The 1,153,433-nt window shown below is 37.3% G+C and overlaps 1 protein-coding gene and 2 pseudogenes across 1 annotated transcript; 1 reads left to right on the top strand and 2 right to left on the bottom strand.

Moving 5' to 3' along the window:
- Window positions 1–432,949: 432,949 nt before the first annotated feature.
- LOC116573383 (26S proteasome regulatory subunit 7-like) lies at window positions 432,950–434,387 on the bottom strand. Its single transcript, XM_032313468.1, has one exon. The coding sequence runs from the start codon at window positions 434,355–434,357 to the stop codon at window positions 433,065–433,067; it is 1,293 nt and encodes a 430-aa protein (XP_032169359.1). The 5' UTR covers window positions 434,358–434,387; the 3' UTR covers window positions 432,950–433,064.
- An 18,213-nt stretch (window positions 434,388–452,600) lies between these two features.
- On the bottom strand, window positions 452,601–453,048 carry LOC116572838 (annotated as a pseudogene).
- A 151,345-nt stretch (window positions 453,049–604,393) lies between these two features.
- On the top strand, window positions 604,394–604,998 carry LOC116573412 (annotated as a pseudogene).
- The last annotated feature ends 548,435 nt before the right edge of the window (window positions 604,999–1,153,433 follow it).

The following is a 1,153,433-nucleotide window of genomic DNA, read 5'->3' on the forward strand; positions in this document are numbered from 1 at the left end:
CTAAAGATCTAACCTTCAGATTTCCTTTGACTTCCTAATTTGTAGGGCACTGTATATATTTCCTTTTTTTATTGTTTTGTTTATTTATTAAACTTTTTGGGGTTAGATTTTTCTCATTTTAAGTAAAATGAGTTCCCATAAATAGAGCATATACTCTACCTGTTCTGAATCAAGGATTTTCCAAAAAAACATCCAGTGAAATTGTGGTTGGACTAGGAATGCATTCTCCTTTACAGCCCAGTCTGGAACTGACATGAGTCTTTTGACTTTAAATTCTCTAGATTAGAAATGGATTCTAGGCTACTTAAACTCCCTTTTCCAGTTTTATTGAGTTATAATTTACAAATAAAATTGTAAGATATTTAGAGAGCAGTGGGGGTGGTGGCAGCATGTGAAGGGAGAACTTATGGGCACAGTGGCTATAGGGAAGACAGTAGGTGCGTCCCTGCAACCCCCACCTTTAGGATTCCCGCTGCACAGGGTAACTCACCCCAGACCTTGGGAGCTGCTCCCCCAGCTTAAGACAGGTTAGGAGTCCACATGCATAAGACTTGGTGGTCCCATCCCAAAAGCCACTCCACCCTGATGCCACCCTGGCCATTCACAGCCCCTCTCAGATGGAGTTCCTAGATGACTTCAGCAGTGAGTTCCCCCAGAGTGTGACCCTCTGCCAGCTCATCTCCAAGGCAAACTTCAAGAAGCAGGTGGCCACCTACATGGGGGCATGAGCTGTGCAGCCTCTTCTGCAGCACAGACCACCATAATCTTGTGCTGGTCCAGAGGGTAGTATGTAAGGGTAAGCAGGCCTTACAAAGTTCTGTGCAGTGCAGAGGGAGCTGAATTTTTGCAAGAGTATAGGTGCCCTGGAGATACACCAGCACCTGGAACAGCCCAAGAGGAGCATCTACTGCAACACACCCTTGGTCTCTTCCCTCTGCTGCCTGACAGGTCTGTGGTGAAGTTACAAGCTGTAAGGTCTGAACTGAAATTAAACTGGGCTGGCCTGTCACTGAACCCAAAAAGCCACATGGTTAATTTGACCGCCTTTGTCCTCAACTTTGGAGGCTTCAGACCTGGCTGGAAATGGTGAGCACAAGCCCCATTGCCCTGGCTCCCTAGCTCCTGGGCCTGATAGGGTTTCCCCAAAATGGAGAAGTTGCCACTCCTTCCTCTGAAGGCTTCCATCTTCACCACCCCATGTCTTGCTCAAGTTCCAGACTGTGCAGAGACCCAAGGATGACTCTGAGAAAGACCTTTCCAGCACAGAGTCTATGCCCCAACAAAAGGGGCCCATAACCTCTTTCCCATGGCTAGGGGAATGAATGAAGTTCCCAAGGAGGTTTCTTACTTTTGCTGGGCTCCCAAGAGGCTGGGAAGTCACTTGGGTTTCCTCCAGTTTGAAGAGGTTGTCAGGATAGTGTGAGCCTGGGGCCCCTTTGGCCTGAGTCCAAGTACAGTAATTAGTCAGGTCAGCACTACTGTGAAGTCCCCTTGCTTGCACTCACTCTAACATGAGAATTGGCCATAGCACTTTGAAAGAGATGTGAGTGATGAGATAGTGCTGCCCTTCCCCTTGACTCTGTGGCCCCTCTGGGCCTCACTTGACCCCACTGAGTTGCAAGTCTATCATTTTGTACTATACCTTGCCCCTGAACTGGGTGCTGGTTTAGAAACAATGATCTACCCCCTCCTTGGAGGAAAAGAACCTGGTATGTTTGTCTCCAATTTGGCACCTCCTTAAGAATTTCAGAGATGAGACTTTGTTTTCTTACACACCAACCGTAGGGTCATACCTGCATGTGAGACGTGAGTCCTCACAAGATACTTGATGGCTGCTGGACATTAGCAGATAATTGTTGAACCCTTGTATATGCCCCATACTGTGCTTGGGACTGGAGATAATAAATCAGGTGGTTGAGGACCCTGTTCTTAAGGAGCTTAAAGGTAAAATAAGATAAAATTGTAAGACATACAAATTGTGAAAGAATTTCTCCAATGTAGTTAGCATATCCATCACATCTTATGTGTGTGTATGTATTAATATTTATATAACTATATTACATATTACATACATATTTTAAATATATATACACATATATATGTGTATACACACACACACACACATACATATTTAAGTTTTACTTTCTTGGCAAATTTCAGTTTTGCAATACAGTGTTATCAACTATAGTCAATATGTTTTGCATTATATTCTCAGACTTTACAGCTGAAAGTTTTCTACCCTTATACAAACCTCTCCCGATGTTCCCTGTTTACTTATGTTCAGATCAATGATCTTGAGAAATTTACTCTTTACAAAGACCACATTGAGCCCTTATTCAAGGGAGAACTAAGGCATCTGTGAATTTTTATAGTTGCAATTATGACCTCATGAATTAGTTGCACAACTTCTCCTTCACTGATAAAGCTTGAGGATTTAGCATCCATTGGCCTTTCTGATTGAACATGTTAATAAGAATACATTTATGGGTTTGTTTAAGAATTTTATGACATTTGGATATTTTCTCATTTATTTGTCTTCTAGATACATCCTATAGTTTTGGGCCTAATTCTATCTACCGTGGTGAATTGCATTATATATTCTTATTGTGGAAAATAGCAAAACTGGTTTTAAACAAGAATATAAAGTCATCTGAAAGCACTTAAGGTTAAAGCAACATTTTAAACACCCCTTTATTAGGTTTTAGAATATTGCTGAGGTTTTTTTTTATCTGTCTTCAGCATATTTGGTATGGTTTTATGATTAATTATATTTGCTAAGTTTCATGATTCAGTGAAATTGTAATAACATTTTAGATGCACTATCATTTATCACCCAAGCAGAGAGGCACCTCTTTCTTTCTCTAGTTTGCACTTTATCAATTTAATATAAAACCTAACCTGATAAGCTTTCAACTTCAAATATCTTGGGATACAAAGTGGGACTCAAATCATCTCAGCCCTCAATATGGGGATATATTACTAAAAATAGAATATTTCATGTGATAAATTATTACTGTTTGTTGATGGGTAAATGTATCTAATAAAAAAAGTTTTTCTAACTTTATGGAAATGATTAAATTTAATGTAAAATGGGTCTGTACCATACATCTATTTATTTATTTATTTAATTTTACCTAGATGATTACCCATTTCCTTCTGGTGTTTTTTTCTCCGCCTACATATTTTTTCCCCTACATATTTAATGTGAACCTATTCAACAAGCATCATGGTTAAATATGCTAATTTATACACATGGAGCAGTTGGGAAAAATTCAAGATGATTATGTAATACATAAATATGTTTTCTAAATTAAGTACCAAATGTGTAGCCCAAACACTAGTTGTACCAAGTCTTGGGCTGACTACCAATTTCAAGATTCTTAACCTAAGGTTAGTGTAGGCTTCAGTGAAGTTGTATGCATATGTCTATATTATACATACATGCACTTTCTTCTGTTAAATGTTCATAGCTCTCATATAATCTGAAGGGGGTCCATGACCTAATAATCTGAGCTTTACTGACAAAATACCTTCTCCTTTGGTAAAATTAAAAACTATAGATTTTATTTTCCCTCAATTTCATTTCAGCTCTGAGTTTCTGATCATCTTCATGTCCAAACTAACCTATCTCCCTCCCTCCCTTCCTTTCCTTCATCCTTCCTTAGATAATGTAGTCAGGTCCCCATTTATAGATGACCGTATGCTCCACTGAGGGGGAGCGCCTTCCCAGAATTCATGTGGTTTGTTGCTCCCTTGTCTGGGTGCTGGGTGTTAAGGTGTCTTGCAATCAGGTTTTCCCAAAGGGAGATTTTTATAGTGGTTGGAATGGAATAGCAAGAGCATTGGAACAGAATAGTAAGAGTGAAAACACACAGACAATAGGTGATGGTCATGTGGCAGAATTGACATGGGCAACACATTAACTAAGCCTGAGGAAGAAGTTTGCCTTTTTAACAAAACAAAGGACTAGAAAAATTATAAGGATCCAGGAAATGGGGTTAGAAGTTATAGATTAGTAGAAATGATCAAATTATTGAGGGTCAAGGCAAAAACAGGACAGAACAATTGCTTGGAAGAGGTAGTATGGCACAACGTCCCAGGATTCATACAAATAGACTGTTAAGTTCCATGGGGGCATCAGCTCTAATTCAAGGGCAAAGCAGCAAGACCAAATCTACTGCTCTGTTACTTCTCTTCCATCCTGCTTCCCACATGTAGGTTTCTCTCTCTGCAACCACAAATTCAGAAACTTCTTAAGAATAGGAAGTTTCTGGAATGAACTAGCATTTGGAGGGGAATTGTGACCTTGGTGATAAAGAAGTTATGGCCTATCATAACAAAAGAAGAAATGAGATTGAAAATTCAAGTCAAGAGCTCGTTGGAAGCCTGGCCCCTCCTATCTACACAGTAGTCAAGAGCCGGGGTGGGGGGGGTGCGGCTCATGTGCCTGAGTGATCTAGTCTGTGCTTCCCTGTGATGAATGTCCCTCATGAAAGGGTTCTCATGTAGCCTTCAAGAGCTGCTCACTACCTAGATACCTGAGACACTGAAAGGCAAGTTCTCCAGAAGTTTTTAGGGGAGATACCTTACCATGAAGGTTTAAATAAGTAGTCTGAGCAAATTAAGTAAATGGAAAGATTGGTGTGGAGAAGAGGGCATGGGATTTTGGACACCAAATGACATTAAGTCAATTCAGTAATTACATCACCAAGCAGTTTCCCTATATGACAAAAATGCAGATAAGTACATATTGGATTCAGTTCAGAATTTAATTAGATTATTTATGTGGCAGAACTTTGTAAACCTCTTAGAAATGTTAGCTCACTGACTTGTTTGAGGGATAAATATCCGTCCCTAGGACTGGAAAGACCCAGAGACCATTTGGAGGTTAAGCTTGTATACAGTAAACAGATCAGTGCTCAAGTGGGGCACAGTGGGAACCTTTTCCTTTGCCACTGGTCCTTACAGAGCAGCTGGAATAGCCAAGCATACTGAGCCAGCTCTCAGCATGATATCGCCCTCGCCCCGCAAGGATGACAAGAAGCCCCAGTTCGGATGCATCTTCTCTCTCTTTATTTCCGCAAGTCTACACACTTATATATGCTTACATGACCAATCAGTGAGCAGGGTACAGGAGGGAGTGAATCAGGCTGTGCACTTAAATGAACAACTTCGCTAGCAACCAATGCTGTTTACTTCCTCTTTGGGCATTCCACTTAGTCTCACGAGGCAATCCTAACCTGGCAACTAGCCAGGCGCCATCTTTTAATGGCGGAGGCCGCCCTCGCCAGGGGCCTGCCTCTGACATCTCCCCCTTTTTTCTTTTATGGCAGGGATCGTGCCTGTCTTAGGTTGTCAGTGGCGGGGAATATCCTTACCTGTCATCAGATGGCAGATATCAATGATCTGCGTCCTGTCTTAGGTTGCTATATTTTTTCCCCACCAATCTTACCCATAGTTGACTACCGATCCAGCATACTTAGCCACACTTGGGGGGATGTTCTAGCCTTGATGGCTGACAAGGCCTGCACCATGGCTTGCTGTTGCCTAGGTTGCTGTCGCCTCCAAATTTGCAGTTTCCTTACTAGCAGAATCAAGCCCACTACGAGGATTATCATCAGACCAATTACGCTAGCCCATTGTTTCGTAAAGGTTAACACATTTTGCAATGTTTTGATTATCTCTGGGAGGGTTGCAAGCTCAACTCTGGTGTTATTTATCCTTGTTATGCCTAGTAGCAGGTGCTGAGTATAGTTTTGGAATTCTGCGGACTAATTCTCCCGCAATTATTGGGAGAGCTGTCGGGAGACATTCTGTAAGTCACTCATATTAGTATAGGCTATGGGAGTTACACAAATTGCCGGGAAGGGTACTATACCTCCCAGTCCCAATAGGGCCCCCCATATGTCCACTTGTTCTTGAACCAAATACACTCTCTGGTTGACTATCAGGATTCCTGCTTGCAGATGTGCACTGATCTGAGTCTGTGTTTGAAGGGCAGCCGCTGTTCCTTCTGCAAGGGTGTTCACAGCTTCCGCAGTGGGTATAGTTGCAGCAAGCGAGACTGCTGCTGCTGTGGCAGCTGCTGTAGATAAAGCCAATGCTGTCACAACGGCGGCTGTGATACCAAAATCTCTCTTCTTTCTGGATAGCACCACTGGTAACTTGTCCTCTGGAATGGAAACTGGGATAGGAACATGGGTAGGGATACGCATAATCACAGCCAGCTTGAAGGCCGTGACATTCCAGCACTGGTAAAGATAGAAGTTCTTAGTGCAATTCAACGTATCATTCAGCTCACTAGCATTTGTTATGAGGAAAAGGAATGGTGGCGAGACCCATATGGGAGTGGGCTGATAAGTAATATTATTGGGACAAGACACATTAACTGTTGTCTCAAAGATACTAGAGTCATTTTGTTTATAAGAACAGTTGAGGAATTTGCCACCATTTAACATGGACACTGCTGAGATATCAGTACATGCTCCTAGCAAGTTACAGACCTGCCATGCATCAAAGGGAGAGGAGGGAATATGAGAGAAGAGTTAGTCACTGGTAAAGGATATGGCCATGCTTTAACCACTGCTCACAGCTCTCTGCCTTGAGTCTGCCGCAGGAGGTGTAGCATCCCCAGAGTTATCATCAGCATCTTCAGCATCATGACTGGTGTTCGGAGGCAAGGCTGCACGCACCAGCCGCTCTGGGATCCAAATTGGAGCCTCCTTTTCCTGTGGAAAAACACATACAGACCCCCTACTCCATACTAACACTGGATCTGGTCCATTCCACTTTCCTGTGAGGATGTCCCTCCAAAGTACTAAAGGCTTAGGGGAAGCAGCAGCATCACTTGCATGTCTGTCTGCAGCTGATTTACCCGTTTTGTCCAACGTTAAAAAATTCAAAATAAAGAGAATGGTGTTGAGCTTATCTTTAGGGGACCTGAAGGTGTCCCCTATTCCCCCTTTTTGTTTATAAAGCGCATTTTTTATTGTAAGATGCGCGCGCTCCACAACGCCTTGTCCTTGTGGGTTATAGGGTATTCCATGTATCGAGTCAATGTCAGGTTGTTGTAGGAAGGCTTTAAAGGGTTGTGGGCTATAGGCTGGACCATTATCTGTCTTTAATTGGCGTGGCTTTCCCCATGCCGCAAAAGCCTGTAGGCAATGGGCAATAACATCTCTGGATTTTTCCCCCGTATGCACTGAGGTGAAAATTATTCCAGAGCAGGTATCTACAGACATGAACATATCTTAACTTTCCAAATTCTGAAACATCCATTTGCCATATATGATTAGGTAACAAACCCTTAGGATTAACTTCCAAGGACGGTGCAGGTAGTAAGATCACGCAATTTCTGCAGGAGACTACTATGTCCAGTGCCTGTGCTTTTGTTATGTTAAATTTGAGGCGAAGAGTTAAAGCATTCACATGGAACAGCTTATGATAATGTCTCGCCTGTTGCACCGGGTCCTCAATGGCAAAGACAAATTCTCCTCTTTCACTTCCTCCAATGCCTCTGCTCCCTCTTGTAGAGCTGATTCACATTTGGGTTTAGGCCCCACCAGGCATTCCCCGGACTAAGGTCCATATTGCCAGGGTCCCGGGTGGCAAAGGCGTTTTATTGTCCTGTTTCTTCAAATCCTCCCCTAAGTGGTCCCATTGAGGTATGTTTAGCAAGCCTTCATCTAGGAACCATGGAGCCGCCTTTTCCACTGTATTCAAAAAGGCCCGAGCAGTTTTTGCTTTTAGTGGAGTTCCATTGGCTTTCAGCAGGTCTTCTAAAGACCCTTCCAACCGCACTTTAGATACTTCAGATCCCATTATGAACACACAGACAACAGACGCGGACGTTAAAGACTCGCCGCTAAATTCCGCTCTAAGGCCGCCCCGCTTCTTATTGCGGACTTGTACAAATTAATCCCGGCTCTAAGGCCGCCCCGCTTCTTATTGCGGACTTGTACAAATTAATCCCGGCTCTAAGGCCGCCCCGCTTCTTATTGCGGACTTGTACAAATTAATCCCGGCTCTAAGGCCGCCCCGCTTCTTATTGCGGACTTGTACAAATTAATCCCGGCTCTAAGGCCGCCCCGCTTCTTATTGCGGACTTGTACAAGTTTCCCACCACTTTAATCGTGGTCCCTTCCCCGCTAACCTGCGGTTTCGATAAGAAAATCCCGGCTCTATGGCCGCCCCGCTTCTTGTTGCGGTCTTGTACAAGTTTCCCACCACCTTTGTCGTGGTTTTACCCCGCATACCTGCGGACTTCTCCCTTGCAAGGTTTTTCTATTTTTACTCCCCGCTTTACCGCGGAATTCCCACTTTTGAACGTCCCCGCTTACCTGTGGACCTTTACTTCCCGCTTTCCTGCGGATTACCTTGCAAGATTCCTTTATTTAGCTCCCGGGTGCCGGCGCCATTTATCGCCCTCGCCCCGCAAGGACGACAAGAAGCCCCAGTTCGGATGCATCTTCTCTCTCTTTATTTCCGCAAGTCTACTTATATAAGCTTACATGACCAATCAGTGAGCAGGGTACAGGAGGGAGTGAATCAGGCTGTGCACCTAAACGAACAACTTCGCTAGCAACCAATGCTGTTTACTTCCTCTTTGGGCGTTCCGCTTAGTCTCACGAGGCAATCCTAACCTGGCAACTAGCCAGGCGCAATCTTTTAATGGCGGAGGCCGCCCTGGCCAGGGGCCTGCCTCCGACAGCATGAGACACATTATAACTCATCCAGGGCTGACCCTTTCTCTAAGGGGAGATTTTCCAGTGAAATATTTTTACTGCAAGTCTCTGGGTAGGAGGGATTGAGGGCAGAATGGAGACAAGGCTAAAGCCGGCATGTTTCAGCAGCTCCTAAGCCTGGTGGTAAAACACACGTTTCACCTTCCACTGTCCTATCTTATGTGGAAGAGATGATTTAGCTTCTTTGAAGGAAAAAATAAAAAGTACCTACTGTCAGAAATGTCAGAATCAATAGGGGTTCCTCCAGTCACATATCTGAGCAGCATGATGTGATGGAGAGATGGGGACTTGGAGGTAGGAGATCTGGTTTGCGCTGAACGCTCCATTATCTTACCTTAGGAACTTCAGGAGCTCATTTGGCCTCTGTTCTCTCCCATCTGCAAAAATAACATATAAAATTCTGTTCTATTTTTCTAATGATCTATCAAGTAGTTTATGCAAAAAGCTTTTAAGAACCGAAATGTTATAGAGAGGTAGGCATGTCTCCCAGCCTTATATTGTTTCTATTGTGATGGAAATCAAACACTACTTATGAAGCACTAGAATACATCTACTTCTGATGCAAAAAAAAAAAAAAGCATTGCAGAAGATATGATCCCTAAAGTTGTGCCTTGGGGGTGATGTGTGTGAGTTGAGAGAGTGCTTTTTAGTAGTGGGTAGAGTTGGGTTTAAATCTAGGTTATCATTTACTCGCTTGGTGATCTTGAATGATTTTCTTAAACTGCCTGGAATTCAGTTGCTTCAGCTATAGAAAAGTCATAAGGATGCCAAAATTGACATTGCAGAATTTCTGCAAGAATATTTGCTTGACCTCTACACAGTATCTTGTCAACAGTAGATTCTTGTTCTTAATTCCAGCCCACTCAACTTATTAGGTGTTGAATAATACTGGTCCTGAATATCAGTAGTGTGAATATCAAGTTCTTTATCATTGACTTGACTTCTTCTGCTGTTCTTTAAATTTTTGACCTGAACAAGGTTCATAAATTTTCCATGGACATTTTAAAAAACAATCAAGAAAGTAAATAAATAGCATATCAAATAACACATTAATGTGTTCAAGTAAGAGAGGAGTAATTTCCTTGTGAGGATTCCCTTCCCCTTAGATTTAAGAAAAAAAGTAAAATGAATATATTAACAAGCATGTGCAATAGGAAATATAAAAGGAAGATTGGTAATGGAGATGTGTGTGTGTGTGTGTGTGTATGTGTGTGTACACACATATATTTTCTTGGTTTAGGCTGTTCTGACCATATTACTGCATCTTTGCCTTGGATTAATTAATTGGAAAAAGAGGAAGTTTGGATTGATTGCTGGGAGCAGGCAGGAGGCAAAGTTCATGTGGCAACATGAATGGATGACCACATGTCCAGCCTTACGCAGTCTCTCTGAAATGCAGCTCTGCTAAGGGCCATCTCTTCAGGGCTCTGTTTAATGAATTTTTGCAGCAGCACATTACACTGCAGGTCAACCAATGACCCTCCCACAGGCCTGTGTCCCTTTCAGCGAGGGGATTGTTTTATGTTTTTTTTCTTGGCTGGAGTTATTACAGTTGAAGCTCATGATAATCCCAGTGCTGGTCAAGAGTGAAAAAGACACTCTGTATCCCTGAGAGCAGCAGGGGGAATTTAACTTGATGCATAATTAATTTTATAAGGCACAGGCGCTAATATGGGTATAGCTAATAGAGACTTTTTATTCATAAATGTGTTTTTAATGTGCTGCAGCAACCCATGTGGAAGTAGGTTATTTTTCACCAGGGAGTCACTTTTTACCTGGACATAACAACTAGATTGTGGCAGGCTCTTCCACTGCTCGAGGAAAAATGCCAGGATTTTGACAGTTTTCTTAAATGCAGAATGGTTTTACTTCCCCAACATAAGTCTAGGGACTTTCTTTTTGTTCCTTCCTTTATCAAATTCAGTGGTTCTTTCACTTCAGGGTACATATATATTACTGTGCAAGACTGTATATTTCCAACTGCATATATTATACATTTTAGGTGACTCAAGGGACTTTCCATATAATTCTGACAACATGCAATTTTTATATTACTTGCTGAGTATAGGACCTAACTTTAAAAGAAACAATTCCATTTCATTGTTTTTCACCCTAAAGATTGACAATTCTTAAAATTATTGATAAAGATTTTTTATTTCTTTATTTAACAGAGAGATCACAAGTAGGCAGAGAGGCAGGCAGAGAGGGAGGAGGAATCAGGCTCCCTGCTGAGCAGAGAGCCCAATGCCGGGCTTGATCCCAGGACCCTGAGATCATGACCGGAGCCAAAGGCAGAGACTTAACCCACTGAGACACCCAAGCGCCCAAAATCATTGATATTAATGAGTTAGCTAAGCTTGGATGTGAGCTCTTATACACTTCAGTTAAAAGTCTCAGCAAAACATTTTCATAAAGCAATTTGTCAACCTTTCTGAACCTTAAAGGTGCAAAATTGCTTGACTTTTTAATACTACCTGTAGCAATTTTTCTTGAAGACATATTTGCACATGTGTGCAAAGATGTAGAGAAAGATGTTTATTGCAGGGTGGACTGTATTAGCAAAACAAAGCCATTAATGGACTTTCTTCCTTAGATATTGCCATAGTGTACTTTCCATAAAAGTATGGTTCCTTATCTTGATCAACAATTTCATGAATGATTAGGTCTTTTGTTACATCTCTAGCCTTTTCTTGTTTCCTTTATCTTCTTGTTATCTAAATAACAATCATTGACCTTTTTCTAGCAACTCCACCAAAGTGGAGTGGATAATAGATTATAATGCATCTAGACAAATAACAAGTTTGCCACCAACTAACAAATTTGAATCAGATATATCTGTGAAGATAAAAAGATCTCCAGGACAACATCATCTTAGACAGATGGATCTAGGGGTGTGTGTGTGTGTGCGTGTGCACGCACATGGACAAACAGCCTTTACTCATTCGAAATTCTGTAGTATAGTTGTGAGTCCTTCTACTGGGCTGAGTGAAATGCCTGAATAAATTATTGAAACTAGCACTTACTCAACTTACACTCGTCCTCCTCTTCTTCACAGAAGTTCAAAAAAACATTTTGAGATTACTTCTCATTTGGTCCTGGAGAATGCCTTCATAAGTTTGTCCTAAGCTTTATTATTTTTTATAATAGCAAGTATTTATCAAAAAATGAATTTGTCCAAAAAAGTCTTGTACACACTTTACATGTATATAATTCTTGAATTTCTTTCAATAGATCCATGAGATAAGTAGTCAATATCCTCATTTATGGTAAGGACCAGCGAGTTTAAGTAATTTATCCATGGTCTTCCAGCTAGTAAAGGACAAAATCAACGTTTAAATTTGTCTGACTCCAGAGTCCATGCTTACAGCCACAAAACTGGTTGACAGCGATGGATAGATGATGATACAGTTGTGAATTTAGACCCAACCGACAACATCTTTTTCCCTGACTCAAATCCCACTTGAAGCGCATCAGAGTGGAAAGGACATTTGGCTGTATTGATCTTAAAGATGTAAAGAACTACTGTCCTACCTTCCCATGCCTGAGATGACCAGAGAATATCCTTGAACATCACAAGATGTAGCTCAGAATCTCCTTAGAGTACCAGGGACTTCACCTCCTGACAGTTCCAGTCCAGTCCTTTCAGAATCACAAGGACAAACACAACTCAACAACACAACACAACTCACCTTCTGTATCTGCATCGGTTGCCCAGCACCAGAGCTGATGGGGAGGATGCGTAGGTCAGTTTGCGTGCTATTTCTCTTTGTTCCAGAACTGCAATGTCAGGATTAATAGCTGCAGAGCCAGACCTGTCCATGATTAATGGCCTGAAGTCAGGAAAAAAAAAAAAAAAATCCTTAAACTTGTGTAAGTTGTTTATTTTCTTACTTTAAGGACCCAAATTACATTCCTCACATTTTGTTTCTAGCTCCTGGTCATCATTTATATGGCAACGTGGATCAGATTTGTCTTTTTGGCTGTTATGTTATGAACAATAATGCTAAATAGAGATGAAACAATAAAAAGGGGGAGTCAGGAAGCTACAGAAGCAAAGAGGAATTATGTGGTCTACACCTCCTGACCTCTAATCTTGGTCAGATAACCAAGGTGTCATGGGCCTCAGGACATCTGGGCCTTCCACAGCTGTAATGGATCTTGTTATCACACTCTCTGATTTGTCAGGGACATTCTTAGCTCATGTTCCCATTCTCTTGTTGACGGTTTGCAAGGTTTATTTTATGGGTACCCTGACAAGAAGGAAAATGCTGTAATCTTCTCCAGAGTTTGGTGACAATGAAATAAACTGCCCCAGGAAGGATATGACCTTGGGTGAGAGGCCCTGTGCACCTGAGAATATGCACTTGTCTTTGGCATGTAAAGAAAAGACACTCGCTTAAACTAATTTGGCTCAGCTGGGTAGGGCCTGGAATGGGAACTATTTTAAGGATACAGTAACTTTGGACATTTCATGGATATGGATCTAGAATCTGGGGATATATAAAAAGTAAAAATGGCTTCCTGTTTTTTTCCTGTGTCTGATCTCTCCTCAAGTATTTGTTTATTTATTTATTTATCCATCCATCTGTGTCTCTCTGAGTCTCTGATATCCTTTAATCTCTTGTTTCTGTTTCTGCTCTCATGTTCCTTCCTCTGTGCAATCTGCTGCTTCAACTTTACTCTCTTGCTTTATCCTCCTCTCAAAATTTGATTTCTATGAAACATTGGGTATGTGACCTTTTAGATGCCTATGCTGACTGACAATAAATCTGTGTTTGTTTTTTTTTAAACTTTGTTCAATTAAGACTGAGAACCAAGGGTCTGTGAGAAGGTTAGGGGATGATACATAGGTCTATAGCAATATATTTGCCAGAACAGTCCCTTTTTGCAAAACCTCATGAACTTGTACTTCAGATAGCTCTGAAACCAGATTTTTAAGGGTCTTGTGCTCCATAAAAGCATAATCTGTCGCAACTAACATACATAAATTCAGTTCTGTCAAACAATATTGTAATGACCAAATCTATTTCATGGATAATTCTTACCTTAAGGAGGTATCTCAAGCATCACAATGTTGTTTCCTATATAGAAGGGCATTTTCAAATAATGGTGGTTGCTTTTATTGTCAGTGATGTTGTTGTTGTAGTTGTTGTTCTCCTAATAGTTGGGATGGTGTTCTTTGTGTCACTTACCCTTTCTGTCCTCACCCTCTCTATGACTTGAGGAGGTTTGGGTGGGATGGAATCAGAGATTAATTGTGGAGAAAGTAAATTTGTGTTCCACACTGGGATCACTTTTATAATTCTGACCTTTAAAATATTGTCTATCCAGCAAATGAACTAATGGAAGCAATGAATGCACCCACCCACACACACACTCTCAGGCAAGCCATTTCAAGCTCTGTCATAGAATCTCTCAATGCTTCAGCAACTTGACTCTTTTGATTCTGCTTGTGTCAGTAGCTGATCTAGTTACAAATATTTCCCATATAGCAGTTTGGGATGAATGGGTTCTTTATATTTGAAGGTTAATATCTCTCGGTTGGTTTCATCTATATGAAGGAAAGCTGACATCTCCTTTGGTGGTCTGGTCAGTGAATCCATAGACAATGGTGATGTGTAGGTCATATTCACTTCTTGGTTTTTTTCCCATCACCAGCTTTCCAACCAAAGAACAACCAACAGGCAATTCTGACGCGTGGCACTCAAAACTACTCAATAATTTTGTGTATGTATCTGTATTTTCACATTGCTGAGTAATGAAGAAACCCATCTGTCTTTTGCTCTTCCTTTGTCTGATTCCTTACAGCCATCTAGGAGCTATCTGGTCTTCTCTCCCTAAAACAGCATTAAGACCTACTGGAGGTTTTACCTAAGGTGGGAGGCTCAGAGAGAAATTAGCTGCTGGATTAAAGCTTAACCTTTAAGTAAAAATAAATAATGGCATTGAAAATATTGTAAGAATAATGCCTAGCTTTTTGGATTACTGCAGGGGAGTGAAAGGAAAATGCATTTGTGTCTTCCTAAGAAAAGTCTAAACCATATACATCTCTTTGAATACCAGCTGTATGGCCTTAGGCAGGTTAATTAAACTCCCTGAATTTTAGTTTATTTATCTATAAATGAGGATGAAGTATTTTTGAGCTTGACCATTTTTTTTTACCCTTTGGAAGCCTAATCCTGAACCTCAGCCACAGCTAGAAAGCACTGGTTTATTCACATCACTTTATGCTGCAAGTTGAAGTAGAAGTTCCGTTTCACAATGGGTTTCACTAAGAAAGGAAAAGGAGAAAGCAGAGTTCCAACCAACCCCATTTCCCAGCATAATTTATTTTTATTAAAATATAATTAACATACAATGTTATATTAGTTTCAGGTGTTCAACATATTGATTCAATAATTCTGTACATTATTTAGTGTTCACCATGATAAATATAGTCACCATACGACGTTATTACAGTGTTATCAATTTTTTCCCTATGCTATACTTATCTTTTTTTTAAAAAGATTTTATTTATTTATTTGACAGAGATAACAAGCAGGCAGAGAAGCAGGCAGAGAGAGAGAGGGAAGCAGGCTCCCCACTGAGCAGAGAGTCCGATGTGGGGCTCGATCCCAGGACCCTGAGATCATGACCTGAGCCGAAGGCAGCGACTTAACCCACTGAGCCACCTAGGCGCCCCCCATGCTATACTTTTTATTTCCTTGACTTATTTATTTTATAACCAGAATCTTATAACTTTTAATCCCCTTTATCTATTTCACCCATTTTCCCTACCTACCTCCCCTCTGGTAACTACCAGTTTCTTATCTTTATTTAAGAGTCTGTGTTTTGGTTGGTTGGTTTGTTTTGTTTTGTTTCAGATACCACATATAAGTGAAATTCTACAGTGTTTGTCCTTCTCTGTCTGACTTATTTCACTTAGCATAAAGCTTCTAGGTTGTTATAAATGAGAAAGATCTTGTTCTTTTCTATGGCTGAGTAATAGTCCACTTTGTGTGTGTGTGTGTGTGTGTGTATGTGTGTGTACATCTTTTTTACCCATTTATCTAAAGATGGACATTTAGGTTACTTCCATATCTTGACTATGATAAATAGCACTGCTATAAACATAGGATGCATATATCTTAAAATCAGTTTTCATTTCTTTGGTAAAAACCCAATAGTGGAATTATTGAACCAAAGCTGAATGTATTACAATCTCAGATTTCAACATATGGTACAAAGCTGTTGTAATCAAAACAGTATAGCATTGATACAAATTTGACACAAAGAGTCCAGAAATAAACTCATGCTTATATAGTTAATTAATTTGGTCATGTAATAGACAAAAGTAGCAAGAATATACGGTGGGGAAAAGACAATCTCTTAGTAAATGGTGCTGGGAAAACTGGACAGTTACAAAAGAATGAAACTGGGCCACTTTCTTACACTATACACAAAAATAATCTCAAAATGGAATAAAGGGCGTAATGTGAGACCTAAAATCGTAAGACTCCTTAAATAAAACATAGGCAATCATCTTTTTGACAGGCTCAGTAACATTTTTCTAGATGTGTCTCCTCAGACAAGGGAAACAAAACTAAAGATAAACTATTAAAAGCACACCAGAATAAAAAGCATTTGTACAGTGAAGGTAACCATCAATAACATAAAAAGACAACCTACTGAATAGGAGAAGATATTTGCAAATGATATATTCAATAAAGGGTTAATATCCGAAATACATAAAGAACATGACTCCAAACAAAACAAAACAAAAAAATCCACAAAAAACAAAAATGAAATTAAAACAACAAAAATATCACAAATAATATGATGAAAAAATGGGCAGAGGACCTGAACAGATATTTTTCCAAAGAAGACATACTGTTGGACAACTGATACATGAAGATGTGAATAGTATCACTGATGATCAAGAGATACAAATAAAAACCACACAGTTATATCACCTTACACTCATCAAAAAGGCTAGAATCAAAAAGACAAGAAATAGCTGTTGTTGATGAGGATCTGCAGAAAATGGAATCCTCGTGTGCTGTTGGTGAGAATGTAAACTGGTGTGGTCACTGTGGAAAACAGTATGAAATTTTCCCGAAAAATTAAAATTAGAAATACCATATGACCCAGGACCATTCAAAACCTGACTGAGGATAGATGTTCGGTTTAAAACTTCTGGTGAATACTACTCTGGGAAGGGAATTAGAGTATTCCCTACTTCCACTGTAAGGATAAGGGAGATCAGCTTTCCACTCTGTCCTACTTGGGCATCGGATTTGGAGTACCATCTGGTTTCAATGAGCAGAGGACTGAAAATCAGCTCCCAATTCAGCCCCACAGACACTAGTGGGCAGAGGAATTGGAGCTCCATTACCTGCTTTCCTAGGATGTTTCTCTAAAAGAGGGGTCTAAGGTCAGTTCCCACTCAGCTCCACTCAAACTTCAGATGTAGTATGTATGTATGCTCCTCCTGTTGGTGTTTTGCTGGAGTAGTTTAGATATGACTATTTTTTTTTAAGATTTTTAATTTATTTATCAGAGAGAGCGGGAGAGAGAGAGCAAGCACAGGCAACAGAATGGCAGGCAGAGGCAGAGGGAGAAGCAGGCTCTCCACCGAGCAAGGGGCCTGATGTGGGACTCGATCCCAGGATGCTGGGATCATGACCTGAGCCGAAGGCAGCTGCTTAACAAACTGGGCCACCCAGGCGTCCCTGGGTATGACTATTTTTTTAGGCCACTCCTTTTCTGATCTTTTGGCTAGGGGAGACAGACTTTCCTTAGAGGAATTTTTATGTTACTATTTTGTGTTTCTATGTCTATTAGCGGTTCTGGACTGGAGGCTTCCACCATAGCTTACTCAGGAAATATGGGAGGCAATGAGAAAACCCAGGAAACTCATTACTATGTTGTTCTGTTAAGTCTCAGGTGTTTGGGCAATTTACCTTCTTTCCATTTGAAAGGGCCTTCCTGTGCTTTCTCATTCTATTATCTCCAGGACTTTTTTGTTAGGCTAAAGGGAGATAACCACTCCATCTTAGCCAGAACCAGGAGTCCTTTGATAATGTGCTTTTCAATTACAAAGTCCAACACAAATGTACGAAAGTGTTGTCAAGATTAAATCCAAGAAACAATTCTTTAGACAACTATGTAGGGAAAAAAATTATATCACTTCAAAAAATAAGCTATCTTCAGTCTCTCTGGGAATATTATTTTTACACTATCAATAAATATGGTGATGACAAATGTTCAGTATTAGTTTACTTAAACAGGTTTTCTCCATGGAAGGTAGCATTTCTTAAATACAGATTGTAGTTACTGTGCTTTTAAATGTATTTCATAAATTTTCCTTCTCAGAAATTAAAAATGCTCATCATTGCACTTACGGAACTAGCAGGCCAGTCTGGCAATGCCTAAATTGACAAAGGTGGAAAGGAGACGACGTTTTCTTCAAAACAAAAACAAAAATCTCCCCAAACCCTAGGAATTTTTTATCTTCTAAGATCTTTTCTAGTTAGAGCAGAGGAGGGATAGGACACTTTTATTCTTCGTCCACGTTTCATCACATATACTGTTCTGTGGTAACAAAACCCTGTCCTTCGTATTATGAAGACTTCACTTTTCGCCTTCCCGCTTCATGCTACTTTTTAGCATAACATCCAGTGGGTAAGAGCCCATTTACATCTCAGCGAAAGTCAGTACCTTGTCGTTCACCGATTATGCTTTCTGTGCTTGCTCAGTCACATCACCAAGATTTGTTTCCAAATGTGTATTTACCAAGAATGTACCAGCCTCGCGCTACCAGATCTAATGGGTTGATGAAGGTAAATGTTAATGAAAATGCTATTGATCATGATTATCGTATAATTTATAATTATTATAAAAGATGGAAAGAGTTTGCAGTTGAGAAAAGAAGATGAACTGGATGCACGGGACTTTTAAAGCACAGCCAGAACCCATGAGAATTCTAGAGACTACGTTGTACCACACGACGGTCAAATTCTGAGGCAAGAAGGTTGGACTTTTGTACCTTCAAGTCAGCCACTATTTATTTATCTGTAACCTGGTCTTTTGGTAGTAGAGGGTAATGTTGTAGGCAAGGCAGCTTCTGTTTAACTGGGAACAGTTTCCCTGGGTAGGGGGCTAGAGGTGTTAGCTAACAATGCTCATGGGAGTTGTGGAATGGGTACTCCTGTATATACGTTTTGAGTTGCAATGTATCCCACCAAAGTCCCTATGTTGAAGTCCTAACTCCCAGTACTTCTGAACGTGACTTTATCTGGGTCTTCACAGAGCTAATCCAGTTATGTGAGCTAATTAGGATGACCCATAATCCACTGCCGCTGATGAATTTATAGAAAGGGCAAATTAGAACACAGAGAGTGGTGTGAAAAGAGGGAGAAGACAGCCACCTACAAGACAAGGAGAGAGAAGCCTCAAATAGATCCTACCCTCACTCTGTTTGAAAGAACCAACCGCAATGATACCTTGATCTTGAACCCATAGCTTCAAGAACTGTGAGACAATTATCTTTTTATTTTTTAAGCCACCTAATTTGTGGTGTTTTGAAAGCCCTAGAAAATGAAAATATTCAAATATAGCTAATGAGTCTTTTCTCTAACCATTTGAGATACGGAATCAGGAAAGAACTTGAAATCTGAGTGTCTCTGGAAAGGAGCTACAGACTGTAACACTTAAGAGGACTTGCCAGCCCAACGTTTTACACATCTGGAGAAAGCTAGTCTTTGACAGGAAAGAAAAATTAAGGTAGAGGGCTGGGTGCAGTAGACAGGTGATTGTAATTCTTCGCCACAGAGGCTAGAACATTGCTCCAAATCCATTATTTTCTCTGAGGTTTGGGAAGATGTCAGGTACATGAAAAGAATCTTCAACCAACTGCCCAGTTTGTAAGCATTTTCATGAAGAGGGAAATCTAATTTAGAAAGTTAACTTAGAAAAGGAGGAATGCAACTTATTTAAGAGCTCCATTTAGTAAGAAAGACAAATATCTAGTTAAAGTGAAGGGAATGAGATTAATGAAACATGGTATTTCTACAGACTCATATTTTCCTAGCTGTTCCTTAAATCTAAAGATCCATGGGGGGAGGGGAGTTTGGACTGTGACTTACCTGGTTGAGGTCTTGTATATACCTCTCCTGTGTTCTCAGAGCAGGTAATATGGCAGCACTCCTCCATCCCAAAGGACTGGAGGGAAAGATGAAATGGAGATTTTTATTTCCGGGGTCAGGGGTGGTGAGGTGGAGTCACACTGCTCTTGTCATGCTTCTGCTCTTGTCATTATCACTATTGAAGCTGATAAACCCTTCAGTACAATTTGCTATTTCTGACAGTGTGTTTAAAGTACTATAATTAAAAAAAAAATCTCAATAAATAAAAGAGAACAAGGCTGTTACCCAGAGGGAAGACAAAAAGCAGGTGTTCAATGAAAAGCCCTTTATTTCTGAGACGAGTCTGTGAGCAAGACCTTCAGATGAGAACACCTGGGTTATCACCAGAGTCCCAGAGAGTAATGGCCTCTCTAAGATTTTTTTCCTTACATCTAGAAGGTTCTAAACACATGGCTACTAAATTGACCTTAACTCTTTGATGGCTATGTAATGCCCAGACTATTTTCCCCCAGATGCTCAATGCATTTCTATCAAATTTCACTTTACTTCAGTAACCTGAGTGTCTTCTGGGAAATAGGATGAATTTTATATAATCAGGAATAAATTTGAACTTGGAAAATAAATTTGCTTCAGATAAAAAGATTTAAACCAAACAAAGATGGGTGTTATGATTTATCTGATATCTATTCTCTGATTATTTCTGATAAAATAAACTTAATCCAATATAGAACTAATGGATCATTAATCCCATCTACTTCTTGAAAGGGAGTGAATTCTGGTTTTCTTAAAATAGGTATTGGTTAATTACATAAAACTACAGAACTCACTTAAAAATGTTTTGCTAGCCCTTTCCTCCCAAGTCCAAAATAGCATATGTTGGTGTTCTGAGGAAAAAGTACATTCAGCCATTTCTGCTATAATTTCATGTTTTAAAAACATGTATTTCTTCTACCATGATATATTAGGTATCAATATACACACACTTTGTGTTTGCTCATGTGAAATACAAAGTGAACTTGGGGAACTGCACTCAGCTGAACAGAGCTGTTCAGGGATACAAAAAACAAACACACATCACACATTTCAGACATCAACCAGCCAGGTAAGTTCACTGTGTGTTACGAGCTACATCCATGCACTCTAGTGGTACAACTTTTTATCTAATTTCAGACAAAATCCTACCTCTACTATGTTGTAATAACTTATAAGCTGTACCCTTTAGGCATCTGCTGCCACAAATGAACTTCTGATATTTTTAAGTTAAAGCACCATCATTTATTGGAACATTATGTAACAACTTAATATATATAAAGCTGTGTTACTAAAATATATATATATATATCATGAACTTTTTGAGTCTTGAGCCCCTAATTTTACTTTTTCCCCATAAATTCTGTGATGCTTGATGTGTGATATGGTACAGCATGGAGATTTTAAAGAACAATGCAAGGACAAAATAAAATACCCATTTAAAAAATATCTATAATAAAATTTACCTTAAGGCCAAAAAATAGATGTTATTGTGAGCGGGTGAAATATTATTATTTTTGAGAGATGGGGCGAATGGCAGTGTTAGCAAACCAGGGATGATTATTGAGTCATGTTCAGATAATGAAAGTGATAGACCACTCCAGATAGTCCATCTATATGTCATTTATTACTTTGATTCAAGCAAGACAACTGTCCATTCAGAAGGGACAATTTCTTCCACACAGGTCCTGAGAAAGCTTGGTACTGTTATCCAGACAACAAACCAACTATTACCAAGAAGCAAACAGAAGATGGGCTACACATTGTTTCCAAGCGAACAAGGTCTGAAATGGAGGTAAATTGTTTTTCAAGTAATCTTTTGCCCAAAGTTTCAGAAAAAAAGATCAGAAACTTCACCCTGGCCACCACCACCATCATCAAAGGTACTTGTGAAGAGCTACATTTGAAAATGTGCCAATGCATACCTCTTTTTAAAAAATTTTATACTTTTTTCAGTGTTCCAAAATTCATTGTTTATGCACCACACCCAGTGCTCCATCTAGTACGTGCCCTCCTTAATACTCACCACAAGGCTCACCCCACCCTCCCCAAGCCCCACCCCAAAGCCCTCAGTTTGTTTCTCAGAGTCCACAGTCTCCCATGGTTTGTCTCCCCCTCCAATTTCTCCCAACTCACTTCTCCCCTCCATTTCCCAATGTCTTCCATGTTATTCCTTATGTTCAACAAGTAAGTGAAAGCATATGATAATTGAGTCTCTGATTGACTTATTTCACTCAGCATAATCTCTTCCAGTCCTGTTCATGTTGATACAAAATTTGGGTATTCACCCTTTCTGATGGAGACATAATACTCCATTGAATATATGGACCATATCTTCTTTATTCATTTGCCCATTGAAGGGCATCTTGGTTCTTCCCACAGTTTGGTGGCTGTGGCCATTGCTGATATAAACATTGGGGTACAGATGGCCCTTCTTTTCACTACATCTGTATTTTGGGGGTAAATACATGGTAGTGCAATTGCAGGGTAATAGGGAATCTCTATTTTTAATTTCTTTTTTTAAAATTTTTTTAAAAGATTTTTATTTATTTATTTGACAGACAGAAATCAAAGTAGGCAGAGAGGCAGGCAGAGAGAGAGAGAGAGAGGAGGAAGCAGGCTCCCCACTGAGCAGAGAGCCCAACTCGGGGCTCGATCCCAGGACCCTGGGATCATGACCTGAGCCGAAGGCAGAGGCTTTAACCCACTGAGCCACCCAGGCACTCCCCTATTTTTAATTTCTTAAGGAATCTCCAAACTGTTTTCCAAAGGGACTGCAACAACTTGCATTCCCATCAATAGTGTAAGAGGGTTCCCCTTTCTCCACATCTTCTCCAACACATATTGTTTACTGTCTTGTTGATTTTGGCCATTCTAGCAGATGTAAGGTGGTATCTCAATGTGATTTTGATTTGAATCTCCCTGATGGTTAATGATGATGAACATTTTTTCATGTACTGTTAGCCATTTGTATGTCTTCTTTGGAGAAGTGTCTGTTCATGTCTTCTGCCCATTTTTTGACATGGTTATCTGTTTTGTGTGTGTTGAGTTTGAGGAGTTCTTTATAGATCTTGGATATCAGCCTTTAGTCTGTAGTGTCATTTGCAAGTATTCCATGGGTTGCCTCTTTGTTTTGTTGACTGTTTCATTTGCTGTGCAGAAGCTTTTGATCTTGATAAAGTCCCAAAAGTTCATTTTTGCTTTTGTTTCCTTTACCTTTGGAGACATATCTTGAAAGAAGTTGCTGTGGCTGATGTCAAAGAGGCTACATAATTCTTGAAAGAGAATAGAGTCAGGAAGATTTCTGCATATAACAGGCTATGTTTTCTACACTTCACCTTTATTTTCACAATAATCTTATAAGACACCTTTTTAAAAATGATTTATTTATTTTAGAGAGGAAAAGTGCAGGGAGAGGGGCAGATGAGAAGGAGAAAGAAAATCTTGAGCAGACACCCCACTGAGCAAAGAACCATGAGTGAAGATGTGGGGCTCAATCTCATGACCCTGAGATCATGACCTAAGCCAAAATCAAAAGTCAGAAGCTTAAATGAATGAGCTACCCTGGTGACCTATAAGAAATCTTTTTATATGTTCTTTCTATAAATGGAAAATCTGAGTCTCAAATGGAAAATCTAAACTACTTGCCTAAAGACACATGGTTAATATGTGACAGACTGACATTCAGACTTCATTATTTCTCAATAATTCTTAACACTTTCTATGAAATCAAGCTAAAAATCGAAGCCAAAAGTGGGGATAAGCTACCAACTTATATCCTTACATGTTTATGCTTTTGTCAAGCTTCTGATTTCTTGTCTAGCATCCTTCACTCTTTTATCCTTGTTCTAGTTTTCTTTCTGTCATTTCACTGTGTACAGATATCTTGCCATTTACTTTCTTTCTGCAAAATGGGCAGATGTAGACAGATTTGAGAAAATAATGGTGGACTATAAATAATACTTAGTACCCATGAGAAAATCCTGGGAAAAAGTTCTTGGGAAGCTGAGTTAATCTGCCTTCTTGAGGAATTGGAAGCTGGTTCTCATGATTGTTTTTACACTACCCCAAAATAAGGGGCCTGATATTATGTTTGACTAGGAACAAAAAAAGAAACACCAAAGATTAGCTTGTGGCTTCTCAGCAGGAAGAAAGCTAAGGTGATTCTTGACAGTATATCACATTTGCATCTTGAGGACATGATAATTGTATTAGCCATGTGAAATAATCTCTTTTATTTGTTACAAGCCAAAATAGCATTGAAAATGGAGCTCCTTTTCTTACCAGGATTGGAATGACCCTCTGCCCTCTGCTGTCTACTACCATTAAGCTAAAGAGATTTGATCTTCTCCTTATTCTTAAATGCAGTTTTGGAGAGAGAACTGAGGTAGCAGGGACATTAGGGAGATACAGAATTCATTGATAAAGTCAAAGGAAAACCATCCAGTAGTAGCCTTGAAAGCTTTATTTATAATTTGATATCATGAAAAAAAGCAACAAATTAGTCTTGAGTATATATGTAGTTTGGAAAGCTAAAAATGTTACCTGAACATTGTTTTGTTTGTTTATTTATTTATTTGAGAGAAAGAGAATGAGAGAGAAAGAGAGAACATGAGAAGGGGAAGGTCAGAGGGAGAAGCAGACTCTCTGCTGAGTAGGGAGCCCAATTTGGGACTCAATCCCAGGACTCCAGGTCATGATCTGAGCTGAAGGCAGTGGCTTAACCAACAGAGTCACCCAGATGCCCCTGAACATTATTTTAATAAAGATATAGAAGAGCTACTGATTGATCTCCACAGATATGCACTGCATTTTTTATTTTCGGGTTGGGCAATTAGACATTCAATTAACCTTAATTTAAGAGAAAAATACCCAGTTTATCACTAGGCAGAACTTTAAAAAAAAAAGTCAAAAAACAAATGTGAGACATTGGTTAATGCTTTTAGATGAAAATAACATACAATAAATTAATAAAATGAAAGAGGAAGAACATTCTGTAAATTAACGTATTAGAAATTTGCCGACTTTTTTTGAAAATTAATTTAATTATCTATTTTTTTAATTAACTATAGAAGTAGAAACTAATGGAGTTCCTACTGTGAAATGTATGAAATTAATATACAAGTAAAGAAACACAAAGTCCTTTTAAATTTAATAATGGGCATTTAGCACTTTAATTAAGAAGACTATCTCACTGATAATAAATGATTGACCTTGTACTTGCTCATTATTTTCCTCTGTTCCAGCCTTTAGTCATTGGTGTCTTGCTGGAAGAAATTTTGTGACTCATTTGTCAGGGACTCTTGTGTTTCAGGATGCCAGTGCTAATAGGGGCTTTTCTCTGAGTGAGAAATTGTAGCTACAGAGTCTAGTAGATATGCAAATGCGCCTCTAGTACTATTTTCATTTGACTGCATTCAGTCTGTGGTCTGCTGCTGGTTTGGACTCTGTTGTTGTACTTTACTTGACATTTGAATTCCTAGTTGGCCCAAAGCCCTCGTTCAATTTCAGCAGCTTCGCATCTTCATACTCCTATAATATAGACCTGGCTGTTTCTGAATGCACGCATGATGTCCATGTAGGCATATCTCTCAGGTGACATGTAAATATCAGGACATCTTCACCTTCGAGGTACTCTGTTTCTTCCTTTCTTCCTTCATTTTGTTCTCTCTCTCTCTCTCTCTCTTTCTTTCTTAGAAAGAGGGAGAGAGAAAGAGCACACACACAAACAAAGAGGGTCAGTGGGAGAGGGAGAGAGAGAGAGAATCTTAAGCAGTCTTCACACCCAGCTCCCTGTGCAGAGCTCAGTGTAGGACTTCAGTCTCACGACCTGAGCTGAAGTTGGACACGTAACCTCCTGAGCCACCCGAGCACTCTGGGACTGTGTTTTCATTATGAAGAGTTTCACAGCCCCCCTCCGGAGGTGAGCAGAAAGCTGGGCTCTGCCTGAGACAGGGTGGTTTAGGATAGCTTGGAGGTGGAATATGATCTGCAGTGTGGCCCCAAATCACCGAAGACTGTCCCATGTGGCATTCAAAAAGTCATCCCAAACTCCTTAGACTGAAAATCGCTACGCTTAAATTCAGTAGTTTAGAGAAAATCAGCTTCTAACTAGTAGGGATCAATGATGCATTTTGCTGCAGAAGACCACTGCACTTAATCAAAACCTGCTTCCACGGGTCTTCCTGAACAGAGTGGGGGTTGTGAAAGGGTATTTCTTTACTGGCTTGTCTTTCTCTCCTCCCTTCAATTTCCCCTCATCCTCTCCTATTTGGCTGGCTGTGTAAGGTCCTCATTTCATGTAGTAGGTCATGAATTCCTCTGACATTCTTATTTTGAATGCTGCATTTTTGCTATTTCAAAGAAATTGACTAGTGTTAAAGGCTATCTCCACTCAGGATTCCAGCTGCTGCCGCCCATTCTCAGCTCAAAGTCCTGCAGGCTCCTCTGACTCTATGAGCCTCCACAGGGTGCCCTGAAGAAGCCCCACCTTATCACTCATCACCCCGTAAGTGACATCAGCATCTCTTTGACCATTTCAGCCAGAGAGTTACTTCCCACTTCCCACTTTCATCACTGATACTTGTTGATGCTACACCTATTTATTTTCCCAATTTGCCATGCTCCCCTCCTCACACATTGAGGGGCTTCTCACCTGCTTTATTTCTTGCCTGGATTACTCTAACAGCCTTCCCTTTTGTCTCTGCCTTTATTTTGGGATCATTTTGGCTACTGGAGAGCAGAGTCAGCCCATCATCAAGGAGCATCCCCTGGTGGAATATGTCCACTCGGACCGGAGAAGGGAACCTCTCAGGCTTCCAGCCATGCTCTGTCTATGTGCCAAGGGCTCACTTGAGGGTGGAGGTGAGGGGAGGTGGGCATTAGGTCTGAACTGAAGTTTTGCTGAGGCCTTCAGCCTAGAAGTCCAGACATATTTTCTGCTTCAAAACAAGATCCTTGCTACACTTCTTCTGTAAAGGAGATGCACGTCCTGGATTGTCAGGATCATGGCACCAGCCAGTGATACTCTAAGGCTGAGCAGGAGTGAAATCAGAAACAGAGCATGTGCTTAGAGCTAGAAGAAGCAAGGAAGACATAACTGAAAAGGCCTAGTTATTAATTCTGGGGCCATCTGAGGGCTATTAGGAATATTTTTTTTAGTTTTTTTCATACCTACTTAAAATTCTACATAACATCTATTCCTCTAGCCCCATGTACTAGTTTCTGCAAATATATATATATATATATATATATATATTTGCAGGGCAATATATATACCAATTACGGTTGACCCTGGGACAACACCAGTTTGAACTGTGTAGGTCCACTTACACACAGGTTGTTTTGATAAATACAGTACAATACTATAAATGTTTTCCCTAGCTTATAATTTTCCCATACCAAGCATTTGCTGAGCACTCATCATGGGCCAGGCCCTGCTCTAAACATCTATTATTTCCTTAGAGCTTTACAGCTACTCTGTCTATCCCGATGGGAAAAATTTGACCGTAGTAATCTACTCTTCCAAAAAGTTACTGAACAAAGCACAACTATTTAAAAATCTATTTGTAAACACGTGTCCTCAACTATCTTGGTTTTCCCAAATATGTTGTTTCATTTCTCCCGTGAATGCCCTTCAAATATGGCCTATTACAAAGGAAATTATTTTTTCAGAAGCTTTAGCACACTGCAAACACACACGGCAAGTTCATTAAGCTCACAGAACCCCTAGGGTAAGCCAGGGAAAAAACAGGTTGCCTTAATATACCACTCAAGTGTTCAGCAAGTAGGTTCTCACCATGTAACCCCGGATCAATAGTTTCTCAACAAAGTAGGGTAAGGGGGTGTTAGTGAAGAAAGAGAGAGAGAGTCTGATGGATAAAGTAGTTTGAGGATTATGCTACCTAAGATTAAAAAAAAGTTCATGAACTGAGAATGGGGGACTCACTTGCCACAATAATGAGAACAGATTATTTTCATTCCTGAAGGTTGCACACAAGGGAATAATCACCCAGAAAGGCTTCTCATTTTATACTTTTATTCTATAAATGCTCAGAAGCCAATATGTACAAAACTATTTAGCAAAATGCCACCATGGGGTTCATAGTTTGTAATTTTCAAAAACAACAACCAAAGGCTGCTGTACCTCATAAATTATGCAGTAAGAGGTTTTGAGTAAGATTGAAAAATAGGAATAAAACCTACACTCCCAGTAGGCAAAATATTCCTTGACATTTTTAATAATAATGAAACATAAGACCGCAGTGGGGCAAAACGAAAACACATTTGCATGTCAAAGAATAGGTTCTATTTAATTTGTTTAGGTTTCTTTCTTAGCTATTCTCTTTCTTTTGGCATAACTTCAAGGTTATGAAGAAAGTAATAAATGTCTAAATAGTTGAGAGGAGGTATGAACACAGACGAAAACAGCTGACTTTCTAAGCAGATGCTGGAAGGTGAGAAATCGTATGCAAGAAGTGACTTCTCCCCTTTGCTTCTTGAATGCAGACATGTTTCATTTTCAGAAGGTAAAAGAGGAAACCAAAGTATTGGCTAGCTTGTGCTTATGTAATATATATTCTCCTGACCATGCATATGTTTAAGGGTGCTGTGCTGTGCTGTGTTGTGTGGAAGCTTACCTAATTGTCACATTTTTGACCTTTCCTCAGGAGAAGTGCTATGGTAACAATATCCTTTGACACCGCACATTTTCCCCCATTGTTTTTCCTTTTTTCTCCTTAGGAGAAAGAAGTTGAAGCTCTGATTTATAGTGAACTGAGTTTCACAGGTTCAGATTTAGAATTGAGGAAACACATTATGTAAACTTTGGTTGACCTGAAGAGCTTTAAGGACATTAGGAAACAAAACAATGAAAAAAAAAACCCATTTTTATTATAATTTTTTAAAAAATCAATCCTTTTTATTTTAGGATTGTTTTTTATTTCTTAGTAAGTTAAAAAGTATTTTAATAGCCGGTAAATCAATACAAAGAAACAAAAACGTTTTCTATAGATTTTCTTCTTTTTAATTAATGCTGTAAATCTTCTTTAGTTGAGAAAGGGCATTGAGAGAGACTAATTTATGTTTGAAATATCATTTTAACTTATCAGGAAGGCATCTCGTGAACCTGGGACTAAATGATTCACTTGGTGGTCACAGTGTGCGGAAGAGAGAGAACTAAGTTTTTCAAGAGCTTATATATGATACAGACAAATATTTTCCAAGATTAGATTTTGTTGAACTGACCTTTAATGCACAGGAGAAATGTTGCAGTACTGTGTGGAGACATGGGTCTGAGCTCTGTGTTTGGATCTGTTCGCTTCACTCTTGCCCCTGCTGAGGTGAGATCTTTTCCTCCAGGGCAGAGCAGAGTGTGCCCAAGTGCCTGGCACTTGCTAGGACCTCAAATATTTGAAAGAGGATACGTATAAGTGCCCAAATGAATGGGTGGAATTAAATCTCGCCAGACCTATTTGGATGCTAACGGTTAGTGAACCCCAGGATATGGGGCCGCAGCTCCTTTACAGAATTTGAAATGGCCCATGAATGAATTAATTTAACATGGTAGTCCAAGTATCACTTGGGATTTTTGTTTTTTGAAGATTTTGTTTATTTCTTTGAGAGAGAGCACGTGAGCAGGGGGAGGAGCAGAGGGAGAGGGAGAAGGACAAGCCTTAAGCTGACTCTGAGCTAAGTCCAGAGCCTGACTATAGGCTTGATCCCAGGACCCTGAGATCATGACCAGAGCTGAAATCAAGAGTCAGGTGCTTAACTGGCTAAGCCACCCAGGTTCCCCCAGGTATCACTTGTTTTGTTCCCAAGTTAGGTGGAATCATTCTTAATTTTCCAATCCCATGGTTTCTCTTTCCTCATGGGCCTCCACGATCATGTTTTTCTACTCCTGATGATCCCCGTATAGCTGGGGTTCTAATTCTTGCTCTTTCTCCCTTTTATTGTGTTATTTTGGATAGATTAGCATTTATAAGAGGGGGTACAGATGCCTACATCTCAATGTAATTAAGTTTTAATGCAGTGACCCATGTCTTCTACTGGGTACATAGAAACTTCTACTTGCAAACTTGCAAAAAGAAACTATCATGGGCCGCAGGAGAAACACCGGCACCAGCACGACCAGTAATAATATACTGAAAAGGGAATGTCTTGGCTGAGATATAATTATATATTTATTTTTTAAAAAAGTCTTCTTTTTTTTGTTTTTTTAATTTATTTTATTTTTTTTAATAATTTTTTAAAATTTATTTTCAGCGTAACAGTATTCATTGTTTTTGCACCACACCCAGTGCTTCATGCACTCTGTGCCCTCTCCATTACCCACCACCTGGTACCCCAACCTCCCACCCCTCGCCCCTTCAAACCCCTCAGATTGTTTTTCAGAGTCCATAGTCTCTCATGGTTCACCTCACTTTCCAATTTCCCTCAACTCCCTTCTCCTCTCTAACTCCCCATGTCCTCCATGCTATTTGTTATGCTCCACAAATAAGTGAAACCATATGATAATTGACTCTCTCTGCTTGACTTATTTCACTCAGCATAATCTCTTCCAGTCCCGTCCATGTTGCTACAAAAGTTGGGTATTCAACCTTTCTGATGGAGGCATAATACTCCATAGTGTATATGGACCACATCTTCCTTATCCATTCATCCGTTGAAGGGCATCTTGGTTCTTTCCACAAATTGGCGACCGTGGCCATTGCTGCTATAAACATTGGGGTACAGATGGCCCTTCTTTGCACTACATCTGTATTTTTGAGGTAAATACCCAGTAGTGCAATTGCAGGGTCATAGGGAAGCTCTATTTTTAATTTCTTGAGGAATCTCCACACTGTTTTCCAAAGTGGCTGCACCAACTTGCATTCCCACCAACAGTGTAAGAGGGTTCCCCTTTCTCCACATCCCCTCCAACACATGTTGTTTCCTGCCTTGCTAATTTTGGCCATTCTAACTGGTGTAAGGTGGTATCTCAATGTGGTTTTAATTTGAATCTCCGTGAGGGCTAGTGATGATGAACATTTTTTCATGTGTCTGATAGCTATTTGTATGTCTTCATTGGAGAAGAGTCTGTTCATATCTTCTGCCCATTTTTTTATGATTGTCTGCTTTGTGTGTGTTGAGTTTCAGGAGTTCTTTATAGATCCTGGGTATCAACCTTTTGTCTGTACTGCTCCCATTCCATGGGCAGAATATTTGCAAATATCTTCTCCCATTCCGTGGGTTGCCTCTTTGTTTTTGTGACTGTTTCCTTTGCTGTGCAGATGAAGTCCCAAAAGTTCATTTTCACTTTTGTTTTCTTTGCCTTTGGAGACATATCTTGAAAGAAGTTGCTGTGGCTGATATCTAAGAGATTACTGCCTATGTTTTCCTCTAGGATTCTGATGGATTCCTGTCTCACGTTGAGGTCTTTTATCCATTTTGAGTTTATCTTTGTGTATGGTGTAAGAGAATGGTCGAGTTTCATTCTTCTACATATAGCTGTCCAGTTTTCCCAGCACCATTTATTGAAGAGACTGTCTTTTTTCCACTGTATATTTTTTCCTGTTTTGTCGAAGATTATTTGCCCATAGAGTTGAGGGTCCATTATCTGGGCTCTCTACTCTGTTCCACTGGTCTATGTGTCTGTTTTTATGCCAGTACCATGCTGTTTTGGTGATCACAGCTTTGTAGTAAAGCTTGAAATCAGGTAACGTGATGCCCCCAGTTTTATTTTTTGTTTTTCAACATTTCCTTAGCGATTTGGGGTCACTTCTGATTCCATACAAATTTTAGGATTAAAAAAATCTTCTTTTTTAAAAAAGATTTTATTTTCATTTATTTGACAGAGAGAGACACTGCAAGAGAGGGAACACAAGCTGGGGGAGTGGGAGAGTAAGAAGCAGGCTACTCGCTAAACAAGGGGCCCCGATGTGGGGCTAGATCCCAGGACCCTGAGATCATGACCTGAACCCAAGGCAGACATTTAACGATTGAGCCACCCAGGCACCCCTGAAAAAATCTTTTTGATGAGGGAAACTATGTTCAGCACAATCTCATGTTAATGGTTGTTTCTTGTGTTTTAAGATTGTGATAGAATATTATTCCGTACAAAAGCAATCTATTATGACATGATCACATCAAACCTTCTTGACAAAATATAAATTGCTTATGTGTTTATAAAATATTACTAAATATCTGTTACCCATCCTCCATTGTAAAGATACCCCTGACTATAAAATACAGTCAATTTTTTTCAGTTTTGATTTGATTATTTATACTTGGGGGAAATAAGAATTTTCAAAACATCTATTAGAACAAAGTTAGTGTCTGCATCAGAAATGATCACCAAAGCCATTTTTTAAAAGTGTTTTAGTAAACTAAATGATTAGTCTATTTTTTAAGTTAAAGTACAGAAAAAAAAACTGTTAGAAATGTAATTTACAATTTATTTTGAAGTCTGAAATGGTGAAAAAGAGATTCATCATAGCTCAAATATCCTCTGTCTCTCCTTATCCCAAACCCATGTGTCTAATATATAATTACCCTAAATAAAACAATATACAGAAACACAAACTATACATTTTCATGTGGAAAACAGCTTAAATGTGGTAATTTTGTGGACAGATTTTCTATCTTCTTTTTATCTATCAATCTATCATCTTTTTTCAGCTTTACTGAGGTATAATGGATAAATAAAATTGTTAATTTTTTATTTTCACTGTTGCTTTTTAACCCACCAAAAATAACTTTATAATGCAACCCTTTAGACAGTTACTTTGTTACTTTCTTTGCTTTCTCCTTCTTTAGAAAATAATGTCTCAATCTTTAGCAGCAAGACTGCTAAAGGGAAGCACTATCACCTGAGATCCCAAACTCATCAGTCTGCCTACAAACTTCACTGATGACTACTTGCAGATCGGCAGCTCTCCGGTCACTTGACATATTCGGTATTGGTGTTCTGGTCTTAAGAAAGTTCTCCCTTTCTCCATAGACCTTAATTTCACGTTCAGTTGTAAATAGCTCAAGCATTTTGAGGCTGTCGCAGTCCATTAAATTTACATTCAGAGTGTACAATATAATGATTTGGTATATGAATACATTACGAAAGGATTTCTACTATCGAGTGAATTAATGCATCACCCCATACATTTAACTTTTTTTGTTTGCATGTGTGTTTTTTGTTTGTTTTTGTTTTTATTTTTCAATTATACAAAATAGTATTATCAGTTCAGGTCCCCATGTTATCCATTAGACACTCAAACTTTATTCATCTTAGAAGAGAAAGTCTGTTTTTCCAACCTATGCCCCTTTTCCCCACTCCGCAGTTCCTGGAAACCATTCTACTCTGTTTCTATGAGTTCATTTTTCCTTTGTTTTTTTGTTTTTGGGGTTTTTTTGTTTGTTTGTTTGTTTGGTTGGTTGGTTGGTTCTCATATATATGAGTGACATCATGCAGTATTTTCTTTACCTGTCTGGCTTATTTCACTTAGCTTAAGGTTCTCTAGTTTCAGCTATGTTGTTGTAAATGGTGGATGTTCCCTCTTTTAAAAGGCTGAATAATATTCAATAGTGTGTATGTATCACATCTTCTTTATCCATTTATCTATTGATGCTTAGGTTGTTTTTATACCTTTATACCTTGGCTATTGTGAATAAGAGCGAATGCTGTAGTAAACATGGGAGTGCAGATACCTTTTTGAGATACTGATTGTGTTTCTTTTGGATACACAATCAGAGGTAGGATTGTTGAATCATACTATACCTCTGTTTTGAATTTTTTGGAGAATCTCCATACTGTTTTCCATGGAAGTTGTGCCAGTTTGCTTTCCCACCAACAATATATTATGCATGGGTTCACCTTTCTCCACATTCTCCCCAGCACCTGTTATCTGTTGTCTTTTTGATAATAGATACCCTAATAGGCATGAGGTGGTGTGTCATTGTGGTTTAGATTTGCATTTCCCTGATTATTAGGGTTTTGAACACATATTTATGTATTTTTTGGCTATTCTTTTGTCTTCTTTGGAAAAATGTCAATTCAGGTCCTTTGCCAATTTTTTAATCGGGTTAATTTTTGCTATTGAGTTGTATGAGTTCCTTGTATATTTTGGATATTAACACCTTATCAGCTATGTGGCTTGCAAATATTTTCTCCCATTCCACAAACTGCTTTTTATTTCATTGATGGTTTCCTCTGCTAGGCAGAAGCTTTTTAGTGAAGTCCTACTTATTTATTCTTGCTTGTGTTATCTTTGCTTTTGATGTCTTAGCTAAAAAGTCCACGCCAACGTTAATTTCAAGGAGCCTCCCTGCTCTGTTTTCTTACAGTTTTATGATTTCAGGTCCTGCATTCAAATCTTTAATCTGTTCAGGTTGAGATAGAGGTTCAGGTTCATTCTTACGGAAGCAGATATCAGTTGTCCCCGTACCATTTGTTGAAGAAACTATCTGTTCTTCACAGTGTAGTCTTGGTTCCTTTGACCAAAACTAATTAATCAGGTACATGCATAGGTTTATTTCTGGGTTCTCAATAATTTTCCATCGGTTGGTGTGTCTGTTTTTAATGCCAATATTATACTGTTTTGATTATTATAGATTTGTAATGTAGTTTAAAAGCAGGAATAGTTACGCCTCCAGTTTTGTTTTTCTTTCTTCAGAGTGCTTTGTTTATTCAAATTTTTGTTTGTTTGTTTTTTATGCTTCTGTACAAATTTTACAATTGTTTCTTCTATTTCTGTGAAAATGCAATTGGAATTTTGATACTGATTGTATTGAATTTATCTACCACTTTGGGTAACAGGCATATTTTAAAAATAGTAATTCTTCATATCTATTTACATAGAATATCTTTCTATGTATTTGTGTCTTTTTCATTGTTTTTTTTTATTAGTGTTTTATACCGTTCAGCAAGTAAAACTTTCACCTCCTTGACTAAATTTATTTCTCAGTATTTTATTATTTTTGTTGCCTTATATATGAGATTGCTTTCTTAATTTCTCTTTCCAATAGATCATTGTTAGTGGATCCAAATACAATTTATTTTTATAATAATTTTGTACTGTGAAACTTTACTGAGTTTTTACTAGTTCAAACAGTATCTTGGTGGAGTCTTTAGTGCTTTCATTGTAAATAATCATGCCATCTATAAACAGAGGTAATTTTGCTTCTTCTTTTGTGAATTGGATACTTTTCAGATTTTTTCCCCTTGCCCACTTGCTCTGGCAAGGACTTCAAGTACTCTGTCGAGTAAAAGTGATGAGAGTAGGTATCCTTGTGTTATCCCTGATCTTAAAAGAAACATTTTTAACTTTTCACAATGAAGTATAATGTTAGCTGTGCCTCGTCATAAATCTTCTTTATTATGTAGAGGTTATATACTGAGCTTGAGTAAATAAGAATGGAAATTTTTATTGCACCCATTTAAAAACTACTTCTCTTGTTTTCCATAGTCCTCTGAGACTCATGTTTGCAAGTGCTGTTGTTGATCAGAGCTAAGTGATCAGAGGTAAGGAGGCTCCTCCCTTGGGTGACAGCTCTAAAAGTTGGGCCATCATGTGTGTGGAAAAGTCCTTTCAGGGAAATGCTGGAAGGTTCCTCTTTGGGGTTCCAGAGACGATCAGTGTTAGTGCTGAGATGCATGCTAATTGGATGTTAGATCCTGAGGCAGTAGTTGGTAAAGCATGTAGTCAATCTTTTTTCAGGAAAAGAGTGGGAAATCTCTTTTTTTCCTGCTTTCTTGGCACAAAGCCTTGGGGGGAATAGCCATAGGGAATGTGGCCTGTTTACAGCTGCTTTTCCTTTTGCTATAGTCCTTAGAGACTAATGAATGCAAGTCTCATTGGTTAGAACCAGGTAAACTGGGATCTCATCCACTAGGTGGTAGCCTTCCCAGTTGGGGTGCTAGATATTTGGTCCACCTCCTTTGCTCCTCAGCAAGATTCTGGGACTTGGGTTTTCCCTCCTGGTTCTATGGGGCTGTGCCAGTTGTGGGGCTTATGGTGAGAATGTGTCTCAGCCTAACCTACTTGTTTCTGTTTGGGCATTCTCTCTCTCATGATATATAAGACTCATTCAACCTACTTCTGGATTTTCCCTCAAAGGAAGTAACTTCATGCGTTGGTGCATATTTGATATGTTGGTGGGAGGAGAGAAATTCAGGAGTCTCGTAAGTCACCATCTTGGTCTGGAGTCTCAGTGGTTCTCAACATATCTATTTATTAGTTGAAAGGAAAGTCAGAATTCTAAGAATGCGCACTGTGCTTAGAACAATTGGCAGTTCTTTATGGGATAAGCCAGTGGGAGGGAGACTATCTTCCCTGGTTCATTTTTAAATGTGTGTGTGTGTGTGTGTGTGTGTGTGTGTGTGTGCATGTGTGCGTGTGTGTGTGTGTGTGTGTGTGTAATTTTTTTCCTGCTAATTTTATGCCAGATGGAGATACGTGACCAATAACACCCTCTCAGGTGCCTGTTCTTGTACAATTGACTCTCTAGTGGGACTGGGACTCTGATAGGGGAAATAAATACATAAACAGGAAAGAGGTACATAAGGCAATTTCAGATCAAAGAAAATGCTCTGTAGAAAATAAAATCATGACCGTGTGAGAGAGGTTTACCACAGATGCAATTTTGGGTTAACAGAGAGTTTGTAAGAACAGAGAAATCTCTGAGAAGTTTACAAACATATATGCCCTGTCTGGTAAATGATGCCTCATCCCCCTAATAATTTCCAGGACTCCTCCTCCCCTTGGGAGTGTCAATCAGGTGAGACTCATGAAAATATTAATGATGCCCTATTTGCTTATAAGCTGTTAAGGAGATGATTGAAAATTCTGTTTTACTTAGATGTCATATCAAAATATTCTTGTGAGAGAATAGTCACAAAAAATTGTGTAATTATACTGCACAGAGAGAAAAGCTTGGGAAACTTTCGTGCTTCAGAAGACTTAATGAAGAAAGGAATGCTGTTAATGAAAAGGGGGGCAGGGGAACAAGATTGACCAAAGAAAAAGAAGTAAAGAAAAAGAAAAAAAAAATGCAATTTCCAGCAAAAATTCCCCCTCAAATTTAATATACTGAAGAGGCTTCTGAAAAGCCTGTCTCTAATGGAGACAAAAGCAGCAAACCACTGTGTTACATGGGTGGGTGGGTGGGAGCAACAGATACTGTAACCTGACGCGCAGCCATCATCAATGAGAAGAACATGTTTTAAGGTGTGGCCGTGGGGTTGTCCTGTCATTCTGCACTCCTTAGTATCCTATTAGAGACAAAGGAAAGCAAAGAGATCTTGAGTTCTTTAAAAAAAAAAAAAAGGAATAAAGCATCAATTTTTTGTGTTTGGTAAATGGATTTTGCTGACTTATCATCACAGGAGAAATTTTCAGCATCTATAATCAGTCTTTGACATTATTTGGTATGTGTTCTATTAAAAATGTTAAGTTAATTACATCTATTTGATGGTAATCACATATCATATATCTGCAAGACTAATGCTATAAGGAAATTCATCCATCAGAAATATTGCCATATAACCAATTTCTTTGGGTACTTATGATACCAACAAGGATACAGAAACTTTACTTGGCTCTACAAAACCTGTGGTCTGTGAAGGCAGGGGCTATGTCCCATACATCTTTTTACACTCGATGTTATTTCCAATAGTAAGTAGAGAGACATTTACAGAGGAATTTTTACTCAAAAATAATAAGATATTCAGAAGAGTAGGTCATCTACTTCATGAAGACAGGGACAATAATTTTTTTTCTTCTGTGTCTCCAGCACTCGGCACATATTAATACACACTGTTGAATGAATGAATGAATCAAAGAATAAATTAATTGAAATGGGAATTGTTAACCAACAGAAAAGAAGCCTGATAAAGTTGTGGGAGCTGAAGAAGTTGACCTGTGGGAAATTGTTGGACATATAATGTGTGTCCTTGAGAGGTTCATCTAGGAATAGTGATTAATTTTAGGCAAAGAATTTAATTCAACATAAGGGAGAATGTGCTATTGTAATTGCTGGTATAGTGCAGCTCGTGCTAATACATAGTCTCTCTGAATGTGTGTTCATGAGTATCTACTGAACTGTCCAGAAGAATTTTTGTCCCAAAGTAGTATTTTAAGGGTGCCTGGGTGGCTCCATTGTTTGGGTGATCAACTCTTGGTTTCGGTTCAATTAATGATCTCAAGCTCCTGGGCTCAGAGGGGAGTCTGCTTGAGGTTTCTGTTACTCGCTCTTCCTCTGCCCCTCCCACTGTTCATGAACTCTCACTCTCTCAGGGAAATAAATAAATCTTAAAAAACTCAAAAGACAAAAGTAGTGTTTAATAAATGTTTGCATAAATGCATATGTAAATAATGATTAGAGCTGTTCACCCATATGGGAAGAGTGATCTTCCTATCGTTGTAGGTGTTCTGGAATTGCCCCAGTCATTATGTAGCCTGGATATGGAGCAAGAATGAAAGCATAAATAGAAGTTGGATTAGATACCATGCGATGTCTGTCCGCATAATATAACCTTGATCTTCTAGGATTGCATTAAATTAGGACAGGCATTTTCTCTGCATAGGAAGTACTTTATCAAATTGTTAGGAAAATCTACCTCTCAACCTTCAAAGCATTTGTCAAAGAGGCATAATTTCTTGATCTATGATTAGGAGAGCTAGCTATGTATTCTCTGCTACAGACAGCTGCAGGAAGGTTTCATTGTTACCCTGGAACTAAAGTTCTTCTCCTTTATTCTTTCTAGATTATCTTCATCTTGATTGCAACCACATTATGTTGATTTTCAAAGATTCAGGTTGCTCAGGCCAATAGTAGAATCCTTACTTGGGAGCATAACTTAATAAAAGTTTTTTTCCTAGGTGATGCCAGGTTGTAAAGCTTCTGCAGAAAATTCACCATGGAAGCAGGGCTATAATTAATAGAATTCATATTATTAAATGCTCCATAAGCATTGGAGATCTTAAGTATCATCTAAAAGCTAAGTTTTGGGGTGCCTGGGCGGCTCCATGGGTTAAGCCTCTGCCTTCAGCTCAGGTCATGATCTCAGGGTCCTGGGATCGAGCCCTGCATCAGGCTCTCTGCTCAGAGAGCCTGCTTCCCCATCTCTCTCTGCCTGCTGCTCTGCCTACCTGTGATCTCTCTCTCTGTGTGTCAAATAAATAAATAAAAATCATTTTAAAAAAATAAAAGCTAAGTGTTGCTGAGGTCAATATAATGTGTGTCTCGGTGCTGTCATTTTGGACAAATCAGCAAGGCTGAAAGAGAGCTATAATGGTTGTGTCCTTAGTGTCTGTCATCCTTGCAGGAGAACTTTTTATTTATGTGACAAAGTCACATTAATTGGATTTTTTCCTAGGTGGAAATATTTTAAATTTGGAAGGCATCTTTAGAGCAAGCTCTCCCTTTCTACTCAGAAGAGATTCTCTGATTCATAACAGTCCTTACTGATGATCCTTAATATGCCTGGGAATGATCGTATGTTGCCTGTACACTTGCAGGTAGCTAACTTTTCATTTGGACTCCCACCCATGTATCGGTGGGCAAAAATGCAATATTACTTATTACCATTTATTCTTAACCTAAATTTTTATGGATTTTAGAAGACATTAAAGATAAAGATTTACAGAATGCAATGGGCACAGAATCCTAAAAAAAAAAGTAGAGAATAAAAATAGTTAAAGCATCAAAGTAGAGTTTGATGAAATGACGCTCATAAAGCAGTATACTGAATATTATGAAAAGTATTATATGCTTCTCTTCAGCAAAATGAGTCAGAAAAGTAATAACTGGTCAGTTTTATACAGCTCTTTATTTCATGCAATAGTCATCGCATTACAGGTGTATCCTTCAGATATTACATTCTTTCCATATGATGTAATAGTCAAGTGACTTCCCCAGAACTCCTGACTGAAACTAGAGTGGTGATATTTAAGCTCTTTGGGTTCTAAAGCCACAGCAGATATAACCATTTGGGTAACAATTTGCTAGTTGATTCTAAGAATTTTCAGATCCTTTCATTTGTTTGTTCTTTGACTCCTTGGTAAGGACCCTTCCTTCCTGAGGGGCCATTTCCAATGTTTGGGGCTGGTCGTTTCTTGGTCCAGCTAATGCAATATCAAGAGTTTAGTATGGAAAAAAAATTTTTTTAATGGAGACAGAGATGATTGGATTCAGATACTTTGTGTATGTATTTGAAGGCCGTTTGCAAAATTAAATGTGAATGGCATCCTGAAAACACCTATCAAGCTCTTCTTGCTCCTGTTCTAGATGTTTTGGAAAGGAAGTGTAAGATGAGAAATAAATACAGCCATTTATTTTGCTGACGTGTTTCTGGATGTAGGTCTGTGAGCCAGCTCTGGCCTTGGACAAGGCTTCAAGCAACGACAAAAAGGACAGCAGATTAATTTTTTCAGAAGCCAATTTTAGGGATGTTCTATATTCTGGAAGTATGCCCTCCCCGTGTTTCAAGGATGACTTGTCCAGTGGCAATGCCTTCTGAAATGTAAACATCTACCATAATCAAGGACAGATTTATTTTTGCCACATTGCTCATTTTAAATCCCAAGTGGTATAACCTGAGTTTAGAAGCTATGCTTTTCAATTTTATTATCTGTAAAAGGAAGATGATAAGAGTAGTACAGGTGGCCCTTGACTAATGTGGGTGTGAACTGCCCAGGTCCGTTTAAACATGAATTCCACCCCCCCCCCCTTGCAAAAGGCTTTATTGCTTTCATCTGGTCCATAGCTGGGTGAGGTCTTCCTGCTGGTTTAAAAAAAGTTGCCACGTGGCTACAGGCCGGGGTTCAAGCAGAAACTCTGCCACTGAGGGCGATGTCAGAGGAACCCCTCAAGGGCTTCAAGACTCTGGGGACTCCTGACCAAGCTCGACAGCGAGCCTTTCAAAAAGATACTCTCACAGCCCAGTCTGGGGGGCAGCCAGCCTGCCGAGGTGTCAGGTGACAGGTGCTCCTAATCTTGGCTTTTCGTCATGTAGCAAGTGGTTCTCCAGGAAGTCACCGAGATGGGCGTCTGTGCCAGCGGAGCGTAGGGCATGCAGATCCAAAAAGGGCCTGGTTGAGGTTCTTTCCCAGAGCTGTGGAGGCTTCCATGGAGCCCAGGGCTTTCCCGCACTCCTACGGGGACACCTTCTGTACGTCCTGGAAGAGGGCGTGGCCACCAGGCTGGTTTTGCCTCTTGTGCCTGCGTTGCGTGTCTCTTCCCCAGCTCCCGGGAGGTGTGACCCAGCTCTCTGGAGCTACCTGGTTGCCGTGGAAGTGAAAGCCAGAGAAAGGTAAGTGTGGGAGGGATGCAGAGCGGGTCGACAGCAACTCCACCGCAGTGGAATAATTCTGAGGACTCTGGGAGCTCATAGTTGATCCGCGGTAAGCTCAAATAATGGTGTCCGCTGATCCAGGAGGCAAAGGATAGCTGAGAAGATGGTTCCAAAGGTTTGGACGGGAAAAGAGCTTCTGGGAGGCTGAAGGCTGGGAAGAAGGGGCTTCACTAGGTCTGCTCCCTCCAGACACTTTTGAAGCAAGAGACAAATCCACCAGGCCAGTGGGTGCATTGCACATATATAGAGTTTTTACAGTACAGGGCTATAAATGCATTTTCTCATCCTTTGGTTTTCTTAATAATTCTTTTCTTTAGATTACTTTATTGTAAGTATACAGCATAGAATACATATAACAGTAGAAGATATATATTAATTGACTTTTTATGTTATTGGTAGGGCTTCTGGTAATTAGTAGGTTATTAATAGTTAAGTTTCCTGGGAGCCAAAGGTACACACGGATTTTCAGCTGCATAGGGGGTCTGTGCCTCGAATGCCCCCCAGCATTGTTCAAGGGTAACTGTACCTTCTTAGGATTGCTGCATGGACTTTGTAGCACCATAACATGATTGGGATTTGGAAAAAAGTCTTAGCTTGTTTCTGGCTGAAAGTAAGGACTCTAAAGTTGTAATTATTTCTGCTAGCTGGTCTGGGATCTTTCTAGCACATGTGATTTCGTAGTATTTGAAGGGATTTAGTTTTCAAATAGCTCTTATTTTGTGTGTCACTCTGATAATGTCCCATTTCCTGATTGCCAAGAAAGGCTGACTGGTTTGGCCAGGGTATGGCTGGAGAGACTTAAGGACACTGGTTTGGAGTCAGAATGCCTGAGTTATGACCTCAGACCCACAGTTTAGAAACTTGATGTTTTGAGTGTCAGTTAACTTCTCTAATCCATAGATGCCTTATATAAAGTACATAACCAGACATGCCTCTGAAGGCCGTCAAAAGGACTAAATGAGGTGCCCCCAGAAAGTTCCCAGTGCACCTCTTATTACGTGGGAGGTAGTCATTACATATTAGCCTGAATCAGGGGACAGAAAGAGTTCTCTCTGTCATTTCTACTGTTTGATAATGGGGACACTTCTTGAGTGTCCCTCTTAACTTTTCCTTTAAGATGTAAGATGTTTGTGATTTACTACCAATGTTAGTCATCCTAAGGATTTGATTTCCTCTGTGATTGCATGTGAAACTAGAGTTAAACCCTGAGGGAGGGAGTGGTAAGGATGGCCAGGTCCTTCAAATACCCTGAACACAATCCGCCATGCGAGGGCAGAGCATCTTTCCTTGATGTGGGGGAGATGTCTGGCCTTCCAGCACAGTTTCTGGAATTTACGAGGGATTGCATTACCCTGGTGGACTGACTTATTGATGAAACTGTAGATTGTGAATAGAGTCTGAAGAGTCTGTACCAGAATTTCCCAAAGAATAATGTTTGGAATGCACATCCCAATAAATCTGCACAAAACAAGCCCATTCCCTGGAGCACTGCCCCCCTCAGGAGAGTCAGGGGCTCAGGATCAGACTGTGTGCAAACCAGTGACCCCCATTTGATTATTTACTTATTTATGATTAAAGGGGAAGGCTAGGGACACCTGGCCGGCTGAGTCAGCGGAGCATGTATCTTTTGATCTCAGAGTTTTGAGTTCCAGCCCCATGTTGGCTGTAGAGTTTAACTTAAAAATAAAGCCTTAAAGGGTGGAGCTAGAATCGATGTCACCTTAAGTCTTTCCTCAACTTTGATGTTTTTTCCCTCTATGAATATACATGCATCTACTGTTTTGTTGTATTTTATCCTCATACAGCACCAGATAATGCTTTAAATTTCACTGGCATGATGTCTACATCATTGCCATATCCGCACAGGCAAATTTAAAAGACACCTTTGATTGGTTCTCCCATGAACATCCAGTAATTATTTTCTAAGTCTTATCTTTCCTAACCCAAGCCTTTGTCTGCAGGAGGAAAAATAATAATTAAATATAAGGAGGAAAGGTGAAACTACTGTGAAATTTTAATTATGTTTATCCGAGGGATTACAGATAATTTTTATAGTCTTCCTTTTATGCCTTCTGATTTATTATTTTTCCTACAATAAAATGATATTTATTTTATGACTTAAAGGTCAAAATGAATAAAAATTAAATTTTTAATGTTCTGATAACATTTATCCTGCTTTGCCTCACTGCTGTTTTCTCACAGGTAGCATATTTTTTATCATTAATATTTTATCTTTTTTACCTCTACGTGATATTGATCTTCTTCAATTAGATTGTAAGTTCTTTTAAGACAGGACCATTCCTGGAAAAAAATATAATCCCCTGAGATATTTATTGCTTACATATATTTTTCTCATTTCTTTGTAAATTGAAGAGGATAGAGTTTAAGTTGCTAGAGTGAAATCTTTTTAGGTTTTCAAATTGTTTTTTACTTAGAAATTTTTCCCTGCCTTCCTTCTGTTTCGTCATTTCATTCATGTTTTCAGATTTTCACGTTTTTAGTGGTTTCTCAACTAGTGATGTCTCTCTGCTTATTCCAGACAAGATGTAAATAAAGGTCAATGAATGGGAGTAAACGGGCAATGAAATAATTAATTCATACTTTGCTTTACCAAGAGCCAGTCAGGCATCTGTTGGGTCCGTTATCAAAGGAGCAAGACTGAGACAAAGTGAAAGTTATGCAAAGCCTTATTCTATGCCAAGCATTAGAAGTCAGACTGACCGGCCAGGGCTGCTTCTGAAGAGAGCGACAACACCTTGGTCTTACAGGTAGTTTTATAGGGCACATGCGCAGACCTCTACATATGTGGCTTTGGCTGATTGGATGTTTCCACCTGTCTGGCCTTGTTTTGTGTGTTTTAGTAATAGTTACCTGGAACCAATATCAATAACTGTTGAGGCGTTTATTAAACAAAATGGCCTTGTTTTAGGTGTGTGTTTTAGTAACAGTTACCTGGAACCAATATCAGTAACTGCTGAGGCATTTATTAAACAACAAAATGTCTACCTAGGCAACATGGAGTCACTATGGCTAAGTAGGACCAGGCAGGCCCTAGGGGTTTAACAGGTTTTAACGTGGAATCGGCCCCAACAGCACCCTTTCTTATCCCATTCTTCTTCTTTCTTGCCATGGTGAGTCTAGCCTAGACATTCTTATTGGAATTATGAGCTAGATTCCTCTGTCTCTAAGAGTTAGAGAACCCAAGACCTTCAAAGGAGAGGTTCTGATCTTGGATTGCAAGATCAGTAGAAGGTCAGGAAAGAATCATGGGTGCTCTTGGCCATGATGTCCTCTAAATCCTCTGCTCCGCTACAGACAAGAGATGTTAGGTGGTCCTCCTGCTGTACACTGGGAACAACAGGCTTATGGGATGCATTAAAAATCTGGGCCCAGGGCCAGTATTAGGGTGAAGAAAATGAGGTCAAATCACAAAGCATCAGGGTTCAAGCCTGTACTTATCTTGTGTTGATAATTTTGTTCTACATGAGTTATTTTGAATTTATTTTTAATTTTTAAAATATTTTATTAAAATATTATTTAATTTGACTCCTGGAGTTTTTTGCATCACCTTTTTTTTTATAATTTTTTATTTTTTATAAACATATATTTTTATCCCCAGGGGTACAGGTCTGTGAATCACCAGGTTTACACACTTCACAGCACTCACCATAGCACATACCCTCCCCAATGTCCATAATCCCACCCCCTTCTCCCAAACCCCCTTCCCTCAGCAACCCTCAGTTTGTTTTGTGAGATTAAGAGTCACTTATGGTTTGTCTCCCTCCCAATCCCATCTTGTTTCATTTATTCTTCTCCTACCCACTTAAGCCCCCATGTTGCATCACCACTTCCTCATATCAGGGAGATCATATGATAGTTGTCTTTCTCTGCTTGACTTATTTCGCTAAGCATGATACGCTCTAGTTCCATCCATGTTGTCGCAAATGGCAAGATTTCATTTCTTTTGATGGCTGCATAGTATTCCATTGTGTATATGTACCACATCTTCTTGATCCCTTCATCTGTTGATGGACATCTAGGTTCTTTCCATAGTTTGGCTATTGTGGACATTGCTGCTATAAACATTCTGGTGCACGTGCCCCTTTGGAGCACTACGTTTGTATCTTTAGGGTAAATACCCAGGAGTGCAATTGCTAGGTCATAGGGCAGTTCTATTTTCAACATTTTGAGGAACCTCCATGCTGTTTTCCAGAGTGGCTGCACCAGCTTGCATTCCCACCAACAGTGTAGGAGGGTTCCCCTTTCTCCGCATCCTCGCCAGCATCTGTCATTTCCTGACTTGTTTATTTTAGCCATTCTGACTGGTGTGAGGTGATATCTCATTGTGGTTTTGATTTGTATTTCCCTGATGCCGAGTGATATGGAGCACTTTTTCATGTGTCTGTTGGCCATCTGGATGTCTTCTTTGCAGAAATGTCTGTTCATGTCCTCTGCCCATTTCTTGATTGGGTTATTTGTTCTTTGGGTGTTGAGTTTGCTAAGTTCTTTATAGATTCTGGACACTAGTCCTTTATCTGATATGTCGTTTGCAAATATCTTCTCCCATTCTGTCAGTTGTCTTTTGATTTTGTTAACTTGCATCACCTTTTTTTTCTTTTGGACCCTAATTGGGCCAACATGTTCTCCTTAGCCAGGAGCTTGAAATATGGCATTGCTTTCTTCCATATATAATCTCTGGATTTTACAAAGGTAATATTTCACAAGTTAGTGTGGATTGATGGTCTTTTCCTAGGTTATTCTTGGATCCTCTGGAGGCTATTTCTGCTACTATGGAGGTGCTGGAACTTGACAGGGACCCCATTTCTCTTTCCACCTTGCTCTCCATTATATCTCTAGCCCACCTTGCACAACATTAGACACTTAGGAATGGCTCATTTAAAGAGTGTTTGATGATTTTTTTTAAGGTCATGTGTGTTGGGGTATGTGTGTACACATGTCTGTATAACACACACACATACACACACACACACACACACACACACACACACACAATTATGAATTAAGAATTCCAATTAGTTAGAGCCCAGGACTCCAGTTAATAAGGCCTTTAATGAAAAAAACCATATGTGTTTTTTGGTTTACTTATTTTTAAAGTAAGCATCTATTGGGCACTCTCCACGTGGTTACCATTTACTCTCCTTAGCATCCCACTGAGGTTAGTCATACTGTCACTCGTACTTTACTGACTATGGTGAGATTAGCGAACTACTCAAGACTACACAGGAAGTGGAGCCAAGATTCAAACCCAGTTGGTTTGACTGCAGCCCCAGTATCTGCAAGGAATTAGCAGAACCGCCTCTCAGGTGTGCTTTAATCATGATGTATTTTTCGCCTTGTCTGAGAACTCACCGTTGTCCGTGGCAGTACAGTCAGCCCTCTCTCCTGGTGCACACCACCCGCCTTGCCTTAGGAAGCATCGAGTGTGCAGCAGCCTACTGTAGCATGTCTGCAGCTTTTTTTAAAGGGTGCCATGGTTTCACTTCAATCTCACCTGCTACAAGGGGCCATAGGGGAAAGACTAGATGTAGGACATACATAGATGTAGGACATAGGAGAAAGATGGCTTTGTCCTTGAAGTTTATTTGAAAGAAGAGATTTTCTTCAGGTCAGGGAAGATTCATCCTTCCATTTAAAAAATAAATAAATAAATAAATAAATAAATAAATAAATAAAAGGTAGAAACAACAAACAAAAACAGCAAAGAGCAAATAATGTAATGATGTTCCCAAAGGGACAGTCCAATAACCACTCTGGCATTGAATTCTAAGTCTTCTTATCAGTGTGACTTGATGGAAGATTATGACCGCTATGGACTGTTATATTTGTGTCACCCTAAAATTCCAATTTGGATGTTCTAACCCGCAGTGTGGGTCTGTTTGGAGATGGAGTTTCTAAAGAAATAAAGGTTAAATGAAGTCATACATGTGGAAGCCCGATCCAAGAGGATTTGTGTTATCAGAAGAGACACTGGCGAGTTCTCACTCCAGCCACTCGTCTCTTGAGTCCACACACAGAGCAAGACCATGAGGATATATGTGCATGTTTCCATTCACTAACGTATTTAGGATAGTCATGAAAACCAAGAGATGGAGGTTAAGGCTGATGTAATGTTCCCGTTTCTTTTGGAGTAGAAGCTATTTCTGCCCATTTCAGATTTACCCACATTCCTTAGGAAATATACAGTGTTCTTCTATGTACTTTTAGAAGAAAAATAACTCCCTAATTTTCTTCCCTGTTGATGAAAAGAATTCAGTTGCTAGTTATTGGGTGTTCTGTCCCTTCAGCCTGAATTGAGGCACTGGAGAATTCTAATCTCTCTTCCTGCGTGTACTAGTTTGTCAGTTCGGGGGAAGCTATTAACTTCTCTCTCTATAAGTTTATATTGGCTCAAATGGGTGTAATAACAACTATCTCAAAGACCATTGTATACTCTCTGCTTTACCAATATGTTACACTAAACGAGACAAAGTGAAAACATGCCTGTTCATGTTCTTCCCTGAAGAGCTGCTCTTTAGCAAATGGTTGCCTAAGGGAATATGATGAAGAGAGTGGGGTCCCAGTGCAGTCATCTGCCAAGCCCCTTTTGCTAACGTTACCTGCAGGTTCCTAAGCATGACCCAGATCTAAACTTCTCTTAAGAAGCAGGCATTTAGGGAGTATCTCGGTGGCTCAGTCAATTAAGCTGCTGGCTTCAGCTCAGGTCATGATCCCAGGGTCCTGGGATCGAGCCCTGCATTGGGATCTCTGCTCAGTGGGGAGCCTGCTTCTCCCTCTCCCTCTGCTGCCCCACCTGCTTGTGCTCTTTGGCTCTCTCCATCATATAAATAAATAAAATCTTAAGGGGGAAAAAAAAAAAAGAAGAAGAAGAAGCAGGCATTTATTCACTGCGCAGTCTAGATGGAGAGGTCTTTAACTTACCTTAGTCCAATTCTTAGAAAGGTTTATCTCATCCGAATTATGTTTTTAATCAATAGGAATAGGATATATTTCAGAATAATGTATTATTTGATAATTATAATCATAAACAGCAAGTTTGATCTCTCTGCCTTATCAATACCTTATTTTGCAAGGATCTACATCGGTGGTTCTTAACCAAATGTAATTTTGCCTCACAGGGAGCACTTGGCAATGTCTGCAGACATTTTTGGTTATCACACCCAGAGGGGGATGCTATGACATCTAAAGTGTAAGAGAGGCAAGGGATATTGCTAAACATCTTAAAATGCATAGGGAAGCCCCTTACAACAAATAATCTGGCTTTAAACATCAATAATGCTGAGGTTAAGAAGCCTTAATCTAAACTGAGCTAAGTACCAAACTAATCCCCTTAGACTCTCTCCAAGAAAACAGGTGTTAATCTCGCCAGGAAGAGAAGGGCGGGCAGCTTCCCATTGCCACAACTGTCATACTTACTAGGTATATACCATGGGCTCACCACACTATAAATGTATGTGTTACTCCAAGACAAGATATAGTGTAATGACATCATATTAGAGTAAAGGATACAGCTTGCAGTGAGAATAACTTTTCTTTCGTTTTATTTCTATCACAAGCTGTAGTTCTATAAGCAAGGAAGTTAATTTTTTAGAGCTTCAGCAACCCTCAACAGTGTGCACGTGACTGTATAAAGAACTTATGTATGTAATATTCTTAGCACAGTGTTTCAATTTGCATGTAATATTCTTAGCACAGTGTTTCAATACAGGAACCACTCAGTAAATTATAGTTGTTACCATTATTGACATATTCTTACCATCATTATCATCATATCTCATCTTAGCCTAGAGTATAGTCACCTGTATGATACAACCTAAGCTGTATCATTTCATTAAATGAAATTTAATGAAAATCATCCATGCCAAGTAACCCACCTGTGACACAGTGGGGAAACTATCTTGAAGGGGGTCCAAGGAAAGTGACATTTCCTCAACTTACCCTTACCTTCTATTCTCATTTAGATTGATTTTTGTGGATAAAGATGTCAAGCCCTCAATGTGCTGATTGTTGATAGGCACTAATACCTTGCAATTTTCCTTCCAAAGGAATCTCAATTTATTTCCCGTGGCTATTTTTGAAACACTCAAGAGTTCTCCAGTTCATGCATTTTTTTCCACTTTATCAGTTTCAGTATTTCAGTTAGGAGAAATTTTATTGTTTCAAATTGCAGAAAATTCCAGAACTTGTTAGCTTTCGGGGAGAGGAGGGCGGTGAGCTAAATAAAGCTCAGATTAGACCTTCAGAACCTGTTCTGACTCTAATCTCATGTAAGTTTTCATCTCACTGTCTACCAGGTATTCAAGTTCCTCAACAGCAGCTCTGGGTCTGTGTCTTCTTATGATGAATCCAATGGAATTTTTGTTCTTTTTCTTTCTTTCTTTTTTTTTTTTCCCAGTCACTTAAGATCCTCAAAGGCAATAACTGTCACTTAGTCAACTTTGAATACTTTGAAATCTAGCACAGAACTCTACACTCAGCAAATATATAGAATTAGACTTTTCAAATAAAAGTGTGGCTAGAGATAGGTATGATAGCTCCATAGGGAAAACAAGAAAGTTGAGTCCCAGAGGAAAAAAAAAATATGTATGTATCTTAAATTGTAAAACTGGTTAGTAGCAGAGTCTAGGAAACCTTGTTTGCTGCCAAGACAGAGTCATCCAATTTCTATGACCAATGAGTGTGTTAAGATGCGATTGCTGTGTGAGGAGAAATATAATAAGGGTATGCTCTGGAAGAAGAGTTTTGTTGTTGTTGTTGTTGTTTTCCTTTTTATCTTTTACAAAGACCCATGAAAAGAGACACTTCAGGGGAGCCTGCGGGGCACAGTCAGTTGAGTGTCCAACTTGCTTTCAGCTCGAGTCATGATCTCATGGGTCGTAGGGTGAACCCTCACAGACTCTGCACTCAGTGGGTCGTCTGCTTTAGGATTCTTTCCCTCTGCTCCTTCCCCCACTCACACTCTCCCTCTCTCTAAATAGATAAATAATATTTAAAAAAAAAAAAAAAAGAAAGAATACACTTCCGTTCTTTGGTACAACATTGCTTATCAGCAAATGCTAGCTGAAACTGCAGCTCACCTTACTTGCCACAGAAAAGGCCAATATATTGAGGCTGGCAGAACCAAAAATTAGGAGGAAACTGGCCCATGATGCTATCTTTAAGCTATGTGTTTAATAACCCAGGAATTGCCTCCTTCTGCCATTCTTCTTATTATTCAATACAATAAATATGTTCATCATTTAAGCCAATTAGAATAGTGTTTCTGTCCCTTGCATTCAAAAGCATCCTCATGGGTATGCACAGGGTCAGGGCTTTTCCGAGAGGTCAATTCACTTATGAAGAAAGACTTTGTCTGGAATATTGTCATTTTTTTCTGGCCTAAGCTGATGGAGAACGTTGGCCTTCAGTCAAGCATTGCATCTATTCAAAGCTTGCAACACAGTACACAGACCTGCTTTGCTGCCTTTGCAACAAGAGTAAGACTGTTAATATAGCTTTTGTCCTTACAGAGTTTTCACTCTCCCCAAACTCTTGGAGACTGGCCTGCCAGCCTGATAAGGTAGGACCTAGCAGGTTCTTCTGTTTCTTATCTCAGCACTGCCAGGTACAAGGTAGGCACATCCTCAACAAGAGTTGATTCATTGATCGGTTGATCTGGGCAATGTGCATTCAGGAGATACGGATCTCCAGAATCAGAGGAGAGGAAAGGGGAATCAGAGAGAATTAAAAAAAAGTGTGAGTCAGTTTCCTTTATGTTATGAAAGCACTAGTCTAGATTTTGCTTTGAATTAATGGGAGGCCTGGTCCCCAGGAATTGGCAGTCACTTGCACTTAGGATTCTAAGGGATTTTGTTTTTTTCTGTTTTGTTGTTGTTGTTGTTGTTGTTGTTGTTGTTGTTGTTTTGTTCTTGTTTTTTTGTTTTTTGTTTTTTGTTTTTTTTTGAGGGGGTAGAGGAAAAAACAGGAGGGGCAGAGGAAAATGGAGAGAGAATCTTAAGCAGACTCCCTGCTGAGTGCAGAGCTGGACATGGAACTCAATCTTACAACTTTTCAGATCATGATCTGAGCCAAAACCAAGAGTCAGAGGCTTCACTGACTGTGCCATTCAGATACCCCTAGAGTTCTGAGCTTTTGGATGAATAAATAAAGAACATAACTTTGATTCAAATGCAGAATGTAGCCCATATAATTCCTTCCAAATTAACAACCTACCATGGTGAATAATTTTTGTGTGCACTGAATTTTTTAAAATTTTAGTTGAAGTAAAAAAAAAATATGAAATTTACCACCTTGACCATTTTTAAGTGTATAGTTTAGTGGTGTTAAGTATATTTACATTGTTGTGTAACAGATCTCTAAAATTTCTTACCTTGTGAGGCTGAAACTCTATCTCCATCAAACATCTTGTTTCCCCTTTCCCTGTTCCTGACAATCACCATTCTATTTCGTGTTTTTATGAGTTTAACTACTTTAGATACCTTTTATGAGTGGACCCTTACAGTATTTGTCATTTTGTGACTGGCTTATTTCACTTAGTATAATGTCCTCATTGTGTATCCCTGTTTTATAAGGAGACGATTTTCTTCTTTTTTTGACACGGAATAATATGCCATTTTATGTATATGACACATTTTATTTATTCATACATCCAGTCATGGACATTCGGGGTGCTTCCTCCTCTTGGGGGCTATAGTGAATAATGCTAAAGTGAATATGGATGTACAAATATCCCTTTGAGATTCTGCTTTGAATTTTCTTAAATATAGACCCAGAAGTGTGTGATTGCTCAATCATATGGTAATTCTATTTTTACTTTTTTGGGAAACTCTCATAAGACATTCTTTTGGGGTTGCAGCACTTTATATTCCCATTAAGAATGCACAAGGATTCTGATTTCTCCACACCCTTCCCAAAACTTGTCATTTTCTGGATTTTTGTTTGTTTGTTTGTTTGTTTTTTGATCATGGTCATCTTAATGGTTAGGAGTTGATATTTTAGTTTTGAATTGTATTTAGCTAGTGATTAGTGACTTTGAGGATCTTTTCATAGGCTTGTTGGCTATTTATATATTTTCTTTGGAAAAATGTCTGTTCAACTCCTTTGCCCATTTTAATTTGTTTTGTTGTTGTTGTTGTTGTTGAGCGTTAGGGACCCTTCCTATATTCTGAATATTGATCCCATATCATTTATGTGATTAGCAAATATGTTCTCCCCTTCTGTGGGTTCCCTTTTCACTGTATTGATTGATTCCAGAAGTGTTTGAATTTGATATAGTTCCATTTGCCCAATATGTACTCTTTTTGTCTGTGCTCATAGGGTCGTATCTAAGAAATCATAATCAAATCCAATCTCCTTAAGCTTTTTCCCTTATGTTTTCTTCTAGCAGTTTAATAATTTCAGGTCTTATGTATAAACCATTTTGAGTTAATTTTGCATACGGTAGGAGGTAAGGATGCAGCTTCATTCTTTTGCATGCGGACTCCAGCTTTCCTATCACCGTTTGTGGAGGAGAACATCCTGTTTCCAATGTGTGGTCTTGGGACCCTGAGCAAATTCCTAAGTCTTGAAGCATACAAAGAACTGGAGGTAGATACGTGTTTTGATAAATATAGTATTTTATGTTGTTTTCAAAGAGAGTTTTAGCTCTTTAGAGCCAATGTCTTACTTTAACATGACACACGACCAGAAATGCTAGTCCTTCGGCCTTGAATTCTCATTTGTTGTGTGATTTATTTTTCATGTGTTATAAATGAAACTACTTATTAGAATTAATTCTGACCTCTAATAGTGATATGTTAATTAGATTAAGCTTATCTAACTCCTACAGTTGCTCTATACCATGTGTTTCCTAGAAATAAGACCTCACTCTGAATTTGGGGTCATCTGTAGCTTTGATGAGCCCAAAAAGGCATTTTAAATGGGATGAATTATATGTGCTCTTTGGTAGGTATTATTGATAGGATGTGAGACAAATTAATTTATTATATACTTATTGAAATTCTTCTTTGTGTTCAGTGGCTAGTTAGATGACAGATTAAAAAGATATTTTTCTTCTTAAGGAATAGGTGGTTTAGTAGAAGTAACACATGTATTTAATTATAATACATAATAGAAACTAAATAGCAAGGGCTGCGTACAGGTGAAGGATAAGTTCAGAAGTGAGGAGGTTCATGTTTAGCTGAGAGCATTAGAAAAAGCTTCCTGAAGGATGTGGTTTACCTTGTATTTGAAGTATTTTGAGTTGGGGTTATCTAATAGTAACTGATATTTATTAATACTTCTTCGGCATCTGCCTCTGATATTATTCTAAGCGTTTACTAATTATTTTAACCTTCATAATCATTTTATGGTATAGGTATTTTACTCCATTTTACAAATGGGTAAACCAAGGCACAGATTGATTAAGTCACCCATCCAAAGGCACACAGCTGGCAAGTAACAGAACTAGGATATGAAACCCTATAGTTGGACTCTAGAACCAGGGCTTCTAACTGCTCTGCTATAAGGCAGTTCAGGTTGGGTTAGAGTATAAATAGAAAATCAGGGTGAGAAAATGAGGAGGAGCGGAAGAGAGATGGCAGAGAACTCAGTCTTAACAGTGCATGAAGGGGTTGGCAGGAAAGGACATTAGACATGAAGGAAGGGCAGAGACAAAAAGGACTGTAAAAGGTAAGAGCTGTGATTTGCTCTGAGAGCACTGAAGAGTCATCAAAGATATTTTCATTAGGGAATAGTATGTTCAAAACTATGTTTTATAAAGATTAAACTAACTGGTGTAGAATGCTGAGAATGCACACGGTATCACTTGTGGGTTTAATTATGCTCATATTGCTGAGAGATAAACCCAGGCTCAGAGATACTAAGATTAATTACTTAAGATTCTCCAAATAGTAAGTAAATGAGATTAAAAGAGTTAACATTAAAAATCCAGTTTCTGGGGACGCCTGGGTGGCTCAGTTGGTTAAACAGCTGCCTTCGGCTCAGGTCATGATCCCAGCGTCCTGGGATCGAGTCCCACATCAGGCTCCTTGCTCGGCGGGGAGCCTGCTTCTCCCTCTGCCTCTGCCTGCCATTCTGTCTGCCTGTGCTCGCTCTCCCACCCCCCCCGCCGATAAATAAATAAAATCTGTAAAAAAAAAAAAAAAATCCAGTTTCTGTGGCTCTGAGACATCCCTCCTTTGCTTCCCTTTCCATTTCTTCTTTCTCTCTCTTTCTTTCCTCTTTTTCCCTCCAGTCTCCTTTCCTCTCCTCTCTTCTCTCGTTTTCTCTCCAGCTTCCTTTCCCTTCCCCTTCCCTCCCCTTCCCTCCCCTTCCCCTCCAGGCTCTCCTCCCCACTCTGCGTCCCCCCTCCTCTTCCCCTCCCCTCCCCACTCTTCCCTTCCACTCCCCTCCCTTTCCTCTCCTCTTCCTATTCGTCTTCTTCTTCTTTTTTTTTTTTCTCTTTTCCTTTAGTTTCTATTACCCAAGGAGAAGGCAGGGATGCCAGCTCGGCAACTCCAGCGCTACACAGAAGATGTAGTAGAAGCCTGCAGCTGGAGGAAAAATGGTAGTTTTCAAGGACTTGGAACATGCAAAATCCTCTTGTTTCCACTGTTGATTAGGACTGGGAGCTTGGAAAAACAGAAGCCAAAGAGAATTCTGCAGGTTTAGACAAATAGGTAGATATTGGAGCTATTAGTGAAAGTTGGAATAAGCAATGAGGAATGCATGTGGCCAGGAAGATAAACCTTCTAGATTCCAGACAACATCCAGGTAGATAAGTATAGGCATGTTGGAAAGAACTCAGAATGAAGATGGGGATTTGGAAATCCCCAGAGATGTGACGCTTGCCCCACTCTCTTGAACTTTACCAAAGGATTTTTCTATCAAATAAAGTAAACTAAGCCCAATTTTTAATATGAAATTTTATCATGGCAGCTCTATTTGATATCCAGGATCTATAATGAACTCCTCAAACTCAACACACCCAAAACAGACAATCATATCAAAAAATGGGCAGAAGATATGGACAGACACTTCTTCAATGAAGACATACAAATGGCTATCAGACACAGGAAAAAATGTTCATCATCACTAGCCATCAGGGAGATTCAAATTAAAACTACATTGAGATACCAGCTTACACCAGTTAGAATGGCCAAAATTAGCAAGACAGGAAACAACATGTGTTGGAGGGGATGTGGAGAAAGGGGAACCCTCTTACACTGTTGGTGGGAATGCAGGTTGGTACAGCCTCTTTGGAGAACAGTGTGGAGATTCCTCAAGAAATTAAAAATAGAACTTCCCTATGACCCTGCCATTGCACTCCTGGGTATTTACCCCAAAGATACAGATGTCGTGAAAAGAAGGGTCATCTGTACCCCAATGTTTATAGCAGCAATGGCCACGGTCACCAAACTGTGGAAAGAACCAAGGTGCCCTTCAACGGATGAATGGGTAAGGAAGGTGTGGTCCATATACACTATGGAGTATTATGCCTCCATCAGCAAGGACGAATACCCAACTTTTGTAGCAACATGAACGGGACTGGAAGAGATTATGCTGAGTGAAATCAGTCAAGCAGAGAGAGTCAATTATCATATGGTTTCACTTATTTGTGGAGCATAACAAAAAGCATGGAGGACATGGGGAGTTAGAGAGAAGGGTGTTAGGGTAAATTGGAAGGGGAGGTGAATCATGAGAGACTATGGACTCTGAAAAACGATCTGAGGGGTTTGAAGTGGCGGGGGAGTGGGAGGTCGGGGTACCAGGTGGTGGGTATTCTAGAGGGCACGTATTGCATGGAGCACTGGGCGTGGTGAAAAAATAATGATACTGTTATGCTGAAAATACATAAGTGAAAAAAAAAGACTATTTCAGCTCTATTTCAAAGACTTTGTCGTTTGCTTTACACTTTTAAAAATTTTTAAGACTTCTGTAAACAAAATAGTAGATTTATGGTTTTCCAGAATCCTGGAAAACACCACACCTTAACTAGAAAATCAATATTTAATCACTAATAAGAGAAACATCATCATTGACCCCTTGGTATCATGCATTGAGGAAAGCATATCACTCCCGTGTTGTCCTTCCTAATCATGAGAAAATAGAGACAAACCCAGTTTGAGGGACAATGTACAATACACCTGACCAGTATTTTTCAAAACTGTCAAGGAAATTATGTACAAAGAAAAAGCAAGGAAGTATTAAACATTGTAAGAGACTAAGGAAGCAAGATGTATAAAGGTAATGTGATATCCTGGATTGGGTTCTGCAAGAGGAAAAAGAACATGAGTGGATAATGTGTGCAATCTGAATAAAATCTAATATTTAGTTAATAGTATTATACCAATATATTTTTTTAATTTTGATAATTGCACAAAGTATGATTATATAAATATTAACAGGCGAAAGTGAGTGAAGGGTACTCAGAAACTCTGGTGTACTAATTTTGCAAATGTTTGTTAAATTTGAGTTATCACGAAATACAGAAGTCAAAAAAATAGATTAATACAACATTCGCTTGACCTTGTTGAGATATTTGTCCTTGGAACACACGTCATTTTGCCAAGAGGCAAAATAGCTACATAGAAAGGACACGTTCAGTTTTTCTAGCCATAGCTCCTGCTGAGGTCCAGAGACCGGTAGCATCAGACATATGAGCACACAGGTCTCCAGATGATTCCAGTTCCAACATCTGACCACTCTATCTGATGCCAATGAGCAAACATGAGCTAAACCTACTAGCCCCATCCAAATCACAGAATTGTCAACTATGTAAATGTCATTATTTTAAGTTACCAGTTTTTAGGGTGGTTTGTTTATTGCAATAAGTAATTGAAAGAGACATACAAGAAGCTCTTAAGGGTGGTTATTTCTGGGTGATTTCTGTTTTATTTTTTAAAAACATTTTGTATTATTATTACAGTGAATATGAAATATTAATGTAATTGAATTAATGCAACACTGGAAGAAAAGCCATTTACAAATGAAACTGTGCATTCCCATTTTCTCTCTAAAGTGTTGCAAATAATTTGCGTGGTTGTGACGTAAATGGAGCTGGAGACTTAGGGGAGGAATTGATTTCAGCAATAGAGAAGGGTTAAATAAATAAAAAAATTACAAATCTGTATTATCCCTGAGTGGACACATACTGTCTTATTATAGGATACATAAAAATTTGAGGAGAATTATGTGATATAGTAAATTCATTCCAATACCTGTTGACTATTTTGACTCTCATCCTTGAACCAGATTAGCAAAAACATCCCATCTTACAACTTAACACACATGAAACATGTCTATCTATTTACTTATTTTCTTCTCTCCTTTGAAATCATAATCATAGTAATAGGTGATTTTGTTGTTCCATTTATTACACAGAAGCCGGTAAGTCAACAACATAGATAAAACTTAATAGTATCAATTAAAGAGAAAACCATATTAATGAAACAGAGAGAGTTCATATGCTCATTAGATTTGAGTGTATTGGAAAGAGTAATAGTATGTTAGATATTGGAAAAATTATACTACATAGCCGATCAATACCCATGTGGCATTTTTGTTAGTGAATAGTTAGTATTAATGTGAATAGTTAGTATTAATAATTCTGACTTCATTTTACATATCCCAAATACTGAAGAAAATAGTGGAATCAATAGAGGGAAGCAGATGGGTCATTTAATTTATTTCTCAATTGCAGCTGACGCATTAGTTACAGAAATGTTCATGTCATTTATTTTTTATGGTCCATTTTACAGCTGTGTTTATTATTATAATAAATAAATGCATTATACCCTCTTATTAGAGCAGCAAAAGAAATTTCTTACAGCAAACACTCATGTACTTACATGACACAAATGCCCCAAATGGAACACCAGAAAAGGAGAATGTTCAGCCAACTGAAGAATAAAGCCTGGATGTGGTTGAAGCCAAAATCAGGAAAGTGCAATCATGGAAAAGGATAAAACATGCATCACAATGTTCACAGCAACAGTGTCCACGATCGCCAAACTGTGGAAAGAGCCAAGATGCCCTTCAACAGACAAATGAATAAAGAAGATGTGGCCCATGTATACGGTGAAATATTACTCAGCCATCAGAAAGGACGGATACACAACTTTTGTATCAACATGGATGGGACTGGCAGAGATTATGCTGAGTGAAATAAGCCAAGCAGAGAGACTCAATTATCATATGGTTTCACTTACTTGTAGAGTATAAGGAATAACATGGAGGACAGTAAGAGAAGGAAAGGAAAAGTGAATTGGGAGAAATCAGAGGGGGAGACGAACCATGAGAGACTGTGGATGCTGAGAAACAAACTTAGGGTTTTAGAAGGGAGGGTTGGGGGGGTGGGTGATCCTGGTGGTGAATATTAAGGAGGGCACGTATTGCGTGGAACGCTGGGCATGGTACATAAACAATGAATCTTAAAACACTGCATTGAAAACTAATTTTAAGATTTTATTTATTTATTTGACAGAGACACAGTGAGAGAGGGAACACAAGCAGGGGAACTAGGAGAGGGAAAGCAAGCTTCCTTCCAAGCAGGCAGCCCAATGCGGAGCTCAATCCCGGACTCTGGGATCATCACCTGAGCCAAAGGCAGACATTTAACCGACTGAGCCACCCAGGTACCCCTAGTGATGTAATTTTATGGTGACTAACATAACACACACACACACACACACACACACACACACACACACAAATATATATATATATATATATATATATATATATATCTATATATATACATATATACATATATACATATATATATACATATATACATATGTATATATATATAGTGATTAGATTATTAATACTCAATAAAGTTCACATTTCATACAGTCCTAAGAATACAGATAAACTTGAAAATTCATGTGTATGTTTTCCAGCAACAAATGATTGTGAATGACCATCCAGGTCACAGATAGATCAGTTATTGCCTCTAGTTTAGATTCTCCCTACAACTAGCAGGGCCTCGCAGGCTGAGCAGAAATATCCACACCAAGTTGATGTTGCATAGCTTCATTCATTATATTAGGAAAATGGGTGTTTATGGCAAATCAACAGCTAGATTGTTTTATTTTCTCAGAGACTCTGTTAGAATAATGTGAGATAGACACTGTGCGAATCAATACAGTGGTGCATACTTACTGAGCACTTGGGATATCCCTGGTACCATGTTTGGAGTCATCTGACCCACTGGCATCTGTGCTGACAGGTTTTTGCCAAGATAGTAGCACAGCCTGGAAAACCTATTCCTTGATTATTTGACTCTGTTACTAAAACCTGTAATTGTGCGGCTACTTCACCCAGCTATTATATCTCTCGATGTCGTAGCCTTGACTGACTTTCTGCTTAGGTCTCCTTTTATTTGTGATTATGATTTGTGATATCTCCTATTATTATGATTTTTTTAATTTATGATTTTTGTCCTTGAAAGTTTCTTGGTAAACTGAATTTTAGCAACTAGTAAGAACTTGAATTTAGAAGCAGACAGAGTTAGAGATTAAAATCTTGGCTCTTCCTATGTGAGATATATGACATCAGGGAACTCACTTCAATTTTTTTGTGCCTTAGTTTCCTCATCCAAAATACGAGCATAATAATTGTATCTGTCTCACAGGAGAGTAAGATCACATGGGATAATTACTGCAAAGCACTTTGCATTGTTCTTGGCATATGGTGTTACAGTATCATATGTTTATATTCCATGTAATTGTAGTATAATGTGATAATCACGCTGAAATTAGAATATGCTAGTTGCAGCTGTGGGAGCACAATGTGCAGCTGCCTTTTTAAAAGGTGGTTTCTGAGGGAACATTTGATGAGCAGGAAAAGTTGTGCCAATTTTGTAAACCATATTACTGGGCAAATTAATTCACCTCTCTGAGCCCCAGTTTCTCTCATCTGTAAAATGGATGATACCAAACCATGGGGCCGATGTGACATCTAAATGAGCTAGTCCATATAGAAGAGCATGCATGTGCTGGGAACCCAATAAATGTTGATTGACTAAAAGCCTGAAAGCAGATTCTGTCACCATCTTCCTTTGACCTTGGAGTAAAAGGAAGGTCAGAGAGGTGAATTGTTTAAAGTTGTCAGAGCCAGTGAGTGAAAGAACTGGAACCCAAACTCAGGAACTGCGAAGACCTCTAGCTTCATAATCTGCCCTCCTGTCTTGGGTATTTGACAAGTTTTGGTAACTCTGAGCAGTTATACTGTGAAGAAGATTGTGGGTCACTCCTGAGGAATCAGTAATTCAGGCACTCCATTCTGTATCTCTCTTCATCTCACACCCCAAAGCAGTGAATCAATGGCACTTTTTTTTCTTTTAAGATTTTATTTATTTATTTGCAGACAGAGATCTCAAGTAGGCAGAGAGGCAGGCAGAGAGAAGGAAGCAGGCTCCCTGTGCTGAGCAGAGAACCCACCTCAGGGCTCGATCCCAGGACCCCAGGATCACAACCTGAGCCGAAAGCAGAAGCTTAACCCACTTATCCACCCAGGTGTCCCCATAATTTTCAATTCAATCAAAAGCCGAGCTCTTACAAGGGAGAAGATATCATATTAGACATTGGGTATAGTGTAAACATAGTATATACCTCATACCATCTCTCAAGGCACTTCTGTTTTACATACTTACTTTTACGTCAATATGTAATTTTTCTATGAATTTATAGTTTATTCACAGTTATCATTCATTAAATAGCACTGTAAATCATATTTGAAAAACCATTTAACAAATGTACAGACACTAAGACAAAATATCCAAGAATCCATCGAAAATAACATCCCTGTCAAGAACAAGTGACCTTCAAACAAATCATAATATGGAGCAGGGCTTAAACAGAAAGGTAAAGGGGAAGGAGAAGGAGGAGGAATAGGAGAAGGAGGAAGAGGAGAAAATCAGGATAACGATGAAGGGTAAAAAACATACTCTACTTGAAAATCAAAGCTTAGAGGGCATCTGGGTGGCTCAGTCAGTTAAGTGCCTGCCTTTGGCTCGGGTCATGATTCCAGGGTCCTGGGATACAGTCCCACATTAAGCTCCCTGATCCTTGAGGAATCTGCTTCTCCCTCTGCCCCTCGCCCCACTTGTGATTGGTCTTGCTCTCTCTCTCTCTCTCTCTCTCAAATAAATAAAATCTTAAAAAAAAAAAAAAAAAGAAAAGCAAAACTTAGAGAAGATAGTCTCACAATGTAAAAGGTAAACTATCATCTTCCTGAGGATTAAAACAAAAAAAACTAAATTAGGGGTGCCGGGGTAGCAAAGTCCGTTAAGTGTCTGACTCGGTTTCAGCTCAGGTGGTGATCTCAGGTCCCTGATTTCAGGGTCAAGAGATCAAGCCCAATGCGGAGCCTTGCACAGGGCTCCATGCTTAGTGTAGAGTCTGTTTAAGACTTTTTCCCTTGTCCTGTATGCCTTCCTGCCTCTTTCTCTCTCACAAAGAAGTAAATAAATCTTTAAAAAAATGCAAATATTATACACAGAACTTAAGGTCTAATAAAAAAGAAATTGAGCCAGATTTACCTGTAGAAATATGTGCTTGATTTTTTTGTTGTTGTTTTGTTTTGTTTTGTTGTGGGTGTTGGTCAATCTAACATCCAAGATTGTTAGGTCTCCAGTTTATTTAGTAAAATTCCGGATGTCCTACATTTCATTCTTCTCTAAGAACTATTTAAAAAGAAATAACACTTGTGTAGAAACACAGAACTAAAACTAGTAAAACAAAACTTTTAAAGAATATTTTAGGTTCAGGAATTTGAGTTCTGATTAAGACAGATATAGATGTTGACCTTGTAGTGTTTCTATTATATCAGGGGAGATAAATATTGAAAATAACTAAAAATGTAATAAAAGTGACCCTTTTATTATAGAATTTGTATGTGTCCCTGTTGTACATGTATAATAGGTAAGTATAAATTTCTGTGAGCCAATGTTGTTTCAACTAAGATGTAAAGAATATAAAAGAATGTATTAGGTGATGAAGAATGGAGAGGGGATTCTAGTTCTATGAAATAGTGTGTGCAAAGGCCATGTGGTAAGAAAAAGCACAGTAGCTCATAGAAAAAGAAAGCCAGTGTTTGTGAAGTGTAAAAATTGAGGGGTGTAGAAATGATGCTACAGATAGAAGTGGGGATTGCTGGGGCAGGAAGTGACCTCATACCTGTAACAGGCATAACAGAGAACCTTCCAAATAGTGAGTGCCCTCTAGTATTATTTTTATCATGGGCTTAAATATATAACATATTCATAAAAGTCTGGTAAATAACAAATCATCCTCTTTCCATAAAAGTGAGTTGGTTTAAAGAAGGAAAAAGCAAGTAGTTTGCTGCTAACTAGTTTGCCATAAAACCTTCTCTGTGAGACTTTCTGTGGTTCTGAACAATTATTTCTTAGTATCTTATTAATTCTTGAGGTCTATCAGGTGCCAGCACAAATTGGGCCTCCACCAGCCAGCTGTGTGAAGAAAAAGCTAGACCAGCCAGCTATGTCTTCATTTGTTGAGCTATTTTTCTTATACCATATGCAAAAATAAATTCAAAATGGATTAAAGAACTAAGTGTGGGACATGAGATCATTAAAATCCTAGAGGAATACAGAGGCAGTAACCTCTTTGATATTGGTTGTAGCAATTTCTTAATAGATATGTCTCCTGAGGCAAAGGAAACAAAAGCAAAAATAAACTATGGGGACTTCATCAAAATAAAAACTCCTGCACAGCAAAGGCAACCTAAGGAATGGGAGAAGATATCTGCAAATGACATACCTGATAAAAGTTTAGTATCCAAAATACATAAAGAATTTATAAAACTCTTCACTCCCAAAATGAATACTCTAATTAAAAATGGACAGAAGAGCAGCTGCTGGGTGGCTCAGTTGGTTGGGCTACTGCCTTCCACTCAGGTCATGATCCTGGAGTCCCAGGATTGAGTCCCGCATCGGGCTCCCAGCTCCATGGAGCGTCTGCTTCTCCCTCTGACCTTCTCCCCTCTCACGCTCTCTCTCACTCTTTCTCTCTCAAATAAATAAAATCTTTTTTTAAAAAGTGGGCAGAAAAGATGAATAGACATTTTTTGGAAGAAGACATACAGATGGCCAACAGACACATGAAGAGATGCTCAACATCCCTCAGCATCAGTGCAAATCAAAACTATGATGAGCTATCACCTTACACCAGTCAGAATGGCTAACACCAACAACACAAAAAACAACAGGTGTTGGTGAGAATGCGGAGAAAGGGAAACCCTCCTGTACTGCTGGTGGGAATGCAAACTGGTGCAGTCACTCTGGAAAACAGTATGGAATTTCCTCAAAAAGTTAAAAATAGAATTTACCTTATGATCCAACAATTGCATTACTAAGTATTTACCCAAAGAATACAAAAAATGCTAATTCAAAGGGATACATGCACCCCAATGTTTTTGGCAGCATTATCTATAATACTCAAACTATGGGAGCAGCCCAAGTGTCAATCAACTGATGAGTGGATAAAGAAGAGGTGATATATGTGTATGTATATATGCACATATAATATATGTATGTATATAGAATATAATATACACACGTATATTATATATATCATTCAACCATAAAAAACCATAAAAAAGAATGAAATCTTGCCATCTGCAATGACGTGGATGGAACAAGAGAGTATTATGTTAAGTGAAATAAGTCAGAGAAAGACAAATATCATATGACTTCACTCATATGTGGAATTATGAAACAATTAATGAGCATAGGGAAAAAAGAGAGAGAGGCACACCATGAAACAGTCTCTTAACTACAGAGAACAAACTGATGGTTACCAGAGGGGAGGTGGCCATGGGGACAGGTTAAATAGGTCATGGGGATTAAGGAGTGCACTTTTCATGAGCCCTGGGTCAAGTATGGAAGTGTTGAATCACAAGATTGCATATCTGAAACTAACATTACACTTCCTGTTAACTAACTGGAATTTAAATAAAAATTTACAAAAATTTTTAAAGTAAATAAAAAATTTAAAAATAGGTATTTCCAATTTATAGATAGATAGATAGATATTTTCTCCAATGTCAGCTCTTTGAGAAATGAAATTTGTTAAGTTCCAATTTCACTGGATTAAGAAGATAAACACACAAAATTGTGATTTGTGACTGGAATTATTTCCAAATAGATTTTTTGTTAAGATTTTATTTATTTATTTGACAGACAGAGATCACAAGTAGGCAGAGTGGCAGGCAGAGAGAGGAAGAAGCAGGCTCCCCGTGGAGCAGAGAGCCTGATGCGGGGCTCGATCCCAGGACCCTGGGACCATGACCTGAGCCTAAGGCAAAGGCTTTAACCCATTGAGCCACCCAGGTGCCCCCCAAATAGAGTTTAATTTGACTATTTTTCTTCTGGATGTTGCTCTCTCTTTAAAGTACATACTTATCTACTGTATTTAGGTCTCTGGGTGGGTGATTGCCAACTGCAGTGCCTGTGCTGTAAAGAACATTACCTTGAGTGAAAGTAAAATTTGATGACTTCTGAACTTTTTTGTTAAATGTACAGACTGTATGTTACTTACATTAAGGATTGGGATGTCATGTCAATGAAAAAGAGAGGAAAAGACAAGTTTTAAATCTGTAATTGGAGAACAGGAAATTGGAGAGGTCCGGAAGGGTGTTTATGAATCAGTGGCTGGAGAAAGACAGTTAGGGGAAGCCTTCATTTTCATCAAAACCAACTACAGACACCTTACTCAGCTCCTGCTTATGATACCTGCTTCTGATCTCTGTTTTTATCAGGTTTGGTGTTGGAAAAAAACTCACTTTAACACTGACAGCTCTGCAAAGATAATGCTGGCTTGCAATGTGCATGCAAATGTCTGGGTCTATTATTCAGTCAATCCATCATTAAACAGAATGAGCAGGGGCACTCCTGAGAGAAAAAGGGAGAACAGAATCACTGAATTGCACCCTGGGAAATCAACATAATCAAGAGCCAGAAACCACGTTGAAGTGAAAGGCTGGGTGGAGAGAAGGCTGGGAGCCTGCGGCTCCTCCAGAATCCTTCCCAGCTCCATTTCTGCAGCCACCGCCACCTCCTGTGATTTCCATACTCTTATCCGTGCATTTCAGGTTGCATAGTGACATTTGTCAACTAGGATGTTAGGAAGAGGGAACTGCTGTTGTTTTGTGCCCATAGCTGTCTTTTGTTTCCCATCATTGAATATGAACTGAACCAGCAGATATTCTTTGAAACCGTACGCTGGATGCATTGCAGATTCGTCTTGTGCTGCAGTACCTAGAGCCCCACAAATACATAATTAGCTTTCACTCCCTACATTTGAATCTTACCTATTCTTCTGGTTATATCTCCTCTATGAAGACTCCCTAGTGCTTTAACTTACCATTACTATTCCTGTCTTATTGGTTAGAAAACAAACTATGGGAGTTTCTTTGGACACATTCTTTGGACACATCTTGTAGTGTCTCTATGTTTTTGTCATACTGTGGAAATTACTGTATTTTTTTGAATATATATATATATATATATATATATATAGATATATATGGACTATAAATCCCAATTAAATTCAATGTAAACCCAAGAATTTCATAAAGTCAAGGGTCATGTTTTAAAAACAGCCGTAAAGATTTTAGACATTCACAGGGCACCTGGGTGGCTCAGCGGGTTAAAGCCTCTGCCTTCGGCTCAGGTCATGATCCCAGGGTCCTGGGATCGAGTCCCACATTGGGCTCTCTGCTCAGCGGGGAGCCTGCTTCCCCCTCTCTCCCTGCCTGTCTCTCTGCCTGCTTGTGATCTCTGTCTGTCAAATAAATAAATAAATAAAAATCTTTAAATAAAAAAAAGATTTTAGACGTTCATTGCCACAATTTCATTTTGTGTTTTAAAAAAATCATGTGTGCTAGAATGTCTTAATGATTTTATATGACAGATGAAGAATCCGGTGTCCAATATTACACAACCTGCAATAACTCAGAAATTCTGAGTCTAAACCCTTGCTGTCTTCTGTCACATGTTCTATACTTTTATTTTCATTTCTGTATCAAGAGCAAGGATTGGCTCATATAGATGCCCAATAATGTGTGGGACCAGATTGCAAAATTTGTATGTATACTAAGCTCCATAGTTAATTAATGAGTTCAACTTGCTGGGGATACAAAGATGAAAAAAAACAAGCCTCTTTCTTTCACCAGTATGTTCGCAATCTGATGGAATCATGCAAGTAGATACATTCTAATATTAAACATTAAGAGTAATTAATGGGCATAAAGAATGATGTGTGGATTATAGATAAGGGGAGCAATTATCCCATCCATTCTAAGAGAATTAGGAAGGCTTTACCACAGACTTTGCAATTTTCTGGGATTTGAAGGATTAGTAGGAGCTTAACAGTTGAATAAAGATAGTTGAACATTTGTTGCAAAGAGAAATGGTATGTAGGAAATACATAGTATTAAAAAATTCATTAAGTCTTACTACAATGATGAGAACCTTATTGTGCTGTAATCTTAGTGGCCTCATGGGGAAGTACTTCATTAGAAGACACCAGAAAGTTAGGAGTCAAAGGAAATAAATTATGCCTCAAGTCTAAGCCCTATGGAAAGTGCTTTACAGATAATTTTTTATTAAATTGATGCTCCAAAGCCACACTATGTGGTAAGTTTCACACCAGGAGGTGGGACACAAGACCTGTTTCTGTGGCTCAAGCTTCACAAGAATTCTCAATATTGTCTTTAGATACTCTACCCACATCTAGCTACAGATTATTTTCCATCTCAATAAAAATATCAGCAAATTAAAAAAAAAACTAATAGAAATTGACAAGCTGATTAGAAATAGAAGGAGCCTAAACTAGCCAAAATGTGAAAAAGAAGAAGAATTCAGTTAGGACAATTAGGAAAAGGAGCAGAGGTGACATGAGACAACCAAGGAAGAATTTTAAGAGCTTGAGATAAAAATATGAAATGGACAATTAACTTAGTCCTTTCTAGAAGTAGGAAAACAAAACAAAACAAAAATACAGTTTGACTACTATGATAAACATGGAAAGAGTATTTGAATGCTTAGGCTAGATTGTGAGTTAGGGAAAGAGCTGGAGGAAGTGATGGTACTTGAACCTTGATACTTATGTTGAAAATTACCCTTATATCTGAGGAGTAGAGACCCTTAGCTCTCTGCTTATGAGGCACAAACATCACATTTCCTTTTCTTTGAGGCAGCTCAGAGTTGAAAGCTCAAAGGTGGCCTCTGGTCTCTGCAAATATATCAGCAAAAATATAACTTTGCTCCACCTCTAATGAAAAGTTCAAAGAATTCTCTTGCAAAAACAGAATATACAGTAGATTAAATCATCATATGTCTGTAAAGAAAGCCAGGCAGGTTTTCATAAATCTCTCCATACTTCCTACAGGAGAGGAAAGTGTATATCATTTCCCTTCAAATACTCTTGGTCACTTCATTATTATGCTTGGCTGAAAAAATTCATCTGGGGTTTGTCGAAGTTGGTTTTTACATATCCAATATTTCAGGATCCACATAAAAAATACCAGTGAATTAATTCAAACTTGCTATTTTCCAAACACTTGGAATGACAAATCCACAAAGGGGTTTCCGTGTATTAAACACAGCAGCTCTACCTTACAAGGAAGACTAAATATGAATCTTGCTATCTGTATCTGGAGAAATTTCCTTATATAAAATCTTTGTAAAAAACTTATTATGGGGGGAGGGATGTGAGAGTAGCACAATTGCTGAGGCAAGCATGGAAATGACAGATTTTGCCTCCTAACTGTCTCTCTAAATACCTTCTAAAGTCTTCTCAATCCCAATTCCCATGTTCTTCATTGGATGGGAAGATGAGTGCATTGTCTGCCTGTTTCCCTGACTCAGCTGAGAATTTGTTCTAATATGAGGCATAACGATATTCCTTTCTGAAAATGAGTAAGAACTGAGATGTAACTCTCCTTAACTTTTGAAAGTGTTCCTAATTCAGATTCAGCATTTCTTTTCCTGGGGGGAGGGAGTTAAATGGGTGTAGGTTGCTAGGAGATGCTGAGGTGGTGGTGATGGAAGCCCCCAGCTAACTTGTAACTTAACAGGAAAGGTATTTTCTAATTCCCCACCCTCACTCTTTTTCAGTATAATTTTCTGAGGGAGTCAACGTTTTCTCCAGCATTTTGGAAGTCATTTCAAGGCTGAATGGATTTGTCCATAAAGAAAGGAGAAGGGTTTTTTGGTAGTAATGGTGGAGTCCGGAGTTGAGCCACACTTTCAGGATTTTTCATTGTCTAATCCTAAAAGAAAAGGCAATAGGTCAGCCAACTGCCTGCAGGTTAGCCCTGGTTCTCCCTGCCTCCCATACCCATAACCACTTCATTGGCCTCCAGGGTGCACACAAGGCATTTTGCTTTGGGGCTTTCCAGTCACCTTCACAAGAGAAATAACAATAACCAACTATCATTATTTAGCATTTACTAATGTGTCTGAGAATTACGCTAAACACATTCAGTAAATGATTTCATGAACTATTTGGAACACTCTTAGAGTTAGCAATATCATTTTTATTTTGAAAATTAGAAAATGAAGCCCTAAAAGGTTCAGGTAACTTCCTGCAGTCACATGCATAGCATATATTAAAGCTAGCCTTTGAAACCCGTTTAGGATAACCGCAGAGACTGAACTTCACATCTCGGCAAAATGTCAGGACTAGGCCAGAGACACAGCGGGCGACTTGCAAAAGAGGGACCGGATGTAAATCCATCTCCTCTGTGTACTCAGGTGACCCCGGACAGCCTCTAAAATGAGGTAGAGTTTACTTCTCTGAAAATTGGGAAAAAGTCTTTTTTTTTTTTACGAGAATTAGGTAAGATAATGAGAGGGTATTTAGCACATTCTCTACTCAAATGTTGGTGAACATTAGGGGGTTCTGAACTTAAGAGCCATAACAGAGTTCGTAAAACAAACTTTATTTTTGCCTTTACATAAACTGTATTACAGCACCAGAACATACTGGTTTATTTATATCATACAGGTAAGTCCATAATCTGCTTATAACTTTATTATAAGTGTTCATTTCCAGCACAGAAAATAGGTGGTCAGCACTATTCATCTGTATGGATTGCATGAAGCAGCAAAGGGATTATAGAGAATTTCTTTTTTCTTTCTTTTTTTTATTCCTTTTTGAGAATTGGTAATACACAGCTGAGAGGAAGATGTATATTATTCATTATATTCATTATATATTTTTGTGTATCTGGAGAAGCTCATAATAAATTTTAAAAAATGTCCCAAATAGTTTTAGGCAGAATATGATTATATTTATTCTGTATAGATTAATAAATTATAAATGTATTAATCATTAGCTATTTACTTATTAAAAGGAAGCATATATTTAATATTTTTGGATTTTTCCTCTAACGGGGATTTCTCCCAGAGGCTTCCTTTTGGACTCTCTTGCTCTTGGACTCTGATCTTGTCTGACTGTTGCACTTAAAATCGATACTTTGTACTTAAAATCACCAGTCCATTCTCCATTTGTTTCATGTTTAATTATTTTGTCTTCCCCTGAAACCTAAACCACACAAATAGGTCTTGGGTCTGACCTCCTGGTGTGAAATATACCACATCATGAAGGATATTGAAATGTACATTAAGTAAGTGATCTGTTTGTATTTTACTCCTGCAGCTCCCATGCCAGGGCCAGTGTTTTGCAAATAACAGAACTCAGTATAAGTGTAGGCCATCTGGCTTAATCGATTGTAGATATTAGGATTTTTCAAGTTCATATCATGAACGATGAGTCGCTCCTTGCCAAGGATTGTCATTCCTCAGGTTTTAAGGTTAAATATCATTTTATTTGAGTTCAGATGGGGAAGGAAATGTAGGTTATCCTGGAGGTTGCAAATTTAAAATGATGTATCAGTAATTTACTAAATTTTTGTTATGCATATGATCTGTTGTTTTAAATTAATACTCCTAACATTACATTTGGTCTTAAGAAACAGGCAATTATTACCATTTCCATTTCATCAGTGAGGTTAATAAGGCACAGAGAGTAAATTGCTAAAGTCATAAAGCTGGTAAGTGGCTTGGAATTTGAGCTTAAGTCCTACTCAGAATCCCCATACTGGTTCCCAGTTCAAAGATCACAACTCAGCAGTGCCTGCAAGTACTTTTTCACAGTATGAGACCCTCCACCCTGGGAGGATAAATGAGGGCTTACTTTCATTTCCCTGGCTTTTGTCCCTGGTTACTATGATATATTTATAACATTCACAGCTTTTCCTTTTAAAAGCATGGGGATTAGGGACTGTGGACTCAAATTAGGAAGACAAGTCTCTGCTTAGCCTTTTATAGATGCTACTTTGTGTAAATTATTTAACTTCTCCACCCAGGTTTCCTGTTGTATAAAATGATAAAAATGTATCCATTCTGTAACATGCATGTACACTGCCTGCCTTAGTGAAGACCTAGGAAGTGCTTCCCACAGAGCCCTGCAAAAAGTAGCCGTGCAAATTGTTCTTGTTATTTTCATTATTATCCTCAGCACAATTATCATTTGCAGGGGACTCTTCCACTTCTTAGCATGAGTTGCATATGGAACCCTGAGGAGAGTTAGCTATAGATGTTGAAGGATTTAGAAAGTTTAATAGAATCTTCCCATATTTGTTTAATATTCCCATACATCAGCCACCAAACCAAAATCATGTGATGACAGTTCTTATATTTTCCCAAGTAAGAAATAGGACATTTTGTATGACAAAGAGTTTCTTTTCTGATTATAAAATAGTATCTGTATGTGAAAATTTACCAACCCCAAGAAATAATTATAGATTTAGTTGTGATTTTTCGCTGATGCATCCTGATTGAAAATCATGAAGTTACTAAAGAAACTCTCAAGGGAAACCCAGTCGGCACAGCGGTTGTATCTACAATGCATGTTGACTTCAAGGGAGACACTCATCTCATTACTCCGAACCCAATCTTTCCTCCACTACTTTGTGTGTTTAGCAGTTGCTTTATTAACAAACATCATTCTTAAAAAACAAACAAATATTATTCTTTTTATTATTTTTTAGATCTGTGGTTCCAAAGTGTTTTCATATTCATGGACTTTGGGTAATTTTCATGTACAAGACCATGTTGCCCAGTACTTCCCCCTACTCTGAATTACAGTATGGTGGCTTAAAAATGTAGTTTTTAAAAAATAATTTGGATTGGCAGCTCTGGATTTGGTGAAGTTAGTGCCATTGTTTCTATACCAATGGGGAACATTTTGAAGATCCAGGGATTCTTGTGGTGTATGTAGGAATCAGCAGCTCTCTGGTGTTTTGAAGACCTGGGTTGAAACCTTGGTTCAACCAAATTTAAGCTCTGTGATCTTGAGAAAGTCATTTAATCTCATTATATCTCAATATTTTTATGTGCAAAATTAAAATTACCACTGCAGCTTTTGGATCAGAGAGGAAGTGTGTTTCCCCAGTCTCTTGCCAACCATTACTAAATAAAGTCTATATAGAAAAGACTCTCTGACTTACTTAAGTTAAAAAAAAATTTAAAATATGCAAGAAGGTATCAGCTCAAATTGACCTGGATATGGACCTTCTAGATGATAGGGAAGGCAGATTGACACAGCTGACAACATATTGGCTCAAGCCTGCTAGCAGTGATGTTTCTTGAGCTGCAGAGCTGACACTGGTCATGTGAAGGTCATTATCCAGCATCATTCCCAACCACTTTATCAGGAATAGAACGTTGAGAAAATCACACTGAGTGATTTCCCCCACTCCCTAGCATGGGAGCAGTCGGGCTATAATGGATTCAACACATACATTTCAGTTGGGGGAAGACGGGAAAGGGGCAGCTGGAACTACTCGCATTGATTAGATAAAACCAGAAGATTATTCCAGGATCCCCATGAATGAAATAGGTGTTTAATGTTCCTAGATTCTGTGGCTAGCTCTTCTTTGACATTTTCTTATCTATTAAAATTAACCATCTATGACAAATTTCATTTTCTTATTCTCTTTGTCTTAGGCTCTTGCATTTATTTGGGTTGATTTGAAAGTTTTCTGGGATTCTGGGATTTGTCTGTTCTAATACTACTGGACAGAGAAGAGGAACCGAAACACTGCTGGGTCCAGTATAGTCTGGATCATAAAGTACTCAGGGGCTGAGGGTCTTATGATGTTGAAAACCTCAAGCAGAAGTAAGGAACCATCTGAGAGACATCTCTGACTTCATATACCTCAATTATGTAAGGAGGCCCTAGTGGGGAATGGAGTCTCCTAGAATTAAAAAGAGCGATAAAATAATAAAGTGAGTTTTTCTCTTTCCTATAAAAGTCATAATTCGATTATCCATTTTAGACCTGGACTGAAGATATTCAGGGACTTTTCTAGTCCCTTTCTTTACCTCTGGCTTGCATTGACTACCCCTCCAACGGATTTGTAGACTCACAAGGGTTAATACACAAACATGATATTTAATTGGAGGCATTTTCTCAGTGTGATCTCTCTCTCTCACTTATGGCAGTAACTGATGAAATTTTAGAATATAAGTGAGGTTCAGTGGGGTGGAGTCTGGAGCTGATGACCAAGAAAGAATTCCTGACACACCTTTGGTGCAGAATGGAGGTTTATTAAAGCATGGGGCAAGACCCCGGGGCAGAGAGAGCTGCTGCTGCCCTGGGATTGTGAGGAGTGACTCATTATATACTTGCAAGTTGGGAGGGGGGTCAGGGATAGTGTAAATCTCTAAGGAATTTTGGAAACAGGGTTCCAGGACCTTGAAGAGCTAGCTGTGGTTGGGAAAAGGTCATTTATTATCGTCTAATAAAACCTTAGTCATGAGACCCTTCAGATGTATATCGGTGGGCCATATGCTTGGGGATGATTGCCAACACGTTTCTTGGAGGGTTTAGAGATAAAGAAAGTTTCCAAAGGAATTTTTATATGTTAAAGTAGACTTAAAGGACCCTGGTTGGGGGTGGGGGGCAGTCAGGCTAGGATTGCCTTTGCCCTTGGCAAAGTATTAAGGTGGAAGCAGTTGAGTCTGTAGAGGAATGTCACTCTGCCTATTTCAAGGACTTGTCAGTGGGCTCTAGGTAGTAAGGAAATTTAATAACTTTTCTTCTGCCTTTGTTTCTCACATACTGCTAATTTGTAACCTCTCCTTTTTTAGCAGAGACCACCTCCCATGTAAAAGCTAAAATTGCCAGAATGTTGCTTTGAAGTTAGCACTATAAGCATATGACCTAATACAAGCTAGTGGAAACTGATAGGAAGACTGCAGAGGATCAGCTGAGAAAGTTAGTGCAAAGAAATACTCCCTTTCCTGTATTTCAATTTATTTGTTTGATAAGACAATGCATGGGGTAGTGAAGACCTTGTAAGAGCAAAAGGGATCAAGTCTGGGTGTAAAGGCCAATTTTTTGAAAATTCTAAATGGAAATATGAAAGCCTCTGGGTCTTGGATGATGTAACTGAGCTGCCCAATTTACCATGGTCTGTAATATGGTAGATTTTTCCCTCTTTGAAAGAGTCTTAATCAGGATGCTGACATTATGCTTTGATTCTTTAGTAAAGAACCTATGATTATACACTACCTTCATCCAAATAATTTTATGTACAGCCCCAGTTGTTATTGGGGAAACAGATATGTATGCAGAAGTGGTACATCAGTTATATTTTGTTAATATTGGCAAACTATGGCTTCATGGAAGAAGATATTTTCTTAGAATTTATCTCTCAGCTCCATGATTCTGATATGTCCTTTCTATGATCCTTTTGCTACCTATGACCCCTACTTGAGATAACATTTGTAGACCAATAAACAACCTCCCTTGGTAAATAAAATGTGTGTGTTTTTTTAAAATGATTAATGAGAGCACTGAAATTTAATCACTGAGTTGTTTTCCATGTCAGTAAATTCTATTAACTGGATTGTTATTTTCAGTAGCAACCCTTATTGCCTAATCAACTCCTTCAGCACATCAGATATAAGCTAAAATAAACCTCTTGTTCACACAATTACTTCCCCCTTAATTTATGAAAACAGGCTGATGTGTTTTAGACTTTAAGAATATCAATGTTTTAAAGGCATATGGGTGGGGCGCCTGGGTGGCTCAGTCAGTTAAGCATCTGCCTTTGGCTCAGGTCATGATCTCAAGGTCCTGGGATGTGAGATTGAGTCCCACAGGATGGGCTTCCTTCCCAGTGGGGGGTCTGCTTCTCCCTCTCTGTCTGCCCCTCCCCACAGCTCCCGTACATGCTCTCTCTCTTTCTCAAATAAATAAATAAAATATTTTTAAAAAATTTAAAAATAGGGGGACCTGGGTGGATCAGTGGGTTAAAGCCTCTGCCTTCAGCTCAGGTCATGATCCCAGAGTTCTGGGATCCAGCTCCCATCGGGCTCTCTTCTTAGCGGGAAGCCTGCTTCCTCTCTCTCTCTCTCTGCCTGCCTCTCTGCCTACTTGTGATCTCTGTCTGTCAAATAAATAAATAAAATCTTTAAAAAAATAGAAAAAGGCATAAGGTGAATTATGCTTTTTGAAATAAAGTATGAAAATCATTTTTCATATTTATTTCTAGTCATTTTGTTATAGAACTGAACTCTGAAATGGAAGTATTCTTACTCTTTTATTAATAAACATGGGAAACAAAATCTAGGTGCTGAAAATATTCAATTTTTTTTTTATATTTCCTCCCAAGAAGAATATGAAATAATCATGGTTTTATTTATTTATTTTTAAAGATTTTATTTATTCATTTGAAAGAGAGAGAGACGGAGACAGCACAAGCAGGAAGAAAGACATTGGGAGAAGCAGACTCCCTGCTGAACTAGGAGCCTGATGCAGGATTTGATCCCATGTGGGACTTGATCCCAGGACCTGGAGATCATGAACTGAGCCTAAGGCAGATGCTTAATCATTCGAGCTACCCAGTTGCCCCAATAATCATGGATTTAAACATATTTTAGGAAAGTTGTATTTTTATTTTTTATTTTTTATTTTTTTTAAAGATTTTACTTATTTATTTGCCAGAGAGAGATCACAAGTAGGCAGAGAGGCAGGCAGAGAGGGGTGGGGAGCAGGCTCCCTGCTGAGCAGAGAGCCCGATGCGGGGCTGGATCCCAGGACCCTGGAATCATGACCTGAGCCGAAGGCAGAGGCTTTAACTCACTGAACCACCCAGGTGCCCTGGAAAGTTGTACTTTTAATGAAATATATTTTATATAGTCATTAATGATTGAAAAATCAGTGCTTTGGTTTGCTAAAGTGTCTTTTTTTCCCTAAACATGATCTAGGGTATTTGATTAACGAAATTATTATTAGAAATTTACTGTGGGTTAAAGAGATCCCTCGCTCTTCCAAAGGTAAACAATAGAGCTGAGTTAAAAAACAAAAAAATAAAAACATTCGTCACATTAAGAAAACAAAATCGCCCTTTTATTAATGTTCTGTGTATGATGTGTATCAAAAGTAATTACATGTAAGTAGTCAATATTATCACATTTTATACTTGTGGAATAAAAGGTCAGGAAAGTTGAGTTTCTTGCTGACTATCAAACTGTGGCTATTAATGGAACCAGGATTAAAACACAAATCTGTTCCATTTCATACTCATGTTCTCAATTACTATATGCTGATAAATACAAACTCACATACACACATGTTCAAACAGTACATGCACATACACATATGCAGACATACAGTCATGCATGCATACCACTCGCACACACTTGCGCACACACATCATCACTTATGTTCAAAAACACTGTCAGAGAGAGATTTTAGCAGTGTTCAAAGTAAGATAATGGAAGCTAGAGCATAAGGGAAATGGAGTTCTTATAAGGGTATTAGTGAGAGCAGACCTCTAAGTCCTAATTTTCTTATCCACTCAAACCCTGGAATGTGTCATTTGACTCGTCATAGGACATTATTTTTTTAAAAGATTTTATTTATTTATTTGTCAGAAAGAGAGTGAGAGAAAGCATGAGAGGGGAGAGGGTCAGAGGGAGAAATAGACTCCCCGCTGAGCAGGGAGCCTGATGCGGACTCAGTCCTGGGACTCTAGGATTAAGACCTGAGCCAAAGGCGACTGGTTAACCAACTGAGCCACCCAGGCACCCTAAATGACATTATTGACTCCGGTTGTATGAGTTCTGAATTCTAATACAAAAAATGCCAGAACATTAATCCTATTAATATTGGGTTAAATTATACTCATTTAGTTAATAACTGTAAGCAATATCTGATATGTATGCTGTATAATTGCATGAGTCGTATTTTCAAATTTTAAATAAATATGAATAATGTATCAAACACATGTGCTAAAGGAATTATCTAAAATGATGCACACATTTTATTTTATTTTATTTTATTTTATTTTTTACAGTGCACACATTTTAATCTTAAAGAATTCATTAAGGTACCATCTACATGACCTGACAATAGGAAAAGTTTTGTTTGGTTTGGAAAGAACAATTGTAAAAGTAAGTTGTTGAACTAGACATAGTTATAGAATTAAATAGAACCTATAATTTCTCCTAGTGTATTTAGTAAATTTTTGGTGAAAGCGTAAATGAATGAAAATGTGACTGTAAATTATGCTGCTGTTCTTTGGCTGATAGAATATTTCCTAAGATCAAAAGTTCATTGTGTGTGGGCAAAATATTTATTTCCTGAGATTTTATTTTAAAATGCATTTTCTAAGAATGTTTTGTTTTTTAAGCATAATTAATAAAATCAGCAAATCTTACATCTTAGTTGTTAGTCAGTACTAAGTTTTAGCAAACTATTGAATTTATCTTAAGAACATGTTCCACTTTTGATTGTTTTAAGCAAAAATAACCATAAACCCTCAAGAGTCATTATTGCCTAGTTCCTCTTAGAGGATTTATTTGAGAATAGAGTAAGTTTTCCCTCTCCTTAACTTCCCCTTAGAATATTCTTTAAAAACAATATTGTAGGGAAAAAAAGATCTTTCTAACTTATGTCTCAGTTGACTGAGATATTTAAGTATTTAAAACACTCCGTGTGGAAAAAAAATCTTAAATTGAATTTTATGAAGACACTGTGGTTTCATTAACACTGATGAAAAATAAAGTAAAAGGGGAGTTTGCCTTAGAGAGATTCAGAATCAATCTTATTTTAATGGCAACTGCTCAGTGGCTTGTAAAAAATAAATTTATCTTATTTTGGAACAACAGTAAGTACAAAATAGAAAATAAAGTTAAGCTTGATTCTAAAATAAGACAGCAGTGCTGCCTAGCTGGCAATGTAACAGAAGAAATCATTCAGCTCAGATTTGTTGTATTATTCATCTACTTCCTTTTCACAAAATTGTCAATATCTGTTGTAGAATATGGGGGGGTATCACAAGCTGACTTCTGCCGTCAGCAGCCTGATTGAGGAATGAAGTTACCTTGCCTCAGAATATGATTCATTGGCTTACGTTGCCTAGAGTGGAAATAAGTTGTACTTGTCATTTAAGCTTTAATATTTTTTTCTATGGGATATGTACATATCTTTTAGAAATTCAACATCTTTCCTTATTTGCTTATAATTCTCACATAATCACATTCTCCCCCGCCCCCAGGTGAGTCAACAAACGTTGCAGACACTACAATCTATTTCATTTGCATAAATGTTAACAGGAAAGCTTTATTGAGTTTCAGTGACATCCAAGGCATCACATGCAGGCTAGAAATTGGAAATACAGAGAAATCATGTCCCTGAGGACGGTCTCACTTAGTCAGAGAAAAGGTATATGTTTAGCAGAAGACAAATAGCAGTTCCAAGTAGTCCTAAGAGCCCGGTTGAGAAGAGACTTTGACTTACGCATGCTCTGGGGAAGGGAGGCGGAGCTCTTCTCACTGTCTCCAGCCAGGGCAGTTCCCTGCAATTCTTATTTTATTCCAGTAACTCTCCTGCCCCTTGCGATTGCATGTTTGCTTCTTAGAATTCCTCTTAGAACTTTATTTTGGCATCCTGTACTCCCTCCAAGTAATCAGTATTCACTCCTGCGACCCTTGGTTTTGTCTCTATGGTATACTTATATGCTAGTTTATATTGCAATCCAAATGAGATTAACGTATTTCTGCGGCTTCTGAATGTGATTAAGAAGGAAAATACATTAGAAGGATAATTATCCTTAAAGGACCAACTGAACTTTACGAAATGAAAGTTATGCATGGATGTATATCCGTATATAAGATCCTAGCCACTCTCCAGAACAAGTAACAAGACATTAAAAAGATTGGAGACACATAAAATGAACAGCCAGGATGAAAAAATGGCAGCAATTATTTAATATTAATATTCAACTTAATATTAAAGTGTTTCACATTAAGATGACTCAACACAATAGTCAATCCACATCTTTCTTACTGACTGTGGACCACGCGCATGTACTTTCCTAGCTGGAACAAACACCAGCAATGCATGAAGGTGATTGAGTAGTTTAATCAGATTTCTGCCCCCAAAGCTCCACCTTTTTCAGGGGAAATCTTTGTGATTCCTATAAGCTGTACCCTGTGAGGATGCTTCTACATTTACCACCTTTAAGGATTAGGGGTTAATTATATTGATGGAGATGGCAGGATTGTTTTGCCTTGTTATATCTTTTATATGACGGAATGATATGATATAAGTCAACCCACCAGAAAATATGGAAAGCAAGTAGAGGAATCTCCTTATCAGTATCTGGAGAAGATAAAAGTCTTGTTTAAAATAAATTACTTTTCAAAACTCTTAAATGAAAACACATATACTCATATAGTAAATATATACACATATATGTACATATAAATGTATATAATGTATGTAAATATATATATATATTTGTTTGTTTGTTATTGTGTTTGTGTTTGTTTTTGTGGGCAAGGGACAATTGCATTGACCTCAGTACTTTTGAACATCTTATACTTGGGCTTATGCTCAGTGAAGTCTTGAGATACAGTTTTTCTTTACTTCTTTGTTGACATCCCTCTGAGAAAAATTGGAAGATTTTTATTAAACTCAATTCCTCTAAAAAAATAAAAAAAGGTATTTGCTTGTCAAAGCATCTGCCTTCTCTCACTTATGACATTTCTCATGTGAAAGAATTCAAAAATCCTGAGTCCCATGAAAGTCTCTTTTGCTCTCAAGTTCATTATTGTCCTGATTCCATGGTTTAAATTCACAATTACTTGTGCAATTAATTGTTGACAACTTTATGGTGTATTCATGTATCTGATAGTTCTGCTTTAACACTAGTATATTTCTTTTTTCTTTTTTCTTTTTCTTTTTTTTTTTTTAACTAGAGAGAAAGAGAAAGAGAAGCAGAGTGAGGAAGTTTTGGTTTTTTTATCCTTTCTGATACCCAATGTCTTTTTATTGAAGCATTTAGTCCATTTACATTCAGAGTAGTTATTGAAAGGTGTGAGTTTAATGCCATTGTATTACCTCTAATGTCGTGTTCCTGTGATTGTTTCTGTTCCTTTCTGGTCTTTGTTTTTGCTATCTCTGTTCAAAGGGTCCACTTTAATATTTCTTACAATAATAAATATATTATTTAATATTTCTGACTTAGTGTTCACAATTCCTTTAGTTTTTGTTTGTCTTGGAAATTTTTTATCTCTCATTCTGAATGACAGCCTTGCTGGATAAATATGCCATTCTTCTCTCTTAAATTTAAATATTAATAAGGATGTGATGGTATTGAGAAAGCAAGATTGTGCTTTCTTTGTTTTATTTTTTTCCCACTTCTTGACCCTTGGGTATTCTAGATGCCTCTTATGTACAAGACACAAAAGGGAAATAATTTTACTATTTTAATACAACATGAAAATCCATAAGAGAGAATATAAACTCCACAAGTTCTTGGTGTAACTTTGTAAAGATTTCAGGAGCTAAAAGCTATTAGCAAAATCAGTGTTTTTGAAGGAAGTTGTCGCTGTTGGTGGTGGTGGTGGTGGTGGTGATGGTAGTACTAACGTAAAGAGTAGAGATAGTAATAGCAGCCACAGCAATAGTAGTGGTATTAATGGACACAGTCAGAGGATAGGAGCTGGGGCAGGAAGCAGTTATACCCTCTGATTGCATTAAAAGCACTTCGGTAAATCTAACTTTAAACCAAGTCAGGTGGTTCCTTTCCCCCATTCATAGCCTCTCTCATGATCTTACTTCCTCTCAATATCATGTCTCCAGCCACACTTCCAAAGCATTCCCTTCATCCAAGCCTTCTTCTACCAAGAAACAGTGTTTTAAGGAGCCCTCTTGGTGGCTCTACACTGGAGTTAACCTAAAGACCTCGGCAGTCTGGTGTGTTTGGAACAGAAAACATAGAACCTGGGCATTCTTGCAATTAGCACAGGTGGAAGATGTATATGGGAGGCAGACAGAGGTGGTGAAAAAGCAAAAGCTTTGATATTAAATAACCAATATTCATATTCTCACTCTGCCACTTCCTGCCTATGGGTCTTAGACAATTACCTAACTTCTGTAAACATCAGTTTTTCACATCTAAAATGGGGAATATAATCGTGTACCTTTCTTTGTGAGGATTGATTGATGCATATGAAGTATGCATGGTACATGGTATAACTCTGTCTCTATTTTTCTCTAGCTCTCCATCTTTCTCTCCATCTATCCATCAGTCCATCTATGTATTCATCTATCTAATCACCTATCTCTAGACTAGACCCACAGGAAGCTCAGTATTTAGGAGCATCGCAAAAATACTTCAGCAGAAGGACAGGTGTGATTTTAATTTCTGTTTACTTGTTTTTCACTTTGCACTGAGGGGAAGAATTATCTACTTAATGACTGCATGCTAGAGTCTCATCCTTCCTCCTGCTGTGAAAGGTGACACTGACGGTGGAGATTTTCTAAGATTCCTATCATTTTTTTGTGTTTTTGATTAATTATTCAGTAAACAACATTTTCCTTACTAAATTATGCATCTTATTTCCTTCATCTCCTTTTTTGCCCATGAAGTTCTTTGTTAGATTTAATTATAATTGCTTTATAATCACTGTGTTATGGCATTAATTGATATCGCATCAAACCACTAACAATATTATTCTGCATAAAACTCATCAGGTCTCAGGGATCACACAAGCCTCATTGTTGGTCTGTGGTTGCCTGTCTCTTTTCTCTGGCTGTTACTTTTTTTTTTTTTTTTTTTGCTCTCATAGATTTGAAAGGGCTTTTTAATAGCTTAGAAGTCCTTAAATCATTTTCTGCTCACAATAGGATCATCTGTCTAGACTGTGTTGTGGCTCTTATCTGAAGTCTCTCTCAAAGGACATTACCTTGTTCTCTTTTGCTAATAGCCTAGACCAGTGGTCAGTAAACTGGGCAGTGGCTGAATATGGCCAATGGACTATTTTTGTATGGCGTTTGAGCTAAAAAAGATTTTTATATTTTTAAAAATTTGTAAACAAATTAAAAACAAAGAATATGGGGCAGAGAGTATGTGGCCTACAAAGCATGAATATTTATTATTTTACCCATTATAGAAAAAAGTTTGCCAACCACCGGACTGGGCTCCTCCTTAGCCTTTTTATTCATAGGGAGCCAGGGATAAAGTGTAAATTGCAGAGCAATAGTTCTGTTGTGTGCCCTGCTTCAGGATTGGCCTCTTATCATAAACTCTTAGTTTCCATGTTTATTTCATTAGAGAGTTTTGCTATCTGCACCTCAGTGTCTTCCTTTTTTTTTATTTAAAAAATTAATGTTTTAAAAAGATTTTGTTTATTTATTTGACAGAGAGGGACACGGCGAGAGAGGGAACACAAGCAGGATAGTGGGAAAGGGAGAAGCAGGCTTCCCGCAGAGCAGGGAGCCCAATGAGGGGCTTGATCCCAGGACCCTGGGATCATGACCTGAGCTGAAGGCAGATGCCTAACAACTGAGCCACCCAGGCGCCCCCCAAATGAATTTATTTTTAGAACTCATGTTAAAGCAGCAGTAAGCAGGAGAAAAGGTATGGGACTGTATTGAAGTTGATTTGAGTACTCGCTCCATCTGCATTTCTGTGACCTTGTTTGGGTCCATTTAATACCTGTGGTCCTTAGGTTCATCATCTGTAGAATGGAGGAGCTTGGCAGAATGGTGTTGAAAGTCCTTTACAGCTGTAACGTTTTAGAATTAACTGAAATATAATGCAATAATCTTTAAATTGCTTACAGGATAAGGCAATGCTATTGCTCTATGGACAAGACCTGAGAATTTGGGGAATTCTAGGGACAGAATGCTCAGAACTCCATTGTTACACAACTTCAATCATAGGTAATCTTTTTGTTTTCTAGAACTGGTATCAGCTCAGTGTAACTTCCACCCAGTGTTCACAGTTACACCTTCTCAGGACACACGGAATGAGAAGAGACCAGCAAATACTGGAGCCTACCCAACACGTTCAATCAGATCTTTCTTTTATACGTGAAGCAGCCTTAATACCTTTAAATTGTTCAACAAACGGGTGATCTAGAGACCCTGTCACTCTGCTGCATGAATACTCTAATATATCTCAGCTCTCTTGAAAAATGTCACTGAAGTCTATATTTCAGATAACACCAGACAGATGTAGGATATATGACAAACATTCAAATATACTAGAATGGACAATAGACCATAGATAAACTGGCAAGTTTACTTTTTCTAAGGGCATATTTTTTTCTAAACAAAGTTTCTCTGAAATATATTCCCTGTTGGCTTATCATGGCTCCATTGGAGAAGGGCCTGTTGAGGGAGTGACCATTAGTTGACCCATGAACTGAACCAGGGATTCAGGGGCTCCTTCCCCCTCCCCTAGCATCCTAACATCTGTTTCTAGGATGTAGCCTTGATCTCTCTAAGGTGGTTTTGAGATCATCACTGAATATGGATCAGAACCCAGTTAAGGCTCACAGTAGCACCATTGCTTAGGTTAATCAAAAAGTTTATGGGCACCTGGGTGGCTCAGTCATTAAGCAGTTGCCTTCGGTTCAGGTCATGATCCCAGGGTCCTTGGATCAAGGCCTACATCGGGGTCTCTGCACAAAGGGAAGCCTGCTTCTCCCTCTCCTGCTCCCCCTGTTTGTTCTCCCTCTCTCTCTGTGTCTCTTTCTGTCAAAAAAAATAAGTAAAATCTTTTAAAAAAAAGTTTGATCATTTTGTGACATTTTAAATTACCCTAAAAAATGATTCAGATTACGCTGAATCAGAGTAAAGGAAATCTTGGAAGCTAATTTTATTCTGTCTTAGACAAGAAGTCACTTACTCCACTTACTTTTTGGTAAAGATTTCCAATATTATAAACTCCATGGTGTGTCTCAATTTTTCATTAGAAAAAAAAAATTGAAGAAACATTTTCATTATAAAATAAACAATAAAATACTAAAATAATTAAAACAAAATAATGCAAATCTTGCTTCACCATTTCAAATTCTCCAGTTACCTAGAAGAAACCTGTTTTAAATTATTGATGTGCAATTTTCTTGTCATTCATGTATTTATAATGCTGTGTCTATATATTCTTGCCTTATTATTTTATGAATTATCTGTTGATATTCTGTTATTACAGAGGAAGATGAAGCGCTATCAATAACATATAGCAACTCATCTCCAGTTCCTATTTTTTTTCCTATTTTCCAATAAAGTTAAAAAAATTTATTTAAATAATGCCAATATTTCTATTCCATGCTTCTGTGTATGTAATTCTCTAAAGATCCAAATAATACAATTCACTGTGCTCATGTTTATTTTCTTATCACTTGCGTATTTTTCACATATCCATTATAAACTATTTCTACCATTACCATTATGTGACTGTTTTTCTCTAAATGGCTCAAATACTTCTGAAAATCATTGATTTAATTTTAATTTCCCCTGAGCTCTTCCCCTTAAGTTTTCACTGTCCATCCAAATACTGAAATCTCTACTGATTACTTTTAGGTCTGTTACATCCCTGAATGTTGGATACTCTTTCTTCTTCGGTTGTTAACTTCCCTCATTGTGGTGGGGTTCCTCCTCAGTAGCGTCTTGACAAAGGTTCATGGAAACATAAAACAAAAGCCATGCAAAACAAACAAAAACAACAACAAGAGTGATTGCATGCCTAGATTGCATTTTCTGTCTTCCCTTTTAATGAGAGTGTGGCTGAATACATAATTCTAAGCTGAAGTTAATTTTCCTGTCTAATATTTGAAGTCATGACTCTATTGTTTTTAGCATATAATTCTAACAGAGGAAATAGTGATGCCCTTTGATTCCCATATTGATCTTGCTATATCAAAGCCTATCGGATCTTCTATTCATCCTTACCATTCTGAAATTCTACACATATGTGTGTTGGCTTGGATTCATTTTATTCACTTCAGTGAACACTTATTGGGCTCTTTCAATCTAAATGTGTATGTCATTCAACTCTGGAATATTTGCATGTAATCTGCTCCTTTCCCCCTGCCCCCGCCAAAGACCACCATTTTCAATCAGATGTTCATGGTATTTTTTTAAAATCCCTATTATGTTTACTGGCAACTATATTTTTATTCAACCCTATTCTTCCTGGTTTGATGATCTGGAGGCATTGTTTCACATGATGACTGTGGCTTCTGTACTCACTCTAACTGTCCTCTACCTTCTACTATACACATTCTCTTCTTGTGTTAAGCCTTCTCTCTATTTCTCCTTCAATGCATCCAGATCCTGCTCATACAACAAAGCCTAGCTTCAGCACCATTTCTGCTAAGAAGTCCTAACTATTCTCCTTCCTGGTTCTTGTAGTAAATTTCCCCCACTTGACTATCATTTTACACTACACATGGCAGTGGGAAGTAGGCACTGAAAGTTCCCTGTGTTGCCCCTTTGAATTTTCCATCTCCTGTCTAAGTACTTTTATTTGAATGCTACAGACTGTGTAATGAGACATGCCATGTTTTAAAATTTAAATTCTTGTTTTCTTATTCTAGTCAGCTCAAGGACTACAGGCTCTCAAGTCCATAATGCCATATTATTTTATTTTGTTAATTTTTATTTCCAAATTTACATTACAAACTCATTGCTTTGTAGCCCCACGGTACATTTTATATATTTTGAGAACATTTTACATATTTTGGGAATCAGTGATGTCCCCTTTTGCTGTCATTTCTTTCATCTTATTTGCAAAAGGATTTAAGTTGATTTAAAAAGCACAGAAACTACTGATGGTAATAATATTAATAAAGATTATGATACTCTAATATTGTAATTTAGTACAAAATATAATGTTTTCCAGAAAACTTTTACTTGAACAGATCCTCAAGACATTTCCATTAAAGAATAAATAATTCCAGTTACTTCAAACGCTTCCAGAGAAAGTATTGTATTCATTGCAAAGCACTTGAAATTTTCAGTAGAGGACAAAGTCAATGGTTTTTAAATACTTAAACAAATTCAAATCAAATAACTAAGGTTTTACCTCCTTGTGGTGACTATAATTAATTTATGCTGCAGAAAGAAGGGGTGTTCAAGCTGTCAGTGTTTACAATGAACTAAAACTTTGATATGATTCTTCTAGCCCAGCGTACATGCCATAAAATATACCTAAGTACACAGAAAATATTTACCTCATTCATTTTGGGGAGAGGACAAATGAGATTTGGTAAATCATTCTGTTCTTTAAAAATATTTTAATTTAGCTATTTTATTTTTTTTCGTATAATGCTACTTTTATTTAAAAATGTATATGCACATAAAAGCTTAGATTCTTATTTTATTCAATGGGTTAAAATTCATTTTTCTCATAAGGTCAAATGGTTAGTAGTTTTGTTCAGATCTCTTATATTCTTAGTGATTTCCTACTGATTTATTTTTTGGTATAATTTTATTTTCCTTCTTCTTTCTTTTTTTTTTTAATATTTTTTTTGTTGTTGTTGTTGTGTTATATTAGTCATCCTACAATACATCATTAGTTTTTGATGTTATGTTCCAAGATTCATTGTTTACATACAACACCGGGTGTGCCATGCAATACATGCCCCCCTCAATACGTATCCCTGGGCCAATCCACCCCCCCCCCCCACTTAATCAGCTTATCAAAGTATAATTTACATACAAGAAAATTCAGCAATTTTAAATCCACACTCAGTGCATTTTGACAAATGCATACAATTACGTGACTATTGTCACAATAAAGACAGACTATTTCCCTCACTCCAGAGTCCTCTTTGGCCCCTTCTCAGCCTCTGAAAACTACTCTACTTTCTGTCAGTATGGTTTTATCTTTTCTAGAAGTTCATAAATCATACAGTTTGTAGTTGTTTGTGTTTCGTTTTTCTTACTAGGCATAAAGAGCTTGAGATTCATCCCTGTCATTACACATTCCCGTAGTTAATTCTTTTTTATTGCTGAGTAGCATTTCACTTTGTGGACATATCATAGACTTTGTTTATCCATTCTCAAGTTGAAGGACATTTGGGTTCTTTCAATGCTGGTATTACCATTTACACACAAGTCTCCATGTGAATACTGCTTTTTTGTTTGTTTTATTTTGTTTTGTTTTTCCTCATATAGTTACCTAGGAGTGGAATTGTTTGTTCATCCTATAATTATATATATATATATATATATATATATATATATATATACACACAAAATCATTTTCCAAAGTGATTGTACTATTTTGCCTCCCATTGCCAATATTTGAGAGTTCCATTTATTCTGCATTTTCACCAACATTTGATATTGTTAGACTTTTAAACTCTATCCTTTCTACTAAGGGTACAGTAATATCTCATTTGGTTTTAATGTTATTCCCCTAATGGTTAATGATATAGGTTATCTTTTTTTATGCCTCCTTTCTACTTGCACATATTCTTTGGTGAAATGTCTGCTCAAATATTTTGCCCATTTAACTTGAAAAGAATAATAGATCTACATATAAAAACTAAAGTTATTAAACTTTAGGAAAAAAGAGAAAATATTGGTGATTTGGATTAGGCCAAATTTCTTATATAGGGCACAGAAATATGAATAAATAAAAAAAGATAAGACTTTATCAAAATTAAAAACAAAATTAAAAAACCTTTTGCTTTTCCAAAGATGTTCTTTGAGGGGGAAAAAAAGCAAGTCACAGACTTGTAGAACATATTTGTAAAACATCTATGTGATAAAGTATACCCAAAATACATAAAGAATTCTTATCACTTATTAATAAGATACAGAACTTGATAAAAATACATGAATTGGGCACCTGCGTGGCTCAGTCAGTTGAGCATCTGCCTTTGGCTCAGATCATGATGCCAGAGTCCTGGAATCAAGTCCCACATCCTAATCCTTACTCAGCAGGTAGTCTGCTTCTCCCTCTCCCTCTGCTGCACTCTCTCTCTTGGGTAAATAAATAATTGAAATCTTTTTTAAAAAATACATGAGTAAACTAACTTTAAACAAAGCTTTAAAAATTCTTCTCATTAACTAATCAAAGAGGTTTGATTTTTAAAGTAATAGTTTATTTTTAAAATATATCTAATTTTTTTTCTTAGTCAGGATTTAAAATATTCAATTTGTATTTTAAGTTCATTTAATTGCACTGAAATTTTACAGAAGTTTAGAGTAGTGGGGTATGTGAAGGAATTCAGTTTTTTCAAAACCTATCAAAAGAATGCACCAAGTAATAAGGGGATTTCAGGAAGAGGGACTTCATGTAGCTCCCTAACTAAGGAGCCAGGAGATAGAGTTCATCACAAACAAGTAAGTAGGAGATATAAAAGCCAACTGCCTAATTTTTGTATATTTAGCAAGTCCTAATTTCCAGCAACTTTATTTTGAAGGACTAAGGAGGATAATATTGAAGAGGAAGAGAATTTATGTTTGGTTTTAAGAGAGATAAAAGTGAAATATTGGACTTCCAGATTTCTATTATTCTAAGGACAAATACATTTTCTGAAGCACCATGCTGAGCCAAGGTGAGACAAACAGTCTAGGAAGAGCAAATCTCTCCTTAAGGCAGCCTTCAGATGAAGATCAGACATGCCTGATTCACAGGCCTCTCTAGGAAAACATGTTCCATCAGAAAAGACAACAGAAAATGATGTGAAAATAATGAATTTAAATTAGGAAGTCTTGACTTTCAGAACACTAATTCCAGACCTCAAGCATCCTACCAAAATGTTCCTTCCAATCAATGCAGTATTCTCCTGAAAGTAGATCTAGTTAGTACCAATGTCTCTTTCATATTACATTTGAGCAATAATTTGTAGATGGTTATCCTGGGCAACAGCTATACCAGTCCTTTTGGTAAGAACATAGTCATCAAGAGGAGGAGGCGCAGGATGATATTTGGTTTTCTATGCCAAGATTAATGTTTGGGCTAAACCTTGAGGGTTGAAGGGTTGTTACTCTCGGGAAGATATATCTGGAAAGGGCAGCATCTGGGCTTGTCAGATGGACTAGAGGAGGATATAGGTAGAAGTGAAGACACCAGAACGAAGACCATTGTGAGAGGTCAGAAAACAGCGTTAACTTGAACAGAGATGAGAGAAGGAAGTGGTGGGGATAAGAAGAAGTTGTGAGCATTAATATTAGGCTCCTTCAGAGAAGCTAGGTGGACTATCTACAGATGGTGATGAATTGTGCAAAACTTGTTCTGCTTTCCGCCTCTAGTAGGTGTATTTTTTTTAAATTAAGTCCCTTGTACAATTTGCATGCTAGTAATTTCCAAAAATTCTACAAAACAACATGCTAATAGGAAGTGATTAAAAATGTCTTTCTACATTATTAAAGAAGTAATGTGTACACAGTGAGGAGAAGCATGGTTAAATCAGTAATTCTACACCATTACTGTATTGGATACATTTAATAAAAATGTATAAAGGTTGCTGCAAAAAAAAGAAACTGATGATGATCAAGTAACTTAGTAATAATTGGCACAACCTGAGATGACTGAGTTTTGACTCTGTGTATACTGCTTTAAAAAATTCAACTTTGCCTAAAGTGAATGAATAGATGAATAGAGAAATTGATTATTCCTATTTCTCTCAGGCAATTATAACATGTGCCTTCCAGAGTTGTCTCAAGCATTGCAGTGATGGGGCATTTACTCTTTTGCAAAACTACTCATGATGTTCTGAGGTTTCTAAAATTATTGCTTCTCCTTTATCTGAGGCAAAATTTGCCTTTCTAGTGTACCCCATCAACCATTTTTCAGATTATCAGAAAAATATCAATTAACAGTTCTATGTCTATGTAAAGACTACTTATGTTCTCTACATATCACCTTCTCCAGACAAATAATTCATTTTCTTTAAAAAGTTGCTTTAGGTGCCTGGGTGGCTCAGTGGGTTAAGCCTCTGCCTTCAGCTCAGGTCATTATCTCAGGGTTCTAGGATCCAGCCCCGCAGCATGAGCCTCTGCTCAGCAGGAGCCTGCTTCCCCACCTCCCGCTGCCTGCCTTGCTGCCTACTTGTGATCTCTGTCTGTCAAATAAACAAATAAAATCTTAAAAAAAAAAAAAGTTGCTTGTAAGTGAATGGTCTATTTTCATAGATAACTTCTTTGACATCTGCCACAACAACTTCTTTCAAGACATGTCTCCAAAGGCAAGGGAAACAAAAGCAAAAATGAACTTTTAGGACTTCATCAAGATAAAAAGCTTCTGCATAGCAAAGCAAACAGTCAACAAAACAAAGAGGCAAGCCATGGAATGGGAGAAGATATTTGCAAATGACACTACAGATAAAGAGCTTGTATCCAAGATCTCAATTAAACTCAACACCCAAAAGACAAATAATCAAGTTAAAAAAAAAAAAAAAAGTGGGCAGAAGACATGAACAGACACTTCTCAAAAGAAGAAATACAAGTAGCTAAAAAGACACCTAAAAGAATGTTCATCATCATTAGTCATCAGGGAAATTCAAATCAAAACCACATTAAGATATCACCTTAAACCAGTTAAAAAGGCATAAATTGACAAGGGAAGAAACAACAAATGTTGGAGAGGCTGTGGAGGAAGGGGAACCCTCTTACATTTTTGATGGGAATGCAAGTTGGTACAGCCACTTTGGAAAATAGTGTGGAGGTTCCTTAAAAAGTTAAAAAGAGAGCTACCCTATGACCCAGCAGTTGCATTACTGAGTATTTACCCCAAAGATACAGACATAATGAAAAGAAGGGCCATATGTGTCCCAATGTTCATAGCAGCAATGTCCACAATAACCAAACAATGGAAAGAGCAGAGATGTCCTTCAATAGAACAATGGATAAAGAAGATGTGGTCCATATATACAATGGAATATTACTCAGCCATCAGAAAGAATGAATATCCACGTTTTGCATCAAAATCAATGGGACTGGAGGTGATTACGCTGAGTGAAATAAGTCTAGCAGAGAAAGTCATTTATTATATGGTTTCACTTATTTGTGGACTATAAGGAATAGCATGGAAAAGGAAGGGAAAAATGACGGGGGAGAAGGGGAGACAAAATATGAGAGACTGTGGACTCTGAGAAACAAACTGAGGGTTTTAGAGGGAAGAGGGTTGGGGGAATGAGTTAGCCCAGTGATTGGTATTGAGGAAGCACATATTCGTGGAGCACTGGGTGTTATATGCAAACAATGAATCATGGAACACTACATCAAAAACTAATGGTGTACTGTATGGTGACTAATATAATAAAAAAAATAAAATATTAAAAGTTGCTTTATTTTATAAAGAAATTCTACATTTAGTTTGCATTTGGGACAGATTTCAAATCGCTCCCTTATTTTTGTTATCTTAAGCAGGTTGTTATATCTGTTTTTCTCTCAGTATCATACATGTCCAGAGCATGGTGTCTCATTATAGACATTCTTGGAGGAAAGTGTAGGTGGCATTAAGAGTATGAGCACTTAAAAAAAAAAAAAAATGGGCACTTACATCAATAGACCTGGCTACAAAATCAAGATAACAATATTAACCTCAAAAAATTGTTGTGAGGCTTAAATGGAATATTTTATATAAAGTGCCTACGTCATGCTTGACACAAGGGGCTCATATATTTAAGAAGGCTAAAGCTCTCAAAGTCTTAGATACATATTTTTTTTCTTTGTTCTGTTGATTGAACTACAAGCTCATAGCCAGTAGGTGGTCAATGATTCTGCCAGGGTTTTTTATAAAATAAATTTCTCTGTAGCTCCTCTCTCTTTGACTTAGGAACTTGTATTCCTTTTATTTTAAATCAAAAAACTTTCTAACAAAGAAAATTTCTTATAGTTTCTCAAGTATCAATATTCACTCCCCCTCTTATCTGGATGCCATCTATGTGACTTTGAGTGTTGATATTTACTTTTGCTCTGATACATGTCATCTATATGTTTATTGTTAAATGTGCTTTCTAAGCCTTTATCCATGAAAATAAAAAGTTGTTTAAAAAAGGAAGTTCTGTAATTTGGCAATGGAGTTGTCATCAAATTGACATTGAACCTTGAATATAAGGTGAAGCAACTACCCATCCTTTTTCTTGAAGTTCACTGAAGTTTGTCATTTTAGATCTACATCTGAAATTTTTCTTCCTAAACCTATACCTTTCCATGCTACACTTAGGCCTCTTTTAAAAATGCTATCCTGACCCTTCAATTGTTTTTTATCTTAGAAATGGAGAGGTTATTCCATAATTTGACCAATCAATCAATCCATCAATCAATCTGTATTCTAAAATTTTGTGATGTCTAAAGACTTCTCTTATAGAGGGAGGGACCTGAGTCCCCCAAGTTTACTGCACTGTAGTTGCAAAAATCTCATGAGGTAATGTAAGAAAAGTGACAAGCACTCACGGTGGAAGACACGGTGAAAGACACATAACACATACATTATTATTTTTTCCTAATGATCTCTTAAGACATGTTTCTAGGAATGGATCTATATCATTTTAGCTCTGTTACCATTGTGACAAGAGAACTTGAACACTTCACAGCAGAAAGACTATGGTACAATGCACTTTGGTTATTTCTCTACCAGATTTAAGCAGTTTTGTTTTGTTTTGTTCTGTTTAGTTTTTCTTATGAAATTTTTAAGCTTTTTCATTCTTTCATAAATTCTGGGCTCATTGTTTCTGGAAGAAACTGTGGCTCAGAGGACAAAGAACAATTTATTAATTTTTGACCATAAGTCTTTCCTCAGACTATTTGGTTATAGTGTGACCACTAATGACAAATTTTAATGACACAAAATGCATGAGATGGCGATGAGGTTGAAAATTGTTCTTGCAGATTTAGTAAAGCCTGGTAATTTCCTGGTGTATAATAGCATTTGTTGCCATTCTAATTAAGAGGCTTTAAAAAAATCAAATAATTTTGTTTAAGTACAAAAACAAATGCCTGGAAGATGAGGAACTAATCTCTTCCCTGTGGTATATCATTGTGTGATTTTCTGGTTCCTCCACTCTTGGAGTTTGGGTCTATTCTGTCTGCTGGGGACAGAACTAATGGATTAAACTAGGTGTTTTTCAGCAGGTTGAAACCCTCAGGAGAGCCTGGAAGATCCTTTGGAGACTTAGCCACAGGATCTATAGGTCCTATTTTTAGAAGAGACTTATAAATAATTTTTTTTATCACAGTTTTCAAAGTTCTTGTATTAGCTATTTAATTCTTTAAATATTAATCTGAGACAGATTTCCCAGTACATAAATTAATCCAACTGTTCTGCTTAAAGTTCTAACTTTTATTTTAGCTATTCTTATTACTAAAAATAATAAACCAAAGTCTTAACATTTTCATTCCCATATTTTACTTCTTAGAATGGGAAAACAGCAATACCTGTATTATATACCTCATAGCATTGTTATAAACATCAGAAATAGTAAATCATGCAGAAGTATTTTTATAAACTATAAAAGTGTTCAGCTAAGATAACATTACTACGAGAAGAGATAAACTCTCAAGGTAATAGAGGACATAACAAAGGGGAAAATGGGGGTTTAGATAAGAAGCATCCTAAAAAATATTGAAAGAGAGAAAGATTCTAGGTGATTTATGATGTGTATATTTGCCCATTTAAAATATCCCAAAAGACTAGATAGGGTACATTGTGTTCAGAGTATTTGAGAAAATATTGATTATGGTCATAGATCATCAAAGATAGCAAATAAGATTGTGCTTGAAAATTTGAGTGTAGTTGAACAGAAGACTTTCTTGAGAAGAGTTTTGTGACTTTCTTAACATTCAGAAGGTAAGAATTTTATGATAAATTGGTGATTTATGCAATGTGTGGGAGATTGGGGTGGCAGTATTTGTGCTCTATTTTGTATCTATGTCATACATTAGACTATTTGATTTTCTCTACACTTTTCTCTTTCCCATGTCCTCACCTCTGGGTGCTAAGTATTAGAACTTACACCATTCCTTAGAATGACTGAATCCCTACTATCTCAAATGTTTTAGTTGAGGATGGAAATACAGATTCATGCTTTCTATTACACAATACATTATAGTCTTCTGGGCCTCATTGTTTTAAATTCTGGCCAATCTTCCAGTTCTTTGGGGTCTTTTATTCTACTGTATATTGTTTCTTAAATAATACAGCATTCTTAGAAAATAACCTCAGATGTATAAGTTCCTTGGGAGCCCATTTCACTTAGGAATCTGCAAATATATTAATGTAGCATTTTAAGTAACTTTCCTTTCTTTGCTCATTTTGTATGTGGATTCAAGTATTTTTTTTGTGGGGAACAGATAAAGCATATTGTTATCATATTTAATAGGAGCTAAAATTTCCTTGGCTTTCATCTGAAGATTTCAAACATACCCTAGCTGCTCAGCAAACAGTCGTTTTTGCCTAAGAGCAGGAGGTGAAACGGGCAACTCCACAGGTTCCCCATGGGCTTAATGGGGAAATCAATATGCCCTAATGTCAGTGTCAATGGCTCCTGATATCATGCTTCTCTACCTCTGCAAAGTCAAAGGTCTCTAATATACCCATAATCATTCTACTACCTGTAGGAACAATACTAATCATGTTAAAGAAGAGATTATAACAATAGCAATTCTCTCTATAAAAACATCATATAATTGCAATGGCCTATTTACATACTGGCCTTAATTCTGTCTTTGGAATCAGCAGAAAACAGATGTTTTGGTTTCTGGAACAAGTAAAAGACCTGATTAAAGTTGGCATAAAAATAATGTCTTGCTTTATGATGCATGGATTAATGAAAGTATTAAGTCATTCTAATAATAGATAAGAAAATTACTCCATTATGGCTAAAAGAAATAAAAGTATACTAATTTAAATTAAAAAGTTCTATAACTTTGCAAGTTCACTGAAAATGTGTGGACAACAAAGGTACAAATTTATAACCCATTAGGGACTACCTTCATATCTCAACATATATTATGTTCCAACTTTATTACTGTATGACTCCTCAAAATCTTGTGGGGATCGTAGTTTTCCAGAAAAGAAGAATAAGCATACATTAAGCTAATATTTTTAAGGAATTGCTGTTTTTATCATAATTTATTAGCATGTTATGTTATTAATTTTATGCCATCGACATTGTTTCCTGTGTTATAGCTTTGTCTTGAATGTCATGGTTTACTATGCCTGGAGATTAAATTTGAATTTGAACTAAATTATTAGATTGTGGATCCAAGGAATCTGATTCCTGAGAAAGTCAAAATGGCTGTGCACAATTCCTTTAAATGGTGAGATCTGATGGAGTGTTAAAGAAAACTGGCAACAACTATAATGGAGATTTGAACTCTAAAAAGAGGGGTAAAGAACTATATTAGATACTTTTTTTGTATAATTTTGCATCCTCCCAACCTCATATTTTGTACAGTAACTGTGGAAATAACATTCCTTATAATCTTAGATTTGGGTCTAATTGGGTGAAAATGACAGATTCTCGTTTCATGTCCCTCACAACAGTTGGATCACATTTGACCGATGGGTGTTGAAGAAATGCAGCAAATGCTTTCTCTTTTCATTCTTCAGGTGAAAATTTCTGAGATGTGTTCTAAGCCTTCTCAGATGGTTCCCTAGAATCAGGCACAAGTGGAGCATAGCTGTAGACAACTCAGTTGGCTTTCTCCCTTTAACTCCCTGGTTATCCCTCTTCTAAGGTCGCATTCTCAAATTAATGATCTGAATGAAAGCTTTTGTTTTATATATTACTTACGGTTGTACCCAAGCAACTCTAATACCCCTCCTACCCTTTGCCAGTGACAATGATTGCAAGGCTCCTGTGTTGACACTCTTTATCTACTCCAACAGGGGCCAGAATTCATTCTGTATCTCCAACTCTTATTCTGGAATCAGTTTCTTTCTAAAAACCCATAAAGAATTAGGTAAGTCCACATGTGCTGGCATCACATTTACTAGTCGCAATTTGGATGCTGGACAGAAAATAGACTTACTTTTAAGTTTAGTGACTTTCTCATACATCAGCGATATGACATTCAGATTTAATTTTGTGCTTCAAAAAAGTTAAAATTGTCATTGGACTTTCACGGTCTGTTGAAAACAGTAGAAATTTCATATCTGGGCTGAAATTTGAATGTACCTATCATATAAAAAGTACCTGAGAACTGTTGTGCCTTGACATATGGTTAGGCCCCCATTTATTATTCTGCTTTCTTAAATGACTTGAATTTTTGAGATCTGGATGTTTATAGGTCTTGAACTGGTTTAGTTCCCCTGGTTCTTGATAATGCTTACCAGTTCAAATTTGCTACTCCATTATTAGGTTCTCTGTATCCCAAGCTGGATTATGCTATGATTTAGGTTCATCATGCCTAACTTATTTTGTAGGGTTTTCTGGAACAACCTAGTTATTCAGGCCATGTGGGTCTCCCAGGACTGCCTGTCAGAACATGGGTGCTGGCTTCGTAGTACCAACACTTGGCAGCAGTGCCTTGCTCCTAAACTTCAACTTCATCTTGACCTTTACTTTGCCTGATCATATTACTCTAGTCATAGACTCAGTGGCTAGTCATAGAGGTTGGAATGGATTTTGAGTAGTATATAGGTTGTCTTATGGAAGAAGGATCTCTGTGTTGTCTTCCAGAATAGGGGAAATGATAGCTTTTAGAAGGAATGGGTGGGTCATTTCTATAGACTTCAAGTATTCAAAGGAATCAAGATCTTTAGGATCACCTACCCATATATCCCCTCTCTATATATTAGGGATCCAGATTTTTCTAACCAAAGCCCAGAATATGGCATACTTAACCTATCTTTGTTAGGTTAAAGACTTTATTGCCGTTGAATTTCAGCCCCAATCTTGGTTCCCTTCTTTCTTTACCCATCTACTACAGGAGTGAGAGCTTCTTTGTGTACAACAAAAAAAGACCTCTGGATTTCTGCTACTTTCACTCTTCCTTAGCTGTTCACTATCTTTTGGAGGATCCTCACTATTGCTTAGTCAGCTAAATTCATTAGTCTGTATCTACTGTTTCCTCCATATATCTCAATGCCAGATGTTCTGAGCCAACTAGTGTGATCACTTCCTTCAGTATAAGGTATCAACTCCCCATAATAACTTGCCACTGGTGGCAATTTTTATTATTTGTTTTTTTTATGCATGTATGTATTTACTACTGATGAAAATTTTAACAATTAAGCCTCCACTTTGTTGTGGGAACTGTATGTGCTTTACCTACTACCAGTTCTATTATGTTGGTTACCAGGGTGGGGATTAATCTACTGTGAAATTCCATTTTATTGCCTGTTTTCTCAACAATACATTGAAGTTGCAATTATTAAAAGTAACATGTATTGTAGATTGTGTTCCTTAGAAGCAGATGCTAAGATGAACTTTGAGGTGTAAGATATTTTTAAGGGAGTAACATGTATGAAGGGAAAGGGGTCAAAATAGAACTGAAAAAAGTGATAAATTAAATTGCAACTCAGGTCCTTAAATATCAGTCCACTTTGTAAGGGACTTTTCAGTAAATATTGTCCATCCGAGTTGTCTCATATTGGGTCAGATTGACTTGGCATTGATATTGCTTCCTTGCTCACTCATCTGAGGAGCCCTTCCTTGAGAAGAAAATTTCTTCATTTCATGTGACTCTGTGCGGATGAAATAGACTCTGAAATTGCTGAAAGGGGGCAGGCTGCTGGCTGACCACAGTCTCTGCAGTTGCACAGTAAGGCTTTCTTTGCCGGGGGGCACAGAGGACAGTGCATCTTTATTTACCCTGTAGTGTCTTCGTTTGTTCCACAAAACCATAATTTCCTGAAGTGGGGGGACAGTGACTTATCCATCTTTACGTGCAAAGACTGGGTTTAAGCTTTTGAATAATGTGGAACAGAAGAATTAATAAGAAAATGAACAGAAGTGCTGATGGTACTAGTGGGGATGGTGATGATGATAATGAATGATATGTTGATTCCTCTGTGTATTGAGCATGTACTATGTGCACTAGTACCTAGGACTATTCCTGAAACATAATAAATGCTTGATAAATATTTTGAATAAGTGAAAAAAATGAACAAATATACCAGATATTTTGACAAAGACTTAATAAATATTATTATATTAAATTCTCTCTAAATCAAATCATTTTTTTTTTTATTTTATAGATGCGGTTAATAGAGGTTAAGTATCTGAGAATGCACAGCAACAAATTGAAGAGGGAAGATTTGAAGGCAGATCTGTCTGAAATGATAGTTTGCTATTAACCACTCTGTTGTACTGGGCAGTCATTGGCTATCAGCAGAATGAGGGTAGGGTTTGTAGAAGCCACAGCCCAGTGACCAGACTCCAGAGGTGGGACTTTATCTCTTGGAAAATCTGCAAGGGCATAGATGAAAACATCATTTTCTTTTGGCATCTGAGCTGTCAGTCAAGAACTCAGTTAAAGGGACTGAAGAATGAGTTGATATCTTGGCCATAAGGAACAAAGCAAGAAGGTGTATTAAGAGCAGAATATTAACTTATCCATAAATAAAGCTGACTTGGTGCTGTATAAGGAGATTTCCAGGGGGTTGAAAAATTTGCCCAGATCCGTTCCTGTTGCCTTTCTCTTAGAATGTGTGTAGCATAATTCAGTAAAATGAGTAAAATGATTGAGTAAAATAATTTTCAGGTTAAAGACTTAGTCTGTCTCCTATTGCAGGTACATACTATTTAAAAATATTTAAAATTGTATTTATTTAAAATTCTGTTTATGGAAAACAGATCCTTTTCCAGGAGAGAAGCCACTCATTTTCAGGAAATATAAAGAAGTACCTGTTTTGCATCCATTGCTATTGCATCCTTTTTTTTTTTTTGCCAGGTCTTATCTGTTGGGAAGGGTGAGTTATTTTTTCCATTGTGAAAGGTTCTTATCCATTGTTTCATTGTGAAAGATTCTTATCCATAATAAAGAGGGGCCTTAGTGGCTTCTGTGAGTAGAGAAGTTAGAGATTAAGGAACTTGAATTTAGCAGAGGTCAGTTTCTATACTGCAAGGTTATCAGGTTTGTTTTGGAGGAAGAGGCAAATCTCAGTTGCTGAGAAAAAGTAGAAGATCATATACCTAATTCATTAAGTTGAGGCATCAGGATGTGGGGGCAGGAAAGTTACTGCTAAGAGAAGGCTGTTGCCAGTCAAAGACACTTAAAGATGCTGGGAGAAGATGATAAGGATATAGAGTGTGGATATCCTGGCAAATGCAGTAAACAATTAAAGACAGCTCAGAAGAAGAGGGGAGTTTTCTGACCTTGCACTATACAGGACGCTGTGTACTTTGAAAACAGATGCTGCATGCTTGACCAGTAAGGATATGGGAGGAAAAGTATTCTTTTTAGGGTTCAGATATTGATGGGGAAAAAGTTCATGAACACATCAGAAGTATGGATTCATGTGGTTGAAATGACACAAATCTAACATAAACTGGCTTAAGCAAAAGATGCATTTACTGGCTCTTCAAATTAAAAAGGTCAGAACAAGGTTGGATTCAGTCTCAAGGGATGCCTTGATTAAAATGGCTTCTTTCCATCTTTCTGTTCTGCATTGTTTTGGCTTCACTGTAAGGCTCACTTCCCATTATGGTGACCTCTGCAGTTCAAGGTTTCCATCCTATTAATTTCAACCTGGCAAAAGAAATGTTCTGCTTCTCCATGGTTTTAAAAAAATGTCTGTGAGATAAGTCTCATGAACTCAGGCTGTCTTGGCTTGAGTCACATGTCTATCACTCAACCAATCAGGTGTGATGTCCTGATCAGCCGTTCCTGAATCACAGGCTAATCTCGAGCTGAGAATGGGGCAGACCTCTCAATTTCAACAATGTGGTTGGAGAGTGGCAAGTAGGTAATTAAAAAAGAACGTGGGAAGTAAAGGGATGAATGCCTGACAAACCGGAACTATTGTTCAATCTATGCTTTTAACGTCTTGATCTAACTTTTTAGAAACTTTGGCAGAAAGGAAGATTATGAGATTATGCTTTTCTTCTCCAGTCTTTTGTCTCAAAATCACATGCAGAGCCCTTGTACTTCGTCTCACACCTGATTTGCCCTGCTCTTCTGGCAAATACACATCTCTTTACAAATACTTCATTAGTTTTGATGTTTGCCTCAGGGCTCTAATGTGTTGAAAGGGTTTCTTTAAGGTTTTCTGGCATCTCCCTTGAATGCTCTCTGTGGGCTTTTTCCATTTCCCATGTCCCCTCTCCAGGCTCATCACTCTTGGGTCACTGCTGGCTTCATCAATATTTGTTAACACTGTTTGACATTCTCTATGTGTGCATTCAAGCCATAAGGGAGACTTATCGCGGCCATCAGAATCTTGTCAACGTGTTGTCTCAGGTACTAGGGAGTCTTTATAATAAACAGAAGGGTAGACAGTGGCATTCTCATTGCCCAGTTTATCATGGAGCTAAGATGAAAGACATAACGAGTGATGTTGGATTCACTGAGGTGAGAGAGAAAGGATGGGTTGTTGAATATGTCCAGGAGACTCTTAATTTTTATCTAAGTGGCAGAGGAGCCACTCTTGGAAACTGCTCTATTTGGAATAGCCATTCTTCTACTTCGAGTCTCAGGTAAAAAGAGCATTCAGTGTCCACCTTGAAGCTCACCAGGTGTGCAGGGTATTTGCTCACAAACTGTGACTGGGATAGGAACTTCTGCATTATTCTTGGCATCAGAACTGCACAATGCTTTGCTGTATATGCTATTAGAGCTTAAAGGTGATGCAGTGCTGAGCTGACAAGAGAGGTTCAATTCCTTTGGGGCTCTGCTAATTTTATTCTGTTCCCTTGCCTGGGGGCTTTAGATTAAAACCTTACTAGTCATTTTTAAGGTGGGAGACCATGTCATAAGGGAGTTGGGGAAGAAAGCATATTTAGTTCAACTCAAAGGAATTACCCCTGTGGGAATTATCCTCAGAATGCATGACTTATTGATGATGGGTCAGAAGTATAATTTCAATTATCAACATTTATAGCATCGACAGCAGAAATCATACATGGCAGATGATCAGTCGTGTCCAAGTCTGATCAAGCTTCCTTATCTCATCATATAGCTATAGTAAGAAGATAGATTCCCAAAAGACTTTAATATCTTACTTTTTTCTCCCTTTCAGCAGAATTTTCCATTAACTATAGTATCAAGAAGAATATACCATTCCTATGCATAGACTTCTAGAAAAATAATTATTGTATATTAATGGACTTTTAGTAATGTGATTATCTTAATTTCTGACATTTTTAAAAATGTAAATTCAGCATAGTCGGTCAGGGAAGAGAAAGATAAAACTTCTGCTGTGAAACCTAGATACGCTCTTCTTGGGAGAATTATGTTATTCTCATGACCATTACAAGCCAAAGATGTTCCCAGCATCACATTTACAGTTTTAGAATTCCTGGGTTATGAAAAGGCTCAGGCAGGTTAAGAGACTGTAAGTTCCAGGCAGGCTGCGTATAACAGAAGGAGCAACACAATGCTGGAATGTAGTAGACACTCAAAACTAGGAAAGAGAATAAATAAAATTCTGTCATTACAGTATTAATGTTCTAGGGATAATAAGACAAAATATGCAACATTGATAAGTTAGAATATATGTACGCTAGTGAAAGATTCTCCGGAGAAAAATTAACTAGAAAAAGATGACAAGGAATGGGGGTCAGAAGAAATAGGGTCGTCAGAAAAGGCTATTTAAGGCAAGAGCTGAAGGAGGTGGAAAAGAGCTCAAAGAAAAACAAGGAAATACAAGAGATGGAAGGTAGGGTCATGCCTCGTGTGCCTAAGAAGGAGGCAGATGTGTCTGTATGAGAAAGAGCAGAGTGCCTGAGGTGAATATTGTTTTCCCATCCCAGATCTCTTTGAAAAGAGATGAGCCTTTCAACCCTATAACAGCACGTTTCACACATTTGTTGTTTTGTTTCCCATATTTTTCTAGAAATACTTTCAAATCTGTGCTCTGAGAAGGTGCAATACTTTCATTTTGCATTTAGTTATCCTGCTTCATTAATATCTCTTTTTTTAAAGATTTTATTTATTTATTTGACACAGAGAGAGAGAGATCACAAGTAGGCAGGGAGGCAGGCAGAGAGAGAGGAGGAAGCAGGCTCCCCACTGAGCAGAGAGCCCGATGCGGGGCTCGATCCCAGGACCCTGAGATCATGACCTGAGCTGAAGGCAGAGGCTTTAACCTGCTGAGCCACCCAGGTGCCCCCATTAATCTCTTTAATCTGTGGTAAATCTGACACGTTTCTTTTTCATTCATAACATTTTCATTTTTTTTTTAAAGATTTTATTTATTTATTTGACAGAGAGAAATCACAAATAGTTAGAGAGGCAGGCAGAGAGAGAGGAAGGGAAGCAGGCTCCCCGCTGAGCAGAGAGCCCAATGCAGGACTCGATCCCAGGACCCCGAGATCATGACCCGAACCGAAGGCAGCGGCTCAACCCACTGAGCCACCCAGGTGCCCGACATTTTCATTTTTAAACAGTAATGGGCAAATATCTTACGGAATGGACTTGGATCTTGCTTTTTCTAATTTTCTCCATTACTGAACCCAGGAAAAATTCCGAGTCTACATCACAGGAGAAATTCTCTCTGACTTTCCTCTGCTTCCCAGCAAAAGGCATAGCCATGTGCCCCACCATCAATGATGGTGCTCTGCATTTCTTCTTGGTAAAGATTTTTTTCTGCTTTGTCATCCGTAAGTAATCTTGGAGATGAAGTAGCTGTTCTCTTCTCAAATTCCTTTCACCCAATATTTTTAGCAATAACATATGATTCTTTTCTCTATTATTTATTGCATTGGTGGTTTTCCAAAATTGTTTTTCCCCCCTGTTTTATCACGCCTTGTGTCTATATGATCTGCTTTTATTCTGTAAAGAAGAATTAGTCATTGGTAAGTCACTTTTTTTGGTTGGATGGTGGAGGAATGGTACATTCTGAAATTTGTATATGACTATTTGTGTAGAAAATACTCAGTAAAATATTTCTCATGGTTCAGATATAAACTGGGTTCATTGTTAAAGAAAAATCTGGTGTTCTCTAGGTCACAAATTAGGTGTTCAGCTGAATAGCCCACCACTCTTTAAAAGAATAAATCACTACAGAGACCATTCCTGGGGACCAGCCTCTGTCTTGCTTTTTCTCATGTAGTTGGTCTTTCTCCTCCCTGCTGTTTTTGTCATCATTGACTCCATCTGGGTTCTCTCAGAATTTATTGAACTATGTAAACCTCTCAAATGTTTTAAAACAGTGGATTAGTACTGAGCTTTTAGTAAGATGCAGTTGGAAGCATTGGACTGGGAGGCTTGAGTCACGGACGTTAATCTGGACTCTGCTAACTAACATTGTGACCTTCAGTTTCAGCATCTGTAAAAAAAAGACACTAGACTTAAATCAGTTCACTTTTATTGTTCTGGGATTCTACACAACTATCTATGTTTACATGAAATATGTTAGTGGATTACTAAGCATTGTATTCATTCTTAATTATTTCCAGGTCTTAAAGACTATTGGTGAAACTTGTATTTCCCTAAAATAATTCCTTGAGAGGAGAGGCCATATCTTAAGTGGGTTATCCGTTACTCTCATCATTGCCAGCACTTACTGAGGGCTTACTGTGTTCTATATGCTGTGCCAAACACTTTACATATATTTTCTCATTTAATCATTTTAATCCTCCATTAATCCAACATGAGAAGTGCTATTATTATCTCAATTTTAAAGATGAGAAAACTCAACTTTAAAAAAGCTTGCCTTCAATCAGTTAGAAAATGCTAGACTCAAGTCTCAAATTTAAGTTTATCTATTTCAAATGCATGATTTATATTCTTGTGCTAAACTTGCTCCCAGATGGGCACAATAGGAATGATAAATTACTGTGTACTTCCAGGTGCCTCTTATAAAATCATTAACCTTGGAGGAGGAATGGATTTTCATTTTTAGTTCCCCCTCCTCGATACATGCCCCCAGTACTCATTTTAAGCCCCCATCCAATGAAAATAGACTCAGGACCATCAATGGTAAGGAGTCCACTTCTATAATTTCACCTTTAAAATATGTCCCTTAAATCTTTAAAATACTGAATTTTAAAGAAGCAATTGATTCTCTCCTCTGTTTCTCTGCTAAAGAAGACTATATTTTTGTTTAATTTAATCTGTGAATTTTCCAGCAGTGAAAGTTCCAATGACTCATAAAAGTTTTAAAGTATCCAACCACAGTAATCCATAAATAAAAGGCACAAGCATAGGATAATCCTCTGCTGTATATTTAACTTGAAAACTAACAATGGAACAAGACAAATTAGCTCCCCACTTCCTCCCAGCCTCAAATCTTTGCCAATGGAAAATAGTCTGTCTTGTTACTTAGTTGCATTTCTTCACTGAAAAGTGAAGCTGGCCATATATCCCCAAAAAGGAAAGAGAATTGCCCCCTCTCTTTGGACGAGGGTATTGTCCAATTTCCTAGGTATCTTGGACTTGCTGTCACTCTCTTTCTTTTCCCCTAGTTTTTGCTAACATAAAGACTTCAGAGGGCTGCCTGTTGGAAACAATTTGCATGGGCTATACCTTACATATATTTACACACTGTGCTTCCTAACTTTTCTCTATGACCTTGAGTTATACATTCTAAGGTAAAGAAATAAATTCTTTCAGTTTCTCTCATTTTAAAGAAGGAAGCTCAATTCTGAAAGATATATTTATGTTGACCACGATGCTACCTAACTTGTAATCATGAGGAAAATGGCAAGGAGAAAAAAAAAAATTGTGAGTATTTAACAGTCCTATACATCTTCTGAGTGCCTGCTGTGTGCCACCTTTGGTTTTATAAGCTTTAGGATGATAAGAAAAACAGACAATGGGTATGTGAAGTCTATCCTCAGGGAAGTTGATAGTATGTATGTATGTGTAGTTGCATACCTACTGTAGATAAGCCCTCAGAGCATTATGTTTATTATTGCTCCAACTGAACAGACTAGACAATAAGTACAAAATATTTATGATCTTTGAATGTCCGCTTTCTGTAAACAGTATGTACTTCTAAGTGGAAATTGAGGCAGTACATGAGCTCACGTTCTAGTTGAGAAACAAAGCTGAACTCATAAAATGTCAGTTATATGAAATAGTCTATTATTAAGCACAGAGTTTTGCGGTGGAGATTGTTGCATGAGGTTGAATGAAGATCAAGTTCTCTTAGAAGAAGCCTAGTTGGGTGTAGGCAGGTTTATAGGCAACCTGGCAGCGTAAGAAAGTACATTATTGTGGGAAAAGCAGTCAACCACACAGCAGCTTTTCCAATTAGTAGGGTGGGATTAGATTTAAATTGTAGGAAAATCTACAGCACCTTTTTGGAGATGAAATGGACTTTTCTTATATGGGCTCACAGACTTCAGCAAATATTCAGGACTGAAGTTCTTGGGGATTAGCTTGATAACACTAATCAAGTCATGTCAAGGAACAAGTCAAACATAGTCAGAGAGAGAGTGCCTGGGTGGCTCAATTGGTTAAGTGACTGCCTTCGGCTCAGGTCATGATCCTGGAGTCCCGGAATCGAGTTCCACATCGGGCACCCTGCTCAGCAGGGAGTCTGCTTCTCCCTCTCATGCTTTCTCTCACTCTCTGTCTCTCTTACGTAAATAAATAAAATCTTAAAAAAAAAAAGGCAGAGAGATTCAATGATTCTTTTGAATAGTCCCCACTTTCAGACATATCCTTTAGATTCCCCCTCCCCCTCGTTTCCCTAAATTTTAAAGCAGTTGCACTCAGATTTTGTTCTGTCACTGGTAAAATATAATATTGGCTGACATAATGCAGAAGAATGGAAGGAACAAGACATGATTAAAAGGCAGGGATCCTCAAGCAGAGAGGCTGTGGAGATTATTGAAAAGGGATATTCCTAATTTTCTTATATTTATAGAGAAGAAACTCATTTCGCTTTAATTGCCCACTCAGTAAATATTTTGATTTATCTTCATTAATGAGACCCTGCAAAAGCCTGGTCTGGCTGAGCAAATTTTGATATCTCCGAGTGAAACATAAAGCAGAAGGCAGCAAATTATTTATTATTTAGCATCCAAGACCTGTCTTGTTTCTTTCAATTTTATTTAAAAATATTAAAGTTTGGTAGATACTGGGAAGAAATGGATTTTTTAATAACCCAATATCATTTATTTAACTTTTATTTTGCTGCAATGTGTTTTATATTATTAATCAATGCACAGCCTAACTTCTGCCTCAGAATAGAGACTGTGTGTCTTGTCTCCATCCTCTTCTGTGCCCTCCTCAGTGAATCAGTTTTACTTTTTATTCTCTCTCGTCCCTTCTCTCTCTTTTCTTTCAATGAGTGAGAGAGAAAGAATTAATATAATTAATGTGAACTGGGCAAATTACTAATGGGTAAACTTCAAATTTTTTCTTATTCTTAAGGGAATATCGTGATATTCATGTTGTTATGTATCTACCAAATGGCATACTTTCCATTTTTCATTCCACACATATGTGGAAAGAAAGCAATGATTAGCTTGGCCTCCCCTCTTAAATAAAACTGAACTCTTCTGAGAAGCTCTGTTTTCTGATGGTCATGCTTACTCTAATGAAGGCTGATGTAATGGGTAGAAAAGAGGCAAATTTGAGTTTATAATGCCGATGATCCTTTACCATTCCCAACAGTTCCTATGCCCTAAGAAGAGCCTCATGACTCATGAAAAACACAAATACATTTCCTAGTAATACTTCATTGCAACTATGTTGGAATTAACCCCAGAATACCTCTGGGGGTGTCTTATCCAGGGGCATTTACAGAAATTACTCAGGTGAGGAGTTTAGAAGAACAATGTCAGTGTCCCTTTTAAAGAGTCATTCTTCCCTCCAGTACCCTCCAGTTCCCTCCAGTACCCTCACAAATGCACAGAAGTGTAAAGAGAGCTACTAACTCTATTCATGTGCAGACAGGCTTCTGACGATATGATTTGAACTAGGAGCCCAAAGGAGAGAAGGTAGGAGGGAGACAACTCCTTGTGAAAGGATGTTAAAGGATAAATGAGTGGTCAGAGAGGCTAAAGGAAAGAGCTCAAGGAAGGGATGTTTAGCCCCACATTAAAGAAAATGCCCCCTGGCATTCTCTGCTTTATTCCTTTCTCCTTCTCTCTGGCAGCAGTGCACACTTCTGCCATTTGATAAGAGGCACGGTATGAATCTGAATATATTTATATTCATAATAGAGGAAGGGCTCAAAGGAATAACAGTCACTTTTTGTTATTGTCCTGTCCAGCTTTTTTCCATCTTTCTTTTCCAATTCAACTCTATCAACTGTGATTCAAAATAATGGCATCAGATTGAGTTTCCATGAAAGTAATGTCAAAAAACTCACCGCTCCTGTGCACCAATCCAATTATTGTAAGTGTTTAGAGGGATTCTGGCCTGGGCTTACAAAGAGTGCTGGGACCAAATAGTGATGGTTGCAGGACATGGTAGAAAAACCAGATGTCATCTGTACATTCCATGTCTGAACCCCCCTCTTTAAGAACATACATAGGCACAAGTATGATTTTTAAAGATTTTATTTATTTGAGAGAACAAAAGCGAGCAAGAGAGAGAAAGAGACAGAGATAGAGCACACAAATGGGGGGAAGGAGCAGAGGGAGAGAGAGCGAATCTCAAGTAGACTTCGTGCTGAGCACAGAGATTGACACAGGGCTCGTTCTCATGACCCTGAGCAGAAATCACGTTGGTTCTTATGAACCAACTGAGCCACCCAGGAATCCTCAAATATGAGTTTTTTTGTTTGTTTGTTTGTTTTGTTTTTTAAGATTTTATTCATTTATTTGAGAGAGAGAGAGAGTATGAGAAGGGGGAGGGTCAGAGGGAGAAGCAGACTCCCCGCCAAGCAGGGAGCCTGATGCGGGACTCGATCCCGGGACTCCAGGATCATGACCTGAGCTGAAGGCAGTCGCTTAACCAACTGAGCCACCCAGGTGCCCCAAATATGAGGTTTTTAAATCTGTTATAGAAATAATTGATTATCAAGACTGATGCTAGGGATCTGGAACCTGAAACCAGGCTGGCATTAAATCACAGCGACTGCAGTTGATCCTTGATATTCTTGAGGGAATCTATTTGCAAATCCTCAACCTTTGTAATAGCGCTCAGCATTTACTAATCATTTATTAAATGTCAGACCTTGTTCTCATGCTTTATGTGCATTGTATTTTTTTTTAATCTTTAGAACGGCATTATGAACTAGGTGCTTTCATAAATTAAGAAATAGGTTTAGGGAAGCAATTGTTCTTGATTACAAAGCATAGTTAACTATGCTCTAAGGGAATAGCACTAATTGAGATAAAGATGCAGGATAGTCAGGTAGGGACAGTCACCAGCTCATAAATTGCTCTTTCATATCAGCCTCAGCACTAACCCATTCAAATTCTGGTGAGGTGTTTTGCCTGCACTGTCTCATTTAATCTCCACAATGACTCTATTGAGTAACTGTGGATATTTCTAAACAGTGACTGGCATGGTCAATTGTACATAGCTAAAACTGAATTTATACACACCAAGGAACAGTTGTAGTCCCAATTATCTTTCATGACTTCATTTAGAAGAATACCTTCTTGAGAATAAGAAAACAAGTAAGCAAGACATTGGGGGTCCATATCCATTCCCTATAATGGAATCATTCAATAACATTGTGCTGACACATCAGTATAGAGGAGACCCAGAAGGAGTGAAATGCTATATTTATATTTGACAATATCAAACACAATTTCATTGCAGGTGAATATTTTATAAATCTCACTTTTTTGGTAATTCCTTAAGTATCTTATGTTTCTTTTGCTAATTTTTTCTTCTTTAAATCATTTATTTTATAGGCTAAAACCAGCTATGGAAATTGAAACACTAGCAGAGAGAAGGAGGAAGATATTATTCCATCAACTGTGTCTCTACTCCCTTACATAAATTGCTCCTTGAGAATCTAGTTCAAGTTGATTTATTTTCATTAGAACTTTAAAGCACCATTTCTGGTTTTGATCAGGGAGGCCAAATCATGCTATGCTCAACCTCAGTCCATTTGCTAGGAGACACACATACAGATGGTGTATAATTTATATAAGGAGTCAACAAACTACAAACACAGTCCTTCAAATTCAGACATTACCATTATTAAAAGAGGAACAGCTCGTTGCTTCCACTGTTTCTCACATGTATCCTCTTCGGAAAAAAAAAAAAAAAAAAAAAAAAAAAAAAAAACTGCTCTCTTTAATTCCTGTAATTATTCTGCTGTTTCATCTGAGAGATAGTGAACATTTTGGGAAGAAGGCTCTATTGATAGAAATCAAATCATTTCAGCACCATGTTCTTAGAGAAGAAATGTCTTATAACGAACAAGTTACAGAAAAGAGCATAAGGCCTATGTATGAATTGAAAAGCACCAAAAATATCTAGGTATAATTATAACTCTAAATGAAATAGAAGATAAGGATAGCAAGTGCCACACTATCATCAATGGAGCATGGACTCCGGACTCCCACAGACTCAGGTTCAAATCTTCTGACCACCTCCAACAAGTCAGGTGACTCTGGAAAAGTTACATAATATTGACACAGATACATCTGTGAAATTGAGACCATCACACCCAAGGTTCTGGTGATCATTAAATGGTTGTGCACACATTATCTAACATATAAAGAATACTGACAAAAGAGAAATGAAGTACATAATGAATTGTACAAACAAGGGAGATTTATAAAATACAGTGTTGTATAGTTTGGTAAAGACTATTTATTTTCCTTGAACTGCCCCATCCCCTCAAATAGACCAAGTAAATATTTGAAGAATATCTTATTTAAGACAATAATAGATGAAGTTATTTTTCTGCAAAGTTTTTAAGCCAGGGGCCATTGCATGAGAGCAGTCCATCCAAGAAGGATGTTGACAGAAAAAGAGATGTGTAGCATGAGTAAATACGCAGATGCACACAGGGGTGACATAGAAGCTGGAAGGAATGGGATCTAAGCCAACCTGGGTTCAAGGAATCACAGAAACTTTCTAGGACTGAAGAAGACCTGAATTAGCTTAAGAAATAATGCAAATAAAGCACACTCTAAAAAGGAAACAGCATAGGCCAAGATTTTGTGGAATCATTGAAGAGATTCGAGTTTTGGAGAAGGAAATTAATTAAGAATGGTTGGAGTTATAGATTATGAATAAGGGTCTGTGATATTTCAGGGCTTCACATAAATTGTTTAAATTTATTTTTAATGATTTTTTAAAATTTTTTATTTATTTGACATAGAGAAAGCGAGATCACAAGTAGGCAGAGAGGCAGGCAGATAGAGAGAGGGGGAAGCAGGCTCCCTGCTGAGCAGAGAGCCTGTGTGGGGCTCAGTCCCAGGACCCTGAGATCGTGACCTGAGCCGAAGGCAGAGGCTTAACTCTCTGAGCCACCCAGGCACCCCTAAATTTATTTATTTTTTATTTTTTTTTAAATTAAATTTATTTATTTTCAGCATAACAGTATTCATTATTTTTTCACCACACCCAGTGCTCCATGCGATCCATGCCCTCTATAATACCCACCACCTGATACCCCAACCTCCCACCCCCCCGCCACTGCAAACCCCTCAAATTGTTTTTCAGAGTCCATAGTCTCTCATGATTCACCTCCCCTTCCAATTTCCCCCAACTCCCTTCTCCTCTCTAACTCCCCATGTCCTCCATGCTATTTGTTATGCTGCACAAATAAGTGAAACCATATGATAATTGACTCTCTCTGCTTGACTTATTTCACTCAGCATAATCTCTTCCAGTCCCGTCCATGTTGCTACAAAAGTTGGGTATCCACATCCCTTAACTGCAAAAGTGAGTTGTGATGTCAACTGCAAATTGGTAATGCAGATAATAGGGGCTCTAAGTTCTGAGGAAGGAGAGCTAGAACCTTTGAATAATATGTCAATTCAAGGAAATAAAATAGAATAAAATTATAAAGAGAGATGATGTTGAATAGGAAGATAGTCCACATTCTTTGTAAACAGAGACATACGATTTTTGCCCCAGCTACTTAGGTGGATATAAAATGCACCCCCCCAAAAAAGATATATTCTATATCTTTTCCCTTTTTTAAACCCTTTGAGGTGGCATTCTATATACAAAGCTATGGATAAGTAAGTTCTTCCTACCTATGCCCAACTTGCCAATGTGATTTGTGTATTCTACAAATGTACTACAAATTTTCTTTTTCCATATACACAATGCCTGTACATACAAAAGCCTCCCTACATGCTAGAAACTCTATGTGTTTGAGAACCACTCTGGGAAGAAATCTTCAGGCCAGGCTTACCTGTAATGCATGATTTCCTTGATGTGGCCACAAAGCATTTCTTCCTCTGTAATATCTTATCAAAAATTATCTATTCATTTTCAAATTTATTTTATGTTTCATACAGGCATGTGAATACAGTTTCAAACAAAGACAGTATCTGGTCATTTCCACTCTGATAGTTTCTCTCTTGTCTAGCTAGATACTGTTTTATATTTATATTGTATTTCAATTATTATAAACAATGTTGCAGCAAATGAATAGGGATTTTGGAGATAGGTAGTCCTGAGTTCAAACTGGGTATCTAACACTGCTGTATCTGTGAACTTTAAATATTTATTTAATCTCTCCATATCTCAGTTACCTTATTTTAAAACTGTGAAGAATAATACTGTCTTTATGGTAGATGTTAAACAAAATAATGCATATAGCCTTCCTTGTTCCTTACATAGAAGGGAGCCATAAACGTTAGCTTTGCCTTCTTTCTAGTAACCTGAATACTCCATGAGAACAGAAGCCTTTTGTGGTTTGAACTAAACATCTTTAAAAACATCTAGCTGAGTAAAGCAAATGTGGGTATTCAATAGTAAATTAAAGGGTGAATAGCAAGGAGTATACTCCCAGGAGAAGTAATTAGTTGTTAACATTTTTCAAATACATGGAAGTGTTAAAAGCAAGTGAGAGATTATGAGACAACATCAGTGTGTGTGTGTGTGTGTGTGTGTGTGTGTGTGTGTGTGTGTGTGTGTGATGGATGCTGTTCTGAGATGTCAAATTAAAACCAGCCTTTCCTATTTTACCATGGTACAATTCTGTCATAATTTGAAATGAGAGTCCAAGATGCCTCCTTCTGTTGTTTGGTTCAGGGAAGAGGGTTGTATTCCTTTCAGAACCAAGACTGGCATCTGGTTACAACCTAGAAACCTGATGTAACAATGAGGGGATACTTTTTTCTGGAAATCCATGCTGTGCTCAGCTAGATCACATGGCCACAATGGAGGGTATCCAGTATGATATACCAGCAAAGAGTCTTTTTTTGATCCTTAAATCAGGGACATACCTCAGACAATTGGGATTTTCTGTCCTGAGGTGCTCTAATCACCCAACATATATTCTCCCTAAAGTTGATCTTTATCCCAGGAGCCCTGATGCTGCAGTTAAATGCTGCCTGTGGTCTTGGAAATTATATGCCACGGTAACTAATTACAGGTTATAAAAATAAAAAGGTAATAGGAAGTAGCCTTAAAATAAGTACTGAACAGGGAGAGTCAGGGGTGGACCCGAACTAATTGGCTTTCTGACAGAGGTCTTCTCCAGGGTGTCCAGGTGGCCTTTTATTTTAATTAGTGTTTGGGAAGATTAGGGTCTTCTCAAAACCCTCAGCTACAGTGTGGAATGGATCAAGGGAATACAATTTGGAACAGGCCCTGAGGTTTCAAAACTCAAACCTGAAGTCATCCAAGAAGGTGCAGTTATAGCTTACTGTTAATTATTTTTCTTACTCAATTTCTCTTATAACTAGGGACAAGTAGTCTTATTTGCATTTTGTGGGTAATATAATGTTGAAGCTAAGAACTATTTTCTCTGCGAAGCAACTGTTAGATCAAAACTCAAGTATCCCATGCCCAAACCTGATTCTCTACCTATGATAGCTCACAGCTCGGTCATTAATAAATGCTATTGTTTTAATTACTTACGAAATGTGTATTGTGTTCAATCTGTCATTATTCTAGTTTAATTTGTTTAATCTCTTTAGTTAGACAACTGATCAAACACAGATAAAGCAGAGGTCTCACCTTCCAGTTGTTCTAATAATATAAATTCAGAAATTTATCTAACATCATATCTAAGTCAAATGAATTGTAGCAAGTAGGCATTTAGAGGTAATAACAGCCTGTGATTCTAAGAGACATGTTCTCAAGGGACATGACATTTAAGTAGGACCTTTTGAATAAGTGCAACATAGATGGGTAGAAAAAAATAGGATAAGAACTTGTAAGCCTGGAAAACACATCTACTGATGAAGATTATTGAATGAAGAACTGGGAAAAATTAGTCTGGCTTCTTCAGAGGCGTCGTCCTGGGTTGAAGAGGGAGACAAGAGAGACCAGTATGGTTAGAGCAGATGAAGACTGGTTTGGAACTAAAGGTGTTGGATGTTTACCCTATAGATAAGGGGGAGTAATAGGAGGGACAACTTTGTAAGAAACACTGGATTATGTATTCTAATCATGAATTAAAATGAAGCAATCAAAATTGGGGCTTCAGATTATACGAAAGCCTCTATCATTCAAAATGGCACAAGGGATGTCTAAAAACGGGGAAGGAATGGAAGAGAAATAATGGTGAGGGATTCAAGACATGTTGTAAAGGACAGTTTCTCTGTGATGATACTCTTTTCAAGGGGTCCTGCCTTTTCTTCTTTTCTTTCCTCATGGAGACTCATACATGTTGTGTACCTGTGAACATTCAACAAGTTGTGTACATGGTGAACATTCAACAAGTTGTGTACATGGTGAACTGTGGTACAGAGGGAGACTGGCTTAGAGAAAGGGATGTAGGATTCAGGCAGAAGGACTTGGTTTAATTTTTTGGAATTATCACTTATTGGCCACATAACCAAGAGAAAATGTAATAATCGTGTGTGCCTTTTTTTCCCTCTGTTGAGATGGTCTTATAGGATTTAGAATTTCTAGCTTTACAACTCCCCAGGTTCTTTCCAGGTGATTGAATTTATACTATGGTTTCTGTCTTTCTTTTTCTTTTCTTTAATATTTATTTATTTGAGAGAGGGTGTATGTGTGTAGATAGGGAGATGAAGAGAGGTAATCTCAAGCAGACTCTTTAGTGAGTATGGAGCTTGATGTGGGCTTGATCTCATGTCTCTGAGATCATGACCTGGGCTGGAACCAAAAGTTGGCCTGCTTATCAGACTGAGCCACCCAGGATCCCCTGTATTGTGATTTCTGTACCACCTAAACACAGATGGTTCCAATCTGTTTCTTGTGACCACATTTCTCTTCGAAATTCTAGGCCTTTATATTAGCCTGTTTATGGGAAATCTACATTCAGATGATTGCAAATATCTCCAAATCAACAGGTCAGAAAAAAAAAAAAGAAAGAAAGAAAGAAATATTCCCCAAACTTTTCCACTTTATCACTGTCAAGAGGCTCTCTCCTCCTGCACTCTTTATCCTAATAAGTAGTAACTTCTCTACTTCAGACTTTTCCTTTATCAGAGGAATCTGTATCTCAACTACCTGGAAAGAAAAGAAACTCATAACCATAGCCTAAAGATGGTTAAAGCCCAATGGGATAACCCTTCCAAAGGCAGTCTTGTATTATTACACATAACAGTACCTTATATTTGTATGACCTTGCATATAAAATGCATTTTCAAAAATCCCATGGTTTAAGACTAAATAATCTATTTAATGGTACAATTTATTCTGTAATGAGATTATCAGGAAAAAAATAATATTATTGGGTTAAGGAAAGCACCCGATGTCAATCACATTTCCTTATATCCAAAAACAACAATCTTTTCTAACCAAAAATAGTCTGGGTCTATTTACCCTGGATTTTTAGTCATTCATAGTTGTTTACTAAGTACTAATTTTAAAAAAAATGAGTGCATGCTCTCTAATGTTTATTGGGTCTGCAAATGTGTCAAAAATTAAAGAGTGCACACCCACACAGACATATACAGCTTACACAAGAAGGTGAAACAGATGGTTCCCGAACACAAACTCCAGGATGCCATATAGCGTAGACAGAGGGCACTGGGTGTTGCTCTGTGATTTAGGAGAGCCTGCATTATTTCTCTCTCTATTTATTTCCATCTATGGGTTTCATGCCTTGTACTTCCAAATCTCAAAACATTATAGGAACACCTCATTGTAGACTCTTAGGGATCATGAAATGAGAAATCTAATAGGGCACAGTATAAAATGGAGGGGAAGAAATCTGCTCCTCTTTGAATGGAAACAAAGCACTGAGGTCTACCTTTCTAGGTCCAGAGTGGAAGGGAACCCTAGAATAATCTTCAAGACTTATTATTACTATTACTGGCCATTATTAAGGATAGCATGAAGAACAGGACCAAGAGATTGTGATGTCTTGTTTTATTTTATTAATGTACTTTAGTAACTTTACTGTGATATAATTTATAAATCATAAATTTCACCCCTTTAAAAGTAGACTTCAATGTTTTTTGAATGTTCACAAAGTTGCAACTACCACCACAACCTAATTTTAAAACACAATCTAATTTTGTCCCTCCACAGGAACCCCAGGCACTTTACAGTTCACTTCTATCTGTCCCCCTCCTTCTAGCCCTAACAAGCTTTAATCAAATTTCTGTCTCTATAGATTTATCCTTATGGAATGGTCAATGGCGTCATATAATATGTCATCTTTTGTGACTAGTTTCTTTCTAGTGAGATAAAGTTTTCAAGGATTCATTCATCCATGTTTTAGCACATACCAGTACTCCATTGATTTTACCACAGAATAATATTCCATTTTTGGATTTTATTTCTCTATTTATGAGATGATGAGAATTCAGTCTTTTCTCACTGATGGCAATTATGAACAGTGCTCCTATAAACATTTGAGTACAAGTTTTTGTGTGGATGTATGTTTTCACTTCTCTTGGAGATAGAGGAGTGGAATTCCTGGATCATATTGGTAACTGTATTTAAACTTTTGGAAAACTTCTAGAGTTATCCAAAACAGCTGTACCATTGTACGTTCTTAAACAATGGTACATGAGAATTCTGATTTCTTCACACCCCTATCAAAACTTGTAATTATTGTCTTTTCAGTTGTAGCCATCCTAGTGGGTGTAGAGTGGTAGATTGTAGTTTTGATTTTCATTTCCCTAATTACTAATAGTGCTGAGTATCTCTTCATGATTTATAGAATGACTTGCATATCTTCTTTGTGTAACTTATATGCCTTGGGGATGGATGAGGAGCCTTGGTTTTTGACAGGAGAATTTTCCAGATTGATATTCATTCACAAAGGAAAAGTCAGGCATTTATATGACCCATCAGTTTTGCAAAATTTTTAGAAATATTTGAAAAGGACCTCAGCTGCTCTCTTATGGCCAGGGATTTCCTAAATGAAGCATGGCATTCAATTGCCTAATTTTTAAAATATGTAGTTTAGCAGTCAGCTTTAACAAGTCACAAAGAATGCATTTAGTTTCACTCGTTTCTAGTCTGACTATATAACTTAAGGGTCACCTCGTGCACAGGACACCCTTCACACTTCTCATATAGGAATAAGGAGGTGAGATAGGTGGCAGCGGCATGTTGAGATGATCCAATAACTCATCCAATGCCTGATCATGAGAGAGTGTTTATTGGCAACCCAATGAGGTTTTCATTTTGAGATAATCCAGAAACTGGAGACAAGAGAAGTGTATGAATTAGTGAGTATGGCTACTGTCACAATCGTAGGAGCCCTCCCTTTGATAACAGGAGATCTGACTTTCACTGCCTACTCTGAAGGAAATGTTTATAGATAACATTTATTAAAAACTCATACCCCAAATCACTGCACCATGCTACCCCTGCTTAACACATTAGTTATCTCATCTCAATAAAAATAAAATACACATTTACTATTACCTCAGTTCCATAATGTATATAATATTGTCATGAGCTCAAATACAAATGGTAGATATGAAAATACTCGTAAAATGATGCAATACTTTGCAAAAATAGCATGGTAAACTCTATACCTACAGAAGCTAGCCAGGTCACATGCAGTGTGATCCCTTCTACATGGCACAAGCACCACTGAGCTCTATGGAAAGTGGGAATGTGGCTTTAGAACCTGCAAGAGTCCCATTTTTAAAAGAAACTGAAAAGCTATGACCTTAATGTAAAATCTGAAATTTAAATATTATCTCAGATAGGGTATTCAGGTTAAAAAAAAAATGTATGGGCTCTGTCTTGAGATATCTGTACCACGTAAATGGAAAATTGTATTATTACAGGGAGCCCTTGAACAGTAAGGAGGAGACTAATACTATATGAATTCTGGATTCAGTTAACCTCTTGGTGCCTCAAGTGCCTAATTTGAACATGAATATGATAGCAGGAATTTGGGCCAAGTGTTCTTTCAATTCTGTTTATATCACCCTGGCCATGACTTTAAAATGTTAGATTCTCTTGTTGGCAATAATAGCCTTTGTTTTTTAGCATCTGGCATTGCTAAGAAATGGAAAATATATGAAAAAATGTAGGGATCATTTTTATAGAAGCCTAGACAAATACAAACACCACTCCCTGAAATTAACTTTGGTCTTCACTTGTCAAGGAAAAGATTGATTAGAAATAGGGAAAGAGAAAATTAAAGATGGGTTACTTCTCAGAGAACAAAAAGGACATGGACAACTGAGGCTCTAGATATGGAGTGTATTTGACTAGAACATTTGGGTCAGGAAGGTCAACAAAAGGTTGTATTTCAAAAAACACATACCTTGGGAAACAGTAGAACAACCTCAAAGGAGAGAAGTCAAGGGAGGACATAGTAGGTGTTTTCTAATAAACAAAGGTCATTCAAGTGGGAAGAGAGGTTAAATTTGTTCTTTATGATCCCAGCAGTGGAATTAGCCTCAGTCAGTGGAATGCACTGGGTCCTGCATTGCTTGTAATATTGGAAAGCATTTTCAAAACTGTTTACTTATGCACAAGGCTTCTCCAAGAGGTAAGCGATATCTATCAGTAGAGATATGTAAATGATGATTAAAATGATAACTGGAATATTCCAAAATGGATTTTAACATTAGAGGAGGGAGGAGAGAAAAAATAGATAAAGGTTGAAGATCCTAAAATTTTTCTAGTCTATTCAAATACATTGAACAGACTATTTCAAGTCTGAGTGTCTATGGGAGTAATATAGTAAGGAGGTTCTTCTTCAAATCTGTTCTATCCCAGAGATCCTCTTTAAAAACATTCTGCTTAGCTTACACTCTGGTCTAGTGACTGTGATGATTTCTTTTTACGTTCATTATATTACACGTTATTTTATCCCGACTCTCTGGAGGTATGTTGGAATTTACAGATAAGAAAAGTGAGGCTTTGAGAGTATTTATAGCTCATGTGTGATGGACCAGAAATTTTATTTCTGGTAAAGATTTTGACTCCAAAATCTCTTCATCACTATACACACTGTATACAGTGTGGTATTGTATGCCTAGAAAATATAGGGTATTTTTTTTGAAACTTGAAATGTGCCTCTAGGAAAGGAATAACACCTGTAGTAAGCTGGTGAGCAGAACACTCAAGGGGTACATTTGAGGTTGCCAGTTTGCTGACCTACCCCTGTGATCTCAGCTGGCTTCTGTGAGTTTATGAGTAAAATTAACTCAAGGGGCAGGGACAAGAATGCGAGGGCAAGGAAGCAAAAGAAAATCTGAAGAAATTTTATTTTTAAAATGTAATGATAGTTATCCAATGAATTCCAAAGGTTGCCTATCCATGTGTAGTGCACCCTTGCTCTCAGTGCAATGCAGAGCTTTTCTCACCATGAGCTGGAGGAGCAGAAATGTGATGAACATGTAGGGCAAACCAATAACACAAATACTATCAGGATGACCTGCTCCCATGGAGGGAGCTGTGTCCTTGGTGCTATAAATTTCAATTTTCCATGTCTCCACATCAAAGTAATGCAGAGTGGCCGGCCCTTTGTGATGATCAGGCAGTTCTGTTTACTTCTTTATTTCTTCCCCCAGAATAGGAAAAAGGAAATAAGAAAATCATGTTTTCTATCTTTTTTTAAATCTATTTCAAGCTGACTGAATTTTTCTAAATTAAAATAGGATATGGTTAGGGGCGCCTGGGTGGCTCAGTGGGTTAAGATTACTCTGCCCTCTGCTCAGGTCATGATCTCAGAGTTCTGGGATCAAGCCCCAAATTGGGTTCTCTGCTCAGCAGGAAGTCTGTTTCCCTCTCTCTCTCTGCCTGACTCTCTGCCTACTTGTGATCTCTGTCTGTCAAATAAATAAATAAAATCTTAAAAAAAAACAAAAACAGGATATGGTTAGATAAAGATCAGTCCAGCCTTGATGCTTTCTTCATTAACAGTAAATCGACATCTAGCTGTCTTTGCTCCCACCTCTTTTACTAAATCAAGATGCTTGAAGGAAGATGTCGTCAATATGGGCTAGTGAAACATAGAATATATATCCAGAATCATCAATAGCAGAGGCAAGAAGCAATTATTATTTAAGTCAATATATTTATTTTATGTGCATCACAGCATGGTAAATATAATAACTAGATTTAATACCATACTATTAATTCTAGAAATAATTACTTTTCTGCAGAAAACAGTGAATTGCATTGTACAGCTGTGCTTACTCAGAGGTTTCATTCCTCCAGTTATGGAAGTGTTAAAGTCACACAGCCTCTACAACATTCTGTAGTACTTTCCTTTTTTTTTTTTTTTGAATTAACATATAATGTAGTATTTGCTCCAGGGGTACAGGTCTGAGAATCATCAGGCTTACACATCTCACAGCACTCGTCATAGCACATACCCTCCCCAATGTCCATAACCCAACCATCCTATCCCTAATCCTCACCCCCAGCAACCCTTAGTTTGTTTTGTGATATTAAGAGTCCCTTATGGTCTGTCTCCCTCCTGATCCCATCGTGTTTCATTTTTTCCTTCCCTACCTCTCATGACACCCCCCCCACCCTGCCTCTCAAATTCCTCATATCAGAGAGATCATATGATAATTGTCTTTCTCTGATTGGTAGTACTTTCCATTTTAATGAAATCTCTATGTTGGTACTCATTTTATAGCCCAAAATGTACAAGCTCCCTAGAGAGGTTGGATAGATTTCTGTCAGTAAGTATAGTCTGAAGTGAAAAGAAGGAAAGGCAATAATCAAACAATTAGGGAATAATTAAATTGGAGCAAAAAAAAAATGTGACCATGAAGCATGCTTCAGAAGTAATATTTGGGTTTAGCCTATTATCAGAATGTCTTAGGAACTGATTAAATGCTTTATCATTAGTAGAATCTGGTAACTAATTGGATGAGGAAGAGGTTCATTCTGAAGCCCACATGAATGTAAAATTTAGGGTAGGAGAGACAAGTAAAAGTAGGTGAATGTATAAATTCATTTATGTAATACTACAACTATCACTATTAAACATTAATTGTAATTTGCAGCAAGTACATCTGTGAACTTAAAATAATTAAGAAATTGTTTTAGAGCCATCATTTAAGCACTTCTCTACAGTTAGACATTTTTAAATTTTGAGATAATTATAGATTTGTAACAGTTGTAAGAAATAATACAACAATCATGTATACCCAGTTTGAAAGGGAACATGTTGTAAAACTATAGTAAAGTATCAAAAGCAAAATATTGACACTGATACAGTTTAGATACTAACAGCTCTATCACCATAAAAATTTCCCATGTTGCTGTTTTACAGCTATACTTAACTTCCTGTGAACATTATTATATATGCTTTTGTGTGCACATAGATTTTATTTTCCTGGGAAAAATGTCAAAATGTGCAGTTACTGGGTTACAGGGAAATCGCATGTTTAGCTTTATAAAAAGTTGCCAAACTGTTTTTCAGAGTGGCTGGACTATTTTACATTCCCATCACCAATCTAGGAAGGACCCAGTTTCTCTACATCCTAGTCAGCATTTGGTGTTGCCACTTTCTTTTTATTGTTGTTGTTTTAGTTTTAGCTATTCAGATAAGTGTGTAATGAGATCTCATTGTGGTTTCAGTTTGCGTTTCCCTGATGGTTAATTATGGTGAATGTCTCAAGTGCTTATAAATCACCTGCAATTATATTTTCTTTTGTGAAATGTCTGTTTGTGCCTTTTGCTTTTTTTTTTTTACTGTTAAAATATTAATTTTTATTTTATTTTATTGTGGTAAGAACACTTAACATATCTTTTCTCCAACAGATTTTTTTTGTATCCTCATTTTTATTTTTAAAGCAGAATATTCTTTTTTTAAATTTTTTTATTTTTTATAAACATATATTTTTATCCCCAGGGGTACAGGTCTGTGAATCGCCAGGTTTACACACTTCACTGCACTCACCAAAGCACATACCCTCCCCAATGTCCATAACCCCACCCCCCTTCTTCTAACCCCCCTCCCCCCAGCAACCCTCAGTTTGTTTTGTGAGATTAAGAGTCACTTATGGTTTGTCTCCCTCCCAATCCCATCTTGTTTCATTTATTCTTCTCCTACCCACTTAAGCCCCCATGTTGCATCACCACTTCCTCATATCAGGGAGATCATATGATAGTTGTCTTTCTCTGCTTGACTTATTTCACTAAGCATGATACACTCTAGTTCCATCCATGCTGTCGCAAATGGCAAGATTTCATTTCTTTTGATGGCTGCATAGTATTCCAATGTGTATATATGCCACATCTTCTTTATCCATTCATCTGTTGATGGACATCTAGGTTCTTTCCATAGTTTGGATATTGTGAACATTGCTGCTATAAACATTTGGGTGCATGTGCCCCTTCGGATCACGATGTTTGTATCTTTAGGGTAAATACCTAGTAGTGCAATTGCTAGGTCATAGGGCAGTTCTATTTTCAACATTTTGAGGAACCTCCATGCTGTTTTCCAGAGTGGTTGCACCAGCTTACATTCCCACCAACAGTGTAGGAGGGTTCCCCTTTCTCCGCATCCTCGCCAGCATCTGTCATTTCCTGACTTGTTGATTTTAGACATTCTGACCGGTGTGAGGTGATATCTCATTGTGGTTTTGATTTGTATTTCCCTGATGCCGAGTGATATGGAGCACTTTTTCATGTGTCTGTTGGCCATCTGGATGTCTTCTTTGCAGAAATGTCTGTTCATGTCCTCTGCCCATTTCTTGATTGGATTATTTGTTCTTTGGGTGTTGAGTTTGCTAAGTTCTTTATAGATTTTGGACACTAGTCCTTTATCTGATATGTCATTTGCAAATATCTGCTCCCATTCTGTCAGGTGTCTTTTGATTTTGTTAACTGTTTCCTTTGCTGTGCAAAAGCTTTTGATCTTGATGAAATCCCAATAGTTCACTTTTACCCTTGCTTCCCTTGCCTTTGGTGATGTTCCTAGGAAGATGTTGCTGTGGTTGAGGTCGAAGAGGTTGCTGCCTGTGTTCTCCTCAAGGATTTTGATGGATTCCTTTCTCACATTGAGGTCCTTCATCCATTTTGAGTCTATTTTTGTGTGTGGTGTAAGGAAATGGTCCAATTTCATTTTTCTTAAAGCAGAATATTCTTAATGAATGAGATGTTTGAGGTTCATAGGACATAATATGACCATGTTTACTATGGAGATATTTCCAATTATTAATTTTTAATAAACTCACATTTATTTATTTTCATTAATCTTGTGGAGAATGAAAAGATCTCATCTTAAGAGATTGTGACAAACAATTTAAGGTCAGCAAAAGGTTCACCTCTAGTTACCCAGCAGGAAATATGGGCAAACCAGTTAAGTCCAGAGGTGCTGGTGATGGCAAGGAGAAAATCACACTGTCAGAGTGATTAAATATGGCCTAAGGGTAGTATGATTTCTCATACATTTTAAAGAAATTCCACTAAATTTTGCACTATTTGTTGAGTTCCTATCATGTTTAAGGCACTGGATTAAATAGAAGTAGTGGTAGGAGGAAAGATTTAGAGATGGATACACCATACCTTCTATTCTCATAATTTCAATCTAGATGGAAGAATAAAAGCAATGTAGAAATACCCATGTGCAAGGCAAAATATAGTCATTAATCCAAAAATAGAAACATCCATGTAATGGTTTATTGGCCAAAATGTTTTTTTCTAAAGTACTGTTAAAGAAAAAGGGTTGGGTCATCTAGCTGACATCTACCACCTTTGAAAACTGTGACCCGTGGCCATGCATCTTGGGAAGAAACTTAGACTATTTTAGAAAGAGTCTCCAGCTCTGTCACTGAAGTCTTCCACATCACTTTATTCTACTCTTGGTCTTCCAGATTTAAGTCTCCAATAAGAATTTAGAAATACACATCTGTAGGCGACGTCTAGCCAACGTAACACCTGACACCATAAGTGCCTTTAGGGAATCCAGAACTCACAATAAGTATGAATGTGGTGAATGACACCACATAATCTGGGCATGTTTAATGATCATGTTCAGCACAAACTTTCTTCTGCTGTGCTGGTATTTAGGTAGGCATTTCACAATTAATCAAAAGTGATGACTTAATTGTTCATTAGTCTGTTGTATTATTTGGATTTTTACTATCAATTTCTTGTTGGAAAAAAAAGGTCAACATTGTGGTGGCAGCCAAGGACATTACCAAATCATTTCAGAATCTTATCTTTGATGTTCCAATCCCTAGATCCATTCTTCATACAATCACAGTTTTCAGAGTAGAGGCTTTTGTACATATAAATCAGAGATAATAACTTGATTATTGACACATTAACTGTTCTTTTGGTTCCAATCTCTTTCTCTTTCCATCTCTCTCTCTCTCTCTCTCTCTCTCGAAGAGCAATGTGTCTTTTAGGTATATTTGTCCAAAAATTGGGAAGGAATATGTAAGTGCAAGTACAGAGAAGCATCTAAGAAATTATTACCAGTGTACTGTGGGGGCAGAGAAAGGATAAATCTAAGTGTTTTATAGGCTATAGTTATAAACAGGGTGCAGTAAAAAGAAAGGCATGTTTCAGAAAATGACTAGTCCTCTATAAATATACTTGAGGAAGGACTATCATGTATGTGTATTTTTCCATATATCTGCATGGTAGTATTTTTGTTTAAGCAGAAAGTTAAAATTTCTTTCAAATTCTCTTTAAATCCAATTGATTTTCAGTCTTTATAAACTTGCTTCAAGGACATAGACATACGACAGTACAATATAATAAATCATTACACAAAAGTCATCAAATATAAATCAAAATGTAAAACAGTGAGGTAATAAGAAGTTAATAAGAAGTTATTGAGATTACCTTATAACAGCTTTTCTTTTCTAAAAGCATTTCTTATTTACAATAAAATGGTGTATTATTACCCACATACAATAAGCTAACTTATTTTGTACACATGAAGAATAGAGTAGAAACATTTTGATTTCTTACTTAGGTATCTCATTTATATTATTGCATTTTACTGTAAAGGACCATCAAAAATATGCTGCTGCTGGTAAAATACTATTATATAGACAGTAGTAAAATTATCCATTTACAGAAGTAGAAAGGATCAAATACATTTTTGCAAGGGTTGAGGATCATAATCACCTATGTCCTTAGGAATTAACACTAAGTTGGAAAGAGGATAGTTCATGAAAGGGTTTAAGGAGGGTGAACAAGATGAGGAAGGATATAGAGCTAAGATTTTAGAGGAAAAATTGCTTTAAAAATTATCACGCACACATGCTGGGTGCATCAAGTTCATGTCCTCAAATACTTGTACCTGTTTCTGCCAGGCGGTTCTGAGCCATCAGAGACCGATTGCAAAGTTGTCTGTATGCAAAAGCAAGTTTTCTGAAAATGAGCATGTAAAATCCCTCTTGGATAGAATGGAAGTTAACCACACTTTAAAAATTCATCCCCTTGGTACATTCTCTAATTGACAAACAGATCTATCCAAAGAAGCAGAGACAGTAGGATACATACAGGCATATCTATGTACATCTCCTATCTATTATCTATCTATCTATCCACCCATCCATCTAATCACATAGTAGGATAGATATTTACAGACATACAGAGAGAGAGAGAATTTGAAGGAAATGGCATATGTAATTTTGGAGGCTGACAAATCCAAAGTCTATAAGACAGACTAGCAGGCTGAGGAAAAGAGCTAATATTGACTAATATTGCAGAGCTAATGCAGAATTATTTCCTCTGGGAAATGACTCCCCCCCTCCCACAGTTGAGGTCTTTCAGTTCGGACCAGACCCACTCACAGTATTCAAAGTAATCTCCTTTACTTACAATTAATGATTGTAGAAGTTATTCGTATCGACAAAATATCTTCACAGCAACACCTAAGTTAGTGTTTGGTGAAATAACTGGGAGCTGTAGTTTAGCCAAATTGACACAAGTTTCAATGTCATCTTCTTAACTCCTGCAGTAGTCATCATTCCCAAAAGAGAAAGTTGAAAAACTGGTGAGGGGTGGTTTATGGTCACTTTGAAAGGGTAGGTAAGACAATAGTTCCAACAGAAGTGAGGCCATTATATTTCCAATCTGATTTTTTTTTTTTAATTTTGAGAGAAAGAGAGCATGCATGCAAGTGGGAGCATGATCAGAGGGAGAGGAAGAGAGAGAATCTTAAGCAGGTACAATGCCCAGCATGGAGCCCATGGCAGGGCTTGATCTCACAACCCTGAGCTGAAATCAAGAGTTGGATGCCCAACTGACTGAGCCACCCAGGTGCCCCAATTTCCATTCTGACTTTGATGAGAGCAGTGTCAAATGTTGACTTCTTGGGAATAAGATATACCAGAGAAAATTCATAGTTAGCACTTTTCTACCCAGTTAGGATTCTGATGAAGACTGGTTCAGAATCCAATTATCCTGGAATAAAATTAGCTGTCTCTAGAGTGACCAAGGCTGGCTGCATCACAGCTATTTGGATCCAGGATTCTGGTAGGATGCCTGAGTTACAGGTTGTCCATTCTAATCAAAGCAGTGCTGATAGATTATTCATTTCACCCACTGATCTGGAAGCTGACTGAGTAGTTGACCACTACCAATCCTAGTAATGTCAATCATCATCATCATCATCTTCTTCTTCTTCTTAATAATGTTAATCTCTTAGCAGCCTCTACATCTGGGGGCACCCACACTCATCCCTGAAAAACTGTGCTCTGATTTTCCCAAACTTCATTTGGGAAAATTATATTTATTGAATATGTATAGTGGATTTGATGCTGGGACAAGTGAGTCATACCTAAAGGAGCCATAGTTTTTATTTTCAAGGTGCTTATAATCTTCATAGGGGAATTGAATATAAGCAAATAATAATTACCTCCTATACATTAAGAGCAATGAAAATGGCACATTAATTTAATCATGGAATTACAGTTTAGGAGGAAAAATGGGGGTGGAAGAGGGAGAGCCAGTACAGATGATATCCTTGATATGTGTTATCTGAATCTTGAAATGTAAGTAGGGTCTAGTAGGTGGACATGTCAAGAATTTTAGTAATAGCAAACATTTGTGGAATGTCTCAAACACACTGTATATGCTTTGTAAGTATGATCTCATCAGCTCTAAGAGGTAGGTGCTCTTGTAAAAAGGTAACCAATGGTAAGCTAAGGGAAGCTAAGTGGTAGACCCAACATTTAAACCCAGACTACCTCAGTCTGGAGCATCTGTACTTATTGTCTGTGGGTACTGCCTTCTTTATAAAAATACATAGAGGACAGCCTGTGATATAAAAGGACAACCTGTACAAATGTAGAAAGCACATCTGAGTAGTGACAAGTGCACTAGAATGGCAAGAAAGGACCAGATCAAGATGTACCACAAACAAAATCTAGATCATATCTAGAATGCAGTGGAGGGCATGAAGAATTTCAAGCAGTAGGGTGGCATTGTCAGACATGCCTTTTAGAAAATTTATTATAGTAGTCATGCAGGGTCAGGAGTTGCAGATAAATAAGTAAGTGATAGAGAGACGTAACAGACTGACACAGAATTCAGAGAGAAACAAAGAGGCATGAAGACATGATCTGTGAAATACGGAAGTCAAGCAACAATAAGGATCATGTGGAAGATAGATTTCATAAAATTTCATGATGGATTGCAAGCAGATATAACTAGGATAATTCTAAGATTTCTGGAATGAATTGCAACAGTCTTTGAGGTGGGAAATGCAAGAAGAGACAAAGCAGGTTTTTCAAGGATGTTTGACCTCAGTCGTTTTGATTCAGATAAATTGGATGAGTCTCTAGGCCTGTGCTATCTAATATGGTAGCCAGTAGCCAAATGGAGTTATTTAAATTAAATTAATTAGAATTAAGCAATATATTGCTAGTGGGTGGTCATCGTATTGGACAATGCAGATTAGAAAATATTTACATCATCACAGATGGGTGGCTGAGCTGGTTAAGCATCTATCTTCTGCTCAGGTCATGATCTCAGGGTTCTGAGATTGAGTCCCACATCAGACTCCCTACTCAGTGGGGAGTCTTCTCCCTCTCCCTCTGTTCCTGCTCTCTCTCTCAAATGAATGAATAAATTCTTAAAAAAAAAAAAATTTACATCACCACAGTAAAACAGACTAATTAGAAAATATTGCTCTAGATCATGCAAGTAAAGATATTCACCAAAAATTTAAATACTTTTTTCTTTTTTTTTTAATTTAGAGAGTCATGATTTTTTTTTTTTTTTTAATTTAGAGAGCCAGGAAGTAATACATTTTCGGTTTTTGGATAAATATCCTTGGTGAGGATGTTGGAAGGAAGATGTAATTGTCAGATGAGTGGTTAGATCAAATACACAAGTATCACTGAGCATGTTCCAAGGACTACATGTTAATGCATAACATTATTGTTAAATTTGAAAATAATGATGACATATCACAGAATTGCATGGAGAAAAGCAGTGGTTACTTTTTTAATGTTTATTTTGGTACACTGCTCTATTTCAAAGCAAAAACCATCAAAAACATTGTGAAAAGTTCCCAGTGTTTTTAAGTTTATGTGTAGTTATACGAACGTGTAGTTTGTGTGTATTAGTATATATTTAAATATTTTTAGCACATATTTTTTGGCTCCCTGTTCGTTTGGTATGGGTAGAGAAATAACTCATTTCTGACTTTACAGATTTTTGGATTATAAACTTTTGGATATGATTATCTTCTTTAACCATATCTTTTTTTTCTTAGACATATAAAATACTCCCATTTAAAATAATTCAGTGATTTGTTACAGTAAGAAAGCTTAGTTATGCAACTTCCATCACACTCCAATTTTAGAGCATTTCCATCCATTGCTTTCACTCCCCATTGCTATCTCTGGCCTCAGACAACTGCTATTTATATTTTGTCTCTATAAATAATATTTTTCTAGACATATTGTATAAACATAGTCATGCAATAAGTGAATGGTCTTTTACATCTAACTTCATTCAGCTAAACATTAATTTTTGAGATTCATCTGTGTTATAGCTAGTATGGGTTCTTTCATCCTTGTAATTGCTGAATAGTATTGTCCCTGATAAATATATTATACTTGTTTATTCATTTATAAGTTGATGGTCATTTGCATTATTTCCATTTTTAGGCTACATGGAGTAATGCTTTTATGAACATTTATGTAGAACATAATGCTTGTGAACAGAAGTTTACTTTTCTCTGGGAGTGATAACTAGTAGGGAAATTGTGGGTTAATATGACAAGTTTATATTTAATTGTTTAAAAAAAAACTACTAATGGCTGCACCATTTTACATTCCCACTTGGAGGACTCCAGTTTCCCCACATCCTCTCCAACATTTGTCTCTTTTATTTTAACCATTCTTATAGGTGTGAAGTAGTATCCCATTGTAATTTTAATTTGAACTGCACTGGGGCACCTGGTGGCTCAGTGGGTTAAAGCCTCTGTCGTTGGCTCAGGTCATGATCCCAGCCCCACATCAGGCTCCCTGTACAGCAGGGAACCTGCCTCCTCCTCTCTCTCTGCCTGCCTCTCTGCCTGCTTGTGATCTCTGTCTGTCAAATAAATAAATAAAATCTTTAAAAAAATTTTTTTTAATTGCCCTGATGACTTACGATGTTGAGAATCTTTTCATGTGCTTATTGACTTTCATAGATCTCTTTGATGAGATGTCTTTTTATATCTTTTGCTTATTTCCTTTTTCTGGTACTCTTCAATGAAGTGAAAACAGTGTAGGTGGGCAGCTGAAGGTTGAAGGCAAAGTTCTCCCTGTTCTAGTCTCATTGGTTGAATGTCCCAGAGAGGTATCCCCTTCTGCTCTTCACTTTTGTTAGGTGTTGTTCTCTTCTTTCACACTACCACATGGGAATATCTTCGATGTCAATTGGCAACTTGCTCAGAATAAATACATAGATGATACATATAGGATATAAAATAACCAGATATAAAATTATCAGAGTGCTCTATGTCCATGTTCTAACCTTTCAACTTACAAAAAAAAAAAAACCTTAGTAAAAATATTTATGTCCCCACCAGAGGCTTGTCTCTTGTAAGACTATTGTTTCCAGGGCCTGTGTTTCACTTAAATTTGGACACTTCTACTTGAGGTTAAGGATAAAGCAGAGCTTGTACGACTCTGGTTACTTCTTGTGCAATCAACGCTTTTGAAATCCACATCAGTATACAGCCTGTGCCCTTGGGGTCCACCATGTATCAGGCATTGAGGGGTGAGTAATAAACACCAAATACACAGCCCCTGTCCTTCAAGGAGTCACCCTAAGGACCTGTCTGGAATGAGGTAGAACATTTGAAATGGAATGAGTCTTAAATCAGTCTATCCTCAAATTCTGCAATCATCTCTGTCTCTAGGCAGCATGTGGCTGCAAAAGCTGAGCAATGTTTTCTTCCTGAGGTCAACTCCACCAGGCCTTCAGTCTGAAACGTTCAGTCAGTCGTCCTGCCGAAAGACCTGAAGTGGCCCCTCAGCTGTTCTCTGACTCTCATCTTCCTTACAGGTATCCAGGATCCATGACTTCTCGATGTAAAGCAACTGCTTATTACCAACATATGCCTTCCAAGTCCACAGGCTGACTGACAGGATTCACAAGGGAACCAAACAGAGTCCCTAAACTCATAGATCTTATCGTCTAGTAGTAGAGACAGACATAGTACAATATTCATAATGCTGAAGGTGTAATTGTGGCTGTTATGAGTATGTTAAAGGAAAGGTTCAGAATATTAATATAAATATTAAATATAAATTGGGGAGTCAGGGAAGACTCACAATCATCCTAGATTCGGGTGCAGCTTGGTGACCGCCAAAAGCCCACAAAGATGAGAAGAAAGACTTGCAATGAGATGTTATTCTCGTCTAACAACTGCTGATAAAACCATCCAGGAGAGGAAGAAGGATGTATGACTTAGGGCCTATCTGCAACTTACTCCCATGATGAACGTGGCTCACACTGTCTCAGGCACATTTTTCGAACACTCATGTTACTAATACTTTACATGCTTCATAATAGTCTGGTGGAAAACGTGATCTATTTATGTGTAAATCTAATATTTATAGCAGCAAAGTTCTGTAATAATGATAGGAGAAAATCTAAAATGGCTGTTTTGAAATTTGCTCCATAAATAAATCTAGAATGCCAATTATTTGCTAAATAATTTACAAATTGTAGTTTCCTGAAAGATGGATCTACTTTGCTGTCCTTTCTGCTAGTCTTTTTTTTTTGGGGGGGGGGGGTGTCTATTTTCTTTTTTCTACCAGAAGCAAATAATGTAAAAAGTCAATATATTTCGTAATGGGTTTTGCATAGTTGGTTCTTAATTCCCCCCTAGTGTCTCTGATGCATTTTCTTAGAATGAGTATCATCTCTTTCTGTCGCTGTTGGGAAGAGTCATTTTGTTGATATGATTATAATTGTGTTTCTGTTTTGCTCTCAATCTCTGATAAATAGTAGGTTGACTATTTTTGACTCCCATTTTTTTCTATTTTCCTAAATATAATCTACAATATGAATTTTATATATAAAATATTTAGCATGATATAAATAACTGAAAAAAATCACATTTTAGGAAAAAAACATGATGGTCACAAAATGAAACAAAGAATCTCATAAATATTAATGAACACAATTTACCTGAGAGAAAATCACAGACTCCACTTTTTCAATATAAAAATTTGATCTTGTACAAACAATTCAGCAAGATTTCAAGAACCATGATTATTCACAGAACCAAAGGATTCTTTACATTTCCTAGGGATTCACTGTAGGGTTCCTTTAAACATTGAGTTATCCAAGTGCATTCTAAATATAATTCAGTTGTTTTAAATCCAAATCACCCCCAACTTTGCAAGAATTCATTTATTGTTCTCATATAAAGTGAGACCCCAATGACATTAAAATCTGTAGCCCAGTAGGGTAGCTTCTACAAGAGAAGTTGTCCCATAAAAGCAAATGTTATTTTCAATCATGAACTATTTGGTGTGAAGTTAAGTGTAGCCCCAGAAAGATTTCCTTTCATAACTTCCTTGGGTGTCAGCCTTTTAGAGCTATGGTTCTCCCTCTAATGGCTCCAAACAGAAGGAGAATTCATGAAGAACTCAACTACCATCAAGAGTGACAATGGTGCAGTCCTGCAGCCCTCCACTCCTCCAGGATTTCACCCTTTGAAGCTCCTTGAACTTGATTTGTTTTTGTTTGCTTGTTAGTGTATTCATCTGTTTGTCATAGGCGGTCTTCTCCCGAAAATGAACAAAGTCTTTGCTCATCAGGATTATGTCATTAAAATAAGGCATTTATATCTGAGGAAAGACATCTTTATGCTACCAACTAAGAAAGACTTGAAGAAATTCCTCAAAGTGAACATGGAACTGTTGCCAACCAGTCAGCCACAATTTCCAAAGGGTACAACTACAAACCTATGGGACTGACAGTTTATATTTAAGCATATTTACTAATTTAAACTTATGCCTCTGATGTTGTAGAAGTATAATCATTAATGTGAAAATATATCAATTTTAATCTTTTTTTTTAATTAATTTTTTATTTTTTATAAACATATATTTTTATCCCCAGGGGTACAGGTCTGTGAATCACCAGGTTTACACACTTCACAGAACTCACCAAAGCACATACCCTCCCCGATGTCCATAATCCCACCCCCTTCTCCCAAACCCCCTCCCCCCAGCAACCCTCAGTTTGTTTTGTGAGATTAAGAGTCACTTATGGTTTGTCTCCCTCCCAATCCCATCTTGTTTCATTTATTCTTCTCCTACCCACTTAAGCCCCCATGTTGCATCACCACTTCCTCATATCAGGGAGATCATATGATAGTTGTCTTTCTCTGCTTGACTTATTTCGCTAAGCATGATACGCTCTAGTTCCATCCATGTTGTCGCAAATGGCAAGATTTCATTTCTTTTGATGGCTGCATAGTATTCCATTGTGGATATATACCACATCTTCTTGATCCATTCATCAAGAAATGGGCAGAGGACATGAACAGACATTTCTGCAAAGAAGACATCCAGATGGCCAACAGACACATGAAAAAGTGCTCCATATCACTCGGCATCAGGGAAATACAAATCAAAACCACAATGAGATATCACCTCACACCAGTCAGAATGGCTAAAATCATCAAGTCAGGAAATGACAGATGCTGGTGAGGATGCGGAGAAAGGGGAACCCTCCTACACTGTTGGTGGGAATGCAAGCTGGTGCAACCACTCTGGAAAACAGCATGGAGGTTCCTCAAAATGTTGAAAATAGAACTTCCCTATGACCCAGCAATTGCACTATTGGGTATTTACCCTAAGGATACAAACGTAGTGATCCAAAGGGGCACATGCACCCGAATGTTTATAGCAGCAATGTCCACAATAGCCAAACTATGGAAAGAACCTAGATGTCCATCAACAGATGAATGAATTTTAATCTTTTTTAAAAAAAGTTAAGGGGCACCTGGGTGGCTCAGTGGGTTAAAGCCTCTGCCTTCGGCTCAGATCATGATCCCAGGGTTCTGGGATCAAGCCCTGCATCGGGCTCTCTGCTCAGTGGGGAGCCTGCTTCCTCCTCTCTCTCTCTCTGCCTGCTTCTCTGCCTACTTGTGATCTGTCTGTCAAATAAATAAATAAAAATCTTTTAAAAAAAATAAAAAGAAATCCTAATTTCAATTAAGTCAAATTTATAAATCTTAAAAAATAAAAAAATAAAAAAATAAAAAAGTTAAAAACATTACAGAACACCCCAAGTGTATTTTTAATAGAAAATATGTATACAGATGGGTGATACTGTATGGACTAAAATCCAACCAAAATGTCTACAGAAGTTACTTTTATGTGGTGGGACTATGATTCTTCTATATAAAAGAATCAATTTCATGTTGACCTTCATGGGCAGAATTTCCTTTCAACACATTGATATTAAATATTCAATAAAACAATTTAAAGAAAAACATATTTTTAAAGCTTATCTCTTTATGATATCTTTTACCTGAATTTCTTTTTTTTCTGAGATTAGTGATTATTACTAAGAATTCATATGTGAAAATTCAGTTTTAGAATTTCTCCATTTTGTCAACTGAGAATCAATTAGCCAAATTAAGTAGCTTTTGAAATTGAAATATAATTGGATGGGGGAATTTCTAACCTCCTTCAGGACCAACCTTCTCTGACAGGGATATGCATTCATCTAGAAGCTAGCAAAATTGAGAGAAAATTTTTTTTCTTTTGGAAGCTATAGCAGGACATCTTCTCCTCATTCTCATTAAAAAATAGAAAAGCCTTGTACTTATTGTAGAAATTGTTCTTTCTGTCTGTTCCCTTTCGAATATGGCCTGGTCACACGGAGTCAATGTGACATCCTAAACAACTGTCTCCCCAAAGAAAAGTCACCTGTCCTAGGAGGATACAGTCTGGCTTCAAAGCACTAAGGTCAGCTTGGAACCATTCCCACTCTTCTGTCTGGATGTCTGAAGGTCGAGACTTTCTTGTGAGCCATTAAGGAGATCAGGCCATAGGGAGGATCTAAGACTCTCAAAGTACAAGAACTACAACAGTGCCGGACCCTACACCAACTTTCCAAGTGTAAACATCACTGCTACTTCATATCTGCCTTTCAAATCTTACCCATATGTCTTTTGTGAATAATCTTAACATAAAGCTACAGGGAGAGAATTCTAGGAAACATTTTCATTTTAGCTAAATCAATACAGCACAAAACTACTAAGGAGGCCAAGTTAAGGTATTTGAGTATTATGAAGGAGATGTATGATAAATACATCTTCAATTTTGTCTTGTGTTTCCCATGCACATAGTGATAATACAGATTGGAAGTGACTCTTGATAATAGTAACTAATTTGTCAAATGCATTAATAGCTAGGATGCAAAACATATCAAAACAAGCCATCTCCTATTTATTTCATTTTGGACTAGACAAAAATTTTGTTGTCATGATCTATATTGAAAATATTAAAAGTTTTACTGTTAAAAAGTAGTAGAATATTTAAAAGGAAATTTAATCTTATACAGAAACTCTCCCATCCATTACTGGATCAATTTATATATTCCTGTTTTGATTCATTTCACTTGGTGAGCTTCCCCTTAGTGGCTTACAAGAAATCTATTATACTCAGAAATATGATTCAAGACTTCCCAACCACGTCAGTCTAGAACTCTCTGCCCACAGCCCATCTGGAAAGCCAGTAGAGAAGCATAGTCATGAGGGCTCCTCTGTGGTAATATCAGGCTTTCTGAGATCGACCTGGTGGGCTCAAGTGCAGGAATTTATAAACATCTGAAATTGTGTTTGTCTTCTTTCCCTTTCTCTCTCTTCTTTCATCCCTCCCCAATTTTTCTTCATCATTCTTTATTTAGTTTCCATTTTTCTTCTCTCTTTTTTTTTTCCTTCTCTCATATGCCTTCCTTATTCTTTTCATTCCTCTTACCACTGTCTGTGCCAGTCAACTCAACCTCATATGCTACAGGTTCTATGACTTAGACCTTCTTTCGTTTATAGATTTCTCTTTTCATTTCTTAATATATCTTTACCCCTTATCTATACTTGTCATTTTCTACCGAGAGTTTGAAGCCCAGTTCAGTGTTTATTTTCTTAGGAAGCTTCCCCTAAGTTCTCTAGTTTGGCACACAACTCCTTCTAGAGAAGTTACAACCTCTGAGAATCTGTACCTACCCTTTGTCACTCAGCATTCACTGCATTTATTTTTTCTTCACCAACATTCCTGCATGATATTCTCAGTAAACTGTATATAGGAAATAATAGATTCTAAAGAAAAGCTTGCTAACAAGTCAATGGTTATTGGTGAAAATACATGCTTTTATGAAGGGCTCCTTTGTAGTCCCCATTCTACTTATTTCTTTCATTTCTCCATTTTTATCTCAGTTACCACTCATTTTTCATTTACTTTTTCTTGACCCATCAGTTGCCTAGAGGGTTAGGATGTGATGTCTGTTCAGGCGAGAGAAGACCTATTTCTGATCAAATCTTCTGAAAGCAGGGAGGAAGACCATCTACAAGTGTGTGATTGTACAATGATCAGATATTACATAATAAAATTTTAGAACTCTCCATTCAGAGTGAGTTATTATTATTTAAATGTTCATTAAAAATGATATAATTCATAAAAACATACATGTGTTTGCTAGTTGTCCGAATTCTCCAGGATGTTTCCCTATGAAACTTGAGGTGGAGAGCCTCAAGGAAGATTATAGTGTACTACTGGAAAAATAAAAGAGTAAAATCTCTCATGGGGAACTCACAGCACTGACAAAGCTCTGTTCTTTTAACCTCTCTGTATCCTTTGCTGACAACTGGATCACTTCACAGAGATCTTCAGAAGGATGCTACTCTGTGACATTACGTCTTGCCTGTTCTCACTCTCCAGCTTTTTGTTAGCCTCATGTTTTCCTACTCCCCTTCCTTATTCTTTTTCTTTGGAGAAGCTCCATGAATGGCTTATAGAAAAATATCCACCTTCTCTCTCCTTCTTTTCCCCTCATTTCCCTTCTTGCTTACCTGCCTTCTTAGGTCTACAACTTCTATCTGGAAAGTGAGTAAAAAGAGAAACACTTCAGAGCCTAGATCATGGAAACCAAAACTTGCCTGGAAAAAAAATGTCTACAACTAATTGATAAATCAAGATTATTTTTGAGATGTTGAAAGACTTTTAACTAAACTAGGAAAGGAAATATTGTCATGAGAATTGCTGAATATAGGATGGGGTGTCTGGGTGGCTCAGTTGGTTAAGCATCCACCTCTTGATTTTGGCTCAGGTCATCATCTCAGGGTCACGAGATCAAGCCTTGCATCAGGCTCCAGGCTAAGTGTGGAGCCTGCTTAAGATTCTCTCTCTCCCTCTCCCTCTGTCCCTCTCTGCTGTGCTCTTGCACTCACTCTCTCTCTCTCTCTCAAAAAAAAAAAAAAAAATGCTGACAGGAGGAAAATGAGGATATAATAGTTCCTGCAGCAAAACCAGCTACACGAATAGCAAACAAGATTGGGAGCCAGTGTGGTCAGTCTGGGAATGGAGTTGGACAAATTATGACTGGTAGAAAAGACATTCATTCACCTGGCCTGGAGATAGTACCACCATGGAGGACAGGACTGGGAATCCAAGCAGGCACTTAGCATTACAGGGGTCAAATAGCCAATCCTTGGAGCAAAAATGGCAAGGATTCAGGAAATTGTGGCTCTTCCTATTTCTGAAACTATCAGTCCTCCCTTGTCTTAAGTATCTCTGTCTATTATAAGTGAGACATATATTCCAGGTTGACATACCTGGAATATAGAAATTGATCCTAGGGAGTAGAAAGAAACCTATCAATAAATCTATGGGGAAAATTGGTTGGTAATGCACCGAACACTTCTCTTTTCCTTTTATGCTCACAGATCCTAACATTCCTGTCTTCCTTACATTTCAGTACAGCTATATGCTTGAGTCTTGGGCAATGAAATCAGATGGAAATGATGAATCCCACTTTCAGACCCCACCTATAAATTTATCCTATGGTTGATCCTCCATCCTTTATAACCATCTTTTGTCTGACAGTAGAAAACTCTGCAGACATGGATGTGGAAATAACCCAAGAACCTGACATGCCACTTGAAGGAGAATGTCTTGTCCAACAAAACCAAAAATAAGCAAAATTTACCCAACCAGGGTCACCTGACTCAGTTTGTAGAGGAATACATTTGCCTGTAGTAAAACATGGATATTTCCTAGTATTAAAACAACTAATCTGCCATTCAAACATAAGGATGCTCATAAGGCTGATAGCAGTGACATGTATGGATTTTGCCTGCTCAGTATTACCATACTCCAATCTCCTAATAGCACCACCAGAATTTCCAAAAACTGCTTATACCTTTAGTTCCTGTGGTTTCACTGGGATGACCCCCATCTCCCTCTAGATTCAGAGGTGACCATATGACCTAGGACTCACAATGACCATTTCACATCTCCCTCTTCTACCATCATAAATAGGCCTGTAGCCTAAACTGAGCCAAGTAAAATTATTAAGATTTTTTGTTTATGTTACAAGAAAGGAGACATTATATTTTACCAGGCTTGCAGGTATAAGAATGTTCCTATGGAAGTTCTAGGCTTCTATGTGAGAAATACAAGCCACATAAAGCAGAAATGAGAAATAGAGAAAGGTATTGTAGACATTGAATCCCACCAAATCTGAAGCAAGGTGCCCGTGAAATTTTGAGTTATGCTAGCATATATATTGCTCTTTCTCAGTTAGCCAGTATATTGGTTTTCTATTGCTGCTGTAACAAATCGAAAAAATTAGTTTAAAACATACATAACTTTATTCTCAGGTAGCTCTGGAGGTCAAAGTCTGAAATCAGATTCACTGAGATAAAATCAAGTGTTAGTAGAGGTATGTCCTGTTAGTTTCTGCTTCTGTAGGCTGCCTACATTCCTTGGCTCCTTCCTCCATGCTGGTAGCCAGGAGTGTAGCATCTTCTCCCCCGTGTGACTTCTGCTTTCACCTTTACATCTCTTTGACTCTGACCCTCCAGTCTCCCTCATGTAAGGACCTTGTGATTACATTGTGCCATAATTCATAATAGTCTCCCCATTTCAGGATTCTTTATTTAATCCTATTTGCAAAGTCCCTTTTGCCATATAAGACAACATGGTTCTAATTTCTGGGAATTAGGACATGGATATCCCTATGGGGTCATTTTTTTTAGCTCACCATAATTAATGTGACTTGTATTTCTATCACTTAAACCCCAAGGAGACTTATTTTGAATCTTTAGCCTGTTTTCTGTTGGCCATAGCCAAAGACACAGGAAAAAGGAGAAAGAGAATGTATGAAGCAGAAAATAATCAGACCATTATGTAGAACAGTGTAAAAAAAAGTAGTTCACAGAAGACTCTTAATAGTATTTTTAAAAGATAAGCTGTGTATTTTGCATGGTATAAATGATGCTAGCTTGCCCTTGGGATGCTGTCTGTAGACAGGGTTAATTACCTTAGGACTCCCTGACTATGCGATCTTTTAATTTTGTTTTAACATTAATAGTAAACCTTCTGTATAATTACAGTGACATTATAATTTATCACCCAAATCAGAATATTTTTGAAAGAGAAAGAAGGTGTTTTTAAAATTAATCCAGAATAATAGGCATAAGTTAGAACTCTCCCGGGAAGCCAGATATGAGCTTACCCTATTTATAACAAGACGCGATGACAGTGTATTCTCTAAACCAACATATTAAAGTTCCAAGTAAGATAAGCTTAGACTTATTTTGGTCACCCTTAAGTAAAATATTATTTTATATTATTATTACTAATTATTTTGGTTTTTTCTCCCCTTGAAATGTATCTAAAACGTTAGATATTTATGTCATCTATGGTAATGGGAAAACATCTAACATAGTGAAATTCTTCTAAAAACTATTCAGTTATTAAATATGTTCATTCGTTCATTTATGCACTTACCCAGTAAATATATGCTGAACACTTAAAGTATATTAGCAATAGTGCTAGGACTAATGCAGATTATGGCTATGATGGCAGTATGTAAATAATGCTGGAAGAAGTGGGGAAAGAGGAATAACCAAGAAGAAGTTTGAAAGGATCAAGAAAGCTAAGACACATTAGCAGGAGGGGAAGAGGTTCACTGTTTATTTCGGTTTAGTGACTGGATGAAGACAGAGGGGGTATTTAAAGGAGAAGAGTGATTGTGTCCAGATCCTGAAAAGCTGAGGATGTGAGATTTGTTCATCTCATTGGCACTCAAGTGTGAATCAGCAGGATTGTGGTCAAACTCAATGATATGATTAGAATTACCTTCTAAGAAAGCCATTCTGAAGCCCATAGATACAGGGAAGTCAGGTGGAAGAATCCAGAATAGAGATGACAATGATAGTTACAAGATTTTCTGAACAGTTATTGAGTCATAGGTACCATTGCAAGTGTTTTTCATACTCTAAATTCACATATGTCCCCTTAACTACCTAAGCTAGTGGCAACTGCTCACTCATTTTTAAAAGAATGACATCATGGTAGCAAGATAATTACTTAAGGCCAACACCCAGCAAGTAGTGTTGCTGGGATTCAAATTTAGTCTCTCTGACCTCAGGTCTCCAGCCATTCCGTCCCACAGAGCGTGACCTTTCTGCCTTTCAGCTCCTGTAGCACTTGCCACCTGGGCCACTCATAAGGCAACCGTATGCATCTCCTTCTGTTAGATCTCATTCTCTGTGGAATGAGATGTAACCATCTTACCGGCTGGCTTTGAAGCTACTTACAGACACAGCTACAGTGGAAACATCTTTGTATTCCCCCAGGCTTCTAGCACCTCCTCCTGTCTATCGTTAGTGCTAAAGAAAACTTCTTCAGAACCAGTCCAAGCTCACTGCAAAGTCCCCCCTATTTCTATGGTCTGGAAAAAGAAAGAAACAACAGTAAAAGCAACTGTACTTTAACTACTTAAGAGTTAATTGACCTGTTAATTTCTTTATCCATTAACTCAAACAATTCTCATGACAATCAAAAAATGTTGGCATTATTGTCCTCTTGGAACAGATAAGAAAACAAACCCAGAGAGGCTGTCTAACACCATAAGAACACAAAACTAGACAAGGATAGGGCTAACCCGAGTCCGTATAAGACCCATAAACACTGGTTTCTTAAGTGATAACTCACCTGCTGTCTCTTTCGCTACTTCTTTCCCTTCAGAACAAACAACTTCTGTCATTTTTTTTTTTTCTGGAGTCTGGAGGGACTGGAGACTAAAAACATGTGAGGGGCTACCCTCTGTTCATTCCATGCAGCATAGGGCCTCTAGACAACACTGAGCAAGCCCCAGGTCCAGCTAAATATCAAAGGAGAGGGCATGACAGATTGCAAGAAAATCTTGATCTTACTCCAAGAACTTGGTTACCTGGGTCCCTCACAGCAAGAAGCTGCCTTAGCTGTTCTTCCAAGGGTGAAAAGGTCATGAATGATGAAAGCAGATCCAACACTCACTGCCAAGAAAAACAGCAGGAGCCCGTCTAACCCAGAGCTGACTGTATCATTAATAGCACCCACTCTTCAAGTCTTGTTAACCCTTCCATCACTGAAAGGAGGTTTTATCTCTTAGGCTGATGTGTCTTCAACCCTCTCATTGGCTCTTAAGACAGGTTATTTGTATTTTGCAGAGGGTTGCTTAGCCTCCCAAAGAGACCTATTCACCTCGAGTCTATTTGACAAGTTATAATATTCCACAACCAGTTTTCTTATCATAAAAAATAGCATATATTAATTGCTAGCATTTATGAATTATTGTCGCTCTCGCCAGCAAGAACGACCAGGAGACCTCAGCGAAGCAAGCTTTATTTCTGCGTCGCTGTTGGGATCTCTCTCTCCCCCGCCCAAGCATGTCTATATATACCAAGGTTGCACAACCAATCACTCGCAGCCACATAGATACAAAATCCTAAGTTCCCCCTACTGGCTCGCATCCAGCCACCATCTTAATGGCGTGTTTACTTTTGGGCACCGAAAAAGTCGTGTGGCGCCCGGGGGCCCCCGCGGGCCCAGCCGGAGCAGCTCCGCACCGTCGCCACCCGGCCGTGGCAATGGCTTGAGGCAGCGGCGGCCAAGGCAATGAGCGGGCACGGCGGAGCCCAGAAGCATCACCGCGCATGCGCTACAAGCCGCTCCGGCACCGACATCTCCCCCTTTTCTTTTATATTAGGCATGCAAGGCAGGAGATCGTGCCTGTCTTAGGTTGTCAGCTGCCATGAACATGCTTACCCGTCATCGGATAATTCCCCCTGGTTGGAGAACTCCTGGCTTAGGTTGCTATGTGCATGCAGCCAATCTTACCCGTCATTGACTACCGATCTAGCACTGCCAGCCAGATTTGGGGAAATGTACCAGCTTCCAGTGCCATGCAAGCTTGTACTAGCACCAACTGTTGCCTACATTGTTGTTTACGTAATGATGCAAAACGGCGGAACATAAGGATTTACAACAGATACCCAATCCCATAATGGAGCTATGTCAATCTTATCTGCTTAACTCTTTCGACAGATTAGCAGCAATAGAAAGGTCATTATAGGCCATGGAGGTTATGCAAAGTCCAGAAAGTGATTGGATGCATCCTGTCAATAGTTTCTGGAGAATGTCCACTTGTTACAGATGTGGTGAGAGCTACAGCCGCTGCAGTTGCTGCAGCTGCGGAGGCTGCTACAGCCGCAATAATGGCTGCAGTGATCCCAAAGTCTCTTTTATGTCTTGAAAGCAATACAGGTGAATTGTTAGGATTTACAGAAATGGGCATGGGAATGAAAGTAGGTATACAGGAGGGAGGATGGCGGACTCATTCGTCAGTGGCATGGGGAACGGCCAGGCTTTCACTATTGCCCATTGGTGCATCTGTTGAAGGGATGCTGGTGGCGCCAGGATTGCTATCAGGCCAAGCATCAGGACGGGGCGGGCCTTGTTGATGGATTCTTCTAATCAGTCGCTCCGGGACCCAGATAGGCACTTGGGCATCCTGTGGAAAAAGACAAACAGAACCTCGGTGCCATCTTAGGACCGGGTCAGGGCCTCTCCATTGGCCCGTGAGTATATCCTTCCACTTTGCCTGGGCTAGAGTGCGTTCGGTAACTGCCGCATGCCTGTCCGCTGCAGATCTACCATTACGGTCCAAGGACAAAAAATTTAAAATGTAAAGGGTGAGAGATGTAAGATCACGGGGTGACTTGTAGTCATCCCCTATTCCCCCTTTTCTTATTTTTTGTAAGCATCGTTTGAAGGTGCCATTGGCGCGTTCAATTATTCCTTGACCTTGTGGATTGTAAGGTATACCTGTAGTATGGACTATACCAAATTGACTTAGGAATTGATGGATAGATTTTGATGTATATGCAGGTCCATTATCTGTCTTTATTTGTTTTGGGATACCCCAATCTGCGAAGCATCGTAGGCAGTGTGTGATGACTTGTTTTGAATTCTCCCCTGTGAGGGGAGTAGCCATTATGATACCCAAATAAGTGTCCACTGATATATGTACGTACTTTTGTTGCCCGAATTCAGGTACATGTGTGACATCCATTTGCCATAGGTGATTAGCTTGAAGGCCTTTGGGATTTACCCCTAAGGAAGGCTGAGGGAGTAATGTGGCACAATTCCCACAGGTCCTTACTATATCTCTTGCCTGTTCTTTGGTGATATGGAATCTATATCTTAAGGTATTAGAATTCACACGCCATTTGCTATGGAACAGCTTCGCCTGTTCTAAGGTAGGGCAAATAAGTTGGAAACGACTATTGTGGTCTGCTAGAGCATTGCCCTCGGATAATGGTCCTGGTAGGCTCATATGGGCTCTGATGTGATCTATAAAAAATGGTGCAGTGCGCAGTTGCACAACCTCTTGTAGTTGCCTTAAGATCCATGGAATAGGTGAATCACTTAAAGAGAGGATGGCTGTTTCAATATTTTTTGTTGCATTTACCACGTATTGACTATCAGAAATAATATTTAGGGGAGGTGTCTGAAAATCTTTGGAGCACTAGGAGCACTACTAGTAGCTCTACTTGTTGAGCCGACCTGGCAGGAACTATGACTGGGTTCACAATTCCATTTATGATATAAGCTCCTGTGCCCTCTTTACTTCCATCTGTAAAGACAGTAGAGGCTTCTTTTAGTGGTGTCGATCTACTAATTTTTGGTAGTATGAATTCAATACCCTTTGTTAATTCTATAAGTGGGTGTGAAGGATAATGATTATCATCTAGGGTAGCACATAGTAGGCGAATCTGTTCCTTAGTATATGGCACGATGCAATTGTCAGGTATGATTCCAAGAGTAGAAATACAAACAGTGATCAATTTGTTAACTAGCATGGCTACTGCAACTGGATATGTTGTGATTATCCAAGGAAGAGTGTTTGGGAGGTACAGCCATTGTAAGGGCCCACCTTGCCATAGCACTCCAGTAGGTGAAGAAGGGGATGGAATCACTATGGCTTGGACTATCTGGTTAGGATCACATCTATCTGCTAAAGTCAAGGCAAGCCTGTCCTCCACAATTTTCAAAGCCTGTTTCGCCTCCAGAGTAAGGCTCCTAGGAGAGTCTAGACGGGCATCACCCTTCAGAATATCAAACAATGGTTGTAATTCTCCTGTAGTTATTTTCAGGTAGGGTCGGATCCAATTTATGTCCCCCAATAACTTTTGGAAATCATTGAGTGTTTGTAATTTGTCAGTTCTAATGGAGGCTTTTGAAGGTTTTACCATGGTATTGTACAGTTTCATGCCTAAATAGTCTTTGATGTTGGAAGCCTGTATCTTTTCGGGGGCTATAATTAACCCCCATGAATTTAGCTCCTTTTGTAACATTACTAAGGCTTCCGAAACTGTAGTAGAGTCAGATCCACACAACAATATGTCATCCATGTAATGGTAACACATTAAATCAGGGTAAGTCTCTCTAATAGGCTGTATGGCTTTAGAAACATATAATTGACACATAGTGGGGCTATTAGCCATGCCCTGAGGGAGGACAGTCCACTCATATCTTTGGTTAGGCTCTGCATGATTAATAGAAGGTAGGGTAAAGGCAAATTTAATTGTATCCTCAGGATGCAGAGGGATAGAGAAAAAGCAATCTTTTATGTCAACCACTATTGATGGCCAGTTTCTCGGTAAGGCGGTTATCATGGGTAATCCCAGCTGTATTGGTCCCATGTTCTGTATTTGCCTATTAATTTCTCTAAGATCATGTAAAAGTCTCCATTTACCAGATTTCTTTTTAATAACAAAGATAGGTGTATTCCAAGGTGAGGTAGAAGGTTTCATATGGCCCGCCTCTAACTGTTCCTGTACCAGGGCTTTAGCAGCTGATAGGTTTTCGTTAGTAAGGGGCCACTGAGGCACCCAGCAGGGTGTATCTGTCTTCCACGTTATTTTCATTGCCTCAGCGGCCCTTACCGAAAACCCAGGCCTTGCCCCTTATATTCTGAGGTGAAAGGGATGGTGTCTATTTTACCGTGCTCCTGTTTCCCTAACCCTTTTCCTGGTATGTATCCCATTTTTTGCATCATAGCTATTGATTGGGGGCTGTATATAGTTTCAGTTGTCAGGCGGATGCTCATCTGTTCCAAAACGTCTCGTCCCCAGAGGGAAATAGGAATATTGCAGACATAGGGCTGAAAAGTTCCCCTATGGCCTTCGTCATCCTCCCACTCAAGGGTAGCTGCGCTTTGATCAGGACTTTGAGCGATTCCTAAACCCCTGAGTGTTTGTTTTGCTTGTGTTAGGGGCAATCTCGGAGGCCACTCTTGTTGGCTGATGATGCTCTTATCGGCGCCCGTATCCAGTAACCCTAAAAATTTCCTTCCTTGCACCTTGAGGGTAATTATGGGCCTATCAGTCATATCCAGGGTCAGGCATGTTAGGTCAACTCCCGTAGACCCCAAACCTCTCGTACCTTTTTCTTTTCCTTTACTGCGAAAGGCTTCATGATGGCTAGGGAGTATGAGAAGTTGAGCTATCTGATCTCCTGGGCTAATTGCAGTAACTCCCCTTGGTGAAGACACCAGTATCTTGATCTCTCCCTCATAATCTGAATCTATTACCCCAGGGTGAACTATCAGACCTTTGAGATAAGTGGAGCTTCGGCCAAGTAATAAACCTACAGTACCATGAGGGGGGCCCCCTCTTAGATCGGAGGCCAATGCTTGAATGCCCATCTCCGGAGTTAGGACCATTCGGGCGGCTGCTCTGATATCGAGCCTTGCTGATCCAGAGGTTGCGCGCCTTTCTCCGAGGGAGGATACCATGTCCTGGGCATTTGCGTTAGTGCCCCATAAATTTGTGTTGGGCCCCGGGGCGCAGGGCCCTGCTTCCCGTTTTTTGAGTAATTTGGCGGCAGGGGATTTCCTTGAATATCTTTCTGGGACCTACATTCATTAGCCCAATGATTCCCTTTACGGCAATGAGGGCACAACCCACGTGCGGGCTTGACTGGTCTAGGAGGTCCTTTACCCTTTGAACAATCCCTCTTAAGATGACCATCCCTTCCACAAAGGAAACAAGCCTTGGAAGAACTCCTGGTTCCTCCATTGAAACTTCTTATCCCTTGGGCTACTGCTGCTGCCACAACTTGGCTCTGAACAACTGTATCAGTGATGTCTCGACACACTTTGATATATGTAATCAGGTCCTTAGACTTCCAAATGCGGATAGCCTCTTTACACCATTTATTTGCTTGTTCATAGGCTAATTGTTTAACAAGGGGCATTGCTTGGTCCACATCCCCAAATATGCACCTTGCTACTTGGAGCAGATGATCTACAAAGTCAGCATAGGGTTCATTAGGCCCCTGCAACACCTTGGAAAGTTGTCCCTGCAAATCGCCAGAACCCTGTATGGTCTTCCAAGCCTTAGTGGCTGCAGCCGCTATCTGTACATACACCCCTGGGGGGTACCCAATCTGATTGTTTTGTCCCACAAATTGACCTCCTCCCATGAGCATGTCAATATTCCAGTGGGGATTCCCTGACGCGGCGTTATGCCGGGCAGTTTCTGAGCTACACTCTTGCCAAGCAGTTTTCCATATCAAGTATTGTCCACCAGACAGAGTTGCTTTTGCCATGTTAGTCCAATCGTCTGGGGTAAGGTTCATGCTACCGACTGCTTCCAAAAGTGAAAGTGTATAAGCAGCCTGTGGCCCATAAGTAGTGACGGCTTCCTTAAACTGTTTAATAAGTTTGAAGTCTAGTGGTTGATGAAACCTCTGTTGATTTTGATCTTCTAACACTGGGTATGCAAGAGGGGAGGGTTTAGTAAAGTCCGTAATGTCCCTCCATCCTGCATTTCTACATTCTGGACAACCGCATGCCCCTCGGGAGCATGAAGTGTTATATGGTGGCGGCCATTCTGCAGGTGGCGCTATAGGCCTACATTCAGGGGTAGGAATTCTTGACCTTCTGACAGAGGGCACTAGGGAGTCATATTTTTTCCCGGCTTCTTTGTATGTCTTTCCCTTTAAAGGTTCGTTAGGGACTTCCTCTTTTAATTTTAAGTGTGTCATGGCTTCCCCAAGCTCATCTTCAGAGGAGCTCTCCTCTGAATTTTCTCCCCCTCTGCTAGATCCTGCCTTAGAGGCTTCTCTGACCTGCTCCTCGATAACATTTTTAACCGTTTTATGGTTAGAGTCTAGCGGAGTGAAGTTAGCCTTAAGCACCTCCGTCAGTAATCCTCCCATCTTAGTAAACCTTGATCCCATTATTTCTTGTCCTATGCCTAGGAACCCTTTTACTTCTCGTCCTATACTTAGGAACTTTCTCACTTCTCGTCCTATACTTAGGAACCTTCTTATCTGAAATTTTGTGCACACTTACCGGATCATTGCGTTCACTGAGAACTCCTCAGTGTAGGTTTTGGGTTTCCCGGGTTTCGGCACCACTTGTCGCTCTCGCCAGCAAGAACGACCAGGAGACCTCAGCGAAGCAAGCTTTATTTCTGCGTAGCTGTTGGGATCTCTCTCTCCCCCGCCCGTGCATGTCTATATATACCAAGGTTGCACAACCAATCACTCGCAGCCACATAGATACAAAATCCTAAGTTCCGCCTACTGGCTCGCATCCAGCCACCATCTTAATGGCGTGTTTACTTTCGGGCACTGAAAAAGTTGTGCGGCGCCCGGGGGCCCCCCGCGGGCCCAGCCAAAGCAGCTCCGCACTGTCGCCACCCGGGGGCGGCGACGGCTTGAGGCAGCGGCGGCCGAGGCAACAAGCGGGCACGGCGGAGCCCAGAAGCATCACCGCGCATGCGCTACAAGCTGCTCGGGCACCGACAAATTATGGCTTATGTTAAAATGATTGGTAGCATTGAGTCTTAAGCAATTTCCCGCTTTTATCCCTGCAATCTTGCTGTGAAAAGTAGATTTTATATCCCTTGACTTGATACTGGATTAAAAATGCTCAGAGACTAGGATTCACCTGAATAATATCACATGGTTTTAAATGGTATTCTTGAGGTATAATTCAAGTCCAGTTTTGCTCTCTCACTCCATTATATTCCATTCTATCACTCCATTATGCTGCTGTTAAGCAACAGGGATTAGCATCATAGTGCTTTATAGCTCACAAATCTGTTCCATTATCTATCATCTAATTTTATCCTTATAAGAATTCTGGCAAATAAGAAATGGCAGGCCATGGTCTCTTTAACAGATGAAGAAACTGAGGCTCAAAGTAGTTAAATGATTTGCTGGAATTTAGAATTTGGAATTTAGTGGCTGAGTCAGAGTCAGAATCTTCTCTAAAGGACATTCTAGCATGGCTGTTTCTTCTGCACCATGACAGGCCATCAGTAACTAAAAGGCCATTTAGTATGTACTTCTGTTCTCTCCAGTTTTTAAAATGAACATATTGTTGACCAAGAAGGCAAATTGAAGGTCCTTGGAGGCCAAGAGGGTAACATAGGGGAAGGTGGTAGCAGTGGACCTTCCTAGGTACCCTGAAACCCAGGTTATAAGGAGCAGCATGTAAGCAGCTGGCCCCTGGCCTGAGGGCACCTATGATGTAAACTTGGAGGTTCATTGCAAAAGTGATTTATGACACAATTTGGCCCACTGTGAATGAGGGAGCCTTGGACACCCTTTTTCTGATCTCTTAACTGGGATACCAGTAGTGCCTACTTCATGAAGTGGAGGTGCTGGCTAAGTGAAATAATGCTTAGAAGGCATTTATCATAGCGCCTAGCTTAAGAACAAGAGATCTCTACCCATGGAAGTGTTGATACTATTGGGGCTAGGAGGAAAAAAGAGACCGGGGGCTGAAAGCTGGATTTATGTTCTTCTTTTTTCTCAATATGAATCTCAGTGGATATTATAAAATTTATCTTAATTTCCTCTTGGTGGTGGCCTGTCCTTGGCTCCTCATGGCAAGCAAAGCTGAGCCACAAAGCTGACCTTCAGAAAGACGTCAAAGGACATTCACTCACCTCCCACACAAAGTGGGACTTCCCTATGACAGTGGAGGTACTAGAAACTTTAGGATTGACTGGATAATTCCTGTCTACACTATGCTCAAACTTGCCTCCACATTTCAGTTCTAACGTTAACCCAAGATGCAACCTTGTGTTTCCCTCTGATTTTCAAAACAAAAGGAATCTGCTACATCGAAAGGATCTCCTACTCATTGTTTCTTCAATATACCTACCTATAAATGCCACATTCTTGTTCAGTCCACTTCCTGAGTCTAGACTATCATCCCTCATTCTCTTTCTGGCCAAATTATACCTCTTATAATGTGAAACCTAAGTGTTTCCCCATCCATGAATCCTCCCTTATATTAACTAGTCCCTTCTTCCTTTGAATTTAGAGCATTTATTTTACGATTTGTTTGCAATTTTTCACACACAGCCAGCCTTGTGGCATCATGAACAGATATGTATGCCCACATATTTTAGGTTTTCTCTGAGGCAAGAAAGATTTCCATGTTGCCTTCATCTTAGAGCTCAATTCTTGGCACACAGTAAATTGCTTAATAAATATTTGTTAAATAATTTGGTTATGTTAAAATTTTATCTTCCTTGGGGGGCGCCTGGGTGGCTCAGTGGATTAAGCCGCTGCCTTCGGCTCAGGTCATGATCTCAGGGTCCTGGGATCGAGTCCCGCATCGGGCTCTCTGCTCAGCAGGGAGCCTGCTTCCCTCTCTCTCTGCCTGCCTCTCTGTCTACTGTGATCTCTCTCTGTCAAATAAATAAATAAAATCTTTAAAAAAAAATTTATCTTCCTTGGATTATTATTAATTTATCCCATAATTATAATTCCATATTATTCACATCAGTAGTTTCCATTTATTGGGTCCCTGCTAGTAAATATATACTTTTCTGAGTATCTGCCAGGCATTATGTGATCTAACACCTTGGAAACATTCAATGTTGGAGATATTATCGTCTCTCTCATTTATCATAGGGCTAAACTAAGCCATAGAGAGGTTCAGTAAATTGCCCAGATGTACACATCTGGCAAAATGATGGTCAGGCTTTGGTTCCAGGAAGTCTGATGACAGATCTCACATTCTCAACTATCACTTCGTGTTGTTTTCCAGAATTTGTTTAGTTCTATGGTTCCCTCACACGCAGCAGGTACATGGAAACGTGTTTGGGTGTTGATAAGAACCATGGCTGCTTATAACCTTGACTTCTGAGAGGTCAAGAAGATACTCTGTTCTCACCTCCAGTTCCAGAAAGTGACCTGTCTCTAAATAACAGATTTTATTTTTAACATAGTTTAGATTCTATACCTACAATAAAATAGGAAAAAAATTTTTGTAACTTATCATAATTAGAAGTCAAATTTCACCTATTGGTTTGTTCTCCTGTTTAAAATTCCTCTTTTGATCTTGTCACCTGTAAGAGCTGAAAACCCTCTTCTGTCAGTATAAACACTTGCACCTTGCAAACATGCAAATACTTAAGAGACCTCAATGGAATTTCATTTTCTATGGAAGCTTGCTTCTAATCATAATTGGCCAGCTGGTGCATTTCCCCAGAGTCTGCTTAAAACATATATTTCTTATCTATAATGAAAATACCACTTGTCCTTTTACTCTCATTAAAAACAAAACAAAACAAAAAATGAAAATAAAACAAACAAAAACAGGTAAGATAGCCCAACTTTAAAGAGAAGGACAGAAATGGGACAGACCATTCTATTTAGGGTAAAATATGTTTTTAAACTGCAAAGCACCTGTTTCTCATCCAAACAAATATTTCTGTATAGAGTGTCCAGATCCTGGGCCCACATATAGAGCAGACTTTGTTTGTTTTTCATCACTGGGAAGTTTCTCTATCATTTTGGCATATTTGGAATTCAAAATGTTGTTAAAGCAGAGAGAGACAGATTACAATCTCTGGAGACTTTTTTTGTTGAAAGATTAAAGTCCTTTTCTCTTAGTAATTAATTAGTCTTTCATAGGACCCCAGACTGGTCATAATAACCCAGCTTTCAGAATGGGTGAGACTTGAAAAAATAAAAAGTAGCCAACTCACTATATCATCATCAAAGTAGCAACCATACTATAGTCTCCTTCAATCTTTTATATTTACATGAGGAATAAAGGCAAGTCTATGACACACTGAGTTATATCTCATGATTCTCAAATTGCATGATCTTCTCCAGAATTATCCAACTTTTATCATCTCAGACTCAGTGGGACAGATTTCAGATTGAAGTGCTGTCTCTATGATTTTGATATCATGAGCTGTGGGATGGGGCCTGGAAATCTGTAGCTGCAAAAGAAATCCAGGTGAATCTGGTGATTAGCCAGGCTTGATGCCATGTGAATGTAGATATAAGCCATGTGAAATTAGACATCAGCCATGTGGAATTCATCCCAACCTAACCCAGCCCCCCTGAAGAAGGCTCTTCAGTGAATAAATACTGACCAGGCATGAAGGGACAGGAGCTTGCAGCTTTATTTCTTGTTTGGTAGCTAGTGTGTGTGTGTGTCTGTTGTGGGTTTGGGACAAGCTACTTCATTGTCCTGTTTCTTCCTCTTAAAGTTAAGTGTTAGATGACCTTTCTAGCTCTACTATCTTTTGATAGGAGAAGGCAGTTTGAAATGAAAAGATGTTAAGTATTTTGGCCAATTTCATTCCCCCTCTTCTTTTTGCCATCTTTTTCCATCCAAAAAAGCCAAGCCCACAGCCACTCTCAGACTCCCCCCCCCCCCACCGCTCCCTTTAAGGGGTGCCTGAGTCAAGAAGGCTGCACACATCAAGAGAGACAAACACTTTGTGTAACGGACTTCTCTACATTCACATCACAAGTGGTAAGGCTCTTTTCTAGTGAATGGAGGAAACTGTCTGGCTTTGCCTGGGTGGTGGCTGTGGCGGGGGTGGGGGTGGGGTGGGGTGCAGACAGAGTGACTGTGGAATTTCAAATACACATTCACCCTGAGGAAAAATCTTAGATTTTTGGAAGGGCTCTTTAGCATATTTTCTATTGGTAATCTTTTGTCTCTTTTTGTAAAAGATCTACAGTTGTGTACTAGATAGCAAAACCAACCCAAGTATGTGTCTGTTGGGGTATAAAATGGCAGTGGACAAAATGAAGTCTTGAAATCAAGTGGAACTTTTCTCTCTGGGTAAATTTTTAGTGAAAGATAAGGGTATTGGTGGTAGGGCCAAAAATGTTATCTATTTAAATAAGTGTTTCTCCAAATCTGTTTCATGAACTGTTAGCATAATTCTCTGTGGGTGTTCTTAAAAACAGTCTTCAGTTTTTGGCATAAAAGCTTGGAAAAAACATAAAGCTCCATCAAGCCCATTAAAATAAAGATATTGGTAAGTCCAGAGTTAGAACAGAATACATACATAGCTAAACTTAAATGTAGAAACGCACCTCTCCAAAAAAAAGCATTTATCAAGCACCTACACCACTAGCCTTCTGTGGGAAACAGGTTGACCCTTAGAATTGTTTATGTTGTACGCTGCACAACTGTGAAATGCTCGTGGTTGCCATTAACCTTGTTGACATCACAAGTATGTGCAGCTTTTAAACCATCATTTGTTTTTGGCAGATGGCAAGAAGGAGGGCCATACCTCGAGGTAGGAATATATTTGATTTATCTCTAGTCATGGTAATTCACCTTGTATGGTGGCAGGGTGAGGAAACTCCTATTTTAAACCAACTGGAGTCCATTTCTTTCACAGCAACAGGAGAAAGGGTTTAACTCTCCTTGAGATAATTATTTTAAGGTACTGAACTAAATTGTATTCTTCTGGCCTTTGTAAAAGGCTTATGATTGTTTAAATGAACATTATAGTCAGCTGATCTTGGATAGCCCATATTTTCAGCTGTAGACATTTCATTTTATTTTGAATTTAGTTAAGACCAATGCCTATCATCTGTGACTTGGTACAACAAGCATTCTAAAGATCCAGCTTTCTATTTATGCAGGAGATTAGGGTTCATGGAATCAAGTAGCCTTAAGGGTTCTGTTGCCTGTGGGATTTACAATTTGTAATTATTGGAACAGTGGATGGGTAGACAAAGTTCTATATTGTAAAGCTGACTCTGCAATCTGTATGATGCTGGATATGTAAATGTCATTTGTTTTAACCTGATTTCTTCATGTGGAAAATGGATGACCTCATGTCTGCTATGGGGAGATCAAATATATTGAATGACATAAGCATAGAAGAAATTTGTAGACGCAAACGAATTCCTAAATAACTAGTTAGGTAACTGTCAATTATCAAAATATTGCTTACCAGCTGGAGCCAGGACTTACATCACATTTCTGGTTTTCCAGCTGCCTCCTGTTACATTTTACTGATAGCGCCCAGTAATGGGAGACTAGAAAGTTACAGAAAGAACAAGGGGCTTGTTGTCTCTTAACATTTTGCTTCTTTTTTGTTTTCTCTTGGGGTGTGTGTTTGCAAGGGCACGCTTTCTAGTCTCTTAGCAAGACCCTAGCAAAGTTCATCCCACCAGGAACAAGTTACTCCAGTGCTGGCAGTGGATTCCTTTTCATTGTCTTCCCAACAGTTCCAGAAGTAGCTTCAGTATGCCTCTCAGACGCCAGCACCAGCCTGTCTGCACCTGTTCTTTAGAGTTCTGGGTCCCAGCCAAACTGGGTATCTCATCTTAGCCTAGAGATAAAAACACCAGTAAGCAGTAGCCCCTTCTCACAGATCTAAATTTCTTCTCTGTAGGGCTCTGAATTTCCAAGTTTAAATAATTCTATTCTCCCTTTACTGTTCCTCAACCATTGGGTTGGTAGCATTTTCAGCTGTATCTCCGATCTTGTTGGCCTCATGATATATTAATGTTTTCTTTCTCCTATATTAATTCCTCAATACCTAAATAACACCTCTGTCTACATGACATTTTGTTTATTAAAAGAGTTAATAAACTAGGATTTGTTTCCACTCCCCCCACTCATATTGGTTTGCATAATATGCAGAAATATTTTTCTCATCTATGAAAAATTACCTCGTTTATTTATTTATGGTGTTGAAAACATCTTATTCTCTTGGTTTAACTTGATGGTCCCATGTCTGCTAGAGACAGGAATGCAATACTTTCCTTTGCATTTAAAACTGGTAGTTTAAATATGATTGCTCTATAAAAGGACAACCTCTTGTTGGCCTCAAAGTTAAGAATGAGAAGTAGTAGAGATTATGCAAATTGGCAAGTCCACTCCAAAGGGTGTCAAATCCAGAAATACTAAAAATTAATATCAGATCAGTAGAATAGTTTTTAGTAAGAGCTTATTGTATGTAGAACAGTTTATGAGCTAGAAATCTATAGATCCATAATGGATCTGAAAGTGAAGTAAAATAAAGTGAAAGTGAGGGAGTTGTTTAATCTCTATAATGCTTGATTATTACAATGGGGATTTCTAGACAGCAGAAGATTGGTTAAATTATCTTAAACCATTTTAGAAAGGTGACTTTTTTTTTTATCAGAGTCATTTATAAGAACCTAAGTTGCACTTACACTCATGAAATAAGCTAGATTTGTTTTGCTTAGGTGGCTTAAATGGTTTTGTTTGCCCAGGGAGTTTTCAAGTTTGGTTTCTGTTTTATAATTTACATTAACAAAGAGCAGTCCTTTTTATCAGGTTCAGCTCGTGTGTGTGTGTGTGTGTGTGTGTGTGTATTATTTTATTTGAGAGAGAGAGACAGACAGACAGACAGAGAGGGAACACAGGTAAGGGGAGCGTGAGAGGGAGAAGCAGAATTCCCACTGAGCAGAGAACCTGATGTGAGGCTCCATCCCAGGACCCTGGGATCATGACCTGAGCTGAAGGCAGATGCTTAACCAACTGGGCCAGCCAGGTACCCCCTTAAGGGGGATCCAGAAATACAGATTATTTTATTCTCATAAACTTGAAATATGGCCATTATCTTTGTTTTTGTTTTGAATTGCTATGGAGGGTACCTGTGTGCAGAACATGTGAAACTCTTATGCAAACCAGGTTTGGTGTCCTGAATATCATTTGATAACTTTTGTTTTAGAGAATCCAAAGCCTTCATTTATAGTCTGGTCTGAATGCATACTATATGGTAACTACGTTAGCAACAGAAAAGAAAGAAAAAGACCCTTTTATCAAGAGGAAAGACTATTATATATTATAATAGAAGCAATCAATCACATCATCATGATTTCAAAGAGCTCTATTGTTGAAAAGTGTTCTTCCTTTCTGTAACAATTAAGGAATGTATAACATTGCAAGTGCTTCTGTTGAGAAATTTCAAGAATTGAGATAGAATTAACCTTCTGATGCCATTAATACCTTCTAATAACTTTAAATACCATTCATAAAATAGTAGTTTACAATCCGTGAGATAGAATGAACATTTCCTTCCAAATATAGACCTTGAAATACTAACATCAAGTTTTCCAAATGAATGGTAAAGAAGTTACTTGTAGAAGATCATTGCTATTCTCTATGACCTGTTTGACAAGTTTGGGTTTGAACTGATGGGAGGCATACACAAGACAGGGGTCTTAGTAACAGGCTATCAGAACTCTTTTTAGGTGAGTGAACAAAGTCAATATGGATCAAGACTTATTTTGGTATATGGGGATGGTAATATTTATGCCTACTTGAAATGAGTTTTCCATAAGCCAATCATTGAACAAGTTTTTTTTTGTTTTGTTTTGTTTTTGTTTTTGTTTTTTAACCTTTCCTCTGCTTTTGTGCAAGTACTCCCATTTGTCTGGGTATCTTCCCCTTTTATCCCATATCCATCTGTCTCTTCCTTAACTATTCTTTATGGCACAACTTCTAACTTAAAACACAGTCTCATACCTCCTTAATGACAATTACTCTTCCTCACAGTATACTGTTTGTATGGTTGGTTTCTATGGAACCATATTTGCCCTTCTCAAAATACCTAAGAAAGACTTCTTTAAATCAAAGCAGAGTAATATTTAATGTTACTGTATTTAACTCCTAAATATAGGAGTTAGAGTAAAAACTTTCAAAATCCTGTTTTCAGCCTTTTACCCTTTTCTTTAGACACTTACCATAAGCAATCTTACAAAAACCATGGTTAGAAGATCCCAAGCTAAAAACTGGTATTCATTCTCTTTGGACTATGATATTATCTGATTATGACTGGTGATATTATCTGATTATGAGGCATATTTGTCTGTATATCACATGGTCCTCTTCAATGGAAAATATCAACAGAATTTGTTGTCCACTCCAACAAACTTGCCATTTCTCCAGTGATTTCTACCTCAACAAATGGCATTCTCAATCTTGACCATAAAATTCATGAGTTCAGACTCTATATCCAAAGCTACTAACTCCTGCTGGGTTGCCATCTCAGGAGTTTCCCGGGTGAAATCTGAGACACTTAAAAATGAAGCAAACCACTTCAGATTAGTAGGTGACAGCTTTAATAAGCAAGGAAACTTCCATCTGAGGCTTGTTCTGGACTGCTGCAAGAGGAGTAGATAGCTGCACCTACCCACCAGAATTATGAAAGTGTATAGAAGGGTTTTAACTGGGCTTAGGCATGTGTTCAGTCCAGTAGTCTCAGTATCCTCTTATTCTCTGAAGGATGCATCCCTGAAATGGCAGCTAGTAGGAATAGAGTAGGCCATACCTACATTACAAGGACAAGGGAGATGTGAGAAGCCTCCGATTTCCCAGATACAGCTCAGTGGTCAACTGATGGACAGTTTGATAACCTCTTCCAAAAGGCAACGAATTCTATTCTTGGTTTCTTCCTCCTCTTCCTCCCCCCTCTCCTCCCTCCCTCCCCCCCCCGTCTCCTCCTCCCCTTTCCTCCTCCTCTCTCCTCCCCCCTCTCTTCCCCCCCTTCCCCCCTCCCTTTCCCTGTCTCCTCCCCATCTTCTTCTCCAAGAGAGAAGCAACCCATCAAAAAGATTTAAGAGCCAATAACTAAATGCAATGAGGTACTTTGCCTTCTGGTTCAAAGAAACCAACTATTCTTTTCAAAAAGACCTTATATAATATTTTGAACACTGACTAGGTTCAGATGATACTAAGGAATGGTCTTTTTGGGGGGGATTATAATGGTAAGGTTTGAAAACTAATGCCTTGAGATAGAAATATTTATAGATGACCAGGTGTAATGTCTGATTTACTTTCAGATAATCTCATGGCGGGGTACGAAAGTCACTGGGGATATAAATCACAAGATATTTAGAAAATTTCCTTAACATTTCTAAATATTAGCTACGTGACATTCCCAATCCAAATTACCTTAGTTCTCCCCATTCCCACCGCAGAAGCCATCACTCTCCTCTTAACTATAATCTTAAAATAGATCTGAAATGCTATTACAATGCCAAGTCTGCCCCTCCCAGTTTATTCTAAACATTACAGTTAGATATTCTTCTGAAAATACAAACATGATCCCATTCCCCTACTGAAAATTCTCTGGTGTATGTTTCAAACCCTTCGGCACAGTTTAGGAAAGCCTTTATCTGTCTTCTCTTTAACTCTTTTATCTATTACCCATGTACACGTTATTCTTGTAAACACCTAGAATTTTCATTTCATTGAACTTATCATGCTCTTATATCTCCTGTCATATCAACTCCTCCAGTGTTCCTTCAATGTGTATTTTATGATTTTCAGTTGATATATTTTACCTCCTTGCTGTTGTTTTTTCAAATTTTTATTTAAATTCTAGTTAGTGAACATTAGTATTGGTTTCAATAATGTAATTAGGCAATTCATCATTTACATATAACACTATTATATTATATACTATTATATTAGTACTCATTATAGCAAGTGCCCTCTTTAATACCCATCATTCATTTAGTCCATCCCCTGCCCACCTCCTTCCATCAACCCTGTTCATTTTCTGTTAAGTCTCTTAAAGTCGTTTCCCTCTTTCCCCTCCTTTCACATATGTTCATGTTAAATTTCACATATGAGTGAAATCGTATGGTATCTTTTTCTGACTTCTTTTGCTTAGCACAGTACACTCTAGCTTCTTCCATGTCATTGCAAATGCCAAGATTTCATTCTTTAGATGGCTGAGTAGTATTCCAGTGTGTGTGTGTGTACCACATCTTCTTTATCCATTCGAGAGTGGATGGACATGGGGGCTCTTTCCATAGTTTGGCTATTGTTCATAATGCTGCTAAAACATTGGGGTGCACGTACCCATTGAATCTGTATTTTTGTATCTTTCGGATAAATACCTGGTAGTGCAATTATAGGGTTGTAGGATAAACTCTATTTTCAACTTTTTAGGAACCTCCATACTGTTTTCCAGAGTGTCTGCACAAGTTTGCATCCCCGCCAACAGTATAAGAAGGTTCCCTTTCTTTGAATCCTCCCCAACATCTGTTGTTTCCCTTGTTGTTAATTTTAGCCATTCTTACAGGTATGAAGTGGTATCTCATTGTGGTATTGATTTGAATTTCCCTGTGAGTGTTTGTCTTTTTTGGAAAAATACCTAAATATCTATTCCTATCTTCTGCCCATTTCTTTTTTTTTTAAATATTTTATCCCCTCTTCTGCCCATTTCTTAACTTGATTCTTTTTTTGGGGGGATGGGAGGTGCTGAATTTGTTATGTACTTTATAGACTTTGGATACATACCCTTCATCAGATATGTCCTTGGTAAATATCTTTTCCCATTCTGTAGGCTGTCTTTCAGTTTTGTTGATTGTTTCCTTCACTGTGCAGAAGCTCTATATCTTGATAAAGTTCCAATGGTTCATTTTTGTTTTTGTTCCCTTTGCCTCCCATGATACTTCTGGTAAGAAGCTACTGTGGCTGAGGTTGAAGGAGTTGCTGCCTGTGTTCTCCTCTAGGATTTTGATGATTTACTGTCTCACATTTAGAACTCTCATCCAATTTGAATTTATTTTTGTGCATGGTGTAAGAAAGTGGTCCAGTTTCATTCTTCATGTTGCTGCTCAATTTTCCTAATACCATTTGTTGAAGAGACTTTCCCCCCACTATTCTTTCCTGCTTTGTCAAAGATTAGTTTACCATAGAGTTGTGGGTCCATTTCTGGATTCTCTATTCTGTTCCATTGATATATTTGTCTGTTTTTCTGCCAGTACTATGCTGTCTTGATGACTACAGCTTTGTAATACATCTTGAAGTCTGGAATTGTGATGCTTCCAGCATTTACTTTTCTTTTTCATGATTGTTTTGGCTATTTGGTATATTTTGTGGTTCCATACAAGTTTTAGGATTGATCTAGCTCTGTGAAAAGTGCTAGTGGTATTTTGATAGGGATTGTGTTGAATGTGAAGATTGCTTTGGGTAGCATATACATTTTTTTTTAACAGTGAAACTGAGTTTTGTTTGTTTATTTTTAAAGATTTTATTTATTTGTTTGATAGCATGCACACAAGCAGGGTTAGAGGTAGGCAGAAGGAGAAGGAAGCATGGGAGGGAAGTAGAAGGGGGAGGGAAGCAGACAGGGAAGCAGGCTCCTGGATGATCAGGGAGCATGATGTGGGGATCAAGCCCAGGACCCTGAGATCATGACCTGAGCCGAAGGCAGCTGCTTAACTAACTGAGCTACGCAAGTGCCTGGATAGCATAGACATTTTAACAATATTTGTTCTTACAATACATGAATATGGAATATTTTTTCCCCAATTCTCTGTGTCCTCTTCAATAACCTTCATAAGTTATCAATACCTTTCAGAGTACATATCTCTTACCTCTTTGGTTAGGCTTATTCTTAGGTATCTTATGATTTTGATACAATTGTAAATGGGATCGATTCCGTAATTTCCTTTACTGCTACTTTGTTGTTTGTGTATAGAAATGCTATAGATTTCTGTATTTTTTTTTAATATCCTGGGATTTTGTTGAATTCATATACTAGTTCTAGAAATTTTTTGGTGGAATATTTCTGGTTTTCCACATATAGTATCCTGTTGTCTATAAATAGTGAAAATTGACTTCTTTCTTGCCAATCTGGATGTCTTTTATTTCTTTTTGTTTTCTGATTCCTGAAGCTAAGACTCCCAGTACTATGTTGGATACTAATGGTGAGGGTGGAATCCCTGCCTTTCCCCATTGAAGATAATATTAGATGTGTGTCTTTCATATGTGGCCTTTATGATGTTCAGGTACGTTCTATCTGTATCTACTTAGTTGAGGGTTTTTATAAAGAATGGATGCTCTACTTTGTCAAAAGCTTTCTCTGCAACTATCAAGAGAATCCTATAGTTCTCATCCTTTTATTAATGTGGTGTATCACATTGATTTGTGAATATTGAACCACCCTTGCAGCCCAGGAATAAATACTACTTGATTGTGGTGAATAATCTTTTTAATGTACTATTGGATTTGATTGCAAGTATCTTGAGAATTTTTGTATCCATGTTCATCAGTGATATTGGTCTACAATTCTCTTTTTTTGTGGGGTCTTTATCTGGATTTGGAATCAAGATAATGCCGGCCCTGTAGGATGAGTTTGGAAGTTTTCCTTCCATTTCTATTTTTTGGAACATCTTGAGAATAATGGGTATTGACTCTTCTTTTAAATGTGATCTAGAATTCCTCTGGGAAGCCATCTAAGCCTAGACTGTTTGTTGGAAGATTTTTGATTACTGATTCAATTTCTTTGCTGGTTATGGGTGTGTCAATTTTCTATTTCTGTTTCAGTTTTGATGGTTTATATATTTCTAAGAATTTGTCCATTTCTTCCAGATTGCCCAGTTTGATGGCATATAGTTTTTCATAATCTTATATTTTTTGTATTTTATTATGTTCAATTTTCCAACTTATATCATTAGTTTGTGATTTAGTGTTCAATGGTTCATTAGTTGTGTATAATACACAGTGCTCATCACCACACAAGCCTTCCATAATACCTATCACCCAGTTACCTCATCCCCCGATTCCCCTCCCTTCTGTAACCCTCAGTTTGGTTCCTGGATTCCAAAGTCTCTCATGGCTTATTTCTCTTTCTGATTTCTTCCCATTCAGTTTCCCCTCCCTTACCCTGTGGTTCTCTGTGCTATTCTTTATGTTCCACATATGGGTAAAACCATATAATTGTCTTTCTCTGCTTGACTTCTTTCACTTAGCCGTGAAATAAGTTCTATCAGTGTCAATGCAAATGGTGGGTATTCATCCTTTTTGATGGCTCAGTAATATTCTGTTGTATATGAGAACCACAACTTCTTTATCCATTCATCTGTTGAAGGGCATCTTGGCTCCTTCCACAGTTTGGCTATTGTGGACATTGCTGCTATGAACATTGGGGTACATGTGCCCCTTCATGTCACCATGTCTGTATCCTTAGGTTAAATACCTAGTAGTACAATTTCTGGGTCCTATGGTAGCTCTATTTAATATCTTGAGGAATCTCCATATTGTTTTCCAGATTGGCTGTGCTGGCTTGCATTCCCACCAACAGTGTAATAAAGTTCTCCTTTGTTTGTATTTCCTTGGTATTGGTGGTGCTCTCTCTTTTTTTCATTCATGATCTTATTTATTTAGGTCTTTTCTCTTTGATAAGTCTGGCTACAGGTTTATCAGTTTAATTCTTTCAAAGAACCAGCACTTAGTTTCATTTGTTTGTTTGTTTGTTTGTTTGTTTCCATATTATTTATTTCTGCTCTAATCTTTATTTCCTCTGCTGGTTCTGGGCTTTATTTATTCCTTTTCTGGCTCCTTTAGGTATTAAGTTGTGCATTTGAGACTTTTTTTGCTTATTGAGGTAGGCCTGTATTATAGGTAGGACCTCTTTTGCTGCATCTCAAAGGTTTTAAACTGTCAAGTTTTCAGTTTTATTTGCTTCTATGTAACCAATCCTATTAAACCAGAGATATTACAGAGGTCATAAGCATTTGCCAGCTCCTATTAGTTTGTAGATATTTTGTGTACTTCTGCGTTGAGCAGGATCTGAGGCTTTATATAGGCTCAGTAGAGGAGAATCTGCCATGAATAATTTATCATATCTGCAAAGAAAAAGAAAAAAGGAGTATTTAAATCCCTGACTGTCTTTGTAATCACTAAAGTGTATTTGAAAGCAGGGTCTGTGTTAGACCCATGACGTTTTTATTTTAACCTTAAAACTACACAATGAGCAATTAAGTTAATTAAGTCCTTGTCTATGCTCTCAGAATAAATAGCTAAAACTAGATAAATTCATGTCATAATTTTGGATCCAACTCCTATTCTTTTCAGTGGAGGAAGAAAGAATAAAACTACAATGATCTGTGTTCTTTGAATTAAACTGATTGCTGGGAATACTTTTAGAGTATTGAAACGGTACTTTGTAAAAATGGAGAGGATATAAGACCTTGGTCCTGCCCTCAAGAGGCTAGAAATAATTTTGAAATGTGAGTTAATCTCTTTCAAATTAATGTTTTAAGTGCTAAACTATGTTCTATATTCATAACCATCTGGGGAAAACCAATTAGAAGAACTTGAGAACTGAGTCTTTTTATTTTTACCTACTATCATGTTGGCCATATCTTAGCTGGGGATATTTCTCTGCCAGGGATGAAATGATTTGCACCTTCTATCTTGTTTTGGGATGGTGTTAAAAGACTTAATACTCTGAATTTTAGTTCCTTCTAGGTTTATATTGCCTTATGAATTCAACTTTTGTGCTTCCACTAAATGTATGACTTTATGGACAATCCAGGTTGGGCTTTTATTTTTTTTTTATTTATTTTATTTTATTTTATTTTATTTTAAAGATTTTATTTATTTATTTGACAGAGAGAGATCACAAGTAGGCAGAGAGGCAGGCAGAGAGAGAGAGGAGAAAGCAGGCTCCCTGCTGAGCAGAGAGCCCGATGAGGGACTCGATCCCAGGACCCTGAGATCATGACCTGAGCCGAAGGCAGCGGCTTAACCCACTGAGCCACCCAGGCGCCCCCGGGTTGGGCTTTTAATCTTTTTGTGTGGGGATAACATTCCTATGCAACTCTCTAAACTCTAAGTAAAAGCAGAACAACTCCGGTTTCACCATTTTTCCTCCATTGTGAACAATAGACCTGATATCCCAGTGATGTAGAGAGAAAGACTGGAACTCTCTCATGAAGAGTTAAGTATTTAGAACAGATTTTTTTTTTTTCTTAAACAAAAATCAGACTTGGTATCTACTAATCTTGTCTTTCTATTGGTTCTTCATTTCACTAAAGAAAAGGCAATGACTTTGCACATAGAATGCCACATCTAGTTGTAGTAGCTCCACCTTGACATTTGTTTTAAAAGGTTCTAAAGTACAGGGGAAATATGTAGAATTCAAGTCACCAAGTACGGATTTAAGTCTAGATCTTCCCTCTTCTCCTGCCCCCATTTATCTTTGTAAACGTAGGAAAGCATTCATATAGAATGGAAGACTATTCTTCCAACCAGGCTTATGTGTATTAAATGCAATAACACGTGATACACAAATAGGTGCTCAGAAATAATAAGGGTGGCGGTGTTGATGACCACAATGAAGATGATGATGCCAGTGGTGCTAGTCAGGTTACTGGGTAATAACCACAGTTCCAGGTTCTCCATCAGTCTACTTAAAGACAGCACAGATCTGTGGGACAACTTCTGAATATCCTTTTTGGCATTCTCTCCTCTAAACTGTTGCAGATATAACCAGTTTACCTTATGGTATACCTTACTTAACTATGTTGTGTACCTATAACTATGTTGTGTACCTATGCTAATAGGTACACAACATAGTTATGTACCTATAGGGGTACATAACTATGGAGAATAGCAACAAACATAGGGCAATAGCAACAAACCTTGATATTTATAATCTGTTGCAATTTAAGTACTTAATTAAATCAGTTAAAATAAGGAAAGACTCTATTACGGAGCCTGGCACAGAGTATGGTACATATCTGTTAGCTGCTCTTAATTACTATTTTTAGTTAAGCATATATTTTATGCAAGTATTTTTTTTTTTATTTCCAGCATAACAGTATTCATTATTTTTGCACCACACCCCGTGCTCCATGCAATCCGTGTCCTCTATAATAACCACCACCTGGTACCCCAACCTCCCACCCCCCGTCCCTTCAAAACCCTCAGATTGTTTTTCAGAGTCCATAGTCTCTCATGCTTCACCTCCCCTTCCAATTTCCCCCAACTCCCTTCTCCACTCTAAGTCCCCATGTCCTCCATGCTATTTGTTATGCTCCACAAATAAGTGAAACCATATGATAATTGACTCTCTCTGCTTGACTTATTTCACTCAGCATAATCTCTTCCAGTCCCGTCCATGTTGCTACAAAAGTTGGGTATTCATCCTTTCTGATGGAGGCATAATACTCTATCCCCAGGGGTACAGGTCTGTGAATCACCAGGTTTACACACTTCACAGCACTCACCAAAGCACATACCCTCCCCAATGTCCATAATCCCACCCCTTCTCCCAAACCCCATCCCCCCAGCAACCCTCAGTTTGTTTTGTGAGATTAAAAGTCACTTATGGTTTGTCTCCCTCCCAATCCCATCTTGTTTCATTGATTCTTCTCCTACCCACTTAAGCCCCCATGTTGCATCACCACTTCCTCATATCAGGGAGAGCATATGATAGTTGTCTTTCTCTGCTTGACTTATTTCGCTAAGCATGATACTGCTCTAGTTCCATCCATGTTGTTCGCAAATGGCAAGATTTCATTTCTTTTGATGGCTGCATAGTATTCCATTGTGTATATATACCACATCTTCTTGATCCATTCATCTGTTGATGGACATCTAGGTTCTTTCCATAGTTTGGCTATTGTGGACATTGCTGCTATAAACATTCGGGTGCATGTGCCCCTTTGGATCACTACGTTTGTATCCTTAGGGTAAATACCCAATAGTGCAATTGCTGGGTCATAGGGCAGTTCTATTTTCAACATTTTGAGGAACCTCCATGCTATTTTATGCAAGTATTATACTACAGAGTGGGTTCCATTCATTCTCTGTAGTTGGACTGCATACTACCCCTAAATCTCAATTGTTTATTTGATTTTCTATAACTTGCGCTAGCATTTTTTGTATATACTCATTTGTTTCTTAGAACATAAGGTATAGAATTGACTGTATCATCTAAACAATACATAAGACAACGTAGCTTTTACTATCCTGAACCAAAATAATGTCTTAAACTCATTTAATTCGTCCTTAATTTTGCCCAGCTCTCTAACTTGACCATTAATCCTGGTGTCATGGGACAGTCTCCATATAAACTTATCCCTCCACATTGCAACATAGTTCATGGTCTTAGTTTTGTCTATTCTGATACATTTGTTCTTCTTCAATTTTTCAAGGACTTGTAACTTTTTTACTCTCTGGTTCATTTTTCTTCCTACTCAGTGTAGGAAGTTTCCACACTCTGTGACAACAACTCTCCCCTTTGATTATGATTTGAATGTTTTTCCAGCTTCTGTGGACAAACTTGACTTCCTATAGAACCCCCTCCCCCCCTTTTTTTCCTCCATTCTTGATAGGCTTGTTGTGGAAAAGTGGAGTTCCTGCTTTAGATTTAGATCTTAACCAGGTACTAAGATGAACACCTACATAGATTTTTGCATTTAATCTTCACTACCACCACTGAAGTTGAAGTTGATCATAAAATCCAAATTTGACAGAGCGAGATCATAGTTGAACTACACAGGACAACATAGCTGGTGGTAAATGTGGAAGTCAGATGTAGGAAAGTGGATTCTGAACACTGTTCTCTGTTGCTGAACTCTACTAAAGCATTCACTTACACTTCCAATTATTATCATCTAATTATATAAAGTTGTATCTTGTTCTCCATTTCTTAATGCAAGTTTAACTTTACAGTGTTAGACTAACTTAGTCTAACTGTTCTTAGACTAAGTGCTCTGAGGCGTGTGATAGATCCTATGTTCCCTGTGTATTCCTCTGAGATCTAGCACAAAACAAATCCTTGGTGTGCTCAAATTCCATCAAAAGAGCAAAATTTTTTTATTTTTTTTAAATTTTTTTTAGGATTTTATTTATTTATCAGAGAGAGAGCGGAGAGAGCGAGCACAGGCAGACAGAATGGCAGGCAGAGGCAGAGGGAGAAGCAGGCTCCCTGTTGAGCAAGGAGCCCGATGTGGGACTCGATCCCAGGACGCTGGGATCATGACCTGAGCCGAAGGCAGCTGCTTAACCAACTGAGCCACCCAGGCGTCCCTCAAAAGAGCAAAATTAAACAGAAGTGAACATATGAGGAACTAGAGAAGTCCTAGACCAGTGAGATCACCCCATAGTGATGCAAATCCTAGAACCAAGGAGAGAAGTCAGGATTTTAAGTCCTGGTCCTAAGTACTAGCTTACCACTGTCTTTATTGATTTATGTATAAAATATATCTGAGGTTGAGAGGAGACTACTCACAGGCATTTAAATGGCCATTAAGGTTGAATAATGTGTGCTCTATATTTAATTCATGAGAATGCAAACCCAAGAAATTTGCACGAGAAAGGTCAAACTCCACATTCTCAGAATAGTTCCTTTGAGCTCCAAATAGGGAAGAAATACAGTAGAAGGAGCACACTTCTCACCTTATCACTTATAAATAAATCACTAGTTGTTACATATTAAACAGCTGACGATAACCCCATAGCTCCCCAAAGTTGTTTTGTCTCTGACCCCTTCACCCTTGGCATCTAAGCTTTTACAATAACTGTGCGCTTAATTGCTTAGCAAGTAGTGGTAAAGACTTGGGTACTATTGAAAACCGATGATCATAGGCATGTTTTCCTTGACACTGCGACTATCATAGTAAAGTTAAGAAAAGTGAGTTTTACCGTCTTGACAGCTTGTGAAACCAAAACTAAAGAATATAAATGGCTTTTAGGGAATGAATCTGTGTAGTCGTCGACAGCATAATTATACTGTCACTATTTTGGCTGTCTCAAAAACTCAATACTGGAGATATAGAGATACATAGATATATATAGATATGTATATCTATATATTGCTTTTGCAACCAAATATTTGGTAACATTAGTTAAAAATTAGAAACTAATAGTAAAGAAATGGGTACCCTAATTCACAAAGCTATAATCAGACAGGTGACCCATACTGAACACAGGTCTAAGTATTTCTGTGCTTAACTGGGGCTTCAGTCTGCATTGGTATGTTTGCATTTGAAAAGTTTTCTCACTGGGTAAGTTGTTTACTGTCTCCAGGAATTTTGCTAGTTCTGGAAGGGACAGTTCCTCCTGGGTCAGCAAAGTCATAGAGGTCAGAGCACCAGAATATAGAAAATAAAAGATGTCGTTAACACAATGACACTTCTCAAGACTTGAAATCCAAACAGCCAAAAGTACACCAAAAATGTTAAGGAAAACACTGCAATTTCTTTCTTTCCTTTTTTTTTTTTTTTAAAGATGTATTTATTCATTTATCTATTGAGGGAACACACACAAGCAGGAGTGGGGGGCAGAGGGAGAGGGAACAACAGACTCCCAGCCACTTGGGGCCATCCCAAGATCAGGAGATCATGACCTGAGAAGAAGGTAGACACTCACTGCTTAACTCACTGAGCTCCCGCCCCCCACAGAGACTCCAAGCACTATGATTCTTAAGAGCATTTTTCTTCTAGCAGCTTATCTGTTCACTTCGCAATAGACTACCAGCAGCTCTGAAGTGTAAGACACATATGACACATGTTTAAATAGAATTTTTAACTTTGACATGTGTGTACCTATGAACTCATTGCAATTAATATAATGTACCTATTCATCACTCCCCAAAATTTACTACTTCTCTGTAATTCCTCAGTCTTGACCATCTCTATTCCTTCTATTTCCCACAAAACTACTGCTCTTTTTATCAAAAAGGCTTAGTTGACATTTTTAATGAAACTTTACGTTTAAAAGAACCTACTATATGTCATCTTTTAGTAGGGCTTCTTCCAATATAATCATTTTGACTTATCTATGTTGTTGACTATATCTATGGTTCATTCTTATTGCTGAATAGAATTCAGTATTTAGAACATGGAAGAACATGGCTTGGGACTACTACAAACAACACAGCTACACAGTTTGTGTAAGTCTTTGTGTGGGCATAGGTTTGCAATCTTTTGGTTATTTGGAATTAGAACTGCACTGGGAGGTCTGTACTATATTTTAAGAAAATAGCTGTTTCCTGAAGAGGTTGTGTTGCCTTTCATTTTCACTGTATGAGGATTCTGGTTTTACTATATCTGAAATACTTGGTAGTCTGTCTTTCTTAATTTTGACCTTTTAATTTTGTTTTTTTAATAGGTAATAGTATCATAATATAATTTTAAGTTGTATTTCCAAATTTTCACTGCAGGTAATGAAGTTGATAGTAACTAAAAATATTGAACATCAAATCATGTATTGATTTGCCATTAACATTTTTTTTTTTGTCAGCTCAATTTTGGCTCATTTTTTCATTTGACTGTTTTCTTATTGGGTTCTTTATTTCATTATATATTCTAGATAAAACTAGATTTACAAACATTTTCTGAATTTGGGGATTACTTTTTTTGTCCTTCATTTGAAAAGAAGTTCTGCATTTTGAAAAAGTACAATAGTATTTTTCTTTATCTAAAACTTGTGTTTCATATATAATCTCAAATTTTCTCCTAGGCTTTCCTACAGAAGACTTAGAACTTCTGAATTTGCATTTAAAGCTGTAATTTAATTCTTGCAGCTTGAGATTAACAACAGACTTTTTTTTTAACATATGGATACTTAGTTTTTCAAGCACTACTATAGGGAAACTATCCTTTACCCATTTATTTTTCAGCTTACTTTATTGAATACCAACATATGGGTCTATTTCTGATTTCTCTTCTATCCTTTGATCTACCGGTCTATTTTCTAATTCTACAATTCAAAAATTATTTTAAAGCTACACTAATCAAAGTCAATTAATGTAGATCTTTGCTTTTTATTTTTCAAAGTTATAGCTTTTCTAGGTTCTTTGCATTTTTGTACTTTTAGATTCAGCTCATAATGTTTTTCTTGTAGAAGTTGTTTATTGCAGTGTCTAATCTGTAGACCATCTTTAAGAGAACTGGCATTGTCTCACCAATAATTGTCCTCTCATCTGTGGGCATGGTATAATTGACTTCTCAGTAATGTTTCATAGGTTTCTCTATATAAGTCTTGCAGATACCTCCTTGTTTTGTCCCTTATTTTTATATTCTTCTTATGAAAGATATTTTAATTTCTAATAATTGTGTATAGAAACAAATGGACTGTCCTCTTCAGTCCCACACATTGGTTAAACTAAAGTCCACCAAAAATTTAATACAAGTAATAAGTTATTGTAGAAAGTCTTACCCACAAATAAAGGTGTTTTATTTCCTTTCCAATCTATCTCCCTCCGTTTTTGTTTTTTCGCTCTTCTTCCTTGCCCCTAGACAGAACCTCTAGTTCAGTGGCATGGTAGATGCTGGTCTTAACACCTTTGAGTACTGGGACAGATCGTAGGTTCCCCATGTTCTGCCCGTAGAATCTAGCTCAGCACAAGTATTCCAAAGCTATTCCCTGAGAAGTAATAAAGAGTTGAGAAGACCAGCCTTTTCTACCTTCATCAGATTTGGGAGGTGGATGGGATCTGGGGAAGAAAGAAAGTCTTGCTTTCTGAAGAATATGTAGAGGTGGGCAAGGAGGTGAGACCACCTAGGAGACTAGTCCAAACAGGAGGAAAAGTGTGGGTTTTGGTGATGGTAGAGACGAGTAGAAGAAAATGATCAATGCATACTGAAGAAGAGTGTGACATAGAACCTAACACAGTGCCTGTTATGTAAGTAGAATTCAAATACTTAAAAGAGATATGGAAAGAGGAGGGGAAAGAAGAGTGTAAAAGCCACGTTTCGTGTTCTACAAGTGGCATTAGTGAGACTCCAGATTGAAGTTTTCCCCTAAATTTTATTTAAAACACCTAATGGCATATAAAACCAAATCAAGTTAGTGGTGTATTCTCTTATAAAAATTTGAAGTTTCCATTTGACCTAATAATACTCTTGATAACCTCTTTCTGTTTCCCCTAAAAATTCATTTTCCATGTTTTGAGTATGATAATCACTAACTAGAGATAAATGTATTCTGTCTATAATTAGTTTATTAAAGAACATCAGGTTAAAATTATCCAAGTTCTCAAGCTTATCTGAGAAAAGCATTGTTTCACCTAATGTATATAATTTCTTAGACATAGAGGAGATAATTGAATTGAGCTAATAAGCTCTAGTTCATAACTTTAGACTTGATCTCCTTGGCACAGATCAGATAGAATTGATCAACCAGTCTAAAAGACACAGGATTGATGAGGCTTTCTGCCTGGGATGCTGAATTCCTATAGAGTGGTAATGTGTCCATAGTGTGTGTGTGTGTGTGTGTGTTTGTGTGTAGCACAATTCACCGTGAAAGTATAAATGCCCTTCACCAACTGGTACCCTCATGTCTAGTCTCATTCGCCAGGAGTTATATTACGTATTGGACATTATGGAAATTAGTACTTTGCCCCTGGAGTCTTGCTAGCTGAACAGATTCTGTTGGCAAATCTCTTGGAAAATCTATTTCCAGAAGCAGCCAAGTACTTTATTTCAGTTGTTAAATACATTTGTCTTTCTCATCCCTAAAAGAAGCCTCAGACAAAATTGTCCTTTTCCCATAGAATGACTATGGGAATGACATATGTCCATTCCCATAGAATGACTGGAAAAATAGTAAGGTCTGGACTGATAATGTTGTCACAAAAGACATAGGTGCTCAAAAATAGAGCAATGGCCCCTAAGTGTAGAGGACACTAAAAGGACGTGAAGACGGTATTATAAGTGAAACTGGTGGTGAGACACAGAAATAGAATCTGAAATTTCAAGCTTTTTCCACTGCACTCATCCAACAAAACCTCAATTAACTAGAATATTTAGAGACCGACATCATGGAAATGTCTTTGTGTTAGGCAGTCTGAATTTTTTTTAAGAATAGTTGACATACCATGTTACTTCAGTTTCAGGTCTACAACATAGTGATTGACAAGTCTATATTTTGTGCTGTGCTCACCACAAGTGTAGCTACCATCTGTCCTCTTATACAGTTAATACAGTATTGTTAACTACAGTTCCTATGCTCTACCTTTTATTCCTGTGACTCATTCATTTCCTAACTGGAAGCCTGGGTTTCCCACTCTTCTTCACACATTACGCCGGTCCTCCCTTTGGCAACTATCAGTTTGTTTCCTGTATTTATAGGTCTGAATCTCCTTTTAATGTGTTCACTTATTCATTTGGTTTTTAGAGGCCTCCTGTAAGTAGAATCTTACGGTGTTTTTCTCAGTCTGACTTCACTTAGCATAATGCCCTGTAGGTCCTTCCATATTAACACAAATGGCAAGATCTCCTCCTTTTTATGGTCGCATAATATTCCATTGCATATATACCACATCTTCCGTATCATTTGTCTATCAATGGAGACTTAGGGAAACAATGTATCTCGGCTATTGTAAATAATTCTACAATAAATATAGGGGGGTGCATATATCTTTTCAAGTTAGTGTTTTAATTTTCTTTGGGTAAATATCCAGTAGTGGAATTAATAGAACATAGGGAGTTTTTTGAGGAAACTTTTTTGAGGAAACTCCGTATTATTTTCCATATTGGCTGTACTAACTAATATTACCACCAACAGTGCCTGCCAGTTCCTTTTTCTTTGACATGAGCCATAGCAATATTTTTCTAGATAAAGCTCGTAAAGTAAAGGAAATACAAAAATAAACTATGGAGACTATATTAAAATAAAAAGCTTCTACAAAGTAAATGAAACCAACAAAACAGGTAACTTACTGAATGGGAGAGCATATTTGCAAATGGCATATTTGATAATTGAATAATATCTAAAATGTATTAAGTACTTACAACTCAATACCAAAAGCAATCTGATTAAAGATGGGAAAAGGACCTAAATAGACATCATTTTTTTTCTCCAAATAAGACCTACAGATGGCCAACAGATGCTCAACATCATGAATTAGGAGAATGCAAATCAAAACCACAATGAGATATCCTTTCACACCTATCAGAATGTCTAGAATCAATAAGTCAAGTAATAACTTTTTGCAGGTTAGATTTTACAATAGCATGTGTTGAGCAGTTTGGACTCCTATTCTTATTAGAATATTAGCTATGCAGAACAAAAGGTGATGGAAGGGCAGAAGTTGGCAGAGAGAGGTGAGAAATTATCAGTCTTTCCAATAGTCTGGCAGCCTAATGGGGTACCAGAGCAAAGATGAGCTGTTTGAGGAATTCCACATTGGGTGAAACTGGCTAGTCCATTGTATAATCATTTTGCTCAGTCGCTGACTAATGCCTCCCAAATAAGGTCTAACCTTAACTACCGCTGCCTTATTCATTAATTGGCGGAGGTTACCTCACAAATAACCTGACCTCAACTCAAAAGCAAATCAATCTTGAAACAACTACAGGCTCTAGGTACTATACTCCTTGTGTCTGTCTGACTTTTCCTTGCTTGGAGAGGAATTTAAATGATGTATCTTGATATTAGCCACAAGTGTGTTGTGAGGCTAACATATACTATTAGTATTGTTCAAAATTACGGATTGATATAAGTCTAATTATTTCTCCTACAAAGAAAATAAGCTACCTCCAATTGGTCAACTGGTTTTCATATAAAATATAAGGGACAAAATACCGAAACTAACAAAAACTAATAGTGGAGGGTTTCCTGGGGCTGAAGGTACCCAACCAGGGCAAATAATCTAATTTTTCATAATAGAAAAAAAACATCATTCAATTAGCTGCTAAATTTCTTTCCACTTTTAAATGCAAGTAAAAGCAAGTGGTTGTGGTACATAATAGAATGGACACTAGAAAGGCATCACAAAGTCCAACCCAATGCTTAATCCACATTCTGCTGCCTTTTATGACTTCAGGTTAATTCTTTACTCACTTTATGTCCTAAGGAACTATTTGGTCTAATGTTTAAACATGCATCTATCATTAAAAAAACAAAAACAACAACAAAAATGGAAAAAAAAAAAACTTTCATAGTAGTTAACTTAGTAACTTAGTGGTGTTTGGACATGGGCCGAAAGAGGCTTCTCAGATTTTGTAGATAACCTTCATTTTCTTGATCTGAATCACATGGGTGATTCACTGAAAAATTCATTATTACTTACCTCTGTACTTTTTTATATGTGTACAGTACTCAAAAAAAAAAGAAAACCTATTAAAACAAAATCTAGAAGCCACCTCAAATCTTTACTGAGCAAAAGGCCAAATGGAGTTATACTTCTATCTATCTTGATTCATAATCATATTTGTAGGAGTTAGCAAAAGTCAGATGAAAAATAACTTTTAGGGGAGGAAAAAAAAAGTAGTAACCTCAACATTAAATCAGAATGAGCTGCTCTTGGTTGGTAATTCTTATTTAAATGATCACTTAACTTGTGCCTTTCCTTTTGAAATATGGCCTGAATACTTCACTGTTACTTAAAATGTGCTCTGAGGTATTATGTATTTAATAAACTTAAATTATGGGGCATAAGTTGAAGTCTGTAGTTATCCAGAGCTTACATTCTTTGCAGCCATATCACTGCCCTATAGTACTGGTATTCCACAGCACAGTAAGAAAGGGTATTAAGCTTGTCAAGACCTAGGGAGAGTATAGCCATTAAATTGGATTGTAATTCATCCTATTAAAACAGATTACACTTAGATAAATTCAGCTTTTTGTCATTAAGCCACACTTTGAATTATAATGGAAGCTTTGTTGGAAATGAAAACATTGTAAATAGTTAAGGGTTAGGAAGAAGGAATTTATGTGCCTTGAAAACTAAACTCTGGTGGTTTTAGGTAATTCAATAATAAGAGTAGAGAGATGGAGATCCAATGTATAGTGACGTTGTGTCCAGTTTAGGACCTTGGAAGTACAGTGCCTTGAACAAGACTGGCAGCAAACACCAGCATAAAGGTTAATGTCCACAGGGATAATCGTGTTGGAAAACTAATTTTATAAAATAAAGACTCATAAGAATAAGTTGTACAACAATTTGGAGGGCTGTCTGGAAAACATTAATAAAAATGGAATTTGCACAGACTAGAACTCAGCATTTCCTCTCCTACATGTACTCTATATCTACTTGCTTATCAGACATCAGACCGGTCCAGGTGCTCATCACAGCATGGTGGTGATAGTGAAAACTGGAAATGACCTTAAAGCCCACTAACCTAAGAGTGGTGGTGGGGGGGGGGAATCCGTTACTGTATATTCATAAAAAGGAATACTAAAAAAAACAACAACAAAAAAAGTAGAACTAAATGAATTAGACTGAATCAGCATGAGTTTATCTCTCAAGCATATTTCTGAATGAAAAAGCCATTTGGAGACTGGGAACAAAATAAAGTCTGAAAAGATAGAATAGGAATATTGTAGATGGTCTGAAAATGCATACTATGTAGGAAAGATGGAGATGAATATGAATGACAAACATTAGATTCATTGTAGTGATTGCTAGGGAGTTAAGGAGGGTACCCTGGGTTTTAATATGAATCTGGTGATGGCTTCAGTTATGGTATTTGTCATTATGATATTTTGTGTATCAGAAACATAAGAAACTGAAAGAAAAAAATCATCAGCTGCAGAATTCTATACTTAACTATTTACCCATGTGTTCGTTTGTCAAGTATTTTTGTAGCTTGTATTTTGGGTGAGGTTACCATCTGTGTAGGACCTCTAAAAGAAATAGAGAATAATAAGCCTTCCTCCTTTTTCCTTGAAGAGCTTAAATTTCATTTGGAAATATAAAATCATTAGAAATGTGTGTATTTGGGGTGCCTGGGTGGCTCAGTAGGTTAAAGCCTCTGCCTTCGGCTCAGGTCATGATCCCAGGGTCCTGGGATCGAGCCCCGCATCGGGCTCTGCTCAGCAGGGAGCCTGTTTCCTCTCTATCTCTCTGCTTGTGATCTCTGTCTGTCAAATAAATAAACAAAATCTTAAAAAAAAAAAGAAAAAAGAAATGTGTATATTTAATAATAGACAAAGTATTTAGTAACTTTTTTTTAAAACACACTTTAGTTTTAGAGTATTAGTTCACAGCAAATTTGAAAAGATACTGAATATTCCCATACATCTTCAGCCTCCCTGCTTGTACAGCCTCTCCCACTGTGCACATTATGCATGAAGAGTAGTATATCTAACATCCATGAGCCTACAGGGACATGCCATCATCCTTTATCCTTAGTTTACATTAGGTTTCATTCTTGCTTTTTTATAAATATATAATTATATCCACTGTTGTAATGTCCAAGGGAATAGTTTCACTGCCCTAAAATCCTCTGATCTACCTATTCCTCCCTTCCCTTCACCACCATATCTGGCAATTATTTGATCTTTTTAACTTTCTCCATAGTTTTACCTTCACCAAAGTATCTTATAGTTAGAATCCTGCAGTATGTAGGTTTTCCAGATTAGCTTCTTTCACTCAGTAATCTGCATTTCAGAGTCTTCTATGTCTTTGCATGACTTGATAGCTGAATATTTTTTCTTTTTATTTATTTTTTTTTGTTTTGTTTTGTTTTGTTTTCCTTTTAACACTTTGCAATGCTTTTCTTGCTTATAGGGCTTCTGAGAAGTCTGATGATTTGTATAATTTTTGTTATCTTCTCTTACTTCATTAGGCAGGACTTCTAGTAAAGTGTTTAAAGTTATGTTGTGAGGTGACAGCTTGCCATTTTTTTTTTATGTCCTCAGCAGAAAATCTTCTAGTTTCTCACCATTAAATATAATGTTAGTCATGGGTCTTTGTAGGTATCCTTTATCATTTTGAAGATCCCCTCTATTTTCAGTTTTCTGAGAGTTGTTTTTTTTTTTTTAATCATGAATGGCTGTTTGATTTTTGTCAAGTACTTCTTCTGCATCTATTGATCATGTGATTGTTTTCATTTATTTTTTTAACCTGTTGAAGTGATAAAGGATCTTGATTTTTTTTTTTTTTCCAAATGTGGAACCAGCTTTGCATACGTGAGATAATCTCACTTGGTCATAGTGTATAACTTTTTATACATTATTGTGAAGAAGGTCTATTTTGGTCTTTGGAGATGAGTGTATAGACGTCAGTTGTATCTGGTTGACTACTACTGTTGAGGTTGCTATGCCCTAACATTTCTGATGGCAAAATCTCTTCATTTCAGATAACTGAAGTGTCCAAATATGATAGAACTACAGGAAAAATAAATATTCCTCCTATCAGTTTTTGCCTCATATAGTTTGATGCTTTCTTCTTAGCAGTCCTTAACGTGTATGTGACCATGTCTTACTGGAGAACTGAGTCTTCATCTTTATGCAATGCCCTTGTTTACCCCCGACAACTTGACTTTCTGTGATATTGGCTGTAGCTGAAATTAATGTAACTTTTTTTTTTTAGACTTTACAGGATCTATCTTCATCATTTTCCTTTTACTGTAAAAAATTAAAGAGTTTCTTAGACAACATACAGTTTTATTTGACTACTCTGAAAATCTATATTTTAACTGATGTATTTACATGACTGATTAATTGACCAAGTTGGATTATAATATCGGCTATATTTGTTACTATTTGCTGTGTTACTTTTGTTCTTTATTATGTCTATCTTCTTGTTTTTCCTCCCTTTTGGATTATAACTGAGCATTCTATTTTATTTTTCTCGCCTCACAATATACTAATTATACTTTACTAACTTTAAATTACTGCCCTAGGGTCTGATGTATTCATTTGCAGTGAATTCAAGTCCATTGTCAAATAATATACCTCTTCACTGCTCATGAAAATACCTTTATTATAATGAAATATCTTACTTGTCTCATTGCTATTATTTCACTTAAACATAAGCAACCATATGCAGGCACACACACATATAAACATATATAATTGAATACATTGTTGCTCTTTGTACAAAGTTATATGTTGGGTTAATTAAGAAAAAGAAAAAAGTTATCCTTTAAACCTTATTCCTTCTCCAATGTACTTCTTTGTATCTTGGTTTCTGACCTATATAATTTTTCTTCACTGTGGAGAAAACTTTCTTGTAAGGGAAGTTTACCTGAAACAAATTCCCTTAATTTTTGTCTGAGAATGCTATTTTCTTTTCACTTTTGGAAGATCACTTCCCATGATATAGAATTCTGTATTTACAGTTTTGTTTTGTTTTGTTTTCCTTTTAACACTTTGCAGTGCTTTTCTTGCTTATAGGGCTTCTGAGAAGTCTGATGTAACTCATTGTTTCAATACAAGGTTTTATCATTTTCAAATTTTTGCTCTTGGATTTCCTGCTATTCTGGATATGTTGTAACTAGATTTTTGTTCTAGTCTTTTTTTTTTTTTTTTTTTTTTTTTGGTGGAGGGTGCATTGATTCCTTTCTTGATCTTCCTAGATGTGTGGCATGGTGTCTAACATCAATTAGAAGAAATTCTCAATCATTATTCCATTCTTTATTCCTGTCTTCTTATCCTTCTGGTATCTTCACTATACATAACTTACAACTTTGTCCAACATTTTTGTGTATTCCTTTTTTTCCCCAGACTTTTTCTTAGGTTTCCAGTTTTGAAAATTTCCATTGACCTATCCTCAGGCTCAAATTCTTTCCTCAGCTAAGCTGAGTCTATTACCAAGCACTTTAAAGGCATTTTTCATTTCTATTTAGTGTTTTCTAACTTATAGACATTTTTCCCCATCTCTGCTTACATTATCTTTCTCTTATGACATATTATCCACATTGTCCATTAGAGGGCTTAGCACATTAGTGATTTTTTTTTTTAAGATTTTTATTTATCTGAGAGAGAGAGAGAGAGAGGGAGAGAGAGCACATGAGTGGGGAGGAGAAAGAAAAGCAGGCTCCCCAGTGAGTAGAGAGTCCAAAGTGGGGCTTGAACCCAGGACCCTGTGATCATGACTTGAGCAGAAGTCAGAGGCTTAAGCTTCTGAGCCACTCATGCGCCCTTGCACATTATTGATTTTGTTGTTACATCCTGGTCTATTCATTTCAACACTCGTGACATCTAGCACTCTGGCTCTGATGTTACTCAGTTTCTTTAAACTTTTCATATTTTCCTTTTAACATTTATGCAATTTATTGGATAGCTGTACAAGATCATGTACTGAGCAAAAGGAACTGCAATAGATAGGTTTTTAGTGATGTGGTACTAACAGTGGTTGGGGTGGGTTAGGGGAGAAGCATTCAATACTACAGCTGGGTCTGAGCGTTGTAGTGATCCTGTGCCCTTGAACTATAAACTTTTCTGGTTCTTCTTGGTAATCCCTACTTGAGGCAGGACAGGTTAGCCAGATGGAATTGGATCTGTTTATTTTCCTTCCCTCATGTGGGAGATTAAAGTACACTGAAGTTGGGTATCTTTTTTTTGTATCTTTTTTTTTTCCCCACTCAACACAATTGGGCTGAATTAAAATAAAAGCAAAAAATCTCAGGTAAAATAGTTTAAGAGTAGTCTTGTTAGGGACATAATGACAGACTAATCTGTGGGGTTTTTTTTTTTTTTTTTTTTTTTTTTTTGGTTGTGAGTGAGCCCACATGCAAGTGGGGGGGAGGGGTAGAGGGAAAGGGAAAGAGAATTATAAGCAGGTTCCACACTCAGCACTGAGCCCCATGAGGGGCTTGATCTCAAGACCCAGACACCACGACCATGACCTGGGTCCAAATCCAAAGTCAGCTATTTAACCAACTGGGTCACCCAAGCACCCCTAATCTGGGGTATTTTTAAATGATCACTTTCCCACTTTTTTTACTTAGAAGCAGGGGGAGGTAAAGACCTGGTAGAACTCTTAGAATGAAAACCCACAAAAATATGAGGGTGTCTTGTGGTGGTGACCTCATGGAGTTGGTTGTCAGACTTGTTCACTGAGTCTTGAGGAATTGGTCAGTTACAGCTCTGCTTGTCCTACCCCGGTACTGGTTCCTGCAGATGTTCCTGCATGTGGGTTTCTACTCTGACAAATGGTGATTCTCTGTATTCAGGCCCTCCCACTGTCACCCCCGCCCCATCCTTCCCCATTTTTGAGGTTTTTGAGGCCATGGTTTGTCCTGTGACCTCACTATGGATCTTCGGATTTTTTTGTTTTTATTTTTTTCTCCAGTTTGTTTGGCTGTTTACTTGTTGGGACAGATTACAACTTGAATGCCTTTTACTTGCCAGAGAGAAACCAGAAGTCCTCTTAATAATAGTTAACTTTCTAAAATAAAACTGCTAGGCAATAAGTGTACACGTAACAAATTTCCTGGAAACATGGCAAAAAAAAAAAAAAAAATGCAGGTGATCTGGGGAGTAAAGCACAACTAAGACAGTAGCATAAATCTCTATAGATACCTTCCTGTTCTTCCCAGAGCATGGCAAAATGAAGTTGGCATGTACTTTCACTTAAGCCTGAATAATTTGAAATGTTTTGTACAGTGGCAAGTTCTACGGAAAGGGTAAAATTTTGTTTTTCTGCTTTTTCTTCTTGAATCCTTGTACTGATTCTATTTTTCAGGTAAGTAAATTAAAGCCTAGATGTTATATAATTTGCTTGAAATCCCCAATGGCCAATGTCAAGCCTGAGTTTGAACCATGGAATCAAGTACTTGGCGTCCAGCCTAATGATCCTCGGTTCTTCTTCACTCCTTGTACCTGGCCATCAATCATGTGATAATGGAGAAATGTGGAGGTGCCTCAGGGTGTAGATTTATAAATTTTATTTCAAAATTCCTAAGTTCCATACTGCAGCTTCACATGGAATCTATGTCAAGGATTATCCTTCAAGACTTCATAAAATATTCTACTCCAAAAGAGACCTTGGAGAAGGTCTTATCTACTCTGCAGTTTTCTTAAATCTACTGAGACCATTATCTCTGAGAGCTGATTAACTATTACTCAGAAATAAGAGATTTTGTGAATAGATGTGACTGGGACATCCTGGGTTAATCATAAAAATCATGTTTCTGTTCTGCAAAATTCTCAGCCTTTAGCAGGTGATAGAAAATGTGAGAGCAGATGGCGTGGATGGCATTTCCTGAACACTTTTTTTTTCCCCACAGAACCCTATTGGCCATGCTATTCCTTTCCAAAATACAACTTGTTTGCAAAGTGAATATTTAATAGAAACTTGGTTTTACTGAAAAGATAACTAAGGCAAATGGAATTGTAGTAATATCAGAAGTCAAATAGTTGGTCAGTTCGTGATACTGAGTAAAAGAAGGAGCTCAGTGAATAGAATTTTACTGTGTAACATGTTACCATCCTTTATAGCTCACATAACAAAAATGTGCTTGAGTATAAAATAGGAATCCATGCACACACATATTTATTTCATACTTATTAATGATGTCCCTCATTATATCATAGATCATACAGAGAACTCACCCACTGTTTATGGCACTGATGATGTGGCTCTTGAATTAAATTTCTATTTGACCTATGGAATAACAGGAGATAAACTTTAATGGGATCATTATCCTCATGCATAGAATTTTCGTTTTGTTTTGTTTTAAAGATTTTATTTATTTATTTGGCAGACAGGGATCACAAGCAGGCAAAGAAGCAGGCAGAGAGAGAGGAGGAAGCAGGCTCCCTGCTGAGCAGAGAGCCAGATGCTGGGCTTGATCCCAGGACCCTGGGATCATGACCTGAGCTGAAGGCAGAGGCTTTAACCCACTGAGCTACCCAGGCACCCCAGAAATGTTTTTAATAACAAACACATCTATGTGAGCAGTCTGTGACCTACAAAATACAAGTTTAGACTATTGACTCCAAACTTCTTTTTTTCAGCTGAGGACATTGAATAGAGACCCATCTTAAACAGCAAGATCTCACAACTTAATGTTTGTGCCAGAGCTGGGATGGGAACCTGGTTCTCTTTATTCCTCTAGCACAGTGCTTCCAATCCTGTGGTTGGTATTACCCTACGGAATCATTGGCAATGGCTTTGATACTGTATTTGTGTTCAAATTTCCATTTATTTTTGTAGGATGGGGGACAATCCTGGAAACAAAAACCACATGCAAACACAAGAAAATACATCATTCCCTGGCCTTGGGAATCCACCACTACCAACTAGGTCTATTACATGCTTCAAGGCCCCTAAATTCAGTTGGTATAAGACAACTCTATCACCAGTTAATGCTTCTACCTGTCACAAGACAGAATTGAACAAAGCCATTTTGCTGCGTATCAAACGTTAGTGTGCTCAATTCTGTGCAGAGACAGGGTTGACCCTGAAGCAGAATAAACCTCCTATCTATCTACAAGATTAACACCCTGGATACAATCAGCATAAGGCCTGATGCACACTTGAACCTACAACCTAAGAAAAGAGTGCTAGACCTTTATTAGAACTGGATTCTCCAGGTACTAAGTAAATTAATCTTGTAAAACTGACTTGATGAAATTCAAGTATCCCAGGAGGCTTGTGTCTATTTCTGAGATTGGAACAAAGTTAAACTGAGAGGACAGCTAAGCAAATAAAGGATAATGAGATCACCTAATGAATTTTGTCCCATTTTTAGTAGAAATATCATGATAAACTCTACAGTTTTTTTTCTTAAGTTTATAAATAATAAAGATGATAAAGCTGCCCAGAGCTAGGGTTATGCTTTCATTTTCTATTACAGCTTACCAGGAATGATAAAGTTTCAATTTTTTTTTTCTATCAAATACCTACATATATTTTTGTACATGTTGAACCTCAGAGAAATCACTGGGAAAGGAGAATAAAGTTAACATCTTTGCATGATGCAATTTAGAGAAATCTTTGAAGCTACTTAGATCAGTTTTTTTTTCCCCTTAAAATAAGTTGCTTTGTCCAAAAGAAAGACATGTGAACCCCCTAAGTTCCAAGATAGTGGAAAAGTCTATTTATAGCTGTCTGAGTTTCAGGTTTCAGATTTTAATCCAGAGCCAGTTTCAGTTTCATTTTAATTGAACACTTTGATCTGATGTATGAAGCAGTAAGATTCCAGCAGAGAGGATTTATCCGTTATTTCCTTCCGTGAATTCTGTCCTTGCAGAAAGCGAACATCTCTGAGCTATCGAAAAATCATTCAGAGGATCATGTCATCTGTTCAAAAGCTGTTGAAGTTGTTTTCAGTCAACATAATTCTAAGCCATCTGAGATTAGTGGAAAAACATATGTGAATAAGTATTTAATTGTTTCTGTCTTTTCAGTCATAACTGGTTATGTGAGTGAGAATAGAACCCGTCCTGTCTGGCAGACGTGAAATAAATTTGCCACCCAAGTCCTCCAGGAGAAGAAAAAAACATTTCAGGCCTGGTGCCGGCCTGAATGTGATTAGAGTAAAGGGTCTTTGTGTGTGTGTGTGTGTGTGTGTGTGTGTGTGTGTGTGTGTGTTTTCTATTACCTTTCCTAAGTGATTATCTGACAGTATCAATTGAGTCCCTGAGAACCATGTAGTTTTGAGATGATTCCTAGAGATTTTATGTAAAGACTCAATTTTAGTATTTTTTTTACAGATTTTATTTATTTATTTGACAGAGAGTGAGATCACAAGTAGGTGGAGAGGCAGGCAGAGAGAGAGGGGGAAGCAGGCTCTTCACTAAGCAGAGAGCCTGATGAGGGGCTCGATCCCAGGTCCCCGAGATCATGACCTGAGCCAAAGGCAGAGGCTTAACCCACTGAGCCACCCAGGCGCCCCTATTTTAGTATTTTTGCTAAAATTCATAGGACATATCTACAGGGGTTTTTCCTAAAAACATGTAAATACACATATGCACATTTATAAACAAAATAGCAGAATCAAAATCCTAAGGGAAGCACAACACGTGGGAAAGGATCTGCTAATAGAATACAGTGTCTCTCTAATGAACAAATATTAATTGTTCAAAATGTTATGAAAAGGAAGCAGAGAAAGGCTATGATAGGGGATTATGAACAGCAGGACACGTAAGTCAGGAATAACACATGGACCCTTTTGCTTTAGATAAACCCACCTTCTTGTTCCACTTTTGTTTTGCTATGTAGAGAAATTATGTATTTTCTTAATGTGATGTAGTTGTACCTTCTGCAAACTAACATTCTCGCTATGCTATGTGTCTCAACATAGGCTTTTCCTGACAATTCTCTGCGTCTCTTTTTCTGGAAATGCTCCTATATCAAAACTGTGACAGTGTTATTGTTCCCGCACTTGCTAGCCTCCCTGTCCTGTCCTTGGGATGGGGTAAGACAAACAAGGAAAGTATAGCTTTTGTTACCTAAAGGGGAAACAAATACTTCTAAAGTTTCTCTAGGTTCTTAAAGTTCCTACTAACCTCTGACTGGGTTATTCACCATCTCATTTTTCCAGGTGGGTAAGATGTTTCCCAGATCTATCTGAACCACTGCAACACATAGGTAGCCCCTCCATGTGGGTGTGTAGATACAGTCACTGGCACCATTATTTCTTAAGCTCCCACTTCCTGAAAATCAACAAACATGTTTAGCACTGTGCCAGAAAATTTAGGCGTCCTTCATATGCTCACGGTAATTAGGTGCCTATATTCTCTAGAGTAGTCCACGATTTACTGTAATAACTCAGTGCCTTTGGGAAATTACTTTTGGGGATTATTATTAGTAGTATTTATTATAGTATATTATAGTGTATATATATATATAGCATATATGCTATATATATATAATATATATAATAGGATTATTATTAGTAGTATTAGTAGTAGTATTAGTAGCCATTTGTAAAATTCTTCTAGTATCATCAACCTTATAGCTGTGTGTGTGTTTTGTATTGGAAGTGCATAACCCATTACCTGAAACATGGTAAACTCTTGTTAAGGGTTTCCTTTGATAGTCATTGCTATTAGTTTGCCCTTTTGTAGGAAGAAAGCAACACAGGCAAAACATTTAATAAGAGCCATAATCAAAAATCAGATCCAGAGGGGATTGTAGCAAGATGGTAGAGTAGAAAACACCCATTCAGAAGTTACACTGTTCTGTCCCATGTAACAGTTTTCTAGAGTCTTCCAAGGGGAAGGTTGGATAGTTAATTGTAACTAATTTCACTCAAAGCCCACTTTGAGCTAGGCAGCCACTATTCATCACCCAGGCCATATCCCTATGGTTGGCAGCTGAGAACATCTTGGGGCAACTTGAGCACAGGCTTTAGAAGCCAGGGTGGTCAATAAAAATTTTGTTCTACAAATACCAAGAATCCATGTTTTGCTTCTTAATTTCTACTTCTGCTAAATGGTGTTTCTGATCAAGGAGGTAGAGACAAAGAGGCAGGCAGCTATTCTTGTTGCACTTCTGTGTGTTAGACTAAAATGTCCAGTTTTCAACAACAACAAAAACACTACACAATAAAATAACACAGTATTACCAGTTATGGGGGTGGGGAGATGACCAACTATCCCAGAGAAATACTTGATGGCAGATCTACTAAACAAGGACTTTAAAAGAGTTTCCTTAAATAAATACTTAAAGAAGAAATGCTAAACATGGAGGAAGAAAATTATGAATAAGATAGAAATATTAAATATAAAACCTACAGGAAATGAGCTGAAAAGTACAGTAAATGAAATGAGAAATTCACTAGAGGGATTCAAAGGCAGATTCAAGCAGAAGAGTTGGTGAACTTTATAATTTCAGTTGTCCTATCTTCCAGTTTGAGGAACTGATGAAAAGGTTGAAGAGTGAGGAGAACCTGTAAGACCTTTGGAACACTGTAAAGTGGACATGTATCATGGATGTTCTAGAAGAAAGGGAGAGGAGAGGAAATATTTGAAGCAATAGTGGCTGATAACTTCATGAATTTGAGAGCTGTGAATATAAATATCCAAGAACTTCAACTAAAGACAAATAGGATATACTAAAGGACAGCCCCATTGTATTCTATAAAATCAAATTATGGGAAGACAAGGATAATTTTGCAAGCATCAAGAAAAGTGTGAGTGATCACACAAAAGAGATTCCCAATAAGAAAATAAGCAGACTACTTGTCAGAAACCTTGGAGGCCAGAAGACAATGGACTTAAATATTTAGTACTAAAATACTTAAATACTTAAATATTTAGTACTAAAATAATAAAAAACTACCTTTTATTTCACAAATCTGTTCTTTAACAGTGAGGTAGGAATTAGGATATTCCCAGATAGGGGCACCTGGGTGGCTCAGTGGGTTAAGCCTCTGTCTTGGGCTCAGGTCATGATCTTAGGGTCCTGGTATCAAGTCCCAGATCAGGCTCTCTGCTCAGGAGGAAGCCTGTTTCCCTCTCTCTCTACCTGCCTCTCTTCCTACTTGTGATCTCTCTCTCTCTGTCAAATAAATAAAATCTTTAAAAAAAAAAAAAAAAAAAAAGAATATTCCCAGACAAACAGAAGCTGAGAGTTGGTTACTGCTAGATTTCATGCTATGAAATGTCAGACAGTCCTGAGGGTTGGAATAAAGACACCAGTTACTGCATGTGGGTTCAAGTAAGGAGATACACGGGCTGCTATAAATCCAGTATTATAACTCTGGTTTCTGAACCTAAATTTTATTTTCCTACTGTATTAAAGAGACTGATGTGTTCCAAAATTTTTTGATGTTCAATGTATAAAGATATAATATTTTGATAAATTTAAGGGGTTGGGATAAATTTGTAAAGGAGCAGCTCTCTGTATGTTATTGAAATTAAAATACTATAAATTTCAAAAAACAGCATTATACTTTCAGGATATTTAATGTAATCCCAATGGTAAGCACAAAGAAAACCGTTATAGGATGTACACACACAAAATTAAAACATTTCATTACCAAAACAAAACAAAACAAAAAATATCCCCACAAACCACCATATTACAGAGAATAAGAAAAAGTTATAAAGATTTAAAAGGTGACGAAAGTTTCTTATCAGTAAATATTTACATGTAAATGGATATCCCCTTCTGATCAAGGGCAGAGATTGGTAGAATGGATTTTAAAAGAAAATTCAAGTGTATGCTATATTGAGTCACTTTAGGTTCAAAGACACAAATCAGTTGAAAGCAAAAGTAGGGGGTGTCTAATTTAATGACTTTAATGCTGATGGACATGTGGATAGCTGTTTCTCAATTTTGTGTATCTGTGTGTGCAAATGTAACAAATGCTACTGTATTCCAATTCCTTAACACTTTTGCTGTGCTTTATGTCTAAGTGTGAACTTGTTTGGTCTTCGTATATGCTGTTGTTAAGCTTCATTAGATAATCTTGAATTGTGTTCCAAGTGTCTGTGCCAATTTAACTCGCCAGCCCTGTTCAGTGCTCTCGTTTATTCACATTCTTAGTGATATTTCACAACCAAAAGTTATCTTTTCATTTAAGCTTTTCATGTTTAATTTACACGTCTATGATATCTACAGTTAAATATCTCTTCATTAAGTTAGCAGCTGTTTTGGTATCCTTTTTGATAAAGAGCTAATCTTTTTCTGTACTTTCTATTGTGTTCTATGACTTACTGATTTTTGTAGATGTTCCTTATATTTTCTAAATACAACACCTTTGTCATATACATTTAAAAAATTAGTAGTCTTCTACTCCTAATAATATGTTGTGAGGAATGCAAGTTTTTGTTTTGCTAAATTTGAATTTACCAATTTTTCTGTAGTTGTTGTGTTCTATTGGGGAGGTTTCCTCACTCTGCAATCAAAATAATGTCTTTCAGTTCTCTTTAAAAAATATTTTTTGCTAGTTTCTATTCATATTTAGTTCTGACATCTATTTGGAACTTAAAGTTAATAAGGAGTTAGATGTAATTCTTTATAAACTTTTTTTTTAGTATTGTATTTATTTGACAGAGATTACAAGTAGGCAGAGAGGCAGGCAGAGAAAGAGGAGGAAACAGGCTCCCTGCTGAGCAGAGAGCCCAATTCAGAACTTAATCCCAGGACCCTGGGATCATGACCTGAGCTGAAAGCAGAGGCTTTAACCCACTGTGCCACCCAGGCGCCCCAGAGCTAGATGTAATTCTTAAAAACCTAAAATATCTAATTGAGAAGATTGTATTTTCCGCACTATACTCTGGTATCATTTCAATGATAGCAGATAAATTTATACTGCTTCCTAGATTCTGTGTATTTCATTGTGTACCTATCCTTTACTAGGATCATGACATACTACCACAGCTTTGACCAAGTTTTTGTTCCTCTATATTAACCTTCTTCAACATTTCCTGTGGTAATCTTGTATCTTTGCATTTCCATTGAACTTTAGAATTAACTTGACAGTTTCTACAATAATTAATATGCACAATAAGTTGCTGAGATTTTAACAGGGATGCACTGAATATAAGGGTTGACTTGAGGAAAACTGTTACATGTATGTAACTGTTACATACACGTAGTCGTATATATAAATACAATTGATTGTGGACTATTGAATGAACCATGTATTCTGTAACTTTATGACATACACCAATTAATAGTAAGGCTTTACTTGAACATTAGTTTAGATTTCTTAGATAAGTAGACTGGTCTTCTAGACATAATAATGCAGTTTTTTTCAACTTCATATGATATTAGTTTTTGTTTTACTTGCTAGTACTCAGAATAATATTAAACAAAAATTATAATAATGGACTTTTTGTTTTCTACTCTTAAGAGGGAAACCTTTTGATATTTCAATATTGGGAATGATGATGGATGTACAAAGTGACAGCACTGAAATCTAGTTGTTAGTGTGGGGTAGAAACCTGTTTTTCCTACCATTTAACTTACTTCTCTCTCTCTCTCTCTCTCTCTCTCTTTTTAATCAAACACTCTGGACCTGTGCCATGAGTACTCATGTTATTGGTAAACCTGTGATTCTTTTTCCCTGTAGTGAAGTCACCTACTCAGGTAACATGGAGAGATAGCATGAGACAGTACTCACTTCCAGGTGATGGGTAAACAATGCAAAAAACTCATGGCTGAGTTCAAATTTTTTTCCTACACAAACTGATGCCCAAGACACAACATATACTTCTCTTGTGTCTTCCATCGTCATACCTGGGTCCACAAGAATAAGCCACCTCCCTGCAAACACTTCCTGACACTGTTCTATGCCCACTGCTTTGGGTTTTCTAGGGCTCTCTTTTTCTCCACTTGTGTGAAATTTGTGTAAATTTGCAGGTCAGTGGTTTTCAGTATTTTTTTGGGGGGGGTTCTTTCAAGTAGGAATGACACCTCTATTTTCCTGGGTTCTTTGGCATGCAAAGGAATTCCTGTCTTCAAGTCCCATTACTTTACCACTGAGCTCTTGAACAGATTCTGTCCTAGAATCTCCTGCTTTACTATATAACATCTCCGGGTCCAGTTTTTGCTTCATTCAGACCAACAATTGGCCCATTAATAGAATTCAAGTAAAATATAAAAGCTAAGAAACATGTGCATAACTCACATTCTGAGTAGAGGAAGATTAGCGAGCAATCTTTAAAATTCTATTTCCTCACAGTTTGCCATTGTTCAACTCAGAAGACAAAGCTGCAGGGTCTCTTAATATTGTGGTAATTAATACTCAATGTGTGATGTCTCACTTTATTCAATTTATACTTAGTGTGCCCTGCCAAAATGCAATAAAGAGAAAATTTAAAAAGGCAAGAAGGCATAAATTATTAAGCTTTGTTCCCCCTGAAACATGATTTTTAAATAATACCCAGTGCAATGTCATCTAGGGCATTTGGAGATTACACAGTTGAATATTTTTGCTGAGGTTCATTGCATAGGCAGGGGTAATGCAGGTTAGATGTATCTTTCTTTGAGTATGAATATAGGGGTACACAAGGAAGGATGTCAGATGCCTCTCATCTGTCCCACAGGAGTTTATTTGGTGAGTAATGTCTGAAGAGCAGTGAAGGTAGGGACTAGGGGTCACAAACTACTCTCAATCTCAAGCAATCTGCCCAAGTGGAGTCCTTGAAAGTAACATCTAGGGAAGGAAGCAAGTGGCTCAGACCTTCACTTCCCTTAAGATCTTTGGTTAAGAAGGAAATTAATCTCATGGCCTGGAACCATCTGTGCTTGTCTGGATTTCCTTATCAATACTGTGGCTTCTCTTTGAATGGTTTCTGGATCTATTTTTTCTGGGAATACTGCTTTTCCTGTGGAGAGGGGAAGCAACACAGAGTAGAAGGTATTAGTATGAAAAACAGGTAAAGGAGCAAGGATAAGCAGAGAACAAGGAGAGTATATCTATTACTAAGATTCCTTAAAAATAGAAAAGATAAAGACGGTGGTAGAGGAAAAGAGATGCTGCTCTCTACAGATGCTAAGAAAAGAAAAAGGGAAACTGACATTTTTCTTATGCTGAGAAATGGGAGATCAAGAGAAGACAGGGAAAAATTGACTTTTATCTACATCTGGATTCTAATGTTTAAAAACTAGATTTGGGCTTCTGCACATCATCATTGTGTGTCTGATTTGAACTGGCACAGAGCAATTAACAAGGGAAATGGATGGGATTAGCTAATGAGTTTTTTTCAGAAAATGGGCAGAATTCTCAACTATGTAAGAAAGATATTGGCCATAACCTTAGTCTACCACAATTCCTTGCACTTCCATATCTACCATCACAGGCAAGATACTTGACACACCATTTTGATCAAACAATTCATTATGCATTAATTTCTTTTTATTCATTTACCCCCGCTCTCTACATAGACCTAAAATTATTCTAAAAATGAAAACAAAGTTTTATACTTATAAAATTTGGGAGATTTGTATAAGTAAAATAAGTAACACATTAAAAAAAAAAAAAAAACCTGTCAGCCTGGTACATCCTTATTCCGATTAATTGGAGAAGGGTTTAATAAGGAATTGGGCCTTGGGAATGTGAAGAAGTTGGATACATGAAGAGAAGTGGAGGAGGAATAGAGCCTGAGTAAAACTCTGGAATTTAGGAAGAAATACTCTATGTGTGGAACCCATTCTGGCTCAATCAGGATATTTGTTAAAACATCTGTTCCAGGGGCGCCTGGGTGGCTCAGTGGGTTAAGCCGCTGCCTTCTGCTCAGGTCATGATCTCAGGGTCCTGGGATCGAGTCCTGCATTGGGTTCTCTGCTCAGCAGGGAGCCTGCTTCCTCCTCTCTCTCTGCCTGCCTCTCTGCCTGCTTGTGATCTCTCTCTGTCAGATAAATAAATAAATAATTTTTTAAAAAAATCTGTTCCACTTATCTGATCTCTAAACCACCTCTCACTTCTGCATGTTTTGACAGCTCTTGTAGTTTTAGATTAATGATTTATATGCTACTAGCAAAATTACAGATAACTTGGGATCATTAATTATGATTTTTAACTTTTCTTTTAATCCCTAGGTAATATTGTGATGAGAAGGATTAACTTTTAACTTCCTACGTATCACACAGCTGTGTTCACTATAGTTATCATGTCACTCTTAGTACTTCATTGTAACTGAAAGTTTGTGCGGTGACCATTTCCTCTAGTTCTTCCCATCTGCCTCTGGTAATTACAATTCCTAGGAGCTGTTTAGATTCTACATATAAAGACAAATATTGTATGATTTCACTTATAAGTCTGATACATTTCACATAACCTAATGCCTGCATGGTCCATTCATGCCCTTGCACATAGTAGGGTATACTGATGTTCTTGGCGAAATAGTACTCGTGTGTATATGTGTGTGTGGTGTGTGTGCACATGCCATGACTTTTTAATTTATTCATCAATAGACACTTGGGTTGTTTCCATGTCTTGGCTATTGTAGATAATGGTGCTGTGAACATGGGGGTACAGATATATTTTTGACTTAGTGTTTTCATTTCTTTTGGATATATTCCCATAAGTAGAACTATTGAATTAAATGGCATTTTTATTTTTAATTTTTTGAGTCTTCTCCAAATTGTTCTTCATAGTGTTTGCCAATTTACACATACACAGTTTACAACAGTGCATAAGATTCCCTTTTATCTACATTCATGCCAGAATTTCTCTCTTGTCTTTTTGATTATAGACATTCTAACAAGAATGAACTGATATCTTATTATCTTATCATGGTTTTAATTTGTATTTCCTTCATGACTAGTGATATTATACATCTTTTCATGTACCTGTGGGGTGTGTGTGTGTGTATAATTTTTTTTTTTTAAATTCAGGTCCTTTGCCCATTTTTTTTTTAATTGGGTTGTGTCTTTTTGCTATTTAGTTGCAGGAGTTCCTTAAATATTTTTGATAATACTTTATCCTATATATGCAACTGTTTCCCATTCCATAGATTTTTGTACTTCATTTCTTTTGCTTCACAGATGTTTTTTAGTTTTCTGTAGTCATACTTGTTTGTTTTGATATTGTTGCTTGTGTTTTAGATGTCATAACCAAAAAATTGTTACCAAGACCCATGTCTAGGAGCTTTATCCCTTTCTTCTAGGAGTTCAATGGTTTCAGGTTTTACATTTAAGAACTTAATTATTTTGTATTAGTTTTTGTAAGTAGGATAACATATGGGTCCAGAATTCACTATTTTATATGTGAATATCCAATTACCCCTCCACCACTTATGAGAAGACTTTCTTTTTCCTCCCCTGAGTATTCTTGCTTCCCTTGTCAAATATCGGTTGCCTATACATGCTTGGATCTATTTCTGGGTTCCAGAGCCTGTTCCATTGGTCTATGTATTTTTATCACTGTCATACTGTTTTGATTACTATAGCTTCATAGTATGGCTTGAAATCGGAGAGTGTGTTGCCTCCTACTTTATTCTTCCTTAGGATTTCTTTGGCTACTTGCAGCCTTTTTTTTTTTTTTTAATAAAACATTTTTTTAAAGATTTTATTTATTTATTTGACAGACAGAGATGACAAGTAGGCAGAGAGGCAGGCAGAGAAAGAGGAGGAAACAGGCTCCCTCCAGAGCAGAGTGCCCAATGTGGGGCTTTAACCCACTGAGCCACCCAGGTGCCCCTACTTGCAGCCTTTTTGGGTTCCATGAAAATATTAGAAGGTGGTTTGTTTTTCCCTCATTAAAAACAAAACAAACAAAAAATATGAATTGCATTGAATATGTATGGCACTTGGTAGTACTGACATTTTAACATTTCTTCTAATCCATGAACACAAGATACTTTTTAATTTATGTCTTCTTGAATTTGTGTCATCAGTATCTTGAACTTGTTGAAATAGAGATTTTATTTTTACCTCCATTACGTCCGAAGGATTTCACTGTTTCTTGATGTTACTGTAAATGGAATTAATTTCCTTTTCAGAAAATTTGTTGTTCATGATAGAAACACTAATCTTTATTTTTTTTAATTTAATTTAATTTAATTTAATTTTATTTTTATTTCCAGCATAACAGTATTCATTATTTTTGCACCACACCCCGTGCTCCATGCAATCCGTGCCCTCTATAATACCCACCACCTGGTACCCCAACCTCCCACCCCCCGTCCCTTCAAAACCCTCAGATTGTTTTTCAGAGTCCATAGTCTCTCATGGTTCACCTCCCCTTCCAATTTCCCCCAACTCCCTTCTCCACTCTAAGTCCCCATGTCCTCCATGCTATTTGTTATGCTCCACAAATAAGTGAAACCATATGATAATTGACTCTCTCTGCTTGACTTATTTCACTCAACATAATCTCTTCCAGTCCCTTCCATGTTGCTACAAAAGTTGGGTATTCATCCTTTCTGATGGAGGCATAATACTCTATCCCCAGGGGTACAGGTCTGTGAATCACCAGGTTTACACACTTCACAGCACTCACCAAAGCACATACCCTCCCCAATGTCCATAATCCCACCCCCTTCTCCCAAACCCCCTCCCCCCAGCAACCCTCAGTTTGTTTTGTGAGATTAAAAGTCACTTATGGTTTGTCTCCCTCCCAATCCCATCTAGTTTCATTTATTCTTCTCCTACCCACTTAAGCCCCCATGTTGCATCACCACTTCCTCATATCAAGGAGATCATATGATAGTTGTCTTTCTCTGCTTGACTTATTTCGCTAAGCATGATACGCTCTAGTTCCATCCATGTTGTCGCAAATGGCAAGATTTCATTTCTTTTGATGGCTGCATAGTAACACTAATCTTTATCAACTGTGCATCCTGCAACTTTATCGAATTCATTGATTAGATCTAATAATCTTTATGATTTTCTATATATGATCAAGTCATCTGCAAATAGAAACAATTCTATTTATTCCTTTCCAATTCAGATGCCTTGTCTTTTTCTTGCCTGACTGCTCTATCTGGGACTTCTGCTACTATATTATGTAGGAGCTAGGAAAATGGGCATCTTTGTCTTGTTACCAATCCCAGAGGAAAAGCTTTCAACTTTTCACAGTTGAGTATGTTATCACCTGTGGGATTGTGATATATCATCTTCATTATGATGAGATGTTTTTCTTTTGTCTAATATAAGAGTTATTATCCATAAATAGATGCTAAATTTTATGAAAAGCTTTTTCTTCATGTATGGAGGTGATAGTATGATTTTTTTCTTTCTATTAATGTGATGTGTTGCGTTGATTTGTATATGTCGAACCATCCTCAGATCCCAGGGGTAAATCTCACTCGATCATGGCAAATGATTCATTTAATGTGCTGCTGAATTCAGTTTGCTAATACTGAGAATTTTGCTTAAGATTTTATCCCTCCATTTCTGAAGGATGGCTTCATGGTTATAGGATCTTTATCCACTCCCCCACCCCAATATTTTGAATGTGTCTTCACATTCTTTCCTGACCTGAATTGTCTGTTGAGAAATCTACCACAAGTTTTTTTTTGTTTTTTTGTTTTTTAATTTTTTATTTTTTATAAACATATGTTTTTATCCCCAGGGGTACACGTCTGTGAATCACCAGGTTTACACACTTCACAGCACTAACCAAAGCACATACCCTCCCCAGTGTCCATAGTCAAGCAGAGAAAGACAACTATCATATAATCTACCACAAGTTTTATAGGGGTTCCCTGTTTATAACTTTTTTCTTTTGCAGTTTTTAAGATTCTTTGCCTTTGATTTTCAATAATTATAATGTGTCTTAGTGCAGCCTTATTCAGATTCAACCTACTTGGGGTTTTCTTAGATTGGGAGGTCCATGTCTCTGCCCTGGTTCAGGAAGTTTTCAGCTGTCCTTTTCTCATTCTGGAATTATCACCATATGAATGTTTGTTTTCATTGTGTCCTATAAGTCTAGTTGACTTTCTTCACTCTTTGGTACTCTTTTCTCTTTTTGTTCCTCTGACAGGATGAGTTCTGATATCCTTTCCTCCAGGGTGCTAATTCTCTTTTCTTCATGGTCAAGTCTGCTTTTGAAACTATTGAATTTTTCAGTCATTTTTTTCAGCTCTAGAGTATTTTATTTTTTGATGGTTTCAATTGCTTTGTCTTACTTGTTTGTTCACGCATTATTTTCCTAATTTACTGTAGTTGTCTATGAACTCTTAGCTCTTAAAGAGGATTATTCTGAATTCTTTGATTGTCCATAGATGTCCATTTCTTCAAGATCTTTATTACTTTCAATAATTGTCATTTTATTTTAATCTTTGTGATTCCTTACATTGCATCTATACATTTGAGTAATTGATTTCCTTTCCCAGACTTCACAGGTTTGGAAGAGAGAGATCTTCCCCAGTCTACTCAGTTTGGGTTTCTGGTTGGGTCTGCTGATGATATCCTTGGGCATGTGGGGCCTGCTATTGTCTACTTTGGGGTGAGGCAGCTGTTTGAGTTCTGAGGTCAGGCATGGGGTGGTGCAGGTTTGGTTCCCCACCCAAGTTGGGCTCCGCCATTATCTGGATTCATTGGCCAGGCTGACTCAATTGTCAGGACTTGATATCTTATTCAGTAATCTATGGGGCTATGAGTTCGTTTTCCCTGATCTGGCATAGGTATCAGAGCAGGACTCAGGGCTTATACAATTTATTGTTTAGGGACCCAAAGTAGACAAGGGTGTAAACTGAATTTCCTGGTCAGGTGAGTCTATCCGTGTTCATCTGCAGATGGGAAAAGCCATGGTCTATCCTTCAAGTGCCACTGTATATACATGACTGTTGAATGGGTTACACAGCTTCTCATGTATTCTGGTTAGGTTTCCTGATCAGGCAGGCTGGAGACTTTATTTAACAATGAGCAGGACGACCAATTAGTCCTGCTACCTGTGGAAAACTGGGGAAAGCTATTCTAAAGCTGACTTAAGTTTTATTTGTTGTCTTAACTCTGGCTGAGTTGACCCTATATTCCATGGTTGAGTAGGTTCATTGGTTTACCTGCCCTTATCTCCAATACCACAGGCTTTTACAACTTCCAGGTTTTCTAACCAGCCTTTCTGATCATTTCGTACTAGGTGACATTCTCCACAGTAGGTGGGTTGGGACTCAGCTCCTTGCCTGGGTGTGGACAAACTAGGCTCTAGGGCCAGTAAAAATCCTCATTTGATGATTGAAATCAAGCATATATGTACCTACTTGAGTTTCCTTGGTGAGAGTGCATCACTGACTTGGTTCTGCAGTGAGTAAAGCCACTGGATGGGATTACTGCTTGGGCATTACACATACAAATGTGATCTACCAAGACCTGTGTGCTACTTGTTACAGGACTTTCTTTCCTTCTCCTTCACATTCAGATTTCCAATGGTTGAGTCCCACACATTCTCCTGCAGACCCTTTGGGCTGAGATCAGAGTGAAGTCTTCCACAAAGTGATCCACAGAATGGGGGGTGGGAGGCTTCTCTCCTGGTTATTTTCCTACTGGGGAAATGAGACTCAGAGGGACCTCTCCACATGGTTCTGCACTAGTTTGGTGGGGGGAGAGGTAATGTGGTCATTGTGTAGATACTTCTCTCATCTATCTCAGGCAGTCTTTCTTGCACTCTGGTGCAGGAGTAGCATCAGCTTCACCTCCAAGTTCTAGGAGTTTTCTTAGTGTTTTTTTGACTAAATGTTTTTATGGGATGAGGTCATATTTAGTACTGACCTATGTCTCCATCCTATGTCCCTCTCCTTGAATTAGTTCTGACTGATAATGACACTCAATATTCCCACTACATCTTCAGTGTGCATATGTGGGAGGAGGATTAGAAGAAATTGAAACTTCCAGTTTGTCATACCTTAAAATCTGAACATTTGCCCAAGAAAGTATTTAAAATTTTGGTGATTGTAGCTTTCCTTATAATAGGAAAGAATAGGAAATAACAAAAGTTACTCAAAATAAAAGAATAGCTAAATGATGGTGTAGTAATATAATGGAATATTTCAACTGTTAAAAAGCATGAGGTTGAACTATGTAAGAATTAATACCATTAAAAATAGAAATTTTTGGAACAATATAAGCAATCTGAAACCATTTACTAAATTATTAAGTAATACTGTGTACATGGAGCACCTGGGTGGCTCAGTCAGTTTAGCATCCAGCCCTTAGTTTCAGCTCAGTTCACAGTCCCATGATCAAGGGATCAAGTCCTGTGTCTGGCTTCGAGCTCTGTTCAGAGTCTGCTTCAGACTATTTCTCTCTCCCCCTCAGCCCTCCCTACATGTTCCTCCCCACCTTCTTCTCAAATAAACAAAATCTTAAAAAAAAAAAAATACTGTACATACAAATACATTTATATGTATAGAAATGTACCTGGAAAGATGAGTACCAAAATGAAGAATACCTCTGAGAAGGTTCAGAATTGAGTGGATAAAACATAGGTAAAGGTGAATTAAGTCTTTGTGATATATAAAAATAATGCAAAGAAAACAATGATCTAAATGTCAACTCTAAGAATTAGCCAATGTAGGGTGCTGGGTGGCTCAGTGGGTTAAAGTCTCTGACTTCAGTTCAGGTCATGATCCCAGGACCCTGGGATCAAGCCCTGCATCAGGCTCTCTGCTCAGCAGGGAGCCTGCTTCCCTTCCTCTCTCTCTGCCTGCCTCTCTGCCTACTTGTGATTTCTGTCTGTCAAATAAATAAATAAAATCTTAAAAAAAAAAAAAGCCTATGTAGCATCTTGTATGTTTTTTCTGTTTTAATTTTTTGGTTAAAAGTTATATACTCGTTTCGCTAAGCATGATACGCTCTAGTTCCATCCATGTTGTCGCAAATGGCAAGACTGAGGGTTGCTGGGGGGAGGGGGTTTGGGAGAAAGGGGTGGGATTATGGACATTGGGGAGGGTATGTGCTTTGGTGAGTGCTGTGAAGTGTGTAAACCTGGTGATTCACAGACCTGTACCCCTGGGGATAAAAATATATGTTTATAAAAAATAAAAAATTAAAAAAAAAAAGTTACATACTTGTTACTAAGACTTCAAATAATGACAAAAAGTATCAAAGTGAAATTGCAAATTAAAATAAACTAACCTCTCTATTAGGTATGCATGATTTCAGACAAATCTGGTAGTGTGTAAGTGTACAGATATTCGAAAAATTCTGAGATAACATTTTAAAAAAATGTAATAAAATACATTAAATGCAAGTTCACTGAAACCATAAGGAAAACAAACTGGAGCTGTTGATGATTTTCAAACCATTGCTGATTTTCAAATACATGTTTTCTCATCACAAGATGTACCACTCTGTAATATATTCATTCAAGGTTAAGAAAAAGTTGTTAAACAATAAGATGGAACCATTATGTGTTTCTTTAACATCATATTTTAAGATAATTTTCATTGATTTCCTGCTATGCATGGCAAAAATAGCAGGCTTTTTTCTTTAGCTCTTATAATAATTTCCTTCTACCTCCTGATTTTTCTTTATTATGTTAATTTTTTACACTAAGATTTTTAATATTTTGTTCTGTAACTATTTATTCGCAGTTTAGTATTGAATCTCAGTTTGAATGGATTCATTTTTCACTATTGATTTCCTCCTTAAAATCAGTTTCTCAGTGGGTTGAAGCCTCTGCCTTCGGCTCAGGTCATGATCCCGGGGTCTGGGGATCGAGCCCCACATCGGGCTCTCTGCTCAGCGGGGAGCCTGCTTCCTTTCCTCTCTCTCTGCCTCTCTGCCTCCCTGTGATTTCTGTCTGTCAAAATAAATAAAATCTTTAAAAAAAAAAATCAGTTTCTCAAAAAAAAAAAAAAATCATTTTCTCCATTCTGGAGTTCTTCATTTGGATCAACCAAGTTTAGATGACAAATTTTGTAGGTTTTTTTCTTCCCCCAAAATGGGTTAGGGTCACTTTTATTCTCTGAGTCCATGTTTGCATTGAATATTGATGTAGGGAAGTCTGAGATAAACGTTAATTAACATATGTCTGTAGAAAACTTCCCTTTTCTGCCTGCAGAACAAACTTCTATTATCGCAATTCTGAAGTTTAACTGAACTGAGTTAGAATTACATGCTGTAACATCAAGTTTTTATGATAAACTATGTGTTTTCAATATTCAGGCTTTAAAATTTTTAAATACCTTTTAAAATCTGCTGCCTAAATTTTTTTTTGACACCAAATTTTCTTATCTGAGATTATCTTTTTAAATTAACTTCTAATTTTATAATTTCTATTTATGTATTTTGTTTTGACTTCTATGATAATTTTTTAGGAGTAAATATATTACTCTAGGTTTTCTAATTCACCAATCAATTCTACCTTGGGATTGAACTCGTGACCTTGGGTTTATACTGTTTCCTTTTATATACGTGTGCTGTCTTTTCCTTTGGCCTTTTAAGTCCTATTTCATTAAACTGAAGCTTTTTTCTTTTGTTTTGTTTTTTAACTGAAGGTCTTTATTGGTCAACCTATAGTGGGAGGTTTTGGGATCTTATGGGGAAAAAAAAAAACAAAAAACAAAAAACTCCTGAAACAAAACTTCTCCACAATGTTATAAGAGACAACAACAACCACCATAAAACAAAACAGAGTTTTATTACTGAATAAGCATTAAACCAGAATGCATGAGTTTCTCAGGCAATACACTAAGATGTTGCAAAAACAGAACAATCTTACCTTTGCAGTTAGCCAAACAGATACAATCTATTACATACATCATCTCAAGATAAAAAATAGCTGGTCCTCAAGAGGCCTCATTTGTCACACATAGTTCACTTGGTAATTGAGATGGCCATCTGTTTGCTAATTGGCTTTGTCCAAAGGAAAAATAAACTTGTCCTACATTTATGATAGGTAATTTTGGAATGTAGGATGAGGCAGTTGTTGAATTTAGGCTCTTACCCTCCTACAGAAATCGGTGCTATTTTCTTTGATGGTTATATTTCAGGGAGATGGTTCCCAATCCCTGAGAAAGACAGCCCATACTCTTAAACCTGGACAAGGGGTTTCTTTTCTTTTCTTTTTTTTTTTTTTTTTTTTGGTCTAACTCACAATGATTTTTTTAAAAAAAATTAAATACATTTCAAAGAGAGTAAGAACTTACACATTTTCTAACTAAATGCTCTAAGATAAGGAGAGAGGAAGTTTCCTGCCTTACTTTCAGGAGACAATTAAGTCTCTTTTTTAACGTGTGTTTGCTATTACATAAGCACTTATGAGAAATGCCCTTGTTTGTTGAATTATATATTCTTCAAAGTCTGATCCTTCATTTTCTCATAGTTTTCTATTTATCCCTTTAGTTTTGTTTTGTTTTTTGTTTAGTCGTTGGTTGGGTGGGGGCAATTCTTGCTCAATTTATTTTATAGTCCTGGAATCTTGACTCTTCTGTAGTGAACCAGTCTTGTTTTGGTTAGTTTCAAAACTCCTCACAGTAGCTATTTCTACAAATTCTGATTCAAAAGAGGAGAACTACAATAATACTTCTTGTGCATCTCTGAAAGAATGCACTAGTAAGAATATCTAGACTTTTGTTCCTATCAGCATAGCTGCTGCGACATTTGTGGGAGCTGGGGTAATTGAGGTTGATATAGGGATAGGTAGAAGTTAGAAGCATAAAGTACCCATTTGTCCTGCTCTTTGCACATTTTATCTTGTTTCCTACGATGTTTCCCCAAAGTGTTGTCTTCCCAGTGGGAGCACATTTTTCTAACTGATAACCCAGAAGAAATTCCTTCTTGTGTTCATAGAATCCCCACATAGGCTACCGTGCCCCCATCTCCAAGTGTACCCAGTGTTTGATGGTTTTGTATGTAGTATGTATTGACTTTTCACCTTTTATTTTGGGAGCTGGGTTTTTTGTTTTGTTTTGTTTTGTTTTGTTTTTGTAATTTTCTCATTTTTTGAAGGGGCATTGTCTGGCTTTTGTGTGTCACCCAAATGTTAGGTCTTTAATAAATTTTGGCTTCTGTGTTCTTCAGGGTCTGTTAGAAACTATGGAGGTATCAGAGTTAAGAAGACATCTATGGACTCTCCTGTGTGCAATAGGATAAGAATAACTTTTACCAGTTTCTGGCATGGTCTCCACTCAAAGCTAATCACTTAATATCCATTTGTGTACTTAGTACTAATGAAAGGTTCATAGGGTGAATTTTTGAGTTACTTTACAGAGGGGACAGTGAGACTTAAATTAGGTAACTAATGGTCACAAGACTGGTGGAGATAGCATTTAAAGCCAGTTTTCTTCAATTATAGAGACCCTTTTCAAACTACTCTGCCTTATTGTTTGCTTCCGGAATTCTTGTGGTGCGTTAGTCTACAATATATTGAAATAGTGTTAAATGTAAAACAGCGTATCAGTTTATTCTATGTATGTCCTCATACTACAACTTACTAACTTACTACCTGTGCAGTATTTCCTGTCATAGAAACATCTCTGCGCCTTGGGTATTGTATTTGTAAAACAAAATCTCTGCTGAAGTTTATCATGTTTCTTTGACATTCAGACTTACCTACTTACTCTCTTCACATTCAATAAAACTATAGAACTCCCTGTCTGTACCAGGAAACTTTCTAGGTAAGAACAGACTAAACTAGAAAGACAGGGGCACCACTCTTGAGTTCCAATGGAGTGTGACCTATTAAAAAAAATAAATAAAGGTAAAGAAAAACTTAAATGTTAAGGAATATGAAGAATGTTTTAAGAAAAAGGAGATGGTGATATTTGAAGAAATTATATTGGAATGGAAACTTGAAAAAACCGAGAGACTTATTAAGGTCTACAGAAATAGCTTTCCAGGTTAAGTGAAGGTGCATTTAGAAGTCATGACATGAGAAAGAATTTAGATTGTTCCAGAAACAATGTATTGAGTTGAGACAATGGATGTAGAAATGGTTTGCAAATTACGCCCTCAGCAAAGCTTATTCTTATCTTTTGCAGAATACTTTTTTGTTTTATATGTATATGTATATTTTGTACATACATAATATGCATATTTTATACAGTTTTGTATTAAAGAAGCAGTTGGAAAATTCTTGATCTCTCCTGCAGCTTCCTAAGTCAGTGACCCAGTGACCCAGTGGTAGGAATAGGGATGCCTTTTAGATTTTGTATTGGATATTTGCTTATATTTTTAAACCCTAGTTTTATAGGAAACCTCTTATTTCCCATACCACTCTTATCCCTATCACCATCTATCTGGTTATCAATAATAAAGTAGCCATTTTCAGTCCTATGATCCTGCAGCCTGATCCCAGGTGTCCCTGACCCAATCTGTGTAACCCTTTCCTCTCAACATACTTGTCACTGAATAAAAGTGGAGCTTGTTTCTTTTTCTCCAATTGCTGAAGGACAAAGCACAAAGTTTTACAATTCTTTCCTGCTCCTTCTTACCACGTGGGGATTGTACATAAAATAAGAGTGGAAAAAAAAAATAGGGGACCATGAGCAGGTGATGAAGTACTGCTCACGTTTTTTCAGTCCCTGGTTTGATTTATTCCTGAAGTCCCTTTTTAAAAAAACTTATTTATTACTGAAGTCTTCAAATCTTCCCATTCTTGAATTATCTGAGACTCATTGTAATATCATTGATTCCTTCCTTTTGACTAAGTAGGTCCTGTTGACTTGATTATAACCCAAACAGTACTACTGGTATTTCCCCATATACAATTTAATTAGATTCTAAAAATAGCATTATATTAAAAAGCATTATTGTGCTAACTTTATAAATCAAATGCGAAGTACCTTATATGAGATTGTATAACTAGTAAACTGAACATCTTCCTTCAGATCTGAGGCATAGAATATTATGTAGAAGAAAGTAGTGACCCCTATAGTATAGGATTGCATTAATTATCTTACTTTTTTTTTTTTAAACCAAGTTTAAAGATGGCACAGGGATTTAATTCACATGTTCCTGATGTGCAGAATTATGGTTGGGCCTGTTAAATCACATGCCCAATGAACAGAGGAAAAGTACTGAGGAATGATCCAACTTCTCTGTACTGGCTCCTTATCTTATATTTGGTGATCATGGATTTGAATGGTTTTTTAAGGCTAGAAGGTTATAAATGAGCATCTTAGAGAAGGGTTGGTTTTAGAGAAAGATGCCAACCACACAAGTAGGGTAGAGGGGCAGAAAAGACTGCATTAGAAAGAGACTGTGACTCTAAGTTCCCAGCCCTCCTCTGGTTTGTTCGAGATTCTAACTTGAGATCTCCAATTTGAGATTCTTGGGCCCATCATTTTCATCAACTTCTTACCTATAAATTGAATTCTACTGACATGTATTGTTTTTTCTTTTAATAAAATGGGAAAAATGCATTTTCCCCCAAATCTACCCATTCTGTTGTATATTGCATCCTACTCCAGGCTATTTAGAGACTCTGCTTTCTTGATTATACCTGTCTTCCATGTATCTTTAAAGATTCCTGTGAAAATTTAGTAACAAAACCTCCCTGGGTCTCATATTCCTACTAAGACCCTACCTTGTTTTTCACTTCTTTTTATAGAGAAAATACTTAAATGGCCTATACCTGTGGTCACATTAATCATTTTCCATTAATTTTTCTCATCCCATTATTCCATCCTGTGGTCACAAATATTTATATTATAAAATTTCAATTGATATAATCCTTAAATTCTGGATGAAATTTAACATTGTAGGATAGTGTCTCTTTCTTGAAGTCTTTAGCGTTTTTCTGTACAACTTTATTTCCTGTTCATTCATTTTTAAAGGAGTTGATTATCCATGTTCTCACTTTTTTTTTTTTTAAATTCTAACTAGTTTTTTTTTGGGGGGGGGTGGTATTTGTTGTTGTTGTTGTTTTTCTTTTTACACTCATTGGAATCACCTGCTCTGCCCTGGCTTCTGTGATTCTTTATATTCTGATGATTCCACATTCTATGTTTCCATCTAAACTTGTATTAATACTCAAATATCTCCCTTTTCAGCCATGATACCACAATTTAAATCATGATAGTTCCCCACAGGAAGTATCAGTGCCATCAACAAAGGTGCATAAGTTACAAAATGAGAAGTCACCCTTAACTCCTTCTTCCCATCCATCTTGTACATCCAAGAAAACCCCAGGTTCTAACCTTGTGTCTTCTTTTCCTCTAATTTCCCATTCAAGTAACATCTTGGTCACCATCTACATCTCTTCTTCAGAACTTAATCACTATTCCTTTAGCTCAGAAGTGTTGCTTCATGCAACACTATGTTCCCATATGATCTTTCTAGTAATTGCACTCAGCTAAGTGGTACAATCTCATCCAATGTTAAACTTGTTCTCAGGCACATCCCTTTTCTTGGTCAAGGCGTGTTACAAAAGCCCGATGTTCTTGCTTCAGTTTGAAACTTCTCTGATAGGCCATTTCCAAGGTCAGAATTCTAAATTTGGAATTCCCTTTGGGATTAGTTGAGATCCCCATTTTAGCAGCATCATGGTTCACGGGGTCCTTCTGCTCAAATCTGTTTCCCTCACCCAAGTTCTCCAATAAACCACTTGGGATATTACATTCTTTATCAGAAACTGTTTTCTTGTGAAACTAACGTGTCACTTTTCATGTTTACCCCACTATGTTATGTTGTTTCACTTACTCTACTCTTACTCTTCTAGTATAGTCTCTACGTGGTAGCCAAAGTGATCATACTAACATCCAACATGATGCTATCAAATTCTTCCTAAACATCATGTAAATTGATTGCAATTGCAGGAGAGGTTTTAATGTCTTATACTTTATTTTATAAATAATGTGACATTAAGGATTATCCTATGTTATATATTTTTCCATCTCAAAGGCCTGACATATAGTAGGTTCTTGAAATCATTAATGTAAAAAATCATCTATACTATGCTTGAACACCTTAATCAATGCTCTGATTTCAATTAACTAACATGACTTTGACCCACCCTGGATGACTTTTATAACCAACAGAATTAGATTATACAACTAGATGATTTCCAAGGAACCTACAAATATGACATCATGTTGTACTGTTATTTCTACTGAGTGAGGGCTCACCATTGAGGAAATAAAGAACATGGAGAGAAAAGTTTAAGCTGAGGAATAATTAGAGGTCATGAAAGTCTGAGCTAAGTGGTGATCTTAAAATGCAAGCTTTAATTTTGACATTTTTTTTTAAATAATGAGAAAACTCCCCTACATCTGTCCCCATCACTCCCTATGTATTGAATTGGACATCTACAATAATGGGCCAATTATGTGATTCTAGATATTGGTTAATTGTTTCCCAATAAAGCAAAAGTTAGCTTGTAAACCTTAAGATATACCTTGTTTTTCTCTAGAGTCACAGCAGTCAAACCACATATTACTATGCTGAAACCATCTTTCTTGAAAAGTCAATCAAAAAGTAAATGCTCTCACATTTGAGGAAATGTGTCAATTTTATGCCTTAAAAAAACCTGCACATAATTTTATGAAACCACTTCTTTTTTCAGAAAAGTGTGAGCACCATCTGTTATACAATAATGTCAAGTGACTTAAATATTTTGCCATTAGAAATAAAAGTAAAACAAAATCTCTTTAGTGACTTAAACTTCAGTATCTTGAAGAGCAGACTTCTACAGTTAAGATAATTCTTTTCTAATTTAGAATCTTTAACACATTAAACAATCTTAGGTAATACTTTGTTTCCAAGCTTAGTAATAAATTTCTATTGACACAAAAAAATAGCAGTGGGATCCCAGAGAGTAACATATTACTTCTGGGTACCTTGACTCAAAAGAGCCAAATGCATTAAAGCTACTATGATGAATAGCTGAAGAATTATTAATGATGAAAACAAATGCTCACTGCCGTGTTGTGACACATATTAGTCTCCATACACAGTAATAGCTAAATGTTGATGGTTGCTGTGAGAGATAAATACAATCATAGCAGCTGGAGGTGTTACTCCTAATCATAAATTTAATCTTTCTTGTCTGCTTTTTTACAAGAGTTGAATGTCATGTGGGGAAATTGTGGTAGAGAAAAGGTGACCTTCTGCATCTCCCCATTTTACTTTGAGCCTTTACCTCCATGCAACATGTAAATAAGACAAGCAGGTTATTTGAAAGGGTTGTATGAATGTTGATCTCTTGGCTTCTATAACTATCTCTAGTTACATAAGATGTTGAACGTTTGGAGAAGCTGGTTGAAGTGTTATACAATTATTCTTTATTTTTTAAAAAATTGACGTATTCTGCAAAATTCTGTCATCACCAAATAGGACAAAGAAGGATAGGTTTGAGCTGACAGGTAAAAATTTAATAACTGACCCAGTTACTCTAAAGAGACATTTCTCAGAGCACCTGCCTGGCTGTTAGTAGAGCATGTGACCCTTGATCTTGGGAGTCATGAGTTTGAGCCCCATGTTGGGCATAGAGCTTACTTAAAAAAAAAAAAAAGGCATTGCTCTGTCACTGGATCCCAGCCTGTTCATTTAGGCCACTCTGCTCCATTAGAGCTGAGAGAATCATGACTTCAAAATAAAACTGAGGTTGTTAGCCTTTTGCAAAGCCTTCCACTTTGGCTCTAGCAAGTATAACAGCTTTTAGAAAAGTATCCCCTCTGTAAATAGCAACGTTTTATCTCTGAGACGTGAGCATTGTCATTACTACCAGAGAATGGAAAGAGAGGGGATTTACTGCTTGAAAGTCTTATTGATCATTAGCCTCAGCAGAAATGTTTTCCTAATTTTTATGTATTGAATCGCTAGAAAATACATATAAAAGTGAGTCCTTGGCCTCTTTCCCAGACCCTCCTGGTAAACTAAACAGTCTAGCCTAAGGACACTAAGAATTCTATTGATGTGTCAGAGGCCCTAAACTGGAATTTGAGAAAGGAGGGGGTTGTGTGTATGTGATATAAAAGGAAAGGAGATTCATATGTCATGGCATGAGGCTTAGAAAATCTCTGCTGAGATGATGAAGAAGCATAAGTTAATGAGCCCTGCATCTGTGGTCAGGTATTCATCTAGAAGGTTTGAACAGTTTAAGTTGGATATCCAAGAGTTTTTAGAATATATAAGAAGTCTTAGCTATCAAACCTCACCTTTTGCAGGATAAAAGGGCAGGTGGAAGACTGAATTAAAAAAATATCTCTGAATGATAAGAAAGATAGGATGACTAAAAGAAGAAAGAAAAATCATAGTTTCCTAAAAAATATATAGGTAACTGAAATCTGAAATCATACTGTTTCTGAAATTGGTCCATTGTCTACTATGTTGGACTAAATATAATGTTGTTATTGTTTGGGAATTATTTCAGAGCTATCAGAAATCTGTTCAGTCTCCTCCAATTTACAAAAATGAAAAAATCCTAGATGATATGACAGCTTGAAAGTCATTTGGGTCACACTGACTTTAGCTCCCTCTGACCTTACTCAGACAGCTTTAGGGTCTCAGCTTGTCTGGCCCACAGATCTTATAAGTCAGTTTCTTGACTCCTGGAGAAGAGGAAGAGTATTCCTCAATTATTCATATTTGATAAGTCTAATTTTCCCCAAAGAGATTGCTTCCCAGTCTTTCCTTGACTGTGTTGTAGAGTGATACTCTCTGACTTAATGATTTAACTGTGGTGTCTCAATAATGAGCCTCACTGAGGAACCCCTTTTACTTCAGACTTACTGATAGCACTTAACCCTAACTCCAAGCTTCTGTGATCCTAATATTATACTGATTCAGAAATTCTTTGTCTTCTAGATCATGATCAACCCATGATGGTTAGTTCTAACTCTGAAAATTTAAACCAGCTGTCATTCCTGTGCACTATATTCACATCATCCCATAAAGGGGGATTTTGAATGCAGCAAACCGATTTATTAAGTATTTTCAGGTCTTGTCTCGTGGTTCTTACTCCACTCACATTCTTATCTTATCTCACCTAACTGAGAACCTGTCTTCCACTTTGTCTTCTTCTCCTGAATGGCAGGCATTTTTCTAGCCCGTTCTTTTTTCCCATTTAACTGTCAATGCTCTTGACCCCTAAAAGTTGCCTCAAGCATAAGAAGCTTGTGTAGATACCCACAGTTTCCTTGCAACTCTTTGCATAGAAAGTGTTCTCTAAATAACTAAATCTTCTGACATCCCAATGTATGTTTCCTATTTTCCCGTGATCCATTGACCTTTCATGATAAAATCTATTAGTGTAAATAATCTATTTATAGTTTATAGTGTGAAAAAGTGCATTATTTATTAAGATTGAATAGGCTTGTTAGAGATAGGTGTATTTCTATTGACAGTCATCCTTTTAAAGCCTAGTTATCAACACATACCAATGTTTTCTCTGACACTGATTCAACAATTTGGCTGTCATTAGAACTGGGGACTTTAGTGAAATAACACGAATTCACGGACCATACCATGTGTTCCCGGGCTATATTTCATACAAAATGATTATAACAATAATGCAAATAATACTTATAATATAATAATGCAAATAATTCTATTACTCTATCATTATTTGTAGCTGAGATAGAGGAACAAAGCAAACTATTAAACTTCCACAGGGGAGGCAGGAATCGTAAACAGCTACTTTCTGTGGAAGCCTTACCACAGGCCAGGTTCACATGTCCTTTTCTGTATTTTAAATTGGAGTTCAGAAAGGTTAAGTAACCTAGCAAAATCATGGACTTGCTTACAATAGAATGAGAATTTGAACATAGTCACTCTGAATTTTTGGCTTTGAGTGCTTTTCAAATTTAGGATATTCTGATGTGTTCAGAACATTTCAAATATCAGCCAGAGGACTCTTGATGATTCCTAATAATCCTATCAGATGAGTCAATTCTTCCCATTTAAAAAAATCCTCACTCATTAATTTGTTCATTTTTAATCAAATATGTATCAGACTTTCCCCAAGATAGACATTGGAGATGTCCTCAGAAGCTCAGCGTCCTAGAAGGGATTCAGAAAAACACACAAATATTTTACTAATTTGTGGCTTACAATTCTGATAGTTGGTAGTAGACTTGCCTTCACATCCTAAGCTATTCTAGAACTTGGCCAAGATTATAAATCAACTATTTTAAGGCATCAGGAAATAGACACAGGGCAGTGATCTAAAACAAAAACAAACAAATATACAGAGCCCTCAAAACCCAACTTAGTTGAGTTCCATATGCGATCCAGACTTCTGCCTAGAGAAATTTCCCAAATATGCAGAAAGTTAGGGCCCTGACATGAAACTAAAGCTTTACTGTATGAAAGAAACAGCAGAATTCGGGGCTATTAAGGTAACTAATTTGTAAGGCAAGGAGAAAAAGGTACCTCAAATTTTCATGGGGTTATCTGCCTTATCCTTGGCTAAATTCTAGGAGGCATGTGGGCAGGATGAGATTGCACAGAATCTAGCAGTAAATATACAAAGGGTTGAGAGATGAAAAAAGATTTCAGATGTTGCAGAGACTTGGGAATACATGTTGGGGTTTTAAACTAGCTAAAGTAAAAATAATTTGAAGAATAACATTAGAATTCAGTTGAGATCCTTGAAGACATCATCCTAGGAATAAGCTCCATAACCTGTAAGAATAAGTTGTGTCTTTGTAGGGAGGAGAAAATGAGTAGGCTTTCCTAACAAAGCCTTGATAAGATCAAAACGATCTACTAATTTAAATTTGCTTTAAAAAAAATACATGCACACATAAATGTACACACACTGATTTTAAATATGTATATAGTATTTTAAATATGTATATAGCATAGTATATAGTATAAACTTACAGAAAATATGTTCAAGGTACCATACACAATATCTAATGTATAATTTAACAAAAGAGACATGAATAGAAATGGGAAAATGTAACTCATAATAAAGAAGTCAGTAGTTATAGATCTATAAGGAAGACATTGGAATTAGCTTACATGGGTTTCAAAAAGTTAAATTTAGAGAAAAGTATAATTAGATAAGTATAAACATAAATGGGAATTTTAAACTTTAAAAATGAAAGAAATCCACTGGGTGCATGTAAAAAGCTGTACATAGCAGAAATCAAGGTTGGTGCTAGAGAGTATTGTGCTGAATGAAGTAAGTCAGAAAAAGAGAAATACTATAGGATTTCACTCATACGGAATTTAAGAAACAAAAGAAATGAATACAAGGGAAAGGAAAAAAGGAGGCAAACCATAAAAGAGACACGGGACTCTGGAGAACAAACAGCGTTCCTGGAAGGGAGGTGGGCAGGGGGATGGGCTTAATGGGTGACAGGGAGTAAGGAGGGCACTTGTGATGAGCATTGGGTGTTATATATAAGTGACGAACCACTAAATTCTACTCCTGAAACTAATAATACACTGTATGTTAACTAGAATGTAAATTAAAAAATGAAACAAATAAAAAACAAAAATATGCAGAGTTGGAAAAAAATCAAACCTTCTTCTATACGTATAGTTATAATCCCAGAAGAAGAGGGAAAGCAACACAGAGAATCTATCAAGAGACAATGACTATGAATATTCCGTATTTAATGAACAACATTAAGTCAGTTTCAGAGATCCTCAAACCAGAATAAATAAAAGCAAAACACAGCACATCATAGAAAAACTATTGAAATCAAAGTATGAAAAAATTACATAGGCAATATAAATTTAGATCTTTATCAGGAAGACATAAAAAGCCAAAAGCTGTACATACCTGACAATGGTTTCAAAATAAATGAAGAAAAAATTTCATAATTTAAAAGGAGTCAAAAACCAGTGGTTGTGGCGTGTGGAGGGAAGGGATGAATGGGCAGAGCACAGGGTTTCTAGGACAGGAAAAATATTTACACCATGATTATGAATGTAGGTCACTGAACATTTGTCCTAATCTTAGAATGTACAACATCAAGCATGAACCTAATGTAATTTATGGTCTTTAAGCGATTATGATGTGTCAAAGTAGGTTCATCAATTATAACAAATATACCATTCCGGTGAGGTATGTTGATAATGGGAAAGTTTTGCATTTGCGGGGCCGTGGACTGTATGGGAAATCTCCCATGTTTGCCTTAATAAAACTTTAATTAAAAATGAGGGGACAGTATATCTGGAACTTGCAGTTTCCATCTCAAGGTAAAAGACAAAACAGACAAATAGATCAATGAAACAGAATAAGGTCTAGAAATAGAAAAATTGGAGAGTAGATAGAACATCAAAGTGGTGGGGGCGCCTGGGTGGCTCAGTGGGTTAAGTCTCTGCCTTTCGCTCAGGTCATGATCTCAGGGTTCTGAGATTAAGCCTCACATTGGGCTTTCTGCTCAGCGGGGAACCTGCTTCCCCCTCTCTCTCTGCCTGCTTCTCTACCTGCTTGTGATCTCTCTCTGTAAAATAAATAAATAAATAAAATTTTAAAAAAAAGTGGTGATAGATTTTGCAATACGTTTTAAGATAAAGCATCAGACCAGGGTCTACGAAAGAATGAACAACAGTTGGACTTTATTTAAGTGTGGTTTCCAGGGCAAAGATTTGCTGGTAGGTCCTATGTGATAATATTTCCCATACTCATCCACTGGCTGGAAGCTACATGAAAAGGCCATGACCTTGACCTCAAACTCCAGTAGATCCTACAAGTGCCAACACCTAGAGGCTGTTAGCTCCAACAACACTCCTTGAAGCTGGATGGAAATTTTTTCCTTTAATAAAGATCTAAGCAGCAAAAAGCCAGAAAGTTAGCCAACAATATTAAGATTCTTATCTGTTGGTGTCTTTTATTCCTGTTTGGGTGATCCTTACCTCCATTAGGGCATGGTTTATGACCTGTACATGTTTAGGTGCCCCCAGCACATTCTGTAGATACTGAGTTGGTACTATTATTGTTCCTCCAAAAAAGTAAAAATGAACTAAAAAAGACAAAACACCTTACTGATTCTGTGTCAGGCACAAGAGTGTTGTTTTGATGCTGAAGAAATAAAGATGAGAAAAATACAACTCTTCTTCATTTGCAGCCTCAGATTTGCCTCTGAGAGTAAGGGGGTGTAATACAAGTAGGTTGTGATTTGCTATTAACATCTCTGTGTTTCATGGATGCTTTACTGAGAGCCGCTTTGAGGACACTGACTGAGACCTTCTCAGCATCTCTGTAGTACAGGTCACAGGACTTGAATAGTTATTTTGGGAAGACGCCTCTTTCTAGGAAGATAAAGCATAAATATATCAAAGAGTTGAACATTACAAGAGAAACTTATCACTTCAATACTAAATGGATCACAAGATAATTCATGTTCAGTAGGTATTTAGCAAATTGAATGAATCTTTTGGTAAGAAATAGAATGCATGTTCTTTTGTCACGGATCTTCCAAATTCATGGGAAACACAAGTTCAAAAAAGATTCTAAATGATTTTGAAAGAAACTTGCAAAGCTATGGAGAAAATAGGGGTGTCTGGGTGGCTCAGTCATTAAGCATCTGCCTTTGGTTCAGGTCATGATCCCAGGGTCCTGGGATCAAGCTCTGCATTGGGCTGCCTGCTCCGTGGGAAGCCTGTTCTCCCTCTCCTGCTCCCCCCTGCTTGTGTTCCCTCTCTTGCTGTGGCTCTGTCAAAAATAAAATCTATTTTAAAAATGGAGAAAATAAATGCAAGTATGTTGTGGAAAGGGAGGAAATACAGGTTGCTTTCTTCAGCCAAATGTTTGCTATTGTATACATTACTATTTGGTAATTTGGTGTGTGATAAGTGAGCATCTCAGAGTAAGGTGATTAAGGGTGAATGTAGGAAATGGGTAAATGGGAGCTGGGTGGCAGATTCATAATTTCTGGACTCAAAACTGGCCTGTAATTGGCACCTCTTTTAATTTCACAACCACAATTTTTGACGAGTTGAAGAACTTTGAAAATATTCTGCCAGTATTAATGATCACAGCATCTCACTGGGCAGTCAGGAAGCTATTTGCTTTCATCTCTCCACTTAAAATTGATGGTTTTTACCTTCAGTTTACTATCTTGGTGCTCTTAGTGGTCTCACACATTTTGTTAGCTCTTTTTATAAATGGTTTATTTTAAACAAATCAAACCAATCAAACAAGAAAACGAACTGCTATTTTAGTTTTTGCTGACTGCTCAGGGCCAAGGCCAGTAATTTAGTATGTTTTGCTCTACTGCCCATTTAAAACATCCCAGTAACCTTGGTTGGTAAATCCTCTGTTTACTCTTCTGCTGGCTTTGAAAATTTCTTCTTTTTTTTAACCTCTTTCCCCTCAAAGAATAGGATTCTGCAGTTCTATCATGACTTCAGGAAGCACAAAGGTATTAATCCTTTTACATTCTCTCTTCTGCCTTTAATTCTCCCATCCAAATAGGCAAATCCACGCTCAGATCAGGGTTCTGCCATTTAATGTTCTCCTTGTATCCTATACAAGAGCATTCAAAGAGAGTGAGGAGCCTGGAAGTAGGGAAGGAAGTCAGGAAGACACTTCTCCTGGGGCATTTTTGTGTTCCCTGCTGTTGTGATGAGAAAATCTTGTGTGTTGATTATAGGGCAGAGGGAACCCAGTTTTCGTGAGCCCAAAGCTGGTGCAATTTGGGTACCCCTATTTTATTTTATTTTAATTTTTTATTTTTTATAAACATTTAATATATTTTTATCCCCAGGGGTACAGGTCTGTGAATCACCAGGTTTACACACTTCATAGCACTCACCATAGCACATACCCTCCCCAATGTCCATAACCACACCCCCTTCTCCCAACCCCCCTCCCCCCAGCAACCCTCAGTTTGTTTTGTGAGATTAAGAGTCCCTTATGATTTGTCTCCCTCCCAATCCCATCTTGTTTCATTTATTCTTCTCCTACCCCCTTAAGCCCCATGTTGCATCACCACTTCCTCATATCAGGGAGATCATATGATAGTTGTCTTTCTCCGCTTGACTTATTTCACAAAGCATGATACACTCTAGTTCCATCCACGTTGTCTCAAATGGCAAGATTTCATTTCTTTTGTTGGCTGCATAGTATTCCATTGTGTGTATATATACCACATCTTCTTGATCCATTCATCTGTTGATGGACATCTAGGTTCTTTCCATAGTTTGGCTATTGTGGACATTGCTGCTATAAACATTCGAGTGCACATGCCCCTTCAGATCACTACGTTGGTATCTTTAGGGTAAATACCCAGTAGTGTAATTGCTGGGTCATAGGGCAGTTCTATTTTCAACATTTTGAGGAATCTCCATGCTGTTTTCCAGAGTGGTTGCACCAGCTTGCATTCCCACCAACAGTGGAGGAGGGTTCCCCTTTCTCCGCATCCTCGCCAGCATCTGTCATTTCCTGACTTGTTAATTTTAGCCATTCTGACTGGTGTGAGGTGGTATCTCATTGTGGTTTTGATTTGTATTTCCCTGATGCCGAGTGATATGCAGCACTTTTTCATGTGTCTGTTGGTCATCTGGATGTCTTCTTTGCAGAAATGTCTGTTCATGTCTTCTGCCCATTTCTTGATTGGATTCTTTGTTCTTTGGGTGTTGAGTTTGCTAAGTTCTTTATAGATTTTGGACACTAGTCCTTTATCTGATATGTCGTTTGCAAATATCTTCTCCCATTCTGTCAGTTGTCTTTTGGTTTTGTTAACTGTGTCCTTTGCTGTGCAAAAGATTTTGATCTTGATGAAATTCCAATAGTTCATTTTTGCCCTTGCTTCCCTTGCCTTTGGCGTTGTTCCTAGGAAGATGTTGCTGTGGCTGAGGTCGAAGAGGTTGCTGCCTGTGTTCTCCTCAAGGATTTTGATGGTTTCCTTTCTCACATTGAGGTCCTTCATCCATTTTGAGTCTATTTTCATGTGTGGTGTAAGGAAATTGTCTAATTTTATTTTTCTGCATGTGGTTGTCCAATTTTCCCAACACCATTTATTGAAGAGGCTGTTGGACATTCCATTGGACATTCTTTCCTACTTTGTCGAAGATTAGTTGACCATAGAGTTGAGGGTCTATTTCTGAGCCTTCTATTCTGTTCCATTGATCTATGTGCCAGTACCATGCTGTCTTGATGATGACAGCTTTGTAATAGAGCTTGAAGTCCGGAATTGTGATGCCACCAACTTTGGCTTTCTTTTTCAATATTCCTTTGGCTATTCAAGGTCTTTTCTGGTTCCATATAAATTTTAGGATTACTTGTTCCATTTATTTGAAAAAGATGGATGGTACTTTTGATAGGAATTGTATTAAATATGTAGATTGCTTTAGGTAGCATAGACATTTTCACAATATTTATTCTTCCAATCCAGGAGCATGGAACATTTTTCCATTTCTTTGTGTCTTCCTCAATTTCTTTCATGAGTACTTTATAGTTTTCTGAGTATAGATTCTGTGCCTCTTTGGTTAGGTTTATTCCTAGGTATCTTATGGTTTTGGGTGTAATTGTAAATTGAATTGACTCCTTAACTTCTCCTTCTTCTGTCTTGTTGGTGTAGAGAAATGCAACTGATTTCTGTGCCTTGATTTTATATCCTGACACTTTACTGAATTCCTGTACAAGTTCTAGCAGTTTTGGAATGGAGTCTTTTGGGTTTTCCACATATAGTATCATATCATCTGTGAAGAGTGATAGTTTGACTTCTTCTTTGCCAATCTGGATGCCTTTAATTTCCTTTTGTTGTCTGATTGCTGAGGTTAGGACTTCTAGTACTATGTTGAATAGCAGTGGTGATAATGGACATCCCTGCCGTGTTCCTGACCTTAGAAGAAAAGCTTTCAGTATTCCTCCATTGAGAATAATATTTGCGGTGGGTTTTTCATAAATGGCTTTGATGATATTGAGGTATGTGCCCTCTATCCCTATACTTTGAAGAGTTTTGATCAGGAAGGGATGCTGTACTTTGTCAAATGCTTTTTCAGCATCTATTGAGAGTATCATATGGTTCTTGTTCTTTCTTTTATTGATGTGTTGTATCACATTGACTGATTTGCGGATGTTGAACCAACCTTGCAGCCCTGGAATAAATCCCACTTGGTCGTGGTGAATAATCCTTTTAATGTACTGTTGAATCCTATTGGCTAGTATTTTGGTGAGAATTTTCGCATCTGTGTTCATCAAGGATATTGGTCTATAGCTCTCTTTTTTGATGGGATCCTTGTCTGGTTTTGGGATCAAGGTGATGCTGGTCTCATAAAATGAGTTTGGAAGTTTTCCTTCCATTTCTATTTTTTGGAACAGTTTCAGGGGAATAGGAATTAGTTCTTCTTTAAATGTTTGGTAGAATTCCCCCGGGAAGCCGTCTGGCGCTGGGCTTTTGTTTGTTTGGAGATTTTTAATGACTGTTTCAATCTCCATACTGGTTATGGGTCTGTTCAGGCTTTCTATTTCTTCCTGGTTCAGTTGTGGTAGTTTATATGTTTCTAGGAATATATCCATTTCTTCCAGATTGTCAAATTTGTTGGCGTAGAGTTGCTCATAGTATCTTCTTATAATAGTTTGTATTTCTTTGGTGTTAGTTGTGATCTCTCCTCTTTCATTCATGATTTTATTTATTTGGGTCCTTTCTCTTTTTCTTTTTGATAAGTCTGGCCAGGGGTTTATCAATTTTATTAATTCTTTCAAAGAACCAGCTCCTAGTTTCATTGATTTGTTCTATTGTTTTTTGGTTTCTATTTCATTGATTTCTGCTCTGATCTTTATGATTTCTCTTCTCCTGCTGGGTGTAGGGTTTCTTTCTTGTTCTTTCTCCAGCTCCTTTAGGTGTAGGGTTAGGTTGTATACCCGAGACCTTTCTTGTTTCTTGAGAAAGGCTCGTACCGCTATATATTTTCCTCTCAGGACTGCCTTTGTTGTGTCCCACAGATTTTGAAATGTTGTGTTTTCATTATCATTTGTTTCCATGATTTATTTAAATTCTTTTTTTAATTTCCTGGTTGACCCATTCATTCTTTAGAAGGGTGCTGTTTAGTCTTAATGTATTTGGGTTCTTTCCAAACTTCCTCTTGTGGTTGAGTTCTAGCTTCAGAGCATTGTGGTCTGAAAATATGCAGGGTATGATCTCAATCTTTTGATACCAGTTGAGTCTTGATTTAGGACCAACGATGTGATCTATTCTGAAGAATGTTCCATGTGCACTAGAGAAGAATGTGTACTCTGTTGCTTTGGGATGAAATATTCTGAATATATCTGTGATGTCCATCTGGTCCAGTGTGTCATTTAAGACCTTTATTTCCTTGCTGATCTTTTGCTTGGATGATCTGTCCATTTCATTGAGGGGAGTGTTAAAGTCCCCTACTATTATTGTATAATTGTTGATGTGTTCTTTGATTTTGTTATTAATTGGTTTATATAGTTGGCTGCTCCCACGCTGGGGGTAAAGATATTTAAAATTGTTAGATCTTCTTGTTGGACAGACCCTTTGAGTATGATATAGTGTCCTTCCTCATCTCTTATTATAGTCTTTGGCTTAAAATCTAATTGATCTGATATAAGGATTGCCACTCCTGCTTTCTTCTGGTGTCCATTAGCATGGTAAATTCTTTTCCACCCCCTTACTTTAAATCTGGAGGTGTCTTCAGGCTTAAAATGAGTTTCTTGTAGGCAACATATAGATTGGTTTTGTTTTTTTATCCATTCTGATACCCTGTGTCTTTTGATTGGGGCATTTAGCCCATTAACATTCAGGGTAACTATTGAGAGATACGAATTTAGTGCCATTGTATTGCCTGTAAGGTAACTGTTATTGTATATTGTCTCTGTTCCTTTCTGATCTACCACTTATAGGCTCTCTCTTTGCTTAGAGGACCTCTTTCAATATTTCCTGTAGAGCTGGTTTGCAAATTTCTACAGTTTTTGTTTGTCCTGGAAGCTTTTAATCTCTCCTTATATTTTCAATGATAGCCTAGCTGGATATAGTATTCTTGGCTGCATGTTTTTCTCTTTTACTGCTCTGAATATATCATGCCAGCTCTTTCTGGCCAGGTCTCTGTAGATAAGTCTGCTGCCAATATAATATTTTTACCATTGTATGTTACAGACTTCTTTTCCCAGGCTGCTTTCAGGATTTTCTCTTTGTCATTAAGACTTGTAAATTTTACTATTAGGTGATGGAGTGTGGGCCTATTCTTATTGATTTTGAGGGGCATTCTCTGAACCTCCTAATTTTGATGCTTTTTCCTTTTGCCATGCTGGGGAAATTCTCCCCAATAATTCTCTCCAGTATACCTTCTGCTCCCCTCTCCCTTTCTTCTTCTTCTGGAATCCCAATTATTCTAATGTTGTTTCATCTTATGGTGTCACTTATCTCTCGAATTCTACCCTCATGGTCCAGTAGTTGTTTGTCCCTCTTCTGCTCAGCTTCTTTATTCTCTGTCATTTGGTCTTCTATATTGCTAATTCTTTCTTCTGCCTCATTTATCCTAGCAGTGAGAGCCTCCATTTTTGATTGCACCTCATTAATAGCTTTTTTTTTATTTCAACTTGGTTAGATTTTAATTCTTTTATTTCTCCAGAAAGGGCTTTTATATCTCCCGAGAGGGTTTCTCTAATATCTTCCATGCCTTTTGTGAGCCCAGCTAGAACCTTGAGAATTGTCATTCTGAACTCTAGATCTGACATATTACCAATGTCTGTATTGATTAGGTCCCTAGCCTTTGGTACTGTCTCTTGTTCTTTTTTTTGTGGTGAATTTTTCCGCCTTGTCATTTTGTCCAGATAAGAGTATGTGAAGGAGCAAGTAAAATACTAAAAGGGTGGCAACAACCCCAGGAAAAAATGCTTTAACCAATCAGAAGAGATCCTAAATTGTGAGGGTGGAGAAAGGGGATAAAAAGAGGCTCAGAAAGAAAGAATGAAAAAAAAAAAGAAAAGAAAAGAATTAAAAAAAGAAAACGAATAAAGCAAAGTATATATATATATATATATATATATATATATATATATATATTAGATAAACTAGTTAAAAAACGTTAAAAAAGAAAAGGGTAAAAGTTAAAAAAATTTTAGCAGAAGAAGAGAAAAAAAATGAAAAAGAAAAAAAATTAAATTAACTGCAAGACTAAAGAATCATAGGGAGAAAGCCATGAGTTACGTGCTTTGCTTTCTCCTCCTCTGGAATTCTGCTGCTCTCCTTGGTATTGAAACTGCACTCCTTGGTAGGTGAACTTGGTTTTGGCTGGATGTCTTGTTGATCTTCTGGGGGAGGGGCCTGGTGTAGTGATTCTCAAGTGTCTTTGCCCCAGGAGGAATTGCACAGCCCTTACCAGGGGCCGGGCTGAGTAATCTGCTCGGGTTTGCTTTCAGGAGCTTTTGTTCCCTGAGTACTTTCCGTAGAGTTCCAGAGGACGGGGATACAAATGGCGGCCTCCTGGTCTCCGGCCCGGACGAGCTGAGAGCCCAGGGCCCCTCCCCTCAGTGCACCCTCAGAAAACAGCGCCTAGTAACTCCCGTCTGCCTGACCTCCAGCCGCACTCCGAGCTCACCGAGCCTGCGACTGGTTCAAGGTAACCCCGAGCTGGGAGCTTACTGTCGGCTCTGTCTCTGTAGCCGGCTTCCCCGTTCTAATACCTGTAAGCTCTGCGACACTCAGACACCCCTGATCCTTCTGTGACCCTGCGGGACCTGAGGTCACGCTGACCCCACGTGGGCTTCACCCAGGTTTAGCCTCTGGAGCCATGTCCCTCAGCGGAACAGACTTTTAAAAGTCCTGATTTTGTGCGCTGTTGCTCCGCCGCTTGCCGGGAGCCGGCCCCTCCCCCCGGGGTCTATCTTCCCGTCGCTTTGGATTCACTTCTCCGCCAGTCCTACCTTTCAGAAAGTGGTTGTTTTTCTGTTTCTAGATTTGCTTTTCTTCTTCTCTTCGATCTGCTGATGGATTTGCAGGTGTTTGCAATCTTTAGATAAGCTATCTAGCTGATCTCCTGCTAGCTGAAGTAGTCTCAGCCTGCTACTTCTCAGCCATCTTGACTCCTCCCCCTGGGTACCCCTATTTTAAACAACATTGCACCATTATAAATACAAACTTAGAAACACAAAATTTCGCTTTCATTAGTTCCCAGTGAAACTATTTCACCCACTACTGAAGTTATGCAAAGCTGTAAAAACCTCAAGGCCTTGTGAGTGAAACTGACAGAGCATTTATGCTTCAAGAGAGAAGAGACCATGGACATTTGTGGAGGAGGAGGTGAAAAAGGGACTCCTGTAGGAGGTAAGACATGGTTCAGCTCACCCAACCTCCCTGGACCCAGCCTGATGCTCTCCCCCTTTCACATCACTTCCTCTAGGGAAGTGGGTCTTGAAGTTGGCAGTTCAATTTGAGCCATAATGTTATATTCTGCTGAAATTTGCGTTCAACTTGGAATATTAGAAATGATGTGAACATAAGTTGCTATTTCTGATTCTGCTTCCCTGTGTTTTTAACTTCCTACCCTACTCTATATGAGAAACTTCATCAACTGAACCTTAGCACAGTGAGGATAGTTGCAGTCCTGCTTATGTTTCCCAAGCTCCTATATTTTCCTCTAAGGACATCATTACAATAAATTTACTTTTGTTTCTCCCAGCATTTGCTCCTGAGGTACCATAGGTAGAAAACTATCTGCCTTCACTCAAATGGAGTCACATAATTCATTCATTACAGTGACACCTGAAGCCACTGGACTCTATACACTAAGTTCCACTTATTCTTAACTTTGAATAATGCAACTTCTGAATTATTCTAATGACTAATTCCTACATGATACCAGGAGATCTCTTCTTTCTTGAAATCTAAAAGTAAACTTGAATTTAAATATTACAAAAATCTGCTCTGTAAGGAAAAAATGTAATCTGAGGGCCTCCCTAATTTGCTGAGGTTTTTAAATTTAAGTACTGAAGCGAGCAGTATTTAACAGTGTACTAGCTTCAGGGAAACACATGTAAGCAAAGATGTACATCACTGCTTAGTTTATATTCTGAAACAATATATATATTCATTGTATATGGATGTGTATTTCTGTGTACACATACACACACACGCCAGGAGAAGCCCAAGGAGAAAACGGGAAGAGTGGCCTGGTAAACAGTTATTACTAGATTATTACTTGGGAATGTATTTAAAGATGTTTCTAAACAGGTATGATTACAAAATACAGAATCTATTGAAGGCACTTGTAAGAATCTTAAAACATGCTGATGGATAAAGAAATGTAATAAACTGCCTAAGAAACTAGCTTTCCCTTGGCAGATTTTTAAGTATTTGAATTTCTTTTTTAATTCAACAGAAAAAAAAAAATCCATTTCTTCAGCCCTTCCTTTGCGATACCTCTGGCATTCACACCCCTGAATCTGTACTATGTTTCTGTGAACTTGTTACATTTAAATGTACAAATTTTATGTAGCATATATAAATCTTATTTTACTTATACATATGTTTTGTTTATATACATGAATATTTAGATTTTCACACATTAGAGATATCATGATATTGGTCTTTCTCTGACTTCTTACATTTAGCATAATGTCCTCAAGTTCCACTCATATAATCACAAATGGCAAGAATTTATGTTTTATAGTTGAATAATATTCCACTGTGTATGTAGACCACAATTTTTAATCCACTTATCCATTGATGGACATTAAGGTTGTTTCGATATCTTGGCTATTATAAATCTGAAGTAAACATGGGGTTCCTATAACTTTTTGAATTAATACTATTGTTTTCTTTGACAAAATAACTATAAATGAAATTGCTAGGTCATATGATAGTTCTGTTCTTATTTTTTTTTTTAAGATTTATTTGTTTTAGATAGCATGAGTCAGGAGAGTAAAGGGAGAAGGAAAGAGAGGGTACTCAAACAGCCTCCCCACCGAGTGTGGAACCCATCATGGGGCAGATCCCAGGACGCTAAGATTATGACCTGAGCAGACATGAAGAACAGGTCACTAACTGATCAAGTCACCCAGGCTCTGTTTTTAATTTTTTAAGGTACCTACATACTTTTTTCCCAAGTGGTTGCACTCATTTACATTCTCACAGACAGCACACAAAGGTTCTCTTTTTTTCACATCTCATTAAAACTTCCTATTTCTTTTTGTTTATAGCCATTCTAACAGGTGTGAGGTGGTATTTCATTGTGGTTTTGATTTGCATTTTCCTAATGATATAATGATATAGAACATCTTTTTATGTACCTGTTTGCCATCTGTATGTCTTTTTTTGCTCTTGAACGACTGGTAACCAGTCTATCTTCTTTAGAAAAGTGTTTATTCACATATCCTGCCTATATTTTAGATTATTTGTCATTGAACTGTATATTTTTTATATTAGCCCCTTATCAGATACATGATTTGCAAATGTTTTCTCCCACTCAGTAGGTTGCTTTTTCCTTTTCTTAATGCTTTCTTTTGCCCTGAAGAAGCTTTTTTTAGTTTGATATAGTCCTGCTTGCTTTTTTTTTTGTTGTTGTTGTTTTGTTTTGTTTTTTAATTTATTTTTTATCTTCAGCATAACAGTACCATTATTTTTTCACCACACCCAGTGCTCCATGGAATCCTTGCCCTCTATAATACCCACCACCCGGTACCCCGGCCTCCTACCCCCTGCCCCTTCAAAACCCTCAGATTGTTTTTCAGAGTCCATAGTCTCTCATAATTCTCCTCCCCTTCCAATTAACCCCAACTCCCTTCTCCTCTCTAACACCCCTTGTCCTCCATGCTATTTGTTATGCTCCACAAATAAGTGAAACCATATGATAATTGACTCTCTCTGCTTGACTGATTTCACTCAGCATGATCTCGTCCAGTCCCGTCCATGTTGCTACAAAAGTTGGGTATTTGTCCTTTCTGATGGAGGCATAATACTCCATAGTGTATATGGACCATATCTTCCTTATCCATTCGTCTGTTGAAGGGCATCTTAGTTCTTTCCACAGTTTAGTGACCGTGGCCATTGCTGCTATAAGCATTGGGGTACAGATGACCCTTCTTTTCACTACATCTGTATCTTCGGGGGAAATACCTAGTAGTGCAATGGCAGGGTCATAGGGAAGTTCTATTTTTAATTTCTTGAGGAATCTCCACACTGTTCTCCAAAGAGGCTGCACCAACTTGCATTCCCACCAACAGTGTAAGAGGGTTCCCCTTTCTCCACATCCCCTCCAACACATGTTGTTTCCTGTCTTGCTAATTTTGGCCATTCTACCTGGTGTAAGGTGATATCTCAATGTAGTTTTAATTTGAATCTCCCTGATGGCTAGTGATAATGAACATTTTTTCATGTGTCTGATAGCCATATGTATGTCTTCATTGGAGAAGTGTCTGTCCATATCTTCGGCCCATTTTTTGATCTGATTGTCTGTTTTGTGTATGTTGAGTTTGAGGAGTTCATTATAGATCGTGGACATCAACCTTTTGTCTGTACTGTCATTTGTAAATATCTTCTCCCATTCCATGGGTTGCCTCTTTGTTTTCTTGACTGTTTCCTTTGCTGTGCAGAAGCTTTTGATTTTGATGAAGTCCCAAAAGTTCATTTTCACTTTTGTTTCCTTTGCCTTTGGAGACATATCTTGAAAGAAGTTGCTGTGGCTGATATCGAAGAGATTACTGCCTATGTTCTCCTCTAGGATTCTGATGGATTCCTGCCTCACATTGAGGTCTTTTATCCATTTTGAGTTTATCTTTGTGTACGGTGTAAGAGAATGGGCGAGTTTCATTCTTCTACATATAACTGCCCAGTTTATTGAAGAGACTGTCTTTTATTCACTGTATATTTTTTCCTGTTTTGTCAAAGATTATTTGACCATAGAGTTGAGGGTCCATATCTGGGCTCTCTACTCTGTTCCACTGGTCTATGTGTTTGTTTTTATGCCAGTACCATGCTGTCTTGGTGATCACAGCTTTGTAGTAAAGCTTGAAATCAGGTAATGTGATGCCCCCCATTTTATTTTTGTTTTTCAACATTTCCTTAGAGATTTGGGGTCTCTTCTGATTCCATACAAATTTTAGGATCATTTGCTCCAGCTCCTTGAAGAATACCGGTTGAATTTTGATCGGAATAGCATTAAAAGTATAGATTGCTCTAGGCAGTATAGACATTTTAACAATGTTTATTCTTCTGATCCAAGAGCATGGAATGGTCTTCCATCTTTTTGTGTCTTCTTCAATTTCTTTCATGAATGTTCTGTAGTTCCTCGAGTACAGATCCTTTACCTCTTTGGTTGGGTTTATTCCCAGGTATCTTATGGTTCTTGGTGCTATAGTAAATGGAATCGATTCTCTAATTTCACTTTCTGTATTTTCATTATTAGTGTATAAGAAAGCCACTGATTTCTGTATATTGACTTTGTATCCTGCCATGTTGCTGAATTGTTGTATGAGTTCTAGTAGTTTGGGAGTGGAGTCTTTTGGGTTTTCCATATAAAGAATCATGTCTTCTGCAAAGAGAGAGAGTTTGACTTCATTACCAATTTGGATACATTTTATTTCTCTTTGTTGTCTGATTGCTGTTGCTAGGACTTCTAATACTATGTTGAACAAGAGTGGTGAGAGTGGGCATCCTTGTTGTGTTCCTGATCTCAACGGGAAGGATGCAAGCTTTTTCCCATTGAGGATGATATTTGCTGTGAGTCTTTCATAGATAGATTTGATGAAGTTCAGGAATGTTCCCTCTATCCCTATACTTTGAAGCATTTGAATCAGGAACGGATGCTGGATTTTGTCAAATGCTTTTTCTGCATCAATTGAGAGGATCATGTGGTTCTTCTCTCTTCTCTTATTAATTTGTTCTGTCACACTGATTGATTTGCGAATATTGAACCATCCTTGTAGCCCAGGGATGAATCCCACTGGTCATGGTGGAAAATCTTTTTTATGTGCTGTTGGATCCTATTTGCTAGGATCTTGTTGAGAATCTTAGCATCCATATTCATCAGTGATATTGGTCTGAAATTCTCCTTTTTGGTAGGGTCTTTGCCTGGTTTGGGTATCAGGGTAATGCTGGCTTCATAGAAAGAGTGAGGAAGTTTTCCTTCTTCAATTCTTTGAAACAGCTTCAGGAGAATAGGAGTTATTTCTTCTTTGAAAGTTTGGTAGAATTCCCCAGGGAATCCATCAGATCCTGGGCTCTTGTTTTTTGGGAGGTTTTTGATCACCACTTCAATCTTGTTACTAGATATTGGTCTATTCAGGTTGATCCTGCTTGTTTTTTGTTTTGTTTCTTTTTCTCTTGTTGTCAGATTCAAAAAATCATCATGAAGACCAATGGCAAGAAACATACCACTTAATTTCTTCTAGGAATTTTTTTTTTTTAAGATTTTATTTATTTATTTATTTATTTTATTTTTTTAATTTTTATTTTTTTATTTTTTATTTATTTTTTTTTATTTCCAGCATAACAGTATTCATTATTTTTGCACCACACCCCGTGCTCCATGCAATCCGTGCCCTCTATAATACCCACCACCTGGTACCCCAACCTCCCACCCCCCGTCCCTTCAAAACCCTCAGATTGTTTTTCAGAGTCCATAGTCTCTCATGGTTCACCTCCCCTTCCAATTTCCCCCAACTCCCTTCTCCACTCTAAGTCCCCATGTCCTCCATGCTATTTGTTATGCTCCACAAATAAGTGAAACCATATGATAATTGACTCTCTCTGCTTGACTTATTTATTTGAGAGAGAGAGACAGTGAGAGAGAGCATGAGCGAGGAGAAGGTCAGAGGGAGAAGCAGACTCCCCATGCAGCTGGGAGCCCGATGCGGGACTCGATCCCGGGACTCCGGGATCATGGCCTGAGCCGAAGGCAGTCGTCCAAGCAACTGAGCCACCCAGGCGTCCCTCTTCTAGGAATTTTTTCATGGTTTCGGGTCTTATGTTCAAATCTTTAATCAATATTATGTTAATTTGTGTGTATGGTGTAAGATAACGGTGGCCTAGTTTCATTCTTTCTGTGTGGCTGTCCAGCTTTCCCAGTACTGTTTATTAAAGAAAAGGCCCTTCCCCCCATTGTATAGTCTTGACTCCTTTGTCATAAGTTAATTGACTATATACATGTAGTTTTATTTCTGAGCTTTCTATCCTGTCCCATTGATCTATGTATATTCTTTCCTTCTAAAGATTTTATTTATTTATTTGATAGAGATTACAAGTAGAGAGGAAGGCAGGGAAAGAGGAGGAAGCAGGCTCCCTGCTGAGAAGAGAGCCTGATGCGGGGCTTGATCCCAGGACCCTATGACCATGACCTCAGCTGAAGGCAGAAGCTTTAACCCACTGAGCCACCCAGGCGCCCCATCTGTGTATATTCTTATATGCCAATGCTACACTATTTTAATTACTATAGTTTTGTAATACAGTTTGAAATCAGGGAGTATGTTTTTTCAACTTTGTTCTTTCACAAGATTGCTTTGGCTATTCAGGGTCTTTTATGGTTCCATACAAATTTAAGGATCTATTCTATTTCTGTGAAAAGTGACTTTGCAATTTTGACAGGGGTTTCTTTGAGCCCCCCCCCCTTTGGGTAGTATGAAAATTCTAACAATATATCTTCCAGTCCATGAGCACAGAATATCTTTCTATTGATTTGTGTATTCTGCATATATGTTTAAACTTTCTCTTAAAACAGGTATGTGGTAATAATTCTAATCACTTATAAAAGCTATCTACAGACCTCTGAATTTAAGCCATTTCCATTTGGTCATTTCTAATATTAGGCAAAATGTTACAATGAGCCTATTTTCAACAATACAGTCATTTATCCAACAAGAATTTATAGTGTTGTCACTATGTACCAAGCACTACAATAATATAGCTACTATGTAGCAAGTACTGGCCTAGGTACCTGAGATTTAATAGAACCCAAGAAAAAATTTTCTAGTCTCAGAGTTTATAGCTTAACTGGAAAGGCACAATTACTTGTGAAAATGTTCTATTCTATTACAGAGGAAGTGCTATGAAGATCCTATGACATGAAACAAGTAATACTTACAATGTCACTCTTATTTTGTAATCCATCTCTCAACACCCCCCCCCAAATGCATCTAATGTTTTTAAACATATAGCATTCAATTAGAATCTCTGCTGTTGACCTATTGAATGGGGAAAAATCTGGTTCTCTTTTTGCTCTGGAAACTTTAGTGTACCCTTGTGGCTGCCTGTCTACCCTCTTGTTAGTTTCAGAAATCCATCTTTCTGAGGATCCAGGTTTCAACAACTGACAGTCATAGAGGGAGGCAGAAAGGGAGTGTGGGGGTCTTCAGGAAAGCAACAGTTGCCTTATAGTGTGGAGCAAGGTCAAGCCACTTCTCTGGTTCACTTGCCCCAGGTGTCCCCCAGTTGGCTTATATTCAAAACCTTGTTATATAAATAAAAGGGATAACAGTAAATATTACTAATGGATTAAATATACATTTGAAGTCAACTGCCTGAGAATAGATCAAATTTATAGAAATCACAAAAATCAAAATCTCCAGGCACATTGAAACTCAGGGAGAACCCAGTAAAAGGGAGCAAGTTTGTTATTGATCTGGACCACTGCTGACTCCTCACCTTAGTTCTTAATCATACTCATTATTATTTTTTCCTCCTATATTCCTTGTGTGTGTGTGTGTGTGTGTGTGTGTGTGTGTGTGTTTAAAGGATATTCTGCCATTACTTACACCTAAGCTTTCCTCCCAATGACAAACAATTTTAATTAACAATTTTAATTTCTTTTTCTCACTTTAAAATTTTTAAGTGATTTCTTTAGTGCAATTAAGAAGAAATCTTTACAAGTAAATGCAACAGAAATATTGCAATAAGGAAGAATTCCTAACATTTGGCTCCTTTCTAGGGTTGAATGAGTTCTCAAGAGTAATTATAAGAGGACAGTCACTTGAAATTTAGAAATCCAACTGGACATACTCCTTCCTGATGGGCTGTTAGGAAGTCCCTTACTTCAGCTAAACAACAATGAAGAGAGTAATCCTTTTTTAAAAGCCAAAAAAAATTTTTTTGTCCTTTTCAATTTCTCTCTGTGCTGAAACTGTTAACTCCAGTTGAAATCAGCTCTATCTGTAGTCAGCACACTTCACTGCTATTCAGTGGCAAAATTTATCAGAAACTAGAACAAAAGAGGAACAAGGGATTCTAGGTGACCCCTAAAAAGAAAAACAGCAGTTTTGTCCCATGGGTAAATGTCAGGATTCTGACTTTAGGGAGAATATGTGGTCTGTCTTCTTAGTCTACCCCTGATTCTGTGAACAAAAGAAAAATTGTCTGAAATGGGACAGGTCTTGACAATGTTTCATGATAAAATTACTGTTTATCCATCATACCCTAAAGTGAGCATCATTTTGGTTTATCAAAAATCAAAGCTTCCCTCTCCATATAAACTGCTTTGCCCTGTTACAAATTCAAGGAAATTCTTCTACATTTTCTTTGCTTGTGTTTTTATTTATATTTCAGCCTTGTAAAGTATTACAAACATTTGCCTAACCTAAGAAAGTATGAAATACAAGTATTGCTACATTGGGGTAGGACTGTAAGACACAAGGACAGGTGTTAAGTCTTCCTTCACTAGCATCATTAGAAAAATAACCTCTAACACATCAATATCTGTTCTTTTACAAACCACTTAATACTTGAAGTATTTTCATCTGTATCTCCTTTAATATCTTCATTTTATGTATTAATAGTAACTACATTTTACTAACAAGGAAACCATAGCTCATAGAAACGATAAAAGTTTACTCCTTTTCATAAAGCTGGTTAAGTGGCAGACTAACTCAAAACTAGATTTGTTGATTCCAAGGCACTGTACACTGTACACTTCAATCTGCTACCTTGCTCTTCTCAAGCTTTTTATAGGGCTTCAGCCTCTAGTAAAATCTAGCTGATGAATTTTCTTTGGCAAAAAAACACACCCTGAGTACCAATCTACACCTTGTCTGTCTCTATCTATGCCAGGCCAAATGACCACAAACAGACAACATACTCTTCTGTCTATTTTCAAGCAATGATTTATTCATAAGGAAATCCTCGTGTAAGTTCTCTTGGACTTTATGCTCTGGGATTGAAAGAATTTAACCTTCAGCTGCTCAATCAAGGCTCTTATTCATTCTGCTTACTCACTACGCAAGGCCCTTTGATTCTAGTTTTTAGTAGTTTTATCTGCGACTTTCTCAGATCAGGGCACCCAAGCATATGCATGTGCTTGAGAAAGAATATGAGAATAGAAACAACTTGTTATTTACTAGGTGAAAAAGGAATGGAAAAACAAGATGGTCTCAAGGCCAGAGAATCATCAAAGACCTCCAAAGAATATCATTAAAAAATAAGTAGTGACAGATACAAATTAGGGGATAGATGTGGGGAGTTACATGAACAGCACAGGAGAACACAAGTGCTTCTGGAAAGATCTTAGTAAGCCTTGTTTCAGAAGCCTTCAAGGTTGAGGTTCTCTGAATTCATTCCATGTGCTGCTCTGACCAAATATATTTTTTGTTGTTGTTACCTCCAAAGCCGTTGTCCGTAGGATCTAATGTCTCTGGTTCGCTGGATATTACTTAAGCTATATATTGTTATATGTCTTATTGGGCACACTTCTTAAATTGCAGATCCCTGTAACAAAGTTCAGTTTAGATGAAAAAAAAAATTTTTTTAAATGCTTTCATTTTTCCATTGTTTAAGATATTTATTTAGGTCTCATGGGTTTCTAAGAGCTGCTTTTCTATTAATACACACAACAGTCTCCAGCCACAACTGACAGACAAAGATCCAAGATGAGATCACGGGGCAAGACAGAGCAGCTAGCAAGACCCAGCTTTATATAGTCCAGAGGGAGCTAAGATGAATAATGTTTAGGACTGATTTTAGGACTCTGCTCTCCTTGTAAAGGTAATGATAGAGTAATACACCTTCTTAGCAGTACCTAATTTTATTTTTTGACTAGTACTATGATATGAACATTAGCACATTTCTTCAGTTATTTCTCATATCAATGCCATCAAGGATGTACTGATGCCGTCATTTTTTTCACATGATATTTCTGATTCTTAAGGTGACTTAAGTATCTTTCTGAAACTGACTTTCATACACCTTCCTGATTCCTAAGCCCTAACCATGCCAGGTATAAGTGCCTTGCTGACTTTTATAGTTGGTGGTATTCTGTGAGTCATGTGTCTGATTCTTTTTTTTTTTTTTTTAAGATTTTATTTACTCATTTGACAGAAAGACAACAAGAAAGGGAACACAAACCTCGGGAGTGGGAAAGGGAGAAGCAGGCCTCCCACTGAGCAGGGAGCCCAATGCAGGGCTAGATCCCAGGTCATTGGGATCATGAACTGAGCTAAAGCTAGATGCTTAATGACTGAACCACCCAGGAGCCCCCCTAATTCTTATTTTTATCACCACAATGAGTGAAGTCCAGGAAAGAAATGAAATGGATATAGCCCATAGTCAAGAGGAGCTGCAAAACAAACAAACAAACAAACAAAAAGAACAAAAAAAAAGGTGAACTGCTCTATAGAGAGTAAAAGTCTGAATATAAAAATCCAGTGAGATGGAAATTGGCCTGACTAGGCAGAGTCAAGGTCAAAGCAAGGATGCATGGCAGAGCTTGAAGGAATTCACAAAACTAATCAACACTATATTAGAAAATCTTTGCATTGGAAACATAATGTTAGATCTTTAAAACAGGACGTAAAATGAAGAGACTGCTAGTTTCCCAGTGTTGAGAGTGAATCACTGATGGATTTTGATTGATACAGATATCTTTTTATATGAATGAAAATTTTGGAATAACTAGAAAAAAAAAACAGAAAGCATTAATAGAGCATCAAACTCATGATGTCCTAGATAAAACATTAAGAGCTATATTAAGCCACACTGAAGTGGTAAAGATATGTTAACAATTAAGGCAGTCCTATAATACTATATGAAATTTAGAAATGATGAGATTATATACTATGAATGAAGCACCCCTTTTGATGATAATATTAATCAGGTATTAGATGGAAACAAAAGGAGGAAGGAGGTAAGCCTTCTTTTCCTTTTAATCAAAACCTTACTTGGAAATACGTCATTAATTGACTTGGGTGGCAAAGTCAGTGAATCTTGGCATCTGCCGCATAAATAGAAGAGCACAGGCTTGAAATCAGAAAGGCAGTGATCACGTTTAGGCACAAATGTAGTTGAATGACGCTGCTAGTGACTTTATCATCATAAACATCAGTTTCAGTGTCAAACAATGAGGTAAGAATCCCCCCTGGCAAGATTTTCACAAGGAATGTGCAAAGTGGCACACGTAAGTCGCGACAAAGATACAGTAGGCATTCAACACAATAAAGTTTTGCTACTTTGAGTTTGAGATCAGTCATTCCTGCAAGTTCAGTATTTGTTTCTTTACCAAGCAAAGCTCTTGTTGACCAAGACCAAGTCGAATAGGCCTCTCCATTTGCTTTATCTGCTTCAAAAATCAGAAATCTGAAAAGAGGCAGTGGTGTGCCCTATCCAGCCTAGTGTTTTTAGACCTACAAGTACCACACAAGAAGTAATCATTGGATTGGGGAGGGAGGGAACAGAGGGATAATACAGACTATGGTACATATTGATAAATACTACTATTTGATAGCTATTTTCTTATATTTATGGCAAAAAATACATTCCACATATATGAAGGGATATTCTGTTACATCAACATCCTTGTATATGTTTCATCTGGGATCATAAAATTTCACTTCTTTTTTTTTTTTCAAAGGTCTTATTTATTTATTTGATAGAGTGATCGCAAGTAGGCAGAGCAGAAGGCAGGCAGAGAAGGGGAAGCAGGCTCCCCGCTGAGCAGAGAGCCCAATGCGGGGCTCCATCCCAGGACCCTGAGATCATGACCTGAGCCAAAGGCAGAGGCTTAACCCACTGAACCACCTAGGAGCCCCATAAAATTTCACTTCTTAATCTAACATAGAAGCACCAATTTGTAAAGACCTGAATCATATGCAGCTCCCAGTTCCCTGGCTGCTAATTCTTGTAGGAATTTATTTATTCTCAGGGCACCTGGGTGGCTCAGTGGGTTAAGCGTTTGCCTTCAGCTCAGGTCAGGATCCCAGGGTCCTGGGAATGGCGCTTGCTCAGCAGGAAATCTGCTGCTCTCTCTCCCCAAACCTGCAGCTCCCTGTGCTTGTGCTCTTGCTCTCTACCGAGCACTCTCTCCCTCTCTCTCTCTCTCTGTCAAATAAATAAAAAATAAAATCCTTAGGGAAAAAAATAAATTTATTTATTCTTCTAAGTGGCAAGTTTCCAGATCTTTGACCCCTATATTATGACTGAAATAAGTTGCTAGAACCTCCTTTCTCAAACATTAATCTTGGTTCTTGAGGATTATACATCACCCATAATTCTCTGCTTGGGCGTCCATCTTCTCTAGTCCTAAACATAGAACCATAGGTAGTCACCGTTGAGATTAAAATATGGGGCTGACAAAGGTAATCTAATGAATCCCGTTTTATCTTTCAGCTGTAATTAGAGAATTTGGTTTGGTTTGTCAAATGTTTAGGTGTAAGACATTCCTCAGGGTCAGTATCCTCAATTTGTGTTAACAGAGTAGGGAACGGAAGTCCATTGTTTTCCACAAACTATTCAGTCAAATGAGCAATACTTGGAGTTTCTGTGTTACTGCCTTCATCTGTTTTGTTTTACATGTTCTTCATCAGTAAAATCAGTTGATTTAAATAATTTCTGCTATGACTTCACCCTGAAATAGTCTATAGTTCTAGTATCTTAAGTGTTAAGCATCTACTATGTATTTGGTTCTGTGGGTTTTTATAGGATGTAAATATCTCTCATCTGGGAGATATTGCCCTATTTGACCTCCTTTGGTAAATAGGTTAAAGCACAGTCAGAAGAGAAAGGACAAGTAAGTAGTGATGGGATTTGTAAAGTTCCTTATCACCTTCTTGCCCTGAGAACAAGTGCCGAGTGTCCTTTACCTGTGCTGAGTGGCTTGTCTGTGTTGGTTCAGATGCTGGTTAAATTAAAGGTGAAATAAAATAAAGCTGAACCTTCTTTCAAAAGTCAAAAATACCTTTGTTACCCATGGTATGGGTCTCTGCAACAATCCTTCCTTCCTGAAATATGTAGGCACATCTCTGGGAGTTATTTTAATGCTAAACTTCTCTTTTCCCTCGGTGTTTTATTTTGCTCTGACATACACTTCTACTTGGAGATGAGACTAGCCCACGGACATGAAGTTAATGTCCCGATGTGTACCGTCATGAAGCCGACAATGTATTTTTGCTTCAGAAAAAAACTTACCAGTTGACATTAAAAAATATATTCTAATTCAAGAGAATGTGAGGCAATGTGAATTTACAGACAGGGCAATCTGTAAGAGAAGATAAGTTATCCAGGCTCACCTAGAATAGAGCCCTGCTTTCATCATCTAATGTTTCTTTTTTTCTTTTTAATTTAATTTTATTTTTTCAGTCTTCCAAGATTCATTGTTTATGCACCAAACCCCATGCTCCATTGTTTCATATAGAGACTGTAACTTCTTGAGAGCAAGTGAGAGATGAACAAAGAAATTGTTCTGAGTTCCCAACTCTCTGACTTTCTGAATTCATTATTTGGAGTCCATGGGAGATTTTATTCTTCATAAGAGGGGGCATGAGGACCCCCGCAGGGTGGAATTATGCAAACATACCGAGAGGAACAAGGGTCCACATTTGTTCACCTTGAAACAGTGGATAAACTTCATTTTTATATTAATGGATCCTTAATGTCGTAAAATAGTAGTCTTCTGGGTTCTCTTTACCCTTTTCTCAGTCTACGGACTTTGAATGGATAGCATTGATCTTATTCATGAAATCGGTCTGATATAGCCCATTGTTCTTTATGCTGGGTGTACACTAGAATCGTTTGGAAAGCTTCTGTCTCTAAAAAGAATGTGTGTGAAGAAATACTGCATTTCATTTATTTCTGTTCTAGTCAGAATTCTTTCTCTCCTTTTATTTTTTTCTGGGATTAATTTTTCTCTTCTTAGTAGTTGAAGGTAGAAGTCTCTCTCAAATACTACCTTTTTTTTTTTTTTTTTTTTTTTTTGAGAGACTATGGACTCTGAAAAACAATCTGAGGGTTTTGAAGGGACGGGGGGTGGGAGGTTGGGGTACCAGGTGGTGGGTATTATAGAGGGCACGGATTGCATGGAGCACGGGGTGTGGTGCAAAAATAATGAATACTGTTATGCTGGAAATAAAATAAATAAATAAATAAATAAATAAATAAAAGAAGAAAAAAAAATATAATAAAATTTAAAAAAAAAAAAAATCAAATACTACCTTTTTAAAAAATTAACATTTATAGGTGCCTAGTTGGCTCAGTTGCAGGGCGTCTGCCTTCGGCTAAAGTCATACCAGGACCCTGGAATCCAGCCCCATATCAGGCTCCCTGCTCAGCGGGAAGCCTGCTTCTTCCTCTCCCACTCCCCTTGCTTGTGTTCCCTCTCTCTGTGTGTCTCTGTCAAATAAATAAAATCTTTTTTAAAAAATTAGTTTTATAGCTATCAGTTTGCCTCTAAGCAGTGATGTCAAAGTATCTCAAAAGTTTTGGTATGTTGTGTCTTCATTTTCATTTGTCCTGAAGTGTTCTTAAAATTTCTTTTTACTTTCTTCCTTGACCCATTCGGGCTCATATATTATATATACTCAGGGGTATATATAACTTCCACAAACTTGTGGCTATTCTAAATATGTGTTACTGATTTCTAACTTCATTGTGGTCAGAAAACCTATATTATATGAATTCTCTATTCATTATATATTCTCTAGTCTGGAAAATGCTTTATGTGCCATTAAGAAAAATAGTCATTCTGCTATAATTGGATGATTTTTCTACAGATTTGTTCAGTCTTATAGGTTAAAAGTGTTGTTCAAGTCCCTAATTCCTTGCTGGTGTTCTGATTAGATATTTTGTCAGTTATGGGAGGGAGGTATTGATATCTCAAACCATTATTACTGAATTTTTATTTCTCAATTCTAATCAGTAAATTTTTGCTCTGTTTATTTTAAGGCACAATTAGGTATGTATCTGCTTATATTGTTGTCTTACTGATAGATGGGCTCTTTTTGTCATTATGAAATGTATTCCTTGTTTCTAGAAACATTTTTCCCCCCTGAAGGTTTACTCCGTATGACATTATTTTAGCTACTCCAGGTCTCTTAAAGTTGCTGTTTACATTTTACATGTACATATATATATATATTTGATTTTCCATCCTTCAGTGCATTTTTTTCTCCAAATCTAAAGTGGATCTCTTTTGTATAGCATATTGTTGGAATTTTTAAAAATAATCTCTGCTTTTTTATTATAATATTTAATCCATTCAAATTTAATGTTATGTTGGATATGGCTGGAATTATTTCTGCCATTTTGCTTTTTGTTTTCTGTGCATCTTTTCCTTTTTATTATCTTGTTTATATTAAGTACATATTTTCTAGTGGACCATTTTAATTCCTTTGTTTCTTCTTTACCATGTTTGTTTTAAATTAACATTTGTCTTAGAAATTGCAATTAACTTCTTAAAACAGTTTATTTGGAATGCTACCAATTTAGTTTCAGTTGTGTACAAAAACTTTTCTCTCCAATACAGTTTTATTCTCTTCCTCCTTTGTCTTATTACTAACCCACATATTACATCTTTGTAAGTTATATCAATACAGAAGTATAACTTTTCCTGTATTCAGCTATATTTTAAATAATGAATGTATCTGAGACAAACAGATACATTCGTGATGTTTCTTTTATTTACTGATATTTACTTACTTTTACCAAAAATCTTTATTTTTCCATGTGTATTTGTTTGGATATCTGGTGCTATTTCATTCTAAAGGATTTTTTTTTATTATTTATTTATTTATTTATTTATTTAGATATGAGTGTAGTCCGCCAGTAACAAATTGCTTCAGTGTTTATCTGGAAATATCTCCATTTCTCACTCATTTTTAAAAGATTTTCTTGCATATAAAATTCTTAGTTTATAATGATTTTCTTTCAGTTCTTTGAAAATATCCTCCCACTGTTTTTCTACCTCCATGGTTTCTAACAAGCCCAGCTGTTAACCTCATTGAGAATCTCTAGCACATAATGAATTGAATGTATGTATTACTGCTTTCAAGATTCTTTTTGTCCTTTTCTTCTGACCTTTTGATTACAGAATCTCTAGGTATGGTTTCATTTGAGTTTGCCTACTTGAAGTCTATTGATCATCTTGATTTTGAAGATTGTTTTTCTTCAGAGTTAGACAGTTTTAAGCATTTATCCAAATATTCTTTATTCCCTTTTGTCTCTTTTCTCCTTCTAAGACTCTTCATACTCTGATAGTATTCTGTCTGTTTTATTTTTTTCCTTTCTATTTGTTGATGTGCCATCTCAAATTTTGTCTATTTTCTAAAATCTTAGTTATTATATTTTACATTCTATAATTTATTGGATTCTTTTTTAATCATATTAATATATTTATTAATATTTTCTGTTGGTGTGTCTGGATGGCTCTGTCCATTAAGCATCTGTCTTCAGCTCAGGTCATGATCTCAGGGTCCTGGGTTGGAGGCCCAAGTCAAGTTTCCTGCTCAGCAGGGAGTCTCCTTCTCCCTCTCCCTCTCCCTCTGCCCTCTGACCCTTCTCATGCTTGCTCTCTCTTTCTCTCTCTCTCTCAAATAAATAAAGTCTTAAAATATTTTCTACTTAGTGAAATCTCATTCTCATGCCTTCCTTTAGTTCTTTAGACATGTCTTCATTGAATTCTTTGGTTAAAGATTTTGTTTAGTAAGTCCAATTTATGAACATCTTCAGGAATACATTCTATCAACTGATTTTTATTCTTATGAAAAGTAAATGGTATTTTGTATTTCCTGTTTCTTTACATGTCTTGTAACTTTTTGTTGAAAATGTAACTCAGTCATTTTTCTTGGATAAGTTAGAGAGGAGAAAGGAGTTGGGGGAAATTGGAAGGGGAGGTGAACCATGAGTGACTATGGACTCTGAAAAACAATCTGAGGGTTTTGAAGGGGTGGGGGGTAGGAGGTTGGGGTACCAGGTGGTGGGTATTATAGAGGGCACGGATTGCATAGAGCACTGGTTGTCGTGCAAAAATAATGAATACTGTTATGCTGAAAAACAAACAAAAAAAAACAACTCCCCAGATTGTTGAAAGCATTTAGTTAATTTCCACAGTTTCAGAAAGGCATGCTTTTTCCTACTTTTTCCAGTGTTGTTATTGTTTTTCTAAGGGATAAGTTTTCCATGTTCTCAGTGCCTTACTCTGGAAGTATTTTTTCACTTCCTTGTAATCATTTTTAATAAAGTGTTTTAGCGGTTTGAGGAGTAAGTGTATGTGAAGGTATCCAGTTTTTACATTTTATCTTATAGCAAGAAATTATTTTTATTCATTCTTTCTTGCCATCAAGAAATACTCTAACATGTAGTTAAAGACAATGGACAACCACTGATTTATCAATATGAACAAATACTATATTAACTAATGACAGTTGTTTTGGGGTCTTGTTTCATTGTGTTTGAATCTGACATGCAGTGATGAAAATATATAGTTAGCCAAGTTTAAAGGACAAAGATATAAGTCCCCCTTGAAATTCATTGAAGACAGTATGTTGACGAGGGTTGTGTTCTGTTATTAGCACTTCCTTTTCTGCAAAATTAAGTTGTCACATGCAATGCCCAAGAGAAACATCTTTGCCATTTCACCTAGGATTTTTACCTTTTTTTTTTTTTTTTTAACAATATTTGGGAGATATTGGTTTTCTGAGGCTGTACCTTATAACTTCGTGCCCCAGGAATCATATGGTTATTCTGATTTCAAGTTCTCTGTGACTTCTCTGGGGACAAGAGTTGCCTCAATGGCTTCAAATATTGGAGTCTTTTCGCTTGGCCTCTATAAGTAATACAGGCCACTCTTAAATTTGGAGGCTGGAATAAAGAATGCTAGTTATTTCTAGCAACTCTAATCCTAGAATGCACTATTGGTACTACATAATACTAGAACTTTACAATATCAATATCTATTGTCAAATACTGTTTAATCCTCAGCTATCAAGTTACTTAAACAATGGAAAAAAGTTTACTGAAAAAAAATAGATACTATGAACTATAATTAGCATGACCAAGAGAATTAAAATAAGGAATAGCAATTCAATCCACAGTTGTTCTTTTCCTAACAATTTACTGTAGAGAACAATAGACCAGCTGGTATGAATATTGAGATAAAGTAATTGTATACTTTTTGAAAAAGAAAACATGTGAAGAAAATATCTTTTATTTAACATTTTAGAGTAATGTTTGGTCCTAAGGTGAGGAGGCATTTGGAGGCAGTGTGGCCAGAAGGACAGGGATTTTATTAATGCAGGATGATTTTTTGCATATGGAACTACTAAAGTAATTTGAATAATTTCAGTGTATTAGTAACTTAACTCTGAAAATAAAAATGTTTAGGTTAGAATATCAAGACAGGGGAAGAAAAAGTGGGTTTGAAGGAAAAATAGGAGTTATCTGATTTAAATTAAGAAAAATCATGAGATGGGGCGCCTGGGTGGCTCAGTGGTTAAGCCGCTGCCTTCGGCTCGGGTCATGATCTCAGGGTCCTGGGATCGAGTCCCACATGGGGCTCTCTGCTCAGCGGGGAGCCTGTTTCCTCCTCTCTCTCTCTCTCTGCCTGCCTCTCTGCCTACTTGTGATCTCTCTCTGTCAAATAAATAAATTAAAAAAAAAATCTAAAAAAAAAAAAAAAAAAGAAAAAAGAAAAATCATGAGATTTAGGATCTAGAAGAGACTTGGAAAGATGATGGTAGCTGTGAGCTTCCCTACCCAGTGGTGAGCTAGAAAAGGCTGTTCTTTCAGCCTCCAGGAGGATGAGTGTGTTTTTAGACATTTTGTATGTAAGATTATTTTAAATTAAACCCTGATTTATTACAATGTTCAAGAAACAATTTACCTTAATTAGATAATTAGAAGTTAATATGTCAAAGGAACTCTATTCTTTGCCATAGTTACCTTAAATCTGTGTCATAAACCCACAGACATTGACCTTGGTTATTTCTTGCCATAAATGATGTACCAGGGAGTAATGTTTGATAATCACTGAGTGAGCTTCTTCCTGCCTTATAGGTTTTGAGATTAGGAAAGTGGAACTTAGAAAACTCAAGTCATGTTCATAAGTAATCACAGAGCCAGAGCAGAATTCTACCTTCTGTAACTTCTGGTCCTTCTGATGAAGACCCAGTACCACAGTTACTGGGCAGACTCTGGAGAGAGGAGTCTCCCTGATCCCATCTGTTCCAGCTCTTTACTGGAAGAAATTGGTCTCTGGATTAATGATGCCTGGTTCTCTTATAAGAGTCAGATCTCCTTTACTTCCCATTCCCTTTCCTAGCCTCCTGCAGTACTTCTTCCCCCACCCTAAAAATATAGAGTTGGGTTTCTTACTAAATGTTCCACTCATAATGGTATTCACTCATTTTTACTCAAAAATATTTATCAATTTCCAACTGTGTGCCAAGTTCTAGTCTAGGGTATAAAACTTACTGACACAATTAAATAATCCTGTCATTGGGGCACCGGGGTGGCTCGGTGGGTTAAAGCCTCTGCTTCAGCTCAGGTCATGATCCCAGGGTCCTGGGATCAAGTCCCACATCGAGTCCCACATCGGGCCCTCTGCTCAGCAGGGAGCCTGCTTCCCCTCCTCTCTCTCTGCCTGCCTCTCTGCCTACTTGTGATCTCTGTCTGTCAAATAAGTAAATAAAATCTTTAAAAAATAAGTAAATAAATAAATAAATAAATAATCCTGTCATCTTTCCCCTCAGAGAGCTTGTACTCACCAAAGGAGAGAGTTCCCTCTATTTCCATATCTAATCCTACCAGATATATCTACAACAAATGACAGAAGTAAAGCCGGAAATAAATTTATTTGGTAAATATTTGGTGATTGGCATTGTGACAAATTTGGGTCAGTCCCTGTAAGAGCTGTGTTAAGACTGGATTCATCATCTATATGCATCTTGAGGATTTCATCTCTTCTCCTTTTGACGGTATACACTGCCCCTTTCTTTACCTGTGTGTTCATGTGGAACATAATAAAGATTAAGGCTGTCCCAAGCCTCTGAGGCTTGAAATGGTAATAAGACAAAATGACCCATGGGTGTCCTGGCTCTAGGGCTTCAGTGGTAGGGATTTTCTCCCCTAAAAACAAGTTCCTTCTCTGTTTTTCTTGCTGCCTTATGTTTTCCTATATTATTGTGAAGAAACAAACAAGATCCCATGTTCACATTTATTGATATATTTTATAATAGTAGAGACAAAATCAGAAAGCTAGAGTTCTCTTGCACATAGATTTCATAAGAGGCCATGTGATTTTTCATATAGATTTAATTTTTCCAGTTGGGAGATTATAATTTATGACATTTATATAGCATGTTAGGATTGACACAATGCTTTCACAAATATCATTTTATTAGGTCCTTACAACATTTCTGGGAGATGGAGGACACAAGCACCTCTTTTAGTCTGATAGAAACATGTTTATGCAATATTAAATACTATGTTATCACTGTACTGTATATTGCTTATATAAGTTTGAGCAACTTCTTGTATGTAAGAAACTAGCATCTAATAAGACATTCAGATGTGTGGACAGATAACTAAAATAAAATGTGGTATATAGTTCCCACTATCATGATACCATTTTACATTCAGGTTCAAATGAACACTAGAGTTTGTAATTATTATTGAGGATGTTTACAGCCAAGTCTCTACATGCAGAAATCAAGAGTCTATTACTTCTAAGATAATGCTTGAGCTGAAATTTAAAAGAAGATGACAAATTCACTAGGAAAATGTGAGGAGAGAGGAGGACATCTTTAGGGGGAAAACAAAATAGCGCAAAAGCATGGCAGCATTCAATTGTTTTAACACTGTGTATTTATGCAACTTCAGTTTCTAGATCATGTTAGCTATTTCACCATAAACCGTGGGGTCATGCTCACTGTTCTTTCCATAAGATTCCTTCTCTCCAGTTGGAAATGCCTGTGTTCTGTCACAATGCTTTGACTTCTTTAATGGAAGGGAACCAAACCAATTACCCCTTTCTCAAATGTGAGCTCGAAATAAATCATCTTTGATAGTCTTAATTCCAAGTCACATGTTTCAAGGGGAGGAATGTCTCCTCAATAGGACATTGCAACAGCTGTGATCATGGCATTAATATCACAATAATCAAATGTAATTAGGCAAAAATACACTAACTTACCATGGGTTCCACTATTGAATTGGGCGTTTATGCTAAATGAACTTTGATTCCTGGTTTCATTTGGTAATTTATCTCATTCTCCTCTCCTATTTGAAAGGAAAACCAGCCAACTTTCTCTGATCATATGCAAGCTAAGCCAGAGCTAAAATAATGAAGGATGGTCAATTTGTAAGCAAACTATTATCACTGTCAGGTCCAGATTGATTTAGGGCAAATTTATCAGGGAGATAAATTTGGGCCATAATTAACTCATCAGAGCAGACTTTTTAACATGTTTCTAAGGCTGGTTAGAGGGTGCAGTCTCTTGTTCAGAGTCCGTGTTCTTACTTTGGATGCTCTGGTAATTTTTTTTTTTTTTTTTAGATTTTATTTATTTGTCAGAGAAAGGGAGAGAGTGAACATGTGCACAAGCAGGGGGAGCAGTCGGCAGAGAGAGAAGCAGGCTGCCCATAGTGAGGAGCCGTATGCGAGACTCAATCCCAGGACTCTGGGATCAAGACCTGAGCTGAAGGCAGACGCTTAACTGACTGAGACGCCCTGGTGTCCTGATAATTTTATAATTGTGGTTAGAAACAGTAGAAGTCATTGACTTTCTATATGGGGCAAATCTGTTTGTAAATAGAGGCTTAAAAAAAAAAACTTATTTTGAAACCATATTTGACTATGAAGGACATTGTTTTGGCTTAGATCATGAATTTATTTAAGATGGTTGTGGAGTGGTAGGGGCTGGTTGGTTTGGGTTGACACAGTTGAACTATCACAGATCTTGTCTTGGTACTACTGGTTTGCCCCATTTCCACTCTGGGCACAGCTAACAACATCCAACTGCTTATCACCATTGTACACACCCTGCCAATGATCCCATGAGAAACAGCATTCATTGGTTCAATGGCATTTTCCCAGCAAACTGGGACTCAACTTTTCCTCATTTCTTATTCAATTTCAGTAATTTGCCCATTTCTGAAAAATATGAGAAGCTTCCAACTTTTCCCTTTCTACTCTAGACTCATTGAACATTTCCAAAATGGGAAGCCTGTCACAGTCACTGATTTCATAAATTATCCATTTCTCCAACAAATAAGTACTACTTCATACTCAAGAAAAATAAAAATACCTAAGGGCTCAGCACACAGGTTGATCCTTACTCTCCTACCCCCACTCCTAACCTCCTATCCAGTAATAGTGGGGCTATCTCCAGGCCGACGGTTCTTAGGAGAAAGTACATCAGGTACAATGGCTGGTGGGTATTTACGGACCCGAAGTGAATAACCTATGTTAAAAATTTTTATAATTTAAAAAATAAAATGTTTTTAATATAGATTTACAAAGACAAAGCTGGAGACCTGGCTTTTGGATGGATGTTTTGGAGTATATTTTGTTTCTAGTTTTTCAGTATAGGCTGGAGTCTTATTTATGACAACTAAAAATAAAATTCAAAATGAAATTACCTGTTTCTCTGTAGGGTCCCACACGCAACCCCTGCATTCTCAGACTATTAACAGCTTATACGGTTCTTAGTAATGATGTCTCAACTATGACATACACATTTAAAGGGCTTCATGATTGCTTCAGATGTTTCTCAGTCTAGAGACTGTCAAACATTATATGGAAGGGGTTTGATATTGGAATAGGGAAATGATAGATGCCAAATTCCAAGTTTCATTTAGAGATTGGGATTGCAATTTTGAAATTAATTGCTAAGAAATATTACGTTCATCCCAGAGGACAGGGCCAGTCCTACAAGTAAAAAAAAACTCTCAAAAAACAAAACAGACAACAACAAAACAATTTTGAAAAAAAGGTGATAAAATTGGGAAAGGGAGGTACACTGTATAAACAGTATTGAAAGAAGGTAGAAGATGGTTGATGGGGAGGTTTCCATGATGAGGACGGGATATACCGGGGGTGCCAGGCAGAAGCATGAAGGAAAATAACAAAAATAAATGTGCTTTGTTCTGTTAGTGGAACTTCTTAAACTGTATCTGCCATTAGGGCCCAGGAATATGGTGCTCTATAAAGACAGTGTATTTGCAGGTATATTTTACTAAGACCTGTTTATTCAGCCAGACCTAAATCTAAGGGCTTTACATAATATGTAACCTCTAAACACAAGAATCGCACTCCCGTTTTATGGATTAAGTAACAAAAGTCATAACATAAATGTATAAATTCAGGCATATAGGCTTAAAAACTCAGTTTCATTACTTTATAGTCCCATTTGTTACTAGTGAAATGCCTTAAGAATATTGTTAAAACTCTGTCTGCCGTGACAAATGAGCATATGATAAAATTTCATATAAGCACTTAATGCAACTGTTTACATGCATGTAATGAGTATACAATCTTAGCCCTTGAGGGTTTTACTAGACTTGCTTTGGGTGGGGGGCGAGTGAGGGGGACTGGGGAGAAGTACTTTCAATTTCAAGATGATCTTCAATTCTATGTTCTGCAGTGTCTGGTGAGACTATCTGTGCCTGCAGGGTTAGTCTGGCCTTCTTCTTTACATCCAAGCACACTTTACAGCCTGCCATGAATTAGGATTACTTAGGCTCATCTATCTTTTCTGTATTAGATTGTGAGCTCTTAGACAGGACTCTGTGTCATTTATTTCCCCGTATCCCACAAAGCATTCTGCACTGTGCCTTCTCATATATAATAGAAATTCAATAAAAACTTGTGAAATGGAAGGGAAGAAAATGTGTCGTATTTCTCTCATAAATGCCTCTCTCCCTCTCCTTTCTCTCCTTCAGTTTGGCTAGTAGTCTCTATCTAAAGAGACCTCTTTATATAGAGTGATTGCAGGTTGGCCACAAAAGTGATTGCATGTAGGTTTATTTACTTCAAATTGGATTTTTTTTAAATTTATTTTATTTTTTTAAAAGATTTTATTTATTTGACATAGAGAAAGATCACAAGCAGGCAGAGAGGCGGGCAGAGAATGGGGGGGAAGCAGGCTCCCTGCTGAGCAGAGAGCCTAATGTGGGGCTCGATCCCAGGACCCTGAGATCATGACCTGAGCCAAAGGCAGAGGCCTAATCCATTGAGCCACCATCAACCTTACATCAGCAGCTTTGCCACACTGAATTTAAAGCCATGAAGCAATGAAAAGTAACAGGTTATGTGCACGGATGTCAAGGTGGTGACCACAAGAAACAGTTACATAGATGAGCTGTACTTAACAAATTTCAGAAATCTGGCCCAATCCTCCTGATTTAGTGGCAAACTGTCCTCCATCATCACTGAAAAGTTCAATACAACTAAAACCAGGTCTTCCTAGTTCATTTAGGCAGAGATGAGCTAAAAGAAAGGAGTGTTCAAGATTCCTGATGTCTTCCAGATCCTGATCCAAGTTCCTACCAAGGCCCTCCCAGCTCTGTGACCCATCTTTCGGTTCCAGGTGCCTCCATTTGTTCTTCCGTTACATTCTCCTCACTTAAGAGATTTTCAGTGATAGCGACTTTCAACCAAAGCAGACTGAACAGAAGACACATAAATAAGCCTCATGAATGTGTGGTTCAGACCATGGTTGAAATAGGAATTCAATGGAAAAAATCAAGTGTATGTGACCCACTTCAAAGTGGGCACTTGAATTGAGCCCTACCTAAGTCTGAGAAATATGCACATAGCCAGAGGAGGAAAGCAGGCACTGCAAGTAGTTAAGGTCACCATGATTGGAGGTAAAGAGACCTGAGGCCGATCTTGTTTACACACAGGTTTTATGCTATGAGCTGAGTGTTTATGTCTCGTTACCCCCACAAATTCACTTATTGAAGTCCTAATCCCCAACATGATGGTATTAGAGATGGGGCCTTTATGAGCTTAGCCATGGCATAAGGTTAGAGCCCTCTGGAATGAGATTAGTGCACTTACAAGAAAAGACACAAGAGAGATGGTCTCTTAGCTATTTAAGGAAGGAGAAGAAGGCAGCCTAGTGCCAACCAGGAAGAGGATCCTTAGCACACATCAAATGTGCTGGCTCTTTCATCTTGGACTTTCCAGACTCCTTAACTGTGAGGAATAAGTTATTGTTGTTTAAGCCATCCAGTGTCCATAATTTTGGTTATGGCAGCCTAGTAGACTCAGATAGGTTAGTATAAATGTTAATATGTATTCATATAGCTGTAGATCATGATTGTTGCTGATGGTCATACTGACTTTGAAAATGTCGGTGGTGCAATCTATCACGACCTAAATGATAGCCTTAGCTTTCGAATAACAATTAGATCCCTGTGCATTTAATCTGGCTTATTTTGCAAAATACTGTAACAAAATGAGAGTCTAGTATGGAAAAAAAAACATAAAGATAAGGATGCATAGTTCGATGCTTATAACAAGCAGATTGATGACAGGAGTTAGGTGATACTGGGCATCTGAATGTCTCCAGGCTACAGTGTTTTTCATCAGCACACTACAGATAATAAAGCATACTTCATTCATTAAATGTAAAAATTAAGTGAAATCTAAATTCAAGGTCCCTAGTATAGTTCACCAAAGACTTTAAGTAGAAGTGATCATCTTCCTCATTTCGTCAGCAATGTAGGTACATAATATCAGAATTGCAACACATCACTGATCATCATCATAGAAAAAGTACAAGTAGCTTATAGTGACACAGAGATCGTTACTGTTGAACAATGATAAAAATGCATTCTAAGTATTATGCTTAAGATTTTACGTGTATTCTATTATTTAATCTTCACAACAACCCTGAGAAAAAGAAAATCCAGTACACGTTTGTCCTTGTAGAGATTTTCCAGGTAGTAACTCTGGGACTGGAATTATGGCCAGTTTGTTTAGAGTCTGGACCAGTGGCTGAGGCTGTGCTGTGAGATGGGGTTAAGTTTTGTCATGGAAACAAATACTGTTCCTCAAACCAAATCAAAGAATATTCGTGTTTAATGAAAGCCTTACAGCAAGTTCAGGAGAACATGCATTGGTTCTATTGGGAGGTGATGAATGTATGGGTGGTAGAGCTTTGATAAATATTGGCTGATATGCCGTGACTCAGGAATATAAGAAGAAAGAATGCATGATTTGGTCAAATGTAATATAAAGCAGGAAACTTGGTCAGCTATACTGAGATCATTTGTATGACAATCCCCTACCCTACAAATCACTTGACATCTCTGGCCTTGTGTTTCTTTGCTGTAATGGATAATGAGTTTTCTCAAATGTATAATACAAGAAAATTGCTCTAAATTCTTGATTCCCAAACCTGGTATATATTAGAATCACTTGCTAAGTGTTTTTTAAAAACCGTTGCCTAGGTTTTAGCAAAATAATTTAAATAATCTCTGGAGGATGGTGTCTGGTCATAGATGTTTAGGTTTTGGAACTACTGAGAAGGATGGCTTAAAGGTTTATTTTAGGTCTAAGATTCTTTATACATACTCAGTAGGAAAAAGTGGAGAAGAGTCCAGTGTATTTTTGATACTTGAAAGTCAATGAAAAAATTGCAGTTCGAGTAGAAATAATGAAAGCCTGCTTATTTTGAGAAATAATGTGTGATGCTTATACCCATGTGGTGGTATTTTCTGCAATTCTGGATGGAAGATCTGGAATTCCTAATCTAAATTGACCTACTGAGATAGTTTTTGAACTCATTTATTTAGTAAATATTGGTGGAGTAACTAATATGCATGAGCCCTGGGGGCTCAGTATAGTAATCAGAAATAATGATTTGTTATAAACCTATCTGCGAGAAATGTACTGTCTCTCTGGTAAGGAAGAGTGTTTTAAGTGTTTTTTAAGAAAGGTGTTTTGCAAAGTTTTGCAAATTTGCAAAACAAAGATGTTTTGTGAAATAGGTCCCTAATTTTTTTGCAGAGGCATCAGGAAATACTTGATGAAGTAAATTGTTACTCTCTAACTGTTTATACCCCACCCTCCATTCAAATGTTAAATATCTAATCCCAAGTGCGAAGGTATTTGGGGGGGGGGAGCTTTGGAAAGTATTTTAGGTTAGATAAAGTTATTAAGAGGGACTCTCATGATGGGATTACTGACTTTATAAGATAAGACAGTTTGGAGTTTGCTCTCTCTCCCCGTGCATTCACAAAGAAAGGGCTATGTGAACTCAAAACATGGTGATGGTCTAGAAAACAGACCCCAGGATTATGTTCTCTACCTTGCTGTCACTGTGATCTTGGATTTTGTATCTTCTAGAAGTGTGAGAAATATATATATATATATATACATATATATATATATATGTATATATATATATATACACACACACACATACACACACACATATATATGTGTATACACATATATATGTGTGTGTATATATATGTATTTTTTTTAATTTAAGAAATGAGCTTCTGTTGTTAAAGAAGTCTGGTATATTGCTATGTCATCCCAAGAATTCTAAGACATCAGTAGTATTTGATTTGGACACTTAAAGAAGGGTTGTAAACCACACAAACATACAGAAATGCAGAACTCAGGACCGGGACGAGTATGTTCACACAATATTGCTGAGTAACAAAAAACTGTTGCATCTGGTTGATTATAATGTAAGTTGGATGAAAACAGAAATTCCATCTCTCCTGGCTGTCCTGTTTGTCCTCAGCACTAGAGAAGGGCTTGGCATATAATAAACCATCAATATATGCTTCATAAAAAAGAGACCTAGAAATAAGTGCATGGGAAATAGTAACTTGTTTAATTTGTCTCCGATCACATTTTAAAGCAGAATAATGGCAGTCAGGGCTAGACAGTTTGTCTTTTGCCAAGTCGTATCAATTAGTCCAGTAGAGGAAATGGGATGGACTAAAATAAGTGTAATTGACATTTGAGGAAAAAAAATATTAAACAAGTTTTCTTTCTTTTTCCTGGTGTCGTCGACCTTCTCTGTAAGAGATGGGCTGACATTAGCATTCATTTGACCTTCCTAAGCTCTGTATCCATAAACCAACCAGGGGACATTTATACAACACTGATATTTAAGCCATATACATAGAGAATTTCTGGTGGAAAAAAAAAAAAGTCACGTATTCCTAAGACAGGGCATTCTTAGTACTTTCTCACTTACCACTAAATCGATAGATACTACCAGTAAGAGTGTCTCTTGGAAGGTTTGCTTTAATAGTATTCTATTACTATCATGATGGTAGTGGTAGTGATATTAATAATTAATTTTGGTTGCTGGGCGCCTGGGTGGCTCAGTTGGTTAAGCATCTGCTTTCTGCTCAGGTCATGATCCCAAGGTCCTGGGATCAAGCCTCCTGTCTAACTCCTTGCTCAGCAGGAAATCTGTTTCTCCCTCTACCTCCCTCCCCCTGGTTTGTTATCTTCACTCATAAAAAGTACAATCTTAAAAAAAAAAAAAAGTTTTGGTTACCTTGATGGCTCCACAAGTTTCCCAGCTATTTGGTCAAACCTTATCCTGAGTGTTTCCATGAGAATTTTTCTTTTTTTTCCTTTTTAGATGAATATTTAATAGGTAGACTGAATAAAGCTGATTGTCCTCCCTCATGTGGGAGAACCTCATCAAATTAGTAGAAGTTTTAAATAGAACAAGAAGATTTAGCATCCTTCCTGTACCAGAGAGTTCTTCCTGCCCACCTGCCTTAAAATTGGGATGTCAGATTCTTTTCTGCCCTTGTACTCAAACTAAAACGTCAGTTCCTCTGGGTCTGGAGTATGTCCGTTTTTAGACTACACCCTGGCTCGTGGGCCTTTATACTCAGACTAGAACTAAACCGTCAGCTCTCTTGGAACCCTTGTTTGCCGGCCCCATAATCTCATGAGCCAGTTCCTTAAATCTCAAAATAAATACCTCATTTTTGCCATTTATCTGAAGGATCTTGATTTACGCAGTGATAATGATCAAATTTTCTAGTAACCACTAATTGTGAAGTTTCTTTGATTTAAAAGAATGGAAAAGGAAGCAAATATATTGCCATTTCCCAAATTTTTTGGTTTAATAAGAACCTTTCATAAACTTTAGACCCGTTCATTGCTCTAAAAGCAGACCAAAGTGTGCAATATCCTTTTCTGTTAATACAATAGGGCAACCCTGAATGTAGATGTCGATACCTTTAAATTCTGATTTAATATTTCTAAAAGGTCCGCTTCTTCTGAATTGCAGGGTACAAATGAATACACATGCATAGAAGTTCTTCATTGGAGATGAATTTTTCCTTGAGGGTGGGGAAAGAAAAGATATTTAAACCGAATTCTGTTTAAGAACTTATTCCAACTAGGACATATGTGTTTAGTTTGCAGAGAGGGTAAAGTAAGAAAATTTTGAGCAGATTATGAGTAAATATTTTTTTCCCAAGATTGAAACAAGACTCTGACATGGGTTCTGTGCCCATGGGCCTCTAATAATAGATGCTATTTATTAAGAGTCTTAAGCACCCAACAGCACTAGATTCCCATTTACTTGTTGCAGTAATAGTATGCTCATCCTTGTATTCATCGCTCTCTTGTAGGTGAGAAAACAGAGGCCCAGGAAGGTCAAATGACTCATTTTAAGTTACACAGTGGTAATTATTTTAAATGCAAGCTCCAGCTATAGTCTCTGTCTCCCAGTATGGAGAAAAAAGCCTTCCTGGAAAAGACCATTGTTTGCTTACTTTATGAGAAGCACTTACCATAATACAAGTTCTTTTTATCTGCTTGAGCACAAAATTCTATTTCAAATCCTTTTTCTTTCTTCTTTCTTCTTCTTCTTCTTTTTTTTTTTTTTTTTTTTTTTTTTTTTTTTAATTGGATGTGGCCATTTGATGGAGTTCTGGAGAGTGGAATGTGGAAGACCTTTTAGACCTAACTTCTGAAATAAAGTAGCCTCTGAAAGTCCTCTATATGCCTGTCCTCCTGTGGCTGGTGGGAATCCAGACAACCACAAAGAGAATTGTGACAGCCACGTGTTGAAAATGGTAAATCTTGGGGCCGTCAGGGCCTGTGGAGAAGGCTCTCACCACTAACCTATTTTGTTGCTCATTTCTGTTACGTAAACAAGAACTATTAATTTTGCTTGAACCATCACATTCTGGATGTCTATTTTTTTCTGTACCATGCATCCTATTTCAATTCCCTATTTTGAGCATTTTTTAAAGATTTTATTAAGAGAGAGAGCATGAGAGGGGGAGGATCAGAGGGAAGGGGGCAGGAGGAGAATAAGACTCCTCCCTGAGCGCAGAGTCCAGTGCAGGGCTAGATCCCAGGACCCTGAGATCATGACCTGTGAGGAAACCAAGAGTGAGATGTTCAACTGACTGAGCCACTCTGGGCCCCCAACCCTGTTTTGAGTTTTAACTGTGGAAGCTCACTGGGCTCCACCATCAGGACCTCAGTTGCCTGACTGAAATATCCGTGATGTGTTCTCCCCCATCTCCATCCTGGCAAGCTGCTGAGTGACTCAAGCTTGTATCCTTGGGATGAGCACAGCCCAGAGGGGGCCACGTATCAGCATTCCCCTCAATTCCTCAATTAGCTGAAATGAAAGGTCAAAATCTTTCAGGCAAAATATACAGTCATTTCCAAGAAGGCGCTGACTCTAACTCTCTCTGAGGAGGCTGTGTTCAAGTGCAGGTAACAGGGCATTTCCATCCATACAGATTTTTAGTCATTACATTAAAGATGACAGGAAGATCGTAAACCCCCCATATACCAGATGCAACTCATAAATGTATGGGAAGTGAGTACAGATTTTCAGAGCAAGGTTCCTGGTATCCTAAGAGTCATGACACACTATGCTGTCACAAGCAGTCAGTGATAAATTTGAGTGAATAAAGAAAGCTTCTGGCAAACGCAAATTTATCATTAGCCCAATAGCTACACTCCCTCTACAGACTTTTCAATTTTGAAGGACACTTGTGGTGGCTACTTCCAAGAATCAGCGAAAACTATTAATGCTGAAATGCTAACCAGCAATTGAACATTCTTTATAAGAATTAAATGTGTTGTGTACAAAATGCTGAGCTAATCGGCTAGGTGAGCTGCAAGGGTGATCTCCCTGAATCCCACCAATATGTTATGAAACCTTCTTATAGAAAGAAGGGGGGATGCCTGGGTGGCTCAGTGGGTTGGGGCCTCTGCCTTCGGCTCAGGTCATGATCCCAAGGGTCCTGGGATCGAGCCCTGTATCGGGCTCTCCGCTTGGCGGGGACCCTGCTTCCTCCTCTCTCTGCCTGCCTCTCTGCCTACTTGTCATCTCTGTCTGTCAAAAAAAAAAAAAAAAAAAGGAATTTTAAAAAGAAGGGAACTGAATCACAGGTTCAGCACTGTAGGTGGAGGCATAGGATATACACCAAGGAAGCTCTGATGATGAAGGTCTAACCTGTAACCTCCTTCATGCTTTTCTGACCCTTGTCAAGGATGGTGTGAAGAGTCAACCAATAGAGAAAGCCTGTCTCTCACACATTTTCCTGTCTACAGAGAATGTGGTTCTTCCCAGGCGACCACACGATGTGTGTGACTCCTTGCCTTTACACTGTTACAAATTCTGCTCTCCTATTCACTTGAATTGTTACTTACCAACTGAGAGATGCTGTAAAGGGGCTTTGAAAGTGCTTGGGTTTTATCTCCCTGGAACCCCACCCCCCAACAAAGTGCTCCAATTAGCTTTGGTATCTAGGGATAAGGCAAAGACTTCATGTGACAGTATATCTGGCTAAGTTCTCCTTGGACTACAGAATAAAAGGCAGATCTTTATTTTGGCTTTCAGGGCCATTAATCTTCGGGCCTTCTCTAACCTTTCCAGTGTAATCCTCGACTCTCTTCTTGATAGGCCACATGCTGTAATCTTACCTGGATTGTTTTAAGGCCAGGAGACCCCAGGTGACATTCTGAAGAATTATGCACAGCTGGGAACATAGAGGGCTATGGGGGTGCACAGCTGGGAACATAGAAGGCTATGAGGGAGTAAGAGGACATAACACTTGCTTGAATTAGTTTGGATATGTTGAATGTGATTTGTTGGATATGATTCTTTATTTGACTGAGTCCAGTGTTTTTACAACTAATCTACTTAAAATAATGGTTGTATTTTTTTAGTAATAAAAAAATGCAAAGCTAATTTGTTCCACGAACTTTATGCCATTTTTTTATGGCACTGGGAAGTCAGGGGACCAAGACACAGGCTATCATAGTGTCATGAGACCTTAATCTTGATGAGGAATAGAATTAGTTACTGAGTGAAGGGAACTTTTTGTTTGTTTTTCTCTCCTTTGGACCATTATTAAGCTGTATACAAACACATATACTTAGAGTAAAATTTTAAAGCCATGAAATATTTACAATATCATGTATATGACAGATGACATATAGTACATTACTTAACAGTTTAGTAAATTATAGATACAGGCTCTCAAATTGATGCTTTCAAGCAATCGCATCAATGCAATCAAACCTTTCCTTAACAGCCCTTTATCTGGAGATTTTTTATTTTTATTCTGAAAGCTGTTGTTTTCTACACACCTTTTAGAAGGCAGAAATAAATTTAGGTTGTAACACTTTCTGACAGCCATTTGAGCACGTTCTGTCTTTTGGCTGTATTATTTTTCTACTTTCCTCCGGTTCCTTTCAGACTATGGCTACCTCATGAAAGGATATCTCTAAGAACCTATTTGCTAAATGAATAAAATATTTTTAGGGTATATTTCACAAAGTTCTTAGTAACTTCCCCACGGTTTTGGTGTCTCAATGAAAGGGCTAGCTAGCTATGTCAATAAAGTCTTAGTCCCTGGGAAGTAACAAGTAGGTAGTCCTAGGCATTGTTTAAATTGAAACATGTCAGGAGCCTTGTTTGTAGATTACTTAAAGTGTGTTTATTTATTTTTATGTTTTATTCCTTTTTTTCTTTAAGTCATTGTGTCTCTGCTACTTTTTTGTTATTTTTGGAAAATGTCTATTCAGGTCATCTGTCCTAAGCTGGATTTGTGTGTGTGTGTGTGTGTGTGTGTGTGTGTGTGTGCGCGCGTTGAGTTGTATAAATTCTTTATATATTTTGGATATTAACCCCTTATCAGATTAACCACTTGCAAATATCTTCTCCTATTCTGTAGTTTGCCTTTTCAATTTGTTGATGGTTTCCTTCACAGTGCAAAACCTTTTATTTTGGTATGGTTCCAGTAGTTTATTATTTATTTTGCTCCCTTGTCTGGCAAGACACATCTAGAAAAATGTTGCTAAGGCCAATGTATGAGAGATTACTGTCTAAGCTTTCTTTGAGGAGTTTTATGGCTTCAAATCTCACATCTGGGTCTTTATTTTGAGTTAATCTTTATGTATTATATAAGAAAGTGGTCTGGTTTCATTCATTTGCATGTAGTTATCCAGTTTTCGCAACATAAATTTTAAATAAACTGCTTTTCCCCCATTGTATATTTTTGCCTCCTTTATTGTAGATTAATTGACTTTAAAAAGTATGGGTTTATTTCTGAGCTCCCTATTCTGTTTCATCAATCAGTATGTCTGTTTCTTTGCCAGTACCATATTATTATAGCTTTGTAGTGTATCTTGAAATTTGGAATTCTGATATCCCTGACTTTGTTCTTCTTCAAGATTGTTTTGTTTAAGGGGGGGTCTTTGTGGTTCTGTTTAAATGTTAGGGTTATTCTAGTTTTGTGAAAAAATACTGTTGGTATCTTAACAGGAATTGCCTCATCTGTAGATTGCTTTCGGTAGAATGGACATCTTAACAATGTTTAACAAGCATGACATACCTTTCTATTGGTTTGTGTTTTCTTCAGTTTCTTTCATGAGAGTCTTACAGTCTTCAGAGCATGTCTTTCACCTTCTTGGTTAAGTTTATTCCTAGATATCTTATTATTTATGGTGCAGTTATAAATAGGATTGCTTTTTAAATTTTTCTTTTATTTTGTTATTTGTATATAGAAAACAATTTATTTGTATCAGTTTTGTATCCTGAACCTTTACTGAATTCACTTATTCTAATAGTTTTTTGGTGGAGTCTTTAAGGTTTGTGTGTATGTGTGTGTGTGTGTGTGTGTGTGTGTGTAGTATCACATGAATCACTTCTAGTTCTTAATAATTTATTATTTATTTAATGTGGTCTAATTGCTCTGCTTAGGACTTTGAGTACTACGTTGAATAAAAGTGATGACTGAATATCCTTGTCTCGTTCCTGATCTTAGGGAAAAAGCTTTGATTTTCACCGTTATGATGTTGGTAATGGGTTTGTTGTATGTGGTCCTTATTGTGTAGAGGTATGTTCCCTCTAAACCAATTTTGTTGTGTTTTTTTTTTGTTTTTTCATGAACCGAAGTTGAATTTTATCAGATGTTTTTTCTATATCTGTTGAGATGATCATTTTTATCCTTAATTTGTTAATATCATGTATTATGTTGAGTGATTCGAGCGATATTTAACCATCCTTACATCCTTGAAATAAGCCCATTTGATCATAGTGAATGACCTTTTCAATGTATTGTTCAATTGGGTTACTAATAATTTGTTGAGACTTTTTGCATTTGTATTCATTGGGAATATTGACCCATAGTTTTCTTTTTTGGAGTGTGTTTGCCAAATTTGGTGTCAGAATAATGCTGGCCTCCTAGAATGAATTGGGAAGTTTTTCTTCCTCTCCTGCTTTATGGAATAGTTTTAGAAGAATAGTTATTAACTCTGACCTGTTTGGTTGAGTTTACCTATGAAGCCATGTGGTCCTAAACTTTTGTTTGTTGGTGGGTTTCGTTACTGATTCAATTTCATTAGTAGTATTCGGTCTACTCAGATTTTCTATTGATTCCTGTTCAAGTTCCAAAAGCCATGTGTTTCTAGGATTTGATGCATTTCTTCTAGGTTGTCCAGTTTGTTGGCATGTAATCTTTCATAACACTCTCTTATAATCCTTTGTATTTCTATGATGTTGGTTGTTACTTTTATTTCTGATTTTATTTGATTCTGCTTTCTTATTGAGTCTGGCTAAAGTTTTATCAGTTTTTATCTTTTCAGAGAACCAGTTCGTGGTTTCATTGATCTTTTCTATCGATTTTTTTTTTAGTCTCTATTTCATTTATTTCTGCTCTGATCTTTATTATGTCCTTTGCTCTACTAACGTTGGGCTTTGTGTGTTCTTTCTCTGTTTCTTTCGGTGTAAGATTAGGTTGTGATTTTTCTTGTTTCTAGAGGTAAGCCTGTTTCTCTATAAACTTCCCTTTTAGAAATGTTTTTCTATATCCCCCAAATTTGGGGCCATTGGGTTTCCATTTTCATTTGTCTCCAGGTGTTTTTTTGTTTTGTTTTGTTTTTAATTTACTCTTTGATTTGCTCTTTGACCTGTTTATTGTTCAGTAGCATGTTCTTTTGCCTCAGTATGTTTGTGTTTTATCTAGGTTTTTTTTTCCTTGTAATTTTCTTTTTTTTTCTAGCTTCATACAGTGGTAGTCAGAAAAGATGCTTACATTTATTGAGGCTTGTTTTGTGACATAAAATGAGATCTACCCTAGAGAATGATCCATGTGCACGTGAAAAGAATGTGGTTTCTCCAGGTTTTTAGATGGAGTATTTGTGTATATCTGCTAAGCCCACCCGGTCTCATGTGTCATTCAAAGTCACTCATTGTTTCCTTTTGTCTGGATGATCTTTCCAGTGATATAAATGGTATGTGAAAGTCCCCTACTGTTATTTTCCCTTTATGAGTGCTAATATGTTTTCATGTATTTAGATTCTCTAGTGTGGGGTGCCTAGATCTTTTAATTGTTACATCTTCTCTTTGAATTGATCCCTTTATCATTATGCAATACCACATGTTTTTCTCTTAGTCCAGTCTTTGTTTTAAAGTATTATGTCTGATGTAAGTAATGGTAACCTAGCTTTTTTTTTTTTTTTTAAATCCCAGTTGCATTGAATTTCCTTCCCCATCCTTGTACATTAAGTTTGTGTGTGTCATTAGGTCTGAAGTGAGTCTGTTATGGACAGCACATAGCTCTTGTTTTTTTTTATCCCTTCAGTCACCCAAGGTCTTTTGATTGGAAGGTTTATATCATTTAAATTTAAAATAATTATTGATAGATATCTCCTTATTACCATGATGTTGTTTGGTTGTTTTTTGTTTTGTTTTGTTTTGTTTTAGGTCTTCTCTGTTCCTTCCTTCTCTTGCTCTCTTCTCTTGTGTTGGATGACTCTTTAGTGTCATGTTTGAATTCCTTTCTCTCTCTCTCTCTCATTGTTCTTCTATCCATTAGATGTTTTTGGTTTGTCGTTACTATGAGGCTCTTCTATAACATCCTAGGTATGAAGCAGTCTATATTTAGTTAATGGTTACTTATCTTGGAACACATTGTAAAAGCATTATATTTTGACTCATCCCCCCTTTATGTATATGATGTCATATTTTACATCATTTTGTTTCATGAGTTCCTTATTATTTTAGATGTAAATTTACTACTTTTGTCTTTTAACCTTCAACAAACTTTGTAGGTGATTGTACTGATCTACTACTATCTTTACCGTATGTCACCTTTAACTTGCGATTTTACCCCCTTTTATGCTTCCAGTTATGACCTTTTCTTTTCCAACTTAAATACCCTTTAATCATTCTTTTAAGGTTCCTTTAACTTTAACTCCTTTAACTTTTGTTTGGGGAGCTCTTTATCTCTCCTTCACTTGTAAATAATGATCTTGTTGTGTACTGCATTCTTGGTTGTCTTTTGCTGTTGTGTTTACCTTTCAGAACTCAGGTTTTATCATGCCACTCCTTTCTGGCCAGCACTATTTCTGCTGAAAATTAGCTATTGGTCTTATGAGGTTTTCCTTGTACATAAAGAGATGCTTTTATTTTGCTCCTTTTAAAATTTTCTCTACCACTATTTTTTTTTTTGTCATTTTTATTTATTGTGTGTCTTAAATATGGACCTCTTGGGGCTTATCTTGTTTGGGGCTCTCTGTACTTTCTGGATATGGATGTCTGTCTCCTTCTTCAGGTTCAGGAACTTTCTGCCCTCTTTCTCACTTTTCTCCTTCCGGGACCCCAAAGTTCAGATGTTATGCTTGATAATGTCCCAGAGATCCCTTGACCTATCTCCATTTTTTTCCCCTTTTTTTTTCCTGTTTTCTGTTCAGCTTGGGGTTTTCTGTTATCTTGTCTTCCAGATGAATGAATCGTCTAATCTGCTATTCATTTCCTCTGCTGATTCTTTCATTTTAGTGATAATATTCTTCAATTCTCACTGGTTCTTTTTTATAATTTCCCTTAAGTTCTCTCAGGTCTGTTGAGTCTATTTGTAACCATTATTTTAAACTCGTTATCAGGCAGGTTGTTTATCTCTGTCTTGTTTAGTTTTTTGTTTGTTTGTTTGTTTGTTTTGTTCTTTTCTGAAATTGTGTCTTGTTCTTCTGTTAAGACCATATTTCTCTGTATCCTCTGTATCCTTGTGTGACTTATGAAATAGGCAGAACAGCTATCTCCCCTATTCTTGAAGGAAATTAAAGAATTCTTCTTTAATTCTGGGTGTCCATTCTGGTGGACAGCACGTGTCTGGCTGTTTGGGATGGCTGGCCAGAGATGTAGCAAGCATGGGCTGGGAGTCCGAGGGTGCTCCTCATAGAGAATGCTCTGATGGAATGATTAGAACTTAAGCAGACACAGGACAACAAATTGCCAGGGTCCTCCATATAGGGAATACCTTGGTAGGATTGCCAGGTCTGGTGTGTCTCAGGGAGTTTTTGCACCCTCAATAGCTTCAGTAAAATGGCCGGGGCTATAGTAGGTACTACTCATGGGTCCCAGTATGTGCCATATGGTGGCTACCTCAATGGGACAGCTGGACCTAAGGTGGGCATGAGTGGGGAGCTGAGGGAGAGGCTAAAGGCTCTGGCTTCCTGAAGTGGCAGGCTGGCTAGGGTGCCTGGACCTTGTTTCTGTGCTATCCAGGTAAACAGTGGTGCTTGTAGTCCCTTTTACTCAGAGAATTATTTCCTGTATATTCTAGTTGCCCTTTTAAAGCATGACTTTTTTTTCCCCCGTGCCCCAGGGGGTCCAAATCTGCTCTCAGTCTCTCAGTATTCTCCCTTTCCATTGTAGTTTGTAGTACTGGGACTGGTCCCGTTGTTACTATCTGTCCTCCCGCCATTCCCTGTGTGGTTCCTCTATGCTGTACAGAAGTTGTTTTGTCAGTTTTCTATTCTTCAGGAAGAATCACTCTACATGTGGGTTTGGTGTGTCTGTGGAAAAGGTGAATTCAGGGTCTTCCTACATTGTCATAATGGACCCCTTCTTCTTGACACATCTATTCTTAAAGTCCACTGAAAATCACCTCCACACAAATGCTCTGCAACTCAATCTCCTGTATCAGCACTCAAGTCATCAAAGGTATTACCTTTGTTAGACAAATAATGGTGACCAAATGATAGAGGAAGGAGTTTCCATAAATCATATGGCTTTTGAGTTTGTATAGCTTTATGGTTAGTTCAATTAGAGAACACCTTTTTTTTTTTTTTTAAGATTTATTTATTTATTTATTTATTTGACACAAAGAGAAAGAGAGCACAAGTGGGCAAAACAGCAGGCAGAGGGAAGGGAGAAGCAGGCACTCTGCCTAGCAGGGATCCCGATGCAGGGCTCGATTCCAGGACCCTGGGATCATGACCTGAGCTAAAGGCAGATGCTCAAGTGACTGAGCCATCCAGGTGCCCCAATTAGAGGACACCTTGATCTTCGGTTCTGTTCATACCTGGATACACCAATTTCACCATCTATTTATTCCCAGCTATGATTTTGATTCCAAGTGCTCTGGTAGGGCTACTTGCACTTATGAAAATACCCAAACAAGCTATGTATTGATTCTAGGTCAACAGCATCATTTATGCAAAATAAGAAAAGCCAGTTTGCTTCCTCTCTAGGGTTTTTAATGGTACCGTTAAATCATTAGAGTACTAAACTCATAGTGTGTGCTGTAGGGTCAGATCATATAGAAGGCATCTTTATAATTTAATATATTATCTAATAATCTTATATGCTTGCATATTAGTCATCATTGCCTGGATTACAAAGCTAATATTTTGACTATCCATTTATTTATACATACTTTGTAAATACCCTCAGCATTCTAATAAGTCTCTGAACATCTTACTCATATTTCACATACACCAAATTAAATTGAAGTGGTCTAATTGTTGGCCAGATATACCATGTTGTTGAATACAGATACAACTCATTAGCTTTCTGCCCTCATTTCTTAGAATTGAAACTGACATACTTTTTGATGTTTATCTTTCTAATTATACTTGCCTCCCATGGGGCTTTTCTTGATTACTATTTCTCAAATGACCGGGTCTTTGATCCTTCTATGAATCCTTTAATTCTTTTATTTCTTTTGAAACTTGTTATATTTTGACTTCTCTGGCAACCTCCCCTTCCAGTTGATGGTAGGTACCATAAACGTAAGGATTATTCTTTCTTTTCCCCAAGTTTTTATTTCAATTCTTGTCCATTAACACATATGGTAAAATTGGTTTCAGGTGTAGAACTTAGTAACCCATCACTTGTATATAACATCTAGTGCTCATTACAACAAGTGCCCTCCTTACTATCCATCACCCCTTTAGCCCATCCCCCCCATGTACTTCCCTCCATCAACCCTCATTTTGTTCTCTATCATTAAGAGTCTTTTATGGGGACACCTGTGTCGCTCAGTCAGTTAAGTGGCTGCTTTTGTCTCAGGTCATGATCCCGGGGTCTTGGGACAGAGCTCAGTGTTGGGCTTCCTGCTCAGTGGGGAACCTGCTTCTCTGCTCCCATTCCTGATCCCTCTGCCACTCCCCCTGCTTGTGTACGCTCTCTCTGTCAAATAAATAAATAAAATCTTTAAAAAAGAGAGAGAGAGAGAGAATCTCTTATGGCTTGTTTCCTTCTCTCTTTTTTTTCCTTCCCATATATTCACCTGCTTTGTTTCTTAAATTCCACCCATGAGTCACAGCATATGGTATTTGTCTTTCTCTGACTTATTTCGCTTATCATCATACACTCCAGCGCCATCCAGCACATTGCAAATGGCAAGCTTTAACTTTTTGATGGTTGAGTAATATTCCATCATTTATAGATACCACAACTTTATGCATTCATCAGTTAATGGACATTTGGGCTCTTTTCATAGTTTGGCTGTTGTTGATAATGTTGCTAGAACTATCAGGGTGCAAGTACCCCTTTAAATCTGTATTTTTGTATCCTTTGGATAACTACCGAGTGGTAAAATAACTGCAGGGCCGCTGAGTAGTTCTATTTTTAACTTTTCCAGGCACCTCCATACTGTTTCCCAGAGCAGCTGTACCAGTTTACTTTCCCACCAGCAGTGTAAGAGGGTTCCCCTTTTCCCATATTTTTCCCAACATCTGTTGTTCTTCTGTTGTTAATTCTGATCATTCTAACAGGTGTGAGGTGGTGTCTCATCATTGGTTTTGATTTGTATTTTCCTGATGATGAGTGCTGGTCACTCAAAAGACTCATGTCTTCTCATGCGTCTGTTAGCCATCTTTAAGTGGTCTTTGAAAAATGTCTGTTCATGTCTTCCAGGCAGGGATTACTCTTATTCACTTATATCGTAATCCTTCGAAGGACTTACCTTATAATGAATTCCCCATTTGTCTCCTTTAACTGTAACTGAGCTCAGGAAGGTCCCTGAAAAACCTTTAATTTGGACCCAAGTCCTTTTATATTACCTTGTTACTGTGACAAAATGCTATGGTTGAGGCTGCTATTTCTACAGTCTGGTCTAGGTCTCTGCTGTCAAGTTTATAATAAACATGAATCTTGACTTCTAAACTGAGAGAGGATTTACAGTGAAAAACATTTTAATTACTATTTACAAAATGTATAAAAATACCTAAAGATATCATTTTATTTGTACATATATATATATATAGCATATATATGCATATAAGTAGAAATGTATCTATAAGTATGTGTATATACCTATATATAAAAATGCTGGAAAGGACTATATATATACAGACATACATATACACACACATATATGCCATTGTTGGAAATGAATGGAAGCTATCGTACTAAAGGAAAAAGAAATCGCACATAAATACTGTACTAATAAGATTGTCTCATGGAAGTTGGGCTCACAGTTCTGTTATACAGGAAGACCAGAACTGAATACTGTGTAAGTGGATGACAGATAATGGGAGCCAGGTTCCTCACTTTTAAGATATAAATTACAGATGAATAAGGGAGGAAGTTAGAATAATAGTTGTGGTTATAGGTTAGTGTTGACAAAATTAATATGAACCATATTTAGTATAAATACAGATGGTTTATATATATATATATATGGGTAAGTATAAACAAATATATATATATATACACGTGTGTGTGTGTCTGTGTGTGTGTGTGTGTGTACATGGGTAAGTATAAACAAATGCAAATCCTTGTATTGCTGTTTTGCTAGCTGAAATCGTCTAAAAACAGGCTAACAGATAATCTAAAAATAACTAGCCAAAGCCCCGAATAACAAGGAGGGACACCGAACATGTTGATCTTGATTTCTAACCCTGTTCTCCAATTTAAAAAAAATCAGGGATCTCAAAAAAATGGCTCATGCTAGAACTGTGGCAAAAAATGAAGTAGATAAGTCAAAGTACATTGGAGTGCCAAAAGTGTTAAAAAACAAACAAACAAACAAACAAAACTAACATTGATGGGAGTATGCTAACAGAATTAGGATTATTGTTCATAGCTGTAAAAATTGAAGCAACAAAATAAAGTAGTTTTGGTTTATAACCTAAATTACAAAACTGTAGATCTAACTCTTACTAATATAAATAATTAAATAAGCAAACAAAAAGATGAACCTCTCAAGTAAACACATTCCCTATAATTTCTGCAAATATTCTACCCTAAAATATGGGGGCAGGACTTCTCATTTTTTGTATTCTTCAGATACAGATTTTCAACCTGCAAATGAATGTCTTAATTTTTATAAAATTGCCAGCTACAATTGTGACAAATAGTTCTCTTTTTATTGAATTTCCTTCCAGAACTATAGTTTAACATATTCTTTGATCTTTGACTGAATCTGCATATTTATTATATTGTTTTGTTTTCAAATTTATTCTTGGTTTTTAAAATTTTTTTCTCCTGATCCTTCCTGAAGTTTGTTCATCTTCCTATCTGTTCTCATACCGCCCCAATGAGTTATTAATTCCAGACCTTTTATTTTAAATTTTAGGATGTCTATTTTATTCCCTTTTGGAACTTATATCTCTCACAGAGATCTTTACTTTTAAAATGATTTTTTTCTATATTTCCTCTATTTTCTTAAGGTTGACCCAGAATATCTTGTAGAGCAATCAAAAGTGTTTATTTGGAATATTAGGGATTGCAATCTGAGAGACACGGAGTTGACCAAAATGAAAGTCTGCTCAGAATTGCAAGCAGGGAGTGCAGGTTTATAGAGCCAAAACCATGGGCGCCTGTGTGACTCAGTGAGTTAAGCCTGTGCCTTTGCTTCGGATTATGATCACAGGGTCCTGATGGGGATTGAGTCCCACATCAGACTCTTGCTTAGTGGGGGTCCGTTTCTCCCTCTACTCTTCCTCCCTGCTCCTGATCTTTCTCTCTCTCACTCAAATAAATAAATAAAATCTTAAAATAAAATAAAATAAAGCAAAACCAAGTTTTCAGGACTTGTTTGAGTTATGATGAGTGCTGACTCAGCTAAATTATCTAACTCACAATTGGCTATTGTTAGCAAATGTTATATTATCTCTGTTTCCATCCAAAATGCAAAGATGTGTTTCTGGAGGTAGTTGAGATGCAATTGACAAAAGTCAAGAGTTCATGCTTTTGCAAAAATTGAAAAAGGAGACATGATATTCCTCCTTTCCTCCGTGTCCTCCAGATTCTATTTTGAATGACTCTCTTAACAATGTTTACTTCACTTCTGTAGTATGCCTTTGCACTTACCATGAGTATTATTCAATAATAAAGTTTATGTAAAAACATTAGTAATCTTACCTGCTAAATCTATTATCTCTATGGTTTGTAAAACTTTTTTTTTATTATTAAGATTTTTATCCATTGATTTGACAGAAAGAGACACAGCAAGAGAGGAACACAAGCAGGGAGAGTGGGAAAGGGAGAAGCAGATTTCCCACAGGGCAGGGTGCCCAATGCAGGTCTTGATTCCAGGACCCTGGGATCATAACCTGAGTTGAAGGCAGATGCCTAATGACTGAGTCACCCAGGCGCCCTGAGACTTTTTTTTTTTTTTTTTAAAGTATGATTGAACCTGTCTCCTGACTCTTGTTGTAAATTTTATGCACAAGCCTGTGTTTAAAAAGTAGATTCTTTAATAATTTTATTCTCTCTCAGGACCAATTTCAACTTTATTCTTATATGAAAATCTGGTGAGAAGCTCATCATCATTTCAATCCAAGCAGTATTTGTAAGGGTCAGGGCTGGATTACAGCTTTCATTGGACATAGTACATCTCTGATTTCTAAGGTCTCAAATATAAGACTTCTTGGGTGTTTGTTCCATTTCTCACAGATCTGTGTTTTAACCACGCTAGCTGCAGGAGATTTCTATCTGTCATTTAAGTCAGCTTTTTAGAGCTTTCTGCCACTTGGTAACTCAGTAAAAATCCTGTGGGAAAACACTTCTGTTCTTCATTAGCAGTATTGTTACAATTTTTGTTGATTTCTGCAACAGATATCAGAGACTCTTTATTTTTTTTTAATCCCTAGTAACCATTTTCTCCTTTTGATACAATTTCTTAGCCAATGCCAAGACTCTGAAAATGTACTTAAAAAAAGAAAGTGGACCATATTCTCAGCTCACCTATGAAGTGCTCTCCACTCACTGAAGTTGTAGTTCATCTAGTTTTCTTTGTGTGTACAGCTTTCTGATATCTTCTAAAATTAGATTTTATTTTATCTACTTTACCTATTTGCTTTGATGAGATAGATAATCTGCCATAACCTGTCTTTGTACCTGAAAGTGGAAGAAGATAATGCTATTATATCATGTTCCACTTCCTCATTGATTTTAGAAGTTACTCTAAAAACATAAAATGATCATACAAGTGGAGTATTATAGCTGAAAAGAATGTAGAGAAAGAAATTCAATTGATTGGGTTGAGGGCTGAAATAACAACATTCCCTTCTTCATTTCTCTCTAATTCTATAATGTTGGGTAAATGTGTGTGTGTGTGTGTGTGTGTGTGTGTTCCCCTATAGCTGGTAGGTGGTGCCTTCTCACTATCTTTTACAGCATTGGCAGGAATTTTTAAGTTAGAAAAAAAAAACCAGACTTTTTTTAGTCCTACTATGATAGAAGCTACATTCATTACACAGAGAAATATTATTTTTATTGCCAAGTTCCTAAAGTGGACTTACCTTCTACAACTTCCATATAAAGTGGTTACAGCATCATAGCCCAATATCAGCAGATAAGGGGACCTAATCCTTTTCTTAAGCCAATTTAAGTTGGTGTGTAAGCAGAGATACAATTATTGATTTCAGGCTTGTGCCAAAATTTGCTGATGCTTGACAATATATTAAGAAAAAATCCCATCATTTCCTGGATAGGGTTGTAGACAAATCAACACAATTGCTCTCTCTAGTTTTTTCTCTTTTATTTATAAAAACAGTCTGAAGTAGAGGACATCTTCTCAAATGGTATTCCAGGGAGTTAAAGAAATAATAAAAATCATGATTCTAACTGTGATACCTACAGTGTGTACTGAAGCCAACTATGCATCAAGGAAGAAAAGTCTTAGAAATGAGAGGGGAAATGAGAGTGATATTTACCTGAATCAATACAGTAGCATTACACGTAGAGAAACTATACTATATTTCTGAACACTTTTTAAAGTAGAAGAATTAAAGTGGAAAACAGAATAATTTTTGATTCTCCTTCAGCCTAAACTACCATAGCTTTTTTTTTTTTTTTAAGATTTTATTTATTTATTTGACAGAGAGAGATCACAGTAGGCAGAGAGGCAGACAGAGAGAGGGGAAGGGAAGGAAGCAGGCCCCTGCTGAGCAGAGAGCCCGATGCGGGACTCGATCCCAGGACCCTGAGATCATGACCTGAGCCGAAGGCAGCGGCTTAACCCACTGAGCCACCCAGGCGCCACTACCATAGCTTTCTTATTAGTTTCCAAAATTGGTTGCACAAATAAATTATCATCCAAAGTGCTTATAGAGTTGTCATATCATAACCAGTGTTCAATATATGTAGTTATTTTGAGTTGGTTACAAAGAATAGTGTAAAATATTTAATCTGGTATTAAAAATCATTCTGGTTTCAAATCTAATTCTTTACTAACTAGACGTAATCCCATCAATAAGGAGATAATCAGACTTGCCTTGGATCTTTTGAGCATGACGATTGAATGCACATGTGCAGAGACTATGATTCAACATTAAATTTTGCTGCTACCTTTCCAGAGTTTTCTCTAATCCAGAAATGCAAAGCTTGAGTTCTGAATCAGGTAAAGGAAGTCCAGTCACTGAGACTAACATGGTAGAGTAGACCTTTGTTAACTCCCAGAGTCCAAGGTAGATGGTCTCCGTAAAAAGGGTGCACCAGCTCAGAGGGGGGACTAGTAGCTTTAGGGCCCAGGGTGCCAAGGGAGGGGCCGCTGGTGGCACAGAGCTCCTTGCAGTATGTCTGGCTCCTGAGCTGCCCTGTGCACTGGCAGCAGGGAGCTGTGCAGCACCAGACCTTCCACCCAGTTCCTCTGCCAGAGTAACCAGCAGAAGCTCCATCATGACCTCGGTTCGACTCTAACCCTGTGTGACAATGGTTTGGTCTCAAAACTCTCCTCAGAAACTAGCCTAGTGCAGCCCAGGTTAGCAACTGACACCTGTCTGGCATCACCTCCTCCCAACTTGGATGGAATAGGGGTCCTGAGTTCCAGAAAGCCTAGTGCCACTAATTGCAGTTCAAAATCCTCTCTTGGCTCTGGTGAGGGGAAAAGCTGGGTCCGGCAGAATATCTCCCTAGTCGGACTGAACATATTCATCAGTGGTTCAGGGCTATTGGCCCTTTATGTCCAGAGTGCCTGGGAGCTGGCTCCTCCTGTCTTCAACACCTCCCACCAATTCAGGCTCCAAACCCAGGTGTCTTCCCTCACTAGGATTGGCAAGACAGGACTCCTGCCTCACCCTGCAACCTCCTAGATAAACTTGTGTGCATGCACTGCCCACTGCAGCCGAGAAGACTAAAAGGGACAGAACAGAGCTGGGGGTGAAGACATGACTGGCAAGCCCTTTGAGAGCTCTCAGAGGGAGGGTGCTAGAATCCTGGGCTCTAGTAGACTTGGAAAAGGCCACCCATTTTCAGGTACAGAAGTTGAGGGGACATCATATACAGTTAAGCCAAGGTCCACTGGTCTGTTTAACACAACCGAAGGCCATGGGGCTGAAGCAGTGCAGCTCTGATTAGTCTAGAGGAAAGAGAGACAAGAAGCAGGGTTAGTGATCTGTCAGAGAATGGAAGATAATGGAGTTTCTGTATTAAGGAGGTTCTGCAAATGTTTACCCATATTTTGAGAGATCTAGCTTCATAGCTTCATGCTACACAAATTTCCCATGAATTGTCTTCTCCAAACAAATTCCTAGTTTTTGACTGCTAGGTCAGAGTGTGTGGAGCTGAAGTTCAGACCAAAAATTGAAGGGGTCATTCTATAATATCTGGGAGTAGGTGACGAATGAGTTACATTTTTAGTATTATTCAATGTGTGCTGTTAGAATAGTCCTTGTTTTTGGAGAACCTATCAATGAATGCTTTGTGGCAGGACATTCCAGCATCTCCACAAAGACAGAGAAGGGTGGAAGGCTGAAGGAGGGAAATTGTGTGTGTGTGTGTGTGTGTGTGTGTGTGTGTGTGTGTGTGAGTGTGTGTGTCTTTAGGGCTGGGTTTGACATTCTATGAGTTACGACCAGTCCTAGGTAGATCATACCCAGTTACAACAATCCCCTGTTCCTTTCTACTGCCTGCTTTAATCTAGGGAAGAACACAAATATTTAGCTTTCCTTTTATAGAAGAAGGAAAGAAATTCCTAGATTATGGGAAGCTAGCCCTGGGGTTTGAAGGTGGGCTTTTGCTGGAAGCAAAATGGTTAAGAGCAGTGATTTTAGCTATTCCCAGGAGGCTTGAGGTTTTCCAGAAAATTCTGCATGATGAAATCAGAGCTATTTTAATTTAAGCTAAATTTTCAAATTAACTTGATCAAAGAATAAGGAAAAACTTTGATGGAAAAATTATAAGACCATTTAAAAAGTATAAAAAGAACTCCAGGCTGTCCTACAGGAAGCAAAAGACCACAAAAACCAAGAATTTTATTGTTAAATGTAATAATTATTCAGCCTCGTGGCTTTTATAATGTTTGAACATGTGATTTTGTTTGTTTATTTAAAAATTCAAGTTAATTAAATATAGTGTATTATTAATTTCAGATTAGAACTTAATGACTCATCAGTTATATGCATCATCCTATGCTCATTACATAAAGTGACCTCCTTAATGCCCATCATTCCTTATCTGATCTCCCCATCCATCTCCCCTCCAACAACTTGCAGTTCGTTTCCTACAATTAAGAGTCTCTTATTATTTGTCTCCCTCTCTCTTTTTATCTTATTTTATTTTTCCTTCCCTTTCCCTATTTTCATCTGTTTTGTTTCTTAACTTCCACCTGAGTGATGTTGTATGATAATTGGCTTTCTCTGACTGCTTAGTATAATACATTCTAGTTCCATTCACAATATTGCAAATGGCAAGATCCCATTCTTTTTCATGGCTGAGTAATATTTCATTGTATATAATATACCATATCTTCTTTAGCCATTCATCTGTCAATGAACGTCTGGGCTCGTTTCATAGTTTGGCTATTGTGGACACTGCTGTTATAAATATTAGGGTTTATGTGTCTCTTTAATTCACTATTTTTGTATCCTTTGGATAAATACCTAGTAGTGCGATAATTGCTAGGTCATAAGGTAATTCTATTTTTAACTTTTTGAGGAACCTCCATACTATTTCCCAGAGTTGCTGCACCAGTTTGCATTCCCACCAGCAGTGAAGAGGGTTCCACTCTCTTTGCATCCTTGCCAACATCTGTTGTTTCCTGAGTTGATATTTTTAGCTATTCTGACAGGTGTGATGTAGCATATCATTGTGGTTTGCTGCAACAACTTCTTGCTAGACATGTCTCCAGAGGCAAGAGAAACAAAATAAAAAATGAACTACTGGGACTTCATCAGGTTATAAAGCTTTTGCACATCAAAGGAAATCATGAACAAAACTAAAAAACAATCTCCAGAATAGAAGAGGATAATTGCAAATAATATGTCAGATAAAGGGCTAGCATCCAAAATCTATAAAGAACTCATCAAACTCAACACCCAAAACTCAAAAAATATCCACTCAAGATATGGACAGAAGACATGAATAGACATTTCTCCAAGGAAGACATACAAATCTTAACAGACATAAAATATCAGAACATCATTTATCATCAGGGAAATACAAATCAAAACCACAGTTTGAAAATATAATTTAGTTGTCAGAAGCCTTCCAAGAGAGGCACACATAGTAGGTTGTGCTTATCTGTGTATTTTTAATAAGAACATTTTAAAAAATAATAATCTACCCACTATGAATTATCTTGTATGCAGATGTAGATTGCATTAAGGCAAATTGTGATAAAGCATTTAGTATCGATATTTATGTCATGAGAACATACTCAGGATTTCCCCCTACCATTCAGCCTTCATTACATGGGCTATTATTTATAGTGGTTCTCAACACTAGGTTAATCAAATAAATGAAGCAAAAAAAAAAAAATTCTTCCTTTCAGGTACTCAAGACTTGGCCCTAAATTCCTACATAACCTGTTATAGTTTTCGAATTTTAACTGCTGTAATTAATCCTGCAATTTGAACTTGAAGCTTACCAAACCAATTGAATAACTTTGTCTCTGCTTTATATAACTCAAAGTTTCTGACTTTAAAGGGAAGCTTTGAAAATAAGTATATAATTGTCACTAGACTAAGAAGCAAAGGACTGGATATTACATTGTTAAAACTGTAAAGTATCACTCCTGCATTAAATCTCTTTATCTAGTTCCTCTTTTAAAAGATCCTGCAAAGAGTTAAGGAAAATATCTTTTACTAATCAGTAACACAACCTAAGAATTGACTCAAATAATTTTTACCACCTTTGCCAATCCCTGGTTGCTTGTAAGTATAATGGGGCTTATTGAAATTATAATTTAGAAGGTGATAGGCAAAAAACTCTAGGATAATGCGATAAATACAGAGCTGGTAGTTACTAAGTGAATACTCTAGCATCTCAACCATTCTACGCTATGGAGACATCCATTCCCTAATAACTCTACCCTCAAAACTCCCCCTCTATATTATATAAATGTAAAATATTTATTATATAAAATAGATGTTAATATAACTATATTTATATGTGATACTTACATATCTAACTGGGGCTGTGACTATGACTGATTTGAAGGCCACTAGACAAAATGAAAATCAAAGAGAATAAGTAAATTCTAGCTCATCTTATTTGTTGTATATGTGACTGGAAATTTGCTTATAATCCAACATTGAAATTTTTTCTTTTTAAAGAAGAATAACACCTCTCTAGACTCTTTTGTTGAAAGTCACATATGCTCAAATGAGTAAAAGTCTGATGATAATGTAAATTACTATATACATGTATAGTAGGTATAGCACTTCTTCTCTTCCTTCTACTAATTCAAAGCCCGAGGACTTACTTAGTAGGGCTATGATTTCACACTTAGATTTCTTTTCTCATTAAATAAACTTCTTGGTATCTTTCAGGCTGCAAGTATCACATATGCACAGAAACTGCCATCTTTAAAATTGAAAAATTTTGCTGGGGAGGCCTATGATTTCAGTAGCATTAGAGATGCACATGTATTTACATGATAAGTTACCCATCATTGTTCTCAACAATTCTGGGTGGTGATCTTACTGCCTCCTTCTATTTTCTCTCCTGTTCCTTTATAGGTGGACTTACTGTAGTTGTGCCAAGTGACATAATGGTTGCATTGTAACTCCCCTGCTCTGAGATCTCAATTGATCTGTTGGGATCAATTGATAGTTATGAGAACATGGGTGGAATCTTAGTCTGAAAGTGTATGTACAATGCCTTTCATAATGAAGACTGTTAGGCTGTTTGCTTCTGTCCCACTCAGTCATGATATGCTGTGCCCAGGTTCGGTATTCTATCCAAAAGTCTGTGCACTAATGCATAAGTATATATGTGTGTGTTTAGTATATCCTTCTAGAAGTTCCAAAGTGCCATGAATCAAAAGCTCATTAATCCTTTCAAAGTCCTCACTAGGCAGGTGACACTCATATAAATATCTCTTAGTATAGATTTTTTGCATTTTTATGCCAGAGTTAGTTTTTTTTTTTTTTAAGATTTCTATTTATTTATTTATCTGACAGAGAGATAGAGAGAGAGAGTGCAACCAAGCACAAGCAGGGGGAGTGAGAGAGGGAGAAGCAGGTTCCCTACTGAGCAAGGAGCCCAACATGGGGCTCTATGGCAGGACCCTGGGATCATGACCTGAGCTGAAAGCAGCTGCTTAACTGACTAAGCCACCCAGGTGCCCTGCCAGAGTTAGTTTAAACTTTTTTGATAAATTTATTAGGAATGGTCATCACAGAGAATCCTCTCCAATCACCTCCTTGACTTTTAATATTACTGTATTAGTGCTGGCTATTATGAGAAATCATTACTGATTATTTTCCATATACTCCTTTCCTTGAGTTGGCCAGCATCTACTCAATCTTTCTTTGAACTAAGTGCCCAACCTGGGCCAGTTTGTTTTAATATTTAAGCTCCTCTATATGAATGACCTCATCTAATTTTTCAGCTATCTGGAGGTGTTACAATTCCCATTACATGGAAGAAAGGGCTGATGCTTAGAAAGGTTCAATGACTTAGATATCCAAAGAGATAAAGAGCAGGACAGTGGCAGAAACTTCAATTGATCTATAACAAAACCACGAGAATGTCTTGCTTCTTAGGCTTTAATGTAGGATAGAGAAAAGCAGATTTTGAAGAATTTATATTTTATATCGAGCTCCAGTAGATTCCATTGGACCATAGGGGCAGGACATATCTGGCTCAGAAACTTCATGTCCCTGTAGAAAATAAAGTATTTTAATATGTTCCTGTTATGATAAAATGCCCCTCCTTATCCGAAACTCCCAGTGGATGCCTGAAACTGAGGATAGTACTGAACCCTCTATGTCCTTTGTCTTTCTATACATAAATACCTATGATAATGTTTAATTTCTAAATTAGGCACAGAAAGAGATTAACAATAATAAAATAGAAAAATTATAGCAACGTACTATAATAAGTTATGTGAATGTGGTCTCTCAAGACATCTTCTTGTTTTGAACTTTTTTCTTGTGATGAATTGAGACAATAATATGTCTGTGGTGAAATATGAGGTGAATGATATAGGCATTGTGACTTAACATTAGGCTACTATTGACCTCCTAAGGATCATCTGCTTCCATACCATGGTTGACACTAGGTCACCGAAACAGCAGAAAGTGAAACCTGCAGATAAGGGTTGGGGGGGGTGGGGCATGTATATATCTATGTGTGTGTGTGTGTGAATGTATGCATACATATGTATAACCATAGATAATCTATAATATATATATAATCTATAAATTATACATATGCACACATACATAAGAAACATATTGCACATAAAATTCAAAATGAAATATAAATGTATTTTAAAGTATTATTGATTCATTTATAGTAGAACTTGATTATTTAGGCTGTGATAGGAGTTCTCTACAAATACCTCATATATTTCTGCTTTTCAAGAAAGGGAACATGGGTGTTTTATCATCTTTTTGACCAACTAGTCCAATTAAAGTATGATGGACTACATTATGCCAAGTTTGTTAGTGACCACTTTCATTTTGTTCTTTGCTCTACTGGGTTTATGTATGCTAGTAATGGCAGCTATACAAACTAAGTCAGTTGACATTAAGCCAAAATTTTAATTTTCACAGGTCTTCATATAAAAAGATAGATTATTTAAAAAAATATTTTACCTATTTGTTTGTTTATTTATTTATTGAGAGAGAAAGAGAGGGAGACTGTGGAGCCCAAGGTGGGACTCAATCATGACCTTGAGATCATGACCTGAGTGGAAATCAAGAGTCAGATACTTAATGGACTGAGCCACCCAGGCACCCTGTAAAAGACACATTATTATAATTTTTATCTGTTAAATTAATTTGAAGGAAAATAAAAAGTGATATGTTGAAGTTGCTCATGGAGAAACACTAACTCTCTGAGTTAAACACCACAGGCCATTTGCTAAGTGTTACCTCCTGGCTTGATGGGTCAGGGAATGTGAGGTCACGTAGAATCAGCATCACTGAGTTTCTTCAACATGTTGATGAAACCAGAAGAGCACTGTTATAAAACAAAACAAAAACAAAACAAAATAAAACAAAAAACCAACAGCAAAACTAAAAACAAACCCTAATCCTAACCCTAATATATATAGAGTATAATATAGTATTTATGTGTAATCATCTCCCTTTGATTAGCATCTGAAAGGAGTATTTCTTACTGTCACTTTTTTAAAAATTTTTATTTTTTTAATTACTTTTCAGTGTTCCAGAATTCATTGTTTATGCAATTATGCAATCCACACCAAGTGCTCCATGCAATACCTGCCCTCCTTAATACCCACCACCAGATTCATCCACACCCCCCGACCCCTCCCAAACCCTCAGATTGTTTTTCAGAGTCCACAGTCTCTCATGTTTCCTGTCACTCTTTTCATTCCTCTCTACACTGGGTAAATTAGACATAAATATCCAGTTAGGCTATTTCTAACAAGTATGATTTTATGGACCAGTGTATAAAAGTATAGACTCATGAATCAGACTGTCTGAGTTGAAGCCCTGGCTCTTTTAATAAGAATCTGATTCTAGACAAATCCTTAGTATTTCTAAGCCTCATTTCTCTGGGCTGGGAAATGCAGTAAAAATAGTATCTACATAGAGGGTAGTTATGAGGATTAAATGAGGCATCCAAATAAGTATTTAAAACAATGCCTAGGATATAGTAAGAAGTCAATAAAAGTTAGCTCTTTTGATTATTAACCCACCTTAAAATTCTGCTAGTGATACCCAGTATGCAATAGCTACTTAGTGGAACATACCTTATTCCTGGGAGAGAGTAAATAAGCATATACCTGAAATACAGGGAGCTTAAACTGGGGTAGGTGCTTAAAGCATTTATTTTTCCCTGTGCCTCAGATGTAGGAACCTGATTATCAATGGAACTTAGATGATTAAATGCTTTCCATGACAGGTGATACTGATCTTTCTACTGAAACCAAGTCTTGCTGCCATGATAGTGTTTGGGAAGGAAGTCTGAGGTACTGTGTTTAGTTGATGGCAATTTCTTTCATTCATTGATTAAAAACTTCCTTGTTGGGAAGTAAAATATCTAATTCACTGGGCCATCATCCTTAGTAAACCTAAAATAATACATTTTTTAAATCATCTGATTATAATTAAATCAAATAATTTTAAGATTCTTTCAACTAAAACCAAGAACCACATTTGCCCTCATCTGTTAAGTAAACTTGATGTTCACTTGACATGATGGCTTCTGCCCTGAGGGTCCAGATGTCTTGAGGCCAAAAAAAGCTGATCACAAGAACCCAAACATATCTATGATAGTCCAAATACTCAATGGTGATTTTACATTTCATTTGGTTGTCTATCCCATTTTCACACTTTTGGATGGAAATGGTGATCTTCCAGTGTGATTCCCAGACTTATTGGTACAGTTGGTTTTGGGCAAAGTAGGAAGGAACAAAAGATTTTAGGCAAGGTAATTTTTTATTAACATTTCCTAAACTATATAGCTATGACTCTCAACTTCTGACCCTATTGACTGGACTCAGCAGGCTTTGGATAATGGAAGCATGAATGGGAGAATCAGGACTTGGAGGAGTGGGAGGAAGAAAAGGATGCATGATGTTCCCTCTAGATTTACTTTGATTGTCATAAAGACAGAGATCTCGGACTACAGAGGGGGTGCGTGTGTGTGTGTGTTTGCATGTACATGCTTGCAATTTAAGCTGGACTACACCTTCTCACATAATTCTGTTCTCTGTTAATACATGGTTCCTCCAGAGACGTCAATAGTAGAGACTATAGAACAATCCTTCCCAGTGGAATTTTCTGCAGTGATGGAAATATGCTTCTCTGTTCTGCATAGCAGCTTCTAGCCAAATGCGGCTATCAGTCATTTGAAATGCAGTTAGTGCAACAGAGTGATAGCATTTTTAGTTTTACTTTAATTAATGTAGATTTAAGTATTAATCATACATAATCAATGACTAGCATATGGAATCGTGCAGGTATATACTATTACTACTACCTGTTGATTGGCTTCATCTGGCAGCAATGTATAAGATTAAGGTGATCTTTATAAGTCTTTAGTTGACTGATTTTCAAGCCTGATGCACTGGTCTTTTCCTGAGGGAAAAGTGAAAAAGGCCAGCTATGTTAGGAGTGAAGCTATCCTCAAATGTGATATCTCCTCTGTGATAACTGTGTGTTCCTCATGCTCCTGGGGTGGGTGAGAATGTTCCCATAGGCTTTTCAGTTCTTGCGTTATTCATTAGATATTACCTTTGAAACCCCACAATAGGGTGTTTAGTTAGCTGGATTCCCAAAGATGTCTGCCTGATCAGAGTAGCCATTTTTTATCTGAATTAATCTGTTAGGCTGGCTCCTTCATGAGAGGTGAGAGAGAAAGATTTTAGAGCTTTTAGGAATTGTGAAGCTCAATGTTTTCCGAGGTTGGTACATGTAATGACACGGTACTTGAGATGATTTTAGGGGGTACGGTAATATACTTGCAGCTGCTATTGTAATTAGTTAAGCTTATTTTAATGTGTACTCTTAACATTCACACAGTGTCTCTTTATCTGTGGGTCTTTTTTGCCTTTTGTGATGCTATCCATACATACTCAGTTGTATTGTCTGGGAAATGGCATGAGAAAGAGGAAAGGATCCATTTAAAATGTGCTTTTTACAACTGCCTCTGGCTCAGGTCACGATCCTTCAGTCCCAGGATTGAGTCCCACATCAGGCTTCCTGCTAGGCAGGGACTCTGCTGCTCCCTCTGCCCCTCCCCCTTCTCATGCCCTCTGTCTCTGTCTCTCTTATTCTCAATCTCTCTCTCTCTCTCTCAAATAAATAAAATCTTTAAAAATATAATAAAAGTGCTTTTTAAAGTTTGAATAATGTATTCTATCATGAAAGTATATGCCCCACTTTTTGGTAGGCTAAAATCATTCTATCACTCTATTAAAGTGAGAAGATAATTCATGTATTTCCTATCTGTGCACCTAGAAAACAAAATTGGGTACGTCTAATGGAGTCAGGGTTGAAGGAATGAGCTAAAGGCTTTGGCTGGCACCTGGGAATGCCAGGAACATGTGGACACAGATTTGCAATTCAGGCTCCTTTGCTCCCCAGTTCCCATGACAAACTAGCTCAGTTCCTTTCTTTCTTTCTTCTTTTTTTTTAAAGTAAGTCCTACAATTTTTTTTTTTTTGAGTCCTTGATTTAATTTAGACATATACTGATGGAAATATAAAGAAATATGTTATCACTCTTTCTTTTGAGCTCACCATCTGGTTGGAGAGATAAGTTGGTTGGTTCTTTGAAGAGTAGGAGAGTAAGAATAGTTGAATTAATTAAATTTAATTACATTTCTTGGGCCAGTCTTTGAGACTCTGTCCCTAGATGAGGTAGACCTCATTGACTCGGTAGCTTAAGACTAGAAAGTGAACAGAGTTTGCTGTAAGTCCCAACCATCTTGTTGAAATACCACAGATGTGTTTTTGTTCCTACAAATGACTTTGACATAAATGTTTACTCCCAGGGAGGAATCGTTTCATGTTAAGTGAAGCAGGCTTATAGGAAGCCTTTTAAAAGCTTGTATTTCAGTCTCAGTTGTCAGTCTGCTTTTTGTTCCTGCTACAGTCCTAGGCCCTTGTGAAGCAAGGAATTCATTTATTCAAGTTTGATTAAATAAATGAAAGAACAGAATAATGCTGCTTCTTCATTGTTTCATTTCCTCTCCTATCTTTCTTTGTCACAGACCTCATCCATGATAAGTCATCATCCATGCAAAAGAATCTACGATTAGAAATTGGTCTTGATATGAAAGCCAGTGAGAAAGAGGGGGGAAGGCACAGGTGTCTAACCAAAGATGGAAAACAACGTGTGTGACTGTGGGGGCTTTGGCAGATGGCTCAGCACTGACTTTGAGTGTTAAGTTAATACTGTGGCTAGTGGAGAACCTAATTAAGACCTAAGTCTAGTCAATTATGAGGAAACTGTAACTTAACCATTGAATGAATGTTTGGTCTTGTGTTACTAATAACAGCTTCATCTTTTGTTCACATATAAACCACATGAAAATAACAAAATAGGGTACGTGGGTGCAGATGGTGTACTGGTGACGTGGTATACAGCGTCTTCAGGCTCTCTGCCCCATTAATCCCTCCCTTCCATGAAACCAAGAATTGGCTTATAGCTCTAGTCCACTTTGCCCAAAACAGAATTACCTTTTACTTCGACTTGAAGCTACCAGTGCCTACTGGATGGCTTTAGGGACAGACTCTTCCAGGAAACAAATTGAAGACAGAGTGTGTATTAGAAGCTGGCTGACTTCATTTCTACCACACTGGGCTACCAGTGTAGTTTATGCTTACTTTCATTCTTTTTTTCTTCAATAAAGACTCAGTTTGACTTAAAAACAACTTTTATCTTTTTTTTTTTTTTTTGAGAGAGAGTTGGCATATCTAATGTGACCCAATTATGTATTTTGGGGACTCCCCACTTCCCCATCTCCCAAGCCTACAGAAGGCAAGCTGGAGGTAAAAACTTCAGAGCTCACTCTGCTTTCTTAAGCAGAGCATTACTATTATAAAACAAGTTTGTAGGAATCAGTAAAATTATATGAAGGGCAGTAAAACAGCTTATTAGTGTGGAGTCAGGCTTATCCAGTTTATGAGGTCTGTGTAATTAATTATTAAAGGGTAAGACATTTACAGAAACTGTAAAAGCATTCTGTTAAGGTCAAAGTGGTTACGATTCAAGTTTAAACAGCTTTGGCCTCTCTGCTCCGTGGTGAGAGATGGGATGAAAGAACTGTTGGTTGTACAATATCTAGACCAGATTACAAAAACCCCTGTGTTCTTCCAAACTAAGTTTCGTAATTGTAGACTTAACTTTCTGAAGTACCTTCACTCGCGCCTTCATCATGGACACTTGCTGCTCAGATTCTGATGTGCTCTAGATGGAACAGGACAATCCTGAACCAGAAGTCAGGAGATCTGGCCCAGGGTCTTGCTGCTTACCTTCTCTGTGACCTGGAACCAGCCACTGAACTTCTGTGACTTCCTCTCTTCCCATCTGTAAACAAGGAGTATACTACTACCCACTTCCTCGGGAAGTTACAAGGATGTCATAAGCTATGAGAGCAGCTGGCACAGGGGATTTCTGGTCCACACCAGGAACACTGTGCTTACAGGTTGAACCTTTATGTATATTTTTCTCTCCAAAAGAGTGCTCTTAGGTGATGCCTCCAAGGAAGGAAGTCTCATGTTTTCCAGCAGGGCAAATCTATTATTCTCAGCCCTTCTCTGAACTGTGTGTTTGAACTAGCATTTTAGAAGCATATCTTGCTGTCTGGCCTATTGTTTTTATACTGAGGAGGAAGCTTTGAGTCATATTGAGCAGAGTAGGGTTTTTATCCTCACTTGGCTCCATGTTAGCAGTGAGATTTTGAGGAAACCAGATGATCTTTTGTACTGATTATTGTTTGACCACATAACCTCCAGTGTGGTATGCTTGTACTCGTAGTGAGACCACTTGAGTTGGATCCTAGTTTTCTTTTGTGCTATGTGTACTTGGACAAGGATGTAACCTTTGGATGCCTGTTTCCTTCTCTGAAAAGTAAACAAAATAATATCTTCCTGATAGTGTTGTTTTGAAGCAAACATGCATTGGTAAAATACTTAAAGATATGGTCCATAGGGTAATTAAAAAAAAATCTTATTTGGTATGATCTCCTTTTCCTCAAATTGTTTTATTTAAGGCAAAATCTTCCATATGCCCTAATGTACAGTGAGGTCATATAGGAAACTGTTCTCTCTTTACTAAGCCCCCTCTTAGAAAACTTAGGGAAATCTATCTCATAGTGCTTTGTTTTTGTTTTTTTCCCTGATTATACTTATGGTAGAACAAAATGCTTGAAAACACTTTATAAATACCATGTATGTGCCGAATGGATTGACTTGGGTAGGGGGAAGAGATGAGAGAGAAAATGGAAAAAGAGGAGGGAGAGAAGAAGGAGGGGGGAGGGGTGAGGCAGGAGGAGGAGAGCAGGGAGGAGGAAATGATGGTGACGATGGCATGTTGACGATAATGACACAACTCAGCAGATGCATCCCTAGCATGCAGCTGTGTCCCTGTGGCTGTTTTGGCAGGAACATCACACGTGAATCTTCAGGGTCCCCATCGCTGTGAGTGCAGAAGCCTTCTCCCCAGCTGGAACCAAAGGTAGGCATTTTTCTCCTACACTGGGATTATTTCCCAATTCATGGAATGTACTCTTTTTAGAATTTGGAGTGGAAGCAGACCCTCTCCCTCCTGGCGTCTACTCCCAGCCTGTTGGGCCCAGCCAGGCCAAGAAGAGGTACTGCACGCAGTGACTGAACTGACAGAAACTTCCAGGGACTTCAGGTTGGGATGTGACCTCAGCAGTGTCTTCTTTCTGAGAAATTATGGTGTTACATGAAACATGAGGTCAAGATTCTGGAGAGGAAAAATCAGACATGGGACCCAAGGGATGATGAAACTGCTGCCAGTCCTCTAGGTCTGTCCTTCAATGGAGCCAATGTCACCTCTCTTAATTTATGTTGGGTTTCATGTTATGAACCTCTTGCATTGGACATGTAAGACTTGAAGACTGGCAGACAGAGAGAGCATCAGTCTAGAAGTTAAAGTATTGGCTGACCCTGATTTTGATGCTAATTGTACATGACTTGGGGTAAGTCATTTATTGTCTCTGAGCCTCTGTTTCCTCAAGAATTATGGATGTAATCATGACTATCTTATTGTGTATAATGTTGTTATGAGTGGCTGTTAAATTACCACTTGGTTACTCTGGAATCTTAGATCTAAGAGAGGAGAATCAAGGTTAGAGGTCATCTAATGCAGTCCCCTCTGATGCAGGGGTTTCTCCACTCATTTAGCATCTGGACAAGCAAGACTTTAGCTTCTGACACTATCTTGTTCAGGGAGCATGCTGTTTTGGGAGGTAGGTGATCCTGTATCTGGGGAACTGTGATTATTATAAAGGTGGGGCACATGGTTATTTTTAATGAGAAAAAAAGTTTCCAGAGATTAACCCCAAACGGCTCTCAGGAACCAGGAACAAAGTTGTCCCAGCTCAGCCACACCTGTGTCTGACCTGTGCTTTCTCTTCACAGGTAAGTATTTATTTTGTTGGTTCTGGTGCTAGAATCCCCTGCATATATATTATCTTTTCCTGGTAACAAGGAGCCATATCTATGGATAGTGTAATTTGCCAGGTTAGTCACATATCTCATTTGCTCTCCGTTAATGGTGAAACACCCTTTGCTGGTTCTTATTTATGCCTGTCCTCTATATTAGTACTGAGGGAAGTCCATCACTGGTCTACAGGAGTTTTGGTGGTTAATTGCATTGAAGAGCCTCATAACACTGTGTGTTATCCAGAAAATTCTGATGTTTGGATGTTTAACTGTGGTTGTAATACAAAACACAATGAGAGAGATGGATTCTCTTGTAGAAAAAGAGGTTGGAGAAAAAATGCCAGGAAGCAGGGTTGTGTTGGATAAGGGAAGCATGATTCTCTATATCATTCTCATTTTTAAAATTTTAAGTATCAAGTAAAACAATTAAAAGTAACAGGGCATGTGAGACTGAGAGTATCTTTTACTTGCTGGACCATCATCTACAGGGGCACTTTCTCCCTCAGCCATTAAGTTTTGCAACGGGGAGGAGTAAGTGATGAGTGCAGGAGAGCAGATGCCTGTGGACAGCTGCAATAAAGCATATGTAGCAAAAATAGCAACATGTGACTTTGTACAAAAAGCCAGATGGGCATTTGGCCCTCCTGACACTGTGCATAAGAGAGTGTCTTAATGGTCTTGTGTTCCATGAAGTGTTTACGAACTAACTAGAATCCTACATTGTAGATCGGTTCTCCCACAGATAAAATGTAATTGGCACACTCTGGTAGCTATAGTGGCCACACAGGGGAAGTCAGGATCTTCCAAACAAAAGCCAGGGGGGCCAGAAACTAAGCCTCAATCTCTATTATGCTCCTATGTGTGCAAGTGTCCAGCATGCCAGATAAGAATCCAGTGACCCAGAGCAGGACTTGAAAGATCACAAAGGTACTTGCTCAAGGTTAGATCACAGCGAAGGGTCACGACTAGGGGAGAGAAGCATAGCACAGGACAGGCAAGCTGAGCCTCAAATCAGAAAGACAGTCACCATATGGACACTAATTCTAAATGAGAGAGCAAGGCAGGTGGTCAAAATGCCTGGAAAAAACTCAAATGTCTGGCAGGGACTTAGATCAGAGCCAAATAAATATACTCATGGAAAATTAAAATAGCATTTGCTTCATTCTGGAAGTATATGTGGACCTCTCAAGGTGAAGATTTGTCCTTGATTGGGACTTGATTGGCCTTTTGGGTGGTAATAAAAATGCCTCAAGGAATGAAGGGTAACAAAGACACTTTTCATTGGCCCTCCTCTATAACAATGGTGCCATGGTGTCCCCCACCCCCACGCCCCCACCCCCCGCTGGGAATTCTTCCAGCTTACCCAGCTCACTGATGGTGGCAGAGATACCTCCTGGGGATTTTAGCTCCTTGAGGCTTGCTGTTTCAGAGCCAGGAGCGTATTCTCAGTGTGTCACCTGCTCTGACTTACCAATAAAGATGCAATAGTGAATTGCTTTCTCCTCCTTTGCAGTGTCGATGACTAGCAATTAGGGTCTTTCCTGCAGAAACATATTCAGGAACTGCAGAAATGAGGCCACCAGGGGTTGCTGGTGGTAATTTGCCAGGTTAATCATGTATGGTCTCCTCTCATGAGACCATACCTACAAACATCACTGACACCTCCCATTTTTAGTATGCTCTGCGATAAGCAAGAAACAAGCCAGCATCCTGATATCATCTCCCCTCCTCCTCTTGCTCTATTATCCATGGCTTTTTGTTATTCTTACTGTTTTTATTTTCAGACTCCAAGAAGAACACCCAAACCTCATTATTTTTTTGTACGCTCTGATCTTATAATTTTAAATAGTTGGAGAGTAATCCAAAAATAGTGTTGGTGTACTACAGGGATGTCCACATGAAGCTTAATATGTTTTATTTCAACCTCTACCTTTTAGGCATTTTTAAATTTAAAGCAAAATTGTTGAGCTGGAAAAGTAGTGTAATTACTCTAAACAGTGTCCAAAACTCAAGGGGAATGCTGTATTTATATAGTGCAGATCAAGTGTGATTTATCATTCAGAGCCATGTGAATAATGACAGCATCACTGGTTATGACAACAGCGTGGCTTAATCTTATATAAATATTTGCACAGAACACAAATTACTTTTTTTTTTTTCTCCCTCCAAGAATCATTGATTCCAACTTGCTAAGTGAAAGGAAGGTTTCAAAGTTAGTTCTCTGTTATTTTTGCAACCAGGACAGGGAAGAGTGGAAATGAACTTTGAACTTGCAGTGTGTACTTGAATCACTAGAGAGCAATGTTGGATGACTTTGGTTCACAATCGCTTGCATTTCTAGTAGGTTGCATGGACTTAAAAGAAATGTTTCTTCTTGGATGGTTAGACCCAGAGCAATCATATCCTTAGGCTGTTGTCCCTTCCCCTCCCCCAAAAGGCACCTCCTTAGAGTTCAGGTGTTACCTCCTTGATGAAACCCAGAATGTTTCTCTCTCCCAGGAAATGGAAGCTATGAATTGTAGCCAGTTTGTCGTACAAACAAACTATAACTCAAGTGCTACTTGAGTAACTCCAGTGTTTACTCACCATGCTATTAAGTCTGTCACTTCCCAAGGCACCATTCAGAGCAACTTTTGATTTAATTGGCCAAGCCCAAGAAATAAAACTTTCCAGGTGCTTATTTCCTACAGCTTCATGTTGGGGCCTGCCTTGGTTTTTATCATTTAAGTTCAAGAGAAATAAACTAGGCAACATGGCCCGTCAAGATTGAGAACCAGAATAAAAATGTAATTTTGCAAGAGCACAGAAGGAAGATTGGGTAATAAAAATCTGGGTCAAAATAAATGGTCACTTTCACTTTTATACGAATGATACGAATTTTTGGATGGAAAAAGTGGGTGCTAGGCTAAAATTAGAGAGCCACCCCCACGGGGGTAGATCTCATTTATTTGATTTGCTTTCCTTTTTCTCATTGTAAAGTTTATGTCCATTGATTTGAGTTTTCACAAAGGGGTTCAGATATGGAGATAGATTCCTTCAATACACCAATTACTGATTTCTGGGAGCCATTTCTGCCTCTGGTAAAATTTATTCATGAAACATGTGCCAGAAAGAGTTTCCTTCTCACACTGCCCAATCCCTTCTGAGCTCCTCTAGCTAGAAGAACATTGTGTGTGTGTGCGCGCGCGCGTGTGTGTGTGTGTTTTAAGTGAGAAATTGTGCAGTGTTTAAACATCGGTAACTGATGAATATTTCAAAACTGTGTAGGGTAATAATATAATTCATGACCTGAATTTGACTCCAGGGCTCAATGTTATGATCCCTGAGATTGTGAGCTTCTTGAGGAAGTTTATAGCTACCCTTTATTCCCCAAAGTTTGTTACACTTTATGCTGTTGCTATCAAGAAGCAGCCATAGTAACAACTGAAATGGTTGGTCACGACCACAAAGACTTAGTCGTTGCTTGTATCTACGGTATCTACGGTATATTTGAAAGGTATACCAACCTTAACATGTCTTGTCTCAGAGAATTCTTTTCAAGCTGGAATGTACTTGGTCTGACTGCTGTGTTGATCTCTAAACAACATCATGCTTTGAAGTTGGTAGGGACCCTATGTGTCATCTAGACAATCTCCTCATGTTACAATGAGAAAATTGCGGTCACATCTGCAAATGTAGCTTAATGCCATATTCCTCATCTCTTGGGTCTGAATGCAGGACTTTCCCCAATAGGTGGTGATGCTTATTCCACTCTAAAATTCCCAAAGCCTGCCTTGCAAAGAGCACCTATTACTTATCTTTCTGGATCCTTCCTGTTGAATCTGATTCAAGTCTCACTTGTGCATTTAAAATCTCTCCTAAATGTTCCAATGGAAACTCCTTCCCCTTGATTTCCTTATCATTCACTTTTCAATCTTCACCCACCATTCTGTTTTACTGTGCTGTAACTTTTCCAAATCTCCCCAGTGATGTTAGTAGCTTCCTGGGTACAATGATGAGAAATCTCACAGGGTCTAACATATTGGATATATTTAGTAAATAAGGATTAATGAAATTAATGACCAAAATGCCTAACATATTTATAGAACAGTCATGAAAGTGTGCTGAACCACCAACCACTATAAGCTCTGTGATCTTTGGCAAATAGCCTAAACTTCTCTGAGCTCCATTTCTTTCAGTTGTAAACTAGCTATAAGAATAGTACCTATCTCAGAGGGCTGCAATTAGGAGTCAGTGAAGTAAAATGCTGAGTGTTAGGCCTAAGGTCTTTGGGTATGGCAGGTGGAGGGTAGCGGAGAAGGCATTTTGGTCTACCCCATGTATCACAAAGGCCAGAGACTCTCTGGACTTTCTTTCTCAGGTGCGATGCAGTTTCATAAGATGAAAAATAGCCTCCAGAGGCCTCTGATGCTGAACTAGCTTAGTGTTTAATTTAGCAGCCCGTAAATGGTCCTGGGTCAGCCAGGAAGAATTTTAATACTGCAATTATAGTCACTCACTGTATTTTTACATTTTATGCTCCTTCAGGGTTTGCAATCTCCCCAGAGTAAAGCTTATACTTTGCTCAGATTCTCAGTCACATAAAGTCTCAAAAAGAATTGGAGAAAACGGGTTTATTCCAAGGCATTGGTTCTTTTATTGAAAATTTACAAGGATGCAAGAATAGTGTGGTCATTGCATTTGATCTGATTAGGAAGAACACTAAGTTTAATCCTTGACTTGACTACAAATGATCCTAAAATTTTTTTTTAATTTAATTTTCAAAGAGTCAAGCTCTTTTCTACTTTTCTTAATTTCCATTTTTCTGTTTCTTCTCTTATCTCCTTAGGATATGCTATCATTCTAAGACTTTTTTAGAATGTCACTAAGGCCCTCTTAGTAAGGTGACTATACATCCCCTCTTATATTTATTGTCTTGGCATAATAATTAAGAACTGTTGCTTTTGGTCCCAAAATATCCTGATATGAATAACAACTTCCAGGATCACCGTTGTCTTGGTCACCATTAGAGATCTCACTCAGTCTTCAGTCCCATTGACCCGTCTGTCACACGTGCCACAGTGAAGAAAATACTTGTTCTCCAAACACTGGTGTAGAAAACATTAACGTTTTAGAAAACATTTCTTTTTTCTTTCTTTTATTTTTTTTAGAGGGAGGGAGGAGGGGCAGAGAGAGTGAGAGAGAAAGAATCTTAAGCAGGCTTCATGCTCAGCGTAGAGCCCCACATGGGGCTCGATCTCACAACCTTGAGATCATGACCTGAGCCGAAATCAAGAGTCAGATGCTTAACTGACCAGGCTACCCAGGCACCCTAGAAAACAATTTCTGACAATAGTGCAATACAGATTTAAAACCTAGCTCCTGTATTTAGTAGCTATGTGAGTTTGGAAAAGGTGTTCAACAAATACACACACACACACACGTATTTATAACATACTATAAATAATTTAATAACAAATATAATCATGACTATATTAAATTATATAATATAATATAATTTTCAATATAAATAAAATTATAAACAAATTTTATGTAATTATAAAAGGATACATATTTAATGCAAAGCAAGAAATGATAATGCACTCCTTACAGGGTGGGTTAATGGGTTTATAAGTAAAAGTCTCTGAAGTAATTGGCATGATGCCTAGCAGAGTAAGAGGAAACTATTCCTCATCTCTTCAAGAAATATCCTGTCCCTTGGCTCTGATGACTTCCCACAATCTCCTCCCCTCCTTGTCATACGTCTGTCTCCCCCTCTGTCAGCTGTCACTTTTTTTTCTTTTTGCTTGTCTCCCTGTCCTCTGCTGTCCTTGGCTGTAGCAGTTTTTGGTTTTGTGCATATATGTGTGCACACCCACAAACATGACTAAGGAACATTGCCAGAACAGCATAGACAGGTGCCGATGACCATGGCACCCCAGGAGCTGGTGAGAGCTGGTGAGAGCGGAGGGGATGCGGAGTACTCATGTGCTGAAATGGAAGAAGACTGCACAGAGCAGAAATGGTGTGGACAGGAGATACAGACTGCCAAAAGCAAAAGGGAAGACTGTCCTTTAGGCGAAGAGATAGGCGAGTGGCTCTCATGCCTGCTTTTTATCTGTCTGACAGATAAAGCTCCATACTGCAAACACTCAGTGTATAGGTGATCAAAATAGGAATATCCCCAACACATAGCTTTAATCTTCATGAGCAAGAGGAGGAACCAGAGGCACTGGGGTCACATGGATTTGGGTTCAAATCTTCTTCCACTTCTGAATTAGAGGGCAAGATCTGACATTGGGTCTCTGCTTGTCTTATCTGGGCAAGAGCAGACTTTGAGGATAGTTTGACTTGGATTTACATTCTAGGTCCCCAACTGATAATTTTGTGACCTCAAAGTTGCCAAATTCTAAAAGTTTCCATTTCTCAAATATAAGATAGGGATCAAAATAGTGATGCCTCATAAGATGATTGTGGGGATTGAATGTGAATATAAAAGGGAGCAGTAATCACTTCCTAGGGGTGTTGGGTGGATTTATTAAACTACCATTTGTAAATGCTGGGCACGTAGTGGTTATTAAATAAATCACAAAAGAAGCCTAAAACAAGATACAACTGAAGTTGATTGAAAGCCATCATCAGTAATTGCATATTTATTTGTATACTTCTTCTCCCCCCCACCCTTTTTAGTTTGTCTCTTCTCTACTCTTGTCCTCCTGAAATGTGAGTTCTGAAAGGCTGAGGACTGTGGCTCTCTTTCTAACACTGTGTCTCAACACCCAGCATAGTCCCTGGTATGTGATAGATGTACAACCCCTATCCGTTAAAATATCACAAGCAATGGTAAGAGAAACAGGAAACAAAACTCAGTGGAAATTGGGGGACAGGAAAATGAAGTTTTAGTAACTGGTAGAAAGTTACAAAGAAATGAATATTGCAAACTCTTAGCAGTCATTAAAAAGAAGGCTAATGTTTACACTTCCTGAGTCATGATCCAGCTGTTAGACACCAAGTCACTGACTGATCAGAAATACCACCTATCCCTGGGGTCCAGAACCACTGAACTAATTTGCATTGGATGGAAGATGGCTTTGGTAATTATGAATCACGATAAAGGATGTGAGCTTAGATTTGATCCTGAACAGGACATAGGCATCTAATGCAGGGTTAATTTGTAGGAAAGGTATGGGATGCTAGAATTCTCTGATGTTTTATACTTATTTTGTTCATTACTACAGCACATGACACTGAGGTATGTCCAGAAACGTACTTGGCTATATGACAACAGTGATGACAGACTCAGGGTTTCTTGTCTTGTCCTTAGTGTGTTTGGTCTTCCACTTTTATACGGAAGTGTTTCACAGAAGACATCTACGCAGAGAGAAACATGACATAATTCTTAAGACTCTTCTTAGATGTAGAAGACATAACTAGTTAAAGTCAAGTGAGTTTAATGATTCATTCGTTTGGGGGCAAATTAGCTTCAAAGTCTTCTCTTTGTATCCAGCTGGGACCAGTTTCCTGCAGCCTTTGCTCTTCAAATTTTCTGTGCTTTCAAAACAATATAAACAAAGTGTAGGCAATAGAAGATATTATGAACATTTTTATAGGAGAAAAGGAGAGAAATGCAAATTCTCCTGAGGTTTTTGATCCCTGGGAGAGGCTTGTCCTCAGAAAGGAGGATTTAGAGGAAAAGGCATATACCAAGTGGGCAAAGATAGGACTGGGATTACAATAAAGTCTCTTTATCTCCTGCTGTGCTCCATCTGCCTATCGCTGGAACTCACATTCGTCTTAGATCCTTTTCAAGGAAAAAATCATTGCAGGAACAATGTTTATAATTGGTGAAAAATAAGTTGTTTTGCTGAGAATCCTTTTTCTATTTTCCAATGCTTCCATTTCTTTCAGCGTTATTGCTCACACTCAGGTATATTCAGACCTTGTTCTGGGGACTAAGCGAATGGAATGGACCTAAGAGGTGTGGTTCCTGCCCACATGATGCTGATTGAGGATACTCATTCTGGGCATCTCTGTCTACTGCCATTTACTCAGTATTACTCTGCTCTGCCTGCCTTGCTAACTTTGCCTCTGGCTTCCCTAGATTCCTCCTTCCTTTCTAGCATCTCAGTTAGAAGTGAATGTTGCCTGTGGAACATTATGAAGTATCTACTTGTGCACCTTTGTTAAAAGACCTAATTCCCTTAAAAGGGGACAAATGGGATTTCCCCATAAAGACCAGGAATGTATTCATGGGGCAGACAGGAAGGAGGTTTGAATAAGAGAAGTACAAGAAATAAACCATAAGTTGCATACGGTAGCTTCTCAATACATGTTTGCTGAAATAAAGCTGGTGCCTGAAGCGTGAGAGGATATATATCTCGAGATGTGCCCCTCCGCCCCCAAGTGCCTTGCCAGCATTTTCCCTTTCATGCTTATGGAAGCCTATCTCTCTACCTGGAATCTAGAAATTCTAAAAAATTTATTCTAAGAAAACCATTTGTGGAGGGTTCATTCCATGCCAGCCTTTGTGCTAAATGTTTTCCCCTTTTTAAAATGCATTATTTATTTAACTAAATCCTTGTAGCAACACCAAAGGCAGTGGGTATGTTTTGTCCTTATTTTTATAAATGATATATTAAGGATTAGAGAGAAAAATTAATTTTCTAAGATTTTCCTAACATATAAGAGGGCTGGAATTTGAATTCTGGCCTGTTAGATCTGTTCCTTGCTATGCTTTAATAGCTGATTCTTTTATATTCGTAATTTGGGAGATATTGCCTGTCAGTGCTTTCTCTTTTCTTTGGTAATGTTTGGGTGCTTGTACATGGTGTCCACATATGTGAGACTGTGGTGGTGTGCTCCTACGCACACTTTCGTGTGTATCTTAGACATACAGCTCTCATCTCAGAAGTACAGCTTTTGACCAGGAAAGGAAATTTTCTCAGAATGGTTTGAGTGTCTCTCAAATAGATCAACACCTATTCTTCAGGCTTCTCGGGGGAAGCACAGTGTGTTATTTCATTTTTTTTTTTTTTTTAAGATGGACCTAGTTCAAAGTTTATGAGGATCATTTATTCTCCAGGCAGGAGCAATAGCTTATATTAATGAATTCCTCCTCACTCCCACACCGTCCAAGGTGAGGAACTCCTGGGAAGGCATTCTAAGGCGTGTAGTTACAATGCAAGATGGGGCCATGTGAACTTGACAACTTCTTTGTCAATGCAACTGTTCCCTTGCATGTCTCGACTCCTGCATCTCAGTAAGTTATGGGGTTCTTTCTCTGCAGCATCTCAATTAGACTCTCAGGGTCACGGTTTTATTTTATGACAAAGGTCCAGGGAAGAAGATACTAATTTCAGTCCTAAAACTTGACTGACAACTTAAAATCTTTTTAATGAATTTTCCTATCTGATACATATGCATCCAAAGGCAGACAATTGTAAAACAATAGAAACTATTTATGGAATGTGAATTTGGGGATCCAAGAGAGCTGAGTGTGAGTCTTAACTCTGGTATTTCTGGAATCTGAAAAGGTTTAAATCTCATCATTTTTCTGAGCCTCATTTTTCTCACCTGTAATATGATGATAACAATGCTTAACCTCATAATGTTTTAGAGAAGACAAAGTGAGATAAATGCTAGCACCTAGTCAGCCCTCATTAGTGATCATCAATCTTAACAATAATCTTTTATAATCTTTTGTAGTGTACCAGACACAGTGACATCTCGTTGTTTTATCTTTCACCATAGAGAGAACTATGCAGATCTATTTGCTTTGTTGACACAGAAGTAGAGTGAATAACTATTTATTTTGATCCTCAGAACTAGTTTTTTTTTTGTTTTCTTCTTCAGAGGAAGAGAATTGCTTAGCCCCATGAGACTCAGAGATGAGTCTCAACACTAGACTTGAGGCAGGCTCCCTGACCTTGCAAGATAGAACAAAACATCTTAAGGAAAAGCGGCCCTTCCTGAGTTGCCCAGCATATCCCTGGCCCTTGATCAGGGACTACAAAGAATAGGGCCTCAACAAAAACCATTTAGCCTATGGAAAATATTTCCTGCGTGTCATGGGCCTGGATTTGCTACCCTTAATTAGGGCTTTGGATCTCCTTACTTTTCTGATACATTACAAATAAGTCAGAGTTTTCTATTTCTCAATAAACAATTCCAGAAACTCTTTTGAAACTTCAGGGCTATGTCTTTTGTCTCTGCTCGAGAATTGGGTTATCAACTCCATTATTTGATTTCAAGGCTTTGAGCCCCCGACTTTACACCTGGAAAATGTTTATGGAAGACTGCCAGATACCGAGCTTAGGCAAAAGAACCACTTTGAGAGAAAACATAGCAGAGGGACAAGCTAATGTGTGGTCAAGGAGAGAAAATATGCTTTTAAATGACATAAAAGTTTTCCAAGATAAAATATGCCTGAGATTCAAAAGGAAGGGAGTCTATCCGTCACATTCCCAGAAACTTGCCTGGAAATTGAGTTTCAATGGCAAAGTACATTTTATAATTAATCTGGATTCTGTGACTCTCTGGTACTTTGGGATAGGGAGATGAGAAAAGAATGTAAGTTGAGGGCCTTGATCTCATGAAAGAGAGTAGGAGTCAAGCAACCTATAAATAGAACACAAAGGGTCACCTTTAACTGTTGGGTATATAAGTTTCAGGAATACATTATGATAATTTTTAAAAATTTTAATTCCAGTGCAGTTAACATACAGTGTCATGTTCATTTCAGGTGTACACTAGAGTGATACAGCAATTCCGTATATTACTCAGGGCTCCTCAAGAGAATTGTCCTCTTAATCACCCTCACCTGTTGTACTCATTGCCTCACCCACATCCCCTATGGTAAATTCTACATGAGTGAAAATTGTACAGTATTTTGTCTTTCTTTGACTGACTTATTTCACTCTGCATGTTTTAGATCCCTCCATGTTGTTGCATGTGACAAATTCCTTCTTTTTTATGGCTGAATAGTATTCCATTATATATATATACATATATATGTATGTGTGTATATATATATATATATATATATTCATCCTACCTCTTTTTCATCCACATATCTATGAATTGACATTTAAGTTGTTTTTATAATTTAGCTATTGTAAGTAATGCTACAGTAAACATTGTGGTGTGTGTATCCTTTTGAAGTAGTATTTTTAAATCTTTCAGGTAAGACGCAGTAGTGTGATTGCTGGCTTTATCATAGGGTAGTTTTAATTTTAATTTTTTGAGAAACATCCATACTGCCTTCCACAATGTCTGGGCCAGTTTGCATTCCCAACGATGGTGCATCAGATTCCTACTTTTCTACATCCTTGCCAACACTCGTTCTTTCTTTTGTTTTTGATTTTAGCTCTTCTGACAGGTGTGAGGTGGTATCTTATGGTGGTTTGGATTTACATTTCCCTGATGAGGGATGTTCAGCATCTTTCCATGAGTGTGTTGACCATTTGCATGTCTTTTGGGGGGAAATGTCTGTTTATGTCTCCTGCCCACTTAAAAAAAAAAAAAAAAAAAGAGGGGAACCTGGGTGGCTCAGTGTGTTAAAGCCTCTGCCTTCCACTCAGGTCATGATCCCAGAGTGCTGGGATCAAGCCCCGCATTGGGCTTTCTGTTCGGCGGGGAGCCTGCTTCCTTCTCTCTCTCTGCCTGCCTCTCTGCCTACTTGTGATCTCCATCTGTCAAATAAATAAATAAAATCTTTTAAAAAAAAATCCGTACAGAAAATTAAAAAAAAAAAAGAAAAGAAAAGATTTATTTATTTATTTTGGAGAGAGACAGAGAGCGAGAACACCATATTGTTTTGATTACTATAGCTCTGAAGCTTGAAATCTGGAACTGTGATACTTCCGTCTTTGTTTTTATTTTTCAAGATTACTTTGGCCCTTCAGGTTCTTTTTTGGTTTCATACAAATTTTAGAATTGTTTGTGGTGGTTCTATGAAAAATGCTATTGGTATTTTGGTAAGGATTGCTTCAAATCTATAGATCCCTTTGGGTAGTATGGCCATTTTAATTGTATTTGTTCTTCCGATTCATGAGCACAGAATGTCTTTCCATTCCGTGGAAACTGAAGTTTCTTTCATCAATGGTTCATAGTTTTCAGAGTGCAGATATTTTACCTGTTTGGTCAAATTTATTTAACCACTAAACCATTAAATTTATTCCTAGATATTTTAATCTTTTTTTTTTTAAAGATTTTATTTATCAGATAGCGAGAGAGAGAGAGGAGAGAGAGAGAGAGCAGGTGCTCAGGCAGAGGCAGAGAAAAGCAGGCTCCCCGCTGAGCAAGGAGCCAGATGCGGGGCTCTATCCCAGGACCCTGGGGTCATGACCTGAGCTGAAGGCAACCGCTTAACTGACTGAGCCACCCAGGTATCCCTGTTTTATTCATTTTTGATGTAATTATAAATGATGTTGTTTCCTGTGAACTTACTGAATTCATTGATCAGTTTTAGAAGTTTCTTGGTAGATTCTTTACATTTTTTATATATAGTATCATGTCATCTTCAAATAGTGGAAGTTTTATTTCTTCTTTGCCAGTCCGTATGCTTTTTCTTTCTTTCTGTTGTCTGATTTCTGTGGCTAAGACTTCCAGTACAATGTTGAATAATAGTGGTGAGAATGGAACTCCTTGTCCTGTTCCTGACCTTAGTGGGAATACTCTGAATTTTTCACCATTGAGATGATGTTAGCTGTGGGTCTTTCATATAAGGCTTTTATTATGTTAAAATCTGTTCCCTCTAAACCTACTTTGTTGAGGATTGTTATCATGAATAGATGTTGTACTTTGTCAAATGCTTTTTTTTGCATCTGTTGAAATGTCATATGGTTTTAGCCTTTCTCTTATTGATGTGATGCATCATGTTGATTAATTTGTGAATATCAAACCACCCTTGAGTTATAATTTAATATCTGTATACACTACAAACACAAACTTTAAAGGTCTCTTATTGTGATCATGATGTTAGATAGAGCTGTGGTCTTATCTGAGGCTCAACTTGGAAAAGATATTCCCAAGCTTACCTGATTATTGGCAATATATTTAATTCTTACAGGCTGTGAGACCAAGGGCCTCATTTGCTTGCAGACTCTTGGCCAGACTGCATCCTCAAGTCCTTGTCACAAAGACTTCTCGATCTGACTGTTTGCTTTCTCAAAACCAGCTAGGGAGAGAGTTTGCCTTTATCATGGGTGTAATAATCTTATATAATATATTCAGGTATACATAATGTAGATCCTGTCATTTTGCCATATTTCTTAGAATCAAGTAACATATCTTGCCTATACTCTGGGGAATAGAATTCCACAAGGCTGTGAACACTGGAGGCAAAGATTATGCAGACACCCTAAAATCTGTCTACCATAGACATTAAATTATTGATCTTTGGAATATTATTGATTTAATAAGAGTACATTGAGTTACTCCTATTTTGAGAACTCAACATTGTGGAGGTTTCAGAGATGAACAAATCCCAATATACTTAAGAAAGGCTTCCAGGGCACCTGGGTGGCTCAGTGGGTTAAGCCTCTGCCTTCGGCTCAGGTCATGATCTCCGGGTCCTGGGAAAGAGCCCCGCAGGGGGCTCTCTGCTCGGCAGGGAGCCTGCTTCCCCCTCTCTCTCTGCCTGCCTCTCTGCCACTTGTGATCTCTCTTTCTGTCAAATGAATAAATAAAATCTTTAAAAAATAAGAAAAAAAAGTAAAGCTTACCATTTCCATCTAGTCGAGAAGATGTAAATAACTCTGCAACGAAACACACAGGAGAAGAACCTACCAATGGTAATGGTCATTGGAATTGGGGTGGATATCTTCCAGATGGTAGGAGACTTTCTAATTAGGCTTATAGAATGGTTAGGATTTGGGGCAAAGAACATGGAGACCAGCACAATTGTGAAAGTGGATCAAAGGGATTTCAGCAAAGTTTTGAGAAGTTAGGTTTGATCCCAACTGTTGTCATTAAGAAACTTGGAGGAACTTTTATTTTCTGAAAATTAATTAGACATATCGATAGCTAAGGCGGCTGGTATGAAGACAAAATGAAATGATCTAAGAGACTTAAATTGAAAACTTTGCAAAGCCATTTTCTACTAGGCCAGTGTCCTTTGAAACAGCTAAACTATACAGAAGGAGAGTTCAAAATCTCTTATAAAATTCCTGAGAACGTTCTTTAAGTCCATATTTTAGTTGCTTATAATCCTCAGACACAGAGTGAACACAGTATCCCTACAAAGTGAATACTGATGAAAATAGTCTTCACAGCATAGGTTTACAATGTAGACTGACTCTTAGTATCAGGTGTTGGCGCTCCTGTCTTCACCAAGGAAAGAAGGTGGATTGTCCCTTACGGAGGAACCTCTATCATCTGGTGCCTTATAAAAAATGGCAGCTTTTGTTAAGCTGGGATTCATCAAGAAAAAACTTCAAAAGATGTTGTTTCCCTGAAATGTTTTGTCCTATGAGTATTTCTACATTAAAACAAGGTGCCAGTTACCAATATGGTAGCACTTTTAAAAACTTTTAATGCTTTCTTTTAACCAATTTCAAAGTTACAGAAAAAATGTAAGAATAATACAACAAAATTCCCTACAATTTGCACCTAGATTTTGAAACTTTGTTTTCTTCAAATTTTTATTTAAATTCTAGTTAAGTTAACATATAGTGTAATCCTGGTTTCAAGAATAGATGTTATCTTCTTCCACCCCCCATTGTGGGACAGGAAGGCTAGTGGGGACTTAAGTTGGGTATTTCCCTTTTTCCAGGTCACTTAGGCTCTGATAATACTCTAGTATGTTAAGCTCTAGTTAACTAGTTTCCTTTGAGGGCAGGACTTGTTAAGAACAGAGTCCTCTAGAGTATTTGAAAATGGTTCCTTCTCATGGTTGAGCTCCTGGAAGTAAATCTCACAAAATTGTGGAGCTCCTTCTATGACTAGGTCTTCTTGGATTTTTTTTTTTTTTCAACCCTCAGAGTTGTCTGCACTGAGCCTCAAGTATTTTTTCGAGTATAGTTCAGGTGCTACTATGTATGCTCTGGTTCCCATAGGGTTTTGTGTTCATGAGTCTGTTCAGTAAGTTGTGCCTTGCTGTATATGCCTCTCTGTTACTGCAACCTTGGGCGAGCACTAGAGTATTTGAAAATGGTTCCTTCTCATGGTTGAGCTCCTGGAAGTAAATCTCACAAAATTGTGGAGCTCCTTCTATGACTAGGTCTTCTTGGATTTTTTTTTTTTTCAACCCTCAGAGTTGTCTGCACTGAGCCTCAAGTATTTTTTCGAGTATAGTTCAGGTGCTACTATGTATGCTCTGGTTCCCATAGGGTTTTGTGTTCATGAGTCTGTTCAGTAAGTTGTGCCTTGCTGTATATGCCTCTCTGTTACTGCAACCTTGGGGATAGTGGTTTGTCCTGTGTCTTCCCTACCTTATGAATCCAAGAACAACTGTTGATTTTTTTTAGTCTGTCCACCTTTGCACTTGTTAAGATGGAGTGGTGAATTCCAGTGTCCTCCCATGTGGAATGAGAAAGAAGGTGTTCCATACTGTTATTGTTAGAAATGACTCAATCCAAGATAATGTACTTAATTTAGTTGTCATGTCTTTGTAGTGTCTTTAGAGTGGTTTCTCTGTTTTTTTTTTTCCTACTATTTCATTTTTTCAAGATTACAAGTAAGTTACTTTGTTAAATGCTGCTCAATATTCAATCTCATTTTTTGTGTGACCGTTTCGAGGTTTCATATTCCTGTCCTATATACTTGTTGAATTCTATCTGGAACTACTCTAAATGGGTTTTCCCATAATTATTGTTGTGAGCACTGATGTCACTTAGTTAAGATTGTGGCTATAAGATTTCTCTGCTATAAGATGGTTTTCCCTCCCTTTGAAATATTTTGTGAAGACATTCTTTGAAGTGAGTTGGAGGAAGTTGAGGGGGAGACAAACCTGGAGAGACTGCAGACTCTGAGAAACAAACTGAGGGTTTTGGAGGGGAGACAGTAGGGAGATGGGTGAGCCTGTGGTGGGTATTAAGGAGCTGGCACACTGAAAAGAAATAAAATAAAGCGGACAAAAAACTATGTAAATGCCTTTTTTTCATATTTCCCATCAAGTATGAGATTTATGGATTTTTTTTTGCCTGAATCATTTATTACTTTGAAGGCTATCAAATGATTACTTTTATAATGACATCATTCCTCTTGCATTTATTATTGGGTATTTTCCTCTAAAGAGTTTTCCCTTCATCTGTTTAGTTGTATAGTTATAAAAGTATGGACTCACGGATTTCTACTTTACTTAATGGGTTTTAATTTGTTACTGTCATTGTTTATTCTTACTTTCTAATTGCCCAAATTAACCAGTGGAAGCCTCTTGCAAGGGGACTTCTATGTCTTCTGGACATTTTCCTGTTATTCCCTAAACACTTTTTTTCTGGTTGGCACAATAATTTATTCCAATTTCATCTTGTACTTTCGCTGCCTCAGTGTTAATGTTATTTCGCAAATAAGCTCTGTTTTATTTTAATGGAGAATGGTGTTTAGAAGTCAAGATCTGAATGCGTAGGTATGACATTGCTACTGACCTTTCAGTGGATGAAGCTGGAAATAATATGTGTGTATATCATACACACTTTGTTATTTCTGTATCTATAGGTACTGAAAGTTGTACATTGCATCACTACTTCTAATTCCAATTTTCTATTTGTGGTTCATTCTAGGCTCCATTCTACATTCATAACTCCTTTCTTTGGTAGTGGGAAACCTGTCTCTTCCTATCTTACATGTATTTTCTTATTTGCTCATTTCCCCCATGTGTTATTAATACACTGGCCAGCTCTATCACCAGGACATCCACCTTACACTTGTCCTTGATGTGCACTGAACACCCAGATTGCAACTTGCTCAAACACCCTCTTTGCTCAGCCCCAAATCCTAGTGGTCTATTTCTTCATTCAACCAACTCCTTGTTTGGCTCCAGATCCTGCTCAGCTACTGTTGTTTGCTTGTGTTTGTTTTTGTTTTGTTTTTAGCTGTCTTCTCCACTCGGTTTTAAATCATATCAGGCCACTGCTTCCTTCCTCTCTTATCCTTGGAGTTCCTCAACTACCTCCAGCAAATACTTGGAAGAACCAAAAAAAATAGAGAGGAAGGAGAAAGCATGTACTAGAAACGTTGGCTCCTAAGTTTAATCAGGCTTTTAATTTTTGTATCTCCTTGCTTAGGACATTTTTGGAACACAAGTTTGAAACTGCCATTGGAACCATTAGTCGGCTTTTTCATGAAAATGTCACCACTTGGTGTATCAGTCCTATGGGTTCTTCCCATCACCTCTGAAACGTCCATCACTTTTTCACACAAATATTAGTTATCTAATCTGAAAAAAAGAGAAGCTGTGTGTGAAAGAATATAATTTCACAGAGTCTGACCAACAACTTGAGGAGGTTTTCTGGAATTCACAGTGGAAATTGATTCAAAGCATACATACATGCTGCCTTTGAGCTACCTGTGGTAAAAAGCTCATCTCCATCTCTTATTAGGACTAGGCAGTTACATGCATGGAGATCATTGGTGTCAGTCAGACAGATGTGTGTTCAAGTCCCATATCTATTCTCAGTAGCCGAATGGCTTTGAATAAGTCCATTGACATCTCTGATCCAAGAGGGGCGCAAACGTGGGAAAATTTGTTTCTCAGACCTGGATGTTGAAACTACTGCAGTGAGGAGAACAAAGAAACTAAGGAGAGACACTTGCTCTATTTGATGACCTGTAGTGAGTTGTTAGGTTGGTGTGGATGCAACGGAGAGAAACCCTGGGAAGGAATAATGGTCACTTTAGCAGAACTGAATGCTGACCTCCTCAATATTCCCCATGCTTGTGTGTGCTTGCCAGCTTGCTCTCACAGCCTAAGGAAGGTGCAGGTTTGCAGATAAAGGAAGCAAGGAAAGCATTTTACATATCAACTGGAGTTAGCAGAGTCTAAAGAAAATCATCTAAGAAATGTCCACAGGCAGGTTCTGAACTCTAAAATTCAGATCTATTTTCCTATTTGCTCTTGGACTCCAACCAACTGCTAGATCCAAAGATAGGTTTAATCTATGAGTTATAGGTCCATTACTTGTGGGAGAAGCTTTCCAGCCATAGTGAGGGATTCTGGTAACTTAGTAAACTTAGAACTCTTTCTGTGACAAGGATATCCAAAACCTTACCCTTAAAGTCACTGAAGTTTGAGGAAGTTTCTGAAGAAGTTGTGTTAGAAAACCTTGGGGACTTGACATTTCAGTATTGGTCATATATTAGCCCATTATCTTCTGATAGATCTGCCCCAGTGTTGCTATCTCCCTCAAAAAATTACAATGGGAGAAAACCCACTCTAAAAGTGGCATTAGGAACATAGTGACACAAGCTACAGCATGAATACACCTTGAAGATATTATGTTGGATGAAATAAGCCAGTCACAAAAAGACAAGCATTGTAGCATTCTACTTATATGAGATACCTGTATTAATGAAATTAGTAGAGACAGAATGGTGGTTGCTGGGGGCTGGGGGAGAGGGAATGGAGAATTGTTTACTGTGTAGAGTTGCAATTTTGCAAGATGAAATGAGTTCTGGAGATGGATGATGATGGTTATACAGTAATGTAAACTTATTTAATGATTCTGAAATCTACACATAAAATAGTATGGTAAATCTTATGTGTATTTTATCACAAGTAAGATAAGTAAAAAGGCAATTTATATATTTTTATATGCGTTACTGATTGCTAGAACCACATGATGGCCATCTGGAATGTCTAGACTCCTCTTTGGCCTGGAAGTTGCATTTTCTAAAAGCAGTGTCTGGTGAGGTTTGAGGAAGAAAGTTGGGAAAGGGAAAAGGAAGACTTAAAAGAGCATGAAGGATATAATTTTACAGACTCTGAAATACTAGTTCTCTCCCCCTTGAAAACTGCTTGTTGAGCTAGGATTTATACAATATTCCTGCTTAAAGTTATTTCAATGAAAGTTGCAGTGGAAACAAACATAACTTGAATTGCATTTCCACTTGTTATAATGCCTCCAAATCTCACCATGGTGTGTGTGTGTGTGTGTGTGTGTGAGAGAGAGAAAGAGAGAGAGAGAGAGAGAAAATTTAAAATGCCAGCAACTTAAATTTTCAGTTTGACCTCTTCTTAAGCTCATGTCTTTTCTTTTCTTTTTCTTTTCTGTTCTGTTCTGTTCTTGATTTATTTATTAGAGACAGAGGAAGAGAGAGTGAGAGGAGAGGAAAGCAGAGAAAAAAAAGAGGTAGAGGTAGAGTCTGCTAGAGGTAGCAAACTCCTTATCAAGTGTTGAGCCTGACATGGGATTCAATCCCAGGACCTTGAGATCATGACCTGAGCTGAAACCAAGAGCTGGGCACTCAATAGACTGAGCCACCCAGGCACCCCTGAAACTCAGATCCCCCCTTATGTGGGTAAATGTAAGACTATTACTTACTACTGCCTGATATATACATTGTTTAGTCTGACAAAAGAAAAGTATAAAGCAAAGACAGCATTGATAAGCAACACTATTAGCAGTGATTTGAAATATATTTGGTATCATTGGAAGATCCCTCTTTGGCAAGTATTAAATGCCCAAGCATTATGCTGTCTACTTTTCTTACAGAGAAGGGATATGATTTACCAACTTATCCACAGTAACAGTTGTAACATAAAAGATTTATTTTTAATGTTGAGCTACATAATGTCTCCCAAGGTCTGAACATTTACATCACTCCAAAATTCATGTGTTAAAACCTAACCTCTAGGTTGATGCTATTAGGAGGTGGGGGCCCTTGGGAGATGATTAGGTCATGAAGGTGGAGCCCTCATGAATGGAATTAGTGTCCTCAAAACAGTGGCCCCAGAGAGCTCTCACCTCTTTTGCATGTTAAGTTATAGCTAGAAGGTGCTGTCTGTGAATTAGACTGCAGGATCACATCAGACATTAAACTGCCAGCACCTTGATCTTGGATTTTGCGGCCTCCAGAACTAGGAGAAGTACATGTTTGTTGTCTATAAGTCACCCAGTCTATTGTATTGTGTTAGAGTGGACCAAGACAGAAAGCTGGTATGAGAAGTGGAGATGCTGCTGTAACAAATACCTAGAATGTGGAATTGGCTTTAGAACTGGGAAATAGTTAGAAGCTAGAAGAGTTTGAGATTCATGCTAGAAAACAAAACAAAACTTGTTTTGTTATAAAGACACTGCTAAGGGTGACTCTGTTAAGGGTGAGAGCTCAAATAGGAAAACTGTAACCAAAATGTCAATCTTAAAGAATATGGAAGTGGTCATGGGCAAACTGTTGTTGGATATAGGGATGATAACAGCCATTCTGAAGAGGTCTTGAAATGGAAATGAGGAACAACATATTGTTGAAAACTGGAGGAAATATGATCCTTGTTCTACAGTGTGAAAGAGTTTGGATGAATTGTGTTCACACCCTAGTATTTCATGGAAGATAAAACTTGTGAGTGATGAAACTGGATATTTGGGGAAATTTTTAAGCAAAGCATTGAAGAGGGAGCCTAGTTCTTCCTGACTGCTTCAGTAAAAGTAAAAGTGTGAAGAGAGAAATGTCTTAAAGATGGAATTGTTAATCAAAAGGAAAGAACTGGAAAGTTCAGAAGATTCTCAGCTTATCTCTATTGGGAAAAAAAAAAAATGAGATCCTATTCAGGAGACAACATGAAGGGTGTGGCAAAATTTGAAAAGATGAGTAAACCATCTAACTAAGCCATCATCTATTGTGTAAGATAATGGAAAAGTGACCTTAAAGGCAATTTGGAGATGATCAGGTGGCTACCTCAACCACCAGGCCAGGATGGGTGCAGAAGGATTTCAAAATAGGATCCAATCTATAATAATTTGTTATGGTAGCTGAAATACATATATGTATTTCCTAATATGCTTTATGGGAAATATATTTTACTTCTCTAAATATGAAGAAAAATATGTCCATATATTTGTTTGCTAGTTGAGAATTCTGGTTTTTTGTTCCTGGAGCAAGAACTTCTAATAGAGACGAACAAGAAATGAGCTGCTGGGAAATGTGACATTTGGAACAACCTCTTTAAACTTAGGCTGTACAACAGTTTGTAAGGATATGGAAGAAGCAACTCAAGAGGGAAAGTCAGAATAAGTAGCCTTTGGGTCATTTTCAATTCTGAGAATTCAAAAGTTATAGTTGGGTGTAAAGGCCACATGTCACATGCTGTGTCTGAAAGTGTTAAATTCAGAGGAGAAGAATCTTCAAGGTGACTCTTTGCCCCTTTCATGCCTTGCCCTCCTGTCCCAATTTTCTCTCCTTTTTCTGTTTTATTACTTCCCAGAGGATGTAATCTTGATAACATTTCTCTAATGGTTGCTTTCTGATTAGCTCTTTTAAGCTCAGCCAAGTTATAACTGGGCATTTAATTTTCTTCATCTCCTGGGTATGGAGATCTTGCATTGTTGTTTCCCAAAGCTGAATTTCTAGCAGTAAGTTGCCTTTTGAAGGCAGGTAGCAATAAGTGGAGATAAGTATGGGGAAATGTGGTGTGTAACAGATATAAAAACATTGGTCCAGTAAAAGGCTGCTGAATCTCCTTGATACCTGGTCCAGTTTCATAGTTTGCTTTACTTAGATGTATTGATAATACAATTTAAGGGTGTACACATCTCAGGAAATGTAAATTTTGCTACTTTAAGCTGTTTGTTGGTGTAGCATTCCTAAATAACATCCTCGATTTGTTTTTCCTTCATCCTTTCATGAAGAGAATAGAATAAATATAGTGTAAGGCATGTCTTGATTTTCCCACAGGGTTCTCTCTGTCTCAGTGTGAACCACAACAGTCACAGCTGATGAAAATCATCACAAAGCATTCTTGATAAATCTTGCATGTGCATGTGAACATTTTCTCATGTTACAGATGGTTTGGTTAAGAGAAGGGAACAGTCCTTTTAGGTTCTCACAAAGAAATAGCTTTTATTTTTATTGAAAAAATTGTGGCTAATCAGACACTCTTCAGACTGCAATGGCCAAAGAATATAGAGGTTAATAAATCTAACTAAATAGATGTGCTTAAACAGTTCAAAAGAAACATAAAGCAGCATGACATGAAGGAATAAGAAGCATCCTGGTTCTTTTTCTAAGTTTCGAAGTGCATAGGCTTTTTAAGTTACTGAGCACATTCGTACTTCTGGGAATCAGTTTTCTTAACTATCAGATGAAAATTCTGGACCAACCACCTCTAGATTCAGTGCTCACTCTGAAATTTTGTGGGTTGACCATCTTTCATGTCTTACAAATCGCTAAACAATGCAATCACATGTCATCCACATGCAGTCATTACTCATGGGATCAGAGAACATTTTGTGTTGGTCCTAAGCAACTTAGTCTATAGAATATAAAAGAGATTGTTTGTAAGATTTCCAAGCAACCTGTCTGTGTGTTTCCATTTTTAGCAATTGCCCTGTTACTGGTTGGTGATAATACCTAATTCTTATGGTTCAACAGGTAAACACCATACAGGATAATCATGTGAGCTCTGGAATCATATGACCTGAGTTGGGTTCCTGGCTTGTTTACTTGCTAGTTTTATAAACATATGTACTTACTTAATCTCTTTGGTTTTAATATTCTCAGCTGTGAAAGTTGCATAATATCTAAAACTACTTCATTAAATAGTGAAGAAAATCAAATGAGAAAATTACATGGAGACTGTTGCCTAGCACCTTGAAAATACTGTGCCTAGTCCACAGTGAAGACTCAAGAAACATTAGCAAAGTGTCTTTACCCGTCCATATTGGTTATCAATTTTTATCTCACAAATAATTCCATAATTTAGTAACTTTGAATAATGATCATTTGGTTTTTTTCCTCACAGTTTGTGTGGGTCAGGAATTTGAAAGGAATTATGTTGGATATTTTAGGGCCAAGGTATCTCATGAGACATCAGTCAGATGTTGACATGACTCGCAGAGATGACTAGCAAGTTTGTGCTAACAAATTCGTTCCTCTGCATGTGGGCTTCTCCTCAGAGCTGCTTCAGTGTTGACAACAGCTAGCTTTCCCTATTTGAGCAGCCCCAAAGGCCAAGGCAGAAGCTGCAACATCTTTTGTAACTTAGCCTCAAAACTCACACACCTTCCTATCTGCAATATTCTAATGGCCACACCATCAGGCCTAGTTCAGTGTTGAGGAGGCTGAATTCCAGACAATGATTAGGAGGTATCCTGTAGCTGACTCCCAGAGTCTGCCCTCTAGCTCCGGTGATTTGTAACCTTCCTTCATGAAAAAAATACACTTTCTACCTTTCAGAGCATCCAGAGTTCCCCTCTACGTACGCGTCAGTATAAAACTCATGATCCCTATATCTAAATCATGTCCTGGGGCAGACAGTGCACCTCAGAAGCAATTCCTCACAAACAGGTTCTGCTCATCCAGAAAGCTTTGATTTAAAGTCACAAGCTGTGCCCCAACTGTGCAATACACACACTCAAGACAGATACAGGGTAATTACTACAGAACTTTCTACACAAGAAGGGAGAAAATGAAAGCACAAGAAGTCATTAGATAATAGCAAATCTGAAATTCAGGAGAACTCATGTTGGCAGTTCTTTAATTAAAGCTAAACTCTAACTGAGGGTTGCTGGGGGGAGGGGGTAGGGAGAGGGTGGTTGGGGTCTGGACATTGGGGAGGGTATGTGCTATGGTGAGTGCTATGAAGTATGTAAGCCTGGCGATTCACAGACCTGTACCCGTGGGGCTAATAATACATTATATGTTAATAAAAAATTTTTTAAAAAACTATATTCTACAGGGAGTTATGATCTAAAGCCGTTTGCTCTTCCCCGAGTTCCTGCTTCAAATATCTGGGCCATACTGTTTCTTTCATAGAATATAGCTAGTGTCTCAAATTAATACAAGTACTCCAACTTTCTTTTGATTAGTGTTGGAAAGGTATATCTTCTTCCATCTTTACTTTTAATTTAGCTGATGTTTCATGTCTAGGGAGTTTTGATTTTTGAATCCAATCAGACAAAATCTGCCTTAAAATTGGTGACTCTTAGACTATTTATGTTTTAGACTAATTACTGGCATACCTGGATTAAAAATTGACCATCTTTCTGTTTTCTATTTGTTGTATTCTTTTTTCTTCCTCCCTCTTTATCCGTCTTAACTTGTTTGTATATTCTGTTCTCTCATGTTATTTTGTGTCTATTTGTTTTTCTGTTTGGATAGTTTCTATAGATCTCTCTTTAGGGTTATTAAGTATTTCCTTAGTTGTGTCAAGACTACTGATGAACCCAAGGAGGCTAGTCTTCATTTATGTGACTCTGTATTTGATATCTAGTATTTCTTTGTTTTTTTTTTGTTGTTGTTGTTGTTGTTTTAGATTTTATTTAGTTGTCAGAGACAGAGGGAGAGAGAGCGAGCGAGCACAGGCAGACAGAGAGGCAGGCAGAAGCAGAGGGAGAAGCAGGCTCCCTGCAGAGCAAGGAGCCCGATGCGGGACTTGATCCCAGGACCCTGGGATCATGACCTGAGCCGAAGGCAGCTGTTCAACCAACTGAGCCACCCAGGCGTCCCTATATCTAGTATTTCTTTGTAATCCTCTTACAATGGCCATCTTTCTGTTCATGTTACTCATCTGGTCTTGCATTATCCACCTTTTCTATTAAAACATTTACCATCCTAGCCATATTGAAATCTCTCTGATAATTCTAATCTGTGTTATATCTCCCTTTGGTTCTGATTATTGCTTTTTGACTTCAGATCCGCCTCTCATCCCCCCCAACCACTTGACTTTTGACTTGATAAAGAAGGTTAAGTAGAATTTGTAAGTCAAATTCCCCCTGCTTCATTAGAATGTTTCCATATGCCCCATCCTAAATTTCAGAGTCCTGCTTCTTCATAATGAATGTCCTCACTGTGACATAAAGGGCCTTGCAAACTTGGGAATTCATGTTGCTATTTAGCCATCTGCATTATTTAGTTTGGTTTTCAAAATTCTCTGTCCGGTAGCTACCGGTAATAAGGTTTTCTTTTTGGGCAATCACAGAAGTTTCTGAGTCTCTTAAGCTGTTCTTGAGTTGGAAATTTAAGGTCCTGAGCTCATAATTATTCTAAGATCTCCAGTGAATTTAAAACAATGAAACAAGCACATTGTACTGATTATTTTCACTAAAATATTCAATGATTACAACTACTTCTACAGGTATTTGATTACAAGTATCAACAAGTGATTCTTTAATTAGCTGCTTGGCCACTGTATGTCACAGACTAATGGTGTTTTATTTACCACTGGAAAAAGATTAAAGCATGTAAATCTAATCATATCAGAGAACCATTTCCAGATTGCTCATAGTCAGTTCTGAGAATCTATCCTTAAAACTCTTTTCCTTTGGAGCTATTTCCAGTATCAACTTCAGGGCCCAACCAGAGAAAGAACCACCAGGAGCAATGTTATATAATTTATGCATTATAATAGTTCGATCACTTTAACTTTAGAAGCTGGTAAGATCATCTCAGTTTGTTTGTTCCTTCTACCACTGGTTATAAAACTTAAGACATAGGACAAGTCCTTTGGATTGAGAGAGTTATCTGAAGGGAGAGAAAGCAGGTACAACTCAATCTTATAAGGAGAGGGCGGAAACCAGAAGCTCCTTCTGTAATGGGAACTTGTGTTGGCCTCTTTCCATCTACAAGCCTGGAAACTCGCTGCTGAGGATGACTTTCAAAGGAAGCTGGAGCTCTTGCCATAAACCTATCCCACTAACTGGCCCAGAATTTAGAGATGCCATAGGAAGAGATCCCTGCAGTTAGACCAATTGCATGGCTGTTACTGACAGCAGCAAGATAAACCAGAAGGCTGGCAAGATTTTTCACAACCTGCATTAGGCCCTGACCTACACTGAGCTTCTGAGAGTATAAATGATTACCGTTTTACTTGCACCTTCCAAAGCTCTTGCATAGCTCTATCTAGAGATAAGACAAACCAGAAACTTATAGGAATTGAGGTTTTGGGAAGTGCAGTTCAGTGCAGACAGTTGGACACATTACAAAGCCACCATATACCATCCCAATCACACAAAGCCCATGCATAGGGGTCCCGCAATGTTATTAACCACTGAATGGGAAATATCTAGAAGAATAACAGCACTCAGTTTTTTAACTTCTTCCCTGCTGGGTTGAATTATCAGAAAGCAATGCTGACAAACATGGTACTGGGTTTCCTACCATGAGTCTTTTGGTGTTTTTTTCAAGACAAGTTTGTTTCAAAGAATGTTCTCTCGCTGTCAAAACTGACAGAGCTCTCTCAAAGGCTCTGTGGCTCCTTTTCTGTTGGGAGATAACGGAGTTGCCCATTCAAATCCAACTTGTCAGGGGACAGTAATGCATCCATTTATCAAATGTTTATTAAGCCCCAACTGTGTTTTTGATACACTGTTCAGTGTTGTGGTGGATACAGAGAAATACTTTAAAATCTAGTGTTTTTAATGTCTAAACATGTGGGTGACAGAGTTCAAATCCCCAGGCTTCTGAGTGAGTGTTCTCAAAAGAGGTGAGATGCAACTCAGGAGTGCGGAACCATCACAAGGGATCCCAGACATCCTGAACTCTGTATCCTCCTCATGAGCAAAACTGCAGAAGACCCATTGCTAGAAAACTTCCATCCAGTGAGGCACACAGGTGTTGCATCTTGGAGAAAGCAAAATATTTCCCTAATTTGCACAAAGCTGTGTCAGGGACTAGAGCCCCGCTCCCCACATTTTAAGTATCTGAGATTTTCTTTTTAGGTCTTTTGGATTCTAATGCTCCCTCCAAGGTTAGCAAATTTGTCTTACTTCCTGTCCTCCTCTTTTTATCTCTCTGTAAAGAAGGATCCAAAACACATTTAAATTGTATGAAGTACTTGTTTTATTATACCTATATATCTTCTTTCTGTTTGTCAAATACATGCAGTGAATGTAAATAGTTTATACAAATACTAAGGCAGGACTATTGCTTATTAATTAGATATCCTATAAATGAAGGAAGGTTGGCTAGAGGGGGGCTTTCTCCCTCATGTCTATGGGTTAATATGGAGGCTGTGGACTTATATGCACCTCTGATGGCCCATCATCTTGAGCAGGAAAGGGGAGAGCCTGTGCTCTGCTACACCAGACAAATTAAATTATCCTCCCTATTGAATTGTAATAAAACTAAAGTCACACACAAGTGAAGTAAGTAGGATTTATGTTTTCCGGGGAAAGAGCAGAAGCCTGGCTTTTTAGCTGGCACAGTCATCAATCCAGATGTATATTAGGGTCACTTGAGAAGTTTTTGGTTTTGTTTTATTTCTTTTTTAAAGAATTATTTACTTGAGGGGAGCAGGGGAGAGGGAAAGGGAGAGAAAGAATCTCAAGCAGATTCCCCACTGAGCATTGAGCCTGACTTGGGTCTTCATCCCAGGACCCCAAGATCATGACCTGAGCCGAAATCAAGACTCCGGAACTCAACTGATTGAGCCTCCCAGGCACCCCACGCTTAGGAAGTTTAAGAAGTTTTTAAGAAATGCTGATGTCTGGGTCCTACTTCAAAACATTTTCTAGCATTTCAGAATATATAAGAATCTGGGATTCTGGGATGCAGTATTTTAAAGCCCTCAGGTGATTTTTTTTTTTCTTTTCTTTTTTTTTTTTTTAAAGATTTTTTTAAATTTATTTGACAGAAATCACAAGTAGATGGAGAGGCAGGCAGAGAGAGAGAGAGAGAGAGGGAAGCAGGCTCCCTGCTGAGCAGAGAGCCCGATGCGGGACTCGATCCCAGGACTCTGAGATCATGACCTGAGCCGAAGGCAGCGGCTTGACCCACTGAGCCACCCAGGCGCCCCTGATTCTTTTTCTCTAGTCTGCATTTTCCAAGGGTCTTGGCAGTAGTATGGAGTAATTTATAGCAACATTGTTTGGCAAATTGAAGTTTTTTTTTGTTTTTTGTTTGTTTGGTTTTTGTTTTTTTTTAGCCTGCAAATTTTTATGTAAATTATAATTAGTTAACATACAGTGCAATATTGGTTTCAGAGGTATAATTCAATGGTTCATCCCTTAAATACAATACCCAGTGCTCAACACAAGTACCCTTCCTCATACCCATCACCCATGTAGTCCATCCCCCACCCATAGCTCTCCATCAGCTCTCAGTTTCTTCTCTATCATTAAGCATCTCTCATGGTTTGCTCCCCTCTCTCTCTTTTCCGCCTCCCATACATTTATCTGTATTTTTTGTTAAATTCCGCATATGAATAAAATCATATGGTATTTGCTTTTTATGACTTATTTCACTTAGCATAATACACTTTAGTTCCATCCACATTGTTGCAAATGGCAAGATTTCATTCTTTTTGATGGTTGAGTAATATTCCACTATGTGTGTACGTGTGTGTGTATGTATTTCACAACTTTTTTGTTTTTTCCACTACATCTTCTTTATCCATTCACTAGTCAGTGGACATTAGGACTCTTTCCACAGTTTGGCTGTTATTGATAACAGGAGCTTCTTCATACTGTTCATCATCCAATCAATATCAGATACTTATATATGGCCCAGAGTCATAGTCACACTGAGATACATGTATGTATACCTACAACAGAGAAGTGGAGACATAGACAAACACATACTTAAGAGAATTACACACACATATATACATTAGGAACAATAGTCATTTGTGCCACATGTATGCACACACACACACAAGGATAGATGTATATAATATTCCTCACATACATAAATATACACACAACAGCAACATGGAGAGGTTCACACAGACACAGATTTTGATGAACCACAGAGTTACATCTAGATACCTCAAAATAGAACAGAGACACACAGTAAAAAATGTGCCCTTTGAAGCTTCTACTTTATTGCTACAAGCATGGTGCTGGATCACCTTCATTTGTTAGTTTCCTGTGGATGTGATTTAAGTCAGATCAGGGTCATGTGCCCTTTCCCCCACACAGGTTCTGCTTTAGAAAAGCTTAAATAGAAATGGTCATCTTAAAAGAAGGAACTGTGTGGCATTTCAAGAGAAAAGAGATTTTACTGAGGATTTTCCCCTTGTGTGACCTTGCAGCCTTGGGAAAGAAAAAAGTTACCTCGTTTGGGGTTCCAGCAGAGAGCCGGTCAGTAGATCAAAATAGCAGGTCTCAATGTTAATAAATAATACCTGTGTAGCCCCTTTACATTGACAAAGGAGTTCATACTCATAACTCACACCCACCACTTATGTGGAAATTTACAAGTATGACCTCATATGATCTTCAGAAAATCCCAGTTAGATGAATACTATTATTGTAACTTTTTGAAAGTTGATACTACAAAGAGGTTAAATACATATCTGCAGTCACCCAGTTTATCAGTTTCCTGTGACTCTCCTAACAAGTGCCACAAACCATGTGACTTTAAACAAGAGAAATTTATCATCTCACAGTTCTGGAGGTCTGATGCCTAAGATCAAGGTGACCTCTGAAGGTTCTATAAGAATAATCCTCCCTTGCTTTTTCCGGCTGTGGATTACTGTTAGCATTCCTTGGCTTCCTTAGTTTGTGGCCACATCACTCCAATGTCTGCTTCTCTGTTCTTACCACCTTTTCTTCTGTATGTTCCTGGCTAAGCCTCTTTTATACAAGCATGGGTCATGAAATTTTGGACCCATCCACATAATCCAGTATCATCTCCTCATCTCGAGATCCCCAATTACAACTGCAAAGAACTTTCTTCCCAGTAAGTTAACCTTCATGAAAGGTCTGGGGTTTAAAATGTGGACATATCATTTTGGGGTCCACCATTCAACCCACTACATTTAGCTGCTAAGCTGAATGTTTGAGATGCCCTCTCCTATGTGACTGGCCTGGGAGGTTGTGCCCTTAACAAATATCAGACACCACCTCTGTCCTCTCTGAGACAGCGATTGATTTAGTGGCAGAGAGGAGAATTTGTTAGCTACCTTTCCTCACAAGAACAGGTGGCCTGGGATCCAGTGGTCTGATTTCAGTCCCTCAGATCTCTCCAGTAAGATGAACCTCTAAATGATCTGATTGGCTGGCTGTGAGCTGAATCAGATGGAGAAAGAGTTTAGATTCTGAGTGCAAGGCTCCAGGGTTGGAAACAAAACTGTAATGGTTCTGAATTTCCTAAAAAACAAGATTTTTTCTAGAAGGCAGTGTGATTGAATCTGTATTCTACTTCTCTTTGCCCTATCCCTGTTTCTCTGAGGACCATCCAACTGTTTGTTCAACATACATACCAGAACTATCTTAGAAGCTTATGGGTTGATTACATGTAGGTTGCTTGGGTAAAGAGAGCTGAGCATTGAGAACATGTGCTCATTTGTTTGCCTTTTCTGTAGATGTGATTTTTGGCTGGAATGACATATATGAAAGTAGACAGACTGTTGGTCATTTTGACTTGCAGTGAAATCCCCTTTGAGATTCCTACCTCAATATCTGGCTACAGGGAGGTCTGTGTACTCATACCGAGTATGAAGTCCTCTGTGCATCAACATTCAATCAAGATACATTGAATGTTTTCATGCTTTTGTTTCTGTCATGGTACAATGTGATTACTCCTGTACACAAAGAGATTATGGTTTAATTGGGGGAAATAAATGGTGTTTATGAATAATTGTTACTAGAAACAATTAGAATTAGAGACCAAAGAACTAATCTTACCTGAAAGGTACATTTTATTGTGACCCACATACTCCTTATTAAAAATGCTTGCACTGACGCCAATATTTAAAAACCAGAGATTTCACATACAAATCTATAGTTTTCACAGGAAAAATAAAAATATCAAAAGATCTAGCAATGCACACTAAAACCACATTCTATCATAGCAATAGTTGGCTTTTTTTTTTTTTTTTAAGCAGGAAGATATGTTTCCATTTTAACACAGTCTCAAAAACTTCAGATTGGGGACGCCTGGGTGGCTCAGTTGGTTAAGCAGCTGCCTTCGGCTCAGGTCATGATCCCAGCGTCCTGGGATCGAGTCCCACATCAGGCTCCTTGCTCTGCAGGGAGCCTGCTTCTCCCTCTGCCTCTGCCTTCCACTCTGTCTGCCTGTGCTCGCTCTCACTCGCTCTCTCTCTGACAAATAAATAAATAAAATCTTAAAAAAAAAACCTTCAGATTGTCTTAATCTGGGCTCTTTTTATCCACTCAGATTACCTGTCTGGTTGCTGCCGGTATCTGAGTTTAGAGCTCTTATGTTAGACAAAAAATTGGGTCATTCATGCATTGACAGTCTAGGATTCTAGAAGAGAGGTTGTCAGGGAGGAGGACGAGTAGTCAGGAAGCTCGGCAGTGGGAATGAATCTGTCTTATAGAAAGTCAGAAATTAGATAAGGTTGAGGAAAGGGAGGTAGAAGGAGATTACAGAGAAAAGAAGAACACAAGACTGATGCAAAATTAAATTCTTGTGCATTAAAGGTGATGCAAAATAATGCATACTCATTATATATGTGTAAATATACCAAAACCTAAACATCTTGCAATTCCAAGAGACTAACAGTGATATGGCAAAATAGCTCTCAAATCCTGCTGAAAGAAGCATAAATGACACAGCAGTCTCTGAGGACAATTAAACAAGATCTAATAAAATAGGATATTGGATTCAGCAATTCCATATTCAGGAATTTAGAGATTTCCTTACATGAGAATACAAGGAAATATACATGAGCATATTCGATGTAGCATTGTGTGAAAGATTTAAAAAAAATAAAACTAAAATGTTTTTCAGTAGAAAGTATTTAAATATTCTGGGACACACTACTTGCACAATGAGAACATAAACCGCAGTGCTAATAGACGTGTTATATACCACTTTGGCTAAATCCCTAAATCAGATGTTTAAAGAAAAACAAAGTTGCAATATAGCACTATGTGATATGCAATGGTTTATGGCAAGTGTAAAAACCTGCAAAACAAAATGAACACCTAAATTGAATACACATGATCTATGAAGATAGTACAGAGGCAGCCTGTTGGACCAGCAAGAGTTTGTGTGCTTGGGGATAAGATTGATTGGTTCTGCCCCAGGGACACAGGCAGTCTGGGGAACTCATGAATGCAGATCTTGGTGTTTTTATTACGTGATCAAACAACCATCACCACTGTTCTCTTTTTAAAACATTACCTTTGGGAGGGCCAGTTTTGGAGGTGTGGGTATGCATTGCAGATTTATATGAAAGATGCTGCTTGGAAAAACATTGAAGGAAGAATAGAGTCTGTTAGTGAACGAGCTCTGAGAGGTGGAGAAAAAAAAGAAAAAAAGTGATGCATTTCTCATGCTTCTCTTTGTTGTGATTATGAAGACTCACAATCCTTCCGATAATTCACTCAACCAACAAACATGACCTGTTGCCTGGGCATTTGCAGTGGCCTCCCTGTCAGTCCTCGCCCACTCTCCACCGCTCACCCACCAAGTGAATCAGTCTCCGGAAAGCATAGCTCTGACAGTGTATGCCCAGATCTTCTCTTCATTCTCTTCTGCATAAGCTTTGATTTCTGCAGCTCCTTTCCGGCACCAGCTTGTCTTCCTACTCCTACCCACCTACTCTCTCAGTAGGTATTAACTTAGCACTTGCTTCCCGCAGGCTCCTCCATGGGCACTGCCAACCAAGTGTGCATGATGAACAAAGCACCCGGCTCTGAGAACTCAGAGCCCAGTAAGCAGAGGAGACAGACGACAGAGCAGGGGGCCAGCAGTCCAGATAACTGCACCTTGAATAAGCCCTACAAGTTCAACAAAACCAATATATGACTGTGAATGACTAGGAGCATGAAGACAGGACGGTCAGGAGAGGCTCCTCTGAGGAAGTAGCTTTTGAACTGAGATCAGAAAGATGAGAAAATGTCAGCCATGAAAATATCTATGGGAGGATGATGGGTATGTTTCTTTTTGGTTGTTTTTGTTTTTGTTTATTCTCTTTTTCTGTCCTGTTCAGACCAAACTGATCTCTGCCCTGACTACATTTGGTACTTCCTAGTTCCTGTACTGGAAATGTGCCTCCTCCATGTCCTCCTGTGGGAGCCCCTCCTTCCTTTAAATGCCACCTCCTCTATCAAGCATTACCGGATTTCCTCAACCAAATCTTCTCTTACTTGTCAAAGCTTTAATGTAAACATGACAACATTCTTTGTTTTGCTAAGGACCACCCTGGTCACAAGTAACAAGTCTAGTCAGAATAAGGGTAAGGAAAAATAGGGTCAACTTTATTGGCTTAGGTAAGCCAAAAACAGAATGGTCCACTGTAAGGCTGGCTTCAGGAAACACGGCGCCCTTTGCTGTAAAAGTGAATCGCCACTTCTCTTTTCTTTGCCATCCTTTCTGCTTGTTCCTTTCCACTTTGAGGCTACTCTTTCCCCACAAACCTGGTCCTGTAGTTGCAGGTATTTCTATATTTAAACATGTAGGACTCTGAACCTCAGAGATAACTTTCCTCCCAACACCCTCAAATAAAACAAAGCAAAACAAAAAATCTTCCCTTTGTATTTTACAAGTATGTTGGCTTAGGAAAGCTCCATCTGGACGAGGCATTAGAAACGCAGGGCGGGGGTCGTGGGAGGAAGGGAGGGAAAAAATGAAGCAAGATGAGATAGGGCAGGGAGACAGACCATAAGAGACTCTTAATCTCAGGAAACAAACTGAGGGTTATTGGGGTGGGGCGGGGAGGGATGGGGTGGCTGGGTGATGGACAGTAGGGAGGGTATGTGCTATGGTGAGTGCTGTGAAGTGTGTAAGACGCCCGATTCACAGACCGGTACCCCTGAAGCAAATAATACATTATATGTTAATAAAATAAAAAATAAAATGAAATGAAAAATTTCACCCCCCCCCCAAAAAAAAAGGTGCATGGAGCACGTGCTCAGCTAAAAAATCATGACAGAGACTTTCAAAGGTTGTACACATGGTACAACCTAAGACTTCCACGGTGACTGCAGAGTCATAACTTCAGCCACATTTGTATTCCATTCTTGCAAAACTCATTTATTTCGCAGAGTCTCAGGGTTTCTATCCTGTCCTGTAGCCGCCTTTTCCCAAAGGCAAATAAGAATGAGGATTAACGCCACTCTAGAGAAGTTTGTTTGAAGGATGCAGTGTTACGCCTTTCTCTGAGGTTCGCTGTTAATTTATGGACCATTGCTGCTGCCTTCAGCTTCTCTCTCAGCCTCCTTTTTATCGGTCCAAATGTCATTATGTTGTAGCTAGAAAGCATGTCCTTCTCTGAAAGAAAACCAATCCCAGACCTCTCTTCTTATTTGGGTGCTACAAATGATTAATCTCACTCTCTTGCCTTATCCACCACCACTCCACACTCAAAGAATAGTGGCTGTCCCCACACAGCCTCAGCACGACTTTTTTCATAACTGTTAGGACATATGCCACTTCGTACCATTTTATATTTTTCATTTTTTAATTTATAAGTGTTTGAAATCTTTCCTTCCTGGTTCTCTTCTTTAAAGGAGCAATTAATGATTCCTGGGTCAGATCCTGGATTTTTTATATCACAGAATCTGGGAGTTAAAAAAATTTTTTTTGAAAAAAAGCCACAAGCCTAGGTTGATGTGAATGACAAAGGACTAAGCCAAACATACAAGAGGTAGGGAGAAAGCATATGAACCTGCTTGTCTTGTGCTGAATTAGAGATTTTTTTTCCCCCTCAGAATAACTGGAAATAAAGGAAAAGAGAAAATATTGAGCCTATGCTGCAATGAATATGTAATGTATGAAAGATATTTGAAAAAAATTAAGAAATTTTAACTGGTATTATTAACTCACTTTGGTATTTATGAAGAGACCACAAATTTGATATAAATATGCGATAATTTATAATTGAAGTATAATTCACATATAATATTATATTAGCTTCAGATGTACGACTTAGTGACTTAACAATTACTTACCTTACAAAATGCTGACCACTATAAGTATAATTATATCTGCCACCATACAAAGTCATTATTGTATTATTGATTATATTGCCTAGGTTGTACTTTTCATTCTTGTGTCTTCTTTATTTTATAACTGGAAGTTTGTACCTCCTAATCCCTTTCACTTATTTTGCTTATCCTCCAATCTTTCCCCTTTGGCAACTACCGGTATATTCTTAAGTCCATTTCTATTTTTTTGTTATTCATTTTGTTTCTGAGATTCCACATGTAAATAGAATCAGATAGTATTTGTTTTTCTTTATCTGACTTATTTCACTTAGCATAAGTGTCCATTAATGTTGTCACAAATGGCAAGATTTCGTTCTGTTTTATGACTAATATTCTACTACACACACACACACGCACACACACACAGAATATACACACACACACCCCACATCTTCTTTATCCACTCATCTATCAACGGTAAGCTGGGTTGCTCCTCCATCTTGGTTATTGTAAATAATGCTGCAATAAACACAGGGGTCCGCATATCTTTTCTGATTAGTACTTTTGTTTTATTCAGCAAAATACCCCCAAAATGAATTGCTAGATCGTACAGTACTTCTATTTTTAGTTTCTTGGGGAACTTCCATACTGTTTTCCAGACTGCCATTGCCAATTTATATTTTCCCTAATGATGAATAAGTGTTCCTTTTCCTCCACATGCTTGTCAACATTTATTAATCTTGTCTTTTTGATAGTAGCCATTCTGATTGATGTGAGGTGATAACTTATAAGCTTTTGACTTGCATTTCCCTGATCATTACTGACGTTGAGCATTTTTTTCATGTGTCTATTGGCCATCTGCATATCTTTCTGGAAAAAGATACCAGCCCATCTTCCCATTTTTTTTTTTTTAAGATTTTATTTATTTGACAGAGATCACAAGTAGGCAGAGAGGCAGGCAGAGAGAGAGGAAGGGAAGCAGGCTCCAGGACCCCGGGATCATGACCTGAGCGGAAGGCAGAGGCTTTAACCCACTGAGCCACCCAGGCGCCGCCGATCTTCCCATTTTTAATTAGATCTTTTATTCTTTGGGTGTTGAGATGTTTGAGTTCTTTATAAATTTTAGATATTAATCCTTTACCAGATTTATCATTTGTAAATACCTTCTCTATTCATTAGGTTACCTTTTGTTGGTGTTTTCCTTCATTGTGCAAAAGCTTTATATTTTGGTATACTTCCAACAGTTTTTGTTTGTTTCTTTTAACTTTTGTTTCCCTTGCCTGGGGAGAACTGTTCAGAAAAAAAATATCGATAAAGCCAATGTTCATGAGTTTACCATGTTTGCTTTTAGGACTTTTATAGTTTTAGGTCTGACATTCAGATATTTAATGCATTTTGAGTTTATTTTTGCATATGGTGTAAGAAAGTAGTTTTCATTCTTTTCCATGTAGCTGCCTAGTTTTCTCAGGACTATTTATGGAAGAGACTTTTTCCATCATACGTTATTGTCTCCTATGTCAACTGGCCATATAAGTATAGGTTTATTTCTAGGCTCAAGCCTGTTCGATTCAGCTATTTTTGTTCTCATACCATAATATTTTGATTATCATATATTTGTAGTATAGTTTGAAATCTGGAATTGTGATACCTATAGCTTTGTTCTTTCTCAAATTGCTTTGCCTGTTCAGGGTCTCTTACGGTTCCAAAAACTTTTAGATTTTTCTAGTTGTGTGACAAATACTGGTATTTTGTTATTGATTGTACTAAACCTATAGATCACTTTGGGTGTGTGGATATTTAAACAATAATAATTCTTCCAGTGCCTGACCATGGTATATCTTCCCATGTGTTTGTGTTGCTTCAATTTCTTTCATCAATGTTTTAAAATTGTCAAAGTATAGTTCTTTCGCTTCTTTAAATTTATTCCTAGGTATTTTACTCTTTATGATACAGTTATGAATGAAATTGTTCTTCATTTCTCTTTCTGCTATTTCAGCCTTAGTGTATAGATACACAACAGATTTCTGTATATTACATAATCACTTATCACTGTAATAAGATTTTAAAAAATATGACTTAACATCATGACAAAAAGATGCTTAGTTTTAATGATTGTTTGGAATTTCTCTTAGTGCTCACAGTGCCTCCCCCAAATGTGTCTATAACAAAGAATCAGGACCTCCCACAGTGCTTATCCCTTTACCTTCCATACATTATTCACTTCATAATCATTTGTTATGATAAATGATTACTTTTTTGCATATCATTATCACAAATTGTAATGAGCAGTAATTATGTGTCAAGTGTCAAGCCATATGCTAAGATTTCTAAATGCCTGATCTCTTTTAATCCCCTGATCAGTCTAGAATCATGAGGGTTGTTTTGTTTGTTGTTTTTCCCAATAATCCATGTTAGAGATGACAAGTTTATGAGCCAGGCCATAGTCTAGTTGTTTAAACATAAACTTAGTTTCTTGTATGATCCTGGCTTATCTTTTAAGCAAACGTTTATTAGGACTTATTACCACTTCTGCTTCAGATATAAATATTACTCTGTAGTGAGTATATGATGAAATTGAAATTAGAACCAAGGGCATACAATTTTGGCATCTGTACTCTTAATTAATGTGCTGTAATTCAAAGGGGGGACAAAACAAAAAAAGCAGGAAAGAGATAGGCGGGAAGATTTGAAACCTTATGGCTAGTTACCAAGTGAGGCTGCAGATTATTAAGCGATCACCTTGAATCAACTGTGACTGTCTGGATTTAGGGTTAAGTAAAGGTTTCCTGAAAGTCCCTCTAGCTCTGAAATGACTGACCCTTCCCTATAAGAAGGGAGAAGAGAACTAACTTCAGAAAATTTCTATTCTATACTATGCCCTCTGCAATGTGAACTATCTCATTTAATCTACAAGGAGCAGGACTTTCTCACTTTTCACAAAAGGCAATATAGGCTTGATATTGTCACAGTGGTATTTTCCATAGTAGTAAATGTTAGGAAGTAAACACAAATGTCAAATAATGAAAAATAATCATATAAATGGTGGTTTATCCATATCCATGTGTAAATAGTTACACAACCATTAAAGAATGGCAGTTTTAAAGAAAATTTAATGTCGTATGGAAATGTTCAGGATATAATATTTACTGAAAAAATTCAGAGTACTTACTCATATGCATGGCACGATCTCAATTTTATTTAAAAAATAAATAATACATTATATGTTAATTAAATTAAAAATTGGGGACCCTGGGTGGCTCAGTGCGTTAAGCCTCTGTCTTCAGCTCAGGTCATGATCTCAGGGTCCTTGGGATCGAGGTCTGCATCGGGCTCTCTGCTCAGCAGGGAGCCTGCTTCCCCCCTCTCTCTGCCTGCCTCTCTGCCTACTTGTGATCTCTCTGTCTGTGTCAAATAAATAAATAAAATATTTTTTTAAAAAACAAAAACAATTAATTAACAGGGAAAATGGAGCTAAAGTAAGGTGCCTCTGTTCTGAAAGCAGCATTCATGTCATGGGTCCTGAACAGTTAATCATCACAATATTATCTACCTTTTGGATATTGTCTACTTAGGTATGCTTTGCCCATGTTACTCTTTTCCTACTTGACATTCTTAAGTCAGAATTTTGTTAGAATCTGGCTGCCTGCCAGACATTTCCTGCCAGTACCCTTTTCTCTGTCTAGATTTTTTAAGATTTGTCCTTGCCTCCTCCTCCATTAGCTGGACACACATACATGCATGTGCTGTTTTGTTTTCATTTCCACTTTTGACAGAGGAAGCAGCTGAGGAGTTTGGACCCAGACCTGCTGTGTCCACAGCAGACTGCACACTATGATGAAAGTATTCTGGGTCAACACTCTATCTAAATGAAGTAATGATGGCAGCAATTTTCTTTTTTTTTAAAGCTTTTATTTATTTATTTGACAGAGAGATCACAAATGGGCAGAGAGGCAGGCAGAGAGAGAGGAGGAAGCAGGCTCCTCACCCAGCAGAGAGCCCAATGTGGGGCTCAATCCCAGGACCCTGAGGCATAACACACTGAGCTCCCCCGGTACCCCAGAAAGCAGCAACTTGTAACACAGATGATGACTTCTAGCTTTTCAAAATTCCTTTATTTTTCAGACATCACTTTTTTTTTGTATTGAGGCTTATTTGCCATATGATATTATGTGAGTTTTATAAGTAAAACATAATGGTTCAGTATTTGTAAATAATGTGAAGTGATCACTACAATAGGTCCAGTTAACACCCATCACTATACATAGTTAAAGAACACTTTTTCCTAGTGATGAGAATGTCTAAGGTCTACTCCCTTAGCAGGCAGTTTCCAAATAGGCAGTACAGTATTATTTATTATAATCACCACGTTGTATATTACATACCCATATGACTTGTGGTATTTATTTTATAATTGGAAATTTGTAACTTTGACTCCTTTTATGCATTTCCCTCAATCTCCTCCTCCAGCCTCTGGTAACCATCAGCCTGTTCTCTCTATATAGGAGGATTTTTGCTGTTCTTGTTTCACATATAGGAGGTGAGATCATAAGTTTTTTTTTTTTTTTTCACTGTGTGACTTGCTTCACTTAGTATAGTGCCCTTGAGGTTCATGCATATTGTGGCAAGTGGTAAGATTTCATTCTATTTTATGGATGAATATATATATATATATATATATATATTTATACACTCAACACATATATATACTCAACACAGGAATAAATATATATGTTCCAGTGTTGAGTACATAATTATAAGTATTATATATTCCAGTTAGATTAACCCCTTTATCATTATTCAATGTCCTGTGCTGACTTTAAATTTTTATATCTCATATAACTATAAAGGATATGTATTAAGAACTGTCCAATGGAATACAGAAATCACAAATGCATTTTATAGATGTAGTTTTAAATTTTCTGCTATCTATTTAAGAGATATGGCTACTTTTTAAGGGAAAAAGTGAAAAGGTAAATTTAATTTTAATAATACATTATTTACCTTCACATACCCAAAATGGCATTTTTAGGGGCACCTGGCTGGCTCAGGCAGTGAAGCATCTGCCTTCTTTTGAGGTCATGATCCCCAAGTTCTGGGATCTAGCCTCGCATTGCATTGGACACCCTGCTCAACAGAGAACCTGCTTTTCTCTCTCTCTCTCTTCCTCTGCTGCTCCTCTGCTTGTGCTTGTGCTCTCTTTCTGTCAAATAAATAAAATCTTTTAAAAAATGACATTTCAACATTTAATCAATATTGGAGTTATCTATCAGATATTTTACATTCTGAGCTGAAGGCAGACACTTAAGTGATGGAGCCACCCAGGTGCCCCCCACTTTATTTTCCCAGAAATAAGTTTATTCTTACACTTATATTTCAACTTGGACTAGCCATATTTCAAACGCCCAGTGAGTACATGGTTATTGGCTAATGTCTAGGGCAGCAAAAATCTATACCCAATATTCTTGTTTTCCAGACTTGCTTCTTAAACTGCTCACCTTTCACAGTTTAAATTTAGGTTGAAAGGCTAATTAGCGCTCAGTCCAAAAGTGAATTGTCAGAAAGTTATTTTTCTTAATGGAGAATTTAGCTCCTGAGCTTCTGTTAATGACTTAATTGGCAAGGGATAATATATTTGGCAAGGGGGCAGATTTCCATTTGTTTAATTAAATAAAGATGGAGATTAAAATTACTGATCTCTTTGAGTTACTTCAGGCTGTAACTACAAGAGCTTTTCTGCACTTCTCTGAAATATGAAAGATAACAGAGCTAAGAAATTCTTCAAAAGAAATATGAGCCATGCAAGCCAGGGACAAGGGACTGGCAGGGCATTATCGGAGCCCCTCTTGGGGCAAGTTCCCCTTCTCCAATGGTCATTGTAAATTACTTAGTCATTTGTTTACACAGTTCTCTGAAGTTGTGGGATAACTTGTACTTTGAGTGCCAGGGATGCAGGGTTGGTATGTATATGTCTCCTTTTCTCTTCTCTTTCTCCATGTAGAATATGCCAGTAGAGTCACAGCCATTTATTATTCTCCTCCATCATGTTTCACCAGTGGGACCAGTATGCAGCTGGAAATGGGGACTGGTGGGGAGTAATTTATTCCTGAGTATTTTCCTCTGGTTGGGAGCTACATACTTAGGATTCCTGAGCAAATCTTATGCATCCTAATCTCATCACATGTCAACATATCGACCCTTATTCTCCAGAGAACTTGATATGTGTCAACATCCTTCCTACACATGACATCATTTTTTTCTGTTATTTCCAACATTGTGAGTTATATTAGTCCCTTATTATCTTTATTTATAAATGAGGAAAGTGAGGCTCAAAGGCTTTTGGATATTTTACCCTATTTTTGTCTCTCACTTAGCAAACTGTCCTCCATACTGTTGCTAAAGTGACAGCATCTGATACAAAAATCTATGTAAGGTCCTGACTCAAATGGTCCCTGTGGATATCTGGCCATTGTACTAACTCCTTGGTATGACCCATGAGTCCCTCCATGATCTGATCCCCTGTCCCCCTCTCTTGCCTAATTTCTCCCCTCTGCATAGTCAGAGTGATACCCGTACTGGCCTACAAACCATCATAACACATGTTCTTTGAGTATTTTCTATATCCTAGCTACTGCTGTAAATGGTATGATGTATTAGTCTGTTCACTGAAAGCATATAATGTACTTTGTATTTTTATTCCCACTCATCTTAATGAATTTTATCAGTTGTGTACACCCAGGTCACCACTATGGAAAATAAGGTTGGGTCACGTCCACCCCTCAGGAATTGTCCTCATGCCCAAAGTCAATCAATTCCTCATTAAAAGGAGCTCTTCAAATCTTGAGATCTCTGCATTTTATTGTATGTTTATTTCAATTTTAAAAGTATAACACAGGCTTATAATATATTAACTTCATAAATGCCTCCAGCAACTGAATTACTTATTCATCCTCTTACTCTTTGTTCTCACTCTCAGGATTACCTGATTCTTTCTCAGACCATGTTCAGTTGCTGATTATGGTACATTAGGGCAAAATTCAATCACTTATTATCTTGACCGATTTGGGGCAAATATTCAAATATGTGAAACAAGCGATTACATTTTAAATAACATTTGTGTCTCTCCGCTGGTTCTTGAGTGTTAGGCACACATAACCTGTACTACGACTATGTAAGTCTAGGGTAAGGGTCAAGATTATGGACCCTGGCAAAATGTCAATCAAAACCACAATGAAATGTTGCTTCACCCTTGTTAGAAGGGCTATCAGCAAAAAGGGAAGCACTATCAAGTTTTGACATTCATGAGGATATGGACAAAAGGGAACTCGTGTGCTCTGTTGGTGGGAATGTAAATTGGTACAGCCACAGTAAGAAACAGTATGGAGATTTCTCAAAAAATTAAAATTGCCATAAAATCCAATAATCTCACTTCTGGGTTTATATCCAAAGAAAACAAAAATCACTATGTTGAAGAGAGATCTGTTTTCCCAGGTTCGTTGAAACATTCAGAATAGCCAAGACATGTTGGCAACTTGCATGTTAATCAACAAATCAATGGATAAAGAAAATGTGTTCCATGTATACAGCGGAATATTATTTATCCATTAAAAAGGAAATCTTGACTTTTGCAACAACATGGATAAACCTGAAGGGCATTATGCTAAAAGAAATAAACTGGAAAGAAAGGCAAATACTGTATTATTTATATGTGGACTAGATTAAAACTGAGTTACAGACACAAAGTAGATTGGTGGTTGCCAGGGGCTGTGGGAAATGGGAGAACTCAGTCAAAGGGTACAAACTCCCAGTTATAAGATGAATGAGTTCTGGGTATCCAATGCTGAGCATGGTTACTGTAGTTAACAATAGTGGATTATATACTTGAAAACTGCTAAGGGAAATCAGAAGGCGAAACAAACCGTGAGAGACTGTGGACTCCGAGAAACAAACAGGGTTTTGGAGGGTAGAAGGGTGGAGGGTTGGGTGAGCTTGGTGGTGGGTATTAAGGAGAACATGGATTGCATGGAACTCTGGGTATGGTGCATAAACAATGAATTTTGGAACACAATCAAAAAAATTAAATTAAAAATAAAATAAAATGCAATAAAAAAGTATAATGGATGTTTAAAAAAAAAAGAAAGAAATCTTAAATGTTCTCACCAAAAATAACAAAAAAATTGAGGTGTTATTGCATTGTGGTAATCTCTTCGCAATCAATAGGTGTATCAGATCACCATATTTAACACCTTTGACTTAGAATATTCTATGTCAATTATGTGTCGAAATTGGAAAAAGAAAAATGCTGGTCCTGGGGTCGCACTGTTGGGTTTGAATCTGGCTTTCCATTTTACATGCTTATTGCAACCTTAACACCCACACTACGAGCATGTATTATTATCTCCATTTACCAGATGAGGAAACTGGGGCTTACGAAGGCGAAAGAGCCTGCCAAAATTACACAATCGGTAAAGAAAATAGAGAGATTTGGTCGAGATGTTCCTGAGTACAAAGTCCAAGTCCTGAGCTGATAGAACTATGACAGGACTCCGAACTGCTGGTCTTATCTTTGTTCCTGCGCTCTACTTTGATGCTGCTTTCCTGCTAAAAGCAGGATTTGTCTATTAGAACAAATCATAGCATGAATCTCTGAAAAATTAATTATTATAAGGGCTCTCCCGAGAAGAATTTAATATGAGGCTGAATGTTGAATCAAAATGTTTACTTAATGTCTCAAAGATGCTAAAATGCTTTTTTTTCTTTTTAATTTAGTGTTCATATACGTAGAGTTTTGAACTTTTAAAATTAAAATGTATTTCCTTAGATTTTTTAAAATTATAGTATCTGAATAGAATTTTCTAATAGTTTGGCTCAGTTTAAACAGCATCATTCTTGCTGACTTAAATATTTGTTTTTGTCTCCAGACTCAAACTGTACTTTTACCTGTTAAACACTTATGTCGTCCTTTATATGTCCTTTTCTCTTGCGGTAACCAGACAGTTATATCCTGATATCGATGTGCCTTATAAAACGTTGTTTTTCTTAACAAGTTTTTTTTTTTTTCTTTTTTGGAGAGTTTATATATTAGAGTGACTTTAATCTTACCTCAAGGAGAATTTAGCTGTGCTTCCACTTATAGGTTAACAAAAGCTTCCATTTACTTTTAAATTATTGAGCACTGCACTCTGCTATTACTAATTAGATGCTAATTAATGTTCTTTTACTTGCTCATTTATTTGGTATCTTCCTTTTTCTTCATGTCAGGGTCCCCAAAAGTGTGTAAATTTCATTAATGGCTTTCATCTGCTCTTTAAACAGATTGTGGAACAAAGTAGTCTTTTGAAAATTATAGCAGGCCAACATCCCCATTTGACAAAGACACAAAATTCTAGGGGTTATTATTAACTTGACAGTAATTACTACCTTCAGTGAGAACGCTGCACAGCAAGATTCTCCATGAATTTCTTAACTGATATAAATCAGTTCTTTAAAGTTCGCTTTTCACACTGAGCCTCTGAGAAATCACAATAAAAAGATTAAAGAACAAAACTTAAAATGCTGGGGCAAATGTTTTAAAACTAACATATGTCAAGTACAGTGCTTATTTTATTTCATCTTTAAAACAGTTTTGCTTAATGGTAGAGTAATCCCTTTTTGTAGGTGGTAAGAGGGAGACTTTCAGAGTTGACCTAAGTTGCCTAGAAGGGAGAACCCCATACAGAGGGCAGCATGTATCACGGCCAAAACTCAAAGAAACATGATAAGTTAGAGAAAGAAAAGGAAGAGCTGAGTTGAAGCTCATGTTCCAGGCGGACTGCCACACCTGGAGTTACTAAGAAAAGGTTAAGGGCTTGGGGACTCAATCGTTGTGTATTTGGACAACCACTCCCACCACAATGTGAAGAACAGATTAGGAAGGATAAAGGAGGAATAGAGCTTCATAGTCAGTAAATACAGATAATGATATCTCCGATGAGGATACCTGGCAGTTCAAGGGGGCAGAGATAACTGGAGAAAGATTTTGTCAGTAATCTGGTAAGAATGTCCAGGACTGAGGGAGAGGCAGGTGTTGAGTATGGTTTTTTAGGTGTTCAACTTCTAAAACTAAGTAGAAGGTGGAAACTTTTTTTTGAAGACAAAGAGCTTTGGAAAAGGGGGAAAGAATCAAATATTGTAGGTTGGGTTGAGCAAGGAAATAGACTCTGAGGCCAAGGTTTATTGAGTAGTCTTCCAAGACACCATACCTGTAAAGGAGGGAGAAAAGGGACACTTTAGAGAAAAAGGTGGACAGGAAGGATGTTGTCACAGCAGAAGCTTCCGCCATTCCCACAGGGGAGTGTGATGCTGGGATGGTGTTACAAGGATGTCCCAAACTGAAGCCACCAGAGAGAGCACATTTGCTAATCATTGCTAAGAGGTTCCCCTGGGGTAAAGTCTGGCCTCAAGTGAGGCAGTTTCCAGCTGCTGACAGCATTTACTGAGGATGGGACGCACTGAGTTTTCAGTAAGCAAATGTAGCAAATGTAACAGAGCAAATGAGTGGTTTGACCCTTTGGGGTTACAGGCAACATGAGTCAGTGTCTACTACATTCCACACTTAGCAGCTCTTAGATCCATTCGAAACAACTTTTCTACAATTCTAGTGAGACTTGCCCTGAGGAATCCTTCAAGATTATTGGAATGGACCATATTCCCAGTGGCTAGAACTAGTTTTGGGGCTGCAGTTGGCATTGTCTCTCTCTCTCATACTGCACATGTAGATGCCCCTCACCCTTGTTGGTGTCTTTGCTGGTGTAAGAGGTTTATTAGCTTGAGTGATGCAGATCTTCCCTGCTGTCATGTGAAAACCCCTGATTGCCATGCCCTTCTTGGGCCATGGCCATATCACTTATCCGTTTGCCATACACGATGGAGAAGGGAATACCAAGAAGTGCTGCATGGAAATACTGAGTGATCTTCTCTGCCCAGATCATGCAGCAGAATATAAACTACACATACTTGTCCCTCTCCACTCCACACTGCCGCCTGTCATGTAACAGCAACTCTGTGCTTTTGTAATGATAGAAACCATTGCTCCTCCTGGACTGATGATTCTTCTGTCTACTGGTGTCCCCACACAAGTAGCTTATTGTGTTTGGGCAGTAGCCAAACCTTAAAGTTTACCTTCTTCTCCCTTGGAAGCTTCCCTCTCTTAAAACCAGAACTTTTCTTTTTCTGCCCTCCAGTTACAGAAGATAAGAGTCTCATTATATGCTACCACAAAGACCCTCTGGCTTCTACACCTCGTCTGGCTTCTACACCTCGTCTTAAATTGTTCTTAGATAATCAATAACCCAGTTTTACAAAATAAGACAATGCTGCTTCCAGAACATTACTTAACACCATTAAAAGGCATTGGAGGCAGTCAGTCATTCCATAACCTGGGAATTATATGTCTGCCAAAATTACACATAGGTTAAACTTAAACTTGAATTTTGTGATTTTTTTTTTTTTTCTGTTCGTCTGGATAACTTAAAATGTGATTTAGATTTTATGGTTGAGGTCCTGGGCAAAGTACCTTCCCTTTCCTGACTTGTTGGAGATAGTAAGCACCCTTCAAAGGGGAAAAGTACAAATTGGTTTTCAGAGATTGAGAAAGAATGTGTTGGAGAAGTTCAACCATGGTTTGAACTTAGAATGATGTGGGTTTTTTTTTTTTTTTTCACATCACCCGGGAAACTTGTAACGTACCTGTTTCCTCTCAGAGTTACAGACTACATGTTTAATTATTGAAGCTTTATGTCAGTTGCTAACTTTTGATAAACTCCAAATCAGATTTTTCTTTGATTGAAAGTACAGTAAACCCCTTTGCTAGAAGTGTGTTTCTGCCTTTCTGTCTCTGCCTCTCTGTCTCTTCTCTCACACACACATAGATTTAAGTTAGGTATAACCTAACAGACAGTGAATGAAAGACTAGACCTTCATATATTTTTATTTTTGCTTGAGTATAGTTAGCACAAAATGTTATATTAGTTTCAGGTATACAAATAGTGTTTCAGCTTCTCTGTGATGTTACTTTCCTCACAAATGTAACTAGAATTTGTTACTCTATAGGGCTCTTAAAATAACATTTACTATGTTTACTATGTTTTCTATGTTATATCTTTTTTTTTAAGTTTGTTTTTTTTAAGATTCTTTTTTTATTTGTCAGAGAGAGAGAGAGGGAGAGAGAGCAAGCACAGGCAGAGTGGCAGGCAGAGGCAGAGGGAGAAGCAGGCTCCCCGCCGAGCAAGGAGCCCGATGTGGGACTCGATCCCAGGATGCTGGGATCATGACCCGAGCCGAAGGCAGCTGCCCAACCCACTGAGCCACCCGGGCGTCCCTCTATGTTATATCTTTTATTCCTATGACTCATTCATTCCGTTACGGGAAGCCTGTAACTCCTGCTCCTCTTCATCCATCTTGCCAGTTTCCTCACTCCCCTCCTCTCTGGATACCATCAGTTTTCTATATTTATAGGCCAGATTCTGTTGTTTGTTAATTCTTCTTCTCCTCCTCTTTGTTCTTCTTCTTCTTCTTCCTCTCCTCCTCCTCCTCCTTCTCCTCTTTCTCCTCCTTCTTCTTCTTTAGCTTCTACAGATGAGTAAAATCCTATGGCATTTGGCTTACTTTGACTTCACTTAGCATACTACGTTCCAGATCCATCCATGTTGTTGTAAATGGAAAGACCTCTTCTTTATTGCTGCATAAAATCCCACTGTATATCATATATATATGTGTGTGTGTGTGTGTGTGTGTGTGTGTGTGTGTGTATACACGTACATGCATGCATATACATACCACATCTTCCTCATGCATTCAACTACTGATGGTTGCTTCCGTATCCTGGCTATTGTAGTTGGCAATAAACAAAGGGGTGCACATATCTTTTCAAATTAAGGTTTTTGTCTTCTTCAAGTAAAAACCCAGTAAGGGCATCATTGGATCTTATGGTACTTCTATTTTTAATTTTTTGAGAGACTGCCATAGTGTTTTCCTGGGTGGTTACACAAATTTACATTCCCCCCAGCAGTGCATGAGGGTTCCCTTTTCTTTGTGTCCTTGATAATACTTGTTATTCCTTGTCTTTTTTATATGAGCCATTCTAACAGGTGTGAGGTCGTATCTCATGGTAGTATTGATTTTCATTTTCCTGAGGATTAGTGACGTTGAGCATCATTTCATTTGTCAACATATTTTACATGGTTCTTACTTATGATTTTTATAAACTAAAACTAAGTTTTTGTGCATTTTGTTTTCAAAGCCATCCTATGTAGCACAGTCAGGTTTTTGACATTCACCTCTTAAAAATTAATGATCGATGATTATCTAAAGAACACTTCACACTGAAAATCAAAAGCCTCTGATTCATAATGGCCACCACACCTTCTTGTGATGTCCCTATCAGCCCGTCCACTCTTACTCTAAACTGTGGGACCTAAACTAGTAACCAGTAACTTTCTATATACTGGTTTCCACAACTATTAAAAATATAGTTAAATGTTTCTTCACATATTATTTTAAATATAATGAGACAATCTGTTTTTCTTTGGGATTAATTCTTCTATCACTGTCACTTCCATTCTGGGAAGACCACCAGTAGGCGTTCTCAGTTTTATAGAGGATCCTTTAACCCTGAGACCAATTTGTCCTCACACAGAAGATGAAATGATTTTATAAAGGAGGTGAGTGAGGACCTGGAATGTGTAGACACAAGGAGCAGGGAGTGACCAACAAGTGAAATCAGATATTTTTTAAAAATCTAAGAATATTAACGATCATATTTCTCAAAAAGTGACCCCCAGCTGCCAGGTTGACCTTGACCTTGCATAATGATTAAACTTTGAAATTCATCTGCTTTACCCCAGATATACTGAATCAGAACCGGTGGAATTTTATTTATAAGATTTGCTTTTTTTTAGAAGCTTTATTTAGTGTTGCCAAAATTTCTTTATGCTTATCACTGTAAGGGCTTAAAAGAGGATATAAGTAAGAAAAAAAAGAAAGGTGTTTCCAGCTTTAATAAATTTGTAGTTTTGCAGGAGTAACTGACAGTCCTTGCGTCCTGCCACACCTGGAGCTCCCCTGGGGTGGGATGAATGGAGCCAGCTCTAGCTCTCTCCTAGGCTGCAACTACACTACACAGGACTGTGTTCTATAAACCACTTCAAGTAAGCTCAGTATGTCATATAGAGAAATACATCAGAAGAGCAGCCACAGGCTTGTGTGATCTTAAAGAAGCCTCAGACTGTTGTCCTCAGATCCACAGGAATCTAGAAACTCACAAACATGAATTTGTACTCACAGCCCCCAAAATATCACCAGCTCTGCAGAACCAGGTGTAAAATGAAAACTTGTTCACACTGGATAATATAGTCTTTTTCTTAGTTCCAAGCCAATAGAAAAACTGAAGTGCTTTATTAATAATTGCCACTTTTATATGCACTCTAACACCTGTGAGGTGTCATTTTTGCTTCATGAGTTCAAACTGACTAGCACTGCATTATTGATTTTTACTTTTCCATTTATAAAAACATGCCACAAAAGAACCCACACATGTATACTGACCCCCTTTAAACCAGGGATATAATTCTTTTGCAAGCAAAAAAGGAAGAGAAAAAAAAATTCATTTCTTGATAACAGTAGTCTCAAACAGAGCAGGCAAGGAACTAGAGGGTTGCTAACTAGCTCCCCTCAGCCACTTTGACATTCACACTCACTGTGTCTTTGAAGATATTTTTCATACCTGCATCACCACTGTGTCAAAGTGGACAAATCACAGAAGAGAAACAAATTTTGTGAATGGACTATCTAGTTCCTGGTTTTATGAAAGAAAATTCTAAACTTACATTCTTTATTAACCTACTTTATTTTTTCAGGAAAGTCAAGATCTAAACAATATCTTTGCATTGGCTTCTTCCTGTGTGTTCACCTTTGTACCTGCATTTTGCTGTACTCCAATGTATCCGCCTACCTCTCAAACTCTCTGCCAGTTAGGGAATAATCCTTGTTCTCTCTCTATCTCATAGAAGCTTATTGGAAAATTTCACAGCCTCTTGCCTTATTCAACCCCAAATTTTGTTTTCCCCAAAGAGGTATGAAATACTAGTGTGTAAATGACTTTTTTCTTAATTTTAGATCATATTCCATGTCAAACTTAGTCTGTTTTTTTTCTGAAGCCATATTTTAGTCATCACCAATAGTTTTTACTGAAACCATGCACACCTATGATAAACATTTCGTAATTAAAAATGTTTTTATACTACGGCTTCCCACTTGAAATCTCACCCATAGATGCTATCACTATTAATCGTTTCTGACTCTAGAACTTTGGGTGGTTAACTCAAAATTCTTTTTTTTTAATATATTTTTTTAAATTTATATATTTGACAGACAGAGATCACAAGTAGGCAGAGAGGAGAGGAGGAAGCAGGCTCCCCGCTGAGCAGAGAGCCCGATGCGGGGCTCTATCCCAGGACCCTGAGACCACGACCTGAGGTGAAGGCAGAGGCCCCAACCCACTGAGCCACCCAGGTGCTCCTCAAAATTCTTCAGAGCATGTTCCTATGTCTATATTTTGACTTATCCACTTATGTACCATATTTATTTTCCATATTTTCCTGATTTTTCCTCCTTATTATCTCTCTCTACTTTTTTAAATGTTGAGTTTAAAGAGAAGCTTAGAAGAAATGAGGATCTGTCCAGCTCCCATTCCAGTGCCCTGGTTACCAGGGAAGGATGTCTACCTAAGGATAACCCTGCTCCAAGACCAAAGTTCATAAAGCTGTCTCAGGGATGGAGACTAATGAAAATGTAGGGTTTCATGTGTCACTGCTTTAATTCATGCACTGCATTGTAGGATAAGGCATGGAAATCATGCAGAATCCCCTCCATGACCAGCAATCTTAGACAAAATTTAATGATCTTTGAAATGCTCTGAGAACTGCTCTGACAATAAGGTGTCTTTCCCTCTCCCTACCCTCTGCATCTTTACAGCATCAACATATATAATCAGACCTGGATTTTTGCAATTGTCAAAATAGATGAGGTTTAGCATAAATCCCATTGTTTTATTCTGCTGCACTTGTGGTTGGTTTTCTAAACCAATTATTTGAAAATACAGTATTATTGCCTTGCTCCTTAAGGCAATGGATGATAACTTATTATAAATCAATGCCCAGATTCCATCTGGAGTCAGTCTGTGGCTGATTGGAGATCTTAGGGGGGAAATAGAGCTTTCATATGAAAAGAACTGTTCAAGAATCAAAGAAAAAGACTAAAAGAAGGTAACTGAAGAACATGCATTAATGACTTCTGTGGAGAAAGCCAAGAAAATAGTCTGCCAACAGAAGAGATCTAATGAGAAGGAAGCTATTTTTAATTTGGATGTAAATAAAGTTTTTTATTGAGTATAAAATGTAGTCTAAGAGCGTCTTATCCAGAGTGTTAGTTAGGAAAGATAATTTGACAAAATTTAATAACGAGAAGAATAAAAGACAAGGAGGAAAACAGGAGGAAGAAAGTGACAGCGGCAACTTAACAAAATAAGAGGGGGATTAATTGGAGTAAAATAGGCCTATTTACAAAAGCTGTAATGATACGATTTTTCTTTCCCTGTGACTTTTGGAGAAGCGTCAGCAGACTATAATCATATGCTTTTATGTAGAAGGCACATAATGCAAAATCATAATACTGTCTATTTGGGGGGATTTTTAATTTTTCAAAATGTTTTGATTTTTTTTATAATGTATGCATGAAATAGATTGGGTAGGAAGTTTAGATATAGATAAAGATAACCCAGAGAAGGTAAATGACAATCACTGAGTTTGGACTTCAGCTCCCTTCTCCCTAATGCTAAGCACTTTAAACAAAAGTTAAGATTTAAAGTAATGAAAACAAACACAAAACAAAAACACTGATTGTCTTTTAAATATAGTGATGTTTAAAAAGTAGTGCTTTGATCTTTCTCTGGCTAGATTCTGAACCCTTCCTCTGAACCACATAACTTTCTTTCCTCGAAAAGTGGCTTATAACCCTTATTATATTGTGTATACTCCCAGAATTAAAGTGAAGGGTGTTAGGGGCACCTGGGTGGCTCAGTGGGTTAAGCCGCTGCCTTCGGCTCAGGTCATGATCTCAGGGTCCTGGGATCGAGTCCCACATGGGGCTCTCTGCTCATCAGGGAGCCTGCTTCCCTTCCTCTCTCTCTGCCTGCCTCTCTGTCTGCTTGTGATTTCTCTCTGTCAAATAAATAAATAAAGTTTAAAAAAAAATAAATAAAGTGAAGGGTGTTAAATTCAGATAGATAGATACCCTACATTGATAGTCTTCCCAGTATACATATCTCTAAGTCAATATTTGGAAGTACAGTTCAGCAGGTAAATCAAGAAAGAGAGTCTTAACTACAGACAACATATTGATGGTTACCAGAGGAGAGATGTGTGGGTCAAGTAGGTGATGGGGATTAAGGAGGGCACTTGTTGTCATGAGTGCTGGGTGTTGTATGGAAGTATTGAATCCTGAAAACAGTATATATGATAACTAACTGGAATTTAAATAAAAACTTAAAAAAACAGAGTCCATAGTCTCTCATGGTTCACGGGGTGTGGTGCAAAAATAATGAATATTGTTATTCTGGAAATAAAATTAAAAAAAATAAAAATAAAAAAATAATAATAATAAAAAAAAAACTTAAAAAAACATATTTTAAATTTTAAATCAATGTCGATAAAATCTGCACCAAAATTTCTACATGGATGCCATTAAACAAACAATCTAAGCTCTTTAAGGTTTACTTCTCCAAATGCAATACAGTAAAATAATAAAGCCTGCTTGAAATTCACATCAGAAATATTGTCTGCCACTTTTACTATTTTTCCAGGTGATTTCTGATGTGGCCAACAATAAAGGAACTTATTCCCTGGACCTCAGATTTGTCACAGGAACCAGAATAGACCAGTCAGGAAATTTCTTCCTCCAAACTAACCATAGTATTTGTTAAATAATAGACATGAGACCTAAGGGAAGCGAGATCATCTGTGTCCTTCCTTGACAGTTCTTAGGGCAAGAAAGTGTACTTGCCTCTTACAGCTATAGATGACCATTGTTCTTCATCTCTGCCACATGGATAAGTCATGTTATTGAAAGAAGAGAGTGATTCACATCTAAAGGAGCAGGGTGGGAGGAGGGAGGGAAAGAGGGGGAGAGACAGAGAGAAAATTAATGAATAAGTGTTCAAAGTATGACAGATCAAATGTTACTTTCCTAGTATCTTCATTTACTATTACTTGGTAACACCCTTTACTTTATTTAAAGCTACATGGAGTTGGAGTGTTCCCATAGAAATTGGAAGAGTTCTGACTAATATAAAAACTGGTAGAGTTGTAGGGTTACAATGAGGTTACTCATTACAATGTAATGCTACTCATTACATGCTACTCATGTAACATGTAAACTGTTACATGTAGGGTTACAACAGGTAAAGGTTTAGTACAGTGTCTGACACATAGTAACCTAACAATAAACGAAAGTGATGATGATGATGATGATGATGATTCCATCTCTTCATTCCTGGAGAGTTTCCTGTAGCGCACCATGTAAATAGTAGGTTCTCACTCAATTCTGTATGGAAGATACAAGAGTGAAAGAATTAGGACTGAAAGAGAACTTGGAATGATACAGGTGAATAATTGGTTTCTCTTGTCAGATCTAACCACCCACTACTTCCTATCACTTTTATTTTCATTTGTTCTTATCATCGTTAACTCAGATTGAAACCTCAACTTAGGCTCAGACTTGAAAAAAAAATAGTTCAATCTCTGCTCTGTGTGTTTCTGTTTGGAGAAGCAAATGCATTTGTTATCTTGTAGACGCTATGACTGTGTTGTACTGATTGCAACTGGCTGTCATTTAGGTGAATTTAAAGTCCTGGATCATGTTGTCCACTCTCAAGTACTTTCTGTGACTGTCCTGAGAAAGAGGAGTCCAAAAGCAGTTCAGAATAAAAGCTACTTGGCATTTAAAAAAAAAAAAAAGGAGGGGTAGAGTGATACAGTTAAAACCTATAAGCCTTATTAAATGACGCATAGAGGAGGAAAACTATTTTAGATGAGTCTAAAACAATTCAGGAGATCTATGACAATTATCACAGGCTTACTATCCATGATTATTACTTATTATCATTTTCTTGATCTATGTCCACATTATCATAATCTTTTTAACTCCTAATATCTTGTAAACTCCTAAACATTTGCTTTGAAACACACAAGTGCATTTAGATTGCATATCCAGGAGTCTACTTAACAATATTGAAGGAAGGACTTTAAGCAAAACAAAAACCCCCTATTGACATTGAAGAATAAATCAGCTTTGAGAATTGTGTGATAAAGGACAAATTCTTGACTCTCCTGTTTCTTCAGCATAGACTGTGGCCATAGTTTGAACTTCTGGTTTTGTGACCACTCTGGAGAATATGTAAGTAGTATCACAATGAAGGGCTGGCATAGGGAATCGTTTTAAATGTTTCCATGTCTCTGGAGAAAGTGTCTTGAAAAAAAAATAAAATGGAACCTAGACACCACATAGCTGTGAGTGTTTTACAAACTGTTTGACTTGTAAGTACCTTCTACAGTCAGAACAGTCACTGTTATGTAGTCATCGGCATCTACTTATGTCTCTTGGGCACCTAGCAAGTCTGTATTCCTTAGTCCTTTCCATTAGATGTACCCACAGGACTAAGTTCCGGTCAATGACATGAGGGCAGCGGTGGTGCAGTCCACTCCCCTGCCTTCCCTCTCTCTAGCTCTCTTTGTGGGCTAATGTAAAGGATCCTGCTAAGGTTCCTAAGGGAAGGAAGAACCTGAAAGTGAGAAGGAAAAATATGAATACCTGTTCAGGGAATGAAAGGGCACCTCATAATGAGAAAAAAGGTCATTGGGCATTCATATGTTATTAATGCATTTTTTTCCTGTGGTAAGCTAGAATGATTTGGGGGCATATCTGTTTTAGCAGTTAGGGATATCTACCCTAAATTACATAATTGTAATATGTAAATTCTTGGGCCCCTTAAAATTACTTTTTGAATATTTTCTAAATAAATATGTTTTAGATCAGCATATCACTAAAAACACAGAACAAACCAAATACAAAACACAACGTATAGTTTTTGTTACATTTAAGAACAAGTCTTAACTTCTTGCCATTTAACAAATTGTGCCTGATTTTTAGTTTCTATGATAATTTGGTAATACGTTTATGTGAATTATATTGCTATTTTGTTTTTGGTTGAAGCTGTGTAGGGCAAGGCTGCCTGAGTATGAATTACAGACTCGTTCTATGAAGTTGGGTGACACATGCAACCTCTTTAAGGCTCAAAATCTCCATCTAGAAGATAGGGATAATAATCTTTACTTAATAGTGTATTACCATTATTTCATCCATGAAATGAGATCTTCTAGTACTTATCTCATGGGTTGCTCGTAGAATTATTAGTTGACACATATAAAAGCTTTAGGTATCATCAATAATATTCTGACTGCTGTATGATCACATCTGGGAATCTGTACCCTGTGGAAGAAGATAATCACTTTCCAGATCAGTGACACTGCCTCTCAGTCTCTGTAGAAACTTAGAGTTAGATGGGGGTTTTGGAGAGAGCATCTCTGCTTTTCAGTCCATCCCCCGGCTTAGCAACCAGGATAACTGTAAAATGCAAACCTGATCATCTCATTACCCTCCCACCCCCCAATACCTACCCAGACCCATCCATTGCCTTGTAGCCATAGGACTACATATTTCAGTAACTTTCTGCTGCTCTTAGGATTAAATTTTCAACTTGGATTGCAAAGCCCTTTGTGGTCTTGCCTCTGCCAATGACTCCAGGTTCCCTTCCTCCCCTTTCTAGCCCATCTTCTACTAGTTTTGTTGTTTGCTCACTTGTTTTGTTTTGGATCCCTGAGGTGCACCATGTTCCTGAAGCCCTAGGAACTTTGTATTGATGATTTCTCTTCAGGGAATACTGTTCCCTTATCCCTTTACCTAGTTACATTTTTCAAATCTCAACTTAATTACACCTTCCTCAAGAAAGACTTCTCTTACTTCTCAAACAAGGCCTGGTCCTCCTCCTACACATGTCCCTACTTAGGACTCATTCTCATTTATAGCACCAATCACAGTTCGTAACCATGCACCTATGTAGAGGACTGTTAGATAAACTGTTCAGATCCACCTTTAAGACCATGTTGTTTTGTGGAATTCCTCAATTGTTATCCCTCTTTAGAAATGCCTTGGCTGAAAAGAGTTGCCTTACAAGCTGGGACAGCCTGTGTCAGAGGAATGGCTGGTGCATGTTTGGAAAGTCCAGATGCCTTACTTGACTCAGGAGGTCTCTGAAGGCTATTTAAGAGCCAGACGTCCTCTACCCAATCCTGCTCTTTTCTTCCCACTAGTGGTGGTCACAAAACAAGTCACTCCAAGAATCTCCATCTCAGAGTCTGCTTCCAGGGGAACTCAATCTGCAACAATCTTGGATTTTTTGGATTGATGTTTATCTCCCCCATTGTCACTCCATGAAGGCAAGGGCTACTTCTGTTTGTTTGTTTGTTTCCCCACCTATGTATCTTCTACATCAGCACAGATTCTAACACATCATAAGTGCTCAAAAAAATTTCATGAATTAATAACCTCTATCCTCCTTATTTTAGAATTGAGTCAAGATTTAGGAAAGTCACATTCCCAGGGAGCACAGATGACCAGCTTGTTTCATCCTGCTTAGCCCCCTCCACTAGCCTGTGGATTCTTGTGTTCTCAAAGATCCAAAAACTTGTGCAGTTCTATCATTAGAAAGGAGCAAAATTTTTATTCCTTGCAAAAAGGCAGCTTTTCTTTTCTTAGGTGGATAAAGTTGCTAAGTGTAAAGTGATCTTTAGTGAGGTTCTGAAGCTCTGGAAGTATCAGTGTTGACTGCACACCCTCCCCTGATCTATCCGCAGATAGCCCAAGTCCCCAAATTCATCATCCTGACATTGGTAAATGGAACTCAGCTGACACCAACATCCTTCAATACCCTTTGTTCAGCATCATTGCTAAATAACAGCAAACTATTTTAATGGACTGCAGGACCATGTCAGGGACCATTTGCTTTCCATATAATTTAGGTTCCTTTTTTAGACAACAAAGGACCTTAATAAGAGGTGCATCATTCTGCTTATGGATTTGAAAAGTGACATAGCTAATTTGTTTTTCTTACTAGTCTTCTCTTCCACCCTGTTCTGTTCCAGACATGATAAAACCAAGTTTTCTTCTTTTGAAAAGAAAGTCCAGAGTTTGGTGCCAAAACAAGTAATCCTGCAGAAAAATGCTTTGGTTTTATTCAAGCTTAGGGTATATGCTACATGTGTCTGTGCAAGTGTGTGTGTGTTTTATTCTGTGTAAATGTGTCCTGTGGTTCTTCAAAAGTTGTGAACTAAAAAGTCCCTTGCTGAGCATCCAATGAAAGTTACCCACGCCGACACCTTTACCATATTAAAAATAAATAGTTCCTTTTGGGGTGGCACAGAGTTGAAGAGCATGCGGTTCTTCATGTAGAACTGCACATTCCATATCCAGTTGAGCATTGGGTTTTATGCTTACTGGTAGTTGAGTCCTTCGGCAGCATGTTTAATGTCTTCGAGCTTCCCTTAGTGCATGGTAGTAGGTACAGGGTAGTTATGACTTTTAGATGACCTAGTGAACCCCATTGTGAATATATAGCACATCGTCTTTGTCCAATCATCTATCAGTGGACACCTATGTTGCTTCTATATTTTGGGTCTTGGGTATTATAAATAACTGCAATAAACATAATCATGCATATATCTTTTTGAATGAGTGTCTTTGTTTTCTTTGAGTAAATACCCAGTAGCAGAATTACTGGATCACATGGTAATTCTATTTTTATTTTTATTTTTAATTAATTTATTTATTTGTTTTTTGAGGATCGCCATTTTCCACAGTGGCTATGTACACAGCCATTAAAAAAAAAAAAAAAAAAAGAATGAGATCTTGCCATTTACAACAACAGAGATGGACCTAGAGGGTATAATATGAGTGAAACTCTTAAGTACAGAAAACAAAGTGTTAGTTGCCAGAGTGGAGGTGGGAGGGGGGATGGGTAAAATAAAGGGAATTAAGAGTACACTTACAATGAGCACTAAGAATGTTTAGAATGATGAATCATATGGTACATCTGAAACTAATTAAGCACTCAATTATACTTGAATAAAAATAGAAAAAAAAAGTGACCTAAGTATAGCAAACTCTCAATATCAAATATTTCAAGTGTTATGGCATAATTGATTTCAAATTGCCTTAGAACTTCATCCACACCTTCCCTTGAGTCATATCAATAGACTAAGAGTTCAGAAAGTATGGGAAGATTATGTCTTATTAGTCTTCAAATCTCTAGAATTCAGCACAGCAAACCTGTTTGGTAAATAGCCCATTAATAATTGTTTAATCTGTGAATTTATTTATTTAAAAGTTTGTGATGGTTTCTGTCTTCATTAAAGACAATTAGCACCTTTATCTGTTGAACTTAACAATATGATAAAATATACGTGTGTTCACTCTTGTATCTATTATGACTAATTGATGTTCTGAGAGCCTTTAAGAAGATGGATAAATATACAGCATTAAATTAAAAGTTGAGGTTTACAACTGCATTTTATTGATTTTCTGATCACTGGTTTGTTCATTACTGGATACATAGCAGTTTATTGTGGTTGAATATAAGATCTTAAATCTACTGAAAGTTAGCACTTACCAAAGAAGGGGAAGGTTACAGTTGCTCATTAGAATGGACTGGGAGGATTTTCAAAAACAATATCCCCTCTTCATGTCATTTTCTGTTGTTATGTTAAGAAACCCCCCCAAGGCCAACAAAACAATTCACTATTCTCTTTGGCAGCGCTGGGTAAAGACTGGGGCAGTTCTCATTTTTGATCTTGTACAGTTGAACTACCATATAACAGGTTACCCCTCCATCTCTGTCTTTCTTTTTCTCTGTCTCTCCCTCCCTGCTCCCCCTTCATATACCACCTTTCTGTTTATAATGTTTTCTATATTACCTGTAGGGCTTTCCACATGCCTTGGTAGTTTCCTAGTGTATTTGATTTAGAAAATCTAGACTTCTAGGGCGCCTGGGTGGCTCAGTGGGTTAAGCCGCTGCCTTCGGCTCAGGTCATGATCTCAGGGTCCTGGGATCAACTGGGATCCCACATCGGGCTCTCTGCTCAGCAGGGAGCCTGCTTCCTCCTCTCTCTCTCTCTGCCTGCCTCTCTGCCTACTTGTGATCTGTCTCTGTCAAATAAATAAATAAAATCAAAAAAAAAAAAACAAGAAAAAAGAAAATCTAGACTTCTAATATGGCAAATACTTTTAAGTGGCCAGAAGCAGAAACTTCTAGGTCAGTTAAGGGCTTACCCCAGAACTTGTACAAAATCTTAAAGAATAAAAACTCTAACAGTCTTGAAGAGGATTTTCCTCACATATGGAATCAATCACAAAATGCCTTTTTTTATCTAAAGAAGATTCAAGATGAAGAAACAATATAGAAGTTGCCTATTTTGAGATTCAGTCTATTTTCAAAAATACAACTGCATATGACATGAGAGTTTCCAGATCACTCTTGGGGAAAAAAATCCTAGAGAGTATTTGCACTTGGATTTTCACTGGTAAAAATTCAGAGGGTCATCTGGGTGGTTTATTTGGTTAAGTGTCTGCCTTTGGTTCAGGTCATGATCACAGGGTCCTGGGATCGAGCCCCAAGTCAGGCTCTCTGCTCAGTAGTGAGCCTGCTTCTCCCTCTCCCTCTGTAGCTTCCTCTGCTTATGCTCTTTCTCTCTCTCTCTCTCTCTCCCAAATAAATAAATAAAATCTTTGAAAAATTAAAAATAATTCTAAAAATGTAGAAAGCAGCCCTGTGATAGCAGTTGCCTATACTCCCATATTTCTGAAAACTGTAGCAAATGAAGACATGGGTCATAGTAACAAGTCCACAAGTATGTGAACACTTTGATTCTCAATTGAGACAACCCAGGAAACAGTCTTGGTTATCTAGTTGTTCACTGGTCCCAGATGAGCCGAGAATCTCCAAAGAGAGAATCCTGTGTCTGCATTTTTAATAATACCCCCAAGTGATTCTAATGCACAGCTGGGCTTTTAAGAGTCTTTCCTAGGTCTGTTGTTCTCAAAATTTTGTAGGCATCAAAATACTCTGGAGGGTTAGTGAGAACCCAGATTACTGAGTTCCATTGTCACAGTTTCTAATATGGTAGGTCTGATACAGAGCCTGAATTTTGCCTAACAATTTCTCAGGTAATGCTGATGTTATTTGTCTGGGTACCATATTTTCAAAGTTATTGCTGTAGAGCAGGGTTCAGCGATTTTTGTTTTTTCTAAGGAGTCTATATATTTAAAACCTATATAAAAACACTGCTAGGCTGTCCTCTCTGGCTTTCCAAACTTATACTACATTAGTGTGTATGAACACACCTTAATTACTCTCCTCCTCACTAAAACATGAGCTTTTAAGAATGCTTATTTTAATGTTTTAAAAGATTTTATTTATTAATTTGAGAGATATTTATTTCAGGGGTACAGGTCTGTGATTCATCAGTCTTACACAACACCCAGAACTTACCACAACACATACCCTCTCCAATGTCTATCACCTAGTCAACCCATCCCTAGACCCTCCTTCCCTCCAGGAATCCTCAGTTTGTTTCTTAAGATTAAGAGTCTTATGGTTTGTCCCCCTCTCTGGTTTTGTCTTGTTTCATTTTTCCCTCTTTCCCTATGATCTTCTGCTTTGTTTCTTAAATTCTGCATATCGGTGAGATTCACATAATTGTCTTTCTCTGATTGACTTATTTCATTCAGCATAATACAGTTTAGTTCCATGCATGTTGTTGCAAATGGTAAGGTTTCATTTTTATAGCTGTGTAATATTTCATTGTGTGTGTGTGTGTATCTCACATCTCTTTTTTATCCATTCATCTGTTGATGGACATCTGGGATCTTTCCATAGTTTGGCTATTGTGGACATTGTTGCTGTTAACATTAGGGTGCAGGTGCCCCTTCAGATCACTATATTTGTACCTTTGTGGTAAATACCCAGCAGTGCAAGTGCTAGGTCATAGGGTAGCTCTATTTTCAACTTTTTGAGGAACATCCATTATGTTTTCCAGAGCAGCTACACCAGCTTCCTTCCCACAAATAGTGTAGGAGAGTTCCCCTTTCTCTGCATCCTCACCAACATCTGTTGTTTCCTGATTTGTTAATTTTTAGCCATTCTGACTAGTGTGAGGTGGTAGTATCTCATTGTGGTTTTGATTTGTATTTCCCTGATGAATCTGTTGGCCATTTTGATTTGTATTTCCCTGATGAATCTGTTGGCCATTTTGATGTCTTCTTTGCAGAAATGTCTGTTCATATTTTCTGCCCATTTCTTGATTGGATTTGTGCTTTGGGTGTTGAGTTTGGTAAGTTCCTTATAGATTTTGGATACTAGTCCTTTATCTGAAATGTCATTTGCAAATATCTTCTCCCATTCTTTCAGCTCTCTTTTGCACAGCAAAAGATGATGATATACCAATAATTCATATTTGCTTTTGTTTCCCTTGCCTTTGGATACGTGTCTAGCAGAATGTTTACTTTTTTTTTTTTTTTCAAATCTGATGTCTAGTTAGGTGTCAACCACTATCTCTGGAAGTTGAACAGTTTCTGGGCTCATGCCAGTCTAAGCCTGGGCAAACAGGTCCTAAATATGTGTAATTAGGATATAGACAATGACAAAATTGGATAATAGAGTGTGGGGAAATGTGATTCCTTGTCACTGCTCAGGTCACCAATGGCAAGGGTGGGCAAATATTAGTCCTCCATGCAAAAACAGATGTAGATAAGGATTTCTCAACCTCAGCATTATGATATTCTGGACCTGATCATCCTTTGCTGTGGGGGACTATCCTGTGCATTGTACGATGATCAGCCCCATCCCAGGCCTGTCCCTACTAGATGCCAATACCATTCCCCACCAGGTTGTGACAAACAAGAATGTCCACAGACATTGCCACATGTCCTCTAGGGGATAAAACTGCCCCAGCTTAGATCCAAAATATTGGATCACAATAATTGTTTCTCATTTATGTCAGTGGCTACCATGACTTTGACCCTTTCCAGGATGAGAGCTGTGAACTGACCTGTCCTATTGAGTCTAATGTGCGCTCACATCTTGGTGGAGGTTGCAGTGAAAAGAAAAGAAAGCAGAAGTCATACTCTCATTTTGAAGAAATTTACTAAAACAGACTAGAAGACTTTGGATCTAATTTGAAAGGAAAATAGTTTATTTGATGCATGTAGAGTTTTAAAAAGTTAAACCATTTGTCAGCATTTTAAAAGTGAGAGATTTCAGATAGTGGGATTTTTCAAGTGCCCTTTAAAAATTAGAAAACTCTGGCAATATCACACTTTAAATCCTTCAATGATCAGCTAGAACTATGTAGCTGCTATCTCTACAGATGACACAAGCTATACAGATTTCTGTGTCCCTTATTTCTTTGTTCCCAACCTGCCTTATTCTCATTAACCATGTGTTGCACCACTTTGGATTAAATTGTTGGGTCCCTGTGGTTCCAAATGATTGTAGGGAGGTGGGGTTAATCAAAGGAAAGAATTCACATGGACTCCAAATTTAAAGGCAGAATTGCCAAATCAGAACCAGTCTCCTTTAAAAGTTTTACTTCTTTTGCATTTAGCTAGTGCTGCCTAATGAAAAACAAAACTCTTTGTACACCAATAAAATAAGGGTAGATAATAGAAAAAAAGAAGAAGAAATTAATGTTATAAATGTCATAAAATGGGTTTTTTATTTGCTGATTTATTTATGTTTTTCTTCTTAATCTTCCCCCTAACTAAGTATCTGCTGTTGAAGCGATGGAAAGATACTTGGAACAAAAGGCTGAATGATTTCCTCCAAGACAGGGAACACGCAATTATAAAAATTAAAATTAGTTTTCCACTTGCAATTGAAGATTGCCTCTTTGAAAGCATGCCTGAGCATTGGCAAAACATACATTGTAAGTCACATTTTATGCTCTCCAAGTAAATAAAAGTGTTTTATATTCTAGAGGAGACTATAGATGTGTTCCCTGACATATATCTCATTATCTGATCTCTTTTCCTCATGTTGAAATAAGGACTACTTGTTACACAGCATCTCATACATCATAGAAGGTGACATTATTTTGGAGATAGATGTTAGCTACACAGAACAGAGATCACAAACACTGCAGACTTAGAAGGCATATAAACCTGACTGTGTCCCTGATCACTTTTGAATGCTAAGAGATTGCCAGAAGCTCTCTAGCCACTCAGTGTGTGGAAAATGCATGGTATTTGCTAATTTATTATCTGAGCTTCATATGGCCTCTTAAAGTTTTCTAAGGTGGGCTCTGACCACTTTAGATTTTGGTGGAGAAAAGAAATCATCTTTTTAAAAGAATTTTCTATGTGGAAATAGAAGTTGACTTGTGAATTACAGTGATATCCGAAACATTCAACAATTACGGAAATGTGCTATAATCTGTGCTGTTCACTGTGGTAGCCACTAGTTGCTAATACTGGTCACTTGAAATGTGGCTAGTATGAGGAAAGATGTGAATTTATAATTGTATTATTTTTATTTAGATTTAAAGAATTGCCTGTGACTTGGGGCTACTCTATTAGGCAACTCAGATCTAGCCTCTTTTGTCACATTCAGTGCTAAAGGTTGGTTGTTAGAGAAGTAGGAAATGAATGACAATGATCTGTAAGGAGTTCAGAATGAGAAATGGAAGGGCTGTAGTTTTAGTCAGGGTTCTCCAGAGGAATATAACCAACATGCCAACATGGTATATATGTATGTGTGTGTGTGTGTGTGTGTGTGTGTGTGTGTGTCAGTGTCTGTGTGTGTGTGTATGTAAGAGAGAGAGAGTGAGAGCAAGAGAGAGAATGACTGAGATTTAAACGAATTGACTCAAACAATTGTGAAGGATTGAGAAGTCAAAATTCTGTAGGGAGGCTAAATGCTACGTGCTGAGAGACTGGAGATCCAAGAAAAAGTTGTAGTTTAAATCCAAAGGCAGTCTGCTGACAGAAATCCGTTAGGTCTGGGGAAGTTGGTTTTTGTTTTAAGGCCTTTTACTGATTGGATGTGGCCCATCAACTTTATGGAGGGTGATCCGTTTTACTCAAAGTCTACATGTTTAAATGTCAATCTCCTCCAAAAATCACCTTCACAGATACATCCAGAACAATATTTGACCAAACATCTTGGCACTGTGGCCCAGTCAAGTTGACATAAAATTAATTATCATAACTACTCTAATGAGAAAAAAAAACAATCATTTTGGAGGAAAAAGAAGATAATAAAAGCTTCGAGACATTGCAAGATGAGCAAATGTGGAATAAACAATCATCTAAATTGCTTCATACTATTTTAGAAGACACATTAATTCTTTCATTTTGATCTTTTTTTGATTTATTAATATAATCCATATTTATTATAAGGCATGTCATTATAGACATGACTTAGAAAAATAAAGGCTTTCAGGACTGTGCTGTGTCAACCTGGTTAAAGCTGAGGACTACATTTTTCTAAATCCCTTTTTCCATGTACTTTTGTGTTCAATTTGGGCAAAAATGAAAATTGTGTGATATTTGAAAAGTAATATTGAAGCATCAGTACTCTCGAAAGTTCATCATTTGACATGTAACAAGAAAATATTGAGATACACTGCAAGTACAAGCTTCTCCTAATATTCCTCCTCCCTCTGTCCATTCTTTCTCCATAACTGTTCTTCCTGCTGACCAGCAGTGGCCTACAGACTACTAGCCAATAGGTAGCTGAATATTTAGAGGCATACGCCACGGGGAGGGATATCTTCCAGTTCTCATCTCCATGAGCCCCATTACTTCCCAGTCCTCTCCTAGATAAGCTTAGCTTCTAGGATTTCACTGCAGGTTCCAACTTATACAGAAGAAGGGGACAATTTGCCTGCCACCTATGACTAGATCAAATATTGTGGTCAATGGGACATATGTTAGATTAATGATAGGTAAAATATCCCTTGCATATTCCCTTTTTCAAAATGACTTTGCATATCTTCCATTAAGTGAAGGTGCAGCTTGTTTTGACCAAGAAAATTTTGCATAGGTGACATATGTGAATGCTAAAAGCAGGGCCTCTCAAGATCTGTACTATCTTGTTCCTGAGATTGCCATGTGGAGGAGAACTGACCAACCTCCTTGAGGATGGCAGACCACATAGAAAGAGTGGCTCTAAGGATATGTGAAGATTGACTCTAAGATGGGGATCTTTTTCTCTTTCACTTTTCAATTACCAACACATTCATTTCCCTTTTGGGAAGATTAAAAAAAAATGTTCTAATACCAGAATACCCATTTTCCAGATTTTCTGGACATGTTAAGTTATGAACAATAAACCAAGAAGAGTTTACTGGTTTCTTCTTGCTATCTCACACAGATTGGAGCTGTTTCTCACGTTCACTTAGTTATGTGATGTTTAGTGATTTAAAAGGGTAACTGATAGCCAGGAGTTCACTGTAGATCACACACATATAGTGGGTCACTTACTCACATGCATGGTGCCTGGGCTGGGAGGACTTAAACTTCTAGCACTTACAGCAGATGGGGTTCTTGGTTTGTCTCTATCTCAATTTCATCCCTCCATGTTCTTTCCAGCATGGTAGCCTCAAGGTGGTGAGTCTCATTATATGCCATCTCAGAACTTCAAAGACAGAAATACACACACACACACACACACACACACACACACGTACATGTTCTATCACCTTTCTAACTTTGTCTTGGAAGTGGTATAGCTTAATATCTGTTGTAGCCACATATTTGTTCACAATCAAGGAGAGGGAATATAGACGATAGCTCAAAGCAAAGTGTCAGTATCATCATGAGAAGGTCACATAGATGGGGAGGCATGAATAAATACAGTGCTCTCCAAAGCATCTCTGATAGTTACTCATTCAAATTCAGACTGAATATTTCTATAGTTGATTTGACTTATTCCATTTTTGTGCAGTCCTCAGAGAAACTACCTTCTGAGAGACTCTGAAATTCATCTTCCTCTTCTAATTAGGCTTAGGCTTGTCTTCTCTTGTTCATAGGTTAGTTCTGTTTGTGGTGAATAAAGAAAGATTTTGGATTTTGATCTTTCTCAAATATTCTACTTGGAAAAGCTTAAGATATTGGTATAAAATATTTTTTCTATCCTAAGTATTTTTACTAAACATACCTTAAATTTCCAGCATATCACATATTAAAATAATACCTACATGTCTCACCAGGCTGGTCATCTTCATTTGTCAGTATTCTTAAAATTTTCTAAATTATGCCAGCACTTAATTTATCTTAATATGTCTTCTGTTATTGTGGAAGTAATAGTATGTGTTACCTGTTGATGGGATAGGGATTCCTCTAGGGTGTTAACTAAGCAGCAGATTGCTGAGGACTTCCTGTTTCATCAAGCTTAACTGGAAAGATTATTTATGTAATTGTAGGAAAGGAGAACCGCGCTCTAACTCCTAAAAACATTGTCTTATGAATAATGTTGATCTAAATAGATATTTATTGTACCAAGAGAAAAAGTCAAGATTAGTTAATATGAATAAATTATATTGACTGGTAAAACAAAGTTTTATTGTGTAACAGATAACATATGGTAAAGAGAGACTGTAAAAGTGCTGAATTACTGAAAACACAAGACTGAGGTGAACCAAGGGTTCTGTTGAAGTCCAGCAAAGTATATCTGAAGTCTTGTTCTGTGCTGAATGGTGTATGTTCCCCAAATCTGTAATTTTCAGAAATATCCTACCCTTGATGATTAGAAAAGATGCAGCTCGAATATTACCTAGCTATAATTTAATGGATGATATGGGGAAAGAGTTGGCAGGGATTGAGCAACAGAAGAATGAGACCACAAGGAAACAACTGTTTTGAGAATTCTGTAGGTTATGGAACTTGCTGGGTAGGGTAGACCTCTTCTACTTCCAAAGGACTTCAGTTGGGCTTGTTGGAAGCAATATCCTAAAGATTTGGGACATCACTTTTACATTTCAAAATTTTGTTTTATGTCTTTGCTACATAGAAGGAAATCAGAAAAGGATTGTCTTTTGAAGTAGTCAATATCTATAGCTAAAGGATTGGACCAAAATGGGCAACTTCTTTTCAGAGTCAGAGTTAAAAAACAGTGGGTTTAGAAGCGTTAATTGAGATGAAGTGGCTGAGTGTGTTAAATCTATAGCAAGGTGGCTGTATTAGGACAACAATAATTTTGCTACCCAATCTCTACTAATGACAATGGAATTAGAAAATATTGATTATTTTTCTGATTATGTCTACACATATACATCGTAGAAATTTGGAAAATGGAGAAAAGAGTAAAACAAGAGAGAGAGAGTATTTAAATGTACATCTTTTCCATCTGAAAAATGTTTACTTGATTTGTATATATAGGGTCATCATCCAATCCAATAGGAACTATAATGCCTCTATGATCTTTTAAAATCTCTTCCTCACTATCAAATATTAACTAGTGCTATTAAATATTTTTGTAATATTTATGTTTAATAGGGCATATTATCTGGTCATCTATATTTTATTTAGTTTGTGACCTATTATAGGACTTTAGACTATTTTCATTTTTCAGTATGATAATGCTTCATAAACATTGATGTGCATTTATGAATATTTCTTTAAGATGGTTTTCATGGTTGGAAATATTGAGTCAATTGCATGAATGTGGTTAGTCTTTTGAAATGTATTGACAAGTACATATTCTCTTGATCGGTGACCAACACCCCAGTTATGTATTATTAAAAATAATGCAATCCTGAAATTTTAATGGGCTAAAAGTGGTATTTGGCACTGGTTTTCTTTGCATACTACACGCATAAACATTTAATTTCTATAACTATTCTTTAATTACTGTTTACAGGCTTTCCATTTTGATTTCACCATTTTCTAAATTATTGATCTGTTCCCCTTTCAACTGCAACACAGTTTGACTTCAACTGGGTGCCTACATTCTTTTTATACAGCAGTTTTTCCTAGTGACTAAAGCCCTGGATCAAAAAAACTGAAGTCTGGCTTCCGCCAAAGCTTTGACACTGTCTGGATATATATAATTTAGGGTAAGGTCTTTTCATTTCTGTGCCTTGGTTTCCCCCACTTAAAGAATGGATATAAGACTTCATTCAATATATTTTATTGAAATGCCATTATATTAAATGAGATCGTGACCCAACTTCTCTGATGCCTCTTTGGCAACTACGGAAGGTACATTTAAACTTACACTCTTCCATCATATTACGTAACCATCACTTTCAAGTTACTACTGTTTAGTCCTCGTCTACTTACAGAGTTTGAAGTTTGCAGCTGGCAAAATCATTCTTAATTTTCCCATCTTACCAGTTTAGAAACTGAGATGGAAAAGTAGTGACTGAATGAAATTAAGCCTGGAATTAGACTCTACGTAAGCTAATGTTTCTACTCTGACTCTGGTCACCTTATAAAATAATGGTTGCTTTTTGACTCAAAGATAATTACACAATTTCAAAAGGTTTACAAATGCCCAACTAATGTAGTTTCTAATATCAAGATACTGAAGATGACCCACATTTACTTATTAGGAAATTTAAAATAAATTATACAATATAAATACAAGAGTATATGTTCCTATCATTTAAAATGATGGTATAAAACCTATAAATGTCCATGATAATTATTATTTTTAAAAAAATAGCACTAATCACAAAATAGTATTTATAGCATGTGTATTTAAAATTATATGCATGCATCTAAATGGGGATTGGATATAGAGAAATTATCTATAACAATATTACAAGTATTAAAATTATAAAATATAACTATAAATAAAAGTAAAAATAAAAATGTTAATGTGTAAGAGTATAATTAGTTGGCAAGATCATGAATGATATTTTAACTTTTTGAATTTTTCAAATATTTATAATCATTTATCATTTATACAGAAATAAAATAACATTATTTAAGACAAGATAACAATTCTGATCCTGTGTGTTATCTTTAACTGTTCAAACTGGTTTTTCTTAAATTCTCCAGCTGGCTTTTTCATTTCTCACTCCATATGTAGTTTCTGACAATCCTGGCCAAAAGACATTTTTTCCCCTTCATTTGTTTTATATCTTTCTAGGTAAATGGAACCCTGGAGTTTCTTGTATTTTATTACAGTTAGTAAACATAAGTTTTGGGAATCATTTTCTTGAAGTTGAAGCGCACTGCTATATAGTCAGTAACATCCAATAATTGTCTTTTTTGAGAGAGATCTTTTATCTTCATACCCTTGGCTAAGGATCTACTCTGATTTTATGGCACTGTTACCTGTTTAAATGTATGACCAACTTGGGAGTAATCATGCTTCCCAAGAAACAGTGGTAATTGTCAGGCTATTCAGCAAGTGAAATGAGGTCTTAGAATGTTAATTTTAAACATATTTCCTTTGTGAATTTTTATAAATGTCAACTTTGAGAGAACATTTTATTTCTCAAAGTTAATATGAAGGAGTACAGTATTTAAATATCTGCTGTAAATTACTCTTAAGAATGACAATTTATGAGAATGGACTAAGCTTTCATTAATAGATGCTGTATGGATAAGCCCTTGGATTTGAAAAGTGGTTTGTTTTTGTTCCTAACCTTGGCTTAGTAAATTTCTCTCTCTATATTTTTTTCAATATTCAGCACTGATATTTAAGTGATAAAAACAGCAAAAATGTGTCTGTCCATGAACTACATTATTTATCTTCATTTTTTCCATTCGATTTCCACAATGATCCTGTAAGCTTAAAAGTATAATTATCTAATTTTGCAAATTAGTTCATTAGAGTTTAGCCTCCTTACCTATATTAAAAAAATAGGAAGTGTTGAGTGTTATAGTCTGTCTCACACTTACCGGACTACAGCATCCAAATTTTCAATCTTTGGGCTATCATCTAATATTCTCTTTTTATTATTTAAACCCAATTACATCATTAGTTTCAGATGTGGTGTTCAATAATTTACTAGTTGCATATAACACCCAGTTTTATATTACATCATGAGCCCTCCTCAATACCCACTACCCAATTACCCCTTCCTTCCACCCTTTCCCCCTCCAGCAACTCTCTGTGTGTTTCCACAGTTAAGAGTCTCTCATGGTTTTTCTCCCATAGAGACTAACCATAACTATAACCATTCTAACCAAACCAACTGGGGTTTTTGTTTTTGCTCTTAATTTTTTTAATTATTTCGTTTAATTTTTAGAGGCACTAATATTTGCCTGTCTTTGAATTGCTTTGATAATGAACTAGGCTGTGTGATCTCTGCTTTATATTTGGTTTTTGACACTTGCCTAAAACACATTCTGATCAACTTTTAGATAAGAATTACTCTACGAATCATGGAAAACTGGTTTTTACATTTTTTTTTCTCTTTTAGCAGTAGAAACTCACTGGCCCATCACTGTCATCGAATGGCATTTTATTCTAACACAGCATCCATTCCCTCATAAAGATCTGCTTATATTTTAAGGGATCTATCTTACTGGAATGAAAAATTTGTATCCTTCTGTGGATATTACATGTAGCAATTGGCATTTGGAAAAGTATTTTTTGGATCAGAGGAACTCTCCTGTGCTTTTGAAATGCCTTCAAGTGGCAAAATATTGATTTCACTTAAATGTTTGAAGTAGCGGGGGTGGGAGCTTGGCGGAACCAGGTGGTGGGTATTAGAGAGGGCACGGATTGCATGGAGCACTGGGTGTGGTGCAAAAACAAGCAATACTGTTATGCTGAAAATTTAAAAAAAAAAAAGGAAAAAAATGTAAGAACAATATTTTTAAGATCATGGTAGAAAACTAGGAAGACTTTCAGTTATAGTTATCTTCCTACACAAAGGAGGACTTGTATTCTCTTGAGAATAAAAATAATAGTGTCTCCAAAGGATCCTCTAAGTAGACAAGATGTATTATGACTGTCTAGGCTTTTCTTTTATCTTAAGCTCTTACTTGGAAACTCCCTTCTTCAGAATAGATTTGAAAGGGAGATTTATTTTATGCATGTATTCAATATATGTAATATATGCGTTGATGTGTGTGCATGCAGTATGGATGTATTTAATATTACTGTTCATGCATTGTAAAATGATAAGTAAATAAATTGTACCCAGCTTGTTATTTCATTCTCCTTCTCATTAAAGAAGGCAGCTGGCACTGTTAATTCTAACACAGTATATACTTAGAAGGCACCATCTTAAGGGAGATTTCCAGTCATGCCAAGGACATTCTATGATGTGTCATAAGAGCTGCTTTTTGATATTATAGTCTAGGAGATCTGTTTAGGTTGATCTCTCAACTGAACTGGAAATAAAAACAAATTTTGTTTGAAAGGAGGAAATGAACTTGATCTAATGATGAAAATGCATAACATGTAATCATGGAGTTACTATTAAACGGTCCTAGGACCAACTCCATTTCATAAATTACTTTGTATTTACATAGGAATATGAGAATTTTTTGAAGGCAAAAGAAATAATAATTTAAGGTTTGGATGGTGGTTCATGAAATTAAAGATTTACAGTGGTAAAGAATATCTTTATGTTGATCTGATTATGCAAATATTTTTATTTCATAAATGAGAAAAGGAAGTCTACTGAAAGCCTCATTGGATTTTTCTAGTTTGCTAACAGAATTATTTTGACTCAAAATAACAGAAAGCCCTCAGAATTATTTAAAGACAAGAAGAGGGCAGGATTCAAATTTTATTTAATCAAGAAGCCAACTCTGTTCTGTTTTCTGTTTTTTTCCCCAGACAGATTTTTTTTTTCCCCTCGAGGTATATTGTTCTGTGCTAGATTCATTCTCAGGATGCTTTCCTCATGGTTGTGATGTGATTTGATTTTCTTAGCCCTCCATTACAAGCTCTTAAGCTGACATTGCTACAATTTGCAAGAGATGAGAATTACTTTCCTTTACAACCATTGGAAATCTGAGAGAGGTGAGAAAAGTGGAGAAATAGAGACCAGGTTGGCAAAAAAAAGTACTGTCTATTACATTTGGGAAAAAAAAAATTTTTTTTCATTCTGTAGTCTTCTATATTAGCTTCCTTTCTTTCTTCCTTCTGTTATTATGGTAAAATATAGATATCATAAAAATGAGCATTTTAACCACTTTTAAATGTATAAGTACATTCACAGTGCTTTGTAACCATCACCACTGTCCATTTCCAGAACTTTTCCTCATCTTAAACAGAACTCCCTAGCAATTAAGCAATAATCTCCCACCCCTTCTCTCTAGATCCCATTAGTATCCTTCTGTGTCTATGAATGTGTCTAGTCTAGGTATATTATATAAGTGAAATCTTACAATGCATGTTCTTTTGTATCTGACTTGTTTCACCTAGCAGAATATTTTTAAGGTTTGTCCATGTTGTCGCTTGCATCAGAATGTCGTTATTTTTTAAGTATGAGTAATAGTCCATTGTATACATATATTCTCTTTTATCTTTTCATCTTTCAGTGAACATTTGGGTTGTTTCCACCTTTTGAGAATTGTGAATAATTCTGCTGAGGACAGTGATGTACAAGTATTTGAGTTCCCCCATTAGGGACTCAATTCTTCTGTGCATGTACCTAGAAATAGAATTGCTGAATCATATGGTAATTTTATGTTTCATTTTTGAGGAACCAACCAAAGTGATTTCCGCAATGACTTCACCATTTTACATTTCCACCAATAGCACATACAATTTCTGAGTTCTAGTTTCTCCACATACTTGCCAACATTTGATATTTTCTTTCTATCTCTCTCTCTCTTTCTTAAAATAAACATCCTAATGGGTGTGAAGTAGGACTTAATTATGGCTTTAATTTGCAATTATCTCTTGGATATGGATGTTGAGGATATTTTCATTGATCTATTGACTATGCCCCCTTTTTTTAAAGTTTTTATTTAACATATATGGTAAAATTGGTTTCAGGTGTAGAATGTAGTGATTTATTACATACATGTAACATCCAGTGCTCATCACTAGTGTCCTCTGTAGTACCAATTGCCCCTTTAGCCCATTCCTGAACCACCTCCCTCCATCAACCCCCAGTTTGTTCTCTATCATTATAAGAGAGGAAAGCAAACATTAAGAGACTCTTTTATCCCCCTTCCCTTATGTTCATCTTTTTTTTTCTTAAAAACTACACATATGAGTGAAATCATGGTATTTGTCTTTCTCTGACTGACTTATTTTATTTGGTATAATATGGTCTAGCTCCATCTGTGTCATTGCAAATGGCAAGGTTTCATTCTTTTTGATGACTAATATTCCATTGTCCATGTATACCACATCTTCTTTATCCATTCATCAGTCAATGGACATTTGGGTTCTTTCCATAATATGATTATTGTTAAAAATGCTACTATAAACATCAGGGTCATGTGCCACTTGGAATCTGTATTTTTGTATCCTTTGGAAAGTAAATACCTAGTAGTGCAATTACTGGGTCATAGGGTAGCTTTATTGTTCACTTTATGAGGAACCTCCATACTACTTTCATAATGGCTGCACCAGTTTGCATTCCCACCAATAGTGTAAGAGGGTTCCCCTTTCTCTGTATCCCCACCAACATACTGTTTCTTGTGTTCACCACTCCTTTTTACTTTTCTCTCCTTCCTCCTGCCTTTTCAGTTCTCTGCCTATTTCTCTTCCCTTTACTGTCCTCTTAACACCCTTCCATCCCTCCCCTACTCTCTCTCTTCCTCTCCTTTCTTCTTTATTTCCTTCCTTTCTGCCTTCTTTGAAGGGCATGACAAAGTCTGGATTGACTCTGTACACCCAGAGCTCTGTCCTTTCTCCACTGAATCAAATCCTTAATTAACCCAGAGCTGCATGTTGAGTAGATCATAGCCATCATTCGGAATCATATGTTTGGCTTTGACTTTAAGCTCTTAAAAATATGTTATACTAACTTTAAAAGAAACCTCTGAGATTTATTTATACACATTTAATAAGCGACTACTGTTTCTCAAATATTGTCTTAGGTACTGGGGATACAACCTTAAACAAATAGATAATCCCCACTTCTTGGAGCTTACTATATGATTAAAGTAAAGAAAAAGAGATTTTGATAGATTTTATGAATAGTTAATAAATATATTACTTCTCTCTGGACCTGTTTTGTCAACTATGGAATTAGAACATTTTCTCTAAGCTATCATCCAGCTCCAGTACTCTATAACCCCGAGAATTATCTTTTAAAATATCCTCTTTTTCTCCCCCTTAGTTCATAATCCCAGCCCATTCTATCTCTAGGCTACTTTTAGTTCTTTTAATTTTATAGCTTTCACTAGGTTTCATTTTACACTATTTTATCTGTCCCAGACTGTCATGGCCATGAGTGAAGCAAAAAAAGCAGATCTGACAGGTGATCAGGCTACTGCTGTGAATGCCTTGGCTTGGTGGTAGCAGTCTTCTGCCAGCTCCGCTCCACCCACTCTTCCCCTACCTATGCCAGACGGCTGATGGCCTGTGGCCAGCCACTGCACTTGTGGGCTCCCTGCCATTCTCACAGATGGGCCCAGATGATGGGGTCAAGGCATCATGTGTCAGAATCAAATGAAGTCATTAGAAATTATTGGCAACAGCTGTTCATGGGTTTCCATAAAATGAATTGATCTGCCCATCTGGGCCTCAGAAGATGTCATGGGTCAATATAGTTGAGTTCTTAAGCAACATGCTATAAGGTAGACTTTTCTAATATGGATTTTTCCCCCAATGAAAAGAACATAGGAAATATTGGAATTGAGGACAAGAGGATTCTGGGTGTGGATTTGCTACAGGATATCTCTGCTGAAATGGTTGTTATTAGATGCCTCTCTCAATTTTCCACCACAAATTTTCAACAAATAACCATTAAGTTATAAACATTGATACATTTTTTATATACATACTTGGGGTACATAAATTATCCATAGAATGTATCCCTTTGCCCTTAATGAGTTCACATATCTTACAGACACACAGGATCTAATTTTTTCTCCATTTTAGGTAAAAAATTGGGTATGTTAGGTATTGCTAAGAAATTTAGATTTTCAGAAATACACATAAGTAATAATGGAGGTATATAAATGAAGACTGATAATGTATGAAATATATAAAGGTATCTAGTTTCAGAGGGAAATAGCATAAAACTCATATTCATGGGTGATAACTTGGTAGAAGAGGGAGACATATTGCTGTCTTGAGGATTTGGGGAAATTTTCACAACCTGGCAGTTTAGAGAGTGTTATAAGTAAAGAAAATAATCTTATTGATTATTCTCATTATGTAGGGGAAAGATGGTTTGAGCATGCAAAGACATGTTTATATTCCTACCAAATAGAACCCAAATGCACAGCATTTACTTTTCTTGTATTTTGATCAAAGCAGCCTTTCCTTTTGAGGAATATAGTGCATCACTGAGCTGCAAATAAGAGTGGCAAGGTAAGTCTTTATATTGCTGAGCAAAGTCAAAGAATTTTACATGTCTAAAGTATTTCACACTTCCGAGGAAATGAAGCTTCACTAGGTGAATTTTCTAAGAACAGTCCTCAGTATACATTACCGTTCAGATGTCCTGTCCAGTTCACTTTCCAAATCTTCCCAGTTGATCACTGTATATATAACCAACAGACCTTCTCAGCATTTTCCCCTCAAATTGAAATCCTAAGACAAATATGGTACTCCTGCACTTCTCAAGCAGATATTTGGCCAACATGGGTGGAAATTTTATAACAGAAACTGCCCATAGGTCTGTTCCCTGTAGTTAAATTCTCCTGACAACACAGATATTTCCATATATACTCTAAAGCCAGATAATGTGATATTTACCTTATTGCTTTAGCAAAAAGTGAAGGTGGTGGGGGATTAGGCAGAAAATAAAATAACAATAAAACTCAATTGCTTGTTTAAATGGATTCCCATTTCTGGTACAGAAGGATGTGATATGTACTTAATAGGCCATGGCTAAACATTATGTGGTCATGAACAGCAAATCGCTGAAAACATCAGAATAGAACATTCTTTTCTAGGTTGCTAAGTATGGCTGCTACTGGGAGGGCTCACATTGTAGTTCCAATAAGAATTAGAAAGACTTTTTTTTAAGAGGATAGCATAATAATTAAAGTATTTCAGAATACCATTGATCTGAATTTGAATCCTGTTTTTAAGTTAAATAACTCTGTGATCTTAGGTCCTATGCTTATTAATTAAAACCTCAGTTTCTTAATTCCTATAAAGTGGGTAATAATTATTTTGTAGAGTTTTATGAGATTGAGATTATATAGATATATGCATATATAATTCATACATGTGAAGTACATATAGCACATATATATATACACGTACACATTTCATATTCTATAGTGTGTGTGTATGTGTGTATATATATGTATATGTACATATATATATATGGATGATTTTGGATGTATTTTACACATGTGTTTTGTGTTAATAGTCCCTGATATACAGTAAGAGCTAAGTGAATTTTATAATTAGTATCACTCTTCTGATTGGAACTTGAAATTCTGTATCGCCTCCTTTCTTCTTTATTTTTCCTCTTTGTTTTGACTTTAGCCAAATTCTGGCTGTGTATGAAGGGCTTAATTATTTCTTTGCCGTGTAGCTTCAAAGCACTTATACAGCTCTTTGAAAAAGTCTGTGCTCACATTATATACGGGGCAGATTCTCTGCTTTTTTATCTCTTTGATGTCTCCATTCTTCACAGTTGGGGTAATTTATCTGTGCAGTATTTTCAAGTTTTACTCTTATGTGTGGATTTGTTTGCCAATACAATTATTCAGTGTTGTCCTTCGGGCACAGAAGCAGGAGAAAGGGAATGTGTGTGCATGTCAAAGGCTCTTTGCTCTGTCTATTCCCTTGCTTCTCATCCTGAAGTACACTTAAGGCTCTCTTTACCCTTCTTTGCTTGGGTTTCATGCCAGCCTACATCGGTGATTTCTGGTGTAACTAGCAAGGCCAAGCACAGTTTTTGAAAGGTTTTGTTTCTTGATTTGGGAACATTGTGCTGATTCAGAAACCAGAAGTTCCTATTGCTAGGAAAAGATAACAAAGGGAAAATGGAGAAATAAAGAACTCTCTGAGCATCTTAAAAATTAGATAAATATAAACTAAAAAGCAGAAACTAATTAGTTGTATTTAATCTGCACTGGAATTCAGGAAGTACAGGTCGTTCTGGAATATGAGGGAAATGGGAAAAGCAACTCGCATAATTGTGTATAGAGCACCCAACCTGTATACAATTGGGGTTACTTCTTCCACCTGTAGTTGCAGAAATACTTGAGTTAACCTTCCTTCGGCTGCTTCTTAACCTTATAGTTTTGGGCAACTCATTTAGCCCTGAAGTCTTTGTTGTTTTTGTTGTTGTTGAATTTATTGTTTCGCCCACTTCTCTTCTATGATCAGCTGTCTCCATTCAGAATTTAGTTGCTGGGGGGAGGGGGTTTGGGAGAAGGGGGTGGGATTATGGACATTGGGGAGGGTATGTGCTTTGGTGAGTGCTGTGAAGTGTGTAAACCTGGTGATTCACAGACCTGTACCCCTGGGGATAAAAATATATGTTTATAAAAAATAAAAAATAAAAAAATAATAATAAAAATTTTAAAAAAGGAGAAAAAAAAAAGAATCTAGACCCTTCTCACCTAACAGTCCACACCATAATTCCTTCTAACAGTTAACTCTTGAAAAGAGAAAAGGATTTCTTTTACCCCACCAGTTGGAAATTTTAATAATATGTGAACATTTTACTGCTAAAATAATTTGGCAAAATGAACATTTAAAATGAAAAAGAAAAAAATTAACCCAGAGAGAAGACATCAAAATCCAAATCAAGTTCTATGTAATAGTATTCAGAGTCCCTGCTCACTTTGGTGATAGTCTGGAATTGAGGTATACACACAAAGGAATGAAAAAAATTTGCATATTCTCCAAAGTATTATATATCCTTCCCAAAGGAAGGAACACTCAGATCTATTAGTCATATTACAGAACTGAACTATGCACTGTATTCTTGATGAGAGAACAATTCTTTAAAGACGAATTACACAAAGCAGTGGTTAACTGTTTGTTATTTTCTTTAATTAAGGTATCATTTAAATATAATAAAAACACACTTAATTTTTATTATAACCACCAACACAATTTGTAGAAATTATTTTTCTATCACAGAGAGTTCCTTAGTCACATTTATACTGTAAATGGTATTTAATTTCCTTGTTTTTGAACTTCATCTAAGTCATCTAAATCATTCAATATGTACACATTTGTGTCTGACTTCTTTCACTGCGCAAAATTAAGAATTGTTGCAGGTGGCAATATTTCATTCTGTTTATCAATAAGTGTGTTTCACTATAGGATATACCACTTCTTGTCTGTTCTTTTGCTGATGAACATTTGGGTTGGGTCCAGTTCTCAGTCATTACCAACAAAAGCCGCAGTAAACATGTAAAACATATTTTGCAAACATGTGCTTACATTCTGTTTAAATCCCTAGGAGTAGAATCATTGGGTAGGAGGGTAAAAGTGTGTTTAAATTGGAGCTTTCGAAGATGTTATGACATTTTATCTATCTGTGATTGTGAATTTGTCTAATTATTCCACTTAATTCTTTCAAATTTTTAAATTTTCAACAGGGGTAGCAGCAGTCAGAGGGAGAGGGAGAAGCAGGCTCCCCACTAAGCAGGAAGCCTGATGTAGGACTTGATCCCAGGATCCTGGAATGATGACCTGAGCTGAAGGCAGATACTTAACCAACTGAGACACCCAGGCACCCCTACATTTATTTTTATAGACAGGCTTTCTATAATATTATAATAAAAGAAAAAAATAACTTAATGCTACTATCCATGAATCATTTATCATTCCAGCCCTATCTTCCCTACCATACTTCTAACAGTTTTTCCTTGTGGACTCCTGCTGACTTTGATCATGATGGGGTTTGTAGGTGGAGGAGTCAGAGAATCAAAGATTTACACTCCTTAGAAATGACTCTAAGAATGTGTTTTGCCACAAAAGACTTTATAATATTTTATTGTAAATGTGGAGATATACTAAGAATCATCTAAGACTCTATTAAGGGTTTGGCCTATAAAAGCATGCTAAAATAAGCTTAATATAGATATTTATTATGTAAAGATATTAAAAATTCAAAAAGTTGGAATCATCTTTGATTTAAGTAAGGGTTGAAGTCACTGATGTAATATTATGCTTTTCAATTAGTTATAAACATGTCAATCTTGTCGATGTGAAAAACTATCTAAAAGAAAAGAAGGAAGAATTAACTATTTCAGTCAAAGTTTGACTTTGACAATAGAATATCCAAAGTGTAGGTCACAAATTATAATGAAAACTCATTGCAAGCAAGACTGAGTTAATAGACCATTGGTCTGTTTAATGGTTAGTGTAATTTGTAGTTATTTTTCCATCATCTCTGCTATCATACATTTGCCTATTTTGGAGTTTAGTCCAGTGAAAGTATCTTATTTGATATAATCTTGTATCATGTAAAATATATCTTAGATTGACTAATTATTACCTCAATCACTTGTGTTGGTATCCCTGCCATTGTGAAGTCTCTCTGTTTAAAGGCTTTATTTTCTTTGCCTGAATCAAGACTAATCAATACTAAACCCTATAAAATGGCCTTGTTTTGTAAGCACAAAGATGGGGTGGTATTTTATTGATTACACATTATCTGCTAATCACCTATTGATGCTCAACTAAGCTTCCAATCCTGTGTTTTGGTTTGATATTTTGATGACATACATAAAATGGCATCTTCTCTATAGGGGTTCTAATCTTTGAATAAACATGAAATATTTTGATAATATATAAGCACTGAATCCCCTGTATTTTGATTAAGATGATATGGGACTTTTACATTAGCAGACATGATACACGTAATTACAGATGTGTGTGTGTAGTCTTGCAGGATTTTATAAAATAGATGTTGTTGATTTGTTTTTGCCTCATAAAATAATGGCTTAGAAAATCTTTTTTGTAAATCTTCTAACATGGTGGGATGGAATAGCATATTGCATTTATACCATCACCCCCCTTTTTCTTCTCCTTTACCTTTCCCCCACACTTCCTAGTCCACATCAGTTCCTTCAACAAGATTTTCACATTTGAGAAGCAGAATAGAGTTGAAATGTATACAGTAAGTTCTGGACTCAAGTAGTATAAAATCATGTCCCAGCTCTGCCACTTTATAGTTTTGTGACTGGGTGAGTCACAGAATCTCCCTTTCCTTCTCTGTTAAAAAAAAAGGTGGATATTAGTACCATTCTTCCTAGGGTTGAGTTACTATTTTAAGAATGTAGAATGACATTGGGCAAATGTTATCATCTATTATTGTCTGATTTAACTATTATCAGCATGTTATAATCATGTGTAGTGGACCCCAGTCAAATCGTCTTTTAAGCATTTCTTCCTCCTTCCTTTGGTAATAATTCCTTGAATTGCCTTAGTAGCCATCTCTCTATTACAGATGGCTCTTGTAGATCCATCAGTTGAGGTTCCCCTCACCCCTTGCACTGCCCTCAAACCCGGCAAGGGTGAATGAGGTAGAACATCTCTTCCAAGTTAGAACATCTTAGGCAAGTTAGAGCTTCTCTTCCAAGAGTTTCAAACTCTGGCAGTTACAATAAGGGCTGATTTTGATTGGGCAGGTTGAAGCTAATGTATACCATACATGGTATTTGTAAGAGAATGGTTTTAGTCCTTGTCACTCAGATCCTAATAGTTGTTCTGTTGCTGCATTTCCCTTTTTAGGGGATTATTTGTTTAGACTCCTTGATTTTCTAAACTAGTGTCCATTATCTTTCTGATAAATTCCTTTTTTTTCTTTTTTTTTTTTTATCTTTTCTTTAGCCAAAGTTAGTTTCTGTTCTTGAAATCAAAGAACCCTAACTTGGCCACACTGTTCATACTATTCCCTACTTTGCATCTCCTAATTATCTCTCTATTCATACTCTGACCTTTCCTCAAGTTCTGATATATGGTCTTTTCTCTTTAAGTGATACCTGACAACCACAAGATTCAATGATTTCTCCCATTCTGCAGATAATTACTTTTACTTTATGTTGTTGTTGTTGTCATTATTTTTGTCTGTAGCACTTATGTAAGTATCCTTTATTTCCCTGTATGGTTAGGTTAACTTTCTTTATATATATTTATCAATTTTTTTTTGCTTCATAAGAAAAACAGCAAAACAAAAACAAAAAACTCTGAATCATAGCATTTTAAAGGAGTAACTACTAGCTATGCATTTGGTTCTAGATTCTATATTACCCTGGGTCCAATCATAGTTTTTGTCCCAATGCCAGTTTAGTTGGAAGATGGCCCATGGTGACTGTGGGAGTAGGGGTGTGGCACTGGGATGCTCATCCCTTGTATTAACATCAGTATGAGCATGTTAGCATGGTCTTGTTCATACAGTAGAGGGTTCCGAATACAGCATGTCCTCTGTTCAAATCTTTTTCAGGTCTCTGCTTACTAATATTTTATTAGTCAAATGAAGGCTTATGTCCAAACCCAGAGTTAGTATGTAATGAGAACTAGATTTCATGACTTGATAAAGAGAGCTATGAGGTACTGTGGCCGTCATTACAGTCTACTCTATATGGACACTCAGAGTTGGAATTTATCAGTGGGTCGTAAAGATCCAGCTCCTTATATAAGAGGTGGTGGAGGGATGACTATCCGGTATATTGTGAACACTTCCTGTATAAGCTCACTATTTAAGAAGGAACCTGTTCAACATTTAGAGCAAATTTGTTTTTTTTTTTGTTGTTCTAATCTTCTGTTTTTCTTATTCCAACATATGAATTCTAGTCCTGGAAGGTTAGAATAAGCTTACCCCTTTCTCCCACAGAACAATCTATCGGATATGTATAAAGAGCTATTATGGATGCACTGAAACTTCTCTTCCCTAAGCTAAATAATTTTATTCCATTAGTTATTCCATGTAGAAGATTGTTTCATTGTCAACCTTGCCATAATATCTGGATATATTCTTATTAACTTCTCTTTCCAATTACCTCATTAAATGACAGAAGAAATAGTAAATTAAATTACCATAGAATTATTAACATTCAGAGACTATTTTAACTTTGTAGATTTGAAGAAATCCTTGTGTAGGCTATCAGAGAGAGTAAAGTAAAGAAACTGATGTAAAAATTAGGTCAAGTAAGGTCTTTCAGAAACCCACTTTTTTTTTTTTTATTTCCAGCATAACAGTATTCATTATTTTTGCACCACACCCCGTGCTCCATGCAATCCGTGCCCTCTATAATACCCACCACCTGGTACCCCAACCTCCCACCCCCCGTCCTTCAAAACCCTCAGATTGTTTTTCAGAGTCCATAGTCTCTCATGGTTCACCTCCCCTTCCAATTTCCCCCAACTCCCTTCTCCACTCTAAGTGCTGAGTGAAATAAGTCAAGCAGAGAGAGTCAATTATCATATGGTTTCACTTATTTGTGGAGCATAACAGAAACCCACTTTTAACAGACCCCAATTTCAATCTTCTCCCCACTGCAAATGGGTGTCAGTGAGTCCATGACCTACTGTTTGTTCTCTTAACCAAATGGTTTCATTGGGTGTCTTCATTGGGGGGAAAAAAGTCTTCTATAAAAAGTAAGTTATAAATTATATAATTTATTATATAATTTGTTAACTATATAATTAATCATGATTTTATATAATATAAATACATAAATACATAAATAATATACAAATGTGATTATACAATTTATATAAGTTATTATACAATTTAGGAAAGATAATTTATTTTCCCAAAGGATGTGCCACAACTTTCTTTAGAGTTCATTAAAAATACTGTGTATTCAAAAATCAATTTGTGTGCAAATTTCAAGAATATGTCATGCACTTATTATAATGAAATGAGTATTCTAATAACCATTAATGTGATTTGAAGTTAGAACCTAAGTATGATAGATTTATTAATCAACTACTTAAGGAGCCAACTCCTGAACTGAACAAAACCTCATTGAATGTAATATACTGTGAAAAGTTCACATCAAGAAAAGTGTGTGTTGGGGGAGCCTGGGTGGCTCAGTGTGTTAAGCCTCTGCCTTTGGCTCAGGTCATGATCTCACGGTCCTGAGATCAAGCCCCATGTTGGGCTCTCTGCTCAGCAGGGAGCCTGCTTCCCCCTCTTTCTGTCTGTCTGCCTGCCTCTCTGCCTACTGGTGATCTCTGTCAAATAATTTTTTTTAAATAATCTTTAAAAAAAGAAAAGTATGGGGATAAGAAGTGGTGAATCAAGGGAAAACTGCATTTTGAGTTGACATTGTGTTCACTGTTGGCATTTAGATATCATTGAACGTAACTAAGTAAATGGTAAGATGGGAATCTGCCCTTGGATTCCATTGTCAGACAGGTAAAAGAACAGGTACAGGAAATAAGCTTTTCAAAAAGTTAAACTTTATTGGTCATGAAAGTATAATTCAGAAATTTGTTAAAATATACTGAAATGTTCTTTTTTTGAAGTTTTTTAAAGATTTATTTATTTTAGAGAGAGAGAGAGAGCATGTGTAGGTGGGGGAGGGGCAGAGGGAAAAGGAGAGAAAATCTCCAGCAGACTTCCTGCTGAGCTCAGAGGCCCAGGTGGTGCTCAATCCCAGGACCCTGAGATCATGACTTGAGCCCAAGGAAGATGCTTAACGAACTGAGCCACCCAGATGACAGAAGCTCTATTTTATATCTGGCTTTTTTAAAAACCAGAATTCTGTATAAATTTTACCAGATCAACATTATCAACTAATAAAAATATTTTTAACTGTGTTGTTTATATGAGAAAGCAGTCCACTGTGACTTGGCTTCTCTCTCCCTTCTCAGTCCTGACTTATATTTATTTCTTCAGCTTAATTGACCTGTCATGCTGCTGTTAGATTTTGTGTCTTTGTTCATCACAGCCCTATCTCCTAGGCACATCCTTTTTGTCTTGTCAGGCTAACTCTTAGCTATACTTTAGAACTCAGTTTAAGAGACATTTCTGGGAAACATTTGCTTATTTGTTTATTTGCTTATTTCTGAATAGCACTAGAAACACTTCCTCCTTATTCTCTAAGCATCTTTCTGTGGTCAAACCTCCACAGTGTGTGTGTGTGTGTGTGTGTGTGTGTGTGTGTGTATATATTTTTTTTTAAATAGGAAATCTCTTGAAATCTTATAAAAATTACAGGGCAAATATGAGTAAGTACATTTTCTAGTAAGAAATCCCATATGTCCTCCTGATTCTAGGAAGGCTCTAGGGACCAAAATAAAGTTAAGCTCTAACATGGTGACCTGTTTGGCTCTCATTAGCGTAAAAAATGTTATTGTCTATATTTTTAACCCCTAATAAAACACCTGATATGTGCATAGTAGGAGCATGATCAATATCATTGAATGTATGAAGAATACATTAAGGGTATCATATGACTCAATTTGTTTGTGGATGTTCACAGTCTTTACTTCAGCCCAGTATTGCCAAGGAATGCTTCATTCATATGAACATAGCCACTATTCCAAGGACAGTATTTCTGTTTGGACCATATAGATGCTACTGATGATAGAAATATATTCCTAAGTGTGAAGTCTCTTCTATTAGGAATAAGCATCAGTCACTTGCTCCCTAACTTAGTGGGATGATCTATAGACAGCTTCTACCCAAGCTTCTGTGAGATACAGGGTTCTAAAAAAATCCATTGAAGTCACTGTAACTCTTCCTTCCTAACAATGGAAATATGAATAGGGTTTATTTTGAGGAAAGTGACTACATATTTTCAAGTATGTAAAAAAACCACACACACACACATAACATGCTGGCATAAGCAAAAAATACATATTCAAAAAAAGAAGGAAAGAAAGTAAAGGAGGGAAACAAAGAGGACTAGCCTTGCCAGATATTTGAAGAGTGTTATATTATGATAAACTAATGACATAATGAATAAACCACTAACATTCACTGCAAAGCCCTGAAAAAATATATATATATATATATGGAAATAGAGGTGATAAAGGAAAATAAAGTATGCTCCTGAGGGTTCTACTGCAGAAATTCCTCCTTACCTATTAGCACAAATTCAACCCAGTCCCTTCACAGTGCATTTTCAGAAATTGATATTAAATATAATTCAATTTAACCTAATCTATCACTGGCTAAAGATCAAGACCATGGCTTATGGAAGGCCCACGTTGCTTTTGTTCTGAGAAAATTATAAAGAGAATCTTTTCTCACTAAGTATTAAAATCAAGTGCTGTTACTGTTTGAACACTTGACATAAGCCTGGTATTGTGCTAAGTTCTTTAACTATATTATAATATTTCGTCCTTGGGTGACCTTTTAAACATTTGCACTATTCTCAAGAATGTGGAGAATCTGGGGCTCCAACTCCAAGGTCAGACTTTGGGGAATGGGTTCCACAGTTTCTGAAAATCTGTGATGTTCTGACTCTGAGATCCATTCCTGTTAGTTACCCGCCCCAGTGCCACGCCCCCTGCCTAGGCTCTGCAAATACAGGACAGGAGCAGGAACATAGCAGAAGCTCTCATATTTCAGTGCCTAGATACCACTTTTAGGCACCGACATTCTGCTATTCACACAACGTAGCACATAAAGCTTCTCTATCAAGGGTTATCTTCTGTAATTCTGCTTTGTGATACTTTAAACCTTAATGATATTTCTTTCTTTTTTTAAAGATTTATTTATTTACTGGATAGGGGTAGGGGGAAGGGGCAAAGGAAAAAGAGATCTAAAACAGGCTCTGTGCTGAATGTGAGCTGAACGTAGAGCTTGATCTCAGGACCCTGAAATCATGACCTGAGCTGAAACCAAGATTTAGATTCTTAACCAACTGTGCCACCCAGGCACCTTCTTAATGATATTTCTCTCTGATTTCTTGTATCTTGGGATGTCTAGGAGTGGATAGAAAAATGACCTATTGTTAGAGAACACCAGCTTCTAAACTCTGGTTCTTTACTTCTGATTCTTTAATTCCCTCTAACTGTTCAAAATTGTCAACCTTGGGTCAGAAGTTTCTCCTTATACATTATGCATTTTTTTTTCTCACTTAGTGTCGCTTGTTTAAACTCTGTTTTTTTTTTGGATTTTTTTTCTTTATTAAATTTTTTATTTTTTATAAACATATATTTTTATCCCCAGGGGTACAGGTTTACACACTTCACAGCACTCACCAAAGCACATACCCTCCCCAATGTCCATAATCCCACCCCCTTCTCCCAAACCCCCTCCCCCCAGCAACCCTCAGTTTGTTTTGTGAGATTAAGAGTCACTTATGGTTTGTCTCCCTCCCAATCCCATCTTGTTTCATTGATTCTTCTCCTACCCACTTAAGCCCCCATGTTGCATCACCACTTCCTCATATCAGGGAGATCATATGATAGTTGTCTTTCTCTGCTTGACTTATTTCACTGAGCATGATACGCTCTAGTTCCATCCATGTTGTCGCAAATGGCAAGATTTCATTTCTTTTGATGGCTGCATAGTATTCCATTGTGTATATATACCACACCTTCTTTATCCATTCATCTGTTGATGGACATCTAGGTTCTTTCCATAGTTTGGCTATTGTGGACATTGCTGCTATAAACATTCGGGTGCATGTGCCCCTTTGGATCACTACGTTTGTATCTTTAGGGTAAATACCCAATAGTGCAATTGCTGGGTCATAGGGCAGTTCTATTTTCAACATTTTGAGGAACCTCCATGCTGTTTTCCAGAGTGGCTGCACCAGCTTGCATTCCCACCAACAGTGTAGGAGGGTTCCCCTTTCTGTTTTATAGGCATTGGCTCTTAATATTTAAAACCAAATTTTGAAATCAAAATTAAAGTAAAGTTGGAATGCAGAGGACAAAGAATAACATTTTTTGTTCTCAAGCACTTGTTTCTGAAAATAAAAAACCATCACATGCAAATTTACTAATGCTACAAGCAGCTTTAAAGTTGAGATCTGACTTCAGGTTCTTTGTGCTTATGCTTTCCCCAAAGACAGTTCACATCTTACACCTTCACATACACTTGAATGAGAAGAGGTGGAGGAAAAAAAATCAGGTTAAAAAAATATATCAAAAACAGTCTAGAATTTAATATCAAAGAATTTTACCCTTATACATGAAGTTTCTCATGTAGTCTTCTACCGATACTACAGAGTTTAAACCATTATCCTCCTATTCCTGAAGAAGAAACAAAAACATAAAGCACTCATGTATCTTACTCAAAGTCCCGCAAGTGAGACCAGAACAAGGATTTGCTGCAGATCGTTTGATACCAACATTTGGATTCTAACCACTTACCTTATACTGTTCTACTGATGTTACCTAAGTAGCCTTGAATTGTAACTGAAATTAGAACCTGTTGACTTTTGGATAATAAAGACTAAGTTTCCTTTTTAAATTCGTCACTCAAAGTTCAACATTCAAAATATTGTAGCTCACTCTAAGCATTTATTATGTATCAAATGTTTTTACAAACACTTTATGGGTACAAACTCCTTCATTGTTCCCAAGAAGTATGGATAGGTAATGTGTTATAGCTCTATTTTACATTTTTAGAGACTTGAGTCAGAGAGAAATTTGGAAACTCAAGAAAGATTACACAGCTAACTGCTCGTAGGACAGGATTCACACCGATGAGATTTGGCTGCAGAATCTACTCGTGCTGTTGACTATGCTACCTCCTTTTTTTTTTTTTTTGTCTAATACTGTCTGGCATCTAGAATTTAGGGGAATATTGCCTGGCCAGCCTTTCCTGATTTATTCGGTTAGTCACACTGGTGAGTTTTACTGTTATTGGGGTAAGCTCTCATGTCAGACTAATAGCATCTTAGGTCCTAAAGAGACTGTGAACTTTTATATCAGGAAGGCACTAAATTCTACTTGTAGAGGTAAGCAACAAAATATTCCAAATGGCACGGCACAGGCTCCCAGCATTAAAGCATCCGTGTGTAAAATATGGCTTATCAGACATTTGAAGCCAATGCAGGTTTTTCACTTGACGGCTCCCTGTCCTGGACACAGACTGCATTTTGGCATGATTGCAGCACATGTCCATTTGGAAACTGGGAAAAATAGCTTCCTGTTTCTCCAATTAAATATAAGACCCACACACAGAAGCATGTACATGCACGTGCAGACATACATACAACAGAACCCTTTGGTCTCTACTTTGCGCTCTATCATTGCTCTCCCTCCCTTGATGTGCTGAGTTGTCTATACTCTATATCTGCCCATTTTCCTCTTGCCCTGTTTTCTCCTATGCCTTCTCTAATCACCACTAATCCTTTGAAATTACTCTTATATTGGTTACCAATGATCTTTGCTGAACTGAATGATCAATCTAAGGTGATCTAGAAATAGGTTGCCAATACAACTCATTTTTCCTAGAACAGGACTGGTTTGGGTCTATTGTCTTAATTATTTGTAGTGTCTACTTTCATTCTGTAGTGCATCCAGGTTTGGGTGGTAAGTTATAAGGTCACCCTACCTAGCAGCAGTTTATGAACCAATCAGTCCTCCATGAGACACTTTCTACATTTGACTTCCAAGCCATCACATGCCTTGTTTCTTCTTCTCCTTGACTCCTTAATCTTTTCTGATTACTCTTCATGTGCTCATATACTCATATATCCTAGGACTCAGTAACTGAAACTCTTTTCCATATATACTTTCACCCTGAATAATCTCCTTTAATTTTGTGACTTTATGTGTGACGATAACTCCCAAGTTTCTACCTTTAATTCAGACTCCTTCTTAGATATCCAGACTCCTATTATGACTACTCCGCTACTTGACATATCTAGTAATTGTCTAATAAGCATCTCAAGTGTAATACGTCAAAAAGCAAATGTTTATCACCACCTCACATCTTGTTTTTGCAAGACTGCCCTCTGAAAACTTGTTTAGTTAATGACTACTTCTTTTTTTTTTTTTGAAGTTTTCAAGCCATAAATCTTTGAGGCAATATTCAGCCCTCTCTCTTGCTGTGATGTACAACATAAATACCTCTGACAAGCAAAGAACCATTTTTTTTATTTGTTAGCTGTGAAGTGCTTGACAAGCCTTATCTGGCCCACTGTTTCCTCTGTTAAATAAACACACGCATGATGATCCCAGGGGACTAGTACTTAGCTAGAAAACATCATTATGGCTGTCCCTGCACTTGAAATATTAAAATACATCCCCATCATTTGGCAAATTGTCCATGAGCTCAACTGCTACTCTTCCGTCTATACATGGCCAGTGGCCATTTTTGCATCTCCCTCAAAATCTCCAGACCTGTCTGTAGTCCAGTGCCTGAAAGGCTGCAGCACCTTACTCCAGAGCTATGGGCTGACATCTCTTTGAGTGGTCAGTATTCAAACCACGCTAACTGTAAAACATTTTACTGTAAAATAACCCTCACTGCTGCTGACCTCTCAGTGAAATCAGAATGGAATCCTTTAAGTACCTGTGAATAAATCACCCATGTGCATTACCATTAGATAAACTTTTTAAGCTCTCTCTAGCTCACTTTTAAGAAGAAGCAGCTGCCACTTCATCATCTGAATGATTCATTTCCCTTCACCATGCTCTGCTATGTTTTTAAAAATAACTGAATTCTTTTGTGACTCAGTAGCATCTTCTACATTACAACTTCAAATAGCTATTTTCATTTAAACCCAGTCTTCCCTGCTGCTTTGATGGCATCTTCTCCACCTGCCACTCTTAGGTATAGAATATCAGAAACTAACTTTGATCCTGATGCAATACCTTTTCCTTCCTTCCTTCCTCCCCTCCCCTCCCCTCCCCTCCCCTCCCCTCCTCTCCTCTTTTCTCTCTTATTGTTTTGTTTCTTGTAAACACACATGATTTAGGAAAAAAAAACCTGATGGATATGTTTCTGGATTAAACAAAGTTCTATTCTTGGTGTCTGGGAGCAGAGACAGAAAGGGCCAAGAACTATTTTAATGCAGATCTCCACATGAGGGAGAGGAGAGACAGTATGAAGTAGGCCTGGGCTCAGAGATACCTTCATACTCCTCAACAAAGCTTCTAATAAGAGCCTGTGGAATAAAGCCTCGTGGACACCTTCATTTACCATAAATCTGTTAAAATCTGTGACCAATCACAATCGATTTACTTAGATCCTGTTCACCTAGTGAAAATTATTGTATACTCCTTATCGTATACTGTTACTCTATACTTACTCTATATTGATATGTGGACCAATAATTTACCAACTTCCTGAAATTAATATTTAAAAAATATATATTTGTCCAGGATTTAAATGTTTTCCTGAAAATATTTGTATCTGAATTGGAAAATACTTGAATTAGAACCTAAACTTAGAATAATGACACTTTGTTATCCTGAGAAGCTCAGATCTGCCAGAAGTTTGCTTACTCGTCTAAACAAAATCAGTGACCAACAGGGTTCAGAACTACCTGCCATAGAAGGCAGTTTAATGAGCATCTGTTAAGTCTTAGGTCCTGCCTGATGCAGAGTTTCTCTGGATAGCTCTTCTAACCATCGAGGGGTACAGACACAATTACAAGGTTCAGCTTGAGTGGAAATATTTATTATTTACAAAAAGTCTCATGAAAGTGAAGTGAGACACTGGATATTCTGAAGTAATAATATAAATACAAATGTACTATTAAATCAATATTTAGGCATTAGTTCAACAATGGATATTTTTGATGCCCTCTCTACGTTAAGCTCTGTAACTAGATTTATCATGCAGTGATGCGTGAAATATCCCCTGCCCTCAAGAGTTTTGAAGATAAATGATAATATGTTAATATTTTATTGTTGAATTCACATTGGCTGCTAGTGTCCATCAGCTTTTTCATTCCACATTAGATCTCCCTTATGTTAAAATGTGCCTTAGTCATTTCTGAAAATTTCTCAATAGCATCCATTAAACATGCCTTCCAGGCACTTCAAAAATTCTCTTCACTAAACTGTGTCATTAATTTAAACAGAATTTAATTTTACCAAAAGCATTTACACTTAAAATGTCCAAAAGTAAGACAGGAAGGTGTGCTCATAATGGATGCCACCTAAAATACTTATAAAATGGAATTCATAGATTCTATCCCCCGTGCCCAGACCGCTCCCCTGCTGACTTTATTCTTCCCTTCCTATATGTCTGCTACAACAGGATGGTGGGCAGAGAACCCTTCTTTTCTACAGAGAGTGTGTAAAATAGTATTGAGAAAAAGAAAAAAATAATAAGGAATAGGCATAGGAATCAGTAGCAAAACTCTTGTACTAAAGTACCAGAATCCCTTGATTTAGGTCATGGTACTTTTCTGTAGTACTCCCTAGAATTTTTATTTCTACCACAGTTAATTTATCAATGCAATCATCTGGGGAATCGTGATTTGATTTGTGACAGTGAGTCTCAGTATTGAATGGTATGACATCAAGAAGACATGCCCCAAACATGCAATTAATCTGCTTTCAATTTTCCTCAGGCTGCACCTTATTTTGTCAGATTTTTGTTTTTTTAGCATAATGTCTGTATCATCATTTCAGTTGAAACACAAAATTAGATGTGTACCCTCACTTATCCTTCTGATATGGCCTAGGCTCTCTGAGTCCAATCGGTTCAATGAACTAGCCATTTCACAATCTCATTTCTTTATGCATTTTAATGGAAGACGAATGGGCCTGCCAAATGGTCATTCCTTCTGAGAGAAAATAAGAATGTAAGCTAAAAAAAAGATTAGGTCCGGGGAAGAAGCACTGAGGTAGTAAATCTCCTTAGATATTTAAACCAGTTTAAACCAAAACCCTTCAGATATTACAGTAGGGAATAATTCTGCATTGACAACAGACTACTACTGGAGCAGGTAACTTGTTATAACAGGTCTTTTTTCTCCACTTACTTTAAAAATACAATTATGGGGTGCCTGGTGTTTCAGTAGGTTAAAGCCTCTGCCTTTGGCTCCGGTCATGATCTCAAGGTCCTGGGATCAAGCCCCACATCGGGCTCTCTGCTCAGCGGGGAGCCTGCTTCCCTTCCTCTCTCTCCGCCTGCCTCTTTGACTGCTTGTGATCTCTGTCTGTCAAATAAATAAATAAAATCTTTAAAAAAATTTAAAAAAATACAATTATGATGGAAACGGACTGATTGAATGAGCTCCATTTAAATCTAGTCTCCAAAAGTCACTTTATAGCTTCTTTGAATCTAGCCATTTAAAAATATAACCTCCAGGTATATTTTGCAGTCCATCTCCATTAAAGAACTAGTGATTATTAATATTAAAAAGATAATTATTCCCAATAACTCATTATCCTACAGAATCATTAAATTATACCTCTCGAGGATTTAAGCTATGCCATTCATGTTTCTATAATTATAAATATATCCCTACCTTTATCTTCATTTTGAGGAAAGTCTCTCCACTTACAATGAGCACTTACCCATTTTTATAAACTAACACTCAAATAATATGTATAAGAAAGATTCAAACAACTCTGGTAGGGTGGAAATATAGTTTCTTTTCAATATATATGACAACTTTACTAGATCCAATGGAAAAAAAAAAATGGAGCATAGTGGGGTGCCTGGGTGGCTCAGTGGGTTAAGCCGCTGCCTTCGGCTCAGGTCATGATCCCAGGGTCCTGGGATCGAGTCCCGATCGGGCTCTCTGCTCGGCAGGGAGCCTGCTTTCCTCTCTCTCTCTCTCTCTCTCTGCCTGCCTCTCTGCCTGCTTGTGGTCTCTCTCTGTCAAATGAATAAATTTAAAAAAAAATCAAAAAAAAAAAAATGGAGCATAGTGAATGAAAATCCACCCTTAATGAAATTTTAAAACCTGGTGTTACCTATAAATTTTACCTAAAGGATGAATAAGAGCGGAGTTCATGAGACAAAAACACTTGGCAGTTCTTTTGCTGAGACCTCAGTGACTTCTCTCTGCTCCTGGTATTTTCTCTTACATCTTCCGCCTCCTTCACCTCATGTCTCTCCTTCATTTATTTACTTTGTCTTGACAGTAGCCCATGCTTTGTTTTCTCTATATATTCGGTGTCTTTTTTTTTTTTCCAAAACCAGAAAGAGGCCCCACAATTATATTTATTTATCCAATAAACCAGGGTATTGGAACTCTTATTTTAGAGAATGCTAGATCATTTTGCCTTGAGTCATCATGTAAAATCCCAAAGTACCAGAGATTTATAAGCAGAGTAATAAATTCTTGGGGTCCTTGAGGCAAAAGTCTCAGCTTGATCTTTTTCGCCGTTGAATTTGATCTCTCAGAGTTGGCTACAACCAAAGTAGTCCTAGTACTATGTAAAGTGATAGAGTTCTCCTCTATTTGGGGGAGACATTGATGGCTAGCATTCTACTGCACAGTAAACTCAAGGCAAATTGGCACCAGGCACCATCTATTGGATAAGAGAAATATTGTCATTAAGGGAAAACAGCAAATTTTGACAAGGGCTTCTATTGAAAATATAGTTTGTATGTCTCTACCCTTTATCTCACTTGGGTGATCTTGTACACTGTGCACTGTTGTGGCTAATGAGCTTTTGAAATGAAAAAAAAAAAAAAAAGATGAATTAGAAAAGCATTCTACCTTCTATTAAAAAACCATCAAAGCCTACATTTCTACCTTGGTAATTAAACCCTAATACAGGATATTCATTATGGTAACAGTTCCTTCATTGCCTGTGCCTGTGAATCTCTAAATGTTGATACCCAGAGGATGGGTTCAAGTTAATTATTGTGATCTTGCATTAAAATAATATCTTCTAACCAAGTAATCACTAAGCATAGCAAAAATATTAGCCCCATCACTATTCATTAATCTCCAGAGCTATATATGAGACGTACCCTGAGATGAATTACCCTAAGTTTCAGCTTATTAAAGAGCCATTTTAATAATCACTTACTGAGCAAATAAAAAAAGTGAAATAATTATTGAGATAGCTTACATGTGTCTCTGCAGGTTATTATTCCCTGTGCTTGAAGAATTCTATGCTCTGAATGGAGTAACATAGTGGTTAAAAATAAATAAATAAAATGCTGCAAAAATACCATAAAGACATAATCAATTGACCCACTATGTATTCAGTTTAGAGCTTCTCATTTTGTTTTCTTGACAGTTGCTTTGTATTATTCTTCTGTTGTTTAATGTGCAAGGGCCCCAGTGCTTGAAAATCTCCTAGAACATCCCATACTTAATACAAGTGCAAAACTAGCTTCTTCACTAACCTAGGACTGAATGCAAAGTCAAAACTCACGTGGAAAACGTGGGTTGATATGAAGTCTGTAGGAATAAGAGATGATGCTCATGACGAGTTTGAAGCGATAGGCATAAAAGTTTGTAGAAGGGAGACAATGTAGTGATTCACTGGTACATTTTGCTGACAGTGATTTAGGCCTGGGTAAATAATGTATTTCAAAGACTGGTATCCACACTTTTTCCATATATTTGTACTAAATTCCATTTATGCCAGGATCTATAGCATCTTTACTGAGCATAATAAATGACACAGAGTGAATCAATCCCCAGCTATTGTTTGGTACCAAAGGTGGTTTTTGCACTACATTCAGGTTCTTGCATGGATCATTCTTTAAAAAAAAAAAATGTATTTCAGTAGTATATATACGCTGAGATATCTCTAAAATAACAACAAAGCTGTTATGGTGATACTGAGGGTTTTGTTTAAAAAAAAAACTTGGTAAATCTCATGTTTATAAATGGTTTATAATACAGAAGGGAGATGATGAAACATCTTGCCTAGATGTCTTGGAATCTGGAAATGTATTTAAGTTTGCCTGACAGTAAGATGAAAAAAATATATATCCCAGAGATTTTTTTTTTTTTAAATCTCAGATCTTCTGAGGTTGTATTATCTCACCTCTTCCTAATGATGAAGCTAAAATCCCTGATGTTACAAAAGCTCTGAGGAGTGAAAATATTCTGCATTGTGGTTTTGGTTGTCTGAATTATCTCTGAAGCAGGACATTAGTACAGGAAAATTGGAAAACATGAAATGCTTCTTAGTTGCTAATAAGATATAGAGATCCAGTTCTAAGATACACAGGGAGGGTAGGTTCCTCCTGCAATTGTTTTCATCATTTATTCACTGACTTCATAGCTAAATGGCTCTGAGACTCATCAACTGAATTCTAGTTCTAGGACCTAATCAGAAGATAGAGAAAATGTTTAAGTCAGGAAAGCTTGTTGTTAATGACAAGAAAGAAAGAAAAATTTCCCCATTTCTGTCCATCACCACCTTTCTATAGCTATAGAGGTTGAATCTTGTCCTACTTTTGTAATAGCACTTTATAGTGGTATATCTGTTTGCAGTTGTGATCTCTAAACACTGCTCTGTGCTAATCCATTAGCATTTACTAGTATTTACTGAGTGCCAACTCTGGTAAGAGTTCTTGAATTCATCAAATTCAGAATCATCTAAGATGATTATTGGTAATGTGAATTGGGATAAGTTAACTTATTCTGTGTTTTGGTTTCCTTATCTGTAAAATAGGAAAAAAAAAAGTAATAAAGCCTATCCTAAGACTATGTAAAATTTCTTTTTAAATGCATATAAAGCACTTAACAGAGTATTGTATATTTCAGGATCATTAATTGTTATAATTATTATTTTTAATGAATGCCAACTGTATCAGGCCCTATGCTAAATGTTGGAGTAACAACAACAAATGATCTTTTGCCCTTTAGAAGTTAATTAAAAAAAAAAAAAGAACATGGAAAAGAGAGAAAAAAAAAAGAATTTTGTGGGCCATGTGCAGTAGAAGCACATGTGGGAGAAATAAATCTTATGTGAATATGAGAAGACTTACAAATAGCTTCAAAAAGAAAGTGATATTTGAAGTGTGTCTTAAAAGAGGTCTTATAATCTGGCCCCTGTGGAAGAGAGATACGTGGAAAAGCAAATAGAATAACCAAATAACAGCTTAATTGGTAAGCAGTAAGGAGGTTGCAGGGCCTGAGCACCTATCCCTGACTCAAGGTGCCAGTAATCTCTGTTTAGACCAGAGCGAAAGCATTGGAGACTAGAAGGACGCAGGTAAACATGAATTTCTCTAGGGCACGGCAGTTGCACACGATTCAGGATCAGTGATGCACCTTTGAGTGTAGCCCTTCAACCTAAATACCTCAGTCCTACAAAGCAGATTCTTATGTTGACTTAGTACCTTCTAGGTCTCCAATATCCTCACTGCTGAAATATTTTATGGACATCTCAAAAATCACATAGATTGTACATACATTGAGTTTTCTAAATGTATTCTTCCTAAGCAAATTATTTTTGGCTATTCTAGATTTTTTTTTTAATTTTTTCCTCTAGGTTTATATTTTATACTTCTCATTGTTATGTCTTGAAGTTTTTATTTTTAATCTTTTTTTTTTTTTTTTTCTATAGTGGCTATCTTCTTGCCAGTCATTCCATTGACCTATACTCCCCACCAATCTCCCCTCTGGCAACCCTCAGTCTCTCATGGTTTTTCTCCCTCTCTGATGACTTCTTATTTTGTTTTCTATTAAATGATTATTATTTTTTGTAACTGTAGATTATATTTTGCCTGTTCTTTGCATGACTAGTAACTTTTTATTAGATGTGGACATCTTAAAATTTTATAGTGAGTACAAGGTTTTGTTGTATTTTATTAAATTTGAGTTTTGTTGTAATGTGTAACTAAGCTACTTAGATTGGTTTTGTTGTCTGAAGATTTGCTTTTAATTCTAAGGTTGGTTAAAACTGCTTTTAATTTAGGGCTATTAATTTAGGGCTTTTAATTTAGAACCTTATAATTAATGCAATAGTTTCCTGATAATTTTACCTGATGTTCATGTATCATGAGGCCTTACTACTGTGGCTGGTAAACACATCAACTATTTGCAGCCCTACTTGAGTGCTGAGAATAATTCTATGTACTCTGTTCTTGTCATTGTTTCGCTTTGCAAATGTGAAATTCAGTAGTCATTTGAAGATTCAAGGAGAACCTTCAGATCTTTAGAACTTTTCTTCCAAAAAGTTATCCCTTCTAGAGTACTCTTTCCCACATAATCCAGCTACTCTGGACTCTGAACTTTCTACCTTGTAAACTGAGAAGATTGGCTTTGTTTGGATGCCTCTTTCTTGCTCCTTGGGTTGGAAATTATCTGTAGGCAGTTATCTGGGCAGTACTAAGGCTGATCTCATATTTTATTTTCACTAAGCGATCACAATCCTGCACTGTCATTCAGTTTCTGAAAATCTTTGATTCATGTATACTGTTTGATTTTCACTAGCTGTTTAAGATGAGAGGCCAAAAGTAGATATCCTTTTATTATAAACATGCAGTCATTTGTATTTGATGTTCTTTGGTCAGGTCTGGTTACTATTGCAAAATAGGATCTTCCATAGCATGCACATCTGAGCCTTCTTGAACTGCTAACTGCAGTCTCTCTTTTTTTTTTTTTTTTTTTTTTTTAAATTTATTTTTTTTTATTTATTTTTTTTTTCCAGCATAACAGTATTCATTATTTTTGCACCACACCCCGTGCTCCATGCAATCCGTGCCCTCTCTTTTACACCACTCTTGCGACTGAAATCATCCATATAAGTGCTCAAGAGTGGCAGTTCATGACCTAAGGTACATACTCAATCCCCATCACCTATTTAACCCATCTCCCCACCCACCTCCCCTCTGGTGATCATCAGTTTGTTCTCTACAGTTAAGAATATGTTTCTTGGTTTGCCTCTCTCTCTCTCTTTTTCCCTTTGCTCATTGGTTTCTTAAGTTCCGCATATGAGTGAAATCATAGGGTATTTGTCTTTCTCTGATTGACTTATGTCACTTAGTATAACACTCTGTAGCTCCATCCATGTTATTGCCAATGGCAAGATTTCCTTCTTTTTTTTTTTTTTTAAGATTTCCTTCTTTTTATGGCTCAGTAATATTTCATTGTGTGTGTGTGTGTGTGTGTGTGCATGTGTGTGTGTGTACCACCTCTTCTTTATCTATTCATCAGTCAGTGGGTACTTAGGCGTTTCCGTAGTTTGGCCATTATAGATAATGCTGCTATAAACATTAGCGTGCAAATACCCAATTCAATTAGTGTTTTTGTATTCTTTGAGTAAATATCTAGTAGTGCAATTTCTGGATCATAGGACAGTTCGTTTTTTAACTTCTTAAGGAAACTTCATACTATTTTCCAGAATGACTCTCAGTTTGCATTCCCACCATCAGGGCAAAGAGGATTCTTCTTTCTCAACATTCTCACCAATACTTGTTGTTTCTTGTTTTTATTATAACCATTCTGTCCTATGTGAGGTGTTATCTCATTGTAGTTTTGATTTGTATTTCCCTGAAGATGAGTGATGTTGAGCATCTTTTCATGTGATGTTTGGTCATCTATCTGTCTTCTTTAGAAAAATGTCTATTCGTATTTCCCTGATGCCGAGTGATATGGAACACTTTTTCATGTGTCTGTTGGCCATCTGGATGAGAAGGGGGTGGGATTATGGACATTGGGGAGGGTATGTGCTTTGGTGAGTGCGGTGAAGTGTGTAAACCTGGCGATTCACAGACCTGTACCCCTGGGTAAAAAAATATATGTTTATAAAAAATAAAAAATTAAAAAAAAAAGAAAAAGAAAAAAAAGAAAAATGTCTATTCATGTCTTCTGCCCATTTTTAATTAAATTATTTATTTTTGAGGTGTTACATTTGATAAGTTCCTTATAGATTTTGGATACTAGCCCTTTATCAGATATGTCATTTGCAAATATCTCCCATTTTGTGCATTGCATTTTATTTTTTATTATTTCCTTCACTGTGCAGAAGTTTTTTTTTCTATTTTAAAACTACAGGCCAACATCCCCGATGAACATCAATGTAAAAATTCTCAATAAAATACTAGCAAACTGAATTCAACAATACATTTTTAAAAAATCACTCACCACAATCTAGTGAGATTTATTCCTAGGTCGCAAGTGTAGTTCAGTATTTGGAAATCAATCAGCCTGATATATCACATCAGTAAAAGAAAGGACTAGAACCCTATGACCTTTTCAATAGATGCAGAAAAATGTATTTGACAAAGTACAACATCCATTCATGATAAAAACGCTTAATAAAGTAGGTTTAGAGGGAACATACCTGAACATAATAAAGGCCATCTATGAAAAACCCACAGCTAATATCAACCTCAATGGGGAAAAACTGAGAGCTTTTCCTCTGTGGTCAGGAACAACACAAGGATATCTATTCTCACCACTCTAATTTAACATAGTACTGGAAATCCTAGCCATAGCTAGGATTAACAAAAAGAATAAAAAGAAATAAAGGCATCCAAATCAGGGAAGAAGCAAAATGTCCACTATTTGCAGATGCCATGATACTCTATATAGAAAACCTGAAACACTCCGCCAAAAAATTGTTAGAACTGATACATGAATTCAATAAAGCTGCAGGATACAAAAACAACATACAGAAATCTGTTGCATTTCTATACACCAATAATGAAGCATCAGAAAGAGGAATTAAGGAATCACTCCCATTTATAATTGCACCAAAAACATGAGATCCCTAGGACTAAACCTAACCAAAGAGGTGAAAAAACTGTACTCTGAAAACTATAAAACACTGAAAAAAGAAATTGAAGGTGACACAAAGAAGTGGAAAGACATTCCATGCTCACAAATTGGAAAAACAAGTATTAAAATATCTACACTACCCAAAGCAATCTAGAGATTTCATGCAATCTTTATCAAAATACTAATGGCATTTTTCACTGAGTTAGAATAAACAATCCTAAAATTTGTATGGAATCACAAAAGACCCCAAATAGCCAAAGCAACTTTGGAAAAGCAAAGCAAAGCTGGAGGCATAACAATACTAAATATCAGATTATATTACAAAGCAGTAGTGATCCAAACAATGTGGTGCTGGCAAAAACAAAAACAAAAACAAAAAACAGGCACATAGATCAATAGAACAGAACAGAAAACCCAGAAGTGAACTATTACATGGTCAATTAGTCTTCAACAAAACAGGAATGAATATCCAATGGAAAAAAAGACAGTCTCTCCAATAAATGGTGTTCAGAAAACTGGACATCCCCATGCAAAACTATGAATGAAACTGGATGGCTTTCTAACTTTATGCACAAAAATAAACTCAAAATGGATTAAAGACCTAAAAATATACTCAAAATGGATTAAATGCCTTAATGTGAGACCTGAAACCGTAAAAATCCTAGAGGAGAACACCGTCAGTAACTTTTTTGACATCAGCCATAGCAAGTTCTTTCTAGATATGCCTCCGGAAGCAAGAGAAACAGAAGCAAAAATGAACTATTGGGACTCCCTCAACTGCATATAGCCATGTCAGTATAATTCTATCTTTCCATTAGGAATCACAACATTAAAAAAAAAATCTACTTGTAAAAATAATGAAAGTCAATACAAGGTTCATTGAGAAAGTCCTAATCCTCAACAGAAACTCTGGTTCAATTGTTAGAAGTTTTACACTTAGTCACACCTTGTAAAGTGATTGTTCAATGACTAAAAGCCCATGGGTAAGCCAGGCTAATTATATTATTGGTTTTAGCCCAACAGTGATGTATTATTGCAATTTATTGTTGAATTTATTAGCTTGCCAAATACGGAATTTATTAAACCAAACTGATTTTATTTAGTGTTGCCAAAGCCTCAGGGATATAAAATAAGGTACTTTATGTTAAAAATGTTAAATAACAAATAATAGGCTTCAGTTACTCTATAAAGCAAAGCTAAGTGGGTTTAAAATTAGGAAAGCTTTGCTTTATATTTAAGATCTTAGCAAATCAACTATTACTTAATTGTTCTGTGACATGAGAGAAAAACCCATGTCTAGAGTTGTAACAAGAAGGTATAAAATGTGGAAAATCAAGGCCAAAATGACATGGCATGGTAACTTTTATAGCTACTGGCTCCAGAAAGGGGATGAGTATCTTCAGAATTTTTTGATAAGCCTTTCCTCTTGGTCCTCATGAACTGCCATTTTAACCTACTTTTCCTATCTGACACATATCATCAATAATTCAAACCAAGAAAATCTTAAAGGAAATTTTTAGAGTATTAAAATGTCATTTTTTTTTCTTTTGGAATGTATACCCCTGCCTCTTGTCTATCTAAATTTGATGCCTACTTTAAAAACCTGCTCTGTCCCCTCTGTACTATAAGTTTTCATGATGATTCCAAATCCCGACACATGGCATGGGGTGACGATTTATTCTAATCATTTGAGTATGTGATTCTCTTTTCCTCAAATGTTTCTTGTATTCTCAGGGGTGACAATGTGTCCTTCCAACTGAACTAAAACCTGCCTTATGGCAGAACACTAATACAGAACAAAGAAAATAAACTTGTCTTTTTGGGGCGCCTGGGTGGCTCAGTGGGTTAAGCCGCTGCCTTCGGCTCAGGTCATGATCTCAGGGTCCTGGGATCGAGTCCCGCATCGGGCTCTCTGCTCAGCAGGGAGCCTGCTTCCTCCTCTCTCTCTCTCTGCCTGCCTCTCTGCCTACTTGTGATCTCTCTCTGTCAAATAAATAAATAAAATCTTTAAAAAAAAAAATAAATAAACTTGTCTTTCTTAAAAGATCATGAGTCCTTGGAATTGGCTGAGAAGGCATTGTCTTTTCTGATTACATTTTGTCAATTTATCAGTTGGTAAGATGACCTTGGCTTATTGTCCTTTTCCAAATTAAGCTGAGGCATTTGATAATCACAAAAAGTTTCTTTCTTTGATACCTCTCTCAAGCATGCTGATCTAACTGGGCCCATATTTAACAGATTGATAATAAGATTAGTGGGATGAAATAAAAACTAGGAAAACACAATATTTGATATATTTTTGTAGCAGGGAAATAGGAATGTAGGGCTGAAAATCGGGAAATAAGAAGCTGAGGTCTTAGAGAGATTCAGATGTTTCTCCCCATTTTGTTACATAGGCCTGTCAAAAGTTTGTTTTCATGAGCCTGCAGGGACTCCCAGGAGAGGATATTTTCCAAAAGAAGAGTAACTCAGTAAAATTTTCACTGTGGGATGTTGCTGAGCGTAAGTAAATTTTGTCACTCATTTTCTCTAATTCCCAAAGGACTTGTTCTAAGATATGGAGCAAGAGTTTCAAGGTAGAAACAAAAAGCAAGCATGATTATGCTGAAACATCTCAAATATGCTAAAGAACAATTTGCAATTCTTGAATTTACCTCTAACCAAGTGTGACGAAAATGAAGCTAGAAATTCTTCTCATTCTCATCATAATGCACTTTATAATTAAGTGTCTCAAGGGACCTTGCGCCTTCATTTAACAGAAGTCAAAGGACATAGTAATTTCTAACAAACACCTCTCAGAAGCAGAATTACTTTCAGGCACAGTGGGATCCCAAAATGTAGCTGGAGAAGACTAAAAGGCATAGATGGCATCAGTGTCCAATGGGAATTGGCCTAAGAGTAGAGTAAACATCGTTCTTGAGTCTTCAGAAGTTTTTGGACAGGAGGTAGGGTTTGGGCATAAGAGAACATTCCTGAGCATTGGAGGTGGGACAAGAGCCACCTCATTTGAATTATGATTATCATTAAAATGTCATGTATGACATTCAGATAGCACATGAGAGATCTTGAGATTTCAACAGTAACTATCGGGAATATTTGCTAACCTACAGTTTCTGAATGAGACAGATGAAACTCTTCTCTGAAAAGCATTTATGAGCTGTGAGTATAAATTCAGTAAGAATGGGTTGACTCATTGTTCTTGTTATAGCAATCAAACAAGAATTCTTCTAGTTATGATACCACTTATTCAAAATAGGTACTATTTATTTTCCCAGATAAGTTTTCCAACACTGAATTCTCCCCCCCCAGGTAATTATTCCAAACACTGGCATATAGACACATGAACAAATGTACATCAGCAGCATCAACCAGTATCTTTTCAGTAAGGAGAAGAATCCCAGGAATGAGAAAGTGTGAATGTTCCATGAGACATGACTTTTACCTCTAAATGTGAAAAAAATATATATATTTTTGATACATATGAATGTGATATTTTTGATACATATGAATGTGAATTTTAAGACCTACTAAACAGCAATGGTAATCTGCCCTTTACCTCCAGAGATTCCATTGTACAATTCTAGAAAATTTTATTCATTCCCAAGAAAAGAAGAATTGGGATATAAGTGAGCTCTGAGTGAGTTTGATATCTGCCTCTTCTTATTGTACAAACAATGCAAAAGGTCATCATGACCTGCTTAAATGGCAGTTTCCCCTCCAGACAAATGTATTGCCATCATTATAGTCAAAGTATCTCCATGAAGGATAATTATTAATCATTTTCTGTATGCCAGATTTTCTCATTTGTTCACTTTTTGTAATATCTCAACAAATTAATTATATTCATCCTTGATTTTTCAGATGAGAAAACCAAGGAAAGTAACATGTCCCCAATTACAGAGATGAAAAGTGACAAGGACCCCAGGGTTTGTTGTCTTAACAAGTACCCTATTTTCACTACTACTCCTTTGACTTTGTTCATTGTTCCTTTACCTACCCTCATAAATTCAAGTGATGAAATTTATTCTTCTTAACACATCAACCAAAATATGAGGCAATACTATTTTTTTTCTTGCAGAGATTCTTCTGTTGTCTTTCAAAGAGAGTTATAACAGGACTCATTACATAAAAGCATAAAAGGGGGATGAGTTTCCACATTTAAAATGATGAAGCAAAAAGCTTCTTTCAAATTATGAAGCTCAAATGCCAGGACTTGCGGGTATCAAACCTGTCCATCTTAACAAGGCAGATCAGTATCTCTTTCCATCGATTGAAATTAGACTTTCTCCATCTTTCACTGTCCACTGCATTGATGTATTTTCTCTCAATTTCTTGAAAGCTCTCACTACTTCAAAGATCATATTCCTCTCAACTGTTCTCTTAGCTGTCATCTCTTGATACTCTAGCAAATATGTTGTTGGGAATGTCCTGGCCTCAGAATTCTACCTTTTCAACTCCAAAAACCCTTCCCTCCTTTCCTTCATAGCCACCCTCAGACTTGCTTTAATTCTTGACCTGATGTTGCTTTTCCTACAAATATCAAACTCTGAATCACCTATATCCAACTTTTTTTTTCTCTCTGCCTTTCTCCTATTTTCCTTCCTCCTCATTGAAATATATATATATATATATATATATATATATATATATTTTTTTTTTTATTTTTTTTTTCCTCAGTATTTACTCAGTAAACAGAGATGGTGATATGTCATAGTCTCTGAGTCACAAAATCTAGTTTGGGAAAATAGAGGTGGCTAGATTACTTTAATGTGTCTTAGTGATGGTGGAAAGAGTTTTAAATAAATGACAAGGGACTTTAGAAGTGCTAAGCCATAACGAGTATATTTTTGTGTATGTGCTGAATGTGTATTTTTATTTAATATAGTTAACACACAATATTACATTAGTTTCAAGCATACAACTTATTGATTTCACAAGTTTATAGATTATGCTATATTCATCACAGTATAATGAATATCTGTCCTATTCCATAACTATTAAAACATCATTGACTATATTCCTTATGATTTGCTTTTTATTCTCATGACTTATTCTATAATGAAAGGCCTATATTTCCCTCTCGCCTTGACTCATTTTGCCCAACCTCCTAACCCCTTCCACTCTGACAACCATCAGTTAGTTTGCTGTATTTATAGTTGTGATTCTGCTTTTTGTTTGTTTATTCAATTTTTTTAGATTACACTTGTGAGTGTGATCATACATTATTTGTCTTTCCCAGTCTGATTTATTTCACTTACCATAATATCCTCTAGGTCTGTCCATGTTGTCTCAAATGGCATGGTCTCATCTTTTTCATGGCTGTTTAATATTCCATCAAATATATATACCGCTTGTCCTCATCCACTCATCTATTGACGGACATTTAGTTTGCTTCCATGTCTTGGCTTTTATAAATAATGCTCAATAAACATAGAGGTGCCTTATCTTTTCAAATTAATGTTTTCATTTCCCCCAAGTAAATACTCAATAGTGGAATTATTAGATCATATAGTATTTCTATTTTTAACTTCTTGTCTCCATATTGTTTTCCACAGTGGATTTAATAATTTACATCCCCACTAATGGTGCACAGGGGTTCTGTTTTCTCCATATCCTAACATTTGTTTGTCTTTTTTTTTAAATTTTAGCTGTTTTAACAGGTGTGAGGTAATATCTCATTGTGATTTTGATTCACATTTCCCTGATGATCAGTGAAACTAAGCATCTTTTCATTTGTATGTTGGCCATCTGCATGTCTGCCCTGGAAAAATATCCATTCATGTTCTCTGTCCATTTTCTGATTGGATAATTTGAGATTTTTGTTTTGAGTTGTATAAATTTTTGACATATTTTGGATATTGACCCCATATTAGATATATGATATACAGATATCTTCTCCCATTCAATAGGTTGCCTTTTGGTTTTATTGATTTCCTTTGCTGTGCAGATGCTTTTTATTTTGATGGAGTCCTAATAGTTTATTTTTGCTTTTTTTTCCCCTTGCCTGAGGAGCCATATCTAGAAAAATGTTGCTATGGCCGATGTCAGAGAAATTACCACCTGTTTTTGTTTCTAGGATTTTATGATTTCAGGTCTCATATTTAGTTATTTAATCCATTTTAAGTTTATTTTTTTGTGTATGGGATTAGAAAGTGATTCAGTTTCATAATTTTACATGTAACTGTCCAGTTTTCCCCACATGATTTGTTGAAAAGATTATGCTTTCCCATTATATATTCTTGCCTCCTTTGCCACAGACTGACTATATGTACTTCAGTTTACTTCTGGGGCTTCTATTCGGTCCCATTGATCTGTGTATCTATTTTTTGTGACTTACCATACTGTTTTGATTACCATAGCTTTGTAGTATATCTTGAAATCTGGAATTGCAATACCTGTAGCTGTGTTCTTCTTTCTCAGGATTGCTTTGAGTATTCAGGGCCTTTTGTGGTTCCATGCAAATTTTAGTATTATTCATTCTAGTTTTGTGAAAAATGCTGTTGACATTTTGGTAGGGATTGCATTGAGTCTGTAGATTGTTTTGCATAATATAAATGTTGTGACAATATTAATTCTTCTAATCTGTGAGCATGAAATACTTTTCTATTTGCTTGTGTCATCCTTAATTTCTTAATTTCTTGTGTCATCAGTGTTTTATAGTTTTCAGAATATAGGACTTTCACCCCTTTGGTTAAGTTTATCCCTAGGTATTTTATTATTTTCAGTACAATTATAAATGGTGATTTTTCTTAAATTTATCTTTCTATGACTTCATTGTTAGTGTATGGAAATGCTACTGATTTCTGGGTATTAGTTTTGCTTCCTGCCACTTTATCAAATTTGTTTATTATTTCTCATAGTTTGGTATAATCTTCAGGATTTCCTATGTCTAGTATCATGTTATCTGAGAATAATGATAATTTAACTTCTTTACATACGCTGCCACTGACTTAGTCTCATCAAATTTTACCTGGACTGTCATAGGAGTCTTCTACTTGTCTCCTGTGTCCACAGTATTACCCCCTCCAACCCATTCTCTACCCCATAACAGAGCCGACATGCTAAAATATTAAAGCAGTCATGCTATACACTTATTTAAAGTTCTCCAATGAATCCCTTTTTCTTCATTATATCATTAATATGCAAAACCAGGTTTTTAAAACTCATTCTTGCATATCCATCAGTCTCATCTATCCTCACCTTACTCTTCTCTCATATCCTCTAAATTCTCAACTCTTAATGGCTAAAACTAAGCTGTGTGTTTATGTATCTCCACTCATGTCTTACCTACTAAAAATGCATAGAAAATTCTTAATATATGACTCATAAATGTGTTGTTAAATAAATAAACGTGAACTGAAGAACCATGACATACATCTAGCCCCAGGCTCCAAAGTATGAAGCATTCTTACATTGCTAGGTGAATCCACAAATTTGTGTTTGTGTCTATTTAAAAGTTTATGCTTTTGCAATATAGCAGGTCTCCTAGTGCTACCAATATATCATTTTATTTATTTCCTCTTAAATATTGGATATATTTTTAGTGATGTCTTTTACCAAAATTTCCTATTTTTCTTCACCCTCTGGTTTCACTTCTGGACACTTTATTCACATAAAATAACTCTTCATATGCTTACTTATGGCTTAATGCCATATATATGGAGTTGTCTCCTTTTGTTGTCTTAAATTCCCCATTTTTTTCCCCTACAAACTTTTTTTTTTCTCCTTTTGACTAAATGGCCCCTGTCTATCATATTCTGGCCTCTTGGGTAGCTTGCTTTCATGTCTACCTCTGTGTTTTTTACAGTTTCCAATGCTGAGTGAACAAAAACCATTTGTTTACCCTACTAAGAGAGCTTTCCTTCAATTGGGTAACTCCTAAAGAATTTTGGCTTTCTTTTTTCTTTTTCTGTGCCAGACATTTTTCCAAAAAGTGGTCTCTAATAACTGACTTCTTCCTCCAACATGAAATTTTTTAACTCTCTGCAATCTAGCTTGGTAATTTAGAGGGTTTTTTTGTTTTTGTTTTTATATTCTTAATATATTCCAACTTCAAATTCACCAAGCCCAAAGTCGTTTTTTCACCTGCATCTTGTAGGGCCTTTTTGAACCAAACTATTCCAAATCACTGCCTTATTCTCCTACTTTCCTATTTATTTCTTCTGCTATCTTCTACTGGTTTCTATCTTTCTCCTTTCATTGGTATCTTTTCTGACTCTAACCCCTTAAGTCATCTGCACTATTGTTTCGCAATCTATTCCACAGCTCCATCTGTCATATCTATACTAAGGACTTTCATCTCTGTCTGTATCTCTTCTAAGTTGAAGCCATTACAATTTCAAGTGCACATTAGATACTTGAAACCAGTAACTAATCAGTATTTCAAATGCCATATGTGGGTTCATCTTTAACTTATTATCTGTCTGTTCCTGCTATTAATCTGAACAGTTAGACATTTTTCCTCTACTATTTTTTCTCATATAAAACTCCACTTCCGCTTCTACTCAAATTGCCCTACTCATGAACTAATGCTACTCACCTATACTAGTCTTCAAATTTTGAGGTTTCACCTATTTCAGAAAACTGATTCTCTGCCAAGGTTATTTTCTTAGAATCAGAGCCTTGTTCAGACCACTCCTTGGGGGGGAAAAAAAAATCCTTGGATGACTTTCTTATTGATGAAACAAATTCTTGAGCCTGAAATTAAACAACAGCACTCAGTATTCTGACTCTAAACTCCTAAAATGCCTTTTTTTCACTACTTTCCCTCTTCTTCATAAGTTAAGCCCACTTAAAACTTACTTACAACTTTACCTGTTGTCTTTTTCAATAAATTAGTGGATGTCTCCTATATCAAATGTTCTACAATACCATCACCAGATATAATAGCATGTCCATGTGCTCACACATTCTCTCTCTCCTTCCCTCCCCTCCTTGTTTGTGACATCAAAACCCTCTTCTTTCCTTTTCCCTTTTTTCCTTTACACCACAGTTATGCACACCATCTCCTACTAGAGTGCCTATTTTTCTTTTTAGTACAAGAGCTTGTATGCTAATAATAATTAATATTGATGGAAGAATAAAAAGAGTAAAATATTTTGACTCCTTTTAAAAAATACCTTCATCAGGGACACCTGGGTGACTCGGTCCATTAAGCAGCTGCCTTTGGCTCAGGTCATGATCCCAGGGTTCTGGGATCAAGCTCCACATCAGGCTCCCAGCTCATTGGGGAGCCTTCTTGTCCCACTCCCTCTGACCCTCCTCCCTGCTTGTGCTCTCTGCCTCAAAAAAATAAAAAAATTTTTTTAAAGATTAAAAAAAAAAAACAACAACTTCATCAATGTCTTCACAAACCAGCCTCTGTTCCGTTCTGGATATAGAAAAAGATAATAAAAAAATATACCCTCTTCTGGCAAAACATAATCTTAAATTCCAGGTGAGTGAAAGTTAGATGTAAACCAAACCAGTAAGCGTGTCCTTAAATAGCTCATGGAACTACTGGTGGGTATTTTATTGTATTTTTTATTAAAAAAAAAAAAACTAAACTAAATATTTAAGACAAATATAATCACATGATTTAATCAATACATAAGTTTAGAAACTCCACATTTAAATAAAAGACTTAACAAACCAGAAAACTATTGAATCAAATAATACCAATATCTTAAAAAAAATCTATAAAAATAAAATATCTAGAGATTAAAAGGCTGAGGAAAATATCTGACTTACAGATAATATAAAAGACATTAAGGAAGGGGCGCCTGGATGGCTCAGTGGGTTTAAACCTCTGCCTTCGGCTCAGGTTATGATCCCAGGGTCCTGGGATGGAGCTCCACAGCTCTGCCTGTCAAATAAATAATAAATAAAATCTTTAAAAAAAGGCATTAATGAAAAGAAGAAGTTAATACCTTAGTTTAATTTTAAGTATGTAAAACCAATGTCATAATTTAGGTTTTTGCTTTGTTTTTACATAACAGATAAGAAATGAAGGAAACAATAAACTATGTAGGCAATGGTGACAGCAGTAAAATATGGGTAGTTTAGTTGCACTTCTAACGTGATTTACCCTGGCCCAAAATTTCTAGAAAGTAGTTGTCAACTCTCTACCAAAAATCTTTCAAAAGTTTATAACCTTTTACCTAAATATAGTTTGATTTTATTTCAGATCATTGGAAATAATTCAATGATCACTATTGGGCAAGAGTTAAATAAATTTACCATACCAAAGGATAGAATATCTTGCAACATTCACAATGATCTTTCAAAATATATCAGGAAAAATTTATAACATAACAAAAGGAAATGTGTATAGAATTTTATGTCACTAATATAATTAAAAGTCACACACACACATCTCAGAGTCACAAAGTAAATATAATATGTTGTTTTCTCTAGAGGAGGGTTACAAGTGATAGTTTTTCCATTTCCTACTTTTCCAGAGTCTGTCCATCATCATTGCTATCTTAAATTTTTTTTTAAAAAGTGTGTAAAACAGAATAGGTGGGAAGATAGGTTAAATACATGAGAGATTTAAGGAGTGCACTTGTGATGAGTACTGGGCTTTGTATGGGAGCATTGAATCACTAGATTGCACACTTGAAACTAATATCACACTATATGTTAACTGAAATTTAAATAAAAACTTAAAAAGTGAGTATAACTATTGTGTGTTTATTTAGTTGTCAATATGTCATCAGAAAATGACCTCATAGTATATAGGAGGGGAACTCAGGCAAGGAATGTAAAATGAGTTGTTCAGGCAATTTGGTGCCTGAAAGTGGTGATAGGAAAGTGTATATATCTGATGTTTTTCTTCTTTTCTCCCTTGTTAACAAACCTCTGTGACACCTGACTTAAACCACAGGTGCTCAAGAGCAAGTTACTCTGATGTGCATTTGTCAGTCTCAGTTCAAGTCTCATTAGACAGTTTGGAAGCTTTTGCTACTTCTTAACATTCTTTTCAGGGTCAGACTGGGATAAGTAGCCCACCAGGGATTAACTATTAGAGGGAACCCAGGGGAGTCTGCATTTTACTTGTTTTCCCTCTCTGGGAAATTTAGCAGCATTGAGATTTACTAAGGCTCTCCAGGAAAACAAAAACAAAAACAAAACAAAATACCTTTAACTACAATACCATTTATCCTGCCAAATGCTCAATATTTGCTTATTTTAAAACTTAACCCTTTAATTCTATTTTTATGACATAACTGATAACTGAACTTGCAAGTTTTGTGCTTTTGCAAAGATGAATTTTCTTAAATGAACAATTCATTGGATTTTATATTTTATCGAACCCACTCTAATTCAAGGCTTGCTAATTGATGGCTTAGAAGTGTTGGATAATTAATTTAAATGCTCTAGATTTCAGTCTTAGCAACTTTAAAATAGATTAAAAAGTGTTTACTTTTAACAAATAGGATGTTTTTGGTTATAAATTACAGAAAATCGAATTCAAAATAAACAAGGGACTATATCAGTTTACAAATCCAAATACAGTCATTAAACACATTTTTTCATGGATCTGGCTCCATTTTTCTGCATTTTTCCTGACTTACCATATTCCAAATTCCTGCATTATCTTCAGGCAGACTTCCCTAATGATCGCAAGATGACTACTGCAGCACAAATGCTTCTGAGTTTTTTGTTTAACCAAGGGGAAAGAGTGGCTATAACATACAATGGCCTTTAAACGAATGTTCAGAGAGTAACCAGAGTCTACCCTGTGGTACAGTAAAAGCAGAGGTCAATCCTATTGATCCACATTGCTGATTAATCAAGAAGGAGAAATGGAATAAGTTTTGAGGAAGAAATCTCAATATTTCTGTCTTAATTCATTGGGATTGCTATAACAGAATACTATGGACCCAGTGTTTTTTTTTTTTTTTCTTCCAGAATTCTCTCAGTAACACATAACATTATGTAACACATAACATTATGTAACACATAACATTATTTGAGGTGTAGAAAGTTTTTGTATGATACATATATTTTGCAAAATGATTACCACCATAACTAATACCTCCATCATATCATATGATTATTCTTTCTTTTTTGTGGTGAGAAAACTAAAGATCCATTCTCTTAGCAACTTTCAAGTATATAATACAGTATTATTAACTATTTAATCATCATGATGTACCTTAGATCCCCAGAACTTATTCATCTTCTAAGTGGAAATTTTTACTCTTACCAACGTCTACCTATTTCCCCACGCTCAAGCCCCTGGTAACCGTTGTCCTAGTCTCTATTTTATGAATTTTGCTCTCCTATTTCTTTGTTTTAGATTTTACATATAAATGATAACATATAGTATTTTTTGTTCTCTGATTTATTTATCATAACACCCTCATTGTCAATGTTGTGGCAAATAGCAGGGTGTATTTTCTCATGACTGAGTAATAATTCATTGTATATGTAAATGATGTTTAGATGTAAAACATCTTTATCCATTCATCCACTGATACTTATGTTGTTTCCATATCTTGGTTTTTGTCAATAATACTGCCAAAAACATGGGAATGCAAATGTATTTTTGAGATATCACTTTCATTTCCTTTGGATATACACCCAGAGGTAGAATTGTAGGATCATAAAGCAGATCTGTTTTTAACTTTTTGAAGAAATTCCACACACTTTTCCATATCAGCTGTATCAGTTTACTTTACATTACCCTCAACAGTGCTTAAGAATACCCTTTTCTTTACATCCTCACCAATACTTGTTATTTCTTGTCTTTTTGGTAATGTCCATTCTAGCAAGTACGAGGTGATATATTATGCTTTTGATGTGCATTTGCCTGATGATGTTGGGCATCTTTTTTTTTAAATGTACCTTGGCCATCTGTGTGTATTCATTGGAAAAATTCAAGTCTTCTATCAGATATGTCTCTTGCAAATATTTTCTTCTAGTAGGTGGCTTGTCTTGACATTTTCTTTTGCAGGAAAAAAGTTTCTAATTTCATTAAAGTCCAGTTTATCAGTTATTTATGTCATGGATTATGTCTTTGGTGTTGTACCTAAAAAGACATACTCAAGATCATATATATTTTCTCCCATGCTATCTTCTATGACTTTTAAAGTACTATATTTTATTTTTAGGTCTATCGCTCATTTTGAGTCAATTTTTGTGAAGATTGCTATGTCTTTATCTAGATTCACTATTTTGTGCCCCCCCAACTTATTGAAAAAACCATGTTTGTTGCATTATATTTTCTCTATTCCTTTGTCAAAGAACAGTTGAGTATATTTATTTGGGTGTGTTTTTGTGCTGTCTATTCCATTCTATTGATTTACTCGTCTGCTTTTCCATTAATACCACACTGCATAAAATACTATAGCTTTGTGGTATGACTTGAGGTGAGGTAGTGTCAGTCTTCTGACATTGTTACTTTCCTTCAATACTGATGATTCTGGGTCTTTTGCTTCTCCATATTAGCTTTGATTCAGTTGGAGCACACAAGCAGGGGTAGTGGCTGAGGGAGCAGGAGAAGTAGGCTCCCCACTGAGCAGGGAGCCCAATGTGGGCTTGATCCCAGGACCCTGAGGATCATGAGCTGAGCGGAAGGCAGATGCTTAACTGACTCAGCCAGCCAGGCAACCCGTTAAACCATGCAATTTATTTATTTATTTTTACATTCAGTTTAGCCAAATCTGTATATTCTTTTTTAAAAAATTCCTTTTCTTGTTTTAGTACACATGTTTGGACTCCCAGTATGATATTGAAAAAGAGTACTGAAACAGCATATACTCGTCTTGTTCCTCATGTTAGTGTGAAAGCTTTGAGTTTCTTACTATTAAGTATCATATTATGTATAAGTTTTTTTTTTTGTGACAGTCTTATCAATTTTATTTATTTATTTATTTATTTTTTAAAGATTTTATTTATTTATTTGACAGAGAGAGATCACAAGTAGGTAGAGAGGCTGGCAGAGAGAGAGAGAGGGAAGCAGGCTCCCTGCTGAGCAGAGAGCCCGATGTGGGACTTGATCCCAGGACTCTGAGATCATGATCTGAGCCGAAGGCAGCGGCTTAACCCACTGAGCCACCCAGGTGCCCCAAGTCTTATCAATTTTAAATAGTTCCCCTGTATTCCTTTATAAGTGAAAGTTTATTTTTTTCTAAGATTTTATTTATTTATTTGACAGACAGAGATCACAAGTAGGCAGAGAGGCAAGCAGAGAGAGATGAGGAAGCAGGCTCCCCGCTGAGCAGAGAGCCCGATGCGGGGCTCTATGCCAGGACCCTGGGATCATGACCCCAGCCGAAGGCAGAGGCTTTAACCCACTGAGCCACCCAGTCGCCCCTATAAGTGAAAGTTTTATCAGGAATGAGTGTTGGATTTTGTCAAGGGCCTTTTCTGCATCTATTGATGGGAGAATGTGATTTTTCTTTTTATCCTGTTGATGTGATGGATTACATTAACTGATTTTTGAATGTTGAACCAGCCTTGGTTCAACATTATATTTGACTTGTTTATATATTGTGGAGGATTTTTGCACCTGTGTTTATGAGAAATATTCAATAGTTGTTTTTGTTTGTTTGTTTGTTTGTTTGTTTTTCCCCTATAATGTCTTGACTGGTTTTGGTATTGTGTTTTTCTGACCTCATAAAATAAGTTAGGGAATAGTCTTTCTGCTTTTATCTTCTGAAAGAAATTGCAGAGAATTGGAATTTCGTCCTTACCTGTTTGGTTGAATCCACTGGTGAATCCATCTAGGCCTGTGTTTTCTGTTTTGGAAGGTGATTAATTATTGACTCAATTTCTTCAGTAGACATAGGCCTATTTGGATTGTCTATTATCTTCTTGTGTGAGCTTTGGCAAATTGTATCTTTCAAGAAGTTGGTTCGTTTCATCTAGGTAACCAAATTTATGGGCATAGAGTTGTTCAGAGTATCCCTTTATTATCCTTTTAATTTTGATAAGATTTGTAGTGATTTTTCTTTTTTTATCTCTGTTATTTGTTTTGCTTTTGTTTTGTTTCATTTTTTATCTTATTAACATAAAATGTATTATTTGCTTCAGGGGTACAGGTGTGTGAATCATCAGTCTTAAACAATTCATAGCACTTACCCTCCCCAATGTCCATAGCCCAGACACCCTATCCCTTCCCCCACTCCCCCGCCAACCCCTCAGCAAGCCTCAGTTTGTTTCCTGAGATTGAGTCTCCTATGGTTTGTCTCCCTCCCTGTCCCATCTTGTTTTATTTTTTCCCTCCCTTCCCCCCACATCCCCCACCCTGCCTCATTTCTGTTTGTTGTAATTTGTGTCCTCTCCTCATTTTTCATACCCTGGCAAGAAGCTTATTGATTTTTATTTTTCATACTTTCAGAGAACTAGCTTTTGATTTCATTGGTTTTTCTCTATTGATTTGCTATTGTTAATTCCATTAATTTCTGCTCTAATACTTACTTTTTCTGTTCATTTTGGATTGAAGTTGCTTCTCTTTCTCTAGTTTCCTAAGGTGGAAAATTAGATGATTGATTTAGATCTTTCTTCTATCTTAATATATGCATTCAGTGCTACCAATTTCCCCTCTAAAAACTACTACTTTCATTATCTACTATGAGTTTTAATGAGTTCTGTTTTTATTTTCATTTAATTCAAGGTGTTCTTTATTGTCACCTGAGATTTTGTTGACCCATGTGTTATTTAGAAGTTGATTGTTCAATCTTCACATATTTTGGGATTTGCCATTTATCTTTCAGTTACTGATTTTTAGTTTAATTTCATTGTGCTCTGAAAGCAAACATTTTATGATTTCCATTCTTTTAAATTAGTTACTGTGTGTTTTATGGTTCATGATATGGCCCATCTTGATGATTGTTCCATGTGCCTTTGAGAAGAATATGTATTCTGCTTTTATTGGATGAAGTATTTGCAAACATCAATTATATGCAACTGATTGATGGTGTTGTTGAGTTCAACTATGTCCTTACTGATTTTCTGCTGGATGGGTCTATTTCTGATAAAGAAGTACTAAAGTCCCCAACCACAATAGTGGTTTCATCTTTTTGTCTTTGTAGTTGTATTAGTTTGTGTCTCACATTGTTCTTCACTATTATAAGGTACATACAATTAAGGATTGATGTTTTCTTGGAGAATTGACCGCTTTATCATTATGTAGTATCTTCCTTTATCATGATAATGTTCCTTGCTTTAAAATTTACTTTGTCTGAAATTAAAATAGATATGACTGGTTTCTTCGGATTATTGCTCACAAGGTATATTTTTTCCCTCTATTTGTTTTCAGTCTTTATGTTTAAAGTAGTTTCCTCTAGAAATTGATAGTTAGGTCTTGTTTGTTTGTTTGTTTGTTGTTGTTGTTGTCATTTTATCCACTCTAACAATCTTTGTCTTCTAAAGGGTTTATTTAGACCTTGGCATTCAAGTGTTTATTGATATAATTGGATTAATATCTACCATATTCTTTACTGTTTTTTATTTATTGTTCTTGTTCTTTGTTCCTGTTTTGGCCTTCCATTCTTGTGGGTTTTTTGTTTTCTTTTGTTTTGGGTTTGTTTTGCTTTTGTAGTTTTAATTGAGCTTTATATATAGTTCTGATTTCTTTCCTTTCTTATCAGTTATACTTCTTAAGTCTTACCTTTTTCTAGTGGCTATTCTAGATTTTGCAATATAAAGTTAAATCTAATCCTTGTTGACTTTCAAACAACACTATACCTCTTCATGTGTAGTATGAATACCTTACAATAACAAAATAATCCTAATTTTCCCTCCCATTTTGCCATCATTCATTTTACTTATATATAAATATACATAATTAAATACCTTGTTGGTATTATTAGTTTGAACAAACTGTTAACTGTTAGATCAATTAAAAATAAGAAATCTTTGCATTTAACCATAATTTACTCCTTTTTTGATGCTCTTACTTTATGTAAATCTCAGTTTTCTGAAATATTTTTTTTTTCTCCCTAAAGAACATATTTTAACTTTTATTGCAAGGCAGGTTTACTGGTGATAGATTCTCTCAATATTTGTCTGAGATTCTTTATCTTTCCTTCACTTCAGTTTTGTTGTTAAAATATTTAGCGCTATCTTGGGTTTGCCTCCATTTCTGTAGGGCAATTTCACAGGGTATTGAATTCTAATTGGTGTTTTCTTGGTCCCGCCCCCCCTTAGCACTTTAAATATTTCACTTTCTTGCTTACCTGATCTCTGAAGAGAAGTCAGATGTAATTCTTATTTTCATCCCTCTCTACTTAAGTTTCCACCTTACCTCTTCCAGCTTTTTTCAATTTTTTTTTGTCTTTGATTTTCTGCAATTTGAAAACAATATGCCTATGTATAGTTTTTGTCTTCATCATCTTTGACATTCTCTGAGTTTCCTGTGTTTATAGTATGATGTCTGATATTAATCTGGGAAAATTCTTAGTCATTATTATTTCAATTATTTCTTTTGTTCTTCTCTTTTTGATATTCCCTTTATATATTATGTTATACTTTCTGTAGTTGTCCCATGGTCCTCATGGTCTTTTTAATTCCCCTCCAATCTTCATTTTCTTTATTTTTGGTTTAGAGGATTCCATGGATATATACTCTAGCTCAGATATTCTATTATTATATACTTTAGTTCAGAGATTCTTTTCTCAGCCATATCCAGTCTAGCAATAAACCCATCAAAAGCAAAGGCATTCTTCATTTCTGTTACAGTTTTCTTTCCTTTTTAAAAAAATTTCTAGCATTTTGGTTCTTCCTTAGGATTTCCATTTCTCTGCTTTCATTGTCCACCTATTATGCTGCCTTTTTAATCTATCCCTAGCATACTATAAATGTTTTAAATTCCTTGTGTGATAATTCCAACATCCCTGTCATGTCTGGTTCAGAAGCTTGCTCTGTCTCTTCAAGTTATGTTTTTTGTTTTGTTTTGTTTTTTTGACTGTTAGTATGTTTTGTCATTTTTTTCTTGATAATTAGATGTAATGGGTAAAAGGAGATGCTATAAATAAGCCTTTAATAATGTGGTGGGAAGGTGTGGGAAGGGAGAATGAATTTTGAAGATGTATTTTGTATTTTGAAGAAAGGGTGAATGTATTTTGAAGGATGTATTTTGAGAATGTATAATTCTCAATCTTTTAGTAAGCCTCTGGACGCTGAAATTTGCAAGTATTTCTCAGTTTCTATGTCCGTTAGGTTGACTTCCCATATGGAAAGATAGAAGGTGCTGGAGTTCAGTATTTCTCTTCCCTCAGGCTTGTTAGGATCTGATAATGCCCCAGCTGGTTAGGTTCTGGTTAGTAGTTTGCCCTGTGAACCAGCCTTCTTAAAAAGAATTGAGTACTCTGTCATATTTAAAAAATGGTTTCTTTTCCCCTCACCCTACTGGGGGCATGAGGGAATTTTTTTTCTGATATTTATTGTGAGAACCTCACTGAGCTCCAGTTGGTAAAACTCATAAAATTTTGAGGTCCTCCTATGACTGGATCTCCCTGGAGTTTTTAACTCTCAGAGTTGTCTATACTGAGTCTGTAGCAATTTATCAATTAAAGTTTGGGTTTTCCTACCTGTCTCTGGTTACCAAGGTTCTTTCTACTGGTGAGTTTCTCTTGCAGTATATTGTAAATGTATTAGCCTATCTGTCTCTTAAATTTAGAAGTCAGTAGTTTGACCTGTGTCCTTCCTTCTCTTGCACATGCAAGAAAAGTTGTTATTTTTTTCAGTCTGTTCAACTTGAGATGAATTCCAAGCTCTTTACATGCATAACCATGATGCTACAATTTTTATTATAGAATTTTGAAGGAAAATATCTCCACACAAGAGTTTGTTAACATACAAGTATTAATGTTGCTGGCTTCTTCCCAAAAGGGGCCTCCTAAGCTTTATCATACATAACTGTTCTTCTGTTTCCCACTAGTCTATAATCTTAACAAACTCGGTCTTCATTCTGCCTAAGAATACTAGTCATCAAATTCCTTCACTATCCATTTTCAGTTGTTTACTTGTGAGATGCCTTTGTTTCCCTTAAAGGAGGGGAGGTGAACCATTAGAGACTATGGACTCTGAAAAACAATCTGAGAGTTTTGAAAGGGCGGGGGTGGGAGGTTTGGGGAACAAGGTGGTGGGTATTAGGGAGGGCACGGATTGCATGGAGCACTGGGTGTGGTGCAAAACAATACTGTTACACTGAAAAGAAATTAAAAAAAAAAAAAAGAAGAAGAAGACACCTACATCAAACATATATCAGGACACTTTACAGCTCATTTTTTTTTTTTAAGATTTGTATATTAGAAAGAGATACAGCAGGCAAGCATGGGGGGAGGAGCAGAGGGAATGGAAAAAAGAAACTGAAGTAGACGCCATGCTGAGTACAAAGCCTGGCATGGGACTCCACCCTAGGACCCTGACCTGGAATCATGACCTGAGCCAAAAGCAAGAGTCAGACACTTAAACAACTAAGCCACCCAGGTGCCCCTGTCTCATTTCTTTCTTAAAATTCAAGATAACTCTGGTTCTATTTGAAATTATCTTTGTCTGAAAACAATAGTTTTAAATTTTGACTGTTTTACTGACTTCACATTTAACCGATCATATTTTGTTTTTTGTACCTCCTATTTCTCTTGACTCCATTACAGCATCCAATTAGAGTAGATGTCCCCCTATAAATTATAGGATCAAGAAAGTGTAGCCATAGATAATGGGGTTAATCTGTACTATTAAAAATGGCTTCCTTTTGAGATTGTGCCTAATCGTGAAGCATGAATTTTCCTAAGAAATCTGAATTTAAAATGAGAGAAACATCTATATATGATTATCTCTGATTACACTATATAATCCTTAATATAGAGAAAGACTTTTGTATCTGTGTGCTCTTGGAATGCTTCCATTCCCTGCACTATTTCTTAAATAAAAATGTTCTGTAATAAAGACTGACCCCAGAATAAGATTAAAGTTGATGAGAATTCTCCAAACAGGATATTAATGATAAGCCCTGCAGTTTAGCTTTCTACTTTCACAGGATTTCCAAGGAAAGAAATTGATTTTACCCTAAGATAAATGTATTCATATTTAATAAAAACCAATCCAGATAAGAGTGTTACAGAAAATAAGAATTTTGCATAAAACCCTTCTATATATGAGAAACACCACAAAACTCAGAAGTATTACCATCCAGTCATGAAAGGGGCATGGGTTGAGAGGAAAATGTTATGCTAAAATTTTTGGTTGTTAAGCTGTAAATTATCAAATTAATCAGTTTGAGAAAATATACCAAACTCTTACTACCAAATATTTTTCCTTATAGCTGTGGGCTTAGGTTAGGAAATACTACTAGAAACAGCTGATTATACACATAAGATATTATCTACCACAAGATTTGATATGTTATGGAGCATATATAGAAGACATTAAGTATTTCATTAGTATTCTTTTGGAAAATGACTCCAAACTTTTTAGGTCATTTATTTCTGGCTTGTCCAAATAGTACATGAAGCCTGTCTTGGCTCAACAGATGTATTCTATACTCCAGGTCACTGAACTTATTCCAGATATAGGCATGTGACCGAAGTCAATGCCAGAAATTAGGCTAGGATAATTGAAAAAGAGGTGCTGGTATTAATCAGGTTTGGCTAGCCAAACTTTGGCAACAAACCCTGAAATCTCAGTGGCTTCACACGTCAGCTTTATTTCTCAATTTTACAAAGTCTAGTATGGATTAGATGACCCTCTTTCATCTTGCAGCTACACTACCTGGAACATGTGAGTACCCAGGAACACTATAACAGGGGATGAAGAGCTGAATGACCCAGTAAAAACTTCTTAAGACTAGCATGGACTTACGTCACTTCTAATACATTTCAGTACCCAGTATTTAGTTATAACCATAAGTTTCTGCTGAGGAAGTTGATAAACTGAACTGAACTGAACTAAACTGTTTTTTGTGCCCATTAGGAGGACAAAATGTGATAAACACATGGCACTGTCTCTGACTTAGTTTTCTCACACTGGGATTGCTAGTTTCATAAAACATAAGCTCAAAGTAGTTGTTGATTTAGCTTACATCCCATGAAATAGCCTTACCTATAAAGTCAACATGACAAAAAAGCTAAAAGAGATAAATAATAAATTGCATTGATCTAAGTAAGTCTTTCTATCTGCATACCTGTGAACTAATAAATTGCTCCTATCATTTAATTGTTGATTTATGTCTGGTTGAGTTAGAGTTCTGCTTTATGTAACCAAGAGCCATCATTAAATCTGCTTTTACCACTCATACTTACTGAAACAAGACTTTTTGAGCAATTAATCAACTTTTCAATGAAACAAATGGCAACTATTTCTTGAATATGAACTAAGTTCTTAACATACCTCATAGCTTCTATTCACTTGCCAAACTTTATTCCATTGTCACCACCTCAATGCAGTTTTAGAATAGCCTATTCATTTCAATTCTGACAGACAGCATGGGGCAGTGGGAAAAAAAGAAGGGTTCCAGAGTTAAACTATGTGGTTCAAATCCTGGTTTTGCCTTTTACTATATATGTTACACTGAAAATGACATTAAATCTCTTTGTGATTAAGTTTCTACAATAGTAAAATGGGGATAATATAACTTGCTATGGGGACTAAAAATGAAGACATAAAAATCTTAGACGAATTCTTAACACCAGGTAAGATCTTAATAAATGTCACTCTTCAATTAAAAAACACATTTGTTGTTCAAACACAAATTCCTTAATTATCAAGGCTTATTTTCATTTTACTAATTTTTAAAATCCCCACTGTTTATAACTGTGCTCAAGATATAACACTTTCTTTTCTTCTTCCATTAGTATATCTACTGAGCAAAATTTCACATCAAGTAAACTAAGAGGCTGTTGAATCTTTTCATTTCCACTTATATCTGGTTGTCTTCATTATATTCACAAGTTATGTTTTTAACCATTTGTAGCTAAGGTAACAGGGTCAGTATTATTCACTTAGATTATATACCACCAGTCCTTACAATATATTCAGGGAAGAGTAATTTAATGGTATGTTTCTGAAAAGTTAAAACTTGTTTTCCAGCAGCTCAACCACACTTGCTCAGAAGACAGGTTTAATTATCAAGGATAATGCTGATGTATATATATTTTGTAAATAAGCCCTTTGTTGGTTCAGTATAAAAAATATATTTTTCCCCAGGGGGATTCATTGCATGCTTCTTATGGTGTCCTTGGATGAATAAACTTTCTTAATTTTAATGTAGTCCAAATTTTAAACTTTAATAATTTGTCTGTCTTTTCTGAAACCACTAGTCTACCCTATGGTCTTGAAGATATTCATCTATATTTTCATGTTAAGTTTTATTGCCTTATCTATACTGTTTTTGCAATGTCCTTTATTGTTTATTATTCAGATTTGCAGTTGCCCTGTCTGCCATAAGTTTTGCTAAAACAACTTCCCATGGACAGAAATAAGAAACATGGTATGAAGTGGGTGATAAAATCTCTGGAAGCAGCAGACAAATGATAGAGTAAAAAGAGAAAAGGAGAGAAATCACAAAAGGCAAACAAGAAGAAAATTCTGTGTCTACCTTTGGCAGGGTTTTTTGGTAGGATAGGAGGTAATCATATTTAGAGATGCTATATATCCACAGACCATCTATATAAGCTGGAACTCAATGAAAGCGCTTTCCTATAAGTGGATGTGAGGTGAATGATACAAATAAGGCATGGTAGGCCCCATATCTATAACCAGGGAAAATTATGTAAAACAAATCTACAAGTAAATAAAAAACAAATATAAATGATCTTTAGAAAGATAAAACTAAAGTCCATGAACTTTACCAATAGTTTCTGCTTGGCTTTTAAAATTATCTAGTCCAAAGTTTCTAAATACACAGTACTGTCAGAATTAGTCATGGTTCTTATTTAAAAAAAGTAAAAATAATAAGGCCCCAATCTGTATCTACTAAATCTAAAATTTTGGGTTCAGATTCTGATTATTGGCATTTCCACAAAATTATTCATGAGATTCAGTCAGAGTTGAAAATCATGGCTCTAATTGCTCTAATCCAATCCATAACCTACATGTAGCACAAATTCCTTTATGCTAGGCTGCCTTGTGTATTTGGATGGGATCACAGATCCATATATAAGAAATGGGACTGTTATCCCAATGCTGAAACAAGACTTCATTCTATTTAAAATTACTTTATTTATTATTTCTTAATTTTTTTTCTGTGTTCCAAAATTCATGGTTCATGCACCATACCCAGTGCTCCATGCATTATGTGCCCTCCATAATACCCACCACCAGGCTCATCCAACCCCCCCATCTCCCTCCCCTCCAAAACTCTCAGTTTGTTTCTCAGAGTCCACAGTCTCTCATGGTTTGTCCCTCGCCCCCCCACCTCTGATTTCTCCCAACTCACTTCTCATCTACATCTCCCAATGTCCTCCATGTTAGTCCTTATGCTCCACAAGCAAGTGAAACCATATGATACTTGACTTTCTCTGCTTGACTTATTTCACTCAGCATAATCTTCTCCAGTCCCGTCCACGTTGATACAAAAGTTGGGTATTCATCCGTTCTGATAGAGGCACAATATTCCATTTATATATGGACCATATTTTCTTTATCCATTCATCTCTTGAAAGGCATCTTGATTCTTTCCACAGTTTGGCAAATGTGGCCATTACTGCTATGAACATTGGAATACAGATGGCCCTCTTTTCACTACATCTGTATCTTTGGGGTAAATACCCAGTAGGGCAATTGCAGGGTCATAGGGTAGTTCTATTTTAATTTCTTAAGGAACCTCCAGTAAGGAACTGTTTTCCAAAGGGACTGCACCAACTTGTATTCCCTCCAACGTGTAAGTGGGTTCCCCTGTCTCCACATCCTCTCAACACTTGTTGTTTACTGTCTTGTTAATTTGGCCATTCTAACTGGTGTAAGGTGGTATCTCACTGTGGTTTTGATTCGAATCTCCCTGATGGCTAATGATGATGAACATTTTTTCACGTGTCTGCTAGCCATTTGTATGTCTTCTTTGGACAAGTGTCTGTTCATGTCTTCTGCCCATTTTTTGACGTGATTATCTGTTTTGTGTGTGTTGAGTTTGAGGAGTTCTTTACAGATCTTGAATATCAGCCTTTTGTAGTGTCATTTGTGAATATCTTCTCCCATTCCATGGCTTGCCTCTTTGTTTTGTTGACTATTTCCTTTGCTGTGTAGAAGCTTTTTATTTTGATAAAGTCCCAAAAATTCATTTTTACTTTTGTTTCCTTTGCCTTTGAAGACATATCTTGAAAGAAGTTGCTGTGGCTGATGTCAAAAAAATACTGCCTATGTTCTCCTCTAGGATTTTGATAGATTCCTGTCTAATGTTGAGGCCTTTTATCCATTTTGAGTTTATCTTTGTGTGTGGTGTAAGAGAATGGTTGAATTTCATTCTTCTATACATAGCTGTCCAATTTTCTCAGCTATGTTGTCGGTGCCCGAGCGGCTTGTAGCGCATGCGCGGTGATGCTTTTGGGCTCCGCCGTGCCCGCTCGTTGCCTCGGCCGCCGCTGCCTCAAGCTGTCGCCGCCGCCAGGTGGCAACGATGCAGAGCTGCTCCGGCTGGGCCCGTGGGGGCCTCGGGCGCCACATGACTTTTTCGGTGCCCGAAAGTAAACACGCCATTAAGATAGCGGCTGGATGCGAGGCAGTAGGCGGAACTTAAGATTTTGTATCTATGTGGCTGCGAGTGATTGGTTGTGCAACCTTGGTATATATAGACATGCACGGGCGGGGGAGGGAGAGATCCCAACAGCTACCCAGAAATAAAGCTTGCTTCGCTGAGGTCTCCTGGTCGTTCTTGCTGGCGAGAGCGACAAGTGGTGCCGAAACCCGGGAAACCTGAAACCTACACCGAGGAGTGCTCAGTGAACGCAACGATCCGGTAAGTGTGCACAAAATTTCAGATAAGAAAGTTCCTAAGTATAGGACGAGAAGTGAGAAAGTTCCTAAGTATAGGACGAGAAGTGAGAAAGTTCCTAAGTATAGGACGAGAAGTGAGAAAGTTCCTAAGTGTAGGACGAGAAGTAAAAGGGTTCCTAGGCATAGGACAAGAAATAATGGGATCAAAGTTTACTAAGATGGGAGGATTACTGACGGAGGTGCTTAAGGCTGACGGCACTCCGCTAGACTCTAACCATAAAACGGTTAAAAATGTTATCAAGGAGCAGGTCAGAGAAGCCTCTAAGGCAGGATCTAGCAGAGGGGGAGAAAATTCAGAGGAGAGCTCCTCTGAAGATGAGCTTGGGGAAGCCATGACACACTTAATATTAAAAGAGGAAGTCCCTAACAAACCTTTAAAGGGAAAGACATACAAAGAAGCCGGGAAAAAATATGACTCCCTAGCGCCCTCTGTCAGAGAGCTACTAGTAGTGCTCCTAGTGCTCCAGAGATTTTCAGACACTCCCCTAAACATTATTTCTGATAGTCAATATGTGGTAAATGCAACAAAAAATATTGAAACAGCCATCCTCTCCTTAAGTGATTCACCTATTCCATGGATCTTAAGGCAACTACAAGAGGTTGTGCAACTGCACACTGCACCATTTTTTATAGATCACATCAGAGCCCATATGAGCCTACCAGGACCATTATCCGAGGGCAATGCTCTAGCAGACCACAATAGTCGTTTCCAACTCATTTGCCCTACCTTAGAACAGGCGAAGCTGTTCCATAGCAAATGGCATGTGAATTCTAATACCTTAAGATATAGATTCCATATCACCAAAGAACAGGCAAGAGATATAGTAAGGACCTGTGGGAATTGTGCCACATTACTCCCTCAGCCTTCCTTAGGGGTAACTCCCAAATGCCTTCAAGCTAATCACCTATGGCAAATGGATGTCACACATGTACCTGAATTTGGGCAACAAAAGTACGTACATAAATCAGTGGACACTTATTCGGGTATCATAATGGCTACTCCCCTCACAGGGGAGAATTCAAAACAAGTCATCACACACTGCCTACGATGCTTCGCAGATTGGGGTATCCCAAAACAAATAAAGACAGATAATGGACCTGCATATACATCAAAATCTATCCATCAATTCCTAAGTCAATTTGGTATAGTCCATACTACAGGTATACCTTACAATCCACAAGGCCAAGGAATAATTGAACACACCAATGGCACCTTCAAACGATGCTTACAAAAAATAAGAAAAGGGGAAATAGGGGATGACTACAAGTCACCCCGTGATCTTACATCTCTCACCCTTTACATTTTAAATTTTTTGTCCTTGGACCATAATGGTACATCTGCAGTGGACAGGCATGCTGTGGTTACCGAACGCACTCTAGCCCAGGCAAAGTGGAAGGATATACTCACGGGCCAATGGAGAGGCCCTGACCCGGTCCTAAGATGGCACCGAGGTTCTGTTTGTCTTTTTCCACAGGATGCCCAAGTGCCTATCTGGGTCCCGGAGCGACTGATTAGAAGAATCGATCAACAAGGCCCGCCCCGTCCTGATGCTTGGCCTGATAGCAATCCTGGCGCCACCAGCATCCCTTCAACAGATGCACCAATGGGCAATAGTGAAAGCCTGGCCGTTCCCCATGCCACTGACGAATGAGTCCGCCATCCTCCCTCCTGTATACCTACTTTCATTCCCATGCCCGTTTCTGTAAATCCTAACAATTCGCCTGTATTGCTCTCAAGACATAAAAGAGACTTTGGGATCACTGCAGCCATTATTGCGGCTGTAGCAGCCTCTGCAGCTGCAGCAATGGCAGCGGCTGTAGCTCTCACCACATCTGTAACAAGTGGACATTCTCCAGACCGGATGCATCCAATCACTTTCTGGACTTTGCATAACCTCCGTGGCCTATCATGACCTTTCTATTGCTGCTAATCCGTGGAAAGAGCTAAGCAGATAAGATTTACATAGCTCCATTACAGGATAGGGTATCTGTTGTAAATCCTTATGTTCTGCTGTTTTGCATCATTACATAAACAACAATGTAGGCAACAGTTGGTGCTAGTACAAGCTTGCATGGCACTGGAAGCTGGTACATTTCCCCAAATCTGGCTGGCAGCGCTAGATCGGTAGTCAATGACGGGTAAGATTGGCTGCATGCACATAGCAACCTAAGCCAGGAGTTCTCCAACCAGGGGGAATTATCCGATGACGGGTAAGCATGTTCATGGCAGCTGACAACCTAAGACAGGCACGATCTCCTGCCTTGCATGCCTAATATAAAAGAAAAGGGGGAGATGTCGGTGCCCGAGCGGCTTGTAGCGCATGCGCGGTGATGCTTTTGGGCTCCGCCGTGCCCGCTCGTTGCCTCGGCTGCCGCTGCCTCAAGCCGTCGCCGCCGCCAGGTGGCGACGATGCAGAGATGCTCCGGCTGGGCCCGTGGGGGCCTTGGGCGCCGCATGACTTTTTCGGTGCCCGAAAGTAAACACGCCATTAAGATGGCGGCTGGATGCGAGCCAGTAGGCGGAACTTAAGATTTTGTATCTATGTGGCTGCAAGTGATTGGTTGTGCAACCTTGGTATATATAGAAATGCACGGGCGGGGGAGGGAGAGATCCCAACAGCTACCCAGAAATAAAGCTTGCTTCGCTGAGGTCTCCTGGTCGTTCTTGCTGGCGAGAGTGACACTATGTAAAAACAAACAACAACAACAACAAAAAAGCACACTAAAAAATTCAAGGCAAAATATGCCACTTCTTTTGTAAATCTATTTTGGATTATTTGAGGCATTTTATAAGTTGAAATTAGAGATAATATATTTTGCCAGAAAGACTATGTGAAATTTTAAGCTCCACTAATTTATTTTTTTCTCTCAATCTCTAGGCCATCATCCCTGAAAACTACAATCTGTTCTCTCCTATATTACATCTAAAAAGCAGTAGGTCTATTTTCTTGGACAAATAAACTAAAGAGCCATCTCCTGTGCCTGAAATGTGTTGTTTTATTGATATTGGGCTGACATTATGTAATACCATATATATACTAATTCTGTACCCTTCCTAATTTCTAGTGTAGAAGTGATTACCATAGAAAAAATTAATTTCTAATAATTACTTCTCCAACTCTTCTATAGGGCTTCTAAGATATCTATTTATCTATATATATTTGCAGTTACTTATAAGAATCAGGGGCTATGAACGGTCTAAGTTTTAGAGTTGCAATATTCCCTTGGCTTCTTCATTACCTTAAGAAAGCTCTTAAAGACTGGCATATTGTAATGCACACTTAAAAAGCAACTGATATTAATACTATTTGTCATTATTATAATACCATTGTCATCTCTCTTCACAATAAAATCAATGGCATAGTCGTCGGCAGCTAAAAATGATAGTAGGCAAATCAGAAATATCAGGCTTGTCAGGGACCACCTCCGGCCGGGAAAGTCCCCGCCATTACAAGATGGCGAAGTTGACGAAATAAACGGAGCGATGAAGCATTAACACCGAACCAGGCTTTTTGTCGTCCTCACGGGTCGAGGGCGACAGATGGTGCTGAAACCCGGGAAAAATAGAAAAACCTTGCAAGGGAGAAGTCCGCAGGTAAGTGGGGTAAAACCACGACAAATGTGGTGGGAAACTTGTACAAGTCCACAATAAGAAGCAGGGTGGCCTTAGAGCTGGGATTTAGTGAGTCCGCAATAAGAAGTGGGGTGGCCTTAGAGCCGGGATTTAGCGAGTCCGCAATAAGAAGTGGGGCGGCCTTAGAGCCGGGATTTTACAAAGGTGGTGGGAAATTTGTACAAGTCCGCAATAAGAAGCGGGGCGGCCTTAGAGCTAGGATTTAGCGAGTCCACAATAAGAAGCAGGGCGGCCTTAGAGCCGGGATTTTACAAGTCCGCAATAAGAAGCGGGGCGGCCTTAGAGCCGGGATTTAGCGGCAAGTATATGCAGAACAGCCATTAGGTTGGGATTCTAATTATGGGATCTGGACTGTCAAAGTCGAGGTTAGAGGGTTCCCTAAAGGACCTTCTAAAGGCCAAAGACATTCAGCCCGTATGGATTCTTCCCCCAAGCCCTTAGTTCTTTGGAAGGATATCCTTACGGGACAATGGAAAGGCCCAGGTCCTGTATTAATCTGGAGCAGAGGTTCCGTTTGTGTTTTCCCACAGGACAAAGAAGTGCCGATTTGGATTCCAGAGAGATTGGTCCAAAAGGCCCCTGAGAACGAGGATGAGGACAGAGGAAGCCGTGATCCTCCTACTGTCATGGGGGACTCTGATATTCCTAATTCCTCCGACGGCAACACATGAATTATGGGCTATTCTGAAGGCTTGGCCCTATCCTTTACCTTTAACTAATTCTTCCTTTATCTTCCCCCCGTTCTTCACTAGCTGATTTCAAACATTTAGCAACATGTTCCAGTTCACCAAACAATGGGCTGGCACAATTGGTCTTCTTGTCCTCCTCCTTATTGGCATTCTGCTTCTATTCAGAAAAGTTCGCCAATGGAGAACACGGCAGTGAGAGCAGAGCCGAGCTATAGTACAAGCCTTTACATCAATAGAGGCTGGGACATCTCCCCAGATATGGCTAAGCATGCTAGATTGGTAGTCAAAGACGGGTAAGATCAGTAGAGAAACATACCAACCTAAGACAGGACAGAGATCATCGATATCTTGTGTCTGATGACGGGTAAGACAGGCACAATCTCTGCCATAAAAGGGGGAGATGTCGGGGACCGCCTCCGGCCGGGAAAGTCCCCGCCATTACAAGATGGCAAAGTTGACAAAATAAACAGAGGGATGAAGCATTAACACCGAACCAGGCTTTTTGTCGTCCTTGCGGGTTGAGGGCAACAAGGCTAGCAGAAATTGTTTTAAGGTAAAAAAAAAAAAAACTGGAAGGTATTTTTTAGAACTAAATGGAAGATTAGCAAGGGAACAGTACACTTAACTCTACAAAGCAAATTAACCTTACAGATACCTATAGAACACTCTACTCAGTGATAATAGACAATACATTCCTCTTAAGTGCACATGAAATATTCTCCAGAATGGACGATATGTTAGGCCATAAAATAAGCCTCAATAAATTCTAGAATAGAAAAAGGAAACAAATTTAGATATTTCACAAATATGTGGAAATTAAAACTAATATTTGTAAATAATCAGTTGTTTAAATAGGAAATCACAAAAGAATTTAGAAAATATTTTGGGATAAATGAAAAAGAAACACAGTGTATTAAAACTTAGAATATTCAGTGAAACTTGGGCTTAAAGGAAAATTTAAAGCCATAAATGCCTGTCTTAAAAAAAAAAAAAAAAATATATATATATATATATATATATATATATATATATATATATAGTAAGCTAAACTCCAATCTTAACATACTAGAAAAAGAAGGAAAAAGTAAACCCAAAACAAACATAAATAGGAAATAATAATTATGAAATATAGAATAAAGAATAGAAGACAATAGAGAAAAAGCTGGTTATTTTAAAAGGTTGACAAAATTGACAAATCATTAACTGTGCTGAAAAAGAGAAAAAGAGGGTTTCATTTGTTAAAATCAGGAATGAAAAAAGGATGCATAACTATTGAATTTACCATAATTATTATAAGGGAATATTGTAATTTTATGCCATGAAATTAGCTATGTGTCATTTTATTAATCAGATGAAATGGACAAATTCCTGGAGGGGTAAAAGCTACCAAAACTGAGTCAAGAAATCTGAAGAAGTATGATAGTGATAGTAGCTTAAGGATAAGACATAGGTATACATGTGATATACTTGATATATACATATTTTTGATATATAATCCTAATGTATTATCTATATTATTTATATATATATAAATATGTATATATATATATAATATCAGTTGGCCATCAATGTATGGGTTTATTCCATATACATATATGGAATAAATGTATATATGTGTGTGTGTGTATATATATATATATATATCTCCATCAGTATATGGATATATACATGTACATATATGTATACATATATGGAACCCATACATTGGAAAATGCATATACATACCTACATATATGTATGTATGAATGTATGTGTGTGTGTATAATCTCAAGTGAGTTTAAGTTCAAGGAACTCTTTGGATTCTGTGCTCAGTTTACCACTTTTATGAACTATGGGTTGGTACATTCTACTTTCTACTTAGCATATGTAACTGAATGTTTAAAACCCACCTCAACTGCAACAAGAACTATAATCTTAGTCAAAATTCCCCCCAAACTGTTGTGTTTTCAGCATTTTGAATCTGGTGTTTGAAATCTTCTATGTTGAACAGATTTTGAAACACTCTCGATACTTCTGAACTCTTTTTCCCTAAACCTACCCTATTATCCCTTCCTGGTGATTCTAAGTATCTCTTGATTGTGTTGCTTGGTAAATAGCCACTAACTTTTCAGAGGTAGGAGTGTGTGTGATTCCAAACCCCAGACGAGGACCTTTTGTACCCTGGTTAATGCTATGCTTGTGTCTTCTAACTCTAACCTGACTGTGGCCTTTTAAAGTCTATCAAGCAAAGAAGCACTCTGGGTCATGGCTTAATAAGCTCAGTTAGCTCTAATGATGTATCTTTTTTAGCAAAGATAATTTCCATGATGGTAGATTTAAGGAAACTGTTTATCGCTTTTGCTTTATTCTCTGTTGTTTGAGACACACTGTCAATTTAACACAAACACTTTTTCATATCTTCTCCATGGAAATGAACTATATTTTCTGCCACTCTTTTCTCAGACTACCATGGAAGGACCAAATGCAAAACAAACCTGATGCCATGCTGCTTTAGGGGCATTCTACATTACATTGATAAATCATGCAAGCACAAGTCATTTGTCAAAAATACATTTACTTGAATCAAATTTGTTTTGCATGCAGAGGGTACTGGATTCATATCTAGTTTTCACTAAATAATTTATCAAACTCTGATTCGCTTGAAATATAATAAAAGAATCCATAATAAAATTAAACAAAAATTTTGTACCTGGAAATCTTATTTTGGATAAAATGTACAGCTCATCACAGTATCACCACACCATTACACTGATTTCAGTAGTTAAGATGTTGGTGGTGCATTTCAAAGTAGACAAAATAAATTCAATTTAGTATAATTTGATAAACCACTGTTGATTTCAAATGATAATATTCTTCACCTTTTTTTCACTTTTCCACTTTCTTACCCCTGTTATGACTTTTTTCTGTTATAGGATGAGGAGAAAATAATCTCATGTGCTGAAGACAAAAGTTTTGTTTTTTCCTTTCCTTTGGTCCTTATTGAATTTCAGTACCTAAGGAAACATGTCTAGTGCATCAATGGAATTGTCTATATACAAAGGAAAAAAGAGTATTTCGTATTTATCAAACCTTGAGTACTCACTCATTCTCCCACTCTCTCGCTCTCCCTTTTTCTCTTGGATTTGAGGGAAAAAGACATCCTGGTTTTAAATAATCGGTAGTTTGAGGAATGGCTGTGCCTTAAGATTAGTGAGTTGATATGTTTCTCTGCCACCAAAGGTGTTCCAACAAATAGACAGGTTACCATAACATAGTGACTAAATATGCAGCCTCTAGGATTATTGTCTTAGTTTTGTGACCTTGGATAGTCTACTTCTCTAACTACCTCCCTCTCTTCAGTTTTCTCATTCAATGTATATTATAATGGTGTCTATGGCTTAGAATTTGTTGGGGAATTAAATCATAGAATCATGTGTCTGACACATAGGAGGTACTGAGGATGGACTGAGGTTAGTTCCACTGACTTAATCTACTTGGTCAAAAAGAACATTGAATTGGACCCTTTCAATTGACATGAGTGAAGCATTCTGCCTTCTGCTTAGCCCTAACTCATTTCTGAGCCATTTCTAAGCAGCTAGAATTTAGTTAGCAGTTTTAGTACACCTCTTCATGGGTCCCTAATGACTCTTGAACTGATTGTGTCTTATATGTGGTCTGGATATAAAAGAACTCATAATATGACAACCTTTTCAATCTCCCTCTCCATTTTGTCCATAATATTGAATATTTCTGTGTTGGCTTCTTTGAACTCACCTAATTTCCCAGACTAAGTTTCTGAATTCTGTCCTACTTTGCAAGATCCGCAACAGTCTATCTGCCCTGACCCTGCTAATGACTTTTCCTGCAAAGACTAATTTTCTCCCTACATCATTCACCACTGTCTAGTTTCTTGTTGTAAATGGACTGTTTTCCCAGAGCAATAGTGATTCTGTGCATCTACACTGGAGAAGGTCCTTTTTCCTGGGATCCTGATGGCACTTGTAGGTAGATCTCCATGAATATAGGAACATGCCTGGAACTCTTCTATTTGCCATATGTTTAGACTTCTGTGAAATGCTATCTATTATAAGGGTCAGTCTATCATTTTCTACACAATCAGGCAAGGCTTCTTCCTACCTGGTATAGGGCCAGACTAATTACATCCTCACTCATTTCTCAGCCTACCTGCAGTCATTAAATAAATAAAAAATGCTAGATTTCCCTTTGATTCTCAAGACTTTATCTTTAAGCTGTTTTGGAATGAGTTGGTTGATGGTGTCTATAAAACTGCTTTTGGAGACATTTATTCTCCGTTTTTCTATGTAAGAAAATATCAGTACTGGGGTGCCTGTGTGGCTCAGTCATTAAGCATCTGCCTTCAGCTCAGGTCATGATCCCAGGGTTCTGGGATCAAGCCCTGAGTCAGGCTCCTTGACCAGCGGGGAGCCTGCTTCTCCCTCTACCACTCCCCCTGCTTATGTTCCCTCTCTCGCTGTCTCTCTCTCTGTCAAATAAATAAATAAAATCTTTAAAAAAGGAAAAGAAAAAATATCACTACCAGTGAGAATTCTAAATACTATGGGATCTTTTCCTATATAGATTAGATTCATTGTACTATACTTCTTGTAGTATAGTTCTGTTGATGAATTCTTTCAGCATTTCTATTTCTGAAGAGTTCATTTCACTTTCATTTTTATTGGCTTTATTAAAATATAAATAACATATAATAAAATACATATATTTAAGATGTGCAAGTGGATAAGTTTGATAAATATACAAACCCAGAGATCATCAGTGTGAACAAGATAGTAAATATTCATTAGTTTAAATATATGTGTGTAATTGTACCCTCCATAAAAACCAAAAAGGACAGGATTGTACAGATGCTGGGTTCACAAACACATAGAAATTTGGGGAGAGTGACATTTTCAAATAAAGCATGGTTTCTCTGTGTCTTTGCCTTATATATTGCTCAATACATCTCTTCCATCTGGCTGTTCCTATGTTACAATCTAGTGACTAAACAGGTTCCCTGTGTTCCGTGAGCCACTCTACCAAATTAATCAAACCCAAGCAGGATGTTTTGGGAACTTCTTATTTTTAGCCAGTTGATCAGGAGACATTTAACAACTTGTATTTGCTGTTGGTATCTGAATGAAGTATTGGGAGGGGCATGGTGACAGTGGCAGTCTTATAGGATTGACCCCATAACCTGTGGGGTCTCCTGATGCTATCTCCAGGCAGATAGTGTCCGAACTGAGTTAAATAATACAACATCCAGCTGGTGTAGTACCACCTTGCCCCCTCCCCACTCCTCCATACACATATACACACCATGACAATAATACTTGAACCTTTGGTTCCCCTATAAAATATCTCCCTCTTACTCCCTCCATCCCTCTCACTGTAGATTAGTTCGCATTTTCTAGACTTCTATGTAAATGGAGTAATAAAGTATGTACTCCTTTTTCCTGGTGTCTAAAATGCAACAAAATGATTTTGGGATTCATCTATGTTGTTGGTATATCGATAGTTCTTTCCTGTTTGTTGCTAACTAGTATCCAATTTTTTCCACTGTAAAAATATATCATGATTTTCTTTATTCTTTTACAGTAGTTGTTCGGATTATTTCCAGTTTTTTATTATTATAATTAAAATTTCTATACATATGCCTTACAAGATTTTATATAGACTTTCGCTTTCATTGGGCAAATAAATACTGAGGGACTGAATGCCTGGACCGTATTTTAAAAGTATATTTACCTTTAAAAAAATTCTAGTGATTTTCTAAAATGATCATACCATTTTGCCTCATGCAACAGTGGTATGAGTGTTCCAGTTGCTGTAATTCCTTCCCAACATTTGTTATAATCATCTTTTTTAATTTCCACCATTATAGTAAGTGTTATATCATGTGATGATACCATTACATAATACCATTATACCATGTTGAGGGATATAGTGTAATTACAATTTGAATTTCTCTGATGAGTAATGATAATGTGTATCTTTTCATATGACTATTTGCATAGGATATAATATCTACAGTGAAATGTGTCCTCAATATATTCACCCAATTACGTATGGAGTTTTTTGCTTGTTATCCATTTTTGAGAATTATTTTTTTAAGATTTTATTTATGTATTAGAGAGTGAGCATGAGCAGGGTGAGGAGCAGAGAGAGAGGGACAAGCAGACTCCATACTGAGCAAGGAGCCCAATGTAGGGCTCTATCCCACACACCTGAGCCAAAATCAAGAGTCAGATGCTTTAACTGACTGAGCCACCCAGGCATCCTGAGATATCTTTAAATATTTTGGATATGAATCATTTATCAGGTATATGCTTTGTAAATATTTTATTCAAGTCAATAGCTTGACTATTTTTGTTTTCCTAACAGTGTATTTTGAAAAATAGAAGCTATTAATTTGATAAGGACCAATTTATCAATTTTTTTTCTCTTATGGATAACAATTTTTATATCAGATGTAAGAAAGATTTGCCCAATCCAAGGTCACAAATATTTCATATATTCTTGTAGAATTTTGAAACTATAGTCAATGTTGAGATGACTTTTATATATGGTGTGAGGGATGGATTGAAATTTATCATGTTTGGCCATAAAACCCTGAGATGGCAAATGGAAAGATTACTCAAGACATCTTAGTAGGAAAAAGGAGAGGGTTTGGGAGCCAGACATTCTAGGGGTGAAAGGCCCAGAGCCAAGGTTAGTCTCTGATTTTATTGTGGGTTTTATCACTATAGCAAGTGTAAAAGCAAAATAAGAAGGAACGTGTAGCTTTAATAATCGGGACAATCACATACGGGGTAGGGTGTGATGGGGTAATCCGCTCTCATGACGTGCGTGTAACGCAAGAGTTTATGAGGTACGTGATCACCACAGGTGCCTGTCTTCTTCAAAGTTTAAACATTTGCTCCATAGATGAGAACCTTGAGCTGCAGTTAGAATCTAGCTGCTTTCAGCCTAGAAACTTCAAAGGAGGCCCAACATTCTGGGCACTCCTCCTTTGCTTTTCAATTAGCCTCATACAGGGAGGCATAGGTAAGTCAGATTTTATATATCCAGGCCATGTGCATCCCCATAGATATTCACATCTTGGCATTTAGACATCCAGTCATTTTATTACCATTTTTTTGAAAAGACTATGCTTCCCCCCGCCCTTACTGAATTGTCTTTGTACCTTTATTAAAAAAAAAAAAAAATCAGTTACGCATATACGGATCGACTTCAGGACACCCTATTCTTTTCCATGGATCTGCTTCCATGTCTTGACACCAGTACTTCATTCTCTTGGTTTCTGTAACTTTACAACAACCCTTATAAACAAAATAAGCTTGCCTTGGAGCAAATTACTTGTTTTAACAAGTATTTTGCCTGTACTAAGTCCTCTGGTTTTCCATATGATTTTTTAAATCAGCTTGTCTATTTCTAGGAAAAATTCTGAACAAAATTCTGAGTAGAATTGCATTTACTATGTAGATAAATTTGGGAAGGGGACATCCTAAAAATATTAAGTCTTCTAACTCACTTACAAGGTATATTTCTCTGTTTACATACATCTTCTTTACTCCTTTCAACAATGCTTTACAGATTTGTTTAGAAGTTTTTCATGTATTTTGTCAGATTTATCCAAAAATTTATCATATTGTTGAAGATAACTATCTATGGCATTATTTTAAATTTCATTTTCTGATTGTTCCTTGCTTACATACAGAATGCAACTTACTTTTGTATATTGATCTTTTAGGCTAAAACCTTCTTAAATTCAATTCATAAGTAGGTGAGAGTGTCACAACAGAATATCAGAGACTAAGTAAATTAAAGAAATTTATTTTGTCAGAGTTCTGAAGGTTAGAATTCCAAGACGAAGGTGTTTCTTTTGTCTCCCTCCTAGGCTTGTACATAGTTACATTCTCTCTGTGTTCTCAAATCTCTAGTGCCCATCTGTGCATCAACATTTTCGCTAATAAAAACACCAGTCAGATTGGATTAGGGTCCATTCTGAGGGCTCATCCTTTTAATTACACCACCTCTTGAATTCCCTATTTTCAAATACAGTCAAATTTGAGGTCTTAGGGATAGGACTTCAACATACAAATTTGGGTGGAGCCACAATCTATCCCAAACTCTAATTTTATTAGTTTTCATGTAGATTCAATCAGATTTTTGCACATAATTATGCCATAAGAAAATAAGTTTTAATATTTTATTTCCAATTGATATGCCTTTTTTTTTTCCTGATAGTTACAGGTCAAGGATATACCCAGTACTTGTTACTCCTTAATGGTCTGGGTAAGGGTTTATGTAAAACTGACCCAGAGCTCTGGCAGTTACCCAAAGTTGATAAAGAGTAGCTATTTTAGACTGCATACTAGAAGGGGCTTACTCTGAAAAAGACCAGGTTACCAGCTTATTACTATATCTTATATGGAAAAAATGTAGGCTTCTCTATGTCTTTGGTTTAGTTGTCATGGAAAACAATAGAAATTTCCTTTGCATAGAAAGACAAAAGGCATATACAAAGAGTATAATAAGAACAAAATTTTACACACTGTTATTTACTGAGAACTTGGTATACCTTCTTTTCATGACTAAATATACTGGAAGTCCTGTCTCATATTTTTACTAGAACACTAGTTATAGATAGTAGTTTCATTTATAGAGATGAGGAAACAGCCTTGTCCAAAGGTAAAAAGGCTTTTACCATTATAAAATGGTAGCTGTGAGATTTGAAGCCAGGTTGATAAGGTTAGAAACCTCTTAATTCTTTTGTTGTACATCTAAGATATTATATGAAGTAAATAAATAATTTTTGCATACGTAACTAATATTTTAACAGAGAAGCAGGTTTTCCAGTGCTGTGTTTTGTGTAGTCAATAAATTATGTCATTTACTTTACATCAGTGGTGGATGTTCATAAAAGTAACTGGATGATATTCAAGTAAACCCAATTCAAATCTGAGAAGGCTGTGAGAAAAATATTGGAGTATCTGAAATATAAAGGTAATAATTTTAAAATATAAGGGAAAAACATTTAAAAATAAAATTATACTGAAGCTACCACCTTTTCCTTAAGGTAAATTTAAAAATCAGAACACTGGAATAATATATTTAAAATGAGTTGCAACAGTCATCTATTTTCTTTTATTGTGTTTATGCCTGAGGACTTTTTATTTTATTATTGTTTTATTAATAACCTTAAACCAATCAACAAGCTGGTGAGAGCTGCAGATTTTGCAAATTTAAAAGGACAGAGATAGATAAAGTTACATATGAAAGAAAGACTGATTTTTAGGCATTATACTTCATAAAAGTCAATTTGGTAAGGATAAGAATGATGAATGGTTGGAAGCAAGAAAGTCTTCTGGGAAAGTAAGTACCACCAGATCAATCATTCATGGAGGAATAAAGAAACAAGGAAGGAGAGGTCAGTGGAGGAATATTCCTCTCCAATGCCTGTTTTGCTCTCCTATTTTCCCCAAGCTCTCTTCTTTAGATAAAGATACACAGCACATAGTTTCCTATAATTTATATCATGTGTCATGGGCTGTGCATTTAAGATCAGTAAAGAAAATTTTATAGCCACTCTTTGCAGTAAATTAATGGTACTTGACTGTTAGCTAGATATTGAATAATACCAAAAGACGAATACTATTGAACCAAAGTAGGGAGACTAATTCAAGGCAGGGATATAGAGGGAACTAACTAAATTTTAAAACCCTCAGGTTTGAAATATAGAAAACAAGTGCCCAGTAACACTGAACGCATGAAGGGGGAAAGAGAACTGAAAGGGGGAAAGAATAAAATGGATAGTCTCAAGAGTCAGACTCCTTGTGCATGTTCCAAACCTTTAGAGTAATCATTTTATTTTCAAAATTTTGATCTATAAAATTGTATTTCAAGTGAAATACTTGAACCATATATCTAAATCACATTTTTAATTCTGCAGTTTTTAATTCTGTAAAGTTAGGTATTCTCCATCATAGTCCATATTTTACAAAAAAAAATTGAGGTTCAGCAAAATTAATAATTACTGGAAATTATACTCTTAGTTAACAGGAAAGCTGGGATTATAATCTAGATCTTCTAAGAAACTGTTGAGTAAATGGTTTGCTTTTCCATTAATTAAAGCCCAGGGAATAAAAACCAATAAAATTCTGATTTTCTTTTTTGTTTTTAGCCCTATTATATCATGTCTTATATATTTAACCCATTTTTGAAATATTCTTTAAAACACCATGGCACAAAAAAAAAAAATTACCAAATACTTGAATAGGAAAGACATCATCTCCATCCTTCTGGAGTTTCTGTGAAGTAGACATGTGAAAATGCTAATTATAAAGAATTCTTGAGATGTGTAGTAGACTCTGTCTTACTACAGATGTAATATTCAAATTTTAATAGATTCATACATTGAAATCCCTTAAAGAGTTGTTACAAATGATAATCTGAGACATTTTACTTAAATTTCCACATTTCCGTCATTTACATCTGTCTTCAGAGTTTTTACAGAACCATTGGTTTATATCTGGTCTTAACCATTTTAAGGAAATTAAATCACAAGGAAAATCTAATGAAAGCTATAGACTCAATTCTCCAAAAAAATGAATTTATGATTTGCAATGATTTCTAGTTTGGGTCTACAGAATATTCATCCCCATTTCTGGTGAAAGCAGCTTGATTTTCTCTTTGGAAATTATCTCTTCGCTTGTCTGTCATTGTGTTTTGGCTCAAGAATAATCTCAACTGTTCAGGAATAATCCTTGATCCAAATCAGCACATTCTAGACATACTGTGAAAAATAAGACTTCTCTTTTCCTTTCTGCTAAACTCAAAGAAAATGTCCTAAGCCTTAAGCCACCAGAGCTGTCATGTAGAGAGACCCACCTAGGTGAAGCCAACACACAGGAAAACAGAGGCAGGAGAAATAACACATAGGGAATCGGATGATATTCCTTGAGCCTGTGGATCATGTTTAGAGCTGGAATTCTTCTCCAGAAATGATGTTGTAGAGAGGTCATTGCATTTCTTTCTTTTTTTTCCCCCCTTTTCTTTTTGCTTAAACCAATGATTTGAGTTTTTTGCTTAAACCAGTGATTTGAGTTCTCTGACATTTGGAACAGTGTCCTCCTTAGCTGCATTTCTAAACTGGACAGCACGATACCCATTACAGGAATCTCAGTACGCTCGCCTGTGAGGAGCTTTCAAAAAAGAAGAAAATCGAATGTATGTAGCTGTCCAGATTTGGAGGAGACTAAGAGTTTTTTGAAAGAGCTGTAGGGAGCAAGAGCCATTCAGAAATCAAGAAGTAGTCTCAGGAAATTACCATGAAAAGACCTGCTGTCACAGTTCCTCAGAGCAAAGAGCAAGAAAATCACAGCCAAGAGCTTTAGGGAATTGACAAGAATTACCACAAACATTTATAAGTACTGAGCATGTGTAAGGTTTTCTGCTAGTTGGATGGAAGGAGACAGAAAGATAAGACATGGCTTCTGCTTTAGAAAGCCTTGTGGTCTTCAGGGAGAGAGAACATGGAGGTGCCAAACCATGCAACAGGAGTGAGGACACAATGAGGGGAGGGCATGAGGGTCTCTGTAAGAGTTGAAAATTAGATGTAAAAAGAGATCTGAGAACAGTCCATAGAAGAGGAGGCATTTGAGTAGGTAGGACCTTGAAAGATATGTACAATTTTAGTGACTTAGATTTTGAAAGCAATATTTGAGGTAAATTGTATGAGAAGAGGACCACAGACAGAAGAACACAAATCTTGATGTAGACCAGTACACAAGTATAGATTTGTGCAGAGGAGCCATGAAAACAGCTATTTGAGTCATTAGTAAATAACCTAAATTTCAAACTATGGCCAGTAGAGATGCCTCAAAGATGTTTGAGGAGAGAGAAGTATAGTTCTGGATATACTAATCTAGTACCAGAATATCCTAATTGGTAAGAAAAAATAACTTCCATACCTGAGTTTGGGGAAAGACATTGAAAAGAAGGCATCATTTCATTTCCCTTGAAATTAAGAGAGAAATGCTACCTAGTAAGTTCAACCCAGATCAACCTGTCATGGATACCTTTTTGAAAAATTAATTCCTTATTTCAAATGTCCAGTAATTTGCTTTTCAAACTTAGAACTACAACTAAGTTTGTCACAACAATTTGTTCCTGGAAATTCATATTCTAGATTTAGTTGCACTGTGTGAAATGACATACATATATATAAAAAGATTGTCATGGCAGCATTACTCATAACAGCCACTGAATTAAAGCAGGTATCCATTAGGAGATGACCAGCTAAATAAATCATGGAAAATCTATTTGTAGAGTGGCAAACATCTGTAAAATAAAAAAAAAGATACTTCCCATGAACATAATAAAACACCATAAAATATATATCTGCAGAAAAATAAACAGAATAAATACATTATATGTAATCTTAGTTTCAAATATATTACTCATATTTGGATGCATTTGTATAGGAAATAGAAAAAAAAACCTAAGAAGGTTAAAAAAAAAGAGTGGTTATCTAAATGAATGAGTAGGTGTAAGTTATATAAATGACAAGTGAAATACTGAATTGTATTTTTCCTGTATAGTTTTAAAATTTGTATGGACATATTTTTCTAATGTTTAAACCATGTTAATATATGGTAAGACATTAAATATAGAAAAATTCTAATAAGCAGGCTATATTAAGCAGAGACCTGAATTGTACATGTATTTGGTCTTCAATTCACAGTTTATCATAAAAGTTATAAGGGAAGAGAACTGAGGAGCATGTTCATCCATCCATATGTGGGCCCATTTAAGATCTCCAAAGGTCTAGGAGAATTTGTCTAATTCTTGTTCTTTACTATCATGCAGAGTTGATTGTTTTCCTGAAACATACTATGTGTCTCCAGTAGGGCCTAGATAGTGGTACTCTGGGATATTCACAGTGACTAGGTTGTTACTAGAATCATGGACCACTCCTAGTATCCAGCTCTCCTGCAGAAGAGCAGAGACAAGGCATCCCTACTCGGTACTCTTGGCTCAGTTTGTACCTGCCTGCAATGTCAGAGGACTTATGATTTTTTTGTTGTTGTTTTTTTTTTTTTTTGCTTTGTTTTGTTTTGTTATTGTTGTTTTTTTGTTTTTAAAGATTTTATTTATTATTTAGATTTTATTTATTATTTATTTGTCAGACAGAGATCACAAGTAGGCAGAGAGGTAGGTAAAGAGAGAGGAAGGGAGCAGGCTCACTGCCGAGCAGAGCCTGATGCGGGGCTCCATCCCAGGACCCTGGGATCATGACCTGAGCCAAAGGCAGATGTTAAACCCAATGAGCCACCCAGGCGCCGCAGAGGAGTTGTTTTGATAGTAGACTAGTATCATATCATATTACAGTACACTATATCGTAGATACCTAAAGATCTTGTAAATTGGAGTTCATCTATCTCTCTTGTGGAAAAAGAATATTTTGCTTCACTTCAGTTTCCTTTATCATGTGAATGTAATACTTTTCTATATAGATTGCTAGAAGACTCTTGCCAGATAGTTCTCCCCCATAGTATTGAGTAATATTGAGTGTTGTGCTTTTATTATCCTTATTATATCACCCAAGAAGATGTTTAACCAATGGAAAGGACATACCTGTTTCTTCCTATACATTCATTCATTCAGCCCCATGTCTTATCCTTAAGTAGCCTTAAGACCCTTTTGCAGTGAATAGTCCTAGTTTTCTGGAATTTTTCTTCTGGATAAAGCGTTAACAACATCCTGTTTTATTTTCAAAACTATCCTGATAAACATAATGAATTGTACAACTGCCTTATGTATTCTGTAGTGTGTGGCTGCTGTGTTATCCTACTATGGGTAAGTGAAGAGTGTCCCATTATTTTAAGTTTATGGGAAGCACAAACTCGACAACAAAGTGTAGTAATTCTATATGGTGTACTCTAGTGCCAAAAAGTGAGAAGAGTTGTCTTTAAAACTAAGTAGTTTTCTCATTACACTATAGTCTAGGCACAAAATAGTAAGAGGAGCTACCTTTAGAGCTAACTGCCTACTTCTAGTGGTTAGTGATAACAGAAGACCCAGGCTAGGGCTGAAGTGTTCCTGCTTACAGATGTGAGTAAATATGCTGTCATACTGCCTTACATTAGTTGTTAACTTTCATTATTCTCTGTTGCTACTGTTAGGGTCCGTGATCAAAGGAACGAGACTGATACAAAGCGAAGGTCAAACAAAACTTTATTTCATGCCAAGCATCAAGAATCAAACTGACTGGTCAGGGCTATCTCTTACAAAAAGGCGAGGACGATGTTCCCGACAAGGTCACTCCCAAGAAGGCCGCTCCGGACGAGGCTGCTCTAGATGAGGCTGCTCCGCAGATGAGGCCGCTCCATGATCGGAGCCGCTCCCAAGAAAAGGCCACTCCCAAGAAGAGGCCGCTGCTCCATGAGGTTGCTCCCCAGACAAGGCCGCTCCCAAGGAGAGGCCATACTGGATAAGACCACTTCCCGGACGAGGCTGCTCCTGACGACAAAGAGGCAACGATGACAGCGACGATGACAAGGAGGACAACCCAGATGACACAGACTCTGCTCCCCATGATGCCACTCTGACAAGGTTGCCACCCAGAGGAAGCCACCGCTGCAGACAAGGCCGCTCGTGGCTGGGGGTGGCGAGGCATTTTGCAGCGAGGCTGCTGGTGGCTAGGAGCCATTGGCATCTCAGGGCCACTGGCGTCTCGGGACTGCTGGCATCCAGGGGCTGCGGACATCAGGACCGCTGACCGCTGGGCCGCTGGACTGCTGGACCGCTGGTGTCTCGGCACCGCTGACGTCTAGGGGCTGCAGGCATCAGGACTGCTGACCACTGGACCGCTGGTGTCTCCGGACCGCTGACCACTAGGGGCTGCAGGCATCAGGACTGCTGACCACTGGACCACTGGTGTCTAGGGGCTGCAGGCGTCAGGACTGCTGACCACTGGGCCGCTGGCGTCTCAGGACCATCATCAGCGCAACTGCCGGAGGCTGCAGCTCCAGGCTGCTGAAGGCGGGGACTCTGGAAGCTGCAGGCGGCTGGAGGCTGGAGGCGGCGTATCAGGACCGCCAGAGGCGGGACTGCCGGAGGCTGGAGACTGCCGGCGCAGGGACCACCGGTGGTGGGGCAGCTCGCAGCGGTTATAGCTCTTACAAGAGCTGTTACAGCTCCTCCACTCCGCTGACTCTTCGCTCCCCTAGACTCTTCCGCTCCCACCGACTCTTCTGCTCCCGTCACAGCTCTCCTCTTTCCTGCTAGTCTCGCACAGCAACCTTTATGCGGTTGGTTGAGCCCCACCCCTATACAGGTGGCCAATCGGATCTCAATTCACCCTAGTGGATATACACATGCTGCACCGATTGGACATCTCCACCTGGCCTGCCCCACCCCTACATCCGGGGTCCACAAGCAAGTTCCTCTGGGAGGGGCAGGCCCTTTCAGCTACCACCATAGCTCTCCCTACATGACCCTGCATTATTGTCTTTGCCTTCCACAGACAGAAGGATTCAACTTCAAACTCTCCAGAATCCTCTGTATTTCCCTCTTTCTGGGAAAATTAGTTTTCTGTAAATACATGCATACAAGTATTCATATGTAAATGTGCACACACACAGGAAATTTACCAAAAGAAGACTGTCACTCCACTGATGATGTCTGGGGCACAGTCTCGTAGAAGGAAGCTGCTCCTTGTTTGTTTTTCAAATTTACATTTTTCTCCCTTATGATGTTTTCAATGACGTTCAGAGAAAAAATAAGTAGCTCCTTTTGCAAACATATTTAACCACAGAAGGGATTTATTCTGTCTTGGGACTTTTCAGTAAAGAAGTGATAAAAGTCTTTTAGATCTTTGGTTTCACTCTTTTTTTTTTTTTAAGACTTTATTTATTTTTTTTAAGACTTTATTTATTTTTTTATAAGACTTTATTTATTTACCTGACAGACAGAAATCATAAGTAGGCAGAGAGGCAGGCAGAGAGAGAGGAGGAAGCAGGCTCCCTGCCGAGCAGAGAGCCCGATGCGGGGCTCGATCCCAGGACCCTGGGATCATGACCTGAGCTGAAGGCAGAGGCTTTAACCCACCGAGCCACCCAGGTGCCCCAGTTTCACTCTTTTTTTGTTGTTGTTTCTTTTCTTTTTAAAGGTGGTATTTATTATTAACAATTACATTCAAATAAGATAAGAGTAGGTGCTATCATTATTTCCATTTTAGGGAATAAGAACCTTAGGAAGATGTTACATAATTTATCAACCGTGGGGTATCTGCGATCAGCAAGGCAATTCAGACTTGTCATAGAGAATGTAGCAGATGCAAATAGAGTTATCTGAAAATTGTGATGGTTTGAAGACCAAGACAGCTTCTTCACTCACATGTCTGGCATCTCAGTTGTAAAAGGTGGAGCAAATTTTGGCTAGTTGGTCATCTCTTTCTCCAGGTGACATCTTTATGTGACTAGTGCGAGCTTCCTCAGAGGTTGGTGGTCTCAAGGTATTTATATTTTTAACTTAGAGACTATAGGAAAGTGTTTCAAAAAAACCAAGACACCAGATGAAAAGTCTTATGACCCAGTCTTGGAAGTCACAAGGTGCCTTTATTGCCCTGTATAATTGGTCAAATGAAAGTTATAGGGCTGGCCAAATTTTAAGCAAAGGAAATTACACAAGAGTATAGCTATTAGAAGGCATGGTTCCTTGATGGGTCAAGTTTGGGGATTAGCTGCCTTGAAAACATAGGGGAAAATAATCTTTTTAACCTATAATTTTAATTTTTCCCTTTGGTCCTAACTTAGGCTCAGAAATTCCTCATTAACTATGTAAATGGAATTTATACTGATAAGGAATAGCAAATGCTTAAGAGTGAGCTTCAGCAAGGTTACATGCTAGTATTACAAGGGTGACACATTTAGCTTTTTTTTTTTCCAGAGTTTTATATACTTTTAGGACTTTGAGAGACTTTTCAAATGCATTTTAGTTACAATGGACATTGTGTATACTTTTGTTTATCATATGTAATGGCTGCTTGTATGAGCAAAATCAATGCTTATGAAAGCATTCCCTCCCTAGTATGTGCAGGCCTGGTGGTGAGCATATTCACAAATACTTGTCTCTCTCACTGAAAAGATATGTGTCAATGGTCTAGATAGGATCTTTGAGTTTAGGAACCCCTAGATTCAGTGTCTTCCATTAGTGTAGAGCTTCATTTCCCCAAGTATCCTTTTCCTTATTGAGGGGCTTCTAATTGGGCAGTTTCTCCCTGGGAGGCCATTGTTTCTGGCTAAATTAGTTTTTCCCCTTTGCTCTGTTATCACAGCCTTTCAATGCTTCTAAGAAAGCTTACTCTGTCTTCTTCAAGCATTTAAGCTCTTTTGCCCAAACTTTGTCTGCAGGCTAATTAATGTAGAATGATGACAGTAGATTCTGGTTGGTATACATGCTTCTGGTGGTTCTGCCTCTTTATTTTAATTCTGACATGATATGAATAGCAACCTTAGGAAGGGGTGCTAAAGATTTAATGCTTGAACTCTCAGTTATCCAGGATTTCATAGAAAGGGGAAAACCATACATCAGAGGATTAGAGAAGGATTCCTGAATGACGGGGATCTGGAATTGGGCTTTGAACTATGAAAATAAATTAAGTAGGGAAAGGGAAGAGCCAGTGGTATATTGTGACAGAGATGGAATATATTTAAGTAATTCCTTTTTTTTTTGAAGATTTTATTTATTAATTTGACAGAGAGAGACACAGTGAAAGAGACAGCACAAGCAGGGGGAGTTGGAGAGGGAGAAGCAGGCTCCCCATGGAGCAGGGAGCCTGATGTGGGGCTAGATCCCAGGATTCTGGGATCATGAACTGAGCTGAAGGCAGATGTTTAATGACTGAGACACCCAGGAGCCTCTATTTAAGTAATTCTTTAAAATACTGATTGTTCTCAGTGAATTTGCTCCCTGCAAAAGCAGATGTGTGTGAAGTCTGGCCTGCAGTAACTTAGAATGTAACCTTATTTGGTTAAAGGGTCATTGTAAATATAGTGAGTTAATATGATCTTCTACTGGAGCTCAGAGAGCCCTCATTTAATATGATCAGTATCCTTGTGAGAAGATGGCCAAGTGAAGACAGAAGGCCAAAAACAACACATTACTATGATGATGAAGACAGAGATCAGATTTACAAATCTGTGAGTCAAGAGATTTCCAAGGTTGCCAGTAAAACACCAAAAACTAGGAAGAGGCAAGGAAGGATTTCCTTACAGTTTTCAGAGGTGGCATGACCGTGCCAATACCTTAATTTTGAACTTCTGGTCTCCAGAATTATGAGATAAGAAATTTCTGTTGCTATAAGCTACCATTGTGGCACTTTGCTACATCAGCCCTAGGAAATGAATACATCAATAGAGAGAATGCTTTTAGGTGTGGAGAGAGTGAGGCAGGGTGGAAGGTCATGAAAAAATCCAAATCATGATCAAGACAAAATTGGCCAAACCACTGCACAAAATGTATTAAGTATGAAGGTATTTAGTTAAATATGCACCAGATGTTCAGTAGGCATCCTTTTGTTTCTGAGAAGCCTCTATCCACTTTCTTGCCAGTGTGCTAGGGGATCTGAAAGGTCAAGCACAGAAACAGACTCACTGGGTAATTGAGGTCGAAAGGACCTCAAATTGGAAAAGGACACAAGAATAATAGAAAAATATTTTTGTGTTCCGGTGATAGCCCACAATGTGTATTTCTGGTCAGCTGACAGCCTTCCTGCTATGATGATTCAGGAACCCAGAACCGTCTGTTATACAACTTCCTTATCCTTTGGGGTCCAATTTTCATATACAGCTGGCCAGTGGATGGGGAAATAGCATGGAGGTTATCTTGGGAAGATTTGTATTAGTCAGATCTAAAAATGAAGCCTAGAATTTCTGATCACGTTCATTCTCTAGAACTCAGTCACATGGTACCACTTAGAATGTAGAAATTCAGTTTAGCTTTGTACCCAGTTTAAATAAAACAGTGGGTTTGGGTGAGCATCAAGCAGCCTCTGCCACTCATGACATCTAGTTTTACTTAGTGATTCTTTCCCTCTTATTCTAGCGGGACTGCCTTCCTCTACTCCATTTGACCACACATGGTTATCATCATGATCCAAGACCTAAATGCCTCCCTTTAATACATCATAATCAAAACATTATATCATTTTCATGGACATCTTTTCCCCCAAGTGTGAAACTGGCTGCATGAGCTAATATAGTTATATACTGATCAGAGACTGAATTTTGCCATATTTCAAGGAATTACTGTCTAATCTATGAGGAGTTTAAATAATTTCCAAGAATTTTGTATTTTTCTGAAAATAAAATATCTATGAATAATAGTTGTATTCAACAACTATGTTAAAATGTCCCTGAATAATTATATGACTATTATATCATTATTCTCATTATTAATTGCATACCTTGCATTTAGTTAGCACTTCATATTGCATATAAATCTTAAATCTATGAGAATGTGTTATTATATTATTTAATGGTCCTGTGGCTGAGGCATTTGAATTTATGTTTTTTATTTTTGTTTGTTTTAGCTTTAGAGCTCCCAGCATTATTGTAAACCATAATTCATTCTTTTCATACCTTAGTAGTTTTTAAAATGTTACGTTGCAGTTATAACACTTCTGAGGTAAAACAAGGCACTCATGATGAGCACTGGGTGTTTATGTAAGTGATGACTTACTAAATTCTATATATGAAATTAATACTACACAGTATATGAACTAACTGGACTTAAATAAAAACTTGGAAGAAAACATGTATTAGTTGTAAAATGATCTTTTGAATAGGACAATTACATTGTAATCTAGGGTATGTGTTCGTGGATTCATGAAAATTATATACTGTTTGTATATATAATCATGACACACTTTAAGCCTGTCTGGACAATTATTTGATTTCTATATACCAGCATGGACAAAAAGAGGAGGTAGGCCAATCTTACTTTGAATTTGGAGGTTTTGAAAGTTTGTGTGTGAATTTTTATCCAATGTAGATGTTATTGTGGTACCCTGGAATCACCAGAGCTGCAGAGAATGTTCCTGGGATGTGGTTTACCTAAAAGCTGGGTCCATTAGGTGTACGTACTATATCCTCTGAGCATCTGGGCTCTGAGAGCAGGTTACTCTGTGTCATGTTCTAAGGGCCACATGATGGGGGACACATGGGACTCTGGAGATGAAGTGAAAAAAGCTCTGGTATATCATATATGATTATTTATCCCCTATAATAACCAATATGCTTTGGGGAATTCTCTTACATGCTTCCCTAAGATTAACTCTTTAAAGGAAACACAACATATCTATTTTATCCCCTTCTTGTCATTTCCTGGTCTTCATCTCAGAGGAATCTTGGCAACACAGTAAATATTTAAATTTCCAAATCACTAAATATATGTTGAGGCCATCATTTTTAACCCTGCATGAAAATATCACAGTGGTATAGTAGGTATTTTTTCCAATGAATTACCCCTGATCTTAAAATTGTTATTAATACATCTAATTATCCTTGGGGGAGAAGTGACGTCTTACCATGCCCTCAATAGCAATAGCTTCCTAATAAAATATTAAACTTCCAAGATCCCACCAAAAAAGCTCTGTAATTCCTATGTGCTGACAGGAGTTGTCTGTCTTTTTTTTTTTTCTTAAGATTTTTTTTTTGTTTATTATAGAGAATAGGGAAGGGGTGGTGGGAGAGGGAAAGAGTCTTTTTTTTTTAAATTACTTTTCTTAACATATAATGTATTATTTGCCTCAGGGGTTCAGGTTGGTGAATCATCAGGCTTACACACTTCACAGTACTCACCATATCACATGCCCTCCCCAATGTCCATAACGCAACCAACCTATCCCTACCCCCCTCCCACCAGCAACCCTCAGTTTGCTTTGTAAGATTAAAAGTCTCTTATGGTTTGTCTCCCTCCCAATCACATCTTGTTTCATTTTTCCCTTCCCCACCCCCCACAACCCCCCACCCTACCTCTTAAATTCCTCATATCAGAGAGATCATATGATAACTGTCTTTCTGTGATTGACTTATTTCGCTCAGCATAATTTCATTTCTTTCGATGGCAGCAGAGTATTCCATTGTATAAATATACCACATCTTCTTTATCCACTCATCTGTTGATGGACATCTAGGTTCTTTCCATAGTTTGGCTATTGTGGACATTGCTGCTATAAACATTCAGTTGCATGTGCCCCTTTGGATCACTACATTTGTATCTTTAGGGTAAATACCCAGTAGTGTGATTGCTGTGTCATAGGGTAGCTCTATTTTCAACTTTGTGAGGAACCTCTTTCTGTCTTTCAGACTGGCTGTACGACCTTGCATTCCCACTGTTGCATACACCAACAGTGTAGGAGGGTTACCCTTTCTACGAATACTTGCCAACATCTATCATTTCTAAAATTGTTCATTTTAGCCCTTCTGACTGGTGTGAGGTATCTCATTGTGGTTTTCATTTGTATTTCCCTGATGTCCAGTGATTTGGAGCACTTTTTCATGTGTCTGTTGGCCATCTGGATGTCTTCTTTGCAGAAATGTCTGTTCATGTCCTCTGCCCATTTCTTGATTGCATTAGTGAATATCCTCTCTCATTCTGTCAGTTATCTTTTGGTTTTGTTGACTGCTTCCTTTACTGTGCAAAAGCTTTTGATCTCAGTGAAGTCCCAATAGTTCATTTTTGCCCTTGCTCCCCTTGCCTTTGGCAATGATTCTAGGAAGAAGTTGGTGCTACTGAAGTCAAAGAGGTTGCTGCCTGTGTTCTCCTCAAGGATTTTGATGGATTCCTGACTCTCATTGAGGTCTTTCATCCATTTCGAGTCTATTTTTGTGTGTGGTGTAAGAAAATGGTCTAGTTTCATTTTCCCGCATGTGGCTGTCCAGTTTTCCCAACACCATTTGTTGAAGAGGCTGTCTTTTTTCCATTGGACATTCTTTCCTGCTTTGTCAAAGATTAGTTGACCATAGAGTTGAGGGTCTATTTCTGTGCTCTCTATTCTGTTCCATTGATTTATGTGTCTGTTTTTCTGCCAGTATCATACTGTCTTGATAATGACAGTTTTGAAATAGAGCTTGAAATCTGGAATTGTGATGCCACCAACTTCCGCTTTCTCTTTCAACATTCCTCTGGCTATTCGAGATCTTTTCTGGATCCATATAAATGTTAGGATTATTTGTTCCATTTCTTTGGAAAAATTGATGGTATTTTGATAGGGACTGGATTAAACATGTAGATTGCTTTAGGTAGCATAGACATTTTTACAATATTTGTTCTTCCAATACATAAGCATGGAAAGTTTTTCCATTTCTTTGTGTCTTCCTCAATTTCTTTCATGAGTTTTATAGTTTTCTGAGTACAGATTCTTTGCCACTTTGGTTAGGTTTATTCCTAGGTATGTTATGGTTTTGGGTGCAATTGTAAGTGTGACCAACTCCTTAATTTCTCTTTCTTCTATCTTGCTGTTGGTGTGTAGAAATGCAACTGATTTCTGTGCATTAATTTTATATCCTGACACTTTACTGAATTCCTGTACAAGTTCTAGCAGATTTGGAGTGGAGTCTTTTGGGTTTTCCACATAAAGTATCATATCATCTGCAAAGAGTGAGAGTTTGACTTCTTTTCTGCTCTGAATGACTTCTATTTCTTTTTGTTGTCTGATTGCTGAGGCTAGAACTTCTAGTACTATGTTGAATAGCAGTGGTGATAATGGACATCCCTGTCATGTTCCTGACCTTGTAGGGAAAGCTCTCTGTTTTTCCCCATTGAAAATGATATTCACTGTGGGTTTTTCATAGATGGCTTCTATGATATTGAGGTATGTACCCTCTATGCCTACACTTTGAAGAGTTTTAATTATGAGAGGATGCTGTACTTTGTCATGCTTTTTTAGTATCTATTGAGAGTATCGTATGGTTCTTCTTTTTCTTTTATTAACGTATTGTATCACACTGAGTAATTTGCAGATGTTGAACCAACCTTGCAGCCCAGGAAAGAATCCCACTTGGTTGTGGAGAATAATCCTTTTAATGTACTGTTGGATCCTATTGGCTAGTATTTTGGTGAGAATTTTTGCATCTATGTTCATCAAGGATATTGGTCTGTAATTTTCCTTTGTGATGGGGTCTTTGCTGGTTTTCGGATCAAGGTAATGCTGGCCTCATAAAAGGAGTTTGGAAATTTTCCTTCCATTTCTATTTTTTGGAACAGTTTCAGGAGAATAGGTATTAATTCTTCTTCAACTGTTTGGTAGAATTCCTTTGGGAAGCTGTCTGTCCCTGGGCTCTTGTTTGTTGGGAGATTTTTGATGACTACTTCAATATCCTTACTGGTTATGAGTCTGTTCAGGTTTTCTATTTCTTCCTGGTTCAAATTTGGGAGTTTATATGTCCCTAGGAATGCATCAATTTCTTCCAGATTGTCAAATATGCTGGCGTATAGTTGCTCATAATATGTTCTTATAATTGTTTGTATGTCTTCAATATTGGTTGTGATCTCTCCTCTTTCATTCATGATTTTATTAATTTGGGTCCTTTCTGTTTTGGATAAGTCTTGCCAGGGGTTTATCAATCTTATTATCTTCCATGCCTTTTTCAAGCCCAGCTAGCACCTTGAGAATCACCATTTTGAACTCTAGATCTGACATATTACCAATGTCCGTATTGATTATGAGAAAAAAAGGGGGTAAATTTTTTTTAAATTTATATATATATATATATATATATATATATATATATATACACACACACACACACACATATATACACATATACATATATATTAGACTGGTGAATAGAACAGAGCCACCCACTTGATTTTGCGTGTTTTTTGTTCTCTTAGAAGAAACAAATTTCCACAATTTTAAAGAAAGAAAACTTATATATATACAAAAAATAAGGATAAACACAATTAAGGGATGGAATATGACTGTAAAGATGAAAATTTTAAAAAATTCTAAAAAAGAATTGATAATATAAGTTGGTTGGGAAAAGAAAGAAAAAGAAAGTGGAGAGTATTTGCTCATGCTGGAGACTAGAACAAAGCCCTGTGATAGATTTAGGGTATATTTTGGTCTATTAGAAGAAATGGTATACCAAAATTTTAAAGAAAAAAAAACTATATGAATACAAAAAATAAGGTTAAAATCAATTGAAAGGATAAAATATGACCATAACAATGAAAATTTTAAAAGATTTTTAAAAGATATTGGTAAGATAAAATAGTTAAGAAACATTAAAAGAGGAAAAAGAAAAGTTAAAAAAAGAATAAGAAAAAAATTAAAATAAAAAAAAAATTACCTTTGCAAGACTAAAGGATCATGGGGGAAAAGTCATGAATTCTATGTGTTGCTTTCCCCTAGCTCTGGAGTTCTGCAGTGCTCATTGATTAATGAACTTGGTCTTGGCAGGATGTTCCTGCTGATATTCAGGAGGGGCCTGTTGCAGTGATTCTCAAATGTCTTTGCCAGAGGTGGAATTGCACCACTCTTGACTGGGGCCAGACTAAGTAATCTGCTTGGCTTAGCTCTCGGTAGCTTTTGTTTCGTGATCACTTTCCAAGGAGCTTTGGAGGATCAGAATGAGAGTGGCAGCCACCCAATCACTGGTCCAGAGGAGCTGAGAGCTTGGGGCCCCACTCCTCAGTGTGCCTTCAGAGAAAAGCAGTCAATCCCTCCCATCTCCCTGGTCTCTGGTCGTGCTCCATGCTCACCCAGCCTGTGAGCCTTTCTATATTTGGTGCACTGCCCCTTGGGAGTCTCCAAATGCAGCATATTCCTGCCACACATTCCTGCGCTGTTCCTCCTAGAGGAGGAAAAAAGGGGTCTTTCCAGATCTGCCACTTGTGGGGTCCCTGCTCAAAGAGCAGTGGTTAGACTGTGCCTTGGATCATGGTTTACGGTAACCCCAAGCTGAGAGCTCACTCCTCCACTCCATCTCTATAGTCAGCTTCCCCTCTCAATAACTGGCAGTTCTGCCACACTCAGACACCCCCAGTCTTTCTGTAACCCCCCCCCCCGAGATGACACTGTCCCTGTGAGGGCTCCACCCTTGCTTAGCCTCTGGAGTGACGTCCCTCAGTGGAGAAGACTTCTGAAAGTTCTGATTTTGTGCTCCATTGCTCCAATGCTTGTCAGGAGCTTGCCCCTCCCCCTGCAGTCTATCTTCCCATCACTTTGGATTCTCTTCTCCGCAAGTCCTACCTTCCAAAAAGTGGTTGATTTTCTGTTCGTAGAATTGCTTCTCTTCTCCTCTTCTATCTCCTGTTGAGTTTATAGGTATTTGGAATGGTTTGATAACTATCTAGCTAAACTCCTGGAACCTAAGTGTCAGACACTTAACTGACTGTATAACCCTGACACTTGGAGCTGTCTTTCTAAAATGAATCTGGAGGGACGCCTGGGTAGCTCAGGTGGTTAAGCGGCTGCCTTTGGCTCAGGTCATGATCCCAGCGTCCTGGGATCGAGTCCCACATCGGGCTCCTTGCTTGGCAGGGAGCCTGCTTCTCCCTCTGCCTCTGCCTGCCACTCTGTCTGCCTGTGCTTGCTCTCACTTCTCTCTCTATGACAAATAAATAAATAAAATCTTAAAAAAAAAAAAGAAATTGCATTTAAAAATAAATAAATAAATAAATAAAATGAATCTGGAAACATAACCACTGTTCTTTATCACTTTTCATCTGAAAGCACCCTGAGATTCTTAGAATGGAGAATCTCAGGACCTGCCACAAAAAGAAATTAACTTCACAATGTGCCCTGCATGGATGGCTATTAATATTCACTGATCCCTATTTATACACACAAGAGATTTTCTCTCATAAATCAGTCATCAAAAAATCAGAAGTTTTCACAGCAAATTAGTGTCAAGGTTGCAAAGAAGCAGTAGGATTCTAATAGCTGAGATCTGAACTATCAAAATTAGAAATTATTGCTACTTTGCAATGCTTTTTAATTTCTTTTCAGCAACCTGTTTTCATTGCAGGGAAAACTAATGCTTGTCCCATGCTTATGTTTTAATTGTTTGTTTGGTTTTTTTTTTTCAGGGTGTATCAGTTGCTTTACATACTTTCTTTTTTTTCTTTTTTCTTTTTTTTTTTTTTACAATTTGAAACGCTTTATTTTTGTGTGTGTCCTTGTTATTAACAAGGCTATTTAATAAAGTTAGGATTCCAGTGAAAGGAAGTTTTCATGAAAGCCTTCGGGATCAGTTTTATGTCATATAGCGGGGAGTAGCAGTGAATTTGGCATAAGACTTAATGACCTTATTTACAGCCTCCAAGAAATCCTTCTCAGCAATTTTTCGCCATGCTCTGATGGCAAACATGCCGGCTTCTGTGCAGACGCTTCTAATCTCCGCACTAGTGCTATTTGGACACAGTCGCACTAACAATTCAAATCTGATACCTCTTTTGACACTCATTGAATGAGCATGAATCTTAAAAATGTGAGTCCGACCCTCTAGATCAGGTAAGCTGAATTCAATCTTTCTGTCCAGTCTCCCTGGCCTCATGAGTGCTGGATCCAGGGTGTCTGGTCTGTTAGTGGCCATCATCACTTTAATGTTACCTCGAGGATCAAAACCGTCCAGCTGATTGATCAGTTCCAGCATTGTTCTCTGCACTTCATTGTCTCCTCCAGCACCATCATCAAAATGAGCCCCTCCAATAGCATCAATTTCATCAAAGAAGATGAGGCAGGCTTTTTTTGTTCTGGCCATTTCAAAGAGCTCACGAACCATTCGAGCCCCCTCACCGACGTACTTCTGTACAAGTTCAGATCCAATAACTCGAATGAAGCAAGCATCAATCCTGTTAGCAACTGCCCGAGCACAGAGGGTCTTGCCTGTACCAGGTGGACCAAAGAGCAGCACACCCTTGGGAAGCTCAATGCCAAGGTTAACAAATCTTTCTGGATGAAGTAATGGGGTTTCAACTACTTCTCGAAGTTTCTCAATCTGTTCCTTACAGCTACCCACATCACTGTAAGTGACATCAGGTTTTTCTTCCACCTGCATCATGGTGACTGTTGGGTCAATCTTGGGAGGCAGCGGAATGTGAATCTGATACTTATTTCTGTCCACCCCAACTCTCATCCCTTCTTCAATGTCGGTAGGTGCTACCTGATCACTGAGGTCCACCACACACTTGGCAAACTGCTTCACATTGATAATGTACTTTGGGTCCTCCGAGTCAGCATTGATTATCTTCGTACACCTTGCAACCTGCAAAGGCTGTTCACTCTGCAGTGTTTGCTTATCTGCAGACAAATCCCAGAGTGCTGGTGGGGCCAGGCCAGTATCAGACTCTTTAATAACAGTGAGCTCATTAATTTTCTTGAGAAGCTGTTGAATGTCATCTTCAACCTGCTTTATCTGCCTAGAGTAAGTGCTTTGACCGTAAGTTTTCAGCAAGGCAATATCCCCCTCATCCAGAGCTCGGATAGGCTTGTCATCCTTCTCCTCCTCTTTGGTTTTCCGCTGATCGGCACCGAGGTAATCCGGCATTTTTATTGTTCCGAGGGCCTCAACTGCTCAGTGATTCGCTTTACATACTTTCCATTACTCTCAGAGTAATCATGAAATCTAAGTAATAATATTTACATTTTGGGAAAATGTGTAACTGGGGCTTATAAAGATCAAAGCACATCTTAAAGTTCATCCTCTTTATAATGGTAGAGTCAGGATGCAAAGCAAAATTGACACTCCAAAACCTCCATATTTCCTTGTGGCCTAGTAAAGATTGGTGACCCCCCACTTAGTATGGAAATCTGAATTCATATTGGGATAACAAAGACTGGCTGTTGGGGGGGGGATGTGGAGCTGAGCAGTGAGATGTTCAGGTGGAGATTGTGGGGCAGAGGGATGGAAATAAGGCCCAAAAGCTGAATGAGGAAGGTCTACTTACATCCCCGAGGCTGACTCCAGCAATGCCCTGGGGAAGAAATTTTTGACCTTATGCAGCACTGCTCATTCCAGACACTCCTTTGTGTTTCTCTGTTCTTTTGTTCTCTATCTTCAGTGGCTTGAGTTATCACAACAAAATGAGGATGGATGTCATCATAGGAAAATTGTACCGGACAGAGTTAGACAAGGTAGACTGACTTATGACTATTGAGGTAAGGTAAGAGAGACTGAACTCAAGTTCACTGAAACAAGGTAAAGGGTTTTTCAGTACTAAGGCAAACTAGTAGAAAAATACTGGCCGATATTGGAGAGAAGGTTGGGATTAGAACATCTGGTTTTGTTAAATGGTGCTCATCAATGTTAGGTTCCTATTTTCCCAGATACTGGGAGATAAGGACCCTATCTTCCTTGATGATAACATTTGAAAGAGATAATTACCAGGTCACTGAGAAATATATTCCTGGGATAGAAAGCTGGGCAGAGACTGAGAGACGATTTAAATCTCACAGGGACACAGAGAGAATTTATAGTTGCAAGTTTTCTAAAGAAAGTGCTTTGAGAACAGAGAGATCAAGGGCTTACTGTCAAGAAGAAACCTGTCTCAAGTTTCCTTAAGCTGAGGAGAACATTAAGGTTAGCATGACCAATTTCTTTGAGCACAACACTGTTCTTCTCTTGAAGATTGGAAGGAAAGATGATAGCAAAGAGGAATTCTATTTTAAATAGCTACATGAAGATACAGCTTATTGAACTGAAAGTAGATGTCACTAGGAAACCAAAGTGGGGGGGGGGTGGGTAGAGAGATGTAGAAAAAGAAAGGACTGAGTTTATTGTTGGTAATAACATGAGAACTATCTACTGTTTTAAAATAACTGCTTGAAATAATTTGATAGAATAATTGTAATAATAATAATAACTGGTAGAGCATTATAAAATGAATAAGGAGCTCTGTCAGGGAAGAGACAGATAGCTAGTTGTTCCCCTCTTGAGAGATGAGAGTATCCGTATTGTAACCAAAGTCCCAGGATGTACTGAACACTCTGAGATGCACTGTAGGAAGGACTCAGCTCTTAGCACATCATGGATTCTCAAGATGTAACTGTTGTATGTATCTTGTTACTCCCTTGTAGTATAACTAACTGCCTGGCTAGTTCTGCCAGCCACTTAACATTATTTGGGTCAACTTCAACCATTTCAGTCACATGCGGATGTCTGGGGTGAAAACTGATTTCACATTAGCTAGAATAAGATGTAATTAGCAAAGTAAATCTCCTATAAATAAAGTAGTACACAATCAAAAGAAAGGACATCCATTATCTTAACAATTCCCACTAAGTAAATAGGATTATGACCCCATGCTTATTAGATTTGGAGTCCGTGAGTCAGGAGCCCCCTTCTACCTCATTATAGGGAGTGGTACAGGAGAATGCAAGCATAAATATTGATGACTTGCACAAAGGGCATATTAGCAGGGTGCTGGTTATCTGAGTTCATTTAGTATATTTATCTTGGGTTGCTCACAAGCATGCCTAGACAAGAGCAACAGTGAAAGAAATTTATTTTGAAGACTAAAGAAACACTGTCCAGGGATTTAGTAAATGAGAGAGGGACCAGATGACATTTAGTAAAGGGTATTGTCTTCTGAGTAGGGATTAAGAAGCAGACCCTGAGATGGGGATGCTTGTGAAAGTGTTTTATTATAATGTATTCCAGGGAAAGAGCAAAGCATATCAACCACAAAAATCCTTTAAGATGTAGGCAAGTGGACAAGAAAGGGAACAAAACTAAGTTATTTGTGTGATTCTCATCTGTCCTTGTCCTTGGCTGTGCCCAGCCTCTCACTTTTCTGTTCCATCTTTACCTTCATTATTACATTCTTATATGACAAGTATTTTTTGTATCCATGTTTCTGTGAATATACACATTCACACAGGAAATATACAGAAATAATATTGGGTCATTAGAATGTTTAGGATACTTGTAAACATCTAAAAGTCTCCTATCACTGGGTGGCAACTTGAATTGCTTTTGCTTTAATTTTATTGAAAGATTTTTCTCAAAACCCAGACTTCTTTTATATATATATTTTTTTAATAATTTTTTTAATTTTTTATAAACATATAATATATTTTTATCCCCAGGGGTACAGGTCTGTGAATCGCCAGGTTTACACACTTCAAAGCACTCACCAAAGCACATACCCTCCCCAATGTCCATAATCCCACCCCCCTTCTCCCAACCCCACTTCCCCCAGCAACCCTCAGTTTGTTTTGTGAGATTAAGAGTCACTTATGGTTTGTCTCCCTCCCAATCCCATCTTGTTTCATTTATTCTTCTCTTACCCCCTTAACCCCCCATGTTGCATCTCCACTTCCTCGTATCAGGGAGATCATATGACAGTTGTCTTTCTCCGATTGACTTATTTTGCTAAGCATGATACCCTCTAGTTCCATCCACGTCGTTGCAAATGGCAAGATTTCATTTCTTTTGATGGCTGCATAGTATTCCATTGTGTATATATACCACATCTTCTTTATCCATTCATCTGTTGTTGAACATCTAGGTTCTTTCCATAGTTTGGCTATTGTAGACATTACTGCTATAAACATTCGGGTGCACGTGCCCCTTCAGATCACTATGTTTGTATCTTTAGGGTAAATACCCAGTAGTGCAATTGCTGAGTCATAGGGCAGTTCTGTTTTCAACATTTTGAGGAACCTCCATGCTGTTTTCCAGAGTGGTTTCACCAGCTTGCATTCCCACCAACAGTGTAGGAGGGTTCCCCTTTCTCCGCATCCTTGCCAGCATCTGTCATTTCCTGACTTGTTAATTTTAGCCATTCTGACTGGTGTGAGGTGATATCTCATTGTAAACCTGGACTTCTTACACTCCTCACAGAATATTTTCCTTATTATGAAAGATTATAACAACAATAAATAAAAGCCCTGTGATGATGTGTGGCTTCTGATTCTAGAAGCAGAAAGGAACTGCATCTCACTGAGATGTAAAGTTCTAAAGGCAGTACCTGAGATCAACCTACCATTGCTCCTGAAGACTGCTGAGAAAGAAGCCATGATGGAAAACATAATACTGTTTCTCAGGGAGATCACCACAATGCAGTTTCCCACCAGAGTAATAATGGTTCCTTTGCTTTTAGGACTGATGATTAATTTGGCTTGTGTTTAGAGGCCATAATGAATGTTAATTAATATATTTAAGCACCAAGATGATATATAGGATGGCAACATGCTTCTAATACAAGGAGCATTTGTGAAGCACTCTATGGAAGTGAACAGCAGAGTCAGTGTCTTGTCCCTTCTAGGGTCAGAAAAAGCAACTGTAAGAGGCAGGGCCATGCACTGTTTCATGATACTTTCCCTCTCTGTATCTCTCCCTTTCTCTCCGTCTGTTGTTTCTCTTGTCCCTCCCTTCTCCTTCTCCACACTTGTACACAGGCATAGTGCATATTCCACTTAAGCATGATAGTTAAAAGTTGTATTTGCCAGCTACAGTTCTGTACTTTAATTAAGATTTCCTATTTTCTTGTGATATCACCTTAGGCAAGATCCCTATTAACTTCTCCATGCATCAGTTCCCTCCTCTACCAGGGTGTTGGAAGACTGAGTAAGATAGCAATTACAGAGCACTTAGCATAATGCTTCTAACTTAGTGCTCAGTGAATATCTGTTGTAATCGGCAACTGGAGGTCCATAGGTAGAGATCTTTGTGCCCACTGGAGTCTTGAATCCAAGAGCATCTCCTGCTCTTGTATCTTCTTAAACTGTGCATTTCAGTGAATCCCCATATTGGCTATGGTCCAAGATTAAGCATGCCTTAGCTAAAGAATCTGTTATTTTATTTAGCTTGACATTTACTGTGAGTGATTTTGATGGTGTCTACTCAGTGTTCACGGAGTTAGGCTTTATGAAAATCATCTGTGATCCAGGCTGGTATTTATGTTCATGTTTAAGGCAGATCTCCTGAACTAGCCTATTATGATAAACACAAAGTAGCTACTAGAGAAGTAAGAATCTTAACAATGTTTCTGAGGGCTTTCATATTCCCAGCTTTTACTGTTTCTTAATATTTTGAATTCCTGGCCCTTTCCTCTGCACTTTCTCAGCTCTTGGTGAGTGGGCAGTGGGGCTAACTCCACAAGCTGTAAAGCTGGAGGTAAATGAGCGGAGCTGCCAACAGTTGCAACATCCTGCTGAGCACTAATCAGATAAGTCCTCTGGGAAAATGCTGTTACCTTGAAAACACTATATTGGAAGATAGATATTTGAAAAATGAGCACACTATAAGGATATGAGCAGGGAAAATGAACTTTCGGTATTATAGAAAAATTAGTGAGGAGAGCAAACATTCCAGTGCCTGAGGAGCCAACATTGGTGTCTGTCAGGGGACAATGCCATCCATCTCAGTGTATTGAGCAGAAGTGTAAATACTGAAAGACTCATGGAAGGAGATGAAAGCAAGGAAGCTGAGTTATAACTGAGGGCTCTAGTCTGTGTGTGCACTAGGCTGATGGGATAAAGAGAATAGAAAAGGATATACACAATGATAATTTTCTGTTTTCCAATTTTAATCTTCCGTGTTTATAAAATTTCATTTAGCAAATGACAATATCAGAAAATAAAAATACTTTTTATGTAGTCCAGCAGGAAACTTGAGAGCAAGTCCTGACTAGATCAGATCTTTCTGGGAGTTCTGACTCCCAGGAATGCTGCTCTACAGTGAGTGTCTACAAATCAGCGGGTGGCAGTGCACTCCATGCAGAAGGGAATAGAATGACCAGAGACTAGGGGCTGATGTCTCAGCAGAACTCTGAAGCCTAATGATTTGACTTCTTTCTTGTATACTGGGTAGCTAGAAATCAGTTAGCTCTACAGTGAGATGACGTTGCCCTGATGAGAATAAAGGCAGGTGAGAAACTTCACTCATAAAAAGTGAGCCCAAAATGTCAGTGTGGAAATCCTTGTAAAGTTCTAATCTTTGGGATTTTCAGGAATAAGACTTTCTGCTTATCAAAATCTCTGTGATTCTATGCCCTTTGCCTCTGCTATAATTAAACTGAAGTCATGTACTGTTTTATGTGGAAATAAATGCATTTGTAGAAAGACAGCTAAGGTGACAAAGGACTATGTAAGAGGATATGAATCCACTGATCAAATCTGCCAATGATGCACTTGCAAATCTTGCTCACAAAGATGTAAAAGAAAGGTAACAAATTGTGCCTAAACAGATAAATCACTTGGAGAGCTAAAACACTGTAATAGTGTAAGAGTGGTACAAGCTCTTCTCCATTAGATGTACTTTCATTTACAGTCTTACTTCGGGCATTTTTAATTACCTTAAACAAGTCTGATATTTTTAGAAAAGATTGTCCAGTTTAACTAGGAATGACAAAATGAAGAACCCTTAATAACTGACCAATTAAAAGGATATTAGGAAGTTGAATGATAGGGTTGCTTTCCCTTCTATAGTGAGCAATAATTTAAGTGAAAAATAGTGTAAGTAGATTTTTGATGTAAAATAATAAAAGTTATAAAATCAAAACAAAAGTCTGGAAATAGAAACACATTTTACTTTACCAGTAACACTAGTATCTTTAGTTGAACTAGATTTTCTCCCTAAAAAGGTATAATTGACCTTGATTAATAGAAATATGCCAACTGAATTTACCTGTTATTTAACTCTGCTCTACATCTGAGATGGGTCTTCGGTTGTGGCACGTATTTGTGATGCATGAGTTACTGGTTTGTATGTGAGAATCATGTTGGTTACCATCTGTGTAAACAGATGCAGGGACTAGTTCACCTGTTCTTCCCATACTGTTATCACTGACTGCAATTCAGAATAAATTATTGCTTTAGAGACTGTGGTTGTAGACAATTTTGAAATAAAGTATGTGTGCAGACTCAGCATACTGGACCACTTAATGTCTATTACCCAGACCAGGTGGGTGTTGTGTTTTCCAAGACATCTTCAACTATGCCTCTGTATTGGCATGTTGGAATCAAGATACCTGTAAGGTATCTCAGATACTTTCCCTGTAACCCACACCACATAATGTAAGCTCATGGTAATACTGTGAAATTTATATCTATCCAAGTTTTCTGTTCTGCACTGGGAGTCAGGAAGAGGAATTATAGCCCACCCATCACAATGAGATCACATTCCATGGCTGCCCTTTCTAGATTAAGGACTGGTGTTAAATAAATAAATAATTCAATGCAACGGGCTTTTCTTTTGTATCGTTTATGGCTTTTTTCTCTAAGTCATTGCAGAATTCATTAGCAATATATCTTTTCCTCTGCTCGATTTAATAACTAGCTAACAAAGTAAATATAAGGTGAGTCTAGCTGCTGTGAGTTGATTACACTGATGATTGTGCAAATTCCTAGCTACCTCTGCTATACTGTCAGGCTGTTTGAAAAAGCCACAAGATGACTAAAAGCTCTTAACTACATCTGAATGTCAGTATTCTGACTACCATTTGCTTTTCTTCCAACCATTTAAATTTATTGTGACCTGCTTCTAACCTCCTTTTAACCATAAGAGCAGCAGGCCTCCTATGAAGGATATTTTGTTTCCCTACAGCGACTTTTTATTCTGGCAATTTTTTTTTTCTCCAAATAACTTAAACCAAAAAAGATTCACAGTTGTAGGAAGGCTTAAAAGGTGGCATCTGCTAGGAGCTGAATTTCCACATCGGACTTTAAAGATGATTGTGGGGATGCATCAGATTGGGGCACAAGTCCTATCCAGACTTGGTGGTGCCCATTGGTTGCCATGGGTACCTTTATAAGCAACTGCACAGTTTACTTTGGAAGTTTCTACATGATAGCCCTGTCCTGGGGCAGTGTGGTCAGATTGGGGTGGAAATGAAGAATAGTGTAGAATGGGGCCCAGCAGGATTGTCAAAACCAAATCCATATGTCAGTTAAAAGCCAACACAAATTCATTTGTTTTCTTGGCAAAAGACTGGAGATCTGAAATGTAGGGATCCTTGAGAAAAGCAATTTCTAATTAGAAAAGATTAATAATTCATTCTGCCATGGGAGAACAGAACATACACCAGGAACTGTGGAGACAGCCTTCTCTCCTAATTGTTCTTAAGCTCTTGTAAGTATAATTTTTTCATATGTTGATTAGTATCCTCACTCTAGCCCCTTAATCTTCTCTGCTGTGACATTTCCTCATCTCACTTAACAAGGTACTCTTATTTTTCTTATTTTTGCATTTAAGCACAGACTGTTGCTAAGGAGGGGAAAAACTGATTCCAAAAAGTTATTTCCATTTGGTGTTGCTAACACCTGCAGCTGAGACTGAATGTCTTACTGGCTAGTCTGATTCTTTTTCCACGATGAATTGCTCCCCCTGCTCAAATATACTTCAAACAATACTACACACACATACTTATTCATTGCAGCATTGCTAATACATAGTGGAAACATATTAAATGTTCATTTATAAAAGAGTAGTTGAATGAACTATCATGTATAAATCCTGTGGAGCACTACGTAGCTTTATGAAAAAGGGGAGGTTCTCCATGAACTGATGAGTTATTACCTGGATATATTTCTCACTGCAAACGGCAAACTGCAAAGGAGTATCTATATATAGTATATATATATATATTATATATATATATATATATAATATCTATGTATATTATCTTTTATAAAAAAAGCTAAATATATATATGTATGCATACATACATGTATTTACTCATTTGTGCAAAAGAATCACAGGAAGAAATTAGAAATTCATGAGACTGGCTCTCAAAGGGTGTCTGTGGGGACTGATAAAAGGATGGGCATTGGGAACATGGTGGAATAGAGTTTGAGGACTGAGATCAAAGGAAATTGATTAGTTAACACTTCTCCGAGTAGAGTATTTTTTTCAAATATTTGGCTTTTATAACCATGTTTTATTTCACATACTTGAAAAAAAATAATAAATCAGCATAGTTGTGGGGGAAATAAAATATGAACAGAAACACATGAATATAATGATTTCAAATGAATAACAAGTTAAGGATGGGAAAATAACCCTTGAACACAGTATTTTTACTGTAGGTCCTCAGGCTAAAGACGAAATGTTTGTTTGTTATTTATTTTAAATGACATTTGTTAGTTTTCCACAATAGTATGCATTAGGCATTCTGAATTGACTTGATTTATATTTCAGAATTGAACTTATAACTGAAATCTATAGTGAATAGTGAGACTTAGCCTCTGTCAGAGAAGAAAGTTAACATTGGGGAAAATCAGAAGATGAAATAAACATTATCATATTAGAAAGAAATTGGAGGTCTTAGTGTGAATGTGTGTGTGTGTTTTTAATACCTAGATATAAATATGGGTATGTATACAATATATAGATTGAAATTTATGAATAAAGGGATAGATACAGAAATATAGATGTAATATAATTTAATACTCATCTGATTTAATGCTCTTCAATCTTATTAAAACTATTGAACAAACCTCAAATGAAATTAAGTTTCTAAAATCTGTGTTCCACTACTCACTTCCTTTTCCCGAAATACTTTATTTTTTTCCCATGAGTTTGCTTTAATTTCTTCCAACTAAAATTTAACATTTCTTATAACATCCATAGCATCCTGAACACACATATTGATAAATTAAAAATTTATGAATTGATAATAAACCAATAGATAAGGCAAAATGAATCACAGGAGACTTTCAGCACACAAATTGTTTCTCCAAGACCCTAATCAATAGGTTTGTCAATGTCACATGAACATAGGGCAGGAGAGGAGAGTAGAAGGAGGCAAAGTTGACAGTATTTGAAGTATTTGATGGACTATGTGTCACACAATAAAAGAGCTTATGAGCTAAGAATGTGTGTGGATTGTGGAGGGGGAGGGACACAGCCTGCTCCCTTGATGAAACTTTATTATTTTGGATTCTGAAGGTCACACACAAGATTATAATCATCCAAGAATGGTCCCCCCCCCCACACTCTCCTGTAAATTCTTCACAAGTCTACATGTGCAAAAACCATTTAGCAAAATGCCAGAACAGGCTTCACAGTTTGTAATTTTAAAAAGCAATAACACAGATCTACTGCAACTTGTAAAATATTCAATACAGTGTTTTGAATAAGATTGAAAAATTGAAGGAAAATCAGTGTTCCCAGCAGGCAAAATATTACTGACATTTTTAATAATAATGAAACATAAGACTTAGGTAGGGCAAAACAAAAATCCATTTCGCATGTCAAAGACTTGTTTGGAGCAAATTTGTTTAGGTTACTTTGTTAGATTTTGTGACTCTAATGGGATAAGTTCAAGGTTAAGAAAAGTAAAATAAATGTCTAAATGATAATGAGGAAGCTAACTTTTCCGACAAGGTTCTGAAAGATGAGAAATCTTTATGCAAGAAATAAATTCTTCATCTTTGCTTCATGAATGCAATTTTGTTTCACTTTCAAGACAAAAAGGAAATCAAAATATCTGCCTAGTAGGCTTTACATAATCTATGTTCTCCTGGCTATGCATAAATTTAAAGATTTAGGCTCTGTATCTTGTTGTATCTGGTGAGATTTTATTTATTTGTCACATTTTTCAACCTAAGAAAAACACAATAATTCAAGTCTGTCCAAATTTAAATATATGGTAGTTTATTAGCACATTACTAAATCCTTCTACTGTGGAAAGAGGTAAGGAAAAATTAGCATAAAATAGCTTATTGATCAGCAACTATAACTGAAGAAACACATTAGCAGATCTTCAGTTGCCGTGAGATAATACAATTTAAAGATACTTTTCAAACCCTTAGAGTATAAATAAAAGGTTAATCTTCATCTTTTTATGACTTGCTTGTATCAATTACCAGTGAAATGTCTTTGGATGATTAGATGATTGATATGAGGGGGGAAAAATCTTCCATTGACTTTCATTTCCAATTAATTCCAGAGTCTTTTTTTTTATTTAAAGATCTTTGAGAGAATGTGACTGATGCTTAAAACATTATTTCCACTTAATGAGAAAGCATGAGGTCCTTTGGGAAAATTATTCAGTTGTCTAATTGACTAAGCAAGCGAGAACTGAGTTTTTCAAGAACTGAGGTTCCATGGAAACAACCATGTTGATTTGCCAAACTGTGATGTTACTAACTCGGACTGACTGAAGTTATGTTCAAGACTGCCAGTTAGCATCATGGATAGAATACTATGGCTTGTTTATATATACAAGTTCAAAGATTTCATGAACTTTTTTTTTTTTTTAATATTTCATGAACTTTCATTGACTGATGACTGAATTAGTTTAAAATGAGCGTACAAGTTTCAATTGCTTGGCCATGAAGTTAGGTGAAAACTCTTTCAGTCTTTTCTTTTCTTTTCTTTTCTTTTCTTTTCTTTTCTTTTCTTTTCTTTTCTTTCTTTCTTTCTTTTTTTTTTTTAAGATTTCATTTATTTATTTGACAGAGAGATAACAAGTAGGCAGAGAAGCAGGCAGAGAGAGAGGAAGGGAAGCAGGTTCCTTGCCAAGCAGAGAGTCTGATGGGGGGCTCCATCACAGGACCCTAGCATCATGACCTGAGCTGAAGGCAGAGGCTTTAATCCACTGAGCCGCCCAGGCACCCCATAGTGTTTTCTTGAATATATTCATGGATTTTCCTAATGTTTCTCTGTAGCTCTCATCAGCTTTCACTGTGATATTTTTCTAGTCCCATCTCCTCTCTTGCCTGGATTGTGGTTCTGGCTTCACTTTCTACTTGTATCAGTAAAAATTCCTAATCTCTCCTATTGATATAAAAAGAGTAGAAATTTCCATCTTCAGATTTGTAAAACTTAGTGTATGCATACCTAGAGCTTAGTATAGACCCAGGTGCATAGAAACTTTTCAAAAGATATTAGCAATTATCAATATTGCTATTGCTATCAGCAAATAACAGCATTTCCTTAAAACCTTGCTACCTCAAGTGGGAATTATGGATCAGCAGATGGGCTAATCTGAACAATGGAGGATGAAATGCCTTGATGAAGGCACATTTATTTTTTTTTTAATCAGATCATTTAAGAGTTATTTTGTAGTGTTCACTTTTATTTGTGGGTAATGAGATTATACTAAAATGTTGTGGTATAGGAAAGGAAGCCATCTTGCTATAATCATGTACTAAAAAGCCCTAAAAATTTCAAAAGCACTGGATGTAAGACAAATTTGCTAAATAATGTTCACAGGAAAATAAGCAAAAAATAAAAAATAAAAAATAGATCTTACTATACCTTCAAACCTGTCCCAATTATAAAGGACTTCCAACTTCCATTTAAAAAAATTGTATTGGGGCACCTGGGTGTCTCAGTGGGTTAAAGCTTCTGCCTTCAGCTCAGGTCATGATCTCAGGGTCCTGGGGATCTAGCCCCACATTGGGCTGTCTGCTCAGCAGGAAGCCTGCTTTCCCCCTCTCTCTGCCTGCCTCTCTGCCTGCTTGTGATCTCTGTCTGTCAAATTAAATAAATAAAATCTTTAAAAATGAAGTTAAATAAAAATTTAAAAATTGTATCAAGTTTTGATAGAATTATTTTGTGAAATTGAAAACAGCCATTTTTCAGTCTTAGAACTAGATTAATTTCAGTATCTGTTTTAGTCCCCAGACTCTTCATTATAAGAGAGATTTATTATATTAAATATAAGAGATATAATTTTTAAAGTGCTAAGAAAACGGTTAGGAATTATAGTAAGGATATCCTCTGAAGTTTGAACTTCAATTAATATCATAGCTCAAATATCCTTTTTCTATCTGCCTTTTCTGCCCTCCTGTTTACCTCCCATGCCAGCTATCTAATACACACATAAATAATAGAAGCGATAGAGAAAGACACATTTCCAAACATCATATTCTCAAAAAAAGCATAAAATGATGAGCAGTTAAAACTAGTAATTGAAAGTAAATAATCACTCAGTTATTTTCAATGAAAATAAGAAGTTAAGATACAAGTGCACTTAGAATGAGGACTTTTCCTAGAATGATTAACAACTGACAAGCCATGGCAAAGAAAAAAAAGAAAAGTCCTGGTTTAATAATATTTAGTAAATTTAAAAATCTGTTTATTAAGTGGTTGTTCTCTATTGATTATAGATTATATTGATCATAATGCCATGTGAGAGTATGTTGAAAAATGAAAAACACAGGGCATAACTGCTGTTTATCTAGAGCTCACTTTTTATTTAGAAGTGGGGGGCAGTAGTTGAAGGAATACAGATAATAAACAAGTAAAAAATAGATGAATATGATGATTTTGAATAGTGATATAAGTCATGAAGTAAGTAATAAGTCAAAGGCATGTGTGAAAAACTGACAAGGATGCTATTTTAATTTGGATGGTCAGGGAAGACCTGTTTGAAAAAGAAAATTGTTTGTGTTTTGTTTGCTAAACGAGGCTTCATCTCCCTGCCATCATCAAACTCACCTCCCCATCACTCTACAGAACTGAAGATTTACCAGGGAGAGACTCGGGAAAATGGTAATATCAAAATGTAGAGTACCCTATTTTACACCAAAAGGAAAATCTTGGAGGACTGAATGAATCAAGAACCCTTAAGCATACTCACTAGAGAAGGGTAAAGACAGGGATGCAGTTCAAAACAAACAAACAAGAAAAACCTATCTGAAAAAGGGCTAATGTCCAACATATATAAGGAACTCAATAGTACAAAAACAAATTAAAAATAGGCAGATGACTTGAATAGAAAAAAATTTTTCCCCAAAGAAGATATAGAAATAGCCAACAGGTACAAGGAAAGGTACTCAGTATCACTAATTATCACTAATTATTAAATGCAATTCAAAACCACAAAGAAAGGATACTACCTCTTAACCCTATTAGGATAGCTATTAAGAAAGACAAGAGTTGGGTATTCATCCTTTCTGATGGAGGCATAATACTCCATAGTGTATATGGACCACATCTTCCTTATCCATTCGTCCGTTGAAGGGCATCTTGGTTCTTTCCACAGTTTGGCGACCATGGCCATTGCTGCTATAAACATTGGGGTACAGATGGCCCTTCTTTTCACTACATCTGTATCTTTGGGGTAAATACCCAGTAGGGCAATTGCAGGGTCATAGGGAAGTTCTATTTTTAATTTCTTGAGGAATCTCCACACTGTTCTCCAAAGAGGCTGCACCAACTTGCATTCCCACCAACAGTGTAAGAGGGCTCCCCTTTCTCCACATCCCCTCCAACACACGTTGTTTCCTGTCTTGCTAATTTTGGCCATTCTAACTGGCGCAAGGTTATATCTCAATGTGGTTTTAATTTGAATCTCCCTGAGGGCTAGTGATGATGAACATTTTTTCCTGTGTCTGATAGCCATTTGTATGTCTTCATTGGAGAAGTGTCTGTTCATATCTTCTGCCCATTTTTTGATATGATTGTCTGTTTTGTGTGTGTTGAGTTTGAGGAGATAAGAAATGTTAGCAAGGATATACAGAAAAGGACACCTTTGCACCCTGTTGGTGGAGGTATAAGTTGGTAGAGCCATTGCATTGAAAGTATGGAGGTGACCCCCAAAATTAAAAATAGAATTGCCAGAGGCACCTGGGTGACTCAGTGGGCTGAAGCCTCTGCCTTCGGCTCAGGTCATGGTCCCAGGGTCCTGAGATCGAGCCCTGCATTGGGATCTCTGCTCAGCAGGGAGCCTGCTTCCTCCTCTCTCTCTGTCTACTTGTAAATCTGTCAAATAAATAAATAAACTCCTTAAAAAAAAAAAGAAATAGAATTGCCATATGATTTGTCAATCCCACTTCTGGGGTTTATGTACAAGGGAAATGAAATCAGTTTCTTGAAGAGATGTGTGAACTTCTATGATCATTACAGTGTTATTCATACTTGAGATCTGCTAAGAGAGGAAACATTAGGTGTTCGACACACACAGTAACTATGGGGTGATGGATGTCAATTAGCTTGACTGTGATAAGCATTTCACAATGGAAACATATTTCAAATTTCACATTTTAAATATACAGTTATATTAAAGGTATATATACAAATACTTTTTATTTGTCAATTTTACCTTAGTAAAGCTGGAAAAAATAGTAAGAAACCTCACAAAGAGAAAAGGACACTGAAGTTTCCAGAAACTAGCCCAGGGGATGAAAAGCATTAATTACTATGAATAAATGAATAAGCTTTGCATGTCTCATAGGAATTTCCAGTATGAACATCCTAAATTTATGCTAAATATTGAATATTTGATAAATACACTACACTGTATGTAACTTAAAGTCTTAGTGTATATTGTGGAAATATTTTATAACTCTGAGAAATGGGGAATACTAGTCAGATAAATTCCACATAACTAATAATTTTAGAGGCTTTATGATAAAAGAACTGGTTAAAGAAGCTACCCTTAACTTTACAGTAAGATTTTTGAAGTCAGGGACTATCTCTCATACCATTTCATATAAATACATATCTAACAGTGTTAGCATTTTTTTTTTTTAAAGATTTTATTTATTTACTTGACAGACAGAAATCACAAGAAGGCAGAGAAGCAGGCAGAGAGAGGAGGAAGCAGACTACCTGCGGAGCAGAGAGCCCGATGTGGGGCTTGATCCCAGGACCCGGGGATCACGACCTGAGCCAAAGGCAGAGGCTTTAACCCGCTGAGCCACTCAGGTGCCCCCAGTGTTAGCATTTTGAACAGTAATCAAAGATAATTAATGGGAAGTCTTTCAACTATGGGTTACAAGTTGATGCAAGAATGGAAGGCTATAGGCTTCATGAAGGCAGGGACCAAGTTAAATTATTACCTTAGGACATGGAAAATGGCAGATATACAAAAGTGAGTACTGAATTAATTATTTGGTGTTTTTAGCCTACTGCAGAGAACTTAAGAGACCTGCTAGTTAACATACCTAAAAAAATTGGCTCTGTAGTATTTTAATAAAACTTGATTTGTTAACAACTAAAGCACTAAACCAGAGACTGGGAATTACAAGCAAGAAATTCCAAAATATGGATGAATATTGTCATTAGTTAGTTTTACCTGCTCCTAGATTCTTAAGTCCCTAAGTTAAGGGTCCAGTGATTAAGCCTAACACCGAGAGAGCAGGGAAGAATATTCCTCCTATGCCAAGGAGAAGAGATTGGTGGCTATTTCTTGACTATTAATCTCATTTCTTTAGCATAATGCCCATGTGAATCTTCATCTGTCTATTTAGGTTCTTTTCCAAATGTTCCCACACCTCCTCTAGCAACCATTGGTTCTTTATATATATATATCTATTTAGAGAGATATATAGATATATAGATATGATTCTGCTTTTTGTTTCTTTTTCCTTTTTTAGATTCCATACATAAGTGAAATTATGTGGTATTTGCATTTTTCTGTATGACTTATTTCACTTAGCATTAAAACCCTATAGGTTCCATCCATGTTGTCACAAATAGCAACATCCTACACGTCTATCAACATATGTGTGGGTAGCTTCCATATCTTGGCTATTATAAATAATGTTTCAATAAACATAAGGGTGCATATATCTTTTTTGATTAGTGTTTTTGTTTTCTTCGGGTAAATGCTAGTAGTGGAAATAATGGGTCATATGGTAGCTCTTTTTTACTTTTTTTTTTTTTTAAAGGTACTCCATACCACTTTCCGTGGTATCTATACCTACTTACATTCCCACCAACACTGTGCAAAGATTCTTTTTTCTTCACATCCTTCCCATCACTTGTTATTTCTTGGCTTTTTGATTCTTGCCATTCTGATGGCTATGAGTTGATATCTCATTGTGGATTTGATTTGCATTTCCCTGATGATTAGTGATGTCGAGCATCTTTTCATGTGTCTGTTGGCCATCTGTATGCCTTTGGAAAAATTCTTTATATCTTTCAGACATCAGCTCTTTATCAGGTGTATCATTTGCAAATATCCTCTCCCATTCAGTAGGTTGCCTTTCTGTTTTGTTGATGGTTTCTTTAGTTGCACAGAAGTTTTTAGTCTGAGGTACTCTCAATTGTGTTTATTTTTGCTTTTGTCATCCTTGTTCAAGGAGACAGATACTCCCAAATATTGCTAAGACCAGTGTCCAACAGTATAGTGCTTATATTTTCTCCTAGGAGTTTTATGGCTTCAGGTCTTATATTTAAGTCTTTAATCCATTTGAGTTTATTTTAGTATATGGTGTAAGAACATTGTCCAGTTTCATTCTTTTGCATGTAGCTATCTAGTTTTCCTAATAGTATTTATTAAAGATATGATCTCTTTGCTCATTATATGTTGTTATGTTTCTTGCCTCCTTTGTCATAAATTAATTGGCATATAAGTGTAAATTTATTTCTGGGCTCTTTATTCCACAGATCTGTGTCTATTTTTGTATCAGTATCATACTATTTTGATTACTATAACTTTGTAGTATAGTTTGAAATCTGTGATTATAATACCTCCAGCTTTGTTCTTTGTCAAGGTTACTTTAGTATTTGGGATCTTCTATGGTTCCATACAAATTTCAGAAGTATGAAAAATACTATTGGTATTTTGATAGGGACTGCATCAAATCTGTAGATAGTTTTGGGTAGTATGGATATTTGTAGAATATTTTTTCAAATCTTGAGCATAACATATCTTTCCTTTTTTTGTGTGTTATCTTCAATTTCTTTCACCATTGTCATATAATTTTTAGAATATAAGTCTTTCACTCCCATAGTTAAATATATCCCTGGGTAGTTTATTCTTTTTGACACAATTGTAAAAGAGAGTGCTTTCTTAATTTCTCTTTCTGCTACTTTGTTGTTAGTGTATAGAAACACAACAGATTCCTGTATGGTAATTCTGTATCCTACAACTTTAGTGAATTTATTAGTTCTAATAGTTTTTCAGTGGAGTCTTTCAGGTTTTCTATATTAAGTGTCATATCATCTGCAAGTAGTGATAGTTTTACTTCTTACCAATTTGGATGTCTTTCATTTCTTTTACTTGCCTGATTATTGTGGCTGGACCTTTCAGTACCATGTTGAACTAAAGTGACAAGAGTGGACATCCCTGTCTTGTTCTTAATCTTAAAGAAAAAACTTTAGGCTTTTTGCCTTTGGGTATGTTAGTTGTTGGTTTGTCATATGTGGCAAACGCTGAGGCATGTTCCCTCTAAACACAATTTGTTGAGAGTATTTTAATCAAAATAGGTGTTGAATTTTGTCAAGTGCTTCTTCTGTATCTATTGCGATGATTATATGATTTCTACTATTCATTTTGTTGTATGATGTATCATGTAGGTTGACTCCAAATAGTGAATCATCCTTTATCCCTGGAATAAACCAACTTGATTGTGGTGAATTATTCTTTTAATGTATTGGTGAATTTGGTTTGCTAATATTTTGTCAAAAATTCACACATCTATGTTTATCAGGAATATGGGCCTGTAATTTCTTGCCTTCTTTCTTTCCTCCTTCCCTCCCCTCCTTCCTTCCTACCTTCCTTCCTTCCTCCCCACACTAGAGGAAGTGGTTTTTATTGATGAGTTATCTCAAGAAACCAAAAGGGCAATGTACCCTTTTTCAGCACACCCCTTCCCTCCCGGGGGTCTCTCTGGATCCCTCTGTGGATCTCACAGTATTCCACCTAGGGAAGGGATTTAAATTGCCTTTTGACTTTCCAAAGCCCCAGTCTTTCCTCTCCTAGGTATAGCTTTGAAATTCAGTAGCACCAGTGTGGTGGTGTTTTCAGGCAATGCCTGCTGTGGCTACTCAGTAACAATTATGGGAGGGATATGGGGGAAGTATTTATATTAAAAGAATGATGCACAGAAAACAGAAATGTAACCCATCAAATGTCTCTCTGTCCTACCTCAGTGGCTTGATCTTTTACTGGTTACATTTCTCTTTATGCTAAATCATGCCCTTCTGTATTCAATCAGGGATTTTCATTACCCCAGAGCCATGAGGTGAGCTAGTTCAAGCTTGGGCACATTTCTGGCCCACAATGGCTTAAAATGATCAGTGGGGTATATTTTGCCACCCCTGTACATCTCTCTTGTTTTCCCATCTATCTCAGGGACTGAAATTTCTGAATGGATATATGGTATGAATGTCAAATTTGATGTGAAGCTCATATTTGGGGCTATCAGTGTAGCAGCATTTTCCAAACACCAAGTCCCTTCTTTGTTGTACTCCAACCCAAACCAAACATTGTTTACATTCTTACTATTATCTACATACCAAATAAAAGACTGATAGTCCTCTTTGAGTTGCTGTACCCACAACTCCCAATCTTAGATCCAGTGTTAGTCTTCAGAATTGGGATAGTTGGCATGACACACCAGGTGATTTCATGTATTATCTTGGACCAAGGTTCTAATTTTCTCTTTGTGTGTGTCTTTGTCTGGATTTGGTATCAAAGTAATGCTGTGCTCATAGAATGAATTTGGAAGCACTCCTTCCTCTTCATTAAAAAAAAAAAAATAGTTTAAGAAGGATAGAAAAAAAAAAAAAAAAAAGAAGGATAGATATTCTTCTTTACATATTTGGTAGAATTCACCAGTGAAGCCATCTTGTTCTGAACCTTGGGTGTTTGAATTTTGATTCAATTTCATTACTAATATTCAGGCTGTTTTTTTATATTTCTTTCTGATTCAGTCTTAGAAGATTCTATGTTTCTAGGAATTTATTCAATTCTAAATTGTCCAATTTAGTGGCATAAAATTTTTTGGAGTAGCCTCTTATAATCCTTTGTGGTGTCAGTTATAACTTCTCCTTTTTCACTTTTTGTTTTATTTGAGTCCTCTTTTATTTCTTAATTAGCTTGGATCAATGTTTATCAATTTTGTTCATCTTTCAAATATCTGGACTTGGGTTTCATTAATCTTTTCTCTTGATTTTTAGCCTATATTTTATTTACTTATGCTCTGATCTTTATGTCCATCTTCCTGTTACCTTTAAGCTTTGTTCTCTTTCTACTTCCTTTGGTTGTGAGGTTAGATTATTTACTTATTTGAGATTTTTCTTTTCTCTTGATGTAGGCCTGAATCACTATGAACTTCCCTCCTAGAATTTCTTTTGCTGTGTTCCAAAAATTTTTGAGCCATTGTGTTTCTGTTTTCATTTTTCACAAGGTCTTTTTTTTTTTAAATTTACTCTTTGACATGTTTGTTGACTTGTTTGTTGAGTAGCATGTTGTTTTGCTTGCTTTTTTTAAAAATTTTCCCCCTTAAAGTAGATTTCTAGTTTTATAATGTTGCAATAGGAAAATATGCTTGATATGATTTTAATCCTCTTAAATTTATTGGGACTTGACTTGTGGCCTAATATGATCTATTTTAGAGAATGATCCATATGCACTTGGAACGAATGTGTATTCTCCTGTTTTGGCATGGAATATTCCGTATTTATCAGTTAAGTCTATCTGGTCTAATGTATTGTTCAAAATCATTGCTGTCTTATTGCTTTTCTGTGGGATGATCTAGCCATTGATATAAAGGGGTGAAGTCCCCTACCATTATTACAGTCAATATCTCCCTTTATGTCTGTTATGACTGTTAATATATTTTTATATATACAGAAAATACATATTATAATATGTAACATGTATTTATATTTTTTATAAATTATAAATTACAATCATATATATTTATAATTTATATTTATGTATATGTATACACACGTATTTAGGTATCTCTATGTTGGGTACATAGATACTGACAATTGTTATATCCTTCTTTGCATTCTGCCCTTCATCATTATATAATGCCCTTCTTGTTTTTCTTGTTAGTATTTGTTTTTGTTTTTGTTTTTAAGATTTTATTTATTTGAGAGAGAACACGAGAGAGAGCGAGAAAGAGGACGAGCAGCGGGGAAGACAGGGGGAAAGGGCAGAGGGAGAGAGAGAAGCAGAATTCCTGTTGAGCAGGGAGCCCAATGCAGGGGTCCATCCCAGGACCCTGAGATCACAACCTAAGCCAAAGGGAGACAGGTACCCAACGGATTGAGCCACCTAGGTGTCCCTGTAAGTCTTTGTTTTGTAATCTATTTTATCTGATATAAATATTGCTACTTTGTTTTGGTTTTCTTCCATTCACATGGGATTTTTTTTTTCCATTCCTCCACTTTTTGCCTATAAGGGTTGTTAGGTCAAAATTGAGTCTTTTGTAGTCAGCATAAGATGGGTCTTGGGTGTGTGTGTGTGTGTGTGTGTGTGTGTGTGTGTGTTTAATCAATTCAGTCACTATGTCATTCGACTGAAGCATTTAGTCCATTTACATTCAAAGTAAATATTGATAGGTTTGTACTTAATGTCATTTTGATGATTGTTTTTTAGATTTTGTCATTCTCTGTTCTTTTCTTTATCCCTTTCTCTTTTCCCTTGTGACTTAATGACTTTCTTTATTATGCTTGATTCCTCTCTATTTTCTTTTTTATATCTGTTACAGGTTTTTCCTCTTGTGATTACCATGAGGTTTATATATAACATCATATGTATAGATATGAAAAAAACAACAAAATCTTAGCAATTTTTATTTATAAGGCTGCATATATTATTTATCTTCTTGTTTGAATTATTTATATTGTATATACACTTTATGCTTAAACATCTATTTTGGGTGGTAAATTTAAAATGAAAAACATTGGCAATATAGGTATTTGAGTTTCACATCTTCATTTTCCCCAAACTGTTGTCAATATTTTGCTCAACTAGTAACTGAAGAAATGATAAAGTTTCTTTTTTTTTTAAAGATTTTATTTATTTATTTGACAGAGATTACAAGTAGGCCGAGAGGCAGGCAGAGAGAGAGGAAGGGAAGCAGGCTTCCTGCTGAGCAGAGAACCAGATGCAGGGCGCGATCCCAGGACCCTGGGATCATGACCTGAGCCAAAGGCAGAGGCTTTAACCCACTGAGCCACCCAGGTGCCCCGAAATGATAAAGTCTCTTAAACAAGAATGTTTAAAATAAAAATCCATGAAAAATGGAATTGCTACTTTTCTTTATAATACTATCTCATGCTATCTCATGGTGAAATAATTATAACAAGTTATGGAGAATTTTTGTTTTGTTTTGTTTTTGCTTTAAGATTTTATTTATTTATTTGACAGAGCAAGAGATACAAGCAGGCAGAGCAGTAGAGGAGAGGGAGAAGCAGGCTCCCCACTGAGCAGGGAGTCCGAAGCGGGGTTCCATCCCAGGACCCTGGGATCATGACCTGAGCCAAAGGCAGTCACTTAACCAACTGAGCCACCGAGGTGCCCTGTTATGGAGAAATTTTGAACAAATTATGTTCAGTTAGTTCCACAGGCTATTGTCTATATCAACCTTCACCTCTGAATAATGCTGGCATAGAGATTTTGATCTGGAGGTATAGACTGTGAATTTCCCCCCTTTCATGGTGAATTGCCACCAAGATATGAGATTAGAGTTTTACTCCACCCATTATATGATATACTATTTTAGCAGTGTCTATAAAATACCAATAAAGATAAGTCTCAATAGTATGCCAAGATAAATAAAAAGCTTAAAAGCTCCTTAATAGCTTTTAAGGAGAGAGAGATTTCATCAAAGCCCTGAGACTTACATGTTTGCTATGAAATTGAACAGAAGGTAGTCTTAGACCATTTAATACATATCCTAGGCAAATTGCTTAATCCCTCCAAGCCTGAGTTCCCCTCATATATAAAATGGACAGTAATAAACTAACAGTGCTATCATAAGGATTAAATGACTAATCCATAAAAACTCTTTGATAATGCCTGACACATAGTAGGTATTTCATAAACATTTTTTTAATGAATTCCTGAATGTATATGGCAGATGCTGTTATCTTAATTTTACAAGTTAGGAAGTTGAGGCTCAAAGAGTTTAAGAAAATTAAGAAATTAGCAAATATCTCAGAATTCATGAGTGACAGAGCTGTGTTTGTACCCAAGGCCATCTGACTCAAAGCCCGTAACATAACACCTTCCCCTATTGCTTTGGGTTTTAGAAAATCTCAAGTAGTGTGATGCAGATCTCCCTATGCCATTTCTGTAATAAAAAAATATTCATCTCTATCTCCCTCATTTTCCATATCTAAATGCATTGTACCAATGTAATAACTTTGTTTTTAGTAAAGTAATTGAGCAACATCTATGTGACAGACAGCATATGAAGCACTGCATAAGATATGACAAGAAAGTAAACAATATCTCTTTATAATTAAGTGCATGTTCTGTACATATATGTAATTTTTCTTTCCTATGGATTTGTAAGTATTAGAATTTTTCCTCAAGAATTTTCAAAGAGGATTTGAAAGAATAAAAAAATCTAAGATAGCAAAGCAATGCAATCCCTCCCCAATTGATAATCAAAAACCTTCTAGCAAAGCAAAAATGAAAACCGGGGCATGGGGGGCACAAAAAACAAAACTTTTATAATAATAAACTTAGGGAAGGTTTTGGTATGAGGCATGAAACCAAGTTATGAACAATACAAGAACAAATGCAAAAGTGTGTATACTGTATATAATGGTGTTCTTACTAATTTAAGTAATTTAATACAATTTTTAACTATTTTTAACAGTTCTAAGCTCAGATATTTCTCATTCTATTTTTATAGAAGGCATTAAATAACCTAAATATAATATATTATATTATATATTATAATATATTTAATATATAAAATATTGTATATTTTATAATATTTTATTCAGCATGTAAATATCTTCCTTTAATACCTAAAAACTCGTTAAAAATATTCCATATTTACACAAATCCAGGAGCCATACGAACAGAACAAAAACTTGTAAAGGATTTTTTTTTTTTTTTAGACATTGAGATCCTTTGGATTTTAACCAGTTGAAGCAACAGAAGGGGAGAGAGAACTCTAAGACAGATACTGTCTCTGCCTTGGGAAGTTTGCAGTCTCTATTAGGGACAACAGATATTGCACAGTAACTAGAAGTGTACAACAGAAATGAGGATGAGCTTACACATACGCATGACAAATACACTCAATCTTTTCTAAGGCAAGAATGCTTCAAAAAATACAGAAGAATGAGTAGAAATGAACTAGGAAATTGCTACATTAAAAAATGGGAGAAAGTATGTGTGATATGGAGAAAGCTGCTCTGGATAAATTGAAAACAATCCGGGCATGTTTCTACTGATGGGAAAGAACAAAATATATATGAGGAAGTTAAAGGAGTCTCCTGTGGTTAGCAAGTAATGACTGAGGAGGAAACGAGACTAGAGAAATGAGCAGGGATTATTATGAAATCAAAGGAGCTAATAATGTGTTCAATAGTATATGACAATAATGGTGAATGTTCAGCCATGTTTATGTTGTTATATTTATTATTTATTCTGCCATTCACTTAAAATTTCATGTCTCATTCACAATATAAATATATAAATAATTCATGATTATAAAGAAAAATAATTTCCTCTGAGTTGGTTTTTATAGGGAGTTTAAAAAAAAAAAAGAGTTCATGCTGAAATAAGAGAGGCCTCTCAGGACTGCACCCACGGTTGTGACTTTCCAGCCAGTTTCTGTGCAGGCAAGAAAGTCAGACTTTCCTGTTGAAAAAGCTGAACCATTTCTTCCAATATGAAGTATTGTTTCCAAACCTTATTCAACAGCCTTGACTCTGAGAAACAAAGTTTGTTTTACATTAATTTCTTTTCACTGAGAAAAGACAATAAACATATGAACATGTTACATGATCAAAACTATTTTCAAATATTGATGATGTATTTTATAGTTGTTTTTTTTTTTTTCTGGATAACAACAACAAAAAAAGTACTCTTTAAAGGACATATGTATGTGTTGTATTCAGATCTCAGCGAGGTGATTGCCAAGAGTCATACCTCTGCACAACAAAAAGTACTCTTTAAAGGACATATGTATGTGTTGTATTCAGATCTCAGCGAGGTGATTGCCAAGAGTCATACCTCTGCACAACAAAAAAAGTACTCTTTAAAGGACATATGTATGTGTTGTATTCAGATCTCAGCGAGGTGATTGCCAAGAGTCATACCTCTGCAGGGAAGAACAATAATTGGAGTTGGTTAGGTATATGAATCCCATGTTTCCTAAATGAAGAATTGGAAAGTCATGCCAACAAAAATAAAAAGCAGAAAAATAATCACCATGTCTTTAGTAGAGAAGGAATGACCTGGAGAATATTGGAAGCAATCTTGGTTTGTGAAGCAATGACTGGGAAAAGAGAGAGAAAGTATAGATTTTCATTAAAACATTTTAAAAAATCTTTGGATATCTATTTATATACTTAATATCTGCCTATTTATTTGTAATAGAAATCTCAGAGCCACACAGTTTCCTCCTGATGGCTGGGTTTTAATTTTGCACACAAATATCTGGCAGACTTGTTTAGAAAATCCATTGGTATTCAGAAATAGAAGGACTCATCCTTAGGCTTATCTGGAAAGCAAAATTAGTGACTTGTACCAAGTTGAGATGAATGTGGAGACCCTGAACTGCCTTTAAGTCATAGGGCAGGTGGAGGGAAGACTGGAATTCATGAGCACAGCAGGGATCCATGGGCAACCTTGGCTCTGCTGAAGAGCCTCACTTACTCATAGTGATTATTTCTTCCTTACTTATAATAGAAGTAATTGATGGTATGGTTTTGTAACACATTTTTAAATGCCATATATTTAGGATTTTATTATTATTTTACCTAGATATATAGGTATTAAGTTCCACAAATTAAGTGAGAAGGGTAAGAACTGCAATTTTCCTGAGCCTCATGGGAAACCACAATATAATGAAGGAAGCCTGGAGATGTAAATTTGGGTCAAGTGGTAATTAATTAAAGCATGCATGTATGTATGTCTCAATTTAAAGGAGCTCATCCTCTAAAAGTCTATTCTGAAATTAAAAAAAAAAAAACTAGGAGAGCTACATAATTTTTAAAGTATTAAAAAATACTTTAGTAACTGAGTATTTTTAAATCCTTTAGCCTTTTGGTGTAGGGACTTCTTAGTAGTAATCATAAAATTAATCACCAGAACCACACTATGAAGTAGATAACTTGAAACTCATTTTACAATGTCACAAATCTGAGCCTGAGAGAATTTAGAAATCATGCTTCTGTTCACTAATCTGATAGGAAGTGGATTTTCTTCTGGATCAAACCCTTAAGCTTCTCATCAGGACTTGGGGGGAGGGGAGCATTGTAAGTCAAGTACACAGGGTGTGAAATTTTAAAATTTAAAGAGACACTCGTTCTCAAGGTCTTGCATGTTCCAACCCTACACTAACATGATTCTAAGAATAAATTCCCCCTTAAATTTTTCATCAGTCCTGCTCTCCCTAAATCTACTGGAAGTGAGGAGACTTCTCATCCCCATAATTACACAAAAGATGTTGGGAATCTTCTGTATTCAAACAATTTTAAGGGTGTGATTCAGTACAGATTTCTAACCAATGTGCCCACCTCCACTCAACCTCTCCAATCCATTTTCCACAAACCTGTCCCAGAATATTTTTGAAAAGTCCTATCGTATCATATCTCTTTCTGCTTACAGATTTTTCAGTATCTTCTCATTTGAGTTAAGAATGAGCCTAAAATCCTTCATATGGATATCAAATTTCTGCTTATTTTTTTTTATCAACACCAGTGTAAAGTAATCATTACTAATGTAATGAACTCCTACAGACCTCAGGGCCTTTGCCTTAGCTGTTCTTCCTGTAATTCTTCCACTTCTTTTCACACTCCACCAAGACTCATCATTGAAGTCTTAGAATCCAGTTCTTTTTCTTAGAGATGTCTTCTCTTTTTTAAAAAAATAGCTTTATTGAGATATAATTCACATGAGATACAGCTCACCTACTTAATATATAATTCAATGATTTTTAGTATATTCACATGTGTGTGCAATGCCTATATTCCCACATCCACCCCCAGCCTTAAACAACCACTAATCTTTTTGTCTCTACAAATTTCCCTATTACGGAATTTCATATCAATAGAAACATACAATATATGGGCTTTGTAGCCAACTTATTTTATTAACATAATGTTTTCAAGGTTCACTGGTGTTGTGGTATATGTATTTTATTTTTATAAATGTATCATAGTCCATTGTGTTAATACAGCATGTTTTGTTTGCCCATCTGCCTATCAATCAACATTTGGGATGTTTCCATCTTTTGTCTCCTATGAGACATGCTGCCATAGTCATGTATAAGATTTTGCCCAGGCATGTGTTTTCTTTTCTCTTGGATATATACCTAGAAGTTAAATTGGCCATTTGTATATGTTCCTTGGAGAAATATCTCCTCACATCTTTTGCCCATTCTTAATGTAGTTATCTTTTTATTATGTTGGTGTAAGTGTTCCTTACATATTCCAGATATAAGTCCCTTATCAGAGATGTGGTTTGCAAACATTCTCTCTCATTTTATGGGTTGTGTTTCTACTTTCTTTGTACCCTTTGAAATTCAACATTTTTAAAATTTTGATTAAGATCAATTTATCTATTATTTTCTTTGTGTTTTGGGGGGACATAACTAATTCTTTGCCAAATTAAAAGTCAGAAATTTAAAAAGCACCTACTTTATACTATACAGGGAAATTGTTATATGGAACAGTAGGTTTTTTTTTTTTTTTTAAAGATTTTATTTATTTGTCAGAGAGAGTGAGCGAGAGCGAGCACAGGCAGACAGAGTGGAAGGCAGAGTCAGAGGGAGAAGCAGTCTCCCTGCGGAGCAAGGAGCCTGATGTGGGACTCAATCCCAGGACGCTGGGATCATGACCTGAGCCGAAGGCAGCTGCTTAACCAACTGAGCCACCCAGGCGTCCCTCGAACAGTAGGTTTTTAACACAGTTGAAACTTGCTTATTTTGTAAGGATGCTGGGAAATGGATAAAGCAAATTGTATTTTATTTGATAAAAATGTTGTGACCAGAGGTTCATAAAAACATAAACCTGTATTTCTTCTAGGAGGTATAGTTTAACATTTAATTTGATGTTCATCATGACTTTAGAGAACATAATAACTTATTATCTGCCACATTCCAACCTCCATTATTTCTGGTGAGAAGTCATCTGTTAATCTTATTGAAGTTCCATTGTAAATGATGAGTTATTTTTCACTTGCTACTTTCAAGATTTTCTCTTTGTATTTGACTGTGAGCATTTTTACTATAAGTTATCTGTTTGTATATCCCTTTGTGGGTATCTTTTTTGGAGTTTTTTTTGAGATTCCTGAACATATAGGTAATTCTTTATAAAATTATTCTTATTTGGGTAGTTTACTACCATTATTACTTTAAAAATTATTTTTAACAATCCTTTATCTCTCCTTTCCTTCTGCTCCCATTATATACATATGAGTGTTCTTGGTGGTGTCTCTGAGGCACACTCTTATTTCTTCATTGTTTTTTCTCTTTGTTCTTTGGTGTGAATAACCTCTATCAGTCCACCTTCAACTTCACTAATTATTCAGCCAATTCAAATCCACTTCTGTGCCCTTCTAGTGACATTTTTAAAATTTCAGTTATTTTATAATGCCCAACTCAATTTCTTGTTGATTACTGTATTATTTCAACTGTTTCTTAGAATATAAATTTCTCTACAAATGAATCTGATCAGATTGTATCTCTTTTGAAGGAATTGTTTCTGAGATCCATGTCATTTATTCTTTCACCAGGAGGCCTCTTTTCAGCTGTCTTATTTCCCAGTTCTCTCTTGCAGAGTAGCTGGCCTACCATCTAAATTGTATCTTCATGAGATCCATACCTTTCACTGCAACCTCCCTGTTCCTAAAAGCCCTCTTAGGTTGAATTTCTCCTAACTTCTACTAATCTTTTCCAAAAAGAACTGATTTCATTTGCAAAAGAGCTATCTTTTTTGCTACCTCTTCCTTGTTCTCAGTTACCTCCACTTTAGTAACTGAGAACTCAGCAGGAAGGCAGTCAAAAGCCTGAGGTCTTTTAGCTTGCCTCTCTGGCATGGATCTACTACCTATAAACCAGGAGGCAATGGTTAAAGGGGCCCCAGAATTTTCAAATTACCATACCCAGGGAAGAATCACCAGTTCATTAGTGGGAAGGGAATGAAGAAGGGATCTCCCACATCTTAAATGTACTCACTCATAATTTAGCCTCATTAGTAGGTCGTTGTGATAGGATAATAAATGCTGAAGTCTTTTTCCTCCTGGGAAGAAAACTCGGACTTGGAGCTGTAGGGGATAGGGTATTCTATATTCTTGCCTCCAGTGGTCTGGAGTGGTCTCTGCATTCCCAAGCTAAAAGTGCGGTGAGGAGAGAGTAATCTGTTCAAATATCATAGACTCTTTCCTTTCCTACTGAGTTTTCATAGAGTTCCTTAAATAAATATTTCTTCATGTGTTCTTTGCTTTCAGTATCAGTGGCTTAAAAATTATTTTTTTCTCTCCAGTATAATTTACATCAGTGTATATTAGTTTTAACAATATAGTGATTCTACAATGCTGTACATTTACTTAGTGTTCATTACAAGTATACTCTTAATGTCTTTCAACTATTTCACCCATCACTCCATCCACCTCCCTTCTGATTTCTCCAAGGAACTAACAGCAGCTTTTTCTCTAAAAATTGTTTTTTGGGGCGCCTGGGTGGCTCAGTGGGTTAAGCCGCTGCCTTCGGCTCAGGTCATGATCTCAGGTTCCTGGGATCGAGTCCCGCATCGGGCTCTCTGCTCAGCAGGGAGCCTGCTTCCCTCTCTCTCTCTCTGCCTGCCTCTCTGCCTCCTTGTGATCTCTGTCTGTCAAATAAATAAATAAATAAAATCTTAAAAAAATAAATAAATAAAAATTGTTTTTTGGTTTTTGTTTTGTTTGGGTTTGGTTTGGTTTGGTTTGTCTCCTATTTGCATTATTTGGTTTTGTTTCTTAAACTTCACATATGAGTGGAATCATATGGTATTGGTCTTTTTCTGACCTATTTCACTTAGCATTTACTCTCAAGAACCATCTGTGTGAAACAGCAACTGGCAAGATTTCAGTCTTTTTTAAGGCTGAGTCATATCCCAGAGTGTGTGTATGTTGTGTGTTCATTTTCTTTGAGCAAATACACAGTAGTGGAATTACTGGATCATGTGGCATTACTATTCTTCGCAATATTTTCAGAAACCTTCATATTTTTTACCACAGTGGCTGCACTGATTTACAATCCCACCAACAGTGTATGAGAGTTCCTTTTTCCTCTGCATCATCACCAAACTTGTTATTGTTTGTATTTTTCACTGTAGCCATTCTAACAGGCATAGGGTAACATCTCATTGTAGTTTTTATTTGCATTTCCCTGGTGTTGATGATATTGAGCATCTTTTCATGTGTCTGTTAGCCATCTTATGACTTCTTTGGAGAAACTTCTGTTCATTTCTTCTGCCCATTTTTAATTAAATCATTTGTGGTGTTTTAGTGTTGAATTATGTAAGTCCTTCATATATTTTGGATAATAATCCTTTGTAAGTCGTTTGCAAATAACCTCCCCTATTCAATAGGTTGTCTTTTAGGTTTTTTTTTTTTTTTTCAATTGTTACCCTTGCTATGCAGAAGATTTTTTCTTTTGATGTAGTCCCAATAATTTATTTTTGTGTCTATTCTTTTTGCCTTGGGAGATATATCCAGAAAAGATATTGCTACCATTAATGTCAGAGACATCACTGCTTGTGTTCTCTTTTAGGATTTTTATGGTTTTAGGTCTTAAGTTTGGGTCCTTAATCCAATTTGAATTTATTTTTGTGTATAGTGTAAGAAAGTGGTCCAGTTTCATTTTTTTTGCATGTAGCTGTCCCGTTTTCTCAACACCATTTGTTGAAGAGATTGTCTTTATCCCATTGCATCTTCTTCACTGCTTTGTCAAAGATTGATTGACCATAAAATCATGGGTTTATATTTGGTCTCTCTATTCTGTTCTATTGATTTTTGTGTCTGTACCATACTATTTTGATTACTACAGCTTGGTACAACATCTTGAAACCTGGGATTGTCATATTTCTAGTTTTGTTCTTCCTTTTCAAGATTGCTTTGGCTATTCACAGTTTGTTATGGTTCCATAAAAATTTTAGGATTATTCTAGTTCTGTGAAAATGCTGTAGTATTTTGATGGGGATTACATTAAATATATATATTGCTTTTAGTGGTATGGACATTGTAACATTATTTGTTCTTCAAATCCATGAGCATAGAATACCTTTCCATTTTTTGGTATCATCTCCAACTTTTTTTTCAGTGTTTTATAATTTTCAGAGTACAAATCTTTCTCCTCCTTGGTTAAGTTTATTCCTAGGTATTTTATTTTTGGTGCAACTGTAAATGTGATTACTTTCTTAATTTCTCTTTTTGCTACTTATTAGTAGATAAAAATATAACCAATTTCTGTATATTGATTTGTATCCTGTGATCATATTATTTATTGATCAGTTTTAGAAGTTTATTGTTGTTTTCTTTAGGGTTTTCTATATATATAGCATCATGTCATCTGCAAAGAGCAGTGCAGATGACTTTTATTTCCTTTTATTGTCCTTATGCTATGGCTAGAACTTCCAGTACTATGTTGAATAAAAGTGGTGAGAGTGGACATCCTTGTCTTATTACTGTCCTTAGGGGAAAAGCTCTTAGTTTTTCCCCATTGAGGATGATGTTTTCTGTGGATTTTTCATATATGGCCTTTATTATGTTGAAGTATGTTCCTCTAAGCTTCCTGTGTTGAAAGTTTTATCATGAATTGATGTTGTATTTTGTCAAGTGCTTATTTATGTATCTATTAAAATGATCATATGATTCTTATCTTTCCTCTTATTGATGTGATGTATCAGGTTGATTGCTTTGTGAGTATGGAACTACCCTTGCAACCTAGGAATAAATCCCACTAGATTGTGGTAAATGTTTTTGTTTTGTTTTTGTTTTGTTTAATGTATGGTTAGTTTCTGTTTGTAGCATTTTGTTGATGATTTTTGCATCTATGTTCATCAGAGATTGGCCTGTGATTCTCTTTATGTGGTATCTTTATCTGGTTTTGAAATCAGGATAATACTGGCCTCATAGAGTGAATTCGGAAGCATTCCCTCCTCTTCTATTTTTCAAAATAGTTTAAGAAGAATATTAACTCTTCTTCAAATGTTTGGTAGAATTCACCTGTGAATCCATCTGATCATGGACTTTTGTTTGTTGGGAGTTTTTAGACAATTGATTCAATTTTATTACTGGTAATCAGTTGGTTCAAATTTCATATTTCTTCCTGTTTCAGTTTTGGGATGTTGTATGTTTCTTGGAATGTATCCATTTCTTCTATTTTGTTGACATTTAATTTTTCATAATATTCTCTTATAATCCTTTGTATTTCTGTGATATTGGTTGCTTTTTCTTCTTGATTTGTGATTGTATTGATTTGAGCTCTCTCTTTTGATGAGTCTGTTTAATTTTTTTTTTAATCTTTTCAAAGAATCACGTTCTGGTTTTATTGATTTTTTTTTAAGTTTCTACTTTGTTTATTTCTGCTCTCATCTTTATTATTCCCTTCCCCTTCCTTATATTAGTTTGAGGTTTTATTTGTTCTTCATTTTCTACCTCCTTTAGGTGTAAGTTCACATTATTTGCCATTTTCTTTTTATGAGAAACCTGTATTGCTATAAACTTTCCTTTTAGAACATCTTTTGCTGCATCTGAAAGATTTTGGACCATTGTATTTTCATTTTTGTTTGTCTCCATGCATTTTTTGATTACTTCTTTGATTTCATGGTTTACCCATTAATTGTTTAGCAGCATGATGTTCAACCTCTATGTATCTGTACTCTTTCTAATTTTTTTCTTGTGGTTATTTCTAGTTTTATAGCATTGTGCTTGGGAAATACGCATGGTATAACTTTAATCTTTTCAAATTTGTTGAGATGTGTTTATATCCTCCCTACTTTTATTGATTTACTGTTGATGACTTCCTTTATGATTGTTATTAACTCCTTATTTATTTGGGTGCTCCCATGTTGGGTGCATAAATATTTACAATTGTTATATCTTTTTGTTGCATTTTTCACTTTATATAGTATCCTTTTTTGTCTCTAATTACAGTCTTTGTTAAGTCAATTTTGTCTGATGTAAATATTGCTATCCCAGCTTTCTTTTCACTTAAATCCATCCATTCACTTTCAGTGTGCATGTGTCATTAGGTCTTAAATGAGTCTCTTGTAGGCAACATATAGATGGGTCTCTTTTATTCATTCTGTTACATGTCTTCTAATTATAGTATTTAGTCCATTTATATTCAAAGTAATTACTGATGAGTATGAACTTGTTGCAATTTTGTTATGAGTTTTATGTTTGTTTTTTCATCTTGCCTGTTCCTTTCTTTTACTCTTTTCTCTCATAGTTCTCTGGCTTACTAAAGTGATATACTCGAATTCCCTCTCTTTATTTCTTGCAGATGTATTACTGGTTTCAGATTTTTGGTTACCATTAAGTTTATATATAACATCTTACACATATACCAGCCTATATTAAAGTGATGGTTGCTTAAGTCTGAACTCATTCTTTACTCCTCCCCTACCCAGTGTTTTAAGTATATGATGCCGTACTTTACATGCTATTATTTTGTTAATCCCTTGACTGATTTTTATAGACTTAATTTTACTGCTTTTTGCTTCTTAGCTTTCTTACTCCTGCTTATGGTCTTTCCTCTCCAAATAATGTTCCCCTTTTAACATTTCTTATAGGGCTGGTCTAGTGGTGATTTCCTTTAATTTATGTTTGCCTGGGAAACTCTTTATCTCTTATATTCTGAATATCCTTGCTGCGTAGAGTATTCTTTGTTGTGGGTTTCTTTCTCTCGGCCTGTTGAATATATCATGCCACTGTCTTCTGGTCTGCAATGTTTCTGCTGAAAAATCAGCTCATAGCCTATGGGGTTTCCTTTTATTGTAATTGTTCTCCTTTATTATTGTTGCTTTAAAAATTCTCTTTTTACTGTTTTTTGCCATTTTAATTATTACGTGTCTTGGTGTGGACCTCCTTTGATTGATTCTTTTTTAAGGGGCTCTCTGTGCCTCCTGAATCTGGATTTCTGTTTCCTTCTCCAGATTTGGAACATTTTCATGTATTATTTCTTCAAATAAATTTTCTTCCCCAGTTTCCCTTTCTTCTCTTTTAGCATTCCTATAATGTGAATGTTAGTATACTTGATGGTGTCACTGAGTTCCCTAAGTTTATTTTCATTTATTATTATTTTTTTTTCTGTCTGTCCAGTTCAGTTTGATTGCTTTCCATTACTTGGTTATCCAGGTCACTGATCCATTCTTCTTCCTCCAGTCTACTATTTATTCCATCAAGTGTATTTTTAATTTCAGGTATTCTTCATCTCTCATATTTTGTTTTATTTTTTCTTTGTTGAGGATCTCACTAAAGTCCTCCACTCTTTTCTCTAGTCCAGCATCTTTATGACCATTACTCTAAATTCTCTATCAGGTGTATTACTTATCTCCATTTCCTTTAGCTTTCCTGTTCTTTCATTTTGGACATATTTCTCTGTCTCATTTTGTCTAACTTCCTGTGTTTGTTCCTATGTGGTAGGAAATTCAGCCATGTCTCCTGCTCTTGAAAGTAGTGGCCTTCTGAAGGGAACCTGTAGTCCCCTGTAATGCAATGACCTCTGTTCACCAGAACCTGGTGCTTCAAGAGTGTATTCTATGTATATTTTATGCACCCTATTCTTGTGGCCACTTTTACCTTCATGTCTTAAATAGCTCTCTTTGCTTGTTTTGGACAGGCTTTAGTCCCTATCTAATGTATTCCTATTCAGTTTTCTTCCTACATATTGTCATTATGGCATAATTATAGACGTTTATAATAATGTTTTAATGTTAGCCTTCTCAGTTAACCCTGTCTTCTTGAGGTTAGAAACTGTGTATTTTATTCCACAACTATATCACTATTGAATAGTACCTGCCTCCTCAAACACTTACTGAGTGAGTAGATGAACATAGTTAATAGGGTGACTAGACTATTGTTTACAAGAACTTGTGTATGTACAGAAGAAGAGATAGTAGCAATTTTAAAATGAGTCCCTGTTTTCAAACCTGTTAGATAGGGTGGATAATGACCATACTGAGTAAAATAGAGAATACTGAACACAGATCATATTTGTGGTGAACTCCTTTAAGCCTGAATACTGAAAGGCATTTTGCATTATAGTTGGGCTTTTTTGTGGAGGGGGGAAAAAGTTCTTATTCACAAGAGACCAGGATGAAACACCAGTTTTTAGAAGACCCTGGTTGGGACAAGAGGAGTCATTTTGGGGGTTCTATCCTAAGAAAGCTGTTCAAGACAAAGGGCCCTTAGACATTGAAGTCTCTTGGCTTACACAGCCACTATGCCATTGGGACATTCAGAGAGCTACATCATTTGGTTTGGTCAGAGCGTTAGAGCCAAGGGACAGAAGTTGGGACTCTGGATAAGAACTGGAAGACAGGAATGCTGTCTAAATTTAGGACACAAACCAAAGGACCAGGAGTAGGTCAAAATAAGATTGTGGTTAAGAATGTCAATAATTTGGAGCACCTGGGTGGCTCAGTAAGCTAAGTGTCTGACTCTTGGTATCAGCTCAGGTCATGATCTGAGGATTGTGGGATCAAACCCCACATCAGACTCCACACTTTGTCCAGAGTCTGCTTGAGATCTTGAGATTCTTTCCCCATTCCTCTCCCTCTGCTCCATCTCCCATCTGTGCTTCCTCTCTCTAAAATAAATAAATACAATCTTTTTTTAAATGTCGATTTCTGAATGTAAGTTTGGGAATGCAAAATAAGAGTCCCATCTTATGTGACCCCCAAATCCATCAGGGGCCTGAACAGAACAATAAGGCAGAGTAAGGGAGAATTCATTATCTCTGCCTGTCTTTGGGAAGGGACAACATCTGTCTTCTACTGCATTCAGACTTAGATTCAGACTGGAGCTTACTTACATCATTGGCTCTCCTGGTGCTGAGTCCTTCAGATCTTTTAGGTATTTTAAGTGACTCCAGAATAGGACATTAGAGGCTCCTGGGCGTCTCAGTCAGTTAGGTGTCTGCCTTTGGCTCAGTTCATGGTCCTAGGGATCAAGCCCCACTGAGGGCTCCCTGCTGAGCAGGGAGTCTGCTTCTTCTTCTCCCTGCCCTCCCGCTTATGCTCTCTCCCCCATCTCTCTTTCTCTTTCAAATATGTAAGTAAAATCTTAAAAAAAAAAAGGGGGGGGAGTAGGACTTTAACCAATAAATATTGTGCCACCACTACACAAAATATAGAATTAGGAAAAGAGGGGTCAATAGGATGGACCCTTTTCTCATGTCACTAATAGTTTATAAAGGAAAATGACCATGAGAAGAAAAAAATCACTTAAGGCTCTACCCTCAGTACCTAACAAGGCAATTAGAAGGAAGTGCTATAGTATGGAACACAGAGTAGAAATCCTGTATAGAGTAGGAAGCCTGCTGATGTATTACTTCAACAAACATTAATTAGTCACACTTCTCTGGGTTCTGTGGTAGGAGCAGCTGATATATTAATGCAAAAGATACATATGGCTCCAGACCTTTTGGAAATTCCTATCAGCTTATAAAAATAGTAAATATTCAAAAATGCATATATGCATTTTTGAGAACAAGTATGAAATGGCATAGCAAAATGTAAGCTCCTAAGAAATAAACAAAGATCTGGTTTATTTAGGATCATAATTTTCCCCTTAGAAGTAATAAGTTTTAATGTAAAAGATTTGAAGGGACTTGCTAAATGAAGGGGAAATCTGTGGTTTTGAAATAATAGGTCAGGTGAGTTTTCTGGGAAAAAGAAATGCCTAGTGCCTAGGGACTAAAGTGAAAATATGTTTGGTTCATTCAAATAACAGGAAAAATGAGCAATGTGATTGGTATGTAGGAGAGAGAAAGAGGGAATATGGTAGGAATGGAAGAAGAGAGGATGAGAATTAGCATCAGGGAGTGGTAAGCAGGAGATTTGTGGAAGAAACAAGGTTTGAGGTTTAATGCCGTATTGAATGTTGTCCCTAATATCATGAGGCTGGGTAAACCTTGACTGACTCTCATCCTTGGGATAAAAGCATTAAATTGTTTTCTCTTGAAACAACTCAAAGCCCAGCATTATTCTGTAAGCCAGGAAAATTTTATTCATGAGTTATATTCCACCCATCCTGAGAAAATTTCAAAGAAGCTTCTTGCAAAGGCAGAATATGAAGGAGATTAAATCAAAATGTTTCTCAGAGAAGGTCAGGTATGTGCTTATAAATCTTCTCGAGCTTCCCACATGAAAGAATATTTCAAACCATTTTCCTTCAAGTACTCTTGTTAAGGGCAATATTGTTCTTGGTGAAAGAAAGGCCCATAGAGGTTACAGAAGTCAGTTTCTACAATATCCAATTTTTCAAACCTCATGGAGAACTCAGTGAATTGCTTCAAACTTACTATTTCTAGGCACCAGTACACACAAGTAGGAAAAGGAGTTTGCATGGACTAATTTATTATTGTCCAGTGACTTTCCCTTCTCCACCCCCTCTAGGGAATACCAAATGGGAATGTCAGCATATATATCTAGAGAATTTTCCTCTTATAGCCCTTTGCAACAAGCCATTATTCTTTGAGAACCCTTAGAGCATCTCAATTGCCCTTGCCTTCCTAGAGGTGACAAGCTTTGCCTCCAGGCCTCTTGAATTACTTTTATAATCTTTTTCTTTTCTTTATCCAACCACAGTTCATAGGTTCTATGGTAAGAGTGTTTTTGCTTTGGAGGAATCTATGTCCTGAAGCAGCATGCGCTTGTTCTGATTAGTATATTGATAATATCCCTTCTTGAATATAAATGAGAACCTACATTTACTGTTTGCTCCTATTAACTACACCATTAGCTGTTTCTAGTTCAGACCAGAGGTTACTGCTGTGACCCAGGTAAAGAAAGCTTTGAGCTGTTAATTTAGTCCTCAGTTTGCAGAAGATGCTATTAATGAATTCATTACAATTGCTCTATTCAGATTTTTCCAGGAAGTTCAAAGCTTTCTACAGAGTTTCCGAAGTCATTTCAAGCTTGAAAGTATGTGCTGTGCTGTGGTGTTGATTAACATTGGAGGAGAGCCAAGCCTTCAGGATTTTGGTTAATTTCATTGCAGAAGTTAAAAACACCGTTCCCATAACTCAACCCTGTTCCAATAGGCAAGCTTGCTTTTCAATAATTACCTATACCCAGAAAGCACAATATCCACCTCTCAAAGCCAAACCACCTAAGTCTTTTTTTTTTCAGCATAACAGTATTCATTATTTTTGCACCACCTAAGTCTTTTACAAGTTCTAAGGGTCAACTTTTAATATAGCCAGGTTTTAACTTTTAAGTTATCTTCTTCTGGTGAAAGAAGAATAAAAGTTATTTGTTCAGCATTTACTTTAGGGAAATTGAGTACTGTATGAAGTGCATTACATGTATTATTAAATTTTATAGCAATTATATAACATGGGCATTATCACCTCTATGATGTATATTATGATATTGAGGTTTTTAGAGACTAGTAAACATTCCCAAGGTCTCTCAGGTAGTGTTTGGTAAAACAGATATTTGAAATGAGTCCATTGTACCCATGGCATCTAAGCTCTCAGGGCACCCATGGAAAGGCTGGTGATGGGTGGGAAATATTTGTGGAGATCTGGAGTTAGGAAGGCTGAGGGTAAACTCCTTTTCTCCCGTGTACCCAAGTGACCCTGGGCAATGTCGCTTAAATGTGGTTTCCTTATATGGGAAATGGGAAATTATGCCCTTGTGAGAGTGTAATACATTAATGTTAACAAGAGTATTGGACCTATTAGGGATCATTGATTGGCTCTGAATTCTAGAAATACCCAACAGGTCCAACAATAACCATACTTTTAGTTCTCTTGAGATCATTTTGCATTCATGAGAAGTATTTTGTGAGTAATTAAATGTCACTCAAATAATTGAAAAATCCTGCTTATCACTCTAGTGGAACAGTTAATTTCCAGCACATAGGATGGGTAGAGATGTCTATGTACAAGGAATAATTACCTAGACTATGAAGGAGTTCAGAGAGGGTTTGAACTGTAATGATAATGCTTTATTTTTATTTCTTTCACTTGAGAGTTAAGTATATACAGGCCATTATGTTTTGGCTTGGTTTGTTTTCTGCATATTTGAAAAAAAAAAAAATGAAGCCAGAGAAAACCATCTTAACATCTATAGTTTTCAGAAAGAAAGTATTATTAAGCTCTTCCTCTTCCTGGAGCACACCCACAGACAGATACAACTGTGGTCTTTCTCCATGTTATATGTTTAAAGTCACAATAAGTCTTGCCTAGGTTGCTGTTTGGAACTTATGAGGTTAAGTACCATATGTCACATTATCTTTCCTTCTCTCTCTCTCTGCTCACTCACCCTCAACTATTTAAAAATAAATAAATAAATAATTTTATCTGCATAAAACAGTGAATACGATGTATGGCTAGAGATTACTAAGCAACTATAACAATATCATTAACACCAACAATAAATATATTTGGACTTGCTTAGTGTTTACCATATGTCATATACTATGTTAAGGCATATTACATTTAATCATAACAAGCAACCCTTGTGATTCCTGCTATTAATAAGAAAAATAAGGCACAGCAAGTTTAAGTATCTTGCTCAAGTCATTAAAGCTGGAAAATGACATAGACATAGTTTTAATATTAAACAGTCTGTTGTCAAGCTCCCACTCTTAGCCCCTATGTACCGCTTCCCAGTCAGAATCCGTAACAGTTTCTGTAATTAATCTCCCAATCATATGAGACAAGATCCCAGAAAGAAAAAACCTTAACTTTTCTCTGCGTTTGTTCCAAGTTAGAAGAACATATCTGTAGATCTCACACCTTTTCCTTTGGCAGTCTGATTGTAGACAGGTTGTTTAGAGTAATGGGAGAGCCCTTGTTCAGTATTATTAGCTGTGTTACTTTGGGCAAGAGTGTTAACCTTTCCAAACTAATTATCTGATTTGTATAATGGCAATGATGGTACCCACTTCCAAAGTGTATGTGAGTCTGGTTTACAGAATATATGCAAAATACTAAGCACGGAACAGAGAAAACAGTAGGCGCAAAATAAATGTAAGTTATCGTCATCAAGAACTCTTGGGTTTTCTCTAAGTTCCTTTTGGAACATTAAGAGAATTTGGTCTGTAAATACTGGCTCATTTTGTAGACTTTGATCAAAAGTACCCACACATTTCTTTATTCTTCCCAATAAGTGGACCACCAGAATAAATTATGTGATTAAAGAAGTTGTATGTTCCCAACTGAACAGTTGAACATATGGTCTGATGAAGAATATTTAAACTAACATTTAAAACTAAAAGCTTACTAAACATTAAAAAGCGAATTGAGTTGTGTTTCCATGCAATTTCCCTTGTTGTGAAAAATCACATGAAATCATGACTATCTGAAAATTCAGTCAACTTATATATAATATGTGGTGTTTATAGGGGTGGATTTTTGTTCTTGACAACTCAATTCTCTATGTGAAATATATTCTTCTTCGTGGTAATTAGACTTCTCAAATACCCATTTGAGAAAGGACTTACTTCCTGGCTGTTAGAAGTCTGCACTCGTGGCACAGTGCCATATCACCCATGATCCTTCTTTTCCACAGCGACTGTCTTCAGTCACTCAGCAGTGCAGGGTTACATAGGTTTGGCTGATCAGGATACTCTGATGGGGAATATTCACTGCAGAGCTCCCTACCAGGTTGACTAAGTCTTTCATTTCCATTCCATTTATTTCATTTTTCTTCTGCCCAATCCTGATTCTCTTTCCTTTTTTTCAAAGATGTTAATCTTGACTATTATTTTTCACTTTGGCCATAATCTCAGCTTTTCCCTTGCCCAACCACTGGGGGACCCAAACTGCTTCAGTTAGCAATGAAAGTTCAGTTGTCCAAGAACACAAGAAATAGGATGGAGTTTTAGAGCTGGGTACTTCTGTACTGACAATGACGACCCCTTCATGGCAATGTGAAGCATAGGTGATTTTTGGTTTGTTGAACTTTCACTAATGATGAATCTTAAGATTGTACTGGTAGAGGGGATGCACTAGCCAGTAGAATGTGTTAAGCATTTTAGGCTATGGAAAAAATAGTAGCTATCAGGATAACAGAAATGAATGGTTATTTGCTAAATGCCATTGATGATCTGAGAAAAGGAAATGAACAGCCTCAATAGGTAGCTGAAGACCAGATGTGAAAGTCAAATGGCCTCTGTTATTTGCATACCAAGACGTTCTCTCCCTGCAGAAGCAAGGCTGCGAAAGACAAAGATTGGACCTCATCTCTAATAACCTAGTAGGGACATCCCCACTCAGGAAGCTCTCCCTAAATCAAGGGAGAAATGCTATGCCAAAATCAGTACATTGGGAAAAACTGGAACTCTGACATATGAGATACTAGCATATGGATGGAAGTTGCCAAATATATTACATATTCACGTTCCCTGGAACCTCTAAACTCTCCAAAGTAGCCTGGCCTTTGTATTTTAAAAAAAAAAAAAAAAAGCTACTCTTCCCTGTGTTTCATTAAATAATGAATGAGAGGACTATATTCCTCAAAAAATCAAACAAAACAAAACAAGTACTCCCCTCAGGCTATTTATTTGGTAAACATACGCTGGAGATAAAAGATTCCCAACATTAAAAAAACAATAAACTATTTTAAAAAACTTAAATTTGGGGGGCACCTGGACGGTTCAGTGGGTTAAAGCCTCTGCCTTCGGCTCAGGTCATGATCCCAGAGTCCTGGGATCAAGCCCCACGTTGGGCTTTCTGCTCAGCGGGGAGCCTGCTTCCTCCTCTCTCTCTGCCTGCCTCTCTGCCTACTTGTGATCTCTGTCTGTCAAATAAATAAATAAAATCTTTAAAAAAAAAAACTTAAATTTTCTGAAATATTGCCAGGATAGTTCAGCTAATTCCTATATATCACATATAGTTTCCTTTACTATTATAATTTTATATTATATGGTACATTTGTTTAATATAACTGCTAATAAAATAAAATTATCATTTTAATTTTTAGATTTTAATTCCAGTATAGTTAACATACAGTGTTATATTCATTTCAAGTGTACAATAAAGTAATTGAGCAATTCCATATATTACTCAGTGCTCATTAAAGTAAGTGTCCTCTTAATACCCTTTACCTATTTCATCCACCCACCACTGCCACCTCCCCTCTGGTAACCATCTGTTTGTCTCTCTAGTTAAGAGTCTATTGTTGGGTTTGCCTCATTTTTTTCCTTTGTTCATTTGTATCTTAAATTCCATGAGTGAAACCACATGGTATTTGTCTTTCTCTGACAGGCTTATTTCACTTAGCTTTATACTCTCTTCTTCCATTCATGTTGTTGCAAATGGCAAGATTTCATTCATGACTGATTAATATTCCATTGTGTGTGTGTGTGTGTGTGTGTGTGCATACCACATCTTCTCTAACCATTCATTTGTCAGTGGATACTTGGACTACTTCCATAATTTAGCTATTGTAAATAATGCTGCAGTAAACATAGGGGTACATGTATCCCTTTTATTAGTGTTTTTGTGTTCTTTGGGTAAATACCCACTAGTATGATTCCTGGATTATAAGGTAGTTCTATTTTTAATTTTTGGAGGAAATTCCATACCATCTTCCACAGTGGCTGCATGGTTTGCATTCCCCTAATAGTATAAAAGAGGTCCCCTTTTCCCCACATGCTCACCAATATTTGCTGTTTATGTTTTTTTTTTTTATTTTAGTCATTCTGACAGGTATGAAATAAAATCTCATGGTGGTATTGACTGACATTTCCCTGATGATGAGTGATGTTGAGCAACTTTCCATGGGTCTGTTGGCCATCTCTGTATGTCTCCTCTGGAGAAATACCTGTTCATGTCATCTGCCCACTTTTTAAATTGTATTATTTGGTTTTATGTTGTTGAGTTGTATAAGGTCTTTATATATTTTGCATATTAACCCTTTATCAGATATGTCATTTTCAAATACCTTCTCTCATCCAGTAGTTTTTTAGTTTTGTTGCTTCCTTTGCCATGCAAAAGATTTTTCTTTTGATGTAGTCCCAATAGTTTATTTTTTATTCTGTTTGCCTTGCCTCAGGAGATATATCAGGAAAAATGTTGGTATGGCTGATGTCAGAGATATTATTGCCTGTGCTCTTGTTTAGGAGTTTTATGATTTCAGGTCTCACATTTAGGTCCTTAATCTATTCTGAGCTTATTTTTGTATATTTTATAAGAAAGTGATGCAGTTTCATTCTTTTGCACGTAGCTGTCCAGTTTTTCTAACACCGTTTGTTGAAGAGACTGTCCTTTCTCCATTGCATATTATAGCTTATTTTGTCAAACATTAATTGGCCATATAATTGTTGGTTTATTTCTGGGGTTTATACTCTGTTCTGTTGATTTATGTGTTTATTTTTGGGTCAGTACCATACTTCTTTGATTACTTATAGCTTTGTAATATAACTTAAAGCCCAGCATTGTGATATTTCAGTTTTCTTGTTTCTTTTTTTCCCTTCCTTTTCAGGACTGCTTTACTATTCAGGGTCTTTTGTGGTTTTATTTAAATTTTAGGATTATTTGTCCTAACTCTATAAAAATTCTGTTGGTATTTTGATAGGGATTGCATTAAATGTCTAGATTGCTTTGGATAATAGAAACCAGTTCTTCCAATCCATGAACATGGAATGCCTTTCTATTTCTTTGTGTCATCTTTAATTTCTTTCAGCAATGCTTTATAGTGTTCAGAGTTCAGGTCTTTAATTTCGTTGATTAGGTTTATTCTTAGGTATCTTAAAGGTTTTGGTGTGATTGTAAATGGGAACCCTTTCTAAATTTCTCTATCTGCTGTTTCATTATTGCTGCTTCACACATTGATTTTGTATCCTGTGAGTTTACTGAAGACATTTATTAGTTCTAGTATTTTCTTAGTGGAGACGTCTGAGGGTTTTTGTTGTTTGTTTGTTTTTTTATAGTTACATGTCACCTGCAAATAGTAAAAGTTTTACTTCTTCCTCACCAATTTGAATCCATTTTATTTTATTTTATTTTATTTGGTTTTCTGATTGCTATGGCTGGGACTTCCAACCCTATGTTGAAGAACAGTGGTGGCATGGATACTCTTGTCTTATCACTGATCTTAGGGGAAATGTGCTTAGTTTTCACTATTGAGTATGATGTTACTTTTTGGTCTTTCATATATAGCCTTTATCATGTTAACATATATTTTCTCTAAAATTACTTTATTGAGGATTTTTTATAATGAATGAATGCTATGTTTTGTCAAGGGCTTCTTCTATGTCTATTGAAATGATTATATGGCTTTTATCCTTTCTCTTATTGATGTGATGTAACATGTTGACTGATTTGTGAATAATGAACCACCTTGCATCCCAGTGATATATTGCACTTGATCATGGTGAATGATTTTTTTAATGTATTGTTGGATTTGGTGTGCTAGCATTTTGTTAAGGATTTTTGCATCTATTTTTCATCAGAGATATTGACTGGCAGTTTTCTTTTTTTATAGTGTCATTACTGGTTTTAGAATCAGGATAATGTTGGCCTCATAGAATGAATTTGGAAGTATCCCTTCCTTTTCTTCTTCTTTTTTTTTTTTTCTTTTTGGTTTGGTAGAATTCACTTTTGAAGCCATCTGGTCCTGGACTTTTGGGAATTTTTGGATTACTGATTCAATTCCATTTCTAGTAATAGGTCTTTTTAAATATTCTATGCCATCCCAACAATTTTGGGCCACTGTGTTTTCATTTTCATTTGTCTCTATGTATTTTCTGTTTTCTTCTTTATTTAGTAAAATGTATTTAACCTCCATGTATTTGTGCTTCTTCCAGATTTTTCTTGTGGTTGATTTCTAGTTTTAAAGAAATCTGGTCAGAAAAGATGAATGGTATAATGTCAATATTTTTGAAATTATTGAGAGTTGTTTTGTGAACTAATATATGATTTACTTTGGAGAATGTTGTGTGCATTTGAAAACATGTATATTCTGCTGTTTTAGGATGGAATACTGTGAATATGTCTATTAAATCTATCTGATCCAGGGTATTATTTAAAGCAATGGTTTCCTTGTTGGTTGATTTTCTCTTTAGATGATCTGTCCATCATTGTAAGTAGAGTGTTAAAGTCCCCCACTATTATTGTATTACTATCTATTACTTCCTTTATATTTGTTTTTAACTATTTTACATATTTGGGTGCTCCCATGTTGGATGTATAATTATTTACAATTGTTATGTCTACTTGTTAAAGCATCCTTCTTTGTCTCTTGTTAGTCTTTGCTCTAAAGTCAGTTTTGTTGGGGTGTCTGGGTGGCTCAGTCTGTTAAACATCCAACTCTTGGTTTCAGCTCAGGTCATAATCTCAGCATTGTGAGATCAAGCCCTGAGTCAGGCTCCAACTCAGTGTGGATTCTGCTTCTCCCTCTCCCTCTGCTCCTCCCCCTGCATGTGCATGTACTTTCTCTCTTTCTAAAGTAAATTAGTAAATTTTAAATGATATAACTAATGCTACTCCAACTTTCTTTTGACATTCATTTGCATGATATATGATTCTCCATCACCTCACTTTCAATCTGCATGTGTCCCTAGGTCTGAAGTGAATCTCTTTTAGTTAGGATATAGATAGAATGATGGAATGGATAAAAAGAAAGAAAAAAAAAGACATCTGTCTTATTTTTGGAGCATTTAAGTCCATTTCCTTTCTTAGTAATTATTTATGGGTATGTACTTACTGCCATTTTGTTATTTGTTTTATGTTTGTTTTGTGGATTTTCTCTGTTCCTTTATTCCCTTCCTCTCTTTTTTCACCATAAGTTGGCTTTCTCTAGTGATATATTTGGATTCCTTTTATTTTTTGCATATCTATAACTGGTTTCTGGTTTGTTATTATTGTTAGGTTTGTATATAACCTAATGGATATTAGCATATCTCTGCAAATAGCAGTCTATATCTTTAGTTCATAGTCACTTAAGTTTGAACCCATTCTTTATTCCTCTCCCTGTGACATTTTAGGTATAGGGTGTCATACTTTATTTTGTGAATCCTGTAACAGATTTTTACAGATAAACATATTTTTACTATTTTTGTGATTCCTACTTTTCTTATTCCTATTATGGTCTTCCCCAACCCCTTAAAGTCAAAAGTAAAATTTCTTGTAGTGATGGATTAGTAACCATGATCTCCTTTAACTTTTGTTTGTCTGGGAACTCTCTCTCCTAGTCTGAATGATAGCTTCACTGGATAGAATATTCTTGGATGAACTTTTTTTTTTTTTTTTCTTTCAGCACTTTAAGTATATCATGCCATTCTCTTCTGGCCTGCAATTTTCTGTTGAAAAATCTGCTAATGGCCTTATGGGGTTTTCCCTTGATTTAAACTGTTTTCTCTTTCTGCTTTTAAAATTCTTTCCTTATTGCTACTTTTTACCATTTTCATTACCATGTGTCTTGATCTAGACCTTCTTATGTTGATTTTTTGGGAAGAATTTCTGCACTTCCTGAATCTGAATTTGTTTCCTTCTCAAATTCAGAAATTTTTCAATTATTTTTTTTCAAGGTGATTTTATGTCCACTTTCCTCTTCTTCTTGAATCTCTATCATGCAAAAATTATTATATTTGATGGAGTTATGGAGTTCCCTAAGTCTATTCTCATTTTGCATATTTTTTCCCTTCATTTGTTCAACTTGATGACTTTCCATTATTTTGTCCTCCAGCTCATTGATTCATTCTTCCACCTCTTCTAGCCTGCTATTTACTCCAGCTAGTGTATTTTTATTATGTTTTAATATATTTTGGGGGGGGGCACATCTATGAAATTTATTTCAATAATGAGAATCAGGTACAATTGACACCTCAACAAGCAACAATCTACTAGTGTATTTTTAATTTCCATTATTGTGTTCTTTACCTCTGATTGGCTCTTTTGTATGTCTGCATTAAGGGTTACACTGATGTCCTCTGCTCTTTTCTCAAGTCCAGTGAGTATCTTTATGATCATTATTTTAAATTCTCTATCAGGTGTATCACTTATTTCCACTTCATTTAGGTCTCTTGCTGTGATTGTTTTTCAGTTCTTTCATTTAGGACATATTCTTCTGTCTCCTCACTTTGTCTAAATCTCTATTAGGAAAATTGGCTACATCTCTTGCCCTTCAAAGCAGTGAGCAGGGAGTGTCTGGGTGGCTCAGTGGGTTAAGACGTCCTTTAGCTCAGGTCATGATCTCCAGGGTCCTGGAATCCTGCATCAGGCTCTCTGCTCAGCAGGGAGCCTCCCCCCCCCCCACTTGTGATCTCTCTCTCAGTCAAATAAATAAATTAAGTCTTAAAAAAAAAAAAAGCAGCGGGCAGGCATGCACCTCTAACAAGGTGGTGTTTGTCCTCTTCCACAGGGGATGCACAGCCACTGGAGAAACTGAGGCTGGCTGGGGCCACTCCACAAAGCATGTGTGGGCAGAGGGTAGTTTTAACTAATCTCCTGAGGTTCCTATTGACTCCAACAGTTTCTCGGGCTTTTCTTGTTAATTATCTTGACAGTTTTGAGGAGTACTGGTCATGTATTTTATGGAATGTCCTTTAATTAGGAGTTGTCTCTTTTTCTTATTATTATACAGAGGTTATGGGTTTAAAGGAAGAAGACCACAAGAGTAAAGTGCTGCTTTCATCATATCACAGCAAGGGCACATACTATTAAATTGATTTATGACTGATAATGCTGAACCTGACAATCTGGCTAAAGTAGTATTTGTGAGATTTCTTCAATAATGCTACTCTTTCTCACCCCCTTATGTATATTGTACTCTTTGGAGGAAAGTCATCATGTACAGACCACTCTTAAAGAGTGAAACGTTATGTTCTGCCTCCTTTAGGGAAGAGTGCCCACATAAATTATTTGGAATTCTTATGCATAGGAAATATTTATGTTCTTCAACAGTTATGTATTCAATTACTTATTTATATTACAATGAACTTTCATTTTATACTTTGGGTTGTAAACTTTGGCCATGGGAATGTCTTTCAATTGGCTTCTGTACCCCTATGTCCATCATTTTGTTTATGTGTACATGCACATCTACACACACATCTTTGTTTTGAGCACTCTAAATTCTGATGCTACAAGAAGCTTGAGGCTCATCCTGTATAGGCACTGACCCAGTCTTCAAATGAGATATTCAGCTATTTCTCCAAAGAGCATTGTTTCCTTTTGTTGAAGAACAATTAAAATTGAAGATCTGGGAGATAGTTGTTCCCATTACTAATGGAGTATTAGTGCTTTTAGCCCCTATTAGCTGATAGAATGAGGAAATATGTGTGTATATTAACCGATGTAAATGCACATATCCATAAATATTTCTAGATGTAAACATCTGTATCAAATCCATGCATTTATATTGATGTCTCCAGCTCTAATTCATCATACTGATTGTTCTAGAACCTCCTCTTACCTGTTAGAATACCTTCTATGCCAACAGTGAGAAACCTGGCTCCCAGTATCTGTTATCTCTTACTTAATTGTTCAATTCCAGTGTGTATGCACATGCATAGTGGCTTCAGAACTGTTAACTCATCCACCTGTGAGAACTAACTTTATCAACTAGAGTACAATTCATTTTGCTTTTAGTTTGACAGGCTTTGGTCATTTTAAATATTGGGTGGTTCAGCACCCTTTTCTCCCACATACTTCAGTACATACATTTGTAAGACATGTTGTTCTCTCATATTCCTATCATATTCTGCATTTCATCCTAGAAGTCTTCAAATCCCTCAATCATTTACTAATGTGCATCATTAATCATCATTATTTGTTCATAGGATTCATTTATTCCTCCTCCAACATTTCCTTTTTTTTTTTTTATACAGAACTGTAAGTTCACCCTGAAAATCTTTTTAAAACTTGTTTTATAGGGCAGGCTTCTGGCCATGAATTCTCTTAGATGCTATTTTTCTGTATCAATTTTTATGTATCCTCCACTTTTTAAGGATAATTTCACTAGATACAAAATTTTGAGCTGTTCTTTTTCTCTTCTTTCAGCACTTTAAATATTTCACTCCTCTCTTACCTGAGGTATTTCCCCCCTCATCTGAATTCTTTCAAGTTTCTTCTCTTTAATTCCTCTTTGGTGTCATTATTTTTGGAATGTTCTCAGTCATTATTACTTTAAATATTTTCCTTGCTGTCTTGTTTTAATTTCCTCTCCTTATGATATTCTAATTATACATAGTACACCCTTTCAAATGTTCTATAGTTCTTGAATGTCTTTTTCTTTTTTCTCTATGAGTTTCAGTTTGGAAAATTTCTACCAAACTACCTTCAAGCTCAATTATTATTTTCATAGCTGTGTCTAGACTATTGTTAAGCCCATCAAAGGTTTACTTCATATCTGCTATAGTATCTTTCCCATAATTTTCTGGGTTTTTTTTTCTGTTTAAATACTCATATTCTTTTGCATGCTGTCTATTTTTCCATGAAAGCCTGTAATGGGTTGAAAGGTCATATCAACCCACAACCTATAAATGTGATCTTATTTGGCAATAGAGCCTTTGCAGATATAACCAAGTTAAGAGAAGGTCATACTGGATTAAGGCAGGCCCTAAATTCAGTATGACTGGTGTCCTTAAAAGAAGAGAGAAATTTGGACAAAGATTCAGATGCACAGAATACCATCTGTCAACGAGGAAGAAGTTTCAGTTATGTTACCACAAATCAAAGAACATCAAGGATTTCTCTCAACTCCTAGAAACAAGGGATTCTCTGAATCCCCAAGAGGGAATAGCCCTGCCAGCACCTTTATTTTATACTTCTGGTATCCAGAGCTTTTAACACAACAATGTATTTTCTAAGCCACCTAGATTGTGGTAATTTGTTATAGAAACCCTAGGAAACGAATGTAAAATTCTTATCATATTAATCAATCATATTAATTTTCTTACCTCTTAATTCTAACATTTGTGCCATATCTGAGTCTCATTCTGATGCTTGCTTTGTCACTTCAGACTTTGTTTCTTCTTATCTTCATCATGCCTTATAATTTTTGTTGTTCTTGAAAGCCAAACATCTTGGATTTGGTTGTAGGCATTGAGGTAATAGATCTTTTATGTGAGGATTTATGCTAACTTGGGTAAGAGTTGGGTTATGTTAAATGTCTGCTGAAGTTGCGGATGCCAGAAACCCAAAATCCTTTAGTGTCTTTTTTGTCTGTCTCCCGTCTTGACTTTGGGCTCCTCTAAGGAGTCTACATCTTGCCTCTCTTTCAGTTGTAATCCACTATTATTATAACTATTATTATACCAGAGCCCTCTTGAAATCGTGTTAAGTTATAGAGTAGGGAAAGTGTTCTATAATTTTATGATTAAATCTCATTCTTTACTGTGTCTGTGTCCCTGGTCTGTGAATACCCATGCTTTTCTATTAGCATGGTTTTTTTCCTCCTTGGTGGAGACAGGAAAGTTAAAAGTTGCAGGAAAGAGATATATGTCCTTTCTCCCTATGGAATAAGACTCTGGAAAATCCTTTACCCTAGAGAGTAGACCTTTATTATGGAAAATTTGGGGAGCATATTTCACAATGCTTACTCCTCCCTACACCTGCCAGAACCACAAGGGATCTTTTTTGAATCATCACCATGAAAAGTTGGTGGAATTCTACATGTAAAACCCACAAAATTGTGAAAGCTCCTGTAAGTATACAGCCCCCAAGAGTTTCTTACTTTCAACCTAGTCTACATATAGCCTAAGTCAGTCATCATAACTACCACTGAAATGTTCATAGAAGTTTATAACCTCATAGGTTTTTGTTTCAAGTTTGCAGAAAGAAAATCTCAACTCCGACTTTCTGGATTTGCCTTTTCCTTTAGCTTTTGGGGTGGCAGTTTCCTCTATAATTTCTATTCTTTGATGAGCCCATGAAAAATTATTGGATTTGTTTGTTCAATTTTGTCTTGTTATATCTACAAGAGAAATGATTTCCAAGCTATATAAGTGTCAGGGCTTTAAGGACTATTGGACTAAGGATGAGATTTAACATTGCTACCCAGAGACCTGAAACATGCTCACCTTGTTAGAGGAAGGGCATCTGGGATTAGGTAATAAATGACATCCTGGTCAAAGTTTAGCAACCCACAGTGAGGTTACTATGAGCCCCAACAGAGTACACTTTTATCAGAGAATAGATCAAAAGTCCCACCGATGGTTCCTTGCATACTCTGGATTTTTTATGCCTAGGAGTTAGGTGTCCCCATATGAATAAGGGAACTGACCTTCATCAACCAGAGAAAATAAAGCTACTCTTAAATTTTGAGTTTAGGAATAGATATGTTTGAAGCCCAGATGATCTATTTTAGCATCTATAAGCATTTCCTTATTTAATCAAGATGATGGCAACCCAAACCTAAGAAGAACATAATGACTGGCATGATGAATGGGTCTTCACATCCCTAAGAAATGAAGGTCTGGGTCAACCTATTAGGTAAACTCACCAATGCCATTAGAAGTGCCCTCTAACTATAAGGAGAATCTGTAATGTATAGAAGAGAAGGAAGAAAGGGAGAATCAGTTGGACTCTAGAGATAAGCTACACTAGTAGGGGTTTTGTTTCAGTCCTACTAATCTTTGTTCAGGTTTCCCCAGGAAGAGAGAGCCGCAGAATTCTGAAGGTTCTCCTTCCCAAACCTATATGGTAAAGCTCATCCAAAAGGTGCAGCATGGAGATCCAGAATCTAGATTCCATTCAAATGACAGAACTGTTGCCCCAGCTATGAAAGTGTTGTCAGGGGTGGCATCTAACTGGAAGCACCTTTAGGGATTGCTTCAGTGGCAAAGTGCAGCCTAACCCACTGTTTTATGCTTCCTGGAGCAGCCTCTATTTAATGACTCTGATAAGTTGATATCAAGGTCTGGCCTTTTTGATCTGCTTTCAGATTCTCTGATTAGAAGTTTCTCTCCAGCACTCCCTGTCAGATGACTGAGTTTTTATCAGGCATGAATCCCAATTCAACTTCACTCTTGGCTTCAAAGTTTTCATCTTCCTTTCACAGATGTTTATTTCTAACAAACACTGTGTACTCCAAAAACCATCTTACCATTTGCTTCCAATGATTTCAACCTATGACACATATTTTTTCAAGTTCAAACAGCTTATGTTTTCCTAAAAAGAATGGTGAATACTTCATTACCCAGGATCATTGCTTCCTATTTTGTCTAGATCAGTAGTTCCAAAGTGTGTTCATTTTTAAGACCCTCAGTTAATTTTCTTACATGGCCCATATTGCCCCAGCATTTTCCTGATTATAAGTTACATGATAGTAATTCTAACATTTGGTTCTTTAAAAATTACTTATTAGCTACTGTGTTTATTGCAGTTGTTTCTGCATAGACAGCAATTTGTAAAGCCTAGTATCTCTTCTAGAATCAAAATAAGGGATTGTTGTTATAATTTAAGTTGACAGAACATGATTCAAATCATGGCTCTTCCACTTTGAATCCCTGTTCCCTCAAGTAAGTTATAATTTCTTAAGCCTATCTTCATTTGTAATTTCAGGATAACAAAACTTTTGAGGGTTGTTTTGAAGACAAAATGAGTTAACATGTACAGAAACTAGCACATAACCTGACACATAGTATGTATGCAATAAAAACTGTCATTCTTACCATTATCAGTGATCTCTCTCTGTATCCATCTAAATAGAATTACCTCAAGATTTTTACATTTATATTTTCCTATTGTGTGGACCAACTATCACCTATATACAAAATTACATATTTTTGTAAATGAAGGTTTTGTTTTTGTTAGCATAGTGTTTTTGATTGCTTTAAGAGTATATCAGGAGGACTGAGTGATTGTAGAAGTTGTACAGCCCTTAAATTCTAAAATATTTGCTACCTGGCAAATAAAGTATTGCTGGCTCAGTGTATGCTTTCTTTTTTTTTTTTTTTAGCTAATAGATGGTTATGTTGATTTTTTTTGTTGTTGTTATGATCAACAACACAGCAGTGAACATCTCTGTGCATCTTTCATTTTGAGCACTTGCCCAATTTTTTAAAATATATATGCTTAAAATAGAACTTACAGTTCAAAGATAATGTGTCTTTTCCTAGTCTACCTTAAGGTGTTGCCAAACTAAGAATAATAAATTAAAAAATAAAGCCTGTTTCCTGTTTATAATTTTGAAGGAAATAAACTCTGACTTTAAAGTGACCTTGGGGGGCACCTGGGTGGCTCAGTGGGTTAAGCCGCTGCCTTCGGCTCAGGTCATGATCTTAGGGTCCTGGGATTGAGTCCCATATCGGGCTCTCTGCTCAGCAGGGAGCCTACTTCCCTCTCTCTCTCTCTCTGCCTGCCTCTCCATCTGCTTGTGATATCTCTCTGTCAAATAAATAAATAAAAAATCTTTAAAAATAAATAAATAAATAGATAGATAAAGTGCCCTTGGTATGGACATTCCACAACTTGGTGAGAAATGCCGATATCTTCAAAGAATGGCTTTTGGGTTCAGCCTGGAAGCATTAAGGGTATACTGCTTCTAGGCCTGATTCTGGACTCATACATTTCAGTTGCTGGCCAGGGCTACTCTTGCGGCAAGCTGCACTTGACTACTGCCTTACTATATGACACTGAGTGATAATCAGGTCTGAATGAATGTTAACTTGGTCCTAAATGGGGTGTGGTACAGGAAAACCATGACATGGTATAAGAAGCATTAACAACAAGGTATACATAATACTTGTGGGAGTATTCAAGCTTCCCATTTAAAGTGTCAAGACTTTTAAATCCATGCCTTCTTTAGGGTTAAGCACTGTTAGGTCCTTCCTCTGATTTTTACCTATTGATAATGAGTATCTGGGAATTACCTGCATGATTTTTGTTTTCAAGTTAATTACTTTATCCAGGCTTAATATTGTAGATCCACCAGGAGATTGGCACTTGTTTGATATAAGCCTGTATTAGGTCTTCTCCTAAGCGGGCCCAAAATACCAGTAAGTCTAGTACATGCTGAATCTACAGTGACTAGAGTTGACTTTAATGCCATCAGTCAGCTCTGTTACAACCATTCTATTTTTAATACTATGGAGATAGGGTGCTGGTACAACCTTTATGAGTACCTACTATGTATATTTTAAATATTTTAAATGTTATACTATGAACTTTATATTTCAAGTTTTCAATCACCAATGCAAGTTAAGTCCTATTTTTAGAATTAAAATATTAGAACACTAGCTGGGGAAAACCAATGAGAACTCAAATGCTGGTTTCAGTTTTGTGAATGTACCTATTTTGAGTCTCAGTTTTCTCATGGATAGAATAAAAAGTTTAGACTTGATTATTCCTGTTCTCTTGTTTTCTTCAGGATGATAATCTAGGGTTCTATGACTTACATGGAAATATCCACTGGAAGCTTCCAATGGAAATTTTTTCTCAAATCTCAAAAGATGCCTCACTGGCACTTTTCTCTTTCAAATTCTGCACCTCTACACACAAGTCCTCAAAGTGTCTGTTTTATATGCCTCACATATAGTATGAACAGGATTTTAGAAACTTCTGCCAAATTGCCTTACTAGTTCTAAACTATATTGAAAGGTGGATTTATAATGTATAGATTTCCATCAGCTTTATCTATTAGACCATGAGAAGCTTTGTGCTATATCTAGTGCAATTTCCAGCATTTCTTCTGCTTCATACATGCTGGTGTCTGTCTTCCAGAAACTTTTAGGATACCCAGATATCTTTGGTGAAGTTTAATTATCAGAAAGCCTGTCTTTTTGAGTTCATGTTCTATTCTGTACCTCCCCCAACTCCCAAAACTTATGTCCAGGATCATCTTTATTCATTTTTGAAATCTAAAGGGTAAGACTAATGGTATTTGTCATTTTATATTACATAAGCAGTCATTTGTTTCTTTGGTTAACTGATTATAACAAGACTGTGGTAGACACCTTATCCTTGGGATTTGACAATCTCATATATATATATATATATATATATATATATATATATATATATATATATATGAAAACGTTTTTAAACTAAATTGTGTCCTTACATCTTGATTTTTTAAACTTCTTTCCTATTAACACTGTCCTAATTCAGGCACCTAAATATATTTATTACTATTTTCCACAAGGTTTTTTGATCAAAAATAGTATGTCTTCAAAGGAATTCATGTATGGCATAAATTGCTATTTGAAAACTTTATGACTGAACAAATGAAAATAACCCCCTTTTAGAGGCTTATTGATTAATAAGAATATTGTTTTTCCTTAAAAATTTGTAGTCACAAGGAAGCAGAAAACCAGTTGATTGTTTTTGCTCAGACACTACCACTTCCCATTTGCTGGAATGCTCATCTTTATGCTGGCATTTCGTGCTTAATTGCCTTCTTAGGGATACCAGACTTAGGATGCAAATATAAATATTTAGTTAGCTCTCTCCTCATAGATTAATTTGCTCCATAGCTGAAGCTGTAACAAAACTTGACAATACCTTCCTTTCAAAAATAAGATATATGACATAGAATATGAAAAAAAAAATGTGCAACAAGTAAATATTTTAAGTAATTATTAAGTCTAAATGCTGAAATTTTTGACACTTTTTCAGAAGTTACTCAAATAGTTGGACTATCCCCTCCCCCCGCTCCCCGAATGGGAAATATTGGATTTCACTGCAGGTTTCATAGGATGTTTTGGATAGTGTTATTTTAATGTTGTCATCTGCATTTTGGTGTGCTAAAGGGTTCTTTTTATAGAAACTTAAGTCAAGACATTCATTTCAACACATCTTTAGGTATTATTTGCTTTATTTATGTGAATTACTACTCTTCTGTATCCACTCAAAAGAATAGCAACAACGCTCGGGTTTAAGATCAGCAAGGTGGCTGAACAAGACATCCCTCACATCTCTTCATCAACTAAATAATTTGACAGTCATCCATGAACTAAGTACCTCTGTGAGAGCTTGGGAATATCAGGTAGGAGACTATGAAACCTCAGCAAAGTCCAAGGCTGAGAAAACAGGTGTGCACTCACCTGGCTGACTCATGAACCATAGTCCCAGCTGTAGACTTGGAAACACAGATCTGCCTCCCTGAGAATTCATTTACAGCTATTTGGCTTTGTCCTATCACCAATACCACATGTCAAGAGACCTGGGAGCAGTCACACCCATCTGTATATTAGGTATACAGAACTTGGTCTATAGACCATGAAGTGGCCCATGAACTGGTTCTACCCCCTCTTGGCCATGTGTGGAAGACAATAAAAGTAAAGCCCACTAAGTTCAGTTAGACTATAGATTCTGATAAGACCCTACAGCTGGGCCCAACCCATTTTAGCTGCAGTCTGTTAATTGGACTGCTAGCACAGGGACCAGAAGATTGTAAACCCTTCAGAGATCCTAAGGGTCCTATATGAGATTCCAGTTACTTCAGAGCCACAGTCAACTGGCAGTTCTGCCAGTCTAAGGACGCAGAGGGAGACACTTCTATCTGTGTAATTCTGGAGATCCTAAGCAGCCCAGTCTGTGTTCCTAGGCCCATCATAGCCAGAGTCCACCAGGAAACCCAACAGCCTAGCAACCCAACAGACACACATTGGTCTCTACTCCAAGTGATCCTGAGAAGTTCCTATACTCAGTTCCAGTCCCTCCCCACCACAGTCCTGACAGGGACCCAGCTAAAGGAACTCAAGTCTGTGCTGAAGGAGATCTGCAAAAGACCTTATTTATATGTGGCTCCAGCCCCTCTCACTATAGTCAGAGAGTAGTCTAGCCAAACTGGGGAACTGGCAAGAGACATGCTCATCTGTGCCTCCAGAACCAGATCTAAAGATTTTGATCTTGACTAGGAAACCTCAAACAATCCTTTTACTTGGTTCTAATCACTCTCAACCATGGTCCTGGGCCAGACTTTCTCACACATCTATACAACTGGAATAGACCACTGTCTCAGGACCAAACTGTGGACCCTAATAAATAATGAACAAGAAGCAGTCCCATTTCCCTAGGACCAGACAATATCCTTCCATTTTCCATAACATGAATGAGCACTGAAAGCATTATGAAAAATGAGAAAAAGACAAATACTGTATGATCTCATTTATAGGTGGAATCTTAAGGGGAAAAAAAAAGTTGAACTCATAGAAATGGAGACTAGAATTGTGGCTGCGAAGGGCTGGGACAAGCAAGAAGAGAATAGGGGAATGGTCAAAAAGTGGAAACTTCCAGTTATCTAATATTTAACAGGGTGGCTACAGTTCTAGAAGAGCACATCTAAAATATTCTCACCACAAAAAAATAAGTTATTACTGAGGCATTGGATTTGTTAACCAACCTTATTGTGGGAATCATTTAACAATACAGATGTATCAAATCATCACATTTTACATTTTAAACTTATACAATGTTATATGCCATTTATATATCAATGAATCTGGAAAAATAAAAGGTAACTTATATTTTTTAAATGACCATATCAAATTTACAGTAAACAAATAGCCACCATTTACTTAGGGCCCACCACGTGATGGAAACTTTGAATGTATTATCTCTAATCTTCACAACAAATCCTTAGAATAGTTGTTATTATCTCCATTTTATAGTTGTGAAAAGAAGGTCCAGAAAGGTTAAGTAATTGACGAGTACCATCTGAAGATGATGGTGAGTTGGAATTAATCCCCAGGTTATTTTTAATTACACACTAGGCTCTTTACCACTCTATGCTATGGGGCAAATGTACATACTAGTGCATACATGTGAGAACTCAGACACCAAGAAAATTCTTCTCATGCTCAAATTAAATGCATAGAGGAAGGAAGAAAAAGAAGTGAACTCTATATATAGAAACTGGTGAGGGCAGAAGTCTCTGGTGGAAATATATTTTTCAAACCAGACCCTGCAAAGCATCTGTTAAATTATCAGAAAGGATAACTTTGAGTCCAACATATGAACTCTAGCTTGGGATGCAGTATGTGTTACAATAAATTTCCTGTGGCCAGGTAAGGATATACTAAGAAACAAACTGAAAAAATCTAGTTAGAACAGAACCTGAATGTCTATCTTATTGAAATTTGGTGAAAGAATATCCATTTAGCTAATAATTTTAAAAATGCTTTGCCATAGTCACTGGCTATATGTTCTATTATACATAATTTGCTTAACTCCCTATTTCCATAGTCAATTTTGGACTGATCCATAGTATGCTTATTATCAGATATTCAAAACAAATTTTATGTTACCCTAAAGAAAGAAATATTTTCCCATTGGTTTAGAAAATATTTTTAGTTTGTATTGGGTATTTACCCTAAGGATACAAACGTAGTGATCCAAAGGGGCACGTGCACCCGAATGTTTATAGCAGCAATGTCCACAATAGCCAAACTATGGAAAGAACCTAGATGTCCATCAACAGATGAATGGATCAAGAAGATGTGGTATATATACACAATGGAATACTATGCAGCCATCAAAAGAAATGAAATCTTGCCATTTGCGACAACATGGATGGAACTAGAGCGTATCATGCTTAGCGAAATAAGTCAAGCAGAGAAAGACAACTACCATATGATCTCCCTGATATGAGGAAGTGGTGATGCAACATGGGGGCTTAAGTGTGTAGGAGAAGAATCAATGAAACAAGATGGGATTGGGAGGGAGACAAACCATAAGTGACTCTTAATCTCAGAAAACAAACTGAGGGTTGCTGGGGGGAGGGGGTTTGGGAGAAGGGGGTGGGATTATGGACATTGGGGAGGGTATGTGCTTTGGTGAGTGCTGTGAAGTGTGTAAACCTGGTGATTCACAGACCTGTACCCCTGGGGATAAAAATATATGTTTATAAAAAAAATAAAATAATTAATTAAAAATAAATAAATAAATAAAAAAGAAAATATTTTTAGTTTGTAAAGGATAATTATAAAAGTGAACATGTCTATTGATCCAAATACAACCTAATTTTCCAAATTAGGGAAGTGTCCAACCGTTTAGCTTAATATTTGCTGAAATAGTGCATGTCAATGTCAGTATTGTAACCTATCTTTATAACATATACAGAATACTTACTAATGTTCAAAAGTTCAATGGACATGGGCAGTATGTCAATCTCAGTGTGAAATTTTATTGAGGCATATTGACAAATAATGTTTTATTCTGGTAAGAATGGAGTATAAAATAGTCTTACATTTGAGTCTGATGTGGGAAACAAAGGCAAAAGAAAAATTAAATTTCCTTACTACCTATAGCCTACTGACAAGTCCTTAAAACAGCAGAGTGACATTCCTTTAGGAACTCAACTATCTCAATGTTAATGCTTCGTAAGGGTAAAAGCAATCCCAGCTCAACCCCCAGGATCCTGTAAGCCTACTTTAACATATAAAAATTTCTTTGGAAACATTCCTTTATCTCTACTTCTCAAGATACATGTTGGTAATCATCCCCTAATACTATGACTCACCAATATACATCTGAAGGGTCTCATGACTAAGGTTTCATTAGACAGTAATAAATGACCTTTCCCAACAATAGCTAGACCCCTTCAAGGTTCTGGAAACTTTGTTTCCAAAACTCCTTAAAGACTTATGCTATCCCTGTGCCCCTCTCAACTTGAGAGTATATAATCCATCATTCCTCATGACCCCAGTGCAGCTCTTTCTGCCCAAGGGTCCTGCCCCTATGCTTTACTAAAACCACCTATTTACACCAAGGATGTCTCAAGAATTCTTTCTTGGCCATTGGTTCCAAACTCTAACATCTCTCCTACATCAAGTCTTTTACTAAAAAGAATTTTACCCTCAACACTGACATTTTTCTCAATGGAAACACAAGAGGAATAACCATTAACATCTATTCCCCAAAGAGGAATTGGAGGAGGGCAGAGCAATATTTCTCTCTACTTGGGTTCCTTTTCAGAGTATTTATTTTCTAGAACCTAATATACCATCTTCCAAAATTAATGGATGTTTTTAGTAGCCTAAAGTACTCTAAAATAATCATAATGGAATAATATAAGACATTGAGATTTTAACAACACTGATAAACAACTACTTCCTTTGTTCTTTGGGAGAGATTCAGAAATAATCCTATTTCTGACTGGTGTCAGTAGACACCAGTCTACTACTCTGGGGTTTATGTAGTAAAATCAGTTTTGTTTTGGAAAAAAAGAAAGTGGATAATAAGAAATACGGTTAAGTCTGATTCTAAAATAAGAGCATTGTTGCTTACCTGATAAAATAGTGAAAGTAAATGTTGAGCTCATTGTGACAAATTATTCATCTAGCGCCTTTTTATAATATTATTGTTTTCAGGGAAAAAAAAAAAAGAGTGGGTGGACAGTAAAGCTTGAATTTTGGAATCAGCAGCTTTGTTAAAGAATAAAATTACCTTGCTCCAGAATGCAATTTCTCCACCTAGGTAGTTGTAGTGCAAGTGAACATTTTCTCATTTTAAAATAGGTTTTCTTTTTTGGTTATAAAATCTGTTAAAATGTTTTTAAAACCAGCATATTTGTATGTATTTTAGAATTCTAAAATCCCAGTTTTCTTACTGGATGAATTGAAATATGTTAAGAAAACACCAGTCTATATTATTTAGCATAGCTTGATTAGAAGCTCCTTATTGCCTACTTCACTATATGCAAAGAGTTGTGTGTCCCTAGGGGCATTTAATCTAGGAGGAAAAGGGGACATATCTCAAAAGTTAATTCCTAGTCCTAGACAATGTGAACTAAGACTCAAAGGGGAGATGTAGTTATCCTCCAGGATTTACAAGAGAAAAATTCCCTGGCATGTGCTGGGGAACTAAAGTTTATCTACTATTAAGGAGACTAAGCCCTATACAGTACTCAGTTAGAAGCTCTTTACCCCAAATCTTATTATATAGGCAAGAAAACAAAACAAAACAAAACATTCCCCTTGCCTTTGTATATTTATTGGAGTACACTTATCAGCCATCCAAGGTTGTTGGTACAACTCCTCAATGATTCTGCCAGATGAGAGGGAATGGAGGTGAATTAACCAATTTACAGTGTTGGTACATTTTCCCTATAATATCTAATGTGTTTCCTTGTATCCAAGTTAGGAAAATTGTTATTGAAAAACTCAAAACCTTTTATCTTAGGACATTTAGAAATACCATTTAGTTTTTCATTATATAGATGTCATAGCTGACAAATTATGCTTGCTCTAATTGGGTATTTTTCTAATTTTACTTTAAGTATTATGCTATTATAATTAGTTTTCTAGTATTTCAAAGACTAAAAAAAACTATTTTGGCTTTTGGTTTATTTTCTTTCAGGTTTCATGACAGCATTTTGTGTTTGTAATAGAACTTTTAAACTGCAAATAAATATACCCAGGGTCAAAGTAAATAGGCTTGGGAATTAGGTCAATGTTCAGATCCTTGATTAAAAAACTATGTATCCTCTTGAAATGACATTTAATTTCCAAACACCATGGCCCTGATGTTTCTTACATAAAAGGAGCTATAACGACTTTCATCATGTCACTCTTTTTATTGTTCCATTATGGATCTGGATTCAAAAGATATTTCAGTCAATTTGACAAAAATACAACTAATTATTTACATATTTTTTCTACCTCTTACCCTGATTAACTATGTTTTTCCTTTCTTTCCTAACTTTCAGTTGAATATTCCCAATTGCCCAGAATAATTATGATATGGTTTAAAGTGATGGGTTTCAGAGCTGATAAGAAAGAATTCTTGAGATGTCTTTGGTGCAAAAAGGTGGTTTTATGAAAGTACTGGGACAGGATCCATGGGCTGAAATAGCTGCACATATACTTTGGAGCTGGGGGAGGTAAAGACAAAGGGAAGCTTCCAAAATGATTTTCATATGCTAAAGAAGACTCACAGGATCCTGGAAGCCTAGCTGCTGTCAAGTTAAGGTTGTTTTCCCCTCTAGCAAAGCATTAACATTAAGACAGTCAGGGGTTACCTGGAGAATGTCATACTCCACCTACCTCAAGTATTTGTCAATGCGCTGCAGGTTCTAAGGAAATTTAATTTTATCTATAGTTCCTCTTGCCTTTGTTCTTCATTTCAGTTATATGTTCCCAAAAGGTACAGAAAAACATCTACTTAAGTTCACTTCTCTCAACACTGAAGATATGGAATATCTGTAGACACTAACCAAGCCCCTCACAGGGTATAGTATCAGAAATCTATTTTATTGCCTTCCCCCTTCCCCTTTATGCCTCCTTCCTCTTCTCCTTTCTGTACTCTCTGTGGGTTTTGATTTATGATAGAGTGATAGAGCCCCTACTTTCACTCTCCTTTTGAATTTGAATACCAATAGGTATCTGAGGGTACAGAGAAAACAGAAACTGCAGGGCTTCTTTCATTTTCTTAGCCTTTTGTGTGTGTGTGTGTGTGTGTGTGTGTGTGTGTGTGTGTGAAAATCTTTTTATATATATTAATATATATATAAATGAGTCTCAGGGGTGCCCACTGTGCATTCAAACAGCTAAGAGGTTTTGGCAAATGTGCTTTGATAGAGGAGGTTTAACAGATGGATAATTATAGATCAAGACAGTCTCTTCTTCTTGATTGTAGGCCCCTCCCCTTCTCTCCCTTTTCTTAGAACATTTACTTTAGAAAAGCTGCAATTTATTTATCTGTCCCCTTTGAAATGTATATAAATCCCTTTAAAGTTTCTCACCAGTTTAAGGAACCAGGGAATGTCTTTATCAAGGACCTGTAATTCATCATTCCTTATTAAATAATTATCAAGAAAGGTAACACTCCTATCTCTCAGTTGCTATGATAGGATAGGTGCCTAATTGACTGGGTCTCTTGCTCAAAGCTCTGAAACTACTTCCTGTCTTAAAGATATGAGTAAATTAACTTTTCCGTTGGGGAGGGCCAAACACAGGTGGCCAATGATTCCTTTACCTAGTAGTTCTTTTTTTTTTTTAAGATTTTATTTATTTAGTTGGCAGACAGAGATCACAAGTAGGCAGAGAGAGAGGAGGAACAGGCTCCCTGCTGAGCAGAGAGCCCGATGCGGGGCTCGATCCCAGGACCCTGAGATCATGACCCAAGCTGAAGGCAGAGGCTTAACCCACTGAGCCACCTAGGTGCCCCTTTACCTAGTAGTTCTTAAAAACAGTCCAGAAAACTTCAAGATGTCAGTGTATAAAGACTCTGAACTCATCCCTTTCCCTGGATAGCAAAATAAATGAATGGATGAATGAATAAAATAAATTCTAAATATGGAATAATTTTCCTCTGAAAAGGACCCTAAAAACTAGGTGAATAGCACCTTCATAACAAAAGACAAAAGAGTCAAATGGAAAAATGGTAGGTGAGGGAGACACAGCCTTGCCTGGAACCATACCTCATATGCAGTGACCCCACAATTATTAAAAAAAAAAATCAATAAAACTTTCCCTCAAGGAGTAAAGTGATTGCATACCATATCAGTCACTCCAACCCTGAGGGTATGTGCTAGAAAGATCAGTCCAAAATGTTTCATTTTGAAAATCAATGGGGATTAAGACCAGGAAAATCATAGAACTCTCAATCCCACTCACTCTGAGATCCAGTACAAAAGCAGCAGGTTAAAAAGTGACTAGACCATAAGCAAAGGAGGATCTACCTACTAATTATAAAGCAGCTATCAGAGAGGCAGGAACCTGCAGGGACTTTATCCAGAGACAAAAATGCTTGACGGTACCCTGTTTGGTGACATCCCTTTAGCCTGCTAGCAATGGAGAAATTGTTTTTCCCACCTCCAGCCCTAACTAGGCTGGATGAGTGTGCTACTTCCTACACACCCACTGGAGCACTCAAACCACATAGGGCCAGAAGAGCATCCTAAGTGCTGTCTGACAAGCACCCAGCCATGCCAATCTTGGATACACACAAAACTGCAACCAGAATAGGCAAGTAGCTGGAAATCTGCTCTCTTCACACAGTGTCTGAGCCAATACCAGACCTGGCAAGTAAGCCAAGCCTCACCCTCTCTGTGTAGCAGCTGCAAACCTATCATAGCCAATGGGCACACAAAACCCACATGAGATATATCTGGCTCTGGTGATCAGGGGAAATTTCACTTCTAAGCTGCATGACCACTCGCCTTCAAGACTGAGGTAAATAACTGTTTCACCTAATACATATATAAAAACACACAGAAGCAAGCACAGAGACTTAGACAAAATGAGAAGACAGAGGAAATCGTCACAAGTGAAAGAAAAGGACAAGGCCCTGGCCCAAGATCTGAGTAACATTCCTAATAGAGGATTTAAAGTAATGATCACAAAGATATTGTACTTGAGAAAAGAACAGAAGACATCAGTGAGACCATCAATATGAGAGAATAACACAGAGAAATGGCTCAATAAAAAAAGGGAGAAATATGCATGATGGAAAGAGCAGGCTAGAAGAAGAAGAGGAACAAATTAATGTCCTAGAAGACAGAGTAATGGAAAGCAATCAAGCTGAACTAAAGAGAAGAAAAAGAATCATTCAAAAATGAGAGCAGACTTAGGGAACTCTGTGGTTCCATCAAACAATAACAGTCACTGTATAGGAGTCCCAGAAGAAGGAGAGAAAGAAAAGGGGCAGAAAATTTATTTGAAGAAAAAATAGGTAAAAAAATTCCCTAATCTGGGGGAGGAAACAAATCCAAATCAAGGAAGTACAAAGAATCCCCCCAAAAATCAACAAATGCAGATCCACATGAAGATATATTGTACTTAAAATGGCAAAATATAATGATACAGGAAGCATTGTAAAAGCAGCAAGACAGAAGAACACAGTTACATACAAGGAAACCCCATAAGGCTACCACGGGATTTTTCAGCAGAAATTTCCCAGACCAGAAAGAGTCATATTATATATTCAAAGTGCTGAATGGGAAACATCTGTAGCAAAGAATGCTGTATCTAGCAAGGCTAGCATTCAGAATAGAAGGAGATATAAAGAATCTCCCAGTCAAAAAACAAAACAAACAAACAAACAAAAAAGGAGTTCATGACCACTAAAGCAGCCCTGTGACAAATATTAAAGGGGATCCTTTGAGTAGATACATTAGTCACAGGACTCACAAAATAAAAGGATAAAAAATATGACACCATATACCTAAAGTAGGGGAAGGGGAGGAGAAAAGAAAGGTTCAAATTTAAACAACCATCAACTGTATATAGATTTCTACATGAAGTGGAGTTTATATATAAAACTAATGGTAACCACACATCAAAAACAACTAATACACAAAGAATAAAGAAAATATCCAACTATACCACTAAAAATCAGAAAGCCATAACAGAAAGACAAGAAAGGGTCAGAGAAAATATTTAGATATGATCACAAACAGGTAATAAAATGGCAATAAATACATATCAATAATTACTTTGGAGGGAGGGGCAAGATGGCAGAGAAGTAGGAGACCCTGTTTCAACTGGTCCCCTAAACTGAGCTAAATAGCTACCAGAATATTCTGAACACCCATGAGATGTAAGATTATACACTTCTGGATCTCTATAGGGGTAGAAGACATCAGTGGAGAGGTAAAGCAGAGTGGGAATGCTCGGACTGATAAAGAAGGATAAGCAGAAGGACGTGGGAGGCACCAGAAGCAGCCCATTGGAAAGTAATGCCCCAATATGAAAGTGTCCCGTGGTTGGGGACCAGCATTAACTTGGAGTCTGCTTGAAGGCACTCCAAAGAGCAGAACAGCTTAAGGGGTAATAGGTGGAATTGGGTGGTCACTGTAATGGGCATCCACAGACCCAGGACAGCCACCATCAGCAACCACCTGTGCCAGAGAGAGTGCAGCTGAGCCTCCATGGTCCCTGAGCTCAAGGCTTTCAGCTGCTTGCACCAGCGCTGGCTGGGCTCACTCCCACTGCATGTGAATAAGCCTGGTGTGGGTGCTGGCCTGCAATTGCTAGGTCCACACCCTTCTGTGCTCTGCACACTCTGCATGCTCTGCACACCTTCCGTGATTGTAGGCTATGATCACACTTCCCCTTGCTCTTTAGGACCCTGGCCTCCTGCCACTGGCCAAGGGTCTGGAAGCTCCCAGCCCATGCCTGAGAGAACCCCCGGGGGTAATCTCTGGTCGGGATCCCTCAGCAGTGTCAGACTTCTGTGACCTGCTCAACTGTGAGGTCTGGATCCCAGACAGCAGTCCCATCAAAGGCAGCCACTGGAAGTGGGCTCCCTGGACCAATATTGCTCTCAGTTTTAATGAACAGGGGTGAGAGACAAACAGGCGCCTCAGGTGCCCCCTGAGATGGTGGCTGGGGATGCACATAGCCTGTGGGAGGTTGTGCTATTCAGTGGACTTTATAGAGGAGGAATCTGTGTGTTCTGGACTACCCAGAGGGGAGCAGACTGAAGCTTCTCTCTGAGGTGGAGGTCTGGGTGCAGTTTGTTTTCCACAAAACCTCTGAAAGGCCTCAAAAAGCCATCAAAGAACAAAAACCTCCAGAGAATGAAAGCCTGAAAAACTGGTTTCCACAGAGCCCAGCCCCTTGATAGGGAGCAAGAGGACTCAACCCAAGCAAGACTGACTGAAAAACAAGATGGCAGCACACCCCTCCCCCAGAAAGCAAGCCAAAAGAATGAGAGGGCAAACACCACAGGATCCGCATTAAACTGTAAAACCCCAACATCAGGGGAAAACAATATAGTAAGCTCCTGGTATTGCCCTAAAACCTGTATATTTATAAATATTTTTTTAATTCATTCCCACGATTCTTGTTTTAATTTTTTTAACCTACTTACCATTACATCTAGAGGTTTAATACAACATATGCCATAATAACCTTTTTACTTAAACTTTTTTCATACATATACATGTTTTTCTTTTGCTGTTCTATATTTTAAAAATATACATATAGATATAAGCTTCAAGGTAACACTCTTAACTAATCAATACTATCTCTCTATATAAACCAGTTTTAATCTCCCATTGTCTCTAGAAAGCTGAGTTCTTTAACAAAGATATCAAGATACACCCAGGAAGAATCAAAATAACCTTCCTCACCCACATCCAGGATTTATAACCACCCTCCCATCTTTTTCTTCTGTCAGTGTTTCTATGTATTTGGTTCTGCTCTTGTATTATATAAATCATATCCTTGGGGTTCATTTTGACTGGGTTCTTTTTTTTTCCTCTTGTCATTTACTTTTGTCAGTCTTTTTTTTTGGTCTGTTTTTGTTTATATACCTTATAAATCTTGTTTTTGGAGTTCAATTTGGTTGGGTTTTCTCTTTTCTTTCTCTTTTTTTCTTTTCTTTTTTCTTTCATTTTGGTGGTGACTTCAATTGCTCTGAAATGTTCTAGGGTGAACCTTTCCTGGACTGTGGTTGATATACTCAGCTATACATCCCCTCAATCACCTCTCACCAAAATGACTAGGAGGAAGAATACCAAAAAGAAGAAAAACTCAGAGACCGTGCCCTTTCCATCAGAACTATTGGATACAGACATAAACAGTAGGTTGGAAAGGGAATTCAGGGTAACAATCATCCAGGCAATGTCTAGGATGGAGAAAACCATTAGTGACAACATAGAATCTCTATGGGTGGAAGTGAGAGCCATCAGGGCAAAAGTTAAAAATGCTATCAATGAAATCCAATCTAATCTAAATACTCTAAGAGCCAGGGTAACTGAGGCAGAAGACAGAGAAAAAGAATCAGGAGGAGGCATGGAACAAACATTTTAGAAGTCATGAAAAATAATTAGGGAAATAAATGATGCCATGAAATGTTCCAACATCAGAATTATTGGGATCCCTGAGTGGGAGGAGAAAGAAAGAAGACTACAAGATATTCTGGAACAAATTTTCCATGAACATTTTCTCAGTCTTGGCAATGGAACAAATGTTTGTATCCTAGAGGCAAAAAGAACACCCACAAAGATCAAAGAATCTAGAAAGACGTTAGGCACTTAATTGTGAGACTCATGAATCATAATTTTAGACAAGACCTTCTGAGGGTAGTTAGGGAGAAGAGATTCCTTACATACAGAGTAAGGTCCATCAGAATAACATCAGACATATCCACAGAAACCTGGCAAGCCACAAAGGGCTGGCAAGACATATTCAGGGCACTAAATGCAACCAAGAATATTTTATCCAGCAAGGCTGACATTCAAAATGGATGGAGAGATAAAGAGCTTCCAAGACCAGCAAGGTTAAAAGAGTATGTGACCACCAAGCTGGCACTACAAAAAATACTAAAGGGGTTCTATAAAAGAAGAAAGAATAAACATAGAACAGAACAGAAATTTACAGAGACAATCTATAGAAATAACAACTTCACAGGAAACATGATGTCAATAAAAACTTATCTTTCAATAATCACTCCCAATGTGAATGGCCTAAATGCTCCCATAAGATGGCACAGAGTTACAGATTAAATAAAATGACAAGATCTGTCCATATGCTGTCTATAAGAAACAAATTTGGAACCTAAAGATACATCCAGACTGAAAGTTAAGGGATAGAGAAGCTTCTTTCACGCCAACGGGCCACAAAAGAAAGCTGGACTAGTGATTCTCATATCAGTAAATTAGATTTTAAACTAAAGACTGCTGTCAGAGATAAATAAGGACACTACTTCATTCTTAAAGAGTCTATAAACAAAGAAGGTCTTACAACTGTAAATATTTATGCCCCCAAGAATGGAGCAGCCAGCTACATAAGCCAACAGTTAATCAAAATAAAAAGCTATATTGATATAAATAAATAAATTTTAGGGGATCTTAACATGCCAATTTCAGTAACAGATCATCCAAGCAGAAAATCAATAAGGAAACAAGAGTGTTGAATGATACATTGGACCAGATGGACCTCATAGATATATACAGAACATTCCACCCTAAAACAACAGAATACTTATTCTTCTCGAGCATACATGAAACTTTCTCCAGAATAGACCACATGCTAGGTCACAAATCAAGGCTCATCTGATACCAAAAGATTGAGATTATTCCCTGCATATTCTCAGACCACAATGCTTCGACACTAGAAATCAACCACAAGAAAAAGTTTGGAAGGAACTCAAACACTTGGAAGCTAAAGACTACCTGCTAAAAAATGTTGGGATCGACCAGAAAATCAAGGAAGAACATAAAATAATTCATGGAAACCAATGAGAATGAAGAGACTTTAGTCCAAAACCTATGGGATATGGCAAAGGTGGTCCTAATGGGGAAATACACAGCCATCCAAGCCTCACTCAGAAAAACTGAAAAATCCAGAATACACCAGCTCTCTTTACACCTTAAAGAACTAGAGAATCAACAACAAATTAGGCCAACCCCACACACTAGAAGGAAAAAAAAATCAAGATTAGAGCAGAGATCAATGAGATAGGAACTACAAATACAGTAGAACCATCAATGAAACTAGAAGCTGGTTCTCTGAAAGAATCAATAAGATCGATAAACCACTGGCCTAATCCAGAAGAAAAGAGATAGGACCCAAATTAATAAAATTTTGAATGAAAGGGGAAAGATCACAACTAGCACCAAGGAAATAGAAATAATCATCAGAAATTATCATCAACAGTTATATCCCAATAAGTTAAGCAACCTAGAAGAAATGGATGCATTCCTGGGAGCCTATAAACTTCCAAGACTGAATCAGGAAGCAATTGACAACCTGAATAGACCAATACCTAGTAATGAGATTGAAGCAGTGATCAAAAACCTTCCAAAAACCAAGAGCCCAGGACCTAATGGATTCCCTGGGGAATTCTACCAAACATTCAAAGAAGAAATAATACCTATTCTCCTGAAGCTGTTTCAAAAAATAGAAACAGAAAGAAAACTTCCAGACTCCATGAAGCCAACATTACCCTAATCCCTAAATCAGGTAAAGACCCCATCGAAAAGGAGAATTTCAGGCCAATATATCTGAAGAATATGGATGCCAAGATTCTCAACAGGATCCTAGCTAATAGGATCCAACAGTACATTAAAAAGATTATCCACCATGGGAGAGGCGTCAAGATGACAGAGAAGTAGCAGGCTGAGACAACATCAGGTAGCAGGAGATCACCTAGATAGCTTATCAAACCATTCCAAACACCTATAAATCCAACAGGAGATCGAAGAGAAGAGGAGCAGCAATTCTAGAAACAGAAAATCGACCACTTTCTGAAAGATAGGACTGGCAGAGAAGTGAATCCAAAGTGATGGGAAGATAGACCGGGAGGAGGGGCCAGCTCCTGGCAAGTGGCAGAGCAACAGAGCACAAAATCAGAACTTTTAAAAGTCTGCTCCACTGAGGGACATCACTACAGAGGCTAAACCAGGGTGAAGGCCACGCGGGGACAGCGTGGTCTCAGGTTCTGCAGGGTCACAGAAGGATCAGGGGTGTCTGAGTGTCACAGAGCTCACAGGTATTAGAGTAGGGAAGCCGGCTAAAGAGACAGAGCCAAGGAGCGAGCTCTCAACTCGGGGTTACCTTAAATCATGATCCGTGGGACAGGCCACTGCTCTGTGAGTAGGGACCCCACAAGATCCGGGGAGACCCCTCTGGAAAAGTGAAGGGATCTGCAGGGTTTGGAGACTCCAGGCGGGTCTGTGTGCCAGAGACAGAGATGCTTGGTCACAGACTGGGTGGGCTTGGAGCACAGCCAGAGAGCAGGCAGATGGGAGTGATTGAGTGCTTTTCTCCAAGGGTGCATTGAGGAGTGGGGGCCTGAGCTCTCAGCTATTCTGGGCCCAGATTGGGAGCCTGCCATTTTCATTCCTGTCCTCTGGAACTCTATGGAAAGCATTCAGGGAACAAAAGCTCCCAAAAGTGAACCTGAGCAGATTATTTATCCTGGCCCCTGGTAAGGGCAGTGCAATTCCACCTCAGGCAAAGACACTTGAGAATCACTACAACAGGCCCCTCCTCAAGAAGATCAGCAAGCAATCCAGCCACAACCAAGTTCACTTACCAAGGAGAACAGAGGAATTCCAGAGGAGGAGAAAGCAAAGCATGGAATTTATGACTTTCTCCCCATGATTCATTAGTCTTGCAAAGTTAATTAATTTTTTTAATTTTATTGTTTTCTTCTGCTAAAATATTTTTAACTTTTATCTTTTCCTCTTTTAACGTTTTTTAACTAGTTTATCTTAACAATACCTTTCCAAAAAAAAAAAAAACAAAACACTTTTTTGAACCTTCATTACTATAGGCATATTTTATTCTTCATTATATCTAACATTATTTTTTATATACACATAGGGTTTTTTCTTCTAAAAAAATTTGGGATACAACTTCCTCTAATAGATCAAATATACCCTAAATCTAGCACAGGGCATTGTTCTAGTCTCCAGCCTGAGCAAATTATCTCCACTTTCTTTTTCTTTATTCTCCCAACCAACAACTTATCTTATCAACTCCTTTTTTAGAAATTAAAAAAAAAATTTTTTCATCTTTATAGTTATATTCCATCCCTTCATCATGTTTACCCTTATATATGTTTTTAATTCTTTAAAATTTTGGGAGGTAGTTTCTTCTAAGATACCAAATACTCCCAAAATTAACTGGGTGACCCTGTTCTATTCATCAGTCTAATATATATATATTTTTTTCTTTTCATATTTTTTCTTTTTTTTTTAATTTTTTTTATGTACTTCTTTTTACCCCCTTTCTTCCCCCCATGATTTGGGGTCTCTGATTTGGTTAAAGCACATTTTCCTGAGGTCTTTACCACCCTTTTAGTATTTTATTTGCTCTTTCATATATTCTTATCTGGATAAAATGACAAGGCATAAAAACTCACCACCAAAAAAAAAGAACAAGAGGCAGTACTGAAGGCCAGGGACCTAATCAGTATGGACACTGGTAATATGTCAGATCTAGAGTTCAGAATGATGATTCTCAAGGAGCTAGCCAGGCTCAAAAAAGGCATGGAAGATATTAGAGAAACCCTGTCTGGAGAAATAAAAGCCCTTTCTGGAGAAATAAAAGAACTAAAATCTAACCAAGTTGAAATAAAAAATTAATGAGGTGCAATAAAAAATGGTGGCTCTTACTGCTAAGATAAATGAGGCAGAAGACAGAATTAGTGATACAGAAGACCAAATGACAGAGAATAAAGAAGCTGAGCAAAAGAGAGACAAACAACTACTGGACCATGAGGGGAGAATTCGAGAGATAAGTGATACCATAAGACAAAACAATATTAGAATAATTGGGATTCCAGAAGAAAGAGAGAGGGGAACAGAAGGTATATTGGAGAGAATTATTATAGAGAATTTCCCTAATATGGCAAAGGGAACAAGCATTAAAATCCAGGATACACAGAGAATCCCCCTCAAAATCAATAAGAGTAGATCCATACATGGTCATCTAATAGTAAAATTTACAAGTCTTAGTGACAAAGAGAAAATCCTGAAAGCAGCCCGGGAAAAGAAGTCTGTAACATACAATGGTAAAAATATTAGATTGGCAGCAGACTTATCCACAGAGACCTGGCTGGCCAGAAAGAACTGGCATGATATATTCAGAGCACTAAACAAGAAAAACATGCAGCCAAGAATACTATATCCAGCTAGGCTATCATTGAAAATGGAAGGAAAGATAAAAAGCTTCCAGGACAAACAAAAACTGAAAGAATTTGCAAACATCAAACCAGCTCTACAGAAAATATTGAAAGGGGTCCTCTAAGCAGAGAGAGACCCTAAAAGTAGTAGATCAGAAAGGAACAGAGACAATATACAGCAACAGTCACCTTACAAGCAATACAATGGCACTAAATTCATATCTCTCAATAGTTACCCTGAATGTAAATGAGCTAAATGCCCCAATCAAAAGACACAGGTTATCAGAATGGATTAAAACAAAACAAAACAAAACAACAACAAATAAAAATCAATATGCTGTCTACAAGAAACTCTTTCTATGAGAAACAGAACCCATCAATATGCTGTCTACAAGAAACCTCCAGATTTAAAGTGAAGGAGTGGAAAACAATTTACCATGATAATGGACATCAAAGAAAGCTGGGGTGGTGATCCTTATATCAGATCAATTAGATTTTAAGCCAAAGACTATAATAAGAGATGAGGAAGGACACTATATCATACTCAAAGGGTCTGTCCAACAAGAAGATCTAACAATTTTAAATATCTATGCTCCTAACATGGGAGCAGTCAACTATATAAACCAATTAATAATAAAATCAATGAAACACATCGATAATAATACAATAATAGTAGGGGACTTTAACACTCCCCTCACTGAAATGGACAGATCATCCAAGCAAAAGATCAACAAGGAAATAAAGGCCTTAAATGACACACTGGATCAAGTGGGCTTCACAGATATATTTGCAAATGACATTACAGAAAGGGCTGATATCCAAGATCTATGAAGAACTCTTCAAACTCAACACACACAAAACAGATAATCACATCAGAAAATGGGCCGAAGACATGAACAAACACTTGTCTAAAGAAGACATACAAATGGCTAACAGACGTGAAAAAATGCTCATTGTCATTAGCCATCAGGGAGATTGAAATCAAAACCACATTGAGGGTGCCTGGATGGCTCAGTGGGTTAAGCCTCTGCCTTCGGCTCAGGTCATGATCTCAGGGTCCTGGGATTGAGGCCCACATCGGGCTTTGCTCCACAGGGAGCCTGCTTTCCCCTCTCTCTCAGCCTGCCACTCTGCCTACTTGTGATCTCTCTCTTTCTCTGTGTCAAATAAATAAATAAAATCTTAAAAAAGAAACACATTGAGATACCACCTTACACCAGTTAGAATGGCCAAAATTAACAAGACAGTAAACAACAAGTGTTGGAGAGGATGTGGAGAAAGGGGAACCTTCTTACACCGTTGGTGGGAATGCAAGTCGGTGCAGCCACTTTGGAAAACAGTGTGGAGATTCCTTAAGAAATTAAAAATAGAGATACCCTCTGACCCTGCAATTGCACTACTGGGTATTTACCCCAAAGATACAGATGTAGTGAAAAGAGGGGCCATCTGTATTCCAATGTCCATAGCACCAATGACCACAGTCGCCAAACTGTGGAAAGAAACAAGATGCCCTTCTACAGACTAATGGATAAAGAAAATACGTCCATATATACAACGAAGTATTATGCCAACTTTTGTATCAACATGGATAGGACTGGAGGAGATTATGCTGAGTGAAATAAGTCAAGCAGAAAGAATCAATTATCATATGGTTTCACTTACTTGAGGAGTGTAAGGAATAACATGGAAGACATTGGGAGATGGAGAGAAATGAGTTGGAGAAATCAGAATGGGAGATGAATCATGAGAGACTGTGGACTCTGAGAAACAAACTGAGGGTTTTGGAGGGGAGGGAGGTGGGGGGTTCTGGGAGCCTGGTGGTGAGTATTATGGAGCGCACATATTGCATGGAGCACTGTGTGATGCATAAACAATTATTCTTGGAACACTGAAAAAATAAAAATAAATTAAAAATAAAATAAAATAAAAATAATTACTTTGAATGGAAATGGACTACATGCTGCAATTAAAAGACATTAGGAGGCAGAATAAAGGAAAAATAAGACCTATCTACATGCTGCCTCCAAGAGATTTATTTTAGACCTAAAGATACAAGGAGATTGAAAATGAGGGGATAGACAAATACTTATCATGCACATGGATGTTAATAAGAGCCAGAGTAGCATTACTTATATCAGACAAAGATGACTTTAAAACAAAGACTACAAAAAGAGAAAAAGAAGGACACATTCAATCATTGAAGGTACAATCCAGGCCGTGATCGTATAGTGGTTAGTACTCTGCGTTGTGTGAAGGTACAATCCAACAAGAAGAAAGAACAATTATAAATATTTATGCACCCAACATGTGAGCACCTAATTACATAAAATAGTTATTAACAAACATAAAGGAACTAATTGATACAATAAGAATAGGGGAGTTTAACACCCCTACTTAGGTCAATAGTTCATCTCTACAGAAAATTGACAAGGAAACAATGACTTTGAATGACTTACTGGAACAGATTAATTTAATAGATATATTCAGAATATTACAACCTAAAACAGCAGAATATAATTCAAGTGCACATAGAACATTCTCCAAAACAGATCACATATTGGCTCACAAAACACGACTCAATAAAATAAAAAAGATCGAAGTCATTGAATGCAACTTTTCTGACCACAATGCTACGAAACTAGAAGTCAACCACAAGAAAAAAATCTAGAAAGAGCACTAATACTTACAGGTTAAATAACATGCTACCAAGCAATGGGTCAAGCAAGAAAAATAAGAAGAATTTTTTTTAAAAAAATTACATGAAAACAAATGAAAATGAAAACACAACTGTTCAGAACCTTTGGAATGCAGCAAAAACAGTTTTATGAGGGAAGTTTGCAGTAGTACATGCCTACCTCAGGAAATAAATTTAAATCTCAAATAAACACCCTAACCTTACACATAAGGAAGCTAGAAAAATAACAAGAAAACCTAAAACCTGAAGAAAGGAAATAATAAAGATTAAAGCAGAAGTTAAGGATACAGAAACTAAGAAACAAAGCAAAAGACAAAAAAAAAAAAAAAAAAAAACCACAGTGAAACAGATCAATAGATTCAGGATCCTATTCTTTGAAAAAAATCAGTAAAATTGGTAAACCTCTAGCCAAAGTTATCAAGAAAGAAACAGAAATGATTCAAATAGAATCACAAATGACAAAGGGGAAATAACAACTAACACCACAGAAATACAAACAATTATAAGAGAATTTATGAAAAACTACAACAAATTAGATAAAAAATACCAACAAATTGGACAGCTGAGAATAAATGAATAAATCCCTGGAAACATATAGCCTACCAAAACTGGAAGAGGAAAAAATAGAAAATTTGAACCTACTGATAACCAGAAAAGAAATTGAATCAGTCATCCAAAAATACCCAAGAAACAAAAATCCAAGACCAGATGTCTTCACAGGCAAAATCTACCAAATATTTAAAGAATAATTAATACCTATTCTTCTCAAACTATTCCAAAAGATAGAAAAGGAATGAAAACAAAATTCATTCTATACAGCCAGCATTACCTTGATACCAAAATCAGATAAAGATACCACTAACAAAGAAAACTACAGGCCCATATTCCTGATGAACCTAGATACAAAAATCCTAAACAAAATACTAGCAACCATAAATATATTTATATTATATATATAATATATATATCCATAAATATATGTATAATATAAATATATCCATAAATATATTTAAAAAATCATTCACCATAATCAAGTGGGATTTATTTCTAGGTTGCAGGGGTGGTTCAATATTTGCAAATCAATCAACATGATATATCATATCAATATGAGAAAAGATAAGAAACATTATTTCAATATGAGAAAGGATAAGAAACATAGACAAGAAAAGCATTTGACAAAGTACATCTATTCATGATAAAAACCCTCAACAAATAAGTTTAGAGGGAATATAACTCAACATAATAAAGGTCAGATATGAAAACACATAGCTAATGACATCCTTAATGGGAAAAAATAGAGCTTTTCCCCTCAGGTCAGTAATAACACAAGGATGTCTCTTCTTACCCCTTCTTTCGACATAATACTTGGAAGTCCTGGCCACAGCAATCAGAGAACAAAAAGAAATAAAAGGCATTGATATTGGTAAGGAAATTTTCACTACTTGCAGGTGACATGTGACTTTACACAGAAAACCCGAAGACTCCATTAAAAAACTGCTAGAACTGATAAATGAATTCAATAAAGTCAGGGGGAAAAAAATTTTTTTTAAATCAGTGTTTAGAAATTCATTGCATTTCCATACACTAATAATGAAGCCACAGAAAGAGAAATTAAGAAAAACATTGCATTTACCATTGCACCAAAAATAAATACCAAGGAATAAACGTGACCAAAGAGGTAAAAGACCTGAGCTTGGTAAACTATACAAGCCTGATGAAGTTAAAGACAACACAGAAAAATGAAAAGATATTTTATGCTCATGAATTAGAAGAATAAATATTGTTAAAATTTCCATACTGCCCAAAGTAATCAACACATTTAAGGCAGTCTCTATCAAAATACAATAGCGTTGTCCACCAAGGTAGAACAAACGATCCTAAAATTTGAATGGAACCACAAAAGATCTCAAGTAGCCACAGGCAATCTTGAAAAAGAAAAAGCAAAGCTGAGGGTATCCCAATTCTGGACTTCACATTATATTATAATGCCATAGTAATCAAAACAGTATGAGATTGGCACAAAAATAGAGATACAGATCAATGAAAACAAGAAAAACCCAGTAATGAACCCTCAATTATATGGTCAATTAATCTTCAACAAATCGGGCAAGAATATCCAAAGGTAAAAAGATTATGTTTCAACAACTGGTGTTGGAAAAAGTGAACAGCTTGAAAAATAATGAAACTGGACTACTTTCTTACACCTTACACAAAAATAAATTCAAAACAGATTTAAGACCTAAACGTGAGACTTGAAACCATAAAAATCCTAGAAGAGCACAAGCTGTAATTCCTCTGATACCAGCTATAGCTTTTTTTTTTTTTTTCCCCTTGATTTGCCTCTTCAGGAAGGGAAACAAATGGAAAAAAAAACTATTGAGACTACATCAAAATAAAAAGCAGCTGTATAGCAAAGGAAATAATCAAAACTAAAAAACAGTCTATAGGAATGGGAGGAGATATTTGCAAATGACCTATCTGATAAAGAGTTAGTATTCAAAATATACAAAGAACATATAAAACCTTAAAACCAAAAACCTATATATTCCAAATAAAAAATGGGCAGAAAACATGATCAGATATTTCTCCAAAGAAGACCTACAGGTGGCCAACAAATACTCGAAAAATATGCTCATCATCACTCACTACTCAGGGAAATGAAAATAGAAACTATAAGGCAATATCACTGCATACTTGTCAGAATGACTGAAATTAATAACACAAGAAATAACAGGTATTGGTGAGGATTGGAGAAAAAGGAATCCTCATACAGTGCTGGTAGGAATGCAAACTGGTAGGTGTAGCCTACTGTGGAAAACAGTATAAAGATTCCTCAGGAAGTTAAAAATAGAACTACCCTATGATCTAATAATCAAAATAATGGCTATTTGCCCAAAGAATACCAAAACATTAATTTAAAGGAACATATGAACTCCTGTGTTTTACAGCAGCAGCATTTACAATAGCCAAAATAAGGAACCAAAATAAGCCCAAGTGTCCATCAACTGTTGAATGGATAAAGATGTGGTAGATAGAGACAATGGAATATTAGGCATGAAAAAAGAATGAGATCCTGTCATTTGCAGCAACATGGTTGAACCTAGAAGGTACAATGGTACGTAAAATTAGTCAAAGAAAGACAAATGCCACATTATTTCATTCATATGTGGAATTTAAGAAACAAAACAAAACAAAAAGACAAATAACAACAACAAAAAGACTCAAATACAGAAAACAAACTGGTGGTTACCAGAGGGGAGGTAGATAGGGGGATGGGTGAAATAAAGGGGATAAAGAGAAACTTCCAGTTAAAAAATAAGTAAGTCATGGGGATGAAAAGTATAGCACAGAGAATACAGTCAATAAATTGTAATAACATTTTTTGGTGACAGATGGTGACTATACTTATGGTGAACACTGAATGATGAGTAGAATTGTTCAAGCATGTTGTATAACTGAAACTAATATAACACTGCATACCAATTATACTTCAGTAAAATAAAAGGAAAATAAGAAAAAATTGGTCTTAAATTACATATAATACTAGATAGACTTAATAGAGATATGCAGAAAATTTCATCCAAAAGCAGCAAAATACACTTCTTTTTCAAGTGCACATGGTACATTTTTCAGGACAGATCACATGTTAGGCACAAAACAATAAATTTAAGAATAATGAAATCCTATTGAGCACCTTTTCTGACTATAATGGTCTGAAACTAGAGATCAATTACAAAAAGGAAACTGAAGGGAAAAACGGTTGATACTAAAGAACATGGTATGAGACAACCAGCAGTTAACAAATCAAAGAAGAAATTTAAAAAAATATAGTGAGAAGAATAAAGTAGAAATGCAACATTCCAAAATCTTTGGGACACAGCAAATGCAGTTCTAAAGGGATATTTATAGCAAACAGGCCTACCTCAAGAAACAGGAAAATTCTCAGTCTAACCTTACACCTACAGTAACTAGAAAAGAACAAATAAAACCCAAAATTGGTAGAAGGAAGGTAAAAGTAAATATCAAAATGGAAACAAATGAAAGAGAGAAAAAAACAAAAATCAACCCTTAACCAGACTCCTAAAAAAAAAAAAAAAAAAAAAACAGAGAGCCGAAATAAAATCAGAAATGAAAGAGGAGAAATTACAACCAATACCACAGATATACAAAGGATTATAAGAGAATACTATAAACACTTCATAATAATTTACATAGAACACTATAAATCCTAATTTAAAAACAGATTAGACAACTTGGAAGAAATGGATACATTCCTAGAAACATATAATCTTCCAAGACTGAATCATAAGAAGATAGAAAATCTGAATAGACCAATAGTAATGAAATTGACATTGAATCAGTAATCAGGAGAAAAACACAAAAACTCAAAAGTCCAGATGGTGAAATTTACCAAACATTTAAAGAAGAGTTAATATGTATCTTTCTCAAATTATTCTTAAAAAAAAAAAAAAAAAGCAATGAAGGAACACTCCCAAACTTATTTTATGAGGCCAGCCTTACCCTGATGACAAAACCAGATGACACTGGGGGAAAAAAAAAAAGTGAGAGAGAATAAAGGCCAATATCCCTGATGAACGTGGAGGCAAAATTCCTCAACAAAGTATTAGCAGACCAAATTCAACAATAAATCAAAAGTATCATACCCAATGATTAAGTGGGACTTATTTCAGGGATGCAAGGATGTCTTAACACCCACAAATCAATCATTATGCACCATATTAACAAAATAAAGGCTAGAAATCATATCTCAATAGATGCAGAAAAAAGCATTTGATAAACTGTAACATTCATTCATGACAAAAACTTTCAACAAAGTAGGTTTAAAGGGACTATAAAGCCATGCATGGAAAATCCCCCAATTAACATCATACTCAGTTGTATAAAGCTGAAAGCTTTTCCTCCAATAGCAGCCTCAGGAGAAAAGATGGCTATTCTCACTTTTATTCAACATAGTATGGGAAGTCCTAGCCACAGCAATTACACAAGAGAAAAAAAAAAAATGAAGGCATCAAAATTGAAAAGGAAGAAACAAAACTGTTACTATTCACAGATGATATAATACTATATACAGAAAACCTTAAATACTATACCAAAAACAAAACTAATCAGATTTAGTAAAGTTGCAGGATATAAAACAAATATACAGGTATCTGTTTCATTTCTATACACTAGTAATAAACTACCAGAAAGAGAGCTAAAAAGCAGCCTCAGGTACAATTGCATCCTGAAAGGTATTTCTTCATCTTCATTTCTTTTGGGGTTTTAAATATGTGCATGCTGTATCACTGATCAAAGGTTGCCAGTATCTGAAATTTGGTTATATTTGCCTTACGCTTTCTATGCCTACCCCTTCTTTCATTTAGTGTGAAAAATTTTAGCATGTATTAATATGGTCCGTAGAGACACTAAGCCAAAAAAAAAAAAAGAAAAGAAAAAAAAGAAAAAAAAGGAGGAATAGGAGGAAGAAAAAGACCAAACATGCTTAATCCTCAAGCAGTACACCTAACCCCAGAATAACAGAGTTAGCTTTGCATGTGGTGGTTCTAGAGGGTAATTGAATTGTGGTTTGTTGCAAAGCACTTTGGAGCTCTGTAGACCTAACTTTAAATCCTAGCTCAGCTACCTAGTAATTGTGCAAAATTGAGCAAGTAATTTTTCTCTTTCTGGATCCCAATTTCTTTATCTGAAAAAATTAAGTTTATGGGAATATCTCTCTGAGAGCTTTATGGGAAAATTTGAGCAAGAGCTAAGCACTTTCACTCTCAATGTTAACTAATTTATCCACAAAAGCAAAACAAATAGTAGCTCCATTTTCTTTACTTTATTCCTATTCTGCAAAATCATAAAGAAAAGTCATATTGACATCTAGTCTCCACATCAGATATACCCAGTGAGGTCCGGGTGATGGCTGTCTGGAATAGGAGTATAGGTGCTTCATGTTTATGAAACAGGTTTTATCTCTGAGAAAGAACCTACTTGGGAATTTTTCCCTCTATAAATCCCAGACTCGTTATCCATAATGCTGAGCTAAACAGCCTTGACCAATCAACATTAAGTGTCATCTTGGCTTCAGGAGTAGAGGGAGTGATTTGTTTCCACAATCTATCCACAGTGTACTTGGTCATGTGCCAGATGCTCTTTTTAAAGTTCCCCAAACCCCAATGATCCAGAACATGAATACATGTATTGAACTGCCATAATCACTAATGACTAAAGGTAAATAAGAGGAAAATGAGAACGTTAAAGAGACCTGACCCAATTTTGGATCCTGGCCAGATGTTCAAGGAGTGCCAACTGCTTTCAACACAGGTCACACCTGCTTAATTAACAGTAATAAGAGCTTTTGGAAGATCACAGGGAAATTAGTTACAGATAAATGATCTAGCAATTCTGTCTTAACCAGGAAAGGGACAGGATGCTATTTAATAACATGATCACAAGTGGAATTGCAGGTTAATGACCTTGCATTTTATAATTTAATGGGGCACACATAGTACCAGGCTGAAAGTAAATGGATTGTCAAATACAAATGTATACACTGGCATCTTATAAATAAATTATTATAGCACTAATTGCAATTAAATTGCTGTATTTTAATATGGTCTGGTAATTAAGTCATGAGTGGCTTTCTGCCTCGTTCTTGCCTGAACCGGCACCAAATAAAAATAATCTGACTCAGCAAAAGTATTTCTGAACATACTCTCAAACTTTTATACAGGAATGGAGACATATGAGACCCCAACTGCCTAAATTTATAAAAACTATGATTATTTCTTCCCCCTATCTCCTGCCTTTTTGGTGACTATTTATAAAGGAAAACAGTACCACAGTGAATTGCATAAATTGGAACCCCTTTTGCATCTCAAGAAATGTTGTAAATCCTGACTTAATCTTCTTCTGAAATGATTTTTCCCCCTAAAGATTAGAGCTCCTCTAAGATTCTCTAATTTCACCATCCAGTACTCGAGAATTAGTACTGAGTGGAATAACACCTTTGTCAGAAATGCCACAGCAGTTGTGAGCTCTGGTTGTGTGTCATGGGATTCCTTTGGATTCATTTATCCCACTCTGTGGTCCCATTATAACATGTTAGCCATGCTATAGCATTATTTTCCCTGCATTCCAGTCATCCGTCCATGTGTCTATCTGTGTGGTTTCCTGAGGGCAGGAGCATGACCTGTATTTTCCTAAATTCTGAAATAGATTAAAGTCTCAAAAATATTGACTGGGTAAATGAAGGAAAGAAGAAAGAAAATCTAACAACTCACAATTTAGAATCACTAAGAGGCAATCTGTAAGGATTGAGTCAATTTTTAAAATATTTTATTCATTTATTTGACAGAGAGAAAGTACAATCAGACAGAGGGAGAAGGAGAAACAGACCCCTGCTGAGCAGGGACCCCCCCCCCCCGTATGGAACTACATCCCAGGACCCTGGGATCATGACCTGAGCCCAAGGCAGACTTTTAACCAAATGAGCCACCCAGGAGCCCCTAAGTCAATTAATCCTTATTTATTTTAGTGTCTTCCAACTGCGAGAGTTTCCATAGATACAGATAACATAAGTTAAAACCCTGCCCTCAAGTTAAACACAGTATATTTGCTGAAAGCTATTCACACATAAAGATAAAATCACTTTTTTTAGACACTACATTGAAAACCATGTGAGCATTCCAATCTTCACTCTGACGACGTAAGTACTGTTATTATCCCTACTTCATATATGAGGAGACTGAGGCACATCAAGATTAGGAACTCTCAAGGTCTCTGCCCTAGAAAATGACAGACAGGTTTCTTTCCCAGACCAAATACCTCCAGAGCCTGCACACTCAATTACCACAATATGTAACTTCAGAAAGCTATCGTAGCAGGTTTAAAGGAGACAAAGTTCATTTGTCTTTATGCATTAGGGAAACTGAAGACATTCTAAGAGTAGAAGTCAACAATATCTTAAAGAGTGAGAGGAATTAGATGGAGAAAGAGAAACTGATGAGTGAAGAAAGTCAGAACAGGGGAAAAAGTGAACATGGTGTGGCTAGAGCAAAGGATTCAGGTGGAATATGTGAAAAATAAAACCTACACAGTTTAACTGGGAAGACTTCGCTATTCATGATAAAGAAAACTTCAGATATCCCTGGCATCTGATATTTGCAGTCAGAGACCTCTGGTTATCCAACACATCTATAAGTGAGATTTCTAACTAAATAGCTATTGAAGTAATAACATTTTATTTCTCTCAAAGCCTGTGATGTGGTCATTCAAGTAAGGTCCCAACGACAGCAACAAATAGATAAAAATCTGCCCTCTCTTTTTATACTCAGCCATACACAGTAAGTCTCCAAGGAACAGACTGGTAGACAATGAAGGCTTCTTCCTTTCTTCATTGCAAGGTTTGACTGGGAGCTATTCTTGATTTGCTAGTTCTTGGTATGTCAAGGCCTTACTCCTATAATTGAGGCCCCAGGCCTTGAATTAATAAGCAAGGGAAATGTTGGGACAATCACCTCATTTGTCAGTGTTATTGCCTATCTACTTTGGCTCAAAATGCTGGGAACTAAAGTTGTTTCATGCATCGCTATTTTAATTAAGAAGATATTTTATTGAATCAAGGTAGTAGGTGACAGGGATAATTTTGGACCTATTAGTTAAGAGTGAGATCCTGCTTGAAGAAAACAAGATGGACCCTGTTTTGGGAGTTATCAGTTAAGTTGCAGTCTCTGTAAGACTGGATTTCTGGATTAGTCTATGATCAGATTGGATTCTGGCTTGCTGATACAGGTTTTCATCTAATCCAATCCCAATCCTTTATGCTCAGCTGATTCATTGAGAACAGCTCCCTACAGAGCAGCCCCTGATCTTCAGGAAGGCCCTGAGCAAATTCTCTTAGAGTCAATTTCTTGAGGGGAAAAAAAAAAAAAAGTCAGGGAAAAGTTTCTGTAGAGATGCTTGAAGATGGGATTACTTGGGAATCATGGCTATGGGAATATGTTTAACTACTTCAGATTAATGTTACTACCAATTATACTAATGATAATAGCAAAGATATTGAAACTAAAATTATCATTATTTTTTTAATCATAACAATCTCTAGAAGAAAACTGTATAACTCAGTGGTTATAACAGAAAGTGATTTGTACTTACCTATTTCAGATTAATTTTTTTAACCTGATAACTGACTAAATTCACCCTAAGTATCAAATCAGAAGTAGATTGACATGGAAAGAAAACATCTCAGACTTCTAAAAGATAAGCCATCAGTCAAGAAACAGTTGATCTTTGTACATAATTCACAATGACATTAAATGGGGGGGGGGATGGCTTATCTAACTTTATGAACCTGAAGGATAAATTTTACCAACAGATTTATGGGTTATAACCAACTAAAGTCCTTCTGCTGAAATGTTCACTTGTTTCCTTTGAAGATAGGAAAATCAGTTAATCTTAAGGCCCCTGAGATGATCTTTCCTTAGGATTTGATGAACTTTAAATCTGTCTGAGAGGAATTTAGTCAATCTGACTTAAAGCTACAGATGATAGTGGTCTGAGTACTTGAGTTGTAGCAGCTCTAAAAGTGACACCGATCTTCCCAAGTGGTGTTTTACATGGAGGGCGGAAAGCATGCAATAATTAATATAGTCCAAATTAGAAATAAGACGGAGGCATTATTTGCAATCCCTAATCTCCTTTGAGGGGTCCAACTCATAAAATAGCTAAGCAATTCAAATCTCAGAACACTGTGATAACTGCTTAGTTACCCTGTGGTGGTTTTTGTTTTTGTTTTTGTTTTTCCCCCACAATTTTCAGGAGAGGTGGAAATAAAAGAACTCAGAACCATATAACTCTCATCCTTAAAGCAAGGGAATATGACAGGTAAAAAGAGTACCTTAAATAAACACTGAAAATTGGTTAAAAAGTACCATCTGAAAGACAAGTCAGAAGAAATGCTTTTATATCCAGGGTTGGCAGATCTCAAATTTGTGTTTAAAAGTTTCATAGTTAGCAAGTTCTGGAAAAAACCTCAATTTAGTGTTGACAGTAATGGGATGAAAAAAAGAATTCTTAAAGTTCCATTAAACAGTTACCTTAGTTTTAGTCTCTTTTCCTCTTTGTACTTTCTCTTCAAACTGCTAAAAAAAAAAAAAAAAAACTGTTTAGGCACAATAAAGAAAAATAGGAATAAGATTTTCATGACATAAGTATGAAAAGGTTTAGCAAATTGCCTGACACTAAGTTCTCAACAAAATATTCCTCCCTCCTTCATACAGGGAATCTTGTTCCTTTCTTTGAGAGGTTCCTACTGAGTCAGGTAGAAGGGAAATGACAAACTCTGGTCAAGGAACTGGACCTAAGGATTCTTAGAGTCTCTGATAGAAACCTCTTCTCTCAATATGAAAAAGGCAACATTATTATATGGGTAGTAAGGAAAAATCCCAGCTAACTCACTGTCAGGACAAGCCTTACGTATAGGCAGGGAATGATGCCTCCAAGTGATGACTGCACATGTTCTGCACCAGGCAAAAGGTAGTGATTATCTAGAACTAAATAGCACTAATTTTTAACTCCATGGGACAAGGTACTTTTTCTGAAAGATATATACAAAAAAATCTAAGTCTAATAAAAGATACAGAGATTTTAAAAATAAGGAATACTTATTTGCATCCAGAAATAGGTATTCCCCATCTTTTTGTCACAGCAACATCTTTTTGTCAAAGCAACATCTCCAAATAGAATCTCCCTTGTACTGATCCAAAGAATAAAGAGAAATCCTTTTAAGTATCAGGAGGAAAAAAAAAAAAAAAGACTCCAGAGTATGTAAAATTAAACATCCCCTTCCTAGACATTCAATCAGCCATTTCTCCAAGAATCTCTGTTTTCTTCTAGTGGAGAGTGTTATTCCAAGGTCAAAATATGATTGATTGGAATGCATATTGCTACTGAGTTGTTCATGCCTTTTAGATATTTTTAGTGGATAAAACTAGGATACATACATGCATGAATAGAGAGATAGTGACATAAATTTATATTGAAACTTTCAAATTCAAAACTATAAATGATCAATAGGTCCTTTATACCAACCCACATTTTCTCCTTTCTTGTAATAACTTTATATGAGTTTTGATCAAATATCTTCCTTTGCTTGTTTTCATATAGGATTAGGTTTCTTCTCCAACCTTTTAATAAGCCTGGTTTAGGAAAGTTCTTCCAATTCCAGAGTTCCCTCTTCTGTTATTTTTGTTTGTTTAAAAAAAGTGGGGGGTTGTTTTCCAGAATGTCCTGAATCCATTCACCTCTCTAACTATATTCTGGACCTTTCTTTCTTTGTTTATAGTGTACCTAACCTGCCCAATTTGAGATCCAACACTTTCCACTTGCTTGTGGGGGTCTGTACTAAGAATCCTGCTGTATTTTGAGGAGGCTAAAGGCTCTCTAGAATTTTCTATGGCATGCCCCTCATCCTTAGTCAATATTGGAGAGGACGACACTCTTCCCAGTTTTAGCTGCTGTTCCTAAATAGACTTTCCATTCTTTCCAGTCAATACATGCTGGGAATTTTAGGGGGCTCTTAGTTTCATGTTAGTATTAATGACAGTTGTGATATTTCTTTCATCACATACAGACACCAGTGGATGCTTATGATTATTAGTCATATATTGTGTTTGTGATTAGTTCTTGTATTTTGGAGTTTGTGGGGTAACTTTACCATCTGGTTTGGTGGTATAGGTTACCCATGGGTTTTGTTTTGCTATCCACTTTTCAGTCTAGTTTTACATGAAGATCCAGTGAGATTGAAAAATGTCATTTCCATATTTCCAGACTCCTTACTATTAAAGTCCCACCCAATCGTCCTTTTAAATAACTATTTTATTAAACTTATTTTAGAATAGTTATCAATTTACAGAAGATTTGTAAAAGTAGTTCATAGAGTTCCCATATAAGCCCTTTAAAAAACTAACCTTTAGGGGAGCCTGGGTGGCTCAGTGGGTTAAGCCTCTGCCTTCGGCTCAGGTCATGATTCCAGGGTCCTGGGATCAAGCCCCACATTGGGCTCTCTGCTCTGCAGGGAGCCTGCTTCCTCCTCTCTTTCTCTCTCTCTGCCTGCCTCTCTGCCTGCTTGTGATCTCTGTCTGTCAAATAAATAAATAAAATCTAAAAAAAAACAACAAAAAAACCCCTAACCTTTAGTGTTCATTTTGATGAGTTTGGATAATTGTAGATAAAATATCTAATCGTATACCACCCAAATTATGTGGTTTTCATCTTGTTAGCATTGTCTCTCTTGCTGGCACATTGTCCCTTGCCCTTTCCCTTACTCACTTTGATAAAAAACATGTTGCCATATTGTGATGTGTTCTATGGAGAGGTACACAAGGCCTTTGGCGAACAGCTTCTGAGAAACCAAATCCTGCCAACTAGGAAGTCGATCCTTCACAGCTAAGCCTTGAGCTGACTATAGCTTTCTGAAGCAAAACAAAACAAAACAAAACAAAAACTAGAGCTAAAGGACCCAGCTAAGCCACTCTTAGATTCTTAACCCACAGAAAATATGCGATATTTTTATTTTAAGCCTCCATGTTTTGGGGGCAATTCATTACGCAGCAATAGGTAACTAACACATGGGGCCATCTCTGCTAACAGCTCAGGATACAGTAGTAATTGCCATGATCCCTGCTCTCATGGTACTTATGTCCAGGGCTGCTGATGATTCTATAGGAATCCATGGCCCAGGGCTCCCCAGTTTTCTTCTGTGAATGAAGAAATGGTCCAAATCACAAAAAAAGCTAAGTAAGAGGACAAAGCATCCTCTCACCAGAAGCTTACATTTTTTAAATAGGCTGGAAGAAAAGTTTCTACATGCACTCACTGCCTGTTTGACATCCTCCTCCTGGTTAATATTCATAGAAACTTGCAGGAATCCCTGTTAATACCCAGATTGGAAATCTCAGAGCCAAGTGCTGTAGCCATGGGGCCTGATTTGCATCAATGAATATGCAGCAGCACGAGCCCCTTGCTTAGGATTTTTGCCCTTTGTTGGGTGTCAGTATTGTATGTACAGCTGTGATTTTTTTTTTTTTCCCTTCCTGAACTGAATGTCCAACTCAAGAAATAAAGTCAGAGCTGGAGAGCAGCAGATAACAGCCATTCTTCCATTTTTCTACTGCAAAAGCTCATATTGGCCTCACCAATCCCTGAATTCTTTTCACTTCTAAATTCTGGAAAAGTTGATGTGACTTGCAGTTTCCTCCAGCCCTAAGGTCTGAGAGATAGTGAGTAAACTATTTAACCATAGTCAATAGCTCTGCTAATTTACTCATAATCAAAACTAAAACACACAAATAAAAATAAGCAAACAGTGAAATATATGATTATCTTTAAAAACAAATCATTCCCTTCCAGAGATTAAAGAGAGATGGAGTTTAATATTTGATAATTTCAGTACTCTTATTTTCATTTGATATCATGTAGATAAGAATCCTTTGAAATGAACTAAGAAGAATGTTTAGGGTCCATTTTGCTCTTTTGTGAGAAAGACTCCTCTCATTTCTTAGGAAAGTACCAGTTAAAATGCATCTATTAGAATCACCACCATCTTTTTCATTATCATTCATTCATTCCCCACTTAGATTCCTTTGATGGGAATGCATGATCTTTAGAATGTAACAAATGCCTCCTTGGAGAAAAAAGCAGGACTTGGGAACTCAGCCTGGATATGGTGCTGGTTTAGATTCATCACCAGAAAATGAGGTATAATTTCTTCCCAGGCCTTGTTATCAAAGTGTCACTGTGTGGGCCACTTTGCCAGCAGGTCTTGAAAGTCAATTGGGCATTACATCTCAGTTCTTTGAGATGCTCAGAACCAAATTTACAGTCAATGGGATGCTTTAAAAATATCAAAGGACATTGAAAAGGACAGTATGCCATTTGGTAAGCAGGAGGATCATTGCTATCAGACTCAGTGTAGAAAACTCAATCTAAAAATGGTCTGAAAAAGGGAACCTGCCTTCTCAGAATACTCAGAGTGAACTCTGAGTTCACAAATGTTATCTTAAATTCAGTCAGCTGCCCCAGGAGATATTTGTTATTGTCTTTATTTCACAAATTGAGGCTCAGAAGTTTTAAGTGACTTGTTAAGGTCATGAAGACAGTAAGTTGAAGATGCAGAATGCAAAACCATGCCTGTTGAACTTTTATTTATGGGTTTTTCCCATCCCACTGTGGTGGCAGAAGAGATGTGTATCTTGGCCTCGGCTCTGTCTTTAACTGGCCATCAGCATGACCTTGAGTCATACATTCTGTTTCAGTTCTTCTGTATGTAAGTAAATAAGGTGTTTTTTTTGTTTTTTGTTTTTTTTTAATTTAAATAATCTACACCCAACATGGGGCTTGAACTCACAACCTGAGGTCACTAGTCACACACTCCACTGACTGAGCCAGCCACCCCAAGTTGTTTAAAGTAGAAAACTCTTGGGGTCTCTTCAAGTAAAGAGGTCCTCTTCCTGTGTCCCAAAAGTGGGGTGTAAAGTGCACCTGCAGTATGGGCAGATGGAATAATTGCAAAGGGAATAATTCCAGTTTTCTTTATGAGAGCCTTTCACTCCAGAAAGAACAATCCAGAAGTTCCCAGAAGCCTCCTCCAAACCTGGCAGGCTTAAATTTGGCTTTAGGCATCTTGAGGCATCAGAAACGTGATCCCCTGCTCTAAGTGTGTGTGGGATAGGGAAGGAGTTGGTCTCTTTAGGCATCATGTAATTGACAGGCCCATTTGCCTAGATGGTTCCTAGTTCTGTTCTTAGAGCTATGATTAGTAGCATCACTTCTGACTTGCTTAGATAAGCAATTCTAACACTGCTGGTGCTCAATTTCTTCACCTTTACAGGGGCATGGCACCTGTGTCCTCATTTGGATCTCATGAACTTAAATGGTAAAAACCTGATAAAAAATTGTTTTGAGGGGATAATATGATCTGGAACATGACTACAACTAGAAGATACTTACAGCATAAGAAGCTAAGAAGGTATCAATGATATTTATCTTAATAATTTATGTCTTTTCAATATCAATATTCTGTGTATTTTTTTAAATGCAAACATACACATCCCAGAGAACACGTAGTATAATAAATGCATCTATGTTTAATAGTGCTTCTCAAATTTTGCCACAAAATATCTGAGTAAGAAACACCTACAGAGGGGAGTTTGGGTGGTTCAGTTGGTTAGGTGTCCAACACTTGATTTTAGCTCAGGTCATGATCTCAGGGTTTTTGAGATCAAGGCCTGCATTGGGCTCCACATTAGGTATGGAACCTGCTAAGATTCACTCTCTCCCTCTCTCCCTCTCTCTCTGCCTTCTCCCACCCACCCCTACTCTATTTCAGAAAGAAAAAAAAATAGTAATAGTTAATTTTTAAAAAAGAAACAAACACCTGTGGAATTAATAGGTGAGGCACCCAGGAGTCCCTGGAATTAATTTTTTTAAATTAGAATATTGGGTTCCATCTCAGACTTACTGAATTAGAATCAAAATTTCATGGTACAGAATTCATAAAAACTGCTTTTTCAATCTATTTCCCGGTTATTTGATTATTTGGTCTCCAAATCACATTGTGAGAATTGTTGCACTATATTGAAATTGCCAGCTATAACTAGGTATTTTTGGTGTTTCTACTTATTCTGGGCCCTTAGAAAAGCTCTGGGATACGTCATGTGAGAGTTAGGAGGTGCTTCCCTTGTGCTGAAATACAGGTTTGTCAGAAGAAGATTACAGAGATGGTGGTAGTAACTGCATTCAATTAACTTCAAGTCACTACCGTAGAGGTAGATGTGGTAGAGAATGGTAAACTAATTAAGAATGCCTATGTGTTCTCTTTCTCTTCCGGCTTTTAGTAAGTGCAAAGTTGTGTCTTCATCTGAAAATGCATCTCAAAATGAATCTTAAAAAAATATATAAAAATTTAAAAATAAAGTTTCAAGTAAGATCAATTATCCTCCCCAACCCCACATTCATTTATTTTCTATTGTTTTAAAGATTTTTATGTATTTATTTGACAGAGATCACAAGTAGGCAGAGAGGCAGGCAGAGATAGAGGAGGAAGCAGGTTCCCCGCTGAGCAGAGAGCCCGATGTGGGGCTTCATCCCAGGACCCCGGGATCATGACCTGAGCTGAAGGCAGAGGCTTTAACCCACTGAGCCACCCAGGTGCCCCTCCACATTCATTTCTAACATATAAAATTCCCCCCTCCATTTTCTACTGCAACAAGCATCACAGAGGAAAGAATAATCTGAATCCATCTGCAGAGTTCCCAATACTTTCCCCAGTGTGCTTTCTTGGGCTTAACTCAGGGTCTGCAAAAGAAAGGTAATAGTTCCATGTTTAACAGAAGCAGGAGTCAAGCTGAGTTAATCAGGGAATGCCTATACCCGGCCTGGTAAAATCTTCATTAATTGGTCTGCAGCACTAGGACTGGCCCCAGACATGAGACCTAAACTTTTGGTTTATAATAACTGTTACTGCAGTCTCCAGAACATCAGATCTTCTCTAGAAGCAATAAGGAAATACAGTTGTTAAAAACAAAGATTCTATAGGGAGCCTGGGTGGCTCAGCTGGTTAAGCAACTGCCTTCAACTCAGGCCATGATCCCAGATTCCTGGGATTGAGTCCCATATTTGGCTTTCAGTTAAGTGGGGAGGAAAAAAAGAAAGAAAGAAAGATTCTAGAATCAGAGTTTCTAGAACTGATCCCCATCTTGACTAACAACTTGTTATTTGAGTGACCATGAACACATGAACTTTTACTTCCTTCTCTGTAATAGAGACTTTATAAATTCTAATTTGGATTATTTTAATAGGAACAGTGGCTGACAACACTTATTACTTTGTTTAGCTGAAATAAAGGAAAATGGTGTCCCTTTGTAAATTTCAAAGAAGCACATCTCTCTTTTTTTTTTTTTTTTTTTTTGAGGATTTGCGGTCTTAAACCAAAGGTTTAAATGAAGAAGTTATAGGTTCTTCATCCAATTACAGAATATCTCAATCTGAACTTCTTTTTTCAAATACATCTAGTAAAGTATATGTCACTGATATGAAAAGTTCCCTAAATGTGATTGGGTACAAACTGCAGACTCAAGGCTTATACAGAGAGAATATGCAACTTGTATCAAGTCCTGTGTTAAGGCATGCTAATCTGGGGGGGAAAAAATGCTTCCTTGAAATTAACTCATTTAATTTGTACCAATATCCTTTGGGTAGATATAACTACCCATTTTTACAGGTGAGAAAATGAGGTTTAGAGAGAGAAAATGAAGCCCCCAGTCATTTCCTAACAGGTGTCAAGTTGAATTTGAACATACAGTTATTTCACCATCACAATATACTTTACTTCATAAACATGAGAACAGGCACACACATATCTCCAAAGAGTAGCAATTGAGAGGAAAGTAAGGCAAACAGCTATCAAGTGCTGTCTGCAGATGGTAGATGAGGAGGTGATGGCTGAGTTATATTTTAGCAGTGCTAAATGATGGTGTCTTCCTCCTCTCATATCACTAGTACACAGAGAAATGGAAATTCTTTGATGATGAATGCAGTACAGGTGCCTGCTGAGCTCTAGGCACTGTCTGACATTGGCTTGTCTGCTCTCTTGATCTAGAAGGACTACGATGGAAGAGGGTCCATTATGATAATGACATCAAGGTTAAGTAAGCACATCCCATTTCACTGCTGGCAGATACTCACTCCCTGGAGGTGTGAGTTTGGTTGTGGGAGAATGAATGGTTTTCCCTGACAGTAAGAAGCACAAATTAGACAGATTCTCTTGAAGAGACTGAAAGGATTAATGCCTTTGAGCCAAGCTACAGTATGCATGCATGAATACACCCCTCACCTTCTTTCTGCTAAGATTTTGTATTGATTTGTGAGTCAGAGCATGGCCTCATGAACAATTCAAGCCCCTGCTTGATATGTTTTACTCACTAGTGTTTTAGAAATAATATTTACAAAGTTAGTACATTTTGATAGATAGAGGAGAAAAGTAGAGCAAAAAGTCTTGGTCGTCTATCTTTCCTTTATCCACTCAGTTTATGTTTTTTTCCACAGTTGAACCACTGCGGTTACTTTTTCTGTATCCTTTGTAAAAGGCCGTATATATACCATAATATTCTGAACTTTATTCTTTCATGTAACTATCTTAGAGAATATTTTTCAGTACATGGAGAGTTTAACAAAATGTGTTACAAAATGCTTACTGTAACATTTAGATAAACCATAATTTATTTAACAAGCTCCTTCTGATAAAAATATTGATTATTTTTAGTCTTTGGGTACTACAAACAATGTTACAGTTAATAACCTTATACATATATCATTTAGGTAGGAGAAAATACTAGATGTAGATTTCATGAGTAAAGAATAGATTCATCTGATATTTGTAAAAGTATTGACAATATCTTTTAAAGTAAAAAAATAATCAAAATTAGAAAATCAATGCATCCACAAGATGTCACCTAAAGTATACTACCTAGCATAAATATTTTCTATTGTTTAAAGAAAAACTATTTAAGGTTTTTTTTTCCCCGCTTAGAAACAGAGACAATCCTAAGAAACTAAAGTCTCTATAATCAGCTTAATTTACCCAGAACTTGGCCATCACTAATTAATTCCCTACCCAGACAATTTCAAGCATCCCCTATGGACTCAGATCTGGAAATTAAGATTATTTGCTAACAAAGTGACATTTCTTCTGCTCTTCTGTACAAACACATGCTCTGTGTAAAACATGTAGGTTAGACTCTATGTCCCCTCAAGCCCCTGTGGAAGCCAAATTCTGGGAGTTAGCAATATTTCAAACAAAGAATAATATCAAGCAAAGAATAATACTCAAAGCATATTTGTTCCATGCAAAGTGATCTTATTAAATGATTTTTCTAGATGTCTAGACTATGAACATTACCCCTGTTCCCTGATACTACATATTCTATTCCTCTCTTCTCTTCAATCATTCCAATAGCTGTTGAACACTTTATTTACTAAGGCCCTGACAATGGTCAAGAATGAATCAACTTTTCACCTATCATCAGTTGAGTCAGGAACCTCATACTGGTCCCAAAGTTCCTATCGATGAAATTCGAAAACTCTATGTAAAAGCTACTGTAAAGTTGGCCAATAATCTGATTAAATATTTGTTTTAAATTTAAACACATTTCCTGACATATTTCGTGAATTTCCAGAAGCTAAATCAGGAATTCAGTCCTCAGAGAATAGAACTTTTGTTGTAAAAACATAGTCAACTTCAGAGGGGGTTCTTTCCACTATTTTCTATTCTCTTGTGGTGTGTGTATGTGTTTGTTTTGGTGATGACTTATTTTTGTTGAGCTTACTTCTTCTGATAGTTTTATTTGTCACTAACCATAAATAGTGTTGTGCATGGTCAATTAAACTCCATGATATATTAAACCACAAAAAAATATTAAATCTTCTAAAAGATTTTTTATTTAGTAACTTATGTTATTATTTTAGCTATAGGTATGTCAGGTCTCACAAACTTGATCATTAGTTTCAGACCATTACCATGCATTACCAGAGTGTATCTAATCCTTTATTTTCTGAAGAACTGAGGTATCTTCTGGCATATCCTCTAGTAAAGAACTTTCTTTAAAAACCTTTCTACTCCAGAAATTCCAAATGAAAATGTCATAGTAATATTTTATTTTCATTTTTGCTAGACACACAAATTTAAGATGACAGTATCTGCTCCAAATACTATTTAAAGTGTTCCATTGTCACTTGACCTCCATAGTTTCAAATAAAAGGTCAAGAATTTTTCAAGTCATTGTTCATTAACAGAGTCATTTTGGCTGGTTTCTGACTTTCTTTTTGTTTTTCAACAGATCAACTATTATGTTTGGATTTCACTAAACATTTAAATTTGTGAATTTGTATTTCTCCATTTTATGAAGTTTTCAGCCAATATTTCTTCAAATCTATTTTCTTTTTCTTTTCTTTAACTCCTATTCCTCTAAGATTCAAATCACATATGTTCCTCAATTGGAAATTTTCTTACTGGACTATAAGCCATTGATTTTTGGATATTTTTATATCTTTCTATTTTTTTTTTAAGATTTTATTTATTTGACAGAGATAACAAGTAGGCAGGGGGTGGGGAAGCAGGCTCCCCACTGAGCAGAGAGCCTGATGTGGGGCTTGATCCCAGGACCCTGAGATCATAACCTGAGTTGAAGGCAGAGGCTTAACCCACTGAGACACCCAGGCGCCCCTTTCTATTTTCTTTTTACTGGATACTTTCTATTTATCTGCATTCCAGATATTTGTCTTTCCTTTTTCATGTTGTTTCTGAAATTAGTATCATCTTATATATTTTCAATTTCATATTATTAATTTTTAAATTCAGTTTATTTTATTGGTTTCTTTCATATTTTCTATTTTCTGATTTTCCTTTTACTCTTTATTGGAAAAATATTATCTTTAATTTTACTGAGTATATTTATAGCAAAATTTTATAAAATATTTGCTAGCTAATATCAACATTTCAATCATTTCAGAGTCACTCTCTGCTGAGTGTCTTTTCTCTTGAAAAGGGGCACATTTTTAAGAGGCAATTTTGAAGGGATAATTTTGTTTTATATTATACACATTGTGAATATTATAGATGTGTTTATTCTTTTATATGCCTTTAAGTAGTGTGTGTGTGTGTGTGTGTGTGTGTGTGTGTGTGTGTGTTTGTGTGTTGTAATAGACAATAAATTGTTTAGACTGACCCTCACAATGTCCTCTGGGCATCTCAAATCTCCAATCAGATCTTTTATCTGGCCTTTTCCTACACATCTGTATCTTTCTGCATTAGAAATTTAGGCAGCAACTTTCACGGTTTCATTTGTCTGACTCTTGTCTCTGGGATTCTCCTCTCACTTTATAATAACTATGAGGTAAATTTACCCCAAAGTCTTTCTGCATTTTTTCAGACAAGAAAAACTTTTTTTTTTTAACCTGAAGCTTTACCTGTTCTCCACCACACTATTTCTGACCTACCCTTAGGTTATGAGACAAAGGAAAAAAAAAAAAATAGAAACTAACTATATGCTGATATTTTCACTCAAGTGTCACCCTCCTTTATAATCTGGACTTCTTGGAATCATCTTCCTCTGTGTCTAGATATATATATCTATATATATATATATTTTTTTAATTTGTCCAGAGTTTGTCCAGAGTTTATAGTTATCTTCAGGAGGTTCAGTCCAGTTGAAGCTTATTGAACCACACTAGGAAAAAAAAAGTTCTCAATTTTCTGAATACATTTTTATTTGTATATTATCAAATATAAAATGATGAACCTCAGACAACTTGGCAAACTATAAATTGTACCTGTCTTACTCATTGACTGGGGTAGACCTGAGAACTCTAGATCTCTTTTTTAAGAGACAGCTCAGATGCCAACTATAATCCAAAGGACTCTGGAATCCCTCATTTTTTCAGGAAAGGTATTTCATTTTTGGCAAACTAAAATAAATGAATTTGGATTGTCAGTTGCTAAATTAACATGTCAGCTCTGAAAATAGATTTCAAAATATCTGAAGATGATTATGATCAATGCTCACCCCATAATTCATTGATAAGACAGCACAATTGTAAATTTCAGCCTGAAGGAGCAAAGGATAAATGTTTATAGGTGCTGGACAGAATGTCAAAAACATCCAAGGCAGATTTTCAGTCTCTCCTGCTCACCAACATAATTAAATATTCCAGTGTAAACAAAACTGCTTAGAACTTGATATTGGTCATTTACTCTTAAGACTTCTTAAAATTTATATTTGTATTATAGTTTTAAAAAAATATATTAGTGGTTAGGTATTTTCCAGAGATCTCTAGAAAGGAAAATGTAGGGGAGGAGTCTTGGTATCTGGGCATACACTGTATGTTAACTTGAAAATATCATGTACTTGTCTTTCCATACAATTCCCAAAGCATATTCTAGGGCTAATAGTAAGGGCTGGGGTCATCTCAAGTTCCTCGCTCTCACTAAAGTAAAGAAATATCATTGTCTTTGGCATAATTTTGCCCAGCTCTATGATGTATAAAATTAATCATATTGAAGAACAAAACAAAATCACTAATTGCATGCTGGTACTTCCCTAATCCCATAAAAGTAGCTGAATCCTGTTTCCGTAAGAGGCTACAGAGAGGACTCAGTTTCACTGGAAAACTGGAAAACCTCCAACACATACATTTCCTTTCTCTCTCCCACTCCCACTCTTTCCCTACAAGCACCAACATCTAGAAACCTCTTTGAGGTAGAAGAAGTCATCTTTGCTTTACAGTTCAGTAGTAATGACAGATTCCTAAGTAAGCACTGGTGTAGTTACTTAATTTACAATATTCTCAATTTGTCACTGATTTTCACAAAAGAGGATTTTAATCATATTACTTTCCTCATCACATGAACATGGTTAACATTTCCCCATTACATCTAAAATTCTTAGCCAAGTCTTTTTATGATTTGCCACTATGTAATCTTTCCAGGTAAATCTTTCCTTCATTTTATTTATAATAGTGAAACTTAATAAATTATTACATATTCATATAATGGAACACTACACTTTATAATTTTTTGAATGAAGAATTATTCTGTATAATGTTCTAGGTTCTAAGATACATTTAACTATGAAAAAAAATAGAATCAATATGCAAGTCTATAAAATTGGGTGGAAAAGGATGTCTTCTGAAGGATTCAAAAGAAACTAATACCAATGATTTCCTCTAGAGAAGAAAATCAAATAGCTAGAACTGGAGTTAAATAGTAAGAGGCTAATTTTTGCTTTGCAATGTTTGTCCCTATTGAATCTTAAACACTGTAAGTGCATTATCTTTTCAAAAAAATAAATATAACCATATTTAATTAAATATAATTCTAAAAATTAAATTTAATATGAATCATTGTCTTCTTAAATTACCATTTTAGAACACTGTGTTCTTAACAGATCATAGGAGGAGGCACAAAGAGAGACTGAATTATAAAGGGCAAAGAATGTTTGTACAGTTTTCAGCAAGCCTAAAAAGGAGGGATAACAACAGCAGAGAGAATAGGAGTACCCTTGGTGAGCTCACAGTGGAGAACTATTTTCCTATAACAGGGGAGGCATGAAGACGTTACTTGATAGCCATACCCCCTTTGAATCATACTTCAAGTAAAATACACTAATAGGTTTTCAAGATATGTTTTCTTCAATTGATGCCTTGATCTTTGTCAACACAAGTGAACAGCAAAGGGGGTATATAAAGATTTTAAAAGTACATATGAAAAATGAAATGGTATTCTGTCATGTCTAAAAAAGAAATAGTACACTTATCTACGCTATGCTAGAAATTTGACGAAATTCAGATCTCAGAAAACTTAGAGTAGTCTCCTAATTTCACATCTACTAACAGACTTTCTTAAACACTTTAATTTTCATTTCCTATGAAATAATTTCTCACACGTATTGAGAGTCTAAAATTACAAAGGACTATATCAAGATGAATTTAATTATGTCAGTGATTAAAAATATAGTTAAAATTCACTCAATTTTAACTACTCCTGACTCAGATTAAAACCACAGAATCATTTGAAAAGAATAATTTAATTTCCACCTAAAAATTCTTAAATGGGAGCATGACGCCATTACTTTATCTCACATAGAATCACAACTGCCTCATAATAGACATGTATTTAACCTTAAATACTTGCCCCATAAAATGCCAATTACTATGGTGAGGAAAAAGGATGCCACTTAAATATATAGAGTGACAAAATCATCATTAAAAAGAGAGAGAGAGGGAGACAGAAAAAATGGTTGAGATTGCACCATGAACTGAGATTTGGATTTCACAGAGATTATTATGTGAAATAAATATTTTATCTCTAATAAAATCTTCATTTATGATACCACAAACATCCTGAAAATCCTTGCTCTTCAAACTCTCTTTACTAAGCATAATAAAAAAACTCTTAACATGGTCAACCCTCAGTTAATTTCTAGCAATGACAGAAACTCTATTCCTTTTCTAGTGTGGAAAAGACAAAGTTATAACTATGCCCCATGTGAGGTCTAGCCTGTAAATGCCTGCTTGCCCTCAGAACAGCAGTGTGGCACACATCTGATAAGAAAAACCATTATAGGATCTTGGAGAAGAAAGGACAATACAACGGGATTTTTTTCCCCCTGAGTTCTCACAGGGACAAACAGGTCTCAGTGGCTATTGCATGATATTGCCCTTTAGGAACAGCTGGCTAAACCATTCAAGACAGTATACTGATTCGAAAGAGTTATATGCAATTAACCAAACCTATTTCTAGGTGGTGACCTTGTGTTGGCAGCCAATAGTACCCACTGCCCATGCTATTGCTCTATTGCTCTCTGGTTTTCTTACTTATAATTTTACACATACAGAGATCAACTTACTGGCTTTGATAAGCTTGTGGGGCTTCATTATCTTTTGCTTTTTTCATAGTCCTTAGAATGAGTCAGAGACTTCTGAGTGATAGATTCCCTCCTCTTGCCTGAGTCATGAAGTCATAAAATTAATGGACATAAAGGACACTGGATCAAGATGAGAAACTGAACCCATGGATCTCACTCATGTCTCCCAAAATGACTTGGTATTTCCAAAAAAGGAAACACTAAATATGCTGAAAAAAACCTTCTATTTCTAACCAGAAAACAAGCAGTGTTTGAAGGATACACAACAAAAGAAATCAGAATAGGAAAAGGGGAAATGGCAAAGTAAAACCACTCTGGGAGTGATCAAAGGGTCAGGAATAACCAAGGTCTGAGGATAGTGAATTTCATGAAAGAGAAAAACTAAATGGATAAAAAACCAAAATGATTGCCAAACAGAGACTACAAAGAACAAATTGTCAAGGACATTAGAATACATGAGTGAGAATACATAAAATCAATATCATAAAAGAGAGGATACCGATTGCATTCAATTAAATATAGTGAAATCTTATAGTACATAGTTCTGATAATTGTAAGAAATAAGGGAATTGGTCTGGAGGGGCAAGATGGCAGAGAAGTAGGAAACCCTGTTTCAGCTGGTTCCCTGAAGTGAGCTAATTATCTACCAGAACACTCTGAACACCCACGAAATCAGCCTGAGATGTAGGATTATACAATTCTGGATCTCCACAGGGGCAGAAGACTCCAAGAGGTAAAGCGGTGTGGGGATGATCGGACTGATATCAGAGGATAAACAGAAGGGGGAACGGAACCACTAGAAGTGACCCACTGGAAAGTAATTCCCCAATATGAGAGTGCCCTGTGATTGGGGATGAGCATTAACTTGGAATCTGGTTAAAAGCACTCAAAAAGGGCAAATGACCTCATGAGGCAACTGGTGGAATTGGGTGGTCACGGGCCTAAACCCACAGTCCCAGGACAGCCACCACTGTGCCAAAGAGAGTGCTGAGGAGGTCCTGGGGTTGCACAGCTTGTATCACAGCTCAGCTGGACACACTTCCGCTCCCACATGAGGGAGTCTGATGATGGTGCCAGCCTGCGCTCCCTAGAAATTTTGTGCACTGCACGACCAGAGTCTGACCCACTCCCCACTGGCACCTGAGCAAGTTCTGTCCTGGAGCTAGCTGGTGGTCTCTAGGACCCACTGAGAGTCTGGACTCACCTAGCTGGGACCTGGAGGAATTCAATGTGATCTCTAGTCAGGAGCCAGCAGTGGCAACCTGAAGTGGACCCCAGACAGCATTCCTGGCAAAGGCAACGGCTAATATTGCTTGCGGTATTAGTAGCACGGGGGAGCAGCGATAAGTAGGCGCTTTGCGCGACCCCTGAGATGGTGGCTGGGGATGTGCTCTACCTGTGGGAGGTTGCATGGCTCAGCAGAGTTTATAGAGGGGGAGTCTGTGTGTTCTGGATCACCCAGAGGAGAGTGGACTGAAGTTTCTCTCTGAGCTGGAGGTCTGGGTGCAGTTTGCTTTCCACCAAACCTCTGAAAAGCCACAAAAAGCTGCCAAAAAAACAAAAACAGAGGGGCACCTGGGTGGCTCAGTGGGTTAAGCCGCTGCCTTCGGCTCAGGTCATGATCTCAGGGTCCTGGGATCGAGTCCCGCATCGGGCTCTCTGCTCAGGAGGGAGCTTCCTTCCCTTCCTCTCTCTCTGCCTGCCTCTCTGTCTACTTGTGATCTCTCTCTGTCAAATAAATAAATAAATAAATCTAAAAAAAAACCCACACATACAAAAACAGAAACAAAACCCTTCCAGAGAACAAAAGCCTGAAAAACCCGTTTCCACAGAGCCCAGCCCCTTGATAGGGGGCAGTAGGACTCAACCCAAGCAAGACTGCCTGAAAAACAACACGTGGCAGGACCCTTCCCCAAAAAGCCAGCCAAAAGAACCAGAGGACAACCACCACAGGGTCCTCATAAAACTGTAAATCCCCAATATCAGGGGAAAACTAAAGTAAGCTCCCGATATTGTCCTAAAACCTATATATTTATAGATACAACTTTTTTTCTTAATTCGTTCACACAATTCTTGTTCTGTTTAATTTTTTTTAACTTACTTACAACTAGAGGTTTAATACAACATATTCCATAATAACCTTTTAACTTGAACTTTTTTCATACATATACCTGTATTTTTCTTTTGCTGTTCTATTTTTTTAATATACATATAGAAAGGTAATTCTCTTTCCCTAATCAATACTACCCCTATACATAAACCAGTTTTAATCTCCCTTTATTTCTGGAATGTTGAGTCCTTTAACAAAGATATCAAGATACACCCAGGAAGACTCAAAATAACCTTCCTTGCCCACACTGAGGATTTATAACCACCTCCCCATCTTTTTCTTCTGTCAGTGTTTCTGTGTATTTGTTTTTGTTCCTGTATTATATAAATCTTATATTTGGGGCCCATTCTGGCTAGGTCTTCTCTTTCTATTCTGTCTCTTTCTCTCTCTCTTTTCTTTTTTCTTTCTTTTTGGAGGTGACTTTCAATTGCTCAGAAGTGTTCCAGGGTGAACCTTGCCTGTATCGAGGTTAATATATTCAGCTACACATCCCCTCAACCACCTCTTAGCAAACTGACTAGGAAGACGAACAGCAAACAGAGGAAAAATTCAGAGCCTGTGCCCTCTCCATCAGAGCTATTGGATATGGACATAAACAGTATGCTGGAAAGGGAATTCAAGGTAACAATTATACAGGCAATGGCTAGGTTGGAGAAATATACAGTGGAAAAAAGACAATCTCTTCGATAAATGGTGCTGGGAAAACTGGACAGCTATGTGTAAAAGAATGAAACTTAACCATTCTCTTACACAATACACGAAGATAAACTCGAAATGGATAAAAGCCCTCAACATTAGACAGGAATCTATCAAAATCCTGGAGGAGAACATAGGCAGTAACCTCTTTGACATCAGCCACAGCAACTTCTTTCAAGATCTGTCTCCAAAGGAAAAGGAAACAAAAACAAAAATGAACTTTTGGGACTTCATCAAGATCAAAAACTTTTGCACAGCAGAGGAAACAGTCAACAAAACAAAGAGGCAACCCATGGAATGGGAGAAGATATTCGCAAATGACACTACAGACAAAGGGCTGATATCCAAAATCTATAAAGAACTCCTCAAACTCAACACACACAAACAGATAATCATGTCAAAAAATGGGCAGAAGACATGAACAGACACTTGTCCAAAGAAGACATACAAATGGCTAATGGACACATGAAAAAGTGTTCATCATTAGCCATCAGGGAGATTCAAATCAAACCACACTGTGATACCACCTTACACCAGTTAGAATGGCCAAAATCAACAGGACAGTAAACAACAAGTGTTGGAGAGGATGCAGAGACAAGGGAACCCCCTTACACTGTTGTTGGGAATGCAAGTTTGTGTAGCCACTTTGGAAAACAGTGTGGAGATTCCTTAGGAAATTAAAAATAGAGCTACCCTATGAACCTGCAATTGCACTACCTCAAAGATACAGATGTAGTGAAAAGAAGGGCCATCTGTATTCCAATGTTCATAGCAGCAATGGCTGCAGTCACCAAACTGTGGAGAGAACCAAGATGACCTTCAACCGACAAATGGATAAAGAAGATATGGGCCAGGGACTCCTGGGTGGCTCAGTGGGTTAAAGCCTCTGCCTTCAGCTCAGGTCATGATCTCAGGGTCCTGGGATCAAGCCCCATGTCGGACTCTCTGCTCATCAGAGAGCCTGCTTCCCCCTCTACCTGCCTGCCTCTCTGGCTACCTGTGATCTCTGTCTGTCAAATAAATAAAATGTTTAAAAAAAAAAAAAAAGAAGAAGAAGAAGATGATGATGATGATACAGGCCATATATGCAATGGAGTATTATGCCTCCATTAGAAAGGATGAATGCCCAACTTTTGTATCAACACGGACAAGACTGGAGGAGTTTATGATAAGTGAAATAAGTCAAGCAGAGAGAGGAAAGTATCATATGGTTTCACTTACTTGTGGAGCATAAGGACTAACATGGAGGGCATTGGAGATGGAGAGAAGTGAGTTGGGGAAATCGGAATGAGAGATGAACCATGAGAGACTGTGGACTCTGAGAAACAAATTGAAGGTTTTGGAGAGGCGGGGGTGTGGGGTTGGGTAAGCCTGGTGGTGGATATTATGGAGGGCATGTATTGCATGGAGCACTGGGTGTGGTGCATAAATAATGAACTTTAGAACACTAAAAAGAAATAAAATGAAAAAAAACCCCTAAAATTTCAAAAAAAGAAATAAGGTAATTAATTTATAAAAGCCATAAAATTTTAGAAGAAAAATAAGCCAAAGCCCAAGTTAATATCGGCTTGTATTAAAAATTTCTATGTTAAAAGTCACCTGCAAATTAGAGTTAGAGCTGTTAAGAAACCAAAGCAAATAAAAGATTAGCTAGAAAAGTTACAGAGTTTGCTACATAATAAAACAAACAACTGATAAATAGTACTTCTCAAAATGGAAGTTGAGAGAAAATCCTCACATGGTTTTCATAATAATAACATGTCATCAATATCATACAGTAACTGTATTCATAGGAAGGTTTGTCAGCACATCTCTTAGGTCAAACATTATTTTTCAAAGTATTTATCCTCCCTATCTAATTTCCAGGAGTTTTGTGGTTCTTGATTTTATGATACTTATTTTGAAGAAGATTCCAGTGGCATCTCAGCTCTACTTATAAGTCTCACTGTCTCTGAGGTCTGCAATGAGTTCCTGTAGAACCCATGTAATCCCTTTTAACAGTCCCCATGGATTCCTGATCTGAGATCATACCACCAAAGTAATAACCTTGAAATTGCTTGCAGTCTTTAATAGGAACAAAGAGTGTTAATGTAGAAAAGAGATGACAGAAATTGAGAGATGGAGGGAAAGAGACAGGCCAGTATTACAACAAATTAATCCTCATCTAAGATTACTTACACAATAGAAGGGATTTTTTTAAAGTCATGGTAATATGATAAAATGTAATTAAGCTTATTATAATACCAATTTGTTATCAAATTATACATATTTATATGCAAATAAGAGGAAAATCAGAAAAAGAAAAAAAAACCACAAACCTGCTATGTTTGGGTTGAGTGTTGACAGGTTTTATAAAAAGTAAAATTAAATCATAATAATTTAATTTCATTGCTAGAGAGCTTCTGGATAATAAAAGGAGAAAAAGTAAAAGATGTAAGCACAATATTATCGGTTTTAGCCTTAAAAGCTAAGTTTCACAAATATTAGCTTTCTCTGTCTAGTCCCACCCTCAAATCCTTAGTGACAATAAGAAAAGAATTCAAAATTCCGTATCAATTCAATCACTATATGTAGACTCAGCTCCAGTGCATGTTAGAAGCTCAACCAAATTGTCCCTGTAAAACAAAGAGGAAGTCTTGACTGGTCTAGAGAACATAACCAGCCTCCATGTTAGTTAGAGAACATAACCAATGCCCTCCATGTTAGTCCTTATGCTCCACAATTAAGTGAAACCATAAGACTGATCTGTGGTCCTAGCTAGTATTTTGACCCCCTTATATGGCCAAATCAAAACAAGCTTTAGTCTGGTTCTGATAGTCAAAGAAATTTAATCTGGAAATAACAGGAGGAATGTATTCATAAAGGTAAAGAGGCATCCTGAATCTACATAATCAGTCCAATTGTAACAAGGCATCAGTTTGTAGTTGATAATTCAAGAAGAGAATTCACCTCTGCAGAAGAAGGGGGTGGTAAGGGCTAGGTAGCATGTCAAATTCAGCCAAGTACACCAGGCTTCAAAGCCAGACTTTGTTTGGTCTGGGAGTAATATAAACCAATATAGACAGAACTGGTCATATAGATCAAACCAATATGGCAGGAAGCTGGAGTTAAGTGGACTGACAGTCTAAAGTCTAGTACACAATAAGCAAAACCAATGCCAGATTTATAGCACTAAGACTCATCCCAGATCTTATGATTTGGTATGCTGGGAAACTGCTGGTATGTCTTGTCCTGGGCAAGAATGTCTCAGGAAATAGGCAGGACATAGCCTAAAGGTAAAAAGACTTAGTAGTTCCCGCTGAGAGGGGACAGTAGGGTAGGGGATACATGTTACTTTCTATATAGCAGATACCAAGACTGAGATAATACTGAAAGTGTTTCAGAAAGAAAAAGGAGAAGGGGAAGGAGGAGGAGGAGGGGAAACAGGACGGGGAAGGAGAGGGGGAGGGGGAGGCAGGAGAAGAAAGAAGGAGAAGAAAGAAAAAAGTAGTAGTAGTAGTAGGCAGGGAGCCAAGGAAACCCCGGCTTATCACACTTGTCACAATACCCCTGAGCAAAAGAGAGAAGATTGGATGGAAATGACCTAGGAAGTTCCAGCAAGGCCATTTGTGAATCCTTGAACTAAGGTCAGTAGTCAGAGGAGTCCTCTGTCTTACGGAAGTGGCTTGCCTTATTATAACTGGGGCATTCTGTTATTGTTTGGGTGAAATCCCTAAAAAAGTGTGGCCTTAGCATAAACAGGGATGGTTTCAGAGAGCAGCAGCAAGATCCCTTGTCCGGTTATGTCTCCTGTCGTGGGAAGTCTGCAGGGAGCATTCTTATGGCTGCTCTAGACTGAAATAAATTTTCTTTTCATTGTATGCTTTAAGTTCACAGAACATCATCACCTAAGTTTGCCTAACACTTATATAGCAAGTTTGAATGGCTACTGGGTAATATAGAGAGATTATATATAATCTCTTTCAAAATGAAACAGACATAGAAAATTTCCACATTCAAGTTCACTGAGCTAGGAAGTGAGCAGGTTGGTGTATTAGATGGAGCCTGCTGGCCTAACAACTATACTTAAAAAAAAAAGTCCACCTCTACTTGTTTGGTCACCATCTTTTGGGCATATAACAAAGAACCAGCTCACAGGTCCAAATGCAGAATCATTCCTATTGCTATTCATTATTTCAAATAAGTATATGTCGTGGCTCTTAAGTATTAATAGAGACTTCGTGTGCATTTCATGAATTGCAGTGACTGTTCTTCCTTTGGGTTCTAGAGCATTTGAATGAAGAGAAAAAGTACTCTTGGGTATTGGTGTTCAGTTAGTAATTCAGTTCAAAACCAAAGGTTTTTGTCTCCATCATATGAGATTGTTACTATTTTCTGTTCACCAGCAGAAGAAAGACCCAGGAAGGCACTAGTATAAAATACCAACCACTTTTAAATCAAGAGATATAACAAAATATGTATTAAATTGTGTTTATTTTTATGCCATGAAATACATTAGGAACTATAAGACTATTAACGCAGCATTTAAAATAGGATATGAGCTATAACCAAATTTCCTCCAATGTATTATTCCCAGCAATAGGGACTTTTATTTCATTTGACTATGGGATGTTTTTTGGTATATTCAAACAAATCTGTGTTTCATGAATTATTTAGTAAGTGCTGGACAACCTAGCTAGTACCTCCACACACAAAGCGACTATGATTTAAATAAATGTATTTTTGATAAATGAGTTTTGCCTGAAGGATTTATCAACTTAATGTGGAATTGCCCCACAATTGTGCAGCACTAGACTGGTTTTGTAACTGAACCTTTTATTGCAGGCTGAGGAAATGAAGGCAAAAGTATAAGTTATTTCAGAATGGAAGTTAGGAGAGAATTACTTTCTTGTAGATTGACAGTGTATGACTCAAGTAACAGAAAATAAAGAAAAAGCAATAAAGACACAAAAACTCTACTTAAATCTGCATCTATGGAAATAATCTGTGTTTGTTGAATAAAGTGAAAAAAATTCCATTAGATTTAACTGAGCTTACTTGACTCTAAACCAAAATCTAACTCTCCTAGCATCAACTTTTGTCCTAAGGGTCCACACTGCTTATATTTAGTCAGGTAAGCACTAAGCAGAGTGAAAGAATAAAAAAAGATCTTTGGTATAGTTTGAATGGGTATAAATGCTATAGCTAAGAAGCATACTGAGCATATCCTACAATCAGCTTTAGAAAGATAAAATTGCAGAGGTTTATATGCTTTAAGATACCTAATTAGCTCATAGGTCTCTGGGTATGTGAAATGATGGGGTTAATTATATCAGCTTGGAATCACATCAGAACTTCATCAACATATATTGTTAAATGATTTTAGCCTATGTCAGAGATAAACATAGCCAGACATTAGTTGAAGTGGTAAAAACAGACTTCATGCAGGAGGGGAAAGAGCTAAGCTTCATTAGATTTGTGCAGTTGTGGTATTTTAAAGGGGGAATAAAAGAAAGACGTGGAGGACAAGCAGAGACTCAAGGAGAGTCAGTTAAGTGAGAAAATAGTAAGAGTTGATGTGTAATTCTGCTAGCTGGAAATTAAACACTTAAGGATCCTATTTGCCCACTGAAACTAGAAAGAGAGACCTTATTATGTTTGGTATCATTTACCAGACTGTTGAAGAGGGCATGTTTAAGGGGTTTTAAGTTCGGTTCTGGACTTAAATTTGAGGTCCTTTTGTAACATCCAAGAGGCTAGGTAAATAGCTTTGTGTAACAATCTATAACTTAGAAAAGGGATTTAGACTGGAAATATGATTTTAAGAGTCTCAAGAAGAAAACAGGGGCGCCTGGGTGGCTCAGTGGGTTAAAGCCTCTGCCTTCAGCTCAGGTCATGGTCTCAGGGTTCTGGGATCAAGCCTAGCATCAGGCTTTCTGCTCAGTGGGGAACCTGCTTCCTCCTCTCGGACTACTTATAATCTCGTGTCTGCCAAATTAATAAATAAAATCTTTAAAAAAAAGAGGAGAAAACATATAAAAACTGATGAATACAAAATGGGCTTTGGTTTAAGCTCTGACAAATACCAGACTTTAAAGTCCAAGTAGAGGGGGGCGCCTGGGTGGCTCAGCGGGTTAAGCCGCTGCCTTCGGCTCAGGTCATGATCTCAGGGTCCTGGGATCGAGTCCCATATCGGGCTCTCTGCTCAGCAGGGAGCCTGCTTCCCTCTCTCTCTCTCTCTCTGCCTGCCTCTCTCTCTGTCAAATAAATAAATAAAATCTTAAAAAAAAAAAAAAAAAAAAAAAAAAAAAAAGTCCAAGTAGAGGGCTTTTCTTCTAGGGAAGGTCACTGAAATCATTGAGAATTCAAAGTTCAGAAAGTATAAAATGGGTAACATAAAAATCTTAATGAAAAAAAAAAAGGCTATGATGAAAGAAACAGACTAAATGAATTGCAATTCCAGAGAGATCCTTTCAAAGACAACTGAAAATTTCTTGCTGATTTCTTTCCTGAAGCATTTGTTGATCCTATGTATAGAGTGATATCAGGTCTGGCCCAAGCAAATATATAATACTGGGTGAATAAGAAACCAGCAAATCATTGGTTGTCATGTATGCCTGAGGTGATCTAGAATCTTGAGAAACCTGAGTCAACCAGTTTCTTCATTCTTCTACTGTGGGTCTGTGCATGGAACACTGTAGCAGCACATTAAAAGCAGATTAAAATCTCCTGTAATCTTACCAAACTTCATAGGAAAATTCTCACTATGAAGAAGATGTCTGCCTTAGACATGCATCTAATATTACCATTGGTATATTTACCAGTGTTGCAGCAACAAGATTGTGTGAAAATAAAAGCTAATGTTAAAATGTCAAAAGGGTATAAATGAAACTCCTTTAATCCCTCAAGAATAGGAAGACTGAGCATCATTAGATTATCAGCCAAAAGGATAGAACAATGTGTATAAAAAACATTGTCCAGGGACGCCTGGGTGGCTCAGTTGCTTTTAGTTCCTGGGACTGAGCCCCCCATTGGGCTCCATGCTGGGCAGAAAACCTGCTTCTTCTTCTCCCACTCTCCCTGACAGTGCTCCCTCTCTCACTCTGTTTCTCTCTGTCAAATAAATAGATAAAATCTTTTAAAAAACAAAGCAAAACAAAACAAAACATTTTAGTATAACATTTTAGTACAGTTGCAATATATCCCATATTGATCAGGGAGAGCTGACCCTCATTTTATCTTAAAAAAAAGGGGGAATTATCTCTGGAAAGAAACATCACTGGAGCCTCTCCACTTCTATTATGCATAAAGTCTGCCATATTTTTTTTCAACTTACTAGACATAGAAAGAGACAGAAAGCATCTGACATAAAAGTGAAAGAAAAAAATACAGTACAAGTAGACTCCCAGATGACCCAGGTATTAGAATTAGCTTATAAGGAATTTAATATAGCTGTGATTAATATGTGAAGAAAACAGAATGATTAGACCAAGTGGATAAAAGATGGCAGTTTTCAATAGAGAACCAATATCCATAAGAATTAAAGGAACATTTTAGAACATAAAAAAAAAAAAATTAGAAAATAAAACTCAATGGCTAGGTTCAGTAGAAAAGATAATACTGGATATGTAAAGTTGAAGTGAGGTTAACATAAAATTCCCAAATTGAGACAGAAAGAAAAATAATGAGAAAATAATCGAAAAAAGAGAAAGAAGCATGGACAACAAATGAGTAAAAAGGCTTATCAGTATAGATTTTACACAATGGAGAAGATATAAAAAGTATAGTATTCAAAGCTTTGTGCCAATAAAGTTGAGACTTTCTATAAAATGGTCAAATTTCTTTTTTTAAGATTTTATTTACTTATGAGATAGAGAAAGAGAGCACAGAGGAAGAGGCAGACTCCCCATTGACCTGAGCCAAAGGCAGATGCTTAACTGATTGAGCTACCCAGACATCTCTAAAATGGTCAAATTTCTTAAGGAATAAAATTTTTCAACATTATGAAGAAGGTTTTCAGAAGTGAATACTCTATGTCTGTGAAAGGACAAAATTTATAATTCAAAAACTTAAAACATCAACAGCAATGACAAGGAAAGCAGCAAGAAGCAAAACAAACAAACAAAAAAACCTAAACAAGATGGATTCACAGGACAATTTTTACCAATATTTAAAGAAGAAACAAAACCAATTTTATACTTAATCTTTCTAGAATAGAAAAGGAATACTTCTCAAGTAAACTTTGAGATCAAAATGTTATTGACTTAAAAATCTGGCAATATTGTGAAAATGGCACTTTAAAGCCAGTATCTTCTACAAATACTCATGCAAAAATGCTCAATTAAACAATACTAATCAATAGTAAGCCATATGGCATTATGATCAAGTAGTTTCTATTCCAGATAGTTAAGATTGCTTCCCCATTTGAAAAATCAACCAGTTTAACTAACTGCATTAGCAAGACTAAATATAAAATGTATAACCATGGCAAAAAAAATAAAAAATTTATTGAAAATTAGTACTCATTCATATGAAAATCATGTGAAAATACTAAGGATTGAGAAAACTTTCTTCATATGAGAAAGGAAAACTAGAAAAGAAAACAAAAGAAATACTTTTTTCTCTACCAGAACACTAAAGGCAAACTTAGAAGCTGTTTAATTTGCTTCAGAGTTGATTTCACACATAAAATGACATGTACAGGATTACAATAAAGGATTATGAGAAATTCTTTACTTCTCATATTCTTCAAATTCTTCATTTCTCATATCAGAAAGGGTGAACTCTAAAACATAGACCTTTCATATTCCATGATGAGTGTAGCTGCAAATACACTTCTTAACATAGTTTAAAAGCCCCGTAACAGGGATAAAGAACAAAATTGTATCAGAAAATAATTTTCCAAAGATGGTAGGCATCAATTTTCTCACAACCAGAAAAGGAATTATCTCCATAATAACAGCTATTAAGTTATTCCAGCATAATATTATTAACAAAAGACATGTATCAGACAGGAAACATGACCTTTCCTAAAATTTATTTCAGTAAGACATTGACCTAATATTTCTCACATATAATATAGGAGAGACTAGAATACAGACTACAGTGCTGGTTGCCTAAAGCTCAAGAGAAAAATAACTTTCTGTGGCTGGTAATTACACTAGTCTTCATGGGGAAAAATCCCAAGTCTAATTTCATTTTTTAATATAATATGCATTATTCAACCTATATTTATAAGAGCCAGCTGACATTTTCATGTCTTTGACTTTGGGGGATTTTTTTCAAAAAAATTTGCTGTTGTCTTTCACACTAATTTTGACAATTAAATATAAGATGTTTTAATTTTAAGTTCTGTTTGCCTTAAAGCAGAAAACACAAAAGCTTCACTGCCTATGTTTTTCTCCTCAAGGGAAATAACTGACCAAAGTAAATTATGAAAGGGAATAGTAATTACCATAGACTAGAGAGTGACTAGACATCTCACATAGCCTGATTTGTCACCTGTTTCCACCAGATCCAGCATAAAGAATCTTCCTCTGTGGTGGCTGGAATTTGTCATAAAGCTGACTGTCATGGAATCCCTCTGTGTCTCTCTGCTTCCATGTTTGCTCATTGTAGTCCATTATCCACTCAACAGTCGGGGTAAGTTTTTAAAACAAATTGTATTTGTAATGGCCAAAAGCTAAAACAACAACAACAACAACAACAAAACACCAACTCAGGTATCTTTCAGTGGATAAATGGTTAAACAACTGTGGTACATTTATACCATGGAATACTACTTGGCAGTAAAAAAGAGTGCACCATTGATAAATGTAACAACATGGGTCTATCTCCAGAGAATGGTGATGAGTAAAAAAAGTCAATGTAACCAAAATGTTATATATTATATGATTCCATTTTTATAATATTCTTGAAATAACAAAATGTAAAAACAGATAACAAATTAGTGGTTAATAGGTTTTAAGGAAAATGTAAAAGGGGCAGGAAATTGGGTGCAGGCATAAAAGGGCAGTATGAAGAATTCTTGTGGTGATGGAAATGTTCTATACCTCAACTGTCTCAAAATCAGTATGCTGATATGGATTTGCAAGGTGTTACCGTTGGAAAAAAATAGGTAAAGTGTGCTTAAGAACTCTGTGTAGGGCACCTGCATGGCTCAGTTGGTTGGATAACTGTCTTTGGCTCAGGTCATAATCCCAAAGTCCTGGGACCGTGTCCTGCATCGGGCTCCTGGCTCCATGGGGAGTCTGCTTCTCCCTCTGACCTTCTCCCCTCTTATGTTCTCTCTCATTCTCTCTCTCGCTCTCTCAAATAAATAAACAAAATCTCTATATATTATTTCTCATTAGTGAATGTGAATAGTCAATTACCTCAAAATAAAGTGGCTAAATAAAGTAACACATCTAAATTTAAATGCAAAAAGGAATCATGGGATGAAATATAAAAAAGGCAAAACTACAGAAATATCAACTAAAATTGTCTATGGAGATGTCAAAATCCTTTATTTAAAAATATAGGGAGTTACACATATATTTCATTAAAAACCATTCCCACAGAAGTAAATACAATGTTAAACTACATGTCTTCTGAAGGATGATGTGTCTTAGAAGTTTTTATCCTTAGATACAAAGAGGAATGGAAGCTCATACAGAACCTAGAAAATTTTAACTTTCCTATGTGCTTCTATGAACTCTTTTCTGCACTACTATGGGATGTGTGAATTAAAAATAGATCATGTAAGGGGCGCCTGGGTGGCTCAGTGGGTTAAAGCCTCTGCCTTCGGCTCAGGTCAGAATCCCAGTGTCCTGGGATCGAGCCCCACATCGGGCTGTCTGCTCCGCGGAAAGCCTGCTTCCTCCTCTCTCTCTCTGGCTGCCTCTCTACCTACTTGTGATCTCTGTCTGTCAAATAAATAAATAAAATCTTTAAAAAAAATAGATCATGTAAGACAGGGAGAGGCTCTAAGAGATTCTTAGCAAAATTCCAAAGTAGGGGGCACTTTATTTTTTTAAAAGATTTTATTTATTTATTTGACACACACAACAGAGAGAGCACCAGCAGAGGGAACAGCAGGCAGAGGGAGAGGGAGAACCAGACTCCCCACTGAGCAAGGGGCTCAAAACAGAGCCCTATCCTAGCTAGGACCCCTGGATCATGTCCTGAGCTGAAGGCAGAAGCCTAACGAACTGAGCACGAGGTGCCCCAGTAGCACTTTAATCAGGTAATACAAATTCCAATCAACACTACCATTTTTAATGCATTTAATAAGCATTATGTTTTACATTGGAAATGTTTCATCTACTTATGAATGTCTCTGAACTACAGTAGGAAGAGTGGTGGTACCATACATAGTCTCATAGGGGTTGGAATTCCTCAGAGTTCCACTACCATACAGGATGTGATCCCTTTTGGATTTGTAACAATTGGACATTTTAAAATGATCACTTAACAAGATATAAGCTACATATGTAAATTACAAGTCATGTTGCAGCTATTCAGCTCTAAGAAAACTTTAACTGTTACAACTTTAAACAGAGATTTTTTACCTCAGCACTCTGTTACCCTAATACTGTCTTAGCTGTGCTCCCTTGGACTACTTTTAAATTTTCTCAATGTCTCCAGAGATCTATGTAACAGAATAGAAAACCCAGAAATGAACGCAAAACTCTATGGTCAATTAATCTTTAACAAAAGAGTAAAGAATATTCAATGGAAAAATTATCTTCAATAAATTCAATAAATAAATAAATGTTGCTAGACAGCAACATGCAAAGGAATGAAACTGGACCATTTTCTAAAACCATAAACAAAAATAAATTCAAAGTGGATTAAGGACCTAAACGTGAGAACTGAAACCATAAAAATCTTAGAAGAGAACACAAGCAGTAACTTCTTGACAGCAGCTATAGCATCTTCTTTCTAGATATGTCTCCCAAGGCAAGGGAAACAAAAGCAAAAATAAACTATTGGGACTACATCAAAATGAAAAGCTTCTGCACAACAAAGGAAACAATCAACAAAACCTAAAAGGCAACCTATGGAATGGTTGATAGTTGGAAGATAGTTGGCTATGACATATCCAATAAAGGGTTTGTATCCAAAATATATAAAGGACTTATAAAACTCAATACCTAAAAAACAAACAATCCAATTAAAAAATGGGCAGATGACATAAATAGACATCTCTCCAAAGACATATAGATGGCCAACAGACACATGAAAAGATGCTCAACATTACTTATCATCAGGGAAATCCAAATCAAAACTATAATGATGTATATCACCTGTCAGAATGGCTAAGATCAATAACACAAGAAACGAAGGTCTTGGTGAGGATTTGGAGAAAGGGGAACCCTCTTGTACTATTGGTGGAGATGCAAACTGGTGCAGCCACTCTGGAAAACACTATAGATATTTCTCAAAAAGGTAAAAATAAAACTACCCTACAATCCAGCAATTACACTCCTAGGCTGTTCACAGAAAGAATACAAGAATACTAATTCAAAGGTATACATGAACTCTGATGTTTATAGCAGCATTATCTACAACAGCCAAATTATGGAAACAGAAGAAAAGGTGGTGTATATATACAACTGAATATTACTTGGTCATAAAGAAGAATAAAATCTTCCCATTTGCAATGACATGAATGGAACTAACGAGTATTATGCTAAGTGAAATAAGTGAGTCAAAGAAAGAAAAATACCATTATGATTTCATTCATATGTGGAATTTAAGAAACCAAACAAATGAGCAAAAGGGAAAAAAAGAGAGAGAAAGGCACATCAAGAAACAGATTTTTAACTATAGAGAACAAAATTGTTACCAGAAGGGAGGTAGGGGATGGCTTAAATAGGTAAAAAAAAATTTCTCAGTGTCTCAAGCACATTATTTATTAACTGGAGATAATAAAAAAATAAATAACTTCTAGTTTCAACAAGCAGAGGTGGGGTACTTATGGGACTCTTAAACAGCGTATGGTATTATGGAACAGCCCACAAAGTTCCTAAATGCCTCTACTCTGTCCAAATATCTTCCACTAGAAGTGAACTGTTAGCATTCCTCTTGGATGTTGCAAGAAATCAACTCATATTTTTCAAAAACAAAATAAATAGAATTCTAGATTTCTGTGCTTCCAGTTGGTAGAAGCAGAAGAGAGGAGGAAATATGGCCTCTCAGTTCCTCTAGGACAGCCTTACAGCTACTGTTGGTGGTGGGCTTGTACTGAATGGTGCAAACTGGAAGCTATTTGTTTTTTAGTGACACTCAAAAATCATAAACACATCAGCTAGCAAAAGAAGTAACAAGAGTGATTCTTGCTGTTGTTATTGCTAAAAAAGAAAAGAAAAGAAATCAAGACTTGGAATGTCCTTTTATTAAACTTGACAAAGGTTCAGTAAATTCTTACCATCAAAATGACAGGTTATTATTTATAAATCAAGTTTGATGGAGTGATCACTGTCTATAGTGGTTCAACTTTTAAGTTAAGGGAAAAAGTTTTACTCTGTAGATAATATAGAATTAAAACTTTAAAAATAACGTTTTAAAAACTAAAAGAAAAGTGGAGACATTAGTCACACATCATAGTGCTATTGCGAATGAAAATACATGTAAAGCTCTTTAATAGTTATTTATTTGAGAGAGAAAGTGAGAGTAGGGGGATGGACATACAGAGAGGGAATCTCAAGCAGATTCCCCACTGAGAGCAGAGTCAATATGGGGCTCCATCTCATGACCCTAGGCCCATGATCTGACCCAAAACTAAGTATTGGATGCTCAACAGACCGAGCTACACAGGTGCTCCTACTTGCAAATCTCTTAATGCAGAGACTGAATGGCTAGAAAGTAAAATGTTCACTAATGTTCACCATTATGATCATCATTGATCATCTACATTGGTTTCTCATCTTCCTACTATTGATTTTTCTACAGAATACTCTGATGCTTCAGGAAAGTAGCCTTAACGTGGTCTTTACTGAGTGAGTTCATTCAGCATATGCAGCATGTTTCTGAAGATGAAGTCAATCTTGCCACTTTGTCCAAATGGTTGAACCATGTACTGAGCATGAACTGAAGGACATTGCACCTGGATTGGATATAAGTGTACCTAAATGCACTCAAGGTGACTTGGTGTAAAAATTTAATGAATATTAGTAGTCAATTTTAACTGGGATCAAATAGTCAAAAACCCTCTTTCAGAAAACAAACTCATTAAAGAAACCAATCTGAAGGGTGATTACTTGAGTTTGAGTTATATTTTAAATGATAATTGGTTATGTTTAGAAGCTCTTTTCATGGTCTTGACATAATTCAGTCCTCAGAGTCCTGAAATCCAGATTTCCAGTTAAAAATACTTTCTTCTATTTTGCATACTTTAAAATAGCTCTTCCCACATTAATGAAGATCATCTATATGTGTCTTTTCTTCAAAAAACCTGACTGCTATCCTACCTAAACATTTATTTCTAAGATTATCATGACATCTAACTGCAGCATCCTCTTTTAGTATCCATAGTTTATTGGAGAAGATTTGGTTATATCTCGATCCTTCCCACCCATTTTCTTGGTTCATTGATCCTTATGCTCTAGTTCTCCAGCTCTAGCACAAAGGTAATAACCAGAATAAAAGTCTGGGAGGGGTTTGTAATGGATTTGCTCCAGAATTTACAATCTCTTTAATAAATTTAGCTCCCTCTATTCTTTGCAATTTGAGTGTATGTGTGTGTGTGTATATATATATATATATATATATATATATATATATATATAGTCCTCACTTACCTTACTATAGTGTGAGCATAAGATAGAAGCAGGCCAGTGAAGAATGCCCCATAACCACACCCTCCTTCAACACCGTGTTCTGTTCAAAGAGGACATTAAAATCATTTGATTTTAGACAAATATAATTTCACTGAATGACACAAATAATTAATCCAAAATCGTTTAAGGAATCTAATCTCCAAGAGTGCTGCGGTTGCTCTTGGATAGGAGCCTTCCCCAGAAGGAAAATGGAAAGCAGAACCAAGATATGCAAGAGAAAAATCTGATGACATAATCTGAACTTCATATGCCTGAAGTTAAACCCACTCATTGCCCCATCTAGAAATGTGCCTTTGACTGCCACATATACATCCAGCCAAAACATTTCAACTATACCTCTAATATCTCTTGGCTCTATATTTTTGTCTGTTATTTCTTCTCATTTCTACTTATCAGTACAGGCTCCTTTTACTTTCACCTACTTCTTTTGACAGTCCCAAATTTCTAGTCTTTTCTCCCTCTTCCTAATCCATTCTCCAAATTCTCATAAATCATTTTTCTATATCAAAAAGCATGATTTAGTTGATGGTACAGGGTTCCCCATTGCCCACTGAAGTGATTCTTTTTAAGGCTGGGCCTTTTATTTGAGCTATGGAAGGAGCAGGCTCATTTTGTTCTGCTAGATATGAATCCAAGAGAAAATAGCTTTGGGCATGCCTGGCAGCCAATTTGTGACAAAGAGGATAAAGTGTTCCAGATCTAGTTAACCCACAGAAAATGTTAACTGAATTAACACTGAAAAGTGGAGAAAGAGAAAAAAAAAAACAGACCCAGAAAATAACTTTTGAGTCCCCATATCCAGCTGTTCACAAACTCATCCCAAACAATATGCAAGAGTTCACCTGAGAAGAGGCTATGGGTTCTGATTTTTAAAAGCACAAAGGTAATTGTCAAATAGGTGTTCTACAGAAAGCTCTTTAGATAATTATGACAGACTCTGCTGCCTGTGACTAACGATGGACTCTTACTTCTCCACCATCCTCTTTTGTTATCTAAACATTTCCTCTCACTTAGAACCAAATTAATATGAATTGTGAAACTTCTGAACTAAACTCTTTACCATATAATTTACTTGTCCTGTGTACCTGAATGTATGCCCAATATTTTGTGTAGTATTTTAAAACGTTCTCCATGACATATCAGTTCTTGAAAAAGTGAGTTATGTGTTATCTTACACAGAGAAGTGAATATAAATTTGTCTCCTTTCTTTGAAATGATGACTTAAATGTGCTAAATTCTTTTTAGGTACTAAATTCAAGTCAACATGCAAGGTTTTGTGTTTTGTTTTTCTCTTTGAAAGTTTTGTCGAATATTTGAATAATTCCATATTCAAAAATATTCGAGAGCTCTTTGAAACAACCTTTTCTGCTGTAAGTGTATTACACTTTAACTGAAAGTAATAGGATCTGACATCAAAGTGTTAATCAAAGAAAAAAAGATGAAAAAAATATACCAAAAAAGAAGAATTGTACAGCTAAAATGAACTCTCCAAGTATGAGCACTAAGAAGATGAGAGTCAGTGAATAACAGACTGATTTAGAGATAGAACAATCTGTGGACCACATGAGTTTTCATATATGGAGGAAATAAGAAAAGTTAGAGTAAGAAAGTGGTAAGAGAAATATCTGTGTGAAAGCAAAATCTATAGATAACAAGATCTGAGCTGTTAACTGAAATGAAAGACTGAGGTTTAAAACCTATGGCTTATCTCCCCTGAATTATATTTTAACTTTCACTTCTTGGATGAAGACAGAAAATGTAGCTGGAACAGGGAATGACAACAGACCAGGAGAGAGGTTGAGCCCACCATATTTACTTCTTTTTCTTAATAAGCTATACTAGTTTTGTTTTGTTCTTCTCTAATTCCCCACTTTTCCTCACAGAACTGCCCTGTGTTCTTTGGCCACCACATATAAGATGATTAATTAACCTACTGGGAGTTCAAATCTGAGCTCTGCTATCCCTTACTAAACTCTGTTATCCCTCACGTGATAACCTTGAGTAAATTACTTATCCCTTTTGAAACTCCGTTTCCTCATATGTACAATAGACATTTTAATAGCGTCCTACTTGCACATTTATTGTGAGGAGAGAATTAACGTTACCTAGCATGCAAACATGTAAAACCATGCCTTCCCTGGATTAACTATTCTATTAATATTGGCCATTTATATGAATTGGACATCCTGATATGCTTTTAATTCTTGAAACTTCAAACTTCAGCCTATTATAGTTTCTTCAGGCCTTAAAATGCTCTATTTCCTCACCAGTTCATTACCTTAGGAAATGGAATTTCACTCCTCCTTCTTATTCTCTATTTAGTGATTTCTCCTTTATTTATCATAATTGTGCTTTTCCTCACCTTGACTAAAGAAACTATTTTAGCCCAGAGAGGAGTGTAACTCTTAAAAGAATTGATTCTACCCATTATCTACATTCTAAAATTGGTAAGTATATTGTCCATTCCTCTCCCAGGAATGACAGCCAAGAAAGCAGTAGCAACAAAGACTTGTAGCTGCAACATTGCTATGAGGTTCAGATCACTCTGAAGAGATTTAATTGAGTGAAGAATAGAGCAGCTGAGCTTAGGCAAAAGAGGAAATAGCTTTAAGAAGTCATTGAGACTTCAAGATGTGATTTTGTATGTGATTTCATATGTCTTGGCTGGGTGAATTTTTTCTGTTCTCTGTGAGATGGGATAAGAACAACTGGTAAACTTTGGGGAGTGTTTCAAGCAAAGCTCTTCTCTAAACTGTTCTAGCAGTCTTGAAACTTGTGTTAAGTATAGCTTTTTAAAAGACTATTACCACAAAGACCCCTCTTTTCATAGACTCTTTATAACTTTCATCTGCCTAGAACAATAGTTATTCTTTGGATTGGCAAGGCTGACATTTTGACCATTTTATCTCATTCTTGGGAATCCCGCTTTCGTTTTTCATTAAGACAGGGGAAAATAAACCCTCAGCTTCATACAACAGCTAGTCAGAATCTGACTCCAGAATTGAAGCCATATCCAAGTGGAATGCCTCAGTAACTCAACCTAGGATAGGGAGCTCCTTAGACCTTCTATTTTCTCAAGATATTCAATAATACATCATTGTGACAATGAAGAAGATGCAAGTTGAACTACTTTGGATTATCAGAGAGGATACACTATAGGTTATGGAATTAAGAATCAGCTTGTTTGCATCATTTTATGATTTAAACTAATCTATTCCTCTCTGTCATCATTCAACTTAAGCTGCAATTTAAAAGATTTAAATTTACTTATTAAAATATACTTCTTCAATAAATGGTGCTGGGAAAATTGGACAGCCACATGCAGAAAAATGAAATTGGATTATTTCCTTACACCACACATGAAAATAGACTCAAAATGGATGAAGGACCTCAATGTGAGAAAGGAATCCATCAAAATCCTTGAGGAGAACATAGGCAGCAACCTCTTTGACCTCAGCTATAGCAACGTCTTCCTAGGAACATCACCAAAAGCAAGGGAAGCAAGGACAAAAATGAACTATTGGGATTTCATCAAGATCAAAAGCTTTTGCACAGCAAAGGAAACAGTTAAAAAAACCAAAAGACAACTGACAGAATGGGAGAAGATATTTGCAAATGACATATCAGATAAAGGGCTAGTCTCCAAAATCTATAAAGAACTTAGCAAACTCAACACCCAAAGAACAAATAATCCAATCAAGAAATGGGCAGAAGACATGAACAGACATTTCTGCAAAGAAGACCTCCAGATGGCCAATAGACACATGAAAAAGTGCTCCACATCACTCAGCATCAGAGAAATACAAATCAAAACCACAATGAGATATCACCTCACACCAGTCAGAATGGTAAAATTAGCAAGTCAGGAAATGACAGATGCTGGCGAGGATGCGGAGAAAGAGGAACCCTCCTACACTGTTGGTGGGAATGCAAGTTGGTGCAACTGCTCTGGAAAACAGCATGGAGGTTCCTCAAAAAGTTGAAAATAGAACTACCCTATGACCCAGCAATTGCACTCCTGGGTATTTACCCTTAAGATACAAATGTAGTGATCTGAAGGGGCACATGCACCCGAATGTTTATAGCAGTAATGTCTACAATAGCCAAACTATGGAAAGAACCTAGATGTCTATCAACAGATGAATGGATCAAGAAGATGTGGTGTATATACACAATGGAATACTATGCAGCCATCAAAAGAAATGAAATCTTGCCATTTGCAATGACGTGGATGGAACTAGAGGGTATCATGCTTAGTGAAGTAAGTCAATCAGGGAAAGGCAACTATCATATTATCTCCCTGATATGAGAAAGTGGAGATGCAACATGGGGGGTTAGGCGGTAGGAGAAGAATAAATGAGACAAGATGGGATCGGGAGGGAGACAAACCGTAAGTGACTCTTAATCTCACAAAACAAACTGAGGGTTGCTGGGGGGAGGGGGTTTGGGAGAGGAGGTTGGGGTTATGGACACTGGGGAGGGTAGTGCTATGGTGAGTGCTGCGAAGTGTGTAAACCTGGCAATTCATAGAGCTGTATCCCTGGGGATAAAAAAATACACTATATGTTTATAAAAAAAATTTTTTTAATATCAAAAACTCCATTTTCAAAAGTGTAAAGTATGCAGGGGAAGAAAAACTTACTGTTGAACATTTAGGATTCATAAGAGGGTGCAATGACATTGAATGCTGGGATATTTAAAAGTATCTGGAAGGGTTTTTCTACCAAAATTATCTTAAGTCAGGTTAAGTAAAGTCAAAGTTTGTTCATGTGAAGATACTGCATATTCATGAAAGGTACACATTAAAATGGCAAGTAGTTACAATAAGTGTAATGCCAACTCCCGGGCATCAATGTATCTTAATTCTAATTCTGAAGGACCCCTGGAAAGGAGTAATTAATGTGTTAACTGCTATTTAATGAGGATGAGCATGTGCTGTGCTTGGTACCAGATCAATCTGTATTAAGTATGAGGATTCACAGATAGTCAACTATCCAATAAGAAAGTCTTACACTTTCATTGCTCTGAACATTTGCCTATATAAGAAACTTCACCAGAAATACTTCCTACCACCTAATGAAATACTTTTTAATCTTTCAATGGCTAGTTCAAATTCTTCTTCATCCAGAAAGTGTTCTCAAGTGTTTAACTCTTCATTATTCATTTACTTTCCTCTGGTCTTCTTGCTTCCCCAAACTGAATCATGTGTTTGAGAGAAGGACTAATTCTGGTCAGCAAAAGGTGGATGGAAATAATATATACTATTTTCAAACTTAGCTTCAAGTTTCAAACCATGTCTTAGTATTCTGTCAATTCTACTTTTTTTTTAAGATTTTATTTATTTATTTGACAGAGAGAGATCATAAGTAGGCAGAGAGGCAGGCAGAGACAGAGAGGAGGAAGCAGCCCCCCCACTGAGCAGAGAGCCCAATGCAGGGCTCGATCCCAGGACCCTGAGATCATGACCTGAGCCGAAGGCAGCAGCTTAACCCACTGAGCCACCCAGGCGCCCCTCCTTTTTTTTTTTTTTTTTTTTTTTTTAAGATTTTATTTATTTACCTGACAGAGAGAGAAAGAGAGATCATAAGAAGTGGAAAAGTTAGAGGGAAGAGCAGACTCCCCAATGAGCAGGGAGCCCAATGTTGGACTGGATCCCAGGACGCTGGGATCATGACCTGAGCTAAAGGCAGACACTTAATCAACTGAGCCGCCCAGGAACTCTGTCAATGCCCCTTTGGTCATAGCCATGGAACCTCTGGGTAATGGCCCAGAGGGGAGGAGCATGGATTCCTTAGTTAATAAATGGAGACATGATTCCTAAAAAAAAAAAACCACCCAACCAGCAATTTCTTCACTGGATTCTGAATGAGTGAAAAATAGACTCCTATTGTATAAAGCTATTGAAATTTGTTTTTTCTTGCATTTTATGGACACTAGCATTAATTACCTTAAATATCTAGAAATTTAGGACTTATTTTACATAGGTTTTACACTATACATAGAAGATTCAATAAAGAGAATTTTAGTAGAGATTAAAATGGTTGTAAGAAACTTCATAAAAAGCATGAAACTTAAAATAGCATAAAGTATTAGTTATGCTCCTGTATTGGAAGAAGAATAGACATACTAACAAGGATGCATATCATTAACATTAGCATGGTGAAGAAATTTAATAACATATTATTAAAAATGTAATTAAAGGGGTGTCTGGATGGCACAGCGAGTTAAAATGTAATTAAAAGAAACTAGGTATTTTTAGACTATAGGCTGAAAGATTTGTGAAAAATTAGAGAGAGGACATAGCAACTCTTTGTCTAGCTAGACCTAAGCTAATAATAAGGAGTCACAGGCATTGGTCTTTGGTTTGGTAGAACCCTTATGTTCAGTAATCAAAAATTGTCAAGGTCAAAGATGACTAACTACTCTAGTCAGCAACAATTTTTCTATATTGGAAGCATTCAAGTGTAGGTCAGCACTGAATTATCAGGGATGTTTTAGAAGGATTTAGATTGGACTGAATGCAGCTGCTACTACTACTACTACTACTACTTTACTACTACTACTACTACAACTTTACTACTTTACTACTATGACCATTTCAGAAGCTGTCTACATTGGGTAATGTAATAATATTGAACATAACTTTTATGAGACAAAAAACACAGAAAATTCTACTGCCATTTTCATCTTCAACTCTCAGTTCCCAGTCAGCCTTGTTCTTTTCCTACAAAAGTTATAACAGTTATTCACAGTAATGGCAGCAACTTGTACAGATGCATGACTATGGAAGGGAAGAAACAATTCTCTTAGGAATCTGTCAATTATTTGTCTGAGGAATCTCATGACCTACCTCCCAGAGGAAAGGCAATATTGTTTGGCATATGTATGTTAGTATGTATATACTACTCTTGGTATAATGTTTTCCCCTTTACAGTTCTTTCAAGTTCCACACTGGCAGTGGGGAGTCTAGTACTACAATATATACACACTTGCTAATATCTTCTCTATTGGTTACTAAAAGCCACTTGTGAATAAAAACTCATTTTATTTTTCTGCAGCTCCTCATTTGTAAGCCACTCTAAATCCACCCATGCAATGACCAATATCCAGAATAAGACACTGTAGCTTATTCTCTTTCATTACTACCTGGTTATTTTCCATTTATCTTCACTTACAAATTCTGACATAGATGTTTGTATTGCACAGTTATATCTACACTTCAAGTCTCAAGACTGACCTTTCTATTTGTTAGAGGGGAAGAAAATACCGTAGTTTGAGAGAGCGCAGGTCTCCTTGATCTAATAAGCGGGGTTTCATTCTATTCTTGTGTCCTTTTCCTACTTGACTGTTTTATTACCTCTGCTTACAAAGGACAGATACATTTCCCAAAACTATAATGTTGCTCTGTTTCATATCTTTCTCTTCTCTGCTGACTTTATTCATTTTTATTTCTCTTGTTAGTTATAACAAAAGAAACCTCTGACTCTTACCAGAGGTGGCATACTCTGAGTGATTCATTTGCTTCTTTGAAGTTCAACTCTATTAATGTCATATTTACACAGCATAGGTTTATCTAAATATATCAGTGTATAATCTTTTAAATACTTCTTACTTCTTATTTCAGGTCTAATTTCAGAATGAACTAAGGATTATAGGAGGAAAATGTCAATCTTTCCATTTTGATTAAAAAATTATCATTGAGGAAAGATACTGCGTGATAATCTATAAATCTTCATAAATACAATGAATTGAAAAGGCTAATAAGGGGGTGCCTGGATGGCTCAGTGGGTTAAAGCCTCTGCCTTTGACTCAGGTCATGATCCCGGGGTCCTGGGATTGAGCCCCACATCGGGCTCTCTGCTCAGCAGGGAGCCTGCTTCCTCCTCTCTCTGACTGCCTCTCTGCCTACTTATAATCTCTGTCTGTCAAATAAATAAATAAAATCCAAAAAAAAAAAAAAAATTCTAGATAGGCCATAGGTACCAATATAAATGAAACGATAAAAGTTTTAAAAAAGCAAGTATTTCATGACCTTGATAAGCACAGAGTTTATAAACAAGATGCAAAATGTGCTAACCAGGAGGTACTAAAGTGAAGAATTTTACTAAAGAATTTTTGTTAATAAAAATATACCATGGGGGCTCCTGGGTGGCTCAGTGGGTTAAAGCCTCTGCCTTCGGCTCAGTTCATGATCTCAGTGTCCTGGGATCAAGCCCCACTTCGGGCTGTCTGCTCAGCGGGGAGCCTGCTTCCCCCTCTCTCTCTGTCTGCCTCTCTGCCTACTTGTGATCTCTCTCTCTGTCAAATAAATAGATAAGATATTAAAAAGAAAGAAAGGAAAGGCAGCCAGGACAGCAATGAGTTTATTGGTTATTTGTAAGTTACATATATATATATATATATATATATATATATATATATATATATATATATATATATATCTAGCTCTGTGCTATTGCATTGTTAGTTTGAACTAGACATTTTTGTCTTTGTTGCAATGAGACTAGTGAAAGATACAGATTTGAATTTCAAGTTCTTTTTCATGGTTCAAAAAAGAAAAATATTGTCTTTCTTCAGCTACTAATTGCAGTTACATTTCACAGTATAACCATGAATAGAAATCTTACTACTATATATGTATATGAATTTTTCCTATTGTGAACATCAGTCTTCTTTATGATTTGCTTTAAAAGAGTGTATAGTGATGTTATCATAACAGTGGGTGGGAATTTCTATTACTTAATAGCTCCATAACTTTGGGAAACTATTTAGCATCTCTAAATCTCAATTTCCACATCTATAAATTTCGAATAACAACAGATTCACTATGATGATTAAATGAGATTATACATGCTTGGGTTTTTGCAACTTAAAACTAAGGAATTTGTGTCTTCTATAGGCAAGTAATGAGCGATCAAAGGATGTTATTCAAGATGGTAATACAAAGAGAACTTTGCTTTAGGAAAATTGATCTGGCAGTTAGTACAAAGATAAAATAAAGAGGAAAAAGTTGAGAGATGAGGAGATCATGTATCTAGGTCAGGTTCAGTGGCAATGGGAGAACAGGTATAAATGTGAGAAAATCATGGAGGTAAACCTATGGAAATTCATGATTAATGGAATGTAGAGATTCCCCCCAAATTTAAAATTGCTGGTGGGAATACTGGAATAGGTACAATTACTATGTAACATTTAAATAAATAATTTTAGGAAATGCTAAGTTGACATTTAAAAAAAAGGACAAAAAAAGTTGGGGAATTAATCAGAATGACTAAAGTAGGGAGACAAGATAATATCATTAAGCAGATCTTAAGAGACCAGTGAAAGAAGTCAAGCAAAATACAAACTAAAGAAGTGTTTGTGTTCAGGAAGGCAATAAAAATTTCCAAAAGCATTTATCACATCATACAATATAAGGCCAATGATAGTCTCAACATAGGTTTTCTTATGGAAATTCACAAGTTCATTCTAAAATATTTAGAAATATACAACTCCCTGAGCATTTTTTAAAAGGAAAATTAGAGAAAAATAAGACCAAATTTGGAGCACTGACATCAAAATTCCCTCAAGGTAAAGAAACCAAATAATAAAAAATAATAAATAAAATAATAAATAAGGTAACCAATTGGGAAAAGACATCCTTCTCACAAATGGTGCTGAAATAACTGGATATTCATATGGGAAAAAGATAAACACTCACTACTACTTCACACTATATGCAAAAATTAATTTGAGATTTATAGGCCTAATTTTAATGGCTAAAACTATAAAGCTTTTAAGAATAAGCAAACACAGCAGACCTTCTTCATAACTTGTAGGTAGGCAAAGATTTAAAGGCCATAGAAAGCAAAGATGTAAAAGAAAAGTACTTACTAAAATTAAAAGGGAAAAAAACTGACCAAAAAGAACTAAGAAAAATGAAAAATTTAGGAATTTAGAAGAATATTTGAGAGAAATGTGATAGAAGAGTAAATTTGCAATTATAGTATGCAGACTAAATGATAAAATACTGGTATTCCCAATGATTGAGATAGCACTTTCATCCAAATGGAACTTTATGGGTTTAAATATACAGGTGTGAGTGTCAAAATTAAGGGATTTTCATTTAGGTTGGCATAGCTGAAGCCTAGCGTGTCAGTGGGCATGTTTTAAGAAATGAGATAGAAAGGGCATGCAGGGCCTGTTTATGTACAAGTAACACTTTCTGAAGGAGATGAGGTTTTTTTGGTAGGATTTTAAGCAAGTGAGCTACATGATTTTATTAGCCTTTTGGAAAGACCATTCTGCAGCAATTTGGAGAGCAATGTTGACTAAAAATGTGAGACTGATAGGGACATCATTTAGAGAGAATTTCAATAGTTCATATAAGGCTTAATAAAGAGCCAAACTAGGTATTTACAGTATGAACAAAGAAAGGAACGGGATAGATTTTAGAAGGAAATAGCATAAGTAGGAATCTTAGGATTCTTGCCCAGAAGTTGGGGGGAGGAACCTAGAGTTACTTTCTGAGCAGAGAATACTGTTGTTTACTAAGAATCAGATCAGAAAGGAAAAGGCATATTTAGGGAGGATAAATGATTTTAGAGTGTAAGTAAGCACATAATTAAAATGGCAGCCTGCGGTGTTTCAGTTGGTGTGAATAAATTCAACAGTGGCTGGGGGTAGAGGGGCTATAGGGACTATAGGTCAAAGTGGCTCAAAGAGAAGATCTAGTAGAAAGAAAGAAGTGGAGGGGGCTCCTGGGTGGCTCAGTCAGTTAAGCGCCACCTTTGGCTAGGTTATGATCCCAGGGTCCTGGGGTCTAACCCAGGGTCCTAGGATCAAGCCCCTGCATTGCCTCAGGCTCCTTGCACAGCGGGGAGCCTGCTTCTCCTCAGCCTACCACTTCCCCTGCTTGTGTTTGCTTCTCCTTCTCTCTGTGTCAAATAAATAAGTAAAATCTTTAAAAAAAAAAAAAAAAAAAGAGGGGGGAAAATAAAAAAATTTTAAAAATTTAAATATTTAAAAAAAGGAAAGAGGGAGGGAGGGAAGGAAGGGAGGAAGAAAGAAAGAAAGAAAGAAAGAAAGAAAGAAAGAAAGAAAGAAAGAAAGAAAGAAAGAAAGAAATGGTAAAAGGCAAGGATCTTTATTGAAGGCCTTCCTTTCTTCCTTCCTTCCTTCCTTTTTAAGGAAAACAAGGCAGAAGAGAGGAGGGAAAAGGGACATGGGAGATAAGCTATATCTCTCCCCTTTAGCACACTCTACTACACCACTATGTAATAAAATAGCTAATCTTTTGTTATTATTTTATACTAAATATTAAATCTAAAGGTACTTAACTGAGTTAATTTTCATGGGTCACAGCATAAAGCAATTATTTTATATCTACATCATATCCTTGATTCAGTCATCATTTTACAGAGTACTTCATTAGTCAAAGGGAGAGCAGAAAAGAGTTTATTTCCTCTAAAACTTGCAAGGGTGCCAATCTTTTAATAGAAATTAAGTTCAGTCATCTAGTGACATCTTCTAGTAATTTTGTTGTTCAATTTAGAAGATACATGTTCACCCATGTATGTACAAGCAATGACTCAGCACAGAATCAGATGCTCAGTTGGGTAGACAAGATCCTCCTGCCTTGAGAACTCTCCTGAGTTTTAGATTATGTGTATAATTTTTATAAGAAATCCTAAACAGTTAGTGTTCCAAATGAGAACATGGACATTTTCATAGTCTGATTAATATAGTCCAAATTAATTCACTAATTTAGATTTTACAGATCACTTTTCGTCAACAGTGACAATTGAGATTTGTCTAAGGGATAAGCCATGGGAAATGACAAAGAAAATACCTTCACCATGAGGAATGATGCTGACATTATTTGCCCCTTATTAGCCACAGTCTATAAAATCATGACCAACTTTATATACCAGTTGAAAACCTAATAATTTCCCCCACATTTTCCACTTTCTCAGTCAAAATTTTCTCCTCAAATGGGACATTCATTTCTACAAAAGATTAGGTTTATTTGCCAATAGGTTTAAGTGTAAAGCAAAAGCTCCTCTAATTTGTAATCCAAATATGCGGAGAAAGGGGAACCCTCCTACACTGTTGGTGGGAATGCAAGCTGGTGCAAATGCAAAAAAAAAAAAAAAAAAAGATAAAAAAAAAGCTTGTGCTTACTAAGCAACTAAAGCTTATAGGCTTTATTTCAAGCATTTTATAAACTTAAGCACCTAACACTATAATACTGGAAAAGCCAATGAAAAATATAGTTTTAGTAAATTAATTCTTGACTTAGCAATTTGCAAATTCACTGATATGTTGCAAAAATGTTTTGTTGTTAGACAAAAATATAATTAGCAGTCACTTCATAAAGCGTGACAATGTTCATACTTTTAAAACAAAGTGGTTTCTTTTAGTAAATAAAGTTTTCTAAATGGAATTCAACTTGATTTTTGAAATCTTTTTTAAGCAGGAAAAAAATTATTGATGGAAAAGCACAAGGTTGTGTTATCCTAAGCTTTATACTACTCTATGGAAAATATGACTGCCCTTGAATATCGGCCCCTACTGTTTCCCTTGACCACATAGATGATGGTATCATAAAATAAGGGGAATTTCACATACTCCCACGAGGAAGGCTCCCATAATTTTTATCTTTTTTTGCTAATATTCATTTCATTTATTGAAAGTGTAAACAGATGATGAAAATAAAGATGAACAAACTAGATTTAAAATTAAGTAGCCTGTACTAATGAGATTACCTTTCATTCTAACTTTCATAATGGAAGGAGAGAAAGCAACCACATACCAACTGAAATGGCAAGAGCCTCTCCAGCAGAGGCAGATGCTGTTCATGTCTCTTCCCTCATTGGCCATGAGATGAGACTGTAACTAAGAATCAAACACAAGCATTCTGAAGTTTTGTGTGGTTTCTTCTCTCTCGGAAGAAATATTTTTCAAGGACCCCATTACTATTAGGAAAAATCAGGGGTGCCTGTGTGGCTAACCCTGTTAAACTTCTGACTTGATTTTGGCTCCAGTCAGGAGCTCAGAGTAGTGAGATGGAGCATCATCTAGGACTCTTGCTGGGCATGGAGACTCCTTAAGATTCTCCTCCCTCAGCCCTTTCCCCTCATATTGGCACACATGGACGCTCAAAGGCAGGAAGGGGCAAGGGAGGGGGGAAGGGAGGAAGGAAGGAAGGAAATGAAAGAGGGAATCTCCTGGCAAACCAAGTTATTTAAATAGCAAGTTCTATTTGTCTCTTCTGAGCTAAATACTAAAATAGCTATTTTGTATATTTTATAATGAAGACTCCCCATAGGGGGCCCTGGGTACCTCAAAAGGGTTAAGTGTCTACCTTTGCCTCAGGTCATGATCCTGGGGTCCTGGAATTGAGCCCCTCATTGGGCTCCCTGCTCAGTGGGGAGCCTGCTTCTCCCTCTCCCTCTGCTTCTCCTCCTGCTTGCTCTCTCTCCCTCTCTCTCAAGTACATAAAAAAATAAAAAATAAAATAAAAAAACCTCACAATAATCCTGCATTATTACTCCCTATTACAGTGAAGGGGGAAAAAAATCTTTCACAGATATTAATTTTCTTACTATCACACAATATATAAATGACAAAAACAGGACTTGGGAATCCATATAGTTTTAAAAAATTCATTTTAATTATAAACCAATTTTTAACCTTGGAGGCTGAGTAGTTCTAGTCTCAACCATTCTCTCCCCCCAGCCCTCCTTATTCCTTGCTTCAATTTCTTCTTATTCATTTAAGAATTTACCTAAACCATTATATTTTAAGCTCCATGAAATAATTTAACTGTGTGTGTATATGTATTTTTCTGCACGAGACTATGGTGAAAGGGGCATCGTTCAATGGTTCTCGAACTCTACTTGTAGCCTGGCCAAATGAAGGTGCTGAGAAATGGTATTTACATTCAGGTGGTAAACAGGGTTCTCCACGCAGATAACCAGAGTTGAGTCTTCCAGGTGGACAGAGAGATCACTCACCAAAGGGTTTGAACCCTCTCCTAGTTCACTGGAGATTTCTCCCCTAGGTTGAGGACTAACCTGGTATGACTGAGCTTCCTAGTGTTAAAAGACAGCACCAGGAGAAACATGGATAGTGGATTTTTTTTTTTTTAACCTTTTCCATGGCCCTCACCAACCTCACTGTTTAGCTGTGCCCCTCTGCTGGCCTTATATCATTTCTAACTACTTACTGCTCGCTGGCCTCCTGCATCACAGACAGATGCCCAAATACACCATTCAGTTGTTGTTTACCAATTAGCCTTCTCATGTTCCAAATTCCTCTCTTCCAAATCAGGTAAACTCCTACTTATTCTTCAAGATATTGCCCAACTATCTCCTCTAGGAAAACTCACAAATACCATGATTATGGAAATGCTATTTTTCTTCTTTTCTGTGTTTTGCTGTATTGGATATAGAGCACTCTGGTGGCAACTGTCAAATAGAATATTTTCCTAATTTGTTTATTCTTATTTTGTGGAAATTGGCCAGATCACAGAGTAAGAACTGATCAAAGAGCAGGACTTAAAGACAGTCATTATTGTCAACTATTCTGCCACTAGAAACTAAATACTGTGATTAAAAGGAGATTTTAGCCTTTATAGACATTTAAAGGTGTTGTTGGATAGAGATAGAAAATTTTCCTAGTTAATGCCTAATTGTAACAGCCTTCTCTACACTCTCACCTCACCATTTTCCCCCAGTTATCTGTGAAATTAATGATTGAAACCAGATAAGGACTCTTGATGGCCCTCAGAAGTGAAGCCCTCAAAAGATCCAGGCAAAGAGAAAAGGAAAAAAATCACTAAATGTTTCCTGCCAAAAATAAGTGACCTAGAACTGAGTCTGAGTATTCTATTAACTTTATGTATATTTCATGTTTTTAAATTTCCCTGTACTAATTAAATTGTCTGCTTCAGGGTAGCTGGTTAAAGGCTATGGTGTCCCTTTGACAAAGTCAAACTGCAGCTTAGAAGCTATTGAAATAGATATGAACAAAGCATGACTGCTAAGTATCTACTAGCTTCTGACTGAAAAAAAAAAAAATTATTTCAGTAATATTGAGTATGGGGCCCTGATAGGTGAGACCACAACAGCAATGTTATGAGATACTACTCATTCCTTCCAGGTCTAAAAATAATATTGAATTTACAATTGTCAAAATAGTGGGCATAATTACTCTTTCTCTAAGTCAGTCTTATATAATGGGAGTCCAATTTGTAAAGGCCCTGTTTTAGTTTATATCATGCTATATTAACTATTTTAACCATGAGGACAAGACAATGGGTCAAATTTTCTAAAGCAAATATAAATGACAAATTTTAAATTTAAATTTATTACCCATTAGGTGAGAGTGCCATGCTCAATTGGGTTATTTTACAACAATGAGTACTATTACCATGGGGAAATTAGGCAAGAAAATAGTTCTTATGGTTAAGGTGAGGCATATTTGTTTTATGTTTGTTAACTCTCCTAGGAGTATAGAAAGCATTTTGTTTAAATTCAATTTAAATTTTGTGATCCTAGAGTATACTAATAATGTGAGCAGTAATACTGATTACGCCATAAAAAATTGCCAGTTGGTGAATTGCAACATAATTTAAAGTTAATTCAGAACCTAGGTTACAAAGGATATACATTGCTAATTATCTAATTGTTTTTATCTGATTGTTTTGTTGAAGCTCTAGTTCGCGAAGAAACAACTTCAGAGCCTATAGGATATTCTAATTACCCTTGAAGAAATTCAAACAACAAAGAACTTAGACATGTCCTCTTATTTACTGTAGGATCTCAGAAATTAGACATATGTTAAATAACACAAGAACATTTACAAAGCAATGGTTGGAAAGTTCTAAATAAGTCACTAAAAATTAAACACATCAGGAAGCCACTTAATTTTTTAATGCCACCTTTGAAAATATATTTTATGCCTTTTTATTCTACTCAAAGTTGTAAAGATCTTCAAGGAAGTTTATGAAAGAATAACTTATACCAGAGACACACGTGTCTTTTCTCAATAATGCTCCTCCTATTTATTTGTGCAGCATGTGATCATTAAAATCAAACTCTTGTTAAAATAAAGTTCTACCATTCTTCACCCTAGGCGTCATCTCCCTTACACATAAGAAGTTCATGAAAAAAAGTTTCAACATACTAGTGACACTTTGGAATGTAATGTGTTATGTAATGTAAGCATGCAACAATTAAATGGGAGACAACCCCATGGCATCAACAGATATTCATGAACTCATAAGGAAAGGTAATGAAGGGACTGTTACTATAATGAATAGTATATATTAGGGTATAATTACCAAAGCAGGAACCTGAACGTTGATGGTTTTTTAATGAAGGCTAGGATGCATTTATAATTTAGATTTATCTCAAAAACACATTAGCAATCACATTCTCTAGTGTAACAAAATTTATCCACGGAAAAAATGTGGTAGGGCTAGTTAAAGTATAATTCCCAGAGTAGAAATGGCAGTATTTGTAATTTTTCCCTAAGTTGTTACAGTATTCTTAATCAATATTTTTTCCCCACTAATAATTTGCCTTCCTCTCATGGGGCTTTCAAATGTTACCACTTTGCAGCCCTCCCCCCGAAATGGGGGTTTCAGAATAACTGTAGTAATAGTTAAGGCTATTAATTATGTTTCTGTATTCAGCTAAAAAAAATAACTAGAGGTATGTCTAAAACCCTGAGGATCTCAGAAAATTCATCAGGTAGACTAATAGAACTCTGGGCCTCTTGGTTTTGACTTGGTGCCCTAAATAACCAAAGTGATATTAGAATTAAAAATTAAGAGTTCTGGGCGCCTGGGTGGCTCAGTGGGTTAAGCCGCTGCCTTCGGCTCAGGTCATGATCTCAGGGTCCTGGGATCGAGTCCCGCATCGGGTTCTCTGCTCCGCGGGGAGCCTGCTTCCTCCTCTCTCTCTCTCTCTGCCTGCCTCTCTGCCTACTTGTGATCTCTCTGTGTCAAATGAATAAATAAAATCTTTAAAAAAAAAAAATTAAGAGTTCTATAATCCAGGACATACTTCCAAAATAATGGAATAAGAACCTTTGGAAAAACCTGCTTCTCCATAAAAGCAATTAAGAACACAGGTCAAAATCCCTGAAAGCAAATGTTTGAGAATTAATACAAGCTTGTAAGAATCTGAGCAGAATTTTTTGTAAAGAAGGCTAAATTAAACTAAAAACAGCAAACAGTTTGTTGTGTTTGAATTCAAACACAGTTTGTTGTGTTTGAATTTGTCACACTCTCAATCATTTCTCTTAACTTCTGCAGTATCTTTTTTTTAAGAGTTTATTTATTTATTTGACAGAGATCACAAGTAGGCAGAGAGGCAGGCAGAGAGAGAAGTCGAGGCAGGCTCCCTGCTGAGCAGAGAGCCCGATGCAGGGCTTGATCCCAGGACCCTGGGATCATGACCTGAGCTGAAGGCAGAGGCTTAATCCACTGAGCCACCCAGGTACACCAATATCTTTAAAAATTAAACAAGCGGCACCTGGGTGGCTCAGTGGGTTAAGCCTCTGCCTTTGACTCAGGTCATGATCCCAGGGTCCTGGGATCAAGACTTGCATCGGGCTCTCTGCTCAGTGGGGAGCCTGCTTCCCCCCTGTCTCTGCCTGCCTCTCTGACTACTTGTGATCTCTCTCTCTGTTAAATAAATAAATAAAATCTTTTTAAAAAATAAATTAAAAAAAATAAAAAATAAACAAAACCCAACAGCCTTAAAAATATGGAAGCTGGGAAAGGTTAAGAAGATAGTGGGATAGGAGGAGTCTAGGCTCACTATATCCCATGAATATAACTAGGTAACTATTAAGTCATCCAAAATACCCCAGAAATTGTCCTGAAGACTGGCAGAATAAACTTCATAACTAAAAGTAAAGAAAAGGCCACATTGAAGAAGGTATGAGGCACTGATTTGGGAGAGAAACAGGTGGTAGTCACTGAAGTAGGGAGAGAGTTACAGTTGCAGAGAAGGACTAGATACAGACTAGCACAAAGGGGAACAAAAGGAAAAAAGGAATAGCAATTGGCTTGGAAACCAAAAGGGGTTGAATTTTATGACTTCTGGCAACTACTGGGGCTTAAAGTCTAGAGAGTTTTCAAGGTCAGCCCGCTTGGCTGTGATACAGCCCAGAGAACATTGTGCTGTTCTTGGAGAGAAGGCAGGCAAACAACATGCAGACACACAGCAGGGAAAAAGTGATCTGAAGAGTGTTTGGGAGACAGTAGGGAGGTTATTTGTTCATCTCAGAGCCCATTCCAGAGAAACAGTATTCACTGAGTGATAAGTCTTGAAACAAAGGAACAGGCCCATCCACTTCCCTCCCACCCCCTCAGCATAAGCACAGAGCCACCTTCAGGAACCAACATAGCAAAGATAAAGGGTATAATGAATGAAATGAAAAACACACTTGATGTAATAAACAGCAAGATGGAAGAAGCAGACAAACAAATTAATGACCTAGGAAACAGATCAATGGAAAGTAATCCAGCTGAACAAAAAGACAGAAAAAAAAAATAATGCAAAATGAGAATAGACTTAGGGATCTCAGTGACTCCATCAAATTTAATAACTTTCATATTATAAAAGTCCCAGGAGAAGGAGAAAGACAAAAGGGAGCAAAAAATTTTTGCTAGAAATAGTAGCTGAAAAGCTTCCATAATCTGGGGAAGGAATTATATCCAGATCCAGGAGACACAGCAAACTTCCAACAGAATCAAGAAAAGCAGATCCACTTTAAGAAATATTATAATTAGGGCGCCCGGGTGGCTCAGTGGGTTAAAGCCTCTGCCTTCAGCTCAGGTCATGATCTCAGTGTCCCTGGATTGAGTCCCACATCGGGCTCTCTACACAGCAGGGAGCCTGCTTCCTCCTCTCTCTCTGCTTGCCTCTCTGTCTACTTGTGATCTCTCTCTGTCAAGTAAATAAATAAAATCTTTTATATATATATACATATATATGTATATGTGTATATATATATATACATATATATGTATATGTATATATATATATATATAGTAATTAAGATGGGAAAATATAATGATACAAAAAAAAATTTAAGACAGAAAGACAAAAGAAGACAATAACTAATTAGAGGAAAATCCACAAGGCTAGGGGGGGATTCTTCAGCAGAAAGTTTCCAAGCCAGAAGGGAGTAGCCTGATATATTCAAATTGCTGGATAGAAAAAATTCTTCAGCCAAGAATGCTCTATTCTGCAAGGCTATCATTCAGAATAGAAAGAGAGATAAAGAGCTTCCCAGACAAAAAAAAATACAAAAACAGAAGTTCACGAACACGAAACGAGCTCTGCCAGAAATTTAAATGGGACTCTGAGTAGAATGGAGAGACCTAAAGAGATAAAGGTAGAAACACAAAAACTTTTAAAATGCATATTTCTTTAAAAAAAAATCAGCCAAGCAATTAAAAAAATAAAAGGATGTAAAATATAAAACCATATACTCAACACATGAGGAGCGAAGGAGTAAAGAATGGGTTCAAAGTTAACAGACCATCAACTTAATATAGACTTCCAAATGCAGAAGAGATTATATGTAAACATGATGGTAGCCATATATCAAAAAATACCAATAAATATGCAAAGAATAAAGAGAAGGAAATTCAAATATTTCACTAAAGAAAGTCAACAAACCATGAAAGAGAGAAAGAATCAGAGAAAATCTTCAGTAAGAACCACAAAACAGAGTCCATATATATAATGGAATATTACGCCTCCATCAGAAAGGATGAATACCCAACTTTTGTAACAACATGGACAGGACTGGAGGAGATTATGTTGAGTGAAATAAGTCAAGAAGAGAAAAAGTCAATTATTATATGGTTTCACTTACTAGTGAAGCATAAGGAATAACATGGAGGACATCAGGAGAAGGAAAGGAAAAGTGAATTGAGGTAATTCAGAGGGGGAGACAAAGCATGAGACTATGGACTCTGAGAAACAAACTGAGGGTTTTGGAAGGGAGGAGAGTGAGGGAATGGGTTAGCCTGGTGGTAGGTGTTAAGGAGGGCATGTATTGCATGGAGCACTGGGTGTGGTGCATAAACAATGGATCCTGGAACACTGGGGAAAAAAAAAAGAATAAAAAAATAAATTATTGGCAGGTTAAAAAAAAAAAAAGCCACCAAACATAATAAAATGACAGTAAATACCTATCAATAATTACTTTGAATGTATAGACTTAAATGTTCCAATCAAAGGACCCATCTATACATTAATATTTTTTATTTATTTATTTATTTATTTATTTTAAAAGATTTTATTTATTTTGACACAGAGAGAGAGCACAAGCAGAAGGAGTTGAAGAGGGAGAAGTAGACTCGACATTGGGCAGGGAGCCTGATGCTGGGACTCAATCCCAGGACCCTGGAATCATGATGTGAGCTGAAGGCAGACCCTTAACTGACTGAGCCACCCAGGTCCCCTAAGACTCACTTTTAACCAAAAGACACATGAAGATTAAAAGTGAGGGGATGGAGAAACATCTATTATGCTAATAGATATGAAAAAGAAAGCCAGAGTAGCAATACTTATATTAGACAAAATAAACTTTATTTCATAAACTTCATTTCATTATTTTTTTTTAAGATTTCATTTATTTATTTGACAGACAGAGATCACAAGTAGGCAGAGAGGCAAGCAGGGAGAGAGAGAGAGGGAAGCAGGTTCCCTGCTGAGCAGAGAGCCCGATGCCGGCTCGATCCCAGGACCCTGGGATCATGACTTGAGCAGAAGGCTGAGACTTTAACCCACTGAGCCACCCAGGTGCCCCTAGACAAAATAAACTTTAAAACAAAGACTGTAACAAAAGACAATGAAGGAAACTATATAATCATTGAAGGGACAATCCGACAAGAAGATATAACAATTGGAAATATGCACCAAATATAGGAGCACTGGAATACATAAAACAGGTAGTAACAAACATAAAGGAACTAATTAATAACACAATAATAGTAGAAGACTTTGGGGACATGTGGGTGGCTCAGTTGGCTGAGTGTCTGACTCTTAGTTGCAGCTCATTTCATGATCTCAGGGTTGTCAGATCAAGCCCTGTGCCAACTCCATCCTCAGTGTGGAGTCTGCTTGAGATTATCTCTCTCCCTCTCCCTCTGCCTCTACCCTTGTGTGCTTTCTCTCTCTCTCAAACAAATAAATAAATCTTTAAAAAAAAATTGTAGAGGACTTTAAACCCCACTTACATCAGTGAAGAGATCTTCTAAACAGAAAATCAACAAGGAAACAATTGTTTTGAGTAACACATTGGAACAGATAGATTTAACAGTTATTTTCAGAATATATCATCCTAAAACAGAAGAATACATATTCAAGTGCACATAAAACAATTTCCAAAATAGATCATATATTAGCTCACAAAACAAACCTCAACAAATTCAAGAGGATCAAAACCATACCATGCATCTTTTCTGACCACAACACTATGGTCATAGTTCTAGTTCCATAGTTCCACTACGGAACTAGAAGTCAACCAGAAGAAAAGTTCCGGAAAGAACACAAAAACATACAGCTTAACTATCATGGTACTAAACAATGAATATGTCAACCAGGAAATAAAAGAATAAATTAAAAATACACAGAAACAAATGAAAATGAAAAGAGAATGGTCCAAAACCTTTGGGATGCAGCAAAAGTGGTTCTAAGAGAGATTTTCATAGCAATACAGGCCTACCTCAAGAAGCAAAAAACATCTCCAACAACTTAACCTTACAGGTAAGGGAACTGGAAGAGCAATAAATAAACACTACAACCAGGATAGGAGAGGAAATAATAAAGATTAGAGCAGGAATAAATTATATAGAATTTTAGAAAATAGATCAATGAAACTAGGAGCTTATTCTTTGAAAAAATTAATAAAATTGATAAATCTCCAGCCAGATCTATCATGAAATAAACAGAAAGGACTCAAATAAATCAAATAAAAAATAACAGAGGAGAAATAACAACAGACACCACAGAAATACACATAAGAGAATATTATGAAAAAATATATGCCAACAAAGTAGACAATCTAGAAGAAATGGATAAATTCCTGGAAACATATAACCTACCAAAACTGCAACAGGAAGAAATACAAAGTTTGAACAAACCAATAATGAGCAAAGAAATCGAATTAGTAATGAAAAAACTGCCAAGATACAGAAGTCCAGGACCAGAAGGATTTACAGGAAACACACCAAACATTTAAAGAAGCGTTAATATCCATTCTTGTCAAACTCTTCCAAAAAAATATAAAGAAGGAAATCTTCCAAATTCATGCTGTAAGGCCATTCCCTTGATATCAAAACCAGATAAAGACACCACGAAGAAAGAAAACTATATATATGTATATACACATATATACATACATATATATATACACACACACACATCTCTTCCCCAAAGTATTGTTACTCAATGTATTACAATTTGGCTTGTCTGACACTACCTTAAAAAGCCCCATTCCTAGGATTTTTCATTATTTGACATTACTGGGGCTCTTGCAGTGGAAAAACAAAAAAGGCCTATATTAGAATTGCAATAAAAATAATGGAAGATTAACATCATAACTGTTTTATGTGGTAACATTTGGGGTAAACAATAAGTTTTTTTCAAAATACTTAAAGATCTAGGAAGGGGCACCTGGGTGGCTCAGTGGGTTAAAGTCTCTGCCTTCAGCTCAGGTCATACCTGTGCAAAAAATACCTGTGCAAAACTATCGAGTGTACCAACATACTCAATAGGAGTCCTAGGAAAGGAGACACACAATGAGAAAGAATATTTAGATTAAACAAACAAACTTCCCAAATTTGTTGAAAACATTAGTCCACATCTTTAAATTTTAGCAGACTACAAATATGACAAACTTCAGGAGATCAATATCTAGAAACTGTAAAGACAAAGGAAGAATTTTGAAAGCAAGTGACAAAGGAAAATATAAGCACAGATGACAACTTGGGCTCTCATGATGGGCATAATTTCACTGTATGCAGCAAGGGGAAATATGCAGAAAATACTCCCCTTCTAATAGTTGTAAGCTCTTAATGGAAATAGATAGTAAAACATATCCGGAGGTTATACTTTTTGATGGCCAGGTTAGAAGGAGTTATGAAATGACTTTTTTAAAATTTTATTTTAGAGAGAGAGAGAGCGTGCAACAGAGGCAGGCTCAGAGAGAGAATCCTCAAGAAGATTCCCCAAAGTGTAGAGCCCTATGCAGGCCTGGATCCCAGGACCTCAAGATCATAACCTGAGCCAAAGCCAAGAGTTTGCTTACAACCAACTGAGCCACACAGGCCTGCTGAACTGACTTTCAAAGTGTGGATGTATTTGGAGCTCATTTGCCAAGTCCATTTCCATCATAATAGATTCCAGAAGTGAGTTCAGGGGTAAAAGGTGCCATTAAAAGAGGTCACCGCCCTAGTGACATTACTATTCCCTTCAGCACTTTCCTCAGAGCTCTGTCCAATCTTATTTGAAATTCAAATTTCACCTTCCTCATTATTTTTAGCTTGGGTATCTATTTTCTAATGGCAGGAATGACTACCAACATGCTCATCTTCCTTTAACGATGGAAATAAAAGAATACTTTTGGTACACTGAGCAAAGAACTGAAGTAGCTCACAATTTATAGGTAGACAGTTGATGTTGTACAACGATTTCTGAGGCCTCAGCTTCCTGAGACAAACATTATTTCAAGACAATGAAAGAAAATTAAGGTGAAAGAAACTAGAAAGTGTACTACTTGGGCTATTTAAATGGTGGTGAAGATGACTGGGAATTACAGGCACCTGTACCTCTTCTCTGATTTTGGGGTATGAAAAATGTGGGAAAAAATCACTCCTCTATTAGAGGAGACTGTTTGGATACTTGAGATGTTTTTCATTTCTTTGTTTAAGTTGGCTCCACACCTAGCATGGAGCCCAACACAGGGCTTCAGCTCACAACCATGAGATCAAGAGTCAGATGCTTAACCAAATTAGTCACCAAGTTGCTCCAGATAACTGTCATGTTTTAAACCAGGTCTACAAGATGTGCTATCAGTTAGTGCTGAGATTCACTATTATAAATCTTACCAAATTTTCCAGCTTTACTCATTAGTAATTATAACATAGCAAAACCAAATCTCAGAAAATAGTGCGGTAAAACATCAAGGCCTAATACAATATCTTTCAGTATGTCTCTAGTCATGATCAATACATCTCCTGTGATTATTGTTTTTTTAATATCATTTGATAATTGCTCCTTCTACCTCTTGAGAACAACCCCTAGGTTCAACGGGTGCCTTCTAATTTCATCCTACTATTTTCCACAACTCTAGTGAATACTGCCACCTATACATGGTGATAGATCCCTATTAACTACAGAACTGTGGCAGACACAAGGAGAAGCAAGGTATAGAGAGATGAGAACAAAGATCTGAGCAGAAGTATCAGAAATAGCTGAGTCTTCCTGCACTATATTTCAGTATCTTAGCACATTCCATGGGCAGGAATTCCTATTTTAAATAGTTGTACTTTAACATTTTGAGTATAAATCATTTAGATAAAGCAAATCCCATATAAATCAATATTACAGTTCAAAGGAGAGGGTTATTAGAAATACTTGAATGACTTATGTGATGGATCAAAATGAATACGTCAATAATTTTATAAAAAATAAGGACATTTTTGGGGCGCCTGGGTGGCTGAGTGGGTTAAAACCTCTGCCTTCAGTTCAGGCCATGATCCCAGGATCCTGGAATTAAGCCCCGCATCGGGCTCTCTGCTCAGTAGGGAGCCTGCTTCCTCCTCTCTCTCTGCCTGCCTCTCTGCCTACTTGTGATCTCTGTCTGTCAAATAAATAAATAAAATCTTTAAAAAAAATACGGACATTTCTAAGGAAAGGAAGGGAAAGTTGATATATAGCATCAAAACTAGTGAAGGCTGACAACCACTGTGAATCTCATATCAAAAGTTTTTTGATAGGAAGTCTATTGTATTTGGCAGCATATCAGATTCATATCTCTCCTGAGAGATTAAAATTTCCTTGATGGCAGGGATTGTGTCATTTACCTTGGTATCACTGAACCAAACACAGTGATAACCACACGTGAAACATTTGGTAAAGACTACTTGAATGCATAATATGCTAAATGTTAAATAAATCATACATGTACACATATTCATATATGTATTTCATAGCATCAAAGACTGATCCCGGTCTTCAGTGAGACTGTCATAGATAACATAGTGAAAAACGTCACTCCTTACCATCTTCATTCTCTTCTGCTTATAGTTATTAGGGAAATAATATCTGTATACTAGACTTATTGAACTCAAACAACAACAAAAAAATTAAGTGGTTAAAATTAAGGGGTTAAATGAGCTAATTCAAAGGAGAGGGAAAATGAAACTGGAATAATGGATAATATGTTAGGGTTTAGGTACATATCCTACAAACAATCTAAGCAGATTCCCATTGTGCCTACGTATAAAGAGCTCTCGCATATCCTTCAGGCACGTCTTTTGAAAAATAAAATATTCACCTCAGGGAGTTACAATATGTGGTTAGAAGGCCCACTTGGATAATTATCACTTACTTGATTTAATCGTTAATGTAAAAATTCCATGCCACAATATCTATGCTGAAATTCAACTATCTTAAAACCTGATTAACAAATTTCATGCAAGTTAGCAACTGTTCTGTACTAAAAATTACAGTGGTTTCTTATATTTATGTAGAATTGGTCTTGAATAGTCTTGAATCCTTCTTCTACAGGGATCTTCTTCGGAAGGTAGACTTTGAGACTTCTAGGAAGCATGCTCAAGTAGCAGCAAATGTTCCTAAACTGCCGTTTAGGAGATGTATATGTGTAGAGGGAGTAGTAGGTGGCCTGAAGGAACAATAAGAGAGAGGACAACTGTGAAGATAGAGGTAACAGCAACAACTAAATAGACACTTTGGGACATTACCCTTGAAAGGCATCAATTGTGATTATTTCTGTATCAACCTATCCAAGATTCAATTTCCTACTATAGTGTCAGGAAACCTCGATTTTTTTAAATTTTGTTTTGTTTTTCAAATGTACAAAGTGTTGTGGGTTTTTTTTTTTTTTTTGGCGATTCAGAAATATAGAACCATTTAAAATTAAAACACATTACTGGTTTATTTTCTTACTATAATTGATATTGCGGTTGAACCTTGATAAACACAGATTTGAACTGTGTAAGTCCAGATGTACCTGGATTTTTTTTCAACATATATGCCACATACTATAAATATATTTTCTCTTACAATTGTCCTTCTTTAGCTTGTTATAAGAATAACAGTATTTAATATATATAACATATAAATATGTGTTAATCAATTGTTTATGTTATGGGAAGGCTTCTGTTCAACAGTAGGCTATTAGTAGTTAAGTTTTCAGGGAGTCAAAAGTTATTCATGGATGTTTGACTCTATGGGCATCAGTATCCCTACTGCCAACGTTGTTCAAGGGTCAACTATTTAAGGAACTTTTGCGTTCAGTTATACCTAATGACTACCATCATTTTTTTTTCTGAACAGAATTAGCACATGAACATATACTCTTGTTATCCTTCTTTCAATGCTTAGAAAAAATATATCATAGTGTACATGAAGTTCTTTAAAAATCTGTCACAGGTTATAGATATAAAGGGTAAATGATAATCACACTGTTCTTAACAAGATATGCATGGAAGAGGGATTCAATGCTAAACAGGTTACATAAACAGAAGAAATCACCACCATTTTTGGTACCAGCATTACTGACAACTTGAAGTTTGTCACATTTTAAAATGATCTGAATTTTGGGCGCCTGGATGGCTCAGTGGGTTAAGCCGCTGCCTTCGGCTCAGGTCATGATCTCAGGGTCCTGGGATCGAGTCCCGCATCGGGTTCTCTGCTCTGCGGGGAGCCTTCTTCCTCCTCTCTCTCTCTCTGCCTGCCTCTCTGCCTACTTGTGATCTCTCTGTGTCAAATGAATAAATAAAATCTTTAAAATGATCTGAATTTTAAAATAGATAGCACGGCACAGAATTTTAAGTCTAATGAGTGAATCAGGTAAATGATAGTAGTCAAGGGTTATATTCCTAAAATGCAGGACCTTACTTTATTTCAAGTGTGACTAAAAGTGTGACTTCATTTAAAGTATGACAGCTCTCATGGCTGGAGGAAGGCAGTGTACCTCAACCAACAGTCTAAGCAAGACATAGATTAGAGGAGAGCTGTTTCTTAGATGTAATTTTACAAACACGTTATGTCAGATAAGAGACTTAGTAGATTGGTCTCCAAACTGAAGGAACACCCGATAGATGAAGGAAGGGATGCCAGGCAAACAAAACATCAGTTTCACTACATATTGTTGCGGCAGGAAACTACTCCTGGTAAACATCTCTATAGCAATATTCATATGTAAACAGCACTTTGTGCCAGGTCCTAAGACTTACTGACATTAACTTGAAACAGCCCTCATTATCCCTGCTTTGCAGATAAAGACCCTTATGTGCAGGGAGCTTAAGGGCTGATCCCAAGTTACACAGCTAAGTAGCTGAAGAAACAAAATCTGAACTGATGCCACCTAACTCAAGAGTTTCCACTATTAACCTCTCCTACATACTGCTTCTCAAAAGTGTATTGCCTGTGAAATAGAGTAGACAGTCTTGAGCTAAGAGAAGCCATGCAAAGGAAAAAAGGAAAAACACTAAGCTGCTAAGCTATTTCATTATACCACTTTATTGCATTTATTGAAAGAGTTTTTGAACTTTCATTTTATGAATCAGAATCCAATTCATGGCCTCAATTTCAGTAAAGCTTCGAAGATTAAAAAGTACTCACTTTCACACATGAAAGTTTGTAATGATTCAGAGCATGTAATTGAGGTTTGGAGATGCAGCCTTTCAAAAGCCTACTATCTCCTTCAAAATTCAGGGTTTTGCATGCCTAAATGTTATCACAAAGATACCTTTTGTTACATATTTAAAGATCAGAAATCCTTTCTTGAAGTAGGTGAGGTCACTAACACCAAGTCATTTTAGGTCCCCCATCACAATATTGGAAACTACACATAATTGGAACCTTAGCATAATAAGCACTTAACAGGCGATGATACAATGGGATACCACGCCTAAGTCTTGCTTGCAAACCCACAGAGGAAAGGATTTCCAGTCTCAGAAGTGATAAAGAAAAAGAAGCTTATAAAAAGAATTTTCACAGTTATCAACACTTCTAGAGCCAACAGAAATGTAGAGTTCTATTCACCCAGGGCCTATAGGTCACAAAAAAATTAAAAAGTTAAAAATAAAATTTAAAAAGCAGCTGACTCAAACAAAAGACTTTCATTTGGCTTCCAAACTAAGCAAATACGTGGTAACAGAGCTCATGAAAAAAATCATTTTGCAACTCACCAGTAAACATAAACACATCAATAGCCTATTAACTCTCATTTGCTATTAGTGAAATTTTGTTATAATATGGGACCTCTGTTTTAAACATTATATCCCCAAATGTGGGGCTTTACCTGAAATCAAGTGTCACCTTTATGGAGAAGAGCACATTATGCTAATGCTCAAGTTTAGTATCAACCCAAAATGGTTTTGTTTTTTCCTCAAAGACTGTTCACCATCATAGTTTTTATAACTATTATATTTTTCTATCCTATTTATATTAATGGGCAGAAACTACAGTGGTGAGTTAGAAGATCCACACTTAAATGAACTACCAGAAAGTCCGTTGTGACAAGACACCTACTTAAGGTTACTGCCATAGAAGGTAAAGCTGTTTATTCATACCCATTCATAGGCTATATGGAGAGCAGAGTCAGCAAATGTCAATGCAGAGAGAGTTCTAAAACAGAATTGCAAAAGGGAAGGGATAATAGAGGGAAAGGGATATTGTAATGACAACTTAATTATAGTACAACTTTAGAGTAAAATAGATTCAATTAAACAGAGAAAGATTTCAAAGCACTGTGAATTATTTCTGTGTTATTATTTCTCTCATGAACAAACTTCTCTAGGATGGGGATTAGAACAGACTTTGTTGGGAGTGGGAGATATAGGCTTCCAGTTAGAGAATGAGTAAGTCAGAACATGGCAGAGGCAATATCGTCAATGATATTGCAATAGCACTGTATGGTGACAGATGATAGCTACACGAGTGGTGAACATAGCATAATGCATAAAGAATTTGAAACACTACATTGTATAGCTGAAATTAGCTTAACATGTGTCAACTATACTAAAAATCTTTTAAAGAAATATGTATATAACAAAATAGAAAAAATATAGAAAAATAAAAATCACTCGTAAGATTAAAAAGAATAGACCTGTTTAAACAGGAGACAGAACACTGTGTAGCAGGGAAAATATTTCATTGACCTAACAAATACCAGAAACACCACCCAACTGCATGTATTTTCAACTCGTTGTTCAGCACAAACTTTGCCACTATATTTTCTCACATGCCAAATTTCTGAAGATATTCTAGATTATTCACCAGACGCTTTGGGTAAAAGCCTTCAGTTGGTCTCAATTTTAAGAAAGCAGGAGAAAGGAAGAGCAGCAATCTTTATCCAAACTTAATTTCTGTGGTGGTTGTTATTTGGTATCTCTGCCTTTTGGATATGAGCTTAGTTCGCCTCTCGTTGAGTATCTACAGAACCTAGAACTTCTAACAAATAGAGTATTTATTTATTTATTTGACAGAGAGAGATCACAAGTAGGCAGAGAGGCAGGCTGAGAGAGGGGGAAGCAGGCTCCCTGCTGAGCAGAGAGCCTCATGTGGGGCTTGATCTCAGGACTCTGAGGTCATGGCCTGAGTCAAAGGCAGAGGCTTAACCCACTGAGCCATCTAGGTGCCCCCAAATAGAGCATATTATAAGAACCTTAACCAACTGACAAAAGTTAATACTGACACCACCAGCATTAAGTCATGCTGACATTATGTATTCTCTGATATGATGTAATGACAAGGACACTTCACTTCTGTGGTAGTCTTCCCCTATATCCATGACCTAAGTCTAACCATGAGTAAATAAGTATCAGAGCAAACTGAAGGGATACTCTACAATATACCTGACCACTAATCTTCAACAATATTGAAACTATAAAAGATGAGAAAAAACTGATAAATTGTCACCAAGTGGAGCGGATAAGGAGACATGCACACTAAATACAATGGGATATACTGGCCTGCATTCTGGAAAAGAAGAAAAGCATCAGTGGAAAAGCTGGGGGAAATCTGAATAGAATTTGTAGCTTAGTTACTGGTCTGATACCAGTGTCAGTGTCTTAGTTTTGATCAATGTACCATGGCTATGTAAAATGTTAACAAAACAGAAAGCTGGATGAAGCTGTGAGACCACTCCATACTATCTTTGCAATTTCTTTTCCAAACATCTGAAAATATCTCAAAATAAAATGTTAAAAACAGTGTAATGCCAGAAAGTAAAGAATGGATCAGAAATAAAAGAATGAGGTCATGTCAAAGATTACACACACACATACACACACACACACACTTCACAGTACCCGCCCATCTTTGTTCTTTTTCTCTTTTTTAAATGTCTCACCTAAATTGATGAGTTGCTGCCATCCATAAAAAAGGCAGGACTACTATTAGAAAATGTGTAATAAAGCTTTATTTTATATTTGATACAAACTGGAATATGATGATAAGACATACATACAACTTTGGAGTCAAACAAGATGCTTAGTTTCTATCCAGAGAATAAAACAGTGAATTAAATAGTGTAATGTATGAAAAGTGTTGTGTAGCATCTAGGGCAGAATAGATTCTCAAATATAGTAGTTTCAGCAGCTAAGATGCATCATATGGTTATTACATCCCAAGCCATATGCAAAGTGACTTACATGCATTATCACTGTTGAGCAGGAAAAAACCTGTTGGTGGAAATTAATATTATCCCCAATATTCAGTAGGAAACAAAGATTCTCAGAGGTAACTTGCTTTGAAGTCACACAGCAAGAAAACAGCAGAACTAGTGACTCTGGGGGCAGAGTTGTAAACACAATACTGTGTTGTGGTCCATATACTATTACTACTGTCTCTCTTTTTCATTTCTCTCTTATGCAAGGTGAACCTGCTCTGACCTGAATTCTGTTTCAAATAATACTGTGCCATGATAAGGAGATTCTGCTATATGATTACAAAGGTGCCCACTCTCTTCTACATACTGTCACTAAACAACTATTCTCTGCCCTTTTGCTTGTACCCACTGTAAATGACCAGAAAGATCTTTCTCTACTATTCTCCAGTTCTTCCATTGTCATCTTCTTGGACTCTTTAACAAGAGTCACCCCTCTGGCTTTGTTTCCTCATTTGATTTTTCCTCTCTCCTAATTACTTCCCTCCCCAACAGCTGTCAGTTTCTAGCTATTGCAAGGCAATAATTTCATTATTGTTCTAATGAAAGATTCACTGGCATCTCCATTTAGATTCAAGAAGAAAGGGCTTGATTTCTAAATTCCTAACACAAAATGTCCCCAAATCTGAAACAAAGTTTTGAAAAACTATGAGGTTACAATGGCCAAAGCAGTTATCACAGATAATGAAATACAAAGGTAGTAAAATAAGCAGTCCATGGAATACTTTAGAATGCAAATAACAGGATAGATTAAAGTGCAGTGGAAACATAGAAACACCGTAGTACTTATCTTTGGAGATACTTGAATAAAAGTTGCTTTATGAAAAAAATTTTTCATAACAAAAACATTGAGAATGCTGCCCAAGTAAGCTGTCTCAACTCTACTGAATTTTCAAAAGTAAGTATCAAATAGACAATAAAACAGAGGAGCAACCCTGGTATATATATACACAGTGTAACATCATGCTCTTTTCAAAAGATATTTCTTATACTTCCACGTTACAAATGGCACAGAAATAATCAACACTCTTCTGTGTAGACTGAGCATGAAAGAAGCCTTAAACCATGGGGAATAAGAGGAGGGGACTGCAGAGCTATAGCCCAATCTGGAGAGTTATTCTTCAGGCTTTGACTTATTAAGCTCTTACTAGGTATCGGACACTGGTTGTACATACATATCTCATTGAGTCCTCACAACACTGTAAGGTGTGACATTTTAAATACATGGTGCAGGTGAAGAAAATGAGGTGCAGACTTAAATAACAAATCCAAGATCGGTATTCATCCAGGGAATGCTACTCCTTACCACAATGTAATACAATTTCATACCTACACAATGGCTAAAATTTCAAGAAGGACAATTCCAAATATTATTGAGGATGTGGGACAATTAGACTTTTTAAAGTTGGATAGTTTCTTATAAGGTAAAATTATATTTCTATCTTAAGCCCTTTTATTAGCACTCCTAAAGACTTACCTAAGAGAAGTGAAACTATATGTTCATGAAAAGAAATGTGGAATAATGCTATGATAGCTTTATTTATAGTGGCCAAAACCTATAAAGAAATGTATTTCAATAACAGAATTGTTATATAAACTGTAGTATATTAAATCATGAAATATATAGCAGCTAAAAAAGAACAAGCAAGCTATAAATTCTATAATAAGGGTGAGCCTTGGAAAACATTATTCTAGATGAAATATTATGAGCAGTGTTATTTCATTTATATGAACTAAGAGAAAGTAACATAAAATGATAGTAATCAGAACAGTTTGCATATGGCATGGGGAATGACTAGAAGGGCTTAAGGGAACTTACAGGGTGATGGATATTTTCTGTATCTTGATTGAGTAGATGTTATATGTATAAACATTTATCAAAACTCAGTGAATTGTAAAATTCATCACTGTGCCTTTCTCTGCCTGCAATTTTTTTTCTTTATTGAAAGAAGTGATATTTAGTTCTGGGGTGCAATGTACAACATGGTGAGCATAGTTAACAATACTCTGTGATGTATTTGAAAGTTGTTAAGACAGTAGATGCTAAAAGTTCTCATTGAAAACAGTTCTAACTATGTGAGGCAATGGGTGTGTTATACGAATCGTGATAGTCATTTCACAATATATACATCTGCACAATCATTATAGTGTACAAATTAACCTTACAGAATGTTATATGTCAATTATATCAATAAAGAAGAAGGAAAAGAGGAGAAAAGAATTATTAATGTATTTGAACAAATTAAACATCTTTCCTGGCACATTATGTTCAACAATAGTTGTTACTATTCTCATCTAACACTTGGTATGTGGGTAGGGTGCGAGTATGTGTTAAAGATATTTAAGTAATTCCTCAAGTGAGCCAAGAATAAAACCAGAAAGAGAAACCAATTTTCCACCAAAATTCCTTGCACCATTAAATAATAGGTGGACCATACCTATATACAGTGATTCTCTTAAGACCATTAAAATAAATATTTCATTATTCCTTTCATTGGTAGATGAGGTGTTTCTTTAAATCTGATACTCTTCTCAACAAAATAAACAGAAAGCATTTTGAAAATTAATACAAATGTTTCTATCTTATTTCACTTATTAAGCAATTCTTACTTCCTGAGAAGCATGATTATGCTTATACCAGTCCTATATTAAAAACATGATAAATACCATTAAATCAGAGAACATTATCAGGATATTAATATAAAATTCACTTATAAAAGAAGTTTTGAGAGACAAGATGGTGGAGGAGTAGCAGACTAAAAGGACAACAGATCCCAGGAGTAAAGCTAGATAGTTATCATATCATTCCAAACACCTTCAAACTCAACATGATATTGAAAAGAAGAAGAGCAGCAATTCTAGGAACAGAAAATTGACCACTTCTGAAAAGTAGGATGTGCAAAGAAGGGACTCTGAAGCCACAGGAAGATAGACCACGGGCGGAAGGGTCGGCTTCCAGCAAGTGGCAGAGCAGTAGAGCACAAAATCAGAACTTTTAGAAGTCTGCTTCACTGAGGGACATAGCTCCAGAGGCTAAGTGGCAGTGGGGAGGAGGGGTCCCACATGGGGACAGTATGGTCTCAGGTCCTGCAGGGCCACAGAAAGATCAGGCATATCTGAGTATGGCAAAGCTCCCAGGTATAGGAGCAGGAAAGTCAACCACAGAGACAGAGCTGAAGAGTGAGATTTCAGGTCAAGATTACCTTAAACAATGATCCAGGACATAGTCGGGCCAATGATCTTCGAGCAGGGACCCCACAAGTGGCAGATCTGGGTAGACTTACCTTCCTCCTCTGGGAGGAGCACCACAGCAGGAATCTGCTGGGTTTGGAGAACCCAAATGGGGCCATGCATCAGAGATAGAAATGCTCAGTCATGGGCCAGGTGAGCTCAGAGTGCAGCCAAAGACCAGGGAAACAGGAGTGATTGACTACTCTCTTCAAGAGCACACTGAGGAGTGGGGCCCTGAGCTCTCAACTTCTCCAGGCAGGAGACTGAGAGGCTACCATTTTCATTCCTATTCTCCAAAGCAGTACGGAAAGCATTCAGGGAACAAAAGCTCTGAGAATGTACCTGAGCAGATTACTTAGCCCAGCCCTTGGCAATAGCAGTGTAATTCTGCTTCAGGCAAGGACATTTGAGAATCACTGCAACAGGTCCATCCCCCATAAGATCAGCAAGAACATCCAGCCAAGATAAAGCTTACCGACAATGAGAACAGTGGAACTCCAGAGCTAGGGGAAAGCAACACATAGAATTCATGGCTTTTCCCCCATTTTCCTTTCATCTTGCACAGTTAATTTTTTATTTTATTTTATTTTTTTATGACTTTATTTTTTTAAACTTTTCCTCACTCCTCTTTTAATGTTTTTTTTTAAACTAGTTTACCTTAACAATACATTCCTTAAAAAAATCTTTTTAAAAACGTGATTATTATAGTCTATATTTTATTCTTTCATTGCATTTAACATTATCTTTTATAAAAATATAGGGTTTTTTTCCCTAAAAAATTTAGGATACAATTTCTTCTAATAGGTCAAAATATACCCTAATCTAGCACATGGCTTCATTCTAGTCTCCAGCCTGACCACGTTCTCTTTTTTTTTTCCCAACCAACTTATGTCATCAAAATCTTTTTTAGAACTTTTTAAAATTTGCATCCTTATAGTCATATAGCATCTCTTTATTGTGTTTACCCATACTTGTGTTTGTGTGTGTATATATATATTTTTTTCTTTTTCTTTTTTTTAAGAATTGATTTATATGCACAAGCAGACAGAGTGGCAGGCAGAGGGAGAGAGAGAAGGAGGCCCCTACCAAGCAAGGAGTCCAATGTGGGACTTGATCCCAGGACCTGAGCCAAAGGCAGCAGGTTAACTGACTGAGCCACTCAGGCATCCCTCTGTTTCTCTTTCTTTAAAATTTTGGGAGGTAGTTTTTCTAAGAGACAAAAATACACCCAAAGTCAAGTGGATGGCTCTCTTCTATTCACCAGTCTAGTATATATATATATTTTTTTCTTTTTTCCCCTTTTCTTCTCCCCCCATTTATGGGTCTCTTCTGATTTGGTTAGTGTATATATTCCTGGGATCCTTGCCATACTTTTAGTATTTTATTCTCTCATTCATCTATTCTTATCTAGAAAAAAATGGCAAGGTAGAAAAACTCACTACAAAAAAAAAAAAAAAAGAACAAGAGGCAGTACCAATGGCTGGGCACCTAATCAATACAGACATTGGTAATATGTCAGAACTAGAGTTCAGAATGATGATGCTCAAGGTGATAGCTGGACTCAAAAAGACATGGAAGATATTAGAGAATCCCTTTCTAGAGAAATAAAAACTAAAATCTAACAAAGTTGAAATTAAAAAAAAGCTACTAATGAGGTGCAATAAAAAGTGAAGGCTCTTACTGTTAGAATAAATGAGGCAGAAGAGAGAATTAGTGATACAAAAGACTAAATGAAGGAGAAAAAAGAAGCTGAGAAAAAGAGTGATAAACAACTACTGGACCATGAGGAGGAAAATTTGAGAGATAAATGACACTATGAGATTAAACAATATTAGAATAATTGGGATCCAGGAAGAAGAAAGAGAGAGAGGCAGAAGGTGTACTAGAGCAAACTATAATAGAGAATTTCCCTAATTTGGCAAAGGGAACAAGCATCAAAATCCAGGAGACACAGAGAACACCCCTCAAAATCAATAAAAATAGGCCAACACCACATCATCTAGTAGTAAAACTCAGTCTCAGGGACAAAGAGAAAATCCTAAAGCACCTTGGGACAAGAAGTCTGTCACATACAATGGTAGAAATATTAGATTGGCAGCAAATCTACCCATAGAGACCTGGCAGGCCATAAAGAACTGGAATGATGTATTCAGAGCACTAAATGAGAAAAATATGCAGCCAACAATACTATATCCAGCTAGCCTGTCATTGAAAATAGAAGGAGACATAAAAAGCTTCCAGGACAAACAAAAATTAAAAGAATTTGCAAACACCAAACCAGCCCTATAGGAAATCTTGAAAGGGGTCCTCTAAGCAAAGAGAGAGTCTAAAAATAACAGAACAGAAATGAACAGAGACAACATACAATAACAGTCACCTTACAGGCAATATATTGACATTAAATTCATATCTTTCAATAGTTACCTTGAGTGTAAATGGGCTAAATGTCCCAATCAAAAGACACAGGGTATCAGAATGGATAAAAAAAACAAGACCCATCGATATGCTGTCTACAAGAAACTCATTTTAGACCCAAAGACACCTCCATATTTAAATTGAGGAGGTGGAAAACAACTTACCATGCTAATGGACATCAAAAGAATGCTTGGGTGGCAATCCTTATATCAGATAAATTAGATTTTAGGCCTAAGATGATAATAAGAGACATATATATATATATATATATATATATATATATATATTATAAAACTATAATAAAAGGAAAGACACTATATCATACTTAAAGGGTCTGTCCAACAAAATCTAACAATTTTAAATATCTATGCCCCTAACATGGAAGCAGCGAACTATACAAACCAATTAATAAAAAATCAAAGAAACACATTGACAATAATACAATAATAGTAGGTAACTTTAAACCCCCTACACTGAAATGGACAGATCATCTAAGCAAAAGATCAACAAGGAAATAAAGGCCTTAAATGACACACTGGAAAAGATGGACATCACAGATATTTTCAGAACATTCCATCCCAAAGCAACAGAATACACATTCTTCTCTAGTGCACATGGAACATTGTCCAGAACAGGTCACATCCTGGGTCACAAATCAGGTTTCAACCAGTACCAAAAGACTGGGATTATTCCCTGCATATATTCAGACCACAATGCTCTGAACCTAGAACTCAATCACAAGAGGAAAGTAGGAAAGAACTCAAATAAATGGAGGCTAAAGAGCATCCTACTAAATAATGAATGGGTCAACCAGGAAATTCAAGAAGAATTGAAAAAATTCATAGAAATTGAAAAAATTTTCATAGACGGCTTTGATGATATTGAGGTACCAAAAGACAACTGGCAGAATGAGAGATGATATTCACAAATGACATACCAGATAAAGGGCTAGTATCAAAAATCTATAAAGAACTTATCAAACTCAACACCCAAAGAATAAAGAATCCAATCAAGAAATGGGCAGAGGACTTGAACAGACATTTCTGCAAAGAAGACATCCAGATGGCCAACAGACACATGAAAAAGTGCTCCACATCACTTGACATCAGGGAAATACGAATGCAACTCACAATGAGGTACCACCTCACACCAGTCAGAATGGCTAAAATTAACAAGTCAGGCAATGACAGATGTTGGCAAGGTTGCAAGAAAGGGAACCCTCCTACACTGTTGGTGGGAATGTAAGCTTGTGTAGTCACTCTGAAAAACAGCATATAGGTTTCTCAAGAAGTTGAAAATAGAGCTACCCTACAACCTGGCAATCACACTACTGTGTATTTACCCTAAAGATACAAATGTAGTGATGCAAAGGGGCATGTGCACCCAAATGTTTATAGCAGCAATGTCCACAATAGCCAAACTATGGAAAGAACTTAGATGTCCATCAACAGATTAATGGAAAAAGAAGATGTGGTGTATATATAAAATGGAATACTATGCAGCCATCAAAGGAAATGAAATCTTGCCATTTACAATGATGTGGATAGAACTAGAGGGTATTATGCTGAGCGAAATAAGTCAATCAGACAATTATTATATGATTTTCCTCATATGAGGAATTTGAGAGGCAGAGTGGGGAGTTTGGGGAATAGGAAAGGAAAAAATGAAACAAGGTGGGATCAGGAAGGAGACAAACCATAAGAGAATTTTAATCTCACAAAACAAATTGAGGGTTGGTGAGGGAGGGGGTTACAGAGAGGGTAGTTGTGTTAGGGACATTGAGAAAGGCATGTGATATAGTGAGTGCTGTGAAGTGTCTAAGCCTGACAATTGACAGACTTGTATCCCTGAGGCAAACAATACATTATATGTTAATAAAAATATTTTTAAAAAATAAAAAATAAATAAAATAAAAAATAAAAAAATGAAAGAAGTTTTGAACTCTTATTCTCTACAAAGTATGTTTGCTAAAACTTTAGAAATTGTCACAGAAACCCTATGTTTAGTAAGTGTAAGAAATAAATTTTAAGGAAGGCCACCAGGAGGGAAGGAAAGAGAGAAAGAAATGTAAGCTTTGTGGTTCTACTTACCTATGCAAAATTACAAATTAAAAATTAAGGGGTGACTGGGTGGCTCCGTGGGTTAAAGCCTCTGCCTTCGGCTTAGTTCATGATCCCAGGGTGCTGGGATCGAGCCCGGTATCAAGCCCTGTATCGGGCTTTCTGCTCAGCAGGGAGCCTGCTTCCTTCTCTCTCTCTGCCTGTCTGCCTCTCTGCCTACTTAAAATCTCTGTCTGTCAAATAAATAAATAAATAAATAAGTTTTAAAAATTGAGAGCAATAAATGAGGGGAAAGATATCCTGACCAGAAAATACCAGGTGAAATACTCAAACACTTTAAAAAGTTGAGGAAGCATGTCCCATATAAATTTGTATATAGTTTTATAGCACTTCACTATGTGTACAAATATTTATTATAAATATTTCAAGGACTATAAAAATATAGACAAAGTTTATATATATATAGATGATAGGTGTCTATCATTTATGATATATATATCATATATACAATATATTTATATAGATAGATATCTAGATCTACAGATATCTATCTATAGATATCTAGATATCTATCATCTACCTATGATATGTGTGTGTGTGTGTGTGTGTGTGTGTATGTGTGTATTCTATCTATCTATCTAGATAGATAGATATAGCCATCTCTATTCCTGAGAATGAGATCCCTGTGGGACACAAGAAAGGTGTTAGATGGAAAAAGTCATCAAGGAAACTAACATTTTGAGAGCTATAATACATATTGAGATAAGCTAAGACCTGGGTTTAGTGATCCAATTTAAGTCACTGTGAAAAACTCCAGCCAAGAATTCTCATATACTGAAAATTCTTCTTGATCATTTAAAAGCCAGAGATGATATATGACCAAACATAATGTATGTCACATACCCTAATATTGTTCATATTATTGAAATGTTTGTTAACTGTGTACAATTTCCTTATGAATCAGGCACCAAGTCTTGACTCAACTGTAATGAGCAAGACAGAAAGAACAGCTATCTCACAGTGACAGCCAGCACCCATACATTACCCAGAAGCAAGACAGCCAAGTTTCAAAGCAAACAGCTCTATGACACAGTCATGCATTTAGCATCACACACAGAGACCTCATACTTAAGAATCTGCTCTTGAAGGATAACACTATGGACTCCCCAGTGAAGTTTTGTCTTTGGATTTGCCCAAATCGACCAAAATGACATGACAGTGTTCTAATTCACACTTTATTATTTAGCTCCTCAAACATTGGAGGTACAGAAAAGTCATCAGAAGGGCTTAGCATTCTGACTACCTCCCTCCCTGATGCACTAAACTTACACCCATGATGTTGTGTGTCCACCTTCCTTTTGACCCGAATATCACAATCAGACAATCTCAAAGAACATGTGGAGAATGGTCATAAGAAGCAGTACTAAGTTTCAAGGAGAGGCAGGAAGTCATATCTCAGGGATGGGAAAGATGTGAGAAAACTTCCAGGGTCAAGCCAGAGGAAGGTCTGCTATTAGTGGGGTAGGGACCAGACTGGGCACACATCAGCTGAGGCTCTGGAAAACAAGCTGCTCTGTGACCAACTGATGGTGGAAGACGACATAGTTGTGAAAATCCAGGAGGCTCCATGGAATAGTGGCCTCAGAATCAGTCAGCCTCAAACCCTAGCGCTTTGTGAGCAATCCACTATTAAAGTAGAAGTTAAGTTCCCTACAGCAAAGTTTGGACAGAATTTCTATCCACAGTTTTGAGAATGGAGTCAAGAATTCAGGTTTTGCCATGAAAAATCTCTGAAATGTGATGCTCATTTTATTTTCCCACTGACTGGGGGGAAAAAGTAGTGAGGAGTTGATTAATGTCACAAAGGAGTTTTGGAAATGTGATGAGATTACCAATTTTTAACAGATATTCCATGAAGCTTCAGCTGTAATGTTGAGAATTCATGCATAAAATAGATTGACTAAAACTGGCAGAAATTGTGGAACAAGTGATACAAAAGCAAACCATGTCCCATGAATTCCAAAAATTTTATCTTGAAGCAATAGAAATTTTTCAATTTGAATTATCATCCTTTAGTTGTATGAAATAATTATATGTCTTAATACACTGTAATTTAATTCCACTTTTATACAGTTTAACTATGATATATAGATATGAATACAGAAATCACTGGTAGCATAGTATTTTTACAGAAAAATCTCAGTTCCTAGAAATATTCCATTACTTTAAGACTGTTGCTTCTTATGTTTGTAAGACAAGAGACAGTACTGGCAAGCAAGGTATTTTTCTTTGTAAATAATATAAATAAACCATCCCTCAGCAGTAGGCAAATAACCAAGCACAGCTGAACCTTGAACAGCATGGGGTTTAGAGGCACCAATGTGCAGTCAAAAATCTGTATATAACTTTTGAGTCTCCCAAAACATAACTACAAAGAGGTTAACATTGACTGGAAGCCTTAACAAAATAACACATACTTGTATGTTATCTGTATTACAGATTGTATTCTTACATTAAAGTAAGCTAATAAAAAAGTTAAGAAAAGCACAAAGAAGAGAAAATACATTTACAGAACTGTAGTATACTTATGAAATAAAATCCAACACACTTTATTGCAGAAAACATCCTTTCCCGTTGCATATTCTTGGCTCTTTTTCATGAATTAATGGACAAATATATGCATTATCTTATTTCTGGGATCTCTATTCTATTGATCTACATGTCTATTTTTGTGCCAACATCATATTGTTTTGATTACTATAGCTTTGTAATATAGTTTGAAATCAGGAAGTATAATGCCTCCATCTTGGCTCTTCTTTCTCAGGATTGCTTTGGTTATTCAGGGATATTTGTAGCCCCATTTACATTTTAGTAATATTTTTACTGTCTGTGAAAATGCCATTGGAAATTTGATAGGATTTGCATTGAATCTGTAGAAAGCTTTCAGTGGTATGGACATTTTTTTTTAATTAAAGATTTTTATTTATTTATTTATTTGACAGACAGATCACAAGTAGGCAGAGAGGCAGGCAGAGAGAGAGAGAGAGAGGAGGCAGGCTCCCTGCTGAGCAGAGAGGCCAATACGGGACTCGATCCCAGGACCCTGGGATCATGACCTGAGCTGAATGCAGAGGCTTTTACCCACCCAGGAGCCACCCAGGCACCCTGGTATGGACATTTTAACAACAACAGTTCTTCCAATTCATAAACATGAAATACTTTTTCATTTATTTATGCCTTCAAATTTTTAAATCATTAATTTGAGTATAGTTGACAATGTCAATGTTACGCTAGTTTTGAATTTAGAACATAATGAATGATTCAACAAGTTTATATGTTGGGCTATGCTCACCACAAACATAGCTACCATCTGTCACCGTACAACATTATTATAATATCATGGACTGTATGTTCTCTATGCTGTACTTTTTATTTCCATTACTTACTCATTCTGGACCTAGAAACTTGTATCTCTCACTCCCCTTTACTCATTTAGCCCATCCCTCCATCCACCCATCCCTGGCAAATACCAGTTTATTCTCTGTATTTTCAGGTTTGGTTCTGTTTTTTATTTACCTATTAATTTGTTTTATTTTTTTAAGGTTTCACATATAGGTAAAATCATATAGTATTTGACTTTCTCTGTCTGACTCATTCCTATTAGCCCAGTACCCATTAGGTCTATCCCTCTTGTTGCAAGTTATCATACCTCATACGTTTTCATGGCTGAATAATAACTTCAAACTATTACAAAACAAACAAAAAAATACATTCTATGAGGCCAGCATTACCCTGATACCAAAACCAGATAGACACTCCCCCCACCACACACACACCTATAGGCTAATATCTTTAATGAACATAGATGCTAAAATTCTTTATAAAATATTGTGAATCACATTCAATAATACAGCAAAAGGATAATTAATCATGATCAAATGGGATTTATGCCAGGGATGCAAGGATGGTTCAACATTTATAAATCAATCAATGTGAAACACCACATCAACAAGAGATAAAAATCATGTAATCATGTCAATAGGTGCAGAAGAACCATTTGATAAAATTCCATATATTCATTCATGGTAAAACTCTCGACAAAGTGGGTTTAGAGGAAACAACTTCAACATATTCAATGGTGAACAATAGAACTTTACCTCTAATATCAGGAACCAGATAAGTATGTCTAATACTACCACTTTTATTCAACCCAGTATTGAAAGTTCTAGCCACAGCAATCAGACAAGAAAAAGAAATAAAAAATTCCATGTGAGTACGGAAGAAATTAAACTGTCAATATTTGCAGATGACATGATCCTATAGATGAGTAGGGGGATAAGGTAACTGGGTGATGGGAATTGAGTAAGGTGCCTGGTGTAATAAGCACTGGTGTTATATCCAACCAATGAATCACTAAACTCTATCTCTGTAACCAATAATACTCTAAATGTTAATTGATTTGAAATTTTAAAAAAAGGAAATCTTAAAGACCTCACAAAAATCTATTAGAATAAATTAATTCAGTAAAGTTGCAAGCTACAAAATTAATACCCACATACTGGTTGTGTTTCCATATACTAATAACAAAATAGCAGAAAGAGAAATTAGGAAAACAATTCTATTTACAATTGCACTAAAAAAATAAAATGTCTAGAAATAAACTTACCCAAGAATATAAAAAAAGTATACTCTAAAAACTATAAGACATTGATGAAGGAAATTGAAGATGACACAAATGGAAAGATATACCATGCTCATGGATTAGAATAATTAATACTGTTAAGATGTCCATCTATCCAAAGAAACCTATAGATTCAATGTAATCCTATTCAAATACTAGCATTTTTCATAAAACTAAAACAAATAATACTAAAATTTCTGTGGAATCACAAAAGACCCTGAATAGCTAAAGAAGAACAAAACCAGAGGTATCACAATCCCAGATTTCAAGATATACTACAAAGCTCTAGTAATCTAAACAACCTAAACAGTATGGAACTATCACAAAAATAGACACATGGATCAACAGAAAGATGAGAGAGTCCTGAAATAAACCAATACTTACATGGTCAATTAATCTATGAAAAAGGAGACAAAACAATTTATTAAATAAATGGTTCTGGGAAAACTAGACAGCTACAGACAAAAGAATGAAACTAGACCACTTTCTTACACACAAAATAAACTCAAAATGGACTAAAGACCTAAATTTGAGACCTGAAAACATAAAATTCCTAGAAGAGGACACAGGCAGTAATTTCTTTGACATTGGCCATACCCACATTCTTCTAGGTAAGTCTTCAACTTCTTCCCTCAATTTTCTAGTTTTATTGTATACATCTTGCACTTCTCAGATTACATCTGTTCCTAAGTATTTCATAAGGTATCATAAGAGGGAGTATTTCCTTATTTTTTTTTAGATAGTTCATTGTTAATATATAGAAACGCAGTATCCTATTATGTTCCCAACTTTTTGACATTCTTAAAATTATTTCTTCAGAAGTCAACCTTCTTTAGCAAAACTTCTACTTAGTATAAATTGTGTTATTTACAATTTTCTGGTATTGTGAACTACAATGAGTGAAATACTGATATGCATTCACTCAGCATAAAAATTAATCAGCTTCTGTCAAGAAGCAAAATCTTGGGCTTGAAATATACTGGACAATATATCAGAAACCTAAAGATTAGAGCTAGCTTTGGTTTCCTTTACTGCCTTTTTTGTCTCAGTATGCATAAAAGAATGAGAGATGTCCCAAGACCTTCAAAGCTGTAAAGCTCACTTGAACAAATGAAAGCACCCTAATGCAGTGATAAATTAAAAACCAGTCATAGTTGGTTTTATTATGTATTTTGAAGAAAACGGTAATTTTGTTTTTTATCCATTCCTTTACTAAACAATTTATATTTTGTTTAGGCTACTATCAATTCTACTTGCATTACTAGATACATATAAAGTTAACAGAAGATCCAGACAGATGCTGGAAGTTAACCTGGAATTAATAATAAATGTGGGCATTTCAAAGGTGATAACACACTGCATTAAAAATTAGGGCTTTCTTCCAAGATTTTCAAAGCAAATATTACATACCTTTAAAGTCAAACATCTATACCTTGAACCAAAACGTGACTATTTACTGAATGTATGGCCTAGCATAAATTAAACTCTCTAGCCTAAGTATGCTCATTTAAATCATGGTGAAATTTCTATGTTGTAGTTAATTATAACACAAATTTTAGCATATACTTTTAAATCACAAATTATTTCTAAACATAGATATTTATTAGGTTCTCAGTGACATGATAATTTCTTCTTAAATACATAAAAATATGAATCTTCTATTTATCATAAATAATGCAATAAGGGCATTAAACTTCCCATAGACCTTTTCCAGGGAAATAAAATCTAAATAAGGATTTGGATGATAACCTCATTTATTTTTACAGCATCCTGATGAAATACAAATGGTGGGGATTATTCTTTCCTCCATTTTCTAGATGAAAAAACTAAGGGACATTGGGGTGGGTATGTGTTGCAATGAGCACTGGGTATTATATAAGACTGATGAATCACAGACCTGTATCCCTGAAACAAATACCACATTATATGTTAATTAGTTGAATTTAAACTTTTAAAAAAAGAACAAGGTCTTCATGTTAAAAAAAAAGGAAAAGAAAGAAAGAAAACTAAGGGACGGGGTAAAGAAAGTTGGCCAAGATGTATACAAGCCAGTGTCAGAGCCTTCGTTTGAAATCAGCTTTCCAGTCCCTGCTCCAGGACATTATCTGCCAGCATCAAGCATCAGAGGCATCTTGGTATCAGTGATATTTAGTTGCTCTAGTGAAGGGAAAGATTATCATAGCCTCAAATATCATTTTACCTTATAAAATTTCCAAACTGTTTATTTTACTGTTTAATATTAGTATCTAGTCTTGGCTATGAGGCACGGGAATAGGTCTTTGGTAATATATATCAAAAGCCTAAAAACTTGTGCCATTTATCCTAATATTTTGACAAATTGGAATTTATCCTGAAAAAACATTACAAATATAACATGAACATGAAATGCTTATAAAAGAGAAAGAGAAAAAAAGAGGATATTGGAAAAATAAATTACACTATATGGAAATGATGACTACACCCCTTAAAAATCAAGATCTAGAATAATATTGAATAACACAAAAACTGTGTCTAGTGGGAGTATTAAGTGGGAAATCATTTTAGTGAAAGAATAGACACTATGGAACACCAATTTTATAAAATATGGCTCTGGATAAAACACACATACATACACACTGAAAAAAGCAATGGAAATGTCTGCAGGCGAAAAAAAAAATTATTGGGGATTTTTACAGTTACATATATGTATCACATTTTCTATATTTTTCTTCTGTATTTTCCATATTTTTCATAATAAATCATTAGTCCTGCTTATAATCAGAAAAATTAGTAAGAATATATTCCAAATCCTCCTTTCATGAGTGGCAATAATTATTGGTGTCCTAAATCCATTTTTTTGAACTAAATTAAAGCACAGTGAGATGCTGTATATTAGTATCTAAATTCAAAGAATGTTTTTTAATACAAAGTAACCCTAAATAAAGTCACCTGTATTGGTCCCTTTTCTAGCTACATATCCTTCCATTAAAACAGTTGCTCCCTCATGAATTTCTTCCATGCAGCAATGGTAGCAGGCTGGAATAGTGTTTTATGTACTAAAGTCAGCAGGGGTTTCAACAGATCTTCAACACTCTAGAAGGTCACTAGCCCATTTACTCAGTACAGCTCTTTTCTTCATAACCCAGTATTTTTCCCCTTGCGATCTCATTCTTACATTAAACACGTCTACTTTCCACCCTGAACTTTAACAAAAAGTGAAGCTAGATGGTCTTCAGGTTATGTAATTCAGGTTATGTAATATTACAGGAGGCCACTTAAGAGGCAGAAAGGGGCACAAACAGTTCAATGTGAGTTTGTTCCTCAGTTATATTTGGTTGGACTCCTGCTAGGCTCTTGTGGCCATAAGAAAACAATTATCCTGCAGTATTATTGTCTGTTTCCCATAAAAGTTGAATGAACTATATAATTTTTCCTAAATACAATATCTCAATTTATTGTTATTAACTAACTATGAAATCGGTCCCTTCTCCATACAATAAATGCCATTAGTGTCTAAAATCTTCTATTTAATTATTTTATTTGAGAAAGAACAGTTTCCACTCTCCCTACACTTATTCTTCATCTCTGTCACAATTTTACCATTTCCTTCCATTGTACAAAACAGAACTAAGAATATGCCGAAATATGAATCCCTTAACAATCATTTCCCCAAATGGTTCCCCTAAATAAGTTTTATCATTCCCCACCATAAGGATCACAACTACCTGATTATTAGAACTTTTGGTAGTAGTTATGGTTTGAGATATCTTGAAGAATTTTAAGTTTAGTGAAAACTGAAAATTATGAGCCTATTAAAAAATCTGGACACTTTTCATATGATAATTGACAAGAGGATCAATGTAAATTTAGTAAAAAAGAAGAAGAAGAAGAAGAAGAAGAAGAAGATCTAGCAAGGCTAAGATCACAGTAAATGCTGAAGGTTCATAGGATGATTACAGAGTCAATGTGAAATAATAGACCAATTAAATTATTCTGCCACACAACAAACAGATCTTCTCATGCACATGGCAAACTTGAGACCCGTTACACGTGAAAGGAAACAAATACTGACTCCCTTTACTAAGACGTCTTAAACTCAGAAATTGCAAAAATGAATATATATCACCTCCTTTTTAGAAAATTGGTATCAAAATCAGAAAACGCATTTTCCAGGAAGGGTGGAGAAAATACTTTTAGCTGGGATGAGTTGTTGAGTTTCATGGCCACTACAGTCTATCTCAAATTCTAAAATTAAGAATTCTCCAGTGAAAACTGCCCTTGCTTCCTTTCATGAAAACAAAGTATGTCGGAACCAATACAAAAAGAATTTTAAAATTTTTAAAAATCATACAAGACCAATCTTTTGAAGTCTTAAAGGCGTGGGTTTTGGAAATGATACTCTAAAGAAGAGGAACATTTTTAATCTGCAACTCTATCGGGGATCCTGTGTCCAGAATACTCTGTAGTACCAGAATAATATACAGAAGATCAGCCTAGGACTCGGAAGGCTGAATTCATTGCCCACTGAAGAGCTGAATGACGTTATAATAAATCACTTTACTTCTCCAAACTTCACCTTCCTGAACATGATTCTTGGGGTAAAAGTACCTGTCAGACTTTCTTCCCAGAATGATGGTCAATTTCAAAACCATGAGAGAGTATAAAAATCCAAGAGAATTTAATGAATTTTCTGAAAAATGAAATTAAAAGAACATTGGATCTGTGGCTATTACTGTATTTCCAGAGACCTCTCTCACCTCTCAGAAAGCAAAATGGTCTAGTTTTATCCCAAATAATTGATGTGCAGTTTACACATGCACATTATGCCCGACTCATAGTCCACCATACCTGCAATTGATATAGATTTGTTTTTACATAATGAATACTCAATAATACTCCATGAAAAAGCAGACTTTTATTGCCGCCTTTGATGTTCTGTTGGCTTGCATCCTGAAGGTTTTCTTATAACACCTGCAAAAACCATCTATCAATGATGAAGCTATCTAGAGAAAGAGAGTGAAGAGAATATACTACTTTTTCAAAACCTCTCCCCTGAATAATTGACACGCTTATAGATGTCATGTTAGCACAATAATAGTAACAAAACCATTTTCTGATAAAACAGATTTGCCTAGAAATTATTAAAATAATAAATCATTAACATAATAAAAATTATTATCAGACACACTGGGTCACTTATTGGTCCACAGCTGAGACGGGCCGAGCATCCATTTCCATACATATTTGAGACATGAGGTGGGGCCCATTTAAGCCTACAGAACACCATGCTGTCCAATAAAAATACAGATTTTTTAACTACTGACTCATGCTACAGAACCATAGATTTGTTGGAGAAATTCAAGAAAATATTGGTCTCAAGATTTTACCCAGAACATCCACTTATTTTGTGAAAATGAGTAAAAATTGAAACTTACCACCTAAAATCTGTTACTGACAATCCCAGAGTATCCTATAGTTATTTACTCTATTTTGTATCAATAGGAAGACATAGAAATATGGTGGTTAAGGATAAGGATACCCTGTTTTGAATTTCAAATGTGAAAATTACTGTATGATACTGATCTTACTAGCTCCTTGACTTTTCTAAAACTCAGAAATTCACTTGAAAATTGAGAATTATTGTAGTAAACTATTTCAAGATTATTTAGGAATTAAATTAATTCACACTACCATTGTGCCTATTTAAAGCTGAAGTACTCAATGCAAACTAGCTATATTATTTTTATTTTTATTGTTTTATCATTATATAATATCCTTCTTAAAGATGGTGAATACATTTCTCCTTTCTCCTTCCTTGATATCCTCTCTCAAAAACTGTGTCATCAAATTTACAAATACCATAAAGTTTAGAGAGTAACCAATAATCACTTTAAAGTGAAATAAAATGAGCAAACCATAAAGGATTTACTGATTTCTCCTGAGTTACTGTGACAATCTCAGGACATGATGATAGCTGTTCTGGACCTGGCTCTGCCACTAATGCCCTCATCCTTGGGCAATTCTCTTAGATTTCCTCAGTTTTGTTTTTTTTTTTTTTTAATGGAGAAAATAATGTAGTTCTTTCTCTCTTCACATGACACCATTAAAATCTAAAATCTATGGGAAGAATCCTTACCAATTTAGCCAGTCTTATTTAGTATTCCAAAACCTTTATCTAGTAATATCATTTTTAAAAAATATTTCCTAAAGGATGACTGACTGAATTAGAAAGAAAGAACGCAAAAGCATAACCTATGGGAAAAAAAAAGTAACGATGGAGTTCATTAAAATTCAAAATTTGTGCTCTGCAGAAGACAGTGTTAAGAAAATAAAAAGACAAGCCCCAGATTCTGACAAAAGACTTATATCCAAAATATACAAAGAAATTTTACAAATCAACAATAAGAAAACAAACAACCTAATTTAAAAAATGGACATGAGATCTGAACAGATGCATTAAAGAAGATACATGGATGGCAGATAAGCATATTAAAACATTCTCAGCATCATATGTGATATTAAGAGAACAATAAGATGTGGTAACACACCTATTAGAAATGCACATATGAACAACACCAAAGGTGGCCAGGATATGGAACAAAGGGTGTTCTCATTAATTGTGGGTGGTACTGCAAATGGTACAGTTTAGAAGACCAAGCTAAGCAGTATCATCCTATAATCCAGCAATCACACTCCATGATATTTGCTTAACCACATGAACTGAACATTTATGTCCACAAAAAACCTGCACACTAATGTTCATAGAAGCTCTATGCATAATTGTCAAAACTTGGAAGGAACCAAGATGCACTTCCATAGGTAAATGGATTAAATATGGTACATCTATGCAAAACATATTACTCAGTAATATTAAGAAATGAAACTAACAAGACACAAAAAGAATGGAGGAAACTCACATGCATATAGCTAGTTAAGGAAGCCAGTCTGAAAAGAGTGCATGCTGTATGATTTCAACTATATGATGTTTCCGGAAACGCAAAACTCTAGAGACAGTGAAAAGATTAGTGTTTGCCAGAGTTTAGCAAAAGGGAGGGAGAGATTAATAGGTTGAGCACAGAGCATATTTAGGTCAGTGAACTGCTCTGTAAAATACGATACTGCATTTTTTCAAAACCATACAACTGTACAACAGGAAAATAACCCAATATAAACTATGAACATCATTTTGTAATAATGTATCAATATTCATGCATTATTTTCTTATGAATGTATGAAACTAATACTAGAGGTTAATAATGGGGAAAATGGGAGGGTCCAGGTTTTATTGGGAACTCTACTACCTGTTTAATTTTTCTGTAAACCTAAAACTATTCTAAAAAATAAAGTCTACTAATTTTAAAAAAGATGACATGTATTAAATTATAGGTAAGGTGTCTTTTTGAAGTATTAAGTCAACTGCAAATAGCAAAGTGTCCAATAATTTTCTAAATTTTTATGATATACAAATGTAATTGCATATTAGGCTTCCAAGAAAATCAAATTCATAAATATCAAATTATTCTTTGAGTAAATGTTTAAAATAAAATACAATTAGAAGCTAAAACACTGTCCTCTTTTATAATCAACTATAAGAACATAAACACATGTGCACTGCCTGGAAGTGATAAAAAAATTAAGCCAGTTGTTTTAGGATTGTAAAATTTTATATTATAAAAATCTTAACACACAATAAATTAATGTTATAATGAAAATTTCCTTCTAACATTTTATTTTTAAGTAATTACAGACCAAGGAACTTCAAAAATAGTAAGCAGTCCTTCTTAGATTTTTCTCACAGGTGAAATCTTATATAACATTAGTACAATATCAAAAACAGGAAATTAGGAAATATACAATATTGTTAACTATAGACCTAGCCCAATTTTTACTATTTTTGAGATGCACTTTTTTAACGTGTGCATGCATAGCTCTATGTAACTTTATGCCATGAGTAGATCCACATATATAATCATAATCAAGAGCAGAACGGCTCCAAAATCACAGAGGAATTTGTGCCACTACTTGCTACATATTAGCATTCCCTGTGCCTCCACTCCTGCCTTATTTACTGTCAAGTACTAATCTCTTTTCCATCTGTATAGCTTTGTCATTCCTGAATGTGATAGAAATATCATCAAACAATATGAAACCTTTTGTGACAGATTTTTTCATTCGACATGTTGAGATCCGTACAGGTTTTTACATGTATAGATAATTGTCTTTATGGCTGAATAGTATTCCAGTGCATAGATATCTAGAATTTAGTCACCTCTCAAAGACATGTGTGTTGTTTCCAGATTTTGTTATTACAAATAAAGCTGCTTTAGACAATCACATACATGTTTTTGTGTAGTAATCAGATGGCATGAACAATCATGTCCTCTTTTACATTTGTATCCACATGAATTTTTATTTATCTTGGATAAATGCCAAAGAGCATAATTTCTGGATTATATAGCAACTGTATGTTCAGTGTTACATAAAACTGCTAAGCTATTTCAACAGTAGCTATACAGTTTTCTACATTTAAGAGCAATGTATAAAAAAATCCAGTGTTTATCTCATGTGGCTTTAATTTGCATTTTCCTAATGGCTAATATTTTAAAATATATCTTTACATGTTTATTTTCCAACCACATCTCCACCTTTAAAAGTTTTGCTGTATTTATATTTTGTAACAAAAATTGCATATACTTAACTTGTACAACATGGTAATTATTTCGCTATGTATATGGATATCAAATTAAGGTAGTCAAGCTAATTAACATTATCTTCTCAAATAGATATCATTTTCGGTGGGGGTATACATGAAATACAGTTTCTTCGCATATTTCCAGTGTTCAATACAGTATTAAGTACAGTCACCATGGCAGTATGTAAGATCTCTGGAGTTATCCATCCTGTATAAATTGCAACTTTGTGCCTTTTGAACACCTTTTCATTTCCTCCACCTATCATCCTCCCAAACCCCTGCTAAACCAATCTACTCTGCTGTGAGACTTTTAAGATTACACATACAAAAGATACAGTATTTGTCTTTTTCTTTCCTATTTTACTTAGCACAATGCCCTCTAGATTCATCCATATCATCACAAGTGGCAAGACTTCCTTCTTTATTACAGATAAATATATCTGATGTGTGTGTGTTTACATTTATCCATTCATCCACTGATGGACACGTAGATTGTTTCTGCACTCTCACTATTGTAAACAATACTGCAATAAACATGAGTGCATATATCACTTTGAGATCTTGACTTTCTTTGAATATATATCCAGAAGTAGTATTGTTGAATCATACAGTAATTCTATTTTAATTTTTTGAGGAACCCCCATGATGTTTTCCATAACCTTTGTACCAATTTACATCTCTACCAACTGTATAGTAGGGTCCCTTTCTCCATATCCTTACCAACATTTGTTATCTCCAGACATTTTGATAACTCTATCCCAGCAAGTATGAGATATCTCATTGCAATTCTAATTTGCATTCTCTTGATGATTAGTGATGCTGAGCACCATTTCATGTAGCTGCTGGCCATTTGTAGGTCTTAAGAAATGTCTGTTCAGATATTTCACACATTTTTCAGTTGCATTTTTTGGTTGTTGGTTATTGAGCTTTATAAATTCTTTATTTTCAATATTAACACTTTAGCAGATACATGGATTACAAATATTTTCCAATTTCATAAGTTTCTTTATTTTGTTGATGGTTTCTTCTGATGCATGGAAGATTTTTAGTCTGATATGGCCCCACTTAGTTTTGGTTTTGCTTCCTTTGCTTTGGGTTGCAAATTTAAAAATTATTGCCTAGGGGCACCTGGGTGGTTCAGTCAGTTAAGCATCTGCCTTCAGTTCAGGTCATCATCCCAAGGGCCTGTAATCGAGCCCCACATTGGGCGCTGTACTCATTAAGAAGCCTGCCTTTCTCTCTCTCTCTCTGTCTGCTACTCTCCTTCTCTTTTTCTGTCAAATAAAATCTTTAAAAAAAAAAAAAAAAACTGTTTAGGCGTCTTCTTCCTGCCTTGCCTTCTGCATTTTTGTTCGTAGAGCGGCCAGTAGCAAGATGTCTTCAGGAAATGCCAAAATTGGGCATCCTGCCCCCAACTTCAAAGCCACGGCTGTTATGCCAGATGGCCAGTTCAAAGACCTCAGCCTATCTGACTACAAAGGAAAATATGTTGTGTTCTTCTTTTACCCTCTTGACTTCACCTTTGTGTGTCCCACAGAGATCATTGCTTTCAGTGACAGGGCAGAAGAATTTAAGAAACTCAACTGTCAAGTGATTGGTGCTTCTGTGGATTCTCATTTCTGTCACCTGGTATGGATCAACACACCCTAGAAACAAGGAGGACTGGGACCCATGAAGATTCCCTTGGTATCAGACCCCAAGCGTACCATTGCTGAGGACTATGGAGTCTTAAAGGCTGATGAAGGCATCTCGTTCAGGGGCCTCTTTATCATTGATGATAAAGGCATCCTTAGGCAGATCACTGTAAATGACCTACCGTTGGCCGCTCTGTGGATGAAACTCTGTGACTGGTTCAGGCCTTCCAGTTTACCGACAAGCATGGGGAAGTGTGCCCAGCTGGCTGGAAGCCTGGCAGTGATACCATCAAGCCTGATGTCCAGAAGATTGTACTATTGTTATGCTTAAAACACAAGACTTTAGACTTCGTGCAGATGTGGTAAGGGATGGGACAGGCCTTTCCTGCAGGGACTGGGGAGTCCAGCCTTTCTTCTCTGGAAAGAATGGCCTGAACTGTGTTACAGGGCAGGCCAACTGTGATTTCAGTAGTAGGGCAACACTTTTGATCTTCTGTTGTTTCTATTAAACTTGAACTGAGAAAAAAAAAATTGTTTAGACCAATGTCCGTATGTTCATGCCCTAAATTTTCTTCAAAAAGTTTTATAGTTTCAGGTCTTACATTTAAATCTTCAGTACATCTTGAGGTGATTGTTGTATATGTGCAACATTGGTTCCAGTTTCATTTCTTTGAATTTGAAAGATAGATATCTAGTTTTCACAACACCATTTATTGAAGAGACCAATTTTTCCCACCGTGTATATTCTTGGCTCCTTTGTTGAGAATTAATTGGCCATATATGCATGGGTTTATTTAGGAGTTCTCTATTCTGTTCTATTGGTCTATGTGCCTGTTTCTATACCAATACCATATGGTTTTTATTAGGATAGCTTTATAATATAGTTTGATATCAGGAAGAGTGATGTCTCCTGTTGTGTTCTTCTTTCTTAAGGTTACCCATTTGGGTTATTTTGTAATTCATGGTTGTTGTTTTTTTTTCTATAAGTGTGGAAATTGCCATTAGAATTTTCATAGAAATTATTTTGACTCTAGATAGTTTTATGTAGAAAGGACTTTTTAAAATTTTTTAATTTTTTTATAAGCATATAACGTATTAGCCCCTCGGGTACAGGTCTGTGAATCGCCAGGTTTACACACTTCACAGCACTCACCATATCACATACCTTCCCCAATGTCCATAACCCCACCACCCTCTCCCTACCTTAGAAAGGACTTTTTAAAAAAGTTCTTCCAATCATGAACACAGAATATCCTTCCATTCATATGTCTTCTTTAATTTCTTTCCTCTATGTTTTATACTTTCCATTATGTATATATCTCATCTCCTTGGTTAAATTTGTTAAGTATTTATATTTGATGCTATTATAAATAGGATTGTTTTCTCAATTTTTCATAGTTCATTGAAAATGTATAGAATTTATTTATAGAATTTATAGAATTTAACTATACATTGAAAATGTATAGTTCATTGATAATGTATTGAAATGCAATTGGTTTCTATATGTTAATTTTGTATCCTCGAACTTCACTGAATTTCCTAGCTCTAATGGGTTCTTTTGTGGAGTCTTTAGAGTTTTCTATGTAGATTGTATCATCTAAAAACAGACAATTTTATTTCTTTCTTCACATTTTGGGTTTTTTTTTTTTCCTTCCCTACCTGTTCTGGGTAACATTTCCTACATTTAATACAGAAGGTTAACAGGGGGCATCCTTGTTTTATTCTTAATCTGAGAGGGAACGTTCAGCTTTTCATCACTGAATATATTAGTTGTGAGATTTTCACATATGGCCTCTATTACGTAGAAGTACATTCCTTCCAAACCTAACTTGTCAAACACTTTTATGATGCAAGGGCATTAAATTTTGCTGATTTTTTGCATCTCTTGAGATGATCATGTGATTTGACTTTTGATAGTTAAAAGACTTTATTCTAGTAGCTTTAATTACAGTGCTTGTTTGTTGAAATGAAAATGGAAAACAATTATACAAACAAGATGATTACTAATTGTGTCCTGAAAGCAGTAAGAGATCCCGCCACACCATACAAACCAGTCTTGAAGATTTCCCCAAGATAAAGTTTAGTAATTCCAGCTTATTCAATGTTTATCAAAATACAAAAAAAAAAAAAAAAAAAAAGTAGAGGTCGTCATTTTGTTGGCGAATCTGACCCTTGCAGACTGAGGGAGTGAGAGCACATGTAGATGGGGGCTCCTAGGGCTCCAGGGACTCAGGTTCCAGGATGACTGCCCCGCCCCCCCCTGCGGCTGGTGAGACGCCAGACAGCCCAGTGCAAACCAAAGTGACCACGCTGACTCAAGGGAAGGCCAGAACCCTCTAAGGGGTCCATGAACAGTGGCCACAGATCAGAGCCCAGCACCTGTGTAGGCAGTAGAAGCATAAATGCTAGGGATGAAGAATGACCCAAGACGGAGTGAAATCACAGGGACACTGCTGTGACCACGCAGAATGGACTGTGGCTGTTTCCACCAGGTCTGAAGTTCCTGAGGGAAAACGGACCACTGGTGGACCAGACTCAGGCCTCTACTGCAAAACCTACACTAGGCACTTTTCTTCCTTCTGTGTGTCCAAGTGTTCTATTTATCTTATAAACTATCTCAAAGATGCAATGAGTTCAGGTTAAAAACCAACAACCAAAATGGATCTCAACACAGATCTAATGCCCAGAGAAGTGCCAGGTTTGTCCCACGCAGCAACTCCTGGAGGTTCTCTGTGCCTACACCCTTCCTCATAATTGAACAGTGGGTTGATTCTCTTTTTACAAAACAACAACAACAACAACAAAAACTGAGTAATACTGCATAGGAGTACCAGAAACTCCATTGTTGGGAACACAGAGTATTTACATTAAAAACCTGCCTACAAGCTGAGTATTAGGTTCATTTGGTCTATAATTTTGTTCAAATTCACTGTTTCCTTATTGCTTTTCTGTCTGGATGATGTTTACAACATAGAAAATAAGATATTGAAATCCCCTACTGTTTTTGTATTGCTGACTACTTCTCCATTTATTTCGGTTAATCTTTGCATTATATATTTGTGTGTTGCAATATTGGATATACATGTATTTACAATTTTATATCCTCTTGATGAATTGACCCTTTATTATTTTATAATGACTTTCTTTGTCTCTGAACAGTTTTTGAACATTTATTTTGTCAGATTTAAATAGAGCCACTTTTGCTCTCTTTTGGTTACCATTAGTATGGAGTAATTCTTTTCCATCTCTTCACTTTCAACCTATCTGTGCCCTAAAAGTGACAGTCTTGTAGGTAGTATATAGGTTTTTTGTTTTTTTTTTTTTTTTTAATCCATTGAGCCTCTCTATTTCTTTTGATTTGAGAAGTAATCCATTTACACTTTAGGTAATTACTGGTAAGTAAGAGTTTATTGCCATTTTACTTTTTTCTGACTGTTTTATAGTTATTTTTTCTCTTCTCCCTCTCTTGCTGACTTCCTTTGTAATTAGATGTTTTGGTAGCGGTAATCTTCAGTTCTTTGTCTTTATGTTTTGCTACATATTTTTTTTATTAGTGTTTACCATGAGTCTTATGTAAAACCTCTTATGGATATAATTTAAGCTGATTACAAATGAACTTTAACCACATACAAAAATTCTTCACTTTAACTTCTCCTCTCAGTGCATTTTGTTACTGATGTCACAATTTATATCTTTTATATACAGTGTATCCATTAACACACTGATGTGCCTATAGTTATTTTTTATGCTTTTGCCCTTTAACTTTTATACTAGAATTAAAAGTGATTTACATAGCATCATTACAATATTACAGTTATTCTGAATTTGGCTATATTCTATTTTTTAGTTATTTTTCAGTGTTCCAAAATTCATTGTTTATGCACCACACCCAGTGCTCCATGCAATACGTGCCCTCCTTAATACCCACCACCAGGCTTACCCTACTCTGCATGCCCCCCCAAACCCTCAGTTTGTTTCTCAGAGTCCACAGTCTCTCACGGTTTGTCTCCCCCTCCGATTTCCCCCAATCTTTATAGTGAATTTTGTACTTTATTTTTCCCTGTTGCTAGGGTTTTGTTTCAACTTAAAGAACCACCTTTAGCATTTCTTGTAATGCAAAGCAAATAGTGATAAACTCCCTCAGCTTTTGCTTGGGAAAGTCTTTCTCTTATCTTCATTTTGAAGAATAACTTTGCTGAGTATTCTTGGTGTACTGATTTTTTTTAAAGCACTTTGATATATTGCCCCATGCTCCCTTTGCCTGCAAGCTTTATGCAGAGAAATCCACTGATAGCCTTGTAGTGGTTCCTTTATATAGGATTTCCTTTTTTTGCAATTTTAAAAACTGTCTTTGATTTTATACAGTTTTGTTACGTATTGACAGAGATCTCTTTAAGATGAGATGATTATTTGGGGAGTTGTGAACTTCATGAATTAGAATGTCCACGGATACAGACACTACAGGTTTTTTTTCTGATTAGTGTTAGCATGGTATATTATTTCTCATCTACTTTTAAGCTATTTATATTTTCATATTTAAAGTGGGTTGCTTGTGGGCACCTGGGTGGCTAGTTGGTTAACCAACCACTTTTGGCTCAGGTCATTATCCTGGAGTCCCAAGATAGAGTTTCAGGGGCTCCTTGTTCAGGGGGAGGCTGTTTCTCCCTCTGACTTCTCCCCTATCATGTTCTCTCTCTTTCTCCTTCTCTCTTTCAAATAAATAAATAAATAAAATCTTCAAAAAAAAAAAAGTGGTAAAGTGGTTTACTTGAAGCAATAAAATTGAGTCATGATTTTCAATACAACCTGACATTTAGATTGGGGTTTTTGGAATGTTTACATCTAATGTAATCATTGTTATGGCTGAATCTAAAGCCATGATTTTGCTCTTTGTTTTCTTTTTGTCTTATCTGTTCTTTCTTCCATTTTCCCACTATTTTTATCAATCCAAAAAATTCTCATATGTCCCTTTGCATTTAATCTCTTCCTTCCAATCCCAATCCCTGGCAATCACTCATCTTATTTCTGTTACTAAACTTGTGCTATTTTTTTAAATTTTGGATCAATAAAATTATACAGTATTTAATCTTTAGTGCCAGGATTTTTATGCTCACCAAAATTCTTTTGAAATTCATCCATCTTGTTACATTATTTTTTCTGTGTCAAGTAGGGTTTTACAGTATCAGTATGCCACTGATTTCTTATTTATCAGTTGATGAGTATTTGGATAATCTCCAATTTTTGATATTAGGATAAATTTGCTTTGAAAATCCTATGAGCATTTGTGCGAATCTTTTGCCATTTCTCTTATGTAAAAAAGTAGGAATGTGATTCTGGTTCTTGTTAGGGGTATTTTACATTTAAAAAACTGTGAGTGCTTTTTCAAAGTGGTGCTTCTACTGTGCAATGCCACAAGCAGCCTATGAGAGCTTCAGCAGTTCTACATCTCAGGCAACACTGGACTTTGCTTGTCTTTTTAGTTATGAGTATCTAATGGTATGTCAGTGGTTTTAATTCAAACTTCCTAAAGACAGATGATGTTCAGCATCTATTCATATGCTTATCATTTGTATATTTTCTTTGGTAAATTGACCATTCAAATATTATGATTGCTTTAAGTTTTAGAAGTTAGTTTTTTCAAAATAGATTTTACTGAAGTCCCAAGAGTTCATTTTTGCCCTTGCTTCCCTTGCTTTTACCCCAAAGATACAAATGTGACCTGAAGAGGCACATGCACCCCTATGTTTATAGCAGCAATGTCCATAATAGCCCAACTACAGAAAGAGTCTAGATGTCCATCAACAGATAAATGGATAAAGAAGATGTGATATACCTACATACACACACACACACACACACACACACACACATATATATAATGGAATACTATGCAGCCTTCAAAAAATGAAATCTTGCCATTTGCAACAATATGGATGGAACTAGAGGGTATTATGGTAGGCAAAATAAGTCAATTAGAGAAAGATAATTATCATATGATCTTGCTAATATGTGGAATTTGAGAAACAAGGCAAAGGATCATAGGGGAAGAGAAGGAAAAATGAAACAAGACAAAACCAGAGAGAGAGAGAAAAACCATAAGAGACTCTTAATCTCAGGAAACAAACTAAGGGTTGATGGAGGGGAAGGGGGTGAGAGGGATGGGGTGGATGTGAGATAGACATTGGGAAAGGTATGTGCTGTGGTGAGTGCTATGAATTGTATAGATTCATCAGTAAGACTGATGAATCACAGACCTGTATCCCTAAAACAAATAATATATTATATGTTAATAAAAAATTAAAAAGTTAAAAAAATAAAAACAGATTTTCCTTTTCAGAATAGTTTTAGATTTACTAAAACAAAACAACAAACAACAAACCACAAACAACAACAACGTGTAATGATATTACAGGGAGTTTCCAAATATCCCATAGCCAATTATACCTATCATTAACATTTTATGTTAGTATGATCCATGTGTCACAATTAATAAACCAATATTAATACATTCTTAACCAAAGCTCATGTTTTATTAAGATTTCCTCAGTGTTTATCTAATATCCTTTTACTGTTCCAGAATCCCAATCAAGACACTATTTACATTTATTTGTTACCATTAGTTTACCATTACATTTAGTTTTTATGTGTCCTTAGGATCCTCTTGCTGTGGCAGTTTCTTACAAGCCTTGATAATTTTCAACAGTACTGAAAGGTATTTTATTGAATGTCCCTCTATTGATATTGTTTTACCTATTTCTCATATTAGACTGGGGTTTTCTGAGGGGCAGACCACAGTGGTAACCTGTCATATTCATTACATCATACTGAGGGTACATACACTATCCACACAAATGATCACCGCTGATGTTGACCTTGACCACTTGGCCAAGGTAGTGTTGGTCAGATTTCTCCACTGTAAGTTTACACTTTTCCCCTCACTTTTCCATATCATACTCTTTAAAAAGTCACTATAAATAGCTTACAATTATGAAATTGGGAGGAATTCTTCACTCCCTTCAGGGTAGAGTATCTACATAAATAATTTGGAATTAATTAGCACAGGAAATTTGTCTATTCTCCTTCAATTTTCCATTCATTTATTTCCATTCTTTTATTATGAAATCATGAATATTTACTACATATTTTGGGTTATAAGCCATACAGCTTTGTTTTATTGTTCAAATTGTTCCAAATTTGCACTCTGGAAGTTCTTTCACATTTGGCTCTGTGTTCTTTTGACATATTCTCATCCTTTGTTTTTCTTTTTGATTTTTGTATTATTTTCTGGCACTGCAAGAGTGCCTTATCCTTATCCAGCCTTATCCTGCATCTTTCTGGACACAACCTAGAATCACACATTTCTGTAAAGCAACCTGGTTCTTTTCTTTATGAAATTGTCTTTGATTACTGTCAAAGATCAGTGAACTGTATCTGTGACCCTATTTGGGAGTTTTCTATTCTGTCCCATTGATTGTGTGTCTATTTTTCACCTAATATCCTTTTCCCCCCATTTCTATCACTTTAAAATTAATCATGAAATTGGGTAGTGTCCTCAAACAATTTTATTTTCTAGTATTGTATTGACTATTTTCAGTCTTTTATCTTTCCTATAAACTTTAGAGTTAGTTTGCTTTTATTTACAAAATAGAATGCTGAAATTTTTATTGCCATTATGTGAACTCCATAGATGAAATTTGGAACTAACATCTTAGCATTGAACACAGATATCTCTCCATTTTTTAGATCCACTTTTTTATCAGAGTTTTATAGTTTCTGCATGAAGATTCTGTTATATATAAATCTAATAAAATTCTGTATATAAGTACTACTTTATTTTTAGGATTATTTTAAATGTTATTTATTTCAAGTTCCAAATGTTCATTATTCATATATGATAGCAGTAATATAGTGTTCTGTGACACTGATATACTAAATTGCCTATTATAAGAATGAATTAAAGTAATCAGAGATAGTTATATTTGACAAAACATAAAAAGACATTTTCTACAAGTGATCCCAAGTTCCATTATAACTTATTTCTTCTTTGTATTTCTCTCATTGCACAAAGAAAGGGAAGCAAGTCATTCAATCATGGAGTGAGAACCTCCTACATACAGGATACTGTCCTCAAAGTTTTTAAAAAATGAAAACAAAACAAAAAGAAGTATCACTGTTTTGAATAATTTTATAGTTATCTTCTTAGCTAACATCAACTTCATGCCTACCACGTGCCAGGCATTATGGATAGCACTTTACATGCCACTTCATTCAATTTCCACCACAACTTTACAACAGAATATTTTAGTCAGTGCTCTTCAAGTGCAAATAAAAGCTGAATTCAACTAAATTAAGTGGAATAAAATCCTAACAAAGGTAATCCAGAGATTTTAGCATTCCAAGGCGATGAAGAGTGGGTGAAAATGGATAAGGCATTATATACATAGTGTCTACTCTTTTTCTTTACCCACTTTTCTTTATGTTTTGGCCTATTATCTCACGCTAAGAATGGATTCCTCCAAATGGCAGAGAAGGTGAATATTTATAGTTATCAAGGAGAATCACCCTTGCAATTTCAAGTAAGTTTCAAGATGGTGTCTTGTCTTGATTGACATTCATTGGGTCATGTATCTATCTATTAACCAATTATCATAACCAAGAGAGTGAAGGTCCCTTACTGGCCAGTCCAAGTCACATATTTAACCTTAAAGGCCATAGAACGAAGTCCTATGATTGGCAGCCCCATCAGAAATGAGTAATGGAGGTGCCTGGGTGGCTCAAGCCCTGAATCGGGCTCTCTGCTCAGCAGGGAGCCTGCTTCCCCCTTCCTCTCTCTCTGGTGCTTCTCTGCCTACTTGTGATCTCTGTCTCTCCAATAAATAAATAAAATCTTTTTTAAAAAAAAAAAGAAAGAAATGAGTAATGGATGGGTTATTTTAAAAATCTAATGCCAATTATATGTAGGTATTATTTTATAGGAACATGAAGCTTAGTGTTTATATAAGTTATTGAAAGTCAACAATGTGAAGTGCCAGAATGGAATTTGATTCTAGATATGACTTAATTATATACCCAAGCTCTAAATACTCAAGTTACATTGCCTTCCCCATTTCTGCTTTAGTAGTGCTTACAACCTACAGAGAAGAAAGAAGAAAGAACAGGAAAAGACAAAACTAGATTAGCAACACAGGAAAATAAGGTGACTCAGAATCTTCTTATCAGTTACAGGAGATATAATGATAAAATAAGAGAATTTATAAAGAACTTCTTGGAGAGGGGCACCTGGGTGGCTCAGTTGGTTAAGCGACTGCATTTGGCTCAGGTCATGATCCCAGAGTCCCAGGATCAAGTCCTGCATCAGGCTCCCTGATCAGTGGGGAGTCTGCTTCTCCCTCTGACCTTCTCTCTCATGCTCTCTGTCACTGTCTCTCTGTCAATAAATAAAGAAAATCTTTAAAAAAAGAAAAAAAATTCTTGGAGAAATGAAATTTCAATTTTAAGAAAGATAAAGGATGATAAGTGAAAAAAATGTTATGTTTTCCTAGCTTTATCTAGAGTTTATTTCTTGTAAAAATAGCATAAAGATTAGAAATTTCTTTTTTAAAAAAATGGATTCTAGTCTAGACTTAGCTGCTGATTCACTATGGACATGTCATTCAGTCTATGAAGCAGCTTTTACTCGTCTACAATATATGGACACTATCTGCCTATTTCATGAAGTTGTCATGAAATTCAAATTGGGTAACAAATATCAAAGCACACTGAAAATAAAGACTAGTCAAGTAAGAGTATTGTTTTTATATTATATGCTTCATCTTGTTCATAACATTGTAATTTTCTATCAACATTCTTTATAAAAGCCTCAAGAAAGTAAATCCTTGTTACAAAATGTTTTTTAGTGGGTAGCTGAAGGGACAAATTTTAAACCAACTAATTTATCCCTTAATTAATATTTTATCTTAAGTTATTCTTTTAATCTGATGGTGCTATTTTTGCTGACCATTTCTCTTATGAGTTAAATTCTGTGCCTCAGCAATTTTTTTTTTAACTTCACCCAGTTAAAATATTTCTTTGTGTTTTGTCATCTTTAGTAAACAGGGATATCTTATTTTCTCCACACTGATCATTAATTTCCTCTGAATCTTTTCTTGTATAATTTAAGGCATGCTTTCATTTCTCCTTATGAGAGATGTCTTCCCTCCCTAATGATTCTATTCTTCTTGAGGAACACCCTCCCTATGCGATTCCAGGTGAGAATGAGGCATTGATTTATGCCATTTTTATCCACAGCCCAAAAGCAAAAAGTGAAATGCCTCAGTTTGTGAGTAATTGGTTTGCAAAACAAACCCAGAGGCAACGGGAAAGATAATAAAATTTGTGTTTCATTTCATTTATTTTGACAGTTGCAAAAGTTCAAGTGCAATTATGCATGTTAATATTATTAAGTAAATGTACATAAGGGGAAAAAATTAAGTCAAAGAAATTCAAATTTACTAGAGCTCGAAAACCATTAAATTGTGATTAAATAGGGCAGCAGGTTTCTTGTGATTTGAGGATATAACTTGTCAAAATGTTCTGTGTGTGTGTTTTCCTTTTTTCCCCACAATAGGGTAAACAACCAAAGGAAAGCAATCCCTCAGGGAGCCCAAAGTTACTGAGAGCAGCAGGCTGCCCTTTGGCCTCAGAGCAATGCTGTTCCTAGACAGGATACCTGGAAGTTAGAAATGAAAGGAAATATCTATTTTCTTCAGACTCAGTTTCTTCATGTTTGATATAGAGAGAATAGAGGCATTTGGATAAAGGGATATGGAGAAAATTATAAAACATAAATAGAATGAATGAAGTGAATTCATCAAGACAGATATAGAAAAATAGTACTGAAACATTGATATAAACATACAAAAATAAAAGAAAAGTGATTAAAACTGGTTATATCCAGAAAATGAGATTAATGAGGTTATATCTGGGGTTCAGTGGAGTGGTAACTTTTCATCATGGGGCTTTTAATAGTACTGGATTTGTTTTTAATACTCACATATTATTTTAGTGATGATTTAACAACAATACCAATAATAACAATAATAATAGACTATAGAGAAGAATTAAAGTTAGGAAGGAATGGCACTTAAGTCTACAATAATGAAACCATCTTTCACAATTATTAGTCTAGTGAAGCATAATAACTTTAAATTACTTGAATAAATATCAGGTTTATTATCCCATTATTCATATAAAAAACTTGAGATCCAAAGAAATATGGATCTCTCCCAAAGTTATCCAGCAAGGTGGGAATAAAAAAACAGAGATCCTGTCTCCTGAGTCACACTCTAGTGCTCTTTCTTGCTTACCAGATTGAAAAAGACATTCTAAGACACCAGTCACAAAACCAAGAGAGATTTAGTATAGAGGGAAGTCGTGAAAATACCACTTCAGCTAGAGAAATATCAATCTTAGAGATGACAGTCAAATTTGCTAGCTGATTCAATGAAGTTTTAAATAATAGATGTGAGGGGAAGCTGGATGACTCAGTTAAGCATCTGACTTGATTTCAGCTCAAGTCATGAACTCAGGGTTGTAAGATGAAGTCCCAAATCAGGCTCCATGCTGAGTGTTAAGAGTTTTTCAAGAGAATGCTTAAGATTCTCTCTTTCCCTCTCCCCTCTGTTTTTCTCCCCTCAATAAATAGATAAACTGATAAACAGATGTTAAATAGATAAATGATAAGAGCAATTGGTCCATATGGATTAAGAGAAATTACACATAACTAGGCAGAGTCCTGATATTTTAAAAATGTTTTCTCACAAATCACCCCTGACCAAACATAAAAACACAAGAACACACAAACACAGAAATGATCAAAACATAGACTGACATAACAAGGCAGTGCTTTGATTCTAGATTTAGAGACCATCAAAAACAAATACTACATTTCTTGCACTAAAGTAAGATCAATATAAATATGTGACCAAGTACTGATTAGAGCAGAACATAACATCTACAAATAGCAGTAGTAGACCTTTAGCAACTCACATTGTCTCCCCCAACACCACCCATTGCTCTTCCAGTCTGCCATGCAGAAGAAGAGTCCTACTTCCATTTTCTCTATTTTTCTTACTGTGGGAAATATTTGAAAACATGCCCGTAAATAGGAAAATATTGCAGCCCAAAGAATTTGGTTGGGGGATATTCAAGCAGAAGAAAGTGAGAAGAACATGGACGAAAACCTTGAAATAAGAAGCACAGAGCTCATTGCAGAACAGGAGTTGTTCAAGCTGGGTTGGAGCTTCAAGAGATAGAGGAAGGGTATGGGACTTCACAGAGTTCCAGGGCCAGTTCCTATAGGACACTATATACCATGTTGATACATTTCACTCTCCAGATGTCCACATGGTTTCTTACTTCATTCACATTCAACAAATTAAGTGCACAGAAAGGGTCTCCTTGGCTACTACATCCAAAGTAATGGGAACGCTCTACCACCCTGTCTTTATTGCATTACTCTTTTCAATAGCCCTTTATTATACTTGCCTTGTCTTACTAAAACAGTGCTTTTCTTCCCTACCAGGGTATAGACTCCGAGAAAACAGAAACTATTTCTCTTTTCTTCACTATTATACCCCCGTACCAAAAATAATGGCATTTAAGTGCTCTATAAATGTCTGGGAGATGAATTAATGAATAAACTTACTTAAATAAAATTTTCCTATTTTCGCTGGGAGAACTGGGCAATTCATTCAGCCTTTCCAAATTCATGTATACATATCCCACTGGATTCTGTGCAATAAAAGGACATGTATGTAAAGCATTTACTCCAAGGCCTGACACACATTAAATTCTCAAAAATGAAAAAAAAAAAAAAAACCCATCAGAGAGACATTTAAAAAAAAAAAAAAGAGGAGCAAAGAGTCAACCTATTCATCCATTCATCCATTCTATTTTTCAGAGACAGTAACTCCATTGTTTTAAATTTGTATCCAATGGCACAAAGAAATCTCTATCTTCATCAAGGAAAATAAAATCAATAACACACACACACACAAAGAAAGTAAAAAAAAAAGACAAAGCAAAGAAAAGCAAAAGAGTTTAGTGAGGAATATCATCAGATGTTAGCCCATTATCTTATAGAACCGAGCATGATAGTCCTGCCACAATTTTAGCTTTCCCACAATGGTACAACAGATTCTACATAGGAAGTGTGTGGTTTTTTACATGATGCTGTGTATGTAAACACATAGCTACAAAAGTCACACACTCAATGTGTAAATGAAGACTTTTCCTTCGGCTTCAGTATAATACTAGAATCATTAAAAAAATAAAAATAAAAATCACCTCTCACTCTTTTTGTTTTACAAAAGGATTTTACTCCTGACTCTGATGGGTTTGAGCTGAACATACGGACATTTTTGCTGCATGTTTCTTATCCAAAGCAAAAAAAAAGTCAATAATGTAGCACGGATCAACAAGCTTCAAGAAGGATGCCCATGGGTCAGAGAATCAGAAGCCTGAGGCTTCTAAAATATATTTGGTTTTGAGGTTTATCTATTTCATTTATAAGAAATGGCCTATTTTTCAAAAAGATTCAAAGTTGTTTAAGGAATACTTGCTTTTGTATCAAGGCTGTTTTCCACTATCCCAGGTCTTATGGGGGAAGCTAGAGTTAACCCTGTTCATTTTATCCAAGTGCATTTATGGGTATAGGAGAAGTAAGGGGGGCAGCGAAGGGAGATTACCCAATTACTTTTTCTAAAGTAAAAATTCATGACAGGTAGCAGCTGCAATGGCACATATTTGTATTATCTTCAAATGTACTACAATGATAAATAAATCTTAGGCTACTGATTCTCAAATTTCTATGTCCTATAGGATTACTCTCAGAACCTATCAAAAAAATAAAAATAAGAAAAAGTTGGTTTCCAAGTCTAGCCACTCCCACCCCACCACAGGTTTGGATTCAGAGTGCCTTGAGTGAGAACAAGGAATCTCAATGTTTAACAATCACCTGAGGTGGATCTTACAGTCTGGAGGCCATATTTTCGGTAGTACTAACATAATCAATACTCTCCCCATTGGTTGCTTTCTTGCATAAGACTTGTTTATTTATTATCCATTAATCCCCTGTCCCATACTGCAACCTCCCTAAATTTGCTCTTAGCCTCTTGTGTGAGGCTGTAGTGGTCCACTTTACAAGACTACAAACATCCATAGCTAGCCCTCCTTGAAAATAAAAAAAAATAGTGACAAGAAAAGCAGCACATATGGCAGAGATACAGGAAGACTGTCATCCCATTTAATGAGTAAAGAATTTTTATGAACTTTAGCATTAGAGTCATTTTTTAGTGGTTGAAAAAACTGATCTTCAGAAAGGTCAAGTTATTGGTCAAGCTCACATGAATAGGGTAGGAAAAGCAAAAATGAGAATGGAAGATTATTGTGAATTGGAGGTTGGAGGTTAAATCTCAGTTTGAAGGGGGCACATTATGGATATTAATTATTTCCTGAGGGATTAACATAGCCCAATAAACTGGCTGTTTTAAGTAATATGATTATGAAAATAAAAGAAAATATAATGCTTGCTACATGATCCCAAATGAAAGTAATTCAAAAGTAAATCTAAAGTAAGAGTGAAGAGTGAAGTTGCATATCTACTTACATGATATATGAGTAAAAAAGCCTTGCCAAAAGGGGTGTGTGTGCACACACACATGTGTATATCCACAAGCTTGGCCAGTAAAATTCTGAGCAAGGAGATTATCGTCTTTTTCTAACAGAACAGTTGAGACGGTGCTGATCAAAAGGTGGCAAAAGGCACACAGCCTCAAGAATTAAAACTTCCATTTATAATTTGTCTTTTGAAAGAAGATAGCCAGATTTCAAGTTTCTCAAGTCAATTGTATTAATTTCAATCATTCTAATTTTTATGCCCCAGAATCTCTGCAAAGTCCATCTCTCCAGGTTGTCTTGAAACCAGTTTGTTATTTAATCCCATGTGGTCTGTGTGAAGATGGGAATCATATGTTCTCAGTCAGATGAAGAAATGTAGGCCTCTTTGCCTAGGGATCTCATTCATAAAACATGATTGGAATTAAGCCATTAGCATGAACAGAAAATAGCATTTCATACATTTCAGCTTTCATTGCTATGTAAATTTAATGCACTTAAAATAATAATTTATGAATATTTATGTTTATATTTATTTTATTTTAAATGATTTAGAAGCACATTATTGCATTTTATAAAACCCAGTAATTGACTATACATGGAACTACAAAATAGAGATCCATCTCCTATTCAAAGAAAAACTACACTAACAAAGTCCCAGAAGGAGAAATTTTAAAATAAATAAATAAATAAAACCCACAATTTACAATTGTACCAAAAATAATAAAATAACTATGAATAAGCTTAAAGAGGTGAAAGGTGTATTCAAAAACTGCATAACACTGATGAAAGAAATTCAGACAAATTGAAAGCTATCCCATGCTCATGAACTGGAAGAATTAATATTGTCAAAATGTCCATACTTCCCAAAGCAATCTACCTATTCAGTGTAATCCCTATCAAAATACCAACATTATTTTTAATAAAACTAGAACAAATTCCCTTAAAATTTGTATGGAACCACAGAAGACCCTGAATAACCAAAGTGATTCTGAGAAAGAATAATGAAGCTAAAGGTATCACAATTCCAGATTTCAAGATATATTACAAAGTTGTAGCAATCAAAACAGATGATATTGGTGCAAAAATAGGTCCCCAAATAAACCATATGAACAATTATATGGTCAATTAATCTATGACAAAGGAAGCAAGAATTTACAATGGGGAAAAGATAACTATTCAGTAAATGTTACTAGGAAAACTGACAGCTACATGTAAAATAATGAAATTGGGTCCCTTCTTTGCACCCTACCCACAAATAAAATAGATTAAAGATCTTAATGTGAGATGTAAAATCACAAAAATCCTAGAAGAAAACACAGGTCATAATTTCTCTGATATTGGTTATATCAACATTTTTCTAAATACATCTCATGAGGCAAGGGAAACAAAAATCAAAGATAAACTATTAAGATTGCATCAAAATAAAAAGCTTTTGCACAGGGCGCCTGGGTGGCTCAGTGGGTTAAGCCGCTGCCTTCGGCTCAGGTCATGATCTCAGGGTCCTGGGATCGAGGCCTGCATCGGGCTCTCTGCTCAGCAGGGAGCCTGCTTCCCTCTCTCTCTCTCTCTCTGTCTGCCTCTCTGTCTACTTGTGATCTCTCTCTGTCAAATAAATAAATAAAATCTTTAAAAAAAAAAAAAAAAAAACACCTTTTGCACAGCAAAGGTAACTATCAACCAACCAAACAAAAAAAGACAAAAACAAAAAGATGACCTACTGAATGGACGATGATGTTGGGAAATAAAGAGTTAATATCTAAAATATAAAGAACTTATACAACTCAACACCAAAAAACCCCAAAAAACAAAAAACAAAAAAATTGGCAGAGGATCTGAATAGATATTTTTCCAAATGAAACATACATATGAGCAACAGACACATGAAGAAATGCTCATCATCACTCACTCTATGTTAACTACACTAGAATTAAAATAAAAATCTAATTTTAAAAACTCAGAAAAAAAGATACTTGACATACTAGTGATCAGAGAAATGCAAATTAAAACCATAATGAGGTTTGACCCCATATCATTTATAATGGCTAAAATCAAAAAGCAAGAAATGACTGTTGGTGAAAATGTGGAGAAAAAGGAACCCTCAAGTCCTCTTAGTAGGAAAATAAATTGGTACAGCCACTGTGGAAAACAGTATGGAATTTACCCAAAGAATTAAAAATACAAATACCCATATGATCCAATAATTCCCCTATTGAGTATTTACCTAGAGAAAATGAAAACATTAATTCAAAAAGATGTATGCACTCCATTGTTTATTGGCACTAGTCACAATAGTCAAGACATGGAAGCAACCTAAGTGTCCATCAATAGAAAAATGCATAAGAAAAATGTGGTACACACACACACACACTACAGACTATTACACAACCATAAGAAGGATGAAATCATATAATTTGAGACAAGATGGATGGATCTGGATAGTATTATGCTAAGTGAAATTGCAGGATGAAATGACTTCAGGACCCAGGAGTTCATCTAGATAGTTATCAAACCATCCTGAACAGCTATAAACTCAACAGGAGATAGAAGAGAAGAAGAGCAGCAATTATAGGAACAGAAATTTGGCCACTTTCTGAAAGTTAGGACATATGGAGAAGTGAATCCGAAATGACAGGAAGATAGACCATGGGGAAGGGTCAGCTCCCAGCAAACAGTGTAGCAGTGGAGCACAAAATCAGAACTTTTAGGAGTCTGCTATACTGAGGTACATTACTCCAGAGGCTAAACAGGGGTGGACCCCTCATGGGGACAGTTGGTCTCAGGTCCCACGGTGTCACAGAAAGATCAGGGGTGTCTAAGTGTGGCAGAGTCCCAGGTATCAGAGCAGGGAAATGGACTACAAAGACAGAGCTGAGGGGAGAGCTTTTAGGTTGGGGTTACCCTAAACCATGATCCACTGCTCTTCGAGCAGGGACCCCACAAGTGGCAGATCTGGAAACACGCCTCCTTCCTCTCCTGAGAGGAGTGGCATGGGAGCATGCAGCAGAAGTCTGCTGGGTTTGGAGAATCCAAATGGGGCTGTGCACCAGAGATAGAAATGCTCAGCCAGGTAAGCACAGAGCGTAGCCAGAGACCAGGGAAAGAGGAGTGACTGACTGCTTTTCTCTGAGGGCAGACTGAGGAGTGGGGCCCCAAGCTCTCGGCTCCTCTAGGCCAGAGAATGGGAGGCCATCATTTTCATTACTGTCCTCCAAAGCAGTATGGAAAGCACTAAGGAAACAAAACCTACTGAGAGCGAACCTAAGCAGATTACATAGTCTGGCCCTTGGCAAGGGCAGTGTAATTTCTGCCTCAGGAAAAGACATTTGAGAATCACCATAATGGGCCCCTCCCACGGAAGATCAGCAAGAACACCCAGCCAAGACCAAGTTCACTGATCAAGGAGAACAGTGGAACTCCAGAGCTAGGGGAAAGCAACATGTACAATTCATGGCTTTTTCCCCACGATCCTTTCACCTTGCAAAATTAACTCTTTTTTAATTTTATTCTTTCTTATTCAATTTTTTTTTACTTTTCCTCTTTGCTCTTTTAACGTTTTTGTAAACTAGTATATTTTAATAATACTTTTCTAAAAAAAAAAAACTTTTTAAACCTTCATTGTTATAGTCATATTTTCTCCCTTCATTGTATTTAACCTTATTTTTTGTATATATATAGGGTTTTTTCTTTAAAATTTTGGATACAATTTCTTCCAATAGATCAAAATATACCCTAAATCTAGCATATGGCTTTGTTCTAGTCTCAAAGTGAGCACATTCTCTCCTCTTTTTCTTTTTCCAACCAACTTATCTTATCAATTCCTTTTTTAGAATTTTTTAAGATTTTCATCTTTACAGTCATATTCCATCCCTTCATCATGTTTACCCTTATTTTTGTATATATGTTTTTCTTTCTTTAAAATTTTGGGAGATAGTATCTTCTAAGAGATCAAAAACTCAACACACACAAAACAGATAACCATGTCAAAAAATAGGCAGAAGACATGAACAGACACTTCTCCAAAGAAGACATACAAATGGCTATCAAACACATGAAAAAATGTTCATCATCACTAGCCATCACGGAGATTCAAAGTAAAACCACAGTGAGATACCACCTTATACCAGTTAGAATGGCCAAAATTAGCAAGACAGGAAAAAACGTGTGTTGGAGAGGATGTGGAGAAAGGGGAACCCTCCTACACTGCTGGTGGGAATGCAAGTTGGTGCCCACTTTGGAGAACAGTGTGGAGATTCCTTAAAAAACTAAAAATAGAGTTTCCCTATGACCCTGCCATTGCACTACTGGATATTTACCCCAAAGATACAGATGTCATGAAAAGAAGGGCCATCTGTACCCCAATGTTTATAGCAGCAATGGCCATGGTCGCCAAACTGTGGAAAGGAACCAAGATGCCCTTCAAGGGACGAATGGATAAGGAAGATGTGGTCCATATACACTATTGAGTATTATGCCTCCATCAGAAAGGATGAATATCCAACTTTTATATCAACATGGACGGGATTGGAAAAGATTATGCTGAGTGAAATAAGTCAAGCAGAGAGAGTCAATTATCATATGATTTCACTTATTTGTGGAGCATAACAAATAACAGGGAGGGAGATGGAGAGGAGAAGGGAGATGAGGGAAATTGGAAGGGGAGATGAACCATGAGAAACTATGGACTCTGAAAATCAATCTGAGAGTTTTGAAGGGGCGAGGGCTGGGAGGTTGGAGGAGCCAGGTGGTGGGTATTATGGAGGGCACGTACGGCATGGAGCACTGGGTGTGGTGCATAAACAATGAATTCTGTTACACTGAAAAGAAATTAATAAAAAAAGAATACACCCGAAATCAAGTGGGTGTCTCTGTTCTATTCACCAGTCTAATTATATACATATACATATGTATATGTGTATGTGTGTGTGTGTGTGTGTATATATATATAAATATATATATTTATATATTTTATATTTATATTTTTTTAAATTTATTTTCCTCCCTTTCTTGTCCACCCAGTTTTGGGTCTTTTCTGATTTGGTTACAGAACATTTTTCCTGGGGTCTTTGCCACTCTTTTAATATTTTATTCTCTCATTCATATATTCTTATCTGGAAAAAAATAACAAGATGGAAAAAGTCACCACAAAAAAAAAAAAAAAAAGAGGCAGTACCAATGGCTAGGACCTAATCAATATGGACATTGGTAATTTTTCAGAACTAGAGTTCAGAATGATGATTCTCAAGGTGATAACTGAGCTCAAAAAAGGCATGGAAGGTATTAGAGAAACTCTTTCTGGAGAAATAAAATCCTTTTCTGAAGAAATAAAAGAATTAAAATATAACCAAATTGAATTTTTTTTTTAAAAAACCTACTAATGTCATGCAATCAAAAATGGAGGCTCTTACTGCTAGGATAAATGAGGCAGAAGAGAGAATTAGTGATATAAAAGACGAATTATGGAGACTAAAGAAGCGGAATAAAAGAGAGGCAAACAACTACTGGAACATGAGGAGAAAATTTGAAAGATAAGTAATACCATAAGAAGAAACTATTAGAATAAGTAGGATCCCAGAAGAAGAAGAAAGAGAGAGAGGGTGTATTGGAGCAAATTATAGTAGAGAAATTCCCTAATATGGCAGGGAAAAGGAAACAAGCATTGAAATCCAGAAGGGAGAGAAAATCCCCCTCAAAATCAATAAAAATAGGTCCACACTCCATCATCTAAGACAAAAACTTACAAGTCTTAGTGACAAAGAGAAAATTCTAAAAGCAGCTCAGGACAAAAAGTCTGTAACATACAATGGTTGAAATATTAGATTGGCAGCAGACTTATCCATAGAGACTTGGCAGGCCAGAAAGGATTGGTATGATATATTCAGAGCACTGAACAAGAAAAATATGGAGCCAAGAATGCTATATTGAGCTAGGCTGTCACTGAAAATAGAATGAGAGATAAAAAGCTTCCAAGACAAACAAAAACTAAAAGAATTTTCAAACACCAAAACAGTCCTACAGGAAATACTGAAAGGGGTCCTCTAAGCAAAGAAAAAGTCTAAAATTAGTAGACCAGAAAGGAACAGAGACAATATACAGTAACAGGCACCTTACAGGCAATACAATAGCACTAAATTCATACCTTTCAATAGTTACCCTGAATGTAAATGAGCTAAATGCCCTAATAAAAAAAACCCAGGATATCAGAATGGATTAAAAAATAAGACCCATCAATATGCTATCTACAAGAAACTCATTTTAGACCCAAAGACACCTCCAGATTTAAATTCAGGGGGTGGAAAACAATTTACTATGCTAATGGACATCAAAAGAAAGCTGGGGTGGCAATCCTTATATCAGATCAATTAGATTTTAAGCCAGAGACTATAATAAGAAATGAGGAAGGACACTGTATCATATTTAATAGGTCTATCCAACAAGAAGATCTAACAATTTTAAATATCTCTGCCCCTAACATGGGAGCAGCCAACTACATAAACCAACTGATAACAAAATCACAGAAACACATCGACATTAATATAATAATAGTAGGGGACTTTAACACTCCCCTCACTGAAATGGATAGATCATCCAAGCAAAGGATCAACAAGGAAATAAAGGCCTTAAATGACACACTGGACCAGATGGACATCACAGATATATTCAGAACATTTCATCCCAAAGCAACAGAATACACATTCTTCTTTAGTGCACATGGAACATTCTCCAGAATAGATCACATCCTCAGTTCTAAATCAGAACTCAACCGGTATCAAAAGATTGGGATCATTCCCTGCATATTTTCAGACCACAATGCTCTGAAGCTAGAACTCAACCACAAGAGGAAGTTTGGAAAGAACCCAAATACATGGAGACTAAACAGCATCCTTCTAAAGAATGAATGGGTCAACCGGGAAATTAAAGAAGAATTGAAAAAAATCATGGAAACAAATGATAATGAAAACTCAACTCTTCAAAATCTGTGGGACACAGCAAAGGCAGTCCTGAGAGGAAAATATATAGCGATACAAGTCTTTCTCAAGAAACAAGAAAGGTCTCAAGTACACAACCTAAACTTACGCCTAAAGGAGCTGGAGAAAGAACAGCAAAGAAAGCCTAAACCCTGCAGGAGAAGAGAAATAATAAAGATCAGAGCAGAAATCAATGAAACACCAAAAAAAGTAGAACAAATCTACAAAACTAGGAGATGGTTCCTTGAAAGAATTAATAAGATTGATAAACCCATGGCCAGACTTATCAAAAGAAAAGAGAAAGGACCCAAATAAATAAAATCATGAATGAAAGAGGAGAGGTCACAACTAACACCAAAGAAATACAGAAAATTATAAGAATATTCTATGAGCAATTCTACGCAAACAAATTCGACAATCTGGAAGAAATGGATTCATTCCTAGAGACATATAAACTACCACAACTGAACCAGGAAGAAATAGAAAACCTGAACAGACCCATAACCAGGAAGGAGATTGAAACAGTCATCAAAAATCTCCAAATAAACAAAAGCCCAGGGCCAGACGGCTTCCCAGAGGAATTCTACCAAACATTTAAAGAAATAATTCCTATTCTCCTGAAACTGTTCCAAAAAATAGAAGTGGAAGGAAAATTTCCAAACTCCTTTTATGAGGCTAGCATTACCTTGATCCCAAAACCAGACAAAGACCCCATCAAAAAGTAGAATTATAGACCAATATCCCGGATGAACACAGATGTGAAAATTCTCACCAAAATACAAAGCAATAGGACCCAACAGTACATTAAGAGGATTATTCACCATGACCAAGTGAAATTTATTCCTGGGCTGCAACATCCTTGCTCAACATCCACAAATCAATCAATATGATACAATACATTTAATAAAAGAAAGAATAAGAACCATAGGATATTTTCAATAGATGCTGAAAAGCATTTGACAAAGCACAGCATCCTTTCTTGATCAAAACTCTTCAAAGTATAGGGATAGAGTGTACACACCTCAATATGATCAAAACTATCTAAGAAAAACACACAACAATATCATTCTCAATAAGGAAAAACTGACAGCTTTTCTCCTCAGGTCAGGAACACGGCAGGGATGTCCACCATCATCACTGGTATTCAACATAGTACTTAGTCCTAGCCTTGGCAATCAGGCAACAAAAAAGACATAAAAGGCATCCAGAACAGCAAAGACAAAGTCAAACTCTCACTCTTTACAAGTGATATGATACTTTATTTGGAAAACCCAAAGGACTCTACTCCAAAACTGCTAGAACTTGTACAGGAATTCAGTAGTGTCAGGATATAAAATCAATGCACAGAAATCAGTTGCATTTCTACACACCAACAGCAAGATAGAAGAAAGACAAATTAAGGAGTCAATCCCATTTATAATTGCACTCAAAACCATAAGATACCTAGGAATAAACCTAATTAAAGAGACAAAGAATCTGTACTCAGAAAACTAAAAAGTATTCATGAAAGAAATTGAGGAAGGCACAAAGAAATGGAAAATGTACCATGCTCATGGACTGAAAGAACAAATATTGTGAAAATGTCTATGCTACCTAGAGCAATCCACATATTTAATATAATCCCTATCAAAATACCATCGACTTTTTTCAAAGAAATGGAACAAATAATCCTAAAATTTATATGGAAAAAGAAAGATCCTGAATAGCCAGAAGAATGTTGAAAAAGAAGACCAAACTTGGTGGAGTCACAATTCCAGACTTCAAGCTCTGTTAGAAAGCTGTTATCATCAAGACAATATGGTACTAGCACAAAAACAGACACACAGATCAGTGGAACAGAATAAAGAGCCCAGAAATAAGCTCTCAACTCTATGGTCAACTAATCTTTGACAAAGCAGGAAAGAATGTCCAATGGAAAAAAGACAGTCTCTTCAACAAATGGTGTTGGGAAAACTGAACAGCCACATGCGGAAGAATGAACCTGGACCATTTCCTTACACCACACACAAAAATGGACTCAAAGTGGGTGAAAGACCTCAATATGAGATAGGAATCCATCAAAATCCTTGAAGCAAACACAGGCAGCAACCTCTTCAACCTTAGCTGCAGCAACTTCTTCCTAGTGACATCACCAAAGGCAAGGGAACAAGGTCACAAATGAACTACTGGGACTTCATCAAGTTCCAAAGCCTTTGCACAGCAAAGGAAACACTCAACAAAACCAAAAAACAACTGACAGAATGGGAGAAGATATTCACAAATGACATAACAGATGAAGGGCTAGTATCCAAAAAAATTATGCGTACCAAAAATAAATTCAGTAAAGGTACAGGATACAAAAATCAATATGCAGATATCTGCTGCATTTCTGTGCACCAGTAGTAAACTAGGAGAAAGAGAAGAAAACAATCCTATTTGTAATTATATCAAAGGAATAACATTCCTAGGAATAAACTTAACTAAGGAGGTAAAAGACCTGTACTCTGAAAACCATAGACCTTGATGAAATAAATTGAAGTTGATACAAATACATGGAAATTTATACTTTGCTCATGGATTGGAAGAATAGTATTAAATAACCATACTATCCAAAGTAATCTACAGATACAATGCAATTCTTACCATAATTCTAATAGTATTTTTCACGGAACTAAAATGAATAATCACAGATTTCATATAGAACCATAGAGACTCTAGAATACCAAACAGTCTTGAGAAAGAACAACAAATCTGGAGTTATCATAATCCTAGATTTTAAGATATAGTAAACATCTATAGTAATCTAAATAGTATGGCACTGGCATAAAAATAGACATAGAGATCAGCAGAACAAAATAGAGAGCCCAGAAATAAACCCATGCTTATATGGTTAATTAATCTACAAATAAGGAGGCAAGAATATGCAATGGGGGAAAACATCTCTTCAATAAATGATGGGGAAAATGAATAGCTACATGCAAAAGAATGAAACTGAACTGTTTTCTTATACCAAATATACAATAAGAAACTCAAAATGGATTAAAGACCTAAAATATAAGACCTAAAATGATAAAACTCACATAAGAAAACATAGCTAATAATCTTTTGGGCTTTAGTCTTTGTAATATTTTTCTGCATATCTCCCTAGAAAAGGGCAATTAAAACAAAAAGAAACTACTATGACTACACCAAGCTAAAAAACATTTTGCCTAAAAAATCAACCTACCAAATGAGAGAAGTTATTTGCAAATAGTATATCTGATAAAAGGTTGATACTCAAAATATATAGAGAACTCCTAAAATCTGACATAAAAAAAATTTTAATCAGATTATAAATGGGCACACACCTGAAGAGACATTTTCCCAAAGATGACATACAGATGGCCAACAGACACATGAATAGATGCTCAGCATCATTACCCATCAGGGAAATATAAATCAAAACCATGAGATATCATCTCACATCAGTCAGAATGGCTAGCATCAAAAAAATAAGAAGTAAGTGTTGGTGAGGATGTAGAGAAAAAGGAACCTTCATGCACTGTTGGTTAAACTGTAGACTGGCGTACCACTCCAGAAAACAGATGGAAGTTCCTCATAAAATTAAAAATATATATAGAAAGACCATGTGATCCAATAATTCTACTTCCCTATATTTACCCAAAGAAAACAAAAGCACTAATTCAAAAAGATACAGGCACCCCTGTATTTATTGCAGAACTGTTTACAATAGCCAAAATATAGAAGCAGGCCTAAATGTCCATTGATAGATGAATGGATAATGAAGATGTGGTATAAGTATATACAATATTTCTCAGCCATAAAAAAAAAATGAAATCTTGCTGTCTGTGACAACATAGATGGACTTAGAAGGTATTATGTTAGTGAAAGATGTCAGAGAAAGAGAAATACCACAGGATTCTATTTATACGTGAAATCTAAAAAAACAAAGCAACAAAGATACAGATTAAAAAAGCTCATAAATATATGGAAAAATTGCTGATTTCCAGAAGGGAGGGGGGTGGAGGACTGGCAAAACAGATAAGGAATTAAGTGGTACAAACCTGCAGTTACAAAATAAGTCACGGAGATGAAAAGTACAGCATAGGAGATATAGTCACTAATACTGTAATAATTTTCTATGACAGAGAGTAAGTGCATTTATTGTAGTGAGCATTTTGTAATGTATAGAATGTCAGATCAGCAGATTATAACCTGAAACTAATATGTCAACAACACTTCTATATAAAAAATAGTTAATAGGTTTTTGTACATTTTGTTACTGCTGTATTCTTATCTAGTATAGTCTGTCATATAGGAGACAGGCTGGACATATTTGTAGAATAAATAGGTGAATATATCTACAAGAAGGAGATCTTAATAGTGTCTACCTCACATACTTGTAATAAGGTTATTTACCTAAAGCATTTATTAAGTGCCTAGATCATAGTGTTCCATACATTAGCTTTCATTAATAAATGATTTCATTGAGAGATCCCAATATATGATTGTAGAAGATTAGAAGAGGTACAAATAGTTAGATCAAGAAAATACGGTGCGTCACACTCAGGAGTTTATATTTTACTTCATTGGCAGGGGGAGGGTTTTGACAGCAGTGACACAGTCTGTAGTATATCAAAATTATTTGGGCATCGGACTGCCCAATGAGTTCCCAAAATTAGAGCTGAAAAGAATGGCAACTCATTTAATTCCTCTGATCCTCAAGTTCCCTCATCTGTGAAACGGAGATTATAAGACTTGTACCCCCTATTTCATGATATTGCATGGAGGAAAAATAAAATGGTGCAATTCCTTGTAAAGGCAAATGTAATGTGGTGTGCAAAAAGAGACACAATATAGTCATCTGTGTGGCTGTCTTCATAGCAGTGGTGACTCAAAATATGGTCTCAGCGGTTTATCACCTCACCCTTTCCTGTCCTGGACCTCATTTCTGGGAGGCTCCTGGGTGCATACACAAGGTGAGGCTGGGATTAATATGGCAGAGACAAATGACCATTTTCCCCAAGAGAAACAAGAAGGAGGTGGAGCAGGATGAAAGAGGATTAACGTTTACATAAGAATAAAACTTGCCCCTCAAAGAGAGACTCTGAAAATGTCCTGCTGGCTTCCAGTCATTGACTTTTATCTGTTGTATCTTCTTAACAAGCTCCTTTGAGCCCATGGGCATTTCAATTTTAAAAATAAGCATAAAGAAGGATGTCTGAAATGACAGCCTGGCATAGCCTACATTGAGGAGAACATTTAATCTCCATCTTTATTCAATTACACTAATGGAAAACTGCACCTTTGCCAAACCTATTAGCACTTGCTAATAAAGTTATTACCAGAGGTTCAATGGGTGATTTTTTTTTTTTTAAAGGAAAACAACTTGCTGGCCTTTTGCTTTTAGGTTGAGTGCTTATTAACCTTTCACCTAAACTGTGACCTTGCAAAACTGTGTTTAAAACTACCTGAAAAGGAGAAGAGTTGGGTACAGATCATCATCAGAAGGAAGGCTAGGTCTATTTACAGACGGATGTGTGAGGCTAGTGTGGCTTCCAAGCAGGTAACATCTAAAGAGCAGTGAGCCTTGTGCATTCTCAATGCGAAGAGACACAGAACGTGAGTACTCATCCCAAGGGACTTATCATGCCTTCCATTGCTACCAGTGAATAAGTGTCGGTGAACAAAGCCAAAGAATATGTATAAAGTAAGTGCTATTACCTAAGGCAGATGTGGTTCTAGTTCTTCTGGAATCAAGGCCATGCTAGGAAGCAAGTATGGCCTTGAGAGGAGAGTTATAGCTGGGAAATAAGACACCTGGGCTTAAGTCACAACTTAAAAACTCAGCAATTCGAAACTTGTGAAAGTTCCTTAGTATCTCTGAGTACCTCTATTTAATTTTCATTTCTTTCCTGAATATGAATATAAAGGCTTTTGTAGAAAATGTGAAAATACAGAAAGTTAATAGAAATAGATTTTAAACAGCCATAGTGTGACAATTTAGAAATATAAAGAAGAGAGATGAAATACATGTGCTTGAGACAGGTGCATCATGGAGCAGGACCCAGACCTCCAAAGAGAGGCTGCTTGCTACTCAGTGCTGGAAATTCAACTAGAAAGAGTGATGACAAGGATCTCAGACCTAGAATCTTCAAACAGGTTGCCAGGCAGGTGGTGCTGGTACCTGGGAACCCATGGTGGGAGCGGGGCGGGGGTGTGGGGGTGGGGGCGGTCGTCAATGTGAGAGGATGCTATGGAAAGCATGGAGGAGCTATGTACTGGGGAAACTGTAAACAGGATTCACCTGCTGCCACAAGAAGGCCCTGTCACTGCTGAGACAAAGCAGCACTATTGGGATGATGCTTTTAGGAAGTAGGAATAGACCAAATGCAATCCAGGGAAGCACTTCCCCCCCCTTTGGACAAATCCCAACATACAGGCATCCCTGGGACTAGCTCTACTTCTGCTATTTCTATGGTGTGTTTCCCTAAATTAACAAATTTCACCATTGTGTGCTTACTCTTAGTCCAACTAAGCATCTGTCACATGTAATTGGGACAGTCCTAAGAGAGGATCCCAGCACTGACACTTAAACTAGGGGAGGTCAGATAGACAGCATTTAGAAGAAGTGGGATCTAAAAGGCGTGGACCTCCCACGGGTGGATACTGGAGGAGATATCTGATATGTTCTACAAGGAGGAAGTAGCCTAAGCAAAAGAACCACAATCAGGAAGAAAAGAATGTATTTTGGGCAAAGAGGCCAGCTAGGCCAGAGTATAAGCAAGAAAACAGAGACATCCATCTCCTATCTCACTGATGTTTGCATGGCTGAGACTTTCTGATTTCTCAGACTTCAGCACAGGGTTTTCTCGGACCACCCTACCTTGTTTTCCTGAATGTGTAGCGTTTATGCCACAGGCCATCACCTTCCTTGTGGGCTCAGTGTTTGCTGTCTGAATCGCCCACTGGAAGGACACTCTAAGGAAAGTGTCCTCGTCCTTATTCTCAAGCCCCCACTGTTCACAAAGGAGGCTACACAACACGGACTCTCAGCAAACCTCTGTGAAGTGAGCAACTGACGAGCCTCGCAAGAGAAGCTGACGCCAGATATTGGGGGATGCCGAATCTGGATCTTGAGGGGACAGAGCCGGCCATAAATTTTCAGAAGTGTGCTGTTAGGAGATTCCTCTGGTATGAAGGAGGCAGAGACTGCAGGCAGGTACAAAGGGCAGAGAGCGCAGTTGAGAAACCCACTGAAAATACTGAAGCAATAGGTAACATTTATTTGATTGAGTGATTGAGTTCAATGAGTGAGTTTCTCAACCTTCCCCTCAGGTGAAAGAAGAATGAAAACTGGTTTGTATCTCTTCCTTTCCTTTCTTTCAGAGCTGACTGCTCTGCAGACTTTCATCTTCCTTCAGATAATGTTTTGTAACCATACATGAATAGTGTCTTACACATCAATCTATAACAGCTATTTTCCCCTAGGTAACAGCTTTGAAAAGAGGACAGTGGCTGCTTGATCAGATAATGAAAGCAGAAGGATTCTTGAAAGTCCAGCAATAGAGCCTGTATTTCACAGGCTGTCCCACTCCGGGCACCTCCAAGTCTGAGCGAGATCAGAACAGTCATACCTTCTGCCACACAACCTATTTCCAGTCCAAAATATTCCCTCCTCCCTAGAATGTTCATTCAGCCTTTTTTTTTGGTTGTGTTTTGCATGTTTTCATATTTGACATAAAGGGTACCACATGATATGTGCTGTTTGGAAGCCATTGTTTTTATAAAATTTGGTTAAGTTGAAATATGTATTATTAGCCTATTCATTTTCACTACAGTAGTTTTTCCCTTGAGCGTGTATACCACCAATTATTTAGCTATTTCTTGCTGAGGAACACTCTTTTGGGTTTTATATGCAATGCTACATTGGATATTTTTCAAAATGGTTCTGTGCACAAATATGAAATAATTTCTCTAGGACAAATGGACACACAAAAACACAAAAGTATGCTTCAGAAGTATATAATGTATACTCAAATTTACAAAATATTGCCAGCTTGCAATCAAAAGTATTTTACCAGTTCACATTCCCACTAGTTTTACATTACTACCTTCCCCCCATGATTACCAACTGCTTGAAATTTTGTACATACATTAGAGAATGACATTTCACTGTTAATTTACATGACCCAGAGAGTTTGAGAGGTGTTTGTTCCCTCTTTTTTGAATGGCATTTTCATTAAATTGTGCCCTTTTTGTTAACTTGCCTTTTGTACATTGATTTATACAAATTCTTTGTAAATTCTTTGTATAATTATTTGCTAGTGCCATTCATAGTAGGTAATTATTCCAAGTCTGATTTCTATTTTGATCAAAATACTTTTAATTTTCAAAAGTTCAAACATGATTTTTTAATGGATTGTGATTTTTGTGTCTGATGTAAAAAAAATGTCTTTCCAGGTCCTGTTATCATAAAGATAGTCTCCTACATTGTCCTCATCAAGTTTTAGGGGTTGATTTTCATGTGTAGAACTTTAATCCATCTATAATTTATTTTGCATTTGCTTATTTTCTGCTGTTTCTTGGGAACACTGTGATAAAATACCCTGCATGTATCCCTCTCCTTATCTACATCCTGATTATTTTTTTTTTAATAGGACAACTTAGTTCCCACTTCCTTTGTGAGGCTTCCTCTGACTATTCCAGCCCTCACTGAACTTCTCCTCCCTAGATTCCCAAGGCATCAATCATGAGGTTTGGATTTAATTATTGCTTAATTGGAGATAATAAACCTATATACCTCTAGCACCAGGAAGGCAACCCAAATGGATGAGTAAAACTGAGTTAAGGCAATAGAAAGCAGAGAGACTGGAACAGTTCCTAACAGTCTTTGCCATGTGGAAGTGCAGGTTCAGAGTTTCTAACCATTTGAAATGATACAAATATAAACATTGTTTGGAATCTGTATTGCTATTTTAATAATATTTCTACATGTTGGAAAGTAATTCATTTTAAGATAATTTGATTAAAGCCAAACAGTTTTTCTACACTGAATTCACTTCATTGGCCTTTGGTCTGTCTATATTTTTGTCCATGCATTTTGTAATTTCTAATCACTACCTGTCTACTAAAGGAAAACTGAAACTCTTCGAGTAAAGAGATTCCCATTAGTGTCTTGGACAGATCCAATCTCAGAGAAAAGCACATGATAACTGACCAGTAAATCCACAGTTGTATGCTGGTTGGTGGGAGATCTTATAACCACACCTTTGAACCCATAGCTATCTCCACAGTCCAAATAGAGGAGAGGTTTAAAAGATTATTTCACATGTCAGTGTAACCAATACCTTCCCAACCAGTTTTATTTCCATCCAGACAGGTTTATAGAAAACAACAAACGGACAGAAATCTCCCCACAAAGTCCTGATTATCTCAATACCCAATAGGCAAGGATGCAATGTGTTCTGAATCTTTCATAATGGCATCAAGCTGTGTTAAAATGAATAGTTACACATATCTCAGATATACACATCCATTGCGTTTTAGGGGGTGAGCACTTGATGCTAAGTCTATTTGAGACATCATAATACTGTTTTATTTCCAGAGCTGGGTCTTCAGTATCTAAGTTATATTTCTCCTTTTATACCTGGTCAAGACTTACATAGCTCATTGTCAAGGTGAAATTGACCTGAACTAGAAACTGGGCTTGTCCTAGGATCCTTGACTAGGGTAATCTCTCTGAACCTCTTTTCCAGAGAGAAAGAATAATCATAATGTCAATTCTAATCTTACAATATGAAAGTAATAAATCTACCCATCCAGTTGATGGCTCAGAGGATCAAATGAGATTAAGATCAAATCTGTAAAGCTATCTACAAATGTAGGTATAATAAAATTAGTTTGAAGGTATGAGAGTACATGAGAAATGTGTGATGCCACTCAAATATTATATATTATTTTTAGGGTTCTTTTTGTCTGCTACTAATGTGTCTCTCAGCACTCCACACTCAGAAAGAAAACTTTCAATAGAACTTTCTTTTTCATCGGTAGATGGATTGGTTTCCCTCTTGAAGACTACAGTAGCCATCCTACTTTGCACAATAGCCATATAAGTGAGGGATGTGTGGACACTGAGCTGGACCAAACTATATCCCTAGAGAGGCAGCAGTTAATCCCCAGTGATGTTCCAAGCAAATAGGTAAAAACATCCAAGGTCAATTTTTTAATGTGTCTCTCACTTCTTTTCTGTTTATGGCCCCCTGTCTTGTTCTTCTGGGTCTCTCTATGGATGATTCTGTGTGTGAATCCTTTAATGTTTTTATTGTGAGCAAGTCTGTGTGCTTAGAATTGTATCTACACAAGTAAGTGTTATTTGTTTCTGTGTTTACATTTTTCTTTCTGAGTGTTGTGTATCGTTTTTTAACAAAGATTTTTTAAATTAAATTTATTTATTTTCAGAAAAACAGTATTCATTATTTTTTCATGACACCCAGTGCTCCATGCAATCTGTGCCCTCTATAATACCCACCACCTGGTACCCCAACCTCCCACCCCCCTTCCACTTCAAACTCCTCAGATTGTTTTACAGATTTTTTAAATTTTTTTGCGTTCCAAAATTTATTGTTTATGCACCACACCCAGTGCTCCATGCAATATATGCCCTCCATAATACCCACCACCAGGCTCACACAACCCTCCACCTCCTTCCCCTCCAAAACCCTCAGTTTGTTTCTCAGAGACCAAGTCTCTCATGGTTTATATCCCCCTCCAATTTCCCCCAACTCACTTCTCCTCCATCTCCCAATGTCTTCTGTGTTATTCTTTATGCTCCATAAATAAGCAAAACCATATGATAATTGACTCTCTCTGCTTGACTTACGTCATTCACTCATAATCTCTTCCATCCCTGTCCATTTTGATGCAAAAGTTGGGTATTCATCCTTTCTTATGGAGGCATAATACTCCATTGTATATATGGACCGTATCTTCTTTATCTATTCATCTATTGAAGGGCATCTTTGTTCTTTCCACAGTTTGGTGACTGTGGCCATTGTTGCTATGAATATCAGGATACGGATGGCCCCTCTTTTCACTACATCTGTATCTTTGGGGTAAATACCCAGTAGTGCAATTGCAGTGTCATAGGGTAGCTCTATTTTTTTAAAATTTATTTATTTTCAGCATAACAGTATCATTATTTTTTCACCATACCCAGTGCTCCATGCAATCCGTGCCCTCTATAATACCCACCACCTGGTACCCCGACCTCCCAGCCCCCCGCCACTTCAAACCCCTCAGATTGTTTTTCAGAGTCCATAGTCTCTCATGGTTCACCTCCCCTTCCAATCTACCCCAACACCCTTCTCTCTAACTCCCCATGTCCTCCATGCTTTTTGTTCTGCTCCACAAATAAGTGAAACCATATGATAATTGACTCTCTCTGCTTGACTTATTTCACTCAGCATAATCTCTTCCAGTCCTGTCCATGTTGCTACAAAAGTTGGGTATTTGTCCTTTCTGATGGAGGCATAATACTCCATAGTGTATATGGACCACATCTTCCTTATCCATTCATCCATTGAAGGGCATCTTAGTTCTTTCCACAGTTCGGCAACCATGGCCATTGCTGCTATAAACATTGGGGTACAAATGGCCCTTCTTTTCACTACATCTGTATCTTTGGGGTAAATATCCAGTAGTGCAATTGTAGAGTCATAGGGAAACTCTATTTTTAGTTTTTTAAGGAATCTCCACACTGTTCTCCAAAGAGGCTGCACCAACTTGCATTCCCACCAACAGTGTAAGAGGGTTCCCCTTTCTCCACATCCTCTCCAACACATGTTGTTTCCTGTCTTGCTAATTTTGGCCATTCTAATTGGTGTAAGGTGATATCTCGATGTGGTTTTAATTTGAACCTCCCTGATGGCTTGTGATCTATTTTCAATTTCTTAAGGAATCTCCACACTGTTCTCCAAAGTGGCTACATAAACTTGCATTCCCACCAATAGTGTAAGAGGGTTCCCCTGTCTCCACATCCTCTCCCACACTTGTTGTTTACTGTCTTGTTGATTTTGGCCATTCTAACTGGTGTAAGGTGGTATCTCAATGTGGTTTTGATTTGAATCTCCCTGATGGCTAATGATGAACATTATTTCATGTGTCTGATAACCATTTGTATGTCTTCTTTGGACAAGTGTCTGTTCATGTCTTCTGCCCATTTTTTGACGTGATTATCTGTTTTTTGTGTGTTGAGTTTGAGGAGTTCTTTATAGATCTTGGATATCAGCTCTTTGTTGTGTCATTTGCAAATATCTCCTCCCATTCTGTGGGTTGCCTCTTTGTTTTGTTGAGTGTTTCCTTTGCTGTGCAGAAACTCGTGATTTTGATCAAGTCCCAAAAGTTCATTTTCACTTTGGTTTCCTTTGCCTTTGGAGATATATCTTGAAAGAAGTTGCTGTGGCTGATGTCAAAGAGGTTACTGCCTACGTTCTCCTCTAGGATTTTTATAGATTCTTGCCTCACATTGAAGTCTTTTATCCATTTCAAGTTTATCTTTGTGTATGGTCTAAGAGAATGGTTAAGTTTCATTCTTCTACACATAGCTGTCCAATTTTCCCAGCACCATTTATTGAAGAGGCTGGTTGTTTTCCATTTTTTCCTGCTTTGTTGAAGATTATTTGACCTTAAAGTTGAGAGTCCATATTTGGGTTCTCTACTCTGTTCCACTGGTCTATGTGTCTGCTTTTGTGCCAGTACCATGCTGTCTTGGTGATCACAACTTTGTAGTAAAGCTTGAAATCAGGCAACGTGATGCCCCCAGTTTTGTTTTGTTTTTTCTCAGGATTTCCTTAGCCATTTGGGGTCTCTTGTCGTTCCATACAGATTTTAGGATTGTTTGTTCCAGCTCTTTGAAAAATGCCAGTGGAATTTTGATTGGGATGGCATTGAAAGTATAGATGGCTCTAGGCAATATAGACATTTTAACAATGTCTATTCTTCTGATCCATGGGCATGGCATGCTCTTCCATCTTTTTGTGCCTTCTTCAATTTCTTCATGAGTGTTCTGTAGTTCTTCAAGTACAGATCCTTTACCTCTTTTGTTAGGTTTGTTCCCAGGTATCTTACAGTTCTTGGTGCTATAGTAAATGGAATTGATTCTCTAATTTCCCTTTCTATATTTTCAATTGTTAGTGTACAAGAAAGCAACTGATTTCTGTACATTGATTTTGTATCCTGCCACATTACTGAATTACTATATGAGTTCTACTACATTGGGGGTGGAGTCCTTTGGGTTTTCCATATAAAATATCATGTCATCTGTGAAGAAAGAGAGTTTAACTTCTTCTTTGCCAATGTGAATACCTTTTATTTGTTTTTATTGTCTGATTGCTCCTGCTAGGACTTCTAGTACTATGTTGAATAAGAATGGCGAGAGTGGACATTCTTGTCGTATTCCTGATCTCAAAGGGAAGGCTGTCAGCTTTTCCTCATTGAGGATGATATTCACTGTGGGTTTTTCATAGATAGATTTTATGAACTTGAGGGATGTTCCCTCTATCCCTATACTTTGAAGATTTTTAATCAGGAATGGATGCTCTATCTTTTCAAATGCTTTTTCTGCATCAATTGAGAGGACCATGTGTTTCTTCTTTCTTCTCTTATTGATTTGTTCTATTACATTGGTTGATTTGCAAATGTTGAACCACCCTTGCATCCCAGGGGTAAATCCCACCTGGTCATGGTAGATAATCTTTTTAATGTACTGTTGGATCCTATTAGCTAGGATCTTGTTGAGAATCTAGTTTTTACTTAGATCACAGCTGGGTAGGACAGAGTATTTAAATCCCATCCATATTCATCAGGGATATTGGTCTGAAATTCTTTTTGGTGGGGTCTTTGCCTGGTTTGGGGATCAGGGTAATGCTGGCTTCATAAAAAGAGTCTGGAAGTTTTCCTTCTGAAAAGTTTCCTTTTGAAGTTTTCTTTTTGAAACAGCTTCAGGAGAATAGGTGTTATTTCTTCTTTGAAAGTTTGGTAGAATTCCCCAGGGAATCCATCAGGTCCTGGGCTCTTGTTTTTTGGGAGGTTTTTGGTCACTACTTCAATCTTATTACTAGATATTGGTCTATTCAGATTGTCATTTTCTTCCTGTTTCAGTCTTGGAAGTTTATAGGTTTCCAAGAATGCATCCATTTCATCTAGGTTGCTTGACTTATTGGCATGTAACTATAGATAATAATTTCTGATGATTGTTTCTATTTCCTTGGTCTTAGTTGTGATTTCTCCCTTTTCATTCATAATTTTATTAATTTGGGTCCTCTCTCTTTTCTTTTGGATTAGTTTGGCCAATGGTTTATCAATCTTATTGATTCTTTCAATAAAAAAAAAAGCTTCTAGTTTTGTTGATGTGTTCTACTGTATCTCTAGTTTCTCTCATTGATCTCTGCTCTAATCTTGATTATTTCCCTTCTTGTGTGTGGGGTTTTTTAATTTGTTGTTGATTCTCCAGTTCTTTAAGGTGTAAAAGAGCTGGTGTATTTTGGATTTTCTATTTTTTTGAGGGAGGCTTGGATGGCTATGTATTTCCCCCTTAGGACTGCCATTGCCGTATCTCATAGGTTTTGAACCAAAGTGTATTCATTCTCATTGGTTTCCGAATTGTTTAAGTTCTTCTTTGATTTCCTGCTTGATCCAAACATTCTTAAGCAGGGTGGTCTTTAGTTTCCAAGTGTTTGAATTCCCTCCAAACTTTTTCTTGTGGTTGAGTTCCAGTTTCAAAGCATTGTGGTCTGAGACTATGCAGGAAATAATCTCAATCTTTTGGTATCGGTTGAGCTCTGATTTGTGACCCAGTATGTGGTCTATTCTGGAGAAAGTTCCATGTGTGCTCAAGAATGAGTATTCTGGGTTTTGTTTTTGTTTGTTTGTTTTGAGTATTCTGTTTTAACAAAGATTTTTTATCTGAGAGAGAGCGTGCATGAGAGTGAGCACAAGGGAGGGAAAGAGGGACAGGGGAGAAATATACTCCCCATTGAGTAAAGAGCCAATGCAGGACTCCAACCCAGGACCTTGAGATCCTAACCTGAGCCAAAGGCAGATGCTTAACCACCCAAGTCCCCGAGACATCCCTTTGTGTGTTGTGTATCTTAACATACCAAATCTGTATCTTTGCATGTATCTGTGTTTGTGTGTACACCTGTGCAACTACATTGTGAATATGTGTGTCTATGCTATATGCTTGTGCCAGTGAGCATACTAGATTGTGACTGTGTGTCATATACCTCAGATATACCTGGACTATTTGTGTGGATCTCCAAGCATGTTTGTGTATCTGCCAATGAAATGATCTTTGAACTACATGTATATACTGGAGTTTTTGTGTAACCGAGAAGGACTGAGAAATTTCTACTTGGTCCAGCAATGCTCCTAAATTATCCTTTGCTGTTATCAAACGTATTCCTTAAAATGCAATTTGTTCAGTATTGGCCTGCAAAACAGAATCACCTGGAAGCTTTTAAAAGATACTGATAAGACCCTGTATCTACCAATTTTTAATTATTTTTTCTTTTCTGGAATGAGGCCCAGACATCAGAGATGTTTTAAGCTTCTCTCTTGATTCTAATATAAAGCCAGATTTGAAAACCACCATACCATTGAAAAGACTACAATTCTTTATGGAAAACTTCAATGTGTTTCAATGATACATGTTTTTACTTAGATCACAGTTGGGTAGGAAAGAGTATTTAAATCCCATGTAGAAAAGGACTGATCCCCACTTTTCCTGCTGAGGCTATGGAAATTCCACCAGATTGGAGCCCATGGAACAACAACCCTAGGTTGACCTTTGGAAATAACTGAAGAAAACCCCCTTCCCAGTCTATCATCCAGCACTTGTTTGTTCCTAATAGAGTTCTTTATAATTAAGATGACAGTGTTTTCTTAATTTACATATAAAGTCTTCACACTACTATGGGCCTTTGGCAAACAAGAGGATTTATTAGTATAATAAAGTAAGTACTACATAAAAATTTAAATGCATGTTTTGGAGCATTCTTTACATAGTACTGAGAAGAGGCAGGACAGGAAGTGGAACAAAACTAATAGCCTTCAAGGATGGGGATCTAAGGATAGGAGGGAGATAGGACCTAAAGTTGGGAAAAAAGGAAATAAACCATACATGTTTAACCCTGAAAGGCAGGGCTCTTTTCGTCCTTAAATATTTTCATACATATTAAAAGTCTGCTTTCCTCCAGGATTCAGCCATGTTTACATTCTTGGCTAACACCTTTTTTTCAGTGAACTTCCCAGAAGCCCTGTTGGAGAGAGATAGCCTGTCTGGTGTCCACATAGCCTTTCCCTCACTTCCAACTCTTCATATTTGGAGAAGTTCTGCAGGGAACCAAGTATTTAAACACTGCCACCCATAAACAAGAAGTCAGATAAACTCTTGATTAGGCAAGAGGGAAGCCAGGCTTACAAACATTCTTCAGTTCTGCTGTTCATTAAACTCTAAGAAACATACTAAAGTATGAATAAATATTTGTAGAATAAAGAAATGTAGTACTGTTTAAGAACTTACAATGACTAAGGGACAATTGGGGCTAGGTAGAGAGAGATAAGTAGGGAGTAATGGGATCAGGCTCATAGAAATCCCAAAAATGTGGGTGTGTGAAAAAACCAGAGATAAGGGAACATACCAGACCACCCTGTCCTAGGGGTTTGTGTGTGTGTGTGTGTTGGGTTTTTTTTTTGTTTTTTTTTTTTTAATGACAGTCACCTGTGACCAACAAAGAATAACCAGACCCTGAAAGAAGTAAGCCATTACAGATGTTATCACCAGGGCACCTGGGTGGCTCAATAGGTTGGGTGTCTGTCTTTAGCTCAGCTCATGATCCCAGGGTCCTGGGATACAGGACTGCATCAGGCTCCCAGCTCAGCAGAGAGCTTGCTTTTCCCTCAACCCCTCCCCTCTCCTCATGATCTTCCTCCCTTCCTCTTGCAAATGAAATTTTTTAAAAAAGATGTTATTACAAGTCTTGCTCAAACCAAGATGTCAGAAGGATAAGACCATAAGCTCCCTAGTTGGTTCTAAATAAAAGACTATCAGTGGAGGCTCATGCTGGCAACACTGTCAAGACCCCTCTCACTCCTGAGAGCTTTTTCTGTATCCTCCCTTAATAAAACTCTATCACTTTTCCCACTATCCTTTGTCTGAAAGATTAATTCTTCAACTGCATGAGTCAAGAACCCCACTCTCCCGCTTCAGTAAGCCCCAAAAGAACAACTCAAAACACTCTTCCATTGCAAACCAACATCAAAAGGAAGCATTTGTAACAGGAGCAGTTATCACCATAGGGATAGGTCTTAGAAACAAAGTATCCATAGAAAAGCAGGAGGAAGATGTTATTTCTGTGGAATGTCTCAACTGACCTCTCAACTTCTTGATGAGGTAGGTCCTAAACCCAAGAAGATAAACAAGGCTTGTTAATAAATACATAAGTGGGAAATCTTGAAATCTAGTTCAGACCAGAATACCCACAGCCTGTGTGCTTAGTCAGTATACCGCTTGCTTCTATACACCAGGGCCAAGATAGTAGAGCAACCAATGAAGATGCATAGATTGAGGCCCACTTCAAATTCTCCCTTATGATGCAACTTTCTTTTATCTCATATCCTAAGCTACTTGGGTATACACAAGATGTTAATTGACTCCACAGGTTGAGGAATGCCAAAATCAGGGAGGTATGCAATTGCCTTGCTTGGGATTTTTATAAGAAAGATGAGCACTTCATAGAATGATGATCTGGAAAAGACTCTAGACTGTCTAGTCTGGATCTCCCACATGATATTGAGTAAACCCCTTTTCAATGACAAAAAGTGCTTTGTCTGGTCACAGAGCTGGTCAATGATGGAACCAGAACCAGTACCCAGGAGTACTTTTTCCCTTATCTGTTACTATTTTTAGTATATCATGGTGTCTCTGTCAAGGATATCTTCTTTTTTTTATTATTATTATTACGTTCAGTTAGCCAACATATAACACATCATTAATTTTTGATACAGTGCTAAACAAATCATTAGTTACCTATAATACCCAGTGCTGTCAAGATACCTTTTTTTTTTTTTTTTAAGATTTTATTTATTTGAGAGTGTAAGTGAGAGAGTGCATGAGGCAAGCAGACTTCCCGCTGAGCAGTGAGCCCAATATCGGACTTGATCCCAGGACCCTGGGATCATGAGCTGAGCCAAAGGCCAAGGGACCCAGGCGCCCCTGTCTAGGATATCTTAAAGATGACTTAGCAACATAAATATGGGACTTACTAACCTCAAGAACCTTTTAATAGACCATTTGGCGCCAAGAAATTATATTTACCAGATCTACAAGAAATTCATTGATAAAATCAAAATAATTTCCTTACCCCGTGGGAGACAAGAACTCTTCCATTCCTTTTTTCTCCCTAATTTGTAACCTCTCAATGTTTACATGTTCTGTTATGCAAATCAAGTCACTAAAAAGATACTGCATTTAGCCTGCAGAACTACTTCAGCTTTTAACTTAGAATGATGGTTCTCATGGTGGTGGGAGCTAATAAATGGCATAGGTGCATATCCTACGATGAAGTCAAACCTCTGCTAAGAGGAAGAAAATGAAACACACATAAAAATAAATAAGCTTCTTAGAAATAAACCCAAAATTCTGAAGTTCATACAATATTCAATCATTTAAATAAGATTGCCTTTGGAAGTGACAAACTGCTAAATGGATTCTGCTTTTGTCTTCAACAGCTTTCTATCTGACCCACAGTTTTGCTCATTTCTTATAATCCCATGACCAACATATGTATTTACACATGTAGCTATCGTCAATGATAAAAACAAAAACAAAGAAATAAAAAGGAATGACTTACTACTGAAAAATCAGCTTTGAGAAGCAACAGTGAAGGACTTCTACTGATGGAAATGAAGGCAAGCAAATCCAGGTTCTGTCATCAGAGACTCCTCACCCCTAACCCTGTCCTTGGAATTATGTGCTCCGCTTACAGTTCCCACAGTAAAAGCCAGTTTTATGAATGCAAGCTTGAGATAGCAGTGTGTTACATGGGACTGAACCCAGTTCAGGTCTCTAAAGAAAAATGTAAAATTCTGGCCAACAGGTATGGAAATTTACCCATTTTGTGGCTGCCCAGGACAAGCCTTGTTTGTATATTCCCTTGCTCATTAAAACTTCCCTCTACCAAGTGGAATGGCTCTTCCTTTGATCTCTGCCAGCCCCTCACGTACAAGGGCCTGTTTCAGATTCACCTGGGAGGTTTTGAGTTTATGAATCAACATCTTGGCAATGATTTCAAAGGTCCTAATAAGAAAAGTAACCACTCACACTAACAAAAATGCTCAAAGAAGCAATATTTGTATGCTTTTACTACTCACCCCCAGAACTAGATATTTCTTCTGAACAGAGGAATCAAATTTCAATGTTTGACATTATTTAGTCATTTTCTATGAATATTTGTAGATAGAGAAATTACATAAGTTATCAAAAATAAACTTACAATGAATTTTCTGGTAAGGACATTTTATTTATTTTTTTAAATATTTTATTTATTTATTTAACAGACAGAGATCGTAAGTAGGCAGAGAGGCAGGCAAAGAAGAGGAGGAAACAGGCTCTCTGCTGAGCAGAGAGCCTGATGTGGGGCTCGATACCAGGACTCTGGGATCATGACCTGACCTGAAGGTAGAGGCTTTAACCCACTGAGCCACCCAGGTGCCCCTGGTAAGGACATTTTAGTGGAGACTTTTTAAATGCAGACACACTTGAAAGCCATTAGAATGAATCTCAAAGAGGCAAAAGCATGCAATTTTTTGTTTCTGATTTGGGATTTTTATTAATCTATGACAAGCTTATCCTTAGTTTTTTTGCTAATTTTTACAAGGAACTTTTTGAAATTAAAACTTTCTCTGATTAAATATGAGGAAAGGTAGCCAAATGCCAAATGAGATTATAGACTACTGAAGAATAAGCAAAGAAAACTAATAATTATACATTGACAAATTTACAGAAGCCAAAGCTAGAAAAATAAACTATAATGTTATTACTCAATGTTACTACACATCCATTTGTAGATGTGAGTTTAAAAAACAACAAAAAAAGTAAAATAATGGGTGTTGTGTGGAAGCATTGAATGGCTATATTATACACCTGAAACTAATATTACACTGTATGTTAACTAACTGGAATTTAATAAAAACTTAATACGTATTAATGTGAGAGAAAAATATTAATTCATTCATTTTTCCCTTTTTCCTATCTGTACTGTATTTTTGTTATGGTAATATGTGTAAAGTTCAATAAAAGAAAGCACTCTGCTTTATATTTTGGCCATTATTTTCATTGCTCATTTTATGCAGTGATTAATGAAATAATTGTCATGTAGAAGGGGGGTTGCTAAAAAAAAATGATATATTCAGATGTCAAGAACACTAAGTATACCATCAGGTACTAGGTAGATTGGCAGATGAAATTCACCCGTGGCTCTGGGCTCTGTTTCTACTTTCCCAGCTTCTCAAACTCTCATAGAGAAGATATGGTTATTCCAAGTTCCTCCCAGGCATACTGAGTGGGGAAAAATATAACCTATGTCAACTTGAGGGAATAAGAGTATTACTTAATTTTACTAAGAGGCAGCAAAGAATGCATTAGCCTCTATGCACAAAATAGCCATAAATTAAAAGATCCTAAGTAGCCTGTGATTGCTTTTCAGCATATTTGTTTGCATTCCCTGAATCCTATTTATACATCATTATGTAGGACTCCCTGAAGACCTAGGCAAACTGCAACCCAGTTACTGAAAACTCTCTTGCCAACAGGCTGCCCAGCTGTTAGGAAAGACAGCATAACAGCAAGGAGAATAAAAGAGGAACTTCAGTCAACCCAGGGGATGTGTCCCTCAAAAGCTCTGGGCAAGCTTAGTCTTTGCTACTAAAATTCTATTTGAAATGCAAAAGGGATGCCTATAACTTAACCCAGCAGTAATTACAATGGTAAAGGGAATACTGGATCTAGTTAATTAGCTATACATGAATAGTGTATGCCATCATTTTTTTTTTCTTTTACCCATTTCTTGTTAGGAGGATAAAACAAAGACTTATCTCAAGCATTAAGGGATATGGGGTGGGAGGGAGTTGCTTTTAGGAAAAAAAACTCACTGAAACCAAGTCAAAACATATTAAACTTAGGCACTTACAAAAATATTCAAAGACCCTGGCCTCCTTGAAGAACTTTAAATCTGAGAAGTTGGAGAAATAAATTAGAAGTGGCAAAAGTTAAAAAAGGAACTAACTTGTGCATCAGTCAGGGTGTTTTCAACTGCAAGTCACAAAGAAGTTGAAACACAGCTTTTTAAACCTAAGGATATTCATCATTTATATATAGTCATTTGGAGGAAAGTTGTTCCAAAGTGAGTACAGTACCTCAGTGATGTAATCCTAGCCCACAATCTTCTACCTTCTTGTTGGCTTGTTCCCTACCTTCCCAAGATGGCACTTCACACAATGCCAAAGGTATTAAAAGCATAAAGGAAGGGAGGAAAACCCTAAGTGTTCTTCCTTCATATTTGTTTTCTATCAGAAATTAAAGAATTTCCCAGAACACTCCTAACAGAGGTCTCTTCATTTCTCTTTGCCTAGAATTGAGTCATTTGGACATTCCTAAAATATAAAGGAAGATTTGCAAGATGGTATCTGGTAGAATATAACAGAATTATAAAAAGCCATAGTTTGTTAACAAGTAAATTGGGAAAAGAACAAAGAATGACTGTTGGTTAGCAAATTATCCATGATTCATTTCAACACTCTTTCTGGTGGAATCATGATGATGTCCTCAGTTTACTTGTAAATTTGAATGTAACAACAATAAAAACCCATCTAAACAAGCTATTTCCAATGGGTTATGGAATAGTCCTCAGCCTACAAGATGACCCAGAAAGAAAATAGAGTATTTTTAATTCACATTACATATTAAAGGTTTTGTCTATCTTGTAGTTGTAACACAAATTCTTGATCTAATGTTTTCCCAATGTATATCTTTATAACTTCTTTACAGAATACAGTATTTTGTATAACACCCATGGAATGCATTCTGGGTTATATTCCTCTTCTACTTATTAGCTCAGATTATAGAGAAGTTTTGGTTGAGTACTTGATATTTCCCAGCAGAGATTGTCTAATATTATTGATTATACCCGCTTACCTCTCACCATGATGCTCATCAAGATTGTTTGAGGTATTTTCTTTTCTTTCTCTCTGAACAAAGTATGAAGCAGGAATAAGTAAGCTATCATAAAACTTTCATTTAATAAAGATCTAACTGAAACATGAATATAACCATACAAAGACAAAAGAGAATATAAGATTACTGACATCTATAATTATAATGTAGAAGTAGTACTCTTTAATGGAAAATACGGTTTTCTGAGATTACAAAAAGTGGAGACAGCCAATTTACCTGTTAATTTCAGTGAATAGTTTCATGAGATTTTACTCTTGCCTTATATATCTACCCTGCAAATAATTAAAGACAAAGAAAAAAGGCATAGAAATAGAGAAGCTGGGGAATTGTTATCTCTCTCTCCTTATACTTTTCCCAACCTTCACTGTTCACTATTCTAGACTTGTCAATCCCTAGGTAAACCAGAGTCTGGAAGGTCTGGATGGAAGTCTCATATTCTCCTAGGTTTCAGTAATACCAATCCCAGCCTTCATGACTTGCAGGCTGATGGCCAACACAAAGTAAGTTCTCACCTGAATTTACAAACTCCATTTTCCCAAAAAGATTTCTCACTGCTATCATTGGCTGGCTTAGGTGAGAGCAAGATCCAAATTTTTGCAAATCAGTCATGTCTTTACAAAACTTTCAACATTCCAACACAACCCGTGTAGAGAGCCTCACTAGTAATCCAATGTCTCTGGAGGGGACAAACCATTTGATGCACACTCCAGCACATTCTAGAACCAGAGTTCTTCATGACTCAATTTTTTTTTTCCTGCAAATACACAAATCCAATTCTCTTTATTTAACTGTCAAGAAGGCCTAGCAACATTCTACAACATTCATTACAGCAGCTAGGATGGAAGGTAAGAACTTTAGGGTTTGCAAACTATGGATATAAACACACATACACACACCTGGATCCCCTAGAAACTTCTTAGTTCCAGAAGTCCCTCAACTAGAAATTAATCCTGATTAATTTAGAAATTTTCAGAAATTTTCTCCTTTATCTTCCATGTTTGTCTTTCTCAGCCTGGTATTGGACTATGTGGGCTCACAGGAGAATATTCACATGGTTGGAGCCCCTAAGACCTGGGTGGACTTACTACCTCAGAAAGGAAAATAAAGGTGAGGATTATAGAGAGCAGTTCTCAATGCCCAGTGGATAATGCTTCCTGATTAATACTTCCTTCCCCCGAGATTCTATCAGTCAGATCCATTGGTCTATAAGTCATCAGATACAATATTTGATTATTTCTGTTCTTTAGAATTTCTCCTGCATTCCCTTCTCACAAAGTGCTGTTTAAACCCAAGTAAAGCCTATCAGGACACTACAGCCCTGGGCTCTAAGGAAATGAGTGGCTCCAAAGATCATATATACTCTTAACTGCTTCAGAGAAAAATAAGACTTCCTATTGGCCCTAGTTAGAGGCAGAATCGGGATTCTAATCCAAGCAGTCTGAGCTCAATGTCCACACCCTTAACTATCTCACTACTAGCCTTCAGAGAGCACACTGGCTAGGAAAATCTCATAAACTCACCCAAATTTCCCCTTTTCAGAGTTGTCCCTGAGAGGTTGGTCAGGGGAAGTTATGTGACTAAGGAGGTGGGCGTGTGGTGGGATCGAGTCAATACAATCTGGCTGCCCCACTTTAGTGTTCCCACCAAAGAGAAGCCATAACTGAGAGTTAAAACCCTAGTTGGGGGCATGTGTTAGGAAGCGAATTATTATAAAGTTAAATTGAAGGTCTGGTTAAATGTAACTGTCAAAAATTTTACCACATTGAGAAGTCACAGTTTTGTCTTCATTGTGCTATGTTCACAGGACAAAAACATTAAGAAAGAAGCTCTTCCTGCTTCTGACCCTGAAGAACCACAGATTCTAAATAACAGCCAGTTATTTTCTGGACATCAAAAATAGCTCCCGATAAAGAATAACCTTTTCCCCATGAAGGAACTGGGAAATACTCAGGATTAGAACATATTTTAGTCATATCTGTGGTGTCCTCTTTCATGGGTTTGCAGTTTCTAAGTGATACCAATTTCAATGTCTGATTAAAAATAGTTACAGGTGGGGCTCCTGGCTCGCTCAGTGGGTTATGCCGCTGCCTTTGGCTCAGGTCATGATCTCAGGGTCCTGGGATTGAGTCCCACATCAGGCTCTCTGCTCAGCAGGGGGCCTGCTTCCCTTCCTCTCTTTCTGCCTGCCTCTCTGCCTACTTGTAATCTCTGTCAAATAAATAAATAAAATCTTTTAAAAAAAAAAAAAAAAGAAAAAGAAAAATAGTTACAGGTGAGATTTTTAAGTTTCCTCAAAACATCACCAGGGCTTTGGTCCTGCAATTGCTAATTTAACCATATCATAGGTCATTGACCTACTAGTGAATTCTTCAAAAAATTTAATTCCTCCTTATCTGTTGGTGTCACTTTATTTTATCTTCACAAACCTGTTAGCATATCTAATAATTAATTTTTATAGTAAATAAAGTGCTTCAAATATATACAATGGCAATATGTTGGATAAAATAGATCCTCTCAAGGCTTTATTATATATGAATTCTTATAGACTTAGTTTCACCATTTTCTTGTACTTTATTATTGTTCAAATTCATACTAACCATAAAAGAACTTCAGTTCATAGTCTCAAAAAGAAATCCCTCACTGCTTGAAACTTTCATTGCATATTATATATTCTTTTGTTATTTATAACTTGCCTCATTTAGAGTTCTTTTTTTTTTTTTAATTTTATCTTCTCTACCAGGGAATATGCATAAAAATTGACAAGTATTTATCTTCTTATTTTTCACCATGTCTAGAGTAGACTCTTGACAAATAGTGCTAATATATCTATTCTGGCTCAAGAAGAATTTGTAAATGCAATAATTTAATAGTCTATATCATGTTAGTGATCAACCACCATCTAAACAACTTCAAACCACAGAAAAGTAATGCAGTTTAGTAATTAAAATTTAAATTCTACGAGTAGTCTTAGTTTGCGTTTCTGCCTACTTACAGTGAGAGCTTAGCTGGGTGATTTAACCACACCATGTCTCAGTATCTTCTTTGATAAAATGAGACTAGGAACGGAACCTGATAAATTTTTCCCCATGATTCACAATGAAAAAGAGATGGTCATAAACTGCATATTGTGTAAGAGAAAATAAATTACTGTTCTTTTCAATGGGAAAGAAAGTAAATAAAGCCAGTGCTTTCGATACAATCAGGAAAATAAAACTAGACCTGGGTTTTGCTTAAGTGTTTGCCAAAAGGCTGAAGAGATTCTGTGCTTCGCTGTGGATTAGCTTGAAGAGAAGAAACAAGAACAGTGACAATAATATACCCTAGAAACCAAGATCTCTCTACTTTTCAACTGTTATGGACTTCTAGAGATGCTGGGGGGCGAAGGTGGGCATGGGAGATAGAACAAGAGAATAAAATAAGGAGGAAGGGAGAAAAAAGTAATAGGGGATGATGAATAATTATTTCACTCAAATAGTAGAAAATGGGGATCAGAAAGTTTTAACCTAAAACCCAAACGAACTGTAGTTTAGTTGAGGATCTGCCACTGATTTACCTAAGGAATATGTCCTAAGAGACAACTTGGCCCCTAGATTTATTTCATCAGTTAGATCAGATCTTTTATACTCTTTTCCAGATCTAACACCATAGGACTCTGGGGTTGATATTCAATCCCATGAACATCTAGTAACAATGATGTATGAATAGAAACAATGTATTTTCCCAGGTCCTCTAGTTACAAAATCATGGACCCAGATTGTTCCAAGTTCATGTTAAAGTCTGCTATGAAGTAATAAGCTCAGAGAGAAAACCTCTCAAGAAGGAAGGGGAGCCGACAGAAAGCAGTGGAGAAAAGAAAGAAGGAAGCAGAAGAGAGGGGAATAGAACAGGGGGAGGAGGAGGGAGAGTAACTGAAAATTGGGTAGTTAACAGAAGTCATCAAGGAATAGGCACATATATACATATATACCCACATATAAGTATATAGATACTGTATATAACATAGGTATTATATATAGTCACTCTTAAGAATTTCTGGAGAGTAAGCTTTAGAAAAACCTTTTATGTAGGTGAGGACTAGGATTCCAAGTTATGCACAGTAACTACCACCCACCACCTCCAGCTTACTCCCATCTTTGGGAGATACTTAAAATAAGCAAACCTAATTTGATGTAAAAAATCATTCTTTTTTCAAGAACAGAAAAAAGAAGTCCATTGCAATTGCTGAGTCTGATGAAATTTGAACAAGACATAAGGTTTGTTTAGACAAACATCAGTGATAAGACAAGGGTTCTTATCTGGATAGATTCACACTTGATTAAAACTCTCATTGGGGTGCCTGAGTGGCTCAGTGGGTTAAGCCTCCACCTTCGGCTCAGGGTCCTGGGATCGAGTCCCGCATTCAGCTCTCTGCTCAGCAGGGAGGCTGCTCCCTCCTCTCTCTCTGCCTGCCTCTTTGCCTGCTTGTGGTCTCTCTTTCTCTGTCAAATAAATAAATAAAAATCTTAAAAAAAAAAAAACTTTTATCAATGTGATGATTTTAAAGGTGTTTCTACACTTTGCTTCAAGTTTCTTTGCTTGCCCATGTCTGGTAGAATACATTTTCAGCAACTTAAAAATACAAAAGGAGCTTTTATAAGTTTTATAAAATCAAAAGAGTCATTATATCAGGAAAAGATTCAAAACAGAATACTTGAAAAATGAATCAACAAGGAGCACCCAATATAAAGTTCTATAAAAATATGCACATCTTTTGATCCAGTGACTCAAATTAATAATTTTATCCTAAGAAAAATATTAGGTAAGAGTCAATGATATGACACTAAAATTGCCCATTACAGCTTAACTTAAAACAGTAAGTTATAGAACCTACAAACCCATTCATGTTGAAGCAAAAGTTGGGTATCAACATGGATGGGACTGGAAGAGATTATGTCAAGTGAAATAAATCAAGCAGAGAAAGTCAATTAACGTATGGTTTCACTTATTTGTGAAACATAAGGAATAGCATGGAGACCATGAGGGGAGGAAAGGGGAAAATGAAGGGGGGAAACCAGAGGGGGAGACAAACCATGAGAGACTATGGACTCTGAGAAACAAACTGAGGGTTTTAGAGGGGTGGAGGGTGGGAAGATGGGTGAGCCCAGTGACGGGTATTAAGGAGGGCATGGATTGCATAGAGCACAGGATGTTATTTGCAAACAATGAATTTTGGAACACTACATCAAAATCTACTGACGTACTGTCCGGTGACTAGCACAATAATAATAAAAAAAATGTACGGATAAGCAAAATAGTAAAATAAAACAAGAATCTCTAAAAAAAGAAAGAAAGAAAGGAAAGGAAAAGGAAAAGAAAGAACCAAAAAAAAAAGAAAGAAAGAAAGAAAGAAAGAAAGAAAGAAAGAAAGAAAGAAAGAAATAACCTACAAACCCCAAGAGTACAATATTAGTTTTGGTAAAATTTTTTTTCCAAATTTGCATAAAATGGGATTTTGTGACACTATAGAATGGCTATGGTATTTTGGTAAGGGGGGATTGGGAAGAAGATATAAAATAGTATGGTATTATGGCATTTTCTTGTTAAAACATGCATTGATTGGCTAAATAGGCACAATCACAAAGCTCACGGGTTCTTTTAATTTAGTTGTGAGAATTCTCTCCATACTCCAGTAAGGAAGCTGTTTTGTTGACTAAAATCCATAGCGTTCACACAATGGAGTAGCATCTGTGGCAACAGGGACTACAGCTGGAACTGGAAATCAAGAGCAGGAAACAATGTGAGCACAAGTTTGGGGTGGGGGGAGGGCATAAAAAAAGACCATGTAACAAAGATCTGTGGAGCCCAGTGAAAAATACCAGAAGAATCAGGAACATAAGAGATGGAAGAGCAAATAGCGCTAAATTTCACCAAGATGGGGAGCACCACTTGGGACAGCCTGGGAGGGGTGGCCTTCTCTCTTCCTCCTTTCTGCATTCTCGGTTGATTATTATGTGTGCAGCTCTGTCATTTACTGTGGAGGACAGCTGGACAATGAGACAGTAGAGATTGTATATGGGGTGGAGAGTGTCAAGGAGTATTCATTTGAAACAAAAGTTATTAAATGCAGATCTCAGGAATGATGCCTAGGTTTACATGACACTTTTGATTTCAGTTTTTCAAATGGTATTTTATCCTATATTCATCTGGTGGATTATGTGTCACAGATATTATCATGCCCATTTTATAGATGAAGAAAGGCCACTTGTTATGATTAAAAAAAATATATTGGTGATCTTTCACAGCACAGGGAGAAACACCTTCCTGTGAGGTGGCCATAAATAGGAAAGTCCAGATAGGTAATGCCATTTAGCTAGAATATAAATTCTAGGAGGTTTAAGACTGTAATCATCTTGTGTTACTAAATCATCAGCACTAAAACAATAAATACTCTATGAATTCAGAATGAAGGAATAAATTAAAGAAAGAATACACAAACAAAATGCAGGTGACTGTGGATATCAACCAGGTGTGGACTCCTACAGTCTGCAGTCTGTCCTGAAGTAAGAGGTCAGTGAGCTGCTTTAGGCCCTGTGGTTTGATGTCTGCTCACAGAGATAAGAAGTGGGAAGAGTATTCATTTCCCCTCCCCTCTCCATCAACAATTAATTTACCTAACACTCACTGAGGGGCAGGTACTGCCTGAATGCTTGGTCTTCTGGCCTGGCTCTGGCCCTCTTATGATTTCCCAGAACAATGGCAAGGGCTTTGTTGCCCCCAAAAACCTCGTTTTCATTTAGGCCTCCAGTCAGGAAATGAGAAGTGAATAAGGCTACTTTCAGAACCTCAAGAGTACATCAGACTAATCAGGTACACCTAGTTTCCTGTACTGCTATGTTGACATATCAGCCTTCCCTTTCTCTTCTACACACAGTGTTCTTGAAATGGGATCAGTCTCTGGCAGGCAACACAGATGGAATCTTCATTTTTTCCCTATGGAGACCAGATGAAGAGTGAAATGGGGCATGAAAAGTTGGAAATAATCTTACAGTTGCAAAACTCTCCTTCAGAAGTAGGGACCTTAGAGTAAAAGTCTTGTCTATATCTCCAACTAGAAAACAGTAGTATCTTCCCCATATTCTAGCCAATATATAGTGGACCCTTGAACAACACAGGTTTAAACTGTGTGGGTCCACTGATATGCAGTTTTTTCATTAAAAATATTAGAAAAGTTTTTGGAGGTTTGTAACAATTTAAAAAGACTTGCACATGAATTGTGTAGCCTAGAAATATCAAAACAATTAAGAAAAAGTTGGTATGCTATGAATGCCTAAAATACATGTAGACAGTAGTCTATCTTATCATTTACTATAATATAATATATGCAAATTATAAAAAGTTAAAATTTATTAAAACTTACCTATACAGGGGCGCCTGGGTGGCTCAGTGGGTTAAGCCGCTGCCTTCGGCTCAGGTCATGATCTCAGGGTCCTGGGATCGAGTCCCACATCGGGCTTTCTGCTCAGCAGGGAGCCTGCTTCCCTCTCTCTCTCTCTCTCTCTCTCTCTCTCTGCCAGCCTCTCTACCTACCTGTGATCTCTCTCTGTCAAATAAATAAATAAAATCTTTAAAAAAAAAAAACTTACCTATACATAAAGCATACAGGCAACATTCACAATCAAGATAAATATGAACAAATGTAAAGATGCAGTATTAAATTACAACTGCATGAGATTAACTGTAGTACATACTGCACTATACAGTAATTTTGTAGCTACCTCCTGTTGCTATTACAGTGAGCAACTACTTAAAGAGCCATGTGATACTAATCATCTCCACATGACCAGTTTGTCTCTCTAGTAAATTGCTTATAGCAGTAAATAGTGATCTCTCATGGATCTCACGTATTTTTCATCATGTTTAGTGCAATATTGTAAACCCTGAATATCACCATTAGACCAATACAAAGGGCCATTAGTGATTCTGGAAGTGCTCCCAAGAAGCAGAGTAAAGTCATGACATTATAAGAAAAAGTTAAATTGCTTGATAGGTACCATTGATTGACGTCTACAGCTGAAGTTGCCAGGCATTGCAAGATAAGAGAATCCAGTAGAAGGACCATTGGTGGGGGAAAAGGGAGGAAAAAAAGGAAATTTCTGAAGCTATCACTGCAGCTCTATCAGCAGGCATGAAAATCTTGCACTTTTTGTGAACTACCTTTTCATCTCCTATTGAAAATGCAGCTTTTATGTAGGTGCAGGATTACTATAAGAATGGTTTACCTATAGACTAGTATAATTAAAGGAAAAAAAAAAAACAGTCACATAATGACAACTTTAAACAAAAGCAAAGTGAAGGGTCTAAAGCTAGAGCATTTAATGCCAGCAAAAGATGACTTGAGAATTCTACAAGGAGGTCTGACTTAAAACAAACAAACAGATAAGGTATTGGATGCAGCTCCTGCTGACGAAGAGGCAGAAGACAAGTTCCCAGATGCCATTAAGAAAACCATCATGAAGGGGCACCTGGGTGGCTCAGTGGGTTGAGCCTCTGCCTTCGGCTCAGGTCATGATCTCAGGGTCCTGGGATCGAGCCCCGCATCGGGCTCTCTGCTCAGCGGGGAGCCTGCTTTCTCTTCTCTCTCTCTTCTTGCCTCTCTGCCTACTTGGGATCTCTGTCTGTCAAATACATAAATAAAATCTTTAAAAAAAAAAGAAAAGAAAAGAAAAGAAAACCATCATGAAGAAGGACAGCTATCTGGACAGGTTTTTATTTTTATTTATTTATTTATTTATTTTAAGATTTTATTTATTTATTTGACAGAGAGAGATCACAAGCAGATGGAGAGGGAGATAGAAGGAAGCAGACTCCCTGCTGAGCAGAGAGCCAGATGCAGGGCTCGATCCCAGGACCCCGAGATCATGACCTGAGCCGAAGGCAGCGGCTTAATCCACTGAGCCGCCCAGGCACCCCTGGACAGGTTTTTAATGCAAAAAAAAAAAAAAAAAAAAAAATCCTATTTTGGGAAAAAAATCCACAAAGAATAATTATAAGTAAGGAAGAAAAATAAGCTCTAGGACTTAAACTGAGGAAGGAAAGATTAACTCTACTGTTTTGTGCAAAGACAGGCTTATGATCAGGACTGTCCTCTTTAAAACTGCTGAGCTATGAAGGGAAATAAGAAACACCAGCTGCCAGTCTCTTGGTTGTATAACAAGAAAGCCTGGACAACAAGAACCTTTTCTGTCAGTGCTTTGTCCCTGAAGTCAGAAGGTACCTTACCAATATAGGACTTCCTTTTAAAGTTCTTTTGATATTGGACAATACCTCTGGCCACATATAACCCATGAGTTCAACATTAAAGTAGTCTGCTTTTCCCCCAGACACATCTCTAATCCAGGCTCAACATCAGGTGGTCATATGGACCTTTAAGGCTCATTAAACAGGGTACTCTATGGAAAGGGTTGTCAATGCTGTGGAACAGAACACTCATAGAACATCATGAAGGTCTAGAAGGATCACACCATTGAAAATTCCATCATTGAGAAAACCATGAATGCCATCAAGCCTGAAACAATAAATTTGCACTGTGACTAGATGTTGTACATGACTTCACAGGTTTTAGGACAGAGCCACTCAAGGAGATCACAAAAGAGACTGCAGATATGACAAAGAAAAGGTGGGGAGTAAAGAGTATCAAGATATGGATCTTGGAGAAATTCAACAGCTAACAGACACCACGCCCGAGGAATTAATAGAAGACACCTTGGAGATGAGTGCTTCCAAGAAGTGCCAGATGATCAGGAAGAAGACAAAGAAGCAGTACTAGAAAACAGACACTAAACAATATGGCAAAAGGGTTCCAATTATTCAAGGCTGCTTTTGAGTTGTTTTATGACATGGGCTCTTTTATGTTCTGAGCGTTGAAACTACAGAATATGGTGGAGGAAGGATTCATACTAAAAGCCAAAAAGTCCAACAGAAATTACGATATATTTCCATAAAGTTTCACTAAGTATGCCTGCCTCTCCTTCCACCTTCACCTTACAGCTTTGGTCACCCCGAAGACAAGACCAGCCCTCCTCCTCTGCCTACTCAACAAGAAGACAACAAAGATGGAGACTTTTATGATGATCCACTTTCACTTAATAAGCAGTTAATAAATTTATCTGTTCTCTATGTGTGTGAGGGTCTTCATGTGAAAATTCAATAGCTATATAGCAAGAACTATTTGTGATGCTGTTTCCCTATCATCCTCAACTAGGTATTCATAGTGCATATCATGTGCAAAAGTTATATAGAAGTGGACAGCCTAGACTTAAACAGACATAAAGTGAGTGATATTTAATATAAAATCAATGGTGTGTTAGTTTTCTTATCATTTTATAACTTGACTTTCAAAGAATTACATTACTATACAGTATGCCTCTCTCTCACTGCATATTAACTTATTAACACATAAGTGTTTTACATAGGTTCTGTGCCCAGTGTGGAGCCCAACACAGGGCTTAAACTCAAGAACCTGAGATCAAGACCTGAGCCGAGATAATGAGTCAGATATTGAACGAACTGAACCACCCAGGAAACCCACAGATAAGTTTTTTTTTTTTTTTTTAATAATGGTAACAATAAATTCCAACACTATATTATGAATATGACTAATATTGTATGTCACAAAAATTTTATAACTCTTCATTCATTAGTGCATAGGCTAGGCTACCATGAAGCAATTGTATCGATTATACTAGGCTATTATAAAGCAACCACACTGCTGCTTTGTTATCAGTGAATGAATCATTACACCTATAAATATGAATTTTTATGCTATCTTTTCATTTTTAGGTCTGATGTTAGTAATACATAAGATTTACAGTGTTCTGTGTCATGTAAGACGACACGGACATGATCCATCCTGTAGGACAATGGAAAGTTACTGTATGATAAATACAGTACTGTAAATATATTTTGTCTTCTGACCTCATGTTTTCTTTAGATAAGAATACAGTCTATAATACATGTAACATACAAAAATGTGTTAATTGACTGTATGTTATTGGTAAGACTCCTGGTCAACGGTAGACTATTAGTAGTTAAGTTTTGGGGGAGTCAAAAATTACACATGGATTTTATTTTTTTTTTTTTTAAGATTTTTATTTATTTATTTGAGAGAGAGACTGTGAGAGAGAGCATGAGAGGCGAGAAGGTCAGAGGGAGAAGCAGACTCCCCATGGAGCTGGGAGCCTGATGCGGGACTCGATCCCGGGACTCCGGGACCGTGACCTGAGCCGAATGCAGTTGCTTAACCAACTGAGCCACCCAGGCGCCCCTACACATGGATTTTAAACCGTACAGGGCATTGGCACCCCTAGTCACCACATGGCTCAAGAGACAACTGTATTCACCTTCTCCTCCCCCCGCCAACCCAGAAGGACAGTGATAGAGAAGGGAGTCAGGGGAGCATTGACCCTTTCAAAGGCAGGTCCTGCTCCCCATGAACATAGGACTTCTTATTTAAAATAAAAACACCTGTGGGGGAGTGGAAGTAGCGGCTTCCAGCCTTGCCCTCCAAGGCATAATGGACCCCTGGCTGCTCCCTAAGAGCTAGAAAAGCATTAAACATGAAGGAAATGGGATCTTTAAAAAGCTCCCCTGTCAACTGTTATTTTACCATTTATTTCTAAATACCATTTAACCACTCCAAACTAACAACCACAATCAGAGCAAAGAAAATGCCTGCTCGTGTCAACAGGAAAAATGGGCTTTGGAAGTGAGGGGGAAACACATGGGAGCTACGTGGGCCACAAATGTTAATTCTCCCTTCATGTGGCCGGAGAGTTTATGCATTGGCTGTGGGGCTTTAGGGAAAACTGATGTATCTGAAGCTCAAACTGGGATGTTAGGGACATGAAAGAAAGTGGGGAAGGGGACCAGACAGAGTAGCAGGAGGAAAGGAAATAGGCTGGACTTTAGGGGGTCATGAAGCTACTGAGCAGTCATTCCCATTCAACACAAAAATCTCACTCATTAAATGCCAAAATTGGACAATAAAATATCATCTCCTTAGGACGGCACAAAGCTTTTAAAATTCCTCAAAGGATTCCCATTGCTGTAATTTCAGATCATTCTCACCACAACCCAGACACATGAAACAGCTTTCACTCTTTTCCCTTGAAAAGATAGTACACACAGACACAATGTGAATTGCCCAAAGACACTTCTTACGGGGAGGAGCAGGGCTGGGATTAACACCTGTATCTCTTGCCTCCAGGTCTGTTCCTCCACTAAAGCAGAGGGTGCCAAACTACAGTCCTAGGGAAGATCTGGCCCATAACCTCAGTTTGTTAATGAAGTTTTATCAGAACACAGCCAGACCCAGACCAAACTTCTTCTGAGCTGTAACAGCAGAGCTGAGTAACTATGATAGAGACCTTATGGCCCAGAGAGCCTAAAATATTTATTAACTGGCAAATTACTGAAAAAGTTTATCGATTCCTGCTGCACACCAACCCACTACCTCCAGGGTCAATACATGGCCCCTTTTAATCCAGAAGTCCAACTGTGATAATGCCTCAAGGGGAGGTTTGAAAGATGAACTCTCTCAGTTATAACAATTTAAAAACTATCACGACCCAGACATCCTATGCAGAGCGACTCATTTATAAACTTGTCTAAGTTTTGTTTAGCCTCAGCTCATAAATTAAGCCAAGTGCTCACTACATCCAAGGGACAGTTTGTACGACTTACACTCCATCAGTAAAGAACTATGGCTCTAAAAATACACTTTATCTGAAATTGTATATATGCCTTATCATTTCACGTATTTGAATCTGGTAGCCTCCCACACCTACCCTGCACGTGCCTCTTCTCAGCCTGGTTCTCAGCTCAATCCACCTTCCCAGCCTGGTTCTCAGCTCAATCCACCTTTCCCGATTCATCCCCATAGCCGAGCTGCTCGTCTCTTACTCAGGACAATTTAATTTATTTCTTGCAGGCTGTGAGACTTTCTCACCCAGCTGCATAAGGGGATTCATCGTGCCATTTCTCACAGATTCAGATACTTTATATCCCAGGCCCCTTGGTGCTCTTCCTCACTGGGTGGGGGCAGAGAGAGGAATGAAGGAATCAAGGGAAGCCAGAGAACAACATAGAACAGAGAGAAAAAAAACAAAGCAAGGGGAGGACTTTTTCCTGAATGATAGCCCGACTGTGATGTTTTTGTTTTTCCAGCAGTTATGACCATTTCCCTAACAGTAAATTGCTTTGTCTTCAAAAGAAACTCAGGATGGAATTTAAAACCACAGTCTTAGCAAAGAGGAGACCCCGGACACAGCAGGGAGAAAGCAATACCTAAAGCGCACCATTCCCCGCCCTATCTTTATGCAACTGCCATTTCCATTCAAGTAAATTCTCACTTAAGAGGAACCAGCCTCTCCTAGAAACCAAATGTCTAGATAAAAATTCAATTTCCTTAAATTTAAATTTAGTTCCTGTAGCTTTCATTTATGTCAGAGGTTTTGTTTTTATAACATAGACAAAAAATTCTGAAGAGCACGTTAGGTCACACATGCGCGAAAGGTCGAGTTTTGTGAGACTGAATATTAAAACACGGTATTTCCTCTTACCTTGTATCCAGGAGAGCAGCACAGTCTTATGTTTTGCGTCCCCAAGACTTTTCATGAGATGCCTCAGCAGCAGGGTGGGCAACCAAACATTTAATCCATGAAGCAGGAAAACTATGATGTTTATCCCTCAAGTCAAATGGCCCACTGAGCTACTAGGGCAGTCTGGGTATGGTGATAATGAGCTTAAAGGAACACAAATCAGAAAGTGCCACCCTGCCTTAAATTAACCTGTAGTGTGGCCCTGAGTAGATAGATACACCTGCATTGGGTCATTACCTGCCTTTTCTGGGGTCAGATTTAAGCATGCATCATTTACCATGATTCCTAATTAGAAAAGCTAGCTTTGAGCCAAGGCAAATTAGGTCTAGGGTCTGTGTCCCAAAGGTTGAGGACTGCCTCCGCTGTCAATCAGCTACATGAGGACTCAGGATATATTTGGGAGAAAAAAATAAATAAGCCAGATGCTATTAAACTGAACTTAGCCTAAATATCCACCAACACGTTGTGAAAAAGTAACTTGTGGTACATCCAACAGTTAAAAAACATAAAGGAGACATGTCCACATTAATAGTTTCTAGGCCAGCTGCCTATCTGATTAATCTGAGGACTTTCAAACACCCCCAGACTAACTGAATCAGAATCTCTACAGGTGTGAGTGTGGGAGTGGGTATTGTTTTCAAAGCTCCTTAAATAATTAGAATGTGTATCCTACGTTGAGAAACATTAATGCCAACTTGAAAAAGAAATGAAGAAAATTATGTAAAATTAGTAAAAATATATTATACTTAATACTGAATACTTTTTTTAAAAGTATTTATTTATTTATTTGTTTGTGAGCGAGAGCACACGTGTGTGTGTGTGTGTGTGTGTGTGTGTGTGCCTGAGCACAATCCAGGGGAGGGACAAAGGGAGAGGGAGAAGCCAGCTCCCCACTGAGCAGGGGCTAGAGCCCCAACCCAGGGATCATGACCTGAGCCAAAGGCAGACTGAACCATCCAGGGGGCCCAATCCTGGATACTTTTTGAAAGAGGAGCATTTTTAGTTTTTACACATCAGTGTATCCGTTTTTGTAATTTTAAATTTAATAAAACTCTTATTTCCCCTCTTTCTCTTGGAAAGCTAAGGCTGAGAGAAGAACAGACAACTTGCAACCACCTACTCTCTGCAAGGCAAAAAGGAGAAATTGAACCCTCCTCATTCCCTGCTGGGTATCTGAGCTGAAAAGCTCTTAGGGGCTTTTTACTTTCGGAGGGTGCTCTGAATGCTCAGGTGACATCACCTCCTATAGTTATCTAAGGAAGAAGGGAAGGGCAGCAAAGGGAAGGGCTCAGAGTGCACATCTTTAGGCACAGTCCCTCTCACAGCCCAGAAAAAGGCCATATTGGGATCATCTTCCCACTTGTACCTGCCCCTCTTAGAAGTCAGCTTCACAGTTTTTCATGTCATGGTCACTAAAGGGTTGCAGATAGAATTCTATAACCAGGTACTGAGACAATGACAGGACAGAACTGAGTCTAAGAAAAGATAACTAGTATAGTATTCCGGAATTATTTAAACTATTTGGAGGGGAAAAATGAAATTAGGCACTAAATAAAAGTATGCAGGTAAAACAAACATCAGTTCTTTCAAGCTAAAAAATTAATTGAAAATCTATCTACTCACAGGTGGGGTATATAGGACGCTTGCCTTATCCATGGTTTTGCTTTCCACAGTTTCAGTTATGTCCACCAGGGTAAAGTCCACCAGGGTCCTGAGTAAATGATCTTTTTTCTGATGTAGCATCCAAAGGTCATTAGTACCCTAACACTGCATCACAATGCCTACATCATTCACCTCACTTCAGGTTGTCAGGTAGGCATTCTAACATTTCACATCATCACAAGACAAAGGGTGAGGACAATACAAGAAGATATTTTGAGAGAAACCACATTCACATAATTTTTATTGAAGTGTACTATTACAATGGTTCTATTTTACTCCTATTGTTGTTATTCCCTTACTGGGCCTAATTTATAAATTAAATGTTACTATAGGTGTGTATGTAGAGGAAAAAGAACATACAGTAATATAGTGTTCTGTACTATCTGTGGTTTCAGGCATCCACTGATGGTCTTAGAACATTTATTTCCCCAGTGGGTAAGGGGAGACTATCTGATCTGATCCCCTGAGCCAGGGCTGGCAGTAATATAAACTGACCCAATCAGTGAAAGTGGCAATATAATAATGTCAAACAGAGCCATACAAATCAAATCCTTTTGATTAAACTGATGACATTAATTGCAACATTATTGATACAAGGCATGTTCCAAGCAGATGGGATTATTTTAACAATCCAATCAATAGTGATCCATGGTGTTTTCCTAGAATTAATCTTTTTAGGCAGCAGGGAAGCCAGTGGAGAAGAAACAGCTGTGGTTGGAAGAGTCTAATTCATGGTCAACAGTCAGAACAAGTTCAGGTCATTCATGCTACCTTTCAGGACCTTAGGACACTGTCAGCTTTCCCTTTAACTAGGCTGCTGGAAACACAACCATGCATCTGCTGGTTCTTTGGAATCAAATGGGATAGTGAGTTGGAAAGAAAGCTGTACTTGGATCATTGTGCTAAGATTGGAAATTAGACCTTAAGTCTGTGCTAGCTTAAGAGGGCAAGTGGCAGTTGGGGCAGGGAGATCCACATTTTAACAAAGTCCTCAGATATTTACAATACATTCCAAAAGTAAAGTAATCTTCCCGAGATAAAGATTTGATACTTTTCTGGGCAAAAACATGACATCATTTGTTATGTTCACTGAACATAGCCAAATCCTTTCCATCATTCACATCTCAGCCAAAATATTCCCTCCTTAGAAAGTATTTCTTCAACAACCCAGCCTAATGTTTCCTTTTCTGTCACTCCATATCATATTACCCTATTTTATTAAATATACATAATTTATCATCATCAAAATTAATTATTCATTTCATGTACTTCTGGTTTTAGCTCCTGTCCTATCTGATCTATGGAATTAAATAATGTTCATATTTGTTGAATGAGTATGTTAGTGAGTAAGTGAATGTGTCAAGTGATTTTTATACATTGATTAATGATTGCAAATCCAAAGGGTCTGAGAAGTGAAGTGACTTGCCCAAGACTATTGATTAATTTATTAGCCATATGAATAATAAAACTGAGCTTTTTCTCTTTGGCCTCAAAGTTCATGCTCTTTCCACTACTCTGCACTAACTCTAAGGACTGACATCCATGTATGTTCTTCACTGATCTCCATCTACTGACTAGCTCAACATGCACAATGGAAGCTGCTGTTACATCTGTGTGCTGTGTTCACACCACACCTTCTGCATTTCTCCTCTTTCAGATTTGGATCCCATAAAATACTGGGCTGAGATCCAGAAATTGGGTCATCGGATCATCTGTTTTAGCCAGTACGGCCAACATGGTAATTAGCATATAGGTTGTACTCAAAGGGCTGTTGAACCTAGTTGTAGTTCTGATTATGGCCAACACAGTCCAGCGTTTTACTACATGCGGGATGTTTTATATGTATGCAGTATCTTCCTTGATTCCTGCAATAGCCCTAGACATAAATAAATAAATAAATAAATAAATAAATAAATAACAAAAACACCTGAGACTCCAAAAATCTTTCTTAAGACTGGATGGTAGAATCTGGACTGAAAGTTTTTCTTTTCTCTTTCTACATTATTTTTCCAACTACCAAGTCTTTCTTTTTAACATGTCTCCTTGGTGAGCTACAACTCAACCTTCTAGACCCAACAAAAAATTTACCACTTCTGTAACCCTCTCCTGAAGAGGTTATAACAGGTTTAGTTATAAAACCTAAAATCCCCCAAGATGTCCTAGAACAGGGTAATGGATAAACAAGTAGAAGTATATCCATATACAGAATAATACTCAGCAATAAAAAGGGATGAGCTATGAATTCATATAAAAACACAGATGGACCTTAAAAACATTTTCCTAAGTGAAAGGAGTCAGACCTAAGGGGCTACATGACTACATTATGCGGCACTATGGAAAAGGCAAAACCATGAGACGCACAGGAGATCCGTGGCTACCAAGTGTCAAGGGAAGGGGGAAGAGGTAAGTACAAAATAGCAGCACAGATGAAACTTTAGGGTAATGGAACTGTTCTTGATGGTACTGGGTGGTGGTATTCTGTGCCATTTCCAAACTGGAGTTTCTGATTCCTGATATGCTCTCTTCTCTCTTTCCAAGATCTCTCTTTGAAGATATGAACAAATATAGAAGTCAAAGAGGGTAAGGTGTATTTTCCACTTGGAAACTTGGAAAGCAATGAACGGCAGAAGTAATTCAAGTCCAGAGTTCTTTGAATCTTGGCTTAATGAGTCTTGCATGTTTCAAAAATTTAAATTTTCTGCTTAAATACAGAACTTTGATTAATTACTTAAAGCATCAGGGAAGTTATTTAATTAGTATAAGAAGATTCAAGTTCAAATTGGAGGATTAATTTTCAGAGTTATGATATGAAAGATATGATAATTAAGTTAGGAAATGAAGGCAAAGTCTCTCAAACCTGAAAGGAAAGAATTTCTGATTCAATTATTTGATTAAACCACTCCTGGGAATGATATGAAATTGTAACCTCTGACAAAAAGGTTGAATCGTAAGGTAAACCCTGTGGCTGAGATCATACTAAATGTATTATCATGATTTCCCTTAATGTAGTATATACCTATGTACCAAAGAAATAAAGATGAGTAGATCATTATTTTAAAATGTGTCCAAATTTAATAGAAAACTAAAGCAACACTTCTCTGAAAAAGTTTCTGGCAATTACATTACCACAGAAAACAGAAATGGAGCAGGCTGCATACCTGTGCTTTTCTCAGAAAACAGACTGGAAATAAATATGCTTGTGTAGAAGCTTTCTGGATTCTTGGATTTGAAGGAGCTGAGGATGAGATGGGGAGGAAGATCATTTTTTCAGCAGATTTTATTATTTCTAAAAATATGGGTGAAGGTTGTAGTTCATAGTGTCTTCCTCACCAAATGTGTGTTTTCATCTCACCCCTTCTTCTCCGCCCCCCCACCCCGTTCACTGCGGGCTTAACCCTCTGCAGCCTTCATCTCTTGGCTTCCTGCCCATTCACCCTTTCTGTATTCACTCTGCACTGTTTGTTTGTTTATTTGTTTGTTTGTTTAAACCAGACCAGTGGACCATGGCTTGTTCTCTATGGAGTCTCTTGTTGGAGCAAACCCGACGCTGGTCCGCCTGAGTTTCTCCATAAGGAAGCTGAAGGCTGACTCGGTGCAGGGGACCCCACACCCCCACCCCCTCGGGTTCCACGCCCTTCCTCCTCTCCACTTGCTCCGGGTAGAGAGCGCCTGGGCGATGTAAGGGTGTAGGGGGATCCCTGCCTCGCCTGCACAGGCTGGGATTTCAAGCTCCCAGGTCCAGACCCTGATCCATTCCGAGCGGAGGTAGGGACTGGGGCACAGGGTCGCTACCTGCGAACACAGAGCCAACCTGGAGAGACGGCGCCGCTGTGACCCAACCTTTCCCACTTTTCCCAACGTTGAACCAGAGGGAATTCGTAGGGGAAGGCGCAAAAGGACCCTAAGCCCCATCAAATGTAAATCATGGAGGACAAGGGGTGCTAGAGAGGAGAAGGGAGTTGGGGTAAATTGGAAGGGGAGGTGAACCATGAGAGACTATGGACTCTGAAAAACAATCTGAGGGGTTTGAAGTGGCGGGGGTGTGGGAGGTTGTGGTACCAGATGGTGGGTATTATAGAGGGCACGGATTGCATGGAGCACTGGGTGTGGTGAAAAAATAATGAATACTGTTTTTCTGAAAATAAATAAATTGAAAAAATTAAAAAAAAAAAAAAAGAGGGAGTAGGGGAACTGTTCTGGGCAGGTGGGGGCCGCTTGAAGGGGACAAACGACCCCCAGGCGGGGTCGGAGCTGGAAGAAAGTGGCAGAGGGGCTGCAGACAGGCTGGTCGGACCCCTAGGAGTGAGGGAGCTGCGACCCCTGCTGAGTGTGGATTGTGGGCGCCGTCACCCCCAGTGACTATCCCTCTAGTCGGAAGCGGCCCCGGACCCAGGCCACCGCTTCGCTCTTCGCTGCTGCCTGCACCTGCCAGGAGCCTGTCTGCAGAGCTCCAGAGCTTCCGAAGCACAAGGTGGAAATTGACACACCGTGATCTGACCCAGAGGACAGTCTGAGGGTCCTAGCCTGGAGGACATCCCAGATATGGCAAGCAGCAACAGGGTTTGTGTGTGCATGTGGTGGGGGGAGGGCAATGTGAGGCCTGTGTGTGTGTGTGTGCGTGTGTGTGTGTGTGTGTGTTTGCCTGCAGCAAACTGAAATGCCCTCTAATTTCTTTGCCGTTTTTGGAATCCTAATACATCTCTATTTAATCAACTAAGAATGATGCCAAAAACCAAAACAAAACAATTACCATAAAGTAATAATACTACTTCCAGTTTCCAATAAAATTTTTTCTTATTACTACATGGTACCCTCACAGAAAATCTAATGACTCTCAGAGTAGTTGTTTAACATCAAACATGAAAACTTTTAGGTGATTATCTAAGAAAAATTTGTTATGAGAAATAGTATTCTCTAAAAATGGCTGCAACGATTTCACTCATCCCATGTGCTCTTCCTATCATATGACTTTGACAGTCCCTTCTCTTAATCTGTGCAGACTGCAGCTATGACACAAGTGACGTCCTAGGACTCCTGAGGTTAGATAGAAGATAACACATTCTGTCTAGTTCTCTTCTGACACACGCTCTGGAGCTCAGCCACCATGCCATAAGGAAGAGGAACAGAGGCCCTCAGAACCCAGCTCCAGCTGAAAGCCAGTGCCAACTTGCATGACCTCAGTAGCAAGCGACTTATCTCAACTGGGGAGGCTGAACCCCCCCGTGAGTCTGTCCCAGCAGATGTTGTGACAGAGAAAAGTTGATCCTGCTAGGCTCTGCCCAAAGGGCAGATTCCTGAACAAATAAATGAGAGTTGTTGTTTTGAGTCACTAAGTTTAAAGCTGGTGTGTAACACTAACAGAAAACTGACATATTTAATTGCTTTACAAACCTTTAACACAATCTTAACAACCCCTCCCCCAAACTGCTATAGATGTATGAACAGATCCCTACCCAAATATAGGACCAAGAATGACAAGAGAAAAAAGAAGAAATCAGTGGATAGAAGGCTAAGGGATAAAGCTGATTTTGAATGCATTCACTTAATTATCTAATCCCTGGTTATTGTTAATCTTGCATAAATCCAAATTGTTTGTCTAACATGAAACACTTCCTGCAGAAACTTGTGAAAATATAGCTGAGATTTTGTCTCTCTATAATGATTAGATCTCCCACCTTCCCAAGCACACTGACCTCAGTAATTTCTTAAAGAGGAGGTATTTGAGAGCAATTTGATATCAATGTACTTAGACTACTTAGACCTGGAGATTTTTTTTTTTTTAAACAATCTTATCTGACCTTAGGGAAAACTAATTGTTTTGTGTTTTGGGGGTTATTTTTAAGATTTTATTTATTTATTTTACAGACAGAGATCACAAGTAGGCAGAGAGGCAGGCAGAGAGAGAGAGGGAAGCAGGCTCCCCGCTGCATAGAGAGCCCAATGCGGGGCTCAATTGCAGGACCCTGAGACCATGACCTGAGCCAAAGGCAGAGGCTTAACCCACTGAGCCACCCAGGCACCCCTAGACCTGGAGATTTTTTAACGCCTTGTGTTGCTTTTTCATTTGAGAAAAGGGTTAATAAGGTATACAGTAAATTAACTTCTATTTTTGGAAGTCATTACATTTAATTTTATATATGTCTACAACCCACTGACCTATATCAATAAGAAAAATGAATATATCACAAATTCTCCAAACCCACTCCTTTTGGCCAATCATTATCAGAAAGTGAGCTAATCAGATTAGAGGGGTGTTTAGTCCATTAGCCTACTAAGTTTCCTCAGTAGACTTCACTGGTAGAATTAAAATGAATCAGCCTTCAGTGGGAACACCACTGATGCTATGAGCCAGAAAGTGGCAATAGTCATGTAATGCCCACAATAAAGCACTGCTTTATACATGAGAAAAATATCTTAAAGTCATTGCCTTTTCAACCTCAGAGCTGCCACTATCCAAGCTGCAGCCATCCTCGGTTTTCATCTGCACAATCACAGCAGCCTGTGACTTGCACACTTCCTTTGTCCACTAGTACTGTGCTCCAGTCCCTTTAATACTACAGTTGTCTTCTGCTTGGGTCACATTAATTTACCCGCACCACAGGACAATAGATACAGGATAAATACAACAGGAATGTTAGGTATACTTACTTTTGTTCGAAACAAGTGGAAATGTACTTTTACCAACATTTATTATTACTTATTTCATTGGATGACTTGCATATTTATATATCGATGAGTTGCATGTGTATCTATAATTTAAAACAAAAATGAAAGTTCCAAACTCCCAATGTAGCATTTGGATTGGAGATGACTGGGAGAGGAAATACATTTCCTAAATTTTACATAGGAAGTCTGCAATCATAATTTTGATCTACTGCCCAAAACTTACACAATTATGTTTCTCTAATCAGATGGTCCTCACTCAACTGAGTTTAAGGTTTGTTTTTTTGTTTTGTTTTGTTTGTTACTTATGGTTACTCTTCATAATTTTCAAAATAAAATGTAAAAAGTCTTTTCTTTAACATGGAATATCTTCTTATGAATATATATTTGCCATGTTACTTGACAACTGATTAGAAAAATGTTTTTCTTTTCTTTTGAAGTCTTCTGTTTGACACCATCATTATAGGTGAAAAACTGCAAATACAGGTTATAGATCATTACATTTGTAATCTTCTTTCCCCATCATCATTTTTCTTTTTCAAGCATCAAGCTCTTCCCAAAGTCAACTGAAGAGCTACACTGACAGTGATAAGCCAGAATATTTTGTGCTTTGTCAATTCGAATAAATCCTGAGCTAGTAAATGACAAGCTATATTGTTAGCAAGGATTAACATCCAGTAATGTCTAAAAAAAAAAAAAAAGGGAACTGTGTATACACAGATAGTGTTAAGAAAGGGACATGTAGGACTAGGTAGGGAGAGATAGATGGGCCTCCATGATCAGGCTCAGAGAAATCCCCAAAATGTGGAGGTGTAAGGAAACTAGAGATAAGGGAACACTCCAGATTACCTGTCCTAGAGTTCTGAGAGGGGAGTCTTATTTATGACAGTCTCCCATGCTCAACAGAAAATAAACAGACCCTGAAAAGAAGTAAGCCATTCAAGAGGTTATTATTAGTCCTGCTTACACAAAGGTGCTGTCAACTAGACAAGTCAAAGATTTAAGTTCCCTGGTTAGCCTTCTATAAAATACCAACCCTAAAACCCACAGGGGCAACCCAGTTGGGACCCGTCTTAACTCCTGAGAACTTTTTCTGTATCTTTGTTTAATAAGCTTCTGTCACTTTACTCACTCTCCTCTGACCAGGAGATTCATTCTTTGACTCCTTGAGACAAGAACCCAGCTCTCCTGCTTCAGTGCTGATAGTGTTTTAAAGAATATTATTTTCTAAAAATATATTCCTTTTAAGTGGTTTGAGCACATGCAGTATCTTTTTTCTCCCCAGTTTTCTATCACTGGTTACATTTGAAAGTGATTTGAAATGCAAGAGACTTTCTCGGCCAATTAGGAACCAAAAATTGTGTTAATTATTATAAAAACATTGTAATTACAAGACAAACATGATTCAGTGAAAGATGAAGCCAAAATAAGACTAGGACAACCTATCAGAGGAACAATAGCAAAGGGAAAAACGATGTTACCTATCGTAGAGTTACATGAGTAGTTGAGAATGTTATTTCTTTTCAATACAATAGCATATTGAAATAGCAGATACATTTTTTTCCCTTGAATAGTCTGTACAATCAGATTTGTTTATGCAAAGTAACTAAAAATCACCCAAAGTACTTATGAGAGGGTCTAGATAAGGTGTTGTAGAAGCAGTAGCAACACTGCATCCTAGATAAGGGTCTGGTTGTGAGAAAGACTACCTGAGTTAGATCCTGCCTTGTTCACTAACTGATTAGGATACAAAACATTTGGAGAATACTTGTCCATAAAGCAGCCCAAAAGATGTTTTAAGTGTAAATTATGTCACACTACACCTTTGCTTAAAACCTTTCAGTGGGTTCCCATTCCACATGAATCCTTAATCCTTAAATCCAAAAATCCTTAAAATAGTCAATGGGATGATAAGTGAGTTGAATCCTGACTTTATCTCCAGGGCGTGATGCACCCCCTCACAACGGGCTCCACCCCCTCACAATGGGCTCCAGTTGCCTTTCTCTATCAGTTGTGTTTTGTTTTGTTTTTTGATTTTCTAAGCATTTTCCTTTCTCTTTACATTTGCACATGCTGTTCACCTGCTTGGATGCTTTTACTCACATTCTTTGTATAGCTGTCTCTCATCTCATTAACAGATCTCCAGAAAGAGTAAACGCTCCCTTCTTGGCAATTCCATTACTAACACCTTAGCTAACATAGATCCCTCACCATTTTTGTCCCATTTCATTCCTTTATTATTTATTTATAAACTTTATTAAACTTTGCAATTATTTCACTTGACTCTATGTTTTGTCTGTCTTCTCTACCAGATGGAAAGCTCTTGAAAACAGAAAGTCTGACTGCTTGCCAATCCGTTCTGACCCCAATTCTTCACTCATTATCTGGTATGGTCGTTAATGGCTGACTGAATGATACTTAAATGGCAGCAGCACAATCTACACAAAAATATTAACTACTTAATATTTATTAAATGTTCACCATGTGCCAGAAACTTGCTTTATGTTCGACGTGCATTATATCATTCATTTTTACAAAAACTACCTGAGGCAAGTGCAAGTATACAAGGAATAATAGTACTTGGAAGTACTACTATTTAACTAATAATGATGCTCAAGTAGTATTAAGTTAGTAATTGGCCACACAGCCACCTATTAGAAGAAACCTGCAAGGAACTCAAGTAATCTTTCCCACAATACATGCTTCACTATTATCAGATAACAACTATGGGACACTTATTATTTCCAGCCCCCTTATACAAGCATTTTGGTCACTTTTAGTTATTTTGTATGAACAAATATGATAATACAATGTAATTGAAGGGAAAAAATGCATTTGCCATTTCAATTCACTATAAGTTGAAAGAACAACAATCAAGTAAAAACATGGCCACTGCTCATGTAATCCTACAGTGTGAGCATTCAGTAACATCATCCTTATTTCGCTCTCCTTCTCCTTATTGGTCTTCTATACTTAATGGACAATTTGGCTTCACTTGCACTCAAAAATAGAACATGTCTCCTAATTAAAACAATTTTTTAAATAATTAACAGAATACTTCAATGGGCAGAGAAAGTGTCTTGTATTTCAGATCAATTTCAAATAGAACCAATGATAGAAAACCAAGAAGAACAAAGGTTTGGGATATAATCAATGTCAAAGTGATGATGGATTTTAAAAAAATCCTCTAAAAAATACTCTCAGCATTACTTATGATTATGTATACAGAGTTCCTTTTCTTAGACATCACTGGATGTTAATCCTTTCTAACAGCATAACTTGTCATTTACTAGCTTGGGATTTATTTGAATTGACAAAGTACAAAATATTCTTGCTCATCACCGTCAATGTAGCTCTTTGCTTGACTCCAGAAGAGCTTAATGCAGGAAAAGGAAAACTGATGATGGGGAAAAAATTACAAATGTAATGATCTGTAAACTGCATTAATAATTTTTCATCAATAATGATGGTATCAAATGAATGGCTTCAAAAGAAAAAAAATACTTTTTTAATATTTGGTAAATTGTATAGAAAATGAATATTAAAATGAAGATTTTCCAAGTTAAATAAAGAAAATATTTTTTTATTTTGTTTGAAAATTTTAAAGGATAACCATAAATATCTAAAAATTTTAATTTGGTTTAGAGGAGATAATCTGGGGAATTATAAATGTGCCAATTTGGAAAGATAAATCCCTATATAAGATTTATAAATATGTTCCCTTCCCCAATCATCTCCAGACTCAGTGCTGAGTGGAGATAAAATCTTCATTGCAATTCACAAATGATGTTAACCAAGAACATGCATGCCTAAATTTGTTTTTTCCCCCCATCTATTTATTATCTCAACATCTAATAAAAACCCATTTGCTACAGGAATATCTTTTCTAATTCTCAAAATACCCAAAACATAGACTATAAATCACATACTTCAATATATTAGCAATGAATTTCAACCATGCACCAATATATAAGACATGAGAATTTTTAAAGCAAGGTTTGAGTTACAAAGTGTATCAACTATACTCCAAAAAAAAAAAAAAAGCAATTCTGTAAGTCAGTTCTGCAACATTTGGATTCCTTAGCTAGATAAAATATATGAGAAGAAAGAAAGAGAATCCACTTTAAAAGTCTTTGAGTCCCAGAGAGCATGAAAACAGCTTTCTCTTGTACCATTTAAATAAAAGATTTCACTTGCCTTCACTACTTTGCCCGCAACCCCCCAGACCCTGACAGTGTCAGAATGTGTCCAGCAGGTGAAATAAGAGTAGAAAAGCACAGATAAAGAATTAAAGAAAAGCTGATCATGCTCTCCTTTCTATTACAGGCTTCTATTCTCAATGAAGTTCTTTCTGATGGAGGAGAGGTTTTAATATTAAGTCAAATTCAGACTTTAAGCTAGTATTTTGGATTGGACATTCTGATTTCTGAAGTGAGACTTAGTGACAAAATGGATGTAGAATATTCTTCTGTTAAAAAAAAAAAAAGTGAGTGGACAAGGTATTTGATCTAGAAAAGTTATATCATCCAACAATAGAGGAAGATCATCCTGACTTGAATTTATATTAAAAAGATGGTGTAAGATAAAAATAAAGTTGTATTTTGATGATCCCTGTTGTCACAATTCATCAACATATGGCTTTACGTGCATTCACACTTGAGGAATTTGCTTCAATTCCAAGCCATCTAGAGAAACAGAACTAAGGCAGGTCTGTACATAGAAGCCTGTTCACGGCAAGTCCATGTGTGGACATAAGAGAAGATGTGATAGGAAACATTGAATTTAATTTCCAAATCATTTGTAAAGTTAAGTATGTTTACAATACAATGTGAAGTAATGGATCTAGACTCCCAATTTTGATCTAGTCCTTTCTTGTAGCTGGTAGGCCTGTTACCTTTCATGTAGATATTCGTTTTTGCATCTGTGCAATTATAGGCTGAACTAAATTATCCTTAATTATGATACAATATGAGCTTATAAAATGGTTATTCAAAAGAATTAATGAATAAATGGTAAACTCGGTCCTGGTTCTTGCCATTAACTTGCAGTGTGACCTTTGTAAGTTTCTTAATGTCTCTATGCCTTAACTTACTTTATACCTATATATCTATATACATATATTCTCTTTGTTCCTATAAGGTGGGTGCACAGCTCAAATCATCATCATTCTTAAAAATCCACAAACTCAGGACACCTGGGTGGCTCAGTGGGTTAAGCCTCTGCCTCCAGCTCAGGTCATGGTCTCAGGCTCTTGGGATCGAGCCTCACATTGGGCTCTCTGCTCCTCCGGGAGCCTACTTCCCTCTCTCTCTCTCTCTGCCTGCCTCTCTGCCTACTTGTGATCTCTCCTGCTCTGCCAAATAAATAAATAAAATCTTAATAAATAAATAAATAAATAAATAATCCTCAAACTCTATACAAGTATAGGATTAAATGGGAATTAAGATATTATAAAATTGTGTCAAATGAGCATTGATTCATCGAAACATTCCAGAAGACAACCAAAGAGGGAAAGGGAGAGTCAAAACTATTCACGTTCCACTCCCACATTCCATTTTTCTCATTATCTAAATAGCATATCCCTTTATTATTACAGGAACGGAAGTTCAACAAAAGTCCTCTGCCACCAACTCCACAACTCTATAATTCTTATAATTGTACAATATTTCATTTAATCAAACCATGTTAATAAAAAAAAAAAGCAGATGGCAATAATTTTGATCATTGATGGCACCAGAAAAAAGGAAACATTTGCTGTAAATATTGAAAGAAAAGAGATTCTACCTTCAACAAGTTAGGAGCTCTTGCTAGAGTGCTCTACTTTATTCTTGTTTTTACATGATATCTACTGTTTGCTAGAATTATCATAATATATGAGGCTAAAATAGGTTGTAAAAAGTGTTTTTCTAGTGGATTTGTGATCACTGGTAACACAGAAATTAAAAAGAAAATGTCCTTAAAGAATAAAATTGAATGCTTTAGTATTCAAAGTAGATGTGGGATAAACAATTATGTTACAGCCAGAATATTCTCTCACTTGACTTATTGAATAGTAATATTCTAGATTTTTACTTCACATATAATTTTCTCTTGGCTTATTTGCAAGTTTCTACAGTGACTCAGCAAAATCATTTACATTGTTATCTGATTTTTTTCTTTTTTTGCTTTCTAATAACATTCTTAATAAGATAGAAATATTATGTTATTTCCCCCAAATTTTGACATATCTGGGTCTCACTTCTCTTATTTCTCAAAAGAAATGAAAAAAAAAAAATCTGAACCAGTAAATTATTTTTCTTTCACCCAATTCCTCCTCCTTTAGGTTCCATGTTTAAAATATAAACTAATATTGTGAGATGTATTTCTCTTTTTATGGCTTAGGCTATCTCTCTTTAAATATTGTTGATACTTATTATTATCCCCAGAATATTACAGTCTTTTTAGAAGGAGCTGTGCTTTTTGTATTCGTCAATCCTTTTAATTCATTCTGGGGGAAAGTTTTGGGATGTGTATGTTGCTAAATATTACCGGAATTATGATTTGTTTAGAATTCTCAAAATTTTGAGCTATGATATATTAAATTTATTCCTGGTTTCTCAATGCTCAGTTTTCTTCCCCTTTCCAGTTTCTCCTACCTCCTACTCTCCACAGAAGAGAGATGTCCTGATGTCCCGCTGAAAAGGCAGGGGTTGACAGAGCTGCAATATCCCCTGGGGTTTTGCCCACAGAGATGGGTCCTTCTTGCTGAGAGGACTACAGTGCTGGCTTCTCTCTTTCCTGAAAGTAAGAAAGACCAATTGCTGCAATTCCCAGAACTGAACTTTGACATGTGATTACAAAAATAAAAATTCAATGATAATTGTTAAATATGGTAAGGCAGAATTTATTCAGTACCATTGTGATTGGTATAGCGACCCGTGCTATAGGACTATGCAGTGGAAAAGAGTTTGGGCTCACCTTAAATTACAGCACAAGCAAATGGGAATTTATAGCCAAAGAGCATGGGGTGAGGGCAGTAGATGGAAAATTACTTAAAAGGAAACAGTAAGGGTAAGAGGGTTCTGGCTAAAACAACATAATGGGATTTTGGAGAAGACAAATCAGGATGATAAGACATGAGGGTGGGGAATGAGGAACCTGATCAGAAATTGATGGTAATCAGATATTGAGGGAGGGTAGTTCTAGTTAAACTGACTTAGCAGGGTTGGACAGAGCAGGAACAAGAGGGGAAGGGGAGAGGAAGAAGCAGACTCTCCACTAAGCAGACAGCCCAATGTGGGGCTCGATTCTGGGACCCTGGGATCATTACCTGAACTACAGGCAGATGCTTAACTGACTGAGCCACCCAGGTGTCCCAGCAGGTTTCTTTTTAAGACTAGGTTTTATAAGGAAGTGCACAAGTGGACCTAGGTAAGGGTTCAGGATCCTGCCTGAAGTTTGGTCAAGCAAAGAACCTTTGTGAGATGCAGAGATGGTGGTTGCCACACCTGTCTCAGGACTTTTCCCTTACAAAGAGGAAGGTGTGAAGTTTGGAGCCACATTCTTTCCTAAAAAAAATTAAATTAAGTTTAAAAAGTTTCCTGGACTTGTTTTCTAGGAGAAAAAGGACTTTTCTAAACATAAAAGGCTATTTTTAGAAATAGCTATGTTAAAAAGCAATCCAGGTAGGAATGTCTATGTAATCTAAGCCATTTTCTTCACTTTGCCCATATTTTTTTCCATGTTGAAATTATTGGAATTGCATGAACGTTTGAGAAGTTTTGATTTATTCAGCTCAAAAAATAGCGAGAACTGGAATTAATAATTTTGCTGAAGATATCTTATGTCACTGGGAACTAGAATTCTCTCTAATGGTGAAGACAACAAACAGAATTAAAAAAATGTTCTCCATACCCTATTATCAAGGATAGATTGTTTAGAAGTCAAGAACTTCAGCTCTACATTCTGACTGAGCCAGTTCGGAATTCGGTCCAGTTCAGAATTTCTTATTCCTTCCTTTCTTCCTTTGCATACTTAGGAGATTACTTAATCTCTGTGCCTCCATTTATTCCAGAAGCATCTTGGAACACATTGAGGAAACAGCCTCCTATCTAGCCCGTTCCCCTAAAGTAGTCTCTGTTCAAACATTTTTAAGGTTATTTCTTGATAAAACAATTATTAAGACCATGATAAGAAGAGAAGATTAAAAGGAGAGAGAAAGAGCCTTAGAAGAGATGATCTGGGGTACATGGGTGGCTCAGTCCATCAAGGATCAGACTCATGATTTCAGTTTACATCATGACCTTGCTTTAGTGAGATCAAGCCCCATGATGGACTCCATACTCAGCATGGAGTCAGCTTCAGATTCTCTCTCCCTCTCCCTCCCCCTCTGTCCTTCCCCTTATCTTCCCCCCCACTCACACACATAGTCTCTCTCTCTCTCTCAAATAAATAAATAAAATCTTGAAAAAAAAAAAAAGAAGAAGAAGAAGAAGAAGAAGAAGAAGAAGAAGAAGAAGAAGAAGAAGAAGAATAAGAAGAGATTATTTGCCACAACGCTAAAGCCCGCTGGAGGACAAAGATTCAAATTTAGGTCTAGGGATCTAAATAATTAAAAGATTTAAGAGCGAACAGGAAAAGGATTTCTGCCTATATGGAAGTCACAGTCCAACACAAGGAGAATGATGTTATAGATGACAGATTATCCCATACATGAAATACAGAAAATCTGGAAAACTCCAACCAGGAAAAAAGATAATTGCAACTGAGATACAGTCAACAGGAGAGCACAATGAAAGAAGTTTTGTTAGAAAGATGGACCATGAAGATTGTATTGCAACTCTGAAAAAGAATAATCAGTTCTAAGGGGTGTTTAGGATCACGTTGAGGCTGGCAGTGCAGGTGGTGAGGGAATTCGCCTGAGGCAGTCAAAGGAGATAGAAGTTTATTGAGTACACTATAAAGGAGCCGTGGGCAGGGCAGCAAAGGAGAGATGGGGAAGGTGAGGAGTTAAGAGAATGCATGGAAATTTCCTTATTTGGTACCTGGTCCAGATGTGAGTAACCCACTGGTCAGCTAGGGCTTATGGATATTTTGAGGTGGGTCTGTTTGCATTTAGCCAGGGGGTAGGAGGCACTTAATTCAGGTTTCCACTATTCAAGCTGGTTGCTTAAAAGTAGCCTCTACAAGTTCTGAATTCATTAGTAATTAGTTTTATTCAGATTAATCAGTATGGTGGATCTAGCAAAAAAAAAAAAAAATTAAAATACTTCCTCAGGAGCTACTTTACTGGGTATAACTAGGAAGTAATTAAAAGTCATAAGCTAGGGGTGTCTGGGTAGCTCAGTCCTTAAGCATCTGCCTTCAGCTCAGGTCATGATACTGGGTCCTGGGATCAAGCCCTGGGATTGATCTTGCATCGGGCTCCCTGTTTGGTGGGGAGTCTGCTTCTTCCTCTCCCACTCCCCTCCTTGTGTTCCCTGTCTCACTGTATCTCTCTCTGTCAAATAAATAAATAAATAAATCTTTAAAAAGGAAGTCATAAAGTAAAAACCTTAATGAGAATGCCCATGGTATTTACTAGTACTCATAAATAAATGGTGGTCCAAATATTTGCTTGGTAGCCTCTGCAATTAAGATTAAATGTATAAATTGGATAAGATTCTTATTTATAACACTTTAGCACATGTGAGAATATCACATAATCCTACTGTATGAAATTGGACTTTAGGATGAAATATTGAGGTCTCATTGTCATTAAAATATCCTAGATGTTAAGGAAATGGCCCATTCATGTACTCATGCTATGCAAACATTATTATTTGGTTATAATCAAAAACTGCATTCTTTTGAAAGACCTATACTCTAAAACTACAAAACATCGATGGAAGAAATTGGAGATAACACAAACACATGGGAAGATACTCCACGCTCATGGATTAAAAGAATTCATATTGTTAAAATTTCCATGCTACCCAAAGCAAATTACATATTCAGTCCTATCAAAATGCAAACACTATTTTTCACAGAACTAGAGCAAATAATACTAAAATTTATATGATACCAAAAAAGTACCCAACTAGCCAAAGCAACTTTGAGAAAGAAAAGTGAAGTTGAATCCTAGATTTCAGCATATAACACAAAGCTGTAGTAATCAAAACATTGTGGTACCAGCACACACACACACACACACACACGTACACACACACACCCACACACAGACATAGAGATCAATGGAACAGAATAAAGAGCTCATACATAAACCCATGTTTATATGGCCAATTAATCTACAACACAGGAGGCAAGAATATACAATGGAGAAAAGACAGTCTCCTCAATAAATGACATCTACATGCAAAAGAGTGAACATGGACCACTTCTTTACACCATATACAATAATAAACTCAAAAATGGATGAAAGACCTAAATGGAAGAACTGTAAAAACAAAAACAAAAACAAAACAAAAAACTCCTAGAAGAAAAGAAAGATAGTAATCTCTTTGACATCCGCCTTAGCAACATTTTCCTAGATATGTCTTCTCAAGCAAGGGCAACAAAAGCAAAAATAAGCTATTGGGACCACAATGAAGGAAACCATTAACAAAAGAGCACACCTACTAAATGTAAAAGATATTTGTAAATGAAATATCTGATAAGGAATTAATATTCAAAATACAACTCAAGAGTGAACTAACAATTCAATTAAAAAATTAGCAGCAGACCTGAATCAAGGATGACTGTGAGTATGTTTGTTTGTTTGTTTTTCAGTGTTATATCCCTATTTTCTAGTAAAATATCTAGAATATAGTTTTGTAAATAAATTTCTAAACATTCTATAGAACTGAATAAATCTGATCTCCTAAAAACAGAATTAACAATATTATAATGAGAGAAAAATAAAAAGAAAAATTATGATATTGAAGTCATAAGAAAAAAAGAACTATCTCAGAGAAATCATGGCAGAGACATCAGTATCTTTAGAATCTTGTGATTAGGAAAAAAGAAAAAAAATAGCTTTAGTAATTTACAAACAGAGGCCTCTTGTCCTGTGCCCATTAAGTCATGCTTAATACCTAACAGGTTTTTAAGGTATTTTTGAGATATAATTTGTATACCATAAAATTCATCCTTTTAATTTAAAACATAAATTTCAGTGATTTTTAGAATATTCACAAACTTATGCAAGTGCCAACATTATGTAATTCCAGGATATTTTTACCACTCCATAAAAAGCTTCTTGTGAATTAGCAGTCATTTTTTAAATTCCTTTCCCCACAACCTCAGGTAATCATTAATCTACTTTCTGCCCTAGTGAACTAACCTATTATGGACATTCCAAATAAACAGAATTATAAAATACATGGCCTTTTGAGTCTAGTTTCTCTTACTTAGTTTACTATACTAAAGTTCATCCATGTTGTAGCATTTATCAGTAATTCATTATTTTTATGACTGAACAATATTCCATTGTATTGGTAATATCACATTTTGTTTCTCTATTCATCAGTTGGACATTTGGATTTTTTCCACTTCTTGGCTTTTATGAATAATATGTCTATGAATACTAATGTAAAAGCTTTAGTGTGAACATTTAATATTTTTTGTCTACCTACTCAGGAGTGGAGCTGCAGAAAAATACAGTAATCTTATGTTTATCTTTTTGAGGAAATTCCAAACCAATTTCCAAAATGGCTGCTTTATTTTATATTCTCACCACCAATATATCTGGGCCCCAATGTCTTCACTTAATCTGTTTATTTTATTATAATGATGTCAGTGAGTGTGAAGTGTTACCTTGTGGTTTTAATATGCATTTCCCTAACGACTAATGATGTTCATCATCTTGTATATGCTTATAGATTATTTGGATAACTTCTTTGGAGAAAAACCTATTCAAAAACTTTGCCCATTTTTTAATTGGATAGTCTTTTCATTGTGAAGTTGTACAAGTTCTTTATATATTCTGGACACTTCTCCTTTAGAAATGTATTAATAGCAAATATTTTATCCCATTATATGTTTTTTTTCTTTTTCTTTTTTAAAAGATTTTATTTATTTATCTGAGAGAGAAAGCATGAGCAGTGGGGAAGAGTAGAGGGAGAGGGAGAAGACAGCTTCCCACTAGCCAGGAGCCCAATATGGGGTTTGATGCCAGGACCCTGTGATCATGACTTCGGCCATACGCAGATGTTTAACTGACTGGGCCACCGAGGTGCCCCTCTTCTGTTTTTTTGTTTTTTGTTTTTTCCCCATGTTCTTGATAGCATCATTCAAAGCATATATGATTTAATTTTGATGAAATCCATTTTTTTTTGTCTTGTTGCTTGGGCATTTTGGTGCTATATCTAAGAAGCCTTTGCCTAAACTATGGTCACATAAACTAATGTCCATATTTTATATTTTTAGTAATAACACCTTTAATACATTTTGAGTGAATTTGTGTGTGTGGTGTGAAGTTGAGGTCCAGTTTTGTATTTTGCTTGTAGAAATCCAGTGATCTCAGCACAATTTGTTGAAAAATCCTATTCTTTCCTCCACTAAGTTATATTGGCAACTTAGTCAAAAATAAATTGACTTTAAATGCAAAGGTTTATTTCTCAACTCAAAATTCTATTACACTGATCTATGTGCCTATACTTATGCTAGTACCACAGAGCCCTAATCACTGCTGTTTTGTAGTAATTCTCTTAAATTAGGAAATATTCATCCTACAATGTTACTTTTTTTTTTTTTTTTTTTTTTTTAAGATGGTTGTAGATTGCCTGGTTCCACTGAAATTATATATGACATACAGGATCAGCTTGTCAATTTGCTCAAAAAAAAAAAAAATGAAACAAACCGGGATTATGATATAGAATGTTTTGAATTTATACATCAATTTTGGGAATGGCACTATCTTAACAACATTAAATTTTTAAATTTATGAATATGGAATGTTTCTCCATTTATTTGGGTTTTCTTGAATTTATTTCAACAGTGTTTTGTAGTTTGCACTGTATAACTCTAGCAAATTTGTTAAATGTATTTCTAAGTATTTTTCTTCTTTTTGAATGTATTTTAGTCTTGTTTGGAATAAACATTCCCAATATGTAGAAATACAGTTGATGTTTATAAAGTTATCTTTTATCTTGAAACTTTTCTGAAGTTAGTTTATTAGCTTTAAAAGTTGTGAATTTATAAAGATTTTCTGTAAACAGGATGATTTCATCTGTAAATAAGAACATGTTTACTTTCTCTTTTTCAAGATGTGTTTCATTTATTGTTCTTTACATTTCTTTTATTGTTCTTGCCTACTTGGTCCATCTAAGACCTTCAGTGTCATATTGAATAATATCAGGAAAAGAGTGGACATTCTGGTCTTGTTTCTGATCTTTGGAGGAAAGTTTTTAATCTTTCACTATTAAGTATAATATGAACCATGGATTTTTCATAAATACTTTTTATTAGGTTGAGGGAGTTTTCTTCTATTTATATTTGTTGAGTTTTTTTTTTTTTTTAACATGGATGGGGGTTTGTTTTTGTCAAATACTTTACCTCTGTCAATTGAGATAATCATGTGACTTATCTTTTATTTTTTAAAATAGTATACTGTAATATTTAATTTTGAAAAATCTTTGCACTACTGCTCACTTGGCTATGGTTTATAATCCTTTGTATATTTCATTGAATTTTACTTTGTTCATATTTTGTTGAAGAGTTTGAGTTCATATTCTAAAGGGATATTGGTCTGTAATTTTCTATTCTTGTAACATTTTTCTCTGCTTATTAATATCAGGCTAATACTGGCCTCATAAAATAAATTGGGAACATTTTCTCCTCTTCAATTTTTGAAGACTTTAAGATTGGTATTAATGTCTCTTCAAACATTTTGTAGAACTCTTCAATAAAGCCATTTAGTTCTAGCCGTGCTATACATCTCAGTTTTTGCAGCCTGGGTGTGTGAGACTAAAGTAGGTCCTTTGTTTGGTGATCTGAAAGATCCAGGAAGCTGGTTGCTCTCTATTCTCCTCTTTCCAGCAAAAAGAACTCTTTCAAGCTACATCATTACTGCTTAGCGCTGAACAGTGCTGTCCTGGAGAATAAAATGACGCAGGCATTCTTTATTTATGTTTTGTGTGGTTATTCTCAATTGGTTTTTGGTTTTTGGTTTTTGGTTTTTGGTTTTTGTTGTTGTTGTTGTTCTACAGTGTTGCTGAAGTTTCTTAAGTAGATTCCTGAGCTCTGCCAAAGGTGTTTTTATTCATGGATATCTGTGTAATCATTGACTTTGTTGGAGGATAAAAGCTGGGGTTTTCCACTATGATCTTGTTGATCTCATTCTCCATATAATTTTCCTTGGAGACATCTTTTGTTTAGGAATCATTTGTAGAATTCTATGACATTCTTCTCTTGACATTCACCTTTTAGCATGTTGTAATATTGTAAACTCATCATTTCCAGTTGAAGATTAGGTATAAGCTACTCAATTTCATAGTTAGATTTTGAAAAATGAAAAAATTTTTGCACTTGAATTGAGGTCTAAAACACACTGTTGAAACTATAGTTTAAGTCTGAAAATTTGAAAATTGAGCACTGAAAATTTGTGTGAGAATGATGACTTTAATTCCTGTTCTAAATGTTGTCAGCCTGAGAAAGTTATAAGGCAATCGACAGACATTACTTGTGCTTCAAACATTAGTTTTCAAATGGAAATGATTTTAAGGCAATATGAGTTTCACTATAAGCTCTATTTTGCCTTGAAATTGTAGGTTGAAATCACTAAGAAATATTATCAAGACTCAAACAAGCTACTTACTAAAGTCATTCATATTTAATAATAATGGTAGAAGGCAGTTCTTATCCAGAAAAACTTCAGTTTGGGACCTACATCAAAATTTACAATAAAATGTCACCACTGGTAAACCATCAACCAGCTGTATTTTAAAGCAAGTTGGAATATGCAGCTTGTATTTCTGACAAAAATTCACAGAACAATGTTTAAGACCACTAGAGCAGACAAAATTTACCATAGACACTACTGATTCAACACCACAGAATTGTTTAAAATATTTTCCACAAAGAATATGCTTATGAATAATATAATAAATAAGCATAAACTTTAAACATTGTACTTTTTAGAAGCTTTATAATCTTTTTTGTGCTTCATTCATACTTTTACCACAATCAGTTAACACATCATAGTAGATTCTACTTCAGGTTTTAATGAATTAATGTTTTCTCCACCTTGAAAATATTTGTGCCTATAATTATTCCATGTGTGCTATGCCTCAAGAATAAAGACCAATTCTTCAATCACTTCAAACTCAATACTGAGCCCTGGAAAAAATAAAATTATTTTAACTTATCAAGAGTCAAGGAAAATCAAGTCAAAATTCCCGGGTTATTTTTAATTCACTACTATTTCTCCTAATGTTCACAACTCTTTAATATTTCTTTTGCAGAAAACCTAGTAGATTTTAGCAATTTTGTTCTCTCTGAACACATTTCTTTTGCTTTTGCAAACATGATTTAATTAAGTCACCATTGGTAAAATGTGTTCTTTGTTTGGCTAACAAATGAGTCATTCAGACACTTTGGTCATTTTTAAAATTTTTTGAAGAAATTATGATATAATGGGATATTCTGCTGTAAGTGTTTTAATTTTTCTAAATATTGCTTTACTGTCCATCGAGATAGGATGAGTACTTAGTTTGGTAGTGTCAATGTATATTGTATTATTTTAGAATAGTTATAATGTCATTGTAGAGTAAACACAATACTTTGACATCTAATTCAACAGCAAAATAATCTCCACTCTAGTGTGCCTAGAGTGAACCACATTTTTTTTCATCTTTTTCTTGCAATTTTGACATTGCGAATATGCACTAATAATAAAAATATAAATAAAATATCTTGATACAGTATGCCACATTTGAGTGCAATATTTGAGGCACCAAAATATTGTCAAGTTATAACTGCTGCACTCTATATTGTAGTGTGCCAAACAGCAGTGCAAAGTGATGAGAACACTGAGGATGAAAGAAACAGCATAGGGGCACCTGGGTGGCTCAGTGGGTTAAAGCCTCTGCCTTTGGCTCAGGTCATGGTCTCAGGGTCTCTGGAATCGATTCCCACGTTGGGCTCTCTGCTCAGTGGGGAGCCTGCTTCCTCCTCTCTTTCTGCCTGCCTCTCTGACTAGTTGTGATCTCTGTCTGTCAAATAAATAAATAAAAATCTTAAAAAAAAAAAAAAAGAAAAGAAAAGAAACAGCATAGAGAATCCAGCTACTGATATCATAATAGTGTTGTATGGTGATGGATTGTGACTATACTTGTCAGTTTAACATAACATATAGAATTGTTGAGTCAGTATGGCATACACCTGAAACTAATGTAACATTATGTATCCACTATACATCAATTAGGAAAAAAAAAAGAAAAGAAAAAATGATGGGAGCACCACAAAAGCTCTCAGTTATAATTGCTCAACTCTATCATTATAGCAGGAAAACAGGCATGGACATTACATAATGACCACAGCTGTGTTGCAATAACATATTTATAAATATTTCTATCTGAATTTTGCATAATTTTAATAGATAAGGAAATACTATTCTTCTTTGATTTTGTTCAGTGATTTAAAAATAGCTCATAGGTCATATAAAAAAAAACAAAAACAAAAACAAAACAAAGAACAGATAATGGGCCACATTTTGCCCTCAATCTAGTTTGCAGAATGCTGGTTTAGAGTATGGATTTTAAGGTTGGCACTCTTTTTTTTTTTTTTTTTTAATGACTTCCCTTCTCATGTAATTTCTTTTTCTTTTAAAGATTTTATTTATTTATTTGACAGATAGAGATCACAAGTAGGTAGAGAGGCAGGCAGAGAGAGAGGAAGGGAAGCAGGCTCCCCACTGAGCAGAGAGCCCCATGTGGGGCTTGATCCCAGGACCCTGGGATCATGACCTGAGCCGAAGGCAGAGGCTTAACCCACTGAGCCACCCAGGCGCCCCAAGGTTGGCACTCTTAATATTCATCACTTTCTCGAGCAAGTGAGTTCTTGAATAACATATACAAACATTGATTTTCTCATCTATCAAATTGGAATAATAGTAATAACTATGTCATAGAGCCATTGTGAAAATCAAGTAAGTTTATGTTTGTAAAATGCTGAGCTTGGTGCCAGGTACATAATAACATACATTGATAATAATAATTATTTTTGGTTTCCATCTCTTCTGACTTTAGACTTAAGGGTTAATTTAGTTGGTTAATTATCCATTAGCCTAGGGACAACGTTTTTATTCTGGAAAATCTTCTAGAAAAATTAAATGCCAAATATTCAAATTTCAATTATTATCTTATCCCTGTTAGTTTACAGACAGGGGGAAAAACGTGCTTAAAGTTGATGAGACTAGGGAATCTGAGGGACACATTTGTGGACAATGTATAATTGATTCACCTTGTTATTTATACGAAGAACCTACATGGTGGGAAATCTAAAATGGAGCATTGTTTCTACCCACAGGAATGGCTGGGTTTCATCAGGGAACATACCTTTTGCTCAAAGGTCCATGGGGTTTGAGTAGCTTTAGCTAAGACCATCCTAATAATTTGAGCAATTGTACACAAACAAATTCAATACACAAATTCTTCAGTTTATAAAAATTTTTATTCTAATAGCCTCAGGTTGTATATCCTTACTATGTAAAGTGGTTGATAGAAAGTTAGTTACTGCAGTATGCTTATTTTGAAATATCTATTAGGTCTTGAGAGGAAAACAAAGGTGGAGAGATTGTATTTATTATTTTCTATATAGAACAATGAATCCTGAAAAGGAGATGTTGAGTTCCTATGTATTTGTATAATTTGCCACAAGATCAGGTGCTCTCCCTGGTTGGATCACATGAAATACGATTATATACTAAAATCAACTACTGTTGGAGGGAGGATAGGTTGGTCTCCAAAATTGATGATACCTACAGAGTAATTTGGGAGGTCTCTACCTACAGCAAGTCACACTCTGTTCTTCATTCCTAAACTACCTCAAGTAAATATACAATGCAGATAAAAGCAATGTGTTCAATATGCAAATATATCTTCAATATATCTTGGAATTCCCACTTATAAACACATAGTGCTTTTTCTGTATAGAAAAGCCCAAATTTTAACAGATGCTATGTTCAACTAATATTATGAGAATTTATGGGATGCCTGGGTGGCTCAGTTGGTTAAGCGGCTGCCTTTGGCTCAGGTCATGATCCCTGTGTCCTGGGATGGAGTCCCATCAGGCTCCTTACTCAGCAGGGAGCGTGCTTCTCCCTCTGCCTCTGCATGCCATTCTGTCTGCCTGTGCTCACTCTCTCTCTCTCTCTGACAAATAAATAAAACCTTTTAAAAAAATTATGAGAATTTATAGAGCAGCCAAAATAGAAATGTCCACAATTTGCAATATACTATAATATTCAGCAAGACCACAGGAAGTATGCAAAAGGACAGATTTGCTTTGTTAAATGCTGTTTACGGTCTATTTCATATCTACTCACAGTAGTCTAATATAGCCCTGCCATTGATAATAGTTTGAATGCAATTATATTTGTGCAGCCTTCATCACTTGAAACCTAGCATAATTTGTTTATAACCAGTTTACCTTCAATGAATTGTTCTATATTTCAAACACAGGGATGGGGATGGTTGAAAGAAAATTTTCCAAAACAGCAAACTTGCAGAGCTGAGTCCATCATGGTATCCAGGGAAAGACAAAGGAAATTAAACATAAATGCATGTTGTAATAGCTCAAGTCCAGCCTAAATTAGTGCATTTAGTTTTCAATTGCATTTGATTACTCAAGTGGTATTATTACCACAATATAACTCTTTAAATTTGCCAGTGTTGATAAATGTCCTCCCCAACAAAACAAAACAAATAAACAACAACAACAACAAAAGTGGCTGCAAATATAAAATAAAGAGGATAATTTGCTCTGAGCACCTACTAGAAAGGCAATTAATTCAGGCAGCATTTCACTTAAGAAGCTTGAAGCAGGGGTGCCTGGGTGACTCAGTGGGTTAAATCTTTTGCTTTGGGCTCAAGTCAAGATCCGAGGGTCCTGGGATTGAGCCCCACATCGGGTTCTCTGCTCAGCAGGGAGCCTGCTCCCCCAATCCCTGCTTGCCTCTCTGCCTACTTGTGATCTCTGTCTGTCAAATAAATAAATAAAATCTTTTAAAAAGAAGCAGCAGCAGCAGCAGCTTGAAGCACTGTGTTAGTCAGAACCTGGATACCTAAAACCAGCAATGAAGATATGGAAAGAATGCTGAACTTGAAAACAAGATCTGCCACTGAATTCTTGCATGATATTAGAAAGAGTCACTCCACCTTTATGCAGTTCACATCACATACACTTCTATTTAATGTTGCCATGAATGTGCTTAAGTTGTCTCCTCTTTGAAGCATCATGGTGACATGAGTTCCTTTTTCCTCTCTCCTTTGACTTACAATTAGTTGAACATTGATAACTAAAAAAGAAATTTACCAGAATACCCAAGAGATCTGTTCATCTGTGTACTTGAGAGTGGTAGATTGGGCTTCGGGGAGATAGCAGAGTTAAGGGAAATAGCAACCTACGGTGGCAGAGGTGGTGATGAAAAGAAGGGGACAACAGATCCAGCAGGAGTGAGCAGAGCTTTTCTAGCGGAGGTGGAGGGTGAAGGCAGTTGAGTGGGTGATTTGCCTGGCTACAAATGTTAACAGTTAGAGTTGTTCTCTTTAAAGAGAGACCATGATAACTTGCGGGGGAGGGGTTGTGGAAGGAAGTAGGCTATAAGCAGATTTCTCCTTAGAAATTCTACAGGCCAGAGAGAGTTGAAGGACATATTAAAACTATTGGAAGAAGAAAATTGTCAGCCAAGAATATTCAATCTAGTGAAGTTATCCTTCAGATATGAAGGAGAAATCAAGGCTTTCCCAAACAAACAAAAGCCGAGGGAATTCACCACCCCTACGCCTGCCTTACAAGAAATGTCAAGAGGAGCTCTTCATGTTGAAAAGGCAACAGTACACAAAATCCTGATTTGAGTGATAAATAGTCAGAATTAGAATACTGTAGCTCTATTTTAGAACAGTATATTAAAATCTAAACACAGCATAAAGTTAAAAGACATGACAAACATAGTTGTAAAAATCCTCAACAAAATATGAGCAAACCGCATTCCATAATATATTAGAAGGATCACTCACCATGATCAAGTGGGAGTTATTCTAGGGATGCAAGTGAGGATGGTTCAACATTCACAAATTAAACAAAAAGAAACATCACAGAACAAAATGAAAGATAAAAATCATAGGATCATCTCAATAGATGCAGAAAAAGCACTTGACAAAATTCAACATTTGTTCATGATAAAAATTCTCAACAAAGTATGTATAGAGGGAACATAACTTAACATAATAAAGGCCTATATGGCAAACCCACAGCTAACATTATATTCAGTAGTGAAAAACTGAGAGCTTTTCCTCTAAGATCAAGAACAAGATAAGGACATCCTTATAGCCACTTCTATTAACATAGTACTGGAAGTCCTTGACATAACAATCAGATAAGAAAAAGGAATAAAAGTCATCCAAACTGGTAAGGAAAAACAAAACTATCACCGTTACATGCAGACGAAATTATGTTGTACATAGAAAAACCCTAATGACTCCACTAAAGCCTATTAGAATAAATGAATTCAGTAAAGTTGCAGCATACAAAATTAATATACAGAAACCTATTGCATTACTATATACTAATAACAAAGTGACAGAAAGAGAAATCAAGAAAGCAATTCCAGTCTTCTGGGACAGATAGGAGAATAGGAGGATCCTCAACTCCCCTTGTCCTATCGATACAATTAGGTAACACTCACATCAGTGTAAATAATGCAGATCACAATCTGAAGACTGGCAGAACAGATTCTCTACAAGTAAATGTAGCAAAGAGGCCATATCAAAAAGGGAAGCAAGTGTAGAGATGCAGTCAGGTGCCAAACTGACCTACAGGACTGTCCCTAAGAGGGAGGGATGCTGTGGGTGCACCGAGGGGAGAGGGAAAAACCCCACAGGTACCTCACACATGGGAAACCTGTATTGGGAAGATAAATCTCCATATTTGGCTTTGAAAATCAGAAGGACCTAACTTCTTGAGTTTTTAAAATCAGCAGGGGGCTTAATACCTGGAACTATAAAGTCAGTGGGCTAGACTCTGGGAGAGCTAGAAGATGAGAGGAAACTGAGTCGATACCCTTAAAGAGACAGTATAAAAAACAGCACCACAGTGATAAAGCATAAAAGCAGCAGTTTGGGAAGAAGCCTGGGTCATGCAGGAATATTTATTTACTAATCTTGGAGTCTGTGTTGGAAGGATAGGGATCCTTAGGAGACTTTTCCAGGGGGAAAAAAAAAAAAAGAGCTGGTGGATGCATTTCCCTCCCCTGTCCCCTAGCCTAAATACCCTGACACTTGTTCACCAAGATGTAAGCACTCTCAACTATGCTTGCTAAGAGTGTGTCTGTCCTCATGCATTACTACAAGTCTGTTCCCTCCAACCCAGCCAGCTGTCACAGTTTTCCCTAGTCGCTGCAAGTCCTCTCCACAGTAAACCTGCCTGGACATTGCTGTCAAGGGAATTTCCTCTTACACCCTACCCCCACTCTCCTGTGGACTCACCCCTTCCAGTCCAGTGGCCAAAGTTTTCTATAGTAGTTCCAGGTCCTACCCCACAGCAGACCAGTGCACACCTTCCTGGCATCATTCATGCCACCGCTGCATTCTCCTGTGGACCCTTGCCCTGTAACATGCTTTTGACAGGAGTCCATCTGAAGTGATGCCACAAGCCTGGCAGTGTGCAAGCAGCCCCAATAGGAACAAGTGACACTGCAAAGAGACACCTTCCTGAGCAGAAAGGAAGATAAACCTAGACACAAGTTCAGCTGTGGCATCAGCAGCAGGCTGGGGGCAGACTTCTCAGCTAGCTGCTGGTTCCACCTACCAATGAAAGCTTCTCAGGGGACAACACAGGGAGAACCCCCTGCAGTTCAGGGCTATCCTGCTCTGGCAAATGCCTGGTCTGAATTAACTCAAGCCCAAGGCAGTCGCAGAGTGCCCCAATAATAACAAAGTGAGGATCTCAGTGAGACACTCAACTAAAAGATGGAAAACATAAAAGAAGAACCAATCAGAGGTGAAGAACTCAATAACTGAAATTAAAAATACTCTACTGGGAATAATGATAAACTACCAGGAGAAATAGAAGTGAATCTGTGACCTAAAGGACAGAGTAATGGAAAGCAATAATGCTGAACAGGAGAGAGAAAAAAAATTGAAAAAAAAAAAATGAAAATGAATTAAGGGAACTCAGCAATACCATCAAGCATAATAACATTACATTATAGGGATCCCAGAAGGTGAAGAGAAAAGGGCAGCAAATGTATTTGAAGAGATAATACCTGAAACTTCGCAAATCTAGGAAAGGAAACAGAAATCCAAATGCAGGAAGCACAGAGATCCCCCCCAAAAAACAACCAAAAGAGTTGACACATAGTAGTTAAAATGTTAAAAAGTAGTGATAAAGAGATAGTTTTAACAGCAGTAAGAGAAAAGAAAAATGTTACATATAAGAGAACTCCATAAGGCCATAATCACTCCATAAGTGATTCTTCAACAGAGACTTTGCAGGCCAGAAGGGAGTAGTACAAAGTTCTGAAAGAAAAAATGTTCACAACCAAGAATACTCTATCCAGCAAGGCTATCATTCAGAATAGAAGGAGAGATAGTCTCCCAAACAAACAAAAGTTAAAGAAATTCTTGATCACTAAGCTAGCCTTACAAGAAACGTCAAAGGGAATTGTTAGAGAGGAAAAGAAAGATAGGACTAAGAAAAAGTAGGAAGCACAAAAACAGTACAATTAAATATATCTTTAAAAATCAGTCATGGGATTCACAAAATAAAAGAATGTAAAGTATAAAACCATGTATCTAAAACCTTGGGGGAGGGGGGTAAAAATTTAATGCTTTTAGAATGGGTTTAAATGTAAGTGAATATTGACTTAATATAGACTGCTATATTCATAAGATGTTATATATAAACCTAATGGTAACCAAAAATCAAAAACCAATAATAATATTCATGCAAAAAAGAAACCCAAGTATGTCACTAAAGAAAGCCAACAAACCATGAAAAAAGAGAACAAAAGAAGAGACAGAAACACTAAAAGCAACCATAAAACAAGTAAAAAATGGCAATAAATACATAACTCTCAATAATATTACAATAGAGGGGTGCCTGAGTGGCTCAGCTGGTTGAGTATCTGACTCTTGATTTCAGCTCCACTCATGATCTCAGGATCATGAGAATGAGCCCTTTATCAGGTTTCGTGATGGGTGTGGAGGCTGTTTGAGATTCTCTCTCTCCCTCTCCTTCTGTATCACCCCACTTTATGCATGTGCTCTCTGTCTCAAAAAAATTATTTATATATATATGTATATATATTTACTAATATTACTATTACATATATTATATATAGTTATAATAATAAATACTATTTTAAAGTAACTAAGCCATAAAATTAATGAAAACTTGTCATTTGCAACAACATGAATGGACCTAAAGAGTATAATGTTAAATGAAAGAAGTTAGCCAGAGAAAGACAAATACCAAAGGATTTCATTCATAAGTAGAATTTAAGAAATAAAAGAAATGAACAAAGGAAAAAAGAAACAAAAAAAAAGAGACTTTTCACTATAGAGAACAAACTGATGATTACCAGAGGGGAGGTGGATGGGTAAAATAGGTGAGGGGGATTAAGAGTATACTTATCCGGATGAGCACTGAGTAATGTATAGAATTGTAGAATCATTATATTGTACATCTGAAACTAATGGGGCACTGTATGTTAATTAAACTGGAATTAAAATTTAAAAAAGAAAAGAATTCCATTTACAGTTGTTTGAAAAAAAATAAAATACCTAGGAATAAATTTAACCAAGGTAGTAGAAGGCCTATATTCTAACAACTATAAAATACTAATGAAAGAAATTTATGATGACACAGAAAATTGGAAAGATACTCCATGTTTATGGGTTGGAAGAATTGATATTATTAAAATTTTCATGCTTACTATCCAAAGCAATCTATAATTCCTATCAACATACCAATAGTATTTTCCATAGAACTAAAACAGTAATTCTAAAATTTGTATACAACCACAAAGACCCTGAATAACCAAAGCAATCATGAGAAAGAACAACAAATCTGGAGGTATTAGAATCCCAGATTTTAAAATATACTTACAAAACTGTAATAATTAAAACAACACGGTACTAGCAGAATAATAGACACACAGATCAACAGAGCAGAATAAAGAGCTCAGAAATAAATCCACACTTACATGGTCAATCAATCTATGACAAAGGAGACAAGAATATACAAGGAAAAAAGATAGATATTCTCTTCAATAAATGATGCTGGGAAAACTGGACAGTTACAGGCAAAATAATGAAACTGGTCTACCTTTAACACCACATACAAAAATAACTCAAAATGGATTAACAACCTAAATGTGAGACCTGAAATTGAAAACAAACAAACAAACAAAAAACAACTCTAGAAGAAAATACAGTCAGTAATCTCTTTGACATTGTCCTTAGCAACATTTATTTAGACATGTCTCCTTGGGCAAGGGTAACAAAAGCACAAATAAACTATCAGGATTACACCAAAATATAAAGCTTTTGCACAGAAAAAGAAGCCATCAATAAAATGAGAAAACAACATACTAAATGGGATTTATTTGCAAATGATATATTCAATGACAGTCTAATATCCAAAATATATAAATAACTTATACAACTCAACACACACAACAACAACAACGATTTAAAAATGGGTGGAGGACCTGAATAGACATTTTTCCAAAGAAGACATACTGATGTCCTACAAACACATGAGAAAATGCTCAGTACCACTAATTATTGAGGAAATGTAAATCAAAACCACAATGAGGTATGTTACACCTCATTGTCTTTTGATGTTACACCTCTTGTCTTTTGATCTATCATCAAAAGACAAGAAATAACAAGTGTTGGTGAGGATGTAGAGAAAAAGGAATCCTCACAAACTGTTGGTGGGAATGTAAATTGGTATAGCCACTGTGAAAAACAGTATGGAGGTTCTTCAAAAAAGTTAGAAATGCTATATAATTCAGTAATTCCACTAGTGGATATTTATCAAAAAAAAGCACTAATTCAAAAAGATACGTATATTATTTTGTGTTTATTGCAGCATTATTTATAATAGCCATGATATAGAAGTAACCCATGTCTATTGACAGACAAATGAATAAAGAAGATGTGGTATATATTACACTAAACTATTACTTAGCCATGAGAAAAGATGTGATCTTGACATTTGCAGCAACAGAGATGGACTTAGAGAGTGAAGTAAGTCAGAGAAAGACAAATACCGTATGATTTCACTTATGTGGAATCTAAAAACAAACAACAAAAAAGCAGAAACATACCTATAAATACAGAGAGGAGGTAGCCAGAGGGGAGGTGGGTCGAGGGATGGACAAAATAGGTGAAGGTGCATTTTCTAGTTAATAGAATGAATAAGTCATAGATAAAAGGTATAGCATCGCATAGGGAATATAGTCAGTGGTATGGTAATAGCATTATGTGGTGACAGATGGTAGCTACACTTGCAGTGAGCATAGCATAATGTTTAGAGTTGTTGAATCACTATCTTTTATACCTGAAACTAATGTAACATTATCTGTCAACTATACATCAATAAAAAAGAAAAGATAAACCCATTATTTGCAAAGGAGAAGAAGCAGGAGGAGAAGATGATGGCAGGTGCTGGTGTGGATATGGTGAAAATGGAATGCTTACACATTGTTGGTGGGAATGTGAGTGGGTCCAACCACTAAAAAAATTAAAAATTGTTTTGCCTCAAAAATTAAAAATAGATCTACCATATGATCTGGAAATTCTACTTCTGGATATAACCCCAAAATTTTGTAAAATGAAAAGCAGGATTTCCATGAGATATATGCACCCTCATGTTTACTATAGCATTATACACAATAGCCAAGACAGGGAAACAAACCAAATGCCCATCTACAGATAAATGGATAAAAAGGATATAGTATATATACACAATGAAATATTATTCAGCCATAGGAAAGAAAGATATACTCCCATTTGTGACAACATGAATGGATCTTGAACACATTATGCTAAGCGAGGTAAGTCAGATAGAGAAAGATAAGTAGTATGTGATATCACTATCAATGTGAAATTTTAATATGTTGAACTTGTAAAAATCAGAGAATGAAATGGTGATTACCATGTGATGGGGGGAGGGGATGCCATGACTAATTGAATTTAAATTTAAGAGAAATGGAAAAAATAAGTTTTATGCACAATAAAAAAATAAAAATAACTACAAACTTATAACAAGTAGGAAGTAAGCCATAGAGATTTAATACATGATATAATGAATAAAGACAATAAGATTTTAATTCTATAATGTGATATAGTTATATCAGTAATCATATTACAATATATAAATACATCAAAGTAATATGTTGTATACCTTAAATTTACACAATGTTACACATAAAATTTATTCAATAATTATGTAAATAAAACATAAAATGTCATAATATTTTTCAAAGAAAAGAATAATCTCCTTCTTTCACCCAACAACCACTTGGTAAACTCTCTCATTTGAGGTTTGAACTCAAACCTAATCATAATATACATCCTCCCTTATCTTTTCAGGTTAGATTTAGCTGCATAAAGTGTTCAAAGTATAAAATCCCATGTCGGCAGGTATTCTTTTTATATTTTAGCACTTTATGTCATTTTGTTGTCTCTTGGCCTTCATTTTCTGATACGAAGTTCCTGGAATTTTTATTTTGTTTATTTCTATATAATATATAATTCATTCTCTTTCTGCTTTTAAGATTGTTTTTCTCCATCTTTAGTTTCAACAGTTAACTATGATGTACCTTGATAGATTTTTTTGTTTGTTCATTTGTTCATTTATCCTGCTTGGGTTGCACTGGACTTCCAGTGCAACCTCAGAGTTGCACTGGACTACCTCAGAGTTGTTCTTGGTGAAATTTGGGAGAAAAAATGTAAACCAATATAGCATCACTTACTTTTACCCCATTGTCTTTTCCCCATATTTCTTTAATTCCAGTTTCAAAAATATAATGTTCATTTTCTTATTTTTCTCCACCTCTTTTTTTAACCTATGTCCTTCATTTTTTAGTCTTCATGCTTATTATTCACTTAATCTATTGTGTTATTTAGTTCTACTGATTTTTTTTTTGTTTTATTGTCTCTCCTAAACTCCTAACATATTTATCAAGCCATTCATCATTTCAGTGTATTTTTAACTCACTTACCAATTTTAAGGGCTTTGCTAATTCCAACTTTAGAATAATAGAATAATATATTTCAACTTTAGAATCATAATATACTTCCTTGTGGCTGATACTTTGTTTTCTTTCTATGTCTAGTATTTTTCTTTAATTTATTCAAGATCTTCTGGGTGATGCATCAGAAAGACTTTGGTTTTAGCAATCATCTTCTGAAGACAAATGATTTTGATTTTCTATTAGCCAGTTAAGTCACTGGCACATCAAATTGACCTTGTGTAGCAGAGAGTGGCAAAATAGAATACTGAGCCAAATCTGGACCATCACCTATTTTTATAAATAAAGTTTAATCAGACACAGCTATGTCCATTTAACTGTTATCTGTGACTGCTTTGGGGCTAAGATACCAGAGATGAGTCATGTCTACAAAGACTGCTTGGCCTACAAAGCCTAAAATATTGAATAACTGTCCTTTAAAGGACAGGGTATAGGGTATAAACTTGACATGTGTATTTTGGAAAAAGAAGCAATATTCCCAGATGATTTTAATGCATATCCTTGGATAGAAACCATTCTATTAACATATCTATAGGATCACTTACATTTCTGAGATCCTTCAATTCTAGGTCTCAGTGTGGATGTGGGAGTATAAATTAGTGAAATAGAGTATGCAACTTCAATTTTAAAACAATGACACAAAATCCACATTCTCCTATTAATTAATTTATACTGACACTGTTTCTCTATTTTAAATACAAAAATAAAATCATTTGGGAAGTCAAATAAGAATAATCTGGAAGATTTTAAATATAGCTGTGGTCTAAGATTTAGAGCATATTTATCATACTTTAGTTTTTTCCTTGTTTTGTTTTTGTTCCTTTCACTTCTTTCCCAAACTATTGTCTGCATGGCTAAGAATACAGCACTTCCCTATAGGCAGCAAAGAGATATCACTTTGGAACGATGTACAATTTACTTTGAAACAATGTACAAGAATTTTCAGATGTCAATTTCAAGGATTTTGAACATAAATGAGGTGGGAAATGCTCATTAATCAAGCCTACACTGCCTATTTCTCAAAGGACATAGAATCAATATAGGTCAAATTTTCTATTTCTCCAAAGCCTATCTCACTAAGTACCTTGAAAGAGACTTTATGGGCAGTTTTCTGTAGATTTACTGCTTGGCATGCAAGAATATCAACCTCTTTAAGTGTTGGGCAGCAAGAACTTTAAATTGTGAAACCCATATGCCTGATTGAAGGGTAAAAACAATCAAACACCAATTCTAGTCTTTGGGAATTCATTCTGTAATAAGACAGTGATGCAGGAAGGTGAATTTTGAGTTTGATGTTCCAAATATTGATTTTAGAAAGAATAATTCTATCATTCTCCACCCCTAAAATGAATACATAAATAAATAGGAACAATTTCTTTTATCAACACAAATGATTAAATATCAGATGAAATATTTGAAATATATGAGAGAAGAAAGTTACTATACTAAATATTTATAGAGTCCCTATGATCAATAAGTAGAAATAAATATTATAATAGATAAATACCCAAAGCATTTGCACAAGCAAATGTATTAAATACTAGTTTTCACTAATACTAAGAGATGTTAAACACCAAATTGGTTATTAATGTATTGTACTGGAAAAATACTATTGGCTATTTTTCCCTAAAGGTACATACATATTGGAAACAACCAAGGTGTCCTTTAATAGATGAATAGATAAATTAACTGTCATATACCTATACAAAGGAAAATTAATCAGTACTATAATGAAATGAGCAACAAGCTATGAAAAGACATGGCATAATCTTAAATATGTATTATTAAGTGAAATAAACCAATATGAAAAGACTGCATACTGTGTGATTCAAAATATATATGGCATTCTGGGAAGGGCAAAACTGGAGACAATAAAAAGATGAGTATTTGCTGGCAAGGGAATGGGAATGGGAGAGAAATGAATACTCAGAGCACACGGGATTTTTAGGGTAGTAAAAATATTCTGTATGATATTTAAAATGATACATTTTGTCATTATACATATTTCCAAACCCAAAGAACGTACAACATCAGGAGTGAATTCTAAAGTAACCTCGAGACTCTGGTTGATTACGATGTGTCAGTGTAAGCTCATCCTTGGTAAAAAATGTGCCATTTTGATGAACTTTTCTCCATCATGCCTCACAGGATCTTGTCTTATGCATGTGAAGCTTAGTATTTAGCCAGAGATGCAAGGAAAGCCTGACACAGACTTTTGGGCTACTTCTCTGTACAACTCTCTCTGCTCCAAATCTCTTTCCTGTTAAGTTCAACCAGTATCTCAGTCCTCATCTCTTATCTTTTTTCCTGTGCCCATCAAGACCAGTACTCTGTGTCTGGCCTTCGCCTCTCCATAATTAGTGAATCCCTCTGGCATAAAGCTTAAACAAACATGGAATTCACCTCATGGGTTTCTCGCCATTCAAGGATCACATCTTTGGGCTGTATGTTGTCCACTTCCTGAAGGAAAATTCTTCATATATTATATATATAGAATATTTACTTATGGTAGGAGGTTAATTCTAATAACCATTACTTCATCATTCTCAGAACTAGAAGGTCATATGTTTATATTTTAATAGCTCATATTCAGAGTGCCATTGTTCAGAGTTTAGTTGTTCCATTCAGAGAAACAATGTATGTTTATTAACTGAGGTATAACTTAAATTCTTTTTGGAAATTAAGTTATGGGAGGGACAAGTCAGAGCAGTTTTTAGTATGAGTGTTGGAGCCTTTTTCTTTCTCATTATGCTCTGGTTACACAACGCTGTGGGTCAAATATTTGCCCATTAGATCTGTTGCTTATCTCCACTGGAAGATTCACATTAGGGAATTACAGACTTTGATAAATGTAAGAAAGGACTGACTCACTTCTTTATCTCATCCATAAAACTTTTTTTATATATTAGTTTCATATTTCTGGTAACAAAGTACCAAAATATAGTGGCTCAAAACAACACAAATTTATTCTCTTGTAGTTCCAGACATCAAAATCTGAGTGGAGTTTTATAGGGCTGAGGTATTCTCAAGGCAAGTTGCTTTTAGAGGATCTAGAAGAGAATTCCTTCCTTCTGTCTTCCAGCTTCAAGAGGCTGGTGGCATTCCTTAGTGAGAAGGCACCTCCCTCCTATCTCTGCTTGCCTTCTCACATTGACTTCTCTTCTCTCCTATCCACTACCTCCCAATTCTGATTATATCAGGCCCACGGGGTAATCCAAGATAATGTCTCCATCTCAAAATCCTTAGCTTAATTATATCAATAAAGTCCCTTTTCTATGTATGTAACATGTTCACAGTTTTCACCAATTAGAACATGGACATCTTTGGAGGTCATTATTCCATCTACCACATATACGAAGAGGCAAATTTCTCTGAAGTCCCAATTTCAACGATTATAAAGGTTTTATATAACCCTTCAAATATATTTTATTTCAAATCTTATATTGCATAAAAATATACTAACAATGAAACAATTGGAACAACTTTAAATTAAAGATGTAATCCCATGGACTGGACAATTTCTTTTAAATAGTTCAGAGATGAGAATGAACGAATCGTATGTCAATAAAGGAAGACTTTCTTTCTATGAAATCTACTTGTTGCAATTAAATGCATTACAGATTGAATAAAAATGTCATCCAAAATGACTTTACAAATGGCTTTGGAGCAAAACCCAATACCTGAGAGTGAAATGGGCTGTTCATATATTTAGAATGTCCCGCTTTCTGGGAGCTCTTAGTTTCCAATTTTCTCCTCTGTGTAGAGCAACTTGTAAGGTCACTTCCAACAATTCTCAGATTCCATTCTCTTCGATATGGCCTTTCCTGATAGATTGCTATGGTGTAAAATTCTTAATAGTATTCTTCTAGAGATTTTTCTCTCCCTGCTCTGCAAAATGATATGGATATATCGACGTACATCAAAAAACTCAGGACGCTTGAACAGTTTAAATGTCGCTTCTTGGGAAATTTTAGTAGTAAGTAAAATATGAAGTCTAGTTCCAAATAGCTTTAGGTATGTTTCTATTTCTTTCTTTACTATTAAAGAATAACATAAATAACATGACTCTCCCACTCTACCATTTTTGTAAGATAGATTTTTCTTCCCAATCTGGGACAGGACTTGAACAGGTGAACTGTCCCCTTTTCTTGGCATGATCTTAGGTCTGACAAATAAACAAAACGCCATCTTTGAGGACTTTGAAACTCAGGGAGGATTCATAAATTTTACGAAATTTGAACAGCTAGTCCATGTAGAGCCAGGATTCTAAATTAGGACTTTAAATGCCCAGTAGTTCAAAAATTTATGTTGCTTCCTCTCAACCTTTCTCTTAAAGGTTGTTTGACCTTCAACCTACACTACAAAATATTTATAGGAAATGATGCTCTCTTCTATTCAGGGTCACGTGTATCTCCCAGCACAGGGCTAAGCAAAAAAACTAAACAATGCTCAATGAACCGCAGAACACATTTTTCAGTACTTTTGTCATTGAAGTTGCCATTAAGAGAATGAAACATCAACACAGAGAAAGATGGAGGAAGGTAAGGTATGCACGTGCACATGTGTGTGTGTGTACACATACACATATATGTATGTGTACACACATATATACATACATATATATGTGTACGCACACACATATATGAAATGTATGAAATATGCAAACATATATATATATACATGAAATGTATGAAATACACACACACACACAGAAACGTAAAGTTTTCAAAGTGGGCATATCAACCTACATCCAGCCCCTTAAATAAAACCTGTACCAGCCCTATAAATACAAAGACACAACAATGGGGAAAAGATGGACAATGCCCTCAACTAAATAATAAATTTATATAGGTATTTCATTTCACAGAGGAGGATATCTAAATTGCCAATAAACCAATGAAAATGTACTCAGCTTCATTAATCACTAGGCAATGCAAACAAAATCACAATACAAAATATTTACACACTTCAGTGTTCGTAAGAATGTGGAGTCACTTTAACTCTTAAATCATACTGGAAGGAGTATAAATTAACAAGTTCACTTTGGAAAACTACAGCAGCTCGACAGCATTGCTGCCCTCATTTAGTTGCCCCAACTTTTGTTAATGCATTTCACCATCAAGAAGCAAGGTATTGTCTCTTGCTTTTCAAGCCTGTGTTCTTTTATGTGACTTGCTTTAAACAACATTAGGGAATGTTGCACAAACAGACTCTTGTAATAACACTTGCAGTTTCCACTTGTGCCTTCATATCTTGCCTTTGTTATGAGAACCTGTCTGCTGCTAATGAGTAAGAAGTACAGAAGCTTCTTGGCTGGGATACTGTTGTGTCCCAGCCAAGGCTAGCCTAAATCAGCCAAAGGCCAATCTGTCCCCACACAGATGAGCCAGTTCATCCATGAACAGTAGAATAACCTAAGTGAACCCCAGGTGACATCAGTGGAATACACTACGGAAATTACTCAATGGCATTTCATTTCCACCCAGGAAAAATCCATACTGTGTAGTACAGCTTGGAGGATGCTTCCTAATGTAGCCCTTTCCACCTCTTCAGTTCAATTAGCATTCCCTTATTTTTCTCTACTTTCCTTTTTCCCACAGTTTTTTCAAGAAGTAATTGACATGTGTCATTACAGAAATTTAAGGTAAATAGGAGGATTGCTCATTGACATACATTGTAGAAAGATTACCACATACATAATGTGGTAATCTGTAAATAATGCTGCTATGAATGTAGAGGTGCAGGCACTCGTTCAAGCTAGTGTTTTTTGTTTCTTTTGGACATATTCCCACAAGTGGAATTGTCCGATCATATGTTAGTTCTACTTCCTTACATATCCCAAATATAAAAATGCAAAAAGCAATTATAATTTTCACCTTTATTGGATTTCTCGCCCTTCTGTGTTCATATATGAGCCTTGGCAAAGAGCATACCCTCTGCAAACAGGAGGGGTCTGAATATTGTATCCATCACTTACCCTCCTATGCGTTTCTACTTTCTTACCAACACTAATTTGTTTTTCAACATGCAAATCAGTCATTCTCAAAGATTTTTTTGCTGCGACTTCCCTGCAGCATTCCAACCCATTTTTCCTCTACTCCATTCCCATAATACATTAATTATACATTTATAGCGACATTTATAGTAACATGATAATAGTTTATCTCTTCTTCTTTCCTCAGAGAACTGCAAGCCCCTTGGGGGCAGGCACTGGGCCTAATTCACCTTTAAATCACTAGCTAGCATCTAGTCTGCTGAAAATGTTCAGTGCACAAATTTCCTTCTGAGAATTTTAGAAGAGGCAAGGCCCAGCTTTACTAGAGAAGAGAATGAATAGTCATAGAGGGAAAGATTGCCAAGGATGGAGAGTTCTTGGCTCAGTGAAGGTTAATCACTCAATTGTCTTCTTCATAAGTGACTGAAAGAAGCATTTTGCCAGCCAGCTGATTTCTAACTAACATGTAGAGCTGGTAATCAAGGCATCCTACTGGATCCTGGATCTAAGGAACTGAGATAAAGCCAAGCTTTGGCTCCTAACAAGAACAGCTGATTTTGATTCTAGCCTCTTCATGTAGTTACAAACTCATTTTCCCTCAAAGAATTTTATGTAGTACTTTTCTTCAAATACACTAACTGAGCACTTATTGTGGAAAAAACTGTCACTGAGAAGCCAACATTTTGGGTGACTATGAGAGATTAACCTCATCAAAATCACAATGGAAAATTGAAGGCCCCATTTTAATGAATCTGCCAATGTTTGCACTTTCCAAGAGCAACAGATCTGATTATGAGACATATTATGATTTTCCCATCTGGAATTTCAAAGCAGTTTCTGATTAGTTTGGCCACATTTCTCTTTTCAAGAAAGATTATTACCTCCAGAGTTAAGACTACAATAGACTTAACCCTGAAACAACTTCTTCAGTTTTAAGGTTAGTTTCCACTATAGAGGAGATTTGTTTCCATTCTTTTAAATTTTTTTCTCAGAATATAATAAAATTAAGAATCAACTAGAATACACATGAGGGGTTCAAATACACACACACACACACACACACACACACACACACACACACACACATTTATACAGACATAGATAGATGATAAATAAATAGAAAAATAGATAAATAGGTAGACAGATGATAATTTTTCCAGATTCTCAGCAACATTATTTGTCCCACCAAGGGTCATCTTCAGAAATATCCACTTTTGCATCTGAACAATGCATTTCTCTTTGGATTGCTCAGGACTACTTGGCAGTTACTAGTGTAATTTTTTTGATCACTTGTGAAACTCAGATTTTGACTGTGAGTTTCATTTCGATTCTCATATCCTATCCCTTTTCTACTCTTTTCATTGTTTTTTAATCTGACTTACACAACTTCAGGGGACAATTCCCTTTCCTATGTTATTTTGATTAAGAGGACGTAGATAATACATAACACTTAACTTATGCAAAACCTTTCACTTTATGGACAGAGATAATTGAACTGCTATTTATGAAAACATATATCACTGGTGCTAGGATGTTTTGATGATCCTACACTCTAAAAGAATAAGATAACTAAGTAACAAATTCCAAATTTCCATACTCATTGATTCATGGGAGGCCAAACATTTTAATATAATGAAAACATTCAAAAAGGAAAGCCAGTTGTAAGGTAAATTCAATAAACTCCCAGTAACTCATCATTCCATGTTGTATTTTTATTTTGTAATGTGTCACAGTGAGGCTTACTGGTGGTAGAAGTACGTGATTGCAATCAGGTATTTGAGGACACAGAACTATTCCATCATGTAAGGATAAATATACCTTACAATGGGAGTGCAGAGTATCTGATCAGCATGAAATATTGTTAAATAAAAGGTCATAAAAATATGAGATAATTTGTAATAGTTGGCATGCATTGGCTAGCAGACTAAACAGGCAGTACTGAGAGATGTTCCTGGATGCCCAACTGTAATGGAGATTCTCATTTTACCTCTGGAAAATTAAGAAAAACAACCTTTTTCAACAGTTATTAATCTGGAAATTTTACCTCTAGAAGATTGAGAAAAACAACTGTTAAGGGGGAAATCCTTTATGAGCAACATTCTTGATTCTCTTCAATCTATGTATTTTTTTTAGTCAAGTAATCTGCATGTTATAGTATCTTTGAAACTGATATTATGTTCTTTGATATATGGCATTATAAGGAGGTTTCAAAATTGATCTCACTATGTGGCATAAGTAGAAGAAATTGGATGACTAAATCCAAGATGGGAACATTCTCTATGATCAAAATAGGAAAGCACACACTCACTCTTGAACAGCATGAGAAGTCATCAAAAGAGACAGTCTAACTTTGAATGCAAAGGCATTAATTATCTAAGTATCTATGAATGAAATCCATATTAGCATGAATCAAAACTATTTCCTTTCTGGAAATTCACAATGTACAATGGAATGCTTATCATTCATTATATACCCATGGGAATAAACTAAGAAGGCACACTAAACTACAGAATTGATTTAAAGAAAACATGAATCTTCTCTCTTATGACTTGACTATTACTCACTGTCTTAGGTTTTTTTAGACAACAGTTAGGAGCTAAGTACAGAGAAAACATTAATATAAAATTGACCCCTGGTTTCAAGATACATGTATATGGTATATGGTATATGGTATATGGTATGGTATATGGTATATGGTGTCCAACTCTAACTTCTGTGCCTTTTTCTTCCAGAATGGAAAGTACTTCCTTCACCTTCACTGTGAAATGGGTTCTTACAAGCCATGGTGACTTGCGGAAATGGAGATACTAAGTTAGAGAAGCTCCAAGTCTCATTCCCTTGTACCTAAGAGCCAACTGGAGGGCCAAATATTAAAAATCTGTATTTGTTCCATGTGGAAATTGTTGGTTTTTTTTTTTTTTTGCAATGCTGATATCTCAAACTTTGTTGCTTTTTACCTTCTTTCATGATTTTTTATCTAAATTTTTGCAACATTTACAACTGTTGACAAAGTCATTCAGTCAAAATCAAAATCACCAATTTTCATGTACTCTCAACTCCCTACCCCTCCTGGGTCCTCTTTCATGAACATGTTGACTTTTAACTTAAAATAAGTTTACCTTATCCTTTATCTAATCAGTCACTAGATTTAATTCATTTTACTAAATATCTATTAAGAGTTTATTATGTATCTCACAAGATGATGGGCAGAAATCCTGTCTCTGAATTAAGCCTCAAAGGTATGTATCCTCTTCATACTCCTCTTACCCTATGCTAACAATGTCCTAATTGATCTTCATATCTTCTTTCTCTCTTTTCTTATATTATATTTACTAGCATAGGTCTTTGTTGATCTATCTGGAGAGCTAATAGATATTTCACACCATAAAGAGGACATCAGTATATCCCAAGACTTTAATAAAGAAATGCCATGGTGTGTCTTAGAGGCCATAGGATTTCCTTATTGGTAACACCCTGAACTGTAGGCCCCCAAATCATCAACAATCAAGTAGCAGAATTTTATAACACAATGTCCCCATTGTTCTTTCTAGAAAGATCCTTACCATTAAATTTAATAGTTTATTTAATCATGTACAATTTATTCATATTTATCTAGTCAATATGAGTGTGCAGTGTGTATATATGTGTATGTATTGAACTTGACTCAGATATTTGTAATTCTGCAACAAATTGTATCCATCACTGGCCATTTCTCATGCCATCTTCAAGCATCTCTGCTAAAGGAGCTGGAAGCAACAAGATTGAACATTGATTTGTTGAGAATAAGTAAAAAGAGTCAAGGCCAGGGCCAACTTTTATAACCTGGATACCATTTCAAGTTAACAAAATTTGGTCTCCTTGTTACAAATGTTACAACTGTCACATACGCCTGTCCTACCCTAAAGAAAAGAATAAATTAAAGAAGTGAACAAAATTCCCTGCTTAGCACATAGATACCACTCTGCCTTGCTGCAACTGTGGCGATATTGAAAAGTAAAATGTTTAACACTGCAGGACGGCCCCTGCTTCCTTTTGAAATGGGTCATTTTGTTTATGTTTCTATTATTGGGTTTGTTTTTTCATATTCATTATGGAGTTTGGGTGTCTCTAAGGACAGCATTCATTAAAGGTGAGCAGTCAGCCTAGAGCACTACTAGATAAATAGCATTCTGTTTGGAAAATAATACTTTTTTGTTGCCTTGCTTCATCTTCTCTTTGCCCTTGCCCCTTAATTAAATTTACTCATATACTTATAGACCCAACCTCAGTGGCAAGGGGATAAAAGGCTGCCACGATATTCTTCTGTTTGCGGGAGAAGACATTATAGAATCCAGTGCCTGAATATCTGGCAAAGGTATTCTCAGTCTCTTCCTGAGAGTATCGCCCCACCCCATGCCTTACCAGAACCCTGCTTCCAAAAGCAGAATCTATGAGTTAAGAGGTTTTGGAGCAAACCCCCAAATTAAGATTTCTGCTTCTTCACTTACCCCTTCACCTCATGAATACCTTTACTTAAATTTTTGAAGCCTCACTTTAATCATCTGTGAAACAGTAAGAATGAGTGAGCATACAGCAAAATAAATATGATGCAAATAGCTGGTCCCTGGAACAAAGCATTTGCTTAGCAGACATTCATGATCAGCTTTTTCTTCCTTTTCTGATAATCCTGGGGATATAAGAGGCTTGAAGAGGTCTGCTCTAGTGTTTCTGCAGGCTGGTGGTCTCAAGAGAATCACCTAGATTGGCTTGATAAGAAAAATATGTTTTTCATCCATTCATATATGTACCTCATTCATATTGAGCTAGCTAATGTGCTCACTCCATACCAAACCATCCTTCTGGGTATCTAATGGGCAGTGATTCTTGCAAACCACCACCCATTCCTCCAACTCTAAATGGCATTGCTCAAATCCTTTTTGCAATATTGCTGCCAAGTGGTTCTGTAACCTCTGTTTAAATACTTAAAATAGTGAACTCAAAATGCCTCTTGAAGCATTTCTGTCTATATAAACAGCCTTAAGAAGTGATTCTTTCTCTCCAAGCAAGATGTCTCTCCAACATCCCTCATCTACTGATGCAGAGTCATGCAGATTAAAAAATAATAATAATAAAATAAAATAAACCATCTTTGTGTCTGGTGACATTCATCTATTTAAAATCACAGCTGTCTCACAAGCCTTCTCTTCTCTAGACTAATACATAGCTCACCAAATTGCCGATCCCCAAATCTGAAATTCATGTTTACCCAGTCCTTGCCAAATATATTCTACTGCCAGAGTTCCAGCTCCCAGCATACTCCTACACTCTGACCGCCGGACCACCTCTGGAATTTTCCATTGGTTTAATCTACTCTCTCCTTTAGGAGGGAAAAGAATACCAAAAATGCATGTATGACCTATTTGGACTCATCTGTCATCTGCTACAAAAGGATTATCAATACTTTTTCTTCTTTTTTTTTATCAAAGTGTTTTACATCTCACTCATCTTATAAACTACTCAGATTAAATACCATGAGTTTTATTATGAACATCTGAGATTATAGATTGAGACAAGAGTAGGTATACAGAGGACTGGAAGAACAGTCATAGTTGAGGCGATTAAAGCCATAGGAGGTCATTCGCGTTACCAAAAGTGGTATAACCGGTATATATCTTTATTTTCTAGTGCAGTAACTGTTTCCAAAAACAAGATATCCTGCTTATATGGTACAGATGTCTCAAGTCAGAAATTTCTAGGCATGGTTTGTTGACCTTCATAGACTTCTTTTTTGCTGTTGTTTTAATTTGAGCCTATATTTAATAGTTAGAAAATGTCCACTGGACTAAAGATTCATGGATTTTTCTGAAAAATTATAAATCTGATAATGTGCGGTCTGCATTTCTCTGTAGTAACAATGTGCTAGTAGATTAGGCTTATATTTCCTGCCTGGCCTTTGTAGGCACTTAAGTTTGCTATGCTCCCCCATCGAATAGTATTATATTTTTTATAAGCACTTCTATATTTTCCATTTAACATGAAATATTCATATTTGCTAGGAAATTATAAAGGACTGGCATAAGCATATATATGTGTCTTTTTATTTTTGTGAAGATATACCTAAGTCCCCTAACATGTGCCAGGGGAGGGTGAAGAAAGTATAATACTTTAGTATTGCTGGAGTAAAATTTCCTGGTTTAAAATCCCCATTTTGCCATTTACTAGCTATTAACATGGGCAAGTTACTTTATGTTTTTGAGACTTGGGATTTGATGTTTATAAAACAGATGAGATAATATCCATCTGATAACACTTCAGTAAAGACTAAACTAGATAATTAATAAGACTGTTAACTTAGTTCCTGGTATACGCTAAGTATATAACAAATACTTGCCACTAACATTATTTTAAAGATTTTATTTATTTATTAGAGAGAGAGAGAGAGAGAGCACAAGCAGGGGGAACAAGGAGCAGAGGAAGAGGGAGAAGCAGAAGGAGCAGAGGGAGAGAGACAAGAAGGCTCCCTGCAGGGAGCCTGATGAAGGGCACAATCCCAGACCCTGAGATCATAACCTGAGCTGAAGGTCAATGCTAAACAGACTGAGACACCCAGGCACCCCTGCCACTAACATTTTTAACGTAAGCACTAGAACATAGACCTCTCAACATCTAACGTGAGGCTTTTCTCATTGTATAAAACTGCTCCATATTCTCTGTCCTGTGTGCCTCCTTAATTGCTAGTTTCTGAATTTTCTCAAAGTGAATGCCTCACTCAAATGCTGATGACTATTGACTCATAATCAAACACTAGTTGTCCCTCTGAATTGAAACAAAATCCTGCCCTTCCAAGCTCTCTGTCCCAAGTCTTCTCCTATAGGATATGTGAAGAACACCCCATGACCTGGTGACTCATTCACAACCTCAGCTTGGATCCTGGTTGGAACTGTGTATTTTAGGACTAATGTGTCCAACACGAAGGCATTAAAAATAGGAATAATTTCCTAAACAAATCAATAACTGGTTGGGATCATAACTGATGTTATATTCAAAGCCTGATAACAATCCTTGCATTAATGTCTGTACACCTCAGTGACTGTTATGAGAGGTTTTGCCATTACTGAAGCTGCCAATTGGAAAATCTACTTGTTCTAAAAATCTGGACCATTCACCTGTCTTCAGTCTTAAGGAGCCATGTTTCTGCAAACTTCATACTTTTATCAGTCTCTCTGTTTTCTCTATTTTGGGCAGTTTTGATTTTATGTCTTATAGCAGATATTTTAGGGCTGCAGGGCCATCAAAAATTCAGGCTAAAGGAACAGAGCTGTTGGCATTTTTTGAGATAGTACATTCTGGTGTCTTAAAGTTCTATAAAATAGAAGAGGTGGAAGGATCTGTAGAAGCATTTCTCAAAGTTTGATATTTGATTCACCTCCTCCAGTATCACAAAGATATATTTTTAAATTCATCCAAAATCAGTTGAATCACAACTCTTGATTTGGAACCCAGGAATCTGCTTTTTCAATAAGTGAGACACACTGAAATTGTGTACGTACTGAGCATTAAGAAATCAATGGAGAGTTATAAGCAAAAGCTTGGGAAATGGTTATAATGATAAGGGAAGGATTCAATTAATTCCAACAAGAGGTATCATGGAGAATCATGGAGGATCACTGAGGGTCATGGAGAATTCAGATTATTACCCCTATCCTCTAGACATGAGTTGCTAAGTAAGACTTTGGATATAAAAAGAACTCAAAGTATGAAACCAGATAAATACAATTAAGTATAAACATGAGTAATTCTGATGAAAAGTACTCAAAGGGTTTCAAGGATGGGTGAGACAAGTATGGAAACAAATTATGTGGGAAGAGTAACATGACAGGATATAAAATATAAATGGGGACGCCTGGGTGGCTCAGTTAGTTAAGCAGCTGCCTTCGGCTCAGGTCATGATCCCAGGGTCCTGGGATCAAGTCCCACATCGGGCTCCTTGCTCGGCAGGGAGCCTGCTTCTCCCTCTGCCTCTGCCTGCCTCTTTGCCTGTGCTCGCTCTCTCTCCCTCTGTCTCTGGCAAATAAATAAAAATAAATAAATAAATAAATAAATGAACGACTGGGTGAGGAGAAGTACAATATAAGTAAATGTGAGGAGGTAGTAATGAATGCAATATATAAGTTTGATACAAAATTAGATGGATAATCAGGATTAAAAACTTCATAAAGTTTTCTAGAGGAGGGCTGTCATGATCTGAGGTACAGAATTCCAAAGCTTCACTGTGGTGGCCTAAGTCAAATGTGATTACTAGGGCCACATTAGAATACATCTATGTCATTCCAGAACAGATGAAGTTAGCTCTAACACTGAACCTTAAGAGTCCTCTTCGTCTCACCTCAGACTCAGCTGAAAACATCTAGGTTACTTTTTAAGAAGGAGATGACAACTCAGCAAAGACAATGTGTCATTTGAGAAGCAACCAAAATCCCTATAGTACCAAGGTTTCAAAAAAAAAAAAACAACTTGAAATGTTAAACTCGTGTCATTCACTAAACAAGCCTCAATTGATATGCTGAAGTGTTATGAGTAAAACAGCATTTGCCTATCCTGATTTTTGTCAATTATTTAAACAATATCACATCTTTGCTTGAAAAATATATCCAGTATGAGACGGTTTGTTTCAAAAAAGTCAGTTTTTTTTTTTTTTTAAGCTTTACTTCTTTACTCAAAGAAACAGAGTAGAAAAGTAATTGCCAAGAGCTGGGACTAGGGAGTGAATAGGGAGAGGTGGGTAAAAGGGTACCAACTTTCAGTTGTAAGACAAATGAGTTCTCTTCAGTATAAAACATGGGAACGATAGCCAACAACAAACACCATCTTGTACAATTGAGACTTGCTAAGAGAGAAGAACTCAAGTGCTCTTGCCAAAAATAAATAAATAAATAGATAAATAATAAATAAATAAATAAAATGAGGTGATGGATATGTCAATTAATGAGATAGGATGAATCCTTTCACGGTGTTTATGTAAATCAAACCATCATGATATACACTTTAAGTACCCTGCAAGTTTATTTGTCAGGTATCCCTCAATCAAGCTGGGGGGAAAGCACATGTTTTATTTGAATTCTCTTAGTTTTTACTTAGTGTCATTTTTCTATTCCATGATCCTATCAAGAATACCATATTACATTTATTCACCAGGTCTCCAGTAACAACTTCTCAGACGTTTCTTGTTTATGATAACTTGAATAATTTTAGGAGTGCTGGTCAGTATTTCGTAGAATGCCCCTCAACTGGGGTTTGCCTGATGTTTTTGTCACGAGTAAACTGAGGTTGATGAGGGCAAATGCAGAGACAAAGTGACATTCTCATTACCTCATATCAAGGGTACATACTATCAACATGATTTGGGATTGCGAGGATTGAGTCAAACTGGAGAGTTAATGTCCCTCTATAATGGGCAGCTTTAGTGGAGCTCCATCTGATGACTGCTCTGAGGAAATCCTGCCCTATGTTGCCTGATCTTGATTTTTCAACAGAAGCCAGAAATCTTAACATTTATATGAAAAATCCAACTTCTAAATACTGACAACTAATACAAATTTGAAACTTGATGGTTCCACGGTTGTCTGGGCCAAGAAAAAGATGTTTGTGGGCCAATGTTACTCTATGGTCATTGGTTTGCAAACTCCTTTGCAAATATATTGGCATCATTCAGCTTTTTATTATTGTTGATGTATAACTGACATACATTATATTTGCTTTAGGTGTACAACATAATGATTTGATATTTGTATACAACAGGAAAGGGTATAGTTAACCACAATACATCTAGTTAACATCTGTCATCATACATAGTTACAAAAAAGTCTTTCCTTGGGATGAGAATTTTCGATATCCCCTCTCTCCATAACTTTCAGACATGCAACACTGTACCAACTATAGCTGGTTTTTTAATCTCCTTTAGACCCTCTCCTTGATTGTGGATTATAAACCAACACTTAGAAACTTAAAGTTGTCACTTAAACAGCCTCCCAACTTAACTCCATTGTAAATCAGAAGAGTTTTTTAGAAGTTGATAATTACCCACTAATGCACCAGCTTTGCTAGGTTTCTTTAAGTAAGGGACCTCCTCCGCATAAGACTTCTAGATCTCTGAAACTTGCTGCTGATTCTCCTGTCATTAAGCCATCATTTTACCCTCTAAAATTAAACACATAAAACCCATTTCTTATATCCTCAGTGATACCTGCAGAATTATAACAGTAATACTTCAGACTGATTTTTTTCATGTCAAGCTATGTCAGATCAGGCTTCATATATGTAAACCCAATGGCCAGGGCCAAGGGCTAGTATATAAAATCAGGATACAAATGAATACTTAAAATACTAACATTCCTTATTCTACCAGTAAAATGTAGTTACAACATGACAACATCAGGCACACATCCATAATAATGTGTTAATGCAGAGTGGAGATTAACTTCCCAACAAGAGTAAAGAAGGTAGATTCAGAAGGCCTATAATCTTTATCTGGTTTACTAATTATAGGGAGAAAGATGAAGAAAGAGTAGCTTTTAAGAATAGAGTCTTAGAAAGCACAATCCCACTGTAATAACTAACCTAAGGTCCTCATACAGTTTTCTTATCTATAAAATGGGAGAAAATTCACAGAATTGCTGTCACAAAATATTGAGGAATTCTAGACAAAATATGGCACATAGAAAGGAGGCAATCTATAAGAACAATTAACTCAAGAGGCTTGATAGTGAGACATTTTGGGGTTTGAAATTTATCTCTGATTGTAACTGGGACAAGCTACTTAAATTAAGTCTCAATTTCCATAAATATCAAGAAGATAGAACACTAGGCACAGAGGACTCTTAAGAGTCTCCTCCTACAGCAATCCTCTGAGGTATATGCCAGAGCTGTGGTTCCCTTCTTCAATTATTTTATTCAATCTATTTATATCATTTCATTTTCCATCTGCTTAAAATTCTTCACAGATGCTCATTCATTTAAGGTTATCTTTCTATATTCAAAAATGCTTATGGATTTTCTCAATATCCTTTCTAATATTTCAAAGGATTTGGAGTTAATGAAGGAGGCTGTATTTTACTTAGATCTCTGTATTGAATCAATTCCAAATGTGTTTCAAAAGGACATTACCCCTAATTTATACCCCTTCCTAAGAATGTGATGTCATTTCCTGTAAGGATTTTCTTCTAATTGCATGTAACCATTTTCTTATAAAATAAGATTAGTATATGTTGTCTACAGCTGTTCCCTACTTCTGCTAGAAAGAGTCTCTCATCTATATCGTGATTAACCAGCTCTTTCACAATGAGCTTCTTAAGGATTTTCAGTAAAATTTTCATCCTATTTCTGATATTTTCAGAATAGAGAGCAGGCTGATACTGTCACAAGTTCATGATTAATTGCCCCAAATTCAGCACTAGCAAAAGCTGCACATGGTTAGTAAACCAAAAAACAAGATTGAGTTAGTGTTGGCCTTCTGGAAAAGAAGTGCCAAATTTGAGTAGCGTCAAGAGCCCCTTTCTTGTGAGATGATTAAAGATTATCAACCACTCACCCATGCGTCTAAACTCTCTCAATACCTTTAGCAAGCTGAGCTCAGCCACGACTTCTACCAAGCAGGACAAACCTAAATCAGCTCAGGGTCAGGTCGCGAAACACACAAGCACACAGAGTAGCACCCATGTACAACAGCAGAAGAAACTGCAGCAACTTCTGGGTCAGTGATTCTTAAAACAACTTCTAGAGCAAAAACTCCAGAGCCATATTGCCATGCAGATGTAAACACATATAATATATATATACACACACACACACATATATACACACATTTATATATGTATATATACATGTATACATATATACATGTATATATGTTATGTATACATGTGTATGTTCTATATGCAGGTTGAATTTTATACATAACATATATAACATTTTATATAAGTATACACTATTATATGCAAACATGCATATTCTCAACTCAGTAGAGAGTAAAAGTCTAATAGTCTAATTATTCCACTTAGGAGGATAGTGTTAGGATCCAATGAAGAGTTCTCTTTGAAGTGGGGTATCTCAAACTAAAGAGATTGTTACAGGACAAAGTTAATTTAGAGAAGCCCACAGTCCATTGCCCAAATCTTTCATGTCATTATTGCCAAGATAAAAGGTTTAGTAATTCAAGACCTAAAACTCTACAAAGGGTCTCCAAACCAGAAAAAAAGGCTGACTATGTGTTGTTTGGTTCTATTAAAGGTGAAGTTCAAATTTATATTATCCCTCAAAATTCTGCACTCTAACTTTGGAGGTTTTGTTTCATGATTTCGAAGACCTGTAGAGCTAGGTTTCCCTACTAATGATCCGAGTCCATAAATAAAAGGTATTCATAAGATGGTCTAGAGTTTATAGGAAATTTATTTTCAGTCTTCTGAGTTAAGGGCCAAATCCTCATATCCTCTGCGAAGGTATCAGGGTAACATCTGGGAGTTTTTTGTTTTAGGATGCAGCCATTCCAGCTCTGCATGAGGGCAGGTTGGCTTTTTTGGACTCACTACACACTATACCCATTCAATTATACATTCATTTATGTATCTGTGTTTATTCTTATTAAATATCTACTAAGAGCAGAGTGTGGGAGATACCTGGGCCAGCTCAAGTTAATTTAAAAAAAAAAAAAAAGATGTTGGTGAAGTTTGGTGATAGTGACTGAAGTAATTCAGTTATGCTGGTGATAATAATTGGTGATAAGTAATTGAAGCCAGACAGCTTCTCTAATTGGAAAACACCTCCCACTGTCCCTCCATCACCTTTTTTACTGAGGTCTGGTATTTACAAATATCAATTTCTTTGAAAATATATAGAACATTCTAGATTACACAAATGAAAGGTGGTATTCATATACCTGGGGTGATAATAAAAAGATCCTTGCAAGAAGCCACACAACAAACTTCATCATCCTCAGCTTGCTGGAGTGAATTTGTATTTTATTTTGATTTGAGTTTCTCTTTAGCTATTTGAGGGTTATGTATTTCTAAGAATAAAGTTTTGAGATAGAGCGGTCACCCTTAACTGCAACGAAGACTATAGGAAAAATGGGAGGCCTGTGGAGAAGGAGTGGAACAAGAAGAGAGAATTTTCATTCCTCTCCCTTTTTTTTTTTTTCACCTTCATTTTGAAGTGTCTCTGGATGTCAAAGAGGTGGTATCAGGCAACTGAGCAGATGGAACTGCAGGACCGATATTATTGGAGACTTGGGTGTCAAAGTTCTGAGCATACAGGTGGAAGCAGAAGCCAAGCACGTGGATATATTGACAAAGAAAAAAATTTTTTTTTAATTTTATTCATTTATTTGGCAGACAGAGATCACAAGTAGGCAGAGAGGCAGGCAGAGAGAGAGGAGGAAGCAGGCTCCCTGCTGAGCCTGATGTGAGGCTCGATGCCAGGACCCTGGGATCATGACCTGACCTGAAGGCAGAGGCTTTTAACCCACTGAGCCACCCAGGCGCCCCTTCACTGAGAAGATTTTTAAAGTGAGAAGAGATGCTCCCAAAAATCCTATGAAGGGGATAGTATGCTTCCATCAACAAAACAGTCCCAGAGAGGTTATTTAAATTTCTTTTCAACACATGATCAGGAACAAAGCCCAAAAGTTCATTTGATTTGTAATTCAGGGTCCTTTTCATCAGGCCATGACAGGCGTTGAATCAACAAGTATTTGTGGAGTGTCTACTATGAGCCAACACATACAAGTTACATAGGACAAAGTAAAGATAATTTCAATCTGAAATAGTGTTGCACACACACTAGTGGATTAGTTGCTAGTGAAGATAGTAATTCCTAGTATCTTTTATAACATATATAACATAACATAGAATTTTGAGGGATAAGTAAAAGTAACTTGGATGCCCTTGCTCTATTTTTGAGCTTCCCAAGCCCCAGTCATTTATACCAACCTCCTTCCTCATCGCTTCCTTGAGGAACCTTCTCAGAGGACTGGTGATCATTTTGAAGCAAGTATTTTTAAAAACAAATTTGAGGGGCACCCGGTGGCTCAGTGGGTTAGGCCTCTGCCTTCGGCTCAGGCCATGATCTCAAGGTCTTGGGATCGAGCCCCACATCGGGCTCTCTGCTCAGCAGGGAGCCTGCTTCCCCCTTTCTCTCTGCCTGCCTCTCTTCCTACTTGTGATCACTTTCTCTCTGTCAAATAAATAAATAAAATCTTTAAAAAAAATAAAACAAAAAACAAATTTGACATATATGTTAATTATAATTTTGTGTACATATCTTAACTCTTCAACTAGACAGAAGAGACTTCAAGGAAAGGAACTTTATTTCAAATGTTCTTAATTGACCTTCTCCAATACAGGAAGTAAGAGGCTATTTATTGGAAGAATGAGAGAATAAGCATTTTAAGTGTTAAAAGTAATAAACATAAATAACGCAACAGAAGAATTTATTAATGACTTGTCTAATGTGTAGAAGTTCTGGACTGCGGTTCAGGAGTTGTGAACTGTAATCCAGAAACTGACTGAAGGCACAAATTAAACTACTATGAACCCCAGTTTACACTATTATAAGATGTAAGTAGATCTCCTTTTCCTGAGCTTTGATGATAACTGGGAAAGTCAAAATAATACTAATGGATTCTAAACTCAGTATATTTTCTTAACACTCCATCCCCTGTCAGACTCATTGGAATGTTTCTGATTTAGACACTAACAATTTTGCATTGTTCCTGAGTGGCTGTAGCTTACAGAAGTCTTTGCTCTTAGCAAATATTAATGGAAATGAAAGATCAGTGAAGCCCGTGGAAGACAATTCTGTTTAGGAACCCAATTAGTTTAGTTCCAACCCATGACCTATCTGTTCAGTACTTGAAGGCTACTATCCTATTCTCTTTTGTATTTTCTTGGTCTGAAATTAGTTTTTAGTCAGTATACTATCCATGACCACAAGAAGAATTTAGCTGTAAGAAACATCAGTATCACCACAAGAAGAATTTAGCTGTAAGAAACATCAGTATCACCCGGTCAAAAATTAATTCTAGGGAAGGAGGAAGCTGCATAATTAGAAAAACCTCAGAATAAAATACCCAACCATTGGGACCTGTCACTTATTTGAGGATAAAATTAAACCTTCCTATGATGGTGCCATGCAGGACTCTCTCCATCTCAGCAGTGAGATGCTGGAGAGAACAGCATGGGCTCCTGAAAAAGTGACATTGATATGATGTGTTATGGAAAGCAATATGGTTTTAGCCTTGGTTCTGAAATATATATAACCCTCTCCTTACCACCAAAGAGCAGAAAAAGCAGACCAGGGATAGCTCTAAGGATATGGTAGATAGAACTGGTCTTTGACAAAGAGTGAAATCAGATGCACCTCTCAGTTTCTGTATAATGAGTCCCCCCCTTAAGGCCCATCTCTTAGCGATGCTGCCTCCCTATCCTCCTACTTGCTTTCCAACCCTCCCTTGGATTGTAAGTGCCTATAACTATGTCACTTCTCCCTAGAGTATATCCATCAACAGTTATTCCTTTTATGCATTTTGTTCTGATATTTGTTTATCACTCTGATGGATGCTATGGGGAATGCTGCCCTTAAGGACTAAGTGCAGCTAAGTATGGTGAAAACAATATTGTTGACTCACTATTTAAGATGCCCAGCTATGGAATAAAATTGTTATTTATTTTTAATTTGTCTATCATGATGAATGAATCATGATACAAGTATCATTGTCTCTGTATTTTATAATGCAAGAGCTGAGATTTAATGAGGTTAAAGGATTTCTTCAAGGTCACAGATTATTACTAGTAGAGCTTTGTTTTAATCCCAGGTTTGCTGACTTTAAAATTCATGCTCTTCCTGCTATATTATATGTTAATAAATAACTGAAACAGAGGGTTTAAAATAAATAATACTAACAATTATAGGTAAAAGTAGGGGAGATCAGAAGGGACTCAATTCAGATGGTTTTTGTTCAAAGGCATATTCCTAGTGTCTGGCATAATGTCCTGATAGCACTGAGATTTAATATATATTTGTGGAGTATACATTCTGGCTAATAATGGCAGGAAGAGAGTTTTCAATGAAGTGCATGTATGTATGTATATGTGTATATGTACGTAAGTACGCATGTGAAGGAAGTAAAATTTGAGATTGACTTCAAAGAATGGGAAGGACTTGGATTTGTATATATTAGTAACTAAGTGATTTGAAATGATTTCCCATAAAACAGGGACAGAATGAGCAAAACTGCAAGGAAGGAAGTACTAAAGGATTTTTGAAATCATGAATAGTCAAGTCTTAATCAAATTCTTAAGAAACAGGAAAAAAAAATCTCATATTAGAATTTCAGATCTCAGCCTACCTGTATATAAATAAGAAGCATGATGCTTTTAGATAAGAACCATCCCATTCTAACTTGAACCTTTCCACACAAGAAGTGTCACAGATAACTTCATCTCTGGGGATTCCCTATACCAATAGTTCTCACTAAAGTCTTCTTGGGGGACCTCAGGTAGTCTCGTGAAATGACTAGGTACAAGTGAGACATCTCTTTGAAATATGTATTTATCTTTTAAATGCTGGTGACATTGCATTTATTCATGTTTGGTTTAGTATAAAAATCCTTCCCTAAGATCACAGAGCAAAATAAACACTCCTGGGAAAGTAGGCCATGTGTACCTGTGACTTCATGTCTCTTGTGACAAACGGTCTATACAACATCAAACACCCAATGTTTGGCATCTGCTTGTAGAGGGATTGAATTTGCTGACAGATCTTTCAGGAAAACAGAACAAAACAAAGCATGGTGGGACATTTGTTATTTAAATTTAGAAAAACTTAAATTATTTTAACAACTTTGTTTAGGTATCTGACATATAATATTGTGTATGTTTAAGGTATACAGCTTGATGCTTTGGTGTACATATATATTGTGAAAAAAAAATCACCACAGTCAAGCTAAATAACTTAATGATTGCCTCGATGTACTTGAAAGTTTTTAGTCTGTGTGTATAGTGAAATCTCATTTAAGATCTAACTATCCTCTTAGAAAATTTCAAATATATAAAACTGTGCTGTACATAAAATCCACAGAACTCATTCGTCTTGCATAACTGAAACTTTGAACCCTTTAACCAATATCTCTTCCTTCTCCCCTACTCTGACCTGGCAACCACTATTCTGGTCTTTGCATCTATAAGTTTGACAGTTTTAGATTCCTCATAAAAGTAGGATCATATGTTATTTGTCTTTCTGTGTCTGGCTTATCTAACTCAGCATAATGTACTCCAGGTTAAATTTATCCATGTTTTTGCAAATGGAAGGATTTCCTTTTTTTTTTTTAAACACTGAAAAATATCCCATTGTGTGCGTGCGTGTGTGTGTGTGACATTTTAATTATTAATTCAACTACTGATGAACATTTGTATATGTTGGTTGTTTTTTTTTTCTTAAAGATTTTATTTATTTATTTGACAGAGAGAAATCACAAGTAGGCAGAGAGGCAGGCAGAGAGAGAGAGAGAGAGGAGGAAGCAGGCTCCCTGCTGAGCAGAGAGCCCGATGCGGGACTCGATCCCAGGACCCTGAGATCATGACCTGAGCCGAAGGCAGCGGCTTAACCACTGAGCCACCCAGGCGCCCAATTGTTGGTTGTTTTGAATAATGTTGTAATGAACATGGAAATACAGATATCTCTTCAAGACCTAGACTTAAGTTCCTGTGGATGTATAACCAGAACGGAATTGCTGGGTCATACGTATGGTATAGTTTTATTTTTTGAGGAGCCTCCATACTGTCTTTCATAATGGCTGTACCAATTTATATTCCAACCAACAGTATACAAGAGTTCCTTTTCTCCACATCCTCACCAACTCTGGTAATTCTTTGACTTTTTGGTAATTACTTTCAGGGGTATGAGGTGATATATCACTATGGTTTTGAGTTGCATTTCCCTGATGATTAGTGATGAGCAACTTTTCATGTACCTATTGGCTATTTGTATGCCTTCTTTCAAGAAATAGCGATTCATGTGCTTTGTCCATTTTTAAAAATCAGATTTATTTGGGGGTTTTGCTATTGAGTTGAGTTCCTTACATATTTTGAATATTAACACCTTATCATAATTATGGTTTGCAAATATTTTCTTCTGTTCTATAAGTTGCCTTTTCATTTTATTAGTTGTTTCCTTTGCTGGGCAGAAGATTTTTAGTCTGTATATTTTTTGTTTGTGTTGCCTGTGATTTTGCTCTCTTGACCAAAAAATTGTTGCCAAGATCAGTATCAGGAAGATTTTTTCTATGCTTTCTTCTAGTGTTCTTACAGTTTCAGTTCTTATGTTAAAGTCTATGATCCATTTTGAGTTGATTTTTATACAGGGATTGATAAAAGGTTCAGTTTTATTCTTCTGCATTTCAGTACCCAGTTTTCCCAACATCATTTATTGAAGAGACTATACTTTGCCCATTGTGTGTACTTGGTACCTTTTTCAAAGATCTATTGAACATAAATGGGTGGATTTATTCCTGGACTCTATTCCATTCCATTTTCTATTTGTTGGTTTTGGAGTTTTTTTGTTTTTTGTTTTTTGTTTTTTGTTTTGCCAGTACCATACTATTCTAATTAACTTTGTAATATATTTTGAAATCAGCAAGTGTGTTGCCTTCAGCTTTGTTTTCCTTTCTCAAGATTGTCTTGTCTGTCTGGTTTCTTTTGTGTTCCATATGAATGTTAGGAATTTTTTTCCAATTACTGTAAAGAACACCATTGGGATTTTGATACAGATTCACTGAATCTGTAAACTCTAAGGAGGTAACTCTGGTCATGCTGCGAGCTTATAGAAGTTAGGTCTGGAAATGTCAAACTTAAGGAAAACTGTAGGTTTTTTTTGCTCCAGAGGAGTCGATTTTAAGATCCCATTAAGTTTCATTATGATTGCATTCTGAAGAAAACAAGCAGTCAAGATAAAGTAGATAAAAAAACACTGCTCTATAAAGAAAAGTATGGAAGGGAGCACTATGAAAGGAGATGCCACCTCTTCCAGGTACACGTTCTTTCCAAAACACACTTTGTTTACTTGTTCATTTTTTGTTTTTTGTTTTCCTCCTACTGATGAAATTGTCTCCAAATTCCTAACAGAAACCACATGCCCAGAGAAAGGTTGTATGAAGAGTTCACACCACCTATAAAGAAACCAAAGGAAGAACAAAAATATAGCCATCATTAAAAAAAAAAAAAATGCTTTCAGTGAGAAGAACTGAAGTCAGAAGTTCATTACCTTCTTGGCTAACTATCATAACAATACCTGATACTTTCATGGCAATTTTTAAGGTAAATAAATTGTATAGATTAATGATTGAATCAACAAGTATATTTTCCTTAACTGCTTCCTACCTGTCTCCCATCCTTAAAGTGATTTTGAGCACTTCTTATGTAACAAGCACTGCTAGAAATACAATGAATAAGACACTCCCCGTCCTCAGGAGGGAGACAAGAGGGAAGAAAATGGCCCACGACATGAAAGAAATGGAAGGGATGATCTTGGTGTAGGGTTTCCAGAAAAAGGAGAAATCACTTCATAAGTGTTCATGGTGTCCGAAAAAACTACCAGGTGATGATACTGGAATTCTTATCTCCATTTTAGGGGAGGGAACTGATGCTTAGAAGTAAATGAAGTTATCCCAGATCACACACCTAAAAGGTATTAGATTGAGGACTACACACATCAATCTACCTTCCTTTTATTACTTCATACATTGTCTCAAGAAAACCCATATTTAAAAAAGCTAATTTTAAGACTATCAGAATATAGCAACAAATGATACCTGCTCACATCTAATTAAAAGATCCAAAGCTGATAGAGTCTGATTTGTGAATTTTGAATCAAAAGAGGTTATTGATAGAGGGATAATCTTAAACTTGAACATCAACTATTAATATTCTTTAATGCAAGCCTCGTTTTTCTTCTCCAGATTCTACATCATCCCACTTTGCGGCCAGAAGAAACAATTAGTCACTGCATAAATAGATCAATATTTGTCCCTACTGTAGTTGATGAGATCCAATCTCTAGTGCCCCATCTGCACATTGGCATCAAGCCCACCTCATAAAGTAGGCTGTGGGCATTTCCCTAGTTCTTCATTTCAAAGATGAGGAAACACTTTCAGCAATAATTACTAGCATGAATACTCTCACACGGCTGAGTGGTGGTAGTGTGAGATTCAAGCAAGCCTTTGTGAATCTGAAGCCCTTGTTCCTTCCACGCTATCATGGTCCATTGTATCTTTACATTTTATTATTTCTGCAGTTACAGTTACAGCTAGAGACTGTAGGTGCTTTCTATCTCCAGACATCCCTCTAACTACCACTTCTTTTATACAAACACTTCTTGATTAAAAAAAAATTTTTTTTAACTGAAAATGACTCCATTTCCTGCCATCTCATGGTTCATCCCTGAACTTCACTTCTCTTTTAGGTGAAGCAGTGATATCTCTATACCTGAGCACACTCCCAGTGGATAGAAGCAACATTCACGCCTTTCCAAACCGGACTTGTGTGAAGATGTGTAGAAGCTCTTGGTTATTACTCACATTCTGGCCTTATTTCCAAGGTGTTCCGCTATAACGTCTGAATTTGAAGATTTGTTTATATGACCTGAGCCTGCTTATGTAAACCTTTGACCATCTGTGTATTAGTTTTCACGGAATGGATTGGGAGTGGACATATAATTTTACCGCATGTGCCAGAAGAAAGAAAGGGGTTTGGCAAAGCAAAAGTTAATACAAATAAACCAACATGACTCGTATTTTGTGGATAATGTTTTTTTGGTGGAGAACTGGCTGACAATAGAAATCGTCCTCCCTCATCGCTGTTATTTTAATTATCATATACTATTTTTAGCTTCTAAAATAGAGAATAAATAATGGCAGAAGAAAACGAGATTCATAATGAATTGGAAGTAAAAATGAGTTCCATAAAAATATTTATCTGCAGTGAAATAGGGTTTGATGGTAAACTCACATAAGGAAACATAAACAGAGCATTCTATTATATATAAATTTTCTATAATAATAAGATCCTCTTTTTTTGCATTTTTATTTGATGGTCCTGATTATGGGTAATGAAAAAGAACCTGAAAATGTCTATACCTATTTTTTTCTCCTGTTCTGTTTCCCCAAAGCTAAATTTCAAAATGTAGTAATGATGGATACTTAGCACAACACGGAAATTTGTTTAATGTATCTAATATTCATCATTCTGATAATTTTTTAGATTTTATTTATTTATCTGAGAAAGAGCATGAAGGGGGGAGGGGCAGAGAAAGAAGGAGAAGCCGAGTCCCTCCTGAGCCCTACGTGGGGCTGGATCCCAGGACCCTGAGATCATGACCTGAGCTGAAGGCAGATCCTTAACTGACTAAGCCACTCAGATGCCCCCATCATTCTGATAATTTACTAATGATTCTAAGGGTTGATTTTTATGAATCATCACAATTCTGCCACAGGATTGTTGAGAAGAATAATAAACCAGGATATGTATAATACCTATCCATAACTCCAGTGAAGGTTGAGAGAAAGAGTGTCTAGCACATAGTAACTGGTTTAGTAAACACTGTGTGTTCGTTCCATGATCAAAGATTGCAGAGGTCTACAAAAATATATCCCACTGTGTTCTTTGTATTTAATGTCCTCATGTAACAGTAAACTTTCCCTATCTCTTTATGATACCTGGTTTCTAGCATAGCTTTTAAAATCATTTGTGCTCTTTGGGCTATATTTAATTTTTAGAGCAATTCTAGGTTTATAACAAAATTGAGAAGGAGTTAGGGATTTCCAATATACTCTCTGCACCCACACGTAAATAACCTACCCATTTATCAGCATCATTACCAGAACGGTACATGTTTCTACCAAGGATAAATCTACAATGACATGGGTGCCTGGGTGGTTCAGTCGGCTAAACATCTGCCTTCAGCTCAGGTCATGATCCCAGGGTCCTGGGATGGAGTCTTGCAGCGGGGGTTTCCCTGCTCAGCGGGGAGTCTGCTTCTCCCTCTGCCCCTCCCCCTGCTTGCGCATTTTCTCTCTCTCTCTTTCTTTTTCTCTCTCTAGCTTTCTCTCTCCCAAATAAATAAAATCTTAAAAAAAAAAAATCTACATTGACCCATCCTGATCACCCAAAGTCCATAGTTCACCTTAGGGTTCACTCTTGGTGAATACATTCTATGTGTCTGGACAAATGTATAATGACATGCTCAATCACTATAATATCATTCAGAGTATATTCACTGACCTAAAAATTTTTTGTGTTCTATTTATCCCCTGATCCCCCCCTGGAAACCACTTATCTTTTTACTCTCTCCATAGTTTTACCTTTCCCAGAATGTCACATAGTTAGACTCAGACAGTATACAGCCCCTTCAAATTGGCTCCTTTCACTCGTCTTCCATAGTTTGACCGCTCAAATCTCTTCAGCACTGGACAATATTCCATTGTTTGAATGTATCATAGTTTATTTATCCATTCAGCTACTGAAAGACATTTTAGCTGCTTCCAAGTTCTGGTTATTATGAATAAAGCCGTTATAAATATCTGTGCATAGGTTTTTGTTCGGACATAAGTTTTCAACCTTGGTCCAGTTTAAAACAGTTAGTTGGGAAGTTTTATGGTTCATATACTACCACTTTCCTCTCCTGTGTCCATGATGGTCAGCACTAATCAAACCAAGCAGTTTCTGAGTCTGGACAGGTCTCAGGGTCCTTTTCAACACAGGCTTTGAACAGCCACTTGATAAACGATTCCAGTCAGTACATAAGATGGAACCTACTCGTCATTCCTTTCCTGGAAACATTGCCTGATGACATCATTCGGAACCGCTGTTGGAGAAGGGAGTTAAATTGTAGGAGGGGGCTACCGTGTCGAGAAGAAGACAGTGATGACTGATGCTCCTTTTAGCACCTGCTAAGTCCGCTCCTGTCCTGAATACTTGCTCTTCATTCCTCCAGCATGGTGATTTATAAGAACATAAAGTAATACATTTCAGAAATTTTCCAATGTGAGATTGAAATAATAAAATATCCAGATTCATGCAGGTACTGCTGTAAACACGACAGCACCATTTAGCCTCCAAAAGATGGGGGAAAGAATACAGATGATAACAGTTGACAGTTTCCTTTAACACATGGTGAAATATTGCCACACTCTTGCTCTCACTTATGGGAAGGTCAATTAACCTTAAATGTGGAAAAATTACAGGAAAAAAGAGAAATGGATCAATGTAGAATTTCTGTTGAGATGACTGGAAATTTTTGCATGATCTTAGCATCAGATCCCTTATTTGAAGAGTATGTAAAAGTGAACATTCTCTCGGTGTGTTCTTCTAAGAAAAAAAAATGACTCCAAATTAAAAACAGAATGTTTCTAAGTGTAAAATGAAAGTATGAAATGAGTGCTGGAAGGGTGTCTATTAACCTATCACCCTGAAAAGCAGGAGAAAACAGACCTAGATTACACTTTCTCTATGACTCTATTTAGGGTAGCATTTACTCCTCCCAACACAACCACCCTGCCCCACATGAATTTAACAAAGCTAAGAAGTGAGAAAACAGGGAGAAAAAGGGGATGCTGTGATGCATTGCCAAAGCAGAGACTCATATAACCAGTATGAGATTTTCCACTCTCAGCCATACCCAACATGAAGGGGTATAACAGATAAACTTGTAGGAAATACCAACTCTCAGCTTCCCTACATGCCTGTCCAGGTTGCAGGCTTCTACTTTGCATCATCTTTCTCTTTTTCTCCCTCAAACTTGTTGATGTTTAAGTCAACCTACATTTCACTTGGATACACATCCGTGGTCTTGTTTTCGCTAGCCTAAGTAAGGTCTTCGTACCAGCAGCACTGGCATTACCTGCAAGTTAGATCGAACTGTAGAATAGCAGGTCCAGATCAAAACTTCTAAGTCAGAATCCAGTGTTTAACAAGATCCCCTCATGACATGGTGACGGCAATATCTTTGGACATAGCTCCAAGTTTCACTCTCACCCATAAGAGTCCTGCTCATCATGCCCTCCCTACTCATCAATGCTTATTCTTTATATTTCTCCTCCATCTCCCTCTTCTCTCTTTCTCTGCAAGAGAATCCAGAGCAGAAGGAGAAAATAACCCATTTCTCTACATGCTTTCATCAAACACACATCTCAAATGCTGGTGTCTGATGAGAAGAAGTCTTAGGAGAACACTGCAGAACTTCTCATTCTAGGTGAAAACAAATCTCTCCTTTCCAGATCTTGGGGTAGAAAGCTTACATATCTGTCTTCTCCCACCTATTCTAAAGCCTTCATATTCACTGCTCAGAAGCGTTTCCCTGCTGCTTAATCTAACTTGTTCCAGGTACAATTGTTTCTTGGCAAGTCTTGCTCCCACTTCAGAAATTATTAAGGACAGCTTCCCACCATTTTATTCTCCATAAACTCCCTTAGCTTGAGTCATTTCCTCATTCCTCCTTCTCCAGACTATGAACTGATGTGACTAATTCCACTGTCTGCAGCTCCTCTTAGAGATCCATTCTGCTACCCTTCAGTGGGTGTAGTGGTTCCTTCCAACTTCTCTAAAATTTTAAGGACACAGGAAAGGAGGTTGACTCATCAACAGGGCATCTCTCCGGCTCCCTTTCTTCACTCAATCTAATTCCTTTGGTGAATTCCAAACAATTGATTATAATGCTGCTCATAGAGTCATGCTGACCACAATCTCAGGTCAGCAATAATAATGAGCAGATCCTAGAAAGCATACTTGTGTGTGTGTGTGAGTGTGTGTTCATGAATCCTGAAACCCTTGTTTCATTAATGACCACACAGAGACCTTGAGATCTGCTGGGAATGACAAGGCATCATTCTCTTTATAAGCCCCCAATTTATTCCCTTCTCCCCATTACCTCAAACTTTATTAGTTTAAGTTCTGATCATCAAAACTACAGGAAAAGAGGAAAGGCAACCTCTATTTAAAGTGTGAAGAGCAGGAAATCTACCTCTTCCTCTCTGAGTGTGGGATAAGGGATTGAGAATGTAGCATTCAGAAGATACATAAAACCTGCATTATATTCCTTTAAGAAGATAATTGGCAGAGTCATCCATCATGGGGTTATTGCAAGGTTAGAGGTTTTTCTCTCTGAAGGTTTATCTCCTTGAGATGAAAAATAACAGGAAAGGGATGTAAAAGGGAGTCAGAAAGACACACTGAATAATTGACTAATTGATAAAGGGGGGGGGGGGGGGACATGAGAAAGGGAAAGGGCAATAGCTCTCTGGAAAACAGCCAGTGCAAATAAAATGAATGGTGTTTGGGTAGGGAAGAAAGCATCTCTCCCCAGCTCCTTACACTTGAATAGCTCTAAATCAGTCTAAGTGAGACAGCACTGGTTTTAGATGTTTCATAATAAATATCAGTCTTTTTCTGCTTTATCTTTTGCTTAGCTTAGTCAGAAATTTTCAAGTTCCCTTTCATGGAAGTAGAAAAAAAGAAAACGTCTAAGTTATACTGATGTGACAATTGATTTGGTAAGGAGAGTCTTTGTAATAAATGAAAAGAAAACTAAAATTCACCCTGAATAATTTCCCCAGCTCCTCTGCTAGAGGGACCCTGAGCTGTACTGCAGTCTAACTTTGTCCCTTCCATTTTTCCACACTAAATCTGCGACTGTCTTGATTACAGTGACAAAAATCTAATTTAAACGGTGTCCTCAGGCCCTTAAGCTAAAACAAGCAAACAAACAAACCAACTGGGAAAATGCTGTCAGGTAAGGCTACATCTAGCAGTTTAACAAAATTATTATGTATCTCCTTCTTTGTAACACTTACCTCTGCATCCCCTGCTTGGACAGTGAAATATGTGCATAGCAATTGGAAACGTAGGAATTATATACTTTATTCTATAGTGTAGTCTGGCTTTCTGTGAAATCAAGATAATAATACAAATCACATACAGCTTATATGGGAGAAACAGTTAAGATAGTCTCTAACATAAATAAAACAAGTATATTATGCAGAGACTATACGTCTTTCCAGATCAACCCCTTTAGCTCCAATCCCATCTTCCTAATTCAATATGTGACATATGGGTATAATTGAAAAATTCACAATGTAGGTTATTCTCTCATCTCAATTATTGTCTTTTCTTCAGTTACTGACCTTGCCCAACCCAACAGTAAACACCTCCTTTCATTAATTCTTTTTTTTTCTCTGTTTCATCTGAATGATCCTGACTTATGAATAATAATAAGCTACCATGTGTTCTGGACCTTTCACGTGCTTCTTCTTGATTGCACAACTACTAGAGGGGAAGTACCTGAAGGGAAGGCATCTAATCCAATGAACTTCTCCATCTTCCGCTCACCATCCAATGAGGATTGTATGCATTGTGCATATTGTTTTGCACAGTCCTCTGTAATATGGGGATAATTAATCCAACCTCATAGGGTTGGCATGAGGAAAATATAGTCAAGTGAACTATAAAGATGGACAGACAGATAGATGGGAAATATATAAAAATGTATATTCCCCCCATAAAGAAAGAGCCCAAATCTGTTATTTTGTTGTTTCAGTTCTCACCACTATGAGCTTATAAAGCCAGGCATAGATTATGACAAGCCACTTAATGTGGCATATGCATAATCAGCCGTACATTCAGATTCTACTTCTTTTGCCATTTTTCTTATGATGACATGTTAAAATGACTGCCACCATAAAAATTCACTTGCAAAATTTCCTTCCTCAAATTGAGTAGAAAGTTAAAGGTTTTAATTTTTAAATGGACACCTCAAGGTCACAGGGAAAATGTTGGGAAGCATGTTAAATAAATATATAAGAGTACCAGAACATAGGCAAATTCTCACTAGTTCTCTCTCTGCTTCTGGCCTCTGAAAATCCTCAGAGAAGCCCACTCAAAGGGCAGGTTGGGGTGGGAAAGGAGTCTGAGGTCCCTGGGCAACTGTATGAGAACTGCCTTCTTTCTCACTGAGTAGAGAAAAAACAAACTCACCATGCAGTAAGGAAATGAAACAAATGAAGGTAGCTGTTTCTACTGTCAAAGGTTTGGTCGGAGAAAAGAAATTAGCAAATATTCCTTGTTCTATCATTTGTTTTCTAACTATGGATATCAGCACAGAAATGACTGTATTTTTTGGACCTTTTATTTGCCTTTTACGGTGAGAAAATATTTCTAAAATGTAATGAGTCACTGGAATAGTCAATCCTAGAAATAAATGGGAATCATTGAAAGAAAAAATTCTAACATAGACATGAAGAAACAGGACAACTAAGTTCTTCATAAGAGAGGTTTAAAACAAAAGAGCCCCAAAGGGAAACATTTTGAAGTTTGTTGCTGGGTTTTGGCAACCTTATCGTGGGCAAATTTGGATTCACTGGATACAGGTAAAATTCAAGGATGAGCGTTGATGTATATGATGGGTATATATAAAATGGAAAATAACATTCTTGTTCTACTGCTTAATTTGAAAATGAGGATAATAAAGGATTTATTAATTTATCTCATTAATTATGTCCAACAAGAGTGACTACAGAATAGCGGTGAAGGACATACACTTTGGAGTCAGACTAAACTAACTTTGAGAACTGGATTCCTTCATTTCCTACTTGTGCATCCTTAGGCAAACTCTTTCAATTTAATTTTTCTCATCTATAACATGAGATAATGCTAGCACATTTTACTGCAAGATCACATGAGAAAATACAAGTAATGTCTTTATCATCAGGCCTAGAACATTAAATGCACTGAGTAAATGTTGGTGAGATGTGGAGGCTGATAATTGTGATAATAATAATAATGCTGATAATGATACCACATTTTATATCTACAGCATGACTTATACTCTTAAATTTTTTTAAACATCTAGAAACTTTTAAAAGTATTCTTTAATATCTTAAAATAGTGAAGGTTTTATTAAAAAAAAAAAAAAAGTCCTCGGGAATGCATCAGAAACATTCATGAGAACTTGTAGAGGCAGAGAATTCCAGGACCAACCATTGTTAGGACTAAAAGAAAGTAAAGTCAAACATCTTCCTTTAGTAGACATGGAGATTGAAGGTCACAATCTGACTGACAGCATCTGTCCTCCAGACTCCTAGCCCTACACTCTCTGAACTATAAGACACTGAAAAATATGCAATACCCCAGCATACTCCCGAAACACTGTGACAAACCCTTCAAGAGATGAATTTAATACAGTTAGCACTATAAGGCCGTAAGTGGAATCACTGCTTGTAGAAACAGGGTGGAAAACGACCAAGTGAATAGACAATAAGAATTCTAGTGGGTCTCTATTCTGTCCAAAGAATGAGAAACACAGCTGCACACATTTGCCACATATCTATAGAATGCAAGGTTTTCCTTGGTTACTTATGAAACACAACAAGTATTTCATGGGATACTTACATCAATGATAACATAAATATTTCATACTCTAAACTGAAAACATTTACTTTCCCAAGTCAAATTCTTGCTGTAAAGAATACGAGTGTTTGTGTATATATACCACATCTTCTTGATCCATTCATCTGTTGATGGACATCTAGGTTCTTTCCATAGTTTGGCTATTGTGGACATTGAATACCCAACTTTTGTAGCAACATGGACGGGACTGGAAGAGATTATGCTGAGTGAAATAAGTCAAGCAGAGAGAGTCAATTATCATATGGTTTCACTTATTTGTGGAGCATAACAAATAGCATGGAGGACATGGGGACTTAGAGTGGAGAAGGGAGTTGGGGGAAATTGGAAGGGGAGGTGAACCATGAGAGACTATGGACTCTGAAAAACAATCTGAGGGTTTTGAAGGGACGGGGGGTGGGAGGTTGGGGTACCAGGTGGTGGGTATCATAGAGCGCACGGATTGCATGGAGCACTGGGCGTGGTGCAAAAATAATGAATACTGTTATGCTGGAAATAAAAAAAAAAAAAAAGAATACGAGTGTTTAAGAGCACAAAGAACGGTGATATTACAAGTTTAACATTGTGTCAACAACAATGTAATCAATAATTCAGATCAGGATCATCCAAGGATAGTAGAAGAAGTTGGTGGAAGTCTGAAGAGGGAATAAAGTCCATACTGTTGTAGCACAATCCTGTAGGCCTTCTTCTACCGTCCACACTGGGATCGAGTAACAACTGTTACACGGGTAATTGTTGAGGTTCTGAGCAACGGCCTAGAGCTATCCAGGAATTTAAATTCACCATTATATTCTCAGAACTGTGGACCAGCCACGGAGAACTGCATCTATAGTGGCATCTTCGAGACAGAGTTTTGTCATTCCTATAATATGATCCAGGCTAGAAATGCCTGGACCAATCAAGGATATCACAGAGTATTCTCAGTGAGCAGGCAGAAAGCTGTGGAATACACACTGAATGCTTCAGTTTTCTGTAACTCACCCTGGAGCATAGCGACAGTTTCCCAGCCTCTGATAAAAGCATTCAAGACTTGATAGGCTACCAGAGAGATAAAATGTAAGAGTCTAACCATACCCATATTCAGCCACCTGTCCCTTCCTTGTCACCAGAGCATTTCCTCCATTACCCTCCAGTTCTGTCCTATTAGCCCCGTGATGAAAGGAGCAGCCTGCCTGTCTAAGCCTGCTCCTCTGTTTGCCACGAAATGTTCCTGGAACTTGACAAAACACATCAGTGAGAGCCTGCTCACCTCGGTAGGCCTCCGTTCCTGCTTGAACGCACATCCACAAATCCAAACAGTGTTAAAGGATATTGATGAAGTGGATGCCTTTCTAAGAATGATGGCCCAGGAGGAAAACAGAAACCATGCATAGTAAGCAATCAGGAAATGTCAGCAGACCTTAGAGAAACCCTTCAAACACATCAGAGCACTGAGACAAACATCAAAACTAATGGAGTGTTTGTAAAGAGATGTGTGTTTGCCCAGAAAGGGAAGTAGGAAGCGAAGTGAGAAGCCAAGCAGGACCGTGTGTGTTACGTGGGGGCTGACAGCATGATAGGGGAAGACTACAACTCACAAGTTGCCAAAAAAGAAGTGGAAAGGAAATTGAAGATGGAGTAAACAGTTGATGTTTTTTACCCGCAGTGTGTTCATCTTCCCTTCTGGTGATAGCCCCTTATTTTCCTACTGGAGTTGATTCTCCAGTATTTTCTTAACATGTCGTTCAGGCGGGAAGGGGTTAATCCTGCCTGAATATCCGGCCTTAAAATGTCACTCAGGAATGAGTGGAAAAAGCATATACATACTCCTGAACACAGTGATTGATTTAGGGATAGTCACAACGACGCAAGCCAGAGAAACCTGAACCATTGAAACAGAACGCTAGATCTTTAATTGCAACTCTTGGGATACAGAACATTTCTTTCTGCTTAACTTAAATAAAGTTCTGGGAGAAACAGAGGAAGAGATAGAATTAGACATACAAAAAAAAAAAAAAGTATTAAAGGAAATAGCTGGGAAGGCTGAGAAACAGGGAGATAGAACGCTCTCCCTAAACTGGCTATACCAGGCAGCTGTGGGAATAATGCCCTCAGGGGATTTCGAAGCCCCTTGGTCTAAGAGGAACTGCTAGAGGGTCATCTTGAATTTTACAAAGAATTTAACAAAGGGTCTTACAGCTCTACCCTTAATTTGCACTTTGCCTCCAGCCTCATCTCACTTGAAAAATCTTTTACTTCGTGCAAAGATTGAAGATGAGAAACACTTTATCAACCACGCCAAGACTTCTCCTTTGTAGAGCCTCTGAACAAAAAATAAACTTGAAAACAGCTTTCCTTCCTTAGTTCACTTCTCTCTTTTCCTAATTTTTCACAGGGAACAAGTTGAAGCCAACTGGAATTTCTAACATTCTGTGTGGAAATTCTCTCTCCAAGGCTCACAAATTCAGTATGTAAATTTATCTTCCAGGTGACCAAGATGATAGTTTAACTTGCATAATTTGAATTGTCTTCTTTTTTTTTTTTTTAAAGGTAAAAGCTAATTTTACCTTTTCCTCACTGCTTTTCTAACTTTATTAAACCATTTGTTCACTATTCTTACAGCCTCGGCTAACATTTTCACTGGATTTAGTTCCAATCTGGATTTAATTACTAAACAAAGTAGATCATGTTTCTAGCTTAGGATACAGAGGCTACGGAGGGGGAAATACCAATGAAATAAAATTAATTTGCAACATGCTAATCAAGTGAAGGAATTTCAGCATTTCCCTAGAAAGCTATTATTCAGTCCCATATTTATTTTTTTTTCCAAAATTACTGTTTTCCACAAGGATCACTCCAACAGTAATGAAGCAGAAAAATTATGCATGTTAAGAAATTAACATGCACCATAATGGGTTATAAACTTGTACCTCTTCATTGCTCATGCACTTTTGATGAGCTTGACAAATTTTAGGACTCTTTAATTTAAAATACAGCAGTTTTAGTTCTTTAAGTTAGAGTGGAAATAATTTCCCTATCTATCATCAGAATGGTTCAATGTAGTCATTAATCTACAAAATATCATGCAGAAGGTGATTTTTTTTTATCCACTCCAATCAGTCATTTAGTGGATTTTAGAAAGGAAAAGAACTATTTTCTGAGGATTTCATTCCTAGACTTGAGGCAAAAATTTCATATGCCATTATAATTATAGAGGCAAGATTTAGAGATAGAGCTGCTGTTATCACTATGTCTTCTTGGCATGTATAAGGCCATTGCTATGGGCAGAAACCACATACAAAGAAATCAGAAACATCACATTGGAGTAAGATATGCAACACTGCCTCTAGGGCATGAAGAGTTCATTTCCTCATCCACTCTGTGGGGTCCCATGGAGCTGCTCATCTTCCTTTTGTTCCTTCTCTTGGAGGCACCAATAGCCATTTGCCAAGCAAATGAAACAGGTTTGAAAACATACAAATGGAGAATCTGCAGAGGAAGTTTTAACTACTCTTTCTGAATGAGTTCTGCTCATGGTCCTGATTATAAAGTGATCATTTATTAAGATCATTCTCAATTTCTCCAAAGAGTAGTTGGGTCAATACTCAAAATATATCAGAGAGAAGTACGAGGAATTTACAATGATATAGTAATAGATTTGTCAGTCCATAAGTTATGTGGGCCCAAGGGACACTCTTCATGTGTGATTTCCTAATAATAGTACATTATAAAGGAAAGGGCACTAATAAGGTGAAAGACTGTCAGAATTCTAGACTGTGGGATTTAAGAAACAGAGATGTTAAGAAAGCATGAGCATTCAGTACCACTCCCCAACCTACAATTTTAGGGATGATGGATTCCAACTGTCTTAAGAAATGCCTTGAATCCCAGCACTAGGAAACCATAATTGTGATTTTGGAAAAGTAGGGATGGGGTGTTCAAAGAAGTGAAGGTCATTGTTAGTGATGGAAAATCAGTACTACCTTCTACCTACAGAAGACATCACTAATTGTAGCAATTGTTACAATTATAACCATTATATATCATTGTGTAACAAAATACTGGGTATTCAGTGGCTTGAAGCATACTAGTTTACAATTGTGCAAGGGAGCTGGGTAGTTCTGCAGGTCTGAGCTGGGCTCACCTGCTCTAGGCTCTGTCTGCTCATACATTTGTAGTCAGCACCACAGTTGGTTCAGGGCCAAGTGAACTAAGATGACTCAGCTAGAAAAACTGTTCTTTGTATTTGCATGGCCTCCCATTCTCCAGGATAGTGTTGACTTGTTCAGATGATGGTAGTTGTTAAAGTTCTTAAAGCAAAGGCAAAATCATATAAAGTCTCTTGAAGTCTACGCTCAGAACTCAGATTTTACTACATTCTGTTGGCCAAATCAAGTTACAAGCCAGCCCATATTGCAAGATTGGAGAATTAGACTCTGAAAGAAAAGAGGAGCAAAAAACTGAAGCCATTTATACAAACTCTAATCTAGCACAAAACCCTTCCCTGGTAGGGGATGAGGATGCTTCAAAATCCCCATGAGCCCAATCTTCCAAGAAGTCACCCCCAATTTTTCAGCAAATTTTTCATCCATGGTGTATGACAATATCTAGTGTTAGCCTATTCATTTATGACTTGGAACATCATATGATATAATTAATATACTCTGATTGAATAGTATGTCCTATTCATTTGTTGTTAGGAATGAATAGAAAATGATTTGTATATAAACTATCTCAAATATTTTCTTCTCATTTCTAGAATATATGTTGTTTAAACTACTCATTTATCCCTTCATCATGTACAACCATAAGTGCTTCTCTTTCAATGTAGCAAAACTAATATGTGTGTGTGATACATAATATTTTACAAATTATAGTTTTTATGTAAACTAACAGCTTTGATCTTTGAGGTAGGCAAGACAGGAATTATCATTCTCATTTTAGGATTAAAAATATAAAGACTAGAGAAACTTAGTAACCTTTGAATTTAGCACATTTAGTAAATAGAGGACCTACAATGAAAAATTTAAATCCTTACCCTGCAAAGTTGGCTTTTGTACACTTCACATATTGGGAAATTTGCCCTAGAAGTTGTTTTAAATTCACTGCTTACAAGACTGAAAACTGAGAAAATAAGTGGCATGTAAGATTATTTATAGTTCTAGCACCTAAATATCTATGGCTAAGCTATAAGTTTTTCCAAGTATGGAAAATATGACCCATGTAGAATCAAAAGCCACCTTGCCAAATTCATAAATTACTCCCAGCCTTCACAATCTCTCAGAATCTCCAAATTAGAATAACCAATACATAGTGCAAGAATATAACATGGAATAGGAAATTACTTTCTCGTCCTGCAGGTATTTGTTTTATGTACTGAAGGAAGAACATTTGAATATTTTCTTAGCTGTCTTATGGGGAACTGTGACAGAGATCAGTAGGTACCACAGAATTACCTGACCTTACTCCACATGCAGGACTGATGACCCAAATAATCACACCTGTGGTCATGCCCTTTGTATCACCAAAATGAACCACACCATCAGTGGTCACATTGCCAGGTCGTGGTCTGAGGAAGAACCTCGAGTCAAAATTTACGATTTGTGTTTCGTCCCCATAGGCAGCAGACTGGAGAGTGAGTTAATATTAAATCTCAAAAAAAACCAAAAAAAAATTTAGAAACTATAAACAGAAAATTAACATTTTAGGATTTATTGAAGTAATGGCACACACTAGATGATAATGAGGCCAAAGCTGGAAATGACTAAATTTTTATTGATTAGTCTAACATCTTAGTAATCTGGAACCAATGAAGCCCCAGGCCTTTCCTTCAAATTTCTCTCAAATTTGAGCACCTCTACCATAAACTTGTATTTTATTTCATTTTTACCAAAAATGCTAATTTTGTGTTTATAATTTTTAAATTCTTTTTGTATATTGATTGAAAGAAACACCAACTTATTTACCTTCCCTGACATCCTCCTGTCCTATCTGAACCTGGTCTAGTTGCACTGAAAATCTCATTTGCTGTTGGAGATGGTTACCAAGAGGACATGACCACTGAGTCAACCAGGAGCAGGACCTGAGCAAGGGGAGGCTCCTCACTCCCTCCCCTATCCTTGCAATGTATCCTGCACTCACCATTCCCACAGTGGGAACTATTTTCAAGGATGCAGCCTATAGAGAACAATGTGTTGCTGAGATCTGGACAGTATATGTGATTGCACCTGAACCCAGTTCAGCTCTCTGTACGAACTTCAAGATTCTAACAGGCAGTTGTGGAGATCTTCTTATCTTGTAGCCACCCAAGACAAGCCTCATATGTAAGTTCCCTTGCACTCCAGAGGTTTCTGCCTCTGGAGTGGTTTGGCTTTTTATGCCATTTCTCCTTGCCCTCTGGGGAGGAGTCCAGTTTATGAACCAACACCCGTCCTAAACAAAATGAGTCTTTTATAATGCTTTGCCTTTACCATACTATTCTTCCTTCCTGGAAGCATTTAAGTTCCTCCCACCCAACTGGCACCCATATCTAAATCATCTTTCTCATGTTCATTACTGAACTTAAAAGAAAAAAGCTTTTTCTGTTTGCCCTGAGCAAGTTTTGCTCCTTTGCAATCTGCATTCAGTTCATACATTTATAATATCACTTACTATGTTGATTTTAATGCACTTGCTTACAAGTCTATTCTCTGTAATAATCTACGAGTTACTTGAGGGAAAGTAGAATTTCTTATTTGTCTTTGAATTCCCAATTCAGAGCTCACTAGCCATCACTGGGGATTGTCTCAGTAAATGTTTGTTGATTTAATTGAATGAGTTCTCTGAGAGAGAATCTGGATTGTATTCTCTTTCCAATTTTATGAAATGGGTTCCAGTCCCAACTGAGTCACTAGGCAGGTGTTTAACCTTGGGCAATCATTTTACTTCTGAGGCATAGTGTTTTTGAAAAAAATAAGAATAATGCCAAGTGTTCTCTGTAGCTCAAATGATTACTTCAAAAATAAAACAGGATAATGTGTGGGGAAATGCTATAAAAATGGAAAAGAAATCTACACGCGAAATTGCTCTTCTCTAGCATTTAACATCATGCAAGCATACTACTAAATACTTGTTAAAATTAATGATGTAGACCCATCGTTGATGAATGTCTATGCTAGAGCAGAAGACATAACTGTGAAAGTCCAAGGTTCCATCTCCTATCCAAGAAGAAGAACAATATGCAAATATATCCTGGAATCTTGATTCTTCCAAAGAAATTGCCAAAAAAGTGTATTTATTTTCAGTGAGTGCCATAGTTTAGTTCATAAGAATGTTTCTGAGAAACTCCACAAAATAGAATAAAATTACAAGAAATGAATTTGAGAGGGAAATCTAAAATTGGGCCATATCAACAGAGAGAGAAGAGAAATGTAAGCTAATAGTGTTTTTTTTTTTTTATGCAGAATAGGTCACTGAAATAAACAGTTTACTTTTTAATCTACACATATGCTGCTAAGTGAGACAATTAGGCATAATAAACCCAGTCATCTAAAATAGGATTCATCACTTGGAATACTCTAAGACCACCTCATAATTATTCATTCATTCATTCATTCATTCATTCATTCTCCATATCCTACAGTGTTTATTTCTTTAACACAAAGCTATTACGCACCTACTGTGGGGAAGGTTAAGTAGTAGGTATTAGAGAGATAGCATTGGAGTAATACAGTCCTTACCCTTAAATATTTCATAGTCTAAAAGGGAAATGAAGACCAAATGAGCAATGACCAGAGAGTGTTAATAAGTTAAGTGTGACGTTCTTCAAGGGCAATATATGGGCCACCTAAGAAGTCTTGGTGCCACAAAAAACATCCAATTAAGGAATTTTTTTAAACTATATCTGATTTCCCTGGATTTCTCATTATAAATGTCAGTTGTAGGTCTATAACATAGGCTTTCTAAATCAGAACTTCTCAAATCAGGGCTCTAAAGCATGCATTCTAACCAAGGATCCTAGGCAAGGTTACTACTAAGGGAATTTGAGAAACACTATTCTAGATAACTGATGTCTGAGGTAAAAATATCATCTAAGTAGGAGTTAACTCAGCTCTTGTTTTCTTTTTCATTATAATGCAATACCTAGAAATCGGTGTTAAAATGCTGGTAAGTGAACCTGATATACAGAAATAGCTTTGAATAGCTTATTGAAGTTCTCTATGTTTTGTAAAATTATTTTGCTTCCACAATTCTTGGGTAAAGGTCTTGAAAATGGGACCTTGACAATTTGCAGTAACATCTTGTACCTTACCACTCTAAAAGTTTAATTTAGTGCAGTTAAATAAGTTCAAAAATATGTAAGTAGAATATTTAATGATCCTGTCCAAGAGCATTTCGGATGTATTTTTATAATGTGCATTATTTTAAAAATTAAAGCACTTTTGTGATTTAGTGGAGTGAAATTTAAAGCTATGCTTAGACGTACATATAAGTTAAAATATAGTTAAAAGTTAAAATAGAATTAAAAAGTCTTATCTGGCTCAAATAGCCCAGTAGAAATAAATGTCTTCTTTATACTTAGATATATTTGATGGCACCCATATTGTTCAGAAGGAACAAAAATAAAGATTGCAGCTCAGTGAAAATGTCCAAATCATTTAGAGTTTTTCATCGAAGCTAAATGTATTATAATCATCATAAGCCTGTAGGAGCATAATATTATATATATTTTTAACAATTCACAAAAAATCTACCTTAGTTTGGAATGTTTATAAATGTTCCTAGAAAACATTTAAAGCAATTTGTACTGTTTTTCCTGGAGAAGAAATAACCACTGGGCATCTCAGCTGAAAGTACCTTGATAAATATTATATTGCTTTAAAGTTTAAGTTCTAAATCAAATTCTAAAATATTATGATTATTATAATTACCAACAGCATCAATATCATTTTATGTTATGCTGTTTAAATAATCTGAAATGCTTTTTTGGAACAAAGTGAAAATAATGAGAAAGCGAGATCGAGAGAGAAGTGGGAGAGAAGGAAGGAGACAGAGAAGAAGAGGAAATCAAGGGCTTTCAAACACCCAAAATGTAACATTGTATCAAACATGAAGGCGATGCAGAAAAGCAGAAATGCCATAATGTAGTTGGAAGAAAAAATTAACAAGTCTGACCTAATGCATGCAACACTGTGTGCTAAAGAGTTTACAGTTCTTGAGCTGCCTTAAACTAGCACAAAAAGACCAAGAGAAGCAAGATTTACACATCAGAGCACGACAAAGCTCATCACACAAACTCCTACATAGTATCTAAATACCGTTACTTCAAGCAAATTATCAATAATTCAAAAGAACACAAACTAGACCACATAAGATATTCTCTAGATATAAAATACACATTGTATTTTGAAGACTTCATACCAACAAAGAATGTAAAATACCCCATTAATATTTTGATATTGATCAGAATTGCATGATGATATATTTTTATGTATACTGAGTTAAAACACATGAATAAAAGTATTTTCACTCTTCTTTTTTATGGTGACTATTAGTGAATTTAAATTACATATTTAGCTATCATCATAGATTTCTGCAGGTTGGCACTGACCCAGAACTGCTTATTTTGATGCATAGAAAATTGATAAATGTGGAACACCAGCTTTTAGGAAATCACGAGAAAAAAAAAAGAGAGAGTTAAGAATAGAGATAGAAGACCTCCTAAGGATATGAGGCTTGAGTGGGAAAATGGAAAGGGAGAAATGGCACAGCACGAAGCTAAGACATAAGGATGGCAATGAGTTTAACACAGGATGATGACTACTTGTTCACCATTATGACCACACTGAGCAACATCTGCAGAAAAGCTAGTAAGGCAATTAGGTTTGAGTGATTTTGTTTTTCAAATGGACAATGGGATGAAAAATAAAACAAAAACAAATTTGATTTAAAATGATAATGAGTAACCAATATTAATGGGATAATTTCATTGAACAGTCCAATATCTCTTTTGGTTTTGGTTTTGACTTATTTATTTACTTTTTAAAAATTTATTTTCAGGGGTGCCTGGATAGCTCAGTTGGCTAAGTGTCTGCCTTTGGCTCAGGTCATGATCCCAGGGTCCTGGGATCAAGCCCCACATTGGGCTCCCTGCTCAGAGAGGAGCCAGCTTCTCCCTCTCCCTCAGCCTGCAGCTCTCCCTGCTTTTGCGCTTTCTCTCTCTCTGTCTGCCAAATAAATAAAAAACAATCTTAAAAATAATAAATAAAATTTATTTTCATAAAAACACAGGATGAGATTTACCCTTTTAACAGATTTTTAGATGTCCAATATAGTATTGTTAACTATAAGCACAATAGTATATATCAGATTTCTAGAACTAATTTGTCTTGCATAATTGAAATTTTATGCACTTTGATTAGCAACTCTTCATTCTTCCCTCCTTGTAGCCCCTGGTAACACCATTCTATTGTTTCTATGCATTTGGCTATTTTAGGTACTTTATATAAATGGAATCATGCATAATTTGTTCTTCTGTGACTGGTTTATTTCACTTAGTATAATGTCCTCCAGATTCATCCATGTTGTCACATATTACAGGATTCCCTTCTTTTTCAAGTCTGGATACTATTCCATTCCATGCATACATCACATTTTCTTTACCTATCCATCAATGAAAATTTAGGTTCTTTCTACATCTTGGCTCCTGTGAATAGTGTTTCAATGAACATGGAGTGGTAGTATCACTTTGAGATCCAGATTTTAATTCTTTTAGATAGATACTCAGCAGTTGATTACTAAAAATAGAATTTTTAAAAATTTTTTTTGAGGAACCTCCATACTATTTTTCATAGCAGTTGCATTTTGCCTTTCCACCAACAGTGTTCAGGGGTTCTAACTTCTCCACAACCTCGAAAACCTCCCCAAAACTTGTCTTTTGTCTTTTTGATAACAGATGTGAGGTATATCTCATTGTGGTTCTGATTGCATTTCCCTGATGATTAGCGATGTTGAGCATCTTTTCATATACCTGCAGGCCATTCTGAAACCTTTGGAGAAAAGTATATTCCAGGCTTCAGCTCATTTTTAAATTGTTATTAGTTTGTTTTGTTTTGCTATAAATTTGTTTTGTATTAGTTTGTTTTTGAGTCATAAGGGTTTCTTATATATTTTAGAAATTCACCCCTTATCATATAAATGGTTTGCAAATGTTTTCTCCCATTCCATAGATTGCCTTTTTAATCCATTGATTGCTTCCTTTGTTGTACAGAAGTTTTTAGTTTAATGCAGTCACACTTGCCTAAGTTTACCTTTCTTGCTTGTGCTTTTGGTGTCATATCCATGAAATCATTGCCAAGACTAATGTTAAGGAGGTTTTATCTCCTATGTTTTCTTCTAGAAGTTTTATGGTTGCTGGTCTTATATTTAAGGTTTTAATTCATTTCAAATTAACTTTTGTTAGTGGCATGAGATAGGGCTCCAATTTCATTCTTTTGCATGTGAATATACAGTTTCCCAGCACTAATGAAAAGACTATCCTTTCCCAATTGACTATTCTTTGCTCCTTTGTCAAATATTAGTTGACCATATATGTGTCTCTGCTTATTTTTTCTACTATCTTGATTTTGTTCTATTGATCTCTGGATCTGTTTTTATGCCAACACAATACTGTTTTGATTAGTATAGCTTTTTAAAATAATATTTCATTCAAATAATTAATTCCAAACTTCCTCATCCTCTTGGAAAAAGTTGAAAAGAGATCACTTCCACATACATTTTATGAGATGAGAATTACTCTGTTACCAGGCCAGACAAAGACACCAAAAGAAAAAGAAAACTCCAGGTCAATATCCCTTATGAACATAGATGCAAAAATCCTCAACAAAATATTAGCAAACCAAATTCAATAGAACATTAAAAGGATTATACACCATGATCAACTGGGATTATCCCTGCGATGCAGGGGTGATTCAACATATGAAAACCAATTAATGTGATATACCACATCAGGAGAATGAAGGACAAAAATCACCTGTTTGCAGTTTGAGAGTCCAAGTGCTTAACACTATGAATGGAATAAAAGAACCAATTTACATCTTTGTGCAATTTCAGAATCTCAGAATAATGAGAAATCCCTAAAAAGCTTCCAGAGAGGCTAAAGGAGTAGGAACTTAGAATGGCATCAGCCTTCTCAATCATAGCATTAACACCAGAGGTAGGTTTTCAATCAAATGCTGAATAATGAATCTCCCTAAAATTTAGTGGCATAAAGAAAGAGCCACTTAATTGTGCCTACAAATTTATGGCAGGCCACAGTGGTGATAATTCCTTTCTTTCCTTGATAACTGAGACCTCAGCCAGAAGGCTCAAATAGCTAACATAGCTAAGATAGGTTGATTAATGTCAGAAGTCTAGGACCTCAGTTTTTATTGTTCGATAAATTGTTTATTTTGTTTTATTTCTCCAGCAAGGTCTACTAAGTTGAAATCTTCAAAATGGCTTCTTCATTCAGTCTGGGATCTGGCTGGAGGGGCTGGACGAGCTGGGGACTGCATACGCATCTCACCATCCAAGCAGTCTTCATAGGACTACCTTGCTTGGATTTCTTCCTTACATGGTGGCCTTTTCCTTCCAGCAAACTTTTCAAGAAGACTAGATGGAGGCAACAAAGTTTTTAATGAGCTAGCTCCAGAATTTACAAAATAGTTTCTTCCAACTCTATTTGTCAGGTGAGTCACAAAGGCCAGTTCAGATTCAAGGAGAGGGTAATTATGCTGCATCCCCTTCATAAAAGAATTAGCAAAGCATTCACAGTTGTATTTAACATAACATTTGAAAGAAAATTATCTTTAACTTAGAAGTACATATGCAGCTTAGCTTTCAATCAGGTGTGAAAATAGACATTTCATATATACAATGACTCAGTGTTTTGTTCTAAGACATCATTTCTCAGGAATCTACTGAAAAGCTATTACCCACCAAACTAAAGGAAGTTTATCAATGAGATGAAAGACAGAGAATCTAGGGAACAATGGTTGTGAAACAAATCTAGGAACCAACCAACCCAGATTGCAATAGGTGAACTGAAATTCCTTGAGAGAGAGCACCAGGGAAACATTTTTGCTTTGTTTCTTGCTTTTAAAAAACAAACACATTACATATTAAATATTAAATATGTCTGAGTGGTTAGGGGATGAAAATGCTCAACAGGCATTTGATAGATGCATTAGAACAAATTATATGCATATTAAAGTTTATAAAGCTGATCAAAATAACAGATATTAATGAAGAAAAAGCAAAAATTTCCATAAAAAAGAATACAGTTCTGTATCTGCGACATGCATAGTCATAATCATGTAGTGTATACAGTGATTATTTAACTGAAAGTATTTGGGATAAATCCACTGGGAGAATGGGAGAATTTAAGTGGACATGAGGTGCTATAGAACAATGTTCTATCCCTATCTATTATTACAGTATACCAAAGGGTACTTGACAAAATAAGATTTAAAAAAAAATTATAAATACATTACTTAGAAATACAGAGATAGATACCTAAATAAACAATTAAAATAAATAAAAAGATATTACCTCTGGGAAGAGGAACTGGGGAGTAGGAAGTGGTGAAGGACTTCCTAGATTATGTAAACATTTTGAATTTTACATACACAAATGTACAAGTGGGAAAATGAGACACATGCTGACACTATGATCTGTTTTTTTTTTCATTCCAGAGTTTAAATATTTTTTGACATATTCGAAAAGAGTTACAAAGTGAAAAACAGAAGTTTTGACAGAAATTATCATATAAATGATTTAATGTATTCCCTAACTCAAAAAAGTGATAGATTTCTATATATAACATCCCTCTGGCAGAAGCATAAAATAACAAATTTAAAAAAAAAATTCAGACTTAGAAAAATTTGTATGTGGAATGACAGATATGGAATTACGTTTTGTAGCAAGAATCCAGTCCTAGGGCATCCGACAAGGTAAATGCCCCTCTTGGCTGAAGAGACTAATGAATGATGAGTCCAGACCCGTTGGTAGGTGGCAGGAAATAGGGCTCCATAAGACATTTGGGTGTATGGCAGGCTTCTGAGAAAATGGGACTGAGAAGACTTTTTAAATGTGTTGGAAGGAAAAAAGGAGGAAGGAGGGAAGAAAGGAAAGAAGGAAGGACTGGAGGGAGGGGGAGAAACAGGAGAAAGAAACAAGGCATTACAGGTAAGCCACATGGGCTATGGTGCTCATGATTTGATTAGTTTTATGCTGAATAATATGAACGGCTTGATGTGATATAATTAATGCCAAAATAACTAATTATAAAGTGATTATAATTAACCCAACAATTAAATTTATGAGAAAAAATGAGATAAAGGAAATAACATGCATACTTCATCAATGAAAATATTACTTAATGAATAATTAATCACACACTCTAAAAATGATGGATTTTGTAGAAAGTCTTCACACTATTACCTTTCACAGCAGGGATAAGGATGAATCTCTAGCATGCATTTACCAAGCAACTGATTTCACCTGTCACTGCAGAAAAATCTTTATGTGGAGCAAGTAAGCACAGACATAAAACTCCCACTTGTCTGGCTGACCCCATTATTTATGGAATACATCCAAATCATGAAACTCTTGTTCATAATTTGGATACTTTACAATAATATCTACCAATTTGTAACCATGTACTGTGTAGTTGTTAACTTTGTATATATTTTCTTATATCATTAGATCCTCTTGGAAATTCTGTAGGAGATATTATTTCCTCCATGTAATTTCTGGAAAGATATGAGAAAACTGAGACTGAGGGAATTTAGGTCACTTGCCCAAGGACTCAGCAGACAGTGGCAGAAACAGAATGTGACCCTTGGTCACCCCGATGCCAAAGTGTTATGTCTTTCTAACCACCTTCTGCCACCCCTGGTGTAGCCCCAGCCTCAGCGCTATTTATAATTCGCCTTCCATATTCTTGAAAACATTCTTAGTAGACTGCCTAGGACTTTAAATTAAACCTTTGACTCTCAACCACACCCTCAAATCAGGGCCTCCTATTACCTGCCTCTGGATCTGGAAGCTGTGTAGGAGGACACGGGCTCGGGCAGGAAGTGTAAAGAGAGAACAGTCTGGGATCCATCTCTTCTGCCTTTGTGGCTATAACTGTGACTAGTGGCCTCGTCCTAGCCCTTAAGAACTGATTTAGACCTTTTGCAATAAAGGCTTCCTTCTCCAAAACTATGTTTGCTCATCACTTTTGACTGTTTTAACACACACAAAAGACAGTCCTTGGCTTTCCAGATTTGGAGTTGTTTCTATATTTTTTTTTACTTGACTTGGAAAATTTTTTCATAGTTCTCAAGTTTCCATTAAATTCTAGAATATGTATTTACTACTGTATTTTGGACACAAAGAGGTCTGAAACTCCAAGGAGCCAAACCAGTGAAAGAAACTACTGTTGTCTTCCCAGTGCCCTCTGATATTCACTGAGAGTCAAATTTAAGAGAGAACAGGTATGATCTACTCAATCAAAGCCCACCCACAAAGGCAGAGAACAGAGACTCTGGAAGGAGAATGAGTCAGAGTAGGAGGTAGCCATGGAATGTACATGAAGAGGTAGAGAATATGTCAGCTAATTCAAAAGATGGATTCATTCCTGATAGTGTACCAAAGTTAAGGTACAGCTGGCAACTGTAATAACCCACATCTTACCTGTTAAAAGAAAGTAATCCCAGCAAGGGAATTTAATGAACAATGGGGAGCTCCCCTTTAAAAGAGCCAGATGTTTGAGTCAGTCTCAAGTGAATAAATGTTTTGTGGCCCAGGGTGGGACACTGGGAACTTAGAAGTGCTCAAATGAGAACTACAAAGACAGCAAAAATTTCACCAAAAATTTCACCCAAAAAAAGTGCTCACCAGAGAAAGAGCGCAAAACAGCAAACAGGTCACTGTGATGATTTTCATCAAATTGACTGAATTGGCCTTTGGACGAAGAATCATAAAAATGAACCATAAGGGCACCTGGGTGGTTCAGTCCCTTGAGAATCCGAATCTTGACTTTGGTTCAGGTCATGTTCTCAGGGTCCTGAGATGGAGCCAAGCATCAGGCTTCAGGCTCAGCAGGAGTCTGCTTGAGATTCTCTTTCCTCTCTGCCTGATCCTCCTCCATCAAAATAAATAAATAAATCTTTAAAAAAAAAAAAAAAAGAACCGGATAGAAAGAAAACAAAATATAAGATTTTTTTGAAATTCGACGACATGGGTGATTTCACAAATATGTGTTTACAGAGGTATTGATAACAGTACAATTTTGAGAAAATATGAGATTCTTAATGAAAATTCTCTCCAAAATTTTATAAGGAAACTTATTAGATTCTGAAAAGGGAGAAAAGTCCCCAGTTGTATGAAACTCTTCAAAGGACTTAGTGCTAATTTATGTTAGCAACATGTCAAAAATGAGCTGAAGAGTATTCACACATCTTTCTCTCTGGCAGACACCTTGCGGTGGAGAACCACCATTCATTCCGCAATCACCTTCTCTGTCTACTACCTTTAAAATAGAAGCTATAAAAAAATAAAAAGCACATTTCCAGCTTTTTTAATAGGTTGAGAGAAGGGGAGATGTGATGCCGTTCTTGCCAATGGGACACAAACACAGCTTATTCTTTTTGTCTCTTCCTCTTCCTTCCCCTTCCTGTTGGAATGTATCTTTGAGCAACACAACAGCTTCTGGGAAGCACGAGGTGACAGCCGTGAGGATAAAATCCCAGTACACTAAGAATAACAGAGTCGACAGAGAGGAAGATCCTTGATAGGATTACTAAGAAGCTGCACCAACTTTGCACTGCTGACATCTGGAATCCTTTTAGTTTGAAAAAAAAGAAATGATATTTTAAATATTTTAAACCATTTCAGGAATAGGAAAGATTTCTGTTCCTTGCAACGAAAGGGATTCCTAACCCATATGGCCTTTAAAGTATTATAACTTACTCTCTGGCATAAAGGTGATTTTTGTCTTATATGAAAGAGAGCTGCTAATTGGTTTTAATTGAAAAGAAATCTGTTTAGGTCTGTGGCAACATTACTTCCTCCAACCCACCCTGAGACAGGAGACAGGCCCAGGGAGCCAGGCCTGGATCTAGAATGCCCACAGTTGTTCTCACTCACTCCGAGCCTCCTGGCTGGGGCCTTCTGGGCGTCCATCAGGACCTGGGTGTGATGGGAAAACCCCAGGCCATCCAGCCACCTCCCCAGATCTACAGCATGCCCAGCCCCAAATTAAAAAAAAAATTTTAAAAAATAAATAAATCTGTTTAAATAAAAATATGCCTCCCTTTTTTGCTCTTTATTTTTGTGTGCAGGGTTGGCTTAGCTCTAGAAGAAACTCAAAAGTATAAGGACTCTGCCACATCTTGCAGTAAAATCAAACTACAACCTTAGAGGCTAGTCAGGAAGAGAATCTTCACCTGATGGCAGAGGTGAGAAAACAAAGATTCTTCAAGGAAGAGGATGATCTTGTTTGGCCGGTTCTCCAGTCAGCTTTCGTTGGTCAATCTGCCGGCCCCCTCTGAGTAGAGACCCTCCCCCATGACAAGGCCCCTTGGACCCAAGTTTAACTTGGTAAAGAACACAAACGCCTTCTTTACAAGAGTCTAGAAGGGTATTAGAAGTAAACATCTAAGCTCCTCATTGTCTGAGAAGATCCCAAGATACCTATGCATACTTTTCAAGGAGAAGGATATACTCAGAAGGGGAAATACTCAACAATAAGGTGTACAATAAAGAATTTCAGTGAGATTCTCCTAACTGGGGACCAAGAGGAACCCAGAATGTTGCACAGAAAATAAACACTAGTTTTCAAGAGACAGCAGGGAGCTTGTCTCTTGCCAGACATGAAGACCCAGCCCCAACTTGTAAGGCTCTGCCTTAAGAACCGGGTCTTCACCTCTTTCCAATCTCTAGCCCTTGCATTCCTTAAACATGGTTTATACTCAGGAAACACTTGCTGTTAAAGATGATGCAAAAGGAACAAAACATTAGCTCATTTTATATTTCTGATTCACCCAGCAAGGAAAAAAAGATAGCCTGGTAGGTACAAAGAAAAAGGAAAGAATGTTGATTCTCTAAAACATTTCTTGCACATATTTCATATAAAAAAAATCCTATCAGTCTTAAAATGAAATAAAAATCTTTTGTGTGCAGGAACAACAATCTAATGCAAATAACACATTCTGAAATGAGGTGATTTTATTCCTCAACTACACTGCTGGATACAGAAATCACAAATATTAACTTCCTATAATAAATATTAACAATTTCATAAAGAGGCACTAGATTAATATTTTATCAAAAGTGAACTGAGTATTTTCCTGTACTATTTCTTTAAGGTGAGGCAAAACGTTTTCTGCATTGAGAATTAGTTTAAAACAGATGCTTCATTATGTGCTTCCTATTTTTCCAAACAACTGATTTTATTTATTATATAGAAGCTACTAACTAATCGCCACTGAATACAGTTGATTTTAAATTTCTCTCAAGGAATCTCCTCCTTTATTTTATTAGTGTTAATAAAACCATGGTGTCTTGGATAATTCAATTTCAAATTATTTTCTACCTGAAGAGCTTTACAAACTTTAAAAAATCCAATTTTGGAACATAAGCATTGTTCCATTGGACAGTTATTTTTTTCCTTACTGTAGTTTTGTAAAATAAATATTTGAAAAAGAGATGTAAGGACCAGTAAGAATTATAAAGTCTACTCACGCATTCTTTCTCAGAAATAGAGTAATGACTTTTCTTAAAGGATTTCATGGTGAGTTTTGTTTGCAAATCACATCTAAAGTTAAACTAAATGTCTTTGGGAATAATTTTAATTCTCTGCTGGAATTAGAAAATTTAAGATTGTTTCTTCTTGCCTATGCTCATCAGATTGAGGCCTCTCTATCAACCACATTTTTAATATTATCTCAAAATACTGAAAGCTTTAAACAAGGTTAAATATGGTTTACACTGTCAAAAATAGAAGCTTAATGCAATGCCATTGCACTCAGTCTTCTGCCAAATGTTTACTAAGCATCTGCTATGTTCTAGGCAATGTTGTATATACACTGTCTATTTCTCCAAACATAGATTATTGTTCCACTGTGGATTACAGAAACATATTTCTTCATCACAACTAGTTAGAAAATCAATTACTTAAAATGAGCCCAACCCTGCGATCTTTCTTGTCCTGTGTGCGTGTGTACATATGCACATGTATGCGCATGTGGACATCCACTGTATTTGGAGAATTATATTATTATTAACTTGTCTGTGTGTAATAAAGACAAATTCCATTATCACTAAGTTACTTAATCTCTCTGCACTTCATTTTCACCTCTGTAAACTGGGGGAAAACAGTTACCTTAAAATGTTGTTAGAGATAATTCACTTTAAGCTCTTGTCACCTAGTGGGTAGGCTCTCACAAAATGTTAGCTATTTTTATCTGCCTCTAAGAAATGTTATTTGACTTCAATTCTGCCATTGATATGGGTATGGGAAGGTCCATCCCCATCGAATATTCATTGAATTGAATGTTTTGCAACAATTTCCTGTGTAAGAAACCCTTTAGTAATTTCAAACTCAGAAATGAGTCCAATTGTTCAATTACAGATGAAAAAATATAAATATGCCTCCATCCAAGACTGATCCTTTTAGGAATACACTCAAGTAAAATGTCTTGTACTAACACTTTTCCTTTCATAATCTTACGGGGGAGGACTTTCAAAGTGACAAGTAATTTTAGCACCTAGTTTTGATTTCCCAAATCCTTTAGTGAGAGAATGAGAACATATTATTTTGAAAAAGAAAAAAACTTGTTTTGTTTTATTTTTGCATCGGAGAGAAGAAAAATACTAATGAAAACCAGCTGTACATCTTCCTCTAAAATATTTATATAAAGACACACACTTATTCTCTGACTTTAAAAAAAAATTGTTATTCTATAAATGTTTAAGATAAAGATTCTCTAGTTTTTATTTGCCATCAGACTTAAAGCAAATTAATTCCTCATTAATTATTGAGGGAGACATTTTGAAAGAAGTTGTTTATTTTTCAGCTGGACTATTATGGGCCAATGAAAGCAATTAAGTAAGACCAACACCAAAAACAACAGCCTAGCCACTGGGACACAATAGCAAATAATACACTGACTAACTTTACATCTGTTTCTCAAATCCATGTTCATATATATATATATCCATGTTCACATGTATATATGTGTGTATGTATACACACACACATATATATGTATATATATATGACATATATATTTATATATATGACAGCATAAACCATATTTAACATTGAAAATAAATAGACATTTATATATATACACATGCACACATACTGAACTCACCGATTGGGTTCAAAAAGTCATCATTCTGGGGCGCCTGGGTGGCTCAGTGTTCGGCTCAGGTCATGATCTCAGGGTCCTGGGATAGAGCCCCACATGGGGCTCTCTACTCAGCGGGGAGCCTGCTTCTCCCTCTGCCTCTGCCTGCCTCTCTGCCTACTTGTGATCTCTCTCTGTCAAATAAAAAAAGTCATCATTCTATTGCTACATCACCATGAGTCTGAAAAGATTGACTCAAGTATAGGAAATTCACAGATGACCCCAGAGAGTGATGGGTGTATGAGGCAAATTCTGAATATAAATGTATAGATATTATCTCTTCAATACATACAAAAATATAATAATAATGTGACATGTGATGTACCATGTATAAGTATCACATGCCCAAACAGCTGTTGATACTATACTATATCAACTTCTCTAGAGGGAGATATTTTTATATAACAGCACTCTACTGATGTATTAAGGCACAGAAGAGAACGCATATGCAAATTCCTGTCAAGAATAAAAACAATTTCAATCTTTAAGACTATCTCTTAAAAATAAAATAAGTTTTCTTATCTAAAGGATGATATTTGGGCAAAAGCTTAGACTGCATACTTGAATATGTGCTTAATATTTCTTAAATAACTTTTCTCTAGACACAAAAAGAAAATCTAACTCTTGAGATTGAGACATATCTACCTTACACATGGCACTCCTGAATTATTATCTGTGCCATAGACCTAGCAGCCTGATTCACATAAATAGCAGGGGATAAGTTAGGTTTACATGTCACTCGCTCTTGTCTGGACACAGTCTTCTAAGATAGGGTGTTCTGTTCGTAAAACCTGGGAGAGGAATTAGAGATAGTTACTCTAATGATCCAACACTCAAATACGTCCCTTGTTTTTATTTCTACTTAATCAAAAGAATAATTCTTACATGTTACAGAATAAAAAAAACGGATATGTTTTCACATTTAAGTCAACTTTATGTATTTTTGATAGTTCAATTTTAAATTCCCTTCCCCCATCATAAATTATGGAGCATATATTGCCATCTAGTGTTCTTCTGAAATAACACTTCTGCCAGATCATGAAATAAAGCATGTTACAATAGACGAAGGAATTATTTAAAAATTTGCAAATAACTATTTTGGATTTACATAATGTAGCAAAAAGCTTTTAGGTGAAACTCATAGAACAATTAATTAAAGGTGTTTCAAGATCAGGGCTTTCATCATTTCAACTAAAAGATCCAGAGAGTTCCAGATATGGTTATTTAGGAAGAATAGTAACATCATTTATGACCCAAATATTTCCATATTACTACTCAGCATCTTTAGCATGTTGGTCTTAGTCCCCAGAAACATGCCTTCATGATCACAAAATGGCTGCCACTCTTCCATGCATCATGTATTCACCTAACCATGTGTGAAAGAAGATGTAGAAAATCTCCATATGCATCTCTTTTCCAGTGACCTTCTCATCACCCACCATTGTATACCTTCCCTCAGGACACATTCCATGGATTAGGTCGTATTTTTATGTCCTAAAACCAAAGAATCCTATGAAATCAAGTGTATTCTGTGGCATTTTCAGACTTTATATCACGGACTTTTAGCAAAGAAGAACTGGGTGTCAATCAACTGTGTTGGAAACATACAATTATTAAGAAAAGAGAGGGAAAAAAAAAGTTTAGGAAACTGTTTCAGTTTAAATGGTACAGGAATGAACATTATCTTTCAGAATTCAACTATCTGTAGAAGGAGTCCTAGACATATTCCAGAGGTGTGTGTATAGGGAAAATGAGGGCACTCAGGAAGAGAAAGAGAGAGTCTAAATAAAGTAAACCTAGAAATATCTCAGTGAACGCTTTTCTATGACACAATATTACATTTATCTAGAAACTGGAAATGACCCCGAAAGAGTCAGTGGTGGACACGAGTTAGTGGTATCCTGGGAAATGCAGAGGAGACAGTAACATGATAGTCCACTCACTCTCCATGTCTCATTGGAGTGTCTTGATTAAATAGACAGGAAATTCAGCATTGATGGATACTTGGAAATATAGTTCAGGATTTGCATGGCAGCTTGGTACAAGAGAGTTCTGAACTCCTGTGGTCTTATAGTGTGTATATGATATGTGGGGCATCCAAAACCAGAGGCTTTGAGCACTAGCACTCACATAGCCAGAGTATAGATGCAAAAATGGAGTCTGAGGACATCAACATGATTTCTATTAAAAATAAGCATTAGCTTATTTTTCCAAAATAGGTATTCTATATTTAAGATTTTAGTGTTCTACTCCAAAGACAGAAAGTACCATTTATCTGAGTTTCTTTTCTTTGTTTTTCGCTAAATTCTGAAGACTGAAATATATTTTGGGATAATTTAGAATTTGAAAATGTACTCGTGCATATTTTGGTATTTAAAAACCCACAGAATCATACAATATTATGTTTACTGTAAATAAGAGTAATTAAGACAAATGGTCTCATTTCATATAGCAGGAAACTTAGACCCAGAAAAAAGCAATGACTGACTAGTGCCTCCTAATGATACAACAGGAGAGCTGGGTCTGAAGTTTAGATATCTTTCATCTAATCCAGTGCTCTTCCCATAATTTTATTTTTTATTTTTTTAAAGATTTATTTATTGAGAGGGGAAGGGGTAAAGAGAGACAGAATTTCAAGCAGACTCGAGGTCAATACAGAGCTCCATCCCATGACCCCAAGCCATGACCTGAGCAGAAACCAAGAGTCAGATGTTCAACCAACTGAACCACCCACATGCCCTTCATTTCCCATAATTTCATCTCTGAAATATAGGATACTTGTTAAGATTTAGGGTTTTAGAGAGAAGTTTGCATGTGAAAGTCAGCCCGGCCACTTAATGGTGGTGTAATCTAAAAAGACAAGCCGTGGGTCCTTCATCTGTTAAGTGAGAATATAAATAAGAACTATCTTACAAGAAATTTGGGAAAATAAAATGTACACTCTACAGCATGGTATAGGAAGCTGACACGTATGGTACTTCCAAAAGTTAGTCATTAGCTGTGCCAGGACCCTGAGATATGTGTGACTCTTGGAGACGCTGTGGAAATTTAGGGACCATCTAATTTACTATTAAGCCATCATATTACACCATGTGGCTCAGTATAACAATTGGACTCTGTAGCCAGACCTCTTGGGTTCCAACACCAGTGCTGCCATTTTTACTTTTTAGAGTCCGTGTAAGTAACTTTGAGCAGTCTTCACCCTCAGGTTGTGCAACTCTCAAATGAGTGTTATAAAAGCACATATCTCATAGGATGTTGCGGGAATTAAATGAGTTCATATATGTGAAGAGCTCAGGACAGTGCTTGGCAAATAGTAGGTCCTATATAAGTGTTGCTTTTGCTTTGATTTACCTTATTGTGACACCATCATACTGACATCTTCAGCCTAGCTCCAGAATTAACATTCTATTTCTTTTCACTGAAGGGCAATTTGCCTTAGTTCTAGGAACCTCCAATGTCCCCAACACCACACACTGTGTGCTAGGGGAATGTTAATTCAGGATGATCTGTCCTGGGAAGTCCCCTTCTCGGCCACCTTTGACCTTCTGCCCCAAAGCACTGTTAGTCCTCGCTGTATCACACAATCACGGCTTAGTTTCCTCCCCCATAACCAGCAGCCTTCGAGCAGAAAAGTGCCCAGATGCCTAGAAAACTTGGATATCAACAGGGGGAAATGCAAACCAACTCAAGACAGAAAGAGGCAAGTCAGTATCAAATGGCTCACCTAAATAGACAAGAAGGTATCAGAGAAAGACTTGTAACAAGGCTTTAACCTTAAAGAAACTAGAGACTTTAATCTCTGCTATTTCATAAGGCTACTAAATCCATAGCCCCTTCCTTTTTTAAAAAATCCACACTAGTACTACATCATGTTCCACTTTAAAACGAAGCATAAAATCCATTATAAGCTGATTACTCTTCTACATTAGAGACTGAAGCACCACTGCAATGTTTTTCTAAGTTCTTCTCTGCCTGAGGGTCAGTTTGGGCAGGATTCAGTGAACCTCAGATGACAGAAGTCACAGCGGCCAGATGAGAGCAAACATACTTCTATCTATCTATGGCCACTGACAGATCTCCAGGATGCTGTCCAATTTCTATATTCAGGTTATTGTAAAAGGGACAGTGATTTCCTCCTGATTTTCAGTATTTTGAAACTAAAAATACTAGAAGAATCTTTCCTTTCATAACTTTAGTAACAAACAAATATGGCCCACTGACTGTTTTTGTAAAGATTTATAGGACTATATAACCCTCACTTGTTTATGACTGCTTTTTTTGCAATGGTGACAAAGCTGAATAGTTGTAACAAAGACTATAAGGCATGAAAAGCTGAAAATATCTGCACCCTTACAGAAAAACTGCTAACCCTTATTTTAAATAGACTAGCCTGTCTTTCATCCAGAAATTACAGTCTGTTCTATGATTATACCCTAACAAGCGATGTGAGCAAGCGAACAAACATAGAGCCCCAGAGATGTCCATTGTAATGTTGTACACAATAGCAACAAATTTGAAAATAATTTAAAGCACAAATAATTTATAAGTCACATATAGTTATATCAAAATAATGAATATTTTAAAATTGTTAAAAATATTAAGATGGGTCTATTCAATTTGATTCAGAAACACTTGAACAATAATGAAAACATAATGGTACACCTAACTTTTTTTTTGGATTAAAGACTTTTTTTTTATTATGTTCAGTTAGCCACTGGATAATACCTAATTAGTTTTTGATGTAGTGTTTAATGATTCCTTAGTTAAGTATAACAAACCCAGTGTTCATGACAGCACGTGCCCTACTTAATACCTATCAACCTGTTACCCCTAACTTTTATTGAATGATTAACATTAGTCAGATATTAAGCTAATCTACTTCATCTATTACTATCCACAATTTATAGGTGAAAATATTGAGGTTTGGAAAGATTATATTCTTACCCAATTCACACAACTTAAAAATGGCAAAGCAGAGCAGAGATCTGTTTGCCCAACTCCGAAGGAGACAGATAGAGGGAGGGAGAGAGAGAGAGGCACCTGCTAATAGACTATGGGCTATGAAGAAGCCACTGGCCCCTTCAAAATACTTCCTATAGCTATAAGAGCTTCTGCAAGGGGTGCCTGGGTGGCTCAGTGGGTTAAAGCCTCTGCCTTCAGCTCAGGTCTTGGTCTCAGGGTCCTAGAATTGAGCCCCACATCGGGCTCTCTGCTCAGCAGTGAGCCTGCTTCCCTCTCTCTCTTTCTGCCTGCCTCTCTGCCTGCTTGTGATCTCTCCCTGTCAAATAAATAATGTAAAAATCTTTAAAAAAAAAAAAAAAAAGCATCTGCAAAAGAATTTTTTCTTGCTGAATGACTTGAGAGCGAGTTGCTGACCTGAGGTCCCCACAACAGTTTCATGTTATTTCTTTAAATAAGGGCATTCTTCCACATAACCACAACAAAGTGACCATCATTAAAGCCAGAAATTAACATTGGTACATTACCGGCAGATACCAACTGTCCCAAAAATGACTTCATAGCACAAAGATCCTATGTAGAATAATTAACTGTGTTTCGTTATGTCTCTTTCAGCTTTGGAATATTCTCTCAGTCTTCCCTTGACTTCATATCTTTAATACTTTTGAAGATTTCAGGCCAATTATTTTACAGAAAAACATTCAGAAGTGTGTCTGCTGTTACCACAGGATTAGGTTAGATGCATGTTTAGTTCCCTTTCTTCTTTTGTCATCCAAATGATTTTAATATATCCCATTACTCATAATGTTCACTTTATTACTACAAATGATGGTGTTGATTAAGTGATACTTCTCTACTGTGAAGCTAACTCTCATTTTTTTCAAGTATTTTGTTTGTGAAGAGTGTCTTTGAAAGTATGCAAAGATCCCTTTCCTCTTTGAAATTATTTGTTTATTTATTTGTACACAGTTGGGTTCATGGTTTCCTATATTACGCAATTGGTTGCAATCTGTTACTAGCATTATTTATTTATCTTGATGCTCAAATTATTGTACAGTTTGGCACAGGGAGGCCCTCCTAACTGGCTTTTGTGTCTATTTGACATATCCCCATCATTCTTTGAGCATTTTGTTACTTTCTTTATGGCACAAAAAGATATCCCTGGTTCCTACTAGTGGATAATTTATTCAGAGAACAAGATCTGGGCATAAGGTGTGCTCATTTTTATTGGTATCTCCCTGCTCCCAGGCCCTCTCAATGGAAAGAGAAAAGGAACACATAAAATCAAACAACACACACACATGCATACTTCCACAGAGTCATACTGGTAACTTCAAATTCCAATCTGCCAAAACTGAAAAGATTCCTTTTGAATCTTGATTCCTTTGAATCTTGAAAGGAATCTTTTCAGGATTTTTTGTTTTTGCTTCATTTTGTTTTGGAAATTTTATCTACCTTCTGACCATGAGAAGCAAGGCTTCCATTATCCTTAATTTATTTTTTTTCCATCAATCACCCTGTATATAACCAAATCTTTCACATCTGCCAGTCACCACCTCATCCAATGTAAACTCCAACATGTTATGCAGGGTCATGCCCCCTTTCATCTATCTGATATCACACACTGCAGCGTGGGCTCCTCCCAACCCATCATGAAATGTACACCCTCCTCACCCGGCTTCACCTTGAATCCCTGTGTGGACAGTGTGGCTCCCCTTTCCTTCTAGCACCGGTCCCTGCCTCATCCTGCCCAATATCGTATCTGTAGAACATGACTGTTCATGAAAGAAAGAGTACGGGGAGGAAAGGAAGGAAAAGGAATGGTAAAAAAAAAAAAAAAAAAAAAATTCATACCCAGCAGCATAACACAAAGTGGGAAAGAGAGTGGGGCAATATGTCCATAGAATGGAAATTCTCCAAAAGCTGAGAAAATGAGAACGATTTGGAACAATCAGTCTAGAAAGATAATGAAGTAGCAGCCTTGTTGGCTAATGAAACAGTCATGGAAGAGATGGTTGAGGAGTAGGACAAAAGAAAAATATGTCTTGTACAAAATAGGCCTTTGATAGCTTTGAACACAGAAAGAAGCATCTCCCTAGGGATACTTTGCCCTGTAGGGACAGTGGCTATCCATATTGGATTTACAAGATAATGACATTTGTAGATAGTTTTATTCTTCTCAGTCTTATTCAATGAAATACAACTAAATCTACTACTCAGGGTTGCTAAGCCCCTGTGTGTATGTCTCTCTCGGTGTGTTTATATATCAGGACAAAATCTTTTGTCAGATCATTTGATATCCTGTTCTTTCTGCTTAGAAAATACAGTCATTATAACTGCATAATTTTGATTTGACAATTGACTGTGGAAGAATTACACAAATATGAGGGGAATCTAACGATCAAAGGTCTTCTAAATTATTCAGCATCTATATCTAAATCTCACCCACTGTTCTATATTCACTCCATGACAGAAACACAAAGGACCCATGCTACTTTTATGGTAATTATTATTGTTATTATAAAATAATAATAGCTTACCTTCCTAAATTAGCCTTTGTGCTGTCAAGCAGTATACAGCTCTAGAATATAGATACCCTTATTACCACTTATAAAACAGGAAATGGATTTAGTCAGTTACAGAACATTTTTTAATAGCACAGCTTTTAAGGGTTCTTGCTCTAACCACCATAGAACACTACCTCACCATGCTACCAAAAAGAGATAGGGGATTTATAAGTATTTCATGTCATTATGAGTAAGCACTATAGGAAAGAAAACAAACTCTCTACATGAAGCGTCCTAGGATATGCACCTCTTATTTTGAAAGAGGATAGAGGCAGTCTTGAGCTAGGATCTGGAGACCCGGATCACAATTAGGCACAGTGGTTAGCAGGTAGCCCCAGCAGTGTACTACCAGGCTGAAACCCCAGCTTGGCAACTTGGTTGGGGCCCTGAGAGAGTCATTTATTTCCCTGTGCCTCATTTTCTCACCCATAAATGGGCATGTAATAAATGTCTCTTTCCTTAGGCCTGACTGAAACAATATACAAAGCACTAGGTGTGGTATCCCGCACACAGTTAGTGTAACTAATTTTTATTGTTATTATTACAATTGACAATAATGCTACTGCATAGCCTCTGGCTATGGGTTACATCTGCTGTTTTTTTCCTAAGCTTAATCAACATCTGTGTTAAAAGTTGAAACTGAAGGAATGACAATCATTGACAAGAATAATGTGTCTTAACTGTGAGAGCTTCTAAAATCTTACTGTATAGAATCAGTCAAATCAACTCCTGTGCAAATGAACCATGAGCACCTCCTATATGCCAGATACTATCCAAGGTATTAAAGATCCAGTAGGAAAAAGACAAATCATTTCCACACCCTCATTGAACTTTCCATCTTGGTTGCTCTTAAGTATGCTTCATACCATGAGTAATTAAAAAAAGACTGAAATATGGTGTCTGTGCTTTCACATACATCATGGCTGGAGACATAAGAATCATACAGTACTTAACTGGAGAGTGATTTAATGAAAAATTGTATTATATTAATTCTTAAATACAATGATCTGGAAATAGATCAGTCTAAGGCTGAGAGAGTATCTGCCTCTGAGAAGACTCCTTGGAACAGAAATAAAAATAGGAAATATCAAATAAACAAGTGTTCAGTCTGAAAACTGGAAGCATCAAAGAAGCTGTCTTTGTTAGCATTACATTTTTGTTATTATGAGATTGTTCAGATATAGTAGGAGTATCAACACATACAATGAACATCAGTACCCATATTTTTCAGTTAAAGAAATAAGCATCATGAATTGGTTGACTCCTTCTGTGAATTCTTTCTCAATATCTATGATTATCAGATGTATGGCTCTGATCACATGCCCAGTGGATTATGCCTAACTTTTTCTGTGTCTTCCTGGATAGATTATTCAAATACTTCAAGGGTAGGAATAACCAACCACTTAATGCTTTTTAGTGAAGCAAAATATCTTCAACTGAACCAAAAGAATGGTTCATTGTCTGTTTTGGAGATGATTCTAAAGTTCAGGGTCAAGCAAAAGTCACCTACCTGATACCAGGCAATGTGTCAGGTACATTCAGTAAATTTAGTTTATTTAATTGTCATCAAGGTCTTACTATTATCTCCTTTAATAGATAAGGAAACCAAATCTCAGAAAGATCACTCTTTTGCACATGACTAGTGGGAGACTAGAGGTTATACTCAGTCCTCCGAAGGGGAAGTCCCTCTGTCTCTCATGAACCTGTCCATGGGGATGTTGAAAGTGTAGGCTTTGCATTCTTTTTCATTTTTATTTTTATTTTTTTTTATTTTTAGAGAGAGAGTGCACATAAGCAGGGGTCAGTGGGGAGGGGCAGAGGGAGAGAGAGAATCTTAAGCAGACGCTAGCCCAGTGCTGGCTCCAATGCTGGACTCGATCCCACAACCCCAAGATCATGACCTGAGCTGAAATCAAAAGTTAGATGCTTAACTGATTGAGCCACACAGGTGCCCTAGCTCTAGGGCATTTTTTTTTTAAAAGATTTTATTTATTTATTTAACAGAGATCACAAGTAGGCAGAGAGGCAGGTGGTGGGTGGGGGGAAGCAGACTCCCTGCCAAGCAGGGAGCCTGATGTGGAGCTCAATCCCAGGACCCCGAGATCATGACCTGAGCTGAAGGCAGAGGCTTTAACCCACTGAGCCACTCAGGCGCTTCTCTATGGGCATTCTTAATGGAGCTCATTACCAACTTTATTCCACGCTGTCCTTAAGCCTTAATTTCCACACCTACACAATAGTGGTGAAAATAATTCCCATGTTTTAGAGTTGTATAAAATATTAAATAAAACAATCTATGGTGATTACCACACAGTATCAGATACATAGAAAATGCTCAACAAATAGTAATTAATACTGTTCTTCCTCAAGAGAAAAAAAGAAAGGTTATTTGAAAATCTTTTGCAAACTGCATAGTGTTGACCCTCAGAGTTTGCCCAGGGAGAGCACAAATGTGATGAGAGAGCACCAATTATCTGTAAGAACTCTATTAACATATCTGTACATGTGCTGGACCTCCAGATGACCGGTCTGTGAGGACCATGTACTGACCTCCGACATCATGGCTTCTCTCCTCATTTTACTGCCACTGTCTGGCGTGTCTCACCCACTCCTCCACAGTGAAAATTTTTTTCATCTTCAAAATAACCTCAACAGGAATGCTGGGAAAAGCTTTGACTTTGTGGGGGAAGTCTGTGATGTGAGTGGAATAGCTTCTTTAACAGATTCATCCCCCGATTACAGACTAAGTTCTAAGTTGACAGAGCACTACTTTCTTCACCTGTTGTCAAAGAGGCAACATTGTATTGTTAAGAGTAGATAATCTGGCTTCTTGTTATCTTCTGAAGGAACCTGTTAAATGCCTCAGCTCAAGGAATAAAAAAGTAGACTATTTAAGGGGTATAGTTTGGTCTGATCCCTCTGTTCACCCTAAACCAGAACTTACAAACTATCTGAAACTAATATTTTTTAAGTCAGGAAAGAAAAAAATATATACAAAATGGATGATTCCTTGGCAGACCAGAGCAATTTTAGCTGTCTCCAGTTTGCCATAAAATAATGTGTTTGCCAAGAAAGGTTCTCCAGATTCAGACTGGAGGATTTTATTTGTTCTTTCTTGGAGGAAGACTAGTGTGTCCTCAAAAATCAACTTGCGCAGAGTCTTTGGCAGACTCAACAACTCAGGTGCCAACAAAAATATTTTTTAATCAACCCAGTGACATTTTTATAAGGAGCATGAAAAATTCTATATTAAGGGAGCCAACTTCCACAAACCCCACAGGCCTTTCCTTGAGCCAAGAACAATATTGAAGTGAACAGAGCATTTGACAGGACAAGTTTTGAAGTGTTCTTTCACGTGGCGAGTGCAGGATGAGTTATAAGCACATCCCTGACCTTTTCCTCAGACATATTCTGATTGAATATATTTTATATCCAGACTTTGGAAAAGACTGGCTTGAATTTTCCACCAGCATGGGTGGGATGATAACCTAATGGCTGATGGACTGGCTGGGACCAGAGACCACTGCTAAACTCTGAGTTTTAGTCCTGCCCCTCACAATGAAGTTCAGTTGAGCTTCTACAAGGGAACCTCTCAGAATAGGCATCAAGGCCCATTTCTGCACAATAATCCTGTCTGCCAATCCACCCTTAACCCTGATGCCCTGTGCATGGTCCGGTTACATGGCTCTTCTTTCTGGTTCTTGGGTATATCCCATTTAATGCATGCCCAATCTTCTGCACACTCTTGTCTTCCCTGAACACTCTTTCCCACACTCCCTTCACTTCAACAAACCCACCCCCACTTTTATAAAACTGGCTTTTTCTCAGCCTTCAGCCAAAATTTTACTTCATCAGTGAAGATGTCCTTATATTTCAACATATGTTTAATACCATTATGATTCTCTTTTGTGGCAGCTTTATAATTTTCAACAAATCTCTGATAGACCTTTACAAATACTCCTACTGACAGTTATCTCACTACTACCCAAGGTGGTCTATTTCCTTTTGGCCAATATTTTATCATTAGAAAGAGATTGTTGACCAAAAAAAGATCTCGCTGAAGAAATGATACTGAAGTTGAAAGCATAGGATAATCGGCTAAATGGAAGGGTCTGTGTGTAAATTCCAGGCAATAAAGAGCATATGCAAAGGTCCTGAGATAAGAAAGAATGCCTCACACTGGAAGAATCTGAGAGAGACTGATACTTCTGGGATGGAGGAAAGGAGGCTGGAAAATTGGCCAAACGTTTATTCTTCCTATTCATTTTTTATTTAATTCTATAAAAAAGATAGAAAGAAAATTATGTAATTTGATGTGATTTCTTTTTAAGAATGCTCTGTAACTTCATGCATTCGAAAAGGGAAAGAATACACCAACCTTAGAAACATCCCTCAGATTCCATCTTTCTCACCAAGCCCACTGATTCTGCCTTAGTTCAGGCCCTCATAACATCTTTACTGGTCTATTATACTGATCTATGATTTCTTTCTTTTATAACAGGTCTCCCAGCTTCCAATATGTGTGCTGTGTACGTGTGTCCCCTTCTTTTCATTACCAGCAAAATAACAGGGAGTTCTAGAGTTGATCCAGAGTAAAAATCCTGGATGCACTGTCTATCAGTTCTGTGGTCATTGGTGTTTGGGGACTTACCTTCTTTTGCCCTCAGATCCATCATTAGTAAAATGAGATATTAGTAGTAGATATTCTTTCGTAGATATTCTAGTCTACTAACTTTATGATATCTATAAAGAACCTACTATAGGACTTAGATACATTAGAGGAACATAATAAGCAGTGGTTCCTATAGTTCATTTTAAAAATTCCATATAAAAAGTGGATTGTATAACGTCTTCTGATAAACAGGACTATAAATGATTAACCCCAGATTTGACACGAATAGAATTCCATACAGAGGCCATATGTACCTCTATAGTCCGCTCAGCAAATGACTGGCTTTCTATCCTGTCTCTACATACCAGGCACACGGCCCTCCCTCTGGTGCTAGATCTCTTAACAACTTCATGTCCTTTGCACATACTGCTCCCTTTACAGAACGCTCATCCCTGTTTATTCAACTGGACAACTCTGATTCATCTTCCAGGACCCAGAATCACTGACCCTTTCCTGTGAAGACTTCCCCAGTTCTCTTGGAACAAATGAATCACTACCCTAGTCTGTATCCCCACAGCCCTCTGAAAATAACTCATAATGTTTGGTAACAAGTTGTTTTATATTTTATCTAATTTACATTTCATTAGACTGTAAACATTTGGAAGACAGGAAAACCAAGATTTTCCATTCCCCACATAGGTATCCACACTGAGTAGGGCACACCCAGCAAGCTGAATTACGTTTCTGTTTGTCTAATCACAAACATTGCTGAGTACCTGACTGATCCAAAAATGGAAATTAAAATAGAAACAGCACCAGCTGGAGTAGAGTGAAGCCACTTCGATTTAGAAGCTTTGAGTTATTATTGACTTTATAATCATGGGGAAATTCTCTTTCTGAGCTTCACTTGTGTCTTCTTTAAAATGAAGGTATTAATAATTCCTGTCTCATAAGATTTGCAAGGCACACAAATGAAATAAGACTGTGGCTGGGAAACCCTAAAATTTAGTGCAGATTATTAGTTGTTTTTGACACACCACCCTATATCATTATGGGAGGTACAAATTAATTATGGCACCCATAACACATAAAAAAACTCAAACAGGAAAATCATATATAGAAATACATGCATTAAAATACACTTAAAATGTAGACAAATTCTGTTTCAGGTTGCCGATGTATAAGGATCCTGAACTCGCCTCCTCCTGCTAACACACCAACTCCATAGCTACAAGCGGAACGACTACATCTGAAAACAAAATAAAAATATAAACACCAGCTAAGCCGGGGTGCCTGACTAGCTCTGTTAGTAGAATGTGTGACTCTTGACCTCAGGGTTATGAGTTCAAGCCCCACACTTGGTGTAGAAATTACTTAAAATCTTTTATAAAAAAAAACAAAAAACTGTCTCAGTAATTTTGCATCAGGCAGAAGAAGGAAAGCCCACACCGAAGTGGGTAGGAGAGGCTAAGATACAATCTGGCACAGTGAACTGGGAGGGAACTCAGAACCTGGAGCTTCTTCCTGAGGAGGGAAGTGTTTGAACCCCATATCAGGCACACCTAACTTTAAAGACCTGCACCGGACAGATAAGCCCCCAGAACAATGAGTTTTGCAAATCGATGGCACTGAAGCTCACCTCTGCGTGTGAGAAGCTCATAGGCTTGTCTTGGAGAACAGACTGAGAGGCAGGTATCTGATTGGACACATATCTGGGGACTTGCAGAAATACAGTATAAATGCAATACATAGAAATCAATACACAGAAAAACACACACACAAAATATATCAATATGTGTATAATGATAACATTTCAAGGCAGGTATAATTAGTTAATTCTATAATAAATAAGACAGAAACCATCTTTTGAGTTGAGATTGTCGAGGGTGTCACTATGGTGGAAGTGTGACTAAAGACCAGTAGTGTTCAAACATAGCAGAGAAGACTCCCGTACTCACTGTTAGTTACAGGGCACACTGAGTTTACGGAGCAGCTGCTACAGATTTTCAAGGGGTGTCCTGCTCCAATTTGTTCACTTTGGTAGGGAGAGAAGGATTGCTATAGTTCTGCAATGACAAAAGCTTACATCCTCAGAAAATTTTAATCCAAGCAATGTCATTCTGAAACGTGAAATGGAGTTAAAAAGCAGATATAAGGACAGCCAGAACTCACAAGGTGTGGAGCTGGAAAGTTGAATTGCGTTCACATTTGCTAACTGCTTCTGAACCCTACCACACCCACCCCTAAAGATGCCCATTCACCTGTTCTTTGCAGCCGTTTCTGACTCTCCACAGGATGCAATACTGTCTCTGCTCTCCCTGCCCCACTCAGGAGTGCTCCTATCCATCCAGAAGAGCCATGGGTTTTCTGAGCAACTTGGTTACATATTAACAATTGCACACAACTAAGTTACATGCACATGCCACACCCAGCTCCCCTGAGAGAACAGTTAGTGTTGAGGGGTGATCTTTCCAGAGAGTCAAAAATGCAGTGGGGGTCTGATCAAGGCCCTGCCCCCAGAAGCTCAGGGAGGCTTTTGTTCATAGTTTTAGTGAAAATGTAGATTTCTTCTAATTCCCCTTCTTCACCTCTTCTTCACAACTAAAATCACTTCCAAATCCCTCTAGTTCCCTGCTCTCCGATTACAAACATGAAATCTCCTTTTCTGCTACTATTTAAGTAGAGTGACATCCCAGTCTCTCATAGGCTGTCTGTATCCATAGCAAAAGCACCCAGTACTCCTTGAGTTTTTCTCCTGCTCAAACAATGTTCTTTCCTACAGTCATTGTACTTGTCAGTTACCTGCTGAGCGGCTGGCAGACAATGAATAAATAATGGACTTTAAAGTGAAAGAATGGACCAGAAGGAAAACTGTAAAATAAAACACCGAACATATATCACAGATTCTGGTATTTCTCTGTTCTGTAGCAATTAAATTATATCAGCATAAAACAAGCTTTGTTTTCCAAGAAGCAGAGAAACTGCATTATATATATATTTTTTCTATCAGACTATATAGTCTTAAAAATGGACTCAGACCAGAAAAAAAAATTAATTCATATATACCAATCCCAGACTGGGAAAGGGCAACACAACACAGTGTCCTACCATGAAGGCTCCTAACGATGAGTCTGGATGTTCACGGACATGTCTTTCACAAATGTATTCTATTCGTGGGATTCCTTTTGAAAAATTTTATTCTATATTAGTGTTACATTCACAGAAAAGTTGTCAAGATAGTACAGAATATTCCCATATATTCCACTACACTTGGTTTCCCCTACTATTAAAGGTTTTACAGTGGCTATATCCTCTTCTTGGTTCCTTCCCTTTATCATTATGTAGTGTAGGTCTTTGTGTCTTGCTACGATCTTTATTTTAAGGTCTACTTTGTTTGCTAGAAGTATCGTGACCCCAGCTTCCTTTTCACTTCCACTTGTTTGGTAAAGGTTTTTCCAGCCGTTCACTGTCAATCTGCATGTGTCTTTAGGTCTCAACTGAGTCTCCTGTAAGCAGCAGATAGATGAGTCTTCCTTTTCTATCCTTTCAGTCGTCCTATATCATTTGATTGGAGGATGTAGTCCATTTACATTAGAGTAAATACTTCAATATAGAATCATTTAGTTTTTGCTCAAATTTATTTCAGTTTTGGCTACTGGGAACCCTCGACTGGTTCCTGTGTCCCTTTCACATTTTCTCATCAAAATATATTTATTTTTATTTTTTAAATGTTTTTGGGTTTTTGTTGTTTGCTTTCTGGAATTAAAAGATGCTCCACACTCATCTTTATATTTCCTGCCCAGTCCTAGAGTCAGACACAACCCTTGGGAGTTCTGGTTCCTGCTGTTGGAGAAGAGCATTAGAAACAAAGAGCTGGTGGTAGGTGTACTTGTTGCTAAGGCATCTTGCTTCTACACACTCTCAGCTGACAAAGCATCAAAACATGTGATACTAACCTCTGTATATGCACACACAAATAAGTATTTCTATATGCATCCATCTCTATATTAAACTACACATTAATTTATAACAATATCTCCAATTCTGATCCATTGCCACATGTATCATTTTAGCCTACTTTCCTCACTTACTAGTAAATTTCTACTTTAATAAGAAACCTGACTCCCAAAGACCAACATCCAGTTATTAAATTGTTCAAGTCCACTAGAGACATTTATATCCTCTGAGCTAACAATTATATTTTTTAAATTAATGATTACCCTTTAATTTATAATATACCTTTTACCTACTTCAAGTCCACCTTCAAATAATATTATGCCATCTCACAGGTAGTACAAGTAGCTTATAAGAGTATTCCCACTTCCTCCATCCCATTCTGAGTGACAAGTCATTCATTTCACTTATCCACTTAATACAATTATCCAATATATTACTACTAACACTGCTTTAAACAATTATATTTTAGATTACTACATAACTATCTTTTGGATAACTATTGTTCTAATTAACAATAAGAAAAATAAAACATTTTATTTGACCTAAATTTATCCCTTTTCTATGCTCTTCCTTTCTTTATATATATCTGAAGTTTTTACCTGTATCATTTTCTTTCTGACTGAAGAACTTTTACCATTTCTTGCAAGGCAAGGTATGTTAGGTATGAATTCCCCTTATTTTGTTTGAGGAAATCTTTGTCTTTTAGATTAAATAATTTCACTGCCTATAGAATCCTAGATTGGAGGCTTTTCTCCTACTCCCCCTCAACCCTCTAAATATTTTCCTTTGTTCTCATCTTTTTGCATAGTTCCTGATGACAAGTACACTGTAATATCTATAAGTACAAATGGGTTCTTTCCAGATGCTTTTTATTTTTGTTTTTCTGTAGTTTGTCTATGATATGTGTGTGTGTCAATTTTTTTATATTCTCAAACCTTCCCAGAACTGTAGTTTGAGGAATGTCATTAATTTTGGAAAGTTTCTCTCCATTATTACTTCAAATACTTTCACTCAGTTCTCCCGTCTCCTTCTGGCATTTTAATTATGTATACAAAACTCCTTTTTATATTGTCCCAAAGTTTTCAGATAGTCTATTCTGATTTTTTTTCCCTTTTTTTTTTTTCCTTCTTCTACTCTGGGGAGTTTCCATTGACCTAACTTCAGGATCACTGATTCTTTCTTCAGCCTTGTCAAGTCTCCTGATGACATCATCAATGGCACTCTTCATTCTTGTCATGGTACTTTGACTTCTGACATTCCCTTTTGATTCTTTTGAACAACCTTTGCACAGTGGCAGTATCATAGCCAATGAGGTTTATCCAAGGTGCGATTATTGCTAATTTATTCTTTTGAACAGATTCTAGATTTCTGCTTAAATTACTCATCTGCCTTTCATGTTGCCTACTCTTCAGTTAAAGATCTAACACATTAATCATGGTTATATTACATTCCTTCTCTGATAATTACAACATTTGTGTCAGCTTACTTTGGTTCTGATTATTGTTTTCATTCTTCAATCAGTGTTTTTTCTTGTTTTCTTTGTCATGCCCTTATGTCTTCTTAAAAGTCAGACATTATACTAATTAACAGGAATTGAAGTAAATATGACTTTAGTGTAAGGATTTATAGGAATCTGTTAGAATGTTTTTAATATTTGCTATAGCTTCAGATTTTTTTCAATGTCCTTATTTCTGTCTCTCTCTTGACCTTGGGCTTCCCTAAGTACTACTTCTCAGAGACAGTTTATGTCTTTCAGCTCTCTCTCCTGCAATCCATTGTTTCCACATCCAAGACCTGTTGGTGTGGTGGTTAGATGGGGGATATGGGCAGTGCTCTATAACCTTCCAATTAAATTCCAGTTTCTTCTTTGACCTGTGTCTCTGAACTGTTCCTTTCCCGAGTGTTTCTTCCATAGTAAAATCCTCCTGCCTGCCCTTTATTTCCTTTACAATTATTTTCATGCTCCCGATATATTTCATTGACGATCTGTCAGTTCATTATGTCTTCTCCCTTTTTTAGATGAGACAAGAAGGCTGGAGAGAGTTCAAGTGATGTAATTCTCTTCCCCTAGTTGGGATAAATCTCTTTCAAAGTCCTTTCCTGTGGAAAACAGTCTTTTATTATGTTTTTGTTCTTGGATAGTGCCTAACAAAGTCCCATCTATATAGTGCACCCTCAGTTACTTGCTACTGAAAATGAAATATTTCACTATTTGTTCAGCACTCTTGGACAAACGGAGAAGACAGGAAAAGGCCAATGGTCCTTATTTGATGATTTCATAGTACTGGCATATATGACTCCATATCATACTACTTGAATATTTTTAATTCAAAGCCAGATGGACTTTTGGAGTAAAGTGCCCTGTGTTAGAATCCCAACTCTATCACTTCCTATCTGTGAGTGCTTTGTCAAGTTACTTAACTACTGGGCAACATTTTCACCCCTATAACATGAGGATAATAATAGTACTTTATGCAAGCATTCATTTAATCGACGTATTAAATTATGGCCACATGCAAGATAATTTACAAGATGCATTTTTATATGGGATAATTTAAATCTCATATAAACCTTCTGAGTTTGATGTTATTCACTTTAATATTGTGAGAAACTAATAAGTATCATAACTCCAACTTCTCTGAAATGTCAAGCCAAGTATCTGTTCTGATTTAAAGTAATTTTTATACAATATTTTCTTTATTAATTTTTTTGCATCCTGAATATAGTTTTAAATACACATTTGTTGCTAGGAGACACACAGAGATTTCTGACTGTTTATCTAATACAGGAATTTACCAACTATTTTTAGCCCTTATCAAAATAACAAAATTGCCCTTTTCTGTGGCCATGTGTTCTATTCCTACTCTCAGCTGAGCTTGCTTAGGTAAAAATTATCTCCTCTCATGGTTCTGTTTAAGGCATACATGTCATGCATGAACATGAGAGTTTGTTGCTGGTAGCAGAGTTCTCCATCACTGCCCTAATGAGATAATGTATTTGTTTTTATACTAATAACTCTAAAATGGATCATAAACTATATGATGTGCATATCTCCATACTCGATATTTCATCTGTAACAGAAAAATAAATTACCTTTTTGTTTCACATCATCTACTTTCTATTTTCTTCAGTGTCCATGGTATTTAAAAACAGACATCATAATTTATACTAATTTCCTATGACAAAACTACTCATAGAAATGATTAATCTTGTAATAAATTTTTAATCTAATATATTGTTCCTCTTTCCAGTCTACTCACATGTCATGAATCTGATCAACTATCTCTCATTATTAATCATTTTTACTTTATCACATCAATAATATTGAAGTTTCTCTTTATTCGTGTCTTACAGACAATGCAGGAAATTATACATAAGAGGTGGACTGTTAATCTAATCTATCATCTTGATGATTATCCCTAAGGAGAGGGTGAAAAATTAGTGTTGCTTGTAACAACATAAGATTAAATCTTCCCGATAACATTATTCAAAGGTGAAAGTAGAAGTAGCCATCAGCCATTAGAAACAATTAACTATAATTATAATGATGTCTTTTTCTGCCTATGATGGAGAAACTAGATCTGGACTAGCCTTCCCAACACAAACAACTATAAAACTGGACACAATATATGAGTCAACTGTTTTTAGACACTGGACTACAGGCAGCACAGAAGTGTGCTCTCTGACAGAGGAGAAACACATGAGACAGAATCCTCAGTTCCTCAAGCTTTCTGACTCAGAGTACTTTCAAGACTGGCATGAATTAAAGAATTAAAAGTTCAGGCAGAACATGACAACCTTATTGAACTAAGAAGTCAGAAATTGGGCTTGAATTTGTGGGACAGAGTACTAAAGAGAAGAAAGTTGCATTTAAAAAAAAAAAACAAAACAGGAGCTTCCAAAATTTAAAGATATCCCATTAGGTCTTTGACCATAGGCTAATGTGTGTGGGTAGAGTGAGGTTTTGAAGATTGGCAGAATAAAGCTGCCAGAGAGCTATAAGATGGATGCAGGTAGAAGAATATTGGAGAAAAAGGTGGAGAATGTAGTAGAGAATGTAGACTGGCCAGTGTGGAACAGCCTTGGTGAACTTTCAGAGCTGGTCAGCTGAATATACCAGAATGACCACAGTTTATGTGTGAAGCACGTCTACTCCTGAAATAAAAGATTCTCTAGACTTGTCCTAATAAGTCTTAAAATCAAGCCATGAAAGGTTTAACATATCTATCAGAAAACTGTCTTCAAGGCACCTGGGTCCTTAGCTGGTTAAGGGTCGGACTTGATTTCGGCTCAGGTTGTGATCTCCAGGTCCTGGGATGGAGCCCAGTGTCCTTGTGCTCCCTGCTCAGCTAAGAAAAGTTATCATTTTCAATTTGTTCAACTTTTTTCCTGTCATGAGGGTGGCAATGACAACTTGCAACATCCTTACATGTCACAGTGGGAACTGGCTACCCTGTTGACTATTATTATTATGCAAGAACACTGGATTTTGTTTATGCAAAATATTATGTAACATGTTATTTATGCATCTATTGGAATGATCATTTGGTTTTGTTTTTATTCTATCAAAATTGTATGTTACATTAACTGGCTTTTGGATGTTTAACCAATCTTGCATTCAAGAGTTAAACCCACTTTGTCATAGTGTATAAGCATTATTCATTTAAAACCAGATGGAGCAAAGGACAAGATTTTCAAGTTGGGCCATTGCTACATTTTCTTGAGAGCAAAGTATTTTGGGTTAGTTCATTAGAACGTGGGAGTACCTGTCATTTCTATGAGACAGATTATGTCCACAGATCTATTTTCAGTCCTGAAGTCTCCTTGATATGTGCTTACTACTTGTTCTTTGATCTATATTTTTATCTGGGTATGTGTTAGTGTCTGGAACTCTCTAGATTCAAAGTGAAATTGACAACATTCTGGGGTATATCATAAACATGCAGAGTAACACAACATATTGGCTTCCTTTTCTCCACTTTTTAACTTCAGCATGTAAGTACTCCCTGGTTCATTTACCAAATTAATGTCTCAGCTAAAATCCTTGTCTTAGGATTTGCTAAGGGAACTCAGTGAAGGACGATAGGCTCAAACCCTGTTTATAGTTTTCAATTTCTTGTTGAATAAAGTCCAAACTTCTTAGTTTATTCAGCCTTTGATGATTTGCCCTAATTATCTTTTCTAAAGTTCTTTCTCAACACATTTCCCAGTGGATACTTTGTTAAAACCAGGCTCAGTCCTGTGTTCTTTCCCACACCCACCTCATAGTGCCTTGTCCCTACTTTTACACTCATACTATCACTTATACTTGGAATTTCCCATAGTAGAGCTATTAAAAACCAAAGTTGGGCTGCAGGCATTCATATCCTGGTCTTGACACTTATTAGCTGTGTTCTTCATCAAGTTACTTTGTTTCTCTGTGCTTCCATTTGCTTATCTATTTTATACAGATAATAATAGCACCTAACTCATGAAGTTACCATAGACATTAAAAAAATTAATATTTAGAAAGGTACTTGATTATTTAGTGAATACTCAGTAAATATCAGCTATTACTATTCTGTCACCAAATCTACCTTCACAGTCCAACTAAACCCTCTGCCTCAGGGATGCCTTTTTTGAACCTCTAGCTATATATAAGCATTACATCACCTGAACTCTCTTTGTACATGTATTTCTGGCTTTGTGTTTATTTTCTATCATACATTATATGTAAATCTATTTTCTCTGATAAAACTGTATGTTTTCTAAGCAGATAATCCTCTTTCTTTGTATCCAATTCAATGTTTGACACATAGTATATACTCAATAATATTTAATGAATGATTTTATTCCCACCACAAAATAAAAATAATATGTTAAAGCACATTTAAGGCATGTCAATTTATAATATCTTAGTCAAATTTGACTAATAAAAGCAATAGAAAGTTCCCAATACAGAACTATATTTTATTCCCAGGAAATAAATCACAAGTTAAAACAGGAAGTTAAATAATAGTTCAACTTTATTTTCTCATTTCTATTATAAAAGATTGATTCCATTGTGAATTGATTTAGATCACAAGAAAATAAGATTTCAAATGGAGAGATTGGTTTTTGTTGTTATTGTATTGTCTGTGGTACACAAACCTATAGGTCAAGAATACTGTTTCCAATCATCTCCCATGTTTATGAATCACATAGAAACTCTAAGGATCCCCAACATTTACAGAGAAATACTTCATTCAAACATACATCTCTCTTCAACCTTTAATTTATTTCTTCACTTAAGAATCTGTTTAGTTCACATAAAAAATTGCTACGTTAAGATGGTGATTGGGATGGCAGTTACATCAAATAGCTTCTGCTCTGTAATTGAAGAGATACTCCTCATTTATCCGTCACATGACGTCAAACTTCTTAATTCAAACCACTGCCAATTTCTGAGACCAGGCTTTACAATACTTCAAAGTAAGATCTAGAACCATGATCCCTCAAAAGAAATGGGATAAAAGCTTAGGGGTTTTGTTCTGTTTTTTAATTTTCCAACTAAAAAATAATTATTATTTTAGAAACATAGAATTGTTGTTGAAATCTAATTCAAAAAGTGTTTATACTATATCTTCTGTGTGTAGGTCACTGAATTGGTTGCTTTAAAGGATTCCATGATGATGAGAGTCTCTGACTTCATGAGTTTTTAGCTAGTTAAGACAAATGTTTGAACAATCTAAGAAAAAGCACATTTTAATAAAATCCACATGAGAAGCACAAGTGTCATTTGGATGTTATTGAGTCAAAGAGCTAATTCACCAAGATAATGAAACTTGAGGCAAGATATATGTTATGGAGGAAGCGACACTTTAGGTGGGGCAGGAAGGAAGGTTAGACTCAACAGACAGAGGTGGTGAAGGAAATATAAAGAACTTGTGTGATCTAATATTTTCCCGCCTGACAGACAGTCACCCCCTTCCGGAAAAAATAGCCTTGATTTTCTTTTGAAGAAGCACCAATTTAATACACGTTCTTTGAACAGGTTTGATGTTATTGGTGACATGTAACCTAGACCTATCATCTCATCTTTCCATCCACTGTGACTGGCTTAAGAATTGGTTTAAAAATTTAGAATTCATCTGGGACTTTTGTTTTAGCAACTGAAAGGGAAACTTCCACTTTGGCAATAGCCTTGAGCCTGGGGAACATAGAAGCATGAAGCTGCTGTTTGCTACAGACCCTGGAACTAAAGCTAACATAAAGAGAGGTAAGATGCTGGAAATAAAGAAAACAGCCCAGAAGATGTTGTTGAGCCTGAACATCAAGCCTGCATGGAACTAGTCAGTTCTGAACTTTCCCGTTACTTGGATGAGAGAAATTCTTCCTCTGTCCAAGATAATTTGGTCAAGTTTTCTGCCACTTCTAAAGCAAACGGTCCAAATTTATTTAGTAAATAAATGCATAGATCTGGAAAATCAGGTATAGGAGAAGCAGTATCTCCCTGAGAATAGAAAGGTCTCCATTGTATAGTTATTACCCATAACTGTCAACATCTTGCACTCTCGGGGATTGACATTTACTTTTACTGTCAGACCTCGTCATATACACTTCTATGAAATGAATCTCAAAAAGAACAGAAAGTGAGACCAATGCAATGAAAGGTCTGTTACTATGACTGTCAAATTTCTTTGCCCCACTTGCCAACCCTTCCCATCAAGTTTCTTTCTCCATCTAACACATCAGTTAACTGGCACAGTAGACTTGGTTGATATGGAATCTCCTGCCTCATCAACTTCTATTGAGTTAGAGCTGGGAGTTGGTGGCAAGATTCAACTATGATGATGATGATGATGATTTAGCCACCATTACTGATGGCTTCCTATATTCCAAGAATTATACTAAGAGTGCTAGATGCATAATTCTCTCAAACCTTCATAAAAATCCTGTATACTAAGTACCATTTCCCTGTGTAGAGATGAGGAAACCAAAGCTCATAAATGTTCATTAACTTGCTCTAATTCCCAAAGTGTCAGAGGTCAAACCCAATAAATTCTACTTGATCCCATTCCCACTCTCAAGCCTCCTTTTAAGCAATAATCTATGAGTTTATGGTATACTGGGAACTTTAAGTGCTTAATAAGAACTTGTTGAGTCAATGGAGAACTTGCCCACTTGGCAAGTTTCCACTGGCATGGAAACCAACACACAATATTCTCCAGGTTCTAAGATAGCTTGAGAGATGCTTAGCTAGGTCCAGGGTCTTAGATAAAAGTTAATTATGGTGGAGAAATCCGTATTTGTGCTATCCAGTAGAAATTAATGCATAATTATTCTGAAGTATGCTATTCTTATTGACCACAAATACAAAACAGATGACACACTCCAGAGAGGTAACCCACTCCAAGAAACTTACCAAGTAAGGATGAGAACCTGACCCCCCTGAACGAACCCTCTAAATAGATCCCTGTTTCTCAGGAAAAGTTTAAATCTGAACCATAACTAGGACCCATAACTAGGACCAAAGGACTTAGCTGTTCAGTGGTCAAACCACCACCAGTTCTCATCACTGGATTTTCTAGAGCAACTGTATGCTGGGATTCAGGATGTATTGCTTCAATGCAGGAAATAAGCTAGCATCTGTTAAAAGCCAGTTACAGACTGGTGTTCTGATGCCTTATCTTTCTCAAACAAATGGTAGTGTGTGCACCTTTTTGTTGTAGATAATACTACCCTTATATTAGCAAATAAGGAGAGTGAGGTTCAGAGCAGTTATGCAACATCCCCATAACTATCAATTTAGTAATTTTCTAAGCAGGAATCAGAACTCTTTTCTATTTGTGACTTTAGAACGTGATGGCAACACAACACATACTCACTCTCACTATGTAACTTTAGGTTATGTCACACAACATATACCCACTACCTTCCAGTAGTAAGCGAAAACACACACCCTAGAAGTCATGCCATCAATGAATAAATGTAATTTATTTTTTAAATGCATTATAAGCATTTTCTTTGTTGGTATGTTTGTTTTTGTTAATGACTTTGTTTTGGTGTGAAAATTAGTTGAGACAGACTTTTCTAACTTTTTCTTCCAAAGGAAACCAAGAAACCAGTCTTTATGCATGATTATCTAGCTTTTGAGTACTGTGGATTAGAAAGAAGGGACTTTAAAAAATAAAAACTTTTTTTTTCTTTTTGTTACATAACAGGAACTTTTATAAATTTCCCAACTTATTGACAAAAGGTACAAAACAGCCACAGGACACCTCAGTAAATGTTACATTCAAATTGCTGCACAAGAAGACCCCAAAGACTGATTCTGATTCTGATTTTTAGTCCTCTTTTTCCATCAGTTTGATGTACACTCACAGGTCCTTAAACATTCCAGTGGCTGCTTTGTGCATCTTGTCACCACTTTGGGAAACTCACTATTTTTGGTGCTTTCATCTTTGAGTCTGCAAAACTGGGAAACTCATCTCCTCCAAGCTAAGGACAAACTGCTTTTTTAGAAACAAATGGAGAAAAACATCATCCAGTCAGTCCTCTGCCAGTGAATAGGGCTACACCCCAAACATCTACTCTGTTCTTTGCAAATCCCAGGGTGGAAAAGCTACAGCAGGTTTTGGAACTTAATTCTTACAACAACCAGGCAGGTGATTTAAATGAGTGATGTGAGAAAATAGGGAGAACACATGATATCTGGAGGCATCCAGGAAGTAATTTTGCAAAGTGTGTAATACTAGACTTTGAAGTCAGAACATCTGGCATTCAATCCCGGCTCTCTTTACTAATTGTGAGTGTATATATAAGTTATCTAAGTATTTCAGGGCTCAGTTATCTCATCTATAAAGTGGAAATAATAAGACTAACTTTAGAGGACTGCTATAGCAGTTCAAGCTTTTAGGATTATGTCGGAGGACAAAGAGTCAATACTCAATAGATTTCCTTCCCTTTAAAAAGCATTATAGAAATACACATATTTTCTGTAAAATCTTGATTGGCTTGACTTCAACTAGAGTGGGAGAAAAAAGGATATTTTGTGGTCCTGGGAAATGTGAAGCACATATGAATCACTTCCATAAACTAAACACTTGCCATTTATTCCAGACAATTAAAGTTTTATTTTATTTCTTGACTATAACTCGTGCTTTCCATTTTAAAATCTAGAGTAAACACGGACTTGTCCTTGAAGAGTATAAGAATCAACATGAACTAAGTATGAAAGCAAGAGAGGACCCTGCATAGATTTTGCTAAGTAAAATTTAAAAGCCCATTTTATCTAATTGAGCATGGACTAACACAAGTAGCTCTAGGAAGCACATCAAAGGGCCAAAATGTTTTTCTATAAAAACTAGCAGAAGCAGATAAACAATACCCAAGGCCAAACTAAATAGACATCAAAGTTGAAAAAAAATATTCACTTGAGAAAATGCACTGGGAAATTAAGTATATAGAAAAGTGTCTAACCTTCAAAAGTGTTAATCAAAATAATCATGAGGTACTATTTTATCAAACTGGCCATAATTGTTTTTTAATGCAGATGACCAATGACTAGAACAATTCAGCTGGCACTCCTGTATTTGTGTTGAGTTTATTGTGCAATAGGGAAACCATTAGGAAATATGAATACAAGCTATAAAAGTGTCCAAAGACAGACTCTGTAATGTTAATTAGGAGAGTCTACCCTCTGAAGAGTCCAAAGTTAGAGAATAAGCTGTTTGTGCAATATGCAAATACTTCTTTTTGGCCAAGATATTTAAATGATGCATTTGCATTTTTTAATTGATACATAATAGTTTTACAGTGTTAAAACAAAAACTAAACACAAGGAGAAAACATGAGATGACATGCCAAGAATTTTTCTATGGTCCTTGTCCTCAAGGAGTCTGTAATCTAATTGAAGTAGATAAAGCCCATATTGGAAAAAACTTGAGAAAGATATAATATAATGTAATATAATATTATTATAACATCTGTAGAATAATATAAAGAGCAAAACTTGGATGCTGCAGAAAGGCAAAGTACAATAACAGATTAATATATGGCTCTTCCTTTTTCATGGTTGTTTTTTAATATTAAAAGTCATATAAGTCTATTGTAGAAAATCTGAACCATGCAGGATAAAGTAAAACAACAAATATAAAATTGTCTGAATTTCCTTAGATAAATTTCACTTTATTTTCTTCTTGTCTCTTTTTCGTATGATTTTATTTTTCCAACAAAAACATCCTATCCTTCACTCAGGCGAGAAAGAGTAGTTAGAGATCCATGTAAGTAACACCTAATACACCTGTGATCATGTGGCAATCATTTAGACACTAGGCCAGTACCATTCATGGTCCTGAATGATATTTTAAAGGAAAGATTACAAGGTAAATATGCATTTGCAAGAACAGATTCTGTCCAGGCATCACCAACTTTACAAGTGGGTCCACCAACCTGTATCCCGGACCCCCACCCCGAGGATACCAGCCTATGAAAGGTTTTTTTTTGTTTTTTTGTTTTTTGCCTATGGAAGGTTTTAGTTCTCATCCCAGACTTACGTTATTGATGTTGTAGAATAAGAGCCTAACTGAGCCAGCTATTCATAGGATAGGTTGCAATTTATTTTTCAATGGCTTTCAGAAACTATACACTCTCCCTGATTTTCAATACCACCCCCCCCCACTAGACCTTTTAGTAATCTGTTATCAACCTGATCATCAGGAGACTGGGAAGTGACCCTCCAGTGAGGAAGAGCTCTCGTCAGAGTCCACAGATGGATTGAGGGGCCTAGAAATCATCTGAAAATGTATCTAATTTCAGGTAACGCTTTCTCATTCTCACGTACACTCACACACATGCTCATACGCTCACACTCACTCACTCTCACACACACTCATACTCACACACATAAGCTCTGACCCATGAGAGAAGATCCCCAATGATGAGGTTTAGGGTGCCCCCCCCCCAAAACAGGCCACTTTCACATACTGATTCTTTCGAATTACAGTTACTTGAGAAATAGCTGGTGGAAGGAGGACTTGCTGACCTTCCCTGTCCTTTTGAAAGCAGGAAATAAACTCCCCATGTGAAGGCTACCATCTTTGCACCTGGGGGTCGAAAACATCCTTAATGCAAAAGACGGGAAATTCAGGGTTGAGAGGTCTGTATAAGCAAACTTCATTACTTCTGCACTTATTTGCTACCTCAAGCCCAAACCCCTTAATAATTCTTCACAAATAATTGTTTCTTTATTTAAAAGGTATAAAATCTGTCTGCTTTGGTCATTTTGGGAAGCCTCATATTTCTATGAGCTCCCGTATGTTCACAATTAAATTTGTCTTTCTCCTGTTAATCCGTCTTACATCAATTTATTAAACCATGCAAGGAACTTAGAAGGGGAGCTTCCTACCTACTACACCTTCCACAGAAAGCTTCCTAAAGCCAATTTTCTTAAGCCAAAATATCAGAGCCTTAGGAACCACTGCTCTAGTCCTGAAAACTAATTCATCTTGTGACCTTATGTAAGTCACTTGGCTACACTGTTCCTCAGTTTCCCCTCCTGCCAAATAATAATAATTTAATCCTATTGTGATAAATATTCAAAAGATAAAGGCTGAATGACATAAAGTGCTACACATACATTAGCTAGTATTATTTCTTTTCCCTTTCTCTTTTCCCTTCTGAGATCTTGTGAAATTTAGTCACGAAGGTTCTTTGGGGCAAAATACAAAATCTTACCCATGCCATGCTCTATGTATTTCTCTTTTTGAAGGTATTTTAGTATTCTGTGCTCACTGTTGACTGAAAATTGTTATTCCAATTTGTCCCAATAGCCAAGAAAAATTTTAAATTAAGGATAAATGAAAACAGTAAATATGCATTTGCGTCCATCAGCTTAGAGACGGAAGATAGTGTGAACAGGTAAACATTGAAATGGCACCTCAACATTCCAGGCTGATTTAAAAACCTCAGCAAGGTGCTATTTAAAGAGCAGAGCAGCTTTTCTAAGGAAACAAGCAATATTATACTGCTTCAGTACTGAACTCCAATAGCAGAATATTTTCACCAGGAAAAGAAATTCCAGTTAATATGATTTTGTCCTTAAAAAAAAAAAAGAAGGCTCTAGCAAATAGTAGACATTACCATAATTGCTCTCATGGCTCTGCTGCTCTGTCCATGAGAAGCAGCATGTAGGCGCGCACGCGCGCGCGCGCGCGCACACACACACACACTCATATACACATGCACAAAAATACATCAAGGCAATAGATGGCTCTTAAGGACAACACTTAAGGAATATGACAGCATGAGTTCTAGGGATTATGGTCTGGCTTGAATTCCCTGCAGAAGCTCCATAATCAGCCAACATTTAGGAACCAAGTTTTATTTTGTTACCCTCCTAGGATGAGGGGGACCCATATAATGGTGGCCTGGGACACACATGGTTTCTGAAATCCAAGGAACTGAAAGAACTATGGGAGAAAAAGGGAGAGCCCTTGGATTTCTTCAAGACATAAGATGTTTCCCCCATAGTTCCGGAGGGAGCACCCAGCTCTCTTTTCTCACTAACGACCAGAGAATTGTGTATGGCTTCTTCCTCATAAACTGCTTCATAGTTAGAGGAAGAACATCCTCTAAAAGTTATTTAGAGGGGCTATTACGTATAAGGAAAATACATGCTCCAATTTAAGAGAATTTAAGTGAATCCTGGGAAGATTCCTTTTAAGATTCTCTGATAGTTAATTATATCCTAACTTGACTGGGCTAAAGGATGCCCAGGTAGCTGGTAAAACATTATTTCTGGGTGTGTCTATGAGGGTATTTCCAGAAGAGATTAGCATTTGAACAGTGGACTGAGTAAAGTTCCTCCCTCATCAAGCCTGGGCATCACCCAGTGTACTAAGGGCCCAAAGAGAACAAAAGTGCCAGGGGAGGGTGAATTCTCTCCTCTCTTCTGCCCATAGACATCTGAAGTTCCTGGTTCTCGGGCCTTTGGACTCAGAATGACCTACAACACCAGATTTCCTAGTCCTCCAATTTACAAATGGCAGATTATGGGTCTTTTTAGCCTCCATAACCACATGAGCCAATTCCTAGAGTAAATGCTATATATATATATATATATATATATATATATATATATATATATCCATACACACACACAGGCGTGTATGTGTATACATGAAATGATATGTATAATATCTCCTACTCATTTTGTATTTTTGGAGAACACTAGCATAGGTTCCATGATTAGAATAGTCATTTTGTATTATCCAGTTCACTGTCTTTTCTTAAACTCTGCTATAAAGGCTCATGATGGGTAGGTACTGAGGCAATGTGCAACACCTCTAATAATGGGAATCTCTCTACTTTAGCACAAAAAGCTCTGCCCATCATTTATGCATTTATTCAAAAAGGTATTACATTTCCATTATCTGGCACTGTGCTAGGGGCTAGGAGCACAACAGTGGACAAGAAATATCTCACAGAAGCTACGAATTTAGTGAAAGATACAACTAAATCGAAGTGACATTATAGCACTCCTTATTTTTAACTGAATACTCATATGTAAATCCCACTCACTGCTGTGGATTAAGCCCCTGGCAATACATACAACAAGTCTAATTTATATCCCACAGACAAATGCCTCAGGCATTAGAAGACAATAATCATAGCTTTGCAAGTTAAAACTCCCTAATCCATTCATTCAGTTTATTCCAAGCATCTACAGTGCACCATGTTATGAAGATACAGCAAATTAAATACTAACACAGCTCTTGCCTACAAGGTGTCATCCTTCCTTGCCTCTACTTCCTTTTTTTTTTTTTTTTAAATAGGTGGAACTCCTTATATCCAAATAGCTCTCTGTTTTCCACTTTAAATCCTAACCATCAACACTGTACTAGAGATTTATTGACATACAGAACTAAGTGACACAGTCCCTGCCGTCAAGGACCATATGGCTGGTTGTACGACCAGCCATGTGTAGCTATTCCATTAGCATTATTTTTTTTTTTTAAAGATTTTATTTATTTATTTGACAGAGAACACAAGTAGGCAGAGAGGCAGGCAGAGAGAGAGGAGGAAGCAGGCTCCCTGCTGAGCAGAGAGCCCGATGCGGGACTCGATCCCAGGACCCTGAGATCATGACCTGAGCCGAAGGCAGCGGCCTAACCCACTGAGCCACCCAGGCGCCCTCCATTAGCGTTATTTATCATGAATTCACTAAGTTAGGGATACTGGATATATCTGGTTGCTATATTTCCCTTTTCCATCACTATCTATGATATCTAAATATATGTTAAGTATAATAATATGATGAGATTTGCACTTATGAAAAACAGTGTAAGGTGATGTCAAGCGTTGAGCTTTGAATGTAAAGGTTACATGCAGTCATTCAAGATTACCTATCCCACAGCAATTTATGCTTTATTCCTCTTCCTGGATTATTTCCTGAGACCTAGGGCTGCAGTCTATTCTGTGAGGCACCATGCAACATTTTGAGACCCTTCTGAAACACTAAAGCTTTCACCTTGCAAAGAAAACCCTCTTGGCAGATACTCCAGGTCAGTCTACACTCGTTCCTCTCCGTGTTGGCTGCAGCTCAGACGACGGTGGCTGCAACCTGTTGCTTGTTTGGGAAAAAGTCAAAGAACACAACTAATTGTTATCCTCTTTCCACCAATGCACTGCAATCTACATAATCCACTTCCAACATTTTCAGAGGGCAGGGAACACTTTTATAGTGATGGCAATCTCTTTTTTTCTTTTATTTTCTTTGTATTTCTTTTACTTTCATTTCTTTTTATTTCAGAGTGCGTCTCTGACTTTGACCATCGAGACCCCAAGGACCTCTCTATCCATTTATCCAGTTGGTACTCCAAACACTGTCTTGTTTCTTTACTTGGATTACTCTGATATAACCATTTTTTTAATGAGAATATATAAATACAGACTAAGACAAAAGCCATTTCAGTTTTAGCTTCTTAAATTAATGCTCAGTGAATGTTAGGTTCATCCTACTACATCTCTAAGGCTCCCCTCCAACCTCATATTGCTAACTCTCAGCCCCGTGGTAGGGTCTAAGGATGAAGGCCAGATTGGGATCATCCAGAAGACAAAGCACAGATATCTTGTCACCTCCTCAGCAAGGTCCTCCTGGTCCACCCAATCTAGAGGAGTAACCACAGCACTCGCTCATATCCCTTTTTTTGTGTTCACTTCACAACATTCTTCAACAATCTGAAATTAATGTATTCATTAATTTTTAAACTTGTTTATAGTCTGAATATCATCCACCTTAAATTCACCCCTAACCTGATATAAGCTGTAGGAGGAGGGGAGGGAGGAAGGGAGGAGGCGCCCAACTCATCTTGTTTATTGCTGTAACCTGTGCTGATTCAAGCTGAGCAGATAGAAACACTGAATAATAAATGATTGAACCAGAAGATCAGAAGATGTATCTTCCACAGTGGCTCATCTCAGAAAAAAAATGATCAATCATCCTAAGCCAAGTGATTGTACTCAGCATTTGCCTTTATTTTACTTAGACATCGTATCTTGTCTGATTTTTTTCTGAAAATAACTATTGAGATTCATGTTTTATTTTTACCAATTAAATGAAATTGATAAATTTCTAGATCATTAAACTGATTCTATATCCTCTTTGAAAGTCCAGAGTTTCAATACCTGAATTTCTGTAGGATTTCTAAAAATTTTTTAGGGTAGATATTTTTTGGGCTGGTCAAAGATATTTGATTACCATGTGGCCCTTTATTAACAGTACTAGAATTCAGGAAATAAACTCCATTAACTTTCTATGCATTAATATAAAATATTCAGTAATATACAATAATTTCATCTTTAATAGAATTTCCTTGTAATGTCTTTAGGATCAGTACAGATACTGACTTAATTTTAATAGTTTCTTCCCACCTCATTGGATACCTCTCAGTTCTCCTTCGCTGGTTCTGCTTTCTCTATCTGACCTGGATCTTTTATTTTCTCTGTCTATTCACTCCCCTTAAGTAACATAATCTAATCTCATATTAACTGTGCATCCCCCATTAGGCTTTTCTTTTTAGTTCCAAATTAATATATTTAGCAACCTAATCTACATCTCCCCTTGTATATGCTTAGGCAACTCTCACTTACATCCAAAATGGAACTCCTGATTTCTTCCCCCAAATATATCCCTCCATCCATTTTCTTAAACCACCAACATTAAAGTTATCCTAATCTTATCACTTTTTCTCAGCATCACTCCATGTCTCACCAGCTCAAAGGAGCTATGCCTTCGGAAAAAATTAAAACCAACCATAGTTATGGCCAAGGTGTTGATGAATAATCTGCTTCCGGGGAAATATATTTTAAAAGGTGCTGACTCAGATTGGTAGAGCAGGTGGCCTCTTGGGACAATAACGGGAGTATTACCAACTAAGCAACCACCTTTCCCAGCTGTGTCTTAGCCAGTTGCTCTCATGCCCAGGTGCTTGGGAAAATCCAGCTGTTTCTTCTGACATTCTGACAAATGTCTCTGATAGGACACCAAAAACAGTGCTAGTGGAAAAGGATACATCGCAGACATACTTGATTCCTGTTGGTGCGGCTATACCACCATCCTGTGGAATTATGAAACTTATTTTGCTGATGGGAGAGTGACACACAGGTGTGAGTCCAAAAAACAAACAGGCAACAACAATATATGAACCTATAGTTAGAACACTCTGATTCTTCTCTAAGACAACCTTTGTTTCCTTTAATGTCTATCGCACCAAAGTGAGAGACTATTAACTCTGAATCCACAACATTCTGGGAGAGAGTTATTCTATAAACCAGCTTTACCATATAGTTAATAAAACCACTAAGATTTATTTTTCAAATTAACAAAACTCATTCAAAAGAGAATTTGCAATTCACTTGTTAATTTACTCACTTAAGAAACACATATTGAGAGCAAAACAGGCTTTGAGACAATAAACTACTCCCTGAGAAGAGATAGAAGCCAACACATATTCCCTGTCCTCACTGAGTTCACAGTCCTGCACCAAGACCATATATGGTTAACAAACAATGGGATATAAAATAGAAAACAGGGGCGCCTGAAATAAGTCAATCGGAGAAAGACAACTATCACATGATCTCCCTGATATGAGGAAGTGGAGATGCAACGTGGGGGGACTTGGGGTGTAGGCAAAGAATAAATGAAACAAGATGGGATTGGGAGGGAGACAAACCATAAGAGACTCTTAATCTCACAAAACAAACTGATGGTTGCCGGGGGGAGGTGGGTAGGGAGAGGGTGGCTGGGGTTATGGACATTGGGGAGGGTATGTGCTATGGTGAGTGCTGTGAAGTGTGTAAACCTGGTGATTCACAGACCTGAACCCCTGGGGCTAATAATACATTATATGTTAACAAAAAAATTTAAAAATTAAAAAAAAATAAGGGTGCCTGGGTGGCTCAGTGGGTTAAGCCTCTGCCTTCGGCTCAGGTCATGATCTCAGGGTCCTGGGATTGAGCCCCACATTGGGCTCTCTGCTCAGTGGGGAATCAGCTTCCCCTTCTCTCTCTCCTGCCTCTCTGCCAACTTGTGATCTCTCTGTCAAATAAATAAAATCTTTAAAAAAATAGAATAAAATATAAAATAAAGTCATAAAAGAAAGATAGTTGCACATCTGGAGCAAAAGTGAATACAGAAAGGAAACATTTCCTACAAAATGTGATACTTGAGACTACACTTAGGACAAGACAGAGTAGGGAAAAAGGCATTCCAGGCAGAGAGAACGATGTGTGCAAAGGTCCAGAGAGAAAATGTGATGCTTTAAGGGAAACACAAGGGGAAAAACATGTTAAAGTAAAGTATGCATGGTAGGAAGGGTAGACTATAAGGCCCCAAAGGAAACAAGAGCTGGATTGTGAAGAATCCTACGTAGCAGGGCAAGGAGTCATACTTCATCGTCATATACAAGGAGCACCGAAGGGAGCCACTAAGTTTACAAAGGATACACATGATCATATTTGACTTGTGACACAAATTTGACATTTTGACACAGAAAATAGTAAGAAGGGTGAATTGAAAAAAGGACTAGAGGCAGAAGGCCAAACTAATGGGCCATTCTGGTAATTCAGACAAGGAGTAACAAGGGTAGAAATGCCCTTAGAGAGTTATGTATTGTCAAAAAAATGTAAAATCAAGGGGTGCCTGGGTGGCTCAGTGGATTAAACATTGGACTCTCAATTTCAGCTCAAGTCATGATCTCAGGGTCCTGAGACTGAGCTCCGTATTGAGCTCTGTGTTCAGCAGAGAGTCTGCTTGAGTATTCTCTCTCCCTCTCCCTTGGTCCTCCTTCCCCTCTAAAATAAAGAAGAAATGATTTAAAAATGTAAAATCAACATGAATTGGTGACAAACTAGAAATGGGAGTTGAGAAAAAGGAAGAGATTATGAGAGGGGCCTCTGGATTGGATGACCATAAACCCCCAGATGCTGTTTATTCCCTGAGGGGGAGAAGTGGTGCTCAAATGGGACAAACTGAGTCAGATTAACCTGCAGGACCTTCAGCTCTAAGTCAGTAACAGGCCTTAGAAATACCAAATAGAGATGTCTTTTTGAAATGTTATTTAAGCTAAAGAAGTAACTGTCTATAATTCAATGCAGGAATGAGGAAGGGCTATAAATACCTTGTTAAGTGACATAAAAGTGGGTCAGAACCAAGCAAATGTGGAGAAGAATGAAAACAGTGATAGGATATGTAGGGAGAAATTACTAACACACAAAGAAATTAAAGTTTCCTTAACAGCCCCCTCCCATCCCAGAAATATCCGATTGAGAAGGCTATCCCAAGCAGTTCTTGGGTAAACTTTAATTAAACACATTAAAGAAAACAAACTATTCTTGAAAACTGCTATGTTCTCTTATAGCTGTGTATGCATTTGGTCTCCTCTAGTTGAAAGTAAGTTGTCTCCAGACCTGTGGATTTCACATTTTCCAATAAAATATGAGTTTGTGGTAACATTTCCTATAGCCCAATGGGCCAATCTTTGATAATTCTGGGTTTCACTATAGATGAGACTACATGCACATACCAAATATTGACCAGCATTTAGGTACCTCCAAAATGACATGTATAATTACTTGTAAAGTCTCTTTTTAGAAAACAGTAGCCGCTACCAACTATGGGCAAGAGCATCAGATACTCTTGGGATATGTTCTCAAATCTGATGCATTTCTGTAGCCAGAATTATAGATCAATAAGAAAATTTAGCTGCTTTAGCACATGGCACCCTTCAGGACTCCCTCTCACCATAGATCTCTTCCTGGCTGAGTTACTGAGGGAAAACCCAACAGGAATGCCAGGATGCAGAGTTTTCACAGGAAAATAAACTTGAGCTACTTACTCTTAAGGTAAAAGACAATGATGGAAGGTTATCATAGTTCAAAATGGTGGAGAGGAGACAAAATAGAAAACAGATTACTGGACCTACAAGTAAGAATCATCAGCCATCTTGTGATTTACCTAAATAGCCTAGCACCTAAGTAGGTAATCAACCATAATATAGCCCCCCATGGTCAAACTGCAAACTTAAAATAGAATAAATTTCCAAACTAGACAAATTACCACAGCTGTAATCACCTTCATTTCTTTATTGGGATAGGAAACGAAATATCATTAAAGAGCTCAATGATGGCCAGAAAAAATGAAGGACACAAAGACTTAATGGCCATGAAACATGAAAGCTACAAAGTTCATGGTACCACAAATCTTACCAAATTGTTTAGTTAATACCACCATCTCATTCCAGAAAGGACTGCCATGAAGTGTTAAACACTAGTGGGAAATGAACTTTGAGTTTGTTTGCAGTCAGCATAAAGACGGAACGTGTGAGTTACATGATGCACAGCAGCATATGTACTGTAATTGCAATTCTCACTGCATCTAGAACAAAGTACCATGGTGTGGGCAGCAGACCAGAAGAAGAAATTCTGAGGCTCATATGTCAGTATCATTCCATAGCTGAAAAATGGTGTAAAGTACAATAATAACCAAACCTCTGTAACATAAAAGTAGGAGGTTTAGGACAGTCGAATTGAACCAACTACGAACAACAACAAACTCCAAAGCAGAAATGTTTACCCAAGATTGAAGGGAGGTACTCAATAATAGGGAAAGTACAGCTGAAGACCTACCTGACTTTGCAGCTACAATTGTACACATAGTTGATAATCTTCCTCAACAGCATCATCCTCAAAAGACAGAGACCAATGATAAAAGCTTGAAGTATGTGTGTCACATCCAGACCAATGATGACCTAATGTCTAGGGCAAAAAAGAATAATGATCAAATACATTAGTCACAATTTTGTTAGTCGAGGTTAATCATATATTTTCAGTAGAAAGGCTAGTCTTATTCAAAGTCATTAGTGTCCATTAGTAAATTAAAATGTTGAGTTTTTTTTTAATTTTTGTTTTTATTCCATGTATTTTGTGAACTCTGATTACATTTCTGCTTTTAAACCTAAATATTAAAAAGTGAATTTTATTTCACATTACCCAAGTGACTTCTAGTTTATTAATTTGCAGAATGTTCCTCTCTCCCTTAAATGATATAATTACCAAGTGTTCTCCTTGCATGTATATCTGAGCCGTATCTTTATCAAAGACATTTTGTGAATCTTAGCTTAGTAATGAACTGTCCTTGAGTCAAAATTTTTACAAATAAATGAATTTTCCAACTCTAGATTATAAAACAAAGTACATCTTGTAGAGAAAATCTTGCCTTTCTTCTGTATCTTTAAGTGTTCAAGTAACATTTTTAGCATTTCAGGCAACCTATACAACCAATCACAAATAATCCCTTTCTTCATAGATCTTCGGAAGAAAACCTCCAAAAATACTGTTGGATGGCTTATTTTATACGCATTCATTATCTGCTATATAGCCTCTATCACCTGGAAACATTCTCTCTCTCCCTCTTTCTATACACACACACACACCCCTATATATATATATATATAAAAGGAAAATAAATATCTCAGTTCAGTCATAGCAGTAGGCCAAGTTTGAAGGGTCACAAAGATCTTGGTAAACAAAGATTCTCAATCCCCAATACCACTCATGCTTGATCTCCACTGAGTTTTCCTCAATGTCATCATTTGCACATCTTCTGAGAGTGAAATTTTATATCTCCTTTCTGTACCACTGAGCCAGTTCCATCCAAGTGTCCTGCAGACTAACCGCACTCCAGCTTCCATGCAAGCACTAAGAGCCATCAGGCAGTGAGGATGTGTCAGGCTTTAAATCAACCATTAGCCTGGAGACCACACTACTCCATCCTTCACTGAGTCCACCACCAGTAGGACCCCCATTGCTCTGCACATACATATTCAATCTAAATATTCCTACAAAAAAATAAAACTCCAGAAATAAATTCCAGAAATATAGAAAGAAATATAGAGAATATTTACTTCTGGAAATATATACATGTATATGTGTGTGTGTGTGTGTGTGTGTGTGTGTGTATGGCCATCCCTATTGCATAAGCAAAAAGCAAAAAGCATATAAACATGGTCAGAAAAGAAAGAAAAATAAATGAACATGGAGATTGGCTCTTGATCTCACTCTCTTCCCCTGCTTTACCCTGTCGGACTAGTACACATCAAACGAGATCCCTGTGTTGTGAGTCGGCTTCCCTGCTTTCACTCCCCTTCATGAATCTTTCAGTATTTAACTTCTGCTCAGTACACTGAGATGGATGGCACTGTCCCCTGAGAAACAAAACCTGTTTCTCAGCCACTGACATGTGTGTGTGCCCCCTGTTATTTTCTGATTTATCTATATTTCAGTTTGCGGCTCATACATTTAGCATAGTCATTTTTCAAGTATCTGTCTCCCAATCTCTTATTTTCAAAGCAACCATTTTTACCGATTTTTTGGTCTTGTTTTGTTGGTGGTGCATAGTGTGGTATCACAAATGCTGCAGCCCGCCCAGCTGAGTTTCCTGAGGTTTTGCTTTCTCTGCCCTAAGTTTCCCTCTGAGCATTTCGCAAGAACCAAGAAAGGCAACAGACAAGAGGGATAAAGATTGGGTGTATTTACCTAAAAAAAAAAGATTAAAAAGGAGAGAGGGATCATCTGGCAAGATGAAATTCCTCCTGGCCACCCTGACTCCACTCATTTCTCTAAGCTGTTGCTTCATTTTTCCTACATCTTGCCATTTCAGGGAGGAATAAGCCCTCATAGCATACATCAAACCTGGACAGATCACTAAATATTTACCTAAAATTAGGTTCTCTACACAGGAAAGCAGACGTCAGTGAAGCGCTACAGCAGCGTCAAGGCCCGAGCTAAAGGAAAGAGCATCCTTGCTCAGATCACCGGGGTTACATTCCGGGTCTTGCCGGGAATGGGAAATCACTGGAACACACTGCTTAAAGAGATGTAAGAAAGGAAGAAGCTTCTGGAGAAGAGACCTCAGTGGGTATCAGAGGGTCTGCCAATGGATACACGTAGCCAGATAACACGAGCAGCAAATTTCCATTGAGAAATTAGCAAATGGTGGGCACTGTGCTAAGCAATCTCTATTTGTTGTCCCTCTTCAACAATAACTCAATGATATTAAGAATGTTATTATCCCCATTTTACAGATGAGGAAATTGAGGCTTATAGAGTTAAAGTTGTGTACCTAACATGAAAATGAAATCCTGGAGCCTGAAAAAAAAGAAAAAAGAAGAAGAAAAATAGGCAGTAAGACTCTTAACCATTATGCATACAGTGGTACCTTAACATCTAATGGCACCTTGCAACTATGTCTACTAGGGAAGGAGGAAAGTCTACTGGTATATGTGTGCGTGTGTGTGAGACGGAGAGTGAGAGAGTACTCCAGTCAGTCAGTAAGAGACATAGTCTCCTGCTGTTCTGCGTTAAGTACGCTCTCCGGAGGAACAAGACATGGGAGACCCAACTCTCATTCCTTTCATGAGACCCGGTGTCTCTCACAGAGCAATCTTGCGAACTTCTTGGAGATTCCTGCAGTGCCTGAACCACAAACTTTGATATGGTATGGCCTCTAGATGAGCCAACTACTTCATCAGATGGTCAGTCACAGAAGGATCCATGGGGTCCGCTGGGACATGGCATTTGTGTCTCCAAAGCGGCCCCTTCTTAAGGGATGTGGGAAGCAATGCAACTTTGAAAACTTAGTGCCAGAGTAAAAGCTGCTTCTCTCTGCCTCCAGATGGTACAACTCCTGCTTCCTCTCAGAAACCACACGCTCTTCTTGGATGCCCTTAATTTGCTCCAGTTATTCTTAATACAGGCTTCTAGATTCCTGGGCAGCACAAGATAATGTAAAATTATTGTTCAATTGCTCTAGAAAGAAATTAAAAGTGCCTCAGCAGGACAGATGTTTTATTCAAGATAAGGCTTATTGTAAGTAATCATTTTGAATGATCCAAGAATAATCCAAGATACTCTCTATATTTGACCTAGGAGAGCCTCCTCATTAGTAGAAAAGTGGAAAAATCTGTCCGGACAGATTTCCGAACTCTGATAGATACGATGATAAAGAGAAAGACGGAGAAACAGAGTGAGGGGTGAGACATGAGGGGCTGAACATGAACAAAGATTCTTGCAAATATAGACAGATGCCCACCTTGTTTCTCTCTATTCCTAGCTTTGTGTAAGGAATAATATAAAAGCTATAATAAAAGAAAGTATGCTGGAATTATTGCTGGAAAGTGTCACATACTAGCTCTGTAACTGTTATTTAATTTGCTTGAGGCTCCCACTCCACATGTATAGAAAGGTTATCAGTGCAGCCACTTACGAAGCTTATTGGGAAAATAAATATAGTTATTAGAGTAGAGATCATCAGTAACAAGTTGCTGCTTCTGCAGTTCCCTTCCCCACCTATTTCAGGAAGTAAATGATGGGCATCCAAATGTGACTCCATAGGAATCCACTGCGGTGTTGGTGACGGGGTCGCGGCTGTGCTCCCGAGTTCCTACACATGGATGTGTCCAGCTATTTCCTGACCAGGTCTGTCTCCATTTCCAGAATGCACGCTTCATTTTTTCCACTTTGTCTTCTCAGCAATATTTGTGACACTTACTGTCTGCATGGCAATATCATGCTCCGAATCAGAGGATTTATTGAAACACGGTGTGTACCTGTATCATGGCAGTCACTTGTCGTGAGTCAGAATTATGTACAGATGCTCTACCCAGAAGGGGTGCCTCTTCCACCATATGAACATCACAGAAGAATCACCCACTTCTTGCTAACACCACACCTGCTCCCTGCTTCCCTGAAAAAAAGATTCCACAACTTCATAGCAACTTTTATTTTATTTAGCCCCAAACTGGCCATCTGCCTGGTACCATTCTTTGTTTGGTGGCTTGATTTGATTTGATTTCGTTTTTTTTAAGAGGTGGAAACATACAGTTTGGATGAAAAAGACAAAGCAAAATCAGTTAGGCTACTTTAATTTGCTGTTTAAATATCAACATCCAAATTTTTAAAAACCAGCCCTGCTTTCTTCTCTACTCTAATAACATTGGACTGACTGAGTGACTCTCACACTTAAAAGACAAATGCCTCCGCGCTGTGTTTCTATGATAAATATGGGGGGGAAAAAAAAAAAACAAGCACACAGATGAACCAAAATATCATCTCTATTTTCTTTCAGATATTTTTCTTAGAGCATATTTCCCATTTTAACTAAGCTTTATTTAGTCCCTTGAATGTGAAACGGCTTCTGACGCTGAGTGGACCCCTTTTTACTCAAGTGGAACAATCATGCCCTGAAAAGGTTGGGTGACTGAGGGGACTGGCCTAGCTCTGACATGTTGCTACACAGAGTTAATTATGATCAGTTCAGTAGTCATTGATCAAGTAGCTACCATGTGCCAAGGACGAACCCTTTCCTGGTGGTGAACCTCAGTGTGACCCGCACTTGCTGGGACATCACTCAAGATATGTCATAACCACTATCCTCGAGTTCTTCTACTCTCCCAGCTTCATCTCAGAAAGGCAAAAAGCAGAGATCCTTTCTTTTCCTTTTGACTATGCTCCTTATCTATGTTTCACTGCTTGTAGACTTTTTTTTAAAATTTCATAATAGATGCCAGGTATATAGTGAAAATCACAGTTAAAAGCAATAAATTATACTAATGTTTACCAATAAAATGAAGATAATTCACTGTGTCTTGCACCAATGCCTCAACTTCCCCAAATTCAGCTCCCAGAAACAATCATTATTATCTCTTTTTTTAATAGTCTGTGTAAAAAAAAAAATAGTTACAATAGTTTGTGCACATCCTTATTTAAAATAGCACTTCCCGGGTGCCTGGGTGGCTCAGTGGGTTAAGCCACTGCCTTCGGCTCAGGTCATGATCTCAGGGTCCTGGGATCGAGTCCCGCATCGGGCTCTCTGCTCAGCGGGGAGCCTGCTTCCTCCTCTCTCTCTCTCTGTCAAATAAATAAATAAAATCTTTAAAAAAATAAAATAAAATAAAATAAAATAAAATAGCACTTCCCTTTGATATCCTCCCCTCCTTTCTTCAGCTCAAGGACTTGGCTATACTAGGTGACACCAGCTTCAATGAATATCAATTCTAACTTAAGCTATTCAATGGGGAGAAGAAGAATCAACAGAGAAGTGTCTAGAATAAGCGGTACTGTATCATGTTGTTATTTTCCTTCTCTGCAGTCATATCCAAATCCAACGTCAGAAAAAAACAGGAAGATATATTCTTTTCAGTCCTTCTCCTCATATCTACCCCCTTCAAGGCTCACTTTGTTTACCCCTACACCTAACCCCAAACTTCTTCTAGATACTTTTGTCCATTCCTTTTCTTTCTCAGTGCCACTCCCTCTCCCCTTCTTAATCTTCACATCAAGGATTTTGATGAACAACATCAGCTGCATCAGAAAGGCCACATGGTTTAGAGATTAAGTACATAGTCTTGGCACCCGAAGATATTGTAGGAATCCTAACTCAACCATAAGGGTGACCTTGGGAAAGTGATGAGTTTGTTATATCTCTAGAATGATGAGTGCCTTGGCTCCCTTTCAGGACTGCTGTGAGGAAAATAAATAGAATGAAAAGCATCCAGATGTAATAGGTGTAAAATAATATTTTAAATGTCCTATTACAGAGCCTTGTTGCTAAAGAGAAATCAATTTAAAAGTATTTAGTCACTGAAAGTTTGTAATAAATTCTGATCATTATGGCAGAGATACTGGCCATGAACGCACGAATGCACTGGATTTCCGTTCAACTTTGACAATGAGGTGTTACTCTTGATCAAGAAAATTTCTTCTGTCTACTGATAGATTAGCCCTATGTCAGGTGATGCTGATGTGGGAAACAAAGGCAAAAGAAAAAAATTAAAGTTCCTTACAATTTATAGCCCACTGACAAGTTCTTGAGAAGGCAGAGTGACCTTCTTCAAGGAACTCAACTGCCTCGCCGTTAATATTTTGTTAAGAGCAAAAGGCAGACTTAGCCTAATATTACCACCCTTCAGAATCCTGAAGTCTCCCTTAACATATAAAAATTCCTTTGGAAACTTCATTTATCTCTATCCCCCAAGATATATATTAGCAATCATCCCCCAAACATATGACCCACTAAGGTTCTTGTGACTAAGGTCTTATCAGTCAGTAATAAATGACCTTTTCCTAAAAACAGCTAGCCCCTCAAGCTCCCAGAAACCTTGCTTCCAATCGTTAGAGGCTTAAGGTATCCCTAACCCCTCCCACCCTGAAGGTATATAATGAGTCACCCTCACAATCCCAGTGCAGCTCTTTCTGCCCAGGGATCCTGTCCCCATGTTTTAATAGTCACTGAAGATACTTCAAGAATTCTTTCTTGACCATTTGCTCCAAACCCCAATATTTTCACATCAGTGTTACTGTTTCTCAAAGACAGAGTAAAAAAAAAAAAAAAAATACTTATTACTGTGGCATGTGTTGACAAATTGGCATTAGAGTGTTTTAGATGAGAGAAAACAGGGCAAAATGGTTACAGCATCAGATTCTCTCTCCAGAAAGACAGGGAATAGCACTCGAGCATTACTGGTTACAAGGCCTAGGGCAAATTACTTAACGTCTCTAAAGCCCATCTGCAAAATGGGCATAATTGGATTGCCTCTTACTTTATAGGAATTTTTGTGTGAGAATTATGTGGAAAAAAAGGTCAGATAAATGCTTTATCACATACGGGAAACCTTAATTTTTTTTTCCATCACTATTATGACAACAGTGATGATGTTATGATGATGTTATGAAACATCAAGAAATATCAATATATTAAGAAAAGAGATATAGGGTGCCTGGGTGGCTCAGTGGGTTAAAGCCTCTGCCTTCGGCTCAGGTCATGATCCCAGGGTCCTGGGATTGAGCCCCTCATCAGGCTCCCTGCTCAGCGGAGAGCCTGTTTCTCCCTCTCTCTCTTTCTGCCTGCCTCTCTGCCTACTTGTGAACTCTGTCAAATAAATAAATATTTTTTTAAATAAAAAAAAGAAAAAAAGAAAAAGAAAAGAGGTATATTAAGATATTAAGAGGGAGATAGCCTTCTTGGTGGAATCTTGCAAACTTGATTTTTAGTTAGGAAGCTTAATTCTCCAGTTGCTATGGACAAGTAATCAGACTATCCAAAAAGATATAAAATGACTTTATTTCTCTACTAGAGGATAATTGGATCTGTCACCTGTTAATTATGACATTAGTTAAATATTTTGGAAGGTCAGTGGGGGTAAATCACTAAGAGAAATATCTACCACATTTCTTTGGCATGTTTCTGTGTATTGCAGATGGTGACAGCCTCAGCATAAAATTAGTCATTTGTAACTTCAAATGGTGCCTTGCATCCCCTGAGATTCCACCTAAAATGAAATCCAAGGAAAATGACAACACAAAGGACAAAGGAGATGAATATTTGCAGTAGTTCATCTTTAGTTTGTGCACAGAGGAAATTATCAAACCAGGCTTGCTATTAGAGTAGATAAATATAAACTTCAAATATGCACTACAACTCTTTTCTTTTCATCTTCAAACTCCTATCTCTTCCCTTCATGATGTTGTGTAGCTCATAAGGCATGAGCAGTCACCTGCTCTCAGGACCCACATCCTCTGGGGACATGGTGAGTCCAAACAGTGTCCAGTTTACAAGTAAATTGCAGCACAGGGACAGGTACAGAACGGCATACAGAGTTCCCAAATAACACCTAGCTAATCCATCAAATGCCTACTAAGAGCCATTCACAAAGCTTCCAAAGCCCCAGTGAGTGTCCTAGACCCTATTTATCAGATAATAGAACACAACATTTGAGACTAAAGCTCATTTATGTAAGGAAAAAAAAAACTACAGGTAATATATTCAATATAAAAAGTCTGAAAGTATTTTCCCCAATAGAGGGGAAAAAAAAAAAAAAAGGATAGCCCTTACCCATGCTGGTAAGTTCAACACTGTGCTGGAAGTTAAACAGAGCAAATAGGAGAGGGGATAAAGAAAGGCATCCAATTTGGAAAGGAAGAAATACAATTGTTTATTTGCAGTTGACATGATCCTATATATAGAAAATCCTAAACAAAAAATCACAAAAACCCTATTAGAGTTAATAAATATATTTAGCAAAGTTTAAGACTAAGGATCAATACATAGAAATTAGCTGTGTTTCTATATACCAGCAACAAATAATTTGCAAAAGAAATTAAGAAAACTCCCCTTATAATAACATACAAATAATGAAATAACTAGGAATAAATTTATTTAAGGAATTAAAAATTTACACACTGAAAACTATAAAATAATGTTGGAAGAAATTTTAAAAGTACTAAATAAATGGAAAGACTCCCCACATTTGTGGATTGGAAAAGTTAATATTGTTAAGATGGCAATATTGCCCAAAGCCATCTACAGCACAGATTCAGTGCAACTCTTATCAAAATTCCAAAAGCCTTTTTTTGTAGAATGTAAAAGAATTGGAAACCTCAAATTTATATGGAATGCCAATGACTTTTCCAGAAATAGAAATCTATGATATCTTCAAATTTGTATGGAATTACAAGGGGCTCTAAATAGCCAAAACAATATTGAAAAAAGAATAAATTTGGAGGACTCCCTTCTTGATTTAAAAAAAAAATCACTACAAAACTAGAGTAATCAAAAAACTTTAGTACTAGAAAAAGGATAGGCATATCGAGGTATGTATGTAATAGAGTTAACAGTCCAGAAATCCATGTGCAAAAGGATACAGCCTCATACTTTATACAAAAATTAAGCCAAAATGGGTCAATGACCTAAATATAAGAGTTAAAGCCATAACACTCTAGAAGAAAACATAGGAGTAAGTCTTTATGACTTTGTGTTTGACAACAGATTCTTAGATGACACCAAAAGTACAAGTACAAATGAAAAAAATAGATAAATCAGACAACAAAAAGATAAGCAACCAATTTAAAAAGAGGGAAAGAATTTGAATAGATAGTTCTCCAAAGAAGATAAACAAATGATAAACAAGCACATAGAATAATGTTAAACACCATTGGTCATTTGGAAAATGTTTAATAAAAACCACAATGAGCTACCACGCTACCCAATAAAATGATTACAAGTAAAGAAAGGAAAGAAGGAAGGAAGGAATGAGGGGAAGGGAGGGATGGCAGGGAAGGGGAAGGAAGGGAGGGAAGAAGGAAAAAAAGGAAGATGGAAGGAAGAAAATCAGGAAGGAAGGTAGGAAAGAAGGAAGGGAGAGAGAAAGGGAGCAAATATTGGCAAGGATGTAAAGAAATTAGAATACTTGTCCCTTGCTGGTGGGAATGTAAAATGGCTCAGCAGCTGTGGGAAATATTTTGGTGGCTCCTCAAAAACTTAAATATAGAGTTATGATATAACCTGGCAATTCACTAGGTATATGCCCAGAAAAATTGAAAAGAGGTTCTTAAACAAAAACAGATACAACTACGGTTGTGTTAGCCTATTAACAATATCCAAAATGTGGAAACAACCCAAATGCTCTTCAACAGGTGAATGCATTTTAAAAAATTGTGGAATATATATTCAATAGATTATTATTCATCCATAAAAAGAAATGAAGCACTGATACACACTACACCATGAGTGGACCTCAGAAATATGATGTTATGTGAAAGAAGCCAGACATAACTGTCAAGTTTTCTGTTTCCATTTATATTAAATATCCAGAATAGATAAATACATAGAGACAAAAAGCAGCTTTGTGATTGTCTGAACCAGGGAGATGGGGAAATAGAAGATAACTGCTTAATGAGTACTGGGTTTCCCTTTGGGATGATGAAAATAGTTTGAAACTTAGTATATGGGATTGTTACATGATATTGCTGTATTATGTTTCTTCTTTCAATTCTGACAGGTTTTCTTTCATGTATTTTGGAGCTCTATTGTTAGATGCATGCTTATTTGTAATTGTTTCATCTTCTGAGGATCAATCCATTTATCATTATAAAATTTTATTTCTGTTACTAGTAACATTTGTTTTGAAGTCTATTTTGACTTCCATGAATATAGCCACTCTCTAACTCTCTTTTTTTAATTGTTTCCATTGTATAATTTTTCCATCTATTTAATCTCAATCAATTTTGTGTCTTTGTCTCAAAAGTATGTCTTACACATATTTGGTTGAATCATATTTAAAAATTTTTTCCAATTTCTGTCTTTTTACTTGTTTAATCTACTTATTTTAAATGTAGAATTTCCATCTATCATCTTACTATTTTTCTTTATATCTTATGCCTTTTTAGTTCTTCTATTCCTCCATTACTGCTGTCTTTCTTATTAAGTGGATATATTCTAGTCTATCACCTTTAACCCCTTGTCATTTTTTTCGCTATAATTTTTATTTACTTTTATAGTGGTTGCTTTGGGTTTAGGAAGGATTTTACCCAGCTGATTTGTGTAAAATTTTGTTTCTAGATTTTCTGTAATGGTTCTTTATGGGTTTTATTTTCTTTTTATTCATTTCAAGATACTGAAGTGTTTTTACAAGACGCCTAATATAATGGCATGCTTTTCTGTCAGTCCAGTAAATATCCAGACGCTCTGATGGGTTTTGTTCTATGTATTTTGGTGGTGAGTAAAGAGTTGTAAGCTCTTTCACTTTAAGGTCTAACATTCTTCATTGTTCCAAGTCTCAAAAACATTAAGAAGGGAGTCCTTCTTAATGTTTTTGAGCAGGTGTCAGTCACTTCTTTCTTAAACAAAGGAAATTTTGTCAATAAGGTGGGTTGTATACTAAATGCTATCTATTTAGAAGTCTCCTTTATTTGTAAACCAAATGGTATTGGAGGGTAACACTTTAGGAAAAATTGAATTGCTTTTCCCAGAAAATGGAGGGCTACTGATCAGAAAAAAGTAATTAAGAATCTATTATAACTACATAGAAAGGGAAGGACCTACATCAGCTATATGAGTGCACTTTCCTATAAAACCAGAATACAAAAAAAGGATTAACATAGTATATATAATCAGGCAAAATCATCAGTAACCTTGATCACGTGGTCCCACTCTCAATTCCATTTGAAAACCCCTTCCCTAACATTTTTTTTCTATTTAAATTCTGCCAACCCCCAATACTCAATGCATTTCTTTTTTCCTCCTTGAAGATTTTACCAATTACCACGTCCATAGCTGTTCATCTTTTTCCCCAACTTTCATGATAATGATAATAACTTATACATTGTTTTCATTGATGATACATTGTGTTTGTTTTCCATTGCCTTTTACAGAAGACTTTATTCTCACCTCATCCACTATTGTCAGCTCCTTAAAAATCTTGTAGGAATTATTAGTAATAGCATAGTTAAGAAACAAATATCCTTGCTGTATCATCAGTCATTTGTACCTCAAACCTGGTTAAACTAGTGAATTTCTATTTGTGAACAGACTTAGGAAAGAAAGATTTAGTATTGTTTATATGAAGCCCACTGAAAAAACCCCATGACAAGCAGAAGAGGCTGACTGCCAGGGTAACTGACGTTTTTGCTGAGACATAAACTGACTCCCAGTATGAATATATCTATAAGAATCATCTTAGGCTAAGTGATCAAACTCCTGGTGTTTGTCTTATGTGAAACAGTGCTTTGCCCACCTTGAAACATTATACTGATAATGATCATGGAGTCAGCAGACCATTACTGTATTTCCTCTCTTATCTATTTAAGGGTCATCTCAAAAGATGAGAGTCAAAGGAACATTCTTTGTTCTCCAGAAGACAAAGGAAATTTTTCAATGCAGATTTTTAAGGCTGAGAGTTGGCAAATGAGGCATTAAAAACAGCTACCATAACAGCTTACTAATTTTGACTACAGTAACAATAATTTTGATTTTTTAAAAAACCCTCAGAATTATAAGGAACACTTAAAATGTAAAATAACTTAAATCTAATTAACTATATGTAACCAGAATATGCTCCACCCAACAAACTAATCAAACAGACTTGGCATGGGGCATTCCATTGTTAGAATATAAACAATGATCCCTGCATGACTGAAAACAGCTTGTTCTTTGAAAGAAATTAAATCCTTTTTTATACCTGTATATACATTATTGTTTGTTGAGTTTTATAATTTTTTTTCTTGAATATCTGCAATAGATTAAAGATTGAGGTGACATTCTCATTTAATCATTGCTTTTCTTCAAGAGGCAAGTAAGGATACTTTAATGATCAAACATAGTAAGGCTTAAAGGTATTTTGTGACTTTCCTATAGACAAGTGTGTGTAGCAAATGGGGCTATAATCAGTAGAATCAAGTTTTTACTAATGACTCAGGTAAGCACTGACCAAAATCTCCCCAGTCTAAGTTAGTGAAATCTCAAAAAATAATATTATTTGTTAAAAGAAATATATAGATAGATTGTCAAGTGTGTGTGTGTGTGTGTGTGTTTCTCTATTTTAATACTTTAAACTCCTAGGGACTTGATATGTGAAGTGTTTGGAATGGAAGGGGAAGAGTCCATCTCCCCTAATTTTGGCTGGGCTGAACTGCCCTGCAAAATTTATCATTTCTTTATTTGTTGATCTGGTCCAACTTAAAAATAATAATTTATGTTAAAATAAATGAACGATATTTCCTTTTATTTCCATCTATCACCACTAGAAAACTAGAGCCAAATTGATCTTTTGAAATTATACTGAGAAACCTCTCATTGCCTCTCTTCTGTACCGCCCCTGTGCAGGACTGTTTATGGAAAAAATTAGATTCACTGTTTGCTTAAACCAATATATTTTGCTGCTAGCTCTGCAAGTCCAATTAACTCTTTTGACAATATGGTAAAATGAGGATATTGGATTATGTTTGTAGCCAATTAGAAATGTCATGGTTGAATACTCATTCTTGTAACACTATTTAAAGTTATGAAACCATGGTACTAAAAAGTATTTCATGGAGTTGGAAAGAAAATTTAGGAGCAAAGGGAAGAACAATTAGTTCCTTTAGATCCTGATATGAAAATCAAATTTTTCTGTAAGAATCAGAATTATATGGGGTATATATTAGTAGAAATATTTCTCCTTATTATCATTAACATTAGTATTACTACCTTATAAAAACTAACATTACTGATGGAAGAGAATCGGGTAAAATGGATGGAATATTCGGTTAGGAAATCAATAGACCCCAGTCCCAATTCTATTTTTGCTGCTCCCTCAGTCACAATGTCCCTCATTTGAAAAGTAAAAATATTTCCATCCTTTTGTGTCTTCTTCAGTTTTTTTCATAAGTGTTCTGTAGTTTCTGGAGTATAGATCCTTTATGTCTTTGGTTAGGTTTATTCCAAGGTAACTTGTGATTTTTGGTGCTACTGTAAATGGAATTTATTCCCCAATTTCTCTTTCTGCAGTTGCATTGTTGGTGTAGAGGAAAGCAACTGATTTCTGTGCACTGATTTTGCATCCTGCCACATTACTGAATTGCTATATGAGTTCTAGTAATTTGGGGGTGGACTCTTTTGAGTTTTCTATAAAGTATCATGTCATCTGTGAAGAGAGTTTGACCTCTTCTTTGCCAATTTGAATACTTTTTATTTCTTTTTGTTGTCTGATTGCTGTTGCTAGGACTTCTATACTAGGTTGAACAATAGTGGTGAGAATGGGCATCCTTGTCATGTTCCTGATCTTAAGTGAAAGGCTCTCAGCTTTTCCCCATTGAGAATGATATTTTCTATGGGCTTTTTATAGATGGTTTTTATGAAATTGAGGAATGTTCCCTCTCTCCCTACACTCTGAAGAGTTTTAATTTTCAGCTGTATTTTTTCAAATGCTTTTTCTCCATCAATTGAGAGGACCATATGGTTCTTTTCTCTTCTCTTATTAATATGTTCTATCACACTGACTGATTTGCGGAACCACACTTGTACCCCAGGGATAAATCCCACCTGGTTGTGATGGATAATCCTTCTAAAGTACTGATGGATCGTATTAGCTAGAATCTTGTTGAGAATTTTAGCATCCATATTCATCAGGGATATTGGTCTGTAATTTTCCTTTTTGATGGGGTCTTTCCTGGTTTGGGGATCAAGGTATGCTGGCCTCATAGAATGAGTTTGGAAGTTTTTCTTCTGTTTCTATTTTTTGAAAGAGCCTCAGGAGAATATGTATTATTTCTTCTTCAAATGTTTGGTAGAATTCCCTCAGGGAATCAATCCATCAGGCCCTGGAGTCTTGTTTTTTGGGAGGCTTTTGATTACTGTTTCAGTGTCATTTCATGTTACTGGTCTATTCAAGTTGTTAGTTTCTTCCTGTTTCAGTCTTGGTAGTTTATACATCTCCAGGAAGGCATCCATTTCTTCCAGATTGCTTAATTTATTAGCACTAAATGGATAAAGAAGATGTGGTCCATATACACAATGGAATATTACTCAGCCATCAGAAAGGATGAACACCCAACATTTGTATCAACATCAATAAAACTGGAGGAGATTATACTGAGTGAAATAAGTCAAGCAGAGAAAGACAACTATCATATTGTTTCACTTATTTGTGGAACATACAGAATAGCATGGAGGACATTTGAAGAAGGAAGGGGAAAATGAAGGTGATGAAATCTGAGGAGCAGATGAACCATGTTTTTCCATGTTTCTGGAAAAACAAACTGAAGGTTTTGGTGGATGTGGGGGGATGGTTAGCCTGGTGATGGGTATTAAGAAGGGCATGTATTGATTGCATGGAGCACTGGGTGTTATACACAAACAATGAATCATAGAACACTAAAAAAATAAAAAAGTGGAAATAATTCTGATATCATGAAAATCAAATGAAGTAATACACATGATACACTTTGAAAAGTATAAATCAAAAGGCATACATTTTTAACTTATAAATTAAAGTATAAATTAAAAATTTATAAAATAAAGTTGGAATAAAACATGTCTTCTAAAATTATTTGAAACTCTAGTGCAAACAAATTTTACCATATATATTATAAGTATTTCCAAGGAAATATTTATAAAAAGAATATTTGAGAACCAAACTTCACTTTACTAAATGAGTAGATCTCTTCACTGTACTAAATGAGTAGATCTCTCATTTATAAATATTTTATAAGAATGGAGACCCTAGTATACCATGTAAAAATTGAAGAACTTATGCCAGAAAAGCAAAAAGTCACTATAATTGAGCAGATCAACAAGAACAGAGGGGGCTCTTGGAGGAACTCAAAGCCAAGTGCTAAAAATGAGGCAGGTGAGTAATGCTGAATATGAGTACCAAAGGACCCCAGTCCTTGGTCCCCATCACCAGTTCATACCCTCTGTGGCCAGGCTCTGTCCTGATTCAACCCTGGTGACAGTGAATCTCCTCAGCAATACTTCTCACATGACATTATTGTCCACAGCTAAACATAAGAATAGTGAGACTCCAGGACGTCAAGTAATCTCCTCAAAGTCACAAGGCAAGTAAGTGAAGAGTTGTATTTGATCTAAGTTCTACTCAAGATTTCCAAAGCTCATGTATATTCACTCTCTTAACCAGAGAAATCAGGTATTTCTTTTGAAGTGGTGAGTCTGCTTCCGTCTTTGTAATCATGTATACCTAACACAATTTCCTTCCTTGATCTCTCATCATAGGCAAAACACCACATATTCCCAATTACACAGTTAAAAGAGAAGTACAGACAGTACCTGGAAGAACCAGTGAGGGCAACAGCAAGGACAGATGGGGCTCCTCCATTCCGCAACAGAGTGAGAAGGTGGAAATAGATAATGGGTCATCAGGCTGCTCTTAACAGTCACATGGCTGCCAGGAGATGGGAGAACTAGGGTCAGGCACACTGGGAATTAGAATGGCTACCCCATCCTTATCTGTAGACCCAATGGCCAGCCATCCAGCACAAAGGAGTTTATTTTCCCTTTTGTACAGCTGAAACCAGCAAAATTTCATCATTAATCTCAATGAACAGCTTTTACTAAGCTCCTTGGAAACCACTTTTAATTAGGAATAGCTTTGGGCATAAGCATGTATAGACTCAAAGTAATCTAGTTGGTGAAGCCACTGGAGGTTTCTTTTTTCTTTTCTTTTTTTTTTTTTTCTTTTCTTTTTTTAGAAGATTTTATTTATTTATTTGCCAGAGAAAGAGGAGGAAAGCACAAGCAAGGAGACAGCAGGCAGAGGGAAAAGCAGGTTCTCTACTGAGCAAGGAGGCCAATGCAGGACTCAATCCCAGGACCCAGGGATCCTGACCTGAGCTGAAGGCAGTTGCTTCATGGACTGAGTCACCCAGGTGTCCCAAGCCACTGGAGGTTTCTAAAACCAACCCTGAAACAACTTGCTTGAAGTTCTCTTACTTGTAGCAATTATTAATCCTTAAATCTCATTAGTTTCTATGTTGGTAACTGGGAAAATACAAGTAAAGCCAGGGTTATGAATGAAATTATTTTGTGGATCACTTAGCTTTGTTTTCTTCTTTAGACAGTACAATGGGTTCCTACACAATTACAGACAGATCTGGGCCAGAAAGTGTGGGTGACTCAGAGAATACCCATAGAAGGGAAGAAAAATATGAAGAAAAGTTCTGCTGTAGGTGGGAAACTAGCCTAATAGCATGATTTTTATATATTAGCATTATTTCCCTAATTTTATTATTATTATATATTACTATTTTTATTATCATATATTATATATTATCATATATAATATATATTATATATTTATTTATTATATGTTATTTATTATTATATCTCTAATATTATTATTAATATTAGCATTATTTCTCTAATATTTAATATTGATATAAGTATCAGTTGGTATAAGTGTCTGATCTGAAAGTTCACATAATGTTAGGGCTAGAGTCTATTCCCCCATAAATACTAAGATATGGGCAAAGAAGAAGTGGAAGGAGTAAGACAGATTAAAGCAAATAGTACGTCTCTGCAGACAGTGTGATGGATACGTGAACAGACAGAAGCAGAAATATTGTCTCACAGAGACAGACACACAGAAATACAAATTGAGACATAATTTGACAGAGTCAAAGACACACTTAGACACAAGAAAATCTGTAATGGTTTTCAGCTATCAAATTTAATTCCCATAAAATCTGTGAATCTCTGAATTCTTAAAACTCTGCTCTTCTATTTGCATAAATTTGCTTAAGTACATTTCTTTTTCTTATAAACCAAAAATAAAATGCATTTTTAGTTGTAAGCTTTTGTAAAGAATCTATGTAGTTCACTTGTACATTGGATTGGAATATTGGAACTCCCAGGATCCTTTTAGCCTGATTCCTTTAAAGTGTAACTCCTGGTACAAAAAGAGTTCAAGCATGCTTCGCGGACAGAGCACTATAATCTCGCTGAACTCTATGCTTGGAAGTGTTAAAATATTCAATAGTGAGAGATTGCAAACTTAAGTAAAGCTCTTTAAGAAAACTAAAAGAAAGAGTTCAACTCAAATTTAGAGCAAATTTGGTGTAAACCAGGGCCTCAGCCTTAAATGCAACAGGGAGTGTTTTGAATAGAAGGAAGTTCAAGTCTCATCTTGCCTCGTTGAACTCATGGAAAAAGAGAGAGAAACACAAAGATACAATATAAAGATGGAACTTTTGGAAAGAGTAAGAAGCTCCACAAATCCTCTCCCCCAAATAGCAGCAATAAAACTTGACAACAGTTTCAAAAACAAACATTTAAAATCTCTGATAATTATACAATAAATCAAGAAATAATCATTCAAGAAAATCTAAAGAATCTGAATAAAAACAATAGGAGTATGTGGTGTTTAAATCAGAAACTGCATCATACCCCTAAGCTCCCTCCTTAGAAGTTTTATTTTGGAGATGCAAGGCAGGGCATGAGAACTGGCTGCTCTGGTCCTCTCTCTGTCCCAGCTCTAGCTCTGGGGCAGAGATCCACTCCAGATAGTTGCACAGGAAGCGAGGGTCAGCAGCTGTGTGATACTGCCGGAGGATGTTGGCTTATTTGGAGTAGAGTATGGAAAAAAGTCATACCCAGAAGCATTGTTAAAGATAACAGAGATTTTAATGGCAAATAGTTAGGAAAGGCTAACATTTCTGTAATAGAGCAAGATACATTAACCATCCAAAGAAGAGGGAGAATATCCAAAATGAATATAGTCACAGGAATCTGTAGGACACCATTAAATATATGATTCATTGTTATTCTAACAGTTACTTGTAGTGTTTACCCAATTCTACTGTGATAGGCTGAATAATTCCCCCCAACCTTGAATGGTAAAAGGCGCTTTGCTAATGTGGTAAATTAAGGATCTTGAGATGAGGAGATGAATCTGTATTAACTCTAGGTGAGCCCAAAATAATCACAGAATCTTTATAAAAGAAAGGAAGAAGGTCAGCCTCAGAAGGAAGAAGTGATGACAAAGGAGAAGACAGAGAGAAAGAAACTTGAAGATTTTACACTCAGGCTTTGAAGACAAGAAGAAAGATCCATGGCCAAGGAAAGCCTCTAAAGGCTGGGAAAGGCAAGTCAATGGAGTCTTCTAAGGAGCCTCCAGGAGGAACATGACCCTGATGACACTTAGAGCATAGCCCAGGAAGAACATTTTGAACATCCGAGCTCCAGAACTATGAAAAAAATAAAACCATGTGGATTTATACCACTAAGTTTGTGGTAATTTGTTGCAGTAGAGACAGGAAGCTGAGACATCATACCGAAATCAGATCGTAGTGCTTCTTGTATCGTGGGTATTCTTAACAGGATCATTTGTTCCCTAAGGGACAAGTGACAGGGTCTAGAGACATTTTCCATTGGCACAAATGAAGGAAGGTAGGGAAGGGAGAGGAGGATGCTGCTGGCATTGATTGGCTAGAATGTAGAAGGCCAAGATACTGCTAAACAGTACACAGGATAGACCACAGTAAGTAAGTAAGTAAATAAATAAAAAATAAACAAATAAATAGCCCAGTCCAAACTGAAAATACTAAAATTAGATATTTTGATATCTACTTTAGAAATGTATAATAGCACACTTTGCTTTCTCCATTCCCACATTCTATGCCATTGTTGTCATACATTTAATTTATATAAAAATTATTAAGTATAGGATACATTGTTATTATTTGTATACAAACAGTGAATGAGCATTTTAACAGATTTATTGATGTATAATTCATGTACCATACAATTCACTTATTTAAAGTATAAAATTCAATGAATTTTAATATGCTTACAGAGTTGTGCTGTCATCAACACAATTTCAAAACATTTTCATCACCCCCTCAAAAATCCCATTTATCAGCAGTCACTCACCAATTCCTACATCCCTCCATTTCAAGCCATGAATCTACATTTTGTCATAGAGAATTACTTACGTTGGTCACTTTATTTAAATGGAATTGTGTATGTTTTTTTGTGATGAGCTTCTTCCACTTAGCATAGCATTTTCAAGTTTGATCCCTACTTTTGTAGAACTTTTTTTGCTTACTAGTGCCATTGAATAGATAAATGAGATTTTTATTATCAATTATTCACTTGTAGGTATTTGAGCTTTTTCTACTTTTTGGCTATCAGTGATATTGTTACAAAAATTCAGGGACAGGTTCTGGGCAGATACATTATATACAAAGGAGCAGATTAACAGGGTCCTATGGTAACTCTGTGTCTAATATTTTGAGAAGGTGACAAACCGTTTTCCAAACTGGCTGCACTATATTACATTCCTACCAACAAATTTTGAGGATTTCAATGTCTCCACATCCTGAGCAACAATTGTTTATATCTGTCTTCATGATTATAATTATCCTAGTGTGTATAAAGAAGTAGCTAAGTGTAGTTTCAATTCCATTTGCCAAATGACTACTGATTTGAGAATCATTAGATCTTCCTTGGAGAAACATTTATTCATTGAGTTTTCCCATTTTAACTTGAGTTATATGTCCTTTTATTATTAAATTGTAAGAGTTCTTTATTTATTCTGGAAACAAGTCCTTCATCAGATATTTGATTTGCAAATACTCTCTCCCATTCTGTGACTTGCATTTTCACATTCTTGATGGTTTCCTTTGAAATACAGTTATTAATTTGGATAAAGTTCAAATTATTTTTTTCTTTTGTCAGTTTTCTTATAGTTTCATATCTAAGAAACTATTGCCTGACTCAAGGTCACAAAGATTTACTCTTGGGTTTTCTTTTTAGTATTTTATAATTTTAGTTAGTACATTTAGGTTTCTGATCATTTTGAGTAAATTTTTATATACAATGGAAGGCAGAAGTCCAATTTCATTGTTTTGTTTTTAAATATTTATCCATTTGAGAGAGAGAGAGAGAGAATGCAAATACATGCATGTGCCAAAATGGGGAATGGGTAGAGGGAGAGAATCTTCAAGTAGACTTCCTTCTGCATGCCACCCGAGAGATCATGACCTGAGTTGAAACCAAGAGTCAGACGCTTAACCAACTGGGCCACCCAGGTACCCCCAACTTCGTTGTTTTGACATAGATATTTAGTTGCCTCGACACCATTTGCTGAAAAGACTGCTTTTCCTCCAGTGAAGTTCATATTTGTCCTTGCAATTGCCTTTCATAGAGGGAGAATGGTGCTTTGAAGGAAGACAGGTGAGTGCTAGATGGAAAGTTCATTTTTTAAATTATTTTCTTTCTTCAGCTACAGTGCAATAGCACTGTCCCTTCAAACTGCCAATCTTGAGTAAATTAAGAGAGGAAAAAATGCAAATTCCCCTGTATCACTGACAAAAAGAGCAAACCAGTGATTTATTCGGGCAATGTCACCTTTCTGTCTAAGGGCCACAGGTCCAACAAATTCTCATTTCTAGATTCTGAAGTGCTGACTTGATGCTAAATTCAAACAGCTGCTCAGGTCTCTTCACCGTGTATTCTGACTCAGCACCATTTTCCTAAAGAATTGATCCATAAAGCATGTACATCAACTCTGAGTCCATACTGCAGTGAGCCTGCCACATCTACCGACAAAAATATGTATCTTTTCTAATATTTACAAGGTGGGCAGTTAAGAGACACAGGAGCAATCTGAATGATGAAATCTAAAGAGAATTCAAGAGGATTATAACTAAAGATTAACCTCCTTAGACCAAAGTAACTTGCTTTTTCTAAGTACTAGAACATTTCATTTATCTGTAACTCCGTGCTTTAGTTTGAAAACCCCTGGAAAGTAGACCTTGAGACAAAGGAGCAAGGGCAAGTGGTTTGCCTTTTGGGAGCAAATCTCAGGAAACACAAGGAAGGGAAGAGAAGATCCAGATGACAAAATGTAAAAAGCCAACAGAGGTAAGATTTTTGTTGTTATTGTTGCTGTTGTTGTTTAAGATTTTATTTATTTATTTATTTATTTATAGAGCATAAGCGGGGGTAGAGGGAGTGGAGAAAGAGAATCTCAAGCAGACTCCCTGCTGACTCAGAGCCCCACATGAGGCTCTACCTCATGACCTCAATATCATGACCTGAGTAGACAAGAGTCAGGCACTTAACCGACAGATCCACCCAGGTGCCCCGACCAGAAGTAAGTTATTAAGCCAGCTAGTATGATGGATGACTAGAGAATAATCACAGTAAGAAAGTGTGAGAATGGGCAGGGAATATATACCTTAAGAGTTATCACATGTGGAGGAAGGGAGGGAACTGGGTTATTTCTGCATCAATCCCACTGGTCCTTGGGTGAGGGTCCTCCCCTCCCCCTCTTTAGGAGTCATAATTCCCCAGCCCATCTGGCCAGTAAAGTCTGTGGGCAGAGCTGGTTCTGGTGGTCAGAGAAAGCCCCAGACAGAAAGAGTCAGGTATGGCAGTAGGAAGTTGGGCCAGCGTGCCATGAACAGGTGAGAGCCAAGAGGACACAGTGAGGGTGCCAATAGTGCCTTCTTGAGCACTTATTTGTCAACTTCTTAAAACAGATCTAGATCAAGAAGCTAGCTAAGAAAGTTGTCCTTGAGTACTCAAATCTCCTTTCCTTGTGGAAGATGCCATAAATTCCAACTTAAACACATTCACTCACTCCTAGGAGAGGCTTTGAACCTTTACAAAATTTGAATAACAAAGGGCATCTGGTTCCCTAATTCATTTTAGCTTTCATATTAAAAGCAGCAGATGCCTGCTGTTGACAGACATATGCTGAAAACTAAATAAATGGCAGTAGAGTCGTATGAGCTGAGAATGAAGAAGAAATTGAAAAATTACACAACAGACAAAAGAAAACAATGAATATAAATCTTTAGGATAAGGTACAAATAGTGTCATACTTTTCAATACTCTTACAGGCACATTATACTAAGTTCTAGGATCATAAATAATGACCATAATAGGCATTTATTAATCTAATAGTTATCAAGCATGTTGATATGACATTTGCCTATTTGTCCATCAAGCGATACATAATTAATTTTGCCATCAATGTCACAGCCACTATGGAGTCACCCTTCTGTGATAAGGGCAGATACTTAAATAGGTAAAGTGATTATGTTCAAAAAGACAGGCGGTAAAATTCATCTTGGAAAAAATATAGTCAAATAGAACTTTGTTTTTAATTTTGAGGGGATATATATGGGCATGCTGTTCCATAAATAAGGAAAACCCGCTTATTCAGAAATATTCACTCCCCCAGAGCGAGCAATCATGGGACTTCTATTGGGATTACCCTGTACTTTCTTCCATTTCTATTTGCCTTCTGTGTAAAAAGCTTTAGTGAACTATTATGTGGTAAACACAAGACTACACAGAGGAAAGGAAACTGACAGAATGAATCTTCAGAAAGGACAACTAACCTTGGAAACTGCATGCAGTAATGTTATAAGAACACTGGGCTGTGAGGCACTGCAGAGAGCTTTGGGGTCAGCTATGTAGTACCGGTGTAATCTTGAACAAGGAACAAACAGTTCCTCTCCAAGCCTCAGTGTTTTTGTGTGTGAAATGAAGTTTTTAGCAATATCCAACTCTTAAGAGTTGGAAAATCGGATTGAGCTATGAAATTAAAAATGCATAGCTCAGGAGTTCTTGTCACACTGATGGCGCAAACAATAAATTGTAGTTTCCTTATAATTCATGAGAATATTCAGTCACCCTGCCAGCAGCAGAGACAGATTTCTGTTGATCCATCCACATAGTTGAGCCCAAGAGTGCCCCAGTGATGATGGCCGGGGACTAAGTTTGCATGTGTATTTTCTTAAGCAGGTTTTATCTGGGTGAAGCTATCAACATGGGGATTTCCACCCCACAACTCTACACTTGTTACACATCTTAGCCGTACTCAGCTCACCAAACCAGACCACCCAAAGCTTAGTAATGTGCTGGCTTCAGGAGAGCAGTAGCATCTTGCTTAGTGTTTATCTACAATTCACTTTGCTGTGTTCCAAGTGTTCTCTGTAAATGTGCCAAGAACTCTAATGTTTCAGAAGGTGGAAAAATGCTCTGAGCTTCCAGAATCACTAGCAATCAGCGACAAATATGAGGAAGGAGAGACAGGCGAAGAACAGAACGCATTCCAGATGCTTAGGGAAAGCCAGTTTGGTGCCACACAGGTCCCATTTGCTTACTTAGCTGTAATCAGAGCCTTACGGAGGTTCACAGAGAAATGAGTCCTACAAATAAATAACCTAAGAAGACTTTTAACAATGCCATAATAAACACAGAGCAGAATTGCATATAATAAACGAGATGGCAAGTGAAATTGCAGATTAATGACCTTGTAGGTTTTTGCTATAATGAGGCACCTACAGTAGCAGTCTAGAAGAAAACATACTATAGGATATAAATGCACATAATAGCAGTTTTAAAATAAATTATTTTATGCTAATTGCAACTAAATTGCCTTGTTTTCATATGATCTTGTAACTAAGATATGAGCATCACATTGTCTCGTGCTCGCCGGATCAGCACCAAATGCCGATATTTCTCTCAGCTACAGTTATTGTGAATAAACACCCAAACTTCTTTATATGAACTCTTTTGTTGGATGAATATTCACATTCAAAAGCAGATTCTCACAAAGTGGGTAAATCTGCAAACATTGTCTATTCTGACTCCGACATCTTCCCAAAGATTGTATCCAATTGTTTCTAAAGAAATTCTTAAGCCTTCCAATTTTACCTTCATGTATCCAGTCATACTGGACAGATGCCCCTCCAGTCAGAAATGCCACAGCAACTCTGAGCTTGGCTCTACCTTTGTGCAGTATCCATCTTCTCCCTCCCCCTTCAGTCAGAGTCAGGGCCACTCCCCCTGGGCTGCCGTGTATGGCTGTCCTACCACTGTGTACAGGTCCATTCCCAAAATCCATCCACAGGCTTGATTATGTTGATCCTGAGCACAGAAGCATGAGGCCTTTGATGCGTGGGATGACATGCTTTTTCAGGAATTGGATTAGAACCCAGATATATACAAGTGAAAGGAAAACTCTAATAATGCTGTCTTTAGGGGCTTCAATTTAGCAAATAATAATAATAATAATAAACTACTTAAGGCACAACAATATTAACTTTCTATATCATTAAAAGAAACAATTTCTGGAAGATGAATGGAAGGTGCAACTAATTAGCTGGAAAAAAAAAATAATAAAGCCCATGAAGGTAGCATTTCTTTGCCCAGGAACTTAGAGGTAAAGACTTTCCATAACAAGGAGTTCCTGTGTGTGTCTCTTTTGACATAAATTAAAAGATGTCATTTCGAAGTACCATTCAATGAAGAAAGAAAACCTATCATGCTTGTAGAACAAACAGCTTTAGGCTAAGGTGAAACAAATTAAAAATAAGTAAATCCTGGATTGAGGAAAGGGAGTATTTATGAAGAGAAAGTCAGAGGAGGGGGGAATTGCAAGAGAAAAGAGAATTTAACAGTGCTGGGGGATAGTGAGTAGAAGAAAGTTATTATCAAATAAAATAGTTGATTCTCCAAACAGAGAGAGGACATTGGGTGTAATAAGATCAAAGGAAGTATGCAGAGATCTGTGCATTGCTCTGGACTAACGAGTGAGTAATGGGCAAATTTACACAAGAAAAACCTCCCTTAAGGATTAGATTTTGGGTGCCTGAGTGTCTCGGTCAGCTGAGCACCAGACTCTGGGTATCAGCTCAGGTCATGTCTTTAGGTAGTAAAATTGAATCCTGCATTGGGTTACACCCTCGGTCTGGAGTTTGCTTGAGATTCTGCCTCTCCCTTTGCCCCTCCCCCTGCTCTCTCACATGTTCTCTCTTTCTCTCTCTCAATAAATAAACAAAATCTTCAAAAAAAAAAAAAGTATTAGGCTCTCAGGAGACCCAATAAAAGCCCTCTGTCCCATTCTGAGTTCTGAATAAAAGAGCAAGGCCAAGGGAGTCAGAATATCACCTTTACTATCATAGAATCAAAGCAGGGATACATAGTTTAGTATAAAAACAAACAAACAACAACAACAACAACAAACAAAGCTAAAGAAGTAATTCTGACAGTTGAACCCTAGAACTAGAAAGACCAGCTGTGCACTCAGAAGGGTCCAGGTCAGGCCTCCCTGCACTGGAGGAGGAGGAGGCAGGGGAAAAAGAGAACCCCACCTACCTGCAAGCAGTTGCCACCTCAGAAGAAAAGCCAAGCAGATCCCATACATTGTTTGCAAATGTCCCAATCCAAGGTATCATTCAACAGGAGGCTCTTACAACTTCATTATTTTTTTCAACAAGTATTTAATCAAACATCTTCCACTAGGTGGGTACTCTGAGAGGCCCAGGGGAATGACAAAGATTCTTTCAAATACACTTACACAAGCCTCTGAATCCTCATAACTCCTTTCAGAATGGTCAAACTGAATTTGGTCAGAGTGCATTTCTTTTCTCTTTTCTTTTCTTTTCTTTTTTTAACTATGCTAATGTTAGTCACCATACAGTACATCATTGGTTTTTTACTTCATTTTTTACAAGCGGCTGCCACTCCCATTAATTCTCCTCACCCCACTCCATATCCCACCTCCAAGTAGGAGTGATTTTCTTGCAGTCTGTGTGTAGACACTCTCAGAAGAGCAAAGCACTACCTACCTCTCGCTGCCTAACTCCATGGCTGAACTATGACCACCTACCAAGCTAATGAAAGTGAACTATGTCGAGCTTTTGATAGTTGGTTATTGTTACTAGTCCTATGTAATTATTCGCTGCATTGTTACTGTTTTAATTTTACTTTCCCAAATAAATATATATATATTTTTTAATTTTTTAAACAATTTTTTATTTGACAGAGAGAGATCACAAGTAGGCAGAGAGGAAGGCAGAGAGGTTGGGAGGGGGAAGCAGGCTCTCCACTGAGCACAGAGCCTGATGTGGGGCTTGATCCCAGGACCCTGAGATCGTGACCTAAGCCAAAGGCAGAGGCTTAACCCACTGAGCCACCCAGGCACCCCTACTTTCTAAATTTTTAAAGGAATTCTCTTTACTCTATTGGTCAGAAGAAGCCTAGAGGTCATTTTCAATAAATCAATTGCCTAACGACTTCTCAAGTGTGCTGAAGAGCCCCCTTATTAAACAGTTTCCCAAATTACAGTTGTGAGAAACAGCTCTTTTTCCCAAGAACTCTCCACCCCCGCAGAAATGACATACAAAGACATTGGGACCCTGGCATTCACATAAATTTCATGTTTTCTTGTCTAAGTTCCCATTGAAACAGTCACTTCTTTCTACTTCCCAAGTGTTTCAAGTACTCTTTCAAATAAAGGACCAACACCAAGTAAGTAAGCACTCACCTTTAGTTTCCATGCTGAGCCATGACATTAAATCTACACAAGAGTGGAGGAAGTGGATTAAGCAAGGAGACACAGACTTGGTAACTGCCCATTTTGCCCTTCAAAGATCTCACCAAGAATATTTACTTAGTTTGCTTATGCTTAAGATGTCAGTGTCTGGCTTATTTAACAAAGTGTGGCATTACACTTGGTTCACAATGACAGACTTTAGAATCAATAGACATTTTAGGCACCACTGTGTTAGTTAACAAGATATTTCATTAAATTAGGTGGCAGATGATGAAAACATCCTCAAATCTTCTCAATTATAAATGAGATTTTACAGGGAACCTGGGTGGCTTAGTGGGTTGAAGCCTCTGCCTTCAGCTTGGATCATGATCCCAGGGTCCTAGGATCGAGCCCCAAATCAGGCTCCCTGCTCAGCGTGGAGCCTGCTTCCTCCTCTCTCTCTGCCTGCCTCTCCGCCTACTTGTGGTCTCTGTCTGTCAAATAAATAAACAAAATCTTTATAAAATAATAATAATAAATAAATAAATAAATGGGATATTACTTGAAGAAAACTAGAAGGGTTATACCCTGCCAGAGATCCAGGTTCTGAGCTAATGTAATCATAATCCCCTGGTCTCAACTCATCTGTTGAGGACAGCACCCCACAGAATAGGCTCTGACCTTCAAGAATTCCCTGAGGAAATTACCTCTAGTTTGGTCATTTAACTGAAGTGCAGAGTCCTGGGAAAAACTAGAACTGGGCAAAGGTCATGAAGAGTTGAATAGGAGATGGGAGCTACCTGGGTGTCCTAAACATACAAAGACTTGTATCATTTCAAATCAATTTCATGTTTACTAATTCACCAAATAATAACAGCAATGAAATTATAATAACTATGACTTGTGGGGACACAGTACTGGTCAGATTTGGTACTCAGTACCATATTTCATTCAACCTCCATAACAATCTTGTCAGATGGATTTTATTACTAATATCCAATTTTTAGGGGGATGAAGAAAATGGGGTACAATATGTTAAAGTTTCCTACATGGCTAATGATTGATGGTTTTGGATTTTATATACTTCATATATTTTTATATGTTTTAAAGTTATATGTTTTATATGTTTTATTTTTTTTTAAGATTTTATTTATTTATTTGACAGAGAGAAATCACAAGTAGGCAGAGAGAGAGGAAGGAAAGCAGGCCCCCTGCTGAGCAGAGAGCCCGATGTGGGACTCGATCCCAGGACCCTGGAATCATGACCTGAGCCGAAGGCAGCGGCTTAACCCACTGAGCCACCCAGGCGTCCCAATGTTTTATATGTTTTAAAGTCCAGGTTGGTAAGATACTGAAGCCCATGATTTGACCCACCATACAATACCCACCAATACTTTTACCTATCAACACAGTTTAATGGCAGACAGGGAATCTGATGACTTATTTGTCCATCACAAACACAGTGAGCCCCTATTTGCTGGTAAGATTTGGGGGTATCAAAATTTACTGGTTCAAAATCCTTGTCTGCCTAAGGCTTTTTTTATTAAGACATCAGTAAAGGCTTCTTTTAAATACAAGTTATACTGAGGGCACCTGGGTGGCTCAGTTGGTTAGCATCTGCCTTGGGCCTAGGTCATGATCTCGTAGTCCTGGAATCAAGCCCCACATCAGGCTCCCTGCTCAGTGGGGACTCTGCTTCTCCCTCTCCTGTACCCCTCCCACTCTTGTTCAGTCTCTCCCCCCTAATAAATAAATCTTTTAAAAAACAAATAAATTCAAATTATTTTGTATTTGGAGGCATGGAATTAAGAAGAGGAATTTATCAATATTCTGTGGACTGTTTTCAAGCATTCTGTACGGCTTCAGAAAATGGAAACAGGATGAAGAAAAGTGTAGAAGGGGAGAGAATCCAGATGTCATATTATTTAAGGATATGTCAAAATAATGATAGAAGGATTTATCTTTTTTCTTTTGTTTTTTAGGCTGGAAAAAAAATTCCTTAGAGGAAAGTCAAGATTTGTCCTATTTGACCACAGGGAAAAAAAGGTATTTCTACATTCTTAAGCTATTTGGTAGCCAATATAGCAGATTGAAATAATAAAATCAGAATAATAATTCTTACTTGGGTTTTATAACTTTATATAGTGTTTTTAGTGTTTACTAACCTATTAGATCCTCACAATAGCCATGTGGAAAAAGAAAAAGATTATTCACCTCATTTTACAGGTCAGTTAATTAATTTTATTTTGAGACCAAAAAACTAAATAATTAGCCTAAAATTACATGGTTGGTAATTAATAGAATCGGCACCATCCCCTATCTTCAGCTCCAAATCTCCCTTCTATTGCAGTTCAGAGATTGATTGAAAGAAAAGTAAATATCTGAGGCTAGGTTGATAGAGACATTTGTGAACAATGATCTATTCTCCTTTTACCTTTTCCCATTTTTCCCAAACTCTGTGAATAAGAGACCTTTTTAAATAAGAGCAATCCCCCATGTTCATGCATCTGTTGGTCCTAAAAGCCATTTCCCAGACATAGTTCATAGCTAATTGAGGCTAGGGACACATAACCTAATGGTCAAAGCCATTATTTTATTTTTCATGTTATTATCTTGGCAGTTGGAGAAGAGAGAGATCCAAGGATGTTCCAGCCCACCTGCTGGGAAGGTAGCAAAGTTGAGAAAACAGGAAGAAGGATCTTTCTTTGTTTCAATCAGTTAGTAATGATAAAAAGATGTTTCAGAGTCTTTCTTTAGTTTAGAAATGTTAATAGATAAGTGCTACTTCTTCTCACTATTCAGTACAAGGCCAAAGGTGTGTTTTCTTTATTTTGGTTTGGTTGGTTTTAGATTATTATTGTAGTGCAATTTCCTCAAATTATGCACCCTGGACAGCACAATCACATTTACTGTTCTATCATTACAGGTTCAAAATAAATGCATTAGGCAGATGATGGTAACCTATTATTGAGACTTTTTCATATTCAGGGGTCTAGAGTTCAGAAAAAATAAACCTAAATTTTCTTATCTTTGGAAAGTCAATATTGGAGTGAACAGAAGAAAAATTTAGCAATAGCTTATTTTTAAAGGAACTTAAAGCTAAAGCAAAATGTAGATGCAGACAGACAATAAGTATATGCGAGCTTTATCTGTGCTTCCAAGTAGGATATGTTATAGAAGACACTAGAGGCATGTATTCTATTGTTCCTGTCTACTATAGGTTTAAAGTCTAGTTGAAAAGATAATACTTCATATTACATATGAAGAAACAGAAAGATGGTTCCTCATAAATGTGACACTCAATCAGCATTAGGTATTAACTGTCCAGTTTTTAGTAACTTACAAGGGCAATGTTATGCTTAAGAACACAAGCTCCAGAGTCAGATCCATCTGGGAACACAGCCCAAAACCTGTGCTGCCTTGGGTATCATAGTTACTTTCACCAGAAGTCATATAATTATCAGCAACATGGGAAAAATAATATTAGCTACCACATAAGATTTTCATGAAATTAATTGAACTAACACATAAAAAAAAAACAAAATAGTGTGTGATATTTTGTATATTCATTATACACGTTAGTAATAGAGCAATAATAATAGTAGCATAGGAGGAGGAGGAGAGGAAATCGTAGTAATAAGCTAAACATTATAGGAAAACTGGGTGTGATTAGATGGGGTTCAAGAATGTGTATGAGAAATGAGAAACAGCATCTCAAGGAGCGCCACATAAGAGGTTAGAGGATGAGTTAAAATGTTATAGCCAATCCATAAACTTGTCAGAAAAGAGAATGATGCCCATAAGATCGACCACCAAGGAGAACAGACGAGGAAGATGTTTGAAGTACAGGGTGAGAACAAGAGCAGAGATGCCGCTTCCAGTCGGCGACGAGAGAAGGCACAAACAAGTCAGCTGCAAGAGACTGGGAGCAGGAGACAACAGTGGAAAAGGGCGGCTGCCACGAGCAACTCCACAGTCTCACTTTTATTAGATAGAAAACAATAGCCAATAGAAGGATAGATGAAGGTCAAACGTTAATCCCGTGTTGTAGACAAGCAAGAAGCAGGATAAAGTTTATAGTTAAACAAGCACATTCAAAGGACTCATAACTAACAACGGGTGCTTCTGGGAAGAGAAAGGAGCGATAACGGAAAAGGGAAGCAGGCGGTTTTCATTCCACCCTGAGCTGACCGGGCGTTCCCGGGTGCTCGGCTTCCCTGAAGCAGGCAGCGTTCTGCCCTGGGCGGGCCGGGCGCTCCCAGCTGCCCAGCTTCACGGTCATATATCGTCCTTCTCCCCAAAGACCTGTTGCCAGTATATGTATTTCTTAAGGCCATATCTAAATGTGCTTGGTAACTAGTAAAATCCCCCAGGGGTTACAGTTTAAGTAACCAATTGTTCCGAGGGGCAGCAGCACATAGCGTATGTTCAGAACTGACGTGTGGGGACTAAAGCACTGCCGTTATGTAGGTCTCCAGCCATCAGCCCTGTAGAGTGTGTGCTAGGCCACAGGACCACATTGCTATTCACCCTCTCCCATCCCACCTCAAAGGGAACATCTGAGATTAGAAGTTGTCCTCCCATGCACAGGCTAATCTCTGGCTCAAAATCCAGAATGCTTCTATTGGGAATTTGAATAGAGGGAAATTCCAATCCCCAACGTTAGAAATGAGAGGTCCATGAAAGTGGAGATTACCAGCCCATGTATGCCACACCGTTGTAAAGAAGTCCCAGAAGATGCAGATCAGAAGCCAGTTAATGATTCAGAGAGATCACATGGAAGAGATAAGTTGAGAGAGCAGCCACATTCTGGGGCTGTCCTTCTGGGGGTTCTGCTGCTGACATTTCTGGGGCTCAGCTCTTTCTAGACTCCCATGAAGTCCCTCTGTAGTTGTTCCACAGCTCCTTCTCCAATCCTTTCATTTGGACTTCTTTTCCTTTCTTTCCAAATAGATCTGAACCCGGAGCGCCTGAGTGGCTCAGTCAGCTAAGCTGCTGCTTTCGGCTCAAGTCATGATCCTAGGGTCCTGGGATGGGGTTCCCTGCAAAGCAGAAAGCCTGCTTCTCCCTCTCCCTCTGCCTGCCGCTCTGCCTACTTGTGCTATCTCTCTGTCAAATAAATAAAATCTTTGAAAAAAATAGATCAAAGCCCCTCAATTAATTGTGAAAGAAAAGATTTGAAAGAACCAACTATGCAAAGTTTGTTGTTGTTGTTTCAAAGTTTCACTTCCTTCTGGCTAGTGCTTTGAGATTGTTTAGGAAAACTGTAGGCAAAAGTATCTACAACAGACAGCTCCAGAGAATTGCAGATGAGACAACTGGTACCGAATCTGACTACTAAAAAAGCACAGCTTCTTTCTATAGACAGGCTTCTCTTGGTGCAGACCTTGAGCAGCTAAGGGGAAATAAGTCGGGACTCTGCAGTTTCCCAAGACTTGAAATGAGTCTTCCGTTTACTGGTTCTCTGACCTTGGATGATTTGCATCGCTTCTATAAGGCTTATCTTCCGCAGCTGTATATTGCAAGTAATAATATTTACCTTATATGAGTTCATATAAATTAAACATGATAGTGCATTAAATCTTCAGTATGTGGGCACAAAGTAGCAAGCCTTCTGCAAGTCCACATTACCTTTATGAGAATAAGAAAAATGTGCTTTTTCTTCTGGTCAAACAACTGGCAAGTAGATGAGGGTCTCTGTCTGAAGAGCAGTACATGGCAGCCCTGCTTAACAGTCACTAAATGGTAATTATTTTATTGTTGTAACACTTAACCTATGCCCAAGTTTGCTTCTTTTGGGAAAGCACATGGCTACATATAACAAGTTATAATTTACATAAGTTTTCCTTTGTGATAGTTTATAGCCAAATAGAGTGGGGGAAAAAACAGTTGTCATCAGATTTCAGGCTGATAGAAAATCGATGCAGGCCAGAGGGCTGTCATTAGCACCAATTATATCTCATTGGTCATGATGGAAGGAGGTTTACACTGAACACGGGACTTTTTTTTTTAACTTGATATCTGATTATATGTCACCCTAAACACTGAATCAGAGCAGGTTGACATAAAAATAAAACATATCCCTGTCATCCAACGGCTCCATTATAGCTGCCTAAGAAGAGCTGATCTATCTATAATACAGAGTGCATAATTCAAATGACAATAAAGAAAAAAGAAGCTTGCATAATTTCATGCACATGAAGGATAAAGTTTGCTGACAGATTTATGGGTTATAACCTGCTGAAGATTCAGTGTGGAAACGTTTCACTCACTCCTCTTTACAGACAGGCAAATTTTTTCATCTCTGGACCCTTTGGATAAATTTTCCCCAGGAGTTGTTGGACATTAAATCTGTCAAATAGAGACCCATGAAATTTGACTCAATGCTGTAAATGGTAGGAGCTCTAAAGATGATACACACCCCTCCATGTTGCATTTTGTGGCAAAGGACAGCAAGGTTGTTAGGACTGTCATCCTCCAAGATAGAAAAGGCATGGAGCATTTGTGATTCCTACCCCTCTCACTGGAGTCCTCTTTGTAGAGCAGCTGAGTGACACCAATCTCATGCAACTGTGTTAACCACCCAGCTGAACTGGGCTTTGCTATCACACGTTTCAGTGGTCAGAATGGGTGGAGGATGAAAAAACTCAGAGCCATGTGACCCTCTAGAACTGGTTAATGAGTACTACCCAAAAGACTGGGAAGTGGTGCTGTTTTTGTTCCAAATCTGGCAGCTGGTGATCAAGTATTCTGAAGGTGTCAGCTCTGGGAACATTTTGATCTAACACACTTCACTATGTGAGTAAGCCAACAAAAATCCAAGAATGCTTAGCCAACTGAATACTCTATAGTTTGTATCCCATCTGTCTGCTTCCAGAAAGCAATGCTTAGGCCCCAGAATCTAATTAAGGAAAAGAGAAATAAGGTCTCTAGATTGCAAGTCAGACCATAACTAACAGTAGGCCTGGTATACAACAAGTGTTTCTTAAGAGGGTCCTCCCTTCTTGCATATCTAGGACATTCTACCCTTCTGACTATAGAATTCTCCTTAGTGTGGGGGAAGGAAGAATATTAATTCTTTTCAAAGGAGAGTTGGGCTTGAGGATTCTCAGATTCTACTAAATGTTGGTATTTCAGAAGCAGATAATAAGATGGAGTTTGGCATCCTGGATACCACACCTGTGGGAGAGTGTTGGAGGAAGTGAGATTGTTAAGAGGGAGAAGTCTAACTGCAGAGCAGGTCATCTAAGACCTTGGCCAACCCCACCAGATGTGCTGGAGTATATTTGGCTTGGTGGGTCAAAATGGCCTGGGTTCTGTTTATGCCCTTAGGGGAGATGGCGATCTGCAGTAAGGCAAATTCTGAATGAGCTGACAACTATAGTCTGCTAAAATGTGGAGCAGCCAGATCTTCCTCGAAAGAGTCCCATCCTTTCCCTGTTAGTCCTCAGCAAAACAGACGTCTCTTAGTTGGGCTTTATAATCTTCTCTGTAGCTTAGCCACTCTGACTCAGTGCCTGGTTCCCAGCTTTCTGTGTCCTCCTGCTACCACCACAGATGAGAGCATTTACGTAAGCTACCAAGGATGCCTTCCTTTCTGGTTTCTGCGCTTTTGTTTTAATTGCTTTATAGTCTCCTGGGACTTTTTTGTAACATCATCACCTCCCTTAGATTCTGGCCTGCAGGCTATTTATTTGAAGTTAAGTGCTATGAACTGTCTTCTATTTTTAGTATTCTCTGATCTCATTGCTATCGGTGAGCCTAGTTCTCTCCAAACCCAGCCATAACTTCCAGAGAGCTAGTCCTGACTGTTGTTAGTACACAGATACCTTCTCTGAAACTTATAGCTTGTAAAGTTGTCCATTTTTATTTTTTAAGGATTTATTTATCTTGAAAGAGAGATGGGGGAGAGGGAGAGAGAGAAAGGGAGAGAGGAATCTCCAGCAGATTCCCCACTGAGTGAGTAGCCCAATGTGGGACTTGAGTCCACAACCCTGAGATCATGACCTCAGCTGAAATCAAGAGTTGGATGCTCAATCAACTGAGCCACTCAGGAACCCCCAAAGTTGTCCATTTTTAAACTGATAACCAATTTTGGAAATGAGGAATAGACTAGAATGGTTAACAATGTGGACTTCAAAGTCACATGGCTCAGGTTTGATTGCCAGCTCAGCCTATATATGAGTAACCCTCTGGTAAATTATTTAACATATTTGAGTTGAGGATTCCTTACCTACAAAGATTACTACAAAATTTGGTAGCATCTAAATTAAACTACTGGGCGCCTGGGTGGCTCAGTGGGTTAAGCCGCTGCCTTCGGCTCAGGTCATGATCCCAGGGTCCTGGGATCGAGTCCCGCATCGGGCTCTCTGCTCAGCAGGAAGCCTGCTTCCCCCTCTCTCTCTCTCTGCCTGGCTCTCCATCTACTTGTGATTTCTCTCTGTCAAATAAATAAATAAAATATTTTTAAAAAAAATAAATAAATTAAACTACTAATAGAAAGGATATTTAGAAGGAGGAAGGAAGGAAAGAAGGTAGAAAGGAAGGAAAAGAGAAAAAAAATCAAACTGTCTGAAGTCAACTATTTATACAGATGATCTGCAATGGAACAGGCTGAAGATACCCTTCCTGGAGCATCCCTACCAGTCCCTGTTCTTATTTTGAAATTTTACTGATAATTCACATGAATTAATTCAATATTATTTAAAAGGTAGAAGAGTATATTAACACAGCAGGAGCATCAGCTTTCTAGGATTATGTACCCAGAAGGCATCCAAGTACCAAGCAAATTTATTGATAGCAGTGGTGAAGAGAGAAGATGCCAAGCCTTCCTGTGTCCATGTGGCCTAGCAGAGAACATCAGCAGATGAATGCCCTTGTCCTTACTCTGCAATTAGACACTATTACAAGGGCAAGTGAAAGCACAAGAGCCTATAGCAGCTTAAATGCCCATCATCAGCCTCTCTGCCTTTATACATCCCAAGACCCACTGAGGAGTCTGCTGATAAGCTCTTTCATTATCATTTGTCAGCTTCTTTTAGAAGAGGGATATGGCAGAATATGGTATCTGCTTTGTCCCCAGCAAGGTTCTCTGGCCCCAAGATCATGTTTCCTGTAAACCTAAAAGAGCCTGGCCTGTAGACATATGCTATAGCATATGGAAGTTATAATTTATGGTCATATAATTTATTACATAAACCAAAACACTGTTGAGGGTAAAGAGAGTATATTAATAATTCTATAGGCAATGTATTTAAATTAGAATTATCCCAGGTAAATTGGCCATACAGTCATCTAATTAGAGACACACAGCTGATATAGGGCATGAAATTAGAGCTTCACATGAATCCATTTAAAGAACAGGTATGAAATCTTTGTTGGTTATCATTCTCCCCTTGGGAACTATTTATGGTACATTGAATAATGGTCCCCCAAAATATCAGATCCTAATCCCCGAATCTGTAAATATTACCTAGATGTTTTAAGTTAAGGACCTTGAAATCAGAAGGTGATTCTAGATATCTGGCTGGACCCTAAATGCAATAACATGTATTATTAAAAGAGGAAGGCAGAGAGAAATTTGATTAGACATAGAAGAGAAGGAAATGTGAAGATAGAACAGAGAGAATTTAAAGATACTGGCCTTGAAGACTGAGATGGTGCCAGCAGTCATCATAACTGAATTAGGCAAGAAGCAGATTCTCCACTAAAGCCTCCAGATGAAGTATATCCCTATAGCACCTTCATTTTTGTCCACTGAGACCAATTTCAGATTTTTGGACTTCAGATCCATGAGAAAATAAATTCCAGTTGTTTTAATGGTGGTGGTTACAACAACCACAGCAAACACACACACTAATTTATTTTTTCTTTAGTAGTGATTTCTGAAAATAAAATAGTTTTTTAAAACTTTTAACGAATATGTAATAAAACTATACACAAAAAAGTTAAAATAAAATCACTGAAAGTTGCATATTCCAAGGAGGGGGGGAAACAGCAATACCATTTGTTGAACATCATTTCTACTGTCTTTCTCCTTATTAAGAATAAATACATGAGTGGGAAAATGGCTATATTGAATAAATCTATTTAAGCAGAATTGAAATATATTCAATTTTTAATCAAAACATTTGAATTTAATTTAGCATGGCAAAGGTAATAGAAGTGAAGTAAAAGGAAATGTTGTCCTTCAAATAAATGCTTCTTCACAACAAGAAAGTTGAGTTTTGATTCCCAAACTCTCCAGGACTCACAAGACTACATGTCTTAATACCTTTCCAACATAACCCAAGTCTAGTGTCAGTTTAACGTGGGTTAAAGAGAAGGTTGACCTTAAGCAAGGCAAATGCCTGGTCATGATACTTAAGAAACATCAAAGATATTCCTTGTACCAAAATATCTTCCCTATGGTGTTGGGGTCTGTAGTATCCACTCTCAGACACTTGTTTGTGGAAAGGCCTCTGAGAAAATGCAGAAGTGCAGCCTAGAAGGGTTGTGTAGGGCAGCAGGTCAGGAGCAATGCTTGGTATGGATAGGGCACCAAGGCCTTTCATCCTTGTGACTATTTGCTGCTAATTATAACTCAAGTTGTTTGATTGTGGTTATATTTTCATCCTTGGGAGCTGGTGTTAAGATCAAATGTGAGGCATCATTTGAAATCTTCAAAACTTATAACTCTAAGGTATGGTTAGTACAGTAGCCCATTCAGTCATTATGCATTTAGGATTTTGACCCAAGAACAAAGAACAAATAGAAGGGCACAATGGAATGTGTCATACTTCTACGAGCTTGATCCTATTTCTTAAAATTCCTGAACCTCAGTTTCCACATCTTTAAGATGGAAATAGTAATAAAACTTGTCTCATAGGGTTATGGTGAGAATTAAATATTTTACTCTATAAAGTGACCATAATATGGATTCAGCACAAACATTTTATAAATGCCAGCTAACAAAATACAACAAAGCAAATTTTCATGAAAAGAACTGGTGGGAAACTGCAAGGAGAAGGCATTTCCTGGTATAGACGAGCCTGAACAGGGTTAGGCAATGGGGAACCAGCACCATGGACAGCTCTAGAAGAGCCAAGGGCTGTCCAGAGTGAAAACAGACTGAAAAAAGCCACTTCATCCATGCCAGATTTTTACTTCATACAGCTCCACTGATCGTGGTTCATATGCAATGTGCAAACTGTCTGAAAAACACTGTGTGGGATAGAGAAGTATGATGGTGAAGAATATGGGCCTTGGATTCAACCACTGGCTCTGCTACAAACAGGCTGTGTGATCTGGACAAGTTATTTAATCTCCCTGTTTCTTCATCTGTTATGTGGGAATAATGATCAACTTCATTAAAAATGTGGGGAATATATTGTTTGTGGTATATCTAGTAGATACTTTATCTACTACAAGTAGATACTTTATGAACTGGAGCTGCTTGTGTGACCAGTTTTACTAGAACCCGCCTTTGGAGAGGTTATAGCATACGAGAGGGACAAACTAATCAAAATGAAATAAATGAGCCAGCAATAGGATGTGGGAAACTATTAAAAGTTAAAATTAGAAATTGTTTTCCTCAATACATATTAACTATGTATTCTACTAGTAATTGTATGCTATTATGTGTCAGCTGCTGCACAAAGAGTAGCGCATAAAGTAGCAACACTCTCTGCCTGATGGCATTTACCATCCTGGGGTGCTGGGGATTCTACAGGAGTCCATCCCACAGAGACTCCCACTTCCTTCTGCTCCTCCCAAGATCAAAAATAATCAGGAAGAAAGGTTATTTGGTGTTCTCTGGCCATTTTCCCTCCAGCTTCTGGCTAATATAATCCAGAGCCACTTGCAGAAATGTCTGTTAATATCCACATCTAAATTTGCAGAGTCAAAGGCTGCAGCCTGGGAGGCCAATTTGCATTCATGAATATGTAGTAGGATATCCCTTTACAAATGTGGCAGTATCTAAGAAATGATATATATAGAAAGAGCCATAGAACAAATTATTTGGTGTTAGACTTGGCCTGAAAAATGAGCTTTGAATCAAAAGAAAGCCAGGCAAGAAAACCATCATTCACTGAGAAATACCCCGAATCAGGCCAGCTGGTTTGAAATATCAGTACTTTCAAAAACTAGTCCGTGGGGTTTGCATTATTATCCCTACTTCACTGATGAAGAATCGGAGGTTCAGAGATGTAAAGTGACTTGCCCAAGATCACAAACCCAGTGAAGGACAAAGGCAAATTTCAAAGCTTAGTCTATTTGACTCTCAACCCAGGGTTCATTCCCCCTATTGTGGAGCTTCAGGAGACAGGCATCCTGGCAATGGCTCTGTCATTAACTCCCTGTAGCCTCCTTGGACAGAACACACATTGCCTCTTGAGCTCTGTGTTTGTGAATAATGAGTGGTTTGGGCTAGAGGATCTCTGAACTCTTTCTATGCCCTCTTCCTTAATCTTCTGGCTAGGGCTTGACCATTAAAGATAGAGCTAGGAACATCAAAAGCAGGGTGTACTACTTGTAGAAGAGTTTCTCTGAGTATGGTCTCATTGTGAACCTCATACTTAAGATGCCTTTAGATAACCCTCTTTTACCCAAGGCATCAACAATGTCCTCTGTCTTAGGAGTTTGAGGATGGCCTTTAAAGAATTCTCTATCTACTACAGACAATTCTGATTGCAATGTAAGGCAGCATCCTGTGGCATAAACACAGACAAGATCAATAATTACAAGCCTAATTAACCTAGAAAGGTCATCTAACCTTGCTTATTTAGCTTCAGTTTCTTCAACTGTAAAATGGGGGATGTTACGTATTCTCCTCATTTGGATCTCATAAATTCCAAAGGATAAAATTAGGATGTGAAAATGTTTTGAAAAAGATAGAATGGTCTCAATAAGCAAGTTAAATGTCTATAACTAGAAGAGATCACATAGCTAATATCAAAAAACAGAATATACTTAAATTTGTATATATTAAAGTTTATATAAACTTGATAATTTTCATCTGCTCATACTAATATGCTGTGTATTTTTTAAGATTTATGTATTTATTTGAGAGAGAGAGAGAGAGAGAGAGGCAGAGGGAAAGAATATTAAGCAGACTCCCTGCCAACTGTGGAGTCCAATGCGGGGCTCAATCTCACAATCCTGAGATCATGACCCAAGCAGAAATCAAGAGTTGGACACCTAACTTACTGAGCCACACAGGTGCCCTATGTCTGTGTATTTTAACACAATTCTAATATTAAGGACAAAGTCCACATTTTCTGACAAATTTATCTATATACAACAATATTCTTCATCATGATCCAAAAACATTAAGTCAGAAATACTGGGAGCACTTACAAAAGCAGATGCTTGGGGAACCAACAAGACCAACTGCTTCAGAATTTCCAGGAGTGGTGGGGAGCCTGGGTGGCTCAGTGGGTTGGGCCGCTGCCTTTGGCTCGGGTCATGATCTCATGGTCCTGGGATCGAGTCCTGCATCGGGCTCTCTGCTCAACGGGGAGCCTGCTTCCTCCTCTCTCTCTCTGCCTGCCTCTCTGCCTACTTGTGATCTATCTCTGTCAAATAAATAAATAAATAAATAAATAAATAAATAAATAAATAGAATTTCCAGGAGTGGGACCTAGAGTTGTACATTTTAACTAATTATTTAATTCCCCGACTGATTCACATCTAGATAACCACAGGATCCACAGGATCCACAGCAAAGAGAGTAAGCTGAAAGATTTTAATGGTGACAGTTAACAATTAAATATATAATAACCCAGTCTGGGATTAACTAATCAGATGATAATGGCTATATGGCAGGGGTAGGTGGCAGGTGTGGGTGGACTTTCCTTATATTTCAGGGGATGGGAGTCAGGTTTAATCAGGGTGCCAAAAAAATCTTCCATTTCTGTCATTCTGTATCTATAGAATCAGGAATGGCCCGAGAGGTTAAGAGCAGACTCATGAACTAGGAAATAATCTTAAATGTTCTGAGAATCTTAGACCATTCATCAGGGGCTCATAAAAGTACAGTGGGTAGAAATGTGGACTCTGGAACAGGGATGGCTAGGACTAAATTCCAGCTCTAATAATGTTAACTATGTGATTAGGAAGTTAGCCCCATTCACTTCATCTGTAAAATAGGGATAATAATAGTATCTATGTTGTATAATTTATGTAATAAAGTATTCTAAATGCAGTACCTGGCACAGAATAAGGGCTCAATAAATGTTGGTATGTCAGTAACCAAGGAAAACAGATCACCTAAGTCACATATTTGAATCCTAGTCACATTTGGAAAACTTGCCAAGTAAGCAATTATAATTTCTTAGGGGCTATTACACACACACACACACACACACATTTGAATTGAGAAAACATCTAGAATGAATGAAAGAGCCATCACTCCTGGGTCCCGGTTAGGGAATCCAATAGAAATAAAGACAATCTCCAAGAGCTCATGGTGCCCCTCTCTCCCTTTCCTGCAACTGAACCACACATCTTGACAATGGTTTTCCAACTCTTCTCTTATCAGAGCATGCATATTCTTCCATATCTCTCAATTTACAATGAGGAAATGAGAATAATCATCAATGACACACTTACTGAGGTTTTTGCCATGTTTCAGGACTAAGCATTTCATATTATAAAAGACTGCAGTATTTACTTTTCACAAGGATCCAGGCGGATGGATATTGTTATCTCCCCTGGATAGGTCTGGCACTCAAGACTGTTTCATCTCATTCCAGATTTCAAGATCTCTTAGGGGAGCCATGCCTTGACTTCTCTGACTATGCTCTTGAAGTTAGCAAGATCCTTGAATACAGATAATGTTTAATAAACATCTGTGATAACTCCCAGCAAGTGCTCCCATGAGATGTTAGCTGTGGCTTTCCAGTCCTTAGATCAAGCAGCTATAGTAGCAGCTCCCTGCAGTGGATACTTTCACTGTTCTAGGAAGTCCACAATGTTTCTCTCCCCACACAACCCCTTCAAAAAGCTACTAGGCCCCTCTGAATCTGGACAGTTCTAGTGTAGTTGCTTCCACAAAGCAGCTGAAGCATAGACCTAATGTAAACCCACTAGTATTGGATATTATGATGCAACTGGTCTTTGAATTCACAGGTGCTCTACCCCCATATGTCAGATGACTTCTGCCCCCAAGTGCAGATAGATGACCATGAATCCACTTTAGTTTATACTCTATTCTACAAAAGTCCTTTACCCCCTCACAAGGTAGGAGGAAATTCCACACATGGTATCACAGTTTCCAAACTCTGATGACAGAATTTAGCACAGACCCAAACTTCCACAAAATTCCCAATATTATTCACAGACGATCCTATGCAAACAAAATTCTAGAAGTCACTTTATTGTACCTATAATTTAATTTGATATGCAAAATAAATTCTAACAGTGACTCTGAGCTTATATAGAACTAAGATGGAGAAGAGTATGGGAAAAGATAAAAATTATATATTCCTATTTCAGTATTCTCAAAGTGTGGCCCAAGGAACATCACGTTATAAATAAATGTGCTAAAGTCTAAGTTGAAAACCATGCAACTAATTATTGGATGTGATTGGTGATTGGACCCCTTCCCTCACAAGAAAAAGAGAAGATATAGGACTCTCAATTTATAAATCCCAGCCTTCCCAAAAAAGCACACAGGATGATTTGCAAAGAAAATGTGTAATTTAAGCTGATTAATTATGCACTGTTCAAAGCCCATAAAACAATCTTTTGAGCTTACCAATTATATACTCTAGGGATCCTCAAGATAAAGCCTGTGGATATGTTGAATGATATCTGTAAATCCCCTTTATGCTTAGTCTGGATAACAACCAGGGTTCTTTTTGTTGTAAATGTCAGAAAATCCATCCCAAACCAGCTTAACCAATAAAATGAATGTATCGACTTTCTTAACTGACAAATTAGTTTAAAACTGGATCTGGAAGGGCGCCTGTGTGGCTCAGTGGGTTAAAGCCTCTGCCTTCAGCTCAGGTCATGATCTCAGGGTCCTGGGATGGAGCCCTGCATCAGGCTCTCTGCTCAGCAAGGAGCCTGTTTCCCTCTCACTCTCTGCCTGCCTCTCTACCTACTTGTGATCTCTCTGTCAAATAAATAAATAAAATCATTTAAAAAAAACAGATCTGGAGTTTGAAGTGATATGTAAGGGTTTTCTGTTATTTTTCAGGTCACCTGTCTCTAGGTGATAGCCCTCAAAATCTTCTGTTTTAGACTTTTCCTGCTTTGAGTTCAGCAAAGGAGAAGTTTCTCCTTTCTGAAGTCTCTAGGGTAGGCCAAATAAAATAAAACATCAATTCCTGAACCAATTATGTGACTGGAAAAGGAAGTATCCATTACCCCACACTCACAAATCATAAAAAGGAAGGATGTTTCCCTCCACCAAAAAAAAGTCCACTTGCTTTTGGCAGAAGTATGCATGGATATTACACAGACAAAATAAAAAATTTCATCAGTGTTCATAAATTTATTATGCCTCAACCCAAGAAAAGTGTATATGGCTTTCATCAGTCTCATTGTGGTTAAAAAACAAAAACAAAAACAAAAAAACAAACAAAAACAAAACAAAAAAACCAAAACCTTTGAGATTAACAACTAATCAAAGCCTGTAGTTCTTTATATACAATGAAGGTAGATACGAGATGTAAGACAGGAGTTCTAAACCAGGAATGAAAAGGTACAGGATTTTCTCTTATATCTTCCTAACAAATTCTTAGGAATTTCTTTTTCTTCATCTGTGTTTTCAAAAAGCAAAAATAATAGTATCAAAGAATCTAGAAAACTTCTCCTTCCATAATATTCTTTATACTTGTAATTACTTTTTTATGCCTGACTTCTTATTAGATCGAAATTGTAAAACGAAACTGTCAGACACACATGTAATTTTAAATTTTCTATTAATCAGATTAATAAAAATAAAGGGAAATTGAAATTAATTTTAATTATAAAATGCTTTTAACCAAATACATTCAAAATATTATTATTTCAAATTGATAAAAAGTCATTAGTGAGTTATTTTAAAAGCTTTTTCTGATATATAATTTAAATAACATAAAGTTCACCCATATAAAGAATATAATTCAGTGATTTTTTAAATATATTTGCAGATATTGCAGCCATCATGAGAATCTAATTTTAGAATCTGAAAAGAAATCTTATACTCATTAAATTAGTAACCACTCCCCCCACCCCAGTTCTAGACAACTTTTAATATACTTTCTATCTCTATGCATTTACCTATTCTGGATGTTTTATATAATGAAGGGGGAGACTGAATACACAAATACACACACTCACACACAGGCTATAAATAAATATTGAGTATAAATACAGAACTTCCAGTCCAAAAAGTCAAGCTACTATCTAGAGTAACCAGCTGAGGAAATCAGACAATAAACCCCGTAACAATAGGCCCAAAATGTCTAGGACTTCATTAACTGACACTTTTCTCATTTTTGCTCTCATTTCCAACTTCCAATCAGAGAAAGCCAAATATTTACCCCTAATCAATTACTTAGGATACCCAACTTCTAATTAGCCCATCTACAACCTATGTCAATAGCATCCAATCAGAGCATACCTGAAACCATCCTTTTTTTTTTTCCCATTATAAAGTGTTCCCACTCTTCTTCCTGCCTTTGACTCCACCAAATCTAAGTGATAGTGGCTGCCTCCTTCACCATAGCAAACTGAATAAATACCCTTTTCTTGTTCTCATTTGGGTGGTCTTTCTTTATTTTCCACAGAACCGTACAGTGTATGACTTTGTGTCTGGCTTCCTTCCTTAGCATAGTGTTTTAAAGTTCATACATGTTGTAGTATATATCACTACTTCATTCTTTATTGTGGCTGAACAATATTCCATTGTATGGTTATACAACATGCCATTTACCTATTCATCAGTTCATAAACATCTAGGTTATTTCTATTTCTTTTTACTATTATGATGAATACTTCTAGAAAAATTTCTGTACAAGTTTTTGAATGGACATGTTTTCATTTCTCCTAAATATATTCCTAGGAGTGGAATTGTTTGATCAAGTGATAATTTCATACTCAATATTTAAAGGAACTAATAAACTATTTTCTAAAGGGCTGCAACATTTTAGAATTCACCAGCAGTATGCAGGAGTTCCAGTACCTCTGCATCCTTGCAAATACTTGTTACTGTCTGTCTTTTTTATTGTAGCCATCCCAGAGGTATGAAGTGATAACTTATAGTTTTTATTTGCATTTCCTTTATGACTAATGATACTGAGCATCTTCTCATGTACTTTTTGACCATTTGTATACCTTATATGGAGTTATATCTATTTAAATCCATTGTCTGTTTTCACATGGAGTTATATGTCTTTTCATTGATTGAATTGTAATGATTATGTATTCTGGATACAGGACCCTTATCATGTGTATGATTTGCAAAGACTTGCTTCCACACCATGGGTTATCTTTTCTAATGCTACCAACGAAGTTCAGAAACAAATGCATTCTATTTCATTCTGTTCTATTAATTTGTACTACCTATGGGATCAAATTATCTGGAGAAAAATTTGTGTATTGAAAGAAATGTCAGAAAATCTATATTCTAATTGCAGCTCTTCTGTTATCCAAAAGGGTAAAATTTCATAATTATTAATTTCTCTGAGCCTTTATTTTCTCATATGTAAAATATGGGAATTAAAGTAAATGATCCTCAAAATTCTATCCAGGTATAAATTATATGGGTTTGATATATAGCAGCAGAAAGTGTGATACCTGAAATATAGCCACTTCATATATCAAAATCCCAATGTAAAATAATTGCTGTACAGTCATATATCATGCATATGAGTTGGACTCCTAGCGCCATCCATCATATACTTTCCTCATCTTCACTTCCTTTCTACTCTTTCATTCATTTATTAGTTACCAAACACTTGCTCTGTATGTGCTGGCTCCAAAGGAGATAAAAAAAAAAATTAACTGGATTTCTCTATATCCCAACTTCAATAAGGGACTTCACCATGGTACCACAATAGAGATCTTCCTCTTTCTTGACTCATGCTGGAGTTACAACTGAGTAAACTCATTATAAATTGAAAATGCGCTAAGTCAAAATGCACTTAATACACTTAAATGCATTTAATGTATTTAATACATCTAATTTACCAAATATCATTGTTTACCCTAGCCTATTTTCTTCTTCTTCTTCTTCTTTTTTTTTTTTTTTTTTAGATTTTTATTTTTTTGACAGAGAGCGAGAGAGAGCACAAGAAGGGGAAGCTGCAGGCAAAGGGAGAAGGAAAAGCAGGCTCCCCTACTGAGCAGGGAACCCAGTGTGGGACTCAATCTCAGGACCCCGGGGTCATGACCCAAGGGGAAGGCAAACACCTAACCAACTGAGCCACCCAGGTGCCCCACCCTAGCCCATCTTAAACATTCTTAAAAAACTTACTTTAGCCTACAATTGAGGAAAATCATCTAACACAAGCCTATAAAATAACAAAGTGTTGAGTATCTCATATAACTTCTTGAGTACTGTATTCAAAGTGAGAAACAGAATGGTTGTATGGGTACAGAATGGTTTTAAGTGCATGGGTTGTTTACACTTGGGACTTCAAAACGGACTGGGAGCTTCTGGTCACTGCCACTGCCCAGCATCTCAGTGTTGTACCACATATCACTTGCCCAGGTAAAGATACAAAGTCAAAATTCAAAGTATGATTTTTACTGAATGTATATATCACTTGAGCACTATTGTAAGGCTGAAAAACTGTTAAATCAAACCATCTTAAGCTGGGGATTGTCTGTACCTGTCTTTTTAGAAATCTCAAAGCCTATTCATTGCACATTTAACAAGATAAACTATTTCCTGATCATCAATGCATGGCCCATTGCATATTATGTAAATTACAGACAATTTCTCCCTCTGTATAGCAAAATCCTTTGAGAATAGAACTCTGGGCATGATAATATAACCAAATATACATTGGAGAAGGACTCTTCTCTCTGGTGAATTTCTTCCTCCAGTATAGATTAATTTGGCTGTGCTTACTTCCCTGAAAAATTTCCTAGCCCTCAACCATATATTAAAGCTACCCATGCTAAATTGACTTCCATGATGTATTACACCTGGATGTGGGGAAAAAAAAGTCATTCTTCTGACAATATACTTTATGCCACAGGTACTGCAGCTTTCTCCAGCTTGTTCATCGGTTCAAGTCCATTAATAAAACAATGATCAAATAAAAAGGCCTCAGGCATAAACACAACAAGAGCAAAAATCTAGATGATGGTTTGCACTCATTTGTAATATATTTTTCCAGCATGTTATAAGATTTTTACCTTAAGCAAAAGAAGTTGATGATTTTATAATAGAGTTTTCTTTCTAAATCTTTTTCTTTCTGCTTAAAAACTGCTGACTTTTACCACAGGGTCTCATGCAATTGCTTGCCAACACACATCTCTAAATTTAAAAGCTATTTCAATAATGCTTGCTTAATTGTATGGGCACTTGGTGGCAAGCAGAAAGCACAAATTATTAATTGCACAAACTGTAGCATTTGAATGCTGACTATTCTTCTTTAAAAATCTCATTTTAAATTGTAAATAGTACTTATTTAATTCCAATTTTCTAAAAAAAATTACTTTATACTAATAGTGTCCCAGCAATTCAGAACTATAATTATGAGTTTTCTGGTCTTATAGATACATATTTAAGCCCCATCACTATCATTTTTAATGGTGAAAGTTTGTATGTTACTTAAATCTTTAAGCTTCAATGCCCTTATCTTTAAAATGGAGTGATAACAGTTCCTACCTCATAAGGTCGTGGTGAAATTTTTAAGATACAGCTTGAAGTGCTATACAGATGAATCTAATAAAAACTTCACAAATGCCTGTAGAACTCTTAAGAAGGGGCTGAGTATGAGCCTTGTGCTTTGGAACGCCTGTGTTCCTGCTTTCCCCTTTACACCTCACTTTTGTCATTTTAGACCTTTGGTTCTAGAAGTGATCTAAATCAAAGACAGAAGGAATACTGCGTAAGGTATGATATGATCAGTTAATTGCTTAAGCCCTTTCCCCTGATCACCCTCCCATGTAAGCAGCCTGCCTATCCTCCTGGTATCCCTTCTCATACCTGCAGCCAAAGGGACACTGTGTTTGCTTTCTATTCTGCCTTTCTCCACCCCTACTACTTGATCTTCCCGGGTCTCCTCTCATTTCTGTGCATGGTCCTATCAATTACAGCCCATTTCCATCCACTTCAGTCATTTTCCTGAATCCAAAACAGTCATTTCAAAATCCCTAAAAACGTTAGGGGTGCCTGGGTGGCTCTCTGGGTTAAAGCCTCTGCCTTTAGCTCAGGTCATGATCCCAGGGTCCTGGGATCGAGCCCCACATTGGGCTCTCTGCTCCGCGGAGAGCCTGCTTCCTCTTCTCTCTCTGCCTGCCTCTCTGCCTACTTGTGATCTCCGTCTGTCAAATAAATAAATAAAATCTTAAAAAAAAAAAAACCTAAAAATGTTAGATTGCCAAATAAAACTTGGGAGCTATTGCATCGCAAGTATTAGTCTACTTTCCATCTAAGATTAGAGATGTTTACTCTGCTTCTGGAGCAATCTTTGCACCATTTGCAGAATCAAAGTACTGACCTGGTTTTCAAGGTCCAGTGAGAAAAATGTGGTTTTGATGTACCAGAGATAGAACTTATTTTAAACCAACCGCTGCTTTTATCAGACTACTGTGGGTGGGTGGGGGTAGATGCAGCCTTCTATTTTTGTTCATAAGTCTTTATTTATGAAATGTTTCTCTTTCTCACTGGCTGGGTTGAGCTCCATTATTCTAAAGGAAGGACTAACACCATTTGTTACTTTAAAGAGCTTTTCTAATACATGTGTCCATTCTCCCAGAAATGCTAGAGAAATAATATAAAGAGAAATTAATAGAGATGCCCAAGTGCTATATTAAAATGTCAACTCTGACCTTTCGAGATCAGAATAGCCACGTAGCCATGATTAATGATTAATAGGTGAAAAGACACATTTATAAATTATAACCTGTAGGACGAAGAGAAGAAGGTGTGTGTTACTGGACGGGGTGTGGAAAGCCATCAGCCCCAGTGACTTGGGTCTTGACTATTTCTTAATAATGCCTGCTGAGTGAAATAAGTCAAGCAGAGAGAGTCAATTATCATAAGGTTTCACCTACTTGTAGAACATAAGGAATAACATGGAAGACATTGGGAGATGGAGAGGGCAAGTGAGTTGGGGAAAATCAGAAGGGTAGATGAACCATGAGAGACTGTGGACTCTGAGAAACAAACTGAGGGTTTTGGAGGGGAGGGGTGTAGGGGGTGGGTGAGCCTGTTTGTGGGTATTATGGAGGCATGTATTGCATGGAGCACTGGATGTGGTACATAAACAATGAATTTTGGAATACTGAAAAAAATAAAATTTTAAAAAATAATGCCAGTTTAAAAGCTATGGTTTGGTTGTTTATTCTTAAGTTTCTACCATACTCATTGAAGTTATTTATCACTTTAATACGTTTATCTTAAATGCCTTCATGGTCATATGTCTTTCAGGTTCAGAAAGAGAAAAGCTGGCAAGGATCCAGACAACTCAGCTTGTACTTTGTGTCTTCACCTGAAAATCTGTTAATACCTCTTACCATGCGATTTCTAGAACAGGCTCAAGGAGACAATGCAGATGGTTGTGGACGTGCCAAGTACCTTTCCTCCAACACTGTGCTAGGGACAGGTGATATTGTAGTTTCTGCCATGCGTTTACCAGATACAAAAATGAAGTTGGAATAACCTAGGTGACCAATTGCTGGTTTTTAAATATTGCAGCACTAGCAGATTCCAGTATCTGGGGGGAAGGCTCCAGATTCAATTTCATCAACCACTTACCTTCACACTTTCCACACACATAATCACACACACACACACACACATACACACACACACACACCTGGTTTAAATGATCATATACATACATGTTGATAAGGGCCTAGAGAAACATTATACATTGGTGAAATATAAATCAGTACAATTTTTAGGTGGAGCAACTTGGCAATATCTGTTCTATGATAAATCCATATAGTCTTTGATCTAGCAAATTCTGGTCAGGTATTTATCCTACAGTTATACTACTACATGGCAAATGTTAGAAACAATGTAGAAGCCCATATTAGTGCTTGTAGTAAATAAATTATGGCACATTCATAACCTGGAATGCCACATAGCTGTAAAAAATGAGTAAAAAAGCTCTATCTATAATAATATGGAATGATTCCCTAAGATATATCATTAAACAATAACAGCCACAAATCTCAATGCAAATTAATATGTATTTTAGGAAAGAAATAAAAAAGAATATGAATATACTTTTATGTACATACAAAATATATCTAAAAATGATATACAAGAAATTGATAATAGTGGTTATCTCTGGAGAGAAATATTGTATTGCCAGGGCTCAGAAGTGTAAAGAAGAGTTTTTACTTTATATCATATAAATATATATATATGATATATATATATTACGATATATATCACATTATCTTTTGAATTTTTAACCATGAAAATGTATTACCTGAGTAGAAAAGAACGTGTTTGAAGCCAATGTTGGTTTGAAGCCAACGGCCAAGAAAGAATTCTTGAGATGTCTTTGGTGCAAAAAGGTGGTTTTACTAAAGCATGGGGAAGGGACCCATGGGCATAAAGAGCTGCACCAGGGCCATGAGGAGTGGCCCATTATATACTTTCAAGTTGGGAGAGGGCTAGGAGTAGCTTAAGTCTCTAAGGAATTTTGGAAGCAAGGTTTCTAGGACCTTGAAGGTTTGGACCTTGGGAAAAGGTCACTTATCACTGTCTTAGAAAATCTTAGTCATAAGACCCTTCAGATGTATCTTGGTGGGCCATATGTTTGGGGGACGACTGCCAACCTTGGGGGGTTTAGAGATAAAGGAAGTTTCTAAAGGAATTTTTATATGTTAAAGTACTTAAAGGGGTCAGGGATAGGAGGGAGCAGGAGGAGATTAGGCTAGGATTGCCTTTTGCCCTTAGCAAAGTATTAACATTGAAGCAATTGAGTCCCTAGAGGAATGTCACTCTGTCTGTTCCAAGGACTTGTCAATGGGCTGTAGGTAGTAAGGAAATTTAATAATTTTTCTTTTGTCTTTGTTTCCCACATCATTACCTATCAAAAAAAATTTTTACTTATCTTTAATTAAATATTTTAAGTAAGTTTAATATGAACTCTTTGTTCTTTATGTCCCTCTTTAGAACAATGCTTATCTCAGTGAGGCCCCAAATATGCCTCAGGTATAACAGAATCCCAACCAGCTGCCAGGAAAAAAATAAAAGACTAAGAGAAGGAGCCCTCAGTGCTATTCATTTAGTATGTTCCTAGTGGGAATCATTCTCACCATGTTTTGAAGCCATCAAAAGTTACTCTTGAGCCCTTTTGGTGAGCACTCTCAGCAGAAACTATTATGAAGGGAGTCTAGACATGACAGTTGTCCCAGGATCCCTCACATCCTGCATTCTTGCCCCAGTCAGAGATGGGCTTAGTTTAATTGCTCATTTGTCTGTCTGTACCATGAATGAATAGAATGAGTCGTTTTTAAGGTTTGAGGTCTTGGACGTCTGTGGACATGGGAAAGTTGAAGACTTAACATGTTTATTTTTGACTGGATGTGAATTTGGAGACATGTCCTTCCATACTTTCCCTTTTCTTGGGGAAGATTTATTCATACCCAGAGCAACTAGGCTCAGGTAATCTCAGAGGACCTGACGTGTACAAATGCGAATTGCCAGGGCTTTGGTACTGAACAAAGTTAGTAATAAGTCTGAGAGTCAAAAAGCAAAACAACAGAAAACAAAAGAGTGCAATCAACCTGCATCAGAAACCAAGCTGATATTATCTTTCCTCTTTAATCATAAAAACTAATTTCTAAGAAGAGGTAATTAGAATAATGTTAATTTCCAAATCACTTTAAATGATACTTTAAAAAATAAAGAAGACAGTTCTTCATTTGAATTGCTTCAGTAAGCTTTAATTATGCAATGTGAGCAACTGAGCTAATTAGAAAGTGTATCCTTGTTTAGGTAAATTCCCATCAATGTGCTTTCTTAAATGGTTTTCATTTGAAAGGTGATCATTTCTTAAAAATCTACATAAGAACTTTCTCTTTGTGCATAAGGAATGAACAAAAAGAGGTGTTAAGCAGGAAAAAAATGAAAGTAAATGTTGTATGGAGGCTTTAAAAATACAAATTAAATGTGTGTCTGTCTCAATTGAGTCAATTGATTGACCCTACTCTGAGCTCCAAAATATCTGTAAGATGATCTCCTGCCTGACTCCAATTGGGAGATGTTTACAAGCCCTTCAATTTCCATTTAGCAGGAAGGAAGGAATTTACTACTGAAGGCTTAAAAGTTGCAAAGGGCTTGTACCAGCTCATATTAAATTTTGGATGAATACATATAGGAATTCAAGTTCTCATTACTAACTGTCTTAAGTTTAAAGTCAGAACATGTTTTGAAAGAGAAACTTTATAATCTACACTGTTGTTCTCATTTCTAATGTTCTTGGTAGTTTTATTGCTACATTATCGCAAACTTCTCACATGGAGATACATCTGGTCTTATTTTCATTCTAAAATACCCTACACTTTGGAGGGGCAAGAGTGACCCATGGTGATACTCAAATCAGCTAATGAATTACAAAAAATTTTAAAAATAGCTGCTTTCATTTACTGAATTATGTGTTTGGCTCTATACTTTGTGCTTTATATAAATTTATTGAGGCATTTCAACTGACCTATGAATATGCATGAATTTTCTCCCTAATAGCATTCTTACTTTTGTTGCTCCCCAAACTCCCAAGCCTGTAGGTCCTCTTTTCAAGCTAACTCTATCTAAAACACTGAAAAATATCTTTTGAGGAAGACCCCAGGAAAATCCTAAAAATTTTAGAACTTGCACTTTTTTTGCTCAATCACACACACACACACACACACACACAAAGATCAACTTACATCATTATTCCTCTGAATCAGCAATATAGCATATAAGGATCAAAGAGTCCTTTCAGTCCTAGGAAAGTGGAGTGAGGGTCATATTAACAATTGTTTCTAGATACTCAATACCTTCTGTTGGACCAGTTTCCTATAATATGCTTTGGAGACTAGCCTCATATAATCAGCTAGTTCCTCTTTGCCCAATACCACACACATTCCAAATTATAAGACATATTTCTTGAAATGGCCCCTATACTACTTGCTAGCCATACTGGCTTCCATGGCCATCACCTCCTGCTTTTGACTTTTAACTAATTGTTTACTGAGATAATAGTAGAGTCACGTGCATTTTGTAAGGAAAAAAATGCAGATAAATCCTGGGTGTCCTTTATTCAATGCCACAGGTTGAATTTTTTCTCCCAAAATATATGTTGAAGTCCTAATAACTAATACCTTTGAATATGATCTTATTTGAAAACAAAGTCTTTACAAAGGTAGTCAAGTTAAAATGACGTCATTGGAATGGATCCTAATCCAACATGACTAGTGTCCTCATAAGAAAAGAAACAAAGAAATAGAGACACACAGAGAGAAGTCAATCATGTAAAAATGAATCAGAGATTGAAATAATACTGCTGTTAGGCCAGAAAGAATGGACATAATATATTCTAAGCACTAAATGAGAAAAATATGCAGCCAAGAATACTATATCCAGCCAGGCTATCATTGAAAATAGAAGGAGAGATAAAAGCCTTCCACGACAAACAAGAATTAAAAGAATTTGCAAACACCAAACCAGTCCTACAGGAAATATTGAAAGGGGTCCTCTAAGCAAAGAGAGAGCCTAAAAGTAATAGACCAGAAAGGAACAAAGACAATATACAGTAACAGTCACTTTACAGGCAATACAATGGCACTAAATTTATATCTTTCAATAGTTACCCTGAATGTGAATGGGCTAAATGCCTGAATCAAAAGACACGGGATATCAGAATGGAGAAAAAAACAAACCCATCAATATGCTGTCTGCAAGAAACTCATTTTAGACCCAAAGACACCTCCAGATTGAAAGTGAGGGGCTGGAAAACTATTTACCATGCTAATGGACATCAGAAGAAAGCTGGGGTGGCAATCCTTATATCAGATAAATTAGATTTTAAGTCAAAGATTATAATAAGAGATGAAGAAGGACACTATATCATACTCAAAGGGTCTGTCCAACAAGAAGATCTAACAGTTTTAAATTGCCAATTACCCTAACATGGGAGCAGCCAACTATATAAACCAATTAATAACAAAATCAAAGAAACCCATCAACAATACTACAATAATAGTAGGGGACTTTAACACCCCCCTCACAGAAATGGACAAATCATCCAAGCAAAAGATCAACAAGGAAATAAAGGCCTTAAAGGGCACACTAGACCAGATGGACATCACAGATATATTCAGAACATTCCATCCCAAAGCAATAGCATACACACTCTTCTCTAATGCACATGGAACATTCTCCAGAAGAGATCACATCCTGGGTCACAAATCTGGTCTCAACCAGTACCAAAAGACTGGGATCATTCCCTGCATAGTTTCAGACCGAAATGCTCTGAGGCCAGAATTCAATCACAAGAGGAAAGTTGGAAAGAACTCAAATGCATGGAGGCTAAAGAGCATCCTACTAAAGAATGAATGGATCAACCAGGAAATTAAAGAAGAATTGAAAAAATTCATGGAAACAAATGATAATGAAAACACAACTGTTCAAAATCTGTAGGACACAGCAAAGGTGGTCCTAAGAGGAAAGTATATAGAGATACAAGCTTTTCTCAAGAAACAAGAAAGGTCTTAAGTACCCAACCTAACCCTACACCTAAAGGAGTTGAAGAAAGAACAGCAAAGAAAGCCTAAACCCATCAGGAGAAGAGAAATCATAAAGATCAGAACAGAAATCAATGAAATAGAAACCAAAAGGACAGTAGAAGAAATCAATGAAACTAGGAGCTGGTTCTTTGAAAGAATTAATAAGGTTGATAAACCCCTGGCCAGACTTATCAAAAAGAAAAGAGAAAGGACCCAAATAAATAAAATCATGAATGACAGAGAAGAGATCACAACCAACACCAAAGAAATACAAATAATTATAAGAACATATTATGAGCAACTATACACAAACAAATTTGACAACTGGAAGAAATGGATACATTCCTAGAGACATATCAACTACCACAACTGAGCCAGAAGGAAGTAGAAAACCTGAACAGACCCATAACCAGTAAGGAGATTGAAGAAGTCATCAAAAATCTCCCAATAAACAAGAGCCCAGGGTCAGACAGCTTCCCAGGGGAATTCTACCAAACATTTAAAGAAGAATGACTATTTATTCTACTGAAACTGTTCCAAAAGATAGAAATGGAAGGAAAACTTCCAAATTCATTTTATGAAGCCAGCATTACCTTGATTCCAAAACCAGACAAAGAGTGAATCAAAAAAGAGAATTACAGACCAATATCCTTGATGAATACAGATGTAAAATTCTAACCAAAATACTAGCCAGTAGGATCCAACAGTACATTAAAATGATTATTCACCACAACCAAGTGGGATTCATTTCTGGGCTGTAAGGTTGGTTCAACATCCGCAACTCAAACAATGTGATACAATATATTAATAAAAGAAAGAACAAGAACCAAATGATGCTCTCAATAGATGCTGAAAAAAGCATTTGACAAAGTACAGCATCCTTTCTTGATCAAAACTCTTCAAAGTGTAGGCATAGAGAATACATTCCTCAATATCATCAAAGCCATCTATGAAAAACCAACAGTAAATATCATTCTCAATGGGGAAAAACTGAGAGCTTTTCCACTAAGATCAGGAACACAGCAGGAATGTCCACTATCACCACTGTTATTCAACATAGTACTAGAAGTCCTAGCCTCAGCAATCAGACAATAAAAAGAAATTAAAGGCATCCAGAGAGGCAAAGAAGAAGTCAAACTACCACTCTTTGCAGATGATATGATACTTTATGTAGAAAACCCAAAAGACTCCACTCCAAAATTGCTAGAACATTACAGGAATTCAGTAAAGTGTCAAGATGTAAAATCAATGCACAGAAAGCAGTTGCATTTCTATACACCAACAGCAGGACAGAAGAAAGAGAAATTAAGGAGTTGATCCCATTTACAATTGCACCCAAAAGAATAAGCTACCTAGGAATAAAACTAACCAAGGAGCCAAAGAATCTGTACTCAGAAAACTATAAAGTACTCATGAAAGAAAGTGAGGAAGACACAAAGAAATGGAAAGACATTCCATGCTCATGGATTGGAAGAACAAATATTGTGAAAATGTCTATGCTCGGGTCATGATCTCAGGGTCCTGGGATCGAGCCCCAAATCGGGCTCTCTGCTCAGTGGGGAGCCTGCTTCCCTTCCTCTCTTTCTCTGCCTACTTGTGATCTCTGTCAAATAAATAAAATCTTAAAAAAAAAGTACCATTATTTTTTTTCAAAGAAATGGAACAAATAATCCTAAAACTTATACAGACCCAGAAAAGACCCCCAATAGCCAGAGGAATTTTGAAAAAGAAAACCAAAGTTGGTGGAATCACAATTCCAGACTTCAAGCTCTATTACAAAGCTGTCATCATCAAGAGAGTATAGTACTGGCACAAAATAGAAACATAGATCAATGGAACAGAATAGAGAGCCCAGAAATAAACCCTCAACCCTATGGTCAATTAATCTCTGACAAAGCAGGAAAAAATGTCCAATGGAAAAAAGATGGTCTCTTCAACAAATGGTGTGGGGAAAATTGGACAGCCACATGCAGAAAAATGATACTGGACCATTTCTTTATACCACACACAAAAATAGACTCAAGTGGATGAAAGACCTCAATGTGAGACAGGAATCCAAAAATCCTTGAGGAGAACACAGGCAACAACCTCTCAGACCTCAGCCACAGCACCTTCTTCCTAGAAATATTGCCAAAGGCAAGGGAAGCAAGGGAAAAAATGAATTATTGGGACTTCATCAAGATCAAAAGCTTTTGCACAGCAAAGGAAACAGTCAACAAAACCAAAGGACAACTGACAGAATGGGAGAAGATATTTGCAAATGACATATCATATAAAGGACTAGTATACAAAATCTATAAAGAACTTATCAAATTCAACAGCCAAAGAACAAAAAATCCAATCAAGAAATGGGCATAGGATGTGAACAGACATTTCTGCAAAGAAGATATCCAGATGGCCAACAGACACACAGAAAATGCGCCACATCACTCGGCATTAGAGAAATAACAAATCAAAACCACAATGAGATACCACCTCACACCAGTCAGAATGGCTAAAATTAACAAGTCAGGAAATGACGGATATTGGCGAGGATGCGGAGAAAGGGGAACCCTTTTACAATGTTGGTGGGAATGCAAGCTGGTACAACCACTCTGGAAAATAGCATGGAGTTTTCTCAAAAAGTTGAAAATAGAGGTACCCTACAACCCAGCAATTACACTACTGGGTATTTACCCTAAAGATACAAATGTAGTGATCCTAAGGGGCACATGCACCTGAATGTTTATAGCAGCGATGTCCACCATAGCCAAACTATGGAAAGAACCTAAATGTCCATCAACAGATGAATGGATAAAGAAACTGTGGTATATATATACAACGGAACACTATGCAATCATCAAAAGAAATGATGTCTTGCCATTTGCAATGACATGGATGGAACTAGAGGTTATTATGCTGAGCAAAATAAGTTAATCAGAGAAAGACAATTATCATATGATTTCCCTGATATGAGGAATTTGAGAGGCAGAGTGGGGAGTGTGAGGCATAGGGAGGAATAAAATGAAGAAAGATGGGATCAGGAGGGAGACAAACCAAAGAGACTCTTAATCTAACAAAACAAACTGAGGGTTGCTGGAGGGAGGGAGGGTATGGAGAGGGTGGTTGGGTTATGGACACTGGGGTGGGTATGTGCTATGGTGAGTGCTGTGAAGTGTGTAAACCTGGCGATTCACAGACCTGTACCCCTGGGGCAAATAATACATTACATGTTAACTGCTAGAACTTGTACAGGAATTCAGTAAAGTGTCAGGATATAAAATCAATGCACAGAAATCAGTTTCATTTCTCTACACCAACAACAAGACAGAAGAAAGAGAAATTAAGGAGTCAATTCCATTTACAATTGCACCCAAAACCATAAGATACCTAGGAATAAACCTAACCAAAGAGGCAAAGAATCTATACTCAGAAAACTATGAAGTACTCATGAAAGAAATTGAGGAAGACACAAAGAAATGGAAAAATGTTCCATGCTCCTGGATTGGAAGAACAAATATTCTAAAAATGTCTATGCTACCTAAAGCAATCTACACATTTAATGCAATTCCTATCAAAGTACCATCCATCTTTTTCAAAGAAATGGAACAAATAATCCTAAAATTTATATGGAACTAGAAAAGACCTCGCATAGCCAAAGGGATATTGAAAAAGAAAGCCAAAGTTGGTGGCATCACAATTCCGGACTTCAAGCTCTATTACAAAGCTGCCATCATCAAGACAGCATGGTACTGGCACAAAAACAGACACATAGATCAATGGAACAGAATAGAAAACCCAGAAATAGACCCTCGACTCTATGGTCCACTAATCTTCAACAAAGCAGGAAAGAATGTCCAATGGAAAAAAGACAGCCTCTTCAATAAATGGGAAAATTGGACAGCCACATGCAGAAAAATGAAATTGGACCATTTCCTTACACCACACACGAAAATAGACTCAAAATGGATAAAGGACCTCAATGTGAGAAAGGAATCCATCAAAATCCTTGAGGAGAACACAGGCAGCAACCTCTTCAACCTCAGCCGCAGCAACATCTTCCTAGGAATATCGCCAAAGGCAAGGGAAACAAGGGCAAAAATGAATTATTGGGATTTTATCAAGGTCAAAACCTTTTGTACAGCAAAGGAAACAGTTAACAAAACCAAAAGACAACTGAAAGAATGGGAGAAGATATTTGCAAATGGCATATCAGATAAAGGGGTAGTGTCCAAAATCTATAAAGAACTTAGCAAACTCAACACCCAAAGAACAAATAATCCAATCAAGAAATGGGCAGAAGACATGAACAGACATTTCTGCAACGAAGACATCCAGATGGCCAACAGACACATGAAAAAGTGCTCCATATCACTCAGCATCAGGGAAATACAAATCAAAACCACAATGAGATATCACCTCACACCAGTCAGAATGGCTAAAATTAACAAGTCAGGAGATGACAGATGCTGGCGAGGATGCAGAGAAAGAGGAACCCTCCTACACTGTTGGTGGGAATGCAAGCTGGTGCAACCACTCTGGAAAACAGCATGGAGGTTCCTCATAAAGTTGAAAATAGAGCTACCCTATGACCTAGAGATTGCACTTCTGGGTATTTACCCTAAAGATACAAACGTAGTGGTCCGAATGGGCACATGCACCCAAATGTTTATAGCAGCAATGTCCACAGTAGCCAAACTATGGAAAGAACCTAGATGTCCACCAACAGATGAATGGATCAAGAAGATGTGGTATATATACACAATGGAATACTATGCAGCCATCAAAAGAAATGAAATCTAGCCATTTGCGACAACATGGATGGAACTAGAGGGTATAATGCTTAGCGAAATAAGTCAAGCAGAGAAAGACAATTATCATATGATTTCCCTGATATGAGGAAGTGGTGATGCAACATGGGGGGTTAAGGGGGTAAGAGAAGAATAAATGAAACAAGATGGGATTGGGAGGGAGACAAACCATAAGTGACTCTTAATCTCACAAAACAAACTGAGGGTTGCTGGGAGGAGGGGGGTTGGGAGAAGGGGGGTGCGGTTATGGACATTGGGGAGGGTATGTGCTATGGTGAGTGCTGTGAAGTGTGTAAACCTGGCGATTCACAGACCTGTACCCCTGGGGATAAAAATTTATTATATGTTTATAAAAAATAAATTTAATTTAAAAAATTACATGTTAATAAAAATAATTAATTAAAAAAATACTGCCATAAACCAAGGAATGTCTAAAGCTACTAGAAGTTAGAAGAAGCAAAGAAGTGTCCTTCCCATCAAAGCTTTGGGGGAAATTATGGTCCCACCACCATGATTTGAGACTTACAGCCACCAGAACAGTAGGAGAAAAAACTTCTTCTTTTAAATTATTTGTATTAACTTATAATATTTGTTTCAGGGGTACAGGTCTGTGAATCGTCAGGCTTATACACTTCACAGCACTCACCATAACACATACTGTCCCCAGTGTCCATAACCCCAACACCCTCTCCCTACCCCAAAGAGAATAATTTCTATTCTTTTAAGCCACGGAGCTGATGGTACTTTGTTACTGCAGTGCTAGGAATCTATTTCACCCATTTTCCCTCAATTGGTATCATTTGGCAAAACTAGATGATAATATCACCACCACTATATTGATCTTGATACAATCCACCTTTCTTGTTTATATCAGCCAGTTTAATTTGTACTCATTTTTATGTGTGCTCAGTTTACATGATTTTATTATAAGCACAGGTTTTTGTATCCCCCATCAAGTTAAGATAATAAACAGTAACATAACCTCAAGGATCTCTCCTGTGGCCTTTTTAAAATCACACCAATCTCCTACAATTATACAGGATTCCATCCTAAACCATTTGGAATCCAAAGTAATTTGTTCTCTAGCTCTAAACTGTTGTTATTTCAAAAAATGTCATATATGGAATTATATAGCATATAAACTTTTGGAATTGTTTTTTGCTTGTTTTCCACTCAGGTTAATCCCTAGTGATTCATCCAAGTTGTTTTATGTTTCTATCTGCAAAATCTTGCTGAAATTTTGATAGGAGTCACACTAAACTCATACAGTAATTTGAGGACAACTGACACCATTACTACGCTGAGTTTCCAAGCATGAACATTCTGTATCTCTTTGTCTATTTAGATGTCCTTGATTTCTCTTATCAACATTTTGTAAATTTTATCATATAGATTATATATGTTCAAGTATGATCTAAGTATTTTATTTTCTTTGGAGCCTCTGTCAAACTGTAAACCTAGTTTTTAAAAAGAGATTCTGATCTCTTAGATAATAAGGGTAGCTTTGAAGTTTTGTCAGTGTGTTTTAATGCATCTAAATTTATTTTGATGACAGATTTGTCATGAAACCTTACACATACATTTTGTATATTATAAAATAAAGTGGATATCAAATTAAATTTGTTGTTATTGTTGTTGAAATTCTGAAACTTTAAAAAACAATACAATTGAACTCTAACACTTCAAACCTTCATTGTTAGTGAGATTCTTGGATTCCTGGACACAGAGCAAAGGGATGAGGAAAAAAAAAAAAAAAGAAGCAACTGAATCCCTCAACCCCCAAGAAAAGCTGGGTCTATGGATGCCTCTATCTACTCTTTTATCACCCAAAGACGTTCTGATAGATAAAAGAGAATTCAAAATTCTTATTAACTCATTTGGTCTTAGTTTCAGCGCACACTACAGTGTAAACCAAAGTAAGAACATGGTACAAAGTAAGCGTAAAAAAATTTTGACTAAGCTGGAAAAACTGACCAGGCTGAAAGGCTAACTCTTGCATGTAGCTAACATTCCCCAATAGCATGCAAAGATTAAGCAACCTCAGAAGAGTTTCAGACAGACTTTGATATTTATAAATATCTAATTCAGTAGTGACATCATAGTGCTCGATGGATTGGACAGAAGGGCTACAGATTTGAATAACTGTTCTGTTTGCATCAATATGCCAACCTGTGACTAGTGATGAAGGGACATAACCCAGAGAATAGGATTATGAGGAGCTCAGGGTAGAGTGTCCGAGATCCAGGGAAATACTTTATTTTCAGTAGAATACCAGGTATAGGGCAAAGAAAATCTAGATATAGGAAAAGAAGCAAAGACTGAATCAATGGTGGTAAGCTGGATTTAAGAAAGCTGTGTCTTGACAGGTACTCAGGGATGCCAACCACAAAATAGGCAGAGTTATAAAAGACTTATGGCAGGCAGGTGACCCTATGTTCTGGAGGGCTGAGACAATTGACGAACTCAGAATTTAAAGGTAGAAAACCTATGTAATTTTAGCTAATTGTCTTGACCAAAATTTTTGAAGCAGTGGGATCATAACCACAGCATCTCTCACACCCAGCTCCCCATTACTAAAAGTTCACTGTATGTCAGGCGTGTATGTTCTATATATTCTGTGGTTCAATCCTCCCAGGAATCCTAGGAAGTAAGCACTATTATTGATTCTATTCTAAAATGAAACACTGGAAGAAAAGGGAAGTTATGGAATGTGTCCATGGTCACAGAGACAAAAAGTCAAGACTGACTCCAGAAACTACAAACTTAACCACCAGATTATACTGTTTTCTTTCTTTCTTTTTTTTTTAATTTTCTGGACCACATGAGCAAAAAACAACCTACTGGCCCTAATGCAGAGACATCACTGAAACCATCCACTATAGCCAACCAACTTCTTTGTGTGTGTGTGCCCCTGGGTTTTATAATATGTACTGTGTTTTCCCTTGAGTACCAGAGCATTTTCAGAGACATCCTATGAAGATGTAATGGTTCCTAATATGTTGGAATCCAGTTGGTATCGCAGGAAAACCAAAGATTCTTTCAAATCAACACATGTGAGAGTTCTTTTTTTTTTTTTTATTCATTTCACAAAATCAAAACGACCCAGAGTGAGGGCAATGTGTGTAGCAATGGAGGTTATCAGTCATTCTTCTAAAATATTTTGAGATACCTGTAAATTCAGAAGCAATTTTAAGTAATACAGAAAATCCATGTGACTTTTAGACAGTTTTCCCCAATGGTTCTACCATTTTTCAAAACTTATATTTGTAAATGAAAATGTTATTAAATGGTATGCATCATGCCATTTTGAAATTTTCCAGCAAACATTGGGCATTTGGGATTACCATAATAGTTTTATAATATGGCAATGAGCTATAATTATATTTCCTCCAATGCATTAGTCCTAGATTCAGATGCTTTTATTTAATTCAATTATGGGTTGTTTGTGAATTATATTTCAAGCAAATGAGGGTATGATAAATTATTAGCAACCTCTAGCTAATAAATCCAGCACATTCTTCACAAAAAGCTAATTTATTTAAGTGTGTATATATATATATATATATATATATATATATATATATATATATATATAATGTTTGACAAATGACTCCTGCTTGGATGATTTATCAACTTAGTGTGAATTGATATTACAAAAGCCAGCTAGTAGTTCTATTTTACATTTGGATCGTCCCTTAAAGGCTGAGAGAAGGATGGCAGAAAATATAATTCTTTTTCAAGAGATTAAGATTTAAAAAGAAAAGTTTGCGTTAAGTGCATGTTAAGTACATGTTATAAATGAATACATATTATGAGAATATAGTTCAAAAAATAGAAAAATTATTTTAAAAATAATAAAAATACACAAATTATTTAAGCCAGAAATCATAGAAATTATACATGGTCATTGAAGAGTGAAAAAGTATCATTAATACTATGTAAGTTTATTAGTAAATTGTACACCCGAAAATTACTAGTTACTAATAATAAATCAGTTATTATTAGTTACCAGGATTGTTACAAAAAAAAAAAACCAACTCCTGTAGTCACCACAAACAATTTATAATGTATACACCTAGGCCCTAAACAGTGATTTACTTTTTTAATAATCACCATGATTTTAATGTAGAGCCAAACTTGAGAAACACTAATTACATTCTTTGATTGAGAATCTCAATGTATTAATTCACTTTGCAGCATAATATGTAATTGTGTTATATCAATTTATGACAACTAATAGATAGATCAATATTGCCATGTCTATATCTATATATCATGTATCTATGTCTATCTATATCACACATACAGATATATAAAAATAGCATAATCCACTGACCTATGGTTCTATTCCCAGCACTATACTAAAGAAAGTGATTAATTTTCAAGTCTTCTGTTTCTTTATTTATAAAAAATGATTAATCTAAATGACTTTTAAAATCTCTCTGGTTCTCAAACCCTAATCTAAGATTAGTGCTTAATCTTTAGGGAAGAGGGCAGAAACCTCATATTTAACTGAAGGGTTATTCTCTTGTCAGCTATCCATGCTCCAAGAGATTTTGAAATACTGTACCTCCCTCTTTACAACTACCAATAAGACACACTAAAAAGAGGCAGAGAAAATAAGATTATAAAAGTCAGAAATGATCTTCTTCTTTTTTTTCATTCTTCCATAACACCTCAGGTAAGACTGCCAGGAGAAGTTGCTCAAGGATATCATTTTCAGGTTCCTAATCAGTTTGCAGATATAAGAAGCTTGTTTAGTTATCAATTGTTGCATAAGAAACCATCCTCAAACTCAATAGCTTAAAGTAACAACTATATCATAATAACTCATGAATTTATGGACTATTAAACTAGATGGTTCTTCTACTCTATGCAACACTGACTGAGGTCATTCAATGGTACTCAGTGAGCTACTGGGACAGTATGGGGGTCCAAATAGTTTTACTCAACTGTCTGGAGTCTTAAGCTCCTTGCAAGGCTTGGCTCAATGAGGAACATCTTCCTCTTGGGGCTTAGTCTCAGAGCTAAGCATTTCTCATAGTCTTAGGGCTTCTTCAGGTCATCTCTCCAACAACACATCAGACTTCTTGTGTGGAGCCTGAGAGCTCTAAGACTGTATATTTTAAGGGACAAGAAGAATAAAGTCCTGGTTTCTTAAGACTTTGGGCCCATCAGCTGACATAGGATCAATTCCACTGTATCAGTCAAATCAGTCACTGAGTCCCCTCAAATTGGAGGGAAGGAGAAATAAAACACAATGTCAAAATGGAAGGAATTCAAAGAAATTGCAGCAACCCTGAATCAGCAACAAAGTCTATCAATGCATCCATCCAACATAGGGAGGTATTTAATTGCACTGCATTCACTGATTTTTAATCCTAGCTCTACTGCTCTCTGGTTCAGTGATTTGAGGCAAACAGTTCTCTGAACCAGGCTTGAGATTCTGTATCCGTAAAATGAGGTTAGTGATAATGCTGCATACATCATAAGATAATTGTGAGAATTAAATAGGAGAATTTGTGAAGTGAAAAGTACACAGTATCTGCCACATAGATGATGGCTATAATGTGATTATTAGTTATAAGAAATTTTGCTCAGTATTTCAGGATGCTATAAAGATGTTTCAGATCAGGGGTCTATGTGTGAAATGTTCGTATTCAATGAAGATGAGTGCTCTAGAGTTGAAAGAAAAAATTACTTGCTGACTTGGGTTCTTGGAGAAAGCGTCATGAAGCAAAATCCCGAAGGCTGGAAAAGATGGACACAACTGTGCCCTCTTCTTGAAAGAGAAATGTACTGATTTCCCCAACAATATAGAGAAATGCTTAAGTCTGTTTCACAAGTTTATTTCTTCTTCTATTAAGGAAAAAGCAAACAAAACATCTCTATGTGCCATTTGTAACCATATAGGTAACTCTCAATTTCACCCACGTTCCCCCTCATCCACCTTCCTGGAACACTCGTTCTCCTTCTTAAAAGAATCTATTCAGCATTACATTTTTTTTTAAGATTTTATTTATTTATTTGACAGACAGAGATCACAAGTAGGCAGAGAGGCAGGCAGAGAGAGAGAAGAGGAAGTAGGCTCCCTGCTGAGCAGAGAGCCCGATGCGGGATTCGATCCCGGGACCCTGAGACCATGACTTGAGCCGAAGGCAGAGACTTTAACCCACTGAGCCACCCAGGCATCCCCATCATTACAGCCTTTGCAAAGAATTCTTTGATACTCTAAGGCTTAATGAGTCCCCTCACCCCAGAGTCCCATAGCAATTTCTTGAATTTTCATTGTATATATTATGTAATATTGTCATTAATTGTCTAGGTACAGTACCTGTGTGTATCTCTCTACTCTTCACCAGCCTATGAATGCTTCGGGGATGGGACCTGTACAATGAGTGCACACGCATCTAGTTTGGTCATAACAATACACCAAAAGGGAGCCATATAGATTAACATACCTTATGTCCTTACTGCTCAAGCATTATCCTTAGACCAGAAACCTCACAATCACCTAGGTACTTGTAAGAAATTCAGAGTCTTGGGACCTGCCCATCATCTATTGAGTCAGAATCTGCATTTCAGTAAGAGCCACAGAATACCCCTTTGTACATTTATATTTTATTTTTTTTAAGATTTTATTTATTTATTTGACAGACAGAGATCACAAGTAGGCAGAGAGGCAGGCAGAGAGAGAGAGGAGGAAGCAGGCTCCCTGCTGAGCAAAGAGCCCAATGCAGGGCTCCATCCCAAGACACTGGGGTCATGACCTGAGCCGAGGCAGAGGCTTTAACCCACTGAACCACCCAGGCGCCCCTGTACATTTATATTTTAAAAGCATTGTCCAGGCATAAACTGCAGAATGGATGTCCTTCATTAAAATGTACCTCATGTTTTCTGATAGGAAATAACTGGAGACATATTTCAAACCTCTTTCCCCATTTTTGAAGCCAAATAATTAATCTAGTATAGTCTGGTTAAAACTCAGAGGTTTACTTTTTGACATTTATATATACTTTTTTTAACTCATGGACAAATTTGTGGTTTGTCCCCTTGCCCTAGTGCTGACACTAACATTATCCTCAAAACTTGTAAAGTTTCACACATTATTCAGAGCATGGAAAAGGAAGAGAAAAATTCTGCTTTAAGAAAGTATACTTTTTTTTGCCATTTTATCTTGTTTATTTGAAACTTCTCTCCTGGCTGGCTGTTCACATCCATTGCATTACCTGGGGAAGGTGATAGAGTGGGGAATGGATTGATGAGGAGAAATGAGTCTCGAGGAAACTATCAACATCCTCTTCAAATGCAGAGCAAAAAAGAATATGTCCTTTAATCTGACTCGGGTCCACAGCAAAAGGTGTGGCAAGAGTCATAAATAAAAGTCAGAGACCCTGGCATCTGACAGCCAGATGATATTGCTCATGGATTGGGATTCAGAAGAGATGTCTTGGTTTGGAGCTGCATTCTGCTGCCCTGGAAATGCTGCCCAGTGTCCTGTCTGGCTTCAGGAAATGTATTTCATCCCAGAAAGCCCCTTTCTGGTATCAACATGCCTTTAGGAGGACAAGTCTTATTCAAAGCCCAACATGAACAATAGTGATGTGATTTCCCTTCATTTATTGTGTAGCTTACTATGTCACAGACACTATCCTAAGTGTTTTACCTATGTTAGCTCATTTTACCGTCACAGTAGCTCTGAAAGGCTGGAATAATTATCCCCATTTTATAGGGAAGGAGATTGAGATCCACAGTGGCAAAGTGGTTTTTCTCACGGTCTTATGAAGAAATCATGGTTTTTGATCATCAAAGTTTATTACATTTGATTTTTTATGTCTAAAATAAATTGTTAGAACTAATAAATCAGAAGATGTGGTAATGGGTACCAGAAAAACCTTAATAATTAGGGATGTTGTCAACAGAGACACATCAGGGACTACAATGTCCAGTAGATGAGGACTGATCTATAAAAAAGTCATTTAGATGCTAACACCAGTTTCTTATGACCATGAGATATAAATCCTCCACAAGTGTTTATTTGCAACTATTGGTCTCCATAGTGCTTAGTGGAGAGACCAGTAAGAAGGCCTCACAGAGAAGCACTCCAGGACCTCACAAGTCTGGACCAGCAGATTCTCCTATAGATGGTTCAAGTGAAAGTGAAATCTCTTTTCTGGGAGGGAGAGCAGCCCCTCAAGCATCAAATCATGTGTCCTGAGTAAGTCCACAAACTCCCTCTAGCTCACTGCTATGGAGGCTGAGCTCTTGTTGTTTGTGTTTGTTTCCAGGTGATCAGAGTATATGTAGAAACGTGACAAGCTCTTGTCAGTTACTCTAGGGGTGGAAGGTAGAGAGAGAAGGGGCTTTGAATGCCCCGGAGAGAAGCTTTGAATGCCCCCGAGAGAACCCTGTATACCTCTGAACAGATACCACTTAAATAGCCAGCACATCAGAATGACAGTTCAAAGTGGATGCCATTTTATCCCCAATACACATCCCAATTATAGTGTCATTTCTTTCACCATGAGCTGACTGGGTCATCTTTCATGACATTCAACCTTATAGTCATATTGTTCAGTTGTTTCCTCACCATTGCAAAAGTCCTCCCCTACTATCCTCTGGTTAACAGTTTTTGCTTTGTCTGCTTATTTTTTAAGTGCTACTATATGTATTCTCTTTTTTGGGGGAGTGACCTAAAGCATTACACACAACATAGCCACATAACACATTCTAAGTTGAATGTCTGTCCCCAACTTCATTCCATGTTCGAATTTTGCTGTAAAGATGAGAAATAAAACCAAAACGTAACTTGAGAAATCAACAAGTTAATTTTTGTTCTGAGAATGAAAAAGTAGTGAAATCCACCTTACTTACTCCACAAGGAAAATCAGAAGGTGAAGAAAGGGCAGAATGGGAGGAGTAGTGTGGCAGGGTACCAGATTAGACAGGAGTAAGCCTGAATTCTGCCTCCACCATTTGTTGGCTGTGGGACCCGGAGCAAATCAATCTTCAAGTCTCAGGTTCTTATTTGTCAATGGGGCATACCCTCGCTAACATAAAGGGGTTTTGCAAAGAGTAAAGAATAAATTAAGGAAATGGACTAACAACTATAGAGTCTGTGAATCCTAGACTATCAAAATTATAAGCTGAATTTGTAAAAAAAATTATTAAATCCCCTTCTTAGGTGGGGTCCTCTGGAAGTAGACTCTGGAATGTAGGTTTTCCTAAAGGAGGTTTATTGAAAAGTACATTTACAGTCAACACATGTAAGGAAGTGAGCTTGGGAGAGAGAGGTAGACTGTGATATAAGTTTAACACAGGACTCTGCTGGTCCCAGGGGAATCTTTGGAGTTGAGGCAGTCCATCAGAGCTGTTTAAACCGAGGCAAGAGAATTCAGTATGTTCCCCATCATCCTCCTTACTAGGGTCCTTGGGGAGAATTGTAACCTTGGGTAGGACACTTCCCTTCAGCAGAGTACAATTCTGGAGAGGGACACAGAGGTGAGACTCAGCAATTAACACTCCTGGCAAAGGGAGAAATAAGTGTCTCTGTCCTGGAGCAAGAATCTGGAGACTATACTACCCACTACAGGATACTATACTATCCTGGACAGATACTATACTATCCACTACAGATCCCAAAGTTCCATTGACAGAATTCTGGATCCAGGCCCTTGGAAGACCCCACTCCTGTCTAAATCCAATGAGACAATATCAATGCTGTTTGCCTTTGCACTTCTGGACAAAACCTCAGGGTGATCCTCTGCCCTGTATCTTATCATGATGCAGAATATCAGCTTTGTACACCCTAAATTGAGTGTGTAGGAATTAGATCAGTTTTGTCAGTAATAGATGCACCATGTCTCCCATAGCCCCTGCATATATTAGGGGTTCGATAATTATTGAATATGTGAATGAATGGATATACATAATGAACTGAATATACCCTAAAGACATACGCGGAAGAAGCCTGTACAAAGGAATCGTGGAGGTTTTCTTCACTAAAACACCAGATACGTTCTCAGAAGTTGCTCAAGTTGCTTCAGAGTTTATTCCATATGTTTTAAACAAACAAATAAAAAAGCACCAAAAGTCTTTTAATAAAGACTAAAGAATCCAGGAAAAAAATGTAATTCTGGAATTTAGTCTGTTTATATCCCATAATGAGTATAGCAGCAAGGATGCTTTTTACAATACTCTTTAGAGCTCAGCAGGGTTAGAAGGGGGTGGGAAATGTCAGAAATCCATTTCCCTGGATGTCAGCTACCAATTTTCTAGCAATCAGAAAAGAGAATTACCTTCATAATATCTATCATTAAGTAATGTCAGTCCAATATTACTAAGAAGACACATACAGGGCACAGGGAAAGCTACTTATCCAGTGTATTCCATGGACACCTTGGCCTGGCTAATGCTTTTCACATTAGACCACAGGTTGAGGTGACACTTGCCTAGAGCTTGAGAGCAAATAAATTTATGTAGCTGAAAATTACATGTAGCCTTCCCGGTAAAATACCATTTCTCACATTTCAAATTTAACATGATTTACATGATGAAAAACACATTTATGAGCACCAGCTAGCACTTCCATGCCTTTGATTTTGGGTAATTATTTTTACGCTGAAAGATTTTTACCATTTTCCTATTACTTTTGCCCATAAGCATGCCAAGTTATTCTTTTCCATTCTCTTCCTCTCTTTAAAGGACATAAATAGAGATTTCTCTAAAAATTATTTTCAGAGGCAACTGATTGCCCAAAAATTGATCAGGAAAGTGTTCTATTTCTGCAGCCTGAAGAGCATATTCCAATCTTACAGAGCCTGGCTTAGTGACAGGCAGGCAGAATCACATGGGTGTCTGAGTTCTATTTAAACCACCTTCCGATGTGTTCACTGACAGCTTTCACCAAGGCCAGTGCAACAGTTCCCACTGGGCTCTCTGCTTCCCCTCTTGGCTCTCGCTACACAACAACCAGACAAAGGTTATTAAGTGCAAATCAGATTTTGTCACCTCTCTGCTTAGACTGTTTCAATGGCTTCTCCTGACTCTTAAATGAACTCAAAAGCTCGTGCTATGTCCTTAGTGGTACTCATGATCTGACTCTAACTCTTCTACCAGGATAAACTTATGAGAGTTTTGAGACACCAACTGAAGGCAAATAAACTGGTATTCGTCTGCATGGTCATGGTCTAAGAGATTTCTCCTGAAAAGCGACTGGCAGGTCTCCAACCACCCCATCTCAGATTGCCCATGAACCGCTCCTCTCTCTGTCCATATGCTCCTAATCTGTATCTTAAATAAACTTCTTGCTTGTTTGTTACTAAACTTGCCTTTGGCACTGAAATAGGAACAGAGACTATGGAAGTGGCTTAGATCTTAGAAAAGTATAATTTTTACCCTACTGATTCTTGCATTTGATCTTTTTTATGGCTTTTAATCTAGCATCAAAGATTGACAGCTTATGACAAGATTCTAAACCATGCTAGCCCATTAGAGGCACATAATAGGAATCAGAAGAAAGTTCTTTATGTGCTTAAGCAATGAATATGCTGTATAGGGAAGAGCTCATTTGCTATAAGCCCCATAAGCTTTCTTGCTCTTAGTTATCCATCCGTAAGTGTCTTTTTCACTACTGAGGCCTAGACATGTTTTGGTGCTTGTGGTAACTGGGTGGGACCAGTCAACATTCTACCTTCCATGTAATTCCTCTGATAAACAACAGAGTAAAAATTTTAGAAACCCTCCATGAGTACTGTGCTTGTATCAGGAACTAGGAGATAAAAGAATTTACCGTAACTGTTTGAGTCCCACAGGAGGTTCAGGAAGGAGAGGACCCTGGGCCAGAAACAGCAGACAGTGGTGATGAAACAGCAAGAGCTGGAGCTGCCACTTAGAAGCTGCACAGAAAAGGAAAATGTAATGAGCAAAGATGAAGCCCAATGACCAAGAACCTCTCAGAGCCCTGTGGAAGCCTCCTCCCTTCCTTATTTGTTTGCTCAACAAATATTCAAGAATATGGTCAAGTCTAGTGATCTACTGAGCTACAGCACAGGGTACTCAAGCTCTACTGCACAGAAATATTTATAATTATCTAATTATATATAATGTCTGTTATTAATTAATACATGAGATCTTAAACTCTTCTCCTTCTAACACCTGTGAGAACAAGCTATTTGTCAATCAACCAAAATTTTCAATGCTAGCATAATGAAAGAAACTTCTCCATCTTCATCAGATTTATTGGATGACACCATTATAGCCATATCTCACACTGACAGGCAATCTATATTAATGTGAAGGTATTAAATTTTTTGTTGGGTGATTAAGCTTAGCTATGAAATAACAAGTGATAGAGATCATGATTTCAATAGTTTTGGAAATACATGTTGGAAGAACCCATCACTTGAAGGGAGTTATTTCTCAAATGTATCTCTTCTGTGGTTTCAGAGGAATAAAAATTTCACAATTTAAAAAAAAAACCTATAAATTCTCATAAGTACATATGCAGTGCCATCAAATGAGCAGTCTGGAGGGCTGAGCAAGAAAGGTGGGAAAGAGTTCTTATATACATTTCCAGGGAAAGTTCTTACACATTTTTCCTACAAAAGTGAGAAATAGCACTTTCATTGGAGAAGATAAATCTCAAAATCATCATCTTTATGGTTTAGTTAGCAGTTATTATAGTCTGAATTTGAAATGTTTCATTTTGAGGGAATGGTGAAAGCCACTCAGCAAACTCTCAGAAGCAGGAGAGATTTAGAATCACAATCTTCTGCTCTGGGATTTATGCCAATTCCCTCTCTCTGCAGGATATAATCCCTTCTTGGATTCACAATGGTGTGCCTACTGAAAAGGGTCTCTGGGGAAGTCCGGAAGTGCTTTTGGGAAAAACACCAAAGAAATTACCAAGGCCCATTGATCCTATTCACTACCACCACAGCACTTTTAGAACTAGACTTTTGATTACAGTACTATTTTGCTTTCCACAGTACTTACTAAATTTGAAGAGTTAGACAACATATTTAAGCTCTGCTGATTTTCCATGTCTACCAGATTGGTTAATAATCCTACATTCTTGGTAGAGTAGTTTTGAATTAAATGAGTAAATAAAACACTCCAGGAAGAGCCTGGCTTAAAGAGCAAATTCAGAAGTAACTATCACACTAACACCATCATCACCAACACCATTATCATCACCATCATCACCATTGTTACCACCGTAATGACCAATCATCAACAATAAATTCTGAGCTATTCAGGGTTGATTTCATGATGGAGGAAATTGTGATGCCTCAGAAAGTAACACTAACTTTATTTCCTGGATATTTTGCTATGTTATGTGCTTCATGTTCTGAGTAAATAAAATGATCTCTTCAACTTTGATAACATAACGTTTGGACTTAGGGAATTGGTCATGAGGGGAGAGCAGCCATACACTGGCAAGATATCAAAATGGAAAACCACCTCTGAGATGACAGGTATGAGAGTCTTCCCAACAGGAGGGCTCCAAACTGGATGTTAGCAAGTACACCAAACAAAACCTCCCTTTTTAGAATGTGAATACAGAGAAGTTAGCGATGAGCAGTATGGTCAGTAAGCTTGACTATAACCAAAATGAACCCATGAGGTTTTTATGGCTCTAACTGAGGACCTAGAAATCCCAATCTTAGTGCAGGTAGCCAGTGTTTTAGAAGAAAACATCTTCTGAAAGACAACTTTTGCTGCCCTATAGTGTGTGTGTATATATCTATATCTATAGCATCTATATCTATATCTATATCTATCTGTATGCCTACCTAGAATACATCCCATTGGTGAGGTGCAATATATGTCTCTTCTTTTAAGAGCCTCAGTGGCATTATATTTCACTCACAGTGTATGTCTCTTATTCCCTGTCTTGACACACAAGTTCAGCATCTCCGAGCATGTGTATTTCAATGAGAAGTCTTGAATTTTGTCTCTCTCCTTATCTTTCCATTTTTCTGGTACACTTCCCTGTTCCTCCCTTACTGTGGTTCCCTAGAATCAATCCCAGTGAAGGATATCCCTGCAGTGAGAGGAATTAGTTAAGAAATAATTACTGTGTAGAATTTTTAGAAATTTTCCACTTCTAATCTTTGTAATTCTTTTGGAATTGTCAATTATATGATCTCTATTTTTCCAGCATCAGGGATGAGCACCTGACTCGACCAGTCCAATGAGAGTACCCTATCCCCTTATATCTTATACAGTGATTGGTCTGCTGTTGAGCACTGTACTAATTTTCCAGGTTTGTCACAACAAAATACAATAGACTATGTGGCTTAAACAATAGAAATTTATTTTCTCATAGTTTTAGAGGCTAGAAGTCCAAAACCAAGATGGTAGCAGGTTTCATTTCTCCTAAGGTCTCTCAGCTTACAAATGGCTGTCTTCTGACTGTGTCTTTACAGTCTTTCCTCTGTGTATGTGCATCCCTGGTATCTCCTTGTGTATTCACATTTACTTCTCTTCTAATAACACCACTTAGATTAATTAGACCCCTGTAATGGTTGATTATATGTTCAGTTTGGCTGGGTCACATTGCCCAGATATTCGGTCAAATGTTATCCTGTGTTTTTCTATATGGGTATTTTTGGATGAGATTTACACTTAAATCTATGCCTTTGCATAAAGCAAACTAACCCTCCATCATGTAGGTGCACCTCATCTGATCAGTTGAAATCCTACATAGAACAAAGACTAACCTTTTCCAAGCAAGAGGGAATTCAGCCAGCAGACTGCCATCAGACTTCATCTTTAACACTGGCTTTTCCTGGTTTGCCAGTATTCTGACTTTAAACCCAAAGTGCCACTCCTCCCTGAGCCTCTAGCCTGACAGACTTCCCCACTAGATTTTGTGCTCCCCAAGCATCCATAATCACATGAGCTAATTCCTTAAGTCTGCCTGTATATATATATACATATTCTATTGGTTATTTTTCTCTGGAGAACCCTAATACAGAACCACACACATGACCTCATTTAATCTTCTTTCATTAACATTATAATGTATTATTTGTTTCAGGGGTACAGATCTGTGATTCATTAGTCTTACACAATTCACAGCACTCACCATAGCACATACCCTCCCTAATGTCCTTCCCCCAGCAACGCCATCCATTTCACCCCCTTCTCCTCCAGAAACCCTCAGTTTGTTTCCACGGATTAAGAGTCTTTTATGGTTTGTCTCCCTCTCTGGTTTCATCTTGTTTCATTTTTCCCTCCCTTCCCCTATGTTCCTCTGTCTTGTTTCTCAAATTCCTCAGATCAGCAAGATCATATAATAATTGTCTTTCTGTGATTGATTTATTTTGCTTAACATAATACCTTCTAGTTCCAACCATGTCATTGCAAATGGCAAGAATTTGTGTTTTTTGATGACTGCATAATATTCATATATATATATATATATATATATATATATATATATATATATATATATATATTTTCACCAATACCTGCTGTTTCCTGACTGGATGATTTGAACCATTCTAATTGGTATCTCATTGCAGTTTTGATTTGTATTTCCCTGATGCTAGACTTCATTTAATTTTAATTACCTCTTTAACAAACTCACATTCTAAGATACTGAGGGTTAGGGCTTCAATATATGAATTTTGGAGGGAAATTATTCAGGCCATAAAATGAAGGCCAATTGTAATCCCTTACTGGCATTGATATAGATACCAAGGGAGAAATACTTGGACTCTTACACTGGAATGATAAATTTAAAGATCTTATAAATACAGGTCTGCTAGATACCATCTTGCTGCCTGATAGGAAGCATGCTGAGAAGAAAATCAGCCCAAAAGAAATTAAGCCAAGATGAAGGTTGAGAAAAACCTGTACAATATCATATGAAAAATGGAACCTAGCTCTATCTAAGGTCAAATATTGGACTTTCACATATGAAAGCTAAAGATAGAAAGAATCTTTCTTTGATGCTCCTAAATTTAAATAATCAAATATAATATTTTTTCAATTACATGTCTAAAATACTTGACCATTATTATATCCATTTCATCTGAAGTTAGCTCCCTTTGGTCTAGTCTCTCATTGTTCCTTGACCAGACAATTACAACAGCCACTTGTCTCTAGTCCCACTCTCTCCCCAAGATCTATCCTCCATACCAAACTTCTGATAACACGTCCCTTTCTCATTTGTGAGTCCATCCCTTCCCCTACTCTTTCAATCCATGTGGCTCAGTGGTGTTAACTCCATTTCAGCAACCTGGGTGACACATAATCTATACCCAGCCAGTCAACAGTACATGGCAACATTGACTGACACAGGAATGAGCATGTCACCCAGTCAAACTAACCACAGACAATAATGTTTAATTCCAGGACTTTTTCATCACTGTTAAGGGAGTAGGTGCACACTTCCATCTGCAAATAAACCAGAGGAAATGTAGCCCAGGAATGACCAGCACCCAACTGTGACCAAGATGAAAATCCTCACTGACGATGGAGAAAACACAAAAATGATGTTAACAGAGTTAACACTGAGCAACAGAGTTGGAGAGAAACCAGACCCTGAAGACATCTTTTAAGCCCTTGTAACCAGCTATGCGTGACCCTACTGCCAAAGAGTGTGATTTGACTGGTCTATGAAGAAGCCCTAAAACTTAAGTTTCAAAAGTACTCAGATACTTTATACAGTTTCCTTTGTGAAACCATGGCACACTTTCCCTCTAACTTTACTCCTGACTCAAATTTCCCACTAACCCAGCTTTTTGACCAGGTGTAAAGGCTGAGCAAACCTATCTGGTTCTCCATCTAGCCCTGTGAATCTGAGTCTGTGGCCTTTTGAGCTAGAGGTTTTTCTCACAACTTTCGTACTGCCTTTTATTTTCCAAATCCATGCTAGATGGTTTCTAATTATTTCTAAATGTATGTGTTTAAGATGGGTTCTGGAGAAGATAGCATTCATTAACTCACAGAGACATGCATTCAAATTTGAGCGTTTCTTCAATAGTTTTCTTTTAATGCTAAATTTATTTTGATAATACTTTTTTTTAAAGATTTTATTTATTTATTTGAGAGAAAGACAGTGAGAGAGAGCATGAGAGGGGAGAAAGTCAGAGGGAGAAGCAGACTCTCCAAGGAGCAGGGAGCCTGATGTGGGACTCGATCCCAGGACTCTGGGATCATGACCCGAGCTGAAGGCAGACGCTTAACCAACTGAGTCACCCAGGCACCCTTGATAATACATTTAAATAAAGTTGGTGCTGATGATTCTGAGTTCTTTCCTTGATGATTCTAATAGCAAAACATATGTTCTTACTCAGAAATTCTTTCTTTGAATCTCTCTGCGGAATACCCTGTACTTACTTGTTTGTTTTGTGTACTTTATAACAGCCTTTGGCCAAGAGTATGGAACCTGACATAACACTGTTCATTTCAGAAAGATGGGTAAAGCATAAAATTCACTTAAAAAAAAAAAGAGCAATGTCACTAAGAAACAAAGGGAAAAGGAGCTAAAATGTGTATATAAGAATGGCAAGTATAGCCCTGAGGTTTGAAGATGATAAGAGAGAGATTGCATTGCAGGTGGAATATTCTCTAAACCTAGTGAGAGTTCTCACATAACAGATAAAATGAAGGAAGTAGAAAAAAGTGAAGAGAGTGAGCGGCAGAGATACTTGAGAACAATGGTTATAACCCACAATATGTTTAGGGTCTCTATTAAATTTCTCAGCTTATTTACCTCCCTTTCAAATTTTTTTTGTCCCTTTCAAATTTTTATCTCTTTACCTCTCATACAAAATTGGAAAATAATTTTGGAGTAAAGAGGGCAATATCTCCATTTCATAATTAATCGCATTAATAACACTTTCTTTTATGAATCCTTTCATTTCTATGACTCATCTTTTCCCCAAGACCAATCTCCAAAAGCTGCAAGAAGGTAGTTTTATCATTGCTCTATGGAAGACATTATTCTATGGAAGACATCAATCTGTTGTGAGTGAAGGTCACTAGTCTAAGTCAACCTCATCCTCAGCCCTTCCTGCCCCATTCACTATCCAGCCATGAAAAATATTCCAAACCATAATAAATCCAGATTGAGAAGAAATCATATTATGGAAATTGAAATAATGCACACAATTATAAAAGACTGAGTTTTATTGGGACTTCTATCTCTTCTGAATGCCCTAAGTATATACACTTCCTATCCCCATGAAGGGGTGTATACACATCAACATTGGTGCAACGTACATGGTAGAAAATATATTTTTATTGAATGAATGCTTGAATGAATAAAATGAGAGTAACTAGGAGGCCAAATCAACATGTAGAACAATCTTTAAAGTTTCTTCCTTACTTGTATTATTATATTATATTGCCTTTCATTAAAGTTTGCTCTATAATGGGTGCCTGGGTGGCTCAGTAGGTTAAGTGACTGCCTTCGGCTCAGGTCATGATCCTGGATATGGATAGAGTCTCCCACTGACCTCTCTCCTCTCATGTTCTCTGTCTCTCAAATAAGGAAAAATCTTTAAAAAAAAAAAAAAAAAGTTGGCTCTATTCCCAGAGTCAAGTTTAGAATAGGAGAAAAGCAGGATTGTCTTAGTTCTGACCTGAGCCTCCCACCGGCAGGCAGATAGGATTAGCATATAATTTCTTAAAGGGGTATTCCCAAGAGAAACCAGGAGGGGAGTGAAAGAAGCAGGGAGAGAAGGGAATGACACAAAGCAGCATTCAATTTTAAGCAGCATACTAGTCTTCAGTGATGGAAGCTGGGGTTCTGCAGCAGAATTACAGAGCAGAGTCTGTCCCATCTCTAGGCAGGAAAACTGGGCTTTCATATTCCTTCAGGAGTGCCCCACAAGTCTCAAGATGGAATAAAACTGCCAGGCATTTCTGGCTTCTGGTTTGCCTAATCAAAGTAATTCCAGAAGCCAGATGATAGGCCTCTAAACAATTCACAGGTATCAACCCTTAGGAGAAGCTCACCGAAACAGAGGAACACAGGACTTACCCACAGAACTGGTACAGGAGATCTGGGGGACATCAACAATGTCTTCTACAATATTGAAAACAAATGAGAAAAGATGAAAGCACCTACTCTATTATCAAAAAAAACTGAGTTTAAGTTTTCCCTGAGCACTTAATTGCCTATATCACATTAGGCAAGTCACTACATCTCCTTGATCTTTGTTTTCCTCATATGTAAAATGCATATGGTAATAACACCTGCCCTATGTTTATAGGACTAAATTAGAAAATACATATAAACCAAACACTATCTTCTGCATGATAACCACTCATTAAATGTTAATATATCATCACCATCCTCCTCACCATCCTCACCATTGCTAGTGACAGAACATTTTTTAGTAAATTTCAATATATTGATATCCCTCCAGAGCCTGAATTCCAAGCTGTCTTCTTGTTTTTTGTTGTTGTTTTTTTTTTTTCCTGGTCCTAAAATGTGTAGTTCTCCAACTCAGTTTTTCAACCTCGAGAAACACTTTAGCTCTCCTCCTCTTCATCCTTCTCTTCCACATCCGTCTAATACTCACGTTTGTGTTACTCTTGACCTTGACTTTGGAGCCAACCAACTCACTCTTTAGCCAACACTGGGCTGGTCCAGAGAGGGGCATGGATCCAAAACAAATGAATATTGTCAGTTATCCATGTCCTGAAATTAATGGAATTATTGCCATCAACTTGGAAGACCTGGCAGAAAGCGAAAGTGACAGACTTCTGGCAAGGACAATGTTGGTATGAGGAGGCATCTTAAAACTCCTGCAACCTGAAACCCCTGAGGCTCACCACTGCTGAGGGTCTTGGAGAGCCTCATAACATCTGAGGCATCCTTTCAAGGGCCTTAGCTTGTAAATTAATTTAAGGAGAGATGAGGAAAACAGTACGTTTTCAAGGGAACATCTTCCTGGGTACTTCCAATACTTAGAAAACCAGCTGAGAGAACTTCGACTTTTAAGGTTCCCACAAGACTTGTCAGGTTCGTCATTGGTTCCACCTGCTTGGGTTAGGACAGCCCACCGTGTTCTTGTTTAGAGAGTCAAGTCTGTTCCCATCTATCACCTTAAACCCTTTCTTGGATTTTCTGGTCCTTCGCTCTAATCATGTAAGGAGTTGTGAGTTATGAATTATGAATATTATGCCCTTTAACTACAGATATACCTGATAAACACAAAAGATTCTCAGAACCTGGCCCCAGCACTCAAGACAAGGACTCCAGCAAGGTACTGGAGTGGCTTAGCAGGGAAAACATTGCCCATCAGCATTTGTTACTGTTTTTGCCAAGATGGCTAATGAAACAGTAACTTGAAGATAACAGAAATGAAAACCAAATTACTCACTTTCTTAGAGAGATTATGTTTCATATTAGAAAATTAAAAAAGAGTTTGGTCTATTTTTCTCCCATTCAATTGATCTATAACAGAATCATCAGTTAACTTAAGATGCCAGTTTAACATAGACTAAGGATTCTTTGTTGAGAGATGCTTCTTGGAGGCACACCAATCGGATATGTATTGGGTTTTATATGACATTTTACTGCTATTCTTTTGCTCATCTAAGATTCCAAGTTGGCAAAGGAGATGTCAGGAAATAAGCACAGTTGCACCAAATTATCTTAAGTCTTAAAAGTGATAACACTAGAGCTTGAAGCCAATCTTGAATATACATATGAGCACATACAGCCCCAATCTGTAAATATGGTAGAGCATTAAATGAATAATGTATTGGAACATAAAATATTCAACATTCTGTGGATTACTTGTGGCTGTATGAAAAGGCAGGGTGGGAGGCATCCATCATTTCATAAAATTCAGCTCTGTATCTTGCCTCACAAGATGAGGAAACAACAAAACTTCAGCAGCTAGACTGCTGCAACCTAGCCTCTTGCTCCCTTACTGATTAGTTCCAAAGAGGAAAAGGATGTGAAGATTTAAATTGATGATACTGCTGTTTTGTTGTTCTTGTGTAAAAATCTGGAAAGAGAGAGTAAGGAAAAAAGAACTATAATGCCAAATATTTTCCAAGACCCAATGAATCAAACAACCAAAAGGTCTTAGTTTTTTACAGTTATACCTTCCACACTGTGCTTAGTGTTGAGGGACAAAACTACCTATTTTCAGAGAGAAGAGTCTAGTAGAAAAGGCAAGACTGTAATATATGTAAAATAAATTGGAAAAACATAGGACATTCTGAAGTTGTCAGAAAATATCTTGGATGGAGGGAGATACATGACAAAATGCTCATAAAATATCAGTAAACCCTCTTGTCTGAAGCAATGTCAAATAAAAGATAATTAGATTCCTGATGGGAAAAATGATTAAGCTGGCCCCTAGGTATAGTAGAACAACTCCAACTTTCAACTTGAACTTCTAAATTTAATTTTCACTCTAAAGTGTCCTTTAGAAAATGGGGGATACTTATAACAATTTCTACATAGTAGTGATGTTCGTGTTCTACTCTTTGTGTTGGTATGTCTATAATAAGAAAGGTCCCCAGGACCAATATTTCTCCTGTACCTCTACCTGTCCAATACTGCCTTTGTCTACCGGGGTACAACTAAAGTATTGCTTTCTCCATTGAGAAAGTAATACTTTCTCAAGTATTGCTTGAAGATTGAGAAATCTCCTCAAATGATTCAATCATTTGATGTTCATTTATGTTTTAAATGGAAATCTTGTTTCTTCCAAATGGATTGATATATATATATATATATATATATATATCAATGAAAAATGCTAGTTGATGTCATTTGATCATTTTTATCCAATAAAATGTTACAGGATGTGATACTCACTATTCTATAGCCCAATCCCTAAAAATCTACCCATTTATGACTTTCTTCTATGTCCTTTTCCCTCAGAGAACCATATGCTGAGGATAGCCATGTCCAAAGATGGAAGAAGCCTGGATCCTTGAGTCTGTGCTTAGAGAAGAGCTACTGAAGAGTATTCTCTGACAGCAATAGTCTCAGAAATATGAGTAAGAAATAGAATGTTATTATATTAAGTCATTGAGATTCCATGATCATTTGTAAAATAACTAATATTTATAACCCTATTTGTTTTTATTTATTTTTTTTTAAAGATTTTATTTATTTATTTGACAGACAGAAATCACAAGTAGACGGAGAGGCAGGCAGAGAGAGAGAGAGGGAAGCAGGCTCCCTGCTGAGCAGAGAGCCCGATGCAGGCCTCGATCCCAGGACCCTGAGATCATGACCTGAGCCGAAGGCAGCGGCTTAACCCACTGAGCCACCCAGGCGCCCCTGTTTTTATTTATATTTATCTTTTATTGAAGTATAGTATACTTCAGTATGTTTTGTTTTAATATGAAGTATAACATACATATGCATTGTATATACATACCAAAAACACCAAAATCAGTGTACAATTTGGTGAATTGTCACAAACTAAATACATCCATGCAATGAGCCCTAACATCAAGAAAAATAATATTACCTGCTTCCCAAAAAACCACCCACATGCCCTCCCAAAGCGATAGCCTGTTAGAGTTACCAGCATGATGGCTTCCAACAGCACAGATTAGATGCTCCTTTACAGAAATGGAGTCAGGAGACTATAGTTGAATGGGTTACTGGTAGAGATCTCTCCCGAGGTACACAACTCTCCTCACAATGGACTTGGCTTCATCCTCCATAGTAAAATCAGTGGTTTCTCATGGCACAGAGTACAAGGAGAGAGAGAGAGAGAGGGCTAAGCATCAGAACTTCTGTCTGGCTGGGTTGACAGGTAGAAGGCACCTAGGGAGATATCAGGGACAAAGGTGGTTGCAGAAGCACCACCTAAGTCTTTGTTCCCAAATCTCATTGCAATGTGCCTGTGAGCTTGTGCTGCCCAAATGAACAAAGAGAACAACTTCTTCCCAGAAAAAGGTCCTGCTATCTCAGTAGTAAGTTATTCTAATCCCAAACCCTAAATTTAGCTCATTAACTCTTATGACCCTAAAAGAGATAAGTTGAAGGCCAGGAAGAACATAAAGTGAAAAAAAATTTTTAAAGAAGGAAAAATAAAACATAAACTAGCACATACAGATTAAATATACAGATGCTGGAGTCATTCAGAGCTTGGTATAAAACACTGTCATACATTTGATTTGTAAACTAATACTCTGATTCGTTATTTTTTAGTATCTGCATAATTTTCCAAAGTACAGCTGTCCTGTAATTAAGCAAGCCATTGTTCCATTGGGATAAGTAGGTGGCTATAAAGCAGGTATCACAAGGGAGTATTTCTGGAGTTCTCCATTTACAGACACTCACTTTGTACTAACTTGCTTGCCAGTAATACAATGCAGTCATAAACATCCTTGTACATATACCTTTAAAAACCCGGAGCTCTTATTTTTATGGGAAAGATTCAAATAGTGGGCCTTTTGGGATAAAAGGTTTATGTAGTTTCAAGTTTTAACAGCTGTTACAAGATTGCTTTCAAAAAACATTCTGTAGCAATCTACACGTTCATCAGTAATGTGTGAGTATCTTTTACCCAAATTCCTGCCAGCAATAAGTGTTAGCCTTCTTAATTTTTGTTTCCTTTTTACTTTTCCCAAAATACAAAACAGAGAAAATAGGATAACAAACTCCCAAACACTCATCACCCAGTTTCACTGATATACAACCTCTGCAACCTTATATTTTTAAAAAGATTTATTTTATTTATTTTAGAGAGAGAGAGCACACATGAGGAGGGGAGGGGCAGAGGAAGAGGGAGAGAGAGAATCTTAAGCAGACTCCCCACTGAGTGCAGAGCCCTATGCAGAGCTCAATCCCAGGACCCTGAGCCCATGATCCAAGCTGACACCAAGAGTCACACACTTAACCAACTGTGCCACCCAGGTGCCCCTGCAGCTTAGATTTTAATTCCGTTTATATCTAGGCATCATTTATATCTAGAAAAAAATATCCTTTTTAGTGTATGGTTCTGAGACTTAATGAATGCATGTATGCACCACAGTACAACTACCCAGACAGTCACAATACAGAGCCTTCCAACATACTCTAAGGTTCCCTTGTGCCATTTTATAAACAAGCATTCCCTCCACATCCTTGTCCCTGGCAAGCACTGGTATGTTTTTCCCTATATTTTTGCTTTTCCCAGAATGTTACAGAAAGGCAATCATACAGAATGCAACCCTTTAAATCTGGTTTCTGCAATTTAGCATAATGCATTTGAGATTCATCCATATCATTACTCTACCAGTAGCATGTTCCTTTTTATAGCTGACTGGTATCCAATTGTGAGGGTGTGCGCCAGAGTTCATTTATCCATTCACCCATTGAAATTTGGGGAGATTATGCATATAGCTGCAATAAACATTGATGTCCAAGTGTTTGTATGAACATAAGGTTTTTATTTTTTATATAAAAACTTAGGAACAGAAGTACTGGGTCATATTGGTTAGTATATATTTCACTTTATATAAAACTGCACACCTGTTTTCCAGAGTGGCTATAATATTTTACATCCCACCAGCAATGTATGAGAGGTCTAGATTCTCTGTATCTTCACAAGTATGTAGTATTGTCAGCTTTTTTTTTTTTTTTCCAAGTCACTCAAAAACATGAGTAGGGTTTCTTATTGTGGTTAAATTTGCATTTTCCTAATAACGAATGATGCTGAGTACTCTTTCTTTGCTATTTGTACTCTTTGATGAAACACTGTTCAATCTTATTTTTAAATTAGATTGAATGTTTTCATATTAGAGAAGTTTGAGAGGTCTTTACATATTGTAGACACATGTCCTTTATTAAATATGTGTCTTAAAAATGTTTTGTTTCCTCTTGTCTTTAATTTACTTAACAATGGCTTCACTTTATTTTTAAAATTTATGCAGAGTAAGTTGATTTGGTGGTAGTACAGTTCTATGAATTTCAACAATATAAAGGTTCATGTTAAGAACACAATAATAGAATAATCAGTGCACAGAAAATGCAATCACCAAAAAACAATAAAAAATAAAAACGAAAATAAAATAAACTTTATACACCATTGATATATTTTCCAAATCTACAGTTTGTTTTTTTTTTATTTTGGGGAGCATTGTATACATGTAATCATACAGTAGTAACATTTGGAGACCATATTCTTTCACTTGCTACAGTGCCTTTGACACTCATGCAAATAGTGTGTACAGTAATTCTGTCCCATTCTACTGCTGAGTCTGAGTTGCATTCCACTGTACGGATGTACCTTAGCTTATCTTTTCACCTATCAGGTCTTTGGTCTATTTCCAGTTTGTGTCACTTATTAATAGAGCTGCTATAAATATCCATGCAGAGATTTTTATATGAACATATATTTTGATTTTTTAAGATATAGTCCCAAGAGTGTGATTGCTGGGCCCACAGTACAGTATGGTTAACTTTATAAGAAACTGCCAAACCACTTTCCATTGTGACTGTACCAATGTTTATACCCACCAGCAGTCCATGAGGAATTCTAGTGGCTATGCCTTCCTTGTCAGATCTTGGGACTGAATATTTTATTTAGCCTTTCTATCAGACATGTGGTAGTATCTCATCCTGATTTTAATTTGTGATATATAATGACCTTAAATACCTTTTCATGTGCATATTTGTCATCTTCATATCCTTTTAGGGGAAGCGTATGATCATGTCATTAGCACTTTTTCAAACTGATGCTTTGTTTTCTTTTTTTCTGAGTATAGTTGACACACAATGTTACATTAGTTTCAGGTACACAACTTAGTGATTTGACTTAACTATACACACACACACACACACACACACACACACACACACGTTTTCCCTCCATTCAGCTACTGATGTATACTTAGGCTGCTTCCATAATCTGCCTATTGTAAATACTGCTGCACTAAGCATAGTGGTGCATGTATCTTTTCAAGTTAGTGTTTTCATTTTTCCTGGGTAAATATCCAACAGCAGATTTAATGGATCATATGGTATTCCTATTTTTAATTTCTTGAGGAACCGCCATATTGGTTTCCATAGTGGCTGTACCAGTTTACATTCCCACTGACCATACACAAGTTTTCCTTTTTCTTCACATCCTAGCTAACGCTTATTGTTTCTTGTCTTCTTGATTTTAGCCATTTAAACAGTTGTGAGGTGACATCTCATTTTGATTTTGATTCGCAATTCCCTGAAGATGTGTGATGTTCAGCATCTTTTCATGTGTCTGTTGGCCATCTGTATGACTTCCTTAGAAAAATGTCTATTCATGTCCTCCACCTTTTTTTTTTTTTTTAAATTGGATTGTCTGGAGTTATTTGGTGTTGAGGTGTATAGTTCTTTATATATTTTGGATATATCATTTGCAAATGTTCTTCCATTTAGTATATTGTCTTTTAGTTCTGTTGGATGATTCCTTTGCTGTGCAGAAGCTTTTTATATTGATGTAGTCCCAATAGTTTACTTTGGCTTTCATTTCCCTTGACTTAAAGTACGTATCTAGAAAAATGTTGCTATAGCTGATGTCAGAGAAATTACTGCCTGTGCTGTCTTCTAGGATTTTTATGGTTTCAGGTCTTGCATGTAGGTCTTTAATCCATTTTGAATTTATTTTTTGTGTATGGTGTTAGAAGTAGACCAGTTTCATTCTTTTGCATGTAGTCATCTAATTTTCCCAGTACTATTTATTGAAAAGATGATCTTTTTCTCATTGTATTCTTTCCTCCTTTGTCATATAAATGTAGATTTATTTCTGGGCTCTCTATTCTGTCCCAATGATATATGTGTTTATTTTTGTGCTAGTAGTATTCTTATTTTTCAGTTTTGAAAGTTATTTATAAATTCCAGTTAAAATCTATTGTAAAATATATGGCTTGAAAATATTTCTTTTTGTTTGTAGTTTATAGTCTATTTTATCATTCCCTTAATTGTATCTTTTTTACAAAATTAACATTTCAAATTTTAGTGGAGTCCCACTTACCAGATTTTCTTTTATTCATTCGGTCATGTATACAAATTCATCACCGAAGTCATATACATTGTTCTCCTGTGTTTCTTCTAAAAGTTTTACAGTTTTACATTTTACCTTTATTTTTTAAAAGATTTTATTTTATTTTTTTTAAAGATTTTATTTATTTATCAGAGAGAGAGAGAGGGGGAGAGAGCAAGCACAGACAGACAGAGTGGTAGGCAGAGGCAGAGGGAGAAGCAGGCTCCCTGCTGAGCAAGGAGCCTGATGTGGGACTCGATCCCAGGACACTGGGATCATGACCTGAGCTGAAGGCAGCTGCTTAACCAACTGAGCCACCCAGGCGTCCCTAAAGATTTCATTTTAACTCCAGTTAGATAATGTACAGTGTAATATTAGTTTCAGTTGTATAATGTGGTGACTTAATGCTTCCATACAACACCAGGTGCTCATCCCAGGTGCGCATCTTTTTTTTCCCCCCCACATGTGCTTTATTATTTTTTTACTGTTATTTTTTTAAACTTCTTTTCAGTGTTCCAGAATTCATTGTTTATGCACCACACCCAGTGCTCCATGCAATATGTGCCCTCCTTGATACCCACCACCAGGCTCAGCTAACTCCCCACCCCTCCTCCCCTCCGAAATCCTGTTTGTTTCTCAGAGTCCACAGTCTCTCATGGTTTGTCTCCCCCTCCAACTTCCCCCAACTCACTTCTCCTTTCCATCTACACTTTACCTTTAAACCAAGGATCCATTTGAAATTAATTTTGAACATGTAAGGTTTAGATCAAGATTTTTTTTTCTTGGTTTTGTTTACTGTCTATGCATATCTAAATGACCCAGCATCATTTGTTGAAAAGCCTATTTATTGAATTGTTTTTGTAACTTGGTCAAAAATTATCTGTATTCATGTGGATCTATTTCTGGATTCTATTCTAGTTTATTCTAGTTTGTTTTGTTTTAGCTCTATGTCTCTCTTTGCTAATACTACAATCTTGATTGCTAGAGCTTTATGGAAAGTCTTAAAATTGAGTAACATTACTCATTCTCAAAACTGTTGTAACTATCCTAGTTTTTTTGCCTTTATATATAAAATTTAGAAACAGCTCATCTACATCTACCAAAATAAAATCCTACTAAAATTTTATTGGTATAAAGTTAGATCTATAAATAATTTTTGGAATATTTGACATTTTTTCCTATGATGATTTGCTAAGCCATGAATATCATCTGTGTTTCCATTTATTCAGGAAAGCTCTTCTGAATATTTTTATCAGTGTCTCAGTTTTCAACATACAGATCCAGTGTGCTTTTTGTTATATCTAGACCTAAATATTTCATTATCTTTTAGTTTATTGTAAATAGTGCAAGCTTAATTTTGGTCTCCAAATGTACATTGCTAATGTAAAAAACATCCAACTGACTTTTACACTTTATCCTGTGACTACACTAAACTCACTTACAAATTCTAAACTTTAGAAAAATAGGTTTCTTGTAAATTTATGTTACCTACAATCAGGGATCACTTTATTTCTTGCTTTCTAATTTGTCTATGTTTTATTTATTTTTCTTGTCTTATTACACAGGATAAGACTTCCAATTCTATTTTGAGTACAATTGGAGTAGGTTTCTCTCTTACACTTGAAAGATTAAAGGAAAAAAACGAGAGTTCAATTGGATTGACCTGTTGGCATTGAGAAGCAACAGTCTTAAAAGCATTTAGACATATGGTTGTGGCTACCCTCAAAAGACTGTATAATTTGTGCTACAAAACCTGAGGGAAATATTGTGGAACACCCAGGATGGCAATTCTGGAGGACACACAGGGTAAAGGACTCTTGCTTCCACCCATGCCATACTCCAATCACCTTGATCAGAGACAGTACCATAGTCTGAGCACAGACAAGCAAGAGCACTAGTGGCTCATGCCCAGTGATTAGTTGTAGACTATCTACAAACCAGAGTTTGGAATTCATCATATGTTCTACATGAGTAAGTTGCACCCTAAATCAGAGTGTTAGCACTATTTTGGAAACAAATCTTATGAAATCTTGGGAAATAAATATTGTGATGGTCAGCAGGAGCATTCCACTTACCAAGTTGCTTTCCTGAGTCAGACCCTTAGTATGAATCCCTGGGACAATCTAATAGATGCAGTCCCAGAGCTCTTTGGGGCATGTAGTCAACAATTTGTATGGGATGGATCATTGGAGTGTGCTTCCAAATAAGAAAGACCAGAGACCATGTAGATCTTGGTCAGCCTGGGCACCATGCCTGAATGGCACTGCCATATTTATTGGTCCTAAGCACCATACAGAACTCCAAAGTTTAGGGGATTCTGAGGCATGGATCTAAACTCCCAGGATCCCTCTTGCCTGAGCTATAGGTAGTCCTGCCACCATGCTTCAGAGTCCGAACAAGACTATACACACTGTGAAAGTCATAGTTCCCACAGAAAATTTAAAAGCTCATTCCCAAATAATGAGAAGGTGATGCTTGGTTTTTGTAAACAGATATCAATTGCAGATGAATATGGTATTATAAAAATTATACTTAACATTCCTTATAATTAGAGCTAACACAGAGTACTCACTCTGTTTCACACTGTTCTAGAAACTGTTCATATTTTGACTCATTTTACTTTCAAAATTTATCACATTATTAGGAAAATAATTATTATCCATTTTTTACAACTAGAACAACAAAAGCACAGAGAAGTAAATGATGTATTCAAGGTCATAGAGCAACCAAAGGGTAGAGCTAGAATCTGAACCCAGACCATCTGGAACCAGGGTCTGCATTCTTAAACTCCCTTTTTAACTGTTTTTTGAATGTGAGGTCCATACTCAATGGAGAAATACACCAGACACTTTAAATCAGAGGGGGAAAAAGGCCTCAAGATATTAAGTTCTTGCATTTTCTGTTTTATTTGATTGTATTCTTTTATTCCATGTATTGTTTTATCCCATTTAATGAAAGAATTTTTTAACGATCATTTGATAGAGAGAAATTCGTGGTCTCACTTCCACTGAAGGCAAGAAGATTAACCTAATACATGCACACACAGAAACACAGTAATTTGTAAGGATTTAACACAGGAAATCAGGATTTTTATCTTCTCCAAAATTCTAAGGTTTTAGTGCTAGGCTTACCAAAATATTTCTTCCTTTTTTATTAAAAAATAAGAACCTCTTCTTGAAAGCAGGTATGATCACTAATGCCTTGTCAGCTGAAGTCCCTCATGAAAATATTGAATAGAGTCACATAATTGGAGACTTAGCAGAACAGAGTAGGTGTTAGACAGTGATAGTAAAATCAGATATGGCTATTATCTCAGTGCCTGCAAACCTAGTCATTTCACACTAGAAATGACTTACCAGTCTCAGAGGGACAAAGTAAAAGAAGCCTCAGATAGCATATTTACAATAGCCAGCATATCAGTATTCCTGAGATGTTACTGCAATCATCAGGGTTCAGTCCACCTAAAGCATATGCCAAGGACACACAAAAAAGAATGTCAAATAAGAAAATTCTGTTGGATTGGGCCCTAAAACAGACAGATGTCCAACAGCAGAGCAGATATAAGAAAATCATTTATTATCTCTGTTCTTCTTAACAGTGAGCATTCATTATGATTGTGACCCTAATTTTGCACATGCCACTCCATTTGAAAATTGTATTTACACATGGATAGCACCAATATTCTTCCCCCAACCCCAAGGCTTAATATTAATTCAAAACAACTTTTCTTTAAAAACTCTTCATCTTCATGGACTTTAAAGTCATTATATCATATGTATCATTATATTCAGCTTATTCTATTCTAATTGCTATCATAATAAAAACCAAAGGAGAATCTCCAAAAATCTTAAGTAACTATGCTTTCTGAGATAAAATATTTTATCTCAAAATATTTAATCTAAATATTAAATATAAATATCTAAAATATTAAAGAAAACTTTAATGTTAAAACATCTTCTCAAAGTCATTTCCATATCCATGTAAATCTCATTCATACCCACCAAGATGTGTCTGGGAAGACAGTCAGCAAGGGTTTAGAAAATAAATGTTGTTAGAGAATTGTAATATAGATGGGGGTGAAATGATAGAGGGAGGAGAGTATTAGATCGAAAACTGCATTTTTAATATAAGATTAGAGAAAATTTATTTGGCACCAAAAATGGGAAGAAAGATTGCAAAGTAATCTTAACTTTTATTTCTCTAATATTATTTCACAGACAGAAAAGACTTCTCCAAAATGTGGAATCAGAAAAGACTCTTTTTTGAAGGAAAGAGCAGATGGCTTTGCAGGAAGTATATTCTAATGGTCTGACAAAATTTAAAAAAAAAAAATCATAGTTTTCATTGCATTGTTATTGTTCAGAGGTTCTCATCTCATCAAAGTCACTCCAATGTCATTCAGTTCTACTCTAAAGAAGGAAGGAATGAAGGAAAGAAGGGAGGGAGGAAGGAGGGAAAGGACTCGAGGAGTGTCCAGTCTTCAGTCAGCAAAACAGAAGAGCAAAAGTTTGGTAATAAACTATATTGATATAAAATACACATTAAAAAAAGTATGTTAAAATGAAAGGAAAGAGAGATCAGGAAGAAAGTTTGGACATGTGGAACAGAAATCTATGATGTAAGTAGTCAATAAATATTGGAAATGTCAGGTTGGAGATATTTAATTAATTCTCTGCATTAATTGGTAAACATTAGAGAAAAGAGAGTAAGAAATCTTCCATATCACCCAGTGTCTGAGGGACATATTGAAAATTAAGGAAAAAAGCAAGAATAAGCGATCATCTTGAGCATCAAGACTCCTGTAAGAGCAGAAATGCCAAGTCACCCATTCAGCTCATATTAAACAAATATTTAGTGCCTTCTATATCATAAGTATAGTGTTAAACACTGAAAACTGAAGAATACAGAAGACAATCCCTACTCCCGAGAACCTTCAGTCCAGACGTTGTGTCATTTAAGGTTCAAAAGAACTGCCTGGTTGTAGATGGTTCCACTAAATATAAAAAAGATGTAAGGGCAAGCAATGGGTGAGAAAAGGCTACAGAAACTGAGTTTATCCTGAGCACAACTGCCCAGCAGATCCTATGAAAGGCAGGTCAAATCATGTGACATCTCTGCTCCAAAACCTTCAGTGGGCTCAACGTTTCTCTTAGAGTGAAATGCCCTTACAGTCCTTAAAATGGGCAACAATTCCCTATATAATCAAACCCTCAGTCTTCTGTCTGTAGTTCTTTCTAGTCTCTCCTGTGCTCATCGTCCCAACCATGCTGGACAGAATACACATTGCTGCCTCCTCTTCCCTCTATCTAGAATGTTCCTCCCATAGACATAGTTCATTCCTTCCCACCTTCCTTAAGTCTTGTCCTAAATGCCACATCTCAACATGTAACTGCCTGAAAAACCCATTAAGTGTGATGCTTCCACAGAGCAGGGTTTTTGATCCCTCTTCATTTTTTCCATTTCAAGTATCCTCTAACACATTACATCATGCCCATATTTACTGAGTTCTCACCGTTTGTTACTTGTCTCCTGCCACTGGAATATAAGCTGCAGGAGGGCAGAGAGGTTTTTGTATTTGTTTTCTTTTCTTTCCTTTTTTTTTTTTTTTTTAAATCACTATTCTATCTGCAGAACTTAAAACAGGTTATGCGTTTAATAAATATTTGTTGAAACAAGGGATGAATATTATGAGAATAGATAAATACATAAAAATTCCAACAGAGCATTTTCAGGATCCTTTCACTGTTCTGTCCTAAGGGAAAGGACAATGGAAAAAGAAGTGGATTTCAGATACTTCAATGATCACGACTTTTGAAGAGTATACCTCTGTGCATTAGCATAGCTACATGTAAAGATCTGCAATTACAGTTGTTCTATTTAAATATAGAACAATATTAATGTAGAAAATATAGAACAATAGAAACAATAGAAAATATAGAACAATATATAAATATAGAACCCTTACAATGCTGTATTGTTTTCTCACATTTTTTAACTTCTTCACTTATGTTGATGCCATATTCTATTTTGAAATAATTGGAGTTATTATGAGTATAATATAAACTTATTTACTTGTATTGAATGCAGTATAACATGATAAAAAAAAAACAACAACAGGATTTGGAGGCATGCAGACTAGGGATATAGTTTCAATTTTGCGGTTTACAAGGTACCTGGTCTTAAACAAATTACTGAACTTCTTCAAGTCTTGCATTTTCCATTCTACAAAATGGAGGGAGTTGGTAATAATACCTACTTTATGGGAATTAAATAAGATAATGTATGTAAATCACTGCCATAGCATTTGGAAGAGAAGGTCATTAACATATTAATGATAATAACTATAGTTAATTAAGAATTCTCTATAACTCTAAAGCCAAGTGATTTCCATGCATTATTTCCTTTTATCACAATCCTGTAAGTAGAAACTATTATAATCCCCATTTCACAGATGAAACAAACAAGATTCACTGGGATTAACTTCCCTGCGCATTACACAGGCAGAAAGCAGCAAAGCGAGGCTATCAGCTCCAGCCTTCCTCAGTCTAGAAGTTAGAAAATGCAAACATATCTACACTGGGTTCCATACACTAATATGCTGACACAGTTACATTTTACTCCAAAATAGGCTGTCTAATTGCAAGACTCCAATATATCACCTATCCCCTAACCAGCCACAGTATTTTCAGTTTCCTCCTGGTTATTCTCACTAAATAAGCCCTCTTGCACTTTCTCTTTGGTTTTGGTTTTTTTAGGGGGAGGGGGTGTAGTGATTCAGAGAGCTCTTCTCGTTTCAATATTCCTGCATCATCCTTTTTCAGGAACCATCAATATTTAATGCCTTTACCCAGATGGGTCCCCTCACTGGCCTGGTCCATTATTCTGTTTCCTCATTTCTCCCTTTATTGACAGCTTCCAGGTATAGAGATGCTCTGAGATAAAGTCAGGTTCCAGAAAAAGGCTCACAGCTCCCTCATTTCTACCCGAGAAGATTCACTTCTGATGTCTAAATTCAGCCTCCCAGTACTTCCCAAAACAGGAAAAAAAAATTATTCTAAAACTCAGTTTGGTAGTTATAGTGATGATCACAGATGTAAGCCTGCTTGAATTCCAAACAAAGAAGGTTAAGAAGAAGGCCAGAGGCGTTTTTCAGATGAGAAGCAAAGAGCAGATGAACCAAAGAGCTGGAGAGATGTAATAATGCCATTCCACGTATCAGCATAAGACAAATATTTGAATAATGATTGCTGGGTGAAAGTACACACACACACCCTGACATAAATCAAGAAAGTTGGAAACACCCAATAAGTTCTGCTAAGCAGTTAAAATGAGACACCACATAAAAAAGAAAGCAGGGGGGCTGCCTTAACACAGTGTAAACAAGCTTTTTCAAAGAGCTCCATATAGTCTTTGAAGCTACACACAGCAAAGAAAGTCTATGGATCGCCCAGACATGACTCAAACCAAAAGGAAAGGGAAAAGTAAAGAACAAGGACAGAAGTGACAGTGGGTTGTAGTCCCAAACGGAGGAATGGTCCTAAATGCACAACTCATTAACTTCCTGCTACATGTCAGAGACATTTGACATTCTATGTCCATTATCTCAAAACAACTCTATGAGCAATGAATCTACTTCATACAGATTAGGAAACAGAGGTGCAAATCATTACCCAGAAATTATCTCTAGGCACCAGACACAAACCCAGATCTGCATAATTTCAGAGCCCTTTCTCTTGAGAACTCGGCTGTCCTCCTAAGAAACATCTGTAGATGCTGCTTCCTTATTGGAATTATCTTGTGGGGATAAAGGGTTTCCAACCCAGGGAGAGGTGGCTACACTTAGAAACTTAGAAACTTAGCAACTTAGAAAGTGTGAACGGTCCAGTGTATTGCATTCAGCCACTTTGATCTTTATAGCTACATAATGTTTAGCTGCCATAATCAGTTAAAGTCTTTCTGTGCCAGAAGTGGGAATCCATTTAAATATGCAATTGAGCTTTATTTTTATTTTATTTCTGTCTGTCCCATCAACACACCCTGCACTGAAAAGCAATAAGGCAAATATGATATTTAGTAGGCTTCTGAGTATATGAAAATGTCTATTTTGGCAGGGAAGTCTAACTACAGCATGCAGGAAAAGAGATACTTTCTATTACGACTCCAAATCTCTTCCTAGAATGTGCTGGAGAATAATGATCATTTAGGCTTTTTGGAATTATTGCAGAATGTAGAAAAAAAGATCTGTTGACGGGTACTATAATTCATCCACACTGAAATTCTTCTTAAAGAGAAAGAGGATGCTAATTGGACACAATATTGGGTTCAAACAGGTATAAAGTAGGAATTTCCTGAATAAAATGGAAATTTTGGTCCTGCTGGCTATTCGTAATTTTGTTTCCAAGGAAATGTGAAGAATTTTCAGCCAAATGAAAAATGTTAGATACCACCTGGCTAAGATTATTTACAACCCAGGGAGATACTTGTTCTGCTCAAAAGTAGATGATAGTTTGCTCAAAATTGGAGTAAAATCACTCTGGGTGTTGGTATTATTTGAATAAAAAGAAACAAAGGTCCGTTGCAGTTGACTCAAGTTTGTCAACCCTGTATATGTGACAAAATGCATAAAATTGTTTCCTCTACTTGTTTCCTGTTCTGAAATGCCAAGGATTAATTACTAAGGCTTTCCAAAATTAAAATAGTTTTATCCTCTCTACTTATCACCATCCCACCTATATGAGTTTTGTGTTCTTTTCTTCTAAGCCAACTACTTTACTATGATTCAAATTTCATTATTCAAAAAATATACACAATTTACCCCTCAATTCCATTTTGTGCCCAAAAGGACATTTCTGGTAATAACTTATTCCCTGATATGTAAAACATAAGCCAAAAGTTATCTAAAATGGTTAACAGTCCTCAAGTTCTATAATTCTGTATGTTTAATATGATGTGCATTCTTTAAGGACAAGGAAACTTGTTTTAATTAAAAGAGACTTGAACTGGTAGGTATTTTTTGGGACATTAGCCACTAAAAGGATGAGAATTAATCCAAGGCTATAGAATGTACCCCTCCTGAATACCTTATCATCACACCAACAATAGCAGTGAACTACAGCTGAAAGAAATGCAAAATAAGATAGTGTTAAGACATATTGTAGAATATCCTTGATATGATATAATGAGAATGGCATTTTACCTGTGTAGCTTCCTCTCAAAATCCATACCCATAAACTAATCATAAGAAAAACATCAGACAACCCTCCAATGAGGGACATTCTATAAAATAACACGTTCTCAAAGTTTTCTGTCATAAAGAAAAGGAACTGTCATAGCCATGAGGAACCTCAGGACACATAACGACTAAATGTAATGTGGTTTTCCAGATGGGACCAGAAACACAATAAGAACATTCATTAAAAACTAAGGCACTCAGGGTGCCTTGATGGACTAAGCAGTAGACTCCTGGTTTCGGCTCAGGTTGTGATCTCAATTGAGGTCCACCTCTGGATCCCACACACAGCATGGAGTCTTTTGTTCCTGTCCTGCCCCTCCTCCCCTGGCTCAAGCATGCTCCGGCTCTCTCAAATAAATAAATAAATAATAAAATCTTTTTTAAAAAACCTAAGGAACTATAAAGTATGGAACTTAGTGAATAATACTGTAAGAGCACTGGTGAGTTATTATGACAAACTTACCATACTAATATTTGAGTAATAGGGGAAACCAGGTATAGAGTATATGAGAAATCTGTATTATCTTTGCAAATTTTTTCTAAATCTAAAACTATTCTAAAATGAAAATTAAAAAAAAATTTTATGATTCCTAATGTTGACATTTTATTCCCAAATATATACACAATGGAAATTACCATTCACAGTAAGACCTTATTCCCCTTGCTGTGTAGCCTGTCAACTGTGGTTGTTTCTTGAGAAGCATGATGACTCCCCAGTCATTCATAAATTTAAACAGGCAATCGGCGTCATTAAATCAGAAAGCAGCTCAGTCAAGAACATAAAATTTAAATTTATCTGAAGAGAGAGGAAACTGCCAGATTTGAGTCCCTGTTGTATAACTGGTGTGCTATAAAATTAAGACAATGTCCTCTAACCTTATGTTCATTAACTGCAGTAACAGATAAGAAAACTCCAGGGTTCCACTTACTCAGAAACCAAGACAAGATGCAGAACTAACAAATGAGGGCAAAGAATCCCAGGCCAGAATTGTTAGAAACTACATACGGAGGAAAAGAGAAAAAGGCCAGATGGAGTATTCTATAAAAAATAGTTTGTACAGTCAAAGAAGACACACAGAATCAGAATGTATATCTCTGGAGGCAGATTGTCCGTTTTTGTTTTTGTTTTTTTTTTTTTTTACAATAATATATACTCATTTTAAGGAATTCAAACCACCCTTCTAGAATTCAAAGAAACATATTTAATATCAAAGTTAATCTCACCACTCAGTGTGATAATCACAATTAATTTGAATTTCCTTAGACTTTCTCTGTACTTAGAAGTATATATGTTATATATGTTATCTTATATATAGAAGTATATATGTTATCTTATATATACGTTATTTTTTCTTTTTTTTTAATGTTACTTTTTCTATCTGTATTTGTCAAGCAACAATTACCCATGAACATCTTTCCAAATCAATAAATAAAATTGTATTGTGATTTTTATTGGGTTGATAATATTTCATTACTTTACACATGATTTATGAAAGCTTATACTAAGAAATCCTGTTTGCTTTGACATTAAAATCTACACTAAGGTTATAAACATTTTGTACTTTCATAATCCCTTTGGCATATTTAGCCTTTGTCAAAAATAGCAAAATGGTATAGGAGAAAAGCACTAGATTAAGAATCAAGAGGCCTAAATTCTAATATTCTACAGATACATATGGGGAAGGAAAATCTTCTAATATATGAACATAAAATGTCTCTCATTTGGGGCACTTGGGTGGTTCAGTTGGTTAAGCATCTGCCTTTGGCTCAGGTCATGATCCCAGGGTCCTAGGATCAAGCCCTCTGTTAAGCTCTCTGCCTCAGCAGGCAGACTGCTTCTCCCTCCCACTCTCCCTCTCTACTTTCTCTCTCTCACAAATAAATAAATAAATAAATTTTTTAAAATTTTTAAAAATAATAAAAAATAAAATGTCTCTTATTTATGTGTTCTTGAATCTCTTTATGTGAAATTTTGTAGTATTTAGTGTACTAGTCTTACCTTCATTTTGTTATTTTAATTTCATTTTAAATTGTTCATTGTTAATATATAGAAAGATGATTAATAGGGCATGTTGATCTTGTATCTAAAAATTTATTGGACTCCTTTGTTATGACAGTAGAATTTCAGGGATTTTATTTTGATAGACTCAGTAGAATATTCTACATAAAGGATCATGTCATTTGCAAATAAATACAGTTTTATTTTTTCTTTGCTAATTGGATCTATCTATCTATCTATCTTTTCATTTATTTGCCTTATTGTTCTGGCTAGTTCTTCCAATAAAATGTTGAGCATATATGGCAAAAGTGGGTATTCTCGCCTTATTCTCAATTTTAGGAAGAAAATATTCAGTCTAACATAATTAAGTATATTAACTGTGAATTTATAACATAAACCTTTTAACAGGAACTTTCTTTTATACCAAGTTTGTTGAGACATTTCACCATTAATAAGTTTTTGTATTTTTAAAGATTCTGTTTATTTATCTGAGAGAGAGCACATGTACAAGGGGTGGAGGGGGAAAGGGAGAGGAAGAAACAGATTCCCTGCTGAGTAGGGAGCCTGATTTGGGGCTCAATCCCAGGACCCCAGGATCATGACTTGAGCCAAAGGCAGACACTTAACCAACTAAGCTACCCAGGTGCCCCTGTTTTTATTTTCATTTTATGCCTACCCCATATTTATTGAACTAATCAGGACTTTTTTGTTGTTCACTCTATTGTTTTTTAAGATTGTATTTATTTATTTGACAGAGATCACAAGTAGGCACTGTGGCAGGCAGGGGGCGGGGAGAAGGCTCCCTGTTGAGCAGAGAGCCCAATGCGGGGCTCGATCCCAGAACCCTGAGATCATGACCTGAGCTGAAGGCAGAAGCTTAACCCACTGAGCCACCCAGGTGCCCCTGTTGTTCACTCTATTAATATGGTATATTGTATAAACTGACATTCTAATGTTAAGCCAACCTTGCATTCTTCTTCTTTATTATTTTGTATTAACATATAATGTATTATTAGCCCCAGGGTTACAGGTCTGTGACTCGCCAGGTTTACACACTTCACAGCACTCACATAGCACATACCTTCCCTTGCATTCTTGATATAAATTCCACTTAATCAGAATGTATTAGTCTTTTTGTATTTTACGGGACTTGATTTGCTAATACTTACTTGGCTTAGGATTTTTACATTCATGTTCAAAAGGATTATCATTCCATAATTTCTTGATTCCTATAATATTTTTATCAGGCTTTAGCATCAGTGTATAATGACTTCATAGAATAAATTTAAACATGTTCTCTCTTTTTTTTCTGACAAAGTTTATAAAGTATTCATATTATTCTTTCTTTAAATATTTGATAGAGTTCAATCAGTGAAGTCCTCTAGACTGGGGTTTTGCTTTGTAGAAAGATTTATAGTTACTAATTCCTTTTTTCACTTGTAAGTCAACTCAGATCTTTTTTTTTCTTCTTTTCTTAATTTGTGTCTGCTTATAGTTGCCCATTTCAATTAAGTTGTCTCATTTTTGGTAGAAGTCTGTTTATAAAATTTCCTTTTAGACCTTTTAATTTTTGTAGGATTGGTAATGACTTCTCCTTTATTACTGACTTGTTATATTTTGTGTTCTGGTGGTTTTCTTTTCTTTCCCTTTTTTTTTTTTTTTTTTTAGGTTTGTTTAGGTAAAAGTTTATCAATTATGCTGGTTCTTTTAAAAAAAAACCACCTCTTCCAAATTTCTTTCTAGACATCTCCCAGTGCAGAGTTAGCTAGACTAAGACTTATACTAGCTCAAGTAATGTTTCTGATGTTTGCAACTGCTTCACATATTTGCATGTGAAGGTCAATGAGAGTAGAAGAGTGAGACATCTATTGCTTGCCACAAATTGGGTCTTCAGATTATTTGGATGGGCTCCAACTGAGCTCTGTTTTGTTCCACTCTTATAATACAAAGAAGGGTTAAGAATGAAATCTTATTTTGTCATTTTCTTATATTGTCACTTCCTTATATAATCACTCTACAGTTTACCTTTTTATATACTTTTAAAATTTAAATTCAATTAGCCAATATGTGGTACATAATTAGTTTTTGGTGTAGTGTTCAATAATTCATTAGTTGCATATAACACCCAGCGCTTATCACATCATGTGCCCTCCTTAATGTCCATCACCCACTTACCCCATGTCCCTACCCCACCTTCACAACCCTCAGTAATTGCCTTCTCTGATTTCTTCCCATCCATTTTCCACTCCCCTTATATAGCTTTTTCCCTAAATTTACTAACACAAATTGATTTATTTCTAGTTACTAACTTCTTTCTCCCTTAATTGCATGCATTTCATTTCTGATCAATATAATCCACTAAATATTTTTGTTTGGAAATAAAACACAATTTTTAATCATTCTCTTTACATGCCCTTCACATCTATGAATTAATTTTAGTTTCTACCTTTATCATATAAATGACTTATCAAAATTCTTCTATAGCAAGAAACCCTTTAACTATTTCCCAAATGTTTGGTCTAAATATGTTTCCATACTCTCTCCATCATAACATTTAAGCATTTCTCCACTAATAACAAATACTTTCAGAAAATCTGTTGATTGCACAATTTGAAAAATATTAAGGATGTAGACTAACAAAATTGGTCAATATGAGAGTGTTTATTACATGAGGACATCCTGGAGAGCCAAGATATAGTAAGAAAAATACTCAACATAAACAAGACAATCAGTTTCTAATGTAAGAAGTGTGTTTAGTTACAAATGCTGAGTCAGAGTATACTTCAAATCACATAATCCAGGGTGCTTCAATACTCCTATCTCCTCCATGAAATACACATGGTAATTCTAAGACAAAGTTGAAATAACATTTTAATGAAGAACCATTTTAGTTCATTCTAATAACTCAAAATTATCCCCGAATGAAAAAATAAATCACTTTATCCCTAGAAACATTCCATCAGAGACTGGATGGCATCAGTCAAGCATGTTGTAGGAAAGATTTCTACACTGATAGGTAGTTGAGTTTAATTATAAAGGCTATCCCATATCACTGAATGGAGAATATTTTAGGGAAAGTGGAGTCTCTCCCTCCCTGCTTCCATTCCAGAAGCCTAGGAGTGTGGAACCCACCTCCTACTAGAGACAGAATATCTGTCTTATGGTACTTAATAAGGCTCCTGAATATTAGAGATATAGTATGGTAATAGCAAAAAACAAAGAGAACTAGCCCAAGAGCCAGAAAACCTGAATTACTCTACCACTCAAAAGCTATGTGACCTTGAGTAATCAAATCCCATCTCTGGACCCCAACCGTCCTCCAGAATATGGGAATATAACAATAGCAATAATTAAACCTGCCTGATTTTTTTTCAAGACTGTTGCCAAAACAGTCTTAAAACTATAAAATGAGATTTTGAAATATAAAAGATTATAATTATACAACTTCTCCAGGAGTCAGTTGAAGGGGAAGTACTTGTTCCTACTACATTCGTTTGTGTGGACCCAGTCTTCCAAGAAGAAATAAGAACACCCACCCATGCCAAATGGTAAATCTACAGTTCCAAAAACCTCATAAAGCCTGAGCTTATGAAACACAATGCATCAGCTGATACTCAGATTATATTTGTTTCCAAACAGAATAATCAACAAGAAAAGGCCACTCTCACTAGCTGCTGCAATCCATTGTTGGCACATTTTCTAAATTTCTCTCTAACATCTGCAAAAGTAATAAAGCAATTATAGAAGCCATCTGGAACAGAGCAGAGAGGAAGATTTATTTTTAAAAGACTGTATTCTGAATAACTGGCACTGTAATAGGTAACACGTGAGAAGAACAAATATATTAAGAAGCCCATTATCATTAAGGGAGGGAGGAAAGAGATTTGCATTAAAAAAATCATGAGTGTTCATTACCAAATATGATGAGGTCACATGACAACCCACTGCTAAAACAGGTGGAACATCCATCTCCATTGTTTCCTGAGTCATAAGCCAAGGCCTTCAGTACATTCATCATGGAATACTGGTCACCCTAATGGACTGAGTAGAGCCAGATAGCTGGAGACTCATTCAGATACCTTGGACAAATTATTCATGCCCTTCAGACACTGGAATCATAACGATTTCCTTTTACCATCAACTCACACCACAAAGATACAGATTACTAAAGGAACACAGCAAGAGGATAGTTTCAATGTTCAACCAACCAACCCCTGCCCCATCCAACCCAACCTCACCCCCCACCCCCAGGGGCACAACTGATACAAGAAAGACAAGATCTAAACCTGAAACTCATCATCCCTCTGAGGTAGAAAAAATAAAGCAAATATAAAATCCACACCCGAAACCTGTCCCCTTTAATTCCATAGTCTTTGCTAGCCCTATGTACTATTTTGTTTCGATCAAGACACAATGGTGGTTTTAAAGCTATATCAGCAAGATGGATAAATAAGACATCACTTTTTTTTTTTTTTTTTTTTAGGCATCCATCCATGGACAAAAGTGACTGTGAGAGCACTGGGATTCAGGTAGGAGATGGTGAAATCACCCTGGAGTCTAAGACCACGGAGAGTCACTTTAAGAAGGCAAGTTCACACCTTGTGAACTCTGGTCCCAGATGTATATCTGCAAATAGTTCCATAGCCTGGAGGATGCAACTACAACCCTGTTTGATACCATGAGTCAGGGACCTAGGAGGAGTGAAACCTATCTGTGTGCTGGATAACAGGAATACAGATTTTCTGTCCTAATTGTGGACCTCTGTCCCAGCTGTGGCTCATAAACCAGATCTAAGCCCCCTTCAGCCATGGTCCAGGAGCTTGTGGAGATAAGTCCACCGAACTGTAGGTTCTGAAAGGGCCCTATAATTGGGCTTCAGCCAGTCCCAGTCACAATCTCTGAACAATCCTGCTGGAACAGGGGCCCTGAAGAAGGCAATCCTGTCTGTGTCCCCAGGGATCCTGAAAGAGGTCTACACATGGCTCCAGCTTCCTCATAGCCCTGTCTCATAGCAATCCTGAGGGTTCCGGATTCCAGAGGGTAGGCTCCTCCTGCACATCCAGAGATCCCGAATGAGAACCTATTCTCAGCCTCGGTTCCCTCACAGAAGTACTCATGTGTTGGAAGGATTAATCTTGTCCATTCCAACTAAAGTCATTTATAAATTCAATGCAATCTTTATCAAAATCCCTATGGCACTTTTAACAGAAATAGAAAAAAAATCCTAAAATTCATGTAGAACCACAAAAGATCCTGAATAGCCAGATCAATCTTGAAAAAGCAAAGCAAAGCTGGAGAAACCCTTCTTCTTTTTCTTCTTCACCTCCTCCTTATAAATTAACATTAGTATTGTCACTTTGTGACTTTGTTCCATTGTTATGTCTAAATCAACTGAAGCAAAAACATAAATCATTCCTCCTTAACAAGTTATCTTTCTCTGATACAAGAAAAGAAATACTAAATTAAAATAAAATATAATCAATAACAAATGAAGACCAAAAATATTAAAAAAACAAAACAAAACGGAAATAATCTCTTTATTTTCCCCGATTAATGGGAAAATTCCTAGGCCAAGCGATGGTTCTAGGCCTGACTCTGCTTCTTGCTTTCTATTCAGGCTTAAATAGCCATTCAATTGTTTTAGGCTCAGCTTTTCCATATGTAAATTGGGAGAAATAATATGTGTTTGTTCACCTCCAGGACACTTTGAGGGTTAAACCCTAAAACTTAAGACAACCTTCTTTGTCAATTTAACAAGTTTTGTATAGTGTTTATAATCTTTAATGCAGAAATCTTTTTCTTGAGAATTTATCCTAAAAATATTTTTTTAAAAGGCATGGAGCCATGAATTCAAATATATAGTAATTTTTTATATCAAATAATTATAATGAAACAAAATATTTAATAACTTACTCGATCTTTTAAATAAAGTTCTGTTTACACATACATAATCTCCTTTAAGAATCTTTACAACCTGGAGGGAGATGAGGACGGGTTATCAATGAGAAAACTAAATCTTAGACTCAGTTGCTTATAGAAGGCCACACAGCTGTTAGTGCTTCAATCCAATACTCATTTCGTTGCACTACTTTGATTTGGCTGCGCCAGCATCACTGTAAGTGTGTGGCACCTCTGCAAATGAAGATAGAAGATCAACAATTCACAGAGCAACTAATTGAGCAGGGCACAGGAATGGACACATTAAAACCAATCACTTCCCGAGGAAGCCCTCTTAAGAGAAATGCGACCCTCCCAGCATCATCACAGTCATCCCTCCAAATGAAATATTCAGATTTGTAATGCATGTCCATTAGCTTCTTGTAAAATACAGATAAACACATTTCTTTCCAAGCTACTTGCTAAGCACATTAATATGCATTTTTCCCAAATATAATGAATGACAGACTTAGACCATCAGCAGGTAAAGCCATCAGTAAAAGCCATTCAAGCACAAAAAACCCATGAATTAGCTAGCAGCTCCTGACAAATCTGTCTAGTTAGTGTAGACTTCCAGCATGTATTTTCAGAATAAACAACTTCAGGGAGATGACTACACAGAAGATTATGAAGCAGAATGAAGAATCAAAATGAGTGCCTGGCAGTGCTATCAAGAAACGGCAGATGTTTGCTGGTAAGCTGGGGTCCTTGGCTTTAATGCACAGAGGGAAATGAACTTCTGAAATGAGAGACGCTAGTATTATCAGTCACTCTTGTAGAATCTCTGCACAACCAGGAAACCAACTGGGTTGTTTTCACGTAGCTCCATTCTACGTGAGGTGGTAGGGAGGCATCGGCTCATTCCTTTTCTCAAACTGTTGTTGGAATCCGATCTTGCTAAAAAAAAAAAAAGAAAGAAAGAAAGAAATCCTCTGGAAAAACAGAATCCAGGAACACTCATGAAAGTGTTCTAAACTGTGGGTATTGGTAATTAAGGAGTGGGGAAAAAGAGAAGAAACTGTTCCTAAATTCTCAGGATGGCCTTTTAACATTAAAGAAACAAGACTGGGAAATGAAAAAAAAAAAAAATTAATCTTCTGAGAAGTAAATAAGATAAATGGAATTTTATTCTTTAAAACAAATGTTTACATGTCCTCTTTTTCAAAAGAAGTATTTACAGAGCACATACAGATACGAGTTCAAATCCCCATAGCTACTTAATAGTTTTGTGTGTATACACATATCTGTATCTGTACACATGAAGGACAAATGTGAATATATGTGCATATCTGTGGAATTGGCGTGTGTGTTTATGTAAGTAATATGCATGTATACATGTGTACACATATATCTATATTTTAAATTAGGTTCTTTTGTTTACAAGTAACAGTAAACACTGTCAGCAAATAGGAAAGGATAATAGATTGTCTTACCAACTGGAGTCTGTGGCATCAGGGTATGTCAGTTTTTACTGATGGGCCCACTGGAGCCTATGTAGAGGGCATGGCCACATGCTAACCTCCCTAAAGACCGTCTTGTTGAATTGATGGGCTAAGGTGAGCTTCAGCATATTCACCCCTGGAAATTCACATACCCAAAAGTGCTAGATGGGCAACTTCAGCTCCTTGGGACATGGCCGGTTCCACAGATTTGCATGACACTCACACTACAGTAGATGTGTATATCTTCTGTTCACATATTCTTACAGTGATAACTTTTCACTTCAGCTAATATGCATGAGCGCAATCACTTGCATTCACTCTAACAACCCAGACAAGCACCTGTCTATAACTACTGCCAACTTGCAATCACTGAATGTTTTGATGCAAATTACAAAGTCCCCAAGAGAAACAATACGACTAGCCTAGCTGAGAACCAACATCCACTTCCACTCCCATCCCCAGTGACCAAGTATGAAAGGCAGAACACAAAGATACATACAATACATAGAAAATGCTGCTATCTTGTCCTTCCTTGAGTATAGCAGGAAATAAGAGAGATTATTAGGAGCAAAGCAGATGCCTTTAAAAAAAAAAAAATGACTATTTATTTAATTAATAATTTTCTTTCTTTGTGCCAGTTTCTCTACAGAAATGAGAAAAATCTCACCTGTCATCCACCACAGCTGCCTTATTATTTTTTCATAGCCCCCTAATCTGTTATATATTATATTTATTAATAAATTAAAAATCTTCTGTTTTTCTCCAGTGAAATGTAAGCTTTATGAGAGGATGGCTTTTTGTCTGATGGCTTTACTAATGAATTTCCAGAGCCTTAAGAAACATGTGTGACAAAGTAGGTGTTCAATAAATATATAGTAGGGTATTGAAATAATTCAGTGTTCTAAGGATGAAATGAAATCATCAATGTATCTGCCATTACATAGGATAAGCAACAGTGGCTATTCAATATTCTTATATTTAACATTTCTGAAATAATTCACACCCTTATAAAATAACAGAAATAATTAACTTGTATAGTAAATTTTAACAGATATCCTTATTGAATAATTCTTGAATAATTGAATAAAATAACAGCTATTATATATCATGCTGTTCAAAATGCATTACATGAATTGAGTCATCTAATCTCCACCACAGCTTCATGTGGTTGGCAAAAGGTTATCTCCTTCTAAATGAGGAAACTCCAGCTGCATAATTTACATAAGGTCATTCAACCAGGAAGCAGCAATGCTAAGATTCCAACCCAGCAGTCTGAATCTGGGTCCATGATGCTTTCCCAAGCCCCCAACCGCTGGAAATAAATAGGGAAAAGATAGATAAAACAGAATGGGTGAAAATTTCAGGGGTAGAAAGTATGGGATCCTATACCCAAAATAACAACAACAAAAAAGTCAACAGTGAAACAGATTAGAAGAAACATCAGAGTACATTTCACAAAAGAAAAAAAGATCGAAAGAACATCACATGTTGTTACTGCTTATAGTTCAATGAAAAAACCGAAATTCAGAGAGTTGCATATAATAGGACCCCATATTAAATGTCAGACTTTTAAGAGGCTCATTAACATCATTTTGATTTGAAAGGCCTGTAAGTCAATGAGTCTGGGTCAGTTTTGTGTTTTCCTTCTTATTATCACTGACTTCCTGTGGGCATTCCAACTTAGCTATCTAAGCAAATATCCTGAAGCCTCCTGTCCTTGCAGAGAGTAAATAAGAAAGAATGAAGTAGACTGAGTATATATACAATGGGACTGGCAAGGACTGTGGAAAACTGAAGAGTCCACACTTTTGAGAGCTTCTGATCACCAAGTGATCATCAGAACTTTTAAGTCCAATAATGCCAAACCCCCCATTTTTCAAGATATGATCATCTTCATTTTAAATAAAAATTTTAAAGAGAGAGTAACTAATTAATATAAATACTACATAGGAAAAAAAAAGTTACCAAATTTATTCAAGTTCTTTTAATGTTTGTTTCAATGAGCCACAGACTCAAGAACAGTAGATTGTCCTCTGCCTCTTTTATCTTTCCTGCAGTCCCTACCACCATGTGGGGCTCCCTATGGGTCCCCAATAAAACTAACTGACCTAACAAGATCAGAGACTGGCTTCCCCATCCTAGAAAAGGGCAAAGCCATTATTACTACCAAAGGAGAACAACTGTGCCATACCCTTGCATTTGCCTTCCCTGAAGACCAGTTTGTATTCTATCTCATTTCCCCTCTTATGGTCTGACCACTGTGCAGAAAATTATTTTGTCCTCATTGTCCACTCACCAACTGGCCCTCCACTGCTGTGCATATGTTTATGTGCTTGACCAGGCTCAAGCTACTAACCCTAGAAAACACTGGTTTCCCACAGGTGGTGGTATTTTATAAGTGATAGATATAGAAAGAAAGAAGACAGAAGGAAAGAAAGAAAGAAAGAAAGAAAGAAAGAAAGAAAGAAAGAAAGAAAGAAATCAATCTAGGTATTAATGAAAATGGGAAACAGATTAGCTCATAAACTCTGTTGAGAACATTATTTGGAATGCTACAAAGGAGTGCAGTCCAGTACTATATATTAAAATGTAAAATATGCCTACCTTCTAATGCAGGACCATTAAATAAATAAAGGAACAAAACACTCTGAAAATACCTGACATTTTAGACCTGTAGTAAAAGAATGATTCCGGTCATTTATAATAATAGGTTTAAATAAGAAAATTAGAAAAGAAGAAGTGCTCACTCATAGGGAGCTGAGGTGTCTTTAGTGGAGTAAGTAAACTGTGATAAGAAAGAACCTGGACCAATATTTTGCCATTTGCAACCACACAGTTGGAAAGTAGAGGAACTAGAGGTATTAGGCTAAGTGAAATAAGTCAATCAGAGAAAGATAATTATCATATGATCTCTCTGATAGGAGGAATCTGAGAGGCAGGTGGTGAGGCATGGGGGGAAAGGAGGGGAAAAAATGAAACAAGATGGGACCGGGAAGAGAGACAAATCGTAAGAGACTCTTAATCTCAAGAAACAAACTGAGCATTCCTGGGGGATTGGGGGAAGGGATAGTGTGGGTAGGTTATGGACATTGGGGAGGGTATGTGCTATGTTGAGTGCTGTGAATTGTGTAATGATGTGTAACTGATGATTCACAGACCTGTACCCCTGAAGCAAATAATACCTTGTATGTTAATAAAAAATTAAATTTAAAAAAAAGAGCCTGGAGCAACCAATGGTTCAAGAAAGCACCTGTAATCAAATGAGTACTAGATTGAGGGCATTATGAATGGCCCTCACAATCTTATTGAGATGTCATTCAACAGATGAGAAAACGGGACTCAAAGTTTATAGTTCTCAACTATTTTTCTGACGTAAAAACAGAAAATCCACATATCAGAAACGGTGAATTCCTGACAGTGAGTTTCCATGGGAGTTGAAGGGCAATAGACAAGCTTCCTTTAGCCTGATTTCATCAGAATTACAAAGTTGTAGTAAAATCATCTTTGGAATAGAACTCCAGGCATTCTGATTAGTAACTCTCTTGTACAAGAACACCTTGTACAAGAACACCTAAATTTTACTCGCCTTTAACCTTAATCATTCTGTCTGATACCAGTGTTCTTTGTACTGCTAGAAAGTAGACATAAGAGCCAGAAAATCATTTCATTGTACTTGTGAAAACTCAGCATTTAATAATACAAAATATTTATCCATCTTCATTATTATATCCTATAACCATTAGCAAGAAAGAGTAACACAAGAATAGTTTATCATCTTGTCAAGTTCAACAAACACCATATTGATGTGCTAACAGTTTCTAATGAAGATACAGAATATCATAAACTATTAGATTCACAAATGCATACTGAAGGGTTCAGAACACATTTATGGGCTCATTTGTTGCATGTTTCTTACCCAGTGCAAAGTCAAAAGTCCACAATATAGCACTGGTCAATGGGACTTCCACAGGGAAGGAGAATTGTGTTAAAATATATATAAAAGTGGGAAAAATAAACAAGTACTTCAATCATTACTAGTGGCTTGGAACTAATAAGGAGATTATATTATTAGCCAAAGGAAAGATTTTATTTCACAACTGCCCTGTGGAGTTGGAGCTATTCCAGGGACTATATGCAGGGTTGGCTAGTTATTTGTGAGTTTCCCAACTGCCCTTGGATTTGAGGGTCGGAGGCCTATATGGATGAATTTAAAGTGCTTTTGTTATTGCCCTATTTCAAGTGTTCATTCGTAAGTTATTTTCCACCTGCTTCCTAAGCAGGATCTGGAATGGTTGAAAGCACACTTGCTCCTGAACCAAGGCTGTGTTCTACCACTGAGTCAGACAGGGGAGAGCCTCAGCTGGTCTATTTATTCCACCCCAGTGTGGCCATGGGGCTACTCACTGAGGCAGGGAGGGCAGGTAAAGAGCAGGGATGGAAAACTGTCAGTTCTGCTTCAAAAGCAAAAACTCATTGTAAGTAATTGTTCAGTCTTTTGCTTATTATCTGTCTTCTCAAATCTGCTCTAAAACTCTAAATGCTCTAAAACATGCTTGGCCAGGAATAGCAACTTTCAAGGCTATTAAAATAAAATAGCAACATCCCAGACCATACCTCTAAGAACAACTCAGTGGGCCTGGATGAGGCTTAGAAATCTAAAGAGAATCTAGCAGGCTGGATCCAATATAATGAATAATGTTTTTGAAATAGTATAGTGAAGGGGCGCCTGGGTGGCTCCATGGGTGGCTCCCTGCCTTTGGCTCAGGTCATAATCTCAGTGTCCTGGGATCGAGCCCCACATCAGGCTCTCTGCTCAGCGAGGAGTCTGCTTCTCCCTCTTTCTCTGCCCCTATCTGTGATCTCTCTCTCTCTGTCAAATAAATAAATAAAATCTTTTCAAAAATGATATAGTATAGTGAATAGTATAATGAAAAATAGTATAATGTGTATTTTTGAGAAGTAGTATAATGAACAATATTTCTGATTAACTAATACTTTTCTTTATGTTTTGGTCAATCAGTATCACTCATTCCTTTTTTTTTTCCACCAACATCTACTCTCACCCACCCCCAATTTTGATCACCTGCTGTGGACCCCATTGGTGAAGAAGGAGAAATTCTCACCCTATAGTTTTGGGGATGGCCAAGATACAACATCTGACAATGGACAGATGCAATCGACAGCAATTTATTCATCACATATAGTCATAGCCCAGAGAAGGAGGTCACTGCCTGCCAGCCAGGGACACAGGGAAGCAACGAGAGTATATTTCGGAGGCTGACTTTGTAATACCAAGAGGGTGGAGTGATTCCTGACTCTGTTGGTATATATAATTCATTCCTTTGTATTATTCTGCAGGCTGTTAAGGAACTAGAAGATGCTATTTAGACCAGATGTGCCTAGTCCCTGTGATAAGGGGGTTGTTTGGCTGGAGGGACCTTATTTGCAGGAGCAAAGTAGGGAGGCAACCTGCATTTGAGACATTCAAGACCCTCCCAGCCTACTATATTTCAAGGCAGTACAAGTTATTTAGCCTTAATTTTAGGCCTTAGGCCACACTCACCCTCCTAAAATCTGACCTTAGTCAAGTGTGCAAATTAAAATGGCTCCTTGTGGGAAGGTTACTTTATGTACTAGTCAGTGTTCCCCAGAAGAACAGACCAATTGGATGTACATATTGATTTACAGAAAGAGATTATGGAGGTTTCCAAGTCCCAATACCTGCAGGATAAGTCAGCATGATGGAGAGCCAGGAAAGCCAATGGTGTAGTTACTGTTGGAGTCCAAAGGCCTGAACACCATGAAAACCAATAATGTATCTCCACTCTGAAGGTTGGCAGACTTGACCCAGGAGTAGGCCAATGTTCCAGTGCATGTCAGAAGGCACAAGAGAGCAGAGGTCCCAGTTCAAAGGCAGTCAGGCAGGTGGATTTCCCTCTTACTCAGCCTTTTGTCCTATCCAAGCCTTTAAATGATTGGATGAGGTCCATCCACATTAGGGAGAACAATCTGCTTTACTCAGTCTTCTGACTCAAATGTTAATCTCTTCCAGAAACACCCTTGCAGGCATGTCTAGAGTAATGTCTGTCCAAGTGTATTAGTACCTCATGGCCCAGTCAAGTTGACACATAAAATTAATCATCACACTCTATTAATCTAAAGTGTCCAGGGGCGCCTGGGTGGCTCAGTGGGTTAAAGCCTCTGCCTTCAGCTCAGGTCATGATCCCAACATCCTGGGATCGAGCCCAACTTCGGGCTCTCTGCTCAGCAGGGGGCCTGTTTCCTCCTCTCTCTCTGCCTGCCTCTCTGCCTACTTGTGATCTCTGTCTGTCAAATAAATAAATAAAATATTTAAAAATAAATAAAGTGTCCATTTCTGGTACTGGTCAATAAAGAAATTTGACAGGACAGAAGAAAATGCAGACTCAGAGAATAAAAAAGAGATGATCATCTCATTAATTATCATAACATGTATCTAAATATTGATAACACAACCTAATTTTCAATACTGGAAAGAACTGATGTTCTGAAAGTTTAAGCGCCTGAGCCAAGATCACACAGTTACATGCAAAAGTGGGAGGGAGATCCAGAGTCATAGGAGAGGTAGAAAATGCAAAAATAGGGAGGGAGTCTCCTGTGAATTAGAGGCTTGCTGATTGCTAATACTGAATGTTCTATTTATGGATTATATGGCTCATTGTTCCTAGAGGGACCAATGTATGTCAACAAGCTGAGTCTACAAACTAACATGGCCTGGAGAAAATACAGCAACAAAGAAGTTTGGGTTTGTCACCAAAGTCATAAGTGAAAGATGTAAAGTATCTGACAATGCAAAATAATAGGTCACAAATTTCAGTGTGCATCAGAATTAAGTGTGTTAGTTGAATGTTAAATGTGTAAAACACAAATTGCTGGGCCTAACCCTTCAGTCCTTGATTTAGTAGATCTGGATGGCACTGAGTATTAATTTTCAAACAAGTTCCTAGGTGACATTAACACCACTGGGCAATGGCCCTTACAAATCTTTGCTTCTTTAAAGAGGCAAAGAGGGTGCCTGCGTGGCTCAGTCAGTTAAGCATCTGCCTTGAGCTCAGGTCATGATCCCAGGGTCCTGGAATCAAGCCCCACATCGGACTCCTTGCTCAGAGGGAGCCTGATTCTCTCTCTCCCTCTGCCTGCCATTACCCCTGCTTGAGTTCTCTCTCCGTCTGTCAAATAAATGAATATAATCTTTTAAAAAAAATAATAAAATAAAGAGGCAAAGAAAAAATAAGAGAGCTCAGTCTCAAATCTACATAGTCAGACTGTGTGAGAGAGCCTGGTCTACAGGTGTGTGTGTGTGTGTGTGTGTGTGTGTGTGTGTGTGTGCAGTGTGCACAATAAATGTCCAGGAAAGGAAATTAACATCCCTCTTAAGCAAAGAAGATGAGATCTTGCTCATCCAGAGAGAAGGACTTGATAACTGCCTCAACCCCATCTATAAACTTTTCTTTTTGAGGAGAAGTTAGCAAGAGTTTCTCAAGTCACATAAATCCATTTTATTTCATTCTGGTCTGCACACCTCAATTTCTCTACAAGGCACTCTTTCCCTGCCTTCTTGGGATCAATTTGCAAATTAACCCTGTGAGGTCTGCCCTGCCCTAGAGCTCTCGTAGCTTTAGATAGATGGAAAAACTCAGGGCACTTAATCCAGGCACTATAACCATTAAAAACGAGTGGTGTTAAGCCATCAGGATGAAAGAAAATAATATTTCATACATTTCAAATGTAATCTATATGTAAATTTAGCCAGCCTGCATTTAAAATGAATAATTTGTGAATATTTATGTTTACACCACTACTCTGTGAGAGATTCATGCTTTTAACTAACAGCTTAGGAGCAGGATTCTTGTATTTTATAAAACCAGGTATTGTCTGAGGAGTTACAGAATATAAAAGCCCATCTCCTATTTAAAAATAAACAAAACCACTAAACCACATCTGAGCTAATAAGGAAAGGGCGAGGCTGATCTAAAGGCTGCTGATTTTCAGTAATTTATATTCAAAGGGTATTTGGGAATCTTAAGAAATGTCTTGTAAATGCACAATTTTCCAATACTAACTACTCAATCAACATAAAAATATAAAGGACAAATCACAACTGAAATGTTGGCATTGTTTAGACATGGGTTTAGGTTCCAGGAACAAAATAATAGTTTCATCCTTTGTATTCTCAGGAGCTAGCATACCGATGATGGTATGATATATTTCCTCATGGGGCTTCTTAATGTATTTCCTTAGAGGACAATTCATATAGGATAGCAGTTAGGGTCACACTAGATGCTAAAGAACCCCCACAGTTCTGTGACTTCACACATTAGAAACTTACTTCTTGTTCTCATAAAAGAACAGGGTTTTTTTCCATACATTTCAAAGAATCCTAAATTCCTTCCACCCTGTGAAAACACCATCCTCTAAAGCCTAGTCCTGTCCACTCCCAGGGAACCAAAGGGGACTGAGTGGGCAAAAGGGGTAGGGACAGTTCTTCAAAGCTTTGTCTCCACTCCCACGCCATTATCCAAAAGCAGTCACATGTGCACCTGACTGGAGGTGTACTCCCAAGACAGAGAATGAATTCCAAGTTTAAAAGCTGTACTTTCAAAGGAGGACACACCCTTTGGTAGATATATAGTTACCTTTGACATAAAAAGGATCACAACACATCATCCCAGTAGTGTTCCCAGATCTGGGGATAAGCACTCCCAGACCCTGGGGAGTCTGTTTAGAAAAAGGAAAATAGAGATTCCCTGGGCTCTGGATCCTGAAGTTGTGATTCAGAAGTCTGTGTTAAAATCCAAGGATAAATATTTTTAAGGATTTTACCAAGTGATGCTGATATTGTCTGACGAGAATCATGGGGCTCCATGCCATTCTTCATTTCCAGACTGACACTCAGCAGCCCAAAGCCACACATAAATTATCCATCCATGTAATGTGATGTGCATAAGAATCCTGGATCGGGACCCAGGAACTTATATTTTAATATTAATCATCATCCTTAATACTGTTAGCTGACTTTGTCAAGTGTTTACCATAGTGAGTGTTATTAGAGCTGTAGACAAATGGGCTTACTTAACCTTCATATAACCCTACTCAGCTTGGTATCATTATTCTTATTTCAGAGGAAGAAACTGAAGTATAGGATCAAATAAATAAATTGACTACATTTACAATAATAAATGGAAGAGCTGAGATTCAAACACAAGCTGAGATTTCATCCTCGTGCAGATTATACTAGGGGAATCTGACACAAGGTCAGGGATGGACCACTGAGTTGCAAGAGAGAAAGGCAGAGGCCCCAAACCGCACTTTGAGAAACCAACAGTCAATAATAAATGCTGCTTCTTGTTGCTCTCAAATTTGAATGGCCAGCACAGGTGTTTTCTCTCTGAGCTCCGTGGATATGGACCACCCATGCTGGGTATACTGCACGCCCTTCATGAATAGACTCAGAATTTGCCCCTGTCACTTGCTCCCCGCCCGTCCTTGTGCTCCCATCAGAAGAAGAAGTGCCACTTCCCCTCACTTATGCAAGTTCCAAAATCCGGAAATCCTATCTCATAACTTCATCACAGCCCAATTAATGATGAGTCCCCCAGCTCTTGCCTAATACCTCTCAAAACTCTCTACTCCCCACCTCCCTGCCAAACCCTGAGCAGTGGGACCAGCATCTCCCCAGAACGGTCATGATAGCCCCTCCACAGCACGCCTCATGCTGCAGTGAGAACTGATTTTCCCAAACCGAAGCATGAAACCCAGGATTCTCAGCATTTCCTAGATAGCCCTGCATGTTCTGGCCTTGACTGCCTCCTGGGCTATCCTCAGACCACTCTGCCCCCATAGCCATCTCCAGCTACAAGTCCTCTCTTCGTCTCCATCATATTCTTTGGCACCACTCCCTCATACACCCTGACTGCAGCCCTCCCCTTAACCTGCCTTAAAAAAAAGTTATTTGATCAGTGTAAGCTTCAGGTCCTTCATCTCTAAAATGGGAATAAAAGATAACAAATAATTGTTAAAAGATGGAATAAATTATATTTATAAGTGCCTATTACATAGAAAGTGTTTAAAATTTTTATTTCTTGAATATAACCCAGCATTTTAATTTCTCCTATTAATCATATCAAAATATTTCTATTTCTATCATTTTTCTAGTTTTTTTAAAGATCTAAATTTTATAAGAAACTATAAAAGCATATCTCGTTATAAATTTATAAAAATCATAAAATATCTATCTCACTGTGAACTAGTTTTGAATTACTGTCAAGTTGGTAATATTCCTTAGATGACAGCACCTTACAGGTATTGGTCTTTTCAGTGTCTAAACTGCTGCTTTTTCCTATAAACCATTTAATGAATGAGTAAAAATAAATAGCAAAATTTACACACTTTCAAAAAACCTGATATAAGCAAAAGAATCTAAATAAATAAACATTAATTATCATCTAAAGTAGGAGCAGCACAGGACACAGAGTAATTTGACCAAGAATTGAACCTTTATGTGCTGCATACGGTGGAAGCATAGCTGAGGATGTCTGGTATGTGTAAGATTAGTGTCTCCCTAAGAAGAATACTTTTAATGAAACTGGTTTGTTGAAAGAGCAAAGGTTTATTATGTGAAAGAGCACTAAGATCAGATTATCTGCCCAGTGCTATAAGAAGAGATACAGCTAAATTATCTGTGTTGGGAAAATTTGAAAGTAGGTTGAAATTCTAGAGAAAAAAAAATTAACACTATGTTCAAAACAACGATGCTATTTAAGTGTCAAATCCTTCAAAACTTCCATTTGCATGTTACCTTGAAAAATAGTTTACAAATAAAAAGTAACTCTTTGATACTGAAAAGTGGACACTCTGGGTATGTGACAGCTTTCTTAGCAAAATCTTTAAGGAATTTCACATTAACTACTTGAACTCGACATTTGGCAGTGTTATCTAATTCCTTGGTGCGAGTCCATATAATTGCCAGTTATGCCCACTATGAAAAGTTGGAGTACGAAGCATTAGTAGTGTTTAGCAGCAGGTGTGATACTCAGAGGAGGGAGATAAAGTAAATGAATTTGAGCGGGCCGGTGTGAGTGCCTGAGCAGCCCTGGGACAATGCACCCAGCTTCAGACTCAGGCAAACTGGGTCAGTCTCCCCACTGCCCCCTACTGGCTGTGGATTTGGTGGGGAAGTTAACTTAAACTTTCTAAGTGAGTTTCCTGTAATGTGGAAAAATCCCTGCCTCACAACAGGATTGAAAGGAATAAATAAGGTGGAGAAGAGAAGTCAGGATTCAAACTCAAGAAGCCTGTCTCCACTCTTAATCTCACAAAAGAAACTGAGGGTTGCGGGGGGCAGGGGTCTAGGGAGAGGGTCTTTGGGTCATGGACATTGGGGAGGGTATGTGCATAGTGAGTGCTGTGAAGTGTGTAAACCTGGCGATTCACATACCTGTACCCCTAGAGCTAATAATACACTATATGTTAATAAAAAAATAAAAAATTATTTTTAAAAAATAATAAAAGAAGCCTGTCTCCAGAGCCTTTGCTTTCAACCAACGTTTTTAACATTTGACCAAAATGGACCAACCAGTATAAATGACACAATTTGACCTCAGTATGGCATATTCAGAGCCTGGGATTGCCAGCAGGTCTCAGCAGGAAGTCGGATGAGACAGTGGGGGAGAGAGGGAGTGTGAGGCATCAGCCAGGGATCCATTTCCTTCTGGAAAGGACCCCCAGAGCCCACACAGGGCATCAAGCCCGGATGTTATTTCCTATCCCCATCACCATCTCTGTTTCCACTGACTGCTGCTTCCTTCGCCAAGGAGGGGAAGCCTCTCAAACTGGCACTGGTATAGGAAGTCCTCGGAGCTCAACCCCACAGGAGTGACCCTGGTCCCTGTGATGGGGCCAGTTTTTGTCTCTCACAGTCTTTGGGGGACATCAGGAGTTCATAAGTAGACCTTTTTTTTTTCCATACTCAACACTAAAATGTTTGTAACTCCAAGAAGTTTTGGTCAAAAAAAGAAAAATCTTAATTTAGATACACTAGAGGAGATTATAAGGCCCTCTGGTAAAACTCTAAGTGCTTAAGCATTCTCCAGGATATTGAACATCAGAAAACATGGCTCTTTATATTGAGCTTTTTATGTCTCATTCAACAATCATCAGTTAAGCACCTACTGTGTGCCAAGCCCTAGGGACATACAATCAGATCAAACGAAGTCTGCCACGAGGAAGCCTGAGGGCCCAGAGAACAGAAAGGAGAGGCTGGAGTGTTTGCTCTTCCTTAGAGCAGAGTAAGAAATGGCTATGAAACCAGCTTCCCAGCAGAGGTAGTGAGTGACCTGAAACCTGAAACAGTATGCGCTTCCCAGCCAAGTGGAAAAGAACCGCCCTCCAAGCTGAGTCAAGGGCAGTCACGAAGCAGTCACATATGTGCATGATTCCTCTAATCCTCAGGGTTCACTTTCCTGGATGGGGCTGTACAGCACTTTTCATGTCAGACACACCAGGCTCCACCACTCATCAGCTGTGTGAGCAGGAACACTTAAATCCCCTCCCTGAAGTGAGGTTTTCTTTTAGTATCATGAACCCTTAACCCCGCTCCACTGCTTTATTTTTCTGTCACTTCTAATGTATCATCTACTTTATGTATTTATTTATTCATCTGATTCCATCTGCCAGACTGTAAACTCTGGAGGGCAGAAGTCTGTGATTCTTACTCTTTATTATAACATTTTAATTCAATATTTTAAAAAATCAAATTAATGCAGAAAAAAAATCTCCAGTGAGCCAAATGTTAAAATTTTAAATAAAGATCAGTGTTATGCTGAATCATACTAGAGACTGAGACAAAAGAGAAAAATGTGTCCCTTTATATACAGGTTTTTATGTAATTTTTAGTGGTTAATTCTTCAAGAATACTAAAGTAGCTTAAAAATATTTTAAAATGGAAAAAAGGCATATAGAATTAACTTCATTAAAAAATCATTTAATTCATTTAATTTTTTAATCAGCTAATTCATATAATTAACTTCATTACAATTTTTTAAGATCATTACTCGGTCAAGAGAAATTGTCAAACATGGCAATTCTCTCGATGAAATACGAGGTAAGCACTGAAGTAGAATTTGAAAATATTATTGATGAATTTACTTCCATTAAAGCTAGGAAAGTACAAGTATAATATATTCTGTTAGTGGTATAAATAAAATATTTAAAATTATATTGTAGTTTTTTATGACAACTTAAGATTCAGTATTTTTACATGTTAGCAACTAGCTCAATATTTTTAAAGCATTTTGAGGGCCAAATTAAACATATCTTTCTACTGGCCAGAGGCAGCTATTTATTCTTAAATCTGTAACCTCTGATCAAATTTTCTAAAGATGCTATGATTTTTATTGCTATTTATCCTTTCAATTAAAACACAAGCAAGTCTCTTGAGTATAGGAACACACCATAAACTACCACAGAAACAGCCACAAAAAATTTCATTAACTGCTGATGAACAGAGTACTTTGTAGTCACACCCTTTGTTCTTGCACACACAATCTGATCTACACTCAAATCTAAGAAGTTTAAAAAGACATTCCATCTCAGCTCTTTAGGACCAAGATGGTGTCCTTAATCTTGAGTCAGACTCATACCATAGAAAATGCCAAACACATTCTCACAAAAGCAAGGTTGTACCTGAGTCCCAGCAATGCTCCAAGAGCCTCTCAAATGGCATCAATCCGCAAGTTGGAAAAAGCAGTTCACAGCCCTCTAGCAGAGGGTTAAAGACAAAGAGGGTCATAAACCCATTTCTTCTAAGTCTGCCATCTCTATTTCAGAATAGTTGAGAATCATTTCGTTAGAATAGTTTTAGAATTACTGTTTTGTTTCCGGCCTTGTTGGTTGAGCCTCAAAGTCAAACTTCCTTTTTGAATTTTCTTGAATTTCCCATGCTGGACCTGAGCTTGACCCTGTGGAGGCTTTCCCCATGTTGTTACTTTCCCTGATCCTACTGTCATCTTTGAAGTATGAAGGACATCAATAACGATCTCATTTTATTGATACGGATTCAGTGTCACACAGAGGTGAAGAGCACCGATTCTGAAGTCAACATAAATGTGATTCTTAGACATGCAACTTATTACTGGTATAACCTAGAGAAAGTTACCTAACTTAGCTGAAACTCTGTCTCCACTCCTATAAAAATTGGGTACAATAATAGCTACTATTTCATAGGTTCTTCTGAGAATTCTCTGAAGATGAGCTCACACCTGTAAAATAGTGAGGTAGTAAAAATCCTACCAACAAAGAGAAATCTCTTTGCATTAATATGAAAATAAAGAAAACTGATGTATTTAGAGTACATGCATATATGTAGTCCACCAGAGACCACAAAGTCAGAATAAAATTTCACACAATTTAAACAGCAAAGCAGGTCCAAAATTCACTTGGGATTTGAGGTAGCTATTTGTTTAGTTAATTGACCTCTTCTGTAAGAATAATAAAGCCTCTCTTATCTCCTGGAAAAAAACAAATGGTTATACCTCAAAATAGACTCCCAGAGGTGTATTTTCACATTTCAAGGGGGAAATGAGGCTCGTGACCTTGAACACAACTCTGCAATACAAAACTGAAGACTGGGCTTTTCTAGTCCCTGGAGATATTATTCTGCATTGCAAAGGTTAGAGAAAGGACTCAGCCCAGGCCCACAATGGCCCCTAAAAGGCATCCTAAGAAGGGGAAAGAAGGAAAATGTTCTCTTTCCCCTTTAGTCTCTTGTCACTCTTGCAAAAGCCCTCTTCTCCTAAGTCATAAATATGAGAAATTTTTTAGCAGGTATAAAAACTGTGTGGCAAACTCTACTGTGTTTATATTTTTAAATTACATGTTTTTATTTGACTATTTTGTTTTGCCATCCATTTTGTTTCTTCTCCAAGGTTGTAGGATCACATGAAGAAAATATCCAAGTAGGATCTACTTTCCATTAAAAAGTATGGTGCCCTCTGAGACTACTACTGCCAACCTCACTCCCACACTGTCCATCAAGAAAATGAGTCTAGGCAAAATCACATCTGTGGAGAGACACATCTAAGCAAATAATCCCACAATAGCACACTAAATTCTGTTTCTAGTAAAGGCCAATTTAAAAAAATTTGCTATGTGTAAATAGATATATCTGTGTGTATATGTGCATGGTACTAAATATATGTAACATATATATAGTAATATATATTGATATGTGTTATAAGATTGTGTGTATGTGTGCATATATTATATGCACACATATGTCTAATTTAAAAAAAAAAAAAAGAGGCTGACTTAATTTCCATATCAAGTTTTCACATACACTGCAGGTGTTTAAAAAAAATAAAAAGGATTTATTGATATAATAAAATAAGCACTTCGTAAACATTTTAATATACATTTTTGAACATCTGGACACAGGGAAGAAGGGAAGGGAACAGTTCACAATAGGACACTTTGTTCACACTTTGTTCACGGTAGCAGGGGTACTGTAAGGGCCTATTCAGCCAGAGGACCCCACCCCGGTTGAACTACCATTTTGCTGTAAAACTTAAATTGAGTTCCCCCAGGGGAACTTACTTAAAAGCAAGTCCAGGAAACCAGTCCCACGTAACAAAGACCAAATACAAGGGTGGGTCAGGCCAGGTGGAGGTATTCAATCAGTGGGGGCGCATACTGTCTCCTAGCTACCAAGGTGATGGACTAGTTTCCATGGCTACTGTGGGGTGAACTGTAATTCAGTTAGCCACATGTGTGTGGCTGGGCCCAACCACAGGGCCTTTGCTCTATAAAAGTTAGTCTGGAAAGCAGGGAGGGGTCGTCCTCTCTGTAGGGGCGGCCCCTGACTGGTCTGTTTGATGGTCGGTCTGATTCCTGATGCTTGGGGTGAAATAAAGCTTTGCTTGAGCTTTGCTTTGTATCACTCTCGCTCCTTTAATCACGGACCCATTATTGGGGTACCCAATTTTGGGGGGACCCAACAGTATCTAAAGAGAGAGAGATTCTGAGTATGAGGGAGAGAAATAAAACCTCAGAGTCTTAATTCCTAGAAGGCAGAGTCTTGCCTAACCCATGAGGCCACTTTTCATAGATTAAAAAAGTTCTTTTCTGCAGAATGCAGCTCCCATTTCCTTCTGAGATGAGTGCCAGATTGCGGTTAACATCTCACATACCTGTAGGTGCCATCCTGCTGAAAGGGTCTTATGGAAGATTAGGCAGTCTGACTGTCCATCTGACTCTTTTTAACCCTTCTCCCTCAATCGAAATTTCGATCCCTAGAAAACTCTCCAGGGTTCTGAGGACTTGAAGTCTGCAATACATGAAGATTCATTCAGGTTAATAGATCAACTCTCAGACAATCCCCAAATATTACTTAGTTCTCACTACTACATCTAGCTGTGTAAATGGAACACAGTAGGTAGGTACTCATTAAAAATTTGGTGAATTATTAACTGACTAAATTGCTCTTTAAGAACCCGATAATCCTGAGGGTTGCTGGGGTGTGGGGAAGGCAGGTAGGGGTAGTGTGGCTGGGTTATTGACAATGGGGAGGGTATGTGCTATGGTGAGTGCTATGAAATGTGTAAGCCTGATGATTCACAGACCTGTACCCCTGGAGCAAATAATACATCATATGTTAACAAAAGGAAAGAAAGAAAGAAAGAAAGAAAGAAAGAAAGAAAGAAAGAAAGAAAGGAAGGAAGGAAGGAAGGAAGGAAGGAAGGAAGGAAGGAAGGAAGGAAGGAAGGAAGGAAGAAAGGAAGGAAATCCCAAACAGGCAACTAAATAGACTATTTTGGGGGCACTTAAAAGAAACACAGAGTCAATAGGGAAGATTTTCTAGATCAACAACTTTCTCATCAAGAAGATATTCTTTTTTAAAAATTTATTTATTTGAGAGAGAGAGCATAAGTAGGAAGGGGTACAGAGGGAGAGGGAAAGAGAAAAGGGGACTCCCTGCTGAGTGCAGAGCCTGACCAAGGGCTCAATCCAGATACCAGGACCCTGAAATCATGACTTGAGTCAAAGTCAGATGCTTAGTCTACTGAGCCACCCAGGTGCCCCAAGCAGAAATTCTTGAGGAAAAAAAGTAAGATAGAGGTGGAAACAGGGGCCCTTGTATATTAACCAGATTTGATGGTATTCATTCTAGTAGAAATATATATAAATAAAAATTTTCCTTAATATCTCATTCCTCCAAATACTTCCATAAATCCAGCTTCTTAGGGGTTTGTTGAGGGGTAGCTGTAATGGCTACAATTCACTGCATTCCCACTCTGCATTATGTATGTGGCTTGTCTCATTTGATTTTCTAAACTACTTGATGAGGTTGATATTATCATAATCCTTATTTTATGGTAGAGAGAAAACAAGTCTCAAGAGGTTAATAACTCACCTCAAATCATTTAATTAATAAACTGGAGGGATACATGGATGGCTCAGTCAGTTAAGCATTTGCCTTGGGCTCAGGTCATGATGCCAGAGTCCTGGGACAGAGTCCCGCATAGGACTCCTTGCTCAGTGGGGAGCCTGCTTCTCTCTCTGCCTCCTTTTCCCCCTGCTTTTGTTCTCTCTCTTTCTGACAAATAAATAAATAAAATTTTCAAAAAAACTGGGGAAACAGAATTTCACATCAGATCATATGACTCAGGATCTACGTGCCTAACCAGTACCGTGTATAGATATTAACTTTTATTACTAGCAATGTGAGCTGCTTGGGTATGACAGAGACAGAGCTCACAAGTTGAAAGAAAGACTTAATAGAAAAAGTATGAGATTTTTATGCCTAGAAAAGTTAAAACAGGAAAAATCCCCAGCAAATTTTAGAGGAGTCATTGGTCCTAGAGATTGTCTATCTGTCTCTCTTATAGTTGAGAAAACATTCTCTCTTATGATTGAGAAAACTGATGCCCAGATATATAAAGAAGTAAATATAATCACTCATTAAGTCGCAGCAAATCCAGAATAGGAACCCAGGTATATACAAACCTTTCATCTGCAGTTCCCTCCCCCCAATCATATTAAGCTATATAAAGAGTGGTTTGACCAAAGCCTGTCTGAGGGAGGAAACACTTGCGGGACACACTACTAACTGTACATGTGCAGCTACAAAGGTTCTGTTCCCATGACATACTAATATTTTTTAATAGAAAGATCAAAATCTCTTTTCCTACAAGGACTAAGAAGGATGTGTTCTCAATTATCTCAAACCCATAGCTGACAAAGTGGGAAAATGATTAGCAGCATTATATAACCTAAACTTCACTATGAAGGATTTTAGGTTGAATCCAGTTATTAATTCAGCATCTGGTTCAGAGTGACAGTTTCCTGGAAATAAAAAAATAATAAAAAACATTGAGTGCCTTTCTTCTCTGATGCCACCTAATGTGTATGTGAAGCTGGGGAGAAAATCAAACAAAACATTTTTCTTTTTGTGATGACCCAAATATTGCCCAGAAATAATTTTATACCTTAGGGTTCCCATGGAGCATGTGTTCTGTTTTGGTTTTGAGGTTTCGGTTTTTTTTTTTTTTTAATCAGGTCATTATAAGCTGTTAGTTAAGTAAACTGCTAAGTTGACCTTACTTTCCAATAGATTCCAGGGCCTTTATCTGCCGCATAGTTCTGGTTATCTCTTAGCCAACAAGCTTCCCACATACACACTTAATCTCTCTTTGTGCTACCAGCCTCCAAAAGAAACAGGCTTCCACACACTGATTAAGATCAGTTCTGAGAGCTACAATGCTGGACTTTGAGACTCTGGAGAGAAGGAAAGTGAATGCCACGTTAAAGGCTGGAAGTTCTTAAAACTTGGTAATCAAAAAGTGACCATTAGGGAGATGTCAAAATTGAATCCTTTGGGGAGGAATAAAAAATCACCGAAAACAACTGAATAAATTAGGTGAAAAATCTAAAAGGAAAATAAAAGTCCATTATTTATTCTTCTACTCTGAATCTAGCATATGCATACACAAAATGTTTCATTGTTTCCTTTCAACTAGATTCAAAGAAATGCTAGAATTGAAACACACAAATTTGTACTCCAATTAACCATCTTAAAATCCATCTATGAAATCACTACTCAGTTGTTCAGGCTATTGAGTAACTCCAGAAATGTGTGTGTTGTGTGTGTGTGTGTATGCACTGTTTATGAGGGGTAGCAGAATTGACAAATTTGTCACCACAAAATATGCTTTTTTTGGCATAAGAATTATTTTAGGTTGATCATTTTTTTGGATAGGAGAAAAACTGTGAAAACCAAGTGGAAATTACCCTTTGAATGAGCAATTTACATTTATAAGGGAAATCTCCATTTGTAGGGATTTATCTCTCTCCCTGTACCCAGAAGAAAAAGACTAAGTCTGTAGAAACTCCTATCAATGGAAAAGGTATGACTCAAACCTGCCTAAACCCATACCCTTATTTACTGTGCTTTGCCTAGAAAACCTGGCTCTTTCTTATCCAGTATTTTCTGTCTTCAGCTGAAGGTAGTATTTAAGGTGATGGCTCTGGACATTTGGGGAGTTATTCAATTTTCCTGGGTATCTCCCATATGTACAGGAGGCATACATGTTATTAATCTTCTGTTTTTCTCCTATTAATCCTTATTAATTTATTACAGGGGGTATTAGCTGAGAACCTAGAAGAGTAGAGAGATACCTCCTCCTCCCCCTCCTTCTCCTCATCATCATCACCATTACTATTATGTTGTGATCTATTTCATAAAGAATCTGATACAATCAACACTGCCCATGCATCTCAATTAAGTTTTCCTAATGAGTAGCATAACAAAAATAGCTATAAATCTAAACAAATGCTTCCAGACTCAAGGTCAAAGTAATATTAATCAAAGCCTTAAAATGTGTGAAAAAGTAATTTGCAATTTCATTAATAAACAATCTTAATATTTTGAAAAGTTGGTAGATAGTATATATGGTAAATAGGTAATTAGACAAAAAGTTTAGAGCAGATAAGCAAAGTTTTTCTATTACCAGTAAAAAGATACGTTCAGATGCTGTCCAAAACATAGAAAGACATTTCTTCCCTTGAGGCACGCACAACCCTAAGTGGAATTTTGGAGAAAGACAGCAAGGTGAAGTATCACATATCAGAAAGAAAAGAACTTAAAATACGTATCAGTTAGAGCATGCAAATGCTGTGATGAGTAGACTTATGGCCCCACAAGGATGTTCACAACCTAATTCAAAGAACATTTCAAAAGGAAATTTTTAGATACGACTAAGTAAAGATCTTGAGAAAGGGAAATTTTCCTGGAATTTCCATGAAGACCCAGGTAACCACAAAGCTCCTCATAAGAGAAAAGGAGAAGAATCAAAATCAGAGAGAGAAATGTAGGGACAGAAGCAAGTGTTAGAGAGGAGAAAAGATGCTGTACTTCTGGCTTTAAGGACCAACAAATGTGAAGACAACATCTATAAATTGGGAAAGACAGGGAAACAGATTCTTCCTTGGAGCCTCCAGCAGTAACACAGCTTTGTGCACATTTTTATTTTTAGCCTCTTGAGATATTTTTCAGACTTTTGACCTCCAGAGCTATAAGACAATAAGTTTGTATTGTTTTAAGCCATTAAATGTGCAGTAATTTGTTACAGCAGCAATATGAAACAAATACACCTGCCTATCAGTGACTGAAATAATAACAACACCCAGTTTACCTACCAAGAAATCTGGAAGTTGGTATGTCCTGCATCAGGGCAATGGCTAACCATGGTTTTTAGAAAATCAAGTTCTTTTTGTCTTTCTGTTCTTTCATCTTTATTGATTTTAATTTGTAGGCCCATCTGTTCCCCAACAAAAAATGGCTATCACAGCCCCCAACAACTTCAAGGCTAAAGATTTATTCCTAAATAGAAATACAAACGTCAATCATCACAACAACAAATCTATGAGCAAATACCAAAGCAAACACCTTTGGCATTAACACCAAAATAAGATCAAGTAAAGAATTATCCCTTCATTTCTTTCCCCAACAAGAAACTACAAAATCCTACTCCTTCACACCAACTGATTTCTCTCTCTCTCTCTCTTTTTTTTTTCATTTCCAAAACTGAGTTACTAAGCCACCCCCAGGTACAAGATAATTTGAGAAAGTGAATGTCTGGTAAAGTTCATAAGAGTTCTATCGCTATTATTCCCCAGAAACATGGTTTATTAGCAAGAAAGAACAAATCAGATCAAAGAATGCCCGTGGGAGGGCAACTAACAATATCTTCTACAAGATATTTACCTTGGGTCAGTCTCTCAATGACACCAAGCAACAACTATGACAATTAGGTGAGGGCCTTCCATGATGTCACTCACCAAAGGAGAGGATCATGTTCTCACCTGATTTGTTAATCTATAAACTGCAATATGAAAATGAGTTGTTTAAATCAGCTTCTCTTGATGCACTCTCTAGAAGACTGGTCCTCAGAGATCGTCTGGGAAGAAAAGGTCTCTGTTATATGTACACATGCATGGCTGCATGCATGTATAAATAAATTAAATGAATGAATAAATAAATTCTCATTACACATAAGCATATTAAAAGCTTTGAGAGTTAAATAGTTAAATGTCTTCCAACGCAATAAAAAACACCCCAAAATAACATATTGTCTTATTTAACACTAATATCCCATTGACTGCACTTTCAGGAAATTTAGTAATTGATGTCTCTTCTCTCTTGTCCCTTAAGAGGCAGACAAGATTCTGGATAGATATTTAATATGTATCTAAGGAGAGATCTGAAGATACTACTGATAGACCAGCTCACTGCTAATTGTATGGCACATCAGCATCACTGCTGTTTATTCTTCTCTCTTTGATCAGACCCAGCAAGGTATAAATTAGACTGGAATGGGTAAATAGTCTAACATTTTGTTAGCTAAGGAGACTCTGACAGAAACTGATGAGTTTAACCAAGCAGAGGCAACACTGAAAATTAAGCAGCTGGCATCTTGAATTGTAATGAGAAAAAAGAAAATGTTTGGGAAGATTTAGAGACATTATGAAAAGTGGAAACAGCCAATTTGAGTTGTGTTTATTGTAATGGATGCTTTCATTTAAATGACTTGGTGACAGATCTCTTTCCAGTTATCAGCTCTGTAAATAGCCCATGAGAAAAGAAAAAGTCACAGAGTTAGAAGAGTTCTGAAATGACATCCTATCCTTCTGTCCCCTTTCTAGAACTTTGCTTGTGCTCCCTTCTTACCTTTCACCGTTCCTCTTCCTTGAGCTTTCAACATGTAGCTCAGACAGCATTGAGAAGCCAGTGGAGCCTGTCATGCTTTTCTTTTTTTTTTTTTTTTTTAATTTTATTTATTCCTTTGACAGAGACAGATCAGAAGTAGGCAGAGAGGAAGGCAGAGAGAGGAGGAAGCAGGCTTCCCTGCCGAGCAGAGAGCCCGATGCGGGACTTGATCCCAGGACCCCGAGATCATGATCTGAGCTGAAGGCAGAGGCTTTAACCCACTGAGCCACCCAGGCGCTCCCTTGTCATGCTTTTCTAAAGCTCAGTGCTATCCACCCCAAACTTCATGGCCTGCATGCTGATACACAAAAAATATGTTCTTTGGATCTTCCAACTGTACTTTTCAAAGAGGTTCGTCACTCCTATAACTAACAGGTCCAGGAAGAAATCAAACTCAGAAAGAACCATAAGGCAGACCCTGGACTGACATTATCAGAATTCCAGAGCCCTATGTGTTTCCCAAAGAAATTCTGCAGATGCTCCCTCACAGTTGTCGGTCACAGTGGGAAAGAAATATTTTAATCCTTTGAACAGAGACAGATCGGTGCACACTGTAGCAACATTAACTTTTCTCCAAGGCTCATAAGATTTACTCAACAACTAAACTGCTGCATAGTCAAGAAAACCAATGTCTCCGAGCCTTGTAGCGTTGTCCTGTGAATGCCAAGAGCAATCAGGTTGGTGGATGAGAGTTTCAGAGCTCAGACTCCATGTATTAAAAGTCACATAACTACTGAATTCCTCCACAGACTTAGAGTTCCAAGGACTTGTCAAAAATGCTTTTTCCTCCCTTTTGAATTGTCCACTTGACTTTGGTATCTGTGGTTTTAGTGAAGACATTGATTGCTCGAAGAGCCTAGAGGGTGTCAAGTGACTAGATGTCTGAAGTGCAAATACAAGGAATATAAGAATTTGGTTCCCACAGTCAAAATGACCATCTTTACTGCACGATATCTACTCTTGCAGAACATCAACCAACCAACTCATCTATACACTGACTGCCAAACATAGATACTTAGCTATGAAGTGGCAGAGCTAGGGTTTGAACACAGTCTATGTGCCTGACTCCAAGGCCCATTTATCACCACCACTGCCTCAAATAACAGTAAATATGTAGCTCACTCTAGTAAGAGGTGGCTTGGGACTTTTAACCCAGGAAACCTGAGCTCAGAATCTCACTTGTACTGGTTGGGAATTGGTAAGAGAAATCACATCCACATATACACTATTTCTCTGTTTAGACTTAAAGCACTAAAATGTTTGTGAGGTGAAACGAAAGTCACTAGAGAAGAGACGAAAATAAATAACATAATTGGGACACCAACAGGTAACACTGCCATCAAAGAAAAGGGCCACCAGTGACTTCACTGGCAGATCTCAACCTGTAGTCCAGATACACCCCAGGCAAGGGATTACTATCAAATTATACTCAAACCAATGAGTCAAAAGTACTATCCTCTTATAATATGCCTCATCTCATGGTGACATCAGATTCTCTTACTTTGCATCCTGGAGAACTACAGATTCTTAACAGGACCTGGTTGGTTTCTAGAAGATGCAGATGATACAAATGTCCTCCTTAAGAGAAATCCAGCTGTGTGGGGGTGTCAAAGGCACGTGGCAACCTTGCTGAGGTAAGGCTATATTTTAAATCACACACTACAGAGGCCATTTTCCTCTCTGTGTACCGTCCAGAGATACTAAATTCTGTATCCATGCATTAAAAATAGCGAGCAGGAGAATTTAAACACCTAACCTCAAAAACTCACCCTGTCATCAGGGATTTGGATCTGCCACGGCTATTTAACTTAGCCATCCCATGGGACACTGAGGGAGCATGGTATTCTTCATAATGTACTTAATTTCTTGTCATCTCTCCAGAACCACCTCATTTCATCTTCATAAGCATTTTAACTATCATGCAACTATAAATTAAATTTTATAAGCTATGCTGAGTTCATTTTCAATTACAATCTTATGGATGAAACCCAATTTCTAAATATTCTACTGCAGGTTTCTTCATGGAGTCTCTGTTTCATGGTTAAACTGTTGCCTTCTTTCATCTCTGTCAATCCTATGCACTGTAAAAGCATAGTTAAAGGTTTTTCTCCAACATCTGAAAGAATTCTTCCCTCTTCTGGACTCCTACAGTCCTTTGTTTATCCTTGGTCTATGTCATTTATTATCTGCCTCATTTTAGAGTTATTTATTTACATTGTATCTCCTCTTCGAACTGCAAACTCCTTAAAAACATTGATGTGTGTTCATCCTTATGAACTCCTCTGTGTCTAAACCAGTCCTGTACATACAGATAATACAATCCATTCTTTTTTTTTTTTTAATTTTATTTATTTTATTTGACAGAGAGAGAGATCACAAGTAGGCAGAGAGGCAGGCAGAGACAGAAGGGGAAGCAGGCTCCCTGCTGAGCAGAGAGCCCGATGCGGGGCTCGATCCCAGGACCCTGAGATCATGACCCAAGCCGAAGGCAGCAGCTTAATCCACTGAGCCACCCAGGCGCCCCTCAATCCATTCTTGTTAAATAAGAATATGGTTTAAAAAAAGAAAAACTCAATAAACTTAGTAATAAACATGATACAGAGAATTAGAGAAAATTAATGTGGTGTGGGTATTAAAAGCACAAACTTTATTATCAGACAGCTTTGCAACTTACTAATGATGAAAATGTGGTAGATAAACTTAAATACTTAGAGTTCTATGACTTGTGAGATGGGGATATCTCTGGGACATGCTTTATTGAGCTTTTTGTCAGAATTTAATGGGATGATACCCTTTCAGCAGTTCAGTGTAGTAAATGCCCAATAAACACTGCCATCATTTTTCAGTTGAAAAACAAAGTACCAAGACATGTAAGACATGCTCATGCTCTCTCTTTATCCCTTTCTCTCTTTCCATCTCTTTTTCTCAAAACACACACATCACACCAGATATTTTACATGAATACCAAATATACGCAGATATATCTGGTAAATATATTTTATGTATTGCCAGATATTTTATAAGGAAGTGCCACAAAGGGATTTATCATAACTTACATTTTATCATTCCTTGACACTTAAAACTTCTGCTAAACAGAAAACAAACCCAGACTTAATTGAGGACAGACTTTTTTCGAGATGCCTGTTTCAGGAGAACATTCTCTGCCCCAATCTCAGGATCTGTAAGTATCTCAAAACTAAGCAGAAAACGTATTTTCTTTTATAGGGAGAGTTGAGTAGGGCTGGCAGTAATGTTGTGGGGGAATGCAGCAATCTGTGGTGACCAAGAAAGAGCATGATTGTGATGGTTCAAGAGGAAATGTTCTTCTCTGTGGTGGGCTGATTGTCAGAATGAGCTGTTAAGGGGGAGGAAGGATGGAAAGCTATATGCTGCACCTTACTGGTTGTTTAACCCTGGGGGCAAGCCACAGTTAAGGGGTCTATTGAGAGAAGAGGAGCTTGACTAAAGTTGGTCCACCCAAATTAGTAGGTAAGTTATCTTGGTCATTACATATCACTACTATTTCACTATCCAAAGCAAGTCACATAGCTATACCCATTTTAGAGGAGGAAGGAAAGTACCATCTCTTGTATCAAATAGGATAAGAATATAATATTTATGAATAGACCAAGTGACTACCACAGTAGCTCTCAACCTTTCCCTTCCTCATCATAGAAGAAATAGATCTCCTGCTGGCAGAGAATGTCTACCAGTGTGACCTTGCCTTACATCAGGAAGTTTCAAAATACTATTCTTACAGGAGCTAGATCAAGGTATTTTACTGTTAAAACTGAAAAAAAAATGCATTTTCCCCCATGCTCATTAAGAAATTAGAACAACAGATTTAATTATTTGCAGTTATATATTTTTCTTATAAATGTTTAACGTCAATGACTGCTATAACCCACAACCTATTGATGTTAGACACTAAGATAATTTATTTAGCCTCAAGGTATTCTGTACTACAGGTACTCTGCCACAGATTCAAGTAACTCTACTGCATCTTAGAGGCCTGGAGAAATCTCTATTTTCTCTGTCTGGTAGGTCAAAATCTCTGAATAGGAAGTCTAGATAAATCATCCATTCTATTTATAAACCACATGAGCAAGTGCAAATAAGAATATCTGCCTAGGGGTGCCTGAGGGGATACAGTGTTAAGCAGTTAAGCAACCCACTCTTGATTTTGGCTCAGGTCACGATCTCAAGGTTGTGAGATCATGCATGGGCTCCGTGTTTCGGGGGGATTCTACTTAGGATTCTCTCTTTCCCTCTGCCTCTGCCTCCCCTCCCCTCTGAGCTCTTGCTCTCTCTCTCTCTCTCTCTCTCAAGGAGGAGGAGGAGAAAGAGGAGGACAATGAGGAGGAGGAGGAGGAAGAGAAGGAGGAGAAGAAGAAAAGAAAAAAAGACAACTTGCCTAGCTGAAGGGGTAGTCATGAGGATCAAAGGATGTGATGTGAATGTGTTTTGCAAATGTAAAGGAGTAAATAAATGGAGGGATTATCATTTATACGTCAGATTCTGTTCATTAATCAGAGTCTGTGTGCCAGGAATACTTTCTACACTTATGCCACTAATTTTTCCTAAAAACTGATGAGTTACTGTTTTTACACTAAAGACGAGAAAACTGAAGCTCAAAAAATAGAATCCACATACACTCTCTTAACTCATAAATGGTGAGACCAAGTTTCACTTAGTCCTCTTCTGATCCAAAAGCCCACATTAATTAATTAATTTCCTTCCCTTTGATTCACACATAGCAGATAAATAAAAACCCTTAAAAGCATTACTTAATTTCAAGAAAACTGGGGCGCCTGGGTAACTCGATCTGTTAAGCACTCAACTCTTGATTTCAGCTTAGGTCATGATCTCAAGGTCGTGAGATCAAGCCTTACTTCAGGTTCTGTGCTTGTGGGGAGTCTGCTTGAGATTCTCTCTCTCCCCTTCCTTACTCTCTAAAATAAATAAGTAAATTTAAAAAAAAAATGAAAAAGAAAAACAAGAAATTCCAGTCCCCATCACCTACCACAATCCCCACCCCAGAGCTTGAAATGGTGGTGTGCTAATGAATCACTCACCAGGACCCTGCAGACAATGAACCCTCTTGATGAGTGGAGGAGTCAAAAACCATGAAAGAAGCATGTATGTTAAGTAAAAAGATGCTACCAAATTTGCATATCCCCCTCTTTGTAACTATATTCCCTTTAATATACTCACCTCTTATTTTTGGAGGTATGACCTTGAGGAAAGAATTAATTATAATAAACCATCACCCTTGCCCACTAATAGAACACTTTACATAAGCTCCAGATTATGGATATGTTTTCCTAAAAATTGAAATAAGGGGAGCCTGGGTGGCTTAGTTGTTTAAGCATCTGCCTTTGGCTCAGGTCATAATCCCAGGGTCCTTGGGTTAAGTCCCACATTTGTTTTCCTGCTCAACGGGAGTCTGCTTCTCCCTTTCCCCCTGTCACTCCCCCTGCTTGTGCTCACTCTCTCTGTCAAATGAATAAATAAAATATTAAAAAATAAAGATTGAAATGAGAAGACATGTATTCCCTGGTGAGGGCCAAAGGACAGATCTTGATCTATTGCTGTTAAGAAGTACTCATATGATTTTAAAGGAATTTCATTTTATGATCAGAAACTAAATTCCTTAGTGTAAGATCATCTCTTTTTTATTCTAAGACATCTATGAATGTTTGCATATGGTCACACACACACAAGTATGCACACTGACCCTCATTTTGGAAACAGGGACTATATTGACAGGGTATTGGGCTCCATCCCCAAAACACAGATGGAGAAGAGTCAGCCTTTACAGGACAGTGGGCTCTGTCTTCTAAATTCTGTAATAACTTGGGCAGATTACTTCTCCACTTCAAACTGCAGTTTCCACACCTATAAAGTGAAGATTAGAGTATCTTTCCATGGGTATCTGTATAGATCCAATTCAATAAAATAATGCATATAAAATTTTTAGCTCAGTGCCTTGCACAAAATGAGCACTCAGCAAATGTTTTATAAAGTATGCAAATTCTTGGGACCCAAGCTTACAAAAAATGGGTCTTAATGTAAAATGGGAAGTGGAAAAGGCTAGAAGCTATGTTCAAGAAACAAACATGTTGGCAGGTATCAAGTTGTAAGTCCTGCACCTGAAACAAGTCACTAAAATATGCATTTGGACATTGTTTCAGCTAGTAGAGCAGGTAGACACACAAGGAAACCTGGGGCCTTCCTCCAAAAGCTTCTGAGTTTCTGAAGATGAAAAGGTAAGGAGAACAGTACAAGTAGAAAGTACATGTCTTCCTCACCTGTGTTCATCTGGGTCCAATCGGGAAAGAAAAACCACACAGTCATTTGAACAGGGAAAGTTTAATGAAAAGAATTGTTAACAAGGACAGGGAATTAGAGTCATACGGTCTTGACTAAAAGAGGTAAATAAAACTATGAGGAACACAGGTACAGTAGTTAAAAGAAACTGCCACTAACCCAAGGACAGAGGTAGTAGTCCCAAAGAAGAGCAGCCCCCACTGCGAGAGATTACCCCAGGGATGAGAACTGGCCTTGACTGACAGCAGTAGCCTACAGAATAGTACAGAAGTCACTGTGGTTCTTCACCAATAAAACTTGCTGGGCATTTGCCCACTAGGGTATTAAAGAAAGCTGTTCATGGGGAGGTGTCTCACAGGAGGCACGCTGCTAATGAAACTGCCTGGGGAGTTGCCAGGAAACAGCTGGCACCTGGAGGCTGCTGGCTGCCATGCAATGCAGGAGCCTGGTGTTAGAAAACCATGAATTCTGCAGAATCCTGCCAAACAGGCACTTTCCTCCAGGAAGTGTCTCCCAGTGCCCTCTACAGAAAAGCTTCAGCACTAGCTGGCGAAGGGACAACGTTTAGAGGGCTCAAGTCCATTCTCACAGAGCAGTCAAAAATAATAAATTCAGTAACTGGCACACACTCCTTCGGTCAACGGAACTTTCCAAATAGATCAATAGCAATTGACCTTCACTTTCGACCTACTTCCACAACCCAAAGACGACTCATTCAGCTTTGGTTATCACCAGGGAGCGACTTGGATCTAGGTCTTCTCTAGCCCCCTTTGCTCCACCTCCTCCCAGTGAAACTCATTCTCCACGAGCATCCGGGAAGAGCTACAGCGGCCATTCACTTCTCCATGTAATCAGAAGAGAGTTAGTGCAGTGGTTGTCACAGTGTGATTTTTTTCCTCCGTGTCTGAGAATTTTTTAGAAATGCTGATTTTCAGTCTCCAGTAGGGTGAATGAAACACTGAGAGCACCCAGTCACCAGGTGGCGTGGATGCTTATTCATGCTTGAGAACCGCAGCTACAGAGGAAAGCAGTCTGATTAGACGGATTCACCCAGAAACGGGAATGACCAGATTAGAAATTATTGAGCTATACTAGAAATTGTTGAGCTATACTTTAAAAAAATACTTTGAAGTATTTTAAAGGAAAAGCTTCAAAATAAGGTTGGTAGCTTCCACGTTCAAACATTCAACTACACTGACCCTGTTTCCATGAGAATCGGTGGCAGACAGTATTTCCATCCAAGAGTATGGAGGTTATCAGACTGCCAGAATGAGGCCAATCTGCACTGGCCAAGAACTGTGATAGTCAGCCAGCTTCTGGGAAATGGAGGGCGGAGGTGGGGGGTGCTGATAAAAGAGCTAAGTTGCTAAGCTAATTGGTACTTGAAACTTATCTACAAAAATCCAATCTAAGCCCACCTGGGAGATGGTTTGAATGTAATTATAAATCCAATGTCCCCCATGACCTTGGTCCTGGCTTAGTGTGCACAGGCTCAGATTACAGCAAGAGGGTTGGTCTCCCTCACTTTTGAAACTGAGGATAAAACAGAGAGGGAAGGGAAGATAAATGGCCAAATAAAAATCAGGTTACAAAAAGCAATCTACCACAGCTTCCAGGGAATCATAAAGGGCATTAAAGGTAAAGACATGCTGTCGTATCTGAATCCCAGACCTCATTTCTGTGTTTTGGTTTCAGTTACATTTGATACAATTTTATGATCTGTTTTAATTTGCTAAGGTGGTACACCCAAAGAAATGTGGCTCAAAGTAAAAAATAATAAATATGCTATGTTTTGAGCATCCATTTGGAAGGAAACTAGTCGAGCATCATTCCATTCAGGAAACTCAAACTGAGGAGACAAACCCTAAAAGACTCTTAATCTCCCAAAACAAGCTGAGTGTTGCTGAGAGGTGGCGGTTGCGGGGGGGGGGGGGGGGGGGGGGGGGCAGATATGGTGGCTCCCTTATGGACATTGGGGAGGGTATGTGCTATGGTGAGTACTGTGAATTATGTAGTACTGATGATTCACTTCACAGACCTATACCCCTGAAGCAAATAATACACTGTATGTTAATAAAAAAAAATAATAAAACCACTTCTTGTAAAAATTGGGAAAATATGAAACTATCTGTATATTTGATGGTGTTAAGGAATTATTGTTAATTTTTTTTAATTAATTTATCTTTTTTAAAAATTTTTATTTTTTAATTTCTTTTCAGTGTACCAGAATTCATTGTCTATGTGCCACACCCAGTGCTCCATGCAATCCGTGCCCTCCATAATACCCACCACTAGGCTCACCCAACTTCCCACCCCCCGCCCCTCCAAAACCCTCAGATTTTTTTCAAAGTCCACAGTCTCTCATGGTTCATCTCCCCCTCCAATTTCCCCCAGCTCCCTTCTCCTCTCCATCTCCCCATGTCCTCCGTGTTACTAGATAAATAAATTTTATGCTTTAAAAAAAAAGGACCTGGATACAGGCAATTGGGAAGAAAGATGATGTGGATAGAAAACTGACTTTGATGTGAAGCTCTGCTGCTGAAACAATTTCATGACCTTGAACAAGTCATAGCTGTTCATGAAGTTCAATGTAGGTGCAGTTCTACAAACTACTTAATGCTACCAGGTCTTTGCACATGCTGTGAGAAATGTCCACTTAGTAAACTCTTTTACTTCAAGTTTCAGCTCAAGGAATATCTCATTAGATACTCACTGGTCTCTTCAAGTATAGGTAGCAGTAAAGTCTTCTCAATAATTATAAGGAACACTTCCTAGTACCACGCATATAAAATGGCAAGTGATAGTGGGTTTCATTTACCACAAAATATTGTAATTATTTGTTTATTTCTGCCATCTATATCAGGCGAATGAAGAGGATCAACACAAAGACAAGTTTTTAATTGTACTTGGTGGGAGGAATAGGGAAAAGTACATTCACTCCATCTTCTTACAAGTAGAAGTCTTCCTAAGAGTATTTCATATGGAAGAAATTGCAAATATGGACCAAAATATAAGGTATATTTGTTCTCAAAGTGTGTACTGCTTGAATGACCGATTTGGGGCAGAGATCAGTTTCTACCTCCAAATGTCTACAAGATGGATTGTGAACTCCAGCTCTTAGATGGCAAAACTGCACTGGTCAATACAGGAGCCACCAGCCACAGGGAAGAGTTTACATATGAATTTAAATTAAATTAAAATTTAAAATTTATTACCTTAATTGCACTAGCCACACTTCAGCGACTCAGTGTCCACATGTAACTAATGGCTGCCATATTGGACAATGCAGATATTCACTATTTCTAAAAATCCCAGAAAGTTCTATTTTTTTTATAGCCATTAATTATTTGATACAAAGAAACTTAAAATAACAGTGAGGAAATAACTCCTGAGAAATTGCCAAGGTCAATCCGTTGACCACATGGTGACCACTTGATCACTGCCTATGCTCAGAATTGAAGAAAAGCTGTCTTGGCAGGAGGAACCATAGGAAGAGCATGCTCATTATAAATCAGGCGCAGAGTGGTCTATTACAGGAGGTTCAAATCTCCCTTATCTCAGACACAATGGTTGCAGGGATTACCCTCTTGCAGGAATAAATAATATTTAAATGTTATGAGACTTAACAGCCAGAGCACTGTAAGTTGCTTTTCTTTTACCTGTAAATTAGGGTCGGTGTGTCATATAAGGACAGAAACCATGATCTACACAAATGAAACCTAATTAGGATGTTAACATCTAATAGAAAATCACTGGGCAATATGCATGAGATACAGACTCTTGCCAGGAAGATATCTAAATCCGTAAAAATAATAATGTCTAACTAAAAATATTTATCAATATCTCTCAAGAGTTTGAGTTCCGTTCTGCACCCTCTATACACACAGGGATACTTTATTTTTTAGTAATAATGCGAGTGGGTCATATGTACACCCATTAGTGTTTTCTCTGTTTTGTATCTTTTACTTACGAGGTAGGAGATTCAAAGAGCCATTTGGTATAAGCTTGGAAGTTAAGAACATCATATGGAAATCTGAAAATTGCTGATGTTTTGAATGTAGCTACCTTCAAAATCCAAAAGAAAGGAGTGAAAATTATTCTGTTTTGGTGTATACCTTAGTGATTTATACATATTATCTCATATAATTTTCACAGCAATGTTATAAAGTGATTATTAACTTACTTCTTTTATAGATGTTGAATCTTAGGTATAAAAAAAATCATGTTATTTAACAGGGTATTCAATTGATAATAAAATTTATCCAGAACATAAAAATAAAACACAAGGACAGCTGTATCCTTTCAATATTCAATCATCATCTAACAAGCCAACACAGCTATTGTCTTCATAATAAACAACTTTATTTTTTATAATAAGGAACTTTAACTTATTTACTATTGACTGATAGTGATTGACACTGAGTTACATGCTAATTTATAGATGTCTGTCTGATAGGAATGCAAATGATTCTTGTCCAATAGAAAAAATAACCTCAGATGTATCGGTTTTATGCTCTGTAGAAAACTAGCATTTGTGTCTAACTTCCAAACTTATTTTAGCATGTTTTTAGTGATAGACTACATCAATCTCTGTTCCTCAAGTAGTCTTTGAACCAGCTTTACCATATTGCTGGTTTCCTCATTAATGAGTTGGATCACTTTTGACACATGCTCTCTCTATATCTATATAACAGTCATGTTTTTAACTTTTTGGAAGTTATTATACTGTGATACAGATGATATTTGGAAAAACCCAGGTTTGATCTACTATTGCTGACATTTTAGAAAAAGCCTTAACACCTCTCTATTACATAAAGCCTAAGCTTTCTTTATTTTTTCAAGTTGATTCATGATATGTTAAATCAAAACTAATCATATCAACTTCCTATAGCAATCAGAGTGGCGTTGAGCCAGGTCTAACTCATCCGTAAGAGAAGTCTGAGGTTATATAACACCAAGTTCTTATTTATATAACTTTTGTTTAAAGGAAATAAATGACTGAAAAGTGTGATCACATAAACACGATTCTGAAACAGACAAGAATCTTAGTGATCGTCTTACTCAATCCCTGTGTTTAAGGTAAGGAAGTTGCTATCTAGGAGGTAAAGGGTCCTGCACAAGGTCACATCACAACTGAAAGGTCAAGATGACCAAATCCCAAATCCTACCCCACTGCTGCTACTTCACATTGCTTCTAACAAGGGAGATAAAGAATCTACAGACAATGAGAACCATTTAATGAACTAGAGGACACAGCACTGGATAACATTTCCAGCATTCCCTCCCTACCTGGAAAGGACAGAAGTGAAATAATGAGTCAACCACAGTGCAGCAGGGACTGGAGTATGAAAGAAGTAAGAGTAACAAGAAAAATACCACCAACATTGAGCACTGGACAGACAGCTCATTGATGCCCCCCTTACCTTGGTCATGAAGCACATTGTGAATAATGGAGCAGATCATGAGATCCTGACAAAGCCTCAGTTCTCTCCTCTGAACAATGGAGAATTCATATCTACCTGATGGACTTTTTATGAATTTCAAGTGAGACAATGTATTACTGTATTTACTATAGTGCTTAGCAGTAAAAAGAAGCTACCATGGTTATGATTATAATTATTTTCAGTCAACAACTACCACCACCCCCTCTACTACCACAGGCCCAGCCTCACTGTACCAGCCACAAATGCACCATCTCCGAGCTTCTTCTGGAGAAACCAATGGCATCGCCTGCTGATTAACTCTGCTCTGGCCTCTACGTCTCCAGATATGTTGGTAAAGCTGATTTCTAGCAAGTAAGCCTTTTTCTCAAAGAATCACATTAGTAGAGAAGCTGTAAGACAAACAATAGCAAAAGTATTTTTCTTTTTATTTATTTATCTTCCTAAACGAAAGGCTTATTAGCAGGATTTGCAACTCAGAAAGAGGGGACCAAAATGACAAGAATTAAAATATAAAGACATATTAATAGTCTCTCATGGTTCACCTCCCCTTCCAATTTCCCTCAGCTCCCTTCTCCTCTCCATCTCCCCTTGTCCTCCATGCTATTTGTTATGCTCCACAAATAAGTGAAACCATATGATAATTGACTCTCTCTGCTTGACTTATTTCACTCAGCATAATCTCTTCCAGTCCCATCTAAATTGCTACAAAAGTTGGGTATTCATCCTTTCTGATGGAGGCATAATACTCCCTGAAAAACAACCTGAGGGTTTTGAAGGGGCGGGGTGGGGGTGGGAGGTTGGGGGAACCAGATGATGGGTATTATGGAGGGCACATAATGCATGGAGCACTGGGTGTGGTGCAAAAACAATGAATACTATTATGCTGAAAAGAAATTTAAAAAACAAAATAAAATAAAAAATAAAAATAAATAACTAAATAAACAAAATCTTTAAAAATTTTTTTTAAAATAAAAAAAATAATCTAGGGGGAAATGTTGTAAGCTTTGGAAGTGGATTTCTTCTCTGCAGCATTAGAATTGAACTATTTCTTTGCTTGTTTGCTTGGGTTTTTTGGGGAAATTCCACCAAGTTTATATAACTTAATGTCATGTAGCTTATAAGTGGAATTGCCAAGATTCAAAAGGAAGTGCTCAAATTATTATTGTAATTTGATTCTGATTTGACAGATGTTATGTGCACATGGATTGTGTAAATATTTTATTCATTTCAGGAATAAATTATGTTTATAATTAAAAAAGAAATATTAATATATTAATTGAGGGACACTGATGCTATAAACAAAATAACTAATGCAAGTAATAAAGAGAAACTTGTGCTTTTCAGGGCAACATTGAAGTCAAAGTAGAACAGTCCATCTTTGAAAGACATTGGATAAAAGTCATATTAAGTTCTTTATTTCAGGCACCTTTTCTTCTCCTCTGCTATATTCACAATACTCAGAGATTTATTTCAGGTTTATCAGTTTACTTATTTTATTTCTTATCATCTTTATGGTCAGAATTTTGAGTTTTGACATTCCTTGGAATTGGTGAAGGGGCCTAGTACAACTGTAGGCGACAACAGTCTGCTTCCTACAAACCAGTGATTGTGCAGGTTTCTTGGTTTTCCTATTATACCTAATCAAGGGTAAGTTACTCCAAAAAGCTGCTTTCTCAAAATCGAGTCAAACATTATTAGGTGTTCTGGACTACTGAGATGACATTGGGTTAGAATGCTAGGGGAAGAGTAGGCAGAAAGGATCCAACTCTTGGCTACTCACATAAAGAACCAATTTGTTCAAGTTTGAGACATCAGCTTCAAAAGAATTTGCATTTGCTTTCCTGTGAATGAAAAATTACATGTAGACAAGGTGCTTTGGAAACTGACTAAAACAGCATGTGCTGTTACTTGACCAAACATTAACAGAGGATAAGAGGTATTCAGCATGTAAAGCTCATCATTGTATGTTCCTAGACTGAGGTCCCAAAAAGGATTCAGAAAGACAGGGAGGTACAAGGAGAAAGATATGGGGCTTTGGAAACAGATGCAGTACTGTGTTGCAGCCCTGCATTTGCTAGCCCTGTGTTTCTAAGCAAATTATGTTCCCCCTTCAACTCCACGATTTTCATCTATAAAATGGAGTTAGTAATTCTCAAGTTAAAAAGATCAACTAAGAGGATACCTGGGAAACATATTCATAAAGTATGCATCATATGAGGAGGTCCTATTGGTTTATGGAATCAAAGTAGGTTTTTATCTAAGTTTCATAATGATCAAGGGCTAACAGAAAAGAGCAACCCCCTTCCATTAGCCCTACCCTAAAGTGCCAAGCAGTAAGGACACTGAACTACCCCAGTGTAACAATCAATGTTTATATTTACATACTTTGTGATAAAAGATTTATGCAAAGATCTACCAGGCTAGTCTATAAAAAAATAAGTAGACCTCACTAAAAACTTGTATTAGGAAAACAGGCATTTTTGTGGGGAAAGCTTTACTATTTTACTCCCTATGGAAAAAAAAAATTACATACAGACACTTTGGGAAGCAATATATAATGAAGAAATTCTGTCCTGACATGTCAGAGGACTTTCTCTCCTAATCATGAAATCAGGAACAGGCCTAGAATAAGAACAGAGATCCCTCAATATCAAGTTCAGTTTTTTCCAACAAGAATAGGTTTCTTTATAAGAACAGTTTTCTTCTTGAATGGAGCATCCTGAATTTGTTGTTGTTTTTGTTCTAGTTTTTGTTGAATTTGGCCAACAGGAAAGCAGTGACTCTTACTGAGGGTAGATACAGCTCATTTCAGCATGAGGTACAACTCATCCTAGAGAAACACTGAACTGAGCATAGAAAAGTCCTGTTAGGATCATTTTCTCCATTTCAATAAGGCTGAGGCTAGGGTCTTCCTGGCTGCATATCCCCGGGTATTTTGGAGAGTTGAGTTTTAAATAACCAAGATGATTGGCCTCTTATTCTTTCTCCTGGGAACTCATTTCACCACATAAAGCAGATGACTCTTAGGAAGTTTTTCTTGATATAATATTATCATACATAATTTCTTCATACATTTTCATGTGTTCATTTTCACTTTCATAAAGCAATCAATAAAAATGTGAAGAAAGGAAGGTGGAAAGGAGAGAGAGAGAGAAAATAAAGTGGTTGGGGCAGATGAGATGGGTTGGGGATGAGGTGGGGTTATTGGTGGATGGGTGAAGAGGAGAGAGGCAGACAGTGACAAACACTAAAAGAATAATTGCTCAAGTAGCGGTGAGGTGAGAGCAAAAACTCTAAAAGAAAATTCTAGCTGGGAAAGGGAGGTTAAGATATCCCTCAGAATGAGTTTAAAGAGTTGGCAGCAGCCCAGAAACAACAGTAAATGTCTGTCCTAATTTCCAACTCTTTCTGCGACTCAAGAGTCTCATGGGTTTGGTCAATTCTCTAATTGCTGCCATTAGAGTAAATTCATAGTTAATCCAGCTAAAAATCCATCCACAGCTACCCATGCTTGAACACCAGTCCTAAGGAAAGATGGCGAGGGAAAATGCGAGGCAGCTTAACTTTCTCCCAACTCATAGCTGTTGCTTTGCCATAGAACCCAGCCAGCCTCCAGATTCCAAGCTCACCCCTTCCAGGTGCATCATGTTTGCAGTTTGCCTTCTCAAAGAAGTGAATATCTGAGGGAAGTAACATGAGGGCACAGAAGCAGTTCACAAAAGGGCTCTACCGTCTCCAGAGCCAAACGACAGCCAGATTCTTCCCAACTTCACCTGCCAGGGTCATCTAGAGTAGAGTTTCCAGATGGATACCACAAAAATAAAATAATGCCTTGGGGTGTTGGGGGAAAAAATCCAGAAATAGCATTGCTATTCATGTAAGCATTCTTCATTTTTCCATGAGTGGGTATGCTTTCATCATAATCAAGCTCCTCTCTATTTAGATTTAATCCCAGTTTCCAGACCCCCAAAGATGTCTCTTATCATGTCACTCCTTTGTTTAACCCCAACACTCCCTAACAATGACTATTCTTATTCTCTGGACAAAATTCAAAATCCTCAACACCATTCATCTGATCCTGCCTGATCTGGCCCCTGTTTGTCCTTCAGATTTAGAATTTTTTTTTTTAAAGATTTTATTTATTTATTTGACAGAGAGAGATCACAAGTAGGCAGAGAGGCAGGCAGAGAGAGAGAGAGAGGAGGAAGCAGGCTCCCTGCTGAGCAGAGAGCCCGATGCGGGACTCGACCCCAGGACCCTGAGATCATGACCTGAGCCGAAAGCAGTGGCTTAACCCACTGAGCCACCCAGGCACCCCAGATTTAGAATTTTTTAAAAGAGTATATGAAAAAAAAAAAAAAAAAAGAGTGCACCATTGATTGAGCAGGAAGCAAAAATGTATTCTCTTTATAGATCCAAGTGGCCTTCTAAAAACTACAGTATAAGAAAGGGTGGGAAGAAAGACTTTATAGAGGAAAAACCTGGCAAACATTACCTAGCAAAGTGATCAAGGTCACCGTCAGCAATGATAGTCATGTTGATAGTAGGTAATAACTAATAATGATGTAATTAAATGGCACTTCATTTCTGTGATCTTCCTCCTAAAACCTATACACATTTATGAGATATTCATGGGAACACCTTCAGATAAACACAAATAAAAGTACATTTTACAAGCACAAACCAGTACTTCTCATAATGGTCAAGGTCATCAAGGCAAGGACAATCTAAGAAATTCTTACAACCCAGAGGAACCTAAGGAGACCTAACTATTAGGATGCAAAGTTGTATCCTTCATGAGATCCTGGAACAGAAAGAGGACATTAGATAAAAACTCAGGAAATCTGAATGAAGTATGATTGCTTACTCATCAGGATCACAGGAGTGAGATGGGGGGTATATCCTCTCACAAATGTTAAATTATACAGCTTCAGTCAGCTAAGAATAACCCTCTTGAGAAGCATCGTTTACACAACACCCTGACACAGCCCAGCCCACTTGCCTTTCTGGTAGAATCAGGTTGAAGCTGGATTTCTCCTGATACATGTTTGCTCAGCTTCTTCTACACTTTTTTGGTTTTTGTTTTTGAGTTTTGCTTTTTTACTGTCACCTGAGAGCAATTCCTCACTATCATTTACACAATAATCCCTGCAGAATAAATACATACAGGGAACCAGATTTTGAAAATGTTTTTAATTTTTATTTATTTTTAAAGTAATCTCTATACCCAGTGTGGGACTCAAACTCACAACCCCAAGATCTAGAGTCATATGCTCTACCCACTGAGCCAGCCAGGCATCCCTAGGGAACCAGATTTAAAACATGACAAACTCAAAGTTAAATCTAGAGACAGTGACACACTAAAAATAAGTGCCAATATCTCTTTTGACACAATTGTGCAAGTATAATTGTTGATTTAAAATAACACAGAGCTAGAAAATAATTAGAGAAACCATTGAGTATCTCAGAACTGCAGCTTCTCAGTGGTCTACTGGGGAGTGCCAAACCCTACCTTTACCTGTGTCACTTAAATCTGATCTCTACAGGTTTTACTCATACCATTTTTGACCCTGGAAAACTGACAGACCTGCTTTCCAGCTGTACTTGCAATCTTTGGAAGTCCTACATAGTCAGCACCCACAACTTGCATGCTGCTTACCTCTTAAGAGCCTGACTAGGTAATCATTGAGAAAGGCAGAGAACCGTAGCGGTACAGAGGTACAAAGAAGGAGAGGTCTCTAAGACACAATGTTTTTACCATTTGATTGTATTCATAAAAATTCTCGGAAGACAGAGAGATACATTTATGATAATAATGGGCTCTGGTCATCAAACTGCAAAGCAAAAGAAATGTGACCATCTTTTATCTATGTAATGATTAAACTGAGTTGCATCAGTGAAAAGAGTCTCATCAATGCTAAAAGTTTCCAAATCAAGTCTCTTGCACATGAAAATACCCCAGGTTTCCAGTCTTGGGAACGACAGGCTGGTGGAGCACAGGGAACAGCCCAAAAAGATACCATAACTGCTTTGCACCAGTGTTCTGCAATCTGGGCAGAAGCTACCATGGATAAGAGGAGTTCAAGCACTTTTTCTAAGTTGAAAGGAAAAGACTACAGATGAGACAAACCAAGTAACCACTGGAAACAACTTATATAGAGGTCTGTATCTACAGTGACTTGTGGTTGGAAGCAACTTGATGTAGCCCATAGATAATACACTGGATTTGGGGATTAAGGGCATGTGCCTGGTATATTGACACATGCAGCTCTATTCATAAATCCTCAGTTTTGTTGCCATTCTCTCCCATCTGTAAAACAGGGAATAATGGGGCGCCTGGGTGGCTCAGTGGGTTAAGCCGCTGCCTTTGGCTCAGGTCATGATCTCAGGGTCCTGGGATCGAGTCCCGCATCGGGGCTCTCTGCTCAGCGGGGAGTCTGCTTCCTCCTCTCTCTCTCTCTGCCTGCCTCTCTGCCTGCCTCTCTGCCTACTTGTGATCTCTCTCTGTCAAATAAATAAATAAAATCTTTAAAAAAAAAAAAACAGGGAATAATGGCAGGTAAGACAAATGCATTAAGATTTACAAAGTTCCCTTTCCTTACTTCTCATTACTTCATTGTCTACCACTCACTATCTCATGCTTTATGCTGGTTATGATATCTTCTTTGCAACCAATGCTTGGCCTGTGTTAATGTCAATCTGGTTATAAAATAAAGCACCTTCTGAATTTTAGTGAGCAACTGATCCTATAGTGAAGTTTTTACAGGCAGGATGAGAATGCTGTGGAGGGAAGTGGTTTGGTTCTCATGGTACGCGCCTCAGCAAGCAATGGAACTCATAGATACTATGTTTCACTAAGGACCTTTTCCTTTTCTTATGTAAACAAAGCAATTCTAAAAGAACATCTAGCAAAATGTCAAAACCACCAGAAACTCCAAGGGAGAAATTTGGAAGCAAAGCTTATCTATTTTAAGTGACAGATTGAGATAAGGGAGGAATGGTTTTCTGGTGTCCAGTGAGATGTTGTGATTATTAATGTTGGGAGCAGATACTTTTTCAATGTTTCATCCTTCTATAGATATGGCTGATTTGAAGCAAGTATCTGTTGCAAACCAGACGTTGACCCTTTGATCTATGATTGTCTACCACCCAAATCTACCCCACTCTGTCCCTTCATTAACCATGTAGCACAGATTGGGTATTTATTTCCCAAGGTGTAAAATATACAATACCACAAAACCTGAAAAATTGTAATCTACATTCTGACCTTTCCCATAACACAATGCGCCCCCCACATTTGCATGTTTCTTCCTAAGTATTCTAGGCCATTTTCTGGGCTTGTGTTTGCTTTGTTAACAAATATAATTGAAAGATATATAAGGAAATAGACTAAGCATTCTTTTTTTTTTTTTTGTAAACCTCAACAATTCAATACATATTTATGATTACTTATTCACTGTTATATTTATCTTGTATGTATTTTTCATAATGTTATTTAACCTTACAATGTATGTATGTTTTATCTTCACAGCAGGGCAACTCTTTAACTATACATAATTATTAAGGATTCTGAAGACCAGATGCTTCCAGAGATGGAGAGATGAGAAGTACCCATCAATGTCTTTGCTGGGTTTTTAGTAAAGGCCACACCAGAGCCACACATATGTTAATGACAGAGGTGAAGTTACTTATATTTCACCTACTTACAAAAGCAGATTTGAGGCTGCCTACAAAATGCTCAAATAGATGTGCGAAATTCAGATGCAAGAACTGAGTCTTCGGCATCTATTTCCAAATTGAGGATGGTGCCTGGCATAGACTCCAGGGCTCTCAGTAAATCCAGGATTGTCATTGGGCTTAGTTTCTATCTGCACAGTGTACAGTAAGGAATCCAAAAATGTACCAACACAACCACTGTCCTCATGGAGGGGATGCCAAAATTAAGAAAATTACAAGATTCTGTTCACATCAAATTGTTAGTAAATACTGAACTATACACCTGCCTTATATCATCCAACTCTCAATCATTCAAATCTGTGAAGAAAATGCAGAGCTTACAATGGGAAGCTAAAGCTATTTTAGAAGGTAACAGTGATATGGAATAGTGATTTTGATTTATTCCTAAAATGCCTTCTATTAGGGGATCCTGGGTGGCTCAGTCTGCTAAGTGTCCAACTCTTGACTTTGGCTCATGTCATGATCTCAAGGTTGTGAGACTGAGCACCACTGAGGGCTCCACCAGCAGAGTCTGCTGTGATTTTCTCTCTCCCTCTCCCTTTGCCTCTCTGCTCCTCAAATAAATAAATAAATAAATAAATCTTTTAAAAAATTCCTTGTATTAAATCCTGTTAAACAGTTCCATATGCATGTACTCAGCTTTACTTTCTGTGACATGGATAAAAACAATATAAAACTCACAGATATCACCCGTTCCTCCATTTTCCCTAATATATTTGCTACAGTTTGAATAAGAATTGGAAAACTGCCAAATGTTACATTGTACTAAAGACTCATCAGGAGCCCAGCTCACAGAGCCTCAACCACAAGCGTAGAAAGTAACTGATATGAATAGCAACAAAGTGGTCACTGCTGCCCCCAAACATCATGGATCTCCTGATTCAGGACCCTAAAAACGTTAAAATGATTCAGCATCCTAAAACATGTGTTGTTGCATTCTACCTAAACATTAATCCCCCTTGGTTTCTGATTATACTGTACGACTGCATGGCAACCATGTGGTGACAAGTAAGCAAAGGAAAATCACTTGTCCCACTGCTCCCAGGCACACCCTGTGCAATGAAGCCTTTCTCTTTATGCCCCTGCAAGTTTCCTTCTCCTGCTTCATTGCCTTCATCCCTGCCCACCCTGGTTACCTTTATCCCAGTCATAGGAAACTTCCCACTATTTCTCATACTATTCCATCCGTTCACTTTCACTGCTGGCCAAATAATTCCTCAAAGGCAAAGTGCTCTAAAGAATGAATGAATCTCGATTCTTAGATATCATCCATTTGTGCACACATATTAAAACACTCTAATGACCACTGTTACATATATACTAATAACCAAAACCCTGACAATAGCCCACAATGCCCACCCTGAATCATCTGCCCCTGCCTCCTTTTCATTCCTTACCTCATGACTCTTGTCCCTCTTCTTTTACCCAGCTAGATCCAGGGTTTCTTGTGTTCACTCATTTGAAAACACCATTGATGTCAACCTCTCCCTCCATTGTGTCCAACCCCAACTCTGCTTAAACTTATCTATATTTTGCCAACAACTGTCCAATAATCACTTGGCTGGGAGCCTGAATGAGATACCATATGGAAGCTGAAAGCTGTGAAGGGAGAAATGAGACAGAGCTGCTGTCTCTTGGAGGCCAGAGCTAATGGTAGGAGATGCTATTACAGAACTATTCTCACTTATAGCAATGAAAATAATAAGGTTCTGAAACAGCAGAGGTCAGATGATGGCATTTAACTATCAAAACAGAGTGGGAACAATTATAATGAGCCAGGTAGCAAGGTAAGAATAGCAGCCAATATGGTCCTGACCTACAGAGAGCTTTACGGATACTGTGTTCTAAGAAACACAATATCTGTAGTGCCAAGATAAATCTATGCTCTAAAGAAAGCAAAGATGGATAACCAGGAGGCTGTGGGAAATTTTCTCAACAAAGTCACAATCTCTTCCCCAGTTTCCAGACCTGAGCCAGTTCTCAGGCCCGGAACCAACTGACAAAGGAGAAGACTCATTCCCAGAAGGAGCTGTAATATGATGACATTAAGCATATATGATCATAATACTTATAATTCTTCCCCAAAGTGAACTGCAATCATATAATTGGGTAACCATACCACAGGGGGAAGGTGAATATTCAAACATTTCAAAAACTACTGGATACATGGCTCTAACTGACATTACTCAACTGAGGACCCACAGTATCATTACATTTCACCCAATTAGAGTAAGATGCCAGTTAAAAAATGAAGTTGTGATCCAGGTGCAGCTCACAGATAATCCACTTTGTCCAAAGATATACTAGGAGTCATTTCCCTAGTCTCAGAATAATTATATATACTTGCTAATTGGCAGAACCCCCACACTGATTCCTTGACCTATGGGATAAAAGCTATCACAAAGAAAAAAATATATATATTACAGAGGAAAAAATAAGTGAAAGCAACAGAAACTGTCCTGCTAGGGAGGCAGAGTTTAACATCACTGATAAAGACCTAAATGATGAAGGGTGGTACTTTCCATTATATCCATTTAGTTTACCAGTCTAGCCACTAGAAAAATAAGCTAAAACCTAAAAAAATGACAGTGAACTAATAAACCCAGGAGCAACTCCAAATGCAGCCATTGTATCAACTGTGGTCTCTTTATTTTAAAAATTTCTAAAAGCATATTAATGTAATCTTTAGATACAAAGTGTTGACTATTCATCTGGAAAATCCATTATTTCCCATGAGGAAAAGAGGATTTTCCATTCATTTGGGATGGAGAGCAACTATGGTCCTCATCTTCTTTGATAGGGCCATTAATTAGAAGACATATAAGAACCTCTATCTACCTGACATTGTATAATTTTAAATATCATTGTAAAATGTGGAGGGAAGATTTTATGCAAGAATGGATTTGATCTTAAGCTTGCAGTAGGACAAAAAATTTATACTTGTATCCCAGATTCATCAACTTCAACTGATGCTACCCTTGTATTTTGTTTTGGGGGGGGGGGTTGTTGGTTTGTTTTGTTTTTTAAAGTTTTTATTTATTTATTTGACAGAGAGAGACACTGTGAGAGAGGGAACACAAGCAGGAGGAGGGGGAGAGGGAGAAGTCGGCTTCCCAGTGAGCAGAGAGCCCAATGCAGGGCTCTATGGGAGGGGTTCAATCCCCAGACCCTGGGATCATGACCTGAGCTAAAAGCAGACTTACTGACTGAGCCACCCAGGTGCCTCTACTCTTGTATTTTGAAAGGCAAAAATCAAGTTACCTAAAACAATAGAGTTATATGAAAAAGGACTTCACATATATATAAAGAGAGCTGTGTGCTAAGAGTCAAAATATCTTTTCATTTGTTTGTTTTAATTTTATGTTGTTTCCTTTTTTTTTTTTTTTTAAGTTTTCTTTTTTTGTTTGGATCTAAGCTGGATATTTGTTTTGGTCAATTTTCCAACCTGTCTGCTGTCTGCATTAGATACAGGAAGCAAAAAGATTTCATAACCTGAAAAATCACTTTATATATTTCCTCTGGGAAAATGTATTAGAGTTTTCAGAAGTAAACTTCAGAGATGTTGGGCATAAATGACGTGGGAAAGGCCCATCAATCAAATCTCAGCTGCTGATTTCTCAAAGAATTTGAAACAATATAGTTGGGATTTTCTCTTTCCGCCAAAGTCTATACCAGTAAGCATCTTTAAAGAGACTTTATAAGCACGTCCCTTGTAGATACATTGTTTGCATGCAAGAACATCAAATGTTGGGCAGAGAACACGTATAGTGTGAATTAGGTATGCCTCTTGTCCAGAAATATGGCAGAGAGAGAGAATCCAATGCCAAATGTGTTATTCTGTGGAAATTACAATGCTATATTTTACATCAGCATGCTAACTCTGAGTTTTCAGGCTCCAAATAGATATTTTAGGAAAAAAATGGCTTTATGCCCTTCTTCTCATTTCTTAAATAATTACACAGACAAAAACATATGTCATTTGTAAGCAAACTAGGAAATAAGCAGTAAACTGGAAGAAATTTTGAAGGATATAAGAGCATACACAGTTGTATTAGCCTCAAAACATAAATAAGCCTTATATATCAACATGACAAATTGAACACTGTAACATATATGCTCGAGATTTGTTCAAAATATAGGTATGTACAAATCACAAATTAATAAACGCCAAGCTCGTAAATAATCTAACATATATATATACACATACATATATATGAATACATATATATGTATATATATACATATATATGAAGACTAAAACTTATTTACCAAATTTATTATCAAAATTAATGTTGTTTTTTAATTTTTTTGTAATGGTAGTATAGTGTGATAAGGCAGTGGGTGGGTCCAATCTTTCTTTTTTTTTTTTTTTAAAGATTTTATTTATTTATTTGACAGAGAGAGATCACCAGTAGGCAGAGAGGCAGGCAGAGAGAGAGGAAGGGAAGCAGGCTCCCTGATGAGCAGAGAGCCCGACGCGGGACTCGATCCCAGAACCCTGAGATCATGACCTGAGCCGAAAGCAGCGGCCCAAGACACTGAGCCACCCAGGCGCCCTGGGTCCAATCTTTCTTGAAAGCAATTTGTTGATATGTGTCAAATATCATAAAAATGTGTATATAATATACCTAGTAATCCCTCTTATAGGAACCTGCGGACATAACCATAGATATGCTCAAAGTTTATTCTATCAAAATGGGCATTGAATAATTATTTCTATTTTTTTAGTCTAAGAACCTAAGTGTTGATAAACTGATTATGTAAACAGTGGTACATTCTTACTATGAACTTGTAAACAACTATTAAAATGATTTATATGAGGGGCACTTGGGTGGCTCAGTTGGTTAAGCAACTGCCTTCAACTCAGGTCATAATCCTGGAGTCCTAAAATTGAGTTTCATGACAGGCTCGCTGCTCAGCCAGGAGAATGTTTTTCCCTCTGACCTGCTCCCTTCTCATGCTCTCTCTCACTCTCTCTCAAATAAATAAAGTTTGTTTTTTTTTTTTTTAAATCACTTATATGAACATTTAAAGTATAGGAGAAAGTGCCCAATATATCATATAGCAGAAATGCCTACATAGAATTATGAAACCAAAATAACTGCTTTTTTTGTTAAAATTCAAGTCAGGTAGCTAGTTAGGACATTTGTATATTATTGTGTCATTAGATATTATTATCTATTTTTATATACATATATGTGAAGAATGAGAAAGATTTAGAAGAAAATGCATTTATCCTTTTCTTGTGGGATTTTGGTGGTTTTTCTTTTTATCTGAGTATTTTCTGTAACTTGAAAATACTGGGCACTAAATATCTATTATCTTAATGATTATATGCTAGTAATAAACATTATATTAAAATAAAAGTAAAGTCCTTCCAGGCCATATTTCCCTCTCTGTACTTATTCTTTCTTTCTTCAGGGTGAAAGAAAAATGGAGTACTGCCACAATTTGGTTTTGGATACATAGAAGCATCTGCCATAACCCAAATTATTATAACCCATAATCTCTAGATTCTTGCAGGTGCCCACAAATGATAAGCATTCAAACTCTGGAGTCAGCAGAGCTGTTTAGGAAAACCAGCTAAATATTCTGATGAGAGCCTGATGTCTTAGTCTATTTGTTAATAATTGAATAAATCTGGCCTCCCTCTCCCAAAGCTCACCAGCCAACTTCTCCATCAGAATCCCACAGTGTTCATCTCATTTGGACAGAAACATGAAGAGCATCTCAAGGAGATACAGAATCTCAGTGTACAGGGAGTCACATTGTGCTTCTCATCCAAAGGCAAAGCTTCTTAGGTGAGCAGTGGGAAATCCAGATGGACTTGGATTCTGATGAAGGACTCATATTCATCTGTGGAGACTGATATTTGCTGTAGCACTTTGGACCTGAGTTGCCAGGTAGTCTCGATATTTCTAATATCATTGCTACCTCTGACATTAATCTTGTCCCAGATCACATAAAATGTTACTCTTCCTTTTTCAGGCAAGAAGGAACATTCATCTCTATGGTGCATATTGACATAATCTACACTTGAGAATAGTGTTAGAAGTACCAAAAACGAGCATCTCCAGGGAAAGGATCATCTTCAACAAGTGAATGTATATGTTCTAGAATATTCCCCTAACCAACTGGATTATTCCAGGCTTCCTGCTGGAAAGCTCCTTCAGAATATTAAGCTAATAGGATAAGGCTGGCCAAGCATGTGAAGGCACAAAGTTGAAGGAGCTGGTATGTACCTGGCCTTTGGCAATTATCTATGGCAAAAATAGCAGACAGGAAAGGACCCTTTCTAGAGAAAAAGGATGAAGGAGGTGCAGGCTAATCCTGGTGATCTAGGCAGGAGGACCTAAAGCTTGGGGATCAGTGCTGGAGAAAAACAAGCCTTTCCCAGAACATTACCAGGCAAACTGGGGCCACAGTCAGAGGCTATGGAGCCAGGCCCATGATTACTGCCTGCTGGGTAAAATGACCTGATTTCAGAGACAGGCAGTCAGATATGTTTGCAGGAAACATCTAGACTGGAGCAAGATAGAAATGCTCCTTCCCTCAGGAGTTCTTCACATGGAGAAGAACTTGGATGTAATATGCACAGAGCAGCTGGATGGAGGCTCCTTGCTTTCCAGAAAGGCAGGCACACCAGAGCAATTCAGATGTCAGCCCCAGTGCTCAGACCTAAAAGGTCCATAAAAGGATGAAAGACCTTCTTCCAATGAGAGCAAGGATGTGACTGCAAAGAATTTGTGATGATGCCAAGCATGCTTGGAGACACAAGTCCACGCCTGGGGAGACACAAACTCATATCTTCCTTTCTTCTCAGTCAAAAAAAGAGTAACAAATGCATACTAGTGTTTGTCTTTACTGTGCATTATAAAGGGCTGTTGCTATTTTGTTCTGAGTTAGACAGCCTTTGTATTTACTTACTGCTCTTATTCATGCCTTGTAACACAGAAGGCATGTACATATGAGAAGGAAGAGCTATCCCTCCCCCTTGAAACTGAATGGACATGAAATATCTGTATACCAGGACTCATGACTAGTAAATCCTGCGTGTGACAAATAGTCACTTTTCAACCCTCCTTTTGCCTGTGGGGTAAGTAACAGTCTTCATTCTCTGCCTTCAGTGAATAAGAGATCTAGTCACCCAGGAATGATAAATTATTTATTTCAGAATCATACTTTAACTTGCCAAAACAAATGAAAATCTGAATGAGAATAAAACATAGTAGTGCATAAGCTATCTCCAATAATTTGGCATTACAGCTAAAACTTACACAAAATCGGAAATGCCACAGAATGAGAGCAGGGAGGACCACATCCTCATCCTAGATCTTTCATAATTTGTGTGACTTCAGTTGTTCAATCCATTTGAGCTTCCATTTCCTCAGTTAAAAACCAAAAGGGTTATGAGCAGGTCATGACCTCAGGGTCATTAGATTAAGCCCAACATTGGGCTCTGCATTTAGCACGGAGTCTGCTTGAGAGTTCCTCTCCCTCTGCCCCTCCCACTTGTGCTCACTCTCTCAAATAAATAAATAAATCTTTTTTTTTAATTTTTAAAAAAAGGATAAAATTTTTTTAAGATTTTTTTTTTAATTTATTTGACAGAGAAAGACCCAGCAAGAGAGGGAACACAAGCAGGAGAAATGGGAGAGGGAGAAGCAGGCTTCCCACTGAGCAGGGAGCCCAATGCAGGGCTCAAAATCCCAGGACCCTGGGATCTTGACCTGAGCTGAAGGCAGATGCTTAATGACTGAGCCACCCAGTGCCCTAAAAGGGTTAAATTTAACAATCTTCAAGGTCCATTCTCCTTTAATCAACTATCCATCTATGAAAATATAAATTAGTAACTGTGTGTAGATCACTAAGATATTTATATGTGTGGATAATGATGTTAGCAATAATGTTAAGCTGCCTATCCTTGTTATCCTGGATGCTATAAGTAAAGCAGGAGTATTGTTACTGCTGTAAACTATTTCTGGTATTCATGTAATGATAAGGGATATATTTGTTACTATGACTCAAAAATATCACAACAGGCCCATCACTCCCTGTTTAGTTTAGAGGCACGTCCATTTCAGTCATTAGCCTCACATAGACTGAACATCTGCTGCCTGCTATCCATACTATCCCTCACTCGGTCCCAAATGGCTGCCAACTGAACAACCAAGTTTTCCTGTATTCCGTCGTTCGCCTCTCTTGTGAAAGAGGTAAAGTAGTTCTGGTCCAACCCAATATGTTCTTATATATTCTTTGGGTAAAAAAAAGTGTCACAGAGGGTTCTACAGACACAACACATCAGAATTACTAGTGAATGTAACCCTGCCATTGTCACACCTCATGAGGAGAGCTATTACACCTACACCGATAAAACACACAACATAACAGGAAAATCACCACTTGTGCAGAGTTACAGCAATTTTAAGAAGTGTTTGAAACAAAGCAGCCCTGAGTGGGAATACGTTCCAAGTTCATAGATTCTATTGCATCCTGGCAGGAAGAGCCAGGAATCCAATGAGTGGATTTAGGTCCCATGAATTGCTTTTGTCTCATACCCGTGATATCCCTTACCTTTCACATTCCTGAGAATAAGACTTTGTCTGTACCATTGCTTCAAGCTGTGTATTTCTTTTAGATTTCTTCTTTATCACAGAATTGGTTAAATTCTCCTGCATCTTATCTTCCCAACTAGACAATCAGCTCTTTAGGAGAACAGATTATATCTTTTACTTCTCTTACAGCTCCTAGAAGAGCACCTATATAAAGGAGGAGCTCAGTAAATATTTATTGGGTGACAAATAGATTGATACATAAATGAGTAGATAAATCCTAATCATACTTTCAGATTAATTTTTAAAAGTTCTCTTATAAATCACTTTAGCCATTTAGAAAGTTTAACAGCTAGGGGAACCTGGGTGGCTCAATCAGTTAAATGTCTGACTTCAGCTCAGGTCATGATCTTAGGGTTCTGGAATGAAGCCCCAGGTTAGGGGTCCCTGCTCAGCAAGGAGCCTGCTTCTCCCTCTCCTTCTGCCTCTCCGCCTGTTCATTCTCTCTCTCAAATAAATAAATAAAATCTTTTTTAAAAATATAATGGCTAATATAAGGAATAATGGGGAAGCCACTACAAAGATCCCCATATTGAATTCCTGTCCTGTGACTCCTTGCTATTCACATCCCCCTCACCCCTCAGAGATGACCACTATTAAACTTGGTGCGCATTATTCCCACACATCTCTTTACACCATTACTCTGTATGGATCCCCAAGTATTTTCCAATATAGTTTTTTTCTATGTTGGTACACTTTATAAAATATTATTATATTCTGTATTCATCAGAAAATTGCATTTATAATCAAGAATATAACGAGCTAAGTTCATACTGATATAAATTATTCTAGTTCAAGTATTCCCAATGCTGAACTGTATTTCACTGTAAGAATATACCGTAATTTATTTATCCTTTTCATGTGAATAGAATTTGAGCTATTTTCCAATTTTTCAGTATTACACACAAAGCTGTTATGAACATTTCTATCTGGGTCTCTGTGGGCACATATGAGTGGATTTTTTGTAGGTTACATCCCTAGGGGTGAAACTGTATGGTCATAAAGAATGCACATTCTCAATTATACTAGGGATTGCTGGAGAACTCTCCAAAAGAGCTATTCCAATTTATTCTCACATCAGTCTTTGTTTTGTAAGATTTTAGTATTACAACATCTGGCTATTTGGGTACTGATATAAAGAGAGGATACTCTTTTCTGCCAAGCTTGTCAAGAAAGGTCTCAAAGCTGAGACCTGCTGGTGTCCGTTCAAAGTCAGGGACACCGACCTTCTGTGGTATAAATGGATCCCATTCCTCCACCACAGCTTCATGACCACAAGCCACAGCAATCACTCAATGTTCAAGGTATAAGAGTTTTTTTCCTTCTAACCCTTAATGGCTAGAGTCTTTTTGTTTTAAACACAGATTCCCAACATAAATGAAAATAGACTTTAACAGCAATGAAAGAGATGCATTTATCTCATGTTAACAGGACTGACTGCGGTCCTTTTCATAAGCTCCCAGTCTCCATGTGCACTGATTACATTAATACCCTATCACATTGTGTTGTGGGATCACAGCATCCCAGGCAGCTGTTTTTCATTGGTTTCGACTTGCTGCCTCCTCCCTGAAATTGATTAAATATTGAAATGCTTCAGAATGCAGTTCTTAAAAATAAATCAGACTGCAGAGTGGCCAGGCCATATTCAACAGAAACTTTGACAGACAATCATTTCGATGTTGGAGATTTGCTATCCACAGAGATCCACCCTAAATTGCTGTAATGTTAGTACTGGTACTTCTTTTCACATTCCTATTCATCTCTAGTCTCATTAGGAAACTGCAATCCCTCAAATAAGGTGAGAGTTCTGAATTTGTGTGTATGTGTGTAGTGGTTTTTTTTTTTTTTGATACATAATTGCCCTAGGGTCTTTTTTTTTTTAAGTAATGATTTCAGATGGCTATAATATTTTTGTTTTGCATATTTTATATTATGAAGTTTTCTAGAAGACTAAAATACATATGGAAAAGTACACTGCGTATGCAGAGTGATTAAACAAGCCTTGTAACCACCATACAGATCAAGAAACAGAATACTACAAAAGCTCCGAGAGCAAACCCAAGAAGATTATTTAGTCCTGCCCCTGGCAAGAGTAATGCAATTCCACCTAGGGCAAAGACATTTGAGAATCACCACAAGAGGCCCCTCCCCCAGAAGATAAGCAAGAACATCCAGCCAAGACCAAGGTCACTGATCAAGAAGAACAGTGGAATGCCAGAGGAGGGGAAAGCAAAGCATGGAATTCATGGCTTTCTCCCCATGATTCTTTAGACTTGCAAGGTTAATTAATTTTTTTCTTATTCTAATTTTTTTAAACTTTTCCTCTTCTAACATTTTCTAACTAGTTTATCTTAACAATACCTTTCTAAAAATTGTTTTAACCTCCATTATTATAGTCATATTTTATCCAACATTGTATCTAACTTTATTTTTTCTATACATATAAGATTTTTTCTTCTAAAAAATTTTGGGATACAATTTCTTCTAATCAAAATATACCCTAAATCTAGCACAGGGCTTTGTTCTAGTCTCCAGCCTGAGCAAATTCTCTCCACTTTCTTTTTCTTTCTTTTTCCAACCAACTTATCTAATCAATTCCTTTTTTAGAATGTTTTATAATTTTCATTTTTATAGTCATATTTCATCTCTTCACCATGTTTACCCTTATTTTTGTGTATGTATGTGTGTATCTCTCTCTCTCTCTCTCTCTCTCTATATATATATATATATATATATTTATTTATTTATTTATTTAAAATTTTGGGAGGTAGTTTCTTCTAAGAGAGCAAAATATACCCAAAATCAAGTGGGTGGCTCTGTTCTGTTCAGCAATCTAATATATATATTTTTTTTATTTATTTTTTATTTTATTTTAATTTATTTTAATCCCTTTCTTCTCCCCCAATTTTGGGGTCTCTTCTGATTTGGTTAGCATAATTTTTCTGGGGTCCATACCACCCTTTTAGCATTTTATTCTATCGTTCATATATTCTTATCTGGATAAAATGACAAGGCAGAAAAACTTAACACACACACAAAAAAAAAAGAAAAAGAAAAGAACAAGAGACAGTACCAAAGGCTAGGGACCTAATCAATATGGACATTGGTAATATGTCAGATCTAGAGTTCAGAATGATGATTCTTGAGGTGCTAGCTGGGCTTGAAAAAGTCATGGAAGATATTAGGAAAACCCTGTCTGGAGAAATAAAAGCCCTTTCTGGAGAAATAAAAGACCTAAAATGTGACCATGCTGAAATCAAAAACGCCATTAATGAGGTGCACCTTAAAATGGAATCTCTTACTGCTAGGATAAATGAGGCAGAAGAGAGAATTAGTAAAATAGAAGACCAAATGATGAAGAATAAAGAAGCTGAGCAAAAGAGAGACAAACAACTACTGGATCATGAAGGGAGAATTCAAGAGATAAGTGATACCATAAGATGAAACAATATTAAAATAATTGGGATTCCAGAAGAAGAAGAAAGGGAGAGGGGGATAGAAGGTATATTAGAGCAAATTATAGTAAGAATTTCCCAATATGGGGCACCTGGGTGGCTCAGTGGGTTAAGCCTCTGCCTTTGGCTCAGGTCATGGTCTCAGTGTACTGGGATCAAGCCCCACATAGGGCTCTCTGCTCAGAAGGGAGCCTGCTTCCCTTCTCTCTGCCTGCCTCTCTGCCTACTTGTGATCTCTCTCTCTCTGTGTCAAATAAATAAATAAAATCTTGAAAAAAAATTTCCCAATATATGGCAAAGGGAACAAGCACCAAAATTCAGGAGGCACAGAAAACCACCCTCATAATCAATAAAAATAGGTCCACAGACTGTCATGTAATAGTAATACTTACAAGTCTTAGTGACAAAGAAAAAATCCTGAGAGCAGCTCAGGACAAGAAGTCTGTAACATACAATGGTAGAAATATTATATTGGAGCAGAATTATCCACAGAGACCTGGCAAGCCAGAAAGAACTGGCATGATATATTCAGAGAACTAAATGAAAAAAACATGCAGCCAAAAATATTATATCCAGCTAGACTATCACTGAAAATAGAAGGAGAGATAAACAGCTTCTAGGACAAACAAAAACTAAAAGTTTGGAAACACCAAATCAGCCCTACAGGAAATATTGGAAGGGGTCCTCTAAGCAAAGAAAGAGCCTAAAAGTACTAGACCAGAAAGGAACAGAGACAATATACAATAACAGTCACCTTACAGGCAATACAATGGCACTAAATTCATATCTTTCAATAGTTACCCTGAATGTAAATGGGCTAAATGTCCTAATCAAATGACACAGGCTATCAGAATGGATAAGAAAACAAGACCCATCAATATGCTGTCTATAAGAAACTCATTTTAAACCCAAAGACACCTCCAGATTTAAAGTGAGGGGGTGGAAAACAATTTATCATGTTAATGGACATCAAAAAGAAAGCTAGGGTGGCAGTCCTTACATCAGATCAATTAGATTTTAAGCCAAAGACTAAATTAAGAGATGAGGAATGACACTGTATCATACTCAAATGGTCTGTCCAACAAGATCTAATAACTTTAAATATTTATGCCCCTAACATGGTAGCAGTCAACTATTTAAACCAATTATAACAAAATCAAAGAAACACATCAACAATAATACAATAATAGTAGGGTCCTTAACCCCCACACACACTAAAATGGACAGATCATCCAAGCAAAAGATCAACAAGGAAATAAAGGCCTTAAATGACACATTGGACAAGATGGACATCACAGATGTATTCAGAACATTCCATCCCAAAGCAACAGAATACACATTCTTCTCTAGTGCACATGGAACATTCTTCAGAATAGACGACATCCTGAGTCACAAATCAGGTCTCAACCAGTATCAAAAGACTGGGATCATTCCCTGCATATTGTCAGACCACAATGCTCTGAAGCTAGAACTCAATCACAAGAGGAAAGTTGGAAAGAACCCAAATACATGGAGGTTTAAGAGCATTCTACTAAAGAATTAATGGGTCAACCAGGATATTAAAGAAGAACTGAAAAAAATTCATGGAAACAAGTGATAAGGAAAACACAACTGTTCAAAATCTATAGGACACAGCAAAAGGCAGTCCTGAGAGGAAAACACATAGTGATACAAGCCTTTCTCAAGAAACAAGAAAGGTATCAAATATACAACCTAACCCTACACCTAAAGAAGCAGGAGAAAGAACAGCAAAGAAAGCCTAAACCCAGCAGGAGAAGAAAAATCATAAAGATCAGAGTAGAAATCAATGAAATAGAAACCAAAAAAAAAAAAAAAAAAACAGTAGAACAAATCAACAAAATTAGGAGCTGGTTCTTTGAAAGAATTAATAAGATTGATAAATCCCTGACCAGACTTATCAAAAAGAAAAGAGAAAGGACCCAAATAGATAAAATCATGAATGAAAGAGGAGAGATCACAACCAACACCAAAGAAATACAAACAATTATAAGAGCATATTATGAGCAACTAGACACCAGCAAATTTGACAATCTGGAAGAAATGGATGCATTTCTAGAGACATATCAACTACCACAACTGAACCAGAAGGAGTAGAAAACCTGAACAGACCCATAACCAGTAAGGAGATTTAAGCAGTAATCAAAAATCTCCCAACAAACAAGAGCCAAGGGCCAGATGGCTTCCCAGGGGAATTCTACCAAGCATTTAAAGAAGAATTAACACTTACTCTCCTGAAACTGTTCCAAAAAATAGAAATGGAAGGAAAACGTCCAAACTCGTTTTATGGGGCATTACCTTGATCCCAAAACCAGATAAAGACCCCATCAAAAAAGAGAACTACAGACCAATATCCTTGATAAACAAAGATGCAAAAATTCTCACCAAATACTAGCCAATAGGATCCAACAGTACATTAAAATGATTATTCACCACGACCAAGTGGGATTTATTCCTGGGCTGCTAGGTTAGTTCAACATCCACAAATCAATGTGATACAATACATTAATAAAAGAAAGAACAAGAACCATATGATACTCTCAATAGATGCTGAAAAAGCATCTGAAAAAGTACAGCATCCTTTCTTGATCAAAACTCTTCAGGGTGTAGGGATGGAGGGTACATACCTCAATATCATCAAAGCCATCTAGAAAAAACCCACTGCAAATATCATTCTCAATTTGAGAAAAACTGAGAGCTTTTCCACTAAGGTCAGGAACAGAGCAAGGATGTCCATTATCACTACTGCTATTCAACATAGTAGTAGAAGTCCTAGCCTCAGCAATCAGACAACAAAAACAATTAAAGGCATCCAAATTGGCAAAGAAGAAGTCAAACTCTCACTCTTTACAGATGATATGATACTTTATGTAGAAAACCCAAAAGATTCCACTCCAAATCTGCTAGAACTTGTACAGGAATTCAGTAAAGTGTCAGGATATAAAATCAATGCGTAGAAATCAGTTGCATTTCTACACACCAACAACAAGACAGAAGAAAGGAAAATTAATGAATTGATCCCATTTACAATTGCACCCAAAACCATAAGATACCTAGGAATAAACCTAACCAAAGAGGCAAAGAATCTGTACTCAGAAAACTATAAAGAACTCATTAAAGAAACTAGGGAAGACATAAAAGAAATGGAAAAATGTTCCATGCTCATGGATTGGAAGAACAAATATTATGAAAATATCTATGCTACCTAAAGCAATCTACACATTTAATGCAATCCCTATCAAAATGCCATCCATTTTTTCCCAAAGAAATGGAACAAATAATCCTAAAATTTATATGGAACCAGAAAAGACCCCAAATAGCCAGAGGAATGTTGAAAAAGAAAACCAAAGTTGGTGGCATCACAATTCCAGACTTCAAGCTCTATTACAAAGCTGTAACCACCAAGACAGTAATGGTACTGACTCATAAACAGACATATAGATCAATGGAACAGAATAGAGAGCCCAGAAATGGACCCTCAACTCTATGGTCAACTAATCTTTGACAAAGCAGGAAATAATGTCCCATGGAAGAAACACAGTCTCTTCAACAAATGGTGTTGGGAAAATTGGACAGCCACATGCAGAAGAACAAAACTGGACCACTTCCTTATACCACACACAAAAAAGGACTTAAAATAGATGAGATACCTGAATGTGAGAAAGGAATCCATCAAAATTCTTGAGAACACAGGCAACAACCTCTTCGGCCTCAGTCACAGCAACTTCTTCCTAGAAAAATTGCCAAAGGCAAGGGAAGCAAGGGAAGCAAGTTCAAAAATGAACTATTGGGACTTCATCAAGATCAAAAGCTTTTGCATAGCAAAGGAAACAGTCAACAAAACCAAAAGACAACTGACAGAATGGGAGAAGATATTTGCAAATGACATATCAGATAAAGGGCTAGTATACAAAATCTATAAAGAACTTATCAAACTCAACACCCAAAGAACAAAGAATCCAATCAAGAAATAGGCATAGGATGTGAACAGACATTTCTGCAAAGAAGACATCCAGATGGCCAACAGACACATGAAAAAGTGCTCCACATCACTGGGCATCACGGAAATACAGATCAAAACCACAATGAGATACCACCTCACACCAGTCAAAATGGCTAAAATTAACAAGTCAGGAAATGACAGAAGCTAGCAAGGATGCATAGAAAGGGGAACCCTCCTACACTGTTGGTGGGAATATAAGTTGGTAGAGCCACTCTGGAAAATAACATAGAGGTTCCTCAAAAAGTTGAAAATAGAGGTACCCTATGACCCAGCAATCACACTACTGGGTATTTACCCTAAAGACACAAACATAGTGATCTGAAGGGGCACATGCAAACGAATGTTTATAGCAGCAATGTCCAAATGTTCTTTCTAGGGAAAGAACCTAGATGTCCATCAACAAATGAGTGGATAAAGAAGATGTGGTAAGTTTGTATACACACACACACACACACACAGGAATACTATGCAGTCATCAAAAGAAATGAAATACACACAATGGAATACTATGCAGTCATCAAAAGAAATGAAATCTTGCCATTTGCAACAATGTGGATAGAACTAGAGGGTATTGTGCTGAGCGAAATAAGTCAATCAGAGAAAGACAAGTATCATATGATCTCCTGGATATGAGGAATCTGAGAGGCAAAGTGGGGAGTTTAGAGGGTAGGAAAGGAAAAAAATGAAACAAGATGGGATCAGGAGAGAGACAAACCATAAAAGACTCTTAATCTCACAAAACAAACTAAGGGTTGCTGAGGGTAGGGAGGTATGGAGAGGGTGATTGGGTTACGGACATTGGGGAGGGCATGTGTTATGGTGAATGCTATGAGGTGTGTAGGTCTGCTGATTCACAGGCCTGTAGCCCTGGGGCAAATAATATATTATATGTTAATTTAAAAAAAGAAAAAGAAAGAAAAGAAAGAAATGGAATATTGCCAGAAACACAACAGCTCTCCTGTGCCCTTCCAGTTATTCCATTCCTGTGTGGGATATCTGTGTGTTTGTTTCTAATTAGATGATGTAATTTATCATCTACACCTAACCACTTCTTTAAATATGAGTTCAGTATGGTGTCGTGATCAAATGACACCCAAGGTCACATAGAGAGGACTAGAGCCAGGACCCAGCCCCTTCTGCCCCATCGACACCATTTCTGCCTATACCAGGTAGCCACAAGTCTTATTTTCTCTTCCACTAAAAAACTGGGAAGAGAGTCAGTGACCCATTGAATACTGCCATATTCCTCTCCATTAAGGAGGTCAACATTGACCGGTTTGTAACCAGAGTGGGTTCCCACCTTCCCCCTCCTCCTAGAATTTGGAACTTGGTTTCTTTTACACATGGGTGGAGATTCTCTCTCTCTCCTAAATGCACATACACACACACGAATTTCCATAGAAAATGACACTGAGTCTGAAAAAAATAAGAGACAAAGAAAAAAAGATGACATTTTGGCATGTTTACATTTTCATATGAAGTAGGTGAGAGTGGAAGAGAGAGTATGGAAGGGAGACAGAGAGAGATAGAGAAAATTTAGGGGATACATATATACTGGAACAGTTGAGAGCAGTGTCTATCTAAGCAGCCTGAGGGTAATCATGGGGCTTCTACTGAGTACTCCAGTGTCATCAAGGGAATGATCAGAACTTGGGAGTTTTTAATAAAATGGTTCAGGATTTGGTCACATTTCTGAGCCAGAGAACAACCAACTTCTGTGGCAACTGGTGGAGCCATGATAAGCCTTAGAAAAACATTTCCATATAAGCAAAACTCATTAAAAGTCAATAATGTCCTCTGCAAAACTGTCAAATTAGAAAAATTGATCCTTGATTACTGGTCCCCCAACCATCAGACTAAACTGGTCCATCAAGGTCCCCAGAAGTGCTTTAGTCTCCCAGTTTATGATTTCAACGTACTTTCCGTCAAAACTCCTATTGCTCCTGTAATTCATCCTCGACTGTTGGAGGATATAAAAGGTCTGATGATTAACTCCTTTTGAGTTTTTAATAGCTGATCAAAGTGTCCTATATCACCTTTCTCTATTTGCCTTTAACATGTAGGGGGTATGGCTGCTGGTATGAAGACAAGGAGATGAACTTCAGAGGTTGGGGTAGGATGGCATTCATGCCACATGGACAGACATTCATTTTCAACTCCTTGCCACTTGGTGAAATGAGACTACTTCATGGCAAAGACACTTTCTCTTACTGCATTAAACACACATACACCAATCCACATACACATACATATGCACACTCATGCACACATGTAAATCCATACACACATGTAGATGCATGTACTTCATAGAAAACAATGACCCAGCAAGGATTTCTAATAAATCCTGCCTCACTTCATCATTATACCTGATTTCCATCAGACACAGCAGTTCTTCAATTATACACGAGAGTTTTCCAGCCCAAATCCCTTTCTCCCCCAACCCTTAAATAATTATTTGAGAGGAAATTACATTATACATTGGATAAAATAATTTCTTTCCCAGACAGATCTCAGACTTCAGGCATTTATAAGTTGATCCTGTGTAATAAAGTAATTGTGTAATTAGGAATACATTTGTCAAGTAGATAATTATTATGCTTAGAACACATAAAAATGGCTTTTTAAAGAGAGAGATAAAAAGATGGTATTAAGAATTTTACTGGATCAAATGAAAGCTTCAAGTTTTATTGGAAAGGAATAAATGGCCTTAACCAGAACTGGTTTTATGAGTCTATAAGTCCATTTTAAAAAGGGTCAGATAATGAGTTTGAGGGGAACTCTGATCTGGCTGAATTCTCCCTAATATCCTTCTGTAGCATTAAGTTGGCCATGAACATCAAAGCCACCCAGGCTGTGAAGATCAGAGCCCACAGGTAAATGTCCTTCTCCTCCTCCTCTTCCTCTGATGTCAACCCTAGCTTCAGTTTATCATTGAGATTCACTTTTCTCATTCTACATCTCCACAGTCTAATCCCTGGCCTGAGCTAGTCCAACAGCCCCCTAGATAGTCTCCACACCCACTCTAACTATCTTTTTATTTTCTTGGCTGTTCATTGAGGTAAAATTCACATAACATAATCAGTGTCATTAGGACATTCACAATACTGTGCAACTACTACCCACATCAAATTCCAAAACAACTTCATTACTCCAAAAAGCCCAATACTTATTACACCCCATACTTAATCCCCATTCTCTCCTCCTCCTAGCTGCTGGGAACCACCCATCTGCCTTCTGTCCCCCCATGGACTCATTTCATGTATTCTGGATACTGCACATAAATGGAATCATATAATATGTAACTTTGTCAAAATTTCATTTCCAGTATAATTAACATACAGTGTTAAATTAGTTTCAGATGTACAGTATAGTGGATCAACAGCTCTGTACATTCCTCAGTGTTCGTCATGATAAGTGTCCTCTTCATCTATTTCACCCTTCCTCTATCCATCTCCACTCTGGTAACCGTCAGTTTGTTCTATGTAGTTAAGAGTCTGTTTCTTGGTTTGTCTTTTTACCCCCCTGTTTGTTTTGTTTCTTAAATTCTACATATGAGTAGAATTATATGGTATTTGTCTTTCTCTGACTTATTTCACTTAGCATTATACACTCATATCCCATCCGTGTCATTGCAAATGGCAAGATCTCATTCTTTTTTATGGCTGAATAATATTCCATTTCGTGTGTGTGTGTGTGTGTGTGTGTGTGTGTTATATATACTACATATACTATATACTATATATCATATATATAGTATAAATACATTTATACATATGTATACATATACATATACAAGACAAGAAAAGTGACATACTTTTATGTCCTGTGGTAGCTCAACTATATATATATATACATATATATATTATACAGATAAATAAAATATATATACGTGTGTGTGTGTATACATATATATATATATATATATATATATATAATATGACATCCTTACCTATTCCTCAATCAATGGACATAGGATCCTTCCATACCTTATGTATTGTAAATAATGCTGCTGTAAATGTAAGAGCACATGTATCTCTTTGAATTAGTGTCTTTGTATTCTTTGGGTAAATACCTAAATACCCAATAGTGTGATTTCTGGATCATACATAGCATAGGAGTGTATTTAACTTTTCGAGGAACCTCCACAGTGCTTTCTACAGTATCTGTACCAGTTTACATTCCCACCGATAGTGCCTGAGGGTTCCTTTTCCTCTACATCCTTGTGAATACCTGTTCTTTCTTAGGTTGTTGACTTGAACCACTCTGACAGGCATGAGGTGATACCTAATTGTAGTTTTGATTTGCATTTTCCTGATGGTAAGTGATGATGAACAACTTCTCATGTATTTGTTGGCCATCTGTGTGTCTTTCTTAGAGAATGTCTGTTCATATCTTCAGTCCATTTTTAATTGAATTGTTTGGTTTTTAGGTGTTAAATTTTATAAACTTTTTATAGATTTTGGATCCTAACCCTTTATCAGATATATCATTTGCAAATATCTTCTCCCAATCAGTAGCATGTCTTTTAGTTTTATTGATTGTTTCCTTTGCTGTGCAGAAGTTTTTATTTTGATGGAGTCCCAGTAGTTTATTTTTGCTTTTGTTTCTCTTGCTTCAGGAGACATTTCTAGAAAGAAGTCGCTATGGTTGATGTCAAAGAGGTGATTGCCTGTGCTCTCTTCTAGGTTTTTTAATAGTTGCAGGTCTCACATTTAGGTCTTTAAACCATTTTAAATTTATTTCTCTGTATGGTGTAATAAAGTGGTCTAGTTTCTTTTGTATGTTACTGTTACAGTTTTCCCAATGTCCTTTGTTAAATAGACAGTCTTTTTTTCATTGGATATTCTTTCCTGCTTTATTGAAAATGAATTGACCATAGAGTTGCAGGTTTATTTCTGAGTTTTCTATTCTGATCCATTGATCTATGTGTCTATTTTTTGTGCCACTACCATACTGTTTTGATCATGACAGCTTTGTAATTTATTTTAAAATCTGGGATTGTGATACCTCAAGTTTTGTTCTTCTTTCTCAACATTGCTTTGGCTATTCAGGGTCTTTTGTGGTTCCATACAAATTTGAGGATTATTTGTCCTGCAAAAAAAAGCTGTTGGTATTTTGATAGAGACTGAATTAAATCTGCAGATTGTTTTGCTTAGCATGGACATTTTAACAGTATTTGTTCTCCCAATTCATGCACATTGAGAATCTTTCCATTTCTTTGTGTTGTCTTCAATTTCTTTGATCAATGGTTTATAGTTTTCAGAATACAGGTCTTTCATCTCCTTGGTTAAGTTTATTCCTAAGTATTTTATTATTTTGGGTGCAATTATAAATGGGACTATTTTCTTAACTTCTCCTTCTACTGCTTCATTATTAGTATAGAGAAATGCAGCATATTTCTATACATTAATTTTGTCAGTTGAGATCTTACTGAATTCATTTATCAGTTCTAATAGCTTTTTTGGTAGAGTCCTTCCTCGTTTCTGTATAAGTATGTCATCTGCAAGTAGTGAAAGTTTCACTTCTTCCTTAACAATTCAGATGCCTTTTCTTTCTTTTTGTTGTCTGATTTGCTGCAACTAGGACTTCCAGTACTATGTTGAATAAAAGAGGTGAAAGTAGACATCCTTGTCTTGTTCCTGATCTTAACAGAGAAGGTCTCAATTTCTCACCATTGAGTATGATGTTAGCTGTGGGTTTTTTGTAATAGCTTTTATTATGTTGAGGTATGTTCCCTCAAAACTAACTTTGCTGAGGGTTTTATCATGAATGAATTTTGTAATTTGTCAAATGCTTCTTCTGCATCTATTGAAATCATAAGGTTTTTATCCTTTCTCGTGTTGATATGACATATCACATTGATTGATTTGTGAATATTGAACCACCTTTGCATCCCAGAAATAAATTCCACTTGATTATAATTAATTACTTTTTCATGTTTGGCTGGATTTAGTTTAGTAATATTTTGTTGAGGATTTCTGCATCTGTGTTCATCAGAGATATTGACCTACAGTTCTTTTTTTTTTTTTTTGGTAGTGCCTTTATCTGATTTTGGTATCAAGGTAATGTTGGCTTCATAGAATGATTTTGGAAGCTTTGTTTTCTCTTCTACTTTTTGGAACAGTTTGAAAAGAATAGCTATTAGCTCTTTATTTGGTAGAATTCACCTGTGAAGCCATCTGGTTCTGCACTTTTGTTTGTTGGGAGTTGTTTCTTTTGTTTGTTTGGATTTCTTTTTTTTTTTAAGATTTTATTTTTAAGTAATCTCTACACCCAACATGAGGCTCAAACCCACAATACTGAAATCAAGAGTCAGCCAGATGCCACTGTTGGGAGTTTTTGATTACTAATTCAATTTTATTGTTGATAATCAGTGTGCTCAAATTTTCTATTTCTTCCTACAGAAGTTTTGAAAGGTTATATATTTCTAGGAATTTATCCATTTCTTCCAGGTTGTCCAATTTGTTGTCTTGTTATTCTCTTATAATCCTTTGTATTTCTGTGGTGTCAGTTTTTATTTCTGTTCTCTCATTTCTGTCTTATTTATTTGATTCCCCATCCATTTCTCTCTCTCTCTCTCTCTCTCTCTCTCTCATGAGTCCAGCTAAAGGTTTATGAATTTTGTTGGTCTTTTCAAAGAACCAGGTCCTGGTTTCATTGATCAGTTCTATCATTTTTTAGTTTCTATTTTATTTATTTCCACTCTAATCTTTATTGTTTCCTTCCTTCTACTGCTTTGGGGTTTTATTTTTTCTTATTTTTCTCGCTCCTTTTGATGTCAGGTTAGGTTGTTAATAAAACCTGTGACTTTTTTTCCCTGGCTCCTTTCATTTAACATAATACCTTTGAGGTTTATCTATGTTGTAGCATGCATTAATACTTAGTTTCTTCTGGATAAAGAATATTCTATACTGCATAATACCACAATTTGTTTATCCATTCATCTGTTGATTGACATTTGGCTTCCAAGGGTTTCACTTTTTGACTACTGCCAACAGTGCTGCCATGAACATTCATATGCTTATATTCATTTGAGTACTTCTTTTCAGTTCTTTTATATGTATCTATGAGTGGAATGGCTAGGTCATATGGTAAGTCTATGTTTAACTTTTTGAGAAACTGCCAATGGTTTTGAATGACTATTGATCATTTTAAATTTTTACTAGTAATAAACAAAGTTTCCAATCTTTTCATTTCTTGCCTGCACAGTATTTTCATTACTATTATTTTTATTGCCATTCTAATGGATATGAAGTTGTACCTCACAGTGGTTTTGAGTTACATTTCCTTAATGACTAATGACATTAAACATCTTTTCATATGCAGATGGCCATCTGTATATCCTTTTTGGAGAAATGTCTAAGTCCTTTGCTCATTTTTTTTTTTAATTGGGTAGTTTGTATTTTTGTTGTCCAGTTGTAAAACTTCTTTACATATTCTAGATAATATTTGTAGCTGCTAAGTAACTTGGAAATTACATTACTCCTCTTTTACTAATGTCCTTCTCCTCACCCAGATGAGGAACTCCATCAGGACAGGCCCTACTTCTGTTTTTGATCATTGTCTCCTCTACCTATCATGTTGCTGACACAGAGGAACATTCACAAATAGTCAACTAATGAGTGAATTAATGAATAAATAAGAAGGCCACTGTCTTGTCAAGTTAGGGACATTGCCTATCTCTCTGGCACAGACTGGGGGAAGAAAATAATTATTGTGGCATCACCTTTAAAATTAACCCTGTTTCAGTAGTTCTACTTTCTATTTCTTGTTTACTAAATATATCTTTCTGGCCAATCTCTTATAGACTGGACTACATGCTGGCACTGTGGAAACAAATGTGAAGAAAACTCAGTCTTTCTTATAGTGGGTATTTGTAGATCTATTTTACTACTCAGAAACTGAACCTCCTTCTTATGTTTAGTGAATTCTACATTTCATACATCAACCATGTAAGATGAAAATGCTGGATACTCATACCCCAGCCTTTATGGCAGCTAGCATGCAGGCATTTGACCTGGTTCTGCCGGTCAAAGTCATCTACATTGGCCTTGGATTGCACAGCTGATGGAGCAATTAAATGGGGCCATTATCAATTCTATTCTGGTGAGGTTGATAAGAATAGTAAAAGAGAGTACTCTCCAATATTCAGGGACAGTGATGGTTCCACTCCTGGAACCACCTTTAGGTGCCTGGGACAAGAGACATCTTCATGGAAACTGTTATGAAGCATGACTGTGGCGATTTTTCTTGTCTGTGGCATTTAAACCTAGTTCTCTAGCCTCTTAGAAATTCTTAAACTTGCCAAAATATGCCTTTATAAATTCATTTTCTTTTCAAATTATGCATGGATGATTACTGTTGCTTGCAGCTAAGAACCCTGGCAGAAGATTGCCCTCATAGAGCTCAAGACTCTAGAATTAAGACTACCAAACTATTGCCTTTAGGCTATTATCTTAAAATTTTATTTGAAGATAAACATGCTTATTCATTTTCTTATTGTCTATGGATGCCTTAGACCTGCAACAGCAAAACTGCGCAGTTGACACAGAAAACACCCACAAATTCTGAAATATTTACTCTCTGGCCCTTTACAGAAAGACACCTGCCTTAAATAGGTAGACATGCAAATAAATGTGCAATTCCAATACAATATTTTCCAAGCTTTTGTTAAGACATGTTTTAAAGTAATCCATATTTTTCCCTTGTATCGTATCTGAAGGCAACACTTTTATAAGTGATACCGGAGGCTTCCAAAAACATGTACCATAAGAAATAATTCCTTCAGCAAACCACTTGTTATATAAAATGAGATTTTCTTTTATTTGTCACAAATTTGCCTTAAAGAAGGCAGTCCTTGGCCTAGAAATAGGTAGATCAGTAGAGAAGTTCACTTTCTCTTGGTACTAACTTCTGTTATTACCATAGACCCTAATGATTATAAGTAACTTTATAGTTTGCCTGAATTTGTTCTGGTCTACACTCCAATCTCCTTTACACTATCCAAGTGACCACAAGCATTTGAATCTCTCCAATAACAGAAATCTCACACATTCTGAAGAAAAACTGTCCCCTTCTAGTCAATCTTCACTGAAACCAGGTTTGTCCTTAAGTTAAAATGTGCTCCTATTCACCAGTAACCAAAAAGAACATTTAATCCCTCTCTCACATCAGAGCATTTCAATATTTGACAACCACTACTCTGCCCTCCCGACTTGTTTTGTTTTGTTTTAACGTGGAACAACATAACTTATAAGAGATGTATCAAAGATTTCTGAGGTCTTATACATTTTCTCATTAGCATCTAACAGTGACACTAGGGGGACGGAATTACCAATCCAATTAGACAAGTTGTCCAATCCAAGTTCACAGCTGGTAAATGATGGAGGGGAGCTTCACATGGTTTTCCAATATGGCAAACAACATTTTGATTTAAACTTCATGTCACTCCATACAGCAAACAACATTTTGTACTTTTTAAAAAGATTTTATTTATTTATTTGACAGAGAGAGAGAGTACACAGAGAGAGAGGAAGGGAAGCAGGCTCCCCGCTGAGCAGAGAGCCCGATGCGGGGCCCAATCCCAGGACCCTGAGATCATGACCTGAACTGAAGGCAGAGGCTTTAACCCACTGAGCCACCCAGGCACCCAACATTTTGTACTTTTAAAAGCTCTCCTTTGCCATAGCTCATGTCCTCTCTCAGCATTTGTCTTTTTAAACCAGAGAGTTCTCTCTCTTTCCCTCTCTCTCTCTCTCCTCTTCCCTCTCCCTCTCTCTCTCTCAATCTCTCTCTCTCCACATATAACACACACCCACTCACACACCTTATTTTTAATTTTATCATGTCCTCATATGACAAGAAACTCCTTAATCTTCTATCCACTGCTTCTACTTCTACCATATCCTTTGAGTTGCCCCTTCATGTCATTTTAATTTTAATGATGTAATTACTATGCCCAGTAAGCAGTGCCTATGGTGTCAGTGGTTCTGTCCCTTACTAACTATGTGACCGTTGGCAATCATATTTCTGACCATATAACCTCTCAATTGCTTCCCACTTTCTGTGCCTTATTAAAATGGATGCAATATCTATGCCTTGAGTACACTGAGGGTTAATTAAGATATTAACAGAAAGTGCTAAAAAATGAAAGCCAAGCACATTATTATTGCTGCAAATACACTTGAGAAATACAACCAAATCTTTCCTATAGGCATCTCTGCTGGAAGCAAAGTTTCCAATTCTACAGTGATCAAGATAAGACATTAACATAAGCAATCTAACACCAAAATTTATTTTTATCTTCTTATTGGAACAAAGATTTAAACTCTTGGAGAACAAGTTGAAGATGAAGCACATAAAAAATTGCACTTCACATGTCAATTCTATGCAATTAGTTTCAGGGCACGAGATTTTTTTCATTATGAAGATAAACCAAGATAGAGACAAGGTCTCTTTTGTACCAAATATATGTCTTTAATCCTAAAGACTGGAAAACTCTCTACCAGGGTCCAAAAAAATCATTCTATGTGCATAGGACTGTGTATGCTGAGGTGATTCAGAAATGTAGTATCCTTGGAGACCAGAACAAAAATTTCATATCCAGAGAAATGAACAAACCTTGAAACACTCTCCAATACACTGAAATTTAGATTCCATTATTAGGTTGAAAATTAGGTTACACTAACAGGGGTGAGTATGGACAAGTTGTTTAATTTCTATAAGCCTCAGTTGCATTATCTATAAAATGATGCATTCTACCTCATTTGTTGTGAAAAAATACCAACATGAGATTCAAGAGCAAGTACTCAGTTACTGGTTGCTTTAAATAGAAGTGGCAAAAGGCAGTGGTCACAACAGCCATATGTCTGGTTAGTTGTGTGACTTTAATCAAGTTTTTTAACTTGGTTAACCTCTGCCTCAGTTTTCACGTCTGCAAAATAGGGATAATAATATTGCTCTTCTCACTTGGTAGCTATGCGAATTTAACTAGGCAGGGGTGCAAAGCACACAGAACAGTGCCTGCTTCTTAGTGAACACTCAGTAAAAAATGCTAGTTGTTGCTACATAGCATCAAAAATACATCTTTTCCTTACCAGTGATCATTGGCCAAATAATAAAGTCTTCACAAAAATGAGATTTTTTTACATTTGAGTTCTTTTAAAAGATATAAGGTAAAAAATTAAAACTGTTGCTGAGAGGAGGATTTTTGCTCTAAGAGAAAAGTCACAGAACCCTTGTAAACCATTTCCAAGTCTGCTACTGTCTCCCTGGCTTCCAAATTCCAGACACTGCCTTGTTAGCTGAATCCCCTTGCTCTCTCCAGTGCTCAACCCTGGGATTGAAGCAATCACACAGATTTCTCAGAATGAGAAAGCTATATGATTACGGTGTCTTGTGCATTTGTTGAAATAGTCACTTTAGCCGATTTTAATATAAAAGTTCCTAAATTGTTAATGTTCTCCTAAGTGATATTTGATGACAAAATTAGTATCTGCATGAAGTGTAATGAACGATTTTTTTGTGAAAACACCACAGAAGTTGACAGCGGGTAATAATCACACTGTCAAAGACTACAAGATTGCATTTTCTCAGAGCCATCTACATCCCCAGCTTCACTGGTACAGGCTGTCATCAAGATGGAAGATTTACTTCTCTTATTGCACCACGGCAGTCAGTTTAATAGGACATATAGCTGTGGTGTCCACTTCTCAAAAGGGTGCAGAATCCCTGCCATCACTTTCATAGGTAATTACATGCACAATGAAGAGAATGGTTTTCGTGCCAATGAACCCAGACCCATTCCCCACTGAAGGCTTATAGAACCCTGGAATGCAATTCAGATGTCTAAAAATGGGTGACCAGTGATCAGTTATTCAGGGAAAGATCCAAAATGGTTTGCTCAGGACCTCAATCCCAAAGGAAGTCCCCATCAGGGAATGCAAGTTTAACCTCTTTTGTGCAATTTTCTATAGTTTGTTTTCTCGTGCATTAAAATATGGGGCATGCATTAAAAATCCTTCACGGCTGTTTCAAGGTCTGTGTGTGGCTTCCCCTTAAAACCTCTCCAATTTCACATGTGATTCATTAGAGGCAGATAATGGGGTAGAGCTCAGGAACAGGATTATAGTCAGGGCTAGCTTCTCACTTTCTCACTAGTGTCGCTGCAGAACTGGCTGGTTGGCTTCTATTTACTCTAACTCTCTAAGTGTTCATTTATGCTCAAAATAATTTACCCTACATGTGTATTTTTTTGTGGTAGGCTCTGGAGCTTTATGCAGGAAGCCAAAGGGGACACACATCATATGCCCCACCACTCAGACTGCATGTATCTGAGAACTAAGGTTTGCGTTTATGAAAAATTAACTTGTACTATCGGATGTGAATTGAATATAACTAGATGTGCCAGTGAGTGGCCAGCAAAGCTGGGTTACTAAAAGCATAAGCTTCAGCATCAGTCTTTCTAGGTCTGAATCCCAATAACATCACTAACTAGCTTCATGACCTCTGTAGCCGTGGGAGAACTTCCTGGTCTGGACAGCAAACATGGATAAAACCTGGCCTGCGAATTTAGGGAAACTTCATAAGGATTATAGTTTGAAAGACGGAAAATGGGGAGCTTCATATTGGAAGAAAAGAGTGCAACATGTTAAAAGATAATGGGGAGAGAAAAAGAAACAGCAAATTCAAGGAGCACAGGAAGGAGATCTCTGTGACTCTGCGTGACTGGTTTGAGGCACCAGGGGGTGGTGGAATATATGGCAGATGGTTCTGCAAGCCGTGGTCAGGGTTTTGTTTTGTTTTGTTTTCCTTTAAAAAATAATCATTAATACAATGAATAATGATAATGATAATGATAATAATGAATAATAATGCAGTGAATAATGCATAATGAATACAAGTTGTCCTTTTGGGGAGATGCAAATGTTTAGGAACTAGATAGAAGTGATTGCCACCCAACACTGTGAACATCCTAAATGTCACCAAATCATGCACTTTAAAATTATTAATTTTAGGTTATGTAAATTTCATCTAACTTCCCAATAAATTTAAAAACTAATTGTCCTTTAAAAATTAATACATGCACAGATGGTGCAGAATTTAAAAAGTATAAGAAACTGTCTAGTGAAAAGTTAGCCTCCTACTCCTGGTCCCAAGTTACAGTGTTCGTCCCTGTAGCCATCTCAGTTATAAGTATACTTTCGTTGGTTATCCTTCCATGTAAACTTTGTATGATATAATTATGTATGCTGTTGATTTTCTTATCCAACAAGTTGCATCCTGAACACATTGTTCTGTGCCTTCCTTCTGTCACTTAATCAGCATCTTAGAGGTCATTCTGTGCAAGTACATAAAAACTACCTCAGTCTCTCCTGTGGTTTCATTGTATGGCTTTGCAGTTCTAGTTGCTGAGTATTTGTTACTTCTAATCTTTTCCTTTTATACAGATGTTGCAATAAAAGTTCTTACTTAAGTTTTAGTTTTCACATTTACAAATACCTCTCTGGTCTAACTATCAATTCTATTTACTCTCCTAGTCTTTAGCCAGTAGCTGACTAAAACTCTCTACCATGAGGGATAATACATTTTTTTTTTAATTTTCTCCCCACAATCATCTTGAGATTTGTTCATGTTGCTGCATGCTTTAATAGTTAAGTCATTTTAATTGATGAATAGTGTTCTGTTGTTTGGATATACCACAGACTGTTTATATATTCACCTACTGAGGGACACTCAAGTTGTTTCCTATTTAATGCTATCACAAACAAAGTTCCTATAAAATTTTTTCTACTAATCTTTTACATAGACACATGCTCTCTCTGTTCTTGGGAATATACCTAACAAAGGAATGATGGATCATATGGTAGGGGTATCTTAACTTTTTGAGAAACAGCCACACTGTTTGCCAAAGTGGTTATACTATTTCACATTCCTAAAATCAGTGTATGAGAGTTCTGCTTCCTCCACAGCTTCACCAATAATTGATATGATCAGACTTCATAATTTTAGTAATTCTAATAGATATGCAAGGGTATCTCACTGTGTAATGATGATATACATCTTTGGGTACTTATTTGACATCTTTGAAAGCACAATCTTGGATTAGATTGTTTGCTTTCTTATTATTGAGTTTTGAGCTCTCCTTCTATGCTCTGGATACAAGTTCCTTACCAGACATGTGTTCTGCAAATAATTTCTTCTGGCTATTGCTTATCTTTTCATTCTCTTAACGGTATTTTTTAAAAACCAAAATTATCTTTTAGCTTATATGAAGTATAATTTAGTAATTCTTTGTGAATAATGCTTTTGGTGCTTGACCCCAAAACTCTTTCGCTATGCCAAGGTAACCTTTCAACTGTTTTGTGGGGTTTTTTTTAGATGTTTTATTAAATTTTACATCTATGTTTATGGCCAATTTTTAGTTTATTTTTCTATATGGTAGAAGGAATGAATTAACATTGTTTTTTTTGCATATGGATATCCAATAGTTTCACCTTTATTTTTGAAAGAATACCTCTTCTCCATTGATAGAACAGAAATCCATTGATGTTGCCTGGATTTCTGGCTATTTCAGGTCAGAGAATAAGTAGGTTCTGGTTACCCGCATCAAAATCAGAAGTAAAATTCTAGAGCTAGTTTTCAAATTCGTTTTTCCCACTCTAAACTGGTTTTATAAGTTTAGTCAACATCATAATCCCCATGTTGCAGATTTATAAACTGAAAGTCAGGGAAGTGAAGCAATTTGCCCAATTTATAGTGTTGCTGCAGTGATTAAATGAAATAAGCTTGCAGAACCCATAGCATGACATATGACATCATAACTGTGTGGCAGTTGATAAATAAGGGGTTTTAATCTACTTACAATTATTTATTAAATTAACTCTACTATCATAACAAGCATCCCTCTTTAGTGTATTCAACATCCATCAATATTTTCCTTTGAAAACTCCCCATTTTTATTTCCTTGCCCAAGACACATTGAAAAGTGTTTTCTTGGCCTGATCAGGAAATCCCATTTGTACCTCCAGCATTACCTGCTGATCTTTTGCATTTTTCAGCAACCCATAAAGTACATTCATTAGGTCCTAAATCATAGCTCCCAGAAAATGACAAGTGAGTACAACATTTCACCGACATAAAGATCATTCACTAAAAATTAAAGGAGCCTTAGAGAAGACAGGTTTGGAGGAATCATAAATAATTATATATGTTAGACAGTCTCTGCTTATCCGAGTGTCAGGATCAGTGAGTTAATGCTAAGAAATAAACAGCTTTGGTTAATGAAACAGGCTATTAAGAAAACAGAATTGTTCTCATTGCTCGCCATATAAGAGAGTGAATCTATTACTCTCAAACACAGCCACATTAACAGAGATATTACTTGTTCTGATATTTCCCAGAGCTGTACTTTTGTTTATAAAAATAAAGATATCCTATGGGTTGTGGAATGTTATCTTTTCATTTTTGAAACCCTTCCAATAGCAGCCTGACTGTGGTACATAAGGATATTGGGGGGTTATTTTGTGAGATGGTTTGCTTCTATGGGATTTCATTGGCATTTTGGAACCAGACATGATGCCCTGAACCCCAGAGATGTCTCTGCAACAACCTGAAGTCTAACCCCATGTGTTTTTGTGAACTAGGGAATACAGAAGTAGAAATCCAGACTCTCAGACTCAGAAGCAGGGATGCTTGCTGTAGTGGTAAAGTCATCCAACTAACCCCCGGTTTCACCGTATTACTTCACAGTCTAACTTTTCTGAAGAGTTTTCTCCCTTCCTCACCTCTTTAGTACTACTACTCTGTCCCTCCACCTCCACCTCAATGCTATCACCAAAGTCATTATGGTCTCCAAGTCACTAAACCAGGGGATATATTTTAGTCATCCTCTAACCTGACCCATCAAAACCATTTTCTACCATGACCCACTCTACTTCTTAGAACATTTTGTCTCTTGGTCTCTATGACCACCAATGCACTAACTTTGTTTTTTTTTACTCTTGCCACTTTTCATCAGATTCCTTTTTAGATTCATCTTCCCCAACCTCAGTCATTAAATGTTGGCAATGGTTAGTCCTACCTGCCTGAGTCCCTGACAAAACTCTTCACACCCAAGGCTTCAACTGCCATCTGTATGCACGTGGCTCACAGGCCTTCCTCTAAGCTGTGGTCTCCCTTAACCAGGTGTCCCATTGGCATCTGATGTCTCCAAGGAATTCCATATTCATCATGTCCGGGTCCAGATTAAAACAAAAGAGTTCTTTAAAAGAAAAAAGAAAAAAAACAAAACCTGATGTTATCTCCATTTCCCCAGCTTAAAATTAACACTTTAGTAGTTTCTCACTATTCCTAAAAGAAATATTAACATGATTCATATGTAATTCAGCCAGTGCCTATTTGTCCAATCTTATCTCACACCACACTCCGCGTTCTGTCTTTGCTTCAAGCACACCAGCCATACTACTACTCTGCTTTATGTCTTCCCACTTGCTGTACTTCCTCCTGTCATGGGAACTTCTGAGCCACTTGTCTCTTCCTTCCCCAATCACCTCCTAGCTAACTGGTTCTCCTCTTCTAGATCCTGCCTCACATGTCACCTGCCAGGTTCACTGACCCTGACCTCCTGAACAAGGCTAAAATTTTCTGTTTTGTGATCTCATGATGTGATATTCTTCCGAGGGCTAAATTTAATTTAAATGTGTAATTATGTGATTAATGTGAATCTCCTCCCAGAGGGAGAGTTCCATGATAGAGGGACAAATCCTGCCAACCAACTGCTCCAGTGTATCCTCAGAGTTAGCACAGTTGGTGATCAGTAAAATTTGTTAGGTTTACTGAGTAATTGCAAACCAGGAGGTCTGGGTCCTGATCCTAGCTCTGCATTTGTTAGGCTTAATGATGTTCAGCATAAAGGATTGCTGTCTGGATGGAAGAGGTATCTGTCCCTATCATGGAAAGATATTAAAACATTGTACAAATCCTGCCTCCTGGAGGGACCCAGTGCATTTACTAGTAAGTCTGTTAACCATGCTTTCAGTCTCGAGCAGCTTGGAAAGAGGGAATCTGTAGCCTGTTCCTACTTCATTAAACTCCCAGGTCTCTTCCACCAGTGTCTGCAAGTGCCCTGAGGTGCAGCTCCCCATAACTGTGCTTTATGACTGTTGCAATGGGGGTAGATATCTGCATTTTCCCGGCCATGTGGAGTGCATAAAGTACACAGTTAATATTCTTTTGGGGATGCTCAGAGTTTGCCTCCGTTGCTCTATCATTTGGAAAACTTTAAGGAAAGGTAATGGAAGAAAACAGTCAGGAAAATAGTTGACACCCAACCTTCAGAGAGAATAAAATGAATCTCTGGTTAATATCTATTGAAATTCCAGGGTATTTGACACGGGCAACTCTACAGCCTTCCCTCCACTGAACATGTTATTCTTATACCATCCATATTTAGAAGCAGTTAGCACACATTTATTTTTATTTTTTTATAATTGTAGGATGCTAAAAATTACACAATATCTTCATTAAAACCAATAATACAGTCTTATCTTTGTTCTCATTGTTTTCAGGTTAGGACACTGATGATTAAAGACACCAAATGACCCAGTGTGTATCATCCTTCCGGTAAGACTGGTTCTAGCTCAGCTGTCTTTATTCGAAGAGTTGTCCTTCTTTTCCTCATTACCTTAGTTAAAACTTCCTTAACCTGTTTTTCCTTTAATTCCTGGACATAAATTTGTGTCCCTTCTTCTCACATGCAGTATCAATTCCTTGGGGGCTAACCCACTCGAATGATTCTATATCAAATCAGACTGCAGCACAAAGCAGGTCGTCTCTCTCTGAACCGGGGCAGGGCAGATAGAAGGAATTGACAAGGCAGCAGACACAAAGCCCTTGACATCAGAGGAGACACAAGCAAGAGAGACTTTAGTTTGCTGAAAATATCAAGGGGGACAGATGATTTATTTATCACTGGGTAGAATGTCTTTAGGTCAGGACAAGCTATATAATTTGCAGGGCTCTATGAAAAATTAAAATGTAGGGTTCCTTGTTAAAAATCAGGGGGAAACGACTTTTTTCTTTCTTCCATGGACTTCTTTTTGACTTGTGGTGTTTTTATATGCTGCTTAATGTTGCACAGCACTGGACAAGGGGACGTCTGAAGATGAAGTATAGACCCTGCCTGTGCCCAGGCCCCCCCTGGGGAGGGAGGGTGTCAGCAGCCACCACAGAGAGCGGAAGGAGCAGGCTGAGAACCCATCTAAGAGAGGCAGACAGCACAGCACGTGAACAAGACTCCCAGTCCCCAGTGCATACTCCATGGTCCCATTAAGTTTCATTGACAAAACACAGAGTCATATATCAAATTATTAAGAATTTCATGACACTAATTGAACAGCATTAAACCCTGAGCCTGGAAACTCTTCTCTGAGTGTGAAGACCTTTGTAGCCACCCTGGTTACACACCCTAAAAGCCAGCCCTGCCCTGGATTCATATATAAATGAAACCAGGACAGAATCAGAGAGTCCTGACCCACCAAGTCTTTACTTCTGCATGCCCTATAAGATCCATACTTAGTGACCTTAAATAAATACAGTATTGAACTGGAGAGATTGTCAATAAAACACAAAAGGTAAGATTTTTTTTTTTTTTTTAATCATGGTATTAACTGAAGCCAGACTTTTCTTGGAGACTCAAAGGGAAAGTTTTTTGGTACTTCTTTCATACTAATACAGATAAAAAGGTTTTAACCTCAAATTAAACCTTTTAAAGCAGTGGAAGATGAAACTAAGGGCACAACCCTCAGCCCTGATTTTTGCAGGACAATGATCTCATCCAAAGCCTGCACAACATGTGATGGGCAGAATCCTCTGCCATCTCCAGGGAGCGACAGCCAAAGGAAATTAAGCACTAAAACCTCAAACGCCTTCTTGTTGGTGTTAGGATCTCCTTGGAGCCAGGACCATCTTTGACTGTGTTGGCCACGCTCCCTAATTTCACTGCTGTCCAGAGCCGCTGCAGGCAGAGCAGCAGCTCTAAAAGGCTGACACCCGGCGATGACTGGAAGACCCTCTTCAGGTTACACCTTAGCTTCCTCACACCAGAAGGGACTATGGGTAACAGCGCGCTTAACACAGTTACCGAATTTCTCCTGGGGAAAGGACCCTACTGAGCCACCACAATCCACTCAGTTCTCGCAGTGTGGCTGTAAGAGGCATCTAACACAAGAGTTATCAGTCACATTCCTGCTGGGCTGGGGTGGTTTCATTTCCATAAACTGGATTGTATTTTTAATGTAAGGCAACTTAGTATTTAGGGAATTCTGAAGCAAATATTCTGGCGACCCAGACTCCCCTATTCGGGAAATAGCCATGGCTCTCAGGAAGACATTGAATAACTAGCAGGAGTTTAGATTTGCATTTCGAATTGGAGATGCTGATGGTTTCTCCTCAGAGCAGTTCTCTTCATTGTTATGCACGCGGGTCTTCATTTTATATGGACAGCATTAGTTTTGTTTGGCGGCAGGATGCTTCTTTCCTGAAATGCAGTCCTTTACACTGACATCTCGAGTAAGTGTAATGCTAAATATCGATGTAGTAAATGTCCTATTTCAGTTTAAATCCAGAGAAGATGGAGGAATAAGTAAATCCAGTTACCACATAGTGTGTCACACACAGGGAGCAAAGCAAAAACAATCGTGTTGTGACAAATGATCCGGTAGTGGTTCCCTGGAAACAAACTAGGTACACCAGTGCGAAATTACAACCTAGTCAAAGTGAGTTCCTAAATTCACTTTCCTTGTAATTTGGGGTTAGCCTTCACCTGCTTGTTTTTTAAGGAATGTACTAGTTTGATTGGGCTGACGCAACAAAGTACCCCTGACTGAGAGACTCAACAGAAATTATTGTTCTCACAGTTCTGGAGGCCAGAAATCTGAGGTCAGCAGAGGTTTCCTTCTGAGGCTTCTCTCCTTGACTTGTAGATGGCCGTCTTTTCTCTGTCCCTGTCCAAATTTCCCCCTTCTTATAATGGCACCAGTCATAGTGGATTAAGGTCCACCATGATGACTTCATTAAAGTAATTATCTTTATAAGAAGCTTATCTCTAAATACAATCCCATTCTGAGGTACTGGAGGTTAGGACTTCAACGTGTGAACCGGGGGTGAGGGGTGCGGAGGGAGACACAACTCAGGCCATAAAATGGAAGAAAAGAAAGCCACTTTTAGGAAAACTATCTCTTCTGATTTATTGTACACATGTCTACAATTCAAATATATTTTTAGAGTAAATCTCGAAAGAGGGAAAAAATTATTTTTTCTATAATTTCTGTTTTAAAATGTTGTCATATAGAGAGGATTTATACTAAAACAGGCCTCATTTTCTGCAGTTCTCTCTGAGGGAAATGAAAGGCCCATTATGAAAAATATCTGGGACCCTTAATAGCAGGAGAATTCCCATATTCAACTCATGTAATATGAATTTCCCTAGGTTTTCACTTTGAGGAAATGTTCTGAAGCTATTAAAGTTCCCATTAGTCAGTGTGGGCTGAGCAAAGCAGAAAATACTGCCTATTTTCAAAAACTAATATATGGGCTGATATATTCTCTATCCCAAAGATACAATAAATTCCTGTCAATGCTAACACAAGAAGAGAAGGTTAGGCCGTTGGCATTGGAGTTGGTTGCAGATAAGCCCCTGGTAATGTGCCGCCTTCTCCCTGTGCATGTTTGCATCCTCAGCTGCAAGGGAAGGGTGAGACCTCAAAAAAAGAGCAACTGTTTGAGGCACAGTTTCCAGAGCTAGCCCCACTGAAATCGCCCCTGCTTCTTGGATTGATGAGAGCCTTCCTGACTCCCTAGCCTTTCACTGGGAGAAATCCCCACTTTACAGGTTCTCATAAAGCCATTCCCCTTTGTAATATAAATAACGGTTATAAATACACTTTCAGTGCCACGGGTAATTGGCTAATTCTATCTCTATCACTAGGCTATAAGCCCAAGGACTACAGGACCAGGTATGTTTCATTTACCTTTACGACTCTCACCAACCAGGCCTGGAGATGTGAAACCAAATTCTGGAAACAAGCAGTGGCAACATAACTCGGGATGATTACTGCTCTTTCTAAGTGGCAATAGTTTCAGATTCCAGTAAACAGCTTCCTAATAATCCCTAATTAGAGAAACCAGAAATTGTATTCTTTGTATGGGGTAAACCAAACCTAGGACAATCAATGTATACTGTAAAAATATTTATATGCATTATAATATACAAAGCGATATGTATTTATAAATGCATATTTAATTTAAAATCCTGACAATATCTCACATATTATTGTGCAGTGATTATTTTCTCTCTGAGAAAATACCTATTATAGCTTTAAATATTGAAGAAGTTCACAAAGTTCACTTACTCATGTGTCATCATTATCATAATGCAAAATAATAATAAGATCCATTAACCTAACACACTGCTGAGCCCTTAGAACATGCAGAGGAAGTATTTATGGCCTCTAATTTGGCAGTCCAACTGGTAATAAAATCCCCTCCCAAAATCTCCAAAAAGGGAAAATGGTTAGAGTCAAAGACCTCATTAGCTCCTGTAAATTCCCACCCCTCATCTGGATGCCAGACCCATATACCCTACACCTTGGGCATCTTCACTTTCAGACCCTCCAAATCTGTTCCCCTGCCTGTTTTTAGGAATAAAGCTTTATTTTATCACAGCCACACTCATTCATTTACATGTTGTCCCATGAATGCTTTCATGCTACAATGGCAGGATTGAGTAATTGTCAAGGCCATTGGACTCACTGAGCCAAAAATTTTATCATCTGGCACGTCACAGAAAAGTCTGAATGCTCTATTCATGCTTACCCCCTTTCCTGAGTTTCCATTTTCTAATCCATAAAAGGGAGATGATGAGGAGGATAATAGTAATAATACCATTTCTAAAGGTCTGGACCCAAACTCTGTAGTGCCCAACTTCTGATCTTCTGAGGTAATCAACAGTAGCGATACAGTATTTCCTCTTCAGCGTTTGGACCCTATCCCTGCAAAGCCCCTTCTCTGTGTTCCTGTGCTATTAGCTGTAGCTACATAGCACTCCACACTCAACGATTTGAGTCTCATTTCTCCACGGCACCTTCTCTAAGTTTGCAGATTCTGGAAACCCCAACCCCTAACCTTCATGCCTCAGTCCTTATGGGTATAACTCTGTTCTACTTTAGTGCTCTATTTTGATCTTTCCATCTTCTAATACTTCTCTATCCAATTCAATACAGTAAATTCTTTTTGTTGCCATATTTAGTATGATTTTTGTTTGTAACTGGATCATGAGTCAGATACTATATTGATACAAAATATAATCCCAAGAAACAAAAACTCATAAACGAGATGGATGGATTGGTTGGACAGTATTCTTGACCTTGAAAAATGTGTGGAGCTCCTCGCCAATGGGAAAAGAGAAATCATTAATTCTCAGAATGCCATGCATCAAGATTAATTAAATTGTCACCTGTGGTTGATTGTTATCATGTATCTAAATGCACTTGTAAAACCAAGCATCGGCTTTTGATGCACATGGACTGGGCTATCTTCTTACTGTACTAGAGAGCATACAGAAAGAGAGTGAAAAGCTCAAGGCTTTAAACTCTTAGTCCAATTGACAAAGCATAGGAGATCTGTATGTCCCTGAAATAATCTCTTATTTCACTGAAAATCACACTCAAATTTCAATTGTGTGTATTGTAGAATTAAAAACTAAGTTGAATTCACAGACTCTCAGGACTTGACAGCCCAACACTTAGAAAAAGTTATTATAGCATGCCTAGAAGCCATCTTATGTTATTTATTTATTTATTTATTTATTTATTTATTTTAGATTTTATTTCCTTATTTGACCGAGAGAGCACAAATTGGCAAAGAGAAAGGGAGAAGCATGCCCCCCTCTCCGCTGAGCAGAGAGCCTGATGCAGGGTCCAATTCCAGGACCCTGGGATCACAACCAGAACTGAAGGTCACACTTAACCAACTGAGCCACCCAGGAACCACGTATGTTTTATTTTTAATACTCTTGTATCTGCTAGTCACAAGACTTCAGAGTAAGCAGACGTGTACAACAGAATGATCCCATTACACTGCCCAGAAATGTGGTGTTACCTTTGATGCAGCCCATATGCATCAGAAGTATCTGCACAGGGATGATAGGACACAGTAAGTCTTGATATAATTGATAGGACACAGTAAGTCTTGATATAATTGATTGAGAAGAGATTCCCTCCAGCAACCCTAGGAGGCAGATGTCTATTGTACTCGACCTGAGATAATAAGTGGGAAAATTTGTGGGAGGTGTCAACAGTCCTTTGACTAGTGGAAAGGCATGGTAGGACTACATCAGCTACACTGTATGGCCCTGTATGTAATTCTTAAGTTCCTTTTGTTTAGGTCTCCTCACTGGCATTAGTTCACTGATTCAGAGGACTAGGGCCCAATGGCCATGTTTATCTCCCTGACTCTGGTCACAGTGGACTGGCTCTTAACTGATTCAGTGGAAAATTTTCCAAAGTTAGCCAATTTTATATTCTTGCAAATCACCATGTTTGTGGGTGTCGGTCTTCTGCCTTGCACTTATAAAACATTGTTTCCTCAACACCTCAAGTCTTCAGATCTTAATCCCACTCTGCTCTGAAAAAACATTCTTCATACCTCAATTAACTAGTTCAGGCAGGTTTACATAGCATCTGGTTTGAGGGTTAACACCTGTTATGATATTCCCTCCTCAATCAACATGTCATCAATCCCAATCTTTCCTGCCAAAGTTAAATGTGGGCATGAGATTCTCGAGTGCTCTTTTCCTCCATAATCCTCACCTTCCCTTCCTTAATTTCCTGTCTTCCATAACCCATTCCACTTGTTGATTATGCCCCTGTTCCCTGAGCATTATGTATAACCCATATAATAGCCACAGAATGAGAGTTACCATTTCTGTTTTCCAGGTGGGTAAATTAAAGCTCATAAAAGGCTGTGTAATGGGCCAAATGCCAAACAGCTGTTAAGCAACACAAATGGAATCTTAACCCAGGATCATCAGACTCCATGGCCCACAGCTCCTTCTAGTGCACCAGATGGCAGTACCCGCTTCCTGCTAGACAGGCCCTTTCATACTGTGTCTTAGGCGGTTTCTCCTGGGAGAGCACATCATCCCCCTGTTACTGGAACATATGAGAATGGTAACAGTGGTAGCAGATGATCCTGGAGATGCAAGGAGCAGAAAGTAATGAGCAGATGTAATTCTGCAGAACCCAGGAGCTCATAAAGACTTTTAAGCAAGAAAACAGCATAACCAGATGTGTTTTTGAGAAGCTAACTCCGGAGGGAGGTAGACTAGTCAGACAATAGAGAAGACAGCTATGAGAAAGTAAAAGAACATGAGGACCAAATCTGAGGCAGTGGCAGTGCCTTAGAAAGAAGTTCCTCCATTTAAGAGATATTTTAAAGTAAAATCTTGAATTCAGTGATTTATTAGGAGTAGGAAGTAAAGAAGAGGGATTAAGGGCAACTACAAAGTTTCTGATTATGAATGCCATGGAACATGACAGAAAAATAAAGAATAAATTGAGTATAAAATAAGATTGATAGGGAGAGAATAATTTCTGTTGTGGATATATTAAATTTGAAATATCTGTTTGCCTGTATCTATTCCCTAACAGTCTTTGCAGTTTCTAGGGAAAAGAAAATCTCAATAAATGTTATTAGCTCTCTGAGAACTGATAATTAAAATTTCAACCTCAGGAAAATATTACGTACCCATCAGAATGTCTAAAGAAAAAGAAAAACTCAAAATACAGAGTTGGCGAATATGTGGCACAATGGCCACCTCCATACACTGTTAATGAGTGTAAATTTGTACAACCATATTGGAAAACTATTTGCAAGTATTCACTAACACTGAACATATGCACACCTCAAGCCCTAGAAATTCCACAATAACATTTACACACAACAGAAATGCATACGTATCTCCTCCAGTCGTCTGTTGGAGGAGATTATGCTGAATGAAATAAGTCACTCAAGCAGAGAGAGTCAATTATCATATGGTTTCACTGACTTGTGGAGCATAAGGAATAACAGAGGACAATGGGAGATGAGGAAGAAAAGTGAGTTGGGGGAAACTGGAGGGGGAGATGAACCATGAGAGACTATGGATTCTGAGAAACAAAATCAGGGTTTTGGAGGGGTGGGAGGTGGGAGGTTGGGTGAGCCTGGTGGTGGGTATTAAGGAAGGCACGTATTGCATGAAGCACTGGGTGTGGTGCATTAACAATGACTCTTGGAACACTGAAAAAATAAAATAAAGTTTTAAAATAATACCCAAAAAAGTGATTAAAAAAAAGAGGTCATGAGATTGAGCAGGCTGTCTGTCAAGACTTCATATGCAAAATATTTAGTAAGTTCATGACAGAGAATACTAATAAAATGGTTTTTGGGGAACTGACCACTGTGAAGGAATCTGGATTGTAAGATTTTAAGTAGAATTCAGAAAAATTTAATTTCAAATAAACTGTGAACAGTGTAAAAAAATTTATTGGCAAGTATAATCAAAAGTTGGAAATAAATTAATAGCTGTACATATATATATATGTAAAAGAAATGCATACATATGTTCACACACACACACACACACACACATACACAAAAAAAACGCTCAAATATACATATATTCAGAGCAGCAATTCTCATAGTTGCCCAAACTGTAAGCAACTCAAGAGCATAGAGTAGAACACTGTGCATCAATGAAAATAAAGAACCACAGCCACACAGAACAATGTGGAAGAATCTCACAAATAAAACATTGAGTAAAATAAGCCGGCCACAAAATACACACATGCAGTATGATGTCAGTTCTATAAAACTAAAAAACAGGCAAGACTCATCTGCTCTGTTGAAAGGCTTGATACTCTTTGTGTGTGGAGGATTCATGCAAACAGGCACCAGAGATAACTTTGTGCTTGGGTAATCTATTTCTTGGCTTGGGTGCTGCTTAGCTGGATAGAATTCCATATACATTGATAGTCTGCATCTTTTTCAGACCTGTGACATTTAAATTTAGAAGTTTACATTACAAATAGATTCTCTAATCCCTTCCAGCACTAGTATTCATAAATTATTCAATCAAAAATACTTAATAAATGTTTACATGAGCCAGTTCTTTTGCTTGATCTGAAGATGGAAAGAAAAGGCATCAAAAGCATTGTGTACATCGAGCCCCGCATGGGGCTCTCTGCTCTGCGGGGAGCCTGCTTCCCTTCCTCTCTCTCTCTGCCTACCTTTCTGCCTACTCGTGATTTCTGTCTGTCAAACAAATAAATAAAATCTTAAAAAAAAAAAAAAAAAACTGTGTACGTTTAGAAGACTCTGTCTCAGAACATCTGACACACTACCTAGCTCACAGTCTTTGCCAGGCTTCTCATCAGAGCTTTGCTTACCTGACCTTGAAAATGAAGATGTTAGCAAGACCCACCTCACTAAATTTATTTAGTGAAGATACGAACAAAATGGTGTGGGTGAGGAAATGAAAAACACTATGCATATGTTATTTGTTTTAAAGACAAGGCCCTTGGTTTTCTTGGAAGTTATACTTTGAGGAGGTATTCACTTATGAACCCCAAAAGAAAACTTTGAAGAAAAGCTATAAAATAAAGCAGCATATGGAAACAATTTTGATCATATATCACAGATTTATGGATTTCTCTTCTTGTCCTAACTCAATGAAACTAGCATAAAGTAAACTTTGTTTCTTAAAGAGGTGGGGAAGTTGAATAAGTATGTTTGGGAGCAACACCTTGTCCTTCAAAGACCAGGCCAACAAGTCCAGCTCCTTGGTTCAGAAAAGAAATTATTTCTTTTCAGCACCTGATAACCTGGCAAGTCCCAGTGGCAGAACACTGCCCTGAGGAGCAGCTTTCTCCCAGGACCCATTCTTAGCTTCACACCTCTCTGTTGCTCTTCTTTAAACCAACACAATTTTGGTAGGAGAAAAAAAAATCTTTAGCAAAATTAACATTAATATTCACTTTATGTGGAATCTAAAAAAATTAAAGAGTTTGATTTCACAGAAACAGAACAGAAGTGTTATTACCAGGGGTTGAAGAGTGAGAGAAATGGATAGGGAGAGGACAGTGGTCAAATAGTACAGATTTTCAGTTACAAGAAGAATAAGTTCTGATGATCTAATACACAGCGCAGTGACTACTCACCACATGCACACAACATCAACTATGGGAGATGTTGATTATCTTGATCTTCATAATTATTTTGCATGTTTATGTGTATCAAATCATCACATTTAAATATATATGATTCTAATTGTCAATTGATGCTCAATAAATCTTTAAAAAGAATCAACATCTTAACCTATTCAAGAACAATAAAAATAAAGGTGACTTTACTAACATATTTGAACATTCAGTATTAGCAAGAAGTAATAGGAAGGACTTCATGTGTACATCCCTTGCTTCTCATACCATCACCTACCATGTTATTGCTCCAACCTCTTCCCCATCTCTCTCCCTACAATCTACCTCACTTGCCATTTTCGTTTTTCTTTTTTTTTTTTTTAAAGATTTTATTTATTTATTTGTCAGAGAGAGAGAGAGTGAGAGCGAGCACAGGCAGACAGAGTGGAAGGCAGAGGCAGAGGGAGAAGCAGGCTCCCTGCAGAGCAAGGAGCCCGATGTGGGACTCGATCCCAGGACGCTGGGATCATGACCTGAGCCGAAGGCAGCTGCTTAACCAACTGAACCACCCAGGCGTCCCTTTCGTTTGTTTCTTTTTCTTTCCCTACAATCTACCTCACTTGCCTTTTTTGTTTGTTTGTTTCTTTTTCTTTCTAACTGTTGCAGGAACTCTTTCTGATGCCTAGAGTCCCTTCTCCAGACAAATCCCCAGGAAATTAACAAACTCAAACTTAATCTTCAGTTGAAATATGAGCGAAGATCAGGTCCATCTTATGTGGGTCCATAGAAACTCAAGTCACACATTCCATAACTAAATAGTTACTCAACATTGGTGTTTCCAGGATTGTCTATATACTCCTCACTCGGTATCCTCCCGAGGTGCTTCAGCTAGCCAAAGTTCATGAAAAAAATCTCTTCTCTAGCACTAACACATTCTTCCAAAATGTGTATTTCAGCAGACCTCAGGTGTGGACACCTACAGAAGAACTGTCTACTTTTAATATCAGTATTTTTAGTGGAGTCACATGTAGGATATCTACGCTTTCAATAAACCTGAGACCTCTTCTATATAAGATGGTTTCATTCTCCTATCATAAAAACTAAATGTCAAGTTTTTAAGAGTTCAAAACTTGTAAAAAATATAGAAACATGGTTAGAAACTTCACTTAATTTCCTTTTGTCAGGGCAGGAGAGTTGTAACATATCTCCTCCTACCAAACCATTTGAGTTTTATGGGTTTCTGTTATTTGTACAATATAATGTACTGCTTCTAAGGCTTTAAGACAGCTTTTTACAAATAGATAAATAAAAGCTATTTCTAAATAGACATAAATTAATGAACATAAAAACACATAAAAGAACACAAATGTATGTATCACATGATAGCACCATGTGTACCTCATTTTTGTGTCCTCCACATTGCCCAGCATGGTGACTTTCCACATGGCAGGTTCTCAATCACTGTTCATTGGCAATGAGAACTTACACTGCTGGGTCATTTAAATGCAAGGTGAGGGGAGGAATAGTGAGAGAAAGTTATATTCCTATTTTTCTTAGAGACAACACCCTTTTCTTACTGGACTCTTCACCAGTCTTACAGATAACAAGCTGGGATTTGAATCGGAAGAAAATAGTAAGCACTCATCACCGTCCCAACTAATGGAGATGCTGTTAGAATTTACCAGGGCAGATGTTTGCTTGAGAATAAAGACTATTCTTCCTAATCCAAAGGCTGGAGGTTTTAAAACTTAAATTTTGGCACCAGAGGTTGGCTTGAGTCGCCCCTCCTCAGTCTCCATGGCAGTCTGCACTGTAGAGAGTATCTGAAGTAGGCTGTAGTACACGTATTGCCCATCTGCAATCTGGGTGGTAGTTTGCCATACACATTTGTTGCTGGGAAACAATCACACATTTTTTTTTTTTTTAAGAGAATGTCTGAGTGAAGGGAGAGGCAAAGGGAGAGGGACAGAGAATCTTAAGCAGGTGTTATGTCCATACCCAGCATAGAGCCTGGAGCCTGACTTGGGCTGGATCTCATGACCCTGAGATCACTACCTGAGCTGAAATCAAGAGCCAGATGCTGAACCAACTGAGCCAACCCATATTTCTGAACAGACTTATTAAGAGGATTCAGAAAACAAATGAATAAATAAGCCTTTGCCACCAGGGCTAGTCACTATATAAAAGGCAACATGTTGCTTTTTGCTGTGACTACCTCATGATGCCTACAGCCTGTACCTGACAAGGTCTACCCTTCAGCTTCATTGGGTTTAATAAATGTTCTTCTTGGGGTTCCATTTGGGGTATACGTGTTGTGGGTGGATGAGTAACTTACACTGTATTTATAAAACTGCTGCCCTAATGAGATAATATATTTACTTATTAAAACAATAAACACAGCTGTAAATGAACCATAAAAAAAATTTAAAAAAACAGATGAGACAACAGATTTCTCTACCCAAAGTGTCAGTTTTAATTGAGAAATAAATTAAATAATCCAACTTTCTCCTACCATCTATTCCTCTATCTTCATGTGGATCTACAGCACTCAAGAGCAGTCAGCATTACAACACTAATTACAGAATAACAAAACTCCATATAGAAATTGATGGGCCTTGGAATACAATTTTGACAACACAACATATGGTAGCCCTTCCAGTAAACTCAAATCTAATGACTATACAGAACTATGTCTACTAAGTAACAGCTTTTGCTTTATCATGCAAATACTATTAAGATTCTTTCTTATTAGGGTTCTACAGGCAATGATAGAAATGATACATCATATAATAAGGGAAGATAGTCTAATCTATTTTCCAAGTGGTGATTCTCAGGTATGTAAGTGGAGAAGGAGGGACTATTTCATGTAAATTATGCCACAAGACAAAATTTTTCCGTTAATATTATTCAGAGGTGAACTGAAATAAGAGACATTGGGACCATTTAAATATAATTATAGCATATGCCACTATGAAAAAAAGCCACAATAATTTCATTCATGGTTTTTAAATACCTTAATTTTATTCCTTCCCTGTTCTGAAGCCTTGGTTTGTTTTGTTTTTTTGTTTTTTGTTTTTTAAACCTCCTGGCCCATCCATGTATCAGATCAAAACTATTTAAAAACATTTGGGAAAAAAATATTTGGGGAGTAGCAAGGGATATGAATCCTATTGAAATGTCTTTACTGGCAAAATTTATCTTTTAAATTTACATAATTAATTCTCAGTCACTAAGAAAAACAGACTATAAAACAATCAAAAAGAAAAAAAAATTCACATACCTATCACCCAGAATGACTGCTACTACTCTGTACTGCATGGTTTCATATTTCTCTTCAAAACAAATGGCATAATACTCTTTTTGTTAGTTTTTATTTTTAATGTATCATATAGCCATTTCATTTTTTCCCAGATTTACTGAGGCATAACTAACAAATAAAAATTATATATGTAAGGTTACAGCATGATGATTTATATGTGTATGTGTGTGTGTGTGTGTGTATATATATATATATATATATATATAAATGATTACTAAAATCAAGTTAATTAGCATATCCATCACTTCACATAACTGTGTGTGTGTGTGTGTGTGTGTGTGTGCTGATAAAATTTGAGATCTAGTCTCTAAGGAATTTTTAAGTATACAATACAACATTAACTATACACCATACTGGATGTTAGAAACCCAGAATTTACTCATAACTGAGAGCTTGTACCCTCTGGCATTTGTGAAGTCTTATTGAGCCATTGTTACAGATTTACCCAACATAAGTCAAAAGTTTCAATACTTGGCATTCAAGGACAGGAGGATACTGCTAGACAGAGAAAAGACTACATTCTACAGGAAATGTAGTCGCCATGAAAGCAAAGTCATTAAGGAGGAGGTGGGGGAGTGGGGGAGATAAGGGGGGGCTTCATGTGGTGTACTTACATCCACACCCCTCACCAGAACTCTTAAACACCTCTATTGCTACTGCTGCCTATGCCTTTGTTGCAACAGATTCTGATCCTTGGGATTATAGGAAAAAATTACCATGGCATGCCTGAGGCACAGCACAGGGATGAATTAAACACACTCTATAAACTGGGAGCCATAAGCCCTAAAATCAGCCACTATCATGTCTCTAACCCACATGATACTGATTAGAGGTTCTCCAGGAGAAGAAATGTATAAATATTAGTTGGGTAGCCCACCCTCACACCCACAGAACTATATCCAACGGGTGTGGGGGCGGGGGCAGGAAAAAAGAAAGAAGAGGGCACCTGGGTGGCTCAGTTGGTTAAGCGACTAACTTTGGCTCAGGTCGTGATCCTGGAGTCCCAGGATAGAGTCCCACATAAGGGTCCCTGCTCTACAGGGAGTCTGCCTCTCCCTCTGACCCTCCCCCCACCTCATGCTCGCTCTCTCTCTCTCTCTCGTTCTCTCTCTCTCAAGTATATAAATAAAATCTTAAAAAGAAAAAAAAGAAGGAAAGAAGAAACGTGGATACAAAGGCAGGAAACAAAAATAACAAAAAACTGAAATGAAGGTTCGTAATTGGGCCCAATTTACTAAAAGAATTAATACAATAAAAGATCATTGGCATTGTGCCTCTACAACACAGGTTCAGAATTAACTCCAACATCTGATGAAATGTACTAACTGGCAAACACTCATGGCCTTAATCAATACTGGGGCTCAAATTACACTTAGACTTTGTCATCCCACTAAATTTAATCAAAGAAACCTCTACAATATTAGAGGCCTTCTTAAACATAAAATGGATGGGGTGAGATGATTCCCCCTAACCATCAGAACTATTTCTTGACCTAAATTTTCCATGATCATATCAACCACTACGCGCATTATATCCCATAGTGAGCATGGAAACTCTGACTCAATGAGTAATAAATTTAAATTAAATTAAGTCTTAGGGACTTACAAATTGGCTTGATACAATGAGACCCGACAGACCATCTCTTCCAGTTAAAATGATTAGTATGGCCCAATCCAAATTAAAACAAGGCCTTCAAGGATTAGAATCTATTTTGCAAAACTCATTTAGAGAAAGAATGATAATGCCCACTGCTTCTCCATTTAATAGTCCACTTTGGAGTGTTGTTAAATCTCAAAAGAATAAATGACACCACATAGTGATTACCATTTTAATGCTGTAGTCCCTTCCATTAATGCTTCCATACTCAATATTACTAATTTCATCCAATCAGCACTATTTTGCTATTATAGATTTGACTAATGTCTATCAGTACCTATTTCAACAGCCTCTCAGCCATGCTGTGCAATCACCTTTGAAAGAATGTAAGACATCTTTCCCTTGCTATCCAGGAGGCATGTCAGCAACCTTACCAACACTCACAGTTTTTGCATGCCAGGTCTCAACCACATCCATACCTTTCTCAGGAGCACAGGTATGACATTTTATTGATGACATCCTCCCCTGAGAAAATTCATTAGAAATAATCATTCAAGAAAAATATTCACAAAAAAAAAAAAAAGCTCACAAAGGGGAGGTGAGCCATTGCCCTACACATAATACAAGGCACTGTTATTGTGGTAAAATTCCTGAAAAATTACTGGTAAACAAAGGGCTGCTCCCTTCTTGACGTTGTCATAAAACAGCTATTGTCCCTTTCAGTACTCACATTGTTACCCAAGTACTTATTTGCTTTTAGGCCTTTTTAAAATTATTATTCTGGAGCCAACATATTCTTTCTTTACAAATTTTACTTGAGCCAATATATGTTGTCACTTGCAAACTGACCCACCTGAATGGGACCCCCTCCAAAAAAGGTCTTAAAATCTGTCTGAATTGTAATGCAACAGGCATCCCTTTAGTGCCTTCCAAAGACTTTTTCACTATAAATCCTTTAGCAACTCTTCTTATGCCTTCTGGAATCTCTGGACCACCCATAATGCCCAAAAATTGATCATGAGCCTTTCATGATGCAAGAAAATGGCCACCTCAGCCTCACACTATATCCACTAGAGCAGCAATTGCTAGACACATACTAGGCTGTCTTGGAAATAGAGATCCTAAGCCTGTAATCTTCTGTACCCATGTACATATTATACCTTGAATCATGGACGAAGATCCTCCAAACTTGGTACATCAACTGAGGCACCCTTGCTATAGGATGGAGCCAAATCTGGCCCATGGTCCCCTCTATCTTAGGTCCCTGCCAGGTGGGATGAGATCTCCCTTCTCCCAGGCCTCTTAGTTACCTGGGAACTGCCTTAGAGTAAATGGAATAAAAGCAATTAAAGTTCATACACTTTACAGACAATATCATCACCATCAGCATGATGGAGCTCAGTAGAATGTTGCTGATCTTCATCCCTTAATCAGCCACAGCAACTTCTTTCAAGATCTGTCTCCAAAGGCAAAGGAAACAAAAGCGAAAATAAACTTTTGGGACTTCATCAAAATCAAAAGCTTCTGCACAGCAAAGGAAACAGTCAAAAAAACAAAGAGGCAACCCACGGAATGAGAGAAGATATCTGCAAATGACAGTACAGACAAAAGGTTGGTATCCAGGATCTATAATGAACTCCTCAAACTCAACACACACAAAACAGGCAATCATATCAAAAAATGGGCAGAAGATATGAACAGACACTTCTCCAATCAAGACATACAAATGGCTATCAGACACATGAAAAAATGTTCATCATCACTAGCCCTCAGGGAGATTCAAATAAAACCACATTGAGATATCACCTTACACCAGTTAGAATGGCCAAAATTAACAAGACAGAAAACAACATGTGTTGGAGGGGATGTGGAGAAAGGGGAACCCTCTTCCACTGTTGGTGGGAATGCAAGTTGGTGCAGCTTCTCTGGAGAACAGTGTGGAGATTCCTCAAGAAATTAAAAATAGAAATTCCCTATGACCCTGCAATTGCACTCCTGGGTATTTACCCCAAAGATACAGATGTTGTGAAAAGAAGGGCCATCTGTACCCCAATGTTTATAGCAGCAATGGCCACAGTCACCAAACTGTGGAAAGAACCAAGATGCCCTTCAACGGACAAATGGATAAGGAAGATGTGGTCCATATACACTATGGAGTATTATGCCTCCATCAAAAAGGATGAATACCCAACTTTTGTAGCAACATGGACGGGACTCGAAGAGATTATGCTGAGTGAAGTAAGTCAAGCAGAGAGAGTCAATTATCATATGGTTTCACTTATTTGTGGAGCATAACAAATAGCATGGAGGACATGGGGAGTTGGAGAGGAGAAGGGGGTTGGGGTAAATTGGAAGGGGAGGTGAATCATGAGAGACTATGGACTCTGAAAAACAATCTGAGGGGTTTGAAGTGGCGGGGGGTGGGAGGTCGGAGTACCAAGTGGTGGGTATTATAGAGGGCACAGATTGCATGGAGCACTGGGTGTGGTGAAAAAATAATGAATACTGTTATGCTGAAAATAAATTAACTAATATTTTTTTTAAAAAGGCATCTATGATAAACAATGGGACCCAAGGATAAGCAAATTTGGCCAAACTTTGCACAGTTATCTCAGCACTGGATGCGCTGACCAACAACTGACCCATTCTATACATTTTTAGAAACTCTTGAGCCACTGCTAATGGTCTGGATGTCTGGTCTTGCCAATGGCCAAGGCTTCCCCCTTGGGGATAAAACACATACACACACACAACACTAATAAGAGTCTCTTGCCTCACAGATAACAAAATATAAACCACGGTCACACATGTCTCTCTATTTATTAAAGAAGCACTTAATAAGTAAGTTCAAGGATGACTTACAGTAACCAAAGCATTCATTTTACTTCTCAGTATACACAATGCGAGGGTCTTGAACAAGACATTCAGTGAAACTTTCATCTTCCTTACGGGCTTTGGATTATAGGTCTCACTCTATACCTTACTGGCTTACTTAAGCTCAAATTCAATTAAGTGAAATGTGGCATGTTTCAGCCATGATTCAAACATCAAAGGTAAATTGTGATGTGTCTTCTATTTGACTGCTGACAACTAAAATCATCACCACCAACCCCCTTCCTCTTCTGTTCCATGGCTGGTCAAGATGATATCAAAGCCTGGAGCTCCATCCTTTGGCATCCTAGAAGATCAAACCCACAAGCCCCTACCCATGTATGGGAATCCTCACCCTTGTCTCATCCCTTGACCACAACTTCAACTTTCATATAATGTTGGTAGGAACATAAAAGGTACAGTTACTTTGGTAAACAATGCAGCAGTTTCTTAAAAGGTTTGGACATAATGCTTATAGCAGCCTTATTTATGACAATGATAAACAAACAAAGACCCTCATGAAGAAGTGAATGGATAAATAAATTATGGTCTATTTATACAATGGAATACTAGAAATCAGAACTCCCTACTCCTACAGACGGCAAAGAGTTCAGTGTATTCATTTATTCACTTTTTTTTTAAGCAACTGTCTGCCTCTCTAAGTTCCCTTCTTCTACCAAGATGACCAAGAAGTTGAAGGCAGGAAGGCTGGAAGCTGCTGGTTTGGAAACAGGACTCTGCACATTAGTCCCATCTGCTATTTATAAACTGCATGACTGGGGTATTTACTTATCTTCTTTAAGCCTCGGATGGCTCTACAAAAAAAAATAAAAGGTCATAAGTCCTACCCCTCAAAAGGGTCATAGGTACTGAGACATCCCCCTTAAATGCCCTTAGCATATGGCCTGCCACATAGTAGGAGCTCAGTAAATACTAACCTGAATAAGAGGACAAAGAAATGCTTTTGTATGCCATGTTCCTGCTGAAGTTTTGGTAACCAGGACATCTCTGTAATGTCCACCAATCCCCATCTTCTTTATGAGATTTAAATCCATCTTAGGTTAAGGAGGGTACGTGTTATGATGAGCACTGGGTATTACACACAACTAATGAATTGTTGAACACTACATCAAAAATGAATGATGTACTATATGTTGGCTAAGTGAACATCATAATTTTTCAAAGAAAGATGCTTTGAGAATAAAAAAATAAAATAAAACCATCTTAGGCGCACCTGAGGGTTTCACCTTAGGCTCAACTGACTCTTGATGTTGGTTCAGGTCATGATCTCAGGGTTATGGGACTGAGCCCCACATTGGATTCTATTCGAAGTCTGCTTGAGATTCTCTCTCTCCTTATCCCTCTTCCCCTCCTCCCACAAGTGCTTTGTCTCTCTCTCTAGTAAATAAATAAATGTTCTTTAAAAAAAAATAAATAAAACCTTCGTAAATGATTTTGTAGTTTATTAGCAATGTTAGTGCTTCTTAGTGTCTCCTTCTTCTCTGTAATTAGTTGGATGATAGTGAAAGAACATCTATTGTTAAGAAGTCTGGTTTTCACAACCTAACCCTCCTACAGCAGATGAGCTGAGAAATAGGCATCTTCAGTGACATAAATACAACCTCCCTCGCAGGGCAGGACACCTTTCTTCAGCATCAGGAAGATTCCTGGATGCTGGAGGCGGCCTTCAGGGAATTCTGTGTTCCTGGCTGGTTGGTGACTCTTGGATGAGATACATCTGAGTCTGACAAACAAGACAGTGAGCACTAATTATTTCCCAAATCTATCTATTCCATCATGCCTCGTAGAATATTCTGCGAAAATCACATGCCATAAAAAGAACTTCAAAAAAGGTGCTGGAGAGGTTGTGATCAAAAACCTTGGGGAAGCATAAATATACTCACTCTCTATACCTTAGACGGCACAATGCACTTTAACTTTTAATAAAGATTCCAAAAACTCCTGCTATCTTGGACTGAAATTTAGGACAATATAGGTTCAATGCACTTTTTTAAAAACTGAAACTATTTTTTTGAATTTCACTAATATATAAATACTTTATATATCGTAGAAAATATTTTAGAAATCCCAATCTATGTAAATAATACTGATTAAAAGTTTCAGATAGAAGAAAATACTTCTGTATTTGGTAAAAGACTTGATATAAATGGGAGAAACCACTTGCTGAAGGAAAAGAGAAAACTGCCGGGCTTTTCTTTTTTTTTTTTTTTTTTTTAAAGATTTTATTTATTTATTTGACAGAGAGAGATCACAAGTAGGCAGAGAGGCAGGCAGAGAGAGAGGAGGAAGCCCGACGCGGGACTCGATCCCAGGACCCTGAGATCATGACCTGAGCCGAAGGCAGCTGCTTAACCCACTGAGCCACCCAGGCGCCCCCTGCCGGGCTTTTCTATCCCATACCCTGAGCATATGGAATTCTCTTCTTCCTCCCCGTGGTGAATGAGCTCAGTCACCTATAAAATCAATGTTGACTGGAAGTCCTCCAAAAAGTACTTAGAATTTCTCTCTTAACATGTTTATATATGCTTTTCCTTCAGTAACCCATTATGAGTTTTGATTTTCCAAATTTTTACTCTCTAACCACTGATCTGAAGCTCATTTTTCTGAGTACTAGCTGGTAGGGGCTTACTAATGTGGGTTTTTGCAAATGTCAAAGATATTTTGAAATTTGTCATTTTTGTAGGAAAAAGAGCAATACTGTTTACAAATATACCACTCCTATGTACATCCTCTGTCTGCATATTAAATATGTAAGATAAATACTTTCTATTTCCTCTCTTATATCTGTATCTTATCCTCCCACTGGTGCATGTAAGTAACAGGGATACCAGCTAACTACCTGTGGGCTCCAATTAATAGACTTTATGATTGAGAAATAGCATTTTGTTGGTTTGGGGTTGAGATCTAGGTAAAATCTTTTTTCCCTATTATTTTGTGTAGTCGTTTATTTGTTTGAACATTGGCTTTGACTCTTAAAATCAGGTGAAGTCAGGTACGAATAGGCAATAGGCACAAACTCCACCAGTGGGAAGAACTCACAGATATGGACGCTACTGGCTTTTAAGCTCTACTCCTCAACTCTGATGACACCTGTTACTCATCACACTTGTGTGGCTAATAGTGTTTGGATATTGCCTGTTGCCTCATAGAATGTCTTTAGACATAAATGTATTCTACTTCATGATGATAAAAGAAATATAACCTTCATACCCCCCAAAACACTTATCAAAAAGCAGCTTAGTCCTTGAAATGGGCATGACATGATTCTTTTTCATAAATACAGCTATTTTAAAACCACAGCCAATAGCTTTGTTTCCCATCTCACCATCATATATTCATCCAAGGTAAAGCTCCTCTATTCACTTGAATAAAGACAAATATCTTTTAATATCTGGTTGGCAGCTACCTGACTTTAAAAACCAATTGTAACCAGTTACCTGTGACTGCTGAGTTATTGGGTTATGTCATCGTGAAAGCTAAATTTCTGTTGAGAGGAGAAGTGAGGGAAAAAGATTAACTGGAAATGTTCTTTCACTGTGTTGCTGCCAGGTTACAAGGAGTGTTCCAACTGTACCCACCCAGTAATGGCTTTTGGACTGGCTTGGGTAGAGAACATACCTTTACCTAGCAAGTCCTTTGGGAACACTTAGTGCCAAGAGAGAACAGAGAACCTACATGATTAACACAAACCTATGCTAATGGCATTGCACACTTAATTTGATTCATCTACTTTACAATCATTTATTCATCAAATTGGATATCTACCCTGTCCAATGCACTGCTCCAAGTGTTGGGCAAGAAGCAGCAAGCAAAACAGACTAGATGGTTTTCTTATAAAGCTGGCATTCCAGTAGGGGAGACAAAAAAATTAATACCAGGTAAACAAAATCAGATGTCCAATGCATCTGAAATTACTGTCCCTCTCAACCTCCTCTAGGCAAAGAGGCTATTTCTTGAGGAGGAGGGGGCAGGAGTTTAAGGGGTAGGGGATTTGGGATGTCAGGACCAGGTTACATTTTCTTCTCATCATGTTTCTTGCCTCTTTTTTTTTTTAACCTTTTACTATTTTTGCATACTAAAACAATGATTCTTAGATATTTAGAGTTAAGAATTTAGAGGATCTACCTAGGATCTCCAAATATTTTTGCCATTAAAGAATATTTGTATATCCTATCAATATGTAAATGTATACATATATAATCAAGCAATGTAATTATCAACTAGCTGTTACTGAGGACTGAGCATGTTCCAGACACTTTACTGTATTTTAGATATACTAACTTATTTTATCAGCACAATAACCTTTAAGGTAAGTACCATTACCGTTTCCATTTCACATGTAAGGAACTTCAAATTAAGAGGTTAATATTTTGTCCTATGTGACCATTTATTAAGTGATAGAACCAGGCTATGAATCTGGCACCAGAGCTTGCATTCCTGTCACTGTTTTGCTTTGTAACATGAGCATGTCATTAAATATATAAACATATATATTACCAGAAAAGAAAAAAAAAGTGCAAAGATATAACTTTAGAGGTGCAGTTATTTTTATGAAGAATTCACTTGTTTGGGTTTTTTCCCCCCAATGTATTATAGACTGCTAAAACTTTGTCCAACACTTCTGCTGGACCACTGCTCTACCTTCAGGAGCCTCAGCACCAAGACATCACAACATGGAGGTTTCTAGTTCTGACCCCAGACTTATACGCCACACATTGTAGATAAAGAGCTTAACCATAGGAGTCATTGTTAGGATGCTGTTCATAATTCATTTTGGAAATGGACTTCAAACCCCTCTATACCACACCTGGATTTAATCCCTTCTCCACCTCTTACTTCAACAGCACTTTGCTGGATTCTGAAACGATCATCCCCTAAAGCTTGACAGAGTCAGGAGTTTGGAACATGACCACCAGATGAAGAAAGGTCCTTAACACAGACTCCAAAGCCTTCAGGGGTTAAAGAATTCCCTGAAATGAGCCACAGAATTTCACCAATTTATACAAAATTGCCCCCTCCCCCCACACACAGGAAAAAGATCTATAGCTTTCAAATAATCTTTAAAGATTCTATATACTAAAAGAGCTTCAGAACCACAGTTCATGGGGTGCCTGGTTGGCTCAGTGTGTTAAGCCTCTGCCTTCAGCTCAGGTCATGATCCCAGAGTCCTGGGATCAAGCCCCGCATCAGGCTCTCTGCTCAGCAGGGAGACTGCCTCCACCTCACTCTCTGCCTGCCTCTCTGCCTACTTGTGATCTCTGTCTGTCCAATAAATAAACAAAATCTTTAAAAAAAAAAAAAAAAAAAGAACCACAGTTCATGGCTTAGTCTCTAGATTACTACATTTTGGGGAAATTCATTTGACCACTCTATGTCAGCTATCCCAAACATCAAATTAGAGTAATATGATTCCTGTCTGACATTTCTTTACAAAGGATAAAAGTTAAATGAGGGCATATAATCATGAGCTGTTACTATTTTTCTGCTCTCATTTCCCTCTGTAGAGCTTGTGAAAGCTAGTTTGCAGTTACATGAGTCTACTTCTGGGTACGATACATTTGTTCTGACTTTTAGAAGCTCTGTCTCAGTATTTTCCATATATACATCTCTGTAGATATTTTAGTATTCTGTATTCTTACTATTTTCTGAAACTTGTTACATCTGTTTGCTCCCAAAAGCCAATAAAAATTTTAAATTGACAATAAGGGTAAGCAGCAAGTACTTTAGCCCATCAACATGTGAACAGGATTTAGAGTAAACAGATAAATTCTCAAATGTCAAATGATAAGCAATAACTTCTAAGCAGATTAAAATATGCCAACAGCTGTTATCTTAAACCAGAGCATCTCTTCTGTAGAAACATGCAATAATACTGGGTGGCTGTTGAGGGGTATTTTCTAATACCATATTATTACTATTTTATTCAGGAAAATAAATTTGATATCAAGTGGGGTTTTTTTTCCCCCTTCCACTCTACCCTAAACAAAAAATTTTGAACTCTTCTGGAACTCAGTCAGCTTTGAGGACAAAGTGTCATCATCATTCACTTCCAACTATACTGCATCCATACATGCAGCACAATTTTTAAATTTACTTTAGGGGTTTTTAGAAGCGCCATTAAAATTGCATCATTTCAAGGCCAATTGAAGTCCAACTAATGGTCTGTTTTTCAAGTCTAAAGCCTGCCCTATGGAGCTTCACTTCATGAGACACCCAGCCCTGTCTCACCGTCACTCTCTGCACAAGAATAACCAGACTTCAGATAGCTAGATTTAGCTAATGAGAAGACATGATGCCCACTTACATTTGAATTTCAAATAAACAGCAAATAAGTTCTTGGTATGACTCACCTATTGCATGAGACATAATGAAACCTATAATATAAAATTACATGTAATTAATCCAAAATCAAATTTAACTGGGACCCTGTGTTTTACCAGCAATCTTACCAATAATGAGTGAGAATCCCATAAAACGGTAAACATTAGAGGGTTGTGTTGCGACATGTTTTCTGAGAAAAGGCCAGAAATGTGGCAATTATATGAGGTTAAACCATTAAGTCCAGAGACAAAAATGAACCTTAAATTTATGCATATCTAGGAAAACACAGGTGACATTAAGGAAAAGTGTTTTCCTGCTGACTTTTTGAATATTAAACAAAAGTATATTCTTATAGCAAAGGGAGAAAAGTCATTATTTGCATAAATATCTCACCTTCCAAAATCAGGCTGGGAAATTCAATTCTCTATACCATGCCTCCCCTCAACCATTTAGACATTAGTAATACTGGTCATAACCTTGAACCAATTTAACAAGAAAAACAAAAAAACAAAGAAACTTAAACAAATTAAATGGATCTATTCTTTCACTGCACAATGGATTTTAGTTTTGCCCCAAGGAGGTATTATATTTCATTATTACTAAATATGTCAGCAATATTTCCCTGAGAAGAGCACAGATTTTCCCTCCTATTTTTCCATCTTACTCAAAACCCCTTATTGCATATTTTATGAGTCACAGGAGGTCTTAATTGCTGCTTTTCAGTATTACAAATTCTGAAACCCAAGGTAGCATTTTGCTAAATGGATTTTGTACATGTAGAGTTGTTAGCATAAAAGAAAAAGTACACAATGAGAGAAACAGTCCTGGGATGTTCTCTTATGTGTAACCTTCGCAAATGGAAACAATAGGTCTTTATCAAGGGAGCCAGTCAAGTTCCTGTTCATATCAACTTCATACTCTTTTCTTTTACCTTGAGCAACATGGTCTACAATCTACTCCTCATTCTCTCTCCCTCTCCCTCATGCACCCTTCAGTTTTGAGAATGTTGTTAATAAATATAGGGGGAAATTATGAGATGAAATTTGGGGTGAGAGTCTTGAGCCTCCTGCTGCCTCCTTTGCCTATCTCCCTTGGGTACTTTGGGTCTTAATCAATCTTCACTGCATCATTAATATGCTAAGGCTGTCAGAGAAAAAAATAGTTTTCTTTTGAAGTTAGTAAGAATTAAAAGGTTGCCTTGGGAAAAGGAGCAAAATAGTTGCAGGGAATATTTGAATTTGGGAATGTGGGATTTGAGAAATTATTTATAAAAGCTAGGTTTTATGTAATAAATTCTTGGGATGGTTTGAGAGAAGGATTTTAAGAATTAGTAAATGCAATAAGACATTTTAAGAATTAAATGTGATAAGCCCTGTAGGGCTTGGCACCTGGAAAATGCTCAAGAAATGCTCATAAATGGTAGACAACACTATCTAGTAAAAAGGAATGTGAATTTGGTGAGGATCGTGCTACTTGAGACAGCTTTGCTCAAAAGAGTGCTTTGTCCCAGATGGGCCAATAATCCTGCTGGCCTCTCCAAAACAATGTTGGCTTTGGCTTTGGCCTTCTCTAAGATCACCTTAGGGAAACAGCGGCAACTCTTGAAGTGTCAGAAGCATTGACTTGCAGGGTGAAGAGCCTGAGAGCCACAGTTCAGTCCTTCAGGTTTCTTGACCTTCTCTTTCCCTCTTCCCTCAGGACCACATCCCAGCTATGCCATAGCCAAAGAAAGGAGGCCATTCTCTCAGCAAGAGAGAGGTCACATTTACTCAGGTGTGCCAGCCACCTACTTCTTGATAGTTTCAGAGCTTACCAAAACTGAAATAGAATATTTTTTCCTTTCACTGTCTACTCATTTATTTTGTTTGTTTGTTTTGCTGTCTTAATGTTTTACTAATCCCGTCAGTAACAACAGCAACGTCAGAAGGAACAGGCGACGTCAGGAGAAGTAACAGCTCAGGTTTACTGCGAGGAACGGGGTTTGCCTCACAGTTGGAGACATGCACTTCAAGTATTTTCCTATTTGATCTGAGCTCCCTGCAGCAAACGACGCTGAAAGAGAAGAACTATTTTCTTCCATACATTCGCTCAATGTCTGCCTGGTAATGTGTTTTAAGCTCTTTATGTTTCAGCTTGAAGGCATCTGTCACCAGACCAGTTTCGGGGGTCCACGGTTCTGGGCTCAAACGAATTTTTACTGGAATTTCGAATTTTTCTAGACTCGCTGAAATAGCAGCTTCAGAAAGCGCTTTGAGGACCTCGTTTTCCATTTCACAGCTGTTACACAGCAACTCCCAAGTCCCGTGAAGTCCTTTCTTTCAAGCGAGTTCTGTAAGTTCCTTTGGGTTTGGCACAACAAACCCAATGACTTAAGAATGATAACTGTTTGCATATGCACAAATGTTATCTATAAGGGAGAGGTTCTTCAGGGCTGCCTCTACTTTCCCAAGAGAAACATATTCTCCGGCCTGCAGTTTCACAAGGTCCTTCTTACGATCAATAATCTATAAACAACCATCAGGGTCAACACCTCCTTTGTTTCTCCCAAAATTCCTGAATCTGGTACCTTCATGTAGCCTACGGCCCAGCACTGTGGAACACCCTTTGGCCTGTTCCCACTACATCCCTGTAACTACAAGCAGTGACTTTTCTCTTCTAATCACTATCCAACCATCATGTGTCTTATTCCTTTGGACTCTCAATCAAGACAGGGTTGCTGCAAATCCAAAATAGTAGGTGATTTGGGGTGGTACAAGGGAATAGTAATGACAAAAGCAAATGTTGAGTATATCATGGATGCCATACATCATCTGAGTGCTTTATAATTCAATCCACAACTCTATGAGGTGGATACTGATTTTATTCCCATTGCATAGATGACAAAAGCTGAAGCTGGTAGAGATGAAACAACTTCCCCAAGATCAATAGTTTAAAGATTTGTGGAGGATGGATTTAAATCCAGGTGCTTGAGTTAAAGTTTGAGCTATTAACCGATAAGCTAGCAGATCTTCATCGCAGGTAACTTTTGAATTTCTGGGAAATTTTAAAAGAAAGAAACCCTTGAGTTCAACAACCTGGAACAACTAAATCGATCCATGTTACTACCATCACAAGTTGGCAAGTCAATACCATCCCTTAAAGAAACTAAATGTAGCCTCTAATTTAAACACACTACTGGTATGAAGAAGTGAGGCTATAGCAAACTGACCCTACTACCAATAACTCTAAATTCTGGGAAAAATACATTAAGCAATTACCCGAGAGCTGTGGAAGGACATCAGACAGATTTGAGAAAGGAGTCAAAGCCTGGAGGAAATGGCATCTCCTGGATGAATGCCCCAACAAGAAACTTTGCTCTGAGGACAAATGTCATTGTGGTATGTTACAGTGGGACTAAACCGTGTTGGGAAAGTCTGCCATACTTCTGGCGGGAGAAAACTTGAGTGAGCTGCCTGACATAGCCAGCATCACCAGCACGAGGTAAATCCTAGAAAGGAGAACACTAAAGAATCCAAAAGCCGAAACACTATATACACTCTGCTAAAATCTTTAGCTGTCTATTAAATTATTTATTCACAGTATAGAACAAAAGCAATCTGAACTAGATTCTAGGTTATTAACCATTACCTTCTCTATCCAAGAGTTTTCAGTTTGAGTCTAATCAAACCAATTGCCTGATTAAATAAAAACAGTAATATTTTTCACAGAAAATTAACAGAATCCAGAGTCTCAAAAACGTTATTTTACAGTATTCAAGATGCAAACAAAAGTTACTCAACATTAAAAGAGAAAAGGTCACCCATTCTGAAGGGAAAAGATAATTAAAAATTCTACCCAAGATAGCCTAGTAGTTGGAAAAAGCAGCAAGCACTTTAAAAATAGCTCTTACAGGGTGCCTGGGTGGCTCAGTGGGTTAAGCTGCCTTCAGATCAGGTCATGATCCCAGAGTCCTGGGATCAAGCCCCGCATGGGGCTCTCTGCTTCTCCCCCTCTCCCACTCTCTCTGCCTGCCTCTCTGCCTATTTGTGATCTCTGTCTGTCAAATAAATAAATAAAGTCTTTTTTAAAATAAATAAATATAGCTATTACAACCATGGTCAAGGGGGTAAAACAAAATATTCTCAAAATGAATGGCAAAAAAGGAAGTCTCAACATGGAAATAGAAAATATTAAAAATGAACAAATGTAGTACTGGAAGTAAAAAGTACAAACTTTGAAAAAAAGTTACCTTGATGGTATTAGGAAATAGTCAGTGAATTTGAAAATATATTAATAGAAAATATCCAATCTGAAGAAAAAATTGTTTTAAAAGTCAACAGAGACTCAGAGAAGTGTCACACAATACCAAAGTTCTTAACATACCAGTTATTTAAATTGCAGAAGGAGAGGAAGTAAAGAGAGATCGAAGGAATACTTTTTAAAAAAAATAATGGTAGCAAATTATCCACATTTGATGAAATACATAAATTTACAGATTCAGCAAGCTCAGCGAATTCCAAATGGGATGTATATGAAGAAAACCACATCTAGGAAAATCATATTCAAACTGCCAATAATCAAAAATAATGAGAAATCCCTGAAGCCAGGCAAAAATAAAAGACATGATATAAGGAGAAGAGCAAATCAAAAATCATGGAAACCAGAGGACACTGGAAGCACATCTTTGATGTGCTGAATGAAAATAAAGTAAAGTAAAATAAAATAAATCAATTTAGAATTCCACATGCAGTAAATAGTCTTCAAAGAATGAAGGCAAAAGAAAGACTGTTTCCCATGAATGAAACTAAGCAAATTTATTACCAGTAAACCCACACTATGCAAACTACTAAAAGAAATTCTTCAAGCTGAAAAAAGAAAAAAATGATACTAGAGTGAAAATCAGAATTTCCATAAGAAATGAAGAACATTTAAAATGAAAAATATCTGTGTAAATATCAGATTATTTTTCCTCTTAATTTCTTTAAAATGTATAAGAATGTTTAATGCAAAATTATATTTTCTTATGGGTTTTTACTTTATGTAAATGTAATACCACTGACAACTGTAAAATGAAAGATGACAAAGAACGTATTAAGTTGAAGTCGAAAAATTTTTTACAGTTTATGAACAGTATTAAAATATCAATTCTAAGTAGACTGTTAAAATAATGGACATGGCAGCAGTTTTATCCCTAGAGAACCACTAAAAATACAGAGTATACTTAAAAAACCAATAGCTAAATTAAAATGGAAATCTAAAATATATCCAAATAATTCAAAAGAAGTCAGAAGGGATAGGAGACCTCAAAGAAAATAAAATTACAGACTTGACACAAAAAACACAATTCACAAAAGGAAAAAATGACAAATTGGAATTTGTCATAATTAAATTCCTTTGCAAGGTGAAAGATCCTGTTAAAAGGATGAGAAGATAAGCTACAGACTGGGAGAAAATATTTGCAAACCACACATCTAACCAAAACCTAGTATCTGACTCATATTAAAATCTCTATAGTAACAAAACAATCCAATTAAGAAACAGGCAAAAGACACAAAAAAAGATTTTACTGAAGAAGATACACAGGTAGAAAATAAGCACATGGGAAAATGTTTAACATGTGCCATTAGGAAAAAAAAAACTCAAACCACAATGATATATTATGATATACCCATCAGATGGATCAATGAAAAATAATAACACCAACAAATACTGGTGGATGCAAAAGAAATGGTTCTCATTCAATGCTGATGGAAATGTAAAATGGTACAGTCACTCTAGAAAACAGTTTGGCAGTGTCTTATATCACATAACACAGCAACTGCAACTCCTAGTCATTTATCTAGAGAAATGAAGAAGATATATTCACACACACACACACACACACACACACACACACACAAACCACCTGTATACAAAGCCAAAATCTTAAACAGCCCAGATGCCCTTTAACAGGTGAACAATCTAAGATACATCTATACCATGAAATACTGCTCAGCAAAGGAAAAGAAAGAAAGGGAAGAAAGAAAGAAAGAAAGAAAGAAAGAAAGAAAGAAAGAAAGAAAAGGAGAAAGAGAGAAAGAAATAAAAAGAAAGATACATAGAGAGGGAGAAAGAACAAACTCTTGGCATATATAACCTGGATCAATTTCCAGAGAATTATAGCAAGTGAATAAAGCCATCCCAAAGGATTACTTACTGTCTGATTCCATTTACAGAACATTCTTGAAATAACAACATCATAGAAATGGAGAGCAGATTAGTAGTTGCCAGGGGAAAGGGAAAGACTGCAGTGTGAGAGAAGTGAGTGCTAAAAATGCCTTTCCAAAGTGAGGAAAAATAAAGATGTTCCCAGACAAGCAAAGACTGTGGGAATTTATTTCCAGCAGATCTACTCCTTAAGAATTATCTAAAGGAGTTCTTCCAGCAGAGGATATGAGCAGAGCTCCCAATGGCCAAATCTGTAATAATTTGTACAAGAGAATAATGTTACTATGGGATTATAATCCAAAAAAGAAAATAAATTTCCATGAGGATATACTGATATAAACAAATTACAGAATAAGTAAATAAATAAGAAAGAAGTCATATCTCCTCCTCACAAAAGAATTTTGATTAATAAATGTAGAAGAGATGAAGGAAATATAAAATCACTATTAGAATACCATCGTAATAATTACTATAGATGAGATCCACTGATGAATGCTAAAATTAGAGGGCAAAAGTTTCAGAAGAAATAGGATATTTGCATAACCTCAAAATACCTCTCTCCAAAATATTTATTAATGTCAATGGGAAAAATGGTAACTTTTCGATAAAGAAAACTGACAGACAACACCTTAGTCAAGTGATAAAGGTTTAACTTCACCACTGAAGTTATGCAGATATAAATTATTTCAAAATAACAAGTTTTGCTGGGCTTTTGTTGTTGTTGTTGTTGTTGTTGTTGTTTTAAGAAGAGAAGAGAGGAGAAAGCCAAAGCTCTGAACTGGTAATTTACAGAACATGTTTGCCAAATACTTGTGAATATACGTTTAGCACCTCTAATAATCAGAGAAACGTAAGTTTTTAAATGTACCAAGTTTTTTTTATACCATTTTAGATCTACTAGGCAGGCAAAAATTTAAAGAGAATAAAGCAGCTACTAATTGTGAGAATGTTGAAGTTAGGTGCCCCACAAATGTTCTCTTTCATTATAAACAGAAACGTGAAAAGTAACATTCAGCAGATCAACTTTGTTCTCTTACAAGTGAAAATCCACATATACTCTTTCACATATCAGTACCTCTCCTTGGAATTCATCTGAAAACAAATAAAGCAATAGTTTGTAGAACATCATGGTTATCTACCCAATGATATTCAAAGCAGACTTGGTCCAAGTGGCCAACTGAAATCACAAAGTCTAAACAAATAAAAACACCATGAATCCCTTAGAAATAAACTAATAAAAGGATGGATTGGATCTATAACAAGAAACTAGGAGAAATTTCTAGATATTTTTTCATTAAAAAGGATTACTTCATTCATTCATTCATTCATTCACTCATTCATTCATTCATTCCTGCCTGCCTGTCCTCTACCAGGACCTCATCCATAACGTAGTTATCAGGGATTTTCTGAAATGGGGGGAAGGGTTGATACAAATGAAAGGGCATGCAGAAGAGAAGCAGGGAAATAACATAACAAAAGAATGAATTTTTTAAAGATGTTATTTATTTATTTGTCAGACAGCAAGTGCACAAGCAGGCAGAGTGGCAGGCAGGAGCAGAGAGAGAAGCAGTCTACCTGCCGAGCAAGGAGCCTGATACGGGACTCCATTCCAAGACCCTGAGATCATGACCCGAGCCGAAGGCAGTGGCCTAACCGACTGAGCCACCCAGGCATCCCCAAAAGAATGGATTTTTAAAAAGATATCCCCAAATCCCCAAATATATTATGCCTAAAATAACTGCATATCTGTCAAACCACATATGGGTATGGATATGTATCTAAAAAGGATGGAAAGATGTCAACAAATGGCTACTGGGATCATCTCAGGATGGAAGGATTTTAAGTGAGTTTTTAGGATCTTTTACAAACTTCTATGCATTATTCAGATTATTCCACAGAGCATAAGCTAATTATACAAATAAAACAATAATAAAGTTGTTTTCACAGTGAGAGGGGAGAAGGTACTAATGGAGGAGACTGAATTTCAGGTGGGTTTGGTTCTCGGCCAAACAGTTATATTTCCATCCTTTCAAATCTAGAAACAACGCACATTTTGCCGATAGGACAGTGATACGTGAAGCTATGATTTCTAGTGAATAAATATTAAATCCAGTGTTAGACTCCTTATTTGTTTGTTTCTTTCACCTATAAGAAGGTACTTAGTTTTTAATGTCCATTGTGCCTCAGAGAGAAAAGTAATTCCAGACTCTTCTAAGCATTTGGGTAATAAATGTGGTCAAGTTCATGGAGAAATCAGTTTCTCAATAAATATGTAAATGTAATAAATAAAAACAAGAAAACTTTGACAAATCAGCAGTTTACTCAAATATTTTAAATTTTACCAACGAATTCATTTACTCATTCAATCAACATATTTTATCACCAACTATGTACCAAGCACTGAGCTAGTCTCCAAGAAAAAAAGAGCAAAAAATGATGATCTCAGTGTCTTGTGAAATATAAAGAAAAATTCAGATCAAAAATACTATAATATAGAGAAAAAAGTAATGCATAAAGGAGGTAGAGTTAACTTATCTTGAGTGGAGTGAGGGGGAAAAGGAAGAGAGAATTAGTTGGGCAGAACAGTTCCAATGAGAGGTGATGTTTGACCCTGATCTTGAAGTCTCAAATGAGTTTGCCGGATAAAGAAATGAGAAAGAAGCATTCCAGCCAAAGGGAACAACATGTGCAAAGGCAGAGCTTAGCAAAACATGATACTTTGGGAAAATATGAGTGGCTCAATATGGCAAAAGTAAAGTGATAGAATACGAAGCCAGAAAGCAGACTGGTGGGATCATGAAGAGATCCGTGTATGCCAACCTAGGCTTTATCCTGTGAGAGTCAAAGAAATACCAAAGGTTTTTTGGGGTTGTGTGTGTGTGTGTGTGTGTGTGTGTGTGTTTTAGCAGAGAGGCACAATTATACGTGCATTTTAGGAAAACCACACTAAAATTGTGGAAGGTGGATTTGAAATTGGCAAAGCTGGAGAAAGGGAGACTAGCTCGCAAGGTACTACTATATTAATTCTGCCCAAAAAATAAGGGGAGGGCTGGATTAAGCAGTAGATGGAGGAGCCAGTTGTCTGACAAGGGGAAAGCCAATTGTCTGACAAAGGCTTATGAGAGTCTAAAACTGGTATTATTTCATGTGCAGTTAGTGGGAGGAGTTGAAAAAGAAGGTGAAAATGGAAAGAAAAATCTCTCCCATAGATGACCAAGAGAAAGAGACGACAAATACGAAAGAAGCAGTACTGAGAAAGAAGAGTTCAGAGGGACGTAATGAGTCAAAGGAGCCTGCCACACCTTCACCTGAACATGCAGTAGCCATTAGAAATACTAAGTGCAGTCTCCCTGTAGAACCCCAATCAGCCATTGCTTCCTAGAAAGCACTGACACATAATTCAAAACAAGAAGGAGGGAAATGTGGAACGGTCATGGAAAGACAAGAGGAGAAGGACTGGGACAGAGAGCCAGGAAAGGCAAGGCGTATGCGTGACAAATGAAGCAATTAAACTTTCCACTAGCCTCTCCCTCAGCCATCGGGTAGTTAAGTGTTCACAGTGCTTTGTTCTTTGGAGGCAGAATGAGTTATTTTCCTTCTTTAATTGGAATCTGATTTTCTCTTGAATTCTGCATTTCAGACTAACGGAGTATTGGGGGAGGGTATAATAAATCTGGGATGGCTGTTTTCATGCTACATGAGTCACTTCTTTAATAATCCAAATCCCCCTCCTGCTCCTCCTCTATATCCACATCTACACCACCCAGTCCCAGGCATAGCCTAGCTCTTAAATCCTTGATGTTGCCCAAAACGGTTCCTTAGCAAACAATGGTGCTACAGACTGAATGGTAATGTCCTCCAAAATCTGTATGTAGAAGCGCTGTCCCAAAATGTGATATTTGGAGATGGAGCTTTTGGGAGTTAATTAGTGTTAGATGAGGTCCTAAAGGTAGGGCTTCATGATGGGCGTCATGATGGGTGTCCTTCTAAGAAGAGACATAGAGTTTATTCTCCTTCTACTCACATGTGCACAAAACAAATCCATATTAGCACGTAGTGAGGTGGCAACCACCTACAAGCCAAGAGAATAGGCCCCAAGAGGAAACTTACCTTGTTGGCAACTTGATTTTGGAGTTCCCAGCCTCCAGAACAATGAGGAATAAATTTCTATTATTTAAGCCATCGGTCTATGGTATTGTTAAACAGCCCAAAAAGATCAAGACAAAAGGACACCACAGATACCAAAAACACCACACAGAGGATCTGTGTCCCAAGCTGATACCTGTTCATGATCACCATCACATCTAATATGAAAACTCAGTTGCCTTAATCAGATGTCTTTTCCTGGTCTCCTGCCTCCATCAAACCCTTCCTGGGCTAAGGTATTGGCAGGGAGACAAAGAGACGTGCCAGTATAGAAAGATTTTGTCAGGAAACCAATATATAGTCATGGGAGACCAGCCTTCCAAAGGAAATGATGCAATGCTCATAACACAAACTTTGGGGGAACAGAGAAAATGGGAGCCAGATTCCCAGTCCTTAGCCACATCTGGGTGCTGTCAACTACCATCTAGAATTCTGGAAAAGCCTATAAGGCATCCACAGCATTTCGGTATGTTACCACTAAATGATGTGTGATGAAATTTCAACCCTAAGGTAGAAGACTTCTCCAAATCAGACAAGTACCACCTGCAAGATCCTCATGTGTCTTGCCAACTTGTGGTAAGTCCATAGTGATGTGGACAATGCTGTATTCCCAATGAGCAAACCCAGGAGGAATAAAGGATATGAATATATAGTTCATGGGACCACGAAACTTATCTATTTATTTATTCTTGATACCCAACTTTATTCCATAAAGAATTGTCATATATGTAACACATGCTCTTGAAATGTGGGTTACAGTCTGATTTTTATTTTCTTCCAGGCCATGAAATGGGAATACTTGCTGGGTGACATAAATCCCCACAATATGGACCTTATTCTCTTTTTACATTGTGTTTAAATACAAACAGCTGCATTATGGTTGGCCATCCAATAAAGGCATGGAAGCATGAGAGAAGGCAGGTGTGGGGATGCACAGTGATGAGCTGCTCATAGTTATATGAAAATAAGATGTTTAAAGCTATTGAGCCCAAACAATCATATGTGCCAATCATGAATCCAGGCACCAATATCAGCTATAACCATAGATCTCTCCCACCCCCCCCAAAAAAACCCTGACCACAGAAAAGGTTAGTCACATGACAATAATATGGGGAAAACGTGTGAACACCCACCTGCATATTCACATACCCTAAACAGCATCATCCTCAAATACAAAGCCTAGTGACAAGTGCACCAAAAATATGTCACAGGATTTAGAAAGAATCCCATGATTCTCTCAAGTCTGGAGTAGAGAAAAATATGAGTTGAAATATTAGTCACACTATAATCTGTCAATGCCAGTCATCTGATATCAGTGACATGCTCTGCATTAATTAAATCTTTAGTGTACAATATTAAATCTAAATTGTTGGTTTCCTCCATCTGTTCTTTAATTTCATACTTTTTACAGGAGTCTACTTAGGTTATGTTTCTATAATTAAACCAAAACAAAGATAAACTAATTACCTTCCACAATAGAAGTCAAAGCAGAATCTAATTCATTAATAAATTTTTATCTTCCTCAATTCATTAATTTACTGAATGCTGTTCCCTCCAATAGAGTTTCACCTTTAGCTCCAACATTTTGCAAGCATCAGACTAACATTAAACAGGATAATGTACTATTGAATCGAACTTTTCTAAAAGTAACTCAAATTGTTCAACAACTTGAATATACTTTCTAAAAGTAAATCTGGTGGAGAAGCTTGAGTCTATTCTGTATCTTTGTTAAGCAGGATTTTTAGCACTTCAGGCATTCTACACATCCAAATACAGCAGGGGTCTATCTTTGTTTATTTTCAAAAGCAAAGTGTCCTATCACATTGGTGGTTGGATCTCCTTTGAAGTGCAGTCTGTATGTTCACCATCTATTATATAGTTCCTGTCACCTCCACTCTTTCAGGAGATGTATTTCTTTTTAGGGACAAGAGAAAAGCAAATCTTCTTGGTTGAGTCAAAATTCTTTGAAAGGGAGAGGAGATTCTTGCAAAATAAAAGTCCTCCAGGCTACTTCTAAGACTTTCATTTCTCTTAGCACCTGATTTATTTTTTCCATAAGTTTTCAGGCTAGAAAGAAACATGTCCAACTAAAAAAATAAATACCAGCACAGACCACAAACAATTTACCTGAAATCCCAATCTGTAGGCACTGGAGAAAAAGTTAATAAAATACACTGTCAGCAATCTAAGCTAAATGAAAGAAAATTATTCATTACATAGCCTGCCAACTCTCAAGTCTTAGTAGCGAAAGTGAATAATGGAAATAAATATCGATGGTGATGTAAGAAAGAGGAAAGAAAGGCCTGGGGAGGAGCGAGAGGGTACTAACAGTGGGCAAATATTAGTAGTTAGCCTTAACATATGTTTAATAAATGCTGTGCACTTGCTAAGGAGTTTACATCTGTTATTAATTCTTATAACAAGTATATGAGACATTCTCTAATATTATTTCCTTTTGACACTTGAGTAAACTGGGACTTAAGAGAGGTTAAGTAACGTGATTAGGTGGCAAATAAATCATAGAGTCTGAATTCAAATGCAATCACGGTAACTGCTAACCATTACACAGAGAGTATGAGTTAACTTGATCCTCATTTTCAAACCATACTCATCTGAGGAATATGGGTATGGTGAGAGAGAGCAGAAAGGAAAGACCTGGATAATGATCCAAATAGTGAGAGGACTTCTCCCTGCATTCTACTCTATGGCCCAATATTCTGGAACGAGCAGGAGACAGGAACTGGCAGTGCTGTTCCCTTCCTCACAGTAGGAGCAGCTCTTATTATCATTCCAGTGTTCAAAGTTTTAATTTTTGATACATAATAGTCCCCATAATTAAGCCAACTATTTTATCAGTTTCTCAAACTAATAAGCAAATAAAGCCATCAGTTCCAACCCAAGAAAATCTTGCTGTGTTGAAGTAATAAGAAAAGCCATGATGTTGGTCTCCGATGTGATATCTTTCTATGACATTTCCAAAGCAACTTTAACCCTCCTCACACTCACCTAGAGACTATAATCTCCCAGCAAGAGGCAGCTCCTCTCTGCACCCAGGTTCTGCACACTCTTCTATCTCAGAAGCCACATGCTGAGCTCAGTTTGTCTTCTGCCAGAAAACAGACCCTGAGAACAGAATGCTAGTGAATGTTGTTGTTTGGGAGGTGATCCCAGAAAACATGAAGTGAGGGGTAGGTCAAAAGGCCAGTGAGGGAAGGAGGCTGATAAATGATGATTTCTCAAGTAAGTTCCCACTATTCCTCCGAAAAGGCCCCTTATACACTAACACATTTATTGGTTACTTCAAGGAGGGGACACTTAATTCCCTAGAACTGCCAACATCCCATGCAATCCTTCACAAACAATATCAGGCAGAAATGCAGATGTTGGTAGTTAAAACTTATAGCACAATGGTAAGACCAGAGAGGTACCAACAGTGCTACTCCTAGTGACTTTTTTCCCCCTAATTATATATAATATAGGTCTTGCATTGATAATGACTTATAGAAATGCAAGTTTGGAGGATTATTATTCAGTGAAGTTCAGGTAAAGACAAATAATTTCCCTTCATAAGGATGGAAAAAAGACCCCCAATCATTTTCAGTTTTCTTCTAATAATGTTGGATCTCTGAAAGATGTTTCTGTATTTGGTTGCAGTGTGTCTATTTATAAAGACAGGTGGATGGGAAGATTTCCCTAGGAGAGAGATGATCTTTTTAAAAAAATGCCAAGATAATCACAGCTTGAGAGACAGAAACAGATTAAGAGGCAAGAGGCTGGGGCGCCTGTGTGGCTCAGTGGGTTAAGCCTCTGCCTTCGGCTTGGGTCATGATCTTAGGGTCCTAGAATTAAGCCCAGCATCGGGCTCTCTGCTCAGCAGGGAGCCTGCTTCCTTCTCTCTCTGCCTGCTTCTCTGCCTACTTGTGATCTCTCTGTGTCAAATAAATAAATAAAATCTTAAAAAAAAAAAAAAGAAGCAAGAGGTTAGAGAGACATAAACATACAGAGATGACCTATTTCCTCTCCAATTTTTATATTATTCTTCTATTTTGTTCTTTTTTGTATTTTCCTATGTGTCTGTTCATTATGTTTATGAATCCAATTGCTATATTGATAATAGATACTTTAAGTTCCTAGTCTGCTGATTCTATATCTTTCATATCTGGGTATATTTCTATTGACTTAGCTTTCTTGATGTTGGATCATATTTTCCCATTTCTTTGCTAAAATGGTAATGTTTTCTTAGACAGCAGATGTTGTGAATTTTACATTATTGAGTGCTGGATTTTTTTTTTATTCCTTTAAAATATGTTGGACTTTGTTCTAGCATGCATGCAACTAAGTTACTTGAGGATGATTTTGATAGTTTTATGGCTGGCTGTTAAGCACTATATTGCAGATCCAAACTTTTAACCACCGTGCTATATAATGCCTCTCACATTAAAAGCTTTAGAAAAATAACTCCAGCTTATAAAATTCAGGGAAGTGAGAGGAACATCAGGGAGAGAGTCCAAAAGCATGCGTAATACACGGGATAAGAGACGATGATAATTTAGAATGGTGTTAGCACTGCAGAGACACTTACACACACGGAGGGTGGGAGACATGACTCCGTGATTTCATAAATCACAAGCCACCCACTTCCCTTTAAGACTCTTCTCCTTACCCTTAAATCTGTAAAGAAGAACTTCAGAAAAATCGGAAGCTAGAGAATTTCAGTGCTCAACATGAACCCACTTGCCCCATCTTGGCTTCATATGTGACTTCCCAACCAGGTTGCTTGTTCTATAGATAGAATGGACTCTTCCTTTCTTTCACCAAGAATATAAATCACGTTTTTCTACATGAAAAAGTTTACAGAGAAAATTATTTATACCACACGTTTTCTCCATTATGGCCTGGGTAACCTCTTCCCAAAACTCAGAGAAAAACACACCTTGTTTTAGTGGGATGTTCTGACTCTGTCCGAAGTCCCAAAGACTCTAGCTGACCTTGGGGAAGAGCAAGCATCACCTCTTTGGAGAGCAGTCCAAGTACAAGGGCTCAAACCATGATATGATAAGCCCAGGCATAACTTGCTTTGTACATTCTGTTTACATTAGGGATTAATTTTCTTCTACTATACAGCCCTGGGGACAATATTAGATGTCCAGATTTAGTATAAGTATAAAAAGGATTTATGAATGATTCACTAACTTTTCTTTTCCTGTTCAAATCATAAGGCAGAAGGTAGGTAAACCAATCACTTGGCCTTCTTGCCTCATATTATTTTATCCCAATAAACAAATTTCACCCCTACCCATTGACCCTCATGCTCAAGACCATCATGAATAGAAGTGACCAAAAAAACACTTCCTGGGGACAAAAAGGCTTGATTCAAAAGTAGATAATCTTAAAAAATGGGGAGTGGGTTATATCAGTGATTACCCCAGGATGCTGTGGATAATTAGAAGCCACAACTGAGTACAGTACATAGAGACTTCTAAACCAAAATTGGTTTATACCTAAGGCTGAGGATTCAGGGCCTCTGCAGGGGTCCTACATATGCCTGTGCAGTTTTACTGGATAAGAAGTCAAAGCTGAGGGGACAATAGGTCCTGAAATCTAACTCTACTCCCTCAACTGTTCTTGAACCCATGGGGCTAAGTCAACCTAGAAGGAGAGCCTTTTCCTAGTTTGCAAAATGGCATCAGGAGGCTGAGGATCCAATGTCTAACCAATTTTCAAATTTGATAAAGTCAAAGAAAGGCTTTTTGACTGAAAGACAAAAAATACACCACTTTAAATTCCTTAAACAGAAAGGGGACTTATTAAAAAATGCAGGGATATTTCATGAAAACTAAGGGCAAGATAATGGTTGGATCTCAGGAAATCAAATCCAGCCAGATGCTCCTTTCTGTCTCTCTTGTGCTTATTTCTGTGTGTCAGCCTGATTCTTCTCTCTCACTGCAGACCACGCTGCTCCACATGACCAATCATGACTGCTGAGAGCTTCCCAGATTTATACCTCACAGCTCTAGCACCAGAGGAAGACTGACCTAGTGTTCTATTTCCAAGACCAATTTCCTGGGCAAGAGACTTTTGGTCCAGGCAGGGCTGGAGAGCTACAGTACTCACCCTCCAACCAATCAAACATGACCAAAATGGTAGGATCTTATGGCAGCGGGGGAAACAACTATTTAGAAGGCATATGAAATGACCAGTTGGAAGTTTTTTTTCTATAGAAAAAAAGCCTTCTGGAAGAAAAGAAATATCTTTTCCCAAAAGAAAGTAAACTGACAGATACAAGTGCCTACTAAAATTATATATAATTAAGGGAAAGCCCCACATCACCTACATTGAATTGAATGTGCCTCTTGAAAAAGCGAAGTCCAAAAAGAAAAAAAAAAGTGTCATAAACACTAAAAAAGATCAACAGTTTTGTTCCCATAAGCCTATATCTCAAATCCAATTGAACAACTCTCTTCCTACATTTAACCCTGCTTAATTCCTACTCACTACAAAAGGCTTACTCCAAGAAGCCTTCCCCAAGTATCATATACTTCAGTGATCTATTTCTAGCCCCTACTGATATCTTGATCCATAAGTCATATCTCTTAATCAGATCCCGCTCTTATTCATGAATTATTACCTACATGCAGCTCATCTCCTCTTCTGGATTTTAAGCCCTTAAATACTTTTATCACAATTATGGTTCACAAAGCTAATAATTAAAGATGACCTTTATTCTGTCCCATGCAACTTATAGCACAGTGTTGGGGTGGATGCAGCCTTAGTAATCATGTTTAGATACAGACGCTGGGAAGATGGAATTTAGCATTATTTACACAAAGCGTACCAATAGCACCACAGCAAGCAGATCAATGGAGTGATGGTTACTGATTTTTTCCTGAGACGTGCTCTGAATACTGTGCTGAGAAAAAATCTCAAGCCACCAAAAATATGTAAAGATCTCATATATTTGTAAAATATGTGACAGCCCCGGGTGCCCAATAAAAAAAAAAAACACATACCAATAATGAGCAAGGAGTAAGGACACATTTACCTCCACCTTTGTTTTTCTCTGTTTTAAAAAATTCCAAAGAAAAGGGAAATTCAGAAGATTTACAGAAAGGAACATTCTCTCTACAAAGCAATGGAAGCTTGTAATTCAACCCAGATTTGCAAATCTGAGATTTCCCAACTGTGTAGAAAGCAATAAGCAGGCCTCACGAATTCGCATTTACTGAATGGCCATCATTTTGACTTTGTGGAAAGTAAAAATTACGAAGCATATTTAAAAAGCAGAAAAACTAAAATCTGATTAAATGGTAAAGGGAAGTATTCCACAGAGAGCATCTTGTTTAGTGAACTCATTATGAAAATTTTATATTAGCATATTTATTGTTAGGTTGTAAACAATGCTCCCAGACTGGCTGAAATAGGCTTTTCTGGGGGGAAAAAAAAAAAAAGTAAGGCAAATTATCCCTTTCATATTTGTTTAAATTATTGTTTCTTAAATATAATTTCCCACATTTCTCACATTTGTGCAGTACTTTGGAATTTAGCAACACATTATCATGTAACTTTTATATAGCCTTTCCCCCCTTTCACAAGATAAAAGAAAAAATGAGACTTAAAAGTTTTCCTAAGTTGCTATAGATAGCTGCAATCTGAACAAATTCTAAGTCAAACAGGCTAAATAAAAATAATCTTACTTTTATTTTGTTTTTTCTTAAATGACATGAATGCTTCTACCGCAAACATAACAAAGGAGAAAAGGAAAAAAAGAAAGAAAAACACTTCTCAGTTCTAAATTCCCCAACCTCTTTTATTTTATGTAATTCCAATATAGCTAACATACAGTGTATATTAGACTAGAGTGTACAATGTGTTTCATGTTTTACTTTGACTCCAGTTATCATACAGTGTAATATAGGTTTCATTTGTACAATATAGTGACGTCACACTTCCATACAACACCCAGTGCTCAACATGTAAGTGCACTCCTTAATCTCCGTCACCTATTTAACCTATCCCCACACCCTTGTAAGGTATACAATATTGAGATTCAACAGTTCTATATATTACTTAGTGTACATCATATTAAGTATACTCTTACTTCCCTTCACCAATTTTACCCATTCCCCCACCCACCTCCCTTCTGGAACCATAATTTTGTTCTCTATAGTTAAGATTCTGTCTCTTGGTTCATCTCTTTTTTTCGGTGTCTTGTTTCTTAAGTTCCACATTGAATGCAATCATAGGGTATTTGTCTTTGTCTGTTTCACTTAGCATTCTACTCTCTAGGTGTCACTACAAAGATTTCACTCTTTTATGGCTGAGTAATATTCCACTTATACACATACACACACACACATACACACACACACATCTTTAAACATTCATCTATTGATAGACACTTAGACTGCTTCTACAATATGGCTATTGTATATCACGCTGCTATAAATGTAGGGGTGCATACATCCCTTGAATTAGTGTTTTCATATTCTCCAGGTAAATACCAGTAGTGGGATTACTAGATGAGTGCAGACCTCCATACTGTCTTCAGTAGTGGCTACAACAGTATACATTCCCATCAAAAGTGCATAACAGCTCATTTTTCTCCACATCTTCACCAACATTTGTTGTTTCTTGAGGTTTTCATTTTAGCCATTCTCACAGGTGTGAGGTGATACCTCATTGTGGCTTTGATTTGCATTTCCCTGACAATGAGTGATGTTGACTATCTTTTCATCAGTCTTTTGGCCACCTGTCCATCTTCTTTGGAGAAACATCTGCTCATGCCTTGTGCTTATTTTAATTAAATTATTTGTGGTGGGGGTGGTATTGAGTTGCATAAGTTCCTTATATATTTGGGATACTAAGCCTTTATCAAATATATCAATTACAAATACCTTCTATTCAGTACGATGTATTTTAGTTTTGTTGACTATTTCCTCTGCTGTGTAGAAGCTTTTTATTTTGATGTAGTCTCAATAGTTTATTTTTTTCTTTTGTCTCCCTTGCCTCAGGAAACATAGCTAGAAAAATATTGCTATGGCCAATGTCAGAGATATTACCGTCCATGCTCTCTTCTAAGATTTCTGTGGCTTCAGGCCTCTCATTCTGGCTCTTACTCCATTTTAGAATTTCGGTTAGTTTTGTGTATGGCATAAGAAAGTGGCCCAGTTTAATTCTTTTGCACAAAACTGGACAGTTTCCCCAACACCATTGTCAAAGAGACTGTCATTTTCCCATTGCATATTCTTGCTTCCTTTATTGAAGATTAACTGACCATATAATTGTGGGTTTATTTCTGGACTCTCTTTTCTGTTCTATTGATCCATATCTCTGTTTTGGTGTCAATACCATACTGTTTTGATTGTAACACCTTTGTAGTACATCTTGAAATCTAGGATTGTGATACCTCAGCTTTGTTCTTCTTTTTCCAACATTGCTTTAGGATCTTTTGTGATTCCATACTAATTTTAGGATTATTTGTTCTAGTTCTGTGAAAAATGCTGTTGGTATTTTGATAGAAATCATATTAAATCTGTAGCTTGCTTTGGGTAGCATGGACATTTTAACAGTATTTTTTTCTTCCAATCTATAAGCATGAAATACCTTTCCATTTGTTTGTGTCATCTTCAATTTCTTTTATCAGTGTTTTATGGTTTTCAGAGTACAGATCTTTCACCTCTTTGGTTAGGTTTATTCCTAAGTATTTTATTATCTTCTGTATAATTGTAAATGGGACTTTTTCCTAATTTCTCTTTCTGCTACTTCATTATTAGTGTAGAGAAATGCAAAAGATTTATTTACATTGATTTTATATCCTGTGACCTTATTGAATTCATTTTTTTTAAAGATTTTATTTATTTGACACAGAGAGAGAGAGATCAATCACAAGTAGGGAGAGGCGGGCAGAAGGGGAGGGAGAAACAGGCTCCCTGCCAGCAGAGATCCCGATGCAGGGGCTCGATCCCAAGACCCTGAGATCATGACCTGAGCTGAAGGCAAAGGCTCAACCCACTGAGCCACCCAGGTGCCCCTGAGTTCATTTTTCAGTTCTACTAGGTTTTCTTTCGTGGAATCCTTAGTGTTTTCTATATATAGTATCATGGAGTCACCTACGAATAGAGTTCTACTCCTTCCTTACCAATTTAGATTCTTTTTATTTCTTCTCTTGTCTGATTGTTGTGGCTAGTACTTCCAGTACTACATTGAGTAAAGGTGGTAAAAGTGGACTTTTCTTATTCCTGATCTTAATGGAAAAGTTCTCAGCTTTCACCATTGATATAATGTTAGCTGTAGGTTTTTTATGTAAGGCCTTTATTATGTTGAGTGTGTTCCCTCTAAATCTACTTTGTTGAGGGTTTTTCTTATGAATGGATTATTGTACTTTGTCAAGTGCTTTTCCTACTTCTATTGAAATTATCATATGGTTTTTATCCTTTCTCTCATTGATGTAATGTATCACATTGATTGATTTGTGAATACTGTACGCCCCTTGTATCCTAGGAATAAATCCCACTTGATTGTGGTGAATGATTTTTTTAACGTATTGTTGGAGTCTGTTTACGAATACATGGTTGAGAATTTTTGCATCTATGTTCATCAGAGTTCTGGCTTTTTATAGTATCTTTCTTTTTTTATTTTAAATTCAATTAGCCAAAATATAATACATCATTAGTTTTTTATATAATGTTCAATGATTCATTAGCTGCATATAACTTTATCTGATTTTGGTATCAGGCTAATCCTGGCCTCATAGAATAAATTTGGAAGTTTTCCCTCCTCTTCTATTCTCTAGAATAGTATGATAATAATAGATATTAACTCTTTTCAAATGTTTGGTAGAATTCACCTGTGAAACTGTTTAGTCCTGGTCTTTGATTTTTTTTTTTAACTACTGATTCAATTTCATTGTTGGTATTCAATCAGTCTGTTCAAATTTTCTACTTCTTCTCAATTCAGATTTGGAAGGTTATAGGTTTCTAGAAATGTATCCATTTTTTTCTAGGTTGTCCAGCTTGTTGGCATGTAATTTTTCATAATATTTCCTTATAAACCTTTGTATTTCTTCTTTCACTTCTGATTTTGAGTTCTCTCTCTCTCTCTCTCTCTAGCTTTCTCTTTTTTATGAGTTTGCCTAAAGGTTTATCAGTTTTGATGATCTTCTCAAAGACCACCTCTTGGTTTCATGGATCTGTTCTACTGGCTTTTTTTAGTTTCTGTATTGTTTATTTCTGTTCTGATCTTTATTATTTCCTTCCTTCTGGTTTGGGTTTCGTTTGTTCTTTCTCTAGCTCCTTTATGTATAAATTTAGTTATTTGAAGTTTTTCTTACTTCTTGAGGTAAGCCTGTATTGTTATAAACGTCCCTCTTTTAACAGCTTATGCTACATCTCAAACATTTTGGACTGTTGTGTTTTCATTTTCATTTGTCTCCATGTGTTCTTTTTTATTTCCTCTCTGATTTCTTGGTTGACTTATTCATTGTTTAGTAGCACATTGTGTAACCCACATGTCTTTGTGTTCTTTCCAGATTTTTTGTTTATAGTTTATCTCTAGTTTCCTAAAATTGTGGTGGGAAAAGATGCACAGTATGATTTTGATCTCTTTGAACTTATTGAGACATGTTTTGAGAACTAATATGTGATCCATTCTGGAGAATGTTCTGTGTGCTCTTGAAAAGAATGTGTATTCTGTTGTTTTGGGATAGAATGTTCTGAATATATCTGTTAGATCTGTCTAGTCCAATGTGTCATTCAAAGCCACTGTTTACTTACTGATTTTCTGTTACAATGATCTGTCCATTGGTGTAAGTGACATGTTAATGTCACTACTGTCACATTGGTGTAAGTGACATGTTAATGTCACCTACTATTATTGTATCACATTGATTACCTCCTTTGTTATATTAACTGCTTTATGTCTCCCACATTGTGTGCATAAATATTTATAATTGTGCACTGCTGCATTTATGATTACATAGTGTCCTCCTTTGTCTCACTACAATCTGCTTTAAAGTCTACTTTGTCCAATATAAGTATTGTCCTAGCTTCCATTTCACTTTCCACTCTTTTCTCAAGTCCAGTGAGTATCTTTATGATCATTACTTTAAATTCTCTATCAGACATATTACCCCTATCCATTTATTTTGGCTCTCTTGCTGTGATTTTGTTCTGCTCTTTCATTTGAGACATATTCCTCTGTCTTCTTAGAAAACTCCTGCAGCAGGGCTGGAAGTGGCAAGTCTACAGAAGAGTGTAGGGTCAGGGTACCCACTGCCAACAAGATCAGGCTTTGCCCACTATAGGACGGGACCTCCAGTTCCCCTCAGAGTTGAGGTCTGGCAGGAAGGGCCATGTCTGCAGGAGAACAGGAGGATGGGCAGGTTGTTAGCAGGGAGGGCAGGGAAAGTCAATGACCCCTGCCAACTCCTTTGTTCCTTGAGAAGTCCTCCTAAAGATCCCTGCCCCTCCAGCACACTCTGAGATTAGTAAATAGGTTTTATTCCCATATACCCCAGCATTTTTCAGACTGCTGATTCTACTTTCAAAGGGCTTTCTTTGTACTTTCAAAGGGCTATTCATCACACTGCATCGTTAAGGGTGAGGACTGTTTCCTATCAACCTCCATCTCTCCCGGTGACTTTTCAAGGGCTAGGTCTTAAGCCCCAGAGGTAGTAAGAACTTATGAAATTAGGCCCCTCTGGCTCAAAGCCAAATGTTATGGGGCTTCATCTTCCCCGTGCAAATTCCCCTGCCTGGGAAACTTGGTGTGAAGGTTTGTTTCTCAGTCCTCTCCATAGTTGCCATGTCCCTCCCTCCCTTTAAGAGTCCAGCAGGCCCCCTTAGGTCCCAAATGTGTCTCTGGCCTTCCTACCTTCTTCTATATGTCTTCTTCCCTACACTTAGCTGTGGAGAGTCTGTTCTGCCAGTCTTCAGGTTCTCTAGTTGTATTTTTGGAAGTAGGTAAGTTTAGGACTTTCCTACTCTGCTATCTTCCCTAGAAGTCTCCTAATACTAAACTGTTAAAGACCGTATTTATGAAGGATTTTAAGGGAATAGGTAGGAAAAGGAGGAAGTCCATCCCTATTGATTTTGGCTGAGCTCAACTACAGTGTAAAATGTATGATTTCCTTGTTTATTTTACTCTTTCCATATGAAAGGAATTATGTGTACACAAATACATTTTTGTCATATAATTATTTTTTTCTAAGTCTGTCTAGTAAAAGCAGATAATCGACAGCAAACTGATTTTTTGAAGTTCCATCCCAAATTTTCTCTCCTTCCTAGCACCTTCAACTACCCCTGCAGAGAGATGTTTTTAGGGGAAATTAGATTCACTATGTGCATAAACCACTGTATTTAGCTTGTGGCTCTGCAGGTCCAATTAACTCTTCTAACAGTATGGGTGAAATGAGGTTATGTTTATGTTTGTAGCCAGTTAGAATTGTTTTTATTGAACACTCCCTGTTGAATCATATTTAAAGTTAAGAAAACATGGTACTGAAATGTATTTCATGGGATGGAAGAGGATGCCTGGGGGGGAAAAAGGAAGAAAAATATCTAGGTCATGATTATGAAATATATGACCTCTCTTTTATCTAAAGCATAAACAGAAAGCTTATTTGTACAAATTTAAAAATACTGGGCATAATGCACTTTAAAGACAACGATGTTATGACTATTAATTAGTATTATTATTGCATTATGAAAAAAATAATATTGATGTCAAACAAAATGGTAAAAGTTGAAGAAACACAGAACTGACAACCAGTAGGCCTCCTATCCTAATGTCAGGTCCACAACTAGTGAGTTACAGCCTCTCTGAACTAGCTATTCCTTGTGTGGAAAGTGGAAACAATAGTTATTTAGAATACAAAGAAATGTGACATAGTTGCTGCTCTCAAACAATTTACAACACATTTGGCAAAATGGAGTAATTCACATAAAAGATAAAAATAACAATGGACGAGGTACTTTTTGGAAAAGTACTTTTCTAAAAACAGTATCATCAACTTGTTGAACTTCCTAAAAAACCCAAAGAGGCAGGCACTATTATTTTTTTTTATTATTATTATTATTATTATTATTATTATTTCTATTTTACACATAAGAAAACTGAGGCCCAAAGGGATTCAGAAACATCACAAGACCTCCCTGCCAGCGAAGTCGTGGAGCCAGGTTGCAAACCCACCCAGCTTCAGAGCGTGTGCACTTAACTTCCATATGGTATAATGACAAAAAATAATGTACACTTAAGAAAGGGAAAAGAAGGATCATTTATTGGGATAATTATGTACCAAGCATAGCTAAGAATTCGGGTGACAAAAGAAGGCTCCACATCGTAAAAGGATGGTGTACCACATCTTAAAAGGATGAAGAGTATTTGGACAGACCGAAGAATACAGAGTGAGGCCAGTCAGCATGAAGGTGGTGGTAGATATGGACCTGAGTGAACTGCAGTGACTGATAACCCCGGACAGCTCAGTCGTGGAGGACTTTTTCCAAGCTCCCTAGACAGCTCTGTTCACCTGACCCTCTTACAGGTTAATCTCCACAGCTGAGCTTTGCTGCTCCCACAAAGCAGCATCTGAAGAGCACGCAAAGACTCAGATGATAATCATTCTGAAGACGCCCATCAAGGTCCCAGATGGCCTTCATGAAGCCTTTGGACTAATTAGACAAAAGTGCCCTCACCAGATGAGCACACAGTTTGGGCAGTGGAGTGTGCCCTTGCATGGTGTAGAGAAGGCGAGTGTTGGGTGGATGCACCCCGTGGTCGGCTTGGCTGGTTCAGCATGGCCTGAACATTCTCAAGCAGGAGCACGCAAACTGCTCAAAATTGTGCATATGAGCCCCAAGGCAACACGCAGCCACATTCCCTGGAATCAGCCTCCAAATCTGCAAAGGTTTATATAGTTTTACACAATTACAAAGACTATACATAAAGGTGGTAATAAACACTTATATATGCTCTTTGGGGGGGGGGAAGAAAGTTGGAAATGTTTGAAAAACATAATATGTGATATGTCAAAATCTAGTAGTCGTACCCATGGTAATCAATATATTTTTTTTTACTTCAGGAAATTACACAGAAGTATGTTTACTCTGTTATAGCTTACATTGGAGTAAAATTAGAATCAGTATGGTAATTTGGGATACATCATTAGATTATAAAGCAGAGATTCAAATGTTTGCATTTTATGTTCCTGATTCCAGAGGGAAATATTTATATTAGGAATTTTTTAAGTATGAAATTCTACACAGAATTTGATATCCAGTTATATATCTTTTTTATAACCAACTATGTATCTTAAATGTATTTATTACTATATGATTTAAATAAGTACAAGGGAACTTTTTGAATGATGCACCTTAAAACTGAATTGCAGTGATTGCTATGAAATCATATAAACTTGGAATTCATTGAACTCTACAAGTACTCTTTTTATGGCATGTAAGTCATGCCTTACTAAAGCTATTTTTGAAAAAAAGACTAGAACTAGTAACTTTTGGTAGATGTATTACAAATTATTTTCATTTATTTCTTATATTTCCAAGATTGCCCCATTTTATTTACAATGGCATGTATTACCTACATAATAAAAAATAATTTCAATGCAATTCAGTTTAATGTGTACATTTACCTAGCACACTTAATGTGCTTAGCATTGTGATGGAATCTAGAGTTAGAAGAAATAAAGCTAATACTTTGTCCCTTCCTTAAACTTACAACTAAGAGTATAAAAATGGTAAACAACTACTTATTTAGAGCAGAATGAAATTACCTTATGATCACGTTGCAAATAATAGGTGTTGGTAAGCTGAATAAAAGGAACAATCAATGACTGGTCAACGAAATGAAGGAGCAACAAAAAGAGTAGTTGGTAGGAAAGCTTCAGTGAGTCTCCTGGAGAGTAGTATACATAACGACACCCTTGGTTGAAAAGAGTGAATTGACATTTGCGTGGAAGCAACGTTTAGTAGCAGAAGTAGGCACTCCCAATTTTTAACATATATATTTATATCTGTGGAATAATAACCTTCAGGAGACAGGAAGATTTTATAGAGAATGGCAGAAAGGGGGAGAGTTAATAGGAAACAGAGTTAATCATTTTGTACCTCATCATTGAAAAAGAAAATAAAAACAAAAACAGAAGAGTCCAGTTCAAAATACAGTTGTTTCTCTAACCAGAGTGAATGCGGCAAGGGTAGTCACCTCCCCTCATTGGCCAATTAAAGACCCCCCCCCTTTCTGAAAGTAGTTAGAACTCTTGAAAACAGATAATAGAGCTAAACCAAGCATTCCCAGAAGATTCCTTACAAATTTACCAAGCAGACATATTATTCTACTTCTCTTGGTTGGGGGTGGGGAGGGTGGTCAGTTAAAAGGTAGAGAAAAGCCAGACATGGATATTGTACCTCAGCAGATTCTGAGGGAGACTTATGATCTGTATTTAATACATGAGTGTACCACCTCCCAACCCCAATATGTAGAACCTATTACAGCAAGTCTATGAACCACACTATTAAGACACTATACCACCTTAGAGGTTTGAATATGGAGAACTAACAAAATAATGCACATTGATACATAAAACCTTAGTATTATTTGCTGTTACCATTATTATTACTATCAATCACTAAATTAAGATTCTAGTTGCGTACTAGTCCCAAGAGTAATGATATATTTATAGAAGAAAACTTCTTTTGATTTAATCCAAAGATAAATCTAAGGAAGATACTGAATATACCAGATACTTAAGAATTAATGTTTTCTCGGTGAACTAAAAGCCATTTAAGTGATTCCCAAAATTGTCTTTGCCAGGAGAACTGGCCAACAAGAAACCTCCATCACCTCACAAATGACATGTGAAGTCTTACAAACCCCAGCTTTTATCCCAAGTTTCTTAAATAAATAACATTTTGCCTCTCCCCAAGTTTGTGAACTACAGGAAGACAAACTTTGCCCTTCCCTATTCAGGGAAGACATTCCGTCTAAAGAGATGGAAGGATGTGGTTCCCAACAAGAAGCCACAGCTTGGAGAGCTTCCTATATTTCTTTCCGCACGGGCTTCAGTGGAAATCTTTCCTTGGCAGTTTAGTATTTAAAATGTCATCACCTGAACGCTTTGATTAATTGTATCACCATGTTTTGGATGAACCAGTTAGGGAAGGACTTTCGTCTCATTTTAAGAGTGACCTTTCATCCTCAGAGGAAATTTGCTTGCCCTAAATGCAAGGCCTTGACGTCATTAGCCACCTCAGGCACCAAGTTACCTTATTAAATTAGAGTGGTAAACTATAGAGGTGTTCTTTAATTTTATCGTTTATAAAAAGCTATTTTGGAGGGGAAAAAATGGGCCATCTCTTGGCAGAATTCAGCAAGGTTATGCTGAGTCAGGCTTTCTGAGTTCTATGATCAGACTCACCCAGGCTTCCATGAAATGCAATCACAATCACCTGTGCTCAGCCTGACTCACTGAGGGGGTAGCACCCCTCGAAATCCTCTCTAGATTTAGATGACTGCATTTAATCTCAGAGCCAAGGAGAAACTAAAGCAGAGAAGGATCATGAGATGCTGCCTGAAAGATAGGTGCTACCTGGACGTCCTGCACAAAGACTTTTTATAACAATTTTAGTTTAAAAATTTTACTAATACAGCAGCTTTTGTAATTGACAAATGGAAGACGCCAGTTTTTTCCTCACTATCTAGTGCTGCTTTGGCCAGGGGGACAGGAGGTGTGAATGTAGGAATGTAGAGATGGCAGCCAAGTCAATTATATTTTTTTATTCTTATCAAATTTTCTCAAGCAAACTGATTGTCAGAAAGACCAGCCCATATAGTTACATTTCCCTCCTCTAATAGGGCCAGTTGCTTCAAAATTCTGAATATGTCAGGCATATGGCTTTACCCATTACCATTAGTAAAAATTAGGGATCTAGAGTTCAGAGGAAAAACATTGAAACTTCTTTTCCTTGGAAACCAACCTAGAGCCAAGGGGGGCGGGAGGGAGAAATAACAAAACACCATGTAATGTAGCTGAGAACTGGAATAGTGAAGGTCCAGGCAGAGAACAACATTTGAGAGCTGGGCTGGAGTCTGAAAAACTCAAGAGATGAATTTCCTGAGATAGCTTAGTTGAGGAGACCCATCTTAGACATACATCACAACTGGACAAACAGCCTCTGTATGCAGAAAGTGCTGGGTCTTTGCTGCTGACAAGAATACTGCAAGGCAGAAATTTATAGGCTTATATATTTAGACACAAAAGGATTGGATTCTACCTTGGACATTAATAGTTCTGCTAGGTTTGGCAAGTTATTTTATTTTCTTAAACTTTATTTCATCATCTGTAAAATAGGGATAATGCCCCCATGCGTGGGAGTTAATGTAAAAGTTAACACACAAAGGAAGCTTAGCATGATGCCTGACATATAATACATCTTCAATAAAGCTATTAACTAGCTTTATTATTTATTATTTATTAGCTATTAACAGTTACAAATGGGAAAAAAAATATCAAGACTGGGTACAATCAGGTGGCACTCAAGGATGTACACAGAAATTAGCAACTTAAGGGATTCCCTGGCCAAGAAAAGCATCTGAGATTTGATTGCAACCCAAACTAGTTTAGCACAGGATCTTCAGCCAAAATGGGTAGATGAGAAACCAGGTCTGTCTGAACTAGGAAGTGGGCACCAGGTCCCGGAGTAATTTCAAAGCTGACTCATGGGTGTGGGGGCTCGTTTCTGTCCAGGTTCCCTGATCATTCTCAAAGGTAGGCCTAAAAAAATTATTTTGAAGAGGGAAGGAGCAGAGACAGAGAGAGAGAGAGAATCTTAAGCAGGCTGCCTGCCAAGCACGGAGCCTGATGCATAGCTCAGTCTCACGACCCTGAGATCACGACTCTCAGATCAAGAGCTGAATCAAAATCAAGAGCAGGATTCTTACCAATGGAGACACCCAGGTGCCCCCAGCCTAAAATTAAAAGAGTAGTAGTCAAGTATAATCAGAGGATGCAAGTTGTCAAACAAATGTTCTCTTCCATTTTTTTCAAAACCATAGCAGTCACTCTATCATGTCTCCCTCCTCAGTATAAGAAGTATTTTGTCAAAGTTTATCACTGTAATGGGATAATGGTCACAGCAACTCTTGCTGTGTTTTGAGTCCACGGGGGCCCGTGTGTTCCCAGTATGGAAACACCCTATCCACAATCCCTACAGAGTATGTGATTTAACTTGTGATCCCCTTCAATCCCTCCCCCTCTCCAACCAGTTTCAGCTGACGGGACCATGAATAGGTACCTGAGTCGTAGTGGGACATCGGTGGACTGAGCACTATATGACTTTAAAAAAGGAATAAAGTTAATAAGACTCCCCGCATGGGTTTTAACCAAGAAACAAAAAGGGAAATTGCAGATGGTACAGTTAAAAGTCTTGAAAATACATTACTGGCCCATGGGCACAATACTCTTAGAAACGGTGAATCTCAGACAAAGCTGATCAGGTGACCTGGAATGGAGCAGAGAGACTAAGGGCAGCCACAGGAAGGAAGATGACAGCCACCATATCATAGAAACATCTTTTGGGAGATTTGCTTCTTGATCTTCCTGGGGCCTGGTATCTGGCATTTTCTGGAATCTTAGGCTTCGCTTTCCCTAAGACCTCCCTCCAATGATTTTATTTGAGCTTTTTCTGTTTTTCTTGCCACAACCACAGTAAAAACAAAAACAAAACAAACCCTGCATTGCTTCTGAAAGCAAAAGCAGAAAAGAACCAACTGAACACTTTCTTTTCTGAAGATCTTTTCACACTAGCTAATCCTTTGAAAATGACCCTGAAAAAATGTATACAAAATGTCAGCAACTGGCTGGTCTTAGCCATGGTGAAGCCCACCTTGAATCTAGTCCCACTAAGTGAAGATATCTCATTTTTCCCTTTCAATGCATCTTTCTGTTGCCATAGAGAGTCCCCATGACTCAGGGGTAATTAGTAAAAGATCTGCAATTGCAAGGACCATGGTTTGAAACTCAACTATGTGAACTTGGGCCAACTGCTGTTTTGTTCCAGTAAGGAAGAACTTTGTATGATGTTCTATTTGTTTGTTTCTATCATTATGGTCTCATGGTTTCTTATTTTATTCAATGGCCAATAATCAATTTTATCATTATTTATTTTCATGCTGTACTACCTTTTAATTTGGCCAGTGAGGTCCTTCAAGCTACTTTTTATGTCCCTTGGCCATGTCCCCCTCATTCCTCGAGTACTTCCTTATCTTCTGGGCTTTCAGGCTCATCTTGTACTTTCTTTGCCCTAACCTGAGAATAGCCATTTCCCCAAGAAGATCTGGTTTCAACAAGTGGAGAAGAAGATATAGAAACAGAGACCTGGATGTTAAATATATTCATTGTTTGTTGCATGTCATTGTTTTTAGCCTACAGTTATTTCTTGTACCTATTTAAAAATATATATATATATAAGTTCATACTAATATCTCCATTTCCAATTCAACACAATCTGAATCCCATCTTTCAACTTCCATCCCTCTTCTCCAATACCATAAATCCAATACCAGGATTCAGAGCCAGTGATTATACCTTTACAAGCCAATTGCTCCCTCTGTAAAGTGAGGATAATAATAAACTCCTCGCTCAGCTTTTGTGCAGGTTAAATGTAATAGTGTTTATAAACATCATGCCACGGGCCTGCACTGCACCTGGTACAGGCCTACCACAAGCCCACACAGTTCCTTGTGTGAAAGAGACAATATATGCTTCCTCCAGGTGGACAGCCTGACAAATGCAGTGTAAGCTGGCTTTCTGCCCCAAAACTCTCCCCAGCTTGGAGCATTTGTGCAGTCTGCAATCTGCATAATAGTGACTCACACCTGCACCGTAGGCACTAAGTAGTTTTGTTATACTAGATACATGTGTATATTTTTCATACAAATGTTTCATAAATAGGAGATTAGATGGGGCTAAATAAACTTGTCATCAAGGTTTCAGTCTCATACAAAGCTCAGGGCAACTCAGAGCACTGTCAGTAGAACCAAGTACACCTCCAAGGTCATCATGGAAAACAGTGTGCACTTGCTGGCTACACATCATTTTTTTAACCTCATGCCTCATTATATCTCACCTTAAACTCTACATCAGAAGCAGGTTGAAGTGAAAATAAAACCCAATCCCCTTAACCAAAGGCTCAACTATCAGCCAAGAAGCAGATGACCTCACTATAAATTACAGAGTACACAAATGAAGACAACACTAAAGGCAGAAAAGGTCACCTGATATCATGTTTGTGGAGCATCACGTTTGCCAGCAGATCAGTTACAACTGGAGAAGTCCCTACGCCTGGAGTGTTCCACCAATTCCCTTTGAAAACAGGAAAATCTGTTCATCCCTAGGTCCCTCAGATGTTCTTTCACAGGGCTTAGTGGATTTTAGATGTTGGGGGGAACCTAATAAATCTAACTCAATGTTACAAATAGTAGCTCTGAGTTGTAGAGCATTAAAAGTAACACCGACTTGCTGAGCATTCTATGTAAGTAATGAATCACTAAGTTCTACACCCGAAACTAATATTATACTGTATGTTGACTAACTGGAATTTAAATAAAAATTTGGAGGGGAAAAAAGTAACAGACTTCCAAGGCAACATTTTTCTGTGGAAGACGGCAAGGCTGTTATAATAGTATCTGTAATAGGAAAGGGGTAGAGACAATGTAGACAGTCCCCTCTCCTCTATAAGAGAGCACACTGTACAATGTTACAGTGACACAAAACTCCAGGACACTGCGGCAACCTTGCAACCACGCTGTTCTTTTTAACCTTCTGAGGGGGGTAGAAGTGGAAGGTTTCTCATCTCCTGAGCCAGGTGACAGCGACACCTAAGAATGCCTTGGGGGTGGGGGGGTACTAAGGAGTAACATCCTTCATTTTTAACATGAAAATAAACATTTAAACATTAAAAAAAAAAATAACATCCAAGAGGTGAAAGAGAGGCAATAATACTATTGCTCCCAGAGTACTGAGCTCCTGTCACGTGCTGCCAAGAGTCTCAAAACTCTCAGATTCATTAAATCTATTAAATCTATTAAATCTATGCCTTACCTTATGTGATGAAGACCATGCAAAAGCCAAGCCAGACGAGTTCTCTCGGGTTCGTTTTCAGGATTCCATTCCCCTAAACATGGTTTAGGCACCAGAGCCCTAGCAAGGCAAAGAGGAATGAGCTTTTCAAAAAAAGAAGCCTGAAACAGCCTAGCACAGAGTGTGCATCTAGTAGGTGCTCAATAAACAGGTCCTTCCTTCCTCCTTGTGTAGGGCCCTACTCCTCTCCTGCTGAGCATTGGAGAAGGAAACAAGTTCATTCTTTCCAAAAGAGACCTGGGTCACTGAAGGACACCCGCTCCCTCCTCAACAGCCAGAATTCAGGCATATCCCTCACCCTCCGCCCACTTCAAGCACCCAGGTAAATCCCCACCCCAAGTGGGAAGAAAATATCCTCCTGGCGATGAGGAAGGAGTCCCGGCTAACTCTGGGAGGACCAGCTCTGTGCAGGGAGTGGCTGGGGCCTCTGGCTGATCATCACCAGGATGCTCTCCGACCACACCTGTGTCTCCCCCCAGGCCCACCATACAAGCTGAGCGTCAGAAGTGGACAGAGCAGAGTTCGAGCCCACTCCCCCATTTCCAGCTGCGTCTCGGGGGGCAAGTCACTTCCCATTTCTTCATTAGTAAAATGAGGGTCTGGGCAGGTGTTCGTAAGGTTGAGGTACGTTTTCAGTGTGACTATACAGGAAGCAGACATTATTACATGTTAACTCTTACCGCTGGAACCTGAAGACGACCACGGGTCCTCCTCCCAGGCACAGACAGTTCACCGCCTCCCGACAGAGGTACGATGTGGAAAGACCAACACCTCAGCGCCACTCGCCTGCAGAGACGCTGGCGCGGCCGCGAGGAGAGGTCAGAGGAAGGGCCGCATAAACACGAGACTGGAAATTCCGTGGACACCCTCTGTTAAATTTTGCAGAATTCCCGAAGCCTCAGAGCGTTGCTACTCCATAAGCGGGAAAAGGGGAGGCCCTCTTCTCCCGCAGCCCCGCCGCGTGCCCGCGCTGCCCGCGCTCCTGGTTGCTGCTGCGCTGCCCGCCTGCGGGGCAGCCTGGGCCCGGGGCCCCTGCAGGCAAGGTGCTGCTCACCCAGCGAGTGGCCTCGCTCTGAGGCATGACGCTGGGGCAGGACACTCTGTGAACGAGCTGCCGCGGTGCCTCGGCCGGCGGCCTGGCGGTGCTCGGCTTCCGGTGCAACCCGGGCTGACCCCAGAAGACCGCCAAGGCTGAGATCGTGAAACCCTCGCGACACTTTGGTGGATTCGAGCCCGACCTCCCGCTCCTTGAGAATCACATGGTGAGCACAGGTGCACCCGCCTGCAGAAGGCTCTCCCCGCGCCCAGTGAGCACGCCCCTCCTGGCCCACTCCAGGTTCACCTGGGCTCAGGTGTGCAGCAAGGGATTCCGCTGGAACTTGCGGAAGGCCTAGAGGGCCCAGACGATCTGCCTGTGCAAAGGTACAGCCGCTGGTTATTCACCACCTGCTTTAGGCCTGACAACGTAGCCCACAGCCCCACTGTCCTAGGGGCCCAGCAGTGTCAAGGACGTTTCTCCTACTCCTGGGGCTTGGCAGTCACAGCACTGCCACCTGCGGATTTCATCCTTGATGGTGCTTCCTCTAAACCTGCATGCAGGAACTCCCGATATCCAGCAAAGTACCCTGACATGGGTGCTGGTCCTGTTCATCCCAGCCCTGCTCCCCAGACCATGGCTCCTCACTAAGAAATTGCCAGGGGTCAGTACAAAGAAGGAGAGGAAGAAGGAAAATGGTGTGGGGGGGGGGCACTGCCATGTTAACTCATTAACACAAATGAGTGGCAAAGAAGCCATACCCAAAAGCCCACTGTAATGTGAGGGATTGCCTGCAAAATGAATAAAACTCAGATTTCTAAACCAAGTCGGAAGGCAAAAATTGGGGCCCAGACCATCATTTTGGAAGGAGGAAAAAAAAATTAGAAACAGGAAAAGCAAAAACTATGACCAAAAATGAGCATCCAGCACCGGGGGCATTCTGTGGATTTTAATGCTGTTCATATAGGTAATTTGAGTGCACAGAAAGTCCCTAAAGAACCCAGAAGGAGTTATTTTCAAAATCCAGCACAGAATTCTGTCTAGACTGTGAGACTCAGTAGATTTGAGGTGCAGCTTGGTTACAAGCTGAATCAGATAGCTGGATTGAATACTGGGTTAAGTGCTGGCTGTGCAAGTCATGTAAAACTCAGCTCCGTCCCCTTTATGATGGGAATAACAACAGGATCTATTTCATAACCTTGTTGTGAGTGGCAAATGTGACAGTGAATTTAAGATACTTAGCAAAGTGTTGGACTTCTACCTACCTGATGAATGTCTCATTGTTATTATCATGGTCCTCCAACTTGTTAAACGGGAAGTAGAGGTCTTAGAAGATATTACAATGCAAAGATATTACAATGCAAACATCAGTGACAGCAAACCAACATCTACCCCTCTCTTATCCCATATAAATTCTGCTATGGTAGTCAATTAAAGATTGAATACCTCAAAAAAGAAAGTTGAAGCCTATTATAGTACATTTAAAAAAAAACTAGAAATAGAGCAAAAATAGTAATTCAACATTTGTAACTAGAAATAAAGGTCAAGACCACTGCAACTGTCCCACTCCTCACTGCCCAGTGGAAAACCTGCTGCATAGAAGGTCCCTAGGGAGCCAGAAAAGGCATCATTCAAACTTTCCACTGGCAGAAGATGACTGATTCTAGGGTCCCTAAACCCATACATCCCTGCAGAGGACTTTAGAGGTGGGTGGAGAGTTGGTCAGAATCCTCTGCTGGGGAGGCAAGCATTCTGTGAACCACAGAGGACAGGCTAGTTGCAGGACTCTGTGGATATTACTTGTCCTAGTACTACAGAATTTTTAATGTTGAAAATATATACAAGCATGACAAATGGGGGGCACCAAATGACCATTAGGCTTATAATATGTATGTGAATTAGCCATCAAAATAGTCTCTGCAAATAAGGGGCCATAAAAATGCTAATATTTCTACCTTTACTAGTAATAATAATGCATCATCAGGCTGAAACAGTTCCTTAAGTGCCTTATGTTCTCTGCTGGAATCAAGTCATTAATCCCATTTATATAGCTAATGGGGAAGCCCTAAGTCCAAATTAAGGTCTTGAAGAAAAGTACTGAAATTAATGACAAAGGGGAATCATTTTTCTCTACAGCTGCAAGGTTGCTTTGCTAAATACGTGCTAAATCGCACTTTTTGCCCCTGAACGTTGCTTTGAATACTGACTAATCTACTCAGGAAAGAAACGGTTAATAAACCCACATCAGTAGTTTTTGAGTTGGTCAACCCAGACAGTACCTGGTCCCTTTGTATGTCTCCTTCCTTAAAGTTTCAAGTTCCAGGGTGCCAGGGAACAGAACAGTGACCCCTCTGCCTTACCACACTCACCCCAAACTCTGCAAGGTGATGCAGTTTTGGTCTGCCAGCCCCTTCCACATGAAAAATACAGCACATAAGAGTTATACGTTTTAGTGAAATCCTGGGTCAGATGGACAGACAGACGTGGGTCGCATCCCAGCTCTATCAGCTTCTGAGGTTTCTGGATGGTGAACATCTTTTAGGACAGTTTTCCTTGTCTTTAAAGTGGATGGGGAAGGAAAAGTACTCTTGGGATTATCTGGACAATTGTTTACTAATATTAGTATTAAATGACTTTGAGGGAGGGAGGGAAAATGGAAGGAGGAAAGGAAGGGAAGGGGGGTTGGAGGAAAAGGAGAGAAGGAGAGCAGGCAGGCAGAGAGAGAGGATCCCTTGAAGCGTCACAGCTTTACTGGACAGATCGGAGACAGAACAGGCTAGAGGATCCTCTTCAGAGCCCAGGTTCTCTCCTCTCAAGAGTCTGACCTTGTTCTCGTCACTGAAAGATTCAAGAGCAAGAAAGCTGTGAAGCCCAGTGGAGCAGACACCTCCTAGGAGCCACAGTTGGGGGTGCGGGGGGGAAGGGGGTGTTGGTGTCTCGGAGCTACAGTGATGGCTTTTGCTTTTTGCTGGGGGTGGTGGAGTCCGCGCTGTGAGCATGTTGAAGGCTACAAAGAGAGGGAGGTGCTGCGTCTATCTTGTTGCTGTGCTCGCAAGCAAGAACATTGCTGCTGAACCACTGCCTCCTTGCTCTGCAATTACAGTCCTAATTAGAGGGGGAGGCTACAGCAAAGGTTCCTAATGCACCTGGATGACTGTCATTAGCCATCCTACCCACACATAACCTGCGCAAGAAGCACTGGGAATTCTTTCCCAGCATCATGGACAGCTGCATTTCCAAGTAGCTCCTCTCCCTATTTTGTGCCCAGCATGCAGCGGCATCTTATCCCCGCAGGTGTCTCGGGCCCCAGGTTTCCTGTGTCTGCAAAAATGGAATAGGAGACCCCAACCTCAGCACTGGGACCACATGCTCTGGTATAAGTAAAACACCCATGCTATTTATCATCCATTGGTGAAAAGAAAGCACCTGCAATAATGACACTGAGATAATAAGCATAAACTGGGACTTCTCTGAGCCAACAAGGACATAGGGTCATCCTAAGTATGAAACACACTGATGGAGTGGGGACTGATTCTAACTGGGCTTCATATTTTGGGAACCCACAAGAAGAAGGAAATGACCTACATGCTAGTAAGCTTTCTCTCTCTAAAAACTATCCTAGCTGGGGGTGCCTAGGTGGCTCAGTGGGTTAAAGCCTCTGCCTTTAGCTCGGGTCATGATCCCAGGGTCCTGGGATCGAGCCCCACATCGGGCTCTCTGCTTAGCAGGGAGCCTGCTTCCCTTCCTGCCTCTCTGCCTAATAAATAAACTGTCTGTCTGTCAAATAAATAAACAAAATCTTTAAAAAAAAAAAACTATCCTGTTTGTCCTCCTTTAGGAAAAAGAAAAAGATAAGATTTTACAAATTAAATATATTAAAATTATTAATATAAAAGTAAGCAATACAGAAAAGCACACCAAAAGAACAAAAATTACTGAAAATATCACCAGGGGCGGGGGAAGTATCATCATTTAGTGAAAATCATTTTTTCCACACTCTATGCTTGAAGAATAGATAAATGGAAGGATGGAGAGAAAAACAAAATACACCAGAAGGGATTATGCTACACTATATATTTTTAATAAAAGAAACTGAATTTAATTTTATATGGTTATACAGAAAAAGGAACCAGAAATGAAAGTAAGGGAAATGTTGAACCTCACATAAATGCTTCTTCATTATAAGAAAGATGAGTTCTTATATCTAAATTGCCTAGGTCCCTACAACACTACATACCCTAACCCCCTTCTGATGTGAGTCCAGGAATAACTTGGATTAAAGAGAAGTCAGTTGCCAGCTCCAGATGTCAGGCAGCCCTCGCAGCAAGTCTGGGGAATACAAAGATAGTCCCTCTGCCCCAAAGAACCCATTATGATCTTACAACTGGTATCTTCCATGTCCTCCTTCACTCACTTGGTTAGTGAAAGGCATCTGTTCAGAGAATATATGTTGCCTAGAGAGGTTGGTCTGTTGTGGTAAAGAGAGTCCTTGGCTAGAAGTCAGGAAACCAAGTCCTTTCTTCCAGACCTACTTCAGAAAGTTGTCATTGGAGCTTTCTGAGACTTGGGGTCTGCCCTAAACAAATAGTTAACATGAAAAACTATTGAGAGACTCAGTGGTGATGAAGGGAATCTTTGAAACTGACAACTGGAAGTTCTAGGTGTGACCATATTGGCTTAGGAGCAAAGAACAAGTAGATGATCATAATGGGGATAGGTCACATTCCATGAGCTTGGCCATGCTACCTGTAGCTTACCCTTCCTGAGACTCAGTTTCCACATCTTCAAAATGAGGATACTAGTAGAACCCAACTCATAGAATCATTGTTGGGATTATGAGACACCCTATAAAAAGAGCTCAGCATGTCCTTTGACTCATCAGAAACATTTAAAAAAGCTAACTAACAAACTTAACTAAAACAAGTAAATTTTTGTGATGAGGTCTAGGGAAATCCAGGGTTGGGCCACTTCCTGGGCTGAATAGACCTGACTAGAGTTTGGCAGTGGGAAGCCAATGTAGCCTTAGAATCATTCTGTGGATACTTAAAATGGAAATGGGAGTGAAGCAACCTCCTCCAAGCCAGATCTTTACCAAAGTCAGCCTTGCCAAGCATAGTTCATGTCTGACATTGACAATGTTCTTAACTCTCTGCAGACCATGACATGGGCTACAGAAGATTCACTGGTGTAGTTTAGACGTTAGTACCTTTTGCTTTGGACCCAAACATTCATTCTTACGAGTTCACACTCTGCCATGGATAGGCTGTGTGACCACAGGCAAGTTATTTAATCTCTCTGAGCCTGATTCTTAATATGCCAAATAGAAATAATAATTCATTTCATACAGCCGTGGGGATGAGTGAATGAGGTTGTGTGTAGGCTATGTCTCCTACACAACCTATTACCAGTAAATGCACCAGTAAATAGTAGCTCCCGTTATTAATAATCTTGTCTGTCCCTGCCTTTCAAAAGTTTATGCATGCTTGCAGGGACAAAGCTAATATACTAAAAGATGAGTCCACGGTAAGTGATAGAAAACCAGTACATGCTAAAATGAGGGAAACATCTACTTAGTAAATATTTGTGAGTTCATTGTATGTGCCCGACTGTGCTGGCAGTTGGAGATACAGTAATGAATAAAATAGCCATATTCCAGCTATTACCATCCAAGTATGCTGGTGACTCACATAGAGTCTGTGGCATGAGACCCCCAGCTCCCTTCCAAGGCTGAAGCCCCGCACTACTCTAGACCAAAAGGATTCCGTCATCTCTAAGATGACTAAGAAACACTCATCTCTCTGAGGAGCGTAGGTGGCTCGGTTGGTTAAGCACCTGCCTCTTGATTTCAACTCAGGTCATAATCTCAGGGTCATGAGATCAAGCCCTATGCCCACACTGGGCATGGAGCCTGCTTGGGATTCACTGCTCCCCACCTCTAAAAAAATAAATAAATCTTTGAGGGAAAAAAATCTTTCAAAAGGCACGAAGAAAGGGAACTTTAGCTCACTCTCTATTTGCCGTCTTCCTTTTAGCTAATGTAATCTGCAGAAACTTGCAGGAAGCTCAGATAATTCCCAGATCTAAAATCTCAGAGTCAAGAGCTGTAGTCCTAGGGCCTGATTTACATTCATGAATATGCAGCAGCACGAGCCTCTTGCTTGGGATTTCTGCCCTTTGATGCATGTCAGGGCTGTTTGTGGCTATACATTGTCCTTTCCTAAATGGAGTGCACAGTTAGGAAATGCAGATCTCAGAGTCGCAGGGGTAGGAAGAGCCACACCCAGTCTCCAGCCCCTGTCATTTCTTGTCTGCAACTGAATCTCAAAACTAGCCTTTCTCATCTTCAAATCGTTTTTTGGTTCTGTTTCAAAACACAGAAAAATAATATACTTTATTTTCCTCTAGACCTATTTTTGAGTGACAGGAAGCAAATGATTTAACTGTAAAGTGCTTCTACTAATAACCTTCTCAGACTCAAAAAGCCCCAGAAAAGGCAAACACCCACAGAAATACTGCAATCTACACTGATCTTAAAAGCAGGACAAAATAGCTTATATTTCAGAGATTCAAGAGAGATGTAGTTTAATCTTAGACATTAGCAGCCAATTCTATTTTCATTGTAAGGCCATTTGTGCCCATAAGAGGCTTTCTGAAATAAAACTAAAAGAATACTTGCCTCTACTCTTTGGTCTTGGCAGAAAGGTATTCTCTCGGGAAAAGATCGAGCAGCCCAAGCCAGCCTATGGATTTGGCATTACTACCATCATCTGCTTAACCAACTGAGAAGTTCCCTTTTTGCAGGACCACAATCCTCTTGGATTTCATTTACGGGGTTGGGAAGTTCCCTGCATTGTCAGGGGACCTTCTTGAAGGAAGAAACCAGTTTCTGAGGTCCAGGCTGAACCTGTCCCTGGGTGAGTGCCATTCCCAAATGGTGCCAAATCTCCTTCCAGATTCTAGGCTTCTGAGAGCTGAGGCTAGAACCAGGAGAGGCAGCAAGAGAGTGCACCAAAGGCCATGGCTAGACATGATAATGCTATTCTTTGTGTTCCAGAAAGGTATTCCAGAAAACCTCTTACTGACATTACAGATGTCTTTAAATTAAAATAGAATTGCCGGTTAATGTCAAAGATTCAGCAGTAGGTTGTTACTCTACAGCTGTTACCATCTCTAAAGAGACATTTCATCACAGTGGTTATAGAGAAGCGTCTTTTTTATCAGACTAGGCCTGAGGTGCCATGCCCCAAATTGGGAAAGAAAGTGAGGGGGAACCAGCATTCTGTAAACATCCACCTTGATTATCAAGGCCAGATGCTGCTTCACAACAGACACCTTCAGTAGGAATAACTTCCCCCTGAATTATGCATTATTATTCTCAATTCATGGATGAGGAAACAAAGTTCAGAAAGGTTAAGCCACTTGTCTGAGGTCATGAAGCCAGATGCAGAATGGAAAGTGAGGTCTCCTCTCATGGTTCTTTATTCTCCACAGGATACCTTGAAAGATGTATATCCCGGTTCTAGTCCTATTTCTTACTGGCCACAAGTATGACCTTTTACCCATCAGAGGGGTAGAAATCAAGGTCAGCATATGTAGGGGATGGAGAGATTGATTACATCCATGGCAAAAAATTCAGTGGTTCTAGAAGGAGCTTAGAGAAACCTGTTCCAAACCTGAGCTGCATCAGATTTAGCTGGAGATGTCAGAGAACAGTTGGTGGGTCACTTGTAAAACTGCCTGACTATAAATTCCTTCCTTGAGGAACCTAAGAGGTAACACCCTCCTCTAGCTGGCCTGTTTTAAGATGCCCTGCGAGAAAGTTCCAGGTGGCTTCTAAAAGTCTCTGTCCACCACACACAAATATGATCAAGCATGAAGGCAGACGATGTCTCAAATCGTGTGCCAGAATCACCTCTGGAATCAGAACTGAGATCAATAGCTCTGACTGTATATCACTTAGACACGTCACCTAATGTCTTTGTGCCTCAGTGTCCTCAGCTAAAACACTGGCCATGAATATGCTTTGAAAAGATAAACAGTATCAACACACAAAGTACATACAACTACAAGAAGCAAAAATGTACAAGGCATAAGATGAAAACTAGAAGGTAAAATATAATTTTAAGAAAGGATAAAACCAAACAGAATAGTTAAGGATACAAGTTTGACAATTTATATAACACAATGACTTTCTCTTTGTGTATCTGTTGTTCAACACAAACATTTATGAAAAGATCAGAGGCCATCTTTCGCGGCGAATTTATCTATAAATACCGTGCCTCTCAACAAGCAGTATCAAAACACCTGAGTCAGAATCCCCAGGGCACTAATTTTAAAGAGACTCCTGGACCTTACCCCAGACTTGCTGAGTCAAAATCCCCACGGATAAAGCCCAGGACTCTGCACTCTAATAAATTCCCCTAGTGACGCCTATGCAGGTAGTAGACAGACCTCACTCTAAGAACCCTGCGGGAGTATCTTCCAGTCACACTGTTAAACCTGGAAGAAGCATAGCCAGCACTGTTAATGAATAAATGGGGGGGGGGGGATTCACACAGGTGTTAAATAGGCATTGGTGGCATATCAGGTTAACTGATATAACTGAGGCCCTGAGCAAAGCTTATCATATCACAGTGCTGGATGCCGTTGCTTATAGTGGAGTACAAGATTATCACACCCAATTTATAGAACCCTGGGGAGAGGCTTCGGGGATAGGAAATGAATCCAGAGTTCACACACATTCACACATTTGGCTCTTACTAAGTTCCAAACTATTTTACCTGAGGATGAAAGGGCCTGCCAGAAACTTAAAATAACAATGGTATATGTATGCATGTGTTTATATGTATGTCTTTAAGCCTCTTGCCAGCCTCCCCTTTTCTCCATCCCCTTCCTCTATCTCCACATCAGCCTCTAGTGGACCAAAAGATAAAAATGTCTCCTTTCATCTCCAGCTACAGTCAGGATTCCTAATACAGAAAGTAACCGGAATGCCTTTGATACCAAGGTTGGAAATGAACACCTAATATACTTTTCAGACCTTAACTAATCAGACAGCTGTGGGTATGTGGAGTGGTGTCCTTAAGTAAGGCCTTCAAGTGTTTCCCATGAGAGGACTCAAGCTTGATGAATTCATCAGAGAGCCTAACACTTGTCCTGGCCAGAGCATCCTGTTACTAAGAATCTGAGAGTCAGGCCCGGGGGGTGGGGGGGAAGAGCTGACCACCTGGTACAGAATCTGAGGTCAGAGAGTCTGCAGGCAACACAAAGGCCAGAATCCCAGGTCTCAGCTCTCTTAAATATCAGCTGTGTGAACAGGGACAAACAGCTGATATCTCTGATTCTCATTTTCCTCATCTGTAAAATAGTGACGGGAATAGTGCACACCTCCTAGCATTTCCTTGAATGAACAAGTACAATTATCCAGCGGACTTACCTAATGTGCTACCTGCCACAGACTGAGCCCTCCATTAACATGTGTAATGTAAGAAAATGCATCTCACTCATGTATCTGGTCCTACATGTAAAACTTGTCCAGTGAGTAACTGTAATTTATTGAAAAAATACTTACAGTTTATACAGAGAACACTCATTCAAATTTGGAATGTATCTGGAAACACAAAAGAGCTATAATTTCCAAATAAATATTGGGGTCCTCCAAAGCTGTGTGACTCCATTGAGACTCCAATAGTATCCCATATTGTGTCACAATGGCCTTTCTATTGTCTGCTTCTAAACACCTGATATCTGTTCCCTCATCTCCTTTCTCCTGAGCCCCAACAGGAAGAGAGGATCTTGTCTTTATTTGGGGCTGGTTGAGTTCTCAGATCCCTCCCCCCACCAAAAAAAAGACCTATTCTTATACTCTTGAGTTTGCAGAGAACTCCTTCACATATTCTGTCTCCAGACTCCAATGACAGACTTAGTACGAGTCCTAAATTGCTCTTCATGTGTCCCTGTGTGAAGGGAAGTGACATCTCTGCAAGTCACCATGCAGGAGCCACTGCGTTGAGCCTAGAATTTTCTTGGGCCAGTTTAGTTCTAACTGTAGCTCTGAGGTTACAGAGGAAGAAGAGGATCAAAATGGAATGATTTTATTTCCTCAAAATGCAGTTCCAAGACCGTCCCATCAGAATAACCTGGAGGATATTGAGATTCAGTGATCTGCATATTAGAGGTGACTGATGATGAGAATTTCAGAAAAGAAAGAGAGAATAGAGGGTGCCTCGGTGGCTCAGTGGGTTAAGCCGCTGCCTTCGGCTCAGGTCATGATCTCAGGGTCCTGGGATCGAGTCCCGCATCGGGCTCTCTGCTTGGCAGGGAGTCTGCTTCCTCCTCTCTCTCTCTCTCTCTCTCTCTCTCTGCCTGCCTCTCTGCCTACTTGTGATTTCTCTCTGTCAAATAAATAAATAAAATCTTAAAAAAAAAAAGAGCCTGATTCTTTCTAAAAAGAAAAAAGAGAGAGAGAGAGAATAGAAATTGTGATCCACAGAGCCTTCCCCCACCACCCTGAGATTTATACACAATCGTCTTTAAAGAAGATATCTCTGTCAGCTCAATTAAGTCTGTGCTGCATAAACCTGGCCCCAAAATTGTTCCTGACTTACAAATACACACTGTGGAGAGGGGCTTCCCTTTAGGACCATCTCCTCCTTCATGCCTTCCTTTTTCCAAGATGGATTCATGGGGTTACATTTACTGTCCTGAAAGATGCCTTGTCCTCCACTATAAATCAGTGCTCTCACTGCTAGATTGACCTGGATAATGTAGCATGTGTGGAAAGGGAGGGGGGAAATCTCTAGACCTTAAATTTTATCTCACTTTAAAAAAAAAAATTTTTTTTTTTTTTTACATCTGCAGATATTTTAGCTCTCAATAGTTCACCCGTTTATTTAAGACCATTAGAAGAAAAATGATCAAGTATTAAATCCCCGGGCATAAACATGACAAAAGAAGGCAATCGATGACTGCTGGCAGTCATTTGTAATATTCGTGTTCTGGCTAGCTGTAAGTTTTTCAACCTTAAGCCAGAGACACTTTGATGACTTTAATAGAGCTCTCTTTATGAACCCTTTTCTCCCTTTCTGTTTCTGAACTGCTGACTTCTTTTTTATCCCTGGCTTTCTCATTGTTGCGTGCATGTCTAAATTTCAAAGCCAGGATCTGCTTGAGGATACTCTGTTCCTACTATGAGCACTCACAACCACGGGAAGCAGAGATGCTCAAAGACAGAAATGCTCTCTGCTGAAAGGTTGCATCCTGGAAATGCAAGAGGCACATGTTAGCTCCAGCTCTCTAAGAACTTAGATTGATAATAATAATAATCTCCCAGATATATAACATAAGAATTAAGATATTTCTAGTCATCCGGTCCAACCCCTGCAGCTCTGGAGATGTGAAATTTGGGGGCACTTATATAATGTCTATAAGCTTCAATTTCTTCATCTGTAGGATGTAAGTGATGACAGAAACACCTCCAAGGATTGTGGTGAATAGTAAATATCATTAGGTTTGTAAGGGCTTAGCAGGGCCTGGCATATACCATGAGGTCTATAAACAGCGGTTACAGAGCCATGGACGTCTGTGCCCGTGCTCTTCTCACTCTGATTCTTGGCACTCTGTAAGCAAAGAAATGCCTGTGGTTCTCGGGGTAAACCAAACAAGCGCAGGGAATCCTGCTGTGTGACAGAGGTTCCACCTGGAACCTCCCGGTGGTCCATAGCCAGCCTCCTAACATGCCTGGGGCCTCTGCACCACACACCTACACTCCATGGACACCTGCATTTCCTTCTGACCTCATCTTTCCTTATTTTTATTACTTGGTGATCTCCATGATAAAACCCCATTCAGAAAATAACAGGTAAAATAAGAATATGTTAGCGCACAGAAAGTATATGACTGCACCATACAAAAAAACTTTAGGAGTATTGATCTGTTTGATAACACTGAAGAAAAATTAAACCATCTTTTCAAATGGCCCAAAGGAGCAAAATCATAACATTGAGGGAAAAAACGTGAGAAATCTGTTTGGTGGGGGTGGTGAAGAAATGAGAAGGGATTGTGAAAAGACAAAATGGTGACAGCCTATCAATCAATACTTCTATAAAAATGTAAACATTTACTGTCTATATGATGGTGCTCCTTACAGGATCTATAAAAGTGTCTCTACATAAAACCGCCTCTGATTTCATTTGGAGAGGGCTATATTTATTAATTATTATTGAGTAAATATCATATTTTTAAAATACAGTGCCCTATAATACTTAACTGTAAAAATTACTGGAAAGAGCTTTTAGTTAAGAGCCTTGTGAGTTAACCCAGCTCTTTCCTTCCACACACAACTGTCCACAGACTTTTCCAATAATCACGTCCCTTATGAATATATCCATGTGGCCTGGGCTATGTTGTGTCTTAAAAGGCAAAAGAAAACAACCTTCCAGACTTCAATCACCAGTATCAAGATTATTAGTTTGTGTGCTCCTGTGGCTGGATTCTGACATCGAGTCTTCTCCATCTGCTAATCAACATTCCATAGGAAAATTCACCCTCTATGCTTAAAAATGTGCCCAGTATCACTTATCCTCTGTTTTTTCCTCTGTTTCTTCCCTAAAGATATTCTTTATCACTTTTTTTGTCCACTCTGACAAGAAGCCCTGGGATTTTCATGACACCGAAAGGAGGTTGGAAATTTAGTATATGTGCATCTCAAAGAGTTCAAAACATAAAACCACTCACATATTCATTGCTCTTTTCTCCTAAATCCATAAATTTCCAGCCCTAGTGTGGTTTTGTGATTTTTCAATGTCGGTTCTCTTTTAAATCACTTGCTTTCCCTCTAGGGTTTCCTTATTCCAGAAGATGTAGCCCTCTATTTCTACTTTACATCTTGCTATCTCTCAGATCAAGAGCTAGCAAATAACATGGCAAAAATCCAAGTACGGCTCCGTCTTTCACTGAATGGAGAAGAGGCTGGGGCTTCAGCTGCATTACTGTAAAGGTAGCCTAAAGCCATCTGTCACTCAAAGGGCCCTGTTACTGCATGGGTTACTGCAGTTCTGTTAGGGATGCTATTCTGGGTAAAGTAAATTAAAAGAAATGAATATGAGTGTTGAGGCTGATCTTCAGAAGTCAAAGTATTCTCATGGGTGCTGTGTGTAATCTTCATGGGGAAAGGAGTCATGTTTATAAATCAGAGCCTGCTGAAGGAAAGGAGGAAGGCATGTGAGTGCTGAGGACATCCAGAATGTCACACAGTCCCCCATCCTCTCTTCTGGCTATGGTCACATAAGTAAGCCCTTCCCTTCAAACAACTACTTTTCCCAACCCTGCCTGATGGAGCAGTGGAAACCTGTTTGCTTTAATGGTGGTGTTGCCTTGTTTTATGAGGCATTAATCAAAAAAGCCAAAGCCACCATTTAATGATTCTTTTAATATCATAACACTACTTGAGTCCAGTTCTTTCCAGGGTCTGGGGTGAGGACTCCAGTCATTAAACAGACTGCCCACACCCAACACTCAGATTTACACATGCACACATCTGGATTCTAAAGATCCATGGTGTCAGAGAACTTTCACAGCAATGAGTACTATAGTGGTCTCCCAGTTCACCCTACAACAACCAGGGTAAACTTTAAAACACAGATGATGTCACTCCAGCTTCTTTGACTTAGAATGTGGTCAAAACTTCATGCTGTACCCTATCCACTCCTCATAAGCTGTCTGGTAGCTCTCTGAACAACAATGGTAAGTGAATTGGGTACCCGCCTATACTGCCTATATGCCATAGTCCCATAGTCTCAAACCCATGGGTTTGGTCTGGAAAGTAAACAGCAAGCCTTCAAGCATTAAACTCCCCAATAACCTCTCTGCTTTTGCTGCCAATTTGTGCTGCTTATGCATATCTGGAATAAATCTAATACTTCTTTTTTCCTGACTTGAATTGTCCCTGACATCAAGAAAATGAGCAATAGCTCTGGGAATGTCCACATCTGAAAGGAACATATTTTTTGTCTGCAAGATGCATAATTTTTTACTCTGATAATTCTATCATTTGATTCTTTTACATCTTTTATCACAGTATCTAAATTGTTTAACCAGGCTGTCCCAGGAAGACAAATGACATGGAAACAAAGCAAGCTTTTTATGGATCTAAGCAATCAATATGCTGTGGATGGGGCAGTGGTGGTCCAAATGCCTGTGTTCCTCATGCCCTAGTTTATTTGTGCCAGGTCCCATAAGCTCTCTGGTACTTGGCTTCTCCTTTATAATTGTCTTGGTCTGCTAATCAGAACAATAGATTTTTTTGTAGGTCTCGTGAAAAAGTGGGTTAGAAAGAGCTCACAGACAGTGTTCCACAGGCTATCCACAAAGCTCTGAGGATCCAGGATATCAGAGCTAATGCTGAATAGGAGACTTTGAGCAATGTGGCACGATTGGATCCCTTCATGGAAGCCACAGTAATGACTACTGGGGCAACAGGGCTCAATGAACATTACAGGGCATCTGCCAGACCTGTTCATGAGCATGTATGAGACTCCACCTAGAGACAGCAAAAATATTTTAGGGGACTTTCCGCAAAATTAGTTCTTATGGGAGAAACAAGGATGAGAGACAGTGATCAATGTGTAATTGTAACCCAATTCAATCTGTAAGCTGAAACAGCTTGTGGGAAGCCAGGGCTGCCATATAAGGATCAGTACTATGCTTCTAACTTAATGTGAGCCACAGAATCTCCTGAGCAGTGTTTGTAATACTACAAATATCCAACATCCAACTCTAAAGATTATGACTCAGTAAGTCCGGAATAAACTCAAAAATCTGTATTTTATCAAGTTCTATAGATGATTCCAACAGCCGGCTGGGACTTACAGTCATTGAACTAGATGGTCTCAAAAGGCCAACACTGACATAGATTGAAAAATCTTATAACATATTCCACAAAATCATTTCCTTTTTATCTGCTGTTTACATATTTATTTATCTATTTTATACCCTCTTCTGTGACCTGTTATCTACACTCAGGGCTCACTATTGCTCTTCTACCCTGCAACTTCACACACGTTTTTGGAAAATGCTTCAAAGAGTGAAAGCCCACTGTAAAAGTCACTGACCTGTAACACCTTTAAATATAGAAAACCTTTTGAAGAAAAATATAGACAAATTCTTTCCTTCTCTTCTCCCTATTGTGATTTCTTCTGCTTCCTGTCAGTTTGTGGCTGCCCAGGATTTAACCATTAGTGTAAACTCTGTCTCATGTTGGTTCAGAGAAGGACCTGTTTTTGAAGCTGATAGCAGCAAGGGGTAAGGGGGCAATCCTGAGGCCTTCCACTTTGTAGTGTTCCGCCCTGTCCCTCCATGCCCCCATGGCACTCCAAGCTCTCACATCTCATGTGGAAATGCCCAAAGGAGCCTAGATTCTAGTTTTTCTGAAACTTGGAATTCTCCAGCCCAAGAGCTCTCCACTGGCACTTACTGATATCATTCTCTTCCCTTACATGGACTTTGTGGAAATGAGGGGAAGGGGAGGGATAAAATAGAACCACTACCCCCTACCAATGTTATATAGTGACTGGCAGTGTAAAAGTATACATACTCTTCGGGGCGCCTGGGTGGCTCAGTGGTTAAAGCCTCTGCCTTCGGCTCAGGTCATGATCCAGGGTCCTGGGATTGAGCCTCACATCGGGCTCTCTGCTCAGCAGGGAGCCTGCCTCCTCCTCTCTCTCTTCCTGCCTCTCTGCCTACTTGTGATCTGTCTGTCAAATAAATAAAAATCTTTAAAAAAAAAAAAAAAAGTATACATACTCTTCAAAACATCTAAAGTTAACTGGGAAGATTAAAGTCTCTGATTCAGTAATTGGTCCAGGTGGGGTACATTATCCAATCAGGGTCAATGGGTTTCCCTTAGTTGGACTGACATGGATTCTAATGGCAAAAGAGCTATTTTCTTCCACTGAAATAATGAATTTGCAAACCCATATATTCTGGGTGTCATCTCACTGCCTAATGTGGAGACTTCTCAAGAAGGAAACCACCTTAGAATGAAGAAAATTCAAGAGATGTAGAAAGATAAGGACCTAAAGGCATTTTCTGAGCTGGCTGTGCCTGAAGACATATCCACCCACTGGACTCCCCACTTATGAGAGCCAAGGTTAAAAATGACAGTCTTCCATTGCTGGCCTTAAATCTAGTCAACTTGTTATAAAACCATGCCTTCAAAATATGTCTTGACTCTGTCAACATTATTACCCATTATAACTTCCATAACCTTTCTCAGGTTTTTGTCACTCCTTGCTTGAATTCTTTTAACAACCTGTCCCCAATACCACCCATCACCACCACTTATTCCTTCTGTCTCCAGGCCCTCCTCCACCTTGTAGCCACTCTTACCTTCTAAAACCCAAATTAAGTCATTTGTGTCCCTAAGAATACTTAGGGTTCTTCATTGCTGAACATTATGATTTTATCTTTTTCTTTCTCCAGCAGGAGTCTCTTTAATTTTTTCAAATCAAATATTATGAGGACTCTCAACTTATAAAACTGAAATATTATGCAAGTCTCAAGGCACAAAATTTCAGAAAAGGAGAGGGAACAATAAACAATAAAGAAGAGGGCAGTGAGATTGTACCCAACCAAGTTCACCATTAACCTGGTAGTGAGCCCTGGCTATATTTCTAAAGTCCCTGGTTCTCTAAAGAACTAATTTGAAAACACAAAAACAAACACTTTAAGCTCTATGGAAAAAATCTATTATGGTCTTTTCCCCAGTTACTCCCAAACTCACACACACCTACATTCTCAGCCTCATTGACTATCTTTTATTTTGCTCCCCATGGAGATGCTCCTAAGGATGGAAGGTTGGTACACTGGCTTGTGAGCTCAGGCCCTAAATAATAATTATGCAACTGAGAAATTTCCACAACAGGAGGAAAGAAGATGAAAGACAAACAGAAGTAAACACCAAAATTAAACCTGGGAAGGAAGGAGAAAAATTGAGCTCTAAACTGAAAGAGCAAATCAGATAGGAAGTGAATAGATTTAATGAAGAGCATATCTGGATAGGCAGCAATGAGATCTCTGTATCAGGAATTGAACTCGAGTTTGAGAACTCACTTCTTGATCACAACTGTATGCATGATTCCTCTACTTATGACGTCTGCTTGAGGTAGCCAAATTATAACAAATCATAATAGATGCCATAACTTGTTCCTAAAAGGTACTTCAAATGATGAAAGTTCATTGTGCATCCATGGAGATGTTATTGCCTCTGCATGAAAGGCCCTACCTCTTTCTCAGTCAGTTCCTAGTCATTCTTCAAGCTCTATTCACAATGTAAAAACTTCCTGAAATCTCCAGGTACTACAGGTTTCTTCCTTTCTGCATATTATTTATAAATTGTTTAACATATATCCATGGTCATTGTGATTATTGTGATGTGTCCTTTCTCTTTCCTACTTAATCTAAAGGCCCTTAGAGTCAGAAAACATTCAACTTATTTTTCTTTCTAGCTCCTTTAACACCCAACTCAATGCCTGGCATTTTATCAAACTCTCAACAAGCATACATTGAATGAAAATACCATGAAATCATGTACTATGAGTCTCATTTCTATAAAACAATATCTTTTTATCCTTCACTATTCTCAAACATTTTGGAGTTAGCAATTCCATTCAGCTTTAATCTTAATGTTATTTTTTTAAGATAAACATGAATGTATTGAATAACGAAATCCCACTGTGGCAAAGTTCCCACTGTGACAAAGTTTAATGGGTAGTTATCTGTAAATGCTGGGGTCTGAGGCACATTTTAACACACTTCTTTTGTATAATCTTGATTCTGTAGAACGCACACAAAGATCTAAATAAAAAGCAGTCCAAAATTCAAAGAAAGAAGTCAAGTTGAGGGGATAGCAGATCTGAATCATCCCTTCTTCAGAGTAAATGAAAGCAGAAGGGAGGAAATAATGAAAGCTAGAGGAGAAACAGAGAATAGAAAAACAATGGAGAAAACCAACAAAATCAAAAATAGTTCATTGAAGAAATCAACAAAGTTGACTAACATTCAAATTAGACTTAGCAAGAAGAAGAGGGAAAGAGAGAGACAAAGAGAGAGAGAAAGAGAGAGAAGCCAAATTATAAAATTCAGGAATCAAGAGGAGACATCACAACTGACAATACAGAAATAAATTATATCATTGGAGAATACTATGAACAACAATATGCCAACAAATTAGATAAAACTTACATGAAACTGATAAATTCTTGGACCCAAACTACTGGATCTGGCTCAAAAAGAATTAGACAATCTGAGTTGACCTATAATAAATGAAGAGATCAAATCAGTAATTTATGAACTTGCCACAAAGAAAAGTCTAGCCCTCAATGGTTTCACTGATGAATTCTATCAAATATCCATAAAAGAATGATACCAATATTTCACACTCCCCCCCCCAAAAAGAAGAGGAAGAAATACTTGCCAGCCCATTCTGTGAGGACTATATTATCTTTATACTAACACCAATGGCATCACAAGAAGAAAAAAATACCAATATGCATTTATAAATGCATATTTATATTCTCAACAAAGTACTATAAGATCAAATCAAGCAACTTATAAAAAAGGTTATCCACCATAACCAAATGGACTTACCTAAGTAATACATAATTGGCTTACCATATGCAAATCTATTAATGTAACATACCTATTAATAGAATAAAGGACAAAAATAACAATCATATCAACTGATATTTAAAAAAATTTTATAGTATGTAACACCATTTCATAATAATATTCAACAAACTAGGAACAGAAAGAAACTTTCTAACCTTATAAAGGGGTATCTATGAAAAACAGTTAACTCATATTTAATGGTTAATGACTTAAAACTTTTCCCCTAAGATCAGGAATCATTCAAAGATGTCCACTTTTACCACTTCTATTTACTACTATATTAGAGGTTCTACTAGGAAAAGTAGGTAAGAAAAGGAAATAAGAAGAGAAAATAAACAAAAACTGAGCCACCCAGATGCTCCCCAAAATCTTACTTATCCATTCATCTATCAATAAACACTTGGGAATATTACTTAGCCATAAACAAGAATGAAATCTTGCCATTTGCAACAATACAGATGGACCTAGAGAGTACAATGCCAAGTAAAATAAGTCAGTCAGAGAAAAACAAATACCATAAGATTTCACTCATGTGGAATTTAAAAAATGAAACAAACAAAAGAGATAGACAAAAAACAGACTCTTAAATACAGAGTAAATACTGGGGGTTGCCAAAGGGGAGGTGGGTGAGTAGATGGGTCAGATAGACAAAGGGGATTAAGAGTATACTTATCTTGATAAGCGCTGAAAATATATTGAATTATTGAATCATTATTCTGTATATCTCTAAGATAACACTGTATGCTAATTATACTTGAATAAAAAATAATAATAAAATAAATGAAAAATCTATTGTATTTCTACATACTATCAATAAAAACTTCAAAAATGAAATTAGAAAATGATTCCATCTACAAAAGTATCAAAGTAAATAAAATACTAAGTTTTACAGTTAACAAAAGAATTGCAAGACTTGTACACTGAACACTACAAAACATTGTTGAAAGTAATTAAAGAAAATCTAAATAAATGGAAAGACACACCATGTTTATGGATTAGAAGACAATATTTTTTAGATGACAATGCTCCCCAAATTGATCTACAGAGTCAACACAATCCCTATCAAAATTCCAAGAGCCATTTTTTCAGAAATTGACAAGTTGATTATTCATATGGAAATACAAAGAACTTAGATTGATAACCTAACAACCTTGAAAAAGAATAAACACTTCTCTCTTTTTTTTTAAGATTTTATTTATTTGACAGATCGAGATCACACCAGTAGGCAGAGAGGCAGACAGAGAGAGAGGAGGAAGCAGGCTCCCTGCTGAGCAGAGAGCCCGCTGCAGGGCTCAATCCCAGGACCATGAGATCATGACCTGAGCCGAAGGCAGAGGCTTCAACCCACTGAGCCACCCAGGTGCCCCAAGAACAAACACTTCTCAATTTTAAAACCTATTGCAAACTACTGGCATAAAATAGACATATAGATCAATGGAACCCATGCATTTGGAACCAACTGATTTCTCACAAGGGTGCCAAGACAATTCAATAGGGGAATGAATAGTCTTTTAACAAATGGTACTTGTACAGATCAATAACCACATTAAAAAGAAAGAAGGGGCACCTGGGTGGCTCAGTGGGTTAAAGCCTCTGCCTTCGGCTCAGGTCATGGTCCCAGGGTCCTGGGATCGATCCCCACATTGGGCTCTCTGCTCAGTGGGGACCCTGCTTCCTCCTCTCTCTGCCTGCCTCTCTGCCTACTTGTGATCTCTGTCTGTCAAATAAATAAATAAAATCTTTAAAAAAAAAAAGAATGAAGTTGGACCTCTATCTAACAACATACTCAAAAATTAGCTCAAAATATTTCAGAGGCCTAAATGTAAGACCTAAAACTCAAAAACACTTAGAAGAAAACATAGAAATAATTCTTTATGACCTTGGTCAGGCAATTTTTTCTTAGATACAACACCCAAAGCACAAGCAACAAAAGAAAGAATATATATATTGGATTACATCAAAAGTTAAAACATTTTGTGCTATAAACAATACCACCAAAATATGAAGACGCAACCCACAGAGTGGAAGAAAATATTTTCAAATTACATGTCTGATATGAGACTATTTTCCAGGATAGATGAAGAACATTCACAACTCCAACAACAAAGAGGTAAATAACCCAATTTAAAAACAAGCAAGGAATTTGAATTGATGGTATATACAAATGGCCAATAAGCATAAAAAGAGATACAAATGGCTAATTAACATCATTAGTCATTAGGGAAATATAAGTCAAAACCATAATGATACCAGGTCACAAACACTAGAACACTACAATAAGAAAAGAAAGACAATAGCAAGTCCTGGTGAGAATATGGAGAAATTAACACCCCCACATAATTAATATCTATATTTACTATAAATGTATCATGTATATAAAATATATATATTAATATATCAAATATAATTTTTATTAATTATAATTTATATATTAATATGTCAAATATAATTAATATATAAAATATATATTTGTATAATAACTATTATATAATAGATATTAAAAATAAATATATAAATATAATATATATATATATTTCCAAAAGAAATGAAAACATGTCCGCACAAAAAGCTGTCCATGAATGTTCACAGCAGCACTATTCATAATTTCCAAAAACTGAGAAAACCCAACAATTGACAAATAAAGTATGGTATATTACCTATAATAGAATAGTATATGGCAATAAAAAGAAATGAAGCACTGACATATGCTACAACATTGGTGAACTTTGCAAACATTATGCCAAATAAAAGAAGTAAAAAAGTCAGTCACAGAAAGATATTCTGTGATGTATGAAATATAAAAAGGCATATTTTAGAGACACAAATTCTACTCGTGGTTCCTTAGGGCCTGGAAAGCTGTTGTAGAGGAGAAAGAGGATCAGTTGCTAATGGGTACAGGGTTTCTTTCAGAGGGGACAAAATGTTCTAAATTTACATGTCAGTGATGGTTACACAATCCTGTGAATATACCAAAAAGCAATGAATTGTGTACTTTAAGTACATGAATTGTATAATACATAAATTATATTCAATTCCATGTGGCATATGTACCGTGGAATGGTTTCTCTTCATGACAGGGTATTCATAGCCTCTATTTATTATTATAGTTATGCTATTGTGATGGGGATTTTCTACATGATCACAGAACAAACAGAACTATGACAACAGCTGTTTCATAATATATGTAACTTGATTCAGCCTACTGTTGATAGTTCAATCTTAGTTGCAGAAATTACTGGGTTTTTTTTTTAGTCACTGAAATAAAAAGGAAGAAAAAAGAAAAAAACAAAATTCCTACTAACCCAGCTTTTCTATTGGGAAAGACAGAACAAATCCATTTGGCTCTTTTAGTGTAAGAGGTCTTCATTTGTGAGTTTCCTTGGCTGGACATTCTCCTACACTAACTTTTATTCTTCCCTGTGTGCCAGAATTCACACCAAATACATTGTGTAGTATTTCTAAATGGTATTCATTCAAATTTATTTCTATAGGAGTTTTCTATCTTACACAAACACAAAATTTGAGCTCTCCTTTTCATATTGGTTTCTTAAAAAAAAAAAAAAATACTGAAACCACAGTTGAGATTCTATTTGGGTTAACATGGTGATGCCATTGTTAGAAATTTTTTTTTATATTCCTGCTGAAACATTGCATATGTTCACTTTCTGCATTAGAAAAATGGAGAATGTCACTAAGGAAAAAAGAACAGCATATTACAGCTGAATAGATACAACATCTGTGACCCTGGAAAACAGACCCGTGTTATTGAATGAGAGAGACTGTACAATAGATGATAGAATATGTAGATAATACAAACTTTTGTATAAAGAGAAAATAGGAGTAGTGAGATAAACACAGTGGAAGTCTTGAACTTATGTACTTTCCACCGTAAATTCTGTTCTGTCTCATATACAGAGACACTCCAAAGAGATGGATCTCATCCCCACACTTAATCTTAGCATCAACATTTGCACTGGTGGGATACTGTGCTTCTACGATTTTCCCTCTCTCCTATGATGACCTTCCAAGAATTACAGAGGCCAGTCAGTGGTTCAAAAACTCTTATATGTAACATATTTTATCAACCTTTAGTGAGTGTTGTTTCTACACTGAATCCTGCAACCACCACTCCCGGTCTCAGACTCTCTGACCAATATACCAATTCAACCATGAAAAAAAGCTTTAAATTCTAACCCCACATCCTGGGAACAATTAGACTAGGCATAATAAAAAGGTTGCACAGGCTCTTAAACCACATGCAGACAATGTTGCTCTTTTCCCCTCCATATTAAGGGCATTCGTGAGCATCTAGAAAGATGTCAGGCACTTGATAGATATAGATGTCTAACCAATGAAAGAATGAATGAATTATGAATTAATGAATCAAGGGTAAAATGGGGTGTCGATCCAAAGTATTGAGATGATTTTAAGGTATTGACCATTAGTATTACATAGTCCCCTTTATTATAATTGTTTCTTTTTCCAAGGTCAAATTTGGAGTGAGACCCAACCTTATTTGTCCTAATTCAGATTCTCCAGAAAGAGATACTGAGACAAGTATTGCTGCACCAGTGGCTTATTTAGAAACACTACAAAGAGAAACTTATGAAAGGTTGTAGTTGCAGGATAAGGACTGGGAAGAAACCAAGTAAGGCATGATTTTAGATAACATATCAGTATCAGCTTGAGCCTATTAGAAGCTCTAGAGTTCAACTTCACTGTAGTTCATCACGGTTTGAGAATTGCCCCAACTTGGCATGAAGGTCCTGGGTTTTCATACTGCTACACTAGTTAGTCATTGGTTTGGTGCTATGGAGGGGGCTGTAAATGACTAGGCACTTCCTGTTGTAATCCAGAGGCTCTAGCAGCCTGAAGGTAGTCCTTTAAAGAAAGTTGTAGGAGAAGCACACAGAAGTTAGTAGCTATGCACCCACAGGTCATCAGAGGGCATCTGAGCAGAATACCTACAGTGTCCACTACACTATTTAAAACAGCTAAGAAGAAATAAGACACATACCACATATTAATTAAAATGAATTATTAAATTAAATAATTTAATATTTAATTAAATTTAATTAAATATAATTAAAATGAAGTCTGAATCTCAGCTCTGTGCTCATTACCTATGTGGTCCTAGTCAAGCTGCTTCCCAATTCCTGAACTTCATATGTTCCAGGTTAACAGCAGATATTTTTAAAGTATGGTGTAAGGAGCAGATGAGAAATAGATGCAAAACGATTTAAAACTGTGCCTTAACTATGTAACAGCCACCCAATAAATATTAATTATTGTTATCATCATCATCATCAACATCATCATCATACTTTCCTGGGCTGGACTAGTTCTTTGGATTAAACACCATGGTAAGAGGCATCTGGGTGGCTCAGTGGGTTAAAGCCTCTGCCTTCAGCTCAGGTCATGATCTCAGGGTCCTGGGATCGAGCCCCGCATCGGACTCTCTGCTCAGCATGGAGCCTGCTTCCCTCTCTCTCTCTCTCTCTGCCTGCCTGCCTCTCTGCCTACTTGTGATCTCTATCAAATAAATAAATGAAATCTTTAAAAAATAAAAAAAGTTTAAAAAATAAATAAATAAACACCATAGTAAATCTGGATTTCTTTTCACATCTGTACACCTAAATCCCAGTCTCTTCTGGTTGTAAGAGTCTCAGCTCTATGTTCTGTTTTCCAACTTGAGATGTCCTTCTCCTCTTCTTCATGTTTCATCTTCCTCTTTTCCTCTTCCCTCATTTTTTCTTAAAGATTTAAAAAATCTTGTGCACAAGCAGGAAGAGGGCCAGAATGAGAGGGGGAAAATCTCAAGCAGACCCTTTGCTGAGCCCAGAGATCAGCTTGGGGCTCCATATCGTGACCCTGAGATCATGACCAGAGCCAAAACCAAGACTGAGATGCTTAATAGACTGAGTCATCCAGGTGCCCCTCTCTTCATTTTCTGACCATCAGGCCTGAGTTTCTTCTGACCTTGACATTGGAGGCAGACAAATCAGACAGAGCCAGTCCAAGCCAGGAGAATGTGTGACTCTAAAACTAATAGATTGTGTCAGGCATCTGCACCTGAAATTAATGAAAGTACCACTAGCTCCCAGGAAGATCTGCCAAGAAGCAATGGTGACAAGGACTCCAGCCAGCAACAGTGCTGCAACAATTGGGCTTCAGTGAAGGACAGCAGTAGACGGATTATAGAACAGGGCCAGTGGGCTCAGGCAAAAAAGAAAGGACTGGAGAAGTCCCAGGAACTTTAAGACGTAATTCTACATGTTGGATGAATTCATTTTCTTTTTTTTTCTTTTTCTTTTTTTTATTATTATGTTCAATTAGCCAGCATATAGTACATCATTAGTTTTTGATGTAGTGTTAAACGAGTCATTAGTTCTGTATAACCCCCAGTTCTCATCACCACACATGCCATCCTTAGTACCCATCACCCAGTTACCCCATCCCTTCACTCCCCTCCTTTCTGTAACCTTCAGTTTGGTTCCTGGAGTCCAGAGTCTCCCCCTCTGATTTTTTCCCATTCAGTTTTCCCTCCCTTCCCCTGTGGTCCTCCATGTTATTCTATTTGAGTGAGAAAAAAAGACATAAAATCTAGGATGAGTTTAAAAAGAAGTGGAGCTCAGCAGCCTTTCAGCAGACGTGTTTTCCTCTTACTAAGAGATCTCAACTCTTTAAAGAACCCCTATTTCTCATTAGCTCTGCCTCCTTGGCTATTTACTATATATTTTCTTTGGGAAAGCAAGGCTACCTTATTTGACCACTTTGCTGATAGCCACCATGGGACGTCACTTGTGTCAGGCAAATCAGACCCCAGATCCACTTAATAGCTTTTCAAAGCACATTTTTCTTTGCCCAGAACTCAATACAAAGGATTCCGATGGGGTACCTCGATGACTCAGTAGGAGAACTCTTACCCTTTGACTCTCTTTTTTCTTGCTGTCAAGATGTCTAATGATAAAACTCCTTGAAGATGAAGACAATGCCAATACTGAATCTGAGAGCACATTTCAGGTTAAAGAGTAAAAATTATTTCGAGTCAATTCTTCTCTTATTTATATTGATTCATAGATCTCCATTTTTATTTACTTAAAATGCAAACTTAAGATAGATTAGAAATTCTTTGCTGAAAGATGGTTCTAGAAGGCATGCCAAATAGACCAAAATTGGGGTTTATATGAAGACTGTTGCTACTTTTGCTGACTGAGTCTCCTCAGTTAGCATATTTGGTTCCAGGTAACAGTTTTCTGCCTCCCAAAAGACTTAGACCTCAGATAATGTCACTACAACAATAAACCATCTTAGACACCTAGCACTCAACGTACAAAGGTGACAAAGCAGTGAGCAGAAATGTAGCAAAGTATAAAATATTCAACACACCTTGTGTTAGCAGTGGTAATGGGAACCAGCAGGACGGGACGCATCCATCAGTTACCAATGTTCACCCCTGAACAATACCTAGGGAGAGATAGATTGTGGGGTCAGAGAAGGTCCATGACTTGAAACATTACAATTTAGCCCCTTGCTCCTTTACTGGCTAGTAACAAAGATGAAAAGAAGAGGAAGATTTATAGGCACAATTCAGGAGTGTTGTTGTTCCTTTTGTATAAAATGTCTGAGTACATAAAGTGAAAAGATCCACAATGTCAAATACCTCTGAGAACCAATGAATCAAAAAACCAAGAAATCTTGTTTGAGAAACTATTATGTCCCTTAAACTGTACTTATGACTATGGGGATACAGGACTCCATTTTCAAATATTGTAGAATTTAGATGATATGACAAGACTAATCTGTATGAAAATATGAGGACACAGTTTGCTACAATAAGGAAGAACAGCCTGAACTTGTCAAAAAAGATGGTGCAACTGGCAAGGGTGTTGGTAGCTGACAAAATCCTGCAAAACAGTTCAATAAATCATCTTGTTTGAATGATGATCATAAAATACAAAATGGCCTGCATCCTGTTAGAAGCCATGTTTCAGAGTGAGGGTTATAACACAGCACAGGACTGTGCAGTCTGAACTGGACTGGACATGAGTAAGAAATTAAGTTGTCAAGGATTATTTTTTTCCTGCAGGAGAGTCTAGCCTATTCTGATTACTGAAAATAATGCTTCCTATTTTTTTAGTTCAAATCTCAGGCCCAGTTCTTATTCTACTGGTTTGAGTCATGTGCCTACCCTCATACTACTCCCCAAGAGACCCAACATTGGAGAAACCAGTTGTTTGCATTATATGTTCCATGGCCTTATCAATATTTTGGTAGATAAATTACTATTTACAACTGCCAAATTCCTAGAACAGTGGGGATAACACATGTCCACAGTCCCTCAGTAGCTACAACAATAACTGCTCCACGAACAAGAGTGTGGTCTCTCACTAACACAAATTCTCTGGATATTTTACAGTTCAGTAGCCACATATTTCCTCAGGAAAAATAATTTTCTGTCATCTACATCACCTTTTAGGTCTTGGAGTTAGCACTATTCAGTTCAGTGGTCCTATTCAAATGGAGAAGCGCTCTAAGTAAATTCCTTATTTTTCACCAACAGTCATCTGGTCTTTTTTTTATTAACTAGTAACGCATTTGTCTATGGGTAAAATTAATTTTTCTTTGAAAATCCTGGAGAATTAGAAAGTTAAACTTCAGAGATTGTGATTGATAGTGTTTTAGTACCTTATCTAACTCATCAGCTTTAGTCCCATTTGGGGGCTAATTTTCATTACAGAAAATATTTTTCCTCTTAGTAAATAGAGCAGAAAATGTTCCTATCCTGATACCACAAGGAAAACCTGAACTAGGCATTTTGCAATGAAATCAGTGACATCTTTTAAAGTGTATGGTTTCTCTCATTTTGAATTTCATATTTCTTTGGAAATTTACTTCTGTAATTGAACATAAACTTAAAGAACAACTTTTGTCATAGCATAGGTTCTTCCTGTGGTCTGCACTGTATTTTCTTTAGGATTTAAATGTTATGAAATGGGAACAATAATGGTGCCCTAAAGAATATGAATATATATGTGTATATGTATATACATGTATGATATGGAAGAGAAGATGTACAGAACTGATGTCCTGATTTGGGACAAAGACAAGAAGTTAGTATTGAAATTGCTCATGCTCCCAAACTTGGAAAAATAGTAAAACAAGAGCCTATGTCTCTCTCATCTCAGTTCACCGCTTTTAATATCATCATCTTTTTTATTCAGTTGGACCAAATTATTTCAAATTTGACCTATGCATGTCCCTTCAAGTCAACTCTTAATCCATTTGACAAGAACCACATCCATGGGTCTCCTATGGAAATAGCTTGATAAAATCTTGAGTCTCAAGAGTAGTAGCATGCACATCTGTTTCCTTACACATCTAACCCAACCATTCCTCCAAATTATATTGCAGGAATCTGAACATAACCCCACATTTCAAACTCATCACCTGCACCAAAATTCCAATTACTGCATCATAACAAGGTGCCACAAGCCTATTATATCTTATTATATATGTTATATTATTATACCTTATGGCCTATAATTTTCAACTAATTTGGAGGTCAGTGTGGCAACCATATAAAGAAAACCCCTGGGGTGCCTGGGTGTCTCAGTTGTTTAAACCTCTGCCTTTGGCCCAGGTCATGATCTCAGGGTCCTGGGATCGAGCCCCGCATTAGGCTCTCTGCTCAGCGGGGAGCCTGCTTCCCCCTCTCTCTCTGCCTGCCTCTCTGCCTACTTGTGATCTCTGTCTGTCAAATAAATAAATAAAATCCTAAAAAAAAAAAAAGAAAGAAAGAAAGAAAGAAAGAAAGAAAGAAAGAAAGAAAGAAAGAAAGAAAAGAAAAGAAAAGAAAAGAAAATCCTTTAGCAAAGTGGTATATATTTGCTGCAGGACCCACAAAGGTGTGTTATCCTGGGACCCCAAAACAATATAATGAGCAAATAAATGCATGTGACTTGGACATGGAAATGATGGCATCAGTACGAGTATCACTCTCCTGGTCCAGCTTCCCACACACATGCTCATTCATATAAAGCTTTGACAAAGATTGTTTGCTTGACTAAACTTTATTCAGGTTCTTAAACCATCCCCTAGGCCCATCTGTACATCTGCTTATAAAATCCAGTTTTAGCAAGAATTGTGCTAAGTTTCTTTAGGAAGAACCCATCCATCTTCAATAACTGACCAAGTTCGCCATCCTCCACTATCCCCTGGGTGATACCTCTCCACTGTGGTCTGTCTTCAGCAAGAATTCTGTTAGTCAGTTTAGCCAGAATTCAACTTACCCCTGATGTATCCTTTTTTTTTTTTTTAAGATTTTATTTATTTATTTGAAAGACAGAGATCAGAAGTAGGCAGAGAGGCAGGCAGAGAGAGAGGAGGAAGCAGGCTCCCTGCTGAGCAGAGAGCCTGATGCAGGGGTTCGATCCCAGGACCCTGAGACCAGGACCTAAGCCGAAGGCAGAAACTTAACCCACTGAGCCACACAGGTGCTCCTGATATTTCCTTTTAAGAAATTTTCATCCCCTGAACTTCACCCTGATCCTTGGCTGTAAATTCCCACTTGCTCATGCTATATTTGGACTTGACCCCAGTTCTATGCTGAGGTTTCATGTCCTCTACTACTGTCATCTTGAATGAAATCTGTTTATACCCCTCTAACTACTGCCCAGCTCTGGTTTTTCTTTAACAGTTTTCTCTGAGGCTCACTAGAAACCACTGTTGAGTACCTAAGTAATTTCATTTTTTGCTGTGTGACTGACATTTACAGAGCTCCTTCACGTATCCACATAAGCTCACACTGCTCAGAATTCAGCCCAAACTGCACATCCATTTCTTTACTATCTGGTGATTTTCCCTTGTTCATCACTTAAAAATAGCAAATGTCCCATTTCATGATTATCCGCATATCACCAAGTCTCAAGTCTAGCCTTCTCTTTTTTTATTTTTGATTTTTTAAAAAAGATTTTATTTTATTTATCTGACAGACAGATCACAAGTAGGCAGAGAGGCAGAGAGAGAGAAGGAAGCAGGCTCCCTGCTGAGCAGAGAGCCCGATGTGGGGCTTGATCCAAGGACCCTGGAATCATGACCTGAGCTGAAGGCAGAGGCTTTAACCCACTGAGCCACCCAGGCGCCCTAGCCTTCTCTTGATACAGAGGAGAAAACACAGGACTCTGAGTAAGCACAGTTCTCCTTACTCTTTAACTAATGATACAAGGTCTTCATTTTTCATTCCTGAAATCTTTTCCCCCTTGACTTTTTAAATTCTCTGCTTCAGAACAGACAAATCCCTATTCAGAAACAACTTAACTTTCATTCAAACATTTCAATTACCAGCTCTCTTTTCATTCTCATTTTTCTTGCTGTGTACAATAAAAGAAACCCCTGCCCTCTGCCAGAGGCAGCCTCTTATAAGGGAACAATGTACTTTGTTTCTTACGGTCTAAATCCAGGTACACAATATTTATACAACATGATTCATCTAAATAAGCCAGCTAATGATATTTTAAGATTCCCACTTCCCAGAGCTGGTTAGCCCCCATTAGGGTAAACTAAAGATGGCCCCAAGAAAACTCGGTCCTCCATTTTTATTATAAAGTTTATATTCCTGAGAGAAGGGACAATATCATCTGTTATTTCATAAATATCTTAAAAGACAAGAAGTTAGGGTGAAAATGTGGGGAAGAAACTGAGTAGAACCAAAAAACACATTTATTGTCTATATTCTATCTATATTTTCCCTTGCTAACTCTCTTCAGTTGCTTTTCTAAAACTTAAGCCTTTTGTTTTCGTGATAATTTGAGAGAACAGTGAATGATAATGTGCTTGGATTTTAGAGATATCTTGAGTGATCCAACAAAAACATAAAAGCAGGAGTAGGAGGTGTGGGTAGAGGAGGATCTTGGAGAAGCTAGTAATTACAGATATATTTGACAGGATAACTGAACAGAAATTCTGAAGAAGTCATTCATTTTTCTGTAGACCCTACAGATCTTTCTGTTTCCTGCTGAGTGTTCACTAGGAACTATGAAGTCTTCTGTTTGGTTTTTTTTTTTTTTTCTGCTACAGCATTAGAGCCTTAAAGTGCCAAGTAGTAAGCTATTACTACGATAAATGGAAAAATTCCTATCTCCCCCGGAGTCCTTCTCTGTTACAGGGAAGGACACCCAAAAAACACTTTTAAGTCCAAAGACCCTGTAGAGCTTCCTTCTGTTTTAACCCCTGGGCTACACTGACTGATAAATAACTCCTTCAGGGGGTTGGTTCAAGAAACAAAGTCGAGCAATGGGCTCCATTTTGCATATAGAATTGTCACTCACCAACAATGGACACTTTCTTCATCACCAGAGGATTCTTCCCTTAGACAGGGTTCTCTGTCAGGGACTGCTTCGGCCCCAAGCAAATAAATCCTGGGCAATCCTGTCACCACTAGGGAGCCATGCATGAATCCCCCTCAAAAATAAGTGTTCTGTCCCCTGCTCTCTACAAACTTTTGGCATTCCCTATTCCCAACCATAAAGCAAAATATCAATTGTATTTTCCCTGCTGTTGTTTCTTTCCATTAAGTCTATCTTTGCTATCCAAATGTGGGGTTCGTTAGTTCAATTAATTAGCAGGGAACAGTAGTGAGGTTAAAGTCTTGAATTAGTTGTCAAATGGTTCAGCCTAGTCTGGCCATGGCCCCGAGGCCCAGGTAATAACATTGATCCAGCCACCGTATTACGGCAAGCCCTAGAGGTAAAAAAAGGGAGGCCAGAAAAGAGACAGCTCCAAGGACACCTGATCTTTTCATGGCAACCTAGAGGAGCCATCTGGCAGCCTCACTGTTTCTACCTTTGAATAGTTTGAAGAGTTTGGGGAAGGACACATTTTCACTGGTGAGACAAGGATTAAACACGCTGGGACCACACAGACTCAAGTGCTCAACCTGGTATTGCTTTGGGAGTTGCCTGGGATTGAGACATTGAAAATGGCCTAGAGGCCAAGGAGGCTGATCAGGGTCTTCAGGGATACATACAATTTAAATAGAAAAGAGGAAGGGAGGGCCTTCAAAAACTTCCACATCTTCAAAAACATACTGATTCAGATTCTGATGTTTGCTTATTAGTAGTAATGATGACTTTCAGAAAGTGTAATTGTAAACCCAAGGAAAACAAGGAGAAAAAGCTTCTACAGGACAGATGTTGCTAAATGTAATTATCCTTTAAGGGCCAAGAACCATGAAATAAGAACCTATCTCTTTCCATGCCATTTGGACACAAAATTATTTCCTCACATTTCCCATCTTCCTACCTAAAATCTAGACCTGAATTCCCCTTCAAACCCAGCACTCCTTTAACACAAGATGAGAGTTAATGTGCTAAGAATTGCAAGTGTGAAGTAAATGCTTTGCTACTTTTAAACCAAATTAGCTTTGTTTAATAAGCATCAAGCCTACAAATCTTTTAACCTTCAATGACCTTAAACACCTTATTCTATAACCCAAGTGCTTGGGCAAAGCTAAGGAAAATCACAGTTTGTTTTCATATCCTCTTGATTTACCAATCCAATAAACTTACTAATAAGTTGCAAGAATAAGTTATTTTTTGGACTAAAACCAGCAACATAATTAGCCTGGGATACCCTTGGGCTCTTAATCACACAGCAGTAAGCTTCAAAAGTGGTGACAATGTTTAACATTTTAACAACTGATGCAGTTTCTGTTGAGGAAGAGAAATCTCTCAATGGACTTCACTTTGACCTGTGTGGGAGAGGAAGGGGAAAGCAAGAACAGAAAACAGTTCTTGTTGTTAGAGAGGAAGATACCCCTAGGTTTATATAATTATAAAAGATACTGACCTTCCTTATTAATTAAGTAATCGATCTTGCTATGTGCATTTATCACAACATAAAGTATGCAGAACTTAATGATTCCTCTTATGCAGGCTTCCATAGTTTATAACAATTTATAATTATTTACTTTAAGAGGGAAGTAGGGATTCTAGAAATAACATTATAAGAAAATGTGTTAAAAAGCAAGAAGACTTTATTCATGATATCAGCTTTGATTTCAAAGCACCAAAATGGACAAGAAGAGAAGCTATGGGTAAAACAGGAACTGATTTTCTCCAATATGCAAAACTGGGACTCCTCAGACAAGCTTGAGAACTAACTGTGACTCATCTCATAAATATTTGGAGGCTTTTTGTGTTTACTATTTAATTTCTTCCTCACAATCTTGGAAGAAATCCTTTTAGAACCCCTGCTATATTTACCTTAGGTTGCCAATTTATTTCCTCTAAAAATAATAGCTATCATTCCCTAAACACCTACCAGACCAGACATGGTGATATGTGCCACCATCCCACGCCACCTCCCACATATTTAATCTCAACACATCACAACCACCGTGAGAGGGTATACTATTATTCTCATTTTACAGATGAGAAACTCAAAGTTTAAAGAGGTTGAATTGCCTTCTGTCTCACAGATGTGAATTGCAGAGCCAGGATACAGAACCTCATTATCTTGAATGTGTTTACAAAATGCCACAGTTTCAATCATGGGTCTAAAGAGTAACATTTAGAACCATTACCCCCCCTTATGCTCATTGCCTTGTAAAATTCTGATTCATGTGAGAACGCCTATCCAAATACCTGACAGAGTACCTACCTGTACTCTGAATTCCTTGAAATCAGATGCCACCTTGTACGCATTTTCTGATTCCTGGCACAAAGCCCTGGGCATCATCATCCAGCAGATCTCTGATGCTGCTTTTACTCTGATTCAAAAGAGCTAATCAGGAAATGGTGGAATCCTCCACTCACTTAGAAAGTCAGTGCTCCTTGTAGAGACACACGCTGAAGGCTCCTTCATGTCAGGCAAATCCCGCACCTCTGAGAAGCCTTTGGAGACCTAGAAATTCTACATCACGAAACAGATCAGTTCTTAAGACTGAGTTGTATAGAATGGAGGAGTTTATTTGGAGGAGGAACCTCATTGGTCCTGTATTCTGTAACTTTGTCATGGCCCCAGACAAGCTTATTTCTTATATGCATGTCTCAGGCTTCCCATAATAATCCACTCTGAGCCAAACAGAGCTCACTGTCTCCTGAATCAGACAAGGATGCCCCGATCTACCAAAATCCTTGCAGTTTACCAACTAAGCCAATAAAAGCTGCTTCTATATTTTCCTATGTTCCCACAGAACTATGTATTCATTTCTTTTGTGGCCCTTGTTATATGGAAATATTTCATTTTCATGTGACTTTCATTAAACAATGAAGTCCTTAAGGTTAAAGACCAGTATTTATTCAATTCTGTAATTTTGCCTTACCAATGAGGATAATATAAGGTGAACATTTGTTAATACAACCGTAACAACAATACTTAATAATCCTTAAACATTGAAGACTCTACTAAGTGCTTTAAGTTTATCTTTTATTTACTACCTACCACATCATTTTAAGATTTTTTTAAAGATTTTTTTTTTAATTTATTTGACAGGGAGAGACAGAGCAAGAGAGGGAACACAAGTAGGGGGAGTGAGAGAGGAAGAAGCAGGCTTCCGAGCAGGGAGCCTGATGTAGGGCTCGATCCCAGCACCCTGGGATCATGACCTGAGCTGAACACAGATGCTTAATGACTGAGCCACCCAGGCATCCCTCATTTTAAGATTATTGTTCTTTTTAATAAAGAAAACTAAGGAAACTGAATTTTCCACCTAAAATGCCCAAATCTTTCATGGCTCCCAGTCCTAACACATACCTGGCACTTAGTCAGTGTTTATAGGCTGATCAGTCAAGCACAAATAAGCAATTACCGCTAGTTGTACTATAAGAATTTATACTATAAGAATTTATACTATAAGTGTTTCTACTACAGGGAGATTTAGCTCACTTTTCATAACTGTATGAGTGGTGGTGATGAAAAAAGATGGATAAATTTTTCTCTCCTGCTCCCCAATTTTTACAGCTTTTCCTACCAGTTTATCTCACCGTTCTCTGTAGTAACTGGTGATGCCAAGATTTGAAACCCCGTTGATGAGTATTTAAGCCCCTCAGCAGTGAACCCTGGGGGCAAAGGTGAGAACAATTACCAAGAGTGAAGTCCGCCTTGTGCGCTCTAGAACTGGAGCTCTATACTTTATTAGCAGTTAAGTGGGCATTTTATATGCTCCAATTTCCTGTACTAATTGTCTGACATAGAGTCAATGCAGACAATCAGAAAGAACTGCAAGTGTAGTATCTTTCACATTACTGGGAAATGTCGCTCCATTATGAGGAAGAGATTTAAGAAACTGCCAATCTTAGAGGACCTGGAAGACTAGATTTTGTTTTGCTCTCATCCTACAGGCTGCAAAAACTATGCATTCTTAGGTTACTAGGTTCAAGAAGTCAAGGCAAGGTCACATTTATGCATAGCAGGTGCCATGAAACATTTGTGAAAATGATAAATGAGGAAGCTACAATACTCTCTTTTGAACACTCTTCAGTTAATCACTGGAACTTGGTTTAATAAATTCTTTCATTTTAATAGTATCAGAAAATTTTCATATCATAAAGAAAGACATGTTGCTTTGTGCTACTAATAAAGAGAGAAATAGAGATCAGGGAAGGCAGGAAGAGAGGAAAGGAGGGTGGGAGGAAGGATTTGGAAGGAAGGAATGAATGAAATCAGTACAACTGTATAGAATATAAATGGAGAAGAACCTGTCTGGTAGCAAGAAACAGCTCAATTTATTATGTTTAATGGCATTGCCACGAAACTCAGCATAACTGACATCCCCTAAAAACAATGCAAGGAGGAAAATATAAGGAAATATGTCTTTAAAATGCATTATTTCCTTTGTCCTAAAAAAATGGAAACCTATGCTTTCCTATGCTTCTGCAGAAAGCCAAAATCAGTTTTTCTGGGAGGGAATATCCCAATTAATCACCATATTTTTTCATATATTATTCCTTTCTGACCCTTCTCACTTGTCCAAACTAATTTTGTCTCACATCTTAAGTGTTAGGGAAGAGCTAGTTTTGAATTTGTATTAGGTTCTGGTCATTCATGGAGAAATTCAAATCATTGGGATAGTGTGGACACTGCCTTACAGAAATATTCAACCTGGTTGTAGAACCAGATACATACATATTAAACAACAAAAGGACAATCCCAAAGCAATTGTCAACAAGCACAAAGTAAGACGCTTCCTACTACTTAATTACATATTTATGCTATCTCTGTAGTTTTGTTCTACCATCCTGTTATTCCATTCAGAATTTACAGAAATTCTTAATGAAATTGCTAAAAATAGCATCCCTCAGAGACACATATGACTTACCTTGATAATGATGATTTCATTGCTTTTCTTATTTTATTTGTGCAGCAGGTGATCATTAAAATTAAGCTCTTGATTAAAATTACCCAGGGTAATTTATCTCAAGCTGCCTTTTCATTTAACAAGTAAAGCGATTCATAAACACTGATAGGGCTAAAGTTTTTACCATGCTTAGTAACTCCTTGGGATAGAAGGTGTTATGTTAGCATAAAATCGCAATAATTAACTAGAATAATCCAACCCCTGGGTATCAACAGACATTCACAGAGTCATCGGCAAATGCAATGAAGAAATTGCCACTATTATGCATTTTTGGTAGAAGTTTTAATTAACAAAGTATGAGCCTAGGCCTTAAATAATTTCTTAATGGAGGGTAAGTCCTCTTCTTATTTAGCATTATTCATCAAAAACACATTCATCAGCAGCAATATTGCATAGTGTAACAAAATTCTCTCATCAAATAAAAGCAGCAGAGATAATCAAACCACAGTTTCAAGAATAATCACAATCAAAGTTTGCTAAATATTCCCAGGACTCCAGTATTGCTTTTATCAAATAGATGGAACACGGTACTATTTGTCCTACTCTCATTATTCTGTGCAGAAGGGTTACCTTGCTCTTCAAAAGAAAGTACTCTAAGCTACTCTACATGGTACTAGGCTAGTTTGGTTGTTGCCAACATATGTTGCCAACCATAATGGAAATCATGCGAAGTTGAGAAAGAGTCAGAGCTACGGTCTGTTGCCTCAAGGACTCCAAAGAACTCATTACCTAGCTTAACACATCTGTAGGCCACTAAAACTTTGACATGGTGACCCAGATGGTCAAAGAGATATAGTTTTATCCAAAATGAACAGTCCCACATATCCTTCGTGGATTTCGCCGTTAGATGATATTTTCAAAAATGACATATTAATTTTAGAAAATTAATTTATTTTACAAAAATATTTTACATTATTTTACAAAAATGACATATTAATTTTAGAAAAGGAGTGGGATCTTGGTCTTCTGCCAATTCGAAAAATAATAATAATAGTTTCAAAAGAGTTGATGACCTAATCCCTCATGTCTTACTGATCTTGACCTTCTAAACAATTGCTGTCCTGTCCATCCTTCCTAGGAAATATACATGTTACACTACAGTTAGAAATACATGAGGTGGAATTTCATTCTTCATGGAAAGCATTAAGCACATCTGCTGTTCAAGTTTTCCATCATATGTACTGATAAGGAAACAAACTGTCACCATACTAGAGATGTTTTAATGTTCTTTAAGCGTATTATCTGCACATTTGATGGTAAGCCATCAATAAGGGCTCTCCACAAGATTTTTTTCTTAGCAGGAAGAAAAGAGAAGTGAATTTGTAATTATGGGAATAGGCACAATGTATTTGAAACATCTAAGGTAGGTATGATTTCATAATGTCAAGTGATAAGGAATATATTGAAATAATTATCTTTCTTATTAATAATTACTATTTCTATAAGGGAAATAGAACAGATGGAGAAATTTATCTGGAGGTTATACTTTCAAAGAGCTGTATTAAAAGCAGTTAGAAAATGACTTCTGAAGTCTGGGTGCAATTGAAGTGGATTTGGCCAGGCCATTTCCATCACAATAGGATTTTTGAAGTGGAATGCAAAGGGGAAAAAAGGGCCCATTACAGACTGATCACCTGATCCAGTCCTAGAGATAATGTGAAATTGTTCCATAAAGTAATGTCTGCATGGCTTTATCCAGAATAGTCTGAAGTGGATAGCCAGAAAAATGCACAGTTCTATTAGCCCTACTCCCTTATTTTTAGCTTGAAAGCCTATTTCCTAATGGCAGTAATGACTAGTCTGCCTACTCATTCATCTTCCATTAAAGATGTAAATGAAAGCAGTATCTTGGGACCGCCATCCACGGGGGAAAGTTGCTTGCAGGTCCTACATAATAAAAAGGTGAGAGCTAAGGTTACATCATGGGCTTTTTTAAAGCCCCAACTCATCTGGCATTTGGTAAAATATGCTTTATCCCAGAGGGAGACTATGAAAATAAAGAAGAGTCTGAAGAACATGGAAGGGAATTGCATGGGCTCTGTCAAGGCGGGTGAGGATACGTTGAATCACACACATACACATCTTCTTGAGTCTCATCTGTGGAAAAGACTACAGATCCTTGAGCAGGAAGGAAACATCTATGTGTTATGTTCTTTCTATAGGATGGCAACCAAATGTCAAATTAATCAGTCTAAGATCCAGGGTCATAAATCATATCCTAACTCTTGCACTACTGCAGGGACAATGAAGTCACAGGAAAAGGAAGACTTAGATGACACCATTTAAAAATACTATGGCCTAATACAGGGTCTCCCATATACCCAGATACTTCAGGACTGGATCAGTGCCAACAATGGTCAAAGCATTTGTCTTGACATATTTATGTTATTTAACATTTGGTGCCATCACCCTGAGGGAAGATCATCTGGGTTGCCTTGATTCCATGGACTTCTTCCTTCCATTCCGTGGACTTCTACTGATTTCATACTCTTGTTTTCTCAGAACTCCGGAAAGTACCACCCTCTGAGTAAGATAAACAGACCCTGCCATGCTCAGGTCTTTAGCAGACACATGAGGGAAAAAAAAAACAAATTTGGGAGGAAAGAGATTCAGACAAATAAATAGGTTAGATAGCATCCATCATAGACATCACTATACACAAATAATCTGTCCTACATTCTGAGCATAAATTGTTTGTATAAAACAAAAATGTGTCTGAATTAGTGTTCTGGTTCAGTAGAGAGAGTACTTAGAAATACAAAAAAAATTGTAGATGCACATATGATAGACCCCATTTGGACTTCTAAAATTAACCAAGGAGGTGTGACTAGGTGGCCCAGTCAATTAAGCATCCAACTCTTGGTTTTGGTTCAGGTTGTAATTTTAGGATCATGAAATTGAGCCTCAAGGAGGGCTCCATGTTCAGCACAGAGTCTGCTTAAGACTCTCTCTTGCAGTCAGGGTACCTGAGTGGTTCAGCTAATTGAGCATCCGTCTCTTGGTTTCAGCTCAGGTCATGATCTCATGGGTTATGGGATCAAGTACCATGTCAAGCTCTGTGCTTAGCGGGGGATCTGCTTGAGATTCTCTCTCTTACTCTCCCTTTGCCCCTCCCTCCACTCTTGCACTTTCTCTCTCAAATAAATATATAAATCTTAAAAAAAAAAAAAAAAAAAAGACTCTCTCCCAGTGTAGCCACTCTGGAAAACAGTATGATGATTCCTCAGAAAGTTAAAAATAGAGCCATCCTACAACCCAGAAATTACATTACTTATCCAGAGGATATATAAATACTGATTTGAAGGCGGACATGCACCTCAATGTTTATAGCAGTAATGTCCACAATAGCCAAAATACGGAAGGAGTCCAGATGTCCACCAACAGATATATTGATAAAGAAGATGTGGTGTATATATATATATAATTTGCATATATTTACATAAAATGGATTTACATATATAAAGTAATATTCGTAATATATATTAGTAATATTAGTAATTAATATTAGTAATATATAAAGTATTTTTATTATATATTAGTAATATATAAAGTCATATTACTCAGCCATCAGAAAGAATGAAATCTTGCTATTTGCAATGATGTGGATGGAACTAGAGGGTATTATGCTAAGTGAGTCAATCAGAGAAAAACAAATACCATATGACTTCATTCATACATGGAATTTAAAAAACGAACACAGGGGAAGGGAAAGAAAAAACAAAATAAGACAAAAACAGAGAGGGAGACAAACCATAAGAGACTCTTAACTCTAGGAAACAAACTGAGGGTTACTAGAGGGGGGGGGATGGGGTAACTGGGTGATGGGCATTAAGGAGGGCACTTGATGAAAGAAGCACTGGTTGTTATATGGAACTGAAACTAATAATACACTATGCATTAGCTAACTTGAATTAAAAAAAAAAAAGTCATCTTCCATCCCTCCCCCTACCCCTGCTCTGCCCTCTCTACCCCCCTCTCAAATAAATAAATAAATAAATAAATCTTTAAAAAGTAAAATACCTGATTAATTTAATTAACTGAGGAGATTTTTAGGGCCAGAGAATAAGGGTAGGAGGCTAGCAAGAAAGGGGTGCTAACCATCATTGCGATCTCTACATTAAACATTAATGTGATCTTATTTGTCCACAAAGCCTCTTGTGAGTGTAACATACAAGCCAGTATCTCTCCAGCTAGATTCTAAACCCTTTGAATTTAAAGGTTGTGTCATTCCCTTTTATATCCACAAACCTAAAACTGTACTTGCACACAGAAGAAATCCATTAAATGTTAGGTAAATGAATAAATATCTAAATACTGAATGAATATAAACAATGCACACCTACCTATTATAGAAACTAAAGAGACAGTCTCCACCAGGAACTCTGTCTTTATTGCTTTCTGCTAAATTATTAGGGCAACAATCACCTGTTCCTGACATTCACTGAAATCAGGCAAGAAAACTGTAAGTTTGTGACGGGAAGAAAAAATACTTCCTGTAGCCTTCAAGGTCTTCCAGCTGGATTAAGAATTAAATTTACATGAGAAAGATGGCGGGGGAGGGGGGGTGACCTGAAGTTTTATTACATGCACACAGAGGCCCAGTAATGAAATTGAGACTTCAAGAAATACCATGGCAAATGGTTTTTACACATTTTAGACAGAGAAAATAAATTTGTGAGGAATTCACAGGATAAAGAAAACAGGTGTTTAGGGGCACCTGGGTGGCTCAGTTGGTTAAGCATCTGCCTTCCACTCAAGTCATGATCCTGGGATCGAGCCCCAGCTTCTCCTTCTGTCTCTGAAGCTCCCCTTACTTGTTGTCTGTCTCTCTCTCTCTCTCAAATAAATAAATTCAAAAAAAAAAAAAAGAAAAAGAAAACAGGTGTTTAGAAGCTTTAATTCGAAGGTGACTCTAAGCAGAACTGAAGCTAAGGTAGTAGATTAGGAAAAAGTAACAACATTTGTATCTACAGTGTTCTTAGCTTTAAAGTCTGATGGGGATAAGGTGATAAGGATGTCTTTTTACTTCTTAGTGCAGGGAAGGTGTTTTTTTTTTTAAAGAATTTATTTATTTGACAGAGAAAGATCACAAGTAGGCAGAGAGGCAGGCAGAGAGAGAGAGGAGAAAGCAGGCTCTCTGCCGAGCAGAGAGTCCGATGTGGGACTCGATCCCAGGACCCTGAGATCACGACCTGAGCCGAAGGCAGTGGCTTAACCCACTGAGCCACCCAGGTGCCCCAGGGAAGGTATTTTTATATAAAAATTTTGTTTCTTGCTTTTAGAGACACAAAGAAGTATCTGAGTATCCTTCTACTAGCTGTTTAAATAACTTTCATTGAAAATAATCAACATGCCAACACGGCACTTTCGGGGACAGCCTGCCTTTGGCCCCTACATACAGAACAAGAAAAAGATAAAAATCATTTAAAGAGAAGTAAATGTCTTTGGGGAAATAACAATGTGTCGATGTAAATTCATCGATTGTAACAAATGTGTCACTGGGGCCCTGGAAGTCAGTAGGGGAAGGTTGTGCATGTTTGTAGACAGAAGGTATATGAAACTCTCTATAATTTTTGTTCAATTTTGCTGTGAAACTATAATTGTTCTAAAAAATAAAGTTTATCAATTTTTTAAAGAATAATATTAGGCTGGAAAGAATGAAAACATTTGACAAACCATAAGAGACTCTTAATCTCACAAAACAAAATGAGGGTTGGGGGGGTTAGGGAGAGGGTGGTTGGGTTAATGACATTGGGGAAGGTATGTGCTATGGTGAATGCTGTGAAGTATAAACCTGGTGATTCACAGACCTGTACCTCTGGGGCTAATAATACATTATATGTCGATTAAAAAATTTTAAAATTTAAAAAAAAAAATGAAAACATGTAGTCCTTAGAAGCAAAACCAGGCATTTTCCTAGGTATTTAGGCATTGCTTTTATCATTTTACATATCTTACCTCTCTGAAAATTTTCTCTGAAAATTCCATGAAGGAAGTCCTGTTACCCATATTTTCATCTCTGTGCTCTTGTCGGATGCCTTTTCCAAGGCATCACAGCTAGTTAGGGAAGAGGTGGGATTTGAACCCAGGCCTCCAGGCTGCTGGGTTTATACTCTCAAACTCTACTCTTTCCTGCCTCACAAGTGCATATGCTGCATCTCCACAGGAGATGAAGCAGACTACAAAAAGCTTTTTCAGTCCCCTATTATATAAATCAGGGGGGGAAAAATCACATGGTTCCAATTCCACTAAAGCTTGGAAAATTAAACACACACACACACACACACACACACACCACATGTAATTCAGAGTTTAATGTCTGTTCTTTCTCAAATCTCATATCTGCTTCAAAACACAGGGACTGCAGGACTTAAATATTATCACAATTTTCCTTTTGTTATTATTCAAAGATTAGAAATTCTTGGACACCACAGAGATAACTTGCTTGTGTTATTTCAAGTTCCTCGTCACAATATTGAATAAAATCCCACAGAATAGGAACCTTAGACAAGTGGAGCAGGTGTTCACAGCGGATGATACAATCAGATTCTACCCTTATCTCAGTGCCTGCAGCCCAAGCCTTTCTACACTCGAAAGGATTTACCAGTCTCCAGAGGGACAACGAAAAGTAAACCTCAGAAAAGAGAGTGCTCACAATGGCAGGAATACCAATGCCCCAGGGTGACTGTAGCAATAAACAGGGATTAGTGCAGCCAAGGCATATGCTACCCGACATTAGAAAGTAATATCCAATGAAAGATGTTGATTGAATTGGCCTCTCCAACAGACAAATGCCCAATCGCATAGCTGATGAAAAAAATTAGCTTGCTACTAAACATTAAACGGATCAATAATCTATTAGCTCTAACCTTGTTAGCAGGCGCTTGCAGTACAATATGTGACCTGCCTTTTTAAACAAGCTGTCTCCAGTGTCTCTCCTGGACTAAAAGAATTTTCTTTTTTCCATATTTGATAACCATATATTTAATATTCCATATTATAGGTTTCCCCCATTATCTAAAAATGGAGCTTCCCTAGGAAAACTTTCTTAAACCTTTCAAAATAGCTTAAAGAGAAGAAGCAATTACCATTACTTCATATGGAAATTTTTTGAGTGCTCCCAAACCCAAAAAATAACTTCTCTTAGGCTTTTCTCATACCTTAGAACACATCCTGCTAATGGATGCACAAAATAAATTGAGATAAAGCACAGAAGCTACACAGTCTGGAGCTCTGGCAGTTTGATGTTGAGATGCTGAGTGTAGCTCCTAGGGAGGGAGTTGGTGGGGCCACTCTTTTGGCTCACAGTACACGGCCTCCGTAAAGGCTTCCTGCAAAACAATCCCTGAATGCTATTTTTGCTTTTCATCTTTTTTTTTTTTTTTTGGTATAAAAGCAAAAATCCTCTTCGGATTTCTTTTGGTTAACAAAAACAGGTAAGCAAGGCGGCAGAACACAAACTTTGGAAAAGCAGCACAAACCTACCAATCAAATTGAATTTTTACCTTTCTCCAAAGGCTGTTCACCTTCAAGGCCTTTCAAGATCATTACATATGTATCATTTTATTCGGATGAAAACAGCATGGCTTTTATTTTATGACCAGAAATCACAGCAGAGAGACAATAGTCAGTGAATCTCCACAGTCATAATGAAATGTTATGAAGCCCTTGGTGACAAATCACATTCACAAAGTCATTGTCTTATCAGCATACGTATTCTCATCCGCATTCACCTATAGGCAAGAGTGAGAAAAGAGTGAGTAAATGACCATGCAGAAAATGTTCTGATGGGGAAATGCAGGGAGAATGAGAATAGGTTGATGGGGTGAGAGTAGTTTTAGGTGAAATCTCCTTATTTATGCAAGTTAAAAGACGGTGTATCTTGTAAAAATTAAAGTGTGTTGGGGAGGATGCTTAATAACCTTGATGGTTTCTTCCTGCTCTCTGTTATTATTTCCCTCCTGTGACAAACTTCAGGACGGAGAGCAACAGCAAGCCCTACGTATGCATGAGAGAGTGGACGGAGCTGCAAGTCGACTAGTCCAGTGATATGACAGCAGTTGCGGACAATGCCTCAAGCTGGTATGTTTCAGCTAGCCCTCTAGAGGCAAATGTTTCCCTTCTACATAAAACTTAGTTCCTGCTACCACCCAAACCTACTCATCAGAGGTTCCCATAATGCCAATCTTAAGAAGGTAGGATAGGGAAGAACAGAAAGTTCTAAAAAGAAGTATATTCCCATGAAACCATCATGATGTAGAAAGAAGCAAATGGCTACAATAAAAGCCAGAAAAAGGGAAGGAACTTCAGACCGGAAATAAGGAAGCATTTAGAATGAAAAAAATATTGAAATGACTGTCCAAGGAGGTTTCATAAGCCCTTTGAGCTAGTTAGCAAATATTACAGGGATATGCAGGCTATCCTTCATATCAGCCAAATGTTTGTGGGACCTTTTAGAAATTAATGGAGAAAAAGAGGAGATTATCATTGGAAATTTAAAGACTCCTGAGTCCACAGAAATCCTCAGGCAACTAGCTTTCAACCAGTACACGTTGGACACCTATCTACTCGAGTGCTATGACACGTACTAAAGATATAAAAATGAAAAGTTGGCACCCCTACTCTCAAGAGTTTAAGTAGTTTGGAGAGGAAGGGTTCAGCTTCTCGAGGAATACAGCCACCTATGGCAAAAAGGTGGGAAAACAATTTCAAATGGTTTAGACAGTCAGTGACAAGGCAACAACAGGATCCAAGAGTCATCAGCATTTCCACAGCATCATGAAAGAAAGGTTGGAAGAGAAGGACATAGTAGATTCTTCCTTTACAAAACCTGTTGGAAAGTTTTGTCTTTCTGAATTTGTGTATTTTCTGTATATGTGTGTGAGCGAGTGTATGTGTGTTGTCATATTTGGAGACTGAGTTAAATCTTTTCAAATGCCAAATTCTTACCTTGTTTTTCCTGTTTATTCAAATGTATGCCATATACCAAATTTCTGTTTATAAAGCAGGCAATATGTGAGTTATTATAAATATGGTATGACTTTTTAATTTGACTTTTTTTGATGTAGAGTAACATTTGACAAATAAATGAAAAATGAACAATAGGTTTTGAAATGAGACAGATCCTGTAATTAACTTCTGTTATTTACTCAATATATAGCCTTGAACAAGTACAATTTCTGTGAATACCCAGTTTCCTCATCTATAAAATGGAGGTAATTAGTCTGAGGAAGAGTAAACAAGGTAGTATAGACAAGTGTGGGCATAGTTTCTGGGGCAGAAAAATCACTCAAATATTGATGATATTGACCACATTTTATTAAGAAATGATTATATTCATTTATATAGGTAGAGACAGAGACAGAAGCATTTTTTCTTTATTCCTCAGAAAATACTACAAAGCAGTAATTATTATTCCATTTTTAAATAAGGAAACCAAAGTTTGTAAGGTTTTGATGACTTTCCCTTTTTAGCCAAATCTGTTTCTGGAAGGACTGAAGTATCGTGTTTGCTTTGGACTTTTTGGAATTGTGGGGGATAGTGTACAGTTTGAGGCTTATATTTTATCTCCACGCGGGGATATTGTTGAATGAGGAAAAGGATGCTAAATGGATGGGGTGCCAAGAAAACATAAACATGAAGTGTCCTGGGTGAAATGGGTTTTGTTAGTAGTTATTTGTAAATTTAAGCCCCAGAAAAGTATGAAAGAAGGATGTTCTCTGATCACAACAAAAATGTAAATAACAAGAATTAAATAATACTTCCAAACTACCCAGGGGTCAAAGAAGAAATCACAAAGGAATTAGAAAGTGTTTTGAATGAAATGATAGTGAAAACCCAATTATCAAAATTCATGGGTTGTAACTCATGCCATGGTTAGAAAGAAATGTACAGCTGTAATGTTCATATTAGAAAAGAAGAAACTTCTAAAGTCAATGTTCTGATATCTCACCTTAAAAAGCTAAGAAGAAGACGAGCAAATTAAGTCAAAAGTTAAGAGAAGTCAATAAAGATAAGAGTGAAATCAATAAAATGAAAAACGGAGAAAATCGATGAATCCAAACGCTGGTTCTTTTAAAAGACCAAAAAGCTGATAAATTTCTAAGTAAACTGATTTTTAAAAAGCGGGGCAACATGGGGTTTTGGGGGGTAGGAAAGGAATAAATGATACAAGATGGGATCAGGAGGGAGACAAACCATAAGAGACTCTTAATCTCACAAAACAAACTGAGGGTTGCTGGGGGGAGGGGGGTTGGGAGAAGGGGGTGGGGTTATGGACATTGGGGAGGGTATGTGCTATGGTGAGTGCTGTGAAGTGTGTAAACCTGGCGATTCACAGACCTGTACCCCTGGGGCCAATAATACATTATACATTAATAAAAAATTTAAAAAATATTTTTAAAAAGGAGGGAGGAACAAGTCATCAGGATCAGGAATGAAAGGAGGATATCACTATAGATCCTACAGGTAATGTGAACAAATTTTCTTACTAATTTGACAACTTAGATGAAATGGAAAATTCCTTGAACTACACAAATTACAAAAAAAAAAAAAACCACAAAACAAAGTAGCAAATGTTAATAGCCCTAGCACTATTCAATAATTTGATTCATTCCAATTTTAGTATATGTGCTGCCGAAGCGAGCATAGGTTAAAAAGTTTTCCACTAAGAAAATCCAAGCCCAAATAGCTTCACTGATAAATTCATTTACATAAAAACAAAACCAAAACAACAGGAATCGATTAGTGATACCTTATACATAGTAGGCAAAATCATTTAACTTCTCTGGGTCTCAGTTCCTTCTTGTGGAAATAGGAATTTCTATACCAAAACCTCATAAGCTTGCAAACGGATTAACTATGATAACTGATTTATAGGCTTTAGCACAGTGCTTGTCATATTAAAGTATTTAGTAAGTGCTAATCATTATTAACTTTTATTATTTCATCTCCTATCATATGATAGTCATCTAATTATGCTAAATTCACCAAATTTTTCTTTTTTCTTCCCTTGAAACCATTGCTCTCAAATCTTATAACCAAATATGGAAAAACGATGAATTGGGGAAACTATAAAGACAAGTTTAGATGCAGAATAAAACAAAGCCAAATAAACAAGCGAAAGCTTTCAATATCCCTTGTTTAAAAAGAAAAGCAAGAATCAGAGGAACATTTGTTATAAAACTGTTACTGACAGTTACTACCCATCTAAAACTGCCAACTATAGATTCAGTTCTGCTTTATTTCTAAGATAAATCAGACTTAGAGCAGAAAAGTCTTGTGTATTTTTATCCTTACCTTTTACTCTCCTGCTCTAGACCAGTGGACCCTTAACTAAGACCAGACCATTCCTTTTTTTTTTTTAAGATTTTATTTATTTATTTGACAGAGATCACAAGTAGGTAGAGAGGCAGGCAGAGAGAGAGGGAGAGGCAGGCTCCAGGCGAAGCAGAGAGCCCGATGCGGGGCTGGATCCTGGGATCATGACCCAAGCAGAAGGCAGAGGCTTTAACCCACTGAGCCACCCAGGTGCCCCAGACAAGACCATTCTTACTGGGATTTCCAGAGAGGTAAGATTCCGTATTGCCTGTTAGACACCACCGTCTCCACTCCTATTCCTTGTTATTCTGATACTATTGAATGACTTCTGGTTTCTCAGCTCTACCCCATTCCTCTTCTCTCCTCAGCAATACTTTCTGTCACAGCTCTACCCCAGTACTTCCAGTTTATAAAACACGGCACCTGCATTTGTCCTTTCAAAAATTATACCCAGGCACTGTCCTCAGAACTGATGCACAGCTTTCTTGTTGCAGTCCTGTAAAGCAGCGCGGAATGACTCAGAACAAACGTGGCCGTCCTCCAAATGGAATATCTAAACAAGTGTGCTCTGCAGACTGATTATTTTTAAAATGTCTCCACCACCTAGACACAGATGAACAAATGTTCTCGGCCTCTTATTGAAATCTTTGGTGAGTCTGCCAGAATGTAATTGTGGTGTTTTTAAGTGCATTTGACAGAGCTGAGTTGATTTTTAATTTTATCTGTCAAAAAAAAAATCAATCAAAAAATGTTTTTTATGAACCCATTTGTTAAATGTTCCACACTGTACTGGAAGCTCCAGGGAATCAAAGAGAAGAGTAAACCACAGTTTATGGCTTCAAAGACTTTACAATCCAGTTGTGGATACACACACACACACACACACACACACACACACACACCATTCATAAAACAAGAGTACACAGTAAAAAAATGAAAAATTAATAATGATAATCTCCACCTATTGAGGTCCTACAGGACTGAGCACTTTACAAAGGAGTTTTTGCAGCCTTGCCACAATTCTGTAAGTTCTGTCTTATGTTTTCCCCATTTTCACAGTTAGAAAAACAGGTAGAACCAAGTCTATCCAATACCAAAGTTCATGTTCCTTCCACTAAAAAAAAAAAGGGGGGGCATAAAATAAATGCAAAATCTTGGGTTCCTCTTCAGATTCTTATTCAGTTGAAGTCTGGCCTTTGATACCTTTTACTTTAGGATGTCAGGTGATCCACTGTACAGCCAAGGAGGAGAACTTAACTAAAACAATAGTCACTATATTACTCATATACACAATACATAATATGCAAAAAATACAGGTATTAAGAAAGTTCAGTAGATGATAATTCCTAGCAGGAAACCTAGAGTGAAACAACTTGCTCTACAACAGATACTTCCCAGTTATGTATACTTTAATGTTAATCAACTTTTCCCAAAGTCATGCCATAACCTATGTCTTTATATGTGTATATATATATATATAGTAATATATATATTACTATATATATTCTGATATAATATATAAGAGCTTGCAAAAGTACCATTCACAAGTACCATTTCTTTTTAAGCATCATAAGAATTAGGGAATAAGTAGGGATAGTTACTTTATTCATTTATTTCCTACTGGGAAAACCAAAAGCCAAACTTACTGCAGGTAGCACAGCTAACCAGTGACCAAACACTGTGCTCATTTCATTATTTCTCTCTGACTGGCCCAATCGAATATCCCTCCAGCTCAATGACACTGAGGACTGGCTACATTATCTGTGCAACCCAAAGCAAAATGAAAATTCAGAGCTTGTTCAAAACGTGTCCAGAATTTCAAGACAGCAACTGCAGAGTCTTAAGCCAAGTACTGAGCCCTTCTAAGTAACTGCACAGGTGCATGCCCGTAAAGCTGGCCCAATGACACCACTGCAAATTAAACCGTAAAATCAATAATTCAAAGAGCTACTAATTGAACAAGGCAAAGGGTATGGATGCATTAAAAATAATCACTTCTCCAGAAAGCACTGCAAAAGTACCTGTGACAGATGCAATCCAAGCTGTGTGATCATAATCATCCTCCTCTAAGTAAATTATTCAGATTAGGAAATGCATGCCCATCAGCTTTTGGTGAAATAAGATATAAGCATTTCTTCCCAAGTTACTGACTGAACACATTAATATGTACTTTTCTTCCCAAGTTACTGACTGAACACATTAATATGTACTTTCCCAAATGTAATGAATTGATATGCTTGAGACCAGGACAAGGTGAAGGCATCCGAAAGTTCATTCAAGAGCAGGAAAACCATCAAATTAACTTGTAGCTTTCAGCAGACCCACCGTATTTGGCCTATGCATCCCGCATGTCATTTCAGAATAAACAGCTGCAGAAAGGGAGCTACACAGATGATTTCACCACAGAGTAAGAGTTGAAATAAACACTTGACGGTGCTAGCAATGACTAGAAGATGTTCTCAGGGGGACTGGGATAGGTGGTTTGAATTCTGAGAGTAACATGATCTTCTGGAATGTAGAAAACCCCACTGCTGTCAGTAACTTCTGTAGAATCCCTCAACACTGTAAAACTAATTGGGTTGAGAGCCAGCTCCATTCCTTGTGAAGGAACAGTGAGGAACCGGCACATTCACCTTCTTGTCTCTAATCCGTACTTCAATCTTACCAGAAAATCTCTGAAAACTGGAAATCCCGTCAAGAAAACTCCAGACCAATTTTTCAACCAGGAAATGTGTAATTTGGGAAGTGGAGGAGGGAAGGAAAGTTCCTAAATGAATAAAATGTGTCTTTTTTCATTAAAAATAAGATAAACGTGATCTAGGGGAAAAAAAAGAAAAAGCATTTAAACGTATGAAATATGAACAAGGGAAAAGTTACAGAAATGTATGTTTTATTCCTCAAAACAAACATCTACAGATTATAATTTCTTATTGCGCAGTAATCATCCACACCATTTGGTAGTGAATATAAAGATTTCCTCTTCTGGAGTTAAACCAACTATTATTCCAACACCAATATGAGTGAGCTTGATTATGGATATTAGGTTCTTTTGATCTCTAAGTACTAAAACTAACTTAAGTAAATATGAAATGACATCAGTGCATACCACTAAATCCAAGAAATAGTCGTATAACCAGGTCATAGGAGCAGGGTGGGAGTGGGGGAGACCAGGACAGCTCCAGGGACCTCTAATGGACTTGGTGGATCTTTCTTCTTGGTCTCTACCATCACAACAACTTGTTTCTGCTGAAAGATTCAGTGGAGTTCACATAGAGAATATATCCACACTCAGAACTCTTTTAATGCAGGTGTGTGTAAAGTTAAATGCATTTTATTGATAAGTATCACCTGCAGCTCACACATCCAAAAGTACTAAAAGGTTCACAAATACCCAAAAGATGTGGACTGTGAATGGTAGTTCTAGGACAGGAGAGTGCCATTTTCAGGCTCTTTCCACTTGCCCTCCTTACAATGGACAAGAAATACATTTGAGTCATTAAAGACAAAAAGAACTTTTGTACCATGTGCATGCTTAAAAAGAACAAGTGTTTCCTTAAAGATTATTACAGGGAACTAGCACAGCATAGTTTTGGATTTCCTGAGATGTAGCTGGGTTCAAATCTGAAATGACCCATTCCCTAGCCAGCTGTTTGAGACTAGGAAAGGTATAAACTATTCATGAATTTTAGTTTTTAAATAACACCATTTTTCTCTGAATATTAAGATAATGCAAAGACTTTCTGGAGATGTGAAAAATACAGGAAGTTTCAAGCCAATACACTGTCTAATTGTTCTATAATCTCCCCCTGAGCCTAAGAGTTAAAATCACAATAGAATTCTTATAAATTTCTAATCTATGCATATGTGAACATATATATATATATTCCCCACCATCACTGCTTTAGCTGCATCCCCCAAATTTTGAAGTTTTGTTTCATTTTCATTCAGCTAAAACTATTTTTCCCGGCAATTGTTTCCTAGACCCATTAATAATTCAGAAGGGTATTACTTAATTCAAATTTTCAGGGATTTCTAAGATAACCTTCCTGTTACTGGTTTCTAATTTACTTCTGTTGTGGTCACAGAACATTCTCTGTATGACGTCAGTCTTCATAATTTACTGAAAAATGTTTTATGGCTCAGCATGGGGTCATCTTCAATGATCCATGAACACTTGAAAAGATTGCTTTCTATGCTTATAAAGTTCCGTGTTCTATAAACATCAATTAGTTTGGGTTGGTTAATAGTGCTGTTCAGTTTTTTATATTATTACTGTTCTCCTGTAGCAATTATTAAACCAGATTTTAAATTAATATTTTGAAATCTCCAATCATAATTATAGGTTAATCTAGTTCTCCTTTAATTAACGTCAAACTTTGCCTTATGCATTTTCAATCTGTGTTATTAGGCATGCACATGTGGCTTTCTCATGCTTTGTTCACAAATTAACCCTTTTGTCTTTATGAAATTTTCCACATTGTCCCTGGAATATGTGTGAAGACGACTGGTGTGGTGAAGATGATTCTTTTCTGATATTATGCAGTTACTCTAGCTCTCTCAAGATTGCTCATTGTATTAGATGTTTTTAATATATTTTCAGTCCTTCTCATTAAACCTATCTTTATCTTTTAATTTAAGTGTTCCTTGTAAATTCAGTATAACTAGATCTTTGTTTTAAAGCCAGTTTTAGGGGTGCCTGGGTGGCTCAGTGGTTTAAGCGACTGCTCAGGGGGAGCCTGCTTCTCCCTTTCCCTCTGTTGCTCTGCCTGCTTGTGTCACTCGCTCTCTGTGTCAAATAAATAAATAAAATCTTAAAAAAATAAAAAGTCAAAGAAAATTAAAAAACAAAGCCAGCCTACAATCTCCACTTTTAATTGTGTATTTAGATCATTTAGTTATCAACATTGTTATGTGTAAACCTATCGTCTTTGCTCTTTATTTTCTGTACATTGAACCTTTTCTTTGTCCCTTTATTCCTGCCTTCTTTTGGACTAATAAACTATTATATTCCTTTCTAGATCCACTTTGACTCCTTAATTATACATCCTTGTTTCATTCTGTCAGTGGTTGCTCTGTGGTTAAAATATGTATCTTTAACATATCTCAGTTGTCTTCAAATAATATAGCCCTTTATGTATGACCTAAGAGCCTTAGAACAATATCCATAGTCTTTCCTGTGTTGTTAGACATTTTAACAAGAACTTAATACAAGACATATTCTCCTCAGTTTTGTACCCAGTCCCTTTCCTATAAACAGTATGTGAAAAGTACCAATTTTCAACATCCTAACCAACCCCTTGGAATTGTCACATTTAAAATTTGTGCCAATATGATATTTATGAAATAATTCATCATCGTTATTTTACTTTGCATTTCCCAAATTCCTAAAATTCTTGAGGCTTGGCATCTTTTCATTACTTTGTTGACCATTGTATTTCCTTTCTGATGATGAAAAGTTTATATATATTATACATATTTCCATGGAGCTGTCTCTTTCTTGTTGATTTTTGAGAGTTTTTATTTAATAAAGGAGATATTTATCCTCTATTTTATTCATTACAAACATTCTCCTTGTCTTTACCTTTTGACTTTGCTTTCTGCATTTTTAGATAGACAGGGGTTTATTCTTCTAAATATTTAAAAATTTGCTTTTCACATCTAGGCCCTTAATCATTTAAGGTAAAAAGTTAAAAAAGTAAACCCTGTATTACCTTTTGTTCGGCTTTTTATGCAGCCTACACACAAACACATTCAAATACTGCATCCCCTTTTACCTCAATCCTGACTTTTTTATAGTTCAGCTTATAAAGTTTTCCTTGACTACTCCAGCCCTCAATGGCTTTCCCTTCCCAATTTCCTAAGACATTTATTACTGAGCTTTGCTCTTAATTGATGCCTATGTATGGCTGAGAGTTGGGAGGTTGGGCAATATTCAGGCAGATAATCTTAATGAATCAAGAGGGCCAGAAATGAAGACTATAAACAGAATGGAGAATGGAATAGTACAAGTCTTGTCTCAGGGGGAGTTGCTACTCAGCCCTGCCAATTATTTCTATGAGGTACATTAGGTCAACATGGCCAGATCTCTCTCTCTCTCTCTCATTCTCTCTTCTTTTTCCAATAGAACTTTATGTGAGTATTCTGATATTTAAATATTGCCAACTCATGTCAAGATATTTTTAAAGCATTACGTATGTGTATTTCCGGGGTGGATCATTATCTCCTGGTCAGATTCAGTCATCCCACTACCAATCTCTAAGCTCTGGTTTGACTGTTTCTTATTAGCTGACCAGTTTAATAAACTCTTCAACTCAATCATAAACCTCTTGGTGTAGGAACACCTACTTTGTAACCACCACAGAGGCTGTCACAGGAAGAAGCTGATGATCATTGTTCTGTAAACTCCTGATTGTTGATTGATGGGAGACATCATTTGCACACCCTGTGCCAAAGTCCTGTCCACACTGAGACCTAGGGAGAGGACTGGAGCAGATCCCACAACAAGGCACTACGATCAAGATGCCTACCCCTCCAGTGACTGTCATTCCAGTGAGGCATGCTTAGAAAATAGATCTTCCCAAAACCAGGTCATTTCTTCCCGGGGCTGGGATTCCAGGACACATTCTGGACCCTCTGCCAGCATAAATTCAAGAATGTTTAGGTACCAGTGCTCTAAGTAGGACAAAGAGCAGATGCCCAGTTCCTAGAGGAGTGGAAAGAAGTAGAAAAATGCTTCCAGCCTCTTCATCTTTTAGGAGAATAAAATCCTGCTTCTGAGCAAAGTTGTGCATGACCATGGCTGTTAATGTGTAGTTCTGGGTCCTTACTCTGAGAATCACCAACCTCAAGGTAGCAGGCTCACTTACAGCCTGAGGAATGAACCAGAGGTCCATCTGCATAGTGAAGGTAGGCATTCACCAGGAACCAGACACTCAGAGTCACAGCTTCAGTTATCCCTGAGCCTTAGGTGAGGTGCTTGGCCTCTCTGATTCTCTGTCTCCTCACCTTTAAAATAAGAACATTCAAATTACAACTCCCTCTTAGAGAAGCAATGTTGGGGTGGTACGGAGCACTGACTCAAGTAAGACAAGAATTTTACCCTACTAGTTAAGTGACCCAGAGAAAGTTACTCAACTGAGCTCCCTGTGCCTGAGTTTCCACACCTACAAAATGAGAATATATAGAATTTATCCCACGGGGTTCCTTTGGAGACCAAATGACATTATGCTTGTAAAACTCACTACAAATGACAGGATCAAGTTCATGGATGTGTGAGAAACTGGAGACTGTAAGGCATCATTATTATAGGATCTTTTGTTCCACTCTCCAGAACAAAAAGACCCCCCAAAGTGGTCATTCCATTGTTACTGTGTTGTTGTTATTGTTATTACTTCCCTAAGACTGCAGAGTCACGTGAAGAAAAACTTCTTAGTAGGATCTATTTCTGTTGAAAGCTAATATGTTCCCTCCTCTGAGGCTACACAACTTTCACCCACCATGCCTCATGTCCACCTGGAAACAAGCCCAGGCAAAAGCACTCTGTGACTAGGAAGCAAATCCTCAATGGTGCTTCCAAATACTACACAAAGAAGTCCTAAAAGTTACTCAAGCCTATCTCTGAGCATATGTCTCTTTGTCCCACGGCGTCTGAATGCGCCTCCATGTACCTCTCCACATCTCTGTAAACAGCTTTCTAAGGAGATTCCAAAAAGGCTCCCTTTGCTCAAGATTCAGCTGCACTCACCTTCAGAGCACGGTGCCTTCTGATTTAACATCCTGCCTGACCAAGGGTCTGTGGAGGGACATGCTATTCCTACTTGCAACTCCTGCCTCTAGAGAGGTTCTAGAATCTGAAGGTCTTCCACCCAGGCAGACAGACTCATACTTAGAGAAGAAAAAGTAAATTCTCAGATGGTCTCTGGAAAGCATTACTGCATGCGGCGAGTGCCTGGCACTCAGTAAGTACCCATGGAATACGTATTCAATGAATGAATTGCTTTTTAGCAACCTGAGCAGGCAATCCAGAGGGGGCTCTCACCTGTTAAAGGAAGCACATGAAGATACTTGTAGAGCCCACCGACTTTCTCACAGGGGAACCCTCCTGGGCAAAGCAATACTCATGGAAAACATAGAGGTAAGTGATATGCTCATGTTCCCAGTGAAGAAAATATACAACACACCAAGTGCCCTGAGCCTCTTTTAAGGAAAGATTAATATTTAAAGATAATGGGGGTTGGATGCCTGGAGAAGCTAAAAACAGGAAAGATGGAAGCCTCCCAGAATTTTATTTTAATTAGGCTCCACATTGGTCTTGAACTCATGACCCTGAGACCAAGACCTGAGCTGAGATCAAGAGCCAGATGCTTAACTGACTGAGCTACCCAGGTGCCCCATGAGCCTCCCAGGATTTTGGAGCAGGGATTGGCCCTGGAGACTGTGCAGTCTAACCTGCTTATTCTGCAGATGAAAAGCTGGTGCCCAGAGAGACATAGAGGATGCATCTAGTCCCTCAACTGACCAGTGATAAATTGGGGTCAAGAACCTCAGCTCTAGTCCTCACCATCCCTCTACCACCCCTTCCATGTTCAGAGGCTCTTAACCTCCTTCTCGAATGGCTTTGAGCAAAGCAAAGACGAGCTGGTCAATTTCACAAACCGGTGCATGAACATTTATAGCCCTGGGGATTCTGCTTCCTCAATTCACCCGAACCTTTTACTAGAATGACTAAAACTTCCTTTCCTTTGGGAATCGAGAAGAAACCCTCCCTTTCCACCCAGGCCCACTATTTAGCGCATGGCTGAAATGGTCACAAGCTTTATGCAAACCTGATTGTTAGCAAGAAGAGTTTGACATCACCTCGTTTTTACTTACCCTTTGGCTCAGGGTAATGAACTCCTGGTGATGTAGCAGGGGAGCATCAGAAGCCTGCACTTTCTGATGAAATCAAATCTCTTCCTGAGAATTTGGAAACAGAAAAAAAATACATATATAACAAACAGTGTCTTCAGTAGGGTGCCCCCCAAAATGTCCCAGGAGAAATCCTAAGGTGTATGCAGCATGTGTTTTTATAAATCAGTCATCATTTAAAGTTGTTCGAGCAAACTGCCAAATTGATCTTGCTATCAAGATGATTGAACAGCCTTTTTCATCTGACCCAGAATCCCAGTGATCTCTTACACACCGTACTCTCTCCGCCCCACCCTCTCCTCTACAGACATTTGCAACTGCCTCTCTTAAAAGCAACAGGCTGCCACCCCCTGGCAAGAAATCAGCCTTGCGAATCCACAAGCAGGATCGCAAGACCCTTCGGATGAAGGGGGAAAAATGCCAGGTTTAAACTTGTTGGTTCTTCAAAGTGCTCCTCAGAAAGTGACCATTAGAGAAACGTTACAAGGATTTAGCTTGCTAGGGCACAAAAAGAAAATATATAAGAAAAAAAAAAAAACATCAAAGCAAAATCTGTAAGAGAAAGAATTTTTCCTTGCTGATTCTGCCACTTTAAGCTCAGCCCTTATGGGCACAGCAAGCTTTCTTCTTCATTTCCTTTTTCCCAAGAATAAAAAAAAAAAAAAAAAAAAAAAAAAACCCTCGGGATTGAAAGACTTTACTACACCTCTTTTGAATCTCCCACTCAGACATTAGGACTTCATCAAGTTGCCAGTTTGCTCAAATAGGTGCAATGATTTTGGACGTGTAACCCTCCTGCAAAGCCCATCCCATATTCATATAGGTCTCCTTAACATTCCTGCCTGGTGAACAGAAAAACTCGGTGGCAATCCCAACTAGCAACCAAAATAAAGGAACAATGTTATTCTCACTAGTAATCACAGAAATGAACATTAAAACATGAAGGTGCTGTTATTCACCCAGGAGGAGAGTAGAAATATTTGTCATTGATAATATCTCCCATATAAATAAAGATGCAGTAAAATTAGCACTTACTTACACATATACTGCTAGCAGCAAGACAAATTGTTACCACTTTTTAGGAAACCACTTTAGGAAAGTCATATACGGAGTTCACACTCTTTGACCCAGTGGACACGTTTCTTGGAATATTCATCAAAAAAATAATGCAAGGGAAAGAGAAGTTATCCACATAAATACGTCCACAGCAGGTTTGTTTTGAAATGACCTACTTTTCTAACAGGTCAGAGATATGTAACATTAAAGAATTCACTTACAGTATAATGTTAGACTTTAAAAGCATGATGCTGTAAACAACCAGAATTTTCCTTATCAGCTCTAGAGACCCTCTCTTGTTAGTTTCACCCCAGTAAGGATACACTTGGGTAATTTCCTGGGACCAAGAAAACCAGGGTGGGGGCCACGTGGCCAGGAATGTGATACGTGAATCCCAGGAAGATACAGTGGCTGCTGTTACCCAGGCCCAAACACCCCATCCTGCAGGGCTGGCAGCCTCAGCACCAGAACCTAGAGTCACAAACTGCAATGCCTCCCCACCTGGGCACAGCCCCCATCCTCACCCCCCCAAAATCCCCCAACGCCCATGCTCTGTCTCTGCATCTTCCCAACCACTGCTTTCGGGTCAGGTCTGAGGTGGTATATGGGTGACTGTGAGCTCCAGGGAATGCTGGGAAAGTGAGGCCCTGGTATTTGCAGATGTGACCGTGGTTAGAGGGTCCCCACCAAAGATTTTTTCCAAAAAGGATTTAACACTGCACGATCAGAAAGTAATGAAAATGGCCCACCAGAAACAAAATATATATATAATATTATGATCATAACCAGTAAAAATTATTAACTCTGGGGAAGGACTGAAAGAGACTAGATTCACACATAGAAGCTTGGGTGATTTTTTTTTTCTTTTTTCCTAATGTTTAAATTCCTAAATCAAATATCCTATTAAAATGCAAAGCATATGTGATGACTTTTGGAGAGTAGCCATAACAAATTACCACAAACTGGGTGGCTTAAAACAGCAGAAACTTACTCTCTCACAGGTTGGAGGCCAGAAGCTGGAAACTGAGTTGCCAGAGGGAGGGGCCACACTCCCTCTGAATGGCCCAGGGAAGAATCCTTCCTTGCCTTTTCCAAGCTTCTGCTGCTTGCTGGCAATCTTTGACATCCCTTGGCTTGCTGCTAAACCACTTCAATCTCTGCTTCTGTTGCCACATGGCCTTCTGCCCTCTGTGTCTGTTTAAATGACCCTCCAATCTGATATGACTTATCTTAACTTGGTTATGTCTGCAAAGACTCTATTTCTAAATAATGTGCCCTTCACAGGTTCCAGGCAAACATAAACTTTAGGGGTTACATTATTCAACCCCATGCAATATTTTAGACATGTCTTTCTTTTACTGAAGCCGTAACCAAGCTCCTCTCGTCAGGGATTGGGCCTTTCCTTCTTTGAAACCCAAACATGCTTTCCATTGCATCGTCTAACGTTGGGCTCAATACATGCTGACACAGATTAAACGCGTGATGAGTAGGAGAGACAAGGAATAGATCAGGCATGGAGGAAAATGCCTAGATTCAAAAGAAATAAACAAATGAATCATTCGATATGGAGCTAATTTAAAAATCTTCCACAACCTCAGAAATAATTTCTTCAATCTCTTCAATATCAGTATCATCATCATCTATTAAAGGATCTGACAAAAATCACATCTGCATGTCCTTTTCATCAGTATCACCGTAAGGACTGCCTCCTAAATAGAACCATAACAACAACAAAATAAATAATCCACTACCTTGAGCTAAAGCCCCTCAACTCAAATTTAAGGTAACAGTAAGAAAAGCCATAAAACAGAGAATTTCACTGATAGGTAATCTTTACGTTTTGAAAAGACAGACGGATAAATGGGTGAGTATGGTGAGACCACAGGTTAGGCAAGGTAAACAGTCTAGGAGTGTTGAGTGGGTCGGGAAGATATGTATGTAGATGAATAGATACGCAGTGCAGATTAGCAGAATAGTAGATAATATTTACCTGTAGCCTATCTGCATTTCCCATTTTCCATTTTCCAAGTTTCTTAAACTCCCAGAGGACAATACTCTGGGAAAAAGCAGAAAATAGGAAAGGGCTACGCTGTGACAGGTTGGGCTTTGGGAATCTGAGCACAGATTAAATTTATTAGAAGGTAGGAAGGAGAAGAGTAGCCACGTGGCACCACCAGTCCATAAATTCAAAGCATTTCAAGCAGCACACCCTTACCACCCAGGATGTTCCGTTCTTCATTCTCAGAACCCTTCATCACCCAACACTGTATGGGCCCTTTGATTTCTCATAGTCGTTCCCTTACCCCCACTTCAGGAAAACTGAAATCCAGCTCCTGGGAGCCCTCTTGCCTAGCTGTTTGGGAACAGACATGCGCCCCAAAGAGCAAAAAGGGCAGACCTCTATCAATTCAAAGGCTCAGAGGCTCTGAGTTGCTTCATGTTCGCTACTATAATCCTATTTGAAATGCTCCCAGTAGCTCACAGTTGAACCCAAGAGTAATTACTTTTGTACGGTGAATAACAGTCCTAATCTATTACTGTGCACAACAGTGTGTGCCTATTTTGTTGAATAAACATAAGCTCACCTCAGATGCCACTGAGGAACATGGAGATATTTCCACAGAGGCTCGTGTCCTGCATGACTGCATCAGGAGAAAGAAAAGGTAATTCAAAATAGGCCAACATATTAGTTTTGCAATCTATAAAAAGTTATCAACATGCTCAGAAGCGTTCAAAACGCTCAAAGATAGGTCTTTGCTTCTCTTGAGCTACTTAAAATCTCAAGAGCCAACACTAGAGAGAGAAAATAAGATGAAGACATATATCAGGAACAAAATATGTGTCTATTAGGATGTATTCAACAGGCAGTTAATTTTTAAAAAACTTATGAACAGGGGCTTAAATAATAGAGACATTTGTGTTTACATGAACAGGAGTTTGAAGACAGGAGATTCAGGGCAGCAACCCAGTATCATCTTCAAAAACATACATACTTTGTGTCGTCTCTTCTGCCACACTCAGAGTATTGGCTTTTCATTCTTAGGTTTGAGCCTTCGCCTTTGCAAGATGGTGGCCAAAGTTCCAAGTTCATGCAAGGCAAAAGACAATAAAACCATCTAAGGACCTAAACAAATGTTTCTAGTCTTGAGGTCAACGAAGGGATAATTCCGTTACTTCTGTAAATATTTCCCAGGATATTCATGGACACTTTCCTCCCATCCCCCACTTCAATTAATAAGAGTGAAGAATTTAACCATGCAGAGGCAAAACTGAAAATAAAACCAGTTTGCATTACAGTGCAGCAAAAATAACATTACTTAGTGAGTGTGGGAATTTATCCATAGAAAAAAATGCTAACGCAAAAAAATAGATGTGCCCCCATGTTCACTGCAACATTATTTATAAGAGCCAAGACATGGAAATAAACCAAGGGTCCACTAATGGCTGCATGGATAAAGAAAAATATGGTATATATGTGTACAAGGGAATATTATTCAGCCATAAAAAGAATAAAATATTGCCATTTGCCACAACATAGATAGACCTTGAGAGCATCATGCTAAGCAAAACAAGTCAGACAGAGAAAGGCAGGTATTATATTTCATTTATATAAACAAAGGAAAGAAAAAGAAAGAGAGACAGAAAGAAAGATCATAGATATACAGGACATATTGGTTGCTAGATGTTGAGCGACCAAAACGGGCAAAGGGGGTCAAAAGGTACAAATTTCCAGTTAATAAATAAATGTCGTGAGGATATAATGTACTGCATGGTGACTATAGTTAATAATATTTTATTGCATATCTGGAAGTTGCTAAGAAAATGGATCTTAAAATTTCTCATCACAAGAAAAATGATTTGTAACTATGTATGGTGGCAGATGTTAACTAGATTTGTTTTGATGATCATTTCACAATGTATACAAAGATTCAATACCTATGTTGTACCCCAAAAGCAACATGTCAGTTATACCTCAAAAAAATCCAATCAAACTTATGAAACACAATTTTACCATCAGAAAAATGGACACCTTTTCTTCATTGGGACCTTTGTGGGACAAAATCATCAAGGAAACAATTCAGTTTGCATTATTCCCTGACACGGGACAGCTCTCTTAAAAAGACAGTTATTTTCTGAAAGGCACCACATGATAGATGATGCCTTCCCATGAGATGACCCAGTTCCTTTCCTGATGAGAGTGCCAAAGGTAATATTCTGGAGTAAGCCAGGGCAAGTCCACATTTCCAGTCACAAGCTACAGAGAATATTCTCAAATATGTGTATTTTCAAGGGCTACAACATTCTGTATCTAAGCATTAAATAGCAAGAGTGAGAATTTAAATGCAATCCTCAAAAATGTCATCAGGGATTTGATACTCGTACTGTTATACAAAGCAATCTACATATACTATGACACGCAGCACCCTGATTTTGCAAGAAATTCCTTGGCATGCTTTTTATTTCATCAACACAGCATCAACCCATTTCATCTGCTCAACATCCTTCCACACTATCCATATATTAACCCATTTAATTAAGTGTAATTAATTACACTTTCTGTCCCTGCAAAAAATACTCCATGAAAACAGCAGCCTTGTCCTTGGTTGTCCCAACACCGTGGCACATAGCACAGAGGATATGCTCGCTATCTATGTGTTAAGCAAGTTAGTAAAAGACCATGTCAAGTGATTTTCAAACACGGTTCAATTAATAATTACAAATCTCCATTTCAGGATGTGAATTCTGAAGCTCAGAGGCATTCAATCACTAGCCCCCAAATACGAATGCGTTCAATGGCTGCCGAACTTGAACTGAAGTCGAATCAGACCCTCGCTATTTGGCTACAAGCCCACACTCTTTCCTCCAAACCACACTGCCTTTGCAGTTTGAGTTATTATCTGTATTCGCTTCACCCCTCTCCATCACTCATCTGCAAACTAACATTTTCCGAGATATAGGAGTCTCACACTCACCTCCCTTCCTCCGTGGTTCCCTTACTCTTGTATCTACCCCTCACATAAACTACCAGGCTCTCAGACAGACATCTTGAAAAAGGCATCCGATGGAAATATACCCATAGTGGGAGAGCCATAGCTTCCATTCTTGGTGCCCTCAGCAGAGCAGTTTCTGGCACATGGATTGTGTTAAATACGTACTAATACATCCACTCATGGTTAATGATGATGGCTACCTCTGCACAGCACTGCCCACATGAGAAGTGTGTCATAACATCGCTTTAGATCTCCCCCAGAGCCCTACCAGGGCGGGTAGGGCAAGACATCTCACTATAACAGAGAACGACTCTGAGTTTCGAGACCACATCTCAGACCTGGTTGGCAGAACCAACCTAAATATAGATTATCCTCTACCAACCTCCAAGTTTCCATCCCAACCTCCTACTTGGTGAGCTGTTTATTCATCCTTCAAAAACAAGGAGATGCTTACCTGTTCTGCGACAGTGCCTGGAGAATGTGAGCCTCAGCCTGCTCTCTACTCTATCACTCTAGCCCATACGTTCTGCAATATTTATCACCATGCAATGGTCTTCGGTGAATAAGACTTACATATTAGACTGAGAAATACCTGGGGAATACTTTCCTAACACTATCATCTATGTCTCTCCAGTGCCCAGCACAGAGCCTGAGTACACAGTGGGAGTTTGAGAAAATGCATTTGACCTTTTTTTTTTTTTTTAAAGATTTATTTACTTATTTGACAGAGAGAGATCACAAGCAGGCAGAGAGGCAGGCAGAGAGAGAGAGAGAAGGAAGCAGGCTCCCGGCTGAGCAGAGAGCCCTATGCGGGGCTCGATCCCAGGACCCTGGGATCATGACCTGAGCCAAAGGCAGCAGCTTAACCCACTGAGCCACCCAGGCGCCCCTGCATTTGACCTTTTGTTAGACCATTCCAACAAGTTAAAACCAAACTAAGATTTCCATAAGACCTTGCTACTCTAGTAAGCAAGTATTTGCATGCTAAAAGGATACCTTCAGCTGAATCTCACAAACATAATGTTGAGCAAAAGAGGCCAGATCGAAAATAGTACGTATTCATTGGAAGTTCAAAACAGGCAGAATAAACTAATGGTTTAGGAACAGCTGTTATCATGATTTGTCTTAATGAAACCTATCCCTGAACACCAGAGGAATTCTGGAAAAAACTGTTATTTTTAAATGTTCACAAATTTCAGTATCACCTGACAATGAGCCAACAACTAAAAGCGACACCTCTTTGGGGATATTTCTTGAAACTGCATAATAACTGAAAACACCATGAAAGGTATTTTTACTTGTTGTTAATGTTCTCAATGCCTGGGGAACATTTTTAAATGGCCTTAAGCTGTTGCATCCAATTTAACTTTCTAGAAGTTAAGTTTTCATAAGCAGCTTGAATTGTAACAGTTTTTTCTGATTTTAAAGATGCATAATTTCCTTAGAAACCCAAAACCTCACCTGCAGAGGCCAAAAGGTCTGGCGTCCACCTGTTCTACGTCTAGCACAAGCCCAGGCACAGCCACTCTGCAGTTTGGGCCTCCTGTAATCCAGGGATCCCTCTCTTGCGTCCCTAATGCCGGAGGAGGACCATCTTTATTCATGCAGTTCACTAGAGGAGGTCAGATAGAGGGGACAAAGAGGGCCACTGTCTGTTAGGACATACTATCTTCCTTGGGCTTACAACACCAAAGAACAATGGCTCATCTACAGGCTGGAAAGCACCAGGTCTGATCACACTCCCCCATGCTGGTGGAGAGCTGCAGAATTCTCTCTGTAATGCAGGTGGTGAGTGCCCAGAAACCCGGAATTCTCTAAGGACAGATAGTCTATTGACTTCTCCTGCTCCCCTCCAGAGGAAGAAGAGACAAAGAAACTTTCCATCTAAACTACCCTAGGAACACAAACCTTTCCGGGTCTCACTTGAGCCCATCAGGAAGTCTAGAGACTGAAGGCCAAGTCCCCAGAAGGCAAGTCAGCCTGCAGACATTTAACTCTTTCCTAACCTCCTCTATCCTGACACTCTGTCGTTCTCAACTCTTTGCGGGGTCTTCAGCGACACCAGCCCTGTGAGCAGGGGGAAGGCACTGTCAGCTCACTCTGAAGTGTTTTCGGGGTTAGGGTTTAGAAAAGTAGATTGGGATTGGGTGAGATGGAGGTAGGTCTCGCAGGGGGCAAAGGCTCCAGTGTGCAGCATTTTCTGAATCCAGAAGCCCCATCTACTCGTTCTCTGTACCGACACCCAGCGGCTCTAACTCCCCGCCCTTCAAGTCGGCCTCCAAGCCCATCATCTCTTCTCTCCTGCTCCTGTTGTGGCCAGAACAATGCAAAGCCTGGGGGTAGGTGGAGTCGACAGTCAAGAGCAAATGCGAGTCTCACTGGCCGTAACTCCTCCAGCTCCCGGCGGCTTTGCCTGCGTCGGTCAGGGCTTGAGCCCTGCGCTCTCGGAGGTCCGCAGTTCGCGTCCCCACCATACCCTCAGCAGAAGGAGGGCGCGGAGAGACACAAGGGAGTGGCAGCCGCCGGGGCCTGGCGGCTTTACGTGCGGGCTCCCCGGGGCGGGGCCCTGGGACAGCGGGACACCGCAGGAGGCGCCACCGCAGGCGCCCGGGGCGCTGACGACTCAGAGCCCCGAGCCAGCGAGGAGCGCGCTCAGCCGCTGGTGGAGCCGCGCCCTGCGCCCCCTTTTCCCAGCGCGGGAGCGGGGACCAGCGAGGAGGGGGCCGAGGCGGTGGCGCGGGGACAGGCGCTCAGGACCCCAACTCCAACCAAGCTGGGCGGTGGAGGGAGCGGGCGGAGGCGGCGTGGGGCTGGTGGCGGGGAGCGCGGAGCCAGGCGCCTGCGGAGGCCACGCGCTGGGCTGGACGTCCAGGGGCTCCCGGCTCCGCGCCCGGCTCTGCGGGCTGAAAGCGGGCACCGGGGATACGCAGCCACAGCAGCCGCCCGGACCCCACCAACCCGCAAAGACCTCCGCGTGCGGGTTCCTGGAACCCTGCGGACCGGGCATCTCAAAGCTTCACTACCTGGCAGGTGGAGGCTCCCTGCTCTCTGCTGATGGGGGGCCTTGATCCCCCGGGCCCGGACTGTACCTCCTGGACTGGGCAACTTCAGCTCCACAGCTGGATATTTTACCACTAGTTTGCAGAGAGGATGCTTGCTCAAACCACTCAGCCAACTGAGCTTTGAAATGAAGGTGTCAGATGACGAAGTCTCCTCCAAGACCTAAAATTCTCATTTGTATGATCACAATATCCGCCCAACACCACAGCTGCTGTAAATAGTTCAGATGAAAGTCTATGGTGGGTGCATTTTTAAATACGTTTTACAGTACGATGATTTTCTTAAGAAGCCGATCTTTTTTTAAAAGTTTGGCTTAAATGTCTTCAAATTTCTAAGTCCTTACAGACTTTGTGACACTGCTTGTTTGTACATAGGAATTACACAATAGGTATCCATGACTAAATAAATGAATACCAGGACCGTTAATGCTTATCCAAACAAAAGCCCTAATTCCAGTGTATGTGTGAGTGTGTATGTGTCTGTGTGCTCGCGCATTTCCCATTGCTATTTCTATAGTATTTCCATGGAAACATCATTGAAATTTGACCCCGGTGTCTATCATGGGTCCCCTTAAAGAGAGCATTGGGGGCGCCTGGGTGGCTCAGTTGGTTAAGCAACCGCCTTTGGCTCAGGTCATGGTCCTGGAGTCTGGGGATCGAGTCCCTAATCGGGCTCCCAGCTCCATGGGGAGTCTGCTTCTCCCTCTGACCTTCTCGCCTCTCATGCTCTCTCTCACTGTCTCTCAAATAAAAAATAAATTTAAAAAATATTTTTTAAAAATAAATAAATAAAGAGAGCATTGGGATAGTTCTTCCTTGGATGTTTTCAATGAGATTCAAGAAACCACAAGAAAACCACAAACTTCCCCAGGCAGAATTATAACAAAGTTCTCTTAAGTCATAGTCTTAAACCAATCCATGATATGTAGGAATAGAAGGAGAGAGGCTTTCTCAGTCATTAAAGTTGAGTGTATTGATATTTAAGAGAGTGATGTCTGACATTAAAAGCCTGGAATGTGGCCTTTTGTGGACCTGACTAGTGGTTTGTCCTTGAAACTTAGCTCTGTACGCTTCCATAAACATCACAACATCTGGCAGGCTGAGACCTCTAGATAGGGAGACTGAAGTGGCTATTCTTACTTGCCCAAATCACAAATTGCTCTTTGTGAAATCCAGGCCAGCCATTCCATGGCCTTCAGAAAGTTTCCAGAGATTTGCTGGATCATTTGCTTAATGCTTTTTCTTCACGCCCTGCTAACCTCCTTGCCAACCTGGGTAAGTATGCCAGAGTTCCTCCAGGAGAGGTAAAACAGATTAAAAACCCAAAACCCAAATAGATCCCTATCCCATTAGAGGAGTGGGAAAAGCAAATTGAAAGAGGGTAGAAGAGAAGACATCAGGATATTTGTAGGTTATGAGCCAATATTGATTTTTGCCTTAATACACTCCATTTAGACTTAGAACTATTACTGCCTTAAATCCTGCATGAGGAATTTCCTGAAGAAACTTAGTGAAAATATGGCTGATTTTTCTCTCTGTAAAGGTTATATCTCCTTTCTTCCTGAACTTACCCCAGTTATGTCCTTAGAGAGGAGACATTTGAGATTGGTCCAAGAAGAATTCACAGGCACGTGATCATTTTTCTTAATCTCTAATTTAATTTTCCATTTGAGGAAGGGTTTAATCAGGAAAAACTAGAAATTGGTTCCAGAATCGGTTGGTTGTTTTTTGTTTGTTTTATGATCATTACCTTTTAACTCATAGAGCCTTGCTCCTTATTGGCCTCTGTCATCAGACAGAAGTTTAAAAGCACCATTAATTCCCCAAACCCATGCTTTCTAACAAAACTGCCAAAGAAATAGCCTCAGCAGGTAGAGAAGCATCAGGCAACCCTAAGCTAATTAAGTGGTTTCCAGTGCAGTGTGCTCTTCAGATTGCTGAACAGATTTTATGGATCTGGTGCTACAAGGATGCACCGTCTGGTAAAAAGAGGAGGGGGCAGCTAATGTCAGGAGCCAGGCAGTGGATCTAGATGGGTGGTTCCTACAAGAAATCTGAAGACTCTAAACATGAAAAATATATCTCAACTCTTTCCACATCTCATTAAGTCTACCCCAGCAGCTTCCCCACTGCTGTCCCTGCTTCTCTGGTGCTCCTTCTCTATGTCCTCTCTACAAAATTCATACTCCAATTGGGGTTTATATACCCAACAACACCAGACAATGACACAGTGCAAGGAAAAGAAGCAAAATCACTTATTGTACAGACTTAATTTTTATATTCAAAAGCTAACAAATACCTTTACCTACATTTAACTCCTGAAGGGTAACAATACAGTTTATAAACAGGTATGAATATTTGGAGAGCACATGCTCCGAAGTCTTCAGATTCAATGAGATATTTGATCAAAACATTATAGACATTCTGTAAAGCAGCTAGCGATCATATTTTAAACACATGAAAATGTCATCCAAATTCCTTTTGCTTAAAAGCACTGACAGTTTTCTATCTTACTCAGAATAAAACAAAAAATGTAAGAAGGGGGAAAGTTTATCTACCTGTTCAAAAACTGCCATAAAAGTTTATTCAACTTTATAAAACTCTTACCAGTACCAATGATACTGCTTGGTATCTACGACACACCTATCTCATCGATTGCTAAGTTGTTTCTAGATATTTATTTGTAAGCTGATAAATCTTATAGCAGCCCTCCCCCCCTCCAAAAGAGAAACAAGGCAGGTATTTCTTATCATGATGGAATACAATGAAATGTACCCATCCATAATCATAAATTTAAAGAGAATCTTCAAACACAACTCTACTATTGTAAACCACAATTTGCCCCATTGCCTCGCCACTCTGTGTTTGTGTGTGTCTATGTATTAAAATCACATGTTATTTCTCAGTTATTGCCATTATCTGGACAGGCATTTCAGATTTGAAAGAATAACATGTATAATCAAACTGAACTGGTGAAGTATGAAATAATACCATCACCAATTTTCTCCTCCAGAAAAGAAGTAAGTACTGGTAGACTATTTCTCCTGCTGCCTTAACTAGAAAAAAAAAGGATACATTATACAAAACTCCTATTTTAAAAGACATTGTAGAGCTGTGAAAGCAAATGGGACTAGATGAATTAAAATCAGGAGAGAGGAGTCCTTGCTAAAATGAGCTGAGATAATTCTTGGATGGACATGGGGAGCATGACTTTTTGTTTCTTAAAACTTAATACCAAAGATGTGCTACAACTAGCAAGCTTGTGCAACAATTAGTATTCTCATACACTGATGTGGGGATTGCAAAACGGTATCTACTCTAGCAAATGGTTTGCTTATAATGCTTATATAGTTTCTTATAATGTTAAACATATAAAGTTATACAAAGTTAATATAAAAATGTAAAAGTGCCATACACCCCAGAAATCCTACTTCTAGGTATTTACTCTGGAGAAATGAAAACTTACACTCACATAAAAAACTTGCACGTGAATGTTTAAAGAAGCTCTATTCAGAATTTCTCAAAAGTAGAAACAACCCAAGGCTTTGTCAGTGGCTCATCAGACTAACAAACAGTGGCACATGTATTCAATGTAATGCTTCTCAACAATAAAAAGGAGCATACTATTATTACATGCAACTATCTGGATTAATCTCAAAGACATTCTGCTAAGTGAAGAAAGCCAATCCCAAATGATTACATACTGCATGATTTCATTTATGTCTCAAAAAAGACAAAACTATAGCAATAGAAAACCAATTTGTGGTTGCCATAGATTAGGGAAGAAGAGAGGATATGAATCCCAAGGACTAGTACAACAGCTGTTTGCAATGATAGGATTATCATGTATCCTTATAATTCTGGTGATTACCTGACTCCATACATGTGCTAAAATTCATAAAACTGTACACAAAAATAAAAACTCATTTTATTGTATGTTAATTTAAAAATTAAAAAGTGTGAAGACTATTGAATGAGACTTCTCGGGTTTGAATCATGGCACAACCTCTTCCCTTAGATATTTTATTTGATGTCACAACAACCCTATGACTTAGATATTATGTCTACTTTACAGATGGGGAAACTGAGGCTTATGAACGCTAACTCACAAATTTGCACAGCTAGCAAGAGAAGAAATACAAATGAGGTCTCAACACACCTTTGTTGTCATTTATAGAGATTTTATATAACATGGAGGAGAAGAGTCACAAAGTGTTGGAGTTTCCCCCAAGGATGACCTAGGGGAAATGAAGAGATGAAATAAGGATGAAACTACAATCAACATGGTTGGTGAAGCAAAACTGGAGAGCATGATTGGAAGCAGATCCAAAATAAAGCCTCCTATATTCTTCCCCTTGGGATATACAACCGGGGCACATCATGTCTGCAGAGTAGACACTTACCTCCCAGTCTCAGGCCTTTCCTACCCAGGTAGCAAGATCAACGCCTGAGGCAGGAATGGAAGTAACCAGATAATTTTCCAGTAATTAAAACGACATCTTCAAATCACTATATATTTGCTTGGCTTTGCAGTGAAAGCGTAACTGATGAATATATCGGCATTCTGGTCTTCCAAGGTGGAGGTATCAACATATAGCCAGCTTTGTAAGCCGTATGGTTGAACTTGGTCCTAATCTCTCAGGTACTGTCATCAACATTACTACTGGGTTTAGCTGCTATGGAATTTGTCTGGTCTTTAACAAACACTTCTACAACTGCTTGACTCAGGTCCTGATGACTGATGATGTCATTCACTTGGACCTACAACATAAATGCAGTCTTGTGGACCCAACCTATGAAATAGCTCACATTCACTTACATTTTTATGCCTTGTCTGAGTTTGTCCCTAAATATTGAATGTTTACAAGCTGGAACTTTCAGTCTTGAGCACAACTAAGAATTAATTATAGGAGCACCTGCAAAGCAGTTAGGTATACTGCTGAGTGCTGAGTTCAAAGAGTTATCCAATATCTTGAAGGTAACTTTTCAAATATAGCCAGACACACCCCAAATTTCTAATTCCCAGTATCACAAGTTCATTATATTTATTTTTCTAAATATTTTCCCATCTCAATGGAAATTTCTAATAACTTTAACTTAGTATAAATAAATTTGTTGTTAGGTTATGATTTTGTTTGTTTTCTGCAGCACCTCTCTGCATGGCAACATGTCACATGTATGTACTTTAAATGTCCCTTTTCTGGCCATAACAAGTTCAGTCTCTCTTGTCATTGATGTTCCTTATATAATTGTACATTTGTTATTTCAGTAAAAATGATAACATTTTTAATAGTCTTTATGTTTTTAGAAAACTTTTAGGTTCACTACAAAATTGAATGGAAGATGCAGATATGTCCCATGAACCCTCTGTTCCCACCGAAGCATGGCCTAATATAAACATCCCCCCCACCAGAGTGGTGTGTTTGTTACAATCGATGAACCTCCAGTGACACCTTCTAGTCACCCAACATCCACAGTTTACCTTACAGTTCAATCTTGGTGCCAACCATTCTGTAGGTTTAGACCAATGTACAATGACATGTATGGATCATTTTGGTATCATACAGAGTAGTTTCACTATCCTAAATATCTTCTGAATTCTGTTTATTCAACCCTCCCCCCTCACTTGATAGTATTGTTACTAAAGTCATTTTAATCTCAGTGGGAATGTTACTGCATTAACCACCTTATATATTACCATAAAGGTTCAACTCATTTTCAAATTATTAAGCATTGTAATCTCTAATTACAAATTAGATGTTAATTTATTTTCTTCATTTGCTCATTTGCTTGAAATCCTTTTTCGTGTCATTGCCTCTAAAAGTGTATACATTTCATTAATTATTTTTTCCCTTTAAATGGGTTGTAGAACAAAGCAGTAATTTTAAAAATTATAGCTGTCTAACACCTACATTTAACAAAGACTCCACACTCCCTGATATTATTAACCTGACAGCAATTAAAAACCACAGCACAAATGCTCCACTACAAGGTGTATTAGGATTTAATAAATTTCTAAAACAAAATAAACACATCTTTGAAGGTTCTTTCCTACTTTGAAGTCTTATAAACCACAATTAGAGAACATATGCACGTGGACTTATCTTTATATGAAGATCGTTGGAAAAAAAAGTAAAATTCTAGGATATATTTAGGGAAACATTATTGGATATCTATTTTGTGCCAGGAACAGTATGCATTTATTTTATTTCATATTTTTAACAACTCTGATCTATGACATTTTAATTCCCTTCCAACAGATGGGACAACCAAGAGTTGGAGATTAAGCAGCCTTCTAAGCCAGGTGGAGGAAGGCATTCCAGGCGGAGGGACCAGCATGTGATGTATGGGGGGGCGGGGGGGGGGAAGCCAAAGGGACATGGGGCAGGGAGAAACTAAGAGCAGGGCCTCTGGGCTAGACCATGGAGAGAGGGAGGGAATCATCTGAGCTGAGCCTCAGGAGGCAGGCAGTGTGGTTTGGAAGGATTTAACAGCAAATGTCAAGAAACTGAGCCTTCATTGTGTTTTCCTCACACTCACTGTAGCGTAGGGACTGATTGGAGAATAAATGCTGCTGTTCTGGGGGATGTCAGTAACAGACTCGGGGCTGAGAGTGGCCAGGGAAGGGGAAAGCACATGGTTTCAGGAGAGATTTGGTAGGTAAGAGTCACAGGCCTTACTTACTGACGGCAGGGTAATGGCGAGTGAAGAGGGAAAGGGAGATCTGGGGGGCGATTCCTGAGTTTTCAGACTTGCCTAATCATGTAGAAAGTAATACTCTTCTCTGAGACAAGGAGAACCAAAAGGAGAGTTTTGTGACTTTGTTCTGAGACATGAGGTGCTTTTGAAATATGCATAATTGTTGTAAGATACAGGGAGCCAGAGTTCAGTGGAACTATCTGGGCCAGAGATCTAAGTTTAGTGGTAAAAGTGAGGACCATTAAAACATTTACTGCAGTGTTTCCCAAGTTGTGCCTTGGACCAATGACATCAGAAGTCAGTGCTGTTAAATCCACGAACTTGTCCTGTAACTCAGTGTTTGCCCAGCATTGGAATCACCTGCGTGTAGCAGCAGAGTGGACAAGTGCATCATGTGACCACAGAGGTGCCTGGGCTTGAATCCTCATTCAGGAGCTAGTGGTACAACGTTTATCTTTCCTCTTTTCCAACATTCTGCCCGCAATTTTATCTACATGAACATGCGTAACTGAACCTGTTAAAATAAATGAGACGCAGCATGCATTTCATTGCTTTAACCTGCCATCTTTGGGGTTTGTCCCTTGAGTCAATTACTTACAAAGTGCAGGATGACTAGTTCACATTTATGCCTCATTCTCATCTGAAGTTATTAGGAAGAGACTCTGAGGATGATAAGAAGTGTTTTCAGGGAGGAATTTCCACTCAGCTTGCAGAAGAAAAGGATTTAGAAGAGATGCATGAGACTTCGAAGTATTACCAACGAGGCATCCAATAAGACACCTTTGCTTACCGAACTCATGAAAACAGGAAAGTACTTTTCATTTGATTGCAAGAATGAAATCTTATTCACCTAGTTGCTCATTCTACAGTAGTCCTGCTACAGAGGACTGGTTAGCAAAGAAAGCTTTGTCAAATTTTAACATTATTTGGGGATGGAATAGAAATGGAGGAATAAATTATCTGCTGTAAATGTTGCCTCTTCAGCAAACCTGTTTATAAAACTGCCATTGTGATACGGTCAACACTTTCCTCTAATTTCAGAAAGGCTCCCTGAAGAAAAACAGCCCATTTTATGCCCAGGAGGAAGCACAGAGTGAGAACTGTGGATACAATCTCCCATTCAGATAGTGTTCTTAGCTATCCAGAATACTTTGGTATTTTCTCTTCTGTTCAAGCATCATGAGAACTCTTGAAACGGTGGAGCCTATATTATGTCGATGAAGAAACTGAGACCAGAATGTCAATGATGAATCCCACATCATCTGAGAGTCAGCAGCTGACCCTGAGCTCGACCTACGTCTCTTTACCTCTATGTTGTTTAATATTTTGGCTAGAAAAAAGGTTCTAATGAGAACCAAAAATAATATTTCACTCTTAAACATAAGCAAAGCAGTATTTCCTCCTCCTTTTTATTAGCTAATCATATACCCTTCTTCAAATCTACTTATGTTCTTTTTTCCTCCATAAACACTAGCAAAATTCATTTTATGCCCTCTAAATCCCCCTGCTTTATATACTTACAGAATTGAGAGCAAGAGTCTGATTCTCCTACATCTACATGTATATATCACCCTATATTAATGATCTAGATGTATATATAATGAGAATAGTCATGGCAAACGGTAGTAAATATCTCTAAGATAAGAAATAAAAAGGATTGGTGGTAGGGGCATCTGGGTGGCTCAGTTGGTTAAGCACCTGCGTTTGGCTCAGGTCATGGTCCCAGGGTCTTGAGATCAAGCCCCACGTTGGGCTCACTGCCTTCTCTACCAGAAGAGAGGAAAGGCAAAACTATAAAGGCCAACCAGAGGCCATTTTTAGAAACTGGATTTGGATGCTGAGTGAGGCAGGCTTCTTTATAAGATCACAAGAGGTAATGTAAGCTAGGATCTTACTCTTTGAAATGGAGAGAGTCTGTCAGAGAATGGAGCCATTGGTCCAGCAAGAGGTGGGGAAGGAGATTTAATTCTGTATTTTTGACAAATGTAGATTGAGACTCGAGATTCATCGGTCCTGAAATTTTGAAGTTGACCTAATAAATTCATTTTTCCTATAAAAAATTGAGTTGGGTTTTTGTCACTTGTGAACATAAGTCCTGTGGCTAATATACTATATAGTTTCTCTTAGTATATTGTATTTGAATTCTTGATTCTGATCAAGTATGAACCAATTTGACCTTCTGAGTTATTTTACCTAAGATGGTTCAAGTGAAAAGTTAACCACCTGTGTGTGTGTGTGTGTGTGTGTGTGTGTGTGTGTCCTGAACAGCATTTAGAATTTAAGCAGAGAGCTTCTATGTGACCTAACTTGAATGGATTACCTGCTCAGAATCACTAATTTTCTACACTGCCAAAATAAAGTTATAAATATGTCTATATATATATTTGTAAAAGTGAATATCTCGACATAAAATAAGTAAGTAAATAACTTTAGAGAAACTTCATGAAAGATAAACTTGGATAATTTCATAAACACTGACCACCACAAAATTTCTGATATGTTGAGTCCTTTCACCATCTATGTCAATTTTGGCTCACGATTGTGATCTAAACCACTGCAAAAAAATATGAAGTGATCTCAGAGCCTTCTATGGTAAATGTATATGCACATATGTTCATTCTGTCTCACTCTGGGGAGCCCGTGGCAGAATGGGAGGTGGGAAAACTTTGCCCATCCCTCTAGCCCCCCATTTTTATAAGTGACAATCCAAGTCTACTGAAGATGAAGGTTTATGGGAAGGTGGAGAGTGGCTTGAAGAAGAGAAGAGTGCAAGGACGGCCATTTCTGAAGACAAGAAAACAATGCCCCTGTGCTGCCGGGGGAGAGAAAGCACTACATCCCTGGGCAGGTGAAGGGCAGGGTACTGAGATAGCTCCTAGGCAGGTTCTAGAGAAGAACAGGTATGAGGATGAGACCAACTGCACCAGGGACATATTCATAAGGACAGCCTCACCCCAAAGTCTCTCATCCCACAGAAGGAATCAACATGGAGAGCCATGGACAATGAGGATGTTGGCAGTGGCAGCATCAGAAAAAGGAGGAGCTATGCCTCCCTTTTCTGGACATGACCTACACCCTGAGTTGCTAGAATAGTTCTACAGGTGGAAGGGGCTCCATAGTGACTGAAATAGAATTTCCAGATAATCCAGCTAGATGATATGTGGGCCAAAATGTTGTGTTAAAAGAATGTAAGTAATATTTCTTGCATTTCTGAGCTAATGGGCTACCATGCATAACCATTATGAGTGCCATGTGTAATTTCTGTAGCCTTAATCTTTGATAATTAGAAGCCTGTGTGTGATAATCATTGTAACACTGGCATCATTATAGGCATTTGCTGAGGACCATTGGATATCCACAATATCCATGTGTCATCCCAGCTTAGGCAAGACGTACTTATGAATTCCAAAATCAGAAACAAAATGCACATATTTCCATGTACCTTTCCAATAAAGGTCAAAAATGTGAAAGAAAGAGAAACTGATTTTCAAATTTAGATTAAGTTTAGACATGTATGATGAACCACTTCCCATTCTCCATCCTAATACTCGTTATTTTCAGACTATTTAATATTTACCAACATGATGCTTGTCAGTTGGTTAAAGACTATCATGTCTGGAAAGACAAGAATGTCCTGGCCCTTACAGTCTGAGCCTAGGCAAATTGGTAAAGGCTGGGGTAGGGAGGAAGACAGAAATGCCTGGACAGAGGAGTTAAGAGAATTGTCTTCTCCTGAGGACTCGGATCCCCAGGTAGAGACAAGGACAAATGTCCATCAAATCCTCACTGAACACAGGCCCAGGACCTACTATTGACTTATTTCTATTTGGTGAATATGATGGCTTTGACCTGTACGAAGATGGAAGGTGCTAGCTTCTAATTCTTGTTAGTCTTTTTTTTTTTTTTTAAGATTTTATTTATTTGACTGAGAAAGAAACTACAAGTAGGCAGAGAGGCGGGCAGAAAGAGAAGGAAGCAGACTTCCCGCTGAGGAGAGAGCCCAATTCGGGGCTCGACCCCAGGACCCTGATATCATGACCTGAGCCAAAGCCGGAGGCTTAACCCACTGAGCCACCCAGGTGCCCCTAAAGCTTATTAGTCTTAACTGAAGACTAGGATTTGCCTGTGATATATATCACACGCTGGCTTAATGCTTATTCAATTAAAAAAAAAAAAAAACTCTCTTCTTTCTCTACTTAAATTTGTGGAGAGGATTTCTAGATTGGGAGAGTTTTGGGGGTTTAATTATATTTCTTCCATCATTTTTCCACATGAAATCAGTGATTGTCACTTTGGAAAAGTGTATTCAAAATGGGGAAAGTTATGTTCTCAATCACATTTTTCTCTGTTGATATAATAAATTAAGTGGTTTTATGAATGTGCTCACCAGCATCAGTCTCCTAGTTTTTCCCTGTCCAGATACTTTCTGTTAGATGTCCCTCAAATTTAGAAGGTAGCAGCACTCTTCAAAGTAGAGGATGAACAGAGAGAAGAGAGGTCACAAACCATGAAAGCTTAAGAAGCACATAAAGGCCATGGGAAGCTCTTTGGACACACACCAGAAGGTAGAGACTGATTTGAAGAAGAAAAGTATGCAAAGATGGGCTTTTCTGAAGGCAAGGAAACAAAGCTCCCGTGCTATATGAGAGAGAGCACTGTATCTCTGGACAGGGAAGGGTAGGTAGTACTCAGATAGCTCCTAGGCAGCCTTTAGAGAAGAATAGATATTAGGGTCACCAGGATAAGACTACCTGCACCTAAGATCCAGCCTTACCCCAAGGTCCACATCCTACAGAAGGAATCAATAAGTTCATGGGGTTTGTTGGCCTCTTTTGACTTGAAGTTCATATGACTTTTGTTTTAGTAGGGTTTTCCAAGCAGCACCCTAGTCACTGTCGATTCCTTGAGAGAAGAGGGGTTGTCTTGTCACCTTCCAAAGACCCAGTTACCTAACTTTCTTGGATTCACTCATTTCCTACTTAATTAACTAAGCATTTTTTACTTGAAAGCTAAATAGCATCCTTGAGTTGCTGCTAGAATTTAAATCCGGATCTGGTGACCTCAAGATGGGAACTCTGTGTCTTCACATATAAATTATATTAATGGTAATAATTCTTCAGATGATATTTGCAATAGGCACATTTTTGAAGCATTAAATGTGTGTACGAGTAACTTTTACTGTTTCATATTGGTTGATTTGTATCTTTTACAGTTGTCCTTAACATCATTATTTTATTTCACAGATACTTCATCTTAAGCATTTAGAAACTTTCTCTTTTCTTCCTTATTCTCCAGTTAGCAGTCAACAGATGTCTTGAGTGTCCTAGGATCAGAAGGCCCCATTTCCCTTAAATCTTCTAGAAAAGTAAAAGGACCCACCATGGGCCAAAAAGATGAATGCACTGGCTGCTCTCTGCCACCTTGCCCAGAATGAGTGAGGTCTCCCATTCCAGAGAGTTTCACAGTGTGCCAAGATTCCACAATGGGGACCCATAACACTGGACTCTTCTCTGTTTTAGAAAGTCATTTAACCCCAGAAATTGAAACCATGATCCCAGCTCCCTGGCAAACATCTGCCATGCGTTGATAAGACCATCTGGAGCTAACAGGTCCTCGCTCTGTTGTAGAAGCTTCATGTAGCTGCCTGCCCAACCGAATTACTCTACAACTTGTTTTCTGGAAGCACAGGCCAAATAGGGTAGTTTTGCTGAAAACTACTAATTCGATGGTTTGCCTGTGCTTGAGTGGGCATCCTTGTGCCTTCCCCTAGTCATGGTCTAAAGTGTTTCAAGTCATTACATTCAGGGGGACATGGGGGAGCACAGGGAGCTGCATACTAATGCCTTCCTTGAGCTAGTGGCTTGGGAAACAAACTATGTTTATCTGCATTTCACAAGCTCATGAGCATGCATGCCCTAATCTAAATAATATATTTAGAAGAGTGATTATGATAATATAGGCTGAGCTATGTCTGTCATAGGAACTTAAAGAGTGCTTCCTAGAGTGGGATCCCTAGAGTGGGATGGCTTTTAATACGGTTGTGCCATTCACCCCATTCAATTAGCAGCGTCCTCCATTATTGATCTTACCCTCCAATTTGCAGCAGTGCCATGAAGTTCCGGTGCTGTGGGAGCCGCTGAGTCTAGGTGACATGATGAGATGAACATTGTATGAGGTCTCTAGCCCAGCGATGTACAGTAAGTCACTTAGTCACTCTGGGTCTCAGTTTTCTCACTGGCAAATAAATTACCTGACATCAAACCCCAAATTGTTGTGATACTCAGATGACATAAAAATAGCAAGACACAGTGCAATCAGTAATAAGCTACATGCACAGATTACAAACTTCATCCTTTTATCTTTCCTTCACAGACCAGAATTCGATGAAGTCGGGTCCTCATTGTTGCAACTCTGCAGCAATGTGTCACCTCTAAGTATGTGTGGTTTAGGGACAAATTGTCTTATACAAGCTTACCTGCTCTAAATCTTTACAAACTGAACTCTCTCTCCAAAATATACTTTTTTTTTTTTTTAATTTTTCAGCATTGGGCTGCTCTTTGGCAGCAGGATTTGGCAAGGTGTTTCTTCACTTTCCTGACACATTAGAATCACCTGGGATTCTTTGAATATGCCAGTACTCCAACCTCCAACGAACAGTCGCTGATGGCATGGTCCAGGCATCTATATTTTTTTAAGTGTCTCAGGTGATCTAAAGACACAATGAGGAATGAGAATGAGAACAGCTCATGCACAGGAAAGAGCACCAGCTCTGGAATCAGATACCCTTAAGTCAAGAATTCTGCTGACTGTATGACCTTAAGCTGAGCTCTCAGCCCCTCAGTTTATGGTATGTCTAATGACAAAGCGGGATTGACAACTTTCAGAGTTGTGTTGAGGATACAACATCAGTTTTGTAAATGGAACAGCCCAGTAGAAGCACAGTGGATGTTCATTCATGTAACATTCATGTAACGTGTAATCATTCATGTAACAAATTTTATCGTGTACTCTCTCTTCCTGGGTGTGAAGTCGTGTGTGTGTGTGTGTCCACAACTGGAGTGTAAACTCTTCGAGGATAGAGACTGTGGTTTATTCTTCCTCTAAATGCCCCTGCAACACCCAGCACAAACTAAGCATAAAGTAGGGAGTTGTTAAACTTTTTTTGATCAATTTATTGACAGAAAGGAAACACAATCATCAACTCTGGCAAGGGTATTTAAAACAGAGTTGTGTTCTAGTAAGCGCACCACAGCTTTTGATGTGAGCCAAAGACCATTTGATCATCGGAGTCTAAGCCACAGAAAACCTTTTCTATAATCAAACTGTGAGCCCCTCAAGCTCTGCATTTGGAAGAGAGTCACGTTTGCCCTAGGGCATTTCATTTCATACAGGACTGTGTCAATTGTGAAGGCAGGACCTGCTTTCATTTCTGAAAGAACTATTGTTGGTGTCATGTTCTAGAAACTGGGAGGACTGGAAGGCCATCAGGATAGCCCAAGTGCTTGGGTGCGGGACCTGGAAATTGAACGGGCTTGTGAAAGTGGAACGGACACTGGCAACAATGTGCGGGAACTACAGGGTATTCGTTACTCCATCAAAGTAACAGGAAACTGTTTACATCCTTCCTGGCGCCAGCTCAGACTGGTCTTAGAGGGGGGGCAGAGGAATCTGTGGGGCCAGCTGACACGAGGGGGAAGAGACAAAGCAAGGGAGTTCCGCCAGCGGGGCTGTGTCCTCTCTCCACCAGACATGCCGCACCACCACATGAACGCCGTTGCTACTCCTTGTTCTGGGCAGCAGGCGGAGTTAGAGCAGACCAGCAGCCCCCACACGCGCTGTGTGTGGTTCGCGTGTTTAGCTCACACCATATTTTAAAGCACCGCCCAGCTAAAGAGGTGTTTCTCTAGATAGTAACAGAATTCAGCAACTTGACCACCTTCTGTGCCATCTGCTTGCCCCTGTTGGACTGTGAGTTTGCAAACTTGAGTTCGAGCTTACTGATCACCACAGAAGACGGCTGTGAACAGCTGTCACGTGTTGCCACTAGAATGCTCTACCTTTTACTGCACATTCCAAGCTTCAGTCCAGCTTGGATCGGACTGGACTTCAGTGCCCCATAAAGGAAATAGTAATTCAAACCAGTAAGAAAGTAGAGATTTGGTTCTTATCCTGAGTCATCATCTGTTATGAGACACCCACAGAGCTTTGAAGTATGTGCCAGAAGGTGTGCAAGGGATTTAAAGATCCAGGGTTTTGTACAGAAGCTTGTATGGTTGTAAGGAGTTGAGCCAGAAACCGTCGGTCAAGGAATACTAAGGCACCTAAGTCAAGGCTTAAAATAAACAAAATCGAAAAATCAAGTCATCTGAGTATGGAGCCATTAACCCAGGATAGGAGGCAAGATCTGCATGTACCTACAAAAAGTTACCTATGAAGTCTCATATGTACCATTCTTTTTATCAGTGTAGGGTTGACCTCACACGTGAAAGAGCAGACATAGGAGTTTTGATATGTGTTTTACCTGGACCAGAAGGGTTCTCACCGGCTCAAATTTCAAATATAATTCTGGTTTTAAGAAGTTGCTACTCCTCCCATTTTCTCTCAAGCCTCAGAAAAATCACCTTTGTTGGAGTAACTAGTCAAAAACTAGTTCTGATATAGGAAAAAATATGGAGGGTCATTTTGAAAGAGATGAGTCTCTGGGGGGGGAGTGTCTTTCTACTTATTGGATTTCCATTAATACCTTATTACCCTGTAACTATTTTCATAATGGGTTTTTAAATTTTGATTTTTACTCCTTTTATAACATAAAATCCATGACTGTAACTCCACAGTTTTGTCCTTTTTGCATTCCTTTCCCATTTTTTCCCAAATGTACCATTATTATGTTTGTATTATAATACAGTTCTATGACTTTTTGCCATATAGTCTGTCATAAAATTTTTCTCTTAGAAAAATACCCTTTTTGTATTCATGAAGACAATATTTTTCTATAGCAAAGTTATCTTCTATTAACATTAAAATGGCATTAGCATAATATCCATATACATTAGCATAATATTCACTGACACTAACATAATATTCAATTGCATTTACCTAAGATAAATTACCTAAAACAGATTAAGTACATTAATGCACATTTTGTTTCCAATTTTTAAAAGACTCCTTGCTTCTTTATAATTATTTCCTTAGGATAAATCCCATACTGAAACAATGATTCTGAATATAAAACCAGACTTGTTAAGTTTATAAGGAATGTCCTTAAAAGTTGTAGATCTTAATGTTCAACTTTCTGGTAAAGCAGGCAAAGTGCAAATCATTTCGCCCATTTTGCAAGTAGAAAAACTGAGCCTAAGAGAAGTTAAAGTGGCTTTCCCAAACCAGATGAACCACAGTGGCAGAGTAAGAGTTAAAGGTCTTCTAGGGGCGCCTGGGTGGCTCAGTGGGTTAAGCCGCTGCCTTCGGCTCAGGTCATGATCTCAGAGTCCTGGGATCGAGTCCCGCATCGGGTTCTCCGCTCAGCGGAGAGCCTGCTTCCCTCTCTCTCTCTCTCTGCCTGCCTCTCCATCTACTTGTGATTTCTCTCTGTCAAATAAATAAATAAAATCTTTAAAAAAAAAAAAAAAAAAAAAAGGTCTTCTAGTTCCTGGCTTTTCCTTCTAAACGAGAGATATGAAAGAGACTTTTTGTTCAGCTTTGTTTTATTTCCCAAATTTTCTCCTTTAATTATATTTTGGAGAAAGTCTATCATTTGAGGAGAGAGAACAAATTATGTTCCATGAATTTCAATAATAAAATCCAAAACAAAATAATGATAAGATTTATAATAACTAATATAATAATTGAGCCCTTCAGTATCCCAGGCACTGTGTGAAGTGATTTCCATCAGCGGTGTATGCTGTGGCTGGCGAGCTATGGTGTGTACATCTTCCCACTTTGAAATGGTCCAGGTGGGAACACTCACACCGTAGAAATCAGCAAATGCTGACCTTGTCCCCACTCTACCCCCAAAAGCTGGTTGTTAAACATTTGCTGGCACACCTCATGAAGTGAATTATTTCACTTCATGGGGTTCAAACAAGCCAATTTTACCATAATAATCTTCATTCGCAGATGAAAAGACTTAGAGGTTAAATGATTTCCTGGTAGTAAACAGCTATAAAGTAGCAGATGTGAAACGGAATCCAGGCAGTCTGATTCCAAAAATTAACATTTAATCACCAATTTCTGTTTCCTATTCCTTTAAAACCAAGGCAGATAGCTACAGAATATTCTGAGATGATTAGGAACAGATTCTAGGTTGTGGATTTTGATTTTGCTTTATTTTCCCAACCTCAGATGGATGATCAGACTCAACTGAAAATATCTTGCTGTCTTTCAACAGTGCCACTATGACCCTTTGAGGTAGACTAATGGTAAAAACAAACAAAAACCTCCACTTTTTATGAGTATCCTGACCAAGGTGACTAACTGAGTCAGTAGGCCACCCAGGCCACGTGGTCCATTAGGCCCCACTGCTTCCTATGATGAATGGGCTGAGAGCTTGTGACTCAGATAAATATTGACTAAGGATGCTCAGCCGACTTCAGCAGTAAAATGTCATGTAATTCCACTATTGTATCTGGTAGCGAACAACTATAATTTCCCTTATGTAAATCATTCCCCACCCTTAAAGATAGTGGATTTGTTAATATTACTGTCCTTCGTGCCTGCCGCCGATGACATGCTGGTTAGTTTTCTGGCATAGTTCTACTCTGCTGTTATTCTAAGTGACTTACATAAAATCGGTTTATTACTTTTGCAGATGTAGAAGAACACCAGAATGTAGGCCAACAATGAACAGTAGCAACTAATAAAAAGGAAGGGATCTCAGTTGGTTATTTATAGTGTGAAAACAACTACTTTTGGTGTGTCAACTGCAGGCAAAAAAGAAAAACAGCCCAGCATTTCTGGGAGCTTAGAAACTACCTGTCAGTCATATGACATGGATCATATTGTTTCTTGGAAGACTTTGGAAATGAGTTTAGAAACTACAAATGAGCATTCCTTTTGAAATAACTTCCATAAACATGTGTGTAAGTAAAATCACTTCATATTTGTGAAACATTTTATAGCTTTCAAAATGTTATGGTTATAATCTTTGGAGTACAATTCTCAGAGAGATGACATTAATATTCAAAGTCATACAACTCTCCAGTGGTAAAAGAACTCAGGTTTTCTTACATGAGCTTAGTTCATTTTCAAATCTACCAATACCACATTGTGTCTCTGGATACAGGAGACACATTAAAGGTGCATGGGGGGAAAAAGTCCATGAAATAGACATTAAAATGCCAATCAAGAATCTTTCAGATAGTGGGCATGTTTATCTTTATTTTTTGCTTTTCTTATTTACCTTCATCCATTGGTTTTAGGAAAGTAGGCAAGGTACAGCTTTTCACTGAAATATTACCAAATGTATGATTTGGGAGGAAACTTAGAGATCATTAACCCAGCTCCTATCCAATATCTGCTAATTTTTTTCTGAAGAGTTCTCACCAGACTCTTAATATATCTTGAGGTGAATTATTTTATTATATGTTTGGAAAATTATAAGACATTCCTATCTTAATATGAGTCAAAATTGGTCTTCTACCTTGATTTAGAACTTCCATCTATAGTTACACAAAAGATCTACTTATACATAGCAGAAAGCTATTTCCAACACCCACTCCAGTTAAAAAATTCTACCAGAAAACTCTTCAGGTATTGCAATTCTCTCATCTAAACCTTCTATAGATTCCCCTGACACCCAATACATCTAAATGCTTTTTCCTACAGACTGCAAAGAATAATTGTATGATATGGGGTCCATGTTCCTCACTAAGATGGACACGTTTAGTCTGTCACTTAATTGGCCAAAGGTGGAAAAACCTTAGAATTCTTTATGATGTGCCAAACCACAACTCAATCCAGGATTCTGTTCTCAGTGGGAAAAGCAATAGTGTAAATTACGGTGATGAGAGCGCAGATTTGAGTAGTCCTTTGGGAGATGGCCGCTGAGAGCATCATGTTTCACCTTGTTTAATGGTCGTGGAGACTGATGTAGTGGAAAGAGAATGAAAAATTGGTCAAACTTGGAATAAGTGTGATAAGAGCAACTGAGAATTCTACTCCTTGGCAAATAAAATCGGACAGTATCAGTAAATAAAGGAGTAGAAGTTTTCAAAGTTAGTAGAAACAAAATAAATTAATTTAGTAAGTGTAGAAAAAATCTGAGGACACCTGGGTGGTTTGGTCAGTTGGGCACCCGACCCTTGATCTTGAGTTCAGCTCAGGTCATGATCTCAGGGTTGTGAGATCAAGCCCCATGCAGCCCCCCCCCCCCCCCCCCCCGCCGCACTGGGCTTGGAGTCTGCTTGGTATTCTCTCTCTCTCCCTCTCCCTCTGCCCCTCCCTCCCACCCCCAAACCCAACCCTTGGCTTGTACCTTAGAGGTTTCTCTCTCTTTCTAAAAGAAAGAAAGAAAGAAGAAAAGAAAGAAGAAAGAAACGGGTTGTCAAGATACCATGGAAAAACACAAGATATAGTTTGAAAGGAGATTTCTAAAGGAGCAAGCAAGTCCCACTAAGAAAAACAGAGTGGAGAGGCCAGCCAGGAGGTGGAATTTATGCATGTCCTCAGTGGCGGAACTATGATGTTTTTGCCAGCTACAAGCCCTCAGGCTGGGCTGAACTCCCTCCTCCTGAGGACATCTGAGTCCTTCACATTCTTCTCGTGGAAAGGAGCCAGTGAGAACTGACAAGTCTCAATTGCTTATTTGCATAATAACCCAACCCATCTCCGTTAATGTAGTTTCAATCCCAGATTTTCATGGAGGACCTAAATGACAACTGCACTCATGACCTTTTGCCTTTATCACTCTCCCTTTGTCTTCTTCAAAACACGAGTCAAGTTTCTACCTGAATCAGTGTCTTCTGAATTACAATTCCAATTGCCCAAATAAATGGCTGTTTGCTTAAATTTTCAGCGAATTCTTTCTTGGTTGGCAATAGGAAGAAACTGCAGCAGAATTCCTGCCACCAAAAGCATGGTCCAAATCAAATAGTCTTAGATTCTGATTTATAATCAGCAGAACTGCTTCTTTCTCAGTAAGTGCCAGGGACCCCCTCCCTCTGAAAATGCTAAAAGCCATGTGGGTATATAGCAACAATCAGTATGATCTGAGAGGGTCCAAATTCCACTTTGATCTCTTGGAGAAATGTGTGGGGTGAGTTTGGGAAGGATTCCTACAGTAGAAAAAGGAAGAAGTAACAAGGGGGTAGATTTGGGTTTGTGAAAGAGTTGCACTGAGCAGTGTTAGGGGAACTTCTCGGATATCTCCAACCTACTGCAGCTCTTGCAGATTTTTGTGATGGTCAGTAGCGATAAAAGCCAATGACTTATGGTCCACATTGCCTCTCCTGTCATTGATGCCACAGCCTCATGAAGGAACATCCACGTGGAGCCGCCTTACAAATATGGCGGTGTGTAAAGGGGATAACTAAGGACAATTTCTTTTAACACTACTAATGTTAGGAACATTCAGGCTTCAAATTACTTATTGAGAAGAAGGACCTGAACGCTTCCTGTATGGTAACTATGTTAGGATAATCCAGGGAGATATTTTTAAAATACTGAAAAGGAAAAATAAAGCATTAAAAAAAAAAAAAAAAACTTAGTTCTTCCTCACCTGAAAGACAAAAACTGTAACATTTTCCTCTAAACTCTACCAGTTTTTTCATATCTGCATGTTTTATTGAGCTATTTTTTGCAAAATTGGGAATACACTGCATCTACTATTTTATAATATTCCTCATTTAAAACATGATGAACAGGGGCGCCCAGTTGGCTCCATGAGTTAAAGCCTCTGTCTTTGACTCAGGTCATGATCTCAGGGTCCTGGGATCGAGTCCTGCTCTCTGCTCAGCAGGGAGACTGCTTCTCCCTCTCTCTCTCTCTGCCTGCCTCTCTGCCTACTTGTGATCTCTGTCTGTCAAATAAATAAATAAAATCTTCTAAAAAAAAACCATGATGAACATTTTTTGTACCATTAAGTACTCTTTCAAAATTTGATTTTGCATGGCTGCATTATTTCTCTAATTTGTCTAATCAATGTCCTGTTATTGTATTGTATGTTTCTTCCTGTCGTTTGCATTATACTTGTTCATAAATATTTGTGTGCCTATAACTATTTTTTCAGGATAAATTCCTATATGAAGAAATACTGGCTAAAAGAGGGTGAATATTTTTATCTTTCAATATGTACTACCAAAGGGTTATTTCCATGGTCAGTTGCCAAGACTGGCTAAAGCATTTTTAAAAATGGAAATTTGATGGATCAAGCACACATTTCATATCGCTTTTTCTCTGATTAATAGTGAGGATGATTACATAATTTGTTCATTTGGACATTTCCTAAGCTGCTCATTCATGTGCAATAGAAGAGTAATAATTTGTCACTGGATTAGAGCACCCAAAGATCCTGACTTCATTATGCCTCTTTAGTCAGTAACGATGCTGGAGGTTAAAGCTTGAGCCAGGACAGAAAGGCAGCCACGGCTCTGAGAGGGGCTTGCTGTGGCCATTTAGCTAAGTTAATTCTTCCCTGTACCCTGTTTTCCCCATCTGATTAAGAGTAGTCTAAAGCCTATATCCTATGTCATATTCTATTATGGGATAGGATAACCCTATCCTATTCTAAATCCCGTGCTCTCCATCTTCAAGATGAATTTAGAGTAAATGAGTGTAGGATCCAGATCCTCTAAAGTCTGGGGTGTTTTCACCTCCTCCATGTTATTTAATAGTAGCATCTGGGTGTTTTCATTTGTCCCCTCAGGATCCTAAAAGCTTCCAAAGCAGGAAAAAGTTTACAATTCTGGAAAATATAAATAAATGCTAAAAAGTTACTTAGCATTTTCTCTGTACTAAGGACTTAAATAACACACACAAGGTCCTATAGCCTTGGAAGATTATTATTTTTTAGATAAAGAATATGAGGCTGAGGGGCGCCTGGGTGGCTCAGTGAGTTAAAGCCTCTGCCTTCGGCTCAGGTCATGATCCCAGGGTTCTGGGATTGAGCCCCGCATCGGGCTTTCTGCTCAACAGGGAGCCTGCTTCCTCCTCTCTCTCTTTCGTGATCTCTGTCAAATAAATAAATTTTTAAAAAAAGAATACGTGGCTGAAAAAGTTTTTCATAACCTGCCCAAATTTCTTTAAAGATTTTATTTATTTATTTGGGAGAAGGCGAATGAGCATGGGAGAGAGCATGAGCAGGGGGAGGGGCAACAGGAGAGGGACAAGCAGACTCCCATTGAGCAGGGAGCCTGATGGCCTGGGGCTCCATCCCAGGATGGTGAGATCATGATCCAAGCCAAAGGTGGACACTTAACTGACTGAGCCACCCAGACACCCCATAACCTGCCCAAATTAATGTGATGAGTAAATAATAGAATTAGGCCTCAAACCTTGGCTTTCTGACACCAGCCCATACTTGCTATGACCATCTTGGAATCAAAGCCTGATTTAAAAGCCTCATACCATAACTTCCCAGACACAGTAAATATCTAATGCCAGATGAAATTCCTTCTTACACCTAGAATCTCCCTAGGCCATCTTTTCTCACTATCAGTATGAACTCAAGAAGTGCAAATAACATTTCCTATTAAACTAAATTAATGTAGTTAGTGATGTGGAGAACAAAGGTAAAAGAAATACAGAAAAAAGTTAAATTTCCTCATAACTCACTGACAAGTCCTTGGGACAGGCAGTGACCTTCCTTTAGGAACTCTACAGCTTGAACAGTCCACTTAGAGATTATATAAAATAACATAAAATGAAAAATAATCCAAACTTCAATCAATAGGATATTTGCTAAACAATAATTGATAAACAACCTGATGATAAACAAGAGTACATAAAAGCCATGATTCCCACCCAGCCATTCAAAATGAAAATACAGAGTATTGTTTATTGTTCCACATAAATGAGCATGATGTATTATTGTTGGGGGTAAAAAAAAGTATATTACAGAGTAGCACGTGTAGTATAGCATGTTATGTGTGAAATTGCACTTTTATCCACAGATGATGTGTTTTTGTTAAATGATGGGATTGTGAAGATATTTGTTATTCTATGTCCCTGATTCAATATTATTTCAGTTGCTTATAAGTATATTAGATGAAACAAAATTCTTTAAAATAAGCAGTTCTTATTCTCTGTGCCTTTTAAAACAATCTAAGCCAGCACTTCTCAAACCTGAACCATCTGGAGAATCGTGATCTTGTTAAAATGCAGGTTCTGATTCTACTAAAGGTCTATGGTCTGGGATGGGGCCAGAGATAACTGCCTTTTAAACAAGCTCCCAGGTGAGGCCCTTGCTGGTGAGTGGAGAACATTTGCATTGTAAGGATCTAAGTGTTCTTGTTGATTACTCCAGCAGGAATTTCCATCACTCATTCTGTCCACAGTTTCTGGAAATCCCGGCCTGGGACTGTTTTCCCTCATTTATTAGTGCTGTAGTGATTTCCAGGTAAATAGAACCCTAGAGTTTTCTTTCTTTTTTTTTCTTTTCTTTTTTTTTTTCTCTCTTTTTTTTTTTTTTGCAGTTTAATAAACATAAACACTGGGGGACACTATTTTAAATTGCTGCACACCCATTACGCAACTGGAAATAGTAATCTACGTTGCTTCTCCCATCAGGTAATTTTTATCTTGATATCCTTGACTGTGGATGTTCTCTGATTTAATGCACTGATCTTTCAAATATATAAATAGTTAGGGAGTCGTTATGGTTAAAAAACAAAAACAAAACAGTAATTGACAGGCTGCACAGAAGTAAAATGAGTTCATTATATGAATGTTAATTTTCAACACATTTCTTAATGTATTTCCATGAAGAAGATTAAAATAAAGCATTTTAAGAGTGACTGGGTATGTGAATGGCCTAAGATTTCTTTTATGAAAGCCAAATGTTAAAACCCTGAACCTGGGAAGCAGTTGGATGAGCCTAAATCCCTTAGAAATTATAATATAATTGGCTTTTCAGTAAATTATTGTTTTAATGTTCGGCATCGAGTGGTGATTATGTACCTGGCTCATCAAGTTGATTTATGTATATTATTCTGTTTAATATCTTACTTAAGTTTGTTACAAGTTCATTAACTCACCCAAAGTAACACATCTCGTAGGGGGGTAGGCTATATTTCAGTTCACATCTGTTTTAATCCAAACTCAAGATCTTCACTAAAATGTGTACTCTGAGATTCATTCAAAGAGTTGAGCACTTGTGTAATGTGTGCCAGGTACTGTTTTAGGTAACGAAGAAAATTTAGCACATGAATGAAAAGAACCACATCTTCATCGAACTTACCTTCCAGAGAAGATAAAGGAAAAATTTTCTTACAGACCTATATGAGATATTAATCTCTTAGCTGTCTAATCCTGAGTAGGAAATAGAATAATTTACATGCCTCTGAGGATCTCCATTTCAACTATAGAATGAGTACTTTACACTCTAATTTTGCTTTATCTCCCAAACCTCTATGTCCATGAAGTTTCAAACCATTTTATGTTACATTACATTTCCTGCTTCCAATTCTAACTACCAATAGGTCACCTCACCCAAGCCTCCTGATTTCATGCCTTTGTTTCCAAATAGTATTGGAATAAGTATTGTTTTCCAGTAAGTATTTTTTTTAACAATATCATTACCATTGCTAACAGCCATGGGTCCAAGGTCATGCTGCTGTAAAATGATTTGGTGGCTTCCCACTACAGTGTTTATATCAACTGTACTCCCCCAAGCCAACTCCTCCCACTGAGCACACTGTTGATGGCCTGTCATCTGGCCTGCAGGATCTCTGCCATGGTCACAGATAAGATCAATACACTGGACTCAGGACCGTATGTATGAGAATCCACTGCCATCTCTGGAAGTTATCATGGAGAGCTCTTCAACAGTTGCCATGAAATAAAGCAGGGTATCCATCTGAGTTCCTGAAGACTTTGAGTCTTTACCCAATGTTCTCTCCTTTAGGAATTTCACTCCTAAAACTTTCCTTCCCCTTATAGAAAAAAAGTGGGTAATATTAGAACTTCCATAAAAAGAATCTGGGTACAGATTTGTTCTCTAACACTTCTGCAGAATACGGGTTTTGTAGGCGATTCAGTCCTTTCTTGATTTGCTAATGCTTTTCTCAATCATTAATTCACTTACTATGATAATAATATGTATGATGGCCCATAATGTGTTAGGCAGCACACTGAACCCTAGGAATATAGAAACTATGATTAAAATAAGGCTTTCCCTTCAGAGAGCTCATATAATTTTTCAGACACAAAGAATTATAGGACTAGAGTGGTATTAAACATTTCAGATAGTTTTGGGTATGAAAAAGTAATGCCAAGAAATCTGGATGTTTCAGGCGCTATGTGGAGAAAAGAATGGAGATGGAGTCATGAAACATTTGTATATGGCAGCCAACAAATTTTGAAGCATATAAAAGTGACCAGCTTTCAGGGAAAGGATAAAATGAGCACCTTTATAGGTGAAGTGATGATGGAGAAGGAGAGGGTATAAGTGCCTTTGGGTTTAGAAAACTTACCAGGGACCAACTTATGTTGTCCCCTGTGTAGAGTAGGAATAACTTGAGTCATCTGCTATGGAATTATATTCCTATTCAAAGCAAAGACACAGTCTACCCACGTCAAGTTTGCTCCAGTTTTGGACATGCTATCATCCCTTTTGAGCAAATAGTCTCCCTCAGTTTCAAAAATGTAACTGGCAGAGGCCACATAAGTGCTCGTCTTAACATGAAGACCCCAAGAATTTACAGATTGGTCCCAAACCCTTCATACTGTTTTGGGAGTATGAAATAAAAAGCAATAAAGTGATCCAAGTCCCAGTTCCCTCAGAAGATGCCCTCTTGACACCTGTTGTCTGGCATCCCCACCAAGTTGCAACCCTCTTTCCTTGCAAAACAGAATTCTCATTTGAAAAATAAATTATGCGATCACCTACATTTAACCAAGAAATCTCTGCAGCCTCCCACACAGTTCCAAGGACCCCAAAGCAATGTGCTCCAATTGTCTGTTGTATAAAACAGAATTCGTCTGGTCTTTACCCCATCTCAGAGATTCTAAAACCCCTGCACTTCCCCAAGTAGTGAGAGTGTCTTTGTTATTCTTCAACCCCTTAGATCACATATGATTTTATATTAATGAGATTAGATGACTGAAATGGGGGCTGTCTGTCTTGGGGAGGCAGTTTGAGGCAAGGACACAAGAATGAAAAGAACACATGACAGGTAACAAAGAGCTGTGGCCTCCAGCTGCAGAGTGGTCCTAAGTATACCTAAGTATACCTAAGCAAAACCAACTGTGCTTAGAAGGTTGGAACTTTAAGTCAGTCCAGCTTTTGAGAAAGGGAGTGGGTGAGATTGTGCTCAATTATGTCAGCCATGTTCAATTAATCATTCTATGTCATGAAACCACAATAAAACCTCTGGACATGAAACTCAGTGGATCTTCTTGGTTGGAGAATAATATATCAATGTCACTGCCTGGAGGAAAACAGGCCACGATTCAATGGGGACAGGGCATTGTAGCTCTGCATTTGGGACTCTTAAACCTTGTCCCATGTGTCTCTTCATTTGGCTAGTCCTGATCTCTAGCCTTTATAATAAAACGCTAATCAGAAGTAAAGCATTTTCCTGAGTTCTGCAGGTCATTCTAGCAAATTATCAAACATGAAAGGTTTGACTACTCCTGAATTTATCGCCAGTCCGTCAGAAGTATGGGTGGCCTGTGGACTCCAGGGTGCAGTTGCAGCTGCCTTCTGACGTGAGAACAGGCTTGTGGAGGACTGAGCCCTTAACTTACGGGTCTGCACCAACTCCAGGTGATTAGTACCAGAACAGAACAGCAGTATACCCGTTGGTGTCAGAATACCATCCCAGGAAGAGATGTGACCGGGGAAAGGAGACAATGCTTTCTTGCCTGCTCACTGCCAATATGCACATTTTCATATATCCTGAAGCTTACTATTATAATTTTTGCTTTTTAAATGTTTTGCTTTAAAATGAGGGATGGAAAAAATAAAAAATTTTAAAAATAAAAAAATAAAATGAGGGATGGAGGTGTTGGCACATGTAAAGTTAAGTAAAGTTCAATTGCATGTTTAAACGGAGTTCCATTTCTGCCACAGGAAGACACAATGTTTTTAAAAGGTCACAGATAACAGCCATGGGGCCACACATAGGAAAATGGCAAAAAAGCAACAGACTGGACCAAGTGTAGGTGCCCCTCCCTGGAGAAGGAGCTTTCTCCCTCCGAGCCTGACACCAGCTCTACAGGGAGCAGTGAGGACAGAGCGTGGCTTCTTAAAAGGGGAGAAGAGCAGTTGAGAAGACAACTATGGGATTCTGCAGAACCAGGAGCAACCCCTGACTATGGACATAATTAGGTGTGTGACCATGGCCCTGTCAGTAGACTGAGCCTCAATTTTGTCATCTGTAAAATGTAGACAATAATCCTTCTCTTCCTACATGGTGGTGCAGATTAAGTGAGATGATGAATAAAAGGTGAAAAACTTCCTAAAATTTATAAAGAGCTTAGTAGACGGTATACTTAGGACCACTCTGCAGCTGGAGGCCACAGCTCTTTGTTACCTGTCATGTGTTCTTTTCATTCTTGTGTCCTTGCCTCAAACTGCCTCCCCAAGACAGAGTTTAATATTTTGCTGCTCTTGGTAACTTTGAAGCATTTATAGATTATTGAAAAAAAGCACACACTTAAGACAGCCTTGCCACTTTCTTATTTCTCTGATTTTTCTTTTTACAGCTAAGTCAAGTTACACTCATTTTACATGAATATTATTTTCAACATTTGTGTGTGTGTGTGTGTATGTGGGTGTGGGTGTGTGTGTTTCCCCAAGCAATTGATATTAAAAGTCTTTTTGCAGACAAGCAGGATACTGTTTCTATATTCTGTGATTTCTCTGATTTGTGTGTTCTTTTGCTCCTTATCTTAAAAAAATGCTTTGGGTCCTCTCTTTAATGCCCTTTGTTTGGATTTCATACCTGCAAACATCTGTGATCCTCCCTAAAACCATCGCCCCAAACTGATTCCTCAAAAGGCTTTGCTTCCTGACTTCTGCATACCTACATGCTAAATTCAACAGCCAGAGCTCCCTCTGGGAATAGAGGTGGCCACACTCTGGTTAGAATACAGCCTACCTTGTGGGCATGCCTGGAGCTGGAAGTTATCCATCAATGAGGAGTGGACAACCTGAGACTTGAGAGAAACAAAGCCTCTGTGAAGAGGCTAAGTATTGATGATGTGGGAAAAGGAAGAAGGAAAGGAAAAAGAAAGGGAGAAGAAAGAGCTCCCAGGTCAGAAATAAAGTCTAGGCATGAAAGGAATTGTTCAGTGAGAATGAGCCACACACTGTGGAAAATATAGCTCATGGGCAGATAAATAATACACTAGATTCTCCTTCAAAGAACCCAGTCAGCTTTGGAGCAGATTCAGGCCAGTGAGATCCTTCTAAAAGTTGCCAAAGAAAAAAATAATTAAATAAATAAAATTTGCCAAAGAAGCTAGTGGGGGAAGGGAAACAGAACCTTGAGGCATCCAACAGAATCGTGGTCATGTCTCCCTCTCTGCAGTCCAAGAGACCTTTCAAACCTGTTCTGTTGCTTTCTTTTTGCTGTGCACTCTTTAGGTAGATTTACTTAACCCCATCCGTCTGGGTTTCCTCAGCAATAAAATCAGGGTAATTACAGTGCTGGGCTCACAGCATCATTCTGAAGAGGACAGGAGATACTGAATATGAAGAAATTTTACTAGGAATGTCATAATCACTTAATAACATTACCTAATATCATCAATATTTTTAAGGGGCTCCTCTGTCCCAGATAATGTCCCCACCATTTTCCATGCAATACCTTATTTAATCCTCCTGATGCTTCCCAATAATGGTATTATTATCCCCACTATATAGATAAGGAAATTGAAGATTCATTCAGAAAAGTTTAGTAACTTGCCCAAATAGAAAAAAGCAGAAGGAAATAGCAGAATTTGAAATAAATCCCCTGTCCTTCCTTTTCCAAAATATGGACATTTCTGCTATATGTGGAATGGACCCCAAATTAAAATAAATAAGTCTACTTTATTTTTAAAATAACATCAATTCTGCCTATTTTCTTTAAAAACACCAAAACAAGTTGGAAATATGAACAAGGCAGAAATTATATATATATATATATATATAAAATTCACATATGTTATATAGTTATATAATACATATATATTACACATAATACATACATGCATAGTATATTATATACCATACCCTACATACACAAAGACAAAAGATTTCATAGTGAAGAATGCAATATTCAGGGTTTTGTTCCAATTTCCCTTCCTCTTAAGCCATCAGTCACAGAAATGGGAGGGAATCTGAGGCTTCTCCATTTCAGAGTTTCCCTTTAAACATGAGCTCATCTACCATTCAGAATAGTTTTCCTGCCCCTCCTTTTTTTCTCCCATCAGTGGTTGCATTCATTTAGAATCTGGACCATTCCTCTCCAGAGTGTAACAGAAACCATAAGCACTTAAGAAAAGAGATAGTGTTTTCAAATCTTTAAATCTCCAGATCCTGACCCAGCACCTGGTGTTTGGAAAATAGTCCCTAAATATTGGCTGAATGTGTACTGAATATGTGCTTGAGCATTTCTGCTGTCCCGGAGCCTTTAATGTCCTCAATGATCATTTTATCTCTTTCCTTTTCCCTTTTAGTTCTTTCTCCCCTCCCCCACTTTTACTTCCAAAAAGCACACAGACACTTGACTGATATAAAAATTGGCCTCACTCTCTCTGGCTTCATCCTACCATTTTGTTCTTTTAACTGGTATCTGTGGCCTGGGAACATTATTTTGAAGTTCTGTTTTTTCCTCTTTGGTTTCTTAAGACCAAAAGCTACTGCACACACTCTCCTCCCAATGCTTCTGTCAAGAGGGTCTGAGTCATTGCAGGTGAGGAAGTAAACCTCCAAAGCTTGCCTCTGGAGGATTAATTGAAAATAGACTCAGATCAGGCAGTATTCCTAGTGTCTATCAAACCTTAGTGGACTACTTTGCCTGCACATACATTCTATGTTCTGCTAGGTAAATAAAGTATGCCTTTACTCCACATCCTAGAGAATTTCGAAGTTTGTGAGAAAATTTCCAAGAATAAGAAGAATCAAGGTTGCTCTGGAAATTTATTCCCCTTGATTATACCTTATAAGTTTTCTGCAAGCTGTGTTATAATTAGATGTTTGTTATACACCACTGTCTCTCCATCCACATGACCCCATTGTGACTTCCAATCAAAATTTCCTCTGTGTGGACATTTGCTGACTCTGCTCTGTAGTGGCCAATGGGTGGACGAGAATGAGACTGGGCATAATGTATGCTGATATGGAAATGACTTTGAGAAGACATTTCATCACATAAGTTTTCAGAACATTTCATTTTAATTCTCTAGACTTACTAGAGATTGTGCAAGTAACTTCTGTGATTTTTATGAGCAAAATAAATTAATCATATTATAAGCAATAAGATGATGCGTATACAAGGATCTTAAAAGACCACAAAGATGGACAGACATTGAGTAAAAGGAAAATTCACTTTATGTTAATATCCTGGGATCAAGGACAAAGATGTGCACATTGTCCATTATAAAGCTAACTATTTCACTCAGAGATAGTGTTTTGTGGGTCAACTATTTAAAAAGGCAGGCCACAAAAGCACAGATGGAAACTTGCAGTATAATGTAGACCAATCAAGTCATCTCCTGTTAATTGCAACTGAAAGTTCTGGGACAATAGGAAAAGCAGCCACCTGAGAACTGTGAGGTGAATGACAGCAGGCAGACTGGGGAGGGGAGGCAAAACTTGAAGAACAACTGATTTAGGGTCTTTTTCTCAAGTTTTGCTTCTTCTATCCCCTCAGGCTGTCCCCAGGGGCAACCTTCTTACTTAACTTCGGTGGTGAGTGGCCAAAGTAAAAATCTCTGGGAGAAATCCTGTCTTTCTGGCCAGAGGACCAGGAAAAGAATTCCCAGGGAGCCTGAAAATGTGGAGGAAAGTGCTGTTTTTGTTTTATTTTTCTGGGTTTTTTTCCTCCAGTCCCTGGTCCTAGCCACAGTGGCAGTGGTTATGAAGAATCCTGGGAAAGAGGATTCTTTAATTTTATTATGATGCCACACGGTCCCTGGTTCAATCTTTAAACAGCTATTGTAATCAGCTCCAGGAGTAAAGACATAAAAACCCTTGAAATTTATGGAAAGATAAATGAGTTCTGAAATAGAAATTATAAAGAACCGAATTGGAATTTCAGAACTGAAAACTATGTATCTGACTTTAAGAAGTCACTGAATGGGCTCAATTAAATAATGAAGATGACAGAGGAATGAGTTATTGAACTTAAGATAGAACAATAGAAATTATCCAATCTGAAAAATGGAGAGAAAAGATCAAAAGAAATAAACAGAATCTTGAGAAGTTGTGAAACAATATCAAAAAGATCTAATATTACTGTCATTTGAAAAGATGAGGCAGGAAAGAAGAAAACACAGATATAGAAAAAAATTGAAGAAATAAGGGACAAAAAACAAAATTGGTAAGAGTGGAAAGAGACCATTTTTGCAACTCTTGAGTAGCGAAGACACAGAGAATGTGCTTTTCATTGGCTGACCGAAACTGATAGTTTTCTTGATAAATTCTCAACTGTGGGTGTACTTTTTCGGGATTCACTTACCCTTAGACCATCTTTTGAAGACTGAGAGTGGTTAATCTCTTAAATGTACCTTTCCTGGACTTGAAACCATCTTTTCAAGAACTAAAAAGAGCTTAATGGAGTATCTTCTTTGCCCTCACATCAGATTCCCTGTTTATCATTCCCAGTCCTCATATTTCCTCTTCCTACCATGTCTAATGAATTAAAAATCTTTGCTAACTGCCAGGAGTTTAGAGAAATCAGGTTTTTGGATGGTCTCTCTTACTATAGCAGGAAAAAATCTTTCTCTTCTCACATCTATTTATAGAGATCTTAATCTAGGATCCCAAATACAGTATGTATCGGTTCCTTGTTTATAAGAGGTACTAAAAGCACATACTAGATTTTCTTCTGGTTCTCACTATAGTCAAAGAATCCAGAGAATTTTCTATATGAAACTGCCTCTTATAGACTGGGATCTCACCACCTCTTACCCAAACAGCTATTTTTTCATTGTTTCCAATACTATCTCCTTAAAATTTACCTATCACAACTACTGAACTGATACATTGAAATGAAAATATGACTGTGTCACTCTACAGTTAAAGTCTTTCTGAATATATTCTTTTTTTTTTTTAAGATTTTATTTATTTACTTGACAGAGAGACACACAGCGAGAGAGGGAACACAAGTAGGGGGAGTGGGAGATGGAAAAGCTGGCTTCCTGCTGAGTAGGGAGCCTGAGGCAGAGGCGGGGTCTCTATCCCAGAACTCCAGGGATGAGGACCCTCCGAAGGCAGCCGCTTAATGACTGAGCCACCCAGGTGCCTCTGAATATTTTCTTGATACAGATTCTTCGTCAGATATGTTTAGCAAACAGTCTCAACCAGAATGCAGCTTGCCTTTTCACCCCTTGATAACCAGACATTTTTAATTTTGATGTTTTGACTTTTAAATCTGAATGAAAATTTTAACTTCTAATTTACTTTGTTCCTTTGGTTAATGTCTTTTGTGTTCTAGGAAATCTTTTTCTGTGCTAAAGTCATCAAAATATTCTACTAGGATGCTAGAAGTCTTATGGTTTAAGTGATCCAATTCAAACTAAGTTTTCAAGTAAGACAGGAGATAAAGTTCGTTTTTCCCATACAGATGTCTATATATTCCAGAACTAGTTGTCAAAAAGACTTCTCTGTTTCCCCATTAAATTTATTTGTGATTATTTCTGGGCCCTTCTGTTCCATTAATCTATTTATCTACCATTATGGCATTGTGACGTGATTTATGGTCATCTCGACACTAACTTGTTTGACATAGGGAAGTTGTAATGGGTAATATAAAAAAATACATTTCATTTCCTGCTCAAAGATCAGGGGTCTTTCCCACAAGTACAATTCAAAAAAAGATACACAGCTCTGCAGTTCCAGAATAACTTCCATCACCCACGAAACTGTCCATAAAACTTACTGTCCAGGTTTCTTAAGGTCCTATTTATTTTCCCAGTCTGCCTTTTAGAATAATACTTATTGCACCATACATCACTGGGCCGAGGCTCCCACGCATTTCTGCAAGTTCAGTTACCATCCTGCCATCACTTAGAACCAGTGAGCTAACTCTCTTCTTGGATGGTAGACCCAAAATATTGCTTTCTTTTCCATTTCAATAGAAGACTCATCGGCTGGAAGGCTAGTCCTTACTACCATTATGAAATAGGGTTTCAAGGAAAAAATAAGATGGGCACAGATCTGTACGTTTTCCTAAATACTCATCTCACACTGGTCTGAACAAAGTACTATACTATAGACATTTTTCTAAGGAACAAGTCTACCTGGTCTCTAGGACTGGATTAGGTGAATTGTCTGTAAATGGGGCCTATTATTTGTCTGCATTCACTTCTAAAATCTTATTATAATAGAAAAAAGCTGGCCAAATCATCTTTGATTGCATCAATACATCAAAAGTAATATAATAACTGCTTTTAATCTAGATATTTAAAAGTATAGACTCAAGATAACTCTTTCCATCTATCTTCCTTATAAAAATAGTTACTATTAATAAGAAATAGCTTATTATGCCCATATGTCCCTTACCACATGGTATGAAAGCATGCATCTCTTAAGTGTAAAAAATACAGGGTGCATATTCCATAATTATGAATATACCCCCCCTCTTTTCATCCTGCTGAGAAAAATCTTTCTAGAAAGCTCTTATAGATGGCTTACAATCAATGATTGCTAATGATATGCACAGAACATTACAATAGCTCTCCTAGAGTGGCAATATATTTCTTTTTTAATATAAATGATGAAAAACTACAAAAGCAGCTTCCCTGAATGCATTCACCTAAAACATCCACTAATGTTATTCTAAAATTTAGTGTTACCTGTAAATTTCATAGCAAAGTGTGAACAAAAATTTCATAGCTCAGTCCTCTGAGCTTGCAAATACAGTGGGCAGTACTGCCTGTGAGGCATCAGTGGAATGATCACCAGCTCATGTCGATTATTTTCTTCTCTCTCATCTTGGCAGTAATTCTACCTCTATTCTCTGTGCTCTGTATAATATTAGTTACTTCTATAAATTTACGAAGAGAATTAAGAATTTTGGAGCCTTGCAGTACATAACAGATTTATAAAGATCATCTATAAAGTCTCTCTGTTTCAACTCATTCTGATCTTTTTCTTCTCCCAACTCCTAGAGCACCTGCAGAGAGTTCTGGACTTTAATGTGCCTGGTCTCATCTTGTTCTTTTAACAACTACACCCTTCATAGAGGGTTTACCATCCTGAATGTGGGAAGCATGTCTTTTGTTTCTTTGACAATCACCAATGAGCTTACCCTTGTGTTAGACATGAAGTAGATGGCTAGCAACCATTTATACATTAATTATAAGAACAACTTTAGCTAACATACATAGAGCACTGATATGTTTCAGGCTTAATTAATCTGCATGATAATTGAATTACATTATCCTTTTTCTATGGTGAAGAAACTGATTTTTATAAGATGTGTTTTTATTTATTTTTAAATATTTTAAGTTTCTATTTTAATTCCAGCTAGTTAATATACAATGTTATATTAGTTTTAGGTGTACGATAAAGAATTTGACAATTCCATACATTACCTGGTGCTCATCACAAACGTACCCCTTAATCCCCATCATGTATTTCACTCATCCCCCCACCCCTCCCCTCTGGTAACCATCAGTTTGTTCTCTGTAACTAAGAGTCTGTTCTGGACTGCTCTCGTGCTCTCTCTCTCTCTCTGTTCTTGATTTCTCTCTCTCTCTCTTTCTCCTTTTGGTCATTTATTTTGTTTCTTAAATGCCACATATGAGTGAAATCATATAGTCCTTATCTTTCTCTGACTGACTTATTTCACAATGTTAATACCCTCTAGATCCATCCATACTGTTCCAAATGGCAAGATTTCATTTTTTTTAAGATTTTATTTATTTATTTGACAGACAGAGATCACAAGTAGGCAGAGAGGCAGGCAGAGGGGGGTGGGGATGAAGCAGGCTCCCTGCCGATCAGAGAGCCCGATGCAGGGCTCGATCCCAGGACCCTGGGATCATGACCTGAGCCGAAGTCACAGGCTTTAACCCACTGAGCCACCCAGGCCCCCCGATTTCATTTTTTCTTAAGACTTGATGTAATTCATATGTATATATGAATATTATATATATGTGTATATATGAATTTTATATATTTTATATATTTTATATATATTATATATTTTATATATATTCTCTCTATATATATAATAAAAAGATGTGATATATATATATTATATATATATAAAAATATATATTTTTTTATCCATTCATTTATCAATGGACACTTGGGCTGCTTCCATATCTTAGGTATTATAAATGATGCTCCTATAAACATATAAACATAGGACTACATATACCCCTTTAAATTAGTGTTTTCGTGTTTTGAGGATAAATACCCAGTAATGCAATTCCTGGATCACAGAGTAGTTCTATTTTTAACTTTTTAAGGAACTTCCGCACTATTTTCTACAGTGGCCGCACCAGTTTGCATTGCCACCAACAGTGCATGAATGTTCCTTTTTCTCCATATACTCAGTAACACCTGTTGTTTCTTAAAGAGGAAACTGATGTTTAATGAGTGTAAATGGCTTGCCACAAATCACATAGCTTGTAATCATAGGGAAAGAACTATACTATATTTTAAGTCAATAGACACAGAGATTACTGTCAAAAGCCAGTAAACTCTGATAGTAAATTTTTGAGTCAGAATTTCCCCCCTTTCTAGCATAGGCTAGTAATTTGTTGAATTTTAGGGCAGTCCAGACACACTGTCATTAAGTGCTCTCTCAAATAAAGCAAGAAGACTTCAGCTTAAACGAACACATAATGAGAATTAGCAATGAAAGTATAATAGAATCCAGGTATAGAACACTCCCAGCACCACCTCCCATTAGCTTTACCCTAACCTCCTAGTCCTTAAAGACGTTTATAAATCAATCCAGTACCTTCTTTCAGGAATTTATACCAAAACAGAAGATTAAATTTGCCTGGTGTCATCCTCTGTTCACTCTAGTGGAGCTTAGCCAGGTGTAATAGAAGCAGAAATCTTGAAATATGACGAACTGGCATATTTAGCTGAACCAGATTGTGTAAATACACCATTCACGGAGTTGCACTCTTAAGCAAAATAATTTGTTCCCTTAGAGTAGTGTCTCTGGTAGAAAGCAGAGGTTTCTTTTGTTGCAAAAGCGAGAGAAATGAGAATGAAGAGAGCAGATAATTAAAATGTTTGAATTAAAGCTCACCATTTTTTTTGTCCTAAATACAAATATGATTACAATGTTTGAATTAAAGCCAACCATTATTTCTAAATACAAATATAATTACAATGTTTGAATTAAAACTAAACATTGTTTCTAAATACAAATGGATATTAATATCCATTGTGAGCCCCCTGGAAAAAATTTTAAGTCAAATGAGAAAAGAATTCAGAAATAAAAATGAAGACCTTGCACATTGGTTAAAGAATAAGAAGAGGGGGGTTGGGAGAAGGGGGTGGGGTTATGGACATTGGGGAGGGTATGTGCTATGGTGAGTGCTGTGAAGTGCATAAACCTGGCGATTCACACACCTGTACCCCTGGGGATAAAAATATATGTTTATAAAAAATTTAAAAAATAAAAAAATAAAAGAAGAAGAAGAACTCTACTTTCTCAGAGTACGGTCTTTTCTTCCCCTCTAGCAAAAGAAAATCCAGACTTGAGACTTGCTGATACAGGCATAATTGTGTAATGGGGACACTTGCTGGAATGTCTAAGGGAAGAGGGACGTCACCAGGTGGTAGAGAAAGGGATATGCTTTGGGCTGATTCTGAGCAATATGCATCGTGTACTGGGTTTGGGGGAAAGAGGTAGCAGATGGGAGGAGCTCCTTCCTTCTACAAGAAATAGAGTCACAAAAGAAAAACAGAGATGTCTTAGGCACTCATTATCATATACACACACTAAAAAAAGAGCAAAGTTGGCTTAATATCTGAAAATCAATTCATCAAATACATCATATTAATAGAATAAAATGTCTACACACTGATGAATGAGTAAACAAAATGTAGTATATTCATACAATGGATGTTATTTGGCAATAAAAAAGAATGAAATGCTGATACCTACTGATGCATAATACCACAGGAATGAATCTTGAAAATATTATGCTAAGTGAAAAACACTATCACAAAAGATCACGTATTGTAACACACCATTTACATGAAATGTCCTAAAGAGGCTAAATCTATATAGACAAAAATTAGTGATTCCTAGAGCTGAGGGGGGATGGGGTCGATGTGGATGGGAAGTATTGCTCATGTCTACAGGGTTCTTTTTGGGAGGACAAAAATATTCTTTTTTTTTTTTTTGGACAAAATATTCTAAAATTAGATGGTGGCAGTGGTGGTTGCATAGCCCTGTGAATATACTAAAATAACTGAATTACATACTTTAAATAGGTAAATTGTATGATACAGAAGTTATATCTCAATAAAGCTTTGGGAACTTTTTGTTTTGCTTTAATCTTTTCAGAAATATAGCTGAATTCATGACTGGAACAAGAAAGGTAATATAAGCATTGAATATTTTATTGGACAAAAAAGCAAGAAGTGCTCAAATATTAATGTGTTTATGTCAAAGCAATGCAGAATTGGCTCGAAGGGGTGTCCACTGGCCAAATTTAAAATAATTTGTGCAAAAAAAATACAATCATACCATGTAGGAAAAACTATAAATAATTTGTGAGTCCATAGTGATATTAAAAATGAATACTACATAAATATATATAATGCATTGAAAGAAAAGATAAAGAAAAACTCTGCTGTGTAAAAGAATGTCAGATAGTAAAAGTAGAAGGAAGGATGGAATTAGAAAATCAACTTTCTGTAAGCCCCATTATAATAATGATTCAAGCAAGAATGACCAATAAATATAAAAACCACTGGATGGAAGCCATTAAAAAACATATTTGCATTATCTCGAAGTATCACCCAACAGATGACTGACTAATTAAAAAGGTAAAATTGTAAAATGGAGCAATCTGACAGTCACCACATTAACCAAGAGGTCAGGCTTGCCATCACCAATAATAAAATGTCCTGATACTCTGTGTCTCCTGATATGAGTGGTGTGAGATACACATCAACTTTGTGGAATGGTTGCGAGAAAGGTATAATCTGAATTTAACCAAGATCTAACTGCCAGACAAATCCAGAAGATGGAATGTTCTTCAGGACATGTGGCTGGGAATTGTCAAAGGATATGCCATCATCAAGAATAAAGAGAGATGAGAAAAAAGTTCTAGGTTATGGGAGAGACTAAAACACTCAATAGCAAATACTATGTATATATCTTAGATCCTTATTTGTAAAATAAAAAGAACAATAGAGGACATTTTGGAGATAATATTAAAATTTGTGGATAGGCTGCTTGTTGGATGGCATTATTGAGTTAATGTCAATTTTCATAAGGTGGCAATGGCATTATGCCTATATTGAAAATAAAAAGTATTCTTGTTCTTGGTTATGCATACTTAAATATTTAGTGGAGAAATGTCCAGATGTCTTGATGTTACTTTCAGAAGGTTTAGGAAAATGGATGTATGATCGTATATGCACACAGGCACCTATATATATGTATACATACACACAGAGAGACACAAAGAAATAGATCTATTATGGCAAAGTTTTAAAAGTAGTAAACCTGTGTGAGGAATGCACAGCCATCCATTGTATAACTCTTCCAAATTCCTTTGGATTTGGTATTTCCAATACTGGTTTACTGCTCATATTACTAATCTGGGCATTTAATTTTACACATCTGTTTTTTGTGTCCTTTGTGTTTTATTTTATTCCTTAAGCACTAATAAAGTGCCCAACCCATAACATTTAAAGTGTAAAATATGTAATTGCCAAGAAACGCAAAACAAGGGTTTGACAGAGGCTGCTTTTATATTCTGTTCAGTTGTGGAAGTAAAATATTCCAGACACCTGAAATTCATAAATGGAGAAAACCTATGCCTTGTTTGCATGGTAAAACTCTAGTATGGAGAGTGAATGGGTTTTCTTATGATCTCAGTATGCTAACATTCCCTGCCCTACTTCCTCAGTGCAAGGAAGATTTTCTATAATGAAAATTGGTTCCAAGGATTAATATAAATGAGATTGCCCAAATATAATAACTAATCATAATCTCTGGAGTTTAACTTTACAATTCTGAAGGTTTTATAAGGAAAAAATTAAACATTTCCCCCAAGATAAATGTATTAATATTTAATAAAAACAAAGCTAGATTATAGGGTGAGTAAAAAAATAAGAAATTTACATAGAGCTCTTTTATATTTGAACAAATACACATTCCCAGACATGAAAAGTGTATGAATAAGAGGAAAAATTGCAGGCTGATAAAATATTTGATTACTCAGGGCACCTGGGTAGCTCAATTGGTTAAGCATCCAGCTCTTGATTTGGGCTCAGATCATGATCTCAGGGTCATATGATGCAGCCCACACTGGGCTCTGCACACAGTGTGGAATCTACTTAAAGATTCTCTCCCTCTCCTTCTCCCTCTGTCCCTCCCTCTGTTCTCTCTCTCTATCTCTCTCTCTCTCTCCCAAGTCAATAAAAATCTTTTAAAGATTTTTTGGTTACTGAACTAAAGATTTCCCAATTAAGCTGTGGCAAAGTGACCCAATCTCCATTTTAAGAATGATTATTCTTGTGGTTCTTGGTGGGTGTGTGAGGTTGTGTTTTATCAATGATTCAGGAAAGTGGCCATGATTTATAGTAATTAATCTCCCAAAAGATCAGAAATGGCCATGGAAAAAATACAGCACAACTTTTGTTTTTTCCCATTTCAGACCATACAAGGAATGCTTCCTTCTCACATTTGATTAGCTTTGCTGGAGCTATTCTAAGGATGGGTACAACAGACAAGTGAGCAGACCAAGAGTGGAAATGGGAAAATTAGAAAAATGGTATTTGTGTTAATCTGGATAGGCTAAGTCATACTGTAAAAACAAATAAAACCTGACATATCAGCAAATTAATAAAGTTGTATTTCTTCTTCATAAAATGCTTAATTCAGGCTGGGCTCTCCTCCATTACATTGTAACTTCTCCATTTGAAACATGAGGTCCCTGACATAAGGCACCATGACAAAGGAAAGAGGAAGCAGTAAAAATGCAGCATTGTTTACAAAATCAAGGTCTTGAAGTGTTTTGTAAATCCCTCCTACTCATCCTTTCTTGGCCAGAATTGAACCATTTGACCTCAAGTTAACTACAAAAGAGGATTCTCAGGAAGAGGAAACAATGTGGCCCTTACCGACCACTGCTTCTGCCACGGTGGTCTCTCTTCTGGATAGCTTCTCTCAAGAAGATGAACTCCTGGGGTACCTGCTGGTCAGTTTTTACAGATGTGGCAAGAACCTAGCTAAGAGTAAAGCCATTACAGAAGAAAACAATGCAAAGACAGAGAGCTTTTGTTCATCATATTGTTGTGGTCCGTGGACCCTGCCATGACTGAGCCAAAAGAAAATGTTCACTTCCTCTGTGTCCTTCAGTTCAGCTTGATTTGGATGTATGCCTCTTATAGCCAAGACTCATCACTAACTCAGAGCCACACGCTTATTGACAGTAACTTAATTAATTAATAGTTCAATCAATATATAAATGGGCAAGAATCATGGGTGTGTACTATCCTGTGCCTGGTAGACTTCCACTCTTCTGTCAAACTTTGTCTCACTATGACCTCTTTTATGAAATCTTCCCATTGCCCTTTGTGCCTGGTTCTATTAATGCTTAGAGTTCTGACAGGCAGTATAGTGTAGCAGTTAATGCTTAATCACTTGAGTTAGTTTGCCTGGGATGAAATCTAGCTGCTACTTACAGTAGTGTGACCTTCAGCATGGAATTTAACTTCTCTGTGTCTCAGTTTCAGTGACCACAAAATGGAGATAATATAATGTTATGAATATCTTAAAAGTCAATACATACAAAGTACTTAGCATAATGCCTGGCAATAGGTAATTATTCAATAAATATTAGTAATTATTATCATGAATATACTGTAAGTCCACCAAGGACAAAAATGTGACAATTTACTGCTTCCTTTTCTGTAATACCACCCATGTCATCTAGATCACCACCTGGCCCATAAATGACAATCAGTATAAGTTGAATAAATCATCATGATAATAGAAATAATTGTGATGTAGTAAGATGGTTACAAAAAAAAAAAAATAGCTCCAAAAGGGGAGCCCTATTACACTGTTGGTGGGAATGCAAGCTGGTATAGCCATTCTGGAAAACAGTGTGGAGGTTTCTCAAGAAGTTAAAAATAGAGACACTCTATGACCCGGCAATGGCACTACTAGGTATTTACCCAAAAGATATAAACATTGTGATCCAAAGGGGTACCTGGACCCCAATGTTTATAGCAGCAATGTCCACAATAGCATACTATGGAAAGAACTCAGATGCCCACCAACAGATGAACAGATAAAGAAGATGGGGTGTGTGTGTGTGTGTGTGTGTGTCTATACATATATACAATGAAATATTACTAAGCCATCAAAAAGGATAAATCTTACCATTTACATCGACATGGATAGATCTGGAGGGTATTATACTAAATGAAATAAGTCATCAGAGAAAGACAATTATCATATGATTTCACACATTTGTGGAATTTAAGAAACGAAACAGAGGATCATAGGGCAAGGGAGGGAAAAATAAAATAAGATGAAACCAGAGAGGGACACAAACCATAAGGGACTCTTGACTAGAGGAAACAAACTGAAGGTCACCAGGGGCGGGGGGAGGTGGTGAGGGGATAGAGTAACTCGGTGACAGGCATAAAGGAGGGCAAGTGATGTAATGAGCATTGGGTGTTATATGCAACTGATGAATTACTGAACCCCACATCTCAAACTAATGATACACTATATGTAAACTATTGAATTTAAGTAAGTTCAAATAAAAAAATTTTTAAAGAAAAGAAAAAAATGGCTCTAGTATCTGCCCCTCCTAACATCCCTTTGCAATGTGACTTTTCAGCATCTGCCTTCAAGAAATTGGGTCTGTATCTTCTCCCCTTAAATCTAAGATGGCCTTATACCTGCTTTGGCCAATAGAAGATGACAGAAATAACACTGAGCCAGCTTTAAGTCCAAGCCTAGAGAAGCCATTCCCATGGAGGGAATGAACTGTCTTTGCCACATATAAATCTGCCCTCAAAACACTTTGAATCCATTTGGATTACATAGATTAACAAAGTCTGTTGTAATTTGAAAATTCTTGATGAAGGCAATGGAACTCTAGGTGAGCCCAGAAAGGTTGAGTAGAAAGAAAAAAATTCCAGATATACTGAAACACATTAAAAAAAAAAAAAAAGTGTGGGGATGGCTCAGTCTGTTAAGTATCTGCCTTCAGCTCAGGTCATGATCATAGGGTCCTGGGGACACATGGGGCTTCCTGCTCAACAGGGAGCCTGCTTCCCCTCTGCCTGCAGCTCCCCCTACTTGTGCTCATGCTCACTCGCTCGCTCTCTCTCTCTCTGATAAAGATTTTTTTTTTAATACTCTTCATTGAGGAAAAAAAAGTGTGAAAGAATGCTTAACTGGATGCAGGCCTCCAGGAAGCTGAGGGAGGTATGAAGAGCTGAGTCCTCAGACTGCTGGGGTACAGACACCTCATCACTAGCCACCCAGATCTGGTCTTCATTATATTTATCCAAGCTTCTTATCTGCTTTGTTCCTTTGGTTCAAAGATCTGCTTTATTCCTTAGTTCTCCGAATTTAAATATCTTATTTATTCCTAATCTTGGCTTTAATTTTCCTTCCTGCTGTAGAAGTTTCTCAGGTGAGGAAAAGCCACTTAGGACCTGATGGTAGTACCCACTGGACCAGCATTCTGCCCCCGGGAATTCTATTGTGACTCAGCACATCATGTTTCTCCTTGTCATTGTGTAGGGTCCAGGTTAACAGGCAGAAAATGAGGCTGGAAAAGTGGATTGTGGGAGGGAAAGGCCATACAAGACATTTTCCAAGACTTCAGGCATTTGAATTTGATTCTAAGTTTGTTGTATCAGGAAAGGGAGCCAAGCTAGCTCACAGTGACTAGCAGTCATAAAATCACTCACTGACAACAATTTAATCTAGTGTCTAAGTCCAGGGGCTATTCAGAGGATCAAGGCTCTTCCCCAGGCTTGTGCCCTCCAGGTGGGTACTGAGACCTCCCACTTTCTATATCTGCCTAGAGAAAGTCATATCTAGGTATCTGACTCATGTTCCCTCTCTTGACCATGTGAATGGATTTATTCTTGGTCCTCACGATGAAATTAATAGCTGAGCCTCCTCCTGCAGGGTGAGTAGAAGAGGGTGGGGTCTTGGAGCCACTGACAGCTCCACCCAGAGGAGAAAGTTCTCTCCTAGGTGGCCCATCTTCAGCAGAATCTGCATGCCCCATCTGGAGATCCAGGGATACTTCTCGGTGAAGTAATGTGATCGGTGACACCTCCTCTAGGCACTGTTGAAGACAGTGTGAGTGAGTCAGGAGTGAGTGGTAGGAGGTCTGATGGCCTTTCTCACAGGTCAGTTCTCATCTACTGGTAACTGTTGACCAAGTCATGTCCATTGACAGCACCCCTAATAGATATTTCTGGTACCTGCCTTTATGTCTCCAAACAAGTTAATTACACCAGATTATTTCAGACACAGGAATGTGTGTGATGATGCATTGACACTCAGATCTGTAGGTCACCCACAACATCCTAAGAAAAATCACTTTGTTCTCCTGAGCCATGCAATGGGCATAATAGGTACCTGTCATATTTGTTTTGGGGGAACAAATGAGACAATGTAGCTAAACACTTAACACAGTGCCTGGTTTTTAGTAAATTGCCCAATAAATGAAAGCAACTGATACTATTTTAGTATGATAACTGGTTTCCTATGACCATGCTGACTCAGGCCATGCTTTAAAATCATGGGCAAAACATGACACCCTGTGACTAGATAGGCCACAGGATAGCACTGGGGAGGGGAGGGAAGGTGGCGCTCAGCCCACTGCATGGGACAGAGTCTAGCCTATCCCCCAGGCCGCCAGACACATCCCATGGTCCTCCACTTCCTCCACATTTCTCTAATTAGGTTCCAGATTCCAAATGCAGGACATATTCTCAATACTGCTCTGTATTTTCAAGAGTATGGTGTTTTCCACCCACAAAAATCTATTTATTCTGCTCAATGTATTTCCCACAATACCACAGTCATCTTCTCCTGAGAAAGCTGTGAGTATGAAGAACCACCCAAGGGAGTGCTTTGAGTAAACAAGATAAAACGTCAGCAAGAAGGCATCCTTTCTGAAGACCAGGTAGAGAAGGAGTCACAAATGCATAAATAATTGTAGTGTGATTAACACAATAATAAAAATCTGTACAGTACATGATGAAAGCACAGATTAGGGAGAAGGTAATTCTGCCTGGGAGAATCAGAAAAGCTACAAGAGGATGGAGTATGGGCCTTGACTCCTTAAGAAGGGGAGAGAGTATCTCAGGCTGAGGGAAAAGCAGGTAGTGTGCAGGGGTGGGGGGAAGTGCTGCTGTTTGTTGGAACCCTGTGTTACCCATGAGGCTGATCCTACTATACGGTAGGGTGGGAAGTCCTTTCATTTCTCTAGCAAATGGGGAAAACTGAATCTGTGGACAAGCAGTTCCATTCACATTATTGGGAAAATCAACACACATTTTCATCAAAGCAAGAAGGCACCCATGTTCATCTGTCTCTATTCAGTCTTCAAGGCTTTTTCTACATGAAGACTTCCAAGCCCTGGGAGAAAGGAAATTCTCCCTCTTCTCAACCACAGAATACACAGAATTATTGAATATACGTTTCCTGAGCATAATGTCACCGTCTGACATATTCCCACAGCTACCTGCATCGTTAGCCCAGTGTACCTAAGACTCATTCTTCGGGTGGCAACAAGGTGCTGGTGCTGTGCCAGGCTATGTGCTGTTTGCTTTATACCAGCTCTCTTATTTACTCCTTACATACACTGCAGGGATTATCATCAACCTTGTTTTACACATCAGGAAACCAAGACTTAGAAGAGTACTTGCCTAAGGCATGATTTGTCCTAAAACACATGGTTTGTGAATGACACAGCGAAAATTAAAACAGTTTGTCTAACTTGAAAGTCCAATGACTTAATCACTATACCACACTAATAAATGAATCCATCTGTCACCTGTCATCTCTGGAAACTTGTCTTAGAGGACTGATAACTTTCTCACTTGAGTACTCACTGTGTGCAAATTTATAGCAGTTATTACTGAAGTATTAAAAATAGATTGCAGTTCCTGATTTATAGAAAGTTTTGATTTTCTGTAGTTTCTACTGTATAGTTGGTATAGCGGAGATAGGGCAGCACATTAAGATTTCCTGGGGTGTAAGCATGTGGCATTAAAAAGAAGTCCCCAGGTGAAGATGATGGGCCCTTGCCTTCTGCCTTAGATGGTGCTACTAATCCAAGGGTCTTAGATAGATACACAAGGTGTGAAAGGCAGAATAATGGCCCCACAGGTATTCCACACCCTAATTCCCAGAACCTATTGTTACCTTACATGGCAAAAGAAACTTTGCAGAGAAATTAGCATCTGACCTTGAGATGGGGAGCTTATCCAGATTATCCAAGTGAGCCCAATCTAATCACATGAGACATCAAAGTGGAGAATGTTTCTCCAATGCAGTCAGAGATACGAAGATGGAAGGTAGATCTGAAGACAGCAATGAAAGACTCCACATTTCTTTGCTGATTCTGAGACTAGAGAGCTATGTGCAAGGACCAGAGGAGTCTCTAGGAACTAAAGGTAGCCCCCAACTGACAGCCAGCAAGGAAACAGGGACCTTAATCCTACAAGTGCATAGAACTGAATTCTGCCAACCCCTAAATGATCAAGGAAATAGAATCTCCCATCGAGCCTCCAGAGAGGAATGCATTCCTGCCAACATCTTGATCTTAGCCAGGTGATTGCTGGATCAGACTTCTGGATTCCAGGACTATGAGATGGTAAGTTTGATTGTTTTAAGCTACTAAGTTTGTGGTGACTTATGGCAGTATAGAAAATTAATACAGTTGGCATTTTAGAGATAAAATTTCGTCTACATATTCATTTTATTAATAAAGATACTGAGAGTAAAGAAATATTACTATTCAAGAGCCCATCCTGGTTAGTGAAAGTACAGGGACAAGAGACTGCAAAGCGGAGGAATCACAATGATAAAGGCAAATTGTCAAAAATTAGGTACTGCCGCGGTTTCTTATAAAATTATGCAAATGGATAAAAATATGTGAGAATCTCAGTAAAAGGATATAATTGGCTAGCTCAGTGGTTCTTCTTCAAAACGGGCTACCTATTGCTATCATATGAGAGTTTTTAATAACAGTCAATGTCCAGAACCAATACATAGAAATTCTTATTCTCTGGGTTCATGGTAAAGTCCCAGGATCAGTATTATTCTTTCAAGATTCCTGAGGTGACTTCAATTTGTAAGCAGAGTTGAGAAACACTGCTTTAACCAATATTCAGCTTGTTAAGCTTTACCTGGGACATCTGCAATGTTTTGTGTATAGTCACTGACATTGGTTCTACATGAGCACCAAAAATGCCAGCGCGTTGTGTCTCATGGCCGTCCTTGATGACAGGCTCGTCTGCACTACCCCATCATTAACACACAGTTGTTCTTTATTCCTAGTTTCTTAAATATATTAATTTTCTGTTGCTGCGTGACAGATGACTCTGAAATTTACCATTTCATTTTTTTAATCATTTTCTTTTCACCGTCATAAATGTACTTTCTAAAGGTCATCCTCTACTTGCCCCAGCCCTCCAACCCACCTCCCCTCTGGTAACCCTGGGTTTGTTCTCTATAGTTAATTGTTTCTTGGTTTGTCCTTTTTTTCCTTTGCTTGCCTCTTTTGTTTCTTAAATTCCACATGTGAGTGAAATCATATGGTATTTGTCTTTCTCTGACTGACTTAATTCACTCAACATTTTACTCTCTAGCTCTAACCATGTTGTTGCAGATGGCAAAATTTCATTCCTTTTTGTGGCTGAATTATATTCCTGTTTTTGTGTGTGTGTGTGTGTGTGTGTGTGTGTGTGTGTGTGTGTGTGATAAACATCTTGACCCATTTATCTATTTATGGACACTCGGGCTGCTCCCATAATTTGGCTATTGTAAATAATGCTGTTATAAACATAGTAGCACCTGTATCCCTTTAAATTAGTGTTTTTGTATTTTGGGGATAAATACCCATGGGTGTGAACCCTGGATTGTGGGGTAATTCTATTTTGAAGAATCTCTACACTATTTCCCACAACAGCTACGCCAATTTGCATTCCCACCAACAGTGCAAAACGGTTCCTTTTTCCCTATAGGCCCACTAACACCTGTCATTTCCTGTATTTGTCATTTTAACCATTCTGATAGGTATAAAGTGGTATCTCATTGTAGTTTTTATTTGTGTTTCTCTGATGATGAGTAATATTGAGCATCTTTTCATGTGTCTGTTGGCTATCTGTATGTCTTCTTTGGAGAAATGCCCATGTCATTTCTTTGGAAAAAATGTTTTCTGCCATTTTTAATTGGATTATTTGGTTTTGGGGTATCAAGTTGTATCAGTTTTTTGGTATATTTTGGATACTAACCATTTATCAGTTATATAATTTGCAAATATCTTTTCTCATTCAGAAGGTTGTGTTTTAGTTTTCTTGATTACTTTTCTATGCGGAAACTTTTTATTTTGATGTAGTCCCAATGGTTTAAAAAAGTATCATTTTAAAACAGCAAACATTTATTATCTCACTTTCAGAATCTGGGTGCTTCTTCTTCAAGGTCTCTTACAAGCGACCTAGCTGTCAGCTAGGGCAGCAGCCATCTTAAGGTTCAATCAGGGAGGAACATCTCCCAAAATCATTCCTGTGGCTTTGGCAAGCCTCCGGTTCTTGCTGGTTGATGCCATAGGCAACAGATCCTTTCCACATGGGTCTTTCCATAGGATTACTCACAACATGGCAGCTTTCTACCTCAGTGCTAAGATAAAGAGAGAGAAAAAGAGAGAAATAGGGGAAGGATACAGGGAGATGTTAGGATAAACAGAAGTCATATTCTTTTTGTAAATAAATCTTAGGATATCCCATCATTTTGCCACATTTTATTAGTTAGAATTGAGTCAGTTAAGTCCAGTTCACAACCCAGGGGAGGGAATCCATATAACACTCTTGGACATTGTCTTATTTTAGATCAAAATCAGATGCTTTGTTAAACACCCTGTTCTGTGTGACACAGAGCCCACACTTTTAGTCCACTGCTCTACAAGTTTCCATGATTTCAACTCTCCAATTCCTCTAGAAACAAATTTTAGAAAAAATTCTATATAATATAGTCTACCTTGCTTAACCACCATCTGGATACTGTAGAATCTCCTGACCTTGGAAGGTGAGACCCATCTGTTCTACCTCATCAGAGAGGCAATTTGTCCCATAACTCCCATATTTTAAGAACCATCTCTTTATGTATTTTTCCTTGGATTGCCTTCACCCTGAAGAATTCTTTTTACTCATTGTCATTATGTCAATTGAGATGATCCTTATCATTCTTTCAAATTTTCATATTATTCATTTTTACGATATTTTAGATAGGTAATACACATATATAACACAAAATTTTAAAGAACACATGAAAAAATATTATTCCTTTGTGCAATATTTATCCTCATTACCTGCACTCAGAATCCCATCACCTCTTGCCTTAGTAAAACCTTAAGCTGTTAAGTACCCCCTCCCTCTCCTTCTCTACCCAACATTTCAGAGAAACTTTCAAACATGATAAAATTATTTTTAACTTTAGAACAGATAAAATTTAAAATAACTTATTTGAATCATATGTTCTCCTCCAGCTACTGATCGATTTTCTTTACTTCAAATTAATGATCTCAAAAGAGGACTCAACCTCTACGTCTCCCCTATCTTGAGACGTGATATTGACGGTTAACAATTAAACATCCCACTATCTTCACTTCTTCGTCTACTATTCAATACGAAGTTTACTCCTAGTCTCATTTGGACATGTACTGCTTCACCAAAACTGCACTTACTAAGATCAAACAATGACTTTCTCTTTACATCTAGTGAGAACTTCTGGGTCCACATTCGGCTTGACCTCTGAGCCCCATTTGACACTATTGAGAATTCCCTCCTTGCATCAGCTTCTTTGGCTTCTGCTTTTCCACTGCCTCTTGGTTTTCCTTCTATTTTCTAGCTGCTTCTCCTAAGTCTTCTCCTGCTTTCTCTTTTCCTAACTATATTTTAAAGATTGAAAAAAAAATTTTTTTAAATAAAGATTGGGGTTTTCCAGGTCTCTATCTCTTTTCAATCTATACTTTCTGTAGATAATCTACAGAGATTCATGAGATTCTTAGATTCATATCCCCAGCCCAAAACCTTCTTCTACATTCCAGATTGCCATATCCCCTTGTTAAGCATTTCTACTTTAATGTTTAAAATGTTTATTTTAATAAACATTTATTTCTGGGAAATAAAGCCATGGTCATTTGCCCCCAAACAGGTCCTCTTCCATATCTTGAGGAACTGTACCACAATCCAGTTGGCAAACTAGAAACCCAGATGTCAATCTTGACCCCATCTCTCCCTTGACTCCCTACCCCTCTATATATCTAGTCCAGCATTGGATTTACATTTAGCCACCTAAATACAACTTGTGTTTTGGTTTTCAGATACATTAGTCAGTACGATTTTCAGGTATAATATTTCCTACTTTCCAAACCCCACCAAAGTCCATTAACCTGTGCAGATGCTTTTATACTCCAAGCTGACTCTGGACCCCTTGGGAATGAGGTTACGATGTGAGAAATTTTTTGCATATCTTATAGTTTAATGAGATCAGTTAACTCTAAAGACTTCTTTCCAGTTCTTCATTAGAGAGTTAATTTGCACAACTATAGGCGTAAGCAAAATTCTTGTGTTTTTATTGCATTTCCTGGTTTTTAGTTCAACTATTTGAAACACACACTATTGACTTAAAATAAACCCATTTATTTCCCTTAACCTCTTCTTGGAGGGAAATATACTCCCCTCCTTCCCTCCTCTCAACCTACAGTATAAAATCTAAAAAATTGTGGAATAGGACTGTTACCTTGCTGTTCTAGAGCTATTCCACATTAACTTGATAAATCATAGAGGCAGAAGTCATTTATCAAAGAAATACATTTATTGGAATCATATTCAGTTTAGGTGCATGGTGTGCTAGATTGGTTATCCGGCTCCTACTACATAATTTATCAAACTCTGACTTGCTTGAAAAATAATAAATAAAACCTCATAATAAAATGCTAAAATGATCTTATATCTTGGACTGTACTTTGAAGAAACATAATTATAGCTCTTCACCCTATCATGTACACCCATTATGCTGAATTTAGCAGTGAAGTAGTTGCCAGTGTATTTCAAAATAAATACAAATAACAGTGAAGGATAGATAGATGGTCAACACACTGCCATGGATTTAAAAGTGGCTCATATTCTTCATGCCCATCACTCATTCTCTGAAGAAAAAATAACCTTATGTGATGGATACCATTGTTGATATCATTTACCTTTTCTTGAAGTCCTAACTGAGCTCCAGTACTTCAGGAATCAGCATTTTATCCACTCCTCCAGTGTTCAAAAAAAAATAGTATCTGATGTTTACAAAAGCATAGGGACTTACTCAGAACTCAGGAAAAAAACATTCTCTGTTTACAGAAATTTACTCAAAATGGATCAATGACCCAAATGCAGTAGCAAAAGCTATAAAACCATAGTAAGAAAATAAAGGGGTAAATCATCATAACCTTCGATTTGGCAGAGAATTCTTAGATACAATGTTAAAATCATGAGCAACAAAAGGAAAATAGATAGATTAGACGTTATCAAAATTTAAAATGTTTGTACTGCAAAAGATGTCATCAAAAAAGCACAAACACAGCCCACAGAATGGGAGAAAATATTTGCAATCCTATATCTGAGAAGGAATTTGTAGCTAGATTATACATGCAAATCAATGGTTTAAAAAAAAGTAGGGGGTGGGTGAGGAAGATGAGGAAGAAAGAAAGAAAACTCAGTTTAAAAATGGGCAAAGGATCAGAATAGACATTGCTCCAAATGTCCAATAAACACATGAAAATATGCTCCACATCAGTAAATGGAAATCAAAAACCACAATGAAGTAATGCTTCCTACCCTCTAGGATGACTAGGATCCAAGAGAGAAATACCAAGTCTTAGCAAAGATGTGAAGAAATCCTCATACAGTGCTGGGGGAGTAAGTAACACAGTGCTACTGTGTGGAAACCAGTCTGGTAGTTTCTCAAAGCGTTACCAGCAATTCCACTGGTAAGGAATGTAGGGTTATGGGCTTGGTCTGCCGTTTTGGGATCCGAGAATATGAAAGATTTCAGTAACATGAAAGCATTATCAAGTGAGAGCTGGAGAAATAAGTTCACCAAGGTCACAGAACCCAATGGGCCAACCTCTGCTGGTCTGAGCTGCAAATCAGAAAGATCATGGCTAGTGGTGATATTCATCAAGCAATGCAGGAAATAGATTTTATAATCTGAATCTCTTATTATTGGTCATCATAGGGCAGTTTATGTATAGGTCAGCCATTTGTAAAGAACCAGAGACATGGCAGGCAATAGCTACCTAGTCCTAATAATCCAGAAAACTTCATTTCTTCATTGACCACCCTCCTACAATGGGTTAGGAGCTCTTTGATCAGATATCTTTCTATTACAAGTTCAGGCATAAACCTCTAAAAGACTACAGGCAGACATATTGAGACTGGGTCCGCTTTGAGGCAAAGTGGTGCTTTCTTACTTTTTTCAGCCTGAGGAGGCAATGCTTTGGATCAGTTATTTCTGGCAACTGCCTGGGGGTAGCCCCTTGGAAGGATTTGTCAGTGTTTTTGATAAAGACATTTTTGAAGAGAAGGATTTGAAATTTGAGAGCTTCAGTTCCAGTTAAAATAAAGATTTTGTTCTAGTGACAAACTTAATATTTATTTCTTAGGGCAGCAGGGATGATGTAAAAAATATTCTGTGTAAATACTGGTGCACAGCACTTGGCATCTATTGAATACTTGATACACGTTAACTGTAATTATTTCTACTATTATGTGCTCTGTTACTGGCTTTAAATACTGTAGTGGGTTACTATCAGTCACCCCCCCTAAATGCCTCGAATGTTCTGAGGTACAGATTTAAATCTAGACTGTCTCTATACCTAGAGTCTCTACTAGCATCGGTTGTGAAGCGGCTATGATTATATGGGACAAAATGGCCATAGCTACCCTGAAAATGTTAAGATGGGCATAAAATTAGCCCTTTTAAATGGTTCTCTGCTTCATATTCAGTCTGGAGGATTTATGACAGAGAGACTCTGAAGTCAAAATCATGAATGCAGTTTCACATCCACAGGGAGAGTAGGGCTTCCATATCTGGGACAAAGCAATTCCTTCCTAGTAAGGGAAGTTAATGGGTTTGAAAACATGTCCCAGCAGGAGAGCAGGCAGAGACCATCCTGACAGCTCTTAAAGAGATCTGAGTTTTGTCAATTTGCTGACATAATTAAGACTGATGATGTCTTATTTGCGTTTTTCAGGCTTTGCCACAAAACATTTACTTTCACTTTTTTTCCTTCTCCACACCCCTCCAATTCTGTTCACTCCATGTTAACAAAGATCAAGGCTGTAATTCAAGTCAAAACATGATCTCTTTTGAAATCAAAACAACTTATGAAAATGCGCCGATGGGAATATGTCTAAACACACTGACACACTTTCTGATTAGTTGCTTTGCTGGTTCCCAATGCATAATGGAAGCTCATTCAGGCAAATTCCAAAGAGGACCATCCTTCTTTTTCTTTTTTTTCATTAAGGCATTCTTAAAATTTTATGTTGACTGTCAATGTTGTAGTTACTCCTTTTCAGAAATGTGCTATGGATTTTTAAACAGTGAGGAGCAGAGAATGGGGTGGGGGTATTTTTTGAAGCCATGTAAATTAGCCCTAATGGGTGATGCAGAAATTTTTTCTTATTTTCTTCAAACTTCCTGTTGACCTTCTCTGCTTACCTGGGCCCTGTTAATTTGCACATGTTCACATCAGACCCTTCAAGATAGCAGAATCCAAGCTAAGGTACAAAGGAACCTTCCCTAAGAGAAAGGGAAAACTTGAAGGGCATTTCTCCAAATCCACCTCAAGACAAAAAGCAAGAATGCTGCTTTCTCAACTTCTCCAAGACTTCCAATACAAGACCTAAATCTCACTAATTACTATATTCATTCATGGCAGACACAGAAATCTGGCTCACCTGATGATTAAAGCAAACAGTGACCATCTCTGACTGAGGCCAGAACTGGGAAATCCAGGCCAAGTTTGAGATGAGAGCTCCCTGGGGATGTTTCCTGGGAAGGCACAGTTACAGGACTCTAAGCTCCAATGAAGTTAAAACTCTGCAAGCTCCCAAGAGTGAACCCTTTTCTCCTTCTACTGAGCTGGCTAAAAATATCAAAAGCCTCCCTTTGCTCTTGCGTTTGACACACTCATCTGAGACATCATGGTAGGACCCACTTAGAGAAGCATTTTTCTAAAAGAGGGATAAAAACAAAAGATTTATTTAATTGTAATCATATGTGTTTCTTCAGATAGGTATTTCAACCCCATAATTTAAGTTTCAAAAGGTACACAAGCATATACAGTTCCTTAAAGCATTCTTCCTAATCCCAGTAACCCAGCCTCCCCATCTCCTTCTCAAAGGCAAACAGCTTTATCATTTTCTTTTGTTTCCTTCCAAATATATTTTATGGAAAAGCAAAAAATGTATGCAAATGCATGTCTCCTTTTATTCACTTTTAAATATAGAAGCTTTGATCTATATCTTGCTTTATTCAGGCAGAAATATATCTTGGAGATCATTCTCTACATTCTAGATAACATTTCATGTCAGATTATGGAGAACCTTCTCATTCTTTTTTGGAATTACATGCATCCTATTTAAGAATTGACCATGATCTGGGGCGCCCGAGTGGCTCAGTTGATTGTGTAACAAACTTGATTTTGGCTCAGGTCATGATCTCAGGATCTTGAGATGGAGCCCCCTTTGGGGCTCATGCTTAGCCGGGAGTCTGCTTGATATTTTCTCCCTCTCCTTCTCCCTCCTGCTCTGTCCCTGCCCTCCTCACACTCTTTCTAAAATAAATAAATAAATAAACCCTTTAAAAAGGGGAGCCTGGGTGGCTCAGTAGGTTAAAGCCTCTGCCTTCGGCTCGGGTCATGATCCCAGCATCTTGGGATCAAGCCCTGCATCGGGCTCTCCACTCAGGGGGGAGCCTGCTTCCCTGCCCCCCTCTGCCTACTTGTGATCTCTGTCTGTCAAATAAATAAATAAAATCTTTAAAAAAAAAAATTAAAAAAAAAAGTTGAGATGATATCTGATACCTCAGAAACTATAAAACATGTGACCATTTAAAGCAGGAAGTGTTCACATATATTTGGAAGGGAGTTGGATAGGAAGGATTGTAGGATAAGATGCTATCTTAGATGGTGTCTAGGAAATGGAGACTAGAATTGGAATTAGCCTTCTGAGGAAAGGAAATCCATGTGAAAAAGTTTTGCAAAGGTGGGAGGAATGTTCCCGAGCAGTGAGTAGTCCAGTTGGATTATACGGTTGTTTCCCTGTGGGAGAAGAAGAGAAGACAGGAAAATGGAAAGGAAAATGGGCCCAGTTTCTGATCATGGAAGACCTGGGTTATGGGGTTGACAGGCTGGGAGAGAACATTAACATTTGTGATGGGGAGACATAGTCCAAGCTCTCCGCCTTGTGAACATCAGACATGGAAAAACACAAGAGCAGTTTCAGGAATTTGTGTCCATTTGTAAAGTTTTCAGGAAGCTGACATTACTTGTGCACTGAGATCAACGAAGACATAGTCTGTTCCCTCTGAGAGGGTTCACCCTTTTTCGTGTGTGCATAGAGGGTGGAGCTGGTTAATGAAGCGAGGTTAGGACTCCCTCCCCAGAATATGGTGTTTGTTTGTGTCATGATATGGAAATTAATTAATTAGCTAATTAATTAACTAAAATAGCTGTCTATGGATTTGGTTCTTTCTACTTGATTTTGGTAACTTATGAAACAAGATAAGAGCACGATGCCAAAAGCCATGATGTTCTGCCATCCCATCAGGCAATACTGGAAGGAGCATTAGCTTGAGGAAACAACCAGAATCAGTATTGTCTCCCTGAACCTGTGTTGGGAACAGGATAGATAAGAATGTCGACCAGCCTTCATGTGGAGAAAGAAGATGGGATTTTTACCTCAAAGTCCTGCCTGGATCATGTTTCCCCCAAACCTCCTGAGAGATATCTAGGCATTATTGCATTAAACTAAAATATTTTATAATTTATCCTCCTCTCTCTCTGCCTGTCTCTGCCTACTGTGATCTGTCAAATAAATAAATGAAATATATTTTTTTTAAAGTGGGGGGCGCCTGGGTGGTTCAGTGGGTTAAACCTCTGCCTTCAGCTTAGGTCATGATCTCAGGGTTCTGGGATCAAGCTCACATCAGGCTCTCTGCTCAGCAGGGAGCCTGCTTCCCCCTCTCTCTCTGCCTGTCTCTGCCTACTGTGATCTCTCTCTCTGTGTCAAATACATAAATAAAATCTTTTTTAAAAAATTTATAATTTATTTTCATTTTTAAAAACTGAGATATAATTGACAATAAACTGCATGCTAACCAGGCTTTCTGAAATGGGCATAATTAAGCCAGGAGGACCGGGTTTAAGGCTGGGCTGGAATGATATTAATACTGTGCTCAGAGCTCACAGGTCTTTTTCCTTTCCTCCTGCAAGCTTGGATTTATAAATATACCTCCTTTACCCAGGACAGCTTCAGAGACTTCTGATCATGCCCTTTATGATGTTCTAACCTCAAGTCAAAGACAACATTTTAATTTAACACATAAACATCTGAATCAGTTTATTTCCAATGACTGTAACTGGACTGGCCTTCCTGGGAGGATGGAGACAAGCACTTGGAGTAACAGTAGCATTTAGGCTGCCTTAAGAAGAGTGTAACTCTCCCTTCTAACCTAAGTGGTGCAAGAGGAAGCTCCATTTCCCCTGTTGTCATATTGCCAACTAGAATATCATCTTGGAGATATTAAAATACAAATGAAGATGTAAAAGAGAAAATGAAGACTACACCTTTTAAGTAGTAAGAAATGGTTATAGGGAAAGCACATGATTTAGAAAGGTCTGACTGAAAATTTCATTAGCATCGCAACTGATAGAAAGAGTGGGGCGGAAGCCTGGGGTGGTTCAGCTGCCGCAGTCATCTCGGGGCTGTGGGATGGCGCTTCCCCCCTTCCCCTGCACCACGGGCTCCACACTCAGCAGGGAATCTGCTTCTTTCCCTTTCCTTCTCTGCCCTCCCCTTACGCACATATGCACATGCCCAGGCACTCTCTCTCTAAATAAAATCAATACCTGTTAGGAAGGAAGGAAGGAAGGAAGGAAGGAAAGAAAGAAAGGGGGGGGGAGAGGGAGGGAAAGAGAGAGAGGGAAGGAAGGTCGGAAGGAAGGAAGGGACATAAAATTGTTTGCATTTTCACATTTTGAAACTCTGATTACTCTTTCCAAACCAATGAGGTTATTGGTGGAATCATTTGGGGCTGTCGGATGTAAAGATGGCAGGATGGATTAATTGAACTCTCAAGGTCTTTTATGATGATTCTTGAAGTCAGGTGTTATTATAACACCCTATTTGTCTAATATGCTATAGTGCTCAATATTATAAATGACACGGAACAGCCCTCTCCCAATAAAATCAAAGGATATTTTCCAAAAGGACACTAACTGATAGGGCATACTGCTTTATATTTGTGCCTTTTTTTTAAGATTTTATTTTTATTTTTATTTTTTAAAGATTTCATTTATTTATTTATTTGACAGAGATCACAAGTAGGCAGAGAGGCAGAGACAGAGAGAGGGGGAGGCAGGCCCCCCGCCGAGCAGAGAGCCCGATGCGGGGCTCAATCCCAGGACTCTGGGATCATGACCCAAGCCAAAGGCAGAGGCTTTAACCCACTGAGCCACCCAGGCACCCCCAAATATTTGTGCTTTTATAGAACTAATGATTTATATGTCTGGTACAATTTTTATTTTCTCAACCTTTTCTCATTTCTTCATCCCAAAACTAAGTCCCTACATCTTTCTGCCAACACAATGTATTTTGGTTCATTGACCATTTGAAAAGAATGTTTTTTCCCTTCCATTCTGGCAAAGAGATCAATACCTCTAATTTGGTGAGTTTGGTATTTCTCTGCATGGCTCACCCTTTACAAGAGTTTTTATGAAGTAAGGAATTTTTGAAGACTGCTCTTTTCTGAGACTTGATAGAACATCAGAAATGTGGAAACTGGTTGGTTTTGAGTGGACTCTGAGCACAGAGGGAGGAAAGGGAAAAGATCTCGAAATAATAGAAATGGCGATTAGGTTAGCAAGCAAATGCAGGAGTTTGGACCAGAGGGTTGACAAGAAGCTCTCAGGGGTATCAAGAAGATGGTTATCAGGTTGATTGGGGAAGGGCTGGAAACGCTGGCAGATCCTATTCTGTGTTAATCAGCAGGATTCCTCCTGCCTTTGGTTCCATTTACCCCACAGCCAAAGGCATTTCTTTGGCTACGCAGTGACTGAGGCTGGGGTGAAGAGGACAGAAAGAACCCTAACACCCACAGATCCATACCCACTGCTTTCCGAGCATGTGGTATGTGCCAAGCCCTGCTAAGCCCTTTACAAGCTTAATGACATTTACTATTCACCGCAACCCTTGGAAGTGACATTATTGTCACTTATATCCTACAGATGAAGAAAGTGAAGCTTAGAGAAGTTAGTATCCCAAATTTCCCATCGAAGCAGTGGCTTCTATATGACTAGAAATCTCATAATTCTTAAGCTGTGCATCTAAGAGTGTGTGTGTGTATGTGTGTGTGTGTGTATGTATAAAAGTTTATATATATATATGTATATATATATACACACACACACACACACACATATATATATATATATATATATAAGATTTTATTTATTTATTTGACAGAGAGCGAGAGAGATTACAAGTAGGCAGAGAGGCAGGCAGAGACAGAGAGGGAAGCAGGCTCCCCGCTGAGCAGAGAACCTGATGCAGGGCTTGAACCCAGAACCCTGAGATCATAACCTGAGCCGAAGGCAGAGGCTAAACCCACTGAGCCACCAGACACCCATAGAAATATATTTTTTTAAGCTAAATTCTTACAGCATCAGAGCTGAAGCAGTGCTTCTTATGAGTCTTATGAGTCTTATCTAGTCTAGTCTAGGGTGCAGGCTTTCTGCAATAAGCAGGAAGCATGTTTCCAACTCTGCTTTGTCCAAAGTGGGAGAGCCTCTGCTTACAGTACGCTGTGGGGTGCCCATCCAGCCAATTGAGCCTTCTCCAAGTGGACCCTGGCTTTGAAACCTGGAGATGTAATTGTAAAAGAACTATGGATCTAAAAAGAAAAAAAAAAAAAAGATAGTCAGGAGTTTTGAAGCAGAAAGGAAAAGGCTTGTGAGGAAAACTCTATTGAAGTCATCAACTTTCCCTTGCTTAAGGTCAAAAACTTACAACATGTTGAAATACTATTTATTATATTACAAATGAGTGCCAGTAGTCATCTATTTCCTTGCCCTTGTCATGTTTCTGCCTGGGGTATTTATATTTGATCATTGTTCTCTTAATGGATTGAACTAATAAACAAGCATGTGAAAGCTACAGTACCTGCAGATCTGAAGTAATAGGGAGATATAAAGTGTATTGTCGGAGGATTTGTTATTTCCCTTCCCGAAGTCTCATCAGGAAAGTCAATTTGGCAAGGACAGCATTGATTTATGATTGAAGACAAGGGAATCTATTGGGAAACTAAGTGCCACCCAATTAATCCATTTTGGAAAGAGGAAGTCACAAAGTAGAAGAGATTGGAAAGGCCCCTCTCCAGTGTGGACTTGGCTATCATTTTAAGACCAAAGTTCTATTCTCAGAAAATTATACTTCAAGAGGGATTAGCCTCTGTCATTTTCATAATACATCAAGGTCAGAGAAGAATGTCTCTTAATCAGTTTATGGAATTACACATGGTAGATCTTTGATGGTTGGACTTTGATTGTCATCAAAGACAGAACCTACGGGGCCCAGGTGGGGAGTGCCTAATCAAGACAAGGATGTAGATTGATGAGATTAATTTTTAATCATCAACAGAGCCAGAACACACAGAGCAAGTGTTTAATAATTATTCAAGTACAAGAAAGAATGGAAAGAAAAGGAAGGAAGGATGAAAATGGTGATCTCCATGATCAGAACTCATACCCACGACCTATAGAAGTCTAGTCTAGAGCAATCATTTTATATTAATATTTTAGTATATATTTTATACTTATATATTTTATCATTATATTATATATTAATATATAGTTATAAGATCATACTCTGATTCATCACATATCTTAACAGAATTTAGTTGTTGTGTAATAATACTAGGAATCATCCCCTTCAGCACTTAGAGAGTCAAAAATTGAGGCTCCATCAGGGAAATTCAAATTATTCACCTTATACCGGTTAGAATGGCAAAAATTGACAAGGCAAGAAACAACAAATGTTGGAGAGGTTGTGGAGAAAGAACCTTCTTACACTGTTGGTGGAAACACAAGTTGGTAGAGACACTTTGGAAAACAGTGTGGGAGTTCCTCAAAAAATTAAAAATAGAGCTACCCTCTGACCTGGCAATTGCACTACTGGGTATTTACTCCAAAGACACAGATGAAGTGAAAAGAAAGGCCATATACACCT

Source organism: Mustela erminea, chromosome 14 (assembly GCF_009829155.1).
Source record: "Mustela erminea isolate mMusErm1 chromosome 14, mMusErm1.Pri, whole genome shotgun sequence".
NCBI lineage: Eukaryota > Metazoa > Chordata > Mammalia > Carnivora > Mustelidae > Mustela > Mustela erminea.

Coding starts and splice junctions, on each gene's coding strand:
- LOC116573383 (XM_032313468.1), bottom strand. CDS start 434,357: ATGCCGGATTACCTCGGTGCCGATCAGCGGAAAACCAAAGAGGAGGAG.